This window comes from Heptranchias perlo, chromosome 23, assembly GCF_035084215.1.
Source record: "Heptranchias perlo isolate sHepPer1 chromosome 23, sHepPer1.hap1, whole genome shotgun sequence".
NCBI lineage: Eukaryota > Metazoa > Chordata > Chondrichthyes > Hexanchiformes > Hexanchidae > Heptranchias > Heptranchias perlo.
This window is the reverse complement of record NC_090347.1, coordinates 33,325,303-34,478,735: the sequence shown is the minus strand read 5'-3', so window position 1 is coordinate 34,478,735 and position 1,153,433 is coordinate 33,325,303. Positions and strand designations below refer to the sequence as shown.

The following is a 1,153,433-nucleotide window of genomic DNA, read 5'->3' as shown; positions in this document are numbered from 1 at the left end:
TAGCCCTGGCAACATCCTTTTAAATCTCCTCTGTACCCTCTCTAGTGCAATCACATCTTTTTTGTAATGTGGTGACCAGAACTGTATGTAATACTCAAGCTGTGGCCTAACCAACGTTTTATACTGTTCTAGCATGACCTCCCTGCTCTTACATTCTATGCCTCGGCTGATAAAGGAAAGTATCCCTTTTTAACCACCTTACCTACCTGTCCTGCTTTCTTCAGGGATCTGTGGACATGCACTACAAGATCCCTTTGTTCCTCTACACCTCTCAGTATCCTCCCATTTATTGTGTCCTCCCTTCCCTTGTTTGCCCTCCTCAAATGCATTACCTCACACTTCCGGATTGAATTCCATTTGCCACTTTTCTGCCCACCTGACCAGTCCATTGCTATCTGCCTGCAGTCTAGAAACAATTGGATATTGCAGTGGGGGATGTTAGTGTTAGCTTTCCTCCTCACTATCAACCAAACAGCCAATTTTTGTATAATTTGCAAACTTCTTGACCAAGCCCCCCACATTCAAGTCCAAATCATTAATATATACCACAAAAATAAAGGGACCTAGTACTGAGCCTTGCGGGACCCCACTGGAAGCAGCCTTCCAGTCGCAAAAACAGCTATCAACCATTATTCTTTGCTCCCTGCAACTGAGCCAATTTTGGATCCAACTTGCCACTTTCCCTTGGATCCCATGGGCAATTACTTTTTTGACCAGTCTGCCATGTGGGACCTTGTCAAAAGCCTTGCTAAAATCCATGTACACTACATCAAACACATCGATCCTATAGAGGTATTTGGAAAGATTGGAAAGTACTTCAAGTTAAATTGTGAGAGTGGAACCAGGGTCACTGGTTTAAAGTAAGAACAGGATAATTTCGGACTGATATCAGGAAGTCCTTCTACTCAGTGGTCAACACCTGGAATAGACTCCCAGATAGAGTAGTGGAAATGAAAACCCTGGAATCATTTAAGAAACAATTGGATATTGCAGTGGGGGATGTTAGGGTCATCCTAGATGGATCAACTGAGACTGCCTTCCTCGTCCATGGTTATCTTGTGACCTTGTCATCTTTTCTAGAGGTTAGCTACGCCTGCCTCGACTCATGCCTCTGCTTCTAAAAGGAGAGTTGTTCCTAACCTTTGCCAATTTCCCTTTGGCCAGGTTCTAGAATACGTGAGCTGATAACATCCCGGCTGTAGTGCTGAAGACTTGGGCTCCAGAAATAGCCGCGCCTCTAGCCAAACAGTTCCAGTACAGCTACAACAGTGGCATCTACCTGACAATGTGGAAAATTGCCCAGGTATGTCCTGTCCACAAAAAGCAGGACAAATCCAATCTGGCCAATTACCGCCCCATCAGTCTACTCTCAAGCATCAGCAAAGTGATGGAGGGTGTCGTCGACAATGCTATCAAGCGGCACTTACTCACCAATAACCTGCTCACTGATGCTCAGATTGATTCTGACAGGATCACTCAGCTCCAGACCTCATTACAGCCTTGGTCCAAACATGGACAAAAGAGCTGAATTCCAGAGGTAAGGTGAAAGTGACTGCCCTTGACATCAAGGCAGCATTTGACCGAGTGTGGCATCAAATTGAAGTCAATAAGAATCAGGGGGAAAGCTCTCCAGTGACTGGAGTTATACCTAGCACAAAGGAAGATGGCAGTGGTTGTTGGAAGCCAATCAACTCAGCCCCAGGACATTGCTGCAGGAGTTCCTCAGGGCAGTGTCCTAGGCCCAACCATCTTCAGCTGCTTCATCAATGACCTTCCCTCCATTATAAGGTCAGAAATGGGAATGTTCGCTGATGATTGCACAGTGTTCAGTTCCATTCGCAACCCCTCAGATAATGCAGCAGTCCGTGCCCACATGCAGCAAGACCTGGGCAACATCCAGGCTTGGGCTGATAAGTGGCAAGCAACAGTTGCGCCAGACAAGTGCCAGGCAATTACCATCTCCAACAAGAGAGTTTAATCACCTCCCCTTGACATTCAATGGCATTACCATCGCCGAATCCCTCACCATCAACAACACTCAAGAAGCTCGACACCATCCAAGACAAAGCAGCCCGCTTGATTGGTACCCCCATCCATCACCCTAAACATTCACTCCCTTCACCACCAGCGCAACATAGCTGCAGTGTGTCCCATCCATAGGATGCACTGCAGCAACTCCACAAGGCTTCTTCGACAGCACCTCCCAAACCCGCGACCTCTACCACCTAAAAGGACAAGGGCCGCGGGCAAATGGGAACAACACAACCTGCATGTTCCCCTCCAAGTCACACACCATCCCGACTTGGAAATATCTCACCGTTCCTTCATCATTGCTGGGTCAAAATCCTGGAACTCCCTACCTAACAGCACTGTGGGAGAACCTTCACCACACAGACTGCAGCAGTTCAAGAAAGTGGCTCACCATCACCTTCTCCAGGGCAATTAGGGACGGGCAATAAATGCTGGCCTTGCCAGCAATGCCCACATCCCATGAACGAATAAAAAAAAACGTGAGCTGATAGCATATATGAGTTACTGCTAGGGCTGGATGACCCTGTCAAATTTGACCTCTTCCCCTGCTGGTATTGGTGTCGCCTTCACCCAGCGGGGCCGATTTTAATTTTAGGTACACGATGGGCACCTATTGGGCAGAGAGTGAGCGCCAGCCTCCCATTGTTACCGCCGTGAGGTCCCAGCCATTTTAAGGCCCAGACCTCATTTACGAGCCGCCACTGCCAAACTGGTGCTCCGATGCAGCTCACCAATGGGGAGGCTGGGAAACTGGCCTGCTCCTAAGTGGAGTCGGGTGACCGATGGAGCCTGGTGGGTGGAGGGAATCCCAGAGGGGGGTCTCTTACAAGCCGGCAACAGGCTTAAGTTTTTTTTGTGATCCCCACGTGGAGCAATCCTGTTCCTCCTTCCCCCATAAAAATAAAAATTAAACATTTCTTCAGCTGTTTATTTGAGTGGCTTTCAGTGGTCCCTTTAAGGACCACTGATTCAGTCGCTCGACAGCAGTAGAAATGGATGGAATGCTGGCAGTGCACTCTCTACCCATTTGTACCTCAAAATTCAAACCTGGGTCCTATGTACGTCATAGGACCCTGATCTGCATATTACAAGAGGTCTCCTGCCTGAAACAGGGGGACGCTTTGGCTGCCCATCTCAGGACCCTACCAAGATGGCAATGGCTGGAGTGCTGGCTTAAACAGGGCAGTAAGTGACGCAACACCATTTGCAGGCTGCTATCGCCCTGTTTACACTAGGCAGAGGCACTTAAAATTAGCCCCAGTAACTCTTGGCTTCGCATGGCTTAGTTCGAGAACTAAGCAGGAAAGAGCAATCCTCTCACCTCATGGCACTCCACTGTTAACGCAACGCTGCACTTTCCCCTTTAAATGATTTAATTCCATGTCTAGAATTTGTATCTATATTTTCATATTGTATTAAACAGTTAAACATACACTGTCACAATTTTCATTAGAGTCATTGCGCTTTAATGGGGGCTGTGGAAAACATCAATTAGTATGATATAAGGAATCCTTTTTGACATTACCCTTGTAATTGTGTTTAATAAATATGCTCTATGGTTAGATAGTCTGTCAGCATTTACTGTCTTGCCTCAGAATGACCACTTGGAAATACTGGAAGGCTCCCAATGCCAATGGAACTATATCCCAGCATATATTAGCCGTGGCTTAGTGGTAGCACTCTCGCATCTGAGTCAGAAGGTTGTGGGTTGAAGCCCCACTCCAGATACTTGATCCTTCAAAATGAGGCCCCGAAAATCTGTGACCTTGCTGCCATAAAAATGGCAAAATGGGACTTCCATATGCTGTCCAGTTGCATCCCTGACTGGGTTGGAATTCCCAGAGACAAGCAAAATTTGAATAAAGTAGGCACCATTACCAGTGCCAGGGCAGTGGGAGCACCCTCTAGGTGGGAAGGGAGGAAATTGCAGTATTAGTAAGCTGCTAGGTCCCAACGCCAGCAGGTCCTGCTAAAGAACTTCTTCCGCGGAAAACAATTGGCCCATTTCCAAGAAGGCCACTTTTCTTAGGGCAGTCGATCACTTCGTGACCAATTGTGTAAGGAAACTTTCCAAATTCAGTGGTTCCCACTTCCATTGCCTGGCAATACTGTACCCCTCTTTGTACAGGCATACAACATACTGGGGGCACTGGAGACACGACTCATAGAATTCTGCTGGATTGTGCCCCCACCAGTCCCGCCTCCTTCTCTGATATCAGCTGCAAACAGGATGGGGGCATGAACCACCCACCTATGGTTCATGCCCAGGAAACACCAACAGATGCAAAATGGCACAATCACCCAGCTTAAACAGTCTCTGCCCCAGTTGCCACACTGATAGCCCCATCCACGCTGATAATACCTCCACTGTGACATTAACCCTGAGAAATCTCATGACCCAGGTTTTTAGAACAGACATATATAAAGAGGACAAAGTTAAACAGGCTTCTTGCCTTTCTATGGGGAGGTGACAGAGTTCCACACATGTGTGGTAAAACATATACACACACATAAATGCATTGTACTACATAGCGCCTGATTTACCCTTAAAACTAGTGAAAGATTTCACCACAAACCTAGCAAGAGCTCTTCATATGGCCCGTCAAACTGTCTGCACATGTTATAACCATGAAGCTTTATGAACTAATCACAAACTTTATTCTCTTTTACTGGATTCCCAGTCCCAGATGGCTTTTGGAAATTTGAATAGAGCTTAAGGAGGTCAGCCAGTGAAGTTTCTTCTGTACTCATTCACACTGGCCAATTCCGTAAGATCCCACATCAGGCAAAGAAGCTCAGCTTTGGTACTGAGCCACAGACCAGGAACATCCCAGGTTGAATTCCCAGTCTGTGTTAACCAATCTCCAATGAATTTTTTTTTTATTCGTTCACGGGATGTGGGCGTCGCTGGCAAGGCCGGCATTTATTGCCCATCCCTAATTGCCCTCGAGAAGGTGGTGGTGAGCCACCTTCTTGAACCGCTGCAGGAAAGTGCATGGATGTCCGGCAAGGATGGGTTGAGGATCAGCTGCGATGCTGCCCATGAATGAATAGTCTGTTGGTACTCACACATAAAGAATGGTAACTCGAGCGAGGTACTGGAGAGCAGCAGATGCCATGGAACTGCTCAGCAGTGGCCCCTTGTGATCAGTGGATGTTAGTCTCTGTAACCCAGGTTGACATTATTTCCTTGTAGCTTATTTTAAATAAGCCAATAAGGGTGATACATTTCCTTGTAGCAGTGTTGCCCTTTTTACCTGTTAAAGTCATTACTGGATCATGCTGGAGGTTGACTTCAAAAGAATACAAAAAAAGTCAATACCTTAACATTATGTTCTTCCTTGTAGCTTTGACCTTTTACAGAGAACTCAGGAGATAGTGTGAAATGACTGTTAAGGATAAAAAGAACCTTTAGGTTCATGATTTTCTGAAAGTCATGCTGTTTTTAGTGCAATTACCAAGAAACCATTTAATTAGAATTGATATCTACATTTGCCTAACCCTAACCCTAACCCTAATGCAACAGCAATTTACACTTACATAGCACCCCTCACATACAGAAAGATATCCCAAAATGCTTTACAAGGAGAAGGAAGTACAGTGAACGCTGAGCAAAAGGGAGAAAGAAAAAAACAGGAAAGATTGAGATTGGGGTGTGTAGGGACAGGAGGTCCAATCAAACAGAAGTGTCTTTAGGAGGTTTTTGAAAACAGGAAGAGGGATGGTGAGGTGGAAGGATCTGGGGAGCAGGATTCTAGATGCAGGGGTATAGTGGCTGAAAGAGAAACCACTAATGTATTATATTATATATTGGATTAAGCACTCAAAATAAAGTATGGTAGCCATTTTCACTAATTGTGCCATATATTGTTGAAATAATAGAACATAGGAACATTGCTAGTCAAAAAAAGACCAAGATCCATCTAGTTCACCTTCTATCATCTTGGCAGTCATATGATACAATAATGGAGTTGTTGACTAACCATGGCAATCAATCTCTATCAATGAGTCTACAACAGCATACAGGATCCCGGGCTTTATAAATAGAGACATAGAGTACAAAAGCAAGGAAGTTATGTTGAACTTTGATAAAACACTAGTTCAGCCACAACTGGAGTATTGTGTCCAGGTCTGGGCACCACACATTAGGGAGGATGTGAAGGCCTTAGAGAGGGTGCAGAAAAGGTTTACTAGAATGGTTCCAGGGATGAGGGACTTCGGTTATATGGATAGACTGGAGAAGCTGGGGTTATTCTTCTTAGAGCAGAGAAGGTTGAGAGGAGATTTGATAGAAGTGTTCAAAATCATAAAGTGTTTAGATAAAGTAAAGAGAAACTGTTCCCATTGGTGGAAGTGTCAAGAACCAGAGGACACAGATTTAAGGTGCTTGACAAAAGAACCAAAGGTGACATGAGGAAAAAAAATTTAACGCAGCAAGTATGAGCTGGAATGCATTGCCTGAAAGGGTGGTGGAAGCAGATTCAATCGTGGCTTTCAAAAAGGAATTGGATAAATACATGAAGGGAAAAAAATTGCAGGGCTATGGGGAAAGAGCTGGGGAATCGGACTAACTGGATTGCTCTTACAAAGATCTGGCGTGGGCTCGATGGGCTGAATGGCCTCCTTCTCTGCTGTAACCATTCTATGATTCTATTAACAGACCCAGACATTAAGCGAGGAAACCCCCAGTGGTGGGATGCTTTGTGTTGTAGCGACCGTCTCAATCACTATTTCAATCACCCACACTGAGTCCGGAGAGCCTTTCGTAAGCAGAGTTTATTCAAGCCGTATGCAGGGGAGAGCCTTAGCGAGCCACGGGTCTCTCCAATTAAACAATTTCATCAGGCTTTATACACAGTACGGTTGATACTGACAGGCAGCAGTCTGTTGGCCACATGCATGTGACTAACTAGGTCCCGCGTATACCTTACCCATAGTCATCATGGAGTCTCGCACATGCACGGGAGCAGATGTTCCTGTTATCTCAACTGTCCCTGTTATCGCAACAGTCTTAAGCTCTTTCATCTGCCTTTCTATGGCTTACAATTCCCCTTAGCAGGTGTCCAAGGTCTCCCGTTATCATTATCTTAGTCCATTGTTCTTGTTACAAGGTTTAATGAAAACATGTTTATGACAACTGCTACGGTTAAACTCTGATACTATGCTTTAGTCCCTTTTGTCTAGCTTCCCATTTTGCCTTGCGGTCATACTGGTTGCCTTGTAGCTAGCATAACTTCAGTACACATATAAAGGTTATGCAATCACACCTCTTACGTCAGCATTAATATTTTTTTTATTCGTTCACGGGATGTGGGCGTCGCTGGCAAGGCCAGCATTTATTGCCCATCCCTAATTGCCCTCGAGAAGGTGGTGGTGAGCCGCCTTCTTGAACCGCTGCAGTCCGTGTGGTGACGGTTCTCCCACAGTGCTGTTAGGAAGGGAGTTCCAGGATTTTGACCCAGCGACAATGAAGGAACGGCGATATATTTCCAAGTCGGGATGGTGTGTGACTTGGAGGGGAACGTGCAGGTGGTGTTGTTCCCATGTGCCTGCTGCTCTTGTCCTTCTAGATGGTAGAGGTCGCGGGTTTGGGAGGTGCTGTCGAAGAAGCCTTGGCGAGTTGCTGCAGTGCATCCTGTGGATGGTACACACTGCAGCCACAGTGCGCCGGTGGCGAAGGGAGTGAATGTTTAGGGTGGTGGATGGGGTGCCAATCAAGCGGGCTGTTTTATCTTGGATGGTGTCGACCTTCTTGAGTGTTGTTGGAGCTGCACTCATCCAAGCAAGTGGAGAGTATTCCATCACACTCCTGACTTGTGCCTTGGAGATGGTGGAAAGTCTTTGGGGAGTCAGGAGGTGAGTCACTCGCCGCAGAATACCCAGCCTCTGACCTGCTCTCGTAGCCACAGTATTTATATGGCTGGTCCAGTTTAGTTTCTGGTCAATGGTGACCCCCAGGATGTTGATGGTGGGCGATTCGGCGATGGTAATGCCGTTGAATGTCAAGGGGAGGTGGTTAGACTCTCTCTTGTTGGAGATGGTCATTGCCTGGCACTTATCTGGCGCGAATGTTACGTGCCACTTATAAGCCCAAGCCTGGATGTTGTCCAGGTCTTGCTGCATGCGGGCTCGGACTGCTTCATTATTTGAGGGGTTGCGAATGGAACTGAACACTGTGCAGTCATCAGCGAACATCCCCATTTCTGACCTTATGATGGAGGGAAGGTCATTGATGAAGCAGCTGAAGATGGTTGGGCCGAGGACACTGCGCTGAGGAACTCCTGCAGCAATGTCCTGGGGCTGAGATGATTGGCCTCCAACAACCACGACCATCTTCCTTTGTGCTAGGTATGACTCCAGCCACTGGAGAGTTTTCCCCCTGATTCCCATTGACTTCAATTTTACTCGGGCTCCTTGGTGCCACACTCGGTCAAATGCTGCCTTGATGTCAAGGGCAGTCACTCTCACCTCACCTCTGGAATTCAGCTCTTTTGTCCATGTTTGGACCAAGGCTGTAATGAGGTCTGGAGCCGAGTGGTCCTGGCGGAACCCAAACTGAGCATCGGTGAGCAGGTTATTGGTGAGTAAGTGCCGCTTGATAGCACTGTCAACGACACCTTCCATCACTTTGCTGATGATTGAGAATAGACTGATGGGGCGGTAATTGGCCGGATTGGATTTGTCCTGCTTTTTGTGGACAGGACTTACCTGGGCAATTTTCCACATTGTCGGGTAGATGCCAGTATTGTAGCTGTACTGGAACAGCTTGGCTGGAGGTGCAGCTAGTTCTGGAGCACAAGTCTTCAGCACTACAGCCAGGATGTTGTCGGGGCCCATAGCCTTTGCTGTATCCAGTGCACGCAGCCGTTTCTTGATATCACGTGGAGTGAATCGAATTGGCCGAAGACTGGCTTCCGTGATGGTGGGGATATCGGGAGGAGGCCGAGATGGATCATCCACTCGGCACTTCTGGCTGAAGTTGGTTGCAAACGCTTCAGCCTTGTCTTTTGCACTCACGTGCTGGACTCCGCCGTCATTGAGGATGGGGATGTTTGCAGAGCCTCCTCCTCCCGTTAGTTGTTTAATTGTCCACCACCATTCACGACTGGATGTGGCAGGACTGCAGAGCTTTGATCTGATCCATTGGTTGTGGAATCGCTTAGCTCTGTCTATAGCATGTTGCTTCCGCTGTTTCGCATGCATGTAGTCCTGAGTTATAGCTTCACCAGGTTGGCACCTCATTTTTAGGTACGCCTGGTGCTGCTCCTGGCATGCTCTTCTACACTCCTCATTGAACCAGGGTTGATCCCCTGGCTTGTTGGTAATGGTAGATTGAGGAATATGCCGGGCCATGAGGTTACAGATTGTGCTGGAATACAATTCTGCTGCTTCTGATGGCCCACAGTGCCTCATGGATGCCCAGTTTTGAGCTGCCAGATCTGTTCTGAATCTACCCCATTTAGCACGGTGGTAGTGCCACACAACACGTTGGATGGTGTCCTCAGTGCGAAGACGGGACTTCATCTCCACGAGGACCGTGCGGTGGTCACTCCTATCAATACTGTCATGGACAGATGCATTTGCGACAGGTAGATTGGTGAGGACGAGGTCAAGTAAGTTTTTCCCTCGTGTTGGTTCGCTCACCACCTGCCGCAGGCCCAGTCTAGCAGCTATGTCCTTCAGGACTCGGCCAGCTCGGTCAGTAGTGGTGCTACCGAGCCACTCTTGGTGATAGACATTGAAGTCCCCCACCCAGAGTACATTTTGTGCCCTTGCTACCCTCAGTGCTTCCTCCAAGTGGTGTTCAACATAGAGGAGGACTGATTCATCAGCTGAGGGAGGACGGTAGGTGGTAATCAGCAGGAGGTTTCCTTGCCCATGTTTGACCTGATGCCATGAGATTTCATGGGGTCCAGAGTCAATGTTGAGGACTCCCAGGGCCACTCCCTCCTGACTGTATATCACTGTACCGCCACCTCTGGTGGGTCTGTCCTGCGGGTGGGACAGGACATACCCAGGGATGGTGATGGAAGTGTCTGGGACGTTGGCTGAAAGGTATGATTCTGTGAGTATGGCTATGTCAGGCTGTTGCTTGACTAGTCTGTGGGACAGCTCTCCCAATTTTGGCACAAGTCCCCAGATGTTAGTAAGGAGGACCTTGCAGGGTCGACTGGGCTTGGTGTTTTGCCGTTGTCGTGTCCGGTGCCTAGTGGTCCGATGCCGGGTGGTCCGTCCGGTTTTATTCTTATTATGACTTTTCGTAGCGAGATTTTACAACTGAGTGGCTTGCTAGGCCATTTCAGAGGGCAATTAAGAATCAACCACATTGCTGTGGGTCTGGAGTCACATATAGGCCAGACCGGGTAAGGACGGCAGGTTTCCTTCCCTAAAGGACATTAGTGAATCAGATGGGTTTTTACGACAATCCGGTAGTTTCATGGCCATCATTACTGATACTAGTATTTTAATTCCAGATTTTTATTTAATTAATTGAATTTTAATTAATTAATTGAATTTAATTTCGCCAGCTGCCGTGGCGGGATTTGAACTCATGACTCTGGATTTTCGTCTAGGCCTCTGGATTACTAGTCCAGTAACATACCGTACCCTGGATTGCCCGTAATTCTTTAGTTGCTGCAACAATCCCTCCTTTTAGCCCTGGGTCAGCCCCCTGTCCGACCCCGGATGGCCAACCCTGGATACTCCCACTATGCCTTACCAGTGATCAGTCAGTAGTTATAAGGTTTGCTTCCCTATACACTAGGATTTTTATGGTTTCACTGGATCCTATTGACTCGGTTAGACTTAGTCCATAAAGCCCTACCCTAATTCCTCCTAAATTACCTCGTACGAGTTTAACTTCCACTGCAAGGGACTGTTTTATTCCTTTGCCAGTTTAGTAATAGCCCTGGCTAACCCTTCAGATTCTGCACACTTGTATCTATTACATGCCATACATAGGAGAATCAATACAATTAGTAGTTGCACCACCACTAGTACATGTGATACCAGTCTGATCCATGGGTGGATCTGGATGTTCAGTCCCCAGTCCCACAGGTCATCCCACGGTGAGGTAACCTTAATGTCCTCGACGTCCTTCATGATGAGCTTGATTAATTGTTGCTGGAACGTGTAGTACATCTTCTGTGACTTCATGATTTCCTGTCGCTCCAACAGGTGTTCAGGCAACGGGGGTATTTCATATCCAAACGTGTTGATGTAGTTCGGTAATTCTTCCTTAGCTTTGGACACTTGGATTGTGGTTGATTTCCTCTGATGTATGTCTATCATTTCCTCGTGTCCAATCCGGACTGGTACTTCTGGGGTGAAGCAGAATCCTGGACTGGGGATTTCACATGTCAGATCTGCATACTTGAAGATTTTCAAGTTAGTGGTCGCACAATATTCTCCATTACTTGTGTAGGCGGCCTGGGTTGGCTTAAGGTCAGCCCCTATGGCTTCCATAGTGCAATTGATCCCCTCACATGTTACATTAAACCCGCACCCAGCAAGAGGGTCAAAATGTATCTAGTGTGGACAAATCGTTGATGCATGTCAGGTCACTCACCCCTCTAATTTTGTTCCCACTTAGCTTTCCTCAAAGGTTACGGCATATGGCAATACTTCATGGTGGTCTATAAATATCCCGTCCTTGATGAGCCCTATGTTCTGGACTCGGTATATCTTCCGAGGTTCGGTTCCCGGGACAATAGCCGGTATGGCCAATACCAGTCCTAGTAACCCACCACGATGCACCTTACATTCCATTTGTTTGGGATATACCCACACCGTACCCCTGAGTTGGCATCCTAGAATATTTATCCAGGTTGGTTGGATAAATTGGTCAGATGTTCATTACTGATCCACAGGGGAACCTCGCCCTCTTTTATTTGGGCTAAGTTTTCTCTTGTCTGTTCCTCCACCCAATTTCCAAATGCACTGCAGACATCATTGCCTCTGTCTCCTGGGGGCCATTATAGTCCTCCTTAATTAGTTGATTTATCGTTTGGGCGTGGGTTTCTAGGACGGTAACTACGTCCTGGAGTCGGACAGTCAGGACCTGGTCCTCGCTCAATTGATGGATTTCATTCTGGTTCTGCTGCTGCAGAATCACTTTTATGCGGGATCACAGGTGTTTATTTACTCGTTCCCGTATTAAAGATAATGGCTGCGTCGTTTACGACTGATCTTTTCTGCAGTCTATCTTTCTTCGCAGGCCACTGACTCGTTCTGACAATCCCCTGTCTCAAAACCTGATACGTCAGCCTTTGATATAACCGTTGTGTCTGGCTGGAGCACCAGTGTGGGATTAGATTCAAGACTATGGTTACCAACTCATGGTATACATTGTCATACATCACATTCCCTGTTGGTGTTACCACCAACCCATTTGTGGGTCCTGGCCGTAGTTCTGGGCATTGCCTCCTGAATGTTGTGCTTGAGGGTGCCTGGGTCGTATGTGCCCGTCTTATACGTGTTACGTTTATTAGCGGGGAATTGCATGCCTTTATGCGGTTTGCATATTATTAGTCCTTACTCATCACCTTCCAAGCACCCTGGGAGTGCCTGGCTACCACGCCCAGTCCTAACACAACTGGTTCATTCTGCCTCTCCATCTCTGTCACCATCACAAAAGACGCATACTTGCATGTTCTCGCCCGCTACTACTTTAACCATTCCTTCCCCGGTACAGTTCATATTTGTCCAAGGGGTACTTGGGTTGTAACCTGATGACCCATTGTAAACTACCCAGGTGGCATTTTCCCCATAGGTTCCCTGTGTCCACACACCACTGTCTTTTGCCTCTCTTTCTACCCCAAAACAGCTCACAACTACAATCCACTCCATCTCCTTGCCTCGTTAGGTAGTTCAGGCACCGACTCGTAGCTTTCCTGTAAGAGCAAACAGAAGTTTCATTATTAGTTCCCAAATACAGTTTCACCTGTGACTAGTGTTTTCATCGTACCTCGGCTCCCTTTCCCTTCATGTCCAGACATACACAAGTGTCGCTGGTCATGATGACTTCGAAGGGTCCCTGCCATCGGGGTGTGAATCCCGATTTTGCCGGCACATTCCTTTACATTACCCAAGTCCCTATCTCTGGAACTTCCTGGGAGCACACTCCTTTACTTCGTTCCCGTGAGACTGGGGTGGCACTCCCTATGCTTACTAAACCGAGTGTCCGTGATCGTTGGCCCTGCATATATTTCTTATGTCCCACACACATGGGCCACATAACCTGGCACGTGCCTGGGTCTATTATGGCTCCGATCTCTCCCAGGACCCCCTCGGGGGTCTTGCAAACCCAGAAGTGCACCTGTATGATTATCCCAGCTACTTCCATAAGTTGGGTGGTGCTCCAGTGTGCCCAAAACACCCTATTTCCCACTCCTCTAATTTCCAAAATGTGTTTTGTTCTTGGTAACGGCTCATCCGTGATGGAGAAAGAGGCTCCAGTATGTACCAGCATTCTGCACTGCCAGCCCCCTATCAATGCTGTGGTAAAAATGTGTGGATTGCCGTCACCAATATATATGGGGGCCGCTAACCCCTATTTTTTGGTTACCAGCTTGATGATTTCCATCAGCTGGTCCTGGCTTAGGGTGGGCATGTCTCCAGCCCCCCAAGTCTGTCTTTGGCTATCGCTTTGACTCAGGCCTTTGCCCTCTTCCCCACCTCCTTTCGCCCAGCAGTCAGATTTCACATGTCCCTTCCTGCCCGATTGTTACATTTGGTGTCCTGAAACCTGTGTTTACGCTGGAGACAATCCTTGGACTGGTGTCCTGGCTTGCCACATGTAAAACAGGCTCCGTTGGTCGAGGCGGCCGCTACGTCCATGGTGGCCACCTTTGCCCTTTGGTGCGTGGACTCGACCTCGCTTGCCCACTGCATGACTGGGTCTTATTGATTCCCCACCGGAAGCCCCAGGCCCAATATTTTCTGGTGTTTTACATTTTGACTTTCCTTCAAAATTTTAATGAAGACCGGATCATCTCAGGTATGAGCTGCCACTCCTGAGAACTCCTCATAGGCCATGAACTTATGTTCTGCATATTCATTTGAGGTTTCCCCTGATTTTTGGACAATCCCAATGATAGCCCCCTAATTGTTAATTCCTGCCCCTAATGCTTGTTTCACCTCTGTCTTAAATATCGCATATCTTTGTGCATGTGTTGCCCCCGCTGCCTGGGCCCAGGTCGCAATCCGGATCCCGGCCGCCAATCCAAGCCAAATTGTCTTGGGACATTTAGCTCGGACCAGGGTGTGCATCTCAAGCGGGTGCATGTTGTGAATGTCGATCATTTCCTCCAGCCGGGTCCAGAACTCATTGTTGCCATGGTTCTGTTTCAGGGGCCCCAAATCCTTTAGTAATGTTTGTTTCTCGGCTAGAGTAAATGGCCTGGGTATTTCAGTACTGTATGCTTGGTTCTGTCCAATAGCAGGCACACTTTTGATATGTATAGGTGCCATAGCAGCCGGAGCAGTCGGCTCCGGACGCTCATACTCTGCTGGCCGGTCGGGCCAGTCATCGTCTCGGTTGTATTTTGAGGCTTCCTCGTCCAAACTGCCCTAGTCTATTCCGTCCTCATTCCTCTTGTAACTCATTAGTAGTCTAGGTTGTTGTTTCCTGAGCCCTCCTTCATCTCTCTTTCCATTGCTTCCTTCCTTTGCAAAAATTTTGTCTTGCATTATCTAACATCTTAGTTATTTGTATATAACATTGGCATAGAATTACTATGGTAGTTTCATCTTTATCTTCCTTCCCACCATTCTTTCTGTTTACTTGGTTGCCAAGTACAATCCCATCCATCTCTTTCCATACGTGCGCACGTTTTCTTATGTTTTCCCATTACTGTTTCCATGATGGACCCCATAGGGCCCATCTTGTCCTTATCAGACATTATGGTCGGTTTACGTCCTGAAACAAGCGTAATATGTACCAATGTTCATCCCGAGTACACTATCTCCCTGGTGTACGTGTCCATACACAAATACCCTCTTACGCTCTCTTGCCGCGACTCAGTATCCGGATCTCTGACTAGGCATCACCCGTGTATTGTCCTAGCAAGGGTCAGTAAAGTGTGTCTTACTCACCCGAAATGGACTAGACCACGACACTCAGCCAATGAAGATCCTGCCGACTATGCTAATTGTTGTAGTGACCGTCTCGGTCACCATTCAAATTACCCATGCTGACTCTGGAGAGCCTTTCGTAAGCAGAGTTTATTCAAGCATATGCAAGGGAGAGCCTTAGTGAGCCATGGGTCTCTCTGATTAAACAATTTCATCAGGCTTTATGCACAGTACGGTTGATACTGACAGGCAGCAGTCTGTTGGCCTCACGGATGTGACCAACTAGGTCCTGCCCATAGTCATCGTGGTGTTTCACACGTGCGTGGGAGCAGATGTTCCTGTGATCTCAACTGTCCCTGTTATCTCAACTGTCTTAAGCTCTTACTTCTGCCTTTCTATGGTTTACAATTCCCCTTATCCAATGTCCGAGGTCTCCCATTATCATTATCGTAGTCCATTGTTCTCGTTACAAGGTTTCGTGAAAACATGTTTGTGACAACTGCTACGGTTAAACTGCTGACATTATGCTTTAGTCCTTTTTGGTCAAGCTTCCCATCATGCCTTGCGGTCACACTATTGTCTCATAGCTAGCATAACTTCAGTATACATATAAAGATTATACACTCACACCTCTTACGTCAGCATTAATATCGCAAAGCCCGTAATTCTTTAGTTGCCGCAACATTTTGGAAAGCATAAACCCAAAGTCATCTCTTCCTCCCAAGCTTGCTACACTTACCATATGTTAGGCCTCAAATTACTCATATACTTTATCCCAAAATATTATTTTCTGAAAGAAATTTATCTAGTTTACATTTGAATTAATCAATACTATCTGCTTCCACCATCTCGCTAGACAGCCTGTTCCATAGATTTATAACTCACTCACTGAAATGCTGATCTGACAGCTTCGCTTTAGAGCTATCACAGGCAGGAATCAATAGACCAGCGCAAACTTCCTCTCCTGCCCAGCTGGAAACTAACTAATCTTGCCAGAAAAAAGGTACGCTGAGTTATATCAGGTGTAAACTAACTTTTAACAGTGTGGTAAGTATTAATGACTGCCAAACAGCCTTACTGGCACTGAAAATTAACTTTTAAAAATGGAGAGTCTCATTACTCCCGATTTTACTAGTTTTTGGACATTTAAAAAAAAAATTAATTAAAAAATTTTAAGTTTTTATTTTTTTACTTTTTCTTTCTGGCTCTTTTATCTCAGTCTTTTAATCTTACCTTATTTTTATTTCACTTTATCAGAATTTACTGATCTTATCTGACACTTCCTGATTGGTGAATGAGCTTCACTTCCTGGTTCTCACAGCGTGGCTCACTTCAAGCTGATTGGTGGAGGTGGCAAAGAGATCATTTCCTAGTCTCACAATTCAGAGAAGCCCAGGAAAGATTGCTGCACTTCTTGAAGGTCTCAATTAATGCAACTTGGTGCCCAGAAGCCAGCGATAAATTTGTGGATGAGTTAGTTACTTACAAGCAGCGGGCGACTTCCGATCACTGCTCGCAGCAATTTCTGGTCCATTGTTTCCGCAGATTAGTTTTGAACTTACCCCCCTTGAAGTAGAGACCATGTCCTCTGGTTCTATTGTTCTGGACATGGTAAAACATTGGGCCAGAAATTGCACCCGAAATAACGGAGGAGCTCAATGGCACTCTCCGTTTTTAATAGTGAATTGAAGGACAAGTTCCCGCGTTTGCACATGCGCACTAAAACGCTTCTAGTGGTTCACCAGAGATTTGACAGCTTTGAATTAAAGGGCCATCGCACGCTGCAATCAGAGAAATCACTGAAAAGTCACAAACTGCCCAGCTGGAAAGTAACTAATTACTCCAACAAACAGGTACGCTTAAAAATACCAGGTCTAAACTAAGTTTTAAAAGAGCAATAACTCTTTATGACTGCCAAACAACTAAAAATTAAAATTTAAAAATGTGGAGTCTCGTATTACTCCTTATTTTAATAATTTTCAGTCATTAAAAGAAATTTTTAAAAAATTAAACTATTTAATTTTTTTACTTTTCCCTTCGGTCTCTTTAATTTAATTCAATTACTTCTTTGGCTTTTTATAACAAAAATATTTTAAATTTTAATTTACAATGACTTCCAGAATACTAACTTTAAATGAATGAAGTCTGCTTGCCTACTTGTTGGCGTGACTTCTCTTCATGACAGATTTTGTGGGGAGTGTTTTCTATTCTCACAGACTGTTCCATGTGCGTCAATTCACGCTGCTCAGAGGCTGAATTGATAGTGAACAATTTTTTAAAAGTTCAAAATCAAACAAGTCGACGCCACACAGTCCACAGTAAGTACTTATGTTAATTTAATTTGCAGGAGCTGCAGTGAGCATTGCCACGCCTCTCTGCTGAAGTTCTGGCCCAGTATCTAGCCCATATAAATCGGGTAGGACTAGACTTGTATACAATTACTGTATCTTGCCCCGTTGCTTATCACTTTTGTCCCTGAAAGATGACAGTTTTAACTATGTTCTCTAGGCATTACAATTTCCTTTCTAGTTTTAAATATCTGTTTCTATGTGATGAAGCAATGGCCTTAACTAAATCTTCATCCCAATTCATAATGAATTAGAATTTGCTCTGTTACACTCTCATTTTCTGGTCTTCTTTCAGTTTTCTCCCCTCCTTATTTTGAAATTGGATTCTGGTTTCCTCACTAAACCATGTGTGAACTCCATCCTGTCCCCATCCAATGTCCCTGCATTACATTTTCTGGGAGGAGTCATTGCATTTCATTGCTTTTCCTTTTCCCAGCCTGGGGATATTGAGGTCAAATTGTAGTGCCCTCAGCACTGTTTCATCTGAGATCAACTAACTCAAAGCAGTACAGGTATGCTTCAGTCCCTCACTGGGTGATGCATTTATCCACTGAACCAGGGGTGAAGCATAAATGGCTTTTGGAATTTTTAAAATTGACAGGATGTTGGATGGTAATCCATTTGAAAAGCCAGATTTTTTTTTTAATTTGTTCATGGGATGTGGGTGTCGCTGGCAAGGCCAGCATTTATTGCCCATCCCTGTTTGTCCTTTATACCTTTAATACCAGTCCTACTCATCTTATTTTAAAAGAATTAATAGGCACAGCAATATGATTGTCACAACTGAAGTCAAAATCCTGGAACTCCCTTCCTAACAGCACTGTGGGAGAACCGTCACCACACGGACTGCAGCGGTTCAAGAAGGCGGCTCACCACCACCTTCTCGAGGGCAATTAGGGATGGGCAATAAATGCCGGCCTCGCCAGCGACGCCCACATCCAGTGAACGAATAAAAAAAACCGGAAGTGTTATTAAGTGGCACTGTTAATATTTGCACTTTTTAAGTGCTTCATAGAATCATAGAATCATAGAAGTTACAACATGGAAACAGGCCCTTCGGCCCAACATGTCCATGTCGCCCAGTTTATACCACTAAGCTAGTCCCAATTGCCTGCACTTGGCCCATATCCCTCGATACCCATCTTCCCCATGTAACTGTCCAAATGCTTTTTAAAAGACAAAATTGTACCCGCCTCTACTACTGCCTCTGGCAGCTCGTTCCAGACACTCACCACCCTTTGAGTGAAAAAATTGCCCCTCTGGATCCTTTTGTATCTCTCCCCTCTCACCTTAAATCTGTGCCCCCTCGTTATAGACTCCCCTACCTTTGGGAAAAGATTTTGACTATCGACCTTATCTATGCCCCTCATTATTTTATAGACTTCTATAAGATCACCCCTTAACCTCCTACTCTCCAGGGAAAAAAGTCCCAGTCTGTCTAACCTCTCCCTGTAAGTCAAACCATCAAGTCCCGGTAGCATCCTAGTAAATCTTTTCTGCACTCTTTCTAGTTTAATAATATCCTTTCTATAATAGGGTGACCAGAACTGTACACAGTACTCCAAGTGTGGCCTCACCAATGCCCTGTACAACTTCAACAAGACATCCCAACTCCTGTACCCAATGTTCTGACCAATGAAACCAAGCATGCTGAATGCCTTCTTCACCACCCTATCCACCTGTGACTCCACTTTCAAGGAGCTATGAATCTGTACTCCTAGATCTCTTTGTTCTATAACTCTCCCCAACGCCCTACCATTAACGGAGTAGGTCCTGGCCCGATTCGATCTACCAAAATGCATCACCTCACATTTATCTAAATTAAACTCCATCTGCCATTCATCAAGATCCCGTTGCAATCCTAGATAACCTTCTTCACTGTCCACAATGCCACCAATCTTGGTGTCATCTGCAAACTTACTAACCATGCCTCCTAAATTCTCATCCAAATCATTAATATAAATAACAAATAACAGCGGACCCAGCACCGATCCCTGAGGCACACCGCTGGACACAGGCATCCAGTTTGAAAAACAACCCTCGACAACCACCCTCTGTCTTCTGTCGTCAAGCCAATTTTGTATCCAATTGGCTACCTCACCTTGGATCCCATGAGATTTAACCTTATGTAACAACCTACCATGCGGTACCTTGTCAAATGCTTTGCTGAAGTCCACGTAGACCACGTCTACTGCACAGCCCTCATCTATCTTCTTGGTTACCCCTTCAAAAAACTCAATCAAATTCGTGAGACATGATTTTCCTCTCACAAAACCATGCTGACTGTTCCTAATTAGTCCCTGCCTCTCCAAATGCCTGTAGATCCTGTCCCTCAGAATAACCTCTAACAACTTACCCACTACAGATGTCAGGCTCACTGGTCTGTAGTTCCCAGGCTTTTCCCTGCCGCCCTTCTTAAACAAAGGCACAACATTTGCTACCCTCCAATCTTCAGGCACCTCACCTGTAGCGGTGGATGATTCAAATATCTCTGCTAGGGGACCCGCAATTTCCTCCCTAACCTCCCTTAACGTCCTGGGATACATTTCATCAGGTCCCGGAGATTTATCTACCTTGATGCGCGTTAAGATTTCCAGCACCTCCCTCTCTGTAATATGTACACTCCTCAAGACATCACTATTTATTTCCCCAAGTTCCCTAACATCCATGCCTTTCTCAACCGTAAATACCGATGTGAAATATTCGTTCAGGATCTCACCCATCTCTTGTGGTTCCGCACATAGATGACCTTGTTGATCCTTAAGAGGCCCTACTCTCTCCCTAGTTACCCTTTTGCTTAATTAATAAAGAATAATTATTGACCTTTATGTCTGAAAAACAAATGTTTCTAATAGGGAACTGTGTTGCTGTTGTGGTACTGCCATTTACTTAGAAAGTATAATACTTTCCAATGCAAAATCCACTGCAGTAATACAACAAAAGCCATAAAAATGAAAACATACACTTTGTTCTACATAAAAGGGAACTAGCATTAACCTAAACAAATCATAATTGGTTAGAGCACTCATCACATTTGTTTAACACAGTGGGCCAGGAATCGCACACAGCGGCGAGACAACGCTCACCACAGCTCCTGCAAATTTAATTAATGAAAATACAGCGGGCGCTGTGGCGTCAAGTTGCTTGAATTCGAATTTTAAACAAAATGTGCACTATCAACCCAGCCTCTGCGCAGCGTGAGTTGCCGCGTGGCTGGAAAAGTGTGCGAGCAGAAGACACGCCCACAAGATCTGTCAGGAAGAGAAGCCACGCCCACAGATTCAGGCTGCATTGCTCAAGCAGGCAAGCAGACTTCATTCATTTAAAGTTAGTATTCTGGTTGTCATTGTAAAAAAAAACATTATACATAAACTTTTTTATAAGAAGACAAAGAAATAATTGAATTAAATTAAAGAGACAGAAGGGAAAAGTAAAAAAAAAAAAATTTTTAATTTATTTTTTTTAATGACCAAAAACTATTAAAATAAGGAGTAATATGATACTCCACGTTTTTAAAAGTTAATTTTTAGTTGTTTGGCAGTCTTTAAGACTTATCGTGCTTTTAAAACTTAGTTTAGACCTGGTATTTTTTAAGCACACCTGTTTGTTGGAGTAATTAGTTACTTTCCAGCCGGGCAGATGAGCAAGTTTGCGATTTTTCAATGATTTTTCTGATTCTCTGACGGTGTGCGGACTACACAGTGTGTGCTGCTGAGAGTTCGGTGAGTGTGGGAGTTTAAGGGTTAATCTCTTTAAATCTAGTGCATATTGCTTCAACTGTTTAAGTTCAATTGCTTTCAACTGTGTAAGTTCAATTAAAAGTTTAAATTTTTAAGTTTCTGTCAGGCTTCAGCAGAAAGAGCTGCTGTAACAAGTTAATTGGTTAGCTAGATTAAACTGGTACTTGAAGGTGGAGCAGGCCTGACTCATCTGAGTCACAAACTGTAGAAATACAGAGGCCTGTCAGTGCGTACTACACAGTGTGTGCTGCTGAGAGTTCGGTGAGTGTGGGAGTTCGGTGCAGTGGGGGAAGGAGGTGCTGCTTTGCCTTGCTTTTCCTAACTTTTTCCCCAGAGCGGCAGTGGACCTGAGAGTAGAAGACTGAGATTGGGGAATAAAAGCTGCAGCAGACCTGCAACAAGAGAAAACTACTGTGCGACATCACAGGTGAGGCAGGAGAGTCCGAGAGGTGAGCACAGTCGAAAAGGGGAGACCTAGAGTGGGAGGAGAGTCTAAGGCAAGTCATGGCAGCAGAGCTCGCACCCGCGATATGCTCCTCCTGCACTATGTGGGAAGTCATGGACACTACCAGTGTCCCTGGTGACCACGTGTGCAGGAAGTGTGTCCAGCTGCAGCTACTGGCTAACCATCTTTCGGAGCTGGAGCTGCGGGTGGACTCACTGTGGAGCATCCGCGATGCTGAGACTATCGTGGTAGCACGTTCAGTGAGGTGGTCACACCGCAGGTAAAGAATACGCAGGCAGAAAGGAAATGGGTGACTGTCAGGCAGAGTAAAAGGACTAGGCAGGTAGAGCAGGAGTCCCCTGGGGCCATCTCCCTCTCAAACAGATATTCTGCTTTGGATACTGTTGGGGGAGATGGCTTATCAGGGGAAAGCAGCAAGAGCCAGGTTCGGGGCACCACGGGTGGCTCTGCTGCACAGGAGGGGAGGAAGAAGAGTGGCAGGGCTATAGTGATAGGGGATTCAATTGTAAGGGGAACAGATAGGCGTTTCTGCGGCCGCAAACGTGACTCCAGGATGGTATGTTGCCTCCCTGGTGCTAGGGTCAAGGATGTCACGGAGCGACTGCAGGGCATTCTGGAGGGGGAGGGTGAACAGCCAGTAGTCGTGGTCCATATTGGTACCAACGACATAGGTAAAAAAAGGGATGAGGTCCTGCAAGGTGAATTTAAGGAGTTAGGAGATAAATTAAAAAGCAGGACTTCAAAGGTAGTGATCTCAGGATTACTACCGGTGCCACGTGCTAGTGAGTATAGGAACAGGAGAATAGACAGGATGAATGCGTGGCTGCAGGGATGGTGTAGGAGGGAGGGATTTAGATTCCTGGGACATTGGGACCGGTTCTGGGGAAGGTGGGACCTGTACAAGCGTGACGGGTTACACCCGAGCAGGACCGGGACCAATGTCCTCGCGGGGGTGTTTGCTAGTGCTGTTGGGGAAGGTTTAAACTAGAGTGGCAGGGAACCTGAGCGGGGAGTCAGAAGGGAATAAAGTTGAGAGCAGCAAGAGAGGGGAAGACCCAGGGGAAATCTACAATACCAATAGTACAAACAGTTGTTCAAGAACAAGTGAAAGGGAAAAGCGTAGAGCAGCGGAAAGAAAGTGTACTTTAGGCACGAGAGATAAAATAAAAACTAGAAGGTGCAAGGCGATTAACCCAGCATCAAAGCTGTGGCAGGGGGTTGGGAACCTGAGCAGGGAGACAGAGGAAAGCGTGTCAGGAAGGGACAGACGGTATGGAGAAAAAGGTAAAGTGTTAAAAAAGGAAAAAGCAGGAACTAAGTGTCACAAAACATATTTGAAAGTTCTTTATCTGAATGCATGTAGCATTCGTAACAAAATGGACGAGTTAACGGCACAAATAACGACGTATGGGTATGATCTTGTGGCCATTACAGAAACATGGCTGCAGGGTGACAACGACTGGGAATTAAATATGCCAGGGTATTTAACAATCAGGAAGGACAGGCAGGAAGGAAGGGGAGGTGGGGTGGCTATGTTAATAAGGGAAGGAATCACTGTAATACAGAGAAAAGATATTGGGACAAATGATCAGGATAATCTAACAGTTTGGGTAGAGATAAGGAATAATAAGGGGAACAAAACACTCGTGGGCGTAGTATATAGGCCTCCTAATAGTTGCAACTCTGCTGGAAGAAGTATTAATCAGGAAATAGTCGGTGCATGTAATAAGGGAACAGCTATAATTATGGGGGATTTTAACTATCATATTAACTGGACAAATCAAATTGGGCAGGGCAGCCTTGAGGAAGAGTTTATTGAGTGTATTAGGGATGGATTTCTTGAGCAGTATGTAACTGATCCTACAAGGGGGCAAGCAACCTTGGACCTGGTCCTGTGTAATGAGCCAGGATTAATTAATAATGTCCTAGTTAAGGATCCCCTTGGAATGAGTGACCATAACGTGGTTACATTCCATATCCAAATAGAGGGTGAGAAGGTTGGTTCTCAAACAAGTGTACTGAGCTTGAATAAAGGAGACTGTGATGGTATGAGAGCGGAATTGATTAAAGTGGACTGGGGAAATAGTTTAAAGGGTAAGACAGTACATGAACAGTGGTGTTCATTTAAGGAGTTATTCTACAACTTTCAAAAAATATATATTCCACTGAGAAAAAAAGGGTGTAACTAAAGGATTGATTAAGAAAGGGAAGATAGATTATGAAAATAAATTAGCAAAAAATATAAAAACAGATGGCAAGAGTTTCTACAGTTATATAAAAAGAAAACGGGTGGCTAAGGCAAACGTAGGTCCCTTAGAGGATGAGACCGGGAAATTAATGGTGGGAAACATGGAGATGGCAAAAATGCTGAACAAATATTTTGTTTCAGTCTTTATGGTAGAGGACACTAAGAATATCCCAACAGTGGACAAATGGGGGGCTCTAGAGGGCGAGGAGCTAAATACGATTAAAATCACTAAGGAATTGGTACTCAGTAAATTAATGGGACTCAAGGCGGATAAATCCCCTGGACCTGATGGCTTACATCCTAGGGTCTTGAGGGAAGTGGCAGTAGGGATTGTGGATGCTTTGGTAATAATTTTCCAAAATTCTCTGGACTCGGCAAAGATCCCGGCAGATTGGAAAACTGCTAATGTAACACCGTTATTTAAAAAGGGTATTAGGCAGAAGGCTGGAAATTATAGACCAGTTAGCCTAACATCTGTGGTGGGTAAAATTTTGGAGTCTATTATTAAGGAGACAGTAGCGGAACATTTGGATAAACATAATTTAATAGGACAAAGTCAGCATGGCTTTACGAAGGGGAAGTCATGTCTGACAAATTTGCTTGAGTTCTTTGAGGATATAACGTACAGAGTGGATAAAGGGGAACCAGTGGATGTAGCGTATTTAGACTTCCAGAAGGCATTCGACAAGGTGCCACATAAAAGCTTATTGCTCAAGATAAAGAATCACTGGATTGGGGGTAATATTCTGGCATGGGTGGAGGATTGGTTATCTAACAGGAAGCAGAGAGTTGGGATAAATGGTACATTCTCGGACTGGTAACCAGTAGCCAGTGGTGTTCCGCAGTGGTCGGTGCTGGGTCCCCAACTCTTTACAATCTATATTAACGATTTGGAGGAGGGGACCTAGTGTAACATATCAAAGTTTGCAGATGATACAAAGATGGGAGGGAAAGTAGAGAGTGAGGAGGACATAAAAAACCTACAAGGGGATATAGACAGGCTGGGTGAGTGGGCGGAGATTTGGCAGATGCAATACAATATTGGAAAATGTGAGGTTATGCACTTTGGCAGGAAAAATCGGAGAGCAAGTTAATATCTCAATGGCGAGAAACTGGAAAGTACTGCAGTACAAAGGGATCTGGGGGTCCTAGTGCAAGAAAATCAAAAGGTTAGTATGCAGGTGCAGCAGGTGATCAAGAAGGCCAATGGAATGTTGGCTTTTATTGCTAGGGGGATAGAATATAAAAACAGGGAGGTATTGCTGCAGTTATATAAGGCATTAGTGAGGCACCTGGAATACTGCATACAGTTTTGGTGTCCATACTTAAGAAAAGACATACTTGCTCTCGAGGCAGTACAAAGAAGGTTCACTCGGTTAATCCCGGGGATGAGGGGGCGGACATATGAGGAGAGGTTGAGTATATTGGGACTCTACTCATTGGAGTTCAGAAGAATGAGAGGCGATCTTATTGAAACTTATAAGATTGTGAAGGGGCTTGATCGGGTGGATGCGGTAAGGATGTTCCCAAGGATGGGTGAAACTAGAACGAGGGGGCATAATCTTAGAATAAGGGGCTGCTCTTTCAAAACTGAGATGAGGAGAAACTTCTTCACTCAGAGGGTGGTAGGTCTGTGGAATTTGCTGCCCCAGGAAGCCGTGGAAGCTACATCATTAAATAAATTTAAAACAGAAATAGACAGTTTCCTAGAAGTAAAGGGAATTAGGGGTTACGGGGAGCGGGCAGGAAATTGGACATGATTTTAGATTTGAGGTTAGGACCAGATCTGCCATGATCTTATTGAATGGTGGAGCAGGCTCGAGGGGCCGATTGGCCTCCTCCTGCTCCTATTTCTTATGTTCTTATGTTCTGATTGCAGCGTGCGATGGCCCTTTAATTCGAAGCTGTCAAATCGCCCTCGAACCAATAGGAACAAGTTCACGATTTCCGCCTTGTACTGCGCATGTGCAAACCCGGGAACTTGCTCCTTCAATTCACCACTGGAAACAGAGAGTGATGTTAAACTCCTCCATAACTTGGGGAGCAATTTCTGGCCCAGTGTATCTTTACCAAATTCCATTCTATTTCAGACTGCTTCTGATGGGCGCACTAAACAGTATCAGCACAAGTATCTCCATCCCACACCCTGCAACATTGTCCCTATATGCTTAAAGTAATACCCCAAGAAAATATACACGGCCGACCTCCTCAAGGTGTCTGGTTTCTAATCTTTGCATGGCAGTGATTTATGCCGAAGTTTGCATCGGTCCGGGGGCGAGGGTGTCACTTTGTGTTGATGGTTCCAAATGCAGTTGGATGTTATTCAACCTGTTTGGTCCCATTAACTCCGAGCGCAATTCCGATAAACTCGACCCCTGTGCTAGAAAGTAAACACCACTTCACTTAATGGCAGATATCTAGCAGCGAACGGTGAGGAGGGTCACTGGGAACTCTCTCGGTGTATGTGAGTTTTACTTTTAATTTCTAAGCTTGCCACTGTTTCTATCGGAAATATGCGTTTAGCTCTTGGTTAATAAATCAATTGTTAGATTCCACACAGATATGTTTCAGTGAAATGCAACACTCCAATTAAAGAAACCAACAAACCTTGTTTTTCAGTTTTATATTTTAATAAATATAACTGATTTTATTTTCAGATATGACCGTACCATTTAATAATTTAATCTCATCGTCGAAAGAGCAGGATTTGGACGAGTCACTTGTGAGACCAAAATCAGGTATGGATCTTAAATATGAATCCTGGTCAATTCATTCTCTGATCTTTCGGGTGCCCAATATTCCGTGGGATGCAGCGCCGCCTACTGCAGGGGGTTGGGGGAATGTCGGAGGAGGGCCAGTTCTCAAAGTCAAACTTCAAGTTACATACGTTTTAGGTGTGAGTTTAGAAATGAATGCGATTCTGAAGGTCGCAACTCAGAGGGAGCTCTCGCCGGCGGGAGGGGCGCAGCAGCAATCTGTATGGGCGCCCCATTGGGCCTGGGGTTCCGTTTGGAGATACCGAGACTCTTAGATTAATATCAGCCGTTTTCCCAGCCATTGACGATACTTTATTTGTCCACGCTTTCCTATATTTTCTCTGCCTGTTGTCCTGATTATTTTGATACGCAGAACAATTGTATTAAATAGAAGAAAAAAGTTTTAAAATGAGATTTAGGTGGAATTTAGCATCATTAAAACCTAAAGGTTGTGTACATTGGTGACTGATAACTCTGATCTTTGTGTAAGGGCGTTTTCTGACTTTGGGGTAGTAACAGCAGGTATATTCGGGCTGTGGTGGGTCTCAGGAATGCTGCTTTACAGCAAATAAAGATCACAGTTTACAACAGCGTCCCTGATAAAAGCTACATTGTTGGTTAGGAACGATGTACAAACTAAATGATTGGAAATACATCTGTCTTTCAGATGGAAGAAGGGGATTAGATACATTTTATAATCAGTGGATAGACTGGGAGTTATAATAAACCAATGAGCGTGGCCAGTTCCTAATTAGCAGGCGGGGTTTAAAACTGCTCAGTGCATTAAAGCTAGTTCACCCATTAATTGTGCGCGGTAGTAATTTGATTAACAGAAAATCAGTACGTTTTTACGCACACTCCTAAGCGTGATCCTGAGAGTAAACATTTGGAATGCCTGTTAGTAGAATTAATTTCTCCCATTGAATGTTGACATTAAACGCCCAGCAGAAACGAGTAGAGTTCCAATGGTGAACACAGCGGGAAACATTGCCTAAAGGAGTCGTCCTTTGGTGGACTCTAGCTTGAGTGTCACGTCAATTCTAGCAGATAGGGCAGATACCCTGAGCTTCAAGGCCACCATGGGTGGACTTTCAGAACTTGATACTAATCGGAGAAGGGGTGCAGCATGATTACCATTGATGTACCCAACCATGACCTCAGCAAGGAGCAGTGTGAAGAGAGGCTCCACATCCACAGTCTCGTTCTGATACCGGTGTCAGCTCCTGGAACACAATCTGCATCCAAGGAGCCAATATTCAGTTTGTTGCTGCATCATCGAGATAGTAGGTGCTCTCTTTGACCATGCAGTCACGTACAAGCAACCCAGTTTTTCCAGTCATGTTACATCCCCTGAGTATAAGACTTCATTGATTTAAGCTCATATCTCATTCATGCACCCACAGGCAGTACCCCCCCCCCCTCTCTTTTGTCAACAGAAACAGTCATTGCTTTCTCAACATTAAGATGGTGTATGACTACTGGCAAAACATTATGCTAGTTAATGCTTATTTTCTGGTGAGTGCTCCTGATGTACATTTCTTGAGGGAATTGAAGGTTCCCCAACTGCTCAAGGGAAAGAAGGAATACAAGGTTGTCCATTGGGAGATTATTCCAAATGCAGCTAATAATACCTCTGTGGAACCTTCCAGTCTCCCACAAGAAAGGGCCTACAGTGATGCACTTTCACAAGGCAGAAATATAATAGAGCAGATCTTTGGTCTCCTAAAACATTGCTTCTGATGTTTGGTGCCTTGCAGTCTGTCCCAGGGCAAATATAGTATGCTGTATGCTGCATGATAATCCCATTGAAAGAGGCATATGTATGTTTACTAAAGAAGATTTGCAGTATGCAGGAAGAGGATGAAGGGCAACGGAAATTGCTTTTACCACATTAACCAATACTTGAAAGAGCACAAATGCAGCAGGTATTCATTTTTCCCCCGATGGATGCACACAGGACAGAATGCTGAACTTTGTAAATACATCCTAACTAATGTTGCCCAGTTGCATTTTCTTTGGCACCAGAAAATGTGCTGTTTTCCCTGTTGCTGTGTACAAAATGATTTTACCTTAATTTTACTGTAAAAACCAATGACTGCAATCTTACTATATTGAACGTTTGCTTTTATTGATGTAACAGTGCATGTGTGGAATATGTTTAATGTGATGCTGTGGCTGTCCACGTGTGGTTTGTGTACTAGCATACCATGTTCTTTCTCATGTACCACTATTAATTGATGCACTATTGGAAGATGTAGCTGTAGAACCTTCCTGATGTCTCTTGAGGGTCTACTTATGATTTCACTGGTGCCTATCTCAATGTGCTACAAACCAAGATGGTCCTGACTTTATGACAGGAATAAAGGCCTATTTTAGCAGTAGGGAGCATCTGTCACTTGACTCAAAGCAGCTGCCAAGAGACAGGCAAAATTGAAGACTTATCTGCCAGTTTCTGTGCTTATTCCCAAAATGCTGTTATTAGAAGCCAAGTCCTAACTGCAGACATTGATCTGTGTGAGCAGAGTCCATGGTACTGTAGCGTGATTTCTGAATCTCTCATGGCCATCCCTAGTGTATTTCAAAAGTGCATCTAAACTAGTCTTTATTGGGTCTTGGACTGTAGACATCAACACTTAGGAATGCTCCCATAGATGATGTCAAAGAACTGCTCCAATTGTGATCGCTGTCGGCAAGCCTGAGATCTCCAAAGCAGACTCCACTGATGCTGTATGCTGCTCAGTGCCAGTGTTCAGAACAAAGAATTTTTGCTCCAAAACATCACCTAACTGGGTGATGGAATCTGTGACTCTGTCCAGTTCTGCTAACATTGTCTCATGGAATGAGGCAAATGACATGCTCAGCAGTTGAGATTCACAAAGGATCCCCATTCTAACAGTGGACCCTTGAGGTTGGAATTACAAGGTGACACAACATGGCCCATGGGCATGCTGATCCTCCACGTGGCAACAGCTAGCCATTCTTCATCCCATCTGGGCCCTTATTTAATGTGCAATCCGTATGCTCAGAACAAATTAAAGTCCCTCATGGATTGGTAATTGATTGGGTGGCCAGAATTCTGTTCAGCCTTTCACATGAAACAGCAACTGTGTTTTCCAGAGATAACGAAACATTTACATTAACTGAAAGATGCATTAATTTGAACACTTCCATTTAGGAAATGCTTGAATAAACAAGTTAAAGTGCAATCCACATTAGAATGAATATTGCACTGATTGGCTGTGTTGTGTGCCAATTGTTTTTTGGGACCTTTACACAATTAATATTCTACAAGTATATTGTAAATATTTAACATTCATGTGCTAATTTTCTATAAAGGTAATAGCACAAAAGTCATGATGTAATTGCCAAGTACCGTATAGGATGCCAATCCAGTATAATATTGATTGGGTAACTTGTTTAAGCAATGCTTTCCAAATGTCTTTTTTTCCCCCTAAAACAAATGATCCCTTTGAATACTTTAATTGATTTATTTTATAATACCCTGAGGTAAGGGACTACAATCAGCACAGATAATGCTTTTATTGTAATACATGGAAAAACTGAGGGCAATATTTGCAGTTTTATTGTCAAAATGCAGACCACAATTCAACTTGTAATTTCAAGTAAAGTAAATGCAAATTAATTATATGCCAATTTTCTTTTCTCCCATGGAATTAGCAATAAATGGAGGGTTTTGTATAATTCCGGATATTAATTCAATGTTAATGTGACCTAATCTCTGTGCTAATTTTGAAAAGAGTATGGCTCTTTCATGAGTTATCCTTTTACAGCGTTTTTACGAAGGCAATGTCGTAATCATTGACTCAATATCGCTTACAGCAAATTATCAGATTACTTTTTTATAGCTGACAGCATTGGTTTTATAAATAGACCAGTACCGATGAAGAGAGTAGTTATTCTGACCTGCATGTTGCAGCAGATGGAAAATATGTTAATATTTCAATTCGGGCCTTACTGAAATTTCAGGCCAAGCAAAATAAAAATGCAGTGTGGAAGACTAAACTTCAGCACAATGCATTTACACAGTTAGTTTGACATTTTATTATTGGAAAGAACATAAAAAGGAGCAGGAGAAGGCCATATGGCCCCTAGAGCCTGCTCCACCATTCAATCAGATCATGGCTGATCTTCGACCTCAACTCCATTTTCCCACCCGATCCCCATATCCCTTGATTCCCCTATAGTCCAGAAATCTATCTATCTCAGCCTTGAATATATTCAATGATTCAGCATCCACAGCCCTCTGGGGTAGAGAATTCCAAACATTCACAAGCCTCTAAGTGAAGAAATTCCTCCTCATCTCTGTCTTGAATGGCCGACCCCTTATACTGCAACTATGAGTCTAGTTCTGGACTCTCTAGCCAGGGGAAACAATCTCTCAGCATCCACCCTGTCAAGCCCCCCTCATAATCTTATATGTTTCAATGAGATCACCTCTCATTCTTCCAAACTCCAGAGAGTATAGGCCCATTTTACTCAACCCCTCCTCATAGGACAGCCCTCTCATTCCAGGAATCAATCTAGTGAACCTTTGTTGCACTGCCTCCAAGGCAAGTATATCCTTCCTTAGATAAGGAGACCAAAACTGTATGCAGTAGTCCAGGTGAGGTCTTACTAAAGCCCTGTACAACTGTAGTAAGACTTCCTTACTCCCGTACTCCAACCCCCTTGCAATAAAGGCCAACATGCCATTTGCTTTCCTAATTGCCTGCTGTACCTGCATACTAACTTTTTGTATTTCTAATACGAGGACACCCAAGTCTCTCTGAACACCAACATTTAACAGTTTCTCACCATTTAAAAAATACACTGCTTTTCTATTCTTCCTACCAAAGTGAATAACCTCATGTTTCCCCACATTATATTCCATCTGCCACCTTCTTGCCCACTCAGTTAATCTGTCTATATCCCTTTGCAGACTCTCTGCGTCCTCCTCAAAGCTTGCTTTGTATCATCAGCAAACTTGGGTACATTACACTCAATCCCTTCATCTCAGTCATTAATATAGATTGTAAATAGCTGAGGCCCAAGCACCAATCCTTGTGGCATCCTTGTTACAGCCTGCCAACCTGAGAATGACCCGTTTATCCCTACTCTCTGTTTTCTGTCCTTTAACCAATCCCTTATCCATGCTAATATATTACCCCCAACCCCATGAGCCCTTACCTTATGTAACAACCTTTCATGTGGCACCTTTATCAAATGCCTTTTGAAAATCCAAATATACTACATCCACTGGTTCCCCTGCTAGTTACATCCTCAAAAAATGCTAATAAATTTGTCAAATATATTTCCCTCTCATAAAACCATGTTGACTCTGCCTAATCATATTATGATTTTCTTAGTGCCCTGTTACCACTTCTTCAATGGATTCCAACATTTTCCCAACTACCATTGTCAAGCTAACTGGCCTATAGTTCCCTGTTTTCTCTCTCCCTCCCCTCTTGAATAGCGGGGTAACATTTGCTACCTTCTAATCCACAGGGACCGTTCCAGAATCTAGATAATTTTAGAAGATCATAACCAATGCATCCACCAGCTCTGCAGCCACATCTTAGAACCCTAGGATGTAGACCATCAGGTCCAGGGGATTTGTCAGCTTTTAGTCCCATTAGTTTGTCCAGCGATATTAATTGTTTTAAGTTCCTCACTCTCATTTACTCCTTGGTTCCCCACTATTTTTGGTATGCTTTTTGTGTCATCTACTGTGAAGACAGATACAAAATATTTGTTTAACGCATCTGCCATTTCCTGATTCCCCATTATAATTTCTCTTGTCTCAGTCTCTAAGGGACCAACGCTTACTTTTGCCACTCTCTTCCTTTTTACATACTTGTAGGAGTTCTTACAATTTGTTTTTATATTTCTTGCTAGTTTACTTTCATATTCTATTTTCTCCCTTTTTAATCAATTTTTTGGTCATCCTTTGTTGGTTTCTAAAACTCTCCCAATCCTCAGGCTTATTACTCTTCTTGGCAACATAATAGGCCTCTCCTTTCAATCTAATACTCTCCTTAACTTCTTTAGTTAGCCACGGGTGGATCACTTTTCCCGTGGAGTTTTAATTTCTCAATGGAATGCATATTTGTTGAGAATATTGAAATATTTCTTTAAATCTTTGCCATTGCTTTTCAACTGTCAAACTGTTTAATTTAATTTCCCAATCTATCTTTGACAATTTGCCCCTCATACCTATGTAATTGGCTTTATTTATGTTTAAGACTCTAGTTTCTGACTTAAGTACGTTACTTTCAAACTCAATGTGAAATTCTATCATACCATGATCGCTCTTCCCCAGAGGTTCTTTTACTGTGAGATTACTAATTAACTCTGTCTCATTACATAATACAAGATCTAAAATAGCCTGTTCCCTGGTTGGTTCCATGACGTGTTGCTCGAGGAAACGGTCTTGAATACATTCCATGAACTCGTCTTCCAAACTACCTTTGCCAATTTGATTTGTCCAGTCTATATGCAGATTAAAGTCCCCCATGATAATTGCATTTCCTTTGTTACAAGTGATATAACAGCATAAAAGGGGCAACAGAAGGGAAAGAAATAGCATTGCTGTGTTTCAAATGGTTATTGGACAGGAGATATTTGAGTGCTAGTAGCTTCTACTTTTGCACCAATTGCAAAGTATAGCACCAGTCGCTGTTTACTGTGACTTTCATATGTCAGTATACACCTTAAATCAATTGAGCATCCTGGGCATAAGTGTAACCAAATGTTGGGGGAGGGGTTGAATTGAGGGGTTGTAAAACTATCCCCCCCCCCCCCCAAAAAAATTTTTTTTAGGTATGACTTATATTCTGCCTCTCCAAATCCTGGAGTTGCCCCTAATGCACCCTATCCCAATTCTTTATGCATGGTTGTACCTCTGGTCCTGGTCACTTCTAAACTTAATACTTTAATGTTCTGAGAAAGCAAATGCCTTTTCCCACTCTCTCGTAGCATTAAAAAATAGCCTCTGGGTGAAGTGAAGTTCTGTGCATGCATGTAAGAATACGTGTGCAGTGCAGTCTTCTGGTGGGCAAAGTGAGAGACACAGCCAGTCACAGCATGCACTATAACCCAGGTGTGGATGGTTGCATTCTGCCCTCTGCAGCGAGCAGTCTTGGACCAATAGTGCAGTCCAACTGCAACTTCAATTTTACTAAAGGAAATTCTAGTCTAGAAAGGTCTAGATTCGATCATTGTCTGTTCTGATCTAACTTGGGGAATAGTGGGATACTGTACTTGGCTTCAGTTGGGAGAAGCTGACTCCTGATGGTTATTGGATATCCAGTGACCCCTGCTGGAAAGTGCATGTAGTGGAGGTTTTATGAGGAAAGACTGAGCTGGACTCTGATGCCCCCTACTGTTCAATAGCCAACCAACATTTAGCAACACCGAGAAATCCAACCTTGTTTGATTTATATTAATTTCTAAAAGTTAACGAATAGTGTTTCAGTAATCAATTTAACAACAGCATTGTTAATATTTCAGAGCAACCAACTTTAGAAGAATCATCGTGATTAATATTGTACATATTATTAAACCTGAAAGCAATAATTGTAATGTTTCAAAAGTTTGAATGGATTCAAAATTGTTAGTTTATTTTTGTATTGTTCACATTCTGGGGAACTATTATGGCTCTTGGCATTTACACTACTAAATCTGCTTCATTACCCTGGGAACAGACTTTTTATTGGTCTACGATTCTGCTGCCAGGATAAAGGAGTTGGATTTAGCACCAGGAGCCAGATCATGGATAGCAGGATCCGGAACCTGAATAAAAACAGCGGCACCATCAAAATGGTTTTAAAGTGCTAGAGTACTCAAAGAAGCACAAAAGTGTGAATTTGTGTATCCTGGAATATGCATTTATAGAATTTATGAATGTTCACTTTGAATCAAAAGAAAAGGAGGGGGAGTATTTCCCACAATTATAAGTGCTAGAGATGTTCCTGAAACTGGGCCCAGGTATCGCCATCTGCGATTAATCCACGCCCGGTGCTTCTTAAAGGTAACCGGTACCTGTTGTTTGCTAAAAATAACAGTCTGCTATCTGCATGGAGTCTGAAAGATCATCAAACATTGCACATCCAAAACGCAGATGCGTGTCCCCTCCCTATGTTTACAAACTGTTGAGTTATGTTAAAACATTAAATAAAGGTTGCACGCCACTAAATCCCACATCCTCCTACAGGCTCGAGGGGCTAAATGCCACTGTCACTTGCTGCCTCTTGATATGTGCCACCTTCTCCTGCAAGAAAGCGGGACGTGTGTCTGGGTGATGTGCCTGTCATGGTTGAATAGCTGCCAGTGTGTGTGGCCTGTAAGTTGTGGGTGGGCAGTTTGAAACAGTGGTAATGTGTAAGGGTGAGAGGAAGCATCTGGTTGGAAGAGTTGAGTACTGATGGAAAGAGTTTGTTGGTCTGTGGGTGATGGGGGGTGTAGTGCATGGTTCAGTTGGTAGGAGACGCCACCTGACAGTTGACCTCACTCACCTTGACCACTCATGTCAAAGCATTGAACTTCTTCCTGCACTGAATCCATGTTCATGATGTTGTGCGCCTGGCATTGACTTCGTCCCCCGCTGCCTCCCACTGCCTTTTGGATATATGTCTGGAGGGCCTCTTGCCCCCTCACACCTCACACCCCACCCTGCAGATATATGATGTCCCTCCTCTCCACCTCTTGCACCAAGGTCTCTAGTGCATCAGCGGAGAACCTTGGTGCACGCACTCTCGCAGGCCTGGTACCAACTCAGATCGGCAGATTGGTGAGGTCTGGCGTGCAGATTGGAGGATGTAGGATTTAGTAGTGCGCAACCTTTATTCAATGTTTTAACATAACTCATCAGTGTGTAAACATAGGGATGGGACCTGCATCTGTGTTTTACGTGTGCGATGTCTGATCTCCGTTCAGACTCCGTGCAGACAGTATTCTGTTATTTTCAGCAAATAACAGGTACCAGCTACCTTTAAGAAACATCCTCCCTTTAAGAGATTGAGCTCCCTCTGGTGGTGGAAAGTGCTAATTGCATTGAGTCCACATGCAAGGCCTGGAATGGAACACTAATTGCAGGTGAGTCCTAGGGTGGGCCGAAACTTGCGTCCTGCCTGCGCAGGGACCATTTGGCGTGGGGTAATTGCACATCACGCTACCTACGCCCAAAAACCGCCCCATCTGATTTTTTTCCCCCATATTCTCTACATCTAACCTATAAAACTCTTTCATTATCTTAAAGACCTCTATCAGGCCACATACTAGTTGGATAATAAGTCCAAATGGGATAGAGGAGCAAAGGGATCTAGGGATACAGATACAAAAATCACTAAAAGTAGCAACACAGGTTAATAAGGCCATAAAAAGGTAAATCAAGCACTGGGGTCATTTCTAGAAGGATAGAATTGAAAAGGCCTTCTCTAGCCTTCTCTTTTCTAAAGAAAAGAGTTCCAGCCAGTTCAGCCTTTCCTGATAAATGTATCCTTTCAGTTCTGGTATCATCCTTGTGAATCTTTATTGCACCCTCTCCAATGTCTCTATATCCTTTCTATAATATGGAGACCAGAACTGTGCACAGTACTACAATGTCCTTTAGGGAAGGAAGCCTGCCGCCCTTACCCGGTCTGGCCTATATGTGACTCCAGACCCACAGCAATGTGGTTGATTCTTAATTGCCCTCTGAAATGGCCTAGCAAGCCACTCAGTTGTAAAATCTCGCTACGAAAAGTCATAATAAGAATAAAACCGGACGGACCACCCGGCATCGGACCACTAGGCACCGGACACGACAACGGCAAAACACCAAGCCCAGTCGACCCTGCAAGGTCCTCCTCACTAACATCTGGGGACTTGTGCCAAAATTGGGAGAGCTGTCCCACAGACTAGTCAAGCAACAGCCTGACATAGCCATACTCACAGAATCATATCTTTCAGCCAACGTCCCAGACTCTTCCATCACCATCCCTGGGTATGTCCTGTCCCACCGGCAGGACAGACCCACCAGAGGTGGCGGTACAGTGATATACAGTCAGGAGGGAGTGGCCCTGGGAGTCCTCAACATTGACTCTGGACCCCATGAAATCTCATGGCATCAGGTCAAACATGGGCAAGGAAACCTCCTGCTGATTACCACCTACCGTCCTCCCTCAGCTGATGAATCAGTCCTCCTCTATGTTGAACACCACTTGGAGGAAGCACTGAGGGTAGCAAGGGCACAAAATGTACTCTGGGTGGGGGACTTCAATGTCCATCACCAAGAGTGGCTCGGTAGCACCACTACTGACCGAGCTGGCCGAGTCCTGAAGGACATAGCTGCTAGACTGGGCCTGCGGCAGGTGGTGAGCGAACCAACACGAGGGAAAAACTTACTTGACCTCGTCCTCACCAATCTACCTGTCGCAAATGCATCTGTCCATGACAGTATTGGTAGGAGTGACCACCGCACAGTCCTCGTGGAGATGAAATCCCGTCTTCGCACTGAGGACACCATCCAACGTGTTGTGTGGCACTACCACCGTGCTAAATGGGATAGATTCAGAACAGATCTAGCAGCTCAAAACTGGGCATCCATGAGGCGCTGTGGGCCATCAGCAGCAGCAGAATTGTATTCCAGCACAATCTGTAACCACATGGCCCGGCATATTCCTCACTCTACCATTACCAACAAGCCAGGGGATCAACCCTGGTTCAATGAGGAGTGCAGAAGAGCATGCCAGGAGCAGCACCAGGTGTACCTAAAAATGAGGTGCCAACCTGGTGAAGCTACAACTCAGGACTACATGCATGCTAAACAGCGGAAGCAACATGCTATAGACAGAGCTAAGCGATTCCACAACCAACGGATCAGATCAAAGCTCTGCAGTCCTGCCACATCCAGTCGTGAATGGTGGTGGACAATTAAACAACTAACGGGAGGAGGAGGATCTGCAAACATCCCCATTCTCAATGATGGCGGAGTCCAGCACGTGAGTGCAAAAGACAAGGCTGAAGCGTTTGCAACCATCTTCAGCCAGAAGTGCCGAGTGGATAATCCATCTCAGCCTCCTCCTGATATCCCCACCATCACGGAAGCCAGTCTTCGGCCAATTCGATTCACTCCACGTGATATCAAGAAACGGCTGAGTGCACTGGATACAGCAAAGGCTATGGGCCCTGACAACATCCCAGCTGTAGTGCTGAAGACTTGTGCTCCAGAACTAGCTGCGCCTCTAGCCAAGCTGTTCCAGTACAGCTACAATACTGGCATCCACCCGACAATGTGGAAAATTGCCCAGGTATGTCCTGTCCACAAAAAGCAGGACAAATCCAATCCGGCCAATTACCGTCCCATCAGTCTACTCTCAATCATCAGCAAAGTGATGGAAGGTGTCGTCGACAGTGCTATCAAGCGGCACTTACTCACCAATAACCTGCTCACCGATGCTCAGTTTGGGTTCGGCCAGGACCACTCGGCTCCAGACCTCATTACAGCCTTGGTCCAAACATGGACAAAAGAGCTGAATTCCAGAGGTGAGGTGAGAGTGACTGCCCTTGACATCAAGGCAGCATTTGACCGAGTGTGGCACCAAGGAGCCCTAGTAAAATTGAAGTCAATGGGAATCAGGGGGAAAACTCTCCAGTGGCTGGAGTCATACCTAGCACAAAGGAAGATGGTAGTGGTTGTTGGAGGCCAATCATCTCAGCCCCAGGGCATTGCTGCAGGAGTTCCTCAGGGCAGTGTCCTTGGCCCAACCATCTTCAGCTGCTTCATCAATGACCTTCCCTCCATCATAAGGTCAGAAATGGGGATGTTCGCTGATGACTGCACAGTGTTCAGTTCCATTCGCAACCCCTCAGATAATGAAGCAGTCCGAGCCTGCATGCAGCAAGACCTGGACAACATCCAGGCTTGGGCTTATAAGTGGCAAGTAACATTCGCGCCAGATAAGTGCCAGGCAATGACCATCTCCAACAAGAGAGAGTCTAACCACCTCCCCTTGACATTCAACGGCAATACCATCGCCGAATCCCCCACCATCAACATCCTGGGGGTCACCATTGACCAGAAACTTAACTGGACCAGCCATATAAATACTGTGGCTACAAGAGCAGGTCAGAGGCTGGGTATTCTGCGGCGAGTGACTCACCTCCTGACTCCCCAAAGCCTTTCCACCATCTACAAGGCACAAGTCAGGAGTGTGACGGAATACTCTCCACTTGCCTGGATGAGTGCAGCTCCAACAACACTCAAGAAGCTCGACACCATCCAAGATAAAGCAGCCCGCTTGATTGGCACCCCTTCCACCACCCTAAACATTCACTCCCTTCACCACCGGCGCACTGTGGCTGCAGTGTGCACCATCCACAGGATGCACTGCAGCAACTCGCCAAGGCTTCTTCGACAGCACCTCCCAAACCCGCGACCTCTACCACCTAGAAGGACAAGGGCAGCAGGCGCATGGGAACAACACCACCTGCACGTTCCCCTCCAAGTCACACACCATCCCGACTTGGAAATATATCGCCGTTCCTTCATTCCCGCTGGGTCAAAATCCTGGAACTCCCTTCCTAACAGCACTGTGGGAGAACCGTCACCACACGGACTGCAGCGGTTCAAGAAGGCGGCTCACCACCACCTTCTCGAGGGCAATTAGGGATGGGCAATAAATGCCGGCCTTGCCAGCGACGCCCACATCCCGTGAACGAATTTTAAAAAAAGTGTGGTCTAACCAAGATTCTATACAAGTTTAACATAACTTCTCTGCTTTTCAATTCTATCCCTCTAGAAATGAACCCCAGCGCTTGGTTTGTGTTTTTTATGGCCTTATTTTCCTGTGTCGCTACTTTTAGTGATCTGTACCCCCAGATCCCTTTGCTCCTCTATTCCATTTAGACTCTTATTATTCAAGTAGTATGTGCCCTCCTTATTCTTCCTACCAAAATGCACCACCTCACACTTATCTAGATTGAAATTCATTTGCCAATTACACACCCATTCTGCAAGTTTATTAATGTCCTCTTGCATTTTGACACATTCTTCCTTTGTATTAACCTCACCCCCCAATTTGGTGTCGTCCATAAATTTTGAAATTGTACTTCCAATTCCCAAATCCAAATCGCTAATGTAAATTGTGAACAACAGTGGTCCCAGCACCGATCCCTGTGGAACACTGTTGCCACCTTTTGCCAGTCTGAATAGCTACCCTTAGTCCCCACTCTCTGTTTTCTGTTATGTAGCCAACTTGCTATTCATTCTGCTACATGTCCCCTGACTCCACATGCTTTGACCTTAGTCATGAGTCTACAATGCGGTACCTTATCATAGAAAGTTATGACACAGAAGGAGGCTATTCAGCCCATGCTGGCCACAAAAGAACAATCCAGCTTAATCCCACTTTCCAACACTTGGTCTGTAACCTTGTAGGTTACGGCACATCAAGTGCACATCCAAGTACTTTTTAAACGAGTTGAGGGTTTCTGCCTCTCCCACCCTTTCAGGCAGTGAATTCCAGACCCCCAACACCCTCTGGGTGATAAAATTTCTCCTCAGTTCCCCTCTAATCCTTCAACCAATTACTTTAAATCTATGCCCCCTGGTCACTGACCCCTCTGCTAAGGGAAATAGGTCCTCCCTATCCACTCTATCTAGTCCCGTCATAATTTTATATACCTCAATTAAATCTCCCCTCAGCCTCCTTTGTTCCAAAGAAAACAACCCCAGCCTATCCAATCTTTTCGCACAGCTAAAATTCTCCAGCCCTGACAACATCCTTGTAAATCTCCTCTGTATTGTCTCTAGTGCAATCACATCTTTCTTGTAATGTGGTGACCAGAACTGTACACAGTATCCTAGCTGTGGCCTAACTAGTGTTTTATACAGTTCTAGCATAACCTCCATGCTGTTATGTTCTATGCCTTGGCTAATAAAGGAAATTTTCTGCCAAATGCTCAGTAGAACATTGATTAATTGGGTAAGAAAGGTTTGATATGAATAAGACAAACCCTAATATTTTACAGTTTCTCTGATCTGTTGAATCATTTCAGCCACTTTCCACGGCACTGCTTTTGCTACCTCAGACCTGTGTTGTCACTGTGACTTTTTTCCACTTACTGTAAATAACACATTTACTGTCCTTTCACTTTTGGCACTAGTTTTGTACTGAGTCCATACTCAATGAATAGCTTTTCTTCTTTGCTGTCTTTGTAAAGAAAGTAGTTTTGGAAGCCCCAACCCAGTTTCTAATGAGCATAGGCTCACAACAGAAAGCCATAACTCATCCTAAACTGTCAATCGCATTTATGGAGGCCATATGGATGGCTGGTGTTTAAAATAGATATTTTCATACTAGTACAGTAGTGGATGCCTTTCTGAATTTGTGATTCAGGTACATTGTTGAGCAGAATAGAGGTAGCTTCAGGATCTGTGAATGCTGTAGATAATCTGGGATTGTTTGATGCTTACAATGGGTGGCCCAAATTGGAAAAGAAATTCCCAACATTTGTAGCCTATGTTTTCTTGAACAGTAGTACACCATTCTATTTAGGAAAAAGACAACATCCATTTTTTTTAGATTAAATGCTATGCAAAAGGACTAAATTCTGAAAAATGTATATTATTTGAACCTTGGTCAAAAGTGTGCTTTTATTGTGCCCTTATCCTTAGTTACTGCTTCATTCCTAGTTAGTGTTAATTTATTTTGTTAGGAACCCTTTTCTAAATATCCCATCTCTCCGATAGTATATCGGGTACAGGTATATCAATATCATCTGTTTCGCACAGAACCTTCTTTCACAAATTCTTGCATTGTTTTGTTCTAATATATATTAGTGCAAGAAAATCAAAAAGTTAGTATGCAGGTGCAGCAAGTGATCAAGAAGGCCAATGGAATGTTGGCTTTTATTGCTAGGGGGATAGAATATAAAAACAGGGAGGTATTGCTGCAGTTATATAAGGTATTGGTGAGACCGCACCTGGAATACTGCATACAGTTTTGGTGTCCATACTTAAGAAAAGACACACTTGCTCTCAAGGCAGTACAAAGAAGGTTCACTCGGCTAATCCCGGGGATGAGGGGGCGGACATATGAGGAGAGGTTGAGTATATTGGGACTCTACTCATTGGAGTTCAGAAGAATGAGAGGCGATCTTATTGAAACATATAAGATTGTGAAGGGGCTTGATCGGGTGGATGCGGTAAGGATGTTCCCAAGGATGGGTGAAACTAGAACTAGGGGCATAATCTTAGAATAAGGGGCTGCTCTTTCAAAACTGAGATGAGGAGAAACTTCTTCACTCAGAGGGTAGTAGGTCTGTGGAATTTGCTGCCCCAGGAAGCTGTGGAAGCTACATCATTAAATAAATTTAAAACAGAAATCGACAGTTTCCTAGAAGTAAAGGGAATTAGGGGTTACGGGGAGCGGGCAGGAAATTGGACATGAAGCTGAGTTCGGATCGGTCAAGGCCCTGTGGGTGGCGGAGAGGGCCCAGGGGCTGAGTGGCCGGGTCCTGCTCCTACTTCTTGTGTTCTTTAGATTTGAGGTTAGGATCAGATCAGCCATGATCTTATTGAATGGCGGAGCAGGCTCAAGGGGCCGATTGGCCTACTCCTGCTCCTATTTCTTATGTTCTTATATTGTTTATCTGAAGTAGTCTCACATGTATTAATGTGTGCAGTTCTTTTACTATTACTGGACCTGCAGTTTGACAATTTGAATTTCAAAGCACTTACCAATACAAAATTGAAAATGATACAAATGCTTATGGTAAATATGATTTAAATCTTTGTTTACTTTCAGAACGGTCAGTATAACCATGTGGACATAACCAGAATCATTGGCTATTGTCAGACCAGAGTCTGTGGCACCATATAGGCATCATCTGAGCCATAAACTCCAATGCTGCAGCTAGTTAGGTCAATATAGATATCTCTGAAGATGAACAAATGTAATGACTAATTGCACTATACACAATATCCATTATTAAGTCCAATATTAGAGCATCTAAATTCAACTTTCTCCAATTAAAGCTTCGGCTGTTGTCTTCCTACACTTGTAGCAGCCATCCCTTAACAAAGCTATCTCTGATAACATCTGTAAATTCTCCTTTCCATCCCTCTTCTATCCTGATGATACAGGTTTTAGCTCTTCTAAAGAAAAAGCAGACCTTCCAACTCTATTCTCAATGATCTTGGTAAACAGCTGCCCTCTTTTGCTTTATTCTGTTTGACCACTATAACCAACATCAAGTTTTATCCTCATCAGTCTTGTTGAGTCTTCTGCTCTCATAAGTAGCTCTAAGTGTAACCCTTTCATTGTCCTCAACATGTGTGCCTCTTAGCTAACCCCTGTTCTCTGCTACATCTTCAATTTTTACTTACCCCCTAGTCAACTCTTCCTTCACATTGAAAATCATGCTCATTCTATTCCATAGAAAGGTGATTCTTCTTACCTTTTTAAGTTACCACCCTATTGCCCTTATGTTGGTACTTTTTAGAAGTTATGATAAGTTTCTGTTAATCTCAAATTATCTATCACCTTGAAAATAATGGCCTAAATCATGATTGAGAGTACAATTTCCTACATGATCATTCCATTAGTGATATTGGTGCACATGTTATGTAACCTGGAACTCTGCTCTTGAACACTTTCACGAATAATTCATCATTGCATTTGGCAAAGACTTTGACAGGGTTTGGTACAGTGCCTTTCTAAACCAATAGCCTACTACTAAAGCTATATTAATAACTATCCAGTTTCTCCCAAATTATTCCAACTGTGTTTTAGTTGATGGCTCATTCTCTGATTCTTTTTCCATTAACTCTTTCCTCCTTGCCACTTTGTTCCTTGTTTATATCAATTACATCTACCAGTCATCATCTAACCCTATAAACTTCTCCTAAGGATCAAAGGCCCATTGGGCCCAATAAGCTCCAGTCCTCTCTCAGTGCAATGGCTGAATGATTATGGGGGTAATTTTCACCTAACCCAACTGGCGGGAAGCTGATGAGATTGGATTGGCTGCCCATTATATAGTCCAAATGGGCGGCTGATCCCATCCCATAATTTCCCACTGGGTGGATTAGGTTAAAATTCCCCCTTTATCCGAATCTCTTCAATATCCTTCAATAGGATAATGAAAATATTATTTTTTCAATTCCTCAAACCAATAAGGATTTCTCAGATGTAGTAGTTGCCTATTGCATTGGATTAGTAATGAACCTTGTACAGGATTTTTTAAACCAGTAATTTGACTGAGAAGCACAGCAAAAATTCACACGTTTGCCCATCCAACACTAGCCATTTATGTTAATCTTACAGTGTTGCCATTCTTAATACTTATAATTTTATTGTATTGTATACTAGCATTACTGAATATAATATGCTGCCTTGGGGGTGCTTCCCACTGCTTTTATAATGATGGGACTGTCAATATTTGGTGCTGGCTACAATCAGGAATGCCACTAGACTGACATCAGAGGATGAGAGGTTTGTTTTATTTTTGTCCCTACTTTTTGCTACACCAATTGAATTCTGTTACTTTTTAAGATACATTTACCACAGCAAGACATGACAAGAAATTCACATTGTGTGTATTTATTTACATTGCTGAGCTGCAAGTTGGTATTCATTCTTCAGTTTACATTATTTTCTGTGAAAGAGAATTAAACAATACAGTGTCATTTATACCAATGAAAACCAGATGTCAAATTAATAGGCAGAAATCCAGAACCATGGGGGCAGAGTTTCCGCTTGTTTCCGCTAGTTTTGCACCCAGATTCCAGCGCAATCGGCCATACGAGCGCAAAAGATCGAGGAATTTTAAACATTAGCGAGTTACGCCCAAAAATACTTACGCTCATGTGTTCTGCGATCTTTTATGCTGCTTCAAGATTCAATTCACCCGAATCAGGCCACAAACTATCCACGTCCCCAGGTCGAAATTGCGAGCTCCCACCGATTGCGCTAGCTCAGGAAGGCTCTTCAAATTGCGCTCATTTTCTTAGTCGAACAGGCACGTTTTAAAAGCTTTATCATATCAAAAAATATTTAATTTACTGATAAACTGAACACCAATGAAACTATTAAATAGTTCAATGTAGTTTTTTTTAAGTCATTTCCAGTGATATTAAATCAGGTTATTCACAGGTGGAGGACTGCGCTCCCTTTATTAAAAATACTTATTTCTGGTGCTAAACCCATTTTCAGCTGTATTAATAAAACTGCACCAGGCTACCACTCTTAAATATATTAACAAATCCTTTTTTATCCTTTCCATTAAAAAGTAACGATTACATTCTATTACACTGCCCAATTGCTTTGGTTCATGGAAGATTTAACGTTTGTGATTATACAAATGAATTTTTGCAGAAACTTGAACTGTAACTTAATCAATGTAATTTCAAGCGCATTTTGGGTGCCACTTCCCGATTGCGCCCGAAGTGGAAACTCTAACCCACAAAGTATTGAGACCAATTCCTTTACCTTGCTGGTAATAACACGGCTTTTAGCCCTCAGTTTGTTGACCTGCGATTCAGCAATATCGGCATGCTCCTCAGCTTCGTCCAGCTCATGCTGTGTCTTCCTGAATTTGGACAGGTGAACATTGACCTGTTCCCCCGGACAGATAATTATACATAACAAAGTTTAAAATATTTTTGACTCTAACTCCAAACTGACAAAACTACAACTTCATAATGATTTACTATGCTCATACCAGATTCCTTCCAGCACCAAATAATGTCTTTAGTACAATAGCAATAGTAGTGTCATTTTTGGGTCAAGAGGCGTAGATTTCAAATGGCTTTGCTATTATATATGTTTCTGACCCATCCATATATCGGGTTAAACAATTCTATTTGCTTCAAAATGCATGTTTTGCGCCCATGTTCTGAAGAAATAGGTGTAAAGCCAAAAGCATATATGATGTAGCTACAAAATCTTACAAATCATACAAAGAAAATCTCATAAGTCAAGATAGCTAACTAAAAATTCCTTTCAGCTGACTGCATTTGATATCAGTTATTTACTTACAGCATCCTCGACATTCCTCTAGTAGGATTTGACTTTTAGTTGCAATTTGTCCACCAAATCCTGTAGTCTAGCCATGTTTTTATTATCTTCCACAGACTGTATGTGAAAAATAAATAACAATTTAAAGTCTCATTGTTGTACAAGAACTTAAAATAAAATTGACAATTAAGACCTCTGAATAATTAGTCCTTACCTGGAATGTCATCTCTTTGACCCTTCTTTCATACTTCCATGCACCTTTAATTGCCTCTGCTGCACATTTCTGTTCAGTCTCGAGTTCCTTCTCTAATTAACGTATCTATAAGAGCAATAGATATTTCCAAAATTGCAATTCTTATTGAATCATTCTAGTTTTATATATAATTGAATAATGCTTCACAATGATACTATATTTAAATAATCTCATAGTTTCAAGTTGCTCAGTTATATACAATTTTGGCTGCACTTACTACGGATACCAACCTCAGACCAGTACCTGTAAAGTGCAATGCCCAGTCTGCAGTTATACTGCCTGCTGCACCTTGCACTGAGTGCAATGACCATGGAGCTTTGGGCATATGTGCTTGGATGCACGTGTACGGCTTCACTTCTGGGCAGCTAAATTTTAATGTTATGAGAGACTGATCAGCAATTGCTTCTCTCATAATATTACAGAGAGTCAAAAGTAAGTTTATAAAGTTCCTAGAAAGTCCTGTGGACCACTTAGGCACTTTTAAAATGTGGTTGTAGGTGGGCCTGGAGTTACATTACACCCTGTGTGAAATCCAAGTAGAGTGAGAATCCCTATCACTCGTGGTCCTGCACATCCTGATTTAGTGCACATGGGAGTCAGATTATTCACCTGGGTCCAAGTTATACTCTCACTTCCATGTTGATGTGCACCTAAAATCACTTTGCATTGATATAAAAGTAGGTAGGAGCGCTGGAGCCTTCAAAGGTGTTAACTTGTCTTTTTCTTTCATATGTTGATTGACATGCTGTGTCTTTCCATAAATTTTTGTTTTTAATTATAAAACAAAATGGATTTAACTCAGTGGGTATTTTCAGTAACAGTAATATGATAAAGACGCTTCCTGTGCAAACAATCATATCTTCCTACTATTAACTCCAGTTTTCAAAAAAAAAGCTGCCATCCTAAAGGAAAATTAAAATTCCAAATTATAATACTTGATGTAAAGAGCTGACAATCAGACTGGAATCATTTAAGAAACAGTTGGATTTTGGGATGGGGGTGTAGTTTTGTTCTGGATGGATGACCAACGTAGCCAAACAGCTTTCCTCATCACTATCTTCTGTTTCATTTCCTGCTTTCTATTGCTGGTCTAAATTCATGTTAAAATAAAATTTTCCTATAAAATAAATCATAAGCTGTAGACTAAGAATACATTTTCCTCTGTGTGTCAGAAAAATTATTTACTAAATGGTCATTACAAACTAGTGACACTATAGTAAAGGTATTTTCTTTAACTTTACACACAGAGGAAGTATACCCAAGGGTGCAACTATACTGCCAATTTTGCACCAACGTGAAGTGGTTTCAGATGTGAGTTGCCAGTATGATTGAGGAGTCATGCTGAATCTGACTTCTGAGTGTATTCAAGCGAAATGCTGTGGACCCCCCCCCCCGAGGAGGTCACCTCATATTGAATTCACATCAGGTATAGTATAATTTGAGCCATGTTTTAAAGTACACGGGGGCATATTTGATCTCCTGGGTTCTTTATAAATTTATTTTTCCATGTTTTTAATGTTAGAGGAAAGTGGACATTGCCAACCTCCTCTGACATTATGGCCAGGATTTTAGCCCAGAGCCGGGAAGGGGGTGAAGGGGTCGAATCGCGGACATAAAACCTGGAAGTACGGGTTTCCCGGACGTCCTTACAGTTTTGACATAAGGGCGTCTGTTTTTTTTTGTCAGTTTGCCATCCAACAGGCCAGCCAGGTTGACAGGCTGGTCTCAGTCAGAAGGGAGAAGAGCAAGGAAGAGGACGTCTTCAAGTAAGTGTTCAGGCAAGTCTTAGATTATATGGACTGGGGGGGGGGGGGGGGGGGAATGGGGGAGCATGGGGACATGGGTGGTCACCGGGGGGAGTCAGTAATTGGGGAGTTGTTAGTCATCGGAGGTCAATCATCGGTGGGGGGGGGGAGGAGAGTTAGATATCAGGGGTCATGGGGCGATCGGGTGTCAGCCACTGGGGTGGGGGGGGGTCAGTCACCGAGGTGGGGGGGGCAGGATTGGGGGTCATCGCGGGTGTCACGATCGTTGGGGGGAGGGGCAGCGATCGTTGGGAGGGTCGCGATCGTGGCGGGGGAGGGTGTTCACGATCATTGTTTGCGGGGGGGAGGGGGGGGGTCGGCGAACGTAGGCAGGATCGCTCCAGGAAGGCTTGTTGGGTCTGGGGGAAGCACTCCTGCTCCTCCGGGCCCACAAGCAGCTGCTGTTTCGGGCCTTCTCGCCTCCTCTCTCGCGGCGTGAAGGAGAAGGCCCGGGAATCCTAGCCCGCAGAGGGTGAAATTGCTAAAACTTTCAAAATGGAGGCCCGCAGCCTCCTTGAACGGTTTTGGTGACCAACCCACCTGCTTCGAGCGGGTTGGTTGCCCCCCCCTCCCACTAGTCCCGCCCCGGTGAAAACCGGAAATGGGCAGGTTGGGGGAGGGTCTGAAATTGTTGCAGTTTTCAATGCCCCCCCCACCCCCAACCCCTCCCCCGTTTTTCCCATTTAAAATCCTGCCCTATAAATCAGCTACCAATGGAGCATGTTATTTGAGTCTACAAAGTGGCTCCTTAAAAATCTAAATGAGTCACTTGTAGAAGCTTGGGCCGTTAATTAATCTGAAGGTGTCATTTGTTCATGGTACTGGTGTATGACAAACATATCCTCTGAACAATCTTCAGTTTGAAAAAAATAATAATTTATTTGCACAACTCACTCTAGCCTCTAGTTTTTGAATGTGTTTCTTTCCTCCTTTCAATGCCAGTTGCTCAGCCTCATCCAAACGGAATTGCAGATCCTTGATTGTTTGATCGAGGTTCGTTCTTCATTTTCTCAAGGTGAGCACTGGTATCCTGATCCTTCTTCAACTCCTCAGCCATCATCGCAGCCTGATTTCATCGTTAAAATAAAATGGAAATTACATAGTTACTTTAAAATGCTATTAAGTACAATATAGAAACAGTCGTGGCGGGTACCTTGCAGAGCGTGTGCCAAGGCATTCTTAGCCTTTCGATAGATAACATAGAAAGAAGTAATCAGAAGTGCTGCAAATACAATACTTGAGAATGAAACTGATAATGGTTAACATGACAGAAGTGATAGCCTTACAAGTAAATGCAGGATGACAAAAAATAAAAATGATTGCAAATTCATATTGATGTGTTATTTTACACATGAGCAGTGTCTGTTTTTGCAAAGAATGAGTGGTTATGAAAGGTTTCATTTTGACTGCACTGGCATTCTCTGTTGAACGTGGGCCCAGGTAATTAGCACATTGAAATATGAAGGTGGCTGTAGTTCTTAAATTACTCATATGATCACCTTTGTTCTTGTAAACCAGAAAAAAATCTTTTGAAAACATAAAGAACTTTATTAGATTGATAATCTATGTCTATCATGTTCTTTTGAAATCTGATTTTTTTTTTACATGCAGTTAAATGCATTTAAACCCATAGTATTACCTTAGTTTCTTCTTCAAGTTGCCTCTTCAGTTCTTCTACTTGATACATAAATCCCTGTTTACTCCTGGTGAGTTGAGATACCAAATTCTCCTTCTCTTCCAATTGTCTGGAAAGTTCACCTTCAGGGAAGTAAAAAGAATTCTTCATCTTTTTGTTACAGGAAGCAAAAAAGTACTTTCCAATTGGTTTTTAGTAAGCATTGTGAAACCTAAAAGTTGCACATGGTTAATATTGTTTTAAAGATGAGTCTGTAAAGATTGCCAAATAATACTCACTTTATTTAATCGACAGTATTCATGTTACAGCATCAACTCACTGTTTTCTGTCTGTAACCGGGATGATTGAGTAGTCATGTCATTAATGGAATGCAAATACTCATTATTCTTTGCCTTCAGTTCGTTTAATTGATCTTCCTGGCTACGGCATATTTTTTCAAGGTTAGCCTATTTTGGAAATATAAAAATATACGTTTATTTTGAAACATTACATTTTGAAATGTATTCAAAACTATCTGAGATAGGAAAACATCACTGTGTCATATTCAAATTGTTCCAAACTCTTCCTTTGGTGTGGTTTTATCTTCACTGGGGACTTCAACCCTATGATTACCTCCCATTTTATTTGGCACATGTATCTCCCATGTCATTGTTTGTGAGTTGTCCAGGGGCTGGAGCAGGGTTGTGATGTTTAAGTGCCAAGATTGAGCTGTGTTCAACCTGGCATGCCTCTCTCAGGCCAGTGCTCTGGTACTCTGTGTGCGGAACTGGTCTATGTAGGTATGTCCTGAGGTCCATTTGAGGCCAATTACTCTGGAAAGCTGATGTAGTTTAGTGTGTCCCTGTAGATACCTAGCTCTCTTTGGGGAGAGGCCAGGTTATCAGGATCAGAAAAATCAGCAGGAAATGACTGGCTTTCTTTCCCCTTTTTTATAGAATGAAGCATACATCTGAAGTGTGACAATCACATAGTAAATGCAAAATTTTTATATACACGAGTGTGCATGTGTGTATGTATATATACATATGAATTGATCAGATCACACTTTCGCTATAATAAATCAATACACTATAATTTATTTGAACTTACTTTTGATTTAGACGCTGATTCTAAATTACTGGCAAGGTCATCAATTTCCATCTTCAGCTCACTCTTTTCCTTCTCGAGTTTCTGTTTCACACGTTGCAGATTGTCGATTTGTTCCCCAAGTTCTGCAATGCCATCAGCCTGCTCCTTACGAAGAGCAGCAGCCGTGGCTTCATGCTGCAAGGTAGATTCTCCCAGATCGCGGCGCATTTTCTGAAATTCTGCCTGGCATTTCTTATTCATTTCAATAGGGAGGGCGGTGGCGCCGCCAGCTTCTTCAAGTCTCTCACTAATTTCCTTAAGTTCACGGGCATAGTCGGATCTCTGCTTCTCTACCTTAGCATGAGCTGCACGCTCAGCTTCAATCTCCTCCTCGAGATCTTGAATGCGGGACTAGAAATGTGAACAAGTTAACTGGCATTCTGAGGATCATATGAAAACTGTGAGGATAATTCAGTGAAAAGAGATATTTATTCACACTTCCAGTTTACCTGGAGTTCTTTTATTTTTTTCAGTAGTTGAATGCCTAGATTTTGTTCATCTTCGATTTTGCTTTGAAACTAGTTGATTTCAAAGTCCTTCCTGTTCAGGGACATTAAAATTAAAAATAAACAGTAAGACTGTATGGAGAAATGGGCATTATAAAGTTACATTTATTAAATTTAAATCTACTCCATTGAAAATTGATTTGTATCTACATTTGCAAAAAGCTGTAGAAATATAAATCCTGCTGTCTGTGTGTTATACAAGATTTTGGTTTGTATAAAAGTCATTGCACTATTGTGTTATCAAGGCCGATTTGGACAGATACATTACAATATTTTGATGTCTGATCATATTATTTGTACTTTATGACTAATCAGGTCTACCAAATTAACTTTCACTTGATTAGTCTTTCACATTTTTCACATCTTTCACAATCCTAATATACAAGGAACTACAACTGTCCAAATGCAGTAGTGAGTGTATATGTACGTATGTAAATGTTTCTCATTTCATAAGCCTTTCTTCCATTTGTTGTTTGGCATTTTCCAAATCCATTATGGAATCCTCAGATCACCTTCAAGTCTCCTCTTAACCCATTCAAGATCCAAGCAAAGTTTTTTCTCTTGTTCCAGAGACCCTTCAAGCTATGAAAGAATAGGGATATCAAAATATGTCAGTATCACAATATTATGGGACCTGTGCAAATCAGGAACATTTCAGAGAAAATACTTATTTTATGGATATTTACATCATCGATTTGCTGTTCCAGCTTAGCCTTAGTTTTGGTCAGAGTGTTGACTTTGTCTTCCTCTACTTGGAGATCATCTAAGATCTGCTGGTGGACCTCTTGCCAGGCTTTCTTCTCTCTTGTTAGCTTGACAATGGTTTCATCTAGGGTAGCCATTTCCTTGGTGAGATTCTTAACCTGTGTGCAGTAACAATATATAAGTAAACACATAGGCTCCAAAATCCCATGATTTGTGAAGGCATCAAAAGTGTAAAATATGTTACTGCAGGGATGCAAGTTTACGCAGTCTTCTTCCATTTTAGTTGCTAGTTCAGAAATTCTGCCTTGAAATGAATTTCCACGATGAATTGCAGTGCAGATCAAATGTGTAATAATAATTTAAATCATATATTGTTCACACATTGCACATATGCATTAAATTCTGCTGCTTAATGCATTACAGACCTGTGCAAGAAGCTCTCATAATAAAAGCTGGCAGTAGATTGGATTTCCAGGCTTGGTGAATGATTTTGAGAGACATATGTTAATTTTTCCTTCACACTAATACATACTTTTCTTTTTACCTGAAAATACTATAATTGCTTTTATTGCTTCTTTGACCTTTATTTTTTGATATTCATATTTTTGTAGGAACTACCAGTGTTTTTTGTCATTTACTTTTAACCTTCTTAATTCAATTTTCTCTACCTTACACATTCTCTGTTTGTTTTTCTGTTGAACTGTCATGGGACACAAATCTAGCATCCACAGCTGGAAGAGTTGATCATAGGGAGCAGTAGCTTCAGGCTGATGAAATCTGATTCCATTGGAAGCAATCCAGCCATAACTGCCATTATGCCATCCAGTGGATATATTGCTAAAGTCAAAGCATGTTGATATGTCACAGGGACAGTCCTCAAGAAGGCTGCAGCCAACTGGGGCAATCTGCAGCAGGAAACATATAGCCATACTCCACGGTCTGCTCAGTACAGCCAGTAGCAGTCACGGTCACAACTTTTCATTATCTTTTATGCTACTGGTTCTTTCCAATTCCCCACAGGTGCAACATCAATCAATTCACTGTCCACCACTGCATCAAGAAAATTAGTGAAACCCTAATGCATCATGCAACCAACTGCATCCGATTTCTTTGCTCATTGGATTATGTGCCCAGTATAGTAAAACTAAAAAGCAACAGGACACAGCTGCTGTTAAGAGTAACCTATTATGCTCTTTCCCCATTACCCTTGAATTTTCTACGGTTGCCATTGCTTCTAAAGTAGCTACTATCTGAACTGCCTTCCACAGCCTGCCTGTATTCACAATTGCATACAGTGCTCATTGAAGCGTATTTTCCATGGTAGAAAATCATAATAAAATGTTCAATCATCTCATCATGCTTTATAATGGCTACAGTCATTATTTCCTTACATTGCACTCCTACTTGTTCAGTTATCATCCCAACAGTGTTTAGTCATTGTATGGTGCACTGAAGCATCAAAGCTATCTGTGAAGGCCCTTTTGGTATAATATAGTAATGGCCTGTATGTAAATAATACATCATAATATTTTAGTGATGTGCATCGCATTTATTTGTACTAAGTGCAGTGCATTTAAGGTGTTTACCATGATGTGCCACTCTGTCTCTTTTGTGTATGCCATGTAGAAAGGAAACGTGGTCTGCTCCTAAGCAGTTCTCTTATACTGGAAGAGGCAGGTACTTGTTGCTGGTTGGGAGATCTGCTGTGGAATTTCCCTGGATTCAGACAGGAGAACATCCAGATGTTAGGCTCAAATTGGGTGTGTCTGCAGTCTTGGGCACTAGACTGGCGCTGTGCACGGTGTAAGAATGCTGTGCACTTTCTTTCACCGAACCATAAAATGGCTTTGCTACATGAGATGCAGATGTCAGATGTTGTGAAGCAGTCTGCATGCCTCTGATGAAGGCCTGGTCATTGCTGGTCTTGAACTCAGCAAATTCAAACCTTTGGCCTTCCATGAGATCCATGAAACCCTCACTTATAGTGCTTGCCATCACTTTTCCAAGGAAATAAAAGACAGCTGTTATTGCCTTAGAGATGGAGGTCCATAAGGCCATGATAGCATTCCTGGTAAAGTTCCTGTGACATTCTCCAACTGAGTTTGACATGTGAGTCAAGACACTGTCCAGCAACTGTGCTTGAGTTTAGTTTATGAATTTTTACAAGCAACAATGGTTCTACAAATGTGTAACCATAGTGAGACTAAACAGCATCATGAACGGAACCTCCAACTTCCTCTTCCACTGTTCCCTCAGTGGATGCAATGCCAACAATATTCATATATTCAGAATTTTTTTTTATAGGGAATAAGGACTTTCTGCTGTTTGTTGTCTTCACCTGTCCTCCGTTATTCAGCATTACTGAAGGCTAATAACCTAGAAAGAGAACAATTATAAACTTTTGGTGTAGTTGTAGTGTATCGAGCACAAGTATACAGTATTTCTGTAAAGCTTGTACTATGTAATATAAAGGATGCAAACATTGCTGTTGGACTGCAAAGTATTTTGGCATTGAATCAATTGAGCCAATCATTATTGACATTCACATGTTCGCAATAAAATGGCTGATAAATGTTACTTGCCTGGAGGCCTATATATGATATTTTATGTAATTTATCAATGCTTTGGCTCCTTACCTTGGTACTTTTCCTTAGGTCAAAATATTTATCCATATATCTTCCCTGGTGCATTCACCTTCTGTCATGCCAAGCCTGGCAGATCAAATGGGGCTTCTTAGACTTTCTCTCAAGACTAAAGACGACATTTCTACATTGCTATACCCATCAATTAATGCTTGCAAGGCATTATCTTCAATGCAGGTTTTTCTGGTCTTCTTTCATCATTCCAAGTTTCAAAATTTAGCACTGGAGAACAGCCGTCCTCAAATGTGAACAGGTATTCATACTGCTTAAGTAGCCTTAATAGACTTGTTCTGGAAATTAAATTCTTTTAAGATCCCAGGTGTTTGCTGTTGACTGCTTATGTGTACATTACTTCCAATAAATGTAAGATTCATGACAGGAAAAAGCAAGAAATTAGGATTCTCCACAGTACACACCAAAAAGAAAATATTGTAAACAAGGTACATGCTAAGCCGGATTTCAGCATAAAGTACAAACACAGAGCTTTTTCTGTACTTAAAGTGTTCATGAAGTATGCAAATTCTTAACTATAGCAACCAAAAATGATTGTGCGTACTTTATTTCCAGTGGCATGCTTCTCCTTTTCCAGTTTGGCTAATGTGAGCTCCAAGTTGTCAATAGCTTTCTTCAGTTATGAGCACTCATCTTCAAGTTTCCTCTTCATGGCTGTCAGCTCAGCATTCATTTCCTCTTCATCCTCTAGTCGTTCGTTCATCTCTTTAACCTTAGCCTCAAACTGAATTTTGTTTTTTTATCAGCTGGTCACACCTTTCCTCAGCATCTGCCAAACTTTCCATTTCCTTAAAAATTAAATATAAATATTTTCAGTGCAACTAATTTTTGAATACAATAGAGATAATTTAACTTTGTAAAATGTTAATTTACATACCGCTTGCACTTGCACCTGTAGGTCATTCTTTTCCTGCAGGAGGGTAACCATTTTCTACTCCAATTCCTTCCTTTCTTCCTTCAGATTTGGAAAATGCTTCTTTAAGCTTCTCAAACTCCTATTTTATGTTTTGCATTTCCTTTTCAGCTTCTGCGCTCCTCAGAAGAGGTTTGATCTTGAAAAACAATTTCATCCATGGCCAATGCTTGACATTCATGAATGAACGGATGTTGTACTGGATAGTGAAGATGGCCTCCCTATGTAGAGCAATTAATAAGGAAATTGTTTAAAAAAACAATTATTCGTCTATAATTTAAATTAATGCTGTCACACGTTATGAACAGTTCTCTTGTACCTTCTTTGCATCATCTTCTGAAATTCTACTCTCATTGAGTAACCATGAATTCTAGCTTGTGTGCGGGTAATAAGTTCAGCCAATCTTTTATCTCTCATCTCTTCAAGATTACCCAGGATACCAGCTTTGAAGAATACCTGCATGTGCAGAAAATATCTTCAGTTGTTACATTTGGTTTTCATTACACAGCTATTTATGAAATTTAGTTATTTTCCTAATGTGTATTAGGACTTTACCTTAGTAATTTGTATTGGGTTTGATCAACATCAATGGAGGCCAAGAGTTTCTCCGAAGCCTTCTTGCTGTCAATAAACTGACCCTCTGGGATAGCACTAGCATTCAGTACTCTGTATCTGTTTATTTTAAAATAAGTATAGTCATATTGCCACAATTATGTATTTACAATTGTAGTCTTTTTCACATTTAATATGTGCCAAACAGATCTTTGGATGAAAAATATTGGCCCAGATTTTGCTGTGAAAATATCGTGAGGCTAACAGTGCTCCCTGTTATTTATGCGCAAATTGGACAGTAACTTCGAGCAAGTGCACATATACTTTTAAACGCGAAAATCCAGAAGTTGCTGTCTGAGATGCGCTGACCCTCCGTGAGATGCGCTGACCCTCCGTAAGCTGCGCGAAAATGGCATCTCGCCGTCTGGCTCCTCATTTAAATGTATTGAGCGGCGTGTAGTTCCTGTGCTGACATAGATACGGACTAAACTCATCACAAAAAGTTAGGGCTTGTCCATTCCAGTCTAAGCACTCTTTTAACAGTGTGGTAAGTCTTAATTACTGCCAAACAACCTCTCTGGCACTGAAAATTTACTTTTACAAGTGGTGGAGTCTCATTCCTTCAGCTTTTACTTATTGTTGGAGATTTTAAAACATTTCTGTCTCTCTCGCTCTCTTAATCCAATCTTTCTTTCCCTCTCTTTATTTCTCTTTCTGTACCTGATTTGACATTGAATTCACTATTCTGATTACACTTCCTGGTTCAGACCGCGTGGCTCATTAACAATTCTTTAATCTGATTGGTTAAGGAGATACAGCAGAGGTCCAAGGAGAGTTAGGGGTCCATGCACATAGATCATTAAAATGTCATGGACAAGTACAGAAAATAATCAAAAAGGCTAATGGAATGCTGGTCTTTATATCTGGAGGACTAAAATACAAGGAGTTAGAAGTAATGCTACAGTTTTACAAAGCCCTGTTTAGACCACACCTGGAGTACTGGGTTCAGTTCAGGGCACCGCACCTTAGGAAGATATATTGGCCTTGGAGGGAGTGCAGTGCAGATTTACTAGAATGATACCTGGACTCCAACGGTTAAATTATGAGGAGGGATTACACTAACTAGGTTTGTATTCCCTGGAAATTAGAAGATTAAGGGGGTGATTTAATCGAAGTTTTCACGCTATTAAGGGGAACTGATAGGGTAGATAGAGAAAAAATATTTCCACTGGATGGGGAGTCTAGGACTAGGGGACATAGCCTAAAAATTAGAGCCAGGACTTTCAGGAGTGAAGTTAGGAAACATTTCTACACGCAAAGTATGCTAGAAGTTTGGAACTCTACCACAAATGGCAGTTGATGCTAGCTCAGTTGTTAATTTTAAACCTGAGATTGATAGATTTTTGTTAGCCCCATATCCCTTAATACCTTTGGTTAAGACAGGTATATGGAGTTAGGTCACAGATCAGCCATGATCTCATTGAATGACGGAACAGGCTCGAAGGGCTAAAAGGCCTACTTCTGTTCCTATGTTCCAGTGTTCCTATACACAGTTGCTTGCCCTGTTCACACAGGTCCCAGATGCTCTGTAGAGGGCAGTGTGCTGTTTGGATGTTTGGCGGACAGCAACATGTCATGCAAAACCCCATAGAAAGTCTATGGGCAAGTGGAAGTTTAACGATCAGCTGGTGCCATTCGTTTGCCACTCACAGCAAAATCTGGACTATTATAATTTCAAATTAAGCTATTGGCGAATTGTAAACAACTTCCTTAGGAGTATAATAAACTGGGTATGCCATTGTTTCTATTATGCCTTCCATTTATGTAATGCATAAAATTTTATGGTGTTGGATATAGTAGGTTATAAACTCCAACTGGTTGGTTACCTTTGCTTGAAGTCTGCATAGAGGATTCTGCTTGGGTATCCTTTTCTACAGATTCTGATACCCTCAAGTACGCCGTTACACCTCAGCTGGTGCATGACCAGGTGATTGTTAATTTTACCTGTGTTGTGGTAAGAATGCAATAATATTTTTGTAATAATTATTTTTTTTACAAATAGGGAGAAAGAAGAATTAAATTGATTGCTGGAAATTACCTGGCGTTTTTGTATCATTCGGAATAATGCAACACACAAAGTGGGGGTGAGTGCTTCTCAAATTAGCCATCAGCATGTTCAGATTTTCCTGTATCAAACAAAGAATTTAATAATCAATAGTAGTTATTTTCTCATCTGAGCCTTGCATATAACCGTAAGCAACCAACTGTTGTCATTTCCATGCTACAGATATATGTTTCTATAAGATTAGAGTTAACAGTGCAGTTAGAAGAAAGTTTAAAAAAAAGAACATACCCTAAATAGTGCCGACACTGTTTGAAAGGAAGAATCTTTTCTCTTGCCACCTTTCTTTGCTCCACTTTCTACAAAGTATATATTTATTTGTGATAATCAATTCATAGTATACAATTGCACAATAATTTATTCTAGTATAGCAAAGAATGGAGAACTTAGAATTTTCTAACTTTGAAGAGTCTTTTTTTTAAATAAAGTAATTTATATTGGAATGACATTTATTGTCCATTTCTAGTTGCCCTGGGTGTGGTGGGTTGAGCTGCTGCATCTTCACTGTGTTGCTGTTCCATTGATGGTATTTTTCATAGCAGAACTGAGTGGCATTAAGAGTCTCACCACCCAATAGGGACCTTAGTGAAGCAGTTGGATTTTTACAACATTGTGGTACTACAAATTACCAGATTTGCTGAATTTGAACTCATGACTTCTGGGTTACTATTTAGGGCCATGACCACTACACTGCTATACCATTGATATTATTTATACCTAGATTTATAAATAACTTTAAAAATGCTTCCAAACTCTTGGGTGGATTACAGCCTTGAACCTCACTCTATTTTTTAAATTATTGGTATGTTCTTTAAAAAATAATGTTTATTGTCAACATACATTTGATCAACCGTACATTTGTTTTAATGTTGATAATCTATTCAAAAAGATTACATATTTGTGTTCTGTCAAACATCATTTTACAATTTCATTGTATAATGCAAAATATCTGTTACCTGCCGATGATACATAAGTAGCATACAGGTGTACAAGAAGCTTAATTGAAGATTTCTGGTATAGTCCAATTACAGATTCATTCAAAGGGTCCTTATTCTTGTCCAGCCAAGAATTAACGTCATAATCCACAGTGCCCGCATAATGGATCAAGGAGAAGTGAGCTTCAGTCTTTCCTTTGGTAATCCTGGGCTTATGGAAATTTGCTGATTTTCCAAGATGCTGATCAAACAATTTGTCCTTGAATGTCATATCTGAAGCCTTGGGGAACATGCATTCCTCCTCAAGGATTGAGAAGATGCCCATAGGCTTTGAATTGTTTTTAAAAAAACAAAGTATTTTAATTATATCTATCCATACAGTAAGAAATGCATACTAGAACTTTACATGAAAGTATATACACAAGAATGATCATTTGGCAAAGGGCCCAGCACCCATGAACCCAAACCTTGCAAAGTGAACCAAAACCATCAGGAGAGAAGGGAGGTGTGAACACTGGCAAAGGGAATTGGTGAGAAAAAACTAAACTATCTTCTCACCTTTTCAATAAGTTCAATGCAAGCAGCCAGATACATACCAAAGTCAGTGAAATCCCACTGAATGCTTTCCTTCTTGTACTCCTCTTGTTCTAAAACCAACATGTGGTGGTTAAAAAACTGTTGCAACTTTTCATTAGTGAAGTTGATACAAAGCTGTTCCAGGCTGTTGTACTGGGGAATGAAACAATATGTTAGTATAATAGTCACGTTTCACATTTTATTAATAAATATTATTGTTGTCAGATTTTTACTGGGAATTTCACCTCAAAAATTTCAAAGCCTGCAATATCCAAAACACCAATGAAATGTTGTCTCGGTAGTTTTGTATCTAATTGATGATTAATTCGTATCACTATCCACAAGAATAACTTCTCATACACTGACTTTGTCAGAGCACCCACCACAAAGTATACCGAAAAAAAAGTAAAATCGTGTTTCAGTTTCGTAAAGCCTATTGCTAAAATTGTGCATACGTCCTCTCTTCCAGCAAATGCATTACCTGTCGTACAGTCTGACCTTTGGTGACAAACTCATTGCCGACCTTTACTCTTGGAAAGCATAATGCTTTGAGCAGATCTGCTGAGTTTAGGCCCAGAAGGTAAGCAACTTTGTCAGCAACTGCAAAAAAAAAAAGAAAAATTGTCTGTTAATACCAATCCTGAAGTGTTTCTGTTTTTTCCCTAATTGTAATCTTTCAGCAATCATACTACATATGATTTTTGTTTCTGCTTTGAAATTTGCCTGCTCTATCTATTACCGACATGCTTCCATTGGTGTCAGTCATGGTTTAGTGGGTAGCACTATTGCCTCATAGTCAGAAAGTTGTAGGTTCAAGCTCTAGTCCAGAGACTTGAGCACATAATCTAGGCTGACACTCCACTGCAGTACTGAGGGAGTGCTGCACTGTCGGAGGTGTTGTCTTTCAGATGAGTCGTTAAACCAAGGCCCCGTCTACCCTCTCAGGTGGACTTAAAAGATCCCACAGCCCTATTTCAAAGAAAAGCAGGGGAATTCTCCCCAATGTCCTGGTCAATATTTATCTCTCAACCAACATCACTAAAACAGATGATATGGTCATTATTACATTGCTGTTTGTGGAATCTTGCTGTGTGCAAATTGGTTGCCATTTTTCCTACACTACAACAGTACTTCAGAAGTACTTAATTGGCTGCAAAGAGCTTTGAGACATCCTGAGGTCATGAAAAGTGCTATATAAATGCAAGTCTTTCTTTTTTCTATTGGTCTTGAGTTTTGTTTATCATTATTTTGGGTCTTGAATAGTGTCTATTAGGAGAGTTGGTTGGCACAATAGTTTAAGACACTCTTTTCACTTCTAGGTTTAAATCTAGCCCAAACTGACAAGATGTTATTATACAAATTGAGACCAAAACCTGTTTACAATGACTCAGAGCTGCATGTGCCACACTGTATGCTCAGTTCCATACTGCCTGCTGTCAGCATTTTGTGCATACATGTTCGGAGCACTGCTTACCTGTGTCCAAATACTAGTTACATTTTTAATGTTGATGATGAGATGATTGGACAGCTAATATCAAAAGTTAAAAATAAACTTTGATTAAGACCAGTTGATGTTATATTGTAGCCGGTATGAAAGAAAGGTGGTGTAAGACTATCTCCTCCGGGTGGTTCTTGTGCTTATCGCAAAACTGCAATATGCCATCACTTCATTTTCAATACCAAATTATACTATAGTTTTTGCACGGACATTGCATCAACAAGAAAAATCTTTGGTATAACTAGGCTAAATAGGGTGGGAGGAGGCTCATCTGGAGCATAAACACCAGCATAGACCAGTTGGGCCAAATGGCCTCTTTGTGTGCTGTAACTTCTATGTAATCTCTGCTGTATAGTGACTGTAATTGTCCAATATGGAACAACCTTGGACAGACTTGTAGTTTCTAACATGTTTGAATCGACAGCGCAAAACTCCCCAACTGGAGGTGGCAATGTGATATGGGGTCATCTTCTGAGTTGAGGTACAGCACATTACTAGAGCATATAAAGTTTTACTCTGCAGCTGGCCCTGATGTATCTAACCTCACAATGCTTGATACTGACATTATATAATTAAAGTGGATAAATTGTTCCACTCACCAGAATATCCTGCAATTCACCCCTTATTAAGAAAGTCAACGATAAACTTTATATGCCGTGTTCCACTCAGCGTTTATCATCTTGTATCTATACTAATCCACAGAAATTTGCCAGCGTTCAGTCTTTGCTGATCTGTGTTTATGTGATCATTTTGACTAATTTAGGAACAGGGCTTGTTTCATGTAAAATTTAGCAAATGTGTTGAATGAATATACCTCTGTGCCATCAGGCTCAGCCTATTCTTCCCTTCGCCTCTGCTTGAATCTCATGTTGCCATGATGCATTGTTGCACCAGTAATTTTGTAGATACCATTTTTCTTATCATTGGTGAAACCCAAGATATCAATAGCTTGCTATTAATTCAAGGAGATAATGTTAGAATCAGTTTATGAAACTCAACTGCTATCATATTAATGATGTACACCATACTTATATCAGTAGCCATCAATTCTTCTTGGTCATCAATACCCAGAACAGTAATCTCACCCTGACTAATATAAGGAAAGTCATAGGGATTGGTGGTGATAAGAAGCATTTCTAAAAGCAAAGACAATGTAGATGATAGGTAACATTTGAAAATGAAGTGACATAATGAAAGGAAATACAGATGTGCAGAAAGTGTAAAGTATTAACAGGTTCCTTACCAATAAGATCTGGCCTTTTGTTGGATGTAATCTGATAGAAAATGTGATAGCTTCTTTCGGATGGTAGTTGGAATGTCACTCTGGACTTTTCCAACAAGTCTGGATGGTTATTGCAAATTCAGACGAGTTAAGTCTCTGCCACAAGTCTACAATTAATCCAATTTGAAACAATTACAAGTTTCAATGTCTGCTGAAGCCAATTTTCCTATAGTTCCAAAGTGGATTCTGATAAAGTTGCCCTTCAGAATAAAACAAAGTGAATTCAGACACACCAAGATTGTATTTTTTTTATTTCATGTGGAGGTGGTTGAATGCTATCAATCTTTTTCACAAAAATAGCTTTAGATTTTTTTAGTATTGGTTAATTTTATATATATATATATATTCCCATATCAACTTAGAAAACGAGATGAGTTATCATTCCTTATTGTCTTGGCATTACCAAAGGCTTCCAGCCACGGGTTAGCCTGGATGATTTGATCCTCCGGGGTTCCCTAAAAGGTACATTTTGTTTGCAGTTAACGGTTAAACCATGACTAAACTGCATTGAGACATAAACAGAATGAAATACTTTTTTATATTAAAGTATGATTATCTTCTAACATACTCTCGCCTTTGATATTTCATCTTTCTTCTTGCCCATGTCACCAAGAGATGCAATTGATGCAAAGTACTGGATGACACCAGATTCTCCACTGAAAAGCACAAAAAAAGTTAATACATCCCACCCATGTCGTTGCTTACAGTGAGTTAGAGGGCGTGCTACTTTATAACAATAGGACGTTATTAACAAAGAGTGACAGGGAAAGTGTTACAGGACGTAAATGTGTCACAGGGACTGTGCGCTATTTGCAAGATTTTAAATGTATTATAGATTATATATCTATGCATAAATATATAGCTAGTGAGAGCGAGTCATAGACGTGTTGTGTAAATGATTTACTTACGTGATCAGGATAGATTGGCGTTCACGATCTGTAAGATGAAACACCAAAAATGGGGAGTATTGTTAGAAATTCTATTCCATTCAATTCGAAACTGAAGCTAAGCTGTAAGTCGCGCAAATTTCTTGTAATAAATTAAATAAAATATATAAAAATAGATACATAAAATCTTATCAAATATGTAGAAAATTAACAAGTTACCTGTTAATATGGCCTGATGGGCGTTGTCGGAGATTGTGAAGATGTGGGGAGGAACCTCCTGTCGCTTCTTCCCTTTGTAGCCAGCCACTACCTCGGGATTGTACACTGGTAACCACTTGTAGGGGTTCACAGTGATACAGAACAACCCAGAGTAGGTCTTTTAAAAAAAAAATAGATTAATCTTGACACTTTGTGACTTAAAACTACATTGTTAAAAAGTAAATATTGATGGTGTACTTACATAGATCATCCAGGCTGCATAACGATCTTTGAGATTATAGAGCACAGATGCTTCATTCAGATGGGTCATCATCGCCATATCTTCGATTTTATCGAATTTTGGAGGGTTCATTGGGAAGACATCGACGGGTTTCACGACGACCAACTAAAATAGATAATATAGTAAGAATAATTGTGATGTGGTTTTGTAAGGCGAGACGTCGAATTTGGGACTAGGATAAATAGTTCTACCCATTGAAAGTTGCTGGGGTTCACCGACCTTCCCATCTGCTTTTTCCATTTCGACCTTGGTGCTATCTTGGCTCTTAATTTTCCCTTTTGCAAACTCCACCTGGGAGTCAGTCACAAAACAAGCAGTTTTGGCGTCGAATGGTCTGTTCTGCGCTTCAATTCGTTCCCTTTCAGATTTGCGGAGATGAGGAGCAGCCACTCCGAAGACTTTCATTTCTTGGTCAACATTCATGATCGCTCTGCTTCACAGGGTGTAAAAGTACAGTTGTCTATTGTAATTACAGGTGAAATTACGGTGGTAACCAAATTCAGCCATTAAAAGTGTTTCTTTTTAACTCTTCAATATAACACACTCGCTTTCTCCTAAAATACCTTATTGTTGAGCTAGATAAGTTATTTCACACACATTAGTTATATAGGGTCGCGCACTAATTACATTGACACGCAAAAAATAAACCCCTGGGATAACACCGACCAGCCCCATTTAAAAGGGATTCTGATGGAAAGATCATGGACTTGAAACGTTAACTCTGTTTCTCTCTCCACAGATGCTGCCTGGCCGGCCATGTGTTTCCAGCATTTTCTGTTTTTATTTCAGATTTCCAGCATCTGCAGAATTTTGCTTTTGCTTCCATTTAAAAGGATTGTGTCTATCTTCCATTCTATTCAGGCCAACATTCAAAGTGCCCCAGGATTGCAACCTTACAAACAGTGGCTCTCTGTCCATTATTATTGGTATGGCCATTCGATGTAAAACGATATAACAAGCTGACAACGCATTGTTATTTGCTGACATGTAAATTTGACTTCATTGAGTTACTGAAAATCGGGAGTTGGTGTGAAAATGTTGATATGTTATCTTTTTGTTGGGGAAAAAGGCATCTTTGTTGGATATAAACTTAATGAGTCATGCGCTGTATAGCAATATGACACAAATATTGGTGGCATTGTAAGCAGTGTAGATGAAAACATAAAATTACAAAGCGATATTGATAGATTAGGTGAATGGGCAAAACTGTGGCAAATGGAATTCAATATAGACAAATGTGAGGTCATCCACTTTGGATCAAAAAAGGATAGAACGGGGTACTTTCTAAATGGTAAAAAGTTAAAAATAGTGGATGTCCAAAGGGACTTAGGGGTTCAGGTACATAGATCATTGAAGTGTCACGAACAGGTGCAGAAAATAATCAAGAAGGCTAATGGAATGCTGGCCTTTATATCTAGAGGACGAGAGTACAAGGGGGCAGATGTTATGCTGCAGCTATACAAAACCCTGGTTAGACCGCACCTGGAGTACTGTGAGCAGTTCTGGGTGCCACACTTTCAGAAGGACATATTGGCCTTGGAGGGAGTGCAGCGTAGGTTTACTAGAATGATACCCGGACTTCAAGGCTTAAGTTACGAGGCGAGATTACACAAATTGGGCTTGTATTCTCTAGAGTTTCGAAGGTTAAGGGGTGATCTGATCGAAGTTTATAAGATATTAAGGGGAATAGATAGGGTGGATAGAGAGAAACTATTTCCGCTGGTTGGGGATTTTGGGAGTAGGGAGCATAGTCTAAAAATTAGAGCCAGACCTTTCAGGAGCGAGATTAGAAAACATCTCTACACACAAAGGGTGGTAGAAGTTTGGAACTCTCTTCCGCAAACGGCAATTGATACTAGCTCAATTGCTAAATTTAAATCTTAGATAGCTTTTTGGCAACCAAAGGTATTAAGGGATATGGGCCAAAGGCGGGTATATGGAGTTAGATCACAGATCAGCCATGATCTTATCAAATGGCTGATCTGTGATCTAAACATTCCGTAAACAGTTCTTGTAAAAATGTACCTTCTACAGATGTTATTTAGACTCCAGAAATGTCACTTGACATCCAATTAGACACCAATTTCTTCCCTTTTGGATGTCGGAGTTCTTTTCCATTTCCGTGAATAAGTCGATTGCAGGGTCAGTGACCAACTGCTTTATTTAAAAACATTTTTAAATGGTCTGGCTCAGTCGGTGAAGCCAGTCAGTACCTGGTCCTCACACAGCAAAATGTCACAGGTTGCATTCTAGGCTCGTTTGGCAATAGGGACATTACAATTGGCATCAGCGTCCCTAGGGAGGGGAAAAATCAGCCAGTGTTCCTACTCCTGATTTCCTGCTTGAAGGTCTACATGTGTGGATGTCAGATCTAGATAGGATAGAGCTCAGCTGTCACCCGCCCCCAAGATGGGCCAACATTCACGGTGAAGGTTTGCATATCAAGAATAGTCACCTGGCTGAGGTGGTAGGGAGCTTTAACCGCTAGTTGGCTCGTATTCCAGTAGGAATCAATGCCTTCTGAAGAGAAAGAAAGAAGGAAATCTGACAAAACACACCAAAACTCCCAGAAAACGTAAGTGCGTGCTACTGCATTTATCTGGTTCATTTAAATAGTTTCGGTTGCATTGTTATAACGAGATAGCAAGCAATCACATCTTACTTATTTGCAAAGTTCTAATTACTCATGGTCACATTGTAAGAACATTTTTCTCGACCACTTTTATGGAGTACACTGCTAACACTCTGACTAAAACTAAGCTTGTTGCTCGCTTCTGGATAAAATGGTCGAACGTGTTTTGTGAATCATGTTTACTACCTCAGTGGCGACTTTGAAAAAGAGTTTCGGGTTCGATTCGCAGAAAGTAAGAGCGCTGAACGAGTAAATGTTTAAGGTTTCTTTGGAATCTTATATTCCTCACCCTGTGGATCCACAACCAAGAAGAACTGTTGGCTGGCTTCTCTGGCTGTGAAGAAAAGCAGAATTAAGAACACGTTAGTATCTTACACATGTAGCTACATTTGTAATGAAGTTGAATCTGTACTACCCATTTGCAATTGGTGCTTCATTATTTCCATAACCATTAACAGTTATGGCAGTGGATATATTTCTACTCCAATATATTAAACTTGTTTTTTTTAAAAAAAAGTTGTTTAAAGAATGTACCTAAAATAATCGCAAGTCTCTCTGTGTCTAGTAATAGAGTATCACGTAATTCTGAGCAACATAAATTACAATAATAAACATAAGTGTTATAGGGCAGCAGGCACATGGGAACAACACCACCTGCACGTTCCCCTCCAAGTCACACACCATCCCGACTTGGAAATATATCGATCGTCGCTGGGTCAAAATCCTGGAACTCCCTACCTAACAGCACTATGGGAGAACCTTCACCACACAGCCTGCAGCGGTTCAAGAAGGCGGCTCACCACCACCTTCTCAAGGGCAACTAGGGATGGGCAATAAATGCTGGCCTCGCCAGTGACGCCCACATCCCATGAGCGACTAAAAAAAACAGAAGCAACAATAGAATTGTCAGTGCGAACCCCTTTTGTCTTCCTGGAAGTGCTCCCAGGTAAAACTCACCAGAACCTACTGCAGACTTGGATAAGTCACACGTAGGACTGTCTGATTTTTATAAAGAGCCCGATGCCTTTCCTGGCATGTGGCATCTCTATATTTGGTCAACTGAAATGTGGTAGTGGATAATACATTGTCAGTATTCTCCCAATTATATCTACATATAGGACGGTGGTCAATTCTAAGTATTTAGATTTTGTTTTATATCTGGCAGAAACTGTAGAGATGTATGGTTTATTGTCTTCCGATATAAATAAATCACTCTGCAAATGTATTGTTATGAAAGAATATGGTTCCATTGCAGATGAGAGAAAAATGACTGAGTAATCTACTTTGTTCAATTAATGCTTAGATTTTTTTAAACTCTGAGTGCTCACTTGAAATTTTTGTCAAATGTGATACACTTACACCTGTGATGCACTTGAAAAATGCTTACCAACCAACTATCACTTTTGTCCTAATATCGGTGTATTTCATGGAATATAGAAGGTACGGTGTAGTTAAAAGTTGCAACATCCATTAATCAACGTCCCTCTAGTTCAGTCAGGCAGCTTGTATCCCACTTGTTTGCTTCATACTTTAGCAAGGCTGTCTGATCGTTCCACATCGTTCACCTGAGGAAGGAGGTAGCCTCCGAAAGCTTGTGAATTTAAAATAAAATTGCTGGACTATAACTTGGTGTTGTAAAATTGTTTACAATTGTCAACCCCAGTCCATCACCGGCATCGCCACATCATGAAAAATAATATATACAACTTCTAAAGGGAAAGGTTTGGAGAAGTCACCACAGACACTTAAACAAGAGGCAGTACCCCAAAGGGGGAAGGGAAGGGGACTTGGATGGTTTTGAAATAAAAAGTTCAGCAAATGTGAAAAATCAGAAACTTTCATTTAGTAGTTTTTCTTTAAATTCCTATATTGACATTGAGTTTTCAGCTAGAGGAAGTCATGTTTGGCCCAATAAGTGAAAGTCAAATTTAGCCTGTGTTCTAAGCAGCAGATGGCTTGTATATCCTTTGTCACCTTACTGTTGGTTATCTGTACAATCTTGTAGCCTCAGCAGATGTGGGGAAGATTATGTTTTAGATGAAATGCCAAACCCTTTCCAGCATTAAAATTCTAGCAATAGACCAAAGCACTGCGTCTCTCCCTAGAATCATAGAAATAGAATCATCGAGTCATTGAGAGGTTACAGCACAGAAGGAGGCCATTCAGCCCATCGAGTCCGCGCCGGCTCTATGCAAGAGCAATCCAGCTAGTCTCACTCCACTGCCCTATCCCCATAGCCCTGCAATTTTTTTCCTTTCAAGTAATTATCCAGTTCGCTTTTGAAGGCCATGACTGAATCTGCCTCCAGCACCCCCTCAGGCAATGCATTCCATCTTTTGTTCTTTTGCCAATCACCTTAAATCTATGTCCTCTGGTTCTTGACCCTTCTGCCAATGGGAACATTTTCTCTCTATCTACTCTGTCTAGACCCTTCATGATTTTGAATACCTCTATCAAATCTCCTTGCAACCATCTCTGTTCCAAAGAGAACAACGCCAGCTTCTCCAGTCTATCCATGTAACTAAAGTCCCTCATCCCTGGAATCATTCTAGTAAATCTCTTCTGCAACCTCTCTAAGGCCTTCACACCTTTCCTAAAGAGCGGTGCCCAGAACTGGACACAGTACTCCAGTTGTGGCCAAACCAATGTTTTATAAAGGTTCATCATGACTTCCATACTTTTGTACTCTATGCCTCTATTTATAAAGCCCAGGATACCGTATGCTTTTTAAACGGCTTTGTCAACCTGCCCTGCCACCTTCAACGATTTGTGCATATATACCCCCAGATCTCTCTGTTCCTGCACCCCTTTTAGAGTTGCGCCCTCTAGTTTATATTGCCTCTCCTCATTCTTCCTACTGAAATGTATCACTTCACATTTTTCTGCGTTAAATTTCATCTGCCACGTGTCTGCCCATGCTACCAGCCTGTCTATATCCTCTTGAAGTCTATCACTATCCTCCTCACTGTTTACTACCTTTCCAAGTTTTGCGTCATCTGCAAATTTTGAAATGTTGCCCTGTACACCCAAGTCCAAGTCATTAATATATATCAAGAAAAGAAGTGGTACCAGCACCAACCCTTGGGAACACCACTGTATCCCTCCCTCCAGTCCGAAAAACAACTATTCACCACTATTCTCTGTTTCCTGTCACTTAGCCAATTCTGTATCCTTGTTGCTACTGCCCCCTTTATTCCATGGACCACAATCTTGATGATAAGCTTACCATGTGGCACTTTATCAAACGCCTTTTGAAAGTCCATATACACCACATCAACTATATTGCCCTCATTTACCCTCGCTGTTACCTCAACAAAAAACTCTTAACAGGTTAGTTAAACACAATTTGCCTTTAACAAATGCGTGCTGGCTTTCGCTAATCAATCCACACTCGTCCAAGTGACTGTTAATTCTGTCCCGGATTATCATTTCTAAAAGTTTCCCCATCACTGAGGTTAAACTGACTGGCCTATAGTTGCTGGGTTTATCCTTACACATACAACAGGAATGTGAAGTTTACAATTGTACATAAGGGACATCAATAATAGACCAACAGAACTTCATCAACAGAAAGTCATCTAACATTGTAGCTATTTGCAGCACAATCTTCAATTGTTAAAAGGACAGTTACAATCGCCCCAATAATTGTGAGTTTTGCAAACTCTAAATCACTCTATTGGTAAATGTTTGTAGTAAAATTATTAAACTACATCAAATAGGCGCTACACCTTTATTCTACTATACTTCAATATGTAGTTGAAAACTGCACAATAATTAGATTTCAAAGTAATTTCAGACTAAATCGAATTGTTTGTGTGGATATTTTAGAGTATATAAGAAACTTGCTAAAAGAAAGTTCAAGCTGGACGTGTGTCATTTTAGGCTCTGAAAGTGCTGCCACCAATTCATTATTCCAATATTTTGGCCCACATCCTCTGGGTATTTTAGTCTAGACGTCTGACTATTCTAAGGAATCCTTGGGAATAAAATCCCTTCCATTATTAAATCTTGTCAATTAACAAGACAATAAATATTATATTCATTTACATTTGTAAATTTACTTTGATATTAATATTCATTTAACAATGGAAGATACAGGAAGTTTATGGAAGATGTAGTTCCCCCATATTATTGACTGGGCAAACTGAATTCTACTTTATATAATGTTAAATGCGACCACGGATTTTTGATTTAAAATTTGCTCTAACAACCAAACTTGCAGTTTAAAAATTTTACATAACGTTTCCTGATGAATTTTTGGCCTAGCTAGGCTTGGTTTAAAATAAGAGATTACTGATCGGGATGTGGCCCGGTTGTCTTCAGTTCCTGATCTCCTCTAGATTGTTGAGGCAGGCACAGAGTAGAGTGAAGGACAGAAAAGTAGAGGCCATCTCTTCCAACTTCAATCATATACATCATAACAGGAGGTCTTTGTCACCCAGAGCGGGGAGTGGGGTGAGTTAAAATATGGAAGAGAGTAAAGTTAAACACACAAAGAGGAATATTCTTGATGGTTCAGTGGGTAAATGCACAGCATGATATTGAGCGTTACAGATCAGGAAGGTTCAATCTGCGCTAATTTATTCGCTTTCAAAAAAGGGGAGATGAATAAACTCGATAACTACAAGCCAGTCAGCCTAACGTCGGTGATAGGGAAACTTTTAGAGACAATAATCTGAGTCAAAATTAATTGTCACTTGCAAAAATATGGGTTAATAAATGACAGCCAGCGTGGATCTGTTAAAGGCAAATTGTGTTTGACTAACTTGATTGAGTTCTTTGATGAAGTAACAGAGAGGGTTGACAAAGGTAGCATGGTTTATGAAGCGTATATGGACTTTCAAACAACATTTAATAAAGTACCATGGAATAGGCTTGTTAGCAAAATTGAAGCCCATGGGATTAAAGGGACAGTGGCAGCGAGGATACAAAATTGGCTAAGGGACAGAAAGCAAAGAGTAGTGGTGAATGGTTGTTTTTCAGACTGGGGGGAAGTATACAGTAGTCAATGTTGGGACCACTGCTCTTTTTGATATATATTAATGACCTGGACTGGGGTACACAGGGCATAATTTCAAAGTTTGCAAATGACAGGAAACTAGGAAATGTAGTAAATAGTGAGGATAGTAGCAGACTTCAGGAGGACATAGACAGACTGGTGAATGGCAGATGAAATTTAACAAAGAGAAGTGTGAAGTGATGCATTTTGGGTTGGAAGAATGAGGAGAGGCAATATAAACTAAATGGGACTATTTTAATGAGGGTGCAGGAACAGAGAGACCTGGTGGTGTACATACACAAATCTTTGAAGGTGACAGGACAAGTTGAGAAGGCTGTTAAAAAAGCATATGGGATCACTGGTTTTATAAACAGAGGCACGAGTACAAAAGGAAGGAAGTTATGCTAAATCTTTATAAATCACTGGTTAGGCCCCAGCTGAGGTATTGTGTCCAATTCAGGGCACCACACTCTAGGAAGGATGTCAAGGCCTAAGAGAAGGTGTAGAGGAGATTTACTAGAATGGTACCAAGGATGCGGGACTTCAGTTATGCAGAAAGACTAGAGAAGCTGGGATTGTTCTCCTCAGAGCACAGAAGGTTAAGACGAGATTTAATAGAGGTGTTCAAAATCTTGAAGAGTTTTGATAGAGTAAATAACAAGAAACTATTTTCAGTGGCAGAACTTAATTGGACCAGCCACATAAATACAAGAGCAGGTCAGAGGCTGGGTATTCTACAGCGAGTGACTCCCCAAAGCCTTTTCACCATCTACAAGGCACAAGTTAGGAGTTTGATGGAATACTCTCCACTTGCCTGGATGAGTGCAGCTCCAACAACACTCAAGAAGCTCAACACCATCCAGGACAAAGCAGCCTGCTTGATTGGCACCCTAAACATTCACTCCCTTCACCACCGGCGCACTGTGGCTGCAGAGTGTACCATCCACAGGATGCACTGAACCAATTCGCCAAGGCTTCTTCAACAGCACCTCCCAAACCTGCGACTTCTACCACCTAGAAGAATAAGGGCAGCAGGCACATGGGAACAAGACCACCTGCACGTTCCCCTCCAAGTCACACACCATCCCGACTTGGAAATATATCGCCGTTCCTTCATTGTCACTGGGTCAAAACCCTGGAACTCCCTACCTAACAGCACTGTGGGAGAACTTTCACCACAGTGATTGCAGCGGTTAAAGAAGGCAGCTCACCACCATCTTCTCAAGGGCAATTAGGGATGGGCAATTAATGTTGGCCTTGCCAGCGACGCCCACATCCCATGAATGAATAAAAAAAGTCAGTAACCAGAGGACACAGATTTAAGGTAATTGGCAAAAGAACCACAGGTGAGATGAGAATTTTTTTTATGCAGCGAGTTGTTATGATTGGGAATGGACTGCATGAAAGAGTGGTGGAAGCTGATTCAATAATAACTTTCAAAAGGGAATTGGATAAATACCTGAAGAGGAAAAATTGCAGGGCTATGGGGAAAGGCCAGGGGAGTGGGACTAATTGGTTAGCTCTTTCAACGAGCCAGCACAGGCACAATGAGATGAATGGCTTTCTTTTGTGCTGTTTCATTCGATGATTCTATGAATAGCAGTCAGCTGGAATGGAAAAATCAACCATGATCCTGATCAGAATCTAGTAAACCCCTTTGGGAAAATAGGCATATGTAGATTTTGGCAGACATTGGTTGTGATGCCTTATGGGTTGTGCAGTCTTCCCACACTATCTAGACTCTTCCCTGAAGAATGAACATGCACACAAAGTGCCTGCATCTGGGGAATGGTGCAGAAGCCAAGTAACCACCTTCAGGAGTAGAGGAGGAAAATGGGGAGAAACTTGGAACAAAAACACAGGGTTGGGAATGCAACCAAAATCACACCAGGTAGGTTGGATATTCCTTTTCCTGAAGAGATTAAAAGACAATTTCACACAGACATTGTTCACTTGTGTTAAACAGTCTACATTGCACTTTGCATTTATGGATCACTGGGGAAGAATGGGGTGATGGCCTTTTGCATTTTATTTCATACTTTTCCCACCCAAACGCATGTTTGCACAACTCCTCCTACCAAAGAGACAGTGGCATTCTAACTGTCACTGAGGCACTCCAAAGATTACATTTTATTTGAAGGAAAAAGGCTGCCCTTGGCAAATCACTCTAAATATCATTATAACAATTACTGTATTAAAATGAATGCATAACCTATAGTGTGCCACTTGATGCTGTGAATTTACCTAATAAGTAATCACTGGAATTGGACAAAACCCCAGACAGTTCTGATGGGAAAGTGTTGCCTATGAAGGAAACACTGTCCTTGACATTGTCAGTTAACTGAAAAGTTGTGTATTAGCGAAGCTGCATTAAGTTTGGGGGATCAATCGGGATTCACCTGTTTGAGAAACACAGCCAATCACAAGCTGTGATTAGAGGCGCTTGGTAATTGGCTGGTTTTTGAGCGGTACCATTGGCGAAAGTTTTTCTTATATGCATTGCATATGTAGTAATTGTGTGCGTCCACATTTTTGGTAGCTGATCGATTAATGGCTCATAAAATCGAGCTACGCTCACATCGTAAAGAAAAGAATTTTGGTCTCTTAAGATGTGTTAATGAATAGGATGATCAGTGAATTCCAACTACACTCGTTTCAATGTAGACCTGACAAGACTGGAATTGCAAATTACCCTGGGGGTGGGGGATAGGATAAATATCTTAATGAGGAAGGACTCATTCCACGTCTTCAGGAACACCAATTTTGTTGCATTCTTACTTCCACCGTGAAGGTAAGTTGATCACTCTTTCGGAATGATCCAGCGATGGGCCAAGATTATCCGAAAGGCAATACTGTTCCAGTTATGATGGCTGGATTACGCCCAATTGGTCACGGTGACTCATTTTGTGCCGGCTAAGAAAAAACTTGTGAAAACCAGTCAGGAGAAAGATGTCTTTTGAGAAGGGAACGGCTTAGTAAAACGCGAGTTGGTCCCCATACCAAGACCACAGCCACACATGGTCTGATTAACAAATTTCTGCGGATTAAGACAACATTCGATTTGGCTATAAATGGCAATCCGCTAAAGTCTATAATGGGTAGTAGTTGCGTCAAACACAGTCTAGTTAACTGGTACTTATCACAAGTAATTCAACGATGGAACGCTTTCTATACTTGCAGAAAATATTATTTTTCCTGTCATTTCTATAATGGAACAAATCTCATGTATTTAACAATATATAAATAGGGGAGGGGCGGTAATGACCCACCTGGTGCTGCGTGACAATCAACCGCTAGATAACAGAAATAATGTATAACAAATTGCAAGAGACAAGATAAACTCGGGGTCCTTTACAAGGAGGACCAGGTAAGAAATGCAATAGACATTCCATGATATGAAAAAGGCCAACCAGGTAAGACTACTGTAAGGATCGATATGGCTATGACTGGCGTGTATGAAAATGATTAGTACTTGCTGACTTTTTTTTTTAAATGAATAAGAACATAAGAAATAGGAGCCATTCAATAAGATCATGGCTGATCTTTGACCTCAACTCCTCTTTCCATCCTGATCTCCATATCTCTTGATTCCCCTAGAGTCCAAAAATCTATCTATCTCAGCCTTGAATATACTCAATGACTGTGCATCCACAGCTCTCTGGGTAGAGAATTCCAAAGATTCAAAACCCTCTGAGTGAAGAAATTCCACCTCCTCTCGGTCTTAAATGATGATGCCCCCTAGTTCTAGACTCTCCAGCCAGGGGAAACAACCTCTCCACATCTATCCTGTCAAGCCCCCTCAGAATCTTTTTTATTTCAATGAGATCACCTCTCGTTCTTCTAAACTCCAGAGAGTATAGGCCCATTCTATTCAGTCTCTCCTCATAGGACAACCCTCTCATCCCAGGAATCAATCTAGTATTTCAAAATGTCAACTCGACCTCCTTCAAGCCACACTGCTCTCTTTTATGGGCAACGTTGCATTTCAAGGAGGTCAAGGACAAAACTCCAGGAAAACTATTAATTGTTAATGGAAGGAGACTTACTGCATTGGTAGAAAGAGGCTATTGAAGTCATTGAGTCTGATGAAGTTGGAAATTAACTCTGGCAGTTGTGCAGACCAAGTACTGTGTACAGTATAAATTGTAAATTCTACGATTTGTTCGATATGCTACACACTATGCACAAGTGCTTTATAATTCATGTACTAACCAAGAAGATAAATGCACTTTTGTACACAAGGCCTGATTTTTATGAACATATGCAATTGGGGAGAACCATGCCCACTGGCTTGGCTATTGAGAAATTTTCTGCCGTGTTGCCCATGACTCCCTGATGAATGGCTGATAAACAAGACTCCCTCATGGCAGCACAGATTCATAAAATTGTCCCCTTAAATATTCCTCCTACTCTTTTCAGGAGAATCAAGTGGTCTTCAATGCCCAAAATTGTCAGCAGAGCAATGACTATCATCACGCACCAGCTCGGAAATGAGCACCTTGTGATCTTTAGGTTGTGAAGTGTTTGGGGAAAGCAATGAATGAAACATGGCACTGGTGATGAAGGGGCAGTAAAGTGGGGAATGGCAAGTACAATGTGAGGTCTTGTTGAAGAAGTAATGATGGGAAGGTGCAACAATAGCTGATGGCACCTCTTGGCAAACCTTGTCCATTTTCTCAGGATACGAAACTTATAACAGTTGCTTTTACATGCTGGGGGATGTTAGACCATATGAAAAATGTTGTGCAGTCACTTACCTCTGTATAATCAAATATCTACAGTAGTGGAACATGGTTTGCCCAAAACAGCCATGGATGGTTTCAACTTGATTTGGGAAATAGCCATTGGTAACCATTGAAGTAGCGATTCAGAGAACTCAGAGCTGTCTCTTGTTTTGTGCAAAGTCTCGTCAGGATGTGCACTCCAGCCATGGCATATGTGCAGCTTATTGCTTTACATAGCAACAGCAATTCTGTTGAATACCTCTGTACAAGTGACTGCAGGATGCATCTAGAAACACTGAGAATACAAGTGATTTTAAGAAAAGGGTCCCTTTGATGCAAGTATGTCATTGATAGAGGTAGCAGTTCTTATGATTGCCATGCAGCTGGCTAGTTGATTGTATAGACACTCATCACTTGTACTCTTGCAACTGCAGGAGCATTTAGGACCAGGGAACCATGAGACATACAGTAAATGCACACAAAAAGCACATTGAAAACTTAAGAGCACACAAACTGAAAGACAAAGCTATGTTACTTTGAATATGTTCTGCAGTCTGTCTTTTTTTTATTATTGTGCAGAAATGAGTCTGTTGAGCAACTAGTTCTGACATAAAAGTATGTTCAATACAAATTAATAGTGCCCTATTTTAGGGCTCACTGGGAGAAGAACTGGTCAATTGACCAATCATATATCTGTCACACTCTGTACAGTGCCTGCTCTTCTACAGGCAATCATCCTTCTTGTTTTCTATGGCTTCTTACTCCTCTTTCGAGTCTCTGAGGCTATACCAATGACACTATATTATGCAGCATGATGAATACTGTTGTAATAGGGTAGATTTTCATCTTTACTGCCTGAGCAATAATCTGGCAGAGCTGATTGTCTGCCTTTTACAGAACCCACCAGATTACTAACGAGGTGATGAAAATGAAAGTCTACCCCCAGTAAAAGAGGAGGTAGTTGAGATACTGGATGGGCTAAAATTGATAATACTGGAAAGGCTGGCTGTACTTAAAGTACATAAGTTACCAGGTCTGGATGTGGGATGCATCCTAGGTTGCTGAGGGAAGTAAGGGTGGAGATTGCAGAGGTACTGGCCATAATCGTCCAATCATCCTTAGATACAGGGGTGGTGCTAGAGGACTGGAGAATTGCAAATGTTACACCCTTGTTTAAAAAAGGGTGTAAGGATAAACCCAGCAACTACAGGCCAGTTAGTTTAACCTCGGTGGTGGGGAAACTTTTAGAAATGATAATCCGGGACAGAACTAGCAGTCACTTGGACAAGTGTGGATTAATTAAGGAAAGCCAGCACGGATTTGTTAAAGGCACATCATGTTTAACCAACTTGATTGAGTTTTTTTTGATGAGGAGGTAACAGAGAGGGGTAGATGAGGGCAATGTGGGTGATGTGGTGTATAAGGCGTTTATTAAAGTGCCACGTAATAGGCTTGTCAACAAAGTTGAAGCCCATGAAATAAAAAGGGCAGTGGCAGCATAGATACAAAATTGGCTAAGAGACAGGAAACAGAGTAGTGGTGAACAGTTGTTTTACCCAGGGATCGGTATTGGACTACTGCTTTCCTTGATATATATTAATGACTTGGACTAGGCACAATTTCAAAGTTTGCAGATGACACAAAACTTGGAAATGTAGTGAACAGTGAGGAGAATAGTGATAGACTTCAAGAGGATATAGACAGGCTGGTGGAATGGGCAGACTGGTGGCAGATGAAATTTAACAGAGAAGAGTGAAGTGATACATTTTGGTAGGAAGAATGATGAGAGGCAATATAAACTAAATGGTACAATTCTAAAGGGGGTGCAGGAACAGAGAGACATGGGGGTATATGTACACAAATCACTAAAGGTGGCAGGGCAGGTAGAGAAAGCAGTTTTTAAAAAAAAAAGCAACCCTGATCCCGGGCTTTATAAATAGAGGCATAAAAGTACAAAAGCAAGGAAGTTATGATGAACCTTTATAAAACACTGGTTCGTCGCAATTGGAATATTGTGTCCAGTTCTGGGCACCACACTTTAGGAAGGATGTGAAGATCTCAGAGAGGGTACAGAAAAGATTTACTAGAATGATTCCAGGGATGAGGGACTTCAATTACATGGATACACTGGAGAAGCTGGGGCTGTTCTCCTTCAGAGCATAGAAGGTTGAGAGGAGATTTGATAGAAGTATTCAAAATCATGAAGGGTCTAGACAGAGTAGGTAGAGAGAAGCTGTTCCCATTGGCAGAAGGGTTGAGAACCAGAGGACACAGATTTATGGTGATTGGCAAAAGAACCAAAGGTGACATGAGGAAAAACTTTTTTACGCAGCAAATGGTTATGATCTGGAATGCACTGCCTGAAAAGGTGGTGGAGGCAGATTCAATCATGGCTTTCAAAATGGAATTTGATAAATACTTGAAGGAAAAAAAATTGTAGGGCTATGGGGACAGGGCGGGGGAATGGGACTAGCTGGATTGCTCGTGCAGAGAGCATGGGCTCGATGGGCCAAATGGCCTCCTTCTGTATTGTAACCATTCTATGATTCTAATGTTTCCAATCTTAGAAGCATATTATCAGGATCCCCCACTCCTCTACCCTCCTCAAGTAGTTCAAATATCTAAAGCATTGCTTTACTACCCCAAATGTCTGCTCCATGTGGATCCTGGGTCACCCCCATGTACTATGTTGTATTTATCCTCCACTAGGTATATTGGTTGTGGAGAAGTGCCATTATCCATCATTGCACTGAGTAAACTAACCTCGCCATCCTTCCATCTTCTAAAAGATGTGTGACACTTTCATTCTGAGCCAAGCATCATGCAGACTCCTCAGGAAGCATATTATTGGGAATAAAATATCAATTGCATGGAATAATGGGGATAATATTCAACATTCACAAGTAATGGGCAAGCAGTGGGTGGTGTGATCACTCTGCCCACCCAATGCCAATAGTACGAAACCAAAACTATTCAAGTTCGGGACACGTTCTCATTGGATCAGTGAGCACATCAACACTCAATTGGTGCTGACGGGCAGCTCACCAATCTAGGGGCTGGGAAATCCAGTGGCTCCATAGCGGAGGCAAGCCAGAAGAAAAGTGCAAAAGGGTGGAGGGATGCTCAGAGGCCAACCCAGCAGGTACATCAGGGAAGGGGGTCAGGGAGGATGCCAATCGTAGAGGGCAGCAGCAGCCCACATTATTGTCCTGCTACTGGCCCTGCAAAAATAATTTTATAACTTGCCTTTCTCAGCAGTTCCACCAAGTAAAACTGGATGGAGCATCCACACAACATGCTTCACCCAGTTGTCTCCCAAAATGGCAATTGGAGTCCCACATACATCATAGGAGACCAGTTTGCATATAAAACGAGCCCACCGCCTGAAACAGGCGGGCACTCCTGCCCAGCCGTAGGCCCCTTTCAGGATGGTGGCCAGAGCGGGAACAGGAGCAGTAAGTTCTTCCCCATCAATTTCCCCATTTCCACCTGGCCGAGGCACTGAAAATCTCCCCCACTGAATCAGCTTAATACTTAAAAGTAATAAAAATAGAATCTGTTCATAAGGGGATAAAATGTCATTTTTACAATGTATCTCCTGCACCATTTAATAAGTGACAGGAGTTTTGGATGAAAATGTTTTTAATAAACTTTCACTATGAAATGTTATATGTGGGAGATATCAATTTCAATTCATCCAAAAAGTTTGGATGAACCAAATTTAAAGCCTATTGAAGGATTCCCAATTATTTAATCAATACTAAAGCCTCTGAAGTTGGACCTGTCACGTCATTCCTGCTTAAAGACACAATTAAGGAATACTAGGAACAGGAGTGGACCCTTCAGCTCCTCGAGTCTGTTCTGCCTTTCAATTAGATTATGGCTGATCTGTATCTTAGCTTCATCTATCCGCCTTGGATCCATAACCCTTAATTTGCTTGCCTAACAAAAATCTATCAATCTCAGTTTTGAAATGTTCAATTGAACTAGCCTTAACAGCTTTTAGGTTAGTGTTCCAGATTTCCACTACCCTTTGTGTGAACAAGTGCTTACTGACATCATCCATGAATGGTCCAGCTCTAATTTGAAGGTTATGTCCCTTTGTTCTGGACTTCATTACCAGAGGGAATAGTTTCTCTCTATCTACCCTATTAACTCCTTTAATCATTGTAAACACCTCAATTAGATCACCCCTTAATCCTCTATACTCAAGGGAATACAAGCCCAGTCTATGCAATGTGTCCTCATAATTTAACCCTTTTAGCCCCAATGTCATTCTGGTGAATCTGCACTGCACCCCCTCCAAGGCCATTATATCCTTTCTGAAGAGGATGATGAGCAGATGCTCTGACATTGTCTCGTATTTGACCATTCAATGTTTTCACCATTTACAACGTAACAGCTAGCACAAAGTCTTTATATACTGACTAATTTCCAGATCAATCTAGCTTGATCCCAAAGGTAATTTGTCTATAAACCTTCATTTTGAAATTGGGTAAGGAAAGACGGCGTGCCTTTTAATTCTAGCTACTTCAAAACAGTATGAAAAGAAATACATAAGTCTCCCTATTTTGTCACTCTATTGTCTTGGCATTTATGCCACTGTGGAAACATTTTTTTTCTATCTCTAACCTTGGTTGAGGCTTGTGAATTTTATACTTGTGGCCTTTGGTCCTATGCTCCTTGTCCAAATTAAAAGGCTTTATATTTAACTTTCATTTATTTTGAGGGCCTATATCATGTCTCGCCTCTGTCTTTTCTTGAGTGTCAACAATGTAATTCCAAGCAGGGACTTTAACTTATATTGAATACAGAATTGGAAGGCATGAGTATAAAATGAACAACTGTTGGGAATATAAAAATGGTCTTGGGGAGACCCTGCTCTGCTACCCACATCCCAGTTCAGAAAGATTCGAGTTGACCCCAATAGGTTACGGTAGCACATACTTCATTACGAAGAACAGTTTAATACGCTCAGTATTTAAGCAGCAGTTTACAGGATGGAAACTGGAGATATATTACCCACTTCCACTCTGGGTAGAACTCGTGCTTTGGCCTCTAACTTCTCACGGTCCCATCCTCTTGGATCGTGCGAATCCTGCCGTCTGCAGACTTCTTTCCTTCTTCCGACATGGGCGTGGGCTCCTGCCAGCATGTCTGCCTTAACAAACCTAGTCTGCTATTCCTGGAGGGATAGTCTACAAAGATATTTGGTTGAACTGTGACTTTATACATTGTTCAGCAGGATGTCCTTTTGCGTGCTGACTACACATCCCCAGTCCAGATGATGAGGCAGGACAAGTGATGCAGATGCAGACGCAGACCATCAGCTTGACAAAAGCGTCTTGAGCGGCTGGCACCAAGCTGACATAATCAACTTGCTGGGAGAATGGCAGGACACCCAACCTCATTAGGAGGAGATGGGTTCAATACACGACATTCAACTTCGTTAGGAGGAGATGGGTTAATGGTCTCTCGTCAATATGTTGTTGTTGTTGTTAATGACATGGGACAATGGCCAGGTATTCAGCCTCATCCATAGGCTGCTCGCCCAACCCCAATCGTCTCAAACCAAGGGTGAGCTGTGGGACTGGAATATACATCTCCCTGCTGATCACCTTTAAGATGCTGGGTGTCCATGGCTTTCCCCATTAAAAATCCCTGATACAGACTTATAATTTGTGCAGGATGTGGGGTTACATACTAAATGTATTTCATGATACATACATTGCATAGAACAATTCTTTTGGTATTTGTTACACTTTTATCAAACACCTGCATAATCTAACACAACGCTCATGCAAGATTTACTACTGGGTACTGGAGATGTGATCCAGTCCCCGATGAAGCAGTTAATGCTGGGGCTCAGTGGGTGGATGAACCATATTGAGCAGTACAGATCAAAAAGCACCCAATTTTAAATTCTAGTTTTTCACTGTCACAGACTGTGTAAGAATATGATTTAAAACAAGGATAGTCAAATATCCCAGCTCACATAGGGCTAAAACATTTAGCAAGAGGGCAATGTTGAGAAGGGGTGTGTGATTTAGCATCTCTGAGAACAAGGATGGCTTACACAGAACATCAGGCAGGCCATAAAATAGATAACATTAACATCAGAATGTGATCTACACTAAAACAAGAGATGTGGCTGCTAAGAAGCCAACGTTGGTGGGGCCGTGCAAGGTTGAATAGGGGGGCAGTACTCAGATAAGGAGAGCTATGCATTCCTCAAAGGAACAAACTGCTGGTAAACAGAAATGAAGGTTGAGGTCATTAGCTACATTACGTAAAACAGTTTATCTCGAGTTGCTAACGTGGCATCAGCACAGTGGGATGACTTACAACTAGGAGATAAGACCAGAGATGCTTACGTGCAGAACAATGCAGCCGAATAGTATAAAGATAGGGCACGCTCCCTCGCAAAGGTTAGAGCTCCGGAGAGGACAGTCGGAAGTCCACCACTGAAGTCCGATCTGATCCAGGTTTTGTTGATTGTTTGTCATTTAAAGTAATCTGAGAAGAGTTGTATACTGTGGAGTCAATTTATTAAAGCTTGTTGTTTAATAACCACTCGTGCCCAAATCATACAGGGAAGTTATTGAAGGATTAACAACCCTTTTGTAGTGACAGTAATGGAAATATCCGCTAACACCTAGTTTAAATATTTATTTGGGACTTATTTTCCCCATAAATATTTCTAAAAATGTGATTAATATTTCTGGTTGTGGATTAGTAATAAAGGAAATGTTTCCTCTCTGATATATCCTTTCTTTGCAGCCTGTATCAAAGGTGATATATCTCGCCATATAACCCTGGCAAATGTGAGGATTTTGCATGCTCCAGCATTATAAACCCATCCTATGCTAAAACCCTCCACCACATTCTTTGCTACATTTCATCAGGAACGAAGGGCTCTACAGACTTGTTGGGGCAATAGGTACAGTATGGAGCATAGAAAATAGGAGCAGGAGGACTCCATTCAGCCCTTTGAGCCTGCTCCGCCATTCAATATGACCATGGCTGATCCTCTATCTCAATACCATATTCCCGCTCTCTCCCCATACTCCTTGATGCCTTTTGTGTCTAAAAATCTATCCAGCTCCTTAAATATATTTAGTGACTTGACCTCCACAGCCTTCTGCGGTAGAGAATTCCACAGGTTCACCACCCTCTGAGTGAAGAAATTTCTCCTCATCTCAGTCCTAAATGTCCTACCCTGTATCCTGAGACTGTGACCCCTCATTATAGAGCCCCTCCCTGCACCCCAGCCTGGGGAAACATCCTCCCTGCATCCAGTCTGTCTAGCCCTGTCAGAATTTTATACGTTTCAATGAGATCCCCTCTTATTCTTCTAAACGTGAGTGAATAAAGGCCTAGTCGGCCCAATCTCTCATACGACATTCAATCCATCCCAGGAATTGGTCTGGTGAACCTTCGCAGAACTCCCTCTGTGGCAAGTATATCCTTTCTTAGGTAAGGAGACCAAAACGGCGCACAATACTCCAGGTGTGGTCTCACCAAGGCCTTGTATAACTGCAGCTAAGATGAGCTGGTCAGACCTATGAGAAGAGGCACAAACTGACAAAGAATTTTAAAAATTATTCTCAGCTACAATGTCCCCACTTTATATCAAGCATTTGGCTGACTCTGGAATAACATAACACTTTTTTTAAACTGTATTTCAAACTCTTTTAGACTATATTCATTCGGGATCTGAGACACATGTACGGACTTTTCAGGAAATTGCCTTTTTTCTCAATTGCCCTTCACACAAACTGGTATTACCAAACAGTTACACCATGGAAGTTGCTTGTTGGCTGCTTGAGAAGTATTAAAGTTTGTTCTTACAGGAGGGTCACTGTTCCTGCTCAGGTTTCATTACCGCTAATGGAAGCTCAATCTCAGACAATACGTTCCAATTATTTTGTTGGTGATACAGAAAATGGCATGGAAAACAGACCAATCCATTTTCTCATTTGAAAGAGAGAAATCTAATCTATGTATTACTCCTAGTTATCAGGTCAAGTTTGAAATCCTTGGTTTGTGGCTAGGGGACTGTTAGCTCAATTATTCTTTAAACCATCGTGAAAGATACAGAGGCCAGTTCTCGTTATCAAAGGCAGTAACATGAAGGGGGTGCAAAAGAAAATGTACGTTTTCACATAAGCAAATAGTGGAAACCTACTGTTTATTAAATGTCCTATAGACGCTGGCTAATATCCCATAATGTCAATGGGAAACCTACACAAATTGATAAGAGCTTGCATTTAAATGGAGCCTGATCACCCACTCGGGGCATCTCAAAGCACTTCACATCCAACAAATCAATACTGAAGTCCACTCACAGGTGCTCTGTCAACAGATATAGTTAACTTTGAAAAGCCACAAATTTATTTAAGAAAATGCGAGTTAGGTGATTGTCATCACGCACTTTTTATTCTTCTAAAGAAACTTATTTAGATATTCCAGCTGCTAACTCTCTATTTTACTAACTCCCAGTTGTTCCTTCTGTTTTTTTATAGAATCATAGAATGGTTACAGCACAGAAAGAAGCCATTCGGCCCGTGGAGCCCGTGCCGGCGCTCTGCAAAGACAATCCAGCTAGTCCCACTCCCCTGTCCTTTTCCCCATAGCCCTGCAAATTTTTCCCTTCAAGTACTTATCCAATTCCCTTTTGAAAACCGCGATTGAATCTGCCTCCTTTCAGGCAGCACATTCCAGCTCATAACCACTCGCTGCGTGAAAATAAAAGTTTGGTTCTTTTGCCAATCACCATAAATCTGTGTCCTCTGGTTCTCGACCCTTCTGCTAATGGGAATAGTTTCTCTCTATCTACTCTGTCTAGACCCCTCATGATTTTGAACACCTCTATCAAATCTCCTCTCAACCTTCTCTGCTCTAAGGAGAACAACCCCAACTTCTCCATTCTATCCACGTAACTGAAGTCCCTCATCCCTGGAACTATTCTAATAAATCATTTCTGCACCCTCTCCAAGGTCTTTACCTCCTGCCTAATGTGCGGTGCCCAGAATTGGACACAATACTCCAGTTGTGGCCGAACCAATGTTTTATAAAGGTTATTTTGTACTCTATGCCTCTATTTATAAAGCCCGGGATCCCGTATGCTTTTTTAACTGCTTTCTCAACCTGCTCTGCCACCTACAACGATTTGTGTACATATATCCCCAGAAGTCTCTGTTCCTGTACCATTTAGTTTATATTGCCTCTCCTCAGCCTTCCTACCAAAATGTATCACTTTGCACTTGTCTGCGTTAAAATTTCATCTGCCTCATGTCCGCCCATTCCACCAGCTTGTCTATATCCTCTTGAAGTCTATCGCTATTCTCGCTGTTCATTATACTTCCAAGTTTTGTGTCATCTGCAAATTTTGAAATTGTGCCCTGTACACCCAAGTCCAAGTCATTAATATATATCAAGAGGAGCGAGAGAGGGTAGAGCACAGGATCAGCGATAAAAAGAGGAGAGAGTGCGGGATCAGCAATTAAAAGAAGAGAGATCAGAGCGGAGCGTGGGATCCGCGATAAAAGGAGGAGCAAGAGAAGTGAAAAAACTGCTAAAGTAACGTCAGCACATGGGAAGGAGGTGATTGGTGAGTTTTTTATCTGGTGAGTTTTTTTTAAGTCTTTAAGTTTAGTTAATAGTATAATGAATAGAAGCATGGCAGGGCACCTCAGTCCTGTCAAATGCACATTCTGTGCCATGTGGGAACTCCAGGATGCTTCCCATGTCCTGGACAACTACAGGCGCAGGAAGTGTCATCAGTTGGAGGAGCTCGAGCTCCGTGTTTCGGAGCTTGAGCAACAGCTGGCGTCACTACGAGGCTGAGATTACGCGGATAGAACGTTTCTGGAGGTGGTCACCCTGCAGCTTAAGAGAGGGACTGGGTGACTGCCAGACAGACAAAGAGGACCAGGCAGGTAGTGCAGGAGTCCCCTGAGGGCATCTCACTCTCTAACCAGTATTCAGTTCTGACCATAACACCATGGGTGGCTCAGCTGTTCAGGGGGGAAGGAGGTAGGTCAGGAAAGCAACAGTGATAGGGGATTCGACAGGCATTTCTGTGGCCACAGACGTGATTCCAGGATGGTATGTTGCCTCCCTGGTCAAGGCTCAAGGGTGTCACTGAGCGGCTGCAGAACATTCTGGAGGGGGAGGGTGACCAGCCAGAGGTAGTGGTCCATATCTGCACCAACGACATAAGTAGAAAGAGGGATGAGGTCCTGCAGGCAGATTTTAAGGAGTTAGGAAAGAGATTAAGAAGCAGGATCTCAAAGGTAGTAATCTCTAGATTACTCCCAGTGCCACGTGCTAGCGAGTATAGAAATAGGAGGATGGAGCAGATGAATTGTGGCTGGAGAGTTGGTGCAGGAGGGGAGGGCTTTTGATTCCTGGGACATTAGGACCAGTTCTGGGGGAGGTGGGACCTGTACAGGCCAGACAGGTTGCATCTCTGTGGAGCTGGGACCATTGTCCTCGTGGGGAGGTTCGCTAGTGCTGTGGGGTGGGGGGGGGGGGGCGTTTAAACTAATTTGGCAGAAGGATGGGCACCAGGATGTAGCATTGGCAAGGAGAAACCAGGTGCACAAAGGATTGGGAGAGAAAGATAGCACTAGAATAAGAAATAGTACGGTAGTAGATGGGACCAGACTGAGAGAATACAAGAAGTTCTAGGATAGGTTTACAGTGCATGAATGTAAATGCACGAAGCGTGGTAAGGTAGGTGAGCTTCAGGTGCAATTAGCCACATGGGAATATGATGATGTGGTGATAACAGAGACCTGGCTCAAAAAAGGGCAGTATTGGGTACTAAATATTCCCGGATACAAGGTGTTCTGGAAAGATAGGGAAGGGAAGAAAGGCGGGGGTGGGGGTGGGTGGCAGTATTGATTAAGGAGAATATTGCAGTGCTGAAGAGAGAGGATGTCCTGGAGGGGTCAAGGATAGAGTCTATTCAGTTAGAGTTAAGAAACAATAAGGTGCCATTCCACTACTGAGTGTATTCTATAGGCCACCAACTAGTGGGAAGGATATAGAGGAGCCAATTTGCAGGGAAATTACAGTAGGTGCAAAAGCTATAGAGTTATGATAACGGACATCAACTATCCCAAGATAGACTGGGATAGTAATAACATGAGGGGCAAAGACAGGGAGGAATTTTTGAAGTGTGTTCAGGAGAACTTTCTTCACCAGCACTTTCCTGGCCCAGGAGGCGGGCCTAGTGGAGTAAGTGTCAGTGGGGGGAGCATTTAGGGAGCAACAATCATAGTATCATAAGGTTTAGAATAGCTATGGAAAAGGACATGGAACGCTCTAAAGTAAAAATACTCAATTGGAGGAGGGCCAATTTCAGTGGGATGAGAACAGATCTGGCCTGGGTAAATTGGAATCAAAGATTGGCAGGCAAAACTGTAATTGAACAATGGGTGGCCTTTAAGGAAGAGATGGTTCAGGTACAGTCTAGGCACATTCCCACAATGGAGAAAGGTAAGGCAACTAAAGCCAGATCTCCCTGGATTACAAAAGAGATAGAGTAAGATGAAACAGAGAAAAGGGGCCTAGAACAAATGTCAGGTTGATAACACAAGTGAGAACCAGGCTGAATATAGAAAGTTTGGAGGGGAAGTGAAAATGGAAATAAGAGGGGCAAAGAGAGAGTATGAGAATAGACTGCCGGCTAATGTAAAAGGGAATCCAAAAGTCTTTCTATAGGCATGTAAACAGGTAGTAAGAGGAGCGGTGAGGCCTATCGGGGACCAAAAAGATCTACTCATGGAGTCAGAAGGCATGGCCAAGGTACTAAAAGAATACTTTGCATCTGCCTTTACCAAGGAAGAAGATGCTGCCAGAGTCCCAGTAAAGGAAGATGTAGTTGCGATACTGGATGGGCTAAAAATTGATAGAGGAGGAACTAGAAAGGCTAGCTGTACTTAAAAAAGATGAGTCACCAAGTCCAAATGGGATGCATCCTAGGTTGCTGAGGGAAGTAAATTGCGGAGGTACTGGCCATAATCTTCCATACATCCTTAGATACGGGGGTGGTGCCAGAGGACTGGAGAATTGCAAATTTTACACCCTTTTTCAAAAAAGGGTGTAAGTATAAACCCGGCAACTATAGGCCAGTCAGTTTAACCTCGGTGGTGGGGAAACTTTTAGAAACGATAATCCGGGACAGAATTAGCAGTCACTTGGATGAGTGTGGATTGATTAGGGAAAGCCAACACTGATTTGTTAAAGGCAAATCGTGTTTAACCAACCTGATAGAGTATTTTGATGAGGCGGTAGAGAGGGTTAATGAGGGCAGTGTGGTTGATGTGGTCTATATGGACTTCCAAAAGGCGATGACTAAAGTGCTGCATAATAGGCTTGTCATCAAGATTGAAGCCCATGGAATAAACGGGGAAGTAGCAGCATGGTTACAAAATTGGCTAAGTAACAGGAAGCAGAGAGTAGTGGTGACTGGTTTTCAGACTGGAGGGAGGTGTAAAGTGTTGTTTCCTTGGGGTTGGTACTAGGACTACTGCTTTTCTTGATGTATATTAATGTTTTGGACGTAGGTGAACAGGGCACAATTTCCAAATTTGCAGATGACACAAAACATGAAAGTGCAGTGAGCAGTGAGGAGGATGGTGATAGACTTCAAGAGGATATATACAGGCTGGTGGCATAGGCGGACACGTGGCAGATGAAATTTAACGCAGAAAAATGCGAAGTGATACATTTTGGTAGAAAGAACGAGGAGAGGCAATATAAGCTAGAGGGCACAATTCTAAAAGGGGTACAGGAATAGAGGGATCTATAAGTAAGGGACCTGGGGGTATATGTGCACAAATTGTTGAAAGTGGCAAGGCAGATTGAGAAAGCGATTTTTTAAAAAAAGTATACGGGATTCTGGGCTTTATAAATAGAAGCATAGAGTACAAAAGCAAAGAAGTCATGATGAACCTTTATAAAACACTGGTTCAACCACAACTGGAGTAGTGTGTCCAGTTCTGGGCACCGCACTTTAGGAAAGATGTGAAGGCCTTAGAGAGAGGGTGCAGAAAAGATTTACGAGAATGATTCCATGGATGAGGGACTTTAGTTATGTGGATAGACTGGAGAAGCTGGGGTTGTTCTCTGTGGTACAGAGAAGGTTGAGGGGAGATTTGATAGAGGTATTCAAAATGAAGGGTCTAGACAAAGTAGGTAGAGAGAAACTGTTTCCAAGGGTCAAGAAGCAGAGGGCATAGATTTAAGGTGATTGGCAAATGAACCAAAGGTGACATGAGGAAAAACATTTTTAGGCAGCGAGTCGTTATGATCTGGAATGCATTGCCCGAGAGGTTGGTGGAGGCAGATTCAATCATGGGATTCAAAAGGGAACCGGATAAGTACTTGAAAGGAAAAAAATTGCAGGGCGAGGGGAATAGGGCAGGGGAGTGGGACTAGCTGGATTGCTCTTGCATAGAAAGGTTACAGCACCGAAGGAGGCCATTCGGTCCATCAAGTCCGCTCTATGATTCTATGAAGGCGTCTTCTCCCCCAGCCTTTGTGCATGGGGAATTGTAACTGTGCTTTCGCCAAACATCATTGCCATGAGTTTTTTGGATATCTCAGTGCTCCAGCAAACAGAGGCTTTGAACAGGTGGTCGAGGTGTCAGCTGATTCTCTGCAGCTGCTGTCCTGAGAGAAGATATGAAAGAAGGGAGGAGTCACCTCATCCTCTTGCAATTCCCTGGACTCAACACATTCCAGTGTCAGAGACAAGAGATTTATAGGGCTTACATTGAGATGCATTCTTGAGGGGAAAGATGACTCTCCTTGGCAATAAGCGAATACATCAATAAAAACTACCACAAATAAACTGCAGTGTCAGACTTAAAAACAGCAGTTTGCTTGTTGCATGAACAGTGACTCATGGCGAGTCTCCGGCATGGAGAGGGTTGTCTAAAGGCAGCTAGCTTAGTGCCCCTTCAGCCGGTGGAAGGCTCATTAGAAACAGAACAAAATATTTGTATGTGGAATTTGAACAGATTTTTTAATTCCAATATTTGGATAAGATTGCTAAAAGTGACCGAATCGTTTTTCTATTTCAATTTTATTTCGATTTATTTACTGAGAATCTCATTTTAAATCAGCCTGGTCTAGAAATACCGGGATTGAATGAACTGGAATATTTGGTTGCCGTTGTACATTGAACTGACGGGGAATTGAGAAGTAGTTAGTAACTAGAATACCACATTAGCTTAAACTGGCCTATAGTTGCTTGGTTTATCCTTACACCCTTTTTTGAACAGTCCGTAATGTTTCGTGCTGCTGAAGAATTACCTGTATGGGTCGAGATGAATATCAAACCCAACGACCTATGTTTTATTTCTGCTGTTTTGATGATTGTCATGCATGCTGACTATTGCCCCATTAATCTTTGCAGGTGTGACTTGGTGCTCGACCCAGGTAACTTCAGGATTGCTATCACGCATTAAAGAAGGCACGTGGTCAATAGGTTACAAAATATCTGTTTTTATTTCATATATAAGGTAGGCTAGACTTCATTCCCAATTTCTCTTGCCCATCCTTCTCTCCCAAAGATATTTATTTGCTGGAGTATGATTCCATGAGCATCAACCATTCTCTGGTCCTCTCCCAAAAGTCTTCATAAGGGGGCCTGAACAGTAAGTGTCCACAGATAGTAATCTGGCTACAATTAACTGAAGTCAATGTAGTGGCAGTACCACCACCACTCAGCACAGACCAGGGATGGAATCTAAGATATTCCTGGTCTGTATGGCCTGGCTACTCACTGTCTTAGCCAACTGAGTCATCAAGAAGCAGGCAAAGTTGGACCTTAAGTTACCTTCCCCAAAATAGGGAGTTCCCATTAAGCAAGTCACTCGTAAAATAAATATTCAATTGTTCTTTATATTAAAAAAAAGGATTAATCTCCCTGCTGCACCAGTTCATCTGATTTCTTAATTATGAAGGTATCATTTTCCTGTGCTCTGCAATGCCTTGAAATGGATGAACAATGTATCGGGAGATGGCAACTGCTTTGAAGTTATCAGCTAAGCAAAATTGGGAATCAATTACGTGTTTTAACTTCAACTTCATTGGAAAAAATGAATGCGTTGAAAGCAATTCATTCATCTTGGGTAATGAACATTTATCTAACTACAAAAGATAGAAAATCCATAGATTATCAGCTTATATAATGATGTATTGTAGATGTTATATTTGAAAAAAAATGGGTTGAACTCAATAGCAATTTTAAACATCTAGAGTCTTTAGAAGTATGAGTGCCCTGCTACAATTCACTACTGAAACTGTTGAGATAGGGTTCCTGTTTTGTCAACTCTAGGTTACCCTTCCAATAATTCACTTGGCAGTCCCAATTAGGTATAACAAGGCTTTATTATAACATCAGCAGAATCATCAATACACACCGTTTTTAAGTGGCAACAACAGAATACAAGGTTGGTATTACCCAGTTCCAACTCCCCTGGACAGCAGCACAGCACGGTAGATCTTGTTCTCTGCTGTGATTAGATTTTTTTTTGCATTTTCATTTATACCTTTTCCTGATACTTTTGTTGGATATGCCTACTTTTTGTATTAGCTGAAACTTAATCTAATATGCACAGACTGAGTGCTTATGTTTGATTAGGCTTCAAATGACTTGTTTCTTACAAAGATTGCTATATCTTTGTTTGCCTCAATTAGGTGTGACTTTCCTCCCATCTACTGATCTTATGCAGATTACTGTGTCCTTGTTTTGAGTGAAGTGTGACTGCCCTGTACTTAATTGATCTTTCCCAGACTGATTGTCTTTGTTTGTTGTTTATCAAGTAACAAGGTCAAAGGCCCCTAAGTAATTTAACAGTTAAGGGAATTATCTTTTGTTTCCTTTGTTTGCTAAGACAGAGTTGGTCAAACTTCTTATCTTATACTTTTTCTTGGGCAAACATGGTCTTGAGTGACACCATTTGCATCTACACAATAGAAAGTCAATTTCTAGGCATGGACATGTTTTGACTACTTTTGATTTGACAATTATCTTGTACAGGACATACACTGCTGACAATTGCTTTGGACAGACTGACTGTCTCAGTGGCATCTGTTCCCTGATCAGTAGAGATCTCTTCTCAGCAGAACTGCCAGTTCTTGTTTTTTATATTCCATTCTTCTATTTGACGCTTTGTGTGCTGGGCACTTTTTAGTATAAGCCAGCTACCGTCTTTTACAATTTTATCTTAGTGTTCTTGACCTGTAAGTACTGGAGCAAGTCAAACTTATGAAGAAGATGCTGGAACCTTGTATATATCCTGACCATATTCACAACTACAGTTAGAAGCCTGGTTTGTAGTTTGTGTTTTTCCTGTTCATTGTTCCAAACATTTCAATGACTTTACCTCTTTCCAGCCTAGTTCAATGAAGAGGCTCAATGTACTTCAGCCTGAATTCCAAAATCTCACACAGACTTCTTTGCTGTTCCAGTCCCATATAGGAAAACTGTAGTGTATCCAATCATTGGATTAATTTCCTTATGCAATTTTTATACTCCAATTAAAGAACAAACCTTGCACACACAAGAAGAGATGGAATTCTTTGTTTGAAAGATACCCCTTTCAGTATTCAAACATGGATGGTTGTATCAACAATAATATGTGACTTGGTCATTTATAATTAACCATGGATGTGAGACATTCAGAGATAAAGTAGCCCTGATAATAAAGGCAGTAGTGAGAAAGGATCTTAGCTCAGAAAATCAGGATGTAGAATCAGTATGGGTGGAGCTAAGAAATAACAAGGGGCAGAAAACACTGGTGGGAGTAGTTTATAGGCCCCCTAACAGTAGTTATAGTGTTGGACAGACTATAAGTCAGGAAATTAGAGGAGTGTAATGCAATAATCGTGGGGGACTTTAATCTTCATATAGTCTGGGCAAATCAAATTGGCAAAAGTAGTTTGGAGGATGAGTTCATGGAATGCATTTGAGTTAGTTTTCTAGAACAATAAGTCAAGGAACCAACTATGGAACAGGCTATTTTAGATCTAGTATTGTATAATGAGACAGGGTTAATTAGTAATCTTATAGTTAAAGATCCTCCTGGGCAGAGTGGTCATAATATGATAGAATGTAAAATTGAGTTTGAGAGTGATGTAGTTAAGTCCAAAAGTAGAGAGTTAAATGAGGGGCGAGTTGGCTAAGGTGGATTGGTAAATTAGGTTAAAAGATATGACTATAAATAATCAATAGCGAACACTAAAAGCCGACAAATCCCCTGCACCTGTTGGCCTACATCCTAGAGTTTTAAAAAAGGTGGCTGCAGAGATAGTGGATGCATTGGTTTTGATCTTCCAGAAATCCCTAGATTCTAGAACGGTACCCGTGGATTGGAAGGTAGCAAATGTAACCCTGCTATTCAAGAAAGGAAGGAGGAAGAAAGCAGGGGACTATAGGCCAATTAGCCTGATGACAGTAGTAGGGAAAATGCTAGAATCTATTATTAAGGACATAGTAACAGGGCACTTAGATAAAATCATATGATTAGGCAGAGTCAACATGGTTTTATGAAAGGGAAATCATGTTTGACAAATCTATTAGAATTTTTTGAGGGTGTAACTAGCAGGGTAGATAAGAGGGAACCAGTGGATGTAGTATATTTGGATTTTCAAAAGGCATTCGATAAGGTGCCACATAAGAGGTTGTTACACAAGATTAGAGCTCATGGGATTGGGGATAATATATTAGCAAGAATTGAGGATTGGTTAACGGACAGGAAACTGAGATTAGGAATAAATCATTTTCAGGTTGGCAGGTTCTAACTATTGGGGTGCCACAAGAATCAGATCTTGGGCCTCGTGTTTACAATATATATCAATGACTTAGATGAGGGGACCAAGTGTAATGTATCCAAGTTTGCTGACGATACAAAGCTAGGTGGGAAAGGATGCAAAATGGCTGCAAAGGGATCTAGATAGGTTAAGTGAGTGGGCAAGAAGGTGGCAGTGGGGAAATGTGAAATTATTCACTTTCATAGAATCATAGAATCATAGAAGTTACAACATGGAAACAGGCCCTTCGGCCCAACATGTCCATGTCGCCCAGTTTATACCACTAAGCTAGTCCCAATTGCCTGCACTTGGCCCATATCCCTCTATACCCATCTTACCCATGTAACTGTCCAAATGCTTTTTAAAAGACAAAATTGTACCCGCCTCTACTACTGCCTCTGGCAGCTCGTTCCAGACACTCACCACCCTTTGAGTGAAAAAATTGCCCCTCTGGACCCTTTTGTATCTCTCCCCTCTCACCTTAAATCTATGCCCCCTCGTTATAGACTCCCCTACCTTTGGGAAAAGATTTTGACTATCAACCTTATCTATGCCCCTCATTATTTTATAGACTTCTATAAGATCACCCCTTAACCTCCTGCTCTCCAGGGAAAAAAGTCCCAGTCTGTCTAACCTCTCCCTGTAAGTCAAACCATCAAGTCCCGGTAGCATCCTAGTAAATCTTTTCTGCACTCTTTCTAGTTTAATAATATCCTTTCTATAATAGGGTGACCAGAACTGTACACAGTACTCCAAGTGTGGCCTCACCAATGCCCTGTACATCTTCAACAAGACATCCCAACTCCTGCATTCAATGTTCTGACCAATGAAACCAAGCATGCTGAATGCCTTCTTCACTACCCTATCCACCTGTGACTCCACTTTCAAGGAGCTATGAATCTGTACTCCCAGATCTCTTTGTTCTATAACTCTCCCCAACGCCCTACCATTAACGGAGTAGGTCCTGGCCCGATTCGATCTACCAAAATGCATCACCTCACATTTATCTAAATTAAACTCCATCTGCCATTCATCGGCCCACTGGCCCAATTTATCAAGATCCCGTTGCAATCCTAGATAACCTTCTTCACTGTCCACAATGCCACCAATCTTGGTGTCATCTGCAAACTTACTAACCATGCCTCCTAAATTCTCATCCAAATCATTAATATAAATAACAAATAACAGCGGACCCAGCACCGATCCCTGAGGCACACCGCTGGACACAGGCATCCAGTTTGAAAAACAACCCTCTACAACCACCCTCTGTCTTCTGTCGTCAAGCCAATTTTGTATCCAATTGGCTACCTCACCTTGGATCCCATGAGATTTAACCTTATGTAACAACCTACCATGCGGTACCTTGTCAAATGCTTTGCTGAAGTCCATGTAGACCACGTCTACTGCACAGCCCTCATCTATCTTCTTGGTTACCCCTTCAAAAAACTCAATCAAATTCGTGAGACATGATTTTCCTCTCACAAAACCATGCTGACTGTTCCTAATTAGTCCCTGCCTCTCCAAATGCCTGTAGATCCTGTCCCTCAGAATACCCTCTAACAACTTACCCACTACAGATGTCAGGCTCACCGGTCTGTAGTTCCCAGGCTTTTCCCTGCCGCCCTTCTTAAACAAAGGCACAACATTTGCTACCCTCCAATCTTCAGGCACCTCACCTGTAGCGGTGGATGATTCAAATATCTCTGCTAGGGGACCCGCAATTTCCTCCCTAACCTCCCATAACGTCCTGGGATACATTTCATCAGGTCCCGGAGATTTATCTACCTTGATGCGCGTTAAGACTTCCAGCACCTCCCTCTCTGTAATATGTACACTCCTCAAGACATCACTATTTATTTCCCCAAGTTCCCTAACATCCATGCCTTTCTCAACCATAAATACCGATGTGAAATATTCATTCAGGATCTCACCCATCTCTTGTGGTTCCGCACATAGATGACCTTGTTGATCCTTAAGAGGCCCTACTCTCTCCCTAGTTACCCTTTTGCCCTTTATGTATTTGTAGAAGCTCTTTGGATTCACCTTTGCCTGATCTGCGAAAGGGAATCAAGGGATATGGGGATAGGGTGGGAAAGTGGAGTTGAGGTAGAAGATCAGCCATGATACTGAATCGTGGAGCAGGCCTCAGTGGCTGTATGGCTTACTCCTGCTCCTATTTCTTATATTCTTTATGACTAATGTAAAGTGTCAACTCAGTAGCTCATGTTCTTAACTATAAGGAGACTGTCAAATGCTGGCCACCTGTTTCTCACCTGCAAAAAGGGCAACAAGCAGTTAGAAGTCAGGGGACCTTATGCACCCATTTTCCCACCTGAATCAACTTTCAGGCAAGCCTTTAAATGGGTGCCCAGCAGTAAAACAGGCTGGAGGCTGTTTAGATTTGCAAATTGGTGTCCTACGCCTGTTGTAGGACCCCCAATTGCAACCTTCAAAGAGAAATGGGTGGAGCAGGCACTGCAAGTGCCAATTTAATTTCTCTAGCCATTGAGAGACCTAACCAGCAATCCCTAAATGTACTGCTGGAGGCCTCACCAAAAGTAAGTGTTTGTTTTAGATTTCTGTGGGGTTAGGAGGAGCCAAAGTGCACCTTGGCGTCCTACAAAAATCTCCCAGCCTGCTGGTGGCTAATTTTCACACTTCCCTAGTATCCGCTTTCTCCCCCTGCTGCCCCATCCCTCCTCCTCCTCCCTCCCCACCACCTTTACAGGCCTTACCTGCTGGCCAGCTGAGGGCCAAAGCTGTCAGATTTTCCAACTTGAGAAACCGGCGCCCGCAGCTCGCCAACAAGTTGGTAATGAGGCCCGAACCTGAAAGTGGCTCTGCTCATCGACAAATTTAAAATTAAAATCTTCAAAATTGAGTAGGTCTCAGCTGTTCACATCTCTAACTCTTTAACAATCTAATCAAAAAAACCTAGTCTCCATTAACTAGAAGAATTACAAAAAGAAAAGAAAGACATACATTTATATAGTGCTTTTACGACCTCAGGACATCCCAAAGTGCCAATGAAGTATTTTTGAAGTGTAGTCACTGTGGTAATGTAGGAAATGCGGTAGCCAATTTGCGCTCAGCAAGTTCCCACAAACAGCAATGAGATTTTGACCAGATTTTTTTTTAAAAAGTGATGTTGCTTGAGGGATAAATATTGGCCAGGACACCGGGGATAACTCCCCTGCTCTTCTTCGAAATACTGCCGTGGGATCTTTTATGTCCACCTGAGAGGGCAGACGAGGCCTCGGTTTAACGTCTCTTCCAAAAGGGGGCACCTCTAACAACGCAGCACTCCCTCAGTACAGCACTGGAGTGTCAGCCTAGATTTTATGACCAAGTCTCGAGTGGGACTTGAACCCACGACCTTCTGAGTCGGATTACAGGGTGTTGCTTATAAATCCCGCTCTAGCTATCACAGGTCTAGACCTCTCAAACTGTCCCATCACTGTTTGTTACAGTTTTGATTAGAACTTGAACTTTTAAATGTTTGCATTTAATTTAACCTCAAACTTTCAGTTGTGTCTTTTGAATGGTTAGTTATTTCAATTTATTTACTTGATTTTAAGTTTTTGTTATGGAACTGCAATGGCTATCTTCTGCACCTGTTGTAGATTGTGATTCTCCAATCTGGTTGGTCCCTGCTAACCATGTGACTGATAATAATATGGGTATCATGACCTTCCCTGCATTTAAATAGATGCAAAATTTACAGATTTTTTTTCCTTGACAGTCAGCTGCTGTAAAATATAATACTTGTATGCCCAGATTTTTCTAGAGTGGGGCATTTCCACTCTAGCAAATCCTGATGGTTAGACTTTTACCCGCATCCTTCAGCTCAAAAACCTTTTGCCATGCAAGTTGCTGGAAAGTGCAAGCTAATAACTGCAAGGGCAACGGGGCATCCGAGACCTTGGTGAATAATGGAACCAATAGTCTACCTCCTTAACCAATGAGTTTAAGGATTGAGAAAGAAACAGAGAAATGACAGAAGGAAATAGGGTGCATTAGTCAAATCGGGTACAGAAAGAAAAATAAAGGCCTTGATATTTGCAGGAAGGGAACGCAGTAATGTGGGGGAAACCCAGCAAGGCCGGGGACATGGATTCGGCAGGACCACAGTATAATTTTTCTCTTCCGTTTCCACCCGGCAGCCGGACAAATTGACAGACTGGCTGTTTGCCAGGCGGGAAAACCAGCCGCCATGATTGTGGGCTGCAGCTTGGGGCGGGGGGGAGGTGGGATCAGTGAGGGGCTAGAGAGAGGTCGTGATCAGCAGAAGTGAGGCTGAAGTGTGGTTTAAATATGATAACAAAGTGTCCTGCCTCTCCCAGCAGAACACTCGCACGCCACGCTACCCACTGCTGTAAAAACGACGGCAGGCGTGTGCGTGTTTCATGTTTTTTTTAGGGTTTAAACTCCCTCTCCCCATGATACTCCTCCCACCCGTCGTGGGGGGTTTAATATCGAGGCCAAAGAGAGGGAAAGATTGGATTGAGAGAGGAAAAAAAAAGACCGAAAGGAAAAGTAAGAATTTTTTTTTAAACTTCAAACAATTTATTATCTGCAGGAATGAGTCTCCAGTTATATTGTTCCCTTTCTGGGTCGGAGAGGTCGAGGGTCGAGTGACATTGCAGGAACATAAATCTCCTCATTAAAAAGGTACTTACACTGTCATGTACCAACCCTAACTTTTTGCAGCGAGTTTAATTGGCAATTAACGTGCAAAAAGCAGCAATTTCAGGAGGTTACAGGCAAGCTGCTGTTTTCGTAAGGCTAACAGTGGAGTGGCACAAATCATCCAGCAATTTGTGGAGATTTGCAATTCATGGGGTATCTCTTCCTCACCACAAGTTGATGGATGATTTATACATAAACAGTGTGTGCATTAAATTGACTGTTATTTTGGCAGCAACATCTGGGCCAATATATATTTGAGAATTTTTATTTTGATTTAAATTTTCCCCTACATCTGATGTTTTTGTAATCTTCAAATTAAGTCAAATTAACCATATACATCTAGAAGCTTTACAGAAGGGCAAAAATTTGAAAAACACAAATGTATACAAGGTTTACTATAGAATAAATAATCCTACATAAAAGATCTCTAATAGTTCTCTTATAGTTCATGTATTTATCCTAGACAGTTAATGCTGTGTTAATTTTCTATTACTCTAAACTGCTGGTCGTGTCACTCAAACATGGTGAACCATGCACTAGGAAAAGATTATGGACAGCATTTCATTTTATTATGCTTTGATCGTCATCAAAGATAAAGGTATTAAAGTTTGTGGAATGTTCAAAGGAACAGAAGCCATGTCAAGGGCTTATTTTACCGAATGCAGATTCATGCCCTTTTAATAGCCTTAAAGAAAATTGATCCCAGCCAAAGAAATATTTGGCGATAAGAGAAATGTCAAGAGTCTTGCTTAATTTATATGGGATTTATTTCCACTGACTGTCCAATTAAGTTCACTTCTTGGAAATTTTCCTGCATAACTGAGCTCCATAATTCATGTCAATAGTAACTACCCAGTCCTTTAGCTTATGGAGTTAGACATGTCCATTTCATAAAGATGTCTTCCTGGTAGTTTAGTTTTGCATTAGAATATTCTGCTTTCCAATACAACTAAATAAAAGATAGTCTCTCATTTACTTTTGCTTAGTAACTGAATGAATTATGTTCACAGGTTAATTCTTCTAACTGTTGAAAGGCCACAATACAAATTGTTCGCATGTTGCCAGAAATACTGTTTAAAGAAGAGCTCTTTGTCCACATCTTTGTACTGTGTGTGAAAACACACACACGTGTGGCTGCATTATGTGCAGAATTCTGGTTGTATAATCCAGGAAATTTAAAGTCAGTTGTGTCAAGTCCACTAAAATGAGTGCTGAAAAGATATTGGACAACAGCCTCTGCATTAAGCAAAATAGGAAGATATTTTAGATGTCGTTAATAATTTAATGGCAAAAAATTGTGTTCATAACTTGGACTAATGGAAAGTGTTGTTCTACTATCAGATCAGTATGGATGTATACACAACAAAGATCTTTAAATTCACCACATAATTGTGTTAGAAACTTGTGTACAGCACCCCAGAGTTGGGGAGGACTAAGTATCAACTGCGTCTCAATCTTTATCCATCAATTGTAAACAATTTTACAACACCAAGTTATAGTCCAGCAATTTTATTTTAAATTCACAAGCTTTCGGAGATTTTCTCCTTCCTCAGGCAAATGTTTCAAGATCTCCTTGAAGCCTACGCATTTATACATATTGAACAATAATAAATGGTGTTTACAGACTGCCCCTGCAACTGCCCGTTGCCAAGGCAATCACCGTGTTCAGACAGAGAGGTGTTACCTGCAGAACCTCCGAATACACATTCAATAAAAAAACAAACAGGGAAAAAAAAGAGAAAAAAAAACACAGAGAGAGGCAGAAACATCCGGAAGGCAGAGAGAGCCAGCAAATGACCCATTATATTAAAAACAGATAACATTTGTTCGCTGGTGGGGTAACGTGTAGCGTGACATGAACCCAAGATCCCGGTTGAGGCCGTCCTCATGGGTGCGGAACTTGGCTATCAATTTCTGCTCGACGATTTTGCGTTGTCGTGTGTCTCGAAGGCCGCCTTGGAGTACGCTTACCCGAAGGTCGGTGGATGAATGTCCATGACTGCTGAAGTGTTCCCCGACTGGGAGGGAACCCTCCTGTTTGGCGATTGTTGCGCGGTGTCCGTTCATCCGTTGTCGCAGCGTCTGCATGGTCTCGCCAATGTACCATGCTCTGGGGCATCCTTTCCTGCAACGTATGAGGTAGACAACGTTGGCTGAGTCACAGGAGTATGAACCATGCACCTGGTGGGTGGTGTCATCTCGTGTGATGGTGGTATCTGTGTCGATGATCTGGCATGTCTTGCAGAGGTTACCGTGGCAGGGTTGTGTGGCGTCGTGGACGCTGTTCTCTTGAAAGCTAGGTAGTTTGCTGCGAACGATGGTCTGTTTGAGGTTGGGTGGCTGTTTAAAGGCGAGTAGTGGAGGTGTGGGGATGGCCATAGCGAGGTGTTTGTCCTCATTGATGACATGTTGAAGGCTGCGGAGAACATGGCGTAGTTTCTCCGCTCCGGGGAAGTACTGGACGACAAAGGGTACTCTGTTGGTTGCGTCCCGTGTTAGTCTCCTGAGGAGGTCTATGCGATTTTTTGCTGTGGCCCGTCGGAACTGTCGATCGATGAGTCGAGCGTCATATCCCGTTCTTACTAGGGCGTCTTTCAGCGTCTGTAGGTGTCCATCGCGTTCCTCCTCGTCTGAGCAGACCCTGTGTATTCGCAGGGCCTGTCCATAGGGGATGGCCTCTTTGACGTGGTTAGGGTGGAAGCTGGAAAAGTGGAGCATCGTGAGGTTGTCCGTGGGCTTGCGGTAGAGTGAGGTGCTGAGGTGCCCGTCTTTGATGGAGATTCGTGTGTCCAAGAAAGAAACTGATTCTGAGGAGTAGTCCATGGTGAGCTTGATGGTGGGATGGAACTTGTTGATGTTATCGTGTAGTCTCTTTAGTGATTCCTTGCCGTGGGTCCATAGAAAGAAAATGTCGTCGATGTATCTGGTGTATAGTGTTGGTTGGAGGTCTTGTGCAGTGAAGAAGTCCTGCTCGAACTTGTGCATGAAAATGTTGGCGTATTGGGGTGCGAATTTGGTCCCCATGGCTGTTCCGTGTGTTTGGGTAAAGAACTGGTTATCGAAGGTGAAGACATTGTGATCCAGGATGAAGCGGATGAGTTGTAGGATGGCTTCCGGAGATTGGCTGTTGTTGGTGTTGAGTATTGATGCTGTCGCAGCGATGCCGTCATCGTGGGGGATACTGGTGTATAGTGCCGAGACGTCCATCGTGGTGAGAAGTGTTCCTGGTTCAACTGGTCCGTGGGTACTGAGTTTTTGTAGGAAGTCTGTAGTGTCACGACAGAAGCTGGGGGTTCCCTGTACGATGGGTTTCAGGATGCCCTCGATGTATCCAGAGAGGTTCTCACACAGGGTTCCGTTGCCTGATACGATGGGACGTCCGGGTGTGTTGGCTTTGTGTATCTTTGGGAGGCAGTAGAAGTCTCCCACGCGGGGATTACGTGGGATGAGAATGCGTAGGATGCTATTATCCATAGGATGCATCCATAGGATGCTATTATCCGTAGGATGCATTTATCCATCAACACCTTTTCTGGAAAGTGCATTTACATAGACATCCAGTAAGGACAGATCAGGCATAACTGTGATTCTCTTTAGTTTCCTCTGCCCCAGTTGAGAGGCCTACCAACACAATCTAGGTTCACACATGGCAGAATGGCCACTGGCTTGAGGAACTAGAGGGCTGCCAGTCTTCTTGCAACCACAGCCCAACATGGCTCCATGTCTTTCAGAGACGAAGAAACTAGAGAAGCAAATATTAAAGTTGCTATCATATATCGTCTTAACTCAGTTGGTAGCACTCATGCTTCTGGGTTAGAAGATTGTGGGTTCGAGCCCCATACCATGGTTGAGTTTTTATAATCTAGGCCAAGAGTCCTTCGTTGTCAGAGATGCCATTATTTAAATGAGAGGTTAAACAAAAGTTCTGTCTGCCTATTCCAATGGTTTGGAGGAGTGGGAATGCACTAAAGATTCCATGGGACTAAAGAGTAAGAAATTCTCTGTGTCCTGGCCAACATTGCTTCTTTAGCCAGTACCACCAAAACAACCAGTTAACTGATCGTTCATCTCACTGCTATTTGTGGCATTCTGCTGAATTATTTGCCTATATAACATGATTGATGTAGCACAGAGTTCTGTTTTGGAGGCATTCTTACCTACCATATACATAGATAATCTAGACTGAAGGAACAATATTGGAATTTGCTGATAACATAGGAACAGGAGGAGGCTATTCAGCCCCTCGAGCCCACTCCGCCATTTGATAAGATCATGGCTGATCTGTGATCTAACTCCATATACCTGCCTTTGGCCCATATCGCTTAATACCTTTGGTTGCCAAAAAGTTATCTATCTCAGATTTAAAATTGGCATTTGAGCTAGCATCAATTGCCGTTTGCAGAAGAGTGTTCCAAACTTCTACCACCCTTTGTGTGTAGAAGTGTTTTCTAATCTCACTCCTGAAAGGTCTGGCTCTAATTTTTAGACTGTGCCCCCCTAGTCCTAGAGTTCCCCAACCAGCAGAAATAGTTTCTCTCTATCCACCCTATCCGTTCCCCTTAATATCTTATAAACTTCGATCAGATCACCCCTTAACCTTCAAAACTCCAGAGAATACAACCCCAATTTGTGTAATCTTTCCTCATAACATAACCCTTGAAGTCTGGGTATCATTCTAGTAAACCTACGCTGCACTCCCTCCAAGGCCAATATGTCCTTCCAAAGGTGCAGTGCCCAGAACTGCTCACAGTACTCCAGGTGCGGTCTAACCAGGGTTTTGTATAGCTGCAGCATAACTTCTGCCCTCTTCTACTCTATTCCTCTAGATACAAAGGCCAGCATTCCATTAGCCTTATTAATTATTTTCTGCACCTGTTCATGACACTTCAATGATCTATGTACCTGTACCCCTAAGTCCCTTTGGACATCCACTGTTTTTAACTTTTTACCATTTAGAAAGTACCCTATTGTATCCTTTTTTGGTCCAAAGTGGAGGGTGTGGCGGATTGTGAGATCGCAGGATATAAGTGGGGTGTTAGTGGAATGTGCACAGAGGTGCAGTTGCAAATCAATGTCAGAAAATGTGAAGTAATACAATTTGGAAGTAAGAATTGGGAAAAGAAATGCAGCTTAAATGGTAATGTATTAAATGGACCAGAGGAGTAAAGGGACCTGGTGTGCAGATACACAGCATTAAATGGTAGCAGAAGTGCATAAGGTCATAGAAAGACAAACTGAACCCTTGCTTTCATATCTACAACAACTAATTGCATTTATATAGCACCTTTTTAACATATTTACTCTGCCACAACACATGGTTGAAGGAGCCCATAAATTTCTTTTAAAAGGGAATTAGATAGGTGCTAGAAAAAGTGGAATATTAAAGGGTATGGACATTGTGCATGGTGAGTGGGACTAGATGAATTGGCTCATGTGGAGAAAAACACTAGTGCAGACTTGAGGGGGCAATTGGCCTATATTTGTGCTGTAACCTTTTGTGATTCTAAGAGTTCTGATGAAGGGTACACACCTGAAACATCATAGCAAGTCTTCTCTTTACAGATGCTGGCTGGCCTGCTGTGGATTTCCAGCATTTCCTGTTTTTATTTTATGATTCTAACTTTGTTCATGGTTTTATCCATTTTTGACATGTATCCACACTTTCAAAAGCAGCAGGAATGTATGGACGAACGTGTACCCTTAGCCAAAGAATTTTAGGCCATTGTTTTATTTGAAATCCTGTACAATATTTCCCAGAAATGCTCAACTTGATTTTTACCATTTTTTTTCTGCAATCAAATATTTGTATTACTTGAGTTTGACTTTTCTCATGTACGAAGCTATAGAACCAGAAATCTCGGCACTTGTCTTGTTCTGACCATAATACTCTAGAAATTCTCCACTGGGGCCAATGAGATACATGATTATTGTATGGTCAACCTGAAAAAAATTGAGAACATAAAAGGCAGGTTAAAACCTCTCAACAGAATTCCTTAGTGTATATATCTATTATAACTGAAAAGCCTACAACTCACTGTAGGCCTCATTTCTTTTTTAAATAAACAGACGTTGCTTTTTGTATCCGGCATATATGCTTTGCTTTCAACCGTCTCATTGAGATTCACTTTTAAATGTCGTCAAGTAAACAAAGCAGCTCTCTGATCTTGTTAATTTGCACAGATTCTGTAATTATTTCAGCAGACCCAAAATATTGGTGCATAAAATGGAATATTTGTATTGTAACGTTTTGAGGCTGGAACTGAGGTGCACTGTAACAGCAATCTACAAGGGTAAGAAGAAAAAAATTCCCAATATAGCTCAGAGGTTTAATGCAGTGCCTAATGTGGAACCGAACACTACAGACTAGGAAATGTCCACATCAGCCTGTGCTCTCAACCTTATTGTATTGTGAGCTTTGCGCACTTACATGTGGCTGAATGCCCTCCATATGGGGTACTTGTAGCCCATCCATTGTGCATCACATTGTAATATATTTAAGAGTAAAGAAATCCAAAAATAGCTTTTTTAAAAAAAAAAGCTGCACAAGAAAACTACAAAACCACCAGTAACACCATTTGGCAACATAGGCCTTATTCTCAAGAGCCCCAGCCTCCAAAGGAACTGTTGATAAAGTTTAGTAACAAAATGGTGCAAATGAGTTACAAAACACTCAATATCTGGGATCTAAGATCGTATCTGGCTCCATCTGAGGAATGAAAATCTCTTTGCTCACTATATAAAAGTTCTAAGTGACAGTCCCAACCCAGTGGGGGCAAGTCAAAAACACAAGAGCACCTACAATTGGCAATCTGACTCAAGAAGAATGGATGATATGGTGCTCTTCTGTCACTAGGGTAAGTGCAGTGAATAATTGAATTTACCATGACCTATGGTGCAGTCCAGATTATTTTATGTTTTGTTTTTAATTAGCGTTGGAAAAGCTGAGTACATCCATTTTAGGACATTGTTTGTGCTAGAATGACATAGCAAACGGGTTTTGTGTAATATCTGCTCCGCAGTATCAAGGATGCAGAGTTTACAGACCACTGAGGCCTCTTTCTTTCCTGTTGTCACATTTGCTTTATCTTAGCCAACATCCATATGAAATGGGCAAAAGCAAACTTCTCAACATAATAAAGATAAAACAAAGCATACAAAGAGGAATTTGCCCACCAAAAAAATGACACTGGGGAAGGGGAGTCCAAAGATAGAGAAACTGCTTTAAGAATTTAACCGTTATTGCTCAACAGTGTTCACAAAAGTAATAAGGGAGAAATGCCAGAGGGAGGTACAGTTTAAAGATGAACATAGACTGACAATTTTTAAAATTGCATAAGAGGATATATTGAGAAGGCTGCTGAAGCGCAAGGTAGATAATGCTCCTGGCTGACAACTTTCATCCCAAGGTTCTTGAAAGGATTGGATCAAACAGTTGCAAGTCCTCTTGTGGATATTTTTCACAGCTCATTGGACTCAGGCCAAAACCCAGAGGATTAAAAAACAGCAAATGTGACTCCCATCTTCAAAAAAGGAATCAAGGATCAACCATCAAATTATAATCCTGTAAGCCTTACTTTCACTGTTGGGAAAGTGTTTGAAAGTATTATGTGGGATAATATAAGGGAACATATCTTGAAGGGCATGAGCTAATCTGAGACAGGATGGTTTTAGGAGTGGGAGGTCATTACTAATTTATTGGATTTCTTTGAGGAAATGACAAACCTAGTAGACAGGAGAGAGACTAACATAATAGGGGCGAGTTTGGATGTTATCTACTTGAATCTCAGGAAGGCATTTGACACTATCTTACACAATAGGCTACTACATAAGGTCTAAGCCCATGGGATAAATGAGAATGTATTAAAATAGATTGGCAAATGGTTGGTAGGTAGGTAGGTAGGCAATGAGCAGTAGTGGGAGGTATCTGGTTGGCAGCCAGTTACCAATGGAGTGCCACAAGGTTCAGTGTTGGGGCTGCTGTTTATAATTTTTATAACTGATTTAGAGGAAAGAATTGTGCCCACAGTGTTCAAATTTGCAGAAAATATCAAATAGGGAGCAGTGGCAAATGATTATCAATGTGCATAAATTCAAAAGGATCTTGACAAGCTGGACCAATGGGTGGAGAAACAGCAGATGCAATTTAATACAGGGGTCTGTAACATTGAGATTCGGTAGAGGGAAGGGTGATATGGATTATGTGCTAAACGAGAATGTATTCGAGATGTCGGAGCTGGAGATAGATCTTGGAGTTTTAATGAACAGGTCACTAAAACCATCAGCACAATGTTCCCAGACTTTTTTTTAAAAACAAAAACACAATGTTGGGATGTGTAGTAAGGGGTATAAATATATAAATCCAGAGAAAAGTCATTTTGAAACTGTATTTAGCTCTGGTGAGACCACATCTGGATTACTGTGTGCAGTTTTGATCTCCCTGTTTCAGAAAGGTAATTCAGTTGGTATCATAATGTGATACAGCACAGAAGGAAGCCATTTGGCCTATTGTGCCTGTGCCAGCTCTTTTGGTAGTGCCATCCATTTAGTCCCATTCCCCTGCTCTTTCCCCATAACTCTGTACATTTTTTCTCTTCATTTATTCAATTCGCTTTTGAAAGTTACTATTGAATCTGCTTCCACCACCCTTTCAGGTAGTGTACTCCACATCATATCAACTCACTGCGTTAAAAAAAGTTTCCTCATATCGCCTCTGGTTCTTTTGCCAATCACCTTAAATCTGTGTCCTCTGGTTATTGACCCTTCTGCCACTGGAAACAGTTTCTCTTTATTTACTCTCTCAAAACCATTCATGATTTTGAACACCTATCTCTTCTTAACCTTCTCTGCTCTAAGAAGAACAACCCCAGCTTTTCCAGTCTCTCCACATAACTGAAGTCTTTCATACCTGGTACCATTCTAATACAGCCAAGGATCCCACATGCTTTTTTTTAAAACAGCCTTCTCAACTTGTCCTGTCACCTTCAAAGATTTGTGTACGAACACCCCCAGGTCTCTCTGTTCCAGCACCCCTATTAAAATTGTACCATTTAGTTTATATTGTCACTCCTCATTCTTCCTACCAAAATGCATCACTTCATACTTCTCTGCGTTAAATATTATCTACCATGTGTCTGCCCATTTCACCAGTCTGTTACTATCCTCCACATTGTTTACTACATTTGAGTTTCGGGTCATCTGCAAACTTTGAAATTATACGCAAGTCCAGACCATTTATATTCATCAAAAAGAGCACCACTGTATATTTCCCTCCAGTCTGAAAAACAACCGTTCACCGCTTCCGTTTTCTGTCCCTTAGCCAATTTTGTATCCACGCTGTCACTGTCCCTTTAATCCCATGGGCTTAAATTTCCTAACAAGTCTATTATGAGGTACTTTATCAAATGCCTTTTGAAATTCCATATACGCAACATCAACTGCACTACCCTCATCAACTCTCTTCGCTACTTCATCAAAGAACCCAATCAAGTTAGTCAAACACAATTTTCCTTTAACAAATCCATGCTGACTTTCATTTATTAGTCCATACTTTTCCAAGTGACAATTAATTTTGTCCCAGATTATTGTCTCAAAGTTTCCCCACCACTAACATTAGGCTGACTGGCCTGTAATTGCCGGTTTATCCCTCTCCCCAGGGGTGTAACATTTGCAATCCTCCAGTCCTCCGGCACTGTCCCCAGATCTAAGGAAGATTGGAAGACTGTGGCCAGAGCCTCCACAATTTCTACCCTTACTTCCCTCAGTAACCTAGGATGCATCCCATCTGGACCAGCTACTTTGAGCACTGCCAACCTTTTAAATACTTTCTCTATCTATTTTTATCCTATCCAATGTCACTACTACCTCCTCCTTTACTGCTACCTTGGCAGCATCCTCCTCTCTAGTGAAGACCAACGCGAAATATTCATTTAGTACCTCAGCCATACCCTCTGCCTCCACAAGAAGATCTACGTTTTTGTCCCTAATCGGCTCCACCCTTCCTTTGACTGCCCTTTTATTTATTTTACTAGTTATTGGAGGGGGTACAAAGAACGGCTACACGGTTTATCCCAGAACTTGAATGTATGAGGAAAGATTCACTACTCTGCGTCTTTCCTCTCTTCAAAAGAGAATCATAGAAGGCTACAGCACAGAAGGAGGCCATTCAGCCCATTGTATCTGTGCCGGCCGAAAAAGAGCTATCCAGCTTGATCCCACTCTCCAGCATTTGGTCCATAGCCCTGTAGGTTACAGCACTTCAAGTGCACATCCAAATAATTTTTAAAATGAGTTGAGGGTTTCTGCCTCAACCACCCTTCCAGGCAGCGAGTTCCAGGGCCCCCATCACACTCTGGGTGAAAAGATTTCTCTTCAGCTCCCCTCTAATCCTTGTACCAATTACTTTAAATCTATGCCCCCTGGTCACTGACCCCCTCTGCTAAGGGAATAGGTCCTCCCTATCCCCTCTATCTAGTCCCATCATAATTTTATACACCTCAATTAAATCTCTTCTCAGCCTCCTTAGTTCCAAAGAAAACAACCCCAGCCTATCCAATCTTTTCTCATTGCTAAAATTCTCCAGCTCTGGCAACATCCTCGTAAATCTCCTCTGTACCCTGTCTAGTTCAATCACATCTTTCCTGTAATGTGGTGACCAGAACTGTACGCTGTACTCAAGCTGTGGCCTTACCAATGTTTTATACAGTTCTAGCATAATCTACCTGCTCTTATATTTTATGCCTCGGCTAATAAAGGAAAGTATCCATATGCCTTTTTAACCACCTTATCTACCTGTCCTGCAACCTTCAGGGATCTGTGGACATTCACTCCAAGGTCCCTTTGTTCCTCTACAGTATCCTCCCATTTATTGTGTACTCCCTTGCCTTGTTTGTCCTCCCCAAATGAATTACCTCACACTTCTCTGGATTGAATTCCATTTGCCACTTTTCTGCCCAACTGACCAGTCCACTGATAACTTCCTGCAGTCTACAGCTTTCCTCCTCACTATCAACCACAAGGTCAATTTTTGTATCATCTACAAGCCCCTCACATTCAAGTCCAAATAATTAATATATACCACAAAAAGCAAGGGACCTAGTACTGAGCCTTGCGGAACACCACTGGAAACAGCCTTCCAGTCGCAAAAACACCCGTCAACCATTACCCTTTGCTTCCTGCCAGAGCCAATTTTGGATCCAACTAGCCACTTTCTCTTGGATCCTTTGGGCTTTTACTTTTTTGACCGGTCTGCCACGTGGGACCTTTTCAAAAGACTTGCTAAAATCCATGTACACTACATCAAACGTGTTACCCTCATCGACCCTCCTTGTTACCTCCTCAAAAAATTCAATCAGGTTAGTCAGACACAACCTTCCCTTTACAAATCCATGTTGACTGTCCTTGATTAACCCGTGCCTTTCTAAATAGCGATTTATGCTGTCCCTCAGAATTGATTCCAATAATTTGCCCACCTCCGAGGTTAGACTGACTGGCCTATAATTACTCGGTCTATCTCTTTCTCCCTTTTTAAACAACGGTACAATGTTAGCAGTCCTCCAGTCCTCTGGCACCACGCCTGCAGCCAGGGAGGATCGGAAAATGATGGTCAGAGCCTCCGCTATTTTCTCCCTTCCTTCTTTTAACAGCCTGGGATACATTTCATCCAGGCCTGGCAATTTATCTACTTACAAAGATGCTAAACCCGTTAATACTTCCTCTCTCGTTGTATCTATCCCATCCAATATTTCACACACCTCCTCCTTCTCAACTACAATCTCTGCATCATCCCCCTCTTTTGTGAAGGCAGACGCAAAGTATTCATTAAGAACCATACCCACATTTTCCGCCTCCACACATAGGTTATCTTTTTGGTCTCCAATAGCCCCTACTCTTTCCTTAGTTATCCTCTTGCTCTTTATGTATTTATAAAACATTTTTGGGTTTTCCTTAATTTTACTTGCCAGTATTTTTTCATGCCTGCTCTTTGCTTTCCTAATTTCCTTTTTAATTTCACCCCTTGATTGAAGATTGAGTGAGATATGATAGAAGTGTTTAAACCTATGAGCGGTTTAGACAAACTGGATCCAAGTAAACTTTTCAGTTGTGCACAGAATCTAAGCACAAGGAGACATATTTACGAATTAAGGACAACAAAAGAAAATAGTAAAAAAAAAAGTTCCACCTGCATCTCCTAATAGATTATCAACACAGGTGGCGGAACAAGAAACCTCATTAGGTTTCAAGAAGAAACTAGAGGGGTCCTTGTCAACAAATGGGATGCGGGGTTAATTGGAAATGCACCAAGGGAATATTGTGGCTAGGTGGGCTAGATGGATTGAAGGCTTCCTCCTGCCTGAAACTGTTACTATTGTACTGTGTTTTAAAATGAAAACAAACACTGGCACATGGAATTAAATTTACTTACAATATAATCATTGTCGTCATCTTTAGGTCCTTGGCTATAATAGACTCTGTAGGCTCTCGATACCTGTTCTACTTGCTCTCGTGACCCTGTTAAGCCAATTAACTTTGGAGAAAACTCTGAGAAAGAATCAAAGATTTATTTGCATCACATTACAGCATTCATTTTTTTTTTAAAAAGACCTACAAACTAAAACAAAGAACTTGCATTTATATAGTGCCTTTCATATCCTCAGGACGTCCAAAGTGCTTTGCAGCCAATACATTACTTTTGAAATGCAGTCACTGTTAGGTTGGGTGACATTTATAGGACATCCCATCTGCTTATGGCAGACAGGAATACAATGTATCCATTTAAAATTTAGAAAATGCTGGGAATGCAAAGCTGGTCAGTCAGCATCTGCAAAGGAAAAAGACAGGCTATTGACGTTTTGGGTCTGGAACCCTTTAGCAGAGGTGTTCTGATGAAGAGATACACTTCTGAACCATCAATAACCTGTCTTTTCTCTTTACAGGTACTGACTGACCAGCTGTGTAGTACTAGCATTTTCTGCTTTTATTGCAGTTCTTTTTTTAAAAAAAATTAAAACTGTAAAGTTTAACAGAAAAGGCTGGAAACACTTAGCAGGTCAAAAGCAAAGTACTGCAGATGCTGGAAATCTGAAATAAAAACTGTTAAATTTAAACCTGGTCTTTGTGGGACATTATGTAATTAGCCCACAGATCCTCCTACAGCTTTACACCAAGTCTTCCTGCACAGTAAGACTACAGTTTCCGTAAAACTCTAATAGAAGAGAAATGCAATTTTCACACTGGTTGCTATAGCGACAAAACTACACACACAGTTCTTGGGCCTGATCAAGCTTTGAGAACACTAAGCAGAAGAGGTGAATCAAAGTTTACCACTTAAAGAGTCCTTTTACTGTACTGAATCACTTCAAGAAACAGACAATACCTTCAAATTCCAGACTCCTTACTGTTCCTGCCTCATTTACAGTATGATAGTTTTAGCAACAGCAAATGCATAAGAGCTGCAAAAAAAATGGCAACTTCCACTCAGTGACTGAAGCCCCTCCCACTAACTCTATTCAGGGAATTAAGTTTTTAACATTACACAGGAAGTTAAATAGTTAGTTTTATACCTTCTTCCTTTTTCAAAGAAATCATTAGACAGGTAAAAAGAAAAAAGAACTGCAAATGCTGGAAATCTGAAACAACAACAGAAAATGATACAAGTACACAGATCAGGCAGCCTCTAAAGAGAAAAGGTTAGACCTGAAACGTTAACTTGTCTTTCTCCTTTATAGATGCTGACTGCTCCACTGTGTAATTCCAGGATTGTCTATTTCTTTAGAAGATTAGCCAACTTACCTTGGACGTATCTTGCCATGGCCTCAACATTATCTCGGTCTGGATCAATGGTGATTAAAAGAGGTGTCAGATTTGGCAAAGAGGGGATTTTGTCTGTAACAAAAAAAACAATAAGGATAACAAGATCACTCAACTAAATGGCAACATGTATTCACTGCACAACGTTTTACATTTCACATGCGTGGCTGCACTACACAAGTTACAATGACTCTCTACAATTCCTCTATATATAAAGAACTAAGTACTCTAACAAGCCCTAGACCAGGATTTATACTCAAAACATTTTCATATACAAAAAGACAGATTTAAAAGGAACAGAATCTATCTCGACTAATGGCAGCCGAAGATTGGAACACCTTTTTCCTAAAAAGGTAGTAACTATTTGTATTTTGTTACTGATATTATAGATGTCATTATTTGAATAAAATTGGAAACTACATTATTTTTAATCTCAACTCCCGTTTTGCTTCTCCTATAAGCTTGTACATAACTACATTTCTGTGATTCCATAGATATTAATTATATTTAATACACTATATCCACAAATTCCTACAAATGTCTTATTTCTAAACCCAAAAATTAACTTTTGATCTAAATCAATACTTTCAACTTATATTTTATTAGGGTTTTTCTCCTAAAGCAAAGCTCCACATGGAATTCTCACTTACTCATCTCTAAGTACGGTTACTATTAATGTTGTTTTACATGGTACAAATACGGCCTTAAATCGCCACAGCTACTACACAACTGTTTCTTACCTTACAGACAAAAAAGCCTGAAAGAACCTATCCTTTGTTTAAAAAGCAAAGTTTCACCCATATAATTAGTTGCAAACATATTTGTGTTTGACACAAAGGTCACTTTTGATAATGCGCAATTTGTGTTCTCATGTGGCTGAACCCCAATATTTTCCAGTGGGCTTCTGTCAATAACAGACCTGACAAGCAAGAGGTCCGTGATGTGGCTACACAAAGTATGTGGCACTGAAATTGACCGCCCTATCAACAATTCCAATACCCTCATAGCTCCTACTGAGATGTGGGAGCCCTGCAGCTTGAACATACAACTACCAACATTGCAACAACTATTAGTGCCACCTGGTGCTGATAGCTAGAATTGCTATGAAAATACTATGAAGTGCAATATCGTAATACAATGTGGATCCTAACTACATTGCTAGTTTGCTTTCACATCCCTTTAATCAGGATGTTCAGGATCAATTGCATTTTAAATTGTCAAATTTTCAATATTTTTACTGAAATGGTATTGAACTCCGCAACATAATATAAATCAAAAGCAAACAAATTATGTAATTAACCCTCACCACAATAGCTACTTGGGAATCTACTATTTAATGTGCTAGAGTGAGGCACACCATACAACAAGATCACACAAAAAAAAAATGTCTTCCTCGGGAAGTGCTCAACTCTAGTGCCACTTCAGGCTCACCTCTCCCTTGTCTGTATCCTTCAGAAGACCTGCTGCTCAATGTTTCTCTAGTCTTCTATTCACAGCTCCCCCCACCCCCCACAGAGACCGAGAGATAGAATGTGGCCCTCAGCAAAAAGTTAGTGAAGAACTCTGTACTACAAAACAGAGGGGAACACAGCAAAACATTGCCCTGCATATAAACACCAGGGAATTAAAACTATTATTTATAATACATCGTAGCACAATGTAATCCTGCAATGGCATTTTAATGCTACTTGACACAAGAAAGACGCTTTAAATACATCTTAGATCCTATTCACGCATTACCAATCAGTTAGCTTTAAAATGAAATTAGTTTACTTTAAAATGAAATCAGTTTGAACTCCTGTTTACTGTCTGGTATACATTCAAATCATCATGCAAAGCATCCTTTGCTGAAATGTTTACCTATTTCATCCACGACAGTAATCATTTTCTCCAGTTCTTCAGGACAGATGTCCGGACAGTGTGTGAACCCAAAATAAATCAAGACCCACTGTCCAAGATAGTCTTTGTCCGTCTTGGGCTGTCCTGTATGATTGACGAGTGAAAAGGGTCCTCCGAGTGCCGCCTTTCCAATACTTCGGGTCCGCTCCTTTTCAATCTCTAAGCAAAGTCATTATTTTAAAAAATGACACCATATCAGACAAGCATACCATGTATATCTCACAGCTTCAAATGGATTTTCAGGAATTTGTTTTCTATGTTGTCAAATATTGCATTGAAACAGGCCATTTGGCCCAACTGGTCCATGCTGATGTTTATGCTCCACATGAGCCTTCTTCGTCTAACCCTATGAGCATATCCTTCTATTCCTTTCTCTCGCATGTGTTTATCTAGTTTCCCCTTAAATGCATCTACGCTATTCGCCTCAACTACTCCTCGTGGCAGCAAGTTCCACATTCTAACCATTCTCTGGGTGAAGAAGTTTCTTCTGAATTCCCTATTGGATTTATTAATATCTATCTTATATTTATGGACCCTAGTCTTGGTCTCCCCCACAAGTACGTCTACCCTATCAAATCCTTTCATATATATCTTCATTACACACCTCAAAGCAATGTGCTTCAGGATATGTTGGGAACAAATGCATATATTAGAAAACTAAGTACCGACACTGTACACGATCTTCGTTCCATTTCAACCATCCTGTTCACCTTTTGTCAAATATGTTCTACACTAAACATAGAAAATTACTGCCAAAAAGCATTACAAGGAGCAGTCATACAGGCAAATCTACAACTGGTAAAAAACAAAATGAAACTTTAAAAATGATGTGTGCTTAGGTCCCCCAAATTGCCATGGATAGATTTTCTGTTGACAGCAGGCAGTTCCCTGCCACGGTAAAGGGAGTTCCACTCCTATATCACTCCCTTAGCATTCAAACAAAACTGGCTTCTAAGCAGGCCTCAGATCAAGCGGCTTCCCACTATCTCAGACCCAGGAAGTGTATGGTGCAGGAAAACCATAAGGAGGAGAACAATTAGTGGAAATATTAAAGTTGTATATTAACATGTAAATACAATATCCATTCCTGTATCTCACTGGAATGCACACAGACTCAAACAGAATTAAATTCTTCCTCCATTAACCCTGCAACACAAAAAATACTAAGTATTTACAATAAGCTAAAGGACAGGACTAAGTGTCAAAATATGGCTATTCTATTACATAGATCAACTTTCATACTCCCTGTAAGGGATCATCCTGAATCTTTAGCTTACCTCAAACATACACTCAAGTGATACATGTAGCGGTCAACATTACCCTTCTTGAGTGTGAAGTCAGTTTGAAAAACTGGAACTTCTCTGTAAGTCTTAAGATCAAAACTTTTTTTTAAATTAGAAACGACAACCAATTCATCTATTTGCAACGTCTATTTAGAATTTTGAGCTACATTTTCTTCCCTAATTACTTTTCTGCACCTTTCCTGCTGTTTCTCCACTATACTTTAATATACAAACCTACTCACAGTTAAGAAGATTTGTGACTAATGCAAAGAAAAAATCACAATTTTGTCCTACATACTGCTTTCGAACTTTTAAAAGTTTTTTTATATAGTAAAAGTATTTTGTGATTGAAACTTACTGTCTTCTTTTTCTTTCTTAAAGTATTTCATGATGGCCAACAGTGCTCCTCCTACAGTAAAAGTGATTGCTAAGGACTTCCATGTAACAGGCTACTAAGAAACAGAAAAAATATCTCAGATAAAAATAGTTTTAAATAAACAGTAAATAGATGGCCACCTTTAAAATGACTCTGGTGGTTTTGAACACAAGAGACCTTGGCATAGTTCAGAAAGTAAAGGTTATTAGTAACATTTGCTAAATAGATTCTATGCAATGGATAGAGTAAAATTGAACCTTTCAATTAGCCAACTACATTAGATTAATTCAAATATTTGATACGATTACACTCTAACTACACTAAAGTATGCACAATCCTTATACAAAATTTGGGGGTGGATTTTCCTGTTGTTGGGCTGGACGTATTAGATTGCCTGGGTTAAGTGCATAGTGGAAAGTCGGGCAGGGAGGATTGCACGCCTGTAAGGGAGCTCAGTTGTACAGGCGCAGGAACAGGTAAATCTACCCTATAGTCTATCTAACTATTTGGCGGTGAATATTCCTATTTTATTCATCAAAATTAACCACAGCCTCACTTACCCCACCCTTTTTAGTGCTGCTATTTGGTTTCTCTCCAGGTCGAGATGAAGGCATTGTACTGAAGTAGTGGAGATTGTGTGTGGAGTATTTTGTAGGCTTCCATCTTGGGCAAAGGTCTTTAATGAACTGTACAAACATAGAAAGAAAGCAAGAAAGAAAGAACTTGCAATTAATGAGCATCTTTAACAGCACATTCCAAACTGCATTACAGCCAATTAATTATTTTTAAAGCGGTGTCATTGCTGTTTTGTAGGCAAATGTGGACAACCAATTTGTGCACAGCAATGTCCCACAAACAGCAATGAGGTGAATTACCAGTTAATCTGTCTTTGGTCGTGTTGGTTGAGAGATAAAAGTTAGCCAGGACACTGGGAGAACTCTTCTGCTCTTCTTCGAAGAGTGCCAATAGGATCTTTAACATCCAGCTGAACAGGCAGACTAGGCCTCAGTTTAACATCTCATCTGAAAGACGACACCTCAAACAATGCAACACTCAAAACTGCAGTGGAATCTCAGCCTAGATTTTGTGCTCAAGTCCTGGAGTAGTGTTTGAACCCACAGCCTTCTGAGACAGAGGCGACAGTGCTATCCACTGAGTCAAGACTGACTAGGAAAAATCATAGAACGGTTACAGCATGGAAGGAGGCCATTCGGCCCACTGAGTCTCTGCCAGCTCTATGCAAGAGCAATCCAGCTAGACCCACTTCCCATCTCCGTGGCTCTGCAAATTTTTTCCCTTCAACTACTTATCCAATTCCCTTTTGAAAGCCACGATTGAATCTACCTCCACCACCCCCTCAGGCAGTTCATTCCAGTGCAAGCCAATCACCTTAAATCTATGTCCTCTGGTTCTTGACCCTTCCGCTAACAGGAACAGTTTCTCTCTATCTACTCTGTCTAGACCCTTCATGATTTTGAACACCTCTATCAAATCTCCTCTCAAAATTCTGTGCTCTAAGAACAACCACCCCAGCTTCTCCAGTCTATCCATGTAACTGAAGTCCTTCATCCCTGGAACCATTCTAGTAAACCTCTTCTGCATCCTCTCCAAGGCCTTTACATCCTTTCTAAAGTGCGGTGCCCAGAACTGGACACACTACTCCAGTTGTGGCCAAACCAGTGTTTTATAAAGGTTCATCATAAGCTCCTTGCTTTTGTACTATATGCCTCTATTTATAAAGCCCAGGATCCCATATGTTTTTTTAACCGCATTCTCAACCTGCTCTGCCACCTTCAATGAATGTGCACATATACCCCCAGATCTCTCTGTTCCTGCATCCCCTTTAGAATTGTACCCTTTAGTTTATATTCACCCTCCTCGTTCTTCCTACCAAAATGTATCACTTCATACTTTTCTGCGTTAAATTTCATCTGCCCTGTGTCCGCCCATTCGACCAGCCTGTCTATATCCTCTTAAAGTCTATCACTATCCTCCTCACTGTTCACTCCCTTCCAAGTTTTGTGTCATCTGCACATTTTGAAATTGTGCCCTGTACACCCGAGTCCAAGTCATTAATATATATCAAGTAAAGCAATGGTCCTAGTACCGACCCCTGGGGAACACCTCTGTATACCTCCCTTCAGTCCGAAAAACAACCGTTCACCACTACTCTCTGTTTTCTGTTACTTAGCCAATTTTGTATCCATGCTGCCATTGCCCCTTTTATTCCATGGGCTTCAACTTTGTTGATAAGCCTATTATGCGGCACTTTATCAAACGCTTTTTGGAAGTCCATATACACATCAAGCGCATTGCCCTCATTGACCCTCTCTGTTACCTCATCAAAAAACTCAATCGGGTTAGTTAAACATGATTTGCCTTTAACAAATCCATACTGGCTTTCATTAATTAATCCACACTTGTCCAAGTGACTGTTAATTTTGTCCCGAATTATCGTTTCTAAAAACTTCCCCACCACCGATGTTAAACTGACTGGCCTGTAGTTGCTGAGTTTATCCTTACACCCTTTTTTGAACAAGGGTGTAACATTTGCAATTCTCCAGTCCTCTGGCACCACCCCCGTATCCAAGGATGTTTGGAAGATTATGGCCAGAGCCTCTGCAATTTCCACCCTTACTTCCCTCAGCAACCTGGGATGCATCCCATCTGGAGTGGGTGACTTATCTACTTTAAGTACTGCCAGCCTTTCTAGTACCTCTATCAATTTTTAGCCCATCCAGTATCTCAACTACCTCCTCTTATACTGTGACTTTGACAGCATCTTCTTCCTTGGTAAAGATAGATGCAAGGTATTCATTTAGTACCTCAGCCATGCCCTCTGCCTCCAAGCATAGATCTCCTTTTTGGTCCCTAATCGGACCCACCCCTCCTCTCACTACCCATTTACTGTTTATATGCCGAAAGAAGACTTTTGGATTCCCTTTTATGTTAGCCAATCTATTCTCATACTCTCTCTTTGCCCCTCTTATTTCCTTTTTCACTTCCCCTCTGAACTTTCTATATTCAGCCTCGTTCTCACTTGTATTATCAACCTGACATCTGTCATACGCCCCTTTTTTCTGCTTCATCTTACTCTCTACCTCTTTTATCATCCAGGGAGCTCTGGCTTTAGTTGCCCTACCTTTCTCCCTCGAGGGAATGTACCTTTACTGTACCCAAACCATCTCCTCTTTAAAGGCCGCCCATTGTTCAATTACAGTTTTGCCTGTCAATCTTTAATTCCAATTTACCTGGGCCAGATCCGTTCTCATCCCACTGAAATTGAAACAGTTTGTATGATAACACCTTCACTAGGAGTTCCAAAATCATTGCATGGCCATTGTAAACAAAACTGTAAGCCAACCCATGATATGGATTTCCAGTTCAGATAAAACTGAATAGCTCAGTGAGCAACACAGTTGCTTCATTGAAAATAAGTTAACAAAATCTAACACTTATACAAGATGTCTTTGAAATGATACAATTAATAAATCATTTAAACCTAATTTTCCACTTATCAACTGCAGACTAAAATAATGCTACTCCTTACTAAAGATTAAATACAAACCACAATGTTTATTTCAATTTTGAGCATTTAAGTTCACATTACAAAACATATTTCTGCTAGCCCTATACTCTAGCTGTAAACAGGAGGAGCCCCGATTCACATGGCAGTCGGTAATATCATTCTTATTGCCTGTGGCATTAAAATCTCTACACCAATGAAGAAGAGGAAGAATAAATTAGAAACTATAAAAACTTCAGATAAATTCTCTAATCCAGGAACTCTTGTCATTGAATCATTTTTGTCTCAATTTTCTATTCAATAGCATCTTTACATCATTTTACCATGTTTACCAGATCGTAATTATATTGCACTACTGGTCTAAGACTAACAGCTGTAGAGTGCAAAGTTCAGTGAGCAAGTCTCGTGTTATATTGTGGGTTGCTAATTGTGCTCTGCCAAGCAAGGGAAAATGTTGTGCGCACGAAGAGCTCCAATCCCCCTCTAGTAATAATAAAAAAATAACTCTGCAGTAAGTGCTTGAGGTGCTTAAGAGGACCGACAGGCCGTTTGAACACTCTTTAAATTTAACTTCATATGACAATGGTGTTATGTTCCACACCTTGCCAAGACCAAGCAATGTCCGACCAGTGAATGGTTTTAGTGTATTCTGGACCTGACTCCAGAGTTATGCTGCCCTTTTCTCTTCGAACTTTGCATCCCTAGTGATAATTTGTGAATTCACACAGTAGCAGCAGATCTCTGAGTGCTGGTAGGAACGATAAAACGTACGGTGAACTTGTGATTGCCACCCAACCAGTTTTTTTGAGTGACCTGTCTGGAAACTCCTGAAATACATAAACCAGACATCAATAATCTCAGTCTGTTCCCCACTCCTGAGTCTTGCGATGTGGACTCATTATTTTACTCGGGTTATCAACCAATGCTTATCAGCAACAAGGAAAATGTCATAACTCAGGTCACGGTCCCACCCCACGCGTTGCCTTTGCCCTCTGTTCAATTTCGGAGTGGGCAGCCTATTCTTGATACTCATGTTCAGGACTGCCCGGCACCGTCGCTCACCAGTGACACTGCATGTTAAATGTGAAGCGTTTCCTGGTCTGTAACTCACCGCCGCCGCCGTGCACCGCGCGTTTGCTGCCAGCAAGACCGGGTGGTTGCAATGCTGTGCGGCGATCCTACAGGGAAAGCAGGTCGCCCTGGCAGCTTCGCATAAAACTGCTCGATGAAACCCCCTGGAAACAGCACTCGTCCGTCTCCAAAGCTGCACCGACAGCGCCATTGTGAGAACAGTACATGACCTTCACTGAATACATCCGGTAACAGACTTGCTGCAGCCTCCTCCTCCCAGCGACGCTGCCCAAGACGTTACACCAAGACTGCACAGCAAATACATGTGCAGCAGCATTTCTGTTCGCTACCCGGATTATTTTATTTTATTGTCAATTTAACAGCCTTCGTCAACACCAAGCTGAAATTGAATACTAACATTCCTAACTAAAGTTGCATAATCTTAAAACATATATACTTGTCATAACCTTGCTACTTAGGCTAAATCTAATTCCCCAATATATACAGTCATTTTGAAAACTGCTGTTTGCTGCATATATAAAGTAATCATTGCATATCCCATTATGTATGTTCGAATTACAGAAATTGACCCCCATGGCAAAAGGTATATGTATTTTAATCAATGTTATTTCCACCATTCCTTAATTAAGAGACTGGACGGACACCTAAACATATTTGAAATCATTATTTTTTTACTCTCAAAAGCAATACAAAAATTAGGTTAAATTATCGTTTATTTTTAATGAATCATTTTGTATTTATTTTTTAGATTGAACTATGAAGTACAATAAGAAATATTCAACAGTGTGAACATTGGTTGATATCCAGCCCAACATGTAGAACACTGAGTATCACAAAGCATATTAGTTATTCCAATTATACCCCCATTTTCTAACTAAGTAAGGAGGATGGCCTGAGTAGTGCAGGCTAAGATGTGGGGGATCTCAGTAGTGGAAGTCTTCCTTCTGTGTCTTTACCATCTGAGACATCAGGGAAACTTCAAAAGTGATTTCAAAAGTCAAAAATCATAATTTTCTTGGTATATTTTCACTCTTCTGATGAAATAGGAAAATGAAGAGAACACAGGAAAAGTGTGTAGCCCTGTAGAAAAGGTTGATTATGATCACCAGAATGTTAGGAGCATGTCACATCTTTCCACAAGAAATGAGATAACCATATAGATATTAAAAAAGTCACAATACCTAAAAGAGAAGTTAAACTATTTATTTATTTTCATTTATAAAATAGAACAAAGTTCTTGTTTTTTCCCAATTTGCTCCCTTCTTATCCTAAAGGCACTGACTTTTTGCTGGGCTACAATTCTTTGGATGCTGGCAGGCCTCTCGCATTTCAACCAAATGACCATTCTTCACAGATCAGTCCAGAGCATAGGGGGCATCACACCAAACCTAATGCTTTCCACCAACGCATGCACTTTTTCTAATAGCAGTCACTGGTTAGCAATTAAGAGTAGGACCTTTGGCTATTTTTTTACAATTCTTCCTAGCCCAATTCCATTCACAACCCCTCAAATAATGAAGCAGACCGAGCCCGCATGCAGCAAGACCTGGACAACATCCAGGCTTGGGCTCATAAGTGGCAAGTAACATTCGCGCCAGACAAGTGCCAGGCAATGACCATCTCCAACAAGAGAGAGTCTAACCACCTCCCCTTGACATTCAACGGTATTACCATCGCCGAATCCCCCACCATCAACATCCTGGGGGTCACCATTGACCAGAAACTTAACTGGACCAGCCATATAAATACTATGGCTACAAGAGCAGGTCAGAGGCTGGGTATTCTGCGATGAGTGACTCACCTCTTGACTCCCCAAAGCCTTTCCACCATCTACAAGGCACAAGTCAGGAGTGTGATGGAATAGTCCCCACTTGCCTGGATGAGTGCAACTCCAACAACACTCAAGAAGCTCGACACCATCCAGGACAAAGCATCCTGCTTGATTGGCACCCCATCCAGCACCCTAAACATTCACTCCCTTCACCACCGGCGCACTGTGGCTGCAGTGTGTACCATCCACAGGATGCACTGCAGCAACTCGCCAAGGCTTCTTCGACAGCACCTCCCAATCCTGCGACCTCTACCACCTAGAAGGACAAGAGCAGCAGGCACATGGGAACAACACCACCTGCACGTTCCCCTCCAAATCACACACCATCCCGACTTGGAAATATATCGTCGTTCCTTCATCGTCGCTGGCTCAAGATCCTGGAACTCCCTTCCTAACAGCACTGTGGGAGAACCTTCACCACACGGACTGCAGCGGTTCAAGAAAGCAGCTCACGACCACATTCTCAAGGGCAATTAGGGATGGGCAATAAATGCCGCCTCGCCAGCGACGCCCACATCCCATGAACGAATAAAAAAAATGACACCAAGGCCAATTGTACCAATCACCTCAGATGAGAAAAGGAAAGTGTGTTTTTATAAAGTGTATTTCAAAATTGCAAACTTAAATACCCAGAAATGTATAATAATACCTATAGATGGCCAATTATACACAGAAATAGCCAATTTTCCCAAAATGCTAACACTCAATGACACCAAAATTAATTATATTCAAATCAATTATATTCAAAGACACCAAAATGTCATAGAAAGGTTACAGCACGGAAGGAGGCCATTCAGCCCATCAATTCCATGCTGGCTCTATGCAAGAGCAATCCAGCTAGTCCCACTTCCCCACCCTATCCCCGTAGCCCTGCAATTGTTTTCCTTTCAAGTACTTATCCTGTCCCTTTTGAAAGCCATGACTGAATCTGCCTCCACCACCCCTTCTGGCAGTGCATTCCAGATCCTAACAACTCACTGTGTAAAAAAGTTTTTCCTCATGTCACCTTTGGTTCTTTTGCCAATCACCACAAATCTATGTCCTCTGATTCTTGACCCTTCCGCCAATGGGAACAGTTTCTTTCTCTACTCTGTCTAGACCCTTCATGATTTTGAATACCTCTATCAAATCTCCTCTCAATCTTCTCTGTTCCAAGGAGGACAACCCCAGCTTCTCCAGTCTATCCACGTAACTAAAGTCCCTCATTCCTGGAATCATTCTGGTAAATCTCTTCTGCACCCTCTCTCAGGCCTTTACATTTTTCCTAAAGTATGATGCCCAGAACTGGTCACAATACTTCAGTTGTGGCCAAACCAGTGTTTTATAAAGGTTCGTCATGACTTCCTTGCTTTTGTACTCTACATAAGAACATAAGAAATTGGAGCTGGAGTAGGCCAATCGGCCCCTCGAGCCTGCTCCGCCATTCAATAAGATCATGGCTGATCTGATCCCAACCACAAATCTAAAGAACACAAGAAGTAGGAGCAGGACCCGGCCACACAGCCCCTGGGCCCTCTCCGCCACACACAGGGCATTGACCGATCCGAACTCAGCTTCATGTCCAATTTCCTGCCCGCTCCCCATAACCCCTAATTCCCTTTACTTGGAGAAAACTGTCTATTTCTGTTTTAAATTTATCTAATGATGTAGCTTCCACAGCTTCCTGGGGCAGCAAATTCCACAGACCTACCACCCTCTGAGTGAAGAAGTTTCTCCTCATCTCAGTTTTGAAAGAGCAGCCCCTTATTCTAAGATTATGCCCCCTAGTTCTAGTTTCACCCATCTTTGGGAACATCCTTACTGCATCCACCCGATCAAGCCCCTTCACAATCTTATATGTTTCAATAAGATCGCCTCTCATTCTTCTGAACTCCAATGAGTAGAGTCCTAATCAACTCAACCTCTCCTCATATGTCCGCCCCCTCATCCCCGGGATTAACCGAGTGAACCTTCTTTGTACTGCCTCGAGAGCAAGTATGTCTTTTCTTAAGTATGGAGACCAAAACTGTATGCAGTATTCCAGGTGCGGTCTCACCAATACCCTATATAACTGCAGCAATACCTCCCTGTTTTTATATTCTATCCCCCTAGCAATAAAAGCCAACATTCCATTGGCTTTCTTGATCACCTGCTGCACCTGCATACTAACTTTTTGATTTTCTTGCACGAGGACCCCCAGATCCCTTTGTACTGCAGTACTTTCCAGTTTCTCGCCATTAAGAAAATAACTTGCTCTCTGATTTTTCCTGCCAAAGTGCATAACCTCACATTTTCCAATATTATATTGCATCTGCCAAATCTCCGCCCACTCACCCAGCCTGTCTATATCCCCTTGCAGGTTTTTTATGTCCTCTTCACTCTCTACTTTCCCTCCCATCTTTGTATCATCTGCAAATTTTGATATGTTGCACTCGGTCCCCTCCTCCAAATCGTTAATATAGATTGTAAAGAGTTGGGGACCCAGCACCGACCCCTGCGGAACACCACTGGCTACAGGTTGCCAGTCCGAGAATGTACCATTTATCCCAACTCTCTGCTTCCTGTTCGATAACCAATCCTCCACCCATGCCAGAATGTTACCCCCAATCCCGTGATTTTTTATCTTAAGTAATAATCTTTTATGTGGCACCTTGTCGAATGCCTTCTGGAAGTCTAAATACACTATGTCCACTGGTTCCCCTTCATCCACCCTGTACGTTATATCCTCAAAGAACTCAAGCAAATTTGTCAGACATGACTTCCCCTTCATAAAGCCATGCTGACTTTGTCCTATTAAATTATGCTTATCTAAATGTTCCGTTACTGTCTCCTGAATAATAGACTCCAAAATTTTACCCACCACAGATGTTAAGCTAACTGGCCTATAATTTCCAGCCTTCTGCCTACTACCCTTTTTAAATAACGGTGTTACATTAGCAGTTTTCCAATCTGCCGGGACCTCTCCTGAGTCCAGGGAATTTTGGAAAACTATCACCAAAGCATCCACAATCCCTACTGCCACTTCCCTCAAGACCCTAGGATGGAAGCCATCAGGTCCAGGGGATTTATCCGCTTTGAGTCCCATTATTTTACTGAGTACCATCTCCTGAGTGATTTTAATCGTATTTAGCTCCTCCCCCCGTAGAGTCCCCTGTTTGTCCAGTGTTGGGATATTCTTAGTGTCCTCTACTGTAAAGACTGAAACAAAATTTGTTTCAGCATTTTTGCCATCTCCATGTTTCCCACCATTAATTTCCCGGTCTCATCCTCTAAGGGTCCTACGTTTGCCTTATCCACCCTTTTTCTTTTTATATAACTATAGAAACTCTTGCTATCTGTTTTTATATTTTTTGCTAATTTCTTTTCATAATCTAACTTCCCTTTCTTAATCAATCCTTTAGTAACTTTTTGCTGTCTTTTGAAGAATTCCCAATCTTCTATCCTCCCACTAAGTTTGGCTACCTTATATGTCCTTGTTTTTAGTCGGATACTATCCTTGATTTCTTTACTTAGCCACGGATGGCTGTCATTTCTTTTACACCCTTTTTTCCTCAGTGGAATATATTTATTTTGAAAGTTGTAAAATAACTCCCTAAATGAACACCACTGCTCATGTACCGTCTTACCCTTTAAACTATTTTCCCAGTCCACTTTAATCAATTCCGCTCTCACACCATCATAGTCTCCTTTATTCAAGCTCAGTACGCTTGTTTGAGAATCAACCTTCTCACCCTCTAATTGGATATGGACTTCAACCATGTTGTGGTCGCTCGCTCCAAGGGGATCCTTAACTAGGACATTATTAATTAATCCTGACTCATTACACAGGACCAGGTCCAAGGTTGCCTGCCCCCTTGTAGGATCAGTTACATACTGCTCAAGAAATCCATCCCTGATGCACTCAATGAACTCGTCCTCAAGGCTGCTCTGCCCAATTTGATTTGTCCAGTTAATATGATAATTAAAATCCCCCATAATTATAGCTGTTCCCTTATTACATGCCCCGACTATTTCCTGATTAATACTTCTTCCAGCAGAGTTGCAACTATTAGGAGGCCTATATACTACGCCCACTAATGTTTTTTTCCCCTTATTATTCCTTATCTCCACCCAAACTGTTTCATTATCTTGATGCTTTGTCCCAATATCATTTCTCTGTATTACAGTGATTCCTTCCTTTATTAACATAGCCACCCCACCTCCCCTTCCTTCCTGCCTGTCCTTCCTGATTGTTAAATACCCTGGCATATTTAATTCCCAGTCGTTGTCACCCTGCAGCCATGTTTCTGTAATGGCCACAAGATCATACCCATACGTAGTTATTTGTGCCGTTAACTCGTCCATTTTGTTACAAATGCTACGTGCATTCAGATAAAGAACTTTCAACTCTGTGCCTCTATTTATAAAGCCGAGGATCCCGTATGCTTTTTTAACTGCTTTCTCAATCTGTCCTGCCACTTTCAACGATTTGTGCACATATATCCCCAGATCTCTCTGTTCCTGTACCCCTTTTAGAATTGTGCCCTTTAATTTATATTGCCTCTCCTCATTCTTCCTACCAAAATGTATCAACTTGCATTTTTCTGCATTAAATTTCATCTGCCACGTGTCCGCCCATGCCACCAGTCTGTCTATATCCTTTTGAAGTCTATCACTATCCTGCTCACTGTTCACTACACTTCCATGTTTTATATCATCTGCAAATTTGGAAATTGTGACCTGTGCACCCAAGTCCAAATTGTTAATATATATCAAGAAATTGTAAACAATTTTACAACACCAAGTTATAGTCCAGCAATTTTATTTTAAATTCACAAGCTTTCGGAGGCTTCCTCCTTCGTCAGGTGAACATCGTTCACCTGACGAAGGAGGAAGCCTCCGAAAGCTTGTGAATTTAAAATAAAATTGCTGGACTATAACTTGGTGTTGTAAAATTGTTTACAATTGTCAACCCCAGTCCATCACCGGCATCTCCACATCATGTATATCAAGAAAAGCAGTGGTCCTAGTACCAACCTCTGGGGAACACTGTACACCTCCCTCCAGTCTGAAGAACAACTGTTCATCTCTACTCTCTGCTTCCTGTTATTTAACCAATTCTGTATTGATGCTGCTCCTGCCCCTTTTATTCCATGGGTTTCAGTCTTGATAACAAGCCTATAATGCGGCACTTTATCAAATGCCTTTTGAAAGTCCATATACATCACATCAACTGCATTGCCCTCATCTACCCTCTCTGTTACCTCATCAAAAAACTCTACCAAGTTAGGTAAACACGATTTGCCTTTAACAAATCCGTGCTGGCTTTCCATAATCAATCCACAATTGTCCAAGTGACTGCTAATTCTATCCCAGATTATCGTTTCTAAAAGTTTCCCCACCACCGAGGTTAAACTGACTGGACTGTAGTTGTGGGTTTTTCCTTTCACCCTTTTTTGAACAAGGGTGTATTTTGATCTTTCAGAATTCCCAAGATTCTAGAACAGTCCCCATGGATTGGAAGTTAGCAACTGTAACCATGCTATTCAAGAAAGGAGGGAGAGAGAAAACAGGGAACTATAGGCCAGTCAGCCTGACATCAATGGTAGGGAAAATGCTAAAATCTGTTATTAAGGATGTAGTAACAGGGCACTTAGAAAATCATAATATGATTAGGCAGAGTCAACACGGTTTTATGAAAGGGAAATCATGTTTGACAAATCCATTGGAGTTTTTTGAGGGAGTAACTGGCAGGGTAGATAAGGGGGAAACCAGTGGATGTTAAATATTTGGATTTTCAAAAGGCATTCGATAAGGTGCCACACAAGAGGTTGTTACAAAAGATTAGGACTCATGGGATTGAGGATTAGTTAACAGACAGAAAAAAGAGAGTAGGAATAAACGGGTCATTTTCGGGTTGGCAGGTTATATATAACTACTGAGGTGCCGCAAGGATAAGTGCTTAGGCCTCAGCTGTTTACAATATATATCAATGATGGGACCGAATGTAATGATGATACAAAGCTAGGTGGGAAAGTAAGCTATGAGGAGGACGCAAAGAGGCTGCAAAGGAATATAGGCAGATTAAGTGAGTGGGCGAGAATGTGGCAGATGGAGTATAATGTGGGGAAATGTGAAATTATCCACATTGGTAGGAAAAATAGAAAAGCAGAATATTTTTTTAAAAGGTGAGAGATAAGAAATGTTCATAGTCAGAGGGATTTTGATGTCCTTGTACACAAATCACAGAAAGTTAACATGCAGGTACAGCAAGCAATTAGGAAGGCAAATGGTGTGGTAGCCTTTATTGCAACGGGGTTGGAGTACAAGAGCAGGGAGGTCTTGCTGCAATTATGTATGGCTCTGGTGAGACCACACCTGGACTACTGTGTACAGTTTTGGTCTCCTTACCTAAGGAAGGATATACTTGCCTTAGAGGAGGTGGAACGAAGGTTCACTAGATTGATTCCTGGGATGAGAGGGTCGTCCTATGAGGAGAGATTGAATGGAATGGGCCTATACTCTCTGGAGTTTAGAAGAATGAGAGGTGATCCCATTGAAACGTACAATATTCTTAGAGGGCTTTATAGGGTAGATGCTGAGAGACTATTTCCCCTGGCTGGAGAATCTAGAACTAGGGGTCATAATCTCAAGAAAACAGGTCGGCCATTTAGGACCGAGATGAGGAAACATTTCTTCACTCAGAGGGTTGTGAATCTTTGGAATTCTCTACCCCAGAGGGTTGTGGATGCTCAGTTATTGAGTATATTCAAAACTGAGATCGAAAGATATTTGGACACAAAGGGAATCAAGGGATATGGGGATAGGGCAGGAAAGTGGAGTTGAGGTCGAAGATCAGCCATGAACTGATTGAATGACGGAGCAGGCTCGAGGGACCGTATGGCCTACTCCTGCTCCTATACCTGAAGTTCTGAAAAATAAGAACCAACTAAACCCAGAAATAGCCATGAACTAACTATGCCCAGAAATAACCACTAGCTGCCAACTAAACCTGGAAATAGCCATTAACTAACTATACCCAGAAATAGCCACTAATTAACCATTCCCAGAAATAACCACTAGCTGCCAACTAAACCTGAAAATAGCCATTAACTAACTATACCCAGAAATAGCCACTAACTAACCATTCCCAGAAATAACCACTAACTAAACATTCCCAGAAATAACTACTAGCTGCCAACTAAACCTGGAAATAGCCATTAACTAACTATACCCAGAAATAGCCACTAAATAGCCATTCCCAGAAATAACCATTAACTAACTATACCCAGAAATAGCCATTAACTAACTATACACAGAAATAGCCACTAACTAACCATTCCCAGAAATAACCATTAAATAACTATACCCAGAAATAACCACTAACTAACCATTCCCAGGAATAACCATTAACTAACCATTCCCAGAAATAACCACTAACTAACCATTCCCAGGAATAACCATTAACTAACCATTCCCAGAAATAGCCACTAACTAACCATTCCCAGAAATAACTAGCAGCTGGTAACTAAACCCGGAAGCAGCCAACAGCCTCCAATTGGACCCAGGCCGTCACTGCAATTTCTCAGGAGCGGAAGTACTGATGTCACAGACGAAGACAATCGGTTTCTGGGCAACCAGAAGTCACCGGAAGTGACGCTCGTGCCGGTGGGCGGGGCTGGGAGCGGTGACTCGAATGGTGGCGGCGGGACTGTGGGTCCGCTGCAGGTGGGTGAGGCGGGGGTCGCGCCGACCGGCGGTGCGGTGTCAGCGGCGGGCCCCCCGAGGCTGCCGGCACTCGCAACACTGTCAGTGAGCGGACAGCCGGCAGGATCTCCTCCTCGGGCTGGGCCATGCTGGTCAGAGGTGGCGGGGAGCTGGGGTCAGGGCCCGCGGACAAGACTGTGTGTGTGTTGCAGCGCAGCGCAGCCGCTTGCATCTGGGACATTTGCATCATCGCAAATAACATGGATCTGCTTTCCTTAAAGGGAAACGTTATTGCTCTGTGTGCATCCATCGTGAATAGGGGTGCACTAAAGAGGATAAGATCTATAGCGTCTTTCACCACCTCAGGACTTCCCAAAGCGCTTTACAGCCAATGAAGTACCCATGAAGTGTAGTCACTGTTGTAATGCAGGAAACATGGCAGCCAATTTGCGCACAGCAAGGTCCCTCAAACAGCAATGAGATAACGACCAGATGATCTGTTTTAGTGATGTTGGTTGAGAGATAAATATTGGCCAGGAGCCCAGGGAGAACGCCCCTGCTCTTCTTTGAATAGTTGTAAACAATTTTACAACACCAAGTTATAGTCCAGCAATTTTATTTTAAATTGTGAATTTAAAATTAAATTGTGAATTTAAAATAAAATTGCTGGACTATAACTTGGTGTTGTAAAATTGTTTATAATTGTCAACCCCAGTCCATCACCGGCATCTCCACATCTTTGAATAGTGCCCTGGGATCGTTTACATCCGCCTGAGAGGGCAGACGGAGCCTTGTTTCAGTTGAAAGATGGTGCCCCCGACAGTGCAACGCTCCCTCAGTAACTGCACTGGAGTGTCAGTCTGGATCATGTGCTCGAGTCTCTGGAGGGGGACTTGAACCTACGAACTTCTGACGCAGTGGCGAGTTTGTTACCACTGAGCCATGGCTGACATATACTAACAGCCAACAGTGCAGAAAGGAGCCTTGCACTTATACAGAACTTCATCAGGTCCCTTTAAATCATCTCAATGTTTTACATGCAATGAGCTACTTTGCATTGGATGACTGTTCTTGTGTAGGTACTTGCAGCAGCCACGATGCGCATAGCAAGATCCCACAACAACTCACATTTTATATAGCACCTTTAACATAGAAAAAAATCCCAAAGTGCTTCACAAGTGTATGGAAAAATAGATGCCAAGCCAAAGGAGGAGATGTTGGGTGGGTTAACCAAAAGCTTGGTCAAAGAGGTGGGTTTTAAGGAGGAGAGGGAGGTGAAAGGTAGAGGGGTTTAGGGAGAGAATTCCAGAGCATAGGTCCTAGGTGGCTGAAGGCAGTGGGCAAATGGAAGGAAAGATGCACAATAGGCCACAGTCTCAGGAATGGAGCTTTTGGGGCTGGAGGAAGGTACAGAGGTAAGGAGGGGTGAGAACATGGAGAGATTTTAATCCTAGAATGAGACTTTTTAATTTGTGGTGTTTTGGGTCTGGGAGCCAGTTAGGGTCAACAAGGACAGAGATGATGGACAGAGACTTGATGTAGGATAGGATACGTGCAGCAGAGTTTTGGATGAGCTGAAGTTTGCAGTGAATGGAGGATGGGTGACTGGCCAGGAGAGCATTTTTTTTATTCATTCACGGGGTGTGGACATTCATGGGATGTTCACAGTTAATGCCTTCACATAACAAGACAAACATAAGTGGGGGAAAAAGAGACTTCCAGTTTACAAACCAGGTTTACATTTTAGAAATGTTCTGACAAACTTGCCATTTTTGCCCAGCTAGCAACAGTGACTGTATTTTCCCTTCCCCGTGGGCATCACTTTGCATCTCCCACCTTGCACCTCCGTAAACTTGAGCTCATCCAAAACTGTGCTGCCCGTATCCTAACTCGCACCAATTCCCGTTCACCCATCAGCCCTGTGCTCGCTGACTTGCATTGCCTCCTGGTCCAGCAATGCTTCGATTTTAAAAATTTTCATTCATGTTTTCAAATCCTTCCATGGCCTCACCCCTCCCTATCTCTATAACCTCCCCCAGCCCGACAACCCTCCAAAATCTCTGCGCTCCTCCAATTCTGGCTTCTTGCGCATCCCCAATTTTCATTGTTCTACCATTGGCGGCCGTGCCTTCAGCTGACTAGGCCCTAAGCTCTGCAATTCTCTACCTAAACCTTTCCGCCTCTCTACCTGTCTCTGCTCCTTTAAGACGCACCTTAAAATCTACTTCTTTGACCAAGCTTTTGGTCACCTGTCCCATTATCTCCTTACCTGGCCCGGTGTCAGATTTTGTTTGATAACACTCCTGTGAAGCGCCTTGGGACGTTTTACTATGATAAAGGTGCTATCTAAATGCAAGTTTTTGTTGTTGCTCAGCATCATCGCTCGATCACAATATCAGCACAAACCCATGTTCCATCACTGTATGACATTAAGGGGAACGGATAGGGTGGATAGAGAGAAACTATTTCTGCTGGTTGGGGATTCTAGGAGTAGGGGAGACAGTCTAAAAATTAGAGCCAGACCTTTCAGGAGTGAGATTAGAAAACATTTCTACACACAAAGGGTGGTAGAAGTTTGGAACACTCTTCCGCAAACGGCAATTGATACTAGCTCAATTGCTAAATTTAAATCTGAGATAGATAGCTTTTTGGCAACCAACGGTATTAAGTGATATGGGCCAAAGGCAGGTATATGGAGCTAGATCACAGATCAGCCATGATCTTATCAAATGGTGGAGCAGGCACGAGAGGCTGAATGGCCTACTCCTGTTCCTATGTACAGTATTGATATACAACCAGACTGTTCTGTCCTTGCACTATCGTCAATAACCTACGGTATATTAAATCTGTATATTAAATGCTGTTTTCACTTACCTCTTTTTTTAGATGGTGGGTGTGTGGAAGTGAAATATTTAAAAGAATGGAGACTGAAGCAACTGAAAACAACCTGTACTTTACTTTTGGAGTCATAGCAGACATTCAGTATGCTAATATAGAGAATGGCTTTAACTATGCAGGGACAAGAGAACGTTACTATAGAAACAGCCTACGCCTGCTGCGTGGTGCTATCAAAGAATGGAATGAAGAAACTACCGCTCCCAAGTTTATTCTGCAGCTTGGCGATATCATTGATGGATGCAATTCACAGTTAAAGTCCTCAGACGATGCACTTCAAGCAGTAATACATGAATTTGCAAACTGTATGTCTCCAGTGCACCATATCTGGGGAAACCATGAATTTTATAATTTTGATAGGGAGCTATTACTTAAATCAGCTCTCAATAGCAAGCACCTGGGAAATGACAGAACCTCCGATAACACGGACAGTTGCAGCATTAAGACAAATCTCGGCCCTGCTGATCCTGAAGCATTTTATGGCTACCATTTTAGCCCTTGTCCTAAATTCCGGTTCATATTAACTGACGCGTATGATCTCAGCATTCTGGGAAGGAAAAAGACCAGCAAAAAACACCATGATTCAATGCAGATACTGAAATCAAACAATGAAAATGAAAATCTTAATAGCCCCATAGGTAAATAGTTATTTTATATCTACTTATAATCTACATTTAAAATGGAATAGTATATGTAAAACTTACTTACCAACAAAAATCAGTTATTAACTTTGTTTACGAGAGTACAAAATGCACAAATAGCAAAAGAAATGTGAAAATTGCTACAAAATTAAAGAATACATAATTAACATTAGGGAATTCTAGTAGCATTGCTGTAGTGAATCAATCTGAGTTGAAAATTTAAAAGTTCCAAAATATTTAATTGACAGGCCTCGCTGGACTGAATTTACGTTTTGTGGGGTTTAATGGAGGTTTCAGTCAGGAGCAGCTGGAATGGCTAAACAAAGTACTAACTTTCTCTGATAATAACCAGGAGAAGGTTACAGTCATTGGTAAGTAAAGTGCTTAACAAAATAGAAGAACTCATTTCAGTAACTATGTTTGTTATGCATTTGTTCATTACAGAGCAATGATAGTAATCTAAGTTTAAAGAAATCAGACTTGCTCTCTTGGAATAGAAATGGCGTGTGAATAAAAAAAAGAGAAGCAATAAATCCAAAAGGTAACATTTAAAATGTAATCACGTGCCTAAGGATGTCATTATATTACAGGTGTGGGTCTTCGAGCAGTACCTATGGAATGTGATGAGGAGGTGACAGATGCAAGTTACACTGCCTTGCTTTATTTGCATTGTAAATGTTGGGCGAAATACCTAGAGTATGGGATCTGTGCTAACATCAAAAATAAGCTAGTAACTCTTTTAAACTCAGCTTTGTGCTGGCTGCAATTGATATTCCTTGCCTTCAATGTGCTCAGGAGTCAGATCACCCACCTTATTCCTGTTATGTTGCCACGTTACAACTGACGTGCATCCAAAATCACTACACTTATGGCAATAATATGACGTCATATAAAAGATAGTTTTGAAATACCAAAGAAGGGTTTTCTGACACACAAGCTGAAGTGTTTTCTGTATGATGATGTGTATTTCTCATCGTACAGTCTTTGTCGTGGGACTCCAGTTTGACATTTTAAACACATCTGACATTTCTGTGTAACCTAGGAAAGAACAAATATTTCCTTGCAGCTAGAAACCACCAGATCCAAATTTGTGGGACATCTGCCCATTGTGCAAAAACATAGCAGATATCCATCCTTCTGGACTATTTTCTACTATGAATCCTTTGATCGTTGTTGAGACTGATGTGACTACTAACTGTAACTATATCAGTGCCAGCTACATAGGTAATCAGTGACCTTGACATAGATTGTGTTCATCACTTTGTGAGGTTGCTACTTTGAGTTTTCTTTAAAAGTAAAAATAGGAGATGCTAGAAATGCACAGAAAGTCAGCTGGCATGTGAAAGGAAAATGTAGTTTAGAGTTTCAGGGGAACCCTTGAGCAGAACGGTTTTCTTTAAGTACAGCAAAAATACTTTGAGCTTGAAGAGGCAAATTTATACGTCAAGGTAGGCGCAGTTTGCAATTCTGGGACAAATATTTCACTTCAACTATGTTTAATCAAGATTTGAAACACAATAGGAAGTCAAAATATTGATGGCTTAGTTCCTCCTTCATTCCATCCTTGGACATATTATTGCCCAGGAAGGCACTGCGTCATATTCATGTGCTTGTCACAGAGACTTGCAATAATGGGAGCTGGGCCTACATTTACATTGCCTTCATCTTATTCATATTGATCATTGTGCTGATACTTCTTTTCATTAAGATTAAGACTCATCTATACCGCATTAAACCAATCCCCTGTAAGCTGTGGCATGAAGAAAATCTGCAAATATTGGAAGCCTCAAAGAAGAACAGAAAATATTGGAAATATTCATAAGAATAGTTAGCATCTGAAAGAGAAATACAGATTAATATTTCAGAGGTGGTCTTTCATTAGAAATCTGCAAGTTTTGAAGCAGTATTACACCTTAAATATTAATCTGTTTTTATCTTTCAGATGCTGATTGACTTCCTGTGAATTTTTAGCATATTCTGTTTTCCCTTTTCCATATTTAATGAAATATTTTCATGAAATAAAGTTGGCCTTTTCTTCATTATTTTAATTCAAAAAATTATTGTGGATTCATATATTATAATTTCTATTTTGCATTCAATACCAAAGTTACAAAATCATTTTTGTAGACATAAGGAGAGAATTTCCATTCATATAGCACCTTATCACATCCTCAGGCTGCCCCAAAGTGCGTTACAACCAATGGATTACTTTTTTAAGTGCAGTCACTATGCAAATGTGGCAGCCAGTTTGCATATAACAAGGTCCACAAACAACAAATGAATGAGTGAATGACCAGATAATCTGCCTTTAGTGGCGTCGATTGAGGGAGAAATGTTGGTCAGACACCAGGAACCTCCCTGCTCTTCTTTGACTAGTGCTATAAGATCTTTTGCATCCACTTGGACAGGCAAATGGAACCATGGCTTACTATCTAATCTGACAGAAGACACATTCAACAATGCAGTTCTTCTTCAATACTGCACTGAAGTATCAACCTATATTAAGTGCTCAAGTCCATAGTGGGGCTTGAACCCAGAACCTTCTAATTTAGAGATAAGAGTGCGACCACAGTCTTCTGACTTGGGCAAGAATGCCACCAACTGAACCAAGGTGACACTTGAAATACATGCACAAGTATTTAAAACTACAATAAAAGGACTGTACAAACTAGTTATAGGTCCACTATCCAGTATGTGTAGCTACATTAGGAGTCAAATCTAGAACCCATACAATAGTTGCTTACCCATCCAGTAATTCAGAAAAAGGCCATCTTTCACTTTTGTAGAGAAAAATGGAGAGTTTGTTGAGGGAATATTACCCGGATCGCTGAGGCTACCATTCTTCGTCTGCAATTGAGTGTTGTAAGATCTTTATCGTTCATTTGACTGTGTATCAGCTTGACAGTGCTTTTACCTCTGAATCAGAAGGTTGTAAATTCAAGTTCCTTATTTGAGCTCAATCTATGATGTGGAGATGCCGGTGATGGACTGGGGTTAACAATTGTAAACAATTTTACAACACCAAGTTATAGTCCAACGATTTTATTTTTAATCCCACAAGCTTTCGGGGGCTTTCCCCTTCCTCAGGCCACACCGCCTGAGGAAGGGGAAAGCCCCCGAGAGCTCAATCTAGGTTGACATTCCATGCAGTACTGAAGGACTTCATCATCACAGTTACCATCCTCAGTTTAATATCTCATCCAAAGGTCACGTGTACCTGTTCGGTAGTTCAGCTGGATGAAGATCCCATGATGAGCTCACTTCAGCAGCAAGTTTGCTAAAAGAAGAGCAGGGGGTTCTCCCAAAGTCCTGGCCAACATCCCTCCCTCAATCAACACCACAGAAGAGCAGATTAACTGGTCATTCATCTCATTGCTGAATGTGGACCACTGCTATCCCAGAATGGCTGCTTCATTTGCCTCCATAACAATTACTATGAAATGCTTTGAGACATTGAGCAGTATACAGATGCAATTATTATGTCAGGATAGGAGCTTCGTTTTTATGATGCATTCAAAGGACACACAACATTCAACAGTGCACTGCCTTCTAACATTGCAAAGACAGCCCCTTATTGTGAGGCAGATCCCAAAAGTTGGCACTAGAACCCACAAACCTGAACCCAAATCAAGCTTGTTGCTGCTAGCAAAGGCAACTAACCCTTCTGGTCACTACGTGAGTGACATTGTAAATGTGTTCGTGAAATTTCCTCTTTACAGTATTTTTAGCAAAATGGTAATTTGACGATTTTTTACTCTTGATTTCAGTTTAGTACCTTTATCTACCATTCATCCTACAGGACAATTAGACTACAACTTTTGCATCAATGCAAAGCAATTACAGCTTCGTATTGATGCAAAATATGTAGTATAAGTATGATGTCACCAATATTAGGGTGCTTCATAGTTTTAGCAGTGGATAGCTTAGGAACTTCATTTTAGAACTTGAGCTTCATTTTAAGAGTTTTTAATGTTAGCAGAAAAATAACTCCCCTGTTAGTTCACTGCTAACATTATAATGTAGCCAGGATTTGCATGCTGTGAATGGGAAGCACAGATATGCACAATTTACTCTGATTTGGAGAGAGATGCACAGTCGCAGTGCAAGTGTTCTGTCAACTCTGCAATGCTCTACTGGCCTCAAATTGGTACTTGTAATATAACTGCACCCTTATCTTAGAGGTTATTGTTTTGCCTGGTTTGACTGAAGTGTACTGAAAGATGGGTAGAGTGGATTTGTTTCCTTATATTTTGACCAAGTATTGAGCAATTCAGTTGAAATGCACTTATCTATTAGAAAGGGGGAAAACATGATATAATTGTAAACTGTTTTCTTAATGCAGGTCACCTTCCAGTCCACCCAGACTCAACAGATCCAATGTGTGTTGCCTGGAACTATGATGAGATGCTCTCAGTGTTGCACGCGCACACTAGTGTAGTGTGTTTTATAGCAGGACATGATCACGATGGTGGCTACTACTTGGACGATCATGGAATTCACCACCTCACCTTTGAAGGTGTGATTGAAACGTCACCAGAGAGCGATGCGTTTGGTACCGTTCATGTATATGAAGACAAAATGATCTTAAAGGGAAGGGGCAGGATTCCTGAGAGGGTTCTATACTACAGAAAAACATAAATGAATGGATTTCTGTGAAATAATGTGGTGTGGCACATAGACTTCTATCACATGATGCTGTGTACCTTCCAACCAAATATTGCAATCCGTTGCACACCTTTTGCCTTGCATTGTTTGATGTAATTATAATAACCAAACTCAAACGATAGAGCACTGCAGTAGTAGTGGAAAATTTAATCCAAGAGAGTAAATCAGAGGACGAAAAAAGAACTTTATGGCAAATTTCCACTGAAGATTAGCAGCCAGTCGCAAAATCTAATACCAGTGGTTGAAAATTCAAACCCGCCGCACACCTAATGACAAGAAGGTAAACTGCTACAGCCTCTGGAGTCGTGACTTTATAAAACTGTGCTTAGGCATTTTACTGTTTCATCTCAACCCTTTCATTTTACCTTGCCTTCATGATGAGGTTCAAGCCAGCTGTTGTTAAATTATATCAGCTGTTAAGTTATATACATAAACACAGTGGACCCTTGCTAGTCACAGATTTCTTGTTTCGAACACCATTCTTTTAGTTGAGTGCACAACGTTTAGTAATACAAAGTTTGCTGAAGTTACGTGATCCTGTTTCTACTATAAGGGTACATCAACAGTATTCAAATGGACCTAGAAAATAAAGATGAGCTAAAGAATGGAGAAGGAATTTAATTTTCATGAATTAGATAATGCAGCTTGGTACAGGAAACGTTTAAGTTCTATTTTGGTTATTTCAATAGCTTCACTTAAGTATACACCTCAAAACATCATGGCAGCAATTAAGCTCACATTTGAAAGCTGACCAGAACTTAGACCATTCATCCATAGGCCTCACAATGGCCAGGTGGCCAGGTGTCCCTGTGCAGAGGTAGGAAAGATAAGCTTTGTTATGATTATCAAATACTACATGGTATCTAGTCAGTGTGAGGCTATTAATAAAGTTAATCAAATAGTGGGGCACTGCTTGAGACATCTTGATTCAAAACCATGGGTAAGGAAATGTTTACAGCACACTGCAGATTTGGACACTGATACAGTTTAGAGGGTCCAGAAATGAGGGGAAAGGATGAAAACTATAAGGAGCTACTCATAGAATTAGTCTTTTTCCCATTAATAAACAATGATTGAGAAGGGATATAATCCAAGTCTTTAACAGGTTGATGTAAGCAGCTTATACAAATTAAATTGTGATTGTAGAACTAGAGGACACAAGTACAAAACTGGCCAGCTTTAAGTGAGATTTAAGACAAGTAAATTGTGTTAAAACGCTCAACATCTGTGTCAGAATGAGGTTGAAGTTATAGGGATAAGTCCAGATATACGTTAACAAGAATGATCCTTGTTGAAAGATTGAGAGTTCAGGCCCCACTCTGGCTGACAAATTAGTACATTACTGATGAAGTGCTACATTGTCAGAGGTACCATCCGTTGGATGAGACAATAAAATAAGGTCCTGTCTGCCTAATGAGGTGGAAATTAAAGATATTGTGACTTTTTTTTTTAAAAAGAGCAGAGAGTTCTTCTCACTCTCCTAACTTAACATTCTTTCCTCAACAAACATTAAGAGAAACCCTTTAATTGGTGATTCAACTCATTTCCTGTTTAGGGTACCTTGCTCTGCACAATCGTCTGCCATGTTTGAATGCATAACAATAGTGACTATACTTTACTTCATTGGAAGCGCTTTGGCACATCCTGAGGATGTAATAAGGTGCTATATAAATGCAAAATCATTCTTTCACGCTAATGAAGTGTAGGAAAGGACGCTTCCATCTTTAACACAGTAGGGCACTGTCCCATTTCTGGATTTCTGAATATTTGTCCGTGGAAGGATTTGGGTGCAATTTATATAAAAATGTCATTACGTTAAATTCAGGTCACAAGAGGTTAAATTCGCAACACCCAGCTTCTGGGAGATGTGAAATAGAATTCAGATGAAGCAATCTGCCCACATTGCTTGAGACAAGAGAAGTTAACTAAAAATACCCCAGTAAACATTCACACATTAGAGTGCTCATCCATTTGTGCTCAGCAGTAGTCAGTTTTTAGAAGGCCTCACTGAAGAGAGCGGTAGGTGGCTCAGCTGGCCAATTTCCAGGGTTAGAGGTCAAGCCATTGGTTCCCTGTCCAACTTGGGAACAAAAGACACAGAAGCACTGAGAGAGTCTGGAGGATCTGCTAAGGCAGTCGGACACAGTGATTGTGCTTTCCTTAAGGTAGATGAGATTCAGAGTAATTATTAGTTAGAAAGGTTGTACTTGGCCCACTGGCAGGATCAATGTGGCGTATTTGTTAGTTTCTATGTTACGAGAAATGTTAAGAAATTAGTTGTAATTGTTACTCAGTTTGTTCACTTATTGATTGTAAGTTAAATAAGAACCTTTAAAGTCAGTTTTTATTAACATTATAAAAAAAGCTTTTATTTCCAGGTATTTATTTTTAAGTATAAAAAAGATGGAAAATATTTAGGAAAAAATTGGACCCAAAAATGAGTAAATTTGGAGAAAAGCAGTAAAAGTCAGCTTTTATTTTGAATATCACTAAAGCTCAAGAAAACAAACATGGGACTTTAAGAAGGTACACACGAGCTAAATGACAACTCACAATTATTTGCACAATTCACAAACACCACTTTTATGGGGCTCACCATCAGACTCTCAGTTATCTCTATGATATTTTTTATTTGAAAACATAAAAGTAAAATAGAAGAATCTTTGTTTATTTCAGCTACTGCTGCTTACCTGTTACTATGATGGATGGCTTAATCAAAGTTGTTGAAAATTGTGTACAGGGAGCCAGGTGCAATCTTGCTTTCAGTAAACAATACCCTGGTGTGTAACCTGAGTCAGCTTTTGATTGATGACCTCAGTCTCCAGGGGACAATCAGTGTTGCAGCTGTGTCAGTGCACTGCTGTTCTTGCTCCATACCTACTGAGGAATGAAAGATTGACATCTGCTGTAATATTTTAAAAAATCATTTCAACAGCAGTACTTTAAAGATGATCACAATCCCCTTTAAAAAAAAAATCCAAATTACACATCTTTTCATTTAATTTCTTGTCCTGATGAAAATTGGGCATAGAGGGCACGCGCATGGCATCAGTGACCTTGGCACAGCATGTAAAATGCACAGCACGGTTGTTGATGTAACAGACGGGATGCACGTGAATTTGTCGATCTGATATTTAGTAAGAAAAGGATGGGAAACTTTAGGATATTTTCTCACATTTAGGATGTTTTTATTTATTGATTTGCCACTTTAAAAAAAAAGGTTATTTATAACTGGAAATGAGTGCAAATTGATTCTAATGATACCTAAAAATAAACAGATTGAAAATTTATATTTGTCCTTGTCTCACTTAAGTGTTGATCCGACCACCTTTTGGAAGATTGGAGAACTGCACATGCTGGCACATGCAGGATTACTGCATCCAGTTCATATAACAAGGGGTTTCATTGTTACAGCTCCTGGGTCACACAGTTGTAGGTCTAGGTCTTGGGAAGTGAAGGCAAACTCCTGATTGTTAGGGACATGGGATCTGCTTAAAGGGGAAACCAGTGACACTGATCCCAAGAGAGTATCTAGTGCAGACCTAAAAAAAACATAGTAATAAGACAAATAGGGCCATAGTATAAAAAAATGTTAAGATGTCTAAAAATGTTAAAAAGACAAATCTAAAGGCACTGTATCTGAATGCAAGAAGCATTTGTAATAAGGTAGACGAATTAACAGCGCAAATAAATGTAAACAGATATAATTGCGATTATGGAGACATGGCTGCAGGCATCAAACAAGGGTACTACCGTAATCATGGGTGACTTTAATCTACATATAGACTGGCCAAACCAAATTAGCAATAATACTGTGGAAGATGAATTCCTGGAGTGTGTACGAGATGGTTTTTTAGAACACTACATTGAGGACCCAACCAGGGAACAGGCTATCCTAGATTAGGTACTGTGCAATGAGAAGGGGTTAATTAATAATCTTGTTGTGCGGGGTCCTTTAGGGAAGAGTGACCATAACATGATAGAAATTTTCATTAAAATGGAAAGTGAAGTAATCCAATCCGAAACTAGGGTCCTAAATCTAATCAAAGGAAACTACGAAGGTATGAGGAGTGAGTTGGCTGTGATAGATTGGGAAGCTTTATTAAAAGGCATGACGGTAGATAGGTAATGGCTAACATTTAAGGAACGAATGCATGAATTGCAACAATTATACATTCCTTTCTGGCGCAAAAACACAAAAGGAAAAGCGGCCCAACCATGGCTAACAAAAGAAATTAAGGATAGTATTAGATCCAAAGAGGAGTCATATAAAGTTGCCAGAAAAATTAGCAAGCCTGAGGATTGGGAGTACTTTAGAATTCAGCAAAAAGGACCAAGAGATTGATTAAGAAGGGAAAAATAGAGTATGAGAGTAAACTTGCAAGGAACTTAAAAGTAAAAGCTTCTACAAGTATGTAAAAAGGTCCCTTACAGTCAGAAACGGGAGAATTTATAATGGAGAACAAGGAAATAGCAGAGCAATTAAACAAATACTTTGGTTCTGTCTTCACGGAAGAGGACACAAATAACTTCCCAGAAATGCTAGGGAACCAAGGGACTAGTGAGAAGGAGGAATTAAAGGAAATTAGTATTAGTAAAACAATAGTAAGGAATCTTACAACACCAGGTTATAGTCCAACAATTTTATTTTAAAATCACAAGCTTTCGGAGATTATCTCCTTCGTCAGGTGAGTGAGTGAGTGAAAGGTACTCAAATCGCATATCTTATATTAGGCTGGGACACGCTCACACCAATCAAAGGTGTCGTTGGTGTTCAGACAGGTTAGCCACGGAAAACAGTTCTGAATACACAATGGGTCAGATTACAAGGCCAGAGAGAGAAAGAGACCCGAAAGGTATTGGTGAGCCGCACCTGGAATACTGCATACAGTTTTGGTCTCCATACTTAAGAAAAGACATACTTGCTCTCGAGGCAGGACAAAGAAGGTTCACTCAGTTAATCCCGGGGACGAGGGGGCGGACATATGAGGAGAGGTTGAGTAGATTGGGACTCTACTCATTGGAGTTCAAAAGAATGAGAGGCGATCTTATTGAAACATATAAGATTGTGAAGGGGCTTGATCGGGTGGATGCGGTAAGGATGTTCCCAAGGATGGGTGAAACTAGAACTAGGGGGCATAATCTTAGAATAAGGGGCTGCTCTTTCAAAACTGAGATGAGGAGAAACTTCTTCACTCAGAGGGTAGTAGGTCTGTGGAATTTGCTGCCCCAGGAAGCTGTGGAAGCTACATCATTAAATAAATTTAACACAGAAATAGACAGTTTCCTAGAAGTAAAGGGAATTAGGGGTTACGGGGAGCGGGCAGGAAATTGGACATGAATTTAGATTTGAGGTTAGGATCAGATCAGCCATGATCTTATTGAATGGCGGAGCAGGCTCGAGGGGCCGATTGGCCTACTCATGCTCCTATTTCTTATGTTCTTATTATTTCATTACTATAACCTTTCGTCTTGGTATCATCCTAATGAATCTTTGTTTGCTCTTTCCATGGTTCCAGTATACTTCCTGTAATAGGTGTCCAGAATTGCACATGGTACTCCAACAAGCACCAGATTAATCAGTTTTGTAGAAATTCATTTTGTATTCAGTGCCCCTATATATAAAATAAAAATTCCTATTTTCCTTCTTAGGGTTTTTTCAACCTACACTCCCACCTTTTAAAATATCTGTTTATCTGCACTTCCAGGTCTATTTTCATGACTGTTAAGGATCTTGCTGTTTGGAATTGGCTTTCGTTGTTCATTTTCCCAAAATGTACCATTTAACTTTTTTTGCATTGAACTGCAGATGCCACCTATCTACCCAATCCACCAACCTGTCTAAGACCTTCTGCATTCTTGTCACAGTTTACCATGCCCTCTAATTTGGTATCATGAACAAACCTCAATACCACTGCTTGTCCGACAACCAGTATTGGATGAGCAGAAATTTCCTCCAAATAAATATTGGGAAGACTGAAGCCATTGTCTTTCGTCCCTGCCACAAACTCCATTACCTAGCCATCGACTCCATCCCTCTCCCTGGCCACTGTTTGATGCTGAACCAGACCGTTGGTAACCTTGGCGTCCTGTTTGATGCTGAGATGAGCTTCTGACCGCATAACCGCACTATCACCAAGACCGCCTACTTCCACCTCCATAACATCGCCCATCTCCGCCCCTGCCTCAGATCATCTGCTGCTGAAACCCTCATCCATGCCTTTATTATCTCTGGACTTGACTGTTCCAATGCTCCCCTGGCCAGCCTCCCATCTTCCACCCTCCATACACTTGAGCTCATCCAAAACTCTGCTGCCCATATCCTAACTCGCACCAAGTCCCGTTCACCCATCACCCCTGCGCTTGCTGACCTACATTGGCTCCCGGTCCAGCAACAACTCGATTTTAAAATTCTCATCCTTGTTTTCAGATTTCTCCATGGCCTTGCCCCTCCCTATCTCTTTAACCTCCTCCAGCCCCACAACCCTCCATCCAAGATCTCTGCGCTCCTTCCTTTCTGGCCTCTTGCGCATCCCTGTTTTTCATCGCTTTACCATAGGCGGCCATGATTTCAGCTGCCTAGGCCCTTAGCTGTGGAATTCCCTCCCTAAACCTCTCTGCCTCTATACCTCCTTTAAGACGCTGCTTAAAACCTACCTCTTTGACCAAGCTTTTGGTCACCTGTCCTAATATCTCCTTATGTGGCTCGGTGTCAAATTTTGCTTGTTAACACTCCTGTGAAGTACCATGGGACATTTTACTATGTTAAAGGTGCTATCTAAATGCAAGTTGTTGTTGTTATCATTCCTCTTGTACTTATGTCCAAATCATTTATATATATATGAAAAACAAAAGAAGTTGTGACACAAATACCTGTAGTATAACACTACATCCAGCCAATCCTAAAAACATCCATTTACCCCTGCTTTCTGTTCCCTAGCCATCCTTCTATACATGCGGCTACATTCCCTTTAATGACTTGAGTCTTCATTTTAATAATAATGGTCTTATATGTCACTTTATCAAATGCCTTTTAATAAGACATGGACATGAGAAAACCTCTTGGAAAGGAATCAGTTTGGTCATGTGGAGTAACACTGTGGATCTGGGAGAGGGAACTGGGTCTCAAGATGGATGGAGGTACTTTGAAAATGTGGCACTGATATCAAAGTACTAGATTATTAGATTTTTCACCAATATAATATTGTCAGATGGTATGAACAAAGAAAACGTAACAAAAATGATTAAATTAACTTATACTAGAACTGAGTAATTCTCAAACCAAAGCTTTATATTTTTTCAGATGGTGGCAAGGTATGGGAAGTTAAGGTTTTGAAAGAATGGCAACTAAAGCAGATGAGAATAAACAACTGAATTTTACTTTTGGAATCATTGCCGACATTCAATACGCCAATGCAGATAATGGTTTCAATGACACACGCACAAAGAGGCATTACTATAGGAACAGCCTGCATCTACTAGTGCTGTTAAGGGATGGAATGAAGAGCCTACCACTCCCAAGTTTATTCTGCAGCTTGGCAATATCTTTGATGGATGCAATTCACAGCTGAGTCCTCAGCTGATGCGCTTCAAGCAGCAATAAATGAATTTTCAAACTGTATGTCTCCAATGCACCATATCTGGGGAAACCACAAATTGTATAATTTTGACAGGGAGCTACTCCTTAAATCAGCTCTCAATAGCAAGCACCTGGGAAATGACATAACTTCCAATAACATGGACAGTTGCAGCGTTAAGACAGACTTTGACCCTGCTGATCCTGAGACATTTTATGGCTACCATTTTAGCCCTTTTCCTAAGTTTCGATTCGTAATAACTGACGCATATGATCTCAGCACTCAGGGTAGGAAAGAATCCAGCAAGAAACACCAAGATTCAATGCAGATACTGAAATCATACAACAAAAATGAAAATCTTAATAGCTCAAAAGGTAATTTAATGTTACACCCATATAGAGTGGTGTACTTTTTTTGGTTTTACAATATTTAAATATTAATTTTGAGCCTTTAATGAATGCTATTATAATTCCAATTTATTGAAAACACCACCAGTTTTCTTTTCTTTTTTTAAAAATTTCCTTAGCCATCATGACTTACGTTTCATGCATTTTTCTCAAGGCTGGGAATGTCCACTTAAAGGCATTTCCCCTTAATTAATTCACTGGCTGAAATTTCCTTTTTTGGTTTGAACACCATGAGCAGGTTAGCATTTTATGTTAATTGTTCAGTCGCACAATTTCAGGCTTCTGTTAATAAAATTCACATCATGAAGATGCTGTATTACAGAAATTTTAGTGAAGTTATATTTAGGAAAATAGTCTCCAGTGTTAATAGACAACACTTCATTGGTTGAGACATCATAAATTGCAGGAGTAATAAATAGGAGAATTATATATTAATTTTCTACAATGATGATGAAGGAAATGTATATTAATTTCCCAGGGAAATATACCTATGATAGAGTATTTGCCTTTAATGGTTGATTGTATTGTTTTGTGTTTTACTGCACCTCCAGGAATATGGAGGACAAAGGAACACTCCACTTTCAGCCGCTTATCACACTAAAAAAGTGTTTTGATCTTTTTTGTAATGCTGTTTCTGTTCACTCAGTAAGAAGTGCTGTTTGGGTTAAGAACCATCTAGGTATTTTACAGGCTGATTTTGGTCTGTTGGTTGGACTCTGTCCTTTTTGGCATGTCGTCATTTTGCACTTTCAGATTCTGTGCAACAATTCATTTGCAGTAGCAGCATTTGTTTATGCTGCCTGGTTGAAATTTGGACTCAGATCCAGGAGAAATTCCATCCATGCATGCTTACAGACATAAGCAGAGTTCCGGTTAAGATCACAAGATAACTACCGATAAGAAAGGTTGTTCAGTCCAACTTAATTCATCCATCCAGAGAGATTTTAACATTTTCCCTCACTAGAATTAAACAATTCCAGGTTTTATTTCCTTCTCTGCTCTACCTAGGAGTTTATTCCATGTGTTGATCACTCTTTGTGTGAAAAAGCATTTCCTGATATAAATCCTAAAATTACCTTTTACCAACTTGAATCTGTGTCCCCTCATTCTACTCCTGCAGTTTAATTGTAATATTCTAGAGTAACTTTTGCTATACTGTTAACAATCTTATATACATCACCTCTAAGACACCTCCTTTCTAGGATGAAAAGTCTAAGCTTCTCCAGTATTTCCTCATAACTCAGATCCCTGACACTAGGGATCAGTCTTCTGGCTCTTCTCTTCAATGCCTTCAACGTTTGAGTGCCTCTCTTGTTTCTTGGTGACCACAACCAGATGCAGTATTCAAGGTGCAGTCTGACCACAGCACTGTCCAGTTTGATCACTATCCCATCTGACTTGTATTCTACTGTTTTGGCTATTGTAGTTCAACATCCTTTGTTGTTTGCTGCTCAGCATTGGTTGGACATGTTTAGTGTCAAGTCTACTAAGATTCTTAGGCCTCTTTCATCCTCATCCTCCACTATTTCAACATCACTCATGGACTATGCGTGCCATCTATTTTTCTTTCCTATGTGTAGCACTTTAAACTTCTCTGCATTAAAATTCCATCTGCCATTGTTTTGATAACTTACAAATCTTGTCCAACTCATTCCGTAATTTCTGAGCCGTTTCTTCTGATTTCCCCTCCCCCCTCCCTAGTTTGGTATTATATTATAAATTTGACCACTTTACAGTGGGTTTCTGAATCCAGGTAATTTATGTCAATTAGAATGAGCTGTGGTCCCAGCAGTCACTCTACTCAATATTCTACCTCCCACTATGACATAACTTCTCTATTAAATACTTGCTTCCTATCCTTCAGCCAGTTTCTTATCCATTCCCATTTTTTACCCTTAATCTCCACAGCTTTTAGTTTAGTTAATAGCTATGTGGAATGTTATCACAAATCTTTTTGAAGTTAAATTGTATCACGTCATAGGGCTTCTTCATTTGGCTTGTCACTTCCTCAAAGAAGTAGAGGAGGTCAGACAGGCAGGATCTTCCCCTTCTGAATCCATGCTGATTGCTGTTAACTAGGTTATTGTTGTACAGCAGTGTTGTCCAATTTGCTAGCCACATGTGGCTCATTGGGAATCCAGATATGGCTAATTGCTTTTCTTATTAGTAAATTAAAAATGAGTGATAGACAATGGGCATGCGATCTTGATATTCATATTCGCACACCGTATGCACGTGTATGTTAATCTTTTTGTGCCTTTGTTGGTAGAATGGTAAGAAGAAAAACAGAATCTGGCGCCTGAGTCTCAGCCTATTTTCCAGCCCTTCTGCCGCACTCCCGCTAGAGCTGCAGTGTGAGTACGGAAAGCCGTGGAATTTTGGCCCATTGTCTTTTTCAAGTTCGGTCTCAGAAATATCGAAGAGGGACCAACTGTTCTGGAATCTCGATGAATGATTAACAATGGCTGTTGCAGAACCATGCTTAATTACTTCATGTAGGCAAATGTGTAAAAATTGGGGAAGGTCCAAGGTATTAAAAAAAAATTGAAATGTTGTGAGTTCCCTCCTAGCATTTCACAAATGTATGCTGTGTTTTCAAATGTTTGCAATCATTATGATTTGAGAATGGAAAAGTTCTAAAATATTTCATTAACAGGCCTCACTAGACTGGATAAACACTTTGTGGAGTTTAATGGAGGTTTCAGTCAGGAGCAGCTGGAATGGCTGAACAAAGTATTATCGTTCTCCAATAATATATATTTTTTATTTGTTTATGGGATATGGGCGTCGCTGGCGAGGCCAGCATTTATTGCCCATCCCTAATAACCAGGAAAAGGTTACAATTGCTAGTAAGTGATGGTTTACCAAAATATATATAAGCATAAAACTTGTATTTGAGAATATATGTCTACAAAACAGTATCAGTCATACAATATTATAGATTTAACTGGAATCAAAAGTACCACACAGGGAGATCAGCATTTTAATTAAAGCTTTGACTCAAATATTAAATAGGTTCACGAGGAATATTGCACAGTGTATAATAAGGGAAGAAAAGTTTATACTTACATTGTTCATGCTATTTGATTATCTCCTTTCATTGGCTAGTCACTCCCAACATATATTTCCGACTTCCTCCAAGTTATCAATTTTCTAATATCACTATGGGGGGTCGATTTCCTCTGTGTAATTAAATTGTAAACATGTTCTTTGTAAATGAAGTAACACACAGCATATAGAGGAAATGCTCTTCCACAATGTTCAGTTCCATTCGCAACCCCTCACATAATGAAGCAGTCCGAGTCCGCATGCAGCAAGACCTGGACAACATCCAGGCTTGGGCTCATAAGTGGCAAGTAACATTTGTGCCAGACAAGTGCCAGGCAATGACCACCTCCAACAAGAGAGAGTCCAACCACCTCCCCTTGACATTCAAAGGCATTACCATCGCTGAACCCCCCCACCATCAACATCCTGGGGGGTCACAATTGACCAGAAACTTAACTGGACCAGCCATATAAATACTGTGGCTACAAGAGCAGGTCAGAGGCTGGGTATTCTGCGGCGAGTGACTCACCTCCTGACTCCCCAAAGCCTTTCCACCATCTACAAGGCACAAGTCAGGAGTGTGATGGAATACTCTCCACTTGCCTGGATGAGTGCAGCTCCAACAACACTCAAGAAGCTCAACACCACCCAGGACAAAGCAGCCCACTTGATTGGCACCCCATCCACCACCCTAAACATTCACTCCCTTCACCACTGGCACACTGTGGCTGCAGTGTGTACCATTCACAGGATGCACTACAGCAACTCACCAAGGCTTCTTCGACAGCACCTCCCAAACCCGCGACCTCTAGCACCTAGAAGGACAAGGGCAGCAGGCGCATGGGAACAACACCACCTGCACATTCCCCTCCAAGTCACACACCATCCCGACTTGGAAATATATCGCTGTTCCTTCATCGTCGCTGGGTGAAAATCATGGAACTCCCTTCCTTATAGCACTGTGGGAGAACCTTCACCACACGGACTGCAGCGGTTCAAGGTGGCAGCTCACCACCACCTTCTCAAGGGAAATTAGGGATGGGCAATAAATGCTGGCCTCGCCAGCGACGGCCACATCCCATGAACGAATAAAAAAAAACTTGTTTAGGATTTTTGAGACACTTTTAACTATTGAAGTCATCGTGGCTTTTACCAGGGTTGCAGAGACTACAGCCTCGATTTTAACACCCCGCCCCCACAATGATGGGTGGGAGAAGGTTGGGGGTGTGGGTTAAAAATGAAAAAATGGGGAACGTGACCCCAACCCACCACACACGTGCCCGTTTCCATTTTTATGGTGGGGGGTTTCGAGGCTTCCAAGTATCCCACTGTGGAAAAGCAGGACACTTCATTATTATATTTAAACCGGGATCCCACTGTGCAATTGGGAGCCCGATTTAAATTTGGGAGTTCCTGGGCGTCTTTTTCAGGGGTCGGGAAACCCGGCAATGAAAGGGAGGCATCAGCTACCAGCCCCACAAAGTAAATGTCTTTTACAATACTCCTTGCGGGCCAGGAGGAGCAGGAGTGCTCTCCCCAGCCTCTCAAGGAAGCCTTCGGCCTCCCCTCTGCTGATCACTATCTCCCCATCCCCCAAGCCCCAATAGCCTCACTATGGCGTGGTCACGGCCGATCTCCCCCCCACCCCCCTTTCAATTGCCAGGGACCATCCCCGGGGGTCCCCGGCTGTGGCCTCATGCCGCTGGTTTTCCTGCCCGGCAGCTGGCCAGCTTATTAAATGATGATGAAGTCCTGCCATTAAATTTGGCAGGCCCTCCGCGTCCCCAGCTTTGCCGGGGTCTTTGGCTGTTTTCAGCCTCCCCTGCACCTTTCCCTCCTCTCCATAAATATCGGGGCCGAATTGACCTTTTCGTCTCTGCAATCCTGGACACTTGGCATCCTGCAGGTGAGTGCTTATGGAATTTGCATGTAGGATATTCTGTGCGATTTGAAAGCAATAATAAAGCTCTCACCTGTTGTGAATGGAATCTTCCACTGGCTGCCTAGGGCTTGTTGGAGAATTGAGCAGCATGTAGACTGGGCCAAAATCGGGCAGTACTGATTTCCACCTAATTGAACAAACAAAAGACTACAATTGGCCTCTAGTAGTGTTGTACAATTTTATCATGTATTTTTCTTTACAACAGTGTATTATTAATCACTGTGGGATGTAATTTATGTGTAGTCCTATTATAACTATGTCAGGATGAAAAGAAATTATATTTGAGTATAGCCCCATTAAATGGTATGTTCATTTTATTTTGGACCCTTGAGGCAAACAAAGCACTAGGATAGTTGTAGATTGTTGGTAAAAGCATTGGGGTACTATTTTGTACTGAGGAGTCTATATTGTCCACATATGAACGCAGACACTTCCTGAAAATTACCACCCACTCAAACAAGCAGTATGTTTCTCATCAGCTTAAATATGTGATGTTTTAAGCCATAACTATCTGATCCAACATCAGCAAGTGTAAACTGTCTGGATTTGACTCCTGACAATTTTGTACATCTGAACAGACAAATAAACTCCGTCTTCTTAATGCAGCTCATGTTCCCGTCCATCCATGTTCTACAAGTTCACGAGGTGTTGCCTGGAACTATGATGAGATCCTCTCGGTGTAGCACACGCACACTCGTGTAGTGTGTTTGAAAGCAGGACATGATCACGATGGTGTCTACTACTTGGACGACCATGGAATTCACCACCTCACCTTTGAAGGTGTGATTGAAACATCAGAGAGCCATGCATTTGGAACTATCTATGTATACGATGACAGAATTATTTTAAAGGGAAGGGACAGCATTCAGGACAGGATTCTACACTACAGGATTTCTATATTAATACATCATACATATGTTAATAGTCTATACCATATGAGTGTAATGTGAAAAGTAGTAGGTGTGATCAAAATTAGATTATGACCTGTCATGTATAGTAAAAGATGCAGAATAAATTCTCAGATCATTTAAGTCTGATGCAATCTGTTTTGTGTCAGAATCTGTGCCTATTTCAAGATTGTGTGAACAGTTATGAAAGAATTAGTATGTGACTTCTGTCCTTGCATTCTTCATATTTGAATTTTGTCCCACATTTTCCAGGTTTCTTGCCTTCCTAGGTGTCAGCCTTGGCTCAGTTGACAGCACTCTTGCCTTTGATCCATAAGGTTGTGGGTTCAAGTCCCATTCTAGAGACTTGAGCACATAATCTAGGCTCTAGGCTGACAAATCAGTGCAATACAAAGGGAGTGCTGCACTGTTGGAGGTGCTGTCTTTTGGATGAGATATTTAACGGAGGCCCCGTCTGCCCTCTCAGGTGGATGTAAAAGATCCCATGGCACCATTTGAAGAGCAGGAGAATTCTCCCAGTGTCCTGGCCAATATTTATCCTTCAACCAATATCGGTAAAAGAGATTATCTGGTCATCATCTCATTCCTGTTTGTGGAACTTTGCTGCATGCAAATTGGCTGCCGCATTTCCTACATTACAACTGAGACTACATTTCAAAAGTACGTCATTGGCTGTAAGGCACTTTGGCACAGCCTGAGATCATAAAAGGCGCTATATAAATGTAAGTTCTTTCTTAGAAATCTTAAAATGTTGCTTAAAATGGCCAAAAGGGTTCCACTTGGCAGGTAACTCCCAATCGGCTCTCAGACAGAAACATAGAAAATGGGAGCAGGAGTAGGCCATTCAGCCCTTTGAGCCTGCTCTGCCATTCAATGTGATCATGCCTGATCCCCTATCTCAATACCATATTCCCGCTTTCGCCCCATACCCCTTGATGCCTTTTGTGTCTAGAAATCTATCCAGCTCCTTCTTAAATATATTCAGTGACTTGGCCTCCACAGCCTTCTATGGTAGAGAATTCCACAGGTTCACCACCCTCTGAGTGAAAACATTTCTCCTCATCTCAGTCCTAAATGTCCTACCCCATATCCTGAGACTGTGACCCCTCGTTCTAGACCCCCCACAGCCAGGGGAAACATCCTTCCTGCATCCAGTCTGTCTAGCCCTGTCAGAATTTTATCTGTTTCAATGAGATCCCTGCTCACTTCTCTAAACTCGAGTGAATACAGGCCGAGTCGACCCAATCTCTCCTCATTTGACAGTCCTGCCATCCCAGGAATCTGGTGAACCTTCGCTGCACTCCCTCTATGGCAAGTATATCCTTTCTTAGGTAAGGAGACCAAAACTGCACACAATACTCCAGGTGTGGTCTCACCAAGGCCCTGTATAACTGCAGTAAGACATCCTTGCTCCTGTACTCAAATACTCTCGCAATGAAGGCCAACATACCATTTGCCTTCCTAACTGCTTGCTGCACCTGCATGTTTGCTTTCAGTGACTGGTGTACAAGGACACCCTGGTCCCTTTGTACATCAACATTTCCCAATCTATCACCATTTAAATAATACTCTGCCTTTCTGTTTTTCCTTCCGAAGTGGATAACTTCACATTTATCCACATTATACTGCATCTGCCATGTATTTGCCCACTCACTCAACTTGTCTAAATCGCCTTGAAGCCTCTTTGCATCCTCCTCACAACTCACAATCCCACCTAGTTTTGTGTTGTCAGCAAACTTGGAAATATTACATTTGCTTCCTTCATCCAAATCATTGATATATATGGTGAATAGCTGGGGCCCAAGCACTGATCCCTGCGGTACCCCACTAGTCACTGCCTGCCACCCCAAAAAGACCCATTTATTCCTACTCTCTGTTTCCTGTGTTAACCAATTTTCAATCCATGCCAGTATATTACCCCCAATCCCATGTGCTTTAATTTTTCACCCTAACCTCTTATGTGGGACTTTATCAAAGGCCTTCTGAAAGTCCAAATAAACCACATCCACTGGTTCTCCCTTATCTATTCTACCAGTTATATCCTCAAAAACTCCAGTAGGTTTGTCAAACATGATTTCCCTTTCTTAAATCCATGTTGACTTTGTCTCATCCTGTTGATATTTTCTAAGTGTCCTGTTGTCACATCCTTTATAATAGACTCTAGCATTTTCCCTACCTACTGATGTTAGGCTAACCGGTCTGTAGTTCTCTGTTTTCATTTGCCACCCTCCAATCTGCAGGAACTGTTCCATAATCTATAGAATTTTGGAAGATGACAACTAATGCTTCCACTATTTCCATGGCTGCCTCTTTTCGTACTCTGGGATGCAGATTATCAGGCCCTGGGGACTTATCGGCTTTCAGTCCCATTAATTTCTCCAGCACTATTTTTTTTATTAATACTAATTTCCTTTAATTCCTCCTTCTCACTAGTTCCTTGGTTCCCTAGCATTTCTAGAAAGTTATTTGTGTCCTCTTCCGTGAAGACAGAACCAAAGTATTTGTTTAATTGCTCTGCCATTTCCTTGTTCCCCATTATAAATTCTCCCGTTTCTGACTGTAAGGAACCTACATTTGTCTTCACTAATCTTTTTCTTTTTACATACTTGTAGAAGCTTTTACAGTCCACTTTTATGTTCCTTGCAAGTTTACTCTCATGCTTTATTTTTCCCCTCTTAATCAATCTCTTGGTCCTTTTTTGCTGGATTCTAAACTGCTCCCAATCCTCAGGCTTGCTACTTTTTCTGGCAATTTTATATGATTCCTCTTTGGATCTAATACAATCCTTAATTTCTTTTGTTAGCCATGGTTGGGCCGCTTTTCCTTTTGTGTTTTTGCTCCAGAAAGGAATATATAATTGTTGCAATTTATGCATTCATTCCTTAAATGTTAGCCATTGCCTATCCACCATCATGCCTTTTAATGAAGCTTCCCAATCTATCACAGTCAACTCACTCCTCATACCTTCGTAGTTTCCTTTGTTTAGATTTAGGGCCCTAGTTTCGGATCGGACTACTTCACTTTCTATCTTAATGAAGAATTCTATCATGTTATGGTCCACAATCATGGCTATGCTTGTAATTGATTCACATGGTTGGTCTCTGTCAGTACATCACCAAAATGATCCAGAGGCGAGGCAAACCCAATATGGCAGAGCTCAGTTGAAGTTTAAAAAAAAGCATTTAAAAGTTATATTTTTGGAGAATGGGGGAGTACTTCAAACAAAAGGTATTTACCTCTAGCTGGTCTTTACTGGTAATACATGTATTCATTTTGTTTTTCATGTGGTAATTTACCTCATTCTGCATTACAGTGATAAGTCTATTCCTTTCCCAATATTAGGCCATTGTTTGTTTGCTAATATAACAATGATAGATTGTGAAGGATAACCAACATATTCAAATCAAAAGGTAACCAACAATATGGATCAGCACTTAAAATCTTGGATTGACAACTGACAATTTCTACTAATGAACCACTGGCTCCCATTTGGAAAAGGGCTTTTGAAAGATATGTTTGTAATGAAAAGGTTTCCCCTCACAATGGAGTAAAAGAGCCTCTCCCATGGGGGAAGGGGGGACAATCCAATGGAAATGCAGGCAAAAAAGGCTTACTCATCAGAAAGGTAACCAGGGCCCTGAAATTCCAATTCTAGCACGATTGAGCCTTGTGTCACTGAAGCCTCAAGCAACGTGCCCCTGTACAGCAATGAGCTGACTGTCTCAAATTTTCCAGTAGCTCATTTGAATAGTTATTCATAAGTAACTATTCAGTTTTGTCCTTGTGTAGAGAGCAATTACAATGGGGCAAGTGGAAACCCTGATCAGCAGAAGCAAACTAAAGGATTTGTGCACTTGAAGATACCAACATCACTACAACAGATTATCTGGTCATTATCACTTCGCTGTTTGTGAGAGCTTCTTGTGTGCAAATTAGCTACCATGTTTCCTACATATCAACAGTGATGACACTTCAAGTTCTTCAATGGCTGTAAAGCGCTTTGGGAAGTCCTGAGGTCATGGAAGGTGCTATATAAATGAGGTCTTTCTTCGATAAGTGCCTGCAAACGGAAACAAGTATTTACCAAGCTCCAAATCAATTTCAGATATTGTCAATCTTGGCTAAAACTGAGGAGGGGGAGGGGCAATAAGTGACAGGTGTAAAATAAGTGAATGGAAACCCAATGTGGAGGCATGAAACAGATTCTGTAGGCAAGTGATGGAGTAGTAAAGCCCCTCACCTCATTTCAGAAATGGTTAAAACGGACAGGCAGCTGCATGAGGTGGGTGCAAGGGGGCTTGCCTAATTTAGCACCCTTCCCAGAGGACACTAATGCACCACTGTACACACTATCAGGAAGAGGTGGAACTAGATACAAAAGGCAATAGCACACTTAGTGATTTGGCAAGTAAACAGTTCCCAAAACTACCAAAAGAATAGCCCAAAGATTGCTTGTGTCTGTTCCACTCATCCCTCAATCATGCCAAGCCCTCACAGAACCTAATACCTCATTCTTTGCAGCTCATGTATGTCCATTCCTCAGCTTTCAAGGCCAAAACATCTCAAACATTTTATAAAAACCTAACTGCATGATGCACAGTCACTTACTGACATCCAGGCTGCCATGTCTGTTACTGTACATGTGCTCTTTCAACTTCTAACTTCTCAAGACAATGTTACTGCTACTGCAACCAGATGCCACCTTGAGGGCACAATCACAACCAGCAGAAAGGCCTCCCCTGCTCAAGCATGGGTGCTGAAGACACATCTTCATTGAAAAGCCCAAGGAGCACTGGCTGGGTCTGTAGATGGTGGTTCTGGGCAACCTGCCTCAGGTAAAGCAGATCTTCTGATGAATCCTCCGGAAATCCTTGCTGTCCTCTAGTTCCCTGAAGGCCAGAAGACTTTCAAAAGAAGTGCTCATTCTATTGAAGGTCATTATGAAATTTCCCTGACTGGTAGGTGGTAAAAAGAGAAATGCAAAAAAAATGAAAGGTTAAATTAAACTGCAATGCGAAAAAAAACACAATGCACTTAAATGCAACGAAAGGAAATCAAGACGGCGAACTCTCAGTCCAAACCAGCGGAAAGGCCAGGCTGAAAGGTTGTGCCGCCCATTAGCATTTTTTCAGCCCTTTAATGAGGCTTGCTCTGTGGAGCAGTGTGAGCCTGCTCCTCCCCTAGCAATGGCTGAGTGGAACACCAGGACATCACGATTGTAGTGCAAGGTCCCCTGCATTTGCCCCCCCACCCCCCGTTGGTGCACAGGAGGAGAATCTCAGCCCCTAAATCTTTACCCAAGGTAATGTACTTCGATTAAATGCACTGCCACAGAAAAAGAGAAATGCTTCTAAACCGCCTGATGCCTTAAATCTCTACCCATTTGCCCAAGGATATGGGATAAAACTAATTCTGTGCCATAAAGAGGTAAATAAAAAGCCTTGCCAAAAGTGACATTTTTAAATCATCCCCTAAATATTGAGGAAAAATAATGTTTCATACAAATATAGATTTCTTTATTATAACAAAATATTCACCAAGACATTCTTGAATTTTGAATCCTTCAGTCTATATAATAATTACAAATGCAATTTCAAGGAATTATAAGAATATGGTTTACATATAATAAAAGTATATTTTTTTTAGGACAAGGTGTTAAACCAGTTCCGGTGGTTCAGATGAATGTTACATATCCCCAGACACTACATGAAAGAGAGCAGGAGTTCTCCCAGTGACCAAGCCAACACTTCCGTCCTCAACCAACATCACCACAAACATTTAAAATGATCATTCATTTCATTTTTGTGGAACCTTACCTTAGGCAAATTGGCTGCCACGCTTGCTCACGTAATAACACTGACTGCTCTTCAAAAAGTAATTCGTCGGCTATGAAGCATTTTGGGATGTCTGAGGATGTGATAAAGTGTTACATAGCTGCAAGTTCTTCCTTTATTCACTAGACTGGAAGGTGATTTCTTTTCCCTTCCCTTTGTGGCTACTTTTCTTCCCCCTTACATTTGTCTCTTCCGCATTTCGTTTTCTGCTTTTTTATGATTTTCATCTTCAGAGTATGATTTCCTCCAAAGTTAACAATACCAAAGAAAATGCACTCTGATCTTCGGGAAACAATCCAAAGAAATGTGTTCAAACAGTCATTTTCAATTCATTTTTGTATAGTTTCTATTGAGCAGGTCTAGGCCTAGAGTTGGACCTCACTAGTATGAGCTAATCTGTAGCACAGTAAACTTTTCAAAATTTGCAAATAACTGAATAGAATGATTTATAACATGAATTAAACTTGATGAGCCAAACTCAGAAGTGTTGATGTGTATCTCGCAGCTGCAGTGACCATGGAACCAACAAGGCTGTAGTGAAGAAGTAATGCTACATCACAATATCAACAAAGTTCATTTAAGCTCAAAGCTTGTGAATTCGATGAGTTGCTTCCCCATTAGAAAGTTTCTACTCTATTGTATGTGGTTTCTAAACTGCTGCTTTAACTCAAAGTAGCTATTTTACAATAATACATTATGGTGGTACTTAGCGTCCATCCTGGATATGGAAAAAAAATCACTGTTTCAAGAATGTAATTTTTAAGAGCAGGAAAAGTCCATTAGGTACAGTAAATCTGTCCCTTTTTGCTAGATCAATAATATTTGCTAAAAAAAAAGGGTAGTCTTGTTAGGCCAAATAGCCTTTTCCTGATCCTGAAAATTCTTATATTATTTCAGCTTCCAAGACTTATTGCTGCTCACCATGTCAAACATAAATTTGTTTAGCCCATAACACTAATACCTTGAAAACATTGCTGTACAAATATTAGCACATGAATTATTAATGTGCACCGATGAAATTCCATTATCCACTACTTTAAACACATAATGCCACAGCTAAAAAAGCGGACAAATGAATTTCATACAGCACTCTAAATGCTTAAATGCGAATATTTGCATAGCATAATTACAAGCCTAACCTTTCTGTCAATCTACCATAAAGACAATATGAAATTCCCTGCAATCTGAGCTAGTTGTGATGAATATGAAACTTCCTTTAAGGAAGGAAGAAAGAAATAAATAAAGAATTTGCATTTATATAGCATCTTTTATTCCCGCAAGACACCCCAAAACGTTTGATGAACTGCTATTAGGTAGGTAAATGCTGCAGCCAATTTGCACACAGGAAGGCTCCACAAACAGCAAGTGAGATGAATGGGCAGTTAACCTGTTTTCAGTGGCCCCGGTTGTGGAAGGAAGGTTGGCCACAACACCAAGCTCTACTTCAAATAGTGCCAGTGGATCTTTTACAAGGTAATGGGGATCTCGATTTATCGTCTCATTTAAAAGATGAGACCTCTAACGACGCAGCACTCCCTTGCTTTTACTCTGAAGTGTCAACCCATATTAAGTGTTCAAGAACCGGAATGAGGCTTCAATCAGGAACCTTCTGATTCAGAGATGACAGTGCCATCAAGTGAATCAAAATGAGACATGCATTGTAAAATTAACATAATTCATATTATTTTAAAGTTATTTCTTCAGAAATTAGATAATTTAAACATAAAAATGTGCTTGAAATCAAAAGTTTTCTTTCACAAATCCAAATTATGCAGAATAGCAGCTCTAAATAACAAATAAAAGCTCAGTAAGATACCTGAGGCTCAGGTATTTTTATCAATCAACTTCAGTCGACTTATGAGGCCCTTCTCGTGGTCCCATTGTTGGCTTAATCCGGCCTTAAATGGTGTTTCTACAGTGGTCTGGCCAAGATGCTCGCAGCTCTTTATTGATGTAGTAGTACAGCCATGTTATGAATGGCAGGACTGTAATAAAAACCGCAATGGAAAGTCTGTAACCACCAAGATACCTGGAAAATAAAATAATGAAATCCAATTAAATTCATCGCCAACTGACATTGCACAATGGAATAATACTATAAACTAATGTTTGTTTGTTTAATTGAAAATATATCCTAACTATTGGGTAAAGGATGCCAATCAATTTTTAGAGTGGTGATTTGTTAACGACTTCATCGTGAGTGGGAAACGATACCATGACCCAATACAAAATCTTGGGTGCTCGGTGCATCACTGTGCTTACATAAATGTTCCTCCTCATAGGTTTCCACACTACCACGTTAATGGGGAAGTGCTTCACTTTTGAAGGTATTTCCTTCTATAATACTGTTCTCCTTTAATATACATTTAACATATCAAGAAAGTACTCAGGAGGCAGGCAGCTAGCTAGCTGCAGAAACCACAAGGGGAGAGGGTTCTCCAACCTAACATGGAAACCAAATGATTTAACCGCCATTCTAAAAAGAGGTAACTTCATGGCCATTGCTACAGCAAATCATAAAAATTGTATCTTATGTCTTTAATGTACCCTGAAATAGGTATGACAATCACAAACATTGTTAGATATCATGGCCTTCCATTTGCCCAGTTCAGGACTGCTCATTGGGGTACTGAAGGCAACCTTCAATTGTTAGTGCTTGTCCTTTTCAAACTTTTCTGATAATCCTGCACTAGTGCCAAATGTGTACACCTACAAAGTTTGGTCATTTAGGTCTGGTCTGTGTTGCTGTGGAAACAGTGCACAATGTGATCCTGAAGTGAGGGAAAAGAACGGAAGCCACGTATAGTGGGTGGCAGTGCAAATGGGATTGAGCCCTGCAAGATGCAGCCGAACAGATTATCTACAGATGTGGGAATCCACAGGACCATGAGTGACAAGATTTGAAAAATATTTGCTATTTGGCAGCACCTCACAAATTTATTTTTTTAAACAGTGGCACAAACTTCAGCTAGTGATAATATTCCATAACTATTAAAATGCAACAATTAAATGTAAGTACTGGTAATCACTGAATGAGCTATCCAAAGTGCATTTAACCTTAAAAAATTAAAGGCAGCAAGATGGCAGTGTATGTCGAAATATTAACAAGCAGAATAGAGTGACAAGTCACAGGTATAAATCCCCCCACTCTGCTCAATTCCTAATATGAGCTGTGCAAGGCAAAGGCTTCAGTGTGTCCCTGGAGGTGGCAATAGGAGGTGAGGGGAGGGGGGAGGGAAGATTGGCTGGGGAGCCTTTTTGCTGGGTTCACCAGCCAAAGAGGGCAATGGTGAACCAGACCATCCATCCAGTGTCTGTTGCCAAAGGGATGAGACTACGGCAGAACGTAGAAAGAATGGGGTGAAAGTTGAGGGGGCATATGTTTTACTGGAGTCTATTTTCTCTTTTTAAAAATATATACAGATAGCTGCTGTTTATACAGGCTACGGTTGCAATATCACAGTACCATTAGGTCATCGTCAAAATATCAACTAGGCTGAATTTTCTGAAAAACAAAATAATTTACTCAAATGTTTCCATAAATGCAGGAGAGATAGTGGCAATTTTAAAAGGACTCGAGGGGCCGAATGGCCTATTCCTATTCTTAATTCATATGTTTGACTAGTGGATCTCCTGCAGGTAATCTCCAATCTGGAGCACAGTTGTGATGTTTAGCACCTAGCCTGTCCCGTTAAGATCACGGAGACCTTCAGCATAACAAATGGCAGTACTGTAGTCAAACCACAATACTGCCCCTATGTTGTATATGACACTGGCCCTGCAAAGGCTGACAGGATTTGGTATAGAGTGATACTGAATGAAGAAGAAAGATTCACTGGTAAGAAGGTAAAATGCGAGGATCCAATTGCTCTGAGGGGAGGAGAGCTTCCAGACTGACAGATAACTACATAGTCCATCTCTGGTAGTCTTATATTGGAAAGCACAATCTTGGGGGCAGCTGTATTAAAACAAAAAGCTTCTAGGTTTTGGAATATCAGACAGAGTGTTGTTGGAGGTACAATAAATAAAGGAGACTGAACCCAGTTTATGGATTATTCATACTATTTCTTTGTTTAAATATCCACGGTTGTTACCAGTTTGACGATTAGTTCGGAAAATACTGCACTATACTCACTTTCCTGAATGTCGACACAGAAGCAACCATATAACAATAATAACTAACCCCAGAAATTCCCTGCAAAACACAACAGATTAACAGAATAAGAATTAAAATGGTTCCATTTAGTAACATCACAAAAAGCATTGTGATTTGAAGGTAGCAAAGCAATTATTGAACAAACAAATCACATACAATAACATCCCACATAAAAAGAATTTATTACTTTTCATAATATTGCTATGAAAAGATAAGAGAAATGGAAAAAATTCAAAACAAAAAAATCTACAGTGAATACAGACAACAATTAAACTTCTCTGTTGATAATTCATGTCATAATTGATGAAAAAACTTGCATTTATACAGCACCTTATCATCCCAAAGCACTTTAAAGCCAATACATTACTTCTTTAAGTGTAACAACTCTTGCTTTATAGGCAAACGCAGTAGCCAATTTGCACACAGCAAAGTCCCACAAACTGCCATGGGATCTTATATGTCCACTTGAACAGGCAAACAGGCCTCAGCTCAACTTCTCATCTGAAAGATGGCATCTCTGACAATAGCACTCTGTCCATATTGCACTGCAGCATCAGCCTAGATTACGTGATGCCTGGACTATGATCCATGATGTGGAGATGCCGGTGATGGACTGGGGTGGACAAATGTAAGGAATCTTACAACACCAGGTTATAGTCCAACAAATTTATTTTAAAATCACAAGCTTTCGGAGATTATCCCCTTCGTCAGATGAATGAGTGAAAAGGTTCTCAAATCGCATATCTTATACTAGGCTGGGACAGCATCACACCAATCAAAAGGTGTCGTTGTTATTCAAACAGGCCAGTCACGGAGAACAGCACGTCCCAGTACACTGGATATACATTGTGTCAATTATACAGACAGACAGAAAGAAACCCAAATGGCAGAGAGAGCGAGAGAGGGAATATTAAAAACATAACTTTTTTCCCCCCCTTTTTGCTGGTGGGGTTACGTGTAGCGTGACATGAACCCAAGACCCCGGTTGAGGCCGTCCTCATGGGTGCGGAACTTGGCTATCAACTTCTGCTCGACGATTTTGCATTGTCGTGTGTCTCGAAGGCCGCCTTGGAGAACGCTTACCTGAAGATCGGTGGCTGAATGTCCTTGACTGCTAAAGTGTTCCCCGACTGGGAGGGAACCCTCCTGTCTGGCGATTGTTGCGCGGTGTCCGTTCATCCGTTGTCGCAGTGTCTGCATGGTCTCGCCAATGTACCATGCTCCGGGGCATCCTTTCCTGCAACATATGAGGTAGACAACGTTGGCCGAGTCACAGGAGTATGAACCATGTAACTGGTGGGTGGTGTCCTCTCGTGTGATGGTGGTATCCGTGTCGATGATCTGGCATGTCTTGCAGAGGTTGCCGTGGCAGGGTTGTGTGGTGTCGTGGACGCTGTTCTCCTGAAAACTGGGTAACTTGCTGCGAACGATGGTCTGTTTGAGGTTGGGTGGCTGTTTAAAGGCGAGTAGTGGAGGCGTGGGGATGGCCTTAGCGAGGTGTTCGTCGTCATCGATGACATGTTGAAGGCTGCGGAGAACATGGTGTAGTTTCTCCGCTCCGGGGAAGTACTGGACGACGAAGGGTACTCTGTTGGTTGCGTCCCGTGTTTGTCTTCTGAGGAGGTCTATGCGATTCTTCGCTGTGGCCCGTCGGAACTGTCGATCGACAAGTCGAGCGTCATATCCCGTTCTTACGAGGGCCAGACAGGAGGGTTCCCTCCCAGTCGGGGAACACTTTAGCAGTCAAGGACATTCAGCCACCGATCTTCGGGTAAGCATTCTCCAAGGCGGCCTTCGAGACACACGACAACGCAAAATCGTCGAGCAGAAGTTGATAGCCAAGTTCCGCACCCATGAGGACGGCCTCAACCAGGATCTTGGGTTCATGTCACGCTACACGTAACCCCACCAGCAAAAAGGGGGGAAAAAAGTTATGTTTTTAATATTCCCTCTCTCGCTCTCTCTGCCATTTGGGTTTCTTTCTGTCTGTCTGTGTAATTGACACAATGTATATCCAGTGTACTGGGACGTGCTGTTCTCCATGACTGGTCTGTTTGAATAACAACGACACCTTTTGATTGGTGTGATGCTGTCCCAGCCTAGTATAAGATATGCGACTTGAGAACCTTTTCACTCATTCACCTGACGAAGGGGATAATCTCCGAAAGCTTGTGATTTTAAAATAAATTTGTTGGACTATAACCTGGTGTTGTAAGATTCCTTACATTTGGACTATGATCAGCATTGGTACAAGGTCTGGGAGCATCTGCCTCTGTTTGGCCTCTTGGATAAGGAATGGTGTGTGACATGGAAGACCCAAAAAGGGAAAAAATGAAATGGGAGGCGGCGGGGCGGGGAACAGCAAGGATAGCAACAACTTGCATTTCTACAACACATTTAATGTAGAAAAAAGGAACAAAATAAACATGCTTTTAAAATGAATGATTGACATGCAGTGAAAAGTTACTGTCTTTGCCAGTGAGGTAGTTAAAATGGAAGCTGCGTACCGTCCCTCCTCTTCGTGGAAAATGCTGTTCTTTGCGTATCGAAGAAGATACCAACCCCACAAGGTTGCTACCATGGAACACATGTACATGTGCATTTCGGAGAGACTTTTCCAGATGAAGTTCTCTACAAAAGATTGTAAGTTAAAAGCGATGATAAACTGAGAAAAAACATGACTCAGACAGGCAACTTCAAATGGTCTGTCTCTATAATGAACTGCTTTACAGAATTTCCTTAAAATCTGTTTTGCCATATTTTATCCCATTCCTTTCACAGCCGCTAATAGAACAAAAGAACAAACTTACATTTATTATATAGCACACTTCACAACCTCAAGACATCCAAGAGAGCTTCACAGCCAATGAAGTTCTTTTGAAGTGTAGTCACTGTTGTAATGAAGGGAAATACAGCTGCCAATTTGCACACAGCAAGGTCCAACAAACAGCTCATCGTAAGGATGGAACCTTTGTCAGCCTAGATTATGTGCTCAGATCTCTGGAGTAAAGCTTGAATCCACAATCTTCTGCATCAAAGACAAGAGTGCTATCACTGAGCCAAGGCTGACACTATAACCATGTTATTCTCTCCTCCACCAAATCCAGCAACAGTGGAAATACTTCTTTGGGTTAAAAAAAAGTGGGTCAGTGCCAGCAAATTTTTTTGTTGACCTAAAACTGGGCAGCTTAGTTAACGGCAATGACGCCCAATGATAAAAATTGGAAAGTGGGTAAGAGAGATACAAAAGTCAGCACTCAAGCACGCCCCAAGTTTCAGTGGCTTAATTACAACATCAATCAGACCTTCTTGCTACATGGACGTTGTAATGGAAACTCTCGTTTTTGGTAAAAAAGTTAGCAAAATTACATTTTTATACTGAAGCCTAGTTTGAAATGTGTCACGATTTATGAATGACATTGTTTTTACAGTATCATATTTACAAATGAGAAATCTCAATACTCAACAAAATCCTGACTCCTGCTGCCTTCACGTTACACTACTTTGATCTTGAGAATTCCGTTTGGGTCAGTGCAATCTTTCACCAAAAGGGCGGCTGATTTAAGTGTTTGTTTGCCTCCAGTAGGAGCCATATTTCTCTGTGACGGAGCTCCCATTTATCCAGAGTACAAGACTGCTAAATGCTGCTCCGCTAGAAAGTCCACATTTCTCATTTAATTTTTTTTTACCATTTTCTATTCTTCTTTGTAAACAATTGTTGCTGGTGCAAAGAACAGTACTGAAAAATAACACTTGAAAGGAAAGAGAAAACCTGTACTGCAAATGCACTCGTTTTGGGATTGTTTCCGACACGCGAAGGTCAGAGGGATGTGAAAGTGATTGATGTCCAACCTGAATTATGCAATACAGCTCACTCAAATCACAGATTTAGTGTCATCCAGATACATTATTTTTTGGGGAGTGGTTTGCTGCAACAGATCATAGAATAAGGAAAATAGCTGCTCTGAATAAAGAGTCCCACCGAAAACCTTCATCACAGGGAAATCTGACAACTGCTGAGTCACAAATACTACAGGAAATGAAGGAAGGTGATTTCTCCTGTAATGGAAGACTGCATATTCTAAGCTTCCTTCATTCAGGATAAAGTACCATGTACTGAGAAAGAAGGGAGCTGATAATTCTGGCGATTTAACTTATCCAAACATGTTGGTGGTTGAGAATGGGACGATCAGGTAAGTAGCAGCAGCTAATTCTTTGGCAGAGGCCTGGAAGACGATCACTTTCCCAATCTTCTAACTGGAAAGAATGGTCTAAAAACCAAATAAAAATGGGATTGGGGGAGGTGGGGGGGCTTCATATTAAAAATAATTTCCTGTTTAATTTCCTTGGTGGGTTGGCTTCTTGTGCTGCTCAAGGTGAGGGTTTCAGTATTGAGGGTCCAACACTGTTTCCACATTCAGTATTAAGCTTAGCAAGACCACATGCAGAGTAAACGGGGTAGATTTTAACTGGGTAGCCATGACTTCTATATGTCTGTTCTCCCACAGTGCCATTCTGGAGGGGGGGGTTGCTGCCCATCCATTCCGGAAGTGTATTGGTCAGAGCCATTTTGAGGCCAGGGCCTCATTTAATAGAACCAGCGAGCTGCAGGTGCCAAACGAACGTCCTGATGCAGCTCGCTGGATTCAAAGCAGTGTGACACCAGGCGGCCCAGAGGCTGCCCAGCCAACAAGGTAAGTTTTGGGAGGGGAATGAGGGGTCAGGGTCATGGTGGGAGTAGTCTGGGGCAGCAACGGTCCAGATTATTTTTGTGAGGCCCAGAGGAGCACTCTTGCTCAACCTGGTCCCAGAAATAATCATTTAAAACGTATACCTTTTTGGGGGTCTCTTCGGCTGTACCACCAGGAAGGAGAGTGCACGGCTCATGCTCTGATCAGTTCTGTCCTAAAGTGGCAATCGGGGTCCTATGCACGTCATAGGGCCCGGAATTACATATTAAAAAGGGGCCTACTATCTGAAATAAGCGGCCGCTTCAGCCACCCAAAGGTAGGCCCCTGTAAAAATGGCGGCGATTGGAACGTCAGTGTTAACCAATCCCATTTTGAGGCCGATTGCGGCAAGTTAAAATTGGCCCCCAAACTCTCTGTACTCTACCCCAGCAACAAGTCTTAGTCCACATCTCAGAACAGCATCCATTCTGCAGCAATATGACATTTCCTTTTTCCAAAACGGCTATGCTTATAGTTTTTCTGAACGAGTCTGCCAATTTAATGACAAAGCACAGGCACTTTTGTCCTGTGGACTTGTGCTCACTAGAAACTGGATTGAAAACTTCTTAAACTAATTACATGTAGCTCCTTTTACAATCATTAGAGAGACCAGACTTTCACCACGTTAGTCTGGGCTGCATAAAAATATTCTACAGACAATTATCTTTTGGATTCAGTAGTAAATATAACACAAGGAAGAAAATTACTCAGTTACAATGTGCTTTCTACCTGTGATTGGTGGATTCAGGCCAACGAGAAAGGATAATGCAGCAGGGATTAAGTAGGCAACCTGTTGGTGAAAGAGAACAACTAAAGGAGACTTTGTGGTGAGAAACGTCAACTAAACATTGACATATAACCTAAAATGTTAGTGAACATGTTTTGGAGAGTCCACTCTGTAATTAGACATACTTACGATCCATATTCCTGCATCTGGATCATTAATCTGTGGATAATTAAAAAGGAGATTACAATTAAAAAAAAGTTGTTTTGAGATGGAATTTCAGATGTTTGTTGTTCAAGCCATTTAATTTTCTTCAGAATTGTGGAGAATCAGGTGTACAATACAAGATGACCAGTTGAATTTAGGTTTAAGATTAAGTTATGCCAAAACCCAATCAAATCTGTAGGTATTTTCCTTAACAGACAATACAGTGGAGATTCTTCAATGTGGTGAAGGGTGAGTGTGTCAGTGTGGTTTAAATATACATACAAACTCAACAATCAAATATAAATCTGCTTCTCCCTAAAATAAATTCTAAATTTCTGCTAACTGCACACTTCCTAGAATTTGCATAAAATTAGACCATAATTAATAATCAAATGTTAAGGTGTAAGCATCCAGACAACACACAATGGGAAACAGTAGGGTGCGCTGTTTACCTGACAGTGAGGAAGCCCTCGTTACATGCAAAGTACTGCTGTGTACTGTTGGTATTGGTGGCATAACACATCTAATATCTGAAAAACTTCTACAAAATGATAATTGCATCAATATTAATGTTTAATTTTGACCTCTAGGATTTCCCATGATTTCTATACACCTGTTCTCCCACATTACTAAATCTCCCCTCCATAATCCACTATTAGATTACTGTAATAAGTGTAATATTTTCCAGTCTATTGGCTGTTAAGACATAAATTTATGTCTTTTAGTTCATAAGAAAGTCCTGACATTAAAATTCTAATCCATAATGTGATTCCAAACCATCAATTACTTCTACTCATGAGTTGCATAAACGTTGCCCATCGTGGCTCAGTTTAGTGCACATTTTTTTTAATTCATTCATGGGAAGTGGGCGGCATTTATTGACCATCCATGACTGCCCTTGAGAAGGTGGTGGTGAGCTGCCTCTTGAACCGCTGCAGTCCGTGTGGTGAAGGTTCTCCCACAGTGCTGTTAGGTAGGGAGTTCCAGGATTTTGACCCAGCGACGATGAAGGAACAGCGATATATTTCCAAGTCGGGATGGTGTGTGACTTGGAGGGGAATGTGCAGGTGGTGTTGTTCCCATGTGCCTGCTGCCCTTGTCCTTCTAGGTGGTAGAGTTCACGGGTTTGGGAGGTGCTGTCGAAGAAGCCTTGGTGAGTTGCTGCAGTGCATCCTGTGGATGGTGCACACTGCAGCCACTGTGTGCCGGTGGTGAAGGGAGTGAATGTTTAGGGTGGTGGATGGGGTGCCAATCAAGCGGGATGCTTTGTCCTGGATGGTGTCGAGCTTCTTGAGTGTTGTTGGAGCTGCACTCATCCAGGCAAGTGGAGAGTATTCCATCACACTCCTGACTTGTGCTTTGTAGATATTGGAAAGGCTTTGGGGAGTCAGGAGGTGAGTCACTCGCCGCAGAACACCCAGCCTCTGACCTGCTCTTGTAGCCATAGTATTTATATGGCTGGTCCAGTTAAGTTTCTGGTCAATGGTGACTGCAAGGATGTTGATGGTGGGGGATTCGGCGATGGTAATGCCACTGAATGTCAAGGGGAGGTGGTTAGACTCTCTCTTGTTGGAGATGGTCATTGCTTGGCACTTGTCTGGCGCGAATGTTACTTGCCACTTATCTGCCCAAGCCTCGATGTTGTCCAGGTCTTGCTGCATGCGGGTACGGACAGCTTCATTATTTGAGGGGTTGCGAATGGAACTGAACGCTGTGCAGTCATCAGCGAACATCCCCATTTCTGACCTGATGATGGAGGGAAGGTCATTGATGAAGCAGCTGAAGATGGTTGGGCCAAGGACACTGCCCTGAGGAACTCCTGCAGCAATGTCCTGGGGCTGAGATAATTGGCCTCCAACAACCACTACCATCTTCCTTTGTGCTAGGTATGACTCCAGCCACTGGAGAGTTTTCCCCCTGATTCCCATTGACTTCAATTTTACTAGGGCTCCTTGGTCCACACTCAGTCAAATGCTGCCTTGATGTCAAGGGCAGTCACTCTCACCTCACCTGTGGAATTCAGCTCTTTTGTCCATGTTTGAACCAAGGCTGTAATGAGGTCTGGAGCCGAGTGGTCCTGGCGGAACCCAAACTGAGCATCGGTGAGCAGGTTATTGGTGAGTAAGTGCCGCTTGACAGCACTGTCGACGACACCTTCCATCACTTTGTTGATGATTCAGAGTAGACTGATGGGGTGGTAATTGGCCGGATTGGATTTGTCCTGCTTTTTGTGGACAGAACATACCTGGACAATTTTCCACATTGTCGGGTAGATGCCAGTGTTGTAGCTGTACTGGAACAGTTTGGCTAGTGGCGCGGCTAGTTCTGGAGCACAAGTCTTCAGCACTACAGCCGGGATGTTGTCGGGGCCCATAGCCTTTGCTGTATCCAGTGCACTCAGCCGTTTCTTGATATCACGTGGAGTGAATCAAATTGGCTGAAGACTGGCTTCTGTGATGGTGGGGATATCGGGAGGAGGCCGAGATGGATCATCCACTCGGCACTTCTGGCTGAAGATGGTTGCAAACGCTTCAGCCTTGTCTTTTGCACTCACGTGCTGGACTCCGCCATCATTGAGAATGGGGATGTTTGCAGAGCCTCCTCCTCCCGTCAGTTGTTTAATTGTTCACCACCATTCACGACTGGATGTGGCAGGACTGCAGAGCTTTGATCTGATCCGTTGGTTGTGGAATCACTTAGTTCTGTCTATAGCATGTTGCTTCCGCTGTTTAGCATGCATGTAGTCCTGAGTTGTAGCTTCACCAGTTTGGCACCTCATTTTTAGGTATGCCTGGTGCTGCACCTGACATGCTCTTCTACACTCCTCATTAAACCGGGGTTGATCCCCTGGCTTGTTGGTAATGGTAGAGTGAGGAATATGCCAGGCCATGAGGTTACAGATTGTGCTGGAATACAATTCTGCCGCTGCTGATGGCCCACAGTGCCTCATGGATGCCCAGTTTTGTGCTTCAGCACAAATAAAGAAGACAAATATTAATTCCCACAGAAAAAAAATTTGGAAATCATTATGGCTTAAATATTATTATTTTTGCTAATTTGAACTGTTATTGACTCACTTGAAACACTTTTATAACTGAAGTGTCATAACCATAATTATGATGGGACACAATCTTGGCCTTTTTCATACTGCTACAATTTTTCTTACCACTACAATTAGTCAGTTATTTAACTTTAAAAAGGCTCAGTCGTGATATTCAATCTTGTAAGACCATATCCTGGGATAGTAAACAGGGGAGTTTCAGTGACATGCATAGTGATATCATAGGATCATACAGCACAGAAGGAGGACATTCAGCCCATCATGCCTGTGCCGGCTTTTTGAAACAGCTATCCAATTAGTCCCAACTCCCTTGCTCTTTCCCCATAACCCTGCAATGTTTTCCCTTTCAAGTATATATCCAAATCCTTTTCGAAAGTTACTACTGAATCTGCTTTCACCAACCTTGACAGTGCATTCCAGATCGTGACAACTCACTGCGTAAAAGGAAAATCTCATCTCCACTCAGATTCTTTTACCAATTATCTTAAATCTGTGTCCTCTGGTTATCGACCTTCATAGAATCATAGGATGGTTACAGCACAGGAGGAAGCCATTTGGCCCATCAAGCCCGTGCCAGCTCTTTGTAGGAGCAATTAAGTTAGTCCCATTCCCCCGCTCTTTCCCTGTAGCCCTGCAATTTTTTTCCCTTCAAGGAATAATCCAATTCCTTTTTGAAAGGCATGATCGAATCTGTTTCCACCACCCTTTCAGGCAGCACATTCCAGAACATAACTACTCGCTGCGTAAAGAAGCTTTTCTTCATGTTGCCTTTAGTTCTTTTGCCAGTCGCCTTAAATCTGTCCCCTCTGGTTCTTGACCCTTCCGCTAATGGGAAGAGTTTCTCTTTATTTACTTTATCTAAAAACTTCATGATTTTGAACACTTCTATCAAATCTCCTCTCAACTTTCTCTGCTCTGAGAACAACCCCAGCTTCTCCATTCTATCCGCGTAACTGAAGTCCCTCAGCCCTGGAACCATTCTAGTAAATCTTTTCTGTGCCCTCTCTAAGGCCTTCACATCCTTCCTAAAGTGCATTGCCCAGAATGGGACACAATACTCCAGTTGTGGCTGAACCTCCTTGCTTTTGTGCTCTATGTCTCTATTTATAAAGCCAAGGATCCCATATGCTTTTTTAATCGCTTTCTCAACCTGTCCTGCCACCTTCAAAGATTTGTGCACATATACCCCCAGGTCTCTCTGTTCCTGCACCCCCTTTAGAATTGTACCATTTAGTTTATATTGCCTCTCCTCATTCATCCTGCCAAAATGTGTCACTTCACACTTCGCTGCATTAAATTTCATCTGCCATGTGTCCGCCCATTCCACCAGCCTGTCTATGTCCTCTTGGAGTCTATTACTGTTTACTACACTTCCAAGTTTCGTGTCATCTGCAAATTTTGAAATTTTGCCCTGTACACCCAAGTCCAAGTCATTTATATCAAAAAAAACAGTGGTCCTAGCTCCGACCCCTGGGGAACACCACTGTATACCTTCCTCCAGTCCGAAAAACAACCGTTCATCACTACTCTCTGTTTCCTGTCACTTAGCCAATTTCGTATTCATGCTGCCGCTGCCCCTTTTATTCCATGGGCTTCAATTTTAATGACAAGCCTATTATGTGGCACTTCATTAATCGTCTTTTGAAAGTCCATATATACATCAAGCACGTTGTCCATCAACCCTCTCTGTTACCTCTTCAAAAAACTCAATCAAGTTAGTTAAGCACAATTTGCCTTTAACACATCCGTGCTGGCTTTCCCTAATCAATGCACACTTGTCCAAGTGACTATTAATTTTGTCCCGAATTATCGTTTCTAAAAGCTTCCCCACCACCGAGGTTTAACTGATTGTCCTATAGTTGCCAGGTTTATCCTTACACCCTTTTTTGAACAAGGGTGTAACATTTGCAATTCTCCAGTCCTCTGGCACCACCATATCTAAGGATGATTGGAAGACCATGGCAATTTCCACCTTTACTTCCCTCAGCAACCTAGGATACATTGCATCCGGACCAGGTGAATTATCCACTTTGAGTATAGCCAGCCTTTCTAGTACCTTCTCTTTATCAATTTTTAGCCAATCCAGTATCTCAACTACCTCCTCTTTTACTGTAACTTTGGCAGCATCTTCTTACTTGGTAAAGACAGATGCAAAGTACTCATTTAGTACCTCAGCCATGCCCTCTGCCTCCATGCGTAGATCTGTTTTTTGGTCTCTAATCGGTCCCACCCCTCCTCTTACTACTCTTTTACTATTTATATGCCTATAGAAAACTTTTGGATTCACTTTTATGTTAGCTGCCAGCCTATTCTCATATTCTCTCTTTGCCCCTCTTATTTCCTATTTCACTTCTCTTCTGTACTTTCTATATTCAGCCTGGTTCTCACTTGTAATATCAACCTGACATCTGTCATACACACCCTTTGTCTGCTTCATGTTACTCTCTATCTCTTTCATCATCCAGGGAATTCTGGCTTTGAATGCCCTACCTTTCTCCCTCGTGGGAATGTATCTAGACTGTACCCGAACCATCTCCTCTTTAAAGGCTGCCCATTGTTTGATTACAGTTTTGTCTGCTAATCTTTGACTCCAACTGACCCGGAACAGATCCGTTCTCAACCCACTGAAACTGGCACTCCTCCAATTAAGTATTTTTACTCTAGATTTCACCTTGTCCTTTTCCATAACTAAACTAAATCTTATTATACTATGATCACTGTTTCCTAAGTGTTCTCCCACTGACACATGCTCAATTTGACCCACCTCATTCCCCAGAACTAGATCCAGCAATGCCTCCTTCCTCTTTGGGCCGGAAATATACTGATCAAGAAAATTCTCCTAAACACACTTCAAAAATTCCTCCCCTTCTTTGCCCTTTACACTATTACTATCCCAGTCTATATTAGGATAGTTGAAGTCCCCTGTTATCACTACTCTATAGTTCTTGCACCTCTCTGTAATTTCCCCGCAAATTTGTTCCTCTATATTCTTCCCACTGGTTGGTGGCCTATAGGATACACCCAGTAGTGTAATGGCACCTCTATTGTTTCTTAACTCTAACCTAATAGATTCTGTCCTTGATCCCTCACCTACCACCCCCACACCACTCCAACCTTGAAGACAAGATTCTCTTTAAATCCATTTCTTACAAAATGAATCCAATATTTTTTTTGTTTCCAAACTTTTTATTTCAAATGCTAATGCTCTCATTTTGCCTGTAGCGATTGTTATGTGCATTATCTTGATGAATACTGGTAATTAAGGGGGTTGAGATGACCATTTTCACAAGAATGAGGAAGATGGTAAATAATTTGGGACTGGCGTTAACTCCCCATGAACAAAGTGGACACAGAGGCTGAAACTAGCCTGGCTGAGTTTTCAAACACTGTTGTTAATTATTGTGAAAGATGACGATATGAGTCACAGTAATGTTGAGCGCCATTTAACGTGTAACAATCGCGAACCAAAGTCCGACCTTCGCATGCTGTCCTACTCTCTGGGTGGAGTTTTAGTGGCTGTCGAATGGTGGCGGAAGTTTGCTGTCCCGCTGACTGCGCAAACACAAGACCGCAAGCGGTTCACAGGAAACTTACCTGCACGTAGGCGGCAAGCGCAAAAAAGAAGGACATGCAGAAGTTACAGGCTCTCCAAGACATGAAGTAAAGCGGCGCAGGAGGCGAGATGCAGAGAAGTTGCTGCAATTTCGCTTCCATGTTCTACCCAAGGAGTTTGTAGTGGTGACGTGTTGTGTGGGGACCCTCCCCTTACGCTTTGCGTGCTGAGGGGGTGAATACAATTTTAATTCAGACGTTTGCTGGAGCTGCAATATTAGTGCAACCTGGTTGTAAAGATATTTCAGAAAGATCATGGCCAGATACTGCTCATCATGAAAAGTCACACATTTCTCTTAGACTAGACCAGTTGTAAAAAGTTTTTTTGAGAACTACTGATTGTTTTTGCTTCTTTTATTATCAAGGATGATGTGGCATGAATGACCTGCAAGCAAATGTGGGCTTTAATAAAATATAGTTTTGCTCCAGAGCTTCAGATTGAACAAATGTATTTGTGCCCACCCTTGGTCTTAATCTAAAGTGGTATCAGCCCTCGTTAAAAACTGCTCTCGGAGTTCCTTGGACCTCTTGGGCACCTTTTAAACTTACCGGGAGTTCATTTTAGAGAGTGCAGACATTGTCATCCACTGTCTCTGCAGTTGGCTGTAAACACTGTGCATGCACAGAGCTCTCTCCTGGACAGCAGAATTGTTGTTTGAGACAGGCTCAAACTGTTAACTCTTTTTTTCTCCACAGATGCTGCCTGACCGGCTAAGTATTTCCAGCATTTTCTGTTTTTATTTCAGATCTCCAGTGTCTGCAGTATGTTTAAAATACAAGTTACTACAGAAATAGACGATAAATACGGTGACTATTGCACCTTGCCGCAGCCGAATTTTGATTTAGTGGTCAAACTGTTAAGTGCCTGCCTGGAACACATAGTGCAGTTGCTGATCTCAAATGCTACTTGTTATTTTTCAAAATAATGTATAGTTTGTGTTTTTCCCCCCAATTTTTCAACTACTCTTATTGCCTGATGTCTACCCTAAGCAAAGTAGAGGGGAAACATCAAGAGAAAGGGTAGTAAAGATTGTGAAATAGAAACTGGAAACACATGGCATCTTTTGATACCACATACCCTCAAATCCCATGTCACAATATAATACTGTAGATTTTTTTTAGGGGAAGGGAGGTGGAAAATGTAAATCAGCCAGGTAATAACTAAATTAACTGGCATTTATATAGTGCCTTTAACATAGTAAAACACACAGTACAACATACCTTCCCTTTTATTTTCACTCCTTAAAATTGACAGATTATCAGCAGAAGGCAAGATGGCATTGTCACTGAAGAGCAATTGGCGTGTGTAAAGCAGGGATGTACAAACCATAACCCAAGTCGTGTCCATCCGGCCAAACAAAGCCCAGGCACCTCACTTCTATTTGTATTCTATTTGTTAATTGCTAGTTTGTCCTGTTCAGATTTCCTTGGCCCAGAAGTTTATTAAGGGCTGTTCTTAGCCATGTCACCTCAATGGTAGATAAATTCTAAATCAGAACAATTAGATCTGTTATGAACATTTATGCAAATTCATTGGAACATTGAATTACACTTTATCTGTAGCACCCGCCCATTGTATGTACCTAAATGGCTCATGAAGGCCATAGATTGGACTCTCCTAGTGCAGAGGCTCGATAGCACAAATGACGTTGAAAGTGGAAAAATATAGAAAAGATAATCTACTCATTGTGACCCAAGATAGAGTTCACAATAATGTCCCTGTCTGAAGCTACGGTGAAATAAGGGACCTTGCATATATAACAATTTGCTTCAATTCCCTGAGTTACACCAGATGAAAAATCAGGGTACCCTCTCCTGATCACTATTTAGCATTGCTTGCTGAGAAGTATGTATGTGTATGGTTAGACCACATTCGGAGTACTGTGAACAGTTCTGGTCTTCATATTATAAAAAGAATATAGAGGCATTGGAGAAGGTGCAAAAAGATTTATTAAGATGATACCAGAACTGAGAGGTTATACCTATCAGGAAAGGTTGAACAGTCGGGGGCTCTTTTCTATAGAAAAGAGAAGACTGAGGGGTGACCTGATAGAGATCTTTAAGATTATGAAAGGCTTTGATAGGGTAGACGTAGAGAAGATGTTTCCACTTGCAGGGGAGACCAGAACTAGGGGCCATAAAAATAAGACAGTCACTAATAAATCCAATAGGGAATTTAGGAGAAACTTCTTTACCCAGAGAGTGGTTAGAATGTGCAACTCGCTACCACAAGCAGTAGTTGAGGCGACTAGCATAGATACATTTAAGGGGAAGCCAGATAAACACACGAGGGAGAAAGGAACACAAGGATATGCTGATAGGGTTAGATGAAGTAGGGAGGGAGGGGGCTCGTGTGGAGCATAATCATCGGCATGGACCTATTGGGCTGAATGACGTGTTTCTGTGCTGTACATTCTATGTAATTCTATGTCAGGTTAAGACTAAATTAGATGCCTGCACATTCAAATAGCTTGAGAGATTCACTGTCTGGTGTTCACATTGAAAATGAATGAATTGGATGAAGTACCAAAAGGTTCCCCTAGCAAGCCTCAACCTAGCATGCGTCAGCACCTTCAGGGTGGGGGCGGTGGTAGGGGGGGTTATAATGTCTTTAAATCATAATAAAAGTTGGAAAATGAATTGGAGCCAAATAAAATCAGTAGAATCTAATTTGTAGAAAAAACTGCAAGCACACTTTGTCTTGACATGACCCAGTTAGAAGTTTTATTACTTGTGGTAATGACAAACTCCTGACATCTGTTTGCCAGGGACAGCTTAGAGTTTAAAGAAGATTTTGTAAAAAATCTTGTTGAACAAACATGCTTTTTTATTTATACAGTATTCTTAGTTTTTGAAAATTTTAATCCTGTTGATATTCTTTGCTCCTTGAAGATTGCTTAATGTTAATCAGTTATGTGTTAATAAACAATGTTATGTCTGTTGGTTTACACAGTAAAACCATAGTGTAAGCCTGATCTCTTCCTAGGTCTAGCCTAACAAATAAGCAAATGCTTTAGTTCCTCTGTTTGTGTCCAAAAATTAAAAACCTCTGTAAGCAGTGAAGTTATGCTAGATAGTTGGACCAGACTAGACAGTTTTTTGTGTTGCTATGCTTTTTTGCATGTGTAATCTGCAAAAACCCACTGCAGCAAAAGTGTGTGTAGTGTAAATAGAGAACAAGACTCTTCACTACTACAGACTTTTAGAACCCTTGTCGTTATCAGCTAAATCAGTGTCACAGACAGTCATCCTCACTTGGGGCTACTCAGTGACCTTAAAAAGAGCTTCATTGACTTTATAAAAGCTGGTTTTAATTCCAGCCCAGCTACTAATGTTCTGTTCTGGCTCAAAAATTACAAAGATTGTTGGTTGATATCATTTATGGAACAGGGCATTGAAATCAGTCATAAAACCTGCAGAGCGAATATCCAAGAATAGGATCCAGTAGGCATGCTGCTTTTGCTGCAACTTTCACCAGTAGATGGCATACACAGTTACTTATATATATAGTGATTAAAAAGACTATGTACATCTTACTCTTACAAAAGGGAATTGGTTTATTTAAGACATTAGAGTTGTCTAATTACTGCTAAAGTTAATTGCACGAACTGTGAACTGTTGCCCCTTGAATCTAAAAATATTAATTGGCTAACAGTTCAACATTATGGTTTCATCATTATGATAGTCAGCTTCCATGCTTCCCCTGTAGTGTGCTTGTACTGCTAATTACATTGTATAAATATAGCTGCCACTGGAACCAACTTGAAACCATTCCAGATATCCCCCCACCTGCTCCTAATGAACAGCTGAGGCAACAGAGGTCCTATAAAAGACTTTAGGAATCTATTTGTTGCTGTATAATGATCAGATATTTGTTTAATTGAAAGTAAATGAATGCACATTTTGAAAAATGTGTGAGGATCCCTCAGTAAGTATATACACAAAGTATGAATCCAGGCCCAGATGCATCTTCTGTTGGTTTTATTAAAAAATCAAATTATATTTAGTAATTTCTAACAAACAATTGTAATTTGGGGTGAATTTTGTCCTAGTGAAACATCACTGTTCAGCAATGGAACTTGTTTCACTTCTTGCACCCGGTTTCAGTGTGCTAACGTAGCATGGGACAGATGCAAGGTAGAGATTCTTCTGCACTGCCCAAGCAACTTGCCTTGACACTACCTTCAGATAATAACCCAGGATGGATATATCAATTACCTGCACCAGTAGTTTTTGAGTGAGACTATCACTTTTGTCATGAGAGAAGAATTGCTCAATGTTGTTTACGAGCTTTGACTGGCTGAGGTTTTGGAGTACGTGACTTCCTGTCATGGGTGCCACAAACAACATTCTTACCAGGAATAAAGACTTCCCTCCTACCTTTCGCAAAAGGAATGCAGTCCTTCAAATCTTTAGGCTTCCTCACTATAACACAGTACAGTAGTGTTGTAGTTACAATACTAGACTAGCAATCCAGAGATTGTGAGTTCAAATCACAATGGCAAGCAGTGAAATTAAATTCAATAACGATTTGGATTCAGAAGTACAATCTCAAAATTTGCAGACGACACCATATTGGGGGGTATAGTTAATTTATAGTTAATTGTGTCAAAATGCAAGAGAACATAAAAACATAAGAAATAGGAGCAGGAGTAGGCCAATCGTCCCCTCGAGCCTGCTCCGCCATTCAATAAGATCATGGCTGATCTGATCCTAACCTCAAATCTAAATTCATGTCCAATTTCCTGCCCACTCCCCGTAACCCCTAGAGGACATTAATAAACTTGCAGAATGGGCGTCTAATTGGAAAATGAATTTCAATATAGATTAGAGTGAGGTGGTGCATTTTGGTAGGAAGAATAAGGAGGCCACATACTGCTTGGATAATAAGAGTCTTAATGGGATAGAAGAGAAAGGGATCTAGGGGTGCATATACACAAATCACTAAAAGTAGTGATGCAGGTTAATAATGCCATAAAAAAGGCAAATCAAGCACTGGGGTTAATTTCTAGAGGGATGGAATTGAAAAGCAAAGAAGTTATGTTAAACTTGTATAGAAGTGCAGGAGTTCCCTGAGGGCATCTCACTCTCTAACCAGTATTCAGTTAGGGGAGCAGACGTGATTCCAGGATGGTATCTTGTCTCCCTGGTGCCAGGGTCAAGGGTGTCACTGAGTGGCTGCAGGACATTCTGGAGGGGAAGGGTGAACAGTCAGAGGTCGTGGTACCAATGACATAGGTAGAAAAAGGGATAAGGTCCTGTAGGCAGATTTTAAAGAGTTAGGAAAAAGATTAAGAAGCAGGACCTCAAAGGTAGTAATCTCCGGATTACTCCCGGTGCCAGACACTAGTGAGTATAGAAATAGGAGGATGGAGCAGATGAATGCATGGTTGGAGAGATGGTGCATGAGGGAGCGCTTTAGATTCCTGGGGCATTGGGACCAGTTCTGGGGGAGTTCGGACCTGTACCTGGACGGGTTGCACCTTGATGGAGCTGGGACCAATGTCCTCGCGGGGAGGTTCACTAGTGATGTAGGGAAGGGGTTTAAACTAATTTGGCAGGGGCATGGGCACCAGGATGTAGCATTGGAAAGGAGAAACAAGGTGCACAAAGAATTAGGAGAAAAAGATAACACTAGAACAAGAAATAGTACAGTAGTAGATGGGACCAGACTGAGAGAAAGTACAAGAAAGTCTAAGATAGGTTTACAGTGCATGTGTGTAAACGCACAAAGTGTGTTAAACAAGGTTGGAGAGCTGCAGGTGCAATTAGCCACATGCGAATATGAGTTGTGGCGATAATGGAGACCTGGCTCAAAAAAGGGCAGGATTGGGTACTAAATATTCCTGGATACAAGGTGTTCAGGAAGGATAGGGAAAGAAAGAAAGGAGGGGGGGTGGCAGTATTGATTAAGGAGAGTATTGCAATACTGGAGAGAGAGGATGTCCTGGAGAGGTCAAGGACAGAATCTATTTGGTTAGAGTTAAGAAACAATAGAGGTGCCATTACACTGATGGGTGTGTTCTACAGGCCACCAACTAGTGGGAAGGAGATAGAGAAGCAAATTTGCAAGGAAATTACAGAGAGTTGCAAAAGCCAGAGAGTTGTGATAATGGGGGACTTCAACTATCCTAATATAGACTGGGATAGTAATAATATAAGGGGCAAAGAGGGGAAGGAATTTTTAAAAAGTGTTCGTTTTTGGCCCAATGAGGAAGGAAGCTTTGCTGGACTTGGTTCTGGGGAATGAGGCAGGCCACGTGGAGGAAGTGTCAGTGAGGGAACATTTGGGAAAGAGCAATTATAGTATCATAAGATTTAGAATAGCTATGCAAAAGGACATGGACCCCTCTAAAGTAAAAATACTCAATTGGAGGAGAGCCAATTTCAGTGGGATGAGAACAGATCTGGCCCGGGTAAATTGGAATCAAAGATTTGCAGGCAAAACTGTAATTGAACAATGGGCAGCCTTTATGGAGGAGTTGGTTCATGTACATGAGGGAGAAAGGTAGGGCAACTAAAGCCAGAGCTCCCTGGATGACAAAAGAGATAGAGTAAGATGAAGCAGAAAAAAGGGGCATAGGACTAATGTCAGGTTGTTAACACAAGTGAGAACCAGGCTGAATATAGAAAGCTCGAAGGGGAAGTGAAAAAGAAAATAAGGGGGGCAAAGAGAGAGTATGATAATAGACTAGTGGCAAACATAAAAGGGAATCCAAAAGTCTTCTATAGGCATGTAAACAGGTAGTAACCAAAAAGAAGATCTACTCATGGAGGCAGAAGGCATGGCCGAGGCACTAAATGAATACTTTGCATCTGTCTTTACCAAGGAAGAAAATGCTGCCAGAGTCTCAGTAAAGGAAAATGGAGTTGAGATACTGGATGGGCTAAAAATTGATAAAGGAGGTACGAGAAAGGCTAGCTGTACTTAAAGTAGATAAGTCACCCACTCCAGATGGGATGCATCCTAGGTTGCTGAAGGAAGTAAGGGTGGAAATTGCGGATGTTCTGGCCATAATCCTCCAAACATCCTTAGATACAGGGATGGTGCCAGTGGACTGGAGAATTTCAAATGTTACACCCTTGTTCAAAAAAGGGTGTAAGGATGAACCCAGCAACTATAGACCAGTCAGTTTAACCTCGGTGGTTGGGAAAACTTTTAGAAACAATAATCTGGGACAGAATTAGCAGTCATTTGGACAAGCATGGATTGATTAGGGAAAGCCAGCACGGATTTGTTAAAGGCAAATTGTGTTTAGCTAACTTGATAGAATTTTTTGATGAGGTAACAGAGAGGGTAGATGAGGGCAATGCAGTTGATGTGGTGTATATGGGCTTTCAAAAGGCGTTTGATAAAGTGCCACATAATAGGCTTGTCATCAAGATTGAAGCCCATGGAACAAAGGGGGCAGTAGCAGCATAGATACAGAATTGACTAAGTAACAGGAAACAGAGAGTAATGGTGAACGGTTGTTTTTCGGAATGGAGGGAGGTGTACAGTTTTGTTCCCCAGGGGTCGGTACTAGGACCATTGCTTTTCTTGATATATGTTAATGACTTGGACTTGGGTGTACAGGCACAATTTCCAAATTTGCAAAACTTAGAAGTGTAGTGAACAGTGAGGAGGATAGTGATGAACTTCAAGAGGACTTAGACAGGCTGGTGGCATGGGCGGACACGTGGCAGATGAAATTTAACGCAGAAAAATGCAAAGTGATACATTTTGGTAGGAAGAATGAGGAGAGGCAATATAAACTAGAGGGCACAATTCTAAAAGGGGTACAAGAATAGAGGGATCTGGGGGTATATGTGCACAAATCGTTGAAAGTGGCAGGGCAGGTTAAGGAAGCTGTTAAAAAAGCATACGGGATCCTGGGCTTTATAAATAGAGGCACAGAGGACAAAAGCAAGAAAATCATGATGTACCTTTGTAAAACACTAGTTCAAAAACAACTGGTGTATTGTGTCCAGTTCTGGGCACCACTCTTTAGGAAAGATATGAAGGCCTTAGAGAGGGTGCAGAAAAGAATTACTAGAATGATTTCAGGGATGAGGGACTTTAGTTATGTGGATGGACTGGAGAAGCTGGGGTTGTTCTCCTTGGAACAGGGGAGGTTGAGAGGAGATTTAATAGAGGTATTCAAAATCATGAAGGATCTAGACAGAATAGATAGAAACTGTTCCCATTGGCGGAAGGGTCAAGAACCAGAGTACATAGATTTGTGGTGATTGGCAAAAGAACCAAAGGTGACATGAGGAAAAACCTTTTTACGCAGGGATCTGGAATGCACTGCCAGGGTGGGGTGGCGGAGGCAGATTCAATCGTGGCTTTCAAAAGGGAACTGGGTAAGTACTTTAAAGTAAAAAAATTGCAGGGCTATGGGGATAGGGTTGGGGAATGGGGCTACCTGGATTGCTCTTGCATAGAGCTGGCACAGACTCAATGAGCCGAATGGCCTCCTTCCATGTTGTAATCTTTCTGTGATTCTCTGATTCTAATCTTGGTTAGACCACACTTGGAGTATTGTGCACAGTTTTGGTCTCCATATTATAGAAAGGATATAGAAGGATTAGAGACAGTGTAAAAAAGATTCACAAGGATGATACCAGTATTGACAGGATATACTTATCAGGAAAGGCTGAACAGGCATTTTTCTCTCGAAAAGATAAGGCCGATTGCTGACCTGATAGAGGTCTTTACGGTAATGATATGGTTTGATAGGGTAGACGTAGAGAAAATGTTTCCACTTGTAGGGGAGTTCAAAACTAGAGGTCATAAATATAAAATAATCACTAATAAATCCAATAGGGAATTCAGGACAAACATCTTTGCCCAAAGGGTGGTAAGAATGTGGAACGCACTACCACAAGGAGTAGTTGAGGCAAATAGCATAGATGCATTTAAGGGGAAGCTAGATAAGTACATGAGGGAGAAAGGAATAGAAGGATATCCTGATAGGGTTAGATGAAGTAGGAGGGAGGAGGCTCGTGTGGAGTGTAATAATCGGCATAGATCAGTTGGTCCGAATGACCTGTTTCTGTTCTGTAGTTTCGATGTAACTCAATGTAAATCTGGTAATTTGTGAGCTAACAACAGAAAAATAAAAATGACCATGAAGACAGCCAGATTGTCACAAAAACCCATAGATATTTACAGCACATGAGGCCATTCAGCCCAACATGTCGGTGTAGGCTCTTTGTTAGATCAATTCAAAACTGGTGTTATCCTTGCCTCTGTGGTAGCATTCTTGCCTCTGACTTGGACATTTCTGGATTCAAGCCCCACTTCAGAGACTTGAGCGCATAATCAAGGTTGACACTTTAGTGCAGTACTGAGGGACTGCTTCACTGTTGGAGGTGCCATCTTTCGGATGATTTGTTAAACTGGGCTACATCTACCTACTCAAGTGGTTGCAAAGGATCCCATGGCACAATTTGAAGGAGAGCAGGGCAGTTGTCCTGACCAACATTTATCCCTCAACCAACATCACGAGAACAGACTATCTGGTCTTGTATCCCAATGCTGTTTATTGTGTACAAACTGGCTGCTGCATTTCCCCACATTAGAACAGTGACTAGACTTCAAAAGTACTTCATTGGCTGTGAAACGCTTTGGGATGTCCTGAGGTGACGAAAATAACTATATAAATGCAAGTTCTTTCTTTTAATCCCATTGCCCCACTCTCCGGATAACTCTGTATCTTCTTCTGCTTCAAATATTTAGACAATTAATTCTTTAAAAATGTAACGATCTCTGCCTGAAACATTCCCTGTAGTAAAACATTCCATTCACTCTTAATTGCTTTCCTCAATCTTAATGATAATTTTTAATTGATGACTCCTCATCACTGACTGCCCACCAAGAGGAAATAATCTTTCCCTATTCACTTTTTTTAATTCATTCTAGTGATGTGGACGTCAATGGCAATGCCCATCTTTAGTTGTTCTAAGAAAGTGGCGGTGGGCTGCCTTGAACTGCTGCAGTCTGTGTTGTGAAGGTGTTCTACAATGCTGTTAGGTAAGAGTTCCAGGATATTGACCCAGCGACAATAAAGGAATGACGAAAAATGCACAGGGTAGGATGGTTCGTGACTTAAAGAGGAATTTGGAGGTGATGGTGTTCCCATGCACCTGCTTCCCATTATCCTTCTAGGTGATGGAGGTCGAGGTTTTGGAGGTGCTGCTGAAGAAGCCTTGGTGAGATGTGGCAGTGCATTCTATAGATAGTACACTCTGCAGTCCCGGTGCGCTGGTGGTGGAGGGGTTGGATGTTTAGGCTTCTGGATGAAGAGACTGCTTTGTCCTGGATGATGTCAAACTTCTTGAGTGTTGTTGCAGCTGCATCCATCTATGCAAGTGGAGAGTATTCCATCACACTCCTGACTTGTGCCTTGTAGGTGGTGCAGAGCCTTTGGGGAGTCAGGAGGCAAGCCACTCGCCGCAGAATATCCAGTCTCTGACCTGCTTGAGTAGCCACAGCATTTATGTGCGATTCTGGTCAATTGTGACCCCCAGGATGTTGATGGTGGGCGTCTCTGAGATGGTAATGACATTGAAAGTCAAGGGGAGGTAGTTAGGCTCTCTCTTGTTGGAGATGGTTATTGCCTGGCACTGAAGTGGCAAGTAACATTTATGCCAAGTTTGGATGTTATCCAGGTCTTGCTGCATGTGGGCGTGGACTGCTTCATTATTTGAGGAATTACAAATGGAGCAGAACAGCCCCACTTCTGACCTTATGATGGAGCAAATGTCATTGATGAAGTAGATGAGCATAGTTGGGTCTAGGACACTGCTCTGAGGAACATCTGCAGCAATGCCCCGGGGCGGAGATGATGGCCTCCAACAACCACTGAAGAGTTTCCCCCAGATCCTCATCGACTTCAGTTTTACTAGAGCTCCTTGGTGCCACACGGTCAAATGCTGCCTTGATGTCAAGGGCAGTCACTCTCACCTTCCACATTGTCAAGTAGATGCCAGTGTTGTAGCTGTACTGAAACAACTTGGGTAGGAGTGTGGCTAGTTTTGGAGCACAGGTCTTCAGCACTATAGCTTGGATGTTGTCAGGACCCATAGCCTTCACTGTGTCTGGTGCACTCCACTGTTTCTTGATATCACATGGAGTGAATCAAATTGGCCGAAGACTGGCATCAGTGATGGTGGGGACCGCAGGATAGTACAGAGGGGTGAGGCTATTAAGGGATTTAAACAAGAGGATGAGAATTTTAAATTTGATGCATTGGGAGGCTGGGAGTCAATATAGGACAGCAAGGACAGGGAACAAGCTGGGGCATTAATCAGTAAAGGGGTAGAAAACTAACAGGTAGTCCATTCGTGCCATCTTTGTCCAGTGTCATTGCTCAGAGGACAATCAGATCTTGTGCTTCCCCCACCCCCTCCCCCCCACCCTTTGCCCCACCAATGGCAGCCATACCTTCTGCCGCCTAGGCCCCACGCTCTGGAATTTCCACCTCCCTCTCCTCCTTTAAGACCCTCCTTAAAACCCCACCACTCAAGCTTTTGATCACTCCTAAAATCTCCCTCTTGGCTTGGCATCCATTTTTTTTTATTACTCCTCTGTGAGGCATTTTGGGGATGTTTTTCTACTTTAAAGCGCTTTATAAAGAGGGGTTTTGATAATGTAGGGAGAAACTGTTTCCATTGGAAGGATACATATTTAAGGTAATTGACAAAAGAATCAGAGGAGAGATGAGGAGAATTTTTTTTACGCAGCGAGTTGTTATGATCTGGAATGCACTGCTTGAAAGGGCGGTGGAAGCAGATTCAATAGTAATTTTTAAAAGGGAATTGGATAAATACTTGAAGGGGGATAAATCACAGGGATATGGGGAAGAGCAGAGGAATGGAACTAATTGGATAGCTTTTCCATAAGAGCTGGCACAGGCACGATGGGCTGTATGATTCTATGATTCTATAAATGCAAGTTGTTGTTGTCCATACTAGAAATAATAAGGATCAGCAATAAGAGTTCTTGATCTCTCTGACTGACCAACATATACCACTCCAACACACTATATATCTTAGGCTACAACCAAAAGAAACCTTCAGCATAATTGGCAAACACTAAGAATATAACTTTATTGATGGCCGTCAATTTTTCGAGGATGGATTTTTTAAAAGATGGATATCTAGGTTATCTAGGATTGCAACGGGATCTTGATAAATTGGGCCAGTGGGCCGATGAATGGCAGATGGAGTTTAATTTAGATAAATGTGAGGTGATGCATTTTGGTAGATCGAATCGGGCCAGGACCTACTCCGTTAATGGTAGGGCGTTGGGGAGAGTTATAGAACAAAGAGATCTAGGAGTACAGATTCATAGCTCCTTGAAAGTGGAGTCACAGGTGGATAGGGTGGTGAAGAAGGCATTCAGCATGCTTGGTTTCATTGGTCAGAACATTGAATGCAGGAGTTGGGATGTCTTGTTGAAGTTGTACAGGGCATTGGTGAGGCCACACTTGGAGTACTGTGTACAGTTCTGGTCACCCTATTATAGAAAGGATATTATTAAACTAGAAAGAGTGCAGAAAAGATTTACTAGGATGCTACCGGGACTTGATGGTTTGACTTACAGGGAGAGGTTAGACAGACTGGGACTTTATTCCCTGGAGAGTAGGAGGTTAAGGGGTGATCTTATAGAAGTCTATAAAATAATGAGGGGCATAGATAAGGTCGATAGTCAAAATCTTTTCCCAAAGGTAGGGGAGTCTATAACGAGGGGGCACAGATTTAAGGTGAGAGGGGAGAGATACAAAAGGATCCAGAGGGGCAATTTTTTCACTCAAAGGGTGGTGAGTGTCTGGAACGAGCTGCCAGAGGCAGTAGTAGAGGCGGGTACAATTTTGTCTTTTAAAAAGCATTTGGACAGTTACATGGGGAAGATGGGTATCGAGGGATATGGGCCAAGTGCAGGCAATTGGGACTAGCTTAGTGGTATAAACTGGGCGACATGGACATGTTGGGCCGAAGGGCCTGTTTCCATGTTGTAACTTCTATGATTCTATGATTCAGTAAAGTCTATTACAGACGAGGAGTTTATATCCAGAAAATAATCAAAGAAAAGGCCTTCTTAGATTATAAATAATACATTTGATCTTTGTAAGTTTATCTATAAAACATTGTGAATTTTACAAGAAATATCAATCATTCCTTGGAATTTATATATCATTGGCATTAAACATATCCCATTATCATTACATAACTTCTAACACTGGATGAAATCCTTTGTAGAAAACCCTGAGACAGGAACATAAAGTCTGACAGTTTCCAGAATACTACAATTTCTGCATTTCATTTAAATGTGAATTCCTCAAAAAGCACATGCCTGCTGAGTTGGATATACTGACACAAAATTTTACATCATGTGGTTTCAAGCCAAAACCAGGAAGAAAGCTACCACTACAAAAGTATATTTTCATGCCAAGAATTGTGAAGAACACACTGCAGGCAGGATTTACACTGCCAGCTTCATATGGGATCCATTCAAAGCCAAACACTGCTGTGTAACCAAGGTGTCAGAGAAAACTAAGTATAAATAGGGGAAAATATGTAATTAATTGGAATTCATAAAAAAGAAGTACGTAGGACAGGAAAAGGCAATTAAGAATAACAGAACAAGCTCAAAGCAATTACTGTACCACAACTTTCCCTATTAAGTGCCATTTCCGGCACAGGCACAATGGGCCGAATGGCGTCCTACTGTGCTGTACAATTCTATGATTAAAAAAAAGTTACATTTTCATTAATATTAACGTCTTTATGTTTATTTCTGCTAATTTTAACATTTTTAAAACACATTCTCTGTTGTCGTGGAGGAATTACTGAGCTCGATGCTGTGAAGAAGCTATATAAATAAATAAGATTTTGCTGAAAGCTCATAAGTTAATGATACTACTGAGGTTAATTCAGCTTCTTCATACTGTGAGCTCCCTAATGCTCCCAGATCTCTGTGCCAACAATGTCAGCAGTATTCACTACTTAAGACTTTTTTCATTGCTACATGTCAAACAATAAAGAAAATACACAAGATACTCTCAGGAGCAACCTATTATAGCAGAGCAGTCGCTGCATGCTGTTCATTAGAGATTTGCATCCTAACCCATAAAGGTGCAAACTAATATAACAGCTAGACCTGATTCTCCACATAAGCAAGCTCACGGCACAGATATTGTGTACCATTGATAGGCCAGGTTACATCACACAGAATGGGCCAGGCATGTGAGACATAATTTCTTATACCCTTCAATCAAATCACACTATTTTAGCAGGAGATTTCAGCCATTTTGACAAATAACATTTTTATATACATTTCTAATTTTGTTGAGAATTGTCATAAATTTTAGCTAGGTCAAATTTAAACTGTTTTCTGCAAGGAGTTGATTCTGCCTGTGTACCTGAATAATTTGAGCAAAACACACAATTCTGTCTGGGGCATTACATATTAATAACAGGAATTCTTTCCTAGCTGTGAAAGAATGACCTGACGGTTTTTGAACTATAATCCAAGTGTGATTCTTTTGAAGGCAATGGTAATTTTATTTTGTAGGTTCCAGACTGCAGGTATCAAAGAACGCAGGCCCCTAGATGCGATTGTCATCCTTAACGGCTGATCTGTTAAAAGATAAACTCTGCAGACCACAGGCCCAGGTGCTTTGATTTGCAAATCAGTCAGGTGCTCTCTTCCCAGCACAAATCAGATTATGCCTTGACAAGGAACTATCACCACCCATATAGCACCTTGAATTTACAAAATCATCCCAAGCATCTCATAAAGGAGAAAAAGAGTGGGTGCTGGGCAATGTTCCCTCTCATTTTTTTGGCCCTGTGCGGAATGAAAGTGCACATAAAGGGGGCTACCGTAAAAAAAATCACAACTTTGAATAGAAGATCTTTTTAGAAAACATTGTTCAGGGTATATAACAAACAGAACAAATGCACACAATAATGGATAATTGTAACAAGGGGAGCTGACAAGGATTTTTAATTAAACAAAATTGGTTATAGAAATCTCAGAAGTCAACACTGTCACCAGAGGAATGGGAGCATCCTGATTGAGACTCAGACTCTGTAGATGACAGGCCACATGATGGAGAAGAGGGTGACTGTCTCTGGTTCGGATGTTTTTCTCTTCTGTCTCTCCCTGTCTTCCAGTGTTTATATATTTTGTCCAAGTTTACTTCGCTACCAGATGAGATTTGATCCCCAAAGGATCAAGGTGATTTTCTTTCAAACCGTTTCATGATTTTGTTTTTATATTATTCGTAAGGCTCACAATCAGCACTTGAAGCTTGAAAGGTGGCACATATATCCACTAGTTGTGAAACCACATTGTACCATTCTGCATTTTGTAGAGTCAAAGTCACCATGTCCTGAAATGTTTTCAATGACTTTGTTTCAATCTTCTCTGCAATTAAATACTTGTAGTCATTGTATTGGCTCACAATGAGCTCCTTCTCATCCATGATGTTTTGCCCAGAAGACCTTACTTGACCAAGGATCAGCATTTGTCTGTATTTGTCAACCAGCTTTTCAATATTCTCAGCACCAAATTCATAGCTGATTTGTTGTAGTGCAAGTGAAGCAAAATCGAAAGCCGACCATTCATTGAGTTCATTTTCTGGGAACTTTTTTTCCAGATGATCACATAGTAGGGATATGAATGTCAGAATGGAATCTCCCTTGAATGGTTCATCTCTTGTGCATGATGCAATTCGATTTTTCACTGTGTTGCATCAGAAGATTGTCTCGCCGAGATATGTCCCCTGGCGGATCTTGGCCTTCGTTAACTGAACAGCTTTGATTGTTGTTAAACAGCTCTTCTAAAAGCATTTGCACAATTCTGCTAGCTCAAACAGAATATCATTCAATGCCGCTATGGTGATACGGTAATTAGAGTCTGAGAGCTTCTTCAGGCAATACTTGGCAACTGGGTCATTGTTCTCTGTTTTTTCATGCTCAAAGTATTGAAGAAGAGCATTGTAATTGCACATCAGAGCACCAACAGCAAAATGTCTCGATAGTCACCTCACTTCATTTAGAGGTCGAAAAGACACAGCTTCACATTCTGTGACATTTGCAATTTCCTCAAATTGTCCTTTTCGAACTGAAGATCTGAAGAAGACTGTATATCTGGTTCTAAGCAATGTCTTTATTTCCTTTATCATTAGTACTTTGTTCCAGGCATCAACGATTCCCAAATCTTCTCGATGGGCCACACAGTGTTGCTCTACTAAATGTGGAATGGACTGCTTAAGCCATGTGTTTTTTCCCAGCATGACAGAAGTACCATCTGAAGTGAACATTACTATTTTCATCATGTCCAGCTGATTCAGAGTGTAGAAGTCTTTGATGGCCATTGTAATAGCCGGTGCATTGCAAGAAGTTAACTTAACAATTCCACTGAACTCTGTCTTGTGCACTGCAGAAGTCGCTTCCCTGAACTTGAAATAAATGATAAACATCTTGCTGACTGAAATATCCATGCTCCCATCAATAATTAGTGTATGAAATAAAGATTGGCAAATCTCCGACATAATTTCTGCATGGATGACACTGTTGATTGATTCCAAAAATTCAAAAGCATAGTTTTTGCTATGTCAGCTCGCTGATACCTGGAGATATTTAGCCATGTGGTCATGTATATGTTGCACAGATTGCATGGAGTTGTTTGTTTATACTCCAAGCACTACATTGTCTATGAGAATCTTTATTTCATCTGGCTTCGATCGCTGTCTCGCTGTCAGGTCCATTCTATTCTGTCTGTCAGCAGCAGTTTCTGTTAACAGTTTCCGCAAGCCGAATCCCAGTGGGCGAGAATTTCTGCTTTTAAGAACAACCACAGCAGATTCATGTGATTTGCTTGATAAATGCCTCTTCATCTCGTCTAACTTCCACCCGTCTTCCCATTTCTTGCCAGTGGAGAAATCACCTGATATTTTTGCTCCAGCACACATTTTGCAGATCAAGCCCATATTGGAATATCTCCCTCAGTTATACATGAGATTCCGCCTCTACAATTTCATCTAGCCACTGTTCTTTGAATGCGAGACAAGATTTCTTCTTAGCGCTGGCTCCGTTGTTGGCTAATGCTATTGCCTTCCGCTTAAACATGGTGTTGCAGTGACTCACGACTCCCGAGCTTTTTGTTGAATCAGCTTAATGACTCTGATTCACCATCTTAAGTACACCAAAGGGCAAAACTCAACCCAGCCACAAAGAGGCCCGACCCCTGGCCCCAACCCCCCAGTATAAACTAAATGGCAACATTTTAAAGGGGGTGCAGAAACAGAGGTACCTGGGGGCTCACGTACACAAATCTTTGAAGATGGCAGGACAAGTTGAAAAACTATTAAAAAAGCCTACGGGATCCTTGGCTTTCTAAATAGAGGGATAGAGTACAAAAGCAAGGAAGTTATGGTAAACCTTTATAAAACAATGTTTAGACCTCAGTTAGAGTCTTGTGTCCAAATCTCAGCGCCACACTTTAGAAAGGATTTCAAGCCTTTGGAGAGGGTGCAGAGGAGATTTACCAGAATGGTTCCAGGGATGAGGGAATTCAGTTATGTGGAGGGGCTAGAGAAGCTGGGATTGCTCTCCTCAGAACAAAGAATTTCAAGGGGATGTCTCATAGAGGTGATCAAAATTAACGGTTTTGTTAGAGTACATAGAGAGAAAGTGTTTTCACTGGCAGGAGGGTCGGTAAACAGAGGAAACAGATTTAAGATAATTGGCAAAAAAGCCAGGGGGAAGATGAGGAGAATTTTTTTTTACTCAGTGACTTGTTATGATCAGGAATGCACTGCCTGAAAGAATGGTGGAAGCAGATTCAATAGTAACTTTCAAAAGGGAATTAGATATATGCTTAAAAAGGGAAAATCTGCAGGTCTACGCAGAAAGAGCAAGCTAGTGGGACTAATTGGTAGGACTTTCCGAGAGCTGGCAATGGCACGATGGGCCGAATGGACTCATTCTATGCTGCATGATTCTAAGATTTACATTTAAAATGCAACACTCAGCTGCATGCAGTACCTGTTTGGAATAAATAATACCAACCATAAAGAATGTGAGAACAAAAGCTTGTCATGCAACACAGGCTACTCAACAAAGCGAGACAGAGAAACAAAACTTATTCTAGTGATGATCTGAGGTCAAAACCGCAACTCTTACCATTATTACATTGCGTGCCCCCAACCTCCACCCCGAACCTCAAACACCCACCTCGAACTGATGTTGCCTGCTGTGCACAGAGCTGGATCCGAATCCAAACATGGGCAGCACCACAAGGATGACCAGGGCCTGTGAAACTCCAGTGCATGCTCCCGTCGGATGTTATGATCCAGCTCCTGGGAGGCCTGGCCCAGGTTTTTTTCCCAGATTGTCTCCGACCTGGAGTAATTCCATTAGATCATGAGTTTTTTTTAAATTTAGGAATTGATGTCACAAGGTTTTTTTTTGGTCCTGGCCGTGCGCGGACAGAGTGCCAAAGTGCGCGGCACTCAACAGACTGCTGCGCGGTTGCGCATGAGTGCAGCTTACAGGGAACGGTGGTGATGGGTCTTTGCTGGAAGTTTTAGAAAAGTGATCAAAAACTTAGTTGAAGAGATCAACTTTGAGTTTAAGACTGGGGAAGGTGCTAGAGAAGCAGAAGGGTTTGGGGAGGGGGTTGTATGAACAGTCTGGTCAAGGCAGCAGAAGACCCTACCATTGAAGGTGGAGCAGGGGCATGCATGCACACAGTTAGAGGACTGGAGGGTGCAGGAGGGGTTATAAGGTTGGAGAAGGTTACAGAGGTGAAGTAGGGTGACACTATGGTGGGAGTTTCCACAAGGACAACAACATTAAATTCAATTTGGCCAATATTCATCCCTCAACCAACATCACTAAAAACAGATTATCTGGTCATTGTCGCATTTCTGTTTGTGGGATCTTGCTGTGCGAAAATTGTTTGCCGCATTTCCTATATTACAATAGTGACTACACTTCAAAAGTACTTCATTGACTGTAAAGCGCTTTGGGCGTCTGGACGTCACAAAAGGCGCTATATAAATGTAAATCTTTCTTTCAAACTATTGGGGGAAGGAGAGCCAATACAGATCAGCAAGGATGGGTGCATTGGGCAAGCTTGGTGTAAGATAGGAGGCAAGTGATAGGGCTTTAGAGTTTATGGAGAGTGGAGGTCAGGAGGTCGGCAAGGCATAAGGTGTGAATCATTATTCAATAAAATGGTACCCAGATGATTAGGATGTTCCATTTGCCGGGAATTTCCTCGGAGGTGCTCTTGCTCCACTGCCGTAACTTTACTGGAAGTGCGGCGGAGACAGACCACACTTCTGGCAAAGTTACAGTGGCGGAGCAGGAGCAGCTCTGAGGAAATTCCCGGCCTCTTTGTCTTTCAAGCGAGCTTGGTTGTCAGCTGTTTGCTTGGATGCCTCTTCAGGTTGTGATAAGTACAAGAAAAAATGTTGGCCAGTTCTTCACTCCACTCAAATCTATCGTATTTCCAGGTTATTACAACAAAACAAAGCTTCATGAGTGCCAAAGCTTGTGCTTATGTGAAAGCTCATCAAAAGACTAAGAATCTTGGAACGATTTGTTAGTTTCAGAAAAAGATCAATATACTAATGAAAGTTTAGTACTGTGTTGCTAATTTGATCTGCCACTTCAACTTAATTTTCCATATATTTCTTTCTTGTATAAACAATTCGTAATTTAATCTTAAATACATAGTAAGTCAGTGTGGTATTTTTATGGTTACTGGAGTAGAATGTGGGCAATCTATAGATCATCTGGTATAACCCAATAGTAAAATGGTGGATTGTTTGCCCTTAAGCACGCTACATCCCATTCATGGAACATATAAGGTTAGGTATCAGTTCAAACAGATATGAAACTGCTTATTGAAGCTGCATTTTCTGGTGAGCATGAGTAAAAGAACGTTGAGAGATAGTCCAAATTGTAACAATAACATTTGGAAGAAAGATTACCCACTTTTATAATTGTCCTCCACATTCTTTGAATATATTTTATCCTCCACATAACTTCTGTGATGGGTCCCCACTGCTGCCTGGGGAAATGATTAACTGCATCAATCAGGAGTTTTATCCTCTCTAAAATCATGAAAATTTTCCACAATTGCACAGTGCATAAAAGCCTTACCTGCAGACTAGTCCTCCATAAGACCATAAGAGATAGGAGCAGGAGTAGACCATTTGGCCCTTCGAGCTTGCTCTGTCATTTAATGAGATCATGGCTGATCTGATTTTTACCTCAACTCCACTTTCCTGCCCTTTCCCCATATCCTTTGACTCCCTTGCTGATCAAAAATTTGTCTAACTCAGCCTTGAATGTATTCAATGACTCAGATCTCCACAGTTTTTTGGGGTAAAGAATTCCAAAGATTCACGACCCTCTCGGAGAAGAAATTCCTCCTCATTTCCATCTTAAATTGGCGACTCCTTATTCTGAGACGATGCCCCCTAGTAGGAACATAGGAACAGGAGTAGGCATTCAGCCCCTCATCCCTGCTCCTCCGCCATTTGATAAGATCATGGCTGATCTGTGATCTAACTCCATATACCCGCCTTTGGCCCATATCCCTTAATACCTTTGATTGCCAAAAAGCTATCTATCTCAGATTTTAATTTAGCAATTGAGCTAGTATCAATTGCCATTTGCGGAAGAGAGTTCCAAACTTCTACAACCCTTTGTGTGTAGAAATGTATTCTAATCTCGCTCCTGAAAGGTCTGGCTCTAATTTTTAGACTGTGCCCCCTACTCCTAAAATCCCCAACCATCGGAAATAGTTTCTCTCCATCCACCCTATCTGTTCCCCTTAATATCTTATAAACTTCAATCAGATCGCCCCTTAACCTTCGAAACTCCAGAGAATACAACCCCAATTTGTGTAATCTCTCCTTGTAACTTAACCCTTGAAGTCCGGGTATCATTCTAATAAACCTACGCTGCACTCCCTCCAAGGCCAATATGTCCTTCCGAAAGTGCGGTGCCCAGAACTGCTCACAGTACTCCAGGTGCGGTCTAACCAGGGTTTTGTATAGCTGCAGCATAACTTCTGCCCCCTTGTACTCTAGTCCTCTAGATATAAAGGCCAGCATTCCATTAGCCTTATTGATTATTTTCTGCACCTATTCATGACACTTCAATGATCTATGTACCTGAACCCCTAGGTCCCTTTGGACATCCACTGTTTTTAACATTTTACCATTTAGAAAGTATCCTGTTCTATCCTTTTTTGATCCAAAGTGGATGACCTCACATTTGTCTACATTGAATTCCATTTGTCTATATTGAATTCCATTTGCCACAGTTTTGCCCATTCACCTAATCTATCAATATCGCTTTGTAATTTTATGTTTTCATCTACACTGCTTACAATGCCACCAATCTTTGTGTCATCGGCAAACTTAGATATGAGACTTTCTATGCCTTCATCTAAGTCGTTAATAAATATTGCAAATAATTGAGGCCCCAAGACAGATCCCTGCGGGAATCCACTAGTCACATCCTGCCAATGTGAGTATCTACCCATTATCCCTACTCTCTGTCGCCTTTCGCTCAGCCAACTTTCTAACCAAATCTGTACTTTTCCCTCCATTCCATGGTTTTAGATTCCCCCTTGAGAGGTAACATTCTCTCAGCATCTACCCTATCGAGTCCCCTCAGAATCTTATAAGTTTCAAAAGGATCTCCTCTCATCCTTCTAAACTCCAATGAGTATAGACCCAACCTGTTCAATATTTCCTCATAAGACAACCCTTCCATACCCGGAATCAATCCAGTGAACCTTCTCTCCACCAATGCCCCCAATCCTTCCGTATGCAGTACTCCAGGTATGGTCTCACCAGCACCCTGCACAGTTGTAGCATGACTTCCTTGCTTTTATACCCCATCTCCCGAGAAATAAAGGCCAATATTCCGTTTGCCTTCCGGATTACCTGCTGCACCTGTATGTTGACTTTTTGTGCTTCATGTACGAGGACACCCAGATCCCTCTGAACCGCAGCATTTTGTAGTATTTCTACATTCAAATAATATTTTGATTTTTTATTTTTCCTCCCAAAGTGGATGACTTCACATTTTCCCACATTATATTCCATCTGCCAAATTTTTGCCCATTCGCTTAACCTGTCAATATCCCTTTGCAGACACTTTGTGTCCTCCTCGCAATTTGCTTTTCCAACTATCTTTTTGATGCTGACAGCCTACAGTACTACAGTGTAGAGCATGATTACACAGTAAAAAATATCCAAAACTTCAATTAAAAGTTAGAAATAGTGGGGGAAGAAGAATCGGAGTAAGATATGTTGAGAACAAATTACATTGAAAGAATAATGAAGTTAATAACAATGGTTATCCTCTCCAAACATTTATCAGTACATTACTACTACAACAACAACTTGCATTTATATAGCACTTTTGAAGTATTAAAAAGATTCCAAGGCGTTTCACAGGAGCGTTATCAGACAAAATTTGACACCAACCCACATAAGGAGATATTCGGACAGCTTGGTCAAAGAGGTCGGTTTTAAGCAGTGACTTAAAGGAGGAGAGGTAGAGAAGCAGAGAGGTTTGGGCCCAGTGAGCTGAAGGCATGGCCGCCAAAGGTGGACCGATGGAAATCAGGGATGTGCAGGGTTAATTAGTAATCTTATAGTTCAGGATCCTCTGGGGCAGACTGATCATAATATGATAGAATTGCATACTGAGTTTGAGAGTGATGTAATTAAGTCCAAAACTAAGGTCTTAAATTTAAACAAAACCAATAACGTAGGTATGAGAGGTGAGATGGCTACGGTAGATTGGGAAATTAGGTTAAAAGATATGATGGTAGATAAGCAATGACGATCATTTAAAGAAATAATTGATAATTCTCAACAAATATACATTCCCTTGAGGAATAAAAATTCCATGGGAAAAGTGATCCAACCTTGGCTAACTAGAGAAGTTAAGGATAGTATTAGATTGAAAGAAGAGGCTTACAATGTTGCCAAAAAAGAGTAGTAAGCCTAAGGATTGGGAGGGTTTTAGAAATCAGCAAAGGATGACCAAGAAATTGATCAAGAGGGAGGAAATTGAATATTAGAGTAAACTAGAAAGAAATATAAAAACAGATTGTAAGATGTTCTACAAGTATGTAAAAAGGAAGAGATTAGAGAAAGTAAATGTGGGTCCCTTAGAGACAGAGACAGGAGAAATTATAATGAGGAAAAAGCAAATGGCAGAGATGTTAAACAAATATTTTGTATGTTTTCACAGTAGAAGACACAAAAAAATACCGGAAATAGTGGGGAACCAAGGGTCTAATGAGAATGAGGAAATTAAAAGTAATTAAGATTAGTGAAGAAAATGTACTCGAGAAATTAATGGGACTAAAAGCCGACAAATCCCCTGGACCTGATGGCCTACATCATAGGGTTTTAAAAGAAGTGGCTGCAGATATAGTGGATGCATTGGTTTTGATCTTCCAGAATTCCCTAGATTCTAGAATGGTCCCCGTGGATTGGAAGGTAGCAAATGTAACCCTGCTATTCAAGAAAGGAGGGAGAGAGAAAACAGGGAACTATAGGCCAGTTGGCCTGACATCAGTTGTAGGGAAAATGCAAGAATCTATTATTAAGGACGTAGTAACTGGGCACTTAGAAAATCATAAGATTAGGCAGAGTCAACATGGTTTTATGGAAGGGGAATCGTGTTTGAGAAATCTATTAGAATTTTTTGAGGGTATAACTAGCAGGGTAGATAAGGGGGAACCAGTGGATGTAGTGTATTTGAATTTTCAAAAGGCATTCGATAGGGTGCCACACAAGAGGTTGTTACACAAGATTAGGGCTCATGGGATTGGAGGTAATATTTTAGCATGGATTGGGGAGTGGTTAACGGACAGAAAACAGAGAGTAGGAATGAAAGGGTTATTTTCGGGTTGGCAGATTGTATCTAGAGGGGTGCCACAAGGATCAGTGCTTGGGCCTCCGCTGTTTACAATTTATATCAATGACTTAGATGAGGGGACCGAGTGTAATGTATCTAAGTTTGCTGACGATACAAAGCTATGTGGGAAAGTAAGCTATGAGGAGGACGCAAAAAGGCTGCAAAGGGATAGAGACAGGTTAAGTGGGCAAGAAGGTGGCAGATGGAGTATAGTGTGGGGAAGTGCAAAATTATCCATTTTGGTTGGAAGAATAGAAAAGCAGAATATTTTTTAAAAAGTGAGAGTCTAAGAAATGTTGGTGGTCAGAGGGATTTGGGTGTCCTTGTACATGAATCACAGAAAGTTAACATGCAGGTACAGCAAGCAAATGGGAAGACAAATGGTATGTTAGCCTTTATTGAAAGAGGGTTGGAGTATAAGAGTAAGGAGGACTTGCTGCAATTAAATAGGGCTCCGGTGAGACCAGACCTGGAGTACCTGTATACAGTTTTGGTCTCCTTACCTAAGGAAGGAATACTTGCCTTAGAGGGGATGCAACGAAGGTTCACTAGATTGATTCCTGGGATGAGAGGGTTGTCCAATGAGGAGAGATTGAGTAGAATGAGCCTATATTCTCTGGAGTTTAGAAGAACGAGAGGTGATCTCATTGAAACGTATAATATTCTTCGATGGCTTTACAGGGTAGATGCTGAGAGGCTGTTTCCCCTGGCTGGAGAGTCTAGAACTCGGGGTCATAAAAACAAGATAAGGAGTCGGCCATTTAGGACCGAGATGAGGAAACATTTCTTCACTCAAAGGGTTGTGAATCTTTGGAATTCTCTGCCCTGGAGGGCTGTCGATGCTCAGTCATTGAGTGTGTTCAAGACTGAGATCGATAGATTTTTGGACACTAAGGGAATCAAGGGATGGGGGCTAGGGTGGGAAGTGGAGTTGAGGTAGAAAATCAGCCATGATCTTATTGAATGGCGGAGCAGGCTCGAGGGGCCATATGTTCTACTCCTGTTCCTATTTCTTATGTTTTTATAGGCCAGAATTGGAGATCTCGAAGGGTGGTCGGGCTGGAAGAGGTTGCAGAGATAGGGAGGGGCGAGGCAATGGAGGGATTTAAACACAAGGTACATGCCATAGTACCAAAAAAGGTGGTTGGTTAACTATGTTGCAATATTACTCCCCGTCATAAGAACTAATGTGCCAAAGGGAGTAGAAGCCATGGAAAACGTGAGTACTGGCTTTCTGTGCAGACCTTTTTTTAAATGATTGAGGCACATCTGTAGCAGCTTATTTTATAAGCACAAAGGTCCAGCTTAAGAACAAATAAATCTGGTCATGTTGCTCCAGTCAATCAATCTTGTAGAAGATTAGAAACCTGGTCACTTCACTTCAATTCTGGATAGTGGATTTAGACAGAATAAACCAGTCACATCCACTGGTCTGTTTAGCTTTAGACTGTACTGAATCCAGCAGAAAGAAACTGGCAAGTTTCCAGAGAAAACAAATTAGGCCTCTAATATTGTACCACTTGGTGGATGAAGACTTTGTAGTAAACTTAAGTCGTTGAGCTTTCCTGAGGATCCCTATTTTTATACCAGCTTTTCAGTAATCTCTGCCAATTGCTCAGTGAAAATCTAACAAGATTACCAAGCAAAGGTCAGAATGTTTGTAACTAAGTTAGTTATGATAGAGGTGGGTGAGCAACATCAGTTGCAGATTAAGTCCTTTGTGAACTAAAATCACCCACTTCTGCCTATATGTGTTCAGTATGATTTGTTCACTATTTGCATTTCAGAGAGGGATTTAATGAAGGGGAAAGTATAAATGATGAAAGATGGTGCCAAGAGGCCAAGCTCCCAAGGAAGATAGATATCAATTTCTGAGAAGAAGCTCTACCATACATAACCAAGTCTGCAGAGTATGCTGTTTTTGGTGGTCGACTCCCTATATATTGTTCAAATATATTTTTATGTACACATTATACCGTATAGCTTTTAAAACTATAAGACATTAAATTCATTACATACCTAAAGAAACATAAAATGAAAGTCACTGATTTAGAATTTCCATGACAATGTGGACATTATGACATAATTGGAACCCAAAGATATTAACATTTCCAGAATACTTTATACTAAAAACAATTTTATTCAATTGCCATAAATCAGTGGCTCGGATAATATATTGTGTTACATAGCATAAAACATATCTCCATGTCACTATAAGCAACATCACAGGAGAGCCACAGGTGTGTATGAATAGAACAAATTAATCTTTAAAAAACCCTCAAAAATATAATGTGATGCTCAAGAGTAAGCAATTTGTGAATTATATTTTTATGCATTATAAATGTTACTTCTACCAGTAACTAGGTGCAAATTCAGGATGGTTGGTGTTCCCAGTTGTCATTTCCTGATACTTACTCTTGAATGGGTTTTTGATTTGGCTACATCTAATTAAACAATTAGCTGCTGTACATTTGTTGTATACGAGCAGACGGTTGTCAGGTGCCCTGCAGTAGCTCGCCCAAACGTCATTATATTACTTGAGGGAGGAACCCAGACAAGTTACACAACTCAAACGTGCTGTGCGATTGTCTTTGATACATGCACGATTAGCAATATTTTTTAATTGAACAGGCAATTATGGAAATTCTGGCCAATTAGCTTGCTTCTTTTCAAATCTTAGAAGCATCCTGGGGCTTTCACACAAGCAAATAGCTTGTGGGATTCTGCAGCTTGCACCTACATGCCTCGTGACTCCGAGTTGTGAAATTGGTAGTGGAAGAACTAATTTTCACATACTGCCTTAGAGTACAGGAAAGAGACCTCAATGTGCAGAAATATGCCATTAAAAAGGTGGCACTGCAAGTAGATAAGACCAAAATAGGCAAACCCAGAATCCTCGATTTTGTAACTAAAATCAGAGAATACAAAAATAAGGAGGTAATATTGAACTTATACAAGTCCTGCGTTAAGCTGCAGTTAAGAGTGTTATAATGCAGTCCCCAAAACTGTACACAAGATTATAAAAGCAGTCGAAAAGGTGCATCATCGATTCAAGAGCATGTTAAGAAGGATAAGGGGTTACAGTTATGAAGAGAGACTGGGTTACGTTTAGAGTTAAGACTTTTTCATTAGAGTCAGGATAAGGTAAAGATAATTTCCACCAGCCCATGAGATGGCAATAAGAAGGCACAAGCTTAATTAAAAATTCTTGAGAGTGGTTTGAATGTGGAATTCTCTGTCATGAACCACTGTTGAAGCAAAACCCATGAATTATTTAAAAGTTGCTTGATGGAGAGAAATATTAAAGGGTATGGGGAGTGAGCAGGAGCGTGGAATTAGACTTGGTCATTTAGGAGGAGAAAAAGATTGGCACAGGTTTGATGGGCTAAAGGATTTGTTCCTGTGCTGTAACATTAGATGTGAAATTACCCAAAATTGAGCTTGAAGTATTGTAGGGTAATTGCCCTTTCCCAATGATCGACATGACTCTAATATGGTACAATGGTGTTTTATTAAGCTTTACACAATAGTCAGCACCTATATGTGACTAAGCAGTAGCTAACAGAACAGAACGAGAACTATATCACCCATTCCCTGCTGGGTAGAGCTCGTGCTCACTTTGTAGGAGTCTTGAAAGAAGCTTCCGCCCCACCTGGGGTCTCTTCCGTCTGTCAGCCCTACCCCGCCTGGGGTTTCCTCTGTTTGTTGGCCCTACCCCGCCTGGGGTTTCCTCCGTCTGTCGGCCCTACCCCGTCTGGGGTTTCCTCCGTCTGTCGGCCCTACCCCGTCTGGGGTTTCCTCTGTTCGTTGGCCCTACCCCGTCTGGGGTTTCCTCTGTTCGTTGGCCCTACTCAGCCTGGGGTTTCCTCCGTCTGTCAGCCCTACCCCGTCTGGGGTTTCCTCTGTTCGTTGGCCCTACCCCGTCTGGGGTTTCCTCTGTTCGTTGGCCCTACTCAGCCTGGGGTTTCCTCCGACTGTCAGCCCTACCCCGTCTGGGGTTTCCTCTGTTCGTTGGCCCTACTCAGCCTGGGGTTTCCTCTGTTCGTTGGCCCTACCCCGTCTGGGGTTTCCTCTGTTCGTCGGCCCTACCCCGTCTGGGGTTTCCTCCGTCTGTCAGCCCTACCCCGTCTGGGGTTTCCTCTGTTTGTTGGCCCTACTCAGCCTGGGGTTTCCTCTGTTCGTTGGCCCTACTCAGCCTGGGGTTTCCTCTGTTCGTTGGCCCTACTCAGCCTGGGGTTTCCTCTGTTCAGATCCGGAACCTCTTCTTGTTTGGCCGCTGCTGCATGGTTCCTCTCCAGGGTCAGCCCTCGCTCCTGTCCTGGTTGTCTACAACCTAAACTCTCGCAATGGGTCTCTTTTATGCCACTTTTGAGGGTGGGCACAGGGCTGGTATTGACACAGGTCATCACCCTATCGGTGTTTTTCCAAAGGGCGAAGTGACTAATAAGATGTCGTGTATCTTCCTAACAAAGGTAGAAGAGTCGGCCCATTCCTTATCTCTGCCTTTCGTGGGCAGGTGATTGAGTGGCCCTCAAGATGTCATACCCCTTAGTTGGCCAATCCTCAGCTTTCAATTCCAGAAAGAGACTGCCTCTCCATCCTATCTCGTTATACTTTTCCCAAAACAGGAGTCAGCAACTTTGGGCCTTTTATCTCACATTCTATGTTTGTTCTCAAGCTAACACTTCTAAGGCCCCATTATCATGATCAGGTTAACCTTTGGAGGTTTGAACAGCTATCTCATCTTATGGCTAGAACTACATCTGGTTAGTGCGGCTACAGCTACGTTAGCAATTTCACAATTCTGTCAATTATGTTAGAATCAAAATGCTTATATGTACACTCAATTGCTTTGTAAAATTTACAAAACACACTTGAAAACACATTTATGTAAGATAACTATTATATGCTGTCCGATTAATACAAAAGGCAATCATATAAAAACAGTAAAGGTTGCAAATCAAAGATACATGTTGTACATTGGGTCAAAATATGCTAACAATCATCCAGACTTGATTAATAAAAGGGTGACTACACAAAATACACGATACAGGTTTGACACAAAGCGGTAGTCTTTCAGTATTCATCTAAATAGTTTCCTTTCCTTTTACACCTCTAATGGTTGTTCAGAAAAACATATCAATTTTAGACATGCAAAGGGCATTCTTTGAGCATCATACAAATTTTGTGAAGGAAGTTTGCTTCTCCATTAGAGAGGAAGTCCTAGCCTTGTAGTAATGGGTTGTAGCAGGATGTTGATTCCTTTGGAGCGTGGAGTTGAACGTCATGTCATTTACTGGGCTGCATGCAATTAAAAATCTCAGCTCTCCCCTTCTAACTGTCCTCCCCACCATCCCAGGAATCCCGGATGTCCATTAGAAATTCAAGCTTCTACTCAAAATCCAAGCCCGTCCATGCTAAAAACAAAGCCTTTTCTCCACACTAAAAGTTGAAGCCTCCCCATGCTGATATAATCTAAACCCAGCTATGCAGTAAAAATGTTTTTTTTTAAAATACACCCCACACCAAGACTCAGTACCTCATTTACCTTTTTTCTCTTCCAGGTCTTACTGGGTCTGGTCTGCTCCTCTGCATCCTCTTCTGCGGCCAGGCCTGGTCATTGCCATCTGCACTTTCTGCTTCCCAGTTTGCCAGGTCTGCTTTAAACTTCCCTGAGCCTGGAAACTGCTTCCTGATTGGTTCCAAGAAACTGTTCCTTCATTGGTCTAGATGCACCACTCAGGAAGCAACTTTTAAAATCTTGACCGTATAGGGAGTTTCGACCAATGTGGGAAACCATGACTCACCTCAAAGGGGGCTAGGTGGAAGGAGCTTATGGGTCATCAGTAAATATTGAGTAAACTGACAAAAGAAAATGTAGTAATGTGCTGGTTCCAAGAAAGGAAGTTTTATGGATAGGAAAAGATCATCAGGCCCAAACAAACCAATACTTTTCAGATAGGTCAACTCCACATAACCATCTTCTCATCAGATGTGTCAATTCACTTCCATCTTTAGAAATGCATCCAGTTGTCTTAAACTCCTTTATAGTCTACTTTTGTTCTTTCTTGGTTTATGAAAGATTAAGAAAGGGTAGACGTCGGGAAGATGTTTCCACTTTTGGGGGAGACCAAAACTAGGGGCATGAATATAAGATAGTCACTAATAAATCCAATAGGAATTCAGGAGAAACTTCTTTACCCCGAGAGTGGTTAGAATGTGGAACTCGCTACCACAAGTTGTTGAAGCTAGATAAACACACTAGGGAGAAAAGAAGGATATGTTGATAGGATTAGATGAAGTAGGCTTGTGTAGAGCATAAACACTGGCATGGACCAGTTGAGCCAAATGGCCTGTTTCTATGTTGTACATTCTATGTAATCGTTTGCAATTTTTAAACTCATCCAAAGCTAAGATTGAGAACTAACGTTCTCTGGTATTTGAATCTTTCACGAGGGAACAATTTACCTGGATAGATCCAACATGGAATAATGGAGCAAAATTAAAACAAAGTTAAAGCTGAGTATTTCAAGGGTCCAGAGGTCCCCTCTTCCACAATACAACCTCTAACTTTCTCACACTATAGCTATATTTAGGCAGTCTGTGTGTACATGTTCATGGGACATGTTCAATTACTGTAAGCAATAGAAGTGAAGTGAAATCCAAATTTCAGGACTTAAAAAAAAAATACAATTCCCCTACCCCCTCCATTTTGTGTGGCCAGTTTCATTCATTGCTTTATCATACCAAAACCCCAGTGGTGTTCTTTAATTTAATATAGGCCAGCGCCAGTCAATACCTAACCACTTGCTATGTATTAGAAATAAGTTAAAGCATTTTTCATAGAATCATAGAAGTTTACAACATGGAAACAGGCCCTTCGGCCCAACATGTCCATGTCGCCCAGTTTATACCACTAAGCTCGTCCCAATTGCCTGCACTTGGCCCATATCCCTCTATACCCATCTTACCAATTTTTGCCCTGTTACTGCATGTAGATTTACTCACAGTGTGGCTCATCTGGCTCACATTATCTCGTTCCACAGATCTTTTTTCATTAAAATCCCTTCAGCTTCTTTAGATTAAAAAGCAATCCAAGCTGCAGAAATATGCTTGTTGGAACAAACATATCATGTCATTACAATGGAGATCATTCTTGGAAATAAGTAGTTCGAAGAACAATTCCGTATCTAATAGATTGAAATTCCTCCTCGTGCTTGATCAGCAGAGACGACTTGCTGATTTTCCTAAGAGCATCTAGATTCAAAAACTTAGACCAAAGCTGTGTAGGCAGGACTGCTATTTCTACCCATCTACAGAAGGAGTTAAGAAAGAGGCATCAGACCCCCATATTTTTTGAAAGTGTGGATTGCCAAGATTATAGAATTTTAAAAGCACTGAGTTTCTGTGAAAAACACATTAGGTATATGCAGTGGGGTAGATCTTGACTTTTACACTATCGCACAAAGGGCAACAGCGAGTCGGCAGCCCGTTTTACATCTCTTCCGATTTTTATTTCCGTTGATTTCAGTCGGGAGAGATGGAAAACCAGCTGCCGACTCGCTATCAGCCGTTTCACACTATTACACAAAGTCAAGGTCTACCCCAGTGACTTCAAACTTTCTGCCATAGCTTTTGTAACAAAGGTAAATGTTCTGCAGATAATTTCCTTCTCAATAGTCAGATGCAATTGTTCCAAATTCTTTAAATTGTTCAATGTAATCAGAATCTCCATAAAGCTAGACAGCAATCAAGTGATTTTCCAATACAATCCCTAGACAGCAACTCTTACAGGGATTGTATTGGAAAATCACTCAAGTGCAATTCTATTATATCCCGTGATAGCTGATTTGGAATGTGTTAAAGAGAGAAGAGGATAAAGCAATGCTATTTTTCTTCCACCCTCAGTTTGCAGCACAATTCAACCCAATTGTGAACTGAGATCTTGTCAAAAGAAATAAGCCACATTTAGCAAAAAGCAGCCCCAGCCGGGACTCACAGGGCCAGTCTTTTAGTGAAGAGTTACACGTTCAACAAGTTGAATTACTTTAAAATTGATACCCACGGGCAATAAAGTTCAAGCCATATGCAAATTCTTCGGCGTAGATAGATGAGCCTCGAGTTACTGATGACAATGATTAAAGACAAAACACATCAAACTGGTCTTTTAAGGAGAACATATCAAGTTGTGCATTTTTTCCAGTATTTCAATTTGTAGTTTTATTTTTGCAATTGTGTGTTTTAGACCTTACAAAACAAGAACAAGGTCACAGTCACGCCCTAGTTTTATTACAACTGACCTGCAGGCAAGAGTATAGAACTATTACATGAACACTTAAGATTCCATTTATAATGTTTTAAATATTGGAAGAAGTCAAACCAGTATACAGGATAGGAAATATCCATGAGCTCTGTAAAATAATGCTATGGTGATGTTACTCAGCGAGCTCCATTTTCACAGACAAGTAAGGCGATATCCCTGCACATCAGCTTTGATATTTTTTATACATTTTCTATGATACAGGAAAGAAAAATTAACCAAAGTTCACAATGTACAGTTCTTATTCTATTTTCACAGTTTGTGACCATTATACACCTTTTTAAAGATACACTGTTATATATTCCTCACCCTTAATAGATTATAATCTAAGATTAATATATGAATAAACTGCCAATTTTTACAGGCATTCCACTCAAGAAGTTTGAAGAAAAGTCCCTCGACATTCTCATCAAGTTCATTTCTCCACCAGTAGAATTGAACACATTATTGAACTGCAAAGCAAGGCTGGGGGGGGGGGGGGGGGGGTGGGGGCTTGTGTCTGAAGTTGTGGAAGCGGGACAGGGGAACACAAATTCTGCAGAATTTTATAACTTTAGTGACATACTGATCTACAAAGGATATACTTATTGGATATACTTGTCCATTACAAAAACTTACAAGAAACAATCACCCACCTCAGAAAAACTAGAACACTCTCCACAGATGTTGGTATGAAAAATAGAATCTCACAAAATCGTTTTTGTGCAGCACAATAGTCCTGGTTCATATGTAGCTAAAATTAAAACCTTCCTGTAGTTATCTTAGCAACAAAATTCTTCCAGACATACAACACCTCTGGAGCTGGGCAATCACAGCTGTGTTACACTAATCGGAAGACTGCACCTAACATCCGAACTCTTTGATTTATTTCTCTTACCATTAAACAGTTTTTCCTCAGCAGACAAGTACAACCAATAACTAAACCAAACAAGTAGCCAATCGGTGTCATCACACCACTGATAGACCGAGAGGACTTCTCAAGGTTTACAGCAGTCACAGGTATACATTTATTTTTGCATAAATAATTTCTGGTAAAAAATAGCACATTGAACAACAGTATGAGCTGTCGGTGGGCAACATTTAAGAACATTACTGCCAGGTGCTTACTGCATAATCCATATATAGCCTGCTTTTGTCTAAAATCCTAAGACATCAATGTGTACATTTACAGACTGATTAACAGGAAAACATTCGTTGCTTCAACACAAGCTTATTTTTTTCAGCATGCTTTACTCTTTAAGCATGCTGCTCAAAGTTACACCATAGTTCACTATCTTTTCTTTAGATTTCAATAGATAATATTAAAACACTTTTCTCAGGTGACACGGCTAAATTTTCCCAATAGTTACAAAGATATTGTACAGCGAATGACATTTACGTCATACAAAAGTTCAGTTTCAGGGGAATACCTTTTCTTTTTGCAGCAAACCATTCCTGTATCAATTTTGTTTTCATTGCAAACCTCAGTCCACAAACTTTTTTGGTGAAAGACATGCTGTTCAGTTATGCCCTTATTTAAAAATCATTTCAACTTTATTAACAGTAAAATACAGATGAATTCATTCCTCCATGATATACACTAACTATAAAGCAACAGAATTAAAATCAGTAAATCTATTGCACTTTGTGAAGCAAAATTCCTCAAGGTCGTTTGAGACTGTATCGGAGTATTGATCAAAGTATCCTGTTCATGTACAAGTTTCCTTTCATTGAAGACAAAACAGATATCTAGGAGTCCTTGTAGACGCTGCCAAAAATATTTATGCAATGGAGGGAAAAGCTAGTCCAAGACTTGGTCTTTCCAGTACTGTACTGAGAAGTCTCTAGTTTCAAACTCTTCCCAGCAACTGCTGCACAATATCCCATCATGATCCAGATTTAAATGAACACACTGGCAGACTCCATACGTTTATCCTGAAAAGGCAATAACTATTTCTGATCCAGAAAAACTCTCGTGATGACTTGGGTACTATGAGAAGGATGCTTTTCGGATGGACAATCGCGGGCAGACACAAAGAAAATGGAACACCAATTTTTATTGCACAGTCTGTTTGAGCAAGTTAAAAATAGAAACACTGCAATGTGTCATAAAACAAATCTTTACATCTTGATTTCTCAGCCATTTTCAGGCCGTTTTTCAGCAGCAAAATTAATCGACGTACATTGGGGAGACAGGGGTTGGAGGCATTTGATCCAAGATTTTGCAAACATAAGCTGCAACGTCCACCCTGCGCTCTTCGTACATCGAGATGAAAGGATGTTTCTGAATAAATGAAAACAATAGCATGTTTCATATATACAAATCACATTTCTTCCTGAAATGAAGATGTCCATCACGTGCATGATTTGATCTCTCAATAAACTTCCATTGCCAATATTCGGTTTCTTTTTAAATTACGCAAACATTTCTACCGTTAACTATAAAGCTCCTGCTGTTTGGACAGATTTACCCATTCGGTATTTAACTTTAAACTTTACACATTCTTAGTGTGGATAGTAAGCTTGAGAATTCGAGCAGCACTAGCATAGTTTTAAATATCAGACAGATTTCAGTTTCTCTGAAACAAATCAAGTCATAATGCTAAATTAAAAGTTTTTCTTAAACTTATGCTCATCAGGATAAGTGAAATTTATAGCAGCAGGCGAAGTAAAGCTTTAAACATGCATAGGGCTATTTTACATAAAGCAGGAACTTGAAGAGTTGAACCGGAAAATATTAAGCTATTCAGTGAATTAATCACAACTAGGTCATTTCATGTCACCTTAAGCTCAGGACTTTGCAATTTTAGCATGGAAAAAAGTTCAACAAAACAAAGACACACAGCAGGTCAATCAGCATCTGTGTTTTGGGTGCGTATCCGAAACAAACGATTTGCTCTCTCCAGATGCTGATTTACTTGCTGTGTGTTGCTACTTGTTTGCAGTATTTTTACTTAAAAAATTCAATGCTTTTATGATATGACATTCTGCTCTTCTACAGTAAAAAGTTATATCGGAGGGAGGGGAAGCTGTTACGGAAACAGAGCTTCCTCATATATCAAACAGAAACACCTTGGTTATAAACAAGAAACAGAAAATTGCAGACACTCAGCAGGTCAGTCAGCATTTGTGGAGTACACAGATGAGTTAACATTTCAGATGCGGTGTGTTATACTTGGTTTTTAATAGACAGAATAATGCATTCAAAACTGACCAGGTAGCTGAGGCCAAGACCGAGCAGAAGACTGCACCAAGCAGTTTGGAGATAAATGTTAGTTTTGTGGGGAGGCAGCTAGCCATTTGCTTTGAGGTCACTGCCTGATCAGAAACTGTGATGTGGACATGCTGGTGATGGACTGGGGTTGACAATTGTAAACAATTTTACAACACCAAGTTATAGTCCAACGATTTTTATTTGAAATCTACAAGCTTTCGGAGGTTTCCTCCTTCCTCAGGTAAATGTTTCCTCCTTCCTCAGGTGAATGTTTGCCTGAGGAAGGAGGAAACCTCCGAAAGCTTGTAGATTTCAAATAAAAATCGTTGGACTATAACTTGGTGTTGTAAAATTGTTTACAATGATCAGAAATTATTCAAGTTTGTTTGGTTGGTTCATCATATCTTTGAAATGAAAATATATGCAAATTCACAGACCCATGTAAGGCATTTAGATCAATTTCTGTTGCGGCCAGGTATCTGAGCAAACAACTTAACAGACAACCAAGAGACTGCTGTTTATATTTTATTTACCCCAGTGGTAGAAGTAATTAATACTCTGATCACCTGGCTGAGAAAAATGATTTCCAGAGGAAATCTGCCTGTTGGAGCCCCTGAACAACTGTATAAATGTGGGTTTTCCCCTTCATTGTCAGTTCCTTGCTTTAACTGTCCATTACTGAGGAATAACAGACTGGAAGGGTATTTGGAAGCCTTTGCCAACTAACATTTCATCAGAAATTCAGTCAAAAGATTCTCGATTCATTACTTTTAGAACAGCTTAAATACTGTGCCTACATCTTTAACCAAGCTTTTGGTCACCTGTCCTAATATCTCTATGTGGCTTGGGGTCAAATTTTGTCCGATAACACTCCTGTGAACGTTTGGGACGTTTCTATCATTAAAGACACTATATAAAGGCATGTTGTTGCTGTTGTTCAAGTCAAATACAATGCTAGTTACTTGCTGTGTTTGTGCTTTTATAATTATCTCCTGTGTAAACAAATTAGATTAATATGGTCTGACAGCATGATATGTACTGAATTTTAGAGGGACCAAGAGAATATGGTGGCTGTGCACTTGGTCTCTGATGTATAAAACCAAAAAAGGGGTTAATTGTTACTCTTGCAGCACACAATCCCCTTTACATCATACACAAAGTTGCAAGCTTTAATTCATAAGAGATTTGGGTCTATGTATGAAAATTTACTTTTTGTTAACACGAATCAAGAGTGTTGAGTAGGACTGAATTGTAACAGACGATTTATGGGACATTGCAGAAAGTTGCTATAGTAACAACCTTAAAGCCACAAGATCACAGACACACCTAATTTTTTTTGACTGACAAACTGAAATTTGACAAGACAAATAGTCTGGTCAACAAAAGAATGATCAATTATTTCACACTGACCGAGATGCTCGCACTTCGCTGTCATTATACCAGGTCATTCACTATTTTGAAAACCATATAAGGTGCGTACTAAAAATATGATATAGCGGCCGTTACTTTATATAAATCGGTTATCTACAAAAAAAAAGCAGAGCTTGAGCAAAAATTAAGCGAATTAAGAGCAAATTAAACTCACCAGAAGCTCTTTATACTTTGGCCTTTTGGACTCATCCTTTGTAAGGCTAAAAGAGATGCAAACCGTTATGTATGTAGAGGTATGCCGCACAGTATATTGAAACAATGCTTCAAATGGAAGCCTGGTTACATATCAGATATTATTGACTGGTTAATAGAGTTGATTTCTCTCTTTTCCCTCCAACAGAATTTCCACCCTTCCCCTTCTGAAGGTACCAACTCTAAAGTACGCTCTCTCACATGCCAATAGCCCGGCAGCAGCTTGCCAGGTGAACCTTCAAGACTGATCCTAGATACTATGTTGGCAGGTTGTTCAGTAATGGAAGGCTTCTTTGGCAGCACCTCCCAAACCAGTGACCTCCATCACCTAGAACGACAAGGGTAGCAGGTGTATGGGAACACCATCACCTCCAAGTTCACCTCCATCCTGATTTGGACATATATTGTTGTTCCTTCATAATCAAAATCTTGGAACTCCCAACCGTACAGGATTGTGTGAGCACATGGACTGCAGCGGTTCAAGAAGCAGCCCCACCACTACCTTCTCAGGGCAACTAGGGATGAGACACTCAAAATGCCAGCTTTGCCAACAAGGCAATGAAGAGGGATTTCTGGATGATTTGTCCCCTCTGGAGCACTAAACCAAATTGTAGCGCTCATCTACTGCCCCAGCTGAGGTAAACTAACTCAGCACAGACCAGGCATCAAACCTGTGATCTTCTGCTTTGTTTGGTTAAGCACTGCAGTATAGGTGGTATGTCTACCCACTAAGCTACCAGGGTAGCCTACGTGAGGTTTTAAAATATTGCAAGACATTTAAACCCTTGTCACATATCTTCCTTAACCAAGAGAGTGCTAGACATACCCAGACCTATGCTAATGCAGCTCTTTAGTGAGTCATTAGGAAGAGAGGGCTGACTAAAGTGGCTGCCTCAGAGATTCTGCTATCTTTGTGGGTTGGAACCTGGCCCCTCCCTACAAAGGTATGGCTGAATCAGAAATCTGTGTCCTACCATTTCATGGCACCCTTGGTAGTATGAATTTGGTAAGTGCTAAATACAGTTTTTTCTTAGGTCACATTCAAGTCCCAAGTCATGTAAACTCCACATAATTGAAGGGTCTAGAAATGAAAGCCTTTCCAAATGGATGAAATCTACATTAAGTACCATGGCTCAGTTCTTATTGAGAAGTGGTGTTTTTGAAGCATGAATAATTTACTACACATTGAATCTGCAGGTTTAGAAAAAAAAATTCAGCACCAGACAGTGACAAAAATAAGACACTATGGGTAACAAAAACTTGTTTCATCAAATGTAACTGATGTCATTTTACAAGATCAAAGCAGAGAGGTTCAGTAATTAAAAGAAATGTACCTTACGCACTAACAGCCAGCAATTTATCAGATTAGTTCCTGAAGCATTTTCAATGACAACCTGTGTCCCACTTCAGGTGAGTTAAATCAATTAATTTTAATCCTATTAAATGTTACTCACAGATAATCTGTTGATGTAAACCAGTAATAAAATATACATTTTTTATGGGCAGTTTATGTAAATATAAGATAATCAGTACTAAATCCAATAAGGAATTCAGGAGAAACTTCTTTACAGAGAGTGGTGAGAATGTGGAACTCACTACTACAAGGAGTAGCACAGGCAATTAGCATAGATCCATTTAAGAGGAAGCTGGATAAGTCCATGAGAGAAAAAGGAATAGAAGAATACGTTGATAGGGTTAGATGAAATAGGGTGGGTGGAGGCTTGTGTGGAGCATAAATACCGGCCTAAACCCGTGGGGCCAAATGGCCTGTTTCTGTGCTGTAAAATTCTATGTACACATTTTCATTACTGTCAAATGAACCCAAACCCCCGTTCAATCTTCATATGGCCACCAGGTGGCAGCAAACACCTAATACTCATACTGATTCTTCTGTGCTTATACCCATGGGCTGGATTAACAACAGCAAATATTAAAATTGAAACAGAAAAATTAAAGCAGCATTGAACTCTTAAGAACTGCCAGCATTGAAAAGTGTTAGGATCTTCACTTAAAAAGTACCAATACGTTTTAATGGCAAAGTCAACAGGTACGTTACAACCCAACTCTATATCCCAGAGCTGAAACCCTCGAGACCTGAATTTTTTTTTTGCTCAAAGAGTTTCATTATGTACCTCTGGATTAATGCAGCAGCAATCTCTCGATCCTTTTTTGCTAACCTATAAGTTTATAAATAATTTGAATACTGTAATATCTGGAGGCTAGTGCCGATGAAAGGGTAAAGTACGCTCTCATCTGGGTACAATCAGGTTACCAGTACTGTAGACAGCATTTCCAGTAATAGCACTCCTTTACATGCCAAATAAAAATGTCAGAAGCTAACATGGCAGTCACATCAATCTTCACAGCCTCAATAGGTAGAAATAAAAAGGCTAACTTTTTCAATGCACTGTGAAACAGGAGTTCTCTTTAAACGAACAGTTCGAGAAGAGTTAGAATATAGTAAATTAATAATGTGAAAATAAAAACAGAAGTGAATTGGGAAGAGGCAAGAACAGGGATACAGGAGGCAAAGTGAGAATTGCTTGAACCGCAGTTTTTAATTTTTGCTTGTATAGGTATAAAATCACAGTACAAGATAGTCCTGATATCTGAATAACTTCATATTACTTGAATTTTTAGGATTATCTCAATGTAAGTAGAAAGTTTAAAATGGTTGATGTGGGGCAGAGAGAAGGAATTGTAATCGAAACGCACAGGGCTAAGAAAACCCTGCAGAAATATTCCACATTCTGCCAACCTCACAACTCGACCTCAAGTCCCTAGGTTCACGTCTAGAATGGGAAAAGCTGCTTTTTTGGCCATTACCCGGAACAGCTTCCAAGTTCCAAAGCAAGTTTTCGTGCTTTTAAAATCAATACAGCTGTCCAAAGGTATGAATATTGTAACAGGTGCATGGGTGGGAATCTGATGGCAGCAGCAGGGAACCAGCATTGGCTCTTTGGCCGGAGTTAAGGAGATCCAGGATAGGTGGCGTTGTGGAGATGCACCATTACAATCTCAGGCATGTGGGCAACAGCACCAATAACTTTGGAGAACAACCTTGGTTGCAAGTCTAATAGTGACAACTGTGAGAGAAATAGGCACGACAGGAAAGTACAGAAGGAAGAAAAATGTTACTCGACAGAAAGTGCACATACGGAATGAGACACACTATTTTATGTGCAATTACTTTTGCATCATTCTTACCACAGGTTAACAAAGTTGATGAAGCTGGGAGAAAATTCTCTCTCTTCAGAGTTGCTGAGCTGTGGGGGGTCTCCTTTCACTACCTGGGTTAGCTGATCAAATACACTGTTCCATTTTGGATATGGGAATCGTCCAGTGGCTAGTTCATACTAGAGCACAAAATAGAAAATTAAAAAGTTATAATTTTAAAAAAAATCATTAATGCTGATACATTCATGTTTTCAACCTTTCAGTATTCCATAATATTCTTTTAAAGACAAACTGGGAAATTTAAATTCTGCATATTACAATGATTTAAAAAAAAATCCAGTGGATTTACTCAATTCAACATTTTAAAAGTCTGACAGACACCTTACTTACTAATGTGATACCCAAACTCCAAACATCTGATCGCACATCATAGCCTTGTCTTGAAGCACTTGGATCTATTCTTTCAGGCTTTGGTGGGGGCAGGGGCAGAAAGAAGGGAGTACAAAAATATACTTTATTAAAGTCAGCTGTAGCTTACTGGAGAAACTGATTTGAACAATGACTCATTTTTAAACCAGGTAGAAATTCCATTTCAAACAAGACCAGCACACACTTTTCTGAAAATGGAGATAGGGCTTGAATGTTTAAAAAAAACAATTCGCTTTGAAGAGATCAGAAAAAAACATCTTCCCCATCCTCCATTAAGTCAGTGACTCTTCAGGATAACACACTGGGCAGTTGTCCACAGAGTGCATACGAATGAATGGCTGGGGCTTACTTTCCCTCTGCATTTGTTTCCCCTTCCCGAGGGCACCATGCCTCCACTCAGCAACTCCCCCAAAGAAACTTTGCAGACAAAGTTGAACCCAACTTGTTGGCATAATAAACTAAATGGATTATGCCAAGATGTCACCAGAATCCTACATACAGTAACCAATTATCGAGTAGTGGTTCAGTAAGCAGTGTCTGCACAACTCATAGCTTGAAGATGCTTGGATGTACAATTGATAGAAGATACAACATTGCTGAATTGCAGATGTAGCCTAGACTAACTTAACTATTAGATAATTTATCAGTAATGTACTACAGTTCTGCAACATCAAAATGTCAGAACAATGACTGGACACACACAGCACAAATCTCCAAGTGTATTTGTTGCTTTTGAAGATGAAGGATGCTACTGTGGGGGATTGGAACACTTCCCCATGTTTGACACAAAGTGTCAGCAACATGCACTGGAAAGATCAGGCATCGGACAAGTCAGTAACATGATAAAATACCCTCTACCCAGCCCCATCAGTAAAGCACTCCCTACAGGACAAGTTTGATTTTTTTTCCAGTCCTCACAATAGCCACCCTTGTGGCATCTATAAAAGTCAAGCTGCCAATTTGCATCTGTGTGTGTGTGTTCTGGACCTACATCAACTCATTTCTTATAGGATCCTTACGGACAGCAGATGCGCCTTATGTCCCATCAGTCTGAGACAGATTTGAATGTAGAACCTGGAAGTGGAAGGCCAGTAAGCTAACCCACTGTAACTTTGGTACAAATTAATTAGAACCCATGCCTTAAGAACCACACCCAAATGTTAGGGCGTTTAATTTAAGTCGCCCACAAGAGTGGCATTATGATAACTATTTTGCTGTTTGAAACTCAACCATATTTTCGGAAGTATTTGTATGGCTTATTTTCTACATTTTGCAATACTAGCTAGGCTTCAATTTGTAACATTGACTATTTAAGCATACACACCAAATTCAATTGTGGTGCTCAAGGTATCAATCAGGCAGCAAAATGTATACCTTTTATAAACCAGATATTCTAACTTGCTGCAGCTTAATGGTAGACACAAAAATAAAAATAAACTTTCTAAGGGTCCACACCTGAAACATTAACCTTTTTTCTCTCCACAGATATTGACAGACCTCCAGCATTTCCTGTTTTTTTTTAAAAAATGGCAATTTCTTTCACAATATTCAGTATTTCTGAAGGCTGTATTAATAGTGCTAAAAATGTGCTGATATTTTCATTTTCAAGGTGCAAGCTCAATAAATACCAATGAGTTACTGCAGTAGTCATACACTCTAAGCCACGACCACGGTCATCTCTCCCTCTGATCAGCAATTCATATTCTAAATGTGCCAGTTTTGAAAGCTGATGAATGCATGGCAAGTACAGCTGAGACTTTCATGTACGAACAATTTCTTTTCCCTCTAGTATTTCAAAAATTAGATGAGAAAACCAAACACTGCCCCATTACCCTTGTGTGTCTGGCCAAATTCTGTGACCATCAATCTAATGACATGAGCCACCACTCAAAAATGGTTCCCTCCATTAATATGTATCTCAGAATGGTGGATTTATTGATATATCAGCATCAGAGACACTTTTTGGACATTTCCTGCTTTTAGTTTATCAATTTTTTTGAAAGAAGTTTTTTTTAATTCATTTCACACATAAAGATGTTTTCTTCAACCTTTTACAAAGTTTCCCAAGCTGACAGAATGGCAAATCAAGTCTAATTCTTTCAGAATTGTTTAGCTAATAAATGAAAATTTAAAATAAATGCAGATTTACTCAGGTTACTGTGAAGGAATGTTTACTATGTCCACACACTATTTCAAAATTGTTATGGAGAACTTTAAGTAGGTCCATTTTGGGGATAGGAGCAAATTTTTGGAAAATGGATTTTCATTGGCTAAACACTGGGTTTAAAAATCTACTTACTGTTTGGGGGGGGGGGGGCGCGAAAGAAAAGTCCAATGGAGTGTTTTTGCAGTTCAGCTAGCTCCAAGACAGCACACTTAATAATGGGAGATGAGGACAGAATCAATGCTCTATGATAGATTAAGTAATCCTGTAGCTGAGCCGATCACATCTACAGGCATTTTTATGACTAATCAGCCAGCCTGGCTAATTGATAGGATCTGGAGGAGTAGACTGTGGGGTGAGAAATATGATGTGGATCATATAAGGATAACACCTTGGGGGACTCCAGAGGTAATGTTGCAAGAGAAACCATTGCAGGAGATTCTTCAGCCACGACTGGATAGGCAAGAGTGGAATCAGGTGAGGGTAGCCCCGTCAGCTGGACAACGGAGGAGAGGCGTTGGAGGATGACAGTGCGGTCAACCATGTCAAAAGCTGCAAACAGGTTGAGAAGAATGAGGAGGGATAGTGCACAACGGTCACAGTCACAGAGGATGTTATTTGTGATTTTGATTAGGGCCGTTAGTCCTGTGGCAAGCGCAGAAACCAGATTGGAGAGGTTCAAACATGGGAGTTGCGGGAAAGATGAGCACGGATTTGGGAGGGGACAACACATTCAAGGACTGGACAGGAAAGGGAAGTTGAAGATGGGATGGTAGTTTACAAGGGCAGAGGGCTCAAGGGTGGGTTTTTTTGAGGAGGGGGTGATGACGGCAGATTTGAAAGGATGTGGACAGTATCTGAGAGGGAACCATTTACAGTATCAGCTAGCATGGGGACCAGGAGAGAAGTTGGGTGGTCATCAGTTGAGTGGGTACAGGCGCGCGAGAGAGAGCGTGAAAGAGCGAGAGAGCGAGCGGTGAGTCTCAGACAATAATTTAAATCATGGTCACATACTTTATTTAATCAAGCTCGAGGGAACAAAATTCCGAAGTGCAGCTTTGGGGGTGGAGAAAATACCTAGGACTTCAATATTCACAAATCAAAGCCATTGTGAGTCATACAACAGGTATATGGCTAAAAGGAATGAATGCTTTTCCACTGAGATCACATCAGCTAGAATCAACCTTTTAAAAGCAAGCACACTTCGGTTAAAATGATTTCATTTTTGAGCGACCTTCAAATATAAGTGATGGTTGTGATTGTACACTCCTTCCTCCTCATCCAATAATTTAAACTTGTGTAACTACCAACCTAGTTGGAAACAATAAGTCTCATTAGAAGGGAATAATTAGATCACTTCTAAAGAGGCGACTTTAGTTTCTGCTGAATTTTATAGAGTTGGAATTATTAAAAAATACACAATTATACTAACTGATGTTCCATGGGATTTTTCGTGGAGAGTCAGAGGTTTTACAACAAAAGGACTGTTCAGGGATGAGGGAGCAATAGGAGCAGGATGCCAGTTCTCGGAGGGTGGTCTCAGGGATTGTAGGCATTGGGGAATGGGGAAGAGAGAAAGAGGGTTCCTAGGGTCTGTGAGCATGAGGGAGGAGGAGAGAGAGCAGATTTTGGCAGAAGGATCCAACAGGAGAAAAGGGCCCAAACTACCATTGGCCCCTTTTGGGCCAAACAATTTCTCAACCTATCCCCAACACATTTCTGCCATTAAACCTACTTCCAGACTCATCTATGGCCCTTTTTGGGTCACCAGGCACCCCTCACCCCTTTCCCCAGTGAATGAGCCTGGAGCTCCTGGTACACTATTAGTGTGTTTGCTGATGTGGTCTCTGACAAACAAATTTCTGTTTTAAAAAAAACAAAACATTCAAAAGTTAATTGTTTGCATAGTTCACAAGTTTTTAGACCAAAAAATATTTAAACCCCAAATTAGTTCATTGCCTTTATCGGACGAGAAAACATAATTTGGAGCCAAAATGGAGAGGCGGGGCCAACTGTGACTGACATGGACAGCAATCAGGAGGAATCAAATAATGCCACGTCATCTTTCAGTTAAATCACTTGGAAAAACAAAATAAAATCCTCTTCAATCTTACACCGAGAAAAAAAATACATTCTCAATGAACAATCCTTGCGTGCATTCTAAATGTCAAAAGAAATCACAGGCTCTGACTGAAGCAAAAATTGAACAGTTCAAAATAGAAAAGCAGTTGTTAATACTTCCACTGATGACTTGCTCTAAACCTAGCCACTCAATCTTTCTCAGTACCTCCATGCTGTCAGACCTTGTCCGACATCCAGTCTTGGATGAACCGTCGTTTCCTCCAACTAAACATTGGAAAAGACCCAAGCCATTGCCTTCGGCGATCACCAAATTCCGCACCCTCATCGTCAACTCCAATAGGGAATTCAGGAGAAACTTCTTTACCCGGAGAGTGGTTAGAATGTGGAACTTGCTACCACAGGAGTAGTTGAAGTGAATAGCATAGATACATTTAAGGGGAAGCTAGATAAACACATGAGGGAGAAAGAAATAGAAGGATATGCTGATGAGATTAAATTAAATAGGGAGGGGGGAGGCTCGAGTGGAGCATTAACAGGCTGGACCTGTTGGGCCGAATGGCCTGTTTCTGTGCTGTACATTCAATGTAATTCTGTGTAATTCCATGTAACGCCATCCCCCTCCAAGTCCACTGTCTCAGGCTGAATGAGACTGATGGCAACCTCGACATCATAATTAACCCCAAACGGAGTCACAACGAATGCTGACTTCAAACTCCTTATCACCACTACCTCAGTCCATCTGCCACTGAAACACTCATCCATGCCTTAGTCATCTCCAGGCCTGACCATTCGAAAGTTTTCCTAGTTGCCCTCTCATTCACCACTCTCTGTACATTTCAGCTCATCCAAAACTCTGCAGCCTGCATCCTATCCAGCAAGCCCTGCTTGCCCATCACCCCTGTCCTCGATGGCTCCCAGTCTTCCAATGCCTCAGTTTAAAATTCTTATCCTTAAGTTTAAATCCCTCCATAGCATCACCCATCTTTGTAATCTCCTGCAGTACTACTCCCTGCAATTCTCCCTTTCCGACTCTGGCCACTTGCGCTTCCCTCCCTTCAGCTCACCGATAGCAGCTGTGACTGAGCAGTTGGGCAAGTATGAGCATAGATTTGTGAAGGGTAGGGCATGTCTGACTAATCTGGTTGAACTTTTTGAGAAGGTCACTAACATAGTGGATAGGGGAGTGTCTATTAATGTTGTCTATATAGACTTCCAAAAGGCATTCGATAAAATACTGTATAAAAGTTTAGTAGCGAAAATAAAAGCGCACACAATTGGAGGTAACCTTATGACATGGGTTGGTAATTGTTTGGGAGATAGGATACAGAGAGTAGGGATAAAGGGAACCTTCTCTGATTGGCAGGATTTGTCAAGTGGTGTTCCCCAGGGATCTGTACGAGGGCCTCAGCTTTTCACCATATATACATTAAAGACATGGATGAAGGAATAAAGAGTTGTATATCCAAGTTTGCAGATGACACTAAGTTAGGAGGCACAATAAATTGTGTAGATGGGAGCAAGAGGTTAGGAAGGGATATTGACTAAGTGAGTGGGAAAAACTTTAGCAGATGAAGTTCAATGTGAGGAAATGTGGGGTCATCCACTTTGGATCTGAGAAAGACAAATCAGAATATTTTCATAATGGTGAGAGACTAGGTGCTGTGGAGGAGCAACAGGATTTAGATGTCCATGTACAAAAATTACTAAAAGCTAGTGCACAGGTACAAAAAGTAATCAAAAAGGCTAATGGAATGTTGGCCTTTAGCTCAAGGGGGTTGGAAAACAAAAGTGAGGAAGTTATGCTTCAGTCGTATAGAAGCTTGGTCGGACCCCATCTGGAGTACTGCATTCAGTTTTGGGCACTGAACCTCAGGAAAGATATACTGGTCTTGGAAAGGGTACAGTGCAGATTCACTAGAATACCAGGGATTAAAGGGTTAAATTATGAGGACAAGTTGCATAAACTTGGCTTGCATTTCCTTGAATTTAGAAGGTTGAGGGGTGTTCTACTTGAGGAATTTAAAATGATAAAGGGACTTGATAGGGTAGATATAGAGAAACTATTTCCTGTGGTGGAGGAACCCAGAACGAAGGGCATAATCTTAAAATTAGTGGTGGTCCATCAGGAGTGAAATCAGTAAGCACTTTTTTGCATGAAGCATAGGGGAATTCTAACTCTCTTCCCTAAAAGGCTGTAGATGTTGGGTGAATTGAAATGTTCAAGACCGAGATCAACAGATTTTTGTTAGGTAAGAATATCAAAGGATATGGAGCAAAGGCGGGTAAATGGAATTGAGGTACAAATCAGTCATGATCTAACTAAGTGGCTGAACAGACTCCAGGAGCTGCATGGCCTATTACTGTTCCGATGTGCCATTGGCCAATTAGAGCCCATGCTCTGGAATTCCAGCTTAATCTCTTCTGACTGTCCATCTCTAAAACTCTCCTTAAAACCCACCTATTCTACCAAGTTTTTGGTCATCTTTGGCTCACTGTCCATTTTTCTCCTTATGCCTCTATGAAGCAACTTGCAACGTTAAAGGAAGTATCTAAATGCAAATAGTTTCTGTTGTTAAATGTATCTAAAATAAAGCTTTGAGAATTCAATTTTCTGTTTGTTTCATGGCCTTTTAGAAAAAGTGAAGAAACTCAAATCTTCACAGGATGTGGGCGAACAGTTCAACTCAGGGAAACCTACTGATGCATGTTTGAAAATTCTGCAAACTGCATATGCTATGAATGTACTGATATGATTGGTAATTTCAATTGTTCTGGGGAAAAGATAGCCTGTCAAAATCTAGGCCTTTGGGACAAGCTGAGGCCTTGAAGATTCTAAAGGACAAGACAATACAATGGATAAATTGAATCATGTTACTGTGAAATATGCATTTTTGTTCACATTATTTTGTTTAAAGCCTTACTTTAGACATTAGAAATTTAAGTTACTGATGAAAAAAAAAAATCACAATTAGTTTTATAGATGCTTCACAGTTTCTCATGGGTAGTTTTCTAGCCAGTATCGTCACTTTTGATTCATACGTTCACTACCACTTCAGTTTCAATTAGACAGCCAGATTCAGTTAACTTTTGCCAATACGCATCGCCATTATTGTGAAGAGTTTAATTCCTCTCAAGTAACCTCAAGGTAGGCAGTGAGGTGAAACATCCTGGGAGATTTCCACGCATTTTAGAAAGGCATTAGCTGGAAACCCAGTCATGTATCATTTTCAGCTCGACCAACCCAATACTTTAATTCTCTCATAGTACAAATTGCTTGCTTTCTTGTTCCCCCTTCTTTTCCCTTCCCAATCATATCAAACTGTTCCACGACCCAGGATTACACCAATAACATTCTCAAAATGGCCACAACGTGCCTAAAAGGATGCAAATTAATTTGCTCTCCAACTTGTATGTCATTTGGGAAATAATTTTTAATTCAACTGCCACCTCCCTTCAAATGCCTCATTAAAACCTGGAACACACTAGGGAATTGAGGGGCGAATCAGCATTTTATCGCACTTTAATGACACGACAGTATGCCAATAAGCACTTTCAGACAGGTTAAACAACTGTTTTTAAGTGTTCATTTTGTGAAATTAAAGCACAGCCTATTTCAATAAAGTGGAAAAACACATACACTAAATATCCCCCTATTACTAGGAAAGCCACTTTTTCTATTACATGTAAAAGGCCAATTTCCTTCATAGTTCTGCAGTATAGTTTCTGCGTTGTGAATTTGTTAACCTGCTATAGTTTAGCCAATGTATATAGATACATTTCTAAACAGGGTTGTCTAAGTGCATAAAAATTGTGCAAAATCAATTGCACTACATTTCAAGCAAACCAAGCTTGAAAAGAATTGAAAAGCAGAGAAGTTATGTTAAATTTGTACAGAACCTTGGTTGGACCATACTTGGAGTACTGTTAACAGTTCTGGTCTCCATATTATAAAAATATAGATGCACTGGAGAAGGTGCAAAAAAGATTTACTCGGATGATACCAGAACTGAGAGGTTATACCTATCAGGAAAGATTGAGTGGGCTGGGGCTCTTTTCTCTCGAAAAGATAAGACAGAGGGGTGACCTGATAGAAGTCTTTAAGATAATTAAATGGTTTGATAGGGTAGGCGTAGAGATGTTTCCACTTGCGGGGGAGACCAGAACTTGGGGCCATAAATATAAGACAGTCACTAATAAATCCAATAGGGGATTCAGGAGAAACTTCTTTACCCAGAGAGTGGTTAGAATATGGAACTGGAAGGAGTAGTTGAGGTGACTAGCATAGATGCATTTAAGGGGAAGCTAGATAAAGATGAGGGAAAAAGGAATAGAAGGATCTGCTGATAGGGTTGGATGATGTAAGGAGGAGGAGCATAATCACCAGCATGGATCTGTTGGGCCAAATGGTTTGTTTCTGTGCTGTACATTCTATGTAATTCAAGCATTTTAGTCTCTTAAATCTTTGTACATATGAACACAGAAAAACCATACAGGCCGATTCACTTCAATAGGTGCAAAATTGCGAGTTGGTGAGTGCACAAGAAATTCCTGGCTAAGGTCTCTAACAACAATCTTAACGTAACACTGTTACAGTAGCACTTGAAGTGATGCTTAAAGCTTTCACATTTTAAGCAGAAACTCCAATCTGAAGTTATTTCATTAAAAAGTGCTTCACGCTCAATGGAAACCACTGTCCATTTAAGCAGGGACACATGGAACATGCCCAAAGCACTTCCAAGCTGGCAAGTTTCCTAGAACCTTAAATGCATTCAAAAATGTAGAAAACAGCACAATCTAATTCTGACCTAGACTTGCACAGAATGTTATTCACTGAATCGACAACTTCTTCACACATACATGTTCTTCAGATTTTTCATTAAGATGCTCTTATCTTTATCATTAGTCAGAAGGTGGTCAGATTTAAAGTCAGTGAAGACCAATCCTGCTAAGAACCCATGCAGTTAGCGTTAAAATTACTGATAGCGGTTCCAAGAGATATCATGTAAAATTAAACAATGCACACTTAAGTGAATAACAAAGATCATTAATAAAAAGTGGAGTAAATTAGACTTTCCAGATTCCATTTATTTTATTTTAAAATGCAGCATACTGGAGTGCCGCAGCTGCCTTTTGCTGCTTCCTTTCCTGTAGTCTGATCACAAATCTCGACGTGTATAAAACAAGGAAAAATATATTTATCAATTCAGGTCTCTGTATCTGGTCCTGGATAAGCACAAAAACTCTCTGGAATTGGCTGATTTTAAGGAGGACTACATTGTTTTGAATTTACAAATTGATACTTCTGAAAATGGATACAAAAAATAACTTCTAAATGTGAAATCACCACATTAAAAAAAATGGAAATACAATAGTAATTATTTCCACATTTAGACCTGCAACTTATAGCTCTATGCAGTTGCCATCAAATTTACTGTGGTTTCAGCAAAAGTACTTGGAGGAGCTAAATGCCACCAAGTTATCTAAAAAAATAAACTTCATTGTGACAAACTAGTATCCAATTTACAACAATAACATTTTGTTGTACCATTTTAACACTTTCCCATATTATACCTCTTCCAATAGTTACAGCAAAGATAACAGCAGTTTGCTGAGGACACCACATTGTGCAGGTTTAGGCATGAGCACAAACACTTATCCCCAGCTATTTTATAATCTCAAACCCTGGATTAAAGCTAACGTGCCTCTAATTCTTGAAGAGTGGGAAGAGGTAGCTTACTCTTCAAACAAACCCAGAAATGGTCACCACACTCAGTTAACATTTAAAAGCAGATAAATGACTTCACTTTCTCCAGTGAACATAAATCCAGATCGTAATTTGGATCGTTAATATCGACAGTAGTCTGAGTTAAACAAACCCCAACAAAAATTCACTCATCATTGCAACGTGTACCCACAGTGTCATGTAAAGCATACGGTTAATGGAGTTCAGCTTTATGGAATTGGGTAGTGGGCCTGATTCTTGCCAGGGATATTTACCATTCCTTGTTTGGATTATAAATCATGGAACGAACTAGGCAAGATAATGGTGAAAAGTGGTTGGAAAAGTTTAAATCTGACTTAAATTGACAAATTTAGGTCAAAATTTAACCAAGTATTTTTGCAGAAATATTTTTTTTGTAAAAGTATTTTCTTTTAACAAGGACAACCAATGGTAGAAGAAAAACTCAAAAGTGATCAGGTCAGAAAATGGTCCATTTGGCATGAAATGAATCAGGTATTTAGGAATACGAGAAGGCCCTTCAGCCCCTCTAGCCTGTTCCACCATTCAATTAGATCATGGCTGATCTGTACCTCAACACCATTAACTCACCTTGGTTCCATGTCCCTTAATACCCTTTCCTAACAAGAATCTATCAAACTCAGTTTTGCAATTTTTAATTGACCTAGCCTCAACAGCTTTTTGAGTGAGTGAGTTCCAGATTTCCACTATCCTTTATGTGAAGAAGTACCTCCTGACATCACCCCTGAACAGCCAAACTCTAATTTTAGGTTTATGCCCTCTTGCTCTGGTATCCAATTTACAACTATAAAATTTTGTAAAGCTTTCTCAAAGACAGCTGCCCAACGTCGTGGACCATTGTCTTCTTCAAAATGTGGCCTGTGAAGGGTAACAATTTTTTTTCCCAGCGGGGTGGTGAATACCAGTTTATTTGAATACAAATGTTTATATCACAGAGCTAATCCCCCACTTGCAGATTATTTAACTTTAAAGGCGATTACTTGGTTGGGGGGGGGGGGGGGGGGGGAGAGAAAGAGAGGCAACTGCTCTCCATTTAAGATTCTGAAGATTAACTATAGCTTCGAAGAGGAAATATTTACATTGGTAAAGATTGCGGAAATACAAATGATCTCTTTAGCCAGTTGCTATTGAGGAAAGTCACAATCGTCATTCTTTTTATTCTTGGGATACAAATTCTGGCAACCAGGTGTGATCCTTCAAGTACAGAAATTAGCAATGAATAGCAGGATCCTGGGTTTGCTCAAAGGCAACAACCAAAGAGGTGCTGCTGGACAAGTCATCAGAACTGCTGCTCTCTGGTCAAGAGACCTGACTGTGCATGTCTCCACACACTGTTTTCAAGCCTTCCAATATAAATATCTCCTATCAGATTAGGATTCACCATTAGCCTTGTTTGTTTTGGGGGAGGGGGAAAGAAATGAGGAAGGGTACCTTGATAGCACTTCTCCCCCTATGCCAAAGAGATGATTAGATTTATGAGTTCAGATAAACCATTCCCCCCTCTCTGGCCCAAACACTTTTTTGCAGAGTCCCCTACACTTCACCAATGAAGCTCTGCAGTCAGATGCCAGAAAATATGCTTGCTGTACAGTAATTTTTTTCTTGCTTTTCAACATTCAGCATCTCATGCTACTGTGAAGCCCCCATTTAGTCTGGCTCACTGAAGCCCATTACAATTAAAGGTTGCAAAGGCAGCCAAATCTGAAATTTAATACATAACCAACCTCAGATGTTGTTCCTGATAAATCATCTTCCTACGAAATGGTTGATCTGACTCATACCAATTTCAGATTGCATTTTCATGACAGCTATCACAGAGCAACTTTTCTCCTTTCTTTAGCAGCTGCTTTTATATTTACAAAGCTTTGTGCCCAATCCCACGAGTCCACCTATGTCTGAATCCATTTCCTTTTGATTGTGAGAAAATATTGTGCTGGGCTGAGAAAATTCCATTTGAATGGAATACTATTCTAAAAGTTGCCATTTCTAGAACATCTGGCATGATAACTTCTCAATTGCAGGAGAAAATTTAGTGGACATAAATTTACCTTACATAACAGAAGCGATTAAGATCTTTTCTGAAAGCACAGCAGGTAACTCAAAAGTTTGTTCTCTTCTTTTATTTCATACCTTAGTCTGCAGGGGATTTTACTTATTTTATACCCTTCAATCATGTGCATGTGCTTACTTGTCCAGATGGTGTACAGCAGCAGGCACCAGTAAAGAACTTACTTATCAGCAGTTCAATTTTCTGTTTTGGATATAATTCATGCATCAGAGTTTGATCTGGTCACATTTACTAGCAACTATGTCAATCCTTAGAATCTGGGCTTTCAATTGGGTGAACAGCCAGTTTTAAAAATTATTTTCCATGAATAAAACCGTAAAAATAAAAGTTGCGCCTACTTCCAAAACAATAGAAGGTAGGCAGAATACTTTCAGCTGCAAGTTTTATTCAATTAATTATCATGTCTACATTACCGATCTTAAACATTTACAAATCGTAACCTGAGCTTTACATCGAATCTACTGCACAGAAACATGCCATTTGGCCCAACTGGTCTATAATCGGTATTTATGCTCCACGTGAGCCTCCTCTCACCCTCCTTCGTCTAACCCTATCAACATGTCCATCTATTCCTTTCTCCCTCGTGCTTATCTAGCTTCCTCTTAAATGTATCTATGCTAGTCGCCTCAACTACTTTGTGGTAGCGCGTTCCACATTCATTCCACTCTTTGGGTATAGAAGTTTCTCCTGAATTCCCTATTGTATTTATTAGTGACTATCTTATATTTATGACTGTTGGTTTTGGACTCCCTCACAAATGGAAACATTGTCTCTACGTCTTCCCGATCAAACTCTTTCATTATTTTAAAGAACGCTATCTGTTCACCCCTCAGCCTTCTCTTTTCTAGAGAAAAGAGTCCAACTTGTTCAGCCTTTCCTGATAAGTATATCCTCTTAGTTCTGGGATCTTCCTTGTGAATCTTTTTTGCACTTTCTCCAATGTCTCTATATCCTTTTTATAATATGGAGACCAGAACTGTGCACAGTACTACAAGTGTGGTCTAACCAAGGTTCTGTACAAGTTTAACACAACTTCTCTGCTTTTCAAATCCATCCCTTTACAAATGAATCCCAGTACATGTTTTTTTTTAAATGGCCTTATTAACTTTAGCCTACATTGCTACTCTGTGATTTGTGAATGTGTACCCCTAGATCCCTTTGCTCCTCTCCCCATTTCGACTATTATCCAAGCAGTATGTGGCTGATTTATTCTTCCTACCAAAATGCACCACCTCACACTTATCTATATTGAAATTCATTTGCCAATTACATGCCCATTCCGCAAGTTTATTAATGTCGTCATGTATTTTGCCACATTCTTCCTCTGAGTTAACTATACCCAATTTTGAAATTGCACTTCTGATTCCAGAGTATAAATTGTTCATGTAAATTAATGTTAGTATGTAAGAATAAACTAGCTAGTAATGACACACCATGGATGAATAAAGAAATAAGGGTAAAATTGAAACTAAAGAAAAAGGCATACACTAAAGTAGGTAGACAACAAAGGAGAGGATGACAAAAGGGAATACGAAGAGGTTAGGAAAGAAGTAAAAAAAAATTAGGGAAGCAAAGGGGAACTACGAGATTAAATTATCAAGGAATATAAAAAGAAATAGTAAAGTTTTCTACAAACACACAAATAACAAAAGAAAAATCAGAATGGGGATAGCGCCACTAAGGGATGCACAGGATAAACTCACAATAACGACAGCAAAATGGCAGAAATATTGAATAGTTACTTTGCCACCATATTTACCAGGGAGACTAACAAGGTGGGCAGGACATTAGAAGGAGTTGAAAAAGATACTAAAATATTTAAGGTAGAAAGGGGGAGATAATTGATAAACTAATCTAAGGGAGGGTAAAACCCCTTGTCCAGATGGATTGCATCCGTGAATATTAAAAGTTAGGAGACAGCAAAAACACTATTACATATATATAATAGTTCACTAGAAAAGGGAAACGTACCAGCAGACAGCTAATGTTATTCCTATATTTAAAAATAGGACAAGTCCAGGGAACTATAGGCCAGTTAGCTTAACGTCAGTGGTAGGAAAGATAATGGAATCTTTATTCAAAAGATGTAACAGAAAAACATCTAGAGAATGAAAATATAATAAACAGTCAACATGGATTTCAGAAGGGAAAGTCATACTTGACCAGCCTTAATGAATTCTTTGAAGAAGTAACAGAAAGAGTAGACAAGGGTAATGCAGTAGATGTAACATATTTGGACGTCCAAAAGGCCTTCGATAAGGTGCCGCATTGTAGAATCATGGTTAAGGACAGAGCACGTGGAGTCAGGGGACAGCTAGCAAAATTGATAGCAAGCTGGTGACAAAATAGAAAAGAGGGTAGGGGTTAAGGGTAGTTACTCAGACATGTAAAAGGTGGAAAGTGGTGTGCCACAGGGATTGGTGCTGGGGCCATTGTTGTTCTCTATTTACATTAACAATTTGGATTCGGGAATCGGAAGTACAATCTCAAAATCTGCAGACAACATCAAATTGGCGGGTGTAGATAATACAAAGGAAGAATGCGTCAAAATGCAAAAGGACATTAATAAACTTGCAGAATGCGCATGTAATTGGCAAATGAATTTTAATATAGATAAGTGTGAGGTGGTGCATTTTGGTAGGAAGAATAAGGAGGCCACATGCTGCTTGGATAATAAGTGTCTAAACAGGATAGAGGAGCAAAAGAATCTAGTGGTACACATACACAAATCACTAAAAGTAGCGACACAGGTTAATAAGGCCATAAAAAAAGCAAATCAAGTACTAGGGTTCATTTCTAGATGGATAGAATTGAAAAGCAGAGAAGTTATGTTAAACTTGTATAGACCACACTTGGAGTATTGTGCACAGTTCTGATCTCTATATCATAGAAAGAATGTAGAGGCATTGGAAAGGGTACAAAAAATTTCACAAGGATAATATCAGAACTGAGAGGATATACCCATCAGGAAAGGCTCTTTTCTCTAGAAAAGAGAAGGCGACCTGATAGAGGACTTTAAGATAATGATAGGGTAAACGCAGAGAAAATGTTTTCACTTGTGGGGAGTCCAAAACTAGAGGTCATAAATATAAAACAGTCGCTAATAAAACTAATAGGGAATTCAAGATGAACTTTTTTACACAAAGATGTAATTGGCAAATAAATTTTAATAAAGATAAGTGTGAGGTGTGTAGCGTGCCACCACAAGGAGTGGTTGAGGCAAACAGCAGATACATTTAAGGGGAAGCTGGATAAGCAGATGGGGGAGAAAGTAATAGAAGGGTATCCAGATAGGGTTAGATGAAGTAGGGAGGGAGGAGTCGCATGTGGAGCATAAATGCCAGCCTAGACCAGTTGGGTCGAATGGCCTGTTTCTGTGCTGTAGTTTCGATGTAACTTGCGAACAGTGGTCCCAGCATGATCCCGGTAGAACATCACTCTCCACCTTTTGCCAGTCTGAGCAGCTACCCTTAACCCCTACTCTCAATTTTCTGTTTTGTAGCCAATTTGCTATCCATTCTGCAACCTGTCCCCTGACTCGACTTACTCTGACCTTAGTCCTGAGTCTACTCTGCGGTATCTTATCAAAGTCCTGTTGAAAATCCAAATATATTACATCTACTGTATTACCCTTGTCCACTCTTTGCTACTTCTTCAAAGAATTCAATGGTCAAGCATGACCTTCCCTTTCGAAATCCATGCCGACTACTATTATATTTTCGGTTTCTAGGGGGCCGATTTTCAGATGGCCGAGCGGGTGCCTTGGGGGTAGGGGCTCCGAAAATGGTGGAATTCCGGAGCGGGTTCGGAGCCCGGCTCCAACCTGCTGACTTCTGGGTTCCCCAATGACTCGTTCGGGTGCGAGCGCAGCTCCCGCATGCAGGACTCCCACCGGCAATTAAAGCCGGCGGGATGATAATTTAGATAGTTATTTAGCTAGTTGAGGTACTTGACAGATCTCATTGAGTGGAGATTTCAGCAGGAGTGCAATTTTGAAGGATACTCAGCGTGTTTACTGTGCTGTGGGAAACATTCCCTGTTGGAGCAGACGTGTTTCAGCCAGCAGCCAGTGGGGGATGAAAAGGATTATTTGACAGTTGGGGGGAATACCTCATTTATTGCAGCAGGGCACTGTCACTTCAGACAAAGTTTTGGCTGCAACACCTTTGTCTTTCCACTCAAAATTATTAATTTATACCCTAAACTCTGCTGTGCAAACACATTTACCTACTTTGCGGACCCCCTCAAACTCTCACCATCAGGATGGTGGGGGGGGGGGTGGTGCCATGGCTGTATTCATCACTTCATCCGAGGACGAGCAACATCACCAGCCTTGCCAGGCACGCCATCCACCTCTGCCACATGGAGCTCCACAACAGTGCTGCGCCACAGGCATCTGCACAAAATAGTCGTGCAACTACTCATACACCCACTGTAGTGTGACCCAATGGGCGGCATCAAGTGTGGGTGTTGATGGTGAACCTCATGAAAGGGACTTATTACACAAGCCAGTCAAGAATAGTCAAGACGTGGCAGTAGTGGTGACAATACAATATTTAATGTGCCATTAACAAAAATCAAATATAAATAAAAAACATGACAAATCGTCAAACACCCTTGTGCATCCCCTTTGTGCTCACAAAACCTTTGCCTTAAGCTTCCGACTGCTCCTACGTGGTGTTTCCCCTGTGGCAGAGGTAGTGGCAGGTTGCTCTTTTGTTCATGCCCTGACCGATTAGATGCTTTGGGCCTATGCCCTCTGGGTTTCGGTGCCACGAGGGCCCCTCCAAAGACTGCTCCACCTGTACCTGTGCAGGGGCAGACTCGACCGCCTGGAGAGGAGGCAGCATTGAGGGTACTGGTTGAGGGGGGGCAACGGGTGAGACGTGGGAGCGCTTTGAGTGGCGTCCCCACTTCCATGTCCCCTTTCGCCATCATCCCTCTCCTGGGCCAGGCCGTATCACTCCTACCACCCTGCTGGACGACAGTTTGGAGGACACGTGTGAAGCCTTGTAAGGCCAGTGCTAGTGTATCTGCCTGCCTGTTTAAGGCAGAAGTTGCTCACCCTTAGTCCAAAGGGCTGTTGTCAGGGTCTCAATGGATTCACTGGTGAGCCCTGCTTGAAGCTCGATGGAGGCTAGTCTTCCCTCCATTGCAAACATTCCCGCACTTACCTGTGACACTATCCCAGAGATGCCCTCACGTCCCTATGGCAGTATCTCAGAGATTCCCTCCTGTAGCTGTGCCACCATTCCACTCATGCAGGAGTTGGACTCCTCCATCCTCTGCCCGATTGTGGAGAGTGCGCGTGGCACTTGTTCCAGCACCTTGCAAATGTGCTGCTGCCCCTCGATCATTCTCTTTTTAAAGGATGGCTCCCAGGGTTCAGCATCTGCGTCCAGCTGAGCAGAGCCTGGAGAAGAGTGCTCCCACTGACGCGGACTCTCCACAGCTGCCCCTGCCACCAGCGTCTGTGTGCTCACGTGTGGTGACTCACCATGTGCGACCCCGACTAACTGAGGACGGGGACCCACCGAGATGTGTGTATCTGCGCTGGTGGATGGCTCGCTCAGATGTGATGGTGCCCCCTCAGAGGCTGGCAGGTCCTCTGAGGAATCGCCCTCCGCTGTCACAGCGGTCGCTGAAGGCCCTGGAAGAGAACAGAAGGCAATATTAAGCATGATGTTGAGGTGCTGAAGATGGCAAGGCATGTTAACTGCTATTGTGAGTGCTAAATGTTAAAGTTCTGTCACCAGCCATTTGTCGGGTGACAGTCTCGGCGTCCCCGACGTAAATGCACTCGAGGGTGCGGCTCACTTCGAGAGCCTCCTGCTCCGCGTCCATGAGGACGACCTGATGGTGCGGCCCCCCTCCAGTCTTCGCCCTCTCCCGTGCATTCTGGGCTCTCTTCTCCTATAAGGGGAGAAAGTAGAGAGGCATGAGTGAGGGATGGTGACGTGGCCAACCGCTGAATGCATTGGTTTGGGTGAGGCTGACTGTGAAAGAGATGCATCAAAGGGTGAGTATGAGACAGAGCCATGACATTGTATGAGGATTGCGTTGAGTGGTAGTGGTGGGATGAATACTGGGGAGGTGAGTAAGTGCAGGGAGGTTGAGGATGAGCTTTGAGTGGGTGCGTGGAGTGATGTGATAGAGTAGTGTTGGCATGTACAGAATGAGTTGGGGGGTGGGGGCAGTGATGTGGAAGACGGAGTGTAGGAGAATGATTAAGTGTACTCACTTTGGCTGACCTAGTTAAGTTATTGAAGCGCTTCCTGCACTGGATCCATGTGTGGGAGACGTTGCTGCTGCTGGTGACCTTCTCTGCCACCTCGAGCCAGGCCTTCTTAGTGGCAGAGACAGGCCACTTACTCCCGTCCGCCGGGTAGAAACTATCCCTCCTCCTCACCCTATCCAGTAAGACGTGGAGTGAGGCATCAGTAAATTTGGGAGCAGCCTTTCCCCTGGGCTGCTCCATTCTATAATTTTGGTTCTTTGCTGCAGGAGCAGCCATTGGAGAACTGCCCCATTAAGAAGAGCTCCTCCAGCTGACTGCGCAGGCTTCCGATGGGAAACTCGGAAGCCACGGTAGGTGGCTTCAATTTACCTGTGATTGCATGAGGAATGGACGGATTTCACTGGGCGGGTTACCCACGTGCCCAGTCGCCCCCCCCCCGGGCTGCCATCCCACCTCCCTGGTAATATCGGGGCCGAGATGTTTTTTAATTACATCATTGAATAAAGATTCCATTATCTTTCCTACCACCGACGTTTAGCAAACTGGTCTATAGTTCCCTGGACTTGTCCTATCTCCCTTTTTAAATATAGGAATCACATTAGCTGTCCGCCAGTCCTCTGACACCATTCCCTTTTCTATTGCATTTTTAAAATATATATGTAATAGTGCCTCTGCTATCTTTTCCCTAACTTCTTTTAATATGCGTGGATGCAATCCATCTGGACCAGGGGTTTTATCCTCTCTGCTGGATATCCAAAATATCTCCCCTCTCCTCCTGAAGTATCAATTCTCCCACTCCCCAGGTGTTGTTCCACAGGCAGCACTCGTTCTCCAGCACCTTATTCAAATGGCCATTGTTCACCTGTAAAACTTGGCAGTGAGTGCTGGCAGGCTAAAAAAGGGTACAAGGGAGGAGATAAGAGCCAACCGTGATGCTGTCTTCAAATGACATCCATTGACATTCAGTAGGGATCAGACTGTAGTATTCAGCCATGGAAAACTTGGGCAATTTTCCCTTCAATAATCCTGGAGGTGCTGTGGCTTGTTGACTTCAGACTTGAGCAAGGACCAAACTAGAGTCTAACAACTGCCCAGGGTTGCTTAGCATCAAGCACACCAGACCTGGTAGGCTTGTGTTGAAAGCAAAAATTTGAAATTTTTTTCTAAACTGAGAATTTTTAATGAACATTGTTTCTAAAATGGGATAGTATTTCAAATAAAATGTACTCTTTTAACCAGACTTTCTTTCCTCCCTCTTCAACCAACTGCACTTCAGTTGTTAATATATGAACATGATGTGGAGATGCCGGTGATGGACTGGGGTTGACAATTGTAAACAATTTTACAACACCAAGTTATAGTCCAGCAATTTTATTTTAAATTCACAAGCTTTCGGAGATTTCCTCCTTCCTCAGGCAAATGTTTCAAGAGCTCCTTGAAGCCTACGCATTTATACATATAGGTTCTATATGTATAAATGCGTAGGCTTCAAGGAGCTCTTGAAACATTTGCCTGAGGAAGGAGGAAATCTCCGAAAGCTTGTGAATTTAAAATAAAATTGCTGGACTATAACTTGGTGTTGTAAAATTGTTTACAATATATGAACATACTCTGATAAATTCAGAATTTAAAAAAAGGAAAACACTTGTCACAACTTAGATTCCTTGAAATCTGTGTACCTCCATCAACAACCTCATTCCCATGTTTCCGTGCTTGATGGATAGTGCAGTAGGGCTTCCTTTCCCCTCCTCCCATTCAGAAGCTTTTGTTTTATTTGGCACTTCTGACTGCCAAAAAAAGATCATTTTAACTGATTAGTTTCCACCACACCCCTCATTTTCCTCCTGAAATGCACCTTAGCGGCACATTCCACAAGAGTACTCCTTCAGTTGCACTAGAAGCGACATTTTTTTCGCGTGGGAACTGAACTCCAAAAGGTAATTTTCTGAATTAATTTCAAGCAGTCAAAGCTTTTTTAAGATTGTGAGAGCTGCATTCACACGCAGTGGTTTAACTCCCAGTGTGGAAAATTTATGGCAGTGGCATAAAGTGTACATTTCATACAAAACACTCATGGGTACAATTTCCTGTGCACACCCTAAACTACCAACTTAGTTATGTGCATTTTGTAACTAAATAATTGGTGTTTTACAATTTTGCATTTCTTTGAATGTCAACTTAATTCTCTAATTTCCAAAAGAAAGCCCAATGTCCAAGATGTTATTCAAACATGAAATTAATTTTAAGTACTTCGAAACAACAGTATACTTTTACTCAGTAAGACAGTGAGTGCACAGAAAGGGGGAGGGAAGGAGCGCATGAGATACGCAGTAAGCTTATTTCTCCCTAGTTTATCAACCTCTTAACTATGTATTCAGTGTCTGGCACTCTGTACAGAGATGTTCCAGGGAATAGGGCCCAGTTCAGATGGGCAATTTTAGTTATTAAAATTCAAATGCTGAGCAATTCTGCGCAAGTATTGAGCAACCTTGAAGGTGTCACTGAGCTTAAAAATCTGGAAATCTACGTAAACTGATGAAAAAAAGATAGCTGACATTACGATTTCATTTTTCAAGATAAGGTGAAAATCCTATCACATCAATATGCTGATTTAACGGAATATACTGGCCCCAAATTTTCTCAGTCGTGATCCTGACATAACCACCAAATCTCTCCTTAGCAGTACCCTACAGCAGTGAACCCTGGTTTACAAGGTTAGTGGGAGGATACCTCTTTAGCAGTATATGGGATACAATGGAACAGCTCTCCTGCATTCAGCCATTTTGTATTTTGCATGTAATTTTTTTTTACTTCCACTTTTCTCCCACTTCTAAAGGCACTAAAATTTACTGGGCTATAGTTCAACAGGTGATAGCAACCCTATCATACTGCAGCCAAAGAGCTAATCTTCATAAACGAGCCTCGTCAGTGAATGTAGCCAGGCTGTTGGACTATAGAGGGCATCACAGTCAAACTGAATCCATCCTCACCCAAAGTCCACATGCAGTTTCTAGTAAAAGGTTTCTGGCTGGCAATCAGGAGCAGGAACTTTGTTTCACACTAAAGAGGGAGAATCTGCCAAACTGTTGTACCCCAACTGCTGTCCCAGCTGCGATAAGCTAACAGCACAGACCAAGGATTGAACACCTGACTATGGACTCTAGTGCAGCTTAGTACATCATCCAGGTCATTTATCCACTATACAACTGAGGCAACTTCATTTTTGTGACTAAATGGAATTAAAACGAAGAAATGAAAACAGTACACAATAATGTATTTTTTAAAAATCAGACCGTAATATTGTTTGCAAAACATTGCAAATTTATTAAAGTTTAAATATAAAATACTAGGACAGAAACTGCAAATAAATGTTAACAGAATATATAGATTTATATATAATTGTCTCAGCTTATCTGTTTTCAGCATATAATGCATGCTAACACGCCAGTATAATACCGAGGGAATATGGATTGCCAAGATGCTGTCCTTTTCTGTGGTCCATTAATAATCCCAGGACATTGTGTGAACAGAAGAAGAGTGTTCTTCTGCTGTCCTGAGCAACATATCTCCCTCAATCACCACCAAAAAACCAAACAGACTGACTGATTCATCTCACTGCACAAAATACCTTCCACATTTGCCTAAACAGATACTGCATATCAAAGTAGTTCATTGTGCATGAAGCGCCTTGAGATGTTTGAAATACAAAAAGGCACTATATTAATGCAAGTCTTTCTTTATTATATAACTGATGGAGTCTTTCAGTAAGCTAAACATACATAATTACACTTCATGGGATAAAATAAAATAATTTCAAAATGCAAAACAAAAATGCACCAGAGGCTATATTCTTCCTTCAGGGAGAAAAGTGATTCAACCCAACGCTGCTGTAGCTCATGCTACCTTCCAACATGAAACAGTTACTGGATTATCCACAAGCAATAGCCACTGCACACCCCTCACACCAGGCATGTCATTTTCAACAGTGCCCCAGATCTTTGTGAAAAAACTCCTCCCTCCTCCCCAAAAAACTGAACAGTTACTTAAAAGACTGCTCAATAGGAACTGGGGTGACAGTATTCATCACACCCAAGAGACAGGCATACTCAACTCACTTGTCTGATAATGATAGGACTCCTTGCTCTAGCCAAATATTCTCCATTTACATGGGTGCACTATTTAGAGTCTTATTTTGCAAGCTGGCACTTGCTGCAATTGATTCAGATATGAATCAGATCAGTGCTCTCCACATCGAAGACTTAAATATCTCCAAGTGAGCCTGATTATACAATGGATGGAAATAGATATCAGGTCTAATTGTTGGCCATAGCTTGTTGTACTATACATATCTAAAATATATTTTTGAATACTTCATGATACTGCAGGTGAGGATCTGAAAGTTATCGCCACAGTTGCTAGGTAACGTATAAAAAGCACTAGAAAGTGGACTTTCATTTCAATGGAAATACCATTATGTTGTCCGGCTGCCTGTCTGACATCCAAGTCACAATAAGTCATAATTTTTTTCAGTTTATATTCAACAAGACCAAAGCTATCTCTGTTCGTGACCTTTTGGCAACTTTGATTCATCGCCCTTCCCATGTTTGATTGGGCTGAATCCTGCACTGCGTTCTGCTCAAGTTGGAGCTTAGTTGCAAACCCCACATTTAGTTCATCACCAAAACCACCTACTTCTACCTCGCAACATCACCCCATACCAGCACCAAAACCCTCCTTCATGCCGTGGTCACCTCAAGACTCAGCTGATCCAAAACATTCTTTGCCAACCTCCAAGCTTCACTTTATATTAATTTCAACTTGTCCAAAGTTCTGCCACTTTTATTTTATCCAGTGTCAAGTCACACACAGCTATATTTGTGTCCTTGCCAACCTCTAGTAGCCCCCATCCTCAGTGAATTGACTAAATTTTCACGCTTGTTTTCAAACTCCCGCCAATGGCCTCACTCTACCTTACCTGTGCAATCTTCTCCAAGCCGAATGTCCAGCACCACAGTCTGCTCTTCTGATTCTGCCAACAAATTGCCTTTACCTCTCTCAACCGTTTGTAGGAGAGCCATCACCCACTATTCTGCTCATGTTGTACCGTGTTTAAAAAGGGAGAAAAGAACATACCGAGTAATTACAGGCCAGTCAGCCTTACCTCGGTGGTGGGCAAATTATTGGAAACAATTCTGAGGGATGGTATAAATCATCATTTAGAAAGGCACGGATTAATCAAGGACGGTCAGCATGTCTGATTAACTTGATTGACTTTTCTGAGGAGGTAACAAGGAGGGTCGATGAGGGTAGCATGTTTGATGACGTCTACATGGATTTTAGCAAGGTTTTTGACAAGGTCCAACATGGCAGACTGGCCAGAAAAGTAAAAGCCCATGGGATCCAAGGGAAAGTGGCAAGTTGGATCCAAAATTGGCTCAGTGGCAGGAAGCAAAGGGTAATAGTCGTTGGGTGTTTTTGTGCCTGGAAGGCTATTTCCAGGGAGGTTCCACAGTTTTCAGTACAAGGTCCCTTGCTTTTTGTGGTATATATTAATGATTTAGACCTAAATGTAGGGGGCATGATTAAGAAGTTTGCAGATGATATAAAAATTGGCCATATGGTTGATAGTGAGGAAGCTGCAGACTGCAGGAAGATGTCAATGGACTGGTCAGGTGGGCAGACAAATGGCAAATGGAATTCAATCCGGAGAAGTGTGAGGTAATGCATTTGGGGAGGGCAAAGAAGGCAAGGGAATACACAATAAATGGGAGGATACTGAGAGGTGTAGAGGAACAGAGGGACCTTGGAGTGCATGTCCACAGATTCCAGGACAGGTAGATAAGGAGGTTAAAAAGGCATATGGGATACTTTCCTTTATCAGCCGAGGCACAGAATATAAGAGCAGGGAGGTTATGCTCGAACTGCATAAAACACTAGTTAGGCCACAGCTTGAGTACTGCATACTGTTCTGGTCACCACATTACAGGAAAGATTGCACTAGAGAGGGTATAGAGGAGATTTACAAGGATGTTGCCAGGACTGGAGAATTTTAGCTATGAGAAAAGATTGGATAAGCTGGGGTTGTTTTTTTTGGAAAAGGCTGAGAAGGCTGAGGGATGATTTAATTGAGGTGTATAAAGTTATAAGAGACCTAGATAGAGTGGATTACCCTTAGCAGAAGGGTCAGTGACCAGGGTACATAGATTTAAAACAATTGGTAGAAGGATTAGAGCGTAGCTGAGGAGAAATTTTTTCACTCAGAGGGTGGTAGGGGTCTGGAACTCACTGCCTGAGAGGCAGAAACCCTCAACTCATTTAAAAAGTACTTGGATGCGCATTTGAAGTGCTGTAACCTACAGGGCTATGGACCAAGTGCTGGAAAGTGGGATTAAGCTGGATAGTTCTTTTTCGGCCGGCACAGACACAATGGGCTGAATCGCCTCCTTCTGTGCAGTAACTTTCTATGATTCTGTTGCACTTTGGAATTTTCTTCCTAAATCCAAGTTTTGCTGTCGCCCCATCTTCAAAAGCCTCCTCAAAACCTTCCCCTTTTGACCATGCTTTAACTTTGCTCTCACTTCCCGCTCAGTGTCTTCCAATTCCTTGTAAAGTTCAATGGGAGATTTAGTCTTGTGAATAGCACTATATAAATACAAGTTGTTGCTGTATAGTACTGAAGCCCAGAATAATTTTCTTTTCTCATCCTCATGCATTTATTATAGGACAAATATTCTATTTGTGAAGAGATCAGGGCAAACATTTTTAGTTGTTACTAAATGTCTAATGTTAGTCACAATATTAAGGCAGAGGGTGAGCTGTCCAAAAAAATACCATATAAAACTTTCCTCAGAACCACAATACTGTTGAATACTCAGATTTTAAAACAGTGCTTATTTTTTGACTTCTTCAATAACGAAATAGCAACTGTCCCTACTTGGTACGAGGGAAACTAAATGGCTGCCAGTTAGCTAAAACTTGAAAAAGGTTTACTTTCCTTTAAGCAACTCCTTGCCTACCTTGTAATACCAACTAACTGCATGAAACCTGGTTAACAGTTTAGTTAAGAAAACACATGAAAAGCCAAAGATGAGAAGAGGCCCATCAGCCAAACTGCCCCAGTCTAGCATCCAGCTACATCTTAAATGTGCCTAAAGCTTACGTTACCTTGGCTGGGAGATTGCTCCAGACGTTTGTCACCTTTTGTAGGAGGTTGTAATTTAAATTTACTTTGCACAAGTTTATACTTCCGACCTCTGATTCTAATAGTCCGTCATGCTTTAATGCAATATTCTGGATTTATCTCAAGTCATTTAATATTTCATACATCAGCAAATATTTAGATACCACTGTCGAATTATTTCTGAAGCGATAAATCGTACAGCATTTTCACAAGTTCAGATGAGCACACGAACATCTATTGGTAGTCAATACTACACAGTTTTTCCACAGCAACTGAAGGCAGCGTGGCTATAGTCCATACTGCTGACATCACCAGAGTACACAGAAATTCCTGAAATGCCTATGCTGTGAGCAAAATCTACTTTATCAAAGGGATGCCAATGATGTCACCTCAATACTCGAGTACTTCAAGATGAGAAAATACCTCAGCTCACTCATTCAGAAGTTGAATAGAGCCAATGATGTCATCTCAGTTTAGGGCTTCTACTGCCTAAACTTAGAACATTACATCAGCTGGTGCTGGTCCCAGACTGAAGTACTTCGTTCCAAAGCTTAGGTCATGTCTACACTTAGTAAATTTAAAGTCGATTTGGCTCCATCAGAAGGTACAGTTCTTCCAGCAAAAGTAAAAAAAAAACAAGTATTATATATACTGCACATAGCAAAGAGATCTAGAAATAAACTACAAAATTACTTGTTTTACTTTATAATTCAGGAATACCAACCCATTTAAATAATTTACATTAGCCAAAAAAAAATCAAAAGTTCACCAAAGTACTACATAAAATGTCAGCAACTTCGCATGTAAATAATTAATTTCTTTTCACCCTGGTAGAGCCTGCTAAAACAAAGTCGAATCTAGGATAGAAACTTATTGTATCAAACAGGAAGTAGCATATAATGATGTGAGCCACATGCCTTTTTCCTGAGCTCACTTGGACTGGGAAAGACCAAATTGCATAATGAATGTGAAATGATGTATTCATTAGGCACAAATACAAACGTAAGAATGACCACCGGTGGAGAGGCTACCAAATTTAGATAGGAAACTAAAGGACAACAGCCGCTAATCCAAGCTGCAGTCTGCATACTTTAAAAATACTATTTACAGTACAGAATATGCCTTCACCATGAGGTCAGCGACAAGTTAGATTTTACAGTATATAAAACTTCAGCACATTAACTGTTTCAAAATGGGCACATTAGGAAATGTTGTCCAATTCGCTAAATATTTGACATTCTTGTTTTGTCACTAACATGCTCATTGAACACAATAGTATTGTACTTAACTTGTTAGTCACAAAGGTTTCTGATGAATACTTAGATATGTTTTCAAGGAAAGCATACAAGGGGTTAAAAGCCACTGGGAGTACATTAAAAACCATTGGGAGAACAGTAAAAAAAAAGTTAATTCTACTACTCTAGTTATTGGTATCGCAAAAGGATTCTTAACTCTTTTTTGAAAAACACAAATAATATTGTAGAAATTTTCTACCATTCAAAGTAGCAGTAAACACTAAAATCAATACTAGCATTTATCGATTTCCAAGTCCGCACACTGAATTTCAGGAAGGGGGTTGTTTCCACTCAGCGCCAGGAATCATAGCCAATTGTTTATCCTACCTTGTAGACTAACACTGATGTCAACTACAACATCCCAGGATTAGCGACTCAGCACACACCAGAGAATGAACCCAAAATTGCCATGGTTCCTCATGAAATTCCCTCCCTTTCTTTTTCTCCTCTTCCCCCTCTCCATATATAGCCCTATTTTCCTCATGTAAATATTCTGCTTAAATGCCAGCTGCTGAAAAGCTCTGGAAAGTTTCAACCAACTCTTCTACCTCTCGGGAAATAAGGGAATCTGTAAATGATTAATAGTACACGTGAAAATTTGTCAGGAGTTCTAAAGGACCTGTTAGAATATAACCTGAAGTGCAATTTAAATTTAAAAATTTAACAAAATCGTGAATTTAAGCATAAACAGAAGGAATGGAATACTACCCATTTTAGGCATCCAGTATCAACAACAAGCACTCCCCCTAAGCATATTGGAAAAGATCCCTCTATTTTGTCCCAATGTGGTTTGCCACTAACCTTTGTCGACCACACCAGTGTGAAATTTCCATTTCATACACCAGCCATTCTTATGGGCTCCGAGTAAGATTACCAATTTAGTACCAGCTTCGGAACTGTTGTTGTATGGGCCTATCTTCACTTGGGAGTAGACTAAGAGTATCCAAACTTATTTTACTTAGAACTCTCCCAGCTGGCAGGCAAAGAAATCCTTTATCTTTTCAATGTGAGCTGCATTCAAACCTAGTAAGGAAAGGACTCAAACCACTAACACTCAGTTTCCTGACCAACAATGTTAATTCTCAAGTTAACTGTGTGAAGTGCAATCATGCTGAACTTAAAATGTTGGTTTGTGTACAACTGGTAACATTGTGATATTTGCAGTATATTAGTTATTTTTGGAGGGAAGCAGTCATTCATTTAAACAATGCACAAGTTAGATATTGTTGAAATAGAATGAGTGCAGACCTTCAATAGGGCTAAAATAGAGCGAAACAGGACAACTTGAATTGTATACAAGTTTAAGAGTACAAAGTGCTGATTCCCACAACCATTTTGTAACAGCGGACTGGAGATTTCAATTATTTTTTTGGGCGAGGGATCAGGACAAACAAGGTGCAAGAGCCAAAAAGATCGCTGTCAATAGTCAACAGGAGCACTAAAGTCACCAAAACATAACCATTCCAAAATTTACATTATGGGAGACTTCAATTTTCCTTGTATTAAATGGTCTGCTGGTGAACCATCTGATATAGTGGGGAGAGTAGCTGAGACTTCTGTCGACACCATAAATAATTGTTTCCTTACACAGCATGTAGATTAGGCAACTAGGGATAAACAAATTCTAGATCTGATTTTTAGCAGTGACCCAAGTGCTGTATTAAACCTCCATGTGGTAACACCAGGCCAGCTCTGATCATAATATAATTAAGTTTAATCTTATTGGCCAATCCAAGGCTGCAATCAATCTAATGCTGGTCCCAGATTTTGAGAGAACTAACTTTACAAAAATGGCCGGCAATCAAGTACTGAGGACAAATGGGTTCTATTTAAAACCATTCTCTAACAGAATGAAGCCATATATGTCCCAATGGTTAAAAGGGCACATGGTAAAACAAAACCATTATGGTTGACGAGAAATGTACAAAGACAAATTCAAAGGAAACACAAAGCATTCTACGCTCTTACAGCAATTAACTCTGAAAACAGGGAAAAGTATTGCATGCAATTAAGGAACACAAAAACACCCATAAGATTAGCCAATAGATCTCTGGAAAATAAGACGGTGCGTAACTGTGGCAGTAATAGCAAAAGCTTTTTCAGTCATGTCAGTAGTCATAAGACCATAAAGAACCGTATAGGGCCACAAAAGGATACTATAGGGCAGATTCAAACCGATTCTCAGTTATGGCAGAGTTGTAAAATGTCTATTTTGCATCAGTCTATATTCCTATAGACACCGCTTTTGTTCCAGATGAGGGGTGCTCAGTATTGAATAGCATTATTATTAAAATAGATAATAGTCATCTTGGATTGGTTAGGAAAGCTCAAAATTGATAGTGCTCCAGGTCCGGATAATATTCATCCAAGAGTGATTAAAGATATGGGACAGGTGCTCTGTGAGCCCCTTGCTCATATCTTTAATAGTTTAATAGAGTCAGGGGTAGTTCCCTTTGACTGGAAGCTAGCTCATGTAGTTTGTATTTTCAAAAAAGGGGACAAATCAGAGCCGAGGAACGACAGGCCTATCATCAATTATTGGGAAGATGCTAGAAGGGATCATGAAAGATGCTCTTTATGATCACTGGGAAAGGGAAGGGGCCATTAGAAATACGCAACACGGCTTCTGAAAGAAAAACAGGTCGTGCCTAACAAATTTGATCGAGTTTTTTGAGGAAGTCACTAGGGTAGTGGATGAGGGTAATCCAGTAGACATTGTCTACCTGGACTTTCAGAAAGCCTTTGATAAGGTACCTCACACTGTTACTTCACAAGATAGAATCTTGCGGTATCAGTAGAAATTTTGCAAGGCTGGATTAGGAATTGGCTCCAATCCCACAACCAAAATGTTGTAGTTAACAGATTTGGTTCAGCTTGGAGACATGTTACTAGTGGTGTCCCCCAGGTATCGGTCCAAGGCCCGCTACTCTTCCCAGTCTTTATTAATGACCTGGACAGTAGTGTTGGGAGTATGGTAAGTAAGTTTGAAACCGCAGGGCGGCGTAGAGACGGAGACTGCAAAGGGGGGGGGGGGGGGGGGGGGGGGAGGAGAAAAAAAAAAGAGCACAGAGACCGCGCGGGGTTGGGGAGGGGGTTAGTCATCGTTGGGGGAGGGGGGGTTTAGTCATCGTTGGGGGAGGGGGGGTTTAGTCATCGTTGGGGGAGGGGGGGTTTAGTCATCGTTGGGGGAGGGGGGGTTTAGTCATCGTTGGGGGAGGGGGGGTTTAGTCATCGTTGGGGGAGGGGGGGTTTAGTCATCGTTGGGGGAGGGGGGGTTTAGTCATCGTTGGGGGAGGGGGGGTTTAGTCATCGTTGGGGGAGGGGGGGTTTAGTCATCGTTGGGGGAGGGGGGGTTTAGTCATCGTTGGGGGAGGGGGGGTTTAGTCATCGTTGGGGGAGGGGGGGTTTAGTCATCGTTGGGGGAGGGGGGTTTAGTCATCGTTGGGGGAGGGGGGTTTAGTCATCGTTGGGGGAGGGGGGTTTAGTCATCGTTGGGGGAGGGGGGTTTAGTCATCGTTGGGGGAGGGGGGTTTAGTCATCGTTGGGGGAGGGGGGTTTAGTCATCGTTGGGGGAGGGGGGTTTAGTCATCGTTGGGGGAGGGGGGTTTAGTCATCGTTGGGGGAGGGGGGTTTAGTCATCGTTGGGGGAGGGGGGTTTAGTCATCGTTGGGGGAGGGGGGTTTAGTCATCGTTGGGGGAGGGGGGTTTAGTCATCGTTGGGGGAGGGGGGTTTAGTCATCGTTGGGGGAGGGGGGGTTAGTCATCGTTGGGGGAGGGGGGGTTAGTCATCGTTGGGGGAGGGGGGGTTAGTCATCGTTGGGGGAGGGGGGGGTTAGTCATCGTTGGGGGAGGGGGGGTTAGTCATCATTGGGGGAGGGGGGTTTAGTCATCGTTGGGGGAGGGGGGTTTAGTCATCGTTGGGGGAGGGGGGTTTAGTCATCGTTGGGGGAGGGGGGTTTAGTCATCGTTGGGGGAGGGGGGTTTAGTCATCGTTGGGGGAGGGGGGTTTTGTCATCGTTGGGGGAGGGGGGTTTTGTCATCGTTGGGGGAGGGGGGTTTTGTCATCGTTGGGGGAGGGGGGGTTTTGTCATCGTTGGGGGAGGGGGGGTTTAGTCATCGTTGGGGGAGGGGGGGTTTAGTCATCGTTGGGGGAGGGGGGGTTTAGTCATCGTTGGGGGAGGGGGGTTTAGTCATCGTTGGGGGAGGGGGGTTTAGTCTTCGTTGGGGGAGGGGGGTTTAGTCTTCGTTGGGGGAGGGGGGTTTAGTCTTCGTTGGGGGAGGGGGGTTTAGTCATCGTTGGGGGAGGGGGGTTTAGTCATCGTTGGGGGAGGGGGGTTTAGTCATCGTTGGGGGAGGGGGGTTTAGTCATCATTGGGGGAGGGGGGTTTTGTCATCGTTGGGGGAGGGGGGTTTTGTCATCGTTGGGGGAGGGGGGTTTTGTCATCGTTGGGGGAGGGGGGTTTTGTCATCGTTGGGGGAGGGGGGTTTTGTCATCGTTGGGGGAGGGGGGGTTTTGTCATCGTTGGGGGAGGGGGGTTTAGTCATCGTTGGGGGAGGGGGGGTTTAGTCATCGTTGGGGGAGGGGGGGTTTAGTCATCGTTGGGGGAGGGGGGGTTTAGTCATCGTTGGGGGAGGGGGGGTTTAGTCATCGTTGGGGGAGGGGGGGTTTAGTCATCGTTGGGGGAGGGGGGGTTTAGTCATCGTTGGGGGAGGGGGGTTTAGTCATCGTTGGGGGAGGGGGGGTTTAGTCATCGTTGGGGGAGGGGGGTTTAGTCATCGTTGGGGGAGGGGGGTTTAGTCATCGTTGGGGGAGGGGGGTTTAGTCATCGTTGGGGGAGGGGGGTTTAGTCATCGTTGGGGGAGGGGGGTTTAGTCATCGTTGGGGGAGGGGGGTTTAGTCATCGTTGGGGGAGGGGGGTTTAGTCATCGTTGGGGGAGGGGGGTTTAGTCATCGTTGGGGGAGGGGGGTTTAGTCATCGTTGGGGGAGGGGGGTTTAGTCATCGTTGGGGGAGGGGGGTTTAGTCATCGTTGGGGGAGGGGGGTTTAGTCATCGTTGGGGGAGGGGGGTTTAGTCATCGTTGGGGGAGGGGGGTTTAGTCATCGTTGGGGGAGGGGGGTTTAGTCATCGTTGGGGGAGGGGGGTTTAGTCATCGTTGGGGGAGGGGGGTTTTGTCATCGTTGGGGGAGGGGGGGTTTTGTCATCGTTGGGGGAGGGGGGGTTTTGTCATCGTTGGGGGAGGGGGGTTTAGTCATCGTTGGGGGAGGGGGGTTTAGTCTTCGTTGGGGGAGGGGGGTTTAGTCTTCGTTGGGGGAGGGGGGTTTAGTCTTCGTTGGGGGAGGGGGGTTTAGTCATCGTTGGGGGAGGGGGGTTTAGTCATCGTTGGGGGAGGGGGGTTTAGTCATCGTTGGGGGAGGGGGGTTTAGTCATCGTTGGGGGAGGGGGGTTTTGTCATCGTTGGGGGAGGGGGGTTTTGTCATCGTTGGGGGAGGGGGGTTTTGTCATCGTTGGGGGAGGGGGGTTTTGTCATCGTTGGGGGAGGGGGGTTTTGTCATCGTTGGGGGAGGGGGGTTTTGTCATCGTTGGGGGAGGGGGGTTTTGTCATCGTTGGGGGAGGGGGGTTTTGTCATCGTTGGGGGAGGGGGGTTTTGTCATCGTTGGGGGAGGGGGGTTTTGTCATCGTTGGGGGAGGGGGGTTTTGTCATCGTTGGGGGAGGGGGGTTTTGTCATCGTTGGGGGAGGGGGGGTTTTGTCATCGTTGGGGGAGGGGGGGTTTTGTCATCGTTGGGGGAGGGGGGGTTTTGTCATCGTTGGGGGAGGGGGGGTTTAGTCATCGTTGGGGGAGGGGGGGTTTAGTCATCGTTGGGGGAGGGGGGGTTTAGTCATCGTTGGGGGAGGGGGGGTTTAGTCATCGTTGGGGGAGGGGGGGTTTAGTCATCGTTGGGGGAGGGGGGGTTTAGTCATCGTTGGGGGAGGGGGGGTTTAGTCATCGTTGGGGGAGGGGGGGTTTAGTCATCGTTGGGGGAGGGGGGGTTTAGTCATCGTTGGGGGAGGGGGGGTTTAGTCATCGTTGGGGGAGGGGGGGTTTAGTCATCGTTGGGGGAGGGGGGGTTTAGTCATCGTTGGGGGAGGGGGGGTTTAGTCATCGTTGGGGGAGGGGGGGTTTAGTCATCGTTGGGGGAGGGGGGGTTTAGTCATCGTTGGGGGAGGGGGGGTTTAGTCATCGTTGGGGGAGGGGGGTTTAGTCATCGTTGGGGGAGGGGGGTTTAGTCATCGTTGGGGGAGGGGGGTTTAGTCATCGTTGGGGGAGGGGGGTTTAGTCATCGTTGGGGGAGGGGGGTTTAGTCATCGTTGGGGGAGGGGGGTTTAGTCATCGTTGGGGGAGGGGGGTTTAGTCATCGTTGGGGGAGGGGGGTTTAGTCATCGTTGGGGGAGGGGGGTTTAGTCATCGTTGGGGGAGGGGGGTTTAGTCATCGTTGGGGGAGGGGGGTTTAGTCATCGTTGGGGGAGGGGGGTTTAGTCATCGTTGGGGGAGGGGGGTTTAGTCATCGTTGGGGGAGGGGGGTTTAGTCATCGTTGGGGGAGGGGGGTTTTGTCATCGTTGGGGGAGGGGGGTTTTGTCATCGTTGGGGGAGGGGGGTTTTGTCATCGTTGGGGGAGGGGGGTTTAGTCATCGTTGGGGGAGGGGGGTTTAGTCATCGTTGGGGGAGGGGGGTTTAGTCATCGTTGGGGGAGGGGGGTTTAGTCATCGTTGGGGGAGGGGGGTTTAGTCATCGTTGGGGGGGGGGTTTAGTCATCGTTGGGGGAGGGGGGTTTAGTCATCGTTGGGGGAGGGGGGTTTAGTCATCGTTGGGGGAGGGGGGTTTAGTCATCGTTGGGGGAGGGGGGTTTAGTCATCGTTGGGGGAGGGGGGTTTAGTCATCGTTGGGGGAGGGGGGTTTAGTCATCGTTGGGGGAGGGGGGTTTAGTCATCGTTGGGGGAGGGGGGTTTAGTCATCGTTGGGGGAGGGGGGTTTAGTCATCGTTGGGGGAGGGGGGTTTAGTCATCGTTGGGGGAGGGGGGTTTAGTCATCGTTGGGGGAGGGGGGTTTAGTCATCGTTGGGGGAGGGGGGTTTAGTCATCGTTGGGGGAGGGGGGTTTAGTCATCGTTGGGGGAGGGGGGTTTAGTCATCGTTGGGGGAGGGGGGTTTAGTCATCGTTGGGGGAGGGGGGTTTAGTCATCGTTGGGGGAGGGGGGTTTAGTCATCGTTGGGGGAGGGGGGTTTAGTCATCGTTGGGGGAGGGGGGTTTAGTCATCGTTGGGGGAGGGGGGTTTAGTCATCGTTGGGGGAGGGGGGTTTAGTCATCGTTGGGGGAGGGGGGGTTTAGTCATCGTTGGGGGAGGGGGGGGTTTAGTCAAAGACAATATATCCTTTCTAAGTTGTAATGCCCAGAACTATACACATTACTCCAGATGTGGTCTAACCAGGGTTTTGTATAGCTGTAGCAAAACTTCCTCCCTATTAAGAGTCAAAAAAATTATAGAGTGTCTAACCACCTCCCCTTGACATTCAACGGCATTACCATCACCGAATCCCCCATCATCATTGACCAGAAACTTAACTGAACCAGCCATATAAATACTGTGGCTACAAGAGCAGGTCAGAGGCTGGGTATTCTGCGGCGAGTGGCTCACCTCCCGACTCCCCAAAGCCTTTCCACCATCTACAAGGCACAAGTCAGGAGTGTGATGGAATACTCTCCACTGGATGAGTGCAGCCCCAACAACACTCAAGAAGCTCGACACCATCCAGGACAAGGCAGCCCGCTTGATTGGCACCCCATCATCCACCACCCTAAACATTCACTCCTTTCACCACTGGCGCAATGGCTGCAGTGTGTCCCATCCACAGGATGCAGTGCAGCAACTTGCCAAGGCTTCTTCGACAGCACCTTTCAAACCCGCAACCTCTACCACCTAGAAGGACAAGAGCAGCAGGCACATGGGAACAACACCACCTGCACGTTCCCCTCCAAGTCACACACCATCCCGACTTGGAAATAAATCGCCGTTCCTTCATCATCACTGGGTCAAAATCCTGGAACTCCCTGCACCACACGGACTGCAGAGGTTCAAGAAGGCGGCTCACCACCACCTTCTCAAGGACAATTAGGAATGGGCAATAAATGCCGGCCTCGCCAGCGACGCCCACATCCCATGAACGAATAAAAAAAAATCCTAGCCCTCTAATTATGAAGCCCAACATTCATTAGCCTTATTGATTTTTTTTGTACTTGACTGCTACATTTTAGTGCTCTGTGTACATGGACCCCTGAATCTCCTTGAATCGCCACTGTTTCTTGCTTTTCACCATTTAAAAAAAATACTTGGATCTATCTTTTTTTGGTCCAAAATGGATGACCTCACACTTACCTGCACTGAAATCCATCTGCCACAGTTTTGCCCCCTCAATGAATGTATCAAGGTCTCTTTGTAATTTTATGCTCCCATCTACCCACTGTGCCACCAATCTTTGTGTCATCGGCAACCTTGGATATATGGCTCCCTATTGTGTTATCCAAGTCATTAATATAGTGAATAGTTGAGGCCCCAGCGCAGATCCTTGTGGGACACCAGTCACTTTCTTCCAATTCAAGTACATACCCATTATCCCTACTCTGTCTTCTACCACCCAACCAATCTCCTAAGTAGGTCAAAAGTTTACCTTCAATTATATGAGCTTTCATTTTAGCTAACAGCCTCTTAAGTGGAACCTTATCAAATGTCTTCTGGAAATCCATATGAACTACATCCATAGACCTCCCCCTGTCTACTACCTTAATTACTTCAACTGGATTCATTAGACATGATCCACCCGTTACAAATTCATGTTGGCTCTCAACCCAGGGAGCGACAAGTCAACCTGTCCATACAATATTCAATGCCCTAAAAATAAGCTGTTCACTTGAAACCATCTAAAATGATCCTCTGTAGTATCATACAAAAACTTACTTGATACCATTGTGTTTTATTTTTAAACTCAATAAACTGAGTGCTATCATGCATCCGACATGAAGATAGGATGTATTGAATAGCTTTACTAATCTGGAAGAATAAGCATGTGGAAAAATAATTGCAGCATACCAGTGAAGTCATTTTGTACCAGAAATTCCTTCAATTTATATCCTACTTTTCATTTTGTGCTGCAACAGTAACGGACCTCAACAACCCTGGATCAGCATCTGGCTTCGAAAAATTAAATTCTGGAGGTCAAGTCATATGGAGCATCACGGGATTTGAAAAGTCATTGTGCCAATACTCTAGCACTTTTGGGTACTAATTTCAAAATACAGACATCAGCAGCGGTGATACTCGGATTTCACTGAAGCTTAATGGTGGCACATGAAATTTTTGTATTATATCCACTTGAACTATGAAAAATACCAGCAGTGTAACGATAAATTGTGTCACCAGAGCAATATAACCGAAGCTAGCAGTTTTCATTGAAAAATGGCAAAAAAATTGCAGAAAGTTGTCATTACGTTCAAAACATCATTAAGAGCCTTGGAAATATCAGAAAATCCCATGTGATGAAAGTTGAATTTGACTTACTCAATGACCAGTACTCAACACTCCAGTGACAGCGGTGGTTACAAGTGTGTCACCAGTAGTGGTAGTAGCAGCAAAACAATTAATGATGAAATATTGGTGCAATATTAAGGCATATTTCAGTTCTTTGAAAAGCTAATTTTAGTAGCAACAAGATCAATTACCAATGCAATGTCAAAACAGACTCTGCAAAATTCAGTTTTATTTGGCATCTAGATTTTAAATTTGCTTCCAAAGGAGCCTCACTTATTAGGTTGAGAAACAATGAAGCATGTTTGAGATAATGGAAAGACTGCTTCTCTCATCATGTGTCGGCAGATCAGATCAGATCAATAGGTCCTGATTAACAAAGAATGCTTTCTGTGGTCAGGTAATTTAAGAGTTTTTCCTGAAGCCTGCCACCATTTAATTCCCCCCACTCAAATGTCAGAATCAGGAGTTAGTACATATAGAATCACATAGAAATTATGTTATTGCTGGAAATTAATTACAATTAACCTTTTTTTTGTACTGAAAAAGTCTACAATTCACAACCCTATCAATATGCTTCAAATGCCCATAATCTTCTACCTTTAACATCCAGCCTGATGAAATTATAACTATTAATTTTGTGTTTATAATTGCACTCACAGCTTGGCAAAGTCTGTTCAGCATTATTGACTGCAAAGGATACATTCCTTCTCAACCAGGCAAGAACATGGATGTTTTCTCTTACCTCCCCGTCTCGCCTTTAGGAACTGACCCCCTGCTAGAGTACAGTTGCAAGGGAGTTGTGTGCCCTGATATCCCAGCCAAGGGGTCAGTTGCCATGTGTGAGCCTAAGGAACAAACAATGCCGTACTATCCATACAAACTTAGGATTGTTGTCAAAAACATTTGCAATTTTAACTATGTATTTGGTATATTAAGTAGGCTGGGCCCAATCAATTCTCAGATGTCATCCTAACATCAGTATTAGTCACAGTGTTGCCGATGAGTATAAAATGTTTAGAACAATAAAACTACAAGTTCCCACAAAATGTTATAATATTCAGAACAATGATAATTCATACTGTTTGTGATATCCAACTTTATTAGGAATTATAGTATTCCATTATAGTCTATAAACTATTTAAAACATTCATAGACTCCCAGGCAGCTCATGACATGTAATGCTGAGTCATACAGACCAGGCTGATTTTGGGTTTGTGACGAGATAAACGGGGAGTTCAGAACAGGTTTCACTGGTTTGTGGGGAGGGCACAGCTCACAATTATCAGAGGATTAGCTATAAGAACACATATCATGTGAAATAGAATGCACAAGTGTCCCTTTGAGGCTAGACGGTGTAAATGCTTGGTATTCTTGAAATTAATGGTGGGTTCACTTAGAGGTCAGGTTGCAGATGAGAACCAGAGCTTTGATTGATTGACAGGGTTTAAACTAATTTGGCAGGGGTGGGGGGTTGGCACCAGTATGACATATTGGAGAGGAGAAACAAGATGCACAGAGGACCAGGAGGGGCAAATAGCACTAGAGTAAAGAATAGTTCAGAAATAAGAGGGATCAGACAGGGGGCATGTGTGAGACAATCTAAGATGAGTTTGCAGTGCATGTACGTAAAAGCACGTAGTGTGGTAAATAAGGTTGGTGAGCTGCAGGCTCAAGTCGCCATGTGAGACTATGATCTGGTGGTAATAACAGAGACCTGGCTCAAAGAAGGGGATGATTGGGTACTAAATATTCCTGGCCACAAGGTATTCAGGAAAGATAGGGAAGGAAAGAAGAGGGGGGTGGTGGTGGCTGTATGGATCAAAAAAACTATTACAGCACCGACCGGAAAGGTATGATGTAGTTGAGGGAGTCAAAGACAGAATCTATTTGGTTAGAATTAAGGAACAATAGAGGAGCTATTATATTACCGGGTGTATACTATAGGCCACCAAATATTGGGAAGGTGATAGAAGTGCAAATATGCAGGCAAATTACAGAAAGATGCAATAACTATCGAGTAGTCATAATGGGGGACTTTAATTATCCCAATATAGACTGGGACAGTAAGTGTAAAGGACAAAGAGGGGGAAGAATTCCTGAAATGAGTACAAGACAACAGTGTACTTCCAGTCCAATAAGGAAGGAAGCAGTGCTGGATCTAGTTCTGGGGAATGAAGTGGGGAAAATGGAGTATGTTTCAGTGGGGGAGCATTTCGGGACCAGTGATCACAATATCATTAGATTTAAATTAGTTATGGAAAAGGACAAGGAACAATCAACTGTGGAAAAAAAACACTGGAGGAGAGCTAAATTTCAGTCAGTTAAAAAGGGCATTAAAAATTGGTAGGCAAAAGTGATTTAACAATGGGAGGCCTTTAAGGTACGAGATAGTTTAGGTACAGAGTGGACACATTCCCACGAATGAGAAAGGAAGGGCATCCAAAGCTAAAGATATAGAGATGACTAAAGATATAGAGATTAAAATGAAACAGAAAAAGGAGGCTTATGACGAATGTCAGGTTCATAATACAGTAGAGATCCAGGCTGAATACAAAAAGTAAAGAGGAGATCTAAAAAAGGAAATAAGAGCAGCAAAGAGAGAGTATGAGAATAGATTAGCAGCTAACATAAAAAGGAACCCAAAAGTCTTTTATAAATACATAAATAGTAAAAGGAAGGGTGGGACCAATTCGGAACAAAAGTGGAGATCATCTTGTGCAGGCAGAGGGCAAGACTGAGGTACTAAATGAATACTTCGCATCTATCTTCACTGGAGAAGAGGATGCTGCAATTCTAGCAGTAAAGGAGGTAGTAGCAAAAATTGGATGGGAAAAAAAGATAAAGGAGGTACTTAAAAGGTTGGCAGTACTCAAAGTAGAAAAGTTACCTGGGTCCAGATGGGATGCATCCTAGGTTACTGAGGGAAGTAAGGGAAGAAATTGTGGCGGTTCTGGCCACCATCTTCCAACTGTCCTTAGATATGGGGGTTGTGCCAGACAACTGGAGGGTTGCAAATGTTACAACCCTGTTCAAAAAAGAGAGGGATAAGCCCAGCAATAACAGGCTAGTCAGCCTAATGTCAACAGTGGGCAAAATTTTAGAGACAATGGGCTCGATATTAGGAGGGAGGTGGGTTGGCAGCGGGGGGTCGACTGGGCGTGTGGGTGATGCGCCCAGTGAATTCGGGGTGCTCCGCACGCGATCGCAGCCTAATTGAAGGCACTTACCTTGGCTTTTGGGTTTCCCGTTCTAAACCTGCGCAGCGGGCGCACTGCGCACCTGCATCACAGGCTGTCAGCAGGAGGAGCCCTATTTAAAGGGGCAGTCCTCCAATGCTCCTCCTGCAGCAAAGAACCAATTTAGGAGCATGGAGCAGGCCAGAGGCAAGACTGCTCCAAGGTTCTCGGACTCCTCACTCCAGGTGCTGCTCAATGGGGTGAGGAGGAGGGGGCAAATTTTTTTCCCCATCAGATGGGAGGAAGTGTCCTTCCTCCACCACCAAGGCGGCCTGGCTGGAGGTGGTCGAGGAGGTCACCAGCAGTGGCAATGTGTCCAGAACCTGGGTGCAGTGCAGGAAGAGATTTAATAACCTAACCAGGTCAGCCAAAGTGAGCATTCTCGCACACTCCGTCTTCCACATCACCTCCACCACCACAAAACTCCTTCTGCACTGCCACCACAATGCTCTCGCATCACTCCTCACATCCACTCAACTATCATCCTCACCTTGCCTGCACGTACTCACTGCCCCAGTTCCCATTTGAACACTACCAGGCAACCCAATCCTCATACGCAACCGTCCCATGCACCTCTCTCACGCTTTCCCCCACCCACACCAATGCATGCAGCAGGTCACCATGCAACCATCACTCAATCATGCCTCTGTGTTTTGCCTTGACAGGAGAAGAGATGCCAGAATGCCCGGGAGGGGGCAAGGAATGGAGCGGGCAAGGAATGGAGGGGGCCTGCCACACCAGGTGGCACTAACAGACACAGAGCAGTAGGCACTCGAAATAAGCCGCACGCTGGAGTGCCTGTCCGTGGCAGATGCCGAGACTGGGAGTGCACAAGCGTCTGGTGACAGAAAGCTAACACTCAGTACTCACGATAGTGAATAATCTTAGCAACACTTGGCATCTGCAGCACCTCAACATCTGTCCACATGCTTAATATTGCTTCCTGTTCTCTTGCAGGGCCATCTGCGACCGCCGTGACTGCGGAGGGCGATTCCTCAGAGGACCTACTGGCCACTGAGGGTCCATCGTCACATCTGAGCCAGCCATCCACCAGCGCAGATACACACACCTTGGTGGGTCCCCGTCCTCACTTAGTTGGGCTTGCACATGGTGAGTCACCACGCACATGTGAGCACGAGTAGATCCTAGTGGCAGGGGCAGCCGTAGAGAGTCTGCGTAGGTGGGAGCACTCTTCTCCGGGCTCTGCTCAGCTGGACACAGATGCTGAATCCTGGGGGCCAGCTGTGAAAACAAGAGTCATCGAGGGGCAGCAGCACATTGCTGAGGTACTGGAACAGCTGTCACGCGCACTCTCCACAATCGCGCAGAGGATGGAGGAGTCCAACTCCTGCACGAGTGGAATACTGTCACAGGGACGTGAAGGCATCCCTGAGATAATGTCGCGGGTAGGTGCGGAAATGTCTGCAATGGAGGAAAGGCTAGCCTCCATCGAGCGTCAAGCACGGCTCAACAATGAGTCCATTCAGGCCCTGACAACGGCCGTTCGGGTTCAGGGTGAGCAACATTCTGCCACCTTAAACAGACTGACAGGCACCTTACAATTGGCCTTCCAAGGCTTCACACAAGTCCTCCAAACTGTCATCCAGCACAGTGGAAGGAGTGATGTGGGCCTGGGCCAGAAGAGGGATGATGGTGAAAGGGGACGTGGAAGTGGGGACGACACTCAAAGCTCTCACGTCTCACCCGTTGCCCCCTCTCAACCAGTACCCGCAATGCTGCCCCCTCTCCAGGTGGCCGAGACTGCCCCTGCACAGGTGCAGCTGGAGCAGACTTTGGAGGCGCCCTCATGGGCACCGATACCCAGAAGGCTTCCGCGCAAAGCATCTCATCGGTCAGGGCATGGACAAGAGCAACTTGCCACTACCTCTGCTGAAGCCACAGGGGGTAGCACCACGTAGGGGTTCCCGCAAACGTTAGGCGAAGGATTTGTGAGCACAAAGGGGATGCACAAGGGTGTAAGACGAAATGTCATGTTTTTCATTTATTTTCCTTTGTTTTGCAAAAAATCATAAAAAATTGTTCTCACCACTACTGCCACGCCTTTGAAAATCTTGTCTGGTTTCCGCAATAATGCCCTTTCCTGAGGATCGTCGTAAAGACCCACACACCTGATCCCACCCATTGCGTCACTGCAGAGTGGGTGTAGGTGTATTTGTAGGGCTCTTTTGTGCAGACGACAGACACGCCGGCCATGTCCCCGGTGGCACACAAAGGATGCGGAGAAGTTGTTGAGGGCAGTGGTGACTTTGACAGCAACAGGTAAGAAGATGGTGCTCAGGCCAGCCGGGAGCAGCTCGGTACGAAGGAGGCTGCAGATGTCTACGACTACATGTCGAGTGACTCTGAGTCTCCGTGTGCACTGCTGCTCAGAGAGGTCCAGGAAGCTGAGCCTTGGTCTGTAGACCCTGTGGCGAGGGTAGTGCCTTCTGCAACGCATCTCTGTCTGCTGTTGTCCTCCTTCCTGCTGTGCAGGTGGATGTGTCATAGCACTGTGTGTGGAGCTCCACGTGTCTGAGGTGGACAGCGTGGCCGGCGAGGCTGGTGATTCTGTTCGTCCTCAGAGGTCATGACTGCAGCTATGGCGGCCCCCATCCGGAAGATGTACGTTTGAGGGGGTCCGCAAGGTTGGTAAATGTGTCTGCACACAGAGGTTGAGGTTCCAAGTTTGTGAATTTTATTGTTAGGAGGAGAGTGTGAAGGCCAAACTTTGTCCAAAGTGACAGAGTGGTCTCCTGCAATGAGTGAGGGTCTCCCACCTCACCTGTTAAATGGACCTTTGCAGCTGCCACAGGCTGGTGGCTGCAACACGTCCATTTCAACTGGGTGTGTTTCCCCCAGTAGGGGAAACACTCTCCATTTAGTTGAAAATCCCACCCCTCCTAAAATATCCTACAAATCAGGTCTGCTGATGACCTGAACTATCAAATTAATTGCCGTAAGCGGGATAGCCGGCGGGAGTCCCGCATGCGGGGGCTGCGTGCGCATCTAAGCGCGTCACTGGGGAACCTGGAAGTGGGCGGGTTGGAGCCGGGCTCTGGACCTGCCCCAGGAATCCCTGATTTTCGGAGCCACCCCCGCCACAAACGTCCAAAAATCGAGCCCAATAATCCAGGACAAAATTAACTGGCACAAGGAGCCCTAGTTAAATTGAAGTCAATGGGAATCAGGGGGAAAACTCTCCAGTGGCTGGAGTCATACCTATCACAAAGAAAGATGGTAGTGGTTGTTGGAGGCCAATCATCTCAGCCCCAGGGCATTGCTGCAGGAGTTCCTCAGGGCAGTGTCCTAGGCCCAACCATCTTCAGCTGCTTCATCAATGATCTTCCCTCCATCATAAGGTCAGAAATGGGGATGTTCGCTGATGACTGCACAGTGTTCAGTTCCATTCGCAACCCCTCAGATAATGAAGCAGTCCGAGCCTGCATGCAGCAAGACCTGGACAACATCCAGGCTTGGGCTGATAAGTGGCAAGTAACATTCGCGCCAGATAAGTGCCAGGCAATGAACATCTCCAACAAGAGAGAGTCCAACCACCTCCCCTTGACATTCAACGGCATTACCATCGCCGAATCCCCCACCATCAACATCCTGGGGGTCACCATTGACCAGAAACTTAACTGGACCAGCCATATAAATACTGTGACTACAAGGGCAGGTCAGAGGCTGGGTATTCTGCGGCAAGTGACTCACCTCCTGACTCCCCAAAGCCTTTCCACCATCTACAAGGCACAAGTCAGGAGTGTGATGGAATACTCTCCACTTGCCTGGATGAGTGCAGCTCCAACAACACTCAAGAAGCTCGACACCATCCAAGATAAAGCAGCCCGCTTGATTGGCACCCCATCCACCACCCTAAACATTCACTCCCTTCACCACTGGCACACTGTGGCTGCAGTGTGCACCATCCACAGGATGCACTGCAGCAACTCGCCAAGGCTTCTTCGACAGCACCTCCCAAACCCGCGACCTCTACCACCTGGAAGGACAAGGGCAGCAGGCGCATGGGAACAACACCACCTGCACGTTCCCCTCCAAGTCACACACCATCCCGACTTGGAAATATATCGCCGTTCCTTCATTGTCGCTGGGTCAAAATCCTGGAACTCCCTTCCTAACAGCACTGTGGGAGAACCGTCACCACACGGACTGCAGCGGTTCAAGAAGGCGGCTCACCACCACCTTCTCGAGGGCAATTAGGGATGGGCAATAAATGCCGGCCTTGCCAGCGACGCCCACATCCCGTGAACGAATAAAAAAAAAGTATGGGCTAATAATTGAAAGTCAGCACAGATTTGTTAACGGAAAATCGTGTTTGAATAGGTTGATTGAGTTCTTTGATGAAATAACAGAGGGGGTTGATGAGGATAGTGTGGTTGATGTGTTTATGGACTTTCAAAAAGCATTGATAAAGTACCACATAATAGACTTGTTAGCAAAATTAAAGCCCATCGGATTAAAGGAACAGTGGCAATGTGGATACAAAATTGGCTAAGGGACAGAAAACAGGGAGTCGTGGTGAAGGGCTGGTTGTTTTTCAGACTAGAGGGAAGTATACAGTGGTGTTCCTCAGGGGTCAGTATTAGGACCACTGCTCTTTTTGATGTATGTTAATGACCTGGGCTTGGGTATACAGGGTATAATTTCAAAGTTTGCAGATGATTGAGATCAATAGATTTTTGGACTCTAAGGGAATGAAGGGATATGGGAAAATGGAGTTGAGGTCGAAGATTAGCCATGATCTTATTGAATGGTACAGCAGGCTCATGGGGCCATATGGCCTACTCCTGCTCCTATTTATTATGGTGTTATGACATAAAACTTGGAAATGTAGTAAACAATGTGAAAGATAGTGACAGACTTCAGGAGGACAGACTGGTGAAATAGTCAGACACATGGCAGATGAAATTTAACACAGAGAAGTGTGAAGTGATACATTTTGGTAGGAAGAATGAGGTGAGGCAATATAAACTAAATAGTACAATTTTAAAGGGAGTGCAGGAACAGACAGACCTGGGGGTGCACATACACAAATCTGTGAAGGTGGCAGGACAAGTTGAGAAGGCTGTTAAAATACTTATGGGATCCTGGGCTTTATTAATAGAGGCATAGAGAACAAAAGCAAGGATATTATGCTAAACCTTTATAAAAGAAAACTAGTTAGGCTTCAGCTGGAGTATTGTGTTCCATTCTGGACACCACACTTCAGGAAGGATGTCAAGACTGTCAGGAAGGCTGGGGTTGTTCTCTTTGGAACAGACAAAGCTGAGGGGTGATTTAATTGAGGTGTATAAAATTATGAGGGGCCTAGATAGGGTGGATAGGAAGGACCTATTTCCCTTAGCAGAGAGGTCAATAACCAGGGGGCATAGATTTAAAATAATTAGTAGAAGGATTAGAGGGGAGTTGAGGAGAAAGCTTTTCACCCAGAGGGCAGTGGGGGTCTGGAATTCACTGCCTGAAAGGGTGGTAGAGGCAGAAATGCTCAACTTATTAAAAAGTACTTGGATGTGCACTTGAAGTGCCGTAACCTACAAGGTTACAAACCAAGAGCTGGAAAGTGGGATTAGGCTGGATAGCTCTTTTTCGGCTGGCACAGACACGATGGGCTGAATGGCCTCCTTCTGTGCCGTAAATTTCTACGATTCTAAGGCCTCAGAGAGGATGCAGAAGAGATTTACTAGAAGGTAACAGGGATGAAAGACTTCAGTTATGTAGGGAGACTGGAGAAGCTACGGTTGCTCTCCTTAGAATCGAGAAGGTTATGGGGAGATTTGATAGAGGTATTCAAAATCATATGAATTGTTTTGAATCTATCAAAATCAGTTTTGATAGAGTCAATAAGGAAAAACTGTTTCCAGTGCCAGAATGATTGGTAACTGGAGGACACAGATTTAAGGTGATCGACAAAAGAGCCAGAGCCGATACGAGGAAACATTTTTTTTAACGCAGCGAATTGTAGTGATCTGAAATGCACTGCCTGAAAGGGTGGTGGAAGCTGATTCAGCAGTAATTTTCAAAAGGGAATTGGATAAATACTTGAAGGAAAAAATTTTACAGGGCTATGGGAAAAGAGCAGGGGAATGGGACTAATTGGATAGCGCTTTCAAAGAGCTGGCACAGGCACTATGGGTCAAATGGCTTCCCCCCTGTGATGTAACATACTGTGAATTAAGTTGGAGACATTGCAAAACTGGAAACTTTTGAGGGAAAGGAAACATATTTTAAGGATGTTGAAGAAAGCAGAGTACTGAGGTAGCAAGTGTAAATTATCCCACTTGTCAGAATCAGCATTTAGAAGTGTAAACACTGCTACATTTACACTTAGCTTGCGTGTCGGCCTTGCCTTATGCATTCTCGCATCGGAGTCAAAAGGTCTCGAGTTCAAACCCCACTCCATGATTTGAGCAAATGATCTGGACTGACACCTCAGTGAGGGAGTGCTGCACTGTCAGAGGTGCCGTTTTTCATATGAGACATTAAGCTCTCTAATGTTGATGTTAAAGATCCCATGGCACTATTCGAAAAGGAACAGGGGAGTTTTCCCATTGTCTGGTCAAAAGTTATCAATCAACATCACAAACAGATTATCTGGGTATGTGTTTCACTGCTGTGCCCAAATTGGCTGCCATGTTTTCCTACATTACAACAGTGGCTACTTCACTGGCTGTGAAGTGCTTTGGGACGTCTTGAGCTCAAGAAAAGCGCTATATAAATTAAAGTTATTTCTTTCTTAGCTTGATGCTGTTCAATTCCATTTAGTTTGATTTAATCTTATTTTGCTGTGGTCATGTCACGTGTTATCAGGGCCACTGACTTATCAGCACTAGTGGAAATTCAGGATCTGGGACCAGGAATGGGGCTCAAAACTGCCCTTTGACCCCTTTCAGGCCATCAGACTCCCCCCACTATGTTCCTGCCTGTCAGCCTCCTCCCTAAAACTGCCTGCCTATTTGGGCTTCCTGGCACCCTTTCCATTGCATTCCCAGTCCTGCCTTACAGTGCGCTTGCTAATTTACGAGTCTTCAAGAAACAAATTTCCATAAACAAACAAAAGTGACTCCATTAAATGATCAAAAGTTCAAATGTAGTTTTCAAGTTTTTATAAACATTGATTTACCTGTAAGCCTCAAATATGGTTTGGTATCTCAGTAAGCTAAGATTTTTAAACTGAATTTGGAACACCAATCAAGAGGAACCCACTAATTCAAATTTATCTTCAAGCTAGGCTTAAATCAATCAATTAGAATAAATACATTTCAACTCAACCATTGAGAAAAAGAAACATTCTTAATGAACAACTGTATTTTTTGTTTCTGTCAAAAGAAACCACAGGCTGTAGTGTACAGAGGCAAAAATTGAGCAGTTCATAGTAGAAAAGGAGCAGGTATCAATTTGAAATGTGACATTTGCCTGACAAAGCTGAGAATTTATTTGTTTGGAAAAAGTAAAGAAACTCAAATGCTCACAGGATAAAGGAGAGATTCACTTCTACTTCAACTCAGAGAAACCTACTGATGCATGCTTAGAGTGCACAGGTATGGCAGTAAACCCCTTCAACTGTTCTGGTGAAAACTATCTAGTTAAAGCCTCGGCTTTTGAGACTGGCTGAGGCCTTGAAGATTAAAAGACACCAAATATAATTTAATGATATTGTGAAGCATACTTCAAAACTTTTATTCTAGAGATATTAAATTTCAGGTACTGAGAAAGAAAATGGTGGACAGAACTTGTGCTTTTTTAAAAAAAACGATAATGGGAAGATTTTCTCAATTGATCATTTGGGAGTGATTGTCTTCATAAATCCTTAATAGTTTCCTAGTTGTTTTCCTCTCTTTTGATTTGTATGTTATCTACCTCTTTGGTTCTGCTTTGCTATATTTTACTCTAAACCAATCAGAAAAATGTACAGGAAAAAATATTATGGGAAGTAAGAGCAACACTTACAGGATGTGTTATTTATACACAAAGATTAATACATTCTGTCAATATTAGTGGATGTCGCATGGCATTGCTCTTGATGCATGAGGTTGCACTGTTTTATGTTGTATAACATACAATATTTACCAGGTCAGGTTGGTGCCATATTCTTTTCTGGGGTAAAAAGCAAAAGTGGAGAAAGGAGACAGTATCGGGTCACATGCCTGATTTTAGAAGCTGTACAATTGGTGGCACCGCGCACAGTAGCATCAATTCTGTTGGATAGAAGGCTGAGTGGTCTTAGCATTAAGAATGCAACAGCTCAACCTAACTTCGAGAACAAGCTTGGAGGACTCAATCAGAAGTAAAATTAACAGGAAACCAAGTTGTGATTGATAGGGCAATTCTTTCAAATTATTGGTAGATTTCATGGCGAGTTGGAGCATATGCTGTTTTACATGAGATAATGTACAATATATTAGGAAGTCACTGATGTATAAATATTGAATGATTCATTGTCTTTTTATTAAGAGTAATCAGTACCTGATTGTAATTACGTTACTGAACTAGTAATCCAGAGGCCTAGACTAATAATCCAGAGAATGACAGTTCAAATCCCACCATGGTTCGAGAACTTGAATTCAGTTTATAAAAAATATGGAAATAAAAAGCTGGTATCAAGTGATCATGAAGCTGTTGGAGTGTCATAAAAACCCAACTGGTTTATTAATGTCCTTTAGGGAAAGAAATCTGCTGTTCTTGTCCAGTCTGACCTATGTGACTCCAGTTCCACACCAACATGGTTGACTCTTAACTGCCCTCTGAAGTGACCTAGCAAGCCACTCAAGTTGTATTAGACTGCTACAAAGAAATCCCACCACCATAGGCAACTAGGAATGGGCAATAAATGCCAGCCTTACCAGCGACACCCACATCCAGAGAATGAATAAATAAAAAAGAGTTGGTACTATTTTGTGGTTTCAATTCCATGATTTTGTGTGTATTTGCACATAATGTGTTTAATGCATTATGGTGTATTTCAGAATGTCTGATTGTGGTGGTTTATTGTGCGTGTTGGGAATAAAAGGATATTAGCTAAAAATTAAGAAATTAATGTAAAATAGAGTAAACGAGAGTAATTATATAAAAATTGAAATGAAACTAATTTATTTGAAAAATATGAAGTTGCAATATAAATTTAGAAGTTTATAGTAGTTAAAATAATATCAAATATAATCAGTGTAGACTAATTTTTATTGCGCATGCAACATAATTTGTATGGAGTATTTTGTGTATACATAGATTACAATTATTTACAGAAGTGTGTATTTGTGAATGCTACTTTTCTTACTGGGGGAAAGCTGCATTCATGTTGATCAGAGGCTGTGGATGTGTCATGAGGCAGCAATTTGGGACATAGTAGTTCAATGAAAAAATTGTTTTCAAAGGGAATGGGATTGTGTTGAAGTTTATGAGACTGTTAAATTGGATGTGCAACAGACTTAACCGTAAGGTTGTGGAGTTTGGGCTGAGTGGTGGAAAGGTATAAAACATTTGGAGAGGGAGGAAAAAAGAACAGGGATGCAGAAAGGTTGTTGCTGGTGAGTAGGTGGTAAAGTTGGAGTTTGGGTTAGGGAGTAGGAAAGGCTGCCACGTACAGGAGAGTTAGAGCCTGCAGACAGTTTGAGAATGCATGCGAAAGTGCCACAAGTGGGAAGCCGAGCGTGAGGCGGGTGATAGAGAGAATAGTGAGGGAAGATGGGAGCTGGAGATAAAGCAGGGACGTAAGGCATGGACTGGGGGGTGGGGTGGGCGTCGGAGTGGAGGCAGGGCTTCCCGTACAGTGAGGGAAACCCCTCACTGGAAATCTCACCTCACACACCCAAAAGTCGGGTTGCTGCTGTCATCAGGAACTGCCATTAAGTTTCTTATGCGCTTTTAAAAATGTTAAAGGCCCGGAACTTACTCCAAAAATAACAGAGCGCTGAACAGCGCTCACCGTTATTTAAGGGCAAATGGAAGAGCAACTTCCAGCGAGCACATGTGCATAGTCAAATGCAGAAATCTGGAAGTCGCTCTATAAGATGCCCTGCTCCTCCAAAAGTTGCATGGGAAGGAGATCTTGCTGACTGGAATGAATGGACCAGAGCGAAGTTGCTCTCCTGCCCAGCTTGAAACAAACTAATCTACAAAGAGAAAGGTATGCTCAGTTTTTTTTTTAGGTCCAAGCTAACTTATAACAGCGTGGTAAGTATCAATGACTGCCAGACAACCTCTCTGGCACTAAAAATTAACTTTTAAAAATGTGGAGTCTCATTCCTTCCAATTTTAATTGTTGGACATTTAAACAAAAATTAAATTATAATTTTTAAAACTTTTTCTTTGTCACTTTTATCTCTGTCTTTTAATTCTGTATTTTTTACCTCGCTTTATTTTGCTTTCTCCAACAGATTTTACATTGAATTTACTGTTGTAGCTTTCACTTCCTGGTTCTATGTCTGCATGGCTTGTCAAGGATGCTTAAATCTGATTGGTTAAGGGGACAGAGCACTCCTTCCCCTGCTTACACAGCTCACTTATGCCCGGGAGAGGACACTGTACTTTCCTGCACTAAAGCCCGTGGATCGTTTGCGGTTAAGTTTAAATCTAATGAGCAGCAGGCACCGTTTTATCGCCGCTCAGAGCAAATTCCTGGCCAATAGCTTAATATTTTCAAAAATGTTCAAGAAACTTAAAGCTTGTTCCCAGTCACAACAGGAATCTGGCTTTTGAGAGTAGAGAAGGGAGGACACCAGTTACTACACCACCCACTGACCATCAAAACTTCGAGTTAGGAGAACTTACATAGTGTCAGAAGCTGAAGATCTCAAGCAAAGGTAAGCAAAATGTTCTAGCATGACAGAAGAGTGTGCTAGTGAGAGGAAGTGACAGTTGCAAGATTTGAGCATATACACAAGACTTAATATGACAAATAGTTTTTTTAAAAACAAACGTCTATCCATAAGACAGCAGTTTGACAATCTTAATAAATTACAATTCAATTATTAAATATCAACTCACTTTCAAAATTTGCAGGTAACAATTTAACTGCATCCAGCCAAAGGATAGTGGAGTGAAACTTGACAATAACAATGGTTTTCAAAGTAGCAGTTTACCTCTAAGTCATGCAATGACTGGATTTGTTAGAACGAGCCTGTACAAAACTTTCTTTCAGGCACAAAAGCTCAGTTCTTACTGTTGAGAGCTAATGTACACTTTCAACAAACCCTCCACAAACGAATACACATTCTTGTAAATTATCTGTATTGACGATTAAATCCTTATTTTGAAGTGAAAAGTAACAGCATATTTTCTATAGAATTGTTAAAATACATTACACAGTCTAGGATTACAAATTCACTCAAAACTTTGGAGTAAGGTTGAAAAGTTCTGAAATTCTAAAAGGTATGACCTTGTGTGTTGCTTTGAAGAGACTGAGTGTTCCCAAAAGCAAAATATATGCACGTCTCAAACTTTCAATTAAAAGGGTCAGCAGACTGGGGCTTAACATAACTGAAAAACAAATACTATTTTGCCTTACTGCCATGTATGGTCGGCATCCTGCATCCCTTGTTTTGGCAATAGAATCTACTAGTTGTCCACTAATACCAAAGTCACAGAGTTTAATATTGCCATTCCTGTCCATAAGAATATTGGAAGGCTTGATATCTGCAACAAAACAAACATTTTTTTGAGTCAGTATAATGTAACACAACTGCTGTCTATTACATCAAACACAAGGCTTCCTGTAAAAATAGATAGGGATTAAAATCGCTCTCTGCAGTGGACAAATGTTACAATTGTTCAAATATCCAGTGATGGAATGCACTAAATACTATAAAATATGCTTCTAACAGCAATTTGGAGGCAATTACTAAGTGAATGCATCAAATTTGAGCTTCTCCAAAGGCTGTGGATAAATTTATAACCTGATGTGGTACAGTCATACAGATTAACCATTTTCAATCCATGGACTGTGCTGAGTTATCTGATCTCAGCCAGGATGTAATGCATTAACATGTAAGTTTTGTTCTTTCTATTGACCTTGTGAATGTTTTGGTTTAAATCATGAATGCTGGCACATCAGGCAACTAGCTTGCAGGGACCACTGGGTCAATAAGGCAGAGGAGTTGTACTATTAATAAATATTAGTGCAACGTCCTTAAAATTTCCAAAGTTTTTTTTTTAAGTGTACTCAGCTTTATAGAAGCACTTTTTAAAAAAAAACTATTTTTGTTGGAGCTGCTGAAGCATCTTTAACTAGACTGGTCCAACTTCCTCCAGAGTGATTGGAATGACAGATGTAATAGGGAGTCTCACATGCCTGTCACTGTTCCACAATCAGCATGTGGGCCGGAATGCACAGCTGCAGTCTCCTCAGTCCACCCACAGTGAAAATGGCAGTTTTGGTCCAGTACCACGAGTCCTACTCTGCGAGAAGTCAACTTTAAAAAAAAATGATTTCTATTTTGATTAGGATTTGCCACCAGCAATCAACCAATTTTAATGACTCTGCCAAACACACCAATTGAATTTTCTTGCTATACCCAGTTCAGTAACTCATTTACGCAGTGTTTCCTCCATTCACCATCTAAAGCAAAACATTGAAAGAAATCTACCAATTCAAAAAAGTCAAAAGTATTCAAATTAAGGGGAATTATTTTTAATTGTTTCATTAAGAAATGTGCCGAGACTGCATCTTTTGATAGTTGCTGACAAAATTAAATTTCAAGATGGAAACATCCATCTTTCTTTTACTGGTACAGCTTTTTAAAAAATTTCAAAATATACTTTATTTCATAGAATTTAAAGATACACACAGTTCAATGTAAAAATCAATTCCAAAGCAGTACAATTCAAACCAATACATTACAGATCATACACAAAGCGATCTCAATATTACAATTCATACACTGTATTTCTTACGCCTCATGATGTACAATACAAGGTGGGGTGGCCTTACAGTGGCCTTTGCGTAGGTCGCACCTTGCTTCAGTGCGTCCCGTAGCACGTACTCCTCGACCTTGGAGTGTGCCAATCGGCAACACTCGGTCGTGGACCGCTCCTTCAGCTGGAAGACCATCAAGTTTTGGGTGGACCAAAGGGCCTCCTTCACCGGGTTGATAGTCTTCCACCTGCAGGTGATATCTGTCTCGGTGTGCCCCCCGGGGAACAGCCTGTACAGCACAGCGTCCTGTGTTACCAAACTGTTTGGGATGAATCGGGACAGATACCAATGCATCTCTCTCCACACCCTCTGCGCGAAGGGGCAGCCCATCAGGAGGTGGACGAAGGTCTCATCCCCGCCGCAGCCTTGAGGGTGGCTCGTGGTGGCGTTGAGATTCTGTGCGTGTTGGGAGGACTGCACCGCGAGGGCCTTTCTCACCACCCTCCAGGCTACATCGTGGTGCCTGTTCCTAAGTTCTGGGGACGAGACGTTCTGCCAAATGGCATCCACCGTCTGGTCGGGCCCGGACTCTTACCTCGATGAATTATTTTCAAGTTTTCTTTTAAGTAGTTAAGTGCTTTCACAGTCTGGAAGAGAACAGATGCACATTAGCTTCATGCAGATCTTTTATAAAATACTACATTTACGTTGAAAATAAACCCTATTAACCTCTAACAATAACATGCCCTAGTGCAACAGAAGATAAATATAATTAAAAGATAGAAGGACTGGAACCTAATTTTCAATGACAGTTTATAACGAAGTCACTATTGCCAAAATAAGCAATACATATTTTTCCAGGAATTTTCATAAAGAAGCCACATTACCTTTCTCGAAATACCCAACCTAGCCGATAAAACTATCAAAAAGTTTCTCAATTATCCACTTCAATACAGCATTGGATTATTAATAGTTTATTCAAATGTCATAACATGTCCCCTCCCAAAAGAGGAAAATCAGTTGTTTCTGCTAATTATGTATTTGTTGCATCCATGCTTCAAAATAGCTTGAAACTTTCTAGGTCATCCTAATGATATATATTTTTTAAAAATGGATGCGTGATGCTTGTAGTGCACAATTTACCCATAAGATGCATCATTGGTAAACTAGAGAATTAAAATATATGGGAAAACAGTTTTATCCAAAAATGTTTACCTCATACCTATATTAGAACACACTTAACTCATTAAGCAGGAAGTGACAGTTTATGAAAAGCTTTAAACCTTCACAAAAAAAGCAGGATAGCATGTTCTATATGGTGAACTAAAGTTAGGAAACAAACTAACCAACAAAATAAAATTATGCAATTAGAAATTTGTACTAAAGGTTTTTGTACTTAACTGTGACTATTATATACCTTTAATGCAATATGGAGAATCTGACAATCAACCGAGTAATTTTATTACACTATTTCTCAGATCTATCACATTTCATTACTTTTTGAACCACTCAAATCTGAATATTAAATCTCAAAAGGATCAATTATTAACTGGATGTTCAAGCTTTCGTCAGTTAAATGTCCTATTAGATTGAAATAATGCAAGTCTCAAATTTGTCTCTTTCCTAAGACATTAGCTTTAGGAGACTACACAAAGCACACCTTCATATGCAAGATATAAGCTGAATAATTTGCACAGTAATTTCACTCGTTAGAGCAAGTTGGAGTGCCTAATCAGCTGTCTAAAATTCAGCTAATATTTGTTCAAGAACTCACAAAAAGCCATTACTTCAACACTAGGAATTAACCATTCTACATACGTACATACGAATTAAGAGGAGTAGGCCATTCGACCCCTCGAGCCTGCTCTGCCATTTGACAAGATCATGGCTGATCTGATTGCGACCTCAACCCTACTTTCCCGTCTACCTACTATAATCTTTGACTCCCTTGTTAATCAGGAATCTATCTAACTCAGCCTTAAAAATATTCAATAACCCTGCCTCCACCGCTCTCTGGGAAAGGGAATTCCACAGACTCATGACCCTCAGAGAAAAAAATTCTCCTCATCTCAGTCTTAAATGGGAGACCCCATATTTTTAAAACTGTGGCCCCTAGTTCTAGTCTCTCCCACAAGGGGAAACATCCTCTTAGCATCTACCCCTTCTAATCCCCTCAGGATCTTATATGTTTCAATAAGATCACCTCTCATTCTTCTAAACTCCAGTGTATACAGGCCCAACTTGTCCAACCTTTCCTAAGATAGCCCCCTCATCCTAGGAATCAGTCAAGTGAACCTTCTGAGTCGCCTCGAAAGCAATTATGTCCTTTCTTAAATAAGGAGACCAAAACTGCACACAGTATTCTAGATGTGGTCTCACCAATGCCCTGTACAACTGTTGCAAAACATCTCTACTTTTATATTCCATTCCCCTTGCAATAAATGACAACATTCCATTTGCCTTCCTAATCACTTGCTGTACCTGCATACTAACTTTATGTGATTCATGTACTGGGACATGCAGATCCCTCTGTACCTCAGAGTTCTGCAATCTCTTTCCATTTAAATAATATACTGCTTTTCTATTCCTCCTGCCAAAGTGGACAAGTTCACATTTTCCCACATTATACTCCGTCTACCAAATTTTTGCCCATTCACTAACCTATCTATATCCCTTTGCAGACTCCTTATGTCCTCTTCACAACTTACTTTCCTACCTACCTTTGTGTCAACAGCAAATTTAGCAACCATACATTCGGTCCCTTCATCCAAGTCATTGATTATGGATTGTAAATAGTTGAGGCCCAAGCACTAATCCCTGTGGCACTCCACTCGTTACATCTTGCCAACCTGAAAATGACCCATTTATGCCTACTTTGTTTCCTGTTAGCTAGCCAATCCTTTATCCATGCTAATATGTTTCCCCCGACACCATGAGCTCTTATTTTGTGTAGTAGCCTTTGATGTGGCACCTAGGATGCCACTGACAAATTTAGTTATCTCTGGCAGCCCCTTTCTATTTTGACAGACAAAAACCTATTAGGTTGACCATGTCACACCTTTAATGCAATGGCAAATGTTGTTCTAGCTTTTGGTTGGAATAAAAGAGGGGTAAATGTGGTGAACAAAACTGAAGTACAAGTCTATTTTTAATTTAAAGTCAATTGAAATGGTTTTGTAAATATCATTGTAAAACTTTCAGGGAGACAAGCCATTTTCCACCAAACTAAGGTTTAGGCAAGCACTCAATAAGCAATAAAATGATAAATTTATGATAAATTGTAGCCTTCATGTTGTATTATGTTCATTAACTGCAGAAACCAAATTGCTCCACAAATAACTTCTACAAAAAAAATGTATTAAGTTACTTACAGCTAATGTGATTTTGCCTAATATCTCCTCTGGGATAACATCATCTAATGCACCATATACATATTTGTAGAATTTGTCAAATGAGGTAGACATGAGCTCCATGCATATCCAACAATCGCCCTAATAAAAACAGAATCAAAAATCAGTCAGTCACTTTTCAGGCGGTTAATTCTGATTTGCACACAGGAACATAACTTTTTTGATTCAGGACCTGACTGAGGCAAGATATTCCCGTTCGGAGACAAACAAGCCAGGCTATCCGTTACTGTAGAACGGCAGTATATTAATCTCTCCAAACAGATGCTGCTGATGAACAGTGAAAATACTGTAACAGCCTCAAAGAAATCAGATATTGTAATATATCTGTCTGCGCCACCTACTTTACATACTAACCTCAGAGAATCAGTCTTTCACTTGCTCTCAAAACTAGGCTTGGTTACAAGGATCAGCAAATGTTGGAAGCAATGTAACTAGAAAGATCCAATAATAAATATTCAAGTTTAGTGTTGATAGATCTAAATATTAGAAAGAAACCTGGCTAGTATACCCAAACAGTAAACTATGACAATCACAATTGCCACTGTAAGACCAGTCTTGCTGCAGTCATTGTTTAAGCAGTTCCTGTTTATAGAGCAGTGCAAACCATTGCTCACTGTATGTTTCACACTGCTCTCAAATTGGAGAAAAGCAGAGCACGATTTATCAGTGCTTAAATGCAGGTTCAGAGCCATGCCAACAGCCAAATGTTGCTGAAAAGTGACCTACTCCTCTTGGCACTTTACAGACATGAAAAATATATGCAGTCTAATGAACCCTTCTAAATAATACTTTTGAAGTTTAAAAAAAAGTTGCTTTTAACACCAGTTTCACTTGCAAAAAAGCCAATGTGACGACAAAACCATGCAAGACCACTGACTGGATACAGGCACACACGAGTAGCCAAATCCTCAACTCACAGTTGTTAGGATTCAGTTACCTTGTCACTGCAAAACTGATACTGTATCTATTATGTATATTCTGATCTATTAAGACAAGTTATTGACATGTTCTCCACAATTATTCTGAGCCAGTTATATGATTAGACAAGATACATATCTAGACTGGCAATACATGGGAATATTATTGGGGGACCAAAGACAGATTTGGTGACCACTTTTCCAAGTATCTCCATTCTGTCTGCAAGTGTGACCCTAACTCCCCATGGCTCGCTACTTTAACATATCCTCCTATTTCCACTCCAGCCTCAATCTTTGATCTCTGATACCATTGCGACCATCCTCAAGTAAGCTTCAGGAACACTGTTTCATCTTTCTCCTGGACATTTTACAACCCACGTGTCTAAACACCGACTTTAGTGATTTCACCCATCTTCTTTACAGCAATGGCTGCTGTCCAGGGGATGGCGAGGCAGAATGACATTCTGCATATAGATTTTCTTTGTCAGAACACAATTCTAGAGGTAATAAAAGGGTCGAAGAGGGATCTGTGCCTAATGTTTGGGACTAATGTACCCTACTGTGATGCCGATATTTTCAGTTTTCATATCAGCCGAACTGCACCTACAAAGCTTGCTTTCTCCTCTCCCTCCCTCATTTCCTCCATTATTCTCACCTTTTCTTGTGTGGGCCTCTCACCATCTTAGTTATTGGCACATGGTTTTTGTTATTTTTATGTCCTTCCATTGCCTTACTGAAATGTTCTTTTATATCATCTAACAGTTTCCGGCTTTACTTTTAAACAGGTTGCAGGTTATTCAACCCATGAAATTACTTTGTGATTGGAGGATCCATTCTCTTCTGCCTCCCTCTTTTTCTAAATCTACTACAATGCTTGCTTATCTTAGCTCTGAAAAGGTTTTACCTGAAACATTAACCTGTCTTTTCCTTTTACAGATGCTGACTGGCCTGTGTATTTCCATCATTTTCCGTTTTTGTTGGCTAATATTTGAGGTATAACAGGAGGACAGCTACGACCACTGAGCATTCCTTTTTCTTTTTACTACAACCAGAATCTTGACTCTAAACCCAGGCTTATATTTAACTATATATTCTGTACAAGTTTTTCAATCACTGCACATATTTCTCATCTGCTTGAACATCAATTCATATGAACTGCATGTGTCTGAAAACTGATGGTTAGTCCTCAACAGAAATTGTACTTTGAAGCTTCAAATAGGTCAAGTAATTTTTTTATTTCTCTCACCTCTCTGAAGAGCGCTCCATAAAACTGAACAATATATGGACAGTCACTACTCCTCATTACAACATCTAGATCCATCAAAAGCTGTTTCTGTTCCTTCTCATCGACTGTTGATCGAATTCGCTGAAAGATGGCAACAATATACATTAGAAGAGTTTTGTTACAACTTAATCTATTTTTTTAAAAAAGTTCCCAGATACTCTAACTTTGCTCAAATTAAAATGAACAGTTGTGAACTTTAGCTTCTGCAGTTTAAAATCACATTATTATGGCTAGAATTTTAAGTTTATTGAAAAAAAAAGCTTCTATTTTCAATACTGTTGTGTGCTTTACTGTCAATTTGTATTGTAATTTTCAAAGTCGAATTCAGTCCTTTATAATTATCCAATCGAAGTATAATACAGGGACGTGGAAAACTTTAAATAAATTTGTGTTACTATTGAAATGACTCAATCAATGGAGTGTTAAGTCATGCGCACCCTGTGCTTATGCAACACAACTGTTTATACTTTTCCAATTGAAACAAATAATTATATGCTGGTTTAAACATTCTTTTAAGTAGCCTGCTGTTTACTGCTGCACCTGCAAAGGTAAATGCTGAAAAGCAAATCTGAACTAAACAGGCAAGCAGCATTTATAGATTCATGTACTCAAACAACAATTCACAGCTGATATCTTATAAGCATCTTGAGAAAGTCTGTAAACTTACACATAATGAACGAGTTCACATAATCAATCCTGCCTACTGACTCCATTAAACACTATGCAGTACTCCTTTAATGGCTAAGCGAGTTTATACAGTGAACAATCGAGTCATGCATGCTGGGTAGGTTCCAGGTTTAATCCTGGTGTTTGCAGAGTTTGAGGATCTGATGCTGTTTTGCTTTTGCACGTATATCTGTGGTAGCGGCGTCAACTGATAATGCCGGGTCTTTCACAGCAACAACTTGTCTTCCCAGCTGCCACTGTTAGCGAGTCACAGCAAGTATAGTTTTAGGTTGTAGCAGTGGAACAACCTGTGCTGCTAGCAGGGTCTTTGGGCAATACAAAAAACAGCTCAAGTCAGGGTAGTAGTGGAGGCATTACAATTAATCACAGGCATGTGGTGACTAGGTCGAGGTGACAGAAAACGACCAGCAGCTGTGGAACCATACCCCAGCAGGCAATTAATGCTTTTGCACTGTGCAATTTTACATTCAATCAGCAGTAAAGCCTGGTGGCACTGGTGTGGGTCTTGCACATTGTAAAAGCAGGAGAGGAAGGGAGAAAATTGGTGATGAAAACTGGCAAAAAGGTGCATCACAATATGTGATGCAAGGCAGAACATATGAAGTTTACTGTGCACACAATGTTTTTAATAAAAAGACAACGTTTGAATTATTAAAAGGTGCTTTTTACAAGAGAAACACATGGCTTCAAGTGTGACATTCAACTTCACTGTCACTATGAGTTCAGTTTCAAAACCTTATTGGAACATAACATGCACGTTAGACCATTAAATGTTAATTCACGTGTATTAGCAGTCTAGTTTTCACCGCAGTGAATCACCAGGGTAGAAGCAGAGGGAACAATAAAGCTCATAATAAAAATGCACCCTAATCAAAGATGATCTGTATCATATATCTGCACTAAGCTCTTGCTAATGCTGCATTCATCTGCTTAAGAATACATAAAAATTACTGAACAGTCAAAGCAGAAACTGTTCCTTTAGTTATCACTAAACTCAAAGTGCAAAAGCAAACTGTTAAGAACCCTCAAATTATAACTTTACAATGACTGAATGGTGCAGTAGGTTAGATGTCTTCTCTTCTCCAGGAGCACAGGTTCAAATCCATCCCACACTATTAAAATGAATATGTGCTCATTCTGGATGAATGTGCTTATTTTGGTGGCTTTAATGGCCAAGAGTTTGGGCAGTTTCAACTCAGTTCTTGTTGAGGCACATCAAAAAATGATCCCACCTACAAAATTGGCAGATTGTCAAACTTACTTGGAGAAGCTACAAAAGGTGATTACTGTGGGAAATGGAAAAGTTTACACTGCTGCAGTAAGGGTGCTCTCCTGAAATTGGGCGTTAAACTGTTGGGGCAAAGTGGAAGTGCGTCACTTAGCAACTGTCTGTACTACACATGAATTGGAAGCAGTTGATGCAGACAGCCCAGAACTGGTATACCTTTCCTTCAGTGCAAAAAAAAAAGTTTTAAAAAGTACAGAAATGAACATTTAACAGCTTTGTGCTCCAAATAAGTTTGTCAAGTTCATTACAATAAATATTTGAAATCCTGTTGATCCTTAAGATGCACGACAAGCCGCTTTTCACAAAATTTAGCTTACGGCTGATATAACTGCTTACTTTCACAGCCATAACCTGTCCGCTTGGGTTGTGGATCATTTTGTTCACAGAACCGTAGGCTCCACGTCCTATTTCCCCAAGGTCCTTTAGATCATCTGCAGTGAAGTCATACAACTGTTCTGGAGAGATCTTCAATTTCCCTGAAGATTCAATACTATGAGTCCGCAGCCTTTCTCTGCAACAGGATTTCAAGAATAACCATCAGAACTAGGGAAATGTTATTCATAATCAGTTACAATCCAATTTGCTGGTATGATATAATTCCTCTATTCTGGCTTCTGCAATTGAGGTATTGCTTAGTTCAATATGCTTCCCTATTTACCTGCAAAACTCAGCCATGGCAGCAGGTGGAAACCCATCTACTACAGATGTGTCAACACTTTTTCTCCTCCTCTCTCTTCTAAAGATACCAGTTCATTTAGACTTTGGCTTCATGGACAGCAGACACCTGCAGTTACCTCACTCAAGTGGCCATTCTTCACGTGAGCCTGAACAGCGATAAGGCTATTTCTTTAAGCGGGCATTATCATCTGATGTCAACATAGATGCACTTCTCAGCAGAACAGTAACCAGGAGCAGGAACTCTGCATTTTCTGATCCAGTGATGTGAAGGCAGACTGCTATCTTGGCTGAGGTCAGATGATTGAGCGACCAAATCCTGGGGCTTTGAGGTTCTGCATTGCTCAGTACTACATCAGTTAATATATTTACCCATTAAACCACCAGGGAAGATGGTTGCAAGCACTTTTGTTAAGAATACTCTAGTGTGCTGGATCACAATGTTCTGTACTTTTGAAATGGAATTTTACTAGCAGTACCAAAAAAAAGAGTTGCCATAGCATTCATGCTGAGTCAGGCAGCAGGTGATCTCGAAATGCATCATGAAAGCAGGCAGAACTGGTCAAATTAATTCTATTCAACACAAAGTAAATATACGACAATTCGCAGGTGAGGGAACTATAAAAACAAATGGAGTGTGTGTGTGTGTGTGTGTGTGTGTGTGTGTGTGTGTTTTTAAATAAATGGAAATAAAAGCAATTTTTTTCCCCTCAGTGAACAGTTAGTGTTTAGGCAAGGTTCATGCGCACAATAGTGCATTAAATGGTTAGAATGTTGGAAATGGCATCCCATTCAAATATATTACAGAATACCAGTACCATCTTTGCTAATATCCTGCATGCTATAAAGAAAAAAAATCCTTTCATCGAAGGACAAATCATCAATTAATTAATACTGAATGGTGCACTCCTCCCAGAATCACAACAGATTTGCTAAGTTTTATACTTTCTCAATCCAATTTTCTGTACCCACTAATCAAATGCAATGCCATACAGGAATTTACAGAATGTAATATTTTCTCAATACCGAAACCATGTTTTTCAGTGCCACCTAAACAACTGTAAAACTTCAAAATAATTGCAAAAGGCTGCTGCTGTCTGCCTCGAGAACGGCAACCATAATCACATCGACCAACCAAACTCTAAAAATAGAATTAAATTCAATTTGAACAACATTAAAGGCATACTTTGCACAGAATTACTTAGAAACTAATCAGTATTAGCTGTTTTAAGTAAATGCAATGACAATTACATGACAGTAGCAAATAGAAGCCATGTACCATCTGTAAGCTTACATTCATAAAATGACTAATTTTCAATCCTTCAAAGCCTTTCATAAAATCATGTGTTCCACACCATTTTCAAAAAGTTGATCGGAAATACTTCTTGCTTTGACTCAGTTTCTCCAAATAATCATGTAAACTAGGACTGACAAGCTCAGTAATTAGATATATTTTTTTATTTTTACTGGGGGAAATTCCAACTGACATCCAGCTACAATTGGGTTTAACAGGTCTTTTCCCATGTAATAATGTTGAAAAGCATGCTGTTACATCAAGACCAATTGCAGTATTTCAGATTAAAAAAAGGTAATTACTAATTTCAAACAGGAGTAGCAGCTAAATAAATGTCTTTTCATGAACTGAAGCAAAACTTCTCCCTTCTGCAACTGCATACTGAAGGACCAAAAGAAACGCAATCTGTTAGACTATATATGCTGTGTCAACGACAAAGACCCCAGGCATTAGTCAACGCTACTGAAACCTCACCATGCAGGAGAAAGATTTTCATGCAGCTGCCAAAACGTAAACATATAGAGCATATTTTTCACACTTCCCAAAATAACTACAGCTCTTGTATTATTGACTTTCCTTGCTGTGGACTATCAAATGTTACTGTTTGTTGCATTGGAGTGTAATGTCTATAAACCTATTCATGTAGGCCAGAAAAAACCTGCACAAGGGCATCCACTGTGTGCTTCAAGGCATGATGGCTGTAAGCATAGGGTGAGGAAGGGAATCTGCACCAATTTACAAACATTCTTTTTACACAATGCTATTTTGGTCAGGTTTGAAATGATCTCAATTTATTACTAATGCAGACAAAAACTTCACAACGTCAACATTGTTCACTGCACCAATGTATATTTGAATTTTACAAGCATCCCATTTATTTTTCTAACAAGTGTGTCATTGAACTTCAATTTTCCAAAAGGTTTGACAGTAACTTTCGTGATCCATAATCCCCTACACTAAGTTTCTTGCTTGTTTGTAGCAATTCCACTCATTTAACATTGCATTCCACAGGTACAAAGACAAACAAAATAAGGATACTTCATTTACAAAGCTCAGTACAGTAAAGGCAAACAAACTTCAGATACTATAGAAATTTTATGTTAACAGCTGGAAAAGAATAGCTAATCTTTGAACTAGAATAATTTTTAGCTCCCTCCATAAACCACTTGTTGACATGTAGTCCAGCTTAGGTGCCCTTAGTGACCATCACCTGTTATCTAACCCTATTTGTATGTTTCTGTCCAATTGCTCCCCATCGTTTTTTCCACCGTTAAAGGGAAAAAAATGTAGCAAACTTCAAGTCTCCACTGCTGCCTCCCATCAGCACATCAGCTGGGGAGACAGGGAATCTAAACAAACCTCTTTACAGTACTTTCTTTGATGTAATATCGTGTAGTGTTAGTTCTGCCAAGCTCCACCACTTAAAATTAAATCTGAACAAGTTGAGCTTGGAATCCAAACATCAGTCAAATTCAATTGCTGGAGCTACTTTTCACTCTAAGTTGGCGGGTCAGAGTTGGAAAAGAGACCGGCTTTGTGGGCTAAATTGCCTCTTCCTCTTACTAAACTCGGGTGACATTGCTAGTTTGGATGGAAAGTGATGTGATCATGGAATAAAATTACTTCAAAAAGCTTTTAGAAACTTAAGTAAATCTAGCTTTTGGAAAACTTATTGGCTTAGAACATGGCCTTTAACTTCTGAGACCTGGGTTCAAATTCAATTCACAATGATGGAAGGAAAAATCATCTCATTTTTCTGTAAGAGTCCTGCTTTCTAAATGTAAACAGATAAGTCTACAATAAAAATATATCCTTAACTTGCCATCACCAAGAGGTCACAAAGATGGTTAGTGCAGGAAACTGAAGCTCACATGCTGCTGTGCTTCCAGTTAGGTATATAGCACATTAAGTCACAGTAGAGAACTTCACTAGCACACCAGACAAGACATATCATTTGATATTGGCACTGGGCAACAAAAGTAGTTCCATTCCACAGCACTGACATTCCTGACCTCGACAAGTGAGCTGATAGCCCTCACTGAAATGTGGCTTGGTTGAGAAAAGGTCCGAATCGCACATATCTCAACATACATAGTTCAGGAAGGAATAGTGCATGTGCAGGTTGGGTGGAGCAGCCAACTTTGTTAGAAATGGTATAAAAAGTAGTGGAGCAAGGTAAAATTGCAAGTGGTGGTGAAACAATTGGGAAACACTCTGCTTCAAGTGGGATTCATCTGAAATACCAAAGTACTTTTGATGTGTTACAGACACCCAAACCAAGTGAGGGAAATGGATCTGCAGCTGCACAATCTAATCACTAAGTTGGTCAATGAAGAGAAGGTAGTGAAGATGGGAGATTTCAATTATCCACTTCTCAGGTGGGCGAACAAGGGATAGGCACCAGAGATGGGAGTCCCCAAAAGCATTTATTGATGCAATCAATGATTGCTCTCAATTCAACATGTAAGGACTAGCACCTGACGGATATCTTAGATTTATCGTTCAGTAATGAGTCACAGTTGATATCTGACCTAGGGGTGGGGGAGTACCTTGCTGATTCAGACCATGCCATTGTAAAGTTAAAATATTCAACTATCCTTCCAAAAAATGTCAGTTTTTCTTCCCTGGAATTCATAATGTTACTTTGTTGTTGCTGGAGAAGATGTCAACATAGAACATTTATGAGACGAACTATGCATGTTACCAAGCTACATGTAATCATTTGTCTTGTTTGAATTGATTGTGTTGACCAAATGCTCCCCATATTATAGAATGGACCATAAAGAGTTACAGCAGCAGATTTCCACATTTATCACAAAGGTGCTTTTCTAATTTATTGCTTCTGCACACAATGACCAAGCTGTAAGTTCTCCCTAATGGTTTTCTTTCATACAAAATGGTATGAAAATCATGAATCTTAGTCATTTTGACCTCAGCGTATCTGTAGAGTCCAACTGGAACCAATCTGTTATGCCACCAGGTTTTACCTCTTCTTCATGAACTCAGTTTGAAACTATTTTTACTTAGGCTGCACTGAACCACACTGATTCACTGGATCTGTGTTTTTCCTGGATCCCATCACCAAAAGGTTTCCATTGAGTGGATCTATTTCTTAGACAATTTGAAATTGGCTAAAGGTTCAAAATATACCAGGCTACAGCCGTGCTATCCACATAAGCATTCTTGGTGACAGTTCCTCCTTAGAACATATACAAGGCAACTGACTTTTTTTTTCACAAGTACGACTGCTTTGATCTGGTGAAAAAAGAGCTGAGGTGATTGAAAAATTGTAGTCAGTCAATCAACTCTTGCACATGGATTACCGAATATATCTGTGTGTTAGAGGCCAGCCTTTCATGAAGCTAAATTACTGCTGTACTAGTTCCATCTTAAGTCCATATACATTCTTCCCAGTACAAAACTAATTATAGGTACATTAGCTTAATTTAAACGGTGGTCTTTACAATAGTCATCTGCTTGATTTCTAAATTAATTTACCTAGAATATGTTTGTCAGACTGAACACAGGAAAGAAAGCAAAACCCATTCATAAAAGAATAAATAATTTGGATAGGCTGGTGGATGCAGGGTGACAGTAGTGTCTTTTTTAATTAAAAAAAAACACATAACTGAATTATAAATCTTATTCAAAGTGTCAGCTACAATTTCTAAACCTTAAACACATGCCAATTGCTAGCACCAACAGTACCAAAATATGATTCCAGAAGGCATGGAACTCACCTTCACCAAAGGACAAGAAAGGTCGGGGGTGGGGAAAGAGTTCGGGGTGTACGTTGATAAGTACTTATCAATGTACACCCCGAACTCTTTCCCCACCCCCAACTTGTAAGAAAATATTCACAAGAATTTTTTTTAAAATATGAATTTTGTTATCAGCATAGAAGCTCTCAAGCCATGTCTTGGCCACACTGATCACATCACTGTAAAGGAACGTTTTCATGCTTAAGGAAGCAGCTTTGCAGGAAACAGCAGGAGTTGCAATTTCAAATCAGCTGCAGCAAGATTTCAGAGCCACCCAAACCTGGAAAACATGGATTCCCATTGTTGGGGGCTCCAGAACACATATGCTGATTTGACGCAGGCACCCCTGCTCTTTTCTAGGGAGTTGCTCTCCAGGATGGTTCTCAAGAGTAATGTCACCAGACCTCATTTGATTTAAGATTCGACCAAGTTAATTATCATCTACAGGATGGGGGAATATCTTGTCACTTATAGTATAAATTGTTTTGTTATGGTCATATCATATTAACACATTCAGATGCATTACACACAGGTATTATTTACATGTATTGTACCCTTTTCTCAGTGTATTAATCCTTATAAAATGTTGCACATATTTTGGAATGTTACGTAAACATGTAATGACTTTTACATTAATTGTGCTTATTGCTGACCTGGCCCTAGGACTGCAATACTGTCAAAAATAAAACCTTCAATTTAATGCTACTTAATGCAGACCCTCAGATGCAGTTGCTACTGTCCATTAAGTATATAATGCCAGAGTCCTCATCAGGTGCCGAAAGCATTCTAGGCCCATTAAGTTATAGTGAAGAGAACAGGCCCAATATACTTTCAATCAAGCACATTTCTTCGTTTACATGCATATGCTATGCTATATGATATGATATGAGGTTTCTCTTTGGCTCAAACTGCTATTTTCAGTAGAGGCTCCCTTAGTGCGGTTGGCTGCCTCCCTCACATTGCTTTACCTAAATCCTGGTGACATTATTGATTGCAATTCAAAGAACTTAGCAAGCTCAAACCTGGATGAATGGCAGCTTAGGTTGTGAATTGTTTTAATTCTGGGTGGTGCGAATAAGTTAACTTGGTTGGCTGGGGTGGTGATAGCCCTTTCCTTGGTTTTGACACAAAAAAAAGATTGGAAACACTGCATCTACAATCTGATCTGGTTAATCTTCAGTTCTTTGCCTTTGGCTGAAAAATTGTTGTGGAGGCAGTTTTAAACAAACAGTCAGATTTGTAACATTGTTCCCACTTCCACAATAGTGGATGCGGGTGGTGGGGGGGGGGGGGGAAAGAGAGCAGAAGAAAACAAGGTTTGTTGGAGGGGAAAAAGGAATCAATAGTAGAAAAAGGCAAAATTAAAAGTTAAGACAATGGAAGGAAAAAAGACACCAGAGCAATGACGGAAAAAAATTAAACTGTTTTGTAAGTATTTTACTTTGGGGTTATTACTGTAACAAAGCTATTTCTGAAGTTTAAGAAGCAGAAAATGCTACCATAATTCAGCACAGTGCATGACCTAAATACAAACAAATTCAGTGAGCTCAGAAAAGTTCCCTGGTCTTTTTAACAATCCAAGAACATGAACTGTAGTTGTTATTTATTTATACATAAAAGGTACACTGAACTGACCTGTCAATCAAAATATCTGGGAGAAAAAGTGCTGAGAAATTAATATACATAACATATATGTTGCAAGTCAATGAATTTCCTATGGATACAAAAATATGGTTATATTATGACCAGTGTTAGGAAGGATCCAAGAGTTCAAAAAATTAACTTGGAATATGAGTACTTTCATGAAATACTAAAATTGTATGTGAACCCTAAAGCTATAGAGGCAAGGGTTTTAAGAAAACTTAATGTCTCAATACATCTCTAAGGACATCCTAAAGCACTTCACATACAATGACTTTTTAGTGGTCTCTATTGTTATGTTGACAAATGCAGCAGCCACTTTGTCCACAGCAAAGTCCGATAAACAACTTGCATTTATATAGCATCTTTAAAGTAGAAAAATGTCCCAAGGCACTTTACAGGAGCATAATCAGACAAACATTGACAATGAGCCAAAGAGAGAGATACTAGGATGGGTAACTAAAAGCTTGGTCAAAGAGGTAGAAGGAATGCAGTTTTTGGAAAGTTGTAAAGCTGGAGGAGGTTGCAGACATAGGGAGGAGCGAGGCCATGGAGGGATTTGAACACGAGGATGAAAATCTTAAAATCAATGCGTTGGTTGATCGGGAGCCAACATAGGTCAGTGAGCACAGGAGTGATGGGTGCGCGGGACTTGGTGCGGTTTAAGAAACGGGAGGCAGAATTTTGGATGAACGCAAGTTTATGGAGAATGGAAGATGGGAGGCCTGCCAGGGGGGTATTTGAATAGTTGAGCCTGGAGTTAACAAAAGCACGGATGATGTTTTCAGCAACAGATGAGCTGTGGTGGGGCAGAGACGGGCAATATTACAGAGGTGGAAGTAAACAATCTTTGTGATGGAGATGATATGGGGTCGTAAGCTCAGTTCGGGGTCAAACAGCACTGAGATAAACAGCCAATTAATCTATTCTTGATATTGATTGAGAGAGAAATGTTAGCCAGGATACCAGGAGAACTCCCTGCTCCTCTTCAACAGTTTAATGCAGCTTAATATAATATTCAGGCTTCCACCTGAACAGGTAGACAGAGCCGTTCTAGCATCTTTATCTGAAGAGACAGCACCTCCGGCAATAACGCATTCCATCAGTGCGGTCACAGGTCAGTTTACATTATGCCCTCGGGTCCTGAAGTGACATTTGGGCCCACAATCTTCTGATTCAAGAGGCAAGAGTATATCAACTGAACTAAACTGACACTTTGGAAGTAATTCTTGTATACAGGCTCAGATCAAAGTGAGGCTATTACGGGATGAAGCCGAAGCCTAAGCATACCATGCTAGGCTACAACACAAAGTAAATGTAATCCAGTATGACGGAAAATTCAGTTAACTTCATATCAATTACACCAAGGCATTTAATCCTCAATTCATCATCTTAAATGGGGCATTCTTGAAAACAGTGAAAAACATTCTCGGGAGGAAAAAAAAATACAATGAACCAGATTCTTCATGATAGATAATTTCAATGAGTTGAAAAGAAATCTGGCCCAGGTGAATTGGAATCCAGATTGGCAGACAAAACAGTAAATGAGCAATGGGAGGGCTTCAAAGAGGAGATAGTTTGGGTACAGACTAGACACATTCCTCTAATTTTTTTCCTATGTTTTACCCAAACTGCTTCAAAATATGGCACACTCACCCTGGTCAAATTCTTGGGTTGCTGCAGGATTGCTTTCCTTTTCCAGGTTGTATACAATTTGCAGTTTGCAGTGTAGTGCTATTATTTCTTTTTTGCAGTTACCTTAATAGTAACATGTTTAGCTGTTCTCCCATCAAAACTAGTCATATCAGCACAGCACCATAGATGGTTAATTATACAGGCTAGTGATGGTGCCAGACATTGGGTCCCCTTTTATAGGCTGCACCCTAAACTCAAGTCCAATAGAATCATGGAAATTACAGCAAATGCACTGGATATTTGGCCTACCTCACCTGTGCCTGCACTAGTTCTTGAACTGGAACTATATAACTCATTGCATTTCCGTGCCCTTTCCCATATCCTTTTATAGTCTTTGTTTCAAATAGTTATCCAAATCCACAGACAGAGGAAGAGTAGGAAGGCAGTGCAGGGGTCCCCTGCAGTCATCTCCCTCCAAAACAGGTATACCGTTTTGGATACTGTTGTGGGAGATGGCTCACCAGGGGAAGTTGGCAGCGGCCAGGTGCATGGCACCGTGGCTGCCTCTGCTGCACAGGAGGGCAGGAAAAAGAGTGGCAGAGCTATAGTGATAGGGGACTCGATTGTAAGGGGAATAGACAGGCGTTTCTGCGGACGCAACCGAGACTCCAGGATGGTATGTTGCCTCCCTGGTGCAAGGGTCAGGGATGTCTCGGAGCGGCTGCAGGACATTCTGGAGGGGGAGGGTGAACAGCCAGTTGTCGTGGTACATATAGGTACCAACGATATAGGTAAAAAACGGGATGAGGTCCTACAAGCTGAATTTAGGGAGTGAGGAGTTAAACTAAAAAGTAGGACCTCAAAGGTAGTAATCTCAGGATTGCTACCAGTGCCACGGGCTAGTCAGAGTAGGAATGACAGGATAGCTAGGATGAATACGTGGCTTGAGAGATGGTGCAAGAGGGAGGGATTCAAATTCCTGGGACATTGGAACCGGTTCTGGGGGAGGTGGGACCAGTACAAATTGGATGGTCTGCATCTGGGCAGGACTGGAACCAATGCCCTAGGGGGAGTGTTTGCTAGTGCTGTTGGGGAGGGTTTAAACTAATGTGGCAGGGGGATGGGAACCGATGCAGGAAGTCAGTGGGAAGTAAAGTGGTGACAGAAACAAAAGGCAGTAAGGGAGAGTGTACAAAACATGACCGGACAGATGGTCTGAGAAAGCAGGGCAAAGACCAAGGGAAGTCTAGATTAAACTGCATTTATTTCAATGCAAGAAGTCTGATGGGCAAGGCAGATGAACTCAGGGCATGGATGGGTACATGGGACTGGGATGTTATAGCTATTACTGAAACATGGCTAAGGGAGGGGCAGGACTGGCAGCTCAATGTTCCAGGGTACAGATGCTATAGGAAAGATACAGCAGGAGGTAAGAGAGGAGGGGGAGTTGCGTTCTTGATTAGGGAGAACATCACGGCAGTAGTGAGAGGGGATATATCCAAGGGTTCGCCCACTGAGTCTACATGGGTAGAACTGAAAAATAAGAAGGGAGAGATCACTTTGATAGGATTGTTCGACAGACCCCCAAATAGTCAACGGGAAATTGAGGAGCAAATATGTAAGGAGATTACAGACAGCTGCAAGAAAAATAGGGTGGTAATAGTAGGGGATTTTAACTTTCCCAACATTGACTGGGACAGCCATAGCATTAGGGGCTTGGATGGAGAGAAATTTGTTGAGTGTATTCAGGAGGAATCTCTCATTCAGCATGTGGATGGCCCGACTAGAGAGGGGGCAAAACTTGACCTCCTCTTGGGAAATAAGGAAGGGCAGGTGACAGAAGTGTTAGTGAGGGATCACTTTGGGACCAGTGATCATAATTCCATTAGTTTTAAGATAGCTATGGAGAATGATAGGTCTGGCCCAAAAGTTAAAATTCTAAATTGGGGAAAGGCCAATTTTGATGGTATTAGACAAGAACTTTCAGAAGTTGACTGGGAGAGTCTGTTGGCAGGCAAAGGGAGGTCTGGTAAGTGGGAGGCTTTCAAAAGTGTGTTAACCAGGGTTCAGGGTAAGCACATTCCTTATAAAGTGAAGGGCAAGGCTGGTAGAAGTAGGGAACCTTGGATGACTCGGGAGATTGAGGCCCTAGTCAAAAAGAAGGAGGCATATGACATGCATTGGCAGCTGGGATCAAGTGGATCCCTTGAAGATTATAGAGATTGCCGGAGTAGAGTTAAGAGAAATCAGGAGGGCAAAAAGGGGACATGAGATTGCTTTGGCAGATAAGGCAAAGGTGAATCCAAAGAGCTTCTACAAATACATAAAGGGCAAAAGAGTAACTAGGGAGAGAGTAGGGCCTCTTAAGGATCAACAAGGTCATCTATGTGCGGAACCACAAGAGATGGGTGAGATCCTAAATGAATATTTCACATCGGTATTTACGGTTGAGAAAGGCATGGATGTTAGGGAACTTGGGGAAATAAATAGTGATGTCTTGAGGAGTGTACATATTACAGAGAGGGAGGTGCTGGAAGTCTTAACGCGCATCAAGGTAGATAAATCTCCGGGACCTGATGAAATGTATCCCAGGACGTTATGGGAGGTTAGGGAGGAAATTGCGGGTCCCCTCGCAGAGATATTTGAATCATCGACAGCTGCAGGTGAGGTGCCTGAAGATTGGAGGGTAGCAAATGTTGTGCCTTTGTTTAAGAAGGGCGGCAGGGAAAAGCCTGGGAACTACAGACCGGTGAGCCTGACATCTGTAGTGGGTAAGTTGTTAGAGGGTATTCTGAGAGACAGGATCTACGGGCATTTGGAGAGGCAGGGACTGATTAGGAACAGTCAGCATGGTTTTGGGAGAGGAAAATCATGTCTCATGAATTTGATTGAAATTTTTGAAGGGGTAACCAAGAAGATAGATGAGGGCTGTGCAGTGGACGTGGTCTACATGGACTTTAGCAAAGCCTTTGACAAGGTACTGCATGGTAGGTTGTTACATAAGGTTAAATCTCACGGGATCCAAGGTGAGGTAGCCAATTGGATACAAAATTGGATTGACGACAGAAGACAGAGGGTGGTTGTAGAGGGTTGTTTTTCAAACTGGAGGCCTGTGACCAGTGGTGTGCCTCAGGGATCGGTGCTGGGTCCGCTGTTATTTGTTATTTATATTAATGATTTGGATGAGAATTTAGGAGGCATGGTTAGTAAGTTTGCAGATGACACCAAGATTGATGGCATTGTGGACAGTGAAGAAGGTTATCTAGGATTGCAACGGGATCTTGATAAATTGGGCCAGTGGGCCGATGAATGGCAGATGGAGTTTAATTTAGATAAATGTGAGGTGATGCATTTTGGTAGATCGAATCGGGCAAGGGCCTACTCCGTTAATGGTAGGGCGTTGGGGAGAGTTATAGAACAAAGATCTAGGAGTACAGGTTCATAGCTCCTTGAAAGTGGAGTCACAGGTGGACAGAGTGGTGAAGAAGGCATTCAGCATGCTTGGTTTATTGGTCAGAACATTGAATACAGGAGTTGGGATGTCTTGTTGAAGTTGTACAAGACATTAGTAAGGCCACACTTGGAATACTGTGTACAGTTCTGGTCACCCTATTATAGAAAGGATATTATTAAACTAGAAAGAGTGCAGAAAAGATTTACTCGGATGCTACTGGGACTTGATGGTTTGACTTCTAGGGAGAGGTTGGATAGACTGAGACTTTTTCCCCTGGAAAGTGGGAGGTTTTGGGGTGATCTTATAGAAGTCTATAAAATAATGAGGGGCATAGATAAGGTAGATAGTCAAAATCTTTTCCCAAAGGTAGGGGAGTCTATAATGAGGGGGCATAGATTTAAGGTGAGAAGGGAGAGATACAAAAGGGTCCAGAGGGGCAATTTTTTCACTCAAAGGGTGGTGAGTGTCTGGAACGAGCTGCCAGAGGCAGTAGTAGAGGCGGGTACAATTTTGTCTTTTAAAAAGCATTTGGACAGTTACATGGGTAAGATGGGTATAGAGGGATATGGGCCAAGTGCAGGCAATTGGGACTAGCTTAGTGGTATAAACTGGGCGACATGGACATGTTGGGCCGAAGGGCCTGTTTCCATGTTGTAAGATTCTATGATTCTATCCCTTTTAATTGAAGTTTATAGTCTGTAGAAGTTTGTAATCTATGTTGTAAAAATGACTTTTCTTCAGTAAATTTGTACCTATAAATAACAAACTTGGCATTAATATTTTAGGGCTTTAGTCATTTAAAGATTGTTGTTAATTGGTAAATGTATAAAATGAATCCAAACAGTGGATCACTACATTTAAATAGTCTATTCATGTAAAGAATGGTGGATAAAACCTATTTTCATACTAACTATACCAAAACTGGTTTAATGACTGAAATTAATGACTACAATCCCCTGCACTCTATTGCGCCCGTAGGTCTTTGACAGATACCGTGAGAAATTTTCAGTAAATCTAAACAACATTGCAGTAAAACCTAAAGCCAACAGCTAAAGTAGCAGGTCAGAGAGAAAATCAAGGGGTAGAATACACCGGAGCTTTGTTAAAGGAGATTGCACTTTTGTCAAACAGTAAGACCATAGCTGTGGTTGGTAATGCAAGATTATTCTTCATTCTTTCAACCTCCACTCAATTAAGATATCAAGTTAATACAGAAATGGACAGAGGAAATTTCAAGGCATCAAAGTGTTCAGGTTAGCTTGTATTATTGCAGGGCAATCACTTCAAATAAAGCTTGGTAATAGCAAGGCGCTCCAGGTAACTGCATTATGGATAGCAATGAGAGACTCTCCACATTTTGGCTCAAGTGCTAACAGCATGGTAATCCCTGTCCTGCCAAAGAGTAACACTTGCAAATTAATTCCACTTTCAAATTCACCAATCTGTTTAGTGATGGGGAAAAATGAATTTGGTAAATGTTCCTGCTAGAAGCTGAAGTAATATCTCTGTTTAAGAAAGTGTGGTTATCTTAAGAAGCAATCTCAGGAGGACATGGAAAGGTTAATAGATTGGACAAATAGGTATCAGGTAAAATTTAAGGTAGAGAAATGTAAGGTAATACATTTTGAAAGGATGAAGAGGGAGAGGATGTATACAGTAAAGGGTGAGACTTTAAAAGTAGAAGAGCGGAGAGATTTAGGGGTTTAGATACACAAATCTTAATCACCATGTCCTGCCACTTAATGCTGTAAAACAAAACACATGGGGATCCTAAACTTTCTATATAAAAGGTATAAAGTACAAAAACAGAGATAATGCTAAACCTATACAAATCATTGGTTAGGCTGCAGTTAGAACATGGTGTCCACTTTTGGGCACTTCACTTTAGCAAAGGTGTCAAGACTATGGAGTGTGCAGGAGATTCACTAAGATGGCACCAGGGATGAGTGTTTTTTGAGGACACATAATAAAAAGTGGGGCTTTTCATTAGAGCAAAAAAAATTAAGAGGAAATCTGATAAGTGTCTTCAAAGTTATGAGGGTTTTATAAGGTAAATTGGAAAAACTATTTCCACTGGTAAATTAGTAACAAGAGGTCATAAACTCAACATGAGTGCCAAAAGAATGGAGGGAAAGTTTAGATTTTAAAAAAATTCATAGAGGCTGTTAAGAGAAACAGTGGTGAAAGCATAATCTATAACGGCTTTCAAAAGAGAAGTGAAAAAATATTGGGGAAAAAAATGTAAAAAGGGTACGGGGTGTAAATGGACAGCTCTTTGAAAGTCAGCACAAACGCAATGGACTGAACGGCCTCCCGTTGTGCTGTAAAATTCAACGATTCTAAAAGAAAAAAGGTGGTGGGATCAAGTTCCGCACTGTTATTTCTCGAGTCAAGTGAAGCTCAGTTTCTTTTGTAGCATAAGTAGTTAGTGTCACAAGGCAATTTTCTCATTCATTTCCCTCCCCCTCATCTCGTTTCACCCCACGCTCCCCAAACCCCATGCATGACAGCACATCTATTTACACATGGGAGCTGAATGTACAAGACTAATATTTAAGTCAAAAAACTGGAACAAAAAGCCCAACAGAAATTGCAACCAAGTTTGACAGCTCTAATGTGTCTATTATGATAAAGCATGTATGAAATAAATTAAAATTAGCACAGTGTTTCCTCAAAAAGGCTGCACAGTATTGACAAATATGCAGAACATCTGGGTTACAAAATCTGAACCCACAGAACCAAGCTTTGGTGCCTAATCAAGTAGAGGCAAGCAGATATATCTATTTACATTAGTCAAAGAGAGATGTGCACAATATCCTTTTATCACCCCCAAACATTAATATGTATTATGTAAGTAAAGTGCACGATTGATATCTCATATGCAGTTACCAATTTTTTGCTACATTATCTTCTACAATAGTTGTGTGGGACAAGTCCAAGTGCTGTCTCTCTCTTGCTCTCCCCAACAAGTTTGAAGCTGCACAGTTGTCCAGGATGCAAACAGAAATGTAATTTACATGAATTATCAGAAATCTAAAAACTGGTTCCAGAATTTAATAGTTTCGATGTTACACATTATGCAAATCCAAACAAACCTTGTTCGTTTCATTTCCAATGATATGAAGTCTTCATCCACAGGAGCTGAAAGTTCCAAAGATCCAAGGTCTGGGCCCTGTTTTTGGGTGGGCCTGGACCTGCAGAAAATATCAGTATAAAATCTAACAGACTAATGGAAAAACAGTGGTAAATGTTAGCGCTGCAGCACTTAGTTTTTGAAGCTAATGGAAACTGTTGTCAAATAGCTAACTTAGAACTTGTAGCAGAGCAGAACAATACGGAACAGATATGCAAATTTTGCTTTGGGATTCTCAATGTATTGATACCAGACCAGTACAATCACACACATACACAAACATTTTTTCAACTCAAACTTGAAAATAGCTAATTTGGGTATACATTTAAAAAAAAAAATCAATCCTGTAAACCATGCATTATTTCTTGGCGAAAAGAGCAACATCCAATGCCCCTTCAGCAAATTTAGGTGTGTGCATACCAAACTTCAGATAGCCATTAAGCCTCACCTCGCATAGATTAAATGTGCCATGGATAGACGAATGGAAAACTGAAGTTGAAACTGAATAAAATGGTAAGTCAACGCAAAAAAATTTCTACCAAATTGGTGTTTGATCTTTCAACTGAAGAAAATTTTCAGATTCAATTTTTTCTGCTTCTAGTACCAGTTCAGTGGTGACAACCTTTCGAGAACTCTAATTCTACAATTCTGGCCTCTTGTGCACCCCGATTTCCTTCGCCCCTCCATTGGGGGCCATGCCTTCAGCTATCTAGGCCCTAAGCTCTGCAATTCCTGCCCTAAACCTCTCCACTGCCTTTGAGACGCTCCTTAAGACCTACAACTTTGACTAAGCTTTTAGTCACCTGTCCTATTTTCTCATGTGGCTCGCTGTCAAATTTTGTCTGATAATGCATTATGAAGCGTCTTGGGATGTTTTTACTACATTAAAGGCGGTATATAAATGCAAATTGTTGTTGTTTTTGACCAGTCAAACTTATTGTCGAGAAAAGTTTACACTAAGCACGTTTGTATGTGGTAGCACCGTGAGGCCAGCCTGACAAAAGTAACACTGCTTTTATCGACTTTAGTTACAGCTGTTCAGTTATAATTTTACAATGTTGCTTCATACAAATCCAGCTAAAACTATTTCATAAGCACATGGGTTCTCAACATTAGCATAATGATATGACGAAATAAATACAGAAATCATGTTCCAGGTCTCTTCTAATATTCACCCATGCAGACAGAATTATACTCTTGGAACAGAATTATATGCATCTAATTTGTTTCTTTAACAGGCCAATGGGGCCTGTGCCCAGGCATCCCCGCCAGTGGCCCCATGCAAATATGTTTCACTTAAGCAGAGTATATTGTGATATGATTTGCATTATCAATGCAGTGTGTAAACATTCTACGGGCCTATTACTTCATCAATTTTACACACGTTTGTGCTTTAATGGATTGCGGGGTGGGGGGGGGGGGGGGTGGTGTGGGAAGTGCAAAGGGACCCTAAGAATTCTTAATCTGGCTCTGCTCTTTGATGTGTGAAAATCAAGTCAAAATATTCAAACTCTTGTGTCCGAGTAGACTTCAAAATTTTGGGCCACAACTACCTGAAAAACTGTTGTTTGGAGCCCGTCTTCAATTAGAGGACAATCTTTACAAAAAGAAGAAGAAATACAAGAATATAAAAAAAGCAAAGAGAAAATAAACAATCGACAAGTTGCGAGAATACGACTGAGAACAAATCTCTGAAGACGTTATTTTCAATATAGGGCAGCATTTTAGCACCCGCTAACGGGTGCGTTCCTGGCTGGGGTGGGGGGGGCCCCGAAAATCGGGAAATCCCGGAGCGGGACCGGAGCCCGCCTCGAACCCGCGCACTTCTGGGTTCCCCGCTGACGCGCCGGCATGCGCGCGCAGCCCCCGCTGGTGGGAATCCCGCAGGCAATTAAAGCCAGCGGGATGCCTCTTGAAGTTATTTATTTGGCTTGTTCAGGTCATTAACTGACCTGATTAAGGGATTATGTGAGGAGGGGTGGGATTTTAGAGCAAACTGGGACTGTTTCCCACACTGGGGGAAACACTTCCAGTTCAAATGGACCTGTTGCAGCTGCAAAGGTCCATTTGACGGGTGGGGTGGGGTGGGGTGGGGTGGGGAGGGGAGGGGAGGTGGGGGAAGAGCCTCACTCATTGCAGGAGGCCACTCTGTCACTTGGGACAAAGTTTGGCTTCCACCACCCTCCTCCTAACAATCAAAGTCACCAACTTGCACACTTACCGTGGGGTCCAGAGACAAGTACCCACCTTGCGGACCCCCTTAGATGTACATCTTCCGGATGGGGGCCGCCGTAGCTGCAGTCATGACCTCCTCGGAGGGCGAACAGCATCATCAGCCTCGCCATCCACCTGTGACACGTGGAGCTCCACAACAGAGTGGTGTGACACATTCACCTGCACAGCAGGAGGGAGGGCTACCGCAGAGAGATGCGCGTCGCAGAGGGCACTACCCTCACCACAGGGTCCACAGACCGAGGCTCAGCTTCCTGGACCTCTCTGAGCAGCAGTGCACATGGAGGCTCAGAGTCACTCGACATGTTGTCGTGGACATCTGCAGCCTCCTTCATGCCAAGCTGCTCCTGGCTGGCCCGAGCACCATCTTCTTACCTGTCGCTGTCAAAGTCACCACTGCCCTCAACAACCTCTCCTCCGCATCCTTCCAGGGTGCAACCGGGGACATCACCGACGTCTCTCAGCCGTCTGCACAAAAGAGCCCTGCAAATACACCTACACCCACTCTGCAGTGACACAATGGGTGGCATCAGTTGTGGGTCTTCATAGTGATCCTCAGGAAAGGGCATTATTGCACAGACCAGACAAGATTCGCGAAGACATGGCAGTAGTGGTGCCAATATAATATGTAATGTGAGTTGGTCAGAAATTCAATATAAGTAACAACCATGACAAACCCTCAAACACCCTTGTGCATCCCCTTCATGCTCACGACACGTTTGCCTTACGCTGCCTCCTGCACATATGTGATGCATGCCCTGTGGCTGCAGCACAGGTAGTGGCAGGTTGAGTGAGGCTGGCCGTGAAAGAGATGCATGAGAGGGTGAGTATGAGATAGAGCCATGAGATTGTATGAGGATTGGGTTGAATGGTAGTGGCGGGATGAGTACTGGCGAAGTGAGTAGGTGCAGGTACGATGAGGATGAGGTTTGAGTGGGTATGAGGGGTGATGTGACAGAGTAGTGTTGGCAGTGCAGAAGGAGATGTGGGGTGGGGGCGGTGATGTGGCAGACGGAGTGTAGGGGAAAGAGTAAGTGTACTCACTTTGGCTGATCTACTGAGGTCATTGGAGCGCCTCCTGCACTGTATGCGGGTGGGCGATATGTTGGTGGTGCTGGTGACCTCCTTTGCCACCTCGAGCCAGGCCTTCCTGGTGGCAGAGGCAGGCCGCTTCCTTCCGCCCACCGGGGGGGGAAGATCTCTGTCCTCCCCCTCCTCCTCACCCCATGTATTGATACCTGGAGTGAGGTATCATTAAACTGGGAGCAGCCTTCCCCCTGGGCTGCTCCATGCTGTAATTTTTTCTGTTTGTTGCAGCATCTATCAGTGGAGGGCTGCCCCTTTAAATAGAGCTCCTCCAGCTGACAGATCTCACTGCGCATGCGCAGCCCGCCCGACGCGCAGATCAGCAGTGGGAAACCCGGAGGAGCAGGTAAGTGGATCCAATTGGGCTACGATCGCGCGGGGAGCTGACTCATTTCAACGGGCGTGTGGGTAACGCGCCCGATAGCCCGCCCGTCGAGAACCCGCAGCCCTGGTAACATCGGGCCCATAATGTCTGTGGAGTCCTTGACAAGAGTTAAGTGAGTGTTCAAATGGTACTTCAAGCAATTATGTACCGTATTCCTGTTTGTAGTTGAACAGTTATCTTTTAATTTTAATTCTACTCAGCTTTATGATAGGTAACACAATGAACCAATTAAACAAGCAGCCTAAACCAGATAAATGTAAATTCTGATGGCATGCCTAAAAAAAGTATTACTGCTGCTCTGGAAGGCACATCCATTATAATAGTGTTTGTAATGTAATCATTGTTCCCGAGTAAAGCCGATTTCATCTCAGTGTTGATGGGAATTATCTCTTAAATGGGGGGAAAAAAAGTGACAAAGCTGGTGATGCAAATAAAAGGCCAGGAAAGGCAGAAATTATTCAATTCAGGAGGACATTCCAAAATGAAGGGCAGACAGGTGTCCTACTTCTAGGCTTGTGCCAGTAACGCTGATGTGACATTAAAGGTGAATGAGAATTTTTAAAAAATTGTGTGGCAATATAACTTTGAGCGTGTCAATTATCCAAAGTATTTTATAAGTACAAAACATCTGTTGTCTACATTTTTCAATTTCAAAAGATGCAGGCTGGTTACAAAATTGAGCTTGTGTTTAACAAGCCAATCAACTGTTTGCACAATCAGGCAAAAATAAAACATTCAGCCCAAATGGTCTCCACATCAGAGAACAAATGCAGTGATATTTGGTCTGATAAGCTAAACAGGCCAAGAAAGAATTTCTTCCAAGTTTATAAAAATTCTTACTAGATTTGAAACAAGACACTAAAAATCCATACCATGAATGGTTGTTTTAAAACTGGGAAGTGGTGGGGGGCTTAAACTGCTATTAAATACTTAGATGTTGATTGAAATCTTCAAATATACTGGTTATTTTCACAAGTCCTATATGTAATATGCAGTTCTTTACCAAAAGAAGATTAGTGTAGCTCTCTTTCTGCCCACTCTTTACAGCAATGAAATAACCCCCAATGTCCACTTTTCTTCCCTAACACCTAACAACACAGGCAGCCTCAACATTCAATGTGCAGTTCCATGTGGGAGCAGTGACACAGAGGCCCCGATTTTAACAGGGGCGGGAACAGAGCCTGCTAGCCGCAAAGTGGGCAGCAGACCTGGAAACGGAGACGTTGAGGCCAGGCCTCATTTCCATAAATTTTGTCAGACACCCGCCCAGATCCACTACCTGACCGGTGTGTGGGATCAGGAATTCGGGAGGCTGCTGTCCAGCAGTCATGCAAGTGGTGACGAGGATTCAATCGGTGTGAGGGGTGGGGTGGTAGGAAACCCAGGTCAAGGGAGGCCCAGGGTCTCCTTGTGGGGCCCAGAGCTCCTCCAGGCCCACAAGGAAACCTGAACTTTAAAAAAAAAAATCAAAAGCTTAACTGCTGGACTTCTTCTGGTCCACAATCTAGTTCCCGGCAGGTTTGGCCTGACGAGGAAGCAGTCACCCTCAGGCCTCCGACCAAAATTGCAGTCGGGTCCCATTTAAGACAGCGGGGCCTGGTCTGCATATTTAAAGCAGGACCTCACTGCCTTCCTGTGAATGCCCTGCTCAAAACAGCAGGCTAATATTAGGAACTGGCAGGAAGGCAGCAGGGTCATCATCGGGGTCAGCGGCTGCCCTTATTTTAACTGCCCCCCGCCCAGTTTCCACCCGGTGGGGGGAGTTAAAATCAGGGTCAGAGAGTTTGCAGGCTATTCAAATGCCAATGGCGTCATCCCCAAACCCAATCTTGCTCCCATCACCACCGCCCCCCCCCCCCCCCCCACCGCAGACAATGCAGCAGGGGACACTGAACAACAGGAAACCCCTTGATCCTCCTGCCCCCTCCCCCCAACTCAAGTGCTGAGGCCACTTGCAGCATCCCAAATGCAGCCCTGGCTAAAATCAGCTAACAGACCAGAGATTAAACCTGCTATCTTTTAGCCTGTATGATTTGGTTCAAAAGTTTTTAACTCACTAAAAATCATAAAGGTAAACAGTGTCTTACTTTTAATACTGAAATAGGACAAAGCTGATTATGTACAAGATACAGCTATTAATATAAGAAACATAAGAAATAGGAGCAGGAGTAGGCCATACAGACCCTCGAGCCTGCTCAGTCATTCAATAAGATCATGGCTGATCTTCGACCTCAACTCCACTTTCCCGCCCGATCCCCATACCCTTGATTCCTCAGAGTCCAAAAATCTATTGACCTCAGCCTTGAATATACTCAATGACTGAGCATCTACAGCCCTCTGTGGTAGAGAATTCTTAAGATTCACAACCCTCTGAGTGAAGAAATTTCTCCTCATCTCAGTCCTAAATGGCCCACCCCTTATTTTGAGACTATGAACCTTAGTTTTAGACTCTTCAGCCAGGGGAAACAGCCTCATCATCTACACTGTTAAGTCCTCTCAGAATCTTATATGTTTCAATGAGATCACCTCTCATTCTTCTAAACTCCAGTGCACAGGTCCATTCCACTCAATCTTTCCTCATAGGACAACCCTCTCATCCCAGGAATCAATCTAGTGAATTTTCGCTGCACAGCCCCCAAGGCAAGTATATCCTTCCTTAGGTAAGGAGACCAAAACTGTACACAGTACTCCAGGTGTGTCTCATCAAAGCCCTACACAATTGCAGCAAGACTTCCTTACTCATGTATCCCTTGCAATAAAAGCCAACATAACATTTGCCTTCCTAATTGCTTGCTGTACCTGCATGTTAAATGTTGGTGTTCAGAGGGATTTGGGTGTCCTTGTACACGAAACACAAAAACTTAATAGTTTCTCAGCATTTAAAAAATATTCTGTTTTTCTATTCTTCCTACCAAAGTGAATAACCTCACATTTCCCCACAGTATACTCCATCTGTCACCTTCTTGCCCACTCACTTAACCGGTCTATATCCCTTCATGGACTCTGTGTCCTCACAGCTTACTTTCCCACCTAGCTTTTTGGGTGGGAGCTCAGCTTAGCCCACAATGTAACAATTAGTTACACATTTTTCAGCTATCCATATAATGCAGGCTGGCTGTACTTTCTTTTAAAAAAATAACAGCACCAAGGCATGTCTGAGAACACAAACCTGCACAGCACTGCCTTGCTCCTCCCCTTCATTTTATGAACATGGATGTTACCACAGGATATTGCGATCGGCAGTTTATTTTAAAATCAAGAGCCACTGATGCAAAATATAATGTGTTGTAATTCAAATCAAGTGTGACAAATACAATACCTACCATTTCAGAACAGAAATCACAAGCAGGACATCTACATTTCTCGAATGCAAAGACATATGAAGGAGTTTCAGCTGTGGTGTGTAGCAAGTCATCGATATTTGCATTTGCTTCTAATTAAACCTTCACAAAATCACAATCATACAGCACAGAAGGAGGCTATTCGGCCAATCATGCCTGTGCTGGCTCTTTGAAAGAGCTAACCAATTAGTCCCACTCCCCCTGCTCTTTCCTCATAGCCCTGCAAATTACACCTTTTCAAATTTATATCTAATTCCCTTTTGAAAGTTATTGTTAAATCTGCTTCACTACCCTTTCAGGCATGCATTCCAGATCATAACTTGCTACATAAAAAATATTTCTCCTAATCTCCCTGTTGCCAATTATCTTAAAACTGCGTCCTTTGGTTACTGACCCTTCTGCCACTGGAAACAGTTTCTCCTTATTTACTCTATCAAAGCCCCTCAATTTTGAACACCTCTATTAAATCTCCCCTTAACCTTCTCTGCCTTAAGGAGAACAATCCCAGCTTCTCTAGTCTCTACACATAACTGAAGTCCCTTATACCTGCTACCATTCTAGTAAATCTCCTCTGTATCCTCTCCAAGGGTGTAGAGAAATTATAAATTATTGGGACAAGAGATTGTAAGTTTAAACAAATGGAGATGAACTTAGAGATGATCATAAACAAAAATTTTTCAAGATTTTGCATTTAACTGTGATGAGCTCCTGGGACAGGACCATTTACAGCCCAGTTAATTGATTTACAAAGAATTATATAGAACGTACAACACAGAAACAGGCCATTCAGCCCAACTGGTCTACGAATGTGCAACAAATCTGCTAAAAAGAACCTGCCAGAACTTAATGGGGATAAAAGCCCTCAAAATTTACAATGTGCAGATACTTGTAATCTATTTTTTTAATAAAACTAGATTTTTCTCAGGGCCTCAGAAAATGTTTAAAGATGTGTACGTATTTCATGAAAATTGCATCTTCAATACATTAAACCAAACAACTACCCTGCAACTTCATCAGCTGAATCCTGGAATACTTTTACTTTAATGTACCCAGTTTTCATTCAAAGAACTGCATATTTCCACAAACAAACAAACTCTGCGACAGTTAAAAGTCCTGTAAAATAAACTAATTTTGCAACAGATTTACAATATTATGACTACAAAAACTAATATATTGAAAAGCTAGTTTTGCAAAGGAATGTTTGCTGTCATTTAAGGTATGCATATAATAAAGGTTCAGAACAACAGACCTAATTATTAAGTGAGTAGTCATTTCTCTAATAATGCCAGATTCAGAATCCACTTGTGTTGGAACTTTTTTACTGCAATGAACATCAAGCGTAGTAGGTTCACAAATAACGCATATGCAAATACATGTTAACACCATTGCTTTTCTTTCCCCCTCAAAATTCTTTTTTTCAAAAAAAACTGCCTGCCACTATCCTTCACCAGCTCAGAAATTTAAGGGTCCATGGCTGCCCATGTCTGCTCTCAATGTGAAATGCACTTCAGTTAGCAAGGACCACCTGTCCCCTCAGAACTTAAGCCTCGCTACCACTTGGTAAAGTCCACTGAATTGATGGAAGCTAGCCAGAGCTTCAATTCTGACCTTATGGTTGGAAGTCAAACACTAAACCATTTGAGCTAAAAACCGTACGGTTTTATTTGAAATGTTGTTGAACTCTTTGAAAATGGGCACATAAGCAACTTAAGTGCCCTGACAAATGAAGTAACCAATAACTTTCATGGATTCAAGGGCCATTTATCAATGGACAAGATGGCATGATCTAGTATTAGCAGAACAATCTGAAAGGAATCTACATATCATTATAAAGTGAGTTAGTCGCTCACTAATGGGACTCAATGTCTGATAGTATACAAATCAACCTATCCAGTTGTTCAGCCATATTACAACAGACAAATGTTCACACTTCTTAAAAGCATTTTTAATCCAAGTATTGACTGCAAGTTATAAAACAGATTGACAATACATGCAAATGGAAATCTGCAGAAGTCAGCTTAGGCCATACAATATCTATGTCTCGAAACTGAAAATTGAAAACATTCATTCATATTTGACAGAGAATGTAAACTTATAAACAATGACCAATTGCTAACATATTTCTTAATTTCAATTTCATTCACAGCTAGCTCACACATTTACCACCACATCATATTATTCAGTAGTGCTCTGGCAAATACAAAGCAATCTAAAGCACTCAAATCTCAGTCATGACTTCCCCACAGTACAAATTGTTCATCTTCACCTGGTCATCAAGCACAGCACTGAGTGAAAGGTAAGGTACCGAACCAATAGAAACAGGGATTCTCAGGCTGCACTACGATTAACTCCTGCTGACTGGCCATAGAGGAACACTGATGGAGACCATTAATAGACCCATCTTCTCTGCTGGAGGTTACAAAAAGGGCATTGAAAACAGTGCTCCAGGATTTGCTCTAGTACACACATTACCAATCTTAACTGATTTTTAAAATAGTAAAACTAGAAAACTCCACTCACATGTGTGGGTTCTGAAAGTGAACTCCTCCTGAAGGATTTAACGTAAGCCTCGCTGTTGTCTTGAAGGCTGGGTTGGCAAAATTCAACTTCAATGCTTTGCGTTTAACTGTTTAAAAAAAATGATGAGAAATAAGGGAACAGATATGTTAAATCATACCTTCCACTGGGTACTAGATGCTGCGTTTTTGCTCAACAATTTGGGTAATTAATATTTAGAACACTCAAACATGTGAAGACCTCACAAACTTATCCCCCATATCTTGAAAAGCCGGAATATTTTCAAGTCCATTTACAGGTCTTTAAACCTGCAAGAAAAACTCTTAACATTATACCAAGCAGAATGTGAATAAATGATATATTTGTACTAAAACAGACAAATCCAACCACTCTGCTCTATTTCACATTAAACCAGGCTATATGTTCTTTAGTTTATAGAATATTGTCAGTATGAAAGTTTTTCACAAAGCACAGAAATATTTCAAGTTAGCAAAGGGATGCAAGTCAATCTAAAGATCTAACCTACAAGACCCACTAACCCCAGTTTTACTTCATGGACACAAATTCCCATTAGTTGCATATTCGTTGAAGGATTGCTTAAGGACACATGACTGTATAGGAAGGAAAAACAAATACATCCGTTCAATTCTGTAATTCAGTAATGAATTCAAATATTTTGTTTATGATTTGTGACACTGTACATCTATCAATTGGAAGAAAATGAGGACTGCCTCTTTATAAAGGAATTAAATCTTGCCACTTTGTTTTCATTTTTGGGGACATACAGCTTTGCTCTATTGCTGCATTTTCTGTGATATGCGTGATAGACTTCAGCAACAAATTTCTAATTACAGATTTTATGCATGGTTCTGGGATTGCAACACAATAAAATCCCATACTATGTACAGTAAGACAATCAATTATAGTTTAGCAAACAATTTTTCAAAGCAGATAATATGAGCTGGGAAGCAGCGGAGCACAATTATTTTGTCATCCAACACCAAATCTCTCGCCTGGTAGAGTTCACCAGATAGTGATCAGGGAGGGGAACTCCAGCTGAATTTTCTCCTCCCTTGCCAAGAGGCACTCAGGCTGATTGTAGCATTAATTCCACTACCCCAGCTGAGTTTAGTTAACTATGCACAGATTAGGAAATGAATCTGGACCATTCTGATATGTATGGCTACGTTCCTTGCAGCAAAAACCATGGCCGTTAGTTGTCATGGACAAAATATTGCCCACAGCAAAATTTTATTTGGTCTGGGGAAATGAAGCAGGTTTCAGATGAATTGATACGAAGACTTTCTACCACAAGATACACGGATGAGTTACATTTTCCATACACATGTTTACACACATGCACCAAATCGCTCAGAAAAGAAAATGACAGATGACTGTTCCCACTTCAAGGAACATGTTATTTCGCCATTTAAAAAACAAGCCATGTATAACTGATATTTTATTTCACCATTTCAAATCTAGCAAACAAGGGATACTGGGTCGGTCACTGAACTAGCACCAAATAGTAAATGTTTGTCACTGAAATCCTGACACAAACATCAGTGTACTGAAAACTGGATGTAATGACTACCATTACATTATGGGGCTGATTAACTACACAACCAGTTTACTGCAGTCATCTATTAATGACTACGAGTATTTACCTTCAACGTCTGAATGTTGAGCTGAAACTAAACACCGACTTTGAACTTGTCCGTGGCTACATTAAACTGAAAACTGTAGAATGCCAAGCTGGCAACAACAAAATCTGAATGCTTACTACAAACAAAAGTTGATGTTGCCAAGTTACACTGAAAATACCAGGTTTCAGTGAAATTACTTCACAGCTGTGCATTTCTTCAGTCCAATGAAATCTGGTTTTGGGAACTTGAATACAACTATCAAATTCCAAGTAATTTGGGTCCATACAGTAGGTCCTTTCATTATTAAAGGGAAAGGCAAATCTAGGAAGCAATACATTTTATTCAAAATACTCTGCTTCCCCACTGCCCTTTTGACAAGGGAAAAAAATGTACTCACTACAATTCAATTCAACATTATTAGAAAAACAACAACAATTCTATCAGTTGCTGGGAGCTATATCAGATCAAGCCTCCCTACCTTCTAGGTCAGGCCATGACATCATAGCTGGGGTGTCTCCTGAAACAGCTCCATTGTAAAGTGGGGACTACAACTTCAAACCAGCCCAAGAGCCATCCCAGAACTCGAGTCAGTCAGGAAATGACACCACTGGTTAGATACTCAACACCTCAGCCAGTAGCAGATTCCTGGAATGCAATGGCTCCAGAGCAATTCTCCAGCCTGCTCCAAGTTTCTGCTGCAGTTGCAGCACACCCAGGATTGCACCTCATGGATCAGCACACCAGGGAATGAGGCCTGAACTTGCATTCCTCCTGGTACCTGAAGAAATCTGCTTCTCCCCCTCTTTTTAAAAAAAATTTTTTTGGTGAATACATGTTCATTAAAAAAAAAATCAGGGAATATTCACCAACACCTTCACAAAGATCACAAAAGATAAGTACACAAGAGCCATTTAGCTCATTCTTCCATAGAAAGCTACAATACCCCCACATCAAACATTCAACTGCCTTTTAAATGACAAAGGTTTTTGCCTTCACTATCCTATGTGAAGGAGATTCCATGCATTGATCACTGAGTGCAGACTTGCCTTCCCCCTTTCACTCAGCCCCCAAGCTCTATACTAGTAATTTTTGAACTGGGGTCCTCAAAGTCAACATTGTCATAATTAGCACTGAGGAATAAGTGAAGCTCTGAATGCAACAATGTGGAGACAAGGCAATACTGACAGAATTCCGTTAGAAAACAGTAACGTACAATGAGCTGACAGAGGATTTTCAGGAGGGTTTAAAAGACTCGCCACAGTTCAGGTACGCTGTTGCCCTGGTCATGCATTTCCATGGCCCAGGCTCAGAGAATAGTTCTTGGTGTCTTGAGAAAACAGCGTCCAACCATAAGGCAACACCCTCTTTTGATGATCCCTGTTAGGCACAAACCAGTGCCTTGAATTTTAGAGGTTACACTCCAGTGAGATGCATAAATAAAGTGGCCATAAAATCGCCATCTTTAGCCCCAAGGTCCATTAATCGAAATATTGTACATTTGGCATCTTCATTATTAGCAATATGCAGCTTTATCATGGGTACAATACGGTTGAATTTACACTAAGGCCCCAGGAGTACATCAATATTTCAAAACACCAAAGTTTCCCTGCAATGGGAACATTTCAATTCAACTGAAAAAACAAACTGTTTGGATGTAATTATAGATTAATTAAGATGTTATTGTTATACTGCAAATACTGAATAGTAATGCTTAGGATTGAAGTTTCAAGTTGTATTTTGGTAAATATAGGACTGAGGCAGGGATCGATCACTTCTGGGCTCTATATAAGGTACATATTAAGAGTACAAATAACTGTGCTCTTCCAGTCATTTACCTGCTCTAAGGGGAAGCATCTTATACCTAATTGGTATGCCGCAAGAAAGCTCCAAGACTCAGAATAGTGTGTTGAGATTTGCTGTGATAGAACTTGCAGTTTAACAACCTGTGACACATTGCATTAGTCCAATTACAATATACTGCTAGATGTTCTCAGTTAATACACAATGTTGCATACTTTATTCAGCTTGCTTTAAAAACCCTTCCAAGAGGGCTATAAAAATGTAGCCAACAGTACCAAAAATTTTGGAAGGAAAATGATAGATCTCCAATTTTCACCAAAAATAGAATTAATGCAAAAAATGTATTAGATTTGATTCAAGTCCCAAGTAACAGCAGCCAGTTTAAACTAACACTGCACATGTCGAGAGTATTTTTTTTGTTTTAAAAACCTCAGTCAATTTTCAGATTATGCGTCACCCTATCTCTAAAATGGGTAATCGCTCAAATCAGCAAACTCTACTCAGAGGACAGTTATTTCAACAGCGTACATTCTTCTCCAATCATGTAATTTGCCTTTCACTCTCCCTATTTTGGTAGTCTCCATAGACATCACCACGTATGACTCTCCAGCAGTCCTGACTTTTATAATGCTCTTTGTGGAGAATTTTCATTGAATTGCACCCACACTGTCACTGAGTAGAAGTGTCCAAACCCAAGCAAACTTTTTCTTCTAATGCAAGCACAAAGTCTGTTAAATCTTATGAAAATCTGTATAATATACAACAAAACTTCACCTGTTACTGCTCAAATATGGTTTCTTCCATTCTAATTCCAATTTACTGATTAAAAGATGCACACAAAGAATAAATGTGAAAGATTTTAGAAGGTGCCACACAAAAGGTTCTTACACAAGCTTAAGGGCTCATGGGGTTGGGGGTAATATATTAGCATGGGTAGAGGATTGGTTAACGGACAGAAAACAGACTTGGAATGAACGGGTCAGTTTCAGGTTGGCAGGCTGTTACTAGTTGGGTGCCGCAGGGATCAGTGCTTGGGCCTCGGCCATTTACAATCTATATTAATGACTTAGATGAAGGGACCAAGTGTAATATATCCAAGTTTGCTGATGATACAAAGCTAGGTGGGAAAACAAGCTGTGAGGAGGACACAAAGAGTCTGCAAAGGGATATAGACAAGTTAAGTGCTTGGGCAGGAAGGTGGCAGATGAAATATAATGTGAAAATGAGGTTATTCACTTTGGTAGGAAGAATAGAAAAACAGAACACTTTTTAAAATGCTGAGAAACTATTAAATGTTGGTGTTCAGAGGGATTTGGCTGTCCTTGTACACAAAACACAAAGTTAACATGCAGGTACAGCAAGTAATAGGAAGGCAAATGGTAAGTTGGCCTTTATTACAAGGAGGTTGGAGTACAAGAGTAAGGAAGTCTTGCTGCAATTGTACATGGCTTTGATGAGACCTCACCTGGAGTACTGTGCGCAGTTTTGGCTTCCTTACCTTAGCAAGGATATACTTGCCTTAGAGGCGGTGCAACAAAGATTCACTGGATTGATTCCTGGGATGAGAGGGTTGTCCTATGAGGAATGATTGGGTAGAATGGGCATATACTCTCTGGAGTTTAGAAGAATGAGAGGTGAACTCATTGAAACATAAGATTGCAAGAGGGCTTGACAGAGTAGATGCGGAGAGGCTGTTTCCCCTGGCTGGAGAGTCTAGAACTAGGGGGTCATAGTCTCAGGATAAGGGGTGGCTATTCATGACTGAGATGAGGAGAAATTTCTTCATTCAGAGGTTTGTGAATCTTTGGAATTCTCTACCCCAGAGGGCTGTGGATGCTCATTGAGTATATTCAAGACTGAGATCGATGGATATTTGCACACTAAGGGAATCAAGGGATGTGGTGATCAGGCGGTAAAGTGGAGTTGAGGTCGAAGATCAGCCATGATCTTACTGAATGGCAGAGCAGGCTTGAGGGGCCATATCGCCAACTCCTGCTCCTATTTCTTATGTTCTTAAATTAGAAGGTTTAAAATGCCTGAAACCGCAAACCCCTAAGACCAAAATTCTCGTCATTTTAGTCATTTACTGTAGGAGAAGCTGTGGCAAATCAGATACTAAAGGGTTAACTTCCTTACAAAAGGCATGTTGGTATTTGAACCCTGAATAAAGTTGTGCAAATTAAGACAAAAACAAAGGAATTTCCTCTCCACTCATAACCAGCAATCAGGATAGGTCAATCAACAAAACAATTACAAGTATGCATTATACCATTTTAATTTTAACAGCATGTGAAAGACCTATAGAAATAAATCAAAAATTGTAAGGTTCCAATTAAAAGTTATCTTTTGATCCTTAAGAGATCATGCTAATTAAAGGTTTCCTCAGAGGAGCTTCTATTACTACTCTAAGGAGCAGAAAATACCCAAGTCTTTGGGACAAAAAATGACTTCAAGGAAGTAAATTTGTAGTTATTGAATTGGAATCTTAACTTTAATAAAGATTGCCTGATGGAATGCTTTAATTCAGGGCAAGAAAAAGTATTTAAAGGAAAGGCTTTTGCCAAGTAATTGGATAATTGGAGTAAGAGCCAAAAAAAAAGATTTAAAAAGGAGAATGTTTGAAGAAATAATTGTTGGAAGTGCAGCAATAGATAAATGAAAAATGCTTGGATGAAATGTTAGCATAAGATCCAGCAGTAACTCAGTAGTAAAAGTTCTCAAAATATACCATAAAGATAAAATTAGAACTGTACAGAGGAACTCAAAACTGTTCAGATTTGGCTATATTAATGTGGTCATATGTCTTTATAATAATGTTACCCAACTGATTGAAACAGGAAGCATATGACTTCTACGTATTGATCATTCTTTAAATTCAAAATGACTAACTGAAAGCCGCAGAACTAAAACTGAATGAGTTATGCTACCTTAAACTGAACCCAGTTAAGGCTGCGATACCGTAGTGCTGAAATCATATACCTGCACTACGTTAAATCGAGTACAGTTAAGACTGCACTACAACAATTCTGAGACTGAGTTACATCATATTAAATTGAACCCAGCTAATGCCCAGATGTTTAGCATTGTAGGTGGTGACTAATATGACAATCACATTATTCTTACCTAGGCAGAATCAGTGAAAGAAAGTAGTTAGCAGTACATTTTTTTTGTCCTGTTGAGCTAAAAGTTAAATAGTGGCTATTTTTTACCATGTTTTTACTGACAGCCATGATAGCTTAATCAATGTTACATGAGTCAGTTTATGTAGAACAATTCAAGAGCCACACAAAACCCTACAAAGTTCAATCCCAATGTATTTCTTACATCTTGCAGGGGAAACTCTTCCTGACATTATTCGGTACAAAATGCAAGAGTCATCTCAGACAAACCTTAAATTGTACCTATTTAAGATAACTAATCCAGAACATGGCCTCCCTAATGGGTAGCAACAAGTCAGTAACTAAGGATAATTGACTATGCCAAACTAATTACATTAAGGACCGGGTCAGATTCCTGCACAAGTACAGCACCAAAACAAATATGAAGTGGGCGAGAAGGTGGCAGGTGGAGGATAATGTGGGAAAATGTGAAATTATCCACTTTGGTAGGAAGAATAGAAAAGCAGAATATTTTTTTTTAAAAAGGTGAGACACTAAGAAATGTTTGGAGTCAGAGGGATTTGGGTGTCCTTGTACACAAATCACAGAAAGTTAACATGCAGGTACAGCAAGCAACTAGGAAGGCAAATGGTATGTTAGCCTTTATTGCAAAGGGGTTGGATTATAAGAGTAAGGAGATCTTGCTGCAATTATGTAGGGCTCCGGTGAGACCACACCTGAAGTACTGTGTACAGTTTTGGTCTCCTTACTGAAGGAAGGATATACTTGCCTTAGAGGGGGTGCAATGAAGATTCACTAGATTGATTCTTGGGATGAGAAGGTTGTCCTATGAGGAGAGATTGAGTAGAATGGACCTATACTCTCTGGACTTTAGAGGAATGAGAGGTGATCTTGAAATGTATAAAATTCTTAGAAGCCTTGACAGGGTAGATGCTGAGAGGCAGTTTCCCCTGGCTGGAGATGGGACCTCGGGGGTCATAATCTCAAGATAAGGGGTCGGCCATTTATGACCGAGATGAGGGTTGTGAATCTTTGGAATTCTCCACCCCAGAGGGCTGTGGATGCTCAGTCGTTGATTATATTCAAGACTGAGGCCGATGATATTTAGACGCTAAGGGAATCAAGGGATATGGGGATAGGGCGGGAAAGTGAAGTTGAGGTAAAAGATCAGCCATGATCTTGTTGAATGGGGGCCGAATGGCCTACTCCTGCTCCTATTTCTTATGTTCTTATGACTGATGGTTAATGATAGTCTCCACTTCAACTTGCCAACTCAATCTACGGACTCTAGTTCCAACACAACTGACCTCCCGAATAAAAAGGACAACAGCCACAAGGAATATCATCTTAGGAACAGGTGCATTGGTACATCACTGCAGAATCAGATCCAGAGAACCCAGCTGTACTTGAATTAGTTGCCACTGTTCTGATGCAGAACTTGATTAACTCCAGACTCACCAGCAGCAGAGCGGACTGTAACAGCATAACGATTCCCGCATTATCAGCTACTGCTACCTTGGCTTTCCAGGAAAATTGCACAGTGTAATGCTAATATACTCGCGTATATGATAAACATTACTTTGGCTCAAATGAATGGTACCAACCTTGAAATGTTCTGAAGGTGAGCTCACTAGCATGATTTTTGAGACCTTTCCCTGGAGTATTGTTTCAACTCAGTATAACCATAACATTGGGACAGATATCGTACGGAGCAGTGAGGCAAGGTAACCGCTACTCCCACGAATCAAATGAACAAATTTACTTACTGTGGGCTCTGTGGCATCGAACTGCTTGAATTTGAACTTTTTTAAAAAACATGCGCTATCAACCCAGTCTCTGAGCAGCATGAGTTGCTGCGCAGCTGGAAAAGTGTGCGAGGAAAAACACGCCCACAAAATCTGTCAGGAAGAGAAGTCACGCCCACAGAATCAGGCTGCATTACTCAAGCAGGCAAGCAAACATCATTCATTTAAAGTTAGTATTCTATATGTTATTGTAAAGAAAAATTTTAATTTTTAATAAAAATCCAAAAAATTGAATTAAATTAATGAAACAACGGAAAAGTAAAAAAAAAATTTAATGAACAAAAATTAAAATGAGTAACATGAGACTCCATATTTTTAAAAAGTTAATTTTTAGTTGTTTGGCAATCATTAAGACTACAAATTTAGTTTAGACCAGGTATTTTTAAGCGTTTGGTGGTGTAATTAGTTACTTTCCAATTGGACAGATAAGCAAGTTGGCGCTTTTTCAATGATTTCTGATTGCAGCTGATCTGTCCCTTTAATTCGAAACCGTCATATCGCCGGCAAATCACTAAGAGCAAGTTCCAGATTCACTGCGCACGCACATCCATACGAACTTGCTCCTCCATTTCGCCACGAACAACGGAGAGAGTATTGTTGAACTCCATTATTTCCGGAGCGATTTCTGCCCCAATGTTGTAAGCATAAACTAGGTTGAAGTCAGGACACAAATATACAGCTTTCTGACTGTTTTGTGGTCATTAACCTGTGGAGATGGCAGACTCAACCCTTGAAATATATATCCAAATTAGCACAAAAATATTGCAAATTCAGCTGACTTATTTGAAGCACAATGATTCAAACTACAATTTTACTCAGCATTATTCAGTGGCGAAATTCCTCTTTTTAACAAGGTGTGAAAATAATCAGTTTATCACCTTTAGGAGGAAAAGTACAGACCTTACTGGAAGAGGCAGGAACTGTACTGACCATTACATGACAGCCAGGAGTTGGCAAATTAGTACCTAAGTTCCTAGAAAAATTGCTTCAGTTCTTGCATAACTTCTGTTAGTGTGAACCACATTGCAGTTAATAAATTTTAGCCACACTCATTTTCTTTGAAAATAAAGTTTTACTCAGTGGTCTGAATCTTTAACCAATTATTTCCTATGAACTGCTGTGTTCCTTTGGCCAGGCACAACATTCAGCTCAAACAAAATTTGAGTTAATCATCTCTAGAGAAGTTACTCCAGGTTGAATATTTTCCCTGACGCAACTGCTATTTTAAAAGTTACAATGCCTTGTGTAGACATAAGCCGAGTTGACCTAAATGGCAAAATGACTTTTACAATGTGTGCCAAATTTAATGCAGTTAAAAAATAAATTTAGAAAAACAAACTGTTGTTGATTGCAAGCCACCAATCAATATCCTGCACAGATGTGCATCACCTATTTAGCAATGATCCACTAAGAACTGCTGTCTGAAGTTTAGGCAGTACAATAGCCAGCATTATGCATAAGTCTGAGCCCTGAAGTCATGACCTCCATCACCAGAGCACAACCTTTCAAACCCAGTCTTACTCAGCGAAGGAGAGAAAGACAAAAGACAAAACAGAACTAGAAATAGAAACCCTTCACCGGCAATTACCATTTTAATTTCATAGACAAATGGATAAATACATAAATGGTGATGTTAGAAGTCTTCATGCAGTAGATCACTAGGATTAGACCAGAATATATTTCTAAAATTAAGCTTCTATGGCATGATATGCACAATGGTTCAAATCTTCAAACAACTCTCCCTATGAAAATATAAAATTACGTTGGTCATGTACTGAAATATATTTTTATACAGTTTCCTGTTTACTTTATATATTATATATTTTAAAATAAACAAGAAACTGCCAGTTGTCATACTCTTACTTTGCAAGCCAATCGTAATATGATGTTCACAATTAACATGGACTATTGAAATGAACATTTAGAGGGTAATTTTCACCTAACCCATCCAGTGGAAAATGATGGGATCAAGGCGGTCACGTGTTTTACACCTTGCCTAATTTTGCTTTCCATTTACTTTAATGGTAAGTAAAATCAGTGGAGTGTAAAACAGGTGGCTGACCCAATTCCGTCAGTTTCCCGCTGGGTGGGTTCGGTTAAAATTACCCCTAAATAGTTTCAGATATTATTCTGCGATAAAAAGTGAATGAGATTTGCATTTTCAACCACACAAAATTGTGATGAACCTATAGTAACATTTTTTCTGGCTGCAGATCAGAATACCTGTAAACTGTTGCAACTGTAAACTAGCACGATTTGAGAAATTGTGTTCAACTATACAGTACTTTCATCACAATTACACTAATAGATGCAAAACTTCTAGGGTATAACATGACAACTGCTCTAACATTATAAATATGGTATAATTTCAAAGACAGAAATGAAGAGTGATGTGTCTGTGGGGTGGGGCAGGCAAGGTTTTAAATCAACATTGAAACCAACAAAGTAAGCACAAGATTCAAACAGGAAAGTTCTGTTGCAACAGGCCACGAGGATTGTTTTGACACAAAAATTGTTGTAATTTTTACATTCAGTAAACTCAACACATAAAAAACATATCACCCCAATAATATTACAGACCTGCTTCTGGCATAAGGAGTCATGCAAAAGCTAGGGCTACCACCGATACTTATACTACAAGGTGGATTCCAGAGCAAAAGAGGCAACATAAAAACTATGTCCTGGAGCTGCCTCCTGAGGGAGAACCTGGAAATTAGACTCAAAAATTCACCCAACGTTGTGCCAATTTTGCTGTTGTCAAGTTAGGCTCAATTATCCTCCTAATCTCATTAGAATATGCTCAAACTTAAAATGGGAGTAAATCAGCGCAATCAATTGAAACCCAAGGAAAGGGCTGAACCCACACCATATATTTCTTCCTTAAGTATGAAAATTTAAGTTTCAACTCATTTAACCATCATCATTCATTATAATTCATGCACATCAGGCACAGCATGTTTAGGAATCTGCAATCAGGGAAGCTTTTCAATTTTTAATGTGACTTATACTTATGGCATAAAAATCTATTCAAAGAAACAGAAAACAGAACAGGTCTCAATGAGGATAAAGTTTTAAAAAACAAAAAAATGCCAATAAACACAAGTATTACTTTGTTTCTTGATGCGCCTGAAAACGTGGTCACAATGTTAAGAGACACCCCCACCCCAAACAAGTGCAATTGGCAGATACTCATGAGAGTTGGGAGTGCAGCCAGTTTTGTGGGCGGAGATTCATTTGGATGATGGGTTTGATAGACAGACGTAAAAGATCGAGAAGACTTGAGTGTATTGTAGTTACGAGTGTTAACTAACGCTCAAAATTTCGCGATTAAACCACTTAATTGGTTTGCGCCAAGGTTACACGTCTTGGTGTGAATTCGGAGTAAATTCCAGGCCTATGTGTTTCAAGTCGTGATCACAACATTCATTTTTGCCCTCCCGATTGGTTGTAAAAATCCCATTAAGGGAAGCAGCAGCTTGCATCTCAGCTGTCTACATTAGCTGCCACCTCTGCAGCAACAGCCAAACATTTTCTCTTGAGGTGATGGTGGCAGCACCACCTTATTTATATTGCAGCGCTGGTCACTGTTGTGAAAGTTTAACTGGGAGTTTCAAGTAGATTTTCATCTGAGCAAAACTCAGATGGTGTATGCACTTCCTGGAGTTGAACTGCCTTGTATATTTTACATTCCGATCAAGCAATTATTTGTGGGCATCCCAAAGTGAAACAACTGAATTACCCTGGGGCATTGATAATTCCATTGTTGGGAGGTCAGGCCTTCGATGCTTCTGAAAACCACAGAATTCTTGTAACAACAGCCTTGTGTGGAACAATTCGATGGTTCTACTGTTACAAAACTAATGTTTCTTTGTTTCAGTCCTGATAAACACTGAAAATTACATAACATTTCAGAATTAAATAAGCAAATGCTAATAATTTCCATCTGCCAAGAAATCCAACAAAGGACAAAGTTCCAATGGTTACTGGTACACAATTTCACATAAAACCAATGTCAGGAAGATACTGACTGAACGTGCAATTTGCACTGAAGTTCTGGCAATCTCTGTTTGTCAGCACACTGAAGAGGGCTACAATATTTGCATCACAGAAAAGAAATGGTATTTGCTAGACCAAAGTTCCACAGACTGTTAGTTGGAATGGCAGCAGACAGATTCCCACTACCCAGTTATCAGAGTCAGAAGCAAGTTTCAGAATACAGTACCATGAAATAGGAGCTTACTTTGCTCTTTTCCACAGACGCTTAGCTGAACCCCTAAAGCAAAGAAAACAAAAATTTTTTAGAGATAATTGAAACACAGCAAATTTCCACAGCTACCACTGTACCTGTAAAAGCCAGATCAGTAGGCTTCTTGCCAAACACGGTTAGGCATTCTACTGAAAAACTAATGCTGGCTTCTTTGGTTGCAAGAGTTGAGCTGCATTATTTGGGAGGGGGGAAGGAGAACAGGACAGTCTTCATTTATAAATTATTTTATTCTTGACTGTTACATATCTGTCCAGTCATTAATTTATAGAAAGAGCTGCGCAATAAGAACTACTTCAAAAGTATTGTACGTATATTGCTAAGATCCAAGACCAGTGACAATGTAACACAATGACAGGTCTTGCGTTTATATTTTTCACACATCAAAATTTTATTACATTTTTACCTATATTTGGAAATAATTTTTTTTTACACAAAAATATAGAAAATTTCGCAAAACATCTAGATCAAGTCATGAATAAGACCTGCTCTGCAGAATCTAATTACTTTTAGCACTTGAGTTCGGTGGACTCCTTCACTCATGGTAAATTAAGCATTCCATTATTCCCTATTGTGTAACATCTCATTTTCCCCCTAACAATAAAAATTAATAGCAGGAGCAAACCATTTGAAGTACATACAAGCATTATTCTTTTCTGGCTCCACAAACACAGGACTCTTGACCTGTTAAGGACCTTGAATTAATACTTGCACATATTTATTTTTAAAAATGCATTTCACGTGACATCAAAAATCCATAATTTGGAGAGATAAAACAAATGCAAAATGGCAGGGTGATTGAAGCAACATGTCACTATTGTGCTCTAAGCACCCCATGCTGCTGAATTAAAATCATTACTAACTAGGTAAAATGAAAATATCCAGGATTTGGATTCAAGATTTGGATTCAATTTTCGTTACTTGCAGCAGTTGAGAGATGCAAAAATGAAGGTTAGAAACTGACCTTTCACTTCTGGGACCTGCATTCAAATCTAATCCATCCTATTTGAAATTCTCCTCGGTTTGCTGGGTAACCCCATGTAATAAAAAAAAAATATTCAATACCTGTAAGCCAGTGATCCTGGCCCTAACCTATTCTGTAAAGAACTTTATTTCAAAGTAAATCTATATGGTAAGAAGAACAACTTGCATTTATATAGCGCTTTTGAACATAGTAATATGTCCCATGGTGCTTCACAGGAGCGTAATCAGACAAAAGTTGACACCAAGCTAAAGGAGACGACATTAGAACAGGTGACCAAAGCCTTGGTCAAGGAGATAGGTTTTAAGTAGCGTCTTAAAGGAGGAGAAGTGACGCGGTTTGGAGAAGGAATTACAGAGCTTAGGGCCTACACAGTTGAAGGCACAGCCACCAATGGTGGGGTGAAGGAAGTGGGTGATGCACAAGAGGCCAGAGTTGAAGGAACGCAGAGTTCTGGGAGTGTTGTAGGGCTGGGGGAAATTATAGAGATTGGGAGGGGTGAGGCTATGGAGGGATTTGAACACAAGGATTAGAATTTTAAAATTGAGGCAGTGTAGGTCAACAAGCACAAGGATTATGGGTAAACAGGGCTTGGAGTGAGTTAGGATACCAGCAGCAGAGTTTTGGATGAGCTGAAGTTTATGGAGGACAGAAGATGGGAGGCCAGCCAGGAGAGCATAGGAAGAGTCAACATATTACTCTCTTTTTCTGAATTTTGTGCTACTTAAAGGAAGGGGAACCGAACACTTTTCATTTCAGGCATTCAGCTTCATCAGGAACCCTGGGTCAGGTACAACATTGTTAAATGCAGAGCAAAACTTTGTTTAGTCTTTATCAGCCATGTGTTCCAATGAGGAAAAGCAAATCCTCCTAAAACAATCCAACATTTTCTATTTCCCACACCAGCCATTCTGTGGCCTTTAAATGACAGCCAATTTGACAATATTGTGGTTGAGGGCATTTACTTTGTTGATCATTACTCTAGAGTGACTGGAGATTTTAATGCCAATTGGTATTGAATTTGGACACTAAGTGCACAAGGAACTTGACTGAGGCTATGCAAACTCATTTCACAGGATCCTCACAGACTAGCATCAGAGGAGACTTTCATATCATGTGGACTGGATTCGAACCCAGGTTCCAAAGGTCAATGGCCAATTTCTAATCCATATCATCACCACCCAGAGAATCTTTTAAAAATTTATCTGAAGTAGTTTCCTGATGAGCTATCAAATATAAATATACGCCCATATAATCTCTCTTAAATGCCAAGTACAAGTGGAACAAAAGTTTTCATGCAGATCTAGTTATATCAAAAGAGGTGTTCTCAACACTTTATAAGGAAACAAATACCATGCAGAATTGGTAACTCTGTCAGTTAGTATTTTTTAAAATATTGTTTTAATTAAAACAAAAATGTCATTGCACTAAAAACCCAGGTTTAGGCACAAGAGCCTGTCCAATATCCTCAATGCACATAACACACTCACTTAACAGCAATGTAACCCAATCACGGCACAAAGTCTCGTAATCCTGCCATACATCAATGCATGCTTTATCATTCCTATTACGCATTCAGGTTCACTTCTTTAAAATACCTTATACCAGGACCCTGTACAGTATCCTGCATTAGTCTACTGTGTTCCATTGAAGTTGACAAAGCTATATTCATTGGCATAAAAAAAACCATTCTGGCACTTTTACCGACATTGTCTGGAAGAGATTTTGTTTCAATTTATGTTCTTACAAAACTGCTATTAAGTACGCTTCAGCTTTCAACAGTTTAACTCCCAGAGATAGCACCTTTTAGAATATCGATTAGCTGGTATTCCAGAATAAACAGCCATCAAATTGCATGCTTTTGCATGTTACTTGAACACAGAATAAGAATTCATTGGATACATCCACACCCAAATGGAAAAATAGTTTTCATTAAGACCCAGCAGGGGGTTAGTTGTTCAGCCAACACAAGTATTGTGAGCTTTGGTATTGGGGGGGGGGTTTGGTGCACCAATCCTTGTCAGAGGGGCGTGAGTGAGTGAGTGTGAGTGAGCGTGAGCGTGCGTGTGCGATATATATATAAAAATACACACATAGCGAGACACAGAGAGAGATACACAAAGAAGGAGAGACAGTGAGAGAAAGAGACATGCAGACACAGAGGGAGGGAATCTCATTGTAAAACAGTCCTGTTCATTTATATATTTCACACAAAATAAACCGGTTTGTATCAGTCTCATCTCACCACAGTGTTTTTGAGCCCTCCGTCTGAAAACACAGAAGAACGCACGTGGCAGCAATTGCAGTATCATAGCATCCAGTACGCACGATGGGTCTACTGTTTCTATCCACAGGTTAACTAAATATTGGACAATAGAAGTACTCTCCATTTTTCAGGGGAACAAAGCGAGCAGTGATGGTGAACCCAAGAGAACGGCTAGTGCAGGGCATTACAACTGTAACACACATTGTAGAAGTATTGGTACCACTAGACAAAAAATATTGCAGGTTTGTGATTCAGAAAAGTTCTAGCTGGATTATGGCCCATACATGAACTAAAATTTGGTCTTAACCAGATGTGCAAGTAGAAAAACAAAGACAGACTCCACTGGTTCACAGGCACACTGTTCATGTCAGTTCTTATGCATTTATTATATTAGGTACTTTAACCATCTTTAATCACTGTATCTTATTACTTTATGTTAAAAGGAGGAAAGGCTGGGGGGAGGAAATGGAAGAAAGTTATTTTCAGTACAAAAGTATACACGTTTATTCATAAATTGAAGGTGGAGTCAGTTCTGTTTCAGCAGAGCAAAATGCCAGTCATATGAGCTTTTCATGCTATGCCCAAGTGAACTGTGGAAAAACACCCAGCAATATAATTTTGAGCTGCATAAACATCATAGTGAAGTACCAGTGAAACCAATTCAAGGTGATAAATTAACAAAATCAAAGAACATCAAAACATATCGGTATCAATAGGCTAGATAAAACAGACAACATTGGAGGAGGTCAAGATTAAGGCTGGATGTAAAAGATCCCATGGCACTATTTTGATGAGGAGCAGGGGAGTTCTCCCCAGTGTCCTGGCCAATATTTATCCCTCAACCAACACCTAAAAACAGATTATCTGGTCATTATCACATTGCTGTTTGTGAGACCGTGCTGTGCACAATTTGGCTGCTGTGTTTCCTACGTTACAATAGTGACTACACTTCAACAATACTTCATTTTACTGTAAAGCGCTTTGGGATATCGTGACAGGCACTATATAAAGGCAAATCTTTCAAGTCTTTCTTTCTTATTGTTGTTTGTTAAACTGGGTAGCATTTATTCAATTATTTCAAAGAATGGCAAGTGATTTCTCAAGCGATTCAGTGGCATTTGATTCAGTTTATAGTCGGCCTAAAAATGAACATTACATTTCCTGTTTAAATCTTAGATCTGAGAAAGTTTATTTCAATCTTCATATTTTCATTATACATACTGAAGTGTTCAGGAGAATAAGCTGTAGAACTGTATATGTAAAATTAAGCTTGGAAAGTTGCATTAAAAGGAAAATTGTGTGTACATAGTTCTGGTGTAAAAGCTAATTCTACACAAAGAATAATTTTTTTTAAATACTTCGGTAATTTTAAAAATTGCAATGTTAATCCTCTACACAAAGAAATCAAAATATCTGCAATTCTTGTTGGTCAATTTCATGTTTTCCTTTATTCCAAAGGACAACCCACATCATTTTATAAAACATAAAAAAGTACATTTTTAAAAACGCAGCACCCTTTCTTGAAGATGGATATTACCAGACAGGCCAGATGTGTACAGTCTAAATTGACAAGAAACATTTTGCAACCAAGTGGTAGAGAGCACAATAATTGACAAGAACTTTCAAGTTTAATACAACATTTAGTACACGCAGAAAACAAATATCATGAGAATAGAAGTGTTCCTAATCACTAGTTCTCAATGCAGCCACAGAAAGTTAAACTTCGGGCCAAATGGCATTGAAGTGCCATGCGATGCATCAAAATACAATTTCCTGGCTTCTCTTCTCAACAGCTGATTATAGGTAAGTAGGAGCGCCGATACATTTTTAGAGTAAGCAAGTGTACAGTTTTAGGGATCAAACACATCATAGAACCCGAGAAAACATTATTACTGCACACCATGGGTCAATATTAATCCCCCCACGACAGGCAGGGATAAAAATGAAAAATCACGAAATGTCACCCCCAACCCACCGCGAACATGCCCGTTGCTGTTTTTACGGCAGCAGATTGTGTTAGGTGTCTATGTCCCGTTCTTGAGGCAGGACACTTCATTATAATATTTAAATCAGGCTTGCACAGTGCAGTTCAAAGCCTGATACAAATTTAATGCTGACCGGCCGGTTTCCCAGGGTTCAGGAAACCCGGCAGCAAAAAGGAGGGAGCAGCTGGATCAAGTAGGTAAGTGTTTTTTTTAAAAATAGCACTCCTTTTGAGCCAGGAGGAGGAGTGCTCCCCCCGGCCCCTCAAGCAAACCTGATCACGGCCTCTTCTCACCGCCGCGATCAGCCAAAACCCCTCCCCAACCCCCGGTCTTTGCCTCCCTCCCGATTGCCATGCTGCGACCACCCGACCCCCCCCACCCCGCCACCAAGCCCTGATCTTATTCTCCCTCTCGATTGCCGGGCTCCAAGCTCCCCCACCCCCTCTCCCCGATCTTTACCTCTCTCCCTGCCGATTGCCATGCTCCGTCCACCCCAAACAAGTCCCGAACTTCCTCTCCCTCCTTCCCAATTGCTGTGCTCTGACCACCACACCACCACCCCCCCCCCCCACCTCCCCCGATCTTTCCCGATTGCTAGGGACCGTCCCCAACTGCAGCCTTCTACCGCTGGCTTTCCCTCCCGGCAACAGGCCAGTCTGTCAATCTGGCCAGCTGCTGGGCAGGAATCGGAATTAAAAAAATGATAATGGGGTCCTGCCGTTAAATTCGGCAGGACCTCCCGTCCCCAGGTTTCCCCCCGCAACCATGCTCCCCCACTCCCTCCCCACAAATTTCGAGGCCCACATTTCTCAGTACCTATCTGCTTTTCAATAGAGCAACTGTGACAACATACAATGAACCTTTCTGAACTAGCTATATAAACAGCTTAGTAAATGCTGCCCCCTCTTGTACTGCAGCAACCATCAACATCATTACTGTGAAAAGAAACTAAACGGTAAGTATTTTAGAAATTTCAACCCAGCACTGGTATTACTCTTTAAAAAAAAATTAAAGGATGAAACACATAATAAGCAGAGCATTTCTAGTGGTACATTTTGACTTTCAGTTTATCATTGATGTAAAGCAATTTTCACTTCACACTAACACCAAACTGGTAGTATAAATCTGACATCAGGGTCCTACCCATTCCAGAGCCGAGCGAGACACCATGGAGATGCAGTCTCACCAATTCAGTTTGACACCACATGGGAGTGTAAATCCAATCCGGTGTCAACCCAGGTTTACAAAGTACCCAGAGGGTCGACTGGACTCCCTGAAAGCCTACCTGGTCTTAATTTAAACATTGGGAGCACCAGGATTCTCAAATCCCTGTGGTCTAAACATTTTCATTTTTAACTGTCCCTGCAAGCATCCAAACAAGTACAGGCAGAGCTCTCTCCTAAACAGGGCAGTTAAAAGTTCTGGCCGGGGGGGGGGGGGGGGGGGGGGGGAAATCAAGATGAGAATAGAGTTTACTGCCTGGTTTCAAGCTGGTAGCTGCAGAGTAAATGCAATCTTAATTTGCCAGCTTGTACATTCACTGGCTATTATGCATTAAATATTTGCTGCTAAAACAATTGCTTTACGGGAATTAGTACTTTAGTAGATGCTTTTACAATTCTTAGTTGCACCAAGAATTATTTCCTGCTTTACAATGGAGATGGCAGATCTATTAAGTCTCACTTACTTTCAGAAAGCCTTATGCGGGGGAACAAATGTAATCATGTCCTGCAGCTAAAAAACATATTGACCTCCTTCTTCTTTGGAAACAGATATATTATATATACATTTTTATACTATATATAAAAAATATATATAGTTCTGTCATACAACCATGTACTCACTAAAGCAAGATTGCCACAAAAGCACAACATTGATTAGATCAAAAAACAGGGCTTGGTGCATTCAGCACCAATGTACTTCTAACTACAATCTTACAACTCCACGACGTCAGTATCTCTGGCGCAATCAAGGCCAAGGGCTGCAACTGTCTCTCCACTGTCTAAGCAACAATGCCAGTTAAGGGGCAGTCACGAGCAGGACCGCCAGCACCCACAATACCCTCCCCTCCTCAAAACATCTCCCACTTCTACAGTGAACCCAAAAAAGTATTTTGATGCTGGTCTCAATGGGACTTCCAGAAATCAAGAACCTAGAACACCAAAATAAGTAGGAAATCAGCAACCTTGCCTTCAACCCCATCACTGACAGCATTGAATGGTCACTAACCGAACAAAATTTGATGCCGTTACGCTTACTCGTATTTACCTCGTCCACATGCAGCAGACAATAATTTTCACATATTTAAACAGTGTGGATTTAGCCATCAATAATGCATAATTTGTTAGGAATTCTAATAGAGGAAGAAAACCTATTTAGTCACGTCCTAAGTTGCCATGATCTCATTGAATGGCGGATCAGGCTCGAGGGGCTAAATGGCCTACTCCTGCTCCTATGTTGCATCAATTTGTTTTGAGAGATTCAATGGCCCTGGGATATGTGGAGCAAAGCAAAAAGGGATAAAATAATGTAGGTCACTCACCAAAAGTATAGTAGTCCTCATTTTTCGAATGAAGTTCTCCTCCACATACCAACTTTCCCACCCTCCTCCCCTCTGGATCTTGGTCTGGACTGAGGAAAGGTTTCTGTTTGAGATTTCTGTGTTTCAATTCTGTGTTTAAAAAAAAGAAAAAAAAACAAAAAATAAAAACATGTAATGGATAGGACAATTTTGCTCTACAGAGAGACAAACAGGGTACCTATTTTTTTAATGCAGTGCAGGCAGAGAAAAACAAGGAAAGTTCCTTTACTGCTCAAGTTAGCAAGATAATTAGCAAGTCTAGATCCCACTGGCAAAAAACACACAAATAGATGGCATTTTGAGGGATGATTACATAATATAGGGGTTGGGGGATTGATACGATGGTATGATGCAATGTGCTCGTAAAGGACAGACATCCTAAAACCCCAGTGAGCCTCCCTGGCCTTGGGTCACACTCATGGTATATGGAAATCTGAATTCCTAAGATGAGAATTATATCTTCAGCGAGTAATTTACCTTTTTACAAAACTTAATGACTCCAACACAGTAGATTGAGACCCCTGTGGTAACTGCTATGCAAAGCTTAATGACTTGGCATGTTCTATTCAAAATAGTAGACTAAAAAGTTATGACAGCCAAAAATACATATATCTTAATTAATTAATAAACTTTTTCAAGGAGGGTCACTAAAAGCCCATTAGACAGCCCAAGTTCATGCTTCCATGCCTCCCCCCTCAAAGATCTCATATACACAAATATATCACTATGCAATTATTTTCACTACATTTATGGACTGCATTTAACTGGTACATTTGTAACTGTGTGATCAAAAGAGAACCAAATCCCAATGTTAAATTAATATTTAATTCCATTAGTCACTGTTGGTTCATTTACTGTGACTGGTTTCTCTGCTACTTCTCATTTCTCTAAGAAACGTGCACTCTTATTTGACCACTTGGACTGCTGTGACGACTTCTCCTCTAACATTTTTAAAAATGTGGCACACAAATAACAACCAATTTTTTTTACTACACACAAATACATTTTTGCTGAAGTGTTCTCTTCTTTCTAAATCATGTCTCCTTTAAACTGGAGGTTTTAAAGCTAAACTGCCTTAACACTGGGGAGGTAACAGTTGTGTGCCATTTGTTACAATGGCATCACCTGCAACCAACAGGGTACAATACGACTAATAGTATGACAGCATTTCATACATGAAAAAATATTTATCAGACACTTCTAATTCAGGAGAAAGGCCCTTTAATTAATCTACATAACATATCAAAACATATCAAATTAAAAAAAAGGACTGGCTCTTCAAAAAGCTACAATGCAAAAAAATAAATTTTTACAGCTAAGAAATACTGTGCAAAAGTTTTTGAAATACATTTCCAGAAATACCTACCCAACCTGCCCACATCACTCCCTTCTTTCTGCTAATGGCATTCAGCTAACTAGATTCCATTTTCTGGAATTTTCTCTTACCATCTCAGGCACTCCAAAACCTTCCTCAAAATTAACCTCTTTTGGCCAAACTTGTTCCCAGCTCGAGAACCGAAAGCTCATCTATGGTGATTTGAACCTTTATCTCAGCTTTTGGTCACCTCTCCAAATCTTCACTGCTTTGGCTTGTTGTGGATTTTCTCATGCTTCTTAAGTACCTTGGGACGTTTTCTATGTTAAAGAAAAAGGTGTTGTGGCAAGATGCTGGGCTGGCAAGCAGTGAATTTGACCCCAGTCTTATCTTTCTTTGCATGTCACTGAAGCTGAGAGTTTGTGAGTTGGTCCATCCAGTTGAAACAGCATGTAGTTGGTCAGTAAGTTAAAATCTTTAATGGAAGTTATGGAAGACTACATCTATTTTGGGAAAATGAAGCTTTTTTTCCCAAAAATCTGGATGCAAAGGATTCTCTTGACTTTCAAGGAGGTTTAAGATCTCAAAGCTTCCTTAAAGTCAATTTGCTCCGTAAGAAATCTGCTTGAAATTCTCTAAGAGAAGAGAAAGTTTTGAAATGGAAGTTCATAAAGCACCATGTCAAAGGAAATCCAAATCCAGTAATGGCTTTGTTTACAAGTAATCAGCTAATCAAACATATTTCAGCAAAGGTTTAGAAGAATTGCATGCTGGGTAAGTACTACAACTTTTCTCTTAGTACTGCAGCTTTTCTGTCTTCAGCAGACTGACCCCATTTCACACTTCCAAGTGGCTAAAGAAAAATCTAAACAAATTAGATTTTGAAGATGTTAATTTAATTGAGATCAAATTTCAAAAGCAATATAATGCATTAAACTGAAATTACATAGTTAGATTAATACTAGCTGAATTATTTTGAACAGCATACATCTTGAGAAAGCCTTTCACCATTGACATAACATGTATATGCTGAATCAATCATTCTATCGCTTACTGATCTGGCATTTCTTCTGAGTGCCAAAATATAACTTTGCACACGAGGTTAAAAATTCAGGCAATTGGTTTCATTTGGGGAAAAAAATGTCCCTTTCTTGCCAATGCATTGAATGCTAAAATTGTACACTGCTCTGGTCAGACAAACTCAACTAGTATTGCTAAATTTGTTCAAGACAAAAGGGAGCCATTCAAGATCTGGAGGCAATGCAGAGAAGAGCCATAAAAGGCTGACCTGTAGCATCAGAGGACTAGGTTATGAAGGAAGACCGGAGAAGCTTGGGCTGCTCAGGTTTGAAAGAAAGCGAACCTCAAAAAGGTATACAATACAGTAAACTGTATAGAAAAGATAAATCCAAATGACTAACTCCAGCTAAACCGACAACAAGACGAAGGGGCAAAAGACAAATTTAAGATGGTTAGGAAGTTGTTCTTCACACAACAGTGATCAACACTTCAAGTGGACTTCTAGGTAGGGCAGTGGAGGAAAAAACTTTCGAATCATTCAAGGAACAGTTGAATAAAGTGATGGCGGAATTATAGGTTTTTTTCTAGATGAATGAGCTGGGGTGGGCCAAGTCACTTTCCTCATCTACATCTGTCCTATGATCTTCTACATTCTACTTTGCACAGACTCTGATTTATGCAGAACCACTCCCCCTACTTCCATCCCATCTTAAAACAAGTAGCACTCGTCGAGCACACCTATCCTCACCAAAGTACAGTGGAGGATATGCTGTGTTGGGGTGGGGGCTGAGGGGGAAAAGAAACAGAAAGCACATCACCACTGAAATAATCTGAAAAGAAATTTGTGACAGACAGTGAAGTACTTTTTGATTGGTTCCTGGAAAATAAGTTAGTATTTTCATTACCCACAATACGTAGATAAATAAATTTGCTCCCGTCATATTTTAGTTACATCTAATGGCTGTAGTTAAATGCACAACAAACTCTGTGAATATGGTTACCTCATAGTTTAAACATTACAATTTAGGGTTTCAGACAAAACAACAAATTTATATACACAGTTGAAGTATTCACTGCTGAATATAAAGACTTCCCTGGCTTTTAATTATTACTCAGCAACGTCTCTGCTGTTGCTGTGCTGTTGCTGCACTGTTGGGGTGGGGGGGGGGGGGGGTGGGGAGGGTGGGTGTAAAGGAACAGGCGAACATACTGCAATCACAAGCACACACTGCGAATGGCCAGTCTTCCTGCAAATCACAGAAAATCCATCCTCCGCTGCTCCAAAACGTGATTGCATTCAGTAGACTCAGAAGGGAAGCAGTCTCCGGAAACGCTAGGTGTGCTTTACTCTGCTTACACACAGTCACTAGTGCAGGCTAGGTGCTGTTGTCTGTTACTTTATTGGGGCATGCTTTGAGCTAGACAGTGATAGTTTTGGGAAACCCCAGCCTCAGGCTTCTCAGACAGGCCTCCAACTTAAACAGTAATATTACAAACTGATAAGAGGCAACTTCTAGGTATGTAATTTTCTTATATTCTTTTTTTTAAATGTCTTTTTTTAATTCATTCATGGGATGTGGGCTTCGCTGGCAAGGCCAGCATTTATTGCCCATCCCTAATTGCCCTTGGTGGTGAGCCGCCATCATGAACTGCTGCAGTCCGTGTGGTGAAAGTTCTCCCACAGTGCTGTTAGGTAAGGAGCTCCAGGATTTTGACCTAGCGACGACGAAGGAACGGCAATATATTTCCAAGTCAGGATGGTGTGTGACTTGGAAGGGAACATGCACGTGGTGGTGTTTCCATTCGCCTGCTGCCCTTGTCCTTGTTGGTGGTAGAGGTTGCGGGTTTGGGATGTGCTGTCGAAGAAGCCTTGGCGAGTTGCTGCAGTGCATCTAGTAGATAGTACACACTGCAGCCACAGTGTGCCGGTGGTGAAGGGAGTGAATGTTTAGGGTGGTGGATGGGGTGCCAATCAAGCGGGCTGCTTTGTTCTGGATGGTGTTGAGCTTGAGTGTTGCTGGAGCTGCACTCATCCAAGCAAGTGGAGAGTCTTTCATCGCACTCCTGACTTGTGCCTTGTAGATGGTGGAAAGGCTTTGGGGAATCAGGAGGTGAGTCATGCCACAGAATACCCAACCTCTGACCTGCTCTTGTAGCCACGGTATTTACGTGCCTAGTTTAGTTTCTGGTCAATGGTGACCCTCAGGATGTTGATTATGTTATAAACTTCAGTAAAAAAACAAGGATAGCAGCCAAAATGATTTTTCAAAGAGTGATTTCATTAGTTCACCTTTTTGAACTGGTAGGTTTTGCTGGCTAGTCATTCTGCATTATTTTCATACATCTTCAATAGTTTTTCATTGGATATTTATCTACCCACTTCTCCCATTTGTTGCCTTTTTTATCAGTTACATTTAGAAATACAAAATTTGACCCAATCACGTGCAACAAAATTTGCATCTAAAAATTGTAAAGAAAAAATAAATGCTTAATGAAAGAGTGGAAAGGCAAGAGTGAATGAAAGCAATAGCGAGTCAAAAAATAAAGTGAGAAAGAGAGAAAAGTATAGGTATGGTTGATACGGAAAATGTAACTTTATGCATCAGATCCCTGACTTGTGAAACAGGCTGCAACCTAATACAATAAATAATGATTCCACTGATGCATTCAGAAGTGAATGGAATTAATTTCTGTTTCAGCAAATAAGTTCAGGTTTGTGGTCAGAAAGTGACAAAATTGTCAGATTGGGCACTGAAAGAGACTGGATGGTCTGATTGGCCTTTTCTCAACTGCATTCTTACATTTAAGATTGGTGATTCTACAGTCCATTATTACCACCAACTATTCATAAAGTCATCAATATTGTATTAAAATAGATATTAGCCTTTAGTTGGATACTGTACTTTCAAAGTTATCAGATGAAGTATTTATTCTAGCATATAAACTTCTTTCCAAAGACAATATTTGAGCATTCCATTTTTCATCAGTAGCTCAGATATTTCCTACAACTTAAGACAGGGTTATGGAATATAGTTTGTTCAGTCGTCAGCAAAAATGATTTGAGCAAATAGTGGTCTTTGGATTGAATGGTCATAATCTAAATTATTAGAAGTGCTTATACAGGTGCAAGCATCCTGCCCTTTGTTATTAATGGGGAAGGAAAGTTTAGGGGAAGTACTTTTTAAATTCAGAATACTCCCCCCTTTTCTACGGACAAAATATTAACCTCAGGAGAATTTTGATTGACATTCAATTTTCTCATCAGCATTAAGTGCCTTAAGTTGGGTGTCCCTACCTCGTTGGCCACTCTGGTTACAATATCAAACAAAAGCATTCAAATACATACTAAAGAAATTCAGTGGCAAACATCGTATGGCAAATAATGCTTTAACCTAAGAATGTAGAATTCCCAGTCATTGGCATACTTTCCCAGGACTGGGCAACTCCTTTGCACTCTGGAATGCAAGGGGCTGCTCCTGTTGTTGAAGTTACAAGAGTAGCAAAATTTGATGGATTTTAAAAGCAAACAGTCTTGCATGATCAACCTTATTGAATTCTGTGAAGAAGTAACAGAAAGAGTAGATATGGGTAATGCAGTAGATGTAATATATTTGGATTTTCAAAAGTACTTCGATGAGGTACTGCACAGTACTCATAACTAAGGCCAGAGCATGTGGAGCCAGAGGACAAGTAACAGAATAGATAATAAGCTGGCTACAAAACAGAAAACAGAGGAGAGGTTAAGGGTAGTTGCTCAGACTGGCTAAAGGTGGAAGTGGTGTTCCACAAGGATCGGTGCTGGGACCACTGTTGTTCACTATTTACATAAACTATTTAGACTTTGGAATCAGAAGTTCAATTTCAAAATTTGCCAAATTGGGAGGTCGAGTTAATATTGAGAAAGATTATGCCAAAATCAAAGATAACATTAATATACTTGCAGAATGTGTGTAAATGGCAAATGAATTTCAACATAGATAAATGCATGGTGGTGCATTTCGGTAGGATGAATAAGGAGGCCACATAGTCCTTGGAAAATAAAAGTCTGAATGGGGTAGGGGAGTAAAAGGATCTAACGGTACTGATTCACAAATCATTAAAAGTAGCAACTGCAGTTTAACAAGGTCATAAAAAATTCAAAGAGCACTGTGGCTCATTTCTAGAGGGATAGAATTGAAAAGCAGAGAAGTTATGTTAAACTTATATAGAACCTTGGTTAAACCACACGGAGTAATGTGCACAGTTCTTGTCTACATTACAAAAAGCATATAAAAGGCACAAGAGGAGGGGCAAAAAAGATTTACAAGGATGATACCAAAACTGAGAGATTATAACTATCAGGAAAGAGTGAACAGGCTGGGGCTCTTTCCTCTAGAAAAGAGAAGGCTGAGGGGTGACCTGATAGAGTTCTTTAAAATTATGATGAGGTCCGATAGGGTAGATGTAGAAAAGATATTTCCACTTGTGGGGGAGTCCAAAACTAGGGGCCAAGAATATAAAATACGTCACCAATAAACCCAATAAGGAATTCAGGAGAAACTTCTTTACTCAGAGTGGTTAGAATGTGGAACTCGCTACCAAAAGGAGTAGTTGAAGCAAATAGCATAGATGCACTTAAGGGGAAGCTAGATAAGTACACAAGGGAGAAAAGAAGAGCAGGATACGTTGATAGGGTGGAATGAGGCTCGTGTGGAGCATAAACACTGGCATAGACCTGTTGGGCTGAATGGCCTGTTTCTGTGCTGTAAATTCTATGTAATTTTTGCAAATGTTTAACTGAGTATCACTGATACCTGAGAGTTATAATTTAATTGCATTTATGGCTGTGCTGAAAAACTACTTTAGTAATCAAATATTTTATTGATCAGTACATCAACTAAATATTTGGAACATTAATCTGACATAATGGCATAATTTGCTTACAAGTACAGTCATTATCTTTCACTGTAACGTTACTACCCATGGCCAATGCAGGACAACTAACATAAGATGGAAAATACTTTTTAGCATGTTTCACTTTTGCAAAAACTGTCAGTCTCCATCGAATAATTTGGATGCATACAAATATTGTATTAAATATAGTATTTAGTGACAAAATTCACATTTTAATTGACTTCGGTAACAATTTCACAGCAATCTATACACCAGTTAAATATCAGCATTTTACATGGTGCAGTTTGAGTTAATTTAATGGTTAGGATTTAGAGAGATTTATTATATTTCACTGTTTACTGCAATTTTTTTTTAAATTACAAAACATTATTCATGTAACTACTGAGGGATGGGCCTTGGTCCAGGACCTGACAATATGAAAACATTCAGGCAATTTACCTTTGGCCTTGTGATTTTTTTTTTAAAACAGTGCCAGCTTCTGCCAGTAAAGGCTTCAGTGGGCTATATATAAATAGAGATCCATTCGTTGGCAAAAACTGCACTGCAGCACTTTGATTTACTTAAAAGGAAAGGAAGATCTAGTGCTAGTACTTTTTGTTCAGAATACTCCCCCATTTTATACAATAATAAACTGAGCAGAACCTTTTTTGTGTGTTTATCAAAAATGTTAAAGTTTCTTCTGACCGCTCCAGTCACATCACAAACGGGGAACATCATCCCCGTGCAGTTCAAAATAGGCTGGGGATGGTATGTGTGTTGGGGGCGGGGGGGGGGGGGGGCGCGCTACTCAGTATGGCTTCCATAAGAGAAAGGAGCAGGAGTAGGCCAGTCGGTCCCGCGCACCTGCTCTGCCATTTAATGAGATCATGGCTAATCTGAATTTTACCTCAACTCCACTTTCCCACCCTTTCCCCATATCCTTTGACTCCCTTGCTGATCAAAAATTTGTCTAACTCAGCCTTGAATGTATTCAATGAATCAGCCTCCACAACTTTTTGGGGTAAAGAATTCCAAAGATTCACAACCCCCTCGGAGAAGAAATTCCTTCTCATTTCCATCTTAAACGGGCGACCCCTTATTCTGAGGCTATGCCCCCTAGTTTTAGATTCCCCCATGAGGAGCAACAGCCTCTCAGCATCTACCCTATAGAGTCCCCTCAGAATCTTGTATGTTTCAATAAGATCACCTCTCATTCTTCTAAACTGCAATGAGTATTGACCCAACCTGTTCAATCTTTCCTCATAAGACAACCCTTCCATACCCAGAATCAACCTAGTGAACCTTCTATGAACTGCCTCCAATGCAAGTATGTCCTTCCTTAAATAAGGGCACCAGAACTGCACGCAGTACTCCAGGTGTGGTCTCACCAGCACCCTGTACAGTTGTAGCATGACTTCCCTGCTTTTATACCCCATCTCCCGAGAAATAAAGGCCAATATTCCGTTTGCCTTCTGGATTACCTGCTGCACCTGTACAGTGATTTTTTTGTGTTTCATGTACGAGGACACCCAGATCCCACTGTACTGCATCATTTTGTAGTATTTCTACATTCAAATAATATTTTGCTTTTTTATTTTTCCTCCCAAAGTGGATGACTTCACATTTTCCCACATTATATTTCATCTGCCAAATTTTTGCCCATTCGCTTAACCCGTCAATATCCCTTTGCAGACACTTTGTGTCCTCATCGCAACTTGCTTTCCATCTATCTTTGCATCATCAGCAAAATTGGCCACAAGACACTGTTCCTTCATCCAAGTCATTGATACATATTGTGAATAGTTGAGGCCCCACTAGTTACAGATTGCCATTTTGAAAATGACCCTTTTATCCCGACTCTTTGTTTTCTGTTAGTTAGCCAATCCTCTATCCATGCCAGCATATTACCCCCAACACCATGAGCTCTTATCTTGTGTAGTAATCTTTTATGTGGCACCTTATCGAATGCCTTTTGGAAATCCAAATATACTGCATCCAATGGCTCCGCTTTATCCACCTTCCTCAAAGAACTCTTATTAACTTTGTCAGACATGATTTCTCCTTCGCAAAACCATGTTGACTCTCCTTGATTGTATTATGAGTCTCCAAATGTCCTGCTACTACTTCCTTAATAATGGATTCCAGCATTTTCCCAATGACAGATGTCAGGCTAACTGGTCTATAGTTACCTGCTTTCTGTCTCACTCCCTTCTTGAATAGGGGCCTAACATTTGCTGGGACCTTTCCAGAATCTAATGAATTCTGGAAGATTACAACCAATGCATCCACTAACACTGTAGCCACTTCCATTAAGACCCTCGGATGCAAGCTATCAGGTCCAGGGGACTGATCAGCCTTTAGACCCATTAATTTACCCAGTACTTTTTCTCTAGTGATAGTTTTTAGTTCCTCCCTCCCCTTTACCCCTTGATTTTCTACTATTATTGGTATGTTATTAGTGTCTTCTACTGTGAAGACAGATATAAAATGTCTGTTCAATTCCTCTGCTATTTCCTTATTTTCCATTATTATTTCCCCAGTCTCATCCTCTAAGGAACCAATGTTTACTTTAGCTACCCTCTTCCTTTTTATATACTTAGAGAAGCTTTTACTGTCAGTTTTTATATTTCTTGCTGGTTTACTCTCAATTTATTTTCTCTCGCTATTATTCTTTGTCATCCTTTGTTGGTTTTTAAAGTTTTCCCAATCTTCGGGTTTACCAGTAATCAATGCCATGTTGTATGCTTTTTCTTTTAACCTGATGTCATCCTTGACTTCCTTAGTTAGCCATGGTTGGTTCACCCTTTCTGTGGTGTCTTTCCTCCGCACAGGGATATATTTTTGTTGCGAGTTATAAAATATCTTTTTAAATGTTTGCAACTGCTTATCCACCATCATAACATCTAATCTGTTTACCCAGTCCACTTTAACCAATTTTACCCTCATTCCTTTACAACTGCCCTTATTTAAGTTTAACACAGTAGTTTCAGACCCAAGATCCTCGCTGTCAAACTGGATGTGAAATTCCATCATGTTATGATCACTGCTTCCCAAGAGATCCTTTACTTTGAGATCATTTACTTTGAGATCATTAATCAATCCTGTTTCGTTACCCATTACCAGATCCAAAATGGCCTGTTCCCTGGTTGGTTCCCCGACATATTGGTCTAAGAAACAGTCTCTAATACGCTCTATGAACTCCCCTTCAGGGCTATTTTTGCCAATTTGATTGGTCCAATCTATGTGAAAGTTAAAATCGCCCATGATTATTGCATTACCTTTTTTTTTTTACAAGCCCCCCTTATTTCTTGATTAATATTTTGCTCTACAGTGTAGCTACTGTTAGGGGGCCTATATACTACTCCCACCAGTGATTTCTTTCCCTTGCTATTTCTTAGCTCCACCCAAATTGATTCGACATCTTGACCTTCTGAGACAAGATCATTTCTCACTATTATACCAATTTCATTTTTTATGAACAGAGCTACCCCACCACCTTTACTTTTTTTCCTATCCTTCGGAAATGTTAAATAACCCTGAATATTTAGCTCCAACCTTGGTCACCTTGCAATCACTTCTCTGTAATGGCCACGATATCATACCCATCTGTTCCTATTTGTGCCATCAATTCATCTATCTTAAGACGAATGCTGCGTGCATTCAGATAAAGAACCTTTAATTTTGTCTTTTTACCGTTCTTTCCTACCCCGGCTCCATTTACTAGTGCACTCTTATGTTTGTACGCTCTGTCCCTTCCTGACACACTTTGTTTATCATTATCCCCATCACTTTCCTGTACTACTTCCTTGTCTTTTCTCTTTATCAATCTAAACTTCACCCCATCTGATCCCTTCCCCCCTCTATTTAGTTTAAAGCCTTCTCTACCACCCTAGTTATTCGGTTTACCAGAACACTGGTCCCAGCATGGTTCAAACCAACCCAAAATACTCTCTACAACTGCTCAGAAAACAACATTATAGGCTAGGAATACCAAATTACTGCAACATTCTGATAATAAGTCATGCCTTCACGTAGGTTTTTATGGTCTGCAAACCTGGAGGTTCAACTTGCAATTTTTAATGCCTGGTTGACCAAATATCCGAGTGCAAACATATCAGATTTTAACAATCTGAGCAGCAAAAACCTCAAATCACCTTCAGTACAAATAATATGGAGATGCCAAAGGATGACTATTATGCCTGAGGGAGCACATTTCTACAATGCAATTATTACTGGCACTGTACATTTTGTGAACATATCAGCAAGTTTCTATTTATATAAAACTCTACCAAAATATAGAATAGCATTTTATGCTTTCTTAAACTGCAAGAGCCAAAAGGAAGCACAACAGGCAATCGAGACCTCTGAAGGCCGTTTTGTCTTGAGAGTTGTTGACAGCACAGTTCTCCCACTGTCTATGGCAAGAATGTTGAATGTTTTGAAGTTGCAGCTCAGATCTACATGGCACAACCATTGAGCAGGCCACACTTAAAATCAATGCCTACCATACATTGAAAATCCATTTGTGCTACCACCACTGCCTAGCACTGTCCAATGCCACAGACACAGTCTTTGGTGGTCCCCTGTCCCCCAACACCTTAAATTTAAAATCATTGTCCTCATCTTTAGATCCTTCTATGGTCTCTCCCCACTTCATCTTTGCAACCCCCTCCAGGCCTTTATATCCACACCCCCCAGAACTCTTAATTCTTCTGACTCATGGCTTTTATGCATCTCCCAGCCCCACCACTGGTGACAACACCTTCTGCTAACTGTATCCTCCTGTAAGCTTATCAGTTTTCCAACTGTCTCCTTTAAAAACCTCATCAAAACCCATCTCTTTAACCAAGATTTTGGTCACCGCTTCTACTTTCTCTTTTCCTGGCTAGGCATTAACGAGTACAAAGGGTTTGATACCATGAGTTGTGACAGCATCACAGGGCCAATTTTTCATGATTCTCAAGCTGCCAGATTACTTTCCTCTTGTTATGTCCCATTAAAATGTTCAATTTTTTTCTTTAAAACCAATTCAGATAATTTCAATTCTTAATTGACAAAAGGTTAAAAGAAAATAGTGAACAAGTCATCATTCTAGGAATCAGCCTCCAAAGGGCCCTTAGGGAAGGCTGGTGTCACATCTGGATTTAAATTAGGGAAAGTGGCACATGGAGGTCATTGGAGTATCACTGCCCGTCGACACAATCAATAAGGCAAAAGTGCCTTTGAAGTTTTCCTTCAATGCAATTTTGTACTACAATACATGGATGGATTTAACACATTCCAGCGGTGTGGACTGGGAAGATTCAAAGTTTGATTCTCAGTGCCGTCAGCTGATCTCAGGTGAGACAGTGGTAAGGAGCTGTAAAATTAGCTCAACACCCATGCATTGGCGGGTGGGGTCTCCTTCTGGTCACTATCAGCATGTGCATGCCAGGCGAGGACAGCATCAGGCTTAGCAGTTTTGCCTTCTGTGGTTGAATAGTATGCCAACAGTGTGTCATGGCTCACAAATGAGTAATGGCCACTTGGTCAAAGTACTGGAGGGTGCTTAGTGCTTGTGTAATTACTTCCTCGTAAGGAAGCAAAGACTCCAGGAGAGGATGAGGTGCAAGAAAACTGGCGCAAAAAACATCTGCATTCCAGAATCTCTCTTTGAACTGAAAAATGGAGGGAGGAAGATGAAACTGAAAGAGGTTACATATGATAATGCACAAAAAAAGTTAAGATTTTTCTTTCAAAGAAGGTAGCTCAAGAGTATTAAAAAAATTCAACTTAGGAGCTTCAATTTTTTTTAAAATTGTATATCCAAAGTTACCCTGATTCTAATAAGGCATTGTGCATTATAAAAACATTGATCACATTTCACTTTTGGGTCACAGGCTATCAAAGTTTACAGTAGATGGTTTTATAACTATATGAATGCACATTAAAAATTTCACAGTCGGAAACAAGCAAATATATGGGGCTATAGTACCAAAATACTGGTCGAAATTATAATCTGCCTGACATGGAAGGCAGAAAATATGGGTGCTTACTTAGCACTTGAGCTAGCTGCTTCGATGTACTGTGGTAAATGCAGTGCACTGTACCAAGCAACAACATTAGGTCTAAATTTGATCTATGCTTAGTTAGCTGATCTAAGCCTGTGCACTCTCAGTGGCCTCTGCAGCTGAGCTAGAGAAGGGAAAAAAATTACATCGGCCACTGTTGATTGCTATCCAATGGCCCCTGCCAGACACGTGGACATCGGATAAAGACAGAATCGGGCTCCGCAGTGATGCTCTTCACAATCAAATAGCCTGCGATCATTCATTTTCCAGGCTGACAAACAGCAGCTAGTGAGGACAATGAGGCCTGTGGAACTGTGCCTTCATGACATGCTCAAATACAGACACTACTAACTCTTTAGAAAGTTAACACATTTACATTACAGCAAATAACTTGTGGCTTTAGAAGTCCTAGGCTGAATTTTCAGAAGTATTTTGCTCAGGTTTTCCCACCACTAATAAATTTGGCACTTACAGCCAAAAAATTGCCGTAACTAAACTTTTTATCACTAGGAACGACATCCTTGCCCACAATCAAAGTCAATCCATTATACAACAGCAAGCAACAGACTTGATTTTGACAAGAAAGTCAATTCTACACATTGACCAGTCAGAGCACAATTTATTTGTTACATCATAGCAGAAAGTTAGAATGGCCTCAGAGGATCAAAAATAAAAGGACTGAAGGGTGTCATGAGCTGAGAAAGACATCAGAGTAACATGTCTAAAATACCAGAAGTCATTTTATCTTCCTGTTGGGATGCCAGGAATAACTTCCGCTCATGAGACTACATTTAACCCATTCATCAGCCTGATGAGTTTTTGCCAATGCAACAAGTATGGCAGGTCCTCAGTGGCAATGAGTTTGAATACTAGTCACACAATACGTAGAGTTCATACTGTCCAGAATGTGCTTTTTTGAAATCTGTGGTAAATATAGCATTTCCATCAATGCATCACAAACAATGTGGAATTTTCAAGGTGGGAGCATAATATCCAAAGATAAAAGTCAGTTGCGTGCCACATCAAAAACTTATTTCCAGGTATGATTTTTTGAGGGGGCAGAGGGGAGAAACACTTGCTCAGAAATCAGAACTAAACAAGTGACATAACCAGTTTTGTAATATAACCAGATCAGAATTAAAAAAATGTTTTCCCTCATCTCCATCTATACATATGTTTTTTAAAATTCAATTTTAGTCTCCTTCTCTATCCCAGAGAAGGAAATGTACAAAGTAAAACTAAGCAGACATAGGCTTGATTCACTGTGTAGGAAAGGCCTCACCATGGTCCTACTGTTCAGTACCATTTTAAGAAGGATTTTTTTTAAAAAACTGATTCTTAATGTGTGTGCCTTCCCAGTTATAATTAAGGGAAAGCAACTGTTATACCAAGATAAACCATGTATAATTAAAGGAAAGCAACTGCTACACTAAGATAGAATATGGAGAACAGTGACACAAGAAATTACAAAACAAAAGTTGAACTATTCATTTTTGAAGCATGCAACTTAGCACATTTAGGGACAGTTAATTGGTCTCAGGTGAGATGCAAAACAGACTATAATGAATCCCTTGGGAATATAAGATTTTAATTTCCTACAAATCAATCCCCCCATATTAAATGCACATTTACTCTATCCAAAATTGTCTAATTTTAGCATTAGGAAATTACAACTCGGTCAGAAGTTTAAACGCAAGAATATTAAATTAAATTAAGTGCCAAGGCCATTGGTTTATACTGTGAGTTTGAATGTTCAAAATACTAGATGACCTGCCATTGAATTTTTTAATGCTTTTAACAGTTTAAAAAAAAACTGCAGTTAAAATTTATTCCTCAATCCCCAAGTAGCATAATTTCCAATAAGTAGTGTCTGAATGATACTTAGAGTACTAAGATACAACAGTACTCAACAAATACAATGATGAGTTGCTCCTGCTAGAGGTATTTAAGCAGCCCTTATATTTAGCCTCCCAATTTAAATTCTGCCTCTGAGCATTCTGCTCTGAAATTTCAACAAATAAGATAGAAACAAATTGGCTGCAGGCCACATATGGAGTGTCAGATGTTACTGAAAACCCAAAACCAGAAGTGACTTGCACAGATCCAATCACTAATTTCACGTATAGCCACAAAGGCAACCAAAATGTGAATCTCTTAGTGTTGATACTTATTTTAGTTTGGCCACTGCAGTGTTTTACTAGATTAATTTTACCGGCCGGTTTCTTCGCTTTATCACTGCTTCAGTTGGCTAAGTCTGTCTGAACTACTTCAAGATGAATTTGTAGACAACAATCATTCTTTCAGTTTTTAATGCTGAATGAGCCACATGCGAGTTACCTCACCCAGGCACTGTGGGGATAACCCACTGTCTGCTCTCGCAACTACGATACAACTACTTTAAAATTTAGTAAAGGGACACCACATTGGATCAAAAACTACCTTCAAACTCTTTTTAGCCAATGAAATCCTTAAAAATAGAAAATGCTGGAACTGCATAGCAGGTCAGTCAGCTTCTGCAAAGAGAAGGGACAAGTTAACATTTTGGGTATTTAGCCTTCACAAGGACCATGAAACTATTTTTCCTGTGTTCCATTTAAACAACGCAGTGTGCAGAAGCACAAGAAATGCTAGAAGACTTAGAATTTGGAATTGCTGACTTTTGAGTTCTGAGAAAAATATGTTGCAGAACTTGTTTCAATGTTCCTTGTGCATCCTTTCCTGCCAATCCACCCTCATGTCTATTAGTCTAAATGTTGTGTATCTGTGTGTACCTTCAAAGTACTTAGAAACATTGAGTGTTAGTTTACAGGCATGGGCATAAAGGCAAAACGCTGAAGTAGAAGTCAACTAATTCCATCAACTACTAAGGACCAAGAGAAAGATCTTGTAAATAGATCTCAAAGCACCGCAATAAGGCATAGCAGTGGTGGCTCGGCAATCACACCACTTGTAGTCGAGTGGCATCCACAGCAGGTAACCAATTTAAGGTTCTGCCTAAGTCTAACCACTTAACAGATAAATCCCAGACAACGTAAATAGATGACCGAATATATGACTCCTTATTAGAACTGCTCAAAATCATTACCTCCACAAGTGCACATCTCTGATCAACAACTGTTGTTGGATGAAGGAACAATGCAGCTGAATAGTAATTTGAGTCACTCAGTGCACATTTTCAACAAACCAATGATGCTTAGCAAAAGAACATACATTGCAAGTGTAACAAATATCAAGTAGAAGCCAGAATGGCATGTGGTCCACAGGTGGAACTAAAAAAAGTTGAACATTGCAAGACATCGCAATGCCGTTTCCGACATTACAACACTTCAGAAGTACTTCAGGACGTCCTGAGGTCGTGAAAGGCGCTATATAAATGCAAGTCTTTCTTTCTTTCATAGGATACCTGTTCTGACAAACACGGTTACAGTGTTTAATGCCCATCAGTACTATGCCACATCCCACCTTCTTTGAGATTTTGCATGGTGTGAGGGAACAAGGAATGGTTATATCAAAATGCCTCAAAAAAAATAACAGCTGTAGTCGGCTACTTTACTAAATATGACAATTAGGATATCGATATCCTGCTTACAATTCATACCACCATGAATACCAGCAGCAAGGTAGACAATAATAGTGGTGCTCCAGTTACCAGGCCTAATCATGTCATTGATTAAATGCATGAAAAGGATGAAAAACCACTACCTGGCATGCAAAACAATTAAAGCAGAGAAAGTGTTTCCCATTTACTGATCTTCAGGGTTGTGAATCTTTGGAATTCTCTACTCCAAAGGGCTATGGATGTTGAGTCATTGAGTACATTCAAGGCTGAGAGAGATGGATTTTTGGGGTCTAGGGGAATCAAGGGATATGGGAATTGGGCGGGAAAGCGGAGTTGAGGCTGAAGATCAGCGACGATCTTATCGAATGGCGGAGCAGGCTCGAGGAGCCGCATGGCCCACTCCTGCTCCTAATTCTTATGTTCTTATGGTCAACACGTACATCATGTGTCATACATTTACATCTAGGAAAATTACCCAATACCGGTGTTCTGCCTGAAATTGGTGACGAACACATTCAACCCCCCAACAATGTTGATCCAAAGATGAGTGACTGGCTTAAACAACTGGAATCACTTGCCTTCAGGAGACGCATTTCCCATCCCACAGAAGGCAAAATAACATCCAACCTCAGGGTACATAAGTGTGTACAACATGGGATAAGCATAGGGAGTCCATGTTCCATCTCCTTGTATTTTATCTGGTTTCATGAAGTGCAAAACTTCAATCAACTGCAATAAACCAAGCAATTCTATACTAATGGTAACTCTTATTAATGAGACAACCATCAGCTGATTTAAACAGAACTTCATTTTCAGGTAATTTGAAGACAAATTTAGTGAAGGGGGAGTGGGGGTTGAATTACATGCAATTCGAGTTTCATCTAAAACAAACATGTTCTTAAAACATGTATTTGTAATCTGACACTTCAGATAGAATTCACACACAATGGGAATGTTAGAAATGTACCTATTTATTGCTACCGTTGGACAGTTGAATCTTTAAAAACACACTCAGCCCAGGAAAAAATATTAACTCAACCTTGCTAGCAATCTAAGGATCAAGTTAGTTATGCTGCTACGCCTGCCAACAGTCACTTCCACACATCTGTTCATCTCTCAGGCATGCAAACAGACTGTGATCCCCTTCAAAACATTCAACACTCAGCTGGTAAGGGCATTGTAGCCAATTATGATAGGAAACAGCTTATCTCACCTTCTACTTCTAGCATTACCAATTCAAATAAAGCATTCATTGAGCCTAAAAACAGATGCAACCTTATAAATATTAGTTTAATTGACTGAAGTCTACATGCACAAGTTATAATACAACTGTATAATCAAGTGAAATCTTTGCTTGTCAATTGTAGTAAACCTTAAAAAAACTACATCTCTGAACTGGAATAATTCTTTTAGCACAGATACAATCCGAAATGTCCTCCAGCCCCACCCAGATTTTCAAAGTGTCAAGTCTAAGGACTGCAGTTATTTAATCCTCAGGCCAGAAATTTCAACACTGTCCACCATCTACTGTGAGCCCACACAAGAATGTTTGGAGAACGAGTCCAAGATCTCAGCATTACAAATACATCTGTACGATTCCACTCACGTTGGGTCAAATGGATCTGCACCCACATTTCAACATGCACAGACAATATTCATTCAAATTATGTATGAAACAGAGACATACAAAGGCAAAATGTCCCAATACTTTGAAGGAATTGTAGGCAGCATTGCTCTGTTACAAAAGGTCAACTTGAAGAAGAATTTGTGAACATCCCAAACTTGAATAATCCTTTTGTATTGAAAAATTTGTTATAGTACAAATATTTGACCATTTAAAATAGAGAATACTCGACTTTGGCCAATAATACAACAATAAGCTGATTTTATGACCAATGACATTCTTGATAAGCTGCAAACAAACTTTTGACTTAATCTTTCAGTCATTCACTCCTGATTACAGTGCTGGGAATGAATTGTTAGCTGTCAACTGAGCCACAAGATGGAGCACCTCACTGTGGCATGATGCTCCACTTCCAAGAAGGATAAACTGAATTAGCTGATCAAGCACACCTCCTCCGGTTCACAGCCCAAACCATCATGTCCCACTGACATGACAGCTGGGGTGCAGAGGGGGAAGGGGGGGGGGGGGAAGAAAAAGGGGTCAAAAATAAATCAGTTGATACAAGTTGAGAAAAATCTAACTAAACAGTACAAAAACTATTTTCATATGTCAAATAAATAGCAAAAAATTAGAACATACTAAGCTACACATCCCATGTCCAAAAAAAACCTAATATCTTATTCATATTTTCAGATTTAAATTTATCTAGAGTTCCAAAATGAATTTAGAAAATGGTGTGTGTCAATGTGGCCTTAAATTTGCATTCTCAATTAATTAGAATGATGTTAATGATGTTTAATGTGGAATATTAGAATTTCCCCTTCAAGCTTAAACAACTTGCATTTATATAGTACCTTTAATATCCCAAGATGCTTCACAAAGGCAGAATCAGACACAGAAGGACAGTGAGCCAAAGTAGGAGATATTAGGTGGTTGGTCAAAGGAGTGGGTTTCAAGGAGGGTCTCAAAGGACGAGAGGGAGGTGAAAAGGTTTAGGGAGGGAATTCTACAACTTGGGTCTAGGTGGCTGAAGGCAGGGCCACCAATGGTGGGGCAAAGATGATGGGAGGGGAGGGGAGAGGAGAGGGGGCGGGGGGGAGCACAAGGCCAGAGTCAGAGGAATGGAGAGCTTTGTGGGGTTGCAGGAGGTTAGAGTTAGGAAGGGGTAAAGTCATGGAAGGATATGAACACGAAGATGAAAATTTTAAATTGAAGGCTTTGGAGGACCGGGAGCCAACCTAGGTCAGCAAGGACACGGGTAATGGAACTTGCTGCAAGATAGGATACAGGCAGCAGTTTGGGATATGCTGAAGTTTAAAGAGCCTGGAGAATGGTAGGCCAGCCAGGAGAGCATCAGAACAGTTAAGTTTGGAGGTGACAAAGGCATGGATGAGTTTTTCCAGGTACAGATGGGCTGAGGCAGGCAATATTACAGAGGTGGAAATAGGCGGTCTTGTGGTGGAGAGAAAATGGGGTCAGAAGCTTAGCCCAAGGTCGAATCAGATGCTCAGGTTACGAATAGTCTGGTTCTACCCGAGACAGTGACCCGGGGAGCGGGGGTGGAGGGTGCTGGTTGGAATCAGTGGCGAGGGTATGGAGTTTATGGCAGATACCAAAGATAATGGCTTCAATCTTTACAATGTTCCAGTGAAGGAAATTATGGCCCATACAAGAGAGAGGCAGTGGAGAAGTCAAAAGAGATGGAGAGGTAGATCTGGGAGTCACCAGCCTACACGTAGAAGCTGACCACGTGGCTTCGGATGATGTCGCCAAGAGACAGCTTGTAGACGAGGAAGAGGAGGAGGCCAAGGATACATCCTCAGGGAACTCCAGAGGTACGTCAGCTAGCATGGGGACAAGGAAGAAAATGGGAATGGGGGTCAAGGGAGCATGTGGTGGATAAGATCAGATCGAAGTGCGCATGAGGGGAGATAGGAAAGAAACTAGAGAGGAACGTGGGATCAGGGCAAGAGCAGGGATGGTGTGGCTTGGTTGACAAGGGAAGGAGGAAGCAGCAGAGGCAGCTTAATGGATGGGTTGGATTCAATCTTAGTGACAAAGAAGTCCATGAGCTCCTTGCACTTTTTGTTGGCGGTGAGGGTGGACGGGGGCTGGGGAGAGGGGTTTAAGGAGACGGTTGGTATTGGAGAACAAAATGACAGAGATTACCTTCACTCTCCAGGATGATCCTGGAATAGTGGCCAGTTCTGGTAGAGAAGAGCGAGGCCCGATAGTGTTTGATGTAAGCTTGCCAGGTCCTGTGATGGATGATGAAACCAGCTGTACGACAAATGCACTCAAGTCCTCTTGGATTTAAGGGAATAAAGAGGGGGGCGATATCAAGAGGACCGACCAGGATGAGAGAGTGTAAAGAATTTTCTTGAGGCAAGGACATCAAAGGTAAAGGTGAGGGGATGGTCAACAGCTGCAAAAGTATTGTGGCAAATGGAAGGTCAAAGATGAGACATTTGAGCATTTGAAAATGCAGCTGTGATTCAGGGACAGTTTTTTCCAAACATGGATGCAAAAGGAAGTGGGTGTGGAAAGGGATAGGGAATGTGAATGGTGAGAGATACAAGCTTGTAAGAAATGGCATCGTGAACAGAATTGCCTTATGACATTCCAAATCAAACAGTAGCTATTTGCAAGTGAATGACAAGGCACCTTGCAAATAGCAATGAAATAATCCAGCAAGTAAAATATTGCCAATATTAACGGAATAATTCAATTAGTACTTTTATTAAAAATTCGTTCATAGGATATGGGCGTCGCTGGCGAGGCCAGCATTTATTGCCCATCCCTAATTGCCCTTGAGAAGGTGGTGGTGAGCCGCCGCCTTGAACCGCTGCAGTCCGTGTGGTGAAGGTTCTCCTACAGTGCTGTTCGGAAGGGAGTTCCAGGAATTTGACCCAGCGACGATGAAGGAACAGCGATATATTTCCAAATCGGGATGGTGTGTGACTTGGAGGGGAACGTGCAGGTGGTGTTGTTCCCATGTGCCTGCTGCTCTTGTCCTTCCAGGTGGTAGAGATCGTGGGTTTGGAAGGTGCTGTCGAAGAAGCCTTGGCGAGTTGCTGCAGTGCATCCTGTGGACGGTACACACTGCAGCCACAGTGCGCCGGTGGTGAAGGGAGTGAATGTTTAGGGTGCTGGATGGGGTGCCAATCAAGCGGGATGCTTTGTCCTGGATGGTGTTGAGCTTCTTGAGTGTTGTTGGAGCTGCACTCATCCAGGCAAGTGCAGAGTATTCCATCACACTCCTGACTTGTGCCTTGTAGATGGTGGAAAGGCTTTGGGGAGTCAGGAGGTGAGTCACTTGCCGCAGAATACCCAGCCTCTGACCTGCTGTTGTAGCCACAGTATTTATATGGCTGGTCCAGTTAAGTTTCTGGTCAATGGTGACCCCCAGGATGTTGATGGTGGGGGATTCGGCGATGGTAATGCCATTGAATGTCAAGGGGAGGTGGTTAGATTCTCTCTTGTTGGAGATAGTCATTGCCTGGCACTTGTCTGGCGCAAATGTTACTTGCCACTTATCAGCCCAAGCCTGGATATTGTCCAGGTCTTGCTGCATGCTGGCTCGGACTGATTCATTATCTGAGGGGTTGTGAATGGAACTGAACACTGTGCAATCAGCAAACATCCCCATTTCTGGCCTTATGAAGGAGGGAAGGTCATTGATGAAGTAGCTGAAGATGGTTGGGCCTAGGACACTGCCCTGAGGAACTCCTGCAGCAATGTCCTGGGACTGAGATGATTGGCCTCCAACAACCACTATCATCTTCCTTTATGCTAGGTATAACTCCAGCCACTGCAGAGTTTTCCCCCTGATTCCCATTGACTTCAATTTTACTAGGGCTCCTTGGTGCCACACTCTGTTAAATGCTGCCTTGATGTCAAGGGCAGTCACTCTCATCTCACCTCTGGAATTCAGCTCTTTTGTCCATGTTTGGACCAAGGATGTAATGAAGTCTGGAGCCAAGTGGTCCTGGCGGATCCCAAACGGAGCATCGGTGAGCAGGTTATTGGTGAGTAAGTGCTTGCTTGATAGCACTGTCGACAACACCTTCCATCACTTTGCTGATGATTGAGAGTAGACTGATGGGGCGGTAATTGGCCGGATTGGATTTGTCCTGCTTTTTGTGGACAGGACATATCTGGGCAATTTTCCACATTGTCGGGTGGATGCCAGTTTTGTAGCTGTACTGGAACAGTTTGGCTAGAGGCACAGCTAGTTCTGGAGCACAAGTCTTCAGCACTACAGCCGGGATGTTGTTGGGGCTCATAGTCTTTGCTGTATCCAGTGCACTCAGCCGTTTCTTGATATCACGTGGAGTGAATTGAATTGTCTGAAGACTGGCTTCTGTGATGGTGGGGATATTGGGAGGAGGCCGAGATGGATCATCCACACGGCACTTCTGGCTGAAGATGGTTACAAACGTTTCAGCCTTGTCTTTTGCACTCTCGTGCTGGACTCCACCATCATTGAGGATGGGGATGTTCACAGAGCCTCCTCCTCCCATTAGTTGTTTAATTGTCCACCACCATTCACGACTGGATGTGGCAGGACTGCAGAGCTTTGATCTGATCCGTTGGTTGTGGAATCGCTTAGCTCTGTCTATAGCATGTTGCTTCCGCTGTTTAGCATGCATGTCGTCCTGAGTTGTAGCTTCAACAGGTTGGCACCTCATTTTTAGGTACGTCTGGTGCTGCTCCTGGCATGCTCTTCTACACTCCTCATTGAACCAGGGTTGATCCCCTGGCTTGTTGGTAATGGTAGAGTGAGGAATGTGTCGGGCCATGAGGTTACAGATTGTGCTGGAATACAATTCTGCTGCTGCTGATGGTCCACAGCGCCTCATGGATGCCCAGTTTGGAGCTGCTAGATCGGTTCTGAATCTATCCCATTTAGCACAGTGATAGTGCCACACAACACATTGGATGGTGTCCTCAATGCGAAGACGGGACTTCATCTCCATGAGGACTGTGTGGTGGTCACCCCCACCAATACTGTCACGGACAAATGCATTTGCAACAGGTAGATTGGGGAGGATGAGGTCAACTAAGTTTTTCCCTCGTGTTGGTTCGCCCACCACCTGCCGCAGGCCCAGTCTGGCAGCTATGTCCTTCAGGACTCAGCCAGTATTGGTACTACCGAGCCACTCTTGGTGATGGACATTGAAGTCCCCCACCCAGAGTACATTCTGTGTCCTTGCTACCCTCAGTGCTTCCTCCAAGTGGTGTTCAACATGGAGGAGGACTGATTCATAAGCTGAGGGAGGGCGGTAGGTGGTAATCAGCAGGAGGTTTCCTTGCCTATGTTTGATCTGACGCCATGAGATTCCACGGGGTCCAGAGTCAATGTTTGTCGGGACCGGTGCCTAGTGGTCCGATGCCAAGTGGTCCGTCAGGTTTTAATCTTATGACTTTTTTTTAAAAGCAAGATTGTACAACTGAGTGGCTTGCTAGGCCATTTCAGAGGGCAATTAAGAATCAACCACATTGCTGTGGGTCTGGAGCCACATATAGGCCAGACCGGGTTAGGACGGCAGGTTTCCTTCCGAAAGGACATTTATAGTACAATAGAACATTTATAATTCAGATTTGGAGAAAGTGGGAGTGCAACCTGACACCATGCTGGATTTTAACTATATGATTGATGTCACAATTTATTTAGCTAAACAAGGCACTTTGGAACATTTAAAAATAATCTTATTAACTGAAACATGCATATGCTAACTATACATATACACTAGCTGGGAATTACAAAGCTGGAATTCAATCTTGGTGCTCTTACAATTCATAAAGGCCTCAAAATTACAGCGTGGATTACTAGCATATAAATGCGTAACTTATTCGTCTGAAATTCCTCTCTTGTTTCAGCATCAAACAAATGGGTTAACACCTCTCCTAAAGTAGTGGAAAGGAAAATTTTGCACAAATACATTAAGCATTTGTATGCTAGTATTATGCAGCATAAATTCAGGGCCTGAGAGCAATAGAAACCCAAGATCAGATCACAGCTTCGTACTCACTCCAAAAAATTTTTAAAAATTAAATTTTCTCATTACGAGTACTTGATTTCCTGTAACATTGCTCATGGCAAGTTAAAAAATACACTATTTTATAACGTGAGCCCTTTAGGTCCCAATAACAGCCATCCCTTCTACTCAGGAGAGCTTGAGATACCTCTCCAGCAACAGGGTTGCTCTCACTTTCCTCCCCTCATCAAAAATAGGGTTTGTCCTCTGCCTCTCTCTCTCATCCCAACAGGGTCTTTTTCTTTGTCCTCTCTCAAATTGGTCCCCAAATCTGTGTGTCTCCCATCCAAAAATCTCAATCTCTCCACCCATTTCTCTACCTCAGCCATCTCTCTTTTTTTTCCATAGCACACTTGAGAGCTTATTCATCAGAGAAGCACTACTACAAATGCACCTATCAGGACTGTTGACTAAATGAAGGCAGGAGCATGTTCCTTTGTGCATGCATTGGAACCCCAGCTGCACAGTGGCTCATGGGAATTGTAGTCTTTTACATCAGAGACAGGCTCATGTGGAAGCCCATTTTGCTTGTTTACATCGGACCTCCAAACATTTGCAAGACCGGGGATTCGCTGCGAACGTGGCAATAAAGAAGTATGTTGGGGTGCTGGGGACGAGGAGGGTGTACCCAGAGTACAGGGCATTCAGAGGCCCAGCAGGTGAGCCAGAGTGTTTTGGAGGTGAAGCGAGGAAAACGGTCAGCCAAACTTATTTGCATATACATTTTTTGTGAATTATCATCAGTTTTTGGTAAATGTTATTTTAGAAGCATAAAAGTGAGCAAGTAAAGATTTGCCATAGCTACATCTCTTTTTTTTGCTGGAACAAGATTGCATAAGATATGACAAGGGAGAAGACTGAAAATGGGGAGACAGGTTTTGGATGATACGCTTGCTGAATAATCGAACGTGAAAGAGAATAACAGAGAGCCCACATTTATTGACTATCCCTAGTTTCCCTGAAAAGGTGGTGGTGGGCTGCCTTCTAGCAGTTTGATACAACTCAACCCGCTTGCTAGGCCACTTCAGAGGCTCAACCACACTGGAGTCATATATAGACCAGGCTGGTTAAGGGTGGCAGGTTTCCTTCCCTAAAGGATATTAGTGAACCAGATGGGGTTTTACAACAAACCAACAGCTTCATGGTCACTTTTACTGATACGCCTTTTTATTTCCAGATTATTAAAAAACTGAATTCAAATTCTCAAACTGCCATAGTAGTATTTGAATTGACATTCTATGGATCATTATTCCAGAGACAACCACTACACTATAGCACCCTATTAGAAAATAAAATATCCAATTAATCAATGAGAAAAAAAATTCACAAAGGAATGTTATAATAGATACACTTTATGTTCTTTCACCTGTAAATTGCATGATTGAGGCTTATGACATATAAAATAGAAGACTACAGACAAATGCAATACTTCGATACTTTAACTACTGAAGAAGATTTTTGTTGATCGATATATAATGTATTTGATCATAAAGTATATCAGACTACACTGTAATCACACATCGAAAATTACTAATCTCTATTTCAGACTAACACTAGGGGCAAACAAGTCATGAAAGAATACAATTATTTTTCAGTTGCTACATAATTTGTTAACAAAGTTTGCATATCAACCAACTAAATACATTACTGTGGACATAAAAGTCCTAATATTTCATCTGCAGATCTACCCCTGCCACTGTACAGATTTTATCTGCAAGAAAACAACTTGTACAAACTCATCTTACTAATTCATAGTGCTTTCAGTTCTCACTATTTAAGAGCTCTTTTACAGAAACACACAAGCTGATTACTGCAGTTTTAAGACAAAAGCATTGTGATAATTGAATTTGGCTTTACTTACCAGCAAATTTTTTTTTTAAAAATCATTCTCGGGGTGTGGGTGTCACTGACAATGCTAGATTTATTGCCCATCCCTAGTTGCCCTCAAGGTGATGGCGGGCCGCCTTCTTAAAAAGCTGCAGTCCATGTGGTGAAGGTGCTCCCACAACACCGTTCATCAGGAAGTTCCAGGATTTTGACCCAACAACCATGAAGGAACGGCGATAGTCCAAGGGATGGTGTGTGACTTGGAGGTGATCATGTTCACCTGCACCTGCTGCTCTCATTCTTCTAGGTGGTGAAGGTCCTGGGTTTGGAAGGTGCTGTCAAAGAAGCCTTAGTGATTTGCTGCTTTGCATCCTGTAGATAGCACACACTGCAGCTACTGTGCGCCGGTGGTGGAGGGAGTGGATGTTTAAGGTGGTGGACAGGCTGCCGATCACATGGACTACTTTATCCTGGATGATGTCAAGCTTCTTGAGTGTTGTTGCAGCTGCACCATACTCCTGCCTTGTAGTTAGGTGGTGGAGAGGCTTTGGTGAGCCACTCGCTGCAGAATATCCAGCATCTGACCTGCTCCAGTCGCCACAGCATTTATGTGACTGGTCCAGTTGAGTTTCTGGTCAATGGCGACCCGTTGGGTGTTGATGGTGAGGGATTTAGCAATAGTAGTGCCATTGACCGAGTGTGGCACCAAGGAGCCCTAATAAAATTGAAGTCAATAGGAATCAGGGGAAAAACTCTCCAGTGGCTGGAGTCATACCTAGCACAAAGGAAGATGGTAGTGGTTGTTGGAAGCCAATCATCTCATCCCCAGGACATTGCTGCAGGAGTTCCTCAGGGCAGTGTCCTAGGCCCAACCATCTTCAGCTGCTTCATCAATGACCTTCCCTCCATCATAAGGTCAGAAATGGGGATGTTCGCTGATGACTGCACAGTGTCCAGTTCCATTCGCAACCCCTCAAATAACGTAGCAGTCCGAGCCCGCATGCAGCAAGATCTGGACAACATCCAGGCTTGGGCTCATAAGTGGCAAGTAACATTCGTGCCAGATAAGTGCCAGGCAATGACCATCTCCAACAATGACCATTACCATCGCCGAATCCCCCACCATCAACATCCGGGGGTCACCATTGACCAGAAACTTAACTGGACCAGCCACATAAATACTGTGACTACAAGGGCAGGTCAGAGGCTGGGTATTCTGCGGCGAGTGACTCACCTCCTGACTCCCCAAAGCCTTTCCACCATCTACAAGGCACAAGTCAGGAGTGTGATGGAATACTCTCCACTTGCTTGGATGAGTGCAGCTCCAACAACACTCAAGAAGCTCAACACCATCCAAGATAAAGCAGCCCGCTTGATTGGCACCCCATCCACCACCCTAAACATTCACTCCCTTCACCACCGGCGCACTGTGGCTGCAGTGTGTACCATCCACAGGATGCACTGCAGTAACTCGCCAAGGCTTCTTCGACAGCACCTCCCAAACCCGCGACCTCTACCACCTAGAAGGACGAGCAGCAGGCACATGGGAACACCACCACCTGCACGTTCCCCTCCAAGTCACACACCATCCCGACTTGGAAATATATCGCCGTTCCTTCATTGTCGCTGGGTCAAAATCCTGGAACTCCCTTCCTAACAGCACTGTGGGAGAACCGTCACCAGACGGACTGCAGCAGTTCAAGAAGGCGGCTCACCACCACCTTCTCGAGGGCAATTAGGGATGGGCAATAAATGCAGGCCTCGCCAGCGACGCCCACATCCAGTGAACGAATAAAAAAAAAAATTGTCCACCACCATTCTCGACTGGATGTGGCAGGACTGCAGAGCTTTGATCTGACCCGTTGGTTGTGGGATCACTTAGCTCTGTCTATAGCATGCTGCATCTGCTGTTTAGCACGCATGTCGTCTTGTGTTGTAGCTTCACCAGGTTGGCACCTCATTTTCAGGTACACCTGGTGCAGCTCCTGGCACGCTCTTCTACACTCTCATTGAACCAGCATTGGTCATCTGGCTTGACGGTGATGGAGGAGTGAGGGATATGCCGGGACATGAGGTTATAGATTGTGGTGGAATACAATTCTGCTGATGCTGATGGCCCACAGCACCTCATGGAAACCCAGTTTTGAACTGCTAGATCTGTTAGGCAGAAAGAACTTGCATTTATATAGCGCTTTCCATGACCTCAGAACGCCCCAATGCGCTTTACAGCACTTTTAAGTACTTTTGAAGTGTAGGCACGCTTATAAAGTAGGAAACGCAGCAGCCAATTTGTGCACAAAATGCTTCCACAAATAGCAATGCAATAAGTGACCAGATAAATCTATTTTTAGCAATGTTGGTTGAGGACTACATGTTGACCAGGGTATCAGTAGAACTCCCCTGCTCTTCTTCAAATAGTGCCATGGGATCTTATACACCCACTTGAGGGGGCAGATGGGGCCTCGGTTTAACATCTCATCCAAAAGATGGCACCTCCGACAGTGCAGCATTCCCTCAGCTCTGCACAGAAGTGTCAGCTTAGATTATGCACTCAAGTCTCTGGAGTAGGACTTGAACCTATGACTGTCTGACTCAGCTGAGCGTGCTACCCACTGAGCCAAGGCTGACACCTTAATCTGTCATGGTGGTAGTGCCACATGACATGATGGAGGGTGCTCTCAGTGTGAAGACTGGACTTGGTCACTCCTACCAATAATGTCGTGGACAGATGCATCTGCGACAGGTAGATTGGTGAGGACAAGGTCAAGTAGGTTAAACCTTTTTTTCCTAACGGTTTAATACAACTGAGTGGTTTGCTAGGCCATTTCAGAGGGCAGTTCAGAGTCAACAATGTTGATGTGGGACTGGAGTCACATATAGGCCAGACCGGGTAAGAAAGCAGGATCCCTTCCCTAAAAAGGACATTAGTGAACCAGAGGGTTCTTACGACAATCCGACAGCGTCATGGTCACTTTTACTGATACCAGCTTTTTATTCCAGATTTAGTTTTTAAAAAAAAACTGAATTCAAATTCACAAACTGCCATGGTGGGATTTGAACTCACGTTCTCTGGATTATAAATCCTATAGTCTATTAACCAATCAGACCTCAGTCATAATGTGTGTTAAAATAAAGAGTCAGTTCTGACACAGATGCAAATAAATTCAAATGCTAAACACCATGCAGTACATAACGCCTCTACTGATAACTGCACAAAAGTCGACTAAAAACAGTACATTGAACATATCACACACCCTAACATAACTTGCAGGTTGGACCCTGTAGCCACTAATTTCTGCTGGAAGAGCCGCTTAATAACTTCCTCTATAACTGGCTGGACATGCCCAAGGGTCCAGCCACACTGGGCCTCAACCATAAATTAAGTGCAAAACACAACAGCAATTACAGTCAATGAATGGCCTTCCTGAATCTGCACTGAAGATCCTCCTCAATCCAACTCGTGATAGACTAAAGGACCTCCTACTCTACACTGAGGCATTGCAACCTGGCTCTGGTGAGTTTCACAGTGCTACCAGCCCAGAGGGTCATGTACTCATGGAATAGTTTTAGTTTTAACATGTCCATATTTTTTGCTGGTATCCAATATTATGACAGATATAACTAGCTAATGTATTCTGCAACTGATAGCTGAGAACAACCACAATGAATAAGTGTAATGGAACCAATTAATCCAGGTTTATACAGTAATAAATGTAGAATTAGGCATTATATTAGAATACAATTATGCAAATTTCATAATACTACATTGTAAAAACACATTTTCTAGAATTACCCTTTAGTTACAATACAACCCATGCAGACAACAAAATGAGATATTTTACCTTTAAGAGTCATTGCCTCCTAAAAACAGACAATTTGTAGGACTAATAAAAATACCATCTCTTCACTGCTCAAATGTCTATAATGTACTAGCAGGCAAAAAATGGCCTGTCATTTTGGAAATGTTTCTTACCCACAGCTTGTAATACAACAGCACTTTTATCTCATTTCAACAAGGAAAGGAAGAGAACATTTACATTTTTATCTCCTATGAACTGTTTATCAATGTACAAAAAATAATTTTGTCTCATTTCAATTTTATTTGCAGCACCAGTCTAAATTCTTGTGCAAATGATGAACATGAAACATTTCATAAGCCACAATTTTAGATTCAAAGCATTTTGTCAAGTGTAGCTGTGTAGAATAGAAGGTTGGAGTGGCAATACAGTGACATGCCATCACGCAGCAGTATGATGTAGAAGAACATGGACACGTGGCCACAATCATCCACTCACTGATTTATTTAGCCCAAATGTCACCATTGGGACTGCATGTAGAACTGAGGGTAAAACTACCATGAGTTGTTCAAGTCCCCCCTTATTGGCTAGCTGTGGTTAACTAAGGTTAGTGGAGGCTGGGGAATAGGCTGACCACATAATCAAACCATCGTGTGGAGCACAGGGAGACCTCACTGGAGGAAAAGGGAAGGGAAATGTAGCCTTCAAAAGGTAAACTAAAAGAATGGATGGCTGACAGAGTGAATTGCAAAACAGTAAGTTAATCAAGCAGTTCTGATGTCATAAACTACAACAGTAAAGCTCAACAGTTCAAGAATGTTAACAGCATTAGATTAAATATTACTGCCTTGTAACTCAGATATTAGTTATTGCCTACATGTTCTATAAGTTTAATTACTGCAATGTGTTCAGCATGCTGATCCTAATAGAGACAGTATGATATGGTTGAGAGGATAGTAAAGACGACAAGGATGAAAGCATACAGCATCATGTGACTTGCTTTAGTAATGTAATTTACTTTTGACAGATTACCAGGAAAAATATAATATACTCATCTACAATTTTGCAACTAGCAACAATTTCACCAACTATCAAGAGTTATATACAAGTTCTCTGTGTTGTATAACACTAAAATGAATGTGCAAAGATTGTTAAATCATGTACTTAAAAGATTTCATCCTACAAACTAAAAGGGCCAAACATATTTAAGTAGTTAACTACAGCTATTTGCATTATGTTGCCAACTATATTCTAGCTAAATGCCAAATACAAAATTTGTCACCCTCCAAAATAGATTTAGCCTGTAATCTTATGGGCCAAGTTCATCATTAGCCCTTAATACCTATTCTGTTCCTCCACACTATGTTTATGCAATTAGATTTATTAAATTTATATAGAGGAACTCCACAGCCCAAGTACTGTGCCATTTTTAGAGAAAATAGAATGTGGACCTGAAAAATAAGCTAAAACAGGTAGAAATAGTTTGTTAATAACTACAAGTGTAAAGCCCTTATTTCAGACAGGCAGGTACCATTACACTTACCACAGCAAGCCAAGAAAAATAAAAACTATAAAAATTGATGATTGCAAAAGTAAAGAGATTATCCCAGTTTAAAATACTCGACTGTAATGGAGTTAATATTGTAATATATTTCATTGTAACCACAGACAGAGGAAATACAGCAGTGTATAAGTATTTGCATTCTAACCCCACTAATACTATACCATAACTGAAGGTTTGGCTTCTGCATGCATACTAACATTTCAAAGTAGTTCACGATGTGTGGCACTTTGGAATGTTTGAGATGCTCAATAAGGCACTATTTAAATGCAATTATTTCCTTCTTTCTTACAGTAAAGGGCAAATACAGGATGTATAAATGAGCCTAAAATTGACAGTCAAAAAACCACCACAAACACTGTATATGTTGGCACCCTGTCATTTTACAAACACTGCTTATCCCTTACATTTTTTTTTTAAAAGCAGCTCATTTAAAGTGCAGTGAAATTAGAGCTGCCTAATCTGAACCCACACCTTGCACATCTATGCACAATCAAGAGGTTACCTTACCCTAGAGCTACTGTACGTGTGGTCCAGTGTTAACACTCCAAAAACAAGAGGAAATCTACATTATACGTTGCAAATAACATTACACAAGAGTGCAGTGCGTTGGCTTACCCTGCATGCAGGTAGTTGTGCTTTGCTGCTGACTCTGTTGCTGCTGTGCTGAGCTGCTGGAGTTGTTGCTGTGGCTGGGAGTCGCCATTGTACAGATAATATTCCAAGGGGGCTGCAATGCAGCAACTCGCTCGGTCACTCGCTTCCTTTTTTTTAAATATATATATATAAACCACCCCACACACACACACTTGCACTCAATCTCTTAATCACTTAACAGGACCCAAACCCCGCCGGCGCCGTCAACAAAAACCGGTTAAAATCCGCCTGCTGCCTTCCTTCACCCACCATATCACAACCACATTAAAAAAAATACCGACTTAGTTATATAATTAAAAGAAGAAAAAAATTAACCCCCTCCCCCCAAAAAAATGTACGTTTACACAAATTGATATATTTAACACCAAAAAAAAAATCAAAACTTGACGGCGAGAGAAACGACGCGCAGCAGTTTCCACATAAAAGTCCACAGATAGTTTCTAACCGAATTATTTTTTAACAAATATTTAAACTAGGAACTGCCCGAGTGCCTGGAGGCGCCGCCACTGCAGCCCTGACAAAGAAGCCATGGAAACCTGCTGCCCCCTTCCAACGGCACTAGAGTGAGAGTCCCTCAGTGTGTGAGAGAGATTTTTTTTAAAAAAAACTAAGATCTGTGTGCGGCCCGAGGAAGATGCAATCAGAGAAAAATTCGGGAAAATCCCATTAAGAATACGTCTCTCCTGGCGTCACATCTGTGAGTGAGGGAACAAGATGGGAAAAGGAGGAGGAGGGGGAGGGGAGGAGGGGGTGTGGAAGGCAAGGACGACACTTGGCACTGCGCAGGCGCAGATTAACGGCGGCGCCTCCAGCGCGGCTGCGCTCGGCACCCTCCGCGCATTGTGGGGCTTGTAGTTCCGCGACGTCACCAACCCCTCGGCTGGCGGCTTTCACCCAGGCGCCGGCGGCTGGTAAACAAACAACGACTTCCAGCCTGCACCGCGGCAAAAGGGGGGGGGGGGAGGAGGGCCCTCGCCTTTGTATGGGTCAGTCAAACTTTAGCGAAACATTGGTCCCGCCCCCTCGTGCTGCGTTGATTGTGACGCACGCAGGAGCCACATACAGAGTTGACTGCAGGGAACTGAGCTGTAATCACTCTTGTAGGGTTAAGTTGGGAATTGTGTGTTTAAGTTGTAAGCTGTTTAGTATTCTCTCAGAATTGATTTCTGAACACAAAACTCCAGGCCTTTATGAATTTGTCACCCCCCCTCCCTCTCTGGTTTCTGTGTGGGCTGTCTGCAAATTTCCAAGTTGGAATTGGACACCCAAAGTCTTGGTTTTAAGACAGAATTTATTTATTCGAATTACTTCTGTGATTGAAGATGTGGAAATGTTAGTTGTCATTTAATTTTAGAAATCACATCATGATTCCAATAATATGATATGACAGTGACACCAGGCCTTCGATATAACCCCCCCCACCCCCCAAAACGAAGGATGGTGGGGGTGGTTTAATATGAAATCCGCTTAAACCTACCCCAGGATGCCACGCCCTCACCCGCTCCTATTTTTACAACAGCAGATATCAGGGCACGGCAGGACACTTGTTAACATATTTAAAATGGGCTCCTACAGTGCAATTGGGAGTCCAATTTGAAATGGACTGGTGCTATACAGGTTTCCCAGGGATCGTGAAACAGGCAGGAACTAACAGCTCTCCAAGTTAAGTAACACTCCTTGTGGGCCAGGAGGAACAGGATTGCTCCCCCACAGGCCCCTCAAGGAAGCCATTGGCCTCCCCCAGCCCCAGCCCCCTCCACCCAGCCTTCCCGCTGGTGGGCCTCCTCCCCCAGTCTTTCCGCTCACAGGCCTCCTCCCTGCAGCCTTCCTGATCGCAGGCCTCCTCCCCCCAACAATATTTAAACTATTCTTCAGCTGCTTTCCAGATACATTTCTTGTAAAAATCTGGCATGATTTTACTAAGTGTATGCCAAAGCTGAATAATTAGCATCAAGTTGAAATATAATTGGTTTCACCACACAGTCAACAGACAAGACCTACAATTATATTTTTGAACAAGACTATGCTTAAGATTCCTCATTTTCAGTTTTACTGATTTTCACTAATAAATAGTGGATTTAAAGTTATTCCAAAATCATTTTTTTCACCCAAAAATTGAGCCTTCCCAAACTGTATGATTTCCTGAAATCTCAGGATTTTTGGGATGCTCAAGATTTGGATCTGTATGCTTCTTTCAGCTGTATAGGGTGATCATGTTTGGTGGGCTTTATAGCTCATCACCTGAATTCTCTCCAGTGCACTATCAAAAGGTAAGTTACACAAACAATAATTATTTTATTTATATCCCTTTGCTTCCTGTGCCATCCATGGTTAGCTTCCTGCTCTCCAGATGGAATTTCCAATATGGTCTCCCTTTTTCCTCTCTGGTCTCTTTGTTTCAGCTGCATCCCCGTCTCTGCTGTGTTGAGGTAGCCTCCAGTAGCAGCTCAATTGATCAGAAGGGTAGCCTTATAAACCCGGAAGTTGTGAGTTGATAGCCCACATGGCAAATTCTGATAATTCAATAAATCTGGTAATTTGTGGGCCAACTCCAGAAAGATAACAGTGACAGCTGCTGTGTTGTCTTAAAAACCCAACTGGTTCACTAATGTCCTTCCAGGAAGGACCTGCCACCTCCACACATGACTATAGTCCCACATTAGGCCCCTTATTGCCCTTAGGACAACTCAATATAAAACAATCTAATTCAAACCCAGTGTTACCTGGGTTTAAGTCCACTATCAATTATAAGAGGATTTCTCAAATAATATTAGCGCAGAAATTACTCTTGCAATAATAGTGGACAAATGCTAAACAAGTTCATATGACATTCTCTGTCTGATATTTTAATGCAGATGTTAACTCATTTAAAATAAACAGATTAAAGCCCTTATTAAAACAGTGGACTGAGGAATGTCATTCGAATGCATTAAGAGTTTGTCTGATAATGTCTCCAATAATAATTTCTGGGCTATAATTTTTAAACAAACTGCTCACCTTAAATAATAACATATTTTCTTCTAATTTTGCTTTAAACAGTAAGTCAGACTAAAAGTATGGAAAAGGTTTTACCAATTTTGTTTTCTCACACTAAATTCTCCTCCCACTTATTTTTATTCAGAAAATAAAATTTATTTCATCCTTGGTTTCATTTTTTAAATTAAAAACAGAAAAAACTCAAACATTTTTAAAGCAACAATGAAAAAAAGAATCTAACTCTAATTTATGCTAAATTCTGTGTTCATCAACCAAATTTAATTTCAATACATAAATGAAATTATAGTCCAAAGCATTGTCCTGACTGATTTAAGAAATGAGAACGTTATCAACCTTTTTTTTAAAAAAAACCCTTCTTGTCATAACATGTTCTTTTACAATAGTTGCACTCTCTCTCCTGACTTCTGGTATATCGTTGTTAAAGCGCAGAAAATAAAGACTTGTTACTGATTGGCTAGTTTTGCTGTCAATCTGAAAGCATCCAACACGCCTACTATCAGGTTAGATTGTCTCTTTCCTGGGTGGTGGGTATCAGGTGATGTGTTGCAACGCAAATGTCCTTCTTGAAATGAATGCGGAAGTGAGATGAGATTGCAGTACAACAGTAAATACAATGTTTTATCATCATAACCAACTTGCCCAATATTAAAGCACACCGTTTATATATTTTTTTTGCATTAGCCAAATCAACTTTTTAAAGACAGAAAGCATATAACATATTCATCGTTAGACTTTATACTACAAAAGCAAAACACTGAAAATTGAAGTTATTTTTGAAGTATTTAATTTTACTTTATTGTCCATCTCCCATTGCTTAACTATCTTGCATTTTTAGTTTTTCTCTCGGTAAACACATTTTTCCAACGAAAAAGCAGGAAAGCAACCTGCTCATTGATAACCGCGAGTAGGAGAGCAACCTAGTGTGACTCACTCTCTCGATTTTCCGGCCCTTCTCAGGGAAGGTGACTCATTCCTGCTCAGCTTCTTCACTCATGGCGAGATAGGATTTCACCCAGTGAGCAGTTGCAGCCCATGTCCTGCCATTCTACCTATCCAATTATGGCAATGTTTTTAAACTGCAAGAAAAAAAATTTCAGAGATGCTATCAATTGGTTGCCACTATAATACTCGAAGGAAGTATCAGGAAATACTACAAGTACAAAAAATGTAGAAGAAAAATATAGGAAATGTGCTTTCCAAAAAACTACACTATCCTGCAAAAATCAAATTATTGAACTGTAAAAATGGTCAACCTTTAATTGAATCATTAGCAAACTCTGGAAGATTGACAGACTTGACCTTAGCTTTTGTCCTTCAATCATTCAGCCTACATACTATTTGGCAAAGCTACCAGATTATGATTACTCATTTCCTGTAAGTCCTTGATCTTTTTCTTGTATGTTGTTTTGTTACACGCCTGTAAATGAAAATGGTAACAATGGGATTGTTATGATATTTTGATAAATATTTTAAAACTGCAGTTCACAAAATTTTTCTCAAGCACTTCATCAGCTGGTGATGTCCTTTGCGTGCTGTAAGTAACAACTGCAAAATAGATCTTGGAAGAAAAAACGCATAATACTAAAAGTATTGAAGAATATAGAGATACAAGCTTGATAATTGCTCAACTCCACTGAGTTGCCAGTCAAAATCATGCTGTTGTTCCATGGGAAAGGAGAAGGGTAAATCATCCACAGGCCACTTCTTGCTACCTCCATACAGCTGATTCAGAGCAGCATTGGTGGAGACTCTAATGCAGGTTTCGTCCATCCTCCTCGCTATAGTTGGTGCATAATCCCAGAGTGGACTAGTGAAATTGGGAGAAAATATTTAAACTTCTTGAAAAATACACAGAAGGGTAACAGGTTTTGCTTAGCTGACCTTTGATGACTTCCCCTCTCCATCACAATTTGAAAATTCTTGTCTCGGTTTATATGTCCCTCTGTTGTCTTACTCCACTCCATCCCTTCCTCCAGCCCTACATTGCAACTTGTATCCTCTACATTTCTGACTATAGCCTTCTGTGCATCCCCACTCACTCCGCCAGCTCTGGCAAAGTATTCACACTTAAACACGGTGGAACTCTCTTCCTAAAGACTCCATCTTGCTACTTCAAACCTACCTGTTCAATCATACATTCAGTCATTTTAACTAACCTTCCTCAGAAGTTCATACTTGGGATTCAATTCCTCCCACACGTGTATAGCACTTTAGGATATCTTGCTAGGTTAAAAGGTGCTTTACTAGTGCATACTGTTTTTTTTGTTAAAATCTGCCCACAACATGATGTGGCCTGATAACCCAGTAATGGGTAGGGTTTAACTATATGGGAGAAAAAGAAAAATTGTGAATGATGGAAACCTGAAATAAAAACAGAAAATGCTGGAGAGAAACAGCAGAACAATCAACATTGGAAAGAGTTAGGAACTGTTCTGATGAACAGCGATATTGTAAACATTAGCGTATCTTGCTTTAGTAGATAACACTTGCATTATATTGTGCTTTTTCACGTTGAATTGTTTCACACAACTCTTAAAGTCCGTTGACTGTTATGTAGGCTATCTTTCAGAAGTTATCTGGCCTGCTGTGCATTTCCAGCATTTTCCATGTCTATTTCTTAACATGAGTCCAGGGGCTCCCTGTTGTCATGATCTGCTTTGGCTGAGATCCTTGGCTGGGGCATTATAGTAAGCTGAGCACCTCCTGATAGTAAAGTGTTTTATTTGGGGGGAGGGGAGAAAGACTGCATCATCCATCTCACCTCTTGAAAGTGTACCGATTGCAAGGTGGTCCTGATGGCAGTTGTGAAGATATCTCCAGTCTGGACCACCCAGCTCTACAACTGAGAAAGGTCATACAAAGGTGAAAGGTCGTGTGGGGGAAAAAGTGGCAGGTGACAAAACCAACAGCATAGGAATGGTCCACAACACAAAATAGCTTTCAAGTTTGAAGAAGTTAATTAAATGATTTATGTTTTGCAGCAGTTACATTTAAATAAATAACTAGAAACAGAAAACAATGGAAACTCATTTGTGCCCTGTACTTGGATCAGCAAATAGCCAGGAAAGGAAAGACAAATGAGTTTGTTTTTGCATGTGATCTTTAGAAAATCCATCTAATTAGTTTATTTTTGTCTCTCCTTTTTGACTATCTCGGTTCTATGTTTAAGATGGCTGAGCTCTCGTGCAGAGCTGCTGTATACCCAGCATTTTGGAAAGACCTCAGCACACATCAGCCCGAGTTGCTTCAAACATTAGGGGAGCAGGACTGAGACACATTGTGCATGCATGCTCCATATCCAAAATCTTTGCCCGTTCATACCGCCACCCCCACCACCATCCATGAAGTAAGCTGCCAGCTGGTACAGTACTCAACAGCACTTTAAACATGTTTAAAATTAGTGAGCAGAGTGCATGTTGACTGCAACACCAGCTAGTTACTGTACCAGTTGGTAACTTCTTCCAAACTCAACTGGACCAGCCATATAAATGCCATGGCTACTAGAGGCTGGGTATTCTGCAGCAAGGGGCCCACCCCCTGACTCCCCAAAAGCTCTCCATCACCTACAAGGCATAAGTCAGTAGTGTGTTGGAACTCTCCACTTGTCTGGGTGGGCGCAGCTGCAACAACACTCGAGAAGTTCGACATCATCCAGGATAAAGCAGTCTGCTTGATTGGCACCCCATCCACCAGTTTAAACATCCACTTCCTCCACAACCGGTTGCAGTTTGTACTGCCAAACCAGATGCACTGCAGCAGGTCGCCAAGGCTTCTTCGGCAGCACCTCCAAACCTGCAACCTCCACCACCTAGAAGGACAAAGGTAGCAGGTTCATAGGAACACCATAACCCTCTAAATTCCCCTCCAGTCACATACCATCTTGGCATATATTGCCGCAGTTGCTTCATTGTCGCTGGGTCAAAATTCTGGAATTCCCTACCTAACAGCATTGTGAGAATATGTTCACCACACGGACTGCAGCGATTCAAGAAGTCCCACCACCACCTTCTCAAGGGCAACTAGGGATGGGCAATAAATGCCAGCTTTGCCAGCAATGCCCATATCCCGAGAATGAATTAAAGAAAGGTGGAGACTGGCAAACACTCGGAATATGGGACTCGGGTGAGTGGCTGAGATTTGAGATTCGAGTGGGGACAGGCAGAGTCTCAAGTAGCCAGGCTTTGAGAAGCAGCGAGTAGAATTGGTTAAGCATGGTACAGACCACATTCAACTGTTCTTGACTCTCCAGTGCCAGTCTCCATGGTCCACTCATCACTTGTATTTTTATGTCATGAACCAGAAGTTGGTGGGTTTGTTATCGACTGACTCTCAATGATGCATAAATGAATCCACCAGACTCTTTTTTCAAACAGGTAAACACAGAGCAGCACAGGAATGTATGCAAAAATCAGATTAAGGCAACTCTCCCTTCCGAATTCAGTCCCGTTTCAAATCAGAAACAGCAAGCGGAATTTTAAAATCAGTAGTGGGAACCAGGACTAGAGCTGGGAATGGGAGTTTTGTTTAAATATCGCTGGAGGAGTGGAGCTCATAACAACTAACATAACTTTATTCCTGTACATGCAAGGGTTTCCAGGTTATGAATTTATCCCTTTTTTTGCAAGTAAATCCCTTTTTCCATTTGTCACAGTTTCCCTTATTTACTTGTTCCAATTTGCCCCACATACTAGGTTTCATAAGGATTTTTTAAAAATGAATTGAACCTCGTAGATCGTAAGTACTGTACCTTAGCTGAGTAGCATACAGTGTGTTGTGATCATCCCCTAGTGGTCATTCTGATACTACAAAATATCACAGACAAGGTATGAAATCTGCACATTGTTTAGTGTTCTTCATCTGCAGTCTTTTTAATAACAAAGTTATCAAATATAAAAGAATTATTCAAGTTATGAAAATGTTGCAAGTGTATCTATTCAGTGTGTATTAAGAATGACATACAACAATACAATAAAGCAGTGTTCAAAAACCTTTTCATCAATCTACCGTCAATAATGACTGAAATTAAAACAAAAAATGCTGGAAACATTCAGCAGGTCAGGCAGCATCTCTGGAGAGAGGAAAGTAGGGTTAACATTTCAGGTCGAAGACCTTTTGTCAGAACTGGGAGATGTTACAGATGAACAGGTTATGAGGAGGAACAGAACTAGGGAAAAGGGGCTGGGGAGAAAAAAAAAACATGGTCTGAGCTTAGTTGGAGGCTAGGAGATGATTAAAGGACAGAAGTGATAACAGTGTAAGACAATAGGAAGCAATAATGAGAGAAATGAGTGAAATAAAAGATGTATCTGAGACCCAGAGGATATGTAAATCGTTACAGCTGAATAGCAGCGGGGAGGAAAGCTTGGAAAATCTTACAAAGTGGAGAAGGCTCCAGTTTCCTGAGAGTATGGTGGAAGAAAAAGGCAGATGACACCAGAGGTGCAGACCACCCCGCTGGCTGTATACCATTCTACATTACTAGCATCCGCTGTCTGAAAGAAAATAGGAGCTGTGGTTAAGGTCTGAAGTTGTTTAGGTCAATGTTAAGATCAGAGGGCTGTAATGTGCCGAGTAGAAAGATGAGGTGCTGTTCCTCGAGCTTGTGTTGAGCTTCATTGGAACAGTGTCAGAGGCCAAGGACAGAGAGGTCAGAGTGAGAGAGGGACGGATAATTAAAATGGCAAGTGATCAGAAACTCAGGGTCACAGAGGTGTTCAGCAAAGCGATCACTCAATCTGCGTTTAGTCTCCCCAATGTAGCAGAGACCACATCGTGAGCAGCGAACACAGTATACTAAGCTGGAAGAAGTACAAGTAAATCGCTGTTTCACCTGAAAGGACTGTTTTGAGCCCTGGACGGGGGTATGGGATGAAGTAAAAGGACGGGTATTGCGTCTTCTGCGCTTGCATGGGGAAGGGGTGCAGATATTAGGAATGGACCAGGGTGTCACAGAGGGAACGGTCTCTCATTATTACCTCCTTTGTCTTACACCATTATCACTTCTGTCATTTAATCATCTTCTGGCCTCCATCTAATTCTGTTGTTTAATCATCTCCTGTCCTCCTTATCTGTAACATCCGATTCTGACAAAAGGTCATCGACCTGAAACATTAACCTTAATTTGCTCTCTCCACAGATGCTGCCTGACCTGCTGAGTTTTTTCAGCATTTTCTGTTTTAATTTCAGATTTCTTGCATCTGCAGTATTTTGCTTCTTGATCAATGGTGCCTGCTATGCATGTTGTTGCACGGATACTTATTTCAAATAACACATCATCACTTAATAAGAAAACCCACATTCACTGCGCTGACTTATATTAAATTAAAGCCTGGTTTGACTACGACTTAAAAAAAACTTACGTAAATCAATCCAACAATTCAGAAAATGCTAAAAAGAAAAAAAAAATCTGGAAATCTGAAATGAAAACAGGAAATACTGGAAATACACAGCAAGTCTATCAGCATCTGAAAAAGAGAAGACATGTTAGCATTTCAGTGGAGCTGACGAAGGCCCTACATCCAATAAACCTGAGTTTTTTCTCCTTTCACATGGTGAAGGACGTGCTGTGCACCTCCAACATTCTTTGTTTTGATTCAGGAATTGCTACCTGCCTCAAGTTAATTAGGTTAATCTCTCACAAGCCATCTTAATTTGAATGTCCTGCTGTATAATGTGAACCACTACTATCTGGCTGCACTTTTTTGCCCTAGATAGACATAATCCACATTAGGCATATTATCAGCCCCTCAACAGCTTCTAAACACTTGCTCTCACCATTTTGCTCTAAGCATTATTGCCTTAAAAATCACCTCATAAAATTGATTTCCTCAATAACTGTTATTTAATGTGATAGTCAGTGCATTGCTAGAAAATATGGGTTGTACACAACTGCTTTGTTTTCCCACTTTCATTCTTTCACATAGCACTGAGTTATATGTGCTTAATGGCTTTCTGTCATCGTAAAAATGTATTTGTCGAACTTCTTTTTTTGCTTGGGAAAATGAAGAAGCTTGCTTCTTTTCTCTGTGTTCATTAAGTTGAAGGATATTACTGTTGGGGAATGGAACACTTAATATTTTGGGCACTCATTATCAGCATCAAGATCAGCATAACATGGTTAGATGTAGAGTGAAGCCCCCTCTACTGTTCCCCAACAATGAGCCTCAGTCCCAGCAATACATTTTCCACTTCCTACACCAGCCATCCTGTGGCCTCTGAGTACAGATGCCAATTAGTGCTAATCTGAGGGCTATTTTAAAATAAGTGATGATGCCATGCTACAGACTGGATTAAAACTACTCAAACTCATTTCTGTTAGGAGCCTTACAGCTAGCAGACAGAAAAGACTTGCATCACATCGGTCTCTGCTGGATGTGAACTTGAACCCAGGCTCCAGAAATGAAAGATCAGTGTCTAACACAGCAACACTCAGTTTCCCCAAATATGTTGCCTCTAAGTACCTGTGAGGAATATATCTGTAGCACAAATGTATCAATTTATTTGTTTAGATGATGTTCTATGCATATATGTGATATTTGGAAAACCACTAAAATTTCCCTTTTCTACACTTTCACTTGCTGCTTCCTACAGTCTTCCTCCTGCCAACAGAAGGAATCTGAGTTGCATACCACTCCAAAGGATCCACTAATGTCCGTTTACAAGAAGAGTGCAGATTATGCCACCAGATTTCCCCGCACAGTGTAAGTTTCCTGTATCGGCCTCAGCACTGGGGGAAGCTGTGATTAAAGGCCCAAGGAGAAATCTTAAGATATGAGCTTCCCTGACAGGTCAGTAAGTTTAAAAATGAGAAGCTTGAATCATTCCAACAAGGAAGGTCTCCTGTTAAATTAGTGGTATGTGCGGAGTTAAGTCTTAGCAATAGGAGTGCTATAATTGGCCTCAGCACCTCTGGATCAGTGATGGGGATTAAAAGATCAGTGTTCTTGGTCATAATCAATATCCAATGATCCCTTATGGAAGTGTCCATGGTTAAAAAGGTTGCCAACACTTGCTGTCATGACTCACATCTAAGTAGTGGCCACTTGGGCAAGGTACTGAGATGTGATCACAACCGATGGAACAGTACCCAGAGAGGAATCAATGGCTTCAGGGGGGATGGGAGAAAATATTTAAAGGAAAAACAACATCTGTGGCAACTCAGCAAGTCACGCTGGGTCAACTCTTGTGCAATTCCCATTTGCTGTCAAAGGTCCAAGAAAAAGATCACTGGCTGCCCTCTTGGCTGGTGATGGTGAATGATGTGGGCAGATAAAGGGGAATAGAAAATAGCAGAAATAAATTATATGAACACGCACTAGTGCACCTCTTATGGTGTTGTTCGTGGGTTATGAGGGACTCTCTTATAGTATTACAAAGGTATAGCTAACATACAAACCTATTTTTCTACTTTGCAATCTATAGTGTCAGTCTTTGCTCAGTGGTAGCACTCCTGCCTCTGAATCAGATGGTTGTGGGTTCAAGCCCCATTCCATGACTTGAGCACACAATCCAGACTGACATTTCAGTGTAATACTGAGGGAGTGCTGCACTGGCAGAGGTGCTGTCTTTCAGATGAGATGTTAAACCAAGGCCCTGTCTTCCCTCTCAGGTGGACAGAAAAGGATCCCATGGCACTATTTGAAGAATGTAAATCAGAAATCAACAAGGGGAAAGGGGAACCTATGGGAAGCTTTCAGAGTTGGCTGATCCAAGCCATTCCAAGAATTGGAAGTGCTTGAGCACCCCAGTGTGCAAGTGGGGTGGGTGAGTATTTAACATGGCTGCTTAGTGGAATTTGAAGGTTTTTTTCAGTGATTTGACTGGTTGCTTTTGTGGTGGTTGCTGGTTGTTCGTTAGCCTTACCTTAGTGTAGAGAGAATGAGAAGATAGTTTCCCAAATAGTTTTTTTTTAAGGAATAGGAGATTTTAGCCAGTTAAAATATTTCCTTCATTTCCACATCCTAAATTTTGCCAAGGCCTACGTTCATTATTTGTCCTATAGATATTGTGCACTTAATGCAAATTTTTATCTATCTATCTGGAAAAGTTTTGGATCTATCACATTTCTAATGCCACAGTTCAAGTCAAAAGTCTTTTTTACAAAAAGGACAAAAGAGTAGAAATTCATCTGGGCTGGTTTTTGGGCTCAGAATCAGCACTGATCCCTCTGGTCCACAACATGTTTAATAAAAAAATCTTACCCTTTGTTGGCGGCCACTGAGGAATCTGGAGCAGAGCAGGTTCGGCAAGTTTTTTTTTATTCGTTCATGGGATGTGGGCGTCGCTGGCAAGGCCAGCATTTATTGCCCATCCCTAATTGCCCTTGAGAAGGTGGTGGTGAGCTGCCTTCTTGAACCGCTGCAGTCCGTGTGGTGAAGGTTCTCCCACGGTGAGGCTGGTTCTCTGGTTATCCAGCATCAGCAGCTCTTAAAGGGCTGCTAGTTGCCATCAAAGAAGCACAGCATAGAAGCAGAACAGTACCATTTCAAGAGGCTGCTTTGGAGGTGTTTCTCCAGAAGGTTTCCAGAGAAGGTGGAGCTTTTTGGAGTGGAGGGGTACCCTTCAGTTAAGAATGTGGCCAGAAAAGCATAGAGTTAATCCTGCCTCGCCTGTGGCCTGAATATGCTGTGCAAGGCTGCCAAGATAAATGTGTTTATACTTTGCATAATGTAACAGTGTTGTTTTACAAGGCTTCTTAATAGCACTTCAATATAATCACGGTGCAACATTACAGAAGCTGAGCTCTCTAGCAACTTTTTATATACTTTCCAAATGCACAAGCATGCCCATGTTCATCAGGGCACTCTGTATTGCTGCTAACTCAAGGCCTGTAGCCCATGAAATGTGGCAAGCAACAAACACCAAGCACACTCCCCACATAAGCTACATGCTCTATATTCACACACTCACATAAGGTGGCTGCTGGTCAGGGCACTTGGGTCACACACATCTTTCATATTCTGCTCCTCCTGGCCCCACATCAAACTTAAAATAAAACTTACCATTTTGGTGGCTAGGCCGCATCCACACCTGGAAAACCTGAGCAGAGCAGGCCTAACGCCTGCTCTGTTCAGGGCAGTCCAATTTCCCTGAGGAGGTCCTAAAACAGACATTAGACTCCCCATTAACAAATGCAAAGGGTCCAACGCTTGATTTAGGTGACTGCCCCAGACACCTGAAAAATGGTCCAATCCAATTTCAGGTCGGATGTCTTTCAAGCATCCTTAAGGTGCAGGGCATTGGTCCCCGAAATCGGCCCTCATTGCTCGCATTTTACGCCCAAGGTCCACTTTCTACCCCAATGACTGTGTCCTGAAGAAACAGCTACAGATAACAGATACAACACAGCTTTAAGAAGCTGTCAGAAAAGCTGCAATAAGTTTCACTATTTCCTTTCTCTCACAGCAGCAATATAACTAAAGAGCTATAAAGAAATCTGAAAGCCAGTAATGTACCTTTTACAGCAACGACCCAACTGAAGGGAAGAGGCGCCCAATACATCCATTTTATATGTGTGCTAAGTGTCTGGACCAGTGTTCAGGCATTTTAAATGCATAATGGACACATTATGCAATGAGCATAAAATTTGGGACCGTAATGAGCCTGGTGCTTAATAGGTGCACAGAGGTCTTAAGTGCCACAGGTGCTTCTGGGTCATCTTATGAAGTGCGCTGTTGATCAGGACCTCAGCGTTCCACAATGCAAGAAGCTGGCAACCAATGCACAGCAGGACTACGGGTCACATTGGTAGTGTGATGCAAACTTGTATGTAGCAAAGAATATAAGCTTATCTGTAGTGGGAACATTTTTACCATGAGCATTCGAAAATGTTATAATGGAACTAGGAATTGTTTTCAGTGATCTGAAGAACTAGTGGATCGTTTATGCGGCTGCAATCTGCATTTCTGAATGAATTATGTTAGCTTCCTCTGCGCGTCAACTGGCTTGAGGAAAGAATCATTTGGGGTGGTCTAGACCCACCACAGAATCATGATAATTTCCTGATCAATTCCATGCATAGCCCACCACCTTAACTATTTGACCCGGAGCGAGGCTCAGATAAAGTCCATTACTCATTGTGAGCTCAGTCCAAAACAACCAAATACTTCTGAAGTCAGCATTTTACAAAAGTATACTGTTTCTAGTTACTGCCTTTAATGAAGTTCAAGGAAGTGGAACAGCAGAAAATGATAAAGCTATTATAATAGAGCCTGTTTATATTCAACTCAGATATAGTGAGCCTCCATTTATAGTTGTGAAAAATATATCTTGCTGATTAATGAAAATGTTGTAGTGAAAAGGGAAGATACCTCTACATTAGGCTTAATCTTCACATGCACACTGAAGACATTTGTTAAGTATATTTCCAAAAGCCATTCATTCCTATTCATCTAGAGGAAACTGTCTCAGGCATACACCCAGAAAAAGCACAGAATCAGTGATGGTTCAGAATCCTATTTCAGAATCATGAACACTGAAAAGTACACAGCAATTTATCCTCACAGTTTATAGGTTTCTTTGTTTTTATTCCTTCCGTAAGACCATTAGGGAACTATCCAACTCTTACATAGGAACAGGAGTAGGCCATTCAGCCCCTTGAGCCTGTTCCGCCATTCAATTAGATCATGGCTGATCTGTATCTGTCTTACTGGCCCCTTTGTTTCCCAGGCTTTAGATGAATTTTATTATATTTGTCTGAGCAGATGGTACTCTTTTGCTAAAGTAACTCTCTGATGTCCTTGCAGTATTAATCCTAGTAAATGCGAGTTACCTTATCACCCAGCCCACGCATTCCATCTCTGATGACTATTCAGCCTTCGGAGTCTGATGTTGATTCCCAGGTCATCAAACTCTTCTAATCCTCACAACCTCAGCACTTGCCACAAGGGTAGTTGTATACTAACTTGTCTATTCCCACCGCTACAATGTGCTTAGTAACCATATTGTTTAGAAATAAATCATTGACAGCACTACACTAGCAAACTTCACCATATCACCAAAACCTGCAGCTGCCCTGGTTAACCTTTTCCACTCCAATCCATTCACCCAAAATTATCATCCAACACCTGATATAATATAGTGAAATGTTATATGTTAAGTAGCATTTCACATGAACATGAACAGTATAGTCTTACATTGCATTTACCAGAAAAAAATCTCAGGTTAAGAGATTATCAGAAATAAGCTCTAGTCCACTTTTTCCCCACACAGTCGGTCAGCACATCACCACAGGGAGGGACTGAGCAGTTCAAGATGTTTCATATACGCAATATAACATTTAACAGATTTTTTAAACAATCGTGAGCATTCCAACATTTCATGCTAAAGACTGGAGGATTCCAGTGTTTGTGCAGTATCTATGATATACAATGACTTGGCTGAGTCGTTGGATACAATATTTGTGTGAATTTATACCCTGCCAAATAAGATTGGGTAGAAGATTTATATAAATATTATATTCATTGTGAATCTATTTCTGTTTACTCACAGTTCTATTGGATTGCTTTGATAAATACACTAAGATCACATAATATGATTTAATAATACAATAAACCTTTATATTTGAGGATATTAGGCGGTCAGACCAAAATAGCAAGACGGAATTTATTTTAATAGGCTCTCTGTGGAGAGAAAGCTGCTCTGGGCCTGGAATAAAGGCTTTTGTGTGGACAAGGAACAGGTTAGATGAGTTAAAAAAAAGATGATTGTTGTAGTGCTGATAGTGGAGAAGGATAAAGAGCTGGAGAACCTTAATGAGACAAAGAAGGATGTCTGTGTGGAACCAGACACAATATTTTTTAAAAAACGAGTTAATCTCATGCATGCTGTTCATTGCCAAGTGTATGGTTTCTCTCTTTCTGTAAATGTATCTGTGTTTCATAAAGATTTTGAATTCTTCCTGTGTCCATCTTTCAGCCTTCTATTTGCCTTCCACTCAATTTGTCTCTCTCTTTCTGCGTGACTGCCATACATTTCTCTCATTAACTCGAAGTGGGTTTCTGGTAGGAAACCACTAGTGACTTTATTTCCCACCCACCAGTGGCAGCAGAGAGGCCTGGCCTCATTTAAATGTGACTGGCCAATTCCTGCCAATCCTACTGCTTCTGGCTCTACCCTTTGGGCTCTTTATCCCTCCCAACAGCTGCCAACCTGCTTTCACCTGGCAGGAAAGCCGCAGCAGCTTCCCCGCTCAGGTCAGAGGTGGTGCCTGACAGCACGGCAAGGGAATGGGCCAGATGTAGTCATGAGGAGTGGGCAAGAACACAGCGGAGGCATTGTCAAGCAGCAGAATATATGATGAGGCAGATTCACCTGGGGAATGGAACAATAAATGTCCAGTGAGTGGGGAAGGATGGATGGATGCATTCTGGTAGAGAGATGCATACACATTGTGCAGGGAACAAGCTGGCTGCTGGCTTCTGGGAATTGTAGGACAGTTGTTTGGCACCCAGGATTCAGGACAGATGTTTACAAAAGTATCATAGGTGCAGCCTGGTGAGACCTCTGCGGGTTGGTGATGGGACACAAGGTCAGGAATATTTATAAGATGGGATGGGTAAGATTAGTTATTTTTCTTAGAATTGTAAATTGTTTACGTATTTATTGTTATAAATGTTATTTTCTAGGGTGGAAAGGGAATTAACGTCACCATTGAAAGGAGTTGTAGGAAAATACAATGATTTCATGAATACATTTTTGTAGTGGTTGCTCGTTATTCATTGAAACCTTTTTGCTCCTTTTTTAAGGAATGATAAAGTTTTATATACTTTTCGATTGGTTAATTTTTCGTTAATGGGACATTTGAGTCTATCAGTATGCTCACTTAAAAAATAAGGGGGGTCGATTTTAAACCTGAATGGGGGTCAGGGTGAGTACAAAATGTTGGCCTAAGTTTCAGGCACAGAGTATTTTAACTCCATGCCTCAGTTAAATGCTGCAGGGCCATTTCCTGCCTGGAACGTGCAAGAAAAAGGCACAGAATGGCTGCCGGCAGAGAACGATCGACCAGCCAAAGGACAGCTTGTAGTTAAGTAGCAGGGAAGGGATTTCGCAGGACGGAAGGGGGAAAGTATTCATTACAATTCCGAGACTTGGCATGTAGCAACCCAGTTACGTTCACTCGGGGATATAGATAGACATCATTAGCAGAATACTGAAGTGGCATCGCTGTACACTGAAGAACAGGAAAAGGAACAGCAAGAGGAGGAGGAAGAGAAGGTGCCTCGTTTTTGGAGGAGGAGAAAACCTCTTCCAGCAGCAGCACAGGCAACGGACCCAGATCACTGTGGCCCTGCATTTCAAAGAAAAATGCTTTGAGAGCAACATAGGCTTTTACAGTCATTGGATGGTGTGCCCAGCAACTTCAGGACCGTGGCAAGAAGTATAGAGCAGTCCACATCCCACACGTGCGCCGTGCACTTGCATGGTTTTCAAAGCATTAAGATATTTTTGGAGAAGGTGGCAGCAATAGGCCACCTGCTGCACAGTCCACTAAAGCTGAGGCCTTGTTGCCAGTCTTAGGTTCTCTTCTGAATGCTCAGACTGCTGCAATATAGGCCCTTGGTTGAATTTTGTCAGCCTCAGTGGTCAGAGTCACAGAAGAGGTAGCTCAAACAAGGAAGGAAATAGTGTCCGCATTTGCAGAACAACCCAGGCATCAGAACCTGGTCTTCAGAATACCAGTAGTGTTTTAAATGATCAATCTAATGGAAGCATGAGTTTTACTATATCTCTGCTTTGCATCATTAGATGGAGCCTGCAGTGGTGTCATTAACCAGGGAAACAGTGGGTAGCCAAGATCCCTTAGCAGCCAGGTCTTAAATCCTTGCCCTTCTACAAACAGAAGTGGAATGATGGATTGTTTGAGGACAAAGCTGTGAGCGGCCAGGAAACCTGGCATTCATCTACATAATTTTGCACCCTTTTCAATTTATGCAAGGAGCACTCAGGCCCATATGGGTCCCATCAATCACACCCTACACCATGAGCAAGCCAGCAAAGCCGTAGAAGCCAAGGGCTTGCTGTTCCCTGGGATCCATGGAGAACACAATGTATTGATTGCTCTTGAAAAACAAGACACCATGACCTGGTGGATACGCCTATGTACTGAAACTGGTTAATACAATCCATGGGCCCAGTGGCACCTGAAACCCTCCAGTGCTGTAGAAATTGAGTGCTGTAGTGATCTTCAGTGGCACCAGCATTGCATTTCAGGCCCTCTCCTAGCAGGTGACAACTCTCTGATGACCCTCTGACTAAACCAGAGCCTCTGGAGACATCACAAAATAATTTGCTGTTCTTTACAGTTAGATTCCATATACATGGCACTTTAATGTGGAAAATAAGTCAATTTATAAGGAATTGCTGCGTATTACAAAAAAAACGGACTGACATTTCATCTGTACACAAATATACCCTGGCCTGACAATTGGACTGCACTCGGCAACAAAAAACTGAACTTATTCATGGAAACTGCTGGAAATGGGAATGTATTAATTCATATGAATTAGGCATGGATTTATCAAGAGACAACCGCACTTTGAAAGTCGCTATCTCTTCCCTTTTCCAAAATCAGGTTGCATCTTGAAGGCGCTCACCGCTTTTTGCCAGCTGTTGTATTTCACAGCTCTGAAGTGACATGCAGCTGCACAAGAAGTCTGAATGGACTATTCAGAATACAAGCATGTGGGTGGGACTTTGAGTCATTTTTCTTTCAATGGTGAACTTTCACCTATTTTTCTTTGTACCCAATTCTATTTGTTAATAACTTTTTACTGGATTGCTTATGAATATAATATACATAGTGGCATTGCACTAATTAACACTTGGATTACCAAACACCTTTTTAGCTTTCAAAATGCACATCTTTTCTTTCACACAAGATCAGTGACAAATAAATTTTGAGCAACAAATGCGGAAATAGACAGACGCAATAACATTATAATTCTTTCAATAATTAATCTTAATTGTGTTGAAATTCTACTGCTGTTACAGAATCAATAGAATTAGATCTCTGGATTACATACAAAGGATTTAAAAGGAACTGCATTTGTTTGTCATGATGAGGGAATCACTAATATTGGGATTTCACCACCAAATTCTACCCAAATAAAAATTAATCATTGCAAAAAGTATTCTGTTTCTTCTGTCCCACCAGGTCTTGCATGTTCACAGGCATTCCCATGAACCTACATTCTGACTCCTTTTGACAGGTACAGCAATAAACTTACCATTATGCCACGACAGTTGACTGAGGAATGCCATACGGATTGCATTGGGAAAATCGATTCTTTAATTATGCTGAAGTAATATATTTGACCTGCTCCGTTGGCTTGATTAGCGAAAGCAGTGTATAATTGAATCATACAGATCAGGAAAGTCCCAGGATCAATCCCCAGAACTGAGTTAGCTAATCTCAGTTAGAGGAACAGTAACAGTGCTACAATTGATCTCGGTGTCCCCTAAGTTAGAGAGGAGAAACTCAGCTGGAGCTCCCATGGAAAAATCAGAGATCCCTGATTACCTTCCAATGTCCCCTTCGCTAAACCATAGGTATTGGGCATCAGGTAAGGACTCGATCAGGCTTTCCTGTGCTACCTCCTCCTCCTGAGCAACACGCACTACCTAGGCTCATACATGAAGAATAGCCATTTGGATGAGGTACTGGAGGGCAGTCAGCACCCAGGGAATTGTACCCAGTCCTTGAGGAGAGGAATGGTGGGAGAAAAAAAGTTTTTTAAAAAAGTAACTTATTTTAAAATGTCTCATCAGCACAGAAACCACCTGTCAAATTTTGCCCTTGATCTGGAAAGAAAGATCGGAAGAAAGAAAAAACAAACAAACTTGCATTTTCCAGTACCTTATCAAATCCATCAGAAACATCTCAAAACTGCTTTGAGTGGAGTGACTATTGTTCTGTAGGCAAATAGAGCAGCCATTTTATGCGCAGTAACGTCCTACAAGCAGCAATGAGATGAAATATTAGTTAATCTGGTAATGTTGGTTTAAGGAATAATGTTGGACAGTAAGTGGAAGAATTCCCTGCTCTTCTTCAAATAGTGCCATGGGACCTTTAACCACAACCTGAACCACACGAACAGGCAAATGGGGCCTCAGTTGAATGTTTTATTTGATGGACGTCGTCTCACTTGTTATAGTTGTCTCGAAATATATCCTGTTGTTATGCCACCTGATATAAAAATGGAAAAATGAAGGTACACTGGGGCATTTCTTCCTGTTCGTGCGACTGAGCGTATGGACCCAAAATTGGGCAGGCTCCTTTATGGGCATGCAATCTTCCTGATTTTCCTCAAGTCACTGCATTTAGACGATCCAATACGCCCAGGCGCAGGAAAAACAAAATTCTGGCCAGTTATGTTTACCTTTAAACTGTTAAAAATGACATTTTTATGCATCCGGCTCATCCAAATCAGCATCTACAAGTTCATCTTGCTGTGCTCAGAATGAGTACATTTTAATGACATCCCTTTAATTAATTGAGCTCTGTCTCTTGTGCGGTTTTACTGTTGGAGCCTGACATGTTGCCATTATTAACCTAATGCTCATGAGCAGCTGTTTATCGAGAATTCTTATCAACACTTCACCAGACAGTAAACATAGTTTGTCAGCCTTGTATCCATTAGTGTTTGAGCTGATTCATTCCAGACCCAGTCTTCCAAGAAGGACAGGGCTCTATAACAATTCTTTTAAGTGTCAGGACTGAGACCTTTGAAAAAAGTGGTGTTCACTCACTATTATGGTCTGTGTCAACTGTATTTGCTAAATGAACAGATTTCATCTTCAGCACTCATTTTGTAGCCTCATGTTCCAAAAGGATTCAGAGATCCGCGTGGGTCTATTTATTTTTCTCATTACCACCAAATACTCTTCCCACCAGGGTGGGTAGCACTTCTTGAATGTTGTACATCTGTACTAAAACAGTTGCTAATGATTCTGATTTCACTAGGGGAGTACTGAATTTGCACTTTGATTTTAGAACACCCATTTCTAAAAGGATAGCTCCAATTTTGCAAGCCTGTTCAGTGACGTAATATAGAAAATAACTGGAACAAGGTCCATTTTTTGGCTTTATTCACATAAGATATTGGCCGAGAAATTTTTTGATGCCACGCCTGTTTTACAGGTGTAAAATGTGAGCCAAAGCATCCAAAATGGCGGGTGGCGTGTGCGTGCACATGCTGCGCCGGAATTGGGCCACCTGCCAGAGACAGAAAAAGAGGTATTCAAGGCCCATGCCTCAAACAAGCGTTCAGCCCTTTGCATATACAAATAGGGGCCGAACACCTGTTTGAAGCCCCCTTCCCAAAATTGTAATGCACCGGCCAGCTGCATTCAGGAAGACGTGATCTACATGCAGCCTTAAAGGAACCGTTGGAGGCCGCCACCTGGTAAGTTTGTTGAAAAATACTTACCTGAATGTGGAGCCAGGAGACGCAGGAATGCTCCACTACAGTGCCGAAGACTGTTGCCTACTCCCACTTGGCCCCGGCCCAATCGTCCCCCTCCATCTTGATCGCTTTCCCCCTCCTGATTGTCCTCCTCCCTCCCGATTGATCAGGACCTACCTGAGAGCTACTGTTGGTGATGCAGCAGCCTGAAATCCAATGTCGATTCACCAGTGGGCTTCCTGGGGATGCCCAGCAGGTATCCGCAGCTCACCGGTCTCATTTAAATGAGGTCTGAGGCCCAATATCAGGTGAGCCTCGCGCCTACCCGTTCCAGCGCAGGCATTGCTCCCTGTGCCCTGTTCCCGTTGGCAGGTCAGTGTGTACCAATTTCTACACTATTAACTGTACATTATCCTATACATCCCACCTCTCCACTACTGTCCCAATTTATTTTCAACAAGTGTTAAGTGTTTTAAATGATTTCAGCCCCAGTTTCTCCCTTTCCTCTACTTAAGGCACTGACTCATACTGGGGTAGAATGTCACAGATACCAACAAATCTTCAACATCTCACCCAAGTGGCTATTCATGTGTGACCTTGAAAGCAATGTCATTGGACTATTCCATCATGAGGGACATCACAACCAAGCTTGATCCCGCCCAGGCCTGATATCCACACATTTGTACTTTCCAGAAGGGATCACAGGATAGTGATCAGGAGCAGGAACTGTGCTTGATTTCCCCCCTCCCTATCCCAGAGGTGGTGTAGCCCAATGTAGCACCTCTCCATCTAACCCAGCGAGGGTCAGCTAACTTAGCAAAGTCCAGGGATTCAATCTTCCTTCTTTATATGGGTCAGGATCATGCTAGACATTTACCCACTAAGCTGCCGTTAGAACATCTTGACTGACTTTTTAAAATCATGCTTGCCAGGTGAAGGATAAGTCACTTCTCATTTATTTAAGGTGACAGCCATTTGGCAGTCTATTCTCGGCAATGCTGAGGAGACAGTGAAAGCTCCTGGTTCGCATTAAAATTCTGTTCCATGATTATCTGATGCAAGGTTCATCACTTGGCAAATAAAAAGTACCTTGATTAATGTTCCCCACCTGGAACCTTTTTAAAAGTACATATCCATCAGTGAAATGAAAAGCTTTTTTTCACTAGAATATTCTGGTCTGTTTGAGAAAGGGTAAACAAAGAGAGAGAAAAAGTGTCAAAATAACTAAGAGGCAAAAGACAAAAGGGAACTTTCAAAAGAAAAAAAAGAGTACTGAAAGAGAGGGACTCCTTGCCAAACAGATGCTCTCTTTGACATGTAAAGATGAATATACATTTACAGATTTTGAAAATAAACAGAGCAAATAATATTTATCAAAGAAAACATCCCTTGTTTTGTTAAAAAAGTCCAGTCCATTTTGCCTGTGTTTTACAATATTTGTGAGTGGTACAAGGTTGCTAAACACTTATGTAAAAACAAACCATTCCAAATAGGTGCCTAAATTCAATCTGTGTGAACATGCCAATGACTTGCTAATGATGCAAATAGGACATTTAAATACCAGCTGTGCCTACAGAAGATTCTGGAAAGGTTCCAAATAGATGGAGGAAACTCAATTCTCCTTGTAAAATTAAACCCAATGTTAATGGATCCATTCACTAAAAAAAAAATCAACTTAAACTTTAGGGATGGGCCTCATTTGAATAAGTCAGATTGTTCTTTTCTGTTTTTTTTTGTGGGCATTAAAAAGCCGCAGGACAAAAGTTGAAGAACAGATAGCAGACCTCATCATCAAAGAGATCCACAAAAATGAAACATCTCTTTAGGATTGCTAAAAAGGGGCCCTGTTTTCCCCAAAGTGTCAGTAATTTTTATGCCAACTCAATGCCAGGTGGAAAATAGCACTCTGGCATTAAATCCCGTTTTGACCACAGAGTTAGGTGAAATATCTAAACAGTTATGTTCATTCTTATTCTGATAACATTCACGCCAATTTTTAAACCAGATATTCACCCAGCTCGATTTTTTTTAAATAAAGGAATTAATCAACATGGGAAAGATTTCCTCGGTGAGCAACATATGACAAAATTGTAAACTTGTTCCTTACAAATGGGCTTATAATTGTGTTGCACATACACACACTGTAGATCTTGTTTTATTAATTAATGTTGCTAAATTTATTCTAAATATCTGTTACTTTATGGGTCAGAAAAATTCTTCTAATCTCTGACCTTACCCGAGGCTTACTGACTTTGTACTGATGCCTTGTAGATGCCCTGCAGATGAAGTTGAATAACCCAGCAACTACAGGCCAGTCAGTTTAATCTTGGTGGTGGGGAAACTTTTAGAAACGCTAATTTGGGACAGAATTAGCAGTCACGTGGACAAGTGTGGATTGATTAGGGAAAGCCAGCACGGATTTGTTAAAGGCAAATCATCTTTAACTAACCTAATAGAGTTTTTTTGATGAGGTGACATAGTGGGTAGATGAGGGCAATGCAGTTGATGTGGTGTATATGGACTTTCAAAAGGAGTTTGATAAAGTGTCGCATATTAGGCTTGTCATTAATATTGAAGCCCATGGAATAAAGGGGGCAGTAGCAGCATGGATACAAAATTGGCTAAGTAACAGGAAGCAGAGAGTAGTGGTGAACGGTTCTTTCTCGGACTGGAGGGAGGTGTACAGTGGTGTTCCCCAGGAGTCGGTACTAGGACCACTGCTTTTCTTGATATATATTAATGACTTGGACTTGGATGTACAGTTCACAATTTCCAAATTTGCAGATGACACAAAGCTTGGAAGTGTAGTGAGCAGTGAGGAGGATAGTGATAGATTTCAGGAGGATATAGTCAGGCTGGTGGCATAGGCGGACACATGGCAGATGAAATTTAACGCAGAAAAATGCAAAGTGATACATTTCGGTGGGAAGAACAAGGATAGGCAATATAAATTAGAGAGTACAATTCTAAAAGGAGTACAGGAACAGAGAGATCTGGGGGTAGATGTGCACAAATCGTTGAAAGTGGCAGGGCAGATTGAGAATATGGTTAAAAAAGCAGACGGGATCCTGGGCTTTATAAATAGAGGCATAGAGTACAAAACCAAGGAAGTCATGATGAACCTTTAGAAAACACTGGTTCGACGACAACTGGCGCAGTGTGTCCAGCTCTGAGCAGTACACTTTAGGAAAGCTGTGAAGGCCTTAGAGAGGCTGCAGAATTACTAGAATGATTCTGGAGATGAGGGACTTAAGATATGTGTATAGACTGGAGAAGCTGGGGTTGTTCTCCTTGCAACAGAGAAGGCTGAGAGGAGATTTGATAGAGGTATTTAAAATCATGAAGGGTTTAAACAGAATAGGTAGAGAGAAACTGTTCCCATTGGCAGAAGGGTCAAGAACCAGAGGACATAGATTTAAGGTGATTGGCAAAAGAATCAAAGGTGATATGAAGAAATTTTTTTTTTTAAACACAGTGAGTGGTTAGGATCTGGAATGCACTGCCAGAGGGGGTGGTGGAGGCAGATTCAATCATGGCTTTCAAAAGGGAACGGGATATGTACTTGAAAGGAAAAAATTTGCAGTGCTACGGGGATAAAGGTGGGGAAGTGGAACTAGCTGGATTGCTCCTGCATAGAGCTGGCATGGACTCGATGGGCCAAATGGCCTCGTTCCGTGCTGTATGATTCTACATCCACATTTTCCTTGCTTTCAGCGTTTTAAAGAGTCGCACTACATGTCTTTTCCCTAGCGAGTTTTCTTTCTTTTAACCTATTCTCACAACTTAAATCCTTTGAACGTAAGAAAAAGGAGCAGGAGTAGGCCATATGGCCCCTCGAGCCTGCTCCACCATTCAATCAGATCATGGCTGATCTTCAACTTCAACTCTACTTTCCTACCCGATCCCCATACCCCTAGAGTCCAAAATACTATCTATCTCAGCCTTGAATATATACAATGACTCAGCATCCACAGCCCTCTGGGGTAGAGAATTCCAAAGATTCAGAACCCTCTGCGTGAGGAAATTCCTCATCATCTCAGTCTTGAATGGCTGACCCCTTATCCTGCGACTATGCCCCCTAGTTCTAAATCTCTCAGCATCTACCCTGTCAAGCCCCCTCATAATCTTATATGTTTCAATGAGATCACCTCTCATTCTTCTAAACTCCAGACAGCATATGCCCATTCTACTCAACCTCTCCTCATAGGACAACCCTCTCATACCAGGAATTAATCTAGTGAACCTTTGTTGTACCGCCTCCAATGCAAGTATATCCTTCCTTAGATAAGGAGACCAAAACCGTACGCAGTACTCCAGGTAAGGTCTCACCAACGCCCTGTACAACTTTAGTCAGACTTCTTTACTCTTGTACTCCAACCCCCTTGCAATAAAGGCCAACATGCCATTTGCTTTCCTAATTGCTGCTGTACCTGCATACTAACTTTTTGTGTTTCTTGTACGAGGACACCCAAGTCTCTCTGAACACCAACATTTAATAGTTTCTCACCATTTAAAAAATATTCTGTTTTTCTATTCTTCTGACCAAAGTGAATAACCTCATATTTCCCCACATTATATGCCACCTGCCACCTTCTTGCTCACTTACTTAATCTGTCTATATCCCTTTGCAGGCTCTTTGTGTCCTCCTCACAGCCTTACTTTCCCACCTAGCTTTGTATCATCAGAAAACTTGGATACATTAAACTCGGTCCCTTCATCTAAATCATTAATATAGATTGTAAATAGCTGAGGCCCAAGCACCGATCCTTGCAGCACCCTACTAGTTAAAGCTGCCAGCCTGAGAATGACTCGTTTATCCCTACTCTTTGTTTTCTGTTCTTTAACCTCTATCCATGCTAATATATTACCCCAACTCCATGATCCCTTACCTTGTGTAACAACCTTTTATGTGGCACCTTATCGAATGCCTTTTGAAAATCCAAATATACCACATCCACCGTGCTAGTTACATCCTCAAAAAACTCTAATAAATTTGTCAAACATGATTTCTCTTTCATGAAACCTTGTTGACTCTGCCTAATCATATTATGATTTTCTAAGTGCCCTATTACCACGACCAATCCGAGAATAACCTTGTTCTGCTCTGAACTCTGTTGAAAGCATCAGTATCCTTCTGAAGGTAAGGTGCCCAACTGCAGGCATTGTTCCAGGTGTGGCCTCACCAATATCTGTACATGAATGAATTGGCTGTTTTAACTTATAATCAACTGAATGCTTGTGAAGTTATCCACTTTGGAAGGAAAAACAGAAAGGCAGAGTATTATTTAAATAGTGATAGATTGGGAAATGTTGATGTACAAAGGGACCTGAGTGTCCTTGTACACCAGTCACTAAAAGCAAACATGCAGGTGCAGCAAGCAGTTAGGAAGGCAAATGGTATGCTGGCCTTCATTGCAAGAGGATCCGAGTACAGGAGCAAGGATGACTTACTGAAGTTATACAGGGCCTTGGTGAGACCACACCTAGAGTACTGTGTGCAGTTTTGGTCTCCTTACCTAAGAAAGGATATACTTGCCATAGAGGGAGTGCAGCGAAGGTTCATCAGACTGATTCCTGGGATAGCAGGACCATTGTATGAGGAAAGATTGGGTCGACTCGGCCTGTATTCACTCAAGTTTAGAAGAATGAGAGGGGATTTCATTGAAACATATAAAATTATGACAGGGCTAGACAGACTGGATGCAGGATATTTCTCCAGAACGAGGGGTCACAGTCTCAGGATATGGGGTAGGGCATTTAGGACTGAGATGAGGAAAAATGTCTTCACTTAGAGGGTGGTGAACCTGTGGAATTCTCTACCACAGAAGGCTGTGGAGGCCAAGTCACTGAATATATTTAAGAAGGAGCTAGATAGATTTCTAGACACAAAAGGCATCAAGGGATATAGGGAGATAGCGGGAATATGCTATTGAGATAGAAGACCAGCCATGATCATATTGAATGGCGGAGCAGGCTTGAAGGGCTGAATGGCCTACTCCTGCTCCTATTTTTTATGTTTCTATGATGCATCCTAGTACTTATTTACTTTGTTGTCAACGGCCTTCCAGTGACTGGATGTTTTCATGGAATCATACCAAATCTTTTTCTTTTTCCATTTTTGCCAATCAACATTCGTTCATCAGGGACACATTTCTTGTACCAATGTGTATTTCTTTACAATTTTCCACATCTAATACATTCTGTCAATCCTTCGTCTCTCTAATTTGTCCAGAGAGCTTTAAATGCGAAAATGCTAAATGATATTATACATAACACAGGAGAAGGCTTGGGGGTACTGGTGAATAGACCACTGAAGCCATCAGCACAATGTGCAGCAGCAGTAAAGAGAGCATAGAATCTTGGGTTGTAAGCCAGAGGAATAGAGCACGAATCTCAGGAAGTGATTAAGCATGTACAGCGTGCTGGTCTGGCCCCAGCTGGAGTACAGTTCTTCATTAATTTTGTTACTTTCCCAAAGCACCCCTTATAGCTTAATGGGTAAATGCATCACCTGGTGTGGTACTGAACCATACAGATCAGGAATGTACAAGGTTTGAGGCCCAGTGTACAGAGATAATACTTCTCAGCTGAGGCACCAATGGGGCGCTACAATTGGCCTCAGTATCTCTGGGAAGGAGGTGCAAGTTTCTTCTCCTGATTCCTATCCAGTGACACCATGTGAAAGTACATATGTGGATTTCAGATCTGAACAAAATCAAGCTGCTAATTAGTCTGCTAACACTGACTCTGTGCGTACATGAGAAGAAGAATGGCCACTTTGAAAATAAAAGAATTTCAGTAGATCTGTGAGAAGTGGCCTATGCCTTCTTAAAACTTGCTGTCTACTACATGGTCCCTAAGCTGTTTAGATGACTCAGCAATATCCTGTGAAATGTGCTCAAACACTTCCACACCGTCAGCACTATACTTACTGCTCTTTGAGTAAGTTTTTACTCTACCATCTGAACTCATATTGGAGACATCAAAGGTCCTTTCTTTTGCAGATTGAGTTGAATAATACCTGCATTATTCTTGTGTTCAACTGATATTTGGGGATTTGAACCTTATTCGCTGCTTCCTAAGAGGGTACAGGGCAGGGCAATAAAATAAAACCTTGATGAGGGTCAAGGAAAGGGACTTTGAGAATTATATTAAGATGCTTTTGTACCCCAACAAACCTGTTCTGGTCATTTTCTCATGATCAAATATTTCACATCCCACCTTTTTCCAACAAAAAAAGTCTATGTGTTCTTAAACATGCTGTTTAATGTCATACATGACTTGCACATTCATTAAATAAACTATTTATTTTGACAGAGGATAGCTTCATTCCTAGAAGGTGATGAGTAGTACAAACACTTGGTCAGTTCCAGGATTGTCAAAAAGCCTGAATTAGCATAATTAACCTAAGTCATTATTACTAGGTCGTCATGGAGAAATATGTTCTAAACTAGCTGTTATGTGCTGAATCTACTTTGAAACAATGGATTTGGCAATACCCAAGATATCAGAGAAAGCAGAAGTAACAGAGATCCTAGTAGCCAGCATGTAACTCAACTGTGTGGTTCTAAGAAATATTCTTTTACAAACTCATACAAATCTTGTCTGAGTTAAAAAAAAGTCCAAGTGTCTTTTAAATGATTATAATTCCTTCTCACAGAATATGCATTGGTAGAAACTCTTCAGAATTGGACAAGAATTTCTTAAAGCAAACCGTGCTCATTCTTTCCAAGAGAAAACCTAAAGTCACATGTGTTTTATAAGTTAACAAGTTCACATCAACCTTAAATCTTAACTTTAGATCTCAACTGACTAAGTATACAGTACTGTTTCTTCTTGCTGACACCACCTGCTGGACAATGTTCAGACAGTGCTCCCATTCAGCCTCAGGTTTCCCACTATCAACTAAACTCCTACCTTTTTCTCTTACTTTGTACAATAACCTCCTATATTTTTGGATTACTGCTGTACAACATTTTTCCAATTTGGGCTGCATTCTACAAGATCAATAATTAAGATCTGAGGGCTAATTTTCCGTCTTTCCAACTGGTGCGATTCGGGCATGTGGGGGCCAGTAAATGACAAAGTTTCCAATTTCACTGGCTCTGCAAACTGTATAAATGTCTGTATTCAGTTGATTTGCAAGAGCCATTCCCACTGGCAAAGATATACAAGAGCTTAATTTCAAAAGACAATTTAATGCAAATTAGATATTAATGTATTCTTGTGTAATTTCCTGTTCCAAATGTTGGGTTTATACAGTGGGCTGAGCCTGTCCATATTTAAAGGGCATTAAAAGCCACTGATCTGGTCTGTCAGGACGTCATTCTTAAAAGGTAAATTGTGGAATTTGGATTGCTACAACCTAAATTTCATTGAGTGTTTCACTATCTCTTGGCTTTTTGGGGGTGGAAGATGATTATGAAAGAAGAGATGCCAGGGTTGACCTGCACCCGTCATTACCAATGAAGCCATATTTCAGACTCAAGCACAGCTACCTGGCACTCTCCAAAGACAATGCCTTTACAGGTTTAGGTTCACCAGCAAGGTTGTGCCATCTGCTGCAAGCTGACCAAAAGGAAACCTCCACCACAAAATGGCATTCCCACAAGTTCCTAGTCACCATGAACTTTTATCTCTCCAAGTCCTTCTTGGCTACCACAGTAGACATCGGCAATATGTCAACCCACAGTGCACAGATATATCAAGCTGCTCACCGATGCTTTGTTCGCCAGGCAAATACTTTTACATGGAAAAGCAACAAAAGAATGAGAGGTCACAACAATTTATTTGTATAGCCAGATTTGCCAAAGTCCAGGGGCTATTAATGGCACCTATTTGGCCATCCAGGCCTCTAGACACAATGCCATTGTGTTCATGAACTCCAAGCCCTTCCACTCAATAAATGTCCAGGTAGTCAGTGACTAGCAATACAAAATAATGTAGGTTAATGCTACTTTTCAGGTAACAGTCACAGTTCTTTTATTTTAAGGCAATTATCTGTGCCTGGTTTATATAAGGGATAGCTCCAAGGAGACCAGCACTACCCTTTGCAGCCTTGACTAATGAAGCACTTTCAAGAGACACAGTCAGAAAGCCCACTTCCTTTACATGGTGATGAATGCCTAATATATGGAGGCTGAATTAACACTGAACTTGTTACTTAGTCCTACAGATGAAACATTTTGAATGAATGTACGTTTCGGAACACCAGCAGTCTGTTATACTTCCCGATATTCTTATGTTTCTAAGCAAAGCTGGTGTTCAAAGCCAGAGCCAGGGCAGCAACTGATGGTAGAAACTCTCAAAAAAGTACTGGTTTCCTTGGGCAGTTAGAGTTATGCAGTTTGTTGAGAGGGAGACACCCCTCGACATTCTGACTCAGAGGCAAGAGTGCAACCACTGAGCCAAGGCTGAGGTGGCCAGGACCTGCAGGAGCTGGAAAATCAGGAAAAAAGATGTCAAACCTCAAAAAATATGCTGAGATAAGCCAACAATACTGATCAACGTGACACACCTGGCTCAAGTACACAAGCAAAAAAAAAATTCTTCTTTGTTAACAGTTTAACCCTTGTTACACAGCACTACTGTCTCAGAGCCTCCTTTATCCTACCAACAGTAGTCTTAGAACAATTCATACTAAATACTTTTATAGCTTACACAAAACATTCAATTCAATTCAATTCAAATCAATTCAAATCAATTCAAATCAATTCAAATCAATTCAAATCAATTCAAATCAAATTAGCCCAAGAACCATCTCCAAATCCCAGCCTCTTCCAGTTCTCCTACTTCAATTGAAGCTCGCCCATTTATGCTCACCTGGCTGGGAGAGGTCTCCACCCACTCCAGTAGCAATTACCTCTTAAAGGCGAGGTTCTTAAAGAGGCAATACCCTTACTCAGGTATCAGGGCTCTCATCAGCCTGCTGCTGACATACCAGCCCTCAATCGCCTTGTTACACTCTTTATTACAAAAGATGCTAAGCAGGAAGAGGATACCTTGACGCAGTCCTCCATATTAGAACAAGAGCAAATAATGTTTTGTTTCAATGGGGATAAGAAGAATGTATGCTGTAGTTACAATTAGGAAGTTACACATGGCAAGCTGTATGCAGGATATAATTCTAAAAAGGTTTCACAAATTGAAAGAGGAAATATTTTCAACCTTGACACTCCTGGTGCACGTCAGGAGGTTGTACACCCCCAGCCTATGATTTTCCATCCATTAAGATTAAATGACAGAATATCTGGGGGGTGCACAATTTCCTGATATGTGCTGCTGGGATGTGCTGGGAGTGCTTTAGTGGAAAATTTTCCTTATGCATTCTTAATTTGTAGTATGCCCCTGAAACTGTGCAGCTGTGTGCCATTTTCACTATGCACTTTCAGTATCCCTGTTCTATTCTTTTGTATGCATGGCAAGATGGCATTTAATCGATGAGAACAGACACATACAGAAGGTGGCTGAAAGCAATTTAAATGACTGGGGTAGATTTTTAACTTGCCACCCCGGTGTAAAACGCATTGCGGATCAGCCGTCCATTATAGAAACCACCTGATTTTCATTTCCACTGAAATCAATGGGATGAAAAACGGCTGGATTTTTAAAAAAATGGGAGGGCAATGCGCAGGGGCAGTTTAACGCACGGGCATATGGGGCCCGTGCTCAGGGGTCCCAGCTGAATATGGGGCCTCCACCAGGGGCCCCTGGTAAAACTCACTATAGTGCAGAAAAACTACATGCAACCGCTGGATCAAAATATTCTAGCTTTTTAAATTGTGATATGATTTGCTTCTTCATTAATGCAGTGTATGAACATTCTATGGCCTATTTCTTCATGCATGTTACTACATGTTTGGGTGTTAATGAATCTGGGGGCAAGGGGGGAGAAAGAGAGCAATTGAGCGTGGGGTGGGGTGGGGTGGTGTGCGGAGAGGCCCTGAACATTCTTGGTGCTCAGGGCCCCAAGAATTCTCAATCTGACTCTGGCAATCTGCTCCGCTGCACTACCGCCTAGATGGTGAAGCTGAAAATTATGCCTACTGTCTCCTTTCAAAGAGGCCAGTATAGAAATCTTTGGCTGTGAGATTATCAAGGGAATAATGGATACTGATGCTGGAGGCTTTTCTTGAGCTCAAGGCATGACACAACATAATGTTCATGTGACTGTCACAGACACACTCAATTGCAGAATTCTCATGCAATGAAAGTAGTGTTTAAAGATGATTCTTTGAGGCAACATTTAATTCTCTTCTGCCTCCTTAGGAATAGGAGAACAGACTGCTGCCCCTGAACAAACCAACACCTTACAGCATCTTGCATCGTAGTCACCACCTCTACCTAGCATCAGCGCAGCTACTCACGCCCCAGAGGATCTAGGATTAAGGTTGAGGCGGTAGCATTGGGGAGTCACATTGCATGGATGAGGAGGAGCAAGTGGTGATAGCTGCTGAAGGCAGACCTCACAGGGCCAGTCACAAATAGATTGCTGCCTGAGAAGGATCATCTACATGAGCCACTTGTGACCATCCAAAATACACTAAGGTCTGGTGAGAAGCATTTGGGAGTCCATTGCCTGGATCTATCTACATTACCTATAAACAGGTTTGCGATTTCATTACACATAGCACAAAGAGGAAAAAATACTCACTTTCATATGTAAAAAATATACTTCTGCCAAAGAGTCAGTCAGTGCCCCGGGGCAAAGAAATACAACCGGAACATGCTTTTGGGGAACATAATGCACCTGGTATATTTGCTCTACCTATTCCCTAACAAGATTAAACCCAAAGTGCAATACATATCAGTACTGTCAAAATGGTTTGATTCAGGTTGTTTGCTTTCTTTAATGGCTGCTCCTGGGATGATTTAGTTGGTTTCTAAACTGTTCATTTTAGACTTAATTGTTTGGTATTTTTTTAAATCTTCTATGAGGAGAAAGTTATCATTGGGATCAAAGGAATTTGAATAACTTTACCACAAATACCACATACAAATATGCATCATTGAACACAATAGTTCCATAGTAAATTGAAAAGCCCAATTTTCTGGACTGTGGAAGAGCCCAGAGTTTCCAAAATATCATTTTCAAATTAACATCCAGCTTCTTTTCTTCTAACTCTTGAGGTTTCTGACTATAGTACACAGTTTCCATATGTAGAACACAGTGTCCCTCACTGTTAAATGAATCACAGTGATGAAATCTGACACAAGAAGATGAGAGATTAAATGGCTTTGATCACTGATGCCAACACACACATTGATGATTAAGTGGTAGGATAGACCTATCAATGCAGAAGTCAGGCAGAGAACAGGAGACATACCAATCTCTTTTCTCATGCAAAGAGGGTGTAGTGGTTTCTCCACGTTTCCAGGATGCCTGATGTATCCTTGCCAAACACAATACTGGACTGCTTCGGCTTGAGGGAGAATGAAGACCTGGATACGGATTGATGACAAGCTCCGAAGAACACCAATATGACACTAGAGGGGGCAACTGTATTGGTCATGAATTGAAAAGGATGGGTTTATGTTAGAGTAATCCCTGTGTGCAAAGAACATGAAACAAATACTGAGGAGAAGGAATCAGTGAGTGAAATATATTGCTCCGTATAAACAAGTAATGCCAGCATTTCCAACTTTGCAAACAGAGAGATATAATCCTGTAAAATGGAGGCTCTTGAATTTTTAAACATTTGCTTCTACAATTGCAAGATGGTTTTGATCCAATAAATTACCGGATCACTTTGCTTATACAGAATGAAAATCACACTTGTTTTGGATATTTTCAGCGAACAAGCTTTTTCTGGCGCTGCTCATTTATTACACGAGAAAGCATGCACGAGAGAGAGAAAAAAAAAGATACCAGCACCATCAGAGAGATAGATATCGCAAGAGAGAGACACGCTGACAAAGAAAGAGAGATTCGGTCATGGAACAGAAACACAAAAGAGACAGTGAGAGAAAAACAGAGACAGAGAACTATACCATGTCCACCCAAGTCAGCTGCTGATTCTGCATGAAACAATGATTTACCTCAAATGTGAGCAACATTCCCTTCATATGTATCAGAGTAGCCACTAGCTGTGCACAAATCTAAAGTGCTAAAATTGCTTTAAATAAAAAGTAATTCTGCAAATACAAAGCAGGATTGTTGGAAGCATGGAAAACTAAAGCTCATTGGCTTTAAAGATATAATTGAAGTTAGGCGAGCCAGTAGTTTGTAGCTGTAAAAATGTGTGGTTTTTAAACAGATAATCATGGGTTGAGCCCAGGGGTTGCCTGCCAAATCAGATGTAACAGGGTTTTATCAGTGCTTGGCCAGAATGCCAGATGGAGCTCCTTGCATAAGATAACCAGATGAACTGAAATAAAGAATTGGGGGCTGGGGGGAAACAACAGTTGTTGTGTCCTGGTGCAATTCAGTTCTTAATAGTTAAGAAATGGTGCAAATCTTGCCAGAATGGTAATGTACTAATATCATGCAATTGTTGTGGGTCCTTTGCAATAATTATTCACAGCTACAGGTGCAGACTTGTACACATGCAGAGAACAGACTTATGGTGAGACTAGAAAATTGCATTGCAGATGAAAAAAGGAAGTGGCAAAATAGGTTGGGAGGGAGGGGAGGGGGTTGGAATTTCTCGGTCTTTGACAAGGCTCAAAAGGCAGCTTAAATCATTGCAGCCTTTGCCAAGCCTGGAAGGGGGAGAGGGCTAACAAGTGACAGACAGGGAAAGGAAACTCAATGTTATTAGGGACAGAGGGACTGAGAACTTGAGCAAATATGAACTGATCAGTGAGAGCCAGCATGGATTTGTAACAGGCAAGTCATGTCTAACTGTTTTTGTTAGGCAAGGGTATTATGGTTTATGGAACCAAGGCGGGTAGATGGAGTTAAGATAGAGATCAGCCATGATCTAATTGAATGGCAGTACAGGCTCAAGGGGCTGAATGGCCTACTCCTGTTCCTAATGTGCAGCCTTGAGTCAGCAGGAAAATGATGGAGTGGGCTTATGCCCCATGACTGCTGAATTGGAGGTGGTGTTGCACGTGTTGGTTGCATGGAAGGTGGCCCTGATTGTTACGCCATGACATCACTGCTATGTGCCTCAAAGGAAATGGAGGCAGGTTGGAGGCTGCAACTGACCATTATTATCATTGGCTGTGCCAGACTTATGTGCTGCATGTTAGCTGCAGGTGTCCTTGCAGCAGCTTTGCACCTGGCTTTCTGCTGATCTGGATCCTGTGAAGATAGTTCCCCATGGTCACTGCCAATTAGGTGCAACATACTTGTAATTATGATTTGTAGCATCTTGGTGGGTGGGGCCAATCAGACTATACTGGTTATGGATGACCCTGGCATGCCTTCTTTCATACAGTACCATGACAAATATGGCCGATATGGGGCACTTCCAAAGAATCATCCAGCATTATAGTTGGTCAGGCCTTCACATATCACATGTAGTCTATCGGGCCTGTTGGCACAACCTGCTTTGAGAATTGGATTCTCCACAGACACTAATCTCCGGCCAAGGTAAGGTACATGCAGATCCGTTGGTGTGAGGATATTAGCAGGTGGGCACAGAATACCTTTGGTGCAGTCTGACCTGCCTAGCATTCCTCTGCTGGACTTCCTCTACCTCCTTGAAAAGTTCACATATATGGGCATCCCTGTTGGAAAACCCATTGTGGCAGTAGTGAATAAAAAGCAACAGAGCAATTACCACAAAGGCTGATGAAAGCCTAAGCAGGTCTAGAAATGGTCTTTAAACTGCTGACTGAATCTTTTCGATATGCCATTTAAATGAACTGCGGTCCACAGCTGACCCCTGAACATTTATTACCACAGGGGCGTGATCTGCACCTGGTGTGCTGCACACTTGAAGATCAAAAAGTAGCATGTAACATGAAATGATGTCATCCCAGCCTCACTTTAATAGTTTAATGAAATAGGCTGGAGCTTCTTGTCCTTACTTGAAATGTGAAAGAGGCAGAGACCCAGTGTAATTATTCCCTGCATCTTATCCCAGTCCGTTCCATTAGTGTGTCCAGGTGCCCAGTGTATAGGCTATAACGGATGTGAAAATTAGATTTTGTAATTGTTTTTCAAATCTTGACTGTTCAAAGCACATCACATTAATACTCATATGGGGGATGTATGCTAATCTCTGATTTGTTCTTGTGGAGGCCTACCCATGCGTTGCGGTGGGCCGTATAGTGGCATCTGGGAATAGTTTTCTGGTTCATTGGCAGAATTCCTGGGGCCTGAACCAAGCTTTTTTTAAAAGCTGATTTCCATGGAGTTACTCAGAGACAAAATAAGAGTTCATAACCACACAGCACAGTTTACAAATAAATGAATGTAATTATTTGTAGTGAGCAATTCAATTGATTTATGCAATGCATTCAATATATGGGTTCTTTAAAATCAGTCAGCAATTAAATCGAAGCAGAGGACAGGATTGGGGTTCCCCCTTCCACTGAACAGTCTGGATTTCCCTCTCCCAGTTAGCTGTGGACTGGTTGTAGAATTCTTTCTCCCAAATCCCAGATTCACCAGGAACCTATAGGCTAAGGAGGTTGGGCCTGGGCTCCCCACAACCTCTTCCCAACATTGCAGTCCTTGGGCTCAGTGCTAAGGCCTGAGAGATAACCCCCTGTGTGCCCCTCAAGTAGAGATGGCAACACATGGACACTTTTGGTCGTTGCAATGGGCATGTGCAGATCAACACTACTGCAGTCTAAACATTGTAGTCCAGAGTGTATGTACAGAGTGGCACTGGCAGAATCTGGAAGTTGTAGTCTACTAGCTTGTTGAGATTCTTCATTTGAATCCCATGCCAGAAAACATCAGGATCCAATGCGGAAGGATTAAAGTTTCAGGCACAGTGTGGTTGGAAAGTCAAAGCTCAATGTGGGAGAAAAGTCACTGGAGGGGTTCAAATAGATAGGGTAAGTTTATATGTAAATTTTGTGATTTTTTTTCAGGAAGTTACTGGAGGGGTTCAAATAGGGATAGGGTAAGTTTATAGATAAATTTTATGATGTTTTTCAGAATTGTTCATTTTAACACATTTGATATGTCATATTTTATTTTTGGGACTATATGGTGGGATAGGTGGGGAACCAACATGGGTGCTGAAGGGACTCCGAGATCTTTCTTCAGCAATGTGATTGCTTTTTTTGGTTTGCGAATGGAAATTTTTAAGAGATCATGAAATCAATGCGTAAGTGTGTTTGATTGGCTCATCTTTCACATGATATTAAATTGGACATTGATGCACACTACACAGGACTTTATTATATATACACATCATCAATTTTTAAAATTTTAGGCCAGTAATCTGCATGAGATTGACGTAATGTTATGACCTCAGATTAGGCTTGTGATATGATCGCTATGATGTTATTTACCCCATAATTACCTCCTGCCAGCCAACTATAGATATACATCAACAGGCAGCTACAGATAAACCAGAGTCCTAGGCCATAGATCTGCAAGCACTTAAAGAATCAGAAGTAATTCCAGGATTTGGAGTAGGGGGATCTAAGCCATGCCCCTGATTCCCCCTAGTGGTTGCGCCTATACTGGGACACCTTTCACTTCTTAACCAAAATGGCATATTTGACTAAAATGGGATGTAGTTAAGAGAGGAAAATAAAATAATTTCTAAAAATAATTGTAAAACCTGAAAGCATTTTCCATTGTTCAATGAAAAGAATAAAAATAAAATTGGAAGCTTTCCAACAACATATTTTGTTTAGCTTTCAACTGACTGGCACTTGTATTGACTTTCTTGTGGATTACTCTCAAATGTAGCTGACTATCAAATTTGGATAAACCAAACATTCAGATATTAAAACTTACCAGCCGATCCTGGATGTGCACAGCAGTGGGGCTTAAGGAAATTTATTTTGTTCAATAACCTAATATTATAGTCTCCTATTTGTTTGCATCAGTCTTCTCCAGTTTATTCTCCAATTCTTCTGTAACCTGCAATACTTTTAAAAATCCCTTCTAAATTTATTGTATAAACCCGATAAGTCACATTCCATCCTGATCAGGATAATCCCCAAGGATTTACCCTTATAACTATCAATGTTTAGCTTACACACTGAGCACTATCAAATTACTGTACCAAAACACAAACTAAGTTATTTTTCCACAGCAAAAGATTTATATCAAGCATTTCCAACATGAATCTTTTGTTTCACAGTTTTCTCCACTGATTTACCCCCTCCTCTCTTTTGTAGCCATTGATTCCTTGCTGCAGTACAGTTTTACTGTACCCCAGTACCCCATGATACCGCAATATTGACTGTGAATTTGCCGCTTCAGCAATAGTTTTCAGTTGAATCAAGTCCCTGCAGTTTAATTGTTATGGAATCATAGGATCTTACAGCACAGGAGACCATTGAGCCTATCGTGCCTAGGTCGGCTCTTTGAAAGAGCTATCCAATAAGTTCCACTCCCCCACTCTTTCCCCATAGCCCTGCAAATTGTTCCTTTTCAAATGTAGATCCAATTCCCTTTAGGAAGTTACTATTGAATCTGCTTCTACCACCCTTTCAGGCAGTGCATTCCAGATCTTAACTCGCAGTGTAAAAAAAAATCTCCTCATCTCCCATGCACTTCAATCACAGGCATTTGATTCCATTTGTAAGCTTCTCATCCTTAGACTAAGAAGTAGTGAGTATAATTTGACCACGAATCTGAGTATTTCAAGGCATTATACTGGGTTGGGGGGAAGGTCCCGCTCTGCCCTGTAACGTTAGTACTCTTCTGATAAGGCACAACCAAGCCTCCTCCCATTCCTCATAGAACTAATCACAAACAGCAGGATGTATATCTGATGATCTACGCAGGACTCCACAAGAAATGCTTTTACTCGATAATTCCCATCATTAATTCAGTAAAGCTGGTAGCAATCTTCAAAAAGGGAAACAAAAATGTATTTACCTCCCAGCCGATTTGTTTGGTTCCAATATGCTTTACCCAACATGACTGCTAGAGGGAGCTGAAGCAGTGCCAACATGAATAAGCTGCTGGTTTGTCCCCTTTTTGGATATTCTCCTTTGACTTAAAAAGATAACGGGCCGGGATTTGCTGGGGTAGCAGAGCATCTACCGGCGTCTGCAGTTAGTTAGACTTGCCCCCGCGCCCTTCATCTCAAAAACACTTTTGCCCTCTAAGTTGCTGAAAGTGCAAGCTGATTACATTGCAGCAAGGGAAACAGGGCATCTGGGACCTGAGTGAACAGGGCAAGCAAAAGGGTACCTCCCTAACCAATCAATCAGATTGAAGAATTGAGAAATAAATAGCAGAAGGACTGAGAAGGCAGTGTAAATTAGAACGGGTGAATTCAGTGTCAAATCAGGTACAGAAAGAGAAATAAAAAGGTAAAGAAAGGTGGTATTGAAAGCAAAAAAAAGGGAAAGTAAAAGGCGGCAAAAATTATAAATTTCACGTTGTTACAATGTCCAACAACAATTAATACCTGAAGGAATGAGACGCGACACTTGTAATAGTTAATATTCGGTGCCAGAGAGGTTGATTGGTAGTAGTTAACAATTATTACATCTTAAAAAGGGTATTTGGGCTTGAAATGACGACTTAACTTTTTGTGGTGAGTTTAGTTCATATCTACCGTGCAAATACAGCAACTTCACGATATTCAACGCATTTCAATGGTGAGGCAGACAGCGAAATGCCGTTTTGGCGAAGCTAACTTAGACAGCAACTTTTGGATATTCGCGCATCTGCTCCGCACCTGAAGTTACTGTACTATTTATGCATAAATAATGCTGAGGGCCATTAACCTCACCGTTATTTTGACAGCAAAATCTGGCCCAACGTGTATTTTTCTAATTATGAGTTGATTTCCTTCTACATAGCTTTGGGGCAGTTTCTTTTGTATCAAATGTCTGAGGGAACAGAGGCCTTTTCTAAAATACCTGTTAGGAGATACTGGGTTGCCCCAGTGTCAACAACCCAAATAAAAGAAATCTAATAAAAGTGCCTCCTTTTTAGAGGGGCACAACAACAAAAAAAATCATAAAAAAGACAAAGGAAACTTAACAAATTAAACAACAATATTTCCACCCATGGCTGCTATGCACTCCAGTTCCCGAGATGCCCACTGGTCATGGAAAGTTCTCTCACAGATACTATCTGACCTTCTGAGTGTTTCCAGCATTTTCTGTAAAAACAAATACCTACCTCCTTTGTAGGCTTTGGACCAGAACACTGTCAATCAAACAGAACAATCAGGTCATATGATTAGCTGCAGCCTATCCGATTGCGATAAAACCACACAACTAGCACAGTCACCTGATCACTTTTGGCCAATGAGGTTGCTAGAAAGCATCATTCAATTGAAAAAGGTCATGTGACAACTGTTAAACAGAAAAATGACTCAAAAAGGATGTACATAATTTTTTGTAATGTAGAATTTAAAAAGTGTAGTTTAAAGAAGGAACTTGCATTTATATTCCACCTTTCATGACCTCAGGACGTCCCAACACATTACGTGTTTTTCTAACCAGTGAAGTACTTTTGAAGTGTAGTCACTGTTGTAATTTAGGGGAAGTTTAGATTTTTTTTTTAAAAACCTCCAGGTCACTGTTAAGTGGCTGGGTGAGCACTTTGATACCTCTGTAGCCTGTATCATTGTTGCTCAGTGGCCAAATTAGAAAGGTTTGTTTAGGAGCAATCCTTGTCAATATTTCCTTCCTTTTGTCAACTCCCCTAAAGTGCTGCACCCAGTAACCTAACTGAGACTGGCAACTCATCATATGGGAAAGCCAAAGCATGACTAACAGTCCAAGTTAGAATCTGAACACAGGCCTCAGCAGAACATTCTACTGTAATGCATCATACAACTGTCCTTCTTTGATCGAAGAAGCTGCTTCGGCTCATAGTATAGTTAATTTGTGATAATTCTATGTTTTGGAGGGTGAAAATAGTCTTCACCTGTTTTACACTGCGCCTGAATTTCTTTTCTAGTGACTTCAATAGCAAAGAAAATCGGGCGTGGTATAAAATGGGCTGCTGATCCGCTATAGCCCGTTTCATGCTACTGCCGAAGACCAATTTCACCCCGTTAAGAGTTAGATTGTACCTCTACCCCATACTTCTCCATCACTCCAAACTCTTGAACACATTAATGATGTTTTCAATGCTGGTTCTATCCAGAAGATACAATAACTGGGTAGTTTGTTCTCTGTAATTCATATTTTTGATAAACTTTTGTGCTTATCAAGGTGAAGATATCAAGGCTGGAGAATGGAGTACTACCCCACTTTTTGCACCTAGTTTCAGCATCGAGCACTGCAGGTTTGGTATAGCTTGGAGTAGATGCAGACTTGACCCAACAATGCGTGTTAACTGCAATCTCCAAAGAGCACCTCATGTTACACCAGTGTAAACTTTTCATTTCCCGCACCACCCATCTCATCGACTTCTCTTTTTCCTACCAAATATTTTCCCCTTTTCTCCTTAACGTGCTGACTCTTTGCTGGGGTACAGCTTCATAGGCACTGGCAGTCCTCTGGTCCTTGCCCAGTTGGTCATTAAGCACCTGCAAGTCTAAACAGTGACAATTGGTAGGGTATTCATCTGTGGCAGGCAACCCAGCTAGCCTCAACCTATCCTTACCTGATGTCTGCACACATGCAGTTTCTAGGAATTAGACGTGGATAGTGATCTGGGGCCCGATATTAGGAGGGCGGCGGGTTCGCAGCGGGGCGGGGGGGGGGTGGGGGTCGACTGGGCGCGTGGGTAACGCGCCCAGTGAAATCAGGGTGCTCCGCACGGAATCGCAGGCTAATTGGAGCCACTTACCTTTGCTTCCGGGTTTCGCGGTGGAAAGCTGCGCAGCGGGCGGACTGCGCATGCGCAGCATAGACTGTCAGCTGGAGGAGGCCTATTTAAAGGGGCAGTCCTCCACTGACTGATGCTGCAGGAAATAGGAAAAATTAAAGCATGGAGCAGCCCAGGGGGAAGGCTGCTCCCAGGTTTAATGATGCCTCACTCCGGGTATTATTGGATGGGGTGAGGAGGAGGGGGAGGACAGAGAGGTCAGAGATCCTGACGGGTGGGCGGGATCTGCCTCTGCCACCAAGAAGGCCTGGCTCGAGGTGGCAGAGGTGGTCACCTGCACCACCTGCATACAGTGCAGGAGGCGCTTCAATCACCTAAGTAGGTCAGCCGAAGTGAGTACACTTACTCATTCCCCTACACTCCGTCTGCCACATCACCTCCCCCACCCCACATCTCCTTCTGCACTGCCAACACTACTCTGTCACATCACCCCTCACACCCACTGAAAGCTCATCCTCATCTTACCTGTACTTACTCACCTCGCCAGTACTCATCCCGCCACTACCACTCAACCCAATCCTCATACAATCTCATGGCTCTATCTCATACTCACCCTCTCATGCATCTCTTTCACAGTCAGCATCGCTCAACCTGCCACTACCTGTGCTGCAGCCACAGGACATGCATCGCATATTTGCAGTCGGAAGCGTAAGGCAAACGTGTCGTGAGCATGAAGGGGATGCACAAGGGAGTTTGAGGGTTTGTCATGGTTTTTACTTATATTTAATTTCTGATCAACTCACATAACATATTATATTGGCACCACTACTGCCACGTCTTCGCGAATCTTGTCTGGTTTGTGCAATAATGCCCTTTCCCGAGGATCACTATGAAGACCCACAACTGATGCCACCCATTGTGTCACTGCAGAGTGGGTGTAGGTGTATTTGCAGGGCTCTTTTGTGCAGACGACTGAGAGACGTTGGCGATGTCCCCGGTGGCACCATGGAAGGATGCGAAGGAGAAGTTGTTGAGGGCAGTGGTGACTTTGACAGCGACAGGTAAGAAGATGGTGCGCGAGCCAGCCGGGAGCAGCTCGGCATGAAGGAGGCTGCAGATGTCCACGACTACATGTCGAGTGACTCTGAGCCTCCGTGTGCACTGCTGCTCAGAGAGGTCCAGGAAGCTGAGCCTCGGTCTGTAGACCCTGTGTTGAGGGTAGTGCCTTCTGTGACGCATCTCTCTCTGCCGTTGCCCTCCCTCCTGCTGTGCAGGTGGATGTGTCACAGCACTGTGTTGTGGAGCTCCACTTGTCAGAGGTGGACGGCATGGCCGGCGAGGCTGGTGATGCTCCTCGTCCTCTGAGGAGGTCATGACTGCAGCTACGGCGGCCCCCATCCAGAAGATATACAGGTAGGTACATGTGTCTGGACACTGGGTAAGTGTGCAAGTTGGTGAATTTTATTGTTAGGAGGAGGGTGGTGGAGGCCAAACTTTGTCCAAAGTGACAGAGTGGCCTCCTGCAATGAGTGAGGGATCCCCCCTTCACCTGTCAAATGGACCTTTGCAGCTGCCACAGGCTGATGGCTGCAACATGTCCATTTGAACTGGGAGTGTTTCCCCCAGTACGGGAAACAGTCCCAGTTGTTTGCAAAATCCCACCCCTCCTAAAATCTCATGTTAATCAGGTCTCTAAACGACCTGAAATACCTTAATGATTACTTTAAGTGGCACCCTGCCGGCTTTAATTGCCGGCGGGAGTCCCACATGTGGGGGCTGCGCGCACGTCAGCGCGTCACTCGGGAACCTGGAAGTGGGTGGGTTGGAGCCGGGCTCCAGACGCGCCCCGGGAAGCCCCGATTTTCGCAGCCCCCCCACCCCCCCGCTACGAGCGGGTGCGAAAATCGAGCCCCTGGAGTGGAACCGCTCCGCAATATCTGCCCCTCCCCCTCCCCCTGGATTGGTTTCGCACCCAGGTCACATAGGTGAAAGTCCCTCTTGCCAAGCTCGCCATTGAAAATAATTACATAATGTTTAGTATACACTCCTACCTAATATGACAGCTCAAACATAATAAAAACAAATCGAATTCTTTACACTCAAGTTCAGCCAATTTCACAGGATACAACTTTCGACAGTGAAAAACCTCAAGAAGTTATATATCGGGATAAAGCTACCACCCGATAATTGCCTATTTTAGATTTCTGACACATTAGGGAATGAATACATTTTCATATCGAGGCAGAAACAGTGTTATTTCATGAATTAAAACTAATTTAGGAGAAAAAAATATCTGTTTTGATTTGTGCATCTGTTTTCTAGAATGTAACGGGTCCTAAATTCGAACTGTCAGGCATAAAGGTACTTGGGAGGGTGGGGGATAATTTTGTGATAACGTAAGACGGCTGATAGCAATCGGCAGCTTGTTTTACACCTTTACAGAATTTTATTTCCATTGATACAACATTCTTCAGTGTTGCTCGCAAGCCCAGATTTCAGGCCCAGTTGGCAGTCTGCCCGAACTGGGCAGAAAACGACAACTGGCCAGTGGGTAGGAACGGAAGTTCGGGCAGCTGGCACCAAAGGAAAGCTCGGGGCAAGAAGGCGAGTCAGGGTGAGGGGGTTTCGAGAAGGTCGCATGGGACGAAAGCGGTGGAGTCTAGGGCGGGAGAGGCCGCGACCTTACTGTGGAACCAGCAGGAACACTCCTGCTCTGCCCACAAAAGAAATATTTCTACTTACCTTAGAGGGTCTCTTTGTCCTCCAGATAGCTTCTGACCTGCCTTCACTTGGCGGGAGAGCCACGGCAACTTCCCTGCTCAGACCAGAGTTAAAATCTAATCGGGATCCCATTGCGGTAATGGACCCCAATTTGCATAAGTTATGAGGCTCCTGCCTGTTTCCAGTGGGTGCCTCAGCCACTGAAAAACAGCAGTTAAAATTGTGGCCAGCAGGAATGGAGCAGTAAGGCTGAATGGTCTATTTTAAAGTCCCTCCTCCCTGCGTCGTTCCCACCAGGTAGGAGTGGGTTATGATTTTTTCCATAGAGATGAACTTTTAACTTCAGCAGGGGGCATAAAATGGGTGGTAGCAGATCGGCCGCTGATTATAAAGCCATGGAGAGGAAAAATCGAGCAGGGAGTTTAACGTGCGGGGAGTTCCGCTACCACTTGTTTTATGCCCTTGCCGAAGTTGAAAGTTCCTCCCGTAGTCTTTAAAGTCCTGAGAAATTCAAAGTATGATGACCTGAAACGTGGAAAAATACAAAGTTACTCATAATCTAAAAAAAACATTCTGTAGGTGATGAAAACAGCTCCAGGCATGAAAATAATTGATGTTAATGGGCAGAAAAAAAAGTGAGGTCTTAATCTCCTGGGAAAGGGAGAGATCACATCCTCAAGTCAGCTGCTGATTCTGATGATAAGTGCTATTTTCGAGTTACTCAAAAATAGATACTATCACAGCAATAATCATTAAATTATATACAATGAATAATAGTTGGTAAAGTCTTTTAAACCACAGGTAGAATATTTTGTGTCCATGAATGTTTGCTATTTTTTTTAGTCGAGTTCTCTGGGGCTGTAAATCTGTTTCCCTTCTGTGACAGAAGGACCCCAAATTGAGCCCGGGACTTGTGTATGCCGTTTCCTGGCCTTCCCCAGCAGTTTGTGACGGGCATCGTTAGCCTCTGACCACCCAAGGTCAACAGCATAAGAGGGAGGTAGCTGGGGGTTGGGGGTCCCAGGTCAGGAGTTTCCTCATTCCCAGCCTGGCAGGACATCTGCAGGCTAATATACCAAATGACAGCAGGCGTACCAGCCTGCCAAACAACGGATGTGGGGCCCACCTTGGGAGGTCCAGGCTTGGAATGTGTCCTGGATCCCCAAAGATTTTGAAATTTTAAACTTTTTCTTGACCCTCTTAAAATGGGGGCTGATGGGCACAATGTAGAGATGTTTTCAGGAGCAGCCCCAACATCCCAACCCCCTGGACCCGGCAACCTCTGGCTCTCCGCAATAGAGGGTGACCGAGATATGCCTCTAGTGCACGTGCACACACCAAGTTTATGTAAATTAGGTGACCTCCCCTTGACCCTGCCAACATTGCTGCCGTAGGGGATGTGAAGACAAGAACATGCATCGCGTAAGGAACAGTAAATGCAAGGATTTGTCTGAGGGAACAGAAATTGAGGATGTTCGGAAAGGAACCGTTGGTGGGAAAGGGAGCTGGTTCAAATACTGTGGTGCATAATGGACAATTTTGGGAAGGTATCAAAGTACTACAAGACTGCGTGGGGAGAGGAACCCATTCACACCATGCAAGATTCCATTAATATCAGGTAACAGAAGGGCCTCTTACCTTGACACCTGTGGGGGTCTTTAAACTTCTTGTGGCACTGCACAACAGACTTATAGCGATCCAAACCTCTGACCACCCAATGACCATCTGGGAAAATAACAACTCTCTTCTCTGGTGTACTTAATCTAATAATATTTCTACAACCCCACCTGAAAAATGGAGCAATCTGCTCCCACGACCACTGATTCATATGGATGGCAGTTTACAGTCACCATTTATTTCCCTTTGATAACTCCTATAGCAATGCTCCTTTAAACTGCTGCAGGTGTCTATAGGCACGTGCTAACACTGCACAACCCAACATGTACCTGAATAATACAAAAATAGGCCTATGGGTGTCAAAGGCCTGCTTGAAGTAATGCAAGTGCTGCTGGTTTTCCCTATTGCATAGTTCTCTTGCTTCAAATTGGTTGTAAAGCACTTTATGGCATCCTGAAGACATGATAAAGCACTATGAGAACAAGGTCAAGTTCATTCATTCAGATGTTTGTTTTGATGTGGCGGTCAGACGGGAATATGTCAAAAAAAAATCGCTCACATTAAAATCGCAGTTATAAGATTTTGAAAGATGTTAAAATTTCAGGTACTTTGAGACAAGTTACAGTATTGTTTAACTCAAGAATTGAAGTGCTGATTATTTCCTGTATTCCTTTTGCTTCTGCGTAATTATTGATATGGTAACACAAGGCAAGCCCACAGTTTCTCAGGCCTAAATTTTAACTAGGAGGCGGGATCTCAGCAGGGGAGTCAATAATCAGGTGGGAAACCCAGAGAAAAAAATTGTGCGGTTTCCCGAGCGATCGCAACTCAATTGAAGCCACTTAGCTCAACTTCCGGGATTCACGTCCTCAAGCCGTGCAGCGGGCGGACTGCGCACTCGCATGACGCATTTAAAGCCCACTATTTAAAGGGCCACTCCAATAATGCATTTTGAAGGAGAAAGGACGCTACAATAACTATGCAACATTCCAGAGTCAAGGCAGCACCTAGGTTCTCCGACGCCACCCTGGAGACATTACTGGGTGCAGTGAGAAGCAGGAGGGAGGTGCTTTATACACCAGACAGGAGTAAGAAACCTGGCTCTATCACAAAGAAGGCGGTGGTTAGAGGTGGCAGAGCAGGTCAGCAGCAGGAACATGGTGCCCCGGCCATGCCTGCAATGCTGAAAGAGATTTAGTGACCGAACCAGGTCAGAAAAAGTGAGTACAGCTACTGATTGACCTGCATTCAGTAGTGAACATTACCCCCCGCACATTGCCCTGCAAAGTCTACACCATCACATCACTCCTCACACCCACTTAAGGCTCAGTGTCAAATTACATTCACTTTCTTGAACTTCTTTACCCCCCAATTTGTGCACCCACCTCTCCCACTCACCCAATCCTGATCCAATGTGATCAGTTTGTCCGATCATCATCCACTGATGCATCTGCTTCATTGTCATCCTGACCCAAAGCAATGCATCCATTGGATGACCACTTCACCCTCATTCACCCCCTTGTAGGAGAAGAGAGCACAAAATGCAATGGAGAGGGCAGGGACTGGAGGGGGGGCCTTCACAAATCGTGGCCCTCACAGAGGCAGAGGAGGAGGCGTTGCAGATAAGCTGGACGATGGAGTGCCTGGCCATCGGGGATGCCGAGACTGGCACCCTGCAAATGTCTGGTGACAGATCTTTAACATTCTTCACACATAATATGGATTGATGTTATCAACGATTGATCTGTTGCATACCTCAGTATGCTCATCGCAAAATTACTTCAGCGATGATTATTAATATTGCTGCATATTCTCTTCCAGGGGCGTCACGGACTGAAGACATGGTCAAGGGCAATTCCTCAGAGGAGCTCTCTGACTCTGAGGATGCACATCTTAGCAAGCCATCCACCAGTGCAGATACGCACACCTCGGTGGGTCCTACTAGAGGGATAGTTGGGTTGTCACCTGGTGAATGAACACACACAAGTGAGTACGAGCAGACACTGGTGGCAGGGGCAGCGGTGGAGGGTCCACGTCGGTGGGCGCACTCCTCTCCAAACTCTGCTCAGCTTGGCACAGATGCTGAACCCCGGGGGCCATCCATGAACAGGAGAATGATAGAGGTACAGGAGCAACTTTGTGAGGGAGTGGAAAACATGCCATGCACACTCTCCACAATAGCGGAGAGGATGGAGGAGTCCAACTTCATCGCTCGTGGATTGGTGGCGCAGGTAAGTGCGGCAATATCTGCGATGGAGAGAATGGCAGCCTCCATTGAGCTTCAAGCACGGCTCACAAATGAGTCCATTCAAGCCCTGGCAATGGCCGTGTGGACTCAGGGCAAACTACATTCTGCTGCCTTAGATAGGCAGACAGACACACTAGCACTGGCCTTACAAGGCATCACACGTGTCCACCAAACTATTGTCCAGCAGAGTGGTAGGAGTGATGTGGCCCTGGCCCAGGAGAGGGATTATGGTGAAAGGGGACATGGAAGTGGGGACGCCACTCAAAGCGCTCCCACATTTCATCCGCTGCCCCCCCCTGAACCGGTACCCGCAATTCTGCCTCCTATCCAGGTGGCCAAGTCTGCCCCTGCACAGGTGCAGGTGGATCAGTCTTTGAGCGGGCCCTCATGGGCTCCAAAACCCAGATGTCGTAGGCTGAAAGCATCGAAGCAGTCCGGGCATGATTCTGAGCAACTTGCCACTACCTCTGCTGCAGCCACAGAGGATGCACCACGTAGGAGCGGTAGGAAGAGGAAGTCGAAGGTTTTGTAATCACAAGGGTATGCACAAGGGTGTCTGACAGACTGTCATGTTTATGTTAACTTCACCTTAAATGTTATGATTCTCACCACCATAAGACCATAAGAGATGGGATCAGGAGTAGGCCGTTCAGCCCCTCGAGCCTGCTCCGCCATTCAATGAGATCATGGCTGATCTGATTTTTACCTCAACTCCACTTTCCTGCCTTATCTCCATATCCTTTAACTCCTTTGCTGATCAAAAATTTGACTATCTCAGCCTTGAATGTATTCAATGACTCAGCCCCCACAGCTTTTTGGGGTAAAGAATTCCAAAGATTCACAACCCTCGGAGAAGAAATTCCTCCTCATTTCCGTCTTAAATGGGTGACCCCTTATTCTGAGACTATGCCCCCTAGTTTTAGATTCCCCCATGAGGGGTAACATCCTCTCAGCATCCAACCTATCCGGTCCCCTCAGAATCTTGTATGTTTCAATAAGATCGCCTCTCATTCTTCTAACTCCAATGAGTATAGATCCAACCTGTTCAATCTTTCCTCATAAGACAACTCTTCCATATTCGGAATCAACCTAGTGAACCTTCTCTGAACTGCCTCCAATGCAAGTATGTTCTTCCTTAAATAAGGGCACCAGAACTGTACGCAGTACTCCAGGTGTGGTCTCACCAGCACCCTGTACAGTTGTAGCATGACTTCCCTGCTTTTATACTCCATCCCCCTAGAAATAAAGGCCAATATTCCGTTTGCCTTCCATATTACCTGCTGCACCTGTACGTTGACTTTGTTTTTCATGTACGAGGACACCCAGATCCCTCTGTACCGTAGCATTTTGTAGTGTTTCTCCATTCAAATAATATTTTGCTTTTTTATTTTTCCTCCCAAAGTGGATGACTTCACATTTTCCCACATTATATTCCATCTGCCAAATTTTTTGCCCATTCGCTTAACCTGTCAATATCCTGTTGCAGACACTTTGTGTCCTCATCGCAATTTGTTGCTTTTCCACCTATCTTTGTATCATCAGCAAATTTGACCACAAGGCACTCTGTTTCTTCATCCAAGTCATTGATATATATTGTAAATAGTTGAGGCCCCAGTACTGAACCCTGCGGCACCCCACTAGTTACAGATTGCCATCCTGAAAATGACCCTTTTATCCCAACTCTTTATTTTCTGTTAGTTAGCCAATCCTCTCCATGCCAGTATATTACCCCCAACACCATGAGCTCTTATCTTGTGCAGTAATCTTTTATGTGGCACCTTATCGAATGCCTTTTGGAAATCCAAATATACTGCATCCAATGGTTTCCCTCTATCCACCCTGCCTGTTACTTCCTCAAAGAACTCTAATAAATTTGTCAGACACAATTTCCCCTTCATAAAACCATGTTGACTCTCCTTGATTGTATTATGAGTCTCCAAATGTCCTGCTACTACTTCCTTAATAATGGATTCTAGCATTTTCCCAATGGCAGATGTCAGGTTAACTGGTCTATAGTTACCTGCTTTCTGTCTCACTCCCTTCTTGAATAGGGGTGTTATGTTTGCGGTTTTCCAATCCGCTGGGACCTTTCCAGAATCTAGTGAATTCTGGAAGATTACAAGCAATGCATCCACTGTCTCTGTAGTCACTTCCTCTAAGACCCTCGGATGCGAGCCATCAGGTCCAGGGGACTTGTCAGCCTTTAGACCCATTAGTTTACCTGGTACTTTTTCTCTAGTGATAGTGATTGTTTTTAGTTCCTCCCTCCCCTTTACCCCTTGATTTTTTACTATTATTGGTATATTATTAATGTCTTCTACAGTGAACACAGATACAAAATATCTGTTCAATTCCTCTGCCATTTCCTTGTTTTCCATTATTATTTCCCCAGTCTCATCCTCTAAGGGACCAATGTTTACTTTAGCTACCCTCTTCCTTTTTATATACTTATAGAAGCTTTTACTGTCAGTTTTTATATTTCTTGCTAGTTTACTCTCATTTGTGCAGGAATTTGGTACACATCTGCAGAAACCTCTTCCGGTGGTCACAATTTATTTTCTCCCTCTTTATTATTCTTTGTCATCCTTTGCTGGTTTTTAAAGTTTTCCCAATCTTAGGGCTTACCAGCAATCTTTGCCATGTGGTATGCTTTTTCTTTTAACCTGATACCATCCTTTACTTCCTTAGTTAGCCATGGTTGGTTCACCTTTTTTGTGGAGTCTTTCCTCCTAACAGGGATATATTTTTGTTGCGAGTTATAAAATATCTTTTTAAATGTTTGCCACTGCTTATCCACCATCATACCATCTAATCTGTTTACCCAGTCCACTTTAGCCACTGCCACGTCTTACCCATTCGAGTCCCTTTTGTGAAAGCACCCTTACATGTGGTTGCTCATTAACGGAGAGACTTGATGCCACCAATTGGGTGCATTTGCAATGGGATGTATGTGTCGTTGTATGGCTGTTTTGTGCAACCTTGGCGGTGGGGGGGGGGGGGGGGGGGGCGGGGTGGATGTTGGTGGTGGTTGTTCCAGTTGGTCTGAGTAATTGGCAGTAGTCACTTTGCAGATCTCCCTATGAGAATCTATCAAATATGAGTGACTCCCTGGCATGACGAGCAGCCAGATGAGACGCTGTTCTGCTGATGGTTCGCCCAGCATCGTTTTCCTCATCCTCTTCATCTTCTTCTCCAATGTTAATGGCCGGTGCGGCTGCTTCTGGAGCACATGGGACTTCATCCATCGGTAACCCTCTCTGTTGAGCGATGTTGTGCAGGACGCAACACACAACTGTTATTCTACACACTCTCGCCAGTGAGTACTGAAGGGCTCCCCTAGATCAATCCAGGCACCAGAAACGCATCTTCAGCAATCCTATGACTTGCTCTATGACAGACCTGATGGTGATGTGACTGTCGTCGTAACACTTTGTGCCTCGCTGGTGGGGTTCCTCACAGGTCATGAGCCTTGTCTCCAAGGATCCAGCCCTTAAGTCTGTCTTGTGCATGGAAGAAGGCAGTGATGTTGGATTCGCACAGAATGAAGGAAATCGTGGCAGCTGCCCAGGAATTTGGCACACATCTGCAGAAACCTCTTCCAGTGGTCACAAACCAGCTGTGCATTGATAGAATGATATTGTTTTCTGTTGATGAACAGTCCTGGTTCATAGGCAGGTCCTCAGATTGCTAAGTGTGTGCAATCAATTGCCCTGTACCCGTGGGAAGCCAGCCTGCGAGTGGAAACCCACTGCTCTCTCAGTGTGGCTGATGTCGTCGCTGGGGAAGTTGATGTAGTGGGATGCCCTGGCAAACAAAGCATCCGTGACCTGTCATATACACTTATGGGCAGACGACAGAGAGATCCTGGTGGTGTCACCGGTGGCACCCTGGAATGATCCGGAGGCGAAGAAGTTGAGGGCAGTGGTGACTTTAATTGCGATGGGCAATACATGTCCACCAGGTCCAGTCGGGAGCAGCTCTGCATGAAGGAGCCTGCAGATGTCTGCGGCCAACTGGCAACTCAATCTGAGCCTTAGTAGGCACTGCGCCTCAGATAGGTCCAGGAAGCTCAGCCTCTGCCTGCAGTCCCTCTCACGAGGGTAGTACCTCCTGCGACATCAGCTCCTCCGTTGTTCCCCCTCTTTGCTGTTCTACAGGTCCTTGTGGCGCACCTCTGTCTTGTGGAGCTACAACTCCCAGAACTGCACGCCGGGCCTGGCGTGGATGCTGAAGTGCTTCCTCCTCAGATGTACTGCTGAATAAATCCACTGCACCCCCCCATCCTGAAGGTGTCAGTTTGAGGGGGTCTAAAATGCAGGCAAATATGTCTGAACAGAAGAATTCTGAGTGTGAACAAAGAAATCTGAGTCTAAACACTAAGAACTCTCAGCCAAAGGTTTGTCTGAGAGAACTGCTTGCCCTGCTGCAAAAACTCACCTTTAATCCCCATTTGTCAATCACTGGTTTAAATGTTCAAATAGCTGCCGACTGCAACTCGTCTCCATTCCCATGGCGTGTTTCAGAAGGTGCAGGAGACACATTCAGGCAGAGTTAAAATCATTTCTCTGCCTCAATCCCCACAGATTTAATTGATTTAAGTACTTCAATGATGCTAACTGCCGCTTTAAATGTCATCCCGCCGGTTTTAATTGCTGGTGGGATTTTCGGGTTTCTGAAGCGCACGCACACCCAGATGCGTGAAACTGTTTTATCAGCATGTTGGAGCCGGGACTCGTTCCCGCTCCAAACTTTTAAAACTTTTACTGCCTCCTCCCGCCCCCAACCCACCTGTTCTTCGGGTTTAAAATCATGCCTTCAGTGTCTGCACATTGGTTCAACCTGAGAAACCAGCTAGTTTGCTGATCAAGTTGTTTCTTGTCTTTATTTTCAGCAAGCTTTTGGTAAGGTGTTCCTTGAAAGGAAAGGTATGCTCTAATGTTACATTTATATACAAAGGCCTCGGGTGGGTGCCTCAGCCTGTATCCATTCAGGAAGATGTTGAACGGTTTGTTGGTCCTTGTGGTTTAGATGGGAACAGCTGGAAACAGTCTTTTTGGCATTTCGTTTAAGTCTCCATTTTTGTAATACTGGGCCTTCTCTTTCATGTCAGCATTCAGGACTTCTCCTGGGTGACTGAAATCCTAGTCCTGCACCGCCAGACAGATGTCATCTTTGTAAATAAAATGCCTGGCAGAGGTGTTGGGAAGGTTATTTGTAAAGAGGTTGAAAAATGTTGGTGCTAGAGCTGAGCCTTGAGGTAGACTGTTGTTTTGGGACCTCTCAGGAGCTGTGTTTTAATCTAAATGAAACTTGGAACCGGCAGCCTCTCAGCAGAAGTTCCACAGCCATGACAACCCATTGCAGTAGGAACAATGGCGGTTTGTATAGTCGGCCTGTATGCTAGATCATGTCATATGCTGGAATACTGTGCCTGTCTTCTGCCTCGTCTGAAAGCCATTCTCGATGCAGGTGGTGAATGCCAGCACTTGATCACAGGTACTACAGTTTGGTCTGAAGCCTGTTTTATCTACACTCAGAATACCATCAATGATGGGAGAAGTTCTTTGAAGGATATGCTTTTCGAGTAATCTGTACATGCAGCTCAGCAAAGAGATGGGGCAGTAACTTGATACAAGTCAATGGTCTTTCTCAGATTTTGGCAAAGCTATTATGTTTGCTCTGTGCCAGACCTCAGGTATCTTATTCTCCTTGATGACTCTGGACAGAAAGATGGCTAGCCAGTGTCTGCTAGTTTTTCCCAGGTTCTTCAGGAATTCGGGAGAGATGTTTTCAAGTCCACAGGCTTTACTGGTTTTCAAAGTTTTGAAAGGCTGGAGGTCTTCTTCAGTTTCAGGTTTGCACTGTTTGTATCGTCGCTATTTGTTCTTCACATCTCTTTCAAACTTTTTGCCCTTATCTGCCTTTGCGACATCAGGTGGGTAGCAATGCTGTTGGGAGAGATTAGGTGATGGTGCTATGCTGCAGGCTTCTAAGCAGCACCAAGTTTTCTGAGTAGTGTCCAGGCTTTTTGATATGTTTAGTTTTGTGGTAGCTTGCTTCCATCTTGCAGTTCTAGAAATATTATTGTGTTATTCTGTAGCTATAGTGGTGCTATATTCAATAGTGGTGCTTTTCTTAATTACTGGAGACTCAAATTGCCATCAATTATCTGCAAATAGTATAAAGTACTTGCAGCACAGTCGGTACATGCCATATTCGAAGCATCAAAGGAAGAAAGAGAAATAGAGTAAAACTTGTGCCACCGCTATTTTGCTGAAATGGAGACCCATGTTGTTGGAAGGGTTAAACTAAGCCAACAGGTATTGCTGAACATCTAATGAGCTCAAGAGGGATTTTCATTTAGAGCACTGCTACAATGAGGAGCTCAACTCAAAAACCAAAGTGTATACAATTCGTGATATCAGCATTATTATTCAACAGGGCCACAAAACAGAACTAACCATCATGAGTGACCTTTCACCTCCGGAAGTTAGGATTTACATTTAGGATGCTCAAATTTCGCTTAGTCAACAAATTTGCCAATCAGTTATGCAGAACAAATACTTTTGTAACCACAAGGAACATGATTTCTCTACAGGAAACTACAGCTTGTGTGATCAGTTATAGGATTAGATTGTTCACATTTTTGCAGGTGTTGCCTTTTCAATCTTGTGATGGAGCGAATGAACAATCATCCCCTTTTCTGAAAGCACATCCACACTGCCAAAATTCACATCTTCTCAGCCTACTTTATTGAACATTGTTGACCTTCTGACAGCCTTCCATGTTGTTTCCATAAAAATCTCACTGCAGCATTGCATAGTGATTTGACAGCCTGATCCAGAGTTCCTCATTATTATCCTCAATTATATTTGCTCACAATGCAGTGAAAGCATCTCAAGTACGATTTTATTTGTGCCGTAATGTTGATAATTATCTTAAGTAGCGAAACTACCAAAATATTCAGAATTATTTTTTAAAAATTCCTCTCCTCCTCAGTTGATGGGTGAAAAGGGAGTTGCCAATCATTTTAATAGGAAACTAAGTCCTGTCAGTATGGTAGCTGTTCAGTGACGTCACTTAAATGGCAACATGCATCAATGTGTGTTGAATTATTTTCTAATATGAAGCAATAATGTCATTTTTCTCTGCTACATACTAGAACGTAATGTTTAAATATGTAGAGTATCCCAAAGAAAAATAATTGTTCAGTACCAATTTAAAAACATTGCTATAAACAATTACTGCTTGTTTTTTCCTCCAACTTACCCCTCCTTTTCTGAAGGCAGGAAGTCATGATGACCTATGATTCCACAGACATTGACATTTGTAACATTTTGGCATGTTGGCCAAAGATTCATTCTCAAGCGTTTGTCTAGGTAATGAATTTTAACACCCCTTCCTCCATAATTAGCCCACTAATACAGGAAAGCCTACCCTGTCCTTGCTCAACATGTACACTTCTAGCAGTGGTTGCTGTGCTGTTACAGGAGTAGGAACCCTAGTGATTTTAACCTCTTCCCTAGCTCAAAGATCATGAGACCTCCTGTACCACTGCCTTTCAGTTGGGATCAGCTAACATAACAACAGACCAGGAATCGGAGCTGATATCCTTCTTGTCTGTATGACCCAATGTCATGTTATATGATTATAGTGATATGATTAATTTACTCACAATTAATAAATATATTTAATTTTTAACAATTATACCATTAGAATTGGGAAAGAAAAGCTGATCCCCAGTTGGTCTAAGCTCTGATACTTTCTCCTGCATCTTTTCATTCCCATATTTAATTTTGTGTGCTCCTAACTAACAACTCATGTCCCATATAATGCCCCTAACAGTTTGGATCCTACCAGAGTTACAGATAAATTTCCCAGAGTTTCTCCTAAATTGGTTGCTGATTTTTATCTCCATTATTTTGCCTCTTCCAGGAGATTGCATGATTAGGATTGGGTCAATGTTGTATGAGGTTTCACCATGTCTGGATGGGATCAACTTGAGAGGCCTGATGGTCCTTTCTTATTCTTTTCATATGTTTATATGTATCTTAATTGCCCTAATACTTCTTGTGTTTTATCTGAGGCTGCACGTCCTCACTTCTTTCATCCTTTTCACTGCATTTTCCTTAACTAAAACTGGCTATTGATGAGAATTGCTATCTTTTGAATTGCTTGAACAATGCACTAACCATCTCATTTTCTTTAATCAACTCATTCATTTTAAATATACGTTGTTCTGTCTCTTTAGGAGTGCATTTCCTAGATGATGTTTCCTGGCTGTTATTTGCATTGCCTAACTTAAAATCACCAAGAACAGGTTTCTGCACTGCTCTCGGCATTGTGCCAATTTATCTACAGTCTCAAATCCATTGAAGTGCACTAGTGAAGCGCTCACTGAAAAAAGGACTGCCGGTATTTGTCGTTTAGTGCTACTTGTTGGTTTGTCATTGACGCCAGCACTGACTGGGGTTGGCAGCAAATGTTGGGAGGTCGAAAATAAATTTTCAGGTATCTGAGTTATGGCTTAGTCGTCCAGGACCACAAATATCTGAACGTTATTTGTCCTGAACTCAGATACAATATCTCAATGATCATTGGTTGCCAGGATCAATTTGTGGTAATTTCCCTCAGCAAAAAATAGTCATATTGTTCTCCTGGATATTAGAAATTAATAAGTGCATTCAAAAACAAGAAAAAGCCACTCAGATATCCAATTTACTCCTCATTCAATCATTTGAATCTTTTCTACCCCTTATCCCTCTATTATTTGATGAATTGGGAATTGATTTTATTCTCTTTTGTACATTTCAACAGAACCAGTGTCTGCTGTATAAGGCACCAATCATTCTTGAAGTTGATTTTTTAAAAAGTTATTCTTCAAGTTAGATTTTATTCACCCTTTTCTTCAGTTTATGATCATATTCTCTGGGTCTCTGCAAAATATCCGCCCAAGTCCACATTATCATCAATTCCCTTCATTTTAAAAATGTGCATTCTGTCCAATTTTTTTTAATTCTATGAGAATAGATCTAACTTCCTGAAACTCTGCTTCTGGTGATTTAGCTATAATTACCTTTGAACCCTGCCTCCATGTCTTTTCTTAAACTTAATGTCAACTCAACACCTATGCATGGATTGACCTTAGCCCATCTGTCTCTGAAACCTCTGGACTCAACCTATTCCAATGCTCTCCATAGCCAGCCTCCCATATTCCACCCTCTAAACTTCAGCTTATGCAAAACTGCACTGCCTACAACCTATCAACCACCAAGTCCCACTCACCCATTACCCCTGTGCTCACTGACCTACATTGGCTCCCAGTGGCCCAAGTGCCTCAGTTTTAAAATTCTCAGCCTCGTGTTTAAATCCCTCCGTGGCCTCATCCCTCCTTATCTTTGTAACCTTTTCTAGCCATACAACTGTTCCCAGAACTCCTGATTTGACTTCTTGTGCATCTCTCCCCCACACCCCCATGCCCCCCTCCCCCTTTGCCGCAGCATGCTGACCAAGTCTTCAGCTGCCGAGGCCTCATGCTCTAGAACTTCTTCCGCAATATCTCCTTCTTTGGTTTCATGCCGATTTTTGATTACATTTTGATGAAGTGCCTCAGGATGTTTTTCTACATTTTGGGGTGCTTTATAAATCCACTTGTTGTTGTCGACTTTAAAAAAAATAGAATATCACAATTCTATGGTTCTATTTATTCCTGCTATCCTTTATTCTTTTGTTATCTCTTTTCCTTCCATCAATGCAACAATAAATCAGTTTTTCATTACACCAACCTCTATCATGCCTGTCCAACAGTAATTTGTGGTTTTTTTTCAACATCCAGGCTTGGGCTGATAAGTGGCAAGTAACATTTGCACCAGACAAGTGCCAGGCAATGATCATCGCCAACAAAAGAGAGTCTAAACACCTCCCCTTGACATTCAATGGCATTACCATCGCCAAATCCCCCACCATCAACATCCTGGGGGTCACCATTGACCAGCAACTTAACTGGACCAGCCATATAAATACTGTGGCTACAAGAGCAGGTCAGAGGCTGGGTATTCTGCGGCAAGTGACTCACCTCCTGACTCCCCAAAGCCTTTCCACCATCTACAAGGCACAAGTCAGGAGTGTGATGGAATACTCTCCACTTGCCTGGATGAGTGCAGCTCCAACAACACAAGAAGCTCGACACCATCCAGGACAAAGAAGCCCGCTTGATTGGCGCCCCATCCACCGCCCTAAACATTCACTTCCTTCACCACCCCGCACTTGGCTGCAGTGTGTACCATCCACAGGATGCACTGCAGCAACTCGCCAAGGCTTCTTCGACAGCACCTCCCGAAGCTGCAAACTCTACCACCTAGAAGGACAAGAGCAGCAGGCACATGGGAACAACACCACCTGCACGTTCCCCTCCAAGTTACACACCATCCCGACTTGGAAATATATCGCCGTTCCTTCATCGTCGCTGGGTCAAAATCCTGGAAATCCCTTCCTAACAGCACTGTGGGAGAACCTTCACCAGACGGACTGCAGCGGTTCAAGGCGGCGGCTCACCACCACCTTCTCAAAGGCAATTAGGGATGGGCAATAAATGCTGGCCTTGCCAGCGACGCCTATGAACGAATAAATAAAAAAAATAATTTAATGACATCAATTTTAGCCCATGCTCATTTGTCTATTAAAAACCAATCCCTGTTGGGTAGTTATGCTGAGTTGAATCAAAGAAGCAAAATACTGAAATACCCAAGCTAGGTTTTGTGTATGCCAGCCATTATAAAAAGTTATAAGAAAGTTAAAATTTGTACTTTATTTAAGTGTAACTTGTTCTATTTCCCACCATTTGACTTAAAAAAAAATCATAACAGAATAGTGGAAAGTGAGACACAAAAATGAGTATGGCATGAGCATCCATCTTCTGTGACAGTGGGAAACAAAGACATTCAACTTATGACCCAGCGTTCATAACTGGAACTGACTTATGAGATTAGAGTCACATGCAAAATATTTTCTGTATCCCAAAGCAACCTGAAAGTATATATTCCATGTACTCTATCAATAAAGGAGATAATAAGGCAGTCTAAAGTTGGTCATTGCTAGTAGGGAAGTGCTATTGAGGTCAAGTAGGACAAAAGCTTTTTTTTGGAACCGAAAAATACATTTTTTACTTTTCAAAGGTAAATGTAAATATTTAAAAATTGTTAAGCCATTGATATTGTTGGCATACAGCCACTTATACCATTTGTATATGGAAATAAAGTCATGTTTTTATTATAACTCATAAACAGTAAAACATTAGTACCTGTCTATTATTACTAGATCTGTTTTCTTGTAATCGTTACTTGAAGTTATTAATTTAAGCCACTTTGACTTGGACAAGCATTTGGCAAAAATATTGTATAAATCAGTCTGTAAAAATGCCAGGGTAGAATGGTAAGAGATAATAATTGACAGACTGCTTCATGTTGTAATAGAAATGGAATGGAGATATTTTCCTAATATTTTGTAAACTAAAGAAGCTAGAACTTAGCCAAACTGAACTGATGCATGCAGGATAAAATAGGACAGCCCTTCCTCATGGAACTTTTGCCTTCTGGTGCCATCTTGGTGGTAACTGTCCACCACTGCTGCCAGACTGTCTGAACCAGTTGAGTCTCACTCCACATGAAAGTGGACAGTCTAGATGATCAGCCCTCATTGTAGGTTTCTCTAAGAACCAATGACCCTGAAAGCCCAGCCCTTAAAAGGTGTTATAAATGCAAGGGTGCACATTGATTTAAGCTGAACATATTGCCTTCTTTAACCAGGTTGTTGGTTATTCCTGCTAGTCTCAAGCTGAACACAGTTTGAGGTTCTAGAAGCTTGGTGCTTGGCATAAAGAAGCCAGTGAGAAATAAGTTTCCACAGAACAGAGTATTAATGTTGCTGCTGTTCAACAGAGATTCCATCTTTTTATGATAAAGGTCCAGCCTACTTTGAGCTACAAGAGAGTCTTTAAAATGAAAAAGGAAGTGTCCTTAGAAAGCTAGTTGATAAAACCATAGTCCTGGAGATAATGTCTTGTGTCTCTTGCCAATAGACTGCCATTTCTGAAACTATCAGTCCTGACCAGCCAGTTGTTAAAGTAGGAGCAAAGTTGAAACCCCTTCCTTGAGGATGAGTTGTAATAACCACCAGAAGCTTCTTGAAAAATCTTATTTTGGAGATTAGCCCAAACACAGTAAATCTATTGAGAGTGACAAAAGCAAACAACAAATGTGACACCTCCCGCGGCACATAACATGCAGATATGTGGGAATTCCTGAGGTCCACTGAATAATAAAAGTCAACAGCAGAATCATGCAAATGGTACTATGTTTCCATGCAAAAGCACATAATAGACATTTTATGATTGAGTTTCCCGAGACCAAAGATGAGTCTGTGTTTGACAAACAGGAAATTTCTGTAATAGAACCATTTCCTGCCCATCGTCTATTCTGAGGAAATGGCTCTGTATTACAACAAATGGTTGATTTAATTCAACAATGTTATTTTCTGTTCTGCAAAGACCAGGAGGGACTTTGAGGAAAGTCATCAGGGGTTAAATTGGATAGGGCAGGAAACCGGGCACGGGTGCTGCGATCCACGATTAACCCACGCCCGGTGCTTCCTTCGCAGGCAGGACGAGACATTCATTCGGCTTCAGTACTTACCTGAAAGCAATGTTGCAAATCAGCATTGACTCAAGGATTCAAGGACATTTGCACTTTTCACCAGCTGGGGGAGCCCCAATCTCTTAAAGGCAGGTTGCCTCTCTGACAGCCTGCCACAATCTTTTAAAAGGTAGCTGGTGTCTGTTATTTGCTAAAAATAACAGTCTGCTGTCTGCACGGAGTCTGAACGGAGATCAGACATTGCACACGTAAAACACAGATGCAGGTCCTGTCCCTATATTTACAAACTGTTGAGTTATGTTAAAACATTGAATAAAGGTTGTACACCACCAAATCCCACATCCTCAAATCTGCTTGCCAGATCTCACCAATCTGCTGGTCCGAGTTGGTACCAGACCTGCAAGGGTACGTGCACCAAGGTTCTCTGCTGAGGCACTAGAGGCCTTGGTGCAACAGGTGGACAGAAGGAGGGGCATCCTATATCCCCAGGGGTGGGGGGGGGGGCAGGAGGCCCTCCAGACACATGCGCAAAAGGCGGTGGGAGGCAGTAGGGGACACAGTCAATGCCACGCGCATAGCACCACAAACATGGGTGCACTGTAGGACAAAGTTCAATGCTTTCACACGAGTGGTCAAGGTGAGTGAGGTCAACTGTCAAGTGGCATTACCTGCCACATCCACTGCTCCATGCACTTCGCCCCCCCATCTACCAACAAACTCTTTCAATCAGTAGTCAACTCTTCCAAACAGATGCTTCCTCTCATCCTTACACATTACCACTGTTGCAAGCCGCACACCCGCAACTCACAGGATACACACACTGGCAGATATTCAACCATGACAGGCACATCACCCAGACACAAGTCCCGCTTTCTTGCAGGAGAAGGTGGTGCATAACAGGAGGCAACAAGTGGCAGTGGCATTTAGCCCCTCGAGCCTGTTCCGCCATTCAATAAGATCATGGTTGACCTGTGACCTAACTCCATATACCTGCCTTAGCCTCATATCCCTTAATACTCTTGGTTCACAGAAATCTATCAATCTGACATTTAAAATTTACAATTGAGCTAGCATCAACTGCTGTCTGCAGAACAGCGTTCCAAACTTCCGCCACCCTTTGAGTGTAGAAGCGTTTCCTAACTTCACTCCTGCATGTTCTGGCTCTAAATGTTAGGCTATGTCCCCTCGCCCTAGTATTCAATTTTAGGAAACCTCTAAAAACAGTTACGAATGCATCAGCAGCCAGAAGCAATAATCCAGCAACTAACCTGTAAATCCTGCATGGTCCCTTTAAATAGCGCTGGTGGGAGATCCTCCAGGCATTCTAAAACACGTTCAGATGGTCGTGGTTAAGACAGTGCGTTGAGTGGAGCACTAAGCCCTAAAATTGTGTCTATCACTTTAAATCAGCATTGCACACTGATCAAACACATATTCTCCCTACTTTACATGCTGCTGGCGTTTGATAGTTGCGCGTACCAAGATGGCATCCGCCACATGTCACGCTACAAGCGTGCGTGCGCATCCAAGATGCCATCTTGGATGTTCACGAGGCTGTGTAGCGCCGAAACAACAGCCGCTAGACTGCTCAATTTCTAGCCCATAATGTTTAGGGCATATCATTTTCCACCATCTGGAAAACTTATTGGCTTATTATCCAATCCCTGACTCCCCAAGAGAACCTGTTCCTTTCCCTAGATATATATGCTGAGATTTTCTGGGAGGACATGGGTGTGAAAAAATCTCTGAACAATTGTGTTCTGTGGTAGTGGAAGAAGCAGAGAACTGAGAGAAGGTCTTCTAAAACACAAATGGCTAAGATTGTGTAAAACCAACCAAAGCTCCCCGAGTATTCAGAGATCTTGGACTGATATGAAACCCCTGGTATGAAAGAATGGGCATGGTGATTAAAAAAAAACAACAGAAGTATGAGTCTTCACTCATCAGTATTGTTCATTGGAAGTGACATTATCTTTGGTAGGTAATAATGCCCTTTCCTGTCTATTTTTCTTGCTGTACCCTTAGCCAGTTGTTCAAATACTGACCAAAGTGTTATAAATGCAGAGCAAAGGAACTGCTAGTCTAGCTTAGATGTAACAAAACTCAAAACAGTTACATTTTTGAATTTTTACACTAGATATGCAACTTCGGTTCAGAGTCAATGACCACTCGTAAAAAAGACCCGACCTCCCTTTCTGAACCAGAATGTGCCCTTATCTGTCCAATACCTAGTGAGACGCGAGGACTGAACAAAGACTCTAGCCACTATACTCTGACTTATGAAATATCATCATGTGCCATCACATGATGATCTTGTCTTTGGTAGATGGATGAATATACACTCAATCAGGCTGAGGGTCAGGCTATAAACCAACAGACAAACTTATTAACATTAAACAGGTAATCAAATCGTATTCAGTATAAACTGTATATTCACAGTAAGCAGGACCTTTACTATGCTCCCCAAATTGTCAAAACAACAAAGAAACTTTTCCTGTGCTAAATCGCAACTTAAAATTGATCCTTGAAATGCAGTTACTCACACTATACATGTCTTTGTTTTGTCCTGAAATGTGAATATTAGCCAGACTGTAATTTAATTCTATCCAACTTGTGGAAAGCTAGCAATAACTGACCTTATGTTTGGGTGTCTATTTCGGCCACCAATAAAGAAACCAATGGCTAATTTAACAAAAACAAAAATGGTTCATTTTTCTCACACAGATCTCATTCTTTCTCTATCCAATATGTTTTGAGATTGCTTGGCTGTATATGCAGAGTATAGAGTGATCAAGAGAAATGTGGAAACCATAGCAAAAGTTTTTTTTCTGAGACCTACCTCATTCATTTAGTTCGATGGTCATTGACCATCAGCGATCAAGGCTATAACCATAATCACATTAGATATGACAGCAAGTTTGCAGCCTATTAGCCAGAGAAGGATGCAATGGGAAGGTCAAATACCCATTATTGGCAGCTTTCAACAGACATTCGAAAATGTACTATTGAGATGAACACTAATTAAGTTAAAGGAACATAACAGAAAAATATAGTCAATATAGTTATATGTAAGGTCAGAATAAGATGAGAGGCATTCAGGAGATGCAACAATATTTCTCTATGTTTGGAAGGATCCAAATTTGACAGCATAAAGGCTTGCTGTTTATGACAGATAAAGACACAAGGGTAGAAATTATGATCAGTGATTACATACAAATACTTAACATGCTTGTACTACTTTCCCACATGTACTATTTTATGCAGGTATCAATCCATTTAAAATAATCATACAAATAGCACACCCAAAAATATAGTATGAATGCATTAAATGTCCATACATAAACTTAGCCAATCAGAATTATTACCCTAATAAGCTCTGTTACTGTGGACAGCCCTAACTGCTTACAACCTCACCACATCAAGATATTTTTATTGAAGAGATGTGATCTAAACTTGTATTCTATACCTCAGGAGTTTTCCTTCCTCCAATTCCTTGCCAGTCAGTGATGATCTTTTGGCTGTTGATTCAGGAGCTAATTAATATTCAGTAACACTGCTGTTCTGCTAAAACTTACCTTTGACGATAGTGATAAGCCTTTCAAGCTGAAGCTTTACTTTCATAGTGTTCTGAGGTGAACTCCAACGCGGAGCATAAGATGGAGAATCTGCATCCAGAATAAAGTGACTGCACGACTGTTCCATTGTTTTCAAGGCATCCTCCTGGTTGGCTGACCAAGGAATTAGAAGAGACACAAGATACAAATGCCTGTTCTTCAACATACCTATCTCACATCCCGCTGGAGGTTATACACCAACTTCAACAGGCCATTGAAAACATCTGTCCTCTGGGGCAGTGCCATTTAGAACTTCCTTTAATTCCTCCAAAGTTCTTTCCATAGAAGCTCTCAGGCCAGCATGCAATTCTCTTGTAGATGAGGTGATCTCTGATTTAGAGTGTGAACACATGGAGGATCCTACGAGTAATGGGTTCCACCAAAGCCCAGCAGTGAGTATTTTGTAGATCCGAGACATGTAAGCGATGCTGAGAGACTTTGTGGTATGTATTGCAGCGTACAATAATATTGGAGAACATTGGAGAAAAATCCTCATGTATCAGTCTGCTATACATACTCCTATTGTAATGTAAATACTGGCAGATTTTTAAAAATTACTTGAGCAAAATGTGTCACATAACTAATCAGAATATGCAAGCTTTTTTTTTATTCGTTCACGGGATGTGGGCGTCGCTGGCAAGGCCGGCATTTATTGCCCATCCCTAATTGCCCTCGAGAAGGTGGTGGTGAGCCGCCTTCTTGAACCGCTGCAGTCCGTGTGGTGACGGTTCTCCCACAGTGCTGTTAGGAAGGGAGTTCCAGGATTTTGACCCAGCGACAATGAAGGAACGGCGATATATTTCCAAGTCGGGATGGTGTGTGACTTGGAGGGGAACGTGCAGGTGGTGTTGTTCCCATGCGCCTGCTGCCCTTGTCCTTCTAGGTGGTAGAGGTCCCGGGTTTGGGAGGTGCTGTCGAAGAAGCCTTGGCGAGTTGCTGCAGTGCATCCTGTGGATGGTGCACACTGCAGCCACAGTGCGCCGGTGGTGAAGGGAGTGAATGTTTAGGGTGGTGGATGGGGTGCCAATCAAGCGGGCTGCTTTATCTTGGATGGTGTCGAGCTTCTTGAGTGTTGTTGGAGCTGCACTCATCCAGGCAAGTGGAGAGTATTCCATCACACTCCTGACTTGTGCCTTGTAGATGGTGGAAAGGCTTTGGGGAGTCAGGTGAGTCACTCGCCGCAGAATACCCAGCCTCTGACCTGCTCTCGTAGCCACAGTATTTATATGGCTGGTCCAGTTAAGTTTCTGGTCAATGGTGACCCCCAGGATGTTGATGGTGGGGGATTCGGCGATGGTAATGCCGTTGAATGTCAAGGGGAGGTGTTTAGACTCTCTCTTGTTGGAGATGGTCATTGCCTGGCACTTATCTGGCGCGAATGTTACTTGCCACTTATGAGCCCAAGCCTGGATGTTGTCCAGGTCTTGCTGCATGCAGGCTCGGACTGCTTCATTATCTGAGGGGTTGCGAATGGAACTGAACACTGTGCAGTCATCAGCGAACATCCCCATTTCTGACCTTATGATGGAGGGAAGGTCATTGATGAAGCAGCTGAAGATGGTTGGGCCTAGGACACTGCCCTGAGGAACTCCTGCAGAAATGCCCTGGGGCTGAGATGATTGGCCTCCAACAACCACTACCATCTTCCTTTGTGCTAGGTATGACTCCAGCCACTGGAGAGTTTTCCCCCTGATTCCCATTGACTTCAATTTTACTAGGGCTCCTTGGTGCCACACTCGGTCAAATGCTGCCTTGATGTCAAGGGCAGTCACTCTCACCTCACCTCTGGAATTCAGCTCTTTTGTCCATGTTTGGACCAAGGCTGTAATGAGGTCTGGAGCCGAGTGGTCCTGGAGGAACCCAAACTGAGCATCGGTGAGCAGGTTATTGGTGAGTAAGTGCCGCTTGATAGCACTGTCGACAACACCTTCCATCACTTTGCTGATGATTGAGAGTAGACTGATGGGGCGGTAATTGGCCGGATTGGATTTGTCCTGCTTTTTGTGGACAGGACATACCTGGGCAATTTTCCACATTGTCGGGTGGACCAAAGTTCTCCAATAATTGACTCAATTGGAGGCTTTTGTCAACCACTGTAAAACATTAATCACTATATTAAACTTACATTAGAATTTGGAAACCAGCATTCAGGCCAAAATAACCTGAACGCCTAGCCTTTCATTTTCTTCATGGCACTTAGTTCAGTAATGCATACTACCAATCCAGTTGTACCTGCTGAGATTTACTGTAAGATTATATATATTATGGTGAGCCATCCACACGTAACATTTATCTTAATGATATAAAACATTGTTTCCACAGTCCTGCGCAAATGTTAAGTTTTATGGATGATTCACTTTATTGGTTTAAACAGTTGCATTTCTGAGGTACAGGTCAGATGAAAATTATGGTTTTGACTTCTTTTTGATTAATAAGTAGGACTGCTAACCCTATGAAGGAAAACAGATTATAGTCTTATGCTCTATGCGAGGCACGGGCTATGTCTCATTGTGTTATGGTAATATAAACTATGTTCTTTAGTAATATGCTCATTCCAAAACATGACAAAGATTTAGTAATCCTGTATAAAACATACCATAGTGGTACGCATATGCAGCAATGCAAAATAATATCATTTCATAATGTGCCCAAGATACAGTGCCTTTCAGAGTGTTTCAGACACTAATTCATCTTCAGCTTATCCAGAGGCCCAAAAGGTTTGGAATTGTACTTTTGAACTGGTGCTTTTGAATCGAAAAAGGATGACATTCAGTCCAATACTTCTTTTAAGTGATTATCAGAAAATAACATCTACTGGGAATTGTGAATTGACTGCACATTGTCAATGGATTAACCGAGAGCAACAACTTCACACTCATTATTTGTCTTGTGTGATTGTCATTTAACATCATGCAGCACAATGAGAAAGAAAGAACTTGTATTTATATAGCGCCTTTCACGACCCCAGGACACCCCAAAGTGCTTTACAGCCAATGAAATATTTTTGAAGTGTAGTCGCTGTTGTAATATAGAGTTGGCATCTGCAGGGAGAGCTGCTGCTGGCACAAAAACCGAACGAATCCCCGCATAGTGTTTGAACAGTATATGCTGTGATAACAAATATTAGGAAACGATTATCAAGTCTGTAATCTAACCCAGGGGTTCAGATGACAGTTATAAACAGTGAGAGCTTCCCCCTAAAAACTGATTCGCATCAGTTCAAAACAACATAAAAGCACAATTGCAGATCTTTTTGGCCTCTGTATAAATTGAAGATGAACTGATGTCTGAAACATTCCAAAAGTTATTGCATTTTGGGCATATTACAAAATGACACTATTATTTTGTATTGTATACATGCACCACAATGGTATGCTTTATTCAGGATTACTATATCTTGATTATGTTTTGAACTAAACAAATTACAAAACTGTATGTTACTGTGTACTGTGGGCTTGTGCTGCAACATGTATTCTTATCAAAATAAGTACCTAATAAACCACCCGTCTGCCTATCCATATAATTTCAAATAAATTATGAAATTGTCTTAAAAATTATTCAAGTGTCAGTAAAAGTAACCTGTTAGTATTAATTTTGATGATAACCCAGATATTGATAACACTTAAAATCTACATGAAGAAGTTAGTGTGATTATGAAACAGCATCTGTATTGGGAAACTAACCCGGGGCCTTTAGATAAGGCTATTACCTTCAGATATTCAATAGTAAAGATCTAGGGAAGATTATCTAATCTCTAGGTGTTAAGGCTATTTGGCTGGTAATAATAGGAGCGAATATGCTCCACCTGGCATAAACAGGGTGGTAGTGGTCCAAAAATGGCATTGGGTCATTCACCGTCCTATTTATGCTGGCGCTCTGGCTGCCACCATCTTAAACATGGTCTTGAGAGTAACATGTTATAGAAATAGAAATCTGCAGACTTCAAAGCTGCAAAACATGCGTGCCCCATATTCCATGGTCAGTAAATGTGGTGCAGCATATTCAAGTATGAGAAAGCGGAAAGTCTTCAAAGATGATTTGCATAGTTTTTTGGAATATTTTTCAAGGCTGCAGTCTGGTGTGCGTATTTGCACAAATGAAATGCATGCTAGACTGAAGTGCATGTCACTTGTCGTCAAGTGGATGTTGCTGATCGGAATTTCAGGCATCCAGGTGTATCTCACTCTGCTCTCAGGATGCTGGACAGCTGCTTGGAGACTCCAAACGAGATTGCAGGAAGCCTTGGAACCAATGAATATGCATTCTATTTCTTTTCAAAATAGAATACACAATCTACAAGTTCAAAGAACAGTGAACCTTTGGGATTCACATAGATAAATAGATTGTGAGCAGCTATACACATCTATGTATCTTACAACATTAGGAACCAAAAGAACCTCACCTATGGCTCACTCTTTATTGATTCATTACCCTGGCTTTAAAGAAATCCACAAATTTAGGAGCACTTATTTGCTCTATATCTGTGACCTCCTGTACTATGGAGTGTGAGATGTCTCTATAGTTATCCTGGAGTCTTAAATCACCCTGTGATTGAAGTATTTGTTTTAATAGTAGCAACATAGAGATTAGAGAAAGGAGATTCTGGATTCTTTTCAGAGAATTCACATGAGTCTCCAAGTAGTCTTTGCCCGTACCAAGATATGTGAACTGACATTTGTCATCAGTCACATGGAATTACCCCTCTTTGATTACCACTCCATGACCTGCAAATGTGAACCATACAGACTAGCAAAGTCCTACGATGAATTAGCTATTCTCAACTGGAGTAATAGTAGAGCACTACAGTTGACCTTAAAATCTCTGCGATGGAAGGAGAAAAATGAATTTCCAGTATGATTGCGATCCAGTGATCTTTTCTGGAAAATATGGACATCAGACAATGACAGGTTTGGTTCATGATGTTCCTTTTGATAATATTGCCCAATGCCAGTGCTTAAAAAGTGAAGAATGGGTACTTTGGAAAGATATTTAAGGTCTGCCAGTACCTCTGCACGAGTCACAGCATTGACAGGAAAAGGGAAGCAAATTGGAAAAAGAATAGCCTGCATTTAAAACATTGTTCCTTCAAAATTATGATAACATTACAGTGCCTGAATCTTACATTGTTTTTCACTCAGTTGCTTGTAATTTACAGAATTTTAATTGCCCCCATCATTTTTAGAACATTTCTCTTATTATTTAATCTTCTTTTACATCACCTGTTGTGGGGGGGCGGTGGGGGGAAGTACTTTTAAACTAAAATACTCCTGTGGCAAAAAAATAATTTTAATTTTTCATACCTGCAAGAAAGATTTTTCTTCCATTGACTCATAATGGGCAAAATATCTAGCCCGGAGCAGCTTGTTGGAGAACTACCATATTGGGCATTTTAGCTTGATAGGGACCGACAGCATATATCAACTGTCTATGTAAGCAGCTTTCATTATGTTGAGAGAGAGCCTCCTGCTTCTGTATGGTGATTTTGTTGCTCCAATGAATGTTAAAAGTCTTGCATATAGCATGCACTTCCTGTATGCATTACTGTTGCTTCCTGTAACACTTCAGCCATCACACATCTCCTCTGCCTCACTGGTGAGCAACATGGTGTGAGATATGCTAGTAATATTAAAAGTCTTGCATATAGTGAGCACCACACTTCAGATGCGTCCATAGGACAAAGAAAATCAGTCACCTGTTATCGAACGGTTTAAATTTTCCTGGAGCTAATTCCGCTGATGAGTGAGACCAGAGATCCAGAACCCAATGGAATGGTGACAGATGAAGTCCACCTACCTGTTTCGGTTTTCTCTTCGGACAGCAGCAAATGTCTGGCCTCCAGCCTTCCCCCTCGGAGTGCCATGACAGTGGAATCTGGGAGACAAGACCAGGCTGCCCAGGAACAAGCTCCAGAAGTGCAGCCAGCAGCGGCTTCCTGCCAGGAGTAAGCTATCATGAGATGAGAGACACCTCAATCCCATGATCCTTTTGTAGAGCATAAGCAGCCATTTACTTCCCGCGATCCTGGCCCTCAGGTTGCACCTAGGGGAAGCACTAGAACAGGGGAAGAAAGAGTAAATTGGCTTACGTACACTTTGGATTTCATTGTGTTCGTTTGCACTGACATGGCGCTTTGATATTCATGGAGGTTAAGTCATACGGGAAAGTGCACACTTACTTAGAGTTGACTTATTCACTCAGGTAATGATTATTGGCATGCTTATCTAGGGGCAAAAAGGTCTGATGTGCTGTCATGTTGTAGGATGGGTAATGGATTGAGGGAATGTTCCTTTATTGGAAAGTGTGGAGGAAGAGTTACAGCAGTGGTGTCAAAGGTAAATTGTCTTACACAGAGAAGGATACTCGAATGATAAATATGCTCTGATGCCCCTTGTTACAGGCACCGAGGAGTCCTCTGACTGTTAGTCATCACAGTGCTCTCACATTGTAGTTCTGGCTCCTCACCAGCAATGTCGAAGTCCAGCCTTTCTTGAATGGCAAAGCTTTGAAAGGCACAGCGGACTAGAACGATGCGTGATACATAATCTGAAGCATACTGCAGAACCCCTTCTGAACTCTCTAGGCAATGAAAATGTGCCTTTAAGACCCCGATGGTCCTCTTGATAGCTTCCAGAGGCATGAACCTTGTGGTCCTGCTCCTCTGCTTCTGCACAGGTGACTCTTTGTAGGATAACTATCCATAGGAGCAGAGGGTAGATTTGTCACTCAGAAGCCATCCAATTTTATTCCCTGAAGAGGTCAAGATGGGCCGAATTGCATAGTACATTTGCATTGTAACAACTTCCAGCTTGTTAGCTGTTGACATGGAGGCTCCTCTGCATGTTACCAAAAAAATCTGCACATTCAGGGAGTGGAAGCCCCTCCTATTGTGCTGGCCGAGGGGGTGTTCTGGGGTCGCACTCAAAGCAATGTTTGTGCCATTGATTGCACCCTGGACCTCGGGATGGCAGCAACCTTATAAAACGAATGAGCCGAGCTCATTAATGCCTTGCTGTGATGCCAAAGGTGATGAATTTGCCTGCTCTCCCGTAAATGGTGTCAGTTACTTGACGAATTCATGCCTGTATGGCTGCTTGGCTGATGTTGGCTGCCTGAAACAAGCCTGTGACATAGAAGTTGAGGGTGGTGGTCACCTTCATAGCCACAGGGATGAGTATGGTTGGCAGGCCCTCATGCAATAGGGGACAGAGCTGCTCTATTGCCTCTGGTAAATTGCAGTCTTCTTACGCACAACTCCTTAGTAAGATTCTCCTATGACCTGGGCCGTCTGTATATTCTATTCGGTGGGGGGGGGGGGGTAGTAATAGCATACAAGGTTATGCCCCTAAGGAATGCCATACCTGCTTCCGAGAATCCCTCATTCAGGGTAGGGAGAGCCAAAAATCTGCTAGTGGCCTGATGCTATCAAATGCGATTAAAAGGAAATCTAGGTGTCTGTTGACCGAATGGCAAAAAAAAAAATCTTTAAAACCTGTATTCAAAATTGCCAGACTCTTCTGTGTCAGGAACTCTTCACTTCTGCCTTAATTGGTTGCTCCTGGCAGCTGCTGCTCCTTAGAGCTTGAAGTCCAAGAGACCCAGAGTACATTAGGAGTGTAAAGCCTGGAGACCGGGACCGACAGTGTCGTTGGCCCTTCCTTCGACATATGCAAATGAGATCTGTCGGGACTCAGCGGGCAGATTGCGAGAAGGGAACTCGGGAGAAGCATTTTTTTTTATTCGTTCATGGGATGTGGGCGTCGCTGGCAAGGCCGGCATTTATTGCCCATCCCTAATTGCCTTTCAGAAGGTGGTGGTGAGCCGCCTTCTTGAACTGCTGCAGTCCAGGTGGTGAAGCTTCTCCCACAGTGCTGTTAGGAAGGAAGTTCCAGGATTTTGACCCAGCAACGATGAAGGAACGGGGATATATTTCCAAGTCGGGATGGTGTGTGACTTGGAGGGGAACGTGCAGGTGGTGTTGTTCCCATGTGCCTGCTGCCCTTGTCCTTCTTGATGGTAGAGGTCGCGAGTTTGGGAGCTGCTGTCGAAGAAGCCTTGGCGAGTTGCTGCAGTGCATCCTGTGGATGGTATACACTGCAGCCACAGTGCGCCGGTGGTGAAGGGAGTGCATGTTTAGGGTGGTGGATGGGGTGCCAATCAAGGGGGCTGCTTTGTCCTGGATGGTGTCGAGCTTCTTGGAGTGTTATTGGAGCTGCACAAATCCAGGCAAATGGAGAGTATTCCATCACACTCTTGACTTGTGCCTTGTAGATGGTGGAAAGGCTTTGGGGAGTCAGGAAGTGAGTCACTCGCCGCAGAATACCCAGCCTCTGACATGCTTTTGTAGCCACAGTATTTATGTAGCAGGTACAGTTAATGGTGACCCTCAGGATGTTAATGGTAGGGGATTCGGCGATGGTAATGCTGTTGAATGTCAAGGGGGGGTGGTTAAACACTCTCTTGTTGCAATGTGGAGATGCCGGTGATGGACTGGGGTTGACAAATGTAAACAATCTTACAACACCAAGTTATAGTCCAACAATTTTATTTGAAAATCACAAACTTTCGGAGGCTTCCTCCTTCGTCAGGTGAATGTCAGGAAATTCTTGAACCTTTCGCATTTATATTCAGAGAACAATACCTGGTGATTACAGATAATCATTCCAACTGCCTCTTGTCAAGGCAATCAAAGTGTTCAGACAGAGAGGTGTTACCTACAGGACCACTGAATATACAAACGGCCAGAACACAAAACAGAGAGAGAGAGAGAGGGAGAAATATCCGAAAGGAAGAGAAAGACAGAAAATGACCCGTTGAATTAAAAACAGATAACTTTTATTCGCTGGTGGGGTGACGTGTAGCGTGACATGAACCCAAGATCCCGGTTGAGGCCGTCCTCATGGGCGTGGAACTTGGCTATCAACTTCTGCTCGACGATTTTGCGTTGTCGTGTGTCTCGAAGGCCGACTTGGAGTACGCTTACCCGAAGATCGGTGGCTGAACGTCCTTGACTGCTGAAGTGTTCCCCGACTGGGAGGGAACCCTCCTGTCTGGCGATTGTTGTGCGTTGTCCATTCATCCGTTGTCGCAGTGTCTGCATGGTCTCGCCAATGTACCATGCTCCGGGGCATCCTTTCCTGCAACGTATGAGGTAGACAATGTTGGCTGAGTCACAGGACTATGACCCATGTACCTGGTGGGTGGTGTCCTCTTGTGTGATGGTGGTATCTGTGTCGATGATCTGGCATGTCTTGCAGAGGTTGCCGTGGCAGGGTTGTGTGGTGTCGTGGATGCTGTTCTCCTGAAAGCTGGGTAAGTTGCTGCGAACGATGGTCTGTTTGAGGTTGGGTGGCTGTTTAAAGGCGAGTAGTGGAGGTGTGGGGATGGCCTTAGCGAGGTGTTAGTAGTCATCGATGACATGTTGAAGGCTGCGGAGAACATGGCGTAGTTTCTCCGCTCCGGGGAAGTAGTGGACGACGAAGGGTACTCTGTTGGTTGCGTCCAGTGTTAGTCTTCTGAGGAGGTCTATGCGATTTTTTGCTGTGGCCCGTTGGAACTGTCGATCGACAAGTCGAGCGTCATATCCCGTTCATACGAGGGCGTCTTTCAGCGTCTGTAGGTGTCCATCGCGTTCCTCCTCGTCTGAGCAGATCCTGTGTATTCGCAGGGCCTGTCCATAGGGGATGGCCTCTTTGACATGGTTAGGGTGGAAGCTGGAAAAGTGGAGCATCGGGAGGTTGTCAGTGGGCTTGCGGTAGAGTGAGGTGCTGAGGTGCCCGTCTTTGATGGAGATTTGTGTGTCCAAGAAAGAAACCGATTCTGAGGAGTAGTCCATGGTGAGCTTGATGGTGGGATGGAACTTGCTGATGTTATCGTGTAGTCTCTTTCGTGATTCTTCGCCGTGGGTCCATAGAAAGAAAATGTCATCAATATATCTGGTGTATAGTGTTGGTTGGAGGTCCTGTGCAGTGAAGAAGTCCTGCTCGAACTTGTGCATGAAAATGTTGGCGTATTGGGGTGCGAATTTGGTCCCCATGGCTGTTCCGTGTGTTTGGGTAAAGAACTGGTTATCGAAGGTGAAGACGTTGTGATCCAGCCCAATACGCACCCCAACCTCCAACCAACACAAAACACCAGATACATCGACGACATTTTCTTTCTATGGACCCATGGCGAAGAATCACTGAAGAGACTACACGATAACATCAACAAGTTCCATCCCACCATCAAGCTCACCATGGACTACTCCTCAGAATCGGTTTCTTTCTTGGACACACGAATCTCCATGAAAGACGGGCACCTCAGCACCTCACTCTACCGCAAGCCCATGGACAACCTCACGAAGCTCCACTTTTCCAGCTTCCACCCTAACCACGTCAAAGAGGCCATCCTCTATGGACAGGACCTGCGAATACACAGGATCTGCTCAGACGAGGAGGAATGCGATGGACGCCTACAGACGCTGAAAGGCGCCCTCGTAAGAACGGGATATGACGGGCCACAGCGAAAAATCGCATAGACCTCCTCAGAAGACTAACACGGGACGCAACCAACAGAGTACCCTTCGTCGTCCAGTACTTCCCCGGAGCGGAGAAACTACGCCATGTTCTCCGCAGCCTTCAACATGTCACCAATGACGACGAACATCTCGCTAAGGCCATCCCCACACCTCCACTACTCGCCTTTAAACAGCCACCCAACCTCAAACAGACCATCGTTCGCAGCAACTTACCCAGCTTTCAGGAGAACAGCGTCCACGACACCACACAACCCTGCCACGGCAACCTCTGCAAGACATGCCAGATCATCGACACAGATACCACCATCACACAAGAGGACACCACCCACCAGGTACATGGTTCATAGTCCTGTGACTCAGCCAACATTGTCTACCTCATACGTTGCAGGAAAGGATGCCCCGGAGCACGGTACATTGGCGAGACCATGCAGACACTGCGACAATGGATGAACGGACACCGCGCAACAATCGCCAGACAGGAGGGTTCCCTCCCAGTCGGGGAACACTTTAGCAGTCAAGGACATTCAGCCACCAATCTTCGGGTAAGCGTACTCCAAGTCGACCTTCGAGACACACGACAACGCAAAATCGTTGAGCAGAAATTGATAGCCAAGTTCCGCACCCATGAGGACGGCCTCAACCGGGATCTTGGGTTCATGTCATGCTACACATCACCCCACCACCGAATAAAAGTTATCTGTTTTTAATTCAACGGGTCATTTTCTGTCTTTCTCTTCCTTTCGGATGTTTCTCCCTCTCTCTCGCTCTGTTTTGTGTTCTGGCCGTTTGTATATTCAGTGGTCCTGTCGGTAACACCTCTCTGTCTGAACACTTTGATTGCCTTGACAACGGGCAGTTGGAATGATTATCTGTAATCACCAGGTATTGTTCTCTGAATATAAATGCGAAAGGTTCAAGGATTTCCTGACATTCACCTGACGAAGGAGGAAGCCTCCGAAAGCTTGTGATTTTCAAATAAAATTGTTGGACTATAACTTGGTGTTGTAAGATTGTTTACATCTCTCTTGTTGGAAATGGTCATTGCCTGGCACGAATGTTACTTGCCACTTATCAGCCCAAGCCTGGATGTTGTCCAGTTCTTGCTGCATGTGGGCACAAACTGCTTCATTATCTGAGGGGTTGCGAATGGAACTGAACACTGTAATTATTAGCAAACATTCCCATTTCTGACCTTATGATGGAGGGAAGGTCGTTGATGAAGCAGCTGATGGTTGGGCCTAGGACACTGCCCTGAGGAACTCCTGCAGCAATGTCCTGGGGCTGAGATGATTGGCCTCCAACAAACACTACCATCTTCTTTTGTGCTAGGTATGGCTCCAGCCACTGGAGAGCTTGCCCCCTGATTCCCATTGACTTCAATTTTACGAGGGCTCCTTGGTGCCACACTCGGTCAAATGCTGCCTTGATGTCAAGGGCAGTCACTCTCACCTCACCTCTGGAATTCAGCTCTTTGGTTCCATGTTTGGACCAAGGCTGTAATGAAGTCTGGAGCAGAGTGGTCCTGGCGGTACCCAAACTGAGCATCGTTGAGCAGGTTATTGGTGAGTAAGTGCCGCTTGATAGCACTGTTGACGACATCTTCCATCACTGTGCTGATGATTGAGAGTGGACTGATGGGGTGGTAATTGGCCGGATTGGATTTGTCCTGCTTTTTGTGGACAGGATATGCCTAGGCAATTTTCCACATTGTTGGGTAGATGCCAGTGTTGTAGTTGTACTGGAACAGTTTGGCTCGAGGCGCGGCTCGTTCTGGAGCACAAGTCTTCAGCACTACAGCTGGGATGCTGTCGGGGCCCATAGCCTTTGCTGTATCCAATGCATTCAGCCGTTTCTTGATATCACGTGGAGTGAATCGAATTGGCTGAAGACTGGCTTCTGTGATGGTGGGGATATCGGGAAGAGGCCAAGATGGATCATCCACTCGGCACTTCTGGCTGAAGATGGTTGCAAACGCTTCGGCCTTGTCTTTTCCACTCACGTACTGGACTCCGCCATCATTCAGGATGGGGATGTTTACAGATCCTTCTCCTCCCGTTAGTTGTTTAATTGTTCACCACCATTCACGACTGGATGTGGCAGGACTGCAGAGCTTTGATCTGATCTGTTGGTTGTGGAATTGCTTAGCTCTGTCTATAGCATGTTGCTTCCGCTGTTTAGCATGCATGTAGTCCTGAGTTGTAGCTTCACCAAGTTGGCACCTCATTTTTAGGTATGCGTGGTGCTGCTCCTGGCATGCTCTTCTACACTCCTCATTGAACCAGGGTTGATCCCCTGGCTTGTTGTTAATGTAGAAGTGATGAATATGCCGGGCCATGATTGTGCTGGAATACAATTCTGCTGCTGATGGCCCACAGCGCCTCATGGATGTCCAGTTTTGAGCTGCTAGATCTGTTCTGAATCTATCCCATTTAGCATGGTGATAGTGCCACACAACATGTTGGACGATGTCCTCAGTGCGAAGACGGGACTTCATCTCCACAAGGACTGTGCGGTGGTCACTCCTACCAATACTGTCATGGACAGATGCATCGATGACAGGTAGATTGGTGAGGACGAGGTCAAGTAGGTTTTTCCCTTGTGTTGGTTTACTGACCACCTGCCGCAGGCCCAGTCTGGCAGCTATGCCTTTCAGAACTTGGCCAGCTCGGTCAGTGGTGTTGCTACCGAGCCACTCTTGGTGATGGACATTGAAATCCCCCACCCAGAGTACATTCTGTGCCCTTGCTACCCTCAGTGCTTCCTCCAAGGGATGCTCAACATGGAGGAGGACTAATTCATCAGCTGAGGGACAATGGTAGGTTGTAATCAGCAGGAGGTTTCCTTGCCCATGTTTGACCTGATGCCAGGAGATTTCATGGGGTCCAGAGTCAATGTTGAGGACTCCCAGGGCCACTGCCTCCTGACTGTATATCACTGTATCACCACCTCAGGTTGGTCTGTCCTGCTGGTGGGACAGGACATACCCAGGGATGGTGATGGAAGAGTCTGGGATGTTGGACTGAAAGGTATGCTTCTGTAAGTATGGCTATATCAGGCTGTTGCTTGACTAGTCTGTGAGACAGCTCTCCCAATTTTGGCACAAGTCGCCAGATGATCGTGAGGAGGACTTTGCAGGGTCAACTGGGCTTGGTTTGCCTTTGTCGTGTCTGGTGCCTAGTGATCTGTCAGATTTTATTCTTATTATGACTTTTTTTTTTTAAAAGCAAGATTTTACAACTGAGTGGCTTACTCGACCATCTCAGAGGGCAATTATGAACCAACCACGTTGCTGTGGGTTTGGAGTCACATAGGTCAGACCAGGTAAGGACGGCAGGTTTCCTTCCCTAAAGGGCATTAGTGAACTCGATGGATTTTTACAACAATCCGGTAGTTTTATGACCACCATTACTGATACTAGTTTTTTTTTAAATTCCAGATTTTATTTAATTAATTGAATTTAAATTCCCCAGCTGCCGCGGCAGGATTTGAACTCATGACTCCAGATTATTAGTCCAAGCCTCTGGCTTCCTCGTCCAGTAACATAACCACTATGCTTCCGCACCCTGGTGGACATGGCTTACACCCAATTTTCTTGCATCATTTATACACTGCTAATGTGCTGACAATAGTGAGGAAATTCAACCCTTTAGTTTCTATGTAGAACATATATTAAACTCACACTTTACCCTGTGACTCACCACGAGCAACACCATGGGAGATCCACTAGTATTAAATATATCAGCTTATTATGAGTGTAGCACTTGTCTGGGAGACCTAATATCATAGGTCTCCACACTGCTACTTTATGAAATTAATTGTAAACAATTTTACAACACCAAGTTATAGTCCAACGATTTTATTTGAAATCTACAAGCTTTCGGAGGCTTCCTCCTTCCTCAGGTTGATGTCAGGAGGAAGCCTCCGAAAGCTTGTAGATTTCAAATAAAATCGTTGGACTATAACTTGGTGTTGTAAAATTGTTTACAATTGTCCACCCCAGTCCATCACCGGCATCTCCACATTATGAAATTAAGAGGAGTTCTTTGTACTGAGGTTTGTCCATCCCACAGTACCATTCCCCTTTTAAGACCTAAACAATTCAATTTTGGAATATAAAATCATTTTTAACCATCACTTTATCAAAAGGCATAAATCAAAAAATAGGAATGTTGAATGCAGATTGTGGGATAGAGCCTGGAAATGGAGAACAGAGCTGAGAGATGCAGAGATCAAAGCTGGGAGATAGTAGAGCAATGCTGGGAATAGAGAGATCAAAGCTGGGATAGCAAAGATTTATTTTCACAAAACAGAAACAAAAGGAACATAGGAAAAAAAAGAGAAGCTCTATGCAGATCTCATTGGAAAGATACACACAGAGCAGAATTTTATTAGTGTGTGCTGGCACCAGTGATAACATACTACATACTTTCATGCCTTGTCAATCAGAAAATCCCAATTCATTGGATGGCGTAAAATGTTATTTGCTGCTGAGTAAGTGTTCGTTAAGTAGCTTTGATGACTTTCCACTAAGTTTTTGCACTGGAATGCTAGAATTACTTATATCTTGGATGTTCCGGCCACACACAGTGCGATAATAAAAAGACTCCTTGTGGGAGAAAGCATATATTTTTTTTAAAACAAAATATTAAAACAACACCAGATCCATTGAGAACCTCCAACACATCAGGTTCAAGAGCAGGTGAGTAAATTATGAGCAGCTAAAAAAATATAAAAACCATTAATTTGTTGACCATTCCTTATTGGTGCAACCAATGTGGTTGCAAATTTAAAATGGCCAGTTTGCACTAATGCTCGGCTTTGCATCAACAGAAACTCCATTGCATGACTTGGGAATGAAGTTGGCGAGATAATCTTATGTCACTTCAGCATCACACGGACTGCAATCAGCAAAAAAAAAAGCCTTAAAAATGTTAAAATATATTTTAAAACTTTTTGAATCCTAGTAAAAAGCTGACCATCCTTGTGGCTGTTGATTAATATATTTAACCTGTAGCTCTGTACATGGTCTTGAAAGTACTTGATAGAGCTCCTTTTTGCCTGGTCACAGAATAGTTCAAGGGCAGCATTTTAACTCCAATCTGCTGGCTTTACATTACTATATGCAGATACTGGTGTATGTGGTTTAACAGTGCCACAGATGTAATATGCACTGCTTTATACCGTTACAGTGTGACTTTTTATATGCCATGGTAAACTGGACTGGATTGAAATCCAGATCCCACAGATGAAATGACAATGTGGTATCTCACTGCAAAACCCTGCCCCCTGCTTCTTAGCAATAACACCCCTTTCTCTTTATGTACAAAGGAAGTGTTTTCAAGGGAAAACATTTTAATGCCAATGATTCATTCCAATATCAGTAATACTTAAACTAATTGTGTATCTTTCACTGAGTTTTATTTGAAGACTGCACATCATCAATGTAAAATGGAACTTGACTCTTCTTTCTGCAAAAAGCAGTGGTAAGTTAGAAATGTCAGAGGTCATGCTAATCACCTCAAGCACCATCTTTATAATATATCTTCCAATGCAACATCACGAGAGTGTTATCCATCATTTCATTGTTCATAGATTCCAGATAGAAAACAAAAACCTGATACTGTATGAAAAAACTGGGCAGACAGATCCTTGCTGGCAAATTTTTCAAATGTTACATTTTTCATCATGCATTGAGAATAGTTTTGTGCATTTTTGATATATTTCAATTAAATGACCTTTTACCTTTAAAGTACAGACAGAATGTCTGAAACAAAAATATACCCACACTCGCTCATAAACATACACAGGTGGGCTTCAGTGTTGTGATCTATTTGTTGCTTTTCATTATATCTTGCACTTTTAAAGGAATATAAAATATATATACACAATGTTTTATAATGGACGACACTTACAAGAAATTTTAAACAAGGTTGTTGGTAAAGGCATTTTGGTGGCCCATTGCCTTGGCATGACACTTCACCCTGACATGCTGTGCAATGGTGAGCTGTAGCACCTCCAATTTCTTCATTGATTTTTGGTTGGTGTTGTGCCAAGAGATCAAGGTATCAACGGAGTTAGAGGAAAATTTGTGAGCGAGTCATCCTGGGTAACTGTTAGGCATTTCCTATCGGCAGTTTGAAAGAAAAACTGGTTGGAGAATTGGCAGCAGGTGATCGATCTATCCTTTCCACTGGGGAATTGTGTGGGATCAAAAATTTCATGATGGCACGGTGGAAGAAACTACTTTAAAGAGAAAATAGGTCGCCTAGTCAAATAAAACTTAGTGGGAATACCAAAAAATTCAAGTTCTGTTTTTATTGATATAATGAAATTTGGATTTCTAAGGTTTACTTGTGTGCCTTGCAAAGGTTAGCATTTAACTCCCCTATCATTCATCACAGAAAGGAGGCTCACTTTGCTTTGGAGATAGAAATCAATACAAGTTGCCTGCTCAGTTTTTCTACACAGCTGTGTTGTCTGATCATTTGCCAATGACTTGATTAGTTGAACCAGATTTGTAGTTTTTCTATTCAGGGGTCAATCAGAAAAGCAACCCAAATCTTTAATTATTTCATATTATTTTCTTTTATCCCTCCATAATTTATAATTCAATGAAAAATTAAGTAAATCAATGGCAGTATAGGTCACACATTTAAATGATAACTGTAATTTAAGTTACAATAAGCTCTTTATCTTGCGCCAAACTTCCATTGAAATTTGTAACAAAATAAAAGTCTGTAGTACCCAGTTTCAATGGGGGAGAATAACTCTTGTTTATTATGTCACTGCACATTGCGACAAGTTATTTTTGAATGGACTTGCGAAGCTTTTACACATAATGGCTTCTTTCCCCGATGTCAGCAGTACTTTCAAACTTATTTTTCATTCACAACTATTTGGTCACTTTTGCTGTAATTCTATTCATCACTGATCTCATTTTTAAGGTAATCCAAGCACGTAAGCCTAGAAATGACTGTAGGTAACAGCAGATGGATGCTTAATGCATTCATATGAGATTCTTTTGTCTGTTATTTTAACACAGGTGTTAACCAATGTATTTTAAATGGGCTAACTCCTCCATTGAAATAAAAGACAAAGGAAACTCATTCAGATGCATTAAACGTTGGAAAAGGGATATACTCGAAACAAAATTAAAAGAACAAAAATGATAGGTACAATGAACTTCTCAACACTTTGTCTTTGTGTTTGAAGATATAAGATGACAAGCCACGTATGATATTTGATGCTAAGCAGAAACAGCACTCCCTGCTGCTTCCTGACTCACCAAAGAATACACAACTAAGTGAATTGCTTACTACTAGTAGCTGAACACAGAATTATAGGGGGTGATTTTCAACTGCGAGCCTCCTCATCTGAAAAACAGGCAGACGTCAGTTGAAAATTGGAGGGGCAACCTCAGCTGTCCCATTGATGCCCTGATGCAATTTTTAGGTGGGCCTATAAATAAGTGAGCAGCATGCCTGCCTATATAGGGTGTAAGGCTGCTTAAAAGTGAAAATCAGGAACCCACACCAATTGTCGGACCCCATTTACAATTTTTTCAGGTCATAAATGGACGGACCGTGGACCCATTTGTGCCAGTTGGTGTGCGGCCTAATCACTGGTCCTTCAAGGGACCACTGGTGGCCGCTCCAGAAAAGGCCCAGGATTTTTAGGAGGGAATAATTCTTGTGGGGCCAGGAAGAGCAGCAGTACTCCTCCTGGCTCCAGAACAATACTGCGGCCCGTTGCTGGCCCGTGCTCAACCCGCTCCAGGATTGATATCTCCCCCCAGGCTCGACTTGCCAGCAGTCTCAGCCTGGAAGTTGGCCGATTTCTCACACTCCCACAACTATTTGATGCTCACAGCAGGAGGCACATCTGCTCTGCTGACTTCGGACCCGTTTCAGGTGGAAGTCGAATTTCCCCTTAACAGCACAGGCTCTCAAAGATTTATCCACTTAGTCCCATTCCCCTGTCTTTCCCCATACCTTTTTCAAATTTTTCCTATTCAAATATTTATTCACTTCCCTTTTAAAAGCGATTATGGATTCTGTTTTTGAATTAATTCTCAGGATGTGGGTGTTGCTGGCAAGGTTGGTATTAATTGCCCATGTCCTAGTTGCCCTGAGAAGGTTGCAGTAGGCCTTCTTCTTGAACTACTGCAGTCCCTGTGGGGACGGTGCTCCCACAGTGCTGTTCGAAGGTGGTTTGATACAATGGAGTGGCTTGCGAGACCACTTCAGAGGGCAGTTAAGAGTCAACCACATTGGTTGACTTTTGACTGGAGTCATATATAGGCCAGACTGAGTAAGAATGGCAGGTTTTCTTCCCTAGGTTTGCTCCTTAAAACCAAACTCTTTGACCAAGCTTTTGGTCACATGTCTTAATATGTGGCAAATTCTGAGTCAAATTTTGTCTGATAATCTTTCCTATGAAGCATTTTGGGACGTTTTACAATGTTAAAAGCATGATATAAATGCAAGCTGGTGTTGTTGTAAAGTACATTAGTGATCCAGTTGGGTTTTTCTGACAATCCAGCAGTTTTACGGTCACTTTTACTGATACCAGCTTTTTTCTATATTTCCAGCTTTATTTTTTTTTAAATGAATTCAAATTCTCAAACTGGCATGGTGGGATTTGAACTTGCGTTCTCAGTCTAGTAACATAACTACCAATTGCTTATGCTTCCACAATTGTTTTCTAGCAGGGCATTCCAAGTCCTAACAAACCTCTGCATTAATTTTAAAAAAAACTCCCAGTTTCATCCTCTGTTCATTTGGTGATGATCTTAAATTTATGCCCTCTACTGGGTGTATTCTATAGGCCACCAACTAGTGGGAAGGATATAGAGGAGCAATTTTGCAGGGAAATTACAGAGAGGTGCAAAAGCCATAGAGTAGTGATAACGGGGGATTTCAACTATCCTGATATATAGACTGGGATAACAATAATAAGGGGAAAGAAGGGGAGGAATTTTTGAAATGTGTTCAGGATAACTTTCTCGACCAGTACGTTTCCAGCCCAACGAGGAAGGAGGCATTGCTGGATTTGGTTCCAGGGAATGAGATGGGCCAAGTGGAGCAAGTGTCAGTGGGAGAGCATTTAGGGAGCAGCGTTCATAGTATCATAAGGTTTAGACTAGCTATGGAAAAGGATGCTGACCACTCTAAAGTAAAAATACTCAAATGGAGGAGAGTAAATTTCAGTGGGATGAGAACAGATCTGGCCTGGGTAAATTAGAATCATAGATTGGCAGGCAAAACTGTAATTGAACAGTGGGCAGCCTTTAAAGAGGAGATGATTTGGGTACAGACAAGGTACATTCCAACAAGGTAGAAAGGTAGGGCAACTAAAGCTGGAGCTCCCTGGATGACAAAGGGGATAGAGAATAAGATGAAGCGGGAAAAAAACGGCATATGACAGATGTCAGGTTGATAAAACAAGTGAGAACCAGGCATAATATAGAAAGTTCAGAGGGGAAGTGAAAAAGGAAATAAGAGGGGCAAAGACAGAGTATGAGAATAGACTAGTGACCAACATAAAAGGGAATCCAGTAAACAGGTAGTAAGAGGAGGGGTGGGGCCATTTAGGGACCATAAAGGAGATCTGCTCATGGAGGCAGTGGGTATGGCTGAGGTACTAAATGAGTACTTTGCATCTGTCTTTACCAAGGAAGAAGCTGCTGCCAGAGTCTCGGTAAAGGAAGATATAGTTGAGATACTGGATGTGCTAAAAATTGAGAAAGAAGAAGAAGAGGTACTAGAAAGGCTAGCTGTACTTAAAATAGATAAGTCACCTGGTTCGGATGGGATGCACCGTAGGATGCTGAGGGAAGTAAGGGTGGAAATTGCTTCCAAACATCCTTAGATACAGGAGTGGTGCCAGAGGACTGGAGAATTGCAAATGTTACACCCTTGTTCAAAAAAGGATGTAAAAATAAACCCGGCAACTATAGGCCAGTCAGTTTAACCTCAGTACTGGGGAAACTTTTGGAAACAATAATCTTGGCCAGAATTAACAGTCACTTGGACGAGTGTGGATTGATTAGGGAAAGCCAGCACGGATTTGTTAAAGGCAAATTGTGTTTAGCCAACTCGATAGAGTTTTTTGATGAGGTAACAGAGAGGGTAGATGAGGGCAATGCAGTTGATGTGGTGTATATGGATTTTCAAAAAGCATTTGATAAAGTGTCACATGGTAGGCTTGCTATTAAGATTGGAATGGAGTAAAGGGGGCAATAACAACATGGATACAGAATTGGCTAAATGACAGGAAACAGAGAGTAGTGGTGAACAGTTGTTTTTCGGACTGGAGGGAAGCATGCAGTGGTGTTCCCCAGGGGTCGGTGCTGGGACCACTGCTTTTCTTGATATATATTAATGGCTTGAACTTGGGTGTACAGGGCACAATTTCAAAATTTGCGGATGACACAAAACTTGGAAGGGTAATGAACGGTGAGGAGGATAGTTATAGACTTCAAGAGGGTATAGACACACTGGTGGTGTAGGCGGACACGTGGCAGATGACGTTTAACGCTAAAAAATGCGACGTGATGCATTTTGGTAGGAAAAATGAGGAGAGGCATTATAAACTAGTGAGCATAATTCTAAAAAGGGGTGGAGGAACAGAGGGATCTGGGGGTATACGTGCACAAATCGTTGAAGATGGCAGGGCAGGTTGAGAAAGTGGTTAACAAAACATATGGGGTCGTGGGCTTTATAAATAGAAGCATAGGGTACAAAAGCAAGGAAGTCATGATGAACCTTTATAAAATACTGGTTTGGCCACAACTGGAGTATTGTGTTCAGTTTTGGGCACCACACTTTAGGAAGGATGTGAAGGCCTTAGAGAGGGTGCAGAAGAGATTTACTAGAATTATCCCAGGGATGAGGGACTTAAATTACATGGATAGACTGGAGAAGCTGGGATTGTTCTCCTTTGAACAAAAAAGGTAGAGAGAGGACATTTGATGGAGGTATTCAAAATCATGAAGGGTTTAATCAGTAGATAGAGAGAAACTGTTCCCATTGGCAGAAGGTCAAGAACCAGATGGCATAGATTTAAGGTGATTGACGAAAGAACCAAAGGTGATAGGAGGAAAACTTTTTTTTTAAAACACAGCGAGAGGTTAGGATCTGGAATGCACTGCCCGAGGGAGTGGTGGAGGCAGATTCAATCATGGCCTTCAAAACAGAACTGGATAAGTACTTGAAACGAAAAAATGTGCAGGGCTACAAGGATAGGGCGAGGCAGTGGGGCTAGCTGGATTGCTCATATATAGAGCCGGTGCAGATGGGCTGAATGGCCTCCTTCTGTGCTGTAACCTATGATTCTGGATACTGATTCACCATATTTACAAATTACTGCTAATACCTTGCTCTCTTATTCACTTCTCAGTCTCTCGAAGATAAATTTTCTAGTGTGTGATAGAATTCTCGCACTTACCATCTTTTAAAAAAAATTGAACCTAAATGAGAGTCCAGGGAATGACCTATGAAAAATAAGAAATTATATCCCTTCCTCTCCCCTGAGAGAAAACTTTTTCTGCAGGTACTTTAGATTTTGTTCCGTCACATACAATTCTCAAGCGTTTCCTATGAATGAGATGCTGGGTCTTTAGATTTATTTGGTTTGGCTCCAGGACTATGATGGGCCAAAGTCCATAGTGTAGGACACCCCCAAGGTGGTGCAGAGTGGAAGTTAAATTAGGAAATTGAGTCTGGGGTACACCTTGCTTGGATTTTAAAACTCGGTGTAGCAGGCAGTGATTCTAAAGCCTCGATATTAACCCCCGGTGGGGGGGGGGGGGGGAAGGGCGGGGTTTAAAAATAAAAAAACAGGGAGCCCATCCCCAAACTGCCGCCTGCGTGCTCATTGCCGTTTTTACAGTGGTGCACTTTGTGTCATGCGAGTGTTCCGCCGTGGCGAGGCGGGACACTTCATTAACATATTTAAATCAGGCTCCCATAGTGAAATTGGGAGCTTGATTTAAATTTAACAGTTTCCAGGGCTTGGGAAACCCGGCAGTGAAAGTGAGTTGGGAGCTACTGGTTCCAGAAGGTAACATTCCTTGTGGGCCAGGAGGAGCAGGGGTGCTCTCCAAGGGCTGCGGCCTCCTGCCGCTGGTTTTACCACCCAGCAACCTGTTAATTTGGCCGGTTGCCGGGCGGAAAAATGCAAGAAAAAAATTGTAATGTGGGGCTGCTGTTAAATTCGGCAGGGCCTCCCTCTCCCCAGCGTCGATGCGTTTTCTGCACGCAACCGTGCTCCCCATAAATACCGGGGCAGAATTCTTTATCTCCACAATGTGATTATAAGAAGAAAGAAAGAAATTACATATAAATAGTGCCATTCATGACCTCAGGATGTCCCAAAGCACATTACAGCCAACGAAGCACTTTTGAAGTATAGTCATTGTTGTAATGAAGGAAAACTGGCAGCCAATTTACTCACAGCAAGGTCACACAAATAGAAATGAGTTAAATGACAAGATCATCTGTCTTAGATGTTGGTTGAGAGTTAAATGGGATTGTGTAAGGATAAGGAAGAGTATGTAGGATGGCATATTTGCAGTTTAGGAGGAACACAAGATTTTAAAGCAGCACTGACCACAGTAATTTTGCTAAAATAGAAACAAAACAGAAGTTCTAACTTTTGAGCCGTTTCCTCTACAAGTTAATTGCAGTCAGTAAGGACAGCCAATTTAATCAATAATTGAAGTGACAGAATATCCTTGGGTAGCATTACCCATCAATTGTTTGGGTGCAGGTATATTCCCAGTTTCACATCAATGCAAAGAGGTTTCAGGTGAAAGGTGACAGTGTAAATTGGGAGTTATGTCCGAATCGAACAAACGAGAACATTAAACAGCTGATTTTGCAGGGCCTTGCTAATATTGCAAGGTGGTCGTAAATCGAACCAGCAGGCCCGTGCCCCATGCAGTATTTTGCAAAGGATTTGGAACTTGTCCAGAAGCTGTATTGTTAATGAGTGGAAGTCTCATTAGAGGCACAAGAATTATGGAATGGTTTCATTATCAGACTTTGCCCTCAAGTCTCTGGCACTTCTGTTGTCTGTGGCTGGACCTGTAGTGCCCATTGCTGCCCAGCCTTAAAATAAAATGAACTGACAGGTCAGGAGCATCGCAAAGTGGGCAGACAAAGGGAGGCATAGTTCTGAATCAGCATTGTCTGGATTACCACCGCCCCCCCACCCGCCCCCCAAAATGAGAGGGGTGCTAGGCACGAAGATCCAGCCAATGTCCAAGACCTGGATCTGAGCATCAGCACTGACTGAAGCTGGGCCCTGAGTACCTACCTGAGCCATGAATCGAGGTAGGCCCCTACGTGGTCACTGATTGCCAGTATAAAAATTAAAGCAATCCACTGTCTAGGAGTAGAGCAAATATCTGGTCAGGAGGAGACTAATAATCTTGAATCAGCATTGGTCTCAAAATCTCAGATCCCCTTCACCAAGAGAGAAGGGTTGGGCCATGAGATGCAATTGCTGCCTGAGGTGGCAATTCAAGTCCCTGCTGCTGCCACTAGCCGAGCTACACTTCAAGTCTCACTACTGCCACTATGCAAGATCAGGCTCTGAAGCCATGTCACTACTCAAGGCCAGGCTTCAAGTTCCCTCCTCTTCCAGTTTAGCCCTGAGAACTAAAACAGTTACTTTTTATCTGTGAGTAACATCACAGGGTTTCCATTAGATATTTGTGATATTTAATGAAAAAGGCATCACATTGTATTCAAATTATTGGAACAAATTTTCCTTTGAAAATGTGTTTGAAGAGAATGTTCAAAGTACTAATATTTTAAAGTCAAACTACACAGGAATTCCTAGTCACACTGTCTTCAGCTGCAATAGAATCAAACCACAAAGTGCACCAATAAATCCATCAGGTTAATTCCTAAATATGGCATAAACAGGATACTTAATGAAGACCAAATGATTTATATCTAACTCGTGGTGCTGACAATTATTATCAAACCACCTACTCATTAGGATACACATCATATCCCATGACTCTTCATAATGTATCCTTGGTTCATATAATAGTTGTAAAATCCCTTAATGCAATATTTCCACCCACATAATACTGTCAGAATTAAATGCTGCTTACATTCCAAAACACTGAGTATCTAGGAAGTGTTTATTCGCTTAAAATGATTTACTTGTCACATTCTAAAGGTTGGGGGCTGTGGTCGTCTTGTTCAGTAAGACATGGAAGTCCTAAACCACTTTCCTTTCTTCAACTAATAATACTTTTTTTGTCCTGTAGATCATCCTTTGCCTTTACATCTCAGTCCTTCTTAACTGATCTCCCCTCTTGCAATTAGTAACTAGGTTATTGACATCCTTGTTCATCTCTGATATGATGTGGAGATGCCGGTGATGGACTGGGGTTGACAATTGTAAACAATTTTACAACACCAAGTTATAGTCCAGCAATTTTATTTTAAATTCACAAGCTTTCGGAGATTTTCTCCTTCCTCAGGCAAATGTTTGCCTGAGGAAGGAGAAAATCTCCGAAAGCTTGTGAATTTAAAATAAAATTGCTGGACTATAACTTGGTGTTGTAAAATTGTTTACATCTCTGATATGTTCTTAGGGAACTAACTTTTGGCTATTTCTTGTGCAAGTTTCACAGTGGCAAGTTGGCATTTCATACAACTTCCACAAACGATGATTATATCTTTTCTTTGCATAAATCCCTTTCACTATATCATCCCTGATAGGCAATTTTCTTCTTGTAGGCATTTTTCTGAAATTACTGTTAAAATATTTGATAAAGTTGACTGCTCATTTATAGCAATAATTGTAATTAATTTGTATTACTTTAGCTAATGTTCTAGTTAGGTGATTCAGGGGTGCTACTGCATTACTGGGAAATTGTACGTTACCTCTTGCAAGTGTGATCCAGTGCCTCTTGAGTCAGGATGGTCAGCACTTCTATCACTCCTTCATGCTCTTGACACCAATTCAACCTAGTCAACTAAAGGCAGTTCTGCAATCCTGCACATTTTTATTGTTAGATTCACAACAAAACTCCATTTGTCACAGACTTACATCACTCCTCCCTGCAGGTCCACCCCTGATCTGAAACATTGAGTTTTTAACCCACTTGCTTGTTTACTTAATCAGTGACACCTGTGATGACTTACTGGGAGCCCTATAACTTCAGGAGTGGATGAACACTTCATCAGAGGGGACACCACCTAATTTATTACCCATATACTCTTAACCCCCGCACTTAGCATAGTATTTTCTCCCTCATTCTTTTTGCATGTCAGCAAGTCTTTTCAATTCCCACCATCCCAAGCAATTACTCAATTTGCACCAGGGTGATGCCAACTGGATCTCCATCCAAGGCTGATGCAGCTCTGTTCTCTACACAGTGCATAAGTCCCAAACATACTCCATGAAGCACACACTCCTGCTGTGATTCAGGTACTTTATCTGAGTTCCCAACACCATTTAAACCAAAATTTGCTGTCTCTGCTACTTCCACGAATGCATCAAAAGTGCCTTACTTTGTCTCTGCCATGGTAACTATTCTGATAGCAACTACTGCTGCCATTTTGGAATGTCAGGAATTCCCTTCATGATAGTAATGTAATAATAATATCTGCATTTATATAACACCTTATCACATTGAAATGCCTCAAATTGCTTCACATAATTGTTTTGAAGTTGTTATCTAGGCAAACACAGCATTCTGTGGTAGCAGTGTCCTACAGATAGCAATGTGTTGAATGACATTTTAATTTTTTTTGGTGATATTTATTGAGGGAGGACTGTCGAGTGGGAAAGCAGGAGAATTCCCTGCTCTTACTTGAATAGTGCAATGGAATTTTTAGCTTCTACCTTAACCACTGGAACAAGCAGTGAGAGCCCGGGTCAATATCTCATCCGAAGAATGGGACTTCCAAAGAATCCCTCCTCTGGTACTGTGTATGCATTATGAGCTCAAATCCTTATGTAGGGCTTATTCTTGAAATCTTCTGCCCCAAAGGTGAGAGTGCTACCAACTGAACCAAGCAGACACTTGGAGGAGCAAAACAAAAGGGAAATCCTACAGATTGCTGTGTTTTAGGAAAATCGTTCCCACATCTTCTATGTGATTCCAATAAAATATAGATATCATTGTAGAAAAAAGAACCGTACCTTAGACTTCCTTAAAACCGGCCTAGTGATAGTTTAATTGCAGTTTTGAGTCTCAATGGCACTTCTCACTTTACTACATGTCTCAGTTGGCCAGATTTTGCCAATCAGATCATCATGAGGTTGTTTAGAATAAGTTCACATTCAGGCATGTTTTTCCTACTGTTTATTTTAATGAAATAAGAGCAGAAGACACTTCACTCACTATTTGGTTGTGAAGATGAGACAATTGGTTGGTCTCAGTTGAAGAAGGACCCCAGAGGACAATATAAGTAACACCAACACTAGTTGTGTCATGATAAAACGATTTATTAAGAACACCCAGTTCCAAAAACTTTCTTTTAAAATGTTTACGTAGCTTTTTTTTAATACTTTGGCTTTTACACTATTGCCGTTATATACACAAAGCAAAGTTTCCATTGTGTTAAATGATACACCATAAGAAAATACATAGTATTTACAAAGTGCAAAAATAAGGCATATATGAGTACAGAAAGAATTTAGCCCACAGGATTGGTCGAAGTAACAATGACTCTTTTGAGGCAGTTTGATATGGCAGTCATCTTGTACAAATGGGCTGTTTGCTCCCTACATTTCACTTGATTGTCAGGCTGGAACACTGTTCTCTAGGTGGCATTTCAGCAGTGAGAATTTGATAACCAGCCCATATTTATTGAAGGCAGATGCTGTTGCTGGATTATGAATCAGATTATTCATTTGAATATCTTAAAAATCCCCATAAGGTCTAATTGCTCATGGAATTGTTTGCAGTGATGCTACAACTCGAAAGTCAGCAGCACCACTTATGTACTCTGTTAAATAAATATGACAGGATGAGAATTATTAATTTTGTTCAAAAAATGTTGTAAATTAAGATACTGTATACTTTGATGGGAGTGGCCTAGGTGTTCTAATGAACTGCAATACAGTGCTAGAATATAGGTTTCACCGTCCCCTGTAACTCCCTGACTTCATGAGTTCCTAGTCACATATGGGAGGTGGCCTGCAGAAGTGAGACACTATCTCAGAGGGTGGCAGGAAAACTGGAGGCAAGCACACGACATTCACAAAGATGGAATGGCCATTAATGGTGGAAGCCTAGGAGTTTTATGAGGAAAACCAAATGACAAAGAGAAAAAATGAAATGGGAGTAGGTAGCAAAAGAAGAAAAAAGCATTTGCAACGTTCTGTGTATTTCCAATTCCATTTTTCTGTGTTCACTATAACCAACTTTGCATGTGTTTTATCTGAAGCACTGTACAATCTAATGCGCTGATGGCATCACACTTAAAGTTGTACTTGTGATTTTTGCACCAGTTGATTGTCCACAAAAGCTTAATGATGCAAGTCAGATATCTCTTCCTCCTACCCAACCCCAAGTTAACAGATTATAAAAACCTATGTAGAGATGTGATTATAACTACACTTTGTGGTACAATCTAAAAGCAAATCAGTCTATTTAAAATTGAATAGAGTTTTTGAGAATATGCTCAGTTTTGAACTATTTGGATTTATACAACAGATACTGGCCAGGTCTTGTAAGGGCAGATTTTAAGTTCTTTTAGCACACACATTATGACTTTAGACTTGAAGTAGTTGTATAGAACATTGGTGTAGAATTTCACAGATAATTTTTAGATGCATGGATCTGAAAATTGGAATTCTGATCATGACTCTCCACCATGATGTATTCAAGAGCAGCTGAACTTTAGCTTGCGGTGGATATTCAGCATTGAAGCAATCGTTTTGCACAAGCAGTATTGCCAAATTGTACTATTATTGTCAATATTGATGAAGTACCACTGATGAAGTGTGTTCATAGACTACATGGAGAATTCCTGATCTCAGCCAGGCTATCTAGAAAATAAGGAGGAAAATGTATCAGAGAATGAGTCAACCTGTGCTGCCCTAAAGCACCTCCCAAATTGGGTTTGTAGTAGTGGTGTTCTGAATACAGGTTGTCTCTTTCTGGAATGGTACATGACACAGGTGCGGGTAACCAAAGGAGACGGAGAAAATAACTTTTGAAATGGGTGGGTGGATAACTCATTCCTAAAACAAGGATCATAACTTAATCATGTGCAGTCTGAAAATGAAGTTCAGTACCATTGGAAAATCATTGTATCTTCTTGCCTTTTACAGAGTGGTGCTGGATTAAAAAAAACACAGCTGGAACAGCACCAAGATTATTGTTGAGGTTCAAGTCTATCGAGGTCTTCTTACACAGTGTGCTTCCAAAAGATCGCAGACTTATGCAGCTTGAGCAACTAGGGACCATTCTCTGTGAGGAGAAAGAAGAGAGAGAGCAGGGGTAGGGTGTGGGAGGAGGAGGTAAGTAGTAGTTTTGGTAACGTGATACCTGAGCTAGGCAGGTCTATAGTATCCCAAAGTGCTGTTGGTACTTTAACCAGTCAATTTGGCTCATTGATGTGACCAGAAAGGGTAGACCTGTCAGTGGGGTCTGGGATTCTTCTCAATTGGCTCAAGCTGACTCTGCAAACAAATACCCAGTTAGTGTGGTTCTGATTAAACAAGCAGCAGGAAGCATACCAGTGCCTTCTGCTGTTAAGCTGTTCAAAATTTATTTTAACTCAAATCGCAACCTCTGTATAGGTTTATTCAGCTTAGATAAGTTGGGGGTGGGTGGGTTGTGCACTTCATATCAGGGCAATTTCTCAGTAGTTTGGTTTGAAAAATGTTAAATATGGTGATGGGATTCCATGCATGTCAGACACATGCCTGACCAAAATAATATGCAGCTGTTACAAACATGTTGCTTTAAAGAATTAGTACTTTTTTCTGTCTTTTGCTATCAATTATGATAATTTAAATACTCTTAGCACAGTGTGTCAAGTCACTCTGGATTTCAACTGTTCCTAAACAGTTTCTTTAAATATATAATCTATGATTTTTGTTGGGTTCCGAATATGTAGTAAATTTGGCCAGTCTGATATTTACCTACTTTGGCTACACTTGCTAAATAAAACAGAACTTTTGATTTTGATATTTTAGGATTTGATTGTAAGGATCAAATACAGAGGGACTGCCTCTTTAAAATGCTGTTTCAAAAAATGGTTTAGTCAATATATTTGCAAACCCTGAAGAGCACCATAATGTTATTGTACAAATTGATCCATAATATTGTTTGAGGTGACTGAATTTTGAGCATTTTTAACCAGGGGTTTGGAGGAGGAGACGATGATGTCTCCAGTACTGCTGCTCAAGCCAAGAACTCTTTTCCTTTCAATCCTTTCACCAGCCCATTAGGTTCTTAGCCTGCCATATATCAAGGGATCAGTTGAGTTGACCTATCAAATGGTGCAAGGATCCTGCTGATAGCTGAAGAAAAGTGCCGTAACCTTTCGTTTAAAAAAAAGTAAACAACTTTTTTTTCCCCTAACGTTGTGACATTTTGATTGATGCACCCATATCTTCAGAACGTCACCACCTGAGATGCAGAGCTGTAGAAAAGTGAGCTTGAGAATCTCAGGATTAAATGAAACCTGATGTCACGTTGTAGCATAGTGGGTGCTGAAAGGTAGCAAGAAGTTTGCTCTTGTATGTTGCTATATTTGAATCACGATCATCATTTATTTCAATTTGCACAAATATCAGCATCTGTTTCACAAGTCTGTTGTACACAGGATGTGACATCAATGGGAAATCTCTTCAGTCATGCAGAGTAAGAATGATTGCCAGGCACCGATGGTCTGGTGGGTATGTTGCTCAAACATTGATACAGGATTAAGCTGTTTAAGTGTCAAACATGTACTGTAGTGATCAACTATGCCAGTATGCAGAGGCTGCCAAAGCCCATGTACCTCATCCAATTTACAAGCAACCACCGTCACATAATATTCACTGCTCACACAAGGAGGTGTATTAGCACTGGAATGGGATATACGCAATATAGGTTAGAATGATCATCTATACCTCACAGGTATTATTTAACTCAAAGACATTTAAAGAAATACATTCACTGATTCAGAGGGAGTAGAAATAAGGAACTTGGACCATGAAGTATTGCTTTTGGATGGATTTGCAAAGCTTTTAAGATGATTATTCAACACTTTCAATCATTAGGATTCCTGCCAGTAATTACTTACAAATGATCTGTGAATTTTACTGATTGTTTGGAGGAGTCTGTGTTTTCTCATTGAAATTGCAAGTAGTCAGCAAGGAGGCAAGTGAGACAATAACAAGTAACCAAAAGAACAAAACATTGTATTAAATATTAATTAACTGCACAGTACTGTTCAGATTTTTAAAATATTTTTGAAAGTAATCAATAAGTAGGGGACTAGGATAATGTTAATTTATGCCAGCCATACTATTACTATATAGGGTAGCAAGAAAATCCTTTGATAGAGATTTCCCTCACAAAGCCCAGAATACTGAATTGTCCAGAGATTTCAGAATAGTAAGCAGTTCCAAAGAAGCTAAGTACTTTTTCTTTAAATAACATTGCAGAAAGGGATAATATAAAATACAAAACAGTATGAAAATATTTTTTTTCTGAGCACTTCCTTGCTTTGAATAAAAATTACCAAAAATAAACTATGTTCTTTACACTAAGACAAGGGTTGAAACTGGTGTTACCTACACTGTTGTTCCCTTTTAAATCAGTATTTCATTTATTTATTTCCTTTTTAAATGTGGGCCTGTGGGTTACATGCTGAAAATATAAAAAAGGTCACATTGGTCAATACCCAAGTTAGTTGCAAAACAACTGAATATAATGCCAAGCCTGATGCTGGCTTGCTATTGTGTATTTGAACTCAGGTTTAACATTTTCCTATGTATGTAGGGAGTCTCAATTTCAGGACAAGCAATGAAGGCTTCTCTTTGTTTTGTATTTTTTATATATAAAAAAGCGATTGCATAATTTATTGCTTTTTGCAAAGTGGCACCAGTTTTTTTGGGGGGGAAATATTTCTTCATCAAGTACCAAGCAAAACAATGTCTTTTATCCCCCCCTCGAACACTACCGAGTCTGTTAAAAAGCATCTGCAACGCAAAGCAATACACTGCATAATTTCATAAACTTACTAGTTTTTTGAAAGTACTACCAAACATCTGCATGGAATGGGTTCTAACATTTTAACACCTAGCAGACATCTAAAAAAAAACAGGCAAACCGTGACAAACTCCTCTACTTTCAATTGTGCAAAGTGAACAATAAAATATATTCACAATACAAAGAATCAAATACTTGCATAAAGTAGGGTGACTTTGCAATTGTGGTTCAGAAAAGATGCACGTATTGTAATACTTTCCACTATTCAGGATAGCAAATATTGCTTTTCTAGTAAAGAATCTTTTTTTGATAAAAATGATAAAAAAATCTTGCAAAAGTTATGAGCAAATTTAAGCTATATACAAAAGATATAATGCAGGTTGTGTGCACAAGACCAATATGAGAGTTGGGTGGTATATCTGTCCTTTATACTCTACCTGCCAATTCAGTCTGATTTAGACTCAAAGCCTCTCTTTGGTGAAGGACTTCATATTCACTTTGCTTCCAGTAAAACACAGTAATGCACAACTTTATAAAGCTTTTAACTCATTCAGCAACCATGATATTACTACATGCAACAACCACAGAGTATTCATCTTATCGTTGATCAATTGATTCTTTCCATTGACTTTACCTTTGCCAACATGACTTCTTTGGCTGGTATACTCCAGCAGTATGCTTTCTTTTTATTTAACACCACTATTTAAATGGCTTTAAATTTACCTATCGTTTGTAGTCCACCGAGCATATTACCATTGCAAGTTCATGGTTGTGTTTAAGTTCAGATCTGTAACATCCAGGAAGTCTGCAGAGAAGATGCTTGGGGTGGAGGAGCCAGCAGATCCAAAGCCTGCTGCTGAGCTGGGTGGTGTGAGGTCCAGCCAGTCCATGTTTTCCAAGGGTGTTTCTGTAAGACCTAGGTTCATAACATGGCCATGTGTGGGAGAAGGCGACATTTGGGTGTCCATCGGCGACAGAGGGTTCTCCAGAATGTCTCGAGTGTTGAGCATATCCTCCCGCGAGTTGCCAGAAAAGCCCTCAGCCATGTTGTCTAGCTGGGAATCTTCACTGCCTATTTTAATCAGTGCAAGATCACTGCCCCTACTCAAGGAGCTGCGAGAATTCAGCAGGGCTTCAAGCTGATTGTCACTGTTGCTTGCACAATGGTCAAAGGAGAGCTGGGGAGGAGACATGTGGTTAAAAGGACTTGATGAAGACCTAGGCACAGTCACAGTGGAAGCTCCTGAAGATACTGTGATTTGAGGCACTGATTTCTGAGTACAATGATGATCATTTTTGGCATTTGGTGGCATTTCTGCAAAGAGAACAGTTCTAATAAGAAATTACATCAGGAAATAAGATTATTGTTGTTTTAATATTCTATAGAAAACATGGAACACTGGCAAGGATAATTTAATTTGTCAGAAAACTTGTCTTTTAGAAGAATAATCTAGACAGGGGTGAAACTACATAAATAGTTGGATTTTCTAAATAAAACAATCTTATAAGAGATGGTCTTAAACAGTTTTGAAGATTAAAGTTTGCAGTGTTCAAATATTAGATATTTATTAAATAGCCTTGTGCAATTTCTACAACGAGCTCAACTCTCATGGCACCATTTACATGTAGCCTGGGATCTGGAGCATGATTGTGTTATTTAACGACTGAGAAGGACCAGTGTTTAACTTGGCCTGTGCCTTTAAAATCACTGTCTGATACTTTCCACGAAGAAGTGCCTGAAAAGTTAATTGTTGAGGGAAGGTTCTGTAGATTGGCAGTAACTTGTAAATCTCCAGTGCCTGGTCTTGGAGACAGGTCAGGTTATTGAATCTTAGAATCTTATAGCATAGAAGGAAACCATTCGGCCCATCGTGTCTCTGGCGGTTTGTTGGAAGAGCTATCCAATAGCCCCACTCCCCTGCCCTTTCTGCATAGCCCTCCAAATTTTTTATTTTCAAGCATATATCCAATTCCCCTTTGAAGTCAGAAAAATCAGCAAGATTTTTCATACTTTTCACACTTTAAAATGTAACATCAGAAATTGGATGATATGTGTTAGATTGCAAAACTTATATGTAGATATAAATGTATTGATGCTTTGACAATATTATAACGGTTTATAGAAAATTCTGAATAAGTACAAGATATTTTACATTTGCTGGATCTTTGGCCTATTAAACTTTCAGTTTGATCAGATATCTTGTTCTTCTCAACTAAAAAACACAGTTGTTTCTAGAATGATGGTAGGTACCACTCTTAAGACTGCCTGCAAATGTTCTGCCAACCTAGGGAAAAGTTTTCTCCGAAAGTATAGCTTGTTCTATCCATGGCACAAATGCAGTGCAAGAGGCACTGTAGAAAAATGAATATTTTCTCTCGAGTGCAAGCTGACATTTGTGACTTAAATCACAATGTAGTGAAGATGTACAATATTCTTCCGTAAGGATGGGTGTTTGCAAATCTGCCATGTTGAAAGTGCCACAGTGGGTGTGTTCCACAATGTTAGCAAGCAAATATTCCAAGTTATGCTGATCCTTTTCTTAAATAAAAGAAGGAAGAAAAATGTATTTACATTGGGTTGCCTATTAGCCAATCAGAAACTGTTAGCTTTTTACCGTGAAACAGAAAATGTTGGAAAGACATTTACAGAATTTTAAATAGAAAAAGGGCAGTTCATGCTCAGTGACTGAATAATTTTAGAGAACCCATTGTGAATGTAACGAGACTCACCTCCGCTCTCAATGAGCACCTCCAGCAGGTCATCCATCTGGCTTCTTGACATTTGCTGCAGATATACAAGATTAAACTACATAAAGTAAGTCTCGGCCAATAGAAATACTTAAAAATTGTCAGCCGACAACTATGTTTGACCACAATATAGAACTAACCAATCAATATTAAAAGAAACTCATGGTCATACACTTCTCAACCTATTAAAAATCAAGAATCTCTGACCTTTCTAAAGGCAGTATAAGTCATAAAACTTTAAAAGCAACAGAATAGTAACACAATTGTCTAAAAATAATTGAATCAATACTTTCATATTTATCACATTATTATTTAGAATGTTACAATTTTGATTTTCCACATCGGTGATTGATAGAAATGACAGTCCACAAATTAATAGAATTTTCAAAATGCCACTCGGTACAAAAAACCCAATTGACTATTGCGATTGTAATACTGAAATTACTGTTAATAAACATCTACTAAAGCTAGTAGGAAAATAATTAAAAGAATCATTCACAAAACTGAAGAGAAACATGTAGTATAAAACTACAAACATCCAAGTTTCAAGTTTACAATGAAAAAAATGCCTCCTACAGAGTCACAAATGATTTGGCCATTTAGTGAGCATGCAGGAGTGATTCACTGCTACATAAATCCTGTCAGTCTGTACTTTATATAAATGAAACGTGTTTAGTTTCTAAAAGTAAATACTCATACTGACTAATGATAAAGTACAATTATTTCTCACCTGCTTCACTGCATCTTCATAAGACGGAGGTTGTTTGATCTTGCTAAGGGTTGTGTTTGAACTACAGAAGGGAGTAGTGCTGATTACAAACTTTTGACCAACTTGATTTGCAGAGTTAGGAGCATTCATCTAAATAAAAAGACCCAGCAGAAACATACAGAGATTATTAACAAATAGTATTGGTCACTTACATTAAATGGTTAAAACTGTTTTTTAACAAGCACACATTTTACTGAGGCCATAATCTTATAGGAGCCAAACTAGGAACGATCAGCACACCTCCTCTTCCCATACCACAGCAGACATCCATTTCACCAAGGTGTGATTTGTGTACTTATTACACTGCACATCCATCAGTTACTGTCGTAGAGTCAGTGGAAATCACTGCCCCGAATTCACAAATTGCTCACATTTCTAAAAATGGTATTCCCAGAAAGTCAAGTATTGGTAAAAGGAAGAATTTAAAAGCTAGGATTCTTTAGTTCTCCCTTATACAGCAGGATCAAAATGGCATTGTGATAAATACGGAACACAGTAGTTTTGAGGATGTGTGTTATACTGCAACTTTGGCTTTGTAGCAATCCTAAAGTTATGAGAATAAATCAGGAGTGAGGGTATAAACTGCCTTGAGAGAGCAGTGATGTGACACTCCCTGGAGCACATCGCATAGGTTTGACAAAACAGACCATAATCAAGTGCGGTATCAAACTGGGTTTAAAAAGGGCTAACTGAAGGGGGGAGTGGACCCAATGAGGGCATTTTATACCTACCTGGAGTTCATTTAAATGTTTAGACAGTGCAGGTGCTGCCACCCACAAGACACAGCCTGATGGGGACATCTTTTATTTATAAGCAAGTTTGAAATTATAAGCTAGTTTTCCAGCTGTTCTTCACCCTGTATTCTAAAGTACCCTTTCTGCTGTTTGTTCTGTAGCTTTTCCTGTTAGTCAGCCACTAATGGCTAATATAAACATAGTAACGGCCTGAAGAACAAATGAAGAGTTTGCATTGTTATAGCCACAACATGGTGCAATTGCATCAGCTCGCTAATAGTGTTTAGAACCTCAGAGGAACTTCAGTTTGCAAAATGTATTTATTTATGGGAGGTGGGGGGCAGTTCTTCAAGGTCAGGAGATTATGCTCAACTCCGCCAGCCACAACTATACAAGTTGGTAGGTGCTCAGTTGGACCGACGGGATGAGTTGCCGAAACTCAGTCCAAGACAAAAGCCGACATCTTCCAATGCAGAATTCACCACCTGAAGACTGAGCGCTCAGTCTCATTGTGTTGGCAATCACAGGGGACGATCAATGTGCTCGGATACCAAACCTCAGTACGAGAGGTTGTCAAGGGTGAGGAGAAAAAAAGTGGAATAACTTAATAACAAAGGGAGAAGATACAATTTCTACCTCTATTAAAATCATTCATAATGGTATTTGAAATATCCTGAACTGAAATGAGCCTGTGCTTTTTTTTGAGAGAGTCACTCAATGTAAATCAGAGTGTGGATTCAATGAAAGCACAGCACTGTCAAATAAAAGGGAAAAAAAACAAATGCATTCCCCACCTCAGAATGGAGGGTTGTTCTTTTAGATTTAAGACAATTATTTAGGGACATTTAGATATGCAATGGCTGAAAGTTAGTTGGGTTTGTGGAGTCGGAACATACTGGAGTTGCATTAGGAAGGCCACTATTCTGAGGAGAGTCAGAAGTATGTGTTCTGGTACTGAAAAGCATCGTTTTAATTCATTTCCTAGCACTACACAATGAATATTCTCACTTTTCTAATATTCCAGTCGGGATCTCCCGACAAAGAATAGTCCCGGTGGTCCACTGCAGCTTCTCATTAGAAACTGCTATGACACTGGGCCTTTTAAACTGGCAGCAGGTATCTGCCATGGCCACAGATAATAGAGTAGATGCGGTTATTTTTGTGACTGGCGACAAATCAAATACATCAGTGTTCATATTGCACAGATACGAGTTGAGAATGGGTGAAGATAAGAGTGGAAGTCCACTATTCCTCCCTTTCCACCACTGTTAAGACGGAGACACACCTCCCTCAACCCTTACTTTCAGTTTATCCCAGGCAGCATTGCTTATTAACGATACATGTAAGTTAATAGAACTATGGAAAAGATACAGCACAGAAGGGGGCCATTCGGCCCATCATGTCTGCGTCGGCTCGAAGAACAACCAGGTGCCCATTCTAATCCCACCTTCCAGCACCCGTCCATAGCCCATAATATTATGGTTGATTTGAAAATTGTCCTGAAGTGGTTTCCTAAGTAAATAAGCTTTTAATTATAAATACCTTTCTGAGTATCTGCTGTCGTATTATATGCTGTTGGAGCTGCTGCTGGAATTGCGGGCTGCCATTTTGGTGCTGAGGCTCCTGTCCCTTTGAGGCCTATAGATAGTGAAGATACATAACGTTATTGAAAAATGATTCATTAACCTCACAGTTTTTCCAAATTAACAAATTTTAAATATTTATGCATATTAAATATTAATTTATTACTAGTTAACAAGCATTTTATAAAAGTTAAAGCCAGTTCCTTCAGCTATATTGGCTGTTCTCTGGTATCCCCCCCCCATTCATTAATTTATTCATATCAATTTGTGTACTTTTCAACACTAAGCTTACTGTTTTGATAGAATCTTCCCACAAGCACCAGCATTCTAACATATACGTTATTTTTCATCTAAATGATGAAACGTGCAAAGAACAACTACCTCATTGATATTACAGTCCCCACCGCTTATAACGGGCGCCTTGGTGTTACTGCGGTTTGCCCGCTATACGAGATGGATGGTAACAGGAGTACTGTAAACTTCTCGTTCATAGTACGACCAAGTCACATGTTTGCTGCTGCAGGCAGTGCTGATTAGCACCAGGTGTAACCTGACACTACTTAGAGGGGCTAGATACAGAGCAAAGCTCCCCCTACACCGTCTATCAAGCTCTCCCAGGGCAGGTACAGCATGGGTTAGATACAGAGTAAAACCACTCTACACTGTCACATCAAAGATTCCCAGGGCAGGTACAACATGGGTTAGATAAAGAATGAAGCTCCCTCCACACTGACCCATCAAACATTCCCAGGGCAGGTACAGCATGGGTTAGATACAGAGTGAAGCTCCCTCTAAATTGGCCCATCAAACACTCCCACTACTCAAGAGGGGATTTTAGTATCCTGGGTAATCGCACCTGAACGAGGTGCGAACTTCCGATTGAATAGCTGAGACTGCCCGAAATAGCCGGCGTGCTTATAACATTATAAGTGATGCCCTTGTAATTGACATCATTGGTAATGGCAAATGGTTATGGTTAATTGTCCGGTATAGATGGTTTCCCACCATAACTGTGGGTGGATGTGGTAACATTTCAAAAATACAAAATACTCTGTGATTCAGAACAGGTTTGACCTTTACCTGAATCTTGAGTTGATTGTTGCAAGCCGGAATGGACTGAAGTTGATGGGGTGAAACACTACGCCCATCTCCATTTTGGGGGGCGGGTGACACCGGCAGAAGGAAATGGTTGTTTGGGGATGGAGGAAGGCTGGCATGCTGAGGACTGCTGGTTAGGCCTCCCAATGGAGAATGTTGAGGTGAGCACTGTGGACTCAGGAACGGTGGAGACCTCACTGCATTGTGCTCAGTAGTTTCCATACACACATGATTGTTCACAATGCCTGATTTCTGTGGCGTACCGCATGTGTTTAAACTCTCTGTTGAACTGTTGCTGGATGTGGAAGAGATCATTGGTGTTGTACTTCTATCATTCATCTGTTGCGCTGCAAATGGACAACTAGACATCAGGTTTTCCTGTTTAATAGATACATTGAAGAGCGGCTGTGAGGAAGCCTGTGGATCGTGTTGATTATTCCTTTTCTGTTTCTGAAGCTGTATCTTCAGTTCTTCCACCTGCTTTTGCTCCATGTGGAGCTTCCAGGTCAGTTCATCGATAACTTTCTGCTTTTCCATGAGCATTTTGTCCTTCTGAGTGTCAAAGCCTTCCAGATCAGCCTGCATGCTGCCTCCATTCATGCTACCCATTAGGCTGTCGTCGGCGCTTAGTTGAACCGGTGAAGGCTGCAGGCCAAGCTGCGGGGAAGGCACAGGCACATCACTAAAGGTGTCAGGCAAACCGCTCAAGTCAGATCCGGTTACTGAGAGATCGGATGACGCCGGAGAAATGGGAGGAGTTGAGCTGGTGCTACCAAACTGATAAAATCCATTAGGTAGCACAGTAGTGGAAGTCTGAGTTTGAAAACTTGATAGAGTGGTCACAGGGGTCATTGGGAACGTCACAGTTGTCATCTCACTGACCGAACTGGTCAAACTAGTGCTAGTACTGCTGGTTGGCATACTGTTGATGTTAGAATCCTGGAAAGGTTTCAGCCTCTTCATGAGGGCTGTTTTTGTGCCAGACACGGGAAGGCCTCGTATTCTCAGCTGCTGCCTCAACTCCGATACCTATATGGTTAAAGAATCACACAGACTTAGTTTTAGACAGTACAAGTATCAAAAGCTGTATCCAGTCACCCTGTTGATTTAGGAAATATATGTTTTTGTGTGTCTTATGTGGAAAAGAAAGAAAGCCTTGCATTTATATATTCACAACATCAGGACATCCCAAAGCAATGAAGTACTTTTGAAGTGTAGTCACTGTTGTAATGTAGTTTGTGTAGTTGTATCCATACTGAAGGACTTGGTTTAACCTGTCTTTGGGAAACTTCTCATATCATGTCACACAAACTACTTTGAAGTGCAATCACTGTCATTATGTAGGTGAAGACGACAGCCTATATAGTTCACAGCGGAGTCCCACAAACAGCAATGAGGCAAATAACCAATTAATCTTTTTTTTTTGCCGTTCGAGAACCCTGTTCTTCGAAAATGTTATGGGAACTTTAATGCTCATCTGAACGGTCAGACAGAACCTCAGTTTAATGCCTCAAAAGAAATAGATGGCAGCTGGATTCTCACAAGAAGCCAGACTCATGGAAATTACATAACGTACTCCTATTTTAATAAACAAAAACACCTTTTTTCTTTCTGTAGAGCATCTTTAGTGGGACACTCAGCTTTTGTTTCTGCAGTAGTCTTTTATCATAGAATTTAGGGTCATAAGTAAAATTTATATTTATTATTTTTTACAAGTCACAATTATATTGTACATTAATGAACGGTGATATACTATCCAGAATGCACCACAGAAGAAGAAAGAATGACAACCCCTGATGATGAAAAACGTGCAGTGGATTCTTTAATAATAGGTGCATAGTTAGCAACACTTGGCAGGCAACTACTTTTTTTAGCTAGAGGTCCCAGTTAAAGGGACATTCCATCGTAAATGGAATTATCATAAAACTGAAAGTTCACTTGTGGTTATATTGAGGTTTAGTATGTTTCGCTCACTAAATCTGCTGATGTAATAAATTCTTTAAAATTCTTTAAAATTAGATTTTCAAAATTGGGGTATGCTTTGCTTTGCTGTGCACGAGATTCCATTAAAGAAGTTTCTCTGCATTCATTTTTATTTTGGGAACATCACAGCTGTTGAGACTCTTTGAGTCTCTGAATTTTGATAATGTTCATTCATGTATTTAAGTGTATCATCAGAGAGATGTGCTTGCATGGTTCCCCTGATAATTCAGTGGGTAATTGAAGTGCCCAGAGTATAAATGAGCGCTTCAGATCAGGAAGCCAGGATTGATCCCTATATAAGAACAGGGTAGCCCATTCAGCTTATTCACAGAACAATTTGCAACATTTTTTTTCTGTGCTGTGCGGTTTGAAAGTAGGTTGCAATCCAGTATTAGTATCCAGAGTACTAATGTACAGTGAGATGTGGGGCCTGCAGAGGGAGCTCTTTCAGGAAATATAGGGCTATAAATTGTGCCGCGTAGCGCCAATTTTCTCGGCATTATGCGGCCTCCTGAGGTCCCAAAATGGCATTGGGAATGCGTGCACACACTTCTAGTGTGACGGACACCAACTTGGTAAAGGGATTCATGCAGGTGCAGATAATGAACGGCGGCAGCATGTACAGTAAGGAGAATATGCGTTAGATCAGTATGCAACGCTGATTTAAAGGAATAGACACCATTTTGGCACTCAACGCTCCAGCCAACGCATTGTCTAAACCACGACCAGTTGAACATGTCGCAGACAGCCTGGAGGACCCCCCACCAGTGCTATTTAAAGGGACCATACAGGATTTACAGGTTAGTTGTTGGATTAGTGCTTCTGGCTGCTGATGCATTTGTACCTGTTTTTGGAGATCTCCTATACTTGAATACTATGACTAGGGGACATAGCCTAACATTTAGATCCGGATGTGCAGGAGTGAAGTTAGGAAACGCTTCTACATGCAAAGGGTGGGAGAAGTTTGGAATGCTCTTCTGCAAACGGAAGTTGATGCTAGCTTAATTGTTAATTTTAAATCTGAGATTGATAGATTTTTGTTAACCAAGGGTATTAAGAGATATGGGACTAAGGCCCAATATGGAGTTAGGTCACAGGTTCACCATGATCTCATTGAATGGCGGAGCAGGCTCGAAGGGCTAAATGCCACTGCCAGTTGCTGCCTCCTGTTATGTACCACCTTCTCCTACAAGAAAGTGGGACGTGTGTCGGTGAGAGTCCTGCAGGATGTTTGGGTGATGTGCCTGTCATGGTTGAATAGCTGCCAGTGTGTGTGTGTGACCTGTGAATTGTTGGTTTGCGGCTTGCAACAGTGGTAATGTGTGAGGGTGAGAGGAAGCATCTGATTGGAAGAATTAAGTAATGACTGAAAGAGTTTGTTGGTATGTGGGTGACGGGGGGTGTAGTGCGTGGAGCAGTGGATACGGCTAGTGGTGCAGTTGGTAGGAGATGCCACTTGACAGTTGACCTTACTCACATTGACCACTCGTGTCAAAGAACTTCTTCCTGCACCCTTGTTCATGGTGCTGTGCGCCAGGCATTAACTTCGTCCCCTACAGCCTCCCACTGCTTCTTGAGCATATGTCTGGAGGGCCTCTTGCCCCACTGCAGATATAGGATGCCCCTCTTTCTGACCACCTCTTGCAACAAGGCCTCTAGTGCATCAGCGGAGAACCTTGGTGCTTGCACTCTCGCAGGCCTGGTACAAACTCAGATCGGCAGATTGGTGAGGTCTGGAGTGCAGATTGGAGGAGGTGGGATTTAAGAGTGCGCAACCTTTATTCAATGTTTTAACATAACTCATCAGTTTGTAAACATAGGGACAGGACCTGCATTTGTGTTTTATGTGTGCGATGTCTGATCTCAGTTCAGACTCTGTGCAGACCCGTATCTTATATTTTGCACATAAGAGGTGCAGGCTGCCTTTAAGAGCTGCGAGCATCTCACGCGATATCTGGGCGCCCCCCCCTCCCCTGCTAGTGACAAGTGAGAAGCTGGCGAGAACAACGCAGCTAGGCCTGGTTGCTGCGCTACAATCAGGTAAATAACCCGGAATCTCGCGTGCTGCCTGCATCAGAACCACCGGGCACAGGTTAATCGCGCACCGCAATACCTGCGCCCGGATTCGGGCGTTAACCCCCAAAAAGTTCAGTCCAATCAGTTCAGTTCAGTTCTATTCTTAGTTGAGTGCTGTAAATTAAAGGAATATTTAATAGGATGCCAAAGGTTAAATTAATTGTTGTGTCCATGAGAATTGTAGTGATTTCTTTATTTATTTCCAGGTCAGAGCTATGATCAATTTATGATCAATATCTTAGTTGAGTGGTTTGGATGGAAATGGCTGCCTAAATGTTGCTGAAATGTCGTCTTTTTGTGTGAAATGCCAGAAAAAAACTTTACAACCAGCCCGTTAAGAAAACTTATCAAGACAGCCTATTAGGTTCTGTTCAGTGAGGCCAAGAGTAAGTTGAGCAATGTTGTAGCAGATGCCAAGATCACCAGTTAGGTATAGACAAAAACAGAACTGAAATAGCTCATATTAATCAAGTGGTGTCATTAGGTTATGCTATTCCTGTTCCCATTTTGTTCTGGCTTCAGCAGTCAACACAGATGCATGCTAGGCCTGCCCAGTTAACCATCTATCTGGCTGGTAGAATATATAATTGGTCTTATATTTGATATCTAGGGTAATACATACATAGTATGTGATGTGCCTGTAACATGCAGTGAAATAGAATGCAACCTCACTGCAGCCCAAATTCTTTGGTACAACAGCACTTTAGCTCATGTCAATTCATTTGTGAGAGCCTGCCATGTAAGCACTGTCTGCCATAACTCTGAACACTGACAAAACAAAACTTGTTAAAAATGGAGTAAGACTACTCCTGTACTCCACCTGTCTCTATATACATAAATGTACACGTGCATGTACATAAAATGTTTACATATATACTAGTGAATCTCTTGTGGCGCTGCTCACGGTTAATCAGGTGAAATGGTTTGACTTTTAACTGTGTTTGTTGTATGGAGGAGCGCTTGGAGGAAGCAAGGAAAACAAGTGGCATAAATATAGGATAGCCACTAACTGTTCAATTAAAGAATTACACAGAGAGTAGTGTGAATGTGGTACTTGCTGCCACATGGAGTGGTTGAAACAAATAGCATTGAAGCATTTAAAAGGATGCTTAAAAGGACACAGCAACATCTTAGCAGCAGGATAATGCACAGTGAAATACACCTGGTACATTGGTCCTAATCAAACGGTACATCCTCTGATGTACTGTGAGCAACACCACAGGAGATCTGCGAGTTGCATAAGAAAAAAAACTTTGGGAATCTCCATGCAGAGAAAGAAAAGCAAACACAGACGACAATGCATCTGGTTTCCCAAATTCTTAGCTATAGTCCTGTGAGTAGATGAGCTGTTGGAGCTTAATAACTGAGCCCCTCAAGCCTCTCTTTCCACAAAAACACTCTTAACTCACTGGCCCTGAAATTCCGCTGGGTTCTTCCAGTCTCCCAATGTAACTTCAATGGTAGATTGGCAGAAACCCCAGAAAAATGGTACAAGTGACCCTTTTTTAAAGCTGTTTACGTATTTCTCTAGGAGTTCCTCTAGTCTCCCAAAGGAGAACTCCCTGCAGAATTTCCAGGCCACTATCTTTATCAAAGAGAAGCTGAGTGCCTGGACATTATCTGAGTACCTTTTTGAAATCACAAGAAAATGAATTGCCATCTTAACATATTTGAAATACATTTCTTTTAAAATTTTAATTGCAAACAATCTATTATTGAACACTGTAAATGGGGTTGAACATACTTTTAAGTCATCCAGATTGGACGGAAGAGGTCCCGGTTTCAAAGGAGAGCCAGTGGTTTGACCTGACATTGTGGACCTCACTGGAGACAGATTGCTGCTTGAGACAGGAGTGGTTGAAGCGCATGTGTTTCTGGGTAGCTGCTCACCAGGCTGCCTGTAAAAACATTCAAAGCATTTATTATATCGAGATAAACATATATGGATATCGCAGTGCTTTTAACTTACAAAGAATTACATAGAATGTACAGCACAGAAACAGGCCATTCGGCCCAACAATTCCATGCCGGTGTTTATGCTCCACACAAGCCTCCTCCCTCCCAACACCATCTAACCCAATCAGCATATCCTTCTATTCCTTTCACCCTCATGCGTTTATCTGGCTTCCCCTTAAATACATCTATGCTAGTCGCCTCAACTACTCCTTGTGGTAGCGAGTTCCACATTCTAACTGCTCTCTGGGTAAAGAAGCTTCTCCTGAATTCCCTATTGGATTTATTAGTGACTATCTTATATTTATGGCCCCTAGTTCTGGTCTCCCCCCAACAAGTGGAAACATCTTCTCCAAATCTACCCTGTCAAACCCTTTCATAATGTTAAGGACGTCTATCAGGTCACCCCTCAGTCTTCTCTTTTCTAGAGAAAAGAGCCCCAGCCTGCTCAATCTTTCCTGATAGGTATAACCTCTCAGTTCTGGTATCACCTTAGTAAATCTTTTTTGCAGCTTCTCCAGTGCTTCTATATCCTTTCCATAATATGGAGACCAGAGCTGTTCACAATACTGCAAGTTTAACATAACTTCTCTGCTTTTCAATTCTATCCCTCTAGGAATTAACCCCAGCGCTTGGTTTGCTATTTTTTATGGCCATATTAACCCGTGTCACTACTTTTAGTGATTTGTGTATTTGTACCCCCAGATCGCTCTGCTCCTCTACCCCATTTAGACTCTTATTATCCAAGCAGTATGTGGCCCCCTTATTCTTCCGACCAAAATGTAATACCTCACACTTATCTATACTGAAATTCATTTGCCAATTACAAACTCATTCTGCAAGTTTTGTATTTTGTCACAGTCCTCCTCGGTATTAACTATATCCCCCAATTCGGTGTCGTTCCCAAATTTTGAAATTGCACTTTCAATTGCTGAGTCCAAATTGTTTATGTAAATGGTGAACAACAGTGGTCCCAGCATGAATCCTTGTGGAACATCACTTCCCACCTTTTGCCAGTCTGAGTAACTACCTTTAACTCCTACTCTCTGTTTTCTGTTTTCTGTTTTGTAGCCAGCTTGCTATCCATTCTGCTACTTGTCCCCTGATTCCACATGCTCTGACCTTAGTCATGAGTCGACTATACGTTACTTTCTTGAAGGCCTTTTGAAAATCCAAATATATTACATCTACTGCATTACCCTTGTCTACCCTTTCTGTTACTTCTTCAAAGAATTCAATAAGCTTGGTCAAGCATGACCTTCCCTTTTGAACTATTCTTTATTATATTTTCAGTTTCTAGATGTTTTTCTATTACATCTTTGAGTAAGGATTCCATTATCTTTCCTACCACTGATGTTAAGCTAATTGGTCATTAGTTCCCTGGACTGGTTCTATCTCCCTTTTCAAATATAGGAATTACATTTGCTGTCCGTCAGTCCTTGTGGACTAAAACTGGAATTGTGGATCGGAATAAATCTGGAATTGTGAATCGGAATAAAACTGGAATTGTGGAACGGTATAAAACTGGAATTGTGGATCGGTATAAATCTGGAATTGTGGATCGGTATAAAACTGGAATTGTGGATCGGTATAAATCTGGAATTGTGGATCGGTATAAATCTGGAATTGTGGATCGGTATAAAACTGGAATTGTGGATCGGTATAAATCTGGAATTGTGGATCGGTATTAATCTGGTGTTGTGGATCGGTATAAATCTGGAATTGTGGATCGGTATAAATCTGGAATTGTGGATGGGTATAAAACTGGAATTGTGGATCGGTATAAATCTGGAATTGTGGATCGGTATAAAACTGGAATTGTGGATCGGTATAAAACTGGAATTGTGGATCGGTATAAATCTGGAATTGTGGATCGGTATAAAACTGGAATTGTGGATCGGTATAAATCTGGAATTGTGGATCGGTATAAAACTGGAATTGTGGATCGGTATAAAACTGGAATTGTGGATCGGTATAAATCTGGTGATGTGGATCGGCATAAAACTGGAATTGTGGATCGGTATAAAACTGGAATTGTGGATCGGTATAAATCTGGTGATGTGGATCGGCATAAAACTGGAATTGTGGATCGGTATAAAACTGGAATTGTGGATCGGTATAAATCTGGAATTGTGGATCGGTATAAAACTGGAATTGTGGATCGGTATAAAACTGGTGATGTGGATCAGTATAAAACTGGTGTTGCAGGTGGCATTGAAAATCGAACACTGGCTATAATGGGCAGTTGAACCACAATGCCGGTTTTCTCTCTCGCTGGCAAGTTGAAAATCTACCCCATTATTTTTCAAGACTTAACTGTTTAAAATTTTGTGTATTGCAAATCATCTGTTGTATTCCTTCTGCTTCTGTATAATTAAGTATCTTGGAAATGAATTTGATCACAAGTTGTAGCCTGAATTATATGGTTTGATTTCATGGTCTTTTCCACCGTTCGCAGTGGAGAGGGGTGCATGATGGGCAGCTCATGTAACCTCTAGTGCCAAATATCCCGGCAAAAGAATAATTGTAAATGCTGTAGCATATTACTCCCATTTAACGCATGCGTAAAGGTGAGAGCTTTGGATCATATTACACTGGGACCTACCTATGGAAATTGCAAAGAAAATTGGAAGAGACCCTGAACTATAACAGTAACACTGGACAAGAACATTGAACAAGAGTCACATTGAAGCTAGAGCAAAACTATGGGGGCTAAATTGAGCCGTGTAGTGCCCATTGTATAGTCGCTATACAGACTCTTAAGGACCCAAAATGGTGTCCGAGATGCGTGCACTCACTTCCAACGTGACGTGTGCAGGACGCCATATTGGTAAAGGTGTTTGCGCACGTACACTTAACGAGCACTGGCAGAATGTAAAGTAGGGAGATTATGTGGTAGATCAGTGTGCAACGCTGATTTAAAGGGACAGATGCGATTTTGGAACTCCACGCTCCATCCAATGCACTGTCTTAACTTCGCACAGCTGAATGGGTCTTAAACGACATGGAGGCCCCCCCAAAGCGCTATTTAAAGGGGTCATGCAGGAATTATAGGTTTGTTGACGGATTATTGCTTCTGGTTGCTAATGCATTTGTACCTGAAGTTAGGTCACAGATCAGCCATGATCTCATTGAATGGCGGAAGAGGCTCGAGGGGCTAAATGGCCTACTCCTGTTCCTATGTTCTTATAATAAAGTTTCAATACTCTACAGGGAGTGGGCTGGCTAGCTGACGGGTAACAACAAGGGCACTAGCGGAGTTGCAGGGGTGGGACAGGAATGCTGTTATCCTGAGACAAGGCAGCAGGTTCATGTTCCATGGAGCCACTGCCACTTGCTGCCTCCTATTATGCATCACCTCCTTCTGCAAGAAAGCGGGACATCTGTCGGTGAGAGTCCTGCAAGATGTTTGGGTGATGTGGTTGTCATGGTTGAATATCTGCCAATGTGTGTGACCTGTGTGTTGTGGGTGTGTGGATTGCAACATTGGTAATGTGTGAGGGTGAGAGGAAGCATCTGATTGGAAGAGTTGAGTACTGATTGAAAGAGTTTGTTGGTAGGTGGGTGACTGGGGGTGTAGTGCATGGATGCGGCTAGTGGTAGGATATGCCATTTGACATTTGAACTCACTCACCTTGACCACCTGTATCAAATAATTGCATTTCTTCCTGCACTGCATCTGTGTTCGTGGTGCTATGCTCCTGGCATTGACCTCGTCCCCTACTGCCTCTCACTGCCTCGGGAGCATATGTCTGGAGGGCCTCTTGCCCCTGTGCAGATATAGGGTGCCCCTTCTTCTGTCCACCCCTTGCACCAAGGCCTTTAGTGCACCATCAGAGAACCTTGGTGCATGCACTCTCGCAGGCCTGGTACAAACTTAGATCGGCAGATTGGTGGGGTCTGGCATGATTGGAGGATGTGGGATGTAGCTGTGAGCAACCTTTATTCAATGTTTTGAAAGAATTCAACAGTTTGTAAACATAGGGACAGGACCTGCATCTGTGTTTTACGTGTGCGATTTCTGATCTTCGTTCAGAACTGTATCTTATATTTTGAATGTATCAGAGCCCCGCAAACTTTGAGCAGCCAAGTTGTTGCTCATTAAAAATTCCAGAGTTCCCGTCATCACCATGCTTCACTATATTGCAGCACAGATTCACTTCACCATTGACTTCCACCATTTCCTGCAGCCACAGTGCACCTTCCCTTTAAGAGGTGCAGGCTACCTTTAAGTGTTGCTCGCCACTTGTGATATCTGGGCCCCCTGCTGGTGAGCAGCCACTCAACAGCACAGGTCGGTCTGGCTGCACGCTGCTATCATGTAAATCATCAGGCAGCCGGACTGTTACGTGCTGCCTGCTTCTCAACAACTGGGCACGGGCTAATTGCGCACCGCGATCCCTGTGCCCGTTTTTGGGGGTTAATCAATTTAACCCCCTATGTCTTTCCCTTTATTTACCACCCTGTTGCCAAAGAGCAGGATATTTGTTATGGAGGCATCACAGCTGAGCATGGTCTCATGCTCAACTGACGTCCAAAAATATGCCCTTTCTAGTAGGAGTCACTGCATCGAAAAGATATCTGCTCGAAGAACATGCACTAATTTCTTTACAAATAGACAAGGCTTTAAGCTACTCACTTTAGAGGTGTGGGGAGAATGTTCTGATAGTTGTAATGATGCTGCTGGTGATGCTGCTGCTGGCTTAATATCTGCAGCTGGAGGAAGAGCTGTTGCTGTTGGAGCAGCCTGGCATAGGCCGAATCCATTGGAGGTGGGGACTTCTCGGGCTTTTGATCCGGTGGAATGTACTGGTGATATTTCAGTTTCTTCACCTTTGGTTTTGTGTCCTTTGGCTTCTTGTGACGCTGGTTCTTTCCATCTGCAGATGGTTTTGTCTAATTTTAATGGAAGAGATAAAAAGGGATATTTAAACTCCTTTCTTGTCATTGCACATTTAATAGAGGTATTCAAGTACCAAGAATTGTGATTATTTATCCTTGATCATGTATTTTTAGACTTTTGCAAAAGAATATAGTTCATTCTATAGTAAAGTTACTGAGTTGATAGGGAAATTTGGAATCCAATTTGATACTTGACACAACCATCTCTTTAGTTTACTATTTTAAGGTGGTAACAGTCTGAGGCCTGTGACAGACAGGTGAATGCCTGTTGGTATGGCAGTAATACATTTTAGACTGTAACGCAGGTAGTTTGAACTAAATGGGATGTCTCAAACAGTGGTGCATCTGAGTCTGGAGAACCTCATTGGTGAATCTAACTATGCATTCATAGTACATGTTTAGCAATGGTGCAAAGCTGTTCTGGCTTCACACTGAAGCTAAACTTGTGTTGTTTCAAGGCCCAAACAGATTCCAAAGTAAAGCAGAGTGAGTCTCATTCAACAGACAATCTACAGGCTCTTAAAATAGAAGTCTGGTATCACTAAATTCTGATTTACCACATCTTGTCTCCTATGCTTTAAAACATTGGTGGTGTCTCATACTATGCATCCTGGCCCTTCATGCAAGTTTCTTAATAACTTCAATACAGATTCCTGACTGAAGTGATTCTTTAACACAATCCTGCTTTCTTCCAGACCTAACATTGTAAAAGTAATTTTTATTTACAAACAGCTTTCCTTTGCCAGTACTGACTCTGCGCAAATGTAATTTGTGATCATTTTGAAATGAAACCAATGTAGGTCAATTGAAAAAAAAATGAAACTTTCAATTCTGATAAATTATTCTTGACAATGCAGTAATATGGTAGTTATAACCAGGCTCAAAAATCATTGTGAAGGGATTGAATGGAATGAAGTCACGGATAAGTGCCAACCCTGCAGGAGGTTTTAAAGAAAAAAAAATCTGTTTATTGTTAATACATTTGAACCTGTTCTTCAGCATTCCAGAACCAGCATGCAAAAGAATCCTCAAAGAATCAGAAATTGCATCAGAGGCTACTTTCAAAGCACAACATCCTCAATCATTCTACAACATACTGAAAGAATGAAGGGCAGCCAATAATCAGATGTGATATATGAAAATGCTGTTGGGTGGAATATATGAAAATGTAGAAGCATTAACATTTGGAAAACAACAGATCACATCTTTCTATCATCATATGATAAAAAATACTTTACATAAAAAAGTGCTGGATTTTATTTCCAAATGAAAGACATTTACTGTGTAAACGATTTGGACTTGGGAATTGGAAGTACAATTTCAAAATTTGCGGATGACACCAAATTGGGGGGTATAGTTAATACTGAGGAGGACTGTGACAAAATACAGGAAGACATTAATAAACTTGCAGAATGGGTGTGTAATTGGCAATCGAATTTCAATATTGGTATGTGTGAGATATTACATTTTGGTAGGAAGAATAAGGAGGCCACATACTCCTTGGAAAATAAGTCTGAATGGGGTTGAGGGTTAGAGGGATCTGGGGGAACAGGTACACAAATCACCAAGAACAGCGACACAGGTTAACAAGGCCATAAAAAAAAAGCAAACCAAGCACTGGGGTTCATTTCTAGAGGGACAGAATTGAAAAGCAGAGAAGTTATGCTAAACTTGTATAGTACTTTGGTTAGACCACACTTGGAATACTGTGAACAGTTCTGGTCTCCATATTATAAAAAGGATATAGAGGCTTTGGAGAAGGTGCAAAAAAGATTTACTAGGATGATACCAGAACTGAAAGGTTATACCCATCAGGAAAGATTGAGGAGGCTGGGGCTCTTTTCTCTAGAAAAGAGAAGTCCGAGGGGTGACCTGATAGAGGTCTGTAAGATTATGAAGGGGTTTGATAGGGTAGACGTAGAGAAGATGTTTCCACTTGTGGGGGAGACCAGAATAAATATAAGATAGTCATTATTAAATCCAATAGGGAATTCAGCAGAAACTTCTTTACCCAGAGAGTGGTTAGAATGTGGAACTCGCTACCACAAGGCGTAGTTGAGGTGACTAGCATAGATGCATTTAAGGGGAAGTTAGATAAACACATGTGGGAGAAAGGAATAGAAGGATATGCTGATCGGGTCAGATGAAGTCGGGAGGGAGGGGGGAGGCTCGTGTGGAGCATAAATACCGGCATGGACCTGTTGGGCAGAATGGCCTGTTTCTGCACTGTACATTCTATGTAATTCTATGTGATGTATCAGTTCAATAATGCAGTCGACTGCATGATATTGTACACCTAGTGTATGCACAATCCTTTATTAAACAGATTGATACAGAGCCGTTACTGCTCTCCAAAGTTTTGGATTGTTAACTACAGCATTCTTCGAATAAAGTCCCAATAATGTTACATATTTATTATTCATGGGCAAAACCTGTCCAGTAAAGATTCTTGGAAAATAGGAAGTGATGCAGAATTAAGCCCTCTGATTTGACAGCCTTACGGCCTATTCAGATGCTATTTACACTGTTACATTTTGGACTAGAATGAATCCAATAGGGACTTGACAGTGTAATATCACCCCTCCCCCTGCCCCCCCACCAATACTGGCTTCATATCAATGTGGAAGCCAGGCCCCTGGCTGTACAAATGGTGTAAGTTGTACAAAATTTTAAAGGGGAATCGGTCTTTGACCTCTCCGAAATACTCAAGAAACCACAGGACTGAATTTGAAAGGGCAAAGACAGAAACAGATGGCAAAAACTGTTAAAACTTTTAACGATTTTAACTGTCACCTGAAGAGGTGGGAAAAAAAATCTTCACAATTATCCTACTGCTAAAAATTGATACTTTACCGAGAAAACAAGGACTAATATAATGACATTTTGCTTTCCATTTCCTATTGCAGTGTTTCGTTAAAAACATGTTCAATAGCTCTCTTTGTTGTGGGTATGATGATAAGTTTAATTAGAAAGCAATTTGGGCTTACTTTAACTATAGCTGGCACTGGTATTGGTGCGGTTATCTGGCCATTCAGCTGGTTTTGGCTCCCTGGGTGGCTGATCTGGTTGTTAGGTGTAGGCCTGTTTAGGTCACACTGCTGGGAGAGGTGAGGAAGATACTGTAAAAAAAAGCAATGGGAAAAGTTAGTAGGCTGCATTGCTTCAGTATTATTCCTCCATTTTCATATTTGACTCCACTCTCCCTACACATAACCCTTAACCCCAAGGAAAAATGCAGTGAGCAGGCCACAGGCTCAACAGCTTTTGATCACGTACCTTGTTAGATTGAGAAACAAATGTGTTCTGATGGATCTAGTTAGCAAAGGTGTGAGTTCCATTGGATATCTTAGTAATGGCTTGATACATTTATACCTGCTAATATATAGAGGTGTGAAACTGCCAATATTTTTATTTAGTAAAACCAAGTCTAAAACACTTTGAAGATTCACTATTTTACAATGGAACTTTAAAAAAAAGCCACAAATTTTCCTTTTAACCATCCCTGCTGCCTTTTCTCCTTTATCTGGTCTTCCCTGAGTCAGTATAGTCAATCCCACAACTCCTCCATAGCTGATGTCAACTGTGCACCAAACCTGCTACTAAAAGACATCATTTGTAGGAATGGAACCTGGCCTCCTGTTCAGTTTTTCTCTTGGCCCACAAAATGAAGCATTCCTTGTTGTTGCAAGGTACTCTCACAGACTGTCTGGTAAGGAGAGCAAAGCTCAAATTCCAAGAGAGTTTGGAATCTGAACCCAAGACCCAAATCTGCATTGATATAGCAACTTACATAACGTCAGGACGTCCCAAAGCACTTTAACAGCCAACAAAGTACTTTTGAAGTGCAATCTGTTGTAATATAAGGCAACGTGGCAGTCAATCTGTCCACAAACAACAATGAGATAAATGACCAGATAATCTGTTTTAATGGTATTGGTTAACAAATAAATGTTGACTAGGACACTGGGAGAACTCCCCTGCTCTTCCTCAAACAGTGTCATGGGATCTTTGACATCCACTTGAGAGGGCAGATAGAGCCTCAGTTTAATGCCTCAGCCAAAAGACAGCACTCCCTCAGTGCTGCACTGAAGTATCAGCTTAGGTTAAGTCTCTGGAGTGGGGCTTGAACCCACAGCCTTCTGACTCAAAGGCAAAACTGCTACCACTGAGCCATGCATGACATTGCATTTTAAGGCAAATTGTGATGTTTTGGTGTTGAATCTTTTTCTACCTTACATTATTTTACCCTCACAAATTTAGATCAAGCCCTCAACTACCTTGTGTTAACAAAAATGAAAAGAGATTGAACAATTTTTTTAAAGTATTTTCAAAAGCATTTCATGACATTAATAGAAACTGCAATATTCCTTCTTAAATACCAGGCAAATTTTATTTACAATTTTATATACAAATTTTATATACAAGGCTAACTAATCAGTTGCTTTAACTTTATATTAGGGTAGATAAATCACCAGGGCCGGATGAAATGTATCCCAGGCTGTTAAAACAAGCCAGGGAGGAAATAGCGGAGGCTTTAACAATCATTTTCCAAACTTCACTGAATACAGGCGTGGTGCTAGAGGATTGGAGGACTGCTAATGTTGTACCGTTGTTTAAAAAGGGAACGAAGGATAGACCAAGTAATTACAGGCCAGACAGCCTTACCTCGATAGTGGGCAAATTATTGGAATCAATTCTGAGGGACAGGATAAACTGTCACTTAGAAAGGCACGGATTAATCAAGGACAGTCAGCACGGATTTGTTAAGGGGAGATCGTGACTGACTAACTTGATTGAATTTTTTGAGGAGGTGACAAGGAGGATCGATGACGGTAGCGCAATTAATGTAGTCTGGATGGATTTTAGCAAGGCTTTTGACAAGGTCCCATATGGCAGATTGGTCAAAAATGCAAAGGCCCATGGGATCCAAGGGAATGTGGCAAATTGGATCCAAAATTGGCTCAGTGGCAGGAAGCAAAGGGTAATGGTCCACGGGTGTCTTTACGACTGGAAGGCTATTTCCAGTGGGGTGCCACAGGGCTCGGTACAAGGTCCTTTGCTTTTTGTGGTATATATTAATGATTTGGACTTAAATGTAGGGAGCATGATTAAGAAATTTGCGGATGACACAAAGATAGGCCGTGTGGTTGATAGTGAGGAGGAAAGCTGTAGACTGCAGGAAGATATCAATGGACTGGTCAGATGGGCAGAAAAGTGGCAAATGGAGTTCAATCTGGAGAAGTGTGAGGTAATGCATTTGGGGACAGCAAACAAGGCAAGGGAATACACAATATATGGGAGGATACTGAAAGGTGTAGAGGAAGTGAGGAAGTGAGGGACCTTGGAGTGCATGTCCACAGATCTCTGAAGGTAGCAGGACAGGTAGATAAGGTGGTTAAGAAGGCATATGGAATGCTTTCCTTTATTAGCCGAGGCATAGAATATAAAATCAGGGATGTTATGCTGGAACTTTATAAAAAACTAGTTAGGCCACAGCTTGAGTACTGCGCACAGTTCTGGTCACCACATTGCAGGAAGGATGTAATTGAACTAGAGAGGGTGCAGAGGAGATTTATGAAGATGTTGCCAGCACTGGAGAATTTTAACTATGATGACAGATTGGATAGGCTGGGGTTGTTTTCCTTGGAACAGAGGAGGCTGAGGGGTGATTTGATTGAGGTGTACAAAATTATGCGGTGCCTAGATAGAGTGGATAGGAAGGACCTAATTCCCTTAGCGGAGGGGTCAATAACCAGGGGTCATAGATTTAAAGTGATTGGTGGAAGGATTAGAGCGGAAATGAAGAAAAAATGTTTCACCCAGAGGGTGGTGGGGGTCTGGAACTCACTGCCTGAGATGGAGGTAGAGGCAGAAACCCTCAACTCATTAAAAAAATTCCTGGATATGCACCTGGAGAGCTGTGACCTGCAGAACTATGGACCAACTGCGGGAAAGTGGGATTGGGCTGGTTGGTTCATTTCTCAGCCTGCACGGACATGATGGGCCGAATGGCCTCCTTCTATGCCGTAAATTTTCTATGCTTCTATGATTGACTTTGGAACTGGTAATGTTAATAAATAAATTGTTACATATAGAAACACAACGTACAATGATTAGGATTACATTGTTAAAGAACAATCAAATCTGTAAAGGGCCTTGGAACATAGATAGTGTAGCTTTAAGTTAGGCTGAGAATTTTAAAACGTTGTCCATTCTGTGTATAATGTTTAGGTTTCCACACACAGATTATATCGATTATTTCTAATCTCAATCTACTTCATGGCCCCGATTTTGGAATGAAGTAGCGGGGGCGGGGGGGGGCTCTGAAAATTGGGGAAATTCCGAGAGGGTTCGGAACCCGGCTCCAACCTGCAGACTTCCGGGTTCCCCACTGACGCGTCCGGGTGCGCGCTGGCCTCATGAATTTGGAAGTCCCACCAGCAATTAAAGCCGGCAGGATGATACTTAAGAGAGTTATTTCGAGAGTTGAAGTACTTGAAGTACTTTATTGTGTGCACATTGAGGCAGGGGTCCGATTTTCAAACATCCTCAGCGTGTTTCCCGTGCTGTGGAAACACTCCATACTCTACCTGATGTGTTTCAGCCAGCAGCCAGTTGGACATTCAAATGCTTGTTTGACAGATGGGGAAAAAAGTTGAGTTATTGTAGCAGGACACTCAATTCTTTCAGACAAATTTATGGCTGGGAGATCTTTATGTTTTCACTGAAAATTCTTAGTTTCCACTCAAAATTCTTCTGTTCACACATATTTACCAACTTTTCGGACCCCCTCAAACTGACACTATCAGAATGGGGGGAGGGCGCCACCTCCTCCTTCTCCTCCTCAATATGGATGGCAGATGTGGATGGGGCCTCCTCAAGCGGCACCCCTCTCTGTTGTGTCATTTTGTGCAGTACACAACACATGGCTATAATGCATCCTACTCTGTCTGTTGTGTATTGAAGCGCTCCCCCAGAACGATCACCTGGCTGCTCGTGAGGCCAGGGAGTCACTTATATGTGAACGGTTCTCCTAACATCAGAAAGTGTGAAGAATCCAGTCCTCGCACCACCTGGAAAGAGCAGCGCCAACACTGGCCCCCCCACCCCTCCCAGCACAAAACAGTCCTGCAACTACACATACACCCACTGTAAAGTGCATTCACCACTACATCTGGGGACGAGCAACATCACCAGCCTCGCCATGGCATGCACTTCCTCCACTTGGAGCTCCACATCACAGTGCTGTGCCACAGGGACCTGCAGAAGAGGACAGAGGGCAACAACAAAGACAGCGACCTCGCAGGAGGCGCTACCCTCATCACAGGGTCTACAGACTGAGGCTCAGCTTCCTGGACCTCTCTGAGGGGCAGTGCATACGGAGGCTCAGAGTGAGTCGCCAGGTAGTCGCAGACATCTGCAGCCTCCTTCATGCCGAGCTGTTCCCGGCTGGGTTGAGTGGCATCTCATTACCCGTCGCAGTTGAAGTCACCACTGCCCTCAACCTCTTCGCCTCCGGATCATTCCAGGATGCCAATGGGGACATCGCTGGGGTCTCTCAATCGTCTGCACACAAGTGCATAAGGCAGGTCAGCGACGGCTTGTTTTGCAGAGCCTTGCAGTACGTCAACTTCTCCATGGACAATCTCAGCCAGACGGAGAGGGCAGCGGGATTCCACTCTGTGGCTGGCTTCCCACGGGTGCAGGGTGCAATCGATTGCATCCATATAGCAATCAGAGCACCTCCACAAGAGCCAGGACTGTTCATCAACAGAAAGGGCTATCACTCCATCAACGCTCAGCTCGTTTGCGACCACCGCAAAAGATTCCTTCACATGTACGCCAGATTCCCTGGCAGCTGCCACGATTCCTTCATACTGAGGGAATCCAACATCCCAGGCCTCTTCCATGCACCGAACGCCCTTAAGAGCTTGCTCCTCGGGGACAAGGGATACCCCCTGCACACGTGGCTCATGACACCTCTGAGGAACCCCGTCACTGTCACAGCCACATCGCCACCAGGTCTACAATCGAGCTTGCTATGGGCTGCTCAAGATTTAGGTGCCTTGATCGTTCTGGGGGAGTGCTTCAATACACACTAAATAGAGTGGGACGCATTATAGTAGTGTGTTGTGTCCTGCACAACATGGCACAACAGAGAGGGGTGCCACTTGAGAAGGCCCCATCCACAACTGCCATCCACATTGAGGAGGAGGAGACAGAGAAGGAGGAGGAGGAGGAGGACGAACCCAATGGCCAAAGCAGCAGCTAACCTGGCTGCTCGTGAGGCCAAGGAGTCACTGATCTGTGAACGGTTCTCCTGACATCAGAAAGTGTGAAGAGTCCAGTCCTCACACCACCTGGAAAGAGCAGCGCCCACACCAGGCCGCCCACCCCTCCCTGCACAAAACAGTCCCACAGCTACTCATACACCCACTGTAAAGTGACCCAATGGGTGGCATCAAGTGTTGCCGTTCTTCGTGAAGCTCATGAAAGGGCCCTATCACAAAAGCCAGCCAAGAAAGGGCAAGATGTGGCAGTGGTGGTGAGAATGATAACATTTAATGTGACTTTAACAAAAAAACAAATATAAATGAAAAACTTGACCATCTGTCAGACACCCTTGTGCATACCCTTCGTGCTCACAAATCCTTAGGCTTCCTCTTCCTACTGCTTCTACGTGGTGCATCCCCTGTGGCTGCAGCAGAGGTAGTGGCAGATTGCTCATGTTCATGCCCTGACTGCTTAAATGCTTTCAGCCTACACCCTCTCGGTTTTGGAGCCCATGAGGGCCCCTCCAAAGACTGCTCCAACTGCACGAGCAGACTCAGCCACCTGGAGAGGAGGCAGCATTGCGGGTGCTGGTTGAGAGGGGGGCAATGGGTGAGAGGTGAGAGCATTTTGAGTGGCGTCCCCACTTCCAAGTCCCCTTTTGCCATCATCCCTCTTCTGGACCAGGCCCACATCACTCCTACCGCCCTGCAGGAGTACAGTTTGGAGGACATGTATGATGCCTTGGAAGCCCAGTTGTAAAGTTTCTGTCTGCTTGTTTAAGGCGGCAGAATGTTGTTCACCCTGAGTCTGAACGACCGTTGTTAGGGCCTGAATGGACTCGTTTGTGAGCCGTGCTTGAAGCTCAATGGAGGTTAGCCTTCTCTCCATTGCAGACATTCCTGCACTTACCTGCGACACTATCTCAGAGATTCCCTAACGTACCTGTGCTACCATTCCACTCATGCAGGAGTTGGATTCCTCCGTCCTCTGCGCTATTGTGGAGAATGTGCGTGGCACCTGTTCCAGTACCTTGCAAATATGTTGCTGTCCATCGATCATTCTCCTTTTAAAGGCTGGCCCCTGGGGCTCAGTATCTGCATCCAGCTGAGCAGAGCCTGGAGAGGAGTGCTCCCACCGACTCGGACTCTCCACAGCTGCCCCTGCCACCAGAGTCTTCTCGTGCTCACTTGTGTGTGGTGACTCACCAGGTACTATCCCAACTAACTGAGTACAAGGACCCACCGAGGTGTGAGTATCTGTGCTGGTGAATGGCTCACTAAGATGTGACGGTGCCCTTCAGAGGCCGGCAGGTCCTCTGAGGAGTCGCCCTCTGCCGTTACTGCGGTCGCTGAAGGGCCTGTAAGAGAACAGAAGGCAATATTAAGCATCATCACAGATGTGTCATGTTGCAATGAGCATACTGAGGTGTTCAACATGGCAAGCATTGTTAACATCAATTCATATTGTTACATGTGTCACCAGACGTTTGTGGGGTGCCAGTCACGGTGGCCCGGCAGACAGGCACTCGAGGGTGCGGCTGATCTCCAGCGCCTCCTGCTCTGCGTCTGTGAGGACCACTACTTGTTGTGGCCCCCCTCCAGTCCTCGCTCTGTTGCGTGTATTCTGCACTCTCTTCTCCTAGAAGGGGACAAAGAACAGACGTGTGAGTGAGTGATGGTGAAGTGGCCAAATGATGAATGCATTGCTTTGGGTGAGGCTGACTGTGAAAAAGGTGCATCATAGGGTGAGTATGAGACAGAGACATCACATTGGATGAGGATTGGGTTGAGTGGTAATGGTGGGGTGAGTAATGGGGAGGTAAGGAAGTGCTGAGGAAGTTCAGGTAAGTTGAGGATGAGCCTTAAGTGGGTGTGAGGAGTGATGTGATAGAGTAGTCTTGGCAGTGCAGAATGAGTTGGGGGGTGGAGTGGTGATGTGGAACATGGAATGTAGGAGAATCAATAAATGTACTCACTTTTGCTGACCTAGTTAGGTCATTGAAACGCTTCCTGCACTGGATCCAGGTGCGGGAGGATTTGCTGCTGCTGGTGGCCTCCTCTGCCACCTCGAGCCAGGCCTTCTTGGTGGCAGAGGCAGGGCGCTTCCTCCCATCCACGGGGTAAAAGACTTTGCTCCTCCTCCTCACCCTGTCCAGTAGCTGCTGTAGTGAGGCATCGCTAAATCTCGGAGCAGCCTTGCCCTTGTGCTGCTCCATATTGTGTGTTTTCTGGTCTTTACTGCAGCAAAAGCCTTTGGAGCAATGGCCCTTTAAATAGAGCCGCTCCAACTGACAGCCTGTCATGCGGGTGTGCAGTCCGCCCACTGCGCAGCTTTCGGACAGCAAACCTGGAAGCCACGTTATGTGGCACCAATTCACTTGCGATCACGTGTGAAATGGACGTATTTTATTAGTCGGGTTACCCACATGCTCATTCACCCCCCCGCTGCCATCCCTCCTCCATTCTAAAATTGGGGCCCATGTCTTTGTTGCACTCATGCAAAATACTTAAAGAAAGTTTAAATTATAGAAATAAGCCTAAAATCCCTTGAAAGATCCAGTTAGCTTTTCTAAATATTTCTATCACTGACAATGCAATTTGAAAGGTAAGGGTAGGATCAACTGCCATATTTAAGTTTTCAAAATTCTAATTCTCCTGACTGAGTTGGCAACTGACCACTGATAAATTAAGACAGCATCTCCAACTGTGCAATTACATCTGCAATAGTTATTAAGGAGGCATGTAACAAATATGCAAAGAAACATTTACAAAGTTTAGAAAGCTACATACATTTAAAAACAAATTGCGGTTCAATTTTCCTTCTTTTCCTCATGTTCTGGGTTGTAGTGTGCAAAAGGATTGTGTGGAAGGGTGAATGTCAGAAAGGATGAACAGTTAAAAGATAAATAATAAATTAAAATAAAGGCAGTAATAGCAAAATACACTGGAAGGAAAAGCAAAACAACACAAAAAAAGTAATAGCAACTTTGCACATTTTGGATTTGAATTGGGATTCTTATATTGTAGGCATGGGAATCCACACACACATGTGAAAATTTCGTATTATCAAACTTCCTGCAGTTGAAAGCCTTGCTCTTACTTTTTAAAAGCCTCAGTTGTATAGTCCAGCTCCACTAAAAGCTATTTGGGGGATATTACAAAGCCTGAACTGAGCTTCATCAGTGACACACCTAATGCTGCCAATGTGAAAGGTGTGTTGTTTACAACAGACTTGTAACACAGGTATGAAAACGGTTGTTTTGCTTTCTTTCCAGTTCATTTTTCTATTCCTACCTTTATTCTAATTTAATGTCTGTTTCATTTTTTAGCTGTTCATTCCTTTCTGACATTTGTTCTTCTACACTCCTTTTTGCCCAACTCAATGTGCAGAGTGTGGGGAAAGCTGTTAGTACCAGTGTTCTCCACAGAAGGGGTATGAGAAGGTGAGAAGCAATGGGCGCATCAGAGTCATCAATTTGATTGACTGGAGAAGACTTTAGAAAGCACACTTTTTGAAAACCTCCTTCTGAACCTCCCAGACAGGCCAGTGGGCTTCTAAACAAGTAGCCCAAACTTAAAAAAACTTGTTTCCTCTGTAACATTCTTATGATAAGATTATGCTCTCAGAAGGTTTGAGAAGCAACATTCCTTGAGAGATCCAAGCAGCAAAGGGCTGGAAAATGGGAGCATTGACATGCTGCCCAGTGATGCATTTCTAAGACCTCTGACCGTGCAATTGGAGTATGCTATAAATCCCTGGCAATTTCATATCTTGACTGTTTGAGAGTCATTTCCAGCTGAAAACTTTTGCAACAAAACTGTGAGCTGCAAATGGTCTTTTGACCTTGCAAAAATTTTGAAAATTGTCTTCCATTTGCCAAACTTAGCACATGTATCTGGACTTTTCAGCTACATGGAGATATCCATTAGATCAGATGACTTTACTTAAATGTTCAGACACGTGAAACCAATAACAGTTTATTAGTCTCATGCCACAAAATACAATTGTTGGCATATTAATAATTGTGCCTGGAAAATCATCGTGCCCAATGCTAAGTGCACCAGATATCGCTATGAGGAACTGGAGCTGGAGCCAAGAAACTGTCACTTCCAGGTCAACAATCATTCAAGAAACAACACAGGACACCGTAATGATCATTGGTCCCACCTGGGGCATAATGTTAATTTACCAAACATAAAGAATGTGGAGACAACTTCACAGACAGAGTTGAGAGTAGCTCAAAATCCATTGGCTACAAATTTTACACAAGTCTTGTGAAATGCCTAGATGCCTAGATTTCTGGGCAATATACCAACAAATATAATTTGCGTACATATATATCAACTTATATATATAGTATATTACATAGTACACAAATATAATGTCCCCAGCTGGTGGATACCAATATCCTGGCTTGGATGCAAATGTTCAAATTCTGGCCTTTTTGGCAGCTTGCGTAATATTACTCTCCTTTTTAATATTTTGCACTAATTGGTCAGGATCCATCATGTAGTCACAATCTATGGAATTTATACAGAATAATACTCTACACAAGTGCTTTCTACGGTCAACTACAACAAAGATCTCGGAGGTTTGAAAAGCGGTTGAAAACTATAAATTAATGAACAATACCATAATTTTTTAATCGATAATCTTTGAAAGCAAACACCAAACAAACCTCATAAGATGAGTGAGACAATGTAAAATATTCCTCTACAATAAGACATTTTACCTGGTAGTTGATGATTGCATATGTGCATTAATGATATTGGCCCAGAATTTCTTGGGAAAATTATGGTGAGTTTAATGCGCACATCATGATTAGTGTGTAAATAACCCAGCAATTTGTGGAAAGGAAGAGATGCTCTGTGAGTTGCGAAGCACCGCAAATTGCTGGACGATTTGTGTCGCTCTGCCGTTAGTCTTGTGAAAACGGGAGCTCGCTGTCAACCTCCCCGTGAGTTTCAAGAAATTGCTGCATTTGCGCAGTAAATACGAATTAAACTCGCTGCAGAAAGCTAGCACTGGTACTTAACAACTTGAGAACCCTTCTAATAATGAGATTTATATTCCTGCAATGCCAATCAATATCTCAGGCCCAGAAAGGGAACAATTGAAACTGTGGAGTCTCATTCCTTCAGGTAGTAAATTGGTCGTAGAGGTTTTTAAAATTTAAAATTTACATTTTCTCTTACTTTTCCTTCCTGTCTTTTTTTTCTCTCTCTCTTAATCCAATCTTTCTTTCTCTCTCTTTATTTCTCTTTCTGTATCAAATTGACTCTAATTCACCCTATTTCCTTCTCCGTTGTTCCTCTGTTTTTTTCTCTATTCTTAAATTTAATTGGTTAAGGAGATATACTGTTAGTCCCGTCATTCATCAAGGTCACAGATGCCCTGTTGACCGTGCCATGCCATTATCAGCTTGCACTTCCAGCAATTTGCGGCGCATAAAATTTTCAAGTTGAAGGATTAGGATAAAAATCTAACAAACGGGGCATGCTGCGCGCAAGATGCCCCACTCCAGCACATTCTGGGTACATATATAAATATTTTATAGAGATATAGCTACCCACTTCCAGAATCTCTCTCATTTTATCAGTAAGGTTTTCAATTATACATTATTCACACATTTTTACATACAGTGAATTCCCATTATTTTCTATCTTCCCTTCTGCCTAAACAAAAGATTTGAAAACCCATCCATAGCCCTGAAATTCCATAGGGCGGCTCCACCAATCTCCTGCTGTAATTCTGGCAGAAGACTGGTGGAAAGTCCAGGGAGATGGCGTAAATGACTGTTTTCCACCATTGAAACAATTTCCCCGGGGGATAACCAGAGTTACGGCAGAAGAACCTCTCTGAAATTTCAGGGCCCATCTCCTTTTGATTCACCGTATCTTCTCTCCTACATGCTTCAGCCTGGGAGGTATCCTGTACTGCAGTCCTTGGCCCTTCACCTATGTTTCTCCTTCAGCCCTATAATCCTCCGAAATCCTCCAATTCTGGCCTCTTGCGCATCCCCGATTTTAATAGCTCCACCATTGGCGGCCATACCTTCAGCTGCCTAGGCCCTAAGCTCTGGAATTCCCTCCCTAAGCCTCTCTGCCTCTCTACCTCTCTTTCCTCCTTTAAGACGATCTTTAAAACCTAGCTCTTTGAACAAACTTTTGGTCATCTGTCTTAATATTTCCTTACGTGCCTCGGTATCAAATTTTGTTTGATAATTGCTGCTATGAAGCACCTTGGGGCGTTTTACTACATTAAAGGCACTATATAATTGCAAGTAGCTGTTGTTGTTTAGTCATTTAAAAGGATCACTTTCTGTTTGACAATCCAAAAAGTGAGCTCTGGCAGGCTTCATGAAGATCTTTCACAAAATCAGAAGATAAATACAAAGATGTACAGTCACTCAGCCCATTTTAGTTCCTACTTCCAGAAATACCCTACAGTCCTTCCTTATCTAATTGTTTCTAAATAATTCTAGGCGTTTCTCTTCCCTTACTTTACTGGGAAGTCCATTCCATGTGTTGATCACTACATGTGAAGAAGAACTTTCCCTACTTCAGTCCTAAATTTGTCTTTTACGAGTGTGAGCCCATGTCCCCTTGTCCTACTCTCACAATTTAGTTTGAAATAACTATCCAGATTTACCTTTGCCATTTTGTATATTATCCTACATGCATCTATAAGGTCATTTTTCAGTTGCCTCCAATCAAGCCCAAATTGTTCCAATCTTTCCTCATAGGTCAGATCTCAGTCACTAAGGGTCAGTCTTGTGGTTCTTCTCCAAACTGCCTACAGTGTTTGAATGTTTCCTTTTTTTTGGTAACCAGAACTGGACACAGTTACTCATGGTGTGGTTTGACCAGAGCACTGTAGAGTTTTGAGCATGACTTTTCCTGACTTGTGCTCTACTGTTTCAGCATTCTATTCGCTTTATCTCCTCAGAGAAACATGAATGAGAAAAACTTCACAATAAAATCCTATAAAATAAGCTAGTCAGGCCTGTGGTCACTTTTACTGTAACTTAACAGAAATTCTGCACACACTGCCATCAGAACGACTGGACAAGTATCTGATAATGAAGTGTATATTTTTGTGTGGAGATTCTGGTTCAACAATAAAAAGTGGCATCTTTTTTCATTCATTCTCAAGATGGCTGCGACACTGGCAAGGTTGCGTTTATTGGTCATCCCTAGCTGCCCTGATAACTGAATGGCTTGCTCAGCCGCTTCAGAGGACATTACGAGTCGACCACATAGTGTGGACTAGAGTCATGTGTAGGCCAGATCAGGCATGTTCCCTTCATTAGTGAACCAGTTGGGTTTTTATGACAACCTGGCAACTTTTACGCCAATTTCTTCTGGCATTGGCCAAAAATTACCAGACGCGTTGGATTCAATTCCACAACTTGTCATGGTGCAATGTGAACTCTCAACCTCTAGGCTGCTAGACTAGTACCATTACAATAACCGCCGCACTACCATACCTGTTTGAAAAAGCAACCTGGATACGGAAAAGAATTAAAAAGAACTGACAATAAGGCAATGGCCCAGTTAGAGGAGATCATGGATTTGTTTTAATGGAATTGTGCTGGCACACCAGTAAACTGTTAGACGAGAATAGTCAGCCAACATCCAAGAGCAACAAAAACCAAGCTCTCACACCTCCACGTCCAACCAGTGGGTGATCGCTGTTACGACCATACTCACTCCCAACCCACCTGTGTACTGTGGTGGTTCTTCTGCTCGACTACCTTGTAATGTTTTGCTGTAAAATGCCTGTGGTTTATGAATTGCTGCTCATGTGCAAAATGAAGAAATGAACAGTTTTTAAAAAGTGACAATACAATTGCAATTTACAGTACAGTCTCTGGAGACCTATTTATTCTTCCTCACGAGCTTATTATTCTGAAATCATGTGTCAGGATTCCAAAGAAATTATCTAATTAATTTATGAAAGATGTTGCACTTTTTAAAATAAAGAATTGCTGCAAAATGCACCACTCCACAGCCAAGAAAGAGGGCAGATGGCCTGGTACCAGTGGTGGCTGCCAGGAACTACATTTTGTTTTTATTCATTCATGGGATGAGGGCGTCACTGGCCAGTCCAGCATTTAATGCACATCCCTAATTGCCCTTGAGAAGATGGTGGTGAGCCGCCTTCTTGAACCGTTGCAGTCCGTGTGGTGAAGGTACTCCCACAGTGCTGTTGGGTACAGAGTTCCAGGATTTTAACCCAGCGACGATGAAGGAACGGCAATATATTTCCAAGTCAGGATGGTGCGTGACTTGGAGGGGAATGTGCAGGTGGTGGTGTTCCCATGCACCTGCTGTCCTTGTCCTTCTAGGTAGTAGAGGTTGCGGGTTTGCGAGGTACTGTCGAAGAAGCCTTGGCGAGTTGCTGCAGTACATACTGCAGCCACGGTGCGTCGGTGGTGGAGGGAATGAATGCTTAAGGTGGTGGATGGGTGTTGAGCTTCTTGAGTGTTGTTGGAGCTGTACTCATCCAGGCAAGTGGAGAGTATTCCATCACACTCCTGACTTGTGCCTTATAGATGCGGGAAAGGCTTTAGGGAGTCAGGAGGTGAGTCACAGAATACCTAGCCTCTGACCTACTCCTGTAGCATTGTCGACGACACCCTCCATCAATTTGCTGATGATTGAGAGTAGACTGATGTGGGTGGGGGGGGGGTGTAATTGGCCGGATTGGATTGGTCCTGCTTTTTGTGGACAGAACATACCTTGGCAATTTTCCACATTGTCAGGTAGATGCCAGTGTTGTAGCTGTACTGTAACAGCTTGGCTAGAGGCGCGGCTAGTTCTGGAGCACAAGACTTCAGCACTACAGCCGGGACGTTGTCAGTGCCCATAGCCTTTGCTGTATCCAGTGCACTCAGCCGTTTCTTGATATTACGTGAGTAAATCAAATTGGCTGAAGACTGGCTTCTGTGATGGTGGGGATTTCGGAAGGAGGCCAAGATGGTTCATCCACTCGCCAGTTCTGGCTGAAGGTGGTTGCAAACGCTTCAGCACTGTCTTTTGCTTTTGATGCCAACATGGGTTCGCCTGTCGTTTCAATTTGGCCTCCCTCTCTGAAAGTGACTCCATTTTGCTCAGCTTCTCTCTCCCAATGGTGGAGTTAGGACTGGGAACTCAACATGTGGACTGTTATAGGGAACAACCTGCTGCGGCTGTGTCGCCTGCAAAATTCCCTTTCAAAGAATATGTGACACCTTCAGGTTTTAAAACAGCAATTCAAATTAATTCTCTTACTTCTTTAGCCTTCATATGGAAGGTGCAAGAACTTTCTTTTCATGTATTCAAATGAGGAACGAAAAGCAAATCTATAGTCTAATTTTTTTAGGCTTTTTTCCTTAACTTGCGAATGGCGTTGATGTTGAATGTGATGCCTCTTTGTTTAAAGGATAAATCATACGAACTAGGATTTACCGACTCATTTTCCCATTGTTATTTTTTTTCAACAGCATTGTATTACTGACTTATTTAAAAAATGATCCTTTTCCTCTTGGACACACCTGGAGCCCTGTCATCTGCTGGGCAGCACTTTTGTCAATGTTTAAATAACACTGAGATGAGTGGATGAAGTGCAAAATAAATACAATCCTGAACACCATGGCAAATCAGATAGCCTCTCCACTTTCACCTATTTGGCTTCTAAATTGGCATTTCTGCTGCCGATACTGCCAGAACACCACTAACCATCTGAACATTTTAAGGTGTGGTTATATTACAGGTACTGGTCTCAAACTTGCTTAGAGCAACACAGGTTCAAAAGACCCAAGTTATAGTGCCAGCTCTGCATCACCTCCTGATCATGAAAAATGGAGCAGATGAGCAGGGTTCTGCTCATGGCCATCCAAATGTTAATTAACTTTTGATGTTAATAGAGAACCAAAGGGATAATTGGCTCTTTGCTTTTCATTTTATTTTTGGTGTTATCAAAGACAGTCAGTTAGAAGCCTGGGAACTTATGAACTTTGCTTAGCCGTGGTTGCGGTTACAATTACATTCGTTGTTTAAACTCGATCTGAGCAACTTCACACCCAAGTTACACTACACAGTTTGCGACAATGCAAAACCAACACCCCCTTGCATCAAATGTGTAACACAACTAACTAGCTTATTAGCTTGGCAGTGGTGCAAAAGGCACCCAACAGTTAGCAGATGGACTTGCTGCCAACAGAAAAATATCTCAGTCCACCTCTTCAGGAAAAGCAGTAGCAACCTACCTGTATTGTAGTGGTTGCTAGAGGTGACGACGACTCTGTGAACTTTGGTTCTGATGGCGAACTCTCTGATCCCTGGGATTCCTGACTTCTGGGTTGCTCTGGAGACAGAGCATCATTGCTGCTGTCTTCCTCAAAGGAAAATGTATCGGGGGCTTTAGGGAAATTAACTTGGCCAACTGTTGACAAAAGGAAAACCACAATGTAAGCAACTCATCCACTAAAATGTCAGGAATAAGCAGGCAGGGTTTGGCTTTTGACACTTGTATTTTCTTTAGGTTTCTAATAATCCAAACGATGGCTTCTGAGGCCAATATAATTGATATACTCTGAAATATGAACTTAAATGTGCCTCTGAATTCCATTGATACTGAAGCCAAACACCGTATCAAAACAGAAAGACCAATTCTAAATGGTTGCTCAAGACAATTGTTAAAAGAACAGTTCCCTTCTTATTTGTGCTTTCCAATTATTATATAAAAAAAGATACCTAGAAACAGTGTCAAGGCAGTAACATCATAATCATTATGGTTTAAAATATATGTACTGTACATTGTGAAACTACAAAGCTAGAAGACTACCTTCAGGAAGTTCTATATCTTCAACAGTTCCTAATCTTCATTGGTGATCAGAGTGAGGGGGTACAAGGTAAGTACAGATTTCCAAATTGTATAACATTGAGGGAGGGAAGCTGACTGTGCTTATTAGCTCTAGAAAGGAAGTTTTCATTTTCTGGTATTGTTTTGCTCAGTGAAGGGGCTATCCACTAAGGAATTCAGAAGAACTTCTTTACTCAGAGAGTGATTAGAATGTGGAACTTGCTACCACATGGAGTTGTTAAGGTGAAGGCATAGATGCATTTAAGGGGAAGCTAGATAAGTACATGAGAGAGAAAGGAATAGAAGGATATGGTAATAGGGTGAGATGCAGTAAAGTGGGAGGAGGATTGTGTGGAGCAACAATACCGGCATAGACCTGTTGGGATAAATGGGCTATTTCTGTGCTGTACATTCAATGTCTTTTGTAATTCGATGTAATTTTGATGCTGGTAGTGACTCCCATTGTATTCAGAGTGTGGGTTATTTCGATACTGGCAGTGACTCCCGGTGTATTCAGTGTGTGGCTATTTCGATACTGGCAGTGACTCCCGGTGTATTCAGTGTGTGGCTATTTTGACACTGGTAGTGACTCCTGGTGTATTCAGTGTGTGGCTATTTCGATACTGGCAGTGACTCCCGGTCTGTTCAGTGTGTGAGTTATTTTGATACTGACACTAACTCCCAGTATGTTCCGTGTCTCCGATACGTGATAAGATTTATACCCCATAATAATAGGAACATAGGAACAGGAGTAGGCCATTCAGCCCCTGGTGCCTGCTCCGCCATTTGATAAGATCATGGCTGATCTGTGATCTAACTCCATCTTTAGCAATTGAGCTAGTATCAATTGCCGTTTGCGGAAGAGAGTTCCAAACTTCTACAACCCTCTGTGTGTAGAAATGTTTTCTAATCTCGCTCCTGAAAGGTCTGGCTCTAATTTTTAGACTGTGCCCCCTACTCCTAAAATCCCCAACCAGCGGAAATAGTTTCTCTCTATCCACCCTATCAGTTCCCCTTAATATCTTATAAACTTCGATCAGATCACCCCTTAACCTTCGAAACTCGAGAGAATACAACCCCAATTTGTGTAATCTCTCCTCGTAACTTAACCCTTGAAGTCCGGGTATCATTCCAGTAAACCTACGCTGCACTCCCTCCCAGGCCAGTATGTCCTTCCGAAGGTGCGGTGCCCAGAACTGCTCACAGTACTCCAGGTGCGGTCTAACCAGGGTTTTGTATAGCTGCAGCATAACTTCTGCCCCCTTGTACTTGCAGTTTATTGAGAAATTATTTACAATTGATTCAACAACCAGTATACATTTTAATTGGAAAACTTCAGTTTTTAACCCTTTCATCAGCAATACCTCACACATTTTAGGACAAACGCAGTCCCGGGTTGGCATTAACCTGTATTTGGGATCGCAAAGCTGCTTTCCATCTCTTGACTGCAACACTTTGCTGCTGTGTAGCATTTTTTGGAAAATGAACACGGGCAATTTATTTCATTGAAGACACTCAGAGTTATTTCGAGAAGTCAGCCAATAATGAGCAAAAGCATACTTGAGACATGCTTTCGTACTAGTCCAAAGTAAATTCCCCACGCACCCTTTGTTCACTTGCTTGGATTAAGATGGTGTACAGTGAGCAGCATCAGCTTCTTCACTCTATGTAATGTGGAGGATCGCTCACAGAACCTGATGTCAAAAAACACATCACTCTGAGCTTGGGGCATTGCACACTGTTCCGGCAGTCACACAAGTATTCCAAGTGGCCTACGGGACCACATTGGGCAATACTGGGAGTTTTTTTTTGGAAAACACAAATACAAACGAATGTGCTAACAAAACTGTTCTTTTACAATAACTTATAACAGATTTGGAACCAAAACAATACTCCTGTGCACAGTAAGAAAGTTCAAATCGAAACAGAAAATTGCAATTATAAGTTGTTATTTATATGCATGAAAATCTGATATTAACAAATTTTGTTCCTAGGTCAGTAATGTTTAGCGACTTCTTTTCTTCCACATCTGATTTTAAGTAATTTCTCCGTCTATTCTCTATTTAGGACTTGTTTGGTACATACCCGTTAGTCGGGACTCTGTTAATGGGAACATTTATTTAAAAGAATCTATTCCTCCAACACTTGTTCATTGAACGATGTTTGCTTAAAAGGGTCTATAAAGAGAATGTTCCGTGAACCACGAGGCTACATCCTTTAAGAGACTTTTATTGGAGGCGGATTTCACTGTATTTTGTGGACCAATTTTTGTTTTAGAAAATTAAATCCATTATAAAATGAAAGAAACGCCAAACTCATAAGGTAACCGATACACGTTTTCATAACAGAGAGTTTTTAAAGCTTTCTAAAATATCTTGAATCTTTGTGGAGATCAAGGAATGCAAACTGCTGTAATGCGACATCATCATTTTTAAGATAGATATATACAAAAGTGAACTCTTCAAATGATTCATACTAAGTGTCATTCATTCGTCCAGACAGCAGAGAAAAGTCATGTCTGTGTAGAGTTGACAAAATGTGGTTACTACAGACAGAACGTAATGTTCTTGTGGCAAAGACTGAATCATAAAGTGAAGTAATGACACAGCTTCCTTTAGCTATTCTCTGTTATTATCAAAGTGCACAAATTGCTAGGAAGTTTTCCAGGATTAGGGGATCACACTGACAACAGCTCTTGACCCCGGAGGTCTCCTGATAACTGAAGTGTTGAGAAATAGGACTATCTTGACAAAGTCAAATGAAGCTGCTGATGGCAGAACACTCGGTAATGGAATGGATACTGTAACCTGCCATGTGATCTGCCAAATAGCAATCCTGGCATTTATCATTCAGTCACATGCTTAGTTAGATACAGCAAAGGGAAAGCAACAGCACTTCATGGAAGGTAGGAGAGAATGTTTTACATCTGCCACCTATCCATCCGGCCGGTGTCTAGCTGCACATTGTGACCTAAATGACATCTGACAGCTAATCATCTTATTGTCTCACCTTGTACCATCCACAGATCTTCAGATAGTAGCAAATTCTGACACAGCCGTTGTTGCAATAGTAACAACTTTATTTGCTTTTTTTGATGTTGATATTATATTAAAGTAACCAGCAGCCATTTACAACTAGCAAAAAGATTTCTTGAGTGAAATAAAAAGGTAGGTTGTTATCTCAGTAAAGTGAGATAACAACCTCCCTTTTCACGAGCTTTGTAAAAACAAGTGTAATTTTAAAACTCTACGGCACCTCTGGTCAGTTGTACCCAATTTTAAATCCTTTTTTAGAACAAAGTATTTAAAAAATAAATTTGCAACAGGGCCTGGATGGTGCAGTGTGTTAGACAATCTTTTGCTGATAGGATCTTGATTCAAATCTAACCCAGACTAATGGATGAACTGTCTAGTAGTAGGGTTGCCAACCCTCCAGGATTGTCCTAGAGTCTCCAGGAATTAAGGATTGATCTTCTGATCATTGCTGCGAGCAACCTGGGAGAAGAGTAATAGAGGCATTATAAAAGATTGTTTTAAAAAATTTTCTTTGAACACATTCGTTTATTAGTTATAAGAATATTGTAAATGGGATAAAGGGCTGTTTGACTGGGCAGAGGCGGAAGACCATGTGATGAAACCTTCAAGAATACATCCAACTATAGTTGGCAACCCTATCTAGTGACTGAAAGAATCCTACGTGGAATGAGCTTGGGCAGTCTCAGTCCAGTTCCTAGCAGACATGGGCACAAACTTGACTCTGGTTTGGTTCTTATCACCACTAAATTGGCAATCTCCCTTCGTGTCCATAGGATGGACGGTGTGGGAAATTGAAATTTGTCACACTAGTGCAGAAGGGGGCGCTCTTCTGAGGTTGTGTCCGAGACATGTCGTTGAGGCACAGTAGAAGGAGCTGACCTAGGAGTCCTTGGGAACGACAGCAGATGTCTGAAATGGGAGTAGTCCATTCTCCATCACTAACGTCCCTTGACTATATGAGCACAAGGTTAATATTTAAAAAAAACTTTGGAAATAAAGTTCAGACTGCTGCAAATGCTTCAATTCAGCTTGTTGCCTGGCAGCAGGCACTGTGGAGGAGTGCAGGATTTTCTTGGCTTTTCTAGGAATTGTGCTTGTCTAAAGCCCCCTCCCCCCCAAGCTGATTCCAGTAGTCTTTAAATAAACTGAAGTACGTTACCCCAATGCACAAGGGTATGGTCTGTGCCTGTAACTCCCAAAATCACCTCACTCCAATGACAGAAAGGAAACAGCATGGCAGGTGCTCTGCATGGCTTGGCCTTACAAACGTGTCGACACGTATGCAGCAGGTTTGTCACTGTCACTCTCATTTAAAGATGTCCTTTCACATGATTTATATGGACTGCTGCATTACACTTTACAGAAAAGATCAGCAAGAGAGAGACAGCAGTATTTGTGGACTGATAACATAAAACAGAGAGCTCTCATTACAGACATCGACATCTAGAGGCATGCAGGCATACTTTAAGAGGCAAAAGGTCAAAGCTGTTAACTGTAAGAAAGCTGCGAGGCTCACCTCCTGGCTTCTCCAGTAATATTCCAGCAGCTACGCCAAGGCTTTTAATAATTAAATCTTTACGGGAGGATCTTTCACTTTAACATCGACCTTCCAGCTTCCTTAGTCTGATACTTTGACCCATTTTTACCCATTAATCCTCACTTTCCTATTGAGAACAAGCTTTCCACAGAAACTGGGGTCAATTATATCAGAATTGAGTTATGTGCATGAAAGGAATTTCCTTCTTTGCCCCCCAATTTCTTCTTCTCGAATCAAATTTCTGATTTTTTTTTCTGAAGTATGGTCTATGGGCGTGGGCAGCTCTCTGGTGCCTCTCTTAAGTGTAAGTTTAGGAAGTGAATGTTGGTGAGCTATTTGAACATGGGGACCTTCACATCCGAGCTCAATCTGTCCTCATCCAACGTGCACACAAATACACTTTTCAGCAGGGATCACTGGATTGGTGATCATGAATGGCACTCTTTGCTGATGTTCCCTTCTATAGCCCAGGGAGATAACCCTGTAGAGAGCTAACGTATAACACATGAGGGATCAAACCTGAAAGTTTCCTTGATCTCTATGAGCCAATAGTACACCAGGGAATGTAATTACTCACTGAGTCATTAGGGGAGCTTCAGGGTTATGTTTTACTCAGTCTTTATGTCAGCCAACATAAGGCACTGACAATGATTGTTTATTATTTCATAACTCAAGTATTAATATCCCATCTTTAAAGTATTAAGAACACCCATTCAATGACTATCATTTAATGTGTGACTCAGTAAAAAGGACCCAAAGCAAATAAAATAAGTTAAAACATTTTGTTAAATCAAAAACTAAATAGGTTTGAAAATATCTCAATTGTCTATCGCTGCTCTTTCCAGAAACAATCATCTATATGATGTGAAGGTGATGGGTACCATACTTTTTGCCTATCTTCAGCTGAGCCAGTGTATGAACCTACTTCGTTTCAGGAGCCCATGAGTCTGTTGTAATCTCTAAACATAATGGATACGGCCTCTGTAAATTTCTCTGTGCTGGACTTTATCCCTCCAGGCTCTGTGCTGAAGGTGCTGACAAGGACCTGGGTATAAACAGCTTCTGATTCACCCTTCAGCTATGCACTAGATGTCAGCAGACAGCCAGCTCCACATCCATTTGCTACCTCAAATTACAGTTCAACTCAAACATCATTTCTTACAAACTTGGTAGTGAATGTGGACATTAGTTACGATTAAACTGTGCATATAGTTAGTCTTTTTCATTTTAGCTCAAGGACTAAGCTAGTGTAATTAATTCAGTCTTTTGATGATTCATTGTAATCACACTTCACATAAATTATATAGCAGATACTGAGATATAAATGGTTTCATTAGTCACTGCTAATGTAACTAATATTTTGAAGAGCTATCTAAAAGTGGTCTTTTCCATCTATCACTGTCTCCCTCCGCCACTTAAAGAAACAGAAACTTCAATCAAAGCAAAGTTGATCATCAATTGTACTTCTCAAAAGGTTACAACTAGCAATTTTCTATTCTCTTCAATGTCACATGTCAGTGCTATTTGATTTCCTCAAAGCCATCAAAATAGTCACCTTTGAAGACTACATAAGTATGTATTTATATTCATGACATGCATAAAAACATTTTTATGGCCCCTTATCTAAGTATCAGCCTTAGCACATCAAGAGTGCAGTTTAAAATGAGTGTACCATTCCATGTGCATAATAATGGAAGTGGGTCAGTATTAGGTTTGTGATGGTAAAGGGGAAAATGCAACTTCAAGAGGTTATGTAAAGGGTGATTCTCAGATCCTGTGCCCCCAGTGGGGAGCTGCACTCACAGGGAGAGCAGGTCTGATAATTGGGGCTACAATGCTTCTGCTCTAGCTCCAACTCGCACACCCTGCATGCACGATTTTCCTGATTGGAGTGCCAGATCACAGAATCACCCCTTGCATGTCCTCCTACGGCTACATTTTCCCCTTCTCCATTATATGCCTATTATTACGCACGTTGAATGGTAGATTCATTTTAAGCCACACTCTTAATGCTGATACTTTAACAAGGTGCCATAGCAATGTTTTTATGAATGTCATGAATATAAAGAATGTATTTCTTATGCAGTCTTCAAAAGTGACCATTTTGATGACTTCATCAAGGAAATCAACAATATGAACCTGAGAATACCACTGACACATGACACTGAAGAGAATAGAAAACTACTTTTGCTTAACAAATGAACCACTGCACAACCCAATGGCACAAGGCAGGTAACAGCATATGTAAAGCTAACCAACAAAGATTTGCACTTCTTAATTTTCAAAGAATTGAAACTTCAGGAGTAAGGAGCTCAGTGGACATAGCAGCTAAACTTTGTTGTATTTAAATGGAAATGCACTAGATACAATAAAAGATATAACAAATACTTCAAAGCAAAAGCCTACAAAATAAAGTAATGTGCAAAAGTGAACACTAAAGAAAAAGCTGCAGAAAAGATCTTCCATCCATATATCTGCACAATCGAACATGAACTAAATGCCACATCAAAACACACAACAGGAAAGCCACCAGTTAACAATACATCTTCAGCAACCCCAAAGACCAATCTACTCGAAAACAGGTTAATTGAGGGACTCAGGATGGAATTTTCCACGGCACTGGTGGAGCATCACATGTGGTGTGTGTCCTATCAGGGTGCACTGCCTGCAATCTTCCATCCTGAGTTCAACAGATGGGCAATTGCGGGCAATGGACCTGTGATTTTCCAATAAGCCACCTGCTGCGTGCAAGGCTCTACCAATAACATAGGATCACCGAAAACCTCGTCCTCTATGTGACGATTGGATGACAAATACATAACTAAAAATTAAGGCTGCATTTATATTGCCCCTAATGTCACTGCTGTAATACGGACTAGGTGCTTCTGGTGGCATGGAAACCCACTTCAAGAGGTATCTTCTTCTCACACTGCTGGTGACAAAATAAAATAGCCCGTTGGTGTGGGGAGGCTGCCATTTTGTTCTGGCTGCTGGTGGCTGACAGCTTGGCCCAGTCACACATCATAGCAATTCAATTCTGGCCTATACAGATCTTTCCCTGACATCAGGAAAGATCCCCAGGCAGATAATTTGGCACTGCACAAATGCAAACTGTTTATGTTGCTGTTCATGTTCTGAATTCTGCCCCATAATATATTTGGGAAAAATTTAGAAAAACCAGCACCCTTAACCCATTGTACGTCCATTTCTGGTGGAAGCGGTCTTGCATTATAAACAGGATATAGGAAGATTTACACTGGTGCACCAGCCAAGTCATCAACATCCCGAGCTCAGGAGCTGCAAGTCCTCAATTCCCCAAGCGTGTGAAAGAAACAGAACATGAGATGTAACTTGAGAATGCAATCCTGCTAAAATAAGAATAAGGGAAAGCACTGCACAGCTGCCTCAAATCACACACCTGTAACAATGTGTTGATCACTCTTTAAGGATGAACTTCCTGACATCAGTCCCACATTTGCCATATAATGGATTGAGCCCACGTTCCCTTGTCCCACTCTTGCAATTAAGTTTGAAATAATTTATTAGATTTACCTTTTCCATTTACTATCTTACAGTCCTCTATAAGGTCACCTCTTTGCCACCTCCTTTTCTGTCTTCGCTCAGGACTCAGTCCTCTGGTGCTAGCTATCAGTCTTGTGGCTACCCGGCCAGGCGTCAAAAATTTGTCTTGTGCCTTGGTGACTGGAGTCCATAATTGAAGAAGTTACAAAAGTTCTTTCTCATAAATGGAATAAACTAATCACTGAGTGCTCTCCAATATGTATTTTCTTTACAAAACTGTCATGAGGCAATTTTGAGATAATAAGGTAAATTTTAATTTAGGATTTTGTTGGACTGGTGATTACTGCAAGCAAGGAGGGCCCTATTTTGTTATTTTCCTTTCTTCTTCTGAATAACTAGGGCAGTAGATAGGGCTTTAAACTAATAAAGGGGCGGGGAGGGGGGAAGGAGGGTTTAGGTAAGGGTAAATTTATAAAGTCTAAAGAGAAAAGTCAAGGCTGTAGAGCAGAGAAGCGATTTGGGTAAAAACAAGCAGTGTGTGTTCGAAAGGTACAGAGAGTAATAGGGCATTAGTGACTAAGGTCACATCAGGGAAAAAACGTAAAAAGTTAAAATTAAAGGCTCTATATCTGAATGCATGAAGCATTCATGACAAGATAGATGATTTAATGGCACAAATAGAGATAAATGGGTTTGATCTAGTAGCTGTTACTAAGACGTAGTTGCAGGGTGACCAAGGATGGGAACTAAATATTACAGGGTACTTGACTTCTGGAAAAGATAGGCAAAATGGAAAAGGAATATGTAGCCCTGATAATAAAGGATGAGATAAAGGCAGTAGTGAGAAAGGATCTTAGCTCAGAAAATCAGGATGTAGAATCAGTATGGATGGAGCTAAGAAATAACAAGGGGTAGAAAACACTGGTGGGAGTAGTTTATAGGCCCCCTAACAGTAGTTATAGTGTTGGACAGAGTATAAATCAGGAAATTAGAGGAGTATGTAACAAAGGTAATGCAATAATCGTGGGGGACTTTAATCTTCATATAGACAGGGCAAGCCAAGTTGGCAAAAGTAGTTTGGAGGACGAGTTCATGGAATGCATTCGAGACAGTTTTCTAGAACAATATGTCGAGGAACCAACTAGGGAACGGGCTGTTTTAGATCTTGTATTGTGTAATGAGACTGGGTTAATTAGTAATCTTATAGTTAAGGATCCTCTGGGGCAGAGTGATCATAATATGATAGAATTTCATACTGAGTTTGACAGTGATGTAGTTAAGTCCAAAACGAGTGTCTTAAATTTAAACAAAGCCAATTACGTAGGTATGAGGGGCGAGTTGGCTAAGGTAGATTGGGAAATTAGATTAAAAGATATGACGGTAGATAAGCAATAGCGAACATTTAAAGAAATAATTCATAATTCTCAACAAACCCCTGAGGAATAAAAACTCCATGGGAAAAATGATTCAACTGTGGCTAACTAGAAAAGTTAAGGATAGTATTAGATTAAAAGAGGCTTATAATGTTGCCAAAAATAGTAAGCCTGAGGATTGGGAGGGTTTTAGAAATCAGCAAAGGCTGACCAAGAAATTGCTAAAGAGGGAGAAGATTGAATATGAGAGTAAACTAGCAAGAAATATAAAAACAGATTGTAAGAGCTTCTACAAGTATGTCAAAAGGAAGAGATTAGCGAAAGTAAGCGTGGGTCCCTTAGAGACAGAGACAGGAGAAATTATAATGGGGAATAAGTAAATGGCAAAGACGTTAAACAAAATATTTTGTATCTGTGTTCACAGTAGAAGACACAAAAAACATACTGGAAATAGTGAGAAATCAGGGGTCTAATGACAGTGAGGAACTTAAAGTAATTAAGATTAGTAAAGAAAAAGTACTGGAGAAATTAATGGGACTAAAAGCCAACAAATCCCCTGGACATGATGGTCTATATCATAGAGTTTTAAAAGAGGTGGCTGCAAATATAGTGGATGCCTTGGTTTTAATCTTACGGTCCCCGTGGATTGGAAGGTAGCAAACGTAACCCCGCTATTCAAGAAAGGAGGGAGAGAGAAAACAGGGAAGCCTGACAACAGTAGTAGGGAAAAAGCTTGAATCTATTATTAAGGACGTAGTAACAGGTCACTTAGAAAATCATAATATGACTAGTCAGAGTCAACATGGTTTTATGTAAGGGAAATCATGTTTAACAAATCAATTAGAGTTTTTTGAGGATGTTACTGACAGGGTAGATAAAGGGGAACCAATGGATGTAGTATATTTGGATTATCAAAAGACATTCGAGAAGGTGCCACACAAGGGTTGTTGCACAAGATTGGGAGTAATATATTGGCATGGATTGAGGACAGGTTAATGGACAGAAAACAGAGAGTAGGAATAAATGGGTCATTTTCGGGTTGGCAGGTTATAACTAATGGGGTGCCGCAGGGATCGGTGCTTGGGCCTCTGCTGTTTACAATCTGTATTAATGACTTAGATGAAGGGACTGAGTGTAATGTATTCAAGTTTGCTGACGATACAAAGCTAGATGGGAAAGTAAGCTGTGAGGTGGACACAAAGATTCTGCAAAAAGATAGAGACAGGTAAAGTGAGTGGGTGGCAGATGGAGTATAATGTGGGGAAATGTGAAATTATTCACTTTGGTAGGAAAAATAGAACAATGGAATATTTTTTAAATGGTGAGAAACTATTAAATGCTGGTGTTCAGAGAGATTTGGGTGTCCTTGTACATGAAACACAGAAAGTTAGCAAGCAGTTGCAGCAAGCAATTAGGAAGGCAAATGATATGTTAGCCTTTATTGTTAGGGGTTTATAGAGTACAAGAGTAAGGAAGTCTTGCTGCAATTATACAGGGCTTGGTGAGGCTACAACTGGAGTACTGTGTACAGTTTTGGTCTTCTTACCTAAGGAAGGATATACTTGCCTTAGAGGCAGTGCAACAAAGTTTACTAGATTGATTTCTGGGATGAGAGGGTTGTACTATGAGGAGAGATTGAGTAGAATGGGCCTATACTCTCTGGAGTTTAGAAGAATGAGAGGTGATCTCATTGAAACATATAAGATTCTAAGAGGGTTTGACAGGGTAGATGCTGAGTGGATGTTCCTCCTGGCTGGAGAGTCTAGAACTAGGGGACATAGTCTCAGGATAATGGGTCGGACATTTCGGACTGAGATGAGGAGGAATTTCTTCACTCAAGAGGTCGTGAATATTTGGAATTCTCTACCCCAGAGTGCTGTGGATGCTCAGTCATTGAATGTATTCAAGACTGATATTGATAGATTTTTGGACTCAAGGGGCATCAAGGGATATGGGGATCGGGCGGGAAAGCGGAGTTGTGGTTGAAGATCAGCCATGATCTGATTGAATGGCGGAGCAGACTCGAGGGGTTGTATGGCCTATTCCTGCTCCTATTTCTTATGTTCTTATGATTTGGGGAAATGTGAAATTATCCACTTTGGTAGGAAGAATAGAAAAGCAGAATATTTTTTAAAAGGTGAGAGACTAAGAAATGTTGGTAGTCAGAGTGATTTGGGTTCCTTGTACATGAATCACAAAAAGTTAACATGCAGTTACAGAAAGCAATTAGGATGGAAAATGGTATGTTAGCCTTTATTGCAAGGGGGTTGGAGTATAAGAGTAAGGAGGTCTTGCTGCAATTATATAGGGCTCTGGTGAGACCACACCTGGAATACTGTGTGCTGTTTTGGTCTCCTTACCTAAGGAAGAATACACTTGCCTTAGAGGGGATGTAACGAAGATTCACTAGATTGTTTCCTGGGATGAGAGGGTTGTCCTATGAGGAGAGATTGAGTTGAATGGGCCTGTATTCTCTGGAGTTTAGAAGAATGAGGGATGATCTCATTGAAACGTATAAAAGTTCTATGTTCTTATGTTCTTCCCTCCTCTTCTGAAGGTGCTGAATCTCCCTTTCTTCCTTGAAGGAGCTGACTCTTCCTTCATCTCCTGAAGGTGCCAGTTCTCTACTACTCCCCTGAAGGTGCTGGCTCTCTCCACCTTTCCTGGAGGTGCTGACTCTTGCTGTGGCATAGTTCCACTAACTCTCACTCAAAGTAGTCATTCATCATCATGTTTAAGTGTTGTTAGACTATTTAACTGTGGTAGCTATCACAGTCAAAATGAATCCTCATTGAACACCCACACAGTGGAAGTCACAAAATATCAAGCAGTAGCAGGAATTCTGATTCTTTTCCCTTTCCAGCCTGGGGCACTGAGACCAACTACAGTGCCCTCCTTACTTCCCTGGCTGACATTGGCTAACTCATTCCAGACTGGAGACCAAATTTAGGTATTTCCTTGACTTCATGGCTCAGTACCAATTGGTCTATTTACCACTAATCTATCAGGGAGCTATGACAGGTCCTTCAACATGTCATGTGACTTGCTTATACATGTACTTTGGTATTTTTAAGATCATAGTTGACATGAAATATGAAATTGAGGAGTATATTTTGGTCACAAATAGTACTATTTTTATAAGTGGAGATAGTACGAATATCTAGTTCTAAGATTCCATGCATGGTAAAATGTTGGAAGTGATGCTCAAATTTATCGTGAGACAGTGGAAAGAAACAGCTTTTGCCAAGTTACCTCCACACAATAGACCGCAAATGTGATTCAGCTGGCATAAAATTCCTGAATACACTAGATTAATACATGAATGAATGTGGTTTAAATGATGATTTTCCATCATGTGATAAATTTCATATCAGGAATGAGTAAAATCAAACGATGCCTTTCATATAACATCACAAATTTTTGGATTCCAGGAAATTTAATTGTGTGAATTTTTGCAAGAGTGACGAAGGCCAAAGATAATGGTGCAAATTGTGCTTCCCCAGTGCTGAAGACAAAATAAAAACCCCTTCAGTCCAGGAAAATTATGTGTATTTTGAAAAAAACCCTTGTATACCACATGCGTATTACATATTCCTCAGAAATATGGTACCGAAAATTAAGAATTGGTAATATTCCCAGGTATCTATTACAGATGGAAATTGGAGGCAGTGATTTTAATGAACTGTTATCATGTAACTCCCAGCAAGTGGCTGAAAAGCAGAATTAATAGAGGCTTGGCAACAGCCCTCTCATCTGCTCTCTTGGCTGCTGGAGGTTTCCAACTTGTTGACAGCACAGGTGAAAAAGGGAGATAAAAATCTCAGAGGTTGAAAAAAAATTGTGAATTCTTATTGCATTTCTACAAGTAAACAATAACGATTGCTTATGTATGAATCATTCTGAATTTAGAAGATTCCAATGTATAAAACACAAGGGATAGTAACTGTACAAATCCCAAATTAGGATTAAAGGTGAGCTTTGTAAATACCATTGATTGCCTCTTTCACAGCTGAATCTACTGGAATTATATTCTTCTTCACCAGCTCCAAAGGTCCAGGTCTTTGGGCTATCTTCTCATTGAGGTCATCAGCCAGCCTAGCCCTCTTGAGCTTCATTTGAGTTGCCTGAAGTGTACCCTCTGCAGCTGTATCTTTTGGATCAAAAACACATACTTAGTGACTAACCTTTGTAAAGATAACGTCATGTTACACTGGCTTTAAAAAAACTTTCATGCAAGTTATCAATCTAACGCAAAACTTGTAGCTGAATATAATTTACAATGTAACCCATGATTTAAGACTCTCGAGTCCCTGAAATTATACAACTGTGAAAAAGATGACTTTACTGTAGTTGCTCTACCCCAACTTCTTCTCCTTGGTGCTGTTTTCCCACCCATTGTGTTCAGTTGAGACAGTTCAGCACTAGGGTTGCCAACTCTCCAGGGTTGTCCTGGAGTCTCCACGATTATAGATTGATCTCCTAGATACTGCTGTAAGCAACCCAGGAGAAAAATTAAGGGGCATTTAAAAAATAAAGTGATTTTTTCATTTTCTTTGAACACTTTTGTTTATTAGTTATAGAAATATTAGAGATTGGAGAAAGGGCCGTTTGACTGGGCCAGACGGTTGGTGTTGGAGGTCATGTGATGAAACCTCCAGGAATATGTCCAGAGTTGGTAACCTTATTCAACAGATGTCATCAATATCACCCCTCAATCGATCCAACTGGAACTCTGCTCATTTGGTGAGGGAGGTGACACCTTTTTGGCTAATTTTCCTTTCTTTGTTCTCCTAGTCAGTTAAGTTAACATTCCTCTTGGAGAGGAAACCAAAGTGCAAATCACATACAATATGGTGAACTTATGTTGCCATATTAATTAACTTTTTCCTGAATTGTAGCAAAATTTTGACCCTGAAAAATTATGTACTTTACAAGAGAAATTTCCACATGGAGCTTTTGCATTTAGGGCATTTCTGTCACAATGCAGACATCATATTGAAAATTAAAATCTTAATCACAGCTTAAAAAAAGAGAAAGAAAACAAGGCATTTCATCATGGTTTCTTCTGAATTACTGCTTGAAGTTTACCTCTAATTGACTTCTGCAATTTACAAGAACCTATGATTATCTGGAATTGCACAAGGAGTACTTGAGCAATGGTCTTAAAGTGACCTAATTAGCAACCATGCTCCAGACCCCATATTACCTGTAAGCATTGTCATAGGAGATAAGCTAGTGGACATTTAAAATGAAGACGTTACATTAATATGGAGACTATTACAAGACCTACAATGTTACAGAAAACTAGTACACACCTTGTAGGATATGCATATTAACCAGGTCTGCTTTCTCAGGTCTACTTCTAATCTTGTGTTTTAAGTAGTCTTCCGTCTGCAAGGTGTAAAGAAAGTAAACAATTTTCAACAGATTAGAAATTGCAGGCTCATTAAGACATCAATAGTACATTCCTTGGCAGCAACTAGTGATGAACTTCTCATCTGAGGCTACTAATTTCACAAAGCAGCATGGGATGTAGAATAGCCCAATTCCAAAATACCTCTAAAGAATTTTAAGAGCACCTTTTGGCAAATAGTCAAAAGTGCCCTTCTGCACAAAAAAAATGTATGTCTTTTGAGAAGTTTGCGATTTAACATTGCAATTTAACATTACAAACAGCTGAACGGCTGACTATACGTAATGCTACATGTGTTCTTTTGAAGTATAGATGTATTTATCCATATATCACATCATACCCTTATCACCTGACAGGATATCTATGAACAACCATGTGATTTAATGAAATACAGACTTCTTGGACCCACTTTCAAATATTAGCAGTTACTTGCTGGTGAACTGTTTGGCAAACATGACATATTGCAGCTTGGGGAGCTGCAAATTGAATTTTTAAAAAACTTGTTCGATCAATTTGAAATGACACAGCCTTTCTTCATGAAAAAAGCATCCCGTTTTTTTGCTTAGGCAGGGTTGAGAGGTTTGTGGCACAAATGACACGATAATATGTCCGGTTGCAGTATACATAAACATGTAGTATATCTATAAATAATTGAATGATAGGACGAGTATCCATCTGCCACTCCACATGCAGTAAGTTCCTCATGACAGATGTGTCATCAGCGGAGGCGCTAAGTGGACAACAGCATGTCACCCTGCACCACTCTCATATTCGTTCTATTAGCCAATTACAGAGCATCATTGGCAGAGGCTTAGGAGCAGATCACCCATTTACTCTGCAGGCCAGCACAGTCACCCAGTCCAGATGGGATGCATCCTAGGTTGCTGAGGAAAGTAAGGTGGAAATTACAGAGGTACTGGCCATAATCTTCCAAACATCCTTAGATACGAGAGTGGTGCCAGAGAACTGGAGAATTGCAAATGTTACGCCCTTGTTCAAAAAAAGGTGTAAGGATAAACCCAGCAACTACAGGCCAGTCAGTTTAACCTCGGTGGTGGGGAAACTTTTAGAAACGATAATCTGGGACAGAATCAGCAGTCATTTGGACAAGTGTGGATTGATTAGGGAAAGCCAGCACGGATTTGTTAAAGGCAAATCGTGTTTAACTAACCTGATAGAGTTTTTTGATGCGGTAACAGAGAGGGACGATAAGGGCAATCCAGTTGATGTGGTGTATATGGACTTTCAAAAGGCATTTGGTAAAGTGTTGCATAATGGGCTTGTCAACAAAGTTGAAGCCCATGGAATAAAAGGGCAGTAGCAGCATGCATATAGAATTGGCTAAGTAACAGGAAACAGAGGGTTGTGGTGAACGGTTGTTTTTCGGACTGGAGGGAGGTGTACAGTGGTATTCCCCACTGGTATGAGGATCACTGCTTTTCTTGATGTATATTAATGATTTGGACTTGGGTGTACAGGGCACAATTTCCAAATTTGCAGATGACACAAAACTTGGAAATGTAGTGAACAGTGAGAAGGATAGTGATAGACTTCAAGAGGATATAGACATGCTGGTGGCATGGGCGGACATGTGGCAGATGAAATTTAACGCAGAAAAATGCAAGGTGATACATTTCGGTAGGAAGAATTAGCAGAGGCAATATAAACTAGAGAGCACAACTCTAAAAGAGGTACATGAACAGAGAGATCTGGAGGCATATGTACACACATCATTGAAGGGGGCAGGGCAGGTTGAGAAAGCAGTTAAAAAAGCATACGGATCCTGGGCTTTATAAATAGAGGCATAGAGTACAAAAGCAAGGATGTCATGATGAACTTATATAAAACAATGGTTCGGCCACAACTGGAGTATTGTGCCTAGTTCTGGGCACTGCACTTTAGAGGCCTTAGAGATGGCGCAGAAGAGATTTACTAGAATGATTCCAGGGATGAGGGACTTCAGTTACGTGGATAGACTGAATAAGCTGGGGGGTTGTTCTCCTTGGAACAGAGAAGATTGAGAGGAAATTTGATGGAGGTATTCAAAATCATGAAGGGTCTAGACAGAATAGATAGAGAGAAATTGTTTCCATTGGCAGAAGGGTCAAGAACCAGAGAATGGAGATTTAAGATGATTGACAAAACAACCAAAGGTGACACGAGGAAAAACCTTTTTACACATGGTGGTTAGGATCTGGAATGCACTGCCAGAAGGGTTGGTGGAGGCAGATTCAATCATGGCTTTCAAAAGGGAACTGGATAAGTACTTGACAGGAAAAAATTTGCAGGGCTACAGGGATGGGGAGGGGCAGTGGGACTAGCTGGATTGTTCTTGCATAGAGCCAGCACGGACTCAATGGGATGAATGGCCTCCTTCCATGCTGTAACCTTTCTATGATTCTATGATAAACAAATTACCTTGAAGGTGAGAACGCCCCTGATTCTCTTCTATTTCCCTGAACCTCCTTGGTCTGTACAATGTGAGTGAGGCGGTAACCAGCAAACTGCTGCGGGCCTTCACCTGCACCATCCATCCCGAATAAGCTTCTAAAAGCCGAAAGATATCTTTCTGCAATTTTTCTACTTGCTAGCGGGTAACTGGCTTTCATTCTATATTTCTTCCGGACACATGGCTGAAAGGATAATTCAGCGGCAAAGGAGACTGTTGGTGAGAATACACCCATGATGATACATTGCCACAAAAACAGAACAACTTGTGAAACGATAGAAAACACCCAATAACACACAATATAAAGATAACATATGCTTTTTTAGAATCAGTTAAACTGAAAAATATAATAAAGCTAACCAAATAATCATGGAATCATACAGCACAGAAGGAGGCCATTCAGCCCATCATGCCTGTGCCGACTCTTTGAAAGTGCTATCGAATGAATCCCACTCCCCTGCTCTTTCCCAAAAGCCCTTCAAATATTTATTGTACTTTGGCTGATTTCTCAGTGGATCTATCTGTAAATAGATTAAATGTGTTTCATTCTGACTGCACCATACAGAGGTCTTCAGTTGAAAGTAAATCAAAGGAGTCATGCAGAGTTGCGGATAAGGAATAGTTTTTTTTTGGGAGGGAACCTCAGTCAGCTTATCTTAAGGCATTTATCCTCGGTAGGATTTAGCCAGATCCTGAATTTGTATCAGATGCTGCCAAGGAGTGTTGTGGAAATATAATGACAGCATCCAGTGGCCTTGGCGCTTGCCACTTGGATGAGGAATCTGGAGATTTACTGTTAAGTCAAATTCCTGAGTTTTAATGTGTGTTGACAACTGTGATTTAATTATGACACAAATGACACCTCACATAAAGGACCGTGGACCTCATTCATTCACACAAAGCAGTATTTTTCTTCTGCCAAGTTTATTTGCTGTGTAAACAATAATGCAGTTTTATACAGCCAACAAGACCAGTAAAGCATGACACTTCTTTTGAATTTCACCTCACTGGGACTAATACTTGCAATTTTATACCGAGTTTAAAATAGGGACATGGAATCACAATCACAACGCAAGATAACATTTTCAGTCATGACTCATGCATTGATGTTTTTGATGATGACACCACCACTGCATTTCCAGTGGCATTCGCTAGGTTTTTAAAAAAATAGTGGAAGATCAGAAGTAACAGTTTTGCTCTTAAATAATTGTGCATAAAAATGTACTAAGGCAGATAGGGTGGCTCCACATTAGCAGTCTCATATCTGTTCCTGAGAGAATACGGTGGCTTTCTGGTGCAGGCTGTCCCTGGAGTTACTCTTCCCCATGAATCTCCTCCGCTAAATAATAACTGTCCTTACGCAAAGTACTCTGCTGTGAGGATAAGGTTAAAATGACATTCATTCATAATTTGTAATTACCATTTGTGCACAAATTATGGGGTGTTACCTTTTTCCAGTCAAGCCAAAGCTTGCTTGACTGGAAGATGATAGCACCCCACAATAAAATAGGATAACACCCTGTAATTTTGAATAGAATTTGAGGTCCTGTTAATCATGGCCAACATTAGAGAGTGGCTGTATGACTCAGATTTCAGATGGTGTTGCCGGATACCAGAAGTGCTAGAGGTGCTATTATGCTAATTATTAGAAAAAAAACCCTCAAATCTGAAAAAATACACACATCATACATAAAAATATAAACTGTTCTTCTCAGACCTATACAGAAAGGCACATACATTGAAACGCAGATATAAGTGATCTAGTTTCCTCATTACTTTGTTACTTTTTCAACAACAACAAACCACTATTCAAATGAATAATCAAGGTAGGAAATTAAAATGCTTAGCTTTTCCAAAGAACTGCTGGCACTCATATATTTAACACATGATATGTATTACGACAATGCGAGTGGGACTTACGATATGGGCTCATGAATCTGTTTTTCCATTGCTTCTTATAAGGATTAATTTTATAATGTGCAACACATTTAGAATTCTATCATGATGTATTTTCCCCTCACAGTATGATATTCTGTGGCTTAAATCATTATATCAAATCACTCAATTGAACCATAATTATATGTTGCGACAACAGTTTCCCCAGGGTATCATTAAAACTATTTCAATATGATTTTTTTATGTAATGGGTCCCCTTGCACTTTGCTTGTAGAGACTACTGTATTTCCAAATTGACAAAACTCCTGAATATTCTATCTATTTTGGAACAGTGTAATTTTTTTTTGTGTAACAACTCAATTTGGTTTGTCCTTTTTCTTGCTGTAACAATCTTTTCCATAATCTACTGGAAAAAAGTAAATAATAGAAGTCAGGATTCATCAGCACTGCTGTCGTCAAAAGAAACAGAGGGAAAGATGCCAAGCTGTTTTATATTTTCTTTTTTAAATTAATTTTTGTTTCTTTGAGCTCGTTAAAGTGAAGGATGTATTGGGTCCAAAAAAGGCCACATACTGACTAAAGTTCCCACTACGCTGCCCTAAGCATATGCCTTAAATACAGCCTCAGAAGTGTGACCTCACTGCACAAACATGATATTTTCATTCATCATACCAACTACCCTTGTGATCTTTCCAAGTGAGTGACAAATTACATTTTTGTGCTGTGATCCTGGTGAAACTCATTTCACTTTGTACCCTTTCGGTTGGCAGTGAACAAGGACTTTTACCCTGTATAAATCTGGAATGGATTTAAACACAGGTCCCAGAGGTGAAAGGACAATGTGCCAAGCACTGAGCCACCTAATCCCTAGCTATGCTGCATTGTTAACTGGCTAACTGCACTGCACTGACTAACAGGGTTGCTGAGGGTAATGCGTTTGATGTAGTGTACATGGATTTTAGCAAGGTTTTTGACAAGGTCCCATGTGGCAGACTGGTCAAAAAAGTAAAAGCCCATGGGATTCAAGAGAAAATGGCTAGTTGGATCCAAAATTGGCTCAGTGGCAGGAAGCAAAGGGTAATGGTTGTCGGGTGTTTTTGCGACTGGAAGGTTGTTTCCAGTGGGGTTCCGCAAGGCTCAGTACTAGGTCCCTTGCTTTTTATGGTATATATTAATGGTTTGGTCTTGAATGTGGGGGGGCTTGATCAAGAAGTTTGCAGATGATACAAAAATTGGCCGTGTGGTTGATAGTGAGGAGGAAAGCTGTAGACTGCAGGAAGACATCAATGGACTGGTCAGGTGGGCATAAAAGTGGCAAATGGAATTTAATCCAGAGAATGCTTTTGTGGAGGCTAAACAAGGCAAGGGAGGACACAATAAATGGGAGGATACTGAGTGGTGTAGAGGAACAAAGGGATCTTGGAGTGCATGTCCACAGAACCCTGAAGGTAGTAGGACAGGTAGATAAAGTGGTTAAAAAGGCATTTGGGATACTTTCCTTTATTAGCTGAGGCATAGAATATAAGAGCAGGGAGGTTATGCTAGAGCTGCATAAAACATTGGTTAGGCCACAGCTTGAGTACTGTGTGCAGTTCTGGTCACCACATTACAAGAAAGATGTGATTGCACTAGAGAGGATTCAGAGAAGATTTACAAGGATGTTGCCAGGGCTAGAGAGTTTTAGCCATGAGAAAAGATTGGATAGGCTGGAGTTGTTTTCTTTGGAACAAAGGGGGCTGAGGAGAGATTTAATTGAGGTATATAAAATTATGACAGGATTAGATAGAGTGCATAGGGAGGACCTATTTCCCTTAGCAATGGGATTAGTGACCAGGGGGCATAGATTTAAAGTCATTGGTAGAAGGATTAGAGGGGACCTGAGGAGAAACTTTTTCACCCAGAGGGTGTTGGGGTCTGGGACTCACTGCCTGAAAGGGTGGTAGAGGCAGAAACCCTCAACTCATTTAAGAAGTACTTGGATGTGCACTTGAAGTGCCGTAACCTGCAGGGCTATGGACCAAGTGCTGGAAAGTGGGATTAAGCTGGATAGTTCTTTTTCGGCCGGTACGGACACGAAGGGCCGAATGGCCTCCTTCTGTGTCGTAACTTTCTATGATACTATGATTGTATGCAATTTTGGGCCCTCTGCCTTCAAAAGGGCACTCACATGATAGAAAGAGTCAGAGAAGAATGACAAGGGCTCGGTGCTCTAATTTGTAAAGAGAGTCACAGAGCTACCGTTGTTTTCATTGGAGAAAGGAAGACTGAGGGACGCTTGATCCAGTCTAAAAGGCTGAAAGGCTTGGATCATGTAGATGTAAACAGGCAAATTGTGAAAACAGAATTAGAGGATGCAGATTTAAAGTTAACAGGCTCCAAGTGAGACTACAGATTAGAAGAAATTTTCTTCCCCTATGAGTAGTGGACTTACCAAGTCCAGGATAAGAGACTTTTTTTCTGCAGCCTGTCAATCAAGGAAATAATCACATTTTGCTGGGTGAATAAACACTAGTGTTGCTCCTGGTGAGAAATAGGGCCAAGCTCACTTGAAATTTCTACCCTCTGTGTAAATTAGCAGTGATTACCTAATCAAGCAACTGAATGTCTGTAACTAAAGAGAGTTTGCAATTCCACATACAGATGGAATGGGCAACAGCATGCTGAACCTTTCTTAAGTTATTAGTTCGTCTTGTCACTGTAGATGTCCATCATTTGTCCACCCACTCTCCAATTCTATAGGGATCCTGAGGGATCTTGTGCATGTATTATAATAAGATGACAAAATCCATTTATCCTGATATTCTTAAAGGAACTTGTGTATCCAGTTGGATAATTCATCCATTATGATGCAGATCACCATCCTTTCAATGAATATTCTACTGAATGCTGTCTAAAACTCAAGGACAACTGCTCTAACTTTGTGCTAGGCATCAAGAGAATTACTCCATTTCTGGACCATGAGACTCATGGAATTACAAATCAACCACTTTAATCTAAAGCCAGTTAGCAGGTTCTTGTGTTCAGATGTTCCAACAGCATTTCATCACTATAGTTTCCAAGAACTTTATCAGAATTAGCACTAAGAATACTGATGTGTAATTATTTGCATCTGAGTTGATCTCTCGTTATGGAAATGGTTGCTACTTTCTAATCAGATGGGACAAAAAGCAGATGATTTCTTGGATAGACCTTTCAGAACTTGACTAACAATGGCATTGAAGCCAGTAACTTTGTTTTGGGGATCAAATTTTTGAAGGGAATATCTAATTTCTTCAGCTATTTTTTCTTCCATTTGCTAATTTTAGTAAAAAACATGAGCGTTCAAAGCAAGGAATGCAATATTTTACTTCCAATCTATTTGTTACCACGACTGGTAAATTTCCTGCCTGTTCCCTCTCTGAAGCAGCCTTCCATCTCAAGCTCTCCACCGCGGCACCGAGTTAGATGCCAGCAACACTCCCTAAGTGGTTCCTGAAGAACTCAACAATGAGTGCGCAGAAAAAACAACTAACTAATGAAGAAGAAATGAACAGGCATTGAAAGAAGAAAACTGACAGACGGTCACAACAGTCACAGAGTGGAGTTACGATGCGTGTGGCGCTTTGCACAAGCAGTGTGTTTTGGGCTTCAGAAGGGAGTCTCACACCACTTGATTTTATTATACTCAGGAGTCAGATTGGGACCCGAGTCTGGAGCTTTATTGCTACTTTCACATCAACGCACACCCCAAACTGCTCGACATCAATGTGAAAGTGCAGCCTTATAGTCATGTTCATATGTTACCCTGACTATTCCTTAATGCTTTAATTTGCCTTTTGGGTGCTATTTTGCTGATGTTTGGCATTATTATTCGCAATACTGTGTTTCTCACTTTTTTCCTGTAATTATTTGTTCCTTTAGTTCTTTTTAAATCTTTCACTTTGCTTTGGGAATTCTGTCCCTCTCATGTTTGGTATTGGCTTTCCTCCTCTGCCTTTTTGCTTTTCTTTCTCTTTTCGCTCCTGGTGGTTCAGTCATTTTTAAAAATCTGTGACCTGACTGCGTTCTTGACTTCTGCACCTTAGAATGTGTCACCAAAGTCCCAGTGATATCACTGAGGGACAAAATCCAACACCGTGTTGGCACTATGTAGTTTGTTATGATGTAAGAAAATTGCACATGTGCATAGCGACGAAAGATTCTGCATGCACTATGGTCTCAAAAACATTGTGAAAGATGAGTTAAGACAAGTCAAAATGAATGACCAATGCTTGTAAAAGAGGCCCATGCATGACAGGGTGATAGGGACGAGTTTGGGTGGCAATATTATCATACAGACTCCCTGAAAGAGCAAGAAGGTTGGAGGAAGAAAATTAAGAGAGGAAAAAATAAGAAAATGGAAAACTGTCAAGGAACACAAAAACTTTCTTACATTTTTGGACACTTTCCCATACCCTCAGACACATGCCAGACAGGAATCTTTAAATTATATAGAAAGATGGATTAGCAAAGAGGAAAATATACCATTTTGCACAATATTCTTGATTGACTGATGGGATTGCTACACCTTACAGTTAAATGGCCATCAGGCTCAACAATCTTGTCCCTTTTTTGAACCCATTTCTACCTTCTGCTCCAATGACCTTTCCTGGTAACTATCCCCTTTGCGTAAAAGCAAAAGTTCTGCCTGACTTTCTTACTTCTAGTTTCCCAATTTTCAATAATAAAAACAGAACTAGTTGGGAATGCAGAGCAGCTCAATCAGTATCTGAAAAGAGATAGTTTAATGTTTGGGGTGTAGACCTGATGTCAGGAATGAGGAACCCAGTTCTGATAGAGTCTTCAAGCTTAATGTTAACCTGTTTTTATCTCTTCACAGATGCTGATGATTATACTACATACTTCCAGCATTTTCTGCTTTTATTTCAGCTTCTCAGCATTTGCAGTTTTCCTTTTTTTTAATCTCTTCCTAATTTTTAATTCACATTTCTTGGCTGTTGGGTACTTTACCACCTGCTTCACAAAATGTGTCTTACTCACAGAGGTGTGGCATTTAATATGACTCCATTTTTCACATGAGGGGAGAATCACAAGATGAATCAATTCAGAAAAAAATACAGATCACCCATCACAGCATTCAGCTGTTTCTTAGATGACTTGAAGGTTTTTGCCTTCAGAACCCGACTTGGAAGTCCATTTCACATTTTGACCAGTCTGAGTTAAGAAGAATAGGTGTAGTGGTGCTGGAAATAGATCTGACCATTTTCCACCAGGATGATAGTAACAGACTTCAAGAGGACATAGACAGACTGGTGAAATGGGCAGACAGATGGCAGATGAAATTTCATGCAGAGACGTGTGAAATGATGTATTTTGGAAGGAAAAATGAGGCAAGGCAATATAAACTAAATGGCACAATTTTAAAGGGGGTGCAGGAACAGAGACACCTGGGGGTTTACGGACACAAACCTTTGAAGGTGGCAGGACAAGTTGAGAAGGCTGTTAAAAAAGTATATGGAATCCTTGGCTTTATAAATAAAGGTCTGGAGTACGAAAGCAAGGAAGTTATACTAAACCTTTATAAAACACTGGTTAGGCCTCAGCCGGGGTATTCTGTCCAATTCTGGGCACCACATTTTAGGAAGGATGTCAAGGCCTTGGAAAGGGTGCAGAGGAGATTTACTAGAATGGTACCAGGAAAGAGGGACTTCAACTATGTGGAGAGATTAGAGAAGCTGGGATTGTTCTCTTTAGAGCAGAGAAGGTAAAGGGGAGATTTAATAGAGTTGTTCAAAATTTTGAGGGGTTTTGATAGACTACATAGGGAGAAACTGTTTCCACTGACAGGAGGGTCGGTAACCAGAGAACACAGATTTAAGGTGATCGGCAAAAGAATTAGAGGGGAGATGAGGAGAAATTTTTTTACGCAGCGAGTTGTAATGATCTGGAATGCACTGCCTGAAAGGGTGTTGGAAGCAGATTCAATAGTAACTTTCAAAAAGGAATTGGATAAATATTTAAAAAGGAAAAATTTGCAGGGCTATGGGGAAAAGGATGGGGAGTGGGACTAATTGGATAGCTCTTTCAAAGAGCCGGCACAGGCATGGTGGGCTGAATGGCCCCCTCCTGTGCTGTATGATTCTATGATCTTTTGGCGACTTTCTGAGAATCATCAACAAAGATCTTCTTTTAGGTGTTTCATTTTTAAGGAAATTGGCTAGAATCTCCACTTACGTATAACACAACTCCTTAAGAGAAAACTCCCTGCAATTTGTAAGACAATCAAATCAGTTACAGTACTTTCAATAAAATATACTCCTTAATACCTATGCAGCAAACACTGCTGGTAAACCAAAACTATCTCAATGATATTTATGATGGAATCTTTAATCCAGCAAGGCATAAATATTAGATTTAGATTCAGTATGAACCATTCTTCCTTGTTTGTGGAAAGAAAACGATTCAATCATACTTAAACGCCACAAGTCTGCCAGAAATAGTTTTGAAATTCAATGCCATGCCTGAATTATTTCAAATGTAAATGAAACTTCCTTCCAGTTATAAATCCACATCAAGATGTGTTTCACTTTTAATTTTTAAATTATTTCTGCAGAAGACAGAAAGTTGAACTAAATCAGAATGGGTAAAAGGCACAATCAGTGGGGGGAGTGAGAGGGAAGTGTCCCACTAAATAGTTTCTTTGCACGGGTTATACAATTCTTCAACCCAGCTCCTAATCTTAATTCCAACCCACCACCCATAGTATAGCCTGTATAAATTTCTTTGGTAGTGTGCTACTACCTGCCTTTGGAGGTGTTGGGAAAACTTGACAGGCATCCCACATATTCTACATTAGGGGTTAATGGTTAAACCTGGGCATGCTAACCCGTTCAAAGCAAAGAATAACGATGCAGGTTTCGGGTCATAAGGACACTCAGTTTGCTCATGGAAGTCTTGCTGTGAACACAAGAATAGTGCTGAAAACAACAGTACAATAATGTACCGTCTGTGCCTGGCCAAGGGACTCTCCACTTCACCTCCCCATCTTATAGTTTCAAATGCAGGGTTGATGACAGTATTGGCATCTGAGGAATTCCCAACCCTCTGCCTGCATTGCTGTCAAGAAGGTTGCACTGTTGCTATGGAGATGGCATCACTGGGATAGGTCACTACTCGCAGCTTTTGGATACTGCCCTCAGACTGCCATAATTGAACAAAACAGAGTGAGAAGCTGATCTCATCACTGCATAAAATCAATCTGTGCTGAAAAAAATACATATTTCTGTGAATCATATCATGGGAAGGCAGGAATTGACAATCAATCATATTACATTTTTGTGAAGAACTAAAATGATCAAATGTTTCTTTTGCTGTGTTCTGCAATCAACGTACCAGTGCCCACTGTCAAAAAATAACTGCCAAAGTGAGTGAGTGAAGGAAGTATGGCACGGGTTTAAAAAAATCAGAGGGGGCTAAATTGAGCCGCGTAGCGGCCGTTTTGTAGGCATTACGCGGACTCCTAAGCCCTGAAAATGGTGTCCGAGATGCGTGCGCACACTTCCGGTGTGACGTTCACAGGATGCCATCTTGGTAATGCCGTTTCCGTACGCGCACCTAACGAATGCTAGCAGCATGCAAAGTGGGGAGATTATGACGGTAATCAGTGTGCAACGCTGATTTGAAGCAGCCGGTGGCATTTTCGTACTCCCCACTCCAGCCAAGCACTGTCCTAACCTTGCACAGCTGAACTAGAGTTAAAGGGCATGAAGGACCCCCCACCAGCGCTATTTAAAGGGAGCATGCAGGAGTTACAGGTTAGTTGCTGGATTTGTTATTCTGGTTGCTGGTACAATTGTTGGTGTTTGTGGAAGTTTCCTATACTTGGAGAAAGTTGCAATATTATATAGAAAGCGGTCTGGCTGGTTATGCAGTATTGTAAGTGGCATTTCAAACAGTGTGCTGAACAAGGTTGCTGCCAGAAATAGGTGGCCTACGGAGGCTTCTTCTGGGAATTGAACATGACTGGGAGTATGCAGAGAGATCATGCAGAGCAGGACAAGCTGCAAGAAGAGGGAGGAGGACGCCATATCCAACAAGGGTCTTCAGGGACCAATTCTCTTACCTCAACTTCAGTGACGACCAGTGCATCCGACGGCTGTGGTTCACGAAAGAGGTTGTGACTGAAATTTGTCAACTGCAGCCACAATTGCAGCCTCAGAGCAGGGCAAGGAAAACACTGCCTATGGCTGTCAAGGTAACTGGCGCTTAATTTTTACGGCTCTGGATCCTTTCAGGCTACTGCAGATGATATAAGCAATATCTCGCAGTTTGCTGTATAAGGGAGGTCATGCGCTCAGAAACAGATTCATGGCTACTGGGCGACAAGGGTTATCCTCTTATGAAGTGCTCATGACTCCAGTCCAGAATGCGTGCACACATGCACATCAGGCGTACAATGAGAGCCATGCTGCCACACGGAACACACCATAGGTGTCCTCGAGCAATGCTTCCGCTACCTGGACCAGTCTGGAGGAGCTGTGCAGTACTCAGCAGGTATCAAGATTTGCCGTTGTACGCTGCATGCTGCACAACCTCGCATTATGAGGGAACAGCCCTTGCCACCGCCTATCTGGCGAGAACCTGAGCCAGAGCCAGAGGAAGAGAAGGATGAGGTGGAAGAGAAGGAGGAGGAAGTGGAGGAGGAGTTGGAGGAGGAGATGGAGGAGAAAGTGGAGGAGGAGGAGGAGGAGGAGGAAATGCAGCAGGAAGTGGAGGAAGAAGCAGGGAGGCAACAAGGTAGACAGACCCTGTCTGCCAGGGCTCTGCGTGATCAGTTGATTAATGAGCGATACCTGTAACCTCAAGGACACCTTCCCATTCACCAACAGTCCCACACTCCTTACCTTTCCTCTCCCACATGCCCATCAAATTGTCCTCCTTATGATTAGATATTGCTTTCTCCCTCAGCTCATCGCAGAAATGAAAACCAACACCAAATGCAAATTCAAATGCAAATTTATAAATAAACACACGTAATAATTCAAACAAAATGAGACTATTCACCCTTGTGCATTCCCTTAGTGCCTTTTGTTTGTGTGCCTTTACCTATCCTAGTGCTCCTACGAGGTGCTTCCCCAATGGCTGGAGTGTGAGTGATGGAAGGCTGCAGACTTTCAATGGAGGAGAGTGCAGATGGCCTTGGAGGACAACTTCGAGCAGCTCTGGGCCGGGAGGGCCCGGTTGCAGACTGCACCTTTGTGGCCTGGGCTGCATCAGTCTGGGCTGACTGGCTGACAGGCAATGGCAAGGGCACTGGCGGAGTGGCAGAGGTGAGAGCAAGAATGCTGTCATCCTGAGATAGGTCAGCAGGTCCGACTTCCATGGCGCCACTGCCACTCTCCTGGGGCGGCGCCTCAACAATCCTGGTGATCTGCTGGAGAACAGATTGCTGGACTGCTGTGACGCCCTGGAAGCCCCGTTCCACAGTGGAACCCAGAGCCACGACAGCAGCAGTCTGAACTTCCAAAGCAGCAATCAGACCTTTGATGGCAGATGTTTGTGCTGCAATGGAAGCTGTGACATTGGTCATCAGACGCTGTATCATGGTGGGTTCCACAGGTGTGCTGATGGAGGAGACCACCCATTCCATGTGGGAAAGGATGGGCTCCAAGCTCTATGCAAATCCCTGTGCCAAGTTGGAGCTGGACTCCTCCATGCCCCTTGATATTGCGTGCAGGCTTCCAGTGCACCAGGTATTTGGTTGTATACGCCCATCAGCCTTCTTCTGTCACCTGGCCTTATCTGACTCCTCTGCAGCAGAATTAGTGTGCAACCTCACCCTTCAGCGAGCTGAGCATCTGCAGTATTCGTTCCCCTGCCCCGGCTCCTGCGCACTTGTGCTGCTGTCGCACCACGTGCAGCTGTCGCACCACGTGCAGATCCCTCCTCTAGCCTCGCCCCTAAAATATGCGCAGTGTCAGTCTCAGCTGGTGGTTGCGAGTGTAAGATCGAGTGACAATGTGTCTGCATCATCACTGTCATTGTTCTCTGCCTCCTCTGACTGGGCTGGTTCCAGTTCTTGGGTATCTGCAATGACAAAGGGACACAGGTTGAGTTGTGGTGAGGGGAGAGGAGAAAGTAAGACGTGCATGCTGACACCATCTGCAGCATGTGAGTCAGAAAAGATTGTGGGATGAGGGAGAAATGGGAAGCGAGAAGGAGGATTAGGTATAGAGAGACCCTCATCATCGATACCTCCAGCATTGCCAGTCACCACGGCCACAGCGACGGCCCACGCAATGATCGACAGCACTGTCTCCTCCATGGGGGTGAGGACATGTAGGCCTGTCCTCTCTCAGGTCTTTCCTGCTGCCTGTTGCTATGCGCCACGTTCTCCTGCAAGAAAGAGGGAAATGTGTCAGTGGATGTCCTGCAAGGTGTTTGGGTGATGTGGCTGTCATGGTTGAATCGCTGCCAGTGTGTGTGACCTGCGAGTTTTGGGTGTGCGGCTTGCAACAGTGGTATCATGTGAGGGCGAGATGCAGCATCTGATTTGAAGAGTTGCGTACTGATGAAAAGAGTTTGTTGGTAGGTGGGTGTAATGCGTGGAGCAGTGGCTGAGGATAGTGGTGCAGCTGGTAGGATATGCCACATGACAGTTGAAGTCACTCACCTTGACCTCTCGTGTCAAATCATTGAACGTCTTCATGCACTGCATCCATGTGCGTGGTGCGATGCTCCTGGCATTCACCTCGTGCACGACTTCCTCCCACTGCCTCTTCAGCAAGTGTCTGGAGGGCCTCCTGCCCCCCTGTGGATAAAGGGTGCCTCTCCATCCATCCACCTCTTGTACCAAGGCCTCTAGTGCATTGTCCGAGTACCTTGTGCACACTTTCTCGCAGGCCCAGCCATTCCTCAGTATATTGCAGCACAGAGTTAGTTGCCACACCAATTCCAGGTCTCCCTGCAGTCACAGTGCACCTCCCCTTTAAGAGGTGCAGGCTGCCTTTAAGAAGTGCGAGCCACTCCCGATATCGGGGCCCCCTGCTGGTGCATGCGACCAATCAACAGTGCAGGTAGCATTGGCTGCGTGAAGCAATCACTGCAATCACCAGGCAGCACGAATGTTACTTGCTGCCTGCATCTCAACGACCGGGCGCGGGTTAATCACGCATCGCGATCCCAGTGCCCATTCTCGGGGGTTAACTAATTTAATCCCCAGAGTGTCTATTGACACCACTGTGTAAGCCAATGAATTGCATTGCATCAGCCAATGAGTTGGAGACAGGGAAGGACTTATGGTAGCCTGACAGCAAACAGCAAAGCAAACAAAGTCTATTTACAGAGTCTATTTAAACATGCATGACCGAAACTACAGCAAAGTCTCCCAATAAAAGCACTGTGATTTCTCCAGCAAAATGCAGTGAGTGGAGGATAGCTACATAATACAAATTATGTGCATAAAATCAATCCCAGTCACTTACAGCAGCGTGGTCTCCAGGCATGATTTAAGGGGGAATTACCCAATCATTTCCATTCTGGCCTGGTATAATGGTGTCATTATATGCAGCCCTTAAAATTCACTTGTCTGTGCATTTTTCAGTGAGGGAAAGAAGGATGTTTGCACTACAATGTAAATGGTGATATATGTAAATGGCATGAGTATAACTAAGTGGAAAATCAGGCCCACAAAGAATATGTGCTACTGATATTGTTGGCATGAAAGGACTCCATGTTGTTGGCTTAATTAAGGAACAAACAATGTCATTTGCTGGAACCACCAAATTGAAAACATGGATTTAGCTTTTTGGCATGGAAAACAAATATAGTAGATGTGTGTCTGTTTTTTTATCATTTTGCACAAGTTTTCACAGGTCGTGGTGAACTATACATGCTACACCGAATACACGTTACATTATAAAATACAGGATACTTGTAGGCACGTGGGGCATATCTAGTTGTACAGCTCTATACATTAGGGTAGGGATGTTCAGCGACAGGAGCAGGCACAATCCTGGACAAGCTTCCACATTTCCCCCCATATCTCATCTTTTATATTTGGATGTAAAAAAATTTAACAATATGCAAATCCAACAACAACAACTTGTAACTCGCCTTTAATGTAGTAAAACATCCTAAGGCGTTTCACAGGAGCGTTATCAAACAAAATTTGACACTGAGCCACATAAGGATATATTAGGTCAGATGACCAAAAACTTGGTCAAGGAGGTAGGTTTTAAGGCACGTCTTAAAGGAGGAGAGAGAGAGAGGCAGAGAGGTTTAGGAAGGGAATTCCAGAGTTTAGGGCCTAGGCAGCTGAAGGCACAGCCACCAATGGTGGAGCGATTAAAACTGGGGATGTGCAAGAGGCAAGAATTGGAGGAACGCAGAGATCTTGGAGGGTTGTAGGGCTGGTGGAGGTTACAGACAAAAGGAGGGGTGAGGCCATGGAGGGATTTGAAAACAAGGGTGAGAATTTTAAAATCGAAGCGTTCCTGGACTGTTCACATATCACCCCTCAGCAAGCACAGGGGTGATATGTGAACAGGACTTTGTACGAGTTAGGATACGGACAGCAGAGTTTTGGATGAGTTCAAGTTTATGGAGGGTGGAAGATGGGAGGCTGGCCAGGAGAGCATTGGAATAGACAAGTCGAAAGGTAACAAAGGCGTGGATGAGGGTTTCAGTAAAAGATGAGCTGCGGCAGGGGATAAGACGGGCGATGTTAAGGAGGTGGAAATAGGTGGTCTTCGTGATGGGAGTGGCTATGTGGTCGGGAGCTCATCTCAGGGTCAAATAGGATGCCAAGGTTGGGAACGGTCTGGTTCAGCCTCAGACAGTGGCCAGGGAGAGGGATGGAGTCGGTGGCTAGGGAATGGAGTTTGTGGCGGGAACTGAAAACACTTCATGTTCAACTGAACACAAAATCTATTAACGTTTGTATTGCCCTGTTACCATCTTCAGCTTCTCACTTGAGATGAATCGATCTAAAGTGAACTAATTAAGCATCACTATCAACGGATTAACTATTCTCCTTCCAATCGAATCATTTTCTGGTATTGACTCATATCTCCTGGTGCCTTGCAGGCAACTGTTTAGCTGCTTTTTGTAATGGTTTTAGAATCTTACAGCACAGAAGGAGGCCATTCGGCCCATCAAGTTCTGTAGTGCCATGACGCCTGACAGATGGGTCTGTCTCAGCTCGTGGCAACCCCAAATTAACCTTGTTGGATTTGGTACGGCCAGCCATAAATCTGACATAATCCAGGTCACATTGTCACAACCTGCAAGTCCAGTAGTTTCAACAAGGACAAGTGTTAACCCTTCTAACCATTGCACTACCAAGGAATTGGTCAACACTATATCTACGCAAATACCATTCCTGCTGCAAAAGAACAGCATTCATGTCACCAGGAAACAATTATGGAAGTGAGGAGGGGGTTGGGGCGGAGGAAGTCTTAAAGCAGGGGAGGGTTCAGCAAGCTGTTGAAAACAGAAATGCCACCCTGAATACCGTAAGCTTAGTTTTCAAATGTCTGAAATGGAGCCAAGGTAAAACCGGTGGACTATCGGCAAGGGGGAGGGAAATGTCTCCATCACCGCAATGCATGTTAAAAATCAGGAAGGTATTCAAATGTTCCTTACAACAATCTGCAGCTGCCAAGTGGAAAAGGTTGCAATGCTTAAGGATGCAACTTTGAAAAATGTTTCAAAGTAACAATTTCTGTCACACTCAGCAACTTTGGCATAAATATTACAAGACACTGTAGCTCCCCCATTTGAAGGCGTCCTATAATCACAAGAATGTTGCGAGATCATTTCAAATCAAAATGCTTTGTGAATGGATTTGTGATGTTGCAAATGTTTTGAAGTAGGCGGTCAAAATAAAATGAAAGCATACTATGTACTCCGATGGCTTGCGTAGCTCTATTGACAGAAATATATTAGGAGAATGCAAATAGTCTAGATTGCTAACAGATTGCAAGACTGACATTTTCTGGCTGATAAGGAGCAGGTTGTACAATTCATTTTTCTGAATCACTGTTTGAATTAATACCACATGCAATTATTAATAAGCTTGCTGTCCATGTTTTTGGAGTCCATACCTTGGCTCTTTCCAGACTTTTCCTTTGCTCGTGGAATGCAGCTGGACTCTTTAGAGCTGGAATAATAAACAAAACAAATCCAAACTGGTTAGCAGGAAGATCAATAACTCGAATTACAGTTTGTACAATGTCCCAAAATCACACATGCTCGCTGCAGTCGATCTCACAGGATGCTGCGTTCAATTTCATGATGCCACAAATTGCTTTATTGGCAGAAGCTGAAATTAGGCCTCTTCCTAGACATAGTATAATAATTATATATAATCAGCTCTAAGTTATACTTGAAATCACAATGATATCATTCAATTAAAACAAAACCCATCCGTGGATACATGGTGCTCATTATGACAGCACAGAGTGGGAAGGAGCTGCTAAGTGATTTAAACCAAAGAACTAGAGACTAAGGCTGAGCGGAGCATAAAGGGAGCCACGCGAGGAATGAAAAAAGTGACATTATAAGACAACGAGGAGCGCCGAGGGTAAGTCGGTAAGTATTTAATCCATTGGTTAGTGTTTTCAGTTTTTGAGGGTTATTGGGGATAAAAGGAGCGAGAGCAGAGGTCCGAGAGCAGAAGGAGCAGGACCAGTGACCGAGAGCAGAGCATATGAAGCTGAGACCAACTCAAATACAAGCAGAAGTTTGAAAGAGTGGCATCAGAGGACAGCAGGTTGGTCACTGGGTGGTGAGTTATACATTTTTTTGCTCTTTAAGCTAGGGGAGTGGTTTAAACTAGGAACCTACAACTTGCTAATACTTTATTAAATTAATAACTTAAACTAGATAAATTAATTTAAAAAATAACTAAAAATAAACCAAGTGAATTAATTACACAAAAACTTTAAGTAAGTAAATAAATAAAACAAGGTTAGATAGAGATGGCAGTGCAGGTGATGTGCCATAACTGCAGCATGTGAGAGTTTGTGGAGAGCAGCGTGATCCTAGGCAACCACATCTGCAGTAAGTGTCTGCAACTCGAGGAACTTCGGCTTGGAGTTGTTGAGCTGGACTCCAAGGTGCAGACATTGCGGTGCATCAGGGATGGGGAGAGTTAACTGGACATTTCGAACCAGGAAGCAGTCACACCCCTTAGGTTAGGTAGTGGTTTAGATTTGGTCAGTGGTCAGGGACAGGAGGATGTGACTGCGAGTCAGGCAGGTAAGTGGACCCCAGGTGCAGTGATGGAGGAGCCTCAGCGTTTGACTTTGTCCAACAGGTACAAGGTACTTGCTACCTGTATGGATGAGAACAAAGACTTCAGGGGGGATGAGCAAATTGACCATGGCATCATGGTACAGGAGGTCATTCAAGTGGGGGGAGCGAAAAGGAATGTGGCAGTGTTAGGGAGTAGGATAGTCAGGGGGATAGATACTGTTTTCTGCAGCCGCGACCGGGAGTCCTGAAGGCTATGTTGCCTGCCTAGTGCCAGGGTTAAGAACATCTCCTCGCGTCTGGAGAAGATCTTGAAGGAGGGGGAGGATCCAGTTGTCGTGGTCCATGTATGATCCAACGACATAGGTAGAACTACGGATGAGATTCTGCTGAGGGAGTTTGAGGAGCAAGGCTCCAAATTAAAAAGCAAAACCTCAAAGGTAAAAATCTCTAGATTGCTACCTGAGCCATGCACAAATTGGCATATTGACAACCAGATTAGATGGTTAAATGCATAACTGAAAGGATGGTGTGGGAAGTGGGGGTTTCAATTCATGGGGCATTGGCACCAGTACTGGGGAAAGAGGGAGCTGTTCTGTTGGGACAGGCTCCGCTTAAACTGGGCTGGGACCAGTGTCCTGGTGAATCGAATAACTAGGGCAGTAGATAGGGCTTTAAACTAATAAGAGGTGGGGAGGGTTCAGGTAAGGGCAAATTTGTAAGTCTAAAGGGAAAGGTCAAAGCTGTACAGCAGAGTAGTGATTTGCATAAAAACAAGCAGAGTGTGTCAGGAAGGGACAGAGAATTTAACAAAGGTAATAGGGTTTTCGTGACTAAAGTCACATCAGGGAAAAATAGCAAAAAGTTAAAATTAAAGGCACTATATCTGAATGCATGAAGCATTCGTAACAAGATAGATGAATTAATGGCACAAATAGAGATAAATGGGTTTGATCTAGTAGTTATAGTGTTGGACAGATTATAAATCAGGAAATTAGAGGAACATGCAACAGGAGTAATGCAATAATCGTAGGGGACTTCAATCGTCATATGGACTGGGCAAACCTAATTGGCAAAAGTAGTTTGGAGAACGAGTTCATGGAATGCATTCAAGACAGTTTTCTAGAACAATATGTCAAGGAACCAACTAGGGAACGGGCTATTTTAAATCTAGTATTGTGTAATGCGACAGGGTTAATTAGTAATCTTATAGTTAAGGATCCTCTGGGGTAGAGTGATCATAATATGATAGAATTTCATAATCAGTTTGAGAGTGATGTAGTTAAGTCCAAAACTAGTGTCTTAAATTTAAACAAAGCCAATTAAGTAGGTATGAGGGGCAAGTTGGCTAAGGTAGATTGGGAAATTAGGTTAAAAGATAAGAAAAAGCGGGCATTTAAAGCAATAACTCATAATTCTCAATGAATATACATTCCCTTGAGGAATAAAAACACCACGGGAAAAGTGATCCAACTGTGGCTAAATAGGGAAGTTAAGGATAGTATTACATTAAAAAAGAGGCTTACAATGTTGCCAAAAAGAGCAGTAAGCCTGAGGATTAGGAAGGTTTTAGAAATCAGCAAAGGATGACCAAGAAATTGATAAAGAGGGAGAAAATTGAATGAGAATAAACTAGCAAGAAATATAAAAACAGATTGTAAGAGCTTCTACAAGTATATAAAAAGGATGAGATTAGCAAAAGTAAACGTGGGTCCCTTAGAGGCAGAGACAGGAGAAATTATAATGGGGAATACGGAACTAGCAGAGATATTAAACAAATATTTTGTATCTGTCTTCACAGTAGAAGACACAAAAAACATGTCAGAAATAGTGGGGAACAAAGAGTCTAATCAGAGTGAGGAACTTAAATTCAGATTGGTAAAGAAAAAGTACTGGAGAAATTAATGTGACCAAAAGCTGACAAATCCCCTGGACCTGATGGCCTACATCCTAGTGTTTAAAAGAAATGGCTGCAGAGATAGTGGATGCATTGGATTTGATCTTCTAGAATTCCCTAGATTCTAGAACGGTCCCCGTGGATTGGAAGGTAGCAAATGTAACCCCGCTATTCAAGAAAGGAGGGAGAGAGAAAACAGGGAACTTTAGGCCAGTTAGCATGACATAAGTGGTAGGGAAAATGCTGGAATCTATTATTAAAGATGTAGTAACAGGGCACTTAGAAAATCATAATATGATTAGGCAGAGTCAACATGGTTTTATGTAAGGAAAATCGTGTTTGACAAATCTATTAGAGTTTTTTGAGGGTGTAACTACCCAGGGAGATAAGGGGGAACCAGTGGATGTAGTATATTTGGATTTTCAAAAGGCATTCGATAAGGTGCCACACAAGAGTTTGTTACACATGATTAGTGTTCATGGGATTGGGGGTAATATATTAGCATGGATTAAGGATTGGTACTTCCATCCTCCATAAACTCCAAAACTCTGCTGCCTATAACCTAACTCACACCAAGTCCTGTTCTGCCATTACTCCTGTGCTCGCTGACCTACATTGGCTCCCGGTCCAGGAATGCCTTGATTTTCAAATTCTCATTCATGTTTTTAAATCCCTCCATGGCCTCACCCCTCCATATCTCTGTAACCTCCTCCAGCCCTACAACCCTCTGAGATCTCTGCGCTCCTTCAATTCTTGCCTCTTGCACATCTCCGATTTTAAATCGCTCCACCATTGGTGGCCGTGCCTTCAGCTGCCTAGGCCCTAAGCTCTGGAATTCCCTCCCTAAACCTCTTCACCTCTCTACCTCTCTTTTCTCCTTTAAGACGCTCCTTAAAACTTACCTATTTGACCAAGTTTTTGGTCACCTGTCCCAATATCTCCTTATGTGGCTGGGTGTGAAATTTGCTTGATAACACTCCTGTGATGCGCCTTGAGACATTTTACGACGATAAAGGCATTATATAAATGCAAGTTGTTGTTGTTGTTGTTTGACAGACAGAAAAGAGAGAGCAGGAATAAATGGGTCATTTTTGGGTTGGCAGGTTGTAACTAATGGGGTGCCGCAAGGATCAGTACTTGGGGCTCAGCTGTTTACAATCTATATCAATGATTTAGATGAGGGGACTGAGTGTTATATATCTAAGTTTGCTGACGATACAAAGCTGGGTGGGAAAGTAAGCTGTGAGGAGGACGCAAAGAGACTGCAAAGGGATATAAACAGGTTAAGTCAGTGGACGAGAAGGTGGCAGATGGAGTATAATGTGGGGAATGTGAAATTATCCACTTTGGTAGGAAGAATAGAAAAGCAGAATATTTTTTAAAAGGTGAGAGACTGAGAAATGTTGGTAGTCAGAGGGATGTGGGTGTCCTTGTACATGAAATACAGGAAGTTAACATTCAGCGAGCAATTAGGAAGGCAAGTGCCTTTATTGCAAGGGGGTTGGAGTATAAGAGTAAGGAGATCTTGCTGCAAATATATAGGGTTCTGGTGAGACCACACCTGGAGTACTGTGTACAGTTTTGGTCTCCTTACCTAAAGAAAGATATACTTGCCTTAGAGGGGGTGCAACAAAGGTTCACTAGATTGATTCCTGGGATGAGCAGGTTGTCCTATAAGGAGCTATGGGGCACGATTTTAACATTAAAAAACGGGAGGGTTGGGGGTGGGGGGGTCATTCAAAATTGCAACCATTTCAGATTCCCCCCCAATCTACCCATTTCTGATATTCACCGGGGTGGGACAAAGGGCGGGCGACCAACCCGCTCTCAGGAGGCGGGCTGGTGACTAAAACCTTTCTCGGAGGCTGCGGTGCTCTATTTTTACAGATTTTGCAATTTCAACCTCTGGGGGCCAGGATCCCTGGGCCTTCTCCTTCACACCATGTGAGAGGAGGCGGGTAGGCTCCAAACCGCAGGTAGGTGCCTTTCTAGCACAGCTTGAGGGCCCGGAGGAGCAGGAGTGCTTCCCCCAGACTCAACAAGACTACCTGCAGCGATCCCCAATGATCGCGAACTCCCCCCAGAATCTCTGACCCCCCCTCCCATGATCGCGGCCCCCATGATGACCCCCTCCCCACAATGATCGTGGTCCCCCACGATGGCCCCCAATCCTGACACCCAGCGATCATGGACACCCGCGATGACCCCTGATCCCAACACCCAATGATCACGGACACCCGCGATAACCCCAGATCCCAACACCCCCCACCCAGTGACTGAACCCCGATCCCATCCCCCCCATGAATGACTCCCCCATCGTGCTCACCCATGCCCATCGGTGCCCCCATATGCCCGTCAGTGCCCCGTGCCCACCCATGCCCCCCATCCATACAATCAAAGACTTACCTGAAGACTTACCTTTTCACATCCTCTCCCTGGCTGCTCTCCCATCCAACAGAGGCCAGCCTGTCAATCAGGCCGGCCAGTCGGACAGCAAACCGACAAAAAAAATAAAAGACGTCCTTACGTCAAAATCGTAAGGACATCTGGGAAACCCGTACTTCCGCAATTTGAACCCCCACCCCCTTCCCAGCTCGGGGTCAAAATCATGGCCATTGAGTGAAATGGGCCTATATTCTCTGCAGTTTAGAAGAATGAGAGGTGATCTCATTGAAATGTATAAAATTCTTAGATGGCTTGATGGGGTAGATGCTGAGATGCTGTTTCCTCTGGCTGGAGAGTCAAGTTCCGCACCCATGAGGACGGCCTCAACCGGGATCTTGGCTTCATGTCACGCTACACGTAACCCCACCAGCGAACAAATGTTATCTGTTTTTAATATAACGGGTCATTTGCTGTCTTTCTCTTCCTTCCGGATGTTTCTATGTTTCTGCCTCTCTCTCTGTTTTTTTTTGGTTGTTTGTATATTCGGTGGCCTTGTAGGTAACACCTCTCTGTCTGCACACTGTGATTGCCTTGGCAACGGGCAGTTGGAAAGACGATCTGTAATCACCAGGTATTGTTCTCTGATTTATAAATGCGAAGGGTTCGAGGATTTCATTTCCACAACATTCACCTGAGGAAGGAGGAAGCCTCCGAAAGCTTGTGAATTTCAAATAAAATTGTTGGACTATAACTTGGTGTTGTAAAATTGTTTACAATTGTCAACCCCAGTCCATCACCGGCATCTCCACATCACGGCTACCATCGACACCACAAACTGCCGGCTCACAGTGGAAAGGATATCCAAGAAGATCGCGCATATAGACACAGACATCAAGTTTTTACAGAGCTGCAAGAAAGCAGACAAGATCCCGAAAGGACTACAGATCACGAACCCACTCAAGTCCACATACAACTCGGATTACACTGAGAGACTCTGCCGTCGTACCTCTCGCACACTCCGCAACCATCTCGTACACCAACTCTACAGCAGACGCCGCAACCTCGAAACTAAGATAGAGTCCATACTCTCAACCTGTACTCAGGACACAGCAGACCAGCTACGAGATACCGCCAAACAGACGAGGCAACGGAACGGCGCTGCCCACATGAAAACCAAGAGCAGGAAGCTTGAGAAACTCGGCATCACCACCAGCATCGACCAAGCTTCCCCTGGTACCACGGTTGCAACCACAGGGAAGTCTATCGTCAATTTGTTCGACCACACCCTTCAACCAGACGAAATCGAAGTTCTCAGCCGAGGGCTCAATTTCTGCCCCACTACCAAAATGGACCCCATTAGTCTCGCGGCGGAAACAGAGGAATTCATCAGGAGAATGAGGCTCCGGGAATTCTTCCACAAACCCCAAGATTTCAGCAGCGAACCCAATGAGACAATCAACGATCCGGAACAGCAGACAGAGGGATCCGCGGTACAGCAACCGAAGAGGAAAGAGTCACACTGGACTCCTCTGGAGGGTCGCTGCCCTCAGCTTGACATGTATGCTCAAGCTGTCAGGAAATGCGTCAATGCCAGATTCATCAGCCGCACTCAGAAGACAGTCCAGAATGTCACCCGAGCACAACGCAACGCCATCAACGCTCTCAAGACCAACCGCAACATCGTCATCAAACCAGCGGACAAAGGAGGAGCCATCGTCATACAGAACAGAACGGACTATTGCAAAGAAGCATACCGACAACTGGACAACCAGGAACACTACAGACGGTTACCCGCAGATCCGACCAAAGAACACACCCACCAGCTCAACAAACTGATCCAGACCTTCGATCCAGACCTTCAAAGCATCCTACGCACTCTCATCCCACGTACTCCCCGCGTGGGAGACTTCTACTGCCTCCCAAAGATACACAAAGCCAACACACCCGGACGTCCTATCGTATCAGGCAACGGAACCCTGTGTGAGAACCTCTCTGGATACATCGAGGGCATCCTGAAACCCATCGTACAGGGAACCCCCAGCTTCTGTCGCGACACTACAGACTTCCTACAAAAACTCAGTACCCACGGACCAGTTGAACCAGGAACACTTCTCACCACGATGGACGTCTCGGCACTCGACACCAGTATCCCCCACGATGACGGCATCGCTGCGACAGCATCAATACTCAACACCAACAACAGCCAATCTCCAGACGCCATCCTACAACTCATCTGCTTCATCCTGGATCACAATGTCTTCACCTTCGATAACCAGTTCTTTACCCAAACACACGGAACAGCCATGGGGACCAAGTTCGCACCCCAATACGCCAACATTTTCATGCACAAGTTCGAGCAGGACTTCTTCACTGCACAGGACCACCAACCAACGCTATACACCAGATACATCGACGACATTTTCTTTCTATGGACCCACGGCGAGGAATCACTAAAGAGACTACACGATAACATCAACAAGTTCCATCCCACCATCAAGCTCACCATGGACTACTCCTCAGAATCAGTTTCTTTCTTGGACACACGAATCTCCATCAAAGACGGGCACCTCAGCACCTCACTCTACCGCAAGCCCACGGACAACCTCACGATGCTCCCCTTTTCCAGCTTCCACCCTAACCACGTCAAAGAGGCCATCCCCTATGGACAGGCCCTGCGAATACACAGGGTCTGCTCAGACGAGGAGGAACGCGATGGACTCCTACAGACATTGAAAGACGCCCTAGTAAGAACGGGATATGACGCTCGACTCATCGATCGACAGTTCCGACGGGCCACAGCGAAAAATCGCACAGACCTCCTCAGAAGACTAACATGGGACGCAACCAACAGAGTACCCTTCGTTGTCCAGTACTTCCCCGGAGCGGAGAAACTACGCCATGTTCTCCGCAGCCTTCAACATGTCATCAATGACGACGAACACCTCGCTATGGCCATCCCCACACCTCCACTACTCGCCTTTAAACAGCCACCCAACCTCAAACAGACCATCGTTCGCAGCAAATTACCCAGCTTTCAGGAGAACAGCGTCCACGACACCACACAACCCTGCCACGGTAACCTCTGCAAGACATGCCAGATCATCGACACAGATACCACCATCACACGAGAGGACACCACCCACCAGGTGCATGGTTCATACTCCTGTGACTTGGCCAACGTTGTCTACCTCATACGTTGCAGGAAAGGATGCCCCAGAGCATGGTACATTGGCGAGACCATGCAGACGCTGCGATAACGGATGAACGGACACCGCGCAACAATTGCCAGACAGGAGGGTTCCCTCCCAGTCGGGGAACACTTCAGCAGTCAAGGACATTCAGCCACCGACCTTCGGGTAAGCATACTCCAAGGCGGCCTTCGAGACACACGACAACGCAAAATCGTCGAGCAGAAATTGATAGCCAAGTTCCGCACCCTTGAGGACGGCCTCAACCGGGATCTTGGGTTCATGTCACGCTACACGTAACCCCACCAGCGAACAAATGTTATCTGTTTTTAATATAACGGGTCATTTTTTGCCGTCTTTCTCTTACTTCCGGATGTTTCTATGTTTCTGCCTCTCTCTCTCTGTTTTTTTTTGGTTGTTTGTATATTCGGTGGCCTTGTAGGTAACACCTCTCTGTCTGCACACTGTGATTGCCTTGGCAACGGGCAGTTGGAAAGACGATCTGTAATCACCAGGTATTGTTCTCTGATTTATAAATGCGAAGGGTTCGAGGATTTCATTTCCACAACATTCACCTGAGGAAGGAGGAAGCCTCCGAAAGCTTGTGATTTTCAAATAAAATTGTTGGACTATAACTTGGTGTTGTAAAATTGTTTACAATGGAGAGTCTAGAACTAGGGGTCATAGACTCAAGATAAGCGGTCAGCCATTTAGGACTGAGACGAGGAAAAATTTCTTCACTCTGCGGGTCGTGAATCTTTGGAATTCTCTCCCTCAGAGGGCTGTGGGTGCTCAGTCGTTGAGTATATTCAAGACTGAGATTGATGGATTTTTGGACACTAAGGGAATTAAGGGATATGGGGATAGGGCGGGAAAGTGGAGTTGAGGTAGAAGATCAGCCATGATCTTATTGAATGACAGAGCAGGTTCGACGGGCCGTATGGCCTACTCCTGCTTCTATTTCTTATGTTCTTATTAATGATTGTACTCTTTGCTTGTCTCAAAGAGCATTCTGCCGTGTTTAATCAAAGTCTTGGAATGACCAGCTTGCATTAGATTTTCTGTTCAAGTAGATCTCCTTCAAAACTTACCTGCTGAAATTCTTTCTGCAATATTTAAAAAACGTAACTTCAGGTAATTTAGGCACTGTGTTTTAACTGAGAAACAAGTGTGTGTGCTTCTTCCAGACATTTAATTATTAAAATGAGGGAACGATTATCTTATCCGGTTCATCCACTTTACTGTCCAATTTTGGAGAGAACTACTGTGAAACATGCTCCGATTCATCACGATGCAGTGCTGCTCTTAATGGGTACAGCAGCTCTTTGCATGCACAAAGGATAAACTACTCCAAACATTACTCTTGAAGAAATGGCAGTTCTTAACTTATGGGCTGAAGGGTGAGATTGAGGTCAAATCAATGTCACACCCAGCCCACTCATTGAAATAGGCAGGTTTGTCACGACAAACAGCCGTAATACACTTCAGAGAAGCTTGCCGTGTAAACAATGTGATCGGTGAATAGCTATCTTGGCTTGCAGTAATGCAGAGGTTAAATTGTATTTAGAAATTCCCCTTCTAGAATTTAATCACATTTGAATATTCAAGAAAAGAACTGTACCTAAGAAAGCGCCAGCTCTTTGCTAAGCATTATGAATTGTATCCTTCTGCAATGACACTAACAGCACATCCAGTGTTTATGACTCCGAACACACAAAGAAAGGCACCTCCTCCATACAGAATGGTTTCTTTTAATGTAAGAGAACCTTCGCTGATGTGATCCTTATCCTTTCACCTGTCAGCTGTGATGATGCATAAACTGAGCTACAAAGTTTTGACTGCAGCAAAATTATCCCTGCTGGCTTTTTTTTTAAAGTTACTGATGGTTATCTTTCAATTTTGATTAAAATTTTTATGGAGCTGCACCTGGTTTATGTTTATCTCATCCATGTACAGTAACGCAAATGTCAAACATTATCATTTAAAGTGAAAATAAAAATAGCAGTGCGAACAGAAATGTAGCTGAACATTGGCCTAGAAATTGGATTGGGCCTGAATCGGGGCACACGCTGCACGCGCCTAACGCGGCTAGCGGCAGGACCACGGCAAATTGGTCCGCCGGCCTCATTTGTTTATTGCCGTCGAGCTGCAGGCACCATTCGCGGCCTAGAGAGGCAGCTTGCCAGTCCTGGGAAGCAGCAAGATTGGCCGGCTGAGGTGCTAAGCAGGGTCTGGTAAGGGGAGGCAATCGGGAGGTGGCGAATAGTGACCTGCAGCAATCCTGCTAGCTCCACAATAAGGTAAGTTTAAAAAAAAGTTACAACTTACCTTTCGGGAGACAGCCTCCAATGATCCCTTTAAGAACTACTGATTTGGCTGCCAAGTGCCTGAGAATACTGACTGCAGCGTGCACACCACCTGCTGCGGTCAATCGCTAACAAATTTTGTAAAGGGGGCCTAAAAGAGGCATTAGTTTCCCTATAGTTGTTCCCGGCATGTGACGGAAAATCCTCCCTAATATCACTGCATTGTGCAGCAAAGTCATAATGATAGAAACATGCACCACTGGTATTTGTCCATAAGTGGTAGTTAAGTCAGGAGCAAATTGGGACTAGGCATAAACTTACTTAGATTTACAATTTGCTTGTAGTAGATTTTCACACACTGGGGTAGATCTTGACTTTGTCAAGACAATGACATTGAAGTCAATGGAAATAAAAAGCGGGAGAGATGAGAAACGGGCAGCCGACTCGTTATCACCCATTTTACATTTTCGCACAAAGTCAAGATCTACACCACTGACTGTGGCATCTGACTATATTATTTTTCTGACTAGATCCAGTTTGCTGCTCAGTATGCAGTGGAAATGAAGTGATCAGCATTTATCCGGACCCTCGGAAACATCCCATAGCACTTCAAAAAGAATTACATTTCTATTTGAAGTTCAATGACTGCTGCTATGCAGAGCCATTTTGAACTGAGATGAATGACCAGTTATCTGTTCTAGTGTTACTTTGAAACGACAGCACAGAAACAGGCCATTCGGGCCAACTGGTCTATGCCGGCATTTATGCTCCACACAAGCCTCCTCCCTCCTTACTTCATCTAACCCTATCAGCAAACCTTTCTATTCCTTTCTCCCCCATGTGCCTATCTAGCTTCTCCTTAAATGCATCTATGCTATTTGCCTCAACTACTCCTTGTGGTAACGAGTTCCACATTCTTACCGTTCTTTGGATAAAGAAGTTTCTCCTGAATACCCTATTGGATTTATTAGCGACTATTTTATAATTATGACCTCTCGTTTTGGGCTATCCCACAAGTGGAAATATTTTCTCTACATCTACTCTATTATTATCTGAAAGACCTCTATCAGGCCACCCCTCAGCCTTCTCTTTTCTGGAGAAAAGAGCTCCAGCCTGTTCAGCCACTCCTAAAAAGTTAATCGTCTCAGTTCTGGTATCATCCTTGTGAATCTTTTTTGCACCTTCTCCAATGCCTCCATATCCGTTCTATAATATGGAGTCCAGAACTGTGCATTATACTCCAAGTGTGGCCTAACCAAAGTTCTATATAAGTTTATCATAACTTCTTTGCTTTTCAATTCTATCCATCTAGACATTAGCTCTGGTGCTTGATTTGCCTTTTTTATGGCCTTATTAACCTGTGTCGCTACTTTTAGTGATTTGCGTATCTGTACCCCAGATCCCTTTGCTCCTCTATCCCATTTAGACTCTTATTATCCAAGCTGTATATGGCCTCCTTATTTTTCCTACCAAAATGCACCACCTTATCTATATTGAAATTCATTTGCCAATTACACGCCCATTCTGTAGGCTTATTAATGTCCTCTTGCATTTTGACAAATTCTTCCTTTGCTTTAACTACACCCCCACAATTTGGTGTCATTCGCAAATTTTAAAATTGTACTTCCGATTCCCGAATCCAAATCGTTAATATAAACTGTGAACAACAGTGGTCCAAGCACTGATCACCGTGGAACACTACTTCCCAGTCTGAGTAACTACCCTTAATCCCTACTCTCTGTTTTCTGTTTTGTAGCCAATTTGCTATCTATTCTGCTACCTGTTCTCTGACTTCACATGCTCTCACATTAGCCATGAGTCTACAATGCAGTACCTTGTCGAAGGCCTTTTGAAAATCCAAAAATATTACATCTACTACGTTACCCTTGTCTACTCTTTCTGTTACTTCTTCAAAGATTTCAAGTGGTGTTGATAGAGGGAGGAATGCTGGCCAGGTCAGCTTGAGAACTCCCAGTTCTTTGTTGAATAGTGCCGGGAGACTTCTAATGTCCACTCGAACTCCCTGACCTGGTAGACAGGACCTTGGTTTAACAATACAGTTCTGCCTCAGTACCAGCTTCAGGAGTGTCAGCCTCAATTACATACTGTGGTGGGACACGAAACCGCAAACTTCTGATTCAGAGATGATCGTGCCATGAAGAGGCGGCAAAACAGTGTACAGTTAATGAAAAGGTTATAAGTAGATAAAGTTCAAACAGAGCCATCTCTAGGTTATACAATTTGGACATGGTTTATGTATTCTGACATTATCCCTTGAAGAGAAGGGAACTGGCCACTGGGTAGACTGATTCATTGACCTTTCAGCTGATGGCTCTATAGAGAGTAGCATTCCTTTAAGATTCAACAAACACTCGAATCATCTGTTCATACCCCTGTTATCCTATACTGTGTGATAAAGCACAAAGTGGCCAATGCCATACCATACCCTATCAGTTTCTAGCACAGCTGCTATCACCTGTCAATGTTAACTGAGTACTTTGCTCTTTATATAATTCTGATCTGCACAAGCTTTTTAAATCGAAAAACTTCTACCTTAAGATTGAATAAGAAAATACACAGAGAGACTATGAGAATAGATTAGTGGCTAACATAAAAGGGAACCAAAAAGTCTTTTATAAACATATAAATAGTAAAAGGGCAGTCAAAGGAAGCATGGGACCGATAAAGAATAAAAAAAGGGATCTTCCTGTGGAGGCAGAGGGTATGGCTAAGGTACTGAATGAACACTTCACAACCGTCTTGACTAGAGAAGAAGATATTGCCATTGTAGCAGTAAAGGAGGAGGTAGAAACGATATTGGATAGAATAAAAATAGATAAAGAGGAGAAACATAAAAGATTGACAGTACTCAAAGTAGAAAAGTCACCCGGTCCAGATGGGATGCATCCAAGGTCACTGAGGGAAGTAAGGGTGGAAACTGCGGAGGCTCTGGCCACAAATTTCCATTCCTCCTTAGCTATGGGGATGGTGCTGGAGGAGTGGAGGATTGCAAATGTTACATCCTGCTCAAAAAAGGGGAGAGGGATAAACCCGGCAATTACAGGTCAGTCAGTCTAAGGTCGATAGTGGGGAAGATTTTAGAGACAATAATCTGGGACAAAATAAATTGGCACTTGGAGAAGTATGGGCCAATAAATGAAAGTCAGCAAGGAGTTGTTAAAAGAAAATCGTGTTTGACTAACTCGATTGAGTTCTTTGATGGAGCAACGAAGAGGGTTGATGAGGATAGTGTGGTTGATGCTGTGGAAATGGACCTTCAAAAGGCATTTGATAAAGTACCACATTATAGACTTGTTAGCAAAATTAAAGCCCATGGTATTAAAGGGACAGTGGCAGCGTGGATACAAAATTGGCTAGGGGACAGAAAACAGAGAGTAGTGGTGAACACAGTTGTTTATCAGACTGGAGGGAAGTATACAGTGGTGTTCCCCCAGTATTAGGACCACTGCTCTTTTTGATATATATTAATTACCTGGACTTAGGTATAGACAGTATAATTTCAAAGTTTGCAGATGACACGAAATTTGGAAATTTGGTAAACAATTTCTATGATTCTATGATAGTAACAGACTAAAGGAGGACATGGACAGACTGGTGAAATGGACAGACTATTGGCAGATGAAATTTACGCAGGGAAGTGTGAAGTGATACATTTTGGTAGGAAGAATGAGGAGAGGCAATATAAACTAAATGGTGCAATTTTAAAGGGCGTGCTGGAACAGAGAGACCTGGGAATGCACATACACAAATCTTTGAAGGTGGCAGGACAAGTTGAGAAGGCTGTTAAAAAAGTATATGGGATCCTGGGCTTTATTATTAGAGGCATAGAGTACAAAAGCAAGGAAGTTATGCTAAACCTTTATAAAACACTGGTTAGGCCTCAGCTGGAGTATTGTGTTCAATTCTGGGCAGCACACTTTAGGAAGGATGTTAAGGCCTTAGAGAGGGTGCAGAAGAGAGTTACTAGAATAGTACCAGGGATGAGGGACTTCAGTTGGGTGGAGAGACTGGAGAAACTGGGGTTGTTCTCCTTAGAACAGAGAAGGTTAAGGGGAGATTTTATAGAGGTGTTCAAAATCATGAACAGTTTTGACAGAGTAAATAAGGAGAAACTGTTTCTAGCGGCAGAAGGGTCGGTAACCAGAGGACACGGATTTAAGGTGATCGGCAAGAGTGCCAGAAGCAACACGAGGAAACATCTTTTTAGGCAGAGAGTTGTTATGATCTGGAATGCACTGCCTAAAAGGGTGTTGGAAGTGGATTCAATAGTAACTTTCAAAAGGGAATTGGATAAATACTTAAAGGGAAAAAATTTACAGGACTATGGGGAACGAGCAGGGGAATGGGACTAACTGGACAGCTCTTTCAAAGAGCCGGCACAGGCACGATGGGCCGAATGGCCTCTTTCTGTGCTGTACCTACTATGATACTATGAAATTGAATACTTAGGCTGTGCAAAGTGAGGTCATCGCAGGTATTTAAAGGTGTACTGTCCATCTTACACATTTATATTTAGAGAAGTTGGACACCGCAATGAAATTAAATTACAACTAATGTATACAGAAGGACATTATATATGCAAGCACCTCCTGTGTTGGACTTGCGTGTCTGGCGTTGTTATCAATGTGTGAATAAAACCCTTTCTTTCAAGAAGATTACAGTTGTTTTGTGGCAAATCAGTTCAATCCTCTCCTCTTTCAGGATCACTTCTGTCCAATCCCCACTGAATGTCACACACTTTTGTGAAGGCTGCCTATGGCTGAGACTTTTTTAAGACATCCCCTAGAACAAGAATTGACAACATAAGGACTGTGGTTGATACATGTCATGCAGTGACATTATGTACACGGTTTTCTGTAATGCACCAATCATGTACATGATACTCTCACTCTTTTACACAGAAGTTAGTTATTTTAATATCACAATGGGAGGGGGATGGACTAAATTATAATGAATAGGAGTTCTCCAAACAGCGAATCACTAAGTATTTAAAATCAAAGCACAAATGGGAGAACCGGTGACGCAGTTTCCAGCATAGCTCAATTGGCAAAGGGAACGACTTTGTAAGAGTGGCATGGACAAGATGTAGGGTTTATATGAATAGTAATTTTGCTTATTATTGAAAAATAAATTAGGACTTTTTTTTGCCTAACAGTACCAAGAAGCTTTAGAATTTATATTGACTTCAAAAATGTAGAAGCACATGCTGTAGTAATTCTAAAGAGATCAGATTAGTTTTCAAAAAAGGCACATGTAATGTTGACATCAGTCAATGGATGGCAATTGTAACAATCCCAGTTTTAATATGAATGGTCTCTGAATCCCTTATTTTCTCCCCCTTCTCCTGAAGGCAGCAACTTACGCTGGAGCACATTTGCATAGTTTTCATTATGGGTGGTTGGGAATTCTGACTGCTTTAGCCACCGTTCTGACCACTCACTTAATCTAACAATGTCCTTTTGCAATTTTCTACTTCACAATTCACTATACCTCCTAATTTAATATCATATGCAAATTTGTACGTACTCCCTTCTATTCCCAAATCAAGGCCATTTATATATATGGAAAAACTTGGATTTTAGCATTGGTTCTACAGGGACACCAATATAAGAATGGTCCTTTTACCCCAATCTCCAACCTCACAACCACTTTCCTATCGATATCACAACTATCTCTGATTGCATGGGCCTCAATGTTAACTCGTAATCTTTTGTGCAAACTTTATCAAATGACTTCTGAAATTTTGTCTATATAATATCCATTGATTCTTCTCTTTTCATCTCCTCATTGACCCTCAAAGAACTCTATTAAATAAACCAGGTGTGCCCTACCTTTCACAAAACCATGCTAACTCTCCCTAATCAGCATGAACCTTTCCAAATGCTCACTTATTCTGTCCCTGATGGTGGACTCTAGCAATTTTAGCACGACTAACTTTAAACATACAGGCTTACCTCCTTTTTTGAATAAAAATGTAATATTTCCTACCTTCTGGCACTATTCTCAAACCCAGTGAGCACTGGAAGATTATAACCAATTTCCTTATCTATTTCTTTTAATGCCCTCGGGTGGAAACCATCTGGGCTTGGAATTTGTCTAGCTGGAATTACATTAATTTATCTATTATTATTTTTCTTTTTTCATTGATCTCTAAATTTCTGCCCTTCACTAATCTCTACTCTTCCATACACCTCTGATAGTGTATCTTCGTTCTCCAATTTAAAGGCCAAAGTAAGATATTCATTTAGAATTTCCATCATGTTGTTTTCCTCTATTTGGCCAAGTGCATTTGGCTCAGTGGTAGCACACATGATTCTGAGTCAGAAGTTTTGAGTTCCACTACAGGACGTGAGCTTCAATGTAGTACTAAGATCCCATTCGCTTCTTCAGACAGATGTAAAAGATTCCATAGCACATTTCAGAAAAAGAGTTGGGAACTCTCTAAGTGTCCTAGCCAACAGTGATCCCTCAACCAGAACAGATTAACTAGTCATTTGTCTTATTGCTGTTTGGAAGACCTTGCTATATGCAAACTGGATGTCATGTTTGCCTATGTAACAGTGACTGCACTTCAAATAGTAATTCACTGACTATGAAACTTTTTGGGATGTTTTGAGCACATGAAAGGCATAAAGGTCGGTTTGTCTTTCTTTTACTCATATCTAAATCTATTTTTAATGAGTCCATCTCCTTATTTGCCCCTCTCCTTTTCTTGCTGTAATTATAAAAATCTTTGCTATTATCATTGATGCCACCTGCAAGCTTTTTTTTAGCATGCTCGTTTTTGCCTTTCTTATTATTTTCTAGTTCTCCTATTGTTGTATGCTATAATCCTCTCTTCTCATTCTTGCCACTATTCTTCACTCTTATGCTTGTTCCTTTAATTTAATACTGGTCTGATCCACTCTCAGACTATTTTTGTTTCACACCAGACGTACTCCCTGTTGCCTGTTAGGAATGTATACTTATTTTGTAATCCATTTTGAATTAATTCCACAGCTGGCCAATAGATTTCCCAACCAATAATGTCTCCCACCCTATTCTAGTCAAACTCCTTCCTCATCCCTTCAAAGACAGCCTTGTTCAGAACCAAGACCTTGGTTTGTGCCTCACTTTACTCCCCTTCAGGCCAGATAACGAATTCAATCAAATTATGCTTCATATTCCCAAGTTACGCTCTTACTATCAGATTGCTAATTATTTCTGGTCTGTTACTTATAACTAATTGAGCATCGTCTGCTCCTTTGATAGGTTGAGGACATGCAGCTTTAACAAGATATCTTGAATCCGTTCAATAAATTTATTCTCTTTCCTTTTTGTGCTCGTATTTCTCTCTCAATCTATATGCAGGTTACAATCTTCCATTATTACAAATTTTTCTTTCAGGCCTCCCTTCCATTGTCACTACAGTCAGAAAGTCTGTAAAATATTCCAACCAGTATTTTGTATCCTTGACTGAGCTGCTGGCTCGAGTCTCCACATGGGACTATGATACAGTGGCAATAACGGAGATCTGGCTCAAAGGAGGGGAGGATTGGGTACTTAATATTCCTGGCTACAAGGTATTCAAGAAAGATGGGGAAGGAAAGAAAGGAGGGAGATGGCAGTATTGATCAAAGAAATTATTATAGCACTGGAAAAGGATGATGTAGTTGAGGGGTCAAAGACAGAATCTATTTGGTTAGAATTAAGGAAAATTAGAGGAGCTATTATGCTACTGTATACTATGGGCCACCAAATAGTGGGAAGTAGATAGAGGAGCAAATTTGCAGGCAAATTACAGAAAGATGCAAGAACTATGGAGTAGTGAAAGTGAGGCTCTTCAATTATCCCAATATCGACTAGGACAGAAACAGTGTAAAGGACAAAGAGGGGGAGGAATTCCTGAAATGTGTTCAAGACAGCTTTCTGGAACAGTGTGTTTCCAGCCCAACCAGGAAGGAAACAGTGCTGGATCTAGTTCTGGGGAATGAAGTGGGGCAGGTGGAGCATGTTTCAGTGGGGGAGCATTTGGGGAAGAGTGACCGTAATACCATTAGGTTTAGAATAGTTATGGAAAAGGACAAGGAATAATCAAATGTGAAAATGCTTAACTGGAGGAGGGCTACTTTCATTGAATTAGAAAGGCATTTTGCCCAGGTGGATTGGAATCAAAAACTGGTAGGCAAAACAGTAATAGAACAGGGAAGGCCTTCAGGAGGAGTTGGTTTGGGCACAGAGTAGACACATCTCCAAGAGGGGGAAAGGAAGGGCATCCAAAGCTAGAGCTCCCTGGATGACTAAAGATATAGAGATTAAAATGAAACAGAAAAAGGAGGCTTTTGACGTACGTAGGGTTCATAATATAGTAGCGAACCAGGCTGAATACAGAAAGTACTTATGAGGTCTAAAAAAGAGAATAAGAGGGGCAAAGGTAGAGTATGAGAATAGATTAGCAGCTAGGATAAAGGAAACCCAAAAGCATTTTATAAACATATAAATGTAAAAGAGTAGTCAAAGGAAGGCTGGAACCGATTAGGGACAAAAAAGGAGATCTTCATGCGGAGGCAGAGGGCATGGCTGAGGTACTAAATGAATACTTCACATCCGTCTTCACTAGAGAAGAGGATGCTGCCATTGTAGCAGAAAAGGAAGAGGTAGTAGCAATATTGGATAGAATAAAAATAGATAAAAGAGGAGTTGCTTAAATGATTGGCCGTACTCAAAGTAGAAAAGTCACCCGGTTCAAACTTCCAATCCTCCTTAGATGTGGGGATGGTGCTGGAGGACTGGAGGATTGCAAATGCTACACCCCTGTTCAAAAAAGGAGAGACGGATCAACTCGGCAATTACAGGCCAGTCAGCTTAACATCGGTGGTGGGAAAACTTTTAGAGACAATAATCTGGGACAAAATTAATTGACACTTGGAAAAGTATGGGCTAATAAATGAAAGTCAGCATGGATTTGTTAAAAGAAAATTGTGTTTGACTAACTTGATTGAGTTCTTTGACGAAGTAACGGAGAGGGTTGATGAGGGTAGTGCAATAGTTGTTGTGTATATGGACTTTCAAAAGGCATTTGATAAAGTACCATTTAATGGACTTGTTAGCAAAATTAACGCCCATAGGATTAAAGGGACAGTGGCAGCGTGGATACAAAATTGGCTAAGGGACAGAAAGCAGAGAGTAGTGGTGAACGGTTGTTTTTCAGACTGGAGGGAAGTATGCAGTGGTGTCCTCCAGGGGTTGGTGTTAGGACCACTGCTCTTTAAGATATATATTAATGACCTGAACTTGGGTGCAGAGGGTATAATTTCAAAGTTTGAAGATGACATGAAACTTGGAAATATAGTAAACAATGTGGAGGATAGTAACAGACTTCAGGAGAACATAAACAGACTGGTGAAATGGGCAGTCACAGAGAAGTGTGAAGTGATATATTTTGGTAGGAAGAATGAGGAGAGGCAATATAAACTAAATGGTGCAATTTTAAAGGAGGTCGAGGAACAGAGAGACCTGGGGGTGCACATACACAAATCTTTAAAGGTGGCAAAACAAGTTGAGAAGGCTGTTAAATAAGCATATGGGATTCTGGGCTTTATTAATAGAGGCATAGAGTCTAAAAGCAAGGAAGTTATGCTAAACCTTTATAAAACACTGGTTAGGCCTCAGCTGGAGTATTTTGTTCAATTCTGGACACCACACTTTAGGAAGGATGTCAAGACCTTAGAGAGGGTGCAGAAGGGATTTACTAGAATGGTACCAGGGATAAGGGACTGCAGTTATGTGCGGAGACTGGAGAAGCTGGGGTTGTTCTCCTTAGAACAGAGAAGGTTAAGGGGAGATTTGATAGAGGTGTTCAAAATCATGAACAGTTTTGACAGAGTAAATAAGGAGAAACTGTTTCTAGCGGCAGAAGAGTCGGTAACCAGAGGACACGGATTTAAGGTGATCGGCAAAAGTGCCAGAAGCAACACGAGGAAACATTTTTTTACGCAGTGAGTTATGATGGTCTGGAATGCACTGCCTGAAATGGTGGTGGAAGCAGGTTCAATAGTAACTTTCAAAAGGGAATTGAATAAATACATGAAGGGAAAAAATTTACAGGGCTATGGGGAAAGAGCAGGGGAATGGGACTAATTGGATAGCTCTTTCAAAGAGCCGGCACAGGCACGATGGGCCGAATGGCTTCCTCCTGTGCTGTACCTACAACGCTACTGTTCATTAGCTCTTCCCAAAGTAAATTCATCTGCTGATTACACTCATTTAGGTTCCTCGTTTTCACTGCCATGGCGGTGTATTTTATTAACACTGCTACCCTTCCCCTCCTTTCCGATTTTCATTATCCCTCTATCTCCAGTACATTTCACTTGTAATTGTACATTTCAAATGAGACAGCATCCTGACAGTGGAGGCATGACATGTAATCCATTTGCAATATCAGGGTTCATTTCAAGGCTTCCGTGTGCAATTTTGTGATGGAACCTGTCAAGAGGCGAGACTGATTCACAAAATGTGATGCCTGTGTTGTCTTGTTTCTCAGTAAAATTAGGTTTGAACTTGCTGAGCCTTCTTCATGTTAACACTTATTATCTGCAGGGTTGTTCATTAACCAAATAAATGCAGATTGCTGGGCATATTTTCATATCTTCATACAATTATAGAAAGTTACAGCAAAAAAACAGACCATCTGTTCCATCATGTCTGCCCTTGTTTTTTTTTAACCTGAGCCACTTATTGCAATCCTACTCTCCTGCTCGCTCCCTATGTTTAATATTCCCCTTCTTAAAGCAACTCATTCCTTTCTACAATAATTCACTGACTCTGCTTCAGTAGCGTCTGATGTTCCAAGTCAGGTCACCCTGAACAGTTTTACTGCAGGCATAGGTTCAATCCACTTGAATAATCTTTTGGTATTTTGGTATCGTTTACTGCAGGACAGCTAAGCATGGCACTTGTAGCTTTTACTTAAAACTCTTTAGTACTCAATCTTTTTTGAGATAGCAGCTCAGCCAAATGTTCCACAAAACAGTATGTAACTGAAATCATTTGCTTATCACTCAGCACTACAAAAGTCAACAAACATCTAATAGGGAACAGAAAGAAATGTGTCCCAATGAATCCTGGTGGAGTTTTTTGAATGACATCTCTGCTCCAGCCACTGGTTCATTAAAAACAACATTTGTAAAAGTCCCAATCTCCTAAAATTGTGCTATCTCTATAAATATTATTTTAAAAATATTTTCTGTGCATCAAAATGAGATAGTTCAATATTGACCCTTAAGAGTCAAGACAAAAGGGGGAATGTGGGGAGTGGTGGGGTGATTGTGTTGACTACTCGCTATATAGTGAGACATGTTTTGGGGAAGTAAAGAGCTGGAGAGAGATGCAGTGGTATCTGTCCAGGTTCGTCCCGAGCAGTTCCATAACACAGGACTCTGTGCTCTACGGGCTGTTCCCGGGGACACACACCGAGACAGACATCAACTGCTGCTGGAAGACCATCAACTCGGTGAAAGACGTCCTTTGGTCTGCCCGAAACTTGCTGGTCTTCCAATGCAAGGAGCTGTCCTCGACTAAGTGTTGCAGACTGGCACATTCCAAGGTCCAGGACTACGTGCTCAGGGACGCACTGAAGCTGGGTGCGGCCACCGCAAAGACTCTGTGGGGAAAGGCAACCGCTTAGAGCCTTCCCGCCATTGTATACCGAGGGACTGCAATCAGGGAAAAACCCCCTCGGGCAGAATGTAAAATTCAAATTGATGTAATGTACCTGTAATGAATCTGTAACGTACCTGTAATCAATAATCTGTATTGAGTGTAATGCAATGAGGCACCCTAGAATGTCATGAACTGTAATTATGTACAATGTATTCATTGAACTGTACTTGATGTAACCTGCAAATTGTATAATCTGTATTGTGTACATTTGAAATATGATATGACAACTGCATTGTGTGCATTGTTTGCAAATTTTTATGAATAAAGTATATTTTTTGAAAAAAAATGAGCAGAGGCTTGCCCTTTCCCTACAAGGACAGAAAGAAAATTGAGCTGAAGATTGACCTTGGTTATTCCTGCACATCCCCAAGTGCTGGCTTGTGAGTTGAAAACAAATCCCATGTTGCCCCTATTGGCTGAGATATAGTGCAGTGCTTGGGAAAAACCAAAAGGTAGAAAAACAAAATTTAAAACATGGCCAGAAGATGAAGAAAAGAAAAAACGTTTCTAGGCAAAGAATGAGCTAGCTTCCTCGTGTTGACTTTCAGCTTCTTTTCGATAACCGCTAATAACCTGCAAAATTATTAAGGAGAGAAAGCTTTTGCAAATGTATTAAGTAACTCTGTGCAAGGTGATTCCTATGTTCCTACATTGCGACTGGGTTGTGGTACTGGCCATTCGTGCCGGGATTGTGTACAACGGTGCCCTCCAGCGCTGACCCTACCAGAGCTTGTGGAGTCAGTGGGATGGTACCTCATTAGCATGGGGTAGGTGGATAGAGGCACCACTTTGGGCGCATCTCTGGAGACCACCTGCCTCATGTCAATGGAAATTTCGGCCTCTGCTTGCCTTGGGGGGAAGGTATGCCCAAGCACCCCCACCCCAACCCATAGATTTATTTCTGTCATATTAATCATGTCACTAAAATAAACACTAAAACATAATTCAAAATTGAGAAAAAAAATTTAAACGATTTACTTGTTCTTGTTCTATTGGCCTTTTCCCTATTTTTTTTCTCTCTGTCCTAATTGTTTACTTTAATTTAATTATAATATAATAGTCAATTCTCTTTTTTCAATATTAACCTTAATTTCCTTACTTTAAAATCTTTTGCAGAATTTATTTCTTCTACTTTGCTGTTGTCACCATTCACTTAGGAGGTCGGTACAACTTTGAAAACGCTGGCATTTGACTGGCACTAAATGCCCTTTTTTTCAGTCAAACAAATAGTAAAAAAATCCAAGACAGACAGGATCATGATAACGTAAAATCTTTGACACATTTTTCTGTTTTGAGCAGAAAATAGCTGCTGGTCAAAGTGTACATTTCTTGTACCAGGTGGTCATGTCCGGGTGCGAAAATTTGCCCAAAGTGTGCAAAGTGCTATAGTAATCCATCTAGATGAAGAGTTAACAGCTAGGTATTTTCTAGATTTAAATTTATAGTTCAGTCATTGCTTTGCTCCTTGCAGGAAAAGTTCTTGTTTAAAAAAAGCTCTTGTAATAAATATTTACCTCAATGAAAGAAAACAGTTCGACTCATTTGTTTGCACATTGAATTCAGACTCAAAACGCTACTATTGAAGGACAGGCTCCTTTACGACAAGCCACTGTTTCAAAAATGTACTGACAACGTAACGTCACGTATCCACTGCTATACATGGGTTCCAATCACGTCGCTGTCCAGTTATACAGTGTATTTTATACTACTAACCGTTGATTTAATAAAAATTAATTGAATTGTGAAGATATTCTTGTGATTTGGATGTTTAGGTCATCCTTCACTTTGAAAAAAATTCATATAGTCACTTTGACCTCATAGCCGTCTATACTTGGTCTGAACAGATCTTCAGCATTGCACTGTGGCACTTCAGGAAGCGCTGTTAAGAAATAGTAAACATTTGTGAATGAATGTCTCTGCTTCCCTGCACGTGTACGGGGTCACATTGCTTTAGTAAACAAACTGCAGGACTAACAGTTGATCTCAGGCAATTGATATGGAATCATCAACTAGATTGCCCTGTAAACATGACAACCTCAGTGATAGCCTGTTTTCTTTTTCTAATTTATTATTTACTTTGCCTCCTAATTTCCACCTTCCCCAAGTCACGCACCTTCCTGACTGAGTACAGACTGGGGATCTATTTGCAGATGCCTCATTCCTGACAGTGGCGAGGAGGAGGACAGCTTGGCATAACTCAGCCTCTCATATTCTCCATGTCTATGTAGACCTCTGCTCCACTCTTCCCATTTCGACATGCTGGAACTGAAAACTCACTGCGTGGGCGTTTCAGACCTGAACCTATCGTTCTGTGCAGCCTGTTGCGCTCCTAACATCCGTGAATGTTTAAAACTTTGGCTCAGAGCTTGAAATTCCCACCAGAAATTCCCACTGTTAAGAATACGTTGCAAGTTGGATGCTTTAAGTTAACGACCCACACCTCAAATCGCTCACTGGTCCACTGCATGGCCAAACACTGCAAATGTTTCACAAAAGTTAGAATGAAACTACTATAAGGGATCTGTCACAAATCTGAGGCATGCACACTGACAAGAGACACGAAAATAGGAAGTTGCATCTCTTCCTGCTATGAAAAGCTTGCAGTTGAGTATGTAATCTCCCTATAACGCTACAGCGAAAAACATTACAAGGCTATTTGGAAGATTACATTTTGTAAATAGCAATTCTAAAAATGAATTACTTTTAAAGTGGTTAATTGCAGTGATATTATTGTAATTTAAAGGGATACTAAATAATGCAATTTAATTTCTCCGATGGCTTAGTGGGTAAAGGCCAGATATGATACTAAGCTGTACAGACCAGAGGGTCCCAGCTTCAATCCTCACCTTGTGCCGAGTTTGTGATCTCAGTTCCGGTGTACAATTGCCCTGAGTGCCCTGGGGTATACATCATTCTGGTTTCCTACATCTGATTGCTGTACAGTGACTGCTGTGGGAAAGTGTACATGTAGATTTTGGGTGAGAACAGGAATGAGTTTGTTTGCAATTCACTCCACAGTCAAATATTCTGTTTTGGATCACACATGAAGAATGGTTAGTTGTATGAGGCTGTGGAGGGCTGAAGGGGCCTGTGGAATCACATCCCTGCATGGGCGAGTGTCTTCAGAGAAAAACCAAGAAATAGGGAGACAATTGGGGAAAACGTTTCAATTCAATTCCATTAGAGAAAATGTAACACACCATACATAATGTAGTCTGGACCTTTCATTTCAGTGTACATTGTGATTGAACTGTATTCAAAACTGATCCTCTGAGCATTTACTGTTGGACAGTGCATTTCCTGGTAGTTTATTGGTGGACATATATCAGAATTCCTTTCAGTCTGGGAGAGGGTATCTATCAGATAACCTGTCAATCTAGAAGTGATTTGGAGATGATCTAGTGATGGGCATGTACCAGATCCACCGGTGATCTAGTGACAAGCATCCAATACTCTGGTGATATAGTGGCTAGTGATCTAATGATAGGCATAAACTCTTGCAGTGGGTTTTATTAAATCTCTTGAGATCCAGTGGGAAATACAACCATCTCCCCAGTGGCCTGGAGTTGGGTGTATAACAGATTCCCTGTAAGTCCAGTAATGAGTATATAACATTTTAAGGTGTGCTGCTGGGATCAGTGGTGGTTTCTATCTCATTCCTGGATTATCCATTAATTACTTTCCCCAGACTTGTTTATTTCAATTTCAGATTTGGAACCATTCAAACAAGAAACGTGCATGTCAGAAACATTGGGCTCGATTTTAGCGTCGGGTTTCCTGCGGGTTTCCAGCGGGGGGGCCCCGAAAATCCCGATATCCAGTCACGTGACCGGATCGCGCCGAGATCCCGGCCACTTCCGGGTGCCGCGCTGACGTGCGGGGCTGCGTGCGCAGGCCCCGCTGGTGGGAATCCCGCAGGCAATTAAAGCCAGCGGGGTTCCACTTGAGTGTACTTACCTTGCTTGTTGAGGTCATTAAATGAGCTGAAGCAGCTGTCAAAACAGGAAGTGTGGGATTTTAGCTTCAAGGCAGTGAGTTTCACACACTGGGGGAAACAGTCTCCCTTCAACCGGTCGTGTTCCAGCCAGCAGCCTGTGGCAGCTGCCAAGGTGCACTCCACAGCGGGTGGGAGAGCCCTCACCCACGCAGGAGGCCACCGCGTCACGTAGGGCAACCCCTGCCCTCCACCACCCCCCGCCAAGCCAGAGGACAGACCGACGTGAAGCCGCAGCCCCAGTGCGAGGAACCACCTACCTACCCTGCACAACCCCTCAGACCAACACCTGCCAGATGGGTGGTGCGTTGACATCCTCGGAGGACGAACAGCATGACCAGCCCCAGCAGCATCGCAGTCCACGCCGTCCACCTCTGACACGTGGAGCTCCACAACAGAGTGCTGTGACACATCCACCTGTACAGCAGGAGGGAGGGCTACCGCAGAGAGAGACGCGTCGCAGAGGGCACTACCCTCCGCACAGGGTCCACAGACCGAGGCGCAGCTCCCCGGACCTCTCTGAGCAGCAGTGCACACGGAGGCGCAGATTCACTCGACATGTAGTCGTGGAGATCTGCAGGCTCTTTCATGCCGAGCTGCTCCTGGCTGGCCCCAGCACCATCTGCTTACCTGTCACTGCCAAAGTCACCACTGCCCTCCACAACTTCTCCTCCGCATCCTTCCAGGGTGCAGCCGGGTACACCGCCGATGTCTCTCAGTCGTCTGCGCGGAAGAGCCCTGCAAATACACCTGCACCTACTCTGCAGTAACACAATGGGTGGCATCAGTGGTGGATCCTCATAGTGATACCCAGGAGCGGGCACTATTGGACACAACAGACAGGATTCGCGGAGACATGGCAGCGGTGGTGCCAATATAATATGTGATGTTTGTTGCTCTGAAATTCAATATAGGTAACACCCATGGCAAACCCTCAGACACCCTTGTGCATCCCCTTCATGCTCACGACACGTTTGCCGTACGCTGCCTACTGCACATATGCGATGCATGCCCTGTGGCTGCAGCACAGGTGGTGGCAGGTTGAGTGGGGCTGGCCGTGAGAGAGATGCACGAGAGGGTGAGTATGGGATAGAGCCATGAGATTGTATGAGGATTGGGTTGCGTGTTAGTGGCGGGTGAGTACTGGCGAGGTGAGTAGGTGCAAGTAAGATGAGGATGGGGTTTGAGTGGGTATGAGGGGTGATGTGACAGAGTAGTGTTGGCGGTGCCGAAGGAGATGTGGGGTGGGGGCAGTGTTGTGGCAGACGGAGTGTAGGGGAAAGACTACGTGTTCTCATTGTGGCTGACCTACTGAGGTCATTGGAGCGCCTCCTGCAATGTATGCAGGTGGGCGATATGTTGGTGGTGCAGGTGACCCCCTCTGCCACCTCGAGCCAGGCCTTCTTGGTGGCAGAGGCAGGCCGCTTCCTCCCGCCCGCCGGGTGGAAGATCTCTGTCCTCCCCCTCCTCCTCACCCCATCTGATGATACCTGGGGTGAGGCATCATTAAACTGGGAGCAGCCTTCCCCCTGGGCTGCTCCATGCTGTAATTTGTTCCATTGGTTGCAGCATCTGTCAGTGGAGGACTGCCCCTTTAAGTAGAGAGCCTCCAGCTGACAGATCGTACTGCGCATGCGCAGCCCGCCCGACGCGCAGACCAGCAGCGCGGAGCCCGGAGGAGCAGGTAAGTGGATCCAATTAGTGCATTGCCTGCTACGATCGCGCGGGCAACCCACTAATTTCACCGGGCGCGGAGGCCACGCACCCGAAACCCAACCCGCCGGAAACCCGCAGGCCTGCTAAAATCAGGCCCACTGTAACTCTCGGAGATTTGCAACACAACAAGTGCTCTGCAAGATGCCAGTTAGATACTTTAAATTAATGACAGACACCACAAATGCTCACCCCTGTTAATGGACACAGGAGTAGGCCATTCAACCCCTCGAGCCTGTTATGCCATTCAGTGAGATCATGGCTGATCTGTATCCTAACTCCATTTACTCGCCTTGGCTCCATATCCCTTAATACCCTTGGCTGCCAAAAATCTATCGATCTCATATTTAAAATTATTGATTGAGCTAGCATCTACTGCTTTTTGTGGGAGAGAGTTCCACATTTCTATCAACCTTTGTGTGAAGAAGTGTTTCCTAACTTCTCTCCTGAATGGCCTGGCTCTGATTGTAAGGTTATGTTCACTTGTCGTGGATTACCCCACTAGCGGAAAAAGTTTATCTTTATTGACTTTATCAATTCCTTTCGAAATGCTAAAAACCTCAGTCAAATCACCCCTTAAACCTCGATACTCCAGGGAATTCAAGCCTAGTTTATGTAATCCTCCTCATAATTTAACCCTTGGAGCCCTGATAACATTCTGGTGAATCTGCACTGCACTCCGTCCGAGGCCAATATATCCTTTCTAAGGTGCGGTGCTCCAACTGTCCACAGTACTCCAGATGTGGTCTAACCAGGGCTTTGTATAGCTCTAGCAAAACTTCCTCCCCTTTATATTCTAGCCCTCTAGTTATAAAGGCTAACATTAGTCTTTTTGAATATTTTTCCTAACTGACTATTACATTTTAGTGATCTATGTACATGGATCCCTAAATCTCTTTGAACCTCCACTGATCCTAGCTTTTCACTATTTAAAAAGTACTTGTATCTATTCTTTTTTGGTCCAAAATGAATGACCTCACACTTATCTGCGTTGAAATCCATCCACCACAGTTTTGCCCATTCACTTAATTTATGAATGTCTCATGTAATGTTATGCTCCCGTCTGCATGACTTACCATGCCGCTAATCTTTGTGTCATCAGCAAACTTGGATATATGGCTCTCTTTTGTGTTATCTAAGTCATTAATAAATATAGTGAATAGTTGAGGACCCAGCACAGATCCTTGTGGGGCAACACTAGTCACTTCTTTCCAATTTGAATACATAACCATTATCCCTACTGTCTGTCTTCTACCACCTAACCAATCTCCTAACCAGGTCAATAATTTGCCTTCAATTCCATGAGCTTTAATTTTAGCCAGCAGTCTCTTACATGGAACCTTATCGAATGTCATCTGGAAGTCCATATAATCTACATCCACAGACATTCCCTTGTCTACTACTTTAGTTACTTCCTCAAAAAATTCAATTAGGTTCTTTAGACATGACCTACCCTTGTTGACTCTCTCTAATCAGCTCAAATTTCTCTAAGTGCTCAGTCACACTGTCCTTAATTATAGATTTCAATAACTTCCCCACAACAGGTGTTAAACTAACAGGTCTATAATTTCCTGGTTTCTCTCTCACACCTTTCTTAAATAATGGAGTTACATTTGCAATTTTCCAATCTAAAAGGAAAATTCCTGAATTGAGACAGCTTTGGAAGATTATGGCTAAAGCATCTGCAATTTCCTCACCTACTTCCTTTAAATCCCTGGCATGGAAACCATCAGGTCCTGGGGATTTGTCAGTTTTTAGTGCCATTATTTTTTCCAATACTGTTCCCTTACTTACTTTAACTTTAGTGAGTTCCAGTCCTTGATTCATTACTAGTTTCCTTGGAATATCAGGTATATTTTCCTCTTCCTCCTCTGTGAAGACTCACACAAAGGAATTATTCAATAAGGCTGCCATTTCCTTATTTTTATTTGCAATATTACCCACATCTGTTTTTAGAGGGTCCAAATTACCCCTGACTACCCTTTCTCTTCTAATATAATTATAAAAACTTTTTGTGTTAATCTTGATGTCCCTCGCAAGTTTCTTTTCAAATTCCCTTTTGCAGCTCTTTCTATCTTTTTGGCTTCCTTTGCTTTTCTTTATTTCACTCCCAGTCCCTTGGATCCAAACTATTCTTTGCACTTTTATATGCTCTTTCCTTTAGTTTTATTTTATGTCTCTTTTGTTGACCATGGCTGTTTTATTTGGTAAGTAGAGCTCTTGCCCGTTAGGAGTAAATACTGGTCATGCATTAAGCTAAATTCTTTTTTGAACACCTCCCACTGTTCACCTGTAGTTTTACCTGATTTGACCAATTTGCTACTGTCAGTCTCTGTCTCATCTCTTTAAAGTTAGCCGTACTAAAATCTAGACTCTTAATAACTGTGATAAGATTCTCCATTTCAAACCCAACATTTAATCCGATCATATAGAAACACAGAAAGATAGAAAACAGGAGCAGGAGTAGGCCATTCGGCCCTTCGAGCCTGCTCTGCCATTCAATATGATCATGGCTGATCCTTTATCTCAATACCATATTCCCACTCTCTCCCCAGACCCCTTGATGCCTTTTATGTCCCGAAATCTATCCAGCTCCTTCTTAAATATATTCAGTGTCTTGGCCTCCACAGCCTTCTATGGTAGAGAATGCCACAGGTTCACCACCCTCTGAGTGAAAACATTTCTCCTCATCTCAGTCCTAAATGTCCTACCTCGTATCCTGAGACTGTGACCCCTCGTTCTGGACCCCCTAACCAGGGGAAACATCCTCCCTGCATCCAGTCTGTCTAGCCCTGTCAGAATTTTATATGTTTCAATGAGATCCCCTCTCATTCTTCTAAACTCGAGTGAATACAGGCCGAGTCGAGCCAATCTCTCCTCAAATGACAGTCCTGCCATCCCAGGGACCAGTCTGGTGAACCTTCGCTGCACTTCCTCTATGGCAAGTATATCCTTTCTTAGGTAAGGAGTCCAAAACTGCACACAATACTCCAGGTGTGGTCTCACCAAGGCCCTGTATAACTGCAGTAAGACATCCTTGCTCCTGTACTCAAATACTCTTGCAATGAAGGCCAACATACCATTTGCCTTCCCAACTGCTTGCTGCACCTGCATGTTTGCTTTCAGTGACTTGTGTACAAGGACACCCAAGTCCATTTGTACATCAACATTTCCCAATCTATCAACATTTAAATAATACACTGCCTTTCTATTTTTCCTTCCGAAGTGGATAACTTCACATTTATCCACATTATACTGCATCTGCCATGTATTTGCCCACTCATTCAACTTGTCTAAATTGCCTTGAAGCCTCTTTGCATCCTCCTCACAACTCACGATCCCACCTAGTTTTGTGTCATCAGCAATCTTGAAAATATTACATTTGGTTCCCTCATCCAAATCATTGATATATATTGTGAATAGCTGGGGCCCAACCACTGATCCCTGCGGTACCCCACTAGTCACTGCCTGCCACCCCGAAAAAGACCTATTTATTCCTACTCACTGTTTCCTGTCTGTTAACCAATTTTCAATCCACTCCAGTATATTACCACCAATCCCATGTGCTTTAATTTTGCACACTAACCTCTTATGTGGGACTTTATCAAAGGCCTTCTGAAAATCCAAATAAACCACATCCACTGGTTCTCCTTTATCTATTCTACCAGTTACATCCTCAAAAAACTCCAGTAGGTTTGTCAAACACGATTTCCCTTTCATAAATCCATGTTGACTTTGTCCATTTCCATTGATATTTTCTAAATGTCCTGTTATCACATCCTTTATGATTGACTCTAGCATTTTCCCTACTACTGATGTTAGGCTAACCGGTTTGTAGTTCTCTGTTTTCTCCCTCCTTTTTCAAATAATGGGGTTACATTTGCCACCCTCCAATCTGCAGGAACTGTTCCATAATCTATAGAATTTTGGAAGATGACAAGTAATGCATCCACTATTTCCATGGCTACCTCTGTTAGTACTCTGGGATGCAGATTATCAGGCCCTGGGGATTTATCGGCTTTTAGTCCCATTAATTTCTCCAGCACTATTTTTTTACTAATACTAATTTCCTTTAATTCCTCCTTCTCAGTAGTCCCTTGCTTCCCTAGCATTTCTGGGAAGTTATTTGTGTCCTCTTCCATGAATACAGAACCAAAGTATTTGTTTAATTGCTCTGCCATTTCCCTGTTCCCCATTATAAATTCTTCTGTTTCTGACTGTAAGGGGCCTACATTTGTCTTCACTAATCTTTTTCTTTTTACATACTTGTAGAAGCTTTTACAGTCCATTTTATGTTCCTTGCAAGTTTACTCTCATTCTCTATTTTTCTTCTCTTAACCAATCTCTTGGTCCTTTTTTGCTGAATTCTAAACTGCTCCCAATCCTCAGGCTTGCTACTTTGTCTGTTAGATAAATTTTCCCTTACTGTTAGATTATTAACTAAGTCTGGCTCATTACTTATTACTAAATCTAATATGGCCTGCCCTCTTGGTTCTAGAACATATTGCTCCAGAAAACTATCTTGAATGCACTCAAGAAATTCAATCCTTTCTGACTTGAGCTGCTCTGCTCTTCCTCATCCATATGAAAATTGAAGTCTCCCATGAAAACAACTCCGCATTTGCTACAAGCCTCTCTAATCTCGGAATTAATACAATAATTATATTATAATTCTTAAATAGAAAGTTATTCAGTGACTCTATTCCACCTGCAGTCGTTATATTCACAAGGTGAATTTGATGTTTAAACTACATTACTTGTTATTTGACTTTCAAATGATATTTTGTTCTCGTTCATTGCTAAATAATTGGGTTAAAGCGTTGTGCAAAATCTTGTTCAGTTCTCAAATACACATTTCTTCTTAAATAAAGCTCTTTAGATAAACAACACCCTGCTGAGGGTTTTGACACAGTCCTTTCACACCCTGCCATGTTCATCAAAGGTCAGATAATGGCCTTGGAGTTGTTTATTTGGCTGCTGATCTAAGTATAACCCAACTACTGTTGGATCTCAGTGCAGAGGGAATTCCTTGCATTATGTGGATCAGTTCATTCGTTTCCCTGAACTTCTGTACAAATTTTAACATGCTAGATACTGTTCCTTTGTACTTAAAGCTCAATTATCTTAGAAATATTAGATTCAAAATGATAAACATTGCAAAAGTACTCATTAGATATACTCTCGACATTAGAGATTATAGTTCAGTATTCCTTTTTAACATTGTAAACAATTTTACAACACCAAGTTATAGTCCAGCAATTTTATTTTAAATTCACAAGCTTTCGGAGATTTTCTCCTTCCTCAGGCAAACATTTGCCTGAGGAAGGAGAAAATCTCCAAAAGCTTGTGAATTTAAAATAAAATTGCTGGACTATAACTTGGTGTTGTAAAATTGTTTACAACTTTTTAACATTGACATTGTCATCCCTGTGATGTTAGAAAACAAGCTCTTCCCTATTGTTTATCAACATGTCCTGTGATCATCTGTCCATTTCCTTGACACAAGTCAAGCCACAAAAATCATCTTCATGCTGCTTGTAGATGACACTACAGCGACGTTTCTGGGCTCCTACCCTTCCCCCTACCTAGAGCAGCAACAGTCTTTCTTTTTCCCTCTCCTCTCCTGACCGTGATGATTCACACTGGGCTTTGGTTCCAGAGGCACCAGCTGCCCAAGTGGCCATTCTTCATGTACGAATGCCAGCAGCCTATTTGACCACAGCGAGCGTCATATCCAAGCCCAATCCTGCCGTAACCTGACGTGGAATTTCCAGTGAAACTCATTGGATGGCAATCAGGAGTGCGGATCAACAACATGATGATTGATTTTTGTCCTCCCTAGCTCAAAGGCACTGATACAAACTGCAGCAACTTTGGAAGTAGACTGTGCAGAAAGCTGGGATGGACAAAATAACATCAACTATGTTTGCCTGTGTTAAAAGTATGAACGTTTTAATTCAAATGAAAATAATATATTTGTTCCGAAAACACCCTCCATAGTTTTAATTACCATTCTCACAGAAGAATATTTTCTATAACGTCCAATAATAATCTTTCTTTAGACATGTCATCAGAAGCAGCACGTTCAAAACAAATGCAATGTTGCAAAAAGCAAAGCTTTAGGGCTGGTACACTTGTCCAAAAATTAAAATTAATTTCTTACTGGTTTTAGAAAATTAAATCAGGTATGGAACTATCACATTGGAAAATCAAAATTTGAGAATATTTAACGACATTTACTTTAGAAAAATGGTGCTCCAATCTTAAACATTTCCAATGAAAATAATCCTGTTCAGATTTTGATACCTAAGTGAGATCCTCTGTAAATGGAGCTATGCCAATCAATCAGAGTCAGTCGACGGGTGTTTTTGTGACTGGAAGGCTGTTTCCAGTGGGGTTTCGCAGGGCTCAGTACTAGGTCCCTTGCTTTTTATGATATATATTAATGATGTGGACTTAAATGTAGGGGGCATGATTAAGAAGTTTGCAGATGATACAAAAATTGGCTGTGTGGTTGACAGTGAGGAGGAAAGCTGTAGACTGCAGAAAGATATCAATGGACTGGTCAGGTGGGCAGAAAAGAGGCAAATGGAATTCAATCCGGAGAAGTGTGAGGTAATGCATTTGGGGAGGGCAAACAAGGCAAGGGAGTACACAATAAATGGGAAGATACTGAAAGGTGTAGAGGAAGTGAGGGACCTTGGAGTGCATGTCCACAGATCCCTGAAGGTACCAGGACAGGTAGATAAAGTGGTTATGAAGGCATATGGAATACTTTCCTTTATTAGTCAAGGCATAGAATATAAGAGCAGGGAGGTTAGGCTATGTCATCCTATTATTCAAGTATAGGAGACCTCCAAAAACAGTTACAAATGCATCAGCAGCCAGAAGCAATAATCCAGCAACTAACTTATAAATCCTGCATGGTCCCTTTAAATAGCGCTGGTGGGGGGTCCTCCAGGCACTCTAAGACATGTTCAGATTGTCGTGGTTAAGGCAGTGTATTGATTGGAGCGTTAAGTCTCAAAATGGTGTCTATCACTTTATATCAGCATTGCACACTGATCGAATGCATTTTCTCTTTACTTTACATGCTGCCGGCATTTGTTATTTGTGCATGCGCTGAACCCTTTACCAAGATGGCGTCCAGCACATGTCACGCTAGATGCGGGCGTGCGCATCCAAGACGCCATTTTGGATGTTCGGGAGGCCACGTTGTGCTGAAACAACGGGTGCTAGAAGGCTCAATTTAGCACCCTAAGTATACAAGGTGCAAATTTAAAAGGATTGCTTAAGAGATTTTAGTCCTAATTCAATGAATGTAAAGTTGGGAGTGGCCTCAGGATGATGCTTTCAAATGGATAAGGCTAGAAGCGAGATGCAACAAATCTCCATATTCCAATGGACTTTTCCAAAGGTAATTGTTATTAAATAATTTCTGCTTATGACAAGTTTAATTGCTGTTTGATGAGGGAACTATGCAGATTGGAAAATGTTTTTATGTTTCAAACTGTTGGTCAGTTGAACCCAGCATTAAGTCTTTCTTTAAAACAAATGTTTTGTATTTGTTATGTTATAGAGTGTGATGTAGGGAGTTGATGGAGTTTACAGATACACGGCTCTCCTTCCACCCTCCTTAAACTTCAGCTCATCCAAAGCTCTGCTGCCCGTATCCTAACTCGCAGTTAGTCCCGTTCTCCCATCACACCCGTGCTCGCTGACCTACATTGGCTCTCGGTCTGGCAATTCCTCAACTTTAACATCCTTGTGTTCAAATCCTGCCATGGCCTGGTACCTCCCTATCTCTGTAATCTCCTCCAGCTTTACACCCCTCCGAGATCTCTGCGCTCCAGGGATTTGCAAGAGGCCAGAATTGAAGACATTTCTATCGCCCCACCATTGGCAGTCTGCCTTCAGCTGCCTAGGCCCTAAGCTCTGGAATTCCCTCCCTAAACATATCTGCCTCTCTCTCCAACTTTAAGATGTTCCTTAAAACCTACCTCTTTGAACAAACTTTTGGTCACCTGTCCTAATATCTCATGTGGCTCAGTGTCAAATTTTGTCTGTTAATGGCACTGTGCAGTGCCTTGGGACTTTTTGCTACATTGAAGGTGCTATATAAATGCAATTGTTGTTGTTATTGAATGAGATCAAACATTGATTGCTCTTCAGTCGCCAGGCCAGAATAACGGCTGTTTTTTTTTTGATATGTCATTGCTAAGATCAGGTAGAGGTTACAGACATTCTGGCCTTGGCTATAATGCTGATGGTATCTTATTCATTTTAATAGATTACCATCAAGATTATGAGTGAAAAACCTAGGCCTCCATTTCCTGTGCCAATTAAGGTACTGAGAGACTTTCTCTACATTTCAAATGACCATCTTTGTTTACATATGCTTTTTCTGAAGTGTTAAACAGAAATTCATTAACGATATTGATAATTGCCTAGGTTTTACATCTGACACGCCACAATTCCCCTGTCACAAGTTGGCCATCACACATCTTGATTGTTGCTTTACAAATATGAAATTTAAGCCAATGAGTCAAATCTCTAACTATGAGCAGTGACAAAAATCTACCAGTTTTTAAAAAACAAATTGGATGACTCAAATTGTTAGCCTCTGGGCCCTACTCCAAGTCACACACCATCTGGACTTGAACATATATCACTGTGCTTTCATCATCGTTGAGTCAAAGTCATGGAATCTCCTACCTAACACCGCTATGAGAGCACCATCTGCATGAGGACTGTAGCAGTTCAAGGAAAAGACCCAGAACCACATTCTCAGGGCAAGCGGGGATGGGCAGTAAATGTGACCATGCCAGCATCATCTACATATTGAAAACTAAACAAAAAAACTGCCAACTTAAAAAAAGGAAAAATAGAAACAATTGCACAAAAAAAGTTTGTCCGCCATTTTTCTCTCTCACAAACCCATACATCCAGGCCTCAAAATAAGGTTTCTAACATGATAAAATCAGAAAAATTACAAATTTCACAACAGAATTAAACTTACCTAAAAATTGTTTTTATTTGTCTCAGAGTACCTTCACTAACATTTTTAATTGGAAACCTGAGCCTCTCTCCAAACCTGAGCCTCTCTCCAAACCTGGGCTGGCAGTTGACATTTTCTCCAGAGCTACAATTTGGACAATTGAAAGAAGTTACCAATTAAACCGATGCCTGTAATTTCCAGGATACCTCAAACTAACTGTGTACAATGTGGAGGATGTTTAGCATGCATCAGTATGATTCAGAGAAAAAGGAAGCCTTGGGCTATAACACTACCTGTGGGCTTGTTTCTCCAAACGATTTGAAAAGAAGCTGGAAGATGAATATTAGAAGCTTTTTTAAGGAAGAATTCTTCAGTGTTTTTAGCAATGCCTCGATTTTAAAATTCTTATTCTCGTTTTCAAATCCCTCCATAGCCTCACTCCTCCCTTTCTCTGTAACCTCCTCCAGCCATACAACCCTCCGAGATCTCCGCGCTCCTCCAATTCTTGCCTCTTGCGCATCCTCGATTTTAATCGCTCCACCATTGGTGGTCGTCCCTTCAGCTGCCTAGGCCCTAAGCTCTGGAATTCCCTCCCTAAACATATCTACCTCTCTCTCCAACTTTAAGATGTTCCTTAAAACCTACCTCTTTGACCAAACTTTTGGTCACCTGTCCTAATATCTCATATGGCTCGATGTCAAATTTTGTCTGTTAATGGCCCTGTGAAGTGCCTTGGGACTTTTTGCTACATTAAAGGTGCTATATAAATGCAAGTTGTTGTTGTTATTGAATGAGATCAAACATTGATTGCTCTTCATTCTCCAGGCCAGAATAACGCTTTGTTTTTTTTTAATATGTCATTGCTAAGATCAGGTACAGGTTACAGACATTCTGGCCTTGGCTATAATGCTGATGGTATCTGATTCATTTTAACACATTACTATCAGGATTATAATTGAAAAACCTAGGCCTCCATCTCCTGTGTCAATTAGGGTACTGAGAGACTTTCTCTACATTTCAAATGACCACCTTTGTTTATATATGCTTTTTCTTAAGTGTTATACAGAAATTCGCTAACGATATTTATAATTGTCTATATTTGCATCTAACATGCCACAATTCCCGTGTCACTAATTGGCCAGCACACTTCTTGACTGGTTTAAATTTCATATTTGTAAAAGAGCAATGAGTCAGAACTCTAACTATGAGCAGTGACAAAAATCCAGCAGTTTAAAAAAAAACAGAAATTGAATGACTCAAATTGCTAACCTCTGGGCCCGACTCCAAGCAGGCCCTAAGCTCTGGAATTCCCTCCCAAGATCTCTCCGTGTCTTTGCCTTTTTTTTGGTTGTTTGTATATTCGGTGGCCTTGTAGGTAACACCTCTCTGTCTGCACACTGTGATTGCCTTGGCAACGGGCAGTTGGAAAGACTATCTGTAATCACCAGGTATTGTTCTGTGATTTATAAATGCGAAGGGTTCGAGGATTTCATTTCCACATTCACCTGAGGAAGGAGGAAGCCTCCGAAAGCTTGTGAATTTCAAATAAAATTGTTGGACTATAACTTGGTGTTGTAAAATTGTTTACAATTGTCAACCCCAGTCCATCACCAGCACCTCCACATCATCTCTCCCCTACTTTGAGACGCTCTTTAAAATCTACCTCTTTAACCAAACTTTTGGTCACCTGTCCTAATATCTCCTTGTGTGGCTTGGTGTCAAATTTTGTTTGATAACGCTCCTGTGAAGTGCTTTGGGACATTTTGCTATGTTAAAGGCGCTATATAAATGCAAGTTTTTGTTTTTGTTGTTGTTCTGCTGACCCTGAGAAAGAGATGGGAGGAGGGGGACATGAGCACCTGTAATTTATTTTCATAATGAAAACTCAGAACCAATCTCTGTTTACATTAAGATATGTGCATGCAGATGCAGTGGGTAAGAAAATATTAGCTATTTATTTTACTAGAACCAATCAAAAAACACTTGCTTCAATACCTGAACGGAAGTTTTAGACACTGTTTTAAAATTCTTTCAATAGAAATATGCATCCCTCCTCTACTTCCATACGGCAACACTCTGCACCCCCACAACAGCACAAGCTCAGATTCACGATAAGCAATGCCACAGCAGATCCGTTAATATACATAAAAGTGTTGTTATGCATGCAAATTTCTGTTACATTAAAAAATATATTTAAAAAAGGAAAGCAATTAGCCTCTAATTGACTGCAGCATGTACCTATTCACAGCAATTAGACTATGTGGCCCTAAACAGGGAGGTAAGATCAAATATAACTCCATCTTAGCTACAGGGTGAACAATACATCTGACTCGATGTAAGCATTGCCATGGGAAATTCACTAGTAAGATATTTTAAAAATTCACATACATATGAACATCAACAATTGTATGCATTTTTACAGAACGAACTGTGAAACTTTGAAGTCACATACAAATGATTACAGTCCACTTTTAAATGATTGCAATAAATATTTATTCACAATTTAAATATTTCAGTAAAGTAATTTTTCTATACTCATTCTCAGGTTGTGGACATTGCTGGCAAGGCCGGTATTTATTGCCCATCGCTGGTTGCCCTGATGCAACTGAATGGCTTGCAAGGTCATTTCAGAAGGCAGTTGGTGTGGGATTGGAATCACATATAAACCAGAACAGGTAAGGACAGCAGGTTTCCTTCCCTAAAGGACGCTGGGTTGGGTTTTTACGACAATCTGACTGCTTCATGGTCACGTTTTACTGATACCAGCTTTTTTATTTCCAGATTTTTTAATGTGAAATCAAATTCTCAAACTGCGATGGTGGGATTTGAACTCCCGTTCTCTGGATTATTAGTCCAGTCCTCTGGACTACTAGTCCAGTACCATAGCCACAATGTACCGTACCCATATATTTCAAACAAGTAATATAATTGTTCTGAAATGCTGCAGTTATTTTACCACAAATACATCCCTTATGTCCATCCCAGTGTAAGGGAGTCTGCATAATTAATCTTTTGATTGCTAAGAATCTCAAGAACCTCCAGTGTTTTTAGTGGTTGCTGGCTGGTCAGTTAGGCTCTAATTTGTCAGAAGTTCTGGCTTCTTCAGCAAACACACAAAGCAACCGTGCTTTGGCTATGAGAATTCAGAGAGAAGTGCCACATCCTCCAGAACAAAACCACTGTAATATGCTGGCATAAATGCAAGATGATGTTGGGTAAGATATGGCTATTAAACAGGACATGCCAGAGTACCATACATGTGACTCTCTCTTTAATTTCCAAATTGAATTCCCCTCTCCCTTCCCCCACCCCCACCCAAAGCGATTAATTTGATTTAGTACATATTTTGTGTAGAAGTGCAGCTGAAGGGACTTAAAATAGCTAAAGAATATTTTTTCAATTCACCAGTTACATCTACGTTGCAATGAGTTCAAAGAGGCTACTTTGTGCTCAAGTCTATTTACAGTATAACCGATGGTAAATAGTGGCTTCCTGCTGGGTTTTTTAAACATTTATATTACATATTACATATATATGTTATTTTGAAATCATGAAAGAGAAAGGAAACCCCATCTATACTTACGCGGCATGATGCCCTGGTCTGCCAGCTGTTCGCGGGTTCGCCGTTGCTGGAGCCGGAGCTGGAGAACTGTGACAAAAACAAAATTTGCAGAGATCAGGAATCAAGCCCGCCATTATCATCCATGAAGTGTGTTTGGTGCAAGTAGCAATGGCAATTGAACTGTGACACAGGAATCTAAGGTTCGACTCTGATAAGGAGGAAGTCCACAGTACCTGCTTGAGGTCAGCCAGGTAGGTGGCATGACACTTCAGGAGACGTATTTAAAGGCAATTGACATACCTACCGCCACTGAAAAGCCCCTCCCCCAACCCCGTGTCAAGAAGTTTCCTAGATGTATGTTAATCTTTGGAGATTTTAATTCACATTTGCTGGCTTTTTGAAAAGCAACAGTGTGTTCTGCCAGAGCCTTATCTTCATACAAATTTCTTTTACTATAATCTCTTGGTTAGATAGCAGGTTTGTAGAAAATATGTTTTACATTGTAGTCGCTGAATATCTTTGAATAACCTGGCTTTTACACAGGGAATAATACACCGTATTAGAGTGTGTTAACAAGGCAGTAACACACCTTGGGGTTTAAGTGACATAAATAATCTACAACAACAAAGCAAAGATCAAACAGTTTTTAAATGTCATCTCAACCCTGAGATAATTTACTGCCTTGGAACACAGGCCAGAGTGTATTATTCTATGTGGTATATAGAAAGAGAGTCAACTCCCATTAGTTGTTGTTGTGCCAGGCGTGAGTTGTGGGGAAAAGCACGGACAGCAGCCTAATGCAGCAAACTTGTGTGACTGGACAAATCGTTTTACGGCACCATATGATTTTCACAAACAAAAATCATTGCACTTCATAATTTGGCAACCGGGTAAGTTAGGATTTAGTTTACTGTCTGAGATAGCAGAATATAGCAATAAGTGCACAATTTAGCATTAACTGTTATGATTCTGTGACGAGCAGGGAGTGGGCACTTTCAAAGAGCTGGCACAGATATGATGGGATGAATAGCTTCCTTCTGTGATGTATGATTCTATGACTCTAACTGCATATAAAATATGAACTGAAATTTAAGCTATTAAATGGAGAGTAAATCTGGTTAAGAATCTAAGTTGACCAAGATTCCTCCCCCTTTCCAATTTAGACATATTCTCCCTTTACTTCCATTCAGGAGTTCCTCTGCCAGAAAGCATCCTCTGAGGAAAGGGTATTCAGGGTCATGGGTCTCCACAATTACTACCAATGGAGCTCTGTGATTGGTTAACAGAAGCTTCATTTGCAATGGAGCACACCAGTTATGGGCTCCGTCAGCTATTTTTTCACAGATGCTCTGCGCTGTGACCAGTATCGTTCTTTCGTCACTTAAGTTGTTGCAGAAAGGCAATATGAATGTGCAATATGAACTGGAAATCCAGAAAGAATGCTACAGGCATTGCCCATGTTTGACCTGCCGCTGCTGGTGGATTGGCAGAAAGAAGCAGGCATCAACATTTTTTTAATAAAAAGCATTAAACACGTGAGATTCATACAATTTAAAATATGGACAATAAGATTCAATGCTGGTCTGACTGACCTTTAGGAAGTGCAAACAGGGCACAATTTCTAGCGGTGCTAGTCTGAAAATCAACCTTTGAGCTCAGAGAGGTACAGCACTGTACTTCTTAAAGGACACACCATCATTGAAGTTCTATTGCCTATGGGTCATTTTGGACATCAGTAAAGGATTCAGTAGGTGTTTTATGTACAGCTGCATTTATTCAACAAGGGCCACCTCATGGTCTGGGCATTTCTGTGGTTCAGGAATCAACCACAGATTTTATGTATAATATATATGTGCGTGTGTGTTGTCTTTCACTTACTTGTAGAAAACGCATGTTAGCAAACCCACAAAATCTTTGTGACAAGGAGTCTAGATCATGTTTTTTTGTGGGAGCATGAACAACATTTCAATTAGGTTGATACATAAACAAAGCTAGGCTTATAATGCTGCACTGAGGAAGTGCTGAATTATCCTTTTGGATGAAATGTTAAACCGAGGCTCTGCCTTTTATGTGGAATTATAAATCCCACAGCTCTATTCAAAGAGCAACACGGAGTTCTCCTGATGTCCTGGCCAAGATTTCACCCTCAATGGATACCACCATTCATCTCACCGTCTTTATGGGATCTTGTTTGGTGCAAAAATGACTGCTGTGTTTGCCTGCATTGCAACAGTGACTAAACTTCAAAATAATTCCTTGTGCGTAAAGTTCTTTGGGACTCCTGGAAGAAGTGATAAGGCACTACACAAATGCAAGTTCCTTCCTTAATGGTGATGGCCATGTGTTTGCAATAGTGTGATACTCCCTCTAGTGGGCTGGCTAGGAACTAACAAAACACTCAAATGGCAAACAAGGTTCAAAAGTTAGATTGAGATGCTCTACTAGACTTATCTCCCAGGCCACTCCAAGATTTAAAAAAATTGATAGTAAAATAAATTACAAAAGATGATCAATTTTAAAATTCTTCATTTCCTCCTTTTTTTTCTAATTTTGTCGTGTTAACTGAAAAGGTTGTAATTTAATCACTATTAAATTCTGATACTTGAATCAAACCGGAACAGAAAATCACCATTTAAGTATTTAAGAACCAACCCTGTCGGTATCCACGACAACAGCTGCATACGAATTTGAAGAAATGTGCTGCTTTTTGAAGACAAACAAAAAGCACACCCTTACAAATATATCGTTAGACAGGATGCACAGTTATAAACACGTCTTTTAAACAGAATCACGGCAGTGTGTGGTCCCAGCACAGAATGTGGAGTAGAACAAAAAAAAAATGAACACCGAGAGGTCAAACACTAACACATTACAACGATAATTCACAGTCGTGCTGTCCAGCAACATTAAACTCTGTTAAGAACTTGTTTACCGTATATCTGCCTCACTCTTAACCGGCCATTCAGAAACATTAACGCCAAAGCACTATGTGCAGCTGATCCAAATAGCTTGTGTGTACTTTATACAGATGTTGCTTTACTGTTGTTGAACAGTTAATCGCCTCCAATAGGCACAGAATATATCACAAATGTCAGGATTCGTGAACATTTTCTTTTAAAAAGGTACAAGTTTTACATACACAGATCTAAACAGTGAATTCAAAGGAAGCAGCATTCTGGATCCTATTTGTTACTGAACCACCAACGCCCAATAACAGAAGCCATAACTTGTTTGGAGACTAATGACTAGAAGCAGTACGAGCATTTAGTAGCAACCCGGCAACAGCTTACAGAGTGCATATCAATTCGGTTTGATTTTTAAAAAATGAGAAGCAGCTAAGCTTAAAAAAAAGCAAAGTAAAAATAATATATTCAAACCTCCTTTTAATCCCTGAGAGATGAAATAGGAATGAGGGTGACAGCTGCCATCCTGGTCTCCGTGTATTTTGTAAGGTATGAACCCTGACAGGTTGTCTTGCCTCTCTGAAGCATCAACCATGCTTCATTTCTTAAAGGGTCAAAGCTCTACAAGCACCCAATTGTTATTAAGTATTATTGGAGGCCCCAGGTCCCACTAACTGTCCCCATACTTCCGAGTGTTTCCTTTAGAAACCAAAATGAATGAGAAGGGAAACTTCGTTCAAACTATGAGATCATTCCCAGCACACCCTCCAGTGCTGTGAACCTGGAAATAATGCTTTTGCATTCATGTTGGAACCTGCGTAAAATATTTCCTCACAAGTCCCGGCTGTTCTTTAGGCCACGAGGCTGAATTGATGAAGTTAGGTCTTTGGGAAAAATCATTTAAACAAAAAACCTTTACAAGACAGGCTGCAAATTATACTTTAGGGTGAAGTGCTGAGGCCTCTGGACCGGTTACTGGAATCCGACTAGATGGTTTATACACAACTGATTAAATTAAGGTGACAAAAATAGTACCACCAGTTGTCGGCTGTGAATAAAGCTGCTGAGCAATTGCACTCTGGCCGAAAATATGTAACTTGCTCCCCCAGCTGAAAACTGTGCACAATTTACACACTGTTGTTGGTTTTGCCACTGGTGCTATATCACTGTTAATACTGCCAGAAATAAAACACTTTCGGAAACAGCTTTACAAAGTCAACCCTCTGGGGTAGAAATTGGTCTTAGGCGGTGGTGCAAAACAGGTAGTGTTCCGTCGGCCGCTTGTTATACGCCCCCCTTATATTCAGCTCCATTGCAGTCATTTGAATTGAATATCAAGTAGGACGTATAGCGGATAGCCAATCCGATAACTCTTTATTTTGTGTTACTGCCCAAAGGCCAATTTCTATCCCTTAAAGTTTCTTAAAAGAATATTTTTGCCCTGCACAAATTTGCATTAATCCTGCCTATGGCTTTTCATAAACAAAACTGCTCTTTGGACTGATTAATACAAAGCGTAATTTAGCAATGGTTCTATAAAAAGCTTTAATATGCACTTGTTAATAAGCATTGCGCAAAAGTTATGTGCTGCATATATAGTCAGAGAACTATGACTATATATGCGGTATCTTTCATGGAATCCCACACTCACCTGACGAAGGAGAAAGCCTCCGAAAGCTTGTGATTTTCAAATAAAACTGTTGGACTATAACCTGGTGTTGTAAGATTCCTTACATTTGTCCACCCCAGTCCATCACCGGCATCTCCACATCATGACGACAAGGTGTGTGTAAGAAGCCTAGGGCAACTTGTGTCCTCATTGCCACCTCCCTATGTGAAAGCTTTTTCTCACCTCTAGACCCTGATTAGGATTCAGCTGAGGCAAAAGGAAAGTATCCATCTCTTATATGCTTGTTACCCTTGAGTATAGAAAATTGAGGGATGATCTGATCGAGGTGTTTATAATGTTAAAAAGATTCAATAAGACAGATACAGAGAAGATATTTCCCCTGATGGGGAAATCAAGAATAAGGGGACATAATCTTAAAATTAGAGCTAGGCCATTTAGGATGGAAATTAGGGGGCACTTTTTCACACAAAGGGTAGTAGAAATTTGGAATTCTCTCCCCAGAAAAGCTGTGGATGCTGGAACAATTGGAGCTTTCAAGTCTGAGATTGATAGATTTTTGTTAGGTAAGGGTGTCAATCGATATGGAGCTCAGGCAGGTAAATGGAGTTGAGGTACAGATCGGCCATGATCTAACTGAATGGTGTAGCAGGCAAGAGGGGCTGAATGGCCACTTCTGTTCCTATGTTCCTATATGCTACAGATCCTACATTAAATGAGTTACATAAATAGACAACTTAGCACTGAGAGGCTGTGTTTTGAAAATTACAAAATAAAACTGAAAGCTTTTAAGGTGGAAATTCTGTGCTAGCCCTACACTTCGGATGCTCTCCTAAGAGGTTCAGTTACATTACAAAGGCAGTCTCTCCCAAAAGAGAGTTTTATTCTGCATCTGACTCATTAAGTAACTGACACGAGAGCACGTCATGCTGACAGTGGGTGCAAAGTGAAAAGGCGTTCCAATCCCATCACTCATTTCAACACGCATGAATGTACCAGAAACCAACAAAATCTCCGAAAACCTCCAACTCTGCACCTACCTCACAACTGTGGCGTTCGCGTGAAGCAACCGTTATTAAAGCTGTAGTGTAAATCCAAACCTGATTCCAGAATCAACACAAGACATCAGCAGTCCTTTCCATTAGAAGTAATTGCACAGAACTGCAACAAATTTTGCAAGGCTGCTATGCAGATCATGAGCACAATGTTAAGATACGATTTTGGTATATTTGAAAACGTGGTCTCACGGTGACGGTACTTTTCAACAGTGACGATGTTTTTCAAACGCTCTCTTGCTTTCGAATCAAGGTTTGTTGGCAGTAAATAATTACTGATTTATCAGGTAGTCACCTACTAGTAACAAGAAGTAGAGAGAGAAAAGAAATCAAAGTGTTGCCATTGACGACTAAAGCGATGCTTTTTGAAGATAGATCACATGTATCTTTTTTCTGCACTATTAGCATTTTCAGTATTTATTTTTAAAAAGGACGGTATTCTGCATCTCAACAGATGGCTGGGATTTGGAAACATTTGAGAGGAGTACAGGCGTGGTTGTTTAATTAAAACCATGCAGCTGCCAAGAAATCTTGCTGTTACAGCTCATCCTGATTGTTACCTATCAAACTTCCTGTGCGTCAGCCCTTTTTAAATTAACATTTTGTGCTGTTTATTAATGTAGTAGGTTGTATATATTTTTATAACTGTAGTTACAATTGTTATCTACAACTGTACTGGCGACAGTTGCAGTATACCACAGTACAGTGTGATGTACAGTACCTTGGGTGTGATGTACTATGATTTGCTAATCTCTTGAGCTGTGCGTTTCCATTCTATTCTGTCTTTATTATGAAGCTTTTTCTTTGCCCTTTTTACTTTCCCATTTTGCTCATACCTGCCTGAACTACTCCCAGCCAGACCGCATTGGAGAGGGTGAGTCAGTCACAGGTGCCTTAGGAATTCCATTCTTTGGCTTTGCCAATTGCACATGCACTTCCACAGAAAGCCCTGTCTAGCTATATGGGAACTGTCAGATTTCTAATGGTAGTCAGGGTATACAGTAACCAATTTTTTGGAACCATTCTGCTCTTTCAGATGTCAGTTGTGGCTCAGTGGTAACACTTTCGCCTCTAAGCAGAAGGTTGTGGGTACAAGTCCCACTCCAGAGACTTGAGCACAAAATCTAGGCTGACACTCCTGTGCAGTACTGAAGGAGTGCTGCACTGTCGGAGGTGCCGTCTTTCGGATGAGACGTTAAACTGAGGCCCCATCTGACCTCTCAGGTGGACGTAAAAAATCCCATGGTACTATTCGAAGAACAACAGGGAGTTAGAGTTATACAGCACGGATAGAGGCCCTTCGCCCTATCGTGTCCGCGCCGGCCATCAAGCCCAGTCTAATCTAATCCCATATTCCAGCATTTGGTCTGTAGCCTTGTATGCTATGGCATTTCAAGTGCTCATCCAAATGCTTCTTGAATGTTGTGAGGGTTCCTGCCTCCATAACCCTCTCAGGCAGTGAGTTCCAGACTCCAACCACCCTCTGGGTGAAAAAGTTCTTTCTCAAATCCCCTCTAAACCTCCCGCCTTTTACCTTGAATCTATGCCCCCTTGTTATAGAACCCTCAACGAAGGGAAAAAGCTCCTTAGTATCCATCCTATCTGTGCCCCTCATAATTTTGTACACCTCAATCATGTCCCCCCTCAGCCTCCTCTGCTCCAAGGAAAACAAACCCAATCTTCCCAGTCTCTCTTCATAGCTGAAGCGCTCCAGCCCTGGTAACATCCTGGTGAATCTCCTCTGCACCCTCTCCAAAGCGATCACATCCTTCCTGTAGTGCGGCGACCAGAACTGCACACAGTACTCCAGCTGTGGCCTAACCAGTGTTTTATACAGCTCCATCATAACCTCCTTGCTCTTATATTCTATGCCTCGGCTAATAAAGGCAAGTATCCCATATGCCTTCTTTACCACCTTATCTACCTGTTCCGCCGCCTTCAGGGATCTGTGAACTTGCACACCAAGATCCCTCTGACCCTCTGTCTTGCCTAGGGTCTTCCCATTCATTGTGTATTCCCTTGCCTTGTTAGTCCCTCCAAAGTGCATCACCTCGCACTTTTCCGGGTTAAATTCCATTTGCCACTGTTCCGCCCATCTGACCAACCCATCTATATCGTCCTGCAGACTGAGGCTATCCTCCTCGCTATTTACCACCCTACCAATTTTTGTATCATCAGCGAACTTACTGATCATACCTTTTACATTCATATCCAAGTCGTTAATGTAGACCACAGATCCCTGTGGTACCCCACTGGCCACAGGCTTCCAGTCACAAAAACAACCTTCGACCATCACCCTCTGCCCTCTGTCACTAAGCCAGTTTTGTACCCCGATGTCCTGGCCAACATTTATCCCTCAACCAACATCACTTAAAAACAGATTATCTGGTCATTATTACATTGCTGTTTGTGGGACCTTTCTGTGCTCAAATTGGCTGCCTTGTTTCCTACATTACAACAATGTCTACACTTCAAAAGTTGTAAAGCACTTTGGGTTGTCCTAAGGTTGTGAAAGATGCTATATAAATACAAGTTTTTCAAGTCTCTCTTTATATTTTCCTCTACATTAATAGTTCACTCTAAAGTTGGAAGGTTGGGAGAGCCCATTTAAAGTGCACTAAGCCAGCACCTCTGGGCTAAACAGAGGGTATCATTCAGGGTTCCCACTTCTGACCGCTTTCCAACAATCCCTGCTGGAAGTATGTGGCACTGGGTGAAGACAAGACCCAGCATAGCTATGATGCCCCTTGTCCCATGCAGAAAAGTCTGCTACACTCAAGGTTAGGGTTCCCAGATAAATAACAGCCACTTGGGTGAGGTGCTAGAGGGAGCCCAGTCTCCATGAAATGTATCCCAGCAAAACTGAAAGACGCAGAAAATTAGTGAAAAAAAACCTTAAGCCTGCTCCATTCTCTTTTTGATGCCAATCTCAGCAGTGCTCCTACCTAGTATCTTTCAGTACGAAAGCCATTGAGAACTACTCCATGGTCAACATGCCATGAAGCCAGCTTTAGTTCTGCAAGAAAGGACTAACCCATAGAGTTTTATCTCCCTAGCCTGGGCTGTTTGTTTGGGGCCAGTAAACCTCCCTCCACCCACTTCCCAATGACAGAAGTGAGTGATTTAAAAAAGTTATTGGGTCTTTATTCCTTTTTTAAACAAAATCAAAATATGCATTGCATAAATTTCCATAAATGCATAGATATGAGATTCTGAGCGACAGGCTGGCAAAATGGATTACCCCATTGTGCTTTCATCGCTGCGATCTGCATTCAAATCCAAGAGGACTGATGGGCCAAAGGCTCCACTCGATGTTGTAAAGGGACCAACAAATGAATTTGGACAGTTTCAGCCAAGCTTCTGATGGGCATGGAACCCCATGCAAAATGTTAACCTGTCTCTCACATTCAGATAGTAACTAACCTCTAATTGTGTTTCCAAAACTTTGTACTTTTAAACCTGTTGTACACTTGGATTTCAGGGGTTTAATGAACCGAGACAAATCTTGGTTCCTCTCATAACATCAGTGCCTTTTACCATTTTTTTCTATTGTTGTTGCAAAACTTGTTAAGGTGCCACGTGTGTTGATGAATACTTACAGCCATTATCCACTAACATGGACACAGATGTGTGGGGATGAATGAGCTGCGAACAGTTCCATTTGGCACCTGGCTGTTCAGCAAAATTCAAAGTAAGTCAATTGTCTTTGAATTTAAAAAAAACATACAAGTCATTTCACTTGTCTCAGTTCTTTAAGCTACTGAGATTCAAGCGAGCTTTGATTTGGGGCCGGGTTTGAGGCTCCTCCCAATACAAGGGCATTTCAAGAGCTGTCACCACATGCCGCTAACCATAGTTCTGCACACAAGCACAGATTAAAGTACAGTTAAGGCTACGAACGTAGAATTTTCCACCAAGAATGAATCGCAGCCAACACTGGACTGAAAATGCAGAAGGATCTGATAAATTCAGGCACTAAGGGGAGATAATAAAATAAACAGAGGGATACCAACCCCATTTAAACTTGTACTTGGATGAAATCTAATCCTGTTTATTTTGGGTGCCACTGGGGTAATGACCTGAACATCATGCTCTCATTCAATATTTATACTGGGCAGTCGAACAAAATATATATTCTGGATGTGGCTGTGCACTAGTGCAGTAAAGCTGAGATTATGGACAAATGCCAACAGGTTGACGTCAGGTGTTTTAGATGTCACCATGTTGGCATTTGTGCTGGCTTAAAAGAGTAATGATAATAGGGAGTTGCTGTGGGGCTGCCTTGGGACAGCATTCAACTAGCGCAATCTGATGTCACACTGGTAGCTGCACACCAATTATACATTCAATGACTGGCATTATGCTCGAGACTAACATCGCAATCAAAAGGGATGATGTTTTCAGAGTAACCTGAACTAAAAAAAAGGCTTTCTATAAAAACACAACAAAAATAAACATAATAAACGACCTGGCAAGTTACAGGGGCAGCAAAACTGTTCAAGCTAAACTTAGATTCTACTAAAATACCACTTTGCAAAAATTATATTGTCGAATTAAAATTGAATTCTAATCCTTATATTATAGTTCAGAAATGGTATTATTCCAATCCTGTCGCAAATACTATGTTATACACACCAAACTTGACACGAGGCTGCAAGCAATCTCACATCTGAAATGTGTTAAAATATTATACCATCACTATTTAATTATATGGATCAATGACTGTTAATTGTCCAGTGTTAGTGCGTTTCCAAAGATAAATCAATTCTCATAATGATGCAATAAATGGGTAGGAAACAAATAGGTAATTCTGAGATGTGTGAACTAAAGTCCAAATCAAAAAGGTATAATGTTTTGTGAAATAATGCATTTTGTTTTTGTTCAAAACATTTTAAGAAGCTAGTTCAAGAATGCTGTTGGCATATATTGTAGGAACCTGATTAAAATAGCCATTGAACTGCATAAACCAGTCAATAAAATAACCTAATTAGTCCATAACTACAATGACAAGTTCACTGCTATTTATTTAAGTAATATTTTTCTATCATATATTCAATGGATTATACAAGAGAGACGAATATTCCAAGAAAGCCTTGCCCTGAGACAGAATAAAAGGGGGCAATGATTGATTTGTTTTCTGGTACAGAGTCTATCCCATTACCGTCCAATAACTAAAGGGCATGACCACTGACTCCTATTATAAACACAGAATCTGACAGCTGACAGCCCGACATTCAGTTCACTGAGGCAGAACTGTGTAGCACAGATCACAGAAATATGCTCTTAAAGACAAGTCAGTCGCACAGCGTGATAAATCAGCGTTTGGAGCTTTTAAAAAAAAGTACTAGATGACTTTTACTGTTCTATGAATCAAAGTCGAAAAGATAAAACCTCTTTAATCTACCTGCTGCATAGACACTTTAAGTTATAATGTTTTGTTGCGTTATCCCACAGTTTACTCTTAACTCGTGCTGCTGCATGCGCTGTGATGGCACTTTCAGTGTTTTTGACAGTCTACCAAAATATGAGAAAGCTGCATTAATATACTTTAAAGTAGTGCATGTTTTCATTTCAAGAACAATATTACATCATAAATATTTGTGCAGAACATTAATGTTCAATAGAAATTCCTTTTGCAGTGAAAATTCCTATTTGGTGACAGTTTTCTAGTTCATTAGTATTCACTGAACAGGAATGTACAGTCCATTTCCATTATCTACATGCCTCGCTAACTATGAGGGCTGTTACCCACGCAGGGTTGATCTTCATAATTTTACATATTACATTTTTTAAACTAACAAAAAACAATCAAAACTTACACTATTTGGAAATGCAGGAAAAAGCTGAAACACTCTTGCTGAAATCAGAATCATGAATGAAATATGCAATGTCAAATTCAATTATAATTTCTTTCAGGAAGGTGGCAGTGTTGTCACAATGTTGAAGAGTTGCACTGTTACACTTTTAGTATAGGCAGATTTCATACAACAAACAAATACTGGTAAAATTCATTAGCTGCACGTATAAAGTAGTAATTCCTGTATATAATAATCCATTGGCATTTTTGGTTATGATGGAGGACAATGCAAAATGCACAAAAACTTACACTTTAGGCTTGCAAACACATAAATAAGTTTTAAGCAAATTAAATAATGATCCTATTTGCTTAAATGACACTGTTTTAATTGACCAGTCCTTATAACAACACAAGCATTTATTGACATGCAAACTTCTGTCTCACATTTATAACCACTTCATTTATAACAAGTGCACAAACCCATTTACCTCCAATGTAATGTTGTCTGAAATAAAAACACAGCTAAACTGTACAATTTATTTGAAGGTTAAAACCTAAGAGCGTTCAATGGGCTTCGTACATCCACTTGTGTGTTAAAATCTGCCACCAAAAGGAAAAACCTTGAAATGCTGGTACTGTGAGGTGGTTTTATTAGTAGACAAATAATGAGTAAAGGCCAATCAAAACCAAAGATACACTGTTTACCACTGTTTACCAGCAACGGTAAATTGGTTTTCAAGGACACATTCACAATATTATTGGTTTTATTCTGTTCTACTCCTGCACTGTCAACAGGCACATTAGGAGAACCTCTTGTGCTATTTGAAAACATCTCAGAGGCTTTAGGTTCAAAATCAGCCTCACTCAAACAAACAACAATAATTACCAAACAAATAAGCTTGAGAAGGTCAGAAAGAGGTTAATTCTCTATTTAAATTATGGCAAATACATACATGATTGATTTTTATCTTATTTACATCTAGCTTTTGAGAGCAGGTAATTAAGTAAGTATGCTTATGAAAAAGGTGGCAATTATAAATACCTTACAAAACACTAATGCCTGCCTATTTATTGCAGTTTGGAAAGATCCACACAACATCAGCACCTAATAATACAACTAGAAGTAGATTGGTAGCAACATGTTACATTTTTAATTCCCTACAGGTTGGATGCAGCTATTGCTGTGAATGTTCTGCCCTGCAAAATCTAAGAGTCTAAATTAAAACTGAAATAAGTAACAAGCAAACAAAGAACTTAGAAAGGTAAACAGAAAATTAAGAGAATGTAAGCGCACAAAGTTTGCTGGAAGGTAATGCAATCCAAAATGAACCTCACTAGCTATCAGACTGAAATGTTTGAAAGAATGCAGTTACAATATAAACTAAGAATCATGTCTTCACTCTAATGTATTTCACTGGAATACTGAAGTAAGAACTAAGGTTTAAAAATGACTTATGTACACATTAAAATTACAGCAAGAGTACTTATAATGCAACAATTTATACTCTGCCTTACCTGATCTGAACTTGCTTCGGATCAGCAGAGAATGTTCTGAGCCCAAAAGTGTCATGTTGATAGTTAAGACACAACAGACAATTCCAGTAAAATCGGCCAAGACCAGAAGAAGCTATCCTCAATTTATCAGACCACAAGTTGGCTCAGACAAAAAAAAACAACTGACCACTGTAAGTGAGAAATAAGAATTCGTCCAAAAAAAAGTTTCTCTCTCACAGATGCACACACTACTTGGCTTTTGGGCTTTTGCAGCAGGGGTAGCTGTGTGCAGCGAGAAACTTGTGAAAGGCGTTTGGTCCCATCCACCCCCGACTAGCAGACAGCAACTGATTACACTGCACGGCGCTGCACTGGGAAGGACTAATTAACGTGCAGCCAGCCGGGACCCTCCCACCACGGAGGGTTTCACTATCATCATCATCACAGCGTTCTTGGCTCCTGGCAAGCCTGTGCTCGGGACTATCAGTTAAAGACTTTGGAGCTGATGATATCTGATCCTGGAAAGTGCCCGTGGCAGCTCGTCAAGGAGAGGAGGCCGGGCTTGTTGCTCCGGACAGTCTCGTACTGTTAATAAAGCTCAACAGCAGTTGTCACAAGACAGCGTTAGAAAGAGTCAGGCAGCAACTTCTGTTGTTTTATTTCCCCCTAAGGGGGGCGGAGGGGGGAGGGGGTGGAATTAGAGTTGCTCTAAGTTGGTGGGACATCGTAACTCCGGGCGAATGATTAAAATAAACGAAGTAACTTGAAAAGATTCACATACACTAACTATGGTGGTTCCGATTGCTAGACTAGGAGCTGCAGATAACGGAACGGGCTGTTTATGGGTTTATAATGCGGCATGTTGACAGTCTTTAATTGAACGGTTTTTTTGGTAACTTCTGATCAACTACAAAGGGATATTAAGGGAGCCTTACACACAATCCATCAGGGCTTTTCACCATTAATACCTCCATAACTCATACAAAAAGCAAAGTATAATTTAAATACATCGCAAACTCTCAATGTGCTTTTTGCTGCTTTTTAATGTAATTTAGCCCACATATTACACAGATTCTTAATGCGCAGGACGAATTCCTTTTTTTAAAAAAACCGTTTATCCATAGTTTGGTCACATTAAACTTTGTAAGTTACCGTTTTCGATTCATTAAAAAAATAAACACTTATCAAACTGAAACACGAGGTGGCGTTTGATTTGGCCATTTTCTTTCGTTTTCCACCCAGGTCCCTAAAGGATTTGTTTGGGAGAGAACAGCTGGGAATGTACCAAACTACTGCAGTCCTCGGCTTCACATATATAGGACACAAACAGGCGACAGGATAGATGTGAAACCATTCATCAAACAGACGCCTGCTACAGCCCTACTGTATCCGCCACACCAAAAGGCACCCCGCTCCTTTCATTCCCATTACAGGGGAGATTGTTGGGCACGACACGGTCCTGTCCAGCAGCGGGGCTGACATGGAACCGAAAGACAATCTGCAAAGAATTCGTCACCTCCGCACTGCCAAATTGTTGAGGGATTAACAGTGTTTTTCAGAATTACCTGCACGGATGCAGCCAGAGATTAACGGCACAGGAAAACATAATGTGTAGGTTTACAATTAAGATTAAATATGTATGTATATAGAGCCATATATATATATATATATATATATAGAGAGAGAGATAGATATGTAGAGCGAGGGAACTTTTTAATGCTTAAAACCTAATGTAATAATGAGAGGTACTGAGGAGTGCATCCACACTACAACTGCAGTCTTAGTGCAAACCGGTGTCGCTTCGAACCGATGCTGTAGTTATAATTGCAGCCTGAATCCGATGCCAGGGCCCGACTTGATAACAGAACGAAGTGAAGTTCGCTGGAGGAGGGAGTCTCGTTCTTTGCTCCGGAATCACTTTAGGCTTTTACACCCCGATTTACACGCTGGGCTGCGGTGCAAAAACTGCTTTGGCTTTGGAACAACTTGTGGAATGTTAGTGCATCGTTAGACTCAAACTTCCCATATGACAATATAAACCGCAGCGGCGAGAATTTGAGTTCTGGCCTCAATTTATACGCCAATTCTACGGTACAGTTTATGCCCTTAGGATGCGGTGTTTGGCTTTACATCAATGTAAAAATGTGTGGTATTATTGAAGTGTAAAGTTGCTGAACTGATGATGTGTCGGCATTTTAGCGGCTGGTGAGAGATCAGCTAAAGGAACTGCTCTCACTGCACTTCAGCGCTGCATCAGCTTAAGTATAATTTCCTCAGGGACTTCTCCCGCTCCGCTGCCGTAACTTCGGCGGTGGCACTGTTTCCGCGTGTAAACGGGGTCACCGCCGAAGTGACAGCAGCGGAGCGGGAGAAGCCCCCCAAAATTTACATCTTGTCAGTTCCGCAATGCTCTGAGCAGCAATCAGATTCAAACCGGTACCTGTAATATAACAGTGCCCTTTTTTATGATTTCAACTTTGAAGATTCATAAATCAATCCCCACTTCAACATCCACATACTCTGCACTGTACCACATCTGTACAGAAAGTAAATGCACACTCATTTATTCCGTCCTAGGGATAAAATGCAAATTCTGTCCCCCAACTCTCAGACCTGACAGCCTGCTAATAAAAACAGATGCATTGCACTGTCAATAAATACTCCTTGGAATCAATCACTCTTTCCTGAATCAACTTCCAGGGCAAATAAATTGTCCTGGAGTCTCCAGGAATTGAAGATGAAACTCCAGGACATTGCTGTGAGCAACCCAAGAGAAAAGACATAGGGACATTTAAACAAAGAGCATTTTTTTTCATTTTCTTTAAACACTTTCCTTTATTTGTTCTAATAATATTGGAGATGGGGGAAAAAAAGGCTGTTCGACTGACAGTCTTCCAAAATTCATCCAATCAGGAGACTGTTCACTTCGCAATCGAGGAGGGAAGGCCGTGAATCGCGAGGATGGACATGTCGGGTGACCAATGGCGGGAGTGTGGGGGGGGCGAGGTGAGGCACTTGGAGGCAGGAGTCATGTGATGAAAACTCCAGGAATATGTCCAGAGTAGGTAACCTTAAAATGAATGGACACCAGACTGCCAGACAATGTTAAGTAACGTTCTACTAAAGAGGTAAGAATTGGATGGGGGGATTTCATGTCATTGGAAAGGAGTGTTGGAGTTGAGGGAGGCCAGAAGAATCTTCTTGGAATATGCTCTTAGCCTCACACTATGGTCAGTGTAATTACTCTGTTTTTGACCAACTATGAACTATCCTTTTCTGTTTCTATCAAATTTTTGCTAACAACAGAAAAACCTCAACAGATGGAAAGGAATAAATGATGGTTCACAATCCATTTCAAAAATAGATACCAATGCATATTGATATAAATGGCTTTGCCAAGATAAAATGTTGCCCTCCCCAAACCCTGATACCTCAGGGAGTAGATATTCCACCATGTGCAGAAGTGAGCTAGATGGGCCAGAAAAGTCAGAGTCTGATCCCAACTGGGTTAGCAATGGGGGAGTGACAACCCAAACTCTGTGTATTTGGATGAGAGAGGTTTCCCATTCCAGATTGTTATCCAGCCTGGAAGTAGACTTCATAAAGACAGGATCTAGTATATAGTCCTTTTCCTCACATTTAAATAGCGGCCAACTGTCACTGTCTAGACTCAAGTATGAATAACGTTGTCACTTGTTTTAAGTATGGGAGGATCACTGCTGCCTGAGGAACTTTACCCCATGCATGAATCACTATCTTCAAGAAAAGAGGAGGAAGGGGAGAAAATTGGATGAGAAAAAACAATCTTGCGATAACCTATTTTTAAAGGAACACATAGAGTACTTAAAGAACAGCGCGTGATAAAGGTATATGTGAAAGTTACTAATATGGAATTAATGTCAGTTTGAATCAAAGCACACTAGACGGTCAATTTTGATGCCAATGCAGATTAAATCAGATGTGAACTATATTCTCTCAAATTGGTTACATTTATGTATTATTCTGTTTAAGACCTTAAAATGTGTGTAACCTAAGATGAAATGTAGTTACATACTCTCCTGCCTAGCGTGAAAGTGTTCTATTTCACATACCATCCATCCATCCTATGATGTCTGAGTGAGCCTGCCAATTTACTGCCAGTAACCTGTGAACACTAGGAACTGGAATGGGGCTCTTCAAACTCATGTCGGATCCTCACAGCCAGCCAAGAGAGGAGATTCTGATCCCATTAGTGTAGGCTGGATTTGCACCCAGATATGAACGACCAATGTCTAAACCACTGCACTGAGTAGGTCCCAGATTCATGTTTTATTTTTCAGAGAAACATACATAAAAATAGATTTCATTTTAAACTAAAGTGAGTGACATTTGACAAGTCAGTTCCTGGACATTTGGTGCTCTTGGAGTACTGCATATGCTTGATAAATCACTGATTATTCTGCTGAGTTAGCTGAAATATTAGCGCATACTTCTGCATAAATTAAACTCTATAAACTAAAACCATAGAATAATTGGTGTACCACATCAGAACTGAGAAAATCCTGTGTATTTCTTCATTGACAATTGCTATGCTTTCAGATGTAATAGAAACCCTCAGTACTTTCAATCACACACTATAGGCATTGGACAGGAGCCAAGGACGAGCTGAAGTTGAGCCAGTGAAGACAGTTAATCTGTGACAGCAGCTGCTGCCATTGTGGGACTACAGTTACCACATGTTTAGCAAGAAGAATGCAAGTAATGCTCCGATATCTATAGGCTTGACTGTGTTTTACAGGAAGATGCAGCCGAACTGGACACCAGGAGGAAGACAGTAAAATAAGTGACATTTTAGAACATAATTTTAGCAAAAATTCCAAAATGGTCCATGCCAAAGCTATTCACAGCACACACTAATCTGCTCATCACTTTTGCTACCTATGGGCTATGTCGCAGCAATTTTAAAACTAAGTTCAGATTGCTGGAAATTACTTCCTTCTCATTCACGTTATCTGCTGGTTCAGTGGCATAGAAGACATAGATAATTATTCTGTATTTGTATACAGAAAATAACACCTCAAAACAGTCGCCTGTGCTTTTTCATGTTGAATTATGAAATGGAAACAGAATTTTACTGGGGGGTGTGTGGAGAAAGTCAGTCCTGTAACTCAAAAGATTTTTTCCAAACTTGTTAGGTTGAAATTAAAAATAAATGGGGGAGGGGGGGATGGAATAGTGAATTTATTTTGGTGCTCATTAAGGGTGAGGAACAGATCAGCCATGATCGAAGTGAATGACAGAACAGGCTCGAGGGGCTGAATGGCCTACTCCTGTTCCTATGGAACAGAACATTTTTCCATTTTTGGCAGTGTCAGCATTGTGTGAGTGATGATTAGGTGTAACGTAAGGTAGATGCACAGTAAAACTCCTTCCTCTCTGCTCCAACAATTTTAAATAAATATATGTATTATTAAGTTACCTGTGGCATTGTCCATGGTTGGGCGAGACCTCAGAAACTCGCTCTACAGAGCCAGAGCCTGCCACCACATTGTGATAATTAACATGGGAAAATTGAATGGGAAATGCTGACAAAAAAAAATGAACAAAAATTGTGATAACAGGAAATAAGGACAGGAAGTGCATTCCCTATGCAAGAGTTTTAATAAAATATTTAGATCTGGATGAAAAATCAGATGGACTAGTGGACTGTCCTTTCTCCTCCGACAAATGGGTTTGCATCCAGTCCAAGCTGATAGGAGGAAATTATCAGCTCACTACTATGTGTAAGGGTTATATGTCTTAACCATGTTACTTGTGGGCATAAGTACCTAGCACAAAAATAACCATATATTGGGGCTAATTAGCATTTCGTTGTCAATCTTGTTCAGACATGCCATAAAGATGGTTGGTCTGGGCAATTGAAAAACTCATCTGTTGCGATAGGGGGTGCTCTTCTGAGGAAGAGATCAGAAAAACTCTAATGAAGTAGAGTGGCATTTGCAGCAAGTGGCAGCTAGCGTAGAATGAGGTTTATTGGCTGGAGCTTTTAATTTGCCCTTGAGAGGCTCTAAGGTGCTGAAAGGGGATACTAATTCAGTCTTTATGCTACAGTGCTGCTGTTTACATCAGGCTCCACTTCAGCAATAATGCTACAACGGAAATGAGCCATGCTGCTGTCAGTAGAGAAGCAGAGCGCTACCATAATAGATGGCATTCATCTGCTCTCGATGGCAGTAAAGGTAAATGACTGTTGCCGGCAGTGCATCCTGTCGTTTTTGTTCAACTGCATTGCTGCCTTGTATGGCCCTTCCTCAAGAGTGGGAATGTCTGGTGACCGGAAGGGAAAGTCAATGTGACAAGCTTCAAACAACTGTATGCATGCAGTAGTGTGGGTTCAACAGCACCTGTAGCCCCAGCACATCATTGAATTTATTCTATTTGAAGCAGTTTAACAATATAAAGGACCATTTGAGTGTATGGGTACAGAGCAAGCTACTACTGTAAAGCTACACACTGCTGCTGTTGATAGTGCGTGTCTAAGGCACCCATCAAGGAGAGCCAATTTGCATTGCTAAAAGTCTTTCCTGGATTGTCAGCCATAACATAATGATTTATATTAGGAGACTGTTTTTCTAAACATATATTCAGATGGTATAATTCAAAAGATTTGATCTCCATAGTGTGACATGCATTATTCAGTAATAATAAATACTTTCAAGGTAGATAATGTTAATAGTATTTAAAGTTTTGCAGATTCCAACAACTTTTAAGACGTGTTGTGCATGATGTAGTCCAAAAAATGTAAATGCATAAGCCAATCCTATGTTGTGTAATTATCCACAACATATTGGTCTTCTTTCTGTCCGTTCTGAAAGAACTTTAATGAGAAGCAGACACACACACACATTACATTTGTAAGGAAAGGCCAGCTGTAGACTGAGATTTTTAAATTCTGTGCCAATAAAGCAGAGTTCGTTGGGTTAGGTAACCTATACTAAAGGAATCCTCAGTGGATCTGAATTAAATAAAGTGTCGAACTACCTTCTTAATTTAATTTGAATTTAATCCAAATTAAACAACTTTGAGCTATTTTACACAATTTAATTCAAATCAGATTAAATTTAAGCAGTGTAGAATCAATAAGATTAATAATGAATTAAGTGGATTTCCCCTGTGTATTGTGCAAATATCCAGTAAGCAAACCATACATAACATATACTGTGTGCAATTATTGTTTTAATGTTAATATATACTTTTGGCCAGACAAATATAACATTATGTTTCTGCTTAGTTTTAGTTTTAAGTCAGGATTTGTATTAAAGGGAACACTCTATTAGGAAACATAATCGTTGCACTTTTGTTTTCAAAAAATGTTTTCAATACTTAGTATCCTACATAATAGCATATATTTTTAAAACACTGTGGTTTATTGTAAGTCTTCATTTCCAACCATTTCTCCATGAAGCATGACTAATGAGTTAATGTGGCAGCACTCTGATGCTGGTGAATTTCTTCATAAACTCAGTTTGGTCCTTCTCCAGTGTCTCCGTTTAACATCTTTCAAAAGTAGCTGTGAGCCTTTAGGGTTTTGACCCTTCGGTTGATACACCAACCTTGTGTGAAAGCAGCGGAGGAGACTTGGTTCCTCTCGCCTCACTAGCAAACACTGCCGCTCTCCTCATTACCTGTAACGCATTACCAATAAGATTGGTTTCCAGCCTCTATCTTCTCTCTGTCACTGTTGTTGTGATCAAGATTCACCTGCACAGTCTCCTACTCCTAATTTATTCTTTCCCAGGATCTCAAAACTGTCAAACTCTTCAACCACCTCAATCCTCTGTATGATCCACAGAGATAGTTTTGGCCCACACCTTTGACAGCAAAGAGCTTTGACTGGAGGAATAATTTAAACCGGGTAGTTTGTGCAGTAATGGAAGTGGCAGGGAGCATTTTTACAATGTAAACGCGGCACGAAGGAAGCTTTTAACATGTTTTTTTATCTCCCCCTCCCCCCTCGCATCTATATTGATTGAAACCAAATGATTTATTCTATCCAGCCACAGTGCGTTGGGGGTGCAAAAACACACAAGAAGTAAATCCACAGGTGCGATGTACATGACACAGTCACACTCTTGACTGAATGTTGGCTGCTTGAGGCAGGCGGTTTACAAACACTGGGGGAGTTTAAACATTTCTCATTTTTACCACACAGTTTATGGGACGGGGGGTTAGATGTGTGAATTGGTTTAATTCTGTTAAATTGGCAGTAGCGATACGCTGGCAACAAATTTGGCATCGCACCCAGTCTAAATGAATCCCTGCACATCCCTTACTCCCACTCAATAGGGAACGTTGCAGTTTATGTGTAAGAGAAAATGAAACTTAGACCCACAAGCAAGCCGCTCAAAAAAGGTTTGCCTGTTGGCAGTGCCTTCTGGGGGCGATATAACAATTCTGTATTTTAGAGCCTTAAGCACGCACGGAATGCTTGTAGGTTGGTTTGCTCTTAATTAAGAGCAGCATACAAATGGATGCAGGGAAACATTTGTTTTGTTATGAAAGGAATCACATACCAGGTGGCCACTGTTCCTTAAGAACTACTTGAAACCAAGGTTCAGCAGAATATGCATTGCTACCAATCCAGAGAGTAGCATGAGGGGAATTTGTTCCTGTAATTCATTATTACAAACTGTCAGCTGGTGGCTCAGTTGGTAGTACTCTCGGCTCCGAGTCAGAAGGTTGTCGATTTAAGTCCCACTCCAGAGACTTGAGCACAAAATCTAGGCTGACACTCCAGTGCAGTAATGAGGGAGTGCCATCTTGCGGATGAGACGTTAAACCGATGCTCCGTCTGCCCTCTCAGGTGGACTTAAAAGATCCCATGGCACTATTTTGAAGAAGAGCAGTGTCCTGGCCAATATTTATCCCTCAACCAACATCACTAAAACAGATTATCTGGTCATTATCACATTGCTATTTTTGGGGCATTGCTATGCACAAATTGGCTGCCGCGTTTCCTACATTATAACAGTGACTACACTTCAAAAAATACTTAATTGGCTATAAATGCAAGATCTTCTTTCCCTTCTTCAATTCTCACATCTAAGTTCACATGTGAAGAAATAGCCCTGTGGATAAGGTACCAGGGGGTACCTCGTGCCCATGGACCCTTACTGCAATGTGCTGAGAGGGGCGGATTAAATTTGGAAAAAGGATGATTAAAGTTAATTTCCTTTTGCTTTTTTTTTCTTTGTGTATTCTTTGTTTAAACGGTGGATGCTGCTAATTCCATTAAAGAGCTTGCCGGGAGAAGCTGAGGAACCTGACAATTCACAGTAGCTCCTCCCTAATGACCTTGTCTTCCAATGACACAGAAAAGTTGACGCCCATTTTGAAATGCTAAAACATCGATGATTGCTTAACGCAGGTGATCATGAACATCTCAACTGTATCTGGTACCTTGAAGTCACAGCTTTGAAGTGACAGTCCAAACCTCTCTGTGAACTCAAATGATGACCTTTGCAATGGTAGACAAGCCAGCCCGGTGCTAATGAATAAACAATCTCCTCTCCACCTGTTGCAAAGATCTAGGCAGTCCTCAGTAGAACAGCAAGAGCTGAAAGTTAAATTCCTCTAGATTTTTTCAAGTGCGACTGTCTAGAGAGCGAGACGTGATTCATTTGTTGTTTTGTTGTTTGCAGTACAGGGGCATCAGGGATTTGTTTGGTATTGCATTTTGGGAAGTCAAAATGACCTTGGTGTGAAAAAGCAGTTGGGACTGAAGTGAGGTCTTAAACATGTTGTTTATTATCAACAGCTGCTGTGTCAGTGCTGAATGCAGAAATGAAGAAAATGTTGAAGCACAAGTTTGATTTCTGTGTATCAAAGTATCATTTGGAACATCAGATAAACCCATAAACTTGGCCTGTACTGCGCAATCACAGCATTTTTTATTCCATTTCATTTGCAGTCAACAATCACATAACTCAAAGTTGTTTAATTCAAATTATCCAATAATTCAATTTTTTTAGCACTAAATTCCCACTTTGCTGTGCTGTTTGCTCAATTCAAATTATTAGATCATTTGAATTTTTAACGCAAAAAATGATTTTCAATTGTTAGTCTGACTGATATTATTGCTCCCTTGCACTGTGGCTAGTACAAAACTAGCAGTTTTCATCTTAATTTTATGTGCCGCCAAAATAATTTTTTTTGATGGAATGTATATTATATATGTTGTATAATATCAGCTGGGCTTAGTGGGAGCATTCTCACCTGAGTCAGTTCAAGCCCCACTGCAGGAGTTGAGAGCACATTATCTAGGTTAGCACTTCGATGCAGTAAGGAGGGAGTGCTGCATTGTTTAGAAGTGCCATCTTTCAGACAAGATGTTAAACCGATGCCAAGTTTCCTTGGTCAGGTAGACATAAAAGATCCCTTGGCATTATTCGAAGATGAGCAGAGAGTTCCCCTTGAGTCCTGGTAACATTTATCCCTCAATTAACACCAACAAAACAGATTAACTGGCCATTTATCTCATCTGCTGTTTGTGGAACCTTGTTATGCACAAATTGGCTGCCACGTTTGCCTATGTAACAATAGTGATTTCACTTCAAGAGTAATTCATTGGCCGTGATAGACGTTTGGATGTCCTGAGGATGTGAAAAGCGCTATATAAATGCAAGTTCTTTCTTCTGCTTTCTTTCCTTATTTAACAGGAGCCATAATAACTTGCACTTAGAAAGAAAGACTTGCAGTTATATAGCGCCTCTCACAATGTCAGGACAGCCAATGACATACTTTTTTTTGTTGTAATGTATATGGCACTTTTAAATGTAACGAAACATCCCAAGATGCTTTATGGGGAGGGGAAGGTGGGATGGGGAGGGAGGAAAAGGAAAATCAGACACTGAGCAGGAAATGGGAGCAGTTAGGAGATGTGACTGAGGTCAAGGTCGAAGAGGTAGGTTTTGGGCAGGCGTTCGACAGCGGGGAGAGATGTGCAGTGAGGAAGGAGTTTAGGAAGGGAATTCCAGAGTGCAGGAATATGATGGCTAAGCTCTGCCGCTGATGGTGGAGAGGAGGGAGAGGGAGATGCATAATATCTCTGAGTTAGAAAAGCAGAGGGTGTGAGCTGTGGTGTAGTGCTGGAGGCTTCTCAATCAAAAGAGGATTGCACTACATGTAAACTGTGTGAAAATTATGCTGCAGTTCAAAAAAAGTGTGCTTTACAATATGGTATTTGCAGATAAATGATAACGTTGCCAAGTTATGGTTTGTCTTAACTGACTTCACTTTTCATAGACATTTTGAGTGAGGTCTTTGAGGGACCGTACCCCACCATGAATCTTCTTCAGGACAGAAGAGAAGGAAGGAGAGAATATTTTTTAGAGCTTGAAGATGAGACCATTGTAGAACTTTATCCATGTGAAGTCCTTTATAATAGAAGTCACACCTTTCAACCGACAAAATTATTTAACCCCTTTGAATCCAAAGCATGCCAAACTGGCTGCAAATGCCTGCTATTTCTCAGGGAGAGGTAACAGCTTAAAGCATTAGTGGCAAATACAAAAAAAAAACTGAAATGATTGGCAATTGCTCTACTGGAGAGCTGTTGGTTGGGCTCAGATCCTGGAATACTTTGGACCAGCCGGCTCCAAAACCCCAACCACAACATTGATATGTTGGCCACTGCAACTAGTTGGAGCCATATTTTTTCATCTGAGCTTTTAGTAAAACTATGCTAAAAATGACAAACTGCTCATGTTGTCAATCACTATCACCACACTGGCCTCTGGATAAAAACAAAATGAAGTGTCTTATAAGATTCTTTGGGCGGAATTTTGTGAGGTCCCACTCCTCTGGTAGAGCCTCGCTGCAGCCTGGCAAATTGCTGGCAATTCACCCATGATTTTCCCATAATCCATCCACTGCATGTGATGCTCCACCAGCGATGCGAGGCCTTGGAAAATTCAACTCTTTATAGTCAATAACTACTGTTTAAAATTCATGGCCTAAATTTTTGGATCAGGATTACATTAAAGCTGGTGGTAACCCATTTATTTTAAATAATGCCAATTGGAAAATCTAAGCTTCTAAGTTTTTTTTCTTGTTCCAATCTTAGTGTTCTGTTAAAACTGTTAAATCACATGAAATGTCAGAAACTGTCAAAGGAATGTATATGTTATATCTGAATGAATTAAAACAAACTGTTTAGAGACTAACAACATACAACATCTAACAGAGGGTTAAAGATTGCCTGAAGTACTGTACCTCATACTGATTTAATTAACATGGATCAGAACCACTCCCAAATGTTTTGGACATTAATTTCAACACCTCTCATTGCAGCCGATGCAACATTCGGTCAGCATGACATCTGCCTGTGATATTCTCATTTGGGTTTTAAACAAAATCATCTGTTGTGGCACAATCCACGCTAGAGTCGGACTCACCACTGAGGGCTCAGCATGGCCCCAATTCTGGTTCACTTTTTCTTTCCTTTTGCAGCACGTCAGGTACGATTGCATCAACTAGATTTCTTTATGCAGATTGGACTCTCCATCAGTTGCTACCCCTCAGTTTTACTTATTCTTTTTTCACAATAACGCAAGTACATTTCTCCAAATTTACAGCATTTTACTTTTCCCCTCTCTCTATTCCTTCCTCCTTCCCGAAAGGCACCGACTCATTTTGTAGCACACAGTTCATGGCTGCTGACATTTCTTTGGTACCTTGCTTAACTACCCTTTCTTCATGTGTGAGCCCGAATAGTGAGTATTGGTGGGCTATCAACCACAGAGAGCATCACATCTGAGCCTAATCTTGTCCTCACCTGATGTCCACAGATCCACTCATTTTGAGAGGGGTCACAGAACAGCAGTTAGGAGCAGCAATGCTGGCTGATTTTTCCTTTCTTCGCACTGTGGCTAATTGCAGGACACCTACTGGTAGCCAGCTGAGAACAGTTAGTTCTTTACAATGTGGGAATTGAACCTGGAATCTTACCAATTCGTATGACTCAATACTATATTGAACACTACATTTGTTCTATGAGCCGTAGAGGGAGATTTTTTGATCCTTCAAAGGTTGATAGTTTTCAAGATTAGTTAAACCGAGGTCCTGTTTGCCCTCTTGGGTGGACATAAAAGATCCTATGGCACTATTTGAAGAAGAGCAGGGGAGTTCTCGTGGTACCCTGGCTAATATTTATCATTTAACCAACATCACAAATAAAAGATTATCTGTTCAATATCTCATTGCTGTTTGTGGGACCTTTCTGTGCGCACATTGGCTGCCAGGTTTCTTAGATTACAACAGTGACTGCACTTCAAACGTATTTCATTGGCTGTAAAGCGCTTTGGGACATCCTGAGGTCATGAAAGGTGCTGTATAAATGCAAGTTCTTTCTTTCTTCTTTCTTTCCAAGATATACACCATACGATTGCTATTAGGAATGTAGTAATGGCACAAAGATGACAAATAGGGATTCAATAAATCTGGAAAGCTTTCCAATCCACTTCCCCCCTCAATACCAAGTTCAAAATTCACAAGATAAAATGGCAGCAATTATCCTTCACGGTTCTTGCAATGTGGAAACCGCTGCATAAAGTTATAGAAGGGTCTCACCTATACTAACAGGCATTAGTAAAAAACTGGTGTCCTTTTCATTTTCAATGATACATGCCTCACTGTATGTGTAATCAAAGTATGTGTAATCAAAGAGCTTGTGTAGGGTTTGGACAGGCACATCACCACCACAAGACTACATATTGCCCACTCACTATCAGCGATCAAAGTGATAAATACAGAACACGAAGCTTCATATTTTCTCCTCTCAGGTATCACATGGAAAGGTAATCACAAAACCTCCAAACTACTGAGGATTAGAAGGATAGACACCCAGGACAACCCTCCCTACTACATACAACAATCAACATTATCAACAATTAAGTAGGAAAGACTAAAGTTTGCCCACAAGTTAATGCATTTCTTCCTTTACCACTGTTAGGTCTCCTGTCTTATGGTCATCCTGCACTATAACATAGCCCTCCTTATAGAACCCTTAAAGTTTATAGCACAGAAGTTGGCCATTTGGCCTATGGTATCAATGCTGGCTCTTTGCTACTGCAATCCAGAATTAATCCCACTATCGTGCTTTCTTACTTCAGTGATGAAATCCATACACACTTTTTTAGCAATTCATTCCATTAGAAGTTCACTCTCTATCCTTATCAACCTCTATACTCAAGCTCGGGGGGTACAGAAGGAGGTCCCATAGATACGGGTCCTATCCAACAGCTTCGAGCTACTAGATATCTGTGAGGATAAGGATGAAGGCTGTAGGGGCAGAGGACTGGTGGACAGTTAATGTGTGTTCTATATTTAAAAAGGGAGGTAGAACAAAGTTCGAGGAACTATAGACCAATTAGCTTAATGTCAGTGGTAGGAAAGATAATGGAATCTCTACTCAAAGACGTAATAGAAAAACATCTGGAAGCTGAAAATATAATAAAGAATAGTCAGCATGAATTTCAAAAGGGAAGGTCATGACCAACTTTTTTGAATTCTTTGAAGAAGTAACAAAGGGTAATGCAGTAGATGTAATATATTTGGATTTTCAAAAGGCCTTCGATAAGGTACCGCATTGTAGACTCATGGCTGAGGTCAGAGCATGTGGACTCGGGACAAGTAGCAGAATGGATAGCAAGCTGGCTACAAAACAGAAAACAGAGCGTAGCGGTTAAAGCTAGTTACTCACACTGGCAAAAGTTGGGAAGTAGTGTTCCACAAGGATCGGTGATGGGATCACTGTTATTCATCATTTACATAAACGATCTGGACTCGGGAATCAGAAGTACAATTTCAAAATTTGCAGAGGACACCAAGTTGGGGGTATAGTTAATACTGAGGAGGACTGCGACATTAATAAACTTGCAGAATGGACGTGTAATTGGCAAATTAATTTCAATATAAATAAGTGTAAGGTGGTACATTTGGTAGTAAGAATAAGGAGGCCTCCTTGGAAAATAAGAATCTAAATGGGGTAGAAAAGCAGAGGGATCGGGGTGGGGGGGGTTCAGATACACAAATCACTAAAAGTAACGACACAGGTTAATAAGGCCATAAAAAAAGCAAACCAAGAACTGGGGTTCATTTCTAGAGAGATAGAATTGAAAAGAAGAGAAGTTATGTTAAACATTTATAGAATCTTGGTTAGACCACACTTGGAGTACTGTTAATAGTTCTGGTCTCCATATTATAAAAAGGATATAGAGGCACTAGAGAAGGTGCAAAAAAGATTTTCTAGGATTATATCAGAATCGAGAGGTTATACCTATCAGGAAAGACTGAACAGACTATACTGAGTTATATTGAGTATACTGAGTTATATTGAGTATACAGCACAGAAACAGGCCATTCGGCCCAACTGCTTTTTGCTGGCATTTATGCTCCACACGAGCCTCCTTCCTCCCTACTTCATCTACCCCTATCAGCATATCCTTCTATTCCTTTTTCCTTCGTATGCTTATCAAGCTTCTCCTTAAAAGCATCTATGCTATTTGCTTCAACTAATCCTTGTGGTAGCACGTTCCACATTCTTACCACTCTTTTGATAAAGAAGTTTCTCCTGAATTCCCTATTTGATTTATTAGTGACTATTATATTGATGACCTTTAATTTTAGACTTCCCCACAAGTGGAAACATTTTCTCTACGTCTACCCGATCAAACTACTTCATTATCTTAAAGTCCTCTCTCAGGTCACCCCTCAGCCTTCTCTTTCCTAGAGTAAAAAGCTCCAGCCTGTTTAGTCTTTCCTGATAAATATATCCTCTCAGGACTGGTATTATTCTTGTGAATCTTTTTTGCACCTTCTCCAATGCCTCTGTATCCTTTTTATAATATGGAGACCAGAACTGTGCGCAGTACTCCAAGTGTGGTCTAACCAAGATTCTATAAATGTTTAACATAACTTCTCTTCTTTTCAATTCTATCTCTCTAGAAATGAACCCCAGTTCTTGGTTTGCCTTTTTGATGGCCTTATTAACCTGTATCGCTACTTTTGGTGATTTGTGTATTGGTACCCTGAGATTCCTTTGCTCCTCTTTAGACTCTTATCATCCAAGCAATATGCGGCCTCCTTATTCTCCCTGCCAAAATGCATCACCTCACACTTACCTATATTGAAATTAATTTGCCAACTACACACCCATTCTGCAAGTTCATTAATGTCTTCTTGCATTTTAACACGTTGTTCCTTTGTATTAACTACACCCCCCAACTTCATGATGTCCGCAAATTTTGAAATTGTACTTCTGATTCTCGAGTCCAAAGCGTTGATGTAAATTGTGAACAACAGTGGTCCTAGCACCGATCCCTGGGGAATACCATTTCCCACCTAAGTCTAAGTAACTACCCTTAACCCTTACTCTCTTTTCTGTTTTGTACCCAGCTTGCTATCTAGTCCGCTACCCGTCCCCTGACTCCACATGCTCTGACCTTAGTCATGAGTCTACAATGTTGTACCTTATCGAAGGCCTTTTGAAAATCCAAATATATTACAAGAGCTGGGTCTCCTTTCTCTAGAAAAGAGAAGACTGAGGGGTGACCTGTTTGAGGTCTTTAAGGTTATGAAAGGTTTTGATAGATGTAGAGAATAGGTTTCCACTTGCGGGGTAGTCCAGAACTAGGGACCATAAATATAATAAATCCAATAGGGAATTCAGGAGAAACTTCTTTAGCCAGAGAGTGGTTAGAATGTAGAACTAGCTACCACAAGGAGTAATTGAGGCGACTAGCATAGGTGCATTTAAGGGGAAGCTAGATAAACACATAATAGAGAAAGGAATAGATGGATATGTTAATGGGGTTCGGTGAAGAAGGGTGGGAGAGGCTCGTGTGGAGCATAATCACTGGCATGGACCTGTTGGGCCGAATGGCCTGTTTCTGTGCTGTACATTCTATGTAAATCTATGTAATTTTTTGCATCCTACATCTTGGGGTAGAAATTCTTGGGCATGTGTCATTCTGATCGGAACAGTGTAGCCTGAGAGATCCCATCAACTTTTAGCACATAGCTGTTCCTGCCAGAACTTGGGGATTTAATTAAATTTTCTTCTTAGGGGATCTCCTGTCCACACAGCCAGTTGTTGTGGAAGCTCGCACACAATGATCAGGAATTTTTAAGCACTATTTAAAGGGCTACCGCAGCCATTTTATGGGAACTTATCTTCAAAGATTTTTCGTAAGGCAGACTGATAAGTGACAATTCATCATGCTCCTCCACTGTTACTTTTCACAACCATCTTTTTGTCTTTAAAATGAACCATTCCATTAAATATTAAACTCTGCAAGTGACTTGCTCTTAGAAACTGACTTCCTTTCATGAACAGTCATTGTAGATAGAGTTAATTGTATCATATGATTTATATCAATTAGTGTTAATTGTATTCAGGTGGTGTGTGTCAATTGGGGACTCTCTTGTACCCTTTTTATATAAGAGCTTATTTAGGGTGTGGTGTGTGTATAAGGGGGATCTCTGTGAATAAAGGCTTGGAAGTAACTGAAGACCAGGATCTAGTGTTCTATCCTTCACCACTTGGCTATCCAATTTATAACAGACAGTGTGTGTGCATGTTTATGAATGCTGACTTACATCTCAGTAATTGGATATTATTTGAAGTTCATAAAACTTTGTTAACTAACACCAAGTTCCATTCACAAATGGGAACACTGTGAGCTGTGCATGAGTGTGTCCATAAATACCAACTTTATCACCTCAACGACTTGGATTAAAATCCTATAAAGTTGTATAAAGCATCCGAAATAGCTCACTCTCCTCAGGTACTGAGATTCTTTCGCAATTAGGAATGCTGTTTTATTGTGATATCTAAAATATTTCTTCTTTGTTGAAAGAAGATTTGAAGCCCTCATGAACTAGTTTTGCCAAAGTTCACCCTCTGAGGTGCTTGAATTTCTGGCTATTTACAAATGAGTTTCTAACTGAGCTAACCCAAAAGGCCAGTCTGAAGGCGATAATTTTTCTGGCCTTTAACACCCATTTTAAGTGGGTAAGCTTAGCAATGGGCAGAAACCGGGTGAGAAAACAGTAAAGTTGAGGGTCACCTCATTACGTCCTCATTTGAATACAATCTGGCTGCCTAAATAGCTCTAACATATACACCTGGGAATTTCCATCGGGGTTCTCAGGATTCACTGTCATGACTTTGGCAGAACCCCCAGAGAAATGGCTAAAAATGGCCATTTATGCCATTTCTCCAGGGTTTCCGCCAATCTTTCACTGAAGTTCTGGCAGAAGATATGAAGTAGCCTGTGGAAATTCTCTCCCAAACTGTATAAGAGTGAGGAATGGTTGGCAAACAATCGGAGAAATTTCCGTTCTCATACTGTAACTATGGAACGCTGTACGAAGATAAAGTGGGCCTATACGTGTGTGATGTGGAGGGGCTAAAATATGTCACTGTTAATGGAAGAATCTTATAGGATTGCTTAGTTATTTAATAGCAAGTGGGAGAATAGTAAAGCAAGATACTCTAATTCTTACTCTTCTGTGTTACTATAAAGGATGAAACACGGATTTTGGGAAAATTTCCAAGTGATGGTGTCCATTGCAGTCCTGGAGTTTCCAATCATTGAACCTTGGTGCCTTAGAATTATGTCTATTTTAAGATATTTATTCATCATAAATACTTTTTCGTTCATTAGAAGCGAGTCAAAGAGTTTTATTCTCAAAACAAATCATTGATGAAGACATGTAGGGCTGATTCCCCAAATGTGCACCCCACTGAGGAACAGTGTGTGCAGGTCAGGACATCATGGGGTGCAGCCCACTGGTTTCCTATCCGTTAATTTAAATGGATGGAGAATTAGGGACCGCCAACCTGTGATTTCCTCAACATCACTCTCTGCGAATGCTGTTCCTTGTCAGGAGTGCTGATTGAGGAATCAGCCCTTGTAGCGTTTATTCAGTGTTCCTGTATTCCCAGGTCAGAGACACACTTGAAAGGAACACAGGTTGGAGAATCATTGCTATTTGTCTAAAATTCAGCCTCCTGTATTGTGTCTCACATTAAGTCCCGCTCGCCCTCGCCTTGTCCTCATGCCTACACTGTCTCCCTGTCCTCTAAAACCTTCATCAGGTCTTCAAATCTTTTCATGGCCTCACTCCACCTTACCTTACACAGAGTCCACAGCACAGAATGAGGCCATGCGGCCCAAATGGTCTATGTGGACGTTAATGCTCTGCAACCTCCTTCACCCTGACTCTAACTTTCTGTGCATTCCACTATTGATAGGACAGCCTTCACCTGCTTCTGCCCTCCTCTCTGCAACTTCTTCCCTGAATCTCTCTACTTTTCTGTCCTCCTTTGAAAACCTTCTTACAACCCATATTTTTGACGGAGCTTTTGGTCATCCCTCCTCGTCTCTCCCCCATGGCCTGGTGTCCATTCTTTTTACCTGTTTCTCTTCTCCCCACTCTGTACAGCGCCTTAGGATGTTTTCTGCATTAAAGGCACTATATAAATGCAAGTTATTGTTACAGTTCTGCAGCCTATCTCTGACCCGCGTATGTAGTTTGCCTGATTGTACTGGGAGCACAAGATTGTGGAATTTGACCTTTTTAAAAAAAAATTCAGAAACTACAGTTTCTTAAATATTTTTCAAATATGTCTTCATCTACTCAAAATCACCTGAATTGGGCACAAGCCTTTCGAACAGTTTGCTGGGAAAACGTTTGATTTACTTACTAATTCACTTGTTCTCCCCTTTTCAACAGCACAATCCTCTAATAAGGTTGGTGGAAGGAAGAGCATTCAACTGGGAGTAAGCGCACATTTACCTGAAGATGGATACAGATGAGCTGAACATCTGTCCTTCTTTAGATGCTGCCCCCCGCCCCCCCACTCTCTTACAAATGGTCCAGATGAACATTAGACAGGTCGAAGTCTTGATGTCCACCAGGACTTTGAGCTGTGACTACAGTGATATAAAACCTAGCTTTTATTCAATGGCTTCCAGGCTGCTACAAGTCAACAATTTCAAACAAACAACACAGTTTATTGGGATGCCATTAAATGTAGATGGGATTACGCTGGCAAAAGACAGTGCCAGCATATTTTTAAACATCATTTCAAAGGACATCATTTAAATGAAGAGTGTCTGCCAAACAACTTCTTGTTCATTGTAAACAAGATTATTACAGTCATTTATAATTAAAAGCATAAATATGAAATTTTGGATTTCAAATTCTTTTTCTCACTGTCTTTAACATCCTATTGCAAAGATATTTATGAACTATTGCATTCCAAAGGCTGTTTCAATAGCTGCACCAAATTCCTAAGGCAATTATTTATGCAATAATTAGTGCTAAAACTAGTACTATTCTCAGTATAAAACCCAGAGTAAAGAAAATAGTGACACAGGTTTCACTTTCAGTGTACATTTCTAAACGGGCGATAAAGAGGTACAAATAATTACAGTAAATAAATTTGAGGTGAGTGTAAACTTTGGGGTGCAATCCCATTGGCACTGTTCCTATCTAAATGATTAAAGCGCTCATACTCAATTGCTCTGTGTGCTTTTCAATTCAGAAGCTGTTCCTCACTCTTATACAGAAGCTGTTTAAAATGAACAGTTTGGGGGTAGATCTTGACTTTGGGTGACAGTGCAAAATGGGTGATAGTGAGTTGGCAGCACGTTTTACATCTCTCCCCATTTTTATTTCCATTGAAGTCAAGAGTACCATACAGTACTGTGCACAGTTCTAGCCTCCATATTACAAAAAGGATATAAGGGACTGGAGAAGGTGCAAGAAAGACTTACAAGGATGATACCAGAAATAAGAGGTTATAACTATCAGGAAAGATTGAACAGGTGGGGGGGCTCTTTTCTCTAGAAAAAAAGAAGGCTGAGGGGTGACCTAATAGTTTAAAATTATGAAGGGGTTGGAAAGAGTAGACACAGAGGAGAAGTTTCCATATGTGAGGGAGTCCAAAACTAAGGGTCATAAATATAAGATAATCATTAATAAATCCAATAAAGAATTCAGGAGAAACTTCTTTACCCAAAGAGTGGTTAGAATGTGGAACTTGCTACCATTTGGAGTAGTTGAGGTGAATAGCATAGATGCATTTAAGGGAAAGCTAGATAAGTATATGAGGGAGAAAGGAATAGAAGGATATGTTGATAGGGTTAGATGAAGTAGGATGGGAGGTGGCTCGTGGAGCATAAACATCGGCACAGACCAGTTGGGCTGAATGGCCTATTTCTGTGCTGTAAATTCTATGTAATTCTATGTAAAATGGGCTGCTGACTTGCTATCACCCGCTTTACACTATCGCACAAAGTCAAGATCTACCCCGTTAACTCCCGTTAAAAAGCATGCAGAGAAATTTAATATGCGTGCGTTTTGTTCATTAAGCAACGGCGGTGGTCAGAAAATAGACCATTTAATATTTTTTATCAGCATCATGGGAGTTTCCCTTCTCCCCCCCCCCCCCCAATAGCTTGTCTCCTGCTCTCCTGAAGGTGTTGACTGATGTTATTGTATGATTCCATAGTACCAGCAGCCCGCTAGCAGCTTGCTGAGGTGGCCATTCTTCATGTGAGTCCAGACAGTGAGGCCCCGATATTACCAGGGAGGCGGGATGGCAGCGGGGGAGCGACTGGGCGCGTGGGTAACCCGCCCAGTGAAATCGGTCCGTTCCCCACGCGATCGCGGGTAAATTGAAGGCACTTACCATGGCTTCCGGGTTTCCCGTCGTCAACCTGTGCAGGAGGGGGACTGCGCACCCGCATCACAGGCTGTCAGCTGGAGGAGCTCTATTTAAAGGGGCAGTCCTTCAATGCTGCTCTTGCAGCAAACAACCAAAGTACAGCATGGAGCAGACCAGGGGAAAGGCTGCTCCAGATTTAACGATGCCTCACTCCAGGTCCTACTGGATGGGGTGAGGAGGAGGAGGGAGATTTTCTACCCGGCGGACGGGAGTAAGTGGCCTGTCTCTGCCACTAAGAAGGGCTGGCTCGAGGTGGCAGAGAAGGTCACCAGCAGCAGCAACGTCTCCCGCACATGGATCCGGCGCAGGAAGTGCTTCAATGACCTAACTAGGTCAGCAAAATTGAGTACACTTACTCATTCTCCTGCACTCCGTCTTCCACATCACCACCCCCACCCCATAACTCCTTCTGCACTGCCAACACTGCTCTATCACATCACTCCTCACACCCACTCAAACCTCCTCCTCAACTAACCTGCACTTACTCACCTCCCCAGAACTCATCCCGCCACTATCACTCAACCCAATCCTCATACAATGTCATGACTCTGTCTCATACTCACCCTCTGATGCATCTCTTTCATGGTCAGCCTCACCCAAACCAATACATTCAGTGGTTGGCCACATCGCCATCCCTCACTCATGCCTCTCTACTTTTTCCCCTAATAGGAGAAGAGAGCCCAGAATGAACGGGAAAGGGCGAGGACCGGAGGGGGGCCGCAACATCAGGTCGTCCTCACAGACGCGGAGCAGGAGGCTCTGGAACTAAGCCGCACCCTTGAGTGCCTGTCTGTCGGGGACGCCGAGACTGCCACCCAACAAACGGCTGGTGACAGAACTTTAACATTCAGCACTCACAATAGTTAATGATGTTAATATACCTTGCCATCTTCAGCACCTCAACATCTGTCATCATGCTTAATATTGCCTTCTGTTCTCTTACAGGGCCTTCAGCGACTGCCGTGATGGCGGAGGGCAATTCCGCTGAGGACCTGCTTGCCTCTGAGGGGGCACCGTCACATCTGAGCGAGCCATCCACCAGCGCAAATACACACACCTCGATGGGTCCCCGTCCTCAGTTAGTCGGGTCGCACGTGATGAGTCACCACACACGTGAGCACGAGCAGACACTGATGGCAGGGGCAGCTGTGGAGAGTCTGCGTCAGTGGGAGCACTCTTCTCCAGGCTCTGCTCAGCTGGACACAGATGCTGAACCCTGGGGACCATCCATGAAAAGGAGAATGATCGAGGGGCAGCAGCACATTTGCGGGGTGCAGGAACAAGTGCCACGCACACTCTCCACAATCGTGCAGAGGATGGAGGAGTCCAACTCCTGCATGAGTGGAATGGTGGCACGGGTACGGGAGGGCATCTCTGAGATACTGTCACAGGGATGTGAGGGCATCTCTGAGATAGTGTCGCGGTAAGTGCAGGAATGTCTGCGATGGAGGGAAGGCTAGCCTCCATGGAGCTTCAAGCACAGCTCATAAATGAGTCCATTGAGGCCCTGACAACAGCCCTTCGGACTCAGGGTGAGCAACTTTCTGTCGCCTTAAACAGGCAGGCAGACATAATAGCACTGGCCTTACAAGGCTTCACACATGTCCTCCAAACTGTCGTCCAGCAGGTTGGTAGGAGTGATGTGGGCCTGGCCTAGCAGAGGGATGATGACGAAAGGGGACATGGAAGTGGGGACGCCACTCAAAGCGCTCCCACGTCTCACCCGTTGCCCCCCTCTCAACCAGTACCCACAAAGCTGCCTCCTCTCCAGGTGCTTGAGTCTGCCCCTGCACAGGTGCAGGTGGAGCAGTCTTTGGAGGGGCCCTCATGGGCACCGAAACCCAGAGGGCGTAGGCCCAAAGCATCTAATCGGTCAGGGCATGAACAAGAGCAACCTGCCACTATCTCTGCTGCAGCCACAGTGGGTGCATCATGTATGAGTAGTAGGAAATGTAAGGCAAAGGTTTCGTGAGCACAAAGGGGATGCACAAGGGTGTTTGACGGTTTGTCATGTTTTTTATTTATATTTGATTTTGGTTCAACTTACATTAAATATTATATTGTCACCACTACTGCCACGTCTTGGCCATTCTTGATTGGCTTGTGTAATAAGTCCCTTTCATTAGGTTCACCATGAACACCCGCACTTGATGCCGCCCATTGGGTCACCCTACAGTGGGTGTATGTGTAGTTGCACGACTATTTTGTGCAGATGCCTGTGGTGCAGCACTATGTTGTGGAGCTCCACGTGGTGGAGGTGGACAGTGTGCCTGGCGAGGCTGGTGATGTTGCTCGTCCTCGGATGAAGTGATGAATGCAGCCATGGCGCCTCCCCCCGCCGTCCTGACGGTGTGAGTTTGAGGGGGTTCGCAAAGTAGGTAAATGTATTTGCACAGCAGAGTTTAGGGTATAAATTAATAATTTTGAGTGGAAAGACAAAGGTGTTGCAGCCAAAACTTTATCTGAAGTGACAGAGTGCCCTGCTGCAATAAATGAGGTTTTCCCCCCAACTGTCAAATAATCCTTTGCATCTCCCACTGGCTGCTGGCTGAAACACGTCTGCTCCAACAGGGAGTGTTTCCCACAGCACGGGAAACACGCTGAGGATCCTTCAAAATTGCACTGCTGCCAAAATCTCCAGTCAATGAGGTCTGTTAAGTTCCTCAACTATCTAAATAACTATATAAAGCAGCATCCCGCCGACTTTAATTGCCGGTGGGAGTCCCACATGCAGGAGCTGCGCGCGCACCCGAGCGCGTCATTGGGGAACTGGGCTTCGAACCCGCTCCGGGATTCCACCATTTTAGGCACCCCCCGCCCCCAACGCATCCGCTCGGCCATCTGAAAATCGGCCCCCGAGTGTCAGTAGGCTTGGGGCACATCATAGTCAAGCTCAATCCTCATCTGACATCCATACATGTGCCACTTTCCAGGTGGAGCCTCTGGAAAACAATCATGAGCATGTGACCGAACTCCTTAAACTAGTGCTGTTCAGTCCAAATGTATCACTCTATTTCGATAGAGATTAATATGGTCATGATAGACGAAGGGATTTGCTTCGTCTTGCTGAATTTTTGAAGGTGAAAGGTTAGCTTAAAAAAAGAGAAAGGATGCAGCAAGGTTAACTGCTGTGCTAACACAGCTCACAACTGGCTATTTGTAGGTTCTGAGAACAGCATCATCTGGTGCACATGTTGAGCAATTACCTGCACCAATTAAATATATAACTCCAATGCTTGAAAGAGCTACATGCAGTACCTAAGCCATTCTAAGTAGAATTTCTTCTTTGGAAATATCGTCCCTCACTTTTTCTTATAGCTTTGTTCTTCACTGGCTATTAGCTACTATTTCCGCATACCAGTTCACCTTGCCACACACCCCGAATGCCACTCTGCCTCAGATTCGCTAACTCAGCACAGATGGCGGAATGGAACGTGGGACCTCCCTGGTATGTATGATGATATATTTACCCATTAAGCGATTGCAGTATACTGTCAGTTTAACTCATGAGGCAACTTTTGTGACTTTAGATTCGTCAAATAGGTGTGGTCAATTTTTGGCTGACAGGCACTTGCAGCAGATGGAGGACAGTTCTAGACAATGTCCAGCAGACTTATGGGCAGAACTAACAAAGGTGCTATTTTGCATTGATGTGTCCAACTCCAGTTAGCTATCGCAGATACTTTTACAGCCCAGGGACCTCAGAAAATGTTACACATTTTGCTGTATTATTAAAACAAAGCTAAGTATAATTAAAGCAGTAGGTGGAGCTGAGGACAGCAACTTGATTGAAGAATGAGATTGCAAGCTTCCTGTGCTCGGTAATAACCTACTGCATTCCCACATGTTCACTGTTGCTTAAATAGATCTCAATGCCAAATGACGGCATGTCTGTAATATTCACTTTACTGTAAATCCTAAGATATAACTCTACAGATTGTTCTGGCTACCCAAAAAACACATTGGATTATTTTTCACTTAATTCTTGAAATAACTTCCAAATGAATTTGAAGTAGAGACCTTGCAAACAGATGCACTACCAGGTCTCCTGTGGTGCTGATCATGGTGAGTCAGGATTTTGTTTATGTCCTGAAGGGGCTAACTTCAGTGCCACTAATTGGCAGTGACTAAATAAGTCACATTCCATTCTTATTAAATGGTATTCTGAGATTCTTATTGGTGCTTGGGGCTGGAATTCCACAAGTTTGCCCATTATTCTGTGAATGAGTGGTTTTGGTTTTATATTTATTCCTTTATCTATGTATCTAATGTTTATTCCTTGTCATTTTTAAAACTTAGGATACACAGCAATACAAGGTACACCAAATTGGGGGAAGTTATCTGGTATTTAGCAGTGCTGGGGAAGGCGAATGGGGCTTCACCGTAGTTGAGGGGCAGTCCTGCACTTTGGTAACACTGGGGAATGGTCCAGGGGATTGGCAGAAATGGGGTGGGGGTCCTGGAATTTGACAGTACGAGAGTCCTTTGATCTGGCAGTACTGTGGACAGGGAATCCAGAGATTAGCACAATTGAAATGTGAGTTTGGCGCTCTGGTAGATTTGTGGTGTCTATCAGCAGTGAGGAAGAGACAGGGAATGGGCCTGGCAGCACTTGTTTGTGACTTTCTAAGGGCTCTCTGCAAACATTGAAATTGGTGTTTTTTGATTGACTTCTGGACATGTCTCTCCATGTCTCTGTCTCTGTGACTCTCACTCACAGGTATGAGAAAGTACAAATTCAATTCATTTTTTAATTTGAAAAAAAAAACACCAATTAAGATGAGAAAAGTTGTATTTTTCCTGTTTCTGTGTCTCAAGCTGTCAGTTAATTCGAATGTTTATATTTTCTAACTGGCAATATAACACAAGTGATGGTCAGGTGATAATTAAAGGCTGCTTACTTGAAAATTCAACTTTTTTGACATGCTATAATTACAGTCTCTCTCCAGGGGAGGCGCTGCAGTGCGATTACTGGAGAGTGTAATTACAGTGTGCTAAGTTTACATACACCATTTCCATTATGAATGTGGCCATAGAAATGCATGATGGAAAGATAAAAATAAGGTTGATAAGCTGCAGGCACAAGTTGCCACATGGGGTTATGATATTGTGACTATAACGGAGACCTGGCGTAAACATGGGCAAGAATGGGAACTAAACATTTCTGGCTACAATGTATTTAGGAAGGTTAGGGTGAGTACACAAATGAGGCACCTCTATTGTTGTTGCAGCTAAAATGAGCTAACTCAGCACACACCAGCGATCAAAGCCCCGTTCATCAATAAATAGGGTTGATTTTCCTCTCCCCTACACCAGGCACCAGACAGGTGCAGCACGCCCGAATTGTGCTGCATCTGTGAAGGCTTCACATTGCCCGAACATGCTGTTCCAGACCATTGGCATGGCCCAAGTGCACCTCCACCACAGGCCAGCCCCCCACTGGCAGAGCCTATTGTTGGGCACCAGAGGTGGGGGAGTGGTGGTGGGGGAAACAAGGCGCAAAGATCCCAGTGGGAGAACATACATTATTTACCTGCTGACTCTGTCATCTTTGGGTTGTTCCACAGTCCCCCTCAGAGCTCTCTTTGCGTGAAGAAGTGTTTCCTAAGGTACCCAGATATGCCCATTTGAATATCCACCAGAAATCGTGGGGTAGCCTTGTGGGGATAGAAACCTGCTCCCTTAGCCTCTCTTTAGCAATGGGCAACTGAATACTTCCCAGGTGCTGTGATGAGGGGAAGCAGTCCTCATATTTCTCTGTCCTCAAGGAATTAACAGTGATGATAGCAATAATGCAAAGTAAGTTCAGTTGCAGCTTACAATGAAAAGGTTTTGCAAGCTATGTTTAATTGTACATTAACAATTCAGTAGGTTCTCTGCGTCATCGCACAAGGTGGAGACTTTCAGGTAGAAATTGGGTCTCGGCCCTCAATTTAATAACATAGGTGAACTGCTGTTGCTTGTTGCGCCTCTAGAGGCAGCTCACCCGACATCAGGGATGGAATTTGGGCCTGCTGCCTCACTAGCAGCAACCTTCAGGTAAGTCCTGGGAGGGGGAATAGAGAAAACATGGGGGTTGGGGGGGCAAATGTGGGTTGACAATGGCCCGATGTAGCAATGGGAGCCAGGTGGTGCACTCCTGGCCCCTCTCGGCTCTATGGGAAAAGAAATTTTAAAAATTACCCGACTATTTCTTTGACGGCCTTTAGTGATCCCTTTAAGGACCGCTGGTTAGGCCGCTGTTGAACTGGAAAAACTAGTTTGCGCATGCTCCGCCCAGTTTTTCATGGATTTTACAGAAGAGGTCTTGAAACAGGCGCAGGACCCTTCTTTGCATATTGAAATTGGGTCAACGCTGATGGCAGCCGCCTAAAAACAGCGAGGACCAATATGACGGTGGCCATGCCACTGGCGCAGATCAGGGGTCAGACCTCACACCCAGAAATTGGTGAACATTGCATCTGTTTTATGCCTGAAAAATGGGTGAAACATATATCGATTTCTACTGCTCTAGGTGGACCAGCTGGGATTAGAATTTAACATTTGCCTGACAATCTATTTTTTTTTTAAATCAATGTTTATCAGTATAAAGTCTCTGAATGTATTTTTCAGTGATAAACAAAACCATCAGTTTGAACGATATCAGGGTGTAAATTAATGTGTTCTCATGGGACTTTGTGAAACCATGCCAGATGAAGTGAAAAAGTACTACTGCTCTAATTTTTACTTCACTTAGCAAGCCTCTTAAATTAACAGCAACATATTTTCTCTGCAGTAACCCAGCGTGTGTGTGACTGCTGGGCTTTCTGTTTGCACAGCAGTACTGAGAGTAATGAGAACACACAGCTAGTTTAGCACCTGCCTGACACAATGCAACTTTACCTACAGTGTTAAACCAAACGTTTTTCTCTGGTGCTCATGTTATAACTTTCTGAGCTCATTGATCAGATTTTCATTTTTTTAAATTCCCGAGGCGTGGGTTATAGGGCAATTCACAGGAAAGCTGTGTTCACCAGTTATACTCAAAATCAAAGATGCGAATGTAAACACTTGGCACACTTTAACATTTATTTTTTTTACAACGGGGACTAATATGCCTATTTTTACTTTCTTTGTGGCCACACGTGTCAAGCAGGAGCAAAACAGTACTGGGTCCAGACAGGAGAAAGCAGAGAGAGGAGTTGGGTGAATTCACCACAAAGGACCAACCTTCAGAAGGAATAAAGCCTTGCTCCTTTTCTCCAGTGATTCTGTGCATTATAACAAAGACTGTTGCTGTGCGGTCCTTTTTGACACATTTTATTCACTTGACAGGAAGTCACGGTGAAATATTGTTCAAAAGTATTTTTTCACTCAATATAAATTACACCGGAAACCTGTCTAAAATGTAAACGATTTTACATTGTTGTTACTTTTAACTTGGTGGACAGCTGGAATAAGAGAAGTCATGGGCAAACTTTACAGAATATGACTGCAATTCCAGCTATTAACATCTGGGAAAAACTCAAACTAGTGCAATTGTTCAGTTACCAAGAAGGAATCTGATCAAGACTAGATGGTTTGTAAAGGGTTTTTAGTCTCTATGCAACTAGGGGTAAGTTTATACTACAACATCAGCATCGCTGCAAAACAGTTTTGCTTTGCAATACTGCAAAAGTTACAGGTCCTGACCTAACTTCAGTTATCCACAGAACCAACTGTTCATTCAAGTATTTCAAGGACTAACTAGACCTTGGAATGCATTCCCTTTCTCGTTATTCTGCTTACTTTTCTCTCAATCTATGCTATCTTCCTCATTTGGCAACATCAGATATCACACTCCACAGCTAGCTCCAATTTCCTGTTTATTTTCCTCCTGGCCAACTCACCAGAAAGTATACTAGAGGAACACAGGAATGGGTGATCTCCTCTCTCATGATTTCCTCCTCCTCCACCATCACCATGCTCTTGTTCGCCTTTCCGTCCTTCTCCAGGACAATCCCACCGAGACAATGTTTGGGGTGCAGTGGTTGGCACTGTGGTACTGAATGCTGGAGGACAGATCTGCAGGTTATATCCCATAGTCCATTCAGTTCCAGATCTGATCCCTACTGCTGAGGGAGCTGCCAGGCAGAGTAACTCTGGACTACGTGAGTCGTCGATGGCAGTTATGTGGAAAATATTGTGAGTGGTTTATTTTCCATAAGCTACAATTATATTATTGCATATGATAGTCACACAGCTCATATTTTTATTTTCAAACTTACAAAAATAAATTGAAGAAAGGTAGGTGGAATCAGAGGTGCAGATAGCTAGGAGCTTCTGATTAATTTGCTGTTATGATGTACTATGAAGTGCTTTTACTGGACTGTTCTACCCAGTTGAGTGTTGTTTCATTACTCCTCCATGATATTTCAGTCAGGAACCAACCTATACTGATCACTGGCAGTATTTGTGTGAAGCGTGTTTGAACCTTGTATGGCCTTGAACCTCACATGACCATAACATAATCAAATTCTTCGTTAAGATGCAAAGTGAAGTAGATTTGTCCTAAATCTAAACAAAAGGAAACTACGAAGGTATGAGGAGTGAATTGGCTATGATAGATTGGGAAGCTTCATTAAAAGGCATGACAGTGGATAGGCAATGGCTAACATTTTAGGAACAAATGCATGAATTGCAACAATTATACATTCCTTTCTGGCGCAAAAACACAAAAGGAAAAGCGGCCCAACCATGGCTAACAAAATAAATTAAGGATAGTATTAGATCCAATGAAGAGTCATATAAAGTTGCCAGAAAAAGCAGGAACCCTGAGGATTGGGAGCAGTTTAGAATTCAGCAAAAAAGGACCAAGAGATTGTTTAAGAGGGGAAAAATAGAGTATGAGAGTAAACTTGCAAGGAACATAAAAGTGGACTGTAAAAGCTTCCACAAGTATGTAAAAAGAAAAAGATTAGTGAAGACAATTGTAGGTCCCTTACAGTCAGAAACGGGAGAATTTATAATGGGGAACAAGGAAATGGCAGAGCAATGAAACAAATACTTTGGTTTTGTCTTCACGGAAGAGGACACAAATAACTTCCCAGAAATGCTAGGGAACCAAGGGACTAGTGAGAAGGAGGAATTAAAGGAAATTAGTATTAGTAAAAAAAATAGTGCTGGAGAAATTAATGGGACTGAAAGCCGATAAGTCCCCAGGGCCTGATAATCTGCATCCCTGAGTACTAAAAGAGGCAGCCATGGAAATAGTGGATGCATTGGTTGTCATCTTCCAAAATTCTATAGATTATGGAACAGTTCCTGCAGATTGGAGGGTGGCAAATGTAACCCCACTATTTAAAAAAGGAATGAGAGAAAACAGAGAACTACAGACCGGTTAGCCTAACATCAGTAGGTAGGGAAAATGCTAGAGTCTATTATAAAGATTGTGATAACAGGACACTTAGAAAATATCAATGGGATTAGACAAAGTTAGCATGGATTTATGAAAGGGAAATCATGTTTGACAAACCTACTGGAGTTTGTAACTGGATGTAACTGGTAGAATAGATAAAGGAGAACCAGCGGATATGGTTTATTTGGATTTTCAGAAGGCCTTTGATAAAGTCCCACATAAGAGGTTAATGTGCAAAATTAAAGCACATGGGATTGGGAGTAATATACTGGAGTGGATTGAAAATTGGTGAACAGATAGGAAACAGTGAGTAGGAATAAATGGGTCATTTTCGGGGTGGCAGGCGGTGACTAGGTGGGTACCGCAGGGATCAGTGCTTGGGCCCCAGCTATTCACAATATATATCAATGATTTGGATGAGGGAACCAAATGTAATATTTCCAAGTTTGCTGACGACACAAAAGTAGGTGGGAGGATGCAAAGAGGCTTCAAGGCGATTGAGACAAGTTGAGTGAGTGGGCAAATACATGGCAGATGCAGTATAATGTGGATAAATGTGAAGTTATCCACTTCGGAAGGAAAAACAGAAAGGCAGAGTATTATTTAAATGGTGATAGATTGGAAATGTTGATGTACAAAGGGACCTGGGTGTCCTTGTACACCAGTCACTGAAAGCAACCATGCAGGTGCAGCAATCAATTAGGAAGGCAAATGGTATGTTGGCCTCCATTGGAAGACGATTTGAGTACAGGAGCAAAGATATCTTACTGCAGTTAATCAGGGCCTTGGTGAGACTGCACCTGGAGTATTGTGTGCAGTTTTGGTCTCCTTTCCAAAGAAAGGATATACTTGCCATAGAGGGAGTGCAGCAAAGGTTCACCAGACTGATTCCTAGGATGGCAGGACTGTCGTACGAGGAGAGATTGGGTCGACTCAGCCTGTATTCACTCAAGTTTAGAAGAATGAGAGGGGATCTCATCGAAACATATAAAATTCTGACAGGGCTAGACAGATTGGATACAGGGAGGATGTTTACCCTGGTTGGGGGGTCCAGAACGAGGGGTCACAGTCTCAGGATACGGCGTAGGACATTTAGGACTGAGATGAGGAGAAATTTCTTCACTCAGAGGGTGGTGAACCTGTGGAATTCTCTACCACAGAAGGCTGTGGAGGCCAAGTCATTGAATATATTTAGTTAGAAGGAGTTGGATAGATTTCTAGACACAGAAGGCATCAAGAGATATGGGGAGAGAGCGGGAATATGGTATTGAGATGGAGGGTCAGCCATGATCGTATTGAATGGCGGAGCAGGCTTGAAGGGCCGAATGGCCTACTCCTGCTCCTATTTTGAATCTTTCTATCCTTGGAAAGCTCAACATGGTACATTCTCCCCATAATCTTTCTGCCATTTTGGGCTTTTTATCCTTTCCCTTCCACTTCCCTGTCCGCCCCCAAACTCCCTCCCCCACACCAAACATTCTACAGCTAACAGTCTGGGCAGAAAGTCGATTACCAACCCTCTCTCAATGCCACTCTGTTACTGGCAGCTGGTGGGCATGAAAGAGTGGGTCAGACTGACACACGTTCCTCAACTTCAAGGTGGTTGGAAGGCTCTTCCTTCCAACAGCCCAGCTGAGATTGGAAATCTAGTGCAAAGAATCAGCAGTCCATTTATTTATATTGCATTTTTACTTAAGATTAATAAAGGTTTGCAGAGGTTGTAAGAAGTTGTAAAAGACATTTTTCAAAACAGGATATTTTTGTACATTCTTTAGAATGTTTCTATGTGCCATAAACATTTTTTTTTCTTAATTGGGTTATTTGAAGTTGCCAGACCTATTTGTCAAAACACAAAGTATTTGAGTCTTTACATTAGATAGAGCTGCTCGAATTATCTAGATTTGGCAGTCCAAACTGTTCTGTGAGCTCTGCAAATGATCTTGCAACATGATCTTCAGAAAAACAGCTCCAGCAGTGGCTCAACAGGAGGCATAAACCCAAAGACTGTAAACCAGTGCTGGTAGCCCCATGCATGCAGTAAAAAAACCCAGGCCCGAGCAGTTACAGAGTCAAGCACTGTTGAAAAACACCATCAGTCTATCATTGTATTGGTGGACACAAGACTCTAGTGTAGACTTTTATGGTACTGCGTGCACTACCAACTGCTATTGTTCAAACATTGGATTTTTATTTTGTAATGTATTTTGTATCGCATATTCTCATGTAATCGGCTGGAAATAAAAAGAAAACTGGAACGAATATTGTACAGGTCATTGATGCCATACACCGTCAGCACTTAGACTACTGTCATCTTTGTTTCCCTTTATCATGTGCCAGAGTGCCTGTGCCACACTCAGTGCGACCACAACAATACAGTTAAGAAACAAACTTTAATTATACGTGCATAATTGGCAGTGAGTTTAATAATTCAATACCAGTATTCAGTGGAGATACAAACTTCATTCTTCAATGGATCAATCAACGGAATTTTTTTTTTATTCGTTCATGGGATGTGGGCGTCGCTGGTGAGACCAGCATTTATTGCCCATCCCTAATTGCCCTTGAGAAGGTGGTGGTGAGCCGCCTTCTTGAACCGCTGCAGTCCAGGTGGTGAAGGTTCTCTCAGTGCTGTTAGGAAGGGAGTTCCAGGATTTTGACCCAGCGACGATGAAGGAATGGCGATATATTTCCAAGTCGGGATGGTGTGTGATTTGGAGGGGAACATGCAGGTGGTGTAGTTCCCATGTGCCTGCTGCTCTTGTCCAAGGTGGTAGAGGTCGTGGGTTTGGGAGGTGCTGTTAAAGAAGCCTTGGCGAGTTGCTGCAGTGCATCCTGTGGATGGTACACACTGCAGCCACTGTGCGCCGGTGGTGAAGGGAGTGAATGTTTAGGGTGGTGGATGGGGTGCCAATCAAGCGGGCAGTTTTGTGCTGGATGGTGTTGAACTTCTTGAGTGTTGTTGGAGCTGCACTCATCCAGGCAAGTGGAGAGTATTCCACCACAATCCTGATTTGTGTGCCTTGTAGATGGTGGAAAGGCTTTGGGGAGTCAGGAGGTGAGTCACTCACTGCAGAATACCCAGCCTCTGACCTGCTCTTGTAGCCACAGTATTTATATGGCTGGTCCAGTTAAGTTTCTGGTCAACAGCAAACCCCAGGATGTTGATGGTGGGGGATTCGGCAATGGTAATGCCGTTGAATGTCAAGGGGTGGTGGTTAGACTCTCTCTTGTTGGAGATGGTCATTGCCTGGCACTTGTCTGGCGCAAATGATACTTGCCACTTATGAGCCCAAGCCTGGATATTTGAGGGGTTGCGAATGGAACTGAACACTGTGCAATCATCAGCGAACATCCTCGTTTCTGACCTTATGATGGAGGGAAGGTCATTGATGAAGCAGCTGAAGATGGTTGGGCCAAGGACACTGCCCTGAGGAACTCCTGCAGCAATGTCCTGGGGCTGAGATGATTGGCCTCCAACAACCACTACCATCTTTCCTTGTGCTAGTTATGACTCCAGCCACTGGAGAGTTTTCCCCTGATTCCCATTGACTTCAATTTTACTAGGGCTCCTTGGTGCCACACTTGGTCAAATGCTGCCTTGATGTCAAAGGCAGTCACTCTCACCTCACCTTTAGAATTCAGCTCTTTTGTCCATGTTTGGACCAAGGCTGTAATGAGGTCTGGAGTCGAGTGGTCCTGGTGGAACCCAAACTGAGCATCGGTGAGCAGGTTATTGGTGAGTAAGTGCCGCTTGATAGCACTGTCGACGACACCTTCCATCACTTTGCTGATGATTGAGAGTAGACTGATGGGGCGGTAATTGGCCGGATTGGATTGGTCCTGCTTTTTGTGGACAGAACATACCTAGGCAATTTTCCACATTGTCGGGTAGATGCCAGTGTTGTAGCTGTACTGGAAGAGCTTGGCTAGAGGCGCGGCTAGTTCTGGAGCACAAGTCTTCAGCACTACAGCCGGGATGTTGTCGGAGCCCATAGCCTTTGCTGTATCCAGTGCACTCAGCCGTTTCTTGATATCACGTGGAGTGAATTGAATTGGCTGAAGACTGGCTTCTGTGATGTTGGGGTTATCGGGAGGAGGCCGAGATGGATCATCCACTCCGCACTTCTGGCTGAAGATGGTTGCAAACGTTTCAGCCTTGTCTTTTGCACTCAGGTGCTGGACTCTGCCATCATTGAGGATGGGGATGTTTCAGAGCCTCCTCCTCCCGTTAGTTGTTTAATTGTCCACCACCATTCACGACTGGATGTGGCAGGACTGCAGAGCTTTGATCTGATCCATTGGTTTTGGAATTGCTTAGCTCTGTCTATAGCATGTTGCTTCCGCTGTTTAGCATGCATGTAGTCCTGAGTTGTAGCTTCACCAGTTTGGCACCTCATTTTTAGGTATGCCTGGTGCTGCTCCTGGCATGCTCTTCTACACTCCTCATTGAACCAGGGTTCATCCCCTGGCTTGTTGGTAATGGTAGAGTGATGAATATGCCGGGCCGTGAGGTTACAGATTGTGCTGGAATACAATTCTGCTGCTGATGACCCACAGCACCTCATGGATGCCCAGTTTTGAGCTGCTAGATCTGTTCTGAATCTATCCCATTTAGCATGGTGGTAGTGCCACACAACACGTTGGATGGTGTCCTCAGTGCGAAGATGGGACTTCGTCTCCACGAGGACTGTGCAGTGGTCACTCCTACCAATACTGTCATGGACAGATGCATTTGCGACAGGTAGATTGGTGAGGACGAGGTCAAGTAGGTTTTCCCTCGTGTTGGTTCGCTCACCACCCGCCGCAGGCCCAGTCTAGCAGTTATGTCCTTCAGGACTTGGCCAGCTCGGTCAGTAATGGTGCTACCAAGCCACCCTTGGTGATGGACATTGAAGTCCCCCACCCAGAGAACATTCTGTGCCCTTGCGACCCTCAGTGCTTCCTCCAAGTGGTGTTCAACATGGAGGAGGACTGATCCATCAGCTGAGGGAGGGCGGTAGGTGGTAATCAACAGGAGGTTTAATTGCCCATGTTTGACCTGATGACATGAGATCCAGAGTCAATGTTGAGGACTCCCAGGGCCACTCCCTCTTGACTGTATATCACTGTACCGCCACCTCTGGTCGGTCTGTCCTGCCGGTGGCCCAGGACATACCCAGAGATGGTGATGGAAGAGTCTGGGATGTTGGCTGAAAGGTATGATTCTGTGAGTATGGCTATGTCAGGCTGTTGCTTGACTAGTCTGTGGGACAGCTCTCCCAATTTTGGCACAAGTCCCCAGATGTTAGTGAGGAGGACTTTGCAGGGTCGACTGGGATTGGTTTGCCTTTGTCGTGTCCGGGGCCTGGTGGTCCGACGCCGGGTGGTCCGTCCGGTTTTATTCTTATGACTTTTTTTTAGCGAGATTTTACAACTGAGTGGCTTGCTAGGCCATTTCAGAGGGCGATTAAGAATCAACCACATTGCTGTGGGTCTTAGAGTCACATATCGGCCAGACTGGGTAAGGACGGCAGGTTTCCTTCCCTAAAGGACATTGTGAACCAGATGGGTTTTTACGACAATCATGGCCATGGCCATTAGTTTCATGGCCACCATTACTGATACCAGTATCTTAATTCCACATTTTATTTAAATGAATTTAAATTCCCCAGCTGCCGTGGTGGGATTTGAACTCATCGGGCCCGATTTTAGCACCCGCTACCGGGTACGTTCTCGGCGGGGGGGCCCCGAAATTCCCGGTGCGGGACCGGATCGCGCCTCGATCCCGCCCACTTCCGGGTTCCCCGATGACGCGCCGGCGTGCGCGCGCAGCCCCCGCTGGTGGGAATCCCGCAGGCAATTAAAGCCATTGTGATGCCACTTGAGTGTATTTACTTTGCTTGTTCAGGTCATTAACTGACCTGATTAAGGGACTGTGTGTGATTTTGGATAAACATGGGACTGTTTCACACACTGGGGGAAACAGTCCCAGTTGAAATGGACGTGTTGCAGCTGTCAGCCTGTGGCAGCTGCAAAGGTCCATTTGACAGGTGGGCGGGGGGGGGGGGGGGAGACCCTCAGCCATTGCAGGAGGCCGCTCTGTCACTTAGGACAAAGTTTGGCTTCCACCACCCCCCTCCTGATGGTCGAAGTCACCAACCTGCACACTTACCCCGGGGTCCGGAGACATGTACCTACCTTGCGGACCCCCTCAGATGTACATCTTGCGGATGGGGGCCGCCGGAGCTGCAGTCATGACCTCCTTGGAGGGCGAACAGCATCACCAGCCTCACCAGCCTCGCCATCCACCTCTGACTCGTGGAGCTCCACAACAGAGTGCTGTGACACATCCACCTGTACAGCAGGAGGGAGGGCTACCGCAGAGAGAGATGCGTCGCAGAGGGTACTACCCTCGCCACAGGGTCCACAGACCGAGGCTCAGCCTCCTGGACCTCTCTGAGCAGCAGTGCACACGGAGGCTCAGAGTCACTCGACATGTAGCCGTGGACATCTGCAGCCTCTTTCATGCCGAGCTGCTCCTGGCTGGCCCGTGCACCATCTTCCTACCTGTCGCTGTCAAAGTCACCACTGCCCTCCCGAACTTCTGCTCCACAGCCTTCCAGGCTGCAACCGGGGACATCCCCGATGTCTCTCAGTCGTCTGCGCAGAAGAGCCCTGAAAATACACCTACACCCACTCTGCAATGACACACTGGGTGGCATCAGTGGTGGGTCCTCATAGGGATACTCAGGAGCGGGTATTATTGCACAAATCGGACAGGATTCGCGAAGACATGGCAGTAGTGGTGCCAATATAATGTGTGATGTGAGTTGTTCTGAAATTCAATAGAAGTAAGAACCATGACAAACCCTCAAACACCCTTGTGCATCCCCTTCATGCTCACGACACGTTTGTCTTACGCTGCCTACTGCACATATGTGATGCATGCCCTGTGGCTGCAGCACAGGTGGTGGCAGGTTGAGTGAGGCTGGCCGTGAGAGAGATGCACGAGAGGGTGAGTACGGGATAGAGCCATGAGATTGTATGAGGATTGGGTTGCGTGGTAGTGGCAGGGTGAGTACTCGCGAGGTGAGTAGGTGCAGGTGAGATGAGGATGAGGTTTGAGTGGGTATGAGGGGTGATGTGACAGAGTAGTGTTGGCAGTGCAGAAGGAGATGTGGGGTGGGGGCAGTGTTGTGGCAGATGGAGTGTCGGGGAAAGACTACGTGTTCTCACTGTGGCTGACCTACTGAGGTCATTGGAGCGCCTCCTGCACTGTATGCAGGTGGGCGATATGTTGGTGGCGCTGGTGACCTCCTCTGCCACCTCGAGCCAGGCCTTCTTGGTGGCAGAGGCAGGCCGCTTCCTCCCGCCCGCCGGGTGGAAGATCTCTGTCCTCCCCCTCCTCCTCACCCCATCTAATGATACCTGGGGTGAGGCATCATTAAACTGGGAGCAGCCTTCCCCTTGGGCTGCTCCATGCTGTAATTTTTGCTGTTTGTGGCAGCATCTGTCAGTGGAGGACTGCCCCTTTAAATAGAGCGCCTCCAGCTGACAGATCTTACTGCGCATGCGCAGCCCGCCCGACGCGCAGATCAGCAGCGGGGAACCCGGAGGAGCAGGTAAGTGGATCCAATTAGTGTGTTGCCTGCTACGATCACGCGGGCAACCCACTAATTTCGCTGGCCCACCCGCCGAGAACCCGCGCCCCTGGTAAAATCGGGCCCATCGACTCTGGATTATTAGTCCAGGCCTCTGGATTACTAGTCCAGTAACATAACCACTATGCTACCATACCCGAATTAATGCCTTGAAGCTCACTATTAGCCACACATTACCCCATATAACCACTCTCCATCTAGCTTTTATACATGCACAGTTTGGCACTACAATGTTGATGGAAATGAATTGTGTACAGGGGGCAGCAGGCACTGACTTGAAACTCTACCTTTGCATATGTTGTGCTTTATTAACACAGCAGCCAAGAATTGCGTTATCTATGTGCAGTGTGATTCAATGCCAAATGAATAATGCATGTTGTGTGATGGACATGACTTTGTACGCAGAACTGGATTCCCATCTGGAGTTGGCTGCCTCGGGAATTCTGGAACAACTTTTAATTTTTGGACTCGCACTGAATTTAAATAAGGGTCAATGCCAAATCAGAGGATAAGATGGTACTAAAATTTACTGTCGGTTAGCCAATTCCAGGCTTCATTGCAGTTTCAAGAAGAACATAAAACAAAAAGAAAATTGGGGGACATGCATTGGAATAAGAGTTTCTTAAATAAGAATGGTTAGAGACAACCCAGATGCTTCAGTTGTCTAAAGGGAAAAACTTTTGATGTTTGGTATCTGACCAGCATGGGTACATAGTGAACATGTCAGACTTTGAAACAACACAAATTTACTGAAAATGGTAAATTGTTACGCAGATTCCTCCTTAGCTAATTAAAATCCACTATGCTGCAGTGCAAATCCATATAGCCAGATCTACTCAATGGTTATTTATGATGGTCACATAACCTTTACATTTTCTTTCAGATATTCATTGGCCTGCTATGCATTTCCAGCAGTTTCTGTGGGTTTTTATTTTGCAGATTTCCAGCATATTTTTTTCACTTAATAAATGTCTTGGTTGAAATCATACTTGGTTTGGGAAGAAAGTGGGAATATTTCCCCATCAGATATATTTAATTTTTAAACACTGAAGCCAACAACTGACAGTATGTCTCTTTCAAAGCTATGTCAACCAAGACGTTGTTTTAAGGTAGAAGAAAAAACACAAATGCTGGAAATCTGAAATTAAAACAGAAAATGCTAGAATTGCACTGCAAACTGACTGGCATCCAAATGAGAATGAAAGAAGAACATTTAAGTTTGGCACTTCATCAGCAGATCAGAACTCTGATGTGCTGATGAAGTGTCCCACCAGAATGTCCATCTTTCTTTCTCCTTCAGATGCTGATTAACCTGCTGTGTATTTCCAGAGTTTTGTGTTTATATTTTTTCATATTCCTGAGACAGTTATCTCTCCATCTCAAATTCACTTTAATAAAATGATTGAAGGCTTGGAGTAGCTGTCAGGTTTTTAAAGATGTCAGGGTTGAACTTCTGCAAAGGTTCTCCCGATTGTCCACTGTAATTCCAGCAGAAGCTCCGGAGAAATAATGTAAACGGCGTTTACACCATTTCTTCGGGGTTTCCGCCGATCTCCCGTCGAAGTTATGGTGGATGATCGGGAGAATCCCCGTGGAAAGTCAACCCATTTTTAAAATACATAATCTGCATTTATCACAAGCGTTGAATCGCGACCGACAATATCTCTTGATTTCATGCAGATAACCAAAGCCCAGGATAGATTTGCCTGACAGGACAAGCCTTATAAAGATATTTTGTCGACTGCAATAATATTCCGATGCCCAAAGAACTGACAGTGTTTGCGTTATGGGCCACAATGCTTAATCCGCGTATTCACTTTTATGCTGATGTTTTAGCTTTGCACTTCAAAAACTAATGACATATCGCATGGCAGGGCGAGTAAGACAGAAAAAATAAATTAATCCATTTTAATGTAAACTAGTGCAGCTCACTTATGTATAAGGTGCAGACTAAAAGACAAGTCAGCACATTCTACAGACATTGTCCCATTTTCCTGTTCTAGGTGTACTATAAACTAATCAAAAATGAAATCTACAGACCAGATTTTATAAACATACTGCACAATTCTAATAAAATCTTGTTTAGTTTCCATGAAAATTTTGATGTTTTTACAAGCTCTCCTTGTTACTGTTATAACCTTTATCATTCTAATTAAAGTTACCAAAATAACCAAGAATCAGAAGAAGAATGAGACAGTACATCAAAGCAACTACAACATGTTATTAAGTCTTGACATGCGTTCCCTTCTAGATTTGAGCACACGATCTTTCACGAGTACACAAGGTCTCCAGAGAGAACTGACACGCCAGTGAAAGCTAACTCTTCTGATAGCCCTTACATAAAATACATCTTGTGGCTAACCTGACTGTCGATCTCAACGATAAAATATAATTTAAGGGCAGATTCCTAGCAAAATACCTGAATGATCCTGGACCCTAGAAATATCTGAAATGGTCACTTTAAAACAAGGGCACCAGCAACACAATACAAATGAGGCATAAATAGCAGAATTTCAGATGCTTGCAGTACACCAACAAGAAGTTTTTGGTATTGTAGGCTGAGAGAAAATAGTAATTTTGTTGTGCGTACACTTTTTTGTTGAATTTCTTGGTAGGCGGGGAGACTACTGAGTAAAAGCAGATCCAGATTTGTTGCTCACTCGTGATTGGGTGTGAGTTAGAGGCAAGATATATATAAAATTATAGATAAGTATATATGGGATAAGCTATGCCCAGGGCTCACAGTGTGATGGCTATTGTAATTTGGTAAGATGACCTTTTATTTTCAACTCCCTTTTTGTTAAAGAAGGTAACACTCCCTTTGGGTCATTGCCTACCCTGCACCATCCGTACTCAAGATTATAGACAAAAGACACTCTCCCACATATCTACCAGTGCGGCTGTCAATTTGATTACAAGGTGTTAGACAAGAGTATCCCCGAGATGCTACTTCCTCCTTTGGGAAAAAAGAAAGAAATTACTTGGCAGGTCATTTTTGATTTGCCAGGTGAGGTAACTTCACTAGAGCACTGTTTTGATCCACCTTCCATTGTTTAGTCCTGTGTGGTACTGAACTTTTGTCTTGTGTTCAGATGCCTGGATTGACACGCAGAAAGAATTCTGATCTATGCTCCATTCAATGACAGCCAGCAAGAATTGGGCCTATCTGACACATTGATAGACTGGGTGTTTTGCAGCTAGGCGACCCATCGGGGGACCACTTGAAACTGCTGCTTGACTAGGAAAACAAAGAATATCTCCTCTCTCAGAAAAGATATTGTCAGTGTCTTTTCCTTTCAGATTTTCTTGAGGGAACGTGATCTTTAAATTAAACGTACATCCCAAGGGTAACATTCCCCTTTGACTTTGTAAAATAATTAATTACAGTTTTTTGAATGAAGTTACACACCAGAACTGGAAAATACTGTCCTACTTCAATATAACACTATTCTTTAGAGCCAAGGCAAAACAGCACAGTGCCAAATGTTCTGTTTAATACAATGCAGCTAATTTGCTAGGCAGTAGAGCCAAAGTAATGGCGATAACTTGCTGGGATATTTACGCCGCTCCACTGGAACCATCGCTGAAACCAGGAAAGGATCATAATGCGAGCTCCGCCCCCAATGAAAACAGCAGTGACGGCCAATTTTCTGCATTCAGGCCAGTATTATTATCATTTGCAGGAATGCTGTGTCAGAAACACTTGATAATAAAGGATGAGATAAAGGCAGTGAGGAGAAAGGAACTTAGCATAGAAAATCAGGATGTAGAATCAGTATGGGTGGAGCTAAGAAATAACAAGGGGCAGAAAACACTGGTGGAAGTAGTTTATAGGCCCCGTAACAGTAGTTATAGTGTTGGACAGAGTATAAAACAGGAAATTAGAGGAGCAAGTAACAAAGGTAATGCAATAATCATTGGGGACTTTAATCTCCATATAGACTGGGAAAATCAAATTGGCAAAAGTAGTTTGGCGGACGAGTTCATGGAATGCATTCGAGACAGTTTTCGAGAACAATATTTCAAGGAAGCAACTAGGCAACAGGCTATTTTAGATCTAGAATTGTGTAATGTGACAGGGTTAGTTAGTAATCTTATAGTTAAAGATCCTCTGCAGCAGAGTGATCATAATATGATAGAATTTCATATTGAGTTTGAGATTGATTTAGTTGAAGTCTGAAACTAGGGTGTTAAATTTAAACAAAGCCAATTACGTAGATATGAGGGGCGAGTTGGCTAAGATAGATTGGGAAATTAGATTAAAAGATATGACGGTAGTTAAGCAATGATGAACAATTAAAGAAATAATTGATAATTCTCAATGAATATACATTCCCTTGAGGAATAAAAACTTCATGGGAAAAGTGATCTAACCGTGGCTAACTAGAGAAATTAAGGATAATATTAGATTACAATGTTGTCAGAAAGAGCAGTAAACCTGAGGTTTGGGAAGGTTTTAGAAATCAGCAAAGGATGACCAAGAAATTGATAAAGAGGGAGAAAATTGAATGAGAATAAACTAGCAAGAAATATAAAAACAGATTGTAAGAGCTTCTACAAGTATATAAAAAGGATGAGATTAGCAAAAGTAAACGTGGGTCCCTTAGAGGCAGAGACAGGAGAAATTATAATGGGGAATAAGGAAATAGCAGAGTTGTTAAACAAATATTTTGTATCTGTCTTCACAGTAGAAGACACAAAAAAATAACGGAAATAGGGGGGAATGAAGGGTCTAATGAGAGTGAGGAACTTAATTTAAGTTATTTAACTTAATTTAATATTTGTAAAGAGAAAGTACTGGAGAAATTAATGGGACTAAAAGCCGACAAATCCCCTGGACCTGATGGCCTACATCCTCGGGTTTTATAAGACCTGCAGAGATAGTGGAAGCATTGGTTTTGATCTTCCAGAATTGCCCAGATTCTAGAACGGTCCTTATAGATTGGAAGGTAGCAAATGTAACCCCGCTAGTCAAAAAAGGAGGGAGAGAGAAAACAGGGAACTATAGACCAGTTAGCCTGACATCAGTAGTGGAATCTATTATTAAGGACGTAGTGATAGGGCACTTAGAAAATCATAATATGATTAGGCAGAGTCAACATGGTTTAATGAAAGGGAAATCGTGTTTGACCAATCTATTAGAATTTTTTGAGGGCGTAACTAACTGGGTACGTAAGGGGAACCAGTGGATGTAATATATTTGGATTTTCAAAAGGCATTCGAGAAGGTGCCACACAAGAGGCTGTTACACAAGATTAGAGCTCATGGGATTGGGGGTAATATATTAGCATGGATTGAGGATTAGTTAACGGGCAGAAAACATAGAGTAGGAATAAATGGGTCATTTTTGGGTTGGCAGGTTGTAACTAGTGGGGTGCCGCAAGGATCAGTGCTTGGACCTCAGCTGTTTACACTGTATATCGATTACTTAGATGAGGGAACTGAGTGTAATGCATCTAAGTTTGCTGACAATACAAAGCTAGATGGGAAAGTAAGCTGTGAGGAGGACAAGGCAAAGGGATAGAAACATAGAAACATAGAAAATAGGAGCAGGAGTAGGACTTTCGGCCCTTCGAGCCTGCTCTGCCATTCAATATGATCATGGCTGATCCTCTATCTGAGACAGGTTAGCTGAGTGGGCGAGAAGGTGGCAGGCGGGGTATAATGTGGGAAATGTGAAATTATCCACTTTGGTTGGAAGAATAGAAAAGTAGAATATTTTTTAAAAGGTGAGAGACTAAGAGATAGAGAGTAAGATGAAGCAGAAAAAAGGGGCGCATGACAGATGTCAGGTTGATAACACAAGTGAGAACCAGGCTGAACATAGAAAGTTCAGAGGGGAAGTGAAAAAAAAATAAGAGGGGCAAAGAGAGAATCTGAGAATAGACTGGCAGCCAATATATAAGGGAGTCCAAAAGTCTTCTATAGGCATGTAAACAGTAAATGGGTAGTAAGAGGAGGGGTGGGGCCAATTAGGGACCAGAAAGGAGATCTACTCATGGTGGCAGAGGGCATGGCCGCGGTACTAAATGAATACTTTGCATCTGTCTTTACCAAGGAAGAAGATGCTGCCAGAGTCTCAGTAAAGGAAGATGCAGTTGAGATACTGGATGGGCTAAAAATTGATAAAGAGGAGGTACTGGAAAGGCTAGCTGTACTTAAAGTAGATAAGTCACCTGGTCTGGACTGGATGCACCCTGGGTTGCTGAGGGAAGTAAGGGTGGAAATTGTGGAGGTGCTGGCTGTAATCTTTCAAACATCCTTAGATATGGGGGTGGTGCCAGAGGACATGAGAATTGCAAATTTTACACCCTTGTTCAAAAAAGGGTGTAAGGATAAACCCAGCAACTAAAGGCCAGTCAGTTTAACCTCGGTGGTGGGAAAACTTTTAGAAACGATAATCCGTGACAGAATTAGCAGTCACTTGGACAAGTGTGGATTGATTAGGTAAAGTCAGCATGGATTTGTTAAAGCAAATCATGTTTAACTAACTTGATAGAGTTTTTTGATGAGGTAACAGAGAGGGTCGTGAGGGCAATGCAGTTGTGTGGTGAATATGGACAATCAAAAGGCGTTTGATAAAGTGCCACATAATAGGCTTGTCATCAAGATTGAAGCCCATGGAATAAAAAGGGCAGTGGCAGCATGGATACAGAATTGGCTAAGTAACAGGAAACAGAATGTAGTGGTGAATGGTTGTTTTTCGGACTGGATGGAGGTGTACAGTAGTGTTCCCCAGGTACCAGGACCATTGCTTTTCTTGATATATATTAATGACTTGGACTTGGGTGTACAGTACATAATTTCAAAATTTGCAGATGACACAAAACTTGGAAGAACAGTGAGATGGATAGTGATAGACTTCAAGAGAATATAAACAGGCTGGTGGCATGGGCGGACAAATGGCAGATGAAATTTAATGCAGAAAAATGTGAGGTGATACATTTCGGTAGGAAAAACGAGGAGGGGCAATATAAACTAAAGGGCACAATTCTAAAAGGGGTACAGGAACAGAGAGATCTGGGGGTAGATGTACACAAATCATTGAAGGTGGCAGGGCAGGTTGAGAAAGCGGTTAAAAAAGAATGCGGGATCCTGGGCTTTATAAAAGAAGCATAGAGTACAAAAGCAAGGAAGTCATGATGAACCTTCGTAAAACACTGGTTCGGCCACAGCTGTAATATTTTGTCCAGTTCTGGGCACCGCACTTTAGGAAAGATGTGAAAGCCTTAGAAAGGGTGCAGAAGAGATTTACTAGAATGATTCCAGGGATGAGGGACTCCAGTAACGTGGATGGACTGGAGAAGCTGGGGTTGTTCTCCTTGGAACAGAGAAGGTTGAGAGGAGATTTGATAGAGGTATTCAAAATCATGAGGGCTCTAGACAGAGTAGATAGAGAGAAACTCTTCCTATTGGCAGAAGGGTCGAGAACCAGAGGACATAGATTTAAGGTGATTGGCAAAAGAACCAAATGTGACAGGAGGAAAAACTTTTTTACACAGCAAGTGGTTAGGATCTGAAATGCACTGCCTGACGGGGTGGTGGAGGCAGATTCAATCATGGCCTTCAAAAGGGAATTGGATAAATACTTGCAAGGAAAAAAATTGCAGTGCTATGGGGATAAGGCAGGGGAGTGGGACTAGCTGGATTGCTCTTGCATAGAGTCGGCACAGACTCGATGGCCGAATGGCCTCCTTCTGTGCTGTTACCTCTCTATGATTCTACTCTAAGGAATGTTGGTAGTCAGAGCGATTTGGCTGTCCTTGTACACGAATCACAGAAAGTTAACATGCAGGTACAGCATCAATTAGGAAGGCAAATGGTATGTTAACCTTTATTGCAAGGGGTTGGACTATGACAGTAAGGAGATCTTGCTGCAATTAAATAGGGCTCTGGTGAGACCACACCTGGCGTGCTGTGTACACTTCTGGTCTTGTTACCTAAGGAAGAATATACTTGCCTTGGAGGGGGTGCAACAATGGTTCACTAGATTGGTTCCCAGGATGAGAGGGTTGTCCTTTGAGGAGAGATTGTGTAGAATGGGCCTATATTCTCTGGAGATTAGAAGAATGAGAGGTGATCTCATTGAAACATATAAAATTCATAGACGGCTTGACAGGATAGATGCTGAAAGGCTGCTTTCTCTGGTTGGAGAGTCTAAAACTAGGGATCACAGTCTCAAGATAAGGGATCGGCCATTTAGGACCGAGATGAGGAAAAATTTCTTCACTCAGATGGTTGCGAATCTTTGGAATTCTCTACCCCAGAGGGCTGTGGATGCTCAGTCATTGAGTTTATTCAAGACTAAGATCGACAGATTTTTGGACACTAAAGGAATCAAGTGATATGGGGATAGGGTGGGAAAAGTGGAGTTGAGATAGAAGATCAGCCATGATCATATTGCATGGCGGAGCAGGCACGAGGGGCTGCATGGCCTACTCCTGCTCCTATTTCTTATGTTCTTAAAGACGTTGGAGAGTCGGCCTCAATAAGTCTATTACTATTGTAATGGTTATGAGGTAGACAACTGATGAAATTTAACACGTTGTACATCAAATGATACCATAGCAACACTGTGCTTTGCTTTCAATGACGATATAGTGTATATATAGTCTAAAAGTACAAAAGTTATACACTCTCTGTGGACTATTTTTAAAAGTGATAAATTACTTTAGATAGATGATGGTCAACCAAATTATTGCAAACAGTGGACCCTGCCAGTTATCAGGTTTTGGAATTCATCTCCAATTTACCATTAGAGATGTGAAACTTATAACAGAAAGGTACTGTTAAATTCAAAGCACACTTGTGATTCGGCAATGATTATTGGTCTGAAATGCTTTTGAATGCAATTTTATTGGAAGCATTAAATCATTTATTTTAAATAAAATAAAGCAGATGAAGGAATTTCAGGGCCAATGTTTTGGAAGATTTGCAAAAAAAGATAATTTCCAATTTATAGTACTTAATAACAATAGTGAACTCCAAGGTGCAAGTATACCAAGTGTTTACCTGAAAATGTTGTATCACTATTCCTTCACCATCCATGTGTGGGTCAATATCCTGGAATTCCCTCCCGAATACCATTGTGGGAGCACTATCACCACAAGGACAGCAGCAGTATAAGAAGAAATTCAAGCACTACTGTCTCAGGGCTAGTAGGTAATAAATGAAGCCTTGACAGCATTGCCCATTTCCCAGAAACAGAAGAAACAGAGAGAATAGGAATGAAGAAAGGTACAACAGGAAAGCACTGGTAAAGTGTGGAATTCATTTTGTGAAATTGTATTATTGTTTTTTTTAAAAGTAGTTCAAGATCACTATCACATTAATAAAACTACTCAAATATTAGCAAAATCTCAATATGACTACATTATTCGCATTATTTTCAGCAGCTCTATGTGAATTGAAGACTTACAAAACCGCTCAACTCAAGAAGATGGGCATTTCCCTAAATCTGTTGGCAGCCTAAGAGTTAAAATTAACATTTCAGTAAATGACCACACATGTTTACAACTTTAGTGTAAATAAGGCTTTAGGCTATTTTTCAACCCAGTAGCTAATTGCCTTTCTGTCTGACAGTTGATAAGATAAAACAGCTTCTTACACCTTTAGCTAACTATCTACCCAACCCCCCCTCCTTTGATAAAAGATAATTTACTCCATTTGCTCAGATACATTTTAGATTTTCAAGTGCCTCCCAGCCTGGGACCCAGCTTCTGATATCCATTTGACAGGTGTCAGCTGTTTCTAGACATTCCATCAGGAGGTAATGTAGATTAGAGCCTAGTCATGTAAAACATCTGAAAGATTACTCAGAGAAAATTCCAATTCCAGTGGATAAATACAGGTTAGCGTAACTTTACAATGTACAGAAAACAGTACAATAATCTGGTATCTACCTAAAAAGAAAAACCTTTTAGAAAAAATCCCTTATGAGGAAGCAAATCTTAATTCATTCCTTGAGAATGATCCTAAAGTCCCCTCATTGCTGCATCTAATTGTTTCTTAAATGTTTCCAGGGTTTTGCCTCCACTACTCTATCTGGAAGTCCATTCCATGTCTTGATGTGTGAAGAACTTTCTGATATCATTCCTACATTTTCTTTCTACTACTCCCGCAATTGAATTTAAAGTCATATTCCACATTTACCTTTTCCATTCCCTTGACTATTTTATTTACTTCTTTAAGATCACCTCTCAGACATCTTTCCAGGCTGAAAAGCTCAAGTCTCTCCAGCCTTTCCTCATAACTCAGACCCTTGACACTAGGGATCAGACTCGTGGCTCTTCTCTGCACTGCTTCCAGTACCTGAATATTACCCTTGTTTCTCAAAGATCAGAACTGGACACAGTTTTAAAGTTGTGGTCAGACCGTAGCACTGTACAGTTTGATTACAACTTACTCTGAATTATAGTCTACTCTTTTGACTATGTAGGTCAAAATACCATCGGCTTTTTGATTGCTGCTCTGGTTGAGCAATAAGACTTCGAGGTCTTTTTGAATTTCTTTCTTAGTTATTTCAATACAATTTATGGAGCATGTTGCCCATTTTTCCTTCCGATGCAAAGTAAAAAAAGAAACATAGAAACATAAGAATTAGGAGCAGGAGTAGGCCATATGGCCCCTCAAGCCTGCTCCGCCATTCAATAAGATCATGGCTGATCTTCGACCTCAACTCCACTTTCCTGCCTGATCCCCATATCCCTAGATTCCCCTAGAGTTCAAAAATCTATCGATCTCAGCCTTGAATATGCCCAATGACTCAGCATCCACAGTCCATTGGGGTAGAGAATTCCAAAGATTCACAACCCTCTGAGTGGAGAACTTGCATTAATACAGCACCTTTCACAACCTCAGGACGTCCCAAAGTGCTTTACAGCCAATGATGTACTTTTCGAAGTGTGGTCACTGTTGTAATGTACTTTACACTTTCTGCCTTAAATTTCATTTGTCATTGCTCTGCCCACATATATGTTGTCTAACTCATTCTGTAATTTCTGAGCTTTTAGAGAATCATAGAAAGATTACAGCATGGAAGGAGGCCATTCGGCCCATCAAGTCCGCGCCAGCTCTATGCAAGAGCAATCCAGCTAGTCCCACCGGCCCCCCACCCCACCCACCCCCTGCCCTATCCCCGTAGCTCTGCAAATTTTTTCCTTTCAAGTACTTACCCAGTTCCCTTTTGAAGGCCATAATTGTGTCTGCCTCCACTACCCCATCGGGCAGTGCATTCCAGAACCTAACCACTCGCTGTGTAAATGTGCTTGCATGAAAATCTTATTCATTTACCAAGAAATCAGTGAAATTAGTGAGATTTCAGTCGCACTGTTCCTTGCAATTTTGTTTTCATAAAGCTTGTTTTCTAATTTGCTCCCTATTTTCAACCATCTCTTCCCAATCATGCCTTATTTCTTTCTCAGGACGGGGAGACAGTCTGGGGTGCAGACACTGTATGTACCAGCATTAGCACTCCTTGGTCAACTGGTCAAGAACTGCATGTGTCTAATGCCAAAAGGAACCCTTTCCCTGATCATTTTCCCCTTTATTCCCAGGATCATCCACAGTTACAAGTTGTTAATTTCTGACAATTCTTTGTTTTGACTGGAAGATTTTTGGAATTCCAAATGGTTTCACTTTGGTATGGATTTTTAACTTGCTGTAGTTTTCTACATCCTAAAAGTTAAAATAACTCATTTAACATGACACAGAGGGCAATTGGGGGCAATTTGGCTTAGAAACATACTGATGTATATTTTATTGATTTAAATTTAAATTTTAACATGAAGGCTAATACATACATAGGGTATGTACTGAAAAGTATTGTAAATATGGCATGTTTGATGCAAATACTTCTTGGGGTGTCACAATGCTTTGCAGCTACAACACAAGCTATTATTGGAAGGGAGTCAATAGAAGCCAGGTGCTTCCCCTCAGAACAAGAGGAAAACCGGAAGCCCAGCCACCCGTGCTGTTTTCACACACCCCTTAGCAGCAATAGAATGGCACAGGGGGAAGCCTGGGACCAGGTATCCAGCCCACCCTCTTGGGTATATGGATTAGGGGAAAGAGAAGCTCAAAAAGAAAATGGAAGAGAATAAAACAAATTACAAAATAACAAAGAGAAATACATCTTGTTGCAATAAGTGTCACATTGAGCATGAGAAGGATGATGAGTTTTCAAATGTGCCAGAACATGGGCACACATGGGATCGTTATTTTCTCAAGTAGTCCTGCTTTCTGAACCATTACCACATTAGAAATCATGTTTGAGGCACACACAATTCATGCGTCTCTTTGATTGGTGGGATCAGTACATGGGTCGGTAGAACAACAGTACCAGCCGCCATTTTTAATCAGTGGAGCTAGTGTGTGAAATCTACCTCAAATATATTATGGGATGAATGCTTGTATACTTGTTACATCCAATGACATATTCCACTTGGCTGGTACTTCCTCTTTGATTCATAAACAAATATTAGTACTATTCACTTTTTAGCTGCTTACTTAAGCCTCACAAACTATTGGTCACTGCATTTGTTCACATCAAAGAGCCTTGTTATGTGCACTCACTGACATCACAGTGATGTGAGGCAGATCTGAATACCGGCAAGTCACCAGCAATTTACAACATTCATGAATAATATCAAAATTGTATATATAGTCTAAAAAAAATATACAGTTAGGAGACGATTAAGACATTAAGCTGTATCTCTGGCCGAATTTTGAGACACTTTTGTGCTGTGGAATGTGTCCACTGTGGAAAAAAGGTTGAGGCAGCTCAAAGTTACAACTTCTAACAGCTGTCAAAAATCAATGCATCCCCTCTGTCTGGGATAGATGTAAGCGATTATTTCCTGAGGTGAAACAAGTGTATTCTAAACACAGATAGCTGCGCCTACTCCTCCCCCTTTCTGAGAACTACAGCGCTGATGTTGGTTTACTGAAGCTTACATTTCTTAGCATAACTTTGGATACAGTTTCCTCTAATGATTAATTGTGTGCATATTCCATCAGTGCCTATCCACATGGATGGTACTATCAGCACGTGATTTTATGGGCTCATTGGGGATGAAATTGGTAGCACAACCTGGGCGCTAACGAATCGGCAGCCCACTGAAGTCAATGGAAAAGAAAGTCGGGTGGCTGTTTCGCACTACTGCCCAATTTCACCATCGCAGTATAAGAACAGAAGAAATAGGAAATAGGAGCAGGAGTAAGCCATACAGCCCCTCAAGCCTGCTCGCGTATGCTTCTGTGCATTGGATAGTGAAAAAAGGCTTGTTTATCCCATGTTCCCAATTTTCTTATTGTGGATGAGGATATATTGGGGCCGATTTCCATCTCCCTACTGCTCCATCTTTCGGTCTGAATAGGGAGGTAGTGAGATGGAATTCACAAAATAAATGGCCGATTTACAACCTGATTTACCGCCTATTGCGATTGTCGAGCGAGCCTCGATTTAGGAGGCTAGCACTTCCGCTGGAAACGGGGGGAGCCAAATAAATATATTTAAATTAGCGTCCTATGACACAATCAGGACCCAGATCCCTTTTTCATGTGACTCAGCACTGTTACCGTTGCTTCCTAAACCCGCCCACAAATCATGGGCAGTATAGAGCAACACAGGAAACAGCCATGTCCAGCCGTATTTAAAGGGGCACCCACTTACTCTAATTTAAATTGCTGTAAATGTTTGGCCGACATCTTGTTGGTATTCCTCAGTCATTTTTAAGAACATAAGAACATAAGAAATAGGAGCAAGAGTAGGCCATATGGCCCCTTGAGCCTGCTCTGCCATTCAATCAGATCATGGTTGATCTTCGACCTCAATTCCACTTTCTCGCCCGATCCCCATATCCCTTGATTCCCATAGAGTCCAAAAATCTATCCATCTCAGCCTTGAATATATTCAATGACTCAGCATCCACAGCCCTCTGGGGTAGAGAATTCCAAAGATTCACAACCCTCCGTGCAGAAATTCCTCCTCATCTCAGCCTTGAATGGCTGACCCCTTATCCTGTGACTATGGCCTCTAGTTCTAGACTCTCTAGCCAGGGGGAACAATCTCTCAGCATTTACCCTGTCAAGCCTCCTCATAATCTTATATGTTTCAATGAGATCACCTCTCATTCTTCTAAACTCCAGAGAGTATAGGCACATTCTACTCAACCTCTCTTCACAGGACAACCCTCTCATCCCAGGAATTAATCTAGTGAACCTTTGTTGCACCGCCTCTAAGGCAAGTATATCCTTTCTTAGATAAGGAGACCAAAACCGTACGCAGTACTCCAGGTGAGGTCTCATTAAAGCCCTGTACAACCAGAGTAAGACTCCCCTACTCTTGTACACCAACCTCCTTGCAGTAAAGGCCAACATGCAATTTGCTTTCCTAATTGCCTGCTGTACCTGCATACTAACTTTTTGTGTTTCTTGTACGAGGACACCCGAGTCTCTCTGAACACCAACATTTAATAGTTTCTCACCATTTAAAAAATATTCTGTTCTTCTATTTTTCCTACCAAAGTGAATAACCTCACATTTCCCCACATTATACTCCATCTGCCACCTTCTTGCCCACTCACTTAATCTGTCTATATCACTTTGCAGACTCTCTGTGTCCTCCTCACAGCTTACTTTCCCACCCAGCTTTGTGAGCTAATTTGGACACTTGGTCCCTTCATCTAAGTCATTAATGTAGATTGTAAATAGCTGTGGCCCAAGCACTGATCCTAGCGGCACCCCACTAGTTAGTTTGGGTGCTGATTCACTGTGTTTTTGCTTGCAGTGACCACACAGCCTTCAGGGAGTTTAAAGGGGGTACTGGCAATGCTCTCTGAAAATGGGAATCCTTTTGGCCTGTCCATTCTGGCTAGTGGAGGAGGAGCAGCAGCAGCAACAGGTGGAAGGACCACGTGGAGCTGCAGCTGCAGGAACAACCATAGAGGAGGAGGAGAACTGGCAGGAATTCTTACCCTCCCAACAGGGTGTATAGACTCAGAGTTACATAGCTGCACAGAGGAGCAGTGCAGAAGGAGGCTGCGCTTCTCTAGGGAGGCTGTCACAGACCCGTGCCACCTTCGGCAACAGGATCTGCCACCCACTGCCACAGCTGGCACTGTATTGTCCGTGGCAGTCAAGGTTACTGCGGCCCTCAATTTCTTTCCTTCTGGCTCCTTCCAGGCTGCAACGGCTCGATATCAGCAACATCAGACAGTCTGCAGTTAATGCTTGGATTAAGCATGTGACTGATGCCATGGGGGTAATTTTCACCTTCACAGCTTGATCGCTAAACTGGCAGAGCGGATTGCCCGCCGACTGTAGAACCCACCTGATTTTCAGTTCGATTGGCGGGTTCGATAGTGGGCGGGCGAACCACTCCGCCAGTTTACTGCTCAAGTGGTGAAGGTGAAAATTACCCCCCCGCCCCTCTAATATTTGTTAAAGTAATCAATTGCATCACGTTCCCCATGGGCAACCAGGAACAGCAGAACAGGACTCTGCAGTTCATGCAGATGGTAGGTTTCCCCCCAAGTCCAGGGCGTCATTGACTGCAAACACATCACCATGCAGGCTATTGCAGACATGCCCACTGCCTTCATCAATCACAAGGGCTTCCATTCCATTAACGTGCAACTGATTTGTGATCACCAGCAGCAAATCATGCAGATCTGGGCCCACTTTCCTGGCAGTTGCCACGATGCTTTTATCTTGCGTCAATGCTCCAATACCACCCCCACCCTCCCCCCCTACCCCGCCCCGCAACTTTGCTTGGGGACAAGGGCTATCCCCTGCACATTTAGCCCATGACGCCTCTCAGGAACCCCTGCTTGGCAGTTGAACTTGTTCCCTGTTTGTTCTGTGTTTTTGCCTGTGCTCTTTTCAATAGCTGCTCACATGTGACTTCCCAGACTCCTGGACTCCTCTTCCTCCTCAGGACTGCGTGGCTCTGCTAGATTACACTGTCCATGGCTGCTGTGATACTGCTCTGCTGCCCAATCACTTCAAGTTTAAGGTAACCTGTTTCAGCCCACAGTGTCATTCCCCCCCAACCACCTACTGCTGTTATGTGCTGAGCTTCAGGACTGTACCTCAGCACATTGCTGACTCCTTAGCTTGATTCTGCTGCTGTCTTGGGCCCCGGACAGAATTTGCTTTCTCCTCCGCTCAGAGGCCATTTCTCTGCTAGCTCCCGGTCTTCACTGTGACCTCTATCCTCGCCACTGCTTTCTACTGAGACTGAGTGTTCTCTACTGGATTGTCGTTACCCGGTCTGTCTCTGTGGGTTCAGTTTTCTGCCCCTCTGTTGGGAATTTTTCACTCTACGCTGAGCTAGACATAATCTGTGCCTGCTGGCTCCCATCCTGCTCTGGATTCTCCGCATGATCTCTGGTTTGCTGCTTTCCACTTGCTTCCCATGGCCGCAGGCTCCGCTTGTCCTTTAGAACACCTATACGGCCTTTGCTGGACTGTCATCTCCTCAAGGTCCTCCTGATCTTGTGTGCTCCTCACTTCCCTACAACTGCTCCTTAGACCAGCTCCCTCATCCCATGCTCTTAGCACCCTGGACTTTACTGCTCTTGAGCCTTGTGTTTCAATCGCAGTACTCCTCACTCCTCTGCTGATATATCAGATCTGTGGTGTGCACTGCTAACGTCCAAGGCCACTATACACCTCCGCTGGACTCCTGGATCAACCTCTGCTGGCTCATGGTCAACTCTGCCTTGTACCCACTAATATTCTGTTCCTCGAATAGTTCCTGGATTCAGTCCATCTCTAAAAATGTCTCCAAACCTGGAAATTGGTTCGCCGATGTTAGAAGCTGACTCCACACTGTCTATAAGTTAACATTGTCCCACTACAGGGCCTCAGACTTTAATTTTGGACTCTTTAATATCACCTATGTTTACAACCAAGACATGTCTCGCTAATCCTCCACACCTGTCCAACTGAATCCCCTCTTTGTCCATTCACTGGCTACCGCTCCGGACCCGAGCCCATTACTTCTATCCCCCTTTTTTCCCCTTGGTTCCTCTCAGGCCATTCTTTCCTGTCTCCTCCCTTTCTTATCACCCAGTCATACCACTTTTCATTTCTCCCCTCTCAGGTACTTTGCCCCACCCCAATCCTTATCCCAACCCATCACTACTCCTCTGCCATCCTATGCTCCTGCTGCCATCCCAGGCTTGAATCCAGCTTGGATAAGCCTCCAGCGAGGCACTGGTTGCTGCCTCCTTATGAGGGAAAGGATAAGCAGTAGTAGATAAGTGACTGCTCAATGCAGCTCCAGGGTGCCATGGTGTGTGTGTGTGTGTGTGTGTGTGTGTGTGTACACATGTGCACGCTGGAGAGTGAAGTGGAAAAAGTAAAGGAAGGAAAAAGTGGCCAAACATCCTGCTGTGCGTGGCCTTCAGCCTCGCCATCTTCAACGCTGCATGTCTTCCCTCCACCAACGATGTTGATGGCAGTGTCCTCGAGTGGAGTAAGAGTTTGCAACATGGTTGCACCTTCCCCCGTTCTTCCAGTCTCCCTTCTGTTGTATGCAAGCTTGTCCAGCAAGAAGCGTCTGGGGGGAGGCGGGTGGGGGATGGTGGTTAGTGTGTGGCCTGTGAAAGGGTTGTGAAGATGTGAAGATGTGAAGCAGCTTAGCATAGTGTGCATGTTGAATGAAAGAAGCAGCAAGTGTGTGTAAAAGGGAGAAGTTGTTGGTTGAGAAAAAGTGCATGCAATGTGAAGTATCAAAGAACTTAATTGAGAATGAATCCAAGTCCAGACAAATGCAAAGCAGCATGTTGTTTGTGTCAGTTTTAAGGGCAGTAGCGGGTGTTGAGTGTGTGAGTGTGAAAGCAGAAGGAGGTGTAGTGAAGTGTTCCATTGTGATTCGAGGAGATGCTTGTGCAGCAAGAGAGGTAAGGATTGGTAGCATTGGGGGAAAGTGTGGTGTGGCAGAGCTGTATTCAAAGGGAGATGTGAAGAGAGTCTTACTTTGGCAGTCCTGGTAAGGCCATTAAATGTTTTGCAGCACCGCGGCAAGGTCCTGGGAACAATGCTGTGGCCACTGACCTACTTAGTTTCCTCCCTCCATACATGCTGATGTTTTTTGGCATGTTGCGTGCCTTCCATCTGAGGGAAACAGGACCTCCTTCCTGGGCCTGATTTGTTGAATAAGCACCTTCACAATAGTATCTGAAAATTGGGGTGCTCTGGTTCTCGATATTGTGCCTGCTCCAGAAACAAAGGTTCCACATGGCACTAATGAAAAGTCCCTCTCCCCTTTAAGAGAGGCAGGCTGGCTTTATGAAGTATCAGGCCCACTGGCTTTTCTGCCCTCCCAAATGGCAAATTACCTATAAGCAGTGCAATTACTGCTGGCAGCTCATTACGCAAATTTAAATGATCACAAAAATGACATAACCAGCAGGGCTGAATGGATGCCCCACCCAATGTATGCCACAGATGAAAGTTGACCCCATTGTGTGTGCAGGTTAGATCAGCATTAAAAATCAGAAATACTTCTGGGAAAAATAGGCTTTAGACCAGATCATATCAGAGACTCGGCCACCGACCCTGATGGATATTTGGATGCAGTTATTTTTCCAATACGATTTATTAGATTATCTTATCTTGTAGGGACATCATCCGCATCCTGCGTATTTGCCAAACTATTTGTTGAATCGCTATAAATATTAAAATCTCCCCATAAATAGCTAATGATGCACAAGGAGGGAGATCAGAGCCCTATCATCCTTCTTACAACGCTCTCTTCAACACGATCATCAATTTCTCTCTTTTGAATTTTTTTCAGATTATCAAGGAATATGAGAAAGAAAGAAGAAAAAAAAGTTGCATTTATATTGAGCCTTATTATGACTCTTAGGACTTCCCAAAGCACTTCACATACAATGAATTACTTTGTGAAATGTTATGTCTGAAGATATAAAAGCTGTCTACATTGTATAAGCATGATGTAAATGCTATCATTGTATTTGCTAAAGTCTTTCTTAACATTCTTAGAAAAGTATGTTGTACATTAATTAGCCAGTTAATGCACTTTGTGATGAATGTGTCCCCTTGGATGTTGCAACGGTTCACACGTTGCTTCTTTAGGAACCCATTGGCACACGGGTCAGGGCTCACACTGGGGTGATTGGAACTGCTTCTTTTACAGACTGAGTGCCATAGAAGCTCTGGATAAGTTCCAGGATTTGGGTCACGATTCTTTTTGCACATCAAGACACAGATTCTGTGATCTTTATTCAAAACGGATGGAAACGCAAAAGCTGCTGGGTCAATTTGCCAACTATGTAATGAGGCAGCATGAAACTCAGGGCTAAGCAAGTGATTCTTCTCCTGCTTTCATCCACATAGCTACCATAACTGTGCAGCATTCTCGACGCCTTCAAAGGAAATACAAGATCAATTTGGACATCAACTCTTTAATTGCTCAAAGTCCAGGTACATTGATCAGATGCCACTATGCGTGAGCAGTTTCAACAATTTGAGTAAGTAAATGTTAATATCTTACATGACAAAAAATAAATCAATGCATCTAACATAATGGCAGTCTATGGGTCCACTGAAACATAACGGGTAATTACATAGTAAATAGTTTCAAGCTAAATCCGATCTTCAAAACTATTCAAAAATCATTATTATCAAACTTCCAATGTGTTCAGTGACCACTGCTACTTGGATAGGCATGTTTTGGCCAATATAGATTTTTTGTCTAGCAAGAGATATTAGTGATCCTCTATCATGACAGTTAGATCGGGGTGTCCATTATGTTGTTGATTTTACTGATTCTGTTTGCGATTTCCATGGTTATGTTGATCAATGAAAAGGTCATTGTGAGATTGGCAGCTCATACCACAGATTTCACAGTCAAAAACAGCCACCAGAGATGGGAATCTCTCAGTGTGTTGTGTGCTCTGATTCTTCCCCTCATTTTCTCCCTCAAGACAGATGGTACAGATCCTTTAAAGCATACAATAATTATACAACAGGTACTAAAGACAGCATACAAGAGTGAAAACAAAAGAAAATTGCACTGTAAACTTTCTAGAATTACAATATTTAATACCACATTGAGAAACAGCATATGGCTGTACTTCTCCTTTTAATATGGTTACTAAACCTTCTTTGAAACCAACTTAAGCCCATGTATTATATTAATTCTCTACAAAAAAAGAAAAAAAAGATTTGTATGTATATAGTGCCCTTTATGACCTCAAGGCATCCCAAAGCGCCTTACAGCCAATTAAATACTTTTGAACAGTAGTTATTGTTGTAATGTAGGAAACATAGCAGCCAATTTGCGCACAGCAAGGTTCCACAAACAACAATGTCATAATGACCAGATAAACTGTCTTAGTGATGTTGGTTGAGGGATAAATATTGGCCAGGATACCGGGGAGAACTTCCCTGCTCTTCTTCGAAATAGTGCCAAGGGATCTTTTATGTCCACCTGAGAGGGCAGACAGGGTCTCAGTTTAACGTGTCATCCAAAAGATGGCACCTCCAACAATGCAGCACTCTCTCAGTACTGCAGTGAACTGTCAGCATAGATCTTATGCTCAAGTCTCTGGAGTGGGACTATGAACCCACAACCTTCTAACTCAGAGGCGAGAGTAGTATCACTGAGCCAAGGCTGACACCATGTTCTGTTTCCACTGTACTATCTACAATACTATAAAATTCTTTTGACTAATATTTTAAATGAAATACAATATTATATTAAGTAGAACAAGTTTGTCTACACTTTCCAAAGTCTACCAAAACACTTTCCATTATAATCGAGGCCAAGTAACACATTATTGGACCCCTCATGTCATGCTAACAGCATTCTAAAAGAATGCAAGTTAGAATTTAAATGAGTAATATTTTGAAGAAATAAAAACTTATTTAGAAGAGAAATCAGCCAGCTCAAATAGCTGAAATTGCAATAAAATTTGCTTGGTTTTCCTGGCAATTAAAATGTGTTGTACAATTTAAAGAGATGTGGTTTCCTTCCTTTTAAGTAGATCTTGTGTTTAATCAGACGACACATAGGAGTGGATTTTAACTTGGAGCGGCCTTATGATGGGCTACCTCTCCGGTGAGTTAATGTCCCCCTCGCCAAAGGAAGCAGGAGGTCACGCCGATTTTAACCGCTGGGCCTCATTTAAATGCCACTGAACCACTTCCCACTCGGAGGGTCTCATGGCAGATAAGGAGGTAGGGAGGAATATGGGGCAGGGGAGGCTATGACTTCCCTTGTGGGGCCAGGAGGAGCAATCCTGCTGCGCCGGGTCCCTCAAAGGAAATGTTTTCACTTATCTGGAGGGCCTCTTCATCTTTCCTACCAACTGCTGACCTGCTTCAGCCTGGTAGGAAAGATATGGCAACTTCTCCATTCAGGCCTTGGTTGAAATGCCATCGGGGTCCTATTGACATAATAATTGATAAACTTGTTGAGCCATCAAAGGACTCATAGGAACAGGAGTAGGCCATTCAGACCCTCGAGCCTGTTCCACCATTCAATTAGATCATGGCTAATCTATGTCTTAACTCCATCTACCAGCCTTGGTTCTATATCCCTTAATACCCTTGCCTACCGAAAATCTATCAATCTCAGTTTTGACATTTTCAATTGACCTAGTCTCAACAGCTTTTTGGGGGAGAGAATTCCAGATTTCTAAGACCCTTTGTAAAAAGAAGTGCTTCCTGACATCACCCCGAACGGCCTAGTTCTAATTTTAAGGTTATTTCTCCTTGTTCTGGACTCCCCCACCAGAGGATATAGTTTCTCTCTATCTACCCTCAATGATACATTTCTAGTAACACCAACACTAAAAATCACTTTGCACATATTTGCTAATTATGATACAGTATCAGTTTGAATTTTGAGAAAATTGTCACAATTATATCTATTTTGCAAGATGGAAAGGAATATATGTCTTCATATTAGAAATGATGAATGAGTCTTAGATGAATGAGTCTCCCGAGGATCTATTCTTGGCTCCCACCTATTCCTAAATGCCGCCCCTTGGTCACATGATCTGAAGACACAGGGTCAGCTTCCATATGAATGCTGACAATATCCGTCTGTACCTCGCCACCATCTCTCCCGACCGCTCCACTGCCTCTGCATTGTCAGAATGCTTGTCTCACATTCAGTCTTGGATGATCTGCAATTTCCTCCAGTTAAATATTAAGAAGAGCAAGGCCATCATATTCGGCCCCCGCCACAAACAATGTACCATTGCCAGTGATTCCATCCCCCTCCCCATTCATTGTCTCAGACTGAACCAGACTGTCCACAATCTTGGTGTCCGATTCGGCCCTGAGCTGAGCTTCCGACTCCATATCCTCTCCATCACAAAGACTGGCTACTTCTGCCTCTGTAACATCGCCCGTCTCCACCCCTGCCTTTACCCATCTGCTGATGAAACCCTGATGCATGTCTTTGTAAACCTTCAGGTCGACAATTCAATGCTCTCCTGGCTGGCATCCCATACTTCATGCTCCGTTAGCCTCAGCTCATTCAAAACTTTGCTGCATGTATTCTATCCCACACGAATTCCCACTCACCATCACCCCTGTCCTTCTTGACGTACACTGGCTCCTGGTCCCCCAATGCCTTCAGGCACCTAGGTCGCACGCTCTGCAATTCCCTCCCTAAACCTTCCACCTCTCTCTCCTCCTTTAAGACTCTCCTTAAAACCCACCTCTTTGACCAAACTTTTGGCAACACCTCCTAATATTTCCTTCGTTGACTCAGCAACCAAATTTATTTCTGATTACGCCTCTGTGAAAGGCCTCGGGACATTTTTCTATGTTAAAGGTGCTATATAAATGCACGAAATAAAAACAGAAAATGCTGGAAATACTCAGCAAGTCAGGCAGCATCTGTGGAGAAAGAAACAGATGGCCTGGTTTTTGATATAAATGCACGATGCTGTTGTTAACTGAAAGAAACAAAGAAAAACAGGTATAGTAGTTTTATATACCTTATAGGGTGTTTCATGAGCTATGAGATTGCTACCACTTGTACTCTATTTCAAATGCAAATGCTGAAGTTATCGTGCTCATAAAAAGTGCTCCTCAGCAATACATACTGAATACCAGCTGTTTTCTCCTCAGTGGCCAAGGTTTTTATGCATAGACTCCAACAGCTGAAAAATGAACCAGTGATGTTTGGGTGCAAATGTAAGGAGAACATTAAATAACATGCTGGATTAACAGCAGAGCACAGTGAAGTCGAGCTTAAGTGTGCACAGTGACCTTAAACTCGATTCGCGGCACAGGGACTGGCATTTTTTAAAGACAAAGAAAAATGAAAACAGCAGTTTCGAATTAAGAAAGAAATGATGGCCTGGGATTTTCTAATCGCTGAACAAATAGTTTTACAATCATTTTGAAATTGCTGCTTTTTGACCGTATTAATTAAACACGGGCAGAGAGAGGAGGCAGTTTTCAATTGCTGGCCATCTGTTTCTCACCTAAAAAATCTAGCAATTGAAAATTGAGAAGGGGGGGAGGGGTTCCCCATTAATGCCCAAGGCCCACCTTGATGCAATTTTCAGGCAAGTCTGTAAACGGGCAAGCAGCCAGCATGCCTAACACAGGTAGAAGTCTCCTTAAATATACAAACTGAGGTCTGCCTCTGTCCATTTATAACCGGCAGTGAGTGGCCTAACCAGCCATCCTGGCTACAAGAGCAGGTCAGAGGCTGGGTATTCTCCGGCGAGTGACTCACCTCCTGACTCCCCAAAGCCTTTCCATCATCTACAAGGCACAAGTCAGGAGTGTAATGGAATACTCTCCACTTGCTTGGATGAGTGCAGCTCCAACAACACTCAAGAAGCTCGACACCATCCAGGGCAGGACAAAGCAGCCCGCTTGATTGGCACCCCATCCATTACCCTAAACATTCGCTCCCTTCATCACCGGCGCACTGTGGCTGCAGTGTGTACCATCCACAGGATGCACTGCAGCAACTCGCCAAGGCTTCTTCGACAGCACCTCCCAAACCCGCGACCTCTACCACCCAGAAGGACAAGAGCAGCAGGTACATCGGAACAATACCACCTGCACGTTCCCCTCCAAGTCACACACCATCCCGACTTGGAAATATATCGCTGTTCCTTCATCGTCACTGGGTCAAAATCCTGGAACTCCCTTCCAAAGAGCACTGTGGGAGAACCTTCACCATCTGGACTGCAGCGGTTCAAGAAGGCGGCTCACCACCACCTTCTCAAGGGCAATTAGGGATAGGCAATAAATGCTGGCCTCGCCAGCGATGCCCACATACCATGAACGAATAAAAAAATAAATAAATAAAGGGACTGCTCACAAAACTGCCCAGGAAACTTGTCATTTTTTTTTTGGTGGGCCCAGGAGAAGCAGGAGTCCTCCTTCGGGGTCCCTAATAGATCTTCAGCCTCTTGCTGGCCTTTTCAAGGTGCCCCGTTCCTGTGATCGTCTTCCCCCATTCCCCCCCGGACCGTTCCAGGCCTGACCTGCCAGCCGTCTTAGAGGGGGAGCCGGCCGTTTCTCCGCCTTTTCAAAACTGGCAAACTGCAGTGGGGTGCCCGAAGCTCACCGATGGCCTGCTGATGGAGCCCAGCCTCAAAATGGCTCGGGCCTCACATTGGCACAAACGCGTGAGCAGAGCGGCCGTTCGGCCAACTTCATACCCATTCCGGTGCTACTTTAAAATCGCCCCCAGACACACTGATGAACTGCCCTCGGCCGCCCACCGGCTTCCAGGTAAGTGGTGGGGAGAAGAGTTCGGGAGGATCTTGTGTGAGGGAAGGGGGAATCTGGGGCAGGGGAGGCCGTGACTTTCCTTGTGGAGCCCAGAGGAGAACTCCTGCCCCCCACAAAGGAGAGTTTTAGGCTTATCAGAAGAGCCTCACTAACATATCAGTTAAAAGCACAATCTAACATCCATTAACATTTCACAGTCCAGTTTCTAAAGGCACCTGTCGCCACAATTTCTGACATTCAAATCAATAGTTCCACCCAATTAAGGATGTTTCCTCGATAAAGTTGCAACAGCAAAATGCTGCTCCAGAGAGTGTATCAGAGCTCGCGTCTGTAATTCCCCACAATTTCCACTCCTAATCTGGGCTGGATCATGAAGAGGGGTTGTATCAGACAAAGGCAAAGGCCAGGCACCTCCATGCACTTTCACACCTCCCCCACCCCCCCACCCCCACCCCAGCCTGATCATTGACAGGACGTTACCCTTCATTGTAATCAGCAATGTTTACATTCAAATGCAATTCAACCCTTCCACCTGATCTTATCCAGCAAGCTATATGGAGCGCAGAATTAGGAAAGAAGCATTTTGATGGACTGAAACATGTAAACTCTTGCTGTGCCAAAAACACTTCGACAGTGAATTTACTCTGTTTGTTTGCCCTGTAAATTTTTTAAAAAACTTCTCTAATACTGGTGATTTCAACAGAAAATGTGGTTTTAATTTAAAGTGTAAAATGCAAGTAAGGTGTAACAACAGTCGGAGTGTAACCTGCATCATCATTAACACCCAGCACTAATGCTGCATTTTCCACACCTCCATCAGCACCGACTGACACATTTACAGCTCAAATAACCAGTAGCAGTACGACAACAGTAGTACTCACAGAATAATAATATCAACAAATTGCTACATTGGCTAAAAAGAGGGAAAACTATTTGAGAATTAAGATCCCTTGTACCCAGATTCCAAGTTACAACGTTTCATACCGCCCATTTATTAAATTGACTTACAGGTGTGAACATAAGCTTATATACTGGGCAGCATACTGGCAAATTCTACGAAAGTAATTCTCATTAAGATGCTTCCATTTGCCTGCAGTAAATGCAACATGTGTAAGATAACTAGGGTAGAGTTAAAATCAATCCCCAGATGCCGGCTAAGGAGTGCAGGAAAATCTCAAATGTGGTGCTATTTTGCTCAATAATAAACAAATGCAGTCTGCATCATATCTGGTAATTATTCAGTCACTGTGTACTGGGAAAAAAATTACCTTTTGGAGGCTACACATTGGATTGCCTACGAGTTGGTGTGCTCAAATTCAGTTAGAGAGGAATAGCAGTAGGGGAACTCTCCTTGTGCAGAGCAAGTTTGAAGTGAGGGACCTGGCTGAATTAATGTGGCACTCAGGCAGAGAGAGTGTGCTCCGTTCATAGAACCATAGAAAAGATGCAGCACAGAAGGGGGCCATTCGACCCTTCGTGTCCGTGCTGGCTCGAAGAACAACCAGGTGCCCATTCGAATCCCACCTTCCAGCACCCGGTCCGTAGCCCATGTTCATTTTAAGGCTATAAAATACTTCACTCCTCTGTGGAATACCTGCTGCTCAACAATAACAACTTGCATTTATATAGTGCCTTTAACGTAGTAAAGCGTCCCAAGCTGCTTCACAGGAGTGTTATCAAAGAAAATTTGACACCGAGTCACATAAGGAGATATTAGGACAGGTGACAAAAAGCTTGGTCAGAGAGGTAGGTTTTAAGGTGCGTCTTAAAGGAGGAGAGGTAGAGAGGTGGAGAGGTTTAGGGAGGGAATTCCAGAGCTTAGGGCCTAGGCAGCTGAAGGCATGGCCGCCAGTGGTGGAGCGATTAAAATCGGGGATGTGTAAGAGGCAACAATTGGAGAAGTGCAAAGATCTCGGAGGGTTGTAGGGCTGGAGGAGGTTACATAGATAAGGAGGGGTGAGGCCATGGAGGGATTTGAAAACAAGGATGTGAATTTTAAAATCGAGGCATTCCCAGACCGGGAGTCTATGTAGGTCAGCGAGCACAGGGGTGATGGATGAATGGGACTTGGTGCGAGTTAGGATACGGGCAGCAGTGTTTTGGATGAGCTCAAGTTTATGGAGGGCGGAAGATGGGAGGCCGGCCAGGGGAGCATTGGAATAGTCAAGTCTAGAGGAAACAAACACCACACAGACTGCAGCGGTTCAAGAAGGCGGCTCACCACCACCTTCTCAAGGACAATTAGGGATGAGCAATAAATGCTGGCCTTGCCAGCATTTCCCACATCCCATGAATGAATTAAAAAAAAAGATCTGACAGTTTCAGCAGCAGATGAGCTGAGGCAGGGGCGGGGACGAGTGAAGTTATGGAGGTGGATGTACGCGGTCTTGGTGATGGAGTGAATATATGGTCAGAATCTCATCTCAGGGTCAAATAGGATGCCAAGTTTGTGAATGGTCTGGTTCAGCCTCTGACGGTGGCCAGGGAGAGGGATGGAGTTGATGGCTAGGGAATGGAGTTTGTGGCAAGGACCGAAGTCAATGGCTTTGGTCTTCTCAATATTTATTTGGCGGAAATTTTTGCTCATTCAGTAGTGGATGTCAGACAAGCAGTGTGACAAATCAGAGATAGTGGAGGGGTCGAGGGAGATCGTGGTGAGGTAGAACTGGGTGTCGTCAGCGTACATGTGGAACCTGACGTCGTGTTTTTGGATGATGTCGTTGAGGGGCAGCATGTAGATGAGAAATAACAGGGGGCCAAGGACAGATCCTTGTGGGACTCCAGGGGTAATGTTGAAGGAGCAGGAAGAGATGCTACTGCATCTGATTCTCTGCCTACAAATGGATAGATAAGAATGAAACCGTGCGAGCACAGTCCCACCCAGCTGGACGACGGAGGAGAGGCGTTGGAGGAGAATGGTATGGTCAACCGTGTCAAAAGCTGCAGACAGGTTGAGAAGGATGAGGAGGGATAGTGCACAACTGTCACAGTCACATAGAATGTGATTTGTAACTCTGATAAAGGCCGTTTCAGTATTGTGGCAGGGGCAGAAACCTGATTAGACAGATTCAAACATGCAGTTGCAGAAAAGATGGGCATGGATTTATGAGGTGACAACACGTTCAAGGACTTTGGAGAGGAAAGGGTGGTTGAAGGTGGGGTGGTAGTTTGTAAGGACAGAGGGGTCAAGGGTGGGTTTTTTGAGGAGGGGAGAAATGGCGGCAGATTTGAAGTGGAGGGGGACAGTACCTGAGGAGAGGGAGCCGTTAACAATATCAGCTAACATGAGGGCCAGGAAGGGAAGTTGGGTGGTCAGCAGTTTGGTGGGAATAGGGTCGAGGGAGCAGGAGGTGGGTCTCATGGTCAAGGTGAGCTCGTAGAGGTCATGAGGGGAGGTAGGAGAGAAACTAGAGAGAGATGTGAGTTCAGGGCTAGGGCCCTGAACTCTTAAAAGATATTTATCATTTTAAACCATTACGTAACCTTGCTGAGATGGATCGTGCATGTTGTCTTCCAGGAGGAGAGAGTTGGTGATGAATCATGCAAGATAATTCTGGCATGCTGACCAGAAAGTGCACAGGAAGCTCATTTCAGTGACGTGATGGATATTCATTCAGTGGTGTGACAGAATACCTGAGGCACTAAGAGGAGAGCTGGTTCACTTTGAGCAACAACATTCCATTTAGAAATAGAATTTGGCCCTCGGGCGATCTTTAAAAATCAACCCATCACTTCTGCCCAAACACAAATTAATTTTGCACAGGAGGGGAGGAAAAAGAATGGGAGAGCAATAGTGATCGGGGATTCCATCGCAAGGGGAACGGATAGGCGTTTCTGCGGCCGCAGACGTGACTCCAGGATGGTATGTTGCCTCCCTGGTGCTAGGGTCAAGGATGTCACGGAGCGGCTGCAGGACATTCTGAAGGGGGAGGGTGAACATCCAGAGGTCGTGGTCCATATTGGTACCAACGACATTGGTAAAAAAAAAAAGGGATGAGGTCCTGCAAGCAGAATATAGGGAGTTAGGAAATAAATTAAAAAGCAGGACCTCTAAGGTAGTAATCTCAGGATTACTCCCAGTGCCACATGCTAGCGAGAACAGAAAAAGGAGAATAGACCCGATGAATGCGTGGCTTGAGAGGTGGTGTAGGAGGGAGGGGTTTAAATTCCTGAGGCACTGGGACCGATTCTGGGAAAGGCAGGACCTGTACAAGCTGGATGGGTTGCACTCAGGCAGAACGGGGACCAATATCCTCGCGGAGGCATTTGCTAGTTCTGTTGGGGAGAGTTTAAACAATATGGTAGGGGGATGGGAACCAAAGGGCAGGTACAGATAGGACAAATTCAGACCAGGAAACGGGAAGTAGAAAAGCAGTTAGTGACGTAGTTAGCGACTCAGAAAGGCAAAAGAAGCAAAGGTTAAATAGTGTTCAGCACAGGAATTTGACGGGGCTAAAGGGTATATACTTCAATGCAAGGAGTGTTACAAACAAAGCAGATGAGCTAAGGGCACAGATAGACACATGGCAGCATGATATCATTACTATAACGGAAACCTGGCTTAAAGAGGGGGATAATTGGCAGCTCAATATCCCTGGATATAGAGTTTTCAGGCAGGATAGAGTGGGTGATAAAAAAGGAGGAGGGGTAGCATTATTGGTTAAAGAATCAATTACAGTTGTGAGAAGGGATGATATGCTAAATGGATCATCAATCGAGGCCATATGGGTTGAGCTAAGAAATAAAAAAGGGGCAGTCACACAACTAGGAGTGTACTATAGATCCCCGAATAGCGAAAGGGAGATAGAAGAACAAATATGTAGGCAGATTTCTGAGTGCAAAAATAAGAGGGCAGTAATAGTAGGGGACTTCAACTACCCTAACGTCAACTGGGATTCAAACAGTGTGAGGGGCACAGAGGGTGCAAAATTCTTGATCGGTGTCCAGGAGAACTTTTTTAGCCAGTACGTGACAAGCCCAACAAGACAGGATGCAATTCTAGATTTAGTCCTGGGAAATGAAGATGGGCAAGTGGGTGAAGTGACAGTGGGTGACCATATTGGGGGGACAGTGACCACAATTCAGTTAGTTTTAGTATTATTATGGAAAAGGACAGAGTTAAATCAGGAGTAAATGTTTTAAATTAGGGGAAGGCAAATTTTACAGAACTAAGAGGTGATTTGGCAGAAGTGGACTGGACACAGCTACTTGAGGAGAAATCAGTGGCAAGCCAGTAGGAGGAACTCAAAAGTGAAATTCTACGGGTACAATGCAGACACGTCCCCTCAAAGAAAAAGGGTGGCACCGCCAAATTTACAGCCCCCTGGTTGTCTAGAAGTATACGGGGCAAGATAAAGCAGAAAAAGAAAGCTTATGACTGTCACAGAAAACGAATTACTGCAGAAAGCCTAGAGGGGTATAGAAAGTACAGGGATGTCATAAAAAAGGAAATAAGGAAAGCAAAGAGAGGGCATGAAAAAATATTAGCTGGTAAGATTAAAGAATACCCAAAGATGTTTTATCAGTAAATTGAGAACAAGTGGATAGCTAAGCAAAAGGTGGGACCTATCAGGGATGATAAGAGTAACTTGTGTGTTCGAAGCAGAGGATGTGGGTAGGATTTTAAAAGAATATTTTGTCTCCGTATTCACAAAGCAAAGGGATGATCCGGGCGTAGTAGTTAAAGAGGAGAGGTGTGCAATATTGGATAAGGTAAACATAACGAGAGAGGAAGTACTAGAGGGACTGGAATCCTTGAAAGTTGATAAGTCACCAGGGCCGGATGGATTGTTTCCTAGGCTATTGAAGGAAGCCAGGGAGGAAATAGCGGATGCTCTGAGCATCATTTTCCAATCCTCACTAGATGCAGGGGAGGTACCGGAGGACTGGAAGACTGCAAACGTAGTACCATTGTTTAAAAAGGGTACGAGGGAAAGGCCGAACAATTATAGGCCGGTCAGTCTTACCTCGGTGGTGGGCAAACTATTAGAATCAATACTGAGAGATTGGATAAACTGTCACTTGGAAAGGCATGGTTTAATCAGGGATAGTCAGCATGGATTTGTTCAGGGAAGGTCATGCCTTACAAATCTGATTGAATTCTTTGAGGAAGTGACAAGGAAGATTGATGAGGGTAGTGCAGTGGATGTTGACTACATGGATTTTAGTAAGGCATTTGACAAGGTCCCACATGGCAGACTGGTCAGGAAGGTAAAAGCCCATCATATAGGGAAACGTGGCAAATTGGATCCAAAATTGGCTCAGTAACAGGAAACAAAGGGTAAAAGTCGATGGATGTCTTTGCGAATGGAAATCCGTTTCCAGTGGTGTTGCACAGGGCTCAGTGTTGGGTCCCTTGTTGTTTATGGTATATATTAATGATTTGAACTTGAATGTAGGGGGCATGATTGGCAAATTTGCAGATGACACAAAAATTGGCTGTGTAGTTGATAGTGAAGAGGATAGCTGTAGACTCCAAGAAGATATCAATGGGTTGGTAGAATGGGCGGAAAAGTGGCAGATGGAGTTCAACCTAGAGAAGTGTGAGGTAATGCACTTAGGGGGGGCAAACAGTAAAAGGGAATACGCAGTAAATGGGAATGTATTGAGAGGGGTGGAGGAAGTGAGAGACCTTGGAGTGCATGTGCACAGATCCCTGAAGGTGGCAGTACAGGTAGATAAGGTTGTGAAAAAGGCATACGGAATGCTCTTCGTTATTAGCCGAGGTATAGAATACAAAAGCAAGGATGTAGCGATGGAACTGTATAAAACGCCGGTAAGGTCGCAGCTGGAGTATTGTGCGCAGTTCTGGTCACTACATTACAGGAAGGATGTAATTGCTCTGGAGAGAGTGCTGGGAAGATTTACAAGAATGTTGCCAGGGCTTGAAAATTGCAGTTACGAGGAGAGATTGGAGAGGCTGGGTTTGCTTTCCTTGGAGCAGAGGAGGCTGATGGGTGACTTGATTGAGGTGTACAAAATTATGAGGGGCCCAGATAGAGTAGACAGAAAGTACTTGTTTCCCCTAGCGGAGAGTTCAAGAACTAGAGAACATAGATTTAAGCTGACTGGCGGAAGGATTAGAGGGGACATGAGGAAAAACTTTTTTACCCAGAGGGTGATGTGTGTATGGAATTCGCTGCCCGAATTGGTGGTAGAGGCAGGGTCCCTCAACTCTTTTAAACAGTACCTGGACCTGCACCTAGAGTGCTGTAAGCTGCAGGGCTACGGACCGGGTGCAGGAAGGTGGGATTAGAATGGGCACCTATTGTTCTTCGAGCCGGTGCAGACACGATGGGCCGAATGGCCCCCTTCTGTGCTGTATCTTTTCTATGGTGCTATGGTTCTAATTCTAACTGCGTGAGAAACCATCGTTACCTGCTCCAAACATACTTGTTGCTTGCACATACAGCGCATTGCATGCTCTACATGCTTAATAGATGCAATTGATTTACTCCCAAATTAAACATTCATAAGGAGCTTACAAAGTCTGATCCAAACATTTGCTTTGATATTGCAGTTTTGACACTCTTTCTAGCTTGGTACAATCAGTTGCCAATTAGATCACAATTCTGCAGTACATTTCGCAAGACTCGCTGTCAAAATGGACAGAAAAACCTCCTCAAATCTTTAACACAGAACCCAGTGTTCCAAAACTCTACATTTACCACCTCAAGGTTTCATTCTTCTAGTTGAATGCCAGTTTCACTGCCCAGAAAATCTTCAATAAGTGTGCTTATGTGGACATTGGATGAGGATAGGATCAGGCTGTGGCGGCCCACATAATTAATCAGCCTGCCGATACTCACTGCAAAGGCTCATACATGAATCATAGTCGTTTGGGCCATATCAGAAGGTAACTTGGGGCTGTGGAAGCGTACGGAAACAAGAAGTCAACATTTTAGGAGAGGGGAGAAAATTGGCAAAAAAACCAATAGGTATGTTTATCAAATGCAAATAATATGGAGGAAAAATAACAGAGTATTTCAGCGTGATAATGTGCTGTGTCATAGAACTGTAGGGCATGGATTTGTATCTTTCTTGTGGTGAGTTTAATAAAAAGACTTGCATTTATATAGCGCCTTTCACGATGTTTAGGTGTCCCACAGCCAATTAAGTACGTTTGAAGTGAAGTCACTGTTGTAATGTAGGAACCGCGGCAGCCAAATTGCGCTCAGTAAAGTCTCAGCAATGAGACAATGACCAGATAATCTGTTTTAATGATGTTGGTTCAGGGATAAATATTGGTCAGTACACCGGGGATAACTTCCCTGCTCTTCTTTGAAATAGTGCCGTGGGATCTTTTACATCCACCTGAGTGGGCAGACGGGGTCTCGGCTTAACGTCTCATCCAAAAGGTGCCACCTCTAACAGTGCAGCATTTCCTCAGTACTGCACTGGGGTGTCAGCCTAGATTATGTACTCAAGTCTCTGGAATGGGTCTTGTACTCACAATCTTCTGACTCAGAGGCAAGAGCGCTACCACTGAGCCACAGCTTACACTTGAGTTCTGATCCCATCTGAGATGTCAGAGGGATCTGGTGAGCACGGGCAGGTGGTTCCTGACAAAAAGGACGGAAAGGTTTGATTATCTCAGCCCATTCCACCTCACCTCTAAATAGCTGGTAAAAGGGCCAAGTTAACAGAGGGCTGGAGGAATGTCATTTGTCAGCCTTTGTAAATGGTACTTGGTTCAGGGTGTTCAAAAGAGGGAGAGAAAAAATCAACTTCAAAATAAAATGGAGGTGCAAAATATTTTGGGGAACTTCCAGAGAGATTAGTTCATTGCAACTATCTGTTCTTTTTCGTTAGTTTAACATTACAAGTCAAGACTGCGATTCAGACATTTGCCTTATTGATTTATGCAGACTTTAAATTCTTGGTTTCTCCTCCGTCTTACTGGATCAAATGTAACCAAATATGATTCTTGACCTGTTTGACGTTAGCTATCATCTTACAATCGCTTGTTCCCAATATGAGGCTCCTTGGAACCTGCACTAAAGATCTGAGGTAACGGAAGATTCCTGATGACAGGTCTCTTTCTGCATACAGAATATATACCAGTAGAAAGCAACAGATTAGGATCTTTTTATAAAAGCAATCCCAGAAAGTTATTTTGATTGTAAAACAACTATAAAATTACTGGTAAAAGGGTAAGTCTAATCCAATTAATGAGTAAGAAATTTGTTTAAGGTCACATCAGCTCCTGGCACAGAATAACAGATGGCCTTTTGATCTCATATTTCATTGCTCGTATTCAGTTACAGGTTGCCCTTGTGAGACTCCAGTGCACTATTTGTGAGTATTAGTCACTGCAAAACACTGACCAGTATTTAAATTGCCGTATCAGACCGCATCTGGTTCCATTATTTCATTGCAGTTATCTTGTTCTCGTTTGCATTGAAAAATTGTTACCATTTCAAATGCTACCAATATACATAGAGCACAATTCAGGAGCACAGAATTGTGCAGCTGCCCCGCATATACTTAGAAATCAAATGCACCACCTTCTGCATTAATGTACTGCTCACTCAAATATTCAGTTACGTTCCATTTCGAGTTTGGGAGTTGTGGGGGAGGGGTTGGTGATTAAAGTAAAATATTCTTAACGTAGAAGATGTCCTCAACAGGTAAGGGGCCATCCCACAATTGTTAGTTTAGTGACACAGGTAAAAGACCGTGGGGTAGAATTTCCATGGAGTTACTCCGATCTCTCGCTATAACGTTGGCGGAAACCCAAGAGAAACGCCATAAGCGGCAACTCACGCCATTTCCCTGAAGTTTCAGTCGATCTTCCGCCAAAGTTATGATGAGATTGGGAGAGCATCTGAGGAAATTCCAGGCACTTGTTTCCTGAAGTCAGCACCATTTGCAGTGTACAAATCATTTTAGAAATGGGCTCTCCCAGGTCACACACAGAAGGGTTGATTATTAAGAAGAAGCAGTACACCTGCCTCCTTTGCATACTTTATGTGTGCCTTTGTCTAGACCAAAGTGCCGGGCAGAAAACTAAAGCCTGAATTTTAACTTGGGGCAAGTTTGGGGCGGTGGTGATGGGGGGGGGGTGGTGGCGTGGCAGGATGGGGGGATGGTGGGAAACCCCCACAGACAGCTGAGCATGAGGCCTGGGCCATGTTGACTTCATTTGCTCTGGACTCTAGACTGTCTCTCGCCCTAAGCCCGCATCAAATAGCGTAAGAGCTGGTGGGTGGGAGGCTGCCACATCTGGGGGGCCGAGGAAATGCTCCCCGACAAGGTAAGTGAGAGTGGTCCGGGCTGGTTGCAGTCAGAGTAAGTGGGAGGGAAAGCACAGGGGAGAGGAGCCCAAGATTTCCTTGTTGGGCTAGGGGGAGCAATTCTGCTCCTCTGATTGCTCCCCCAGCCCGCAAAGGAACCGTAAGAAAATTTTTAAAAAATTTACCCTTACAATATCAGATTGGAATGCTCGCTCTAGCGCACAATTGAAAACAGTTGAGCAAAGCAACAACTTTGAAAAGTAAATTTCCATTTAACACCATCGATATATCCTATAGCATGGCATGAAATGATTTTTGCCTCGGTACCACTATTCTTCCAAGGAGAATGAACCATTTTGGGGAAGTGTCGGCTGCTATTAAAGCTTTATTTGGAGCACCAGAGAAATTCTTACACTTGTGCCCACTGCTACCCTCCAGCGCTGACCCATCAGAGTTGGCGGACTCAGCAGGAGGGCACCTCATTTATATAGCGCCGGTGGGCTCCCAGGCCACTATGGCTGCATCTCTGGCATCCGCTTGCCCCCATGCGTCCAGAAAATCTGGTGACTGTCCGATATTGGGGGAAGCTTTTCCCAGGCCTCTCCTTCGTGCCCTCTTCAGCCCTCCAGGCAAGGGGGCCGATCCCAATTTAAAAACAAAAATTTGCTGACCATTTCTTCAGGGGGTCCAGGCTGCTCCTCTCACTCAGCCTCCTACCTTCCCCTCCAGTGGGACCAACCTGCACCTATCTGGAGGAAGGAACGCTTAATCTCATTTAGCGTACCTTCCTCCAGTAAAACACCGGGTACTGACTGAGGTGGGGAGGAGGGAAATCCCAGTGTAGGAAGTCCCTGTCCCCCAGCTTTGTCCACTGGGGCCGCCCATGACATCATTGGCTTTACAAGGGAAATCCAAGAATCAGCAAGCCTTGTAGGGTTGCCAACTCTGCAGGATTGCCCTGGAGTCTCCTGGACACTGCTGCGAGGAACTTGGGAGAAAAATCACAGGGGCGTAAAAAAAAGGGTTTTTGTTTCTCATTTTCTTTGAACACTTACATTTATTAGTTGTAAAAATATTGAAGATGGAGGAAAAAAGGATGTTTCACCAGGCGGGACAGTTGGAGGCAGAAGGTCATGCGATGGCACCTCCAGGAATACATCCAGCCAGAGTTGGCAACCTGAGGGTCCTGGTGGAACCCCTGAGGAAATTCAGGGCTATAAAATCAGAAAAGTCGGTGATTTCTTATTGTCTCCCTCAATTGACTTTACTGCCTGCAGTGCATTCTCTGCCAAACTTACCAGCTCAATCTGCATCAGCGCAGCTAATTACATGCCTTTGAATAAACGTCATTTACAAAAACATAAACCTCAGTATGGAAGTTTTAATAACCCAAGCAAGGACTTATGCTGCTTGGAATGTCCATGGAATGAGCCTGTAACATGTTGTTGATGTCAGTACACTATCAACATTCTGGAACTCATGACACCTTGCTTCCCCCCCTCCCCCTCTCTCCCCCTCTCTCTCCTCTCTCACTCTCTCTCTCCTCTCTCTCTCTCTCTCTCCCTCTCTCTATCTCTCCCCCCTTAATTTGCGGATGACACCCCAAATTAGGGGGTGTAGTTAATATAAAGGAGGAATGCGTCAAAATGCAAGAGGGCATTAATAAACTTGCAGAATAGGCACGTAAATGGCAAATGAATTTCAATGTAGATAAGTGTGAGGTGGTGTAATTTGGTAGGAAGAATAAGGAGGCCACATACTGCTTGAATAATAAGTCTGAATGGGAAAGAGGAGCAAAGGGATCTAGATGTGCAGATGCACAAATCACTAAAAGTAGTGATGCAGGCTAATGCCATAAAAAAGGCAAATCGAGCACTGGGTTTCTCTTTAAGAGGGATTGAATTGAAAAGCAGAGAAGTTATGTTAAACTTGTATAGAATCTTGGTTAGACCACACTCGAGTACTATGCATAGTTCTGCACTCAATAATATAGAAAGCATACAGATGCATCAGACAGGGTGCAAAAAAGATTCACAAGGATGGTACCAGAACTAAGAGGATATCCTTATCAGGAAAGGCTGAGCAGGCTGGGATTCTTTTCTCTGGAAAAGAGAAGGCTGAGGGATGATCTGATCGAGCTCTTTAAGATAATGAAAGGGTTTGATAGGATAGGCACAGAGAAAATGTTTCCACTTGTGGGGCGTCCAAATATAAAATAGTCACAAATAAATATAAAATAGTCATAAATATAAAATAGTCACTAATAAATCCAATAGAGAATTCAGGAGAAACTTCTTTATCCAAAGAGTGGTAAGAATGTGGAATGCGCTACCACAAGGAGTAGCTGAGGCAAGTAGCATAGATACATTTAAGGAGAAGCTAGATAAGCACATGAGGGAGAAAGGAATAGAAGGATATGCTGATAGGGTTAGATGGAGTAGGGAGGAGGCTCGTGTGGAGCATAAACGCCAGCATAGAACAGTTGGGCCGAATGGCCTGTTTCTGTGCTGTAGTTTCAATGTAACTCGATGTAACATGTAACATACAAGGGGAAAGCGGTGGGGGGGGGGGTTGCTGGGGGGAAGAGACCACACAGATGCTGAAGTGCAGATCACAGGGGCGCTGAAGTGGAGATCGCAGGCAGGGAGGCAGATCGCAGGGAGGGAAGCTTGGGGGGCAGGGCGCCAGGGGGAAGCACTCCTGCTCCTCTTGGCCCAAAGCAGTGCTGGAAAGGTACTTAGCTGCTAGAACCGGCCATTCCCACCTCCCTTTAGCTGCTGGGTTTCCTGAGCCCTGGGAAACCCGGCCCGCAGCCGTTAATCGTAAATGGCTGCTAAAATCTGAGGCATACAGCCTCATTAACAAATTTAAATTACTGACTCCCCCCCCCTCCCCACTCCAGAGCATGTTACTCACCCGCCGCTCCCCCCCCCTCCAACCATCCGCCTCCATTATAACCAGAAGTTGAGGCGGGTTGGGGTCGGGTTTCAGGTTTCTGAAATTTTAACCTACATCCTCGCCACCGCCTCCCCCGCTCCCTGTCATGCAGGGTTAAAATTCCCCCCAATGATTGGAAAGGTAATGTATATCGTCACAATTCATCTATCACCAATCAAGCATTTTTGTGGGGGATGTGGAGGGTGGAGGATGGGCAGGAAGGTGTGAAAGAGGTGACATTCAATTTAAGAATCATCTAACTTACTTGACTATTGCTTCAAAAAGACAGACTGTGTCCACTTTGGCCTGTGTACCACTTACAATCCAGCATGTTTTAATTCAAAGAATACAGGCACACTTTGGGCTGTTGACCGCAAAGGACAGTTTGGCTGCCTTAAACTGAGCAAGGATACAAATGGGAATCCCCTTCCATCTCCTTTTATAATCTGTTCCGTATTAAATGTGTCGATATCTATATATGTATTTATGTATTCAATTAAAATTTAAACCTACAACCCCCTGAGGCCATCAGACTTGGAATAGCTCCTGATAAAATGCAAGAAAAAAACATAGTTCTCATTGCAAAAGTCCAGATACAAAAAGAAAATGTCAAACAAAATTTGTTGGTTCACATAAACAACACCTTCAGCTGTCAAACCTTTTAAGATCTACTTTCTCCTTTGAAACTTTTGAATTGAAAGAAAACAAACTCTACAGATGGTTATCATTACGATAATTACTAAGAAATTTGAAAAGAGGCATAAAGCAGATGTATTTTTACCAGCAATATGAAATAAAAACAATAGGGGTGTAATAAAGTAGAAAAAGCAATGAGTACCATAAAATAATAGGTCCAAGCAGAAGCAAATGAATTCCAACTGGCTGCAACAGCACAAGGAGACAATGTAACATAAGCTTAGGCAATAAACTTAACTAGATCAGAGACAATTAATCTTCTTACATAGAAACATAGAAAATAGGAGCAGGAGTATGCCATTCAGCCCTTCAAGCCTGCTCTGCCATTCAATATGATCATGGCTGATCCTCTATCTCAATACCATATTCCCGCTCTCTCCCCATACCCCTTGATGCCTTCTGTGCCTAGAAATCTATCTATCTCCTTCTTAAATATATTCAGTGACTTGGCCTACACAGTCTTCTGGTTCACCACCCTCTGAGTGAAGAAATTTCTCCTCATCTCAGTCCTAAATGTCCTACCCCGTATCCTGAGACTGTGACCCCTCGTTCTGGACCCCCCCAGCCAGGGGAAACATCCTCCCTGCATCCAGTCTGTCTAGCCCTGTCAGAATTTTATACGTTTTAATGAGATCCCCTCTCTAAACTCTAGTGAATACAGGCCTGGTCGACCCAATCTCTCCTCATACGACAGTCCTACCATCCCAGGAATCAGTCTGGTGAATCTTCGCTGCACTCCCTCTATGGCAAATATATCCTTTCTTAGGTAAGGAGACCAAAACTGCACACAATACTCCAGGTGTGGTCTCACCAAGGCCCTGTATAACTGCAGTAAGACATCCTTGCTCCTGTACTCAAATCCTCTTGCAATGAAGGCCAACATACCAATTGCCTTCCTAACTGCTTGCTGCACCTGCATGTTTGCTTTTAGTGACTGGTGTACAAGGACACCCAGGTCCCTTTGTACATCAACATTTCCCAATCTATCACCATTTAAATAATACTCTGCCTTTCTGTTTTTCCTTCCGAAGTGGATAACTTCACATTTATCAATTGTAAACAATTTTACAACACCAAGTTATAGTCCAGCAATTTTATTTTAAATTCAATTTAAAATAAAATTGCTGGACTATAACTTGGTGTTGTAAAATTGTTTACAATTGTCAACCCCAGTCCATCACCGGCATCTCCACATCTTCACATTTATCCACATTTATACTGCATCTGCCATGTAATTTGCCCGCTCATTTAGTACTTCATCTGGCAATCTAGACTTTGAAGGTACATTTTCTAGTGATTGGACCTTTGGAGTAACAGGTTCAAATCCCTTTCTTTTGCTCAAATCACTGGTATCTTTGGGAGTCATGCCTTTTTTCATGTTTTTTTATTTATTGATAGACTCAGATGCTGGGCAAGGTGCAGACTGCAGACAACCATCAATGTCCAAAAGGGAAAGTGAATATGAGATTAATGAACTAGTGGTGGTTTTAAAGATTGTAGGATGAAGCAAAGACTAGCATCTAATTAATGTCCAGACATATATTTTTTAATTTGCTCTTGGGTTAAGGGCAACAATGACAGCATCAGATTTACTGCCCATTCCTGGTCGCCCCAGAAAGCTGGTGGTTCACCTTCTTCTTGAACCGCTGCCTTAGTGATTGCTTAGAAAATAAATGGCTTGCTAGGCTACTTCAGACAGCATTTAAGAGTCAACTCTGTAGTGTGGGACTGGAATCACGTGTAGGCCAAGCCAGACATAAGTGGCAGGTTCCATTCCCAGAAGGAATTAGTGAACGAGTTGGATTTTTAGGACAATCTGGCAGCTTTAATGGTCATGCCCAGGGCATCACAGAAGGAGAGGGGACATCAAAACGGGACAAAGGAAATTGCCGCTCTGCTTGCTGCAAATTAGCTTCTCGGAAGATCTGTTAGCGTAACAAGGGTTTAAATTGTTGCACTGGGAATTTCTTTAGGGTTTCTCCTAGTAACTTTAGGGGAAACCCAGTTTAAGTGAGTATATGAGATTTCCATCGCCCTCCGACAGCAGAGGACACTCCCGGCATTGGTCTATAACATTATTCTCACCAAGACCCGTCAGTTCAGTTGCAAAAGAACTCCCTGTTCTGCGGCACGGAATGGATTTCACTGTGATTTTCTGAATTCACATTTCATTCAGTGAGATGGCGAATTGTGCACAAGCTATACTATTGGGTGAGCACTGCGGGAGCTGGCACAAGACCCTCACATGGACACGGGTGAAGGCCTGAAACCCCAATTTCCCGCTGGCTTTCCGCCTGATTTTGGGCAAATCCTGGGATGGCAGGGCTGGGAAATCAGCCGGGGAGTCAGTTTAATGGCTTCCAATCAATCGTTATCATTTCCAGGACTTCCCACCAGAGGTGACACTAGCCACTCAATATGTATGTCCAAACACGAGTGGGTACATTCAAATTGTGGGTAATGACAGTGTGACATCTTAGATCATATTTTCCTTCATTGCTGCCGTAGTAATGCATAGTGGCTCCCTGAAATTTATTTTTCCTTTAAGAGCTTATTTTCTTTGGTGGGGTTTACACCAGTTGTGTTTGGACTATGCCAGTGCCCATCCATGCAAGGCCACCTCTTCCAGGTGTCTCATTTCAGCAACAACAATGCACTGATTTATATTTGCCCAGTTTGCACATGCAATACTTCTGGCGTTGCGTCGGTTCTGAAGAAGGAACTGCACTGATAACTAGTGCAGTCCAAAACCAGAATGAGTGGTGAAAAAAGATTCAAATCCTATCTGTTGGGGGATGTGCCCCAGCCTGTGCCTGGCACAGCAAATATCGGATGAGCACGTGGGTGGGAATGCATGCCTGTAAAGGAATTTAAATGGAGGAAAATCAGGTAGGTTCCTTTATAGCCATGTGCCCTGACCCACCTGACTTGATGATATTCCACGCACAGGCCCATGAAAATCTCTCCTATAGGTTTAAGAGGTGTATTACTATACCGTACAGATGGATAAATTGAGGCTCAAAACAGAATGGAGGTCGTATCTGAAGTCAAAAACTTTTCTGGGCCATGTCCTTAATTAGCTGGATCAGAGTTTGAGAGGTTTGAGATGAGGGATGAATGGGTTCAGATTGCCAACACTTGAGCTGAGGTTACCTGCGCTGACAGATGAGGTGAGGTGTGCTGTGCTGCAAATATTATTGGTGAACAAACAGGACTGACCTTTATAGAAAGTACTCCATGATCAGACAGCAAAATGGTTTGTACCAATTTCTGACAACTTGCCATGATCCTCCTCATCAGGGATACCCAGGTTTCAGCCTGCTGTCTGTAGTGGATATATTTACAGGAAGATGTACAGGGATACCCAGGTTTCAGCCTGCTGTCTGTAGTGGATATATTTACAGGAATATGTACAGGGATACCCAGGTTTCAGCCTGCTGTCTGTAGTGGATATATTTACAGGAAGATGTACAGGGATACCCAGGTTTCAGCCTGCCGTCTGTAGTGGATATATTTACAGGAAGATGTACAGGGATACCCAGGTTTCAGCCTGCTGTCTGTAGTGGATATATTTACAGGAATATGTACAGGGATACCCAGGTTTCAGCCTGCTGTCTGTAGTGAATATAATCACAGGAACAAGTATCTGGCTGGTTCAGTGGATGGAAGGATCTGTCAGGGAGAATAGTAGCTCAGGTAATGAGGAAAGAATCTGTTAGCGCAAAAGGGAAGACACCCCTGGTGTTAAACCAATAACCACGGGAGCTTTTTAAATTCACGTAAGACTGTGCGGGTGGGAGGGTACTCGCTATACCATTCATATTTCAAACGTTGTGTTATTCTAAGGTTTTGGTGGGATCTCCTACCTTGGCACGATTGGTGACATCACAAAACTTTTCCCAGCACTACACCCTGATCCTAGAAACAACACTGTTTGTATTTACATGATTCACCACCTCCTGCCAGGCACGCTGAGTCACTCGGCATGACACACCATTATCATTCGCAGGGAAGACCTCCTTCTTCTGCCGTGCTTTCCACAATAAAATGTCCACAACCCCTTTAGAAAAATCGGGGCCCTTGTTGCTCCCACAACGGCGGATTGACGTGGCTGCAGTGCAACAAACTTTTCGCCTTCAACTTTCTCCATTCCTGAAATAATGCCCCTTTAAATTGCAACAATACGTGACTTCCCATCTACTAATGGGAAAGCTGCCAATCAGAGGCATAAATCATGCATGTGGCTGGCCCACAGTGTAATGAAAGTGAACCTAGAAACTCAGGTGGGTTCAGAACTCTTTGACTCGGCAGATATTAGCTGCGCTGCTTTTGCCTATTTCAGTCGTTGAGATTAAAATCATTGTTCTTGAGCTGATAGAACATTACATAGAATTACATAGAATGTAAAGCACTGAAATAGGCCATTCGGCCCAACAGGCCTATGCCGGTATTTATGCTCCACACGAGCCTCTTCCCTCCCTACTTCATCTAACCCTATCAGCATATCCTTCTATTCCTTTCTCCCTCATGTGTTTATAAAGCAGCCAAGAATCAACAGGCTCATGTCGGCGACGTCTTCCAAACAACACAGCTGATTTTGATGTACAATACTCAACGCAGTTCAACACAATACTTGATTTGACAACATTTTGTTTCTGTTGCCTTTTCGTCTTCCAATCAATGCTTCTTATTGGTGTTTTATTGATTTGCATGCTCAATGAGGAGTGCTGTCATAAAAGGACTTCGCATAAAACTCTCTGCTCAGTACAAAGCTATTTTTCCTTAACTTGAGAACAGTAGTATATGAAGAGATAGCTGTGTCTTTACAGGATATAAAAATAATTCCATACGTAGAATCTTCCTGTCAGATCTTTTTTTTTATTCGTTCATGGGATGTGGGCGTCACTGGCGAGGCCAGCATTTATTGCCCATCCCTAATTGCCCTGGAGAAGGTGGTGGTGAGCCACCTTCTTGAACCGCTGCAGTCCGTGTGGTGAAGGTTCTCCCACAGTGCTGTTAGAAAGGGAGTTCCAGGATTTTGACCCAGTGACGATGAAGGAACAGCGATATATTTCCAAGTCGGGATGGTTTGTGACTTGGCGGGGAATGTGCGGGTGGTGTTGTTCCCATGTACCTGCTGCTCTTGTCCTTCTCGGTGGCAAAGGTCGCGGGTTTGGGAGGTGCTGTCGAAGAAGCCTTGGCGAGTTGCTGCAGTGCATCCTGTGGATGGTACACACTGCAGCCACAGTGTGCCGATGGTGAAGGGAGTGAATGTTTAGGGTGGTGGATGGGGAGCCAATCAAGCGGGCTGCTTTTTCTGTGCACTGATGTCTAGTACAAACATATTTTTCTCGATATGTATACTCCAGTAATTTAAATGTAGCTATTGTTCATAACCTATCCCATCACCTGTCTCATAACCCATCCCACAGTAATTAGTTACCAATTATCATGGAACAGGAGCCTCAGAGTGCGTTACTCCTAAAATATGGAAAAGCTCATTTACTTCAGCAGAGCAGCCTGTATCCATGGCTGTCTGCATGAGGTGCTTAACTGTCAGCTATCAGAATGTTTACTTTGTTCCTTTTTTAAAATATACAGTGTTTAACAAACTACTCCACTTAAGAGGACTGTTTACCTCCATGTACTCATTTTCAGATTAATTCATAATCGTGAGTACGGTCCTGACAAGAGCAGTTTTATTTAACAGCACTTTTTTTCCTGGTGAATCCTAGTTACTTGTAATCAACTGTACTGGACAGTGGACCTCCACCAAGAACATTCCCGAAGATGTGACTGTATATATGTAGTACAATCCGAGCGGAGAAGAAAATTTGGCTATCATCATTATTCTTAAACAACATATTTGCTTCTACCTCATAGTGTGCAACCACAAAAGACTTAAAAATATAATTTCTGTTCTAAAAATATTTTAGAAAGTGAGCGCAGCACATAAAACATGTTTTTATTAGCCCTGTGGATTTGAAAATATTAAAATGTTCTCATGTGCACAATAACAGCTCAATTGTTAAATTGGAAGAATGTTCTTTACTGAACCAGACTGACACATCACTGCATATTTTCTTGAATCGGTCTTGCAGAATGCAGAAAATGAAAGGAAACAGTTCAAGTATGTGAATTAATGTGCGGTACGCACAATAAAACATGGAATGAAATAGCTGAAAATACTAAGGAATGCTACAAGGGGGCAGTCTAACAATCAAATGCAGATGAGCTGATCTGTTTAATAATGAAAGTGAATTAATCCGACTGAGATCAAGTAATATTGCACAATGTAAAATGGAAGAAATGCAATCTTGTGCTTGAAATACAAGCTGAATATGCTTTAAAAAAATTGTCTAATCTCCATAAAAGCTCTAAACCAATTATTTCTTTATCCAAGTATCAGCATTACACATATGGAACTATTTTTGGTTCAGCTATTTGGGTTTGTACGCCTGGAATGCATTTTAACTTATGGCTGTTGTATATGAATGCAAAAGCTTCTACGTTGAAATAGGGGACTGAGAGATAATTAAAGCATGGGCCAAAAGTTGATCGCATTTGATATCTCAATGATGACATACACTGGATAAAAAAATTCAGTTTTCAGTGAGCTAGTGGCAGGGTTGTTGTGCTGCAGAAGATCCCTCTGAGTTGTAGCTCATGGTTGTTATTGCCAGAACTTATGGGTTTCCTTCAAATTAAATATTCATGGCTAGCTCCTGCTTGAACAGTGGGCTCTCTGTGAGATCTCACACTTATGAGGCTGGAAATGTAAATGTTATTTAATGAAATTTAAATGCAGTTGTTTAAAGGGCTGTAGTAGCAAAGGGACTATCTTTTATTTATTGCAGATAGATGGCACTTATGGACCTTGATTTTAATTCCCACAACTTGGCGGAAACCAGGTTGGTTGGGGAGGAGGGGGGGGCGGGGGCTGGGGTGCAATTAAAATGGAGCGTGGGATTTACCTGCTTCTTTCCTGCCCTGATCTGACCGACTTTAAATTGCAGGCAGTAAGGGAACATGCCCCAAGCCGGCAGGGTCCTTTTTAAATATGCAGGTTGGGCTCCAATTATGTCGCAGGGCCCGATCTGCCATTTTAACCTGAGGCCTGAGTGGGAGAGCAACGATGTCTTCCCCATCAGGCCAAAGCTGCCAGGGCCAGAAGAGGCCCAGCGAGGCATATTTTAACATTATTCCTTAGTTTCCTTGTGTGCCAGAAGAAGCAGGAGTGCCCTCACAAGGGAACTTTGGGCTAATGCTGGCTCGGGCTTCATCGAACCCCACCCCCACCCTTGACGGGGATTCCCCTCCTGGAGCCCTCTGATAGACTTACCTTGCGTCGGGGACCGTTCTTGCAGGTTCTCGGCGACAGCCTCCTGCCACCTGAATTTCCACTCCCGCCTGATGGCCAGGCAGTGGTATCTACTAGGTTGGGGTAGTAGGATGAACTCGCATATGTAAATGACTCCCGAGTTAAAGTCGAGGCCATGATATCTGCGTTTATTCTTTGTAGAATGAAAAATATGGAAAGTCAAGATAATAAATACTGTGGTGGTTGCAGAGAAAGAGCAGCAATCTGCTGCCCAGGTGGCCACATAGATCCCATCAATGACCTTCTGCACTTTGGGAAATCCAGCACTGCAGTAAAATTGGGCAGCCCTGTCATGCTCCTATTGCTTTTCAGTGGGAATGCAGATGAAACTGCTGCTCAACAATGGATTGATCTTGTTTCTCATCCTTTTTTTCAAATCCCTCCATGGCCTCGTCCCTCCCTATCTTGTAACCTCCTGCAGCCCGAAAACTCTCTGAAATCTCTGCGCTCTTCCAATGCTGGCCTCTTGTGCATCTCCTATTTTTATCGCCCCCACCAATGAAGGCCGTGCCTTCAGTTCCTAGGCCCTAAGCTCTGGAATTCCCTCCCTAAACCTCTCAACTCTCTCTCTCCTCCTTTAAGACAATCCTTTCTTACCTACCTCTTCAACCAAGCTTTTGGCCACCTGTCCTAATATCTCCTTATGTGGCTCGGTGTCAAATTTTGTTTGATGACGTTCCTGTAAAGCATCTTGGGACTTTTTACGATGTTAAAGTGGCTATATAAATGTAAGTTGTTGTTATTGTTTGTAACATCTATAAGCAGCAAATTGGTTGAGAATGCAAATGACCCCAGTTCTATTCAGGAAGGAGGCAGAGGTAGAAAACCTGAGGAAGGAGGTGACCTTGACTATTATTGGGAGTGATGCCCGTGTGGTGGAGATTGGTGACAGGCCTTCTTGCAGAAAGTGGCTCAAATCTTAATGTTTTTTTTTATTCGTTCATGGGATGTGGGCGTCGCTGGCAAGGCCAGCATTTATTGCCCATCCCTAATCACCTTCTTGAACCACTGCAGTCGGGGTTTTGAAGGTTCTCCCACAGCGCTGTTCGGTAGGGAGTTCCAGGATTTTGACCCAGTGACGATGAAGGAACGGCGATATATTTCCAAGTCGGGATGGTGTGTGACTTGGAGGAGAACGTGCAGGTGATGCTATTCCCATGTGCCTGCTGCCCTTGTCCTTCTAGGTGGTAGAGGTCGCGGGTTTGGGAGGTGCTGTCGAAGAAACCTTGGCGAGTTGCTGCAGTGCATCCCATGGATGGTACACACTGCAGCCACTGTGCGCCGGTGGTGGAGGGAGTGAATGTTTAGGGTGGTGGATGGGGTGCCAGTCAAGCGGGCTGCTTTGTCCTGGATGGTGTCGAGCTTCTTGAGTGCTGTTGGAGCTGCACTCATCCAGGCAAGTGGAGAGTATTCCATCACACTCCTGACTTGTGCCTTGTAGATGATGGAAAGGCTTTGGGGAGTCAGGAGGTGAGTCACTCGCCGCAGAATACCCAGCCTCTGACCTGCTCTTGTAGCCATAGTATTTATGTGGCTGGTCCAGTTAAGTTTCTGGTCAATGGTGATCCCCAAGATGTTGATAGTGGGGGATTCGGCGATGGTAATGCCGTGGAATGTCAAGGGGAGGTGGTTAGATTCTCTCTTGTTGGAGATGGTCATTGCCTGGCACTTGTCTGATGCGAATGTTACTTGCCACTTTAAGAGATCCAGTTCCCAAAAGGTGATAGCCTTGTGTAGCCTTCAACATCCACATTAAATGGATGGATTTAACTTTGGGTGAGAAATGAAGAAAATCTAGGGCTTCATCATAATATCGTCATTTGTACTGTATTCCAATATCTAGTAAGGCTCTTGTAACATTCTATGTAAGTGTAAGCAAAGGCAACAGGAAACCAGATATGGGAAATTACACAGTTTGCAAATCGGACTGGGAGCCATCGAGTTCAAAGATTTGCTATTTTGCAGCCCATGCATAGTTCAGAATGACTGAGATAGTAATATGAGAGCAACTTAAATGAAGTCTTTTGAGTACTGACAAGTTAATGCCTTTGGGAAGGCCAGAGATGGAGAGTGGTTCCAGAGAGGCCAGTGTTGGGGTCCAGCTCCACAGGGTCTGTGTCTGGAGAGGCAGGAGATTGACTAGAGAGAAAAAAAACAGGATCTGAAATCCGGCTCTGAGAAAACACCCGTTTGAGACTGTCTTTCTGTAGCTAAATGTTCACAGGTGAAAGTTATATATTTGACATAATCTGGAAATCATGTTTTTGAGGAGTTTTGTTTATTTTTTGGTTGGTGATGCACCTCACAATAAAATAACATCTTATCTTAAAAGAACAGGAAAAAAAAGAAAATATGTGTCTCCTGACAGCCATTTATCGAGCAGCGTTTGCAGTGGCCATTAAAAACACTGGGGTCTGAACTAATCCACCCTCTCTAACTCCACTCTGGTTTTTTGTCTCTCTCAGGAGATTACATGGCTGTGGGGGAAGGACGGGGTCATAGAGTCATAGAGTTATACAGCACGGATAGATGCCCTTCGGCCCATCGTGTCCGCGCCGGCCATCAGCCCTGTCTACTCTAATCCCATATTCCAGCATTTGGTCCGTAGCCTTGTATGCTATGGCATTTCAAGTGCTCATCCAAATGCTTCTTGAATGTTGTGAGGGTTCCTGCCTCCACAACCCTTTCAGGCAGTGAGTTCCAGACTCCAACCACCCTCTGGGTGAAAAAGTTCTTTCTCAAATCCCCTCTAAACCTCCCGCCTTTTACCTTGAATCTATGTCCCCTTGTTATAGAACCCTCAACGAAGGGAAAAAGCTCCTTAGTATCCATCCTATCTGTGCCCCTCATAATTTTCTACACCTCAATCATGTCCCCCCTCAGCCTCCTCTGCTCCAAGGAAAACAAACCCAATTTTCCCAGTCTCTCTTCATAGCTGAAGCGCTCCAGCCCTGGTAACATCCTGGTGAATCTCCTCTGCACCCTCTCCAAAGCGATCACATCCTTCCTGTAGTGTGGCGACCAGAACTGCACACAGTACTCCAGGGTGGGGGTGGAGTGTCTAGTCATGATGCTCCAGCCATCATGAGTGCGGGGCAAGCTTGATGGACCAGCTGATCTTTTCCTGCCTGTAAATTTTGTAAGTTCATATGAAATACGCTGCACTGCAAAGAGCAGTCATGTACAGCAGTTATACAAAAGGAGGAGGCGGGTAGCGACTTTACAACTCGAGGTGGCCTTTTCCTTGAGTGAAACGGACTATTTTCAAAAAATAACATGAAATGATGAATCATTAGACCTTTTCCCAGAAATTGTTGGATCTTTTTCATGTGTTCTGCCGCTAATAGTCAGTGAGTGAAGATACCTGTGTGAAATCTGTAGCCTATATGGTTATATCATTAAAGGGACTCAGAAGTGCTGAAGTTGTAACAGACAGATGCACTGAAAGGATGAAACTCAACGAACCAAAGCAATACAGACTGCCGTGTCAAACAATCCCAACTTTCAAATGTAGGACCTCAGCGATACAAAGTGAATACCCAGGCTGCAACGCTACTGCATCATTTTTAGGTGAAAACAAACAAAAATAAAATAAAGAACCGCATTATTTAAAAATAGTCATGTGGGATAAAAAATAGACAAAAAGTTCAGATATCTTCCCAGGTCAGGTATAGCACAGCTAACTGCAGAATAAAGTACATTAACAATGTGCCTCAGTTCCAATTTCTTAAGAGTACCCCTTACTGCACCAGTATGATTTTTTTCCCCATTTTGTACTCCAACCATCCTTAGGTATGTCTGCAGGACATTGCCAAATTAAGGGTAGTTTTGAGCTGTGGAATTATATTCAGAATGCCCAAGCTCATTTCACTTAGGACGCTTAAACAAGTAGACAGAAGAGATTTTTATCCGACCAGTCTGGTCTGGATCTGAACCCAGGTTCCAGAGATGAAAGGTCACTGTCTAATCAACTGCACTACCCAATTCCACATATACAGTTCTCTGCATAAATATTCATATATAAAGCAATACACACTAGCCTTTACTGTAAAGCTTTCTCTTAAAGCACATACTAAATGTAACTCACTTACTAAGTTCATTATTCCACTATATTGGCACCTGGAAACACCCACAAATAGGACTCCACTCACCCACATGAATGCTGGATATGATTTAATATTACAACAGAGTGGATGGGGCAGTTAACAACAAAAATATTAAAAACTAAGTTCAACCTATTAAACCTGACTTTTTTTTATATTGCACCACACTTGCATCATCGTGAAGCCAAACCTTTTGCAACAATGCACACTGAGTAGTTTAACTGGCCTAGAATAAAGCAGCCATATAAAAGTATGGATCATAATGGGACTTGCTAAAACGCCCTTTTTGTATGGTTCCCAAAGCAAAGCTGACAAAGCAGGTCCAGTGCATTTTTTTTTCTTTCTAAAAGGGTTTGCAGACACTCTGAAGGACGGCACTTTTAAGAATATGTGGCACTAAGACACTACACTATGTGTTTACATTCAAGCTGGAGAGGTTTAAATAAACATGGGTTTCCACCAAATACTTTGTGCCTGCAGGCTGATTATTTAATAAACACTGGCCAGTCATTACAATATTTACCTAATAGTTCATGGTTCTTATTTTAAAATCTTTCTTTTACTTTTGCATTAATTTCCTGTTTCTGACATTTGCAACATTTTAAATGTTGCCAGGAAATATAGCTGGTACGTGGAAACCAAAACAAAACCCGTGTCTGTTTTGCCTCCTAATTTTAGCGTCTATGATAGGAAACATTTATTGTCAAGTAAAAGAAATGTCAGTCTCAATCTCTTAGTAATACAGGAAATTATTGCACCGTTACTTCAGTGTGACACATGAAAGCAAGGCATAAATAGATTTGATTTTTAAAGTGAAGGATACAAAGAGGCATTTTTACGGTTCTATGCACCAGGAATGTTCTAAGTGCCATTATGGTCGCAAAACAGTACACACAAACCTGTATATTTGAAGCTGCTATTTTAGAAGAGCAAAGAAATGCTACAATTATTAGATGATAATGATGGATGAACCAAAGCTGAGATAAGCCCTGTTTTTCTTTTTAATTGAAAAATCTAAGCCAAGGCCCATTCTGTGGGCATCGCCAAAGCTGAAAGAAGCAAGAGTGAAGATGTGGTAAACCGAGTAATAGCGGATTGAAGGCATAAAGCTTGGGTTTTAAAAGTATGTAGCAGGAAGAGATGGCTAAGGAGATAATATGTTCCATAGGTTCGATTGAGGTCCTGGAAAGACACCAGTTAGAGCAGGAGATGGTGGAATGAATCTTGATTTCAAAACAATGAAGAATCAGGGTGGAGGAACAGCATTTAGGGTGCTGCATTTAGAGCTTTGAATGAGCAAGTTCTTGGGATTATGACCATAGAAAATTTGATTAAAGACATTAAATGCTATGACTGAGAGAGAAAGGTTGGTGGATATGGGTGAGAGAAGTGAAAGGCCTAGATAAATGCACCCTTGAGGCAACCATTTTATTGTTCCTGTACATAAATTTTGAAAACGGAAAACATTTTTCAATACGTTTTCTAGCACGTCTGTCACTTAACAGTGAAAGAACCAACACTAACTGAATGATCTAAAGGTGAGCAAGACACTACTCAAAACTTTTCTCTAATCGTAACCGTACTATAATAAATAAAAAAGAAAAAGCCACAATAAAATCCACTGCCCATGTGAATATTTTTAAAATTCATTCTCGGGATGTGGGTATCTCTGGTAAGGCCAGAATTTAATGCCCATCCCTAGGTGCCCTGAACTGAGTGGCTTGCTAGGCCATTTCAGAGGGCAGTTAAGAGTCAAGCACATTAAGAGTCAATCAGAGGACAACTTACTGCACAATTCACAATATTTGCGAAACAGTGTCACATTTTTCAAGGCAGTATTTCGCAAAAATATACTTTTCAGAATTGCAGTATTTCACGGAATGTATTTTGAACTATAAATATTTGAGTTCAGTCTGTAACGATCATGATGGACTGGGATGTGTGAAGGCGGAGCTGTGGTTCCTTCCATCCCTGGGGGAAAGAGAGGGGTATGTTGGGAAAAGAAGGAAAAATCCAGAAGGTTTTGTGGAAAAAGGGACAGAGATGGACAGAAGACAAAATGCTGTTGCAGTTGCTAACTTGATTCATTGTTACTTGTAACTGCTCTCAAGAAAATCAGTGAACTCTGGGGAGGCTGGGGCTGGAAATTAATAGTGTGGAAGGAATGACTAATCAAATGTGATAGAATAAAGTTGCCATTGGTCGAATAAATCTGACCATGATGAAGTGCAACTGAGAAGTGTTACGTAGATACATTGAAATAGAGAATGCTAAGAGGTAGTTTAATAGAGGTTTTTAAAATTTGAAGGGCTTCAATAGGGAAAGTATATTTCTTCTCATTGGGAAGTCTGTGATGAGGAGTTATCAATTTTAAAATGTCATTAGGAGCGAGTAGAGAAGTTAGGAATATTTTCTTTATGCATAGAGTTGCTGAACATGAAATGCTTTGCGGCAGGGAGTAGATGAAGCAGAGGAAGATAAAGCACTGTGAGAAGAGTGCAGAGCAGGAAGATTAGTTTTGGATTGTGCTAGCAAAGAGACAAAGGGCAGAATGGCCTCCATCTGTGCTGTAAACATCTACGATTCTAAAGAAATGTTAAAGGATGTGTTACAGGAAACATGTGATAGCACATGCTATGTGCAAGACATATAAAATAATTAGCACGGTCTTATCAACTATATTTAATTTATCAGTTGTATTTTGTTTTGAAATTAATGCACCAGTTCCTTGCAGTTTGTATCCTTAATATGAAAATAAGCTTTAACTTTTATACCACAGGCCAACCTTTATAAAGGTTTACTAATGACAACAGTGTCCACCCTTCATCACTACTTCCTGGTGCTGGGATTGGCAGGACATGTAATGAAGTTAGTGTTATCTATAAACAAAGCATTACACAAATTGTAAAAATTATCTGAAAAATGACTGCATTTGTATCATGCTCCCCAAGATAGATCACATTTATTGTGTAGTAAAATACATTTGTTTCAATGTATTTTACCATAAAAAATAACTTTAATTCTTGTGTTCCCTGTTATGCTGCAAATCTTTGGTGGTTCATGGAAGGAAAGGAGAAGAGTAACTTAATTTAGCATTCAGATACAAGCAAGGCAATTCTATTGTGGAATTGGCCTGCTGTGCAGAGGTGCACTGATGGGCATCTAATGAAAATATAATTAAAAAAAAACTATAAAGAAAGAACTTGCGTTTATATAGTACATATTATATCCACAGGACATCCCAATGTGCTTTACAGCCAATGAATGCCTTTTGAAGTGTCGCCACTGTTGTTATGTAGGTAAATATGGCCACCAATTTGCGCATAGTTATGTCTCACAAACAGTAATGAGACAATGACCCATCTATTTTTGGTGTTGGCCAGAAAACCAGGAGAACTCCCCTGTTTTTCTTCAAATAGTGACATCAGATCTTTTTCATCTAGCTAGAACAGGCAGACGGAACCTCAGTTTAACATCTCATCTGAAATACGACACCTCCGATAATGCATTGAGGTGTCAGCCTCGATACTCCCTCAATAATGTATTGAGGTGTCAACCTAGATTATGTGCTCAAGTTCCTGGAGTGGGGCTTGAAGCCATAACTTCTGACTCAGAAGCGAGAGTGCTACCAATGAGCCAAGCTGGCACTTAATTTAAAATCATATCATCCCAAAACATATTTTACTATAATAAAAGGAAGTGTGCCGCCAGGAGGAAACAGCCATTGCAAAGTGTTGGGTCCAAAATTCTGGCAAACCAACGAGGAAAGGGCATTGGAAATGAATTTAAATTGAAGCATGAATTATTTATTTGCACCATTAAACAACATTGTTGAAACAGTGCCTGCTGCTACAGATTTTGGCCCAATATACAGTAACAGTAGGCTTTCATCTTAATACTGCTCTGGGGCACAGCTTTAACACCACTACTCTCCTTGAGATTTGTTACAGCAAGATTCTTTGTGATTATGTATAAATCAAAAGATTGGGTAACAATTCAGGGGTACACCTCATGTAGAAGTCTATCAATTCCACTGGAAGTCAAAACTGAGCAACACTGACGAAAAGGCTATGTGAAAGAGTGTTGACAGAGGCTGCTCTGGAACTCATTCAAGAGTAGACCAAATATGAAGAGATGATAAGTGCATACAGGCATGCAAGTGTCATTGTCAATTCAAAATATATTACTGAAACTTTTACTGAGAGCTACATTTGATAGAGGTGGCTTTGGAAATTATTTAAAAAGCAGTCATGATGTGATAAGAAAAAAAATACACAGAGACATGCAAATCCCACCGTAAATTCAAAATCCATTACGAAGAATTAATTGGGCTCAAAGCTTTGTTTTGATTGAATTCAAAATGCAGACTTAAATAAACAAGGACCTGACCAAAATACTTCCAATCTTCTGCAATCAATTAAACTTTATCAGCTATCAAGCCTTAATTGGAAATTCAGTGATATAAGGCAAACCCATTGGTGAAATTATTTCTAACATTTAACTTCACAGTGGGTGAGTTGCTGAAATAGGCTTAGTTCTCCTAAATAATTAAGTTAATGTCCAGAAAGGGATAGATGTTAAGGGGCCAAGCATCTGGGTGCCTGAAATGTTGCTGGCAGTGGAACGACACCTGGAAATAGTAACGCCGTCAGGATTGGAGGTTATAATTTATGACATTTACTTCTGACATTAAAAGTGTGGTTGTCAGTGAAGGCCTGATTAAAATGAATAACTAAAGAGGTCGATCCAATTAAAGTGGGATTACTGCATGCTTGAGGGACCTTGGACTACTCACCTATAAATCCAGTTTTGAGTTGATGCTAGTAGGAGGCATTCAAAGTGGAACTTTGGCCCAATGTGGCTGCCATTATTTTGGTCAGATGAGCATTTTAAAGTCAAGGGCATGCAACTTCCTGATATGGATTGGTGTGGGCGAGGCGCCTGTCGCTGCTGCATACTCAGAAAATGGCTCCTTATGTGGTGGTGGTGACCTGTCTTGGGGTTCAAAGTCAGTGAAGACCTAGATTTGGGGTCTTTTGAGACTGAAGCCGAATATGCCCTAATTCAATTACGTGGCATTCACAGTTTGTTGATTTCAACAGACAGTTTTAAAAACTAACTGCTGAGAGTCCCTACTTTTGAAAGGAGTCAACAGTTAATGATGAAAGGGACTTATTTATGATCCAGGATTTTTAAGTGACAGAGGTAACAAGCATTTATAGGTATATAATATCTATAAGAATTAAAGTTGGCAGAAGGAAATAATTTATAACATTCAGATCCAAATATTTTAAGTGGTAAAATAGGCAAGTTAGTATTCGTGTCTTATGGACAGCATCATAATGGATATCCCATGTTCAAAGTGATTAAAACATCATTACAATTCTGCATCTCCTTATTTTCTTACAAATACCTTCAAAATTAACTCTTTTCAGATGGTCAATTTTAAGGTGTTTGAAGGAAAATAGGTAAGAGGGGTTGTAAACTTTATTAATGACATTCACCTGAACAGACTGAATAAGAATTTTAAAGGAATAAAGGCAATTGCTGTCAAGGACCAGATTGTAGTCCAATTCTGACTTTGCAAAGGCCTATGTAGACAATTGGCTGAACCTCACCAGCACCAACTTTTAACTTTAATAACCATGACGAGTTTTTATACAATATTGGAACCAGATGAATTGCAATAGGTTGGTACTGATAACCAAAAACACTGCATATTACCAAACTCATAGATCACATGATTAACTATATTTGTGATCTGGGGCAAGACTGATAACAACTTGCGTATACAAGAAGATTGACAGGAATTTATTACTACTTTATCAGGAATTGTGCATATGTGGAGATGGTAAATCTACATTAAGGAAATAAAGTTTTAAAATGTATATTTCTGGTTGATAAAATAACCAGAAAATCCAAACTTTTTAAAGCAGGACAATTTTGAGAGCATAGTTCTAAATAAAGTAGCTACATGCTGCACTGTATCTTGCACAAGTATCTAGGCTATGTCTCTATAACATCTGGCATTGCATCATTAAGGAATGCACTTATTTATTTCCATTAATTTTGTTGATCTGATTATGAACTCAAGCGATTAAGATTAAAATTCCATTGTGGCAACTGATTGGATAAACTTCTTCTTGAATGACTAAAAATAAGTATCCCCCAGCTGATTTTGCCCCACCAGCAGTTACCTGTACATGTTTTCCAATTACTGTGCATGAGTAATTTTATGTACTCTAAATGCTAACACTTGTGCCTTCAAACGTCTGATTACTCACGTTTGTTATTTTTAAAAGAGTTATATTTAATCCATTTCAAGGACTCTATACTTTCTACCGTGTGTGTGAGGGGTGTGGAAAGATTCTGAAAATTTGCACCTGTGAATATTTCAGTATGTATGCACATAGCTCTAATTTTTCAGGACTTGACAGTGGTGCGAGATGGCGTTATAACTGGCTTTTGCTCCTTCACAAGGCTCTCAAAATCACACTAGTTTAAAAAGTTTAGTTCTTCTGGTCTCTTAATCAACCAGAGATACAACTTAAAACCTTCATTCTTTTAATAGAAGTAAAACCACCACGTCCAGGTTGATCAACCGATGCGCAATCCTGATACAGCAAAATCTAGGCAGTGTTCTGATATTCACATCTTGCTCCTCAATCACGCATGTAGTTATGGTGCGCAAGCTTAGCTATGTGCAAATTTTTTTGTCTAACCCTACCAATTCACTGCATCCAACAGGGGTCTACTGATCTATAAAGACTAGTCACGCTGGCTAAATTTAAAAATTGTGATGGTGGTGGTGCTGATAGAATTCAGCCAATTGGGTGTCCAGAAGAAAGGTGGTGGGGTGGGGTGGGGTGGGGTGGGGGCACCTCCAACTTGGGACATTGGTTTGCTGTCACCTCTCTTGATTTTCCTGCAGTGTAATCAGAGTTCCCATTCACTATTATCTATAGTACTCTGATGACGAAAGGCTTCAGCTTCAAACTCTTTGCAGCTCAGCAATGCTGGCTGAAGGTACTGCTGATCCTGAAAAGTTCTGTCAGCCCCCATCTGGTCCAAAAAGTGCTCTGATTCCACACCTGGCCCTCAGATGGGAAACACTAAATGTGCCAATGAAGGCAGGAGGCTGCACAGCCTTGTCCACAACTGTTGTCAATGCTGCTAAGTTCATTCCAGTTTTTTCATCCCCCATGAAAAAAGCTTTGGTATTCTTAGGTACACTATCTGATGGACTGGAAGAGGTCTGATAAAATTCATCACACTTAAAAGGCGATTGGGGATTGTGTGACTTTCCTATGTTGCCAATAGGCCAACATACAAGAATTATTTTCTCTTTACTTCAGAACATAAAAAAACTTTATTCCCTTTGAGAAAAAACTTCCATCGAGAAACCCCACAAACTATTCATTTACAGTTGCTAAAACCACATGAGTTCTGTAGAAACTAAACCTACACAGCAGTGACCCAGAGCTGTTTTGACATCTGAGGCAAGAATTTATCCTTTGTTAGATATCAACGACTAACATTTGATGCATTTTCTTCAAATCTTTCCACTTCATTTTACAAACTCTTCAATCACATTTTCCGTTCTTTGCTTAATCTTGGTTTTAACTGTCTCTTTTCATTTTGTGTTTCTGTTGCATCTCATTATAATATTTTCATTTCAATGTACATTTCTCCAGTTGTTTTTTTTCTGTTTTGCTAACTCCATTCTTTACTACATTGTTCTTCTTTCATTATTTCTTTTATTCATTCTCGGGATGTGGGTGTTGCTGGCAAGGCCGGCATTTATTGCCCATCCTTAATTGCCGAGAAAGTAGTGGGCCTTTTTCTTGAGCCACTGATAGCGGTTTAATACAACTGAGTGACTAGTAGGCCACTTCAGAGGGAGTTAAGAGTCAACCATGTTACTGTGGGACTGAAGTCACATATAGGCCAGACCAGGTAAGGATGGCAACAGCAGGTTTCCTTCCCTAAAGAGCATTAGTGAACCAGTTGGTTTGTACAACAATCTGACAGCTTCTTGGTCACTTTTACTGATACCAGCTTTTTATTTCCAGACTTTTTAAATTAAAATCAAGTTCTCAAACAGCAATGGTGGGATTTGAATTCATGTTCTCTGGATTATTAATCCAGGCCTCTGGATTACTGGTCCAGTAACATAACCATTACACTACCGTACCCTATACATGGCAGACAAAGCCACTGTATTAATGTTTATATTGTCCATCTTTATTACCCAGAGGACACAGAGCTAAGGCTGATAAGTGGCAAGTAACATTCGCGCCAGATAAGTGCCAGGCAATGACCATCTCCAACAAGAGAGAGTCTAACCACCTCCCCTTGACATTCAACCCCCTCACCTCCTGACTCCCCAAAGCCTTTCCACCATCTACAAGGCACAAGTCAGGAGTGTGATGGAATATTCTCCACTTGCCTGGATGAGTGCAGCTCCAACAACACTCAAGAAGCTCGACACCATCCAAGATAAAGCAGCCCGCTTGATTGGCACCCCATCCACCACCCTAAACATTCACTCCCTTCACCACCGGCGCACTGTGGCTGCAGTGTGCACCATCCACAGGATGCACTGCAGCAACTCGCCAAGGCTTCTTCGACAGCACCTCCCAAACCCGCGACCTCTACCTCCTAGAAGGACAAGGGCAGCACGCGCATGGGAACAACACCACCTGCACGTTCCCCTCCAAGTCACACACCATCCTGACTTGGAAATATATCGCCGTTCCTTCATTGTCGCTGGGTCAAAATCCTGGAACTCCCTTCCTAACAGCACTGTGGGAGAACCGTCACCGCACGGACTGCAGCGGTTCAAGAAGGCGGCTCACCACCACCTTCTCAAGGGCAATTAGGGATGGGCAATAAATGCCGGCCTTGCCAGCGATGCCCACATCCCGTGAACGAATAAAAAAAAAGATACTTTGGCAAAAGAACCAGAGGGAAGATGAGGAGAAATTCTTTTATGCAACGAGTTGTTATGATCTGGAATGCACTGTCTGAAAGGGTGATGGAAGCAGATTCAATGGTAACTTTCAAAAGGGAATTGGATATATATTTGGAAAGGAAAAATGTGCGAGGCTATGGGGAAAGGGCAGGGGAGTGGGACTAATTGGATTGCTCTTTCAAAGAGCCAGCACAGGCAGGAAGGGCCGAATGGTCTCCTTCTGTGTTGTATGATGCTATGATGTATCTCAAAAGTTTCAAGGCAAAAAGATTATTTCTATAAATAGACCAATGCTGGGAATTTCATCAGGGATTTTTCTGAGCGGCCACCGTAATTTGGTGGAAGATCAGCGGAAACCCCGGATAAACTGCGTAAACAACGTTGCCGCGGTTCTTCTGCTGAAGTTACGGTAGCTGATTGGGAGCAAATCTCCTGTGTGCTGAGATCTGCAGTCTTACGCCTGCTGTGAGTGGAACATAATGTGATGGAATTAACAATTCCCTTAACCATGGAATATTACGCCACAGACCACGTGAGATGCCCACCACATCCCCCTGCCTATTTCGAAAAGGGGTATATACCACACTGTTAGACCATAGCCTTCAGGCTAAAACTGTAAGGTAAGTATGCACAAAAACACAGAAAGTTACTGATGGTATGTTTCTAGGGCAATCATGACTAATTTAAAAATAGTTATTTATGCCATTACATTTAGAATGCATATGATTTCTGGGCTGGATGTGCCTTCCTAGTGCTTTCACAATTCCAACCATAAACATGAATACTACGTGTTAAAGATGTAAATAGAAAAATAATGGAGTTACCACTAGTCACGCAAAATAGTTGTGGTGGTGGCAACACAACCAGAAGTTGTGGTCGGCAATAAGCCCATACCATCTGCCGGCAATAAGCCCATACCATCTGCCAGCAATAAAATGTTACCCATATTGTATTAATACCATCTTGAACAGTACCCACACGAACATAACTAAATGCAAACACAAAACTGTGTTCATAGGAGGAAAACAAAAATGAGGAGACCGTAGTCTTCAATCGACAATTTATAAACCCACAGAATATAGTGCCAACAAAATAAACCAGCATGGCAAGTATTTATAGAAGAGTTAACACCTCAACTATGTGTCTAGAGACAATGTGAAATATCCTTTATTAACCCAGTGTGTTTTACATGTAAGAAATGTTACATTCTATTAATTACATGTTGAAGGTAGGAATCCCCACTGTCCTTTAGCAGCGTTCTGGGCTCTTTCTTCTTGGAAATTCCTTCATTAAGATTGAAGAATTCAATCAAAGGAAGTATCCAGCAGGGAGGAGAAACTACCTACTTTTTTTAATATAGTATCAGTATCAACGACACAATTCCTTTGACAAAGCCATTGCAGCACTTGAGCCTTAAGCCAGAGCTCGAGTTTCAAACCTCAGACGTCCCAGTGTTTTGCACATGTAATAAGGGTTGATTTTCAATGATGACTTCTTTTATGAAAGAAGTTGTCCATTCTTCACTTTAACTGAGACCCATCAATACAGCATTAACAATGGAGTGATGCTTGCCACTTTGTTAATGATATGCACGTTACTGTAGGTGAGTATCCCAACTTTCAAAGCTCAGAAAAAGGATGCTTTTACTATTGATGAGGTTAATTTTATGCTCAGGATGCAACACAGTCATTTTCACAGGTTTTACTTTTGATCGTGGCTGTATTCTATAACAGCAATTACTTTGTTGAAGCTTGAAAACCACCTGTTATTGCAGCATGAACTTTCAACAATATATTGTATATAGCTGGGTGCCATATTTGCTTTTATCTGACCTTATCCACTTCAGGGTCAGTGTGGCCAACTGCAAACCAAATGCACACTCTCAGCTTCCACAGCTGCTATCCCCATCTATAAATATCTGATTGCACTTTCATGATTCCAAGTTTTTTCCGAAGGACCGCAGCCCAGTATTTGGAAAAAGGTCATAACTGACAGTCCTGAACAACTGTTCTACAATAACTCTGATTGCTCTGATGTAAGGGCAATGACAAGCCAATGAGCAGTACAAAAATTCAAGGACTTTGAAAAATGTATCTGGATGACGTTAACACTGACCATGGTGCAAAAACAGGAAATTATTCCTCTGATGGAGGAAATGACATTACAGCGGAGTGATATAAACTGAACATGGAGGGGTGGGCACCTAACACTGAACTGAAATGATCAAGGCCCATGGAAGATATTGCATGCGTCCTCTGCAGGTATTTGTCAGAAGATGTAAATCGAGCCAGTGTCACAGTATAGGTGCCTTGGAGCTACATTATTTTACGGCAAGGAAATCAGGATTAGATCCTCAATCGCTTTTAAAGTGATCCAAAAAATAAGGCTTTATGAAAAACATCTATTTACCATCACTTCTAAACAATGAAGAGCACCATTAGACCCAAAATTCTGAGATTTGAGCTAAAATTTAATTCTGAGACTGGGGGTAAAATGTATGTAGCAGAAATCACAGAGAAACACTGTTCCTCTGAAGATTCCGGCAATCTACCAATCTACTGCTGAAGTTATGGTGGGAAATTGGGAGAATCCCGCAGAAATTTTACCCATTGTAATCTATTCAAACTCTTTTGTCTAGTCTCCTAAATCCAATATTGGATTCAAGCAGTTAAAATGGCGGAAAAAATAATCTTGCATCCTGGCCTACAAACAAGACGCTTTGTAAACAGGCTATGACCTAATATTTACTACATGAGCCAATACTACATGAACTTTCGTGCCTATTATATTGTTTGGAACTTTGTTAATTCTCTGAATCAACAGCAATCTGTCTTGAAACACTGTTCCCCTGAATTTTCTGTACTGCTGTTTCAGGATATATTAGCACCAGCACTTAATTCAACGTTTGTCTCAAAGTAAGACAAGCTTGGAAAAATCAGATTTGGAAACTGTTTGAGTTCATCTCTACAAATATGCGCATCCATGATGGCGGTAGACTGAGAATTTATGGTAATGGCAGTAGACTGGAGTAGCTGAAGATTTATGTTTTAAAGGTGCAATCTTCATCAGAAAACTTCCAGTCCCAGTGCTGTCTCTTACCTTCAACTAAAGTAGCTAGTTTCAAGTAAGTTTTGTCAGTTCTCGACCAGACCATTCAATATACAATAAAGGTCCACGGTATTCCAGGCAGTTAGAAATGAGTAGCTTATGACTTAACTGTTTGAATCACTCCTACTGCTGGCTGTTAATGGGACAGCGGCCACAGAGAACTCCGGAACATCCGATCGCCTGGACCAGTGGATAATTCTTTGTGGCAAAAGGCCGTGGAAGAGGAAAGAAAAGAGGGGAGTAGAAATGGAGCTAAAAATACAAATGCCCAACCTGCCCCAAATCGTGTGATAGCCATCACACCTCGTCAGTGAAATATGTATATAAATTGCCTGGAAGGTATTACAGCAATGAATTACAGCTTTTGGCTTTTATATAAAGTTCAATGTAACTGTTTAAATAAATAAAACAATGTTTTTGGCAGCAAAGTACTGCACTTAAGCCTTTATAGGTGTACCTGATACTCTAGCCGAATGCCAGTTTAGCTCTTCCAACATGCGTTCCAAAGAAAAGTGCCAAGATTAAACCCAAAGCCTCATTACCTCCTTCAATTAATCTGTATAAGAGGCAGCTCCTGCCTCACTGCAGTACTCATTTTAGTTCACTAAACTCCCTTACGTAACACATCACTCAGTCCTTATTAATCCACAATTTGCACTACGTTCTATGAAAGATAGGTTTATGGATATAATAAAGTGATGCTTACGAATGCCTTTGGAAGTGAGAGCATCTGATAGCAGTATCAAATGCTCATATATGTACATTTACACAGACTCCGTACAAAGTTTGAAAGATTTTATGAAAAATGTAATAGACTTTATCAGAAGCAAAATCAATTAAGTAGCATGCAAAGAATTATGTATTGCATAATCTAATTATAATACAATTGGAGCTGTGTATTAATGCATTACCAATATAAGTATAGCTAGCATTCGATCACTAAAAGATATCATGAATTTAGGTGCATGTAATGTTCCACTTGCACACATAATTGCTGAACTGTACAGACAGACATCAGCAACTCTCACTGATATTTTCTTTGAGGATTGGATTCTTTGTAAGGTTTAGATATGAAATTTAAAGCTATGACATCTCATGCTACTACAAATCTACATTACATGAAAAGGAGTGACTTTTAATTTGTGATGGCAAAAGTAAGGTAATTAAAAGTTGTTCACTGTATTATGGAATAACAGTCTAATAAAGGGCCCAATTTCAGATCTGCACAGTATACTCAACAATGGTTGGGTTAAGTATGATTTAGAAATTAGGCTGTGCAATAATTGTGTATGAATGCATAGAATATTTGTATTAATTTACTTTGCTGTCAATTTTAATGCAGGCGTTAACCCATTAAAATAATTGTGTTGTGCCTCCATTAAAATAGCAGAGAAGATAATTTCATATTAATGGGTTGAGTGTTTAGTATCATTAATATCGCACAAAGTAATTTCAGTGTTGAACAATCTAGTTGCTTTACATGACATTCAATTGCAACCATACAGTAATACTTTTTAAAGATGGGTCCACTGTATTGCTAAAAGATATCAAGCATATTTTTCCTGATCTTCAATTAAAGGCCACCAGATGAAAAAATAAATAAACTACAACAAATATTTATATTTATACTTGGTTTTATGTTTATGGCATTAGATTTTCCTGTTTAATTTTGGTGGGACAGGCAGTTTGGAAGTGCATTTTCTCAGCCTTGCAGCAATCCAAACTTAGTGCATTCAGCATTTGCTGACTGAGAACGTCTCTTTCCAAAGTGCCAATCCTGCCAGATTCAAAATGGCCAACCTTATGGCAGAAAAAAATGTAACGTGAAGAGACAGCTCTGTTGCAGGAGTCACCTTTCCATACTGCCATTCCCACTCAATAAAAATATAAGCAGATATAAATTGATATATGTTTTCCCCGAGTTTAATTTCTTTACCTGCCCGATTGGTACCTTTAAGCAATGCAGCGTTAATACGTGCATCAAAGGGTTATTGCTCTTGGGCTACCTATGGCCTGTGGACTATAGATGGGCTTACAGTGATTTGCAAGTATTTTTATTCAGGTTTTGAGCCCCAAGCTTACCATTACCTAATTACAATGTACTCATCTCTTCTCAGCCTTGGTGGTGTCCTGCACTGTGGGCCTTGATTCTTTACCTGCATTTCTCAATAATAATTTACAACAGTCCAGCATTTTTATGTAATATTTCAAATTATTACAGCAACTTTTTTTTAAAAATAGGAAACCCAAACTTCACTTTTTCTCAACAAAGTGCAAGAGGAACACCAGCTGTTAGCCGCCCCAGCCCCAACCATGTATGTCTGGAATGGAAAAAAAATGCAACATGTCAAAATAAAGACGCAGCATGTCATTTTTTTCTTGGCTTACCTAATCTTGTTTTAAACCACTAAAAACTATTTTTCTTCTCAAATGGCCTCTTTGTTTAAAATGTTCCAACCTGTTCAAAAAAAGTTACTTTTATCCAAAAGTTTATTTAAATATTGTAATAATAGTTTCCACAAGATTACAAAATGTATTCGCCTCTGCTATCGGGTTCTGTAGATAAATGCTTCTAAAATGCTCAGTTTCTTGATCAGGTTAGAGAAGTGAATCGTGTGTAGGGTTTGTGTCAATGCTCGTTCACTATATAATAACTGTTCCACACAGCAACTGATGTTATTTTGTATTTTCTCTGGACTAAGGTCTGTGATGAGAAACACTTGTGTTAAAACCTATTTGTCCTACAATGTTCATAAATGTCCTACTTTACCTTAGTGTTACAATCAAGAACCAGGATTAAGTTGAAATTCAGAGTTATCCATGTGTTTACAATAGATTACACAGCTTTAATGAAGTGTAAATAGAACTGGCATATGGTGTTAGATTAGTCTGCCAATCTTTGATGAATATCTTTCCCACATCACAATCAACATTCCAAAAACCACCACCAAACATGAGGTGAACTCATAGTGAGGTGAAGGAAGATGTGGTTTGAGCATTAAGTATTTTGGACCAATTCCAAGAAGTCTGACCAGCTTTGAAAACACACATCCTGGCAGCTACTTGAGAGACCTGGATGGGGAATGAAAACCTCTCAGTTTTTGACAAGAGCAATGTGTGTCCATTTGAGTTCAACACAACATCGATGGGACACAGCATGGTACTGGTGCCATCTCCTGGTTCTGTGGTTAATTCTCTGTAGTAAAGCCTTTAAAAATCAGTAAAATAATATTTTGTTAGCTGCTTAATCAGCCTAGAAATTGCACTCAAAGTTCATTTAATAAAATCTTGGCACAGAAAATCTTAGTTATACATAGTGTATTGTTTCCCAGTAAATTGCTTCTTTGAGTCAAATGACAGTTGTTTATATTTTAGGGCTTCCTCCACCCCATTTGTCTTCCTCTCATTGGTTCCAACCAGATAAAGAACTCCAGATGGGCAGGGCAGGTAGATATTGCAAAGGTTGCTTTTGACTAGCCTTCAGGGAGCACATAAGAAAAGTCAGGTGGAGACTTACCTTAAAAAAAACCACCTGGCCTCAGCTTGTTACCTCCATGCGGCAGCATGAATGAGATCAGGCACTCAGCAGATCAAACAAATATCTCCACACTCAGTGGTGCTGCACATTGGGTAAAAAGTACTTTCGTCAGAATTGCTGTCAAATGTGCTCTTTCAATTATAGGAATATGGACAATAGCTGCACACATACTGATAAAATCAACTCACCTATTAACCAAATACTAATCTGAAATAGATTGTCTTGTGCCTCCCTACTCTTTTGATTTCCATAGTGCTCTCTATCTATAAAAACATCTGCTTGTTGTGGAACTGGAGCTGGAAATCCATCCTTCCAACCATGGCGCTCATAACTCAAATCTAGTGGTGGACCAGATGGTCTGTTACAGTGCCCAACTGAGCTGCCCACCCAGATAGGGAGGTGCTGGTGGTGATAACCTCAGAGGAAGGAAAGAAACTGCAAAGCTATTTTCACTTAATTGCCATTGTTGTGAAGCTGTGCAAAAGCCAAATTCAGTGGCATTCTCTGGAGCTAGGTAAACTATGACCTGGATTATCTCCGAGATAGGCCGCATGAAAGTTGTTTATGAGTTGGTATTGGAAACTCATGACAATATTGGTAACTCATGTAGTGGTTGGCAAATTAGTCCAGCAAATTTGGTAGGTGTCAATACATAAAATTGTGTTTTTGAGATAAAGTCTATGGAACAATAAAGTCCAGGTATTTGGACTGGAGGTAAAAGAGATATCCTAGTATAGGAATTGACCATTTTTAGGATGGAGTCAACTAAGGGATTAATTAGCAACAATTTGCATGTAACCCAGGATGCTGTACAGCACATTTAATCATGAGGTATGGAGATTGTTAAGAAGAGTATTCAAGCCATTTTAAAATCTTACCCTGAAGTGACAAAGGAAGCAAAGACTCAGCAATGGTAGGTGATGGCAAACCATACAACAAACTCACCATATTGTCCACCAAATGTTTAGGTTCAACATTAACACCACCAGGCTGTTTGGGCATTGAAAGAAACCTTTCCTACATCAGAACCAGATTGCTTAGTCCAAGTTGTTGGTCTCTTTCTTCCGACAATGGAGGCCAAGGGCGTTTGGTACAGGCCTCACCATAAATTGCAGCATCAGCTAATTCAGTCATGCATAGGGCACGCAGGCCATCGAAGTACAGCCCACAACTTCTCAGATACACTAAGGGGGGGAGAAAAACTCAGTGTAGGTTGCGATGAGAGGGAAGCAGAAAATACCTGGGGGTTGTGGGGGCTGCAAAGTACCAGTGAAGAAGTGAGGGCTGGAAATAATCTGAGGAAAGGGAAGCTGGTAAACATCGGGAGGAGTTGCGGAGAACCGATGCAGCAGCAGCATATAAAGCTTGCTGCTGCTTAAAGGGACAATGGCAGTACTGGAGGAAGCAGGCTACCTAGGCGACAAGGATGGCAGCCAGATAAAAGAAATGAACGGCAAACATTAGGGAGCTGGACCCGCACCTCCTGATAACGGAGATACAGAGCAGGAGGGATAGTCTGTTTGGGGTTGGGGGATGGAAACTCCTGCCAAGAATATGGTCCCCACTTTGTGGAGGGGGGTGGCTGCTGCAGTGAATGTCACCTCCTTGAACCCCAGGATGCCTTTGCAGAACAGGAAGAAGTTTAATGACCTCAAGAAGTTTGACCTTACCAAAGCCCACACTGAAGTCCATGGTTCGGGCTCTCTAACGGAAGGGTGGAAAACAAAAGATTTCCCTTTCTGAAAGTGCTGAAAGGCAGCTTGCAGAATCCTTTCTTAGTTGCACAGCTGAGAAAAGATTTTTTCAAATCATTTCAGTCAAAGCTGATGTTTCAGACAAAGTCTGTGGACATCCAAACTGTGTGAGCACAACCACTTCCTGGTTTGACCAAGTCATGCAAGTAAATTACCCCTCTTTTCTATAAGCTTAACTTACCTCAGGTGCAATTCTGATGTAAATGATGGAATTTCTCAAACAGCAGCTTTTTCCCTCATTATCCTGTCATTTGCATAAATGCACTACTTTGGGGGCAGGCCAGCAGCCAATGCTACCAGAAATTAGTACGTATTTTAGAATGGGTGTAACTCTGACGTATCTGTCTTATGCCAGAACCGCAATACTTTTGCCCTCTAAAAAACTCGGAATTTCGGATTCCGAGTCTCAGCTACGAAGGTTGTCTTCGTGCATTCTAAGGACGACTCTGTATAAGGTAATGTTACTACATTGGAGGGAGCACTGATATTTACAGTCACAGCCCGAAGGAGTCCTAACAGCTTACTGCCCTGGCCTCACATTTCTTTGAGGTGCTGATCTAACCCTTTGCATGAATTAAAAGAGAGAAATAGAAAATGATTACAGAAAATGTGTGAAAATTTGCAATTATTTTTTTTAACAAGTATGCTATTTTACCTCTGATCTTTCAAAAGGAAGCATCATATTTATAGAACAATGCAGCTTCAAATCACACAAAACAATCCCAAATAATGGGAAAACAACGGTTCAGGCATTTAAGTGAATAGCCCAAATGATGGCCACTTCTTAGTTAGAACTGTAGGAAGTCACCTCAGACTTCCACAAATAAAAGATCCTCTGAAAACTGCCAAAACGTCCCCAAGAGCATCGTGAGAGTTTGTGGGTTTTCAACGTACTCAGGCACACTTCTTACAGCAACATTTGTAGCAGAGCTTTCCTGCTGTGATTAACTATCTCTGCAGTGGTCCTTATTCAACCAAAGCGAATTTAATGGCAAGACCTCATTTGAAATTTTTTTCTCCGTGTCCTGCCTGGAAGCTGGCCAGATTGAAAGGATGGCTGGCTGTCAGGTGGAAGGCCTGCGATAGAAGGCTGCAGCCGAGGGCCGGAGAGGAGGGAGAGAGAGTTCACAGGGGGTGGGGGGGGGGCAAGAGATTGCTGAGGTGGGGGGTGGAGCAGATCGCGTGAGGTGGTGGGGGGGCGGCAGATTACGGGGGGTGTAGCAGAGATCATAGGTCGGCATCAGATCGCAGGGAGTCCAGCATCATATCGCGGGGAGGGAGGCAGATTGCGGCAGGTTACCTTGAGGGGCCGGGGGAAGCACTCCTGCTCCTCCTGGCCCACAAGCAGTGCTGGAAAAGCAATAACCTGCTGGATCCGACAGTTCTTGCCTCCCTTTAACTGATGCTAAAATCTGAGGCACGCAGCCTCATTAACATATTTAAATTACTGACCCGCCTCACGAGAACAGGTTACTCGCCGGCCCCCGAACTCGCCCCGATTAAACCGGAAATAGGCGCGTTCAAGGCGGGTTTGGCTCTAATTTCACATTTTTAATAATTTAACGGCCACCCCCACCCCACTCCATGCCCCTCTCCCACCCTTCTTGGGGGGTTAAAATCCCCCCTCCCTTTGACTCAGAAATTAGCATTGTGTTTAACATCAATTTTCACTGGACCAATGCCATGTGCTACTGAACTGGATCTATTGATTTGCTGTCAGTGTGGACCGTAAATATTTTAATTTATGACTGCACATAGCTTTCTGGATTGCTGGTTTGTAAAGAGATGTAGCATGTCCGAAAAACTGGAAAGCCTAGAAATTATTGTCAGCTGTGTCAGTAGACAAATGCCTAACACAGTCCTCTGTTCGATTTAAAATGGAAAGATTTGGTATCCTTAGGATCACTAGCTCCGAATATCCGCGAGTCATAATCCCGCGAGAGGCGCATTTCCAATGCCCGCCTACCCCATGCAGCCAAAAAATTAATTTCTTGCCTGTCATTGTGGGGGACTGTTGCCCAGACCCAGCCATATCCCCCTCGACCCCCATGTGAGGGGCAATCATCAAATCATTAAAAAAATTTGGTTATTCTTTTGAGCTTCTTCTTGGACAACCCCCCGCCCACCCCCGCCAATGGAGCTCACTTGTCCCTTTCTGGAGGCCAGTATGCCTCATTTCAATGGGCGCACTAGCCTCCGATAGTACACTGGATTTCAAATGAGCCAGGGAAGCAGGAACTCCCAGTTTAGAAAGTCCCCATCACCAGTTCTGCCCCTGACGACATTTGGGATGGGCAGAGGTTCAGCCCCTTAAAAGGCAGGCCGGAAATTTGAAAAAAACTTGATCCCAGTCATTTTCTGGTGGGGCCCACTAACATCCAGCTAGAATTGCGGTGGGAGTCCAGTGGAACTCCTCATAAAATCAGGGACCAATTAATCTTGCATCTGTAGCTGCTTATATAAGTGAATGACCTGCAGCTTCATTTTAATAGCGACTGCCAAATGGGGGCAATGCGGCTGTGAACCTTTGGAATTCTCTATCCCAGAGGGCTGTGGATGCTCAGTCATTGAGTATATTCAAGATTGAGATCGATAGATTTTTGGACACTAAGGGAATCAAGGGATATGGGGATAGGGTGGGAAAGTGGAGTTGAGGTAGAAGATCAGCCATGATCTTACTGAATGGTGGAGCAGGCTCTAAGGGCTGTATGGCCTACTTATGTTCCTATTTCTTATGTTCTTATATTCACTGTACTGCTACCCACAGTAAATTGCAAGGGTATTTTCTTTATGTACATAAAACATAATATAAGGCTAAATGTTTTGGGATATGCTGCTACTTATGTACAATTTCAACAAAGATTTTGGAAGAAAAACACTAAATGGAATCTTTCAGTGAGGTCTACAAATATTATTTTCTGTTGAACAGAGAGCTCACTATCTCACTTGGCACCAACATCAATTGCCAAGTAAAAGATTTTTCTGTTTGTGTTAACACTGGTAATATTGGTTAGTCTTATAAGGCAGCATTATAATTGGAAATAGACTTAACAATCAATGACAATCTTCTATTTTCTTTCAAATGTAAGCAGTGATATGGTTGGAATTTTGCATTAAAGGATTCCAGGGGCACAATTTTAAAATGCCAGTGGGATGGCATGGTCGGGGGGGGGGGGGGGGGGTCAATGGGCGCATGGGTAACCAGGATAATAAAATCTTACCATTCCTCATGTGATCGCGACTTAATTGATGCCCCTTAACATTGTTTCAGGGTTTGCTGTTCGAGGGCTGCGCAGCGGGCGTAATGTGTACCCGCAAAACCTGCTGTCAGCTGGAGCGTCTGGATTTAAAGGGCCATTGCAGCAATGGTGTTTGCTGGAGCAAAGAGCAAGGACACAGAATGGAGCAGCAGAGGGACAAACCAGCTCCAAGATTCAGCAACGCCTCATTTGAGGTGCTGCTGGCCGGGGTAAGGAGGAGGGAACAATTTTACCCGACCGACAGGAGTAAGCACCCTGCCTATGCCACAAAAAAGGCCTGGCTCAAGGTGACAGAGGAGGTAACCAGCAGGAGCAACAAATCCCTCAATTGGATCCAGTGCAAGAAACGCTTTAATGACCTAACTAGGTCAGCAAAAGTGAGTACACTTACTGATTCTCCTGCATTCCATGGTGCACATCAACCCCTGCCCCCCAACTCACATTATTCTACACTGTCAAGACTACTCCATCACATCACTCCTCAAACCCACTTAAGGCTCATCCTCAACTTACCTTCACTTCCTGAGCACTTCCTCACCTCCCCATTTGTGATCCCACCACTACCACTCACCCCAATCCTAATCCAATGTGATGCCTCTCTCATACTCACCCTCTGATGCATCTCTTTCACGGTCAGCCTCTCCCAAAGCAATGCATTCATTGGCTGACCACTTCACCATCACTCACTCATACGTCTGTACTTTCTCCCCATGTAGTAGAAGAGAGCAAAATGCACGCGAGAGGGCAAGGACTGGAGGGGGGGCCACAACAAATAGTGGGCAACAAATAGTGGGCAAAGTAGGAGGCCCTGGAGATCAGCCACACCCTAGAGTGCCTGTCCGTCAGGGACGTCAAGACTGGCACCCCAAAAACCGTCTGCTGACACAACTTTAACATTCATCACACACAACATGAATTGATGTTAAGAATGAATGGCATGTTGAACATCTCAGTATGCTCATTGCAACATGACACCTCTGTGATGATGCCTAATATTGCCTTCTGTTCTCTGACAGGCCCTTCAACGACCACAGTGGCGGGAGAGGGCAATTCCTCACAGGAGGTCCCGGCCTCCATCACCATCACATCTTAGCGAGCCATTCACCAGCGCAGATACTCACACCTTGGTGGGTCCTAGTAGTCAGTTTGTTGGGTTGGCACCTGGTGAGTCACCACACACAACTGAGCACGAGCAGACACTGGTGGCAGGGGCAGCTGTGGAGAGTCCACGTCGGTGGGAGCACTCCTCTCCAGGCTCTGCTCAGTTGGACACAGATGCTAAACCCGGGGGTCATCCTTCAAAAGGAGAATGATCAAGAGGCAGCAGCACATTTGCGAGGTACTGGAACAGGTGCCACACACACTCTCCACAATAGGGTAGAGGATGGAGAAGTCCACCTCCTGCATTAGTGAAATGGTGGCACAGGTAAGTGCGGGAATGTCTGCGATGGACAGAAGGCTAGCCTCCATTGAGCTTCAAGCACGGCTCACAAATGTGTCCATTCAGGCCCTGACAACGGCCGTTCAGACTCAGGGTGAACAACATTCTGTCGCCTTAAACAGGCAGACAGAAACTTTACAACAAGGTTTCTAAGGCATCACACACGTCCACCACACTGTTCTCCAGCAGTGTGGTAGGAGTGATGTGGGCCTGGCCCAGGAGAGGGATGATGGCGAAAGGGGATATGGAAATGGGGACGCCAGTCAAAGCGCTCCCACGTCTCACCCGTTGCCCCCCACTCAATCAGTACCCACAATGCTGCCTCCTCTCCAGGTGGCCGAGTCTGCCCTGCACAGGTGCAGATGGAACAGTCTATGGTGGGGCCTCACGGGATCCAAAACTCAGAGGGCGTAGGCTGAAAGCATCTAGGCAGTCAGGGCATGAACTTGAGCAACCTGCCACTACCTCTGCAGCAGCCACAGGGGATGCACCACGTAGAAGTAGTCGGAAGAGAAAGGCTAAGGTTTTGTGATCACGAAGGGTATGCACAAGGCTTTTTGACAGACTTGTCATGTTTTTCATTTATATTTGGTTTTTGTTAAATTCACATTAAATGTTATCATTCTCACCACTACTGCCACGACTTGCCCATTTTTGACTGCCTCTTGAGATAGCACCCTTCATGTGCTTCATCATGAATGGTGAGACTTAATGCCACCAAATGGGTGCATTCACAGTCGGTGTATGGGCGGGGGGTGGGGGGGGTCGCAAATGAGCTGCGTGTTGATTAAATGATATCCCTTTCTGTTGATGAATAGTCCTGGCTCGTGTGGAGGTGCTTGGATTGCTATATGCGTGCAATTGATTGTACCCTGTACCCTGTGGGAAGCCAGTCACAGAGTGAAAACCTACTGCCCTCACCCTCTGGCTGAGGTCGTCCATGTGGAAGTTGACATAGTGGGACGTCCTGCGAAACAAACCGTCGGTGACCTGCCTTATGCACTTGTGGACAGACGGTTGAGAGACCCTGGCGATGTCTCCGGTGGCGCCCTGGAATGATTCAGAGGCAAAGAAGTTAAGGGCAGCGGTCACTTTAATTGAGACCGGCAATGCGATGCCACCAGGTCCAGCTGGGAGCAGCTCGGCATGAAGGAGGCTGCAGATGTCTGCGACTACCTGGTGACTCATTCTCAGCCCTCGTAGGCACTGCTGTTTAGAGAGGTCCAGGAAGCTCAGCCTCGGCCTTCTCTCACGAAAGTAGTGCCTCATTCGACGTCAGTCCCTATGTTGTTGCCCTCTCTGCTCTGGTGCAGGTGCGTGTGACGCAGCACTGTGTGGTGGAGCTACAAGTGGCAGAACTGCACGCTGTGCCTGGCGAGGATGGTGATGTTCCTTCTCCTCAGATGTACTGGTGAATGCAGCCATTGCGCCCGCCTCCCCCACCCCCATCCTGATGTCGTCAGTTTGAGGAGGTCCAAAAAGTAGATAAATATGTGTAAACAGAACAATTCTGAGTGTGAACCAAGAATTTCAAGCCTAAACACAAAGATTTCCCAGCGAAAAGTTTGTCTGAGAGAACTGAGTGCCCTGCTGCAATAACTCACTTTTATCCCCATCTGTCAAACAGGCATTTAAATGTCCAATTGGCCGCTGGCTGCAACCCGCTGAGTTTCCCATGCTGTGTGAAACAGGAACGGCATGCGCACCCTGATGGCTGTGGGTCGTGCGTGTTTTTCGGCGGGTCGGAGCCGAGATTCCTTCCCGTTCCAGACAATCCAGATTTAGTTTGCCCCTCCCTCCCCCGCCCCCCCCCCCCCCCCCCCCCCCGCCTCCAAAGCACCCGGACTTTGCTTTTAAAATCCTCCCCCAGGTGTGTGTTCAAATGGCATTTCATTGTTTGTGGTTGGGAAGGGGCACAGTTATGCAAGGAAAATGATGAACTTAATTCCTTCAAGCGAGAGCTGGACCCGTTTCTGACTAGGGTGGAGATCACCTCTTAGAAAAGGTAGGTATTGCATAACAGAGTGATCTCCTGGACTAGTTTTGCTCGTCTAAGGGTGGGGGGCGGGGGGGTTGGAGAGGAATTTTCCAGATTTTTTTTCTCTAATTAGCCTGGGTTTTTAACCTCTCACAGGAGATTACATGGCTTCTGGATGGGGTAGGTAGTGTATGTATTGCGAGGCACAAGGCATTGTAGTTGTGCGGGACAGGCTGGTGGGTCTCAGGATACAGGGTAGGACATTTAGGACTGAGATGAGGTGAAATTTCTTCACTCAGAGGGTGGTGAACCTGTGGAATTCTCTACCACAGAAGGCTGTGGAGGCCAAGTCACTGAGTATACTTAAGAAGGAGCTAGATAGATTTCTAGACACAAAAAGCATCAAGGGGTATGGGGAGAGAGCGGGAATATGGTATTGAGATGGAGGATCAGCCATGAAGGGCCGAATGGCTCGAAGGGCCGAATGGCCTACTCCTGCTCCTATTTTCTATGTTCCTATGTTTTCCAGCGGGTCTTTTCCTGCTCATTATTATTTGTAACTTCCTGAACATGTCTCTCTCACTTACCACTCGGATGATTTCTCCATCCTCTCCTTACCACAGGCAGTGAGTGTGTTTCTGGCATTAATGTAAAATGTATCAGTAGTCAGCAGGCATACTTACCGGACAGTAATGACCAGTTACCATCCATGGAGAAGAATATTAGGCCATAGAGTTTAAGCCAAGAGCCTCATAATTAGAACTATCAAAATGCAAAAACATAATTTCTACTATATTGAAAACAGCATTGACAATTAGAAAACAATTTAAATAATTGAGAGTTATTACTTGTGTTTAACTGTGTCATTTTTTGAATTATATCCTTTTTAGTTTTGCTCTTCGGTCACATTGCAGCATTGTGTGTAATTTAGCCTCAGTAATTCAGCCTGGACCACTCCTTTTATCGCACATATTGCAGTTAGCATTGTGGAAGTACTTACACTTTATCCAAATTCAATGCACTTCTCCCCACAGTCTTCTTATGTTTTGCTGTACATAATTCAGGTCAGATGACTATTAATCTTGAGTTTGTTATATGCATGCTTATTCTCATTGTTACTTATCTTGTATCTTCAGCTTATAAAAAGAGAGGAAGCTGAGCAGTCTTAGAACTGTCCAGTTAATAGTCTTGGTTAGAAATCTATGCCTATACTATTAGCATGAACTATAGTGTTCCTTTGATCAGTAGTCAGTGATGTGTGCATAGAATAGGTTCTATCTACAAAGGCATCAACCTGTGACTATACAGGCTTCAGGACAATGCTCACAGTTTGAAGCTTTACAATTACAACCCCTCAGATAATGAAGAAGTCCGTGCCCGCATGCAGCAAGACCTGGACAACATCATAAGTTGGAAGTAACATTCGCGTCAGACAAGTGCCAGGCAATGACCATCTCCAACAAGAGAGAGTCTAACCACCTCCCCTTGACATTCAACAGCATTACCATCGCCGAATCCCCCACCATCAACATCCTGGGGGTCACCATTGACTAGAAACTTAACTGGACCAGCCATAAATATACTGTGGCTACACGAGCAGGTCAGAGGCTGGTATTCTGCGGCGAGTGACTCACCTCCTGACTCCCCAAAGCCTTTCCACCATCTACAAGGCACAAGTCAGGAGTGTGATGGAATACTCTCCACTTGCCTGGATAAGTGCAGCTCCAACAACACTCAAGAAGCTCGACACCATCCAGGACAAAGAAGCCCGCTTGATTGGCACCCCATCCACCACCATAAACATTCATTCCCTTCACCACCGGTGTACTGTGGCTACAGTGTGTACCATCCACAGGATGCACTGCAGCAACTCGCCAAGGCTTCTTCGACAGCACCTCCCAAACCCACGACCTCTACCATCTAGAAGGACAAGAGCAGCAGGCACATGGGAACAACACCACCTGCATGTTCCCTTCCAAATCACACACCATCCTGACTTGGAAATATATCGCCGTTCCTTCATCGTCACTGGGTCAAAATTCTTGAATTTACTTCCTAACAGCACTGTGGGAGAACCTTCACCACACGGACTGCAGGGGTTCAAGAAAGCGGCTCACCACCACCTTCTCAAGGGCAATTAGGGATGTGCAATAAATGCTGGCCTTGCCAGCGATGCCCACATCCCATGAACGAATAAAAAAAACAAAATTTGGGAAAGGAAAGTAACATCCGGAACCAAAGATGGCATGAACTATTTTATTCTTACCATGGGTCTTGATGTTTCAGCCAGGAATATGATGAGACACCAGAAATTAAATTACACACAGATTAAAAACACAAATATTTATCAGCAATTATAAAACTGTTCACTGTTAGCTGGAAATGCCAAAATAAGTCAAAGTATATGCAACTCACGTAATCTGTATAAAACATACAATGGGGTTTCAGGTTTTGGGTGTCTGCAAAACTACTTTGACACTTAAACTGAAAGACAAACAAATATAATTCTACACTTTGAGAGAGATTATATTTATATAACAATTCAATAAAAACTCTTCATTCAGACAACCCAAAAGAATATTATACACAACTTATGATTAATCTTTGAGTCACTTTTTAATAGGATACTCTTCTTTTTAAAAACTTTTTTTATTGTAAGAGTTTTGAATGGCAATAGCACAAGCTATATAAAGTGAAGAAATAACAAAGGCCCTTTCAGTTTTATTCAAATCTTTACCACTAGTCATAATGATTTTGCCTCAAAGCAGTATTTTCTCAAAGTATTACAGAAGAGACTTGCAATCAGTCTGTATGTGTGACAATGTCTTTGAGTGCACAATGAGTTCATCACATCACCTCAGGAGTGCAAATACAGTGAAGGAAAATAACAGAAAGACTCGTGATGCAGCTGATTGTAGCTCAGACTGCAAAAATCACTGACTGCACTGGAAATCATTGCATGGTTGAAGTGTGTTCAACCTTTTGATGTTTCCAGAAGATAAAAAGATCAACATGATTGTATTGTTTAGAAGTTGAATAAATGTGACAAGTCTTAATGATAATCCCATCTACTTTGTCGAAGGTTTGGTTACTAGAACCTGACTTGCAATAAGAAGTCAATTCTGAAACAAAACAATAAGCTGAGACAGCTTTAAGAAGTTCTCATCGTCCATTCACATTCTTTTATTATAAGCAAAATCACAATTTTCAGCTTCAACCATTGTGGACTTGTGTAATGTTGTCCAAATTGGTATTAATTTACCTTACTAATAGAAACATTCAGTAACCTAGGAGCAGTTGTGCAAACAGTTTCATCTCGTTTCAAAAATAATCTGCAATTACAACCAGATGTATGTAATCTCTTAACTTTAGCTACCAAAAATCAGGCAAGAATTTTCTTTAAATCACCTTCAAGAAACTCTGGCAAGTGGTGGCATTCTTAACTCCTTCACTGATCCAATTTATTGATGCTATTGCCACAGAAGTCAGGTTTTACTTATTACGAAGTAATGTAGAAATTTAGTTTGAGCTTTACTATCATAATTTATATAACAGAATTTTATTCATTCACATCTGTTTCAGCTGCACTTTGGATTTTGTATAGAAGAGGTGCAAAAATATTTACCCACTGCATAGAGAGGAATCAACTCTATTTGAAATACTGTATCATTCTGCTAAAATCAACTGTATTGTGCTGACGGCAAAAGTGTCAGTCTGTAGTGTATAAATATTGTGCATTGTGTATTAAATGTCATTTGAACCTTTTGTAAAGGTTCTTGTTTACACAAGGTTCAAATTCAGGCCCTCTAAATAACAAAAAACTTTGCTTAGTGGGTTTAGAGGAGGATTGCTACTTCAGGCCCGATAAGGAAAGTCCAGGCCTCTGCAGCCCCAGCTGCCACCCTCCCCCCCCCCCCCACCACCCACCCACCACCCCCCGCCGCTCCTAACTGTGAGACCCTCACAATATCCCCTTCCTGGACTTACCTTGCTGTTGGCAGTCTTCTGCTGATGCTGGTGGGCAGCCTGCGGGCTACATCATTTCTGTCCTTTCCCGCCCGCCAACTGCCACTTTATGCCAGAAATGTCCGAGCACCTTGTCCGGTGGCGTTGAAAGGAGTACCTACTGGCACTGAACCCTGCTGGGGTATGATTCACTTCACTGGACTCCTACTGGCACTGAACCCTGCTGGGGTATGATTCACTTCACTGGACTCCTACTGGCACTGAACCCTGCTGGGGTATGATTCACTTCACTGGACTCCTACTGGTACTGAACCCTGCTGGGGTATGATTCACTTCACTGGACTCCTACTGGTACTGAACCCTGCTGGGGTATGATTCACTTCACTGGACTCCTACTGGCACTGAACCCTGCTGGGGTATGATTCACTTCACTGGACTCCTACTGGCACTGAACCCTGCTGGGGTATGATTCACTTCACTGGACTCCTACTGGCACTGAACCCTGCTGGGGTATGATTCACTTCACTGGACTCCTACTGGCACTGAACCCTGCTGGGGTATGATTCACTTCACTGGACTCCGACTGGCACTGAACCCTGCTGGGGTATGATTCACTTCTCTGGACTCCTACTGGTACTGAACCCTGCTGGGGTATGATTCACTTCACTAGACCCCTACTGGCACTGAACCCAGCTGGGCCTCTACTGGAGTATGATTTCATTGGCACACACAGTTTTCTTGTACTTTGTCTAAATGGGCATTCCTCATGTGTGAGCCTAGACAGTGAATGTCAACAGGCTATCTGATCATATCTGAGCCAGATCATGTCATCTTTCCATGCACAGTTTTTAGCTGGGAGGTGGTAGGGTGTCATCTGATAATGTAAGGAACTGTTTAACATTTTATTTGTTTTAAAAATGTTTGCTTTTATTTGAATACTGTGGGATAAAGCCTTACCATGACCAGAACTTTACATATTTATTAGAAAGATCTCTAACATGGGTGACAATGTTTAGGGCAGGATTTGAGATTCTGCCCCAAATAAAGCCCTGTGGTTTCTTGCTGTGAAGGCCATTACCCAGTCTATCCAGATTCCAGCCAAATTCGCAGGTCTTCCACTGCACTCGCACCCGACTTACAGTGGGAATGTGTCGCAAAGGCCACAGTTTTTTTGGCCAAGATTTCAGTTCAACATCAAATAAAATTGAAATTCCTACAAAGCTCAGTGCTGAAATTAAATAGTAATCTACAACATTAAGCTCTGCAAATACTGCATTAGGAGAATGATGAAAAGGCCAGAAAACCATCTATGCTTAATTTGCCACTAGGATATGAAAGCAGCTGTTTATCAATCATACTTTCAAAATGGTTGAAGAAAATATCTAAGCTTGTGCCATATGGTGCAAAGGAGAGTACCTGCCTGTCTAGTGAGGGTAATGTCAATTGTCCCGAGATATCTTTAATACAGTGTAAAGGAACCAAAGTGTAATATCGTGAAAAGGTAAGTTCAAAAACGTTTTAGTGTATACATAAGGCTTTACTTTATCACCTTAATCCCACTGAGTACATGAACAAATGTACATTTTTTATTAATAGAAAGACCTTGCATCTATATAGTGCTTAATCAGGTCCTCAGGACATCACAAAATACTTGACAACCGGTGACTTTTGAAGTGCAATCACTGTTGTTGCGTAGGCAAATGTGGCAGCCCTTTTGTGCACAGCAAAGTCTCACAAACAGCAAGTGAGATAAATGACCAGTTAATTTGTTTCTTGGTGGTGCTGATTGAGGGAGAAGTGTTAGTCAGGACGACAAGAGAACTTCCTTCTTTTCTTCAAATAGCACCATCAACTAGCCATCTGAACAGTTAGATGGGATCGTGGTTTAACGTTTCATCCAAAAGCATGCATCCCCCTCAGTACTGCAATGAATTATCAGCCACGATTACGGCTCAAGTCCTGCAGCGGGGCTTGAATCAATGTCCTTCTGAATTAAGGCAAGAGTGCTACCAACTGAACCAGCATGACACATGAGTAATACTCAGTCAATGTACAATGCTGAATATGCAAAGCAGAATGACTATCATCCACAGAAAAATGCCAGTCTTGAAAGCTATTCTCTGCAAAACTAACTTATTATTTAATATTCAAAAACATCTTCTTTAAAGCTGTTTTTGTTGTAAATCATGTTAACCATCCGGAGTTTCTGATTGAAAATATCATACTCTTATATTTAAAAGCCTTTGGTACTGTAGAAATAAAGCTTTAAAAATGACCTTTAAATAATTCTGGCAACGGGTAGGGCACTTCTTCTTTGCCTTTCTGTGACTTGTCATGGAAAATTCACTTGTGTCATTACTTTGACCATAATGTATCTCCACAACAAGTAAATCTTGATATTCTAAAAATATTTCCAACATGGAATATCTGGAATTCCTTTGACTATTACTCTCAAATTTAAGTGGCATTTAAACACGTCTGATTAGCTTGTGAAGTGAAACACTAACCGTTAAGCGATAAATTCTTCAGTCTGCACGAACTTTGAGTGGTTTGTATTGCAACTTTTTGAATATCATTTTGTATCTGGACAGCAAAGCTATCAGCACCTTTGGTTACATCATCCTCACCGTTATTGTCTGCCACTCATATTCAGAAACCATTTGTTAGTATGAAAAGCAATCTCTTTAATGTTTCACATGAGTATTTATATTCTAATCTTGTACATTACATTATAAAACTATTTTTTATGCTTTTGTTACACATTTCCATTCTGAGTGCCAAAAAAAGCTCAGTGAAGTCATCCCTAACTCTGTACAGCTTAAATATATGGACTCATTCAACAAACTTAAGTGATGAAGAGTTACTTTATCACTTGGATGATAAAGTATGAAATAAAAAAAGATTAGGATATATAACTCCATTTTGCAAATTAATTACATTTTAAATGCTTATCTCAACCTACACACACACACACACTTTCAATAAGATAATCTTGAGCTATCCCAGAACTAGTTATTACAAAATCTATGTAATCTCATCAGATTTATTTGTTGAGGTAAAACTAAAGTTGAATGATACAAAAGGTGAACACCAAGATGTTTTCAAAATTATGAAGGATTTTGATAAGGTGACTAGGGAAAGAGTATTTCCTCTGGTTGGGCAGTCAATGACTAGGGAGTCATCCATTTAACTTTGTCACCAAAAAAGTGAAGAGAGGTCATGTGAAATTTTGTTATGTAGAGAGTTGTTGGACCATGGAATGCTTTGCCACAGGGAATAGTTGTGGCAAAAACCATTGTGTCTTTTAAGGGAAAAGCAGCTAAACATTTGAAGCAGAGGAAGATACAGGGCTATGGGATAGAGCAGTGTAGAAGGATTAGTTTTGGATAGCTAAATGGCCTTCTGCTGTGCTATAAACTTTTATGATTCTGTAGTTAAATTATGATATGATTTTGAGAGTTTAAAGCTCAGAATCTTTGAATTTGAAACTGAAGTTTCAAACAGACTGGCCCATGAGTGGGAACTTGCTCACTTGATCAGCACATATACTGGCATTAAAATCAGGGATTGAGCACATAGAAACTTCTGCAAGGCTGTTAGTCAACAAGGGAGAGTTAGGGATGAAGTTAGAACTCTTAAGGATAAAAATGATGAAGAAATTGAAGATGAAGGGAAAATATTTGAAGCACTTGTCAGGAGTGTGATGGAATACTCTCCACTTGCCTGGATGAGGGCAGCTCCAACAACACTCAAAAAGCACGACACCATCCAGGACAAAGCTGCCCGCTTGATTGGCACCCCATCCACCACCCTAAACATTCACTCCCTTCACCACTGGCGTACTGTGGCTGCAGTGTGTACCATCCACAGGATGCACTGCAGCAACTCGCCAAGGCTTCTTCAACAGCACCTCCCAAACCCGCTACCTCTGCCACCTCGAAGGACAAGAGCAGCAGGCACATGTGAACAACACCACCTGCACGTTCCCCTCCAAGTCACACACCATCCTGCCAATATACTGCCGTTCCTTCATCGTCGCTGGGTCAAAATCCTGGAACTTCCTTCCTAACAGCACTGTGGGAGAACCTTCACCACACAGACTGCAGCTGTTCAAGAAGGCGGCTCACCACCACCTTCTCAAGGGCAATTGGGAATGTGCAATAAATGCCAGCCTCGCCAGCGACGCCCACATCCCATGAACGAATAAAAGAAAACTTAATGGGAATATCTATAAGAGAGGAAAACGTTGTCTTGCTACGCAATTTCTGTAGTGCGACAAAAATTATACAGGACTTGGCTAAAGGAAATGAAAACAAGTACATCCCCGGCCCAGACTGTTCATATTTATTTTGCTAAAAGAGATGAGGCAAGAAATTTATGGGATACTTGGTATTGTCATGGAAGAACCTTTGGGTATTGGTGAAATTCAACAGGATTAGAAGCAAGCAAATGAAGTACCCACATTTGAAATGGGGGACAAATCTAACCCAGCAATGTAAAGCTTAACATTAATGATAGGTGAAATGAAAGCAATTTTAAAAAGTAGGCTGGAAAAGTATTTATATAGTAATAGCTTAATAAGTGACAGCCAATATGGATTTAGAAGGGAAAGATCTTGCTCGCAAAGCTCCCTTATGGCTCTGAGGAAGTTATAAATAAAATATGCAAATTTATTTGGATTTACAAAAAAATTTTGACAAAATTCCACATGAAAGACTTCTAACTAAACTAAAAATTGTGCTAATCCAAGGTAGTACATGGGAATGGATAAGAAATTGGATATAAAAAAAGGAAACATAGAGTAATTGTGAGAGATGCAGTGTCAGGGGAGGTGCTGGATAGGGCTCCGGCAGGGGTAGTGCTTGGACCTCTATTTGTTTCTTATCTACATAAATGACCTGGACGCAGAAGCTGATTGTAAACTTGTTACATTTGGGCACGACTTAAAATGGAACAGTGAGGTGCAGGATGCAATTAATTATTAGCAGGAGGATTTTTATCAGTTATACAATTGGTCAGACAATTAACAAATGAAATGTAATATTGACAAAATGTAAAGCAATGGCTGAAAAAATGTGCAATGTATGTATACTATGATGAATACAGAATTAGTGCAGGGAGACTTGGAAAGGAACCTGGGGATAAAAGTAGACTTGTCAATGTCGAGGCAGTTTTGTAAGCAATTAAAAAAGCTAACAGAATGCTGGGTTACATAGCCAGGACCATGGAACACACGTCTACCGACGTTCAGACCTCTGCATTATGCTAAAGATTCATAATGCCACATTTGGAATATTGTGTATAGTTTTGGTCACTGTACATTAAAATAGACACACAGGTATTTGAGAGGGTGCAGAGAAGAGCAACACAAATTAGCCCAAATGTAAAGGGGTTAAACTATGAGAAAAGATTAGAGAGCTTAAGTTCTAGTTGAGGGAGAAGGTAAAGGGGAATCTCCTCAAGGCACACAACATATGAAATGGTGGAGATGAACCCAAAATATTGCTTCAAAGTAAATCAGACCATTAAGGCCAGAGGATGTATGTTTAAATGAATGAAGAATTAACTTAAAACACACATTAGAAAAAAAATCTATACTGAAAGGGAGCTAAGTGTTTGAAATAATCTGCCTGGCAAGGTAATAGAGTGAAAGGCATTAGAGGTGTTCAACATGCTGCCTGGTGACTTAGTCTATAAGGGGGATGAGCTTCAATGGGTTAAGTGGCCTTTTCTCATCCTTGCCTCTCCTTGTAACAGAGAATCAGATGCTTATTGATTACAAAAATAATATGCTAACAACATCTTCGCAGTTAGGTCACCAGGATTCAGATGTATATACCACTGGATGCCAAGGCTCAGATGTAATTGAATCAAAAGACTTGATATACAGTTGTAATTGAATCAAAAGACTTGATATACAGTTGTAATTGAATCAAAAGACTTGATATACAGTCTCCTCAGCTCTCTCAGAAACGGCTCAAAATGCTTCACAAGCAATAAATTAATTTTAAGTACCTTGACTATTCTTATGTAGGCAAACACAGCAGCCATTCTTTTGCACATCAAGATCTCACAAAAGGCAATAAGATAAATGGCCAGTTAGTCCATTTTTTTGGTGGTGTTGATTGAGCGAGGGATGTTGACAAGACACTAGGGAAACTCTCCCCTTTTCTTTGAATAGTGTCATAAGATCTTTAATGTCCCTGAACTGCTGGGACAGGCACGAGGCCTCAGCTTAACATCTCATCGAAGGACTGCACCTTCAATAATGCAATGGAATGTGAGCCTAGATTATGTGATTAAATCCTGGAGTGAGACTTCAACCATTAATTTTCAGACTCTGAGGTCAGATTTCCCCAAACTCAGCAAAATTGAGCCTTATCTCTCACCATCTCCTACTGCCACAGATTGGATATACTCCTTCACAAAACTACCAAAGAACTTTTAGTATAATGTATACTGGACCACACCTTTCCACTGTGCATGCTGCCACGATTTTATTTATGCATCTGACGCCAGTGAATATTAATTCATCCAAGCTCAGATTCAAATTTTTCTTTGTTGTTTATACTATTTACTTCCCTTTTTCCTTTCCACTATTCTTCCCATTCAATACTTTTCCTTAGCTCACAGAATGGCTGGAGAACTGTTTACAGCTCTTCAGTAAGACACTGGATGCATGCACGAGAGTCAAAAAGGTTGAATGATTTTCTGACTTTTCTTCCCTTCTTATGGAGACTGGGAAGTACATCCTGTAGGGGATCGTGGCTATAGGCCTGTGTCCTACCACTCTATTTCACTGGATTGCAGCTCTGACACTCTCGCTCCACAATTGGCTTCCATGCCTTCAGCTGTCTAGGCCCAAAGCTCTGGAATTCCCTCCCTAAACCTCTCCACATCTCTAACTCTCTCTCCTTCTTTAAGATGCTCTTTAAAACCTACCTCTTTGACCAAGCTTTTGGTTATCTGTCCTAATGTCTCCTTCTTTAGCTCAGTCTCAATTTTTTGTCTGATAATGCTCCTGCGAAGTGCCTTGGGACGTTTTACTAGCTAAAGGTGCTATATAAATGCAAGGTGTTGATGTTTTTGTTATGCAACCTTGTCCGAATTTAAATGCCAGTTTTGCACTCATTCATTATGACAGTACAAATGTTTAATGGCTTTGAGAAAAATAAATATTTGTGTATCACAGCGTGAACCAAGTTTTTTGTTGCATTGTTCTCATTTATGTGTAACATGACAGTGCTGGATAATAAAAAAATATATACTTTTAATTCTACACCTAGAATTGTGATGCGAGTCGAGGCTTTCTGTGCCATTAATTGTCTCTGAATCATAGAATCATAGAAAGGTTACAGCATGGAAGGAGACCATTCGGCCCATCGAGTCTGTGCTGGCTCTATGCAAGGGCAATCCAGCTAGTCCCACTCCACCGCCCTATTCCCATAGCCCTGCAAATTTTCTCCTTTCAAGTACTTATCCAGTTCCCTTTCGAAGGCCATAATTGAATCTGCCTCCACCACCCCCTCAGGCAGTGCATTCCAGATCCTAACCACGCGCTGTGTCAAGAAGATTTTCCTCATGTCACCTTTGGTTCTTTTGCCAATCCCCTTAAATTTATGTCCTCTGGTCGTTGACCCTTCCGCCAAAAGGAACAGTTTCTCTTTATCTACTCCGTCTAGACCATTCATGATTTTGAATACCACTATCAAATCTCCTCTCAACCATCTCTGTTCCAAGGAGAACATCCCCAGCTTCTCCAGTCTATCCACATAACTGAAGTCCCTCATCCCTGGAATCATTCTAGTAAATCTCTTCTGTAACCTTTCTAAGACCTTCACATCTTTCCTGAAGTGTGGTGCCCAGAACTGGACACAATACTCCAGTTGGGGCCGAACCAGTGTTTCATGAAGGTTCATCATGACTTCCATACTTTTGTACTCTATGCCTCAATTTATAAAGCCCAGGATCCCGTATGCTTTTTTAAACGACTTTCTCAACCTGCCCTGCCACCTTCAACAATTTGTGCACATATACCCCCAGATTTCTCTGTTCCTGTACCCCTTTTAGAGCTGTGCTCTCGAGATTATATTGCCTCTCCTCGTTCTTCCTACCTCTGTTTCTGTATATAACAACATCCTGGAGTTTTAAAGGATAAATGAGCTCCAGCAAACTTTATTATTAATTCATTTAAAATGTATTTAAATATAAAATGCCGTCATGAAAGTAATGAGTTTAGAATTGAGATTGCTGTGTCATATTTACCTTTGCACATTCCAAACACATTAATATCCAGTGGAAGTTACAAATGGACAGGAACACTTAATGGCAGTGACACACATTAGCAGAGAAAGCTTGAGTACTTAAAACATTTTGATTAGATAAAGCACAAGTAGTTGCAAAGCTAACTTCCTCTGCAAGTCCTATGGCCTCAATTACAATCTCAAAAATGTGTCCAGTTTCCCTTTAACCAGGTGATACATTGTAATTTTCCTCCTCATCCTGGGACACTGCTGATTGAGGCTGCTAAATTTAGTACAAAAGTAAAACCATTTCTGCACTTCCGACAAGTGTTATTCAATACTGATGGAAACTGAAGTCCCATATGAAAACTAGATGTCAGGCTATCCACACTTTATGGGTAATTTTGATTTCAATGGAGAGTAAAATCAGATGGGGTGTAAAAAGGATGTTGGACAGGTTAGGTTAAAAACAAGGCTTTTAATTTTTCAATCTCCATTACAAAAAAATGTTCTGTTTTACTTTAGATTCACCCTCGCCCACACTAAGCACTGTTCTCCCATCCAAATTGCAAACATTAAGACTTGGCTGCTAGTTGGTGTGAGAAGGTGATGCAAACTGAATGTCCTCTGATTTTTCTGGATGGGGGTGGGAAGAGTGCCTCTTCACTGAACAGCCTCCCGGAGATCAGCAACTCTTCATTAGAGAATTTTGTGCCAACATAATTAGGTGTCAGGCTTGGCTCAGTTGGTACCACTCTCGTCTCTGCGTCAGAGGGTTCAAGTCCCACTCCAGAGATGTGTGCATATAATCTAGGCTGACACTTCAGTGCTGCACTGTCGGAGGCACAGTCTTTTGGATGGGACATTAAACGAAGACGTCTGCGCTCTCAGGTGGGTGTAAAAGATCACATGGCACTATTTGAATGAAGAACAGGGGAGTTCTCCATGTGTCCGGGCCAATATTTAACCCTCAACCAACATCACTAAAACAGATTATCTGCTCATTTATTTTATTGCTCTTTGTGGGATCTTGCTGTGTGAAAATTGGCTGCCATGTTTTCCTATAATACGATAGTGACTACACTTCAAAAGTATTTCATTTCCTCCCTCCCTAATGGTCTTATCATCTCATTGCAGGACTCTGGTTCACTAACACGCTGTGCGCCAGATGACCATCATGCCTGAACTTTAACAGGTACTGCAAAAGTAGATTATCATCATACAAACTGTAGTCTCTGGAGATAGACTCTGGTACAGACCAGAGCTTAACTTGACAGCACCACATAACCTGCTTTAAGTCGAATAGATTTATAACATAGGTCAAATGTCAATGGTAAAATGCCAGTTTGAAGATAACTCAATGTTGTACATTGAGCCCTGAGGAAGATATTTGCACAAGTTATTGATTAAAGAAGGAAAACCTTGTGATCCACAGGAGTTTCTAATCAACTCAGTAATTTAGGTCCGATTAATAGCAAATATCGTATATCAGATATTTGATCTAACAGGAGAACTAACAGCTTGTAATTTAATATGGTTTTTAAATATTAAAAAATATTAATTTACTACAAAACTGACTGGTATTCACAAATGAAAGTAGTAAATGCTTCAGTATAGTTTTTTTGAATCACTTTCAGTGATTTTAAATCAGGTAGCTCCCAGGCAGAAGACTGGAGACCTTTATTAAAAACACTTATTGTTTGTGATAAACCCATTTTCAGCTGTATTAATAAAACTGCACCAGGTTACCACTCTTAAATACATCAATGAATATTTCTGATTGCAAAAAACGTGAACAAACGATCACGCTACATTAAGCTGCCAAATTACGCTGATTCATGGCATATTTTATATCTGTGATTATGTGATACATTTTAGCAGAAACTCACCGTAACTCAGCGTAAAATAGGCCAGTGAATTTTTGGGGTGCAATTTGCCCCTAAAGCAGAAACTCCAGGCCTATGTTTCTTGGACTATTGAACGCTGTCCAACTTTGTATTGAATCTAAGACTAAACCATGGGCAGTCTATTCTCTTATTGGTTGACAATTGTAATGCAACACATCACATGCCTTTCTCCATATAAAAAAAACAGAGCCTACCATTCTTCCGTTCAGTGAGAGGTGGTAGTGGTTGATCTAGAGGCAGCTCCTTCATTTCGGTGGTCATACAGTCACTCTTGGGGTTGCAAACGTCAGTGTTCTGATGAACTGGATCAGCATTCTGGTCCACACCTTCATTTTTGGTCACTCCATTCAACTTGCTCGGAGTGGGATTTGGTTCTTTTGGTTGCTCCACTTTGAATGTTTGGTTCAACAAAATTCATTAAAATTAAGCCAACCTGGAAAACAAAACACATGCATAGATTATTGGATGATTCAGCATTTCTCTTGTGGTTTGTCTCATCTTCAAAAGTAAAATACATTTCCTTTACACTGTAACAAGTTAACCTTTTTGTTAATGCTTAATTTTTATAACACTCTTTCTCCTCTCCTCAACCACTGCCACCATTCCCCATCAACAACCCCCCCCCCCCACCCCACACAAAGCAACTGCAGGTTCTAAGCCCACACCATCCCAATCTGGCATCATTATAGAACTCAGCATTCCAAACGTCAACTAGATAATGGCAAATCAAACTGTCAAGTCCAGAACTGGACAGGTGGTAGAATTGAAGCAAGGCAGGAGGTGGGACAATTTCTTGAGTTCTGTAGTTTGCTTTGCTGCTGATAAAAATTCATTGAAAACCCTCGTAACCTTAAAAACCAGTGTCTCCACCTTATACGACGCATGGCTAAATGGAAAAATGGTCCTCCATTTCATAAACAATACTTTAGAGCTCCATAATTCCTAGGCTTTGGGAGAGGGGGTGGGAGGGGGCATCATTTCAGCACAATGGTTGTGAAGGGACAGGCATTTGGGGCAGAACCTGCATGAAGCAGATGTATTTGTCATACAAGGGCTATTTGTAGACCATACAATGTGGTATCCAAACAGCAATCAATCCAAGAAGGATCAATTGTTGTTACTGTGTCAGCGGACTAGTGAGGGAGCAACTTAGTTTTAAAACATAGGCCAGGTCAGCCTGAACTCTCCCATCTCCCCTGGATGGACTGGCAAGGTGCCGCCCTGAAATCCCACTGGCTCTGCTGGACAGGCACCCCAGTGGCGCCATTAATGGTACAAGTGCCCACCCCTGAAATTTAAGTGATCCTGACCCTGGAATTTGGGACAGAGAGGGGGTGAGGGTAGGCAGGTGGATGGAAGTCCTGCCTCACCACACTTCTGGAGATGGGACTGGGTTTCTGGAATTTCTAGATCTAGGTGTCCATTTTCAGTTTAAAAATCTCCAGACAAAATGCTCAAAACAGATGGATTCTAAGTGAAATATAGCTACAAAATTTAACAATTCTCACAATGCTTTCAGCATCGGGTATTCCTGTCATGCTTTGCTTTGTGTGCTTCTGAAGATAGAGGCAAAAAATTAAGGTTCATTCTCTGATGCCTATATTTTATAGCTTTTGCTGTTCACAGCACATTAACATCCCTTGGAACTGCTTTTTTCCACTGGTTGACACAGGACTGCCCAATATGTTTGGCCAATTTCGTCTTCCAGTGCCTGAAGTAGTAAAAAGGAAGCATTTTATTCATGTCTGAAGTTATTCCGACAAGAATCAACAATTATTATTTTACTACCGTGACTCTTCTCACTGCTCATTGAACTGTTCTGCACATTTTCTTTGCTGCTCAGCACTAAATGAAAGCCCTAGCTTCAACTTCAAGTCCTCTGACTTGGTTTGTAGTCTCAAATATTGTGTGCAAAGCCAATTTACAATTTCAACATAGCTTGATTACATTTTATTTGAAATTCCTGACTACATTTAAGAGGAGAGGAACGTGCCTCACTTCAACATTTGTTGCCAACATATTAATTTACAGACTGTTCTAAGAGCAGGTCTTGTGCAGTCTCCAGCTAGCCATAAATATTAATGCCACTGCATTCTCTATTTCTGTGCAATTTAATAGCTTCATCATTGGTCCACAAAACATATTCTTAGGATTTCATCCTACTGATCTTTTCAATTGCTTTTCAGAGGTTAGTTTATTTCAATGTTTTCTTTTAATTTTTATCTCACCTGTTCTCTCTCAACCCCTCCTGAGGGGGGAGTTCTTGCAGGTGTACAAATTCCATAGGCACTGGTTACTCACCTGAACGTCACCCAATTCATGTGGGAAACTCAACAGGAAGAGTTGGCAGACTATTCAACCATTGGTGGCATCACTGTTCAGCCTGATCCTATAGTCAGCCAATATGCACACTTCCAGCTGGGGCCATTGGATAGCAATCAGCAATGGGAACCCTGCCCTATTTTGTTGTGGCTAATTGGTAACCTCTACTACAGTCCTCAGCACAGCCTTGAGGTTGAACTTGGGACCTTCTTGGCCTGTATATACTCAGCTGCTCTCTGCCTAAACTAACCGAGCCACAGGAGGGTATATAGGCAAAAAGCCCACAGTGTATTACTGAGCCTTTCATTAATGGATTCAGTGACTGCTGACTGCATTGATACAGGATTCCCATTGCCCTCTCCTTGCCAAACTGAATTGGCTTCAATGATGAAAATACTAACACTGCCTTGGTAGATTTCACACTTTTTCACCATCTTCTACTTTTAAGATCATAAAGAGACCAAAAACTTTATTTCAATCCTTTTTGAGTAAGATTAACATGACTGTGATAGTTACAAGTTACTGTACAGAGTAACATTGAGTGTGCAGCATATTACATTGCAAAGCTTGGTGGCCTAGTCTTAAATATTTTAAGAATCTGATAAGAAGCAACTGACAAGTTGCTCCCTAAATTCACAAGTTTTGATTTTTAACAAAAAGGTATTATTGACATCTGTTCATTTGTAACATTACAGTGGCAGAAGGACTTAGATTTTTTAAAATGACTTTAAACAGACAAAATCGGCAAGTGGGACAGTGGGGAAGTTGAGAGACGTGGGTAGAATGGCAAGAGAACCGCACAGCACCCCTGATTTTCCACATGCCCCCCTATATGAGTGCTTAAGGCATATGTCACCACATCACCATTGATGCCAAGACCATCCATTGTGTCACTGTGTTACAGCATATGCGCACTTCTGTGAACTTTTCATTGTAAGTGATTATGGTCCAAGGATCAGCATATTACTAACAGAACTACTGAATTTTAAAATACTTGCTGTTGTTTAATTTACTATTGATTGAATTGGACTTTAATATTGGCATTTAAATTTGGGATCCAAAAATGATGCCAGAACGATGAATACAGCTGCAGTTCTGATGTGTTAAAAGGACTCTTCACTGAACGGAGCCCAGGAATTGCCTACTGCTGCTGGAAAATCTGAATGGTTCGTCATTTTGCCATGACTTAACAGTGCAAATTTGCAACAAGTTCACAAATACACTGGATATGACCCAAGTTTATAAGGCATCCTCAATACTAACTGATTGAATTTTTTGAAGAGGTGACTAAAGTAGTGGACAGGGGAATGTCTATGGATGTTGTTTACATGGACTTCCAGAAAGCATTCGATAAAGTCTCTCATAATCTGAGATTGATAGATTTTTGTTAACCAAAGGTATTAAGGGATATGGGGCTAAGGCGGGTATATGGAGTTAGGTCACAGATCAGCCATGATCTCATTGAATGGTGGAACAGGCTCGAGGGGCTAAATGGCCTACTCCTGTTCCTATGTTCCTAATTAAATACATTGGAAATAAAAGCAGAACATGCTGTAAATACATTTGTAAAGAAAAAACATGGGTTACTGTTTCAGATGGAGACCATTTGTCAGAACCAAATAACGGTCTCTGTTCGAAGCATTGCCTATCTCCTCTTTTCAAGTGCTGATGGACCTGCTGTGTATTTACAGCATTTGCTGCTTTAATTCTAGATGTATGACAGGGTAAAATTTGTTACTACCAACACATGCCTCCTGTCGAAGCACGTATCCTCACAGATTGGAAAAATGACTGAGGTGTATTATGTGTCAGTTTAGATGCATTTTTTTAACTCGTGATAAATTGTATGGATATCACAGCAAAGATCAAATGTGAAAATAATTATTTCAATACGGGCTGCTTTTTATAAAATAAAAAGCAGAATAGTTGCCATTATGGGCGTGGGCAAATGCAACATCTCCACTGGGTTTCCCATAGCTGAGCCAATCAGAGCAAAAACATTGGAAGCCTTCAACTTTTCCAGGTTTGAGCTCATTGGAATACGGTGCGCAGTTTCACAAGTGGGTCAGCAGCATTATTGCAGGTACGTTAAACACCTCTCCCAATTTTCGTTTCCATTGAAGTCAAACAAGGGACTCAAAGAGTCAACTTCATCCACAGAAGAGCTGCATGCAGCTTGCGAGATGCCAGTTGGTCACCCATGCCCCATATCATCACAATTTCCTGCATTTTATTCTGAATGCCTCCAGCATTCAGGTGTAGGCATTTAATTGTGTTCTTTACTTTCATCTTGATCCTAATATAGTATTTGTTATTTATCCAGCACCATCATTAATAACGTTAATAATGTTTGTGTGTTGCGTGGTCACCCTCTGACACAGACTTCCCTCTCTATAACTCGCCCTCTTACCCATGTATCCGATTTAATGTTATACTCTCACACATTTGGCCAGGACAGGTATAATAAATCAATCTGTGATAAGATGAGATCATGTTTTATCATTTAAGTATGTGTAACTTAATACTGACAATTAGCTCTCAAGAGCCAACTATTTTCATGAAAGCTGCCATAAAAAGAAAACATTGCATAGTTACACAGTGAGAAAACTAATCCTGGTTGATGATTGTTACAAATCTTATTAATCCACGATCTTCCTTTAATCTAATGTCTGGTTTGATCAGTCAATTTAAACTTCAGCCTTATTTACTATGTAATCCCACCTATTAATCACAGCTCCAATAGGCAACTCCACCAAATTCAAACAGGAACGTATAGAATCATACAAAAATGCAGCAGAGAAGGAGGCCATTTGCTATCCAAAGAGCTATCCAATTAGTCCCACTCCCTGTTCTTCCTCAATAGCCCTGCAATTTTTCCCCTTAACAGAATATATCGCAACAAATGCATAGCTTTTCACCACTCAGTTCCATCACTTTATTTGTTTACACACAGGGCGCTAAATTGAGCCATGTAGCACGCGTTGCTTCGGACGCCATTTTGGTATAGGAGTTAGCAAATACCGAACGCCAGCTGCATGTAAAGTAAGGAGAAAATGGATACAATCACTGTGCAACGCTGATTTAAAGTGATAGACTCCATTTTGGCACTGAATGCTCAACTCAACGCACAGTCTTAACCCCGACCATCTGAACATGTCTTAGAGTGCCTAGAGGACCCCCCACCAGCGCTATTTAAAGGGACCATGCAGGATTTACAGGTTAGAGGCTGGATTATTGCTTCTGGCTGCTGAGACATTTGTAACTGTTTTTGGAGGTCCCCTATACTTGAATACTAGGACGCAGGGACATAGCCTAACATTTAGAGCCAGGACATGCAGGATTAGGAAACACTTCTACACGCAAAGGGTGGGAGAAGTTTGGAACACTCTTCCGCAAACGGCAGTTGATGCGAGTTCAATTGTGAATTCTAAATCTGAGATTGATAGATTTCTGTGAAACAAGGGTATTAAGGGATATGGGGCTAAGGCGGGTATATGGAGTTAGGTCACAGGTCCAGCATGATATCACTGAATGGCAGAACAGGCTCGAGGGGCGAAATGCCACTGCCACTTGCTGCCTCCTGATATGTGCCCCTTCTCCTGCAAGAAAGCGGGACTTGTGTCTGGGTGATGTGCCTGTCATGGTTGAATAGCCGCCACTGTGTGTGGCCTGTGAGTTGTGGGTGGGTGGCTTGCAACAGTGGTAATTTGTGAGGATGAGAGGGAGCATCTGATTGGAAGAGTTGAGTACTGATGGAAAGAGTTTGTTGGTATGTGGGTGATGGGGGGTGTAGTGCGTGGAGCAGTGGATGCAGCTAGTGGTGCAGTTGGTAGGAGACACCACTTGACAGTTGACCTCACTCAGCTTGACCACTCATGTCAAAGCACTGAACTTCTTCCTGCACTGCATCCATGTTCGTGGTACTATGCGCCTGGCATTGACTTCGTCCTCTACTGCCTCCCACTGCCTTTTGGGCATATGTCTGGAGGGCCTCTCCCCCCCACCCCCTCCACCCCCTACTGATATAGGATGTATCCTCCTTCTGTCCACCTTTTGCACCAAGGCCTATAGTGCATCATCAGAGAACGTTGGTGTACTCACTCTCACAGGCCTGGTAGAAACTCAGATCGGCAGATTGGTGAGGTCTGGCATGCAGATTGGAGGATGTGGGATTTAGAAGTGTGCAACCTTTATTCAATATTTTAACATAACTCATCAGTGTGTAAACATGGGGACAGGACCTGCATTTGTATTTTGCATGTGTAATGTCTGATCTCTGTTCAGACTCTGTACAGGCAGCAGACTGTTATTTTTAGCAAATAACAGATACTGTCTACCTTTAAGAGATTTTAAGAGATAGCCTTCCTTTAAGAGATTGGGGTTCCCCTGCTGGTGGAAAGGACGAAGTTCTCATCCTGCCTGCGCAGGGGCCATGGGGCGCGGGTTAATAATGGATCACGCTACCTACGCCCAATAATAGGCCTTATCGATTTTTTCCCCTGCTGGGTCCAAATATTATAATTCCTTATGTATTATTGACTCAATCAACTCTTAAGTGCATGACAATGATTTTGAGACTTCTTATTCCAACGCATTTTTACTAGTTGAGAAGATACAGCTGAGGTTCCAGATAAGAGGCTTAGCAGATCAGAGGAGGGCAGCATTCAAGAATGTCTCAGTTTAAAGCTGATTTTAAAAACTTACATCATGAAATAAAATGATTAAATAAGTGACTGAAAAAGGCACCACCCGGCTAGGGCAATTACAGAATGCTTATCCCTTCATTGACTGGGTGGTACAGTAGGTTCAACACTTGCCTTTCACCTCTTTGTCCTAGGTTCAAAATTAGCCCCGATTAATGGGATGAATGTTTTCTCTGTCTGTTGCTTAAAGGGTCATACTTGAAATGAGTTTTGGTAGTCTCAATGCATGGGCATGCATCCACAGCAAAAATTGCCTCTAATTTGGCATTAAAATTGGCAAACCTGTTCACACAGGCCAGTTGATGATGGCTATTGTGGGAAATGGTAAAATATCACAGAGTTTTCAATTTAGGAGAAGTTGCTGTACTGTTGACACATGCCTATTAAGAATTGCATTAATAGTGCAACTGATGTAATCTTAAGAGGGTGGGACCGATGGGTATTGCAAGGGCAAAATATATGTATCTAAGCATATACCTGACCTGAGAGTGGTTGATGCTGACACTGTGCCTGAGCCAGAAAGAGTTCCATTGCCCAGTATTATCATCTCTCACACTGATGAACACAACATAGTATCATAGTAAGTACAGCACAGGAGGAGGCCATTCGTCCCATTGTGTCTGTGCTGGCTCTTTGAAAGAGCTATCCAATTAGTCTCATTCCCCTGCACTTTCCCCATAGCCCTGTAATTTTTTTCCCTTCAAGTATTTATCCAATTCCCTTTTGAAAGGGAATCTGCTTCCACCACCCTTTCAGGCAGTGCATTCCAGATCATTACAACTCGCTGCGTAAAAAAATATTTCCTCATGTCACCTCTGGCTCTTTTGCCAATCACCTTAAATCTGAGTCCTCTGGTTACCAACCCTTCTGCCACTGGATTCAGTTTCTCCTTATTTACTCTGTCAAAACTGTTCATGATTTTGAACATCTCTATCAAATCTCCCCTTAAACTTTTGTGTTCTAAGGAGAACAACCCCAGCTTCTCCAATCCCTCCACATAACTGATGTCCCTCATCCCTGGTATCATTCTAGTATATCTCTACTTCACCCACTCTAAGGCCTTGACATCCCTGCTGAGGTGTGATGCCCAGAATTGAATACAATACTCCAGCTGAGGCCTAGCCTGTGTTTTATAAAGGTTTAGTGTAACTTCCTTGTTTTTGTACTCTATGCCTCTATTAATGATCCCATATGCTTTTTTAACAGTCTTCTAAACTTGTCCTGCCACCTTCAAAGACTTGTGTATGTGCACCCCCAGGTCTCTCTCTTCCTGCACCCCCTTTAAAATTGCACCATTTAGTTAATTTTGCCTCTCCTCACTCTTCTTACCAAAATGTATCACTTCATACTTGTCTGCGTTAAATTTAATCCGCCATGTGTCTGCCCATTTCACCAGTCTGTCTATGTCCTCCTGAAGTCTGTTACTATCCTTCACATTGTTTCTTACATTTCCGAGTTTCGTGTCATCTGCAAACTTTGAAATGATATCCTCTATACCCAATTCCAGGTCAGTAATATACATCAAAAAGAGCAGTGGTCCTACTACTGACCCCTGGGCAACACTACTGTGTACTTTGCGAAGTAACATTCGCGCCAGACAAGTGCCAGGCAATGACCATCTCCAACAAGAGAGTCTAACCACCTCCCCTTGACATTCGACAGGATTGCCATTGCCGAATCCCTCACCATCAACATCCTGGGGGTCACCATTGACCAGAAATTTAACTGGACCAGCCACATAAATAATGTAGCTACAATAGCAGGTCAGAGGCTGGGTATTCTGCGGCAAGTGACTCACCTCCTGACTTCCCAAAGCCTTTCCACCATCTACAAGGCACAAGTCAGGAGTGTGATGGAATACTCTCCACTTGCCTGGATGAGTGCAGCTCCAGCAACACTCAAGAAGCTTGACACCTTCCAGGACAAAGTAGCCCACTTGATTGGCACCCCATCCACCACCCTAAAAAACATTCACTCCCTTCACCACCGGCGCACCATGGCTGCAGTGTGTACCATCTACAAGATGCAGCAACTTTCCAAGGCTTCTTCAACAGCACCTCCCAAACCCATGACCTCTACTACCTAGAAGGACAAGGGCAGCAGGCACATGGGAACAACACCACCTACACATTCCCCTCCAAGTCACACACCATCCCGACTTGGAAATATATCACTGTTCCTTCATCGTCACTGGGTCAAAATTCTGGAACTCCCTACCTAACAGCACTGTGGGAGAACCTTCACCACACAGACTGCAGGGGTTCAAGAAGACGGCTCACCACCACCTTCTCAAGGGCAATCAGGGATGGGCAATAAATGCTGGCCTTGCCAGCGAAGCCCACATCCCATGAACAAATGAAAAAAAACTTCCCTCCAGTCTAAAAAACACTACTACTCTCTGCTTTCTGTCCCTTAGCCAATTTTGTATCCATGCTGCCACTGTCCCATGAGCTTTAATGTTGCTAATAAGTTTATTATGAGGTACTGAAATGCTTTTTAGAAGTCCATAAACACATCAACCGCATTACCATCATCAAACCTCTCCGTTACTTCATCAAATGACTCAATCAATTTAATCAAACACGATTTTCCTTTAACAAATCCATGTTGACTTTCATTTATTAGCCCATCCTTTTCCAAGTGCCAATTAATTTTGTCCCAGATTATTGTCTCTAAAAGTTTCCCTACCACCGATGTTAGGCTGACTGGCCTATAATTGCCAGGTTTATCCCTCTCCCCCTTTTTGAACAGGGGTGTGACACTTGCAATCCTCCAGTCCTCTGGCACTGTCTCTATTTCTAAGGAGGATTGGAAGATTGTGACCAGAGCCTCCACAATTTCCTTACTTTCCTCAGTAACCTAGGATGCATCCCACCTGGACCGGGTGACTTTTCTACTTTGAGTATTGCCAATCTTTTAAGTACCTCCTCTTTATCTATTTTTATTCTATCCAATATTGCTATTACTTCCTCCTTTACTGCTACAATGGCAACATCTTCTTCTCTAGTGAAGACGGAGGCAAAATATTCATTTAGTACCTCAGCCATGCTCTCTGCCTCCAAAGAAGATCCCTTTTTTTGTTCCTAATTGGTCCCACCCCTCCTTTAACTTCCTTTTTACTGTTTATATGTTTATAAAAGACTTTTGGGTTCTCTTTTATGTTAACTGCTAGTCTATTCTCATATTCTCTCTTTGCCCTTCTTATTCCCTTTTTTAGATCTCCTCTGTACTTTCTGTATTCAGCCTGTTTCTCTACTGTATTGTGAACCTTACATTCGTCATAAGCCTCTTTTTTCTGTTTCATTTTAATCTCTATATCTTTAGTTATCCAGGAAGCTCTAGCTTTGGATGCCCTTCCTTTCCCCTTCTTAAGAATGTGTCTACTCTATACCCAAACCAACTCCTCTTTGAAGGCCTCCCATTGTTCAATTACTCTTTTGTCTGCCAATTTTTGATTCCAATCCACCTGGGCGATATCCTTTTTTTAACTCACTGAAATTAGCCCCCTTCCAGTTAAGTATTCTCACATTTTATTGTTCCTTGTCCTTTTCCATAACTATTCTAAACCTAATGATATTATGATCCCTGTTTCCCAACATTGAGAAACATCCAAAACATACCTTTAATGATCTTAAAAACAAAGAAGGCAGTATTATTGCATCGCAAACATCACTGGTCAAGTGCCAAGCCTAGTGAGGTCCATAATTATAGAGAACTCACTATGGTTTGGCACTAACCCAACTAACTATCGTAAAGAACATCACCAGAACTGGTACACAATAGCGTGTATTGACAATTATCAAGACATTCCTAAAGCTATTTTTCTGGTTTACCCCAATGTTAGCCACTTTATCCCATGTGGCTATTCAGATTCACAAATCTCAGTTCAAGAGGATATTGCAACTTCCACAGATCTTATCAATCCAAAATCTTTCTTTAACCAGATGTACTGGTTACATTTTATTCTACCACAAAACTTCACAGAGATAAAATAGAAAAACAGTGCTGACAAAATAAAAATACCCTTACATTTTTATCAATACCGAGCTGATCAAAGAGATTGAGCAAGGATTTGTGAAAGGTAGGTCATGTGTGACTGGTCTACTTAATTTTTTTGAGGAGGTCACTGGCATGGTGGATAGGGGAATGTCTATTTGGACTTCCAGAAGGCATTTGATAAGGTTCTACACAAGAGATTATTAGCAAAAATGACACGCGCACAGAATTGGAGGTTACCTTGCGACATGGGTTGGTAATTGGTTGGGAGGCAGAAGGCAGAGAGTAGGGATAAAGAGTTTGTTCTCTGATTGGTGGGATGTGACAAGTGGTATTCCCTAGGGATCTGTACTGGGGCCTCAACTTTTTACCATATATATTAGTGACTTGGATAAATGAATAGAGACCTGTGTATCCAAGTTTTCAGATGACACTAAGCTAGGAGGTACAGTAAGTTGTGCAGATGGGAGCAGGAAGTTACAAAGAAACATAGACAGATTAAGTGACTGGGCAAAACTATGACAGATGGAATTCAATGTGGGCAAGTGTGAGGTCATCCACTTTGGATCCAAGAAAGATAATCAGAATACTTTCTTAATGATGAGCGACTAGGAACTGTGGAGGAGCAATGAGATTTGTGTGTCCAGGTACACAAATCACTAAAAGCTAGTATGCAGGTACAAAAAGGCTAATGGAATGTTGGCCTTTATCTCAAGGGGGCTGAAATACTAAGGGGAGGAAGTTATGCTTCAGTTGTATAGAGCCTTGGTCAGACCCCATCTGGAGTACTGCATTTTTGGCACCACACCTCAGGAAGGCCTTGGAAGGGGTAGAGCGCAGATTCACCAGAATGATACCAGGGCTTAAAGGGTCAAATTATGAGGACAGGTTGCATAAACTTGGCATGCATTCCCTTGAGTTTGGAAGGTTGAAGGATGGTCTAATCAAGCTGTCTAAGATGATAAAGGGATTTAATACAGATAAACTATTTCCTCTGGAGGGAGAATCCAGAACAAAGAAGTACAATCTTAAAATTAGAGCTAGGCCATTCAGGAGTGAAATCAGGAAGCACTTTTTTACACAAAAGGTAGTGAAAATCCGGAATTCTCTCCCTGAAAGGCTATGGCTGCTGGGTCAATTGAATTTTCAAGACTGAGATCAGCAGACTTTTATTAGGTAAGGGTATCAAAGGATATGGATCAAAAGCAGGTAAATGGATTTGTGGAACAGATCAGTTATGATCTAATTGAAATGCGAAACCGGTTTGAGTGATTGAAAGGCCTACTCCTGTTCCTATATCTAACATATATTTTACTGCTGTTGTATTATTTCTTTGTTCTGCATCGTTTCACGTTATTTGTGTATTTACGGTGTTTATAAATTGCCCTCTATGAACAAGAGTTAATTATATCATGGGACGGATTTTGCTGTGAGCGGCAAACGAACAAGCTAGCCGCTCATTAGGCTCGGACTTGCCCATAGACTTTCTATGAGCTTTTGCATAGCAAGTTACTGTCAACGGGACAGCCATTCCACGCGACACCTTCTACAGGGCACCTGGAACCTGTGGTGAACAGGACAAGCAACTATCTGTCTCCTTAATCAATCAGATTGAAAAATCGTCAATAACAGTGCAGAGTCAGAACCAGAAAGTGTAACTAAGAATAATGAATTCAATGTCAAATCAGGTGCAGGAAGTGAAATAAAGAGAGGGAAAGAAAGTGACAGAGATAAAAGAGACAGAAAGAAAAAGTTAAAAAAAAATGTATTTACTGTTTTTTTAAATGTCCAACAATAATTAAAATCTCAAGGAATGAGACTCCACACTTGTAAAAGTTAATTTTCAGTGCCAGGGAGGTTGTTTGGCAGTAATTAAGACTTACCACGCCCTTAAAATGGTGCTTAGACTTGAAATGACTTGACTTAAATTTTTTTTGGCGAGTTTAGTCTGTATCTGTGATGTCAGTACAGGAACCTCACGTCGTTCCCGAGAAGCCAGACAGTGAGTTTTCTTTATCACGCAGGTTTTGGAGGAACACCGCATCTCGGAGAGCAACTTCTAGATTTCCACGTTTAACTGCAGAGGTGCAGTCGCTGGAAGTTGCTTTCCAATTTGCACATAAATAACGGTGAGCGCTATTAGCTGATGCACACGATTCAATTAATACAGACAGGCTGATCTGTTTAACAGTATAAAGCTGCGGTGACTGACAGCTCATCATTATGGCCATTTTGTCTCATTCAAATCCTCTTGCTCCTAAAGAATACACTTGCAATTTGATTTTTGCAATTCTGCAGAAAGTATAATTTCATTTCATCCCATGAACAAATAAAAAAAAACTTTTCCTAAATAATTCAAACAGAAATTTATTACAAAGCAGTTTTTAAGCACTTGGCAAGTTGGAAAATAATTTATGAGGCAGACTGACAGAGCGAGTACGTTATCTAATTTCAGTGTAGATTCCAAAGTTTAATATAATTGAGACGGTTATATTTTTTCTACAATTGTTTTGCCTCAAAAATACAGGTGGGTGAAGAAAGAAAGAACAATCTTGCATTTATACAGTGCCTTTCGTCCCCTCAGAACATCTCAAAGCACTTCACAGCCAATGAATCACTTCTGAAATGTAGCCACTGTTAATATGTAGGTAAGCACAGTAGCCAATTTGTACACAGCAAGGGCCACCAAACAGCAATGAGATGAATGACATGTTAATCTGCTTTGGTGGTGTTGATTGAGAGATGAATGTTGGCCAGGACACCAGGAGAACTCCCTGCTCTTCTTCAAAAAGGTGTTATGGGATCTTTTACGTCCACCTAAACAAGTAGATGGGGTCTTAGTTTAACATCTCATGGAAAAGACGGCACCTTGCCAATTCAGCTTTCCTTCACTGCTACACTGAAGTGTCAGCCTTGATTATGTGACCAGGCCCTCCAATGGGGTTTGAACCCACAATATTGTGACTTGGATATGTGTGCGACCAATGACCAAGTTGACACTTCAACCAATGAATTACAACCTAATGGGGAAATAAATCACAGCTGTAGGGTAGTACATCTTCAGATAAGGATTAAGTGCAAACAAGTGGATAAAAAGATCTGCATTTAACAGAAATGCTTTAAGTAACAGGTTAAGTGTGTCTAGACAGGTAACTTCCTTTTGACTGAAACAATAAAATATAACAGCTTCCAAGTTTATTTCATAGTCCTCTGATAAGGACTACGACTCTGCTGATATCCTACAAAACATTGCATTTTATTCTCCTCTAGACATGTACAAAATGTATGGGATGTGAAATTGTCTAGACAGACTTCACCTGTCTAATTCAACGAAAAATTCCAAAGAGATCTTTGAGCCCACATCCCACAGGCGGGCTTGCAGCACCTGGTGTGTATCAAGGAGACAACGTTCCAATCTCAAAGCCTCTTAACTCAGTGCCAAGCTCTGTATCAACAGACTCAGTGCAGGAAAGCCAGGGCCATCATGTTTTCAATTGCAGAACATGCCAATTAAAGGGTTTTCTTATATATGGTAATTTTAATAAATTAATTGGAATTGAAACGCTTTTCACCAAATGTAAGTTTTTCTTTCTTGTATGTGTACTTCTCATATTCCACTTTTGCTTGATAATGATTGCACTTCTCTCAAAAAGGTTTTGAACAGATTTACCACCAACTCCTCCACCTGCCTCCCAAAAAAAGGTTTCTTGAAGTTGTACAATGTTGGCATAAACACCTCAGTTCTAATGTGTGCTCTGCTTGCGTCGAGTATGCATGGAGGTCCACGTATGCATTATAGAAGTGACGCAGGTTAAAAATATAAAACATTTCCCCCTGTTCTTTGACATTTATTATGACATTAGGCAGTTTGGAATACAACATTCACAACTCACTAGTAATAGTGGTTGGGAGGATCTGGATAATTGCAAAGTAACCTTTAAAGTAAATTCTTGTAACACTTTATTGTAGCAATTCATTACTTTCTGAGCCTCCAATGGGTTGAATAAGTGCTGACAGCATGGAAATGTTGACTACAATAGGAAAAACATGGCAGGCACAAGGGTTAGAGTGAATAGGTGAATTCTTTCCACCATGCCCGTCATTTTTGTTAATATTTTATCAAGGTACAGATAACAAATATTATTTTATAGAAGAGAGACACATTATAATCAATTTTTCTAGGAGTTGGGGAGGGGGGGGGTTCTTTAATTACACCACATGGTCTCGTCCATTTTTTCACTTCTTATTTTCTTCTTCTTTCTCTGCTTTCTCTTTCCTCTGTCAATTTTCCTATTTAATAAATCAAAGCTAAATAAAGCAGCACTCAAGGTTACAATCTAAAGCAGGCTCCATTAACGCTAGAGTTTTAGCTTGCGACTGGTAGATGGGAACTGAATTTTCAGCCCTTCAATTCAGTTTAATGAATTGTCAAATCACAGCAAACTGTATTGTATTATTAATGACAGTGCCAATAGAGAAAGCAATTACATTCTTCTGCTTTCAGCTCTGAAAACCTTAAAAGTCCACCATTCATAAGCTCCTAAGCAAAAAGGCTAACTCAGGCAGATGTGCAAACCTCTTGAGATTGTTAGAAAACCCAGGGACACTCCTTCCAGTAGACTTGTAAAGAACGTAAATGAGTACACAGCACTGGAATGCTGGGATTGAACAAATACCCACCACAGAACTGCCAGCAATTGGAGACAAACCACCTACCCCCATTTCTATTTCTCCAGAAACAGACACTAGACAACGCTTGGCTAGGATGTAGACTGTGCCTTTGCAACCATCGAGATGACAATGAGAACACTTAGAAAATCTTTTATTATTTAGGCAGTTGTTTTGTTCTTATTCCCCTTCTTTTTGCAGGACAGTGTTCTAATCTCAATGAAATTCAAGATTTTGTATATATTAATCTGAAATGACCCAATCTGTTTCTTGCCTATTGGTTTCATTTAGCACGCATCTCCGATAATTATACTTTCAAAAAAAATTATAAAACAAAATTATTCACCCAATTTTACATTATATTTGTTCAATTTCTAAACTATGATTAATAGAAAAGCTTCCGGTTTTAAAAGTCAAGCATTACTATTACATAGAACACATATTGGGCTAAATTTTCAAATGGAAGTCTGGGTGCATTGGGGGCGGGGTGGGGGGGGCAATGAAAATCGGGAAAATCTGGAGCGGGTAAGGAAGCCGGCTCCAACCCGCCGACTTCCGCGTTTCACACAGATGCATCTGTGTGCGAGCGCTTCAGGAATCCGGAAGTCCCACCGGCAATTAAAGTCGGCGGGCTGATATTTAAAGCAGTCATTAAGATAGCTAAATTTGTTAAAGTACTTAATTTTATGGTGATTGCGGCAGGGAAAGGATTTTCAGTCTACCTCAGCGTGTTTCCCGTGCTGTGTGAAACACTCCATATTGAAGGAGTCCTGTTTCAGCCAGCAGCCATTTGGACATTTAAATGCCTGTTTGACAGATGGGGATAAAAGGTGAGTTATTGCCGCAGGGCACTCAGCTCTCTCAGACAAACTTTTGGCTGGGAGATCGTTGTGTTTAGACTGAGAATTTTTGGTTTCCACTCAGAATTGTTCTGTTTACTTTCGGGACCCCCTCAAACTCACACCATCAGGATGGGGGGGGGGGGGCGCGATGGCTGCATTCACCACTACATCTGAAGACGAGCAACATCACCATCCTTGTCAGGCACTGCATGCACTTCAGCCACTTGGAGCTCCACAGCACAGCGCTGCACCACAGGGACCTGCACAAGAGCACAGAGGGCAACAACAGCGGGAGTGACATCGCAGGAAGCACTAATCTCGTCAGAGGGTCTACAGACCGAGGCTCTGCTTCCTGGACATTTCTGAGGAGCAGTGCATACGGAGGCTGAGAATGAGTTGCCAGGTGGTCGCAGACATCTGCAGCCTCCTTCATGCCGAGCTGCTCCCAGCTGGGCCCCGTGGCATCTCATTACCCATCGCTGTTAAAGTCACCACTGCCCTCAACTTCTTCGCCTCTGAATCATTCCAGGATGCCACCGGTGACATTGCCGGGGTCGCTCAGTCGGCTGCACACAAGTGCATAAGGCAGGGCACCAATGGCTTGTTTCGCAGGGCCTCGCAAAATGTCAACTTCCCCATGGATGACCTCAGCCAGATGGAGAGGGCAGTGAGATTCCACTCTGTGGCTGGCTTCCCATGGGTGCAGGGTGCAATTGACTGCACACATATAACAATACGAGCACCTCCACACAAGCCCAGGACTGTTCATCAACAGAAAAGGTTATCACTCCATCAACACTCAGCCCGTTTGTGACCACTGCAAAAGATTCCGTCATGTGTGCGCCAGATTCCCTGGCAGCTGCCACGATTCACTCATTCTGAGGGAATTCAACATCCCAGGCCTCTTCCACCCTCCGAACACCCTTAAGGGCTGGCTCCTCGGGGACAAGGAATACCTCCTGTACAGGTGGCTCATGACACCTCTGAGGAACCCTATCAGCGAGCAACAGCGTCGATACAACGACAGCCACATCACCACCAGGTCTACAATTGAACATGCGATAGAGTTGCTGAAGATGTGATTTTGGTGCCTTGAACATTCTGGGGGAACGCTTCAATACACACCAGTGAGAGTGGGTCGCATTATAGTAGTGTGTTGTGTCCTGCACAACATGGCGCAACAGAGAGGGGTACCGTTGAGGAAGCCCCATCCACTCATCCACCATCCACATCTGCCATCCACATTGAGGAGAAGCAGGAGCAGGAGGAGGAGGAGGACGAATCCATGGGCAGAGCAGCGGCTTACTTGGCTGCTCTTGAGGTTACTGAGTCATTCATATTTGAACAGTTCTTGTACGATCAGAAAGTGAGATGAATCCAGTCCTCACACCATCTGGAAAGACCAGCGCCAACACCAGCACCACCCCCTCCCCCTGCACAAAACAGTCCTGCAATTACACATTCACCCATTGTAAATTGACCCATTGGGTGGCACCAAGTGTCGCTGTTCATGGTGAAGCACATGAAAGGGCGCTATCAAAAAAGCCAATCAAGAATGGGCAAGATGTGGCAGTAGTGATGAGAATGATAACATTTAATGTGACTTCAACAAAAACCAAATATAATTGAAAAACATGACAGTCTGTCAGACACTCTTGTGCATACCTTTCATGATCACAAATCCTTAGCCTTTCTCTTCCTACCGCATCCCCTGTGGCTGCAGCAGAGGTAGCAGCAGGTTGCTCATGTTCTTGCCCTGGCTGCTTAGATGCTTTCGGCCTACAGCCTCTGGGTTTTGGAGCCCACGAGGGCCCTCCAAAGACAGCTCCACCTGTACCTGTGCAGGGGCTGACTCGGCCACCTGGAGAGAAGGCAGCATTGCGGGACTGGTTGAGAGGGGGGCAACGGGTGAGACGTGGGAGAGCTTTGAGTGGCATCCTCACTTTCACGTCCCCTTTCGCCATCATCCCTCTCCTGGGCCAGGCTCACATCACTCCTACCCGCCCTGCTGGACAACAGTTTGGAGGACATGTGTGATGCCTTGGAAGGCCACTTCTAAAGTATCTGTCAGCCTGTTTAAGGCGGCAGAATGTTGTTCACCTTGACTCCGAACGACCATTGTCAGGGCCTGAATGGACTCATGTGTGAGCCGTGCTTGAAGCTCAATGGAGGCTAGCCTTCTGTCCATCGCAGATATTCCTGCACTTACCTGCGACACTATCTCAGACATTTCAGCAGTTACGTGCAATATTATCTCAGACAGTAGCTCACGTCCCTGTGACACTATCTCAGAGATTCCCTCACGTACCTGTGCCACCATTCCACTCATGCAGGATTTGGACTCCTCCATCCTCTGCGCTATTGTGGAGAGTGCGTTTGGCACCTGTTCCAGTACCTCGCAAATGTGCTGCTGTCCCTCGATCATTCGCCTTTTAAAGGATGGCCCCCGGGTTCAACATCTGCGTCCAGCTAAGCAGATCTGGAGAGGAGTGCTCCCACCGACGTGGACTCTCCACAGCTGCCCCTGCCACCAGTGTCTGCTCGTGCTCAGTTGTGTGTGGTGACTCACCAGGTGACAACCCAATTAACTGACTACTAGGACCCACCAAGGTGTGAGTATCTGCGATGGTGAATGGCTGGCTAAGATGTGATGGTGATGGAGGCCGGGACCTCCTGTGAGGAATCGCCCTCTCCCGCCACTGTGGTCATTGAAGGACCTGTAAGAGAATAGAAGGCAATATTAAGCATCATCACAGATGTGTCATGTTGTGATACTGAGGTGTTCAACATGCCAATCAATGTTAACATCAATTCATGTTGTGCGTGATGAATGTTAAAGTTGCGTCACCAGACATTTGTGGGATGCCGGTCTTGGTGTCCCCGATGGACAGGCACTCGAGGGTGTGGCTGATCTGCAGGGCCTCCTCCTCAGGGTCTGTGAGGACCACTATTTGTTGTGGCCCCCCTCCAGTTCTTGCCCTCTCGCGTGCATTTTGCGATCTCTTCTAGAAGGGGAGAAAGTACAGACATGTGCGTGAGTGAGGGTGAAGTGGTCAGCCGATGAAGGCATTGCTTTGGGTGAGGCTGACTATGAAAGAGGTGCATCGGAGTGTGAGTATGAGACAGAGAGATCATATTGGACAAGGATTGGGGTGAGTGATAGTGGTGGGTTCACAATTGGGGAGGTGAGGAAGTGCTCAGGAAGTGCAGGTAATTTGATGATGAGCCTTAAGTGAGTGTGAGGAGTGATGTGATGGAGTGCAGAATGAATTGCGGGGTTGGGGGATGGGTGATGTGGAACATGGAATGTAGGAGAATCAGTAAGTGTACTCACTTTTGCTGACCTAGTTAGGTCATTGAAACGCTTCCTGCACTGGACCCAAGTGCGGGATATGTTGCTCCTGCTGGTGACCTCCTCTGCCACCTCGAGCCAGGCCTTCTTGGTGGCAGAAGCAGGGCACTTCCTTCTGTCAGCCGGGTAAAACAGTTCGCTCCTCCTCCTCACCCCGGCCAATAGGACCTGAAGCGAGGCATCGTTAAATTTTGGGGCAGCCTTGTCCATGTGCTGCTCCATTGTGTCTTTTTGGTCTTTGCTCCAGCAAAAGCCATTGGAGCAATGGCCCTTTAAATACAGACGCTCCAGCTGACAGCCTGTGATGTGGGTGCGCAGTCCCCCCACTGCACAGCTTTCGTACGGCAAACCCAGAAGCCACATTAAGGGCCACCAATTAAGTCGTGATCGCGTGGGGAACGGTACGCTTTTATTATCCGAGTTCGCCAGGCGCCCCCCCTCCCCCGCTGCCATCCCGCCACCCTTTGAAAATTAGGCCCATTGTTTCTCTGTTTAACTTTTACCAAATTCTCTCCAGTTTTGAGGCAGAGCTCTTAAGAAACTGGTCAGGGCTGAAGTAGTATAACTGAGTGAATAATAAGGAGATGAGAAGAACTCAACAGGAAACGTGGAGCATCAAGACCAGGAGAGCTGGAATGGAGTGGTTAGGACATGTAGAAAGGACAGGATGTGAGAGGAATCTTTAAAGGTGAGGTGAGGACAATTTACAGGCAAATCTATTTATGGGCCTGATCATTTGAGACGATCACACCTAGAGACAAACCATGTGAAATTTAGATTTGCCAGCTAAATTTCTGTAAATTAGAAATAATGTTATATTATGTTCCATTTTGACATAAAACAGGATAATTCTATAGGAATGAACAGAAAGTGTTTGTTATGTAATTATTTGCTAGGTGTTTGATGATTTCAAATAGCTGGCTGATTTCATTGCATAGACCTTTTCTTTGCATAAACCTTCATTTAGTTTTTTAAAAAATTGGGTTGGAACAAGTGTTCCAGATACTACATTATTTTACATTTCTCTGCTGGAATGAAAGTCAATGACATGTGCAAGGATCCTATGTGAAATGAGTTTGAAGAGTGGCAATCCAGATTGAAGTGGCTTGGGCCTACAGCACTAAACTATCTCTAATTCAGCATTAAATGGTAATTTTATTCAGAGTCAAAGAGGCACAGGATGGCTAGTGTGGGAAATGGCAAAATATTGCACTGATGCAGTAAGAAGTGCTGCTCTGAGGTTAGAGCTTATGCACAATTTTTGGGCAGGATAAAGCTTTAATTTGCACCCAATTGTGCTCTATCTGACTTGGTACTGGTTGGTGCTAACAGTGAGTTTCCAAAATAAGAAAATGTTCCATTTCCCAACATGAACATCCCTGATAGCTGATCTAAACCTCAACTCCATTTACCCGCCTTTGCTCCATATCTTTTGACAACCTTTGCTCCCTTTTTAAATAATGGAATGACATTTGCAATTTTCCAAACTATAGGCACAATTCTTAATTCTAGAGAGCTTTGGAAAATTATGACTAAAGCATCTGCAACTTCTTTTCCTACTTCTTTTCATACCATGGCTGAAAACCATCGGTTTCCAGAGATTTGTCTTAAGTCCTGTTATTTTCTACATTACCATTTTTACTTTTTGTTAAATCCACTAAGTTCCTTCCCTTGACTTATTTTTAGGTTCCCTTGTGCCACTGATATTTTGTCCTCTTTCTCCACTGTGAAAACAGATACAAAGTATTCATTTAAACTAGTCTGCCATTTCTTTATTGTCCATTATAGTCTTACTGGCATGTGTCTTTAATGGGCCCACATTCCCCTTTACCACTCTCTTTCTCTTAATTTATTTATAAAAAACTTTTGATGACTTCTATTTGCTTTTGGACTTTCCCATCAACAAGATTTTTGCCACTTGTCAGGACTGTTTGTAATGGTCCTATCCGCACTTCAAAGACACTTTCATTCATTGATCATTTTTGATGTCCAGGGAGGTTTTTAATAGACCATATGGTCCCAGTTATTGAAACAAAAGGAGATAATACAGCAAGAACAGCAACATTTTTTAAAACTGTGATCTTAATGCTAAAGACTTTACAGGCTAAGATATTTGCAGAAAATAATGTAGCATATACATAACCTATGAAAAATGGCATCACCTATTCAGGAGCATTACATGAGCTATTAATGACCAAACTGCTGAACCATTGTTAGAAAATATCCAAAATGGTGCTCAGTCCAAATGGGATCTGCTGGACATATGCAAATAATATTATTCCACTTCCTGTCGGCCTGTATACTATATACTGGCAAGAGTGATTCTGCGCTTCTGAAGATAATACTCTCAAAATCTACACCCTCATATTGCTAACTTTGGCAGTTGTAGGGAGCTCAGCCAAGATGTGCAGCCTTATAAACAAAATCCTTGTGTGTCTGTCTCGACTTTTCTGAGCTAGAAAAGTTATCTTGACCAATATAAAATTGTATCAAAATTTTTATCTCATCGCTCTGCTTGCCAGAAATGCAGAAGGTTGCCAATTGGTGTTCTGGAGCCATTATTGTACACTATTTACCAAAGAATGGATTTGTTCAATAAGATAAGGTGACCTCTTCTCTGGATTGGACTCAGCAAGAAAAATAGGGCAGACCTTAGGCTGGACCTTCCTCAACCTACCAGAAATGTGGCTGGGCAGGACTTCTGCCTGGCCAAATTACCCTGCCAGAAACCTGACGCTTTTTATTTGGGGAAACCTAATAATCTATGTGGGGCAGATTAGAAGCTATATTTTCACTCCCAATAGGACGACCATCGCTGGGGGAGAGGGAAATGCTGTGGTGCTGCGATATTTTAAATGCTGCAGCTTAAAAGAGTACATGCTTTGTGAATAGGACATGAAAGCCTGGAAAATGTCTGAAGGAAGAACAACTTTGTGAGGCGGGGAGGGGGGGGAGGAGATTCAACAGCAGAAAGGGTCCCTAGGTTTTGTAATGCATCAGTGGCTGTCTTGCTCACAGAAATGAGGTCAAGAGGGGTCTGTCTCCTGGGGACTAAGGAAAGAAGCCCCGTGAAAGAATGGTGCTTACGTTATACAGGGAGGTAGCAGAGTCAGTCATTCCTACCTACATCATTTCAAGTACTGCCATACAGGGCCAGAAAAGGCTTAATGACCTCTGGAGGTTGGCCAAAGTAAGCGAAGTCACAAGGGCCCATGCACATTCCGTAACACTGATAGGCATGACAAACCTTCATACCTACCATGACCTGACAGAGTAAATAAATGGACGATTATCAAACTAGTATTCACAAGAAACCTCAGGACTCAGTCCTGTGCCTCTTTTCCACTGAACCACTTTGCATTCAGTTATAGTTGTAGCGTGAGTGTCAAAGGAGATGCGATTAAAGATAACCTGCACCTGAAAGCCGTATCATCATGGTATGGATAAAGTCACTTAATTAAAAGTACATGTAGTTGCCAGTCAAGACTGCTTTCTCAATGTGTTTTCTTAATGCAAAGCAAAAGGCTGCCCACAACCAGTGTCAAAGAATGATCACGGAGTGGGGGGGGAACAGCCACAATGAGAACATTAAGTGCCCATGAGGAGGAAGTACTGCAAATCCTCAGGGGAGTCACAAAAGAGGCCGTGGTAGATGGGAAAGTGGGAGGCGAGCTACCGAGAGGTTGGTAAAGTCAGGGACAGTACAGTGGGTTGTAGCAGTCTCCAGATGTTCAGTCTATGACTGAGCTGCAACATATTCACAGTGACATGTGAGAGTCAACCCTTCTCAAATGAAATTCTTTACCTTTCTAGGGGGATCGTGAACAAGAAAATGTGCATTCAGAAGAGCAGCCTGGCACATCAAGCTCAACAACTTCTGCCCCAGCCTCACCAACTCTCATATCATCTTGAGCACCAGTCTGGATATATCTACACGAGAGGATATGGTGAGAGAATTAGAGGGAATATCGCTGGGTGAAGCACTGAGCACTAATACCCACAATGAGCACTAGTGAATTCACGGAAGATGGAAAAGCAGATGAGGAGCCTAGGAACCCAGATCTCAGGAAACAAATCGAAAGAACCATCATAAGGGAGCATCGATATCATGTGCTGGCAGTGGAGACTGCTCCCTTACATGTGATGGAGGTGGTTGTTAAGTTGGGAGAGTCCACTAACCCCATCTGCAACACTATGCTGGAAGTATGCCAGGCCATTGGGTACTGTGTCAGTCCAGAAGATATCTGCGGCAACAAGGCATCAAGAGGAAGTTCTAAGGATAGTAGTGGCTTCCAGAATGGCAGCCATGACTGCATCAGTAAACGCCTTACAGGACAATCTTAACAGGACCATGTCACAGGGATTCCAGGACTTAATTGGGGATATTCGGTCTGTTGTCATGCCAACCATTAGACCCACTGAGCCTTCTAATGTACTGATGGGTCGAGAAGTTTAGGCAAGACCGATGAGGTTGGTATGCCCTGTGGAGTGGAAATTTCTGGGTGGGATTCAAACATCTTCGATGATTCCTTCCTCTCATTTCCTCTCTCTTTTTCTCTTCCATGTTATCTTTATCCTCCTCTTCCTATCTCAAAAGGGCAAACCATTATTTCCCCCAAATCTATTTTTATTTGTTTTCACTGTAACTTGCAAGAGAACAGTTCAATTATATAGTAGTTAACAAAGTTCCAAGATTGCTGCCTCACCGATTTCTCAGAGAGATGCAAGTTATGAGAGAGTACTGTTAGAAATATGGCCTCCACTCAGCTGTACCACCTCTGGGACAACATTCTACTCTTGATGCCAATTATGGTTGGAAGGGTTCCGACATCTGCCTGGTGAGCTGCAGGCCCTAAATGGGTGTAGCTTGCCAGTTCTGCGAGGGGGGAAAATCAGCCAGCTCCTATGTTGAGCTGGCCAGCAGTTTAGTCTTGGGGTCGGGGTGGGGTGGGGGGGGGGCACGCAGGGAGACGATCCCGGAGGGATGGAGATGCATGAGCCAGCAGCAAGCGGCAGAATTTTTGTGGGCTCCCACAAGCCTTTTCTGGAGCTTTAAAGAAAAGAAAGACTTGTATTTATATAGCGCCTTTCATGATCTCAGGATGTCCCAAAGTACTTTACAACCAATGAAGTACTTTTGAAGTGTAGTCACTGTTATAATGGAGGAAACGCGACAGCCAATTTGCACACAGCAAGCTCCCACAAACAGCAATGAGATAATGACCAGATAATCTGTCTTTTCAGTGATGTTGGTTGATTGATAAATATTGGCCAGGACACTGGGGCGAAAATAAAAAGGATAGGATACTTCACCCAAAAACTTGGAAAATATCTAAAAGACATTAATAGTGTCATGGGATCTTTTACATCCACCTGAAAGGGAAGATGGGGCCTCGGTTTAACAGCTCATCTGAAAGACGGAGGGTTGTGCATTGGTTAGGCCGGGTATAAATGGGCGAAATGTGCTCCACCCATTTGTACCTGAAAATTGTAATCGGGATATACAACTGGCATAGGACTTCAATTTGCTTATGTAAGCAGCCTCTCACCTGAAACAGGCAGACACATTGCTTGCCCATTTACATGCCCGCCTGAAAATTGTATCAGGGGGCCTTGGGCTTCAATGAGGCAGCCGAGGAACCCCCCAACCCTACGATTTTCAACGCTTGGTCGCCCATTTTTCCAGCGAGAAACAAGCAGCACGCTTCTGTTAATAGACATTGTAAAATTAGCATTCAAATCATTTTACCAGCAAAACAATACCCTATTAACAAATAGTGAGGTGGCAACCTATCATAGTCAGTGCTAAATATTGAAATGAAAATTGTTGGCGTTATTAACTCAGGGTCAATACTGCAGGTGTGAGTAAGTCTATCGGAAGAAATTAACAAATATCATTGGCTTTACGAACGAGAAGTTTCCAAAGTGGTGGTTGTGAATCAACTCTACTGCTGTAAGTCTGCAGACACATTTTGATTTACATTTAAACATTTAGATTACTAAACTAAAATTAACAGTCCTAGTCAAAATATGTATAAATTATATATTGTGTAAACTGTTTACTTAGTTTTCAGTGTACACTGGAATTAATGATGGTTTTTCAAGAATTTTAAGGAACACTGGGCTATCTCCTCATGTCTACAACATAAAATCATGACGACAACTCAAAACTATAATGCTGAATACATACACAATGAGTGTGGTCACTCCCTGGTAAATTTTGGCCTAAGTAGTGAAACCAACTCTGGTAAGAGGTTTTGCACAGGGGGTGGTAAAACCCTAGTCACCATTAGACTGCCTGGAAACTTTACAAAGTTAGGTAGAATCTTTGTAATGTTATGAGAGGGTGAGTGCTCAAAACATTAATGCTGGCGCTTTCTGTCTGTGCACTCGCCAGCCCACGATTTTCCCTGCATTCTTTTTAACGGGAGAAAAATCATGGGCTGGCAAGTGCTGAAGTGGAAATATCGACCTGAAAATGTGCCTCGGCTCCGTGCTGAGACCCAGAGAGGCACAGACTGAATATGATCTGGTTTGCGGGATTCGTAGCACAATCTCCTGCTCCCGATCTCAGGCACAAGTATAGTACGAACAGCAGCCTTAATCTAAGGTAGGGACTACCCATAATTTACTCCCAATTATAATCATGTGAGTGTCACATACATCCCATAATCAACTGGCTATCTGTAGTAACAGAGCTAATCAATCATTTCCAACCAAAGTACCTGTCAATATTTCTCAGCTACAGTAAACAACAAACTATAACATGCTTTGTTACATTATGACCTGCACAATGCAATCAGATTTTAAGGAGAGGCAGAAATGTGGAATACATGCTGAATGTGGAATACAAAATAACAGGGCCAAGCTGAACATAACCAACAAGTTTCAATGCAAAATGATTTAACTTACAAACACTTTGAAGGCTTCAGGTTCTATAGGTGGAACTGCAGATTGTACCAATCAGTCGTGGTAGATTAAAAGTGCACACAGCAAACTAGGTCGACATTTGCATTTTTACTGGTGTTGGCACTTTCTTAACACTACCAATTGCTTTGAGATTTATATTCTTGTTCGCAGTTGCATCGTGACATGCAACAGAGAAATGTTAGAAAGAACAGCTTTGCTGTGTATTAAGCTATCAGTTTTCTGAAACAATATTGGCTGAGATCTTGCATTTTTCCTGTAACATCACACACTTCAGCAGAAACACGACTAAACCAGTTCCACCTGTTGAGATCTTGAATACATTAATTCTTGGATAAATCCGAGACAAAATGGGTCAAAACAATGGTGGAGTGAAATCTGTGTTCTGGATAGAGATGACACGTGGACAGGCTACCTTTTACAAAATTGGTATTTCTCAGCCCTTTTAATCAAGAAGTACAGCAAAATCTACAATAACAACAACTTGCATTTATATAGCGCCTTTAACGTAGTAAAACACCCCAAGGTCCTTCTCAGGAGTGTTATCAAACAAAATTTGACACCGAGCCACATAAGGAGATATTAGGACAGCTTGGTCCAAGAGGTAGGTTTTAAGGAGCATCTTAGAGGAGAGAGAGGTAGGGAAACTGAGATGTTTAGGGAGGGAATTCCAGAGCTGACGGCCTAGGCAGCTGTATGTTTTGTATGAGCTTACAGAGACAAAAAGAATTGAGAAACATTAGATCAGAACACTCAATGGAGAGATAGGATGTATTCACAATAAGTGAGATGTACACATGTTTCCTGAACAGGTACGACAATTGAACAGCATCATACAAGTTAAGAACTTGCATGCTCTATTCCACCTAGCAGTCTGAATATTGTAACCTCTCAGTCTGCTGCTGCATCAATTATACTTTATAATTTATGTCACGATTGATGTCACACCCAATGTGCTAGGAGCAATGAAGTATCTCTTCCACTTCAATGATTTCATAACAGAATTTTGAGAAACTTCACCACAAATAAGAAGTAGATTCCCAATAAGTGATTTCTTGCATTGGTGTATAATTCTTCATAGCTAGAATGAAGGACTTGCATCAGAGGGAAAAAATGGAGATGAAGTATTCTGATTCCTCTCAAGTACACTCACCAACTCATTTTAAAGTACAGAACTAGTCCTGAAACTGATAAGTTTCATTCCACAATCACATTGCCTCCCAATCAAAGTACTTTTAGCTCTTATCCAAATTCTGGTATAAGCATTGCTAAGAATTTATAAATTTAAAAAGACTTGGCTTATAAATGTAAACTCAAACACAAAGTAGACTGAACCAAGGATCAAATAATAACATTTGTGTACTTTTAGAATTGGAGGTTATAGAATCTTAAGTGATTCAGTGATAAGAACTTTCCACATATGTTCAGCATCTCTCTCCCATGATTCTGAATTAAAATGAATACTTAAGAGACCGACAGGGCATTGGTGCTTCTCACCTGCAATTCCCTGAATGCCAAGTTGCTGCCTCTGAACGAGTGTGTTGTTATGGAAAAACACCAAAATGAGGTCAGGGACAGCGTGAGGAAGGAAAAAATAGAGGACATGTCATCCCTTGCAACATATGTGTACAGATGAGCAAGCACAGGGGCAGAATATCTAGGGCACGTTGGAGCAGGTCCCTGCCCATCTTCTGAGCTGAGGAACAATGAGTGGCACAAGGAACCGCAAAGATGGAGAGGAAATAAAATATTAAAATGGCAAAAGGATTATGTGGCACCTTGAGCAATTAATGGTCTCATTCTTGACTCTCTTTTATTCTCCGAAGTTTTGCTGATTCCTTTGCTACCACCCAAAAAACTAGTTTATCTCGGTATTTTCTGAAAGTAGCATTCCTGTAAACTCCATGTGAATGTGCTATTTACCTCTTGCGTCAGATACGTCCTCAGTATCACAATTTAACCATTCATTCTTAGACGACAGTTGTCTGGATTGCTTGTTTAACTGCTTCTGAACAGTTGAAAATTTGCCCTTCAATGTTGCCAAAACTAATTTTCAAAACCCTTCGCCTAGGTTTCCATCAACAAATGAATTTTTCTTTTCCCCCCCAAAAGCTGGAAACAATAAAACTGCTGTTTCTGCGTTAACTTTATTGCTTTGCTTCTCTGCTTTTGGTTCGTTTTCAAGTTTAATGCTTTCCAACCTGACATGGTTGCAGATAACTGGAACTCCCATCGTTTCCTTTGGCACATGTTGGATTTCAGTACTCAGTGAGTTAATGATTCAAGTGTCTGCAGTTTCTAATGAAACAGCGTGTATCTGTCTTCCAGCTATGCCCTCGGTATGTAAATCTTCTTTATTAGCCAGATACAGCGCAGTTTCTACTAAACCATCTTTTTGAAGTCATTTCAGTCTCCACCCGTTCTTAACTGAATTAAGTGATTTTGTTTTTGCTCGATTTGTTCTCACCTGCTTCCAATATAAGGTAGAACAGAAAATAGGCTAAATGTTTAATACTTTCTGAGTTCCAGTTACTTCTGTGCTTCAGAACATCATCGTATGCTTTCCTGATTGACTCAGTGGGCAAGTGCACTATTGAGTGTGATGCTGAGCAAAAAAAGATGAGACAGGTCCCCGGACTGCGCTAGACTTGCTGATTTTGGATAGGGTCTCAACAGAGATACTGAAATTGGCCCTGAGATTCAGAGATGGAAAAATCTAACAATCCAATTGGCCCCGTCTCTGCTTCGTTATCCAATTATTTAGCAAACTCTTTGAAGATGTGCATGAGTGAATGTCAACAGGGCACAATGCCAGATTTGAGTGCGAGTGCCTCAGTGGTCAAGTAACCTGTCTCAGGCTGAACTATGGTGTTTGCAATCTCGGCATCTTATTTGACCCTAAGCTGAATGATCGATCCCATATCCTCTCCATCACAAAGACCTCCTACTTCCACTTCCATAGCATTGCCCGTCTCTTGCCTCAGCTTCTCTACAGCTGAAACCCTCATCCATGCTTTTGTTACATCCAGACTTGACTATTCCAATCCTCTCCTGGCCGGCCTCCCATCTTCATCCCTCCATAAACTTGAGCTCATCCAAAACTCTGTCACTTGCGTCCTAACTCGCACCAAGTTCTGCCCACTTATCACCCCTATGCTTGCTAACCGACATTGGCTCCTGGTCCACCAACGCCTCGATTTTAAAATTCTCATCCTCGTGTTCAAATCTCTCCGTGGCCTTGTCCCTCCCTACCTCTGTAACCTTCTCCAGCCCTGCATCCCTCCAAGACCTCTGTGTTCCTCCAACTCTGGCCACTTGTGCAACCCCACTTCCTCTGCCCCACCACTGGGGGCCGGGCCTTCAGCCATCTGGGCCCTAAGCTCTGAAATTCCTTTCCTAAATCTCCTCGCCTCTCCACCTCACTCTCCTCTTTTAAGAGGCTTCTAAAAACCTATCTCTTTGAGCAAGACAATGTCCCAAGGCGCTTTACAGGAGTGTAAGCAGACAAAAATAGACACAGAGTCAAAGAAGGAGATATTAGGATGGGTGATACCAATACTGAGCTCTAACATTTTGAAGCCTATTCCTCCAACAGAAAAATGGATCCCTCATTCCATTCCATTGTGTTTTGCTGAGATTCCTACTGCCTCTTTTTCATGATCCCTCACTCACATGTTCAACAGATGATATGTGTCTATTTTTCATAGCTACTTCAAAAACTTTCCCTTTTCAACTTCTTGCTTTTTCGATACCATTGCTTATGGGTATTCCAGCCCTGGGAAAGCACGTCTAATGTTTATTGTTTCCTGCTTTAAAGTCTCAGATGGATAATCACTCTGCTGGTGTTCATCGACTTCCTGTCACTACTACCCATGTTGGGAGACCCCTAACTGTCACCCACACTGCTGTTATCACTTGAGTCTTTCACATAGTGTTGCTGACTAGAACTGGTAATTCCCAGACCGTAGAGAAAATAACCAACATAAATCTGACAACAACCGATCACTTTACTAATATAAAAAAGAAAGATTTGCATTTATATAGCGCCTCTCGCGACCTCAGGGCATCCCAAAGTGCTTTACAGCCAGTGAAGTACTTTTGAAGTGAAGACATTTTTGTTATGTAGGGAGATAACCAAACTATATAGTAGTTAGCTGTTTTTTCAAACACTATTCGTTCCAGGACTGTTAAGGAGATTTCTTGTTCAGGTACTGAATTTATTTTCCTTCCTTTCTTCACCCAATGATTCTAGACCCACACACCACAGTGACCACTGCAGGATGATGTGCTGGTGTGGATCTTATGTGAGGCAAGGATTAAACTGGGCTACGAAGCTCTCTATGGTTAAGTTGCCTGCAGACAATTCATATCGAGGCTCATACATGAAGACCTGCCACATGGGTGAGATACAAGAGGACTGCCAGTGCGTCTGTAGCTGTATACCAGCATGATTCAGTGTCTTCAGAGTTCCAGATGTTTTCAATTTGCAATGTTGATTCTGGCAAAAGAGAGACAAATCACCTGATTTTTCCCCAGCAATTTAGCTCCTGTTTGCTTTGAAATTACCTTCTGGTGTTGGTTATTATTTATAACTTATACCCTTTCAATTTTATCTATTTGTTGTTCTCTTTTTGGTCTTTCGTTTTGCTGGCACAGTGCATGCCACGTCCTTGTTTTGTGACGTGTTTCGCAAAACAGGATTAATGATTAGGACGTCATTACTGTAAGTTTATCTAGAATAATATGCAGTTGGTGACTGGCAAATTGTGCAGAATTTATTGTATGTCATAAACCCTATGCTTTATGATACCACACATTAGCCCATCTGTCTACAGACCTCCTGTGTTTATAGATATGTTTCTGCAGTATCTGTGTCTTTAACCCTCTGACTCCTTAAATGAATAAACCTGGCATTTATAATTTCTAATGTGCTTAATGCATTGTACTTCTGCCATCAAAAACAATGGGAACATGAAAGGGCAATGTGCTGCCACACTGCCCTACAATTATTGTTCTATTCTATACTCCCACTTGAAAGGGAGGAAAATGAACTGTTAGCAGGGTACACACATGTCTGATTCATTTTATAGGCAATAAACTCACATTAAAAAACTTAGAACATTTTCTATAAAAATCAGGAACGCTTCTGGAAGCTGGTTGGTAGAGGGGGGCGGAGGAAGGGGGTTGTCTATTTGTGACCACTCCTTGTCATAAGTTTAAAAAGTTAGTTCACCATCATTGACCCATGTTTCACCCTAGTTTATTTTAGCATGCCGCTTGATGGATTCAAGATGATGGAAAAAAAACTTCAAGAACTTGTTCAAGAATCTGAAAAGGAAAATTAACAGATATCAAGTATTTATCTGCTTTGTGTCACTCATGTCTGCTGCAGTGTAGTGATACCCATTATTTTTTTTTTTAAGATCTGTAATAATAGAGGCAGCAGTTCTGGAAGCACTACCTTCGTGGTGGATCGTAGGTTCTTGGCTGCTGTTTGCTACATGTTGACTTTGTGAATTTGGCTCATCTGGTAAGAGTGAGGGAAAGATATACTGAGCAGAAGAGTTGTGCTTTCCTATCAGAAAGAATGGAAAATTGTTCATTGAGTCAACATGAATTGATGTCAAATATTGTAGATTGAATCAAAGGATTAAGGTCCATGATAGGGCAGATTGTACATAGTCTCTTAGAAGGAATAGGACCTGATGGGCCTTTTTACATATTTCTTACAATACTATAATTATAACTTCTGCCTCTGCATCTTTAAACAACTGTGTTTTGCTGCACGCACCTATCTAACTCATGTGTTAGAATCTTTCACAACCACAACAGTTACATAGAGATATTGGCCCCATAATTCCTGGTGTCGGAGAGGGCAGAAAGTCTGATTTCCACCTGGGAGAGCCAGGAATGTTGGGCATAACCCAGTTTTGCAGGATTTCACATCATTTACCTCGGTCCTTTAAGATCTGGTGGATGGAGACTGTGTCAAGGGGAGCATAATCTGGGAAAGTTCAATGGCTATTGTGGGAATTCTGCCCTTTATCCCCTCCATAGGCCTCCGAGGAACGCACACCAGTGAGCGCTGACATGAGTTATATTCAGGACTTTAAGAGCCCCAAAATATTTACTAGAGAAAAGTAATTGACCCCAGAGGGGATTGATTATCTCCCTTAAAAGGCCCACTTACTCCATTGGGAGAAGGAGATGAGATGAAGATGTTCTTCAGGGTCTTGCCAGGCCTCCTCTCAGACAACAGTTTGGCACTGCTCCAAAATTCCGGCCAGCAGTTCGGGGGAGCACACAGCTGAGTCGCCCTTACAGACGTGATGCACCCATCCCAGCCATGAAAACAACCCCGTCCCACCAATTTGGGAGGGGGTCTGCGGCTATGGGCAATGGGTTGAAAGGTTCCACTCCATCAAATTTGCATCGATGGTGCAGACTGCGGGGAATTCATGGGCCATGGTCTATAAATAATTGTCGAATGCAGTTTTAGAAATCTGTTAAAGGTTATACAATTGTAAAGTTACTGGGTGTTTTACTAGTGAAGCCTGGCAATTTCGGTACTTTAAAAAAAACCTTTCTTTCAATTGCTGCAGAATCAAAATAATATTGGACAGAATTTTTAGCAACCATTTGCAGGTAATGGTCACAGCGGGTTTTTGTTCTGTTTCTGACCAAGTGAATCTATCTTGAATCCTGTTTAAAACTCCTGTTGGAAGCTTTAGAACTGACAAAAGATTTTTAAAACTAATCATTCAGGTTACTAATGGAAAAGTTATAAATCCTAGAAGATTCCATCTTTTTTTAATTGGACGTATTCAGAAATGTAATGGAACTTTTGTTAAAGGCTGGTACAGTTTTATGGACCATGTATTGCACATTGCCAGCAGTTTGATTATCCTTGAAAGAAAGTACCCTGTGCTGTAATAATAAACAGGTGGATGTATCTATCCTTATACAGTATCTGCTCACAATCACTGTGCAGTAGTTAAGATATACAAGCATATTTGACAAGTCTCCTCATGATCTATAAAAACAAACACAATACAGTCTAAAAAAAATCTAATCAGTCTTCCAATAAAGGTATTGAAATGGTACTAGTGTGGATGCACAACAGGGGTGCCCAAAATGTGGCCCGCTAGCCCCCTTTATTCAGCTCTCAAAGCCCCACTCTGTTTAGTTCCTATTTGCACATTTAAGTGCATCACTTCTGCTGTTAGCTTCAGCTTTTTGAATTACCAGTTAGTGGAGAATTGGAAAATATGGCTCCTTCACTGGGGGAAGCTTTTCCCATCGGTCAAGAAGTAACCTTTGCCTATCCTCCATGCTCACGAAGTTAAAACACAAACTGAAATCAACAACAGGAGAAACATCAGTGACCCAGCTTCAGAAAGCGATTGACAGCAGTGAACAAAAGGTTGACAGCAGCAAGCAGAGGCAATCAGATTGTGTAATGGAGGAATGAGGACAGCAGTGAAGAACACTAGGCTGGGCTCTGGAGGGTGGCAGTGGAACAGACCAGCCCAAGCAGTGAAGAACACTAGGCTGGGCTATGGAGGGTGGCAGTGGAACAGACCAGCTCAAGCAGTGAAGAAGACTAGGCTGGGCTATGAAGGGTGGCAGTGGAACAGATCAGCTCAAGCAGTGAAGAACAATAGGCTGGGCTATGGAGGGTGGCAGTGGAACAGAGCAGCCCAACCAGTGACGAAGACTAGGCTGGGCTATGGAGGGTGGCAGTGGAACAGACCAGCCCAAGCAGTGAAGAACACTAGGCTGGGCTACGGAGGGTGGCAGTGGAACAGACCAGCCCAAGCAGTGAAGAACACTCGGCTGGGCTATGGAGGGTGGTAGTGGAACAGCAGTGGACATGTCATTTAATCAGGATTATACCTGACCAAAAAATGTTTTAATTATGGCCACTGACTATCTGTGCAACATACACCCAGTCACCTATTCCAAAAGGCACAGTTATTAAAAAATTATAATGTGATATAAAAAAGATATAGAGTGACAACACAACTTTGCGACATGGTGGAGAGTCGAATAGAGAAATCAAACAATTGCATTATTGTATCAACATTTAGTATGGGGAAGGCCACGTACATGTTTTACCGCTCCTTCAGTTTGAAGGGCAATTGGTTCCATTTCTCCAGATAGTATCAGACTTACAAATATTCACATTCAGATTTACAATGTTGGAAAAAAAGCCATAATACAGATATCTGTAATTGTACACAATGCAATTTTGCACAGACTGTGGAAACAGTTTCAGTTAATTCTGAAATACCAAAACCAACTCAAATTAAACAGAGTGTTTTTGTGTGTTCCTATATCTTGGGCAAGCTCTCTGCACTAAAAACTTTCCATCCTTTATTGACTGTACCCTCTGATTTTCTCATTGGGGCTAAAGATGCCATGTACATAGACAAACTAATACATGGACAGAAACAATTAAATAATTTCCAAACTTTTCTTCTTGTGTAAATGTTATTGAGGTTATTTACATTATTTATAGTTCTTTTTTGCCAATAACTATTTCCAAAGTACTTCCTGTATCAGCACTATTTTGAAGGTGCAGATAGTTCAGTAAAACTGGTGAAATGTGGGAATTCTTTATTCTATCCATATTCACAATGGGAATCGGGTAAAATATAATAATCCTTTTATGGATTAAAGAACTAATTTGGGAGGTGAAAGTTCAGTCAGCTTTTCAGAAATACAGATACATTAGGGTTTCCTACGGTACCTACAAAGCTTAGCTGCCTCTACAGCTCATCCATGTGTGTGTTGGAACTTGTGTTTAATCTGAAAATACAGCAACAGTAGGTTTATTTTTGGACCTCCCTGGCTAAGAAAAGAACAGCTAACCCCAGTCAGATCATCATCTGCCTTCACATAGAAACTCTCTACATTTATTTCACCAGGCTGTGGTGTAGGCGACTCATCTTACATATTGTTCAAGCACACACTGTAATATGTTTCAAAAAGCAAAATACTGCGGATGTTGGAAATCTGAAATAAAAACAGAAAATGCGGGAAATAGTCAGCATGTCAGGTAGCATCTGTGAAGAAAGAAACAGAGTTAACGTTTCAAGTTAACCTTTCATCAGAACTGGAAGAAGTTAACGATTTAACAGTTTTTAAGCAAGTACAGAGTCAGGGAAAGGTTGGGGGGAGGAAGGGGAGGGGAGGAAAGAACAAAAGGAAAGGTCTGTGAGAGGGCACGAGTGATTAAATGACAAAAGGGATGATGGTGCAAGGAAGGAGGGTGGTAATGGGACAAGTAAAGAAACAAAAGATGGGTCTAGAGGAGCTGTAAATGGCAACAGCTGAACTATTACCTGCACCTGATGTCTGAAAAAATGGGAGCAGTGGTTATGATCTGAAGTTATTGGAATCAATGTTGAATCAGGAAGATTTTCAAGTGCCTAAACGAAAGATGAGATGCTGTTCCTCGAGTTTATGTTGAGCTTCATTGGAACAGTGTAGGAGGCCTAAGACAGAGAGATCAGAATGGGAGTGGGATGAAGAATTAAAATGGCAAGCGACCAGAAGGTCAGGGTCACGCTTGCAAACTGGGGAATCTAAAACTAGGGGGCATAGTCTCAGAATAAGGGGTCGCCCGTTTAAGACGGAAATGAGGAGGAATTTCTTCTCCCAGAAGGTCGTGAATCTTTGGAATTCTGCACCCCAAAAAACTGAGGAGGCTGAGTCATTGAATACATTCAAGGCTGAGTTAGACAAATTTTTGATCAGCAAGGGAATCAAAGGATATGGGGAAAAGGTGGGAAAGTGGAGTTGAGGTAAAAATCAGATCACACACGATCACATTAAAAGGCGGAGCAGGCTTGAGGGGCTGAATGGCCTACTCCTGCATCTCTTATGGTCTTATGTAAGGAATCTTACAACACCAGGTTATAGTCCAACAATTTTATTTTAAAATCACAAGCTTTCGGAGATTATCCCCTTCGTCAGGTGAATGAGTGGAAGGTTCTCAAATCGCATATCTTATATTAGGCTGAGACAGCATCACACCAATCAAAAGGTGTCGTTGTTGTTCAAATAGGCCAGTCACGGAGAACAGCACGTCCCAGTACACTGAACAACAACGACACCTTTTGATTGGTGTGATGCTGTCCCAGCCTAATATAAGATATGCAATTTGAGAACCTTCCACTCATTCACCTGATGAAGGGGATAATCTCCGAAAGCTTGTGATTTTAAAATAAAATTGTTGGACTATAACCTGGTGTTGTAAGATTCCTTACATTTGTCCACCCCAGTCCACCACCGGCATCCCCACATTATGGTCTTATGGACTGAGTGGAGGCGTTCAAGCAAAGCGATCACCCAGTCTGTGTTTGGACTCCTCAATGTAGAGGAGACCGCATCGTGAGCAGTGAATACAGTATACTAAATTGAAAGAAGTACAAGTAAATCGCTGTTTCACCTGGAAGGAGTTTTGGGGCCCTGGACGGTCGAAAGGGAGGAGGTGAAGGGGCAGGTGTCGCATCACCTGTGCTCTGATGGGAAGGTGCTGTGGGGAGGAGAGCAGGTGTTGGGGTTGATGGAAGAGTGGATCAGGGTGTCGTGGAGGGAACGGACCCATCGGAATGCTGAAAGGAGAGGGGAGGGGAAGATGTGTTTGGTGGTGGCGGAAATGGCAGAGAATGATACGCTGAATGTGGAGGCTGTTGGGGTGGAAGGTGAGGACAAGGGGGACCCTTTCATGGTTCTGGAAGGGAGGGGAAGGGGTGAGGGCAGAAGTGCAAGAAATGGGGCAGATACAGTCAAGGGCCCTGTCAACTACAGTGGAGGGGAGTCCTCAGTTGAGGAAAAAGGAAGATATATCGGAAGCACCGGTGTGAAAGGTGGTATCGTTGGAACAGATACGACGGGGACAGAGAAACTGGGAGAATGGAATGGAGTCCTTACAGGAAGCGGGGTGGGAGGAAGTGTAATCAAGGTAGCTGTGGGAGTCAGTGGGCTTATAATAGATATTGGTTGACAACCTATCCCCAGAAATGGAGATAGAGAAGTCGAGGAAGGGAAGGGAAGAGTCGGAGATGGACCATGTGAGGGTAGGGGAAGGGTGGAAATTGGAAGCAAAGGTGATGAAATTTTCCAGTTCGGGGCGAAAGCAGGAAACGGCACCAATACAGACATCAGGAGGAAGTGAGTGGAGTCAAAGGAGAAGTTGTTCAATGCAAGAACAAGTTCAGCCAGGCGGAAGAGGGTGGTGGTGGATGGGGACTGGTTAGGCCTCCATTCAAGGAAGAAGCGGAGGGCCCACAGGCCATCCTAGTGGGGGATGGAGGCATAGAGGGACTGGACGTCCATGGTGAAAAGAAGACGGTTAGGGCCAGGAAACTGGAAACTGTTAAAGTGTTGGAGAGTGTCGGAAGAGTCGCGGATGTAAGTCGGAAGAGACTGGACAAGGGAAGAAAAAAGAGTTGAGATAGGAGGAAATAAGAAAATGGGCAAGAACAGGCTGAAACGATGGGTCTACCGGGGCGGTTATATGTATCGGTAGTTCAGATGAGGGAGGGGTCATTATTTGATTGAAAAGTTGTCAGTAACTTTCCCGAATTTCAGGCTTTATGATTTTTTGCACTTAAAAGAAGTAACTACGGGAAGGGAGTAAGTTCAATATAATAGCTGCCTTTGGGCAGTGCAAATGTTGTAGAAAACACAGAAAATCCTTTCCTGTGCAATACACTTATCTTCAATCGCACTGTTATTACATGCTACAGAGATGGTGGTTGGAAAAAAAAGTTAAATCTGGTAATAGCGGCACATTTACCACATCATCTCCATCTTGGGGACAGGGATAAAATATGTATATGTTACTGCATCCTTTTGGAAATCAGACACATCCTAACACATTGCATGTAGTTACATCTGATGAATGTGTACAATTGTTTGGAACTGGTTTTATAGTATGACTACATCCCATTGGTACTATTCAATAACATCTGAGAAGGGTTTAATGTTTTTTTTCACCAAACAGATAAAAAATAAAATGCCATGTAACGTTTACTACAGCATTTTGTTGGTTTCTATTTCCAGTGGTTGAATGTACCATGGCATCGCACCACCATCTGGACTCGATCAGCGATCCTGAGTTATGCTGAACTGCACTGTAGCTGAAAAGAATCGAAACCTGACACCCAGTTAGGTTTCATTATTTGAAGGAAGTGTGAATGAATTTTCTGTATTACTCTACTACTTGAAATCCTATTTCCATTGGACTTCCTTTCCACGGCCTGTGTGATCAACTCAATCAGATATGAAGGTGGAAAGCAAAATACTGCGGATGCTGGAAACCTGAAATGAAATCAGAAAATGCTGGAAAAGCTCAGCAAGTGAGGCAGCATCCGTGGAGAACGAAACAGAGTCAATGGGCTCGATTTTAAAAGGGTGGCGGGATGGCAGTAGGGGTGGGGGTCAATGGGGGCGCGGCAAACCCGACTAATAAAAACTTACCATTCCTCACATGATGGCGACTTAATTGGTGGCCATTCATCTGGTTTCCGGGTTTGCCGTCTGAAAGCTGCGCAGTGGGCGGACTGTGCACCCGCATGACAGGCTGTCAGCTGGAGTGTCTGTATTTAAAGGGCCATTGCTCTAATGGATTTTGCTGGAGCTAAGATCAAGAAGACCCAATGGAGCAGCACAGGGGCAAGGCTGCTCCAAGGTTCAGCGTTGCCTCACTTCAGCTGCTACTGGCCGGGGTAAGGAGGAGGGAACTATTTTGCCTGACCGACAGGAGGAAGTGGCCTGCCTCTGCCATCAAGAAGACCTGGCACAAGGTGGCGGAGGAGGTCACCAGCAGCAGCAACATCTCCCGCACCTGGGTCCAGTGCAGGAAGCATTTCAATGACCTAACTAGGTCAGCAAAAGTGAGTACACTTACTGATTCTCCTACATTCCATGGTGCAGATCACCACCCCACCCATCCCAACTCATTCTGCCAAGACTACTCCATCACATCACTCCTCACACCCACTTAAGGCTCATCCTCAACTTACCTCCACTTTCTGAGCACTTCCTCACCTCCCCACTTGTGCACCCACCACTACCACTCACCCCAATCCTCATCCAATGTGATGCCTCTATCTCATGCTCATCCTCCGATGCACCTCTTTCACGGTCAGCCTCACCAAAAGCAATGCATTCATTGGTTGGTCACTTCACCATCACTCACTCACACGCCTGTACTTTCTCCCCTTCTAAGAGGAGAGCAAAATGTACACGAGAGGGCGAGGACTGGAGGGGAGCCACAACAAATAGTGGTCCTCACAGAGGCAGAGGAGGAGGCCCTGGAGATCAGCCACACCCTCGAGTGCCTGTCCATTGGGACGTCGAGACTGGCACCCCACAAACGTCTGGTGACACAACTTTAACATTCATCACACAACAACATGAATTGATGTTAACAATGCTTGCCATGTTGAACACCTCAGTATGCTCATCGCAACATGACTCATCTGTGATGATGCTTAATATTGCCTTCTGTTCTCTTAAAGGCCCTTCAACGACCGCAGTGACAGCAGAGGGTGATTCCTCAGAGGAGCTCCCGGCCTCTGAGGACGCACCGTCACATCTTAGCGTGCCATTCACCAGCGCAGATACTCACACCTTGGTGGATCCTAATGGTCAGTTAGTTGGGTTGGCACCTGGTGAGTCACCACACACAAGTGAGCACGAGCAGACACTGCTGGCAGGGGCAGCTGTGGAGAGTCTGCGTCGGTGGGCGCACTCCTCTCCAGGCTCTGCTCAGCTGGACACAGATGCTGAACCCCGGGGGCCATCCTTCAAAAGCAGAGTGATCGAGGGACAGCAGCACATTTGCGAGGTACTGGAACAGGTGCCACGCGCACTCTCCACAATAGCGCAGAGGATGGAGGAGTCCAATTCCTGCATTAGTGGAATGGTGGCACAGGTATGTGAGGGAATCTCTGAGATAGTGTCACAGGGACATGAGGAACGGTCTGCGATAGTGTCGCAGGTAACTGCGGAAATGTCTGAGATAGTATTGCAGGTAAGTGCAGGAATGTCTGCGATCGAGAGAAGGCTAGCCTCCATTGAGCTTCAAGCGCAGCTCACAAATGAGTCCATTCGGGCCCTGATAATGGCCGTGCGGACTCACACTGAACAACATTCTGCTGCCTTAAACAGGCAGACAGAAACTTTACAACTAGGCTTCCAAGGCATCATACATGTCCTCCAAACTGTTCTCCAGCAGGGTGGTAAGAGTGATGTGGGCCTGGTCCAGGAGAGGGATAGAAACATAGAAAACAGGAGCATGAGTAGGCCATTCGGTCCTTTGAGCCTGCTCCACCATTCAATACGATCATGGCTGATCCTCTATCTCAATACCATATTGTCGCTCTCCCCCCATACGCCTTGATGCTTTTTGTGTCGAGAAATCTATCCATCTCCTTCTTAAATATATTCAGTGACTTGGCCTCCACAGCCTTCTGTGGTAGAGAATTCCACAGGTTCATAACCCTCTGAGTGAAGAAATCTCTTCTCATTGTAATCCTAAATGTCCTACCCCGTATCCTGAGACAGTGACCCCTCGTTCTAGACCCCCCCCCAGCCAGGGGAAACATGCTCCCTGCATCCAGTCTGTGTAGCCCTGACAGAATTTTATACTTTCAATGAGATAATGATGGCGAAAGGGGACATGGAAGTGGCGACGCCACTCAAAGCGTTCCCACGTCTCACCCGTTGCCCCCCTCTCAACCAGTACCCGCAATGCTGCCTCCTCTCCAGGTTGACTGTCAGCCCCTGCACAGGTGCAGGTGGAGCAGTCTTTGGAGGGGCCCTCACGGGCTCCAAAATCCAGAGACCGAAAGCATCTAAGCAGTCCGACCATGGACATGAGCAACCAGCCACCACCTCTGCTGCAGCCACAGGGGATCCACCATTTAGAAGCAGTAGGAAGAGAAAGGCTAAGGATTTGTGATCACAAAGACTATGCACAAGGGTGTCTGACAGACTGTCATGTTTTTCATTTATATTTGGTTTCTGTTAAAGTCACATTAAATGTTATCATTCTCACCACTACTGCCACGTCTTGCCCATTCTTGACTGGCTTCTGTAATAGCACGATTTCATGTGCTTCACCATGAACGGCGACACTTGATGCCACCAAGTGGATCACTTTACAGTGGGTGTGTGTGTAGTTGCAGGGCTGTTTTGTGCAGGGGGGGAGGGGGTACTGTTGTTGGCGCTGGTCTTTCCAGGTGGTATGAGGACTCACTTTCTGATGTTATGAGAACCGTTCACATATGAGTGACTCCCTGGCCTCACGAGCAGCCAGGTGAACAGCTGCTGTGCCCATGGGTTCATCGTCCTCCTCCTCCTCCTGCTTCTTTTCGATGTGGATGGCAGATGTGGATGGTGGATGAGGGGATGGGGCCTCCTCAACCGGTACCCCTCGCTGTTGCACCATGTTGTGCAGAACACAACACACTACCATAAGGTGACCCACTCTCACTGGTGTGTATTGAAGAGCTCCCCCAAGATGATCAAGGCACCGAAATTGCATCTTGAGCAGCGCTATCGCATGTTCAATTATAAATCTGGTGGCGGTGTGGCTGTTGTTGTATCGATGCTGTTGATCGCTGATGGGGTTCCTCAGAAGTGTCATGAGCCACATGTGCAGGGCAAATTCCTTTGTCCCCGAGGAGCCAGCCCTTCAGTGCGCTCAGTGCGTGGAAGAGGCCCGGGATGTTGAAAGAAGGAATCGTAGCAGCTGACAGGGAATCTGGTGCACATGTGAAGGAATCTTTTGCGGTGGTCACAAACATGCTGAGTGTTGATGGAGTGATACCCCTTTCTGTTGATGAACAGTCCTGGCTCGTGTAGAGGTGACTGCGTTGCTATACACATGCAATCGACTGCACCCTGTACCCGTGAGAAGCCAGTCACTGAGTGGAATCCCATTGCCCTCTCTGTCTGGCTGAGGTCATCCACAGGGAAGTTGACATATAGCGAGGCCCTGTGAAACAAGTCTTCGGTGACCTGCATTTGTGTGCAGACGACTGAGAGACCCCGGCGATGTCCCCGGTGGTACCCTGGAATGATCGGGAGGCAAAGAAGTTGAGGCCAGTGGTCACTTTAACTGCGGCAATAATGAGATGCCGCCAGGCCCAGGCGGGAGCAGCTCGGCATGAAGGAGGCTGCAGATGTCTGCGACCACATGGCGACTCACTCTCAGCCTCCGTATGCACTGGTCCTCAGAGATGTCCAGAAAGCTGAGCCTCAGTCTGTAGACCCTCTGACGAGGGTAGTGCCTCCTGCGACGTCGCTCCCTCTGTGCTCTTGTGCAGGTGCCCGTGGAACAGCACTGTGTTGTGCAGCTCCAAGTGGCAGAAGTGCACGCCGTGCCTGGCGAGGATGGTAACATTGCTCGTCCTCGGATATACTGGTGAATGCAGCATCACTCCCCCCTTCTTGATAGTGTCAGTTTGAGGGGGTCCAAAAAGTTGGTAAATATGCTTAAACAGAACAATTCTGAGTGTAAACCGAGAATTTTCAGTCTGAACACAAAGATCTCCCAGCCAAAAGTTTGTCTGAGAGAACTGAGTGCCCTGCTGCAATAACTCACCTTTTATCCCCATTTGTCCAACAGGCATTTAAATATCCAAATGGCTGCCGGCTGAAACAGGACTCCTTCACCATGGCGTGTTTCACACAGCACGGGAAACACACTGAGGCAGCGTTGAAATCGCTTGCCTTCACACCTAATTGTATTTTTGGATTTTTAAACGAGGTTAACTAGTTGAATTGCTGCTTTAAATATCGTCCCACCAGCTTTAATTGCCGGCAGGCCTTCCGGGTTCGGGAATGGCGCGAGCACCCAGATGGCTCTGGCTCATGTGTGTTCTTCGGCATGTTGGGGCTGAGATTTCTGCCTGCTCCTCAAAAACACGATTTTCTTTGCCCCCCCCCCCACCCGCAGATTTCTTTTAATATCATGCCCAATGTTTTAGGTCGAAGATCTTTCGTCCGAACTGGAAGATGTTAAAGAGTTAAAGTTTCGAAGCAAGTACAGAGCCCGGGAAAGGGGGGGCGGGGGGTGGGTGGGAGGAGAGGAAAGAACAAAAGGGAAGGTCTGTGATAAGGTGGAGGGCAGGAGTGATTAAATGTCAAAACAGATGATGGTGCAAGGCAAGGAGGGTGGTAATGGGACAAGTTGAGAAACAAAAGATCGGTCTAGAGTAGCTGTGAATGGCAAGAGCAGAACTATTACCAGCACCTGCTGCCCGAAAAAATGGGAGCAGTGGTTATGATCTGAAGTTATTGAAATCAATGTTGAGTCCAGAAGGCTGTAAAGTGCCTAAACGAAAGATGAGGTGCTGAGGTGGGGGCGTAAGAGGATGGAGCGAAGTCCTTTGCTGAGGACTGATTGTTTGGGTTCAGAGAGGGGAAGGATAGAGGGAATGGTGAAAACACAACAAAGGGTGAGAATGGAGGGATGGATGGGGTCAGAGGAAAGTGAAGGGGAAGAAGAATCAGGAGGGGTGTTAATCATCTTTCATTTAGGCAATTTACAGCCTTCCGGAATCAACATTGATTTCAATAACTTCAGATCATAACCACTGCTCCCATTTTTTCGGACAGCAAGTGCTAGCTATGGTTCTGCTGTTGCCATTTGCTGCTACTCTAGACCAAGCTTTTGCTTCTTAACTTGTCCTATTACCACCCTCCTTGTCTTGCACCATCATCCCTTTTGTCATTTAATCACTGGCGCCCTCTACCCTATCACAGACCTTCCCTTTTGTTCTTTCCTCTCCTCCCTCCCCCACATTCTCTGGCTCTGTACTTGCTTAAAAACTTTAACTCTTTAACTTCTTCCAGTTCTGATGAAAGGTCTTCGACCTGAAACATTAACTCTGTTTCTTTCTCCACAGATGCTGCCTCACTTGCTGAGCTTTTCCAGATATCTAACCTCTGAAATGAAAAGCTAAGGAGCCTATTAAAAATAAACTTACCTATAGAGTCAAGGTTGCATCACGCAAAACTGCTCCATTCATTTCTGCATTTTATCTCATCTTTATTATCCTATAGTTATTAGTCAATCCTAGAACACTGATAAAGCTATTTATTTGTACCCTAACCATTATCAGAAGTTTCAATATAATACACCTTTGAAAGGAACAGAAACTGAGAGGAGTCTATTATCGAGGCAAAACTCCTACATTCCTCTCCTCAGACACTATAAGTATTGCAAATCACAACCTTCCATCTCTTTTGCTTTTTAAGCTTAAAGTGACACAGTGATTGGACCACGGCCACAATTGCGCAGCAGATAATAATGGTGCTTCTCAGGTTTCTATTTTTTAAAAATATAGTTATTAGCTCCTGTGTGCCTCTCAATTTCCACCCCCCCCCCGCACCATATTTATTCATCCTCTCAAGGCCTTTTACTTTGATCCATGACTTTTCAGCTGAGGAGTCAGGTAAAGAAGCTTCTAGAAGCACCTCTGTATGACTCAAGAAGCTGATGCAATGCTGCACTCAATGTACTTGAAAAGACAGTCAATTGTTTCACGCTACGCTATAACCCTGGATGCCATAAATCAAGTCGTCTGGTTGAGAAACGACAAAATTAATTTTCCATGTGGCTGGCCTCATCCAAGAAAGACTTTTGGAAACCGTGATCACAGCGATGAAAAGAAAACATCTTAACCACTGCCTTAGAGTGAGTTACTCCTAGTGAGAATTTTGGATCTATCGAACCAGAGATATCTTCCTACTTGAAATCTCTATGCAGCACGATCAGTTGGGTTACAAACGGGATTTTAGTTTTAAAAAATTGTGAAAATTATAGTACACTATAAAACATGTTTTAAATACTTCTAATGCAAAACAATAATTTCACACATTTCTTTTGCCCCTGGTATAGTTACAAACGTCATTTTTGGTTTACATCACTAAATCAGTCTTATGAAACCAATTTCCTATAATAATTGATGACAAGGAGTTATGACAGTTCTTTCAGAAAATGGAAAAAAAACGTAACTCATGAGCACTACAGCCAAAAATGAGCTATGAAAGTCTTTCATGTAACAAACAAACTTACCATCGCTGCTGTGATATTCTGTCAATTCTATGCTCACCTGGAAGCCCCATTAGTACATCTTTAAATAAATATTCTTTTTTTGAGGGGGAAGGAGAAGGCAGTTTCAGATGTGTAAAATATTGAAGATGTGAGTAGTGGAATTGCCAAGCATGAAGTCATTTGACTTAGTTCACTCAAACAGGGATTCCTAAAGTGCATATATTTTCTGCCTTTACCAGAAGAGGGAATTACTCTGCATCATTCAGCACTACAATGACCAGAACTGTAATCATTTTAAATCCCTAATGCACAGAGAATACAAGAGCAAATTCCTTAAAACAAAAGTATGTTCAGGGTTCTGCCTTTTACGTCATAAGCGAAAGCAGATGTGAGAAATGGCCATGACAGAACAGTAGAAACTGTGCTACCTCACCACTAGTAATAACTTCCCTGGGGTAATTGCAGCTGAACATTAAACAGCAGCTGACTACACCAGAAGAATTCAGAGCTACCGAAAAAAAGTCTTTCAAGATCAAAGCATACTTGCCAACTTTGCTGATTTAGGTAGCAGATTACCATTATTTCTTTTTATCTTGCATATATCATTCTCTGTCTCTATTCTGCTGCTTGCAATTCCTCCTGTCAATGCTCATTAACTGCCATGAAAAATGAGCGCAGACAGCTTTCAAACTGAAAGAACTACATTACTATATCTCTAATGAGCAAAAACCTCTTTCTTATTGGAATCCCAAGAGCTGTGTAAAAATACTGCCTTTTATCTTGCCTCGAAATAGCTATTTCTCAAACATCAAGCCTTATTATACTTATTTGTCTCTCCCCATCCATTCCAAAACAAAAGGACAGGTGGACTGACAGCCACATATCCTTAAAACTAGTATCAAAATAGGTATTTTTACACTGATGGGATGCTGTCAATGACAGGCCCATGATACTCCTGCCATTGATGGTTCTTGTTAATATAAATATAAATAACCCAACATCTAGAGACTCAATGGGCTCAATTTTAAAAGGGCGGTGGGATGGCAGCGGGGGTGGGGGGAGGGTGATTTGTGGGCGTCAAACCCGAAAGGCAAATAGGGGGGTTTCGATTCTGATCGTAACCCTAATGAGGTCAATTAAAGCCTCTTCCGGGTTTAGCGCCTGGCAGCCAGCCTGATTGACAGGCTGGCTGCTGACAGGATTTGCAAATCCGAGGCGGAGGGGAGAGACAGAGAGAGAGTGAGAGACCTCATTGGCCGTTGCGAAAGAGATTTGGGGGGGGTGGAAACAAAGATCTGAGTGGGGGTTGGAGAAGACATCAGAAGGGGGGGTGGGGAGAAGACATCGGACATTGGAAGGAGAGTGGGGAGAGACATCGGACATCGGCAGAAGAGAGAAGGCATCGGACATCGGAGCAGGGGGGTGCAGGTGACATCATTTGCAAGGTAGGTTTATTTTTTTTTTACAATGGGAAATGTAATTTTATTTAATTTATTTTCTTTATTTTTCATTGATCCGGCCCTTCACGCCTGTGAATCGGAAGCCATGGGAAAGCCACCCAGGTAAGTTCAAAATCAAGTTTTAAGTGGCCAATATGCCAAAAATCAAGTACCTTAAATACCTCAATGAGGTATATTTGCTTGTTTAAATATCATCCCGCCGGCTTTAATTGCCAACGGGAATTCCGGGTTTGGGCACCCAGATGACCCTGGGTCATGTGCGTTCTTCAGCAGGTTGGAGCCGGGAATCCTGCCGGTCCAGATTTCTCCGATTTTCTTTGCCCCCCCAAACGTAGCCAGACTTTCATTTTACAATTGAGCCCAATGTCATTGGATGGAAAACAAATAGCACATGGAGATTATGGGTTCTCCACTTGACCACCGCTCTGCCGGGACTATATTTGAAGTTGTGTTCGAAAGACCTGCATCAGCTTGTTACTTTTACCCTGCTATTGCTACTGCTGCTATGGGCTTGTTTCTCCTTTTAAAACAAGCCAGAAACAAACTATATGATGTTCAATTTAAAATATATAATTGAAGAGCTTATCCAATACAAACTTTCTTAAAAAAAGGCAATTTAAATAGAATATCTCATGTACATATGACCTAGAAATCACTGTGTGCAATACCTAAGTACAAATGTTTAATGACTTCATCTGATCTTAACAGAGGACTCATTGAACTCCTCCTTTAAAATAGTGTACAACATTGCATGATTTCACACAGTAATGTCTAGGCTATGGTGCTTTGTACACAAGGGACAAATGTGCACAGTATTCGGATGGCAAAAAACATGCCACCGTAACATGAAATCTTGTTCATAAAACATACCTCAAAAATCAAGTAAGATTAAAAAACTGATTATAAACCAATGTTTATATCTATTTTTATATCAATTTTTAAATCCAACATAAACAATTGATGTTTATATAGTGCCTTTAACATATAAAAGTCCCAAGGCACTTCACAAAAGAAATAAATCGTCCAACAAAGGCTGAGCCGTGTAGGAAGAGATTAGGAGGGGTAACCAAAAGCTTGGTTGAAAGATGCATTTTCAGCAAGTTTTTAAAAGCAGAGAGAGAAGTAGAGAGGCAGAGAGGTTTGGGGAGGGAGTTCCAGTGAATTGGGCCAAGCCTGCTGAATTATCTGCCATCAATAGTAGCGCAATAGTAGCGCAATGGAAGAGGGTTGGGGGGGAGGAGTGCACAAAGAGCTAGAGTCAATGGACCAAAGTGCGTGGAAGGGGATAAGAGGATATAAAGCTGGAGGGAATTGCAGAAATAGGGTCATGGGAGGATTTGAAGGTGAGAACAAGGATTTTAAATTCAATGCGCTGGGGACAGGAAGTTAATATAGGTTTGCACAGCTGGGGAGAGAATATGGATTGCCGTGGATTGGACAAGTTTGAATTTATGGAGGGTGGAACATAGGAAGCCGACAAGTACAACATTGGAATAATTGATTCTGGAGGTGAGAACAGCACAGATAAGGTTTTCAGACGGGTGGAGGTGAGCAATGTGGCAGAGGTAGAAGTTGAGTGGTCAGGAGTTAAGTGGGAAGTGGGTCAAAGGAGCAAATGTGGGTCTCATGGAAGAGATACATATGGAGAGAGCATGGAAGGAGATTGGATAGAAACTGCAGTGTTATGGCAGAGTAGGGCTGGAGTGAGTGGGGGCTAGGGAAGGTCAGGAACAGGGGGAGAGGAAAGAGAGGAAGCAGAATATCTGCAGGGATGGCTTCAATCTTAAAGACAAAGAAATCTATCAGCTCTTCACACTTGGTTTTGAAAGATAGGATGTAGGGGGTCAGGGAAAGGGGTTGAGGAGGTGGTTAGTCATGAAGAAGACATACCTAGGGTTGTTCTTGCCCTCCAGGATGATCCTGGAGTAGTAGGAGGTTGTGGCTATGGAGAGGAAAGCACAGTAATGCTTGACATGGTTTAATTATATCTAAATTTGCATGACAAGACCAATTGTGTGCCATCTAGCTTGAGTTTGCATCCTCTCAGATTTGAAGCCTCAAAGATAGGAACTGTACTGGAAGAACTGCCCAGGCTGGCAACGGTGATTGATTTAGTAGGAATGAGGGTGTCAAAGGCAGAGATGAGGGAACAGTTAAGCAGGTCAATGGTGGCCAAGGTATCATGGCAGGTGAAAGGTCAGAGGAGATGATTTCAGAGTTCAAGAGCCAATAGTGGGCAAGGCTAGATTTTGTATGTTTCACAGCAACAGGAGATTTGGCCAAAAGAAACTTTGGATATTTTTCTGTGGTTGTTCACATATCCTGAAAACAAAAGTATCTCAAGAGTTTACTTCACTATTATTTTAAATTCTGGATTCATCAATCAAGACTGGGGCTATTAATGAAAACATGCTGATAATAATATTATAAGCATAGCACAGAGACATAAAAGTGGAACTGCACTTGCAAAACCTAGGCTGCTGGCAATAATCACACTGGAAATGACCGGGCAATTTGTTCAAAATTAAGATTTAAGAGTTCAGTGGTGCCGAACTAATGTAAAGAAAGATGTTTTCACCCAGCCTGATCTTTGTCACATCATATTACAAAAGGCTTACTGCGCTTTAAATCGACATACAAACAGAATAACGACCAAGTTTATATTCTCACTGAATTAATGTAACAAGGTTGTAAACTGACTTTTTAACCCAAGATTTTGGCAAGACTTGGGATTTTGCCATCCTTCAATAAATAATGGCATAGCTATATAAAAATATTTACTTAATGCACTGAAGTGACTTATGGCAAGAGTAGCTACAAAACAAAATGTCATGAGTGTTATGGCGTCAGGTGCCACAGACTGTATAAATATTCACTGTGCACTTGTTTATAGGAAAACCCCATCTGCACTTTGCTTAAACAGCAGACACGCTTATGACCCTACTTTCTGGAAAATAAAACTGGAACGAGTGCAACAGTCAAACATGCTCACATAATCACCGAGTGACAGATGAAAGACAATTGGCTATTATCAAATGGCTACAGACATATCAATGTGGAGGGTTGAACACTAAACGATGGCCACTGTTTATAAATGGCTTTCCAGGATTTGGCAGTGTCAAGAGTCCAGTGCATTTCTTACTTGTTTACGCTTATTAAAATAAATAATTTTTCTTCAGCATGGGGCTTTAACTGTGAAATGAAAGAGTTATTTTAAAACAAATTTTGATAAAAAATCATTGCTAAACCATAACAGCAGCTTGCTTGTATTATGTAATAACTGAAGCCTGGAGAATAAATAAAAGTCAATAGTAATATTTGTTACTGTGCATAATGTTCAACAAGGGAAGGGGATCCTATTACATTGTATTCTCATTGTATTTTTCCCAGAAATTGGGTCATGTATGTCTACTGTTTAAGCAAAGTGCAAAAAAACTGCAGCAAGGTGTCCAAAGAACTGAAGATTGTCACATCCTTTTAGGTCTTTGCATTACAGATAATACAACAACAAACGAAGGAAAGTGCTGTGAACATGTCTCACTTCAGCAATTTGCTAATAAGTCAATCTTGCATCAGTTACTCCTTATAAAAAAAATCAGGTAGAAACGAATGATAAACATTCTTTTGCTTTCTCTTTCTACCAGTTTTAAAATATTTATATGTTTAAATCAGCATTCCCAATTAAAACATAAAAAGGATGTTAATCCAAATTCTTTGTAGCAGTTTGATTTTTAAAGAGGTGCTGATAAGACTTCCCCCTTTAATGGTTCCCAAAAATGTGCACGTATTTTCTTTAAAATTAGTAAGTATAATTGAAACCTTTTGTTGATCACAGACCAATTGCAGTCTGACCCATTGGGATGGATTTTAGTCTTCACCGCCTGGGCAGTAATCGGGCAGAGTGAACTGCCCACTCTTTACAAAACGTGCCCAATTTTCGTTCCGTTGATTTGAACGGAATGAAAATTGGGCGGATTCCATAACGGAATCGCATGAATAAGATAATAGTCCTTTTCCCTGCTTTACAAACTGAAGGTTTTCACCTGACAGTATTCAGTGATAAATATTATACACTTTAACGCATTCAGAGAACAGAATTCCCCAGCACAGTTTCCAGCGATCACTTTCCTTTAAGGATCTGAGTACAACGTTTTTGTACCTGCAACAAATTAAATTGGTTTGTTCGTACATTCATTAACTGCTGCCAAACATAACAGAGGGGCAGAGCCATAAGGCGCCAGACAATTCAGAAAGAGATAAATACTAACCAGCACAATCTGGAGGCTATAAAGTACACCTTGCAAAAAACAGTAATGCTAAGAACTAACAGATCTAAAATAAGGGCAGCAAATAATGAAGAAATTGTGTTCTAAAGTGCAGCAGCCAAAGTACTGGTAGAGTCAAAAATAATAAGTTATGTTATGTTCCCATTCACCACATCTAGAATATTTCATTACATTTTTGCCTTTCAGATCGAATAATATTTTGTGAAGTTATGGACCTAGAAATTCGATGGCGCTAGGTGTCTACGGGTCCAATATGGCAGGCAGCGTGCGGGTGCTCGTTCTGTGCTCAAAATGCACCACCCACCATACTGGCATTAGGACCACTGCATATGCAAATCGGAGGGCTCATGCCTGTTTCATGCCCCTTTGCCAAATTGGACTGCGAATTACTGCAGCATGTGCGTTTCCTCAGGCGCTCAGCAGCCAAACCAGCCATCCTTAAAGGGGTCGCTGGAGGCTGCCACCCAAAAGGCAAGTTAAAAGTTTTTTTACTTACCTTATTGTGGAGCCAGGAGTAGGAGGAGTGCTCGTCCCGGCTCCACATTAAAATTGCAGGCCGCTGCCAGCCATCACTCACCCCACCCTTCCGATTGCCTTCCCACCTCCCCAGGGCTCTCAGCCGGCCGATCCTGCTGCCCCACCCCCAACCGGCAAGTGAATAGCGCCCACAGCTCGGCAGTACTATACTCAGGAGGCCTAAAGACCAATTTACCATGGTCCTGCCGCCGGCCTCATTAGGTGCATGCAGCATGCGCTGCACTGGGATTGTGACCCGATTCGGGCGCAATCCATTTTCTAAGCCATAGTTCTTTAGGAACATAGATAAAGGAGTAGGCCATTCAGTCCCTTGAGCCTGTTCTGCCATTCAATTAGATCATGGCTGATCTGAATCTCAACTCCATTTACCTGCTTCGGTTCCATATTCCTGAATACCCTTGCCTAACAAATCTATCAATCTCAGTTTTGAAATCTTCAATTGACCCCCAGCCTCAACAGCTTTTTGGGGGAAGGGGGTTCCAGATTTCCACTAATCTTTATGTGAAGAAGTGCATCCTGACATCACCACTGAACAGTCTAGCTCTCAATTTTAAAGTTACGTCCCCTTTTCTGGACTCCCTCACCAGGGGAAATAGTTTCTCTTTATCTACCCTTTAAATCAAATCCTTTAACCATCTTAAACACCTCAATTAGATCACCCCTTAGTCTTCTATACTCAAGGAAACACAAGCCTAGTCTGAATACTTTAACTGAATACTTGCATTATGTACTTGGAACTGGACAACCGTGCAATTTTACTGGAAAGTTTTAATTAACCATGGCATCAAAATTTTATCATTAGATGGGTTCTCAAACACAGGCCAAAATTTCCAACTGCTGCAACAGAACAAACAAGTTTTCAGGTCAGCTATAGGAAGCAAACAGCTAGACAGGAACAGGGACATAAATGAGAGATAGAGAGAAAAATCCTCTTCTGCTTTGATCCCAGTAAACTGCAAACATTAAAATGACAAGCAAAATCAATAAATCATTAAAAAAATCAGAAGTGTCAGCAAAGCTCATGCATTTTGTTTGAATTTGTTTGATGAAATAAAAAGTTTAATCGAATTAATTTACTAGTATTTTTTGTAAAACAGATTTTGTTGTTGCAGGGAAGAGAACTTGTGCATCAGAGAATGATACTGCGATGCTATACAGGAATTTGAGATTTCTAAAGGTTTAAAATCTTGATCCTGAAATGATTGTTTCAGACTGTGCTAACTGAAATCTGTGTATCATTGAGCAGGAGTAAATCAATCTCGGATATCTATCAACATTGCAGTGACTGAAAACAAACAGTAATAGCCTAGACATACATGTGAACTGCACCGAGTAATTGAATCCAACCTACAGGGGACTATCCAAATACAGTAAGTACAGTTTTCTAACTAGGTTTTAATCAGAAAAGATTAGCAGCTGCTTTTATATTGCAGCCTGTGTTTTGGGGAGACCAACCCATCTGTGCTGCTCTCCTGAATTTACACGTGGATGGTGGAGCTGATAACCAAACTGCACTATGCATCTCGCTATTCTACATGTGTCCATTGGCCCAGTTAGCTTGGCCAGTATTCCAAGTACTGATGCAAACCTAGGACAAAAGACTTGACACTAGTACAACTATGTTTTTGTCAGTCAGTTGACATATACCAGTGAGACCAACATACTGGACTTTATGATGTCATTCGTTCTCACCCCTCAATATGGTATTACCATCAAGTTTTTTCAGAAGATTATTACCAGGAAGTATACATTATGAGGCTGATAACATGATTGCAGGTGCCCAAAGTGCTGAGGCGCATTGGCTGCCTGTTCCCATATGATTGGGCATTGAGGTGTATTGCATGCCTGATGCACTGAGTGCTTGCCAATGCAGTTAACAATGGACACTTCAGTGGAGGCTTGATTTTAAAATTTCCTTCTGGGTGGCCTTCTGCTTGTAATGGGCCCACTCAATGTTTATACTCCTGAAATTCTTTGGCCTTCACTGACCAATTCTTCAAAGGCTTGTTTGCAGCCTAAGGCCTTTGTGCAGGGGAGGAAAAAAAATAGCAGCCCTTGCATAGCTGTTCACGCTCAACATTCCGACTCCTGATCGACCCATTGTGGTAGGCTCCCTGGCTCATCATGCACTACACGCTGGGTTCACCACAAAAATATTTAAAAGAGCTGACTTCGCCATACCAGTTGAGAAGTCTAGATTCTAGACTACATCCCAGTAGTCTACATCCCAGCACCAGAACTGGCATCCAGAAGCAGGAAAGGTGCCAATCCCTATTCAGACTGAAGGTGGATGCATTAGATACATTATCCTAGTCAACCATTTCCAGCATGAAGATGTGGCTTGGCAGCTCCCAATGAGGTTACTTTTCTCGTATCACAAAGGGAGGGTTATCTCATCTCAGGCAGGAGATCCTTAAAAAATATTTTTTACAGTGGTTATGGGGGAGGACCTTTAGATTGAAAGTACTTCCGCAATATAAAGTTCCCCTTTAAAGATGTCTTTAAATGTCTACCACTTCAATACTCTACAACTGTTTAATATTTGCCTGTGTTTAGATTCAACGAGCGTGTACTACTTGCGGAAAGCTGCACAAAATTGCAAGATCACGGACCATGATTTTCTACCCAAAATTCATAGACAAGAAATCAGAGGCAGCGCACCTGAAATGCAGAGCTGGTGGGCAAGGCTCCCCCATCAGTAACACGGACTCATAAAGTCAGCTTCACAGTGTGCATAGGCAGCATACAAAGTTGCAGAATATGACGGTGTTTTTTATTGGTGAATAGTGTAAACTTTGAGAACAGGTACGGTAGTGTAGTGGATATTATTGGACTAGTAATCCAGACAAATTGAATTCAAATCCCACCATGGTAGTTTGAGAATTTGAAATCAGTTTAACAAATCTGGAAATAAAAAGCTGATATCAGTAAAAGTGTCCATGAAGCTGTCGGATTGTTGTAAAAACCCAAATGGCTCACTAATACCCTTTAGAGAAGGAAACCTGCCCTCCTTACTCATTACCTATATGTGACTCCAGGTTACTATTAGTTCACACTTAATTGCCCTCTGAAGAGACTCAGCAAGGTTGTATCAAACCGCTACAAAGAAAAACAAGACCTTCACCACACAGACTGCAGCGGTTCAAGCAGAAAGGTCCACCACCACCTGGATGGGCGATATATGCCAGCCTTACCAGTGATGCCCATATCTCGAGAATGAATATATATAAAAAAAAGTAGTGTTGGTGTTTTCATATTCTGTATTATAAGATAAGAACAGCATTTCCTTGCTGGTGCCTCAATATTTTAAGGGTAAGGATATTTTCCAATATCCTTACCAAATGTGTCATTATATGTTTTCCTTTCAGTTGATAGATGCTTTAGAGGTTCAATCTGCAACAGGTTAAAAACCTCATGTGAGACTTTCACATCACTGAAATAAAGTTCCTTTAAAATGCAGTGTGGTTTTACCTATAAATATCACATGACAGGTACCTGTGAAATTACATTATTGTTCTCTATAGGGCTGAATGAACATAAATCATAGCATGTGGAAATTTGAGAAGTATAGAGATCTACGTGGCACCCTAACTGGCCCCTTGAACTTTCTTGTGCCTAAAGATATTCACATAAACCGGCAAAAGGGCATACCACTGTACCATTCTCGTCCTATCAACCTGCTGGAAGATACCATATTGTAAAAGTAGCATACATATAGTGCACTGAGCAACAACGATTGGCAATAGTGCTATAGAATATACTTTTCGTGGAGTGTTGGTAACAATGCAGCTCTATAACCTGCTACAGCACTGCACTGTAAATCATATTGGCTCCATACCAGACTATTAAACATTTGACAAGAGTCTAGATAATGTCATTTTTCTTCATCAGCCTTTCAGCTGGAGGAAATAAAATAAAAACTATTCTCTCAAATATCATAACAATACACAGACTCAGACTCAATTTAACCCTTTAACCTTTCTATTAAAAAACTCATTAAATCTCTGAATACAGATTAAAAGCAACGGGCCAACTGGGCAGAAGTAATAAGACAGATTTTGTTAACTTCAGTAGAATAAGTTCTAATACTATAACAGTGCACTACGTGCATTCATTTATATTTTTTATTGGGTGTCCCGGACTACATTTATATTGAAAATTGACAAGGTAAATGAAAGATCAAACAAACAGTATCCTTTTTGCAGGCTTCGGATGGATTATAATAGCTAATACTCTGTCATGCATGAAGTTTTGTAATATATCTGACAGCTTCATTACATTTCAGGATTCTTGTTCAAGAAGTATGCCCCTGTTGTCACTTTCTCCGAGTCAACAGCAAGAATGCCACTCAGAGTGAAGTGACAGAAGCAGGGTCTTTATATCGGTACAGCACTTTCTACACTTGGAAGCATTCAAGTCCCAGGCTGTAGTCAAAATGCAGTCAGAAAATAAGCCACTCTTTGCAACAAGTGTTCTGCAGATTTCCTGGTAGATTGATTGTATTGTGATCGCTCCTATCTGACTGATTTTCCCTTCCATTTCTTCATTTCCTCCTGCTGGCAGCCCACCAATACATTGCTCAGATGGACATTCTTCATGTATCTGCCTAGACACTGTGGGCTGGCAGGCCATTTAACTGTGGAACGGGCAGGGGTGGGAGGTGGAGGGAGACTTAAAATCAGTCCTGTCCTCACTGGACACCCACACATGCATATTTTCTAGTAACGGGTCATGGGACTGCGATCAAAAACAGGAACCCTGCCTAATATTTCTTTTCCTCAGCCAGTTGGGTTCCGAAACCAACTGCAGCATTCCACATCACATCGACTGAAATCCATTAGCTCCATCGTAGGCCAGAGACATGAAGAGAAACAATACAACATGCTGGCATAAACTTTTCCATTTTAAATGTTCTTTTAAAAAAAAATAATAATAGGTCAGAAATAATCAGGCTAAAAAAAAAAATTGGGTTTATTAAAATAAGTTAAGAAATGGGAAAGAGGACATTCAGCCAGAAGCAACAATAAGATGAGAATAAGCAAGATTCTTTATATGAGAGAACCCAAATATTTTCCTACTGATAAATTCATATGGACTTGCTATCACAATCTCTAATGGAGGAGCTTTGGATTCCACTGGAAAAGCTCAGATTTGTTTCTCAACTTAGATGGATATTTGAGCTCAGCTAGCCTTTATGGCTTCTGTAGCTTCTAGTTACGCTGGCAGGCAGAGCTGATGTTGAAACACTCTATTTTATGGCAGGGGTAGAATACACAGACTCTGCCCTGCAAATTGTGTCTGATATTCAGCGACATTCTCCACTTCTCTCTCCTCATTCAATATAAAACTAATAAAAATATTACCTGCTTACAGCATCCAAAGTTATTTATTCACCAACTATATGCATTGAAAGGGGAAATTAAGTGGTTAAAGTAAGTGCATTTAAACCAAAGCCACTTTCCCTCCAAAAATCATGGCACGGAATCTGCTCCAAAAATAACAGCAAGCCTAACACTCACCATTATTTCAGTGCAAATGGTAGAGGAACTTCCAACGACCGCGCGTGCACAGTTAAACGCGGAAATCTGGAACTTCCTCTGCCAGATGCCCTGCTCGTCCAGAAGCTTCGGGGGAAGGAGGCTGGCTCTCCGTTGAAATGACTGCAATGATGAGGAGTTCATCCCCTGCCCTGCTGGAAACAAACTAATCTCCCCAGACAAAAGTACGTCCAGTTTTTTTTTAGCCTATTAAAAAATTTAACGGCGTGGTAAGTCTTAATGACTGCCAAACAACCTCTCTGGCACTGAAAATTTACTTTTACAAGTGTGGAGTCTCATTCCTTCAGATTTTAATTGTTGTTGGACATTTAAAAAAAAAATTACATTTTTTTTTTGTCTTTTCATTCAATATTTCACTTTCTGTAACTGATTTTGCATTGAATTTACTATTCTAACTTACACTTCCTGGTTCTGTGTCTGCACGGCTTATTAACGATGCTTCAATCTAATTGGTTAAGGGGATACACAGCAGCTTGCACCATTCACACATTCACAGGTGCCCGGGAGAGGGCACTGCGCTGGACTGAGGACTCAATAAGGGGAACTTGCTGTGCAAAAGCCCATGAATAGTTTACAGGCAAGTCCAAGTCTAACGAGTGGCGGGCGCCATTCGTTCGCCGCTCAGAGCAAAATCCGGCCAATTGATAATGGTCAATAATCTCTCTTCTGTGTAGAAGATCAATGCCTTATCCCTTAGCCCATTACTCAAAACATACAAACACATTATCAACTCAATTATTTTGGCTTTTCAGGGGCTATATGTGTGATTTTTTAAAATGTAGCTCTTTGATAAATAAAAAAAATTATAAATAAGAATAACACTTTGGCTGTTAGGACATGGAATGAATGCCCTACCACAAACAATGGTGGAATCAGAATCCATATTAGCCTTTAAAAGGGAAGATGATAAATATTTGAAAAAGAAAAGTTGTAAAAAGGTATGGGGAAGAGCACAGGAACACTACATCGGTCTTTCAGAGAGCCAGCATAGGGGCAATGGGTTGAATGACCTGTTTTGGTGCCGAAAAATTCAATGATTCTATGAAATTAAGTGTACCTAATTTTGCCCCATAACCAAATTAATTCTACTGCATTGCGGAAAAACTGTAGGAATACATTCAGAACACACAAGAAAATGATGATTGGAGAATGTATCCACAATCACAAAAAAAATCATTTTGAAACCATTAAAAATGTCTCCAAGCAAAATAGAAAATGCAAGTGCAAAATACAGCAAAATATGTCAATACAGGGGAATCCTGTTATAGTGATTGATTTGGCAGTAGCCCAAATGATCACATTAACCAACTGATCTATATGTTCAGAAGGTATCAAGCCCTAAAGTGTGCTACTTATCCCATGATCCATGACAGTCACTTTAGACAGTCACTTTAAACAGCTCATTAAACAGTCCACCAACCTCTCCACTCAAAAGCATTGCTCAGAATGTTAATGCTATGAAGAGAATGTTAGCGCTTTCATTTTGTTCGATTTGACCTGAAACCAGTATTCTGAGTGCAGCACTGCTCAGCTGTTTAAAGTGCTGGTGAGTGCTAAGCAATACTGCTCAGCCGTCATCCCCATTATCCTTTGACCAGTCCAAGGCAATCAACAGTCCATTAGTAATGTCACTCCCCATTCATATGCTCGATCGTACAGATTAATACTGTTACCGATTGAGTCAATTACCTTTCTAACAATGGGGAACTACTACGACAGTGATCACTACAATTGAACTGCACTGATGGCTATAAACAATATAAACAATAGCAGTAACAGTGTCAGGCGGGTTGTGGATTTCAAAAGTATATCTTGATTTTTCATTATAAATGACTGATCACCACAAATGGTGACCAGTATAACAGGATTCCACTGGAATATCAATCTTACTATGGAACCACAAATATTCACAGGGCCCTTACGATTTAACATGGAACAAGAATTTCAAGGATACATAGCCCTGATTATAATTCTTTATAGTGCTAAATATATACATTTATAGGTTTCTGACAAAGTGTGCATTATGATGCCAGAATGGTATTTCAGGGTCATGGTACTTACTATATACACACTGTTCTAAGTTGATGACCAGTGATAAAATCAATTGGAACCTATTCTTACCAAGATAAATTTGATTGAACTAGTGCCTGTAGATGATATAATGTACTCTGCAGACAGTTTTCTTTTATAGCAAATAAAAATGGAAAGAGGCTGCACGATGAAGTAATTTGCAGTGAAGCACGCCAGCAGGTTCCAAAAGACAAACAGTTGTATGACAAATGGCAAAATTGTTTCAAAAAGGCCTTCAAGAAACAATTTGACAAGATCCATGTGTAGAAAATTTAGTTATATTTTGCGTCCAAGACTATGAATAACTAAAGCGAGCAAAATCTATAACCTCAAGTGGTGCCAAAAGGAAAGCGGTCCAATGAACACTAAAGATGTATAGTAATTACCTCAAAAGAAATGACTTGAAACACACTGCACTAACCTCAGATAAGAGAGGATAAGTGTCTTAGAAGTTCATGTACAAAACATTTATGACTGTAAAATAGCTAAAGCACTATTCATTTTTTCCAAGTTTTTTTTCTTCTTGCTCTCTTTGCTCATAAGCTTTGTCCATCAGCGTTGGAGACTACAGTGCATTTACTTTCTTTTTATCCCCAACGGCTTATAGACTACAGGTACAGTATGTTCCAGACAATAATCCCAAGCATTTCCCCCAATATGCAAAATAAAGAATGCCTGGAAGTTATTAAAAGGCAGTAATTAAGCAAAAGAGTTCAGTTCCAGGGTGTCAGAATTGTCATTTAAACCCTGAGATTAGATTAAGGCTCTGAAATCATTCCCTGATATCCTATGATATTTATATCCAGCGTGGATTCAATATTACGTGGTGATTTTGCTCTGTTCCTATTGTGCTTTTGTGTGGGCAGTCAACTATCAGTTTATTCTACGTTGTTGATATGTGATGTTCATATGAAAGGATTAATGATTGCTATGTCATTAATGGGAAATTACTGTCATACATCATACCCCAGTCTAATGTCAAATTTGTGAAACAACCCCACTTTCTGTCAGGTGGTGCACAGACACAGAATTGCTCAAAAGGGACTTGAAGCAATAACAGAAGATACAAATTCTGATAGATTCAAAATGGAATAGCTCTGGAAAGTAAACAATACTTTATATCTGTATGTTTATAGAGAGATACGTGTAATATCTATAACATATTAAAAATGTTTCACATAGCACACATTTTCCATGTGCAATTAGTTCCTATAACACTATGTTGATTGACTCAAAGTAAAATAGCAATAAACCAGATGCAGGGAATGTATCGATCAACAGTAAGGACAACAGCTGGAAAACTGTCAGTGAGAAATTACTAAGGACCTGTGAAAATATCCAAACTTCAATTATCAGTGAGGAGAACCTACCCATAAAAGAAAGGAGCAGGTGAACCAATCAAATTACTCAAAATGAAATAAAACTGCCTGCCTTTTTTTTAGTAAATGTAATTTTTCATGTTCAAAATAAGGTTTATAATGTAAAAATACACTCAAAAATCACATATTTAACAATAACATGATAAAGCTTAATACAGTGGTCTTTTGTTTCATACCTTCAATTACATTTTCACTTTATGGCCTTCACTGCTCTCAAACGCCTGGACTTCAGCTTGGATTTTCTTGCTCAGAGCAGTGATTCTGAAAGCTGAAGGCACATCCTGTCGTGTGAGCATGAACAGTGATCACAATTTCCCAGGATGCATCAGTAGCATGTTGTCAGTCCAATTGTCTCTTTAGTAGCCAACAGTATTTGGCTGTTTATCATAATTTGAAGATAGAGGATAACTTTCAAACATCTGAATCAGGTAAAGTTTATACTGAGTGTTTTTTTTTAAATAGAGGTGTGTATGTGTGTGCGTGTGCATGCATGTTTGTGTATGCGTGTGTGTACATGAGTGAGAAGGAAAAATAGAAGCAGACATCCACTTCAAATATGACCAAAAGTACCAGTTACACACCTGGGACAGCTGCTTTTCTCTTTCAATTCCAAACAACCTATCATTTATTTTTCTCAGTGGAAATGTTAAACTGTGCCTTTGTGTATAACAATATTCAGTTTACCTGATTTTGAAACTGAACTGAATACAAACTGGACAATGAATTTGAGTAAGTTTCAATAAAGTTTTTAAATAAATCCTATTAACTTCATTTTTTTGGTTCAGAAAACATGAGAGAGCGAAAGAAAAAGAGAGAAAAACTGTCCCGTTATTTAGTTTTAAAAAAAATACATGAGAAAGAATAAATACTGACTTCCACATCCTCAGGAGGTCCCAAAGTGCTTCACAGCAAATTAATTACATCTGGAAGTGTAGTCACTGTTGTTTTGTAGGCAACCAGCATTTACACAGCAAGGTCCCACAAATAGAAATCTGGTTTGTTGGTGTGAATTAAAAGGTAAGTAGCCCGGACTCACTGCTCTTGTTTGAAAAAGTGCTATGGGATTTTTTTTAACATCTATCTGAACAGGCACATAGGGCATTGGTTTAATGTCTCATCTGGCAGATTGCACTCTCTCAGTACTACATTGAAGTATCAGCCTTAAGTGCCTAAGATCTGGGAGTGGGGCTTGAAACCCATAACCTTCTGACTCAGAGCCGAGTCAAGCTGACACCTATATAAGGCACGGTATTAGATTTATTTATAAAGCTACTGCAGATGATTGAAACATTAATTGTTTGCCATTGAGTGGATGATTCCGGAAATAACGTTTCTTTTTTCTGTTAACAATGAAAATCATTTTGTTATTCGTAGGTTTTTAATCCAAAAAACACTTTGAGGTGCTTATCTCACGTAAATAATGTTTTGTGATGTAATGTTTCTGGAAGTATTTATGACTGACAGCTGATCACTTAAGAGGGTTTGCTGGCTGCAAGCTCCACCCACTGTCCAAGAGATGCTAAACTTGCTAACTGAATTTTATTTATTGAAAATAAAAATAAGTTTTATTAAAGCAGCCAACTGTTTATTATTTGAGAGAGAGGCAGAGACTGGACTCTATATATTTATTTTTGCAACTGTGATAGTTATTTATCTACAGAAAACCATATTTTTCCAGGAACCAATCAAAAAACAATTAATTCAATATTTGCAGAGAAGTATTAGAAACTTACAAAACAGAGCTGGGACCCCCGATTCCAATACTATCGGATCCTTGTCCTTTTCCCCCTCCAGGGAAATGGCATTAGAGTATGATAGCACTGTTGTGGGGCTAGCATTGAATACCAAAATGGGATAAATGGCCTCCTTCTGTGCAGCATTCTATGATTCCAAAAATGTTATATAATCCCTTCACTGAAACAGACAATTCAATCTCTGTGAAATTTGAGCTGAGTTATGCCTTTCCTGTTGTATTCATTTGCTGTCCTTTACTGTCAGGGCTGTGATTTGTTAGCCATTGGTGAAGTATCTCAATTCCTCTGGCCCGAGTGGTAAATGTGAAATAGTTGAATTATCTTCCCATTGGAGAGTTCAACCTATGGCCGATGCTGAGTTAAAAGAAAATAGATCTTAGTAGTGGGGATTTTTTTTTAATATTGAGAAACCGAAGTGAAGGTCCAAAACCCAGAGTATTGCATGTCACCTGAGTTAAAATGAGCAAAATAGACTACGAAGTCAGTAAGGAATTAATGATTAGGTGAAATCAAGCATGGGTTTTAAAAGCATGAAGAGCTTAAAAGTGATGAAAAACTGAGGAATCCCACAGTTTTGTGATCCTGGAAATGAACTAATTAGAGTAGAAGACTGTGTAATAACTTTGATTTCAACATGATGGTGATACAGGGAGGAGAAGCATAAGTACATGAGAAGAAAGTTCAGAAGAGTAATAACATACAAAATTGACGGGCAGGAAAAGACCAGCTGTTCCATCAAGCCTGCCCCACATTCATGATGGTTGGAACATCATGGCCAAACACCTCCCTCCCTCCCCGACCCACCCCAGCCATGTCATCTCAATAATAAGAACCATATTATTATTGATAACATAGAGAATTACATAAAAAGGTTATGGCAAGTGAGAGAATGGCGGCTAGAGGTTTATTATACAACAAGCTTTTCTTGTACCTGTGCAAGAGTGTGAGAGGTGCTACAAGAGTCTCACGGGACTGGGAACAGTACTGAGACTTGAGTTTTACAGGGTTAAGAGTTGCTGAAGGGGCAAAAATAGTTGGAGGCAGCTTTAGTAATGGAGGATTTGTAGAAGAACCACCTGAGGTCAGAATAAGTACTGAGGCCAAGAATGTTGGGCACAAGTGACTTGGTGACAACTGAATGTGGTTAACATTCAGTCACCATCACAAAGGCCACATCTCCAAATATAGGCTTAGAAGTGAAGAGGTACAGACAGGCAGGAGGCTGCCAGTTCAGGAAGTAGTTAATGAAAATGGTTGGTGTGGGTGAATAAAGACCAAAGCCTAAATGGCAGTTACTGATTCTTACTTGTTCATTGAATCGGTTTGTGTTGTATCTAAGGTGACCTTACCATGCCCTCAGCCAAAACTATGGTTGCCCCAGATAGCGATGATAATACAATTTAATTTAAAATAAATCTGAAGTGAACTCAACAGATTGATAATGACATTCTAATGTGCCTAATATGCTGCTGTTTTCTATGAAAAGACTAGGAGGAGGTGGCCTGAGCAATGTGCTATCTCCGTGCTTCATGGTAATGGCTATGAAGTTTGCCAACTGTGTCAAGGAAAATCATATGTAGCACGTTGTCCAATGGCACCGGACCATGGTTCAATATTTAGTATACACATATATGGGCCTGAGAGGGGAAGTATTACTGAAATGCTTACTTTTTGTTTAAATTAAAATGTGTCCAACATACGTTATCTTCTGACTGATTGCAGCAGCATCGACTGCACATGTAAGGGGAAGAATTTAGCGGAAATGGCAATGAATTTGAGTGCAGAAATGTTTCGCAAGTAACACAAAAACACTGTGTAGTGTTTCCAAAGCCCTGTGAGGTGGGGCAGCCATGCTGAATTTGCAAGATGTGGATTTTAAGACGGGATGAACTAGGTTGGATAGAAGACAATGGTCTGATTGTGTTATCCTACTTGCATCAGCTACTTTATCTTAGTCAAGAAGATAACAGATTGAACAAACTAAAGATCTCAAGCATGAAGTGTTTCTTATTCTAATTACAGTATTTGAGTGTAGGAATTGTAAATGGTTGGCTCGTCTCAACTACAACATTTGTCACAGGCACACGTTGACATAAGTGTAAATGGCAAGAATATTCTTCATTGAAGCGTCATAAATATCCTGCATGTGAATTCGACAGGAGATACTATGTGTTATCAACATCCATACAGACATACATACAGGGGCAGGATTATCATAAAACTGAATTCTTTCTAACTTTGCTCAAAACACTTTTTTTTTTAGCTGACACCTTTGGCTCACCTTAAGCAATGATATCTCCATTAGGAATATGGCCAGGTTTTGTACCTTTTTGGCTTTGATTTGGCAAAGAAAGACTTCATGCTGTCATTAAGACTACATGTTATAATGAAATATATCGTGTGAATTTCATCCCAATGTGATATGTGGTGAGGTTGGATGAATTTTCTAAGAACAAGAAAACACTATTAAAAAAAACAGATGCATTTACACTGGTGCCCAGCATGGAGAAAGCAGAAATTAATTTGATCCAACCCCATGTGGAACCTGGCATAGATCTTCGGAAGTATGGAACATCACAGAATTTATTGCTTTAAGCAAAGCTGCCAAAATGTATTATCACCTTACTTAACAGAATGGTCGTGTGCTTGGATTGCAGTGTTATTAATTGCACTGCTCAATAAACAAATACCCTTTGATACCCCTGTTTTTCCAATGACTGATTCTCTTTGCAAGAGGAGCAGCAAAAACTGCTACTCCACGTAGCTGCAACTCAGTCATCTCTCCCTAGTTAAAACAGGAAATATTTCTCAGTAAACATGGCAGTTGGGTTAAAAAAGGAAAATTTACACGTGACAAATGCATCAAGGACTATGGCTGAGCAATATACACACAGTATGAAGCAGAACTGCAATTTCAGTTTCTAATTTGACTTTTTTTTGTGCTTTTTAACTGGATAACTATGCCAGGGAATGCAACATTTATTCACTTTGCACCCTGTGACAGCATGAAGTGCTTCCTTGCATTAAGCCGGGTGCAATGTACATTGATTTGAAAACGTATCCAAAGCTTCCTCGATGTCTCAGCCTGTGAATAGCAGAATCACACAGAATCGAAAGGTCCCAGGATCATTCCAGGTCTGTGCTGAGCTTTTTGATATTAGCTGGGACAGCAGTTTTGTGTGTGTGTGTGTGTGTGTGTGTGTGTGTGTTTCTATATACACACATCGCGTGACAACGTGACACTGGGTCAAATTGCCTACCAACACTCCATGTCGAAGTTCATTTGATCGAGATATTGGAGAGAGACTGCCATCTATGAATTTTACCCCAGCAACTGACCAATGCCTTAAGGGAGAAGAGAACATTGGCAAATGAAAAGACAAAAAAAGTAAAAAAGATACTAAAATCCCAACCTTGAAGGATTATCTCCTACTGCATGAACAGTCTGTGTAAACTTGCCAAAATAGTACTAATTATACTGAACTTCAAGCAGTTTTGGCTTAGAAATTACATCCATTGCTAACTGGATTCGTTTGGCCTAAGTTCACTTGACAAGATCCTTATAGTCAGAGACAGTCTATCGGGGTTTGATTCAGATCGACATCCATTAGATGAACGTGAAGTATAGTAACACACTGCACCGGCATTCCCCATACCAGTCGAATATCCTTATAAATGGAATATTAAATAAGTTTTGTGCATGCCGGGTTGCTTTTTCAAGATGCAAGCAAAGTATGTCCTTTACTGCTGGAAATAGGTCTAGAGGTAATATTATGTTGCTTAGGGCATAGTAAATTCTTGTTATTTACTTAACTAGAACACCTTCCCAGTTACTGCATGTTTCTTTAAATGGTTCTGCTTTTAAATAAGCTACTAAAGATACATAAAATTATTCAATGTCAGAGCAGTTTCATCTATACTAAAAAAAACACACAGGCCTGAAATTTGCTCCAAAAAGAACAGTCAGCCAAACAGCGCTCACCATTATTTAAGAGCAAATGGAAGAGCAACTTACGGCGAGTGTCTGTGTGCAGTCAAATGCGGAAATCCGGAAGTTGCTCTACGAGATCCCGTGCTCGTTTGAAAGCTGTGTGGGAAAGATAGCTCGCCGGTGAAATGAATGACCCAGCACGAAGTTGCTGCACTGCCCAACTGGAAACAAACTAAACTACACAGAAAAAGGTTTATTTAGGTCTAAATTAACTGTTAACGATGTGGTAAGTCTTAATGACTGCCAAACCACCTCTCTGGCACTGAAAATTAACTTTTAAAAATGTGGAGTCTCATTCCTTCCAATTTTAATTGTTGGAGATTATAAGATTCTCAAAATTCACAGATCCCCCAAAACTCAGAGAAAAACCCTAAAGAAATTCACCTTTTCCCTGAGTATGGAAAACTTTGGCCATTGACTAAAATCCTAAGATGGAAGGATAGGTGAGAGGTCACCAGACGAATCAACAACACACAGTGGAATGTGGGAGAATTACTGCTTCAGACATGTCTCTGTTTTAATGCAAAACCTACAGCAGGTGGTCAACACTCAGCACTAATTCGAAAGGCAGTAGGCCATTGAAAGAGGCCATGTCTTTGTTTTAAAGCAAAACCGATCAACACCTAGGACGTTGGATACAAAAGGAAGCCTTATGTGGCAAGCTCTACAAATCGGAATTAACAATGTCAAATCGAGAAAAACAATTGCAACATGATGAGAAACCATCAAAAGCCACCAAAGATTCTGAAGGGCTTTGTAAGAACTGTTCAAACAGACATGAAGTGCCTTTTTTTTTAAAGTGACGAAGACCATTGTAAGAGAGGGATATAGAAGTGGAAACTCGAAACCTCTCTCTCTCTCTCTCTCTCTCAGGCTCTTGCTGGCAGTTGTGTTCTGCTTCTCTTGTTCTGCTTGTCTCTGGAAGGAGAGCAGCTTCCAGCAAAACCAACGAACCCTACATGAGAGAACCGGTCAGCCAGACCTGCAAGGGCAAAGCAGTTCAGTTCAGCCAGGAGGTCGACAGCTTGGGAGACGACAGTTCAACAAGGCGAGGGGGCAACAGAGAAGGTCAGCAGCTCTAGAAGCAGGCCGACACACAAGAAGAAACCAGAGCAACAGCCCCAGTGACCATCAGACACCTCGCGGCAACAAGGGCCTTACGAAACAACCAACCGAATATTGCCACCAACCAACCGGGTAATAACGGGCCACCGCGACCAAAGAAAACCAACTCTGGAGAAAACCAAAGATCCGCAAAGTTTCCACTCTATGATCTATTCCTGACTTACCTCTGGGTGAATTACTGTCAAGGATTCGTTTGGTGAGCATTATCTCTGGTCCTTTAGAGTCCAAGTTAGCTAGCTAAAGTGGGATTGGGAGGGGTGAGGTATCTTTCTACTGTAATTTCCCTTGTGTGTACTGAACTGTTCCCCATTTTATTAGAGTGTTAAGATTGTTGTGTTGTATTTTCTCTCTTGAATAAAGATCAAAGTTTCTTGCACCAAAACCAGTTGTCTGCTGCACTTTGTCACAACCCCCAAATAAGTCCAAGGTCTAGAACCCAGGGAGTGGGAGCGATTCGAACCGCTCAGAAGTCAGAGGTGAAGCTGACACACACCACCACCCCCTACAAGATTTAAAAAATATATAATTTTTACTTTTTATTTGTTTCTTTTATCTCTGTCTTATAACTTAATATCTCTTACCCTCTCTTTTTTCATTTGTTCTAACGGATTTTACATTGAATTAACTATTGTAGCTTGCACTTCCTGGTTCTGACTATGCAGTTTGTCAAGGATGCTTCAATCTGATTGATTGAAAGGACAGAGCGCTCCTTTCCCTGTTCACACAGCTCACAGATGCCCGGGAAAGGACGCTGCACTTTTTGCAGCTCACCATTAGAAGAAGTTCCCGCACTAAAGCCTGTGGATAAGTTTAAATCTAATGACCGGTTGGTGCCATTTGTTCGCCGCTCAGAGCAAATTCCAGGCCATAGCAATATTTTGCAGTTCAAATTCCTTCCCAAATTCTATTGAACATTTTCGTTAACACATGTATGCTACTGACACCCAATTCTACTTCTCTGACACCTCTCTTAACCTCTTCACTACCTCTGTGCTGTGAGACAGCCTATCCAACATCCAGTCCTAGATGAACCTTAACATTATATAATATAAACATTGGGAAGGCCAAAGGCAATGTCTTTAGCCTCTGCCACAAACTCCGCTCCTTCGCCACTGACTCGGTCGCCACCCCATCTTCTTTGTTAGGTTAAACCAGATCATTTGTAATTTCAGCATCCCATTTGACTTCCAGCTGAGATTCTGACTCCACTGGGGGAAGGGGGAATTTTCAACTTTGGCCCAAAACGGGCATGAAGTTGGTGGTTCATCTGCAGCGTTCCCCCAAGGCCACAGTCGGAAGTCCCGATCCATCTTCAGGAAATTTACCTGTGAGCTGCAGGTGCAGAGAGGCTAGCTCACGTCCTAACCCTGCTGTAGAGAGCAGAGGTGATAACTTACAGGGCCCAGCTTTGAAAAGACAAGTATTAACTGCATATCAGGAATTGCCAGGTGCAGTGGACTGCCCGTCAGTGGGGCCACGTTGGAGAGTGCGGAGGAGCCTACATCCAACCAAAGTGTGGCACTCACACACGGCATAGAATCACTGCAGTCTACCATGGTGCGTATGGTGACCTAAAGGCAGCATGCAGTTAGGCCCATTGTCCAGGAGTCTCTAGCACAAGTGGCAGCATCTCTCAGGGATTCACATACTGAGGCCATGCAGGCTCTGGACCCCAACATTTCTTCCAGCTTACTAAGCTTGAAAGTAAGCAAGGGTAGCGGCTTCCAAGACGTCATGATACTCCTTATAGAGCAGTTCAAATGCTGAGGCGCCATCCCATGCGAGTGGAGAGGCACATGCTGTCCTCTCTCAGGACAAAAGCACTTTTGCTCCCCCTGCCACCCCCTCTTCAAGTGCAAGTCCTGCTGCCACAAAGCCAGATGGGCCAGACTGCCCTGGCAGCAGCCGAGGTGCCACGGTTTGCAGCCAGGCCTTCTCAGGTCCGAGTTCCTCACAGTCACCAGCCAAAGCCATCTCAAGGTTCACTCATTAGAGGCCCAGCAGCCTTCTACATCCCAAGCTGAAAGCACTCAGGAAGCACCTCATAGAAGCACAAGAGTAGGTAGAAGAAGGTGTAAGACAGACACCAAGGTAGTTAATGGCAGTTGTAAAGATCACTGCAAATTACTTTATTTTTCAAAATTCTTGTTGCGCAGAGTATTTGATGACCACGCAATGTATTTTGTCTGAACGTCCCATGCTTGTGTTTGAGTTCACTGTAGTCCTAAGGATGGTGGAAGGACTAGGACCCATGTTGGGAGGGACTGTTTGTGCAGGAGAATTGTAAGTATTTAGGTGACATGCTCCTGGATGAGCTCGTCATCATCCTCAGTGTCTTCCTGGGACTCAAAGCAAGTGCAGAACCATATTTAACATGCTTAAATAGGCACCTGACAATTTCAGGTAAGCGCCACTGGAAGCCTAAAAGAAGACCTAGTTTAAAATGGTGACCCGGTGAATTCTGTGTATGAAATGGATGTGCGGGATCGCGTCCTGACTTTCAGTGCCTTAGCACTCATTTTTTTTGAAGGTTGAACGGAAGTTCCCAAGCTGAAAGTCCTCCCCAGTGAATTCTTCCCTCCTAAATCACTGGTTACTTTATTAATCATTAGTACACTACAGCAGTACATCTCCCACTCACAGAAATACTCACCATAATCTCCCCCTCAAACAAAGAAACCATATAAAACATTGCCACAAATTGTGTTGTTCTTTTCTTCTAAACAAGAGTTAAAAGGTGACTAAAAAGTGGGCTGCCAGCTTTTATTCTTGAGAAACTTGCTTAATTAGTTCAACCAAAGTGCTAAGTGTAAATATCATGTATTAATGAAATGAGACTCTGTACAATTCAGCATTAGAAGTTTTATATGTCAATTTCAAATGTGGTTTTGCTGTTGACCATGTGCTAACATTATCCTGTGTTCCTTCTTCAAAGAAATGAAGTGGATAAAAGCAGACCCTATCTGCAGACTCGATTGTTTTTACTAATTCTGAAGGTGATTCAGGCAAAAGAACTTCTTGATTATGTCGCCCACCATTTCACATGAAACTCCTGGCTAAGGGATACTGCTCAAAGTAACTTTCTGTTTCCAAGAGGCACAAGAGATTTAAACTGTTACCATGCACTGTGCCAGTATGCTGCAGAAGGATGGCAAGAGCACTGATGGGCTATATTTGTTATAAATCCTGTTTATCTTATGCTCCAGTATTCATGTGATTCACTGTATTTTCCAACTCTACCTAATTTTATAAATACATTTGATTAGTTGTTTTAGCTTGTTAAGTCTCTGGGGAGTGTGTAATATTTTCCATCTGTTTGTAATATTTTCCAACCATCCAAAATGAGTGTGGGAGCATAGCACATGGCAATGCTTAATCCAGTAGGAATTGAGATAATTGTTAATCCGCAAATCCACTTGGTCCACAGGAGAAGAAAAAAGGCCCAAATTTCAGGTTGTCAATGATGTAGTCTACGTACAGAAACTGCAAGACCGTTGAAGAAGAACACAATGCAAAAGAACCCCAGCCCTTAATACTACCTTTCACACTCACTCATGCATCACAACGTATTGGTTCCCTCAGAGAGAGAAACCACATAAAACATGCTCAGGATATGGGCCCCATTACGACAAACTTTTTGAACGGCTTCTAAAGACAGATTTATCTGAGTAGTCCAATAGGTTTTATTGAAATCAGCAAGGTTAAAGGTTCAAATTGTTTACTTTTTTATTGAAAAAAATATAATCTATTGTGTTGTACAAGTCTTTTTCCAAGAAAAACATACAGAAACCAGATACCTGTCTCGTTTGTCTAAGCATCTTTCATTAAAGCTCCTCCAGTAACTGGCACAAGTACCTGTATGTTCCATTAGATCAGCCAGAACCTATGTACAAAAATAGCCCGTCAATGAGAGGAAGTGGCAGCTGCAATCACTTTTGCCAGCCTCCTTTTTTTATTTACTGTACATGACAGCACCTCTGAAATCTACTTAATGTGTAAAGAGCTACCCACCTGCAAGTTATCAGAAATAAAAAACTTGTCATTGAACTAAAAATTTGAGGATATTCTTCAATTCTTTCACAGAATGCAAATCAAAAGTATCAGTGTACACTAATCTTTTATTCTGAATATATTACGTCCCACACATGGTTTTGAAGGTACAGTTTATAGAGAAGATAAGATAGTTAAAAGAGGTTTACTGGACTTTGCGATAATAACATCTCACCTAAATAATCAAAAAGAAAATTGGCACAGTGCAGCAATATCGTATTAGTTAATAAAGGGCAAAAACAAGCATGTTTCCATAAATTTTAGAAAGGCTGAATTTTACTTTAAATAATATTTACACAAGCATGTTTTCTAACACAAATGTTCCTTTAGTTTGTAATCCTTTAGGCTTTTCTGACAAGACATTTCTAATAGTAGTAAATTTAATGGGTAAACCTGTCAGTGTAATAAAATTAGCAAAGAAATCCCAAACACGAAGAGATAAGAGCACAGACTAAAAATCCTGTAGGTGTTGCTGGAGAACACTTTCAAGCAATAAATCCTAGCTGAATTTCCTGAACTTCTGATAACACCACTTAAAGCACATGCTGCCCGCTCTTCTGCAGACTTCTAGATGAAGGGTAAAAGGCCACAGTACAGGACAATAGAAAGGTTGAAAAGAGAAGAAGAGGAGATTATATACATCAAGAAGTGACACCAAACTTGGGTTTTGAAAGCCTGTAGAATGTGTGTGAGGGGGGGAGCGACAGAGAGGTTTCATTAGCTTACAGTAAAAGGATCCTTGATATATCACTAGTACTTTAAACTCATTTTTTAAAAAAAAGTCTCAAAGTGTTGATAATTCTCATTCTCACTTGGAATATGTTTCTGTGAGGAATATCTACTTAAATTCTGTTATTCACAGAATGTTCCCACTAACCTGAGCCTTTATATCCATTCTCTCCAACGCCATGCAGCTTTCACTGGTCAAAAGATCGAACATACGACCTACTCTTACTGCACCTATTGAGTCTCTCTGCTGTGATATGAAGCCTAGGCCAACTGCTTACTTAGATTTTCCCACCTTCCCTGTGAGCAAGTATTTGGGGCTCGAATTTAGCAGGCCTGCGGGTTCCCAGCGGGTGGTCCTCCGGGAGCGTCGAAAACGCGGACGGCTAATTGTGTGCGTCCCCCACGCGATCGCGGGATAATTGGACCCATTAAGCCCTGCTTCCGGGTTCTGCGCACCCCAGCTGCGTGCCGGCCGGCTGCGCATGCGCAGTACCGTCGACGCGATGTAGGAGCTCCAGTTAAAGGGGCAGTCTCCCAAAGCCCCTCCTGCTGCAAGCAAGAGGTCTGGGAGAATGGCTCAACAAAGGGGAAAGGCTGCGCCCCGTTTTTCAGATCTGGCACTGCAGCTGATGCTGGAGGGCGTGAGGAGGAGGAGGGAAACACTCTTCCCAGAAGATGGGCGCAAGTTCCCTGCCGCCGCAACCAGGAAGGCATGGGCAGAGGTGGCGGCGGAGGTGAGCAGCAGGGGCAACACTCCAAGGACTTGGAAGCAGTGCCGCAAGCGCTTCAATGACCTGACTAGGTCTGGCAAGGTGAGTACACCAACGCACCCTCCCACATCCCGTCCCCACCATCACGCCAAGCAGATCACAACCCCTTCCTGCACAGCCACCACTGCGCTCCATCAGCAATCCTCACAGCCACTCATTCACCATCCTCGCCGTGCACGCAAGTACCCACCGTCCCTGACCCCACCCGAACACTACCACACACCCCAATCCCCATGCAATGGGATGGCCACGTGGCCCACACTTCCTCCCATCCGTTCCGCGCCACGCTCAACCCAACCACACCGATGCTCGATGCGTCTCACGATGCAAGACGCACCCACTCACACATCTGTGTTTTGCCTTCACAGGAGAAGAGAAGCAAGAACAATAGGGAAAGGGCACGCACCGGAGGTGGGCCGCCGCAAGTGGTGGAGCTCACCGACGCAGAGGTGGAGGCGCTCGACCTCGCCCGCACGCGACATTGCCTGTCGGTGGCCGATGGCGAGTGTGTCGCTGCCGAAACGGCCGGTAAGGGAAAGCTGACACTCAACACCCATGATCGCGAGTTACCGTCTCATCACCTGCCATCAGGCGCACTGTCAAGTTGGTCCACATGCCTCAAAGTGCCCTCTGTTCTCTTGCAGGTCCGTCTTTGGGTCAAGCGAGCGTGGAGGGCGATTCCTCAGAGGACATGGCGGTCTCTGAGGGTGCATCGTCACATCAGAGCCAACCATCCACCAGCGCAGAGACACGCACCTCGGTGGGTCCCCCTCGCCAACTAGTTGGGGTAGCACTTGGGTGAGTCACTGCGCACGAGTGAGCATGAGCAGACCCTGGTGGCAGGGGCAGCCGCGGAGGGTCCGCGACGGAGGGAGCACTCATCTCCAGGCTCTGCTCAGCCGGACCCAGATGCTGAACCCAGGGGGCCACCAGTGAAAAGGAGAGTCGTCGAGGGCCACCAGCTAATTGCTGAGGTGCTGGCAGAGGTGCCGCGCGCATTGTCCACAATAGCGCAGGCGATGGAGGAGTCCACCTCCTGCATGTGGGCATTGGTGGCGCAGGCACAGGAGGGTACCGGCGACACAGTGTCGCGGGGAGGTGCGGGACTGTCTGCGGTGGAGGACAGGCTGGCCTCCCTCGAGCGTCACTCACAGCTCCACTTCGAGTCCTTGCAGGCCCTGACAACGTCTGTACGGATTCAGGGTGAGCAACATTCCGACGCCACCAACAGGCTGAGGGATACACTAGGGGTGGCCTTGCAAGGCCTCACACATGCCATCCAAACTGCCGTCCAGCAGGGTGGAAGGGGTGATGTGGGCCGAGGCCAAGAGAGGGATGATGGTGACCGGGGACATGGAAGCGGGGACGCCTCTCAAGGCGTCCCCACGTCCCACCCGTCGCCCACCTCTCAACCAGTACCCGCAATGGTGCCTCCTCTCCAGGTGGCCGAGTCTGCCCCTGCCCCGGTGCAGGAGGAGCAGTCTGTGGAGGTGCCCTCACGGGCACCGAAACCCAGGGGCCGTCCGCCAAAAGCATCTACCCGGTCAAGGCAAGAAGACGAGCAACCTGCCACTACCTCTGCTGGAGCCACAGGGGTAGCACCACGTAGGGGTTCCCGGAGAAGAATTGCAAAGGCCTTATAATCACAAAGGGAATACACCAGGGTGTTTATTATTTTGTACTATGTTTCTTATATAATGTCACATTCGAGATATTAAATAGTCTATTCTCACCACTCCTGCCACCTCTCGTCCATTCTTCCGCAGCTTGTGCAATAGTTGCGTTCCGTGGAGGCCATCATGCCGGCGAACACCTGCTGCCACCCATTGGGCACACTGCTGTGGGTGCAGGATTACTGGCAGCACTCTTCAGTGGAGGGGGCTGGTATGGCCGCTCGCATGTGCAGGTGAGGAGATGCGAGCGCCTCGCAGTGTCTGACTCTAGGAGAACCGTTGACGTATGAGTGCGTCCCTGGCCCGGCGACCATCCCGGTGAGTCGCGGCTCGGCGCATGGGTCGTCCAACATCCTCTGGCGCGTCCTCCTCCTCCTCCTCCTCCGCCTCCTCCTCCTCCTCCTCGCCTTCCTCAATGTGGGTGGCGGGTGTGGATGGGGCCTCCTCCAGCGGCACCCCTCTCTGTTGGGCCATGTTGTGCAGGGCACAGCAGACAACTATGATTCGTCCCACTCTGAATGGTGTGTATTGGAGCGCTCCCCCAGAACGATCAAGGCACCTGAAGCGCATCTTGAGAAGCCCTATGGTCTGCTCAATTGTAGACCTGGTAGCAGTGTGGCTGTCATTGTACCGACGCTCCTGCTCGGTGATGGGGTTCCTCAGAGGTGTCATGAGCCACGTGTGGAGGGGATAGCCCTTGTCGCCGAGGAGCCAGCCGTTGCCGGCGTTGGGTGCCTGCAGGATGGGCAGGACGGCGGACTCCCTGAGGACGAAGGCATCGTGGCAGCTGCCGGGGTATCTGGCGCACACGTGTAGGAATCTCTGGCGGTGGTCACAGATGAGCTGGGCGTTCATGGAGTGATACCCCTTCCTGTTGATGAACAGCCCTGGCTCATGCGGAGGTGCCCGTATTGCGATGTGGGTGCAGTCGATTACACCCTGCACCCGTGGGAAGCCGGCCATGGCATGGAATCCAACCGCCCTCTCCATCTGGCTGCGCTCGTCCATGGCGAAGTTGATGTAGTGGGAGGCCCTGCGGAACAACCCATCGGTGACCTGCCTTATGCACTTGTGTGCAGAGGACTGACAGACCCCGGTGATGTCCCCGGTGGCACCCTGGAAGGAACCGAATGCGAAGAAGTTGAGGGCAGTGGTGACTTTGACGGCGACAGGTAAGAAGATGCTGCTTGGTCCATCAGGGAGCAGCTCGTCGTTAAGGAGGCTGCAGATGTCGGCGACTACCTGGCGATTGACTCTGAGCCTCCGTATGCACTGCTCCTCGGAGAGGTCCATGAAGCTGAGCCTCGCTCTGTACACCCTGTGCGGAGGGTAGTGCCTCCTGCGACGCATCTCTCTCTGCGGTTGCCCTCCCTCCTGCTGTGCAGGTGGGTGTGCCGCAGCACCGTGTTGGGGGGCCCCACCTCTCCGAGGCGGACGGCGTGGACTGCGAGGCTGCTGGGGCTGGTCATCCTGTTCGTCCTCCGACGATGTCAACGCACCACCCATCTGGCAGGTGTTGGTGTGAGGGGTTGTGCAGGGTAGGTGGGTGGGTCCTCGGACTGGGGCTGCGGTTTCGTGTCGGTCTGTCCTCTGGCTTGGCGGGGGTTGGTGGAGGGCAGGGGGTGCCCTATGTGACGCGGTGGCCTCCTGCGTGGGTGAGGGCTCTCCCCCGTGGAGCGCACCTTGGCACCTGCCACAGGCTGCTGGCTGCAACACGCCTGGTTTGAAGGGTACTGTTTCCCCCAGTGTGTGAAACTGACTGCCTTGAACCTAAAATCCCACACTTCCTCTTTTGACAGCTGCTTCAGCTCATTAACTGACCACAACGAGCAAGTTAAGTGCTCTCAAGTGGAACCCCGCTGGCTTTAATTGCCTGCGGGATTCCCACCAGCGGGGCTTTCGCGCGCAGCCCCGCACGTCAGCGCGGTACCCGGAAGCGGCCGGGATTTCGTCCGAATCCGGTCACATGATCGGAGATCGGGATTTTCGGGGCCCCCCCACTGGAAACCCGCAGGTAACCCAACCCTAAAATCGAGCCCTTGGTCTCTGCTGGGTGATTCCTCCAATGCATTCAGAAGCTTGTTCCAGGGTAATCCTGGACAATAACCTGAAACAGGATTCTGGTTTGATGCTTAGCCATGCTTCCTTAAGATGCACAGAAGCAAACGAAACAGAGAAAATCTCAACTTTCTTAGAGACTACATCCGACAAAGACATTGCAAAGAGGAAAAGCATACATCTTACATGTTTGATACAGTCTATTGGAAGATCAATGCGCATTTTTTAGTCATCTTTTCCATAGTCAGCAGCATTCTTTTCATTGTGATTTATTTCCTTGCATTGTTTCTCTCACAAATATATTCCTTATTTATTTCAATTTTACTTTATGAATTATCTAAATTATCCACAAGAGGTCTACCAACAAGATAACTCATTGTGATGAAACTGTGCACCTCTGAAAAGTCACCTTGTCCTGGAGTACTGTTTCTGGTTCCAGAAAAGGAAATCATCAGTATTTGACATGTCAGTTGACTTATGCAATCAGGTCAAAGTGCAATAAGTCCACCAATCAAAAACTAAATTGATGCGGTGCACTCTCCACATTCTCCTGTGTTCTCATTCTCAGAAATAGAGCATAGAAGTTCAGAAGGGGTAGGGATCTGATTCTGGAGAAGAGCCCAATGTATCCAAAGTTCAACTCTGGAAAGGGAATAAGTGAGGATGATGTTCAAAGCAGAAAAATGATTGATTGTCCAGGTGGTGCTGTGCGGTAGTTTAATGATGTTACATGTCTGTGTGACTGTACCATTGGCCTCTCTATATCTTTACGTGGTTCTGTTTACTGGGGGAAGGGAGTTGGTGTTGCAACATATTAGTCAGCAGTTTTCAGTTGTCATGCCATGCACCACATTGGGTACTTCTTTGTGTATCAACTCGTTTTATGAAGTACCATACGGGTAAAATATAAAAAACTCAGAATGTACTCTATCATTTAATGGGACTTCCTTGAATTTGGATTCAAATGATCTTTCAGTTTTCATGTATTGGTATATAGAAGAATGTTTGTTTTATTGCTTTCATTCATTAATTGAAGTCTGTAATGTAATAATTCTATTCCTCAAAAAGTTGCCTTGGTTCTTAATATATTTTACACCTTGGAGATAGATTTGTCACAATGCATCTTTCAGGTCTCAGAGATATTTCAATAAAATAAACAGGATCTGAAGGCTCACCTCACTAAGATGGACTTAGTAATTGATAGTCTAATGCAAGTGGAATTACGACTTGGAAAAAAATAGGTTCCGAGATTGTAAATCTTAATTGGATGCTCTTAAAATCCACCAAAATGGGACAGAAATTTTCCTCATTCATAGGCAATGGGGAATATTTTACCACTTGCCTTTATGTACTGCATTGGAAAGATGGATGGAACGCAAGAGAGAGAAAGGAAGAAAGAAAACACACTAGCATTTCTAGAAAGCCTTATCACATCCTCAGGATATCCCAAAGCACTTCACAACTTCGCAACCAATTAATTACTCCTGAATTGCAGTCAATGTTGTTGTGCAGGCAAACACGACAGCCAATGTGCACAAAGCAAGGACCTAGAAACAGCAAATGAGATGAGCGACAATTGATCTGTTTTTCATGGTGCTGGTTGAGGGAGAACGGTGGCCAGGACACCAGGGGCTCGAATTTAGCAGGCCTGCGGGTTCCCAGCGGGTGGTCCTCCGGGAGCGTGGAAAACGCGGACGGGTAATTGTGTGCGTCCCCCACGCGATCGCGGGATAATTGGACCCATTAAGCCCTGCTTCCGGGTTCTGCGCTCCCCAGCTGCGTGCCGGCCGGCTGCGCATGCGCAGTACCGTCGACGCGATGTAGGAGCTCCAGTTAAAGGGGCAGTCTCCCAAAGCCCCTCCTGCTGCAAGCAAGAGGTCTGGGAGAATGGCTCAACCAAGGGGAAAGGCTGCGCCCCGTTTTTCAGATCTGGCACTGCAGCTGATGCTGGAGGGCGTGAGGAGGAGGAGGGAAACACTCTTCCCTGAGGATGGGCGCAAGTTCCCTGCCGCCGCAACCAGGAAGGCATGGGCAGAGGTGGCGGCGGAGGTGAGCAGCAGGGGCAACACCCCAAGGACTTGGGAGCAGTGCCGCAAGCGCTTCAATGACCTGACTAGGTCTGGCAAGGTGAGTACACCAACGCACCCTCCCACATCCCGTCCCCACCATCACGCCAAGCAGATCACAACCCCCTCCTGCACAGCCACCACTGCGCTCCATCAGCAATCCTCACAGCCACTCATTCACCATCCTCGCCGTGCACGCAAGTACCCACCGTCCCTGACCCCACCCGAACACTACCACACACCCCAATCCCCATGCAATGGGATGGGCACGTGGCCCACACTTCCTCCCATCCGTTCCGCGCCACGCTCAACCCAACCACACCGATGCTCGATGCGTCTCACGATGCAAGACGCACCCACTCACACATCTGTGTTTTGCCTTCACAGGAGAAGAGGAGCAAGAACAACCGCGAAAGGGCACGCACCGGAGGTGGGCCGCCGCAAGTGGTGGAGCTCACCGACGCAGAGGTGGAGGCGCTCGACCTCGCCCGCACGCGACATTGCCTGTCGGTGGCCGATGGCGAGTGTGTCGCTGCCGAAATGGGCGGTAAGGGAAAGCTGACACTCAACACCCATGATCGCGAGTGACCGTATCATCACCTGCCATCAGGCGCACTGTCAAGTTGGTCCACATGCCTCAAAGTGCCCTCTGTTCTCTTGCAGGTGCGTCTTTGGATCAAGCGAGCATGGAGGGCGATTCCTCAGAGGACATGGCGGTCTCTGAGGGTGCATCGTCACATCAGAGCCAACCATCCACCAGCGCAGAGACACGCACCTCGGTGGGTCCCCCTCGCCAACTAGTTGGGGTAGCACTTGGTGAGTCACTGCGCACGAGTGAGCATGAGCAGACCCTGGTGGCAGGGGCAGCCGCGGAGGGTCCGCGACGGAGGGAGCACTCATCTCCAGGCTCTGCTCAGCCGGACCCAGATGCTGAACCCAGGGGGCCACCAGAGAAAAGGAGAGTCGTCGAGGGCCACCAGCTAATTGCTGAGGTGCTGGCAGAGGTGCCGCGCGCATTGTCCACAATAGCGCAGGCGATGGAGGAGTCCACCTCCTGCATGTGGGCATTGGTGGCGCAGGCACAGGAGGGTACCGGCGACACAGTGTCGCGGGTAGGTGCGGGACTGTCTGCGGTGGAGGACAGGCTGGCCTCCCTCGAGCGTCACGCACAGCTCCACTTCGAGTCCTTGCAGGCCCTCACAACGTCTGTACGGATTCAGGGTGAGCAACATTCCGACGCCACCAACAGGCTGAGGGATACACTAGGGGTGGCCTTGCAAGGCCTCACACATGCCATCCAAACTGCCGTCCAGCAGGGTGGAAGGGGTGATGTGGGCCGAGGCCAAGAGAGGGATGATGGTGACCGGGGACATGGAAGCGGGGACGCCTCTCAAGGCGTCCCCACGTCCCACCCGTCGCCCACCTCTCAACCAGCACCCGCAATGGTGCCTCCTCTCCAGGTGGCCGAGTCTGCCCCTGCCCCGGTGCAGGAGGAGCAGTCTGTGGAGGTGCCCTCACGGGCACCGAAACCCAGGGGCCGTCCGCCAAAAGCATCTACCCGGTCAAGGCAAGAAGACGAGCAACCTGCCACTACCTCTGCTGGAGCCACAGGGGTAGCACCACGTAGGGGTTCCCGGAGAAGAATTCCAAAGGCCTTATAATCACAAAGGGAATACACCAGGGTGTTTATTATTTTGTACTTTGTTTCTTAAATGATGTCACATTCCACATATTAAATAGTCTATTCTCACCACTCCTGCCACCTCTCGTCCATTCTTCCGCGGCTTGTGCAGTAGTTGCGTTCCGTGGAGGCCATCATGACGGCGAACACCTGCTGCCACCCATTGGGCACACTGCTGTGGGTGCAGGATTACTGGCAGCACTCTTCAGTGGAGGGGGCTGGTATGGCCGCTCGCATGTGCAGGTGAGGAGATGCGAGCGCCTCGCAGTGTCTGACTCTAGGAGAACCGTTGACGTATGAGTGCGTCCCTGGCCCGGCGACCATCCCGGTGAGTCGCGGCTCGGCGCATGGGTCGTCCAACATCCTCGGGCGCGTCCTCCTCCTCCTCCTCCGCCTCCTCCTCCTCCTCCTCCTCCTCCTCCTCGCCCTCGCCTTCCTCAATGTGGGTGGCGGGTGTGGATGGGGCCTCCTCCAGCGGCACCCCTCTCTGTTGGGCCATGTTGTGCAGGGCACAGCAGACAACTATGATTCGTCCCACTCTGAATGGTGTGTATTGGAGCGCTCCCCCAGAACGATCAAGGCACCTGAAGCGCATCTTGAGAAGCCCTATGGTCTGCTCAATTGTAGACCTGGTAGCAGTGTGGCTGTCATTGTACCGACGCTCCGGCTCGGTGATGGGGTTCCTCAGAGGTGTCATGAGCCACGTGTGGAGGGGATACCCCTTGTCGCCGAGGAGCCAGCCGTTGCCGGCGTTGGGTGCCTGCAGGATGGGCGGGACGGCGGACTCCCTGAGGACGAAGGCATCGTGGCAGCTGCCGGGGTATCTGGCGCACACGTGTAGGAATCTCTGGCGGTGGTCACAGATGAGCTGGGCGTTCATGGAGTGATACCCCTTCCTGTTGATGAACAGCCCTGGCTCATGCGGAGGTGCCCGTATTGCGATGTGGGTGCAGTCGATTACACCCTGCACCCGTGGGAAGCCGGCCATGGCATGGAATCCAACCGCCCTCTCCATCTGGCTGCGCTCGTCCATGGCGAAGTTGATGTAGTGGGAGGCCCTGCGGAACAACCCATCGGTGACCTGCCTTATGCACTTGTGTGCAGAGGACTGACAGACCCCGGTGATGTCCCCGGTGGCACCCTGGAAGGAACCAGATGCGAAGAAGTTGAGGGCAGTGGTGACTTTGACGGCGACAGGTAAGAAGATGCTGCTTGGTCCATCAGGGAGCAGCTCGTCGTTAAGGAGGCTGCAGATGTCGGCGACTACCTGGCGATTGACTCTGAGCCTCCGTATGCACTGCTCCTCGGAGAGGTCCATGAAGCTGAGCCTCGCTCTGTACACCCTGTGCGGAGGGTAGTGCCTCCTGCGACGCATCTCTCTCTGCGGTTGCCCTCCCTCCTGCTGTGCAGGTGGGTGTGCCGCAGCACCGTGTTGGGGGGCCCCACCTCTCCGAGGCGGACGGCGTGGACTGCGAGGCTGCTGGGGCTGGTCATCCTGTTCGTCCTCCGACGATGTCAACGCACCACCCATCTGGCAGGTGTTGGTGTGAGGGGTTGTGCAGGGTAGGTGGGTGGGTCCTCGGACTGGGGCTGCGGTTTCGTGTCGGTCTGTCCTCTGGCTTGGCGGGGGTTGGTGGAGGGCAGGGGTTGCCCTATGTGACGCGGTGGCCTCCTGCGTGGGTGAGGGCTCTCCCCCGTGGAGCGCACCTTGGCACCTGCCACAGGCTGCTGGCTGCAACACGCCTGGTTTGAAGGGTCCTGTTTCCCCCAGTGTGGGAAACTGACTGCTTTGACCGTAAAATCCCACACTTCCTCTTTTGACAGCTGCTTCAGCTCATTAACTGACCACAACGAGCAAGTTAAGTGCTCTCAAGTGGAACCCCGCTGGCTTTAATTGCCTGCGGGATTCCCACCAGCGGGGCTTGCGCGCGCAGCCCCGCACGTCAGCGCGGTACCCGGAAGTGGCCGGGATTTCGTCCGAATCCGGTCACGTGATCGGAGATCGGGATTTTCGGGGCCCCCCCGCTGGAAACCCGCCGGAAACCCGACCCTAAAATCGAGCCCCAGGAGTCTTGGTTTAACACCCCACACAAAACACAGAAAACTTTGACATATAAATTTGTAGCGTAAATATTTTTCAACAGTTTATTCTTCTCCCTGCCCACATTTCCCCCTGCCATCAATGATTTTAAAGCATGAATTGATCGGTTCAATTCAGCCATGCATAAAAATGAGCTACACTTATTTGAGACATTAATATGACAGGATTTTTACCATTTATATGATAAAATGATAAAATCATCCAATTTGCCAATTGGGAATTTATTAGTTCGGAGTCAACTCATGAAGAACCAAATCAGATTAAAGTCAGTTCATTCACTCCTATATCAAAAAGACTAATGAGTAACAATGTCAGGTTTGGTGACAATGAAAGCTGGTTAAATAGCTACCAATCTAATTTAAGTACCACTGCAGTGCTGACCCAAATGCTTTTCTTCATTTACAACAATTATATACTAAGGAGTGCCAATCAGAAATTGCATACCCAATATCTACAACAAATTGTACCCTGCTTCTCAGGAATACTTCAATGTGAGTTTGGTGAACCAATTACAGTAGAAATCTCTTAATGTGGTCTCTCCCACAATAAGTAAAATATTCTGATCAATTTCTTTCAGCGTGTGCACTCTTCAAATATTTTTCCTGTTTTTTATCCTTTCTGTTCTTCCCAAGGCAAGTGCTTCTTGTTGCTTCTAAAATAGACATTTATTTTAATGCCTTTTCATTGCATTAGCTTTTTTCCAGCAAGTTTCTGAGATCACACCAGCATGCGTGACACTAAGAGTAAGAAAATTGTAACAGTCTTGTGTCTGTGTCAATGTGTATCTTTTTGCCATAGCACTGTAGTGTTACAGAGTCCCTTTGATCAACCAGATTATGAAACCAGAGACCACTGTTCCTACAACAAATCACCCGATCATACTGCACAGAGTATCACTCACCAGTAGATCAGCTGTTTCTGTCGAAGGCTTTTGCCAAAAGCGGAGCACGGAGGGCAACCAATTCTACCTGTTCATATTTAGTACACCCAGTTTCAAACCCGTGTGTCCGCTGACTCACCGTGAGCCACGCCACAGGGAATCCATTGCTTCGTATTTATGTTGTAGAGGTTGATTTAGGATGTTCCAGTAGTATAAAGTGTCTGAATGGTTACTCTACATAGAGGTGTGCTGTAGTGGTTGATTTAAACTGCAGCATAAAACAGGAGATGTCTGCTGTAGTTACTGGTTTGACATCAGTAGCTGCTTTTAGAATGGTGAGAGCAGACAGCACCGAGTTACGCCCACCATTTTCTAGTCTGGAGTAAACAGGGCTCTGTATATCCAATCTTAAATACCTGCGCAGAGCTCTGCCAGTGAAGGCTTGACTGTTAGCTCTTGTCTAACAGGGCAGTCAGCTTTTTTTCAGTATCAGAAACCTTAAAAAGGTCCAGCAGACCACCCAGGTTCCTGTTAAACTTAAAAATTAAAATTTGCAAAGGTGGTTTTGATCCTGTTGCAGCAGGAAGCAAGAGTGTGAGACAGACTCCTAGAGGTGGTCTCATGCCCAGCACCAAATGGTGAACTTACGCTCATGATTCTTGAGCTTCTTTGAAGCAATGCAAAGTGTGCAATATAACTTCACACTTAAACTTATGTTGTGAAATACAGCATTCAAAAATAGCATCAGTTCAAATCAATCTCAACAAGTTTAATGAAAATGTGCATTCTGCAGTCTCATATAGTTACTCTGTCATGAAGCTTATCCATCTTTAGCGCAGGTCACTTCATAGCAAGGCAGCGACCTGCATCGATGCTATGGTGTCCTGACAGTTACCTGAAAGACACTCTCTGTACTGCTATAATCAATAATTATACCAGAACAATTATTTTTTGGCAGCCCTATGCCAGTTGTTGCGAAATTAATTGAAAAATGCACCGGACCATCTACAGAAACTTGATTCAAATGGTCTCAAGTTTTTTTTTAATGCTTTGCATTTATTTTGTTTTCTTCTTTCTCCCTCCAAAGGTGCTAATTCATGTTGAGGTAGAGCTTCATGGAATACCTTCCATTGTCCCCAAGTAGCCAGTATTCAAGTGCCTTGACGGTCAGCATTGGCAAGTTGTAAGATGCATGACAGCCAGGCCCTAGCGTGTGCTTACCCAGTATCCATCCAAACAAACTTTGCTACGGGAGTCACTGCACAGTGTTCAGGAGCAGGTACCCTGGTTGGTCTTTGCCCAGCTAATGGGCACTGAGGCCAATAATAGTGACTATCAATTGAGATCAGCTAACTCAGCAGAGAACAGGGATCGATAGTGGGAATTTTGCTGTGCTGGATGAATGAATTCCACCCAAGAGAGTGACCAACTGAGGCCTTATGCTAAAATTGACAGATAGAACTGAGGCATGTGCCTGTTATGCCACATCAGCTTTCACGTGCTGTGAACATGATCCAGAACAAATCCGTCTGACTCTGTTTCTGGTGAATCAGCGAGCAGTCATGTTACTCTCACTGCCAGCTGCTAAATGCACTGGACAAAAAATGCTCATCCGTCAAAAGATTTTGCAACATCAGTGAGCTAAGGAGACTTGGAAACATTTCATGCAGTTTTATCAAATGAATTCAAAAGTTACAGCAAACTCATGGATTATGTTGCTTATACTTGTAAGTAATCCCACACATGCATGAAACTTGCACTCCAGAACAGCAAAATCCAGCTGGAGCATTTTAACTAACCACATATAACATCACAACATGACCTCCTACACAGACATAATGGACAAAAGCAACAAATTATCTTGGATCTTTCTCTTTCTAAATTCTCTGCAGTTTTCTGTGTTACAGTTGCTTTCAATAAACACGTTACTTTTGTGGCACATTCTCTTAATGTTCGCTTAAAGAGACTGTTTCAGAAACTGCACAATGGGCAGTAAAGTCTTGTGAAGTCACTAACCAGAAGTAGACCTTGCCATTTAGCAGGGCCACAAATCAACAAGTAAAATCAGACCAACATGTATGTAAGTCAGATGTACACAACTCCCTTTTTTCTCTCACTCCTTTCGAAAGGAGTGGAGGATTGATATTGTATCACTGTACTTACTACAGGAACTTTGAGATCACTGCTCTATAGCTCCTAAACCAGGCTTGAATGAACATCCCACAATGATGATCCTAAAGTTCCTGCATTACAGTGATGCAAGGTTGATCCCAGACGTTACTGAAGCAGAGATTCTGAGGGCTGAAAAGAAATTCTGAGCAGGTGACAACTAAGCTATGTGGGTCAGGGTTGGCAATTTACACTATTACGTGCCAGAACTGGAAGATGACTGGGAGCCATATCTATGCACATTTATTATGTTCAAGATGACATCACACACAAGTAGACTTAATAGCAAAGCAGTTGAGAAAGCAGGTTAAAAATGGATTTGCTTTGGAGGAAGTAAATCTAACAGGGAGTTTTCAGTGCAATGAGAATAGTGACTACCACCACTTAGAGGTCAATTTTACATGTGCACGCAACTGGTAGGGAGCCTGGTCTGTCAGCTAGCTTACTGAGGAATCACAGGCGCCCTGCCCACCATTTTCCATTCATTAATGGAGATAAAATCATGGGCAATCTACCAGCTTCGTGCAATGATTAAAGTGATTTTTCTCCTTAACTTTCTTTTCCCCCCCACAAGGATAGAATGTACCACAGAGCGATACTGATAGTCAAACACAAACTGTGTATCATCAAATTAAACAAACATCAAACAACTTCAAAATCTAGCATCTTGCTTTTACTTTAGAGACATGTTAAAGGATGCCTTAATCACACCTCATCTCCCCCTCCTCTTCAGCCTCACTGGAAATACACATGGACTGGGTATAATCAAACTATTTCAATGTTGTGCTAGCTTGTTGTTATGTAAGTGCAATTTTTTCCAAACGTAACATCATGATCGGGCCTCCCCAACATTGATTGTCCTTCCAACTTAGAAAGGTTGCAGTGCTGTACCCTGGCGGACATATAAGTTTGTGAGTTACAGGGCTGTAATGAAGGTTATCATATTACACGTCTATGTCATCAAATTTTTAATTTTGAACATTTGTTTTTGAAAAGATGCCATGACTCACTTCTACTGGAGCTTAAATAATTATCCTGTATAATGAAAAAAATATAATGAATGAATTATTACAAATTAACAAATTTAATTTGATTCTAAGTGATTAGAAGCAAGGACTTGAATTCACTCCAGAAAGTCAAAGTTGACGATCATGGATGAAGCATGTTGCACCGAGATGGGACACAGATTGTGACCTAGATTTTCCTCTGTGCCAATAATCCCACTGGAACTGCGGGTCCCGACGCTAACCCAGCTGAATTTACCTGGGGTAGTTAATTTAAATACTGATGGCGGGCGCCCAGTGAGAATCCTGGTTGTGCCAGGAAGCCTGTCTTTTGGCTGAGGGTGGTCGGTTGTGGGTGCCTGTGTCCTGCCTCCAGAGCAGCTGAAGAAGACAGCAACATTTTTCAATTTTTAAATTTGGTGCGCTAGCCGAATTCAATCAATCATCCTACAAATGGGCTGCATAACTTTGCGTGCTATTTAAAGTGTAATCCCTTCTCCTCCCAGCACTTGCTCAGTACACAACAGCACTCCTAATGCCCAGAACTGCTGAGGCGTCAACAAAAGAAAATATGCCGGATGAATTATTTCCTTCATTCACACCTATTAGAACACACCCGCCCACATACAAATTGAACGTCCACAATCATTTCTGAAAAAAATTTCCGAAGCAGCGGAGAGCCAGTGGAATCACTCCAGAAAGTGGATCTACCTCCCCCAGCCACCCAGTACGGCCTAAAATTGCAGGTAAAGAGGAGGAAAATTTAGCCCTCTAACTCCCTGAATCTATAAATATTGACTTCATGATCTCATGCTAGGGAGATGCAGAATATGGCTAAGAGGTCACCATTGGAGAGAAATTCAATGTGCATCACAGTCACCCTCTTTAACCTTCTTAGTGGAGCACTGGTTTGTTCTACAGGGAAAGGCTCTTAAGTGGGAGACAAATAATGCAGATTTGTGCAGAAGCTTTTTCTCAATTGTTTAATCTTTCTATACTTTCATTACTGCCACATTTGTGATATGTAGAAGCTTTGAGAAAATCCACATCCCAACAGTTGCTCTCCAGCTTTGATCAGTTGAAAAATAAGGGGACTCTCCAGCTTGCAGGAACATCAGTGCATCCAGCAATTGATCCCCAATCCATCATACCTTAATTGCCTGCTTTTCTGATGCATCAAATCCCTGGTGCTCTGCTGTGGGCTCTTTCCTACCCCTCTTACCTGCTGAACCTAATTCAGGTTCATCTTGTAAAAGCACATGTAAGAGTCTGGTGAATGAAGAATTAATTTTAGCAAGCTTTAGACTGTTTTTCCAAACATGATTTGTGGATATTTAATACCAATGATTTTTATTTACAATATGTGCTTCATAAAAGGGGACACAAATCACACAAGAAAAAAAATAATCTGAACAGGAGAAGATTTAAACTCAGTTTTCCTCTGTTATCACTAAGACTTGAAGAGCCCAAGTTATTCCAGACACAGAAATCACTTCATAGAATCATAGATCACAGAAGGAGGTCACTCGGCCCATCGTGACTGTGCCGACTCTTTGAAAGAGCTATCCAGTTTGTCCCACCCCCCTGTTCTTTCCTCATTGCCTTCCAAAATTTTTCCTTTTCAAGTATATATCGAATTCCCTTTTGAAAGTTACTATTGAATCATCTTCCAGCACCTTTTCAGGCAGTGCATTCCAGAAAATCCACTTCATAGGAAAAAAGTGCATGCAGGACCAGAACAAGACTAGTGCAGCCCCAAAGTTCAAGACATTTTATTGTTCTCAGATCAAAAGCTTTTCTATTTAAGTAGAACTTCATCTAAAATGTTCTCACCACTTTATGGACTATACTTTGCTTCCTGCCCCCCTTTTCAATTTTCTTTCAGGCTTTATGAGAACATAATTAATGAAAGTATTTTTCATTTATAATAAGCAAAAAAAATGCAAATGCAAATGCTGTAAATCTGAAATAAACACAGAAGATGCTGGAAAAACACAGCAGGTCAGTCAGCCTCTGTAGAGAGATTGTATAAGTTAACATTTCAGGTGTAGATCCTTAACACCTGAAAGGCAACTTGAACTTGAACAATGTGGACTCTCTCTTATTGTCTCCTCCATATCCTCTGTTTAAAACCAAGGCATATCCATCCTAATCTTTGCCATGCCTATGTTACCTGAATTTCCTCTATCTCTATTTGTGTGCGCATTTTGGCTACCACTCCAGACTTGAGCCCATTACTTCTATCTACCCTTTTCCTGCTCTTCTCTTCTCTTCACCCCTCATGGGCCTTCTCTTCTGCCTCCTCCCCTCCATGTCACACAGTGATGCCACCTTTCATTTCTCCCCTCTCAGATACTTTGCCCCCATCAAATATCTACCACAACTCTTCACTATTCCTTTGCCTTCCTATTCTCTTGCCACCATCCCAGGCTTAAATCCCTCTTGGATAAGCCCAGAGCTATCCTCTGTGCCTCTCTCGGCATTCTCTGAACAGGCCAGCAAGGCACTCACCACTGCCTTCTTAGGAGCAGCAACCCCAACTGCCCCGAGCTTCCTGCCCAGCGTGCCCACCTGGAGCTAATTTCACCAACCTCCTTCCCATCATCCTCTCATTTCCCACCACTGACCCCTCAGACTTTGCCACTGGATCAACAATCAACATCCCTCTCCGCATCACCCTCCAGCATATCCATTCAATTGCAAGCAAGGCCTTTTCCAACCATTACCTTATTTATTGTGAATGATTGCATTGACATCATAGCCTTGATGGAAACTTGGCTCATGGATGACAACATCTTGCCCTTTACTGAAACATCCCCATCTGGCTATACTTTCCACCACCTGTCCCACCCAAACTATCTAGCTTTGGGCCTCCATTCACCACAATACTTCTGCTCAATCACTCTCTCACCTTCATCTTTGATGCCCTTGTCCCCAGTGAAATCTTTTCTCTCTCCAACCCTGACCGTTCCACCTGGTACAGTCCCCATCTTTGTTCCCTCAAGTCCAAGGGGTGCAAATTTCAATGTATCTGGTGCAAAACTGATTTAGCCATTCATCACTAGTTTTGGCTGGACCACACTATCCTCCTCCAATGCCTGTCCAGCTGCGACTACCCTCGTTTGGTTCCAAACTTTCCTGTTCAGTTATAGCGAGAGAATGTCTAGCAATGGCTTCTCGCCACCCCCGCACCATTACTTCAGAAGTCCCCCTAGGATCTATCCTTGGCCCCCTCCTATTCCGCATCTATATGCCGCCCCTCACTGGCATCATCCGAGGACATAATGTCAGATTCCATATGTATGTTGACAAAGTCCAGCTCGACCTCACCACCACCTCTCTCGACCCCCCCACTGCCTCTGTGTTGTCAGCCTACGTTGCTGACATCCAGTCATAGATTGGCTGCAATTTTCTTCAATTCAACATTGGGAAGATCGAAGTCATTGTCTTTGGCCGCTGCCACAAACTCTGTTCCCTCGCCAACCATTCGATGCCTCTCCCCGTCCACTGTCTCAGGCTGACCCAGGCTGCTCACAACCTTGGCGTCCTATTTGACTATGAACTGAGCTTCTGACCCCACATCCTTTCCATCACAAACACCGCCTACTTCCACTTCCATAACATCGTCCGTCTCTGCCCCTGCTCAGCCTATCCGCTGGTGAAACTCTTATCCATGCTTTTGTCACCCCACACCGCCCATCTTCCACCCTCCATAATCTTGAGGTCATCCTAAACTCTACTGCCCATAATCTAACTCGCAACAAGTTCTGTTCACCCATCACCTATGTGTTCCCTGACCTACAATGACTCCCAGTCGACTAACATCTCCATTTTAAAATTCAAATCCTTTCATCGCCTCACCCCTCCCCACCTCTGTTACTTCGTCCAGTGCTATAACCCTCCAAGAATTCTGCGTTCCTCCAACTCTGGCCAACCCCACTCCCTTCACCCACTGTTGGCGGCTGTGCCTTTAGCCGTCTAGGCTCTAAACTCTGGAATGCCCTCCCTAAATTCTCCTCCTCTCCTCCTTTAAGACCTTCCTTAAAACCCACCTCTTTGACCAAGCTTTTAGTCACTCCTCTTAATGTCTCCTTCTTTGGCTCGGTGTCAATTTTTGTCTGATTACGCTTCTATGAAGCATCTTGGGTCATTTTCTTACGTTAGAAGTGCTATAAAAATGCAAGTTGTTGTTATCTGTCCGTTCTCTTCACAGATGCTGAGTGATCTGCTGAATTTTTCCAACATTTTCTGTTTTTATTGCTCTTTCAGTTAAGTTTGCTCTTACTGGAGTTATGAGAATATAACACGCATTGGGAATAGCATGGTCACTGTCAGGAATGCTTATAATTGTTAATGTGGTTGTTCACGAGCATTGTCCAATAAGGCTTTATAGATGCCTAAAGCAAAAACTGACAGGCACAATCTCATTTGAACTGATCTTTGAGAATGCTTGTGTTTGCAGTACTTGGCAAGCCTCCTGCAGGGATGAATGATACGATCAATTCCAAATTTATACCTACTTATTTCGGAAGCTTGTGCCCCTGCTTTGGTCTGGAGGAGGGAGGGAGGTTGGAGATGGGGGTGGGGCAGGGGGGGGGAAGATAGATAATGAGGCTAGCTCTCACATTTTGCTGCTTACATTGGGTACCCTTCCAGTTTCCCCTCTTGTAAATTGGTTATATGCCTTCCCCAGACATAACCAGGAGCTCGCCCTGTGAGGAATTACTCCCCTTTCACTGAAAAGAGCCTTGGTTCTTTTTAGAACACGACCTCAAATGTTTGAAATGTTTACCTGACTTGGAGTTTTCTCCCATAGAAGCAAATCAGGGTAGTTCCTTTGTCAAGTCTGTTGAGGGTCCAAGTTTCCTTACTTTCAATGTTTGCTCCCAAAGTTTTGCTGGCTGGAAATAAATGTAAATACATCCTGCTATCAGCTGCATGTATTAAGTTTCTTGAAAGACGTATAAAATACTGTGAAATTACAAATGGTAATGCAAACTTACCTTGTACAAATGAGATAAACTCTTACAGGTTTAAGGTGATTTATAATACAGGGCCAACTGGAGATTTTATTCCCATTTGTATTGTACGTCAGATATTAACAGTCGTGTACAATGGTGTGGGTTTAAATAAAGAGATCTTTTTGAAATCAAGAAATGTTAAATTGTCTCATATTTCATCTGAAAAGCCAGTATTACTGTAGCAAGGTGACACATTATACAGGAGAGTAAGACATAATAATCAGATCTGCAACTCAAGAGATTTTAATAACAATTGAAAAAAATGCTATTCCACTAACTCAATTTCCAGAAAATATTATGTTGACTGCAATGTAAATTTGCCCACTGGCAGTGTTGGAAGCAGGCAGTTCCTAGCCCAAAACTCTGCCCATTAGGTGACAATACATTTGCCTCAGCTTTTGTTAACATTTTGTATTCCCAGGTAAATGCATGCAGATGTATGCAGCTTCCTAATTACACTTAAAGTGGCAGGCATTTAGAGCAATAGTGATTTAAGTTAAATCCTTCCACACTGAACAAATGGAACACAACGCCCAATTGGCTCTCGATGTCATACGACAGCTGCAAGGAAAAGTTTATTTTAATTAGAAGCAGCATTCATTTACATTGTACATTATATTTTCAAGCATTATCCGTCGATTCTGCAAATTATTTACTTAAAAGATTCTTTTTGGCATTCTTTTAGTAAACCCAGTGTAGTAATCCCACTTGTAGACCAAACAGATCGCTGGATTAGCTGACATATCTGATGAAAAGCACCAAATTATCCACCTATCTGGATTCCTGTTATTTCATTGTGTAATTTTATTTCAAAGCACTCCAAATTTCTGCACAGTTCAGTCAGCTCTGAATAACTGTGTTTCAAGCATGACTTCAATAAACCTAATATTTCATCTCAACAAAAATAGTCATCTAGTGTAGGGGGAATTTCTATTCAACTTGTCACATTGGAGTATTTTCTTAGTTGACACACAGAAGGTGGTATTTTAATAAAAATGTTTTCTTTGAACTCTCATTTTGAAAGAAAGAAAAAAGCAAAGAAAGTTGCATTTAGATAATGCCTTTCACTTCAGGACGCCCCAAAGCACATCACAGCCAATGAATTACTTTTTGAAGTTTCGTCACTATGTTAATGTAGAGAAATGCGACAGCCTATTTGAACACAGCAAGGTCCCACAAACCAATGAAATAAATGATCACATAATCTGGGTTTTTTTTAGTGAAAAAGAAATTAAAGTAAAGGACTTGTTTTTATTGCACCTTTTACAATCTCTGGATGTCCCAGAGGGCTTTACAGCCAATGAAGTACTTTAAAGTGTAGTCACTGTTGTAATGTAGGGAAAGGCAACAGCCAATTTGTGCACAGCAAGGTTCCACAAATAGCAATGAGATACATGACCAGATAATCTGTTTTAGTGATGTTGGTCGAGGGAATAAATATTGGCCAGGACACTGGAAGAAGTCTCCTGCTCTTCTTTGAATAGTGCCGTGGGATCTTTTACATCCACCTGAGGGGGCAGGGGAGCCTCATCCGAAAGACAGCACCTCCGATAGTGCAGCACTCTCCCAATATTGCATTGAAGTGTCAGCCTAGATTCTGTGCTCAAATATTTGGTGCGGGGTTTGAAACCACGACCTTCTGGCTCAGAGACGAAAGTGCTACCACTGAGCGAAACAAACTTTTCCCCCAATAAATATGTATGTAATTTAAAAATTACAATTTAGGAAGGCCTGCCAGTTGGTTAGAATTGTGTTACTCTTGACTCCTGGCTTTCGGTTGCTCTTTACATTGTGGCTCTTGTTTCTTGTACTTGTGTAGTACCTGTATTGGATTCTGAGTGACTTTTCTATTCACCTGACACGTCTTGAAATGCATAATTTGCGCATCAAAATAACTGTCTTTTTAAAAGTTTACTCGTTTGAAGTGCAAAACAATTTGAAATGTATTTGTTCCTTGGATTGGGGGATACTGAAAATTGCAGCAGCCTTGTGAGTCCACAACAATTTTCATAATAATCAGTTTTGGACGGTTCCAAATATGATAGTGGAAAAGGAGGGTTGAATTGAAATAAATGGCTGCTCACAATGGGTAGAATTAAGGTTAAACATTTGCACTAGAATATTACAACTGTTTACACCCAATTAGTATTGGAAAGATCAATTATTGTGTACTTTATGAAAAGAAAATATTTACTGTAGTTAGCTGAACTGAACTTGACCAGACTGTGTATTTAACAGAACAGACCAAGCCAGACTGACTGAAAATTTGCTGGACCTTTCATGCGTAATTTATGTTGGCTTCAGAAAATGTAACTAATTAATTACTATTTGATCAAGAGAAATTAAACTGACGCATTTGAACAGCTTTTCTGAAGTGCATTCAGAAATTCTGCTTGACATTTTGTTCAGATTACCATGTCTGTGGTCCAATGAACTTGATTAGAAGATTTTAAACCACACAAGATGTCTATGCATTGTGCGCAATGCATTGGATTTTGTTTTCAAATCTTTTAAGATAAACTTGCATGAAATGGGAACGGAGTTAAATCGAAGTCCGAACAGTGTGCAAAGGAAATATTTTGCAGATGCTTTCATTGCAAACATCAACACCACAATGTGTGACTGCGGACCTGTGTAAGTCGCAAAACCTGTAGCCCCACATTGCAATTTCATTAACACAAATATAACACTGCAACGACAAACCTGGATAAGGGCCATATCATGGCCTGCCTGACAGCTTGCCAAACACACACACACAAAAGAAATCTGCTGCTTAATGTCACAGCATCAACACTCTCCCACTAAGAGTATGAATTGTGTTACATTTGAACAAACAAATGTCATGGATGGATGGTCAAACGTCTGCTGGCACTTGTACAGCTGTTGTACAAAACCCTCTGTCCAACTGCCCTCCAGTAAAAGCAGAGTAAATAATCCCTTTCCTGTATAGTAGAACTGCATTAAACTTGCCTCAGTCATTAGTGGACAACGTTAAACTACCAAGAAACACTGCGCTGCGGATCTGTTTGAATGGAACTGTACTTTATCAAACAGAAAACAGACCTCTTCAACTAAAAAGGTTTACATAAGATGCAATGCGCGGAATAACTGATACAATGGAATGCCATGTAATTCGAATTAATGCTTGCGCAGGCAATCTTGTCATATTCAGAAAGTTAACAACAGCACTCTGTCATTTCATTCTAATCACTGTTCAAGAACATCTAATTTTTCCAAACCTTTTAAGTTTTGACTGTAAATCATATTTATCAATTTTGTTTTATTGGATGTTATTTTTTTTTGTCTTTTTAATACAAATGTGCTTTTTATGCCAAATTAATCCAAGTTTCATTTGTGTTTTGTCAGAAACATAAGCCTCTTTCAGTTAGACTTGCTGAAAAATGATTTCTTAATCACCTGTAAGTGTAGTTGTTAACAATTTATCTACTGGAAATGTGAGACTAGGAATGTTCCAAATCTTGTCTATGCTGCAGCAAAGACATTAGTAGTGGGCCAACAAACATGATGGACCAACAGAAGAGGAACGATCTGTGGGTTGAACTGAGGGCTTTCACACCAAACAAATGAAGTATAATTAAGAAAGAAATAAAGACTTGCATTTATATGGAGCCTTTCAGGACCTCGGGATGCCTCAAAGCGCTTTACAGTCAATTAAGTACTTTTGAAGTGTAGTCACTTTTGTAATGTAGGAAACGATGCAGCCAATTTGTGCACAGCATGATCCCACAAACAGCAATGAAATAAATGATCAGATCATCTGTTTTAGGTGTTGGTTGAGGGATAAATGTTGGCCATGACACTGGGAGAGCTCCCCTGTTCTTCTTTAAATAGTGCCATGGGATCTTTTACACCCACCTGAGAGGACAAATGGGGTCTCGGTTTAACGTATCATCCGATAATCAGCGTCTCTGACAGTGCAGCACTTCCTCAGTACTGCCCTGAAGTGTCAATCTGGATTATGTGCTCAAGTCGCTGGAGTGGGCCTTGAACCCACAAGCACAAGGTAAGAGTGATACCACTGAGCCACGGCTGACACAAATTAAAAGAAATTTGAAGTAAAACAACAAGATTCTCCTCACATTTGGATCCCAAACATACTAATTCTGTAGAAATTGTTCCCTTAGCACTGGGGGTACAAACTAAAACTGGCACTAAAATGCCAAAAAAGGCAGCTGCCACTCATCTCAGATTTTCTGACGGTTCGTCGCACATTACATCATTTTCTTAGCATCGTTTCAAGTAAAGAATGAGGCGCAAAACACAGAGTTACAATTTGCAGCATTTGCTTTATGCTCTCTTAAGCTCATGATATAGTGTTACACTACAAATCATTATCTTGCTTCCTTTACACTCTCTTGCATGGTGTTGTGTTAGTGGAGTTACACTTCATTTCTTTTGTCCTCTTTCAGAACTTTTCTATGCTGAGGCAAACCATAATCCAAGTTCAGCTGTCAAATGTACTAAGTGATAATGTACTAGCTGCTTTTCTTTTTACTCGTTGATCCATGCTTCTGACAGTCTGATATGTGACAGGCTCAAAATGTATATCGATAGACAGACATCTTTAATTTATTTGGCGATTACTGTGGGATGCTGGGTTCTACAATTTTGTTTCCATTAAAAAAATAGCAGCTCCCAAACAAAACTCAACAAACTGATCTCTGTTTATCTGACACAGATAGTAAGATTTTGCACTTCATCAATTTCCTGTTTAGAGTTCATCCAATTCTTTGAATCAATACCACACAAAACATTACAGAACGATAGGTAGCATATTATTTGAAATGATGGGCAGTTTTACATGCAATCAGATGACAGCAGCATATTTTGCCCCTTAAGATGCAGAGGCAGTAGTATCTGCCACTTGAAATAACAGAGACTGGAGCCTAAATTGGTACATGCATGCATTTACCTTAAATGCAAGCTTATTATTACCGTAAACAGAATTTAATCTCTAGCAGATGTTCAAAGGACATCACTAATTCATACTTGTTAGCAGAAAGCACTTGTCCAGTAACCATTCTTTAAAAGCACTTCACAGAGTCAAACAGTCAACACGGCAACTGGTGTCAATGTCATTACGAGCTGTGCTACGGCTATAAATCCAGCAGGTGGCACTGGCTCTATAAGGTGTTACAGTCTGTAAAGTAAAGTAGCTCTTTCGCAATTTTACTTTAAAACAAATCAATCACAGTATTACACAGTGTAATGATTGCCCTTGTTATAGTAAGGGCGCCAGTGTCAATGAGCTGCAGTAAAGCATGGTGGCTTGTTAGGTGCTTTGAGCAATGCCACCTCACTGCTGCCGGCAGGGTTAAATTTAGCGGCACTCCCAACTTCCTCTAAAACACAGAGCAGTACTGCACGTGCACAGACATGTACACGTGACTGGAAACAAGTGGAGCGTCCAGTGTGTGTGGCCAGTTTCACCTGGCTGTCCACATCCACCTACATTTCTGAGGGAAAAGTCGGATTTGTTCCAGTAAGTGGGCAGGGCAGTTTCACAATGATTTGATTGGTTTCGAGAGAATTATATTATTTCAGCTAATATGCTGGAGCTGGCATGGATTTTTTTCCAGTGCTGAGGCATCTATTTGGTAGGTCTTGCTGACAATGTTACTGCGTTAGTTTTACGTTTAATGGAACTTTATTGGCTATGTTAAAAGATTAAGCAAGATGCAGTTTAACACTATGGACAAAGGAGAAAGCAGCTCTAAGTGCCATACAAGGTAAATACTTACTCATAGATCATCAATCCCACCTATATTTAGTTAAAAAAATATTGATAGGGCTTCTCTATGGAGACTTATATATCTTCTTTGATTAAACAAAGTGGAGGTATGTTTTAGCAAGTGCTTGCCAGCGACTGGGCAAAAAAACAAAAGATGGCCCGCAATCAGTGTCTAAACAAATCAATTCCACTGACACTAACAAGGAGTGGAGATGCTCCAAGCAGCCCCTTGGTTTTCATCACTCCACTGCATACACTCCACTCATTGCCTATTAATACATAGAATTAATTGATCCTGGATAAAACCCAGTGCCTCAATGAGTCCTCCTTTCCATTAATCATAGTTAATACATCACCGTGCGTCTTATTGTTATTGCGTGAACCACATAGTGCTTCACTCTCAGAAGTACAGTAATATTTTTTCCCCTTATAAATCATAAGACAGATCATAACAGAATTGATGCATGGTTAACATAGGGACATGTGCAGCATTGTAACAATATGCAAGCTCACCAGTCGGAGGGGACGGGAAACTGGACAGAGTCAATCTTGCTGGATTCTCACCTATTCTGCGCCTCAATCAAACTTCCAGTCAGGATTTAAGACAGCCCGAGTAGCTCTCACAGCAAACAGGTGAGCGCCTCATTTTAACCCGTTGATATTTGTTAATAGGTTACGTTTACGCACGCAGTTTCCTTGATTCCCACCGCTAAGTTTGCCCATATAAAACGGATGGTGGAACAGGCACATTCTGGGCTGTCAAGAAGTCAGCATTTAAAGGGGGACCCGCTGTGTCTTCAGAATTAATATCTGAAGGTGGAATTTATCTTTAGCTTTGTACTAGGTGTAATTTTCACCTTGCTTTCAGTCTTTCAGATGTGACATTAAACTGAGGCCCCGTCAGGTGGACATTAAAGATCCCATGGCAAGAAGAGCAGGGGAGTTTTCCCCGGCCAATATTTATTCCTCATACAACATCATTAACACAGCATCACATTGAGATACCAAGCTAGTTACAAATCTTTTTTATATATAACATAATTAACAGCCTCTTTTGTCCAGTGTTATACAAATATAAGCATAATCACATAAGTCTCTACATTACTTAGAGTTTTAATATTTTTTAGTAGACGGACCTGTATTACTAGCACTGTTACATGAACTTGGCTGGGGGGAGACAATGTATTGCAACTGGCATTTCTGTCTGTGAATGTGGTTAGTTGGCAAATCTTTCCTATATCTCAATCAAACTCGGTACAAAAGTTCAAGGGATCAGTACCTCTAATGATATTGAGCCAGACACAATTAGGTCATCATGTTACACAAATTGTGCCTGGGCAGAGAGGGCTACATTCTGAGAAACCCATATTTAGTTACTGCTGAATGCGGACATGCTATTTTGTTTAAAAGATAATCTACCTCCTGGTTTTCTCTCCTTTTTCCTCTTTCTTTCTCCTGTTTAGCTTTGTGGTGGTAGAAACAGCAGAGGACTGCAGAATGAGGAGAACAAGACTGCTGGAGCAGGCCAAGTCATCGGAGGGAGAAAGAATCTCAGCAGAGGCAAATGACATTGACTGCTGGACTACAATGAGGGGCTCCGAACAACCAAAAATATGTCAACGGCGTAGCTGCAAACTGACTGAAAGATAACTTACTTAACTTGAACAGCAGATTGGGAACATACAGTTTTTAAAACTGAACCAACAAAGTTTTAATATGAATTTTCAGCCTTACACCTATCTAATACAGATCACCAAGTTGTAGAAAGCTAACATTTTGTTGACAAACAGCATTTTTGTTTGAACATATGAAATCCTTTCATTTTCCTTCCATTCCTCTTGGCCATGCCCCAGTTGCAGTTAACTCTCTTTCAGGTTTCGGGAAGGGAATCAAAATGCCCTCATGATAACTTTTCCTCTAGTTTCCCTTCCCTCTTTTTGGGAGATGCTTGGCTTCTATTCGACACCTCCCCATAGTAGTTGACCTGATAGTGCAATACCACTAGAATCCTGTCCTGTTGCTGGGAAAGGATCACCTTAACAACAAGAAGCTTAGCAGCTGAAGTCTCTGTGAAGGAAAACAAGGCTTGGTGTCAACATTTCATAAATTCAGTCATTGTTTCCCTGGTAATCTTAGGCCTCTGTTTACAGGGCTCCTCTAACAAGCACAGGTAATTGATCTTTTGCAAATATATATCTTTGGCCTAGAGAAGTTGTCCTATGACTGAACCCCTCCTGCTTGCCTGCTTCAGACCATCTTCTGCCACTGCCTCCTCCAGGATAACAAGCCACTGCATACCGTCTGTGCCTCTACTCTGTTCACTGGCCAGCTGTCTGCCAATGTTTGTTGCCAGGATTCTGCTCTGCTCCTTCTCATTCTCCAGTGAAAGAAAGCAAGAGAACATTATTAGAAGGGATTCCTGTTTTTATTTTCTCTTGATGGAAAGGGAGAGGAATGGACAGGTAGAGAGAGAGAGAGAGAGTGTGTAGGGGCAAGTGACATTAACAGCAGAGCCCTTTGGGAATGCAGCAGAGGCACAGATAGCGGAACAGAGTTTCACACACCGGGAGCAACTATTGGACATTTGGGCACAGAGGTCAGTGAGACCTGCAGAATATTCCACCCTTTGAAATTAATGAACAGAAAATCATGCCAGTTGCAATGACCTCCATACTCTAATGGAAGAACTGTCAGCTATATTTCTGTGGTCATGATGCCACAGACAGTCCATAATATAAAGTTTTAAGGAATGTTGGTTTTGTTATTTCCACTCTCATGGTTTATCAGTTTTGGGATGTAGGACATGTGGCATCACTGATAGTGAATATTCTGTTATTCAGGATGGTGTATATCTATATAATGGTATAAGATTCTCTGTCCAGAGATATTACAGTGAATAATATCCCTAACAGCCCAGAAAATATCATATTCCAGAGCTACTCATAATATGGCCCAGAATCAATTTGTGGTCCATTCCCCTTCATCAGTGCTTCTTGGCAGACCTACTGCCCTGTATGTTTCTGGGCTCGGTTCATGGCCCACTCAGGTGTAGGGTGCCCGAGAGCTGTAGAACTCAGCATTGTTTCCTCCCTATTTGTTCTATAGTTTTTTTTCCCCCTCCTTCTTGTGCAAAAATGCCCGGCTTACACTTGGCACATTTGAAATCATGTTTGACATGTTGGGAGCTCATAGAGTGGAAAACCACTGGCACTGACCTACCTCTCCATGGTGGTGTGCTGAAGCAGTCCTGAAAAGTGGCCCTTGAGGGAGACAGCGCTGATAAGTGTGACCCCTGACAGAAAGTTGATCGATAACTCTACCAATGACCAATTAGGAGCAAGCAGTTTCTCCCAGTAATTTCCCTTTCACTATGTGAAAACTACATGCTTGCAGTCTGACTAATTGTTTATTTCCATCTCAAGTGAAGTTTTATTCACTGCTTCTGACAAGGATAACAAGCATAAAACTCGATTATCATAGTACATAGTCGGACACTTGATCCCAGCTATCTTTGTTAAGTCTATTTGAACTTGTGCAGCCTTTTGAGGTCCCACTTCATGCAAGTACCACCTCACTCACTGAGACAGATAGGCAACTTAAAAAGAAAATACAAATTGAACTTATGGTCAAAAGGATACAGGAAACATTTCCAGAGAGTGTATCTAATCCTAGCATACACACCTCATAATTAATCAAAGTGTATACGAAAAAGCTATGCTATTTTCTGCTGCAGTTCTTAATTTTTTTTTGCAAACTGCTCCATTCAGCAGGATGTACTCCTCAATAGTTGAACATGATATAGGCCACACCAAAGTAGTCCTCAAATACAGCAATTAGCAAACTTTCTTTTAAATCATTTAAACAATATATTAGGCTAAATATACCATACTGTGCAAGGAATGTTCATGTCTGGTTACACTTCTACAGTATGTCAACACTTGTAGTCACAGGGAAGAACAGTAGGATTGATCTCAAGTGTAAAGGGAATGATTATAAGAACTCTACAATCTGGAAAGAAGGCAGTTAAAAAGAACCTCATCGAGGTATAAAAAATATTTAATGGTGTAGTTAAAGTAAGCCCAAAAATATTACTTCAAATTAAGCCAAAAAAGTAGGGCCAATAAATTTAAAATAGTGAAAAGTAAATTCTAAACAGATATTAAGGAGAACGTATTTACTCAATGAGTGATAAATGTTTAGAATAAGCTGCCAGATATAGCAGTAGAGGCAAAAACATTAAGGGGGCTCAAAATGCAGCTGAATGCTATAATGGGACAAGCTTCGATGGGGAAAATGGTCTTTTACTTGTTATTAACTTTTCTTATATTCTTATGAATCCAGAAACATCTATAAAAATGCACAAATTATAAAACATTCCGAATTGACTTTCTAAAGGTACAGAAAAGCCTTCTCAAAAGCTTCTGTGAATTAAAGAGGTGCAACACCCTGCGAGCGATTTTGGGAAAACAAATCCATATACTGCCAGAGCTACAGGCTAGAATTCACTTACAGATTCTTTGGAATGTCAGGGTACAGGGGATTTGAAGGTTGTAGATAGTAGAATATATAACACTTCGTGAAACAATCTCTTAACAGTCGCAAAAGTTAGTGAGTGAGAGAAAAGAATGAAAGAGTGTGAGAGAATGAGAGAGTGCAAGAGACAGTGTAAAGATGAGTCACTGAATGAGTCAGAAAATTTGTAAGTGAGTCAGAGAGATAAAATCAAGCCTTTGTCCATGACACTTTACTTATAAAGTTACTTTACTTATAACTAATTTATTCCAAGATGACAGCACACATATCTCGTGAAATGTATCTGGCAATGAATCAGAGTTTTACAGAAATATGAGAGCTTCTTCAAAACATTCTGAATACCCGGGGAAGAAGGGCGAGTGGTTAGTTTGAGAGGGTGTGCCGTAAACTTCACAAAGACAGCAAGGGTCAGTTGCCTGCAACTGAGAAAAAGAATGAACTCACGGCCCATCTGGACTCCTCAGCAATGTCTATACCCCAAACGTTCATCAGCTGATCCCTGCACTGTATTTATCTTCCCTACATAAATAACTCTTGTTAATGCAGCCATACTTAGAGAGTGCCTTCATGGTTAAATCTGCAAATTGCACCGTTAGACATTTAGGAAATGACAGTCATTCATTATTTGAATCAAATTACCTCTCCCACATTCAAATGTACTGTAATCTGAAAAATTTAGACAGTGTTTTTTTAACAAGGCAAATTGCCTTTCATTTATATTTATAGGACAGCTTATAAGAACTCTCAAATTATATAAGAAGCCAACATTCTCTGTTTAACTAAAACTCTTACTACAGGTCAGTATAAAATTGTAATGAGATAAAGGGGACACTTTGCCAACACAATAAAGGTACACGGGCCAGCTTTCGTTTGGTTACCTATAATCTCTCGTTTTTTTAAACAGAAACTACAGATGGCTTTTTTTTTTAAGATACCACTGTGCTAACCTTAGATCAGTGAAAAGCTGAGAGTAGAAAACAACCAAACATTTTGCATGTTAGGTAGAATTTTATTTAATTTCACTTTCAAGGCAAACGGTATTTGTGAATTAATATTAAGCCCACCGTTTGCTTCCAAATTTAGCGCCCACACACAGCACTGGACTTGAAGAGGGTGCCCTGTCTGTGCCAGAGTCCATCCTCTCCAGCACTGATGTGGCTGGGCTGTCAGTCCTTTCTAAGATTATGACTGCAACAACATCACAAGAGCTGCAAGGCACTTGAGCCAGAATTCTATGCTTATGCCAGGAATATAAGAGCTGCTGTCGCTGTGTGTCAACCTTCTGTATCGAATTAACCAGACCGCACAGAATGCCAGGAGGGAGGTTTCACACTCTGCCTCTCTCAGCAGGTAGTATCACTGCCCAGTAAATATTTTGGCATTTGTTGGATTACTGTTTTTAAGCTGCAAAGTTCTCTGCCTATTTCCTGCAATTAAAGCTATAGGCAGATTGTTAAGTACAACAACACGAGCATGCATTTATATAGCGCCTTTAACATCATAAAACATCCCAAGGCGCTTCACAGGAGCGTTATCAAACAAAGTTTGACACCGAGCCACATAAAGAAATGTTAGGACAGGTGACCAAAAGCTTGGTCAAAGAGATAGGCTTTAAGGAGCATCTTAAAGGAGGAGAGAGAGGTAGAGAGGCTTAGGGGGGGAACTCCAGAGCTAAGGGCCGCAAAGGTGGCTAAAGGCACGGCCGCCAATGGCGGAGCGATGAAAATCGGGGATGTGCAAGAGGCCAGAATTGGAGGGTTATTATTGTTACTTTCTGACTGGTTAGAGTGATGTCCACTCACAGTGGAACCAGTGAGACCAGTGATACTTTGTAGAATACAAGAAGACAGGTAAAAAATGAAAAGGCTGAGTGAAGATTTTATATACAAGACAGAGTACAGGGGACATGTGTTCGTCTTCTATCCAAGTTTCACAGTTCACAAGAGACTGCACCAGCAAGACAGCAGTTTAATGTGAATAAAGTACTTATGCCGGGCCACAAAAGTAGGCATTTACTTAAATGAGTTAATGATACTGAAAACAGTGCAGATTGTGCATCTCTGTACCCAACTGACAGTAACTACTCTAGCAACAGCCCCAAGCAAACAAGAGAAGGACTACCAACTATGGAGCATTTAGCCTTCATTTCAATATCTTTCAGGCTGGTTTAGGTAGATGTTTTCACAGTGAGGCCCAGTGAAAGAAACTGATCAGTTTGTGCTAATTGTAGATGATGTGTGACAGGAAAATAAATGGTTATTGCCCACATTTCGTTGGCAAGATTTATCTCGTAACTCCAAGGATCAAGCCAGGAGTGAGAGGTAAGTGTGTGATCCTGTCCAGTAAATAAAACATACAGGTAGTTTATATTTAAGCTACTTCTATACTACGTGAGACCTGTGCTATCACTGCTGGTTCACAATGCACAGTTGTTTGCAGAGCCAACTGCATTCCTAAGGTAAACCAGGACTCTCTTACACCAACCATCCCAAAGACACGGATAAAAATATGGATGTTCCCAACTGTCGGCCGAAGCAAGTCCCTGCAAATTTACCCTAAGGTTGTAGCCGATCTGCGTGTCAGGAACCAACAGCACTGGCACAGGTCTCGTGTAGTATAAAAGCAACTATAGTCACCAACTATTCTATTTATACTATGAAGGCGACAAACGAGATGAAATGGTGCTTTAATTTGTTTTTTAAAATGGCACATTCTAGAAATCCACGGGGGCAAAATCAGCATCCAAAACATTCTGGGTGGGACCCATCATCAGCACTACTCCCACCCGAAATATTTGCCGATCTTTCTCTTTCCACTGCTGACTGATCTGGTGCTGCAATTACAATGTTTTGTTTTTAACCAGGTTTCCATTATTCCAAGCCTTTCTATTTATATTGAAAATGTAACTTTGTGCGTTTTTATATTTTAAACATGTCACCAGGAAGAAAGGTGCTGTGTCTCAGGAGCAGTTGTTACAACATTATAAAGGAAAGTCAGACTTCCACCGTCGGCAGTGAAATAGCAGTTGATATTATTGTAGGGATGATACATCCAAACTAACCTTTATCCTGTTAACAGCTGAAATCCTGACAGCTCAAACTGGCGACATTGAAAGAAGCCACAGCAGTCAAAAGAAAAAGATATTCCTTATAACAGGAAAAGGCTGGATGTCTGGAGGAGGATCATTGGCAGCAATCCAATCATAGGGTTTAACAAATTAACAAACCACTCAAACTTCACTCTTATAATTTATGATGTCATCTGTACCCTTTGGTTGGACTACTGCCAACCTTTTCACTGCCCTATGCTACCATTTGCTGGGAATATTTCACATTAATCAACTATACGTTATTTGTAACTAAATTTACAGTGACTAAAATCACAATTATTAATCTAGTTCTTCAGTGTGGATGTCTTCATGAATCAGTGACATCAAGCACACTGATCACTAACATTAACATTCAAAGCTGCTGTCAGCAAACAGAACAGACCTAAAGCTATATAAAAGTGAAATAAAACTACTCATAAAGTTTACAATGCAGATTATAAAAAAATAAAAGATACTCTGGAGTGACTTCAAGGCAATAATCCCTCCTCAGAGTTCAGATGTCACTCATAAACTGCTCAAGCTTTACTCTTGTGGTTTATGATGTCACCTGAATTTCCCAATCAGATAACTGCCTTGAAATCATTTCCATTCTCATTACTTGTGACACAAATATTATTGTATCAATATGTAAATGCAGTAAAATAAAACTGGCTGAGTAAATCTCGCTGATGTTGGGGTGGGCTGTCAAACTGTTAAAACAAAACTTGAGGACACTGCTAGTCAGCACCAAGTGACAGCTACAAAACCATATTCAGGTACAAATAGGATACCTGTCCCCAGTGACTCAATTGAGCCGATTCTTGCCCATGACAGATGTTAACTGAGTGTTCCCTGATGATTTCCTGATACAAAAAGTTGAATCTTCACCAGAACATGAGGAAGCAGATTGAAGTTTAGGTTTTCTCCTGCTGCTCAGAAGAGTTTAAAAGAAGCTTTTGAGTAGGAGATTTGGTAGAGGTGGAGAGAGGGAAAGAGAGTAGAATCGCTGTACTCATCATTATACAGTGATGTACTCTTCTACGTAATGGACACATTCATTCACCTAAATATTAGCAATGTGGCAGAATGGGATGAATTATCTATTAGTTTACTAATGTTCTCTGAGACATTGAAGATAGATTCAGAAAAAGAGCAAACTTCTGTAGCATCTTTTATGCCCTGAGATCATCCCAAGGAATTTTACAACCAAAGGATTACTTTTGAAGTGTTGTTATGAAGGCAAACATGGCTGCATGCAGGCACAAACTGCTACATTATCTGAGGGGTTGCGAATGGAACTGAACACTGTGCAATCATCAGCAAACATCCCCATTTCTGACCTTATGATGGAGAGAAGGTCATTGATGAAGCAGCTGGAGATGGTAGGGCCAAGGACACTGTCCTGAGGAACTCCTGCAGCGATGCCCTGGGGCTGAGATGATTGGCCTCCAACAACCACTACCATCTTCCTTTGTGCTAGGTATAACTCCAGGCACTGGAGAGTTTTCCCCCTGATTCCCACTGACTTCAATTTTACTAGGGCTCCTTGATGCCACACTCGGTCAAATGCTGCCTTCATGTTAAGGGCAGTCACTCTCACCTCACCTCTGGAATTCAGATCTTTTGTCCATGTTTGGAACAAGGCTGTAATGAGGTCTGGAGCCGAGTGGTCCTGGAGGAACCCAAACTGAGCATCGGTGAGCAGGTTATTGGTGAGTGAGTGCCGCTTGATAGCACTGTCGACGACACTTTCCATCACTTTGCTGATGATTGAGAGTAAACTGATGGGGTGGTAATTGGCCGGATTGGATTGGTCCTGCTTTTTGTAGACAGGACAGATATGGGCAATTTTCCACTTTGTTGGGTAGATGCCAGTGTTGCAGCTGTACTGGAACAGTTTGCCTAGAGGCACGATTAGTTCTGGAGCACAAGTCTTCAGCACTACAGCCGGGATATTGTCAGGGCCCATAACCTTTGCTGTGTCCAGTGCACTCAGCCGTTTCTTGATATCATGTGGAGTGAATTGAATTGGCTGAAGACTGGCTTCTGTGATGGTGGGGATCTTGGGAGGAGCCGAGATGGATCATCCACTCGGCACTTCTGGCTGAAGATGGTTGCAAACGCTTCAGCCTTGTCTTTTGCATTCACGTGCTGGACTCTGCCATCATTGAGGATGGGGATGTTTACAGAGCCTCCTCCTCCCGTTAGTTGTTTAATTGTCCACCACCATTCACAACTGGATGTGGCAGAACTGCAGAACTTTGATCTGATCCGTTGGTTGTGGGATCACTTAGCTCTGTCTCTGTTGAAGTCAAGGCTACCATCAGTGGCCGGCTATTCGAATCGTGCTGACAACTACTTTAGTAGTTGATTCACCAGAATAATACCAGTGCTTAGAGGGTTAAATTATGCAGACAAGTTGCATAAACTTGCCTTGTCTGATCTGGTTGTCAGTGGGTACCAAAAACAGGGAGAAATGATAGAGGGAAAGTGATAAAGACAAGGCCGAGAATCATTGGCAAAAGCCTCGGAGCAGAATACATCATGACTGGTGCTTTGATGAACTCACTGTTGTTTCCATCCAAACTATGCCTCTTTAACACCACAGTGGTCAATTTTTGGGCTAAATTTTAAATAAAATCACAGATCGTTCAGAAAGTAGCTACAGTACCATTGAAACTTTGACCCTTTTCATGAAACAATACCACTTGTAAGAAGGGTTTCTGTCTTAGTAAATTTAGACTTTTGTTGGTTTTAAGAGGAGAAAAGCAACGACAGAATGAAATGGTGCGATTTTGCCACATGTAGCGCACATAGGATATCTTACCTCAGTGGGCTCCTGCTTTGCTCCACACTGGTTTTCCAGTGAATAAAAAGAATGACACTGCAAATTCTGTTAGGCCAATTCTACAACTAAACAGAGTGATTAAGCTAAGTTCTGAGCATAATTCGCTAATAGGAAGCATAGGCTTAGAATCTGGCTCAGAACAAGAAAAATAAACAGCAGAATATTAAACGAGATAACCTGTGAACCACAGTTAGGTTGTAAAAGCAGAACTTATCTAATCTTTCATCTTTGCATCTATGTAACACAAGTTAAGGTCAAAGGTAAATCAAGCAGCACTGGTGATAACTGCACAATTGCTTTGTAACAACACATAAAATAAGGCTGTTTCTTACACTATCGCTTATGATATCACTGGTATTATATACCTAGCCCCTGACACTCCATTCACATCAAGTGAAATTCATGTACAGTCCTACAACGAACGGTGTAGCTTTGTGTCCCAAGTATGGGAGCAAGGCTCTGTTGGTAGCACTCTCGCTGGAGTGAGGAGGTTGTTGCTTCAATTCCCACTACATATATGAGCACATAGTATAGGTTGATACGTCAGTGCAGTACTGAGGGTAAGCTGCATTGTCTTTCAGATAGCATATTACATCTGGGTGCTTGTGTGGCTGTAAGAGATTCTATGACACTATTCAAAAAAGAACTGGAGTGTTCGCCCAGTGTCCTGACCAATATTCCTTCCTCAACTAACACTACCAAAAACCAACACCCAAATTATCTAATCATTCATTTGCTGTTTATGGGGTCTTGCAGTGCACAAATTGTTTATCTAAAAAGTGGCTGTAATCTATTGGTTGTAAAACTATTTGGGATATTTCGAGGATGCAAATTGTTTACAATATAACTGTGATGTAGAACAATTTTTTAAAAATCCAAAAAAAGATTGTTATACGAAGAATGAGAGCAGAGATATATTAGCCCAGATTCTAGCTTTGGTTTTATACTACAATGCTTCTGAACTCACAACAGCTCAAAACTATCACTTGAAGAGCTGATTTTTCTTACTGGTGTGAGATCAGGGTGTACAAATGCCATGTCTGTGCAGTGCTGTGAAAGCTTCATTTGGGCATGAACTCTGCAGCAAAAATATGGCAGTAAAGAGAGCTTTATTTCCATAAACCAATTAGTTTGAATAAATTATTCAATCATTCTAGTTTATTTATTTGTACAAATATAGTCACAAGGGATATTCACATTACCCAAAGGTACTGGTTAACATTTCTCTCCATGTTTTTACAAATGTACAGTATTTGACTGATGAGAACGGTTAGGGATTACTCAGTAACTAATTCTGTCTCACATCCCAGATGGTTGTGGGCGAGTAGGAGCGTGCAACACTTGTAGGTAGACTGGCAGTGGAAGTTATGTTGGGGGCAAGGATCATAAGAGACCAATAAAACAAAATTAAATGAAGGAGCATTATAAATAAGACAAGCAAGCTTGACTCATGCTGGAAGGTTATATGTTAAAAGTATTTTGTGTTTTTTATATCAAAAGTGCATGTTAGACAAGTCCTCACTTGAAGGCAAAGAGATGCGTGTCAACAACAGTGACAGCAAAGTGTGCACTTAATGTGATTAATGTAAACTTGAAGTACATTGATTACTCCTTTATAAATACATTCCCATTTCACAGGGAGCACTTTTGTCAAGTTAAGTACTACAGATGACCAGTACATATCCCTAAATGAGTCCCAAGTATTTAAATTGTTTTTAAGTAAAAAAAAACTATTTGACAAATATTATCAGTTATAGGGCTCCTCCAACACAAACAGTTAATTGTAAGTTTAACTTAAGTTTACACTACAACTTCAGCATCGGTACAAAGCCCTTAACCTTCCCAGGACACTTTCCAAATCTACCTGCAATTAATTTAATTGTATAGACAGTGGGACACTACTGCCGCACTTTCTAAACATTACTGGGAGTAGAACTCAGTGATCCTCTGGAACTCTGCAAAGTTCTTTCCTGAGCTGCAGAATTGAAGTTTTAATCAGGAAGTTTCAATCCGAACGCAGTCTCAGAATGGTAATTGTGGTCTAAATGCACCTTTTTAATATTTTCAGATTGCAGGCAGAAAACCAATTTCTGTGGATTTTAGACTTCTGGAAGAAACAAAATCAACCCTGTATTTTGTGCCATTTCATCCTCCATCGCAATCCAAAACATCTGGTCAGGAGCGAATTCACAAATCCAATCAGCAGTCAACTGTATTGCTTTCTGAGATGGAACATGGTGCTGAAACAGAGTGGCCATGAATCTCCATCCGAGTAGGTAAGTGATAAAACTGGCTCCTGAGTTACTACTTAAAAATAGCAGAGTGGCTGGGAGTATAGAAATGGCAGGATCAGGTGCTAGACTTGTCATGTATGTGGCAAGCATGATGTGGGATGATATGGATCTGCAAAATATGCAGGAGGAGTACACAGCATAAAGTAATAGAGGGAAGCGTTTCTCGAGTAGCAGAATGCTGAATTGGAGGACCACCTAGCTACCCTCCAGAATACAGTGTAAGTTGGCTAAATTCATAGGTGATACTAAACTAGGTGGAGCACTTGACTCTGATGAAGCAGCTAAGGAATTACAAAAGAACCACAGCAAAACTTGCAAGTAGGCAGAACCGTGGCAGATGGAAATTAATAAAGATGGAAGTAAAAGGAGTTGCACTGAGGAAAACAAGAGAGAGATACTCAGTGAATGTTGTTGAACGAGCTAGGGGCTACTAGCAGTGACAGTATGTTCACCACTACCCAATCATATTGGAGCAGCAATTAAAAAGCTACAATGCTTAGCTATATTTCCAAAATCAGTCGGGAATAGTCTGAGGTAGTCATGCTGAACTGTACATTCAAACTGTATCTTGGGTACCGCATTCAGTTTCGGTCACCGAGTACAAGGAAAACATCCCAGCCCTGGAAGCGGTGCAAAGAAAAACCATGAGATTAATCCCCAGTGTCAGAGGACTGAGTTAAGAAAAGCTGGAAAAACTCATATTCTTCTGCCTTGAAAGGAGACAGATGACCTTAGGAAGGTATGTGAGAAACTAAGTTGAATATAAAAGGTTAATGCAGTACAATATTTCACACTGAACTATGACTGTAATTAAACTCATAAAAGGCAAATTCAGAACCAAAGTCAAAAGCACTTTTTCATGCTGCGATTAATACCTGGAATTGTCTTCCAGGTAGTGTAGTGAAGGCAGAGTCTGATCTGGAATCATTCAAGGGGCAGTAAAATGTTGTGATAAAAGACGATAGATTTCTATGGAAGGAACAGCTAATTGGGCCAAATGGCCTCCTTCAACTGTACTCATAATGTAAAGAATTTTCCACATTGTAGGGTTCTCAATGTGGTTGATTAAATTATTATTATTCCTCAGTTACATCTGAGTATATAGATGATCGCTGAGATGTAGCTGGGCAAAACATTGGTTACAAAATAAAAAGAACAATTTCCAACATGGATTTGCCTGAGAGAAAAATCAAACTGTGGTAGAACAGGAGCTGATATCTCCTCTGACCTGAACGTTACATTATTTTATCACACCATAGGAGTGAGCCTTTGGCTTAGAGGTAGCATTCACACCTCTGAGTCAGAAGGGTACCAATCCCGCTCCATACAGTCCTGGCAAATGGAGACAGTAGCTCTGGACCTGTTTCTGGATTGACATCCAACGGGATACTCTCATCTTGTGGGCAAGGGTGGTCCTCATCAAATATGTGGGAGCCCATGAAACCCTCCTACCATATAGGGCTAACTGCCGTATTGGCTGGTATAAATGTGACCATGGAAGGAGCGTTCACATCTTGCTAAACAGCCTGATAATGATTCCACAACTTCAAACTATTCTCCAAGGGAAGAGAGCGATGATACAAAAACAACAATAACCACACCATGTGCTTCATACTGAACTATGATTATCTTTGCACATTGTATAATATGAATTGCAATTGTATTTATTCAAGCCCTTTAAAGCATATACAAAGTTCTTGTTCACAATCATTTCCTTTCTCATAAATTCAAGAGTCAAAATTCTTGAACAGTTCCATTGTGAGATCATCCTCAGTTATATTTGAATTAAAGAAAATATTTGCCACATAACTCCACAGATAATTATTGGGATCCACACAACAGGGTACAATTACTCATTCACAAAAGGAAGTGTCAGCTCCCTATGAAGAAGCTTTATGAGTAGACACCATGAAAATCCAAAAGCAACAATAAATTTATGTGGCAAGTAAACCCTTGAGTGTACTGTCAGGGATCAGGTAGATCTCTTTTATATCCTCTAAAGGGTAGCACAGGGAACAAGGGCACATCAGTCAGTGTTCAAAGATGTTGGCCCTTCGTCCCTCTCACCACATTACCAGAGCTCACAGAAAGGTGAAGATATCCTCATATTCCAGAATCCAGATAAATTTCAGGATGCTGTGCAATGTTGATTCAACAGGTTCACAGGGACACAAATGATCTATAATACTGCAGGACAAAGTCGTAACAGTAGGCAACCTTCTTTCTGTCGTCTATGTGGAGCATACACCTGCATAAATGCAGGGATTCTTCTCCATACCATACCAGGATGGTCACTTCATACAGTCAGCTAAAGGCTGTTCAGAAAAACATCATGCAGTGCCCCTGCTATCCATTCTGAGGTTGATCCTGGGTAATGTACCATCGCTGAGGATTCCACTCAAGTTTCCACAGGTAGTTGACTTTGTTATCTGAAAATGAAAATGTGAATGGTTTTTGATCAGTCTGGCACAATTATTTCACAATTATCCTTTAAAATTGTATTTTATAGTTTAATATCAAGTTACATATTTTAATGTTGCACTGGTTTATATAGAAGTACTAAAGCACTTTTTAAAAAATACAAACAACATAACTCCATACAAGGATTTATTTTTGATAATCATGTGATCCAGGATTAATAATTAGTTGTGAATGCAACTTCTTTTAACCAATTTACAATGCAGTTTTTTTTTAAAAACTTACCATAAACGTTATCCAGCCATCACTTTTTTATCCTGTGCTTTTTTCTCTTCACCCTAAAGGTATTTTTTTCACAATTATATGAAGAATAACAGATCAGTACCAACTTGGCAATACAGCCCAACATTTGTCTATTGAAGCATTTCTGGAATCTTTTGTGGCTCTCTTTCATACTGTGAGATTTTTCCTCATTTGCATAATATGCAGAATGTGGTTTGGATTGCACCATTTCACAACTGTATAAATTATTTGCAATAAATTTTCATAAGCACATTTTGAAGATGTTCATTCCTAGTTACAGTGACAAAAATATACTGACAGGATTTATATTATGAAATGTTAGCACTTAGCAATATAGCAGGGAGCCAGTGGTTTACCATCATAATTATTTATAATGGAAAAAGACATAAATGCATATTATAAATCTTACTTCAAATTCCAGAGGTTTCCAGCCTCCCCCCACTTCTCTGCTTTTCAGATTGTGTGGTTTTTAAATCTGATTTGACTGAATCAAAATTCCACACCCGACAGTTATAGTAGACGATGAGGACAAATCGAAAGCAGATTGGATTGGCCCCATAATAATTGGCTAAACTACATTTTTGACACTGCAGAAAATAGTTTCCTCCCAAATAAGCCTACCAGCTCCAAAAAGAAGCACAGGGTAGAAGGTTTGGATTGGCAGAAAAGTGGCCAAGAACCCAACTTCCACCTTGCAGAAATTTGGCACAGAACTTACCGAAACTTGGAAGAAAATCCCCATCGGCATTGTAACTAGTCTGTGACGTTCCATACAAAGAAAGTGCATGCATTATATTGGAAATGCAGAGTGGAGTTACACTGCAAATACCAGTTGGACAGCGATAACATTTTTTTGGAGAGGTGAAAGCAGACACTGTAGAGAAATACCCATTCGCACCACTCTCTGATCAGATACAGCAATGCTCTGCATCTGTGAACCTTAAACAGATGTACAGAACTTTACACACCCAATTGCAACTATCAGTGAAAAATTTAAGAGTTAGAAAAGAGCTAGCTACCCCATTCCCTATCTTTAAAAGTTTAGTGCTGAAGGGAAGTTAGTGAGCCATCTGAAAAGTTTCAGAATTTAGCTTTTAACCTGAGCAAACATGAAATAGAGTAAGACTACATCACCAAAATCAAAACATCTTTTAGCCCGGTTATTACAGCTTTATTGTCCATGTTGCATTGGTGCAGCAAGACAACCAATACAAGATGTGCAGTATAACATCCTAATAACCCAACTTGTAATAGGTTTCACATTGCCATTTTTCTGTGATTTATCTTCCAAACTTGCCAGATGTTTACAGTTTGTAGAACTAGGGTTGACTAAAATAAAAAATCCAAAAGTCCCACTAATTTTTAACGTACTGTGGGTAGTGTAATCACTAAATCTAGTCAAGTGTATCAAACATAAATCTTTGGAATACACATTAAATCCTTGGACTGTACAATGTGACTAAATATAGACCAAAACCGCAATTTCACTTCTGCCACCAGTCACACAGGAACATCCCCCACACCCCTTTACATCACATCACAAGAAATTGGGCACCTGAATTATAAGCAAGGAAATTGGATCGCGCCAGAATCGGGGTGCGATCCTGGTGCAGCGCATGTGCCTAATGAGACCAGCAGCAGGACCATGGCAAATTGGTCCCCGGCCTCATTGTAGTGGTGCCGGCGAGCTGCGGGCGCCAGTTGCAGCCCCAGACGGCCGAGGGTGAGTCCGGGAAGAAGGGGAGCCAATCTGGACAGGGACGATTGGTGGCCAGCAGTGGGCTGCAGTTTTAATGTGAAGAAGCACTCTTGCTCTCATAGCTCTACATTCAGGTAAGTATTTTTTAAAAACATACCTTTTTCGTGGTAGCTTCCAGTGGTCCCTTTAAGGATTGCTGATTAGGCCGCATATAGACCAGGTAATCCTGAACACAGCAGGCATGCTGCATTCAGGGTAAACCAATTTCCGGTTTGGGTCCTAAAACAGGTGGTAGGCCCCCGTTAACATGTTCAAGGGACCTAACGGCTGTTCTAAGTGGTCGCCAGTGACGCCTCTACAGAGCCGGAGCCAATATGGCGTCGGATATGTTTCCGACAGTGTTCGGGCGTGGAAGGTTGGTCCTCTAAATTGGACCCCTATGGAAGATCACAGGAATATAAACAATTGGTAAATCAATGGTGGCTGAAATGCACGAACGATCCATATGATTCAGGGATTGTGCAAAAGCAGTGGTGTTATAAATAATACTTCAAGAAACCCTTCTGTTTCCTTAGGATTAAAGACACTGCAGTATGAAAGTAACCCATTATATGGTATTGAGCATTACAATACCATTCACATACTGCCACTGTTCTTATACACTCCTTTCTGCACTGAGTAACTCTGAAGATGCCTTGAAGACTAAGTGTACTCTTCAGGTGAATTGAAGTTAGAGGGATGGGGAAATTACTGGACCAGATATGCAGATATAATTCAGTGCCTATTTTAATGCCATACATTCTGTCCTTATTTTTATATAATACTTTGATTTGATATTATTTATAGTTAAACAGCAAAACTTATGGAAATTTGGGAAGCAGAAAAGTAGAGTTGGTTTGAGCATAAGAGCTGCTCTGCAGTGCAAGGTAGGGAGCTGGGATATGCAATACTGAGGGACTACAGTGCCACCACTGGCAGAAGGATGCAATTACAGCTTGACAAGTTTACATAGGCAGTTTCTGATATAAATATGGGTGCAGGAATACATAATTGGACCAAGTTAACACAAAAATGTGATAACAGGAAGTAAGGCCTTGGAGAGAGGAGGTGCATGCAGATGTAAGATTTTCTATATGCTTTTTTTTTATTCGTTCATGGGATGTGGGCATCGCTGGCAAGGCCAGCATTTATTGCCCATTCCTAATTGCCCTTGAGAAGGTGGTAGTGAGCCACCTTCTTGAACCGCTGCAGTCCGTGTGGTGAAGGTTCTCCCACAGTACTGTTAGGTAGGGAGTTCCAGGATTTTGACCCAGCAACGATGAAGGAACAGCGATATTTTTCCAAGTCGGGATAGTTTGTGACTTGGAGGGGAACGTGCAGGTGGTGTTGTTCCCATGTGCCTGCTGCTCTTGTCCTTCTAGGTGGTAGAGGTCGCGGGTTTGGGAGGTGCTGTCGAAGAAGCCTTGGCGAGTTGCTGCAGTGCATCCTGTAGATGGCACACACTGCAGCCATGGTGCACCGATGGTGAAGGGAGTGAATGTTTAGGGTGGTGGATGGGGTGCCAATCAAGACGGCTGCTTTGTTCTGGATGGTGTCGAGCTTCTTGAGTGTTGTTGGAGTTGCACTCATCCAGGCAAGTGGAGAGTATTCCATCACACTCCTGACTTGTGCCTTGGAGATGGTGGAAAGGCTTTGGGGAGTCAGGAGGTGAGTCACTCGCCGCAGAATACCCAGCCTCTGACCTGCTCTTGTAGCCACAGCATTTATGTGGCTGGTTCAGTTAAGTTTCTGGTCAATGGTGACCCCCAGGATGTCGATGGTGGGGGATTTGACGATGGTAATGCCATGTCAAGGGGAGGTGGTTAGACTCTCATGGAGATGGTCATTGCCTGGCACTCATCTGGCACGAATGTTACTTGCCACTTATGAGCCCAAGCCTGGATGTTGTCCAGGTCTTGCTGCATGCGGGCTCGGACTGCTTCATTATCGGAGGGGTTGCAAATGGAACTGAACACCGTGCAATCATCAGCAAACATCCCCATTTCTGACCTTATGATGGAGGGAAGGTCATTGATGAAGCAGCTGAAGGTGGTTGGGCCTAGGACACTGCCCTGAGGAACTCCTGCAGCAATGTCCTGGGGCTGAGATGATTGGCCTCCAACAACCAATCATCTTAGCCCCAGGCTATAATGAAATATACAATATCACATACAATGTGTATCAGTTATATGAACATCTCATATTCATATATAAAGAACGCCACATACAAAATGTTCCCTTGTGCATATTTGAAAAATAAAAGTATTTAAAACATTCAAACAGCAAAGGAAGATGCTTGCTTCTTTGCTAGGGATGTTGCTGAGTCAGAAGGTTATGGGTTCAAGTTCCACTTCAGAGACTTGAGCACAAAATCTAGGCTAACACTTTGGTGCGGTACTCATGAAGTGCTGCACTTTTAGAGGTGCTGCCTTTCGGATTAAACAGAGACCCTGTCTGCCCTCTCAGGTGGATGTAACCCATAGCATCTGGCCAATATTTATTCCTCAACTAAAACTTATCTGGTCATTATCACATTTCTGTTTGTGGGACCTTGCTGTGTGCAATTGGTTGGGCGTTTCCTATGTTACAACAGTGATTATACTTCAAAAAGTATATAATTGGTTGTAAAGCACTTTGGGAAGTCGTGAGGTCGTGAAAGGCACTACATAAATGCAAGTCTTTCTTTTTTTATATATATAGTCATAAGGTCCTGTCATCACTAACAACAAGTATTCGGTTAAAAAGTGCTCAAGAAGCTCTTTTCAGAGGTCATTGCCAAAAGAAAATGATATAAAGAGCCAAGAATGCAAGGGAGGCTTCCTGTAAATGGTTCAGATCAAGAACATCCCAGACACCCTAGGCCTAGATCAATGCTCAGTTTAGTATCAGAATCCAACAAATTGGCTTCTTCCATCTACCCAAAACTGCCTGTTAAATATCATACCAACGGAAATGCCTTTTTCCCCAGACACAACTGGACTAAAGATATTTTAAACAATTTTCCGACTCTTTAGGTGAGATGTTAGAGAACAAAATACTCCTGTTGATGCACTAAACTAGGCAGTCTGCTGTACTGCTTCATTCAAGAAAGTTATACTCAGTCAGTGTTGCAATACCTTTTATTTCTGAATTATGACAGATCTTGGGAAAACTATAGTTCTACTCATCAGGACAGAAAAAAATTCTCAACTGTTTGAATTGTGAAAGCAAATGTAATTCAGGAACATGTAGTTGGTTCAAAAATAGGATAACTTTGAATGCACGTTAAAGGGCAAATACACCCATCCCGTGCTCCCAATGGAAAGCCATGTCCGAGTTAGGGCTACAACCCTGTAGCTGTAGCCCTGATTCTCTGACCCGTGTCCCCTTTAAGTGCAGTTTGATAAGCCAATAAGAATTTTAAGCTTAGCTATCAGCCTCAGCTGAATGATGACATTCACGTTATTCTAAATTTGGCTACTAACATAAATGTTAAAATATGTTTCCAAGAACTGGTTCAACATTTATGCTCTGAAGTAAAAAAAAATACTGCCGGCCACCCATTTCTCGCATGGAAAATAAGCGGCCGGCAGTTGAAAATCAGGGAGGCATCTCAGCCGCTCCTTGGAGCCCAAAGCCCCACTGATGCACTTTTCAGGCGGGTCTGTAAATGTGTGGACAGCCTGCCCGCCTAAAACGGGTGGGAGGTCACTTACATATGCAAATTAAGGTGCAACACCGGTTCTAGGACCCCGTTTGCAATTTTCAGGTACAAATTGGCAGAGTGTGCGTCGTATTTGTCCCACCCATTTGTACCGGGCAGTGAACAGTCTAACCAGAGGTTCTCAAAGGGATTGCTGGAAACCGTTCCAGAGATGGCTCAGAATCATTTGGGAGAGAATTTTTGTGGGGCCAGGAGGAGCAGGATTACTCCATCCGGCCCCACAAAAATATTGCGGCCCAATACCAGCCGTCGAATGGGCTCCTCCTCACCCTTTTAATAAGCACTTCTGGCTCGGCTCGCTCATGGAGCCACCGGAGTTTCTGCCCCCTTCTCCGCACCCCCCCACCCCGGTATGGTGAGCTGCCCGCTGGCGCTCATCGAGAGCTCGGCATCTCGCCCGAACTATGCTGAAGAGGCCCAAACCTGAAAATGGTTCAGGCCTTCTGACGCTGGCTTCAGGTGTGTGGTCCCACCAACTTCATGCCTGTGTTAGGCCGAAGTTGAAAATCCCCTCCATGGTTTTTTAAAGTTTGAGAAATCTGCACTTTTGCAATGAAAATGACAGGGAGCAAGGGACAGAGAGAGTGCACATTAATGTTTGATGACAAAATATGTACCATTTGCTCGCCATTATACTCTTAAGTGCAATTCGGATGTTCCAGAATGAATACATCTACAAGTCACGGTGAATAAAGTCTTGAAGATCTGACACACTATATCGATCCAAAATATAACTCATCATTATCAGCCCCGTTATCTCCCAGCATTGTATTTAACTGCCACAGGGTGGCACAACATTTCATTTTAATCAATCAATTCTTCAATCTTTACTTCCTTAGTTACCTTTGCAGTGTCACGATACATCCTTCGATGATATGTCAACGCTGAGAGAATCATGACATTTGTTTTGAGAGTTTGATGGACCTTTAATTTACAGATCACTTCAGGTGACCTTTAGAAATGCCTGAAATGCACCATTACCACTGAGAAATTTGTTCAATCCTGTGGGCACCTGGCTTGAATTTATCCTAGAATACTGTGCACTGCTACTTACTAAGCATTGCCTCGGGGAAATCTTCACCTCAAAGAACGGGTGGGTTAGGGGAGGGTGGGAGGTAAAAATTAGTTTTTTGAAGTGGGACTGCAACCCGGCTCCAACGCGCCCACTTCCAGGTTTAACCCACGCACGTTTGGAAGTGCGCGTATATCGGAAAGCCGGAAGTCCAATCCCCACTTAATGGATTGTTAAAGGGGCAATGTACCTCATTGTGATAATTGAGGCACTTAATTTTTTATGTATTATAAAGGTAAAACAAATTTAACCATACCTGCATGAGTCTCCCATCGCCTCTGATTCTCGTCAGGTGAAAGCAAGCAAGGGCCAGATCTAGGAGATGAGTGCCTTTACTGCACTGCTAGTGGGCTGGGAGGAGCAGGAGTGCTTCATCCAGGCCCAACAAGCTCAACTGGCTTGATCGGACCCCAGCAAACCGCCGATCCCCACCCCCACAGTGGAAGCCCTCGGATGATAGATTCCCCCCCAACCTCGACTCTTCACTTGACCTCCGATCTCCTCTTGAACTGCAGCCTCTTCACCTGACCTCCGATCTCTTCTTCCGAACTGCCACCTCTTCACCCGACCTCCGATCTCTTCTCCCGAACTGCGGCCTCTTTGTTAATTGTATGATTTATATCAATTAGTGTTAATTGTATTCAGGTGGTGGATATCAATTGGGGACTCTCTTGTATCCTTTTTATAGGAGAGCTTATCTAGGGTGCGGTGTGTGTGTAAGGGGAATCTCTGAGAATAAAGGTTGGAAGCAACTAACTACCAGGCTCTAGTATTCTATCCTTCACCACATGGCTATCCAATTTTAATACTCATCACCCAACCTCCGATCTCTTCTCCAGATCTGCAACCTCTTTACCCAACCTCCAATCTCTTCTCCGGATCTGCGACCTCTTCACCCGACCTCCGATCTCTTCTCTCAAACTGCAACCTCTTCACTCGACCTCTGATCTCTTCTCTCGAACTGTGACCTTTTCACCCGCCTCCGATCTCTTCTCCCGAACTGCGGCCTCTTCACCTGACCTCCGATCTCTTCTCCCGAATCGCGGCCTCTTCACCCGACCTCCAATCTCTTCTCCCAAACTGTGACCTCTGAGCTCTTCTCCCAAACTGCGACCTCTGAGATCTTCTCCTGAAGATTTGGCCGGGAGGATTTGTATTGATTATGGGGTGGAACTATTATATAGGAAGGTGGAGGGAGCAGTCCTGTCATTTGATAGCAGCAGCCCTGGAGAGAGCTAGGCAAATATCTTCATCAGCTGATGAGGGCTTATAGTTGCTGCTCTTCATCTGCCTTTGATCTCCTCCCGGCATCAGTCCCCCTCCCCGCTGATCTCCACCTCTGGTAACAGTCCACCCTCCGATCACCACCTCCAGCATCAATTCCACCCCCCCCCCCACCCCGCCCCGATCTCCACCTCAGGCGTCAGGCCCCCCCACCACCCTATATCCTCCACGGCCCACAATCCCTCCTTCCCTCTTCTCCGATCCCAGGCCCTCCTGCCCATCAGCCAGCCAACCTGTCAATCTGGCTGGCTGTCACACGCTTAACGCGGAAGCAAAGATAATTGACTGCAATCGAGATCCGATCACAGATTTAAACGCGTTCACTTTGCTTCCAGGTTCCCCACGCGCAAATCAACCCAGCTGCTGAGTTCCCGTCTCATGTTAAAATCAAGGCCCTCGTGTTTTTGAACTTCACACATTTCAAATATGTCATTAAATAACTAGTAATGACCATGGAATAAAATGGAGCCAAGAGTGACATGTAGCAGAGGCAGATATGTCATGAAATAGTGAACCCAACTGCACAAGTAATGGGTGATGAAGCAGTGGTTAGATCAGTTGTACTCACAAATTGTACACATAGGTAAAACCACAGCTTTGAGTTGTCCTGTCCTTTATATTAAAGGATAGAATGTATAAAATTGTATGAAAATTTACTTCTGCGTGTATCAGTGAGATCATGTAGTGGTGTATCGACAGGGCAGCAGTCGAGGTGCAGGTTTGATTTACACTTTTGAAATAGCAACTTTGTGCATTCCTTTAAAACATGTCAAAAAGATAGCAGTTTACTGCACTAAAAAAGCACATGTAATATGGAAATCTCTTAAATGTTCCATTAATCTAGTGTAAACAGTATTATCTCGACAACCGAGTCGGTTATGGGTTTTATCCTAAAAGCTGTTGCATCCTGAAATTCACCTGCCAAGGTTTTGAGAAGTTTAATCCATTCTTCACTGAACTATTAGGTAAAATGTATTTTGCTGATTGATGTGAGGGAGGATGAATGTCTCAAACCACTATCAACGTACCATCCATTGGCTGATCATGAAGCAACAGTAACAGCAATTATGGGGATAACTGCAGCACTCATTTAAAGTATGAAACAGAGGCCAAAAATTCTCTTGTGGCTATGGGGGAAGGGGAGGAAGGATATTAATGTATTTAAAATAATGAAGGGAATTGACATGGTAGATAGGAATAGACAGTACCCTCTCGTGGCACAGCCCAGAACAAGGGGACATAATCTTAAAATCAGTACTAAGCCTATTGAAAGTGAATTCAGGAAAAGGTTATTTGCTCAAAGAGTTTTGAGACTATGGGGTGCACTACCCAGAAGACCATTGAGGCAGAATCATTTGAGGTGTTTAGAAGAGAGATTGATATTTAGGAAGTAAGGGTATTAAAGAATATGGTTGGGGGGGGGGGGGAAGGAAGCAGATAATAGGGATTGAAGAGAGAGAGCTGCACGGCAAACAAAATTTCCTGGGATCCCCCACGCATGATACCAATCTCGAGTTAAAATCTGGACTAAAGTTTCTAAATGTGACTGGCAGTCATCTGTAAATGACATCAGTAGTCACAGATTTATTGCCTGGGCTACAGCAGTGAGTATATTGCATCAACGGACACAATCAAATAAGCAAAAGCTTCAAGAGTGTCTTTCAGCTACATTTCTAAAGAAGCAGGGATGCACACTGGTTCCAGAACAAGAACACAGGCATCTTATTTATGAGGCTTTTCAGGATCTTGTGTTGTCTCAAAAAGCTTCCTTATTGGGATCTCCTGAGCTGGCCATTGTTTTACTTCATTTCGATCCAATTTATAAAGAAAATAAATACGGATTCTAGCAATAAGCTGTAACTGATATACTACTATCCCTAGAGTGTTGATATGACCTCCTGTGTGCAATTATTTCTTACGGTTCAGGTATATGGCAATAAGATTTTGCATCTAGACCTAATTCTTACAAGTGACCAGAATGACAACAATAATTTGAAATCGTGAAGCCTCTGGGAACCAGGAACCACAAAATGATTATATTCAAGAATAATCTGGTGATCAGCTACTAGTAAGGTCCAGGACAAAAGTATGTCACTTCAAAAGGCAGATTTCAAAGGAATGAGGGATGAATGGAAAGAAATTAATTGAAAATATAATTGGGAAAAAGAAACTGAGCAATTTCTTACTATAAGGTTGAAGATATATACCTAAGAAAAATAACACAAAAGTAAAGCAGTCTCAAAGAGATATGCATAGGGTAATTACAACATGAAGAATTGTACGATAGGGAGAGAAGTGGAGAGGTAGAGAAATTTAGGGAGGAAGTTTGAGAGTAGGACAGCAGCAGCTGAAAGCTCTGCCACCAATGATGGAGCTGGGGTGGGGGTGGGGGTGGGGAGAATGTACAAAAGGACAGAGTTGGAGGACTCCAAGATCCAGGAAGGGATTTGGGCTGGAGCTAGTGGGAGAGATAGAGTGGAGCAAGGCGTGGAAAGTTTGAAGACAAAGTAAATGATTTTAAATTCAATGCATTGGGGGAAGCACTGGCGGGAAACCTGGCCCATTTCTGGGGGCCGGGCCGCATTAGCATTGGGTCCGCGAGCTACCAGTGCAAATCAAGCACCATCCGGCCTCCGGACCGCAAGAATGTAAGTCCATGGGGAAGAGCTCCAATGTCAGGAGCAGAGGGCTGCCAGAATGGTTAGTTTTGTGGAGCCCGGGGAAGCAATTCTGCTGCTCTCGGCCCCACAAAAATAAAGTAAAACTTAGCTCCTCTTTGGCTCAAACGCCAGTTGATACTGGGCAGAGTTTGCACAGTGCATAATTCATTCAGTTCAGTCCTAAAATAACATTGGGGCTCTAATGATTTCATAGGACCCCGATTTTAATATTTAAATCAGCTGTGCGCCCACTTCAGGCAGTTGCTCGTGCCACCAATTCGGAGGACCCCAACAAGATGGAGATGGCCACAGCGACAGCAGGAATGGAGCAGTAAGTTCTTCAATGCCATTCGCAGGGCACTACCGTCCCGGAAGATACGATAGGGTTTTAAATGCACTAGTCAGATCACACTTGGAGTACTGTGTTCAATTCTGGTTACAATGCATTGCAAAAATACATACAAATCTGCAAATTACACCGTCAAATTCCTCTGTCAATTTATTTTAAATGGGCTAATGCCACCTTTAAAATATTCAACAATACATTTCATTAAAGCATTTGTACAGGTACAGAGAAAAGCAAGATTGATCCCAAGAGTAAAGGGGATGATTGATAATTCATTTGGAGATGGGTTGGTAAAGGAAAAAAAAACATTAGAGTTGTTCAAAATATAGCTCGTGCTAAAATTAGAGAGTTAAGCTACTGAAGGGATAAGCTTCAGTGCGATGTGAGGCCTTTTTTTAGTCTTTGTTTTTTCTTATATTCACAATATGTGCTAATCCTTTGAGCAATGGTCTACAACTATCGCTTGCAAATGTAGTTAATACTCAACAAACCCTGCCAATGACAGCAGTCATGCAGAGATATAGCCACCCCTATAGCTATAGTCTTGCCACCCAATCTCATCCAAGTAGCTTCAACTAATAAAACGGATAAAATTTTTGACTATGCTACAATATTATTCAATCAAAGTAATGATGAACCAACTTAAAATTCAGCCTTATAAAATATACTATCTCAAGAAGGGAAAATTAACAGAATTTTAAATAATACAGCCTGTTAAGTCTACAACAATGTTTTTTTCCATGGGATATCTGGTTCAGTATTGTCCAATATATTAGCCACTAGCCATATATGGCTAATTGGGAATCAAGATGTGGTTAATTGCATTTCAGATTAGTAAATAAAAAATGAATAACAGACACAGTCATTGGGCATGTGATCTCAATACACATATTCCGCATTCTGTGAAAACTATCTTTTTCCCAACCTCCCCTTTAACTCTTTTTGCGATTATCTTAAATTTGTGCCCCCTTGGTACTATCTTGCTGACCAGCGGAAACAATCAATGATTATTTATCTTATCACAAGCCTTCATAATCTTGAAGGCCTCGATCAGGTCATTCTTTAATAAAAGATTCAGCTCCATTAAATTACTTTCCATTGGCATTTTGCAAGTGTGGTAAAACAGAATGCATAATGCAGAAATTCCTCTGACTTGAGTGAGACGTTGTCATGTCATCACAAATGAATTAAGGATTCTTGCTTGCTAGTGGCGTAATCTTAGTATTTGATTGTTCCCTATTATGTAAATATCACATTTTATCTGCAATTAAAACCTGCACATACTATTAAATGCTGAACAACACCAACACAACTCCTTAAAAAACACAGGTTGGGTGCCCCAAGGAATGCATTAGTCTGTGGCTTGCATGTTTATTCAGCACACGGAGCCAATTAAACCGTGATAACTGTGGGAATCCTCCGTTTATTAATTGATAGTATCCCTTTAATATCAACAAATATGTCATGCTGTATGGTGTGGCTTTGCTGCACACTGTAAGTGTTATGACAATATAGATAAAAGGGAAGTGAATTGCATATACTATACTTAAGTCTAATTCTGATTTCTTAAAATAACATTTTTTATTTTTTATTTTTTTTTACAGTCATCTCATCTGTCATGTTTCGGGATTTTTGACCATTTTTCCACAGAAAGGAGTTGGATAAAAGAATTACTTTTTAAATGTTGTGTTTCAAAGCATAGTTGTAGTCATACAAGTTGAACAAAAAAAGCACCAAGATGATAGACAGTCATTATTGTTGTTTTTCCCAAAGACGTTAAACAATAAGCAATTTGTTGGTTTGTCACGGTAATCAATGAACATCTCACACTCACTATTTTGGGAAGTCTCTAGTCACAGGCACTTGTCAGATGATGTCTGGATCAGGCCTTCCTTTTTGTTTGTGAACAGAATGAGGTTTAAAAAAAAGGCAGCAAGGTTCAACAAAGGCTGTGAGGTCAGTCAGGTTTTTAAATAGAAAGCTGCAAGCCCTTTTGGCAAAACAAAGACATTAAAAATGTTGGGGGCCAGTGAGAAGTCATCTTGCTTAAGTCAAGTAATCTCACCTGCATGACCAAGAGGGCCAAATTCCATCAAGGCCAATATCGTTCTAAATTGTGGTTGTAAAAAAAAGACTTGCATTTATATAGTGCCTTTCACGACCTTAGGACCTCCCAAAGCGCTTCACATCCAATTAAGTACTTTTGAAGTGTAGTCACTGTTGTATTGCAGGGAACGTGGCAGCCAATTTGCACACAGCAAGGTCCCACAAAAAGCAATGTGATAATGACTGGATAATCTGTTTTAGTCATGTTGCTTGAGGGATAAATATTGGCCAGGACAATGGGGAGAACTCCCCTGCTCTTCTTTGAAATAGTGCCATGGGGTCTTTTATGACCACCCAAGAGGGCAGATGGGGCCTCAATTTAATATCTCATCTGAAAGACTCCCTCAGTACTACACTGGAGTGTCAGCCTGGATTTTGTGCTCAAGTCCTTTTAGTCAGGCTTGAACCCACAACCTTCTGACTCAGAGGTGAGAGTGCTGCCACTGAGCCATGGCTGACAGTGTATTGTTTGTCTTTGGAGGTTCTAATTTTTCTTTATGTGATGCTCAGTTTCAAATGTGAGTTCAACATCCCTCACAGAGCATTGCACAAGCAGATTTGGTGATTGGAGCCAGAAGAGAATGCTTCTTATAATGCATTGCAACCTGTAATACGCTGTCATCAAAAATACATTTTCATTAATTTAAAACATTATGCGGATAATTTTTTTTAGGCCTTTGTATTTCTGAATTCAGTATATAAAATTCACAGAAATTAATCTATAATTAAATCAGTTTCTAGAAAATTGATTTTTAGTCATCGTGTTTTATAATCTCTTCTAATTTTTTTATTGTGAACATTAAGCTTATTTGATACAAACATGCATACTTATATTTTTGTTGAATTATCTCCCCCTCTAAATTTAATTATTCACCTCTTAAGTTTCTTCATGTGTCATGCTCCATTTGTTAACTAAGAGGACAAGAAGGCCACTTAGTCTCAGACCTCTGCCAATGTCATGACGTATTTGGTTGAGGCAAGAGCTGTGCAGGTTGACATCCTCCTCCTCCTCCACCACCCTTCTCCCATCCTTTAAGAGAAGGACCTTTCTAAAGTATGTTTCACTTCCCGAACTGTATCCAAAGCTACAATCAGGAGCTTACATCACGAGTGATCAAGGATACATATATCATTTAAAAATCTGCAGAGTACATTAATCACGACAAACCGAAACGGGTACGGTAGCATAGTGGTTATGTTACTGGGCTAGTAATCCAGAGGCCTGGACTAAAATCCAGAGTCATGAGTTCAAATCCCGCCACGGCAGCTGGCGAATTTAAATTCAATTAATTAATTAAATTCAATTAATTAAATAAAAATCTGGAATTAAAATACAAGTATCAGTAATGATGGCCATGAAACTACCAGATTGTCGTAAAAACCCATCTGGTTCACTAATGTCCTTGAGGGAAGGAAGCCTGCCGCCCTTACCCGGTCTGGCCTATATGTGACTCCAGACCCACAGCAATGTGGTTGATTCTTAATTGCCCTCTGAAATGGCCCAGCAAGCCACTCAGTTGTAAAATCTCGCTATGAAAAGTCATAATAAGAATAAAACCGGACGGACCACCCGGCATCGGACCACTAGCACCGGACACGACAACGGCAAAACGCCAAGCCCAGTCGACCCTGCAAGGTCCTCCTTACGAACATCTGGGGACTTTTGCCAAAATTGGGAGAGCTGTCCCACAGACTAGTCAAGCAACAGCCTGACATAGCCATACTCACAGAATCATATCTTTCAGCCAACGTCCCAGACTCTTCCATCACCATCCCTGGGTATGTCCTGTCCCACCGGCAGGACAGACCCACCAGAGGTGGCGGTACAGTGATATACAGTCAGGAGGGAGTGGCCCTGGGAGTCCTCAACACTGACTCTAGACCACATGAAATCTCATGGCATCAGGTCAAACATGGGCAAGGAAACCTCCTGCTGATTACCACCTACCGTCCTCCCTCAGCTGATGAATCAGTCCTCCTCCATGTTGAACACCACTTGGAGGAAGCACTGAGGGTAGCAAGGGCACAAAATGTACTCTGGGTGGGGGACTTCAATGTCCATCACCAAGAATGGCTCGGTAGCACCACTACTGACCGAGCTGGCCGAGTCCTGAAGGACATAGCTGGTAGACTGGGCCTGCGGCAGGTGGTGAGCGAACCAACACGAGGGAAAAACTTACTTGACCTCGTCCTCACCAATCTACCTGTCGCAAATGCATCTGTCCATGACAGTATTGGTAGGAGTGACCACCGCACAGTCCTCGTGGAGATGAAATCCTGTCTTCGCACTGAGGACACCATCCAACGTGTTGTGTGGCACTACCACCGTGCTAAATGGGATAGATTCAGAACAGATCGAGTAGCTCAAAACTGGGCATCCATGAGGCGCTGTGGGCCATCAGCAGCAGCAGAATTGTATTCCAGCACAATCTGTAACCTCATGGCCGGGCATATTCCTCACTCTACCATTACCAACAAGCCAGGGGATCAACCCTGGTTCAATGAGGAGTGCAGAAGAGCATGCCAGGAGCAGCACCAGGCGTACCTAAAAATGAGGTGCCAACCTGGTGAAGCTACAAATCAGGACTACATGCATGCTAAACAGCGGAAGCAACATGCTATAGACAGAGCTAAGCGATTCCACAACCAACGGATCAGATCAAAGCTCTGCAGTCCTGCCACATCCAGTCGTGAATGGTGGTGGACAATTAAACAACTAACGGGAGGAGGAGGCTCTGCAAACATCCCCATTCTCAATGATGGCGGAGTCCAGCACGTGAGTGCAAAAGACAAGGCTGAAGCGTTTGCAACCATCTTCAGCCAGAAGTGCCGAGTGGATAATCCATCTCAGCCTCCTCCCGATATCCCCACCATCACGGAAGCCAGTCTTCGGCCAATTCGATTCACTCCATGTGATATCAAGAAACAGCTGAGTGCACTGGATACAGCAAAGGCTATGGGCCCCGACAACATCCCAGCTGTAGTGCTGAAGACTTGTGCTCCAGAACTAGCTGCGCCTCTAGCCAAGCTGTTCTAGTACAGCTACAACACTGGCATCCACCCGACAATGTGGAAAATTGCCCAGGTATGTCCTGTCCACAAAAAGCAGGACAAATCCAATCCGGCCAATTACCGCCCCATCAGTCTACTCTCAATCATCAGCAAAGTGATGGAAGGTGTCGTCGACAGTGCTATCAAGCGGCACTCACTCACCAATAACCTGCTCACCGATGCTCAGTTTGGGTTCCGCCAGGACCACTCGGCTCCAGACCTCATTACAGCCTTGGTCCAAACATGGACAAAAGAGCTGAATTCCAGAGGTGAGGTGAGAGTGACTGCCCTTGACATCAAGGCAGCATTTGACCGAGTGTGGCACCAAGGAGCCCTAGTAAAATTGAAGTCAATGGGAATCAGGGGGAAAACTCTCCAGTGGCTGGAGTCATACCTAGCACAAAGGAAGATGGTAGTGGTTGTTGGAGGCCAATCATCTCAGCCCCAGGGCATTGCTGCAGGAGTTTCTCAGGGCAGTGTCCTCGGCCCAACCATCTTCAGCTGCTTCATCAATGACCTTCCCTCCATCAGAAGGTCAGAAATGGGGATGTTTGCTGATGACTGCACAGTGTTCAGTTCCATTCGCAACCCCTCAGATAATGAAGCAGTCCGAGCCTGCATGCAGCAAGACCTGGACAACATCCAGGCTTGGGCTCATAAGTGGCAAGTAACATTCGCGCCAGATAAGTGCCAGGCAATGACCATCTCCAACAAGAGAGAGTCCAACCACCTACCCTTGACATTCAACGGCATTACCATCGCCGAATCCCCCACCATCAACATCCTGGGGATCACCATTGACCAGAAACTTAACTGGACCAGCCATATAAATACCGTGGCTACAAGAGCAGGTCAGAGGCTGGGTATTCTGCGGCGAGTGACTCACCTCCTGACTCCCCAAAGCCTTTCCACCATCTACAAGGCACAAGTCAGGAGTGTGATGGAATACTCTCCACTTGCCTGGATGAGTGCAGCTCCAACAACACTCAAGAAGCTCGACACCATCCAAGATAAAGCAGCCCGCTTGATTGGCACCCCATCCACCACCCTAAACATTCACTCCCTTCACCACCGGTGCACTGTGGCTGCAGTGCGCACCATCCACAGGATGCACTGCAGCAACTCGCCAAGGCTTCTTCGACAGCACCTCCCAAACCCGCGACCTCTACCACCTAGAAGGACAAGGGCAGCAGGCGCATGGGAACAACACCACCTGCACGTTCCCCTCCAAGTCACACACCATCCCGACTTGGAAATATATCGCCGTTCCTTCATTGTCGCTGGGTCAAAATCCTGGAACTCCCTTCCTAACAGCACTGTGGGAGAACCGTCACCACACGGACTGCAGCGGTTCAAGAAGGCGGCTCACCACCACCTTCTCGAGGGCAATTAGGGATGGGCAATAAATGCCGGCCTTGCCAGCGACGCCCACATCCAGTGAACGAATAAAAAAAAAGTGGATATATAATTTTATTCATTTACTTAATTAGGGGAAATATTCTCCAAATCAATAACAGTTAAAAACATAATTTCACTTTGAGCATTTGTTTCACTAAAATCAGTGCAACCAAAGTGAATTATAGCAGAGTGGAAACGATTTGTGTTTTATTTCTTTGCTCGGGGCTTTAACTGGAGGAGATGGGTTCAAAGTGATAAATTTGTCAGAGATAAAGACTGGTTGACTTGTGGAGGCTCCTACTCATGTTAAAAAGATGTGGCTGGGAAGCCGGCAGACTGAGTCCTTTTATACCTGCTTAGCAAATCCTGCTGGCTAACTCAAGAGGGAATTCCAGAGCTTAGCACCTAGATGCACCAATGGTGGGACGAAGGGAGTGGGGGATGCACAGGAGACCAGAGTTGGAGGAATACAGAATTTTCAAAGGGCTGTAGGGCTGGAGAAGGTTACAGAGGTAGGAAAGAGCGAGGCCATGGATGAATTTGAACACAGGGATGAGAACATTAAATTTGAGGCGTGGGGAGACTGGGAGCCAATGTAGGTCAGCAAGCACAGGGGTGATGGCTGAGCAGGACTTAGTGTGGGGTACAGTATGAACAGCAGTTTACAATGAGCTGATGTTTATAGAGAATGGAGGATGTGAGGCTGATCAGGAGAGCATTGGAATAATCGAGTTTTGAGGTGACAAGGGCATGGATGAGAGTTTCATCAGCAGATATGCTGAGGCAGAAGCAGAGATGGGCAATATTATGGAGGTGGAAATAGGTGGTCTGTGTGATGGAGAGGATTATGGAGTAGGAACCTAAGCTCAGGGTCAAATAGGACACCGAGGTTGGTTCAAACCGAGACAATAGCCAAGGAAGGGGATGGAAATGGTGGTGAGGGTGCTGAAAAGAATAGATTCGGTTTTCCCAATGTTTAACTGAGGAAACTGCGGCTCATCCAGGACTGCGTGTAAATGAGGAATAGGTGGGTGCCAACAAGAGATCCACAAGGGACTCCAGAGATAACCGTGCAGGGAACAGAAGAGAAGCCATTGCTGGAGATGCTATACCTCTGATTGGATTGGTCAGAGTGGAACCAAGCGAGGGCACACCCACTGAGCTGGACAACGGAAGAGAAGCATTGGAGGAGGATGATGTGGTCGACCATGTAAAAGGCTGAAGAGAGGTTGAAGAGGATGAGCAGGGATAGTGAACCACTGTCACAGTCACACAAGATATAATTTGTGACTTTGATAAGAGGATACTTTGATAAGAGGATACTATGCAAATGGATTTTCAAACTTTTCTGTGTGGAGGACCACCTGCAAAAATATTGGCACACTCCTGGCAACCCCCTGTCCTAACTTCCAAAAGACAGTACCAGTTACTGAAAGGAAAAGAGCATTATAAATGTAGAACACGTGTTTGTTTCATTCGTATACAGCAAGAGGAATGATGTGCTACTAATTCAATAAATATGGAAAATTCAGAAATCTGTTGACAGTCTGAGAGAGATCAGATGACCTCGGGAATCCTCTCACCGACGCCAGCTTGAAAACTGTAAAACTACAAGGAAAGAGAGGGAGTGATGAACAACGATTTGTGGGCATTTCTGAATTTTTTAAAAAAACATATCTTGTTTGCAATATTAACATTCACTTCAAAGCCACTTGACTTTTCATTGGTGTGAATAGGTTATGCAAAAGTATGAAAATATGTACAGTACTAGTAGTATAAAGAAAACAAAATAAAATGAAGCATTGACATTTTACGAGGTAGATCAGCATCATCAAATAGTGGTTGTACGTCAGTTCCTTACAACATCTAAATCAAACTGTTGGACTGGATCAGTAAATTGCTGTAATTTTGTTTATACTGCAAATATTTTCAATAAGTTTTTCCAGCAACTCTGGGCATCTAATGGTAATTACTGCAACTTTTTATTAAATGACAGCAAAACTGCACAGTCAGTTTGAGCAACAGTCGCAATTCTGGCAATTGCATTTGCAATTTCCCATTGTGTCTATGTATGTAGAGCTAAATGGTCCCATATAAATAGAAAAATACACAGCAACAAAAAATAAAGGAATTAATTCACCTACGACTTACCAGAAGTGTTTACTTCTAGAAGTTAAAACTTATGCTTTGTTATATGAAAGACAGTATTTAGGAAAAAAAACAATAAAATTAGTAAACCAAAGATTTGGGAAAATCACTGATTTTGTAAAATGCTCCACATCAATTACCGGAAGGCTTTGATCAGCTGAACATTGCACCACAAAAGACCAGGTCAAGTCCATCACATTATTGCCAAATCTTAAAACTATTAATAATTAAAGATGTTTCAAACAAAGAAAACAGTTCACTGTAAGTATTTCCATTTTGGTAGATGTATGAAGAAGTAAACAAAGAAAGGAGAAGTTTACTGTCACACACCAATCAATGAAATTGTAATTGGAGCTGTTCTGACTAAATGTTCAAATCAACATGAAGTAACATAGTAAACAAAGTTGACCTTATTCACATTGTGTTCATTAAACTGTTTACATGGTCACACAAACATTAAGAAAAGTACCAAACTTCTAAGGGCCGATTTTCGGATGGCCGAGCGGGTGCATTGGGGACGGGGACGGGGGCTCCTAAAATGGCGGAATCCCAAAGCGGGTTCGGAGCCCGGCTCCAACCCGCTGACTCCCGGATTCCCCAGTGACGCATGCGGGAGCTACGCGCACACCCGCACACGCGACTCCCACTGGCAATTAAAGCCGGTGGGATGCAACTTTACATAGTTATTTAGATACTTGAGGTACTTGCCAGACCTCATTGAGTGGAAATTTTGGCAGAGGTGCAATTTTGAAGGATCCTCAGTGTGTTTCCCGTGCTGTGGGAAACACTCCCTGTTGGAGCAGACGTGTTTCAGCCAGCAGCCAGTGGGAGATGCAAAGGCTTATTTGACAGGTGGGGGGGAAACCTCATTAATTGCAGCAGGGCATTCTGTCACTTCAGACAAAGTTTTGGCTGCAACACCTTTGTCTTTCCACTCAAAATTCATAACTTATACCCTAAACCCTGCTGCGCAAACACATTTACCTACTTTGCGGACCCCCTCAAACTCACACCGTCAGGATGGGGGGGCGCCATAGCTGCATTCATCACTTCATCCGAGGACGAGCAACATCACCAGTATTGCCAGGCAAGCCGTCCACCTCCGCCACGTGGAGCTCCACAACACAGTGCTGCGCCACAGGCACCCGCACAAAAGCATGGACGGCAATAACAGAGAGAGCGGCATCGCAGGAGGCACTACCTTCGCCACAGGGTCTACAGACCGAGGCTCAGCTTCCTGGACCTCTCTGAGGAGCAGTGCATTTGGAGGCAGAGAGTCAGTCGCCAGGTAGTCGCGGACATCTGCAGCCTCCTTCAAGCCGAGCTGTTCCCGGCCGGTCCGAGCAGCATCTTCTGACCTGTCGCTGTCAAAGTCACCACTGCCCTCAACTTCTTCACCTCCGGATTGTTCCAGGGTGCCACTGGGGACATCGCGGGGTCTCTCAGTCGTCTACACACAAGTTCATAAGGCAGGTCACCGACGGCTTGTTTCACACGGCCTCGCACTATATCAACTTCCCCATGGACGACCTCAGTCAGACGGAGAGGGCAGTGGGATTCCACGCTGTGGCTGGCTTCCCACAGGTGCAGGGTGTAATCGATTGCATCCATATAGCAATACGAAAACCTCCACACGAGCCAGGACTGTTCATCAACCGGAAGGGCTATCATTCCATCAACACTCAGCTCATCTGTGACCACTGCAAGAGATTCCTTCACATGTGCGCCAGATACCCTGGCAGCTGCCACGATTCTTTCATCCTCAGTGAAACCAATATCCCGCACCTTTTCCACGCACCGAACACCCACAAGGGCTGGCTCCTCGGGGACAAGGGATACCCCCTGCACACGTGGCTCATGACACCTCTGTGGAACCCCACCACCGAGCAACAGCGTTAATATAACGACAGCCACATCTAACGACTGGCACAACAGAGAGGGTTGCAGCTGGAGGAGGCCCCATCCACATCTGCCACCCATATTAAGGAGGAGGAGGAGGAGGACGAACCCATGGGCAGAGCAGCGGCTCACCTGGCTGCTCGTGAGGCCAGGGAGTCACTGATATGTGAACAGTAGGCACATGGGAACAACACCACCTGCACGTTCCCCTCCAAGTCACACACCATCCCGACTTGGAAATATATCGCCGTTCCTTCATTGTCGCTGGGTCAAAATCCTGGAACTCCCTTCCTAACAGCACTGTGGGAGAACAGTCACCACACGCACTGCAGCGGTTCAAGAAGGCGGCTCACCACCACCTTCTCGAGGGCAGTTATGGATGGGCAATAAATGCTGGCCTCGCTAGCGATGCCCACATCCCATGAACGAATAAAAAAAAAAGTTCTCCTAACATTAGACAGTGTGAACAGTCCAATCCTCACCACCTGGACAGACGAGCGGCCACACCAGCCCCCTCCCCCGTCCCCTGCACAAAATAGTCATGCAACTACACATGTACCCACTGTAGAGTGACCCAATGGGTGGCATCAAGTGTGTGTGTGTTCATGGTGAACCTCATGAAAGGGACTTATTACACAACCAAGTCAAGAATGGCCAAGACGTGGCAGTAGTGGTGACAATAATTAAATTTAATGTGCCGTTAACAAAAATCAAATATAAATAAAAAACAACAAACATCCTTGTGAATCCCCTTTGTGTTCACAAAACCTTTGCCTTACGCTTCCGACTACTCCTATGTGGTGCTTCCCCTGTGGCTGCTGCAGGGGTAGTGGCAGGTTGCTCTTGTTCATGCCCTGACCGATTAGATGCTTTGGGCCTATGCCCTCTGGGTTTTGGTGCCCGTGAGGGCCCCTCCAAAGACTGCTCTACCTTCAGCTGTGCAGGGGCAGACTCGGCCACCTGGAGAGGAGGCAGCATTGCAGGTACTGGTTGAGAGGGGGGCAACGGGTGAGACTTGGGAGCACTTTGAGTGGCGTCCCCACATCCATGTCCCCTTTCGGTATCATCCCTCTCCTGGGCCAGGCCCACATCACTCCTACCACCCTGCTGGATGACAGTTTGGAGGACATGTGTGAAGCTTTGTAAGGCCAGTGTCAAAATATCTGCCTAGCTGTTTAAGGCGACAGAAAGTTGCTCACCCTGAGTCCGAATGGGCCATTGTCAGGGTCTCAGTGGACTCATTGGTGAGCCGTGCTTGAAGCTCGGTGGAGGCTAGCCTTCCCTCCATCGCAGACATTCCCACACTTACCCATGATAGTATCTTAGAGATTCCCTCCTGTACCTGTGCCACCATTCCACTCATGCAGGAGTTGGACTCCTCCATCCTCTGTGCGATTGTGGAGGGTGCGCGTGGCACCTGTTCCAGCACCTCGCAAATGTGCTGCTGCCCCTTGATCATTCTCCTTTTAAAGGATGGCCCCCAGGGTTCAGCTGAGCAGAGCCTGGAGAAGGGTGCTCCCACCGACGTGGACTCTCCACAGCTGCCCCTGCCACCAGTGCCTGCTTGTGCTCACATGTGTGTGGCGACTCACCATGTGCGACCCCAACTAACTGCGGACTGGGATCCACCGAGGTGTGTGTATCTGTGCTGGTGGATGGATCGCTCAGATGTGTTGGTGCCCCCTCAGAAGCCGGCAGGTCCTCTGAGGATTCGCCCTCCGCCGTCACGGCGGTCGCTGAAGGCCCTGTAAGAGAACAGAAGGCAACATTAAGCATGATGACAGATGTTGAGGTGCTGAAGATGGCAAGGCATGTTAACATCATTAACTATTGTGAGTGCTGAATGTTAAAGTTCTGTCACCAGCCATTTGTCGGGTGGCAGTCTCGGCATCCCCGGCGGATAGGCACTCGAGGGTGCGGCTTAGTTCCAGAGCCTCCTGCTCCGCGTCAGTGAGGATGACCTGATGTTGTGGCCACCCTCCAGTCTTCGCCCTCTCCCGTGCATTCTGGGCTCTCTTCTCCTATAAGGGGAGAAAGTAGAGAGGCGTGAGCGAGGGATGATGACGTGGCCAACTGCTGAATGTATTGGTTTGGGTGAGGCTGACTGTGAGAGAGATGCATCAGAGCGTGAGTACGAGACAGAGCCATGACATTGTATGAGGATTGGGTTGGTTGGTAGTGGTGGGATGAGTACTGGGGAGGTGAGTAAGTCCAGGTAAGTTGAGGTTGAGCTTTGATTGGGTGTGTGGGGTGATGCGATAGAATAGTGTTGGCAGTGCAGAAGGAGTTGTGGGGTGGGGGCGGTGATGTGGAAGATGGAGTGCAGGAGAATGAGTAAGTGTACTCACTTTTGCTGACCTAGTTAGGTCATTGAAGCGCTTCCTGCGCTGGATCCATGTGCGGGAGACGTTGCTGCTGCTGGTGACCTCCTCTACCACCTCGAGCCAGGCCTTCTTGGTGGCAGAGGCAGGCCACTTCCTCCCGTCCGCCGGGTAGAAAATATCCCTCCTCCTCCTCACCCCATCCAGTAGGACCTGGAGTGAGGCATCGGTAAATCTGGGAGCAGCCTTTCTCCTGGTCTGCTCCATTCTGTACTTTTTGTTGTTTGCTGCAGCATTGGAGGGCTGCCCCTTTAAACAGGGCTCCTCCAGCTGACAGCCTGTGATGCGGGTGCGCAGTCCGCCCGCTGCGCAGGTTGTCGACGGGAAACCCGGAAGCTACGGTAAGTGGCTTCATTCTACCCGCGATTGGGTGGGGAACGGACGGATTTTACTGGGCGGGTTACCCACGTGCCCAGTTGCCCACCAGCTGCCTCCCTGGTAATATCGGAGCCCTAATTTAAGAGCTGCACGTTTGATACATACTAAGAATACAATTCATATAAGCTATGGCTCTTTCAGCTGGACATTAACTTAATACTATACAAAACACAAATGCAGATGTAACTGGAAATTTATCAGTAAAACTCACAGATCACCACACCTCTGCAGCCAATACTAATAATCTACCTATACTGAAGGATGACATCAGTAAGATACAATTTGGAAAGAACAAAGCCTCAACATTTCAAGGTTTTAGTCACTTCATTGGGACTCTTAAGTACTTGGTCATTTTGATTTCTGTTTTAACTGATTACATCCTCATTTCCCTCAACATGTCAAATGTGAAGAGTTCATGGATTTTTTACACCTTCATTGTCTATGAAGCACTTTGCAATGTCCTGAGGTTATGAACATTTAAATGCGTGATCTTTGTTTCTTTAGAGGTAATTGCTATTCCAGTACTTTGTCACAGATACTATTGTACTTCGCTATTCCAACAGCAGAAACATATGTGGGCAAACAAAATCAGAGCAAATTACCACAGGATAAATCCCAGAGTGCAAACACAGAACAGGAAGTGATACAGTTTTTAACAGAAGGTTTCGTGCTGTTTCTGTAATCAACACAATTATAAAAACAAATTGGTCAGTACCTCTCTAATTATGGATAATGACTAAATAATCTTAGCAAAAAGGTTGGTGAAATATTTGCAGTTTTCAAGTGTTGTGAAACCCTTGAATCATCTGTGCTGTATCACCATCTCCGATTCATCAATTTTTCCTTTGGCAAAAGGACGCTGATCCTATCAAGTTTTAATGCATCCAATTTACATACCATAAATTCACAAGATTACAATGGTAAATATGTGATCTCACTTCTGGTGCATACTTCTGGAGAAAAAGAAATATGCGAATTGATTCATTACACAATAATCATCCTGATATCAATCTGGTTTAAATTTGTTTTGCACTATTTTACTCCATGTTGTGTGTTTTTGGAAACTTTTACATGAATGTGGAACTCGCTACCACATGGAGTGGTTGAGGCGAATAGCATAGGTGCATTTAAGGGGAAGTTAGATGAGTACATGAGGGAGAAAGGAATAGAAGGATATGCTGATAGGGTGAGATGAAGTAAGGTGGGAGGAGCCTCATGTGGAGCATAAACACTAGCACAGACTTGTTGGGCCAAATGGCCTGTTTCCGTGCTGTAAAATTCTAAGCAATTCCATGTAATATATCCCACCACTTTATTATTTTCAATTCAAATTCACTCTCTTTTCACTGTGACCTTTATTAAACATTGCCAGAATGTTGTATTTTTATCTACTATTGTACATCTCAACAGATAGTCCATATGCATCGCGCATGAACGAGATTCAAATGTGACCATGTGATCTACATACAGGATTGTTGACTGCTGTTCTCAGTGCAACACATGATGTGAATTGTGGAGGTGGAAATAAGAAGGAAACTTTGCCTCCCTTGTGAAAATACCCATCCCAATAGGCAAATGTGAGAAGCTTTTTGTATCTTCTCAAATTCTTCATGATTTTCCATTTATAAACTTTCTCCCCAACTATTTGAAACCTAATGGATGTTTGAAATTATTTGAAAAAAGTCTGATATTCTGGAGATAGTTAAGCATTTTTTAAAACAAAAGCCTGAATCTGAATGGTCTCACATTCTAACAAAGTGGCTGTAATTGCACAGTACATACACACAGATTTATTATCCAAACATTTCACTTTTCACATTGAAAATTATCCTCTTTAAAATTTTGCGAATATTTTGAGAAATGCACATCCTTGTGTGTGAGAGTAAGAGAGTGAATGGGGGAATTGTAATCCCTTTAATAGATGGAGGAGTGGCAGTTTAAAGGAGCGGGGGACTTACCCAGTGCCTTTCCACCCCAACCTGGCCTGCTGCAATTTTAAATTGGACACACCCTTGAAGCCAGTGGGATCCTGCTTTAAATATGCTTCAAAGCATCCTACGCACTCTCATCCCACGTACTCCCCGCATGGGAGACTTCTACTGCCTCCCAAAGATACACAAAGCCAACACACCCGGACGTCCTATCGTATCAGGCAACGGAACCCTGTGTGAGAACCTCTCTGGATACATCGAGGGCATCCTGAAACCCATCGTACAGGGAACCCCCAGCTTCTGTCGCGACACTACAGACTTCCTACAAAAACTCAGTACCCACGGACCAGTTGAACCAGGAACACTTCTCACCACGATGGACGTCTCGGCACTCTACACCAGTATCCCCCACGATGACGGCATCGCTGCGACAGCAACAATACTCAACACCAACAACAGCCAATCTCCAGACGCCATCCTACAACTCATCCGCTTCATCCTGGATCACAATGTCTTCACCTTCGATAACCAGTTCTTTACCCAAACACACGGAACAGCCATGGGGACCAAATTTGCACCCCAATACGCCAACATTTTCATGCACAAGTTCGAGCAGGACTTCTTCACTGCACAGGACCTCCAACCAACGCTATACACCAGATACATCGACGACATTTTCTTTCTGTGGACCCACGGCGAAGAATCACTAAAGAGACTACACGATAACATCAACAAGTTCCATCCCACCATCAAGCTCACCATGGACTACTCCTCAGAATCAGTTTCTTTCTTGGACACACGAATCTCCATCAAAGACGGGCACCTCAGCACCTCACTCTATCGCAAGCCCACGGACAACCTCACGATGCTCCACTTTTCCAGCTTCCACCCTAACCACGTCAAAGAGTCCATCCCGTATGGACAGGCCCTGCGAATACACAGGGTCTGCTCAGACGAGGAGGAACGCGATGGACACCTACAGACGCTGAAAGACGCCCCAGTAAGAACGGGATATGACGCTCGACTCATCGATCGACAGTTCCGACGGGCCACAGCGAAAAATCGCATAGACCTCCTCAGAAGACAAACACGGGACGCAACCAACAGAGTACCCTTCGTCGTCCAGTACTTCCCCGGAGCGGAGAAACTACGCCATGTTCTCCGCAGCCTTCAACATGTCATCAATGACGACGAACACCTCGCTATGGCCATCCCCACACCTCCACTACTCGCCTATAAACAGCCACCCAACCTCAAACAGACTATCGTTCGCAGCAAATTACCCAGCTTTCAGGAGAACAGCGTCCACGACACCACACAACCCTGCCACGGTAACCTCTGCAAGACATGCCAGATCATCGACACAGATACCACCATCACACGAGAGGACACCACCCACCAGGTGCATGGTTCATACTCCTGTGACTCGGCCAATGTTGTCTACCTCATACGTTGCAGGAAAGGATGCCCCAGAGCATGGTACATAGGCGAGACCATGCAGACGCTGCGACAACGGATGAAAGGACACCGCGCAACAATCGCCAGACAGGAGGGTTCCCTCCCAGTCGGGGAACACTTCAGCAGTCAGGGACATTCAGCCACCGACCTTCGGGTAAGCGTACTCCAAGGCGGCCTTCGAGACACACGACAACGCAAAATCGTCGAGCAGAAATTGATAGCCAAGTTCCGCACCCATGAGGACGGCCTCAACCGGGATCTTGGGTTCATGTCACGCTACACGTAACCCCACCAGCGAACAAAAGCTATCTGTTTTTAATATAACGGGACATTTGCTGGCTTTCTCTGCCTTCCGGATGTTTCTGCCTCTCTCTGTTTTTTTTCTGTTTGTTTTTTTTTTCTTTTTTTTTTGTTGACTGTATATTCAGGGGCTCTGTAGGTAACACCTCTCTGTCTGAACACTGTGATTGCCTTGGCAACGGGCAGTTGCAAAGATTATCTGTAATCACTATGTATTCTCCTGTGATTTATGAATGCGTAGGCTTCGAGGAGTTCCTGACATTTACCTGAGGAAGGAGGAAGCCTCCGAAAGCTTGTAAATTTCAAATAAAATCATTGGACTATAACTTGGTGTTGTAAAATTGTTTACAATTTTCAACCCCAGTCCATCACCGGCATCTCCACATCTTAAATATGCAGATCAGAGTCCAATTATATCATCGGGGCCTGACTGCAATTTTATCCTGAGGTCAAAAGTATAGCAGTAACGGATTCCCCGGCAGGCCATCCCTGCAGGAGCTGGATCGGGACCCAGGTAAGTTAATATTTTTACTTTTTTAAAAAAAAGTTTTCCCTCTGGACTAGCAGCTGTTCCTCCGAGCCCCACAAGGAAACCTTAGACCACAGTGTGCTGAGAGTTCGGTACGTGTGGGAGTTTGGTGAAGTGGGGGAAGGAGGTGCTGCTTTGCCTTGCTTTTCCTGCAGAGCGGTAGTGGACCTGAGAGCGGTGAGCGGCGGTAAAGAGCGAGACCAGAGCGGGGATAAAAAACAGCGCGGAGAGAGCGAGAGTTCAGTCGGTGAGCGGCGGGAGAGAGCGAGACCAGAGCGGAGATATAAACAGCGCGGAGAGAGCGAGAGTCCAGTCGGTGAGCGGCGGGAGAGAGCGAGACCAGAGCGGAGATATAAACAGCGCGGAGAGAGCGAGAGTCCAGTCGGTGAGCGGCGGGAGAGAGCGAGACCAGAGCGGGGATATAAACAGCGCGGAGAGAGCGAGAGTTCAGTCGGTGAGCGGCGGGAGAGAGCGAGACCAGAGCGGAGATATAAACAGCGCGGAGAGAGCGAGAGTCCAGTCGGTGAGCGGCAGGAGAGAGCGAGACCAGAGCTTACTCTGAGAGCGAGACTCTGAGACCAGCGGCAGAGTTCAGGGTGACGTCACCAGTCAGAAAGTGACGCGGCACAGGGGAGGCAGCTAATTGGTGAGTAGGTTCAGGTGAGTATTTCTACCATTTTACTGTAAGTAAAGTAATAAGAAAGGGAAGATCTGCAGGTTTTATAGCAGATAGTGTTTTTTTTTAGTGAACCTAGGTCCCTAGTATAGTTAACATTTTCTAATTTCAACGTAATTTAAAAGGGGTAACTAAGCTAAGGCAAGTCATGGCAGCAGACCTCGCACCCGTGATATGCTCCTCCTGCAAGATGTGGGAAGTCATGGACACTACCAGTGTCCCTGCCGACCATGTGTGCGGGAAGTGTGTCCACCTGCAGCTACTGACCGATCGTATCTCGGAGCTGGAGCTGCGGGTGGACTCACTGTGGAGCATCCGCGATGCAGAGAAACTCGTGGATAGCACGTTTAGCGAGTTGGTCACACCGCAGGTAAAGGGTATACAGGCAGGAAGTGAATGGGTGACCACCAGGAAGAGTAAGAGATGCAGGCAGGTAGTGCAGGGGTCCCCTGTGGCCATCCCCCTCTCAAACAGATATGCCACTTTGGATGCTGTTGGGGGGGATGACTTATCAGGGGAAGGCAGCAGCAGCCAACTTCCTGGCACCACGGGTAGCTCTGCTGCACAGGCTGGGAGGAAAAAGAGTGGCAGAGCTATAGTGATAGGGGACTCAATTGTAAGGGGAATAGACAGGCGTTTCTGCGGCCGCAACCGAGACTCCAGGATGGTGTGTTGCCTCCCTGGTGCAAGGATCAAGGATGTCTCGGAGCGGCTACAGAACATTTTGGAGGGGGAGGGCGAACAGCCAGCTGTCGTGGTGCACATAGGCACCAACGATATAGGTAAAAAAGGGGATGAGGTCCTAAAAGCAGAATATAGGGAGTTAGGAGGTAAATTAAAAAATAGGACCTCAAAGGTAGTAATCTCAGGATTGCTGCCAGTGCCACGTGCTAGTCAGAGTAGAAATAGGAGGATATTTCAAATGAATACGTGGCTAGAGGAATGGTGCAAGGGGGAGGGATTCAAATTCCTGGGACACTGGAAACGGTTCTGGGGGAGGTGGGACCAGTACAAACCGGATGGTCTGCACCTGGGCAGGGCCGGGACTGCTGTCCTAGGAGGAGTGTTTGCTAGTGCTGTTGGGGAGGGTTTAAACTAAAGTGGCAGGGGGTTGGGAACCTGAGCAGGGAGAGAGAGGAAAGCGTAACAGGAAGGGACAGAAGGTATGGAGTAATAGGTAAAGTGTTAAAAAAGGAAAAAGCAGGAACTAAGCGTCACAAAACAGATTTGAAAGTTCTTTATCTGAATGCATGTAGCATTCGTAATAAAATGGACGAGTTAACGGCACAAATAACTACGTATGGGTATGATCTTGTGGCCATTACAGAAACATGGCTGCAGGGTGACAACGACTGGGAATTAAATATGCCAGGGTATTTAACAATCAGGAAGGACAGGCAGGAAGGAAGGGGAGGTGGGGTGGCTATGTTAATAAAGGAAGGAATCACTGTAATACAGAGAAATGATATTGGGACAAAGCATCAAGATAATGAAACAGTTTGGGTGGAGATAAGGAATAATAAGGGAAAAAAAACATTAGTGGGCGTAGTATATAGGCCTCCTAATAGTTGCAACTCTGCTGGAAGAAGTATTAATCAGGAGATAGTCGGGGCATGTAATAAGGGAACAGCCATAATTATGGGGGATTTTAATTATCATATTAACTGGACAAATCAAATTGGGCAGAGCAGCCTTGAGGACGAGTTCATTGAGTGCATCAGGGATGGATTTCTTGAGCAGTATGTAACTGATCCTACAAGGGGGCAGGCAACCTTGGACCTGGTCCTGTGTAATGAGTCAGGATTAATTAATAATGTCCTAGTTAAGGATCCCCTTGGAACGAGCGACCACAACATGGTTGAATTCCATATCCAATTAGAGGGTGAGAAGGTTGATTCTCAAACAAGCGTACTGAGCTTGAATAAAGGAGACTATGATGGTATGAGAGCGGAATTGATTAAAGTGGACTGGGAAAATAGATTAAAGGGTAAGACGGTACATGAGCAGTGGTGTTCATTTAGGGAGTTATTTTACAACTTTCAAAATAAATATATTCCACTGAGGAAAAAAGGGTGTAAAAGAAATGACAGCCATCCGTGGCTAAGTAAAGAAATCAAGGATAGTATCCGACTAAAAACAAGGACATATAAGGTAGCCAAACTTAGTGGGAGGATAGAAGATTGGGAATTCTTCAAAAGACAGCAAAAAATAACTAAAGGATTGATTAAGAAAGGGAAGTTAGATTATGAAAAGAAATTAGCAAAAAATATAAAAACAGATAGCAAGAGTTTCTATAGTTATATAAAAAGAAAAAGGGTGGCTAAGGCAAACATAGGTCCCTTAGGGGATGAGACCGGGAAATTAATGGTGGGAAACATGGAGATGGCAAAAATGCTGAACAAATATTTTGTTTCAGTCTTTACAGTAGAGGACACTAAGAATATCCCAACACTGGACAAACAGGGGACTCTCGGGGGGGAGGAGCTAAATACGATTAAAATCACTCAGGAGATGGTACTCAGTAAAATAATGGGACTCAAGGCGGATAAATCCCCTGGACCTGATGGCTTCCATCCTAGGGTCTTGAGGGAAGTGGCAGTAGCGATTGTGGATGCTTTGGTGATAGTTTTCCAAAATTCCCTGGACTCAGGAGAGGTCCTGGCAGATTGGAAAACTGCTAATGTAACACCGTTATTTAAAAAGGGTAGTAGGCAGAAGGCTGGAAATTATAGGCCAGTTAGCTTAACATCTGTGGTGGGTAAAATTTTGGAGTCTATTATTAAGGAGACAGTAACGGAACATTTAGATAAGCATAATTTAATAGGACAAAGTCAGCATGGCTTTATGAAGGGGAAGTCATGTCTGACAAATTTGCTTGAGTTCTTCGAGGATATAACGTATAGGGTGGATAAAGGGGAACCAGTGGACATAGTGTATTTAGACTTCCAGAAGGCATTCGACAAGGTGCCACATAAAAGATTATTACTTAAGATAAAAAATCACGGGATTGGGGGTAATATTCTGGCATGGGTGGAGGATTGGTTATCGAACAGGAAGCAGAGAGTTGGGATAAATGGTTCATTTTCGGACTGGCAACCAGTAACCAGTGGTGTTCCACAGGGGTCGGTGCTGGGTCCCCAACTCTTTACAATCTATATTAACGATTTGGAGGAGGGGACCGAGTGCAACATATCAAAATTTGCAGATGATACAAAGATGGGAGGGAAAGTAGAGAGTGAGGAGGACATAAAAAACCTGCAAGGGGATATAGACAGGCTGGGTGAGTGGGCGGAGATTTGGCAGATGCAATATAATATTGGAAAATGTGAGGTTATGCACTTTGGCAGGAAAAATCAGAGAGCAAGTTATTTTCTTAATGGCGAGAGACTGGAAAGTACTGCAGTACAAAGGGATCTGGGGGTCCTAGTGCAAGAAAATCAAAAAGTTGGTATGCAGGTGCAGCAGGTGATCAAGAAAGCCAACGGAATGTTGGCTTTTATTGCTAGGGGGATAGAATATAAAAACAAGGAGGTATTGCTGCAGTTATATAAGGTATTGGTGAGACCGCACCTGGAATATTGCATTGCATACAGTTTTGGTCTCCATACTTAAGAAAAGACATACTTGCTCTCGAGGCAGTACAAAGAAGGTTCACTCGGTTAATCCCGGGGATGAGGGGGCGGACATATGAGGAGAGGTTGAGTAGATTGGGACTCTACTCATTGGAGTTCAGAAGAATGAGAGGCGATCTTATTGAAACATATAAGATTGTGAAGGGTCTTGATCGGGTGGATGCAGTAAGGATGTTCCCAAAGATGGGTGAAACTAGAACTAGGGGGCATAATCTTAGAATAAGGGGCTGCTCTTTCAAAACTGAGATGAGGAGAAACTTCTTCACTCAGAGGGTGGTAGGTCTGTGGAATTTGCTGCCCCAGGAAGCTGTGGAAGCTACATCATTAGATAAATTTAAAACAGAAATAGACAGTTTCCTAGAAGTAAAGGGAATTAGGGGTTATGGGGAGCGGGCAGGAAATTGGACATGAAGCTGAGTTCGGATCGGTCAATGCCCTGTGGGTGGCGGAGAGGGCCCAGGGGCTATGTGGCCGGGTCCTGCTCCGACTTCTTGTGTTCTTTAGATTTGTGGTTGGGATCAGATCAGCCATGATCTTATTGAATGGCGGAGCAGGCTCGAGGGGCCGATTGGCCTACTCCTGCTCCAATTTCTTATGTTCTTATGTTCTTATGTTCTGCCCCGGGCTTCCCTCTTTTCGCGACCACGATCAATACCCGACCGTTCCGTCGGGTCCTCGGCAGCGGCCTCTTGCCGTCGGAATTCCCAACCCACCCGTTGGCCAGTGATTTTTGCCAGGTTCGGATCAGAGTCCGATCTAAGTTATGGAAATGAGCCCAGTTGCTAAAATCTCTCTGGGCCTCAGGTAACACCGGCATGAAAGCTTACCTCTCGCCCCGGTCCCCCCCATGCACCAATCCCACCTCTGGGTAAAATCTCCCTTACTGTCTCTGTATATGTATATGATTATGTGTTTGAGAGGGTGAGTGAGAGTGAGACAGAGAGATCGAGTGATTAGAGTAAGTTATGAAAATGCAGTGTTATACTAGCACATCCAGCAATTTAGTTACCACTTCAAAAACATTCCAGTAGATTCATGAGATATGAACTATTCTTCTGGAGTCTGTCCGCAATACTATTGGTCCTGGGAATCAAATGGGCAACTATTGAATTATATAGAAAGTACAGCACAAAAACAGGCCATTCAGCCCAACAGGTCCATCCTGGTGTTTACGCTCCACACAAGCCTTCTCCCTCCCTCATCTAACCCTATCAGCATATCCTTCCATTTCTTCCTCCCTCGTGTGTATCTAGCTTCCTCTTAAATGCATCTATGCTAATCGCCTCAACTACTCCAGTACTAGCAAGTTCCACATTCTAACCACTCTCTGGGTGAAGATGTTTCTCCTGAATTCCCCATTGGATTTATTAGTGACTATCTTATATTTATGGCCCCTAGTTCTGGTCTATCCTGCAAGTGGAAATATCTTCTCTACATCTACCCGATCAAACCCTTTCACAATCTTAAAGACCTCTATTAGGTCACCCTTCAGTCTTCTCTTTTCTAGAGAAAAGAGCCCCAGCCTGCTTAATCTTTCCTGATAGGTATAACCTCTCAGTTCTGGTATCATCCTAGTGAATCTTTTTTGCACGTTTCCATTGCCTCTATATCATTTTTATAATGTGGAAACCAGAAGTGTTCACAGTATTCCAAGTGTGGTCTAACCAAGGTTCTACACAAGTTTAACATAACTTCTCTGCTTTTCAAGTCTATCCCTCTAGAAATGAACCTTAGTGTTTGGTTTGCTTTTTTCCTTATGGCCTTATTAACCTGCGTCATTACTTTTAGTGATTTGTGTATCTGTGCCCCCAGATCCCTCTGCTCGTCTACCCCATTTAGACACTTATTGCCAAACAGTATGTGGTCTTCTTATTCTTCCTACCTGAAGAACATGATGTCATCCAGCTGTTATAGACACAATTGGATAGTTATCACTTACTGACCAGGAACAGACACCTGCACTGTGTGCATAATGCTTCAAGGTAGATAATCCATCTTTACTTCTAGATCATTCTGACTGACCTTTAAGGTTCTGTGCTCTTTGGATAGTCACTGATAGCAATTATTTTTTCTTGAGCTCTTTCTCCACTACCAAAAATTAGAAGAACTGCTCAATATTAGTTTACATCGAATCCTGAAGTATTCTCCTTTATGGGTTTAATCCTTCTTTGCTTTATCAAAATGTTTAAATAGTTGAGTTTAGTTAACTTTTTTAATTCCTTCTTGATTTTTTTCTGTCCAGGCTTGTTTTCAATGTGTTGGAAAGAGCACAATCTCTATCTGTGCACATATGTACTAGGGTTGCTAACCCTCCAAGATTGTCCTAGAGTCTCCAGGAATTAAAAACTAATCTCCAGGACACTGCAACCCAGGAGAAAAATCATAGGGGCATTAAAAAAAGTGTGATTTTTTTTTCATTTTCTTTAAACGCTTTCATTTATTAGTTCTAAAAACATTAGAGACGGGATAAAAAGGCCGTTTGACTGACAGTCAAGCATCATTCAGGCCGGTAATTAAGAGCCTGCTTGCTTTCCAATTAGCGTGGGAAGGCGGTGCGCGGCGAGGATGGACGTGTCGGGCGACCAATGGCGGGAATGTGAGGACACGACGGTTGGAGGCAGGAGGTCGTATGAAGAAAACTTCAGGAATACATCCAACCAGAGTTGGCAACCCTAATATGTACACATACATGATCATGGACACCCTCCTCACCCATCCTCAAAACATGGACGACAGCATCTCCTCACAGGCACAGTCAGGTTCCATTTCAGAATCTAAATCTGACTGATCAGGTGACGACTGCTTCCATCAATATTCACCTTTAAGTGTTTTGAGGGCACCCTGAAGTCATGAAAGGCACTATATAGATGCAAGTTCTTTCTTCCTTTAGCCCTGGGTCATTCCCTTTCCTCCCTTTCGTTCCCGAATCATAATATCATTAGGTTTTGAATAGTTATGGAAAAGGACAAGGAACAATCAAATGTGAAAATGCTTAACTGGAGGAGGGCAAATTTCATTGAATTAAAAAGGGATCTTGCCCAGGTGGATTGGAATCAAGAATTGATAGGCAAAACAGTGATTAAACAATGGGAGGCCTTCAAGGAGGAGTTGGTTTGGGTATAGTGTAGGCACTCCTATGAAGGGGAAAGAAAGGACATCCAAAGCTAGAGCTCCCTAGATGACTAAAGATATAGAGATTAAAATGAAGCAGAGAAAGGAGGCTTATGATGAATGTCAGGTTTATAACACAGTGGAGATCCAGGCTGAATACAGGAAGTACAGAGGAGATCTAAAAAAGCGAATAAGAGGGGCAAAAAGAGAGAGTATGAGAATAGATTAGCGGCTAAGATAAAATGGAACCCAAAAATCTTTTATAAAAATATAAACAGTAGAAGGGTAGTCAAAGGAAGAGTGGGACCAATTAAGAACAAAAAAGGAGATCTTCTTGTGGAGGCACGGGGCATAGCTGAGGCACTAAATGAATACATCACATCCGTCTTCACTAGAGAAGAGGATTGTGCCATAGTAGCAGTAAAGGAGGAGGTAGTAGCGATATTGGATAGGATAAAAATATATAAAGAGGAGGTACTTAAAAGATTGGTAGTACTCAAAGTGCAAAAGTCACCCAATCCAGAGGCCAAGACCAACCCAGAGAACTTGAGTTCAAATCCCACATGGCAGTTGGAGAATTTGAATTCAGTTTAAAGAATCTGGAAATAAAAAGCTGGTACCAGCAAAAGTGACCATGAAACTGATATTGTCGCAAAAACCAAACTGGTTCACTAATGTCTTTCAGGGAAGGAAACCTACTGTCCTTGCCCAGTCAGGCCTATATGTGTCTCCAGTCTCACACCAAAATGGTTGACTCTTAACTGCCCTCTTAAGTGGCCTAACAAGCCACTCAATTGTATAGAAGGCCCATTGTCTCCTTCTCAAGGGCAACTAGGGATGGGCAATAAATGCCAGCCTTGCCATTGATGACCACATCCTGTGAATTAATAAAACTTAAGTTTGCACTCTCATTGACTCTACCCAATTTATTTAATCTCCAGAGGGAAAAGCAGAGGGAAAACGTCCAAAGGATGTAAAACTCTATGAAATGTTCCCCTGAGGTAATACAGCAAAACCCCAGAAGATAAATTCAAACTTACAACCAACATTACCAACCCTGATTCAACAGATATTCCGATTGTCCCAGTAAAGGAACCAGAGTTTTCTGCAAGGTTCTGAGTACCTGTTCGCATTTCTCTATATAACCTTGAACTTTGTGCTTAACCAGATATTGACCCAACTGTTAATCAGCACATTAACTGCTGATGATGGGAGTCTATTTCACATATCTACTAATGTGGGGGAAAAATTCTACTCTCTACCATCACTTGATGATCATTCATTTAGCATTGTGTCTTCAGGTTCTGCAACACCATTTAAATTAATTAACCTGCCTAAATGATTTGTGCCTCTTGTCATTTTAATGCTGGCTTGGATCAGTTGGTGCTACTCTTGCCTCTGAGTCAGGGTATTGTGAATTCAAATCCCACTGTAACAGAGGTTGACATTTCAGTGCAGTATCGAGGGAGTGTTGAGTGCTATATTATCAGCGGTGCCATCCTTCAAATGAAATGTTAAACTGTGGCCCTGTCACCTGTTCAGATGGACATTAAAGATCCTGTGGCATTTTTTTTTGACGAACAGGGGCTTCTCCCAAAGTCTTAGCCAAAATTTTTCGCTCAACTCACACCATTTATCTCATTGCTTTCTGTGGGACCTTGCTGTGTGCAAAATGGCTGCTGTGCTTGTTGGCATAGCAACAGTGAATGTACTTTCAACTAATTCATTGAATGTGAAATGCTTTGAAAGGACATCCTGAAAGACATAATCAGGTATTACATAAATACAAATTCTCTCTTAATTACCTAGATCACGTCCCCTATAAATCTTATCTCCAGTGAAACCGGTTCAGCACTGTAAATCCGAGAGCCCTAAAACATTCTTTAACTCGTGACTTTTTTTCCAAAGAAAATGGCACACAGTATTTGAAATGTGGCCTTATTAATGCGTTCTACGAGATTAAAATAACCAATTATCCTTTAGAATAACAGCTTCACACTTAGTGCTTTCAATGAGTAACCGATAATCATACTGAATCTTCCTTTAACATCTTTTCATCCATTATTATGTTTCATACTTCCCTCGTCCAATGCGCTATTACTTTAAATTCCAACTCACATCCTAAATTCATCTTATTTCATTTTTCCATATCCATCTGAATCCTATTATGTTCCTCTATATTAGTCTCCTGGCTACATACCTGGTGTCGTCAGCAAATTTTATAATATAAGTATTCGTGTATAAATTTTATAATGTTGTCCCTGACCTCAAACAGTGCACTGCCTCAGGACACTTTGCTGCGTTAAAGACATTATATAAATGCAAAATATTTTCCTCTCGACAAAGCCATGTCCATTTATCATTACTACAGTGCTTTGCATTTGCAAGTCAATTTTCAGCCCAGTTAACATTTCATCTGATGCCCTCTTTCAGTTTTTCTTCTCTTTATTTATGTTATTATTTAACATGTATATTTGAATTATTCTATATGTATCTTTGCGTATTACATTATTTAATTTACAATGACTTCTTTGTTTTGTTTTACGACAATTTGACCATGAAAGCTGCTGGACTGTTGCAAAACGCCAACTGGTTCACCAATCCCCACTGCAAGGTTGAGTCTTAATGTTGAGAGCCAAGTTAGAGCATGACAGTTGTACAAGTGCAAATACGGATGGGCAGTAAATACTGTCTTGCCAGCATTGCCTGCAACCAGAGAACAAAATGACACTTAAAATAAGTTTCAAAGATCAAAAGTTTCTTTCTTTGCCATTTGGACTTGTGAATTATTATTATTATTGTAATCAAAAATCAATGCAGATTATGTGAATAAAATCCAGCAGTTTTCATGGTCACTTTTTTTCCTGGTGCTAACATACAAATTACCTGATTTATTGAAATCAATTTCAAAACTTGCCTTTCTGGGATTTGAATTCACAACCTCTGGGTTGCGAGTCAAGTACCATAACCACAAATATTAAGCTTTCATTGATCACTATAAGCTAAACAAAATGTAGTACAACAAACAACTGATTATGCATTAAATAGTACAATATGAAGAGCAAATCGTCATTTGTTAATCATGAAACTATCCACAACAAAATAAGATTCAAGCATACCTATGTGGAGCTGATATGAGTCTCAAAGGAGATCACTCAGGCCATAATATATAATCACCCTTTTGTTTTGGTGACACTAAAAGCAGCTGCCCTTAAGAAACCAAAAGGACTATTAGGACAAAAGATTGTCAGGATTGTAATAAAATGCAGTCTATAGTTTCTTTATGCAGTAACAACTGTGAATTCATGGCCAGAATGCTAGCTTTGGCAAATCTGCACAGGTGGCACCAGTAAAATTTGCAAAATATGGCACAGTGGGTAGAATTAAATCAGCACAGATGACGAGAGGCACAGCTGGAACACTTGGCATAGGTGACCATTTAGACATTTGCCAACTTGTTTCCAAAATGCTCACATATTGGTGATAGTTAAATTATTCTCAAACTATTTTTTAACAAAACATTTTCGAGTGCGACTTTGCATTATACCACCTAGGCCCCGATATTAGAATGGAGGTGGGATGGCAGGGGGGAGGTGATTGGGTGCGTGGGTAACCCGACCAATAAAAAAATGTCTGTTTCCCACACGACCGCAATTCAATTGGTGCCACTTAACGTGGCTTCCGGGTTTGCCGTCTGAAAGCTGCGCAGCGGGCGGACTGCGCACCCGCATCACAGGCTGTCAGCTGGAGGAGCTCTATTTAAAGGGCCATTGCTCCAAAGGCTTTTGCTGCAGGATAGACCAGAAAACACACAATATGGAGCAGCATAGGGGAAAGGCTGCTCCTAGATTTAACGATGCCTTACTCCAGGTGCTATTGGATGGGGTGAGGAGGAGAAGGAATTTGTTTTACCCGGCAGAAAGCTTGGCTCGAGGTGGCAGAGGAGGTCACCAGCAGCAGCAACATCTCCCGCACCTGGATCCAGTGCAGGAAGTGCTTCAATGACTTAACTAGGTCAGCCAAAGTGAGTACACTTACTGATTCTCCTACACTCCGTGTTGTACATCACTGCCCCCACCCCCACCAAACCCATTCTGCACTGCCAAGACTACTCTATTACATCACTCCTCACATCCACTTAAGACTCAAGCTCAACATACCTGCACCTCCTCACCTCCCCATTACTCACCCCACCACTACCACTCAACCCAATCCTCATACAACGTTATAGCTCTATCTCATACTCGCCCTCTGATGCATCTTTTTCACGGTCAGCCTCACCCAAAGCAATGCATTCATCGGTTGGCCACTTCATCATTACTCACTCACACATCTGTTCTTTGTCCCCTTCTAGAAGAGAGCGCAAAATGCACGCGAGAGGGCGAGTACTGGGGGGGGGGGCAAAATAAATAGTGGTCCTCACTGGCACGGAGCAGAAGGCGCTGGAGCTGAGCCGCACCATCGAGTGCCTGCCTGTCGGGGACGGCGAGACTGGCACCCAACAAACGTCTGGTGACACAACTTTAACATTTATCACACACAATATGCATTGATATTAACATGCCTTGCCAACTTCAACACCTCAGTATGCTCATCGCAACATGACACATCTGTGAGGATGCTTAATATTGCCTTCTGTTCTTTTACAGGCCCTTCAGTGACGGCAGAGGGCGAGTCCTCAGAGGACCTCTGAGGGCGCTCCGTCACATCTTAGTGAGCCATTCACCAGCGCAGATACTCACACCTCGGTGGGTCCTAGTACTCAGTTACTTGGGATGGCACCTGGTGAGTCACCACACACAAGTGAGCACAAGCAGACTGGTGGCAGGGGCAGTTGTGGAGAGTCCGTGTTGGTGGGAGCACTCCTCTACAGGCTCTGCTCAGCTGGACACAGATGCTGAACCCTGGGGCCATCCTTTAAAAGGAGAATGATCGAGGGACAGCAGCACATTTGCGAGGTGCTGGAACAGGTGCCAAATGCACTCTCCACAATAGTGCAGAGGATGGAGGAGTCCAACTCCTGCATGAGTGGAATGGTGGCACAGGTACAGTTGGGAATGGCTGAGATAGTGTCTCAGGAACACGAGCAACTATCTGAGATAGTGTCACAGGTAAGTGCCGGAATGTAGATGGAGAGAAGGCTAGCTTCCATTAAGCTTCAAGCACGGCTCACAAATGAGTCCATTCAGGCCCTGACAACGGCCGTTTGGACTCAGGGTGAACAACATTCTGCCGCCTTAAACAGACTGACAGATACTTCAGAAGTGGCCTTCCAACGCATCACACATGTCCACCACACTGTTCTCCAGCAGGGCGGGTAGGAGTGATGTGGGCCTGGCCCAGGGGAGGGATGATGGTGAAGGGGGACATGGAAGTGGGGACGCCGCTCAAAGCGCTCCCACATCTTACCCGTTGCCCGCCACTCAACCAGTACCTGCAATGCTGTCTCCTCTCCAGGTCTGCCCCTGCACAGGTGCAGGTGGAGCAGTCTTTGGAGGGACCCTCACGGGCACCAAAACCCAGAGGGCATAGGCCCAAAGCATCTAATCGGTCAGGGCATGAACAAGAGCAACCTGCCACTACCCCTGCTGCAGCCACTGGGGATGCACCACATAGAAGTAGTCGTAAGAGAAAGGCAAAGGTTTTGTGAGCACGAAGAGTATGCACAAGGGTGTTTGACAGACTGTCATGTTTTTCATTTATATTTGCTTTTTGTTAAAGTGACTTTAAATGCTATGATTGTCACCACTACTGCCACGTCTTGCCCATTCTTGACTGGCTTTTGTGATAGGGCCCTTTCACGAGGTTCACCATGAACGGCAACACTTGATGCCACCCATTGGGTCACTTTATAGTGGGTGAATGTGTAGTTGCAGGACTGTTTTGTGCAGGGAGGGGTGGGCGGTCTTGTGTTTGCACTGTTCTTTCCAGGTGGTGTGACGACTGGACTCTTCACACTTTCTGATGTTAGGAGAACCGTTCACATATCAGTGACTCCCTGGCCTCACGAGTAGTCAGGTGAGCCGCTGCTCTGCCGATGGGTTCTGCCTCCTCCTCCTCCTCCTCAATTGGGGTGGCAGATGTGGATGGGGCCTCCTCAAGCGGCACCCCTCTCTGTTGTGCCATGTTATGCAGGCAGAACGATCAAGGCACCTAAATCGCATCTTGAGCAGCCTTATAGCATGCTCAATTTTAGAGCTGGTGGTGGTATGGCTGTTGTTATAACGACACTGTTGCTTGGTGACGGAGTTCCTCAGAGGTGTCATGAGCTAGGTGTGCAGGGGGTAACCTTTATCCCCGAGGAGCCAGCCCTTAAGGGTGTTCGGTGTGTGGAAGAGGGGCGGGATGTTGGATTCCCTCAGGATGAAGGAATCGTGGCAGCTGCCAGGGAATCTAGTGCACACGTGAAAGAATCTTTTGCGGCGATGTCACCGGTGGCACCCTGGAATGATCCGGAGGCGAAGAAGTTGAGGGCAGTGGTGACTTCAACAGCGATGGGTAACGAGATGCCACGAGACCCAGCCGGGAGCAGCTCAGCATGAAGGAGGCTGCAGATGTCTGCGACCACAGCGAATCATTCTCAGCCTCCGTATGCACTACTCCTTAGAGAGATCCAGGAAGCTGAGCCTCGGTCTGTGGACCCTGTGGTGAGGGTTAATGCCTCCTGCGACGTCACTCCCTCTGTTCTTGCCCTCTGTGCTCTTGAGCAGGTGCCTGTGCCGGAGCACTGTGTTGTGGAGTTGCAAGTGGCGGAAGTGCACGCCATGCCTGGCGAGGATGGTGATGTCGCTCGTCCTCGGATGTAATGGTGAATGCAGCCATGGCACCCCCCCATCCTGACAGTATGAGTTTGAGAGAATCCGCAAAGTAGTTAAATATGTGTGAACAGAAGAATTGTGAGTGGAAAGTAAGAATTTTGAGTGAGAACACAAAGATCTCCCAGCCTAAAGTTTGTGTGAAAGAACTGAGTGCCCTGCAGCAAGAACTCACCTTTTCTCCCCATCTGTCGAACAAGTATTTGTAGGTCCAACTGGCTGCTGGCTGAAACATATCTGTTCGAACATGGAGTGTTTCCCACAGCATGGAAAACATGCTGAGGATGTTTCCAAATTGGACTCCTGCCTTAATGTGGACAAAATTAAGTACTTCAGGTATGTACATAAGTTTCTTAACTATCATCCCGCCGACTTTAATTGCCGGTGGGACTTCCGCATACGGGAGGTGTGCGCGCACCCAGATGCGTCAATGGAGAACCCGGAAGTCGGCGGGTTGGAGCCGGGTTCCGAACCCGTTCCCGGGATTTCCGCAATTTTTGGAGCCCCCCCACCCCCGCAACTTCATTCCAAAATCAACCCCCTAGTGGGTACTTTCAATGGATTGTTTTATTTTAAAATCCCTTGCATTTTGATTCAGGGTTTTGTTACTTTGAACAGCATCCACTGCCATTACACCTCAATCTTTGTAACCTGCATCATTTTGTTTTTTCTAAAGAATGCTAGTTTTCAGCTTTCACTGGTATTACACAGAACCTGTAACAGCAAAAGAAGATACAGCCTGAACTGAAGAGTCATACATTCGTTTTAATTAACATGTTGTAACATTAAATCTTTAAAGAGTGGCTCACAGCACAACTCAGTTACAGAGTCCCTTATGCATTGTGCCACCATTAAACCTGACAAAATAACAACGTTGCTTGTAATTCGTCTACAGTAATACATATTGTTTTGGTCGCTAATCTTTCAGCCTTCGCAATTAAGCTGCACTATTTGCTATAAATTCCTGAGGGCATGTTGTTGTTGCATTTTGACAGAGGCCTGTGACATCAGGCAAGAAAAAATACAGGACATTAGGAATTGTCCCAGAACACATTGTAGTTTATTGTACTGAGGATTAGTCATACAAAACAGCACTTGGCCAGAATAGCCCCCAGGGAAAGTCACAAGCTTTGTTGTCATTTTCACAGTCAACTGCACACTTGTTACAGATGTTTACAGTCCAGTCATTGCTTGGCACAGGTTCAAAAATGAATCCCAGGAACTGCTATGAAGGAATTGTGTTCTCATGAAGCGAGAACACCAATCAAATGTATTTCTTTTCTGTGGTGCATAACTCTGTCTGTCCTTCCAGTAACAGTGAACTCATCCGTGGAAAGATCATAGGCAGTAGTTCTTCGGAAATTCAAAAATAAAAAAAAATTATCTACAGTCACGAAAATACACATTAAAATTAGTAATGGCAATAATGGATTAAAACAAAGAGTTATTTTTTTAAAAGTCTAGTTTCCTGTGATGGCTCAGCTTGTAAATGCACTACTACATGTGGAACTAAGCGACAGACTAGGAGCGTCCCAGGCCTGATCTCTGTATGTGCTATATTAGCCGATCTCAATTAGCACAACTGTAAGAATGACCACATTGTTCTTGGACTGGAGGGGAAGTGAGGGAAGGTAGAAATCGTCCAGCGTTTCCATGCCTGGCCCTTTCCAGTCATCTCTACTGGAAAGTGTACACGTTTGGATTTCAGGTGAGGATATGGTCCAGCTCATCTGTAATACTCTCCAGAGTTGAACAATCTGCCTGTACTCACTGCCCAGGCTCACACATGAAGCACAGGCTCTTGGGTGAGATATTTTGGGCGGCTGAAACTCATTGAGCTGTACATCTATCAAGCGGCACTTACTCACCAATAACCTGCTCACCGATGCTCAGTTTGGGTTCCGCCAGGACCACTTGGCTCCAGACCTCATTACAGCCGTGGTCCAAACATGGACAAAAGAGCTGAATTCCAGAGGTGAGGTGAGAGTGACTGCCCCTGACATCAAGGCAGCATTTGACCGAGTGTGGCACCAAGGAGCCCTAGTAAAATTGAAGTCAATGGGAATCAGGGGGAAAACTCACCAGTGGCTGGAGTCATACCTAGCACAAAGAAAGATGATAGTGGTTGTTGGAGGCCAATCATCTCAGCCCCAGGGCGTTGCTGCAGGAGTTCCTCAGGGCAGTGTCCTAGGCCCAACCATCTTCAGCTGCTTCATCAATGACCTTCCCTCCATCATAAGGTCAGAAATGGGGATGTTCGCTGATGATTGCAGTGTTCAGTTCCATTCGCAACCCCTCAAATAATGAATCAGTCCGAGCCCGCATGCAGCAAGACGTGAACAACATCCAGGCTTGGGCTCATAAGTGGCAAGTAACATTTGCGCCAGACAAGTGCCAGGCAATGACCATCTCCAACAAGAGAGAGTCTAACCACCTCCCCTTGACATTCAACGGCATTACCATCGCCGAATCCCCCACCATCAACATCCTGGGGGTCACCATTGACCAGAAACTTAACTGGACCAGCCATATAAATACTGTGGCTACAAGAGCAGGTCAGAGGCTGGGTATTCCCCGGCGAGTGACTCACCTCCTGACTCCCCAAAGCCTTTCCACCATCTACAAGGCACAAGTCAGGAGTGTGATGGAATACTCGCCACTTGCTTGGATGAGTGCAGCTCCAACAACACTCAAGAAGCTCGACACCATCCAGGACAAAGCAGCCCGCTTGATTGGCACCCCATCCACCACCCTAAACATTCACTCCCTTCACCACCGGCACACTGTGGCTGCAGTGTGTACCATCCACAGGATGCACTGTAGCAACTCGCCAAGGCTTCTTCGACAGCACCTCCCAAACCCGCGACCTCTACCACCTAGAAGGACAAGGGCAGCAGGCACATGGGAACAACACCACCTGCACGTTCCCCTCCAAGTCACACACCATCCCGACTTGGAAATATATCGCCGTTCCTTCATTGTCGCTTGCTCAAAATCCTGGAACTCCCTTCCTAACAGCACTGTGGGAGAACCGTCACCACACGGACTGCAGCGGTTCAAGAAGGCAGCTCACCACCACCTTCTCAAGGGCAATTAGGGATGGGCAATAAATGCCGGCCTCGCCAGCGACGCCCACATCCCATGAACGAATATAAAAAAAAATAACACAGGCAATGGATTCAAATGCAGTCCTGAACTATCAACTGTAAAACCTCAACTCTCCTAATCAGTGGATAAGGTATTCAGATCAGGGTGTTGCAGATTTGGCTTTTGAACTGTGCTAAGATAGTTGATCTTGGCCAAGGCTGGGTTAGAAGTGCTACAAATTGGTCTTAGCAGTCCTAGGTTAGGGAGGGGGAAAATAAATTTAGAGAATTTGATCACTATATAGTCACCCCCACTGGAAGCTGGTATGGACATTGGGTGAGGATTGGAATAGGTCACGAAGGCTTCACAGTTGAGTAGCCTGGGCATACCTTACATGAATAATAGCCACTTGGCTGAGGTACCAGAGGGCGAGCTGCAACTGTAGCACTAAAGCCCAACAAAGAGTCAATGGAGGCGATTTTCGATTATGGTGTAAATTGCACAGGCGGTGGTTGGGGCATCCATTACGTCTGCCCAATGACATCGGCGTGAGGCCCAATCCCTTTTCGTGCTTGGGCCTCCTTTTGATATGCACCATGAGCTGCCACGCTGAACAAGCAGCTCACCGATCACTGGGGGGGGGCGGGTGATAGGAAATACGGTAATTCCACTGCAGAGACGAGCCGGAGGTGTGTCATTACAGGGGGGAGCGCAATGCTGGGGAGTGAATGGTAGCAGATGAGAAGATTTTTGCGGGGTTAATTTGCGGAGCCATTCATGTTCCTCCTGGCCCATAAAAATCATTGGGAAAGCTGTTACTTTGCTTTTTTGAAGCAGCCTGCAACAGTCCCTTTAAGGCGGTTTGGCTACTCAACACTAAGTTCCACTTGCACTGGAAGACCAAAATTGCATCGAGGTCCAAAATGCATCTTAAAACCCTGCTTTAAATATTTAGAATCATAGAAAGTTATGGCACAGAAGGAGGCCATTCAACCCATCATGCCTGTGCTGGCCGAAAAAGAGCTATCCAGCTTAATCCCACTTTCCAGCACTTGGTCTGTCGCCCTGTAGGTTACGGCACTTCAAGTGCACAACCAAGTACTTTTTAAATGAGTTGAGGGTTTCTGCCTCTACCATCCTTTTAGGCAGTGAGTTCCAGACCCCCACCACCCTCTGGGTGAAAAGATTTCTCCTCAAGTCCCCTCTAATCCTCTACCAATTACTTTAAATCTACGTCCCCTGGTCATTAACCACTCTGCTAAGGGAAATAGTTCCCCATAATCCACTCTATCTAGGCCCCTCATAATTTTATACATCTCAATTAAATCTCTCTTCAGCCTCCTATGTTCCAAAGAAAACAACCCCAGCCTATCCAATCTTTCCTCATAGCTAAAATTCTCCAGCCCTGGCAACATCCTTGTAAATCTCCTCTATACCCTCTCTAGTGCAATCCTTCCTGTAATGTGGTGACCAGAACTGTACGCAGTACTCTAGCTGTGGCCTAACTAGTGTTTTATACAGTTCCAGCATAACCTCCCTGCTCTTAAATTCTGTGCCTCGGCTAATAAGGGTAAGTGTCCCGTATGCCTTCTTATCCACCTTATCTACCTGTCCTGCTATCTTCAGGGATCTGTGGACATGCACTCTGTTCCTTTACACTTCTCAGTATGCTCCCATTTTTTGTGAATTCCCTTGCCTTGTTTGCCATCCCCAAATTCATCACCTCACACTTCTCCGGATTGAATTCCATTTGCCACTTTTCTGCCCACCTGACCAGTCCATTAGTATCTTCCTGCAGTCTACAGCTTTACTCCTCACTATCAACCACATGTCCAATTTTTGTATCATCTGCAAACATCTTGATCATGCCCCCTTCCATTCAAGTCCAAATCATTAATATATACCACAAAAAGCAAGGGACCTAGTCCTGAGCCCTGCGGAACCCCACTGGAAACAGTCTTGCAGTCGCAAAAACACCCGTCGACCATTACCCTTTGCTTCCTGCCACTGAGCCAGTAATAAGACTCTCAACTGTTTTTTTTGTTGGGGGGGGGGGGTGCGGAAGTTGGGCTGGCTGCATAAATTCAGGTCTTCTTGTAAACGGCATCAGGCATGGGTGCAAAATCAGTGTGATTTTTTTTAAAATTTCAACCCGCTAGCGCTCTTTTCACACCAAGAGAATGGGACAGTTGGCAGATGAAAATTTCCCCAATGTCTTCAGGAAAGGAGAGAACTGGAGGGGAGCAAAAAAAGACAATTGGAACATATTCACTGCACATTTATTTGAGTCCATCAACAAATGTTAAACAGGAGATAATGTGACCTATTAATACATCGTATAATTTGTTCTTGGTCTTTTAAGTTGGAGTTTAGTAGCCCGGTGTCCATGAGCCAACTCCTGCGTTTATGCTGTTAAATTCTGTTTCTGTAGACCAATGGCAGATTTGTACCAAATAAAACTGGGTCTACAAGTTTGCCACCAACAGATGCAAATCAGACACAGGCCATGTGTTCCTGACAGTGACCTCTGCTGCATGATCATCCTGAGAGAGAGCACGAGAGCGAGAGAGAGAAACACAAACACAAACAGGAAGCAGAAAGAGAAAGGGACGGAGAAGAAAGAGATAGCGGGCGAAGGAAAATGTGAAAAATAAAGAAGAAAATCAGAAAAAAATATTCTCCAGTCTGTCAGTGCTTGATCTGAGCTGTGGGCTTTGAGATGAAAGATGCTGTCCTAACCTACTATGCGTTCCAGTCTCCCCATGGTTCACTGCTGTATTTTTAAAGTTTACAGTAACATGATTATGATGACATTCACACGTTAGCATCATCCTTCTTCAAAACAAAACCTTTCATGTGGTACACCACTTATAGCATTGGGGCAGAGTTGATAAATTGAGTGTGTGAGAGTCGGAAAATTAATGACAAGGGCAGTCACATGCAGCAAAGTCAACAGAAAATCTAATTCCTTCTTCAAAGTTAAAAGCAACAGCATCACTTCTCTAATCCTTTTTAATATCAGACAAACTGAGTTTCTTGCATGCGACTGAGATTGGCTGAGCAGTGACACGCTGTATCTTAAATATAGAAGCACTCTAAGTACGTCATGCAGTGCTGTGTGGGAAAAACAAAAAAGGTCAGATTGTGTCAGAGGTCGTTCAGCTCCCAGACTCACTTTTGATCCATTCAACGTTTTCTTCTTATCCAGTTATAAGTATTTGAGCATCTTCTGATTCTCTATCCTCTCATAGCTCTTTGTGGTGAAATATATCATTTATGATTTTAACGTCAAAGTTCCCAGAGAATTTTTTGAATTTTTTTTCTCAGAATGTTTCCTGAATAATCTTTACAAGAAAAATACAGATGAGGAGACCATTCAGCCCATCTTAGCTAACCCAGAAATATTCTGCAGTCCCCACCACCACGGCGTCCAACTGTTTCTTAAATGATTTTGGTACTGTTGCATCCACTATCTTACCTGGAAGTCTATTCCACGTGTTAAAAAAGAACTTCAAACATGAAATACATGTTGTCTGTATTATTTCCCACACTTTGGTAACTACTACTTGCAGTGGTTATGGTGGTACAATTGTCAATCATTCATCATGGACACCATCACAGTGATTTGTATAATTAGAATTACAGTCTTTACTCATCTCTTAACAGATTATTATGTGGAACTCAAGAGCATTGCTGTGTAAGCAGAACCACTTATCCTGTGAACCTTATAGTTCTGTTCTAAAATGTCACTCAGGTACAACATTGGAATGCAACAGGAGACCAACGTTCAAAATCATTACAAAAAAGTATGGGGAGAATAAACACTCCTGGAGATGCTTTACTCTAAGGCTGTCCAAGCTTTTGTCTCAATGAACCACATACATGTGTACCATCAAACCTCAAAGCCACATTTAAAGTTTAAATCCATGTTCCATTAGTGTGCATATATATCTCAAGTTGCTGATATTAACAGAACTTGTGTTCTAATTTAGGATTTATCCATCAATAAGGCAATAGTGCTGAAAACAGCCCTTTGCAAACCTCCAGGCCCAAAATATTTTAAACAGGACAAACCAACAAACAAGAAATATAAGCACAAATAGAACTGTGTTGCCTGAGCTTCAGGGGACAGATTATCAGAGGTCTGGTCCTAGAACTATATGTTGGACATCCTTGCTCTACACCATCAGTGAAGCACCTTAAAGAGACTCTACAGAAACACATACAGCATAGTAAATGGTCGTACTGAATTTTTTAAAGAGTTAATCAGTGGAAATGGATATTTGTCAAAAGGTTATGAAGGATGCAGGGGAATGAAAAAAATCCTGCAAATGTTCCTTTCACAAGTTATCTAAATAAGCAATGATTAAAATAAAGTGCTTCTCCAGCTTTTCATATGCATTCGAACATTAATGTACCAAATTATTTTTTAAGGTTCTGACAATATCACACCTGATAATAGAAATCTGGGAACATTCCCTGACCAAAAATGAAACAAGACCTAAATATAATTTTCCCATGTGTTCAGTACCAATCCAAAAATAAAAAGGTACGTTAGGGGCACTCCCTTATTACTGGGATATTTTTGCCATGGGAACTACTATATTGGACAGAATTAAATTAGCTCCAGGGTTATTTTGAACAGGATTTTACCAACATTCTCAACATCATCCACTCGGTTTTTCTAAGTTCAGTTTGTATAATAATAATGATAATTTGGTTCAGAGCTTTCAAAATGGAAAGCGTTTCCTGTCTGTTTGTGGGCACAGGCAGCAGCAAGAGATACTATCAAACAAGAAATATCAAAACAATCTGAATGCCACAAGATTAAATAAATATTACTCATTCTATGGGACAGGAAATGGGTTTTTAATTTTTCAGCTGTAAGAATGACACTTCTGAAGGAAACATATTTATACAGGTAAAGTTTGAGGTACATCTGTCATTTACAGGAAATGCTGTCACGCACTGATATATGGTAAACCTAAATGAGACTTACCTCACGAGTGACTAGTCACAAACCAGTTGTGGTCAATATTACAAGCGGATACAATTATCTCACTGTTAACCATGCCTTATTTCTAAAAGAAATGCTTTATTTCTGTCGCACCTTAATTGTGGAAGCATGATAGGTATCTCTGTAGTTCTTGAATGATCTCTGTTGTATAAATACAGCAAACAAATGCAATGGAATTACATTTTTTATGAAATTGCATTTCAATAAATGGACAAATTACTGATCCCTGATTGATAACACTAAGAATTGATTTATAAACATTTCTATACATATGATTCTCATATTCATAGTGTTTAAATACCTTTTGTAATCCAATGACTCTTTTAACATTGTTTTATTTTATAGTAATTTACTTTAAGAATTTTTTTTATTGAAGTCAATGGAAAAGAATATTGAGGGTGGTGTAAAGCAGGCTGCCAATTCACTGTGAGCACATTTCTCGCTACTGCCAAAGACCAATTTCACCCTCTTAGGCTTTGATTGAATGCTATCATTACTCTGACTTTTCTAAGATATTTGTTCGCGACATCATTCCTATTACATTGGGACTGTTGTGTGAATATATGTTGGTACCGCACATTGACAGCTGCACTCTCAGCCAGTAGAATCTCCTTAATTCAAGAATTTATTAACCCTTACATTAGTTAGTGTTACATAAATTAGATACAGGTATGAAACCCTTTAGCAATTAAAGTATCATCATATATATTTCACATCCTTCCAACTCAGACCAAAACAGTTATTACCCATCCCGAACTGACTACTGATTAAAGCAGGCAATATCAAAGTGCTTTAAATTAGTTTGAGGCCTCTCCCCCGTCCAATACCAGCATGCATACAATGGCCATTTTTATATAGAGTACTTGTTGAATGGCATCTTTAGAATACAGAACTCTATTACAGATTAACACCTGCTCAACAGTCAGCTCACATTATTTTAACACCGTAAAAGTATCTGATACACCACATTGCTCTAAACTTTTATTTCTCATCATTAAAATTCTGAATTTTGTTGACAAGGGAAGGGATATTACATTTTGTTATATTATATATATGATGCTTGCATTTTCTATAACAAATGAAAATAAAATACTCTATGACTAATAAAAACACTTCCGTTAGTATATGTGAAACAGGTTATTTTTTAATTTGATAATGAATGAGATAATTTCCTCAAATTGAGATTGAAGCAACATATTCATGAGCCTAGTTATAAATCCTGTCAGGATAAAGATCCATCACACAGAAGTAATAGTGTTCTCACAAGTGCCATGATGTTGCAATTGGAACTATTACTGCCGCACATCTCCATATTCAGGCACAGCACAGCGGGAGTACTAGACTTGCAAAGGGTTTACTGAAGTGGCAAGAGTTACCAGGGTTTCGCTCTGATAGGCAGCCAATGTGAAATTGGGAACATTTTAACTTATTGTTTTTGGACATAGCTATTTATATTAGTCCATGACTCACTTGTGAAAGCAATGGTATTTTGGGCCAGAGCCGTCTAGTCAGTTTAGTATTTTAATTTTTCATACTCACAAAGACGCCTTTTGTGTTAGCAGAAAGGTTAGAGACAGCTTACACACTATTAAATGAGAATATTGAAGTGTCCTCCACACTTGTAACACAACCCATTAAAAAGGATCCTCTTTCTTAAATTAATTTTTAACATTTATATTTTTATAATCCCACACTTATATGTATATATGAACTACAGAGTCAGGAATAGTGGAATATCCAGTTCGTTACACTTGCAAGGGAGACCTTCATAAATCAGCTTTGACTGCTTGTACAATAAAATGAGCATTTCATTTGTTCTTTATTGTGCATCCTCTATGGTCGGACAAATCATTATATCAAACACTTTATCAAGCGAACAGAACAAATCTTGGGTCTTATTTAAAAACTTGCCCAGTAAAACTTTCCTTTTCATTGCTTCCATCAATCACATCATGACACTGTCTTGAAATGCTGCTATACTGTGCATCTAAACTACAGTTATCAGATTGGATGACACCATTTTCACTAGCCACTAACAGATCAAATAACAATTTAAGAGGAATTCCTTTACACAGAGAGGGGTGGGAATGTGGAACTCGCTGCCACATGCAGTAGTTGAAGCAGACAGTATTGATGCATTTAAGGCTTAATGCAAACACGAGGGAGAAGGGAATAAATAGAGCGATACAGGGCAGAGTGGGAGAAAGGTAATTAGAGTGGGAAGAGGCTAGTGTGGAGTATAAACACCAACATGCCCAGGTGGGCCAAGTGGTCTGTTTCTGTGCTGTAGATTCTATGTAATTTTCCCCCAGTAAGATAAATGAACATCTCAGTCAAACTTCATTCCAAATATTTTTTTGCAAATATTACATTATATTATATGTATTATGCTTTCATTTTCTATAACAAATGGAAATAAGAAATTATGAAGTGGGCGTCACTTTAACCTTTCTCAGTGTCACGTTGGATCATGGTAAAATAGAAAGGCATCACACTGGCTTTTCTCAGGCTGTGGTGAAGGCACGTTGACATTAGTGGGGTAAAGTGGATGAACCTTTTCTCCACATCTTGTTACATCTGACCTGGGATCGTGCTTGATGCTGACATTGGTTACAAAAGTGGAAAAGTGTTCCATTCCCCAATATTGAAGTCCCACATCTCGATGAGCACCACCACTAAAAAAAACACCAAAAATATATGCAACCAAGCCATTTATAATGGCCTAATGATTGCAGAGGCATTTTGTTTGCTACAAATAGCTGTCTGGGTTGGGCAAGACTGGGGAGCCGAGAATCACGAGGATTAGCTACGGAGTCAGAGATGGGTGGGAGCACAGATTGAAGAAGAGTCATTGTCACATGCAGAGAAAAGAAACATGTGCATCATCAACATGTCCAGACAAAGCAATAATCTGACCTGGAGAAACTGAAGATTGATGCATTACATTTAATACACTGGCCCGGAAATTGCTCAAGAAATAACGGTGAGGCCAACAGGGCTCACTGTTATTTCAGGGCAAATGGAAGAACAAGTTCCGGCGTGAGCAGTCAAACGCGGAAATCCAGAAATTCTCTACCATTTCCCTTTCTTGTTTGAAAGCTTCGCGCTAAAGAGATCTAGCAGGCTAAATGAATGGACCAGCGCAAACTTGCTGCACTGCCCAGCTGGAAATGAACTAATCTCTCCATAAAAAAAAGTACGCTGGGTTTTTTAGGTCTAAACTAACTTTTAACGGCATGGTAAGTATTAATGACTGCCAAGCAATCTCTCTGGTACCGAAAAGTAACTTTTACAAATGTGGAGTCTCATTCCTCCTGATATTAATTGTTGTTGGGGACATTTAAAAAAAACATTTTTTAAAATTTAAATTAGTTTTTTTTTTACTTATTCTTTTACCCCTGGCTTTTAGTGTTATCCTCTCTTTATTACGCTTTCTCTAACTAATTTTATAGATAATTTACTAATCTACCTGACACTTCCTGGTTCTTAGTCGGCACGGCTTGTGAAGAAGTTTCACTTCCTGGTTCTGACTGCACAGCTTGTCAATGATGCTTCCAGCCGATTGGTGGAGAGGACACAGAGCGATCCTTTCCCCCTCTCACAGCTCAGAGAAGCCCGGGAACGACTGCTGCATTTCTTGCAAGGCTCAATGAAAACAAGTTGGCACTCAGAAGCCTGCAAAAAGTTTGTGGGTGAATCAGACACTTACGAGCGGTGGGTGACGTCTGTTCGCCACTCAGCGCAATTTCCGGCCCACCGTGTTTGGGCAGACATGGCTTGTTCAGTTTGTCTGATTGTCCACTGTAAGTAGAGCCCATTGTATAATAAACAAAAAGGAAACAGAGATCAGTTCACATTACACACCTATTGCCTTTTTTTTTCCTCTGTTGTAAGGTTACGGAGGACAAGGTCATTCCTGTTGCAGCCACTTTTGGTATTGGGGAGAGATTGCATTAACTGTGGAGGACTGACTTGTGCTGGGGCATTCAATGCACTAGAAGGTGACAGTATTCATTTTAAGCCCTCAGGAACAGGCTCTTGTCTATAGCAACAGATTCTGAAGTAGATTCCAGAACTGAATTGAGCCAGTTCAGATCTACAGATGTTTGTAAATTTCCCCATTTCTTAAGGCTCGTGTGATTTGTTGAGCTAAGTACTGCTTCAGGATTTCTAAGTGAGACTGTGGCACCTCAGAAAACCTGAAGCTTTACTATTGGCTCCAAGAAGCTGAGATCGAAACCCCAATCTTCCCAGGAGACTCCCAAGCAACAACGTTCTATATTCAAATCCAAAATTAATATTTGTACTTCGACATATCCGAGACCAGTAGCCAGCATAAAATTTTCCAAAGTAATGGTATTTTTCAAAAATTATTCTATCTACTAAAATATATTAAACAGTCACCATCTATAATTTAAACTAAAAAAAAGGAAAATAAAAAGCAACTTTTATGCTATTTTTGGAGGTGGTATAAAATTACAAAGAAATTCAAGGGAAGAATGGCCAACTGAGATCTCTTGAACCAGGTATGGCTCTGAATGAAATGCAGCTCTTTTATTGCTGTGAGTACCTGCCCTGCCCATACACCCAGATCTGGTGTTAGAGGTGGAGACAACAAAGGGCCCAATCTGGCAGAATAAAAAATATCAACCTTTTTTCCCATCTGACCCATTTAATCCATATGTTTGAATTAATGGCAATATATAAGCGCCCGGAATTTCGGCAAGGGTTCCACCAATACCCCACCAGAACTTGGTTGGAAGCCTTGGAGAAACGGTGTAGATGGCCATTTATGCTGTTTTCCTGGGGTTTCCACCAAAGTTACAGTGAACGATCAGGGAACCCCCATGGAAATTCCACCTGAAAGTATTTAGCATTGGGTGTACAGTAAGGACTAATGTCATCCTGAGGTATGTTACAAACCTGTTTCCTAATATCCAATTATTGAACTTTGATGTTCAGCAATGCATTTGGTATTAGGTTGTGATTCAGAGCACTCAAGGTTTCCATTCTACAGTTGTGTTTTTTCTCTAAACATTTTCTTTCAGTGTGCAACATAAGGGAGTGAGAGAAAGAAAAAGAGAGAAAGGGACATCTCAAAGCGCTTCACAACCAACGAATTACAAGACGCCGTGAAATCCTAAAGTGGTTGAGAACTGCTTTAGAAAATGATGTAGACCCCCAAGGAGCTCTCACGATTATGTTCAATATTTAGGTCGAGAAGTTTTGTGGTTGCTTCAGATGCCCTTCGTTCTATAAATACTATTATTTGGGAGAGTCTGGGAAGGTAAATAAAGAAACTAGAATTAGCTGAAGTTTGGAATTTCAGATTGAGTAGCAAAAGTATAAAAATTAGTCTTTGGGAAAATGAAAGATGTTCTTGAAAAATATCATTTTCTAATTCACGTTTCATGACAAATAAGAGTTACTCAATTCAATGACTGTGCACCTGTTTTAATTCGTCAAATTTTAGCCCGAATGCAATTTCATATCCAGCTTCAGGAGTAGGGGAGGCTGCTGCACAAATTCAGTCCTCAGACAGTCAACTGGTCTGGAGTCTGGTTGACGATTAGATGGGGAACTACACCACTGTGGCCATCAAAAACAGTAACCTTCAGCACAAAAGAAGCCAACACTGTTACTTTGAGTAAAGGCCCCACTTATACTTACAAGGCAAAGAGTCACTGCTGGTAACTGTGTGAGACAGAGAAAGAGGGAATTAGAGAAGAGATTGATGAAATCAGAGAAATAAGAGAGAGGGAATTAGGGAAATGAAAGAGTAGAGAGGGAATGAAAAAGGAGAATGAGGATAAAGGAGAAAAAGGGAATGAGAAAGAATGAGAGGAACTAAGAGGGGGCCAGTGAGACAAGTAATTAAAGAGACACAAGGAGAGAGGGAATGAGGGTAAGAAAGGAACACACAAGAGAAACTAAAAGGAATAAGAATGAAGAGGAATGAGAGAAGAAGAGATAAGGAGAGAAGAAATGAAACAGAGAATAGGGAAAAAGGGGGAAGAAAGGAGAGGTGCAATGAAAGACAGGAATAAGAGAAAGAAACAAGGAGAGAATACAAGAGAAAAGAGACAAGGGGCTCGATTTTCGCACCCCCGAGTGGGTGCGTTCGTGGCGGGAGGGCTGCGAAAATCGAGGATTCCCGGGGCGGGTTCGGAGCCCGGCTCCAACCCGCCCACTTCCAGGTTCCCCAGTGACGCGCTGACGTGCGCGCAGCCCCCACATGTGGGACTCCCGCCAACAATTAAAGCCGGCGAGGTGCCACTTAAAGTACTCATTAAGGTATTTCAGGTCATTTAGAGACCTGATTAACGTAACATTTTAGGAGGGGTGGGATTTTGCAAACAACTGGGACTGTTTCCCGTACTGGGGGAAACACTCCCAGTTCAAATGGACGTGTTGCAGCCATCAGCCTGTGGCAGCTGCAAAAGTCCATTTGACAGGTGGGGGGCGGGGGTGGGGGAGGGGAGACCCTCACTCATTGCAGGAGGCCACTCTGTCACTTTGGACAAAGTTTGGCCTCCACCACCCTCCTCCTAACAATAAAATTCACAAACTTGCACACTTACCCCAGGGTCCAGACACATGTACCTACCTTGCGGACCCCCTCAAATGTACATCTTCTGGATGGGGGCCGCCGTAGCTGCCCCCTCGGGACATCCTCGGAGGACGAACAGCATCACCAGCCTCGCCGGCCACGCTGTCCACCTCTGACACGTGGAGCCCCACAATACAGTGCTGTGACACATCCACCTGCACAGCAGGAGGGAGGGCAGCGGCAGAGAGAGAGGGTGAGAAGGCACTATCCTCGCCACAGAGTCCACAGACCGAGGCTCAGCTTCCTGGACCTCTCTGAGCAGCAGTGCACACGGAGGCTCAGAGTCACTCGACATGTAGTCGTGGACATCTGCAGCCTCCTTCATACCGAGCTGTTCCCGGCTGGCCTGAGCACCATCTTCTTACCTGTCACTGTCAAAGTCACCACTGCCCTCAACAACTTCTCCTTCGCATCCTTCCAGGGCGCCACCGGGGACATCGCCAACGTCTCTCAGTCCTCTGCACAGAAGAGCCCTGCAAATACACCTACACCCACTCTGCAGTGACACAATGGGTGGCATCAGTTGTGGGTCTTCATAGTGATCCTCAGGAAAGGGCATTATTGCACAAACCAGACAAGATTCGCAAAGACGTGGCAGTAGTGGTGACAATATAACATGTTATGTGAGTTGATCAGAAATTAAATTTCGGTAAACATCATGACAAACCCTCAAACACCCTTGTGCATCCCCTTCATGCTCACGACACCTTTGCCTTACGTTTCCTACTGCATATATGTGATGCATGCCCTGTGGCTGCAGCACAGGCATTGGCAGGTTGAGTGAGGTTGACCGTGAAAGAGATGCATGAGAGGGTGAGTATGAGATAGAGCCATGAGATTGTATGAGGATTGGGTTGAATGGTAGTGGCGGGATGAGTACTGGCGAGGTGAGTAAGTGCAGGTAAGATGAGGATGTGCTTTGAGTGGGTGTGAGGAGTGATGTGACAGAGTAGTGTTGGCAGTGCAGAAGGAGATGTGGGGTGGGGGCGGTGATGTGGCAGATGGAGTGTAGGGGAATGAGTAAGTGTACTCACTTCGGCTGACCTATTTAGGTCATTGAAGCGTCTCCTGCACTATATGCAGGTGCGCGATATGTTGGTGGTGCAGGTGACCTCCTCTGCCACCTCGAGCCAGGCCTTCTTGGTGGCAGAGGCAGGCTGCTTCCGCCCGCCCGCCGGGGGGATGATCTCTGTCCTCCCCTCCTCCTCACCCCATCCAATAATACCTGGAGTGAGGCATCATTAAATCTGGGAGCAGCCTTCCCCCTGGGCTGCTCCATGCTGTAAATTTTCCTATTTCCTGCATCATCTGTCAATGGAGGACTGCCCCTTTAAATAAGGTTCCCCCAGCTGACAGTCTATGCTGCGCATGCGCAGTCCGCCCGCTGCGCAGCTTTCCAGCGTGAAACCCAGAAGCACAGGTAAGTGGATCCAATTAGCCTGCGATTCCGTGCGGAGCACCCCGATTTCACTGGGCACGTTACCCACGCGCCCAGTCGACCCCCCGCTGAGAACCCGCCGCCCTCCTACTATCGGGCCCAAGGACAAAGAATGAGAGGGAGAGAGAATAAAAGGGAGAGAGGAAGTGAGAGAGGTGTAGGAGGGAATGAGAGGGACAGGGAACAGATTGACAGAGAGGGAACAAGAAAGTACAATCCAGATTTCAAGAAAAAGGTTGGAAACAATGCATGTCAAAAGTCACAATATTCAGCTAGGTTTCAAAATTTGGTGCATGTTCTACTTACAGTTAAAGTTACACTGAAAATATCGGTTAGTACACTAGCACAGTATATTTAAAACTTGTGGCTCTTTGTTGGTATATAATTCATTTTTCCATCTCGAAAGATGGTCTAGAAGGATGACACTATCTGCTCTGTACTTTTTCCAAAATCTGGTCGAGGACTTAATTTGGAAAAACGGAAGAGCACAGCAAACCCAGTGTTTTCCCAACATTAGGCTTCTGAAAAATAATTGTTAGTAAGAAGAGAGGAATGTGCAGGCCACCAAAGACCTCAAGTGTGTGTCAAAGGGAGGAGGAATATTATCAGTGACACAGAACTACTTGGAAAAGGCATAAAACTAACAATTACTGTAAAGACTAGTGTTATTATTTTAAATATCTTTTTTAGTTTGTGCCATTTGGCACGATACAAGTATTTGTGTGCTTAACACTCTTCTGTCAACAGAATGTTCCTATTGTCAACGTGCTGTCAAATAAAAATCTATGTAAAAACACAGTGAGTAATAATATGATACAGACGAGTTTATAATATATACAGAACTATGTATAAACTGGTAAACCACTGCATGGGTCACTGTAATAATATAGAACCCTTTACTTGATGTTGTGCACCTTCAGCTGGAATGCTGTTTGTCATGAATAACCTCAACCTTACAATGCTACAACCGTACATTTTCACCCAGCACAGCATCATAAGAAAATGACACTGTATTCTCCAAAGAGTTTTGTATTTTGTAAATACAAAATATAAACTACATGGGAGGAAGTTTAAGACCCTAAATAGTTTGGGAGTTCGGGTAATATTGAAAAACTGATCTTGCAATTTAGAGCATCGTCAGAATGCTAATACTGGATTACTGCTAACTTGTAACTTTCTCCCAGCTCCCAATCTTTATTCTCTGTTCATAAAGTGCAGATTCTCACATATTGGTTGTGCAGCGTGCATGTAAAAACAACTCCAGAAATTTAGCTCAATTTAAAATCCAAAACGAATCATGTTCGGAGAAACTGATGTCGTAGAATTTGATAAATCTTGTCTTGATGGGCAAATGCTTGCAAGGGTGCACACCTGTGTGATTTTGAAGTGTTTAAGACTTAAAAGCACATTTAAAAAAAATTACAGTTCATTGATAGTTCATCGTGCAAAATATTGCTGAGATAATTATGCTGTTAGATGCACTCATTCTTTGAGAGTGATGCTGATCTTATTTGACCGCAATAACTCCTTAGAAAATTACATCATTTTCCATGTATCCATTAACTTTATGATTTAAATTGCATTCTGCAAGCACTGAGATGCACCGTGTGCAGATTGGGAGGAAAAATTTTTGCACCTGCAGCTCGCTACATACCTGTTTCCTGACCTGTGCCATGTAGCACCAAGGGGAGACACCAAGCAAAGGCCAAGGAAGAAAATTGGAGGACTGGTCACCTAAAATTACTCTTCCACACCGCTTAGTGGTAAATTCAGGAGCACGATTGGCATAGGTCACTCCTCCCCATCCTTTCAGTCAGGGAGGGGTTGACTTATCGAAGAGAAAAAACCTAACAGGAAGAACCGAAAGAACAAATCTGTTACAGCAGCTCTGACTTGGTATAATGAGGGGCTCCGCATAACTTGGAAAAATCTATGCAACAAAAACTAAATGACACCGCTATAGGACTATAGTAGCTGTATGTCAAAGCGTGAATCTTTCAGTCTTCATGTCTATCTGAAATTTCTTTTTCAGATAGAATTTGCAGCTGCTATCTGGTCATGGCAGGCTGATCTTAAGCCATTAACTTTTACTGTTATTTAAAGATTACACATTTATCAATTGTGAGCAGTAAAAGTTTAAGATTAAGTTGAATGTATGATTTTTAATGTAAAGGTTCAACATTTTTCAAGGAAGTATGTTCTTGGACTCCCCTTGCCTAGAAATGTAACACCAGTTACTGTGGAGAGAGAGGAGACAGGAATTGGAAGAAGTGGCCTGAATTCTAAATTTGCCACTAATGACCCTGACTGGAATGATCCCATGGCCAATAAGACTGGGTTTGATCTCTCTATTTGGCAATTCATGAAAAAGAAAATCAATTAAATCTTTTGTTTCTCTCCCAGTAATAGATCAGATGCTGTTGCTGGGAGAAAGACATTTTAAAAATAAAGAAAATGAGCATATTTTTCTCCAAACAGGAAACATAGATTAGCTTTTTAATAAAATTGAGCAAATGTCCTTTTCAGATTTAAACAAAAAATCCAATGCCCATGCTCATCCGACATTCAAAACTGTGAAATTACACCAAATAATGCCAAACCTCAATTTTCTGGGGGAACTTGCTCCGTCCAGGAAATAGATCTTGAGCCTCAACACTCATACCTCTCTTCAAGCTTTCAAGTAGTTTATTTAAGTGAAAGAATCTTGGGTATAACTATAGGTTAAATTCTAAGCACCCGTCTAACTGCACTTTGTGCAATTACCTGTTTTCGCACATGACAAGCTAACATTCAGGATAGGTTTTATTTAAAACTTGTCAACTTTTTCTTGAAACTGTTGCTCAGCTTTTGCTAGTTTCCGAGGTTGGCATTTATGTATTCACGAGGAAACATACTGGGCACGATTTTCGCACCCCCGAGCGGGTGCGTTCGTGGCGGGGAGTCTCCGAAAATCGGGGATTCCCGGAGCGGGTCCGGAGCCCGGCTCCAACCCGCCCACTTCCGGGTTCCCCAGTGACGCGCTTAGATGCGCGCGCAGCCCCTGTATGCGGGACTCCCGCCGGCAATTAAAGCCGGCGGAATGCGACTTAAAGTAATTAACTAGGTACTTCAGGTCGTTTACAGACCTGATTGACCTGATGTTTTAGGAGGGGTGGGTGGGATTTTCAAGTCAACTGGGAGTGTTTCCCGTACTGGGGGAAACATTCCCAGTTCAAATGGACGTGTTGCAGCCTGTGGCAGCTGCGAAGGTCCATTTGACAGGTGGGGGTGGGGGGAGACCCTCACTCATTGCAGGAGGTCACTCTGTCACTTTGGACAGAGTTTGGCCTCCACCAGCCTCCTCCTAACAATAAAATTCAAAAACATGCACACTTACCACGGTGTCCAGAAACATTTACCTACCTTGCAGACCCCCTCAAATGTACATCTTCCAGATGGGGGCTGCCGTAGCTGCAGTCATGACCTCCTCGGAGGACGAGCAGCATCGCCAGCCTCGCCGGCCACCTCTGACACGTGGAGCTCCACAACACAGTGCTGTGACACATCCACCTGCACAGCAAGAGGGAGGGCAACGGCAGAGAGAGATGCGTCGCAGAAGGCACTACCCTTGTCACAGGGTCTACAGACCGAGGCTCAGCTTTCTGGACCTCTCTGAGCAGCAGTGCACACGGAGGCTCAGAGTCACTCGACATGTAGTCGTGGACATCTGCTGCCTACTTCATGCTGAGCTGCTCCCGGATGGCCCGAGCACCATCTTCTTTCCTGTCGCTGTCAAAGTCACCACTGCCCTCAACAACTTCTCCTTCGCATCCTTCCAGGGTGCCACCGGGGACATTGCCGACGTCTCTCAGTTGTCTGCACAAAAGAGCCCTGCAAATACACCTACACCCACTCTGCAGAGACACAATGGATGGCATCAGTTGTGGGTCTTCATAGTGATCCTCAGGAAAGGGTATTATTGCACAAACCAGACAAGATTCGCAAAGACGTGGCAGTAGTGGTGACAATATGTTCTGTGAGTTGGTCAGAAATTAAATATAGGTAAAAACCATGACAAACCCTCAAACACCCTTGTGCATCCCCTTCATGCTCACGACACGTTTGCCTTACGCTTCCTACTGCACATATGTGATGCATGCCCTGTGGCTGCAGGACATGTAGTGGTAGGTTGAGTGAGGTTGACCATGAAAGAGATGCATCAGAGGGTGAGTATGAGATAGAGCCATGAGATTGTATGAGGATTGGGTTGAGTGGTAGTGGTGGGATGAGTACTGGTGAGGTGAGTAAGTGCAGGTAAGATGAGGATGAGCTTTGAGTGGGTGTGAGGGGTGATATGATAGAGTAGTGTTGGCAGTGCAGAAGGAGATGTGGGGTGGGGGCGGTGATGTGGCAGATGGAGTGTAGGGGAATGAGTAAGTGTACTCACTTCGGCTGACCTACTTAGGTCATTGGAGCGCCTCCTGCACTATATGCAGGTGCTCGATATGTTGATGGTGCTGGTGACCTCCTCTGCCACCTCGAGCCAGGTCTTCTTGGTGGCAGACGCAGGTTACTTACTCCCACCCGCCGGGGAGAAGATCTCTGTCCTCCCCCTCCTCCTCACCCGATACAATAAGACCTGGAGTGAGGCACCATTAAACCTGGGAGCAGCCTTCCCCTTGGGCTGCTCCATGCTGTAATTTTGCCTATTTTCTGCATCATCAGTCAGTGGAGGACTGCCCCTTTAAATAGGGCTCCTCCAGCTGACAGCCTATGTTGCGCATACGCAGTCCGCCCGCTGCGCAGCTTTCCAGCGGGAAACCCGGAAGCCAAGGTAAGTACCTTCAATCAAGCTGCGATTGCGTGCGGAGCACCCCGATTTTACTGGGCGCGTTACCCATGCGCCCAGTCGACCCCCCGCTGCCAACCCGCTGCCCTCCTAATATCAGGCCCACTGTCCTGCATGCAAACTGGAAAGAAAGTTTTGATACTCACCACAAGGCAGCTGGCCTTTGGTCTGCACAGATGTCTTTGCCATAATTCTGAGGCTGAACAGTAGGGCAGTGACCACTTATAAGCAGTGCCGGATACTGGCATATTCATAAGCCAAACTTAAGAAATGCAGCAAAAACATTGCATTTGATCACCATTTAGAATTTAAAAATATATTTTACAACATGAAAGAATGTGACAAATAACAGGGATGTCCCCTGAGCTGACTGAACAAGCAGTCATGTACCATTAAATTATGATGATCCACATAGGCAAAACATATCAATGGTCCACAATCCTTGATAAGAAAATTCATCTGTGTCTATCTCTCACACCCTAATACTATCTCTCATAAATACTCTTTAACTCAGTCTCAATAATTCAAAATATACTGAAGTAGATCATTCTTGTCAATCACGTAAGGCACAGCTTCATCATTGTGCTGAAACTGGATTCATAAAGGCTAACTTAAATTGTGTGTTTTTTCTCATGCAAACAAACCATCAGTGATGTCTTCCTATGCATAGTGATTTCAATAGAATACTGAAACATCTAGAATTTATCAAGGTAGTCAATCTCTACCATATGGTAGTAGTCAGCACTAGTTTGTAGGCAAACATTTTTGCTTGCATTTTAGAATTATTTTTACACAAAAGTTAGGAGCAGTAGCTGCATTGTTGCACAATCCAACTATTCTTCTTCAAAGTTAGGGAAAATATAAACAAACAACGTAAGAAAATCCAGTGCAAGCAAAAAAGGTTAATTGGCCTATCAAACCCACTCTATACACAGTCCATATATGATTAACATGGTCTCCCTACCCCTCCTAAAAATATCAAGTAGTGCTATTAATCTTTCTGTAAACTTCAGTCTTCCTTCTCAACAGGTATCAATCCAGTTCCCTTTTGAAGTTGATCCCAAATCAAGTACATTCTCTAGGAGTTTGTTCTACACGTGCATTATCCTGCAAAGAGAGAAGAAGGTTTTGCTATTCTTTAACCTAACTTCAGACTTGTTAACGTCCTACTTGTGCGATATACTCATTATCCAAGTTAGATAGTTTGTTTACTTCAACCTTATCTGTAGATTTCATTATTTTAAAGCGTTGTATCATGTCTCCCCTCAGTCTTCTTCTTCTTCTCGTAAAAATAAGTTCAGTCACTTAAGCCTTTCTCCTAAGGTCTGGATCATCCTGACCACTCTTTGCTGAACCCTTCCGAACACATGTATATCCCTTTTGAGGCAGGCTGACCAAAACTACGTGTCATGCTCCACAAATAGGCTTACCATTGACTTGTACAATGTCAAAAACATAAATGTATCCTACAGTGTTGCTGATGACACATTGGCTACACCAGTACTCAACCACTGCTCAAGATTCAAATTAACATGTTAGAAGCATAACATCAGATCTTGGGACTAAGTGTGAGCCAAAAGTAATTAAACTGGGTTCACTCTTGCACATTTAATTGGCAGCAAACTCTCCCAGCCCTAAATATAAGTTACTTTTCTGTTAAAAATTTGCAAGACACTTCCGAAGTTTTGTTTTCCATGAGGCCAGATGCATGTCCTTCCAACAGTTGCCAAAGGTGGCACTCTTTCACTGCATTCTATGGAAATTATTTGCAATTTGTTGCAGTTGACCAAGATGCCATGAAAATGGAGGAAGTAGGATATAGCAGGTTTCAAAATTATCTTATGGGTCAAAATAAAAGACTATGAGTCCAGATTCCATTCTGTCTTTTGTGCACCTGCACATTACATCACAAATATAATTCTCAAACTTGCTTCTTACCACAAACGAGACTCCAAAGATGCACTAAAATGGGCTGATGTACATCTCTGATTACAGGCAACACAATGAATGCGCAGATTCAAAATGTTTTGCAATTTTTTTAAATCTGAAAAGCTCCACAAATTCCATTAAAGTAAGAATCAAAATATGGAATTGGCAGATATGGAAATTTTTCATTTTATGCACTCTAGTACTGTTAAGCTAATTCGCATCAAGACATAGGGCCCGATATTAGGAGGGAGGCGGGTTGCCAGTGGGTAACACGCCGAGTGAAATCGGTGGGTTTGGCACGTGATTGTAAGTAAATTGAAGCAACTTACCTTGGCTTCCGGGTTTCACGCTGGAAAGCTGTGCAGCGGGTGGACTGTGCACCTGCATCATTGGCTGTCAGCTGGAGGAGCCCTATTTAAAGAGGCAGTCCTCCACTGACTGATGCTGCAGAAAATAGGCAAAATTACAGCATGGAGCAGCCCAGGGGGAAGGCTGCTCCCAGGTTTAATGGTGCCTCACTCCAGGTCTTACTGGATGGGGTGAGGAGGAGGAGGAGGGAGATCTTCCACCAGGCGGATGGGAGGAAGTGGCCTGCCTCTACCACGACGGCCTGGCTCGAGATGGCAGAGGAGGTCACCAGCACCACCAACATATCACGCACCTGCATACAGTGCAGGAGGCGCTTCAATGACCGAACCAGGTCAGCCAAAGTGAGTACTCTTACTCATTCCCCTACACTCATCTGCCACATCACTGCACCCACCCCACATCTTCTTCTGCACTGCCAACACTACTCTATCATATCAATCCTCACACCCACTGAACCCTCATCCTTATCTTACCTGCACTTCCTCACCTCCCCAGTACTCATCCCACCACGACCACTCAACCCAATCCTTGTCCAATCTCATGACTCTGTCTCATACTCACCCTCTCATGCATCTCTTTCATGGTCAGCCTCACCCAACCTGCCACTACCTGTGCTGCAGCCACAGGGCATGCATCACGTATGTGTAGTAGGAAGCGTAAGGCAAACGTGTCGTCAGCATGAAGGGGATGCACAAGGGTGTTTGAGGGTTTGTCATGGTTTTTACTTATATTTGATTTCTGATCAACTCACATTACATATTATATTGTCACCACTACTGCCACGTCTTGGCAATTCTTGACTGGCTTGTGCAATAAGGCCTTTTCATGAGGTTCTCCATGAACACCCTTGATGCCATCCATTGGGTCATCCTACAATGGGTGTATGTGTAGTTGCACGACTATTTTGTGCAGGTGCCTGTTGCGCAGCATTGTGTTGTGTAGCTTCACGTGGCGGAGGTGGACGGCGTGCCTGGCGAGGCTGGTGATGTTGCTCGTTCTCCAATGGAGTGATGAATGCAGCTATAGAACACCCCACCCCCCCATCCTGAGGGTGTGAGTTTGAGGGGGTCTGCAAAGTAGGTAAATGTGTTTGGACAGCAGAGTTTAGGATATGATGTAATAATTTTGAGTGTGCAGACAACGGTGTGGCAGGCAAATCTTTGTCTGAAGTGACAGAGGGCCCTGCTGCAATGAATGAGGTATTTCACCCAACTGTCAAGGAATCCTCTGCATCTCCCAATGGCTGCTGACTGAAACACGTCTGCAACAACAGGGAGTGTTTCCCACAGCATGGGAACACGTTGAAGAGAGTCCAAAATCACATCCCTGCTAAAATCTCTTCCCAATGAGGTCTGTCAACGACCTCAAGTACCTCCCTAACTATCTAAACTGTCATCCCACTGGCTTTAATTGCTGGTGGGAGTCCCACATGCGGGGGCTGCGTGTGCACCGATTCGCATCAATGGGGAACCAGGAAGTGAGCAGGTTGGAGCCGGGCTCCGGACCCGCTCCGGGATTCCCCAATTTTAGGAACCCCCCCCCCGCCACCACAAATGCACCCGCTCGGCCAACCTAAAATTGACCCCATAGAAATTCAATTAGGCCCGTTTTCAAGCACTAAATGGACATAGGGATGCAACGTCTCCAATTTCTCGCCCCAAATGTCGGAATGAGAATCAGGTACATTTGACTGCTGGTTGCTTTTATTGTTCACATTGCTTCTTGTCAGAAATATATTATTATTAGGTGCTGCAGAATCAAATGCCAAAATCTGTTCATCACACTCAGAATGTTTGTATTATAGTTTGGCCAGTGATCTTTTAAAGATAAACTTTCCTTAAGTGGACAAGTAGGTAGCAATGGTTGAGAAGGTGCTCAGGCTTGATTTACTAGTTAATCTGTCATCATAGTCAATGCAGGCTGCAACGGGTACATGCTATGCAGGTGATAAGTACGACGGTAAATATGTTGTCACTTTGAAAACCAACATCTTCAACACACTCAAAATATCAATGAAGCTGCTGAGCCCTCAGGAGCAAATTACATTAATTGCTAAGCATCTGCATAATATTATTAGAATGGTAAAGTAACTTGAGGGAAATAAGATACACAGTCATAAAACCTACAACAAAGTTACTGACCTGCTGAAATCATATGTGGCTGGCAAAGGAAAACATACTGAGGGACAAGTATGCACATGAAATGTTTGTCAAGGGCACTGAGATGTTTACAGTAACCACCATACTTGAAAAATATCCATCAAAACTACTCCAGCATCATTTCCTGAACGCAATAAGGGTATCGTATCTACACCAGATGACAGTGTTGACCTTGAAGTAGTCCACTGATTCCCTTTCCGCAAGTTGGCTAGACCATGTAGAGCTGAACTCAAAGACCCAAAGTTTTACTCAAAGTAATGTGAATCCTATGCTATGACTTATTGCTTTCTGAAATTCTGCATACTTAAGATATTATTAAAGTTATGTTTTGATTGTCCCATAGCTCTCTGTGTACAAAGTAAATTTGAAGAAAAAATTTTGCCTCAAAGCACATAGTTAACAAGCTACCCCAGTGGCTCAGCTCGTTAGGGTATAGAATAGCTGAGCCATATATACCGGGAATGATGCTGGATTGAGCCCTGATCTATAATTGGTTGCTGATCTCAGAAGGGGCAGGTGTTAGCTGATCTCAACCACTTCAAATTGGAATCCAGGAACTCTTTCTGGAAGAGCATGTGTGAACATTGGGCGATAATAGGATTGGGATCAGCTGTGCTGTCCTCACAGTCATATCTGTAGTTCACTGTCTGGGCACACATGAACAATGGGCACATGAGGTAGGTACCGGAGATCGATGGATACCTATGCAACTGTACCCTAGCAGGGTATGGGGAAAAGTGGCAAAAAAGTGCATGGTCATAAGAATCTACAGTTAAATGTTTGGAGTTGGTTTCCAATGTTGTAAGCACGTTGATCTCATATATTTCATTATTGTTAATGTATAGGTAAGTAATTTTTTTAAATTTGTGATAGAGAAAATGATTAGAGAATCTACCAGAACTACAGACGTCACTGCATTTCCTAGCTCAATCAAAATAGAAGACCTACAAGAAAGCGATATGCACAGAATGTTTCCTTTTCTCCAATAAGGAATCCCATCCCGGTGTGATAAATCCATGGTAATTCATGATGTGTAAGGTGTTTGAGGTGACGTAATTGAAATTTTCAAGATTACAAGGAGATTCAAAGGGCTGAAGCAAAACAAAATGTTTACCCTGGTGAAGGCTCAAATACCAGGGAATGTTAATTAAAATGAGGTAGTTAGAAAAGAAAGAATTTGCGCCATTGAGATCAGTGCAGATTTTTGCAACACATAGCAGGTAACAAAAATAGGCTGAAATATTAACATTTGTGCATGTGGAGTGCGTTGTTGGTTTTACAAGTACAATATGTAATCAGGGTCAGGAAGACTTACTCTAAACAAAAGTATTTTTGATGGGCGATCAAATTTGATGACCAAATATTAGATGCAACACGTAGCTGATAAGACACGAGCTATCAGGAAAATCCTGCTAAAACTCAGCGAATCACATTGTGAATCAAGCAACTAAGCTGCTATACTACTGGGATACTTGGCATATTGAGTTAATGTTGAGAAAATAAAAATCATCTAAATATTTTTAAAGAAAGCTTTAGCAGCTCAGTTCCCACTTCTTAGTTCGAGAATAATTTATTCATGTACAAACAAGATTTGTTTTTATAGTTTTCTTTAAGAAACAGCAGTGACCCTTCAAAATAACTGCTTCAAGTCGAACATTTGGCATGAAATCAGATGTAATTTAGCCACACGCAGTCATGTATAAACTTAATAGAAGCATTTTCTATGTATTTCAGCCAACGGATTTTAGTCTGTGCTGAGATCAATAAAAAGAATTCAACACTAGTTATCTCATTTTTTAAACAATAAAGGCACATATCTTCGAAGACTCTTCGGTCAGCTGAAAGGTATTGCAGATCTAGTAAACAAATTGAGTTTGGAGTCATGTAGTGTAAGACAGTAGCACTTAACCTTTAATGATGTCATGGTTGTGTACTTGTGAGATGAATCATTTGCTACATTTGGATACTTTTTGAGTCATGAATCTCCCCAGGAGGTATGGGACTGACTACCACAATACAAAGTGCAGGACACTGATGGACTGTTAAGCCAATGCAACAAATTTTGCTTATTGCCAGTATACCGATTTGCAATCAAGCAGAATTCTACATTGCTGAATTCAATTAAGAGTGGTCAATTTTATGCACTATACGTTTCTCACATGACTAACGCTCGGAATAATGTTCTTTACATAACAGTAGTACACCGCATTTCAAATTAATTTATTGTGTGAAGCATTTTTGGATGTTTCTCAGAGAAGTGATAAGATACTATACAAATGTAACTCTTGATTACCTTTGGTTTTAATTAATATGATACACTGAAAACCTCCAGTTTTGGAAAGAGACATGGGGCTAATTTGCATATTTGGGATACATCAGTTTCAAACACTTCCTTATTACTATTTTACAAGTGTTGCAGGGTTTGATGATGTGGGTAAAGGTTGTCTGCATAATCTTGCTTCAGTTAGTTATGCAAAGGATTTGGCATTTCAAAACGCTCATGCTAATTTTACAATAATCTTACCTATAGTTACATCACCATACAAGTAAGCAATGGTTCATTTGAGCCTGCAGTTCAATGACATCTGCAGAAATCAGGGTTATTAGCTTTATATGAATCCAGCTCAAAGCTCATGTATTTAATGACACGTTACTTCTTCCTATAGTGTTACAACCCTTCGGTAGTAATTAGTTCAATACTTGGCAAAACAGCTGAATTAAGTAAAATAATGTTTAAAAAAAACTTGTCCTGGTCTTACTTGGACACCTGGAGGTGTCAACCTTGGCTCTGGAGTGGGACTTCTGAGTCAGAAAGTGGTGGGTTCAAGTTGCACTCCAGAGACTTGAGCGCAATATCTCGGCTGACACTCCAATGCAGAACTGAGGGAGTGCTGTACTGTCGGAGGTACCGTCTTTCGGATGAGACGTTAAACCGATGCCCCATCTGCCCTCTAGGTGGACGTAAAAATCCCATGGTATTATCTCGAAGAAGAGCAGAGGAATTCTCTCTGGTGTCCTGGCTAATATTTATCCCTCAATCAACATCATTAATACAGAATATCTGGTCATTATCACATTGCTGCTTGTGGGACCTTGCTGTGCGCAAATTGGCCGCCGTGTTTCCTACATTACAACAGTGGCTACACTTTAAAAGTACTTCAATGGCAGTAAAACGCTTTGGGGTGTCCTGAGGTCGTGAAAGGCGCTATATAAATACAAGTCTTTCTTTCTTGCTTTCTTGAGAAGAAGGTTGCACCTGCTGGGGTCAGGCTATACTTTGGCAGATTCTGCAACTACTGGACTATTTCCTACTGGTTACTAAAATGCATATGCTATCACAGTGTTATACTGTGAGAAGGTACGGGTCCTACTTCTCAGGTGCAGCTTCTACCACTTTCCTTCTATAATATCACGACCAGGAACACGAATGAATAGTTTTTGGACACAAACATTGTGAGAGAGATCTTTTTGGGGGGTGGGGGTGGATGGTTGGGGGGGAGGTCCTTCAACAACATTGAAAACACTGATATGCTTGCCAATTTTTCTTCCGTGAAACTTTTCATCAATTCCCTGTCGGTAAGTGAAGATAGCAACATTCTTATTAATGTTCTCCTGCCAAGTCTCCTTTTTAACATCAGAGGATTATTCATTGTTTTTTTTTGCCAAACAGCTTCCCTTCAAGGTCATGAATTTCCCAAAAGAAACTTATTAGAATCCATTATATTCATACATTTTCCTTGTTTGACTGGTTTGTCAAATTTCTTTGCAATACCCAAGCACTGTCAAAGACTTTCAGTGATAGTAACTTTGCGAAAAGCAATAGGCCAGAAACTGCTGGCAAAATAGCAGCAAGCTAAAGGTGCATGCCGTTATTAGTGTATAAAAAGACCAGCAATTTGTGGTGAGGAAGAGATATGCCATGAGTTACAAATCACCAACATTTTGCTCCACTCTGCTCTTAGCCTCGCAAAAACTGGAGCTCATGATCAACCTCTCCATGAGTGTCAAGAAACTGCTGCATTTGTGCTGTAAATACAAATTAAACTTGCCGCAGAAAGTTGGGACTGCCATTTAACGGTTTAAGGACCCTGTTAATGGGGTAATTTATGTTTCCAATGGCCTTCCACTTTGAAACCAGTTAGCAATTAAATGATAATAGTACTGCACTTGCCACATAAAGTACACAACCAGGATGCAACTTAAACTGATTTGTTGTGGATTCTGGCTGGGAGTAAAGTCGATGCCAAATTAATTTGGGCTCATCAGGATTTAGAGTCACACTCCCCCCCCCCCCCCACCCCCCAACCCCCACTCTCACACTATGTTGGTCCACTAATTTGTAAGTAACCAACATCATGCTGATTCCACAAGTAACACAGCTTTGAATTGCTCTAAAATATATTGCTTTCATGCATAGGCAGCAGCTGCCTTCAGTTCCTGAATTAAAAAACAATAATAATCTGAACCCTGGGCAGAAGACTGTCCTATTCATTGATTTATGTGTCATGTTCCACAGGCAAAATATTTAGTGATGAATTTTGTATAAATAATCAGATGTTCAAGCTGCCATTTCAGAACTTTGCTAACCGTTCAAATCTTTAAATTTCATTGCTTAAGGATTGCAATTGGCCCCGTCGTTCACCAAGGTCCCAGATGCCCCTTTGACCTTGCCGCGATGTTTTCAACTCGCACTTCCAGCAGTAGAATGTACAGCACAGAAACAGGCCATTTGGCCCAACAGGTCCATGCCGGTGTTTATGTTCCACATGAACCTTCTCCCACCCGTCTTCTTCGAACCCCATCAACATATGAGCTGTTCCTTCATAATGGCGAGGTTGTGCAACATGCAGCAGACAATGACAAATCTTGATACCCACTCAGCTGAGTACTGCAGGGCTCCTCCAGACCGGTCCAGGCAGCGGAAGCATTGCTTTAGGATGTCTATGGTGTACTCTATGATGTTCCGCATGGCAACATGGCCCTCATTGTAGCTCTGCTGTGCATGTGTGCGTGCATTCCGGACCGAGTCATAAGCCATTTCATGAGGAGGTAACCCTTGTCGCCCAGTAGCCAACCTTTGACTTTGGACTGCAAGAAAGAGGGAAGTGTGTCCATAAGATCATAAGAGATAAGAGCAGGAGTAGGCCATTCGGCCCCTCAAGCCTGCTCCGCCATTTAATGAGATCATGGCTGATCTGATTTTTACCTCAACTCCACTTTCCTACCCTTTCCCCATATCCTTTGACTCCCTTGCTGATCAAAAATTTGTCCAACTCAGCCTTGAATGTATTCAATGACTCAGCCTCCACAGCTTTTTGGGGTGAAGAATTCCAAAGATTCACGACCCTCTGGGAGAAGAAATTCCTCCTCATTTCCATCTTAAATGGAAGACCCCTTATTCCCCCTGCGGATATAGGATGCCCTTCCGTCTGTCCATTTCTTCCACCAAGGCCTCCAGTGCACCGTCTGAGAACCTTGGTGCACGCTTTCTCCCAGGCAAAGTCATTCTTCAATATCTTCCAGCAGAATTGCTTTCCAAAGGATTTCCTGTAGCCACAGTGCACCTCCGTTTTAAGAGGTGCAGGCTACCTTTAAGTAGTGCTCGCCAATCCTGATATCGGGGCACCCTGCTGGTGCTGCAGCCAATTAACAGCATAGGTAATGCTGGCTGCACACAGCAATCATTGAAATCATCAGTCAGCACAAATGTTACGTATTGCCTGCATCGCTATGACCAGGTGCGGGTTAATTGGCACCGTGATCCCAGCGCCTGTTTTCGGGAATTATCCAATACAACCCCCCTACACTCCAACTAGAAGTGTAAACTAACTCTAAGCTGCTGAACATTTTGAACATTAAAAACTGACTTTGAAGATGTCATGCTAACCTCTTGAAAAACAGTAATCACTGGTTACTCACCTTTTCAGTAAAAAAAATGCATAAAACTCATATTTTCTACATTACAACAGTGATTACACTTCAAAAATACTTCATTGGCTGTAAAGCGCTTTGGGATGTCCTGAGGTTGTGAAAGGCCCTATATAAATTCATGTCATTCTTTTCTTTTTTATATTTCCTTTCAGTTCTACAGAACCTTTCTTTCAAAGAGGAACCCAAAACTCTGGTCATCAAACAGATCAGCAGCCTTCTATTAACATAGTCCTTTCACAAAGAAACATAATATTAAAGCTTTTGAAGAGTACATGTTACATAAAACATTCAGTAGGATTATAGAGCAAGGTATCGTACAGTGAATTATAAAATAGTAACCCAATGTTAGGGTTCAGGCAATGGACACAAACCATGTGAACTTCAAAACTGCATTACTGCCTTATAATTCATGCAGGAGTATCCAGTGTCCTCTATTTAATGGATAACTTTGAATTATCAGTGCCATTAACTTATACATTCCACACCATTTCATGAAGAAACAGGCTTTGAGGAGTGGTGTGAAATTTCCTCACACATCCCTCTTTTGAAGTTGTATTTTACTGTCCTACCAATTTTCTGTAACTTTGCATGACCGCGTCTCGAATTCTACAAGTGTTCCCTTAGAGTTACTGAGAGGGCAAAGTTAAAAACTGACAGCTCCATTATCTTAAAACCAGCGTTGTAAAGCAAATGCAGGAACAGTAACCAAAAAAGGCAAAATTAATTATCAGTAGTTATTGCTCCATCTGTGAAAAATTTTATTTAACTAAAAATTTGCAGATGTATTTAGTTCCCATCCAGCTGCTCCAGTCAATAGTTGTGAATTTTCTATCAGTAAATCACATGAGAACTGAAGATAATTAGCTACCAACAGATAGTCAAGTTCTAAGAAATACTGAAATCTCTGAAGAACTTAACTCGTAAATAAATATACAGATCTAACTGCTGTCCTGAGATACTGGATACTAAATGACATATTACTTCATTGTAAATGATACTAATGCCTGGAACAGAATCTGGTAAATGATCTTTTCTCAGCATCGACTGTAATTCAACGCAATTGTAAAAAGTGACAAATGACAGTTTGCAGTCAGGGAATGCAATTTCTATCATCCTTGTGCAAAGTTAACACCACATTACATGCCAACAGATGAGTCATATACAACTATAGAGCCAAAATAAATCATTATGACTTTGATTTGTGCCAAATCGATAAGATTATAAAAGCATAATGACCATTTGTACATGACATGGCAGAGCTGAGATATTTGGGATGGGAATCAGAGGTTAAATTCAAAATCAACGAGTAAATTGATGTAATTAAATGTGTATAAACATGGCCGATCAGTGCCCCCTTCTTCAGTTCCTCATTCAAAACCAACATGCCAAAACACTAGATTCCCATAACACTCAAAATCCATTTAGCAAACAATTTTATCTTTGCACCTTATATCAATTCCAACACTAATAAAAGAACACGATCGGAAAAATCTATTTGATTCAATGCTGTAATGTATCACTTCATGTTACTGAAATAATAGTCAAATAATTACCAGGTTTGTGTTCACACCTTAAGTAGTACATAAGATTTAAGGGCATCATGTCTTCCACAATCATACAACCAAGATAGCCCCTAATGCACCGGAATTAGGATTGAGAAGTTTTGGTTTCACAAATATTTAAAGTGAATGACAGTGGGGTAGCACTTTTCAGCTGTTGCTTAGTATTGGTATAAGCACAACAAGGGCTCAGAGAAGGATGCCCTCTCCCCTCTGTCTCAATGGTGAATAAAATTACACTTGCAGTGCTTCAGGTGCTGCATTAATACTGACCCGGTCCCTCCACAGATTTGTGTGATATGTTTTGGGGTGGGGTTTTTGAGCTTCAAAATTCATATTGTGGTCTGCAGCACAAGAACAATTTCATATATCAGGGAATAGGAAATAAAATCTAATTGTGATAATGTGACCCCAGCATTCGTTGAATTGTGCTAGTTTCCGTTGTGCAATGGTTCCTCAAGCTGTCTGATATTCTTTCATTTATGCAAATACATTCAAAATTCATGAACGTCTGTGGTACATTTTTATTCAAAATAGATAACATAACAGGTTGCCGCCAGAGAATAATATAACAAGGGAAAATTCAACTTGACCGTTGCTGATATCATGGAATGACTCAGAGAAATGTTGTCTGGGTACCAAGTGGACAACACATTTTTCAAAGATTGACTCATGTTCAAACAGTGCAGTCTCAGCCAGTGATGGTTAAATGTGTATTTAAGCTTCAACACGACAGGTCTTTCACATTCATGAAAGATGGTCAGCATCACACGTTAGGGTAAATTTACTGATCCCAAAAGCCCAGCGCGGAGCCATGCTCGAAGAGACAATTGGCACTGCAGTGTCATAACCCGATCTGCCTTTGAGTGTGGTTTCCCATGGGCAGCAAAGGATCAGTGAATTTACCCGAATAAGTATACATCTCATTACCTGATCATTCGTTATCAACATTTTCTTGTGCGTGTCACATTTTGAAATTTTTGACTTTGACCGAGGAGTAATTTTGGTTCATTTATTAAGATTAATTAAATTAAGCTCACAAGGGATTAAATCCACAGAACAACCATGTGCTGGGGATGCACATTAGAGCCAGTTGAACTGGACTTCACCACATACCACATCTACTTTAGACAATGAGGTTTGTTAAGACATTCCAGTAAACATTCACATATATTATATTGCGATGGCTTCATTTGATTTCACGTGAACCCAGCAAAGGAGGGGATGGGGGGCAGTAGCCAGTTTGATTACCAGTTCAACTGGCCAATCCCAGGACACAGCAAGCCAGGGAAGAGTCAGAGGTGAAGTCCAGCTGGGGAAGCTGACCCAGTTGAGAGAAACCTGAAATGGAAGTCAGATACAAAGGGCGAGAACTCCATTCGTAAGTTTAGTGGTAAGTAGTTTCAGAGAAATTGCTAGTCAGAAAAGTGTCTCCAGCCCACAAACTAGCGTTCTTTATTCCTTTCTATGTTACAAGGGGCATTTTGAAATAGATTAAGATTCACAGTAAATGGTATTCTGTTTGTTCACATATTAAATCCAAAATAAATCAGCCTGTTAGTTTACAATTGGCTTCATCTCACTGGTGTATAATCAGCTTGCCTTCCAAAAAAGAGGAACACATTTGAGGGAGTGCGTGAGATTTCAGTACCCAGCTCAGTTAATAAGGGGTTTCATTGTTATGACCCCTGGGTCACAACTAAATATTGGACAATAAAGGTAAACTCTTGATTGGAAGGCACACAGGATCTACACAGGAACGGGTACGGTAGCATAGTGGTTATGTTACTGGACTAGTAATCCAGAGGCCTGGACTAATAATCCATAGTCATGAGTTCAAATCCTGCCACGCCAGCTGGGGAATTTAAATTCAATTAATTAAATTAAAAAATCTGGAATTAAAATACTAGTATCAGTAATGGTGGCCATGAAACTACCGGATTGTCGTAAAAACCCATCTGGTTCACTAATGCCCTTTAGGGAAGGAAACCTGCCGTCCTTACCTGGTCTGGCCTATATGTGACTCCAGACCTACAGCAATGTGGCTGATTCTTAATTGCCCTCTGAAATGGCCTAGCAAGCCACTCAGTTGTAAAATCTCACTGAGAAAAGTCATAATAAGAATAAAACAGGACGGACCACTAGGCACCAGACACGACAAAGGCAAACCAAGCCCAGTCGACCCTGAAAAGTCCTCCTCATGAACATCTGGGGACTTGTGCCAAAATTGGGAGAGCTGTCCCACAGACTAGTCAAGCAACAGCCTGACATAGCCATACTCACAGAATCATACCTTTCAGCCAATGTCCCAGACTCTTCCATCACCATCCCTGGGTACGTCCTGTCCCACCGGCAGGACAGACCCACCAGAGGTGGCGGTGCAGTGATATACAGTCAGGAGGGTGTGGCCCTCGGAGTCCTCAACATTGACTCTGGACCCCATGAAATCTCATGGCATCAGGTAATGGGCAAAGGAAACCTTCTGCTGATTACCACCTACCACCCTCCCTCAGCTGATGAATCAGTTCTCCTCCATGTGGAACACCACTTGGAGGAAGCACTGAGGGTAGCACAAGCACAGAATGTACTCTGGGTGGGGGACTTCAATGTCTATCACCAAGAGGACATAGATGCCAGACTGGGCCTGCGACAGGTGGTGAGTGAACCAGCATGAGGGAAAAACTTACTTGACCTCGTCCTCACCAATCTACCTGTTGCAAATGCATCTGTCCATGACAGTATTGTTAGGAGTGACCACCGCACAGTCCTCATGGAGACAAAGTCTCATCTTCGCACTGAGGATACCATCCAACGTGTGTGTGGCACGACCACCGTGCTAAATGGGATAGATTCAGAACAGATCTAGCAGCTCAAAACTGGGCATCCATGAGGTGCTGTGGGCCATCAGCAGCAGCATTGTATTCCAGCGCAATCTGTAACCTCATGGCCCAGCATATTCCTCACTCTACCATTACCAACAAGCCAGGGGATCAACCCTGGTTCAATGAGGAGTGTAGAAGAGCATGCCAGGAGTAGCACCAGGCGTACCTAAAAAAGAGGTGCCAACCCGGTGAAGCTACAACTCAGGACTACATGCATGCTAAACAGCGGAAGCAACATGCTATAGACAGAGCTAAGCGATTCCACAACCAACAGATCAGATAAAAGCTCTGCAGTCCTGCCACATCCAGTCGTGAATGGTGGTGGACAATTAAACAACTAACGGGAGGAGGAGGCTCTGTAAACATCCCCATCCTCAATGATGGCGGAGTCCAGCACGTGAGTGCAAAAGACAAGGCTGAAGCATTTGCAACCATCTTCAGCCAGAAGTGCCGAGTGGATGATCCATCTCGGCCTCCTCCCAATATCCCCACCATCAAAGAAGCCAGTCTTCAACCAATTCGATTCACTCCACGTGATATCAAGAAACGGCTGAATGCACTGGATACAGCAAAGGCCAAGGGCCCCGACAACATCCCGGCTGTCGTGCTGAAGACTTGTGCTCCAGAACTAGCTGCGCCTCTAGCCAAGCTGTTCCAGTACAGCTGCAACACTGGCAATCTACCCGACAACGTGGAAAATTGCCCAGGTATGTCTTGTCCACAAAAAGCAGGACAAATCCAATCCGGCCAATTAACACCCCATATAATTGCACAGTGTTCAGTTACATTCGCAACCCCTCAAATAATGAAGCAGTCTGAGCCCGCATGCAGCAAGACCTGGACAACATCCAGGCTTGGGCTCATAAGTGGCAAGTAACATTCGCACCAGATAAGTGCCAGGCAATGACCATCTCCAATAAGAGAAAGTCTAACCACCTCCCCATGACATTCAATGGCATTACCATCGCCGAATCCCCCACCATCAACATCCTGGGGATCACCATTGACCAGAAACTTAACTGGACCAGCCATATAAATACTGTGGCTACAAGAGCAGGTCAGAGGCTGGGTATTCTGTGGCGAATGACTCACCTCCTGACTCCCCAAAGCCTTTCCACCATCTACAAGGCACAAGTCAGGAGTATGATGGAATACTCTCCACTTGATTGGATGAGTGCAGCTCCAACAACACTCAAGAAGCTCGACACCATCCAGGACAAAGCAGTCCGCTTGATTGGCACCCCATCCATCAGCCTAAACACTCACTCCCTTCACCACCGGCGCACTGTGGCTGCAATGTGTACCATCCACAGGATGCACTGCAGCAACTCACCAAGGCTTCTTCGACAGCTCCTCCCAAACCCGCGACCTTTACCACCTAGAAGGACAAGAGCAGCAGGTACATGGGAACAACACCACCTGCACGTTCCCCTCCAAGTCACACACCATCCTGACTTGGAAATATATCGCCATTCCTTCATCATTGCTGGGTCAAAATCCTGGAACTCCCTTCCTAATAGCATTGTGGGAGAACCTTCACCAGACGGACCGCAGCGGTTCAAGAAGGCGGCTTACCATCACCTTCTCAAGGGCAATTAGGGATGGGCAATAAATGCCAGCCTCACCAGCGACACCCACATCCCATCAATGAATTTTTAAAAATCTATTTACAGGAGAGACGGTGACAGTGAACCCAAGAGAATATCTACTGCAGGCCCAAAGCTTGTAACAGCATCTTTTAAATATTTTCCAAAGTCAAAACTAATAATATGGAAACAATGTAACAGTGGTGCTGTTTAACATATATATGTCTATTAAGCATTTCATAGTTATAAATTATTCACAATTATTTCATACCAAAAATATGGTATTAAAAAAGTAAATATAAGTGGGAAACTTTGCAGCCTGCCACTTAATCCTGGAATGGTTTGTTTAAATATGGTGTTGACTTTAATGTAAATTAAATGTGAGCTACTTGGAACTTTTTACAAAGAATTTAACATTAGATATTTGTTATTTTGCAAATTAGTGCCATAATTGCAATTTTCCCAGGCTGCCTCTCATTCCTTTTCCAGTGGCGATGTGATGAGATGGGATCAGCTGGATTACAACATACAAGTGCAACACAAACAAAAACAAAGATTGAGTTACTTCGGGAAGGATGAATGTTGTAAGAAATTCCCGCTCTCTCTAACTCCCCCCGCCAACCCCCACTCTCAGCTGCATCTATATGGACATTCAGTCCTGTCTTTATGTTCCCTGATCTGATTCGGGTCCATGGCCACACACGGACATAGACGCACACATTCTTCTAGCAGGACATGCTGAACAGCAATCATGACTGGAGACCTTGCTGATTTTCCCTTGGGCTTGGCTGTTATGCCCCCCTGCCCCCGGTGTCAAATAGTCTGTCAACATTCGCAGTCAAAGCACACATATGAGTGATAGCCACTTGGACATGGTACTGGAGGGCAACAGACTGGTGAAAACATAACTCAGCATCCGGTCAGTGCCTTCAAGAGAGAGGGAAGAAAAACTGTCAAGAAAAATAAAGTGGTTTGTGACACTACAATTAAAATGTTGATTTCATATCACTAAATATATTTTTGAATAGTACTATGATTCTCCATTTAATTTGATACAAGTAAATATGTTCAAGTAAGCATATTTATTCCTCTCTCAACAATTTCCTGTACTTGCCATTAATTCATGATCAGGCACATTATGTAAATTATTTGGAGTGAACCAGAATGACAGGCAATTTCGAAACAAGTCCTTAAAATCCATGAAGAAGGCACAGAGCAACACACTGTTGACAGCTCTCTCTGCCAGGCTGATACCTAGAGTAAGACACATAGTCAGAAGATACCTGGTTGATTTTGGAAATTCAGGAGATATAGCTATTGAACAATGATTTGCAGTAATTTTACCTTGGGGTTTCGAGCATCAGAAACATTTTTCAATCTAATTGCTACCTTGCATCTTACTGCCAGCACTCGACTATCCTCCTCTGTCTATTTACATGATGTAACTTTCCCATATAAAGTGGGACTACAACTCAAATTTATAATTTAATCACAGAAGCCTGCTGTGCAATGTTACCTTTGCTGCTATCACAAAAAAAACTCATTAAAAACAGAAAGAAATCTACATTTTACTTTATTTTTTTCTGTGGGTTATGCTGGGAGCGCCACATTTATTGAACATCCCTAGTTGCCCTGAGAAGGTGGTCGTAGGCCTTCTTCTTTAACTAGGTGCTAGGTAGGGAATTCCTGGATTTTATTTCAGTGATGATGAAAGATTGGTGATATAGGACCCAGTCAGGATGGTGTGTGACTTGGAGGTGATTGTGTTCTGTCCTTCTTGGTGGTTGAGGTCATCGGGGAGAGAGGTTCTGTTGAAGTAACCTTGGTGAGTTGTTGCAGTGTATCCTGGAGAAAGTACATACTGCAGCCACAGTGTGCTGGTGAGGAAGGGATAGATATTGAATCCAGTGGCAGGGGTGCCAATCAAACAAACTGCTCTTTCCCTGGATAGTGTCAAGCTTTTTTGAATGTTGTTGCGGCTGAACCCATCCAGACAAATGGGGAATGTTCCATCCTACTCCTGACTTGAACTTTATAGTTGGTGGAGAGGCTTTGAGGCGGTCAGGAAGTGAACCACTCATCACAGAGTACCCAACCCCTGTCCTTCTCTTGCTTACATATAACACCACATCAATTAGGAAAATAAACACTCAGAGCGGAGCTACAGGCGGGAGCGGACTTGGGAGAGAGCGCAGGACTTGGAGCACTACCAAAGACCCAGGCTCGAAGGCCTACCTACACTCGGAGCGGAGCTACAGGCTTCATCCCAGCAGAGAGGCAATCGGTGAAAAAACAAGGAGTGACGTCACAGGACAGCAGGTAGGTGACTGGCTGGTGAGTATTACAGTTTTTTTTTCTCTGAGTTAGGGAATTGGGTAAAATTGAATTAAAAGCTTGAAGCGTAAAACTACTGGTCGCTCATTAAAATTAAAAACTTAAACCTGCTTAACCAGAGTAACAAAACCAAAAATAACCGCATTTAAGGATTAATTTGTTTTTGCTTGGTTTAAGTTAATCTGATAAATTAAGGCATGGCAGGGCAGCTGAGACCCGTGGAATGCACGACCTGTGCCATGTGGAAACTCCAGGACGCTTCCCATGTCCTGTAAAACCACATGTGCAGGAAGTGTCGTCAGCTGGTGGAACTGAGAGTTTCGTGGATAGCACGTTTCAGGAGGTGGTCACCCCGCAGATTAAGAGAGTGCAGGCAGAGAGGGACTGGGTGACCGATTGACAGACAAGGAGGACCAGGCAGGTAGTGCAGGAGTCTCCTGAGGGCATCTCACTCTCCAACCAGTATTCAGTTCTGGGTACTGGTGGGGGAGAGGGTTCCTCTGGGGAGTGCAGACAGATCCAAGTCCACAGCACCATGGGTGGCTCAGCTGTACATGGGGGGAGGAGAAAGGTCGAGAGAGCAATTGTGATAGGGGATTCTATAGTTAGGGGAGCAGACAGGCGTTTCTGTGGCCACAAATGTGATTCCAGGATGGTATGTTGCCTCCCTGGTGCCAGGGTCATGGATGTCACTGAGCGGCTGCAGGACATTCTGAAGGGGGAGGGTGAACAGCCAGTAGTCGTGGTACATATCGGTACTAACGACATAGGTAAAAAGAGGGATGAGGTCATGCAAGCAGAATAATAAGGAGTTAGGAAATAAGTTAAAAAGCAGGACCTCGAGGGTAGTAATCTCAGGATTACTCCCAGTGCCACGTGCGAGTGAGTATAGGAATAGGAGAATAGACCAGATGAATGTGTGGCTGAAGGGTTGGTGCAGGAGGGAGGGATTTAGATTCCTGAGGAATTGGGACCGATTCTGGGGGAGGTGGGACCTGTACAAGCCGGATGGGTTGCACCTCAACAGATCCGGGACTAATATCCTTGCATAGGGGTTTGCTACTGCTGTTGGGGAGGGTTTAAACGAGAGTGGCGGGGGATGGGAACCTGAGCGGGGAGTCAGGAGAGTAAAATTGAAAGCAGCAAGAGAGGGGAGGACCCAGGGGAAATTTACAATACAAATAGTACAAACAGTTCTTCAAGAACAAGTGAAAGGGAAAAGCGTAGAGCAGCAGAAAGAGAGTATACTTTAGGCACTACAGATAAAGTGAAAACTTGAAGGTGTAAAGCGATTAAACCAGCATCAAAGCTGAAGGACAGGCTAGGGTGTGCGGCCCAACTAAGAGTTCTATTTACAAACGCACGGAGTATAAGGAATAAATTAAATGAACTACAGGCACACATTCAAATTTGGAGGGTATGACATGATAGCTATCACTGAGACATGGCTGCAGGATGGTCAGGATTGGGAACTAAATATACCGGGTTACAAGGTTTACAGGAGAGACAGGGAAAATGGAGGAGGGGGAGGAGTAGCCTTAGTGATTAGAGATGAAATCACTTCAATGATAAAGGAGAATATAACGAGAGGTAAGCAGCCAACAGAGACCTTATGGGTTGAATTGAGAAATAGGAAAGGATCTAAGACTATAGTGGGAGTTGTGTATAGGACCCCTGGCAGCAGCTCTAAAGTGTGAGATTGTATAAATGCAGAGATTAGACAAGCGTGTAAGAAAGGCATAGTGGTCTTAATGGGGGACTTTAACCTTCACATAGATTGGGGAAAGCAGACTAGCAACTGTCAGAAAGGTAGTGAATTTCTTGAGTGTGTCTGGGATAGTTTTCTACAGCAGTATGTCCTAGAGGCAACAATGGGGCAAGCCATACTAGATTTAGTAATGAGTAATGAACCAGATTTAGTTAACAGCTTAACTGTGCGTGAACATCTATCCAATAGCGATCATAACATGATCAAGTTCAACGTAGTGTTTGAAAGGGAAAAAAGTGAATCAGCTGCTAAGATTCTAGACTTGGGTAAGGCCGACTTCAATGGGGTGAGACAGAGACTGTCCACTTTAAACTGGGCAAATCTGTTAATGGGTAAAACGACTGATGATCAGTGGGAAATGTTTAAAGAAACATTTAACGTGATACAGAACCGGTTTATACCCGAGGGGCAAGAACTCTACTTGCCAAAAAAAACTGTCATGGACAACTAAACAGGTAAGGAACAATATAAGACATAAGGAAAGGGCATACAAAAAGGCAAAAAATGGCACAGATCCTGGTGAATGGGAAAGATACAAAGATCAACAAGGGGTCACAAAATAGATAGTAAGAGCTACAAATAGAGAGTATGAAAAGAATCTTGCAAGGGATATCAAAACCAATATGAAGAACTTTTATAGTTATATTAGGAAAAAGAGGGTGGTCAGGAGCAGTGTTGGCCCCTTAAAAACTGAAAGTGGGGATATTGTCATTGACAATGGGGAAATGGCAGACATGTTGAATAATTACTTTGCATCAGTATTTACAGTAGAAAAAGGGGATAGCATGCCGGAAATCCCAAGAAAACTAATATTGAATCGGGGACAGGGACTCAATAAAATTAACATAAATAAAGCAACAGTAATGAAGAAAATAATAGCACTAAAGAGTGACAAATCCCCAGGACCAGATGGTTGCCATCCCAGGATTTTAAAGGAAGTAGGTGAGCACATTGCGGATGCCCTAACTATAATCTTTCAAAGTTCTCTAGATTCAGGAACCGTCCCTCTAGATTGGAAAATTGCACATAACGCTCCGCTTTTTAAGAGAGGAGAGAGAGGGAAACCAGGGAATTATAGACCAGTTTGCCTAACATCTGTTGTGGGGAAAATGCTGGAGTCAAAAATTAAGGATAGGGTGACTGAACACCTTGAGAATTTTCAATTAATCAGAGAGAGCCAGCATGGATTTGTGAAAGGTAGGTCATGCCTGACAAACCTGATTGAATTTTTTGAAGAGGTGACTAAAGTAGTGGACAGGGGAATGTCAATGGATGTTACTTATATGGACTTCCAGAAGGCATTTGATAAAATCCCACATAAGAGACTGTTAGCTAAGATAGAAGCCCATGGAATCGAGGGAAAAGTACGGACTTGGTTAGGAAGTTGGCTGAGCGAAAGGCGACAGAGAGTAGGGACAATGGGAAGGTACTTACATTGGCAGGATATGACTTGTGGAGTCCCGCAGGGATCTGTCTTGGGACCTCAATTATTCACAATATTTATTAACGACTTCGATGAAGGCATAGAAAGTCTCATATCTAAGTTTGCCGATGACACAAAGATTGGTGGCATTGTAAGCAGTGTAGATGAAAACATAAAATTACAAAGCGATATTGATAGATTAGGTGAATGGGCAAAACTGTAGCAAATGGAATTCAATGTAGGCAAATGTGAGGTCATCCCCTTTGGATCAAAAAAGGATAGAACAGGATACTTTCCAAATGGTAAAAAGTTAAAAACAGTGGATGTCCAAAGGGACTTAGGGGTTCAAGTACATAGATCATTGAAGTGTCATGAACAGGTGCAGAAAATAATCAATAAGGCTAATGGAATGCTGGCCTTTATATCTGGAGGACGAGAGAACAAGGGGGCAGAAGTTATGCTGCAGCTATACAAAACCCTGGTTAGACCGCACCTGGAGTACTGTGAGCAGTTCTGGGCACCGCACCATCGGAAGGACATATTGGCCTTGGAGGGAGTGCAGCGTAGGTTTACTAGAATGATACCCGGATTTCAAGGATTAAGTTACGAGGAGAGATTACACAAATTGGGGTTGTATTCTCTGGAGTTTCGAAGGTTAAGGGGTGATCTGATCGAAGTTTATAAGATATTAAGGGGAACAGATAGGGTGGATAGAGAGAAACTATTTCCGCTGGTTGGGGATTTTAGGACTAGGGGGCACAGTCTAAAAATTAGAGCCAGACCTTTCAGGAGTGAGATTAGAATACATTTCTACACACAAAGGGTGGTAGAAGTTTGGAACTCTCTTCCGCAAACGGCAATTGATACTAGCTCAATTGCTAATTTTTAATCTGAGATAGATAGCTTTTTGCCAACCGAAGGTATTAAGGGATATGGGCCAAAGGCAGGTATATGGAGTTAGATCACAGATCAGCCATGATCTTATCAAATGGCGGAACGGGCTCGAGGGGCTGAATGGCCTCCTCCTGTTCCTATGTTCCTTCACTGTGAAATTCATTTCAGGTTTATCTCAAAAGTTCTCACTCGTATTCCAAATACGTCCGGGTAGAAATTTTGGCGCCAACAAGGTGCCAGTGGGACTGGATCTGAGCGTGTGCAACATGTCCCTGTTCAACAGAGAGCTGAACTGGTCAGAAATCCCGAGATCAGCTCATTTGAATTAAGTCTTAATGCTCCCTGTGCATATGCAACCAGATGCAGAGAGTGTGCTGTTGGAGGGGTGGGGTTTCCTGTGAACCAGCGGTTCATACGATAATCTGAAGGGACGTCGTAATTTAAAGATCAATGGCCAGAATTGGCAACAAAATAATTTCAGCCTTTCTAAATGTTGAAATATCTGTCAGCCTTTCCAAAGGTTGTACGGGCGGAAGGAAAGGCAGACACAGAGTAAGGGAAGGCAAATCAATGTAGAGGCATGAATGGAATCTGTGAGCAAATGACAAAGCAGCATATGACCTGAGCCCCCTGTTTGACAGCAGGCAAAATGGATGTACTGTTGGATGCATGAGGTGAGTATGAGGAGAGTTGCCTTGTTTGGCAATCCAGGGCTAGTTGCATCCTGCTCTTGTGTCTTATCCTCCTTCACATTCACTATCACACAGGCATACACACAACCATACAAACATCACACACAGTATAGTGCAAGGCACGCTATTTTTGAAGGTATCTTCAGCAGCCAGCATTCAAGCATAGGAACAGAGTAGGCCATTCAGCCCCTCAAGCCTATTCCGCCATTGAATTAGATCATGGCTGATCTGTACCTCAACTCCATTTACCTGCCTTTGCTCCATATTCCTTGATACCCTTACCGAACAAAAATCTCCCAAACTCAGTCTTGAAAATTTAAATTAACCCAGCATTCACAGCCTTTTCGGGCCAGAGTACCAAATGTCCACTACCCTTTGTGTGAAAAAGTGCCTCCTGATTTCACTCCTAAATGGCCGAGCTCTAATTTTAATTTGTTCCTTTTTTGGAAGAGCCGATGGTCTGGTATCATCACATACCACATGATATCCCTCTCACCAACATTTGCAAGCACCGCACAGATACACACACCCCACAGGATGTGACAAGTGAACTTGAGGAGATAACAATGCACAGATGAGGAGCATGAACCTGCTGGCTGGGTGGCCACACGACTGCCTTCAATGACCTCTGAACTTTATCAAATGTAGCAGTAGCGAAACTGGGCAATTGTGTCATGTTCCTGTTGTTCTTCAGGAGGAAAGGAGATTAAAGTGCTGGCCAGGCTGACCAATATCACAGCCATCTGTCTGATAAATGCATGGGCAACTCATCAGCTGATATAGAAGTGCTAGCTTGGAATGAGTTGCAGGCAGAAGAGTTGAGGGTGGTGGCTGTGCCTACGTTACAGGTTGACTACTGGTGTCCTTTGCAGCAGATGGTAAGATCTGTAATTGGTGCCTTGCTGACCCGGAGCTGACAGAGGCAGTTGTCCTCAGTCATTAGCAGGTGCAGATATTGTTGGTAGCATAATGGAAGGTGCAGCCAGTGCCACACGGCTGCCTGATCTCCCTGACATGCCTTCTTTCATTTTGCATCACTTCAACCTTGAAATACTAAACTGATCCCCATCATTAACTTTACCCCTCACGGGATTCTGCACCATGCACCCAAATCCCTGAGTTCCATGAAAGTTCATATTGGAAGAATTCCTTTTCATCACCCCCTTTTTCATCTGTTTCTGTTCTGCTGAAGTTTTATAAATGCTTCACTTAGCAGGCAATAATGCACAATTTTTTTTCTAGGATGTTAAAAACTAACTTCCTGTAATGAGCAAATGAAAGCTGCCCTCCAAAAAATAATTTAAAACTTCAGAAATATTGAAAAAAAATCTAAAAAACAAAGTAATAAATAGGTATGGTAACATTGCAGCAACAAATAAAATCCAAAGTCTGTTTCCCTTTGAAAGCTCAGTCACCCATGTGCTTCCCTTGCACTCATTTAAAATTGACTTTGAAGGCAAAAAGCACAATATCAGTGAAAAAGCATGGAAATTATGTCAAGTATTCATTTAACTATTTTTGCATTCTTGACCTTAGTGAGGCTACTCCACAGAATGCGTGAGAAGACACCAGCACAAAAACATATGCTGGACCATCTCACCCAATAATCTGGTGCTCACTGTTGCCTGTTCTGTGTTTGTGCAGCTAATCAGATAATTTACACTATGTTGTCTACTTCATGCGATGGAAGGTTATGATACACTTACATTAGTGTGTGCTTTGTGTGTGAAAACAGGTCCCTTCTGTAACTGGGTGAAAAGACAGTTAATTCACAAGATGTTAATTATAGCTACAGATAATTCTAATATCTTTGACATGCTCCTTGTACAGTTTTCCTGAATCAGCAGGCCCAGATACATAAATGTAATCTTATTACTGCAAACTGCAGTACAACCTGTCCTTAACATTTTCTTCACTAATTGCATTCCCTCTGAGGTTTTCCATCCACACACATTCCAATAATAATACATCAACAAAATTCAGTGCACAAATTTTTTCAAATAAATATTGGATCCTCTGTAGCATTACATTAGGTAAGTCAGAGATATTGGGCTCAATTTTAACTCCTCCCGCTTGGCAGAAACGGGTGGAGGGGGGGGGGGGGGTGCAGTTAAAATGGAGCAGGGGATTTATCCACTCCTATCCCGCCCTGATTTGGCCGACTGCATTTTTAAATTGCAGGCAGCAAAGGAATGTGTCCCAAAATGACAGGAGCCTCTTTAAATATGCAGATTGGGCTTTGATGACGTTATCGGCGACTGATCTGCTACTTTAAACCAGGGTCTGAGCGGGGCAGCAGTGCTGGCTTTCCCACCAGGCAAAACCTGCTGCAAACAGCAGCCATGGCCAGGAGAGGCCCGGCAAAGTAAATTTTAACATTTTTTTTTGTTTCCTTATGGGCCAAGAGGAGCAAGAATGCTCTTCCAGGGCTCACAACGAAACCTTGATCTTCTCCTGCCCTAGATTTCCAACTGCAACCAGTATTCCCCTCCCAGAACACTAACCATGTGCCAGGGACCATAACCCTGGCCACTAGCGGCAGCTTCCTGTCCCCCCTCCTGCTGATTTTAGCAGCCGGATAGCCACTTCCAGCCGACTTCTCGGCCGTTTTGGTTAGGAAGTCGGCAAGTGGCAACAAGAAGAATTGTAGGATGACGCAAAACTTTTACTCTGTTCTACAGGTATACTATTTGTCAACTTAAAAAATAAAGTGCATTTTCTTGAAACAGACAAGAAATGAAGAAACCTAGAGATTCTGATTAGTGATATCCAATATTGCACAAACCTCCTTCCGGTTTGGGTGGGGTTAAAAATTGTACCAACCATTACGTCGTAGGTTTCCAAACTGTGGCCCCCGAGATCACCAGATTTCTGATTTTTTTTTGTGTGTCTGTTCACTTGGTTTCACATTACTTCGGACCCTGTAAGCTTATTAGAGTTTCTGTAATTACAATACCTTTTTCCTTTCATGTCTTTGGAAGTCAGGACAAGCATCCTGGGAGTGTACCAATATTTGGTACCAGGGGTGAGGGACTTCAGTTATGCGGAGAAACTGGAGAAGCTGGGATTGTTCTCCTTACAGCAGAGAAGGTTAAAGTGAGATTTAACAATTGTTCAAAATTATGAAGGGTTTGATAGAGTAAATAGGAGGAAACTATTTCCACTGGCAGGAGAGTCGGTAACCAGAGGACATAGATTTAAGGTAATTGGCAAAAGAACCAGAGGCAACACAAGGAGACATTATTTTTACACAGCGAGTTATGATGATCTGGAATGCACTGCCTGGAGAATGGTGGAAGCAGATTCAAAAGTAACTTTCAAAAAGGAATTGGATAAATACTTGAAAAGGAAAAAAATGCAGGGTTACGGGGAAAGGGCAGGGGAGTGGGACTAATTGGATAGCTCTTTCAAAGAGCCAGCACAGGCACGATGGGCCAAAGGGCCTCCTTCTGCGCTGTATGATTCTACGATTTCACAGAAAGTTAACATGCAGGTGCAGCAAGCAATTAGCTGGAGAAATTAAAGGGACTAAAAGCTGACAAATCCTCTGGACCTGATGGCCTACATCCTAGAATGTTAAAAGAAGTGGCTGCAGAGATAGTGGATGCATTGGTTTTGATCTTCCTTAGATCTAGGGGTCTGTCTCAAGATAAGGAGTCAGCCATTTAAGACCAAGAGGAGGAAAAATTCCTGGGATGAGAGGGTTGTCCTATGAGAAGAGATTAAGCCGAAGGGGCCTATATTCTCTGGAGTTCAGAAGAATGAGAGGTGATCTCGTTGAAAAGTATAAAATTCTTAGAGGGCTTGACAGGATAAATGCTGAGAGGCTGTTTCCCCTGGCTGGAGAGTCTAGAACTAGAGGTCATAGTCTCAAGATAAGGGGTCGGCCATTTAAGACCGAGATCAGAAAAGAGAGGGAAGGAAAGAAAGTGGGGGGAGGGGGTGGGGGTGGCAGTATTGATTAAGGAGAATATTGCAGTACTGGAGAGAGAGGATGTCCTGGAGGGGTCAAGGACAGAATCTATTTGTTTAGAGTTAAGAAATAAAAGAGGTGGCATTACACTACTGGGTGTATGCTACAGGCAACCAACTAGTGGGAAGGATATAGAGGAGCAAATTTACAGGGAAATTACAGAGAAGTGCAAAAACTATAGAGTAGTGATAACTGAGGACTTCAACTATCCTAATATAGACTGGGATAATAATATAAGGGACAAAGAGGGGGAGGAATTTTTGAAATGTGTTCAAGATAACTTTCTTGACCAGTACGTTTCTGGCCCAACGAGGAAGGAGACTTTGCTGGACTTGGTTCTAGGGAATGAGGCAGGCCAAGTGGAACAAGTGTCAGTGGAGGAGCATGTAGGGAGCAGTGATCATAGTATCATAAGGTTTAGAATAGCTATGGAAAAGGAGGAGCGAGAGAGGAGAGAGAGAGCACGGAGCACGGGATCAGCATAAAAAGGAGGAGCGAGAGAGGAGAGAGAGAGCAGAGCACGGGATCAGCGATAAAAGGAGGAGCGAGAGAGGAGAGAGAGAGCAGAGTGAGGGATCAGCGATAAAAGGAGGAGAGAGCGGAGCACGGGATCAGCATGAAAGGAGCGAGAGAAAAGAGAGACAGCGGAGCACAGGATCAGCATAAAAGGAGCGAGAGAGGAGAGAGAGAGAGAGAGCGCGGAGCACGGGATCAGCATAAAAGGAGGGAGAGAGGGGAGAGAGAGAGAGAGCAGAGCACGGGATCAGCATAAAAGGAGCGAGAGAGGAGAGAGAGAGAGAGCAGAGCACGGGATCAGCGATAAAAGGAGGAGCGAGAGAGGAGAGAGAGAGCGGAGCACGGGATCAGCATAAAAGGAGAGAGAGAGCGGAGCACGGGATCAGCATAAAAGGAGGAGTGAGAGAGGTGAGAGAGAGCAGAGTGAGGGATCAGCATAAAAGGAGCGAGAGAGAGAGAGCGGAGCACAGAATCAGCATAAAAGGAGGAGCGAGAGAGGAGAGAGAGAGAGCGGAGCATGGGATAAGCATAAAAGGAGGAGCGAGAGAGGAGAGAGAGAGAGCGGAGCACAGGATCAGCAATAAAAGGAGCGAGAGAGGAGAGAGAGAGAGCGGAGCACAGGATCAGCAATAAAAGGAGGAGCGAGAGAGGAGAGAGAGCGGAGCACGGGATAAGCATAAAAGGAGGAGCAAGAGAGGAGAGAGAGCGGAGCACAGGATCAGCAATAAAAGGAGGAGCGAGAGAGGAGAGAGAGCGGAGCACAGGATAAGCATAAAAGGAGGAGAGAGGGGAGAGAGAGAGAGAGCAGAGCACGGGATCAGCATAAAAGGAGCGAGAGAGGAGAGAGAGAGAGAGCAGAGCACGGGATCAGCATGAAAGGAGCGAGAGAAAAGAGAGACAGCGGAGCACAGGATCAGCATAAAAGGAGCGAGAGAGGAGAGAGAGAGAGAGAGCGCGGAGCACGGGATCAGCATAAAAGGAGGGAGAGAGGGGAGAGAGAGAGAGAGCAGAGCACGGGATCAGCATAAAAGGAGCGAGAGAGGAGAGAGAGAGAGAGCAGAGCACGGGATCAGCGATAAAAGGAGGAGCGAGAGAGGAGAGAGAGAGCGGAGCACGGGATCAGCATAAAAGGAGAGAGAGAGCGGAGCACGGGATCAGCATAAAAGGAGGAGTGAGAGAGGTGAGAGAGAGCAGAGTGAGGGATCAGCATAAAAGGAGCGAGAGAGAGAGAGCGGAGCACAGAATCAGCATAAAAGGAGGAGCGAGAGAGGAGAGAGAGAGAGCGGAGCATGGGATAAGCATAAAAGGAGGAGCGAGAGAGGAGAGAGAGAGAGCGGAGCACAGGATCAGCAATAAAAGGAGCGAGAGAGGAGAGAGAGAGAGCGGAGCACAGGATCAGCAATAAAAGGAGGAGCGAGAGAGGAGAGAGAGCGGAGCACGGGATAAGCATAAAAGGAGGAGCAAGAGAGGAGAGAGAGCGGAGCACAGGATCAGCAATAAAAGGAGGAGCGAGAGAGGAGAGAGAGCGGAGCACAGGATAAGCATAAAAGGAGGAGAGAGGGGAGAGAGAGAGAGAGCAGAGCACGGGATCAGCATAAAAGGAGCGAGAGAGGAGAGAGAGAGAGAGCAGAGCACGGGATCAGCATGAAAGGAGCGAGAGAAAAGAGAGACAGCGGAGCACAGGATCAGCATAAAAGGAGCGAGAGAGGAGAGAGAGAGAGAGAGCGCGGAGCACGGGATCAGCATAAAAGGAGGGAGAGAGGGGAGAGAGAGAGAGAGCAGAGCACGGGATCAGCATAAAAGGAGCGAGAGAGGAGAGAGAGAGAGAGCAGAGCACGGGATCAGCGATAAAAGGAGGAGCGAGAGAGGAGAGAGAGAGCGGAGCACGGGATCAGCATAAAAGGAGAGAGAGAGCGGAGCACGGGATCAGCATAAAAGGAGGAGTGAGAGAGGTGAGAGAGAGCAGAGTGAGGGATCAGCATAAAAGGAGCGAGAGAGAGAGAGCGGAGCACAGAATCAGCATAAAAGGAGGAGCGAGAGAGGAGAGAGAGAGAGCGGAGCATGGGATAAGCATAAAAGGAGGAGCGAGAGAGGAGAGAGAGAGAGCGGAGCACAGGATCAGCAATAAAAGGAGCGAGAGAGGAGAGAGAGAGAGCGGAGCACAGGATCAGCAATAAAAGGAGGAGCGAGAGAGGAGAGAGAGCGGAGCACGGGATAAGCATAAAAGGAGGAGAGAGGGGAGAGAGAGAGCGGAGCACAGGATCAGCAATAAAAGGAGGAGCGAGAGAGGAGAGAGAGCGGAGCACGGGATCAGCGATAAAAGGAGGAGCGAGAGAGGAGAGAGCGCGGAGCACGGGATCAGCAATAAAAGGAGGAGCGAGAGAGGAGAGAGAGCGGAGCACAGGATAAGCATAAAAGGAGGAGCGAGAGAGGAGAGAGAGCGGAGCACAGGATCAGCAATAAGAGGAGAGAGAGAGGAGAGAGAGCGGAGCACAGGATAAGCATAAAAGGAGGAGCGAGAGAGGAGAGAGAGCGGAGCACAGGATCAGCAATAAAAGGAGGAGTGAGAGAGGAGAGAGAGCGGAGCACAGGATCAGCAATAAAAGGAGGAGCAAGAGAGGAGAGAGAGCGGAGCACGGGATCAGCATAAAAGGAGGAGCGAGAGAGGAGAGAGAGCGGAGCATGGGATAAGCATAAAAGGAGGAGCGAGAGAGGAGAGAGAGCGGAGCACGGGATAAGCATAAAAGGAGGAGCGAGAGAGGAGAGAGAGCGGAGCACGGGATAAGCATAAAAGGAGTAAAAAGAGTTCAGGGCTTGAAGGAGCGAGGTAAGAAAATCAAGAGTGACGTCAGCACAAGGGAAGGAGCTGATTGGCTGCTAGCTGGTCAGGTTTTCTTTTACTAGTGAGTGTCTTTTTTTTAAAGTCTTTGGATTATTTCCAGTTAAGTTAAGTGAATCTAATAAATCGAGGCATAGCAGGGCAGCTCATACCCGTGGAATGCGCATCCTGTGCCATGTGGGAACTTCAGGACGCTTCCCGTGTCGTGGACAAGCACAGGTGCAGGAAGTGTCGCCAGCTGGAGGAGCTCGAGCTCCGGGTTTCAGAGCTTGAGTAACAGCTGGTTTCACTCCAGTGTATCCGCGAGGCTGAGAGCTACGTGGATAGCACATTTCAGGAAGTGGTCATCCCGCAGCTTAAGAGAGTGCAGACAGAGAGGGACTGGGTGACCACCAGACAGACAAGGAGGAGCAGGCAGGTAGTGCAGGAGTCCCTGAGGGCATCTCACTCTCCAACCAGTATTCAGTTAGGGGAGCATTGTTAGGGGAGCAGACAGACGTTTCTGCAGCCACAGACGTGATTCCAGGATGATATGTTGCCTCCCTGGTGCCAGGGTCACGGATGTCACTGAGCGGCTGCAGAACATTCTGGGGGAGGGGGGCCACGTGGGGAGGGTGAACAGCCAGGGTTCGTGGTCCACATCTGTACCAACGACATAGATAGAAAGAGGGATGAGGCCCTGCAGGCAGAGTTTAAAAAGTTAGGAAAGAGATTAACAAGCAGGACCTCGAGGGTAGTAATCTCCGGATTACTCCCAGTTCCACACGCTAGTGAGTATAGAATTAGGAGGATATTAAATGAATGTGTGGCTGGAGAGATGGTGCAGGCGGGAGGGCTTTAGATTGCTGGGGCATTGGGAACCAGTTCTGGGGGAGGTGGGACCTGTACAAGCCAGACGGGTTGCACCTCAACAGGGCTGGGACCAATATCCTTGCGGGGAGATTTGCTAGTGCTGTTGGGGAGGGTTTAAACTAACTTGGCAGGGAGATGGGAACATGAAAGGAGATTCAGAAGGGAGAGTAACAAAGCTAGAAGTGGAAGGCAGAAAAGTAGTAGATGAAATTGGAAGGCAGCGGAAACAAAGGCCAGCAGCAAATACGGTCAAAATAGGAAAAAATGTTAAAAAGGCAAAATCTGAATGCAGGCAGCATTTGCAACAAGGTAGATGAATTGACGGCACAAATAGAAGTAAATGGGTATGATCTAATTGCCACTACAGAGACGTGGCTGCAGGGTGACCAAGGCTGGGAACTGAATATTCAAGGATATTCGACATTTAGAATGACAGGCAAAAAGGAAAAGGAGGTGGGGTAGTGCTGTTAATCAAGGATGAGATCAGTACAATAGTGAGAAAGGATCTTGGCTCAGAAGATCAAGATGTAGAATCAGTTTGGGTGGAGCTAAGAAATAGCAAGGAGCAGATAACATTGGTGGGAGTTGCAAAAAGGAAAAGACCGACGATGGCAAATGTGGGTCCCTTACAGACAGGGAAGGAAGAATTTATAATGGAGAATAAGGAAATGGCAGAGAAATTAAACATAGGAACAGCAGTAGGCCATTCAGCCCCTCGTGCCTGCTCTGCCATTTGATAAGATCATGGCTGATCTGTGATCTAACTCCATATACCCGCCTTTGGCCCATATCCCTTAATACCTTTGGTTGCCAAAAAGCTATCTATCTCACATTTAAATTTAGCAATTGAGCTAGTATCAATTGCCGTTTGCGGAAGAGAGTTCCAAACTTCTACCACCCTTTGTGTGTGGAAATGTTTTCTAATCTCGCTCCTGAAAGGTCTGGCTCTAAATAGTTTCTCTCTATCCACCCTATCCGTTCCCCTTAATATCTTATAAACTTCGATCAGATCACCCCTTAACCTTCCAAACTCCAGAGAACACAACCCCAATTTGTGTAATCTCTCCTCGTAACTTAACCCTTGAAGTCCGGGTATCATTCTAGTAAACCTACACTGCACTCCCTCCAATGTCCTTCCGAAGGTGCAGTGCCCAGAACTGCTCACAGTACTCCAGGTGCGGTCTAACCAGGGTTTTGTATAGCTGCAGCATAACTTCTGTCCTCTTGTACTCTAGTCCTCTAGATGTAAAGGCCAGCATTCCATTAGCCTTATTGATTATTTTCTGCACCTGTCACGGAAGAAGACACAAAAAACTTCCCAGAAATACTAGAGAACCAAGGGTCTGGCGAGAATGAGGAACTGAAAGAAATTAGTATTAGTGAAAAAACAGTACTAGAGAAATGAATGGGACTGAAAGTCGATAAATCCTAAGGACCTGATGATCTACATCCCAGGGTTTTGAAAGAGGTGGCTATAGAGATAGTGGATGCATTGGTTGTATTCTTCCAAAATTCTATAGGTTCTGAAATAGTTCCTGCAGATTGGAGGGTAGCAAATATGACCCCACTATTTAAGAAAGGAGGGAGAAAGAAAACAGGGAACTACAGACCTGTTAGCCCGACATCAGTAGTAGGGAAAATGCTAGAATCTATTATAAAGGATGTGATAACAGGACACTTAGAAAATAATAATAGGATTTGGCAGCGTCAACATGGATTTATAAAAGGGAAATTATGTTTGACAAACCTATTGGAGTTCTTTGAGGATGTAACTAGTAGAATAGATAAGGGAGAACCAGTGGATGTGGTTTATTTGGATTTTCAGAAGGCCTTTGATAAAGTTCCACATAAGAGGTTAGGGTGAAAAATGAAAGAACATGGGATTGGTGGTAATAGTGACATGGATTGAAAATTGGTTAACAGACAGGAAACAGAGAGTAGGAATAAATGGGTCTTTTTCGGGGTGGCAGGCGGTGACTAGTGGGGTACCGCAGGGATCAGTGCTTGGACCCCAGCTATTCACAATCTGTATCAATGATATGGATGAAGGGACCAAATGTAATATTTCCAAGTTTGCTGATGACACAAAACTAGGTGGGAATGTGAGTTGTGAGGAGGATGTAAAGAGGCTTCAAGGGGATATAGCCAGGCTAAGTGAGTGGGCAAGAACATGGCAGATGGAATATAATATGGAAAAATGTGAAGTTATCCACTTTGGTAGGAAAAACAGAAATGCAAAGTATTTTTAAAATGGTGAGAGATTGGGAAATGTTGATATTCAAAGGGACCTGGGTGTCCTTGTACATGAGTCACTGAAAGCTAACATGCAGGTACAGCAAACAATTAGGAAGGCAAATGGTATATTGGCCTTCAGTACAAGAGGATTTGAGTTCAGGACTAAAGATGTGTTACGACAATTATATAGGGCCTTGGTGAGACCGCATCTGGAGTATTGTGTACAATTTTGGTCTCCTTACTTAAGGAAGGATATACTTGCCATAGAGGGAGTGCAATAAAGGGTCACCATACTGATTCCTGGGATGGCGGGATTGTCGTATGAGGAGAGATTGAGTAGAGCAGGCCTGTATTCTCTAGAGTTTAGAAGAATGAGAGGTGATCTCATTGAAGCAAACAACATTCTTACAGGGCTTAACAGGGTAGATGCGAGGAGGATGATTCCTCTTGCTGGGAAGTCTAGAACCAGGGGTCACAGTCTCAGAATAAGGGATAGGCCATTTAGGACTGAGATGAGGAGAAATTTCTTCGGAGGTTGGTGAATCTTTGGAATTCTCTACCCCAGAGGACTGTGGAGGCTCAGTCATTGAGTACATTCAAAACAGAGCAGCAGAAGACTGAGAGTGGGGATAGAAGCAGCAGCAGACCTGCAACAAGAGACAACTACTGTGCGACGTCGCAGGTGAGGCAGGAGAGTCAGAGAGGTGAGCACAGTATAAAAGGAGAGACCGAGAGCGGGAGGAGAGTCTGAGAGGTGAACGCAGTGTAACTCTAAGGCAAATCATTGCAGCAGAGCTCGCACCCGTGATATGCTCCTCCTGCACTATGTGGGAAGTCATGGACACTACCAGTGTCCCTGGTGACCATGTGTGCAGGAAGCGTGTCCAGCTGCAGCTACTGGCAAACCGCATTTCGGAGCTGGAGCTGCGGGTGGATTCACTGTGGAGCATCCGCGATGCTGAGACTATCGTCGATAGCACGTTCAGTGAGGTGGTCACACCGCAGGAAAAGATTATGCAGGCAGAAAGGAAATGGATGACCGCCAGGCAGAGTAGGACTAGGCAGACAGAGCAGGAGTCCCCTGGGGCCATCTCCCTCTCAAACAGATATTCTGTTTTGGATACTGTTGGGGGAGATGGCTTATCAGGGGAAAGCAGCAAGAGCCAAGTTCATGGCACCACGGGTGGCTCTGCTGCACAGGAGGGGAGGAAGAAGAGTGGCAGGGTTATAGTGATAGGGGATTCAATTGTAAGGGGAACAGATAGGCCGTAAACGTGACTCCAGGATGGTATGTTGCCTCCCTGGTGCTAGGGTCAAGGATGTCACGGAACGGCTGCAGGGCATTCTGGAGGGGGAGGGTGAACAGCCAGTAGTCGTGGTCCATATCGGTACCAACGACATAGGTAAAAAAAGGGATGAGGTCCTGCAAGGTGAATTCAAGGAGTTAGGAGATAAATTAAAAAGCAGGACTTCAAAGGTAGTGATCTCAGGATTACTACCAGTGCCACGTGCTTGTGAGTATAGGAACAGGAGAATAGACAGGATGAATGCGTGGCTGCAGGGATGGTGGAGGAGGGAGGGATTTAGATTCCTAGGACATTGGGAACGGTTCTGGGGAAGGTGGGACCTTTACAAGCGAGACGGGTTACATCCAAGCAGGACCGGGACCAATGTCCTCGCGGGGGTGTTTGCTAGTCCTGTTGGGGAAGGTTTAAACTAGAGTGGCAGGGGGATGGGAACCTGAGCGGGGAGTCAGAAGGGAATAAAGTTGAGAGCAGCAAGAGAGGGGAAGACCCAGGGGAAATTTACAATACAAATAGTACAAACAGTTCTTCAAGAACAAGTGAAAGCGAAAAGCGTAGAGCAGCAGAGAGGAAGTGTACTTTAGACACTACAGATAAAGTGAAAACTAGAAGGCGTAAGGCGATTAACCCAGCATCAAAGCTGAAGGTCAGGCTAGGGTGTGCGGCCCAACTAAGAGTTCTATATACAAATGCACGGAGTATAAGGAATAAATTAAATGAACTACAGGTTCAAATTCAAATTGGAGGGTATGACATGATAGCTATCACTGAGACATGGCTGCAGGATGGTCAGGATTGGGAACTAAATATACCAGGTTATAAGATCTACAGGAAAGATAGGGAAAATGGAAGAGGGGGAGGAGTAGCCTTAGTGATTAGAGATGAAATCAATTCAATGATAAAAGGAGGATATAACGAGAGGTAAGCAGCCAACAGAGACCTTATGGGTTGAATTGAGAAATAGGAAAGGATCTAAGACTATAGTGGGAGTTGTGTATAGGACCCCTGGCAGCAGCTCTAAAGTGTGAGATTGTATAAATGCAGAGATTAGACAAGCGTGTAACAAATACATAGTGGTCTTAATAGGGGACTTTAACCTTCACATAGATTGGGGAAAGCAGACTAGCAACTGTCAGAAAGGTAGTGAATTTCTTGAGTGTGTCTGGGATAGTTTTCTACAGCAGTATGTCCTAGAGGCAACAATGGGGCAAGCCATACTAGATTTAGTAATGAGTAACGAATCAGATTTAGTTAACGGCTTAACTGTGCGTGAACATCTATCCAATAGCAATCATAACATGATTGAGTTCAATGTAGTGTTTGAAAGGGAAAAAAGTGAATCAGCTGCTAAGAATCTAGACTTGGGTAAGGCCGTCTTCAATGGAATGAGACAGAGACTGTCCACAGTAAACTGGGCAAATCTGTTAATGGGTAAAACGACTGATGATCAGTGGGAAATGTTTAAAGAAGCATTTAATGAGATACAGAACCAGTTTATACCCCTGAGGAGCAAGAACTCTACTTGCCAAAAAAAACAGCCATGGACAACTAAAGAGGTAAGGGACAGTATAAGACATAAGGAAAGGGCATACAAAAAGGCAAAAAATGGCACAGATCCTGGCGAATGGGAAAGATACAAAGATCAACAAAGGGTCACAAAACAGATAGTAAGAGCTACAAATAGAGAGTATGAAAAGAATCTTGCAAGGGATATCAAAACCAATGTGAAGAACTTTTATAGTTATATTAGGAAAAAGAGGGTGCACAGGAGCAGTGTTGGCCCCTTAAAAACTGAAAGTGAGGATATTGTCATTGACAATGGGGAAATGGCGGACATGTTGAATAATTACTTTGCGTCAGTATTTACAGTAGAAAAAGAGAATAGCATGCCGGAAATCCCAAAAAACTAATATTGAAGCTGGGACAGGGACTCGATAAAATTAACATAAGTAAAGCAACAGTAATGAAGAAAATAATAGCACTAAAGAGTGACAAATCCCCAGGACCAGATGGTTTCCATCCCAGGGTTTTAAAGGAAGTAGGTGAGCACATTGCAGATGCCCTAACTATAATCTTTCAAAGTTCTCTAGATTCAGGAACCGTCCCTCTAGATTGGAAAATTGCACATGTCACTCCGCTTTCTAAGAAAGGAGAGAGGGAAACCGGGGAATTAGAGACCAGTTAGCTTAACGTCTGTTGTTGGGCAATTGCTGGAGTCTATAATTAAGGATAGGGTGACTGAACACCTTGAGAATTTTCAGTTAATCAGGGAGAGCCAGCATGGATTTGTGAAAGGTAGGTCATGCCTGACAAACCTGATTGAATTTTTTGAAGAGGTGACTAAAGTAGTGGACAGGGGAATGTCAATGGATGTTATTTATATGGACTTCCAGAAGGCATTTGATAAGGTCCCACATAAGAGACTGTTAGCTAAGATAGAAGCCCATGGAATCGAGGGAAAAATATGGACTTGGTTAGGAAATTAGCTGAGCGAAATGCGACAGAGAGTAGGGATAATGGGTAGGTACTTACATTGGCAGGATGTGACTAGTGGAGTCCCGCAGGGATCTGTCTTGGGGCCTCAATTATTCACAATATTTATTAACGACTTAGATGAAGGCATAGAAAGTCTCAAATCTAAGTTTGCCGATGACACAAAGATTGGTGGCATTGTAAGCAGTGTAGATGAAAACATAAAATTACAAAGGGATATTGATAGATTAGGTGAATGGGCAAAACTGTGGCAGATGGAATTCAATGTAGACAAATGTGAGGTCATCCACTTTGGATCAAAAATGGATAGTACTTTCTAAATGGTAAAAAATTAAAAACAGTGGATGTCCAAAGGGACTTAAGGGTTCAGGTACATAGATCATTGAAGTGTCATGAACAGGTGCAGAAAATAATCAATAAGGCTAATGGAATGCTGACCTTTAGATCTTGAGGACTGGAGTACAAGGGGGCAGAAGTTATGCCGCAGCTATACAAAACCCTGGGTAGACCGCACCTGGAGTACTGTGAGCAGTTCTGGGCACCGCACCTTTGGAAGGTCATATTGGCCTTGGAGGGAGTGCAGCGTAGGTTTACTAGAATGATACCCGGACTTCAAGGATTAAGTTACGAGGAGAGATTACACAAATTGGGGTTGTATTCTCTGGAGTTTCGAAGGTTAAGGGGTGATCTGATCGAAGTTTAAGATATTAAGGGGAACGGATAGGGTGGATAGAGAGAAACTATTTCCGCTGGTTGGGGATTCTCGGAGTAGGGGGCACAGTCTAAAAATTAGAGCCAGACCTTTCAGGAGCGAGATTAGAAAACATTTCTATGCACAAAGGGTTATTGAAGTTCGGAACTCTCTTCCGCAAACGGCAATTGATACGAGCTCAATTGCTAAATTTAAATGTGAGATAGATAGCTTTTTGGCAACCAAAGGTATTAAGGGATATGGGCCAAAGGCAGGTATATGGAGCTAGATCACAGATCAGCCATGATCTTATCGAATGGCGGAGCAGGCACGAGGGGCTGAATGGCTGTTCCTATGTTCCTATGATAGATTTCTAGATATTAAAGGCATCAAGGGATATGGTGATAGTCCAGGAAAATGGAGTTGAGGTCAAAGATCAGCCATGGTCTTGTTGAATGACAGAACAGGCTCGAGAGGCCGGATGGCCTACTCCTGCTTCTATTTCTTATGTTCTTATGACACGCACCACGCTAAAGTAAAAATACTCAATTAGAGGAGGGCCAATTTCAATGGGATAAAAACAGATCTGGCCTGGGTAAATTGGAATCAAAGATTAGCAGGCAAAGCTGTAATTGAACAGTGGGTGGCCTTTAAAGAGCAGATGGCTCGGGTACAGTCTAGGCACATTCCCACGAGGCAGAAAGGTAGTGCAACTAAAGCCAGAGCTCCCTGGATGACAAAAGAGATAGTGAGTAAGACGAAACGGAAAAAAGGGATGTATGACAGATGTCAGGTTGATAACACAAGTGGGAATCAGGCAGAATATAGAAAGTTCAGAGGGGAAGTGAAAAGGAAATAAGAGGGGCAAAGAGAGAGTATGAGAATAGGCTGGCGGCCAAAATAAAAGGGAATCCAAAAGTCTTCTACAGACATATAAACAGTAAACGGGTAGTAAGAGGAGGGGTGGGGCCGATTAGGGACCATAAAGGAGATCTACTCATGGAGGCAGAGGGAATGGCCGAGGTACAAAATGAGTACTCAATTTCTCGTTCATGTTCCACGTGAAGGCGTCCCTCAGTTTCTGCCCGTCTATCTCCATGTCGAGGTGGATAGGAACCAGCACCTCAGACTGAGAGGCATTTTCATGGATCACTGCTGGGTCCTGGTCATTAAAGCAGAGTGGGAGCGTCCTCTTCTTGTCGCGGTTGCGATTAATGGTTGTGGAACGCGGCACGGCATCCATCTTTACCAAGGAAGATATAGGTGAGATACTGGATGGGCTAAATATTGATAAAGAGGTACTTGAAAGGCTGGCTGTACTTAAAGTAGATAAGTCACCCGGTCCGGATGGGATGCATCCTAGGTTGCTGAGGGAAGTAAGGATGGAAAATGTGGAGGTACTGGCCATAATCTTCCAATCATCCATAGATGCAGGGATGGTGCCAGAGGACTGGAGAATTGCAAATGTTACACCCTTGTTCAAAAAAGGGTGTAAGGATAAACCCAGCAATACAGGCCAGTCAGTTGGTGGGGAAACTTTTATAAATGATAATCCCAGACAGAATTAACAGTCACTTGGATGAATGTGGATTGATTAGGGAAAGCCAGCACGGATTTGTTAAAGACAAATCATGTTTAACTAATCTGATAGAGTTTTTTGATGAGGTAACAGAGAGGGTAGATGAGGGCAATGCAGTTGATATGTTGTATATGGACTTCCAAAAGACGTTTGATAAAGTGCTGCATGGTTGGTTTATCATCAAGGTTGTGGCCCATGGAATGAAGGGAGCAGTAGCAGCATGGATACAGAATTGGCTAAGTGACAGGAAACAGAGAGTTGCGGTGAACGGTTGTTTTTCAGACTGGAGGGAGGGATACAGTGGTGTTCCCCAGGGGTCGATATTGGCACGACTGCTTTTCTTGATATATATTAATGACTTGGACTTGGGTGTGCAGGGCACAAATTCAAAATTTGCAATGATTCAAAACTTGGAAGGGTGGTAAACAGTGAGGAGGATAGTGATCGACTTCAAGAGAATATAGACAGGTTGGTGACATGGGCGGACACACGGCAGATGAAATTTAACGCAGAAAAATGTGAAGTGATACATTTCGGTGGGAAGAATGAGGAGAAGCAACATAAACTAGAGGGCACAACTCTAAAAGGGGTACAGAAACAGAGAGATCTGGGGGTATATGTGCACAAATTGTTGAAGGTGGCAGGGCAGGTTGAGAAAGCGGTTAAAAAACAATCGGGATCCTGGGCTTTATAAATGGAGGCATAGAGTACAAAAGTATGGAAGTCATGATGAACCTTAATAAAACATTGGTTCAGCCACAACTGGAGTATTATGTCCAGTTCTGGGCACCGCATTTCAGGAAAGATGTGAAGGCCTTAGTTTCAAACAACTGTTGTCTTACATGACATTTGTATTTTCAAAAGGCATTCGATAAGGTGCCACATAAAAGGTTGTTACACCAGACAAGGGCTCTTGGGTTGGGGGTAACATATTAGCATGAATAGAGGATTGGTTAATGGACAGAAAACAGAGAGTAGGGATAAACGGGTCATTCTCAGGTTGGCAGGCTGTAACTAGTGGGGTGCCACAAGGATCAGTGCTTGGGCCTCAGCTATTTACAATCTATGTTAATGACTTAGATGAAGGGACCGAGTGTAATGTATCCAAGTTTACTGACGATACAAAGCTAGGTGGGAAAGTAAGCTGTAAGGAGGACACAAAGAGTATGCAAAGGGATATGGACAGGTTAAGTGAGTGGGCAAGAAGGTGGCAGATGGAGTATAACGTGGGGACATGTGAGGTTATTCGCTTTGGTAGGAAGAATAGAAAAACAGAATATTTTTTAAATGATGAGAAACTATTAAATGTTGGTGTTCAGAGGGATTTGGGTGTCCTCGTACAAGAAACACAAAAAGTTAGCATGCAGGTACAGCAAGCAATTAGGAAAGCAAATGGCATGTCGGCCTTTATTGCAAGGGGATTGGAGTACAAGAGTAAGGAAGTCTTACTACAATTGTACAGGGCTTTGGTGACACCTCACTTGGAGTACTGTGTACAGTTTTGGTCTCCATACCTAAGGAAGGATATACTTGCCTTAGAGGCAGTGCAACAAAGGTTCAATAGATTGATTCCTGGGATGAGAGGGTTGTCCTATGAGGAGAGATTGAGTGTAATGGGCCTATACTCTCTGGAGTTTAGAACAATGAGAGGTGATCTCAATGAAACATATAAAATTCTGAGAGGGCTTGACAGGGTAGATGCTGAGAGATTGTTTCCCCTGGCTGGAGAGTCTAGAACTGGGGGGCACAGTCTCAGGATAAGGGGTTGGCCATTTAGGACTGAGCTGAGGAGGAATTTCTTCATTCAAGAGTGTTGTGAATCTGAAATTCTCTATCCCAGAGAGCTGTGGATGCTCAGTCGTTGAGTGTATTCAGTGCTGAGATGGATAGATTTTTGGACTCTCGGGAATCAGGAAGATAGGGATCAGGCGGGAAAGTGGAGTTGAGGTTGAAGATCAGCCATGATCTTATTGAATGGTGGAGCAGGCTCGAGGGGCCGTATGGCCTACTCCTGCTCCTATTTCTTATGTTCTTATTAAGAGATTTACTAGAATGATTCCAGGGATGAGGGACTTCAGTTACGTGGATAGACTGGAGAAGCTGGGGTTGTTCTCCTTGGAACAGAGCAGGTTGAGAAGAGATTTGATAGAAGTATTCAAAATCATGAAGGGCCTAAACAGAGTAGATAGGGAGAAACTGTTCCCATTGGCGGAAGGGTCAAGAACCAGAGGACACAGATTTAAGGTGATTGTCAAAAGAACCAAAGATGACATGAGGAAAAACATTTTTACACAGCGAGTGGTCAGGATCTGGAATACACTGCCCGAGAGGGTGGTGGGGGCAGATTCATCAAAAGGGAACTGGAAAACTACTTGAAAGGAAAAAATTTGCAGGGCTACGGGGATAGGGCGGGGGAGTGAGACTGGCTGGATTGCTCTTGCATAGAGCCGGCGTGGACTCGATGAGCCGAATGGCCTCCTTCCGTGCTGTAACCTTTCTATGAGGAAAAATTTCTTCACTCAGAGGGAGGTGAATCTTTCGAATTCTCTACCCTACAGGGCTGTGGGTGCTCAGTCATTGAGTATATTCAAAACTGTGATCAATAAATTTTTGGACACCAAGGGAATCAAGGGATATGAGGAAAGGGTGGGAAAGTGGAGTTGAGATAGAAGATCAGCCATGATCTTATTGAATGGCGTAGCAGGCTCAAGGGGCCGTATAGCCTACTCCTGCTCCTATTTCTTATGTTCTTATGATTTGGAGGAGGCTGCCACACAAAAAAGTTGGAAAGCCTCTGCAACACATGTTTGCGATTGGAATAAGAACTTTTGAGACAACCCCTAACTTCACCAGACAAATCCACTGGGCACAGTGTTAAACTGTACTATTATTCATAGGGGCATGTTGGATTGTGAAATCTATGACACAAGGGGCGAGAGCCAGATGAACTTTGGCACCCACATTTTTTCCTTTGTAATCATATGCACATCACTCAGTCGTGTTGTCTCTGCTAAAATAACTGAAAGACTTTGTATATGTGTGATTTCACTTATTTATCTGTAGTATTAAGTCACAGATTTTTTCACATTTTCAGGGAAACATCAAGTGAGGAATGGAAACTGACTGTCCATTCACCATATTGAGCTCTAAAACAAAATATTGCATTTAAGTAAAAATAGTTTAATTTCCTTTTATGTACAGGTTTCACACTTAAGACATGCCAATAGTTTGAATTTACTGTTCTATTCCTATATAGAGTCATAGAGTTATACAGCACGGATAGAGGCCCTTCGGCCCATCGTGTCCGCACCGGCCATCAGCCCTGTCTACTCTAATCCCATATTCCAGCATTTATAGAGTATGGGGTTTGAAATACAGAAGTCTTATTAAATCTACTGTAATAGAGATTTACATACTTCAGCAAGTAAGCCAAAAAATCACAATTTTTCAGCTTAATTTTAATAAATCATGAATCAATTTGGTCAGAACATGAAGGGCACAAGTTTCTGAGTTCGTTTATATGACTTTGAATACTCAGGAATTAAGTTTAAATCCCACTTCCACATCTCATCCCCCTTAGACGTCTCTTGGAATCCCATGGGAAATTTTACTGGTTAGTCAGTAGCATAACCTGTTGCCCAGAACAAATTCAGGATTTATATCCACCACCATTCTTACCATTGAAAACGAAGCTTGGGAAACCATATGAAATTAGTTTCCAAGTAACTTCGCCCATACCAGCACCACTACCATTGTGTTAACTCCAGTGGAAGGAGCGCTGTTTTCCTTGGCACTCTCTGAACAGTCATGTTTTTTCTAATTATTAGATAAGGATGTGAGAGTTGAAATGCCAATAATTCATTTTGGTATAAATATACAATAATCTGATCATGAAATATGAAGATTATAACTCTACAATTTGTAAGTTCCATCAAGCATCGTACGTTGAAAACCTCAGAGCTGAAACTGATTGAAAATCATGTCCACATTAATGTTGAATATTGTTGATATCTCTGGTCAAAAGAAAAACTAAGAATAGCTAAAGGGTACCTACTAAAAGGATAAGAAAAGTCAGGGGTGGGAGGGACACATTCTGTTCAAAGTACTTCTTCTTCCACCCTCCAATCCAGCTGCTAAAAGGATACATTTCCCAGATTACCAGTATGAAGCACCATTAAATTTCTTGATGAAGGATACCTGCCATTTTGGATCATCATCCCCCCAGAGTTAGTGCAATGACGCCAGTGATGACTGGCCGCAGGAATTCCATTCCATCCAATAGGTGCTGAAACTTGGGGCCGGTCAATTTGGACCCATCGACCCACTGGTAAGTGCTGCAGCCTCAGCACGTATAGGGTATTCTTTGTTTGCGCAGATCCAGATCAGCTTCAAGGTTGGTCCAAAATTACAGGGCCCTTTAAAGTGAAAGGAGTTGCTCCAGGATGCAGGTGGCCTTTTTCCATTACTTTGAAAGGTTTGTTGGGACAGCTTATATACAAAGATAAAGATATGGCTGACAGGCGAAATAGGTACTTGGCATTGTTTTACACTTCTGAGGACAATACCACTATCCTGGTATTACAGAACAGATATGTAGCTAAAATTGCTTCATTAAAAGTAACTGTAGAAATGGTTTCAGCTAAGATTGATAGTAATGCAGAACCCAATGCCATTTACCCCAGAGTGTTTAGGGAAATGTGGGAGGTTGTATGTAAGACACTAGCTCATGTATTCAATGGCTCATTGGCGTCCAAGTTATTTTCCGTGGATCAGAGAATGGCTCACCTAGTTTCATTATTTTAAAAAAGGAAGAAATCAGATCTTGGAAATTATAAGACTGTGAGCTTGATTTTGGTAGTTGCAAAGCTGTTGAAAAGCATTATGAATGATGTGATGAATAATCTTTTGGAGTTCAGTCTTGATATCTAACATTGCTTTAGGAAAGGTAGGCCTTGCCTCATTAACTTGATTGAATTCTTTGACGGGGTATTCAGAATAGTGGGTGAATATAATCCAATTGATGCTGTATACTTGACTTCTAAAAAGTATTTGATGAAGTACTGCATCAATGGCTATAAGACAAAAATAGATCTCATGGGATTATAGGACAGTTATCATTTGGATTGTTATTATTGGGAGTGGATCTGACTGGAGTTACTCAAGGCTCTATACTGGACCTGTTGCTGGCTATGATTTTCATTAATAATCTGGAGGAGGGCTTACATGGAACCACTCTCAAATTTGCAATGATAGAAAAATGTGCACGAGGTTTAGTACCTTTAAACAAATTGATAAGATTGCAGGCAAATTTTGATAACTTGGGTAAATGTGGCAGATATCATTTAATGTCGACTAGTATGTTGTCATGCACACGAGGTTAGGAAACTCCTAGCATGTCTATACCATGCAGGGGTACCAATTAAAGGAAATAGATTAGAAAAAGGACCCATAGCTAGTAATTGATGACTCATTAAAAAGGTACAGAAGCAGTATGAGGTTGTTATAAGCAAAGCAAATAGGACTTTAGGTTGTATTGCTGGAACCATTCAGTACAAAATGAAGAGTAGTATCCTTAGGCTATATCAGGCTTTGATACATCTGCATTTGTCCAATTTTAGTCTCCACACACAGTGAAGGAAATCAAGGCTATGGAGAAGGTGTGGATGAGGGTGGCCAGAATTATACTAAATCTTAAAGCTTAGTTATGAGGATAGGCTCCTGGAGGTTGTTTTTCTTTTAGGGAAACAGACTTGGAGGCATTATGATTGAAGTTTTAAAATGAAGAGGGATTGGATAGGGTCCAGTTGGATACATCATTTTAAGTGGATAGGGATGGTGAGACTGGAGGTTATACCTATAAAATCTGCGAGCAAATAGATGCCAGGAATTTCACCCCCCCCCCCACCCCCGTGTCATAGCCCTCTGAAGCAAACTGCTGGGACATATGTTGAGCATAGAATTGTCACAGTCCTTTAAAAGGGAACTTGACATGTTCCTGAGAGAAAACGACATTTCCATTTATAGAGGGTAAGTTGATGGTTAGCTGAGATTGTGATGAGTCATGGGCAACTGCAGTCTGCTGGATTGCCTTAGGGAGTTGGAGAGGAACTTTGAATTTTTTCTGAATCAGCTGCAGGTTTTTTCTCTTCTTTTGCCTCTCACAGGAGACAGCATTGTGAGAGACAAGCAGTAGGCAGTGCATGAGATTCTATTGTTGAGTGAATGGGGCAGGCTCGTCTCACCGTTCTTTTCATCGGATCAGCTCCATAGGGAAAGAGAACCAAACTGGAGGGTCTCTAACAGGTAATAAATTCAACAGTACTCACTGCTGCTAATATGCATATTTATTGCACGAAGAAATGGGACTGTGCTCTGAACAGAAAGTACTCCCCCTAGATTTTCCTTCACCTTAAACCAAGCACTCAATTATTCATCATCTCCAGCCAATGACTCACGAAACCTAGGGAATTCTAAAATCCTTGACAAGCAATTTTTCATTGCCTGCAGCAACAGATTCAGAAGAGCAGGGAATTCAACATGATTTCAGCTGAAGAACTGTTAATTAGCGTAAGTAAGTATAGTTCTAAAACCACAATGCCTGCTAAGTATTTACTAGAAGGGAAGTCACAAATCACTCTTACATGTACATTTTCCTCCAGTCCTTTGTGTGAGCAAGAAAAGACAATACATGCATAAAACAAGTTTCCCCACTGACACAAACTTTTTAGCAAACATTAGTGATAGAAGGAAAATATACACATTAGTGTCTAGATTTTGAAAAAAATTAAAAATGACCAGATCTAGTGAAAATTTATCTAAACACTTCAGCTGAATTCTAAAAGCAGTCTTGGGAGAGTATTCACTCAAAGGCAACTGAAAGGCTGCTTGAGAAATGGAAATACTTGCTAAAAGATGAAGTCATAGGCGATAAATTACTGAGTAGTTGCAATAGACACAAAAAATGATTCCATTTTCGCTTTTAAATTTGGAAAATGACTGGAAATCGTACTGAAAGTTAACAAACTCAATAACCTAACTGATTACAAAGATAATGGGCTATAAATTAGGCCGCGCAATGCCCGTTTGTCGGAAGCTAACTGGCCTTCTAAGTCCCCAATTGGCAGGATGTGCGCGCACATTTCTGGCCGGAAGTGCACTGCCTGCCATGTTGGGAAAGGAAAAAAATAGGCCTGCAACAGGCTTTAGGCCCTTTGCATATGAAAATATGGAGCCTAAAGCCTGTTTGAGGCTCTGACTTGAAGATTGGTTTGCCATGAAGGAGCCAATGCCAGCACCAGCTCCTCTATATGAAACCAGGCCTCGGGACCGGCTGCAACCTACAAGGTAGGTTTCTCATATTTAGTTACCAGAATGTGGAGCCCGGAGGAGTAGGAGTGCTCCTCCCGTTGCCCCAATCGCCGATGCTTCCGACTCACCCTCCAGCCTCCAATTCCAACCCCCAACCTCCTATCCTGCCCCCCACTCTGCCTCCTATCCAGTACACCGGCCTCCTGTAACCCCCCCCCCCTCCCACCCCGCCCCTGACCTCCGATGCCGAACCCCCGGCCTCTCTCCCCCCGACACCGCGATTCCTGGACCCGATCCCAATCCCTGACCCGAACCCCATCCCCGAGCCCGACCTCTGATGCCGACCCCCGGGGTCACCACCCCCCCCCCCACCCCGCCCCCGATACCACGATTCCTGGACCTGATCCCAATCCCCAAACCCGATCCCCAGCCCCGAGCCCACTTATCTGAGGGCCGCTGTGACACTATTAGCGGTCTGATCTTGCACTCCCCTTTGCCCACGGGCTCGTCTCACCTCGGCCAGCTCAATTATAATGAGGCCCTAGGCTCGATATTGGGGGAGCCTTGGGCCTCACCATTCAGGCACATGTACCCGATGCCGACCACACACACAAAAATGGGCACTCCCAAATCTCTAAGCCAGTGTTTGAAATGGAACTGAGCAATTTTAATCAATTCCATGAAAGTCACCGCTGAGACTTGTTCCAGAATTTCCTCCTTTTGGCTCTTCTGTATTGTACCCAAATCATTGGTCATAAAATGGGCAGGCTACCTATTCGCAAACTTCTGGCAATCTTTCTAGTAACCTTGTTCAGAGATGCACAACAGCAGCCCTGGTTCACTTGCCTCCAATTTTCTCTCCCTTGACATAGGCAAGCATTCCAGTGCTAATCAGCATCTCGCCTGGGCGACCCAATCAGCACCTCCTCTAGCCAGCCCAATCAGCATCTCCCCTGGCCGGCCCAATCAGCACCTCCCCTAGCCGGCCCAATCAGCACCTCCCCTGGCCGGCCCAATCAGCACCTCCCCTGGCCGGCCCAATCAGCACCTCCCCTGGCCGGCCCAATCAGCACCTCCCCGGCCGACCCAATCAGCACCTCCCCAGCCGACCCAATCAGCACCTCCCCTAGTTGGCCCAATCAGCACCTTCCCAACCCGGCTGAGATTGAAAAGTCACAAAGTTGGGAAAACTGCAAGGACTTTTTCTCCTTCGAAATATAGTCTTATTATTTTTTGCTAATATGTACAAAAAGGACTTTTCACAAATTTGTCAAGAAGAATGTTCTGATGTATAATTAGAGAAATACACATGCCCAAAGAACATTCCTTAATGTGCAGTATTCATCAACTAAAGTTAAAATAAAAATTATAATCTGATTTTTATAACAATCCCACTGCAGGCATCACTGACATTCTGAAGGGTTTCCTGAAGAATGAAGGTATCCAAAATGCTTCTGAATGTAAACAATTAGACATGCTTTATGGAGCATGGTACTTTAGTGGATTATAGCACCGTTCTTTCACCACTGCGATCTGGATTTCAATTCAGCTCAGACTGATGGAAAAGTCTGTCTCTTATGAGAAATGAATCTGCAGCAATCTCAACTCAATTTCTACTGAGTGAAAATCACAGCACTAAACTCTCTATAAATTGACACCAAACTGCAGTACAAACCTGAAAGGACATGACGAAAAAAATCACAGCATTACAGTAGTGGATGGTCTTCTCAAGGTGGGGTTAAGATATATTATTGAGGCAGAGCACAGGGAGCTGTGTGTGACTGTTCTGCAGTTGTCCTGGGAATGTGTGATGTAGACACTGGCTACCAAAATTGGAACCTTTTTCCCATTAACTGAGCACTGACATCATGCCACCCGAGGAGCATCAAAGTGACTTAAACAAAAGTTAAAATATGTATCGGTTGTAGAATTTTAACAATATGCTTTGCAACATTTGACATACCTCAAAACGCAAACATGCATTTTGATTTTTTTTTAAATATGATCAAACATTTATCAGATGAAAAGTATGCTCATTCAAAACATTCTGCTCAATGAATTTGAAGCACATGTCAGCGAATTACACTAATTTCATAATTTACAAAAATATAATACTATGTGAAATCTGTCAATTAAGAATATTCAGCTGGCTGAATGGAGGTGGTTTCACACTGTTGCTCCTTGCAGCTCAGCTCTTCTGTTTATTCCTTACTTTCCAGAGACCAGAGTTAATAAATCTGGTGATGGTCCACAAAAAAAATTTGGTTTCTGCTACCGTCAAAATATGGTTAGTTAGACCATTTATATTTCCCAGTGTAGCCGACGGCAGGCAGGAGAATAATGTGCTTACCTCCAGCTGCACTTCAGTAAAAGCAAAGTGTTGTTTGGCTTGGTGGCTTCTAACACTGGTTTTACCAAGGTGCGCAACAAAGGCAAATTTCAGAATGGTCCATCACCCACTGATTAGTCAAAAAGCAGCAAGTCTTCCCTGTTAAAGTCCAATTCTGAAAGTACTATAAAGCAACAATCACTATAGGAATGGAACAAATACAAATAGCTTTACACACCTTGAGGCTGAATTTCCTCAGCTGTTCTGCTGGACTTCCATAACTCCATTGGGAGTCTGGCATAACAGCTCAGAAAAAGGCTGGGACCTTGATGCACTGGCCTTGTAAGGTGTAGTGGCCTTGCCCACCCTTACATCTAGTGACACAGAGGGGCCAGGGTTGAGACAAGGGATCCCTACACTGGGAGTTCCCACTTCCATGACCCATAAGGGAATCCAGCATAAGACTTGAGGCCGGTAAGTCGAGTGAGATACTAGCCTCCAGAAAGGCAGAACTGGGTCCCACTGGAGGGAGGGGGGTTCACCCAGGGAAGCGGCTTGGAACTGCAAATACGAATATGGACCTCTTTGCATAGGGGAGTGAAGGACGGAATGGGGTCACGGGGGAGAAGTCAGTGCCTGATCATGTCCTTCCCGCCCCCAGATAACGTAACTACCAGGATTGTGACCAATGGATTTTCACCACCCCCCACCCCACCTTGGTTCAAGGAAACAAACTTTTACTTTCATATCAAAATCCTAGCAGTCTTAATTGCCAAATGACTTTATAATAGTGTCATTGAGTCATTACATTTCCCATCATTTCTTTATTTACTAGCTGCTTATCCCAACTACAGTATAGCCCTCCAAAATCTAACTGCTGGCACAAACTGGTTTATCATTTTATCTGCACAGTAATAACAAGCATCAAGGTGGAGGCTTTCCATTTACCTGCTTTTCAGAAGCAGTTGGCGGTCTTTTGTTGCCAGGTGGTTGGGTCACTGTACTTCCAGTCAAAATACTGCAGATAGAAAAATGAAAAAATAAATTAACACAAAAAGCTTTTCTGTAATGGATGTTTTTTCCAGTAAGTTTAAATCCTTTTTTTCTCCTAATAGACAACAGACGTGACTTATATACAGTGGCAAAATAGGTCAAATGTACCAATATCTAACATTCATTTGTGCTGTAAACTGGCCGAATTGAGAGCTCTGAATCCCACTGGTGTAAACCAGACCTGTCTCAAGGGTATGTCTCATGCCAGGGCCAATTCTTAATTAGTAGATACCTGCCAATGTAATCTACCAATGGAGTTGTGATTTGCCTCTTTCCCTAGCATGGCAAATGTATTACTCCACCCCCTCACCCACTTCCACTTGACCATTTCTATATTGTCCTTTCACTCTACCAAAAGTGAAATGATATCTGTTTTAAACATCTGCTCCAAAGCATGTCATTTACTTCATATGCACACAATCAATGTACACAGATATACAATATATGTGCATATGCATAAGATTCTTTACATTATCACTACTTGTAGTAAGCTGCTTAGAAACAAGGCAGAGCCATTCTCAATTTGTATTTTTGATTCCGCTACCAGATCTGAACATAAATAAGGCTCCATATTGATATGTTTTTCAGCCAGCAGAAAGTCACATTGCCAGAATTCAACTATGGAAACCTTCACATTTACTTTGTGCTCTATTCTAGAAATAGCTTTGCTTATTGACTCATTCAAAACAAAGTACTCCTTCCCAGAGCTTGATCACATCATCAATTTTACAGTACTTTCAAATACTGCACTCCTGGATAGCTCACCTAACTACCTATCATTCTCTTAAACAGTTTATTTTTCTGAGGAAAAATCAGAGTGATTGTAGTGATGGTGAATGCACTGGGAGACATAGGTCAAGTTCTTTTTAGCATATGACCAGTGGATCTCCCATGGCATGTAATTGTTCATGGTGAATTGGATGACATGCTGTTTCATAACAACAGGAAAATGACACCAAGTTACACACAATATATTATTCTGATCAATGCGAAGGTTCAGCTGTGCTTAACAGGTCCTGTCCATTTAGCATCACAAAGTCATTTGCTGTAGAGACCCTGAAGTCAATTGATGGCTAATTGCCAGATTGGCAGCAGCTTAGAACATTTTGGGTCCAAGAAAGAAAAATCAGCATGAAATCTTTCTCTTTTTAATATGTTTGACACTTCAAAGTATGGCAGACACAAGACCTACATAATGAGCACATCCTCCTTAGCGTTGCTCACAATAAGTCAGAGGATATGCAGAAGCGTGATGACGATAATGTTACAAGAAGTGTGCTCCATACACAAGACTTTACAGGTAGATTTTGTAGGGCCAGGAAGAATGCAGGAAATTTCCCCAAAGCCCAGTTCTTCTCAGGCATATAGAAACAATAGACAAGGGACTGTGCAAGGGTGTGTGAAAAGTAGCACTCCATGTTATCTTTCATAAAAGAGTTTGGCAGTAGATGTTTGTATGTTAGAGCAGACTCACAATATAAGAACCCAGTCCTGTTGCAATTGAGATGTTACAATAAATATTGAGAGCATCCCAATCTGTACCACTGGCAACTGTGTGCATCTGTAGCAAATGTCACAACACTACTCGTGTTATTTGCAACATGTCTTCATCTAATTGGACTAAAGACGTGATCAGTGTGGCATTGTAATATTGTCTGTACTTCAAAATATATGTCTGTCCTCATATTATCAAATAATCAATGCAGAATTGGATCAAAACTTGTATTCAGCCAGCTGAGAGCATTGGGGCGGAGGTGGGAATCATTGGGTGACATAAAGTTTGCAATCTTTCCAAAGCTGTTAATGGCCACTGCTGGGTAAATGGAAAGCATCCAGCTTGAAATTTGTGTTTATTGTACCGATAAAATGATAAAAGTGAATTAGTGCTGGGAACTAGATTCTGGAGTGCTCTTTGAAGTTAAAAACTAGTTACTTAGAGACTGTCATTTTCCTTTAATTTGCCACTGTTGTCTTTTACATTGTGTCTTAACAAAGTTTACATATTCCTTTAATGTAAAGGAATAATTTAGGACGTACAAAATAATCCTGTCTTGTTGGGAATTTCTTTATTAAATAAACTTAATAAAATAAAGTAGTTGAATAGACTTGTTTTTACATTTTGCAGAAGGTTTTAACTCTATTTTTGTAGGAATCTGAGTTATTTGTTTAGCCTGTCAGAGTAAAAGACATGTATGTTAAATAAGCCAAGTAGGACATTGCAAAAATCACCAAGCACCCTGCTGAACTAGACCCAGCAGATAGCCTCTTGGGCCTCCCCAGTGGGATTTCTCAGGACTCCAACAGAGGCAAACCTTTTGGTTTCCTTTAATTACACCCCACTGGTGCATCCCACCGAGATGATAATATGATAAGCATCCACCTCCACCCCACCAGTCCAGATTATGGATGCTGGCCCAGTCTGAGAAAATCATGTACTAAATTAATGAAAAATTCTTTTAAATCCGAGGGACCAGATTTTCAACCCACTGACTATGAATGTGCGCACGTTTTGCATCAGATGGTCCATGTTCCTGGCCGGCAGCCGACCAGCACATTAACAGCAATGCCCTCACATACATCACACACCAAGTATCTGGACAGTGCTCCATCCCACCTTTTAATGGAATACCTCTAAAAGCCATGATGATACAGCCAAAACCCACCAGACATTGACGCAATGGTCAAGCACAGTATCACATGCCAGCACCACAGCCAGCCCATGGAATCAGCCGTTAACAATCGCAGTCACTCATCATCACAATATGCCACATCTACCATAGAATGTACACTGTATGTTATCAATCAAAAATTCGATCATTTGTTGTAACCAAATACTAATTACAATATATAAAAAAAATCTTGCATCACAAAGTGGTGACAGCATGTTATTTAGATATTTTTGTATTTTGGCAGTGTGACAGAATTGTATAACCGTGTTACGACTGTCTGGTGACAAATTTAACAATAAAGTGAAACCACAGTCGGGCTGAAAAACGTGGGTGGTAGGTGGTGTATCATCTCAGGTTCATATAATCTTTTACAGATCACTTTGACACCTAAACCCCTTGTTGAGAATCCTCAAGTACAATCATACAAGTATCCATTATTCTCATGCGTAGCCATTCAGCCATTCTATGTGTATCACGCATAGCCATTCAGCATTTATGTTACTGATTTTACACGTAAAGGCAGAAATTCCTCAAGTCGCAATCCCAGCTGGGGTCATGCCTGTCGGTGCTCTCCACCGCTGACCCTGCCAGAGCTTGTGAGATAAGAGGGAGGGCACCTCATTTGTATAGGGCAGACAACTGAAAAATCCAGCACCTGCCCACCTTCGGAGGGGTCGCCCAGGCAATCCCACCCCCAACGACAACCATTTAAGTAGCCGATTGGCAAGATGTTTTAAAAAGCTTCTTCGAAGCTTCAAGCCACTTTGCTGGCCCGGATTCTACTGGTGGGACCCACATTCGCCCATCTGGAGGCCAACACACTTCAACTCAGTCGGTGTGCTGACCTCTCCAGATGTGCCAGGTCCCGACTGAACTCCCAAGGTGGGGTGTCCCCATCCCCGACTCTGCCGCACTGGTGACATTTGGCTTGTAAGAAGCAGGCAGAGATTTCTCCCCTTACAAGGCAATTCAGAAACTCCCAGCAATGACAGAGACCCAGAATAACTGAGTCTTTGTGGTTTTATGGGAGGTTAGACCAGTGTCCCGCTGGCATTCCAGAGGGAGAGAATGTCCACTTTGTTCATGTTCGAAGTAGCAGCACAGTCCAACCCCCAAAGAAATTTGCCCCCATAGTATTTACTTGTGTGTAGACTCTAAAGAGTAAGGAGAGAAGAGGTCACATCCTGGAGGTCACCAAATAGCAAATAGCATTCTAAAGCACACGAGTGATATTACCAAAGAATGGTAAATTAAACTATGAGCTGACATTTCACAATGCATCGAAGATTACAATATTCCAGTAAGTTCCTAATGTTTTCTCAATCTCCAGGCATTAGTCATTGACTTCAAACTGGTTACATCCTCATATTGTACATAGTCTTCCCTCTCCATCATGAGTTTTATGGTAAAAAGATGATTGCGAGGAAGGGCTAGAGTGGCAATCTCTAATCACTAGTTTATTTCATGCATGGAACACATCCAGGACGTAGACAGATATAAAAGAGAATTTGATGTAAACTTGTATTTGGATTTTATTTTGTCCAGCACTTTTAAAATGACAGTCTTATAAACTTATCTCCAAACTAGCATATAAGCCAACTACACACAATTTACATGGACAGTCAGCATTTGGACTGAGTGTCTCTGCCTTTGCATCTCTACTGTAACTACTGGGGTCGTGCGACCCTGCCTCCGCGGAGCTGCTCCATCTGCCAGGTTTTTCACGTGCACATGCTGTCATGCTCACGCGCCTCCCCTGTTCAGCAGGACAGGAAGAGCTGTGATGTGATGGAGAGGCAGTGATGTCACCAAGTATGGTTGACATGTATGTATTAAGTTATCAAAGTTGTAAAGGAAATGTTTACAAAATGAAAATACTGCACACAATCACACATTAAGAAAAGAACATTGTGCTGTACTGCAGTCAGTACAGAATTGAGTAGTTTCTGGCACAAATATCACTGCAGAGTGATGATACAATTAAAAGCTATGCCTAGAATGGTTAAGTGACCTTTTGTGCTGTCTTATGTTTTTAATTAGAGCAGAATGCTATATAGAGTAAAATAATATGTCTTACACTAAATTCCTTTCATTTTAGTTTATTCTTAACTGCTCTGTCTCTGTTGATGAAACAACACCTCGATCAACACATTTTAAATACCAAAGTATATTACGTATTCCGCCCCATTGTCGCTGCTGAGCTGACGGACAGGAATTTAGTAGTAGTAGTATATCACATATACATGCCAACTGTCCATGCTTAACATGAATGGTCAGCAACCAGACAATGTCCATTTCGTTCATGTTAGAAATAACAGCACAGTCCAAAGCCATGCTGGTATATCCAAAATTTGCATTCGCATAGCAGCACATACAAGCACCACTGTCAGCCCAAGGAATTAGTCACTCACAGCTCCCACTCACTCACCCGTACAATGTACCATGTAAGCTATATTATGTACACTGTATACTATGAATATAGTGTTCTCATTGTAACTATACAGCTGCTCCATCTACCATTGGCTCAGCTTTTTAATTCCTATTTTAACTGAATAAATTAGTGGGATACATCATCTGATTTGTTAAAAGTAGCACACAGAGGAACTTCTGCTCATGTCAATGTTGTACTGACTTGTATAGGTCATCTCTTTCACTACGTACATAAGAGCAGGAATTCTCTCCCATGTTAAGTATGAGTTTCAATCAAGAGGGATCTCAAGCACCCTTGGCAAACAAATAGTATATAACAGAATCTTTGGCAGTTAACATACGAACATACAAATTAAGAGCAGGAGTAGGCCATTCGGCCCCTCGAGCCTGCTCTGCCATTTGATAAGATCATGGCTGATCTGATTGTGACCTCAACCCTACTTTCCCATCTACCTACGATAACCTTTGACTCCTTTGTTAATCAGGAATCAATCTAACTCAGCCTTAAAAATATTCAGTGACCCTGCCTCCACCGCTCTCTGGGGAAGGGAGTTCCACAGACTCATGACCCTCAGAGAAAAAACTTCTCCTCATCTCAGTCTTAAATGGGAGACCTCTTATTTTTTAAACTGTGACCCCTAGTTCTAGCCTCTCCCACAAGGGGAAACATCCCCTCAGCATCTACCCCTTCTAGTCCCCTCAGGATCTTATATGTTTCAATAAGATCACCTCTCATTCTTCTAAACTCCAGTGTATACAGGCCCAACTTGTCCAACCTTTCCTCATAAGATAACCCCCTCATCCCAGGAATCAGTCAAGCATTCTGAGCAACTACATTTATTTCCATTTTTAAAATATATATATTCAGCTTGCACCCGGAGGGATCTAGCACTCAGAACTATGTCAAAATCATTAGGCACTAAGTACTTAAGTGAAAAATAAAATGGGCTGTTAACAATTGGCAAAAATGTTTGCTGGTAAGTGGCAGAGGTGAAGAATACTGGAGAAATGAGGAGATTTAACCACTCTTTTGGAAAATCCATTTAACTCACACATCATGTTTTATCGGATGGCTCTGAAGATAATAGGACCTGGGGAAAGAAGGTGTAGAGTAAGAAGTATCTCACCATGAGCCCAGGGCATGAGATCTGAAACTTAGTGAGAAACTAGAATAGCTGCAGCCATGTTTCTGCAGATTTTTTAGAAAGGTCTGATCCATTACAGGGGAAAATAGCATAAAGCAGTATAGAAGACATAAAGAAGCTCTCCCACCAATCCAGTTGATAAATCGGCATGTGACAACTTTCATATTTAAAGTAAAGAGTGAGATGACTAGTCTTGATTCTGGGGAATGGTTCTGCGATTGGATCTTGCAGGTGAGTAATGAGCCGTGAACAAATGAGTTCCCAATTAATCTATGCAACTCTTTTTTGTTTGGATTAGTGTGGTGATGGTTATGATAATAGATAGTGAAGGAAGATCCAGAGGCATCTGTTTTAATAGCCTGTCTATTTGGCTCAAATCCTCTCACTTGTACTCCAGCTATGATCAAATCTGTTTTGTTTTGACACAATGCCACCTGCCACCTATACATATACTCTTGAAAAAGAAAAGTAAGACTTACATATACAAAAGGTTGTACCATATCGTCCTGAAACATTTCAAAGCACTTCATCTGAAGTGAATTTAAATATGAAATGAAGAATGATTTATTTTAAAGTGCAGAAACTCTTTTGTAGGGAAATACATCAGTCATTTTGCACATAGCAAGATCACGCAGACATCAATAACCACCTAACCTGTTTTCGTTGAGATCATTGGCACAGACATTGGCAGAACTCCTTTGATAGTGTCATGCGACCTTCGACATCCACAAGAACTGGCAAATGGAGCTTACAATTGTAAACAATTTTGCAACACCAAGTTATAGTCCAACGATTTTATTTGAAATTTGCAAGCTTTCGGAGGCTTCCTCCTTCCTCTGTTAAATGTCAGGAACTCCTCGAAGCCTACACATTTATAAATCACAGAACAATAAATGGTGATTACAGAGAGTCTTTGCAACTGCCCGTTGCCAAGGCAATCACCGTGTTCAGACAGAGAGGTGTTACCTACAGAGCCCCCGAATATACAGTCAACAAAAAAAAACAAACAGAAAAAAAAGAGAGAGGCAGAAACATCCGGAAGGCAGAGAAAGCCAGCAAATGACCCGTTATATTAAAAACAGATAGCTTTTGTTCGCTGGTGGGCTTACGTGTAGCGTGACATGAACCCAAGATCCCGGTTGAGGACGTCCTCATGGGTGCGGAACTTGGCTATCAATTTCTGCTCGACGATTTTGCGTTGTCGTGTGTCTCGAAGGCCACCTTGGAGTACACTTACCCGAAGGTCGGTGGCTGAATGTCCCTGACTGCTGAAGTGTTCCCCGACTGGGAGGGAACCCTCCTGTCTGGTGATTGTTGCGCGGTGTCCGTTCATCCGTTGTCGCAGCGTCTGCATGGTCTCGCCAATGTACCGTGCTCTGGGGCATCCTTTCCTGCAACGTATGAGGTAGACAACGTTGGCCGAGTCACAGGAGTATGAACCATGCACCAGGTGGGTGGTGTCCTCTCGTGTGATGGTGGTATCTGTGTCGATGAGCTGGCATGTCTTGCAGAGGTTACCGTGACAGGGTTGTGCGGTGTCGTGGACACTGTTCTCCTGAAAGCTGGGTAATTTGCTGCGAACGATAGTCTGTTTGAGGTTGGGTGGCTGTTTAAAGGCGAGTAGTGGAGGTTTGGGGATGGCATAGCGAAGTGTTCGTCGTCATTGATGACATGTTGAAGGCTGCGGAGAACATGGCCTTCACGTCAAACTGGACTCCTCCGGAGGGTCGCTGCCCTCAGCTTGACATGTATTCCCAAGCTGTCAGGACGGAACAGCAGACAGAGGGATCCGCGGTACAGCAACCGAAGAGGAAAGAGTCAAACTGGACTCCTCCGGAGGATCGCTGCCCTAAGCTTGACATGTATGCCCAAGCTGTCAGGAAATGCGTCAATGCCAGATTCATCAGCCGCACTCAGAAGACAGTCCAGAATGTCACCCGAGCACAACGCAATGCCATCAACGCTCTCAAGACCAACCGCAACATCGTCATCAAACCAGCGGACAAAGGAGGAGCCATCGTCATACAGAACACAACGGACTATTGCAAAGAAGCACACCGATAACTGGACAACCAGGAACACTACAGACGGTTACCCGCAGATCCGACCAAAGAAAAAAACCCACCAGGTCAACAAACTGATCAAGACCTTCGATCCAGACCTTCAAAGCATCCTACGCACTCTCATCCCACGTACTCCCCGCGTGGGAGACTTCTACTGCCTCCCAAAGATACACAAAGCCAACACACCCGGACGTCCTATCGTATCAGGCAATGGAACCCTGTGTGAGAACCTCTCTGGATACATCGAGGGCATCCTGAAACCCATCGTACAGGGAACCCCCAGCTTCTGTCGCGACACTACAGACTTCCTACAAAAACTCAGTACCCACGGACCAGTTGAACCAGGAACACTTCTCACCACGATGGACGTCTCGGCACTCTACACCAGTATCCCCCACGATGACGGCATCGCTGTGACAGCATCAATACTCAACACCAACAACAGCCAATCTCCAGACGCCATCCTACAACTCATCCGCTTCATCCTGGATCACAATGTCTTCACCTTCGATAACCAGTTCTTTACCCAAACACACGGAACAGCCATGTTCGAGCAGGACTTCTTCACTGCACAGGACCTCCAACCAACGCTATACACCAGATACATCGACGACATTTTCTTTCTGTGGACCCACGGCGAAGAATCACTAAAGAGACTACACGATAACATCAACAAGTTCCATCCCACCATCAAGCTCACCATGGACTACTCCTCAGAATCAGTTTCTTTCTTGGACACACGAATCTCCATCAAAGACGGGCACCTCAGCACCTCACTCTACCGCAAGCCCACGGACAACCTCACGATGCTCCACTTTTCCAGCTTCCACCCTAACCACGTCAAAAGGCCATCCCCTATGGACAGGCCCTGCGAATACACAGGGTCTGCTCAGACGAGGAGGAACGCGATGGACACCTACAGACGCTGAAAGACGCCCTAGTAAGAACGGGATATGACGCTCGACTCATCGATCGACAGTTCCGACGGGCCACAGCGAAAAATCGCATAGACTTCCTCAGAAGACTAACACGGGACGCAACCAACAGAGTACCCTTCGTCGTCCAGTACTTCCCCGGAGCGGAGAAACTACGCCATGTTCTCCGCAGCCTTCAACATGTCATCAATGACGACGAACAACTCGCTATGCCATCCCCACACCTCCACTACTCGCCTATAAACAGCCACCCAACCTCAAACAGACTATCGTTCGCAGCAAATTACCCAGCTTTCAGGAGAACAGCGTCCACGACACCACACAACCCTGCCACGGTAACCTCTGCAAGACATGCCAGATCATCGACACAGATACCACCATCACACGAGAGGACACCACCCACCTGTTGCATGGTTCATACTCCTGTGACTCGGCCAACGTTGTCTACCTCATACGTTGCAGGAAAGGATGCCCCAGAGCATGGTACATTGGCGAGACCATACAGACGCTGCGACAACGGATGAACGGACACCGCGCAACAATCGCCAGACAGGAGGGTTCCCTCCCAGTCGGGGAACACTTCAGCAGTCAGGGACATTCAGCCACCGACCTTCGGGTAAGCGTACTCCAAGGCGGCCTTCGAGACACACGACAACGCAAAATCGTCGAGCAGAAATTGATAGCCAAGTTCCGCAAACCATGAGGACGGCCTCAACCGGGATCTTGGGTTCATGTCACGCTACACGTTACCCCACCAGCGAACAAAAGCTATCTGTTTTTAATATAACGGGTCATTTGCTGGCTTTCTCTGCCTTCCGGATGTTTCTGCCTCTCTCTCTCTCTTTTTTTTTTCTGTTTGTTTTTTTTTGTTGACTGTATATTCGGGGGCTCTGTAGGTAACACCTCTCTGTCTGAACACGGTGATCGCCTTGGCAACGGGCAGTTGCAACGATTATCTGTAATCACTATGTATTGTTCTGTGTTTTATGAATGCGTAGGCTTCGAGGAGTTCCTGACATTTACCTGAGGAAGGAGGAAGCCTCCGAAAGCTTGTAAATTTCAAATAAAATCGTTGGACTATAACTTGGTGTTGTAAAATTGTTTACAATTGTCAACCCCAGCCCATCACCGGCATCTCCACAAAATGGAGCTTAGGCTTAACATCATTTTCAAAGGACAGCATATTCTATAATTGAGCATTAGGGTGTTCAAATCTGGTGTGGGACTTGAATCCACAATCTTGTGAGAGGTGGGAGTGCTTGCTAACTAAGCCAAGTTGATAAAAAGAACCTCTTTTAAGAATATTTTTGTTACTTTTTTTTAAAATAGACTTGCAATATTTAAAATATTTGCACGCCGCCTATCAAGAAAGACAAATTTAATTCAATGCAACTTTCGTAGCTTGACCAGGCAACTAACAGTAACAGGAAGCTAATTCTTCTTTATTGATTTAGCTCCTATTTGCTTCTATAAATGATGGACTTGATTAAAGCACACCCATATCAGTCCAGTGACTCCACTTCTGAGTGATTTCTTTCCCTCATATGATCACTATGTTCCTCGCCCATGGTGAAAAATAAAATTCTAATGTCAATGGAGAAGAAACGTCAAAATGTACATTTGAAAGGGGACTGTGGCACATTTTGAAGGAGTATTTGTATCCGATCCCCTCGGTGAAGCACAGCTGCTAATTGGTTAAAAATTCTGCTTCAGCAATACCACCCAATTTGAATCTGTTTAGAAAAGGAAACCTCATTACTCCCCATTGCGTTTGTGCTAACAACAGTGTTGGTATCTATATAGTTGAACGTGTAGCCCATCCAGATCAGAATTATACAAAATACTACAATCCTGCATGACATCTGATTGTTATGTCTGACAGACTGGGCAGAACATGGGCCTCCAGCGACAGCGAAAAGTACATGGTCATTAAAATGGACTGATAGACACAACAAAAGACAAAATTTTACCCTCTGAGACTATTTTATGGAAAGTCACTGACTTGCAAAGGTTAGGATACACACTTTAATAACTACTACTTAGAGCCAATATATTAAACTCACCATGATTAATGTTAATACATATCTATCATTTGGGAAACATGCTAAGTTTTGTCATTTGACAAAGTACTTTGTGGTGATTTTATGACTGAGTACTGTCTTCATTGCTGCATTTTCTCCTCCAGCACTTTAGCAGAAAATACATCACATTTTACACAGCAAGTTATGTTGCTCATGCCAAAACCATTATATACAATGAATGACAATTAACAACATATTAAGATGATTTCTCTTTTTGGTCTGATTTTCCTGCTGTGTGCCAGAGACATGGAAATATGAAGGAAGGCCATCAGAAATCATTAGCTGTCTGACAACAATTTCTATTCTTGAAAGAAATGGCCAGGTGCCCTTTGACCCCAGTGCTTTGACTTTGCCCAGCAACAACTGTCTATCCTTTACCTGACACTTTCTATGATGTATTTTTAATATGAATATGATTGTTAAAAATGTGCAAACTTAAAAGGATATCATTTCATCTTGTCTGAGATATGGAACGGAGTAAACAAATGTTTCTGTCTACTTCAGATAAATCAGCACTGTTGCTATCCGGACATTGTTTTTAATTCTCGTTTGTGCCTCTGTGCAAAACTTTACATAGGAACGTTCTCCACATAATAAAACATTATTAAGAGCATAGAGGTGCTCCTTAGATTATTCATGTGACTTTACTATGGAGGCTCTGGGTCAAAGGCTCCCTGACATAATGGACCAGATTTTGCTATAGCAGGGCATCTATTGGCATCTGCCATTGGTTAGACCTACCCCTGCACCCTTCAGCTCAAAAAATGTTTGTCCATAAAGTTGCTGAAAGTACGAGCTGATAATGGCACAGTGAGAGAAACAGGGCATCTGGGACCCGAGTGAACAGGGCAGCCAACAGGGTATCTCCTTAACTAATCAGATTTAAGGACTGGGAAATAAACACAGGAAGGACTAAGAAGGAGGGTGAATTAAAAGGGTTGAATTCAATGTCAAATCAGGTACAGAAAGAGAAATAAAGTAAGGAAAATAAAGATTGGATTGAGAGAGAGAGAAAAAAAAAAGACAGAAAGGAAAATAAGAATAAAAATAAAAATTTAAAATTTGACATGTTTAAAATCTCCCTGAAAAATTCAAAACCTGAAAGAAGAGACTCTACACTTAAAATAGTTAATTTTCAGTGCCAGAGAGGTTGATTGGCAGTCATTAACACTTATCATAATGTTAAAGTGGTACTTATGCTTGTAATGACAAGACTTAACACTCTGTGACGAGTTTACTAGGCAAATGCAGCAAGTTCTTAAAAAAACTGTGTGGCTAAGAGTGAGGTGCCATTTTCACGAACCTAAGGTGGAGCAGCACAACTTTTGGATATTCACATTTAACCGCACATCTGCTCTTCGCCTGAAGTTGCTGTACCATCTACCCATAAATAGCGGCGAGCGCCATTAGCCTTGCCATTATTTTAACTGCAAACTCTGACCCGTCATTTTTTTTTGTTAGTTTCATCTGTGTGAACTTCTGATTTAGCCCAGCAGGTGAAATAAACAATAAACACAGGGATTGCGGTTCTTGCAGGATGGGGAGTCCAGTCATCGGCTTCCACGGTTGATTTGGTGGCTGCGCCTTTTCAAAATTGAACTAGAAGGAATAGCTCCTAATCTTATGGACTCCTGATCAACATGTGCAATGAAAAAAATAGGTACAAAGTCAGACCTAATGTGCCCCAAAATCACTTTAATAGTTTTCATTTGCATATTGATTTGGAAGGGAGGAGTAAGAAAAAAATCACTTTTACAATGTACACCACTGCAGATATTTTGTATACAGATTAAAAATTCCTCTCTCCACTTCCCTCCAAAAGTACTTAGTATATATGTTACAAAATAAACAAGTCATTTTACTTCACAATAATCCTAAATATCCTTTGCTTTCAAATTATACTCTCCATTACTTGTATACGTTTAAAAATACATATTCGCAAAACTTAAGGGTGGATTTTTTGATGGATGGGAGTGGTCCATCCAATGCTAAATAAGCAAGTAGAGGCATATGTTGAGCAATTCAAAAACAGCTGATTTGCATTATCATTTCTCAATTACCTGTTGTGTGAGCTGTGGAGCTGAACTGCTATGGAGTCGCCAATTTCCAAACAAGCTGCAGGGTTATAAAATTCCCCTTTCATTTTAAGGGAATCATCATTTAAAAGACAGCCCATGGTTCTATTCTAATTTTACTGCATAGACTCTGTCCATATTATAAATTAAATTTTTAGTTCCTTGCTGTCATCTGTTAAACAGCCAGATGGATTGCAGAGTCTGATACTTTTCTATGTTGCTAAATGTTGGAAATTATCTTTAGATCATCTCTCTTTCTCTCTCTCACCATGGATTAAAAAGCTTCCTCAGCTGTGCATCACTCGTCCAATCCATGAATCTCTATTCCACGAGTGAACTATTGCATGCTGGAGTCACATTCCCACTGGCTAGGTTTAAAAAATTTACAACAGCATTTTCTCAAACTGGTATTAATCATTAAACCAATGTTGCAGCAATCCCATGCTTGCAAAACCACACAGAATGCATTAGTTAGGACAATCAGCTGAAGCGATAAAACATGCAACAGAAGTACTATGTAGTTATTTTATATGAGAGAATTAAACATCGGTTAACCAGACCTGAGTGAAATCAGCATTTTTAGGTAATGGACCAGTTTAATCATGCAAACCACTGCAAGTTTCCTGTATGCTACTGGAACTGCCATCGCAGTTACCGATGGGAAGTCAGAGAATATGAGCCACATTCCAAAAATTTATTAAAAATTAAAGAAAAGCAGTGGATATTTAATTGAATGGGTTTTGTTGAAACTTTATCAATTAAAATGTATTAATCAAATGAAAATAATGGTCATGTGATTACAAAGGGGTTGGGCATTCAAGCCAGTATGTCTGAATAAATTTATTAAATAAAATAGCAGATATTTAATACAGTAGGATTCCTATAAATTTATTAATGAAATAAAATGAAGAAATAAAATATGGTTTTGCTGAAAATTTAATCAAAGACACCTGGCGGTTCAATTGAATGAGATTTGATTCCAATTTATTAGTAAAATAAAAGAAATATGTACAAAATGGTTGTGGCAAAATGCATTAATAAAAGCAGCTAACATTATTAAATTAATTGTGGATCAGCCAACTACAGGCCAGGAATATTTTTTTTAAAAGTACTTTTCAAGCTGGAGGAGGGACTGCGGATAGATGGAAATATATTCAAATCAATTTATATGATGGGAGCTGAGGACTGGAGCTGCGAATATTTAAAGACAAGTTTTTAATTCCAGCTGGCCACGAGACACAAGGACCAGGTTATGTCCAAGGAAAATTATGCAGACGGGAGCAAAGATTGAGGAGCAGGACTGGGTTGGAAATATTTATAATTATTTTTTGTTGTGAGCTAAGAGTGGGACTTGAGAAGCAGGGGCCAAGTTAAGAATGGGGATAAGGAGTAGGGTTTGCCAGGAATATTTTTAATTTTTTGAAAATTTGGAGGCAATTTATTATTGTCGGGAGTGGGGTGAGAATGGAACAAGGGCTGCACCACGAAGCAGGGCCAGCTAGGGAATTAATTTCTGACCCTTATTGTTTCTTTCCTACTAATTTAATCTTTGCCTCCATAATATCTGCATTTGCCTACTTTTATCCTTAAGATATGCCTGTGGCTCCAAAACATGCCCTGCGGTCCCTTAATATTCCAGTTTGATCATCTAATATGTCTTTACTCTTACCTACTAACATCCCCCTCTGGCCCCTTCACATCTCAGCCTTGATGCCCCGTCCCCAAACGTCCCAGGAGCCTTAAATCCGTAACATTTGCCTCCACATCACTCCCTAAAACATTTGACTCCCACTACTGTGCTTCTTTTTTACCATTATAACTTTTGCCAACTAAGGTCATGGGCAACTTTCCTAGGACCCTCTACTATTGCCCTCTGCACCTCTCTACCTGCTTAAGATCAGTTTGTGCCCACTAATATACCACTGTGCTCGTTTGCCCACCTGACATTCCCCATGGTCTCTTAATATCCTCTTCTATCCCTTTCCCCCCAATATCTCTCTGCCCCTCACTCACTAATATGCTCTTCATCTCACTGTCTGATATCACCCTGCCCTTCACTCCCTAAAATGTCCCTCCTGCTCAATCTCTATTATGCCCCTTTGCTCCTGCAATCTTACTGTGGTGAGCACACATCCGACCTGTGTAAACTGGTAAGATATTTTGATTTGCTGCATTTGAGCCCTCTAATGTGGGGAGCAGCAGGGTGTGGCACAGGCCAGAAAAGCCACCTGCCAATGGTGAGTAGATTGTTGACAGAGTGGGTTATAACAGCAGGCAGGGCAGCGGGCTAGCACAGGCGGGGAAGTCTTGGGAGCTGTACTCAGTTGAAGAGCAAACCGAGCGCCAATGGCTTGGGAGCAGCATAAGTAATGGGAAAGGTCACGAGAGCAAGCAAGTTCGCAGGAACGGCCTCGAACAGCGGGCCAAACTTCTGAAGAATGGAGCCTAGAGCAGGACTTGGGCAAAAGGACTTTGCTTGGACTTGGCAGTGTGGTCAGAACAGCCAAAAACGGAGGACAGCAGAGCACAGAAAACAAGATCAAATGTGGAAAGAAAGTAAGTAAAATTAAAGGAAGATTAAAAACATTTTTAATAAATGTACAGATGGAAAGAAATTTAACTTAACTGCACAGAAACCAAGAAGGCGACAGCTGCGAGAGAAAATTCACAAATTTACGGACAGTGCCACCTGGTAGCCAGATTATACAATTAAAGTAAAACAAGTTAACATAGGCAGTTGCCATTATAAATACAGACATAACAATTTATAAAGGTAAAAGTCTGGGGCAAAAGTGTGACAACAGGAAGTAAGGTTTTGTAGACAGGAAGTGCATGCAGATGTTAGATTGTTATAAAGATACAGATTATACCCAATAGAGCCACGTTGCTCTACTCTTTACCTAACACTGTGACTTTACAGTGTAGTTCCATTTAAACAGTGGAACCGTGTTCGTCTGCTAGGGTTGCTAACCCTCCAGGATTGCCCTAGAGTCTCCAGGAATTAAAGATTAATCTCCAGGACACTGTTGTGAGCAACTCCCTGGCGAAAAATCATAGGGGTGGGAAAAGAATCATGTTTGTTTTTATTTCTCTTTTGTTTATTAGTTATAAAAATATCGGTCATGGGGAAAATGGGGATAAAAGGCTGTTTGACTGACAGTCAAGAATCATCCAATCGGGAAATGAGACTCTGGTCGCTTTCCTATTGGCATGGGAAGGCGGTGCACCGCGAGGATGAACGTATTGGGGGACCAATGGCGGGTGTGTGGGGGCGGGGGCGGTTGGAGCTGGGAGGTCATGTGATGACACCTCCAGGAATAAGTCCAACCAGAGGTGGCAACCCTACCGTCTGCCATAATGGAGGACCACTCTTCAAGGGAGATAATGAAACTGATGAATACTCAAGGGTCCCCTAATCTCCTTTCAACATGTTGTTCTTCAAATGATCTTCTTTATTTTGGATTAAATTGAAAGTATTTATATTGACAGATAATGGGGGCACGGACAATTGAGATTATTTAGGATTCTCACATGAACACATTCTAATCTGGGGAGAGGGAATGTCCTGAGTACTTCAAGAAATACTGGGGACTTGTTGAAATATAGATCACAGCACTTTACAGTTTAGTTACAGTGGTTTAATTGTAGATTCTCCACTCTCAGTCTACGGAGAACTGAAGGATTAGGGAAATTCATATCGTATCCTATCTATGCCAGACTTCTTTGTCACTATACCATGTTAATGAAAATTAGTACTGAAATGAGGAGGGAAAAAACACAGGAGATAGCTTTGAAGGAGGGAAAAATAATGGCTAAAGACAGACAGACACATAATGTGATAGCAGGACATACAATCGAGGAGACACATAAATAACCAAGGGAGATGAAAAAATACACAGGAGCAAATATATCATTTTAAAAGAACATTTTGGGGCGGTTAAGCAAAAAGCACTCTTCATACACTTGTGATAACGCTGACAATTATGGCCCCTAAATTATAACCAACTGAGCCAATTTACTATGCACTGCAGCGAACAAAGCCAATATTTTAGGTTATGCTTAATGTTTTAAATTTACATTATTCAGATATGAAAGTGAGAAACTCCTTTTCAACATTTAGGAACCTTCTTTCCAAAAGATACACTTTCTGGCTCCACAGGAAACTCACCCAAGGCCATTTACTCAATTCAGCAGACATAATGCATCTTCATTGACGGAAGAAGCTTTCAGACCTACTTTGACTTTTTACTTACAAGTTCCTCCCTCTCAAAAGCAAAATGAAAAAGTTAATATTTTCAGATCCATAAATACACATTTGTCATATCCTCATTCACACAAGTGAAAATCTGTCCAAAACTTTAAAACTAATCTATAACATTGTACAGAGTATAAAACAGAAAAACCACAGATCCATTCACATCATTGAAAGGTATCTGCTTCGTAGGACATCAATCTGCAGCGTCATATCAAAGCTACACTCTTCAAATGAGAGAGGGACAGACAGACAGAGACAGATAGTCAGACAAGGACAGGCAGTCTCACACACACACACACACACACACACACATACACGATGTAGAAGCGTCAGACTTAGATCCACAGTCACAAAGGCAAGTAAGGATAGTTAGTCTGGGAATGGATCAGTAGCTCTATCAATAGTGCTTAGACTCCTAACCTGAGAGCCTGAGATTGATTCAAAGCCTTAGCTGTGACTTAAGCTGACCTGTTTTCATTGGTCAACATTCTCCAAGTTTGGCTTAGCCACCAGATTCCGCGCTTAATGGTAGATCAGAATCAAAACAAGCAAAATCAGTCAGTCCCTTCAAAACCACTTAATGGCAGCTAACAAGATGTCTGCATGCCAGTCTAAACTCCCCATTCCCTGTTGCAATGGGAATAGTGTGAGCTAAGAGAAAAGGAAGATATCAACCTTATTTATAAAACGTGAATGATAATATGTCACTGGTCGCTTGAATGATTTGCTGGAGTGAAAACATTAGTACACGTTTTGTAAAAATTTACATGTGACAATTACTCATCTGAAGCCTGGAAAGGGATCCCTGTGGTTCTTCATCCCACAGAGTAAGAGGAATATCTGATTAGTAGCTGACTGTTCCAGGTCTTTTTGACTCATGCGTTTAACCCTCATAACTCATTTGCGCCTGCAACATTTGCAAATTATGGCTTTCTGACGACTGCAAAACAGCACAAACAGCTCAGACACCCAAGAGAGGTCCTCCGTTTAAATTCAGAGTCTTGACACTATGCACAAAGTACGATGAATATGGGTTCAGGCTGTTAAGATGTTAGTAACAGGGCCTAAAACTTTCTGCCTATATTATACCTCGTAAATTTACATGTCTGGGAGCAAATTTCTTGCTCATCAATCTGGATTTCAGATTGGCTTCAACACCAAATTCCAGAACTTCAAGACTGTATTCTAACTTTACTTTGTCACCTGTTCTCTAAAATAATACAAGTTACTAGCACTGTAATGGATCACACACAGGTTGCAGTAATTTCTGAAAGATGAAAAGAAAAAAATAATTTCACAAATACTACGTGATACTTGTTTCCCGAAGCTGATTCTCATCCCATTCCCCTAATGTATTGTAGCATTTTTGAGTACAATTTATTTGTCTATAAATGATCTCATTATGTAAATGAAGGCCAGATTATAAGTGAAAATAAATATACAATCACAGATAATATAAGCAGGTTACGCTGGAATGAAAAACACATATGCACATAATTAATCATGAGATGAGATGCCAGAGCAAATGTTTTCACTCAAATGTAATCGCTGCAATTTGCCAATACAAAGTTTTAATGAGGGCTTGAAGTCCTGTATTACGTGAGATGATGAATTATAGGCAAATAAGTGCTGTATTTAGTTCCTCACCTGGAAATTAATTTTGACTCCCCAGCTAGTTTGTCACATAATAAAGTCACTTTATTTGCTGTTCCTAACTGTCTAATACAGCTTTGTTAATGTGCCAATTAGCTATTTAAAAACTGAAACTTGAATTTCTCAACTGGGGATATTTTAATGCTGCAGTAACCCATTTAAAATTAAAAGGTTACTGCTAGTGTTAAAATCACGCCAACTGGAAAATCTAGACTTAAGCATGACATTACACTCAGACCAGTATCTGTGGAGGGCAATGTGCGTTCAGCTGACCAAGGTCAGTGACAAAGGAATTGTGCATGTGTTCTTAGAGAAGCATAGGAGGGAGCATCTTTTTCATCCCAAAATATAAAACATTGAATAGTAAGATTATAAGGTTTCTGCAGGGCTGTACCTCAAATCATTACGACATGGCCTCCTAGAAGGGTCTCACAGCCCTTTACTGCACTCAAGAATCGGATCAGGACCCAGCTCTTGCGTTACATCACTATTTTCACATTGTGCACCCACACCACCTCACAATGATGCAAAATGGTAGTATAAATGTATTGTGATTTGACAGGACCTTACTTCGAATGCTTAAACTTTCTCCAATGAAATCCAATCTTTCGTACCTTCAAATTATCTTTCAATATCAGTGTTAATCCATTTCTTGGCTTCCTGTATTAAAAAAATTCCACATATGGAAAATGGTGTGCACATTTTGAGCTTCTTTCAATATATTTTTATGTATCTTCGGGAACATTCAAAGCACCACAAGTATATAGGTAGAATCAAAATATGCTGTTTCATTGTGGATTCTCTGATAAAAATAAAACCTTGACCATTTTGCTTTCTGAAGAAAAACAGGTATTTCAATGGCATAACCAACAATTATAGAATGAAACAGCACAGAAGGAAGCCATTTGGCCCATCATGCCTGTGCTGGCTCTTTGGAAGAGCTATCCAATTAGTCTCACACCCCTGCTCTTTCCTCATAACCCTGCAAAATTTTCCCCTTCAAGTACTTATCCAATTCCCATTTGAAGGTTCCAACTGAATTTGCTTCACCACCCATTCCATTCCAAATTGCATTCCAAATAATAACAACTCACTGTGTAAAAAAAGAAAAATTCCCTCACGCGCCTCTGCTTTTCTTGCCAATTACCTTAAATCTGTGTCCTTTGGTTGCCGACACTTCTACCACTGGAAACAGTTTCTCCTTATTTACTCTGTCAAAACCCTTCATGATTTTCAACACCTCTATCAAATCTCCTCTTAACCTTCTCTGCTCAAAAGAGAACAACTCTAGCTTCTCCAGTCTCTCCACATAACTGAAGTCCCACAACCCTGGTACCATTCTAGCAAATCTCTTCTGTACCTTCTCTAAGGCCTTGATATCCTTCCTAAAGTGTGGTGCCCAGAATTGGACACAATATTCGAGCTGGGGCCTAACCAGTGTTTTATAAAGATTTAGCATAACATCCCTGCTTCTGTACTGAACGCCTCTATTTATGAAGCTAAGGATCCCGTATGTTTTTTAATAGCCTTCTTAACTTGTTCTGCCACCTTCAAAGATTTGGTATTCATGCACCCCCAGGTCTCTCTGACATCCAAGATGGCGGTTTAGATGCGCATGCACGTTTCCAACGTGACGTGCGCCGGATGCCATCTTGGTATAGGAATTAGCGCAGGCACAGATAACGAACGTTGGAATCATGTAAAGTAGGGAGAAAATGGCTTCAATCAGTGTGCAACGTAGATTTAAAGTGACAGACACCATTTTGAGACTTAACGCTCAACTCAACGCACAGTCTTAACCCCAACCACTTGAACGTGTCTTAGAGTGCCTGGAGGACACCCCCACCAGCACTATTTAAAGGGACCATGCAGGATTTACAGGTTAGTGGTTGGATTATTGCTTCTGGCTGACGAGACATTTGTAACTGTTTTGGAGGTCTCCTAGACTTGAATACTAGGACGCGGGGACATAGCCTAACATTTAGAGCCAGGGGTGAAGTTAGGAAATGCTTCTACACGCAAAGGGTGTGAGATGTTTGGAGTCCTCTTCTGCAGACAGCAGTTGGTGCGAGCTCACTTGTGAATGTTAAATCTGAGATTGATAGATTTCTGTGAACCAAGGGTATTAAGGGATATGGGGCTAAGGCGGGTATATTGAGTTCGGTCACAGGTCCACCATGATCTCATTGAATGGTGGAATAGGCTCGAGGGGCTAATGCCACTGCCACTTGCTGCCTCCTGATATGCGCCACCTTCCCCTGCAAGAAAGCAGGACAGGTGTCTGGGTGATGTGCCTGTCATGGTTGAATAGCTGCCAATGTTTGTGGCCTGTGAGTTGTGGGTGGGCAGCTTGAAACAGTGGTAATATGTAAGGGTGAGAGAAAGCATCTGATTGGAAGAATTGAGTACTGATGGAGTTTGTTGGTCTGTGGGTGATGGTGGGTGTAGTGCGAGGTGCAGTTGGTATGAGACGCCACTTGACAGTTGACCTCACTCACCTTGACCACTCACGTCAAAGCATTGAACTTCTTCCTGCACTGCATCCATGTTCATGATACTGTGCGCCTGGCCTTGCCTTCGTCCCCCGCTGCCTCCCACTGCCTTTTGGATATATGCCTGGAGGGCCTCTTGCCACCACCCCCCCCCTCCCCTCTGTGGATATAGGATGTCCCTCCTTCTGTCCACCTCTCGCACCAAGGTCTCTAGTGCATCAGCAGAGAACCTTGGAGCACGCACTCTCGCTGGCCTGGTACCAACTCAGATCGGTAGATTAGTGAGGTCTGGCATGCAGATTGGAGGATGTGGGATTTAGAAGTGCGCAACCTTTATTCAATGTTTTAACATAACCCATCAGTGTGTAATATAGGGATGAGACCTGCATCTGTGTTTTATGTGTGCAATGTCTGATCTCCGTTCAGAGTCCATGAAAAACAGCAGACTGTTATTTTCAGCAAATAACGGGTATCAGCGACCTTTAAGAGATTTCGAAGAAACATCCTCCCCTTAAGAGATTGAGCTCCCTCTGGTGGTGGAAAGTGTGAATTGCCTTGATTCAAGGCCTGGAATGGAACGTTGATTACAGGTGAGTCCTCGGGCCGGCCGAAACTTGCGTCTTGCCTGCGCAGGTGTCATCGGGCGCAGGGTAATAGCACATCACGCTACCTACACCCAAAAACGGCCCTTATCCAATTTTTCCCCCTCTGTTCCTGCACTCCCTTTAAAATTATACCATTTCGCTTACATTGCCTCTCCTCATTCTTCCTACCAAAATGCATCACTTCACACTTCTCTGCGTTAAATTCCATCTGCCACGTGTCTGCCCATTTCACCAATCTGTCCATGTCCTCCTGAGGTTTATTACTATCCTCCTCATTGTTTACTACATTTCCGAGTTTTGTGTCATCTGCAAATTTTGAAATTATACCCTGTGTATCCAAGTCCAGGTCATGAATATATATCAAAAAGAGCAGTGGTTCTCATACTGACCCCTGGGGAACACCACTGTATACTTCCCTCCAGTCTGAAAAACAACTATTCACCACTACTCTCTGCTTTCTGTCCCTTAGCCAATTTTGTATCCATGCTGCCACTGTCCATTTAACCCCATGGGCTTCAATTTTGCTAAAAAGTCTATTGTGTGGTACTTTATCAAACGCCTTTTGAAAGTCCATATATACATCAACCGCACTACCCTCATCAACCCTCTCCATTACTTCACCAAAGAACAATCTTGCAGAATCTTGAAAGTGGACAATCTTTGACACAGTAGACCTTATTTTTAGCCCCAGATTTTTAAAAATTCGTTCACGGGATATGGGCATCGCTGGCGAGGCCAGCATTTATTGCCCATCCCGAATTGCCCTCGAGAAGGTGGTGGTGAGCCACCTTCTTGAACCGCTGCAGTCCGTGTGGTGACGGTTCTCCCACAGTGCTGTTAGGAAGGGAGTTCCAGGATTTTGACCCAGCGACAATGAAGGAACGGCGATATATTTCCAAGTCGGGATGGTGTGTGACTTGGAGGGGAACGTGCAGGTGGTGTTGTTCCCATGTGCCTGCTGCTCTTGTCCTTCTAGGTGGTAGATGTCGCGGGTTTGGGAGGTGCTGTCGAAGAAGCCTTGGCGAGTTGCTGAAGTGCATCCTGTGGATGGTGCACACTGCAGCCACAGTGCGCCGGTGGTGAAGGGAGTGAATGTTTAGGGTGGTGGATGGGGTGCCAATCAAGCGAGCTGCTTTATCTTGGATGGTGTCAAGCTTCTTGAGTGTTGTTGGAGCTGCACTCATCCAGGCAAGTGGAGAGTATTCCATCACACTCCTGACTTGTGCCTTGTAGATGGTGGAAAGGCTTTGGGGAGTCAGGAGGTGAGTCACTCGCCGCAGAATACCCAGCCTCTGACCTGCTCTCGTAGCCACAGTATTTATATGGCTGGTCCAGTTAAGTTTCTGGTCAATGGTGACCCCCAGGATGTTGATGGTGGGGGATTCGGCGATGGTAATGCCGTTGAATGTCAAGGGGAGGTGGTAAGACTCTCTCTTGTTGGAGATGGTCATTGCCTGGCACTTATCTGGCGTGAATGTTACTTGCCACTTATTTTTTTTTATTCGTTCACGGGATGTGGGTGTCGCTGGCGAGGCCAGCATTTATTGCCCATCCCTAATTGCCCTTGAGAAGGTGGTGGTGAGCCGCCTTCTTGAACCGCTGCAGTCCGTGTGGTGACGGTTCTCCCACAGTGCTGTTAGGAAGGGAGTTCCAGGATTTTGACCCAGCGACAATGAAGGAACGGTGATATATTTCCAAGTCGGGATGGTGTGTGACTTGGTGGGGAACATGCAGGTGGTGTTGTTCCCATGTACCTGCTGCTCTTGTCCTTCTAGGTGGTAGAGGAGCCCAAGCCTGGATGTTGTCCAGGTCTTGCTGCATGCGGGCTCGGACTGCTTCATTATCTGAGGGGTTGCGAATGGAACTGAACACTGTGCAGTCATCAGCGAACATCCCCATTTCTGACCTTATGATGGAGGGAAGGTCATTGATGAAGCAGCTGAAGATGGTTGGGCCGAGGACACTGCCCTGAGGAACTCCTGCAGCAATGCCCTGGGGCTGAGATGATTGGCCTCCAACAACCACTGCCATCTTCCTTTGTGCTAGGTATGACTCCAGCCACTGGAGAGTTTTCCCCCTGATTCCCATTGACTTCAATTTTACTAGGGCTCCTTGGTGCCACACTCGGTCAAATGCTGCCTTGATGTCAAGGGCAGTCACTCTCACCTCACCTCAATACTTGGAACATTCAAGGATAAGCATGTTTATCTGAACCAGATAGCCTCTTTTGTGCAACATGCAGATATGGACATTTTTTGCACCTTATGACTAACAGCCTCTAAATGAGTCAAAATAAATACAAGAATCCCTGGACATCCACAGCAGCTCGGTCAGCTTCTGAAAATGATGGGTCCCATCAAAACATGAATTTATCTCATGCCATCAGATGCTAATGTATCTAACTTTGTGTTCTAAGTGGTTCAGTAGTGCCTCTGCTGGTATCATAAGCCAGTGGTCATATACATTAATCATGGGGTCAGACATCAGTTTTCAGCCAGAGCACAAGGCACAACCCTCTAACATAGTGGAGTGCTCTACCTTGGTGGTGAGGATAGGGAGTTCCTCTAGTTGACCAATCACATAGTGAGGTAGGCAGCATTGTCCCAGCTTCCAGCTGAAGAAGGATACATAGGAAGTGGAGCCTTGAGAGGGGAGCAAGGAAATGGCAACCTAAATATTACAATTTTGAAAAAAGGAGTTCTATAAATCCTGGATCATCACAAAAATGCATAAGTGTATAAAAAACTGACAGAAAGATAAATTAAAATAGAAGCCAGTGATTTTAATCGCAAGGCTCACAAAGATATAGGCCCAGGAATTCGATTGCGCCAGAAAACGGGTGCATTGGAGAAGGGACATGCACAGCAGGCGCCTATTCACATGGTCCCAGGAGGCACATGAAATTCGTGCTGGGACCTCATTAAAATGATTCAGTCATGCAGCTAGCACTAGCTATTCATTGGCTGCATGCCGGTTTGGAGGGGTGGGAAATTGGACATCTCTGACGCCACTTAAAGGCAGCCAGCATCTCTTAAAAGGGAGGTGCACACTGGCTGCAGACAGCAGGGAAACTGCCCATATTCAAGACAATAGCTGGAAGAGGTGCAGACAAGGCATCCAAGTTCTCCGATGCCGCGTTGGAGGCCCTAGTCCAGGCGGTGGACAGAAGGAGGGAGATCCTGTTCCCCCCAGGGGGAAGAAAGTCCCCCCATGGGGAAGAAAGCCCTCCAGGCAACTCCTCTACCGGCAGAGGATGTCAGTGCCAGGAGCTTAGCTCCTAGGACATGGTTGCACTGCCACAAAAAGCTCAATGTCCTCATCAGAGTTGTCAAGATAAGAATATTGCTCTCTTACTTTCTGCTACTCACTATACTAACTTCTCCCTCTTCCCTTCACTCTCCTACATTCACGACACTACATTCACCTCATCTCCTTCTCCTCATACTCACACACTCACCACTATTGCAACCTTCAAATCACCACACCTCACATCATACACACAGCATGGCAACTATTTGACCATGGCAGGCACATTCTCCAAACACCTCACAAGACTGTCACTAACACACTTGCAGGAGAACTTGAAACAAAAGTCTCATCCATAAAATAACATCTCTGATGCACTAAATTTCAGCTTAGATTATGTGCTCAAATCTGTAGTGCAGCTTGAAACCATGAACTTTCGGACTCGGAAGTGAGAGCACTACCAACTGAACCAAGCTACTACTTGTATATTGGTCATTTTGTGCTTCTAGTTTATACCCAACATACTTGGGTACAGCCAGTTCCAAAAGAATCTTTGTGCCGCTTTTTCAACACCAACATGGAAGTGCACTACCCTCATCATGCTCTCCTTTCTACATCCAGTGATGCATTTGCCCTCCTCTGGAATGGTCCCCTTAGCCCATCAAAAACATTTCCATTCAAAGCCATTCATTTTCATCTCTTTCTCATATCTCTCCTTCACTAGCTGTGCAACTTACCAGGTATATAAACTCCACCTCCTCATTATCCATGTTAGAATCATAGAATCATAGAAGTTTACAACATGGAAACAGGCCCTTCGGCCCAACATGTCCATGTCGCCCAGTTTATACCACTAAGCTAGTCCCAATTGCCTGCACTTGGCCCATATCCCTCTATACTCATCTTACCCATGTAACTGTCCAAATGCTTTTTAAAAGACAAAATTGTACCCGCCTCTACTACTGCCTCTGGCAGCTCGTTCCAGACACTCACCACCCTTTGAGTGAAAAAATTGCCCCTCTGGACCCTTTTGTATCTCTCCCCTCTCACCTTAAATCTATGCCCCCTCGTTATAGACTCCCCTACCTTTGGGAAAAGATTTTGACTATCTACCTTATCTATGCCCCTCATTATTTTATAGACTTATAAGATTACCCCTAAACCTCCTACTCTCCAGGGAAAAAAGTCTCAGTCTATCCAACCTCTCCCTAGAAGTCAAACCATCAAGTCCCGATAGCATCCTAGTAAATCTCTTCTGCACTCTTTCCAGTTTAATAATATCCTTTCTATAATAGGGTGACCAGAACTGTACACAGTATTCCAAGTGTGGCCTCACTAATGTCTTGTACAACTTCAACAAGACATCCCAACTCCTGTATTCAATGTTCTGACCAATGAAACCAAGCATGCTGAATGCCTTCTTCACCACCCTATCCACCTGTGACTCCACTTTCAAGGAGCTATGAACCTGTACTCATAGATCTCTTTGTTCTATAACTCTCCCCAACGCCCTACCATTAACGAAGTAGGTCCTGGCCCGATTCGATCTCCCAAAATGCATCACCTCACATTTATCTAAATTAAACTCCATCTGCCATTCATCGGCCCACTGGCCCAATTTATCAAGATCCCATTGCAATCCTAGATAACCTTCTTCACTGTCCACAATGCCACCAATCTTGGTGTCATCTGCAAACTTACTAACCATGCCTCCTAAATTCTCATCCAAATCATTAATATAAATAACAAATAACAGCAGACCCAGCACCGATCCCTGAGGCACACCGCTGGTCACAGGCCTCCAGTTTGAAACACAACCCTCTATAACCACCCTCTGTCTTCTGTCGTCAATCCAATTTTGTATCCAATTGGCTACCTCACCTTGGATCCCGTGAGATTTAACCTTATGTAACAACCTACCATGCGGTACCTTGTCAATGGCTTTGCTAAAGTCCATGTAGACCACGTCTACTGCACAGCCCTCATCTATCTTCTTGGTTACCCCTTCAAAAAACTCAATCAAATTTGTGAGACATGATTTTCCTCTCACAAAACCATGCTGACTGTTCCTAATCAGTCCCTGCCTCTCCAAATGCCTGTAGATCCTGTCTCTCAGAATACCCTCCAACAACTTACCCACTACAGATGTCAGGCTCACTGGTCTGTAGTTCCCAGGCTTTTCTCTGCCGCCCTTCTTAAACAAAGGCACAACATTTGCTACCCTCCAATCTTCAGGCACCTCACCTGTAGCTGTCGATGATTCAAATATCTCTGCTAGGGGACCCGCAATTTCCTCCCTAACCTCCCATAACGTCCTGGGATACATTTCATCAGGTCCCGGAGATTTATCTACCTTGATGCGCGTTAAGACTTCCAGCACCTCCCTCTCTGTAATATGTACACTCCTCAAGACAACACTATTTATTTCCCCAAGTTCCCTAACATCCATGCCTTTCTCAACCGTAAATACCGATGCGAAATATTCATTTAGGATCTCACCCATCTCTTGTGGTTCCGCACATAGATGACCTTGTTGATCCTTAAGAGGCCCTACTCTCTCCCTAGTTACTCTTTTGCCCTTTATGTATTTGTCGAAGCTCTTTGGATTCTCCTTTGCCTTATCTGCCAAAGCAATCTCATGTCCCCTTTTTGCCCTCCTGATTTCTCTCTTAACTCTACTCCGGCAATCTCTATAATCTTCAAGGGATCCACTTGATCCCAGCTGCCAATGCATGTCATATGCCTCCTTCTTCTTTTTGACTAGGGCCTCAATCTCCCAAGTCATCCAAGGTTCCCTACTTCTACCAGCCTTGCCCTTCACTTTATAAGGAATGTGCTTACCCTGAACCCTGGTTAGCACACTTTTGAAAGCCTCCCACTTACCAGACGTCCCTTTGCCTGCCAACAGACTCTCCCAATCAACTTCTGAAAGTTCCTGTCTAATACCATCAAAATTGGCCTTTCCCCAATTTAGAATTTTAACTTTTGGGCCAGACCTATCATTCTCCATAGCTATCTTAAAACTAATGGAATTATGATCACTGGTCCCAAAGTGATCCCTCACTAACACTTCTGTCACCTGCCCTTCCTTATTTCCCAAGAGGAGGTCAAGTTTTGCCCCCCCTCTAGTCGGGCCATCCACATACTGAATGAGAAATTCCTCCTGAATACACTCAACAAATTTCTCCCCATCCAAGCCCCTAATGCTATGGCTGTCCCAGTCAATGTTGGGAAAGTTAAAGTCCCCTACTATTACCACCCTATTTTTCTTGCAGCTGTCTGTAATCTCCTTACATATTTGCTCCTCAATTTCCCGTTGACTATTTGGGTTCACTTTCTTTCAGTGCTTATCTTTCTGTGCTCTTTCTCATACTGCAAGCATAATCTTCATCTTTGGGAAGCTAATGATATGCTACCATTTCTTTCTTTTTCTCCCTGGTTATCATAATGGTGACAAGCAAGAATCCAACGAGAATGTTACCTGCATATTCATGATGTAGGCAACCATGTCCTGCATTTAACCTATGTTATACTTCATCTGGAATCCCCAAAGCGAAACAGTGTTCCACTCCCAGCAATGACATCTCTCATCCTGATGCACTAAAAATAAATAAAATTATCCTCTTTCCCATTCCTTGGAATTTGTTTCAAATATCTAAATTAAAGAACATGTGATCAGTTTTTGTATAAGTTTTGATTTAAAATATTACCAAAGGTTTCAACACAATAACACTCTGAAGCACTTGTTAAACCCTTTACATAATGCAATCATAATGTCCCATAAAATAATGTTCGAAGCAGGAATACAAAATTTCAGGCACAGCACACCCAAAAAGCAATCAACTATTTAATATTTCCTTGCATCTTAATGGTTGAATTATCAGAAAGTACCGAAGAAAAACAAATAACAATTACAATTATTTAGGACTACAGTTTCTTCAGTGGTTCAGAGTTTGATCATTACAGTGTACTAACCTAAATTCTTCTGTGAGACTTTAAATGAGATCATGGACATTTTTTGCAGAAATTATTTAGTTCCTTGTTTCTCATCTCCCCCAAAAACGTATTAAGATCTTTAAGAGTGAATACACTAAACAGGCAGCTTAAAATCTCCTTCATATGTCAAATAGAGTTTAGCACAGTATTAACTAAATATGATAGCTCATAGTGCATAACACAGCATTGAAGGTTTATTCACTGACACACAAAATTAATTTTGTGCTAGCTAACTTAGCATAACATCAAAAGTTTCACATTAGTGTGTCTGTAAGAACACCCATCACCATATGTTTCTATCACTTTTTCAATATTCCTAAGTTTATTTATGTACAAGCAGCTATACATATTTGAATAAACAATTTATTCTTTTGTAACTAAACATGACAATCTTTGATAAAAGCTGGAACTTGCTTCTTCATGCCGGTAAGCATCCCAACATATTCTGCCAGACATGTCCCTCAATTGTTGACAGTGATCAGTCTCCCAAGCACAAACCAAAGATTGTGCTAATGAGTCAGATCTGCCACGAAGACTCCACGTTAACTCTTTCCAAAATTAATTTTACATTACAGCAGTACAGCGGTCATTGAATGTGTGGCTGTCCTAATGTTGGCCACACTGCCTGAATATCAGAAGCGGGAGCTGCAGGCAATCAGCGACAGTGTAGACCCTCAAAAAGTCAGGTTAAAGCCACCTATTTTGTAGATTAAATGGTTTACACTTTGAATGACTGGACTGTGATGCTACAGAATAAAAACTTTTGCATGACCTTTGTTAACCTGTTAAACATTAGCAAGAATATGATGTGGATTCTACACTCCTTATTTTCACCATCTTTTTCTCCATTAAAAGAAACAGATTTCTCTGTGTTTTCCATTGAGGAAGATGGGTGAAGCCTCGGTACTGGAAGTCCACTGGAGGAAGACAAACTGTACAACTTCTGGCTGAACACAGTGGACCTCAACTTACCAATAAAGACTGCCATTCGCCACCATGATATGTGTGGCACTTGCATCTCTGTTAACTGAACACTAAATGGCCCCTTGATGGGAGTCAGCACATTGTAGCAATTACACTCCAATGCCTCCTTTTGTATTACTATGTTATTATTTGATGGAATATTCCAGAAGGTCTGGAAATAAAAGCAACTAGTTTTTACCACACCAATATGAGTGTTTATTTGGACATAACACATCAAACATAAAAGGGGAGACCAAACAGCAGTGCAAGAGGGTCGTTATCTCCAAATGGGAACAATATGCAGATTAATGTTTGACTTGTAGGGAGAGGTTGGATAGACTGAGACTTTTTTCCCTGGAGAGTAGGAGGTTAAGGGGTGATCTTATAGAAGTCTATAAAATAATGAGGGGCATAGATAAGGTAGATAGTCAAAATCTTTTCCCAAAGGTAGGGGAGTCTATAACGAGGGGGCATAGATTTAAGGTGAGAGGGGAGAGATACTAAAAGGGCCCAGAGGGGCAATTTTTTCACTCAAAGGGTGGTGAGTGTCTGGAACGAGCTGCCAGAGGCAGTAGTAGAGGCGGGTACAATTTTGTCTTTTAAAAAGCATTTGGACAGTTAAATGGGTAAGATGGGTATCGAGGGATATGGGCCAAGTGCAGGCAATTGGGACTAGCTTAGTGGTATAAACTGGGCGACATGGACATGTTGGGCCGAAGGGCCTGTTTCCATGTTGTAACTTCTATGATTTCTATGAATAAGGCCATAAAAAAGCAAACAAAGCACTGAAATTCATTTCTAGAGGGATAGAATTGAAAAGCACGGAAGTTATGTTAATCTTGTATAGAACCTCGGTTAGACCACACTTGAAGTAATGTGAACGGTTCTGGTCTCCATATTATAAAAATATCGAGGCACTGGAGAAGGTGCAAAAAAGATTTACTAGGATGATACCAGAACTGAGAGGTATGCCTATCAGGAAAGATTGAGCAGGCTGGGGCTCTTCTCTCTAGAAACGAGAAGACTGAGGAATGGCCTGATAGAGGTCTTTAAGATTATGAAAGGGTTTGATAGGGTAGACGTAGAGAAGATGTTTCCACTTGCAGGGGAGACTAGAACTAGGGGCCATAAATATAAGATAGTCACGAATAAATTCAATAGGGAATTCAGGAGCAATTTCTTCACCCAGAGAATGGTTAGAATGTGGAACTCGCTATCACAAGGAGTCGTTGAGGTGACTAGCATCGATGCATTTAAGGGGAAGCTAGATAAACACATGAGGGAGAAAGGAATAGAAGTATATGTTGATAGGGCTAGATGAGGAAGGTTGGGAGGAGGCTCGTGTGGAGCATAAACACCAGCATGGGCCTGTTGGGTCGAATGCCCTGTTTCTGTGTTGTCCAACAACACTCACGAAGCTCGACACCATCCAAGATAAAGCAGCCCGCTTGATTGGCACCCCATCCACCACCCTAAACATTCACTCCCTTCACCACTGGCGCACTGTGGCTGCAGTGTGCACCATCCACAGGATGCACTACAGCAACTCGCCAAGGCTTCTTCGACAGCACCTCCCAAACCCGCGAACTCTACCACCTAGAAGGACAAGGGCAGCAGGCGCATGGGAACAACACCACCTGCACGTTCCCCTCCAAGTCACACACCATCCCGACTTGGAAATATATCGCCGTTCCTTCATTGTCGCTGGGTCAAAATCCTGGAACTCCCTTCCTAACAGCACTGTGGGAGAACCGTCACCACACGGACTGCAGCGGTTCAAGAAGGCGGCTCACCACCACCTTCTCGAGGGCAATTAGGGATGGGCAATAAATGCCGGCCTTGCCAGCGACGCCCACATCCCGTGAACGAATAAAAAAAAACATTGTATGTAATTCTATCTAATACAAGTTTAAAGGTAAAGGTACCTTTACACGACAAGTGATTAGTGTACGGAGGAACTGTTGCGATTTTTTGGAGAAAATAAGTAGACTTTGGCTTCAGGGGAGCTCACTCATTAAAGGAGAAAGAAATCTCAAAACGGATTTTGAAACTGAGCAACAGGGCAAAATGTACCCTGCAAAACAAGGCGTAAAATCTTATGAGATCTATTTTTAAATTCTCAACCTGTGTTCAAGTAACGCCATGGCTTCATCCCCTCTCTATCTCTGTCGCCACCTGCAGCCCTACAACCCTCCGAGATCTCTGCACTCCTCCAATTCTGGCCTCTTTTGCGTGCCTGATTTTCATCGTGCCACCATTGGCGGCCGTGCCGTCAGCTGCCTAGGCCCTAAGCTCTGGAATTCCCTCCCTAAACCTCTCCGCCTCTCTACCTCTCTCGCCTTCTTTAAGTCGCTCCTTAACATCTAACTCTTCAACCAAGCTTTTGGTCACCTGTCCTAATATCTGTTTATGTGGCTAGGTGTCAAATTTTGTCTGATAACACTTCTGTGAAGCTCCTTGAGATATTTTTACCACGTTTAAAAGATGCTTTCTAATTGCAAGTTGTTGTTGTTGTTGTCAGTGGATAGTTTAAAAAACAAGCACTCATGTTATGGCTGTCATAATTACCTCACTGGTGTGTGGCCTTCTCCACATGGCAATTTATTTTGCATAAATGCATTCCCCAGCATCACTTATTGTGCAAATGTACTGACAAAAGAAAACACTAGTCATATATCAAAGTATCAATTACCAAATGCTTCACAAGTTTTTGATTTACTTTGCAGTTGACCATTTAATTAAACTTTTCTGCAACTCATAAAAATAAACTCAATTAAACTAATATATTGGCTGGGTTATAGTCTATTACAAGGCTGCAATACAACTGAGGGGTCCAGATGACATGTTGAACTTTGAAAGTGAAGCTGGAGTAGTTTGTGAAAGTTGAGCAAAGCCAGACCATAAATGGTACTGGTATTTTACCGTATATGTCGTGGCTAGGCTGTTTTGTATGTACGAGTTGCTCTAGTGTGGTTGTGGGGTCTATGATGTTTACAAACAAAAACCACCCCACTAGACTAATAACAGTGTGAGCTAGAACAGTAGTTGTAATAAATATTCTCAGGTACATCCTATCATGCGACAAGAAGGGCCAGTGAGGAAGGAAAATCTTTGATGCTGTAATGCTAGGAAATGATGCATTAATGCTATAAACTAGTACCTCTCCACAATCGAAGTAACTGTCCAAGCTGAACCCTTGTCATCAATACATCAATCATTAAATCTGCAGTTACATCATTGAAATACTAAGCTAAGCAGCACACGTCAATGAAAACAAAAATAATAAGTTCCCTAAACATACTTTTGTTCTCTTAGGGTCTTTCACTCGAAGTATTACAGGTAAATTCTACATTAAAGAAGAATGAAAGAATTTCAGAATAATGTTTAATCTTTAGAGATACACCTGCTGATTTCATTGACTCGATGCACTAAAACAATTCAGTTTTATCCTCCCGTTACCTGTAATCAGGAATGTGCGGTGTTCTGTAATTTAGTTCAAGCACTGAAGTCCTTCTGGAACCCAAAGAATGAACCAAATACCCCATCAATGACTGAGCTTCAAAGGCAGTCCAGATGTGCCTTCACTCCTGTGAAAAGCCATGATAATTCACTCCCATATCCAATGTTCCTGGGCCATGGGGCTTTCACATTAGTAAAATTACAGTGAGATACTCTCAGTCTGTCGCAAGGCAACAAGCCCTCATTCTGCAAAAGCTTCAAAAGTTTAATTCCCTTCTTCGAGGAGTAGGGGGAGGAAAGTGAACTTTTCCCACGCTTAAACATGCCATTTTATTTTAGGTATGAACAACAAAGCTTCACACAGCTAAAACCTTTAACCACTTCACTACAGAATTCAGTCAAATACTCTTATATTGGCTGCTTTCTTTATGTGTATGCTCACTAAAAAGTAGTGTTTACAATGTTTTTTTTTCCCAGCTACCTTAAGCTAGACAACATTTTCAATCAAAAATACTCAGGGCAGGTGGACAATTGTCCACAAAAGATGCCATAAGAATTATGTCCAGCGTGGCTTCGATAGCAAACACATAACCACTTCTCTCAAACAGTGTTATGGGATGTTTTGAATCCTGCCTCACACATCAGAAGAGACCTTAGCATAACATTAGGCAATGAAAGAATAAACTGTAGCTGCTGGAAATCTATAATAAAACAGAAGCTGCTGGAAATGCACAGTGGGTCTGTCAGCATCTGAAGGAGAAGGATATGTTAATGTTTTGAGTGGGAGTCTTCATTAGAGTTGGCATGACTTATACCACTGACCAAAACAACAGGCTGAGGTCAAGACTTTAAAAATATGCAAATTACTTTCACAAAGAGACAGCTTTAAGGTTTAGTAGCCTGCACATGGATTTGAAAATGTTTAAAAGGTATAAAGTGCTGTGTATTATACAGAAGCATTAGAGACATAAAGGGTAAAATGAAGAGTTGCTCAAGCCAGACAATATCTTAGCAGAAAAAATTAAAGGTAAAACTGATCCCCGAGGTTTTGAGAGTGGTCTTTCATGAGTTCCAACCCGAAGCAAAATTCTGCACTTGATGACGCGGAAATAGGCAATAAATCCTTTTGAGAGTTGAATCTCAAAGGATAAAAACAGTATAAACAGCACTATTTATTCTAAAAATACAAACTGTACAAAATTATGCTTTTGGCGAGATAAAAATTAGCTCATCCATGACAAGGGACTGGAGAATATTGGGATTTACTCTAGAGTTGCCTGTGAGAGAATCATACAATATTCTGGAGTCTAATGTTTATTGATTTATCTAATAATCTGCCACATTAAACCAACAGGTTAAAAATCACATACAAATTTTGATCTCTGGCAATTCCTTTATGTCATCAGTGAGTCAAAAGTTAACTTGCACATAATTATTAGCACACGAACATAAATACATGTGGATTTATAGTTAACTGTGGATGAATCATGCCCCACAGACTTTGTAAATGGAAAATATAAGTGATTTTATTGGTAAAAATCATTTAATTATGGGCCAGATTTAACAAGAATTTGTATTGGCTGAGAAACATTATAAATCCCAAAACAAACACTGGGCTTTAGGGGGGGATCACTGCTCTACATCAGAGCTGCAGCTGTGAATGCAAGAAAATCCCAGATAGCAATGCAGAATAAATATAAACCTTTGTACATAAATAAATAGCAAAAGACAAGCATCCTCATCGCAGAAATGAATGTTTATGGAGGTTTCAGGTCAGGATCCATTTGACAGATACGAAAATAGCCCCACATGTAACAAAACCTGCAGATTATTGAATTACTCTCTAAACTCTCTCTAGCAATGTAGTTTTTTTTGTTGATAGAGGGGTGTACAGTAAAGGCACAGAAAAGTCACCAAAGTTGAAAAAAGTAAGAGAGAATATAAGTTAATTCAGAGACGAGTCATTAGGTGACACCATACTAGGATCTTAAAAACCTGAACACTACAGATGGAAGGAAAGAGTCAGAGAGGTAATGAATTTAACAATTTTGAGGTTGCAGGAAAGAATAAAGTAAAATAGGAGACTGTGCAATGAGTTTCAACATAGTGAGGATGCAGGGAGGAGGTGGATTGTGTAGGAGCATGTGTTTACAGTTTAGGAAGAACAAGAGGAAATTTTAGAGAAATACTGACCATAGTAGCACTGATAAAATAGAGAAACAAAAAAGGCTGGGGAGCAAGGGAGAGACAGACAGAAGAGAAAGGCAGAAGCATTGTACGGTAGAGACAAAAGAGAATCTCATTGGGCCAAATTTTACTGAAATAATAACGGCGTCTGAACGATGCACACCATTATTGATGTGCAAATCGGCCAGCAACTTGTAGCAAGGAAGAGATGCCCCGTGAATTGCGAATGATCACAAGTTGCTGGCCAATTCTGCACCGCTCCGCTGTTAGCTTCGCGAAACGGCATCTCACACTTAATCTCCTTGTGATTTTCATGAAGTTGCTGCATTTGCACATTAATTGCCTGTTAAATGTGCCACAGAAAGTTAAGTCTAGTAATTGTCAGTGCAAGTACCCTTTTAACAACATAATTGTTAATGACTGCCAATCAACCGCTCTTGGCCATAAAGTAAACAATTATAAGTGTGGAGTCTCAGTCCTTCAGGTTGTGAACTGTTTTATGAGATTTTTAAAAAGTCAAATTTTAAATTTTTACATTTTTTTTCTTACTTTTCCTTTCTGTCTCTTTTTTCTCTCTCTCTTAATCCAATCTTTCTTTCCCTCTATTTCTCTTTCTGTACCTGATTTGACATTGAATTCACCCACTCTAACTCACCCTCCATCTCAATCCTTCCTCTGTTTATTTCTGAATCCTTTAATCTCAATGTTAAGGAGATACACTGTTTGTCCCTAGCTGCGCCGTTATCAACTCACACTTCCAGCAACTTCGTGGGCAAAAAAACTCAAAACCTAAATAAGTAACTGTAAATCTAATTAAAGGGGCATGCCGCGCGATGCCCCACTCCAGCAAAATCTGATCCAATGCCTTTACATACGTTATTATGAGTTGAAGCAACTTCTGTAAGTCATCTGAACAACTGGCAACACACTATACTTTCATCTTTGGTATCTGGATTTAATTGAAACCTGAGGTGGGTGGGGATGTGGGGATCTCGTCTCTCCAATTGCATATCGGTAGATTATTAAAAACTTTGTGGTTTTGAAGTTGTGTCACCTTCTAACAATCAGATTAGTACGTGTGCACCTCACGACGAAGCCATGTCTCAATATATCAACCTTGCTGTCAGGACCGCGTGATTCCAATTAGCTGCTTGCAATATCCCAAAGGTTGTCCTACTTTATATCAAACTGACTGGTCTGTGGGAATCATGTGACTTATTCTCTACCTCCTATTGCTGTGATTTTCATCTGAGATCAGGGAGCAGCAGTCTCTACAGCAGCTTATCGGTTCCAAGTACCTGATAAAAGCTCCATTACTGAGTCTGTAACAGTATACTTCAAGCTCCGAGACTTACCCGTTGGGATAGGCAAGAGGACTAGTAAAGTCCCCACCATTTATACCGTCCATGCTTATCATGATCAGCCGCCTAAAAAGGGCAAATGGCGCTAACCATTTGCCATCACCACATGAGTCAATTACAAAGGAGTCGCTTATAACGTATCATGTGGACTGACTATTTCAAGTGTACTTTGTCATGTCACTTTCCTTTCTTGCTCTGCCACTTTGGTCCTCTCTCGTTCGGTTGGATAAAAGGTTGCTTTCAGGCAGTCAAGTAGCTCTTCAATGATACTCTTCCCAAGTGTCCTGCTGACCCCCCACCAAGTTGCATGGTTGAAGTTAGGAGCAGGGAAACTGCAGATATGGACCTGAGACTTGGAACTGTAGATCATGATCACAAAAAGGGAAGACATGAAATCACGGTGTGGAATTGCACATCCAGACTGGTCTCACTATTCTTCCATCTGTCACAGTCGGGGGATGGGTGTAATTAGTCGGACAGCTGCCTCCTGCCTTCCTCCTACTTGTTATACCATCCACCAACTATAGCAAGCAAATCGCCTTTACACCAACTATAAGTGGTGGGGATTGTACTGGGTCTGGCTGCACCATCCTAATGCAGTGGTTAAAGAGCCCTGGAGCCATCGTTTGATGCACCCCACCAAAGTAACACAGCCGTTCTACAACCTAACCTACTGGCTGGTGGGAGTGGGTGGAGGAACAACCAACCAATGATCAACGGTAAGACAGTGTAATCAGAACTGATGCCTCGCAGTAACCTGGTGGATTAGCCAATAATGTGCAGGGATAGACACAGCAGGTTAGGCGGAGACACAAGACTGCACTGGCTTCTGCTACTGGAGATACAGTGCTGGTCACAAGTCCCCAACATACATTCCTAAATACTGTAACCATGAGCAACACCATGGGCTCTATTTTAGCACCCGCTATCGGGTGCGTTCCTGGCGGGGGGGGGCTCTGAAAATTGGGGAATCCTGGAGCGGGTCGGGAGCCCGGCTCCAACCCGCTCACTTCCGGGTTCCCCACAGACGTGCTGACGTGCGCACGCAGCCCCCGCATGTGGGACTCCCGCAGGCAATTAAAGCCGGCGGGGTGCCACGTAACAGTATTTATTCTGCTATTTCAAGTCATTAACAGACCTGATTAAGGGAATATTTCAGGAGGGGTGGGATTTTACAAACAACTGGGACTGTTTCCCACACTGGGGGAAACACTCCCAGTTCAAATGGACCTGTTGCAGCTGTCAGCCTGTGGCAGCTGCAAAGGTCCATTTGACAGGTGGTGGGGGAAGACCCTCACTCATTGCAGGAGGCCACTCTGTCACTTGGGACAAAGTTTGGCCTCCACCACCCTCCTCCTGACAATCAAATTCACCAACTTGCACACTTACCCCGGTGTCCAGACACATGTACCTACATTGCGGACCCCCTCAGATGTACATCTTCCGGATGGAGGCCGCCGTAGCTCCAGTCATGACCTCCTCGGAGGGCGAACAGTATCACCAGCCTCGCCGGCCAGGCCGTCCACCTCTGACACGTGGAGCTCCACAACACAGTGCTGTGACACATCCACCTGCACAGCAGGAGGGAGGGCAACCGCAGAGAGAGATGCGTCGCAGGGGGCACTACCCATGCCACAGGGTCCACAGACCGAGGCTCAGCTTCCTGGACCTCTCTGAGCAGCAGTGCACACGGAGGCTCAGAGTCACTCGACATGTAGTCGTGGACATCTGCAGCCTCCTTCATGCCGAGCTGCTCCCGGCTGGCCCGAGCACCATCTTCTTACCTGTCGCTCTCAAAGTCACCACTGCCCTCAACAACTTCTCCTCTGCATCCTTCCAGGGTGCGACCGGGGACATCGCTGACGTCTCTCAGTTGTCTGCACAAAAGAGCCCTGCAAATACACCAACACCCACTTTGCAGTGACACAATGGGTGGCATCAGGTGTGGGTCTTCATAGTGATCCTCAGGAAAGGGCATTATTGCACAAACCAGACAAGATTCGCAAAGATGTGGCAGTAGTGGTGCCAATATAATATGTGATGTGAGTTATCAGGAATTAAATAGAAGTATAAACCATGACAAACCCTCAAACACCCTTGTGCAACCCCTTCATGCTCACGACACCTTTGCCTTACGCTTCCGACTGCACATATGTCATGCATGCCCTGTGGCTGCAGCACAGGTAGTGGCAGGTTGAGTGAGGCTGACTGTGAAAGAGATGCATCAGAGGGTGAGTATGAGAGAGAGCCATGAGATTGTATGAGGATTGGGTTGAGTGGTAGTGGCGGGATGAGTACTGGCGAGGTGAGTAAGTGCAGGTAAGATGAGGATGAGGTTTGAGTGGGTGTGAGGGGTGATGTGACAGAGTAGTGTTGGCAGTGCAGAAGGAGATGTGGGGTGGGGGCGGTGATGTGGCAGACGGAGTGTAGGGGAATGAGTAAGTGTACTCACTTTGGCTGACCTACTTAGGCCATTGCAGCGCCTCCTGCACTGTATGCAGGTGGACGATATGTTGGTGGTGTAGCTGACCTCCTCTACCACCTCGAGCCAGGCCTTCCTGGTGGCAGAGGCAGGCCGCTTCCTCCCGCCCGCCAGGGGGAAGATCTCTGTCCTCCCCCTCCTCCTCACCCCATCTAATAATACCTGGAGTGAGGCATCATTAAACCTGGGAGCAGCCTTCCCCCTGGGCTGCTCCATGCTGTATTTTTTCCTATTTGTTGCAGCATCTGTCAGTGGAGGACTGCCCCTTTAAATAGGGCTCCTCCAGCTGACAGACCTCACTGCGCATGCGCAGTCCGCCCGACGCGCAGATCAGCAGTGGGGAACCCGGAAGACCAGGTAAGTGGCTCCAATTAGGCTGTGATCGCGCGCGGAGCAGACTGATTTCGCCGGGCGCGTTACCCATGCGCCCAATAGCCCCCCCGCCACGAACCCGCAGCCCTGGCAATATCGAGCCCCATGAGTGATCCCTACTATGCTAGACGTCTGCATTCAGACCAGGTAATACTTACACTTATCTAGTTTCACTGAAATATATGGCCTAGGTTTTAATAAAATTGCCAGATCTACACATATGCTTTGTTCACCAACAAGGATTAAGAAACTTAAAATAGGGATATTGACTAACTTCATAAGAATCCATGCTTCATACTATAGCTCTAATTGCTTTCCAGAGATAATGTTTAATTTCAGTGTGGCTTTTTCCTGAAAATTAGCTGCATAGTGCTGGAGAAAAAGAATCAGTAAAATTAAGTTGAGAGCAATAAAGTAAGTGGGGCCTGTGATGACAGTTAAAAGGCACAAGTGAAATGAGGTCAGTCTCAATGCAGTACGGAGAGGTCACAGACAAAACCGACCCTAAATTCTGCATAAATTGGAACCAATTCAACAACCTGCTTCTAAGAGGCCACAAGAGTGGAGAATGAGAACAGACTTGGAACAGCCAATGCGAGCTTGACCCATTATTCTAGTCACAGTCAGACTCAAAGATAAACAATGCTGAGCCAAGAGACAAAAGACCAAAATTGCAGAATGCAGGACTTAAATGTACCAGATAATGTTTGCGTAGAAGTCAATGTTCGACAAGTTTAAGGTGTGAAATTTTCGTCCATTAGCCATAAACGTAAGGCGTCACATTGTGGCAAAAATAAATGGTTAGAAGCGGCAAATTGCAACTGTCACGTGGATTGTTGAGAGCATCCAAGTTGCAGTAATATATTCTTCTTTTCTTCTTCTCCCTGGTGAATTTTTCTCTTGTCTTTCTCTTCTTCACTCTGGCTCCCTTTTACTGTCTATTCACACCTTGCTTGGCTTTGGAATTTGAAGGTTTTTTTTCTTGCCGTCTGCGGCTGTTGCACAAGAGATATAAAGAGAACTCCATAGAGACAGCGTAATGCCAACAACCAGGGTGGTAGTGAAAGCAAACTACAAGGCCCGTTAGTTCTTTCCCCAAATTTTCTCCCATCCTCAAGTTGTTAACTCTTTGCTATATGGCACTGGGTGGTCACTTGCACATCAGCCAAGTGGTCATTTTTCCTGTGCAAGTCTTTTCGGTGAGTTTCAGTAATGTATTCAATTGAACCCGAGCTAACTTTCCCTTCCCTATTCCAGGGATGCCTCAACAGACGCCCTCACCGAAATCAGACTGAAGATCGCAACCAGGAACTCCTGGAATGTCTCGGATAAACTTGCTGAGCTCTTGGCAAGCTCAGGCCTACAGCTGGGATAGCCCTGCCTCGATAGTGTTCTCTTTCTTTCTCTCACTCTTCGCTGAAAGGAGTAAGATCATGAAACGCAGAGGAGGTCAGATCACGATGTCACACCTGAGACTCTTGCTGAATCCTGCAGACTGATGCTCGGCTGGCACGTGTGCATCTCTCTTTCTCACGGCTGGTATCATGGAATAAAAACAAAGTGGATTACAGGTAGCGGTAATACAGAAATCTGGCTGAGAACTATTGTGAAGCTACAATGAATGCAGTCTCATTCCACTTCAGGACTTTTCACTGCTCTGCATCAGACTGCAGTCATGAGAATCAACTAGCAACAGAAAAAAAATGTGAAGTTTGTGATAAAAAGTACACATAACCATTCAGTAAGGTGGAATGTTTTGTGCAGATATGAAATTGGCATCATTTAATGATGAGTGGTTGCAGAACATTTTATTTAAAAGCAGGATAGTACAGCCATTTCACATCCTTAACCAACTGCACATTACAAGAACATAAGCACCAGTGCTAACACACACTGAGCACTGAAGTTGCTTCCAGATGATCAATCATGCCCAAACAGTTGGGCAAACAGTTCTTGTTCACCACCTAGTTTCAGGAAGCGTTTGAAAAAAATATATTCATATACATACATATGGCTGTTGCTCGTCACAAAGCAAGTTGGTGCAAGTCACTGGATTTGTTGCTATTTAGTCAAATTATTTTGGAGTAGACGCTTCATTCGCAAAACTAGGTTGAATTACCTAGTTGGTGGGCAGGTTGCACACCAACAGAACTGCGTGTGTTTAGAGATAGCAGGTAACTCACAAACAGAACTGGGTCTGTTTAGAGATAGCAGGTAGCATGCCAACACAGAATTGGGTCTGTTTAGAGATAGCAGGTAGCATACCAACAGAACTGGGTCTGTTTAGGGATAGCAGGTAGCACGCCAACGGAATTGGGTCTGTTTAGAGATAGCAGGTAGCATGCCAACAGAATTGGGTCTGTTTAGAGATAGCAGGTAGCATACCAACAGAATTGGGTCTGTTTAGAGATAGCAGGTAGCACGCCAACAGAACACATTCTCACAGTAAGTATCACACCAACAGAAATCAAGGACTGTAAATCATCTCAGATTTTCTATCTTCCAAAATGTTCAAAATCATGCAAAAAGTAATATATACCAAATGGAGGCACTGGGGACAAATGAGTAGCAGCTTGAGGTATTATGGGCTGTATTCCATAGAAATTTAGGAAGTTCATTGGGAACTACATTTCAAATTCAAGTACCATAAAATCTTAAGGTTTGTTGATTTATGTCCATAGCCTCCACAGGCGTTTCTGATCTCAGCTGTGCGATTTTGGGGGGGAAAAAAAGTGTCACCTCTGCCCACAAAGAAAGCCATTCTTGTGCACTTTAGTGGCATTTTACAGATGGCACTAGCATGTCACTCTTCTCAGTTAATGAACAATGGATGACCAGAGTGATGCTGGTGATTTGGGAACATAAAGGGGCAGAAAAGTAAACTGAAAATGAAGAAAACAAATAAGCAAAAGAACAAAAAGAGTATTGCATATTAAATATTGCAGATCTCACTGGAAGGATTTCCAAAACACTGGTGTGTTTAAACACACTGATGATAAAATCTCAACAACAATCACTCTCCGCTCTCCAGTGCACTCTTGTAATCTGTCCTCTGCGTCTATTTTCTGCACACAAAGGCATCAAATGGTTGCTGAAATTCATAATTTCGCTTTGCAAACTTTTATTGGCTGTGCTTGAGTCTCAAGTTACATTTCATAAAGCCAAGCTGACCCTTAGCTTGGCTCAACTTCGAAAGCCTCTGGCTCTCCCACCTCAAAGTTTGAGGGATAAAAATGGCACGCGAGCGCGGCAGAGCATGTTCTTCCAAGACTGGGGTTGAAGTGGACTGTTGATGCAAACAAAACTAGCAAAGCAGCTGACCCTGAATGTTAGAAGAAAAAAACAAAAATGGAAAACAAAATTCTTTTCCCTCATTCCTCACCTTGATGAATTTAGATATCCCCCCAAAAAAGATAAAATAATTAGAGTACTGTCCTGGAATGTCATCGTGGCACTGAATAATGTTGTTTTCATTTCAATACTCAAGGACCAAAGCTATTAAAATGTCATTCATAATTTCTCAAATCCCAAATGTTGAAAGACATATGAATATTAAGGCATCCATACATATTGCTCATAAACTAAAGACTGAAAACAAATTACATTTGCAGAGTGTACTTGCAGGTCGTATAATGGCTAAATTTATTTTGGCTTTTACTAGAACAAGTGTTTTTGGCACTTCCATTCTCACAGATATTCTGCATCAAAATTGTGAATCTACTGTGAGTTGGCAGGCTCCCACTGAATATTAGAGGTTGCATGAAACTATTGATGTCAGGAAGAAATCATAGGGTGATCCCCCAATACAGGGCTACCAGCTGGCAGCCAAACCTGCAGGTGTCGCGGGTCGAAGAACCAGGACTACACTCCGACTCGTGTTCTCCGAGTGTGACTTCCCCACTGGGAGCATGGGATCGCAGCTTTACTCCTCATAAATCAACCAAAAGTTCTGCTTCAGGCTGCCCTTGCTCTTTATGAGCTAAATCCCACAGTTTGTATAAAATGAGATACTGAGGGGTGGTGTGAGTGTCTCTGTGTGAGGGGGTGGTGTGAGTGTCTGTGTGTGAGAGGGTGGTGTGAGTGTCTGTGTGTGAGGGAGTGGTGTGAGTGTCTGTGTGTGTGTCTGTGTGAGGGGGTGGTGTGAGTGTCTGTATGTGAGGGAGTGGCGTGAGTGTCTATGTGAGGGAGTGGTGTGAGTGTCTGTGTGTGAGGGAGTGGTGTGAGTGTCTGTGTGTGAGGGAGTGGTGTGAGTGTCTGTGTGAGGGAGTGGTGTGAGTGTCTATGTGAGGGAGTGGTGTGAGTGTCTGTGTGTGAGGGAGTGGTGTGAGTGTCTGTGTGTGAGGGAGTGGTGTGAGTGTCTGTGTGTGAGGGGGTGGTGTGAGTGTCTGTGTGAGGGAGTGGTGTGAGTGTCTGTGTGAGGGAGTGGTGTGAGTGTCTGCGTGTGAGGGAGTGGTGTGAGTGTCTGTGTGTGAGAGAGTGGTGTGAGTGTCTGTGTGAGAGAGTGGTGTGAGTGTCTGTGTGTGAGGGAGTGGTGTGAGTGTCTGTGTGTGAGAGAGTGGTGTGAGTGTCTGTGTGTGAGGGAGTGGTGTGAGTGTCTGTGTGTGAGGGAGTGGTGTGAGTGTCTGTGTGTGAGGGAGTGGTGTGAGTGTCTGTGTGAGGGAGTGGTGTGAGTGTCTGTGTGAGGGAGTGGTGTGAGTGTCTGTGTGTGAGGGAGTGGTGTGAGTGTCTATGTGAGGGAGTGGTGTGAGTGTCTGTGTGAGGGAGTGGTGTGAGTGTCTGTGTGTGAGGGAGTGGTGTGAGTGTCTGTGTGTGAGGGGGTGGTGTGAGTGTCTGTGTGTGAGAGAGTGGTGTGAGTGTCTGTGTGTGAGAGAGTGGTGTGAGTGTCTGTGTGAGGGAGTGGTGTGAGTGTCTGTGTGTGAGGGAGTGGTGTGAGTGTCTGTGTGTGAGGGAGTGGTGTGAGTGTCTGTGTGAGGGAGTGGTGTGAGTGTCTGTGTGTGAGAGAGTGGTGTGAGTGTCTGTGTGTGAGAGAGTGGTGTGAGTGTCTGTGTGAGGGAGTGGTGTGAGTGTCTGTGTGTGAGGGAGTGGTGTGAGTGTCTGTGTGAGGGAGTGGTGTGAGTGTCTGTGTGTGAGGGAGTGGTGTGAGTGTCTGTGTGTGAGGGGGTGGTGTGAGTGTCTGTGTGTGAGGGGGTGGTGTGAGTGTCTGTGTGTGAGGGAGTGGTGTGAGTGTCTGTGTGAGGGAGTGGTGTGAGTGTCTGTGTGTGAGGGAGTGGTGTGAGTGTCTGTGTGAGGGAGTGGTGTGAGTGTCTGTGTGTGAGGGAGTGGTGTGACTGTCTGTGTGAGAGAGTGGTGTGAGTGTCTGTGTGAGGGAGTGGTGTGAGTGTCTGTGTGTGAGGGAGTGGTGTGAGTGTCTGTGTGAGGGAGTGGTGTGAGTGTCTGTGTGTGAGGGAGTGGTGTGAGTGTCTGTGTGTGAGGGAGTGGTGTGAGTGTCTGTGTGAGGGGGTGGTGTGAGTGTCTGTGTGAGAGGGAGTGGTGTGAGTGTCTGTGTGTGAGGGAGTGGTGTGAGTGTCTGTGTGTGAGGGAGTGGTGTGAGTGTCTGTGTGTGAGGGAGTGGTGTGAGTGTCTGTGTGTGAGGGGGTGGTGTGAGTGTCTGTGTGTGAGGGAGTGGTGTGAGTGTCTGTGTGTGAGGGAGTGGTGTGAGTGTCTGTGTGTGAGGGAGTGGTGTGAGTGTCTGTGTGTGAGGGAGTGGTGTGAGTGTCTGTGTGTGAGGGGGTGGTGTGAGTGTCTGTGTGTGAGGGAGTGGTGTGAGTGTCTGTGTGAGGGAGTGGTGTGAGTGTCTGTGTGAGGGAGTGGTGTGAGTGTCTGTGTGTGAGGGAGTGGTGTGAGTGTCTGTGTGTGAGGGAGTGGTGTGAGTGTCTGTGTGTGAGGGAGTGGTGTGAGTGTCTGTGTGTGAGGGAGTGGTGTGAGTGTCTGTGTGTGAGGGGGTGGTGTGAGTGTCTGTGTGTGAGGGGGTGGTGTGAGTGTCTGTGTGTGAGGGAGTGGTGTGAGTGTCTGTGTGAGGGAGTGGTGTGAGTGTCTGTGTGAGGGAGTGGTGTGAGTGTCTATGTGAGGGAGTGGTGTGAGTGTCTGTGTGAGGGAGTGGTGTGAGTGTCTGTGTGAGGGAGTGGTGTGAGTGTCTGTGTGTGAGGGAGTGGTGTGAGTGTCTGTGTGTGAGGGAGTGGTGTGAGTGTCTGTGTGTGAGGGAGTGGTGTGAGTGTCTGTGTGTGAGGGGGTGGTGTGAGTGTCTGTGTGAGGGAGTGGTGTGAGTGTCTGCGTGAGGGAGTGGTGTGAGTGTCTGTGTGTGAGGGGGTGGTGTGAGTGTCTGTGTGTGAGGGAGTGGTGTGAGTGTCTGCGTGTGAGGGAGTGGTGTGAGTGTCTGTGTGAGGGAGTGGTGTGAGTGTCTGCGTGAGGGAGTGGTGTGAGTGTCTGTGTGAGGGAGTGGTGTGACTGTCTGTGTGAGGGAGTGGTGTGAGTGTCTGTGTGAGGGAGTGGTGTGAGTGTCTGTGTGTGAGGGAGTGGTGTGAGTGTCTGTGTGAGGGAGTGGTGTGAGTGTCTGTGTGAGGGAGTGGTGTGAGTGTCTGTGTGTGAGGGAGTGGTGTGAGTGTCTGTGTGTGAGGGAGTGGTGTGAGTGTCTGTGTGTGAGGGATTGGTGTGAGTGTCTGTGTGTGAGGGAGTGGTGTGAGTGTCTATGTGAGGGAGTGGTGTGAGTGTCTGTGTGAGGGAGTGGTGTGAGTGTCTGTGTGAGGGAGTGGTGTGAGTGTCTGTGTGTGAGGGAGTGGTGTGAGTGTCTGTGTGTGAGGGAGTGGTGTGAGTGTCTGTGTGTGAGGGATTGGTGTGAGTGTCTGTGTGTGAGGGAGTGGTGTGAGTGTCTATGTGAGGGAGTGGTGTGAGTGTCTGTGTGAGGGAGTGGTGTGAGTGTCTGTGTGTGAGGGGGTGGTGTGAGTGTCTGTGTGTGAGGGGGTGGTGTGAGTGTCTGTGTGAGGGAGTGGTGTGAGTGTCTGTGTGTGAGGGAGTGGTGTGAGTGTCTGTGTGTGAAGGAGTGGTGTGAGTGTCTGTGTGTGAGGGAGTGGTGTGAGTGTCTGTGTGTGAGGGAGTGGTGTGAGTGTCTGTGTGAGGGAGTGGTGTGAGTGTCTGTGTGAGGGAGTGGTGTGAGTGTCTGTGTGAGGGAGTGGTGTGAGTGTCTGCGTGAAGGAGTGGTGTGAGTGTCTGTGTGTGAGGGAGTGGTGTGAGTGTCTGTGTGTGAGGGAGTGGTGTGAGTGTCTGTGTGTGAGGGAGTGGTGTGAGTGTCTGTGTGAGGGAGTGGTGTGAGTGTCTGTGTGAGGGAGTGGTGTGAGTGTCTGTGTGTGAGGGAGTGGTGTGAGTGTCTGTGTGTGAGAGGGTGGTGTGAGTGTCTGTGTGTGAGGGAGTGGTGTGAGTGTCTGTGTGTGAGGGAGTGGTGTGAGTGTCTGTGTGTGAGGGAGTGGTGTGAGTGTCTGTGTGTGAGGGAGTGGTGTGAGTGTCTGTGTGAGGGAGTGGTGTGAGTGTCTGTGTGTGAGGGGGTGGTGTGAGTGTCTGTGTGTGAGAGGGTGGTGTGAGTGTCTGTGTGAGGGAGTGGTGTGAGTGTCTGTGTGTGAGGGAGTGGTGTGAGTGTCTGTGTGTGAGGGAGTGGTGTGAGTGTCTGTGTGAGGGAGTGGTGTGAGTGTCTGTGTGAGGGAGTGGTGTGAGTGTCTGCGTGAGGGAGTGGTGTGAGTGTCTGTGTGAGGGAGTGGTGTGAGTGTCTGTGTGTGAGGGAGTGGTGTGAGTGTCTGTGTGTGAGAGAGTGGTGTGAGTGTCTGTGTGAGGGAGTGGTGTGAGTGTCTGCGTGAGGGAGTGGTGTGAGTGTCTGTGTGAGGGAGTGGTGTGAGTGTCTGTGTGAGGGAGTGGTGTGAGTGTCTGTGTGAGGGAGTGGTGTGAGTGTCTGTGTGTGAGGGAGTGGTGTGAGTGTCTGTGTGTGAGGGAGTGGTGTGAGTGTCTGTGTGTGAGGGAGTGGTGTGAGTGTCTGTGTGAGGGAGTGGTGTGAGTGTCTGTGTGTGAGGGAGTGGTGTGAGTGTCTGTGTGAGGGAGTGGTGTGAGTGTCTGTGTGTGAGGGAGTGGTGTGAGTGTCTGTGTGAGGGAGTGGTGTGAGTGTCTGTGTGAGTGTCTGTGTGAGGGAGTGGTGTGAGTGTCTGTGTGTGAGGGGGTGGTGTGAGTGTCTGTGTGTGAGGGAGTGGTGTGAGTGTCTGCGTGAGGGAGTGGTGTGAGTGTCTGTGTGAGGGAGTGGTGTGAGTGTCTGTGTGTGAGGGAGTGGTGTGAGTGTCTGTGTGTGAGGGAGTGGTGTGAGTGTCTGCGTGAGGGAGTGGTGTGAGTGTCTGTGTGAGGGAGTGGTGTGAGTGTCTGTGTGTGAGAGAGTGGTGTGAGTGTCTGTGTGAGGGAGTGGTGTGAGTGTCTGTGTGTGAGGGAGTGGTGTGAGTGTCTGTGTGAGGGAGTGGTGTGAGTGTCTGTGTGTGAGGGAGTGGTGTGAGTGTCTGTGTGTGAGGGAGTGGTGTGAGTGTCTGTGTGAGGGAGTGGTGTGAGTGTCTGTGTGAGTGTCTGTGTGAGAGAGTGGTGTGAGTGTCTGCGTGAGGGAGTGGTGTGAGTGTCTGCGTGAGGGAGTGGTGTGAGTGTCTGTGTGTGAGGGAGTGGTGTGAGTGTCTGTGTGAGGGAGTGGTGTGAGTGTCTGTGTGTGAGGGAGTGGTGTGAGTGTCTGTGTGTGAGGGAGTGGTGTGAGTGTCTGTGTGTGAGGGAGTGGTGTGAGTGTCTGTGTGTGAGGGAGTGGTGTGAGTGTCTGCGTGAGGGAGTGGTGTGAGTGTCTGTGTGAGGGAGTGGTGTGAGTGTCTGTGTGTGAGGGAGTGGTGTGAGTGTCTGTGTGTGAGGGAGTGGTGTGAGTGTCTGCGTGAGGGAGTGGTGTGAGTGTCTGTGTGAGGGAGTGGTGTGAGTGTCTGCGTGAAGGAGTGGTGTGAGTGTCTGTGTGAGGGAGTGGTGTGACTGTCTGCGTGAGGGAGTGGTGTGAGTGTCTGTGTGAGGGAGTGGTGTGAGTGTCTGTGTGTGAGGGAGTGGTGTGAGTGTCTGTGTGTGAGGGAGTGGTGTGAGTGTCTGTGTGTGAGGGAGTGGTGTGAGTGTCTGTGTGAGGGAGTGGTGTGAGTGTCTGCGTGAGGGAGTGGTGTGAGTGTCTGTGTGAGGGAGTGGTGTGAGTGTCTGTGTGTGAGGGAGTGGTGTGAGTGTCTGTGTGAGGGAGTGGTGTGAGTGTCTGTATGTGAGGGAGTGGTGTGAGTGTCTGTGTGAGGGAGTGGTGTGAGTGTCTGTGTGTGAGGGAGTGGTGTGAGTGTCTGTGTGTGAGGGAGTGGTGTGAGTGTCTGTGTGTGAGGGAGTGGTGTGAGTGTCTGTGTGTGAGGGAGTGGTGTGAGTGTCTGTGTGTGAGGGAGTGGTGTGAGTGTCTGTGTGAGGGAGTGGTGTGAGTGTCTGTGTGTGAGGGAGTGGTGTGAGTGTCTGTGTGTGAGGGAGTGGTGTGAGTGTCTGTGTGAGGGAGTGGTGTGAGTGTCTGTGTGTGAGGGAGTGGTGTGAGTGTCTGTGTGTGAGGGAGTGGTGTGAGTGTCTGTGTGAGGGAGTGGTGTGAGTGTCTGTGTGTGAGGGAGTGGTGTGAGTGTCTGTGTGTGAGGGAGTGGTGTGAGTGTCTGCGTGAGGGAGTGGTGTGAGTGTCTGTGTGAGGGAGTGGTGTGAGTGTCTGTGTGTGAGAGAGTGGTGTGAGTGTCTGTGTGAGGGAGTGGTGTGAGTGTCTGTGTGTGAGGGAGTGGTGTGAGTGTCTGTGTGTGAGGGAGTGGTGTGAGTGTCTGTGTGTGAGGGAGTGGTGTGAGTGTCTGTGTGAGGGAGTGGTGTGAGTGTCTGTGTGTGAGGGAGTGGTGTGAGTGTCTGTGTGTGAGGGAGTGGTGTGAGTGTCTGTGTGAGGGAGTGGTGTGAGTGTCTGTGTGAGGGAGTGGTGTGAGTGTCTGTGTGTGAGGGAGTGGTGTGAGTGTCTGTGTGTGAGGGAGTGGTGTGAGTGTCTGCGTGAGGGAGTGGTGTGAGTGTCTGTGTGAGGGAGTGGTGTGAGTGTCTGTGTGTGAGGGAGTGGTGTGAGTGTCTGTGTGAGGGAGTGGTGTGAGTGTCTGTGTGAGGGAGTGGTGTGAGTGTCTGTGTGTGAGGGAGTGGTGTGAGTGTCTGTGTGTGAGGGAGTGGTGTGAGTGTCTGTGTGTGAGGGAGTGGTGTGAGTGTCTGTGTGTGAGGTAGTGGCGTGAGTGTCTGTGTGTGAGGGAGTGGTGTGAGTGTCTGTGTGAGGGAGTGGTGTGAGTGTCTGTGTGTGAGGGAGTGGTGTGAGTGTCTGTGTGTGAGGGAGTGGTGTGAGTGTCTGTGTGAGGGAGTGGTGTGAGTGTCTGTGTGAGGGAGTGGTGTGAGTGTCTGTGTGTGAGGGAGTGGTGTGAGTGTCTGTGTGTGAGGGAGTGGTGTGAGTGTCTGTGTGTGAGGGAGTGGTGTGAGTGTCTGTGTGAGGGAGTGGTGTGAGTGTCTGTGTGAGGGAGTGGTGTGAGTGTCTGTGTGAGAGAGTGGTGTGAGTGTCTGTGTGAGAGAGTGGTGTGAGTGTCTGTGTGTGAGGGAGTGGTGTGAGTGTCTGTGTGTGAGGGAGTGGTGTGAGTGTCTGTGTGAGGGAGTGGTGTGAGTGTCTGTGTGTGAGGGAGTGGTGTGAGTGTCTGTGTGAGGGAGTGGTGTGAGTGTCTGTGTGAGAGTGTGGTGTGAGTGTCTGTGTGTGAGGGAGTGGTGTGAGTGTCTATGTGAGGGAGTGGTGTGAGTGTCTGTGTGAGGGAGTGGTGTGAGTGTCTGTGTGTGAGGGGGTGGTGTGAGTGTCTGTGTGTGAGGGAGTGGTGTGAGTGTCTATGTGAGGGAGTGGTGTGAGTGTCTGTGTGAGGGAGTGGTGTGAGTGTCTATGTGAGGGAGTGGTGTGAGTGTCTGTGTGAGGGAGTGGTGTGAGTGTCTGTGTGTGAGGGGGTGGTGTGAGTGTCTGTGTGTGAGGGGGTGGTGTGAGTGTCTGTGTGTGAGGGGGTGGTGTGAGTGTCTGTGTGTGAGGGAGTGGTGTGAGTGTCTGTGTGTGAGGGAGTGGTGTGAGTGTCTGTGTGTGAGGGAGTGGTGTGAGTGTCTGTGTGAGGGAGTGGTGTGAGTGTCTGTGTGAGGGAGTGGTGTGAGTGTCTGCGTGAGGGAGTGGTGTGAATGTCTGTGTGAGGGAGTGGTGTGACTGTCTGTGTGAGGGAGTGGTGTGAGTGTCTGTGTGAGGGAGTGGTGTGAGTGTCTGTGTGTGAGGGAGTGGTGTGAGTGTCTGTGTGTGAGGGGGTGGTGTGAGTGTCTGTGTGTGAGAGGGTGGTGTGAGTGTCTGTGTGTGAGGGAGTGGTGTGAGTGTCTGTGTGAGGGAGTGGTGTGAGTGTCTGTGTGAGGGAGTGGTGTGAGTGTCTGTGTGTGAGGGAGTGGTGTGAGTGTCTATGTGAGGGAGTGGTGTGAGTGTCTGCGTGAGGGAGTGGTGTGAGTGTCTGTGTGAGGGAGTGGTGTGACTGTCTGTGTGAGGGAGTGGTGTGAGTGTCTGTGTGAGGGAGTGGTGTGAGTGTCTGTGTGTGAGGGAGTGGTGTGAGTGTCTGTGTGTGAGGTAGTGGCGTGAGTGTCTGTGTGTGAGGGAGTGGTGTGAGTGTCTGTGTGTGAGGGAGTGGTGTGAGTGTCTGTGTGTGAGGGAGTGGTGTGAGTGTCTGTGTGTGAGGGAGTGGTGTGAGTGTCTGTGTGTGAGGGAGTGGTGTGAGTGTCTGTGTGTGAGGGAGTGGTGTGAGTGTCTGTGTGTGAGGGAGTGGTGTGAGTGTCTATGTGAGGGAGTGGTGTGAGTGTCTGTGTGAGGGAGTGGTGTGAGTGTCTGTGTGTGAGGGAGTGGTGTGAGTGTCTGTGTGTGAGGGAGTGGTGTGAGTGTCTGTGTGTGAGAGAGTGGTGTGAGTGTCTGTGTGAGGGAGTGGTGTGAGTGTCTGTGTGTGAGGGAGTGGTGTGAGTGTCTGTGTGTGAGGGAGTGGTGTGAGTGTCTGTGTGTGAGGGAGTGGTGTGAGTGTCTGTTTGTGAGGGAGTGGTGTGAGTGTCTGTGTGTGAGGGAGTGGTGTGAATGTCTGTTTGTGAGGGAGTGGTGTGAGTGTCTGTGTGTGAGGGAGTGGTGTGAGTGTCTGTGTGTGAGGGAGTGGTGTGAGTGTCTGTGTGTGAGGGAGTGGTGTGAGTGTCTGTGTGTGAGGGAGTGGTGTGAGTGTCTGTGTGTGAGGGAGTGGTGTGAGTGTCTGTGTGTGAGGGAGTGGTGTGAGTGTCTGTGTGTGAGGGATTGGTGTGAGTGTCTGTGTGTGAGGGAGTGGTGTGAGTGTCTGTGTGAGGGAGTGGTGTGAGTGTCTGTGTGAGGGAGTGGTGTGAGTGTCTGTGTGTGAGGGAGTGGTGTGAGTGTCTGTGTGAGGGAGTGGTGTGTCTGTGTGTGAGGGAGTGGTGTGAGTGTCTGTGTGTGAGGGAGTGGTGTGTCTGTGTGAGGGGGTGGTGTGAGTGTCTGTGTGTGAGGGAGTGGTGTGAGTGTCTGTGTGAGGGGGTAGAAGACAAAAAGTTTCCAGCAGTTTTTCTACCTGTCCTCCAAACATACATTCCTGTCAAAGGATAATTGTAATAGCTATTGCTGTATTCCACAGGAGCAATGCTGATGCAGTCCTGCTAAGAGCCATGGATTTACTTGGTGAGCACTGGGCATGAACTCCTGCTGCATCTGATCTTCAATCAGGGTCATCAACTAACTTTGGAAAATGGCCCTGTAATCAACATCTGCTTGGCCCCTTGTTGAACAAAACTTGCCCAATGGCCCTGGTGACATGCTGCCCTAACTTGAATAGAGCGTTGCTGGTAAATCTATTATAGATTGTGTCCACTCATTTGGACTCTCAATCTGTTGGCTCTCAGATTTGTCTCCTTAATGGTGAATTTTCTGCACTCAGAGAGGATCTCAGGAGATCAGGTAATATGTTGATAATTTGTATATATCTGCCAGGTTTTGTGTCACAAAAATGCAGCCATGAGAAGTCCTGTTAAAATCGCATGCTGATGTATATGTGAGGTCTGGAGAAAGGGTTTCAGTCAGAGACTGAATATTGAGGCTTTAGGCAATTCTTCTATGAAATGCCTTGCTATATTTGGAGCTTTGGTCAAACAATGTGCCCTCTGATAATTCAGTACCATTTCTCCCCTCAGGGGAATCCTGTTCCCAAATCTCCTGTAGGTAGATGGTGATATTAAGTGGGTTCTTGGATATCCACTGGTTGTGGGGTCCTAAGCTGCCCAGTTATGCTTGGGATTATGGCTTTTATTGATTCAATGTGAAAATCACATTCTCAACAAACACAGAAGGCAGCCGTGCTAGTTTAGCATCAAAAGCTGGAATCTGTAAGTTGAAACAACTCTAAGAGGTTTAACTAAATTGATAGCCTGCTCCTGGTGAGGCCTTGGGTCCCTGGAACAGCCTGGGACTCAATTTATGAGTAAGCAGCTTACTCAATTCCTAAAACATTTTGCCCGCAGGCACTGCCAGTGTTGATGAACTAGTTCTTATTAAGGTCGTCAACCTTGATTGTAACGCTCAGCTTTCGCTCCCCCGCTACAGGATTTCTGTGAGAATGTGACCACAGTGATAGAGAGAATCAATGGCAGCACACTTATCATCTGTGGAACCCACGCTGGAAATCCCACATGCTGGTTGATCAGGGTATGGCTGAGTGCTTTATTGTTCCCTAGCATATTGTCTGGGGAAGAGCACCAGGTTCTGGGCCTCAGCTATTTGCAATCTATAGTAATAACTTAGATAAAGGGACCAAATGTAATGTATCCAAGTTTGCTGACAATATAAAGTTAGGTGGTAAAGTAAGCTGTGAGGAGGACACAAAGAGTCTGCAAAGGGATATAGACAGGTTAAGTGAGTGGGCAAGAAGGTGGCAGATGCAGTATAATGTGGGGAAATGTGTGGTTTTTCACTTTGATAGGAAGAATAGAAAAACAGAATTTTTTTTAAATGGTGAGAAACTATTAAATGTTGGTGTTCAGAAATACTTGGGTGCCCTCCTACAAGAAACACCAAAAGTTAACATGTAGGTACAGCAAGCAATAAGGAAGGCAAATGGCACATTGGCCTTCATTGTACCGAGGTTGGAGTACAAGAGTAAGGAAGTCTTACTACAATTTTACAGGGCTTTGGTGAGACCTCACCTGGAGTGCTGTGTACAGTTTTGGTCTCCTTATCTGAGGAAGGATATGCTTGACTTAGAGGCGGTGCAATGAAGGTTCAATAGATTGATTCCTGGGATGAGAGGATTGACCTATGAGGAGAGATTGAGTAGAATGGGCCTATACTCTCTGGAGTTTAGAAGAATGAGAGGTGATCTCATTGAAACATACAAGATTCTGAGGGGGCTTGACAGGGTAGATGCTGATAGATTGTTTCCCATGGCTGGAGAGTCTAAAACTAGGGGCATAGTCTTAGGATAAGGAGTTGGCCATTTAAGACTGAGATGAGGAGGAATTTCTTCACTCAGAGGGCTGTGAATCTTTGGAATTCACTACCCCAGAGGGCTGTGGATTCTCAGTCGTTGAATATGTTCAAGGCTGAGATAGATAGATTTTTGAACTCTAGGGGAATCAAGGGATATGGAAAAGTGGAGTTGAGGTCGAAGATCACCCATGATCTTAATGAATGGCAGGGCTCAAAGGGCTGTATGGCCTACCTACTCCTGCTCCTATTTCTTATGTTCTTACACTCTCCTATTTTCTTGATACCTCCAGTCCAGAGGGAAGAAGTGTGTGGATGTCTCAGAATCATAGTACTACTGTAGGTTCAGCACAGAAGGTCATTTGGCCCATCGTGCCTGTGCCGGCTCTATAAAAGAGCTATGAAATTAGTCCCATTCCACTGCTCTTTCCCCATAGCCCTGTAAATTTTTTCCCTTCAAATATTTATCTAATTTCCTTTTGAATCTGCTTCCACCTTTCAGGCAATACATTCCAGATCATTACAACTCGCTGCGCAAAATAATGTTTCCTCATGTCACCTCCGGCTTTTTTGCCAAACACCTTAAATCTGTCCCCTCTGGTTACCAAACCTTCTGCCACTGGAAACAGTTTCATCCTACTTACTCTACCAAGTCTACCCTCAAACCTTCCCTGTTCTAAGGAGATCAACCCCAGCTTCTCCAGTCTTTCCACATAACTGAAATCCCTCATCCCTGGTACCATTCTAGTAAATCTCTTCTGCACCCTCTCTAAAGGTTTTGACATCCTTCCTAAAGTGTGGTGCCCAGAATTGAACACAATACTCCAGCTGAGGCCTAACCAGTGTTTTATAAAGATTTAGTATAATTCCCTTGCATTTGTACACTATGACTCTATTAATAAAGCCCAGGATCCCATATGCTTTGTTAACAGCCTTCTCAACTTGTCCTGCCACCTTCAAAGAGTTGTGTGTGTGCAACCCCAGATCTCCCTGTTCCTGCACCCACTTTGTACCATTTAGTTTATATTGCAACTCCTCATTCTGTCTACCAAAATGCATCACTTCACATTTCTCCGCATTAAATTTCATCTGCCATGTGTCTGCCGATTTCATCAGTCTAAGTCCTCCTAAGGTCTGTTACTAACCCCCACATTGTTTACTACATTTCCGAGTTTCGAGTCATCTACAAACTTTGAAATTATACCCTCTATACTTAAGTCTAGGTGATTAATATATATAAAAAAGAGCAGTGGTCCTAATACGGATCCCTAGGAAACACTACTTTATATTTCCCTCCAGTCTGAAAAACAAACGTTCACCACTACTCTCTGCTTTCTGTCCTCCAGCCAATTTTGTACCCACAGTGCCACTGTCCCTTTAATCCCATGGGTTTCAATTTTGCTAACAAGTCTATTATATGGTACTTTATCAAATGCCTTTTGAAAGTCCACATCAACCGTACTATCCGTATCACCTCTCTCAGTTACTTCTTCGAAGAACTCAATCAAGTTAGTCAAATACGATTTTCTTTTAACAACTCCATGCTGATGTTCATTTATTAGCCCATACTTTTCCAAGTGCCAATTAATTTTGTCCCGGATTATTGTCTCAAAGTTTCCCCACCACCAATGTTAGGCTGACTGGCCTTTAATTGCCGGGTTTATCCCTCTCCCCCTTTTTTTGAACAGGGGTGTAACATTTGCAATCCTCCAGTTCTCCGGCATCATCTCCATGTCTAAAGAGGATTGGAAGATTGTGGCCAGAGCCTCTGCAATTTCCACCCTTACTTCCCTTAGTAACCGAGGATGCATCCCATCTGGACTGGGTGACTTTTGAGTATTGCCAATCTTTAAAATAACTCCTCTTTATTTTTATCCTATCCAATATCGCTACTACCTCCTCCTTTACTGCTACAATGGCAGCATCCTTCTCTCTAGTGAAGACGGATGCGAAGTATTCATTTAGTACCTCAGCCATGCCCTCTGCCTCCACAAGAAGATCCCCTTTTTTGTCCCGAATCGTTTCCACCCTTCCTTTGACTACCCTTTCACTATTTATATGTTTATCAAAGACTTTTATGTTCCCTTTTATGTAAGCCACTAATCCATTCTCATACTCTCTTTTTGCCTTTCTTGTTTCCTTTTTGAGACCCCTTCTGTACTTTCCGTATTCAGCCTGGTTCTCCACTGTATTGTGAACCTTACATTCATCATAAGCCTCCCTTTTCTGTTTCTTTTAATCTCGATATCTTTAGTCATCTAGGGAGCTCTAGCTTTGGATGCCCTTTCTTTACCCCTCATGGGGATGTGTCTACTCTGTGCCCAAACCAACTCCTCCTTGAAGGGCTCACAATCTTCAATTACTGTTTTGCCTACCAATTTTTGATTCCAATCCACCTGGGCAAGATCCCTTTTTAACTCACTGAAACTTGCTCTTCTCCGGTTAAGCATTTTCACATTTGATTGTTCCTTGTCCTTTTCTATAACTATTCTAAACCTAATGATATTATGATCACTGCTCCCCAAATGCTGTCCCCCTGAAACATGCTCCACCTGCCCCACTTCATTCCCCAGAACTAGATCCAGCACTGTTTCATTCCTGGTTGATCTGGAAACACACTGTTCCAGAAAGGAAGGATTAGGTACTTAATATTCCTGAACTCCCACTGAAAATCAGTAGAGATCTATACTTTGTTTTGACTATTTTTCATGGAGTAAAGAGTATTCGGTATTAAGCAGCCCTGAGGTACTGTCCCAGGTTGACCTGTGACCTTTGAGCTGAGGAGGGTTTGTGTCACTGAGTCTTTGGAGAGACTAGCAAGTCCCTACATTACAGTGAAGTCATCGAGTCTTTGGCGCCTAATGTTTTCTGAATGTCAATGTATGATCAGTGACATCCAAATGGGCATGATTGGATTTCTTAGGCTCACTATGCTTGTTGGTCTTGTTCTGAATAATGCCAGTGTCAGTATCACTCAGTTGGTAGCACTATTGTTTCTGAATCAGAAGGTTGTGGGTTCAAGCCACATTACAGGACTTAAGTACATAATGTGAGAATATACCCAGATTATGGGGAGCTGTCCTTTGAATGAGATGTTAAACTGAGGTTCTATCTGTCTGTTTTGATGGCTCAGGCATACGTTAAAGATCCCAAGGCACTATTGAAAGAGCAGGGTGTTCTCCTGGTATCTTAGCCAACAGTATTCCAAAGACACATAAATAACAAAAGAAAAATCAGGATAGGGATAGGGCCATTAAGGGATACACAACACGATAAACTCACAGGTAAAGACAGCGAAATGGCAGAAATATTGAATAATTACTTTGCCTCAGGATTTATCAGGGAGACTAACATGGTGGGCATGGCATTAGAAGAAGAGATGTAACCAATATAAAGACATTTAAGATAGAAAGTGGGGAGATAATTGATAAACTAAATCAAAATTAGAGAGGATAAAACCCCTGGTCCGGATGGATTGCATCTGTGCATATTAAAAGAAGTTAGGGCAGCAATAGCAGAGGCATTGTTACATATATCCAAAAATTCATTAGAAAAGGGAATAGTGTCAGAGGACTGATGGACAGCTAATGTAATTTCTATATTTAAAAAGGGAGCTAGAACCAGCCCAGGGAACGAGAGACCAATTAGCTTAACATCAGTGGCAGGAAAGATAATGGAATCCTTACTCAAAGATGGAATAAAAAAAATCTAGATACCAAAAATATAATAAAGATTAGTCAGCATGGATTTCAAAAGGGTAGGTCATGCTTGACCAACCTTATTGAATTCTTTGAAGAAGTAACAGAAAGGGTAGATGAGGGTAATGCAATAGATGTAATATATTTGGATTTTCAAAAGGCCTTCAATAAGGTATCACATAGTAGACTCATGGCTAAGGTCAGAGTATGTGGAGTCAGGGGACAGGTAGCAGAATGGATAGCAAGTTGGCTACAAAACAGAAAACAGAGAGTCGGGGTTAATGGTAGCTACTCAGACTGGCAAAGGTAGAAAGTGGTGTTCCACAGGGATCGGTGCTGGGACCACTGTTGTTCACCATTTACATAAACGACTTGGACTCTGGAATCGGACAACACCAATTTGGGGGGTATAGTTAATAACAAGGAGGACATTAATAAATTTGCAGAATGGGTGTGTAATTGGCAAATGAATTTCAATCTCGATAAGTTGAGGTATTACATTTTGGTAGGAAGGATAAAAGGGCCACACACTGCTTGGATAATCAGAGCCTAAATGGGGTAGAGGAGCAGAGGGATCTCTAGGAACAGATACACAAATCACTCAAAGTAGTGTCGCAGGTTAATAAGGCCATATAAAAAGCAAACAAAGAACTGGGATTCATTTCTGGAGGGACAGAATTGAAAAGCAGAGAAGTTATGTTAAACTTGTATAGAACCTTGGTTAGACCACACTTGGAGTACTGTGGACAGTTCTGGTATCCATATTATAAAAAGGATATGGAGGCACTGGGGAGGGTGCAAAACAGATTTACTAGGATGATACCAGAACTGAGAGGTTATACCTATCAGGAAAGATTGTGCAGGCTGGGCTCTTTTCTCAAAAAAAGTGAAGGCTGAAGGGTGACCTGATAGAGGTCTTTAAGATTATTAAAGGGTTTGATAGGGTAGACATGCAGAAGATGTTTCCACTTGCAGGGGAGACCAGAACTAGGGGCAGTCACTAATAAATCCAATAGGAAATTCATGAGAAACTTCTTTACCCAGAGAGTAGTTAGAACGTGGAACTCACTACCACAAAGAGCAGTTGAGGGGACTAGCATGGATGCATTTAAGGGGAAGCTAGATAATCACATGAGGGATAAAGGAATAGAAGGTTATGTTGATAGGGTTAGATGACGTAGGGAGGGAGGAGGCTCGTGTGGAGCATAAACAAATGGCCTGATTCTGTGTTTCTGTGCTGTGCATTCTATGTAATTCTATGTACCATCTTCCTGAATCAACATTGCCAAAAAACAGATTCAATGGTCATTCGTTTAATTGCTGTTTGTAGTATATTGCTGTTTGTAAAATAGCTGTTGCATTTGCCTACCCAGCAACTGTTACTGCATTACAAAGTTAATGCATTGTTTGTGAAGTGTATTGGGACATTTCTAAGAAATGTGATATGGCAAGTCTGTCCTTGATACAGGAAACATGAAGCAGCTATTCTTCCTGGTACGTTTCATGAACCCAAGGCAATTTTGGCAAGTCGAAATATTGGGCTGGATTTTGCTGTGAAAATAACAGTGAGGCAAACGGCGCTCACCATTATTTCTGTGCAAATCAAACAGCAAATTTCAGTGACTGCACATGCGCAGTTAAACACGGAAATGCAGAAGTTTCTATATAAGATGCCCTGCTCCTCCAAAAGCTGCATGAAAAAGGCATCTCGCCGGCTAGCTCCCCATTCAAATGAATGGAGCAGTGTGAAGTTCCGGCACTGATGTCGTAGATACGGACTCGTCTTGCCTGAAAATGTTAGGGGTTGTTCATTCTGATTTAAGTACCCTTTTAACAGCACAGTATGTCTTAATGACTGAAAATTAACTTTAATAAGTATGGAGTCGCATTCCTTCAGATTTTAATTATTGTTGACATTTAAAAAAAAGAATTTAAATAAATTTTTATTTTTTAAAAACATTTTCTTTCTGTCTCTTAATTCAATCTTTCCCTCCCTTTATTTCACTTTCTGTACCTGATTTGACATTGAATTCACTATTCTAACTTACATTTCCTGGTTCAGTTCCTTCCTGGCTTATGAACATGCTTGCCCTGTTCACACAGGTCCCAGATGCCCTGCTGAATTGCTCTCCAACTTACAGGAAGTTTCTGTGCAAATGTTCTTCGAGAGTCTGTGGGCAATTGCAATTCTATCGAACGGCGGACACCGTTCGTTCGCCAATCACAGCAAAATTCAGCCCATCATGTTTAGGCGACACTTACTTCATATAATGATTGTAAATGGAACATTGCACTTTACACAGTATTTAAAGTCTTTGGCAGTTTTTTTTTGTAAATATGCTGACCGAACCATGGAGACTCATAGAAGATTAAATTGGATAGGGCCGGAAGCCGGGCACGGGTGCTGCGATCTGCATCTAACCTGCGCCCAGTGCTTCCAGCGCAGGCGGGATGACCCATTCGTCCGGCTTTAGTAATTACCTGAAAGCAGCTTTGCAAATCAGTGTTGACTCAAGGATTCGCACTTTTCACCAGCTGGGGGAGCCCCAATTTCTTAAAGGTAGGCTGTCTCTCAGAAGTTAGGAAACGCTTCTACACGCAAAGGGTGGGAAAAATATGGAACTTATGAATTTCAGATTTAAAATTCACAATTGAGCTAGTCTCAACTGCCATCTGCAGAACAGCATTCCATACTTTTCCCACCTTTTGCATGTAGAAGTGTTTCCTAACTTCACTCCTTCATGTCCTGGCTCTAAATGTTAGGCTATGTCCCCTTGTCCTAGTATTCAATATTGGAGACCTCCAAAAACAGTTACAAATGCATCCGCAGCCAGAAGCAACAATCCAGCAACTAATCTGCAAATCCTTCACGGTCCCTTTAAATAATGCTGGTGGGGGTCCTCCAGGCATTCAAAGACATGTTCAGATGGTCGTGATTAAGACAGTGTGTTGAGTAGAGCGTTAAGTCCCAAAATGGTGTCTATCAGCTTAAATCAGCATTGGACACTAATCAAACATAAATTCTCCCTACTTTACATGCTGCCGGCGTTCATTATTTGTGCATGCGCTAAACCCTTTACCAAGATGGTGTCCAGCGTACGTTATGCTAGAAGCGTGCATGCACATCCAAGACGCCAACTTGGATGTTCGGGAGTCTGCATCGCATCGAAACAATAGGCGTTAGATGGCCCAATTTCTAGCCCTTAGATTTTGACGCAGGGAACGCACTGCATGGGTCAGTGCCAAATGGCACACTACATGACGATAACCCTGCTGGGACACACACTCTGTGCTGAGTGTAAGATTCCAATTCATGCCCTAGCCCCTTGCATACCAAGGTTAGTTTGTTTCTATTTGTCTGCTTTATTTGTTCTGTATGTAGTTGTCCAGAGACTATGGGCTCGATTTTCGCACCCCCGAGCGGGTGCGTTCGTGGCGGGGGGAATCCGAAAATCGGGGATTCCCGGGGCGGGTCTGGAGCCCGGCTCCAATCCGCCCACTTCCGGGTTCCCCAGTGACGCGCTGACATGCGCACGCAGCCCCCGCATGTGGGACTCCCACCGGCAATTAAAGCCAGTGGGATGCCACTTAAAGTAATTAACTTAAGGTACTTTGGGTCGTTTACAGACGTGATTGACCTGATATTTTAGGAGGGGTGGGATTTTCAAGTCAACTGGGACTGTTTCCTGTACTGGGGGAAACATTCCCAGTTGAAATGGACGTGTTGCAGCCATCAGCCTGTGGCAGCTACAAAGGTCCATTTGACAGGTTGTGGGGGGAGACGCTCACTCATTGCAGGATGCCACTCTGTCACTTGGGACAAAGTTTGACCTCCACCACCCTCCTCCTAACAATAAAATTCACAAACTTGCACACTTACCCCAGTGTCCAGACACATTTACCTACCTTGCGGACCCCCTCAAATGTACATCTTCCGGATGGGGGCTGCCGTAGCTGCGGTCATGACCTCCTCAGAGGACGAACAGCATCACCAGCCTTGCCGTCCACCTCTGACACATGGAGCTCCACAACACAGTGCTGTGACACATCCACCTGCACAGCAGGAGGGAGGGCAACGGCAGAGAGAGATGCGTCGCAGAAGGCAATACCCTCGCCACAGGGTCTACAGACCGAGGCTCAGCTTCCTGGACCTCTCTGAGCTGCAGTGCACACGGAGGCTCAGAGTCACTCGACATGTAGTCGTGGACATCTGCAGCATCCTTCATGCCGAGCTGCTCCCAGCTAGCCCGAGCACCATCTTCTTACCTGTCGCTCTCAAAGTCACCACTGCCCTCAACAACTTCTCCTCCGCATCCTTCCAGGATGCCACCGGAGACTTCGCCGACGTCTCTCAGTCGTCTGCATAAAAGAGCCCTGCAAATACACCTACACCCACTCTGCAGTGACACAATGGGTGGCATCAGTTGTGGGTATTCTTAGTGATCCTCAGGAAAGGGCATTGTTGCACAAACCAGACAAGATTCGCAAAGACGTGGCAGTAGTGGTGACAATATAATATGTTGTGTGAGTTGATCAGAAATTAAATATAAGTAAAAACCATGACAAACCCTCAAACTCCCTTGTGCATCCCCTTCATGCTCACGACACCTTTGCCTTACGCTTCCTACTGCACATATGTCATGCATGCCCTGTGGCTGCAGCACAGGTAGTGGCAGGTTGAGTGAGGCTGGCCGTGAAAGAGATGCATGAGAGGGTGAGTATGAGATAGAGCCATGAGATTGTATGAGGATTGGGTTGAGTGGTAGTGGCTGGATGAGTACTGGCGAGGTGAGTAAGTGCAGGTAAGATGAGGATGAGCTTTGAGTGGGTGTGAGGAGTGATGTGATAGAGTAGTGTTGGCAGTGCAGAAAGAGATGTGGGGTGGGGGCGGTGATGTGGCAGATGCAGTGTAGGGGAATGAGTAAATGTACTCACTTCGGCTGACCTATTTAGGTCATTGAAGCGCCTCCTGCACTGTATGCAGGTGCACGATATGTTAGTGGTGCTGGTGACCTCCTCTGCCACACGAGCCAGGCCTTCTTGATGGCAGAGGCAGGCCACTTCCTCCTGCCCGCCGGAGGGGGAAGATCTCTGTCCTCCCCCTCCTCCTCACCCCATCCAATAAGACCTGGAGTGAGGCATCATTAAACCTGTGGGCTGCTCCATGCTGTAATTTTGCCTATTTTCTGCAGCATCAGTCAGTGGAGGACTGCCCCTTTAAATAGGGCTCCTCCAGCTGACAGTCTATGCTGCGCATGCGCAGTCCGCCCGCTGCGCAGCTTTCCAGCGTGAAACCCGTAAGCAAAGGTAAGTACCTTCAATCAAGCTGCGATTGCATGCAGAGCACCCCGATTTCACTGGGCGCGTTACCCACGCGCCCTGTTGACCCCCCCGCTACCAACCCACCTCCCTCTTAATATCAGGCCCTACAAAGTTTCATCATACAAACTGACGATCATAACTTTTCTTTTACATGCTGATCCTGAAAAGGGCAGCCGAGAAGGATATATTCCAGGGGTTTGCCATCTGGTGCCAGCTTGTGTAGACCTTAGCATCCTTCGAAACTTAAAAAAAAACACTAGAACCCAGACAGCGCAGATAAATCAACAGAAGGTTTGACATTCTAATGTCTGGCTAATGTAACCTGTTATTACTGACAGGGTGGAGGTGCTGGTGTAAACTTTATTGACAAGAAGTCTTTCGGGGAGAAAATATCACCTGGTACAATGCCCTGGTGCAGGTGCTGGGCTTTATTTAATACGAGAATAGGATGCCACATGTGACAAAGGAAGTAAATGGAAAGTAAATTAATCACTGATGAGCAGGACAGATGCCAGACCTGTCCCATTCAGGATTCGTCAGCAGCCCATGCGACCACCAACCAAATGTAAGTACGTAAAATTTTGTTGTTTAACTAACACCTTCTTATGGAGCCAGGAGGAGGAGGAGTGCTTCCCCCGACTCTACAGGAGTCACGGCCGCTATCCTCCCCCCTCCGTAGCCCACTCCAAATCCCCTCCCGGGACTTACCTGAGGGCAGCTGCCCAAAATTGACGTGAGGCGAGCTGCCTGTGGAGGCATGACCAGTGCCGGCAGCTCACCCCAATTATTCAGATGGGGCCCTATCGAACCTCGGGCCTCTTGCTTCGAGGGGGCATTGTCTTCGCAGCATCAAACTTACCGGCCCAAACAAATTTTTACCCCAATGTCTGAACTAAAGTATTAGATTAGATTAGAAGGATCATGTGGGGGGGAAAACACCAACGCAGATTTAATGGACTGAATGGTTTGTTTCTGTGCTGGAACATTCTGATTCAATTTATTGATTCTATAACTCTTAGCATTGATTAAATAAAGCAGAAGCAGCTAAACAACAAACATTCCTTCCTTTGTACTGTAATTAGTTGCATTCAGCCAGTACTGGGCAATTACATGTGAAGAATTGAGGTAGAAGCAACATTATGGTCTCACTTGGAACATTTTTTGATGTGCCAGTACAGAGAGAACGCGGATTATTTTAGTTCCTTCTCTAACTGAAAAACCCTAAAGAACATCCTCTCAAGTAACTTTGCATATTGCAAAATTCTCTTGATATGCTTCCCAAAATTGCCTTATAGAAAGGTCCAGGGTACACACATTGAAATGGACTTCTGTGCAAATATTTCAGCTATAAACAGATCATTACCAAACCATGACATATAATAACATTAATGCCAATCCTTCTACATGCTTTAAGGTTTTATGCAACTTGTTTTTTTTTCTAGTCTGACCTTTTACATGCAGCTGATGTGATGAAAAACTGAGGGGACAAAAAGTTCAAGAATTCCTAAAATTCCCTCTTTTAATAGTAAGCTCCAAAAAGAGGTCAGACAAAGAACTGGACAACTGCCTGCTAGTAAGATACAGACACATCAATAGGACAAACCCAGACAGTCCACATGAGGCAATAACTTGGCGTGCTTATGGAAAAAGGAAAAGGGGAAGACCAAAAATGTCCCAGTGGATGACTGGGATATAATAATGATGGGAGTTTCTGGAATAATAAGCTCTGGAATTGACGCCCTAAACTTCTCCGCCTCTCCAGCTCTCTCTCCTCCTTTAAGATGCTCCCGAAAACCTACCTCTTTGACCAAGCCTTTGGTCTCCTTATATGGCTTGGTGCCAAATTTTTTTTGATAACGCTCCTGTGCCGCACCTTGGGACATTTTACTATGTTAAAGGTGCTATATAAATGCAAGATGTTGTTGAATCAACAAGAAAAAAGTCACCGTGCTTGTGCAGAGATACAGGAGATTGAGAGTGGCCCTGTTTGTCTTATCACATTGGGGAGAGAATCTGAATCTTAAAAAAAAATAACACTGCCCTGTTCCTGGTTTTTCTTCCCTTGGCCACATTAATATTCACTTCTTTTTCACCTTCCTTAATTCTACTCATCACAAGCACCTTTCCTGCCCCAAACACTTGCTTCCATGCTCCTTCTCCCAATGTTATTCCATAGCCAATCACTGGACAATGTAAAAGAACAGACCAGGGTTCCTGGCTCTCCAATTGTCCCTCCTTACATCTGTGGAGGGTCACAGAGCAGCATGGTTGAAATTACAAATTCACTCTGAGGAATGATCAAAGCAAGCCACTTTGCAGTGCAGTGCACCTATGCCAGGTTTAATACGAAAAAAGTTTTTTGGCAGCACGAGCTTCAATGTTGATGAAGTATTAGAAAGTTCAAAGTATTTTTTCCAAGTTTGCTGATGATACAAAGCTAGGACTGAGATGAGGAGAAATTTCTTCACTCAGAGGCTGGTGGATTTTTGGAATTCTCTACCCCAGAGGGCTGTGGATACTCAGTCAATGAGTATATTCAAGGATGAGATCGATAGATTTTTGGACTCTAAGGGAATCAAGGGTATGGGGATCGGGCGGGAAAGTGGAGTTGAGGTCGAAGATCAGCCATGAACTTATTGAATGCGAAGCAGCCTACTCCTGCTCCTATTTCTTATGTTCTTATGTTCTTTGCTAACTAGCCAAATAAAAAACAGAAGTACACTATGCTTATGGGGTGCACGACAGAAGAGTTCCAACTGTTTTATAAATTACGTAATAATAACTAATTGTATGCAACTGGTAAAAAAATAAAATTATAAAACACTGCTCTAACAAATATTTAGCAGTTCTTTCTTCTTTTGCCAAGAACACACAGCCTCGTATTACCAGGCTAATTTGGAATAGATTTATAAGTCATGCATTAGCAATAACAAAAGGAAACCATGTGCATAAATCCAGTTGTAAATGATTTTACTTTCATCTCTGCAAATAGATTACAAACATCTGCAAGATTAGCGACTACTTTGTTTATTAATGTAACTATTTATGATACACTTGACCACACAGATGTTTTTTTATGTACACATGATAGGAAGGCCATTACAGCTCCACAGCCTTAGCCCTCTCTCCCTGCCTTTGAGGAATTCAAAAACCTCATAGAAAAGAAGATATGCAAAAAATGGATTCACTGGTAGAGAACGATAATCCCATAAGGCACCTATTCGTGCCCTTCTCAGTGAAAGATTGAACATAACACAACTTGAAGACTACTTCCTTACGTTATGAATCTATGACATGCACTTAGCCACCTTTGCAAACACAGGTACACACACACCTGCAGCTAAACCTCAGCCTCCTTCCTGCCATTGATTCAGCTTACCGAATACCATATTCACCACTGAGCAAACACTCTACCAATCATATTCTCACATCATTCATCAGCCAAGGCATGCAGTGATCCATATGACATTTTAACCCTGCCATTCCAGTGGAAACCAGACACGCGGGCAGTTAAAATGGCCGCAGCAACTTACCCCCTCCGCTCCCGCTGTCAGTTGTAATTTTAACCTACTCATTTGAGCAGGCGAGAGGAACATCCACTGGAAGGCAGCGGGGTCCTTCTTTAAAGGAGATCAGCCTCCGATGACATCATCAGGGCCCACCTGCCATTTTAACCTGAGGCCTGCACAGGGAAGCTGAAGTGGCTTCCTCACCAGGACAACCTAGCAGCAAGAGGAGCTGGATCCAGAAGAGGCCCAGAAAGGGTGGTTAATTTCATTTTTTTTGTTTCCTTATGGGCCAGGAGGAGGAGGAATGCACCTCTGGGAACCACAACAAAGCCTTGAACTTTCCCCGTTCAGGGCTTCCCTCCCCCTCTCTCGAACACAGTGCCCTCCCGACACCCCATCAACACCTTACCTGAATGCCAGGACCGTTCCTTTGAGTCCGCAACGACAGCCTCCTGCCACCAGAGATCCTGCTCCCACCCACCAGTCAGCTAGTCCTACCAGCCAGGTTCAGGCGGGGGATAAAACCTCCCAGGCCTTAAGCTGCGGAGGGTCGTCGGTTTGCTGTCCGCCTCGGCCCCCACCCGCACAATTCCTGCCAGGGAGTTAAAATCGGGACTATATTACTGGTAGACAACTGGGGGTAACAAGTGCAAGTTACTATTTGCCTGAACTTACTCCCACACCTAAGGGGGTTAAGACAAGGAAGGATCTGTGAACTCCTTTGAAAGGGGTTAGTCTTCCCTTCACCATTTCTAGGGATTTATATCATTTTACCCCATAATCAATGAGTTATCATTTAGAAATTTCTTAATTAAACATCCACTTTCCTAAATTGTGTTTTTGGCATGTTTTGTTTCTAAGTAATTCTTCACTACAAGTACATGTGTGATTCCCTCAAACTGTTTGTTCCCCCATTTTTTCTATGGCTCCAATGAGAATTATAATCACAGGATACTACTGCTGTTTCAGTGAGGTGGATGGCAGAGGCAATGTGAAGTCACCTCACATAAAATACGAACATACTGCTCCACAGAAAGGCGGAATTCTACACAGAATTTATTACTCCCTATTGAAAAATGTCACAGGAGGGAAGTTAAACAAAAGATATTTCCTTCTAGGCTGCCCCTAGCCACAGTTCTATAGCACAAAGGAATGGACAGAGAGCATGCAGAGTTCTCTTTTTGTAAAGAAAGAACTTGTATTTATATAGCACCATTCACGACATCCCAAAGTGCTTTACAGCCAATCATAAAATGATACAGCAAAGAAGGAGGCCATTGTACCCATGCCAGCTCTTTAAAAGCGCTATCCAATTAATCCCACTCCACTGTCCTTTCTCCACGGTCCTGCAAATTTTTATCCTTCAAGTATTTATCCAATGAAGTACTTTTGAAGTGTAGTCACTGTTGTAATGTAGGAAACACGGCAGCCAATTTGCGCACTGCAAACTCCCACAAACAGCAATGAGATAATGACCACATAATTTGTTTTTGCGATATTGGTTGAGGGCTAAATATTGGCCAGGACTCCAGGGAGAACTACCCCACTCTTCTTCGAAGAGTGCCATGGGATCTTTTACGTCCACCTGAGAGGGCAGACGGGGCCTCGGTTTAACATCTCATCCAAAACACTGCATCTTTGACTGTGCAGCACTCGCTCAGTACTGCACAAGAGTGTCAGTCTAGATTTTGTGCAGAATAATATATTTCCCTTTTAAGGCAAAGGCATTTGCTGTTTGTTTCTCTCACATCAAGTCACAATTTAAGATTGAGTTTAAGTGAGAACTTAAACTTAAGTAAGGCCAGAGCATCATGAATGTCCTGTTTTAATGCACATGTACCAAACAAAATCAAGTTATAACTTTTTAAGAAATAAAAACAGAAAACATTGTAAATACACAGCAAGTTGCCAGTATCTACAAAGAGAAGAACAGGTAGAACTCCAGCTGCTTACTTGATGCAGTGTATTTCCATCATTTTCTATTTTTTTTTTTCTGAGTTGCAGCTCTCTTTAATTTATAAGGATATTAAAGGACATTTGTTACAAACATTATCAAGAATGAGATTTTTATTTAACAGCTAAATATTTTTGAATACATTTTTAATAAAAATATCCTAAAACTATTAAATGAGCAAATGTAAACAGTGATATCTGTTGGAATTACATAGAATTTACAGCACAGAAGCAGGCCATTGGGCCCAACTGGTCCATGTCAGTGTTTATGCTCCACAAGAGCCTCCTCCCACCTGACTTCATCTAACTCTTAGCATATCATGGAAGAGGTAAATGTATGAATCTTTTAGCTTTTTCATACTTCAGCTATTAAATTTTTATTTCAATATATAAAAGTGTTTTCCACAAATACACTGAATTTACTATATATTATGTATATATATATATATATATAAACATAGTAATATGATTCATTCTGTACAAATGGAAGGTGTGTTAGGATGGAATTCAACTTCGTCGGGGGTGCAAAATGGGCGGTAGTAGATCAGCTGCCCTTCATACACCCCATCCGATGTTCCTTTCCACTGAAGTTCAATTTCACCCCCATTGAGTAACACAAACATAACAATTTTACAAATAAGAGAATGTTTCGCAAGTGTGTCCATAAGAAATTGAGATAGTTAAGATTTTGCTTAAAGTACACAGTCTTTAAAAATTGTCAATATTTTTAAGAGTAATTGCAGTTTGTGGATAATATTTAGTTGTCTAATAGTATTCCATTACAAAATAAACATTTCATATTTGTATAACTGTTTGGATGCAAACAAAGGGTTCAACTTAATGCAGTGCACAACTGAGTAAAGCTGGCAAATCTCAACAATTGAACAAAATATGGCAACTTACATCATCTACGTGCAGAAGAAAAGCAAACCCACAGTTCAAAAATAGCGAGATATGTATTTTAACCTAACCATCATCATTACAGAGTAAAACAGAAAGGTGAATGTACCATTGCTTTTATCAGTCATATATTAACCATACTTCAGAATCGTTTAATTGAAAATCAAATGTATGTTACAATCATGAAGAAAAAGTGTTCCTTATTGTTAAGCTGGCAATAATAAGTTATCCATCACTTTAGCCCATTTCCATTAAGAGGTAGCAGTTGCAAGAATTAGCAAATCCCTTTTTAAAAAGGAATTACAGTCACACCTTTGAATGCAACCTTCTATTCTCCCTAAATATAAACTATTTATCCAATTTACAAATTTTCTACAAAAGCTGACTAATGTTGTTCTCAACGTTGACTTTGGCCCAAATATTTAGAAAAAGTTTCCAAGTGTTTGGATGTACCATATTAACTGTACAGTCGGCTAGTGACACACTTGGGCTGATCTTCCAAAGTGCAGGAATAAACCAGCTTTGCAGCTTTATTTTATAAATCTTAAGTGAGTGCGCCAAACTGAAATAGAGAAGAACATCTTATCTAAAGTGTGGGGTACTAAACAGCAAAGAGTTTTTAAAACAAAAAGTGCCAAAAAAACATTCAGTTTTAAAATATTCAAATAACATTATTCAATTTACTTCAGCTTTGGTAGCTGATGATGGTAGAATGTAAAACAAAATTAAAAAGTATAAACCTGCTCTAAAAAACAATTTAAATCAGTTTTAAAATGAATTTTTGGCACTTATGCATATAGTTGCACAATAGATTTCAGTTCTAATTGAACAAAGAAAATGAAAAATACTATTCTTATTCTGCAGCAACTGGGGGAGAAATTCGACTTGCGCCAGAATGGACAGCAAGTTGGCAGAATGACAGCACTGCACAACAGTCCGTGCTGTGGTGAGACCCGCATCAGGCCTCATTTGAATGGAAGCGGCGAGCTGGAGGCACCAAATAGACGTCTCGAAGAAGCTCACCAGATGGGGCCCGACAAATTCAACAACGAGCCGGACCACAGGTAGCTCTTTGGGGGTAGGGAGGTGGAAGTTTTTTGAACGGCTCCTTTTAAGGACCGCTAGTTAAGCAGCTCATGACCTGGTAGAGCTAGGCGGAGCTTGCGTGGCACAAGCTCTGTCCATTTGTACCTGAACTCTGCATCGGGGTCCTACGACCAGCGCAAAGTAACGGCGGGCGGGCTGCCTAAATATGACATTACACGGGCCTTGGCCATCAATGGGCGGATGAGGTGTTTGCTCCCACCACCCCCCCACTACCCGACATTCAACTCCTGACTGTCCATTTTTCAGATCCAAAATGGATAGCTGTGAGTTGAATTTGTCCCGTGTCTTTTACTGTGTTAAAAACTGTGAAAGGTTTTTAAGGTGCACTTTTAGACCGATCCTTCCCAGTTAATCTTGAAGGGACTAGAAACTTGAACTACTGTTTATGGGACTAATGCCAAAAGATATATTCCACAACTTCTTTTGCTCTCACGAGCATTACCTTAGAAGTAGCACTGTTCAATGGCCTAAATTTCCATGACAATGTTACTAGTTTATTTAACATATATGTGCTGCTTAAAAACAGCAATTTGGCAGCTAAATGCTGCAAATGTATGTTAAACAAGAATGATCACCAAACATCTTCAGACTGTCACACCTTAAGGAGCTTTAAGCTCTGGTCAGTGATTTGCAAATATTTGATATGAGTTTATTTGCCCATTGTATCAAAGTTCAGGCACGATGAGAAACAGTTTATAAACCCGACAATGCCATCAGCATGATTTTACAAGAAATAGATCGTATTTGGCAGGTCACTCACACACAGCAAAAAACAACGAGATCCACAGGTGTCACAGGCAGTGTTCTTTTGAAGGATTCAAACAAATATTGACCGTCTGGGGAACCAACTGAAAATAATTTATCACCCCTGCTATCAGTTTATTAAATGTTTGTGTTACTGACCGGTGCATAATTGAGAGATTAAAAGGAGCACTTGCCTAATGTTGAATGGCAGTGGATTTACTGGCCGTTCTTTTGAAGTAGACACTACTACTTGCTGGATAGTAGCAATACAACTAAATATTCTCATATCTGACAAGATGACTTCACATACTGTGATGCTTAATTTCCTTTCAAGTAATAATTCTGTCCCTGCAAGCATTTTTAAAAAAAAATCTTTATTTAATATTAACTGTGTTTTATTCAAATTATTAGACGCCACCCGTGGCTAAAGTTCTGTTCAGCTGACGATAGGATTCCAGGCAATCCCAAGGTTGCCATGGCATAGGCATATTACTTTTTCAGTTGGCAGTTTAGAGCAAAGCAGCTTCCACTGACCTCACTGCCAGCAGTGGAAATGCCACACAAAAAATGGAAGTAGAGACAGGCAATCAGTCGTTAGTTAAATATTATCGGCAAATTGCAAAATCAGAATGAAAACATTTTCTGCCATTCAATATCGATTTGATATGATTTTCACCTTATCAACAGGAACATTCCAGATCCAATCACTTAAGGCTGTAGCCATGCAATAACGCATCTATAGTCCGCGTTGATTATATCAGCAGATACAGTTTCACCACACTTTGCTGATAAACCCCCTGTTGTCCTTGTGCAATCAACCCAATGACAACTGAACTAACCCCTTTCCAACTATTAGCAGTAGTTCCTTGCCAGTGAGGCATTTACTGCTGCCAGAGAAATCAAGTTACTGGTTCCCAAGCCACTGCACACAATAAAATAACATCCATTTTAACACTATAACCCATTCTTCCTATCTAGCTGTTTGTCGCATTTTAGGATTTCTGAATATTTTGGCACGGGAAGGTCTTAGTATGAACATAAGAAATAGGAGGAGGAGTAGGTCATACGGCCCCTCGAGTCTGCTCCGCCATTCAATAAGATCATGGCTGATCTTTGACCTCAACTCCACTTTCCCACCCAATCTCCATATCCCTTGATTCCCCTGGAGTCCAAAAATCTATCCATCTCAGTCTTGAATATACTCAACAACTGAGCATCCATAGCCCACTGGGGTAGAGAATTCCAAAGATTCACAACCCTCTGAGTGAAGAAATTCCTCCTCATCTCAGTCTTAAATGTCCGACCCCTTATCCTGAGACCATGCCCTCTATTTCTAGACTCTCTAGCCAGGGGACACAGCCTCTCCGCTTCTGTCCTGTCAAGCCGTCTCAGAATTTTGTACGTTTCAATGAGATCACCTCTCATTCTTCTAAACTCCAAAGAATATAGGCGTATTCTACTCAATCATTCCTCATAGGACAACCCTCTCATCCTCCAGTTGTGGTCTCACCAAAGCCCTGTACAATTGCAGCAAGACTTCCTTACTCTTACACGCCAACCCCCTTGCAATAAAGGTCAACATACCATTCGCCTTCCTAACTGCTTGCTGTACCTGCATGTTAACTTTCTGTGTTTCGTGGACAAGGAGACCCAAATCTCTCTGAACATCAACATTTAATAGTTTCTCAACATTTAAAAAAAATCAGTTTTTTTATTCTTCCTACCAAAGTGAATAACCTCACATTTTCGCACAGTATACTCCCTCTGCCGCCTTCTTGCCCACTCAATTAACCTGTCTATGTCCTTTTGCAGGCTCTTTGCGTCATATAGAATCATAGAAATTTACAGCATAGAAGGAGGCTATTCGGTCCATTGTGTCAGTGAGGGCCAAAAAGGTGCCATCCAGCCTAACCCACTTTCCAACTCTTGGTCCGTAGCCCTGTAATTACAGCACTTCAAGTGCACATCCAAGCACCTTTTAAATGTGATGAGGGTTTCTGCCTCTACCACCCTTTCAGGCAGTGTGTTCCAGACCCCTATCACTCTAACCCTAATTTTCCTCAGCTCCCCTCTAGTTCTCGACCAATTACTTTAAATCTATGCAACCTGATTATTGATCCCTCTGCCAAAGGAAATAGGTCCTTCCTATCCACTCTATCCAGGCCCCTCATAATTTTATACACCTCAATTAAATCACCCCTCAGCCTCTTCTGTTCCAAAGAAAACAATCCCAGCCTATCCAATCTTTCCTCATAGCTAAAATTCTCCAGTCCTGGCAACATCCTCGTAAATCTCCTCTGTACCCTCTCTAGTACAATCACGTCTTTCCTGTAATGTGGTCACCAGAACTGTATACAGTGCTCTAGCTGTGGCCTATCTAGCGTTTTATGCAGCTCCAGCATAACCTCCCTGCTCTTATATTCTGTGCTAATAAAGGAAAGCATTCCATATGCCTTCTTAACCACCTTATCTACCTGACTGCTACCTTCAGGGATCTGTGGATATACACTCCAAGGTCCCTCTGTTCCTCTACACCTCTCAGTATCCTCCTGTTTGTTGTGTATTCACTTGCCTTGTTTGCCCTCCCCAAATGCATTACCTCACACTTCTCCAGACTGAATTCCATTTGCCACTTTTCTGCCCACCTGACCAGTCCACTGATATCTTCCTGCAGTCTACAGCTTTCCTCCTCACTATCAACCACATGGCCAATTTTTGTATCATCTGCAAATTTCTTAATCATGCTCCCTACATTTAACTCTAAATCATTGATATATACCACAAAAAGCAAGGGACCTAGCATTGAGCCCTGCGGAACCTCAATGGAAACAGTCTTCCAGTCACAAAAACACCCGTCAACCATTACCCTTTGCTTCCTGCCACTGAGCCAATTCTGGATCCAATTTGCCACTTTCCCTTGGATCACATGGGCTTTTACTTTTTTGACCAGTCTGCTGTGTGGAATCTTGTCAAAATCCTTTCTAAAGTCCATGTAGACTACATCAAACGAGCTACCCTCATCGACCCTCCTTGTTACCTCCTCAAAAAATTCAGTCAAGTTAGTCAGACACGATCTTCCTTTAATAATCCATGCTGACTGTCCATGATTAATCCGTGCCTTTCTAAATGACGATTAATACTGTCCCTCAGAATCATTTCCAGTAATTTGCCCACCACCGAGGTTAGACTGAAAGGCCTGTAATTATTCAGTTTATCCCTTTCTCCCTTTTTAAACAACGGTACAACATTAACGGTCCTCAAGTACCACGTCTGTAGCCAGAGAGGATTGGAAAATGATGGAAAGAGCCTCCATTATTTCCTCCCTTGCTTCTCTTAACAGCCTGGGAAGCATTTCATCTGGGCCTGGCGATTTATCTACTTTCAAAGATGCTAATCCCCTTAATACTTCTTCCCTCACTATGTTTATCTCTTCTAATATTTCACACTTCTCCTCCTTAACCACAATGTCTGCATCGTCCCCCTCTTTTATGAAGACAGATGCAATTTATTCATTATGAACCATACCCACATCTTCCACCTCCACACATAAGTTACCTGTTTGGTCTCTAATACGACCTACTCTTTTCTTTGTTATCCTGTTGCTCTTTATGTATTTATAAAATATCTTTGGGATTTCCTTGATTTTACTTGCCAATATTCTTTCATGCCCTCTCTTTGCTTTCCTAATATACTTTTTAATTTTACCTCTGTACTTTCTGTACTCCTCTAGGCTTTCTGCAGTATTGAGCTCTCGGTATCTGACATAAGCTTCCCTTTTTTGCCTTATCCTACCCTGTATGCTCCTTGACATCCAGAGGGCTCTAGATTTAGCAGTGCCACCCTTTTTCTTTGTGGGAACATATTTGCTCTGAACCCTCACTATCTCTTCCTTGAATGCCTCCCACTGTTCTGACACTGATTTACTTTCAAGTAGCTGTTTCCAGTCCACTTTTGCTAAATCACTCCTCAGCTTAATAAAATTGGCCTTTCCCCAATTGAAAACTTTTACTCCTGTTCTATCTTTGTCCTTTTCCATAACTATTCTAAATCTAACTGAATTATGATCACTATCACCAAAATGCTCTCCGACTGATACTCCTTTCACCTGCCCAGCTTCATTCCCTAAACTAAGTCCAGAACTGTCCCCTCTCTTGTTGGGCTTGCTACGTACTGGCTAAAAAGGTTCTCCTGAATGCATTTTAAGAATTCTGCACCCTCTCTACCTTTCATACTAATACCATCCCAGTTAACATTAGGGTAGCTAATATCCCGACTATTACTGCCCTATTGTTTTTGCACTTCTCAGAAATTTGCCTACATATTTGCTCTTCTATCTCCCTCTGACTGTTTGGGGGTCTATAGTAGCAGTGTGACTGCCTCTTTTTTGTTGTTCAGTTCAACCCATTATGGCCTCGTTTGATGATCCTTCCAATACCTACAAAAAGTACTTGAGAAACTAATGGGATTAAAAACTGATAAATCCCCTGGACCTGATGGCCTATATCCGAGGGTTGTAAAAGAGATGGCTACTGAGATAGTGGATGCATTGGTTCTGATCTTCCAAAATTCGCTAGATTCTAGAACGGTCCCAGCAGATTGGGAGGTAGCAAATGTGACCCCGCTATTCAAGAAAGGAGGGAGAGAGGAAACATGGAACTACAGGCCAGTTAGCCTGACATCAGTTGTCGGGAAAATGCTGGAATCCATTATTAAGGAAGTGGTAACAGGGCCCGTGGAAAATCATAATATGATTAGGCAGAGTCAACATGGTTTTATGAAAGGGAAGTCGTGTTTGACAAACCTATTAAAATTTTTTGAGGATGTAACTAGCAGGGTAGATAAAGGGAAGCCAGTGGATGTCGTACATTTGGATTTTCAAAAGGCATTCAATAAGGTGCCACATAAAAGGTTGTTACACAAGAAAAGGGCTCATAGGGTTGGGGGTAACATATTAGCATGGTTAGAGGATTAGTTAACGGACAGAAAAGAGAGTAGGGATAAACGGATCATTTTCAGGTTCGCAGTCTGTAACTAGTGGGGTGCCGCAGGATCAGTGCTTGGGCCTCAGCTATTTACAATCTACATTAATGACTTAGGTGAAGGGACTGAGTGTAATGTATACAAGTTTGCTGATACAAAGCTAGGTGGGAAAGTAAGCTGTGAGGAGGACACAAAGAGTCTACAAAGGAATATAGACAGGTTAGGTGAGTGGGCAAGAAGGTGGCAGATACAGTATAAGGTGGGGAAATGTGAGGTTATTCACTTTGGTAGGAAGAAAAGAAAAACAGAATATTTTTTAAATGGTGAGAAACTATTAAATGTTGGTGTCGAGAAAGACTTGGGTGTCCTCGTACAAGAAACTCAAAAAGTTAGCATGCAGGTACGGCAAGCAATTAGGAAAGCAAACGGAACGTTGACCTTTATTGCAAGGGGGTTGAAGTACAAAAGTAAGGAAGTCTTACTACAATTTTACAGGGCTTTGGTGAGTCCTCACCTGGAGTACTGTATACAGTTTTGGTCTCCTTATCTAAGGAAGGATATACTCGTCTTGGAGGCGGTGCAGCGAAGTATCACTTGATTAATTCCTGGGATGAGAGGGTTGTCCTATGAGGCAAGGTTGAGAAGAGTGGTCCTATACATAGAAACATAGAAAATAGAAGCGAGAGTAGGCCATTCGGCCCTTTGGGCCTGCTCTGCCATTCAAAATGATCAAGGCTGATCGTCTAACTCAGTGCCCTGTTCCCGCTTTCTCCCCATATCCCTTGATCCCTTTAGCATTAAGAAATATATCTATCTCCTTCTTTAATACATCTAATGACTTGGCCTCCACTGCCTTCTGTGGTAGAGAATTCCACAGGTTCACCACCCTCTGAGTGAAGAAATTTCTCCTCATCTCGGATCTAAATGGCATACCCCGTTTCCTGAAACTGTGACCCCTGGTTCTGGACTCCCCAGCCATCGGGAACATCCTACCTGCATCTAGTCTGTCTAGTCCTGTTAGAATTTTATATGTTTCGATGAGATCACCTCCCATTCTTCTAAACTCTAGTGAATATAGGCCTAGTCGACCCAATCTCTCCTCATACGTCAGTCCTACCATCCCAGGAATCAGTCTGGTAAACCTTCGTTGCACTCCCTCCATGGCAAGGACATCCTTTCTCAGATAAGGAGACCAAAACTGCATACAATACTCCAGATGTGGTCTCACCAAGGCCCTGTAATACTGTAGTAAGACATCCCTGCTCCTGTACTCAAATCCTCTGGCAATGAAGGCTAACATACCATTCGCCTTCCTAACTGCTTGCTGCACCTGAATGCTCGCTTTCAGCGAATGGTGTACAAGGACACCCAGGTCTCATTGCACCTCCCCTTTTCCCAATCTATCACCATTCAGAAAATAATCTGCCTTTCTGGAATTTAGAAGAATGAGCGGTGATCTAATTGAAACCTATAAGATTATGAAGGGGCTTGACAGGGTTGATGCTGAGAGGTTGTTTCCCATGGCTGGTGAGTCTAGAACTAGGGGGCATAGTCTCAGGATAAGGGATCAGCCATTTAAGACCGAGATGAGGAGGAATTTCTTCACTCAGAGGGTTGTGAATCTTTGGAATTCTCTACCCCAGAGGGCTGTGGATGCTGAATCGTTGAATATATTCAAGGCTGAGACTGACAGATTTCTGGACTCTAGGGGAATCAAGGGATATGGGGATCGGGCAGGAAAGTGGAGTTGAGGTCAAAATCAGCTATGATCTGATGTAGGAGAACGGAGAGCGGGAACCCCCAGCGGCCGAGTATATGGGAGAGCGGAGAACGGGAATACCCCAGTGGTCGAGTATATAGGAGAGCGGGGAGCAGGAATCCCCAGTGGCCGAGTATATAGGAGAGCGGGAATCCTCCAGCGGTCGAGTAGATAGGGGAGGGGAGAGCGGGAATCCCCGAGCGGTCGAGTATGTCGGAGAGGTGAGAGCGGGAATACCCCAGTGGTCGAGTAGATAAGGGAGTGGGAATCCCCCGCGGCCGAGTATATAGGAGAGCGGGAATCCCCCGTGGCCGAGTACATAGGAGAGCGGAGAGCGGGAACCCCCAGCGGCCGAGTATATGGGAGAGCGGAGAGCGGGAATTCCCCAGCGGCCGAGTATATGGGAGAGCGGAGAGCGGGAATTCCCCAGCGGCCGAGTATATGGGAGAGCGGAGAGCAGGAATCCCCCGTGGCCGAGTATATAGGAGAGCGGAGAGCGGGAATCCCCCGTGGCCGAGTATATAGGACAGCGGAGAGCGGGAATCCCCCGTGGCTGAGTATAGAGAGCGGAGAGCGGGAATCCCCCGTGGCTGAGTATATAGGAGAGCGGGGAGCGGGAATCTCCCGCGGTCGAGTGTGTCGGAGAGCGGGGAGTGGGAATCCCCCAGCGGTCGAGTATATAGGAGAGCGGGAATCCCCCGTGGCCAAGTATATAGGAGAGCGGGAATCCCCCGTGGCTGAGTATAGAGAGCGGAGAGCGGGAATCCCCCGTGGCTGAGTATATAGGAGAGCGGGGAGCGGGAATCTCCCGCGGTCGAGTGTGTCGGAGAGCGGGGAGTGGGAATCCCCCAGCGGTCGAGTATATAGGAGAGCGGGAATCCCCCATGGCCAAGTATATAGGAGAGCGGGAATCCCCCGTGGCCGAGTAGATAAGGGAGTGGGAATCCCCCGTGGCCGAGTATATAGGAGAGCGGGAATCCTCCAGCGGTCGAGTGTGTTGGAGAGCGGAGAGCGGGAATCCCCCAGCGGTCGAGTATATCGGACAGCGGAGAACGGGAATACCCCAGCGGTCGAGTATATCGGAGAGCGGGGAGTGGGAATTTCCCGCGGTCGAGTATATCGGAGAGCGGGGAGTGGGAATCCCCCAGCGGTCGAGTATATCGGAGAGCAGAGAACGGGAATACCCCAGCGGTCGAGTATATCGGAGAGCGGAGAGCGGGAATCCCCCAGCGGTCGAGTATATCGGAGAGCGGAGAACGGGAATACCCCAGCGGTCGAGTATATCGGAGAGCGGAGAGTGGGAATCTCCTGCGGCCGAGTATATCGGAGAGCGGAGAGACAAAATAAAAATAATCAAGGAGTGATGTCACAGGACAGCAGGTTGGTGAGTATTACCCATTTTTTGCTCTCTAAGCTAGGGCAGTGGTTTAAACTAAGAGCTGGGAAACTTTAACTTGCTATTACTTTATTAAATCAAGAACTTAAACTAAATAAACCAATTAGTTAATAAAACTAAAAATAATCGAGTGATTAAAAACATTACCTAATTAAATAAATAAAACAATGCTCAATTGGGATGGCAGTGCAGGTGGTGTGTCGTAACTGCAGCATGTGGGATTTGGTGGAGACCAGCGAGATCCTGAGCAACTATATTTGCAGTAGGTGTCTGCAACTCAAGGAACTTCGGCTCAGAGTTGAGCTGGAGTCTGAGCTGCAGACATTGTGATGCATCAGGGAGAGGGAGAGTTATCTGGACACTCTGATCTCGGAGGCAGTCACACCCTTTAGGTTAGGTAGTAGCTTACAGTTGGTGAATGGTCAGGGACAGGAGGATGTGACTGCGAGTCAGACAGCTATGGGAACCTAGGATGCAGTGATGGAGGAGCCTCAGCCTTTGACCTTGTCCAACAGGTACTTGCAACCTGTATGGATGGGATCAAGGGCTGCAGGGAGGATGGGCAAACTGACCACGGCACCGTGGTACAGGAGGCCATTCAAGTGGGGGGATTAAAAAGGAATAGGGGATAGTATATAATAGATAATATATACTGTTCTCTGCTGCCACGACTGGGAGTCCCAAAGGCTGTGTTGCCTGCCCGGTGCCAGGGTTAAGGATATCTCCTTGCGGCTGGAAAAGAACTTGGAGCATGATGGGGAGGATCCAGAGAGTTTAACAGTAATAGTGCATCAGCGAATAAGGTCAATTCAGGGAAAAATGGTAAAATGTTAAAATTAAAGGCTCTTTATCTGAATGCACGAAGCAAGCATAACAAGATAAAAGAATTAATGGCACAAATAGAGATAAATGGGTTTCGTCTAATAGCCGTCACAGAGACGTGGTTGCAAGGTGACCAAGGTTGGGAACTAAATATTCCAGGGTACTTGGCATTTCCAAAAGACAGACAAAATAGAAGAGGAGGGGGTGTAGCCTTGATACTAAAGGATGTCATAGGGACAGTAGTGAGAAAGGATCTTGGCTCGGAAGATCATGAAGTGGAATCAGTATGGGCGGAGATAAGAAATAATAAGGGGCAGAAAACTCTGATGGAAGTAGTCTATAGGCCTCCTAACAGTAGCTACACTTTTGGATAGAGTATTAATCAAGAAATAATAGGAGCTTGTAACAAAGGTAATGCAATAATCGTGGTGGCCTTTAATCTTTATATAGACTGGAGAAATCAAATTGGCAAAAGTAGTTTGGAGGACGAGTTCATGGAATGCATTCGAGACAGCTTCAGAGAACAAAACGTTGTGGAATCAACCAGGGAACAGGCTATTTTAGATCTTGTCTTGTGCACTCAGACAGGGTTAATTAGTAATCTCATAGTAAGGGATCCTCTGGGAAAGAGTGATCATAATATGATAGAAATTCACATTGAGTTCGAGAGTGACGTACTTAAGTCAGAAACTAGAGTCTTAAACTTAAACAAAGCCAATTACATAGGTATGAGAGGCGAGTTGGCTAAGGTAGATTGGGAAATTGGATTAAAAGATATGACGGCAGATAAACAATGGCAAACATTTAAAGAAATGTTTCAATTCTCAAGAACATACATTCCATTGAGAAATTAAAACTCCAGGGGAAAAGTGATTCATCTGTGGCTAACTAAAGAAGTTAAGGATAGTATTAGATTAAAAGAAGAGGCTTATAATGTTGCCAAGAAGAGTAGTAAGCCTGAGGATTGGGAGAGTTTTAGAAACCAGCAAAAGATGACCAAAAAATTGATGAAGAGGGCGAAAATAGAATATGAGCGTAAACTAGCAAGAAATATAAAAACAGGTCGTAAGAGCTTCTACAAGTATGTCAAAAGGAAGAGTAGCGAAAGTAAATCTATTATAGTTTTTTGAGGATGTAACTAACAGGGTAGATGAAGGGGAACCAGTGGTGTAGTATATTTGGATTTTCAAAAGGCATTCGATAAGAGCTTCTACAAGTATGTCAAAAGGTTGTTACACAAGGGCTCATGGTAAGTTTAATAATTAAATAAATAGAGGCATGGCAGGGCACCTCAGTCCTGTCGAATGCACATCCTGTGCCATGTGGGAAGTCCAGGACCCTTCTTGTGTCCTGGACAACCACATGTGCAGGAAGTGTCGTCAGCTGGAGGAGCTCGAGCTCTGGGATTCGGAGCTTGAACAGCGGCTGGCGTCACTACAGTGCATTTGCGAGGCTGAGAGCTACGTGGATAGCACGTTTCAGGAAGGGGTCATCCCACAGCTTAAGAATGTGCAGGCAGAGAGGGACTGGGTGACCACCAGACAGACAAGGAGGACCAGGCAGGTAGTGCAGGAGTCCCCTGAGTGCATCTCACTCTCTTACTGATAGTGAGGGTGATGGTTCCTCTGGGGAGTGCAGCCAGAGCCAAGTCCACGGCACCATGGGTGGCTCAGCTGTATGGGTGGGGGGGAGGAGGAATGTCAGGAAAGCAATAGTGATAGAGGATTCAATTGTTAGGGGAGCAGAGAGCGTTTCTACAGCTGTAGAAGTGATTCCAGGATGATATATTGCCTCTCTGGTGAAGGATATCACTGAACACCTGCAGAACATTCTGAGGGCCGGGGGGGGGGGGGGGGGGGCGGGTGGTTGGAGGGTGAACAGCTGGAGGTAATGTTCCATATCGGTAGCAATGACAGGTGGAAAGAGGGATGAGGTCTTGCAGGCAGATTTTAAGGAGTCAGGAAAGAGATTAAAAAGCAGGACCTCAAAAGTAGCAATCTACGGATTACTGCCGGTGCCACGCGCTAGTGAGTATAGCAATAGGAGGATAGAGCAGATGAATGTGTGGATGGAGAGATGGTGCAGGAGGGATGGCGTTAGATCCTTGGGGCATTGGGGAGGTGGGACCTGTACAGGCCGGACGGGTTGCATACCAGCAGGGTCGGGACCAATATCCTCGCGGGGAGGTTTACTAGTGCTGTTGGGAAGAGTTTAAACTAGCTTGGCAGGGGAATGCGAACCTGAGCGTAGATTCAGAAGGGAGAAGCAGAGCTGGAAATGGAAGGCAGAAAATTCGTAAGTGAGTTTGGAAGGCAGAGGAAACAAAGGTCAGATAACAGACAACAAAAGAGTTTGGCAATGCTTAATGGTATATACTTCAGTGCAAGGAGTCTAGTGAATAAGGCAGATGAGCTGAGGGCACAGATGGACACATGAAAGTATGAAACATGGCGTAAAGATGGGCAGGAATGGCAGCTCAACATTTCCTGGTTTCAGGGTGTTCAGACGAGATCGAGAGGGGGATAAAAACGGAGGGGGGCAATATTGGCTAAAGAAACAATTACAGCTGCGTCAAGGGATGATATAAGAACATAACAATGTAAGAAATAGGAGCAGGAGTAGGCCACATGGCCCCTCGAGCCTGCTCTGCCATTCAATCAGATCATAGCTGATTTTGACCTCAACTCCACTTTCCTGCCCGATCCCCATATCCCTTGATTCCCCTCGAGTCCAGAAATCTGTCAATCTCAGCCTTGAATATATTCAACGATTCAGCATCCACAGCCCTCTGGGGTAGAGAATTCCAAAGATTCACAACCCTCTGAGTGAAGACATTCCTCCTCATCTCAGTCTTAAATGGCTGATCCCTTACCCTTATCTGGTGTATAGCGTTGGTTGTAGCTCCAGTGCAGTGAAGAAGTCGTGCTCGAGCTTGTGCATGAAAATGTTGGCGTATTGGGGTGCGAATTTGGTCCCCATGGCTGTCGAGCAGAAATTGATAGCCAAGTTCCGCACCCATGAGGACGGCCTCAACCGGGATCTTGGATTCATGTCACGCTACACGTAACCCCACCAGCAGAAAAAAAAGTTATCTGTTTTTAATACAACTGGACATTCTCTCTCTCTCTCTCTCTCTGCCTTTCGGGTCTCTTTCTCTATCTGTCTGTGTAATCTGACCCATTGTGTATTCAGTATACTGGGATGTAATGTTTTCCATGGCTAACCTGTCTGAACACCAACGACACCTTTGATTGCTGTGATCGCCTCCCAGCCTAATATATGCTATGCGATTTTAGGACCCTTCACTCACTCACCTGACGAAGGAGGTAAGCTCCGAAAGCTTGTGATTTTCAAATAAAACTGTTGGACTATAACCTGGTGTTGTAAGATTCCTTACATTTGTCCACCCCAGTCCATCACCGGCATCTCCACATCTTTATTAATAGAGGCATAGAGTACAAAAGCAAGGAAGTAATGCTAAACCTTTATAAAACACTGGTTAGGCCTCAGCTGGAGTATTGTGTTCAATTCTGGGCACCATACTTTAGGAAGGATGTCAAGGCCTTAGAGAGGGTGCAGAAGAGATTTACTAGAATGGTACCAGGGATGAGGGACTGCAGTTATGTGGAGAGACTGGAGAAGCTGGGGTTGTTCTCCTTAGCACAGAGAAGGTTAAGGGGAGATTTGAAAAAGGTGTTCAATATCATGAATGGTTTTGATAGAGTAAATAAGGAGAAACTGTTTCCAGTGGCACAAGGGTCGGTAACCAGAGGACACAGATTTAAGGTGATTGGCAAAAAGGCCAGAGGTGACATGAGGAAACATTTTTTTGCGCAGCGAGTTGTAATGATCTGGAATGCACTGCCTGAAAGGGTGGTGGAAGCAGATTCAACCATAACTTTCAAAAAGGAATTAGATAAATATTTGAAGGGTAAAAAATATCAGGGTTATAGGGAAAGAGCAGGGAAATGAGACTAATTGGATAGCTGGTCCATAGAGCCAGCACAGGCATGATGGGCCGAATGGCCTCCTCCTGTGCTGTAACAACTATGATACAATGATAATTAAAAATTTAAGTGCAAAAATGAATTGGAATTATCATGAATAGACTGTAGTGACAATGCAGTAATTCCGTAACTTCCGTGAGTAAAAGATTATAGCCCACAGACATCATGCATTAAAACTTTTTTTATGCCAATTTTTTCCCCTTCTCTGGAAGGCGCAGACTCTTGATGAGTTGCAGCTCCACAAGCACCAGCAGTTGTCTGGTAACCTGCCCAAGTGGCCATATGTGAGCCTGGATAGGGTGTGTCCATTGGCTATTTGGCCTTGGGGGTTTTCACAGCTAAGCCAGATGTTGTTTTCATCTCACATCCACACACTTTCCAGCAGTAATCACAGTGTAGTGGCCAGAGTGGGGCAATGTCTTTACCCAATGGGCTATTGGGGAGTCCACACAGCAGAACCAGTCATAAGAATGAAAAGATGTTCCTGCCTTTTATTATAATTTTTGCATTAAACAGATATGGACTTCACATTATTTGGACTGTAATTGGCAAGCTATTGCTCCGCAGTTGCAGAAATATTTTTGATTAAAACTGCTGTCGAGCAACAGTTTACCACTACAGCTCTAGAATTAATGTTCTTAGTGCTGATTATTATATGGTCGTGACTTACTTACTCCTTCCTAATTTCCTCCTTTTATACTTATCCTCAAGTTCAAAGAGTGTTTTTTTTTAAAAGAATAAAAAACACTCCTTACCACTTAATGGAGTATGCAAAGAATTGTAGCTTCTCACAGCTGGAACCAGGGTCGGAGAAGAATTTAAAGGATCTCCTTTTGCAATGATATTTGTACCTGTACCAGTTTTCCCTCATACCTGCTACAGTAAGCAGCCATACCAGGTGTTCACATCTTCACCAATTCTTCCTTTGGTGACAACTAAAGCGCAAGACTGCAGTCTCTGGGGATCACTTAAGCTTCATTCGTCTGCCCTCTCAGGTGGAAGTAAAAGATCTCATGGCACTATTTTGAAGAAGTGTCCTGGCCAATATTTATCCCTCAACCAACACCTAAAAGCACAGCTTATCTGGTCATTATTACAATACCTTTTGTGGGACCTTGCTGTGCGCAAATTGGCTGTGGCGTTTCCTACATTACAACATTACTACACTTCAAAAATACTTCATTGTTTGTAAAGCGTTTTGGGGCGTCCTAAGGTCGTTAAAGGCGCTATATAAATACAAGTCTTTCTTTTTATCATTCTTCTTGACTTCAGTTGCCAAAGGCACATTCTAAAGGTCTATGCAACACAAACCACCATTTTTTCTCTCCAAGAGGCCCAAGATATTCAGCAAATTGGCGGTAATGGTGCAAATTTTAACATATTGGCTGCAGGAGGCAGGGTGTTAAATCTCACCAGGTTTTGACCCCATGATCACAATAGTTTAAATCAGCGTTGCAAAGTCTATGCTGCCAGACCACTGCCAATGACATGTATTCTTTGATAAATGTCGCTATGGTGCCCAGCTTCCTGCATTTGAAATGGTGCCGATAGGTGTACAGAACCACAGTCAGAAGTATTTTCTGGTGAAAAAAGGTGTGAAGAATACATAACTGTGATTATGTGAAAGACGCACTAGGATTTAAAATGTGTTCTGTGCAGCAACTGTACCAAACTGAGACATTACATCAAATCCAGCAAAATGAAGTTCAATCTTCTGACAAATGAGATATTCTCTTCCAAATATAACAGTCTGGAAAACGTATTCAATCATGCACTGCTATTTTGTGTCACAAATAACAAATATTATGTTGTACAATATAGTTTGTTCCCACACTTGGTACTCTGCAGCTCTGATTTCGTTGGCACTGGGAACACAGTTGATTCTGTTTGTTCAATGGTGCATGAAAATGGCTTTAATTCACTGGCTCTCATTATCCTGCTAACTACTGGAAGTGTGACACTACTAATTACATTTTTAACATTCAAACAATCTAACCAAATCTAGCTAGCCAGATACTGCAGCATCATTGCCAAATGACACAAATATACTGCAAGGTATACAGTTTCATTACTGCCTGCATGCATTACGTGCAGTGCTGCATATATGTACCTAAAACGGATGCAACCTGGATGGATGTCCCTTACCTGGATTAGCCTTCAAAGAAAGGTTTTCCACTGCACTTTCTGCAATTAGTAGATTTGTCCAAGATTCTTTCTCACTGCAAAACATTTTGAAGCATGGTAGCAAGTTTAACATTTTAAAATAGATTTTTAAAAAACCAGTGGTATTTTCACCAAATTACTTAACCTCACTCACTCACAAAATTAAATGCAAAGCAAACGGTTCTCAGGTTTTTAACATAAATTTAACGGTTTCCTTCATCTCTAAAGTAGCACTTCAGAGCTCAGCGATGTTGACCTCAAAATTACCCTCAATGTCTGCGTTCATTACACCAACAGACACAGTACTACACATTCTGCAGTTACAACAATGGTAGAGATACAACGCAAGGGTGCACTATACACACGGAGCTATTTCCATGTTATTGTAGGATGCTGCTATTTAAAAACAAATGCAGCACTCAAGTAAGGGAGGACAAAATAGTAAGGGTGGAAAGAGACAAACATCAATGTGCAACTTGCAGTGGTTCTTTCTGGCATGGTGGCAAATGATAGAATGGGGGAATGAATAACTAACTGGTAAAAATCTATTCTATTGCATTTTGTGATGGTCAATAGAAGAGATGCTATAATGCAGTATAACAAGAGCACAGGTTTTTGATGTGCATTGCTGAGACACAATTAATAACGGTTTTCTGCTAAGTTTTTCATGGGAAGTAGTCTCATTAAAGAAAAAGAGAGAAATAGACTTGGAAAAGAGAAAACAGAAAATTAAAGGCTAAAATACAGTAAAAGTAGATAAGAACCTTAAAAAGAATTGAAAGATTCTTTTTAAAAGATGAAAAGCTGATTAAGTATACTGGTGTCATCCAAGATATGAACAGTCTATGGATGCAATCGTCAATTAATTAAAGAATTAGTTTTATAGGGATGACTGGAAATCAACTTCATCTGTAAGTAAATACACCATTTATTTGAGAAACACCCAATTATAGTACAATTATAAATTTTAACTTTGAAATTTGGGTTATGACTGGAGAGAGCATTTTGAGCTGAATAACACCAGGGTAAAGTACTGGTTATTGTAGATCTGTTAGTAGTGACAAGATTATTTTGAGGCAATTTATTAAGAGCATCACATGAGCAGGGCATTGGCACAAAATTAAAACATACTGGCTTAAGTACATATTTCCTAAAGTATTTTGATAACAATATGCTAAATAAACTTCTCTCGTGACAACACAGTTTATTTTGGATTCAAGTTTAATTAAGTGCTGTGATTTAGGACAAGGAAATTTCCTCTAAGATATAACTTACAATAGCAAGCACATCACATACAGAATATGCTAATACGTGGGGGGATCCATTGATCCATGCAAATCAATATCATTGCATACCAATTTGACCAGAAACATTATGCTCTGGATTAGAACTTCCAGATTATTAATAATGAGCAGAGCAGGAGTTGTGAGAGGCCGCTGCTTTTCCCTCAGATTTTTTCAAAAAAATGACGCTGTTTTTGTACTCATTTTTCTTTGACATGTCGGTTTTCATAAGAATTCTCTTCCTGAAACTCAATGAAAAGTTTTTAAAAAATAGCACAAACATAGCACAACTTTTGGACTTGGAATTTCTTCCCCATGCAAAGAAAATACAGTAGGCCCAGGGTACCTTTACCCAACTACCCTCTCAGCCCTGATCCTCAAGCAAGAAACACTATGGCAGCATGCACAACAGTATTAGATGATTCATTATATCAATGGATCCCCCCACTATATGCTCTTGCAAATACTGCATCAGCAATATATACAATGACTGCACCAGCATGTAAAACAACATAAACGTCTGGGAAAAAAAAATCAACTTAAAGGACATGAATGAAATGTTGGGATTCAATGCTTGCAATTGAATTACATTCGGACTTGGTATTTGTTTGTTCAGACTTTACTACAATTAACCAAACTGTCACTACTGTAAGCCGAGAAATAATTACACTGCTGAAAGGTGAAACAAGGATGACAGCTGGCTTTAAAGCATAAGGTCATTATCAGGTTTTTCCTTGATATTCACTTACATGCTCTCCCGTAATTCCATCCTAACTTTGGAGCAATTTTTTTTTGCCCTGCAGACAGTTGCTCGATAATTTGCTTGCATTAATTTTGAACAATTTATTTGCTACTGCCTTACACATATTTGTCATGTGGGTGGGATGCAAAAAAATTGCTGGAAGTGTTTATGGTATCAGTAATATAAAGCATCTGTGAGCCCTCAGCACTGCAGCCCAACAGATCTGATTGATAATACTTCTCAAGTGGAGTCTATTTCTATTAACATTTCAAACAAGTCCTATAAATCAGCATGTGGTTAAATCCACTGCCCAGCAAGTTACCAGAAACAAGGATCACTGTCACAGGGCACCAACTAAATTGCATATAAAAAGATGATAAATGCTAATTACCCAATAACTCTTGGTGATATGGTGAACAGATGAGGTGTTTCCTCATTCAGGGTCACTACTTAACCGTTTCAAAAGCATGGCATTCAAGGTGGGCACACAGCCAGGGAGCAATACTCTCCTATCATCAAATAATCGTACATTTCATTTTAAGAGGGAACATTTGTTCAAGATTATAATAAAGCAATACCAGGAAACGAAGAACAATTCAGAGCAGAAGTAAAGGAAGGGGGAATTGCTACTTTACAAAGTGCTGTGCCTGATGGATTTTGGTTCAGCAGATGTGGACTCTTTAATGAACAGTTTCATTTCTATGCCATGGACCAAAATGCTTTGTGATGAGCTCAGAATAAATTTTACATAAAACAATGTTTCAGTAGGTTTATCACACCTGCTGTTGCCATGCAGCAGATCTAGTTTGAAGGGTTTCAATGGGTTACCTGAATTTGAAGGCCAGTTAGACATCCAATTCTTGGCGAATTAAAATTGCTTTGAGAGAGTAGGTTAAGTTCCCATGTACCCGCAGGAAATGGAAATGCCAGGAAGGATCAGTACACATAGTTTGCATGACTTCATGTTTAGCAAACACCAATTAGAGAGTATTTTTCTTGCAATACAGTTGTTCTTATTAATATACTTCCACTTTACACAATATTTTTTGAATCTAGTATCTATTCCTTTTAATATTCAAAAACTTATTACATTTATCCTGTTTTCTTCATATTTATAAAGAAAAAGAAAGATCAACCTCCATTCAATTGTTGAACCACCTGTTCATGTACTATGATAAAGGTATCATGACAACATATAATTGCACTATCCAGGCATCCAAAAATCAAGGTATCACAATCATAGATAATTGTTATATGACAAAACATAACTAATGACAGCAAACAAGTTAAAAATATCATGATGAAGCTATTTGGATTAACAAGTGGTCAGTGCCTACCAAAGTCAATGAAAATCTGTGACAGGACTTCTAACTTGTTGAGGTGACAAGTCAGTATTTACAAATACATGAACTGATGACCAGCTGGTTTCCAATATGGCCATTTTTCTAGGCAATGCAGGCATAAGTAAGAGAAAATCACTTCAGAAGCGCAGTGGAAATTTATGTTTGAGTTAAGGGCATAGTGTATACAGAAGCAATGATACAGAGCTGATTCCCAGAATGCTCACTTTTGACAGACAACCAGGGTCTGAAGAAAGTCATTTATCAGGAAATGTGACATTTTGATAACTCAATATGTAACTAATATGTTTCAGTATATCAGTGCTCTGACAATGTTTAGAAGTTGGTCAGACACGGAAAATTACATAGAAATTAAAACACAGGAAGAAGATGCCATTCAGTCGAAGCAGTCCATGTTGGTGTTTTTCCTCCACAAAAGCAATAGCTCTAATCCCACTCTGATCCCATAATCCCTTTATTTCTCTTTGCTCCAACCACCTATCTAAAATGTTGACAGAGGCCCAGAAATTGCTGGAAAAATAACAGTGAGTTCATGTCAGCCGCCATTATTAATGTTTAAATAACCCAGCAATTTATGGCCAGGAAGATACACCATGAGTTACGAATCGCCACAAATTGCTGGATGATTTGCGCCGCTCTGCTATTAGCGTCACAAAAACAGGATCTCGCTGTCAACCTCCCCGTCATTATCAAGAAATTGCTGGATTTGAACCGTAAATGCGAACGAGTCTCGCCGCAGCCACATAGGGCTGGTATTTTATGTTGTAAGGACCTTGTTAGTGACGTGATTTACGACCCTTACATGAAATTCAACCTTGGAGGCCCAGAAAGGGAACAATTGAAACTGTGGAGTCTCACTCATGTGGGTAGTAAATTGTTCCTAGAGATTTTTTAAATTTTTAATTTTTCTCCTTATTTTTCCTTTCTGACTTTTTTCTCTCTCTCTCAAACCAATATTTCTTTCCTTCTCTTTATTTCTCTTTCTGTATCTAATTTGACTCTAATTCAACTTATTTCCTTCTCCATCGTTCAGTCGGTTTCTTTCTCTATCCTTAAATTTCATTGGTTAAGGAGATAGACCATTGGACTCAACGTTCACTAAGGTCACAGATACCCTGTTATCAGCTCACACTTCCTGCAATTTGCTGCACAAAAAAATATTCCTACCAGGCAGCATATTAGTGAATCTACACTGTACCCTCTCTATTGCCTCAACATCCTTCCTTTAGTTGGAGCCTGACTGTGGTCTTACGAAGGTTTTACATGGATTCACCATTAAGATCTCAACTTTTATATTCTATACCTCTTAACTTAAGACCCAGTATTCCATTAGTTTTTTTTATTCAAAAAGACCTTATCAACTAAAGTGCTGCTTTTAATGTCTTGTGAACCTGAACCCCCAAATCCCTCTGCTTTTCCATATCATCCAGCTTTCCTCCAAATTTACTTTTTTTAAAACCAAACTTTACCACCTAACATTTACTGACATTGAATATAACTGCCACAATGCCAGTTTTGTAAGGAAATCCAGAGAGTATCATGTGACAAATGTGTGCCTTGTACCTTCACTGTTGTGGGCAATTCAATTAAAAAATATGCCCTGTCCAAATCCCACTTACTGCAATCTAAATTAATAATAGAAGCGAAGGTATTGGGGTTAAATCCAGTCCAACTTGTGCCAGTGAAATCCTACCACAATACAAATGCTGACACACCCTCCCTTTCATCACACAACTCTATTGTGGTGTGCCACATAATGAAGGCACAGAAAAGACATCAATGTCGTGTGAAAGTGCCGCCAACTCAATGTCATTAAATGTTTGCAACCACTGCAGCGTGAAATGCTCTACAGAGCACTGGCACAGAATCTTTGCAATTTCTGCAAATCCAAAATTCTACCAACCTTTTTGCTTTCCTCCTCCAGCCTCAATCTTTTTTAAATCAGAAGGATTTCTGATGAACCGAGCAAAGAGTCATTTCTCCTCAAAACACTCTCCAGAGGTGGGACTGGGCGGTGCAGTGGTTTAGACTGAGATTAAATCCAGTCCAGCCTGCTGGTATGAAAGTTTCTGTCTGCAGTCTGTAATTTCACTCATGCTCATGTGAAATGAGTTTGGGCTATCTCAATCCAATTGTCACTGGGCATGGAGCCAAAGAACAAAACTGCGCCTAATTTTGCACTAATTGCAATCTCAATCAGAATCACTGGTGCAAGACATGGAAATATGTCACAATAGTGCTGTTGAGGTGCATTATTGGGGCAGAGTAGAGAGAGCTCTACTCTCCATGTAACCATAATCTGGGTGTGCTTGATGTTGATACTCAGTTCCCAAAATGGAAAATGCTTCATTCTTCAAAATTATCACTCACTTTAAGGAGCAGAAAATTCACACAAATAAAATCATAAAATCCCCCAAAATGACAGAATACTACAAAGATAAATTAGTATTTACTGTGGTGGCACAGAGAACACAAAACCTTGAAGCACTGCAAGGCACAAACCATGCAAACGTACCATTAAAAATGCCATGTTTTGCTTAATGCAAAAAAAAATCCTTTTGAAGAATAAAATTTTTTAAAAAGGGAATCATAAATGATGCCAATATTTTTATAACTTTATTTTAAACAACATCACTTGTTAATGTTGGTAGGGGTGTGCAACACTATAGCTACACAGTGCCGAGACAGGTTTTCTTCCACAATTCATGCATGGTGAGCTTTCTAATCTCAGCCTTATCATCATGGGAAGGTAACAAATGGCAGTCAGCGTTTTCCAACTGAAAATTAAATCTGGACAGTCGCTCACCCAAGGTCACTCTTGCAAACATACCAGTGGTCACTTATAAAACGGCACTGACAAAGGCTTGAGAGCACAGCTCCCGCTATCGCCTCTGCTGGGAAGATTTTGATACATGTGATAGCAAACAAAGACAACAGAAAATGAGAAACAGAAGCAAAATACTGCGGGTGCTGGAAATCTGAGATAAATACAGAAAATGCTGGAAATACTCAGCAGGTCAGACAGCATCAGTGGAGAGAGAAACAGAGTTAACGTTTCAGGTCGATGACCTTTCGTCAGAACTGGGAAAAGTTTGAGTAACAGTTTTTAAGTACAGAGCCAAGGGAAGGGGGGGGGAGGCGGGAAAGAACAAAAAGGAAAGGTCTTTGATAGGGTGGAGGGCAGAGTGATTAAATGACAAATGAGATGATGGTGCAAAGCAAAAGGGGGTGGTAATGGGACAAGTAAAGAAACAAAAGATGGATCTAGAGGAGCTGTAAATGGCAACAGCAGAACCATTACCAGCACCTGTTGTCTGAAAAAAATAGGAGCAGTGGTTATGAGAAATATTCTATCAAAAAAAAAGCACGTTATAGTTTTATAAATTACATTTACTGGCTGCACATGAAGTGCGGAGTATTTAATAATTTCTCATGGTCATTCACCTAAAAGTATTTTCACCAATCAAGATTTACACACAGCCTCAGTTGGACAGGCAGATGCAAATTGTACAGATTAACACCGTCAATAATATCAAGCAGGATTTAAAACCCTACAGTTCAGACTAGACATAGATGATTTGTTCCTGTGCTATCTTTTGAATAAATCCCAAAAGATCAGTATCCTTATCATAATTTGCTGAAAATTGTCATGCAACACGTGAGCACTATAATTCACCATCACTCTGCAGATAGATGGTTTTCTGACATCAACACTAGACAGCCTGAGAGCATTACTTGAAGTTATAGAAGTGATGGATATCTAGAACCCATCTCAGCCACAGCCTCTTCCTTGTACGCTAAATATAAGGGTATGCCAAATGGTACACACATTTCCTTCTATTGGGGGGGGGGCGCAGAATAAAGTAAACAGCCTCCCTCAATACCAGGAGCACCACTACAGCCTTTAAACACTTCCTGATGCAGCAAAATGAATGGAAAACAAGTTGCCAAAGTTTCAGCTTTAACTTAGAATCTATTAGCCTGTCCCTTTAACATAGCTAGCAATTAAATGCCAGCACAGGAAGCAGTCGCACATTTTTTTTTGGGGGGGGGGGGGACAGGGACGGGAGGCATGTCACGGGTCTTTGTCTAGTGTTGATGTCAGAAAACCATCTTTCTGCAGAGTGAGGCTCACGAGTCGCATGACAATTTTCAATAAATCATGATAAGGATACTGATCTTTTGGGATTTATTCAAAAGATAGCACTGGCACAATTCATCTATGTCTAGTCTGAACTGTAGGGTTTTAAATCCTGCTTGATATTATTGACAGAGTTAATCTGTACAACTCGCTTCTGCCTGTCCAACTGAGGCTGTGTGTAAATCTTGACCGGTGAAAAGAATACTTTTGGGTGAATGACCATGATCTGCTATTAGATGAAATAGGTGTACAAAACCAGAGACGTACATGTCATGCAATTTTCATTGCTGCATCTTCTTCAGGTGCAGACACCAGAAAAGCCATTGTGGAAGTTTGTGTGCAAGGATGTTCACAAGCAAAATGAGAGCAAAGGATTAGCTCCCATTTCTTTTCTGCATTCCATTCATTTTTGGACATTACCTGGAAGCAGGTCAGAGGGGTATTATCAGATAGTTTCGTATGTTATACATTATGGGCCAGAAATTGCTGGGATTATAACGATGCATTAACTCACCATTATCAATTCGTAAAAAATCCAGCAAGTTCCAAGAGTAAAAGAGATATGCCATGAGTTCCGATTCTCCGCAATTCTCTGGACAATTTGCATCGCTCTGCCGTTAGCCTCGCCAAAGCTGATAAAAGTCCCTTCTCGCTGTGGGGCTACGCATTGAACTTAATGACACTCTTGAAAATGCTGGATTTACAACATTAATCCCGCCACAGCCATTTAGGGCTGGTAATTAATGTCTTAGAGGACCTGACATGATTTATGGTCCTGACATGACATACAGCCTTGGAGGCCCAGAAAGGGACCGATAAAGCTACGGAGTCTCACTCTAGCAGGTAGTGAATTGTTTCTCAAGGTTTTTAAATCTTTTTATCTGTCTTGGCAGTATGTTTATATCAGTCTTGCCATCCACTCTCCTGTTAAGAGTCAGTAGGCAATAATTTTCAGGATGCAAAGCTGATTTGACTCTCAGAAATCCAAATTGGATAATTTCTTTCAGAAAATAACATTGTGGGATACAGTATATGAGTAATTTAAGATATGACGTGATAAGTGCAGTATGCTTGGGAGGAAAAAGGTGACTTTGGACCTATGGTTCCCAAAACTCTCCACCACTAGTGTTTTCCTCTTGTCATTTCTAGGTCTGTTGTAGACTAATTGATAGAGATTGATTGCTATGAGTAGTCAACAGCTCTATTATCATTGTATCATGCGACTACCAGGGTGATAGAAGGTGAACTAGATGGACTTTGGTCTTTTTCGGATCGCAATTCCTATGTTCCAATAAAAGCAGTGCAATGATGTACCCACTGGGTGTTCCACTGTTCATGATCATGATGGCAGGGTCACTGGTTCTATACTTCATGAGTCAGGAATGTTTGTACATTTCGCACAACTACCCTGCCATTCACTCATTAATTTCTCAAGGACCAATACAACAATTCCCAAACACAACTGAGTTACAATGTCCTCTTCTTCTTTCTAACTTTTTCTTTCTATCTCTATCAAATCTCGTTCTTTCCCTCTTTATTTCTCTTTCTGTCTCTAATTGACCCCATTTCCTTCTCTGTCATTCGCTCTGTTTCTTTCTCTATCCGTTTCTTTCATTGGTTAAGGAGATAAGTTATTAGGCATGACATTCATGAGGTCCTAGATGTGATATTGACATCGCTGCGCCGTTATCCTATCTACATTCCAGCAATTTGCGGTGCAAATATAGTGCAATGTCAACGGTGTGCTAAAAAGTCCAATTAACGTCATTTGCCACAAGATCTGCCATTGCAGCAATTTCTGGCCCAATTTCTGTACTTAGTCCAGAAAAGTGTTCAGAAAGCGTGTTATCGAGATAAATTTACACAATTTCCAATATTTCCAAAACATCACAGGAACTTTTAGATTCTTCAATTGGCCAATTACACATTGGGCCGGAAATTGCTCCGACCGGTGTGGCAAAGACTGCAGCAGCCCCTATGAATGAAATGCACGAATTTAACTTACTCCGTATCAATGGCATGGAATTGCTTGAAATGAGAGGCTGGAAATAAATCGCAAGATCAGCCCAGCCTTGAACAGCGTGGGCTGATGCACATAGCAAATGGCTCTGAGAATGGAAGCCCCGCCCACAAGCAGGCAAGTAAACATTTAAAGTGACGTTTTCTATGTTAGCATAAATAAAACTTTAACATATCTTAAAAAGCCAAGGAAATAGTTTAATTTATTGAAATTTACAGAAGTTAAAAGTTTATAAAAAATTAAATTTTTAATTTTTAAAAATTGTTTTAATGATCAAAAAATATTCAAATAAGTGTAATTTGACATTCTACATTTAAAAAAAATTTTTTTTGTTGTTTCGCAGTCATTAACAGTCACCGCACTTTTAAGAAGTAGTGTAGGGCTGGTATTTTCCAGCATACCTTTTGGTGACATAAGTATCTTCGTTCCAGCTGGGCAGATGGGTAAGTTTACAAATGTTTCCTGATTATGTTTGATTGTAGCGTTGGTGGCCCTTTAATTCGTAACTGTCAAACCGCCGGTGAACCAATGGGAGCAAGTTCGCGATTTTGGGGTTTTACTGCACGTGTGCACATTCACGAACTTACTCCATCGATTCGCCAGTGGTCAGAGAGGTCGCCGTTGCAATACAGCATTCTCGGATGAGTCATTTGTGGCCCATTAAATACCAAAAATGGCCTGTTTATGTGCTGTAGATTATATGTAATTCATTGTATGCAATGTAATGTGAAAGGTTAGTGCTTATTATGAAGAGTTTACTCAGACATGTTTGCTTTTGTAATCTGAAGGGTATTACATTAATAATGATATTATTCATTGAAGCCAATTGTTTAGGTTAGATTATTGTACTCAGTTTACATTTGGTGACCATTCTGAATCTTTCTTCAGCACAATAACTGGTCTAGGTACCGGAGTACATGTTGGAGTAAATGGGCATGGTCAACAGATGGAATGGACTCGATACTTTTATGAAAGCAGTAAATTCTCAATTTTTATACCATTTATTCTAATTTTTCTCTTTTTTTTTAGGACCGCTTACCACAAGCCCACAACCAAGGGGTCAAACAGGAAAATCTTCCTCTTAACCCTTAACCAAGAGGGCTAAAAGGAGTGTCTTCTCCCAGGCCTTTTGCAGTTGGATTCTGTTAATGTCCATCTGAAAGTATGGACATTAACGTTGCAGGAAAGGATGCCCCAGAGCATGGTACATTGGCGAGACCATGCAGACGCTGCGACAACGGATGAACGGACACCGCGCAACAATCGCCAAACAGGAGGGTTCCCTCCCAGTCGGGGAACACTTCAGCAGTCATGGACATTCATCCACCGACCTTCGGGTAAGCGTACTCCAAGGCGGCCTTCGAGACACACGACAACGCAAAATCGTCGAGCAGAAATTGATAGCCAAGTTCCGCACCCATGAGGACGGCCTCAACCGGGATCTTGGGTTCATGTCACGCTACACGTTACCCCACCAGCGAACAAATGTTATCTGTTTTTAATATAATGGGTCATTTGCTGGCTCTCTCTGCCTTCCGGATGTTTCTGCCTCTCTCTGTTTTTCTTCTCTGTTTTTTTTTCCTGTTTGTTTTTTTGTTGAATGTGTATTCGGGGGTTCTGCAGGTGACACCTCTCTGTCTGAACACGGTGATTGCCTTGGCAACGGGCAGTTGCAGGGGCAGTCTGTAAACACCATGTATTGTTCTATATGTATAAATGCGTAGGCTTCAAGGAGATCCTGAACATTTACCTGAGGAAGGAGGAAGTCTCCGAAAGCTTGTGAATTTAAAATAAAATTGCTGGACTATAACTTGGTGTTGTAAAATTGTTTACATCTGAAAGTAGATGAGATCAGCCCTGGTTCAGTTGCCATCCAATTTTCTCCCCCACTCTGTAGACCTTGGTGAGACTGGGATTGGGGATTCCGTACTTGGGGAAATAACAGAGATCAACTTGTGCACTTTTTCTGCAAGATGCAACGTACATCAAAGGAGCACATCTTCACATATCTGAAGAACTAATTCTTAACAGATTAAGAGTAGACTCTTTGCTGAATATCATATTCTCTCCAAAATATTTCCATCCAAATCTGAGTTGTTCAATAGAACACAAGATGGGCTTACTCTTTTGCTGTTGAGAATACTACTTTGAGTCATATTATTGAAGTTTTCCCCTGGTTTAACCTCTATTAGAGAAACACAATTATGTGAATATTTCAATATAGTGTAGATGGGACAGTGGATTTTTTTTAGATACTAGAGTTAAGCAATCATTTATTTAAATAAAGTAAATAAAGGAAAGTGAGCAGCCAAGATTTGCATGTTTTATATGGCGAATTCCACTCCCCTCTGGTTGGCTCAACTCAAATAGACTTACAGTAGAAAACCAGGCAGAATACTAAGAGTGCAGGGAGAAATTGAAAAAGGATATAAGAAGGGCAAAGAGCGAGTATGAGAAAAGATTAGCAGGTAACATAAAAGGGAACCCAAAAATCTTTTATAAACGTATAAGAAGTAAAAGGATAGTTAAAGCAATGGTGGGGCCGATTAGGGACAAAAAAGAAAATCTTCTTGTGGAGACAGAATGTATGACTGAAGTACTGAATGAGCACTTTGCATCTGTCTTCACAAAAGAAGTTAATGTTGCAGTAGAGGAGGAGGGAGTAGAGATATTGGATAAGATAAGAATAGATAGAAAAGTGCTAAATAAGTTGGCATCACTCAAAGTTAACAAGTCACCCAGTGTAGATAGGATGCATCCTAGGTTGTTGAGGGAAGCTAGGGTGAAGATGGCAGAATCTCTGACCACAATCTTTCAATCCTCCTTGGATATGGAAGTGGTGCCAGAGGACGGGAGGATTGCAAATGTTACACCCCTGTTCAAAAAAGGGGAGAGGGCAGTCAGTCTATCGTCAGTGGATAGAAAACTACTAAAGGCCACTGTCAAGGACAAAATTAATTCTCACTTAGTATGGGTTAATAAGGGGCAGCCAGGCAAATTGTGTCTGACTAACCTGAATGAGTTCTTTGATGAAGTAACAAAGAGGGTTGATGACAGTAGTGCAGTGGATGTTGTATATATGGAGTTTCAAAAGATATTTGATAAAGTATCACATAACAGACTTATTCAGAAAATAGAAGCACATGGGATTAAAGGGACGGTGGGTACTTGGTTACGTAATTGGCTAAGGGATTGGAGCTAGCGAGTAGTGATGAACGGATGTTTTTCTGACTGGAGAGATGTATGCAATGGAGTCCCCCAGGGATAGTTGCTAGGACCATTGCTTTTCTTGTTATACATAAATGACCAGGACTTGAGTAAAGAAAGTACAATTTTGAAATTTGCGGATGATGCAAAACTTGGCAATGTGTTAAATAGTGAGCAGGATAGTAGCAGACATAGACAGATTGGTGAAATGGGCAGACATATAGCAGATGCAATTTAATACAGATAAGTGTGAAGTGATGCAATTTGGGAGGAACAACATTGAGAGGCAGTATAATCTAAATGGTACTATTTTGAGGGGGAGCAAGACCAGGGAGACCTGGAGGTGCATGTTCACAAATCTTTGAAGGTGGCAGGGCAAGTTAATGAGGCGGTTAAGAAAACATATGGGATACATTGCTTTGTAAATAGGGGCATTGAATACAAAAACAAGGAAGTCATGCTAAACCTTTACAAATCACTGTTTTTAGGCCTCAGCTGGAGCATTGTGTGCAATTCTAGGCACCACACTTTAGGAACGATGTCAAGGCCTTGAAGAAGGTGCAGAGGTGGTTTACCAGGACGCTACCAGGGATGAGGGACTTCAGTTATGTGGAGAGATTGGAGAAGCTGGGATTGTTCTCCTTAGAGCAGAGAAGGTTATGGGGAGACCTAATAGAGGTATTCAAAATTATGTCGAGTTTTGATAGAGCAAGTAGGGAGAAACTGTTGTCTCTAGCAAGTAACCAAAGGTCACAGATTTAAAATAATTTGCAAAAGAACTAGAATGGAAATTAGGAGAAATTCTTTCACGCAAGAGGGTTGTTAAGGTCTGGAATGCACTACCTGAAAGAGTGGTGGAAGCAGATTCCATAGGAACTTTCAAAAGACAATTGGACATATACTTGAAGGGGATTAATTTGCTGGGTTATGGGGAAAAAGCTGGGGTGTGGAATTCAATTGGACAGCTCGTTCAAAGAGCTGGCACAGGTACGATGGGCTGAATGGCCTCCTTCTGTGCTGTAAGATTCTATGATTCTATGAATTCCTGCACAATTTAAAAACGAAAGTTGTTAGATTTCATACAAGTGCAAAAGTACTAAAGAGCATTTTCAAGTCCTTAAATGTGTCCTTCAGATGATCTTGCACAGTTCTGCACTTGTCGGAGACTGGGAAACAGATGTTTCAAAGTTGAGCCCGAAGTTTGGAGTTACTTGCTTTCATTAAACCAAAATAATTCTGGTCCTGTAGATTAGCAAAATTAAACGAGAACAACTGTAACAATTCAAATCAGTAAGTATTTATTTGTCTTAATATTGTTCATTAACTTTTGATTTGGAATCCTTCAAAAGGATAAAGTACTACAGGGGCACACGCACTTTCAATGCCTTTTGGTGTCTGATTTGCTCAAAATAATCCAATTTTAAAAGGCCAGCATTGCTGGAAACAAACAGCAGCTTAGGCACCATCTTACAGAGAAAGGCACTTTCTGTGAGGGGATCCTTCAACAGAGACAGTTCTTTCTCCTTAAGGTGCTGATTGATCTGTGCATTTCCAGTTTCTATTTTGGATTTCCAACATTTGCCGTTTTTCTTTTTATCTCCAATGTGGCCATGTCTACTAGTCACCATTACACTGTTAGATAATGCCAATACCGACCAAGAACCAAATCTTTCAAATCATTCCAGGCATGTGAAACAATAAGATCTCACAAATCTATGGTATCCATTATGATGCAATATTTTAGGTAATATACAAAGTCATCATGTCCTTTTTCAATGAACTGAAGCTTGAATTTTCCCTATGGTAGTACTGACATCACTACTAGAATGAACAAAAAAAATTCCAAGATAAAATGAGGAAAAAACACCACAAAGTGGTTGTCCCACTGGTTTCTGACCAGATCAGAAGTCTTGTAATGCCCTTGATAATGCAGATTGGACATGCTCTGTAGAAGGAATGGATTAGATGGGTCCAGTTGCCTTTGCTCATTCTGTGCCTTCTTATAACCTGATGGAAACAGTGGGGTCGAAATCGATCTCATTGACCCCATTTTATGGGTGTAAAACAGGCACAATGAGGGTCAATTTTGGAGACCAACATCCTGCACCCAAAGGGCACCTGGAAGACATCAGACCCAATATTGGGTTGGGCCATTTATCAGGCACCCTGGCAGCCGCCTAAAGCAAGCTGAAGCCAGGCCTGCTCCGCTCAGAATTCTTCAGTGGCCACTGCGGCCGCCAACAAAGGGGACGTTGTTTATCTTTAAACTTTTAAAAATCATTCCTGTGGTGCCAGGAAGTGCTCCCCCCTCCCCGACTCAACAGTAACGCGATTGGACATCCCTCTGCCCCCACCTCACCGCCCTGTTACCACTCCACTCCAATCCTCTCCCAACACTTACCTTAGGGCTGCTGCCAGTGAGGCAAGTGGTTCAAATTTCAAAAATCTGCAATGGGTGAGCTGCCAGTGGAGATGCAACAGGCCCCGACAGTTTGCCAAACTTATTGAAATGAGACCCATGGCCCAATTTCAGGCCAGCCTCAAGTGTGTACTGCCTGTGGAGTGCCAATTCTGGGTCAAAAACAGGTCCAGATGTATTTCCACCCCAGTAGCTTTTAAATTTTCTTACATTTCCAGTCCCATTTTAAAGTTGTTTTCCTGTCCTTTTTAGGTTTCCTCTGCCATTAGTTCCCAACCAAAAGGCAACCACCTGAATCTTCTCCCATACTCTACCCAATGTCTTTCTTTTTAACAAGAGAAGGCTAAGGGGTGACCTGATAGAGGTCTTTAAGATAATGAAAGGGTTATATAGGGTCAACACCATCCAGGACTAAGCAGCCCGCTTGATTGGCACCCCATCCACCACCTTAAACATTCACTCCCTCCACCACCGGCTCATGGTGACTGCAGTGTGTACCATCTACAAGATGCACTGCAGCAACTCACCAAGGCTTCTTCGACAGCACCTCCCAAACCCGCGACCTCTAGCACCTAGAAGGACAAGGGCAGCAGGCGCATGGGAACAGCACCACTTGCACGTTCCCCTCCAAGTCACACACCATCCTGACTTGGAAATATATTGCCCGTTCCTTCATCATTGCTGGGTCAAAATCCTGGAACTCCCTTCCTAACAGCACTGTGAGAGAACCTTCACCACACGGACTGCAGCGGTTCAAGAAGGTGGCTCACCACCACCTTCTCAAGGGCAATTTGGGATGGACAATAAATGCTGACCTTGCCAGTGATGCCCACATCCCATAAACGAACAAAAAAAAAAGATCTAGACAAAATGTTTCCACTGTGGGAGACTCCAAAATTAGAGGTCATCAATATAAGATTGTCATTAATAGATCCAATAGGGAATCCAGGAGAAACTTTTTTATTCAAAGAGTAGTAAGAATTTGGAACACGCTACCACAAGCAGTAGTTGAGGCAGATAGCAAAGATGCCTTTAAGGGGAAGCCAGATAAGCACACGAGGGAGAATGGAATATGGAGTATGCTGATAGGGTTAGATGATGTAGGGAGGGAGGAGGCTCATGTGGAGCATAAACGCCAGCATAGACCAGTTGGGCCGAATGGCCTATTACTGTGATGTAAACTCGATAGAAACTAATATATGTAATCACAGCTCACTTAGAAACAAAATCGCCATCTTCAAGTGCTTGAAATGAAAATTCATCAATGCTGTGCCCAAAATACAAATTTCTCCCTATGCATTAAAGTTTAATTTAATTTAACCTGTAAAACTGATCAATTTTTTTTAATCTTCACTTCACAGTGCCCAATTAATTGTGTCAAGTCACTTACTATTTCTTACAAAACATCACACATGCACAAGCCCATGTACATATACAAACCCAAGTGTTTAGATATTCAAAGAACTAAATCCAAAGTGTTTCATATTCTGTCACGTAACACTCCTGCTCCACTGTCTCACTTCTATTTTATTTTAAATAACTTGGCATGTTCAAATCAGCTACAAAGAAATCGTCCTCACATTATCAAGTTTGGCAGCTTCAGCAGTGTTACGTATTTTGATTGATAACAATACCCCAAAAATGGCCAGCTTTGGATCAGTCATTGGAGAATGGTCACTGTAACCTGGAAAAGCACAAGCTGGAAGGGCAGCATCAACTGTTGCTAGAAGACTGAGAATTCTTACGAACAGAAAGGTGTGACCAGGTTAAGAAAGTGAATGCTTTCGGTTCCAGTGCAGTTAAAAAAAAATGCCTCTTCCAAATCATCATAACTACAGCATATAATTTAAATGTAGTTCATCTACTGCTTAGCAATAACGTAGCAGACACAGGCATTCCAACAGCCAAAAGCTTCTTGTTTCAAGGCCATTGATCAAGGAGCAACGTTGAAACAAAAAAAAAGTGAAGTCTGAATATGACAAAATGGATATGAACAACAGGCTTCAGGGGCAAAACTACTTTACAAATTTAGAGTAGGCCGTGACAAACAGCAGACCAGGATACTTAAAGGTGAACATTACTGTAGTATTCTACAAATGTAGGGAATCTTACAACACCAGGTTATAGTCCAACAGTTTTATTTGAAAATCACAAGCTTTCGGAGGCTTTCTCCTTCGTCAGGTGAGTGTGAGATTCCTTGACGGTTACCACATATATAGTCAGAGAACAATGCCTGATGATTACAGATAACCTTTCCAACTGCCTGTTGTCAAGGCAATCAGACAGAGAGACAGTACATACAGGACTACTGAATATACTCACTTTGGCTGACCTACTTAGGTCATTGCAGCGCCTCCTGCACTGTATGCAGGTGGGCGATATGTTAGTTGTGCAGGTGACCTCCTCTGCCACCTTGAGCCAGGCCTTCTTGGTGGCAGAGGCAGGCCGCTTCCTCCCGCCCGCCGGGGGGAAGATCTCTGTCCTCCCCCTCCTCCTCACCCCATCTAATGATACCTAGAATGAGGCATCATTAAACTGGGAGCAGCCTTCCCCCTGGGCTGCTCCATGCTGTATTTTTTCCTATTTGTTGCAGCATCAGTCAGTGGAGGACTGCCCCTTTAAATAGAGCTCCTCCAGCTGACAGACCTCACTGCGCATGCGCAGCCCGCCCGACGCGCAGCTCAGCAGTGGAGAACCCGGAAGACCAGGTATGTGGATCCAATTAGGCTGCGATCGCGCGCGGAGCAGACTGATTTCGCCGGGCCATTACCCACGCGCCCAATAGCCCCCCCGCCGCGAACCCGCAGCCCTGGCAATATCGAGCCCAGTATTTTTGGATTTTCAAAAGGCCTTTGATAAGGTACCACATTGTAGACTCATGGCTAAGGTCAAAGCATGTGGAGTCAGGGGACAGGTAGCAGAATGGTTAGCAAGTTGGCTACAAAACAGAAAACAGAGAGAGTAGGGGTCAAGGGTAGCTACTCAGACTGGCAAAGGTAGGAAGTGGTGTTCCACAGGGATTGGTGCTGGGATCACTGTTGTTCACAATTTACATAAACAATTTAGACTCGGGAATTGGAAATACAATTTCAAAATTTGCAGACGACACCAAGTTGGCGGGTACAGTTAATACAAAGGAAGAATGTGTCAAAATGCAAGAGGACATTAATAAACTTGCAGAATGGGCATGTAACTGGCAAATCAATCTAGATAAGTGTGAGGTGGTGCATTTTGGTAGGAAGAATAAGGAGGCCACATACTGCTTGGATAATAAGAGTCTAAATAGGATAGAGAAGCAAAGGGATCTAGGGGTACAGGTACACAAATCACTAAAAGTAGCAATGTAGTTTAATAAGGCCATAAAAAAGGCAAATCAAGCACTCGGGTTCATTTCTAGAGGGATAGAATTGAAAAACAAAGAAATTATATTAAACTTGTAAAGAACTCCGGGTAGGCCACACTTGGGGTATTCTGCACACTTCTGGTCTCTATATTATAGAATAGATATAATGGCATTGGAGAGAGTACAAAAAAGATTCACAAGGATGCTACCAGAACTGTGGGGATATTCATATCAGGAAAAGCTGACCAGGCTGGGCCTCTTTTCCCTAGAAAAAAGACTGAGGGGTGACCTGATAGAGGTCTTTAAGATAATGATAGGGTTCGATAGAGTGGACATAGAGAACTTGTAGGGGAGTGCAAAACTAGAGGTCATAACTATAAAATAGTCTCTAATAAATCCAATAGGGTATTTAGGACAAACTTCTTTACCCAAAGAGTGGTAAGAACGCACTACCACAAGGAGGAATTGGGGCAAATAGCATAGATGCATTTATGGGGAAGCTGGATAAGCACATGAGGGAGAAAGGAACAGAAGGGCATCCTGATGGGATTAGATGAAGGAGGGAGGGAGAAGACTCGTGTGGAGCAAAACGCGAGCATAGACAAGTTGGGCCGAATGGCCTGTTTCTGCACTGTAGTTTCGATGTAACCCGATGTAACTGCTGGAATAAAATTCTTGCCAAATAAAGTACTCCTCCCAAAAAATTGTGTTTTTTTAATTTTTAAATTTCTCCTACTTCTAAAGTGGGCTGCTGAAGACTCATCATGACAGGTCTTCGAACTGGTTGAGACCAGCCCTGCTGATGTATGTGCTCGAATTTTATTCTGCACAAAGTAACATCCTTCCCTGTCCTGAACATCTTAATATTAAATTAAAGCTTAGTGCTAGCCAGGACTCAAGTATATTATTTCTACCCAAAAAGATGAGACACATGTTGAAGCAAAAAATACCAACCCACTTTTTCCAAGTGATGTTATTTTCACATTACTGTTAATCTGAATGGGTTAATGGCAGTGTTAAAATAATGTCAACTGGAATATCTTAATTGCAATGTTGAAACTTTCTACTCTTCAATAATATGTCTAAAGGATAGCCTTTATGGAGGAAAGGAGGGAAAAGGAGTACCTTATATTGAAAATATTTCCCCACAGTGCTACTCAGTAATATCATGAGTAACACCATTTTACATGACAACAATTTAATGAACTTATGCTCAGGATATCATAAACCGAAGAACAAACGTCATCTGGTTTATGTCAAGCTACTTGTTATTATTTAGAATATGTTCATTCCCCCTCTTAATTTTTTTAACCATATGTTACAGGCACATTAAATATGGCACATTGGTGTGACACAAGTGAAACTGCAATAAAGCATTTGGTGTCAACAACATAAAGTTATTGCACTTTCAAAACAGCAAAAGACTCCAAGCTATTTGCAAATGGTTAAATTGAACAGCCAGCAGGAATTGGAAGGTTAGTGGTGGTTACAAAACGCTGGGGTGTTTTGAAGTTGGGAAAAGATGTAGCAAGGTGGAACAGTTTACAGAAAGATTTCCAGACACACAAAAACTGAAGAGACTGCCACCAATAGCAGGTGGAGGGATGAGCAGTGGTGGGGGGGGCGGGGGGGCAAGAAAAATGCACAGTAGTTCAGATACGAAATTGTGCAGGGTGTAAACGAGGACACAGGGCTGAGAGAAGTTTCAGAGGTAGAGAACAGTAACATCATACAGTGTTTTGTAATTGAGGACATTTTGAAATTGACGTGATGGGGGTGGAGAGATGGGTGAGGGGGATTGAGTATAATACGATCTGGGCAATAGAGTTTTGGATGAATTGGAATTTCTGTACGTTGGCGCTCGGGTCAATAGTTCGAAGCATGTTGAAAAGTCGAACCTGCAGTTGGCAAAGCCATGCAAGGGGATTTCAACAGCAGACAAAGACGACAGGCAATATTTTGGACATGAAAATAGGTAGTCTTGGCAATGGACTGAATGTGAGGTTTAAAGCTCAGCTCACGGTTGAGCAGGATACTGAGGTTGCGCATGAATGACGTAGGACCTGGAGGCTCCAGACCTCATTACAGCCTTGGTCCAAACATGGACAAAAGAGCTGAATTCCAGAGGTGAGGTGAGAGTGACTGCCCTTGACATCAAGGCAGCATTTGACAGAGTGTGGCACCAAGGAGTCCTAGTAAAATTGAAGTCAATAGGAATCAGGGGGAAAACTCTCCAGTGGCTGGAGTCATACCTAACACAAAGATGGTAGTGGTTGTTGGAGGCCAATTATCTCAGCCCCAGGCTATTGCTGCAGGAGTTCCTCAGGGCAGTGTTCTTGGCCCAACCATCTTCAGCTGCTTCATCAATGACCTTCCCTCCATCATAAGGTCAGAAATGGGAATGTTCGCTGACGATTGCACGGTGTTCAGTTCCATTCGCAACCCCTCAGATAATGAAGCAGTCCATGCCCACTTGCAGCAAGACCTGGGCAACATCCAGGCTTGGGCTGATAAGTGGCAAGTAACATTCGTGCCAGACAAGTGCCAGGCAATAACCATCTCCAACAAGAGAGAGTCTAACCACCTCCCCTTGACATTCAACGGCATCATCATCGCCGAATCCCCCACCATCAACATCCTGGGGGTCACCATTGACCAGAAAGTTAACTGGATCAGCCACATAAATACTGTGGCTACAAAAGCAGGCCAGAGGCTGGGTATTCTGCGGCGAGTGACTCACCTCCTGACTCCCCAAAGCCTTTCCACCATCTACAAGGCACAAGTCAGGAGTATGATGGAATACTCTCCACTTGCTTGGATGAGTGCAGCTCCAACAACACTCAAGAAGCTTGACACCATCCAGGACAAAGCAGTCTGCTTGATTGGCACCCCCATCCACCACCCTAAAGGTTCACTCCCTTCACCACTGGCGCACCATGGCTGCAGTGTGTACCATCCACAGGATGCACTGCAGCAACTCGCCAAGGCTTCTTCAACAGCACCTCCCAAACCCGCGACCTCTACCATCTAGAACAACAAAAGCAGCAGGCACATGGGAACAACATCACCTCCACATTCCCCTCCAAGTCACACACCATTCTGACTTGAAAATATATCGCCGTTCCTTCATCATCGCTGGGTCAAAATGCTGGAACTCCCTTCCTAACAGCACTGTGGGAGAACCTTCACCAAACGGACTGCAGCGGTTCAAGAAAGCGGCTCACCACCACCTTCTCAAGGGCAATTAGGGATGGGCAATAAATGCTGGCCTCACCAGCGACACCCACATCCTGTGAACGAATTTTTTAAAAATGTCGCTGGTGCGATCGTATTAATAATTCATTTTTGGCAGATCATAAAATAAAATAATGCACTATATATTATAATGCAACTGGAAACAGTCTTAGTTGCCTTGCCTACCCCCATTCCTTCCAATTATAAACCTTGATACAAAGATTTGTTTGGAACAATCTGAAAGGTTTAAGTTTTATTTGTTTCCAACTTGGCGACTTGTAAATCAGCAATTGTATTTGTAGACATAACTAAGAAAAAACTCGAGATAAGTTTAGTATAACTTCACTGGAAAACATCTTACTGCTGTAAGAGAAAGTAATGCACTACTATATACCGCAACAAAAAGGGAGACGAACATTTTGTTCAACTGTATGTTGCAACCACTTTTCGACTCTATTCAATTCAATATCACTTTTCCATTCCTTATGAGGTCGTAATCACTTAGCAAAGTACAAAAAGGCCAACAGCTGCATACTTCAGAAGTACGAATGGAATAAACTTTAGCCCATCAAATTAGGTAGCTCACACATTCTCAGATGTGCAAGCCAATTTTCACGCATAATTTGAGAATTAAAATGAACTTCATTTTAAATCATTATCTCTAAGAGACTCATATTACATTACCAGCAAAAGTCAGGATTATCTTTCGCATAGTGCAGAAACGATTTCCTCTGGTTTCTATATTTCAACTACGTTGTAAAGATGGTAGCAAAATCTCTCTGGTCTAGCTATATCGTTAAGATAGAGGGAAGATTTCTGTATTTCCTTTCGCAACTGTTTCATGCAAAATTGTAAATTAACTCATTCACAACACTTTTGTTCGAAATGTACTGAACATACGCACAGATACCAACGATTTGCATTTTGAGTAGCCTCTTCTGTGCCCACTTTTGCTCACCAAGATTCAGCTTTTTACTGCTTGGGACTAAGGGTCGCCCCAGTAGACCAGAGAGTACTAAGTGCTTGTGCAGGAAAGTTATGGGTCCCAGGCTGGCTCGCTCCACATTTGGTGACAGGTAAGTGGAAGATGATCCATTTCATAGAATATAATCATAGAAAATTTACAGCACAGGAAGAGGCCATTTGGCCCATCGTGTCCGCGCCGGCTGAGAAACGAGCCACCCAGCCTAATCCCACTTTCCCACATTTGGTCCGTAGCCCTGCAGGTCACGGCTCTGCAGGTGCACTTCCAGGTATTTTTTAAATGAGTTGAGGGTTTCTGCCTCCACCACCCTCTCAGGTGGTGAGTTCCAGACCCCCACCACCCTCTTGGTGAAAACATTTTTCCTAATTTCCGCTCTAATCCTTCTACCAATCACTTTAAATCTATGCCCCCTGGTTATTGACCCCTCCGCTAAGGGAAATAGGTCCTTTCTTTCTTTCTGCTTTTTTAATCTCAAATTTAATTTACAAATCATAGTATCATTGTAGGTACAGCACATGAGGAGGCCATTCGGCCCATCGTGCCTGTGCTAGCTCTTTGAAAGAGCTATCCAGTTGGTCCCATTCCCCTGCTCTTCCCCGTGGCCCTGTAATTTTTTTCCCTTCAAGTATTTATCCAACTCCCTTTTGAAAGTTAGGACTGAATCGACTTCCACTACCCCTTCAGGCAGTGCATTCCTGACCATTACAACTCGATATGTAAAAAAATGTTTCCTTTTTTTTTATTCGTTCACGGCATGTGGGCGTCGCTGGCGAGGCCAGCATTTATTGCCCATTCCTAATTGCCCTCGAGAAGGTGGTGGTGAGCCGCCTTCTTCAACCGCTGCAGTCCGTGTGGTGACGGTTCTCCCACAGTGCTGTTAGGAAGGGAGTTCCAGGATTTTGACCCAGCGACAATGAAGGAACGGCGATATATTTCCAAGTCGGGATGGTGTGTGACTTGGAGGGGAACGTGCAGGTGGTGTTGTTCCCATGCGCCTGCTGCTCTCGTCCTTCTAGGTGGTGGAGGTCGCGGGTTTGGGAGGTGCTGTCGAAGAAGCCTTGGCGAGTTGCTGCAGTGCATCCTGTGGATGGTGCACACTTCAGCCACAGTGCGCCGGTGGTGAAGGGAGTGAATGTTTAGGGTGGTGGATGGGGTGCCAATCAAGTGGGCTGCTTTATCTCTGGCTCTTTTGTCGAACACCTTAAATCTGTGTCCTCTGGTTACTGACCCTTCTGTCACTGGAAACAGTTTCTCCTTATTTACTCTGTCAAAACCGTTCACGATTTTGAACACCTCTATCGAATCTCCCCATAACCTTCTCTGTTCGAAGGAGAACAACCCCAGCCTCTCCAGATAACTGAAGTCCCTCATCCCTGGTACACTTTGATGAAATGTTCTTCCCCAACCAAAATGTTTATTCTCACAGGACAGTCAGAGAGCAGGGCCTCTTTTGGATTGAGATGGCTCCAAGATGACATGCATGATGATTGAAGTTAAGAATCAAGTCAACCCTCTTATGTGCCTGAACCAGACAGATCTGTAGCACACCAGGACATTGCTGATGATTGACCACCCAGCCTGCCTTACCTGGAGGGGCAGACCTAGGGGCTTAATTGCTGTACAGAATGTCCATTACAGATCAGGCAAATTGCAGCAGGCCTTCAGTGTACCTCTTGTCCTCTTCTAGCCTGTAACCTAGCGCTGGCAAATTGAGGGGTCTGCTTCTCTGGGTTAAGGAGAAATGTCAATGCTCTATGACAACAAAAGCAAGAACCACAGAATGACCCTGAAGCTGGGTCCTCTGAGGTTGATGAATAGATACCTTCAGTGTTCCAGAGTGTAATTTTTGGTTTCTATCCATGTACTTACCTGGAATTTCACTATCAGTGGCTTTTAAGGAGTTCTTCGAGTGGTCGTGGTTGTCCATTTTGGATGTTTTGGAGGCCCACAGAATAATCAGAAAGGAATTTGGCTGCATTTTGCTCTCATGAGGAGTATGTGGCCTGATTGTGATTCGCTGTGTGAATATAGAGTGTTTTAAAAGGTCTGGAAACTTCCATGACATTGTTTTTATTCATTTTTGTAAGGCTCTCCAGCTCATGCATCATGTGACCCTGATGGAGAAGCTTGGAAGCTCTGGAAGTGCATGGCCTAATTTTGGATTTTATCCAGGATGTGAACTCCAATTCTCTACATTGAGTTATATCAAGTCTACAGCACAGTTACAGGCCATTTGGCCCTGCTGGTCTAGGGGGGTGTTTGTGCTCCACACGAGCCTCTTCCCTCCCTATTTCATCTAATCCGATCATCATACCCTTCCATTCCTCTCTCTCTCTCTCGTGTACTTATCTAGCCTCCCTTTAAATTCCCTCCAGCCAATTAAGGATAGATGGGAGACTTACAGAACCTATCTACATCAAAAGAGGAGTGAGGCATGGTCATCCACTGCCATTCAACTTATTTGACATCTTCCTCAATGATGGCCCTGGAAATAGTGGATGCATTGGTGATCATCTTCCAAAATTCTATAGACTCTGGAACAGTTCCTACAGATTGGAGGGTGGCAAATGTAACCCCACTATTTAAAAAAGGGAGAGAAAAAACAGGGAATTACAGACCAGTTAGCCTAACATCAGTAGTGGGGAAAATGCTATAACAGAACACTGGGAGGGCATTAACGGGATTGGACAAAGTCTGCATGGGTTTATGAAAGGGAAATCATGCTTAAAAACAATCTACTGGAGTTTTTTTGAGGATGTAACTAGAAGGATAGATTGGGGAGAACCAGTGGATGTGGTGTATTTGGATTTTCAGAAGGCTTCTGATAAGGTCCCACACGAGAGGTTAGTGGTGCAAAATTAAAGCACATGGGATTGGGGGGAATATACTGGCATGGATTGAGAATTGGTTGACAGACAGGAAACAGAGAGTGGGAATAAACGGGTCTTTTTCCGGGTGGCAGGCAGTGACTAGTGGGGTACCGCAGGGATCAGTGCTTGGGCCCCAGCTATTCACAATATATATCAATGATTTGGATGAGGGAACTAAATGTAACATTTCCAGGTTTGCAGATGACACAAAGCTGGGGTGGAATGTGAGCTGTGAGGAGGATGCAAAGAGGCTCCAATGTGATTTAGACACGTTGGCTGAGTGGGCAAGAACATGGCAGATGCAGTATAATGTGGATAAATGTGAGGTTATCCACTTTGGTTGTAAAAACAGAAAGGCAGATTATTATCTGAATGGTGATAGATTGGGAAAAGGGGAGGTGCAACGAGACCTGGGTGTCCTTGTACACCAGTCGCTGAAAGCGAGCAATCAGGTGCAGCAAGCAGGTAGGAAGGCGAATGGTATGTTGGCCTTCATTGCCAGAGGATTTGAGTGCAGGAGCAGGGATGTCTTACTGCAGCTATACAGGGCCTTGGTGAGACCACATCTGGAGTATTGTGTGCAGTTTTGGTCTCCTTATCTGAGGAAGGATGTCCTTGCCATGGAGGGAGTGCAACAAAGGTTTACCAGACTGATTCCTGGGATGGCAGGACTGACGTATGAGGAGAGATTCGGTTGACTAGGCCTATATTCACTCGAGTTTAGAAGAATGAGAGGTGATCTCATTGAAACATATAAAATTCTAACAGGACTAGACAGACTAGATGCAGGGAGGATGTTCCCGATGGCTGGGGAGTCCAGAACCAGGGGTCACAGTCTCAGCATTTGGGGTATGCCATTTAGAACCGAGATGAGGAGAAATTTCTTCACTCAGAGGATGGTGAACCTGTGGAATTCTCTACCACAGAAGGCAGTGGAGGCCAAGTCATTAGATGTATTCAAGGAGATAGATATATTTCTTAATGCTAAAGGGATCAAGGGATAGGGGGGAAAAGCAGGAACAGGGTATTGAGTTAGACGATCAGTCATGATCATTTTGAATGGTGGAGCAGGCCCGAAGGGCCGAATGGCCTACTCTTGCTCCTATTTTCTATGTTTCTATGTGTTGGATGGCATCATAGAGGATAGCTTAAGAATGTCCACTGTGGGAATTCTGAAATGTGCTCATTTTCACAGCTGTAATTGTTGCTGATCTCACCTAGGTGTCTCATGGGCTCTACTCAGTGTTGGTCAACCTCCTTCCCTCTGTGGCTCTGGCAACACGCTTTGAGTAAGCACAAGTCAGTTGAGTGCACAGAACAGACTTATTTATATAGTCCAGATGATCAGTCCATACAGTTCAAAGGGTAGCAACTCAGGTTCCTCTTGCTCCTGCTTCCTAATTTAGCCCTGCAACCTCATCCTCTTTATACCCTGGTTGTTTACCACAAACTGGCATTTCATACATCGACAGAGCTTTGGACTGTCAACTCCTTCCAACTCCCTTATGAGATACCTCCCAACTTATGATTACACTGGTTGTTTATTTCAAAGCATCTACATTATGGACTATAGTTCTATATTAATCAATCATGGTTGATGTCCATTCTAGGCAGCATGCCCTTGCATTCCAGTTGATAAGCAGACATCTGGAGTGAAACAGAACCTCTTTATTGATGATCCATGTCTCATCTCTCCTGTGTTTCCCGGACAACCTGCTGGTCCATCGACAAATTATAGTTACTATAGTTCATTATGGTCACTGTAGCTCAGTTAACTCCCCAACATGTCCAACACTCACCATCATCTTTTGGCTTCAAAAAATTACAGTAGACTCCAAAATGTTGGAAAATACAACAAAAGAAAAATAAAAAATAAAAATTTGCAGGTCAGGTTCATGACCCCCAGACTCTCCTAGGAAATACATTTTGTATCATTAGTCTTGCCTTCCTCCTGCAAAAAAATGCCTCAATCTACCACTGCAAAAATTGCACTTTTATGTGCTTTTTTTCCCCTATAATACAATTAATGGAATGTAGGGTATAGCTATAGCTTAAAGTGTGACAAGCTCATGTCCCACTGCATTTTAACTACCTCTTTTCATGTCATACATGAGGCCATTGGGTTCCAGTTTTAGCAGGAAATCAAATCAAATGCACAATGTGATCCCAAAACAATAATCAAAATCCTGAAATCAAATTTAATATGAAATTAATTTAACTGATTCATTTGCCTTGAAGCAATGGCCTCGCTCATAGGCCTTTATGGTTGCTTTTTATGTTGTTTTCTTGAGCTTTAGCTTTTTGGGGATTGTGTCAGCTTTTTGCAAGTTGCTCATCAGCTTTTCTGAGTTTTGCAGGTTAGCATGTATGCATGCAAAATTTTCCCGCTATGTTTATTATATTGCTAATTAGACCAGAGGAAATCTTCGCTCATTAATTTGATTGTATCTTGGTCTAAATTATGTTGAAGGTGGATAATTTCATTCGGCCAGTTCAGATCCAGGCTTTAACAGGCTAGATTTTTATCTCATGGTAGATTTCTGAAAATTCAAGACACTGAATTATGTTTTCTATAAGTGAATGGTTCGGATCAGACTTCAAAATCGGCTTGGGTCATCTTGGATCAAATGTAAGCCAAGTTTGCTCATGTAGCTCTAATTTGAATGTACTTGATTTCATACAAAGGCTCCAGTTTCTGTACACTTTGGTTTACATTTTATATTTACTGTACCCAACTGCCTCATCAACTCTGTGCTGTTGAGATGTGAATAAAACTAAATAAAGACACAGAACTGAACGGCAGGTCAATACAATTTCGGATATATATTTTGAGCAGATGGCTAGCTATATAGGCACTGAGTCAATTGAGCACTTGTCACGGCATTGTAAAAAAAATGGTTAGGGAAAGGAAATAGGGAGCTGCATTTAGTTTACAGTGCGAAGCAATGTGAGCCAGCACATCCACTATTTGCTTATACACAACTGTACTTTTGGCCCTGAATTGTCCATGGTTTACCCAATCAAACAGGTCCCAGCTGCAACTTACTGAGATCCACTATATACTAACGGACATTAAAACATCAAAAAATAACAAAATAAACAAAAACGAAGGAGGCCATAAGGCACATCTTGGCACATGCATTTTTAACAAAATAATTATAATCACCTACCCCAACATGTCATCTAACTGTAGCTTAAGTGAGTCTAAGGTTTTCACCTCCACAATCCAACATTCAAGACCATTCCATGTGCTCTTTGTGTGAAGAAATTCTTCCTGATTTCAGTCCTACAATTGTCCTTTCACCAATTTTAGCTTAGGCTTCCTTGTTTTACTGTCCCAATTTACTCTGGGTTAATCTTATGTATACTGTTTAATATCTTGTATACATTAATGAGGTCTCCTTCGTAATTTCTTTCCAATTCTAAACATCTGAGTTTCTGCAGTCTTTCCTTATTATTCAATCCTTTGATGCTAATGATCTTCCTTGTGGCTCTTCTCTGCACCTCCTCCATGGCTTGAATGGTTCTCTTATGTCTCTTAAACTTGCAGAATGGGTGTGGAATTGGCAGATGAATTTTAATCCAGATAAGTGTGAGGTATTACATTTGGTAGGAAGACTAAGGGGGCCACATACTGCTTGGATAATAATGGGGTCGAGGACCAGAGGGATCTGGGGGGTACAGATACACAAATCACTAAAAGCAGCGACACAGATTAATAAGGCCATAAAAAGGCAAATCAAGCACTGAAATTCATTTCGAGAGGGATAGAATTGAAAAGCAGGGAAATTATGTTAAACTTCTATAGAACCTTGGTCGGATCATACTTGGAGTACGATGAACAGTTCTGGTCCTCATATTATAGAAAAGATATAGAAGTACTGGAGAAGGTGCAAAAAAGGTTTACTAGGATGGTACCGGAACTGAGAGGTTATACCTATCAGGAAAGATTGAACAGTCTGGGGCTCTTTTCTCTAGAAAAAAGACTGAGGGGTGACCTGATAGAGGTCTTTAAGATTATGAAAGGGTTTGATAGGGTAGACGTAGAGAAGATGTTTCCACTTGTGGGGGAGACCAGAACTCGGGGTCATCAATATAAGATAATCACTAATAAATCCAATAGGGAATTCACGAGAAACTTCTTCATCCAGAGAGTGGAGCAGTTGAGGGGACTAGCATAGATGCATTTAAGGGGAAGCTAGATAACCACATGAGGGAGAAAGGAATAGAAGTATAGGCTTATAGGGTTAGATGAAGTAGGAAGGAGGCTCGTGTGGAGCATAATCATCGGCATGGACCAGTTGGGCCAAATGGGCTGTTTTTGTGCTGCACGTTCTATGTAATTCTATATCTATGTAATTCTATGCTCAACACAGAACACAGTGCTCAAGGTGATGTCTACCCAAGGCACTGTACAGTTTTAGCCTGACATTCTCTACTGACCTATGAATAGAATGCTGAATTAGATTACCTTTGTTTATTGCTGATGCACAGACCTGGAAATTCCAGATTCTGCAATTCCAGCAGTGCCCTCCAACACTGATCCCTGTTGGAATTTGTCAGGCAGTGGGAGGGCATCTCATTTGCATGGGGCAGGCGGGTGGGTACAAGTCCCACTTCAGCCATGTCTATGGCATTCACCTGTCCCATTTGCCTGGAAACATGGATGCTCCGCCACGACCCTGACACTGCTCTTTGGGGGTCCTAGCTATTTGCCAAGCTTAAGGAGTTGCCGCTCCTGGTCCACCATTTGGCTTCTAAGGGTCAGCTGGAAGTTCTTACAAGTCAATGCAGAAACTTCCTCCAAATTGCCAGTCCCCAGTTTAGTATCATCTGCAAATATGACCAGATTGCATGAGGTTTCTGAATTCAAATCAATAATGTAGATTAGATACAGCAAAGGCTCCAGCATCTACCCTTGGGGCAGTCCACTTAGTATTCCTCCCTGCAAAGCTGACATGACTCCCTTAACAAGAACTCACTGCTCCCTTTGTGACAGCCAATTTCTTCACTTGTTTTACCTTTAATCCCCTTGCAGCCATTCATGAAGGGCTTTAATCGGAGACTATTTGGAAATCTAGATATGCCACAAAATATGGTGTTTCACTATCCACTTCAGAGGTCACTTCCTCAAAAAAGTCAAGAAGTTGGTCTGGCAGGACTTCCCCTTCTGAAGCAGTGTTAGCTGTTATCTAGTGGAATATTGTACAGGCAATATACAAGTTAATCAATTCCATTATTTTAAAGAAAGCAAGACATGCATATACATAGCACCTTTCATGTCCTCAGGAAGTCCTACAGCGCTTCACAACCAATGTGATACTTATACAAGTATGGTCACTGTCATTTTTGGAGGCAAACACTGCATCCAATTTGTGCACAGGATGGTCCCACAATTAGCAATGAGATCAATGTCCAGTAATCTGTTTCTGCTAGTGTTGTTAAGGAAAGAATGTTCGCTAGGTCACAATGAGAACTCCATGCTCTTCTTCGAAAAACTACCATGGGATCATTTATATCCACAAGGGCTTTGTTTAATGGCTCAAAAAAGATGACATCACCAACAGTTTCAGTACTGCATTGGAGTATCAGCCTTGATTTTGTGCTCAAGTTCTGGAATAGATTTTGAACTCAAAACTTTTTGACTCAGAGGCCAAGCTGACACATTATTTTACCAATTATTCATGGAATACTGATGGCTTTGTTGTTCCTCAGATTAGATTCGTCCCTTTTTTTGAAAAATAACACTATGTTAGCTTATTGCCAATCCAGAGGGACCTACCCAACATCCAGTGATTCCTTCATGATGATTTTCAGCGCTTCACAAATTTTATTTTTATTCTCTCTTGTTCAGCCAACTGCGGACACTGATTGCACATTGCTGAAAACACAGACTAAATGAAGGATATTGGACACTTTGCTTATATACTTAAAGTAAAAATATTTTGCAATCAAGCACATGGCTATACAAAAACAGGATTCCTCTCATGAGGAATTAATACCAATTCAAATTTGCAACAGATAGTAAAAACAAAGGACTATCTGTTACCTGCTCCAGTCCCTTCAATTTTGTTTAAACACAGGCTGAGTGAAAATTGTAATGTTGATAGGTGCACACCTCTAGGGCAACACGTGCAGAAACTTCACCACACGGACTGCAGCGGTTCAAGAAGGCGGCTCACTACAACCTTCCCAAGGGCAATTAGGGATGGGCAATAATATTTTTTTTTCGTTCATGGGATGGGGACATCGTTTGCAAGGCCAGGATTTATTGCCCATCCCTAATTGCCCTTGAGAAGGTGGTGGTGAGCCACCTTCTTGAGCCGCTGCAGTCTGTGTGGTGAAGGTTCTCCCACAGTGCTGTTAGGTAGGGAGTTCCAGGATTATGACCCAGCGACGATGGAGGAACGGCGATAAATTTCCAAGTCGGGATGGTGTGTGACTGGAGGGGAATGTGTAGGTGCTGTTGTTCCCATGTGCCTGCTGCCCTTGTCCTTCTAGGTGGTAGAAGTCGCGGGTTTGGGAGGTGCTGTCGAAGAAGCCTTGGTGAGTTGCTGCAGTGCATCCTGTGGGTGATACACACTGCAGCCACTGTGCGCCGGTGGTGAAGGGAATGAATGTTTAGAGTGGTGGATGAGGTGCCAATCAAACGGGCTGCGTTGTCCTGGATGGTATCGAGCTTCTTGAGTGTTGTTGGACTCATCCAAGCAAGTGGAGAGTATTCCATCACACTCTTGACTTGTATCTTGTAGATGGTAGAAAGGCTTTGGGGAGTCAGGAGGTGAGTCACACGCCACAGAATACCCAGCCTCTGACCTGCTCTTGTAGCCACAGTATTTATGTGGCTGGTCCATTTTAGTTTCTGGTCAATGGTGACCCCCAGGATGTTGATGGTGAGGGATTCAGCAATGGTAATGCCATTGAATGTCAAGGGGAGCTGGTTAGACTCTATCTTGTTGGAGATGGTCATTGCCTGGCACTTGGCTGGCGCAAATGTTACTTGCCACCTATTATCCCAAGCCTGGATGTTGTCCAGGTCTTGCTGCATGCGGGCACGGACTGTTTCATTATCTGAGGAGTTGCGAATGGAACTGAACACTGTGCAATTATCAGCGAACATCCCCATTTCCCCTTTATGATGGAGGGAAGGTCATTGATGAAGCAGCTGAAGATGGTTGGGCCGAGGACACTGCCCTGAGGAACTCCTGCAGCAATGTCCTGTGGCTGAGATGATTGGCCTCCAACAACCACTACCATCTTCCTTTGTGCTAGGTATGACTCCAGCCACTGGAGAGTTTTCCCCTTGATTCCCATTAACTTCAATTTTACTAGGGCTCCTTGACGCCACACTCTGTCAAATGCTGCCTTGATGTCAAGGGCAGTCACTCTCACCTCACCTCTGGAATTCAGCTCTTTTGTCCATGTTTGGGCCAAGGCTGTAATGAGGTCTGGAGCCGAATGGTCCTGGCGGAATCCAAACTGAGCATTGGTGAGCAGGTTATTGGTAAGTAAGTGCTGCTTAATAGCACAGTCGACGACACCTTTCATCACTTTGCTGATGATTGAGAGTAAACTGATGGGGCGGTAATTGACCAGATTGGATCCTGCTTTTTGTGGACAGGACATACCTGGGCAATTTTCCACTTTGTCAGGTAGATGCCAGTCTTGTCGCTGTACTGGAACAGCTTGGCTGGAGCACAAGTCTTCAGCACTACAGCTGGGATGTTGTCGGGGCCCATGGCCTTTGCTGTAGCCAGTGCACTCAGCGGTTTCTTGCTATCACCTGGAGTGAATCGAATTGGCTGAAGATTGGCTTCTGTATGGTGGGGATCTCGGGAGGAGGCCGAGATGGATCATCCACTCAACACTTCTGGCTGAAGATGGTTGCAAACGCTTCAACCTTGTCTTTTGCACTCACGTGCTGGGCTCTGCCATTATTGAGGATGGGGATGTTCACGGAGCCTCCTCCTCCTGTTAGTTGTTTAATCGTCCACCACCATTCACGACTGGATGTGGCAGGACTGCAGAGCTTTGATCTTATCCTTTGGTTGTGGGATCGCTCAACTCTGTCTATAGCATGTTGCTTCCACTGTTTAGCATGCATGTAGTCCTATGTTGTAGCTTCACATCTTATTTTTAGGTACTCCTGGTGCGCTCTCCTGCACTCCTCTTTGAACCTGGGTTGATCTACTGGCTTGTTGGTAATGGTAGAGTGAGGAATATGCCGGGCCATAAGGTTACAGATTGTGCTGGAATGTAATTCTGCTGCTTCTGATGGCCCACAGCGCCTCATGGATGCCCAGTTTTAGCTGCTAGATCTGTTCTGAAACTATCACATTTAGCACGGTGGTAGTGCCACACAACATGTTGGATGGTGTCCTCAGTGTGAAGACAGGACTTCGTCTCCACAAGGACTGTCCGGTGGTCACTCCTACCAATACTGTCATGGACAGATGCATCTGCCATTGGAAAGCACGAGGTCAAGTAGTTTTTTCCCTCATGTTGATTCACTCACCACCTGCCACTGGCCCAGTCTGGCAGTTCTGTCCTTCAGAACTCGGCCAGCTTGGTCAGTAGTGGTGCTACCAAGCCACTCTTGGTGATGGACATTGAAGTCCCCCACCCAGAGTACATTCTGTGCCCTTGCTACCTCCAAGTGGTGCTCAACATGGAGGAGGACTGATTCATCAGCTGAGGGAGGGCAGTAGATGGTAATCAGCAGGAGGTTTCCTTGCCTATGTTTGACCTGATGCCAGAGGACCAGAGTCAATGTTGAGGACGCCCAGGGCCACTCCCTCCTGACTGTATACCACTGTGCCGCACCTCTGGTGGGTCTGTCCTGCCAGTGGGAAAGGACATACCCAGGGTGATGGAGGATTCTGGGATGTTGGCTGAAAGGTATGATTCTGTGAGTGTGGCTCCGTCAGGCTGTTGCTTGATTAGTCTGTGGGACAGCTCTCCCAATTTTGGCACAAGTCCCCAGATGTTAGTGAGGAGGACTTTGCAGGGTCGACTGGGCTTGGTTTGCCTTTGTCTTGTCCAATGCCCGGTGGGCCGTCCGGTTTTATTATTATTGTGACTTTCTGTTGCGGGATTGTACAACTAAGTGGCTTGCTAGGCCATTTCAGAGGGCGGTTAAGAATCAACCACATTGCTGTAGGTCTGGAGTCACATATCGGCCAGATCAGGTAAGGGCGGCAGGTTTCCTTCCCTGAAGGTTATTAGTGAACTTGATGGATTTTTACGACAATCTGGTAGTTTCATAGTCACCATTACTGATACCAGCTTTTCATTCCGGATTTTATTTAATTAACTGAATTTAAATTCCCCAGCTGCTGTGGCGGGATTTGAACGCATGACTCCAGATTATTAGTCCAGACCTCTCGGATTCCAAGTCCAGCAACATAACCACTATGCCACCGTACCCAGTAGCCTGGGCTGTGCCAGCAACGCCCACATCCCATGAATGAATTTTTTAAAAGTTTACACATTTTCATGGATTATGGCACATTATAGGTTATATTACATGCCAGCTTCAGTTGCATATGGGGAAAGTCTTACGGAGTTCAGCAAATTTGATTGGCACTAGATATTCAGGGAGGAGATTGTCAGTGTCTTACTTGATATTGGAGTTTGTGATCGCTGAGGTGGATGGGTATTGGGACTTGCTGAGCATTGAGTAACGGCAGGATTTAGGCCATGTGTACCTTATTGGAGTTGAGATCTAGCTGGTTGGAGTTAAGTTCTCCTTGGTCAAAAAGCTTCTTACTTAGAATATTATGTCTAATAGTGTGATTTTGCATGTATCCAATTTGTTTATCTCGTCAGCCTCATAAGAACATAAGAAACAGGAGCAGGAGTTGACCATACGGCCCCTCGAGCCTGCTCCGCCATTCAATCAGATCATAGTTGATCTCGCCATCAACTCCACTTTCCCGCCTGATTCCCACATCCCTTGATTCCCTTAGTATTCAAAAATCTAGCGATCTCAGTCTTGAATATACACAATGACTGAGCACCCACAGCCAACTGGGGTAGAGAATTCATAAAGATTCACAACCCTCTGAGCGAAGAAATTCCTCTTCATCTCAGTCCTTAATCGCCCACTAAACCTTATCCTGAGACTCTGCCCCCTAGTTCTAGACTCTCCAGCCAGGGGAAACAGCCTCTCCGTATCTATCCTGCAAGCCCTCTAATAATTTTATACGTTTCAATGAGATCACTTCTCATTCTTCTAAACTCCAGAGAACATCGGCCCATTCTACTCAATCTACCTCACCTGTGGAGATCATTTAAAATGATTTGCATTCGAAAAGACACCAGCAGCATTGATACAGGTAAAGCTAGTCCAGGTTATAAAAGTAATGCTCACAATGTTGTATAGCAATAACTTCTTCAGGTTCATTCAACAAAATTGCACTTGAGTAGCTACGATGACACTGAGGGTGCAGTTATACTGACACTTTCACATTAATGCACATTGCCATTGGGGGGTGTTAACCAATTCAAAAATAGCAGTAAAACTCAGAACACTGCTGCGCACGTTAAAGTCCAGAGATGTCAGCCCCCCTCCAGAAGGCTGCTTCATACCAGTTTAAGTTCACAGAGTACAGTATAATTCCAGCCTTAGTAAAATAAAGGGAACCAACCAAACACCTGATCCGAGAGAAGCTGGACTGAAAATGACACAAAATTCATGCTGTGAACAGAGGCTTTAGGCATGATTAAAACCTCATGTTATTTTGGCCTACTTGATTTAAACAAGATTATTGGTGGTGTATCACTGGAGGCAATTTGATTGGCTGTGCATCATTTATTGCAGATGATGGTTAATGTAACCGTTTTCCTTTCTCCACTGATGCTGCCTGACCTGCTGAGTGCTTCCAGCATTTTCTGTTTTCACCACTAAAAACAGATTATCTGGTGCTTGCGAGACCTTGTTTTGTTCAAATTGGCTGCTGCATTAGTCTACAAAACAGTGACTGCACTTCAACAATAATCCAGCCATTCATTAGAAAGTGCTCTTGGACGTCCTGAGGATGTGATAAGGTGCTACATAAAGGCAAGTTCTTCCTTTCTTGATCTGTGCCAAATAATTAATCTTCATTTTTCAGCACTTCAGCCACAATAATTTCTCACTGAAGTCATCGAAGCTGGCTTCATGTTGTCTTATTCTCACTCCCACTGCTGCTTGAACCAGACAGTTTGGCATAGGATCATAATCTGCAGGTCCCTTAGCTAACTCCACGTCTCTATTTCACCATAATTGTCACCTGCATATATTACTAACTGATTTGCACACAACTGGCAAACACACACGTATATAGTATGTGATATGAGCAATAAAGCAACCAAAATGGACCACAGCACACATCTGAAATACATCAACACATAAATCAGCACCACGTGTGCACTGGTGCAAATACAATGGATATTTTGTTCTATATTTGTGTATTGTTGGCTTTGTATGCTTCATGTACTTCAAACCAGGAAGCAAGAAAAAAAGGAACTAAGTCTTCAGTTGTCACTTCAGGAAGGTGAGCATACATGTAGCAGTCCTGCACAAAAAGACAGAAAATGCCGAGGCAGTCACTAGAAACTGAGCTTCAAACTCAGAGCTACTGAAAGTATTTTTTAATTCATCACAACGGGTTAAGAAAATTTACCATCAGTCAAAAAAGAGGAAGAGTCACATCTCCCTGACCAGCTTTCAGATCTCCATTTGGAGCTTTGTTATTCTAAATAAACAAAAGGTTATTCATTTCACTTTAGGGATCTAATAAAACATCAGAAATTTGAGACAAAGAGCAGCACATTTTAGTAAAGCTTTCCATTCATGATTTCACTGTAGTCAGTCATCCAAATAACTTTACCCAAGGGATCAATAAATTAACAGAAACTCAGTTTCACGGAACTTACTTGCATCAGGATATCTGTAGGCGCCATGTAAATTATTTTTATTGCAAAAATAATTCTAATATATTTCAACACAAGAAAATATGCGAGACCATAATTGAGTTTATTGCACACAGCAATATCTTACGAGGGGTGGAACAGAAATGCTGCTGAAACTGAGCTGACTCAATTCCAAAACTAACAGGCTAAATATGCAATGTATAATCCATCTCACCACAAAACAATTACAGACATTTTTGAGAAAATATGGTGTAACACAATGGGGAACTCCAGAGAAAATGTCATTCTTCGGATATCAAGTACAAGGGACTGTAAAAATAATTGTCAAAATAGTTTCATTACATTTCTGTTTTAATTAGCTCTTTGGATGGCAATTTATACAAGTGCAGTTTATGCTGATAGTCACTGGTTGCAGTAATCTAGGATAAAGTCTGATTGCATTAAAGTTATTTGCTTGCAAAAATTCACATATGTCCGAGTAAATTTGAATTTAATTATCTGATCTCCACAGGGAAGCACCAAGTAGAAGCCAGGAACTTCCCTACTGGAAGGGAAGAAATGGTCAGTCATCCATGTATCTCATTGTAACTGTCTAAAGAGTCTCCAGACTAACCGCCCACTGGCCGAATCATTAATCAGAGGCATAAAGGGCAGATCATCAAAAAAGAACTGGACTGTAAAATTAAATTAAATGTTCACCTGAGCCACATCTCTTTGATGATAAGCACTGGCATCCATGATCTTTATAAACAAGTGACAAAAGAAATCCAAAGTGGACAAGTGCAATATAACTAGTATGGGAGCATATATTAAATGGAACAGTTGTTACAGCACACTGAAAAGCAGAGAGATCTATTGTGAATAAATCTATAAAACACTGGTTAGGCCTCAGCTGGAGTATTGTGGCCAATTCTGAGCACCACACTTTAGGAAGGATGTCAAGGCCTTTGAGCAGGTGCAGAGTAAATTTGCTAGAATGAAATCCTTCATCCCTGGTACCAGTTACGTGGAGAGACTAAGGAGAACGACCCCCGTTTGTCCAGAGCAGAGAAGGTCAAGAGGAGGTTTGATAGAGGTGTTCAAAACCATGAACGGTTTTGATAGAGTAAATAAGGAGGGACTGTTTCCAGTGGCAGAAGGGTTGGTAACCAGAGGGCACAGATTTAAGGTAACTGCCAAAAGAACCAGAGGCAACATGAGGAAAAAAAATTTCATGCAGCGAGTTATGATGATCTGGAATGCACTGCCTGAAAGGGTGCTGGAAAAAGATTCAATAATAACTTTCAAAAGGGAACTCGATAAATACTTGAAGGGGGAAAATTTGCAGGGCTACGGGGAAAGAGCAGGGGAGTGGGACTAATTGGATAGCACTTTCAAAGAGCCAGCACAGGCAAGATGGGCCGAATGGCCTCCTCCTGTGCTGTATCATTCTATGATTCTACGAAGTAGTCATTCAAATACTTGGCTGCAGTTAAAAAAAATCTGACCCCTCAGGATTCAGTTCTGGATTCAGGATTCTGTTTACTGTGCAGTTCAATGATTTGAATTTCGGCCTAGAGGTAGTGGTGTCGAGATTTGCAGATGATACCACAATAAGCGATATAGTTAATCCTTTAAGATCAAAGGAAACTGCAAAGGGATATTGATACGATGGAGGAATGGGCTAAAAAGTGGCAGATGGAATTCAATGTCAATAAGTGTGAGGTGGTGTATTTTGGTAAAATAAAGGGAGTAATTATACTCTGAATTTGTACCTCAAATCCTCTGCTCTTCCACAGCACTGAGCCTACTTACATTCACAGAACATTAAAGGCAGCACCTCAGGTTGATAAGGCTGTAAAAAAACACTAATGGAATATCGAGGTTTTATGTCAAGAGGTATAGAATATAAATGCCAAGAGGTAATGATGAGCCTATATAAAACCTTATTAAGACCTCAGCGAGAGAACTGTCTGCAGTATTGTGCTCCACACTATAGGAAGGATATAGCAACTTCAGAGAGGGGACAGCACAGATTCACCTGGATGCTGCCTGGAATGAGGAAATTCAAACACAAAGACCTGAAAAGTTGTTTCTTCTTTTGATAGAACAACACAGATAATTGGCCGATATAATAGAAGTTTTTAAAATTATTACTGGATGGGACAGGGTAGATAGAAGCTATTTTCAGTAGTTGAGGGGTCAAGAACGAGGGGCCATAGATACAGGATTAAACGTAAAAGGACAGCAGGAGGAACCTGAGAGTTGTGAGACTGTGGAGTTATTAGTTGAGGCAGAAACTATGACAACATTCAAGATTAGATTGGATTATTGGATGAAGGAAACGGTGTTGAAGGGGTATGGGAACAGGGTGGGTAAATGTGATTAGAACAATGTGTTCGCACGGAATGTAAATGGAGACACAGGCTGAATGGCCTGTTTGTATGTTGTACCTTCTATGTATTTCTATTGAATGTAAAGTTGTTTTCAACTGTAATAAATCTAGTTGTTTTTCCTTTATCATTCAATATTGGATTTTTAGCATAAGTCCACGGCATGCACATTTGTGTACCTTATTTTTTTTAAAAAGTAATGTAATTAAAAATGACAGATGTATTTCAAGTGGTTTGAATCAGGGTATACACTGTGAAGGAACTGCAGCAGAATATGCAGTAACAGTGTCTAATGGCTGTAGTTTGAAAGCTTGCACCATGACTGCTTAGACGCCAACAATGTGCTCATCATTTAGTTCTGTCTTTTGCAATGCTGTTGACATTCCCAGTGGATCTCCAGTGGTCTGGTATCTTACATTTTTTCTGTCTATTTAATCATTGCTATCAGTCAAAGACTAAATTAAACTTCAAAAAAGTAAAAACCTCTCGGCTTTCTTTTTTCTTCATGTCACAAGCCTTGAGTAAACAGTTATTAGTAAATCAGGCCAATGGCTTGTGGGAGTTACTGTCGGACTTGCAGTCCAAATGGATAATGCTGGACATCCTAAGTTATTGGCATGAACACTGCAGTATATAACAAAAACATACGAATAACCAAACCTAATGTACATAACCACATAACAGATATCATTTATGCTCGATAAATATTAAGATTGCAGATTTTTTTTTCCATACATGAATTATTGAAAGTGTATACAATTACAGAAAACATAAATAATGAAGCATTTAAGTAAATTACTAAAACATTAGAACTTGCTTACTGGCCTAGCATGGGACTGGTTGCAAGAAAACTAAAACAGACACTGGGTAGTAGACAGGCTATAAACTAAAATCTCCACGATGCAGCACTAAATTCCAGACTTGTTACTCTCTGGTAACGTGACAATTATAAACAAATAGAACACGCTGTTCAGCTTTCTTGTACTTTCCAATTTTAAATAAGTCAATACATCAATAAACAGTAACATGAAGCCTGTTTACTACCACCATCAGCTTATCTAGTTTAAGAGGTCAGAAGAATTACAAACGCTGAAGTATATCGAGGTCAATAGAGCATTTTGCTTTGGACTCAACGTCAGCGTATTGAAATAAGAACATAACAAATAGGAGCAGGAGTAGGCCACATGGCCCCTCGAGCCTGCTCCGCCATTCAATCAGATCACGGCTGATCATCGACCTCAACTCCTCAACTAATTCTTACGAAAGAACTACTTAATTTACACTAGTCCAACCATCTAGTCTTTGATGTTCAGGACTCGCAATTGGTAGTCATAGAATCACAGAATGATACAGCACAGGAGACCATTCAGTCCATCTTGCCTGTGCCAGCTCTTTGAAAGAACTATCCAATTAGTCCCACTCCCCTGCAAATTTTCCCCCTTCAAGTATTTATCCAATTCCCTTTTGAAAGTTATTATGGAATCTGCTTCCACCATCCTTTCAGGTAGGGTACTGCAGATCATAACAACTCGGTGTGCAAAAAATTTCCTCACGTCACCTCTAGTTCTTTTGCCAATCGCCTTGAATCTGTGTCCTCTGGTTACCGACCCTTCTGCCACTGGAAACAATTTCTCCTTATTTACTCTATCAGAGCACTTCATGATTTTGAACACCTCTATCAAATCATCGTTTAACTTTCTCCACTCTAAGGGGAACAACCCCAGTTTCTCCAGTCTCTCCGTGTAACTGAAGTCTTTCATCACCGATACCATTCTGGTAAATCCCCTCTGCAATTCTCTAAACCTTGACATCCTTCCTAAAGTGTGGTGCCCAGAATTGGACACAATACTCCATTTGGGGCCTAACCAGTGTTTTATAAAAGTTTGGCATAACTTCCTTGTTTTTGTACTCTATGCCTCTATTTATAAATAAGGAATCAAGGGATATGGGGATCGGGCGAGAAAGTGGATTTGAGGTTGAAGATCAGCCATGATCTTATTAAATGACAGAGCAGGCCTGAGAGGCCGTATGACCTACTCCTGCTCCTATTTCTTATGTTCTTAAATCCAAGGATCCCGAATGCCTTTTTAACAACCTTCTCAACTTGTCCTGCCACCTTCACAGATTTGTGTACGTACACCCCCAGGTCTCACTGTTCCTACACCCACTTTAAAATTGTGCCATTTAGTTTATATTGCCTCTCCTCATTCTTCCTACCAAAATTAATCACTTCACACTTCTCTGCGCTAAATTTCATCTGCCACGTGTCTGCCCATTTCACCAGTCTGTCTTTGTCCTCCTGGAGTCTGTTACTATCCTCCTCACTATTTACTACATTTCCGAGTTTCGTGTCATCTGCAAACTTTGAACTTATGTCCTGCATACCCAAGTCCAGGTCATTAATAAATATAAAAAAAGAGCAGTGGACCCCTGGAGGACACCACTGCATACTTCCCTCCAGTCGGAAAAACAACCGTACACCACTACTCTCTGCTTTCAGTCCCTTAGCCAATTTTGTATCCACGCAGCCATTGCCCCTTTAATGGGCTTCAATTTTGCTAACAGGTCTATTATGTGTTACTTTATCAATCGCCTTTTGAAAGTCCATATACACAACATTAACCGCACTACCCTCATCAACTTTCTCCGTTACTCCATCAAAGAACTCAATCAAGTTAGTCAAACACAATTTGCCTTTAACAAATCTGTGCTGGCTTTCATTTATTAACCCATATTTTTCCAAGTGCCAAATAATTTTGTCCCGGATTAATGTCTCTAAAAGTTTCCCCACCACCAAAGTTAGGCTGACTGGCCTCTAAGTTGCCGGGTTTATCCCTCTCCCCTTTTTTGAACAGGGGTGCAACATTTGCAATCCTCCAGTCCTATGGCACCACTCCCACATCTAGGGAGGATTGGAAGATTGTGGTCAGAGCCTCCACAATTTCCACCCTTACTGCCCTCAGAAGCCTAGGATGCATCCCACCCAGACTGGGTGTCTTTTCTACTTTGAGTGCTACCAACCTTTTTAGTACCTCTTCTTTATCTACTTTTATCCTATCCAATTTCTCTACTACCTCCTTCTTTACTATGACATTGGCAGCATCCTCTAGTTTCGTGAAGACAAATTCAAAGTACTCATTTAGCACCTCAGTCATGCCCTCCGCCTCCATAAGAAGATCCTCTTTTTGGTCCCTAATCGGCCTTACCCTACCTTTGACTACCCTTTTATTATTCATATGTTTATAAAAGACTTTTGGGTTCCCTTTTATCTTACCTGCTAATCTAGCCTCATATACTCTCTTTGTCCCTCTTATTTCCTTTTTCAGTTCCTCCCTGTACTTCTTGTATTCAGCTTGGTTCTCTACTGAATTATGAACCTGACATTTATCATAAGCCTCCTTTTCCTGTTTCCTTTTAATCTCTATAGCTTTAGTCATCCAGGGATCTCTAGTTTTGGATGCATCCTTTTCCCCTCGTGGGAATGTGTCTAGTCTGTACCCAAACCAACTCCTCTTTGAAGACCTCCCATTGCTCGTTTACTCTTTTACCTGCCAATCATTGATTCTAATCCACCAAGTCCAAATCACTTTTCAACTCACTGAAATTCGCCCTCCTCCAGTTGATTATTTTCACATTTGATTTTTCCTTGTCCTTTTCCATAACTACTTTAAACCTAATGATATTGTGATCACTGTTTCCCAAATGTTCTCCCACTGACACTTGCTCAACTTGCCTGCAAATTTTCTCCTCTATCTCCTTCCCACTATTTGGTGGCCTATTGATCAATATTGCCACCACCACCCACCTCTTTTTCCTTCCCTATCTTTCCTGAATACATTGTAGCCAGGAATATTGAGTGTCCATTCCTCCCCCTGTTTGAGCCAGGTCTCCGTTATTGCCATTATATCATTATCACATGTGGCTACTTGTGCCTGCAGCTCACAACCTTATTTACCATGCCCCTTGTATTTACAAACATGCACTCTAAACCCAAATGCCTCGCATTTCCCCTCTGTCTGATCACCTCCTATTTCTTAACTATTCTTTATTCTAATGCTGTTTGTCTCTCCCAGTTCCTCTGTGCACCTTGTATCTCCTCTCTAATGCTTCATCCTGGTGCCCCTCCTCCAGTCAAATCAGTTCAAACCCTCCCCCACAGCAGCAGTTAACCTCCCTGCAGGGACACTGGTTCCAGCCCTGTTGAGGTGCAACCTGTCCATCTTGTACAGGTCCCTCCTGCCCCAGAACTGGTCCAAAAGCCCTCCCTCCTGTGCCATTTCTCCAGCCACGCATTAACCTTTCTACTGCTCCTATACTCACTAGCACGTGGCATTGGAAGTAATCAGAGATTACCACTTTTATCAACAGAGTTTAGACGTAATCATTAGATTGATTCCTGGGATGAGAGGGTTGTCCTATGAGGAGAGATTGAGTAGAATGGGCCCATATTCTCTGGAGTTTAGAAGAACGAGAGGTGATTTAAGCCAGGCAGAAAAAAATTATATTTCTGTAATCTAACTCAGTAACGGGTCATTTTCGGGTTGGCAGATTGTAACTAGTGGGGTGTCGCAAGGATCAGTGCTTGGGCCTCAGCTGTTTACAATATATATCAATGACTTAGGATGAGGGGACTGAATGTAATGTATCCAAGTTTGCTGACGATACAAAGCTAGGTGGGAAAGTAAGCTGTGAGGAGGACGCAAAGAGGCTGCAAAGGGATATAGAGAGGTTAAGTGAGTGGGCGAGAAGGAGGCAGATGGAATATAATGTGGGGAAATGTGAAATTATCCACTTTGGTAGGAGGAATAGAAAAGCAGAACTTTTTTTTTAAAAGTTGAGAGACTAAGAAATATTGGTAGTCAGGGGGATTTGAGTGTCCTTGTACCAGAACCACAGAAAGTTAACATGCAGGTACATCAAGCAATTAGAAAAACAAATGATATGTTAGCCTTTATTGCAAGGGGTTGGAGTATAAGAGTAAGGAGGTCTTGCTGCACTTATATAGGGCTCTGGTGAGACCACACCTGGACTACTGTGTACAGTTTTGGTCTCCTTACCAAAGGAAGGATATACTTGCCTTAGACGGGGTGCAACGAAGGTTCACTAGATTGATTCCTGGGATGAGAGGGTTGTCCTATAAGGAGAGATTGTGTAAAATGGGCCTATATTCTCTGGAGTTCAGGAGAATGATAGGTGATCTCACTGAAACGTATGAAATTCTTAGAGGGCTTGACAGGGTAGATGCTGAGAGACTGTTTCCCCTGGCTGGTGAGTCTAGAACTAGGGGTCATAGTCTCAAGATAAGGGGTCGGCCATTTAGGACCAAAATGTGGAAAAATGTCTTCACTCAGAGCATTGTGAATCTTTGGAATTGTCTACCCCAGAGGGCTGAGGATGCTCAGTTGTTGAGTATATTCAAGACTATATCGATAGATTTTTGGACACTAAGGGAATCAAGGGATATGGGGATAGGGCGGGAAAGTGGAGTTGAGGTAGAAGGTCAGCCATTATCTTATTGAATGGCTGAGCAGGCTCGAGGGGCCATATGGCCTTTTCCTGCTCCTATTGTTTATGTTCTTATGTAACGTCAAAGTGTTAGCCACGATAGGATATTTTTCAGCCAAACACTAACAATGCCATCTGCATTGAGTTAGGCACGTCAACATTTTGGCTAAGGTGGCAGAAGAAGCAAATATATAATTATTTGACTTACAGCAATTTAGAAACAACAAAAGGACAGTGTAAAGAACAAACTCAAACCCACTATAAGCAGTGAGCAGTGGAAATCTTAGTCATAGAGTCATAGAGTCATAGAGTTATACAGCACGGATAGAGGCCCTTCGGCCCATCGTGTCCGCGCCGGCCATCAGCCCTGTCTACTCTAATCCCATATTCCAGCATTTGGTCCGTAGCCTTGTATGCTATGGCATTTCAAGTGCTCATCCAAATGCTTCTTGAACGTTGTGAGGGTTCCTGCCTCCACAACCCTTTCAGACAGTGAGTTCCAGACTCCAACCACCCTCTGGGTGAAAAAGTTCTTTCTAAAATCCCCTCTAAACCTCCCGCCTTTTACCTTGAATCTATGTCCCCTTGTTATAGAACCCTCAACGAAGGGAAAAAGCTCCTTAGTATCCATCCTATCTGTGCCCCTCATAATTTTGTACACCTCAATCATGTCCCCCCTCAGCCTCCTCTGCTCCAAGGAAAACAAACCCAATCTTCCCAGTCTCTCTTCATAGCTGAAGCACTCCAGCCCTGGTAACATCCTGGTGAATCTCCTCTGCACCCTCTCCAAAGCGATCACATCCTTCCTGTAGTGCGGTGACCAGAACTGCACACAGTACTCCAGCTGTGGCCTAACCAGTGTTTTATACAGCTCCATCATAACCTCCTTGCTCTTATATTCTATGCCTCAGCTAATAAAGGCAAGTATCCCATATGCCTTCTTTACCACCTTATCTACCTGTTCCGCCGCCTTCAGGGATCTGTGAACCTGCACACCAAGATCCCTCTGACCCTCTGTCTTGCCTAGGGTCCTCCCATTCATTGTGTATTCCCTTGCCTTGTTAGTCCCTCCAAAGTGCATCACCTCGCACTTATCCGGGTTAAATTCCATTTGCCACTGTTCCGCCCATCTGACCAACCCATCTATATCGTCCTGCAGACTGAGGCTATCCTCCTCACTATTTACCACCCTACCAATCTTTGTATCATCAGCGAACTTACTGATCATACCTTTTACATTCATATCCAAGTCATTAATGTAGACCACAAACAGCAAGGGACCCAGCACCGATCCCTGTGGTACCCCACTGGCCACAGGCTTCCAGTCACAAAAACAACCTTCGACCATCACCCTCTGCCTTCTGCCACTAAGCCAGTTTTGTATCCAAAGTGCCAAGGCACCCTGGATTCCATGGGCTCGTACCTTCTTGACCAGTCTCCTGTGGGGGACTTTATCGAAGGCCTTACTGAAATCCATGTATACCACATCCACTGCGTTACCCTCATCCACACGCCTAGTCACCCCCTCAAAAAATTCAATCAAATTAGTCAGACATGATCTTCCCTTGACAAAGCCATGTTGACTATCCCTGATTAATCCTTGCTTCTCCAAGTGGAGACTAATTTTGTCCTTCAGAATTTTTTCCAATAATTTTCCTACCACTGATGTTAGGCTCACTGGCCTGTAGTTCCCCGGTTTTTCCCTACTCCCCTTCTTGAATAATGGTATTACACCCAATAAAAATTTATTCTCAATCATTTTACCAATAACATTTTATTCAAAACTTCCAAAGCATGCATTTATTTTTATTGTACTTCCTTAATTGCATTTCTAAATGATTTATCTTCAATTTTAAGATTAAGTAAATATTTATATTGCATTGAGCATATTTCATTTCTCAATTTAAAAAAATAGTAAATTTTTGTTTCAAGGTAGAAAGTACTATGCTAATATATGAACATTTATTTTTAAACAATGTGAAATACAAGCTTTATTGACAATCTGTGAAATGTTATGGTCATTTTACCTAAGTATTTCAAATCATTCCTTTGTTTTCTCCTCCTTCAAGCCACATGACCAACCCAATTTCTCACACAGATTAAAAAGTAATCGTCGGGTGATTCTTCTCTCCACCCCCTCCCCATCCTTTGTTAAGATCTTACAGTTTCTGGAATTTTCAGTCATATATTATGTTTTTATTCTGAGTTTTCCTGACATTAATATGTTCATGTAAAACAGAGGTGGCCAACCATCATCTGATGATCAGAACGTGGCTCTTCTGTCATTGATGTGTGACCTTCAGAATGCTCTTAGCACTTGTCCACAAATTAAATCCCAATATGGCTGATGCAGAAAAATATAAAGGACATGTCTTGCTTTAAGATTAAACATTGTAATCATCCTTTGCTGATTCTTGGTCTTCTTGTATCTTTTGTTGTCTCTATAACAACTGTCATTAACAACTGAGTTATTATATGGCAAATCTACCCGATTTTGACTGGGATGGAATATGAAAGAGACAGGGGAGAGGAAATGTGAGAGAAACAGGGAGAGAGGGAAGAGAGAAAGAAATTGTGAAAGGTGGAATGTAAGGGAGGAAGAAGAGTAATGAGTGAGGAAGAACAAGAGTACACAGTCCAGATTTCAATGAAATTGGAAGTAACGTCAAAAAAGTCACATTGATAGGGTAGGATTCAAATTTTTTTGCACGGCACACTTGAGTTAGTTATAGTTAAACAAACAGTATCAGTAAGATTCTGGTATAGTATGTTTAAAACTTGTGGCTCTAAGGCAGTATATCTTAGACCAACTCCTGGGCTTATACCTAATGATGGCTTGGCTTATGTCTGGTGAAACATAAATTCACTTTTCAACAAACAAAATGAAAAAGGTAAACTGTTCTCAAATCTCTACTCAGACAATGGAGCTACAATATAATACCAACAAGCTTCCTATGCATATTGCACTACATGGCAATGTTGGAAAACAATGTTTCACAAAGGCTCAGGCAACCATTTTCATACCACAAACAGAAAAACACAGCTTGTTAACAGAAGGTCAGTTTCAGGTGGGCACTCTTCTCCTTCCTCTCTCCTGGTGCTGATACGGAGGCTTTTCTACCACACAATGGCCAGCGAAGGATTTTTTGTTTCATCAACGAGCCCCAGAAACATCGTAAAAATATCAGCTCCAACCAAAAGGCTATCATCATATGCTGAGTTTTTAAAAAGCTAAATTTCACACAATTATTTTCCATTTAAAAGTTGACACAGGGAGCACAGCCTTTCCCATGATTACTGGAGTATGATGCCATTGAGTATTCTTCTCAACTATTTTATCTGAACTTCCTTCACGGAATTGTTACTCTCTTAAATTATGGCCCCGATATTAGCAGGGAGGCAGGATGGCAGGCGGGGGGGGGGGGGGGGAGAGCCCGGGGGCGGGGGGGCGATTGGGCGTGTGGTAACCCGCCCAATAAAATCTGTCCGTTCCCCACACGATAGCGGGTAAATTGGAGCCACTTAACGTGGCTTCCAGGTTTGCCGTCGGAAAGCTGCACAACGGGCGGACTGCGCACCCACATCACAGGCTGTCAGCTGGAGGAGCTCTATTTAAAAGGGCAGTCCTCAAATGGCTGCTCCTGGAGCAAAAACCCAAACAGCACAATAAAGCAGCACAGGGGAAGGGCTGCTCCGAGAGTTAGTGATGCCTCACTCCAGGTTCTACTGGGGATATGTTCTACCCGGTGGACGGGAGGAAGTGGCCTGCCTCTGCCACCAAGAAGGCCTGGCTCGAGGTGGCAGAGCAGGTCACCAGCAGCAGCAACATCTCCCGCACCTGGATCCAGTGCAGGAAGCGCTTCAATGACCTAACTCGGTCAGCCAAAGTGAGTACACTTACTCATTCTCCTACATACTGTCGTCCACATCACTGCTCCCACCCCCTAACTCATTCTGCACTGTCAACACTACTATATCACATCACTCCTCACACCCCCTCAAAGCTCATCCTCAACATACCTGCACTTCCTCACCTCCCCATTACTCACCCCACCACTACCACTCAACCCAATCCTCATACAATGTCATGGCTCTGTCTCATACTCACCCTCTGATGCATCTCTTTCACAGTCAGCCTCACCCAAACCAATGCATTCATCGTTTGGCCACGTCACCATCACTCACTCACGCCTCTGTACTTTCTCCCCTTAGAGGAGATAAGAGCCCAGAATGCACGGGAGAGGGCGAGGACCGGAAGGGGGGTCACAAGAGATAGTCGTCTTCACAGACGCGCAGCAGGAGGCGCTGGAGCTGAGCCAGACCCTCGAGTGCCTATCCATCGGGGACGCCGAGACTGGCACCCGACAAACGTCTGGTGACAGAATTTTAACATTCAGAATATACAATATGAATTGATGTTAACATGCCTTGCCATCTTCAGCACCTCAACATCTGTGATCATGTTTAATACTGCCTTCAGCGACTGCTGTGATGGCGGAGGGCGATTCCTCAGAGGACCTGCCAGCCTCCAAGGGTGCACCGTCACATCTGAGCGAGCCATCCACCAGCGCAGATACACACACCTCGGTGACAGGGGCAGCTGTGGAGAGTCCGCATTGGTGGGAGCACTCCTTTCCAGGCTCTGCTCAGCTGGACACAGATGCTGAAACCTGGGGGCCATCCTTTAAAAGGAGAATGATCAAGGGGTAGCAGCACATTTGCGAGGTGCTGGAACAGATGCCACGCGCACTCTGCACAATCGCGCAGAGGATGGAGGAGTCCAACTCCTGCATGAGTGGAATGGTGGCACAGGTACAGGAGGGCATCTCTAAGATAGTGTCACAGGTAAGTGCGGGAATGTCTGCGGTGGAGGAAAGGCTAGCCTCCATCGAGCTTCAAGCACAGCTCATAAATGAGTCCATTCAGGCCCTGACAACGGCCGTTTGGAATCAGGGTGAACAACATTCTGCCGCCTCAAACAGATAGGCAGATACACTACCACTGGCCTTACAAGGCTTCACACATGTCCTCCAAGCTGCCGAGTGGTAGGAATGGTGTGGGCCTGGCCCATGGGAGGGATGATGGCGAAAGGAGACATGGAAGTGGGGACGCCACTCAAAGCACCCCCACCTCTCACCCACTGCCCCACTCTCAACCAGTACCCGCAATGCTGCTTCCTCTTCAGGTGGCCGAGTCTGCCCCTGCACAGGTGCAAGTGGAGCAGTCTTTGGAGGGGCCCTCATGGGTACGGAAACCCAGAAGGTGTAGGCCCAAAGCATCTAATCGGTCAGGGCATGAACAAGAGCAACCTGCCACTACCTCTGCTGCAGCCACAGGGGATGCACCACTTAGAAGTAGTCGGAAGCGAAAGGCAAAAGGTTTTGTGAGCGTAAAGGGGATGCGCTAGGGACACACATTAAATATTTTTATTGTCACCACTACTGCCACGTCTTGGCTATGCTTGACTGGCTTCTGTAAAAAGGCGCTTTCATAAGATTCACCATGAACGCCCACACTTGATGCCACCCATTGGGTCACTCTACAGTGGGCGTATGTGTAGTTGCTGGACTGTTTTGTGCAGGGGGTGGTGGGGGGTGGGGGTGCTGGTGTGGCCGCTGCTCTATCCAGGTGGTGAGAGGGCTGGACTCTTCACACTGTCTGATGCTAGGAGAACCGTTCACATATAAGTGACTCTCTGGCCTCACGAGCAGCCAGGTGAGCCGCTGTTCTGCCAATGGGCTGCCCCTGCTCCTCCTCAATGTGGGTGGCAGTTGAGGATGGGGCCTCCTCAAGCTGCATCCTTCTCTGTTGTGCCATGTTGTGCGGGGCACAACACACAACTATAATGCGTCCCACTCTGTCTGGTGCGTATTGAAGGGCTCCCCCAGAACGATCAAAGCACTTGAAGCGCATCTTGAGCAGCCCTATAGCATGCTCAATTGCAGATCTGGTAGCGATGTGGCTGTCATTATATCGACGTTGTTGCTCGGTGGTGGGGTTCCTCAGAGGTGTCATGAGCCACGTGTGCAGGGAATATCCCTTGTCCCCGAGGAGCCAGCCCTTGCGGGTGTTTGGTGGTGGAAGAGGGGCGGGATGTTGAACTCCCGGAGGATGAAGGAATCGTGGCAGCTGCCAGGGTATCTGGTGCACACGTGAAGGAATCTCTTGCAGTGGTCACAGACAAGCTGAGTGTTGATGGAGTGATTGCCCTTCCTGTTAATGAACAGTCCTGGCTCGTGTGGAGCTTCTCGTATTGTTATATGGGTGCAATCAATTACACCCTGCACCCGTGGGAAGCCAGCCACAGCGTGGAATCCCACTGCCCTCTCCGTCTGGCTGAGGTCGTCCATGGGGAAGTTGACGTCGTGTGAGGCCCTGCGAAACAAGCAGTCGGTGAACTGCCTTTCGCACTTGTGTGCAGGTGACTGAGAGACCCTGGCAATGTCTCTGGTGGCACCCTGGAATGATTTGGAGGCGAGGAAGTTGAGGGCAGCGGTGACTTTGACAGGTAAGGAGATGCTGCTCGGCCCAGCTGGGAGCAGCTCGGCATGAAGGAGGTTGCAGGTGTCTGCGACTACCTGGTGACTGACACTCTGCCTCCGTATGCACTGCTCCTCAGAGAGGTCCAGGAAGCTGTAGACCCTGTTGCGAGGGTAGTGCCTCCTGCGACGTTGCCGTCTCTGTTGTTGCCGTCCGTGCTCTTGTGCAGGTGCCTGTGCTGCAGCACTGTGTTGTGGAGCTCCACATGGCGGAGGTGGACGCCTTGCCTGGCGAGGCTGGTGATGTTGCTCGTCCTCGGATGAAGTGGTGAATGCAGACATTGTGCCCCCCATCCTGACGTTGTGAGTTTGAGGGGGTCCGCAAAGTAGGTAAATATGTTTGCACAGCAGAGTTTTGGGTGGAAAGTAAGAATTTTGAGTGAAAGCACAAAGGTGTTGCAGCCAAAACTTTGTCTGAAGTGACAGAGCGCCCTGCTGCAATAAATGAGGTTTTCTCCCCACCTGTCAAATAATCATTTGTATCTCCCACTGGCTGCTGGCTGAAACACGTCTGTTGACATGGGGAGTGTTTCCCATAGCACAGGAAACACGCTGAGGATCCTTCAAAATTGCACCCCTGTCAAAATGTCTACTCAATCAAGTATTTCAAGTACTTTAACCATCTGTCAAACTATGTAAATGATCATCCCGCCGGCTTTAATTGCCGGTGGGACTCCCGCATTCGGGAGGCGCGCGCTCACCCGAATGAGTCACCGGGGAACCCGGACATCACCGGATTGGAGCTAGGCTCCGAACCCGTTCCAGATTTTAGCGATTTTCGGAGCCTCCCCCCACCCCACCCCACCCCCAATGCACCCGCTCTGTCATGTGAAAATCGGCCCCTATAAGTCTGTGCAAGATACAAAAAGGACTTCAAATTGTACATCAATGTTAATTTAATAAATGTGCCTTTTTTTCTTTTCTGTACCTTGTGCCAGGAGCTCTGCTCGTGCCATGTCAGCTAATAAAACAGTTCACACAGAATGGCATAGAACTGCAGCTATGGTACATTTTAATGACCACTGTATGACCTACAGATTTTTTTTCTCTGAGATCTACTGGCACTTAGAACTACAAGGTGCATACTTCAAAGATTAAATCAAATTCACAGATGTAATTTCTGTTTTTCAAATGTTGAATGTTTTGAGACTAAAAAATGTCATCTGTTTCAGATTTTTCTGGATTAATTTGTATTAATTATTTCATGATCTTAAACAATAATGTCAATAAGTCAGCAGTTTTATAATTCAATGACGCAACCAGACAGATGTCTTGCTTAGGACCAGAACATTATTAGCACACATTGGAGATGTGGAAAAGGTAAGAGAACAAACTGCAACTGAATGTTTGATTTTGAATAAATCTGAGGATAATAGCCACCGTTTACCAATTGCAAACATTAAAATTGTCTGTGCACCAGGTCAAAAAAGCTAATGTAATATTTTTCATCAACTATCACTGCCAGCTTGGCTCAGTAGGTGCCACTCTTGCTACTGAATAGGAGTTGTGGGTTAAAGTCCCACACCAGTATATAATCCAGGGAGACTAAATACTGAGGGATTACAGCTCTGTTACCTGCTCTGTTGGTTCAGGTTCACATTTCACTATTGCTCTGGTGTACTGGCAAACATTCCTTCCTCCGCCAATACCATCAAAAACTAATTAGTTGGTCATTCATGGGATTCTGCTAGCTAACATGTTTGTCTATATGACAACCGTCACTGCACATCACAGTAGTTAATTGCACCTGAAGTAGTTTGAGACCTTTCTGGGAGAAAAGAAGCTACAGAAAAGCAAGTCCTTCTTTTATCTATACACTGTTCCATGTATGAGACTCAGCAATAACATATAATAACTAGAAGATCTCCACTGGCATTATTAGAATGAGTTGCATTCATGTTCAAATGTTTCCAATGCTTCAACTAAGTAGGCTACAAACTCAGCACTATGGAGACCAGAGCAGACTGAAATCCTTCATCAATACTTGCTACTTTAGTAACTGTTTAAGTGTCTCTGAAATTCAGAGATGTCTCCTTTCTTGAAACACACATCATTTATTTGTCACCCACCATTTAATGCTGTTATTATAGTCAACCTACCAGTCTCAGATCTGTAGTTGCAGATTAAAAGGCGCATCTCACAAACCAATTAAGGCCGCTGTTACGGCTGGCAAGGTGAACATGCATGGGGCAGGTGCATACGGGATTACCCTGGTCGGCACTCCAGCAAACTCTCCCCAGATGACTGGTCTGCAGTTTGGCTGTCAAGTTGTGGTGGCCAGGCTCGCTGCTATATGCACTACCTGCATGACCTGGAATCAGATGAGGAAGAAGGCCGCAAACCTTAAGGAAGCTGCTATGGGCAAGTCTTCTCATCTACCAGATAAATGGTGCACATAATCAAGCCACAAAGAGTTGGCAGGCAATTGGTTGCACATTTGCTGCTGACCCTTCTGTGCTTTGGGTATTGTAGTCGTGCAGTGACATTTGTCCACCACATCATACTCCCGATGCAAGTCAATAACAAGGGAGATGAAATAACTAGCTATGCTGACTGATGCATCAGTAATTTCTTCAATATATCTGTGGGCAACACAATGGCTGATTGCTATGCTAGACCCAAAAGAGACCAAGGCAAAGAGTTGAGTTCACTGCTAGCTTCTGATATTACTGTCCATATTGTACAAGTCGGCTCCAAGTATTCTTGCAGCAGACGGAACAGAGGCTGTAAGTAGCTCTGTGCTGAGTTGCAATAAATTTCCCCTGGTTATTGTCAGATAGGTTGTCAGTGCACATATGGCTGAGTGTATCATGATATGTGCGACCATTTAGGTGCCTGCTGATTTCCTTAGCTTGCCTTCTTTTGTCTAGCACCATTTAAAATATGGAATACAATGATTGGGATTCTTTTAATGCAATCCCTACCATTGAGGAAACAGCTTCCAGTTAAAATCCCCTGCAGTGGAATTAATGTTGGTATTGTGACAGACACGTCACGGAACTTGTCTTCTTCAGGGATCTTCCTGTTCTGCAGAACTCTTGAACAGAGTTTCTGTACAGTTGGTTTCTCTGACATTCATAACAGAGATTCTGCTGATCTCTCATTTCACAAACATTCCCCCGTGATCTGATCCAGAAAATACTAAATATTAGCTGGAAAACATACATTAATAGGCAAAACACTAGCTAAAAATTAAATATCAAATTGTTTCCTTCTGACCCTTAAATTAAGCCTTTAAACAACTTTCCTTTATCCCCTGTTTGCAATGGACAGAAGTGCTTCAAATATCAGAAATGTGACCAGGCTGACTAAGGGGAGATTTTTTTCTATAGAATGTTAATCCTGAAGGATATATCATTTTTCCACTTGCACTCAATTTAGCATTAAAACAGGCCCAACTCAGATACAACACTTTTCCCCAAAAATGAGACTTAACCCCAACCTCATAAGAGCATCTCCACTGTACCAGTATGATCTTTCCATTTCTGAAGCCAACTATTCTTATGATCTGAACGAGACTGCCAACTAAGTGCTAATTAGTGTGAATTATAAGCAGTTGTATACTGTGGGCATGTGCCCATGCGAAACTGGAATAAGGCTGCTTAGACTAGTTTCTCTTTAACATCCTTTCAGCTGACAGGCAGAGGAGACTTTTACTTCAGCATTCTGGCCTGAGTTTAAACCCAGGTCCCAGAGATGAAATAATAAGTATTAATCCACTATGCCATTCAGTCCTAATTATTCACTCCTCCCTTAGGCCAGGAAAATGCAAAGTAAATTTCGTAGCTGAATCACAGGCTGCAGTCAATGTAGATTTTCGAGAAAGGTACATTTTGCCACAGCTGAATACAGCAGCATTTTGTCCACATGTTGGGGACCCTCCTTACTTGGGGCTCATTTTTCAAATTAAAAACGGGTGGGTTGGCTACTGGTGGTGGGGGGGGGGGGGGGGGCATTGAAAATTGCCACTATTTCAGATCCGCCCATTTCCGGTTTTCGCCGGGACGGAACGAGGGGCAGGCAACCAACTCGCTCCCAGGGGACGGGTCGGGCCTTAAAACCTTTCCAGCAGGCTTCATGCCTCCATTTTTCACCAATTCCCGATTTCAACCCCGGGGAGCCGGGATTCCCGGGCTTTCTGTTTTACGCCTCGTGAAAGGGGGCAAGAAGGCCCGAGGCTAACAGGTAGGTGCCTATAAAGGCACAGCTTGTGGGCCCGGAGGAGCAGGAGTGCTCTCCCAGGCCCAACAAGCCTACCTGCACTGATCCCCCAACAATTGCGGACCCCGACCCACGATCGTGGACCCTCCCTCACTGATCGCGGACCCCCGACCCTCCCCCCAGACACCGATCCTTTCCCCCGACCTCCAATCCCCGACTCCCGATACTTCCCCTCTGACCCCCGACCCTGATCCCTGACCCCAATCCTCCCCCCGACCACCGATCCCCCATCCTCCCCCTCCGACCCCTAACCCTCCCCCTCCGACTCTGACACCGATCCTCCCCCCGACTCCAATCCTCCGACCCCCGACCCTCCCCCTCAACAATCACGGACCCCAGCGATGACCCCCTATTCCGACCCCCCCCCCCCGACTGACCCCCGATCCCTTCCTCCATGACTCGCAGCCCCCATGCCAACCTATGCCCACCTGTGCCTATCTATGCCAACCTGAGCCCACCCATGCCCCCCACCCTGTGCCCTCCCCCCCATCCATACAAACAAAGACTTACCTGCAGACTTACCTGATGACGTCGTCTCCCTGGCTGGTCTCCTGTCCGACTGAGACCAGCCTGCCAATCAGCCAGTCAGTCAAACGGGAAACCGACAAAAAAATAAAAGACGTCCTCATGTCAAAATCGTAAGGATGTCCAGGAAACCCGTACTAATGGGTTTCCCAACCTCAGTTTGACTCCCTCTCGTCCCCTTCCCGGCCCCATTTTAAAATCACCCCCTTGGTAACCACTGCTTGAATTCAAGCCCATGACAACAACAATAAGTAGTTAGAACCTAACTAGGCATGATTTTACTGCATGTTCTCTGCAATTTCTGAGCTTGCAAGAAGATTTTCAATTGATAACAGATCAGAAAGTCATCACACATAATTAGTTTGAAAGAAATTCAAAATTTAACATCACTGTGCAATTTCAACCAATTTTGGCATGCCAAATCAGTGGGTCTGATATAATCAAGAGTCAAGAGGCAAACTAATAACAAAGAGGTTTCAAATCGTTCCATTATTTTTAAAATGAACTCAGAATCCAGAATAACATCCTACTTATGGGAAAATTAACAACCATCCCAAAGGCATTAAGAAAGGACAGGATGTAACATATCCACTCATTCCACACTGGAATAGAAGACTGCTTGAGAAGAAATGAGAATGAGGCCGAGGATGAACGTAGAACCGAAAAAGTACATTTGTGAAATGTCATGCTTATTGAACAGTAGAAACTAGATACGGGTACCTCATGAAGTAACTGACTTGTTTTTCATGGTAATAACTATCTGAGTACTATTACTATTCAAAGTACTGGGAAATCTGTTAATTGGATGACACCAAAGCAAAGATTACAATAAGAAAACTAAAGATGATGGTCCAAAGCTTACTTCTGAAGAATAGAAGTAGACTAGAGTGCAGAACTACAAGCATATTTCTTCATCACCAGGATCCCACAGAACAACAGAAAAGCAAATGATTAGTCCAAACAACAAAATCATGAATGAGGAAAACTGCAGATAGGGCAGACACATACTGGACTATCGGAATAATTCGCCTTTGCAAGGAATGAAAAGTCCAGCGCAGAGGTTGAATAACAGAAGAATTAAGACCCTATTAACTACAAACAATTTACTCACACCAAAAGTGAATGAAAATATAACAAATGCAACAAAAGAGCTCATTATTATTACTGGGAGTCAATGATCTTTCACCTTTAAGAGAAGATGTGGTAAGGATGTTGCTGATAGGGGGAGTGCCCCATCAAGAAGCTACAGGACCAGATAGGGGGAGTGCCCCATCAAGAAGCCACAGGACCAGATGCTGCAGATTTCTGAAGCCACTCCAACTCCAGTTGTCTGATCAATTTTGTTTTAAAAAGTGCAGAAACTGGTCAAGTTACAAAAGAAAGGAAACCTTAATATTGTTGTTTGTTCTTACAGATCCATGGCCAATTCCTGCCAAACACACTGCATGATCACACTGACCAATCAGAAACTGCCAAAATACATTACCTTATCAGAAAGGCCAATCTGAAATCACCAGGCATGTCAAGTGATTCAACAGAGAAATCAGAAAACAGCAGATTGCCAGTACTGTGCTCTACCAAGTTTCTCTTTTTCTGTCTCTTCTGTGCCATTTTGGGTAAATGTATAACAGTATCAGTATTTTTTTTCAATTCTGTTACTGACCTGTGTTGAATATCCAATTTTCCTGATTGTCTGCAATAAAGCTGATGTAAGTAAATCTTACAGCACTAAAATGGCCCTAGCCAAACTCACAAATGACATTCTCCACGGCTGTAACCAAGGTGCATGAGCCCTCCTTGTCCTCTCTGCATTGTTTGATGACAGTTGACTGTGTCATCCTCCTCCACCACCTCTTCTCTACAGTCCGGCTCCATGGGTGTGCCCTTGCACTGTGATTCCAATCCTACCTATCTGAATAAAGCCAGAGTATTGTAACTTCTCCTCCATGCCCCACAGTTTCCAACGGATCTTTTCTCAGCCCATCCTCTTCCTGATCTAAATGCTGGCCTCCGGCGACACCATCTGTAGGCACAGGGTCAGTTTTAGACACATAAAAACATAGGAACAGGAGTTGGCCATTTAGTCCCTCGGGCCTGTTCCGCCATTCAATTAGATTATGGTGATTCTGCGCCTCAGCTCCATTTACCTGCCTTTTCTCCATATCCCTTAACACCCTTACCTAACAAAAATCTATCTATCTCAGTTTTGAATTCTTCAGTTGACCTAACCTTAGCTTTTTGGGGGATTTCCACTACCCTTTGTGTGAAGAAGTGCTTCCTGACATCACCCCTGAAAGGCCTAGCTCTAATTTTAAAATCAGTTTTCATAAGTATGCTGAGGACACTCCGCTTCCCTCTCGACCACTTCTTTCAACCTCACAGCCACCGTGAACTCTGCTCCCTTGGCACTGATGCCACCCCCGCCCCTAGTAATTTTTGATACTAGGTATATTAAAGTTGTTAGAGGAAGGAGACTATACTTACATCGAAGGACAGTAAGAATTTTTAGTCACCGAGATGTGTGTTTTCAATCAGAATGTGCTGTAGTTCTCCTTAACCTAAAGCAAAGTGCCTACGTCCATTTTCCATCAAAAGTAGATATTTTAAATTCAGAAATTAATTCTTAACTACCTTACCATGTGTTGTGTAGTACATTAAAAAGTGTTATCTAGTTAAAATGACATGCAAGATTTCAGTTTTTCTCACTGTTTGTCATAGTAACCTGTACGATGATTGCAACACTTCCTAACATTTCACAGAGAAACTCACCCGTACCTAGGTTGAGCAACCGAATCTACAGTATAATACAGGCCAATCACATGCTGTTGGCCCAGGAGGCTGTTTATTCCAGTTAACCACAGTCTTGATAAAAATCATAAAATCTGCAACATGGAGAATGAATAACAATAGAGGAGTTGTACAGGGTTGAGCAATCGTTTGTTTAATGCCATTCGGTCTCCTAAAACTAAAAGCAGAGATTAGAAAGCATTTGCTGAAGTCTGCAGCCCTGGTTTATTTTTTTTTTAAATTATATTTTAAAAATGCTGCTCTGGTCATGTAGTTTTTAACATGTAATTTTGGCTCTGGGATTTTCTAAAGTACATTATTAAGTTTCATCTTCTCTCCTGTCAATCACTAATGGCACCCATTGGATAGACTGCAGTCTGCAGCAAATTCTTTCCATACAACTTTCCATAAACACCATGATTTAATAAATTTTACACACCTTTCATAGAAACTCTCCCTAATGTCAACAGAATATTTTAGTAGAGTTTGATTATGTAAGCAAATGATGTGGCCAGGAGGCAGACAGCGTGACTTAAGATAGCCCAGGGCGAAAAAGCGATGAGTTGGCAGGTTTAAAGCAGCTCATACTAGGAACAACGATGAGCATGATTTGCAATGGTGAAAAAAATAAACAGATTCGCTAAATATATTCTGAGAGATATTTATAGCACCCCGTGTTGAACATGAGATTTGGCCACTATGGTTAACCATCCTGTCTGTGTTGAAGGCTTTTATTTCCAGACATTTAATGCCTTCAAAACAGAAATAAACAGCATGAATACAGAGTAACATGGAGAATGGATAAATGAGTGTGAATATTAAGCAGCCATTTTATAGCAAAATAATTCCGGTTCATAACCATCACTCACATCTTGATATGAGTTTATTGCCTTCAGTCACTGCTTTATGCCTATTATTTTTATAATATATCATATACCCTGTGAGGATACTTTTAACCCGTTCTCAGCACCTCTTTACAGTGGGCAATGGGCAAGATACTCATGTGTTTAATGTACAATGACACCCATATTTAAAGATCAACAATAGTGACTTAACGGTATTCGTATTGTGTAGTGAAAATGGGGAAAGAGGTGGTTGCAGTGTAAAACTATAAGAAATCCTTTGTATATAACAATATCCAGCATCAACCACATGTGTAAATATCTAAAAATGGCTGTGTTATAGCTGCTTAATCCATAAGATATGGTATATAATTCATTTACCACAAATCTATTGTTTAAAAAAAGTTAGGTGACGCAATTATGTTTGAACTGTAATATACTGTCGGCAAGAGAGGTTGTAGGTGACTTCACACTAACAACCCCTCAGCTGCCAAGTTCTCAATCTCTATCACGATTGGGGAGGGCAGGGGGAGGCAGCAGGTACTTTGTGGACTCAATCCAGGGTGTGGAGGGAATAAATCAGAGGGTAAATCATCCCAGGCTACTTGTGTGAACCTCCTGCTGGACAGATGAAGATTGGCACCAGCCTACGCCACAACAGTGATTATGCTTCAAAAAGTAATTCACTGGCATGAAGCATTCTAGGAAGCCCAGACAGATGTAATAAGGTGCTATATAAGTGCAAGCTGCTTTTTTTCCCCTTGGAGCATGTCACCTCAACAGGCATTTCAGTTCAAGAACATGAACAAAGGATTTATGCAGACCATATCCTATCTTGTGCCAATTACAAGGAAATAAAATTGGCCAAGTGGCAATCTCAGGGTTGTGAGGTCTACATATACTAGAATTTCCTTATTGACTCATAACCTTCTAACACGGCAATAGTAATCACTTATTCTCAATGTTACAACCCTCCTACCATAATGCAGTCTCTAGGAACCAAGGGAACATGGGAGCCTTTTAAAATAGATTCTCTATTTGTAACTGCACAGTGGACACAGATCAATGAAGTAGTTTAGTGGCACAGGATGGATCACTGGAGTAAGACAGCAAGGTCTTGGTGCAATTCCCCAAGGCTCCCAAAACTCCATCACAGATAGGTACATTTTTGTAATACATCCCTTATTAGGTTATCGTGTTTGAGTTTGGTTTACGTAGTTGATTTTACTTTTCTAATATCCAGACTGGAAACTAACTTCTACTCCATTGCAGACACAGCTGGAGTCAAGGAAATTTGTGAGGAAATGTGTTAGAACAGGGGCCTCTAAATTACAACCAATGGGTCATATCCTGCAATCCAGTTCTATTTGCGCCTATATTTCTTACTCATTGGTTTGTCCTGTTTGATTTTAATGGGCTTGGAGGTTTTAAAAAGGTTGTTCCTTGCACTGTTGCCTCAGTGGTGGATAAATCCCAAATTGGAACAACTGGACCAGCTAAAATCCACAGCATGAATTACATGTAAAATAATGGGAAATGAATTAAACCTTAGCTACGGCCCACAAGGCTTCATGGTGTGCACCACAGTAATCCACACAACCTGGACATTCCTGTATTAGAACATTATGACATATCAGAGATATGAGGCGGTTTATCTATTGCTTATCGAGCACCAAATATCTTCCGCTTTCAAAATACATACATTTTCTACCAACATTCTGCCAAGAGTATTTTCTGTAAATTTGAAGATAAATGTTGTATAGTCAAATTATGGAATACTCCAAAAATCTGTTACTTGATAGTATCCATGAAAAATGCTAAAACTGTCTTACATTACCATGCAAAAATGCTGCTGTAGGCCTCAAGAAGCAGGTTTGTGTGAGTGATGAGCTCAATAAGAAATAACCTCGCAATGGTCTTTCTACATGATTTTTTTGTTTTAATTTTGGTTCGATTGCTCAGTGTGGCAGTCATTACTAGGCTGAGTGTGGTGAGTGGATGTGGCTTTAAACCAGTATTCTTCAATAAGTTGTTGATGGCCAGACCTCTTGTTGCTTCCATAAAGGCTTCAGTGCCACCAGTGCTCCTGGACTAGAAAATTCATGTGCCTCCTAGCCATTTTTCTGGCTCTAAGGCTGCTCTCTGGCAATTGCATTTGGTTGACAAATATTCCAAATAATTGATAAACTGTGAATGGCTGTTGACCTAACATAATTATGAGTGACACAGGCATTGATTGCCTTTTATTTCCGTATAACTTCACTTGAGTTTGGATTGTACCTCTTTGGAAAACCTGTCTACCTGACAGAGACACCTAGCCACCTGCTTTTTTAGCGAGCAGAGAAGTTCTATGTTTAAGTTTGTGCCAGCCAGCAGAGAAGTTAGGTCAGTTTTGAAGCTGCGACACGTTTCACTTGTAAGAAGTGAGCTTCTTTTTTATGTGTTCTAAGTATAGAGAGAAAGTGAGTGCCATGTATTTATTTTATGTATCAAAGAGCATAGTTGTCTATGAATCACTGTTTTATACTATATACTGTTCATTTACATGTTTTATTTAAATAATTCATCTGCTGATATAAAGCCTCAGTCTGATAAGAGTATATGATCAATCCACTTTTTGAGGAGAAGAAAATCATATGGCGGCATATGATACACACGGAGTAAGGGTTCTCTGTTGTGACCCATGGGCCTCAGTATCATTTACCTAGATATTGGACTAAAAAATGTACACTACGTATCATAAGAGTTGTGAAATCTGGCCACTGAACCCAAGAAAATACCTAGCACAAGAGCCCAAAAAACATGACCATCTGCTCATGAATCACAGCTTCTCTTCATTAATATCCTTTTTAAGATATGAAAACGAGAATTACACACCTGTGTCAGCCCATTCTACTTACTGAAAACCTTGAAATTCCAGATACTTTGTTATATTTGCATGGGAAGCACAGTCGTGCCACAGAATGGGACAGATGCTCAACATGCTTGTGAATGCCACATGGTGAATTTTCCAATCTCAGTTGTGCCCAAATGGCGAGGTGGCAATGGGAGGACAGATGAGGAGGAAAATAAACTCCAAGGATAAAGCCATCTCAAATCACACCTTCCGACAGTCAACTTTAGGTAAGCATTAGCAAGGCCTTGAAGCAGATAATCTCTGTGTATCAGCTAGGGAAAGTGTGTTCCATGGGCATTTCCAAGAAAATAGGCAAGAACATTAAAAATGAACAACAACAATTGTTCTCAGTTTGCTTTCTTTTTGAAGTGGGCATCTGATATGCGCAGAAACTCACTATATTAAAGAGTCTCCACATCAAAACAACTGAGAAATGCACATTAGCAGAACTTCTATTAATACCACATAAGTGGCTCCTTGAGCTTGACGATACCATGACCCACGGGTACACTTGAACTATAGCAGCTCCACAAAAAGAAGACATGCAACATTGCATTGCTGGACCATATTAAATCATTACTCCTTGGACGCGAGTACCCACATTAAAATGCTACTAAGGAACATTCCTGTTATTATTATATCTTAGCTTGCTCTAAACTTGAAAGTTGACCCCATCTCTGTTCCTTTGTGATGGGCAAACATGTAAGTGCAAGAAATATTGGAGAAGTTAGTCAATGATTTGCTTGAATTTAAAGAAGCACTCTAATTAGTATCAAAAATAACCTAAATTTTATAATGTGGAGATGCCAGTGATGGACTGGGGTGGACAAATGTAAGGAATCTTACAACACCAGGTTATAGTCCAACAGTTTTATTTGAAAATCACAAGCTTTCGGAGTTTACCTCCTTCGTCAGGTGAGTGAGTGAAGCTTCACTCACCCACCTGACGAAGGAGGTAAACTCCGAAAGCTTGTGATTTTCAAATAAAACTGTTGGACTATAACCTGGTGTTGTAAGATTCCCTAAATTTTATAAGACAAACGTGAAGTTCCAAGCAGTGACAAATATTCCTGGACTGACGAAAGTAGAGTTTCTATCCTCTTCCATTGTGTTTTTTTCACTTTGCTGGCACCTAAGGGACAGGGACAAAAGAAGCTTGTATTGCTATTTTAGACTATAATTGACTTATTTATCTATTTCTCTGCCAATTTTTCCCCTCCTCTCTTTAAGGCATTCACTCCTTAATAGGGTAAGGTTCCATTGGCACCCTTCAGTACCTTGCCAAACTGATCATTTTCACGTTTGAGCCTAGTCAGAATTCATCTTCAAGGGTATCTCTGGCAAGCGGCATCGTATCCTCACCCGGAAACCACACAAGCACAGTTCCAACAGGGGGTCACTGGATAGCAATCAAGGGTGGGAAACTTTGTCAATTTTCCCCTCCCTAAACCAGGAGCTCTGGGGCTAGTTGTAATACCACTACCACCTCCCCTTTGAAATCAGCTAATTCGGTGCAGACAAAGCACTGAACCTGGGATCATCTTGGTCTGTACAGCTGAGCTACTCTATCTATGCCTTAACCAGCTGAACCTGTTGATTTTAATTGAATAGTATATTCACTTTTTAAAATAGTATTCAAATGTTTGAATTATAACTTTATTGATCTATAATTGAGAAATATGTCTTGTTTGGTTCCCTCGTGTATTGTTAATTGATTATTTGTTAGCGTTTATCACACTAACATGAATTTTTGCAGTTGTGATTATTTGTTTTAAATAAACACACAAAGTACCTCACTTTAGTCTTGAGTATTGTATTTGTCCCATGGCTCTTTTGGCAAACACCTTCTGTAGATGCACCACCTCTCAATGACACTTCTATGTCTGACAAGGATGTTCCTGTGTCCTAAGATGGTTGCCAAATCCATTTCTACTCCTTTTCTTTCCATCTATCCCCAATGTCTTATTCTTATCACTACTTCTCAATTTACCTCATCTTCTCTCCTACTCTTTTCAATTTTAGCCTACTGTCTCGGACTACTGGTTTTGAACTTTCATCTAGGTATTTTTAATTGAAGAAAAATGCTCCCTGATGTCTCAGCGGGATTGCACAGTGAGTAGCTAAGCCAAACGAGATCAGGAAAAATCCCAAGTTCATTTGTGCTGAATTGACTGATCTCACCTGAGGCATTACAAGTGGCCTCAACACCCTTGGATTATGAAGGGGAAAGTCTGCCAGAATTCCAGCTCTTGCTGGAATTAAGAGTGTGTGGATGTCAGGTGAGGACAGGCGTGGCTGTGATATCCCATGGTCAAATTGCTTGGCAACATTCAACCATTAATAATGAGCACTTTGGCAAAGGTGACTGCCACCTGGATATCTGAGCCCTTGCAAGGAGTAAACACCTTCAAAAAAGGAGAAAAGAGAAAAAAAATAGCAAAAACTCAGTGATTAACCTTAGTTCTGAAAACTAAGCATTATTTTCTAGTAAATGCTGATCTTCAGTATTTCAAAAATAGGATTTAAGGGGTGTGGAATTCCCTTCTCATTCACAGTATCACTATATTGATGTCCAACTTTTTGTTTGTGCAGCATTACAGAAAATAAATGTGGAAGTAGTTCACAAGGAGTTATGAAATTAAGTAATTTTCAAAATTTCTGAACACATGATCTTTGCAAAAGGAATAGAAAGAAAAATAACTTGCTTTTATATAGCGTCTTTCACTACCTCAGGATATCCCAAAGCACTTTGCAGCCAATTAAGTACTTTTGAAGTATAGTTACTATTGTAGTGTAGGGAGCACAGCAGCCATTTTGCACACGGCAAGGTCCCACAAAACAGCAATGAGATAATGACCTGATAATCTGCTTTTTAGTGATGGCGATTGAGGGATAAATATTGGCCAAAGACACCAGGCAGAACTCCCCCACTCTTCTTTGAAATAGTGCCATTGCATCTTCTACATCCATCTGAGAGCCAAACGGGGCCTCGGTTTAACGTCTCAATTGAAAGACGGCACCTCCGATAATGCAGCACTCCCACAGTACTGCACTGAATACTTAAAGATTGAATGCTGCTTTGAGGGCCCCTTTTAAAAGTGGAATACTTACAAAGAAGTATGATTAATTTTAACATACTTCTGATTTTTATATATCTAATTCAGTTGTGCCTCATATTTTATTTAAATGATAGGGGCTGACGACATCAGTAGGGGAAACTGTTTGGAAGGCAATGCCAATGAATGCAAGGTAGTTGGATTATTATTAGTACATCACCAACTCAGGATGCTTTGGTGGCCATGTCCTTTCAACTTATGTGTGTTAATTCCTTCACACTGTCAGGTACTGAAACTCCTTTGAGCCAGTGTCCCAGTGATATCATTAACAGTCACCTGTTAACCAAAAAAAATCTATTGGAAGAAAAATATACAGTAAGAGCAAAAGAAAAGCAAATATTTAATTAAAACTCCCATTTCCAATATATTCCTTAAATATTACCACAAATTCATATTATAAATGGTTTACATTTTTATCTATTTCTATCGTCCCCAAATAAATATTTCAGAGAGATGGCATTGGACACTAAGAGGAGGGACTGTCATGTATTATTCTCTGCTGAAAATAAGTTTGAATATTCCGTGTCCAGTGCCCCACCTATTGTAACATAGCAGATATTACATGAGTATAATATGGCAGGTACCAGAGGCTTCCTGCTGGCAAGAAAACACACACACACACATACAAACCACTTCAAAGACCAGGAAGAAAATTTCAGCCAAGAGTGCGCAATGAAAAAACATGAAGTAATAATGAAAGTAAAAACTACCTCTGCGTCCTGAAGCTGAGTGTGGAGGTCGCACTTTCTCAAAAGGTTGCAACTTGTGCAAGTGTTGCTGAGGAAAGGCTTCCCTGTTACTTTTTTTTGTTTGGAACACAGACTGACAGCTGCATGTGAGCGACAGGGAAACTGGAACTACAGCGAACAAGCTGCTGGGTTATACCAGGCAAATGGACTGGCGGAAACAGCCGAATGCGCTCTTAACGGAAATAGCCGAAGGCTCCTGATGATAAGCGTCTCGCGCTGCAGCGCTCCGCCAAGCCCAGACTCGCTCGCAGTCGCGAGTTGAAAGTTGCTTATACGGAAAGAGTCGAATCAAAAAATGTTGCTGACGGAACCGGTCGAATAAGTTCTGATTTTTATCTGTTGCCTTTATTTTTACTTTTGCCAAGGTCATACTAATGAAAAGAGTGAAGCTTGGCTTTTTTTTTGGAAAACAAAAAAAAAAACCAAATCTACTAAAATGATCTTAAATTAAAAACTGACTGTCATTGGACTTGACAGGACCATGGTAGTTCTTGCTCTTTCAGGTTGCAGCAGAAAAGTTGTGTAGAGGAAGCATACACTCTGCAAATGACATGCAGTTAGTTGATGTGGAAGTACACAGGACAACTTGGGAGGAAAATTCTGGAGGGGCGGGACCATTTTAAAAGGTTGCAAAAGTAAACAACTTAGTTTCTCCAACAAGATAGGGCTTTTGATATATATGCACATCTCTCTATGGAGAGACAGTGAGAGATCAACAAATGGTTCAACGAACTGCACTGTGAGATTGGAGGAAAGGGTGCAGTTTGTAGAGATGTCAACTTTGATAGTGCCAAAATATTGAGCTTTACATCCCTATGTAAATGGATGTCTCGGGCAATAGCCCTTGGGATCAATGGGAGGCAGCACACTGACGCCAAAGCAGCCCTGATAGAGTTAGAACCTGCCAGAGTGCCCTGTGTTGAAGTGAGTTATCAAGAGTTAGAATTGTGCCATGGTGTTGTGCAACTATCAAAATACATGATGTGGAGATGCCGGTGATGGACTGGGGTGGACAAATGTAAGGAATCTTACAACACCAGGTTATAGTCCAACAGTTTTATTTGAAGGAGAAAGCCTCCGAAAGCTTGTGATTTTCAATTAACACTGTTGGACTATAACCTGGTGTTGGAAGATTCCTTACATTTATCAAAATACAGTCATAGACACATTCTACACAATATTGACCATCTATTATATCAACAAGTTTAAAAATGACTTAACAGGTACCCTAAATTAATTTGAATTCACCAACTCGCAAGATTGTTCATAACACAGAAAGGAATTAACAATGCTCTAATTTTAATAGCATTTAAATGGTCACTCAATACTTACTCTCCATTTCCCTTCATAGTTGGGCCTGACCAGGGAATCTGGTTTGACTCAGGGTCAGCTTGGGTTGAGTGAGGAACTTGCTTCTTATAACAACACCTCTGATTAACCGTCAACTCGCCTCCTACCCCTGAGCATGATGGCTTACCTGATTAGGTTCTTTCTATCCCCTCCTTGATGGTTTCTTTGACTAGATCTCACCCAACAAAAACTTTCTCTTTTGAAATTGTATCCCTGGCTTGGCTCTTACCCTTACAGAAGCTTACTTTTCTCTAGCTTCATTCCTCTGCACTCACTAAACCCACTCTGACCTGAATTTTATGGCATAACTTTCACTGATGAAAAATCATCACACAGCAAAGTCTGCTGCAAATATTTAACAAAGGTTTCTACTTGGTAGTCTCTATCTTTCTGTCATTGATACTGGATACCATGATCATGCTTGAGAGTTTCTCTTGTTTTTCAGTGACCAGAACTGGACACAGTACTCAAGGTTCGGTCTTAGCAGAGCATCATACAGGTTGATCACAACTTTCTGTGACTTGTATCCTACTATTTTGATTAACTAGTTCAACATTCTATTGTCTTTGTTGATTACTGCTATGCATTGGTTGGACATGTTGAACATTGAGCTTACTTGGACTCAATCTCATCTGTAGCTCTTTCAACACTATTCATGGAGTATATATGCCACCCATTTTTTCTTCCTATTTTATAATGTCTGCATTAAATTCCATTTCCCATTGTTTGGCCCACTCAAATATTTTACTTAGCTCATTGTATAATTTCTGGGTTGCCTTTCTTCAATTCCCTACCTCTCTGAGTTTGTTTTCACCTGCAAATTTGATGACATGTATCAGGGCTTAGGAACATGGGAGACTCCTGAAAGTTCTAAAAGTGATGGGTAACTTTGGTTGAAGGTGCATTGTCACCTCTCAAGATTGTTGTCAGGTGAGATGTTTAGCCAGGTTTGTAAATAGAGATATATAATTAGGTGATTATGATATTATTGCACCATTATGCATCTATTCCTATGCAGTATTAAAATTTGATAGAGAAGGTGTGCTTTATGTATTTGTGCTTCTGGCATTGGGAGCGCATGTCAGGAATTCATGTGCATGCACCCTCTCTGAGTTCATAAAATGACTCCTATAATGAATGTCCTGATTATGCCACCCCCACAAAAGGGGAATTCCAAAATTAAAGGTAAAACACAAAAACACCAACATCACCAAACTGCAATTCTGGCATGATACACATAGCCACATTTCCTGTTTAGTACAGGGAGTGCTTAATGTTTTACTGGACTAATGCTGCATTAAGATACCTTTGATTACACCTTCAGTTGGCAGCTCATGTACAGCTGTTCCCCTACAGGAGGAGGCACTAAAGACGCAGCTAACGATGAACACCAACTCCTTTCAGCATTATTGTTTGTGAAGACAGTTGTAAATGTTTACTATTTGCTTATAGTATTTTATTTATTCCTTCTAAAAATGTTTTGCTGATTACTCACAAAGATTTTTGATTCTAAGCATTGTTTTTTTCTTTTTAACTCAAAAAGTATGGATTTGCTTGCAGCTGATCTCACACAATTTTTTAACTCAAATTCAGAAAAAATAAAACATGAGACTAAGGAGGCTTCAGAATAATGAGTAGATTGGTGTGGTTACTGTCTAACAATTTCTGGAAGATTTGAAACTCCCAAAATAAGAATACGGTCAGTAAAGTACTATCACGTGTGCACTCTTTTTAATGAAATTGTGGATCTCCCATGACATTGCTCAGGGTAGTCAGCTGACATGCTGTTATATAAGGTCAGGCGGATTATACCATGTGACATACAGTACATTTCTTTGCTTTTAAGGCAGACATGTGTTTAAGCAGGCATGTTCTGGATGTTATCAAAATCTTTCAATGGGTAGAAAATTATGTATTGTGGGATGCGTTTCATCATCTTTCCATGTAGTAATACTAAAACAAAATGTACAATTAAGGGAGATAGTTACCTGTCTCTTAACAGTCAGTGTACCCCACCCCAGCCCTCCTGCCTCCACCCCCTAAATCTGAGGCTAATATCACACAAGGAGGGAGAAGACACAAGGGACAAAAAAGAGGGACAGTGGATTGCATTGTACCTTTTAATCAATGCTCTGGAACGAGCCTGGTGTTGCAATTCCCTTGTTTCCAAATATTTTTGAAAACTTGATGAAATCCTAACCTCCCATGAGAGCAGAAAAATGCATAAACATTTAGCCCATCCAATTAATTTTATCATCCAGGTTCTTTTTCAGATCCAGGTCTGACCATTCATTTTAATCCATCAAGGTAATAGCCCTCAATTCCTTTTTGCAGTAAGAATGATTAAGTACTTAAGAGAAAAGATTTCCACACTCTACACATCTGTTAAGCAGCTCTTGGAATGTACTTTGCAAAGATGAACTTTTTGTAATTGTTTCCCCTCCTGAAGTCTCCTCACATTGCACCCTTCTTTCAAATAGTGCTACAGGATCTTTTATGTCCACCTGAGAGAGCAGATGGGTCCTTGGTTTAACATCTCATCTGAAAGACAGTACCTCCGATAGTGCAGCACTCTCTCACTGAGATGTCAGTCTAGATTATGGGCTCAGGTCTATGGAGCAGGCTTGAACCCACAACCTTCTAACTCAGAGACAAGAATGTTACCGCTAAGCCAAGGCTGACAACTATCACTCACTCACTCCAACTGCCTTCCAATAGTTTTTGTAAGCTGACCAAACCCCCTTATGATCTGAAATCAATGTATTTTGCTTTCTGCCTCACAAAACTAACATAGCGCAGATTTAACAATTAACTTTGAGTGCAGTATATTGCTAAATGGAATTTACGTAGAATTCTCACTCTGTCTTCAGTGTTAGTAAAACAGAAAATATCACAGGCCACACAAATTTTATATGGACAAAACAACTGATCAAATTTATTTACAAACAAATAATTTGTAGCACCAAAGATATTAGGTGAGTACTATACATTCCACAAGGGTTTAATTGACCATTTTCCAGCTTCAGACTTTCTCCGAATAAGAATAGTCCAGTAAATGCTTCTTCCTGTGGACACTATCGGATCTTGTTTCCTGATATACATATAGCTTTCGTCTTTTGAAATGTCACAAAACCCTGAAATTATGCTGTGGGTACTTGCCAATGCTTTGTAGGGTAAATTTTGCACTCCCAAAGGGAAAGCCATACTTGAATAGACCATGGGTTGGAGATAGGGCCACAACATCACAGCTCTGGTTCTCTGACCAGTGGTCTCGGTGAGTACAGCTCCCTGCTGGAACATTACAAATTACTCCTGATGCATGTCTAAAATTCCTCTCTCCGTCACGTTAACAATAAATAAGCTAAATACTTATTGAATTTTATAGTCTGAACAAACATTGGTAAGCCCAATGGAACCAATAAATTCAGAAAACTCCTCTGGTTTTTAGTATTAATTTCTTTGAAGATGAAACCATAATCAATCACGATCAAAATAATATTATTTTGACACATGAAAATAACACAGATTCTCATAATATTTCTTCTAAGATCACACAACAAATATTATGAAGCAAACCCCATGATAAAGTCAACACACATTAGCTGGAACCTTAGCAAGTTCAACACTTTAAAAGAGTCTGCAAATAACCGGGATGCAAAGGATTAGCCACTCAGCACAATTTAAAAGTACAGAATCTAATCCATACATGGGTCAAGGATTTCTGTGGCTGTAAATTAGAAAAAACATCTCCCAGCTGCCATGTTAGATTTTAACAAAGTGAGTGGAATCCATCTTAGACACGTCTTATCACAGCTTTAAGCATATTTACAACTTTAACAGTGCACTACTTAACATACAATGATATAATAGACTGAATAGTATCAATATTTTAAATACACAAAAATACAGCTGGTGACCTCAGTGCCACACAAACCTGATTTGGAAAGAATGCTGTTTTTTTAAAGTAAGAGCTAATAATGTGGTCTTGTGGCGATTGCATTGTGATTGCTGCTCTTTCAGCTTCTCTTGGATTTATGGTGGATGTTCCACTGAAGTTATGGCAGATGATTGGCAGAACCCTTGGAGAAATTAATGGTGAGGATACCCACTACCAGTGGCTCTTAAAAGTCTATTCATCACCTTAAATCTGTCCTCCTACTGAGATCAAAGAAATAACCCCACAAGTAGAATAAAGGACAGCTTCCCCTTTTCAAGATGCAGCTTTGGAGATCCTTTAGCAGGGAATCATCCACAGAAAAGTGGATGAGTGGTGGGATAACCTCCAGTCAAAAGAAGCACCAGAGGAACCTGGATGGAGATTGCAAAAAGAGTGAATACAATCTCATGAGCGGCCTGATTGTGAGAACAGATGCTGGCCTCTGAAATGTGTCAGAGTACAGATGCTCACCCTTTGCCTATTTTAACAGTGCTGTCTTACAATGCATGTCAGCAGCACTTAACTGTTAGCTTTGTGCTGCATCACAGAGGAATCATGCACAGCAACTGTTCATCTACTTTCCAAATGCTCAGGCATGTCCACATCTTTGCAGAGCACTCTGTACTGCTACTATGTGAACACACTTGCATTGTTGTCCATTAAATCTTGCAAGCTACAAACACCAAACATGCAGCCAACACCATTTGCCTGCATGCTACATGTCCTTCGACTTATGTAAGGTGGCTGGTGGGCTAGACACTTAAGATGATACATGCCTTCCCATTCTAACATATTTCCCTTTTCTGTTTACTTGTAGGACAAGGATGAACATTACAGGTGGGTGAAAACCTAAGACCTTTGACTGCTTATGGGGAGAGGGCACTGCAGAGTCTGGGCCTGGATGCAATAAGTAGGTGGCTAGGGTGAGGTGGGAGGCCCTCTGAAGCTCATGGCTAGTACCGTATTTTGCTTTTTATTCTTTATTTCCCTATTCACTCAGTCTTCCACTCTCTCACACACAGATATACACAGCAGAGCTGCAGCACAACACAAAAGAATGCCAGATATGGTTTCAAAAAGTGGCTAATTACCAGTATTCTAAAATATGATCCTCTTCTGATCCACCAGATGCCCAGGATGAGGAGGTGACAGAGCCCAATGTCTACCCTAAACTGAGCACCTCACAGCATCCTGTCTCCCTCAGTCCTACTGTAGCAAGCAGCAGCATATCCACTCCAGGGGACTCAGTTATTGAGTTGCAGGAAGCAGCACTTAATGAGTCACTGAGCATGAGTGAGGAAGAGCAAATGGAGAAGCCACAACCTGTTGGTCGGAGGGCTAGCTTGAGGGGCCCTTCATCTGCTGACCTCAAGGACTTAGACCTGACAAGGTCTGTCTACAAACACAGTTTGGTAGCCCCGCATCAACATTTCATACAGTTTTTTGAGAGTGTGCCAAGCAACCAACAAAGTTTGGGGGCATCTATGTAGCAGTCCACAACCAGCAACTGTATTGTGCTGCATGGCTCTTGACTGAGCTGGAACCCACCTTGGAGAGCAAGGCTCAAGCTGAGACTGTAAACTTGTGTGAGGCCGTAAGATCAGGCATAATTTCCATAATAAATGCTGAGATTGGGGCTACAGATGTCTTAGGCTTCAACCTACAGCAGTCTATCTTATCTGGATTCTCCATGTTGGGGTACAGGATTGTGACAGGCATAATGCAGAGCTTAAACAACCTTCCTGCTGCTCAGTGGTCTGCACCACACAATTCTCTGGATATGCTGAAAGATTGTCCAGCATCGGGGGAATGGCAAGAGTTGGCATGGAGGATGGAGATCTTTCTCAGGGTGATGCCACTTCCCCACTACCCTGCTCAAATGATTCCACATGTATCAGGCAGTGCACAGGCAGCCATTACAGCGATGCCTCTGGTACCTGTGGTTACAAATTCATCTACTGACCCATCATAAGGAGGTACTGGACCACCTACATACCCAGAAGCAGATAATAACACCCAGCAGCCATCCACCTCACATTCTCCTCCAACTGGGGAAACACTTAGAAGGAGCACATGGCTACGAAATAGAAGACACACATCATATACTTTCGCAAAGGGCAAGCACTGAAGTAAAACGCATTGAATACACTTGCACCACGCTGGCCTGAGCTGGCTGGAACCGGTTTGAATTAGCTAAGTTTTGTGAAAGACAAAGGAGATGTGATAAGACACAAGTCCTTATTTAGAAAAGGAGTAATGAGGTAATGCTACCTAAGTCCTTGGGACAGAGCCAATGAGGAGAAGACACAGGCTAGGCGAGCATGTCAGGGACGTAGAGACGACCTATATTCTGTGACCACTCAGGGAGTGTCAGAGAAACCTAGTGGGTGTGCGTTTAGATCCTAGTTTGGGTATAAAACTGTATAACCTGGTGCAAACTGCATGTCTATATCTAACCAGACATATAAGCTATATGTATATGATCTAACGGCGTGAATAAAGCGAATTGAGAGTTAAGAGAGAATTGACTCTTCTCCTCTTTGTACTAAGCCAGTAACCGTAACCGGTGACCTCTGGTCAACAGAAGACACACATCATGTACTTTCGCAAAGGGCAAGCACTGAAGTAAAACGCATTGAATACACTTGCACCACGCACTGATAGCCAGTTAAGCCAAATTTTGGTACCTCTATCAAATGTGTCAGATTATGGATTTGGGATGAGATAGAATAAGGTAGTTGCTGAGAAATGCAGTGGTACTCATAGGTTTTGATATATGACCAAATGTAAAAGCAGAAGTGTGTTTTTTGATAGGATATTGAGCATGTATGCATTGGATAGTACAGGCATTTAGATAAACATGTCATCTATTAAAGCCTGCCTTAAGGCTTTTTTGGAGTGAACAATAATCCTACAGATATCTCATCCAGCTTCAAGTGGGGGGTCCTCTTCTGCCCCTAGTTGAGGCTGGTTATCTTCTTCCTCTTGCTCCATGGCACTGCCCCTTTGCAGGCTAGAGTTGTCTAAAGGCAAGCAGGTCACAAATATCTTGGACACTTTAACCACATTGTACAGGAAGGCTCCCCTGATCAGTCAAGGTATATGATGAACCTTTGCTTTAATAGTCTGTACCACCAAGACCCCGAAAACTAAATGCATCTCAAAGGATCTCTGCTCAGGTCTCACCTCTGCGTGTCTCAAAGAGGTCATGAGCCATGGCCCCCCATTAGATATCTCAAGGCTCTTCACAGGCTCATTATCAAACAAAATTTGACACTGAGCTACATAAGGAGATATTAGGACAGGTGATCAAAAGATTGGTCGTAGAGGTAGGCTTTAAGGATTGTCTTAAAGGAGGAGAGCGAGGTAGAGAGGCGAAGAGGTTTAGGGAGTGAATTTCAGAGCTTAGGGCCCAGGTAGCTGAAGGCATGGCCGCCAATAGTGCAGCGAAGAAACTACATATAAAGGCACAGGCGAGGCCCAAGTGCCTGATAATCCAGGCACTCACATCTAATGCACATCAGCAGTACTGGTGCCAACCTTAGCCTTATAAACTGGCATAGATTTTACAATTCATAGCAATAACCTAGAAAAGAATTCTCAAAGGTGATATGGTAGAACACTGTGTTGGAGTTCTAACATACTATAATAATGGGAGTGAGCCCACTGAAAGGCTGAGGCTTCATTCCCATCATTCTCTGCACGATGAGTTACCAAGTTCAGCTTTGCCACTGTGGAGAAATATCAAGTGGGGAGGCCAGGCACCTCCTGGAAAAATCACAGAAACAGAAAAAACAATCAAGGAGAGAGCCCTTCAACGTGCCCTCAAGTAGTTCACTGTGGCCAACAGTGGCATAGGTAAAGTCCCAGGAGCAGCTCACTTGCCTGCCCTCAGTGAGAGAGAGAGTGCAGGATAGAACATAGAAGAGAAAAATAAAATACCTCAAAGATAAGAGTTCTCATAAAAACAAATTTCTTTCAGAGCAAAATAAGCTGAGTTTTCTGTAGAGGTCAATTTTCTGTTTCTTCTCAAATTTATGAATCAATTAGCTGCTGTAATAATTTTGTGATTGCTTACACTTTGACGTCTGTGAGATTACATGGGTCATAAAGTTTTCATTGGCCTTCAGTGTAGTTTCAACTGAAGAAGGTAGAATTAAAAGTTCTTTTTAGTTACTTTTCTCTTCCTCTTCATACCTCTCCACATCATCTTCCTACTGAGAGTGCATCAGGGGGATGTCAAGTGAGGACTGGCCACTGTCATTCCTGTGTTGCCCCATAAGAGCATTTGAGAGTGAATTAGTGAGCCAGGCCATCGAGTGGGCTGATGAGGTCATAGAAAATTAGAACAGATTACAGCCCTGGCCTCTACTTGACTTCTCCCCATGGAGGCAAGGCTGAGAATGATTACTCACCATGTATAGATTATGACATGAGCCCCCATCTTTTCTGTGACACACTATGTTGGACTCCTAGTGACTGGCTCAGGGTTAGAGTAGCCAGAGCCTATGAAGCAGACCACCATCTTGCCCTCTTGACCTGGGAATGGAATATGGATTAAAAAGGGATTTGGGAGTAAATACAAAATAGTTTAGAAAAAAGGAGAGAAAATGTTGTCTTCACGGACACCTACAAAAACATAGTAAAACAAAATCTGTATAATATAAAATAAATATAGTAATCTTTGACATCTTAATTGTGATCCGTAGTTTATTTATATGAAACATGAAATCATAAATCATTGATGGAGGAGAGACAGGTTAATAGACACAGGCCGTCCAGTCAGTCTTCGCAGTTAAGATTGCTTCCCACTTGAGATCAAATAAATAATCAAAGTAGTTAAAGTACTGAATGGCGCCAAAGCACAAGTACAATATTGCTGAACAAGTAAATATTTAGTGATATGAACAGTTAAATCACTCCTTTGTATCAGGTTATTCTTTATATCACTAACACAATCTCCTGATTTAGAAATAATGACGGATTCGATAAATATTATTTCGCCTCAACCCCAATAATACTGAATAAAGACGCATGCAGAAAGATCTAGGCGAGTCAGGCTATGCATACACAGTAAAAGTAGTTCAAACTACATGCATAACATGAGCAATTAAAAGACCCATCAGTTCTCACTTTTAGCAAGTATACTTGAGCATATCATGGCATAAATTTGCACAGTCATGACCTAGATTGTAATATGTTGGAATATTTTATGACCCCCTCCAGCCCATTCTATAGCATTGCCTGGTAGAATAATATCTTTAGAATAGAACCTGCAATAGAAAGTATAACTTTCAGTTGCATTCAGATCCTCTGGTTATTTCATACAGCAGAATGCCTGCAGAAAGTCTAACAAAAATTATTGCTTGGTCCAGTGTTTAACAATGTGATACAATTCTACAAGGTTGGTTGTACAGTTGTAACTTAGACTTCTTAAGCACTGTTAATTAAGCAGTCATCCACCAACAAAGGTTACTCTGCACAGGTATAGAAACAACTTTTGATGGTCTTTTGTGTGCGTATAAGGACTATTTCTGTGCATCTTCATAGTCAGCATCTGCAGCTGGTGGTGCAAAGCTGGGTTATTTTTAAAATCTGTACTGTTTGTGTATGCATCTTGCTCCCTTGGGGGATCCTGCACCCATATCTCATGAAACTGTTACGGCAATCCAATTCAATTTATTTTCAGGATTTAAACCTAGTTCTCCATAAACTTACACATCCTTCTTTTGAATGTATGAAGGTTATTCCAAATGAAAGTTCTGCAAATGCTGTCTAAAGTAAATCTTCATAAGAATAGCCAAGATGAAGCATGAAGTCTGGTAGAAGGATCTTTGCTGTCTACTAGCTGGTAACAAGGCATATCACATTCAATAAGACATCTTGCTTTGGAAATAGTGGCTGCAATAGTAATTCCAAAAAGGGCACAAAGAGTTCAAGCACACTTAGTACTGTTTAGTAACAGGACAAAACTCTTTGGCATCTATGTTACAAAACATATGTTACAACCCAAATCTCTTATGGGATTACAAAGAGCTAATTTCTGATTCCCCAAGAGAACAAGATACATGTACAAGGATTGTATGTGAATAGTACCGTTTTTTTAAAAAAGAACCATCACTAGCTTTGTGTTCTTTCTATTTGAAATTCTTTGCACAAAAAACTACACTATTGATAGCTTTTCTCTCAACTAGATAAATTTTTGATCTCCAGAGACTGGTTGTCGGCCAGCAATATTTCATATGGTATAATGATTGGGCAGTTCTCGCCTTACTTTCCTTTCAAAGGGACTGGGATAAATAGGACTGTAGAAAAGACTATAAACTAAAAAGGGGGGGGGGGGAGGGGAGGGAGGAAGGTTTTGGCCGGAACCTAAAGAAATGAAAAAGAAGGCATGAGAGCAAAGGTCAGAGTACAAAAAGAGATAAAGATAACATAAGTACTCAGGGAACAGAATATGTTGTAGAAAGTAATAATATTATGCCTGTTAAAAATAAAGCAGGAGTAATGAAAAATAAGAACATATTGAATTGCCTGCATAGCAGTATACGGAGCATCAGCAACAAAACAGGGGACTTAGAGGCAGTAATTAGAAGTGAGGAAACAGATGTAACAAGGATAATGAAAACAGGGCTGCAGACCGGACAGGACTGGCAGTTAAATATTGCAGGCTATAATATATATAGAAATGATAGGGAAGGAAGAAGGGGTGGTGGGGTAGTTGTGTTAATCAGAAATAACACAATGGCTGTAGTAAGAAAGGACATAACTAACAAAGAGATAGAAACAGAATCTATATAGATTGAGATAAAGGATAGGAAGGGTTCAGTTACACTATTAGGGGTATACTACAGATCATCAAATAGTAGAAAGGAGATGGAGGGAGAAATATGTAGGCAAATCTATGAAATGAGTAAAAAACATAGAATCATAATCCTGGTGGATTTCAACTACTACCAAATAAACTTGCAAGGAGCAGGAGTGAAAGGGAGAAGGAGATGGAGTTTTTAAAGTGCGTACAAGACTCCTTTCTGGCTCAATATATAAGCAGCCCAACAAGTAATGGGAAGCAAACTGGAGCAGATGAGAGAAGTTAGCGTGGGAGAACATCTAGGGTGTTGTGATCACAATATAATAAGGTTTAAGGTAATGATAGGGAGAGAGATATATAGTACAAAGAACAAAGCAATAAATTCAATAAAAGCCAACTATATCGAAATGAGGACAGAGCTAAACTGAAAAATTTTGACAAAGAGGTGGAACAACAGTGGGCAATATTTAAAAAAGAGATCGTTAGAGTTCAGGAGAAAAATTTGCAGGGCTATGCGGAAAGAGCAAGGGGGTGAGTCTAATTGGATACCTCCGATAAGGTGAGACAAAAGAGACTCATGACAAAGATCAGAGCTTATGGATTCAGGGGCTAGATAGTACAATGGATTGAAAAATGGCTACAAAACAGAAAACAGAGGGTAGGAGATAAGGGTAGTTTCTCAGACTGGCAGAAAATAGGAAGTGGTGTTCCATGGGGATCTGTACTGGGACCACTGTTGTTTAGCAAATATATATAAATAACATGGACTCGGGAATTGGAAGCATGGTGTTGAAATTTGCAGATGATACCAAATTAGGGGGTATAGCTAATAATGTGGAAAACTGTACCAAAATACAAGAAGACTTAAACAGGCTTGCAGAGTGGGCAGATAAATGGCAGATGAAATTCAATATAGCAAAGTGCTAGGTGGTTCATTTTGGTAGGAGAAATAAGGAGGCCACTTGTTTCTTGGCAGGTAAGAAACTAAATGGGGTAGAGGAACAAAGAGATCTGGGAATACAGATACATAAATCGCTAAAAGCAGCAAAGCAAGTTGTTAAGGACATAAAGAGTGCAAAGTACTGGGGTTCATTTCTAGAGGAAAAGAACACAAAAGCAGGGAGGTAATGTTAAATTTATGTAGAACCTTGGTTAGACCACATTTGGAGTTCTCGGGATAGAGATTGGAATGTGTTGTGCCTGTTTTTCAGGTGTAAAATGGGCGCAACATTGAACAATTTCAGTGGGACGGCCTGCGACCAACCAGTTCGGCTGCCTAAAACAGGAGCTTGGCCCCTTGCACTTGTTAATCAGGAGGGAAGTTGTTGAAGCTGTTGAAGGACCCCTCTGCAAAACTTGTTTCCGATGAGCGGTACAAGCCCCGCTCAGGATTCTTCAGCAGGCCCTGCGGTTGCCAACTAAAAGCATACTTTTTTCATCTATTTTAATAAATAACCTTCCTGTGGACCAGAAGGAGGAGGAGTGCTCCTGACTCACGGTTGCGATCACCCATCCCCACCAACTGTGGCCTGCTCCAATTCCCCACTCCCGGGATTTAACTTTGGGCCACTCCTGGCAAGGCAAGCGGCCCGACATTCATTACTCGCAATGCGCGAGCTGACTGTGGAGACGTGACAGGTGCTGGCAGCTCCTGCATAGAATACCAGTGAGACCCAAGGCCCAATTTTTGGCCAGCCTCAGCCTCTTGGTATGGTCTGAGTTTGGACCCCCAAAAAATTCTACCCTCTGAATATTAAGATATTGAAGCACTGGAGAAAGTGCAGAAAAGATTTACAAAGATATTACCAGAACTGTGAGCATGCAACTATCAGGATAGATTGAGCAGGCTAGGACTCTTTTCTCTGGAAAAAAGACTAAGAGGAGAACTGATAAACGTTTTTAAAATTCTGAAGATGTGTGATAGGGTAGACATGTAGAAACTGTTTTCACTTTTGTGTGAGTCCAGAAGAAGAGAGCATAAATATAAGATAGCCATTAACAGAACAAATAAAGAATTTAAGAGGAATTTCTTTACACAGAGAGTGATGAGAATGTGGAACTTGCTGCCACATGGAGTGGTTGAACCAGGTAACAGTCCCACATTTAAGGAAAAGTTTGATGTATGCATAAGGTAGAAGGGAACAGAGGAATATGGGGCAAGGTGGGAAAAGGTCATTAAAATGGGAGATGGCGTGTGTGGAGTATAAATGCTGGCATAGACCGGTTGCACTGAATGGCTTGTTTCTATGCTGTAAATTCTATGTAATTCTATATACTGTCAGAATTTCATTCACAACAGGAAATTTCCAGTTTTATTTTAGCTCATCTCCTCATCAGTTGAGTTGTAATATAGGCTTCACATTGTAGGTTCCAAAAATAGTAAACAGTACTAAATCTGCCCAAACTCATTGTGCCCTATTGAACATTACTATTGCAACCTCTATTTCCAAATTAAAATGAGTAAAATGTCTTGTTGAATATATTATGCATTGTTACCAACTCACAGGCAGGAATGTTTTGGGTATGGTAGCAGATGTTCCACTGGATCTAACGGTTTATCTTGGTTATTCTCATGAAGATAATTTTAAACAGCATGTGCGAGGCTTTCCTTTAGAGCAACCTTGGTATGTTCATCAAAGGTTACTGTAAACAATAATCCACAGTTTAGCACATCTGTCCAGGTTTTCATTTAACCTCAGAGGATCATCCTCCTCCTTCAGTCTGCTAACGGATTACAGCCCAAGAGTTTCCTCAGCTTGGTGGAATGCCTGGTCTTTTCAATTCTTCAAATTGATGCATTCTCCGCACATTAAGATTCCTCTTAACCAACCTTCGACTCCTCTCCAAAAGGAATCAAAAAGTGAATATAGTAATGTCATTACTATATTGAATATAGTATTACATTTATATTAGTATTATTTTCTCTGATGTGGTTTAAAAAAATCATTGCAACAGCTTCAGCAGTTGCCTTTATACAGGGAAGAAGGAAGAGTCTCCTGGTGACATTATGACATCACTGATATTAAAACTTCCGAATTAAAAATTCCTGATTCTCACTGATGGCAATGTAGAGTAAAAGAAAGAATTGCATTTAAAAATGTAGTCTAGTAATAGCCTGATGGACTGTATGCATCAAATTCCCTGGACTTAAGTGTTATCGGGGGTAATTTTGGCTTTTGGTGATAGTGAAAACACACAATATTGGCCCAGTCGCCTTTTAAATGTATTTAATAGGTGGTCGAGCTGATAAGCACGTTTTACACTACTCGCCAAAAGTTATAATGACCCCCTCCCTCCCAACTTGTGTCGCCAACATTGTTTGCATACTGGTCTCTTTTAATTTCAGGATTTAGATCTTGAGGTAAAAATTTTTGAACTTCCAAATCTGAATCTGAATTCCAACATATCCCAGTGTTCTTCCATAGAAATTGTAAACACATCACGAGAATTGGATTCTGATTTGTGACGAAAGGCAGATTGATAAACTAATGAATTTCTAACTGTGTGGGAAAGGAGACAAAATACCCATTATTGGTGATTAGTCTATTATCTGGTTCACCAATTGAACATCAACAAACAGATAAGAATCAGCTGAAAGCTCAGATTGCCAACAGAGGAAACTGCCATCTTAAGTTAACTGTACTGATGTATACCCATGACCCAAATACAATTAATATTATTCGGTTGTGGCTGGTGACCTTTTTGACAGGTGAGGCAAAGCTTTAATGCCTAACCAAGCCAATGAGTTACCATGGCAATGGGCCCTTTGTGCATGTGCAATGCCTTTTATTTTCTTGTCCGTAGATATCTTTCATTATAAGAAAAGAGCAAGGTCAACAAGTGGGAGGAGAGGGAGCCAAAAATCACTTTGGCACAGCCAACTCCTTTTCTTCAACTTGTGCTTCCCGATATTCACATTGTAAACCTCCATTCCCCTCTCTCATCTCACAGCTCAGGCTCCTCTCTCCCTCTCCTATCCCCAGGCTTCAGCTCCGGCTCAGCCTGCCACTGGCCTGACAGCTCTTCTTGTGGCTGCCATGCCCTTTGAAAATGACCCTCTTTGTTTTTACTACATCACCATATATACTCTCACTATATAAATAAAATAGAAAAAATGAGGCCGTCATGTGGCATTAGTTCACAATCAGAACACTAAATTACAATGGAAAACCCTACCACAGCACCACCTACAGGCAGAACTGGTGCTGCAGGTAAATGTTGACACTTTTATAATGGATTTTGCCATAAACAAAGCTTGACATAAGGGGGTCGATTTTTGGATGTTCGAGCGAGTGCGTTCATGGCAGGGGCGCTGCTAAAATTCTTGATTCCCGGGGTGGGTCCGGAGCCCAGCTCCAACTTGCCCACTTCTGAGTTCCCGCGCAGTTCCCGCATGCAGGACTCCCACCGGTAATTAAAGCTGGCGGGATCCCACTTCAACCAATTAATTTGATAGTTCAGGTCATTTGCAGTCCTGATTGGGAGGATATTTTAGGAGGGGTGGGATTTTCATCTCAACTAAGCGTGTTTCCCGTACTGGGGGAAACACTCCCAGTTGAAACAGATGTGTTGCAGCCACCAGCCTGTGGGAGTTGCAACGGTCCATTTGACAGGTGTTGTGGCGGAGACCCTCACTCATTGCAGGAGGCCACTCTGTCACTTTGGACAAAGTTTGGACTGCACCACCCTCCTCCTAACAATCAAATTCACAAACTTGGAACCTCAACTTCGGTGTGCAGACACATTTACCTACCTTGTGGACCCCCTGAAACGTATATCTTGCAGATGGGGGCTGCCATAGCTGCAGTCATGACCTCATCAGAGGACGAACAGCATCACAAGCCTCGCCAGCCACGCCGTCCACCTCTGACACGTGGAGCTCCACAACACAGTGCTGTGACACATCCACTTGCACAGCAGGAGGGAGGGCAACCGCAGGCAGAGATGCTTCGCAGAAGGCACTACCCTCACCACAGGGTCTACAGACCGAGGCTCAGCTTCCTGGACCTCTCTGAGCAGCAGTGCACACGGAGGCTCAGAGTCACTCGACATGTAGTCATGGACATCTGCAGCCTCCTAGATGCCGAGCTGCTCCCGGCTGGCCCAAGCACCATCTTCTTACCTGTTGCTGTCAAAGTCACCACTGCCCTCAGCAACTTCTCCTCCGGATCCTTCCAGGGTGCCACTGGGGACATCACCAACGTCTCTCAGTCGTCTGCACAAAACAGCCCTGCAAATACAGCTACACCCACTCTGCAGTGACACAATGGGTGGCTTCAGGTGTGGGTCTTCATGATGATCCTCAGGAAAGGGAATTATTGCACAAACCAGACAAGATTTGCAAAGAGGTAGCAGTAGTGGTGATAACAAATTTTAATGTGCTTGTCAAAGCAAACAAAACTAAATAAAAAACATCACATTCTGTCATACACCCTTGTGCATCCCCTTTGTGCTCACAAAACCGTAGCCTTACGTATATGGGAACCCCTACATGGTGCTACCCCTGTGGCTTCAGCAGAGGTAGTGGCAGGTTGCTCTTGTCCATGGCCTGACCAATGAGATGCTTTGCGCGGACGCCCTCTGGGTTTCGGTGCCTGTGAGGGCCCCTCCAAAGACTGCTCCACCTGCACCTGTGCAGGGGCATACTTGGCCACCTGGAGAGGAGGCAGCATTGCGGGAAGTGGTTGAGAGGGGGGCAACGGGTGAGACATGGGAGCGCTTTGAGTGGCGTCCCCACTTCCTTGTCCCCTTTCGCCATCATCCCTCTCCTGGGCCTTCTGACATCTCTTCTCCTATCAAGGCAAAACACAGAGAGGTGTGATTGAGTGATGGTTGCATAGTGACTCGCTGCATGTATTGGTGTGTGTGGGGGTGACCATGAGGGAGATACATGGGAGGGTGAGTGTGAGACATAGCCATGAGATTGTATGAGGATTGGGTTGCGTGGTAGTGTTCGAATGGGAACTGGGCCGGTGAGTAAGTGCAGGCAAGGTGAGGATGATGGCTGAGTGGATGTGAGGAGTGATGCGAAAGCGTTGTGGTGGCAGTGCAGAAGGAGTTGGGTGGTGGTGGAGGTGATGTGGAAGACGGAGTGTGGGAGAATGCATAAGTATACTCATTTTGGCTGACCTGGTTAGGTCTTTAAAGCGCTTCCTGCACTGGACCCAGGTTCGGGAGATGTTACTGCTGCTGCTGACCTCCTCTGCCACCTCAAGCCAGACCTTCTTGGTGGCAGAGGCAGGCTACTTCCTCCCGTCCGCTGGGAAAAATATTTCACTCCTCCTTCTGACCCCATCGAGCAGCACCTGGAGTGAGGAGTGTGAGAACCTTGGAGCAGCCTTGCCTCTGGCCTGCTCCATGCTGCCAATTTAGTTCTTTGCTTCAGGAGGAGCATTGGAGGACTGCCCCTTTAAATAGGGCTCCTCCTGCTGACAGCCTGTGATGGGGGCGCGCAGTGCGCCCGCTGCACAGGTCTGGAATGGGTAACCCGGAAGCACGCGTAAGTACATTCAATTAGGCTACGATCGCGTGCCGAGCACCCCGATTTCACTGGGCACGTTACCCATGCGCCCAGTCGACCCCCCGCTGCCAACCCACCTCTCTCCTAATATCGGGCCCAAGAGTTTTCAGCGCATTTTGAAATGGAACGTTGCAAACCACTCATCAATTTTAATATCTAATAGATGTAAAATTACATACCTAACTCTTATCATTAATAATTTCATATTTCACATTTAACAAATATCTATATATAATTTTATATATTTCAATTTATATATAACATATATTTATAAAATTACATATATTTCTCATTTTTATATATCATGCATATTATTTATAGATATATATTCTTGTTAGGTTCAGTGTTACCTTGTGTGTCCTATACACTTTAAGTGCCCAATATCTAGGCAGATGTAGCGAGACCCAGGGATCAAACAGATATCCCTTGCCACTATGCTCCAGTTTACTGGAATATACCATGTACTGCCATATGACCTTTTCTTTGGTAGGTGAAAGAATATACACTCTATCAGATGCTGCTCAGGTTATAAACGAACGGATAACTTTATTTAACATTTACAGGTAAATGAAGTGTATTCAGTGCAGTATATAATATTTACAAACTTTGCTCCAAATAGTAAAACAACAAAGGTGCTTCTCTCCGAACCCAAAACTAAAATTGATATCTGAAATATGGTCGCTCACTGCTTAATGTTATCACAAAGCCCTTGGCTAGCCCATTATCTCGACTAGCTTGATGCTGACTGCTAACTGGGATAAAGTCAACCATAGATATACCAATTCAGAATCCTTTGCAGATATCTTGTAACATATCCTATTAAAAACTGTATCACAAATACTCTATTAGATTATCAACCATTTGCGATATTCAAATACACACCAGACATGCACCTCTTGAGGATTAGTAGTTTTATATTGAACAGTTTGGCCATTTAAATATAACAAAAGAAACAAAGTCAACAGTGTAATACAATACCTCATAGACATATATGCTTAATTTTTGTCACAATACATAAAGAAAAAAACAAATGCATATTGGAAGACTTCTAGTCAATAATCTAACTTTCTGGTTCAGATTAGGCTACTGCATGGTAAATGTACTCTCTGTATGAGAAAAAAGCTTGCTTGTATAAAGCACCTTTTCACGTTTTCAGTTGTTTCACAGGCAATGAATTATTTTTAAGGCTAGTTACATTTGCTTTGTAGGCAAATGTGACAGCCAACTTGTGCACAGCAAAATCTCATGAAGAGCAATGAAAAAAATAGCTGATTAATTTGGTTTTGGTGGTGCTGGTTGAAGGATAATAGTTGGCCAGGTAAATTTGTGAGGCCTGATTTATGGAGCTTTCAATTTTCCAGTAATTCAGTTATACGATAGAGTAGTGGTTATGTTACTGAATTTGTAATCCAGAGGCCAAGACTAATAATCCAGTGAATGTGAGTGCACATTCCACCATGGTAGTTTGAAAATTAAAATTCAGTTTTTTAAAAAATCTGGAAATAAAAAGCTGGTATCAGTAAAAGTGACCATTAAACTATTGGATTGGTGTAAAACCCAACTGGTTCACTAATATCCTTTAGGGAAGGAAACCTGCTGTCCTTACCCAGTCGGGCCGAGATGTGCTCCAGTCCCACACAATATGGTTGAGTCTTAACTGATCTCTGAAGTGGTCTAGCAAGCCACTGAGTTGCCAGGACAACCAGGGATGGGCAATGAATGCCACCCATATTCCGAGAATAAATCAATCAAATTAATCACCAGAAATTGAGTGCCAGAATTGGGTATGCTGAACTCCACACCTAATTTGCCGATCCGTGTTCCCATTAAGCACGGTTCCACACGAGGAGCCTTGCCTCACAAAATTCATCCGTACGTATTTTTCAGGAAATATGCCAATGCTAACTTTTAAAAAAAAGAACCTGCATTTATATTGCACCTTTTTCCATCCTTAGGACGTCCCAAAATGTTTCATAGCCAGTGAAGTACTTTTGAAATGTAGCCACCGTTGAAATGTAATCAAAAACATTCTAATCTGAAATATTACAAGTGCCTTCATTAAAAAAAATGTCAAACAGCATTACAAGTAGCACAACATGGTGTTTCATGGGATCACTTGGCGTTTGTAACACTGAAACCCATTAACAGCTTCAAAATCTGAATTGCTTTGGTGTCTAAAACATGCAGCATGAAGAGATAGATTTAATTTTCCAGTAAAATTCCTTGGCCTAGCATCGTAATCATTTTTAATTCATGAAGACTTGACGACCACAATGGCAGTGGTTACAGAAGACAACACAAACTCCAATAGCAAAGCTCCTTTAGGAAAGCTCGCAAACAGAAAATAAAACATCAAATTTTGAATTCTTAATCATGAAGATGATTGGGATTGTGTTTAAGAGTGTAACATGCTCTTTGCAGTCAGGTGATGGTCGTGAACCACTTGACCTTTGCCCTTGCAGTTTATAATGTCATCTTAAACGCTCAAGTGTGTTACAGATTTGTAGCAAGACAGACAATTATTATTTCCGCTTAATATGAAAAACAGGAGCAAAATATCACTGCTTACACTACATCTAAAGACTTTCACTATTCAGTGACACAAAAATGGCAGCATAACTGCATCCTTACATTTGGAGCAAAAAAAGCATTCTACTTCAATCTTCACAGGGTAAATGTACCAGTCTCGCAATTATTTTTGTTTTTCACAGAAATCAGCTATTTTGCCATTATTTTAATAGGCTTCCTCAGTTCTGAGGGAATTACTCTGGTGATACTACCTACATCCATTATGGACAAGTTTTTTGTTCCAAACTCAAAGCTACTTCCCATTTAGCTTAATGCAAATAGATTATCACTTTGTATTTTCTCAGCTTACTATGAAAGTATAATTTTACATGAAAAAGGTTAATTTATGCAGTAATCAAAGACATGGTTGGGGTGTCATCAAGGACAAGTGGAAGCCCTGGTTTAAAAAAAAACAAATCCATGCATGCCTCAGAGTTTCTAAATTCCATCAGAGCACAGGCTTCTTCATAATATTTGTCTCACTGCTTTTTTAGTAAAGTAATTAATCCACGTTTAGTGACAATGACAGTAGCAATAGGAACAAGTGACAACAACTAAGCTGTGAGGTGACAATGCTGGGTGGATATATCAGGGGTCTTATAACACTGCAATAGCCAATCACATCATTACTTTTGCTTCTTTGATGATCCAATATTACTTGAAACAATGATGGACATTTTTTTATACCATTTCATTCTTAACATTTTCAGTTAACGCAAAGATGGTTATTAACAGAGAAATATTTTTTTCCCCTGCGCTCTGCCCCTCAGTCCCCTTTATAATATGATGTGGAGATGCCGGTGATGGACTGGGGTTGACAAATGTAAGGAATCTTACAACACCAGGTTATAGTCCAACTGTTTCATTTGAAAATCACAAGCTTTCGGAGGCTTTCTCCTTCGTCAGGTGAGCGAGTGTGTGTCACACACTCGCTCACCTGACGAAGGAGAAAGCCTCCGAAAGCTTGTGATTTTCAAATAAAACAGTTGGACTATAACCTGGTGTTGTAAGATTCCTTACATTTCCCTTTATAATAGTGAACGTGCCATTTTTACAGATGTCAGAAGGTGGAAATCAGGTTCATGTTTTGAAAAGTGAATCTGGCGCTTATTAGGTTAGAGGCAACTCCAAACTGCATATTAATAAAAGTAAGAAAAAAAGAACTGCAAATCTGAAATAAACACAACATAGAAAATGCTGGAAGTACACAATAGATCACTCAGCGTTTGTAGAGAGAAAAGACCGGTTAATGAAGGATCTGAAATATTAACCTATCTTTGCACTTTGCAGACGTTGAATATTTAAAGCATGTTTTGTTTTTCGAATCTGTGGATTGCCGGCTTGCTCTCCAACGATCTGTCTGGCACAGTTACACACTGCTCTCATCCTGCAGGCAGCAACCACCTACAGGAGATTAAAATGACAAATATGTCCAGCTTTCACTGTCGAAAGTACATTTGCTGCGTCACTAATTCATACATAACAGGGGAGTGCAGGGGTTTAGAGTGAAGAGATCATAACTCGTCTCCACCTTTGGATTGATAGGCTTTGTTATAAACCTAAAATATACATGAGAAAAAAAAGACACGTTGTTAGAGGAGGATTGGATGGATGGTAACATTTTATAGGCTCTGCCAACAGCTTTTGTCTGATATAAACTTCAGATATCCTGTCCAAGCCAACATTTTTTTCTTTGGAGAATGGTGTCACATTGAGTCAACAGCTGTATAAACTCCTGTTGTTATTCAACATAAGAATCGTGTTGCACGCAAGAAATCATTGAAATACAACTGACAATCTTTCTCAATAACAGACAGAAATAAAGCGAACTGATTAAAATAAGGAGAATGGTCCAACCTCGAACACTGAATTGTCAGTACCTGCTTGTTGAAACACCACTAGCTTTGGCAAGGTGAACAATTGTAAGCCATATAAGATTTGATCGTGAACTTGTCATCCAATGAGTATCAGGTGCAGTCTGGTGTCAATATATGGAATATCTGCTATGGCAGCTGACCAATATTTATGGCTATAGCACAATGTGAGGAAGTACAGGACATTAATTGGAACTTGATGTGCATTCAGGGTTTGGACAGGGGGAGGGGGCAATACCACATCTGGCAGGTCAAAGGTGACCTATTTCCACCCTGAGGGCTCAGTTTACGATTAAAATAGAAACCAGCTCAGTTGGAAAGTTGGAACAACATCAAACTGATGACTTTGACCAGATTCTGAGATTGAACTATTGACCGTGGGTGTCAAAACATTTGTGGTAGCTGCTTCTATTTGAAATGGAAACACATTCAGTGCTTCCCAGTGTCTGTTATCTTATCTTGAGCATTTGTGATTTTATAAGTTATACTGCTTATCATGGCACAATTCTCTGTACATTGTCCTCCAACGAGAAGGTATCATCCAAATGCAACACAAAAAATAAATAGCAACTCAACAATACAATAGCGCTTTGCATCTGTTTGCAATTAGGTCTGTTCAGGTCAACTGTCGGTGATAAATGACAACACCCTTGGATGACAACATTGCTCCAGCCATGATTGTGTTAATGGTGTCATCCTAGCATGTGATCCTCTCTGATTGACAGCAACCTTTACGATCCCAATGCAAACAGATGGTGAACATCCTTGTTTACAAACACTGAAGCTTTTTATAACTTCAAAAAAAACAGATTGCAATCATGATTTGTTTTCCCCCAGGACTGCACAATTGGTGAACACTGTTGTTTTGTACAGTAAAATCGCTGGGGGAAATGCAGCCCTAATTACTGAACGAAAGTCATGTGAAGTTTGCTGTATTGGTTTACATTAAGAGCTGCCAGTCAACCATGTGGGTGAGACTAGGGGCTATTTGCTCCAGTCTGATAGCAGCACATGGTCCTAGCCACACCTACACAGCTGACTGACAGCTCTTAATATAAACCAGTACAGCAAAATGACATGACTCTCGCTCGGTAATTAAAAGGAGGCTCTTTTTCCTTTCGCTTCAAAGACGTTAAGAATGCAAAAAAATACAAAATAGATCACTGAAGCTTTAACAAAATTGAGGGGATTTCTTGATAACTTAGTGAGGAATGTGCTATCGACATGGTACTGGAGGTACGCAAACCAGAAAGGCCCCACATTCTATCCCTGATCTGTGCTTCACTCGCTGAAGGACTGAAGAATCTTTTGTATTCCCCTCTGTTTCTTTCTAGTGCAGTACTTAGAAAGGGGGATGTAGGGTATAGTTGGAATGAACTGGAATATTGTACATCTTTCTGATGCTGATGTTGGGCTGGATGTATACTTTTATATTGTTGAAATGTTTCTTATTGTAGTTTGTGGTTCAACCCAAAAAGAAATAAAATTGAAATTTATTACAAAAGTAAATTGTGCACGTACTCTGTTGGGTGAGGACAGGATCAGACTTGGTTGTGCCACCCAAAGGCTAATTTCAACCACTGTGTGGAGTCAAATGTGAAGAATGACCACTTGGCTGTGGTATTGGAGGGCTGACAATGCCCATGAACCATATCCTGGGGGCATAGGTCACGATCTTCGGGAGGGATGGGGATAAAACAGAGAAAATGGGAGGGGGAGAAGATGAATTACTGTTGTAGGAGCTGATTGAGCTGCACTAGTAGGGGCCTGAGAGCAGGTTGCATCCTGCTGTCTAAGCCAGAAGAATGGTATGGCTCCATGAGACTTGTGAAAGGGAGAAATGGGAAAACAAGGTACTACATTGCATTAAAACACAATGTAAAGGTTGGTAAGAATTCATTTCCTGAACAAACAAATATTTAGTCGAAACAACAAACTATAAAATCAGGGAATAATCCTTTGCCTGTCTGGAATTTCCATCACTTTATGCATATTCAAGCAAAGACCAAACTGTGCGGAAACACATGCAAGATACATAAAAGGGTTTTTGAATAGAAGGCAATACACTCAAATCAAAGATTCTCACTATGGAGAAATGCATGCACTGGGGGCCCACGTGTGATTTTTGCTTCCAATAGTGTACTTATAATGATATTCAGAAAAATCTGGCCTGTGAACTTTACTGGGTAGATACCAGATGTATCTCATCATGAATTTTCAATTGAAAACAATTACATTAAGCTGGGAAAGTGAAGATAACATCCCAATAATGGGAAAAGTCAATCAGATTGAGAAGCAATGTGCTGAGAGGAGATAGTGATTTTCCAATCACTGCTATGAGGTGTATCAAGTTTTTTTTGTGCTGGTGAAACTAAGGCGGCTGAGGGAGTGCTTGCACAGTGTGTTCCACATCTGCCCCTACAGAAGATCTGACTGTTGATTCTTTTATTTAGGTCACAAAAATAGAGCACATCCTGCATTTTAATCTAAATTTGATAAATGTATTGCTTCCTCTTTCGTAACTCCTTATCGCCCTGTATCTTATTTTTTTCTGGTAAGGGGAGGCTGATGAACATCCCTGCTTGAAATCCCAGTGTGGCTCTGCACATCAGCTGACAAGAGTCCCACGCTGCTTTCCCATGAAATAAGACTGATGAGCAGGCAGTTCTTTCCCTCCAAGCTGAGCTCATGCTCCCCTCGGCAGTCTGTCTGAGCACTGATGAAATATGTGAAGTTTACAATTGACCAATTGGACTGCCAGCCAGTGGGCTCCTTGAATAATGTTTCTTTAACCCTTAACCCCACCGAATGAATAGGAATTCATATGGTTAGACAACACACTCTGTGAATCATGCTTTGTGAGTTGAACAAAACAGGCAGGGACCTAAACAATAAATCGCACGGCACAGCAAAATTGCTAATCATCCCACAGTTCTGCAGCGCAGTTGCCTACTTTAATGACATTTTATCTCATGACTGGTATCCCAGTTCTTGAATGAAACTAAATAATCAGCTAACCGCCTTGCATTTAGCAACAGGGTGCATTGGCAATTTGTCTCAGTGCAGTGACGTGAATTCTGCTTTACTATTTCATCAATTATCTTCAAGAACTGTGCTAACTTTTTCTAGTTTCATGTCATGACTTAAGTATGATTTTGTGTGTTTGTATATATGAGAGAAAGTGAGGGAGACACACACACAAAAAGAGATTATTAAATCACACTTCTCTTTGCTTTGCCCAAGATTGAGAAGTATTATTATATGTGCAGACCTGCATCTCAATGTAAAACTATTAATGTGAGATTGTATCAAAGACATTGGTTAGTTCATTAAATAAAATATTTATTCTCTTACTCTTTTAGTTTCAAATAAATACATTGTTTTAAAATCAACATTAATGGCTTTTAAGTTGATTTTAATGTACAGAAGTTTAGTTAATCTCTCCGATAAATTACAGCATTTAGATTTACGAATGCTATTAAGATTAATTTGCAGAAGCTTTCTGCCTGCTCTTTTATATACTATAAACCATTTTGTTTTGTAAAATTATAAATTGAAATGGCGATTTCTTTTTGTTTAGAATTCTCTAGTGTCTCAGTATTGTGTGGAAGGAAATATTAATGTAAAATGTCACTTGTTTTAATCATAGGAAAGATAAATTATTTTGATGAATGGTTTCAACTTACTGCTGGGCTACTAGGGAATTTTACTGTTTCTTTTACTATAAAAGAGAGGCTGTGACAAATTGTTGCTTGACTATTCCTATGACTGTTTCATGACAGAGATAGTTGAAAATAAGCCCTAATGACCTTCTGAAAAGGGTATTACTCATCTTTGTGGCACCCTTAGTGCAGTATTTTCAGCGTTATCATATATACACAGCTATATTTTTCTAGTTACCTATTTACGTTTCTTTTTAAGATTCTATTTAATGGAGGTCCAGGCCTCAAAATGGCTCCAGCTTCTTAGCTGCTGGAACAGGCGGGCTCAAGGATGGGTACATGTCTGTCGCTGTATTTGCTTTGTTAACTTACAGCATCTCAAGCTGACGTCTCTGAAAAAATAATAATTGAATAGAATATTTTTGAGAAACAAAAAGCAAAGAACAACTACATTTCAATGCATTTTAATATTTAAATTAAGCTCTCACACGTTTTGTGTAAGAACACATAAAGTTGACCTAAAAGTCTGTTTGGAAGCTCACAGACTGCAAATACTGCACTGGAATCCCACAAAAAGGATTTCCCGATCATCCCTGTCCCTTACATATTCTGTCCTGCCAGACATCAACTGCTGCTGGAAGACCATCAACTCGGTGAAAGACACCCTTTGGTCTGCCTGAAATTTGCTGGTCTTCCAGTGCAAGGAGCTGAGCTCGACCGAGTGTTGCAGACTGGCACAGTCCAAGGTCCAGGACAACGTGCTCAGGGATGCACTGAGGATGGGTGCGGCCGCCGCAAAGGCTCTGTGGGGAAAGGCAACCGTTTAGAGCGTTCCCGCCATTGTATACCGAGGGGTTGCAATCAGGGAAAAACCCCCTCGGCCAGAATGTAAAATTCAAATTTATGTAATGAAATGTAATGTACCTGTAATGTACCTGAAATGAATCTGAAATCAATCATCTGTATTCATTGTGATGCAATGAGGCACCCTAGAGTGTCATGAACTGTAATTATATACGATGTGTAACTGTATTGTTGGAATCATATTTGAACTGTACTTTATGTATCTTGCAAATTGTATAATCTGTATTGTGTACATTTGAAATGTGACATGAAAACTGTATTGTATGTATTGTTGCAAATTTTATGAATAAAGTATATTTTTTGAAAAAAAAATTCTGTACTGATGGGACTAAAAGTGCCAGCCAAAACATAGGCCCACAACCCAGAACTGCCAAAAAATGTAATTTTAAGTCTTATTTATACAGTCCTAAAAGTTATTAAATTAACATTACAGGTGTAGGCCTATTTCTCCAGACAAGCTACTCCAAAGCTAGCTTATCTTGGCTTTCTGTTACTTCTTGCTAGGATACGGCTTTCCTATCGAGTCTGGGAGACTGAAACAGCCCTTTAAATCTGGGAGAATGAGGGGTTGACCCCTTGAGCCACCAATCAAAAAGACACCAACCTGATTGGAACCATTCACCTTTGATGTGGGAGCATGTGGTTCCCAAATGTCTGCCCCAGCCAAGCCCTTGCCTGGGCCAATGGAATGAATTGATGCCTAGCCTCTTAGATGTTGCAAGGGAACCATTACAATGGTGTGGAATGCTTGAGATTGTAAACCACAATCCCCACCTTTTCAAAAAAAATAATTAGCATTCCAACTTACTAGGGTGCTTAGTCTGATTCCCCACTGATGGCTCATTGTTGAGAAATTCTGAAATTAACATTACATAAATATTATGGGCTGGATAGTTCTCTACTATGCTGCCTGAAACCAGCAGCAGAAAAAGAAAGCAATTGGGGTTGAGGCCAACCACAGATCCCCATTCCTTAGAGCACCCCCAGGAATTTGCTTCCCTATTTGTCATGGGGGACGCAGCCATCTGACCCTTTGACTACCCAGCCACTTGCCGATTTCCCTTCCTTCCTCCTCAAGTACAACCAAACCCAACTATTAGCAGGAGAAGGTGGTGGTACATCCTGAGGCAGTGGCAGAAACTGCATTGTAGATGGCCTATTAGTGGCCACCTTTCCCTTTCTTCTGCCCCATAACAGGAGTAAAGGAAGCATTGGCTCAGTCAGAGCTTTTGTTTACAGAAATCTGCAGGCATTTCTGCCCCCTTTAATGTTGGCTCTTCCCGCTTAAGAAACAGTCGTGGTTGTCCTACTGCCCAGTAGTGACTGGCTCCATCTGTGTGGTGGGCTTCTGCAGGGAGCCCAGCCTGCAACTGTAATGAGCCTTGACCCAACAAGATGGGCTAGGGTCAGGGCAGTGGGAAGAAGACCCACCCTGACCCACCTTCGGCAGTGAACCTGCTCTGAAGGAAAATTTATGCCTGAAATTTAAAAAAAAAATCCAGCACATGTAAACATCTAAAATTTTACAAGTGGTAACAGTAATTATTGAACCATATCTACAGCAGAACACTATGCCGTGAGGAACTAAAGGAAACACGTACAGGTGCACCAATTTAGTCATCTCTTTAGAAAACAAATGGCAGAAATAAGCAGATGAACACTGTGTTCTTAATGACATTCCAATTTCTACTTCTTTTTTAAACAGAGCCATTAACCTGTTTAAATGGGTTAACCCCTCTGTTAAAATAACAGGCAGAAGAATGTGAAGTGTTTGTCTGCTAATATCACCAAGAGTAAATTCTGCTCTCATGAATGCATATCGCTAAATAAATAATGACTGAACAGAATTTGAAAAAGTCAAGGAGGGAAGAATTTGAACCGACAGACTTGTGGTTGTCTGATGGTTAACCAAATTATTAAAGGCTGTTGTCATTGTAATCTGAGCTGTGTTTTCACTCCAAGCTCTACGGATGGCTTAGATTATAACATTTTTCATTGGAAAACAACAAATTCTATTTTAAATGGTCTATTTTTGAAAGTAAGAGAGAACATAGAATGAGTGGCTTATTGCCAAAGCCTAAATTTGTCCACAGGAAATTACCCCTTTAAGCCTGGCTGCCAGTGCTGAGAAACTTGGGAGAATTTTTTTTCGGCAAGAGGATGTATGTGATAATAATTGAAGATTATTGGTGATTAATTAATGTACAAACAATCCCTTTGGTGATTTTACAGAAATTCTGTTTGTACTTTCATCATTCAAACATTTAATGTTCATTTAGTGAATGTTCTAAATCCTGTATAGTTTTGTGTCTAAATGTAATTGGATGCAGTTTTACTGGTGTGAGATTTATGCTTATTATTATAAGAGTACTTGTGGTAAAAATTGCCATTTTTAGTTATTGTAATGATAATTTGTTTATTTGATTAAAAAAACTGTTTTAATGCTAATTGATCCATCAAATGTAGAATTATAAATGAGAATGTCCACGAATTATGATCGAGCTCATGAGTGGAAATATAAATCAAACTAAATGGCTGATCATGACGCATTCTCAATGTTATTTCTGTTTCAAAAGCCAGTTTATAAAAAGTCAGAAAACAAAGCACAGCTTCTCTGAGTCATCTGCAGTACTGCGTTCAGGATTGGGCATCACACCTCAGAAAAGATATATTGGCCTTGGAGAGGTTGCTGTGCAGTCATCAGAATGATACCAGGCTAAAAGGGATAAATTATGGAGGACCAGTTGCATGAACCTGGCTTGTATTCCGTTGAGTATAGGAGGTGATCTGACTGAAGTGTTTAAAATGTTAAAGGATTTGATAGCGTAGATATGGAGAAAATATTTCCTCTGGTGGGGAAATCAAGAACAAGGGGACATAATCTTAAAATTAGAGCTAGGCCTTCAGGAGCGAAATCAGGAAGCACATTTTTCACACAAAGGTTAGTAGAAATTTGGAACTCTCTCCCCCAAAATGCTGTGGATGCTAGGACAAATGGAGCTTTCATAGCATTGTTACATAGAACTTACAGCACAAAAACAGGCCGGTGTTTATGCTCCACACGAGCCTCCTCTCACTCTATTTACTTCATCTCACCCTATCCTTCGATTCATTTCTCCCTCATGTACTTATCTTTCAAGACTAAGATAGATAGATTTTTGTTAGATAAGGGTATCAAGGGCAAAGGAGAGAAAATGGAGTTTGAGGTGCAGATCAGCCATGATCCAGTTAAATAGCAGTGCAGGCCCAAGGGGCTGACTTGCCTACTCCTGTTCCTAATGTTTCTTCATACCTATCTTCCTAATATAAGCAGTGCACAGATTTCAGTACACTGGTAAATGCTATTTACTTGCCATTACACTAATATTTGGTTTAATACTCATATCTTTGGAACAACAAAGAGGGCTTGATTTTCCCGATCTTGTTCCATATGTTTATTATTGCACTAAGTCACATTTGCTTATAAATGGCAAACATTTGGATTCGGTGCTACAAATTGGTCAGATAATACCATGCATGAATTTTTTAAAGTTTTTTTTTATATATATAAGTACAAGCTCAGCACAAGTGCAGGTTACAAGAGGTCAGCACATTATCCCTATGATTTCAAAGCTGAAAATTCGAGGAAAAAGTAGAGTAAGAAAGAAAACTTGCATTTATGTAGTGAATTACTTGCAGTTCATACTTGCTAATTAACTTAATTAATTTACTAATTAAGTTAATTAACCAACTTAGTTATGTTACAACTTAACTAACTTAATTAAGTTAATTAGTTAAGTTGTAAGTTAACTAAGTTGGTTAATTAACTTAATTAGTAAATTAATTATTTAACTCAGTTAATTAAGTGCAGCGACTGCTGTTATACAGAAAATCATGGCAGCTATTTTTGGCACGACAAGATCGCATGAACAAAAAATGAGGCAGATGATAAGTTAATTTGTTTTTAGTAGCATTGATTGAGAGGGGAATGCTCGCCAGGACACCAAGGGAATTCCCTGCTCTTCTTCAAATACTGCAATGAATAGGCACAGGGATTCTTGATTCAAAGCCTCATTTGAAGGACAATACCTTTGACAATGCAGTACTCTTTCAATACTGCACTGGAGTACTAGCCTACTTTATTCATTACAGTCAATGGGAATTTTGAAGTCAATGGGAATCAGGGGGAAAACTCTCCAGTGGCTGGAGTCACACCGAGCACAAAGGAAGTTAGTAGTGGTTGTTGGAGGCCAATCATCTCAGCCCCAGGACATTGCTGCAGAAGTTCCTCAGGGCAGTGTCCTAGGCCCAACCATCTTCAGCTGCTCCATCAATGACCATCCCTCCATCATTAGGTCAGAAATGGGGATATTTGCTGATGATTGCACAGTGTCCAGTTCCATTCACAGCCCCTCAGATAATGAAGCAGTCCGTGCCCGCCTGCAGCGAGGCCTGGACAACATCCAGGCTTATGCTGATAAGTGGCAAGTAACATTCGCGCCAGACAAGTGCCAGGCAATGACCATCTCCAACAAGAGAGAGTCCAACCACCTCCCCTTGACATTCAACAGCATTACCATTGCCAAATCCCCCACAATCAACATCCTGGGGGTCACCATTGACCAGAAACTTAACTGGACCAACCACATAAATACTGTGGCTACAAGAGCCAGTACAGAGGCTGGGTATTCTGCGGCGAGTGACTCACCTCTTGACTCCCCAAAGCCTATCCACCATCTACAAGGCACAAGTCAGGAGCGTGATGGAATATTCTCCACTTGCCTGGATGAGTGCAGCTCCAACAACACTCAAGAAGCTCGACACCATCCAGGACAAAGCAGCCCACTTGATTGGCACCCCATCCACCACCCTAAACATTCATTCCCTTCACCACCGGCGCACCGTGGCTGCAGTGTGTATCATCCACAGGATGCACTGCAGCAAGTCGCCAAGACTTCTTCGACAGCACCTCCCAAACCCGCAACCTCTACCACCTAGAAGGACAAGAGCAGCAGGCACATGGGAACAACACCACCTGCATGTTCCCCTCCAAGTCACACACCATCCTGACTTGCAAATATATCGCCGTTCCTTCATCGTCACTGGGTCAAAATCCTGGAACTCCCTTCCTAACAGCACTGTGGGAGAACCATCACCACACGGACTGCAGCGGTTCAAGAAGGCGGCTCACCACCACCTTCTCAAGGGCAATTAGGGATGGGCAATAAATGCTGGCCTCGCCAGTGACGCCCACATCCCATGAATGAATTTTTAAAAAGTCTTAGTGTGGGGTTTGAACGAACAATCTATTATTCTAGAGGCAAGAGTGCTACCAACTGAGCCAGGCTAGGTTCTTTACATATGCTGATTGACAGACCATGGAAGAGACAAACTTTAATCTCTATGAGTGCTAAGCCATTAAGTGAAATGTTTGGTGGAACGCAGTAATATTCAGACATTAATATCTCACCTCACAATGATGGCATCTGCATTATTCCCAGTTTGATTGTTGATTGTTCAATAGAATGTCTGTAATGTGAAAGAATTCCTATGGCATAAAGCACTCAGATTTACTTCTAGCTGGAGATTTGAATGCAATTTGTGTGCTGGAAAATCTCATTATTGATACACAACATCATGGATGTCCAGGAAGTATTTTTTCATCTAAAACCTTGTTTATCAAACTGTGTGAGAAAAAAATACTTAAATTAGATAATTCAACCCCTTGTCAACTGATTACTGATTCTATTTATTACATTACCTGCAAATAAATATGTTAATTTTGGCCTGTATGCATTAGTTTCATGTCATGGTAGGTTGTGCCTTTTGAAAGAATCAGGGGATTGTTGTAGGTATGGCACATAATCTCCAGAGGTCAATCAAAGAATTAGGCGGTAATAGTAAATCATGGGCATGGGCAGTGTGCAGGTTTAGGACCTGTTCGTAGAAACCACCTTTTCAACAGTAACAGAAAAAAAAGAGTTGGGAGAAAGTCTAAACTATGACAGGCATCTCTGACAAAGCAGCATTCCTGCAGTATTACGCTGAGTTTGCAGCTTAGAATAGGACATCAATGAATGGGAATCATATACACAGCTTGACTTAGTTTTCTATAATACTGTCATATTTCAGGATTTTTTGCCCATTGTGATACAAGTATTTTAAAAGCATAGTGTATTACTGCAAGTAAAAAATAGGGCTTGAGATATTACATAGTTAACATGCTAATAAGCTATCCTTGATTTTGTTTCATTATAGACTGTACATAATAAACAATTCAGTGGCTTATCCCTGTAATTGATAAACACCTCACACCTATTGTGTTGGAAGGTTTTTGATTTCTTTCTGTGAACAGTCAGGATATAAAGTGGAATTCCAGACACCTAAAAAGCAGACTAGCTTTTACAACAGGAGCTGCAGCAGAGGCAGAAAGACCCCAGAAAAGGCAAGCTCAAAAAGGCAGGATGCAGGGGAGCTATTCTGTTTTTTTAAGTCAAGCGAGATAACCCATTGAAGTGGGATGGTGTAGCATGTATATTATTATACGGCGATGGGCTGTATTGATTTAACTGAGTAAATCTGATCATAACTATTGCTGTTACTGTAGAAAAAGCAACGTAATAATTAAAACCAATCATCATCTCATCTGGTGTTACCTCAGTCCACCTTTGGAAAGATTGAATAAACACCCAAGCATAAGACATGGATATCCAGTTCAGGTCACAAGGGGCTTTCATTGTTATATTCCCTGGGATCACTGTCATACTAGTAGATACAAGGCATTGTGGGTCAACTCCAGCAAAAGTAAGATACTCAGACTGCTTACCCGAGTGACTGACACCACTGAATCGGGCAAGGAATCCATGGCAGACCTGAATTTGCACTCTTCCTCCATTTCTCGCAGAAAATGAGCATTCTCCGTCTGAACCAGTCCACTCTGTGCATGTTTACTGTCTAATAGGCAGTTTGGCAGTATTCTTGCTGGTGCTTTCTAATTAGCCATTGTTGTGCGCTACTTTTATCATATCCAATCTACCCGAACTTGCAGAAAACACCAAGCATAAAGCCAGATGGGTGTTTGAAAGCATTAAAAAAATGGGCAAGCGTTTTAGTTCCCATTCTATGCATTCCTGCTACACCAATAGTAATTTCATCTCAATTGCATTTTCACCCATGCCAACTCAATGAAAATAGTTTTTAAAAAGATTGCATTTGAGCCATTTAATATATATCACTTTTCACCAGTGTTCCATTTTAAACTTCTGTTATATGTTATGTATTACTCTACAAAGTTTATAAGGGCAGTCAAAAGTCTTTTGTTTCACTGAAGAGACTTTCCTGTACTGTAAAACTACACAACGTCAGCCAAATAGTTCTGTTACACAAGAGTCTCAAAACTAGACCGTTCGCATGGAGACAAGAACTACATTTTTAAGAAAGAATTTGTGGCTTGCAAATCAAAAAAGGTCTTGAAATAGCTACAAACTTTTGATTTTAGAGAGATTTAAAAAATATGAACAGAACTTTTTTTAATAAATTCTGTGGAATCTTTTAAGTTCTGCCTGCTGCAGCAGATGGCTCAAGAGAATGTGACTGTTTAACAGTGGTGGCTACCAGCACTTATCCGTTCTTTGATAGTCTTGTGCAAATAAAAGTCATATTTAATTACTCAAGAGTGAGTGTCACATTTTGGGATTTTTGATCATTTTTCCATCATGGAAAGGATTTTGGGATTGAGTTATGTTTAACTTGAACTGTGGTGTTTCAAAATAGAGTGAATTCGCACAGGTTTTATGAACAAAAAAGCTACAGGCGTTGAAGATTTGTACTGAAGCCAGATGATCCAGATTGTGGAATGTCAAAACTGATACAATGAGGATCAAATGTCTCAATCCATGTTCCGTTCGGCAGGATGATCCCCATTCATTTTAAGAAGAGCGGGAAATTTTCTCTTTCAATCCACACCCCAAGACGGGAGGAAAAGTAGCTGTTTTTTGGGTTGACAGGTCTAATGGCAAATCACTATTGGGGAGCAAATCAGTGTCTCAGTCTTCCTCTTGGCTGGGAATTAGAGAAAAAGAACACGTGAGCAGTTTTATAAAGAAAGAGTCTGTGACGTGTAAACCTGGAGCTGGAAGCTTAAAATGCAGTTTATTTTCCAGTTAGAAGTAAAGAAAGAACTTGCATTTATACAGCATCTTTCACGACCTCAGGATATCCCAAAGCTCTTTACAGCCAATGAAGTACTTTTAAAGTGTAGTCACTGTTGTAACGTAGGATTATAAAGTAGTTGAGAAAGAAAAGTTAATGCCAAAAACAAAACAATCAGCCCACAAAAGGGACACATGTTTTATTATTTATTCCCATTTTTCGAGGCTGAGTGAAGTAAGTGGAATTTGCTTTGATTTTTATTCTGTATGTTCACTTGTAAAATAAAGCAGCTTATCGATTTGTTATCTGGTCTCGTCTCACCAAGTGTCTCAGTCTGCTTTGGGAAAGATTGTAGAAGTGCGCATGAGGGAATGTATGAAAGGCAGTATCCAGTTCAAATCACAAGGGAGTCCTAGTATTGCACCCCAGGTTACACAACCGTGCAATTAGTTATGGGGTGTACGAGCACACTCCTAAATGTAAGATGCTCAGACTACTTACGGGATGGACCGACACTACCATTCTTGAAGGTAATATCTAAGGCAGATCCGATACGTGTAACAACAAGATAATATAATTAATTCTAATATATAATGACCAGCAATATCATTCAATAGTAATACTGCTGAGTATCATTCAATAAATTCAGCGAGCTTGCATCGCAATTGTGAATCTGATGTGGGCTTCAGCGCACGTCAACAACAGAGAGCATTAATTGTCTCTAGCTGCCATAATAATTACTGCTGGCAAAAAATGTACCTTAACATGAAATAAACTCACCCCTGTGGACATCACAGTAAGTTTTTACAGAAGATAGCAGCTACCTTGGAGGGATTTCAAATCTTTAAATTTTATCTTGGAGTTTAACTGCCTTGTAAACAACTATAACATAGGAACAGGAGTAGGCCATTTAGCCCCTCGAGCCTATTCCACCATTCAATGAAATCATGTCTGATCTGTGACCTATCTCCATACACCCGCCTTTAATACCTTTGGTTAACAAAAATCTATCAATCTCAGATTTAAAATTAACAATTGAGCTGGCATCAACTGCTGTTTGTGGAACGAGTTCCAAACTTCTACCACCCTTTGCGTGTAGAAGTGTTTCCTAACTTCACTCCTTAAAGTCCTGGCTCTAATTTTTAGGCTATGTTCCCCAGCCAGCGGAAATATTTTCTCTCTATCTATCCTATCAGTTCCCCTTAATATCTTGAAAACTTCAATCAAATCATCCCTAATCTTCTAAATTCCAGGGACTACAACCTTAGTTTGTGTAATCTCTCCTCGTAATTTAACCGTTGGAGTCCAGGTATCATTCTAGTAAATCTGTGCTGCACTCCCTCCAAGGCCAATATATCCCTCCTACGGTGTGGTTCCCAGAACTGAACACAGTACTCCAGGTGTGGTCTAACCAGGACTTTTTGTAGCTGTAGCATAACTTCTACTCACTTCTATTCCAGCCCTCTAGTTATAAAGGCCAGCATTCCATTAGCCTTTTTGATTATTTTCTGTACCTGTCCATAACATTTTAATGATCTATGTACATGGACTCCTAAGTCTCTTTGAACCTCCACTGTTTCGAGCTTTTCACCATTTAGAAAGTACTCTGATCTATCCTTTTTGGGTCCAAAGTGGATGACCTCGCACTTGCCTACATTGAAATCCATTTGCCACAATTTTACCCATTCACTTAATCGATTAATATCTCTCTGTAATTTTATGCTTACTTCTACACTGCTTACAATGCTGCCTATCTTTGGATTAATATAGCACCTTTAAAATAGTGAATGCCTAAAGGTCCTTCACAGAAGAGAATTGACATATAACAGTAGAAGGAAAAGAATTGGAGGAGGTGACTGAAGGCCTGAACAAAGAGATTTGTTTTGAAGAGATTTCTGAAGGTGGATAAAGAAGTAGCAAATTGGAAGAGCTTAGAGAGAGAGTTCCAGAGTGTTGGACTGACTTACATTCCCAGATCAACATTAGTCCATACATAATGAACAATAAATGTAACTGCAATGTGGGAACATTTTTCTTAAACCTTTTACTTCTGAAAATTTAAATCCTGCGCTTAACAGTCATTGCCATCAGAAAGTTTGGATTTGCGAGCCAAAAATTCCTGCCTGCAAACAAAAATCTATTCCCATAACCAAAACAATGCACACGATTTTAATAAGGCGGGGGGATGGCAGCAGGGAGTGGGGGGGAGGGGGTCAATGGTCATGCAGCAAAACTGAATAATAAAATCTGACTGTTCACGATCGCGACTTAATATGTGCTACTTAATGTTGTTTCTGAGTTTGTCATCCAAAAAGCTGCACAGTGGGCGTACTGCGCACCCACATGACCTGCTGTCAGCTGGAGCGTCTGGATTTAAAGGGCCATTGCACCAATGGCATTTGCTGGATCAAGAAGCAAGCATGCAGAATGGAGCAGCAGAGGGGCAAGCCAGCTCCAAGATTGAGTGTGCACCTCACTTGAGGTGCTGCTGGCCGGGGTGAGGAGAAAGAGGGAACTATTTTACCCGGCCAACAGGAGGAAGCGCCCTGTCTCTGCCACCAAGAGGGCCTGGCTCGAGGTGGCAGAGGAGGTCACCTGAAGGAGCAACATCTGCCGCACTTTGGGTCCAGTGTAGGAAGTGTTTCAATCACCTAACTGGGTCAGCAAAAGTGAGTTCACTTACTGATTCTCCTGCATTCCATGTTCCACATCACCCCACCCACCCCCCTCACATTCTGCACTGCCAAGACTACTCCATCACATCACTCCTTACATTCACTTAAGGCTCATCCTCAACTTACCTTCACTTCCTGAGCACTTCCTCACCTCCCCATTTGTGACCCCACCACTACCACTCACCCCAATCCTGATCCAATGTGATGTCTCTGTCTCATACTCACCCTCTGATGCATCTCTTTCACGGTCAGCCTTACCCAAATCAATGCATTCATTGGCTGGCCACTTCACCATCACTCACTCACACGTCTGTACTTTCTCCCCTTGTAGGAGAAGAGAGCAAAATGCACACAAGAAGGCGAGTACTGGAGGGGGGCCACAACAAGTACTGGTCCTCACAGAGGCGGAGGAGGAGGCCCTGCAGATCAGCCGCACCCTCGAGTGCCTGACCGACGGGGACACCGAGACTGGTACCCCACAAACTTCTGGTGACACAACTTTAACATTCATCACACAGATGTGTTAACAATTATTGGCATGTTAAATACCAGTATGCACATCGCAACATGACATATCTGTGATGATGCTCAATATTACCTTCTGTTCTCTTCCGGGCCCTTCATAGACCGAAGTGATGGGAGAGGGCGATTTCTCAGAGAAGCTCCCAGCCTCTGAGGGCGTGTCGTCACATCTTAGCGAGCCATCCACCAGCACAAATACTCACACCTCGGTGGTTCCTTGTAGTCAGTTCGTTGAGTTGTCATCTGGTGAGCCACCCCGCACAAGTGAACACGAGCAGACGCTGGTGGCAGGGGCAGCTGTGGAGAGTCCGTGTCGGTGGGAGCACTCCTCTCCAGGCTCTGCTCAGCTGGACACAGATGCTGAACCCTGGGGGCCATCCTTTAAAAGGGGAATGATCGAGGGACAGCAGCACATTTGCGAGATACTGGAACAGGTGCCACGCGCACTCTCCACAGTAACGACGAGGATGGAGGAGTCCACCTCCTACATTAGTGGAATAGTGGTGCAGGTAAGTGTGGGAATGTCTGCGATGGAGAGAAGGCTAGCCTCAAGCATGGCTCACAAATGAGTTCATTCAGGCCCTGACAATGGCCGTTTGGACTCAAGGTGAACAACACTCTGCCGCCGTAAAAAGGCTGACAGTAAATTTACAAGGGCTTCCAAGGCATTACGTATGTTCTCCAAACTGTTGTCCAGCTGTGTGGTAGGAGTGATGTGGGCCTGTCCCAGGAGAGGGATGATGGCGAAAGGGGACATGGAAGTGGGGACATGGAAGTGGGGACGACTGGTGCCCTCCTCGCAACCAATACCTGCAATGCTGTCTCCTCTCCAGGTGGCCGTGCACCTCTACCCCTGCACAGATACGGTAGCATAGTGGTTATGTTACTGGGCTAGTAATCCAGAGGCCTGGACTAAAATCCAGAGTCAAGAGTTCAAATCCCGCCACGGCAGCTGGCGAATTTAAATTCAATTAATTAATTAAATTCAATTAATTAAATAAAAATCTGGAATTAAAATACTAGTATCAGTAATGATGGCCATGAAACTACCGGATTGTCGTAAAAACCCATCTGGTTCACTAATGTCCTTTAGGGAAGGAAACCTGCCGTCCTTACCCAGTCTGGCCGATATGTGATTCCAGACCCACAGCAATGTGGTTGATTCTTAATTGCCCTCTGAAATGGCCTAACAAGCCACTCAGTTGTAAAATCTCGCTACGAAAAGTCATAATAAGAATAAAACCGGACGGACCACGAGGCCAAGCCCAGTCGACCCTGCAAGGTCCTCCTTACTAACATCTGGGGACTTGTGCCAAAATTGGGAGAGCTGTCCCACAGATGAGTCAAGCAACAGCCTGACATAGCCATACTCACAGAATCATACCTTTCAGCCAACGTCCCAGACTCTTCCATCACCATCCCTGGGTATGTCCTGTCCCACCGGCAGGACAGACCCACCACAGGTGGAGGTACAGTGATATACAGTCAGGAGGGAGTGGCCCTGGGAGTCCTCAACATTGACTCTGGACCCCATGAAATCTCATGGCATCAGGTCAAACATGGGAACGGAAACCTCCTGCTGATTACCACCTTCAGTCCTCCTCCATGTTAAGCACTGAGGGTAGCAAGGGCACAAAATGTACTCTGGGTGGGGGACTTCAATGTCCATCACCAAGAGTGGCTCGGTAGCACCACTACTGACCGAGCTGGCCGAGTCCTGAAGGACATAGCTGCTAGACTGGGCCTGCGGCATGAGGTGAGCGAACCAACACGAGGGAGAAACTAACTTGACATCATCCTCACCAATCCACCTGTCACAAATGCATCTGTCCATGACAGTATTGGTGGGAGTGACCACCGCACAGCCCTTGTGGAGACAAAGTCCCGTCTTCGCACTGAGGATACCATCCAACGTGTTGTGTGGCACTACCACCGTGCTAAATGGGATAGATTCAGAATGGATCCAGCAGCTCAAAACTGGGCATCTGTGGGGCAGCAGCATTGTATTCCAGCACAATCTGCAACCTCATGGCCCGGCATATTCCTCACTCTACCATTACCAACAAGCCAGGGGATCAACCCTGGTTCAAAGAGGAGTGCAGAAGAGCATGCCAGGAGCAGCACCAGGCGTACCGAAAAATGAGGTACCAACCTGGTGAAGCTACAACTCAGGACTACATGCATGCTAAACTGCGGAAGCAACATGCTATAGACAGAGCTAAGCGATTCCACATCCAACGGATCAGATCAAAGCTCTGCAGTCCTGCCACATCCAGTCGTGAATGGTGGTGGACAATTAAACAACTAATGGGAGGAGGAGGCTCTGCAAACATTCCCATCCTCAATGATGTCGGAGTCCAGCACGTGAGTGCAAAAGACAAGGCTGAAGCGTTTGCAACCATCTTCAGCCAGAAGTGCCGAGTGGATGATCCATCTCAGCCTCCTCCCGATATCCCCACCATCACGGAAGCCAGTCTTCAGCCAATTCGATTCACTCCACGTGATATCAAGAAACGGCTGAGTGCACTGGATACAGCAAAGGCTATGGGCCCCGACAACATCCCGGCTGTAGTGCTGAAGACTTGTGCTCCAGAACTAGCTGCGACTCTAGCCAAGCTGTTCCAGTACAGCTACAACACTGGCATCTACCCGACAATGTGGAAAATTGCCCAGGTATGTCCTGTCCACAAAAAGCAGGACAAATCCAATCCGGCCAATTACCGCTCCATCAGTCTACTCTCAATCATCAGCAAAGTGATGGAAGGTGTCGTCGACAGTGCTATCAAGCGGCAGGGTTGGGTGGTGCCAAGTCGTATCCCACACTTCCATCACTGGATCCTTAGGAATTTATAGATTATTGATTGAAGCAAGCAAGTGTTATTTCAGGAGTCAACCATGGCTCAGTAGTAGCACTCTGAGTCAGAAGGTTGTGAGTTCAAATCCCACTTCAGGGACCGAAATACAAAATCTAGGCTGACGTTCCAGTGCAATACTGAGGGAATGCTACACTGTTGGAGGTGCCATCTTTCAGATGAGATATTAAACTGAGGCCCGGATTGCTGTTTCAGGTGGATGTAAAAGATCCTATGGCACTCTTTCGAAGAAGAGCAGTGGAGTTCTCCCTGGTGCTCTGCTCAATATTTATCCTTCAACCAATATCAATAAAAAACAGAATATCTGGTCATTATCACATTGCTGTTGTGGGGCCTTGCTGTGCACAAATTAGCTGCTGTGTTTCCAACATTACCATGTCATGAAAGGTTGCATCTTTCTTTCTTTCATGTTGGGAATCAAGGGAGGTGTGTTGAGCACGTAGCCATCCTCAAATACATAATTACCTCCTCTGGTCAAACATCTCTCATATCCAGTATAAAGTTATTGTTTGTTGCAATTGGCAAGATACAAAGCAAAGAAAGAGATAGTTATATTTTCATAGTGCTTTATCACATTGTTGAAATGTCTTAACCACTTCACATAATGAATTAATTTCAGAGTTCAGTGAGTGTCATATCGGCAAACAGGGCAGCCATTCTGCACCAGTATCATCATGCAAACAACTACAAGATAAATGACCAGTTAATCTATTTTTTTTGGCAGTACTAATTGACAGGGAATATTGACCAGGACACTAGGAGAGCTTGCTGCACTTCTTCAAATAATGTCACAGGATCTTTAACATGCACCTGAACCATCAGAACAGATGAGACAGACACCTCTGAGAATGCAGTACTCCCTCAAAACTTTACTGGATGATCAGGCTGGATTGTGCATTTGAGCCTTAATCTATGATCTATAAATAAAATACAATCACATTTTTCTTCAAAACGGAACAGAATTTTGTAATACTTTACCCAGGGATCATTTTAACGAATTTTGCTGAAACCAAAAAAAAAATGAAGGGATATTTAACTTCCCTTTCTCAATAAAACAGAAATGTCCAACATTTTGGAGCTGGAAGGCAAATGCATATGTCAAAACTAATGAATGGACCATATATAATTAGTCAATGATCAGAGACCCCACAAATAGAAAACCAAGACCCCGTGTGGGCCACACATGTTTATGAAAAAAGCAAGACACCCAGACTCACAAATGTGAGACCACACGGGACCCCCATTCCCCATTTTCTTCCTTTCTTTCCCTGAAACATCCTCCCTATCCTATGCCATCCTCCTTCCTCTCCTCTGAAGCCTGGATCTTTCATCCTCATGTTCTTTCTTGACTTTCTGATCCCTTCCCCTTTTCCGGTCCCCTCCCTCTCATCTTCCGTTCTCTCTCTCTCTCCCTCTCACCCTTAGCAACTCCAACAACATTCACGGAGTTTGCATGTTGCCCATTTCTTCTTCCTATGTGCAATGCTTGTCATTTGACTGCATTAAATATCATCTGCGAATTATTCAGCCCACTATTATAGTGGCCTTGATTTAACCCTCCCAATGACAGGCAGGAGATGGTTAAAAATGAAAAACCAGGTAACGCGACCACGACCTGCTGCGTACGCGCCTGCCGCCATTTTCACGGTGGAAGGTTTGTGGCATGCCAGCACGGTGGGACACTTCATCAACATGTTTAAATCAGGCTCCCACAATGGAATTGGCAGCCTGATTTAAATTTAACAGTTGCCGTGTAGATTTCCCAGGGCTCGGGAAACCCGGCAGCGAAAGGAAGGTGGGAGCTGCCAGCTCAAGAAGATAAGTGCCCAATACAGCACTCCATGTGGCCAGGAGGAGCAGGAATCCTCCCACCGGACTCTCAAGGAAGTCTTCAGCCTCCGCGCTGCTGATCGTGGCATCTCTCTTCCCCGTTACCATGGCTGCAGACCTCCACTGCCCACCGCCCCCACACCCCACCCATCAAGCACGATGTCTTCTCCATGCGGCGATTGCGGCCGACAGCCACCCCCCCCCCCCCACTCCCCGCCAAGCCTCGATCTCAACCATCCCCCCTCCCACGATGGCTTCACCACCCACCCCACCCCCCCCAAGCCCCGATCTCTGGCCTTTCCCCCCCTCCCAATTGCCGGGTCCGCCACAAAGTGTCTCCGGCTGCAGCCTTCTGCTGCTAGTTTTCCCGCCCAGCAGCCTTTCAATTTGGCCAGCTGCAGGGTGAGAAACGGAAGAAAAACATTTTCTTTTATTTGTTCATGGGACGCGGGCGTCGCTGGCGAGGCCGGCATTTATTGCCCATCCCTAATTGCCCTTGAGAAGGTGGTGGTGAGCCGCCTTCTTGAACCGCTGCAGTCCGTGTGGTGACGGTTCTCCCACAGTGCTGTTAGGTTGGGAGTTCCAGGATTTTGACCCAGCGACGATGAAGGAACGGCGATATATTTCCAAGTCGGGATGGTGTGTGACTTGGAGGGGAACGTGCAGGTGGTGTTGTTCCCATGTGCCATTTGCTCTTGTCCTTCTAGGTGGTAGAGGTCGCGGGTTTGGGAGGTGCTGTCGAACAAGCCTTGGCGAGTTGCTGCAGTGCATCCTGTGGATGGTACATACTGTAGCAACAGTGTGCCGTTGGTGAAGGGAGTGAATATTTAGGGTGTTGGATGGGGTGCCAATCAAGTGGGCTGCTTTGTCCTGGATGGTGTCGAGCTACTTGAGTGTTGTTGGAGCTGCACTCATCCAGGCAAGCGGAGAGTATCCCATCACACTCCTGATTTGTGCCTTGTAGATGGTGGAAAGGCTTTGGGGAGTCAGGAGGTGAGTCACTCGCCGCAGAATACCCAGCCTCTGACCTGCTCTTGTAGCCACAGTATTTATATGCCTGGTCCAGTTAAGTTTCTGGTCAATGGTGACTCCCAGGATGTTGATGGTGGGGATTTGGCGATGATAATGCCGTTGAATGTCAGGGGGAGGTGGTTAGACTCTCTCTTGTTGGAGATGCTCATTGCCTGGCACTTGTCTGGTGCAAATGATACTTGCCACTTATCAGCACAAGCCTGGATGTTGTCCAGGTCTTGCTGTAAGCGGGCACGGACTGCTTCATTATCTGAGGAGTTGCAAATGGAACTGAACACTGTGCAATCATCAGCGAGCATCCCCATTTCTGACCTTATGATGGAGGAAGGTCATTGATGAAGCAGCTGAAGATGGTTGGGCCTAGGACACTGCCCTGAGGAACTCCTGCAGCAATGTCCTGGGGCTGAGATGATTGTTCTCCAACAACCACTACCATCTACCTTTCTGCTAAGTATGACTCCAGCCAATGGAGAGTTTTCCCCCTAATTCCAATTGACTTCAATTTTACTAGGGCTCCTTGACGCCACACTCGGTCAAATGCTGCCTTGATGACAGGGGCAGTCACTTTCACCTCACCTCTGGAATTCAGCTCTTTGTCCATGTTTGGACCAAGGCTGTAATGAGGTCTGGAGCCGAGTGGTCCTGGCGGAACCCAAACTGAGCATCGGTGAGCAGGTTATTGGTGAGTAAGTGCCGCTTGATAGCACTGTCGACGACACCTTCCATCACTTTGCTGATGATTGAGAGTAGACTGATGGGGCGGTAACTGGCCGGATTGGATTTGTTCTGCTTTTTGTGGACAGGACATACCTGGGCAATTTTCCACATTGTCGGGTAGATGCCAGTGTTGTAGCTGTACTGGGACAGTTTGGCTAGAGGCGCCGCTAGTTCTGGAGCACAAGTCTTCAGCACAACAGCCAGGATGTTGTCAGGGCCCATAGCCTTTGCTGTATTCAGTGCACTCAGCCATTTCTTGATATCACGTGGAGTGAATCGAATTGGCTGAAGACTGCCTTCTGTGATGGTGGGGATATCGGGAGGAGGCCGAGATGGATCATCCACTCAGCACTTCTGGCTGAAGATGGTTGCATTATAATGAGGTCCTACTGTTAAATTCAGCAGGACCTCCATGTCTCTGGCCTCAACGCGTTCCCGGCCGTTTTCGCCCTCCCCTGCACTCTCCCCGCCTCCCCGTAAACATTGGGGTTTATGGCCCGGATTTTCTGCTGAGTGGCGAACCAATGGCACCCACCACTTGTGAGATTTAAACCTACCGACAAACTGTCCGTGGGCTTTTGGGCACCACTTTCCTGCAATGGGGAGACAAAAAAACCGCAGTGTCCTCTCCCGAGCATCTGTCACCTGTTTGCATAGGGCAAGGAACTATCTATCCCCTTAACCAATCAGAATGAAGCATCGTTAACAAGCCGCATGGACACAGAACCAGGAAGTGTTAGTTGGAATCATAAATTCAACGTGAAATCAGTTACAGAAAGCAAAATATAGAGAAGGTAAGAAATATCAAATTAAAAGAGACGAACAAGACAGAGAGAAAAAGTAAAAAAATAAAAATTTTAAAATTTTCAGTGCAAATTCCAACTCATTCTGTAGTTTCTGGACTGCCTCTTTTGATACTACTGCCCCTTCTTGTATGGTATTGTCTGCAAATTTGACCAATTTGCATTAAGTTTCTGAATCCAAGTCATCGATGTAAATGAGAAATCATACATTCCCAATATTGAGTCCTGGGGCACCCCACTGAGAACTGCCCACCACCACCACCATGACATTATTCCTTTAACTACTACCTGTTGTTTTCTACCCTTCAGCCAATTTCCAATCCATTCCCAAATTTTGCCCTTTTGTGTGGAACTTCATCAAATGCCTTTTGGAAGTCGAAATGCACAATGTTATAGGGTTTATCACAGTTGACTTGGATTGTCACTTCCTCAACGAAATCAAGGAGGTTGGTTACTCAGAATCCTTACCGTCTAAAACCATGTTGACTGCTGTTTATTAGGTTGTCGTTGTACCGATAATTCTCAAGTTTACTTCTGATGACCATTTCCATTATTTTACACAGAATGGAAATAAGACTCAGAGGTCTGTGGTTGCCTGTGTCTATCTTGTCACCCTTTTTCAATAATGGCACGATATTATCCTGTTTCCGATCGACCAATACCTCCCTAGTGTCTGTTGGCTGCTTCATAATGATTGTGGATGCCTGACAAATCTCCTCACTGGACTTTCTCACACCTTAGGATAAATACCATTTGACCCTGGGGATTTATCTGTATTAAGCCCTTTCAGTTTGCCCATCCCATTCATATTCTGTGTTGTGATGACCTATTGCATGCTCTATGCTGTAAACCACTACGATATGAGCTTCTGATGGAAAGGTAAATGTTGAAGCTGCTTGAGAGATCTGTGTGTGATTTTGGGATTCCACTGTCACCTGATCTCCACATGCTTTTGAGCCAAAGCCCCAGCAGTTGTAGCAGGAATATCTCTTGGCCCAGGGACAATACTGTTTTCAGGAACCAGTTGTGTCACTTGTACAGAGCCTGGAGTGGGCTCAAGTCTGGCACTGATGTGAGAGAGAGAGAATCTTGTTGCAGTGCTGCACTATTCATGGCCGCGTCCTCATGTGGCCCCATGTTGTTCCTCATGTAAGAAACCGAACAGAAAGATTCACTGTGGCATCAACATTATGAATTATTAGTTTTAAAATCTATCAGTAATGCCATTACATTTTCCTACGACAAAACTATGAACAGACTAAAAAGATCAGGTAAAAGCCAGTTGGTTCATCAAGGCTATTCAACCTGTCATGGTATAACCTCTGCACATCATCACCTCCATCTGCCTCCCTCCCCCACCAGCCTTGCAATCTCCTGGAAGAGGCAAAATAAAAACCAGAGAAAAAAACCTGTGGCTAATTTTGGAAAAAACCCAGAGAAACTCTTCTCCAGCCCTAGAAGGTGATCAAACAAATTCTAAGAGACCACAATGACTGGGAGACACATCCTCCAGTACCCATCTACCTTCTATACTCAGTTATGTTGGCCATTCTGAGGCACTTGTCCTTCTACGTTTTGAATGCGAATCTGTACTCACTGAAAGTTTTTTTTTATTCGTTCATGGGATGTGGGCGTCGCTGGCAAGGCGGGCATTTATTGCCCATTCCTAATTGCCCTTGAGAAGGTGGTGGTGAGCCGCCTTCTTGAACTGCTGCAGTCCATGTGGTGACGGTTCTCCCACAGTGCTGTTAGGAAGGGAGTTCCAGGATTTTGACCCAGCGACGATGAAGGAACGGCGATACATTTCCAAGTCGGGATGGTGTATGACTTGGAGGGGAACGTGCAGGTGGTGTTGTTCCCATGTGCCTGCTGCCCTTGTCCTTCTAGGTGGGAGAGGTCGCGGGTTTGGGAGGTGCTGTCGAAGAAGCCTTGGCGAGTTGCTGCAGTGCATCCTGTGGATGGTACACACTGCAGCCACTGTGCGCCGGTGGTGAAGGGAGTGAATGTTTAGGGTGGTGGAAGGGGTGCCAATCAAGCGGGCTGCTTTGTCCTGGATGGTATCGAGCTTCTTGAGTGTTGTTGGAGCTGCACTCATCCAGGCAAGTGGAGAGCATTCCATCACGCTCCTGACTTGTGCCTTGTAGATGGTGGAAAGGCTTTGGGGAGCAGGAGGTGAGTCACTTGCCGCAGAATACCCAGCCTCTGACCTGCTCTTGTGGCCACAGTATTTATATGGCTGGTCCAGTTAAGTTTCTGGTCAATGGTGACCCCCAGGATGTTGATGGTGGGGATTCGGCGATGGTAATGCCGTTGAAGGTCAAGGGGAGATGGTTAGACTCTCTCTTGTTGGAGATGGTCATTACCTGGCACTTGTCTGGCGCGAATGTTACTTGCCACTTATGAGCCCAAGCCTGGATGTTGTCCAGGTCTTGCTGCATGCGGGCTCAGACTGCTTCATTATTTGAGGGGTTACGAATGGAACTGAACACTGTGCAATCATCAGCGAACATCCCCATTTCTGACCTTATGATGGAGGGAAGGTCATTGATGAAGCAGCTGAAGGTGGTTGGGCCTAGGACACTGCCCTGAGGAACTCCTGCAGCAATGTCCTGTGGCTGAGATGATTGGCCTCCAACAACCACTACTATCTTCCTTTGTGCGAGGTATGACTCCAGCCACTGGAGAGTTTTCCCCCTGATTCCCATTGACTTCAATTTTACTAGGGCTCCTTGGTGCCACACTCGATCAAATGTTGCCTTGATGTCAGGGGCAGTCACTCTCACCTCACCTCTGGAATTCAGCTCTTTGTCCATGTTTGGACCAAGGCTGTAATGAGGTCTGGAGCCGAGTGGTCCTGACGGAACCCAAATTGAGCATTGGTGAGCAGGTTATTGGTGAGTAAGTGTCGCTTTATAGCACTGTCGATGACACCTTCCATCACTTTGCTGATGATTGAGAGTAGACTGATGGGGCGATAATTGGCTGGATTGGATTTGTCCTGCTTTTTGTGGACGGGACATACCTGGGCAATTTTCCACATTGTCAGGTAGATGCCAGTGTTGTCGCTGTACTGGAACAGCTTGGCTAAAGGCGTAGCTAGTTCTGGTCGCACAAGTCTTTAGTACTACAGCCAGGATGTTGTCGGGGCCCATAGCCTTTGCTGTATCCAGTGCACTCAGCCATTTCTTGATATCACGTGGAGTGAATCGAATTGGCTGAAGACTGGCTTCTGTGATGGTGGGGATATCGGGAGGAGGCCGAGATGGATCATCCCCTCGGCACTTCTGGCTGAAGATGGTTGCAAACGCTTCAGCCTTGTCATTTGCACTCACGTGCTAGACTCTGCCATCATTGAGGTTGGGGATGTTTACAGAGCCTTCTCCTCCCGTTAGTTGTTTAATTGTCCACCACCATTCATGACTGGATGTGGCAGGACTGCAGAGCTTTGATCTGATCCGTTGGATGTGGAATCGCTTAGCTCTGTCTATAGCATGTTGCTTCCGCTGTTTAGCATGCATGTCGTCCTGAGTTGTAGCTTCACCAGGTTGGCACCTAATTTTTAGGTACGCCTGGTGCTGCTCCTGGTATGCTCTTCTACACTCCTCACTGAACCAGGGTTGATCCCCTGGCTTGTTGGTAATGGTAGAGTGAGGGATATGCTGGGCCATGAGTTTACAGATTGTGCTGGAATACAATTCTGCTGCTGCTGATGGCCCACAGCGCCTTATGGATGCCCAGTTTTGAGCTGCTAGCTCGGTTCTGAATCTATCCCATTTAGCACGGTGGTAGTGCCGCACAACACGTTGGATGGTGTCCTCAGTGCGAAGACGGGACTTCGTCTCCACTAGGACTGTGCGGTGGTCACTCCTACCAATACTGTCATGGACAGATGCATTTGCGACAGGTAGATTGGTGAGGACGAGGTCAAGTAAGTTTTTCCCTCATGTTGGTTCGCTCACCACCTGCCGCAGGCCCAGTCTAGTCGCTATGTCCTTCAGGACTCAGCCAGCTCGGTTAGTAGTGGTGCTACCGAGCCACTCTTGGCGATGGACATTGAAGTCCCCCACCCAGAGTATATCCTGTGCCCTTGCTATCCCCAGCGCTTCCTCCAAGTGGTGTTCGACATGGAGGAGGACTGATTCATCAGCTGAGGGAGGGCGGTAGGTGGTAATCAGCAGGAGGTTTCCTTGCTCATGTTTGACCTGATGCCATGAGATTTCATGGGGTCCGGAGTCAATGTTGAGGACTCCCAGGGCCACTCCCTCCTGACTGTATACCATTGTACCGCCACCTCTGGTGGGTCTGTCGTGCGGTGAGACAGGACATACCCAGGGATGGTGATGGAAGTGTCTGGGACATTGGCTGAAAGGTATGATTCTGTAAGTATGGCTATGTCAAGCTGTTGCTTGACTGGTCTGTGGGACAGCTCTCCCAATTTTGGCACAAGTCCCCAGATGTTTGTGAGGAGAACTTTGCAGGGTCGACTGGGCTTGGTTTGCCTTTATCGTATCCGGTGCCTAGTGGTCCGATGCCGGGTGGTCTGTCCGGTTTTATTCTTATTGTGACTTTTTTTAGTGAGATTTTACAACTGAGTGGCTTGCTAGGCCATTTCAGAGGGCAATTAAGAGTCAACCACATTGCAGTGGGTCTGGAGTCACATATAGGCCAGACCGGGTAAGGACGGCAGGTTTCCTTCCCTAAAGGCCATTAGAGCTGGTAAGTTGTTCCGGGGCGACAACTCAGTGAAGTGATGTACCCCCTAACATCTTACCTAAAGCTATGCTTACGTAACTGGTCATTCCTAACCTACCTTGTTCGAATAGCCAATCCGCAAGTCTAGATTTTCATTATTTTAAAGACCTCAATCAAATCTCCTCGCAGTCTCTGCTTTTCTAGAGTAAAAAGCCCCAGCTCTCTTCGCCAATCATGATTACTGAGGGCCTTTAAATTAGGTATCAATCTAGTGGCTCTTCTCTGAATTTTTTCCATGGCTTTTATATGTAAAAGGACCAAAACTCGGCACAGTATTCTAGATGGTGCCTGACCAAGGCCTTATACAGAGACAGAATAGTCTTTCATGGTTTGTATTTGATTATCTTGGCAATATTCCTGAAGTGTTTGAGTCTGCTGAATAATATATGCTTTTGGATGTTGGATGAAGACAGTGTTGGCTTTGGGTGTGATGCTCTCCACAATCAAATGGCCTGCTCGCACGTGAAAAATGGGCATTTGGGCAAAGTTACAAACAAGGTATCAGCTCGAGGAACCAGATGCCAGCATAAGTCACCACCTTCAGGAGAGGAGGGAAGAAAATTGGAAAAAAATCTATCGTATAATCAAACAGTAGCCTTACTAAAATATAACAAAGCCATTATTCATGTGAATCTGAACACATAATCTTTGAGTAATGAAGTTAAGTATATGCTATGCTAGTTGAAGAATCAATTGTGAACATGCTGTATCACTGAGGCATTATTGAGTATATTATTTGTACAGCATAAAAAGTTTAAAATTGGCGTCATGTAGAGAATAATCATCTTCCTTTTATCTGTTAAAGCAGTTAATGTTATTTATTTATCCGGAGACGATGCAATAGTTAACACACTCCATTAAACCATCAAAATGTCGAAATGGCAGCACTTTCTGTATCAATTGCTGTTTCTTTTTCATTTTTAAATTACATACTTCTGTTGATGGAGTTTAATGATGTCGGTTCTTTTTGCAGATCATTACTTTCATGGGAACATATTAGGCAATGCATCACATCGGTCATAGGGTCACTTTAATGATATAAAACAGCTCACAGCAGAGTCTAAGTTTGACCAAAAGTTCAAAGGAAGATCCAAAATGAAGAGGCTCCACACACTTGAAGAGCTGCTGAAATTCAAAATAATTGATTTCCCTAATGGCTAACCCTAAATCAGACCAGAAACCCAACCGCAATAAGGGAATATTGGCCTAGACAGAGATGGACAGGAACCAGATTCCTTTTCTTCAGATTCAAGTCTACCAAACATCACTGTTCACCTTCGTACCTAAAGTATCATCATATAAGTTGACACAAATCCAATCACCACAATAAGGAAACCATTCTAAATCTAGTTAATGTTCATAATTTACCAGGTGGATGAGCATTCAACCAGGAGATTACCTTAGTTGAAAAAAAACACACACTAACGCTCTCCCCAGAGATTGGTGTAGCAAAATACTGCTTTACTGTTAGTGCGTGGGTAATTATTTTCCCCCGATTTCAAATCCAATCATTCAAATGAGACTTCTTGATAGATACATTGGCAGAGCAGAGAGTTGACAACCCTCCATTGTCAGATTGATTTACTGGAGCAGCCTGCCAATCAAAACACACTACTCCATAATGTTTGAGGCTGAAATATTCAGGATGGTTACTAATCGACTTGCAGAGCACCTCTTCGCTGGTAACCAGGCATTTGGTGCATGAATTGAGGAAATGCTCACATATTATAATCAGGCCCAATTAACCATAACTATCTTGTAAGGGGAAAATAAAACCATCAAGTCAAACAGGGTAGGTTTTTTTGGCTACAAAAGCAGCCACTCTGTAGAACTCAAACAATACCAAACAGGCGTTTAAATATCAATCACAAGAAAGCGTGCACAGCGCACTGGAATCTAAAGAGGATAGATTGGCCAATTTTATGTCAACAAATGCAAATGAGAGTTTGTGCACAGTGAAAGAATACAGCAAAAAATATATGTGCCATCCTGATGAAGGGTTACACCTGAAACTTTAACCTATCTTTTTTTCTTTGCACATGCTGACAGACCTGCTCTTCATCTTTGTTATTTTCTGTTTTTGTCTCAGAATGTTTGTCTTAGCCAGAAACCATATTTTTCTCAGCATAATTACTTCATTTTCAATAGTGCCTTGGAGCCCTTCAAACTCAAGTTAATGCTTATATCTGCAGGGAAGCTAGAATCACAATTTTGATTCCTTTTAGAAGAACGTCATAAATTGTTAAAACTCAGAATTGATGACATATGTTGAAAAATGTGTTAAATTATTCTAACATCAGTACTGTCAGCAAACATTTTATTACTGTTCGACCAGTTCTCATATCTGATTATGTAAGTTGCTGTAAAGTAAATTTTTCTTTGTCTCTCTTTGGGCTTCTGCACTGTCATTACTTTGAGAATTGAATTAGCATCACTTAAATAGGCATATTCTTCGACAGCTTTTCTGATCCAACTGTTCCTCCAGGTTATGTGAGACATTAGAGAGAAGATTTTCTGGTCATGGCCTTAAAATTGTGGGACTGGAGTGTGGTGGCTTTTATGCCTGCCCTTTCGTCCAAGTACTTGTTTTGAATGTATGTGATGTTGGAAATTTTATATCATCTCTTGCATACAGACTGGTGATCTGCATAAAATGCTTAAGTTCCTTAATATTAAAGCGTGTTCGCACTTACAAACAAGAAAGCAATGATCTACGGTCAAGTAGGATTGCCCAGAGGCAAGGGACTCATCAATCTGTACCATGGCCCATTTATTCCTGGCTAATGCACCACAGATTGCATCATGCAATTATTGAAAAGAGAAACCACCAAGATCGTTTTTCGCCTCTTCTCAGACATTTCAAAGATAACATAACTGGAAATCACTTTGAAGATTTTAAAGGGTCGTGGCATCTGGCAAAGTAGCTTTTAGCCATCATCAATTGTGGGGGTTAAATTAAAACTCTTATTTAAAAAAGAAGCATAAAATGTGCATTATAAAAAAAAATCATGCTGCAGCAAGTGTAGCATGACCTTGGATTTTCATTGGCAGAAACCATGAAATGGAGACACAGTATTGTGCACAGGAAGATAATAAATAAATAATAAAATTACCGGCACAGGGAACTGCTAAGCTTCCTGTTGCTTGTGCAGCCAGGACTAACCTACCTCTTGGGGCATTGGTTTGCAAGGTTAAGTTGTGTGGGAAGTGGTAGCATAGTTTATGTTACTCGACTACTAATCCAGCAGGCCGAGACTAATAATCTGTCGACATGCGCTCAAATCTCGCCATGGCAACTGGGGAGTTTAAATTCAGTTAATTAAATAAAATCTGGACTAAAAAGCTAGTATCAATAATGGTGACCATGAAACTACCGGATTGTCATAAAAACCCATTTGGTTCACGAATGCCCTTTAGACCCTTACCCGGTCCGGCCTATATGTGACTCTAGACCCAGAGCAATGTGGTTTATTCTTAACTGCCTTCTGAAATGGCCTAGCAAGCCACTCAGTTATACAATCCTGCGACAAACAAGTCATAAGAAGAATAAAAAAGGACGGACCACTAGGCACCAGACAAGGCAAACCAAGCCCAGTTGACCCTGCATAGTCCAAAGTTGGGAAAGTCCCACAGAATAGTCAAGCAACAGCCTGACATAGCCTTACTCACAGAATCATACCTTTCAGTCAACATCCCAGGCTCCTCCCACGAGCAAGACAGGCCCAACAGAGGTGGTAGCACAGTGGTATACAGTTAAGAGGGAGTGGCCTTGGGAGTCCTCAAGATTGACTCTGGACACCATGAAGTCTCATGGCATCAGGTCAAACATGGGCAAGGAAACCTCCTGCTGATTACCACCTACCGCCCTCCCACAGCTGATGAATCAGTCCTCCTCCATGTTGAGCACCACTTGGAGGAAGCACTGAGGGTAGCAAAAGCACAGAATGTATTCAGGATGGGGGACTTCAATGTCCATCACCAAGAGTGGCTCGGTAGCACCACTGCTGGCTGAGTCCTGAAGGACATAACTGCCAGACTGGCAGGTGGTGAGAGAACCAACACGAGGGTAAAACCTACTTGACCTCGTCCTCACCAATCTACCTGTCGCAGATGCATGCTGTCCATGACAGTATTGGTAGGAGGGACCACCACACAGTCCTTGTGGCGACGCAGTCTCATCCTCACACTGAGGACACCATCCAATGTGTTGTGTGGCACTACCACCGTGCTAAATGGGATAGATTCAGAACCGAGCTAGCAGCTCAAAACTGGGCATCCATGAGGCGCTGAGCAGCAGCAGCAGCAGAATTCTAATCCAGCACAATCTGTAACCTCATGGCCCGGCATATTCCTCACTCTACCATACGGGCTCAATGAGGAGTGCAGAAGAGCATGCCAGGAGCAGCACCAAGCGTACCTAAAAATGAGATGCTAACCTGGTGAAGCTACGATACAGGACTACACGCATGCGAAGCAGCATGCTATAGACAGAGATAACCGATCCCACAACCAATGGATCAGATCAAAGCTCTGCAGTCCTGTCACATCCAGTCAAGAATTGTGGTGGACAATTAAACAACTAATGGGAGGAGGAGGCTCTGTGAACATTCCCATCCTCAATGATGGCTGAGCCCAGCTTGTGATTGCAAAAGACAAGGCTGAAGCGTTTGCAACCATCTTCAGCCAGAGCGGATGATCCATCTCGGCCTCCTCCTGAGATCCCCACCATCACAGAAGCCAATCTTCAGCCAATTCGATTCACTCCACGTGATATCAAGAAATGGCTGAGTGTACTGGATACAGCAAAGGCTATGGGCCCCGACAACATCCCAGCTGTAATGCTGAAAACTTGTGCTCTAGAACTAGCCACACCTCTAGCCAAGCTACAACACTGGCATCTAACTAACAAAGTGGAAAATTGCCCAGGTATGTCTTGTCCACAAAAAGCAGGACAAATCCAATCTGGCCAATTACCGCCCCATCAGTCTACTCTCAATCATCAGCAAAGTGAAGAAAGATGTCGTCGACAGTGCTATCAAGCGGCACTTACTCACCGATAACTTGCTCACCGATGCTCAGTTTGGGTTCCGCCAGGACCACTCAGCTCCAGACCTCATTACAGCCTTGGTCCAAACATGGACAAAAGAGCTGATTCCAGAGGTGAGGTGAGAGTGACTGCCCCTGACATCCAGAAAGTCTTTGACCAAGTATGGCATCAAAGAGCCCTAGTAAAATTGAAGTCCATGGGAATCAGGGGGAAAACTCTCCATTGGCTGGAGTCATACCGAGCACAAAGGAAGATGCTAGTTGTTGTTGGAGGCCAATCATCTCAGCCCCAGGACATCGTTGCAGAAGTTCCTCAGGGCAGGGTCCCAGGCCCAACCATCTTCAGCTGCTTCATCAATGACCTTCCCTCCATCATAAGGTCAGAAGTGGGAATGTTCGCTGATGATTGCAATGTTCAGTTCCATTCGCAACCCCTCAGATAATGAAGCAGTCCGTGCCTGCATGCAGCAAGACCTGTAGAACATCCAGGCTTGTGCTAATAAGTGGCAAATAACATTCGCGCCAGACAAGTGCCAGGCAATGACCATCTCCAACAAGAGAGTCTCACCACCTCCCCTTGACATTCAACGGCATTACTGTCACCGAATCCGTCACCATCAACATCCTGGGAGTCACCATTGACCAGAAACTTAACTGGACCAGCCACATAATTACTGTGGCTACAAGAGCAGGTCAGAGGCTGGGTATTCTGCGACGAGTGACTCACCTCCTGACTCCACAAAGCCTTTCCACCAGAATTTGCTTCTATGCAGCTAATTTTGTGCATAACAAATGACATTGCAGTGAATGAGAATTGTACTGTATGTGGAAAATGTTTGAGCATAAGTGGGATTTGGTTTTATCAGAACTGACCTTAAGTAATTTATTGGGCGTCATTTTAGCACCCGCTATCGGGTGCGTTCCTGGCGGGGGGGGCTCCGAAAATCGGAGAATCCCGGAGCTGGACTGGAGCCCGCCCCGAACCCACGCACTTCCGGGTTCCCCGCTGACACGCCGGCGTGCGCGCGCAGCCCCCGCTGGTGGGAATCCCGCAGGCAATTAAAGCCAGCGGGATGCCACTTGTAAGTATTTATTTAGGTATTTCAGGTCATTAACTGACCTGATTAAGGGATTATGTGAGGAGGGGTGGGATTTTAGAACAAACTGGGACTGTTTCCCACACTGGGGGAAACACTCCCAGGTCAAATGGACGTGTTGCAGCTGTCAGCCTGTGGCAGCTGCAAAGGTCCATTTGACAGGTGGGGGGGGGGAGACCCTCACCCATTGCAGGAGGCCACTCTGTCACTTGGGACAAAGTTTGGCCTCCACCACCCTCCTCCTGACAGTCAAAGTCACCAACCTGCACACTTACCCCGGGGTCCGGAGACACGTACCTACCTTGCGGACCCCCTCAGATGTACATCTTGCGGATGGGGGCCGCCGTAGCTGCAGTCATGACCTCCTCGGAGGGCGAACACCATCACCAGCCTCGCCATCCACGCCGTCCACCTCTGACACGTGGAACTCCACAACAGAGTGCTGTGACACATCCACCTGTACAGCAGGAGGGAGGGCTACCGCAGAGAGAGATGCGTCGCAGAGGGCAGTAGCCTCGCCACAGGGTCCACAGACCGAGGCTCAGCCTCCTGGAACTCTCTGAGCAGCAGTGCACACGGAGGCTCAGAGTCACTCGACATGTAGTCGTGGACATCTGCAGCCTCTTTCATGCCGAGCTGCTCCTGGCTGGCCTGAGCAGCATCCTCTTACCTGTCGCTGTCAAAGTCACCACTGCCCTCAACAACTTCTCCTCCGCATCCTTCCAGGATGCAACCGGGGACATCGCCGATGTCTCTCAGTCGTCTGCGCAGAAGAGCCCTGCAAATACACCTACACCCACTCTGCAGTGACACAATGGGTGGCATCAGTTGTGGGTCCTCATAGTGATCCTCAGGAGCGGGCATTATTGCACAAACCAGACAGGATTCGCGAAGACATGGCAGTAGTGGTGCCAATATAATATGTAATGTGAGTTGTTCAGAAATTCAATATAAGGAACACCCATGACAAACCCTCAAACACCCTTGTGCATCCCCTTCATGCTCACGACACGTTTGCCTTACACTGCCTACTGCACATATGTGATGCATGCCCTGTGGCTGCAGCACAGGTAGTGGCAGGTTGAGTGAGGCTGGCCGTGAAAGAGATGCACGAGAGGGTATGAGGTAGAGCCATGAGACTGTATGAGGATTGGGTTGAGTGGTAGTGGTGGGATGAGTACTGGCGAGGTGAGTAGGTGCAGGTAAGATGAGGATGAGGTTTGAGTGGGTATGAGGGGTGATGTGACAGAGTAGTGTTGGCAGTGCTGAAGGAGATGTGGGGTGGGGGCAGTGATGTGGCAGACGGAGTGTAGGGGAAAGACTACGTGTACTCACTTTGGCTGACCTACTGAGGTCATTGGAGCGCCTCCTGCACTGTATGCAGGTGGGCGAAATGTTGGTTGCGCTGGTGACCTCCTCTGCCACCTCGAGCCAGGCCTTCTTGGTGGCAGAGGCAGGCCGCTTCCTCCCGCCCGCCGGGAGGAAGATCTCTGTCCTCCCCCTCCTCCTCACCCCATGTATTGATACCTGGAGTGAGGCATCATTAAACTGGGAGCAGCCTTCCCCCTGGGCTGCTCCATGCTGTAATTTTTGCTATTTGTTGCAGCATCTGTCAGTGGAGGACTGCCCCTTTAAATAGAGCGCCTCCAGCTGACAGATCTTACTGCGCATGCGCAGCCCGCCCGACGCGCAGATCAGCAGTGGGGAACCCGGAGGTGCAGGTAAGTGGATCCAATTAGTGGATTGTCTGCTACAATCGCGCGGGAAGCTGACTAATTTCACCGGGCGCGTTACCCACGTGCCCGATAGCCCCCCCGCCGAGAACCCGCAGCCCTGCTAACATCGGGCCCAATTGTGTTGTTGCCTGCATTCACCACCAGTACTTTTGCTGTCAGCTTCATTAGCAAAGTGGGAGCAGATAAAAATACAGAAAGAAACCTACAACTAGGGGTCTTGCAAATGTATGAAATGTATGTTGTTAAAATGTTTCCATTTTTACGGAGGCTTTAATACTGTGTGAACTCCACACATTTACACCAACATTTAATATTCTTTGGCTCAGTGGTAGCACCCTCACTTCTGAATCAAGTGATAGTGAGTTCAAACCCCATTCCAGGACTGGAAAACATAACCTACACTTAAGTTCAGTGCAATACTGGGAGAGTGCTGCACTGTTGAAAGTTTGGTATTTTGAATGAGACATTAAACCGAGGCCCCATCTATCTGTTCAGTTGGATGTAAAAGATTGCATGGCACTATTCAAAGAAGAGCACGGGGTTCTCCCAATTTTTAGCCATCAACCAGCACCAAAACAGATTCAATGGTCATTTATTTCCATTGCCATTTGTGAGACTTGCTGTGTGCAAATTAGCTTCTGCAGTTGCCTAATAATGACAAGTGACTACACTTTGAAAGTAATTAATTGGCTATGAAGCATATTGAGATGTCCTGAAGATGTGAAAGGTGCTATATAACTGTGAGTTCTTTCTTTTCTTTATTATTTATATATGGTTGATATCTGATGGTGCTGCTAAGCTAGTGTCATACTGTGTACATTAACAAAATACTGGATGACTATAGCTAAGCACACTGTGGAATTTCATGCCAAAAGAAAGAGTTGTTGAAACACTTAAAATTTCCACAGCTGGAAATGTCAGTAGAGTTACTGAAGTTATATTAGGGGACGGAGGGTTTTGGTATAGGGCAGGCCTGAAGCAGAGCATGCTGAGAAAAAAAATATTATTAAAACAATTTCAACAAATTTTACTAGTGTGTCTTTTAGCTGGGTCTGTTTGCTGTCTGGGCCTACCACCAGGAACACAGTGTTGAAGTGTGGCCATACATACCCCCAGGGTTTTGAGTGGTAATGAAATACAGATGCTGTTACAGTTAATGGTGACCTATTTTGTTATTTAGATGATAATACATGGACCAGGGACCTTATACACAGAAATAGAAATACCTGCGAGGAACTAGAGTCAAAGTGAATCTGGTAACAGAATACTTATTCTGACAGTCTGGTCCAAAAGTGGCCCGTAGTATATTTTATTACAATTATTTGAAATTAAATTGAAGATAAAACCTCAATGCATTTTTTAAAATGTTGAACAAATGGTGCTCCAGACCTGGCAACACACTAGATGTCAACCCTGAAGGAACTAATTCTTTCTTATATGTTATTTCGTTCATAATTTTTTTTCACTGCAAATGACTTACAAATTACTACAAATTTATATTGCATGGAACAGAAGAAAAGTACTGGCTGGGACTTTCTAAAGTTTGGAAATTTAGGTGAAGGGACAAGTTCTAGTGCAGGAAATCAGCAAGGTTAAAAAGAGTCGGAGGGTAGTGGTTTGATGATGCCAAGATTTGGTTATATACCCTGGATTTGGGAGACATCATAAAATAAACAGCGTGTAAAATAAAACTAAAATGGCTGACCTGGTCAATGGAACCTTAAGCTCCCAAACATTTTAAGAATATTAGTGGAGTTCCTTTGGCATTGATAAATTGGATGTTTTGTAACTGCTAGAACGTTGTACCATGAAGCAAAATTATAAATACATTCTTTATAAATGGGTTTATGATTTTGCTACATTTAATGCTCGCAGACGAAACCTTCCCCCAAAAGTATTCATTCAGAGGGCTCTTTTGAGTTATTAGATTCTATTAACTAGGTTTTTTTATTGAAAACATAAGGAGAGAATTGGTGTTCTTGGTGCAAAGCTTTGTGAGCTGGGAGTGTGTATCAGGAATGCAGGTGGAGGTCAGGACATCCCTGGAATGGAATTTTGCATTCAATAAATCCTGCAGGGCGCTGACCTCCATGCCCAAATTCTCAACATGCGCTCCTGATGGGTGAAGCTGTTAATTCATAAAATCGACCCTGTAAAATCAACCTACAGTGCGTATAGCATTTTAATAATTGACACCAGGCCAAAACCCCTAAGGCACCAATTCTTCCTTGTTTTGTATTTCTTTTGCAACTTTCTTCAGAGTAAATAAGTTCCAAGCAACTAGAAACCAAAACTGCACAATGGCAGGGAGAAGAGTGATGGCTGGCATTGTGTTGCACAGTCAGTGGGGTTGGATGGCATTATAAAATAAATGGCTCAAGAATAAAACTCAAATGACTGACTTGGTCCTTTGAACCCTGAGCATGTTTTTACAGCCCCGAACACACTTCCAAAACATCCATCGGTCTCTGTTAATATGTTCTCTATTAGTTCTGGGAGCTTATTAATTGTGGTTTCTGTCATTCACTGACCGCGACACTGCGCACAGGAAACAGCTGCATCAGTGCAAGAGCAATATATTTCAACATTTACTTGTTTTGCCTTGCAACTTTGCTTAATTTTCAACGCAGCGAAACTCAGTGATAGGAACATTATAACAGGTAGCAAAAAATCACATTTGTGTTCTCTATGAACGGGTTTATAATTTTGTCACAGTTAGTGCAAACAGAGGAAATCTTTCCCCAGAATGTTCTTTTTAAAGGTTCTTTTGTGTCATTAAATTCTATCTACTGGTTTGTAAAAAAAATTATACCTGTAAGGATAGATTTTATGGGTATGATTTTGACCCCGAGCCGGGAAGGGGGCGGGGGAGTCAAATTGCGGACGGGAAACCTGGAAGTACGGGTTGCCCGGACATCCTTATGATTTTGATGTAAAGACGTCTTTTATTTTTTTTATCGGTTTGCCGTCCTACTGGCCAGCCTGATTGACAGGCTGATCTCAGTCAGACCGGGAGAGGACGTGTTCAGGTAAGTCTTCAGGTACGTTTTGTTTGTATGGATGGAGGGGTGGGATGCATGGGGGCATGGATGGGCACAGGGGCATGGGTAGGCATGGGTTGGCACAGGCATAGGGCATAGGTTGGCACGGGGTCATCAGTCATGGGGGAGAGATTGGGGGTCACAGTCACAGCGGGGTGTCGGCATCGGGGGTCATCAGGGGGAGCCGGGATCATTGTAGGGGGATCGGGGTTGGGGGTCCATAATCAGAGTCGGGGGGTCTGCGATTGTTTGGGGGGGGGGAAAGATCGGGGATTGGGGTCGAGGGGCCCATGATCGGGGTGGGGGTCCACAATCGGCGATCGGGATCGGGGGTCCAGGATCAGCGATCGGGGATCAGTGGGGGTCCGCAATCGGGGTTTGGGTGGGGGGTCCGCGATCAGGGGGGCGGGGTCAGCGATCTGAGATCGGGGAGGGGGGGGTCCGCAATCACGGGGAGTTGCTGCAGGCAGGCTTGTTGGGCCTAGGGGAAGCACTCCTGCTCCTCCTGGCCCACAAGCTGTGCCAGAAAGGCATCTGCCTGTTAGTCTCGGGCCTTCTCACCTCCTTTCACGAGACGTAAAAGAGAAGGCCTGGGAATCCCGGCCCCCCGGGGTTGAAATTGGAAACTATGGGAAAATGGAGGCCTGAAGCCTCCTTGAAAGGTTTTAAGGCCCGACCCTCCTCCTGGGAGTGGGTTGGTCGCCCACCCCTTGTCCCGCCCCGGTGAAAACCGAAAATGGGCGGGTTGGAGGCGGGTCTGAAATGGTTGCAATTTTGAATGCCCCCCCCCGCGCCCAACCCACCCAGTTTTCACTGTTAAAATTGTGCCCTATGAGTTTATGCTCCTGGTAGATCTTCGTGAGCTTGGAGAACATATCAGGAATTCATGGCGGTTAGCACACCTGTGAGATTGTGCATTCGTTAATTTTAATGCACTAGAACAGAACCCATAAAGCACCATTCTTCCTTATTTTGTATTACTTTTCCACTTGTTCAATGTATGTAAGTTCCAAATTGTGTTGCAATGAACGAATGACAATTAATGAACTCATAGAAAGCATAATAACAGAGACTGAGTTGATATTTAGAAGTACGTTCAAAACTTAAAAGTCTAGTAGTGAGCTACATTGGATCGACTGAACTCATTCCACAAAATGGCCATGTGCTGATAGGTGCCACTGCCTGCTATCTCTGCATTAACTTTGTTCACAGCAGCCATTTGAAAACTCTGCAATTTTGACAAATTCAAACCCATCAAGTGTCACTCATTTGCGGTGACAATAATTCATTTTGGTTTCAAAATGTGATCTATTTCATTATCTGCTACTTTTGAAAATAACCAGAGCTATGTCTATTTAACAGGGTTTAAAGCACGTCACCATTGCTGGACATAAATGTCACTCCTAATAATTCCCTGACACATATTAGGTAATTGTGATACCTGAAAACTTCCCTGAATGTTTTCAAAACCTGGGATTCAATCCTTATGTGAATTATAACCTTCAACAACTACTTCCAGGTCATCAGTTCCACTGTTTGTCCACTGATCTTAATCATCCTATTGGCATTCAATATAAATTGAGTTCAATATAAATTGAAGATGGGTTGGAGTAATTATCACACACTTTTGATTTTGAAATCTATTAACAACAACTTGAAATTCCCCTTTACGTAATACTTAGCAGTAATTAAATAAAACACATGTTGCATTGTTCTCCTCGGTGAGGTCGAACCCAATTATATGTTATTCCTTCACTATAGAGCATTAGGGGCCTAGATTTTCTGATCATAATGCTGACAGTAACTCATCAAATTAAATAAGGTACCATCAATATTGTGTTTGGAAAAACTACGCCTATATATCTTTCTTTTAAGAATAACTTTACTGGTGGGAAGTGGGAACAAAAAACTTTCAACTAAAATTTACTGCCCAGGGTCAATATCTGACCCCACCTTCACCAATGATATGGAGTATGATTTCCATCATAAATCACCCAATTCCTAAAGGTGGCAAAAGGTAGGAGTATAGACAAACTTGATAGGTTGAGGGAATTCCATCCTCTGAGCATGCACATGATGATCCATTAAGGAGATGCTATATGTAGTATCCTGCACCAACGTCATGCTCAGCCCCAGAACCTCCATCACTGTACCACATTGTTTTGAAATTGAAACTAGTCAACTACTTAACACAAATGTCAAATCAAATACAGCTATTCTGCAGCAAGGACTTGCAGTTCACTAACTGTGAGCTGAAACTAAAACTAACTACAATGCAGTTTTCCATTTGTAAACTCAAATAGATTCAAATGGTGGGTACATGGTCTTGTGATAATAACTAAATTAGGTCCTAATTGGGAACTAATGGCCACAATTTACAAAGAGCTGTCATGAAAAGGGGATCCTCCGATGATCCAAAGGTAACGCATCACAAAAGATAAATAGCCACAGTAAGGACATGAATAGAAGTAAGTTTTGAACTCATTTCGAACAGATGCTGCAATATGCAGAGAATCACAAGATAGAATTGATCAATTTACAATATAGCACAAATTATTTCAATTTGATATTATCAAGTTCAAGAATGGGTGCAGTGCAGGAACGAACCGATGACCACAGCTGGGGCACAATCAATCTCTGGAGGCAGTGCATTGTTTCGCCAATAGATTATGTATTTGGGCCACTGCTCTTTGTGATTCTAACTATAACTTTTGATGTGGCTTTTCATTTAATCCAAATGAGTGACTTTGTTCACGTTTATATTTGTAAGAAAAACAGCTTGGTTACAACTGGTATTTGTGTACAAGCCCCTAAGAGTGTCTCCGACATACTTTAACTGCTGTTTGTACAAAATAATTCATGTGTTTACAATAAATGGATTTAAAATTATGAATAATGTAATGTCATTGGAACGTAGTGAGCAATTACACACTAGCATTGGACAAGGGAATTTTCAGGTTTATTTTCCTGTGGGTTCATTTGTCAAATTGGGGGAAGATTTCTTCTGCATATTATGTGTAATAAGACTGATTGTAAAGAACAGGTTTATGATTTCATTGCACAGAACACACAGAGGATATCTGATCAAACACAACATCAAACCAACCAGTGCCAAATTTTTAAATGTTTTTCAGTATTGACAACTCTACAATCTGATGCTCTTTAGAACAATTTCAAAAAATAAAAATCATAAGGCAGGTATCAACATTGCTTATAGCCTATATTTTAAGTTAAGAGTAAAAAATATTGTCAGAAAGCCAGACTTTACATATGTTTTGCCATGTAAGTACAATAAGATTAGTGACCACAACATAATGTAATGTAATGCACATCAACCTTGTTCAGTCTTATAAACAGTCTAGACAAGTGCCTGGAGGAGATGCCTTGGCACTGCAGAATGCATCCACAGGGAAAGATGAACTTGCAATTATTCTATGGTAAAAATGACAGGACTAATTACTGATGGCTGAAGAGTAACTTAAACCTTAATCCAAATTTTATGCATAGCTTGAAAAAACTCACTTTCCATATGGCAGACATTTCTAATAGTGAAATCTTACCTCACTGTTATATGAGAAAACATTGCTGTTTCTTACAGTCTATACAGCACAGCTTTCTTTAATGCTAACCATTGCTGTAAGAAGCAATTATATTAATACGGTTGGAACTTGTTCGTTATGCTGCACAAAGGCATGCAGGTTCTATGAGATCTGACTTACAAATCAGGGAAGTGAAAGTGAGGGGGATAAAAGGTAGTGTCTGAGATGAGTGGGGTCAGGTCTCTTGCAGTGCTGCTCGTACACAGGAAGCACATGACAGTAACCTGAATACTATCCCTCCATCCTTTCCTCCCGAAGGTGTCAGCCATGGCTCAGTGGTAGCACTATGCTCCCGTAAGGGTACAGGACATAATGGTTATGTTACTGGACTAGTAATCCAGAGGCCTGGAGTAATAATCTGGAGTCATGAGTTCAAATCCAGCCACAGCAGCTGGGGAATTTAAATTCAATTAATTAAATAAAATCTGGAATTAAAAAAACTGGTATCAGTAATGGTGGCCATGAAACTACCGGATTGTCGTAAAAACCCATCTGGTTCACTAATGTCCTTCAAGGAAGGAAATATGCTGCCCTTACCCGGTCTGGCCTGCATGTGACTCCAGACCCACAGCAATGTGGTTGATTCTTCATCGCCCTCCGGGATGGCCTAGCAAGCCACTCAGTTGTACAATCTCATTATAGAAAGTCACAATAAGAATAAAACTAGCACTGGACATAACAAAGGCAAACCAAGCCCAGTTGACCCTGCAAAGTCATCCTCACTAACATGTGGGGAATTGTATCAAAATTGGGAGAGCTTTCCCACAGACTAGTCAAGCAACAGCCTGACATAGCCATACTCACAGAATCATACCTTTCAGCCAACGTTCCAGACTCGTCCATGACCATCCCTGGGTATGTTGTGTCCCACCGGCAGGACAGACCCACCAGAGGTGGCGGTACAGTGATATACAGTCAGGAGGGAGTGGCCCTGGGAGTCCTCAACATTGACGCCAGACCCCATGAAATCTCATGGCATCAGGTCAAACATGGGCAAGGAAACCTCTTGCTGATTACCACCTACCGTCCTCCCTCAGCTGATGAATCAGTCCTCCTCCATGTTGAGCACCACTCGAAGGAAGCTCTGAGGGTAACAAGGGCACAAAATGTACTCTGGGTGGGGGTCTTCAATGTCCATCACCAAGAGTGGCTCGGTAGAGCCACTGCTGGCCGAGTCCTGAAGGACATGACTGCCTGACTGGGCCTGCTGCAGGTGGTGAGCGAACCAACACATGGCTAAAATCTACTTGACCTCGTCCTCCCCAATCGACCAATCGCAGATGCATCTGTCCATGACGGTACTGGTAGGAGTGACCACCGCACAGTCCTTGCGAAGACGAAGTCCAGTCTTCACACTGAGGACACCATCCAACATGTCGAGTGGCACTACCACCATGCTAAATGGGATAGATTCAGAACAGATCTAGCAGCTCAAAACTGGGCATCCATGAGACGCTGTGGGCCATCAACAGCAGCAGAATTATATTCCAGTGCAATCTGTAACCTCATGGCCCGGCATATTCCTCACTCTACCATTACCAACAAACCAGGGGATCAACCCTGGTTCAATGAAGAGTGTAGAAGAGCATGCCAGGAACAGCACCAGGTGCACCTAAAAATTAGGTGCCAACCTGGTGAAGCTACAACACAGGACTACATGCATGCTAAATAGCGGAAGCAACATGCTATAGACAGAGCTAAGCGATTCCACAACCAACGGATCAGATCAAAGATCTGCAGTCCTGCCACATCCAGTCATGAATGGTGGTGAACAATGAAACAACGAACAGGAGGAGGAGGCTCGGTGAACATCCCCATCCTCAATGATGGCAGAGTCCAGAACATGAGTGCAAAAGACAAGGCTAAAGCGTTTGCAACCATCTTCAGCCAGAAGTGCCGAGTGGATGATCCATCTCGGCTTCCTCCCGATATCCTCACCATCACAGAAGCCAGTCTTCAGCCAATTCAATTCACCCCACATAATACCAAAAAACGGCTGAGTGCACTGGATACAGCAAAGGCTATGGGCCCCAACAACATCCCGGCTGGAGTGCTGAAGACTTTTGCCCCAGAACTAGTTGAGCCTCTAGCCAAGCTATCCCAGTACAGCTACAACACTGGCATCTAGCCGACAATGTGGAAAATTGCCCAGGTATGTCCTGTCCACAAAAAGCAGGACAAATCCAATCCGGCCAATTATCACCCCATCAGTCTACTCTCAATCATCAGCAAAGTGATGGAAGGTGTCGTCGACAGTGCTATCAAGCGGCACTTACTCTCCAATAACCTGCTCACCAATGCTCAATTTGGCTTCCACCAGGACCACTTGGCTCCAGACCTCATTATGGCCTTGGTCCAAACATGGACAAAAGAGCTGAATTCCAGAGGTGAGGTGAGAGTGACTGCCCCTGACATCAAGGCAACATTTGATCGAGTGTGGCACCAAGGAGCCCTAGTAAAATTGAAGTTAATGGGAATCAGGGGGAAAACCCTCCAGTGGCTGGAGTCATACCTCGCACAAAGGAAGATAGTAGTGGTTGTTGGAGGCCAATCATCTCAGCCCCAGGACATTTCTGCAGGAGTTCCTCAGGGCAGTGTCCTAGGCCCAACCATCTTCAGCTGCTTCATCAATGAAACTTCCCTCCATCATAAGGTAAGAAATGGGGATGTTCGCTGATGATTGCACAGTAATCAATTCCATTCGCAAGCCCTCAGATAATGAAGCAGTCCGAGCCCGCATGCAGCAATACCTGGAGAACATCCAGGCTTGTGCTGATAAGTGACAAGTAACATTCACGCCAGACAAGTGCCAGGCAATGACCATCTCCAACAAGATAGAGTCTAACCACCTCCCCTTGACATTCAACGGCATTACCATCACCTAATCCTCCACCATCAACATCCTGGGGGTCACCACTGACCAGAAACTTAACTGAACGAGCCACATAAATGCTGTGGCTACAAGAGCAGGTCAGAGGCTGGGTATTCTGCGGCGAGTGACTCACCTCCTGGCTTCCCAAAGCCTTTCCACCATCTACAAGGCACAAATCAGGAGTGTAATTGAATACTCTCCACTTGCTTGGATGAGTGCAGCTCCAACAACAATCAAGAAGCTCGACACCATCCAGGACAAAGCAGCCCGTTTGATTGGCACCCCATCCACCACCCTTCACTACCTTCACCACCACGCACCATGGCTGCAGTGTGTACCATCTACAGGAAGCACTGCAGCAACTCACCAAGGCTTCTTCGACAGCACCTCCCAAACCCGCGACCTCCATCACCTGGAAGGACAAGGGCAGCAGACACATGGGAACAACACCACCTGCAAGTTCCCCTCCAAGTCTCACACCATCCCGGCTTGGAAACATGGCGCCTTTCCTTCATCGTCGCTGGGTCAAAATCCTGGAACTCCCTACCTAACAGTGCTGTGGGAGAACCTTCACCATATGGACTGCAGCGGTTCAAGAAGGCAGCTCACCACCACCTTCTCAAGGGCAATTAGAGATGGGCAATAAATGCTGGCCTTGCCAGCGACGCCCACATCCCATAAATGAATAAAAATAATCTCTTTTCTGATTCAGAAGGTTGTGGGCTCAAGTGCAACTCCAGAAACTTGAGCACAAAATCTCAGCTGACACTCCAGTGATGTTCTGAGGGAATGCTGCACTGTCAGAGGTGCCACCTTTTGGATGAGACGTTAAACCCAGATTCTGTCTGCCCTCACAGGTGAATGTAAATTCTGATGGGGTGAGATGAAGTAGAGTGGGAGGTGGATCATGTGGAACATAAACACTGGCACAGTTGAGCCAAATGGCCTGTTTCTGTTCTGCAATTCGATGTAATAGATCCTATGGCACTATTTCAAAGAAGAGCAGGGGAGTTCTCCCTGATATTCTGGCCAAAAGAAGTCCCACCACCTTCTCAAGGGCAACTAAGAATGAGCAATAAATGCTGACCTTGCCAGTGACACCCATATCCTGAGAATGAATATAAAAAACATAAGTACCAGAATGCTAATCTTATCAGGATAGGCTGATGAAATTGGACTAGTTCAAATCAGAGAAAAGAAAAGTGAGAAGAGAGATGTTCCATTTTAATTTAACTGAAACTGTACAGTACAAATTTACAGAGAACATTTACTGCAACCTAAGTAGCAGCCAACTGAGATCAGTTAACTCATCGTAGATGTCTATGGCTATGACATATGAAAAAATCTTATGACTGCATGCATTTCCTATCTACAAATCCTTGCTTTCTGGTATTATGCTATTGTTACACTTTAGAGTCAAACTTTCTCATTATAAATTCCAATGTCCACATATATAATGGGGAATGTCTACGTAAACTTGTTACACTGTAATTACACTCTTCTGTCAATGGTGGCACTGGAGGGATGCAATTTTGAGTATCCCAGCTATTTGGGTTGTATTGCAGAGAACTTTGTATGCTTCAACCAATTCTACTTCTCGGATTCTCAAATTGCCATAATTTTTACAATTTAACTATAAATTATATAAAGTCAAAGCATTGTAAAAAAATAAGAACAGGAATTATGCCTGAATTATGTCTGTGCATACTGGTCCAATTCCCTTCCACCCTTTAACCTCGCTTCACCTGTAAGCTGCATTTGCTGTTGACTCCTGTGTGCAATGCCACAGGAGATCGATTAGGATGGATTATACACATGCCTGTGGCCCTCTTAACCAAAGGAATCAATGGAATGAT

General features: G+C 42.5%; 5 protein-coding genes, 2 long non-coding RNA genes and 2 pseudogenes across 21 annotated transcripts; 4 read left to right on the top strand and 5 right to left on the bottom strand.

Moving 5' to 3' along the window:
* Window positions 1-44,953: 44,953 nt before the first annotated feature.
* On the bottom strand, window positions 44,954-64,038 carry LOC137341319 (myosin-3-like; annotated as a pseudogene).
* Window positions 64,039-82,324: 18,286 nt separating this feature from the next.
* LOC137341243 (uncharacterized) lies at window positions 82,325-112,737 on the top strand. The gene is made up of 4 exons (XR_010966994.1): window positions 82,325-82,455; window positions 84,496-85,583; window positions 90,405-90,461; window positions 112,219-112,737. It is a non-coding gene; the product is annotated as an uncharacterized lncRNA (long non-coding RNA).
* Window positions 104,190-120,725, bottom strand: sco1 (synthesis of cytochrome C oxidase 1). The gene is made up of 7 exons (XM_068004328.1): window positions 120,496-120,725; window positions 116,419-116,544; window positions 115,841-115,931; window positions 114,161-114,358; window positions 112,283-112,375; window positions 110,916-111,031; window positions 104,190-104,434 (listed from the first exon to the last, which is right to left on the bottom strand). The coding sequence occupies exons 1-7, from the start codon at window positions 120,664-120,666 to the stop codon at window positions 104,303-104,305; spliced, it is 927 nt and encodes a 308-aa protein (XP_067860429.1). The 5' UTR covers window positions 120,667-120,725; the 3' UTR covers window positions 104,190-104,302.
* Window positions 120,726-129,906: 9,181 nt separating this feature from the next.
* On the top strand, window positions 129,907-139,603 carry LOC137341241 (manganese-dependent ADP-ribose/CDP-alcohol diphosphatase-like). Of its 2 annotated transcripts, none has more exons than XM_068004326.1 (4): window positions 129,907-129,993; window positions 132,859-133,505; window positions 133,757-133,879; window positions 137,851-139,603. In XM_068004326.1, exons 1-4 carry the CDS (start codon window positions 129,962-129,964, stop codon window positions 138,144-138,146), a joined length of 1,098 nt encoding a protein of 365 aa, XP_067860427.1. In that variant the 5' UTR covers window positions 129,907-129,961; the 3' UTR covers window positions 138,147-139,603. The 2 variants fall into 2 exon arrangements, with proteins under 2 accessions (XP_067860427.1, XP_067860428.1); XM_068004327.1 differs by lacking the exon at window positions 137,851-139,603 and adding an exon at window positions 134,099-135,373.
* Window positions 139,604-145,510: 5,907 nt separating this feature from the next.
* Window positions 145,511-152,097, top strand: LOC137341318 (manganese-dependent ADP-ribose/CDP-alcohol diphosphatase-like; annotated as a pseudogene).
* A 5,452-nt stretch (window positions 152,098-157,549) lies between these two features.
* tmem220 (transmembrane protein 220) lies at window positions 157,550-174,527 on the bottom strand. Of its 2 annotated transcripts, none has more exons than XM_068004324.1 (6): window positions 174,362-174,527; window positions 167,692-167,721; window positions 167,505-167,565; window positions 164,553-164,676; window positions 162,025-162,084; window positions 157,550-159,918 (listed from the first exon to the last, which is right to left on the bottom strand). In XM_068004324.1, the coding sequence occupies exons 1-6, from the start codon at window positions 174,479-174,481 to the stop codon at window positions 159,789-159,791; spliced, it is 525 nt and encodes a 174-aa protein (XP_067860425.1). In that variant the 5' UTR covers window positions 174,482-174,527; the 3' UTR covers window positions 157,550-159,788. The 2 variants fall into 2 exon arrangements, with proteins under 2 accessions (XP_067860425.1, XP_067860426.1); XM_068004325.1 differs by having other exon boundaries at window positions 162,073-162,084.
* A 32,009-nt stretch (window positions 174,528-206,536) lies between these two features.
* Window positions 206,537-398,116, bottom strand: map2k4a (mitogen-activated protein kinase kinase 4a). 8 transcript variants are annotated; one of them, XM_068004322.1, is made up of 14 exons: window positions 398,019-398,116; window positions 359,610-359,850; window positions 356,974-357,118; window positions 300,281-300,386; window positions 290,679-290,777; window positions 275,460-275,634; window positions 273,110-273,229; window positions 270,908-271,027; window positions 268,132-268,183; window positions 266,190-266,317; window positions 215,047-215,124; window positions 214,687-214,835; window positions 211,442-211,487; window positions 206,537-208,926 (listed from the first exon to the last, which is right to left on the bottom strand). In XM_068004322.1, coding segments are annotated over exons 4-14 (1,083 nt in total). In that variant the 5' UTR covers window positions 300,283-300,386; window positions 356,974-357,118; window positions 359,610-359,850; window positions 398,019-398,116; the 3' UTR covers window positions 206,537-208,812. The 8 variants fall into 8 exon arrangements, with proteins under 8 accessions (XP_067860423.1, XP_067860416.1, XP_067860418.1 ...); XM_068004315.1 differs by lacking the exons at window positions 356,974-357,118; window positions 359,610-359,850; window positions 398,019-398,116 and adding exons at window positions 312,885-312,917; window positions 320,684-320,812; window positions 353,007-353,789; XM_068004317.1 differs by lacking the exons at window positions 290,679-290,777; window positions 356,974-357,118; window positions 359,610-359,850; window positions 398,019-398,116 and adding exons at window positions 312,885-312,917; window positions 320,684-320,812; window positions 353,007-353,789.
* LOC137341409 (uncharacterized) lies at window positions 363,636-386,063 on the top strand. 2 transcript variants are annotated; one of them, XR_010967032.1, is made up of 3 exons: window positions 363,636-363,829; window positions 364,651-364,805; window positions 385,718-386,063. It is a non-coding gene; the product is annotated as an uncharacterized lncRNA (long non-coding RNA). The 2 variants fall into 2 exon arrangements; XR_010967033.1 differs by lacking the exon at window positions 385,718-386,063 and adding an exon at window positions 369,668-369,689.
* A 50,263-nt stretch (window positions 398,117-448,379) lies between the features above and the next one.
* LOC137341237 (myocardin-like) lies at window positions 448,380-1,083,405 on the bottom strand. 5 transcript variants are annotated; one of them, XM_068004310.1, is made up of 18 exons: window positions 1,083,228-1,083,405; window positions 1,016,176-1,016,249; window positions 928,643-928,712; window positions 792,989-793,097; window positions 701,156-701,394; window positions 561,042-561,107; window positions 520,107-520,162; window positions 501,580-501,655; window positions 500,253-500,414; window positions 486,202-486,377; window positions 470,663-470,794; window positions 467,413-467,669; window positions 462,565-462,718; window positions 456,744-457,790; window positions 455,623-455,718; window positions 453,308-453,436; window positions 452,560-452,635; window positions 448,380-451,144 (listed from the first exon to the last, which is right to left on the bottom strand). In XM_068004310.1, the coding sequence occupies exons 5-18, from the start codon at window positions 701,220-701,222 to the stop codon at window positions 450,579-450,581; spliced, it is 3,060 nt and encodes a 1,019-aa protein (XP_067860411.1). In that variant the 5' UTR covers window positions 701,223-701,394; window positions 792,989-793,097; window positions 928,643-928,712; window positions 1,016,176-1,016,249; window positions 1,083,228-1,083,405; the 3' UTR covers window positions 448,380-450,578. The 5 variants fall into 5 exon arrangements, with proteins under 5 accessions (XP_067860411.1, XP_067860413.1, XP_067860414.1 ...); XM_068004312.1 differs by having other exon boundaries at window positions 452,560-452,614; XM_068004313.1 differs by lacking the exon at window positions 470,663-470,794.
* Window positions 1,083,406-1,153,433: the final 70,028 nt, after the last annotated feature.

What these genes read in the sequence shown, in the direction of transcription:
- LOC137341237 (XM_068004310.1), bottom strand. Translation starts at nt 701,222, where the DNA reads ATGACCACCGAAATGAAGGAGCTGCCTCTAGATCAACCACTACCACCT. An exon ending in ATGAAGATGCAGTGAAGCAG is followed by an intron (nt 452,636 to 453,307) that starts GTGAGAAATAAT and finishes TACTTTATGTAG; the next exon opens with TTTAATCTTGTATATCTGCA. An exon ending in GGTGCTCATTGAGAGCGGAG is followed by an intron (nt 451,145 to 452,559) that starts GTGAGTCTCGTT and finishes TTCTCTTTGCAG; the next exon opens with AAATGCCACCAAATGCCAAA.
- tmem220 (XM_068004324.1), bottom strand. Translation starts at nt 174,481, where the DNA reads ATGGAAGCGAAATTGCAGCAACTTCTCTGCATCTCGCCTCCTGCGCCG. An exon ending in CAGATGCAGGAATATGGATC is followed by an intron (nt 167,566 to 167,691) that starts GTAAGTATGTCT and finishes TTTCACCAACAG; the next exon opens with GTTGCCTACTTAATCCCTGC. An exon ending in TTCCACGAAGAGGAGGGACG is followed by an intron (nt 162,085 to 164,552) that starts GTACGCAGCTTC and finishes TGTGTTTTGCAG; the next exon opens with GGAATTTCTGGGGTTAGTTA.
- sco1 (XM_068004328.1), bottom strand. Translation starts at nt 120,666, where the DNA reads ATGGCGCTGTCGGTGCAGCTTTGGAGACGGACGAGTGCTGTTTCCAGG. An exon ending in TAAGAAAGAAAAAGAAGACA is followed by an intron (nt 114,359 to 115,840) that starts GTAAGTTTCAAT and finishes GACTTTGCTTAG; the next exon opens with AGATTGAAAAGGAGCGGACC. An exon ending in CATGGCAAGATACGTCCAAG is followed by an intron (nt 111,032 to 112,282) that starts GTAAGTTGGCTA and finishes ATTCTTTCTCAG; the next exon opens with AGTTTTCTCCAAAGTTAATT.
- LOC137341241 (XM_068004326.1), top strand. Translation starts at nt 129,962, where the DNA reads ATGGTGGCGGCGGGACTGTGGGTCCGCTGCAG. An exon ending in GGACTGTGGGTCCGCTGCAG is followed by an intron (nt 129,994 to 132,858) that starts GTGGGTGAGGCG and finishes CTCTTTTTTTAG; the next exon opens with ATGGTGGGTGTGTGGAAGTG. An exon ending in AAATCTTAATAGCCCCATAG is followed by an intron (nt 133,506 to 133,756) that starts GTAAATAGTTAT and finishes TTTAATTGACAG; the next exon opens with GCCTCGCTGGACTGAATTTA.
- map2k4a (XM_068004315.1), bottom strand. Translation starts at nt 353,094, where the DNA reads ATGGCGACTCCCAGCCACAGCAACAACTCCAGCAGCTCAGCACAGCAG. An exon ending in GACAGGTTATGGCTGTGAAA is followed by an intron (nt 273,230 to 275,459) that starts GTAAGCAGTTAT and finishes GCCATCTTTCAG; the next exon opens with CGAATTCGATCAACAGTCGA. An exon ending in ATGGAGCGCTCTTCAGAGAG is followed by an intron (nt 271,028 to 273,109) that starts GTGAGAGAAATA and finishes TGTTTTTATTAG; the next exon opens with GGCGATTGTTGGATATGCAT.